The sequence below is a fragment of the Ochlerotatus camptorhynchus genome, unplaced genomic scaffold, assembly GCF_037179485.1.
Source record: "Ochlerotatus camptorhynchus isolate MF236.1 unplaced genomic scaffold, CSIRO-AGI_Acam_v1.1 ptg000251l, whole genome shotgun sequence".
Classification (NCBI taxonomy): Eukaryota; Metazoa; Arthropoda; class Insecta; order Diptera; family Culicidae; genus Ochlerotatus; species Ochlerotatus camptorhynchus.
The window spans coordinates 284971-1438403 of NW_027040741.1; the positions used below are offsets into that span (position 1 = coordinate 284971).

The 1153433-nt window shown below is 39.7% G+C and overlaps 2 protein-coding genes and 1 pseudogene across 3 annotated transcripts; all 3 read left to right on the top strand.

The window, feature by feature from the left end:
- The first annotated feature begins 110365 nt into the window (after positions 1-110365).
- side-VII (sidestep VII) lies at positions 110366-872296 on the top strand. Of its 2 annotated transcripts, none has more exons than XM_065226466.1 (14): positions 110366-111997; positions 205031-205982; positions 629767-629899; positions 649827-650035; positions 787886-788203; positions 788291-788442; positions 788525-788672; positions 801592-801722; positions 801866-802025; positions 802489-802659; positions 811503-811625; positions 860335-860643; positions 860714-860994; positions 870996-872296. In XM_065226466.1, the coding sequence occupies exons 2-14, from the start codon at positions 205769-205771 to the stop codon at positions 871524-871526; spliced, it is 2880 nt and encodes a 959-aa protein (XP_065082538.1). In that variant the 5' UTR covers positions 110366-111997; positions 205031-205768; the 3' UTR covers positions 871527-872296. The 2 variants fall into 2 exon arrangements, with proteins under 2 accessions (XP_065082538.1, XP_065082539.1); XM_065226467.1 differs by having other exon boundaries at positions 860717-860994.
- LOC135704905 (uncharacterized) lies at positions 499807-501506 on the top strand. Its single transcript, XM_065226445.1, has 2 exons — positions 499807-501024; positions 501057-501506. Exons 1-2 carry the CDS (start codon positions 499815-499817, stop codon positions 501140-501142), a joined length of 1296 nt encoding a protein of 431 aa, XP_065082517.1. The 5' UTR covers positions 499807-499814; the 3' UTR covers positions 501143-501506.
- A 194586-nt stretch (positions 872297-1066882) lies between the features above and the next one.
- LOC135704939 (uncharacterized) lies at positions 1066883-1106547 on the top strand (annotated as a pseudogene).
- Positions 1106548-1153433: the final 46886 nt, after the last annotated feature.

Genomic DNA, 1153433 nt, shown 5'->3' on the forward strand with positions numbered 1-1153433 from the left:
GAAGAAAAGAGATGAATCATCCACTGCAAATAGCGTATAGATTCAAATTCAACAAGAAAAAAGAGGGTAGACCAAGCCTTACTTGGAGGAAATCATTAAATCAGAACTTTGATAGATATGAAGAACTTGATATAGAAGAATGGAAAGAACTAGCTAAGGACAAAGAAAAATTTAAAAAGAAAGTGGAAGAAAATTATAAGAATGAGGCTAGCGAAATTTCAGATGGTGTATCGACAGAGGATGAAGATCAAGGAAAAGGAAGTTATACACACTGGAAGAAAAAAGGATAAGACAGAGAATGTGTAACAAGGACTATTGCAAAAAAACGAATCCTGGTTGTAGGGGAAATGTCTCTAATGTTGGCATATGGATCTAAGATTGGGCCCATCTCTAAAAATGTGCTATTTATCAATTTTATCTAGATGAATGCGTTATTGGGACGTTACTAACGGATATTTTTGGTTGCTATTGAAAATTTAGTCGATTGCTGAATGTATGTATGGGCCCAAATTAGGGACACTTAGGCTGACACTACCTGCATTTCCCCTATCTCTTTTTCATTTGCATGCATTCCGGGTGACGAGCGAACATGATGAAGAAGATGGCTTTATCACAGAGACCCGTCTTGGAACGAATGTATTATTAAACGACATGGTCTACGATTCAAGACTGTAATGATAAGTATCACGATCTTCTTCGAAATGTAAGTATAATTGACAATAATCATAACAATCAACTCGTATATACATCGAAATATATAAATAAAAGGGAAGGGACGGTCCAACAGGGCTGATTGAAGCGATCTGGATGGGGAGAATGGGAATGCCAACTCCCTGTTGATAACATTTCGTGGATAAAAGGCGCATCTTCCTGTTTGGGAGCTTGTCTTTTTGACCAATAGGCTGATCAAGTTGCTGGAAGGAGATTCTTTACTGTTCCGTAGATGCGTATAGGCGACTTTGCCTATCGATCTACCCAATCCGTTTTTGGCCCTTCATGCAGCGACATGTTGAGAACAATAAGAGGTTATTAAGCTTGATCAAGACAAACAGAGAAGAGAGCCCACTGCTGTTGGACTTACATGCTATGCATCATATAAAATAGGGTAAAATGGGGTTTTGCAGATTCCTTGGATAATTCTACGATAATTTAGTGCATATAGGTTTATACATTATAGTACCAATTTAAATTTCCACTTGATTCATATAGGTTTTTTTAATTTGAGGAGAGATCGGGCAAAAAAGACCATTTCCTGAAGTCTGACCAAGACGGGACCATCACCATTCGATTCTCCGGAAAATTTTACATAAGTACAGCGCAAGTGCGTGTAATATTCATGACGCTAATCTATAAAACCACATGATATATGAGTTTGTTCAAGTTTGAGGGGAATATAGGGTGATATGGGGTTTAACAGTGGTCACCACATGGCGAACTTCGCAGCATTCGTTTTTTTGGATAATTGTACAATAGTTAAGTGCAAAAAGTTCAATATCTTGTCCGTCAAATTCTGCTTACCGAGTGTTTAATCTAGTTTTTATAGGCCAAGAGGAAATCAGGTAAAATGGACCACTTATTGACGTCTGATCAAAGTAAAACTAGGTCTATTCAACTCCCGAGCTCTTTTTACAAGGATAAAGTTCACGTTGGCTCAAATTGTGCAAAACGGACCACTTCCCGAAGTCAACCCTAAACGGGACCATCATCAATCGATTCATCGATTTTTTTTTCACATTAGATAGGCTATTTTGCTGGATTCCTACCGTGCGCCGTCTAATTAAGTGGGATTTTGGGTCGATTGTTCTCCACTGCACAGTGAATAATATTGCCCTTGCTAGCGGCGCATATTACCCAGTGAAAAATAAAAAAATGAACAATATTTTGAGAATTTTTTGTTGTAAAATTATTTTCTTGGTGATGAATGCATATTTTCACATGCGCTGAAGTAGAATGTTTAGTTTTGAGTAAAATTTAGTGAAAAACGAGCATTTCCTTAGGGGGCGCGTATTACCCGACGTTCCTTTATCGAATAGGACCGTTTAGAATTGACAAGCTATGAAGATTAATGATTGAATGACTACTGCTTAAGAAAAAAATAAAGCAATGCGAGTATTTGACCGAAGAGAAAATTGATTTGATGAGTATATACAAAAATGAAAGTAAAGGCTTTCAAAAATTAGTAAAGTTAGAAACCAATTGCTTCGTCCTATATTAGATTACGATACCTTCCTACAGTGTCCACGAAAACTCAACAAAATGACCGATGAAACGGGAGTTACAAGAGCAGTTTAAGTCGAAGATGGGTCTTGTCGTGGATAAACCAAAGTCGGGTTACAGGTCAAGTAATGACGGAAATACCACCTGACGATTATTTGCGGATCCGAAGATCAGTTCGGAAATAACAAGCATAAGCTCGGAACTCATCACAAATTTTGCTACGATTCTGCGTGTGATATCATCAGGACGAAAAATTGGAATTACTAAATACCAGAAACTTTTATCGAATACGATGCAGCTTTACCTAAATCTCTATGGATGGTATTATATGCCCGTAACTGTACATAAGTTATCAGCTGGCGCCGGTGTTGTAGTGGTAAGCGTGACTGTTTTCTCACCCCAATGGGTCTGGGTTCAATCTCAGCCGAGGTCGGTGGGATTATTCTGAGGCATAATAATCCCTGGTCACGTCTTCCTTCGGAGGAGAAGTAAAGCCGTTGGTCCCGGCCCATGTGTTGTTGAATGGATGCGATATCCTCTGCAGGTTTGGAAGCTACCTTCATGCACACTCGATTGCCGTCAATGGATGGCAATCGATGTCCGTCGGTGATTGGCACTAGATTGCGGGACAGAGACCGACGTTAAATAAAGAAATGAAGAGTACATAAGTTACTGGTGCAAAGTGCGAGTTCTTTGGAAGCTTTTATATTACCCATCGGTCAATTGCCGGAAGAAGCGTTAGAGGCTACTCACAAGTTAATTAGAGAGAACAAATTGAAGCATACTAGACAATCATCAATAATGAACAGTAATAAAGACTTGATGAATTATATGCTGCTTTCGTCTGACCCGTCCGTATCAGGGAAAAGAAGAATAGTTTCCAACCACATGATCATGACATTTGCTGATGAAGTAGATCCAAATTATATTAGTCTATTTATTGAAGATGAATAGTTTACGAAATAATCGAAGTGTAAATAGTGTATTACTTGATGCATTTACTTTTATAATATCAATAAAACATCCGTTTATTGTTTCTAATATTTAATGAAAATTTTTAATATGAAAGAATTCATAGAATGGAACAAATGGGATTATTTTTAAATAAAAACAGAATCAGGAAGGATTCGGCGTATATGGGCGTTTCAGGCACTTTATCGATTACGTATAATCTTGTCTGTTTGTTGGGATACCGCCAAATTTCGTTGTTGTCCTTGGGTAACCTTGTGGAGTGCTGCTTACACCGGAGTTTGTCTATTTTTCAAATAGTCTTCCTGCTAACCACGAGAAACATCCTTTGTTTTATAAATTTTTACAAAGAAGTTGGTGTTTGAGATTTTTTTGCGATTGCCTTGATAACATACGATATTTATGGTATATCTCATAATCTCTAGCAACTTTTCACATTACATCTATGGGCTAAAATGGCAAAAACTTCCAGTTTTGATTTTTGTTCGATATCCCCATACATTAAACGCACTGTGTGCACTGGAAGACGATCGGATGTGCTGCAATGACATTGATGATGATGGTCCCACCTCTTACCCCTACAAAGGTTTGAGCTGTACGATTTATCTTTAAGATAATTAAATATTACATTTTAACCAGGTTGGCAAACAAAATCGAACTGGTTTCAGTTACAGATATAAATTCCCTCTAGAGTTTACAGTTGCTTCACAGCGATATAAATGTGGAAAAGCTCAGGCGTCCACCTCTTAGTTCGTTTTTTTGTCCACCTAAAATATTCATCAGTATTACAAGCAATCAAGAGTTAATGAACAATCAACAAAGCATCCTATTACACTAGTAACCCCGCAATCTGATGCTATCATAATTTTCAGCAATGTCCGGAATGCTCACGAACCCCCAACATTTTCCAGAAAACTTACTACTAACTCAAGGTATCTTCCAAATAAGCTTTAATATTGCATTTTTTTTATCAAATGTTAAATTCAGTCCTCTATTTCCGTAATACGCACGCGAGGCTCAAACCTTTGTAGACTACTTTTTTTTTAATTACTCTACTTTTAAATCAAATATTAAAAATCCATCATCACCCTTGTGGCGAACAGAAATAGGTTTTGCAGTGCTACAATAATTATTAAAAAGTCGTTATGACAACTATCCATATAAAATAATCCGTTAGAGATAACTTCGTCAATATACATAATTTGTCAATTCATAAAAAAAAATCACTGGATAACTATTCAAAAGAAAGTTTTAACGTGAGAAATGCAGTGTATTTTAAATTCTGTAAGTGTTGCTGAACGTTTGATATGCCAAGGTATCGAATTGAAAACATTTATTCCTTTATAATACAATGAATTTTGAGAAGCACAAGTCAAGAAATGTGGTGTTCTTATTTCAACCGCGTTTCTAGTATTATATCTATGAAAGTCACTTCCTCTTTTAATTCGATCACACAAATATCGAGGCAACAAACCGTTAACTACTTTAAAAATGAACACCCTTGTCAAATATACAATTCTTTGCTTCACCGACAACCATTGTAAGGCGTCTAGCATCAAAGTTGAGGAAGTGAATCTATTACATCTCAAAATCAAACGCATTATTTTATTCTGCAAGCGCTGTAATCTCGATATTTGTGTTGCATTGGCCAGAAATAAAATGAAAGGACAAAAGTCAAGATGAAGAGAGATGATTGATTTGTATAGCTGTATTTTACTGGCAAAAGTTAAATCGTTTTTCAGTCGACAGAGAATTCCATACTTCTTGGCAATTTTCTTGATGACATTGTCAATGTGAGAGTTGAACTTAAGTGTGTCATCAATAATCACGTCAAGATATTTAATCTCCCGAACGCGATCAATAGTCTCATCATCAATTACAACAGAGACGTTCTCATTTACTCGATTCCGTGAAATTACCATAAATTTAGTTTTACTTGTATTCAATTGCAACTGCTTATACTTCAACCATCTACTTTGAGAACGCAAATCTTCATTCAAGTGTAAAACGGCATCATCTAAATCCTTAGCTGCAATGAATAACACAGTATCATCTGCAAAAAGATTAATGTCGCAAAATCGTAAAACACGTCGCAAGTCATTAATATACATAATAAATAACAGGGGCTCTAATACACTTCCCTGGGGCACTCTAAGGTTGTTCCCACCGGGACTGGAAACAGAATCATTAACAACAGTACGTTGAGTTCTGTCAGACCAATAGTTTTCAAACCATTTATATGCAGTACTCGTAATTCCAAAGCACTTTTTTTTTATAATCCATTTATTTGTAAAGGCTCAAATGCGGTAGCTTTGCGGAGCCAAATTAGTTTAAATATAATTTTTTATAATTTTTTTTACAACTAATGTTAGTAGAATGGGGGCCGAATACTCGCGGTTTACTCGAGATTAATAAATACATTTATTTAGAGGAAAGGGGAGGGGCAAAGGGAAAGGAATATTGGTAAATTTTCTTTCTGCTTCATTCGACGGATGAGTGTCACTGCACTGTATTGGCGGGCATGTGCTGTGGATATCGAAGCATTGAAAGCACAGCTGAAATGAAACAAGAGGGGACTTGGGTTGGGATAGTGATGAAAGAATGAAAGAATTAAAACACAAAACACTACTAAATACACAAATCAGCACTTTTTAAAAATACGTAAATTAATCTCATAACATCGAGATCACGGCAAGCCAGAACGTCTCTAATTGGTGTATAAGGTTGTTTCCCTCGGGCCCTGAGGGATTCAATTAGTTCGGATCTCGCCACATGATGTGAGGTGCAAGACCAGACAACATGCTCAATGTCGTGATAGCCGTTTCCACAGGCACACAAACTGCTATCTACAAGCCCTATGCGGTAGAGGTGTGCGTTTAACGAGTAGTGATTGGACATGAGCCTGGACATTACCCGGATAAAATCGCGATCCACGTCCAATCTCTTGAACCAGGGTTTGATCGACACCTGTGGGAGGATCGAATGTAACCATCTTCCCAGTTCACCATCATTCCACTTTTGTTGCCAATTGATGAGGACTTGCTGACGAGCAATTGTGAAAAATTCATTGTAGGCGATTTGTCGCTCGTAAATGTCGCCTTCCATAGCGCCCACCTTAGCCAGCGAGTCTGCTTTCTCATTGCCCGGGATAGAGCAATGAGAAGGGACCCATACTAAGGTGATGATATGTGAGCTGTTTGATAAAGCACTCAGTGACGATCGTATTTCGTTCAGGAAATACGTCGAGTGCTTCATCGGCCTTATAGAACGCATAGCCTCCAGAGAACTTAGACTATCCGAAAAAATGAAGTAGTGATCAGGGGGACGTGAGGAGATCTGCTCTAACGCATACAATATAGCTGCTTGTTCTGCAACGTATACCGAACATGGTTTTTTAAGCTGATATGAGGCACTATGGAGATCATTGTATACACCAAAACCAGTGGACGTATTTATTGTGGACCCATCAGTGAAAAATCTCTTCTCGGCATTGACGTGGCGGTATTTGTTCGCGAAGATGGATGGTACAATCAGGGGGCGATGAGGCTTTGGTATTCCTTGAATTTCCTCCCTCATTGAGAAATCGAATCTTACGGAATAACAACTGAAATCGTGGGATATTTCATTGGTATTGAACGGGGAGGGGCTAATTTCCAGAGTCATGTACTCGTAGTACAACCTCATGAATCGTGTTTGCGGATTTCGTTCAAGCAGCTTCTCAAAATTCTCGATCACCAACGGGTTCATGACTTCACAGCGGATAAGGAACCGAAACGACAATTCCGCGAACCGATCTGGTAAGGGAAGTACGCCCGCAAGTACTTCCAGACTCATTGTATGCGTCGAATGCATACAACCTAGTGCGATTCGTATACAACGATATTGAATCCGTTGCAGCTTCAAGATGTGGGTGTTCGCCACCGATTGGAAGCAAAAGCTACCATACTCCAAAACCGATAGAATGGTGGTTTTGTAAAGTCTTATCAGATCTTCCGGATGGGCTCCCCACGAAGTGCCGGTAATACAACGAAGAAAATTGATTCTTTGTTGGCACCTCTGACTCAGATACGCAACGTGTTTTCCCCAAAGCCAAAGCACTTGATTGTACTTAACAGTAAGGGCCTAGAAATTGTTTCAAAAGCGCGTTTCAGATCCAAAAAAAAAACAGCAACAATCGTATCTTTACACTCCAAGTTATTTTTCCACTTTACTAATACCAAATTTAACGTGGTTTCACAAGAATGACCTTCCCGATATCCTGATTGTTCTGGTATCAACAAACTATTACTATTTAAATACTCCAACAGCTGGCCTTTAACAACAAGTTCTAAAATTTTCTCTAATGTGTGCAATATGTTGATGGGACGAAACTCGTCGGCATTAATCGTTCCTGCAACTTTTTGAATAGGGACCACTAAAGATTCCTTCCAAATTTGTGGCACGTGTCCAGTTTGTAATGATTCATTAATAAGGTCCAGCAAGATGTGGCCAATGACATGAAAGCAATCTTGAATAACTCTAGCATTAACATTATCTACTCCAGCCGATTTTCCTAATGAAAAACAAATAACTCTAAGTTCATCTAATGTAATTGGGTGAAAAACTTCCAATCTACAGCTACTATTAACTGACTGTTTTATTTCGTCAGGTTCATCGACCAATTCAATGGGTTGATTAATCAATGAAACACTGTCTACAAAATAATCATTAAACTTAGCTGAAATTACTTGTTCTGACTGTTCTTATGTTCCATTAAAAGTTATGGACCGCGGTTTGCAATTACTAGGTTTTAATAAAGATTTCAAAATTTTCCATAACTCTTTGCTGATCGATCTTCCTTTGAACATATTCACAACGAGTTATCTTTATCAATTGTGAATACTTATTACGCGCGACTGTGTACCTATTCCAATGATTGTCATTATTTGATCTGCAAAACTTTTTGTACCATTTGTCCCTTTTCCGTTTAAGACGCAAAAGATCCAAATTGTACCAGCTGTTGGAGTTCTTCAAAGAAACAAACATTTGCTCAACTAGTTGATTAGTACACGTTTTCAAAGCGTTATTAAGAACAGCTGTAGATTCATCTAAGTTACCGGCCGCGAATGGAAAGTCTACGCTCCTCTCAACAAGATACGAAACAGCTTGCTTCGAATGTTTCCTCCAGCACTTCAATTTTACAAAATTATCGTTATCGTTAACATGGTCTAAGACATTAGTCACTAAGGTCTCATGATCGGTTATTTTCAAATCAGTATCCGTAACTGAACAAATGGAATCAAACTTGGAATAAACGTGGTCAATTAAAGTTCCACTGTGCCTGGAAATACGCGTATATTCATTTACTGTTTGCTTTAAATTAAAAAACTCAGCTAAACGCTTCAAATGATTCGAATTATGGTTATCACGCCAATTAATATTAAAATCACCAGCCAATATATTTAATTTACTAGAATCAAGGAATGTCTCGAGCCAGTTCTCTAAAACTTCAACAAAACGCTGGTCACTAGAACTGGGAGAATGATACAAAACACCATAATTACCCATCTTCATGCCACGTACAACTGTAATGCCCATGAACCAGTTGCCATCAATAACTTCGTTGGTACGAAGGTTGAATTGAACTGATTCTTTGACATAAATAGCAACACCGCCAGTGTGTCTAGAATGTGATAAACAAGCAGCAACAATATATCCCGGAATACTATACTGATCAAAAGCTTCAGTTTCTTTAATATGAGTTTCAGATAATAGAACTAAAAGAGGACGTTTTTGCTCAAAAATCTGACGTTATGCTACGTAGTTTGTTGACAACCCCGCAATATTAAAATACAAAAATCAAATTGATTCACATTCCTGGAACTTGGCTGCTATTAATTTAAACGCAAGCTGCTTTTCTTCTGATCAAAAAGTCTTTTATAGAGCAAACATTCCGAGCTAAATGCGGCATGGTTGAAGTCCAAGTTCATTTTTCGTTCTTTATTCGTTTTCAAACAATTAATACATTTCAATACAATTGACGTACACTCCGACGTTTTGTGTTGTTGGCTGCACCTAGAGCATCTATCACAATTTTTGCAATCCATGCTCTTGTGACCAAATTCTCCACATTTGAAGCATCTCAACACATTAATCGCGGGAACTATCGAGCACCGATCAAACCCTACATTTACTTTTTTCGCACATAACAAACATTTATAAGTATCGACATCGACTTCAATTACAACACTTAACTTGTTATAAGTGAAGCGTGAATTTTCAAACATGTTCACTACTTTTACATCATTAATAGCTATGTCTTCATTTTGACTTTTTAAGTAGTCAATGAAGACATCGGAGGAATACTGATCGCTCATGCCCTCTAATTTCCATCTTGGCACCAAAGTGGGAACAATTGCACTATATTTTTCACCCAGATTGCTTGCAATACCATTTTTCACATCATAAAGGTGAGAGCAGGCGAAATTTTGTGTTAGAGCATTAAAGGCAGGGATATTAGCTCTTGTGGTTTAGGGGAAGATAGTGCAATTGAAAAATTCTCGTCAAAATTGACGAACGATCGAAAATAAACGAAAATGCAATCGCAACCCTCTAGTAACTTGTCGAGTCGTCATATTTAATACTTTTAAAATTTAATTTCCACAAATCCACAACTCAAACTCTCCACTGACTAGACTTCATTTCTTATGTGTTCCCTTCTTAGAAACATACTTTCCTTCAGTACGCCTAGCTCGTTGCCATCATCCGTGGCAAACGGTAATTAAATACTCGTTATTACGATATACTTGGAAATCTTCGCATCGCTCGTTGGAGGGCAAACGGATTCAAGAAGAGTCCCCTTGACTATGATGACGACGTCGTCGACGACAACGTTGACGGGAAATGAAGGTTAAATTGGGCCCAACCTATCACGGCAGCGGACGTAAATGTTCATATGCTTTTGTCGCTGCAGGTCGTTCATCACTCGAGCGGAAACGGATCGTTGACTGGGCTGGAAATTCATCGAATTTGGCGGAAATTGATGATGTAAGTTCACTCTTATTGACTGTTGCCAAGGGCGAGAACCACTGACCGGATGATTGCTGTCGTCGTCGTTAACATTATCAAGAATCTCAAAACTAACGGAATGAACATTATTATAATAGGCATTGAGGAAAGTGCAAACATGTCTGATACTCAAAGTGATCTTTTAAGTTTTTTTTTATTTAATGTGCTATCAAAACATGTGATGGATGTTATGGATTAAAGTAGTTTTTAACACTAATCTCTGACTGGTAGATAACGACATAAATATCTACAGTCGAGTGTGTAATGTTTCATTGAGGCCACTTGCCTTCAATTGGCTTCCTTCGTTTGCAAGTACTGCTTCTGAATAACTTACAAGCAGATTGAATTTTCCTGTTTCGCTTCGAAATCAATCAAGCGTGCCGAACAAGAAACTACACAGGAAATTGATATTGTGTTATTAATTTCGAACAGCAACGTAACTCATCGAACGCAAAGTGTTGCCTACATTCTCCTGCACGGTAGTACAGTTTGCTTCTCAGATGCCATCAGTAGGTTCTATGCAAAGTGATAGGTATTACCAACCACAGCAACTTATGGTTCAATTGGTTTCTTCCCTGAATATATGCTTTCAAGAAATGTAAGGTGTTTACAGTTACGGTACATATATGGATGTAGAAAGGTGAGTTTAAACTGTGTGGATTTTATTCCAGGTAACGGAGTTAAAAGGAAATAAACCAACACACTCAAAGCTGTTTATGTGTGTTGTATGAAGTGTATAATTGTTTTGATTTTAATATTTCTAAACGTTGATTTAGGAACTTAGCATAAGTTAATAGTCTGTAGGATTGCTTCCAATTCAAGTGATGAAGTGAATAAATTAACACATCACAGTTTTGAATAAACGAATCAATTTTACTTTTCATTGTTTCAGTCACAGTCATTAGTCGAACATTCAGCAAAATCATCAATATGCTAAGCTCGCTGAATCAAATCTTAAGACTGCTCAACTGGAGTTGATCTTTTAGACATAGAAAAAGCATTTGACAGTGTTTGGCATGAGGGTTTTACTGCCAAATGGAAAACGTTAAATTTTTCACTCTATATTATGATATAATATTTAACTGACAGAACACTGAAGTTAAATTATCAGAATTCAAAATACTTTACATACTTTACTCCCTCGTCTTGTTACTAACAAGTACAACATAGCATTATTGCATCTAATGATTGCATAATTCCGAATAATATTTTTTATAGCAAGTGAGTGGAAGCAACCCTGCTCTCCATTTCTCGATGATCTTTATTTCGACATTCTTTCCTATCTGAATCGTTTCAGCAACCCTAATCCTGATTCGTCAACACTTTTTGATCACGAAGTGTTTATAATCGCATTAATAAGCTTATACATATATTGCTCTTTTTATTGTCAATTTCTCCATGATCTGGAAACTTGAATCTCTCACTAAGATGTGCTCGTTCCCCCATTGCTGGCGTGCAAAAGGACCAGTTCTAAGGCTCTGATCCATTTGGCGGATTATTTTAAATTTTGGTTAAAATTTTACAGATAGATTTTGACAACCGTGGTTGAGTATTGCTCGAAAATCGGTCGATCGATAACACAGGCATTTTCGAACAAAGAAAATAACTTTCGAAATGTCACTTTTAACCACGAGTTAAAATTAACTCGACAATTGGTTCACAGCCTAAGTAACTAACGAATTTCCACACTACATGGCATGGATTTGATGTGTGGAACTGCAAGCTCAATATCTCCATCTATCGGCACTTTTGCTGTACCACCTCCAAGGCAGAAGTTTTGGCTCTACCTTTCGCGTATCTCTCGTGACGTCACAGTGGAGCAAGTACGTGAACTGGCGATGCAGAGGTTAGGAATAAATGACGTTGAGACATTCAGACTAGTCGCCAATGGTAAGAATGTCAGCAGTCTGTCATTCATTTCGTTCAAACTCGGTATGAGTCCTGAGCTGAAAGCAAAGGCTCTTCCGACCGCAACGTGGCCAAAGGGAATACTATTCCGTGAGTTCAAGGACAGCAGGAATGTTACAAATTTTTGGAACCCTTCTCGAACGCCAAATGTCAATTTATCCCCCCGCCCAGATCACTAAGACAACGCTATGACATAATAAGTGACAAATTCCATCGCTGCGCAGAGCTCGTCAACCAACCTGTTCCTGAATGGCCGGTTTCGTCATTGCCATCTTCTTTGACACATGTTTCACTTGTCTATACCGAACTTCATCCAAACTCTTTGCCAGTCCAGCAAATTCCATTTGGCTTTTCTTATCATCCACAGTTAGGCAACACTGGGACGCACCGAAGTACCTCCCACCGCAGTCGAGCCATTCCAGCCAGCGCTCAGCAGTCGTCCCGGCCCTGTGTGTGGGAGTAGTGCAGGGGTCTTCCAACTGGCTGGGTGGTGGCGGGGGGGGGGGGACACCCCTCACCATCCCTCTCCAAAGGGGGAGTTTGGTAAAGAGAGATGAAAAAACCGATTTGTACCTTCCTTAAAAGTTGTCCTAGCTCGCTTGTCTAATATCTATATACAATCTTCACACTGCCGTACTCTAACGGAACTATCAACTCTATGCTTTCATCTACTCCATCTATCGTATAAAAATTACCACTACAGTCTGTTATTTGAAATTAGCATCTTCAAGCCAACATGCTAGGCTTTTCCCGATTTTTATTATGTCCATTGCGTTGCTTCTTGAATTTTGGATCACTTATGTGATTTTCGGTTTCCCTTTCGTTTTTTCTTCTTTAATTGTATCACATTCGATTTTTTGTAGGTCCGCGTATCTCTTTGAAATGACTATCCATCAGGGTTTATCTCAGAAACTTTAAAGGGAAATGTTGCTTGTTTAATAATTGATTAGAAATACAACCCAACATATCTCTGCTTTATTGCAAAACATCTGCTGGAAAGGCACAGATTGGAAATTAATTTAAATACACCCGCTGTTGTAAGTCGAAGGATAAACAACACCGTTAGAAGACTGCTAGTGCAAGACGGCACCACGGTGCATCGTTTGCAGAGCTTTACCGCTTCGGATATCGAGACATTCTCCAAGTATGGGTATGAGGTAGGTTGATAGGCAGGTATAGGCACTCGTTGAGAGTAACCGTAATGCCGGCGTGTTTGTACACTGGGATGTTGTAATTTATTCAATTGTAAATACATTCAGTGTTAGAAACGCATGGTTGACTCACTGGCTCAAACATGTGGTTCCCTATGCAAGCATGTCTCGGGAACTGCAGCAGGATTGAAGCAGCACACACGCAAAAACCCGTTAGTTTATATGTAGCTCAATAGGAGTTTGGTATTTCTAACGCCGTCGATTTCTCGCTAGGATGTGGATCTGAGGAGGCAAGGATATTTGCGCTATGTCAGAGATATTTGTCTCATTCACTTTACTTCTGCACTGAAATTGTAGCTAGCATCGTTTGGTACTTAAGTGAAGGAAAACCAACTGATTGATATAATGAAGTTCGCAAACATGGTTGTTTCATTTGGATGCATTTAATGAACGTGGAATTATATTTCTGGTTATTATTTTGGCCGAAAGATGATTTGCACCTTTCATAAACCCATGACTGGGAGCTAGGCTTAGCTTATTTATTTATTTATTTCGAGCTTACCTTTTTTATTTATGTTCAAGCAAAGTATACTGCATATGAATAGACTAATGTTTTATGTACATGCTATGCACTATTTCTATTTCCTTTTAGTCGAGTTTTTATTTGGTTTTTGAACATAGTGATGTCAATTTCTTAATAAGAGGGGCAATTCTTGTTAAAATATGAGTGAGTTTATGTTTAGCGCGTGATGCAATAAATTGGTTTAAAAAACATACACACATGCATGCACATACAAACCAATCGAAGCTTGAGCCTGGGATGCTTGACAGTCTCGAGTTTGCTATTTGACCATTCTTTGAGCGAACGGTGTGTTTACATTGCGTTCTTGTTGAGGCAATCGACCGAGGCTGGAAACCATTCGATTGAAGGTGCATCATTCGATTGAAGGGACTATTTTTTGCGGAATTTGTTCTGCATGTGTTTTCACAGAATAATTTTCGAGATTTAAAGGGCGCATACAAATTTAGTTGTGAAAGTATTGCTACAGATTCTATGCAATGAGAAATAATGTCATTGATAAAGAAAAGCATTGCAAATTCACGCCGTTCCTTTAGTATTTGTAGATTGATGCGAATACAGCATATGGATGGTAGAGGAAATGTAGTCCAATTTAGTCGTCGAAGTGCATACACAATAAATTTCTTTGCATAGATTCAAAGCGTTCTTCGTGTATGGCAGTGTATGGGCTCCATACTATGTAGCAGTATTCCTGAATAGGTCTTAAAAATTGTAACTGAACCTCTTAATGAAGCCCAGCATGCTTTTTGATTTTCTTACGATAATGTTATAGTGTTCTACATACAAATATAAGTTTGGTGTTTAATATTACGCCCAAGTCTTTTACCATTTTGCATTTGTCTATAATTTCGTTTCCTAAATATATGCAACGGGTTCCAATTTTTCTACTAAATGTGATTGCACTACATTTTTCTACGTTGAGTTGGAGTAATATTTTGCTACACCAGGTGTAGAATAGATTTATTTCATTCTGGAATAAATCTGCGGAGCCATGTATTATCTCTATGAAGAGTGCGAACACAAGTACTTTAATGTGCTTAAGTATGAAGGAAATGTCGTTTACGAACAAAACAAAAAGAAGTGGGCCCAAATGAGATCCCTGGGGGACCCTAGAGGTGACTTGAATTGATTCTGAAAGTCTATTTTGAAAGCATGCAATTTGCTTACGGTTTATTAAGTAGGACAGGAGCCAGTTCAAAAGTCCACCTTCCATTCCTACTTTAAGCAGTTTGAAGAGTAATAATGGTATGTCGATCCTGTCAAATACCTTACTGAAGTCAGTGCTCAGTTAAGAGCATCTACGTGGCTACCAGTATCCATGGCGTTAAGTGCCATAGAGACAAACTCTAGAAGATTAGAAGCAGTAGAGCGGCCCTTTAAGAGGCCATGCTGTTGACTTGTTATTTGGTTTTTTACTAGTTGATAAATTTTGTCGTTAATGATAGATTCAAAAAGATTTGGAATGCAAGATATAATGGCAATTCCACGGTTATTTCGGATGTCAGATTTCATGCCAGATTTTAAAATAGGTACCTAAAAAGAGGCTTTCTAAATTTCAGGAAATATTGAATTTTTCAAAGGCGTGTTACAAAAGAGTTCTAAAGGAGAGCAAAGTTGAGGATTTCTTGTTGAGGATTTCTTGTTGAGATATAGGGTGTCTCAGAATGTCTAAGCACAACTTTGGAACACCCTTGCTTGATTCGGATGACGTTTAAACATTTCAATCAACAATTTGTGTGTCGCAAGTGTAGGTTCTTTACATTTCCGTGACAATGCGAAGCATTTCTCCGGAAAAGCGCATACAGATCACGCACAAATGGTGTACTATCCCAACATTTCTCTGAGTCAATTAGCAAAATTGGAAGGTGTAAGCATCGGAGCCGTTCGAAACGCGATTCTAAAGTATGGTGATGAAGCAAATTTCCAACCCTGTTGACCAAAATCTGAACTGGAAAATCATGGAAGCTTATTACAGTTACTTTGTTTTGGGCAATAACTGCTGCAGACTAGTTAGTATCACCCATATATTGCATAGTTAGCATTTAGAGTGCAGCCATTAAGTAAACAGTAAAACAGAACACAGCTAATCGAAGATTGGCAAGAAAGTCAAGAAAGGGATATTCTTCTTCATTCCTTTTTTTAACGTCGGTCTCTGTTCCGCAATCTAGTGCCAATCACCGACGGACATCGATTGCCATCCATTGACGGCAATCGAATATACAGGAAGGCAGCTTCCACACCTGCGTAGGATATCGCACCCATTCAACACACATGGGCCGGGACCAACGGCTTTACTTCCCTTCCGAAGGAAGACGTGACCAGAGATTTGTATGCCTCAGAAAAATCCCACCGACCTCGGCTGGGATTGAACCCAGACCCATCGGGGTATTAGAAAGCAGTCACGCTTACCACTACACCACCGGCGCTGGCTGAGAAAGGGATATTCGTTGCTGTCAGCGAGGGGCAGTTTCCGCTGGAATGAGAAAAAACAGCCCAGCACGGGCGAGTCATCACTTGTGTCTGGTTCGTCGTGTTGACTAGTGGTGCCAACAGTGCACGTCAAGGTATCGCAAGCGCGAAATCGAGAGTGTCTGTGCTGAAAACGGTTGTAACTCCGTACCGATCAATGCGGGAAAACACAAAATCACCCCGGAAGCAAACTGTCGTCCATCAATCCGTGTTACACCCAGAATAACCACCAGAGCAGGGTCATTGAGCCAAGTTCACTAAGGCTGCGGCTAGACGTAAATTAAATAATTATTAAAATGCATTCTGTTCATTGGATGACCTCCTGCAGTTACGAACAACTATCTACCAACGGTAAAGGTTCGGCCAAAATAACGGAGTATACTTGACTAGCTAATCGATAAACGTACCCCATTCTAGTACTACACTATGTTTGTTTTGATTCGCTATGAACGTTTGACAGATAAAATTAGGGATTCGTGGATTTTCCTATGTTTCGAGGGGTACATGGATTAGCTTGGGACTGAAGAGAGTACCAGAGCTGAGCCAAAAAGTTGAGCACGTGTTTTCGGGACCTACTAGTCTTAGAGTTACCTCTATGGTATAACGGCAACGAGGTAATTTCCACACAAATAGTTTTCTGTTTACGCATGATAGACGACGGATGTTTATAGCAGTCGGCAATGACTCGGTGAAGCAGCGACGAACGATCGCTCAGCTGGAAGGAACTAGAGAGAAAAAAGGAGCCTTCTTCGAGAAGTAGGGTTAACCCTATTTCCGGCCTATTAAGCACAACCCCCACTTAGTCTTTCTTAATCTAGCGCAGTTTAGCACCAAACGGAACGTTATTATTACTGATGGCTTCCAAATTTATTTACCTATCCGTATGTACCGCAAGATTTAATAAAGAGAACCCAGACAACCAGAATGCACGTATATTCAAAGTTGTTTCTGTGATATACAAACATATATACAAACAATCAAATCGTATAGAATGCAAAAAAAGGCTTATACCTACAAAAGTGGAGGCCATTTACGTGCAAATTTTAATTTCTTATTAAACGAGTTGATTTGACATCATATACGATTTAATCTGTCATAACAAATTCAATTTGAAAAGTCTTACGATGTATTCCGATTTAATTTGTGGTACAATACGATGGAAAAATGATTTATCGCATATAAGTCACAAATTTGCATTCTATACGATTCAACTTAAACACAATGCGATATATGTCATACTTATATGCGATGTTGACTTAAACTGTAGTTATTTACGATACTGTTTGTACATTGTTATACGACTTCTGGTTGTTTGGGAAACCAATCGTTGAGATATTGTCAAAAGTCTAACACTGCTTCTTGACGCCAAACTTGGCCTACGGATTCTAAACTCGGCCTAACGCATTGAAACGTCAATGAATTCTCGGCCTATCAGATGAAGATAAAAATTGATTCGGTCGGAGCGCTTCTTTGTTTTTGGGAATAATGGGTGCAAACCTTCATATCACGCGTTCTCATTGACTTCGTTCCGTAGCGTATTAACTAAAGTATCGTACCAAACGGATAATTGACTTGTTAACTCTGAAATCATGGATTTATTTGAAGTTTTCTGCTCGATAGGCCCAAAATGGACGATTAGGTCGAAGTAGTGCTCTACCCTACGTGTTCACATCGACACGAAACTGACAGTCGTGAAACTAATTATTTTCTCATACCCAGTTTTGCTCCTTCACGGCTGCACGTGGTGCTGGTGGAGCGAATCGATTTTGGACGTCACCGATTAGGGCGAGCTGAATCCGGCATCGGAACGGCAGAAGCGATACATCAGCCTCAGTCAAGGGTGCGAGGCGCATATCTTGTCGGTGTAAGAGACGAACAAACCAAAATGGATGACAGAGCGATTGCAGTTATACCATAGAGGTAACTCTAAGACTAGTAGGTCCCGAAGATACGTGCTCAACTTTTTGGCTCAGCTCTGGTACTCTCTTCAGTCCCAAGCTAATCCATGCACCCCTCGAAACATAGGAAAATTCACGAACCCCTCATTTTATCTAAACTTTCATAGCGAATCAAAACAAACATAGTTTAGTACTAGATTTTTTACTAGAATGGGACTCGTTAATCGATTTGCTTGGGACCAATAGACTAGTCAAGTAGTGAGCCAATTTGAAATCGTTAGTTTCCACCGGTTGGTTATACGGCGGTCAAGTCAAGAGCGCGAGGCGCCCATATCGTCGGCATATTATCCGAGCGTTTAATGCGATTTCCAACAAGACGGCACCTTCGGGGAGGCTTCCACCCACGGCAGTGGCGACAGGCAGCCATCAGTGAGTGTAATAGTGTTAAGAGTTAGTATTATGACTTAGTTTAAGCGCATACAAAGGTAACCCTCAGCAAACCACATCGAATATAGAAACAATAATGAGCTAAGACATTTGATAACTAATTCGTTATTTGATTATGGGAAGAGCTTGCGAGCTTTCTTACTTACCTTACCTTACCAATCAGGCTAAGGCCTTGTTGTCCTCTGCTGTCCGAAGAAGTCGTCTCCACTCTACTCGATCCATGGCCACACTTCGCCAGCCTCGTGGTCTGCGAAGGGTCCGCAGGTCGCCTTCTACTTGGTCGATCCACCTTGCCCACTGCGTGCCTTTTCTTCTTGTTCCTGTTGGGTCGCTTGCGGCATACTTACGACGTGCCCAGCCCACCGTAGTCGCCCAATTTTTGCAATGTGGACGATGGATGGTTCTCCCAGCAGCTGGTGCAATTCGTGGTTCTTTCGCTTCCTCCACGTTCCGTCATGCATCTCCACTCCACCGTAGATGGTACGCAACACCTTCCGTTCGAAAACACCAAGGGCGCGTTGGTCCTCCACGAGCATAGTCCAGGTCGCGTGGCCGTAGAGGACCACCGGTCTAATCAGCGTCTTGTAGACAGTCAACTTCATGCGGCGGCGAATTTTATTCGACCGGAACGTCCTCCGGAGTCCAAAGTAGGCACGATTCCCTGCCATAATGCGTCTTTGAATTTCTGTGCATGTTTCATTTTCGGCGGTCATCAGTGAGCCCAAATACACGAACTCATCGACCACCTCGATTTCATCACCGTCAATCTGAACTCGGGGTGGGAGGCTAACATTGTCTTCCCTAGAACCTCTTCCTTTCATGTATTTTGTCTTTGATGCGTTGATGGCAAGTCCAATTCGTCTAGATTCAGCCTTCAGTCTGATGTTCGTTTCCGCCACTGTCTCAAAGTTCCGTGCCATGATGTCAGTGTCATTGGCGAAGCCAAGAAGCAGGATGGACGTCCTGAAGATCGTGCCACTCGTATCTATCCCAGCTCTTCTGATCTCACCTTCTAATGCGATTTTGAATAGCAGACACGAAAGTCCATCACCTTGCCGTAACCCCCTTCGAGATTCAAAGGGACTCGAGAGTGTTCCCGATACTCGAACAACGCACATCACTCGATCCATCGCTGCCTTGACCAATCGCGTCAGTTTATCCGGAAATTCGTACTCGTGCATAATCTGCCATAGCTGATCTCGATTGATTGTGTCATATGCGGATTTGAAATCGATGAACAAATGAAATGTGGTCACGTTGTATTCGCGGCATTTCTGCAGAACCTTCCGAAAATTTGGTCCGTGGTAGCGCGGGCACCCATGAATCCCTGGTATTGCCCCACGAACTCTCTTGCAAATGATGATAGGCGGCGGCATAGAGTTTGGGAGAGTACCTTGTAGGTGGCGCTCAGCAGTGTGATCGCGCGGTAGTTGCAGCAATCCAACTTGTCACCCTTTTTTTAGATTGGGCATACGACACCATCCATCCACTCCTCCGGTAATATCTCCTCGTACCAAATCTTGGCAATTACCTAGTGCAGTGCTCTAGCCAGTACTTCACCACCGTATTTTAATAGCTCATTTGGTAGTTGATCTACACCAGTTGCTTTGTTGTTCTTCAGCCGACTGATCTCCTCCTCAACTTCTTGAAGATCGGGGGTCGGTAGCCTGTCGTCTTCTGGGCGTTTTCTGCTGCTTCACCGTTGAGGTGCTCGTCATAATACTGCTTCCACCTCTCAATCACCTCACACTAGTTCGTGAGAAGGCTGTCGGTCAAGTCCTTGCAGCGGCTTGCGGCACGTAGCCTTTGCGCAAACTATTTAGCTTCTCGTAGAACTTTTTTTTTTTTTTTTTTTTTTCCTTTATTTTTGTGATTTTTAGCCGTAGGCTAGTTCATCACATTTGATAATCGAGGGTCAGGCTTAGGGCCTGCCTCGAAAGAAAGCGTTTCAGTCTATCATTACATAACGTACAACTGGCTCTGATTACCCACCAAAAGGGACAGACAACATTTTAAAAAACTTAATGTAAAGTGGGAGTTACATCGGGACTGTGGTGAGGAATGGATGCGCGAACAAGGTAGAGCTCCACCGTAAGAGACAGTGCCCCAGTCCGGCAGAGATACCCCGACGGCAGGAAAATAGGAAGGTGAAAGAACACGGACAGCGCAGCCCACGACGAGAGGGCTGGATTTGGTTGTATAGGTGAGCGTCCTTCAAGAATGCAATCAGCGCAGTCAACGTCGAGGGGTCGTTGCCAAGTAGCTCCCTGATGCTCTCTGGGAGTCGGTGTTGTCGGTGTTTCTCGTAGAACTTCCGTGTGTCGTTTACGCGGTACAGATTTTCCATCACCTCGTGATCTCGGTCTTCCTGCTGACGCTTCTTCCTTCTGAAAACCGAGTTTTGTCTGTTCCGCGCATGTCTGTATCGCTCCTCATTCAATCTCGTACGGTGTTGCAGCATTCTCACCCGTACTGCATTCTTCTCCTCTACTAACAGTTTGCAGCTTTCACTCGCAAGAAAAGTGCTTCGGTTCGAGACGTGGCTAAAAAAGTAGAAGGGTCTGTGCCTAGGGGCACGAACGGAAGCTTAACGTAGGACCGCTACCCAAGCAACACATATCCATCAAAATAGGTTGCTGTAGCTTGATTGTGACTGAAATAAGGTGCATTCAAGTAACCACAACTGTTAAGTGACAAGTGTGTTGCTAGGGTAGTGGACGGAATAAATGTGAAGAGCATTTAGTTCTTTTAATTGATCTATTATCTCAACTCTTTCCATTTTTGAATTGTGGGCATACCAAATTTGTAGTATTTTTTTTTTCATAGAGAAAGCTGATTAAGAGAATCAATCAAAATCACTTGCACCCCTGCTTCCAAGTTTGGTTACAAGATTAAAACTCTGGAGAGCATTTTGTGTCGTTGGTGGCTTGTGGTTTGGAATATGGACAAACAGGCACAGATGAATTCTATTCCAACTCTTTACTGATATAAGCTTGATGGCCCTGAAAAGAGCCGTTTTATTGTAGAGGACATCCATGGCCACTTACGATTGGCGTGTTTAGTGTAGGTGACAGCACCACGGACCTCATTGTCCAGGAACACCTTCAGCACATCTCGTAGATCAAACCGGAGATACGTTTGACACCGCCATGGCGAGCCAGACGACGGATAAATTGTTGTTTGTTGGGTGTGAAAGAGTGGACTAGCCACCACCTTCCTACTGCTGCTATTGCTGCTCACCACGCCGTCCGAAGCGAAAATGAGCTAATGCCATACAGCAGCGCTCTTTTATATCTTTTCAGGTTAAAGCAGAATGATGTGCAACCAAGTGGTACTCGATTATGAGGACTGGGTTTGGGAAGAACGTTTATTTCATGAAAACAGTAATAACATTATAACTTTTTATTTGTTCATTGGTCAAGCATTGTCATTACCACTTTTTTAATACTTTCTCGTTAAAAATCATCATGCGGAAGCAATGTTATATATGCGTCGGAAGATTGTTGATCGATTGGTGATACAATTATTGAAATTGGTCCAGAAGCAGCTGAGTTATTAATGTTCAAAATCTTTCATAATTTGTTACATGTTCCATTTTCGGTTTTCACAAAGTGTACTCCCAGTATAGAAATGAAAGACGTAGTCCTACGTCAAAAGTGGGATTCTTGAAGAGTAACGTCCAGCGGGCCAAGGTAAGAATGGGTCGTATAAGAAGCAGAAGAAGCCACAGCGGAGTGAAAAACAAACCGCATCCGTCAAACCGAGGGCTCGAAAGTTATACGACCGATTGCTGTGCGGAGAATCGGTGTGCGTGATTATGGACGATGAATCATACATTAAATTTGATTACAACACTCTTCCTGGTGATTAGTACTACACCGTTCGTGATGGCCGAAGTATTGGCGACGCGGATAAGTTCATTTTCACCGAAAAATTCGGTAAAAGGCTATGGTTTGGCAAGCCATTTGTGAGTATGGTATGCTTTCCAAACCGTTTGCGACAACGGAGACAATGACAACCAATGCAAAAAAAAAATTACTGTTTTGACCGGATTTGGCGTCGGTTCATTACTCCAAGGACACGGTAGCCTGGTATAAAGCCAACGAGGACCAATTCGTACCCATGGAGATGAATCCGATAAACATTCCCCAGGCCCAGGCCAATCGAAACATTTTGGGCTCTGACCAAAGCATATTAGCGGAAACATGTAAAGGCAGCGGATTCCAACATCCCCCAAACTGCCCTGAACTGCGTCCTATCAAAAGATACTGGGCAATAATTAAACAGCATCCTGAAAGATGGAAGAGAAGCAAGCTCTGTAAACTGCTTCAAGAAAATTTGGTCTGCAGCACAACGAAAAGTTAAGAAGAAAGCTGTGGAGAAACTAATGGGCGTTATCAAAAGAAAAGTCCGAGCGTTCTTCAGAAACGCGAAGTAAACATTCAAACTCACGTGAAATCGGTCATATGTATGTTGATTCTCATTTATATAAAGTAAACTTATGAATTGGTTCTAAAATAAATATTTTACTTTGAGAAACAGTTGTATAATGAACAGTCCTTATATATGTAGGTGACAAAATATCATTCCCAACAAACATTGAATATTGAATAAGAGCTTATTCAGGCAAAACCAAGCTTCTTCAGCTAAAAAATAGCTTAATCAGCTGTTGATCAACTCAAATTGTTTGTTGGGATTAGTAGCAGGACTTTTCTTTTCCTTGGAACGAAAAAATGGTGAAAAGTTACCATCAATATCCAAAATTGACACCCGTGCACGGTACTGGTAGTTGATTTTTTTTCTGAAAATATCCCATGGTCTTAGCACAATTATGAAAGTATCAAAACAAGTTCGGTAGCAGTTTTAACAATATTGTTTAGTTCAACAGCGGACAGTTACCCTAGTAATCTAAAAATACACCCATTTACGGTACTGCTAACTGGTTTACATCATAAAATATTCCATGCACATGCTCACCGTTTAAGAACATCTTTTGTAGCAGTTTTAGGACTATTTTCTGGTGTAACAAAAAGGAAAAAAATGTGGAAAGTTACCTTCATAATTCAAAGTTAGGCCTTACTGGTAATTGATTTGAAGACTGAAAATGTACCATATATATGGCCATAGTGCTGTTTTAGAGTTGTCAAAATACCTTTGATAGTAGTTTTAGGACTATTTTTCAGTGCAACAAAAAGGAGCAAAAAGTGCTGGAAGGTTACGTTCATTATCCAAAGTTACATCTATGCACGTTACTGGAACTTTGTTTTAAGTCTAAGAATATTCCATGTTTATGCTCATAGTATTGTTATAGAGGTATTAAAATTATATTTGAAATAATTACAACATAAAAATAGTTTTGGCCAGCTAGCGCTGGCACGAGCAGAAATTATTGTAAATACACATTAAATTGTAAGTGAACCGTGGTGAAATTAGTGACACGCAGTCCTCGGTTCACTACCCTAGCTTAATATCATATCCGGACGAGTATCTCCGGAGTATAGTGAACAGTTTTGAACACGAAATTAACCCATCGACACATTAAATTACAAGTGAATTAAATAATACATTGGTGGTCATATTGAGTTCCTAGGCTCACATTATTCAACATTGAACTTACTTCTTTTCACCGCCCATGAATAAATTCAGATATGTTTTTAGTTTGATGCAGTGGTTGGTGAAAACACGCCCTTTAAACCGTTAAAAGCGCAACCTATAGTTTATAAAAAATGGAAAATGTTAAGCACAAACCATTTACGGTCCATTGCAAACATAACACTAGCTTACAGCATTTTTGAACTCGGTAAGGTGATGATCATTTCCAATGCAAAATCCTACGCTGAATTCAATGCCGTGGTCAGAAAAAAATAAAGTAGAGCCATTTTTGAGATATACAAAAATTTAGATTTTTTGAATTTTGGACAAAAGTACGATTACTAAAATGTCAATATCTTTTGAACTAGTGCACTAATTTTAAATATTTTTTTATGAAAATGAAGCTAAATAAATTTGCTATCGTTCACTTGAATATTATGTCTTAATTAAAAATTTAATTTTGAAGTCATTTAAAAATTTAGAGCATTTTTTTTTTATTTTTCCTGCGAATTTTCCATAAAAATCTTGTTTTAATCAACATTTTTAATAAGATAAAAAGATTAAAAAAATCATTCCATAATTTATTCTTAAAGTCCATTCAAAACCGGAGAAAATGAGCCTTAAATGGATGAAATCGGTTGGAAATTGTCAAAGTTATGAGCATTTTTGTAAAACACTTAAAAATGTTGCTGAAATACAACAGCTTTAGAGTTCCTTTTCTAGGTGTCGTTGTAAGCATCCAAATCGCATGTAAAGTTTTCATGGGAGATTCTTTTATCTACATATCAATTTGATTAAGGCATATCAGGATTTAAAACCGAGTTGATACAAAAGAAATTCACCTAGCCAAGCACGTTTTGCATGAACTACATAATACTTTTGGAATCCACGGTTCGTCAAAGTCTCCAGGATCAATTTTAAAATAAAGCCTGTATGCAGTTTGTAACGAAGCAGTGAAGTTGACCGATTTTGTAAATATATAGTTGCCACACGCGTAACAAAACTTTTGAGGATCATTTTTACACTTGAATTCACGTTTTGTCGTATACATCGTTAAGCAATGTTAAATAAAGAAAGCTGTCAAATTGAGTTGGTTGCGTTAGGTTCTCGCCGAGCGGTCTCACAAACACTAGCGTAAATTATATTGTTGAAAATATCTCATTTAATTTTGCGTGACAGCTGGTAGTGTTAGTGAAATGCACCGTATGCGTACACGTCCGCAGAAAGGCTTACTGGAAGTGGTGCATGAACCTAGGAGCGGGACAACGGTCAATCTTAGAACATTCAATTTCCATGATTTTACAAAAAATTTCATAACTTCGACAATTTCCAACCGATTTCATCCATTAAAGGCTCATTTTCTCCAGTTTTTAATGGACTTCAAGAATAAATTATGGAATGATTTTTTTAATCTTTTTATCCCATTAAAAATGTTGATTAAAACAAGATTTTTATGAAAAATTCGCAGGAAAAATAAAAAAAAATGCTGTAAATTTTTAAATGACTTCAAAATTGAATTTTTAATTAAGACATAATATTCTAATGAACGATAGCAAATTTATTTAGCTTCACTTTCATAAGAAAAGATTTAAAATTGGTGCACTAGTTCCAAAGATATTGACATTTTAGTAATCGTACTTTTGTCCAAAATTCAAAAAATCTAAATTTTTGTATATCTCAAAAATGACTCTACTTTAATTTTTTCTGACCACGGCATTGAATTCAGCGTAGGATTTTGCATTAGAAACGTTGGTCAACCACTAAAGTTCACACTTTTTATGTTGTTTTGTAAACTAGTGTAATTGCAATGACGAGATTGCTATATGGCGGTGAAAGGAATGATGCAATTTTCCGAATAGAAGTATAATGTTGGTCGTAGAAGGTGGATGCTAAATAATGTACAGATACCATGCACTTTCCGCCGACGCTTTCCAATATCCGTAATCTTGTAGCAAATCAAGCGAAACGATTAAGCACAGAGGCAACCTTACCTAGTGTAATCTTGCGTGACGGTAGTAACCCAAAAGAAGGGGAGTAAATAACCCATCGAAATACCTGGCACGAGCATTGCCATTGAACTTTGGCGGAAAATGAAAATCCTCTCATTCTGAAAACGACTCCCCACAGTCCCGAGAATCCCAATTAAGGCCCAGTCGAGCTGTGTCCATTCCAGGTTTTTCCACTTATTGCTACTATCGAAGCGTGAAACAGTTACAGAGGCTGCTCAGGCTTTTGGGGCTACAGGTAGCAAAAGGAGGATGGTTCGAGAGACCATCATTTTCTCGAACGAGCGAAGAAAAACGCGAAGGGCAGCAAAAAGCATCCTTGTGCCAACGATGATGTCCGCCTTTACCAGTAAGTGGGGGCCCAGCAAGAAGAAAATAGCAAAATAAGTGACGGTAATTAATTCCAACAAACTTGTCTCTCCTTATCTCTCGATGGCAGACACGCAACAGCATGCGGACACGCTGAAGATGATGACGACGGTGATGATGGTGGTGTTCTATATGTTGGATGACAAAACTGGGGTCGAAAGTTTTTGCTTCGAAAGGTGGTGGTGCGCTTTGTCGATGGCGCAGCGAGGATCGCTGAGTAGCGAATCTCACATGTTGACAAGCGAGAAAGAGGCAAAAACCGATGGCAGTTAGTAATGAGTATCGATGCAGTTCGCTTTTATCGAAATTCAACCCTTTTCTCTAGAAAGCTTATTTATTTCAAAACCATCAAGAGGGAATTTTTGTCACTGCTACCGGAACAGAAATTTGAGGCATCGCGACTCGCGAGGGATAGTTTTTAATTTCAGTTTTGAATAGTTTTGTGTTCCGGGTGCGATAATTTGATTTGAATAGCGCTGATCTATTGTTAGGGATTTGTGATGTGCATTGCTTTTGTGCACAGAGTGACTTGAAAAAGAAAAGCGAAGAAAAGTGATATTTTGTTACTGTGTGGTTGGAATCGCTGGAGAAGGAATTGTTTAAAAATGACTAGAGAAAAATATGCGTGGAAGCATCGGGAATGCGCTCCCGGGTTTAATGATTTGGTGAGTAGTAAGTGTGAATAAGGGCGTCTATGTTATGTTTTGCTGTACCTGTTCTGGACATCTAGTGCATCCTGATCCCTTAACTTGTTGAGGGCACCCTGTCTTGCCTTAAAAGTTACCCTTTTTGAAGTACTAGTCTTCACAACATAAAGGGCATGCGATTTGATCAAATTATTCGCAGTTCTACTTGTCTAACGCCCCCAGCTGGGTCGATGTGCGGTATAAAAGGTGAGGAGAAAGGAAACTAGTGGACTCTTTCATTCTGACGGTGTTCTTATGCAACAGCAGACGTGACGTCACGTCTGTTGCTGCATAAGAAGACGCGAGTACGAAAGAGTCCACTAGTTTCCTTTCTCTTCACCTTTTATACCGCACATCGCAGCTGGGTGAGGGGTAGAGGATGACACACACACACACACACACACACACACACACACACACACACACACACACACACACACACACACACACACACACACACACACACACACACACACACACACACACACACACACACACACACACACACACACACACGCACACACACACACACACACACACACACACACACACACACACACACACACACACTCACACACACACACACACACACACACACACAGACACAGACACACACACACACACACACACACACACACACACACACACACACACACACACACACACACACACACACACACACACACACACACACACACACACACACACACACACACACACACACACACACGCACACACACACACACACACACACACACACACACACACACACACACACACACACACACACACACACACACACACACACACACACACACACATCAAGAGGGAATTCTTGTCACTGTTTACTGCTAAAGCTTGCATCATTTGATATCTGGACGCACGGTTTATTTTACTGCAGTGCTCCTAGCGGTCGGATCTGGAATGTTTTGACAGCAGTTGGTTTTGAAATGTTTCCTCTTTCGTCACGATTCATTTTGTTTAAAAGAAGTTATAGGGTAAGTGAAGCAGTATTGGCACATAGGTTCGTATTTTTACCATACCTCAGAAAAACGATGGAATCACAATCTGCGTGCGTTTTGTGGACGATATGTAAGTGTACCACGATGAACATGATTTGAATCAACAATCTCAACAGAACTCAAGATCTCAAACTTGTAAAAAAAAACGTCAAATATCACCAAAACATGGCCAAAATGGGAGCGTTTCCCCTACTTGATGGAAGCCACGAACCGAACATTAATTTTGGACACCCACTTGGAAAATCCGACGTGGTCAGGTTCAAAAATCGCGAAGTCGTTGAAATTGGCAAAATCGACCGTGTGCAGTGTTCTTAAACGTTTTCGTGAGCGGCATACCATCGGAACTTTGATAAGGATCGGAAGCTGCATTGGAGAGGTTTGGGCAAACCCAGAGCTGTCGGATTATGATATCGCCAATAAATTGAATACCAGGCAAAACACCGTCAGAAGGATTCGTCGGCGAGAAGGAATTCGATCTTTTCGGGGCAGTAAGCAACCGAACAGGACACTGAAGCAGAATCTAATGGCCAAAAGACCTGCCCGGAAGTTGTATAATGAGGTTCTTACAAAGTACGAAGAATGCATCCTCATGGACGACGAAACGTACGTGAAGATGGATTATGGGAAGCTTCTCGGACAAAAAATTTATAAGCTACTAGTCGAGGTGATGTCCCTAGCAAGTTAAAATTCTTTTAGTTTGACAAATTTGCAAGAAAGCTTGTGTGAAAATTGCAATCGTGGCTATTGTAGGTCTCACTGAGTGAGTGTTTTTAATTAGTGCTTACAACGAACGGCGACGGCAAATACCACTGCCTGGCTTCAAGCGAAGAATCCCACAGTGATGTTATTTGACATTGGGCGCTTGAAAACTGATCGTTCGCGGATGCGGACGAAGGGCGGACTGCTCCGCTAGAGTAATTTCATCCGCTGGGCTACCAAATGGCGGATGGAACTTAGCAATTTTTTTGAGATTTTTTTCGCGTCGGCTGATTGCGTGGTCAGCTATGATTTCACCCCGTTCGTGGCAGTCTTCTGGAAAAAATAAGTTGACGGTAAGTACTGAACAGTTTGCTATTGTTTGCAACGCATCAATAAGGATGTTTAACTCATCCGGATTCCTCTTCTAGGTTCGCAGACAGATCCCGATGCCGGATCACGATATTAATGTTTAAGGTAAATTTAAATTAAACTTTTATTAAATTGCGGCGCCGGTGGTGTAGTGGTAAGCGTGATTACCTCTCACCCCAGCAGGCCTGGGTTCAATCCCAGTCGGCGCCACCGGGATGAGGCATAACATCTCTGATCACGCCTTCCTTCGGAAGGGAAGTAAAGCCGTTGGTCCCCGGTTCATGAGTTGATGGGTCGATATGTAGGGTCCAGGTGTGGGATCTGCCTCTCTGACGTCGGTAGCATTGGTGCTCAGCACGGAAAACAAATCAAAGGAAAAAAAAAGTTTTTTTAAAGTTAAGTAAAAGTAAAGTTATGTTAAAGTTAAGTTAAAATTAATTTAAAGTTGACTTAGCTTGTAAGATATTATTGTTCAGTAAAGATCTATTTAGAAAATAAACAATAATGTTAGTTGTAAGGATATGATAAATAAAGTTCATTGATGAAGCCATGTTTATACTGACACTGTTTTTATTTTTATTAAATTCGTTACGAACTATTCTGCTTCCCGCCGTAAGTTCTAGTCCGGCCAGAGACTCTTTTAACAAGGGGGGTCAAGTTTCCGGGCTCAAAAACTTCACTTCATTTAATTTCCAATCCCAACAAAAACCAGAAAGCAGGACTCTTACGAAGGCTCGACCAAGGTGAAAATAGCTCACTATTCAATAAAACTAACAAAGGGAAAACGACTAATGTACAAACCAAATCACTTCAAATGAGATTGCGTATGCCGAGGAGTGAACTAGTCAACCCATTTAGGGTTTTAGGGCTACAGCATATATTCTATGCAACATCAGCACCTATTTTTGTTCCAGGACCTGAATTTGCCCTAGCGTAATAAATTTCTTACTCTACAGGGGTACAAAAGGTTTCGATCTGACCTGAATATTCCGCAGTTTCTCGGTTCTGATAGGTTGTTGAATGGCCGGCTTGGTTCCGGTGCCTGTCCGCAGGTGGCGTTGCTTTGTTGACGGGGATACCGTGGTTCATGACACCGATATTGAGTTCAACGACGCAAGAGGGCGTCTTACACTTGCGGTACAGCGTAACGTGAAGGTAACCGACCGATTTGACCCAGTGTCCGGTGTTGAGATTGGCTTTAGACGTTACTGAGCGCAAGACGTCATCTCTGTTACTGTTGTAACAATGGGTGGTGTTACGTTGGGAAATGGTGAAAGGAGTTTTCCCAACTAGGTCGGCCGATGTATGCCGATGCCGTGTGCTTCCGAGGATCTCCAAAACCTAACCAAAAACCCACGTTGACGCAGCTTTGATACCTGTGCAACGTGTATAATTGAATTCACTGAAACTGTATTTAATTTCAACGCATTTTTACCTGTGCAGCTAATTAATAACCGCAACTGTGGGACGCCAGTTGAAACATTTTTCGGCAGTTTGTGGAGCTAACCCAATCGAGCAAAAGGCTTTATGAGTGAAAAGAAACAAATGCAGAAATAAACTACATTGGAGTTTTTACTCCCACTCAAAGTAGTTTAATTTATCTTTTCTAAGAATATTTCACAATTCTCGCGTGCTTGGACACAATTCAAGCACAGGTTCCCTCACTTTTTTGTTTTGTTTTTTCTTCTTCTTACTTCGTGGCACACACATCCGAAGGCTTCAACAATCTCGACTAAAGTGATTGATCAAACCCTTTGGTGGTCAAATGTTCCGTAATCTAGCAACAATCGCAATGTACAATTAAGTTTTGTTGAAAACACTTCGAACTGTGATATATGAAAGAATTTAGGGTCGAGACATCAACATGAACCTGGATGGCCATTGGACCGTCATCATAAAACTGTGAAAAAACCGTTGTTTTTTTTCGAAAACTCTTGGAACTGCGATTTCAGATAGAAGAGGGTCGTGACATAAACATGGATCCAGATGGCCATGGAAATCTCCTCCAAAAGATCCGGAACATCCGTAAATTTGTCATACTGTGAAACTGATTCTAGAGCTCTGCAGTTCATTTTTAAACACTGTGATATAAGAAACCACTGGACCACTTGTACGGATTTTCCGTATCTTCCGGAGGACGGTCCCATGGCTATCTAGGTACATGTTTATGTCACGACCACAAATTCATTCTTATGTCACAGTTCCTAATGTTCTAGGAAAAAAAAAACTGTGGAGCTCTAGGATCAGTTTCATTGATTGACTTCTTTTACGGATGTTCTGGACTTCCCAGAGGATGGCCCCATGACCATTTGGGTCCATGTTTATGTCATGACTCCTCAGTTTCACATGCTTTTGGAAAAACTGTAGAACTCTAGGATCAGTTTCGAGGATTGACCATTTTTAAATATGTTCTAGATCTTGCGGATGACGGTCCCATGGCCTTCTAGGTACATGTTTATGTCACGACCGCAAATTAATTTATATATGACTGTTCCAAGTGTTATTAAAAAAAACCTTGAAGCGTTAGGATCAGTTCCATACATTGACCACTTTTACGGATTTTTCGGTTCTTTCGGAGGACGGTCCGATGGCCATCTGGGTACATGATTATGTCACGATCCCAAATTCATTCTAATATCACAGTTCCTAACGTTTTCAAGAAAACCACGGAGCTTTAGGATCAGTTTCATGAATTTTCCACTTTCAAGGATGTTCCGGATCTTCTGGAGGACGGTCTCATGGCCATCAAGGTCCATGTTTATGTCACGACCCAAAATTCATTCTATCATCTCAGTTCTTATTGTTTTTTTCAAAACCGGCGGAGCTCTAGGATCAGGTTCATGGATTGATCACGTTTACGGATGTTCCGGATCTTCCGGATGACGATTCCATGGACATCCAGGTTCATGTTTAGGTCACAACCCCAAATTCTTTCTATAATCACAGTTCCTAATGTATATAAAAAAAACGCGGAGCTCTAGGATCTGGATCCAGGATTTACTACTTTTACGGATGTTCCGGATCTTCCGCTGGATGGTCCGATGGCCATCTGGGTCCATAACCCAAATTCATTCTTATATCACAGATCCTAATGTTAAAAAAAAAAACGCGGGGCTTTAGGATCAGTTTCATGGAATGTCCACTTTGACGGATGTTCCGGATCTTCCGAAGGACGGTCCCACGGCCATCCAGGTACATGTTTATGTCACGACCCCAAATATTTTTTTTTTATATCACAGTTCCTAATGTTTTCGAAAAAACCGCAGAGCTCTAGGATCAGGTTCATGGATTGACCACTTTTACGGATGTTCCGGATTTTTCGAGGACCGTTCCGTTGTCTCCAGGATCCATATATAGGAACCATGACTGTATTCTGGCTAATTGTGAACATTTGGGCCCATTAATCTAAATTACAGATCTTGCGGCGCTTGCAAAACCCTACAAACACACCTTTCAAAAAAACCTGTAACAACTCTTTTCGCTTTTTAAAAAAGTAGACGACTCTATTTTCAATCTTTTAACAATCAAAATTATCTACAAACCCAAGGAATTCTAAAGGTACCACAATTTTTGAAATTCATTAAGAAATGGCTAAGTTGTGCCATTGCAAACTTGCCGTTACACGTTTTTCGGAGCCTTCGTAGTCGGCGTAAAGTTTTTTACCCACCGTATTCCGAGTGTTAAAGCACGACCAGGTAATATTCCGGACACGTTCGTACCTGAACAACACTCATTAGTTTTCGCGTCGCAGATCGGATCGACTTCACACGGAAAAGTATCCAAAACCATCAGCCTGCAGTGAAGCTACCCGCATGGAATAATCGTGGGACACGATCTAGCGCATACGATAGGTAGGGTAGGACACGTCAGCAAGGTAGTCCGGACAGTTCTAACCTCAATCTCGATAGGCAGATTCGACCACAGCGTGCGAGCAAACAGTGGCAACTACACAAAATCCACCCGAGCATGAGAAGGTCCCTAAAAGGGTAGGTCTCATTATTGCTTCACTCCGGCAACCAAATTATAGCTTCGTTGTGTTCCTGCAGGGTCCTTTTTTGCATATGTCCTTTTGCACACCGGCGTCACGTCCTTTTTGTATACCAGCATCATCGTCAGTCCTTGTTTCACACAGGTGTCATCGTCAGTTCCTCTTCATAGCTGAGTCAGTCCCTTTTCAGGCCTAGATTACGGCGTCAGCTGATCAAAGTGTACGAGGGTCGATTGCTGTTGAGGTTCGTGGCGAACAAGGTACGGGACACCGACGGGGGGAGCGCATGCGGGACCACCGATCTGCGCTCGAGGAAAGTGAACAAATGGGCGGTTCACTTTCGGAAGGCCACGGTGCAGCAAATCGGCTGCGAACAAAAACTCGCTACTTGCTGAGAGAGAAAGCGTGCAGTCTGTGGCCGGGAGATCAAAGCACGGTGAAGGAGCCTCGTAGAAGAACGCGGAGTGAGCGGAAGAATAACAGCGCAACCCATTGTCCAGCAGTGCAGCCACGGTGTGCGACAGCTCGGGACGAGCGAAGAAACAGTGTGCGTGTGGGTACGGTGCGTTAATTAACGTGGAGCAGCCAGTACCACGAATGGAAGCATGCTCGTGCAGACCAGCGACCAATTCATTAAGATGTTTGTAGCTAGGGAAATGCAGAGAAAAAGCGAAGGAAGAAGGAGATAGGAAAGAGGGAATGTTATGATGGGAAGTGAGAGAAAATAAAGCCACTATAATTTGTATGTTTTGGATTTAAGTTGTGTAACCTGCGTGTTACAATTTATCCCGTTTTGTGTAGTTTTGCCGCCGAGTGTAATATTGCCGTGTTTCTCACGAGCGTGTGCCGTGTTTGTTATGCTTTGTTTTTGTTGTCATTGCACGGCCAGCGACATACTCACCACTATGCCTTCGTGAATAATTTTAATTTGTAAATTTTGCGCGTTATTTTATTCGTTTTTTGTTGTTTAGCTAGAAAGGAAAAAAAATTATCGCTTTAGATTGTATCGCGCCCAAAATAAAGTTAGGTCCCAAAAGTTCCTCCCACTGCAACGAAGGCGAAATATAAAAAAAAGCAACATAAATGTATCGAGTGCGGTTGCAGGGGCGATGGCGGTTTTGTTTTGGTAATTGTGACGTTGTGAAACAGAAAAGAGAACAATTCGAGCCACAGTAGAGTGAGCGTGTTTTTTTTTGTTCCGAGACGATTTTCCCGAGAACAAGCTCATTTCCGATTGGGAAGATTTCCCAAACGCGTCGCGAGTGCAAGTACGCGTCTTCCCAGTGCACCGCGAGTGAAAGCCGGCTCCGAGGCTGCAAACATCACTGTACTGATAGTGTAGTGAAAAGGATGCCGGATCGCCATTGTGGGAAGCAGGAACTATTCGCTTCCCTGGCTAACCAAAAAGGATCCGGTAAACACCCGCCGTCCTGACTGCGGTGGCTCAGCCAATAGAGCCAGTCTCGCCACCGCAGTTAACCGTCAAGCAGGACGAAGCAGGCAGTTCCAGAAGTGAGTTCGCCTTGGCAGAAAACACTGCGGTGTCTGCCGGGGTTGCCTACGGCGGGTAGGCAATCAGGTGATTCGTCACCAACGTCGCCGGGGGGGTTTCCAACAGACGATCCCAGCTCATTCCCCCGCTAAGTGTTAAGGACAGCTGCAAAGGAACCAGAAGAAGCAAACTGCTCAGCACAGTCCGAATCCGAACGTCTTTGGGGGAAGTACCCTTGCTCGAGGCCGCTTTAGGCTGGCAGATAAGCCGGAAGCTTACAGTTGGTGCATTTGCTTCCAGTATTTGTTTTGTGAGAGTCGCTTTCGGTAATTTGCTTACCATACCGGGTAGTCTGCAAGACAGCAACAATGACTGAAACGATCAGTTTTTGACAGGTCTTGTTTTCGCCTCACGCCCTCAAATGTAGCAATTATGCGCGCCGGCGATGGAACATCTTCAAAATCACATTTTGCATGTTCCATCTTCCATCAGATGTCACAGCTGTTTTTTGCGGTGACATCTATCGGAAAATAGACACAATCTGTTTTCCTATAATTGTTCACAGAGGACACTGCAGTGCAAAACATGTATGGTACCTCTATGTATGCATTTAGATTATAATTCGAAGTCCCTCCTTTTTACCCATTCTGCACACAAAATAGCTCACCCCTCACAGAATTTCCCGCCGAATTTTATGTATAAGGCGGGGTATAAAGTATCTTTTGCGCAGAATATGCAAAAAAGGAGGGACTTCAAATGTTAAAGCAAATGCATATATAGAAGTACCAGACATGTTTTGTAGTGTCAGGTACTCTATTTTGTAATCTGTGAAAGGGAAATCTCAAATCGAGTGTCAACAAAATACATAACATGTTGAGAGATTGAGGTCGTGAGAGAGAATTACTCTCTCAAATTTGAATTTTTTTTTGGCTCTCTGGGGACTGGTAGTAAAGCAGGTAAAATTGTATGGGGAAAAATCATTTTTATTTAATTGTAGCTTGTTTAGCATTAATTTCCGGGAAAAAACTGAACGACAAAGCCCCTGACTAATTTCTTTAGGTTGTCGTTCACTTTTTTTGACCTGAATATGCACCGAAAGCGAATTATTCCCACTTCTCTCAATTTATATATGGGGATTTTTATCACTTCCTACCAGCGGAACAGCTCCATCTCTGTGAAAAATGGTCAAACAAAATGATTAATTCCTCAAACATGTTTTTCGATTTACGAACTTTTACATAATTTAGTTATTATAATAACTGATAAATAAGAAACAAATTTTTTATGCCAGAATACCTTTATTTGATATTTGAAAGGTCTTTTAATACCAATCCAATATCTCTTTTAAGTGTTATTGTCTATAAATTGAAAGATCATGTTTTGTTATTTTGGTATTTGCTTTATTTTTTATAAAATATTTCGATACCTGAAGAATACCAGGTTGCATACCACATTAAGATATTCATATGTTATCGGTTAGTTATCGGTTCTTGCTCGGGTACTCACCTGCGAAGACAATATTTCATACAAATTAAAAGTACTGAAGATCAGAATGAAATCTTATTTTCCAACCCAACGTGATGCTTGTGGGTAAAAACTTCTAGGCGTGTAAACTAAATTCATTTGCGTTGCTGAAGCCAAGCACAAGGAAAATTCCAGTGAATGATGATATTGGCTTTGAACCCTACCCAGGACAAGCATGAAGGTACACAAATAGAAATAATTAAGAACTTTTCCTTTCACTTCATATTTTCTGACAGATTTTCTCACAAGAAATTCTTTGTGAGCACCAACGTGCGTCCCTTATCCGGGACAAAAAAAAACAACTCAACTGTTCACCGTGGACAGTTCGGGCACAGCAGCTCTTGTATCGAAAGAAGGCAGTCGAACTGCTGTCATTTTCGGCAGTGATTGACCCTTCATTATGGGACATTTCAACTAGCATCAGCATCCTCTACTCGGGCACTACTGTTAAAAAAAAAAGAGGAAACTTTGAGACTGCTTCCTGGCAAAGTTTTCTGAATAATTGGACCGTTCCTCAATGTCAGAGAGAGGCCACCCTTTGGGCCGAAATGGACACAACGTTTGAAATGGGTCGGAGCGTTTCACATTTTAGCTGACTGTCATCATCGTTGGGCATTGATTCATCAGAACGCTTTCGATAATAATTGGTGCAGCGTTGGAATGGTTTATGATGTTACGAGCTTTGCCGCTGTAAAATGTCCAGCAGGTAAAGTGGCAATGATAAGTGCAGCATCAGCACTCAGTTGCAAGTGTAAGAAATGGCATAATCTCTTTTTCTGTCAGCAAAGCTCAAACATAAAGTATGATGGATGGGATTTTCTTTATTAGCTTACGAATGGTCATTGGCGGCAAACTCTTTAATTTATTTAAGTTGATACTGCAGAAAAGTAGAGTGGGTCTAGTTTACGGAACATGAAATCAAATCTCTACAACTTGATGTTGAAATTTTCAACATTTAAATGTTTAGTAAGAGATTGGAACTGACGAATACGTATATTAGGGGCCTCATAGCCTAGTCAGGAAAGTCACGGTATTACCAAGCCGGAGGTGGCGAGTTCGATTCCCGGTCCGGTTGAGGGAATCTTTCAGGTTGGAAGTTTTCTCGACTTCCCTGGGCATAGAGTATCATTGTGCTTGCTTTTGCCACACAATATACAAATTCATGCATTGGTATTGGAATCGAAAGCTCTCAATTAATAACTGTGGAAGTGTCTTTAGAACACTAAGTTGAGAGCACGCAGTAAGCTTATATGCGCTAAGCAATAATCTTGAAATGCGAATAAGAAGAAGAAGAAGAAGAAGAAGAATTCGTATATGCCAACATTGTTAAAGTAGTATCAATTGAAGATTGGAAAATGTGATTATTTATTATGATTATGATATTATTTATCAATGAGTTTACTTCAATAATTTGTATTTGAAAATTCCCTATCTAATTTCAAAAATTAATACAGCATTAAGAAGCATACTCTCATTGGTAAACTAACCCGGTTGTACCCTACGCTTGATGCAACTCATTTCTACATTAAAAAGCGTTCGTGATTCAGGAGGGGAATGGTCATAAGAAGATTAAAATAAGCCGAGAGAGCTGAACATAGAGTGGAGGTGAGATGCAAAAGCATTTAATGTATTTAACTCTAGCAAGATGTTTAAGCTTTTGCAAAGTACATTTTACTGTGATATTGAAAGTACACCACAGGTTGACTAGCATGGTCTATACTGACGGTACATTATTGTGATTCAGATTATCTATTTAGCTCCAAGCTTGTAACATTAAGGATTCCGAAAATGCATGAAAACTGTTGAGGCTACAAACTTACGAGAAATCTGTAAAATTTATTTATTATAGCCTCAGTGTGAATTTACCTACATCTTCGTTGAGTTCATTCATAGTTCAGAAGGAGTTTTTTCAATGTTTAGAATCAATAAAAATTACTAAATTTAGCTTTCTACAAAATTTGTCTTTTGTTTTTTTAATCTAGAAATACTACAATCTTGAATCTTTTTAAAGTGATATGTATCTTTTCTACAAGTCTGAAAATACAAAACATAAAGTTCCAGTTCAATTTTCTTTGGTTCTTCTTCGTTTTCAGCGTTGCATCCCAGGCTGGACCTCCATACCTCAGTATCGACGACGATACACTAGCCAGAAGACGGCTCTTGCTGCTGCTTGGTCCAGAGTTGTTCGGCATGATGGCCTTCGCCGCCTTCTCACATGCGTAGTCGACGTGGCTATTCAAGCTTAGTCGGTCATCGAGTATCACTCCAAGATACTTCAGCACGCGCTTTGATGCTATGGCGATCTCCCCGACGGTAATTTCTGCTCGCTGAACAGCTTTGCAGTTACTGACAAATAGCACTTCCGTTTTGTGGCGGGCTATCTGCAGCTTCGCTCCTTGCATCCAGTTGGAAACCGTGTCGATCGCCTCGGTTGCCAGCATTTCCACCTCTTCTAACGTCTCGCCTACTACTGCCAACACGACGTCGTCCGCAAATCCTACGATCTCGACTCCTTTGGGCAACTTCAGCGTTAGCACGCCGTTGTACATCACGTTCCAGAGCGTTGGGCCAAGGATGAAGCCTTGTGGCACACTCGCCGTGATCCGGATTGATTTCTCTCCCATGTCCGTCTCGTAGACTAGAACCCGGTTCTGGAAGTAACTCCTTATAATGCTACACAGGTAATCAGGAACCCTCATTCCATGCAGTGCTTCGGCGATGGCCCCCCAGCTGGCGCTGTTGAATGCGTTCTTCACGTCGAGCGTTATCACGGTGCAATATCGATCTCCTCTCCGCATCTGTTTAGACGCTTTCTCGGCACTCTCGACTACTGTCCACATTGCATCCACCGTTGATCTCCCTTTCCGGAATCCGAATTGCCTTACCGACAATCCATGCTCACTCTCCGTGAATTTCGTTAGCCTGTTGAGGATGATCTTCTCCAATAGCTTTCCGACTGTATCCAGCAAGCATATAGGTCTATACGATGCTGGATCCCCGGCGGTTTTCCGGGTTTCGGCAGCAGCACTAGCTTCTGTATCTTCCATCGGTCCGAGAAGTGACCTTTATCCAGACACTTCTGCAGCACTATCCTGAACATGTCCGGGAACACCTGGATCGCCGCCTTCAACGCCACGTTGGGGATTCCATCCGGACCGGGAGCTTTCTTCGTCTTCAGTCTTTTCGCCACTGCTACGAGTTCCTCGTTGGAGACTTGTCTACCTTCGGTGTTGTCTGCCTCTGCCTCGCCGTACGGTGTAGGTGGCCAGGTCATTTGGTCGTGCTTCGGGAAAAGTCCCTCCACGATGACTTTCAGCTTGTCTGGGCACATTTCAATGGGCATCGTTGGACCTCTAATCTTCGCCATCGCGACTCGGTATGCGTCACCCCAGGGGTTGGAATCAGCGTCTCGACACAGCTCCTTGAAACAGTTTGACTTGCTCAGCTTTATCTCCCGTTTTAGAGCGGCCTTGGCTGCTCGAAACACCACCCTTCGCTCTGCTCTGTCTGCATCAGTTCTTGCTCTCTGAACGCGTCTTCTGGTTCGGAGACAACTAGCGCAGAGGGTGCTAAGTGCTCGTTCCACCAGTAAGCTGGGCGTCGTCTGTTCCTTGGTTCCGATTTCCTCGGCATGGTTGTGTCGCATGCCCTCGCTAACGATTCGGTCAACTTATCCGCGCTTTGGTCTGGGACGCTGCTGTCTACCCGGAGAGCTTCTACAAAATCCTTGTCAAATGCCTTCGTCTTCCACCTCCGCTTGCTTACTTTCGTTTTCCACATTGCCATAGGTATCCGTTGGCCAAAGCTGTACCTAATCGACTGATGGTCACTATGAGTGTACTCCTCACACACTCTCCAGTTCATACTTGCCACTAAAGACGGACTGCAGAAAGTGACGTCGATAATGGATTCCCTACCATCTTTGCGGAAGGTGCTGATGGTTCCTTCGTTGGCCAGACTGACGTCCAACTTTGCCAGAGCTTCCAGCAGGCTATACCCTCTTGCGTTGGTACATCTGCTTCCCCAGTCCACTGCCCAAGCATTGAAATCTCTTCCAATGACGATTGGTCTCCGCCCGGTGAGCTCCTCGGTGAGTCCATCTAGCATCTGGTGAAACTGTTCCATTGTCCATCTCGGGGTTGCATAGCAACTACATACGAAGGTTCCATTAATTTTGGCGATCACAAAACCTTCGTAAGACCTCGTCACCACTTCTTGTATTGGATACCTGCCCATAACTTGTATTGCCGCCATCCCTGCTCTATCGGCCACCCAGTTATCGTTATCGGGAGGGAATCGATACGGCTCCGCAATCATTGCAACGTCGCACTTTGTTTCCGTTGTCGACTGCCACAACAGTTGCTGTGCTGTGTCACAATGATTGAGATTTATTTGGGTTATCTCCATTACTATTGGCCCGCTATCGCCTTTTTGTAAGCTGGGCACCTGAAACTTCCCATCATATGACCGTTTCCGTCCTCCTTTCTGCAGAGCATGCACCTCGGTTGTTTCATACAGTCTTTAGCAACGTGCCCCTTCTCTCCGCATTTCCTGCACAGATCCGATCTATCAGGGCTTTTACAGTTTCTCGCCTGGTGACCAAAGTTCATGCACTTAAAGCATCTCTCCATTTGCTTGGTAACCCGAGGGATAGCTTTCAGGGGGCATACCGACCACCCAACTTTGACTCGTCCTGTCTTCAGCAACTCGTTAGCTGCGTCCGTCGCAAGTCGTATCGACGCCGTTTGTGTACCAACGTACGCCTTCCTCAACCGGATTGTCATAGGCACATCTCCCAGATTCAGTGCACATCGTACCTCGTCTTCCGTTGTGATCTCATCCAGATCCTTGCACTCGACCACTGACTCCTGCGATAAGGCTCTTACGTTCGCGTCCTCGCCAAGAGATTTTTCGACGAGTTCCTTGAAGGCTGAACTCCTCACCGACGGGTCCTTCTTCAGCTCAAAGAGCATCTCGCCTTTCTGGGTGCGCCTGGTTTTCATCACGTTCTCGCCCAGTTGCTTCAACTCCGGATCCTCTCTCACTTTCCGGAGGATCGCCCTTACTTCTCTCCCTACGATGTCTGGGGTTTTCCTTCTTCTTGACTTCCTTCTTCCTCTCTTCCGTCTTCTTCTTCTTCTCTTCCTCTTCATTCTTCTTTTCCTTCTCCTCATTCTTCTTCTGTTCCGTCTTCCTTTTTTCCTCTTCCTTCAGTTTTTTCCTCTTCTCCTTCTGGTTTTCGACTTTACGCCAATCATTGTCTTCTCCATCTTCTTGCTCCTTGTCCCCGTATTCGTCGTCCTTGTGTTTTTTGGGGTCTTCTTCGTCTCCTGGCGTTTCCCTATCTCTTTTTTCCGGACGTGGGTGTGTGTGTGTGTGTTTTTTTTTTAACTTCAGAAAAGTCAATATAACTTTTTGTTTGTAGAATTATTGCTTATTTGGTATGATTTGGTTTCTGAATTTGTAAACCATTTATGAATTGAACATTCAAGATAAATGGTTGCAGTAAACAACATTGAACCAACGGACATGTCTCTATAATATTTCATATTTTTATCCGGTTTCTTATGGTGCATAATTTTACTTGGATATACATTAGTTGAAACAAGTAAAAGAAAGTTTGCACAGAACAAACTTTTGTAGATTTCCGCTCATTATAAAAGTTTATTTTTCTTGCTTTCCTTCAAGCACTATGGAAGCCTTTTCACTGTCGACATCATTTACAAGAAATGCCGAAAGGATATGAAAATGGACATTGAGTAGTAACGGAAACGGGTCTATGAAGTAAAACGAAAAATAAACCCTGGTAGGGTTTTAGATCTAAATTCCGCCCACAGTACTAAAACAGATATGCTCAAAACAATTAATGATATAGGTCTAGCAGTCGACAAGGGTAGCCTGGTTGTTCTAACACTTAAGCGTTTGATACTGTATCGCATGAAAATTTGTGTCAAAAACTGAGCTCAAATTTTGGATTGTCCGGACATGGCAAACCTGATTAACTCTTATTTAAGTATGCGAACACAGGCTGTATTTAATAATGGAGTTTTTTTCTCAATTTATTACCATAACATCTGGGGTTCCCCAGGGTTCTACTCTGGGCCAATCTTATTCTCGTTGTACATTAATGACCTGCCTGATGTAATAAAGAATTGTAAATTTCATCTGTTTGCCGATGATGCTCAGTTAAATTTTGACTGAGCAAATTTGCTGAAATTTCTCAGAAAATGAATGAAGATTCCTAGATTGGTCTGCAAAGAATATGCTTAAACTCGAAGAAAACAAACGTAATTTTTATTTCAAATAGTTCTTATCAAGACATATTAAAACCTTCATTGCTTTTAGATAATGTAACAATTGAATATGTCGATAAAACTACCAACTTGGGTATCCACATTCAATCCAATTTTGAATGGTATTAATATGTGTTGTCACAATGTGGAAAAAATTATGCTTGTTTACACTCACTTTACATAACATCTTCATTTCTTAGAACTGATGCTAACATTAAACTATTCAAAAGTCTAATGCTTCCTTATATTTTGGCAAGTGATTTTCTCCTCGATGATGTATCTGCTGCTACGTTCAATAAGGTTAAGGTGGCTCTTAATTCATGTGTTCGATATGTTTTTAATTAAAGTAGCTATTCTAGTGTTTCTCACCTGCAACATGATCAAATAGGATGCCCTGTGGTAAACTTTGGCAAGCTACGTTGTTGTTTATTTTTGCATCTACACAGAAAATTGAAAACTTTACAAAGCAATCGGCCCATTCAATATTTTTTGCCAAGATATCGCACATCAAAGTACGCGAACTCATTTTTCGTACGAGGTGTAGTTCACTGGAATTCTTTACCCAATAGTCTAACTAATTTAAATTCGTTGTCAGCATTTAAGAGAGGATGTATTGAACATTTTGTGGTTCAATTAGTGTTACGTACATATAATTTTTTTTGTAATATACTTGTGGCGTTTGCTCTACTTTGATATAATCGATGTAACAGAAGAAAGACATTAGTCATAAGCCAAAAAATACAAGTTAATAAAGAAATAAATAAAACAATGCGATCTCCGGTTCACAATAACGCAACCAAAAATCTCCAATCACTCGAGAACAAAACGTATGCGAAACAAATTTAATCGAGTTATCATAAGTGCACACGGAATACATGCGACAACTTTGCTCGGCTGCCAATACAGCGCCATTTTTCTAAAGGAAATATAAAAACCAGGTAATATATACTGGAGAAAAAAAAAATAGCAATACAAATTCACACGGTCACTGAGTAAGCTCGAACGGCCGTATTTTAATGAACCAAACAAATTATTGATATGTGCACGTTGAAATCATTGATGTTTTCTACTCGATAGAACGGAAATAGGCAATTACGACGAAGTAGAGCTCTACCCTATCATACTCAAGAGCAGTCACAAAGGGGGAACGAAAAATGGTGAGAATTAGGGTAGATGATTTGAATTTCAAATTGACTTTGTTTAGGACTTAACAAAGGGGTACAATCATCCCAATCGGTTAGGATGGCCAATTGGTGGAAGTCATCTCTGTACGATTTTTTTTTTTGCAAATTAGTTGACTAGCTGTTGCTTTTGTTTAGTTGTCTTAGGGTAAAGGTTCAGTTGTAGAATGTGCAGGAACCCTGCATCGACCAGTTTTTGCACATATTTTTCCTGTTTGTTACATTTTGAACGTAAATACAGTTTGCATACAGAGCATGCAAGAGGATGAATCGAGAGCGAGCGAGTCGCTGCTTCCGATGTAAACGTACAATTCATAACTAAAGAGAAGAGGGTAAAAAGCAAGTCAAACTCGACGAAGGAATACTACGAGTTAGCCAGGAGCATTTTGACGGAGAAAGTTTATTTTTTAATTAAATCCCTTATGTTTGAATATACTGCTGCTGATGCTGCTGGTGCTATGTTATCATGGCACTTCTCGGTCATCCTAGTTGTGAAACGTTTATTCTTATCTCAATGGGTGAATTAACTTCATTTATGAAAAGGTAGATTGCGGAATTTATTGAAATATTCTTTGCGTTAGTAATAGTGTTGAATTTGGAATGAAAATGTTTTCTCCTACAGATTAAGTGGCGCTATAATTTTTGGGAATATCTAGAACTTTGTTGCAATTAATCTGATCTGTAAATAAATTGTAAAATACACAATTCTAGGAAAAGTGTCACCTATATCTCAGTCATGGCAGGTGCATCGATCGGAATAAGCTCAAAGTCAGTAAAAGAAGCCTTTCAGGTGTCCTCTCTCGTCACCGGAGTGACCGTGTTACAAAAAACTATACCAATATTTTCTTTGTTGAAGTGATAATGAAGACGGCATTGTATTTGGGCCCCTCAATGAGGAAATGTGATTATCTTTACGTTAAGGCGTACACACTAAGAAAAACACATGTTAGTTCCGGTGCATTTAGAACACCTTATACGATTTTACATCGATTTTAATTCAAAAAATGTGAAATCAAACGAATTTTCTCCAAGATATCTATACTTTTTAATCTCGGAGCACTTAACTTTATTTCTTTTAGCAGTGTCTGATGATGTGGACATTGTCGGAAGAAAATTGCAGACCGTGGCAGAGTAAACGCAGGCTGAAACGTGAAACAGAAAAGGTTTAAGAAAGCAGTCACACTTACCACCTAACCACTGATGCCGTCAGTGTATCTCAACAATATTACTGGAAGTCGTGCTCCACAAGACCTTGAGGTCTGATAAAAATCGCCTCCGACTAGGGATGCCAGATAGTTATGCAACGAAATCTGTACTAAAACTGTATTTGTCGAATGCTGTCATTTTCAGGGTTGCTTCGAGAAAGTTTAAATAGCGTCACCAAGAAGCCTTTCTGAGGTTCCTTAACTTCTTTGAAGCCCTCCCAACTTTCACTGAAGTCCATTGATCATATTTTATAAAATCCGATGCTCATAAATGATCCAGACTTCTCTGGAAGTCCCTAAACTCATCTGAAATTCAACCAATAAAATTTGAGGTTTTTCCTGAGTCTTCTGAGTAACGCTTTTACGTTGTTGCTGATGCCGACAATCTTGGAAGCCTTTCAGACGTCCTGTCTCATTGCAGGAGTTACCGTTTAACAAAAACTGTTCCAAACGAATTTAAATTTAAAAATTTGCGCAAAATGTTCGAAAAGGTGTGTGATATTGCTTGGTTTAAATTCAAAACAATTCAATATAATGCACTTTGAAGTTCCCCGCAAATGAATGTTCATCGGTGGACCAACACCAACCAGCTCATCCCTTGCCAAAATGTAAATATTTTCACATCTAATGCGATTTGCAAGCTTAACAGTAAACAACGATCAACGGCAGCTGTGTGGTCACATCCATTGTAGAGAGTGACAAGCATCATCTGCCAATAGCGTATATGTATAGGTCCTATGTACATATCTCCTAAAGCCACTGACAAGGCAGACAACACATCAGCATAGAAACTGTTACGTTTGACGTCCAACACTATTTAGCAATTAGCACGTGGCAATCAGTGTAATTTATTTAGAAATTGTTTAGATGGACATTGTTGACCAGTAGAAGCAAGAGAATGGGAATGAGGTTTCAAATAAACCATTGCTGTAGAATGTTTGGAGAATGTTAAATTTAATCAAATGGTGCTACAAATTGCAGGACACTTTCACTCGTCTTATCCTGAATTTCCTTTTTCCTGAAAAGAGTCTTTCACGTTTTTATTTTCATCAATGAATCTATTCTTCTAGAGAGCAACGATTAGATCATTCAACAGTAAATTTCCTTTTGTAGAATGATGCGCTCAAGCATATCAGAACTACAAAAGGAACATCAACTTGACAAAAGCTCTTCTTCACACTTCCATTCAACCGGAGGCCCGAAACTCTCACTCTCTTGTAATACAGTACTTTCTCGATTTCGTCTGTCACAGTAGCATTTTCCCTTCTTAAAACTTTGCAAAGAGCTCGTCTTAATATTTCACTTCGAATATTAACATATGCGAACAATAAACTACGATGAAAAGGATAATCGGACAAAAACCGAGAAGCCACTGTATTCTGATTAGTACTTGGCTTATGCAAATTGAAATCCTGGCCAAACTTCGATCGCACAAACAAACGCACAATGAAAGAACAGTGAGAATGACGCACTTGAAAGGTCCTTTTCTCTGAATCTCTGAGCAATGAGCTGTGGGATGGAGAGGATGCGCACGAAAACATACACAGCGCGTTAAGATGATTCAATCTTCTTTGCTATCCAATTTTCTTCATTTTCGGGCCAAAATGTTCCTCCATCTTTCACTTACACACTTTGCTGTAGGGATGTAAAGTGCTTTCTGTTTCGACAGCGATTTCTCGTAAGCATGGTCGAGGCAACGGAAGATGCTTCCTTAGAAGCTTTTCTTTCGATTTGGAAAAACGGCATGAAGGTGGAATGAGGCTCGTGGGAGTTAAAGATGAACAAATCAATCGTGATTCGCTGATTTGTACATTAGAACCACTTACGTTTGTCTGAGACTCCTACGGGCAATGAAACACAATAAAGCACTGGGCAAACTTGGACTAAACATTTAATTAATTCGTATGGGTGAATTTAACGGAGAATTTTCACTAAACTAATTGCATAACTTTCGAACTTTTAGACAAATACTGCCTTGAACTAGGGACATCATTGGAAAAAAACGTTTCCCACCAGTTCTGATATTATTTTTTTTTTCATGTGGGGAACCTTGAGAAAAGATGGATTAACTTAGGGACCAATCATAAATGGCGAGGCATTGTAGGTGTGGCAAGCTTACATTAATAAATGTGAAACGTATATTGTATTCTAAATCAATAACAAATCAAAATTGGTCCTTAGTTTGTCATTTTTATTTTATCGTACATATTATGTGCATGCACTAATCAGTTTTCTTTGTTCAATTGTTGAAAGATGGTAGCTTTTTTCGGTAGTAATTGGTATAAAATCGCACAAATCTTATGCAAATTATGTATCATTGTAGTATATTGCACTAAAGCATACTAATTAAATGTTTTAAACAGTATCAAAACATTTCAAAATCGAAACTATTTGACCAAAACAAATAATGATGGAATAAATTAACAGTTGGCCTTATTTTTGATCACCCTTTTTTCACGTTCTTGAGGTTTTTGTTTTTTTTTTTTACTTTTTATAAAAACATTGATATTTTTTCTAATAGTCTTCCAATCGACTCAGTTTGATGGGATCGTAAAATGTCTGTCTATGTATGTGTGTGTGTGAGAGTGCGTAACACAATTTTCCTAAACGTATTTTTCGGCAACCATTCTACAAAATTGAACGCAACAACCACCACATGAGAGGTTCCATGATTATATAGAATTTTAATTAATATATTTTCAATCTATTAACTGGTGTCGGAGATATGGAGATAAGACCCGAAAATCGCGGAATTCAGGAACTAAGTGGTGTTTGTTGGCAACCACATAATTGAATTATACGAAAGAACCAGCAGATAAAAGGTATTGAATATGATCACATTGACAGACATGGATTTTGGGAACTAAGTCGTATTTCTCGGTAAAGCTAATGCGAATTGCGTTCAACAACCACCAAATGAAAAGTATCATGATCCCATATTCTCGCCCTTAGAATATTATTAAACAGTTTCAGAATCGGTCAGCTGGTGCTGGAAATGTAGCAAGAACATGTTTCGGGGAATGTGAGCCATGATACTAAATTTAACCGGTAAGGAATAAAACCTATCATGTGACAAAACAAATTACTTCAAAATATGATAACCAAATCAATTGTGACCGTTGCGAGCGCCACTTACCACATTGGTGAGTTTCGGGCATGTCCCAGATGCCTCCGAGGAATTAACCAGACCAGACTTGAATTAAAACCCATCATGCCAAATAATGAATTTTGATTTCATCAAATCGATTGAATTCCAAGATAAGGATAACAATGCAACATCAGTAATACGTCTCACTCAAAATTTATTCTTGGCTTGCTTTTGACTTCCACATGAAGTGAAACAATTACTTGTTTTCTGATATGAAAAAGTTGAGCCACCAACGATGGCTGACCCAATTGTTTACGTACAGTGGAGACATCTACAATTTTTAAGTGGGTACGTGAAACATAGGTTAACCGGCACCGGTGGTGTAGTGGTCAGCGTGACTGCTTTCTCCAGCCGAGGGCGGTGGGATTTTTCTGAGGCATACAAATCTCTGGTCACGTCTCCTTTCGGAAGGGAAGTAAAGCTGTTGGTTCCGGCCCATGTGTGTTTGAATGGGTGCGATATCCTACGCAGGTGTGGAAGCTGCCTTCCTGCACATTCGATTGCCGTCAATGGATGGCTATCGTGGTAAGTTTAGTTTATTCGGGATTCGTCCAATTGAATCGAATAAAATAAAAATTACTTTTAGTTTATATTAGTTACTCAACACAGTCACGTTATTTGTATATGTTTATATTTGTTAGATTGGTTTGGATTTAAACAACTATTGCATATTTCCCCTTTGTTGATTTTAAAGAAGTATTTCATTTTCGCGGTTTGAATTGGTGTTTTTAAATTTCAGTTTCCTGATGATTGGCTTTAGACGTTTGGGTCGAAATAAGTAAGTTCGTTTGTGTCAACATCTGAGTGACCTGCCCTGAGAAGGAAAGTTTCTTTACCCGACAAGAACGAGTTGACGGTCCTTCTTTGGAAGGTGGCGCTTAAGCCGTCAGCTTAGCATAACACGGAGAACGTTACACCTTTGCGTTTTTCCTTTTTTTTAAGGAAAGTATGCCAAATGGAAACATCTGTTAATTAATTTTACCAAGAAAGACAAGGTACTCTATGGGAGTTTTTTTTTATGAGTATATATGAAATTCCAGCATCACCTGGAGCTTTCATATTTTGAATTTTTTTTTAGTTATAGATCTTAATTCGTCCAAATCAGTCCCCCAGGAATCATCAAAAATATTTTCCCGAGAGAAAATATTCAGATAATCCCGAGCAACCTGATTCTCAATAGGACTACAAAGACCCAAACTGAAATTATGGGAACTCTCGAATTGCTTGGCAAGTTTCAGAAGTTTTTTTTTCAAAATGTTACCACCTTCTTTAAATGCAAAATTTGTGTGAGTTTCTAAAAGGGTTTGGAACTCGGGTCTGATTTCGAAAAATTTTTTTCAGAAGTTTTGTTCTTCAAGGCAGAGAATTGCTTTTTAATTTGTTTTTGCAAATCCTGCTTGATAGCTTTCATGACAGGATCGCGTGTTTTTTATATTGCCTCCTACACGAAACGAAAATCTATTATTTTATTCATGTGTTTCACTTATAAATTTTTGCCAAAACATCAGCGATATACATTCCATAAGACAAACCACATAGGTCCTATAAGAATGCATAAAAGGTATGTGTGGCCGCTTATACATTTCATTTGACACATGATCTTCATTAACTTTTTGCAAGGCGTTTGCTTATTAGTTGACGTATACATTTTATGGATAATTAGCAATAGAAATTTGCCAGAAGGTATAAGGAGATTTCTATCGGTATACGGACATTTTTAGACGAATCAAGAGCTAAAGACCATCGTCTATTATCATTTGATCGAATTTAACCTTGAATTTTGGTACTGAGGCAGCTCTTGCTTCAAGTATAGAAGTAGTCAATGAATCAAGAGCATAATTTATATCATCTTTGGTTTGCAAAGGAATTTTCGGATCAAAGCTATATTCCATAAATGTTTGATATTGCTCCCAATCAGCTCTACGGTAGTTGAAAGTAGAGCTGTTGGGATTAGAAATTATTTCTTGGGATATCTCAAATTTACGGGAAGGTGATCAGACCCGAAGTCAGCATCGGTAACCAATTGCCTACAAAGTTGACATTAATCAGTTAAAACCAAATCAATAGTTGAGGGTTTTCTTGCTGAAGATAATATTGAATAATGTAATAACCTGCAGAACAATCATTAAACAGAATATTAGCTTTGGAATTGCTTTGAGCATTATTCCATGAGTGGTGTTTTGCATTAAAAATAGCAATAATGATTTTAGACCTATAACGGGTAAGTTTCTGAAGGTCACCCTTAAGAAAAAAATTTTGCTGGCATACACATTGGAATGTCAAATAGGCTGCTATAAATGTTTATAGAACTTCCGAAAATTTTCTCAGATCTCTTCTAAAGTTTCACAGAATTTCCCTGAAGTCCACAGAACTTCATTAACGTTCCCTGAAGTACCAACAAGAATTTCAGAGTATTTCCGTTTAAAGTTCTTCTGACGACAAGTTTAGTGTATTTTCGATTAGATGTTCATTGAGCTTCGGACGAAAAGTTCATAGAACTTCAGACGCAAAGTTCAGAGAACTCCCGACGAAAAGTTCACAAAACATCCGATGAACTGCCGACGAAAAGTCCCAGAAGTTTGGTGAAAAATTCACAGAACTTCATTAAATTTCCCTAAAATGCATAGAACATCACTGAAGTTAACTGAAGCTAGAAAGTACAGTACACTTGCGTCGAGGTTCACAGAACTTCCAATCAGAAGTTCAAAAAACTTTCGACAAGAAGTTCAGAGAACTTCCGACAAGAATTTCAAATAACCACCAACGAGAAGTTCTATCGAAATGTTTAGAGAACTTTCGACAAGAGATTCAGAGTACGAAAAGCTCAGAGATCTTCTAAATTGAAGTTCCGAGAAGTCAACAGAACTTTATTTAAATTCCCAGTAGTTCCGTCCGGAGGTTCATAAAACTTCCGATAGATAAGAAGTAAACAGAACTTTTGATGAAAATTTCACAGAACTTCCTAAAAATTCCCTGACGTTCCTACGAAAAGTTCTGAGTACTGCCGTTGAGAGCCGACAAGAGGTTCATAGAACTTCCGACGACTAGTAGTAGTAGTAGTAGTAGTAGTAGTAGTAGTAATAGTAGAAGTAGTAGTAGTAGTAGTAGTAGTAGTAGTAGTAGTAGTAGTAGTAGTAGTAGTAGTAGTAGTAGTATTAGTAGTAGTAGTAGACTCTTAGTAGTTCTAATAAGATGTTCATAGTACGTTCAGAGAACTTCCAAGCAGAAGTTCACAAAACTTCCGAAGAGAAGATCACAGAACTTTAGACAAGAAGTCCAGAAGACTTCGGAGATAAGTTTAGAGAACTGTTAAGGAGAGGTTCAGAGAACTTCCGGGGAGTCGCTTGAAGATCTTCCGACGAGAAGTTCAAAGCTTCCGAGGAGAAATTCTGAGAACGACTGACGATAAATTCCGAGATCTTCTAATAAGTACAGTCACAGTACTTTCAACGAGAAATTTATTCATAAGAGTAGCATAACCAGAAGCAATATCGATCCCGAATAGGCAATAAGTTTCTTGGCAAACATAAAACATGAAATTGTTTAAATTTTATTTTTTTTAATTTTGACGTAGAACTACGTCTTTGTCGACTATACTGGGGTGCAAATCAAAAAATAGGTATGGTGAAAAGGTGTTAGGTTTTGAACGCTTGTCACTTTGTTATTTATAGATGAAATTAAAATCCTAACACCCCAATCGATAGGATATTACTTAAAAAATCTGCTGAAGTAAATACTTGTTTCAATTTTCTATGAACAAACTTTTCAAAAGTGCACAAATGATAATTTTATCACTGATTTCATGAAATAAACGTTTTTCCCAAACCCAGTCGGATATTAATCTGTTTCATTGCATATATAGAGGTACCAGTTATGTTTTACAGTCAGTTGGATGCGAAGGATCATCAGGCAGACAGTTCTCCGAAACGACCCAAGACCGCTGCAGAGAGAGTTCGGTGTTATCAAGCCAACATGAAAGTCAAAGGTAATGCGTTACCATCTAGTGGTTGGGACGCTGGAGAAAGTGAATGCAACTCGCAGTAGGAAATTCAAATTAATTTGTAACAACCTTTGGAGTTATCAATTATGGTTGGACCTATCCAAAATGAATCATGTTGGACCTATTTTACCGGCACTAATTTAGTTCAAGAAGTCTAAGAAACTTCTTCTTAAAGGTGAAAACTATAAAGAAAAACCACAGACAAACAGACATAACACATTGAATATTTCTCACTGTAAAACATCGTAGCTAAAACATTACCGCCATCTGTTGAGTACAGTGTGGTGGGTAGTACGCTGAACAGATGGCGGTAGTGTGTAAACGTCAAACGCAAGGGAATTGACTATGCGCGCCACAGGTGGTGGTACTACCAACTACGATACTTTTAAATTGACCGTTAAATGCTTGTTCGATGAACAACTTGCGACTGTTATGTCTGTTTGTCTGTGGAAAAACACTTGTTTTAATGATTAACATAATTTTGGTTTAATTATGTTTTCAAAAATAGCTCACTTTTAATTAATTTTCTCATCAACATGGCTCAGTTGAGAACGTCCACAAGAGGAATGTTTACTTATATTTTCAAAGTTTTTGTACAGTATAATACTAGTATAATAGCAGACTATTATCAACCGGTGGAAACTAGCGATTTTAAATTGGCTCTCTACTTGACTATCCTATTGGTCCCAAGCAAATCGATTAACGTACCCCATTCTAGTGAAAATTCTAGTACTACACTATGTTGGTTTTGATTCACTATGGAAGTTTGAGAGATAAAATGAGTGGTTCGTGGATTTTCCTATGTTTTGAGAGGTGCATCGATTAGCTTGGGACCAAAGAGTGATCAAGCCGTAACAAACTTTCAGGTATCTGCGGTCGGAGCAGCTGCAGCGATTAGCGAATCGAAGTCCACAATCATAATCAGAAAAATCACATTTCGACAGTGAGCGTTTATAAGGGCCAATGTCGCGAGCGTAAACAAATTGATACCTCATTATTAGACGATGCAAATGCTTCATTATACTGGTGAAAACTTATAGAAAACACTTGTAACGCGACATGGGAGGGTTAAATTTCGGATGCAATACAACCTCCGCTTAAGCGCCAGGCAAGCTTTATCTTGCCGCGAAGGAGCACGTTTCTCAACAAAGAATCCCGTACCCGGCTGCGAGACCTCAGGGCGAGTCCTTAATTGTGCCTTAACCCACGGCCGAAACTTCGATACACAAACTCCAACGAAGAATGGACCTACCAATTCAATTCAACGTCCAGGGTAGGTAGGTTTCCTTTGAAAGTTTGCCTACCCAGAGCCTATTCTACTCGTCCCGAAACCGAACACTGCAACAAACGATATCTCTCCACCAAACTTAAGAAGGTCAGACGTATGAGGGAACCTACGCTACATGTGGGTCATAATTATTCCTCGGCTAATGTGCCAAATCAAAATAAGGAAGCATTGGTGTATAATTGGTATAATTCGTACAACGTCCTGGCGTTCTAATAGTAGGGTTAGTATGGTTCAAACGTTGGATCGATCTTACTTGTTCTCATATCTGTTCTGCTACTGAATTCCGGCACTTATCCTCATCCCACGACGTCCTCAGGTGTCCACAGGGCCCCCTGCGAGTGAACCTTCCGACGATATCACACGTGACTTGAATTTTTCTATTGGCCTCCTATCGGTGACTAGCCGAAACGTAGGTTGTTTGAGCAATGGATAGCGAGTGTGACGCTCAGGTTGCCACCTGTCGGTCACTCGGAGAAACCACGTGGTGAATGTGTGATGACAATTGTGACGGCGATGTTCGAGGCGGTGATTCTCGCCAATGATTGTGCAGGGTTGTGCACACTAGTGGCACAAACGAAGTGACAGACGGAGCGGGTCGAAAACTTTGGTGACTAACCTGCTATTGCAATTTTTCAGTGTACCACATGGCAACACCACTACTACTGGATTGTACCACATGGCAACACTACTACTAGATTGAACTAGCATTTTCACCAAATGTACTAGAATGTTTTGGTTCTATCTCTTTCACTCTACTCAAAACTGAAATGCACAAAAAAATGACAAAATGATACGCACTCTTTGCACACTGTCAAAGAATCATTGTACACAAAATCAACTTTGTTCAAATCAAAACAAAAAAACTAACCCATCTGGTGGATGATGGCACAAGCTTCCAAGAAAATTATATTACAGTGAACCACATTATTTAAATGGATTTCTTTGCCAGTTAGTCGTCTGTCACTTCGTTTGTGCTAGTGGAGTGGCTATGTCGGGTGCCACACCGGCCGAAATAGTCACACGTTCTATGTAGGTCGTGTTAGAACGGACCTGGCCGTGACCTAGGGGTGCACCTTCACTCGAAGGAAATTCTTCACCTATTGCTTTTTTTAACTATCCCTACAAGCAAAATTGAGATTCTAATATGGATCTAATTTGTCACTTTGGTTGTCTTACGTCAGCACTGAAACTGTTCTTTAAAACTTGCACCACTTGCAACTAAAATTTTTATCCTGCACCACTCTGAACATGTTGTAATTTTGTATTTTCTGCCACTTTAACTTTTTTATTTGCCGCAATTTGCCTACTCCGTGGACTGGGCTTGAAAGATCGCCTGTTACAGCGTTCATGGGCCTTTACCTCGAATCATCCGACGATCCCCGAGATCGTTTTTATTCGCCGTTTTTCGGGTATATCCGATTTCTACCGCATAGATTGAAGGGTTTACTAAAGCCTCTACTGTGAAATCGCAACAAGGAATGATCAGAGACGCGGAACGCGATGTTGCTACACGGAGAAAGTATTGCATGCATTTAATTATTTTTTCCTTGCTGATTTTGTTTATTTGTAAGGGGTCGTCCATTAATTATGTCACACATTTAGGGGGGAGGGGGGGGGGGTTTGAAAACAGCGACGAGCCATACAAAAAAAAATTAAGGTCCATACAAAAATGTGACAAAGGGGGGAGGGGGGTTGAAAATGGGCCAAATTTGCGTGACAATTATTAAGGGACCATCCCTAACGTCGTTACATACTTTTCTTCGTTTTGTTACAATCAAAAAACAAAACAGCGAATGTTATCAGGTCGTAATTCCCATTATCCAAGATCGCTGAACCAATTTTTTTTTAGATGATTTCCAAGCTTTTTTTTAATATTCTTTAATGATGCCAATTGAAAGCACACTTATTCTTTTGTTAACAAACGTAAAACTTCAAACCGAATGTTTTTTTTTTTCGAAAATTCAGAGGCTTTTTGAGGAGCAACCTACGGTACATGAGCAAAACGGCGAAATTGACAAAACTTCAAGAAAAAAAGGAAAAGCATTTGGGCGTGGCAAGAACAAGATAAAAACAGACGAAATAAATCTATCAAATTAAGGCGCGTTTCTTAAGGGCGAGAGCGTTTTTTCTAGAAATCATTTAGGTGTCTAATGTTTTAATTTTAACATTTCCTAATAAATCCCGAAGGTTAATTAATATTTACTTTATAGCGATTTGAAACTTGAATCGCATCGATTCATAATGGAAAGAAATCATTGCTAAACTGAATTTATAGTTCAAAAAACCCCATCGAAATTTCAAACTATTTTTTTTCCGTTTAAGCATGAAACGGTCACTGTCGGAATGGGATTTTTCCGTTTATGATTGCGGAACTCGCTTTGCTGATTGCTGCAGCTGTTCCGACCGCAGCATATTGATGCTCGTGCATATGTGTGTGTGTGACAGTGGTGAGAGCAGATTTTGTTTTGGCTGCGTTCTTTTTTGAAATCCGAGATTTTGGCGGTAAGCTCAAACTCGGATTAACTCTCAATACCGTCCCTTTTTGGATGATCTGCAAAATATTTGCTTAAAATCCCATTGATTAACTCTAATGTCGACATCAAAACAGCCGGACATTCTTGATCAGGATTTAATCTGAGGATTATAACGGTTGAAGCTTACCACCATAAGTGAAGGCTATTTTGCTCATAGATAGCGCTGTTCCATTTGTTATTAAGTAATAAAAAATCTCCATATAGTAATTTGTAAAAGTGGAAATAATACACTTTTGATGCATATTCAGGTCATAAAAAAGTTGACGACATCCTAAAAAATTAAAAATGGACTTTGCCGTTCACTCTTTTTCTGGAAATTGTTGCTAAAAAGGTACAATTAAATAAAAAAACGGATTTTTTTTTTCCCGTACATTTTTTCACCGCTTTACTGCAAGTCCCCAGAGAGTCAAAAAATGCATAATTTGGGAGACAAAATTCAGACAGGGAGACATGTTTTACACTGCACTGTCCTATGTGAACAGTTAACGGAAAACAGATTATGCGCAGTTTCCGATAGATGACACCGCAAATAATGTTGGAAAATACTGAAAGCCTCCCTAATAAAGATAAATTAATTAATTAATGTTGGAAAATAATCCTCAGCTACGGCCGGTACTAAACGATACGGTACTATAAGTGCCAAGAAACTGAGGTTTCTTGTCGCCAGAGGTTAGCAGCTTTTAAAGTGGGCTTTAACTCCACAACTTGAAAAACGGAACTGAACTAAAAGTTGCAAAAGCCGATAGGATCTGTCTCAGACAGTTTAAGTCAACCCTGGATCGATAAAACAGGTTCTGATTATGCGCCAACACTTCAAATTGGAGTGATGCGAAACCACCGACATGACATTTAATTCTGACTTGTGCCCGAAATTCGTCAAAGGCCGATTTAAATGTGCAGTGATCCGAACTGTCAAAACCATAGGATTTTTTGATTATGATAAAAATAATTTGTCCAGAATAGATTAGACACGAACCAATTCATAACTTTTGCATGCGGGTTCACGGCTTAGCTAAATATTTCCCGAGAACACGGAGCCAGATGTCAGTACTGTCCTTGGCCAGAAATTTTATTGTTTTTGCTATGGTCATTCATGTCGGTTTGTCGGTGGTGAAACTGCAAGCTAACGCCTTTTTTTTATCTAGTTCGTTTATTTGGAAGGCTCAATCGCGTTAGCTTTACGGAGCCGAAAGTTCATTGTTCGTTGTTTGTAACAAAATTCACTTAATTCTATGTTTATTTATTTATTTATTTCGTCAACCAACGTAGACTAGTACAACTAATACAGTTTTGTTTTCTTAAATATATATTTATATAAAAAAAGTAGTGTCAGCTTTCTTGTCTTTTCTTTTATGAGTTGTTATTTCTTATGGAATAAAAATATTGCTTTAGTTTATGCCGAGACATTGTAAAGTCAATGGTTTCGCAGTGTTTATTGTAAGAGGCCATCATGCGGTTTAATGGCCCATATTTTGCATAATTTGTGCGATGATGATTTATGGCAAATACATTTCGATTTCGGAGTTGCCGAGTGGGTGCATGGAAATTTAATTTTGATAAAAGTTCTGTTGAGTTAATTCGCTGCGAAACGATATCATTTACAAAAGAAACCATTGCATATTCACGACGCTCTTTTAATGTTTGTATGTTTATAAGCATGCAGCGTGCTTCATATGATGGAAGAGGAAATGAAGTCCAACCTAATTTACGAAGAGCGTATAATAGAAATTGTCTAGTAGGAGTTGGGCCGGATACTCGCGGCTTACTCGAGGTTAGAGAGGTACATTATTGAAGGATAGGATCAGGGGAGGAGTTTGGGGGTAAGGTTTCGTTGCCTCATCAGAGCGTTATCGCCAGTTTGAATGGTAGTGCGGTTCTAGTTTCGACTGGAGTTCGATCGGCTGTGGTGACCAGTGGGCGACGATGAGACTCGCCGAGACAGGGGGACAAGACAAACAAAAACTATTAAAGAGAGACAAAAGACAAAGGAATTAAATTCTTATACTAGACATTTGAAGAAACACATAAACCGACTGCATATAGCAGATATCGCGAGTTCCCAACACGTCTCTGATAAGAACATAGGGTTGTCTTCCTTGGGCCTCAAGGGTATTCAAAAGTCGCTCTCTGGCGGCGTAATTATCCGTACATTGCCAAACTGCGTGATCGATGTCATCGTAACCGTTTCCACACCGACAGATGTTGCTGTCCACGAGGTTTATTCTATTGAGATGAGCATCTAGCGAGTAGTGGTTGGACATAAGTCTACTCATCACGCGATTTTTTTGCTGTGGTGACGGAATTGAAACTTGTTTGACGGAATTGGAGTCAAAAGGCGGAGTTCGATTTTTATCCATATCTCAAAAATTTGTGCCTCTTTATCAAATCTATCGGTACATATGGAAAGGTAAATAAATGTAACTGTAGTATTTGATAGCAGCATTCCATTAGATGTTCAAACCCTATCGCAAGAGAGTGGTAAATTCAATATTAACCCTACATCTAACAATTCCAGTATTTCAGGAAAGCAGGCAACATGCATAATTTCTATAGTATGCACAAGATTATATCCTGTCCATTCGATTCGTCAAACATTTTTACAATAGTACAGCACTTGATTATTAATTTTTCTTCCGGAATTAACGATAATGAAAAAATAGCCCACTCCCTATGTTTGTATAAGATGAAACTATCACCATTCGATTCTCTGCATGTGTTGTTCATAAGATAAGCTATTTTGTAGGGCTGCTATGCAGCGGCCTGTAATTATGTGTGATTATGGGTCCCTTTGTCTACCACTATGCGTTGTCTAGTTGGTGTCTTGTTTCCAATCTCAATGAAGTCGGCAGATGAAGGATCGATAGCAATGTACAACACAGGTGCACCTGCTGGTCGATGAGAGGAAGTGACTGGATTAGGGGCTTCCAAAGTTCAAGCGGCAAGAGTGCGTCCCGGTGTCTGGAAGCGACAAGCATTTCACTTCCCTGGGCATAGAGTATAATTTTACTTGCTAAACAATAATACTAATGCAACCATGATACAGAAGTCTGATGCAAAATTTTAAATTTTCGCTCCACAGTGTTCAAACGGTTTCATATCGGGTCTTGATTAGCATCCGAAAGTTCAAACTTATTTGATAAAAAAACAGACTTGGTACAAACCATTTGAAGTTTATATGGAAATTACTATGGAAAAACAAAACTTCTTGTTCATTGTCTTCTAGCCTTTTTACATATTGTACTGTTAACAAATTCTATTGCTATTCTTATGGGAATTTTTATCAGCTACAACTTTGCATAAGATCGTTTTTCAACCAACCGTCAAATTAAATAGTTATTAATTGTTTAAGAGATTGATAATCTTATGGTAAGATTAAGCAACTGTATTGTGGGCAACACTGTATTCTGCAGTGTGACATAGTAGCCATGATGTTTGTCGTGTTTGTCCTCTATTATACGAGCCATAAACACCAATGTTGCCTGCTGAACAGTTGATTGGGCATAATCATACGACATCAGTAACTTGAATCATTAATAATTTTTGTTCCTTACATTTGATCTAAAAGTCGTCTTCAACAAAGTAGTAGCTGAGAAAATTTTCAACAAGCTCAGCTATCATTTTCTAAAGTAGAGTGAATTTTGAGATAGATATGAACCGAAATTATGGTTACCCCATAGTTATTTCCATATAAACTTCAAATGGTTTGTGCCAAGTCAGGTTCTTACTAAATGAGTTCAAATTTTGGAAGGCTAATCAGGATCCAATTTGGAATCGTTTCAGCACTGTGGAGCGAAAATTTCAAATTTTGCATCAGTGTAATGGTACAGGCTCAGCTAACAACTGTCGAAGCGCTCAAAGAAAACTAAGATGAGAGCCAATGGGGCGTAATAAAGTCAAGTAAAAAAAAAGAATAAGGTTTATTATGAAGCATTAGGTCGAATATTAGTGCGGATAACCAGATATAAGGCCAATGAGATCATGGATATTACGTGCAGCTAGGGACGTTGCGGTACTACTGATATCAGTAAAGTATCGATACTTTTATTTCAATACCAAGTAATTAAGTATCGATACTTTACAATCGATACTTCTCCAATATCGATACTTTTATCGTGGTATCGCGGACAATGGCGTCAAAGAAGGCAACATTTTAAAGCTCATCCTGGATGTAAGGACTCGTTGGAATTCAACGTACCACATGGTTGAGCGCTTCCTCGACATGAGGAAGATTATATCTGATCTACCTTTGGATGACACCAATAGTCCACCAATGCCTTCTCCAACGAATATCGAAATATTGAAGCAACTCGTAGTCCTTCTCAGGCCGTTCGAGTTCATGAATCGAGAGCTTAGTGGTGAAAAATACGTAACTCTTTCAAAAGTTATCTTCCCATTCAAGTGACCTCCCAGCGATACTTTCAGTTGAGGAATGTTTTTCAAAGCAGCAGCTTAAGAAGAGGTTTGGGCAAATTGAACAATCTCTTCCAGTTGCAATGGCCACAATCTTAGATCCCAGGTTCAAGACCCTCCACTTCCAGGATCCATCAGCTTGCACAAATGCGATCGACAAAATCCGGGAAGCTTTATCAGATGGTATCCACGATGAAGCAGATGTTGGTGATTTTAACATGATCAAGGAACAAACTGATAAGTACGACTTCTGGGGACACCACAGGACACTCGCTTACGTCAAACCAAACAAACAAGTACATACTGATCCTGGCGATGAGTTGGCATTGTACCTGGCGAGACCGGTTTGCTCACTAAATGTGAACCCGTTGGAACAATGAGAGGACATGAAGTCAGTTTTTCCAGCGTTGTATCAGCAGGCTAGGATGCATATGGTCAGCATGGCAACTTCTGTTCCATGCGAGCGACTCTTTTCAAAGGCTGGATCTAAAATTACTGAAGCCAGAAACCGATTGTCAGCAAAATATTTACAAAAACTAATATTTCTAGCAAGGGTCGATGATGCTGAATGGTTCAATTAGTTGGTTTAAATGCTTTTGTTTTGAATAAAATGATACAAACTGTTCGTTATTAATCTTAAACATGGACTTTCAATTTAAATTCAATTACATTGCTTTTTTATCAAATGATTCGATACTTAAAAGTATCGATACTTTGTTTCGATAGTATCGCAAATATCAGTATCAGTTATTCGATACTAGTATCGAATCAAGTATCGATTTTTTTAAGTATCGCAAGGTCCCTAGGTGCAGCACTAAATGTAGCCTTGCATAAGTTATAAAAAACAGAAACATTATGTATCAAAAAAGTGTCAGCTCCATTTTCAGTTTGGAATCCGATGGGTTAAAAAAAACTTATTCAGTTCACTTGTGGAATCATACCGGGGATTCATCAATGAGTAACTTTCAATATTAATTAAGAACAACATGACCCAAAATCATTTGCAGTTATGGCTCACCTTCGTTTTTCCATCCGCATCCAAGCCGGGCATCCTTTGGCTACGAATATTTTTGGCATCACCAACCCTCTCACAAGCGACCGCAAGAGGTTTTCAATTTTCCCGCGTGCGCCTCTCTGCAATTTGCGTAATTGAGTGTCAAAAGTGTTTGAAACAATTTAAATCTCGGCTACCGGGTGAACGGACTTGGGTCACTTCCGCAACTGCTGCAAACAGCATGCAAATTGTTCAAAAGTGCAGCATATCGCTATTAAACATGTTTGCCCCTTGTGACAGAAAATTCGTGGAAAACTGAGGAAGCCGTCCCACGCCACGCCGGTGCGCGATGTTGAACACTGCTCTCATCGTTTTTGATCGAATCCAGCGTGGCACGTCGCGGGAATAACCACGCCCGAAGGCCATCATGACACACACTAATGGAAAAATTGTGCACATTTTGAGGTTGCGGTTAGATTGCCATCGTCATAGTTGTTGAACTCCATTTTGCACAATGCTTTCGGTTCGATATGGGGGTAATATGAAGGTTGCCTGAAGTTATTCTATTCGAATTGCAGTGGTAACAAAAATATTGCAATTGGTATTTTTATTTAAAATATGGAACAGACAGTCAATGAATTCAGAACTTTTGAAATAATGGGTATATTTATGGTTGCTTGGAAATAAAACTGATTAATTAGTTAATTGGCCAGAATGCGAAAAAAAAAACTCTGTTTTAATTCACCTACTGAAAAATTCACCCATGATTTGCATAGTTGAATTTAGAAGTTTCCGGCGAAAGGCGTCTTTGTTGGTTCATTATTCAATTATTTTTGTTCATCTCGTTTACTGGAAGCATTCTTTAAAGCAGATCAAACTTTATATCTTAATATATTTATATATTTCTGTCCGAAATGAACCCATCAATAGCAAGGTTTGTGAGTAGACTGTAGTTAGGCTAGTAAGAATAAATAATAATCAAATTATAAAGTTCCCCATTGGATGCATCATCAGTTCCCGCGCTTCCTTGTAGTGCAACAGTAATTAACAACTCGTAAGTTATACTGCTCTCACCCTACTTGCTTTTGACACGGGCAATTTGTTTATTAATATCAAGCATCGCATGCATACAGCCCGAGCAAAGTTTATCTGCTCTTGCATTCTTTGTTGAGAGTCTTTTCGGGTATCGAAGTAAATTTCAAAGCACTGAACCCAAAATGCATCCTGTCAAGAGGAGTGCTGACTTTCCACAACTACAACTACCATCGTGTGAGGCTTCAAATCTCGGTGTAGATTGAAGCTGTTGCGTGGTTGGAGGTGAAACTTTTCCTAACGAACTTTCACCCACAGTGACTGAGCTTTTGGATGCGGAAAACTACTTACAATGGTGATGCTGAGAAAATTTAAAAACTTATTCGTCAGGTATGAAGCGTGCATTGTGTTTGATGGACACAGTGAAAAAAAGTTGGAGTTAGTATCCAAGACGCTTCAGCATTTTAGGCGCAGTTCTTGGAAATAGTGTGGCTGATTTATAATGGGAATTTTGAACTATCCATAAACAATATAATCAGTTAGGATCAGAGGAATGGTAGGCCGTAGGAAAAGATTGGTGCCTAAAATCTCTCCAATTTTGTCTTCGCAGTTTAATATTTTCCAATAGATAGAAAATGATTGTAGTTGATTTATTTTGAAGTAAAAAATTAAAATTTGAAGCCAAACTTACATGTCAAATTTAATCATCTAAAAAATATTGCATCATTCTGAATTATAAAGCAGATTTTTAATATCTATTAGGATATAAACAGGCATAGTAACACATTTAAGTAATTTAAATCACAACCAGACATTCAGTTAGCAGTAATGGTAACCACTAAGCTACTGAGTTTCATCAAAAAAAAAAAAATTTAAGTTGTAAAAAAGAAGCATCAATTTATGATCATTTTAAATGAAAATTCAATACAGTGCATTTAAGATTTTTTTCACAGTTAGTTTACATCATTCGTTTTTATCAAGATTTTTTTTCATATATACTCAACCCGTACTAGCAGCAACACAATACATCATCGACATGTTGCCTACGTATAGTTGAACTGCGGATTTCTCACTGAAACACACCACTTAGACTCCTTCGCGCAGTTGGTCTGGAATGCAATTGAGACGGCAAAACCAACAATTCTGAAGCGAAGCATTTTCGAGGTTTGGTGTATTGAAAGAAGTTTATCATTACAACGTGAACCATCTAAGAGGTGGACGCCTGAGCTTTTCCACATTTAAATTGCTGTGCAGCAACTGTAAAATCTAGAGGGAATATATATCTGTAACTGTAACCAGTTCGATTTTGTTTGCAAACCTGGCTAAAATTTCATACTCATCATCATCATATTCTAATGATTGTCATTATTTGATCTAAAGGCTGACTACAAGTAAATTGGTACGCACAAAACGACCTGTAATTCGTGATTCAATAAGTTTAAAAAGATGATTAATGGTTGCTTTACAGTACTTTTATTAAAACTTCAAAGATACAGCATTAGATGGCAACATTTCTCCAGTTCGACCGAAATCTCGAACCTTCTTCTTGATGGAGCCAATCAGCGCCCACACAGTGGAAACGGACACGGAATCAGTGCATTTGTTCCAATTCGCTCGCATTTGCTGGATGTCCTTGACTGCCCCACCGCTTCGTCGAAGTCGCTGCTTCAAAATTGCCCAGTATTTTTCGACTGCTCGAAATTCCGGGCAATTTGGAGGATTCATTAGCTTGGGGACAAAATCGATCTAATCGGCTGCATACCACTCCAGAACCACCTTGGAGTAGAGGCAGCTGGCCAAATCGGGCCAAAAGATGACTTTGCCCCTATGCTTGCTGATGAACGGCAATACACGCATTTTCAGACATTCTTCGATGTAGACTTGGGATGTCATCGTCCAGGATGTGACGAATGGTTCCGTTTTCAGGCCACAACTGCAAACCGCTTGCCAAATTATGGCCTACTTCGCGAACTTGTCAGCAAACAGAACCTTGAATCGTACAAGAGCCGTCCGCTTTTTGGCCACGAAATTCTGCTACATGTGCCGCTTAGGATGTTAACCGGCTTTGTACGACTTGTATCCTTCCCTGGCAAGGAAGTTCTGCACCGTTTGAAAGTTGGCGTTGTACCTTCTGGCCAGTGATGGAATTCTCACCAAAATATCATTTTCGCTTGCGATACGTTTTCTCTTGGGAACTTTCCCTCACTAGTTTCACACTCCAATATTTCCTGAGCGAACTTTCTGGGATGAGAGAATGAGATATCGCGAAATTTTTTAACTCGAATCACCAACGTGAGGATACGAAAAATATCAGATCATTTTTTCTCTCTATCTCTTTACACCACATTCGTTCTTGAAAATTGCACTGCACATTTCACAAGGGAAAGATTATAGACAGAAAGCTATCCCGAGTAAATCAATACAATCTCTAAAGACTGATAAGTCTGGTACCTGGCTGTCTACTGGCGCCTGTTGTTTAAAGTAGCCGTTATCAGGATGATGTGAACAGTTTTGTGCAACTGATTGATTGGTGCATTGGTTTCTGGCAAAAAAAAATGAATGAATCAGCACAAGTGTCAACGCGACATTAACGAGGAACGGGGAGGGTAGTGTAAGATTTTGTGACTAGCAATTTTTATATTAAAACCGTTTCTCAGGATAGGGGGTTGCGGAAGGAGGAGCGCCTAATGTATCCTCATTTTCACGAAATACAGTTAATGCATGGCTCCTCTCATCACTAGTGTTCGTAATATCGTTCCTGTAAGCTCTTATGCAATAATTATATGCAGGGGGATTGTTGGGAATATAGGTGGTGGTGAACTTTTTCACTGTGCTATTACCAGTGCTGTAAATTCTCAAAATCATTTGAACATTTTTGATGAAAATGAGAAAAGTAGCTATTCGCTATCAAAGGGGACCTCCTCCGAATGGGTGATATCAGTTGCTTAGTCATTTGCATGGATCATTCTCATTTGAGAAACGCTATATATCATTCGATTGAGTGTAACCTACACACAAACGGAGCTCTGGTCGACATTCCGGCGAAAAAGCTAAGCCAACCTGACTTCTATCAAACCCCAACCCGATGTTGACCCGACATTGACCCGACATAAACCCAAAATTGACCCGACATTAACACGACATTGGGTCGACATCGACCTTAAATAAGCCTTACATTGATCCGACATCGGGTCGACTTGTCTGTTCGGGACCATTTTCCTGGATTTCTTCCATACTCCACTGTCGTATATCAAATGATACTGAGTGACTCAATTGACAGTGACAATGAGCTTCGAATGAGAAAGGGGCTCTTCAAATTATGGTCATGTGAGAATTCGTTTACACAGAATTGATTGAATGGTTGTAGTGGTTCATCTTCAATCGAATGATATGAAAATTTACAGCACTGGCTATTACTGTCCTCTCTCATGACTGGGAATCCTGTAAAACAATGTAAAACTAGAAAGGGTCTAGACCCTCCCTATGTAAAACCATAAGGTATGCGGGACTGCTGCACTGCTGAACTTCAAAACGCTTTATTTGCTGACCAAGGATCTGACAAAAACATCTTTTTAGTGTGCAATTTAGGATGATAAAAAATTTAAACAGGTTATTCAATGTCCATTAAAACTGTAAAAAATATAGGCAGAAAAAAAAAGAAAACAAAAAATTATTACCAGTTGGCTGGAAATGAACACAAAATTAATCAAAGTACCATGTACCTTGAGCTTTTGATATAGTGACAGATTGAGAACGATCTAAATTTTCCATCCACAAGTATTGCAAGACATGAAATTAACAGACAATCTCAAAATACTTTCAACTTGCGAAGTGATAGATTCCCAAGTGAATACACCTGCTGAATAAAAATGATCAAGTAAACTATTTTTTTAGAATCGATGTTTAATAGATTTTTTTTGCAGTTTGAGATCCATGAAAAAAGGTACAGTAGCTTTATGGCACCAGTGACCAGCAAATTTAATATTTTCATTCAAGGTTGTGTGGAAATTCAAGCTACCGGGCGAGCTACTGGGTTACATTGCTGTCCTCTACCTAATGCAGTCGAGTGATCAAATCAGAAAGTTAGCAGATTAGAAATCAATTAATAACTAATTTCCTCAACGTTAAATTAAAAAGTGGTCTTTAGAAAAAAAAAATGTAGCTGAGAAAATTTCCTATGAGTACACAAGGCAAATTTATTATGGCGAAATTTAAAGACGAGGTGAACAAAATAATCACTTTTCCCATAGTAATACCTTTATAAATTTTAGATGGCCATTGCAGAATGAGATCACAACCCAATAAGCTCAAATTTTGGGAGAATTATCTGGACCTGATTAAAAATCGATTGAAATTAGTGAAGCAAAGCCGATATTTTGAACCACCCTAATAAGCATGTTCTCAATGCAGTAAGACTAATCAACAGAATGCTTGCTAGCTAACACTAAACATTTCTAAGCGCCAATCTCAGTGGTCTAACTGTACTCCGCACTAATAGCATAGTTCTTCTTGTCGAAGAGTACAGCCACAAATGATGATTTGGTCAGCAAAGATTAGACTCTTGGTGAATAGTTACAAGTATCTACTATTAGCTGGTTGCATTGAGAACTAAAACTATAAATAAATCCGGAAAACTTTGAGATTAGGGCGTAATTTCTTTTGTAAACACACACTTAATTCGCCGATTTCTCGTGAATTAAAGTTCAATCTAAAAAACTAACAACACAGACAGGTAGAGGAATGATTCATTTGGTATAGTATAGTTCGCTAGATTGTGCTTTGATTCGTGAGAAATCGCTGAATGACGTGTTTGTTTACAAAAGCAATTACGCCCAAATCTCAAAGTTCTCTGGAAATGGTATTTAATGTGAAGGATGCGAAAAATATCGGAGAACGAGAAGAAAACAAACAGACACTCTCGCGTGATCATCGCCTACCTTTACTCGCTGGAAAAAAAAGAACAAAGCTGAGGGGATATTTGGTTGGTTCGAATCACGAGTACGTGTGAAATGATGTGAGATGGAGAGACGAAAGATCTTTCGCGATACGAAATGAAAATTTCTCTCGCTCTACGCTTTCATGAACTTTTTATCATCTCTCGTTCGCGAACTTTTTGTGAGAAGTTCCTTTGGGATTTATCTCAGCAATGAGCTGTGATAGAACTTTTTTTGAAAATGATTTTTCCAACACTGCTTCTGGCCACATCTCGGATCGGAAGACCGGGGTTGGCTTTCAGGCACCTCAACATTTTGCTGCGTAAAGTCTGGAACGCGCCAAAATTGGTCAACTTCAAATTGGTGCATTTCTGTTAAAAATGCATAAAAAAAACCTGAAATGCTGCATTTGGAAGTTGGGTGTATATGCGGCGTGTCCAAATTTTGCTCGCACAGCAAGAGAATCTGACGTTCTCACACGCCAAGTTGGCAAAATTGCTGGATGTGGCCAAATCGACCGTGACCACCAGAAAGCCTGGAAGCGGCGGCAATCGTAATCCGGACGTGGCAGCGACGACGAAGAAGGTGGCGGTAAAATATAATCGGAATCCTAACCTCTCCATCCGGGACGTCGCTGGCAATCTCAATGTCTCCCATACTACTGTGCAGCGGCCCAAGAAACGAGCCGGGTTGTCGACGTTTAGGTGAAGGTGGTGAACCGAGATTACAAACAAAACACGTCGGCAAAGCAGCGGTCCCGAAAGCTGTATACGCAAAGCAGCGGTCCCGAAAGCTGCATGGACGACGAAACTTAAGTTTTATACCACATCAGGAAAAGAGAAGGTGGCTGAAATTTTCAAAACCATCATACTATCGAAGTTCCCGAAAGATATCTCGTCTGGCAGGCCATATGCACGTGTGGTCTAAAAAGTGGCATTTTCATTACTACGGGAACCATCAATCAAGAGATCTAAGTCCAGGAGTGCCTGGAAAAGTGGCTGCCCGGACAACCAGAATGTACGTATATTTAAAGTTGCTTCTGTGATATACAAACATATATACAAACAAACAAATCGTATAGAATGCAAAAAAAGGGCCTATACCTACAAAAGTGGAGGCCATATACGTGCAAATTTTAATTTCTTTTTAAACGAGTTGATTTGACATTATATACGATTCAATCTGTAATAACAAATTCAATTTGAAAAACCTTACGATGTAATCCAATTTAATTTGTGATACAGTACGATGAAAAAAAGATTTGTCGTATATAAGTCGGAAATTTGCATTCTATACGATTTAACTTAAACATAATGCTATGTATGTCATACTTATATGCGATGTTGACTTAAACTGTAGTTATTTACGATACTTTCTGTACATTGTTATACGACTTCTGGTTGTCTGGGTGCTACCATTCCTAAAGCAACATAATAGACCTGTGCTGTTCTGGCCGCACTTGGCGAGCTACCACTATGGGAAAAAGGCGATCGAGTGATATGATGCGAACAACGTGGTTGTGGTACTCAGAGACCACAACCATCCCAACAGCCCAGAACTCCGCCCCATCGAACGGTATTGGGCCTTGGTCAAAAGGAATCTAAAATTAAAATAAAAAAACTAATAAATCCATGGAAAACGAGCAGCAGTTTAAATCTAACTGGCGTTTGGCGGCGAATAAGGTCGATGAGACCACTGTGCAAAATTTAATGAAAGGGGTTAAGCGGAAGGCACGACAGTTCAGATTTGGTAAATCAAAAGAATAAACGATCATTTTTTCCTTTAAATATATGAATTGAATTACCAAAACAAAAAAACAAAATTTTTGTGATATAAATTTTGACTGAAAGAAACGATTTTTTTGTCGACCAATTTTTGCGCGTTCCAGTCTTTAGCTGACGATCACTGGTTCCAGTATTTTCGTAGGTCCACTGATTCCTTTCCACACTCAGGGTTTCCTTGTAAGTTTTGATCACTCGACAAACTGTTGTTTTCAGCATCCTCAGCACTTTAGCCAGCTTGGTACCGGACCACTTAGGATTTTCCAGGTGTTCGCGCACAATATTTTTTCTTCTTTCGAGTTCCATTACATGCTATTTCTGAACGTGATCGTCTACTTTGATCAAACTTGCACCAGTTGCTCTCTATAGAAGTGTTAACAAACCACTGTCAAAGATTTTCGATTCCCAGCTCTAGAGGCGTGCTAGAGGCATGGGAGGAGCGTACCAATTTACTTTTAGTCAGCCTTTACAAAAAAAAATGTACCATTTGTCCCTTTTCCGTTTAAGACGCAAAAGATACAAATTGTACCAGCTGTTCGAAATTTTCAAAGAAACAACAAGGACTCTAAATTCAGAGTACGAAAAAATTAGAAATCTTTACCCATAATTTTGTAAATAGTAGGTGATCGTGCACGAGCAGAACTTCCCTACGTTGTGTTGTAATACAAATAAGTACGGAGACGAATAGTGTCCGCATCGTGCTCTCTTGCCGTGCGGATCTATTTGCTTTTTGCTGAAGGAAGTGTTACTACTACCTAAAGCTAAAACAAATTTAAACAGCACTTTTCAATGCTCAACCTGTAAAATTTTTCTACCTTGCTCAACTCTTATTCCTCTTCGATGCTTGTTTGGACCCTACCCGAGGTAATCCTTCTTGGATATCGATTTGGAAAATTCCTCTTCGATCCTTCAGATTCTTATAGTAATCTGCTTTGAAGTCAATTTGGATAAAAATTTAATGCCGCCATGGCGCCTAAACGTAAAAGAAAGGGGCAAACTCTTGATCTCCCTTCTGATGAAATTAATTTGAGTAATCAATTGTATTTGCTCACGGATGATGAGAATGATCCATCGTCCAAGAAAAATTCTAGTAAACTTTCCCGGCTTAATGCCAAAAGGGAAAAGATTCCCCCTATTGTGATAACCACTTCCGATTTCCATGCTCTTCGCATGGAACTTTTGAATTTCGCGAAAGTTAAGTTTTCACTACAAATTGGACGTCGGGGTGAATGCCGTGTATTGGCTGAAACCTTGGACGGATTTAAATGTCTTCTCAAGTATCTTACTGAGAAGAAGCACAAATTTTTTACTTACGACACCAAAACTGAACGTGTGTTCAAGGTTGTCATGAAAGGACTGCCCAGTGGTGAATCATGACTTTATAATTCAGTAATGGATTTTAAAGCTTTAAATATTTTAAATTGGAATGCTCGATCTCTTAAAGATAATGAAGACGAGCTATTTAACTTTTTGAGAGTTCATAACGTGCATATTTCCGTTATAACTGAAACGTTCCTTAAACCTGACCATAAGGTTAAGAAGGACTCAAATTATTTAATTTATAGAAATGATCGTCTTGATGGACCCTGTGGTGGCGTTGCCATCATTGTTCATAGACGAATCAAACATAAAATTCTTTCTTCATTGTAACCAAAGTTTTTGAAACTTTGGGAGTTTCTGTTGAAACAAAATTTGGACAACTTACGCTTATAGCTGTCTATTTGCCATTCCAATGCGTAGGCCAGCAAAAGAATTTTATCAAGGGTGACCTCCAGAAACTTACCCGTCATAGGTCTAAATTCTTCATTATTGGTGATTTTAATGCAAAACACCGCTCATGGAATAATGCTCAAAGCAATTCCAATGCTAATATTCTGTTTGATGGTTGTTCTGCAGGTTATTACACCATTCAATATACAAAAAGCCCAACATGCTTTTCTTCAGCACGAAATCCCTCAACTATTGATTTGGTCTTAACTGATTCATGTCAACTTTGTAGCCAATTGGTTACCCATGCTGACTTCGGTTCTGATCACCTTCCAGTAACTTTTGAAATATCCCAAGAATTAATTTGTAATCCCAACAGCTTTATTTTCAATTACCAAAGAGCTGATTGGGAGCAATATCGAACATTTATGGAATATAACTTCGATCCAAACATTCCTTTGCAAACCAAAGATGAAATTAATTATGCTCTTGAATCTATGGCTACTTCTCTAGTTGAAGCAAGAGCTGCCTCAGTACCAAAATGCGAGGTTAAATTCGATTCAATTATAATAGACGATGATCTTCAGCTCTTGATCCGTCTTAAAAATGTCCGTAGGAGACAATTTCAAAGAACACGCGATCCTGCCATGAAAGTTATCTGGCGGGATTTACAAAAACAAATTAAAAAACGATTCTCTGCCCTGAGGAACAAAACTTTTGAAAATAATGTTTCTAAATTAGACCCGAGCTCCAAACCCTTTTGGAAACTCACAAAATTTTTGAAGAAACCTCAAAAGCCAATTCCAGCGCTTAAAGAAGGTGGTAAAATTTTGATCACAAATTTGGAAAAAGCTCAGAAACTTGCTAAGCAATTCGAGAGTTCCCATAATTTCAGTTTGGGTCTTACTAGTCCTATTGAGAATCAGGTTGCTCGGGATTTTCGGAATATTTTCTCTCGGGAAAATATTTTTGATGATTCCTGGGGGACTGATTTGGACGAAGTAAGGTCTATAACTAAAAAGTTTCAAAATATGAAAGCTCCAGGTGATGATGGAATTTTCTATATCCTCATCAAAAAACTCCCAGAGAGTACCTTGTCTTTCTTGGTAAAATTATTTAACAGATGTTTCCATTTGGCATACTTTCATGATAAATGGAAAAATGCAAAAGTTGTTCCAATTTTGAAGCCGGATAAAAATCCAGCTGAAGCTTCTAGCTACCGTCCAATAAGTTTGCTTTATTCAATAAGTAAACTTTTGAAAAGATAATTTTAAATAGAATGATGCTTCACATCAATACGAAATCAATTTTTGCAGATGAGCAGTTTGAATTTCGCCATGGGCATTCAACTACTCATCAACTCTTAAGAGTTACCAATTTAAGTCGTTCAAACAAATCGGAAGGCCACTCAACTGGAGTTGCTCTTCTAGACATAGAAAAAGCATTCGACAGTGTTTGGCATGAAGGTTTGATTGCTAAATTGAAAAAGTTTAATTTCCTACTTTACTTTATGAAATAAGTTCAGAATTATTTAACTGACAGAACTCTGCAGGTAAATTACCAAAATTCCAAATCCAATCGACAACAAAGTGCAGGAGTTCCTCAGGGTAGCATTCTTGGGCCTATATTGTATAACATTTTCACTTCGGACCTCCCTAATTTGCCTCAGGGTTGCCACAAATCTTTGTTCGCTGATGACACAGGCATTTCCGCTAAAGGAAGAAGTCTTCTTGTTATTTGCAACAGACTGCAGAAAAGTTTAGATATTTTCTCTTCTTATTTACAAAAATGGAAGATTTCTCCCAACGCTTCCAAAACTCAACTTATAATATTTCCACATAAGCCTAGAGCTTCATTTTTGAAACCTAGTAGTAGTCACATAGTCACTTTGAACGGAGTTTGAATTTCCTGGTCAAACTAAGTGAAATATCTTGGATTAATACTTGACCAAAAATTAACTTTTAAAGATCACATTGAGGGCATTCAAGCTAAATGTAACAAATATATAAAATGTTTGTATCCTCTTATAAACAGAAAATCCAAACTTTGCCTGACGAATAAACTTCTAATATTTAAACAAGTTTTTAGACCGGCCATGCTTTACGCTGTGCCAATATGGTCTAGTTGTTGCACTACCAGGAAAAAAGCTTCAAAGGATTCAGAACAAAGTTCTGAAGATGATTTTGAAGTTGCGTCCCTGGTACAGTACTACTGAGGTACATAGAATTTCGAATGTTGAGACTCTAGAACAAATGTTCAACAAAATAATTAATAATTACAGGCAAAAATGGTTGCAATCCTCAATTGCAACGATTAATTCTCTTTATACTTAGATAAGATTAAGTTTTAGTTTTTAGTTTTAAGATATCAATTGTTATACTGACATGCAGGTTCAAAAAACTTTTTTAAAATACTGAATTGCCGAGACAGGAACAATGTAAAAATACTTAGATATATATCATAACAATTAAGGCTGGTAAGTTATTGTAGTAACTGGAGCACCTAGGTTAAAATGAAATGTAATTTATTTTGAATTTGAAACAAATAAAGAGTTAAAAATAAAAACAAAAAAACGGGGACGAATAAACGAAATAAAACACATCGATGTGCTTGGCCGTCCTGCCATGGCGGAGGCATACGAACTACTGATCTATTGTTTATTTGTATTAGTTTGTATAGTAGCTACAGTGGGTAGGGCAGTTGTACATGTAGATCACGTTGCACAACCAGTAAGTTTAGTTAGGATTAAATGTAGTTAGATAGGAAATTTAAAATCTAAAAATTCTAAAGAAGAATAAATGTTCCCACTGTTAAACAATAAATACCAATTAGCAAAAAAAACCAATGGCTTTCAGTAATTTTAGGAAATAATGAATAACTAATGTTGATCACTTGCAATGTAAAACTAATGTAAAACAAAACAACTGAACAAAAATAAAATTCATGTTAATTTTTTTTTATTCATACAGCAGTGCCAGTCATGTCCTCAAAACCAGAAATTGTACGCGAAAAAAATTGTGCACTTACAATCAAAATCCAGAGGCATCCCACCGATAGATAGCTAAAAATGGAATTGCAGATACAACTGGGTCTCATGTGATAAGAACCTTCAAGGAGCGTCTGAGTGCCCAACCCAAGTAACAATTTAGGTTTTATGAGGGTTCTGTAGATCATGATTTAGACTTGTAGCATGCTTTAAAGCCACTATTAATCTTGCAATGTTACTTGGAAAAGGATGGATGGGAGTGGTCGTAAAAGTGATCCAATGGACAGAAAAAAAATGACCTGGAAAGTGGTGCAACATTTCAAGAACCGTACAGTCGGTTTTGTGCAGAAAACCATGAAGCGTACTGGGTTGCATGTTTACAAGGTGCAAAAAGCCCCAAGCCGGAATGAAGAGCAATACATCACTGCGAAAACCCGTGCCCGGAAATTTTACACGAATGTGCTCACACATCGTGTTGCATCGTGATAGATGGCGAAACTTACGTCAAGGCCGACTTCCGTCAACTTTCTGGGCAAGAATATTTCGTTCCCAAGTCTAAGTTCGATGTTCGGGAGGATGCAAAGAAGTTCCTAATCTGGCAGGCGATTTGCGGATGTGGTGAAATAAGCGCTCCCTTCATCACTTCCGGAACAATGGACCGGTGCGATTCACAGGGAAGACTGCCTTAAGAAGCGTCTCTTGCCATTCATAAGGAAGCACAAAGGATCAACTCTGTTTTGACCTGTTGTTGTTGTTGTTGGAGTTTCGATTTGTTGGCCCGAGGAGCTGTGCCTCATAAACGCCAGTCGCTCTGTTTTGACCTGATCTAGCATCTTGCCACTACGCTCGAAACGTTTAGCCCATTAAATGGGTAAAAAATGAGTAACGTTTACCCACTAATGGGTAACAATTACTCATATATGGGTTTTACTTACCCATTATTGGGTAGATTGTTTACCCATTTAATGGGTTAACCTACTTTACTTCAAAATGGGTGAAATTGTACCCATTAATGGGAACTTTCCAGTTACAGTGTTCACAACATTATTAAAACAGAGCGGGAGTGAACATAATTTTTTTTTGGGTAAAAACATCAAAAACACAGGGAAAACCGGTCGAACAAAATTTTTTGGGTGGAGTGTAAAGGAAGGTGCGGGCATTCGGGTTGGGAGATGAAATTGAATAAATCATATTTTGTAAATCATAACTTATTAGTACTTTTTCATTCCCTGAAAATTTCAAGAAAATCCGATAATCGGTTTAATTTTGGTGAGTAAATATGTGTGTGCCATTTTTATCGAATAAACCCTTTCATACGTTCAAGTAAGCTGAATTCAATATGAATCGATATGGTAGTCGACGTCTAAGTGACTTGAAAGCGAACAGAAAAAAAGGTAACGATTAACGTTCTGAAAGGTCAATAAAAAAAGTTAACGTATTTTTCCTGTCATCGTCAACATCAATTACAAGCAACACCCCACACTAATAATGAATTTCAACGGAGAAAACGAAGTTCAGCTGATTCAAAAGCAATATATAATTAAATATATAATGTTCCCGGAATTACGGGAAACGAAAATGTTGTTCCCGGGAATCTGGAATCCCGGTAAATCTCATTTCCAGGGAGTACGTTCCTGGGAATGGAAACCATATTCGCCCGTCATCTATTGTCCGATTTGTGTTCGAGTGCGATGGCCCAGGCATTAATTCACGCGAATGTGTTGTGTTCGGAAAATAATAGATACCGCAATCACGTTAGATCATGCAGTGTTTGAGCTTGGCTCTTCACTAATTAAAGTGAATGACTGGGATTGGTGATGCAGGCAAAATTGAAAATGATGTGGAAGAAAAGTTAACCATTCCTTTTACTAAACGGCTCTATTTCAGGATCAAATAAATGCAAAGGTGGTACGAATTTGCACATTATTACTCTTCTTTTTCTCCATTCTTTATAAAAGAGACTTTCAGTCATCGGCTGGTTCATCTTAGCTCGTTCCAATTTGTAACCGTTCGTGAAATTTCGCTGAGGTTTTGATCGAACTCAAACGTTCGAAAAACTAAGATCTAACAAAACGTTCGAAAAACTAATCTTCAACTTTTTATTTAAACTATATTTTAGCATTCGTTCGCATTGGATTTCTGAGAGGGGTGTACGGGAAAGAGCAAATCATGGCCATGAATTAAATATGCTCTAACATACCTGCGCAGGTTTTACTTGATGAAGCGATGAATCGATGACTGCTGAGCGATGAGGGCTCGACGACTCGATGATGGCGGCGATAGACGACCTTCCAGGCGGTGTAGCGACGTATGGCGCGCAGCAACGGAAGGTAACTCGTACGCGATATGGCCGAAAGTCGTGCCGTCCCGGGAAATTCGCTGCACAGAGAGAAGAGGCCAACTTACCTTTGTTTCCGGTATGACCACCCGTGATTAAATGAACCCTCTCCCCGGTGGATTGAATCCGGACCGCGGCACGCTTTTGGCGACGCACTCACACGCTCCGAACTCTCGGAAACAATGGTCCACGGGGTTTGTAGTGGAAGGGACCTCGTCGACGGATGATTGGCGACCGTCGGAAGATATTTCGCTTGGAAGATTAGTGAACTTCACCTACCTCCGTTTAGCTACCTTCGAAAAGGTGGACCTTAGCAGGGCGCATGAGTCAGAGGAAATGTCCGTCTCCCACCAACGATGACGGCGATGCCACAGATGGAACCCCCGATCCAGCGTTGACGATAGCCGAACGGAACGTAACGTATACCCAGCCCGTACAAAACAAGCGCAAATCGCTGGATATCCAACGTAAACTCACATTTTATATAATTCAAAATATTAACAAAATTCTATAAATTACCTTTTTTGTATAATTTCATAAATAAACGCACTGAACATACTACGCGGAACTTAAAACGCACTTATGTCCACTGTATAAAAAGCAAAAAAAAAAACGTTTAAAAACCACTGGTTGATAAAAACTCACTCACTAGTATTTAGTACCTTTTGAGAAACTTAACGCACAACATTAATTTGATTTAATACAACTCGAGAACGTAAATTAATTCGTGCACTTCTATTCACCAGCCGATTCGAAAGCGAAATGGACGAGTCAGAGTAATGTTGCGAGCAGGAAAATTCCTAACGATCTTTTCCTTTTCAAATAGGTCATCTTTTAAAAACCCCCTCTTTATTCGAGAGTTGCACCAAACCTTTCGAATGGCAACGGACTTCATGGCACCTCCAGAAAGCATGTACTATAAAATACAGCTCACTATAAGTTTGAGCTTTTATGGCAAAGTTGTAGCCCAGACACAGTAAATATGGCAAAGTTGTAAACTCAACACAGCAATGGTCTGATTTCATTTACACGGTTGAAATATTTAATTTCTAAGCAATTTTGACATAAAAAAAAAATAATTTACTTGTTAATTCAATAAGATTTCAACGAAAAACTATTTACAAAAAACGTAAAACGTTACAAATTGAAGAAATAGTCACTATTCCTATTCGAAAAAGTAGTGTAAATTACTCTTCAATATGATGCACACAAAATGATCGTCATGTATCATATACGTTTACATTATAAATCGTGTCAATTGCTGACACATTTCATGATATGTTACAAACATTGTTAAGGTTTATCGTTTTAATATTACTAAAACCATTACCTAATTTTCATGGGTGCAAAACTCTGAAGATATTTTCGAACATATTTCAAAGGGAAAAATTTTCGAGGAAAATTTCACTGGTAATCGGAAGGGTATTCGGAAGAAAATTTTGTGAAATATTCCATTGGAATTCATGCATGAATTTCAAAGAATTGTAAAGTGAATGCCGACAATTCGCTGAAGAGAATAAGTAGAGCATTCTGCGAAGAAATCTCAGAATAAAATGAAGGATATTTCAAGAGAACTCCGGAGGGAATCTTAATTTAAATCTAAGTATTGCTGAAAAGTACTCTTTTCAAATTTTGTGATTCTGAGAATAAAATATTGAGATCTACTTAAAAAGCACATAAACAATTTTTGAGCAGTCTTAAGAAAACATAAAATTTGCTGCTCAGAAAAAATCACAGGTCCTTTATCGATTTCGTTGAATAACGTTTACATTAACATGTCTGTACCTAACGATAAAAAAAAATATTTAATATGAGTTTATCAAAAACATTAACTGCATATTTTCTTATAATGTACTTCAAAGTTGCGCCCTTTTAATTGATAACATGATAAAATGTATGTATTTGCAACATGCTAACGTAGTTAAAGCTAGAAAGAGGAAGTAGTTAATAAAGAAAATCTTTACTTTTGCGTGATCTTCAAATGTTTCTTACCCGGATACAAATGCTAACAAGTAAGCAATCTAGGCAATGTGGTTAATTGGTTTTCCTCAAGTTTCAAACAAACTATTCTTTCATTACCTACCAAGAACTAACTTTAGCATCGAGCCGTTCCCATGGAGGGGCAATGCTTGCGATACGAAAATCAGCTACAAGTTTTGATTAAATTTAAACGTAAACTATTTCAATGGCTTCAGTTTTGCCTCTTGCCCGCCTCGATGTTGTAGACGGAAGACAGTGTGCTTTTACTAATATTGCCTACCCGATACTACTTGTTCTCGTTGACCAGTGTTCCTCAATCGGTTCTAAATAGACGTCATAGGTATAAATTCACTTTTCACTTTGAGCGAAACAAAGGTAAGTTGGAACGGATGGCGTAGCTTTTAGCGGAAGTTAATAATCACTGTGGATATTTTTATCAGTACAGTAAAAGCATAAACACATCCTATGAATTTCAAATATATAGTAGCTAGTTAGAGTGATGGTATAGAAAATCCCAATGTTCTAAAGCATTTAAAGTATTTCAAATTGACCCACTTTCGAGTGATGGACCCCAGCGGTGCCGGTGGTATAACGGTAAGCGTGATTGCCTCTCACCCCAGCAGGCCTGGGTTCAATCACAGTCGGCGCCACCGGGATGTTCTGAGGCATAACATCTCTGATCATTCGGAAGGGAAGTAAACCGTTGGTCCCCGGTTCATTAATTGATGGGTCGATAGGAAGGGTCCAGGTGTGGGAGCTGCCTCCCTGGCGTCGGTAGCATTGCACACTGGGCCAGAAATGCAATCTAGCGGAGCAAAATTAATAACTCCGAAACGAAGCATTTCCACGACTTGGTGACTTCGGTAAAGTTTCTTATCATAATAAGGACCATCTATTGACACAAACATATTTTTGACATCTTTTTTTAACTCCATATAACCCGGAACCAGTAGGCTGTGGAAATTTTACGTCTTCAAAAGAGTTGTTCATTTTGTCACAACTTTGCCGAAGACATCAAGTATCCAAAACGTCAAAGAAAGAAGTTAGATTGTGGCGCCATCTTTGCGGAAGAGTTTTGAACTATTTGTTTATGTCAATAGATGGTCCTTATTATGATGAGAAACTTTACGCAAGACACTAAGTCGCGGAAATGCTTCGTTTCAGAGTTATTAATTTTGCATTTCTGGCCCAGTGTGCATTGGTGCTCAGCACGGAAAACAAGATCGTCGAAAAGCAAATCAAGGAAAAATAAGAGTGATGGATCCCACATTGTATAACAAAACGCACGAACTTCTCGTATTGAATGTTGTGTGTTTGCCTTGAAATATTATTCTGAATTTCATGCATTATGTGTATTGCATTTCATGCTTATTGCTTATCGCATATTAGCGTATTGTGTGCTATCAACTTAGTGTTCCAGATGTACTTCTACAGCTATTAATAGAAAGCTTTCGATGCCTGTACCAATTTTGCATTAGTATGATTGTTGCCACACATACACATTGTTGTACAATCATACTCTATGCCCAGGTAAGCCGAGAAATTATTCAACCCTAAAAATTCCTAAACCATACCGGGAATCGAACCTATCCTCTAGCATGGTCCTACTTTGAACCTGCACCTTTTCGACTGAGCTAAGGGAGGCCCTTGAAATACTCCTTTTAAATTAGGATTTCGGTGATCACACGGTTCTTCTAAGAAGTGTTCTTATCAATGTAGTGAAGATTCAGTGAAGTTCACCGTGAAAAGTGGCGACAAACTAGGAACATATAGTGATATGCATCACGGACTTTTGACGTAGAACTACGTCTTTGTCGACTATACTGGGGTGCAAATCAAAAAATATGTGTGGTGAAATAGTGTTAGGTATTGAACGCTTGTAACTTTGTAATTTATAGAAGAAAATAAAATCCAAATACGCCAATCGATATTTGAAAAATGTACAAATGATAATTTTATCTCTATTTTCATGAAATAAACGATTTTCCCTAACCCAGTCGTCATAATCGAGTACCATTTGGTTGTACATCGTTCTGCTTGAATCTGAAAAGATATAAAACAGCGCTGCTGTCATGCCTCTGCTCATTACCGCTTCGGACGGCGTGGCACTTGGTCCTGCAGCAAGCAGGAGCAAGTCAGCGTATTAAGGTGGACAATGAGGAAATGCGGAACTTGGAAAAGTTATACATGCAAAACACCCCCTCCTCTCCCCACCCCCGCCTTAAACGGCAACCCGAAAAAGACATGGACTTGGGAACTTAATTATAAGCAAATTACAATCATAAGTGCCTAACGTCCGTATGCCTAATGTCCGTATGCCTAACGTATTTATGCCTAATGGGGTACACTCGTTACCTCTATATATGCAATACGATTAACATCCAAAGTCCAGCCTTTTTTACATATTGGAACAAGCAGGACCAAGTCAGCGGCTAAAGGTGGACGGCGTGATCACCTTTCACAATTAGGAATTAGCCTTAGATCCCGTTTCACTAAACCGAACCGCGGAAAAGTTATATGTGCCAAATCGGTTCATGAGTTGATGGGTCGATAGGTAGGGTCCAGGTGAGGAAGCTGCCTCCTTGGCGTCGGTAGCATTGGTGCTCAGCACGGAAAACAAATTAAGAAAAAAAAAGTGAACCATAACCGAAATATTGAAATACTTGAAAAATTTAAGATAAAGTATAATAGTCAAAAATGCATGACATACATCAATTTTGCGTAGTTCTACGTCACACTGCGGTCGTGTATAGTACACAACCCTTTATTTTGTTTAGACTTTAAATGATCTTTATTTCTTGAAATTATGTGATTTACATGTATGAATTTTCAAGTGACACAGATACGTCCAATCCAACTTGTCGCCCATTTTGTAGATTGGGCATAGGACACCTTCCATCCACTCCGCCGGTAATATCTCCTCCTCCCAAATCTTGGCAATTACCCAGTGCAGCGCTCTAGCAAGTGCTTCACCATCGTATTTGAATAGCTCACTTGGTAGTTGATCGACACCAGTTGCTTTGTTATTCTTCAGCCGACCGATCTCCTCCTCAACTTCTCGAAGATCAGGGGCCGGTAGCCTGTCGTCTTCTGCGCGCGCTCCCAGGTCTGTTGCCGTGCCACCTTCGTTTTCTGCTGCTTCACCGTTGAGGTGCTCGTCGTAGTACTGCTTCCACCTCTCAATCAGCTCACACTCGTTCGTGAGAAGGTTACCGTCCAAGTCCTTGCACATATCGACTTGCGGCTCGTAACCTTTGCGCGAACTATTTAGCTTCTCGTAGAACTTCCGTGTGTCGTTTACGCGGTACAGATTTTCCATCGCCTCGCGATCTCGGTCTTCCTGCTGGCGCTTCTTCCTTGGGAAAACCGAGTTTTGTCAGTTCCGCGCTTGTCTGTATCGCTGAACATTCAATCTCGTGCGGTGTTGCAGAACTCTTGCCCGTGCTGCATTCTTCTCCTCTACTAACAGTTTGCATTTGCAAACCAGTCATTTCTTCGGTCCGGGATCGCAGTACCTAGTGCCACTGCAGCAGTACTATCTATGGCGGAACGGATGTCCTTCCAGCAATCTTTAAGAGAAGCTGCGCCAAGCTGCTCTTCCGTGGGTAGTGCAACTTCCAGCTGCTGCGCGTAGTCCTGGGCAACTCCGGCGTCCCGTAGTTGCTCAATGTTGGGTCACGGCGTTCGACTTCAACGGCTGTTATGCACCGTCGAGAGTTTTAAGCGCATGCATACTGCAACTAGGTAGTGGTCCGAATCTATCTTCGCACTGCGTCCGCACGGGACGTTGATAATGTCGGAGAAGAATTTTCCGTTGATTAGAACGTGATCGATTTGGTTTTCTGTGTGTTGGTCAGGTGATCTCCAGGCGGCTTTGTGGATATCCTTGCGGGGGAAAAAGGTATTTCGATCTACCATACCCCGAGAGGCTGCAAAGTTCACGCATCGTTGGTCGTTCGATACGGCATGCAGGCTGTTTGGCCCGATTGCTGGTCTATACATTGCCTCCCGTCCTACCTAAGCGTTCATGTCACCGATGACGATTTTGACGTCCCGTTGCGAACAGCCGTCGTACACCTGCTCCAGCTGCGCATAGAACGCTTCTTTCTCGTCGTCGGGTCTCCCTTCGTGTGGGCAGTGCACGTTGATGATGCTGTAGTTGAAGAAACGGCCCTTAATCCTCAACTTGCACATCCTCGCGTTGATCGGCTGCCAACAAATCACGCGTTGGGGCATCTTACCCAGCACTACAGCCGGTTCCCAGCTCGTTGGTGGTGCCACAGCTCTGGTAGAAAGTATCTGCTCGATGTCCGCTTTTCCATACCTTTTGTCCCGTCCAGCAAAGTTCCTGCAGTGCTACGACTTCAAAGTTGCGAGGTTGAAGTTCGTCATAGATTAGCCTTTCGCAGCCCGGGAAGCCGAGCGATTTGCAGTTCCATGTTCCGAGTTTTCAATCGTAGTCCTTATTTCGTCGCGCAAGCCTGTGCCGATTGTTCCGATCCGTATTTCTTTCATCAGTATTTGCAACTTTATGTTTTTCCAGGGCGGCTTGTTGGGCCTGCCCCAACCTCCTGTCTCGCCGGGGGACCATCGTGCACAGCGCTGTTTAGAGTCCCACGCTGGCACTAGGACGGTGATCAGGCGCTCCTAACATGAAGAACAGACGATGTTTTGAGCCGCACCTCCATTGTGAAGCATTTCCTCTATCACCGTACTATGGTTAACGCGCCAGTGTTCGCGTCGCACATCTTCACTTTGCTATTGCCGGACTGGCAGTATTGCCCGGGCTACGCCACCCAGCTGTGTCCAGGTTTCAGCTGGTAGTCATTTGTTATCTTAAGACTCGGGAAGCCGTGAGGTAGGAACTTGTGAGGACCAGAGCTAGGTATTCCGCTCCTTCCAGGTTGTCAACTCACCATTTTGTATCCCTACTACAGCTAACCTACAACTTGTATATACACCTAACCTACGATACGGCCTATAATCCAATGTCAGTCCCAAATGAAAAAAGAAGGTATTGAGAAAATAGCAGTCGAAATTACGAAGTGCGATTCTCGTATAAATATTTGAAAAAACATAGCATTTTTTTAAATATTTGTTCATATTTAAATAGGTTGCATTGAAGCTTACATGCTACGTTTTGTTACATAAATGGAAAATTAGGCAACTAGAAAATCAGAACTGTAATTTCACTTTTGGACGATTTAATTTAAGGATGTGGCAGGGGTTGGAGTTGATTTAGACCACGAAAGTTTATTTCATAGATGAATGAACAATAATAATACTTTTCACCGTTAAACTTCTGTAATATACGTGTTACAACTTATCCCACCGTATGAGGTATAATGTATTATTATGCAATTATAAGTTTCTGAATTCTTGATTGAAATTAAATATATGTATTATGACAGAAAACCCTTTCACGAATTATAATTATTGCCAGTGGTGGCGGGGGGGGGGACACCCCTCACCATCCCTCTCCAAAGGGTGGTAAAGAGAGATGAAAAAACCGATTTGTACCTTCCTTAAAAGTTGTTCTAGCTCGCTATTCTAATATCTATATGCAATCTTCACACTGCCGTACTCTAACGGAACTATCAACTCTATGCTTTCATCTACTCCATCTATCGTATAAAAATTACCACTACAGTCTGTTATTTGAAATTAGCATCTTCAACTATGTAAATTATTATTATTATATTATTAGAGAGCCTTTGAAAGACCATTTCAACTTGCCCTGGTTTGCTATTTTAAATTTTATGAATAAGAAACTACCTAAATTTTATTAAGGTATAATGATCATCATTATCAACAATATTATCATGATCCAGTTATTTGTATTTTGAGGAAGTGTAACTAGTAAATTTCGCATTGAGTTGATTTGTCATGCAAACAAAGAACACTTTTACTATAGGTATATAAGTTGAATTTAAACTACCAGCTCCTACGTTGTTTAAACACAGTCAAACCAATTCAAAATTCATAAATTTTTCAGTTTTTTATACTTTTACACTATGTCCGTAGCTCTATTGTCATATACTTCTGTTATTTCAGGAATTCTAATGCTTAGACATATTTGATTTTGCTAACTATGTGCTTATAGTATTGCGCATTTCACACGAAACTGGTCAAATAAGCGCGTTTTTACCTATTAAAAAGTGTGATAAAAGCGTGAGGTGCCGTCTCATCGTCTTGGTGCCATTGGTGATTTCTTATGATGCATGAAATATGTGCTCCGAAGACACCAAAACGATTCAACGGAAACGTGCCTTTTTTTCACACTTTTTCATTTTTTGAACAGTTAAGCTTTAGAAGCAATCAGCTATAATCATGTTCACTAAATTGTTCAACTGTTATCTGAAATATAACCCGCTCAGGCATAATAATAACAGAAGACAAGGAACTCGAATCCTTAGTGAAAAATTCAATAGCGCTTGAATTTGGTATCTCTTACTTTCCTAATTTTCCATTCCACCGAAATCTTCACGCGTCACGGAACATGTTTGAAGACCGCTGTTTGATGGCCACTGATGTAGACCAATTCGATTCACTTTGCTGTCTAGATTGCATGGTCCCCTTTTGTTACCCAATTGAAAATATTGCAAAGTGATGTAATTGAAAATTTACAAGATCAATATAAAACATTCTGGAAATACTTTTTCCATTCAATATAGATCTAAAGTTGTGCTTTGCGCTTTGAGCTCGTGTGCGGTGCGCTACGTATAGCCTTATAATTTCCCAAAGATGAAAGCCGATTTCTTCTGAGAAGTCACTTAACTTCTGATGTGTTTGCTCCCTGGCAATTGGCTGTCCTTAAAATAAATTTTAACTGCCTCCTCGTCCGATAGTCGGTATTGCAACTGTTCGGCAGACTTTCACACAACAATCAGTAGCACTTTGCAGCAGTTTTTGGAGACTGAGGAGGATAATTGAGGAGGATGTACAGCAGCAAGAGGGGATAGCAATCTTGAGGGTTGGGTTGGTTTTATGGCTACCGTGCACCTGAATAATAGATTACACTAACGGCAGTGTTCATCCCTGTTTCCCCAGTGCTACAATCAGAAATGGTTTGCGCTTCCCAGTTACAAATCGGCCAAGTCAGTTGGGAAAAATCATACTGTTTGTCGATGTTGCTACTTGTTTCATTTTCTCTTGGCTTTTGGAACACTTGTTAAGCAATTCCTCTATATAGAAGTTGTAATTGTGACTGGTTGAACACAGAAGAAGGGTAAAAAGACAGCAATTTTGTACAATGAATCAGGATCAATTTCATAAAGTCCTCAGATTCACATTAAATCAGATTAGGAAATAAATAGTAGGATATGATAGGCTTCTATTTACGATAAACCTTCCTGACTTCAGCGACAAAGATACGCAAAGCTATTACCGCGTTTTTTACCTGAAACCATAACATCACTTTCTCTTGTTCACCATCACCGGAAGAAAAATGATGATAATGATACCACCAATGATGGTAGTGCCCTCAGTTTGGCCTCAATGCCCCAATGGTTATTTTTGGAACAATTATATAGCCATTGCCATTTCACCCTCAAGATTCGGACATCTTTTTGGTTCCGTTATGGACCGAGCCATATCTTGGCTGTACCGCTGTCGTTCGAAGTTCTCTTGATTAAAGTGGCCCAAATATATTGGACAGTGAAACCAGAGCTTTCGTTCTGTATAGTTGTTTTGACTAAATGGGCGGAAAGATGATTTACCCATTTGAAGTTTACAAAACATGACAAATAATCCAAAAGATTAAAAAATGCACAAGTTATATGATGGTAAATGTTTCAGTAATAATGAAGCTGCAATAGTTACCATATGAAGAAATAGTCAAAATCACGATGGAAAATTATATGCATGTCATGGAATTTTTTTTTTTTTTTTGTAAATATAGTTGATTTGATGATTTTTGCTCAGTGTATGTAGGGATAAAATCTATTCATCTATTATATCCGTCAGAACAACCATCGGATCAAGAAAGTGCGACTTCGAAATAGTTTCGATTGTCTCGTCATGCCCCGCATCACAATTGATTTGCCAGTTGTATCCACCTCTGCTGAGGGCTAGCTTGCCCTGTAGAATCTGTTTTTGGCCGAACCGATCTTCAACAAGACTGGTGCCATTGATATGCTGCTCGGAGCCGAGCACTTCTTTACTTTCGTAAACCCAGGTACCCGTATCGAAAAGGCAGAAAATCCCGTCCTCATCGACAGCATTTTTGGTTGGTTCGTCACCGGTAGGAATCAGCACCCACAAAAACCTCTCCCCGTAGCCTGCAATGTTACCCTTGCCGATCCGCTTCATACAGCTCTTGAACGTTTCTGGCGCATCGAAGAGGTAGAGAATCAGTCCTATTACTCGGTGGAAGAACAGCAGTGGGAGTCCCATTTCATTTCCAACGTTTCCCGCACCCCAGAAGGAAGATACATGGTTCGCTTGCCTCGTCATCCAAATTTCGATCACTTGCTAGGTGAATCGAAACCAGCCGCGTTTCGTCGCTTCCACCACCTCGAAAATCGTCTCAATAAGGAACCCGCCATGAAAGAGGTATACCATTCCTTTCTGTTGGAGTATCTGTCACTAGGCCATATGAAGCTTGTCCCTCCGAGCGAAATCAAGCCACCCCAGTCACACTACTTACCTCATCATGCCGTTCTGAAAGAGGCCAGCACGACCACAAAAGTCCGTGTAGTATTCGACGAATCCGCCAAAACATCCACCGGTAATTCCCTAAATGATGCCCTCCTAGTTGGACCAATCATCCAAGACGAATTATTTACCCTCGTCATTCGTTTTCGGAAGTATCTAATAGCCCTTGTGGCAGACATAGACAAAATGTACCGTCAAGTCTTGCTCCACCCAGAAGATACCCCACGGGTCTGAGTTCTCTGGCGCTTTAATTCCAACGAACTGATTTCCATCTACGAGCTGCTAACGGTAACCAACGTCTTGGCCCCATCGACATTTCTTGCCACGCGTACCCTACAGTAGCTTGCTTCGGACGAAGGAGATTCGTACCCACTCGGTGACCCCGCGTTGAAGAAAGGATTCTACGTTGATGACTACATAGGGGGAGCAGACACGGAGGAGGAAGCTATCCGCCTACGCAACGAGCTAGACGAGCTGCTAGCCAAGGGTGGCTTTGAGCTTAGGAGAAAAGGTCACATCCACGTCCAGCTGATTGCATCGAAATCGAAGGTAGCCCCGCTCAAGTGATTATCCATTCCCCGGCTGGAATTGTCGGCAGCGGTTCTCGCTGTTAGAATGCATCAAAAGGTCATCCTGGCCCTGGATATGCCCATTTCAACCTCACATTTCTGGTCACCGTCGTACTTGAATGGCTTCGTCGCGAATTGGTTATCTGAAGTCCAAACCACTACTCCGGAATCACGTTGGCATCACGTCGCTGGCAATCAGAACCCAGCGGATCTCGTCTCGAGGGGGATGAAAGTTGATGATTTCCTCGGCAGCGATCTTTGGCAGACCAGTGTGGCTAAAACTTCCTGAAGCAGATTGGCAATGCAGCAGCAAAAAGCATCGGATGACATCCTAGAGCGGCGAGAGATGGTGGCGGCGATCCAAAACAAACCCAGCGAGAATCCGATATTTTGCACGTCATCCTCCTGCAATCGATTTATTCGAGTGACAGCGTATTGTTTTCGTCTCATCAGAGCCTGTCGTCGTCAAACGTCAAGCGACCCTGCAGGTAAGACAACATTGATCACCGTGGATGAAATGGAAATGGTTCACATAAATTAGTCAAACTATCCCAAGCAGATGTTTTCGAGGAGATTAGGTACTTGGGGAAGGGAAAAGCGTCTTCGAAGCATTCGCACTTACGCCTTTTGTGCCCCGACCCGGAAGGCATTCTCAGAGTTGGAGGTAGATTGCGTCTTTCGGAGCAGACTTATTCAACCAAACATGCCAACCTCCTATCCAGTTCCCATCCATTAACACGGTTAGCTGCCAACCATTACCACCTGACCCTGTTACACGATGGTGGCCGTGTAACTCTAGCAGGCATCCGGCAAGAATACTAGCCAATTCAAGGACGTAGATTGGTTAATGGTATCGTTAGAAGCTTCTTTCGATGCGCTCGTGCTTCACCCGTACCCAACAAGCAACAAACCGGACAGCTACCCCAAGACAGAATCACTCCTAGCAGTCCGTTTTCAGTCACTGGAGTTGACTATGCCGGCCCAGTATACATCAGGTCAATCCACAAACGAGCTGCACCAACCAAGGCCTACATCAGCATGTTTGTATGCTTCGTCACAAAAGCCGTGCGCCTGGAGCTTGTGAGCGATTTATCCACCCCCACATTTATCACTGCACTGTGTTAATGGCTAGCCAGAAGAGCTAGTTTAAAGGGATTCCCCTAACCTCTGGTCTAGCCACGGAGATCGTCTGGGGTGGGCTACACTCGCCTCTTTTGTTGGCTAGCTAGAGCTTTAAGGTCGGCTCCTGGCTTGTCAACACTAATCGGCAGCAGAAAACACCTATTGATCACTTGTACTCTTTATTGTCTCACTCACTTGTTATGTCTGTAGTGTGGGTGTGTAGATTGCTGGCCAGCGATGACGGGATTCTGCAGTGGATGGGGTTTTTCGGCGGCGCATGAACGGACTGTTGTCGGTCGTCACCATGTGGCTCGACGTTGCACTGGGGCTCGATCGGGTGATCGACGGTGGTCTCTCAGTGGTCGTCGGTGTATTACCGATGGACGATTGCTACACGGGTGTTGGCGTGTTAACGGACGCCCTCGTGGCTTAGCCCGTAATCAATGAGTCCTGACTCCGTATTCGGTGGTATCAGCCGGTATTTGTTGGCGACTCTGTATATTTCACATCTTTTCAAAAACTTATAACAAACATGGCAAATCGATCTATCTCGCGCAATGGCTGAAGTGAAAGAGCACCTTCTCTTCAGTTTGACCCAGTAGCTTCCCCCTTGACCTAAGCCCATTTCCACCTCCCTCCCACTTTGCCACCACCCCTTGTCCATATCCTTCTCCTGTTTCCAGCGCCCACCTTCATCATTACTCCTTCCCGTTATGTGTTCTGTGTTATGTGTTGTTGGTGTTACTGGGTTACAATATTTAATTGGACCGTTGGTTTTGTAGTGGTCTTTCTGACTGACTGAGTGGTCTTTCTGAAACTGACATACGATTGAATTCACAATGAATACACATATACCCTATTCCTTGCTCTCGTTACCTCCTGATTTTTCCCGCTCGAAGTGAACCAGTAGGGTACAGGAACCAAAACGGTAACAACTGCGAAGATTCATCACTCATCGTGGTTGCCCTGCACACATCCATTCCGATAACGGGAAAACGAACTTCGCGAATTATACCAGCTGATGCAGAAGGATAAGACGACCGGTAAAATAGCCACCCACTATGCGAACCAGGGAATCCAGTGGTATCCAGTGGCTGAAAGGCCCACATTTTGGTGGCAGTGAAGATCGCCAGTTCGTCAACGCAATGCTCTCGTCCGAAGATATGTCCACCGTGCTGGCACAAATTGAGGCAGCAATGAATTCCCGACCATTGTCTCCACTGACTGAGGATCCGAATGATTTGGCTGTGCTCATTCCGGCACACATCCTATTGGCACTACAATGACCGCTCTCCCCGAAGTCGATGTTAGCATCCTTGAAACCAGTCGTTTGGACCACTACCGGCGTCTCCAGCAAAGAGTCCGGCAATTTTGGTACAAAGTGAAAGACCGAAAACTTAAAACGATCAGCAGAAAAATAAGAATAGGGCGGTTAAGCTACTTCGGACACATTATGCGCAGTGAAAGGGAACATCGTCTTAGAAAAGCATTACAATTAAAGTTCAATAAAAAGAAAGATGGAAGACCTAAGTTAAACTAGGAAGGATTCTTTGAAGCAAGATAAAAATAGATATAGAGAATTAACAGAAAGAGATTGGATAGAAAGAGAGAAAAACTCAAAAAAGCAGCTGAAACAATTTATAACGATAGTTCAAGCGAAATATCAGATGGGGAATCTACGCATGAAAATGAGAGTGAAAGAGATAAATTCAAACATTTTAAATAAAATTCAAGAGAAAATTAAGCCAAGATATGCAAGAGGATCAATAAACACAAAATTCAAGTAAAAATTGGTAGAGATAAAGGTAAAATTAACAAATAGATGTGAAATTCATATCAGTTAAAACAAAAAATAAACAAAGACTTGGGCTGCACACTACTTATAAGAGATGACGAACAAAATGGTTTCAATTTAAAGAAAAAAAAACTATGCATGGTAAGATCATTCTAAAATGTTGATAAGTGACTGTTATTGATTAATCAACATATAAATGTCAATATACATTTAAATACATATACAAAAGGGAAGGGAGGGTCCAACAGGGCACGATTGAAGCGATTTGGATAGGGAGAATGGGATTGCCAACTTCCTGTTGCTAACATTTCGTGGAAAGAGGGCGGGCTCTTCTCCACACTCATGGGGCATCCTTCAGGACGAGGGCTTGTTCCATTGCGAATTATATGATCGTGGTTGCTGGAAGGAGATTCTTATTCTGTTCCCGGTGGGTTTCGGGTGGGTGTTTCTGCTTACGGGTCCACCCCTCCGTTTTTGGCCCTTCATACAGCGCCAAGCTGAATAAAGGGTGTCCACGATGAAATTGCCACACACAAAATTGATTCGCAAAATTCGAGTTTTCATCCGATTGCCATCAAATTTTCAGGGATTGAGAAATAACTATTAAACTTCATTTTACCATTTTACTCGTATTTTATTTACAGTCCATACGCCAATGCCCGCACCTTGGCCTTAACCCCGGCCATAAGATTCTGCACAACCTGTGAATCAACCGTTTTTTGCATGTAAACCCATACTTTCTTCAGTTCCTCGACTGTCTTCACTACCTTAGGTCGTTTAAGAAGGTGCTGCTTCATAATCGCCCAGTACTTCTCGATGGGGCGGAGCTCCGGAGTGTTGGGAGGGTTGAACATTTTCGGCACGAAATTGACCTTATTGTCCGCATACCGCTTCAGCACGTCCTTGGAGTAGTGGCATGAGGCCAAATCCGGCCAGAAGATTGTTGGGACTTGTGGGCCTTCAGGAGAGGAAGCAGCCGCTTCTGGAGGCACTCTTTTATGTACACCTGTCCGTTCATCGTGTCCTGGGTCACGAAAGGTGCACTCCGCTTCCCGCACGTGCAGATGGCTTGCCAAACCAGGAATTTCTTCGCAAATTTGGACATCTTCTGAGTGCGGACATGCTCCGGAACGCTGAACTTATCCTTTGCCGTGAAAAACAGGTTGCCGGGGATCTGTTTGAAGTCGGCCTTCACATATGTTTCGTCGTCCATGATGCAGCATTCAACTTTCGTCAGCATGTTGAGGTACAACTTCCTGGCACGGGTTTTGGCGGACTTGTTCTGCTTCTCGTCGCGATTAGGGGCCTTTTGTACCTTAAACGTTCGAAGCCCAGCCTTAGTTTTGGCCTTCTGGACAAAACTTCGGCTTAGGTGCAGCTTCTTAGCCACATCCCTAACGGAGGCGTTCGGATTTCGGTTGAAGGCCCCAACTACGCGGTTGTGATTTTTGGTGTTGTACGGAATACTTTTTCCTTCACTTCTGGGCTTCCGATCGGTGGTCAACCGTTCCTCGAACCGCTTAATCACTCGCGACACCGTGGAATTCGCGATTCCCAACGTTTTAGCGATGGAACGATGCGAGAGATCCTTGTTCTCGTGATGAATGCGCAAGATTTTATGGCAAACATACTTTTGAACATAAAAACCAATAAATGATCCATAAAACATTGGAAAACGTTCCATAAAAAACATCCAAATGTTCCATAAAACTTCGGAGAAAATCCTTAAAAAAATGTGAATGATCCATAAAAAATATCAATATGATCCATATTTAATGTAAAATTTAGCAACACAATTGTAAAAATGTACCGCTAAATTTCTAAGGAATGAGCATTGAAATTGTACGAATTACCCATAAACATATTGCAATTGATCCATAATACATTCAGCAGTGAACCTTAAACTAAAGAAAGTGATCCATAGAAAATCATGTTTGCGCACTTAAAAATATAGTCATGTTCGTATTAATGAAAGCAACTTCCTCCGAGCAGTCTCGTTTTGGACAGTTTGAAGCTGAAATAGGTTTTATTAAACTAATATAAAATCAAAACCAATCTTAATTCTTATAAGGTGGCAAAAGGAACCAAGAAGTCTGTCTCAAATAAACAACCTAGCAGAAATAATAGAGTGAGGAGTGATGCCGCAACCGAATCTGGAAAAGGAAGTACCAATGTGGTCAGCCTGGAAGAATCCCTAGACCAGTTGCTGCAGGAGAAAAGCGCAAATAAGAAAGCGCTGGAGGAAGAGAAATTCCTCCCAGTGCTGTAAATTTTCATATCATTAGATTGAAGATGATCCACTACAACCATTCAATCAATTCTCACATGACCATAATTTGAAGAGCCCCTTTCTCATTCGAAGCTCATTGTCACTGTCAATTGAGTCACTCAGTATCATTTGATATACGACAGTGGAGTATGGAAGAAATCCAGGAAAATGGTCCCGAACAGACAAGTCGACCCGATGTCGGATCAATGTAAGGCTAATTTAAGGTCGATGTCGACCCAATGTCGTGTTAATGTCGGGTCAATTTTGGGTTTTTGTTGGGTCAATGTCGGGTCAAAATCGGGTTGGGGTTTGATAGAAGCTTGGCTTAGCTTTTTCGCCGGAATGTCGACCAGAGCTCCGTTTGTGTGTAGGTTACACTCAATCGAATGATATATAGCGTTTCTCAAATGAGAATGATCCATGCCTTCGTCAAATGACTAAGCAACTGATATCACCCATTCGGAGGAGGTCCCCTTTGATAGCGAATAGCTACTTTTCTCATTTTCATCAAAAATGTTCAAATGATTTTGAGAATTTACAGCACTGATTCCTCCATGAAAAGCAATAGGAGGCTGAGCGGGAGATTTTCAAACCGAGAGTTATCTTCCATCACTCTTTCAACAAAGATTTGGCTAGATTTAGCATTTAGGGATTCAATTATTATTTTAGTTAAGCACGCAAACGATGTAGAATGAGCTACTTACTAGTTACTTAGGGTAAATCATGTATATAGCGTTTAGGAACAAATTGTAGGTTACCAGATTTTAGGATCAAACTGTAGTATCTAGATTAAGCAAATATAGGGTTATTAAATTCAATATTTGCACGCATTCCACCTCCAACCTCCAACTAACCTACTTCAGTAGCTACATAGAGGTAACTTTAAGACCAGAAGGTCCCGAAGAAATGTGCTCAACTTTTTGGCTAAGCTCTGGTACTATCTTCGGTCCCAAGCTTATCGATGCACCCCTATAAAACACGAGAAAATCCACGAACCCCTCATTTTACCTGTCAAACTTTCATAGCGAATCAAAACAAACATTGTGTAGTAGTATAATTTTGACTAGAATGAGGTACGTTAATCGATTTGCTTGGGACCAATAGGCAAGTCAAGTAGTGAGCCAATTTAAAATCGTTAGTTTCGTATTGATTGTTGGTAGCTAGTTCACTACAAATAACTACAATTTAATTAAACGATAGGTATATTAACAAATTTAGGCAATTAAAATAATATAGCTGTAAAACGTTTTTTAAATGGTTTGGAATTGTATCTTCTTTTCCTCTTTTTTTCTCGTTCATACTCCGACCTATCTAAGGTTTGGTTCAACGGAACTGTGAGTTCACAGTTCCGTTGAACCAAACCTGACGTCTGTCATTTCTGACAGCGACCGTTACCGTAGCTCTCTGAATCCCCCACAGGGTTGTCACTGGACTTGGCGGTACAGGGTTATCCCGATATTCCGAACAGCCATGATCCATAAATTAGACGTATATTATTCACGTTTTGGACACTGTATTATTAATTTTGATCCATAAACCATGAAAAATTGCTCCATTACTGCTTAACTACATTACTGCACGATTTACTGTCCTGCCGTGTTTTTAGGTAGATGTGCGGAGCGATGGTCAAGCGTCTAGAATTAGCTTCCAAAAGAAGCTTCTATAATAATCTTCTTAAGAAAAAATGAAAAAAAAATGTTAATTTTATGGATCATACCTAGGGTAGGTGTTCCAGTTGTTGGTAGACGTGCTTATTTTGGTGTGTTCCAATTATAGTCTATATCTCGGTCTATATACATATGTTTTTTAATTTGATCAATAAACCTTGGAAAATTGCTACATTACTGCGTAGCTACTCAGATTTACTGTTCTGCCCGTGTTTTTTTTGTCAGAAGAGCAGAACGATGGGCGAGCGTCTAGAATAAGCTTCTTAAAAAGTTTCTAAATGAAGCTTCCATAGGAAACGTCTTAAGAATATTATTATAGAATCTTCTTTTGGAAGCTAATTCTAGACGCTCGCCCATCGCTTCGCACATCTACCTTAAATACACGGGCAGGACAGTAAATCTAAGTAGATAAGCAGTGGAGCAATTTTTCAAGGTTTGTGGATCAAAATTTAAAAAATTAGTGCCCTAAACATGAATAATATACGTCTAATTTATGGATCATGCCTATATTTTTAAGTGTGCAAACTTGATTTTTTATGGATCACTTTCTTTAGTTTAAGGTTCATTGCTGAATGTTTTATGGATCAATTGCAATATGTGTATGGGTAATTCGTACAATTCCAATGCTCATTATTTAGAAATTTAGTGGTACATTTTTACAATTGTGTTGCTAAATTTCACATAAAATATTGATAATATTGATATTTTTTATGGATCATCCACACTTTTTTAGGGATTTTCTCCGATGTTTTATGGATCATTTGGATGTTTTTAATGGAACGTTTTTCAATATTTTATGGATCGTTTTATCAATTCTAAAGGTGCAAACTTAGGGCTGCCAGATTTTATCACGCACGAGCTGTTCTTTCGACTCCATTTCCGCGAGTTTTGATCACAGGACTTTAAAACTTGCAGGATGTAAATAATGCACTATGAACTAAATCCACCCAAATTTTCATTAAATTCTACCCAACGGTTAAAAAGTTAGAGCAATTTCATAGTGTGGCAATTTCATCGTGGACACCCTTTATGATTTGCCGTCCAGATTGGATTGCCCATTGTTATGTGTAGGCGCCTTGCTACATGAGTGGTAGTCTCAATTATCATCAATCATTATCATCAGGGGAAGACCGAATACTTGTAGGAGCTGCAGAACAACAACACCATCTCCGGACCAGATTGGCTCATCCGAGTCGTCGATCTACAAACCAGCAAGAGAATCATACGTTGTCCGATTGCGAAGATTTGTATGCTGCCGTACAAAGAAGCAACTGAAGAAGCTTAGAATATTTTGATTGTGTGTTAGATTTGATTTGTTTTTTCATGAATTATTATGACAGGAGTTTAAAAAGAGTGAAATTCATCGGTGATCGGTTTCAAATTAAATAAAGTGTTGATGAACTTGAGTGCCTACTCCGCCGTTTTTGGCGGCAAGTGTCCGTGTGTGATCCCGAAAACCACGATCCTTCCCTAACACTACTAATATCTCGATCTCTCAAACCAACTATGGGGTATTCCAGCTCAAGTTGGTACATAACTTGTAGTTGTTGTCACCTATTTGAGTCAAACTTGGCCAAAACGGTTATTTTGACATTCTGAACAAACGTCTCTTTTGATTTTGCTCTGAAGTGCCTGGATTCTTCTCGGCTACAACCCTGGATGTTCGAAATATTAAAAAAAATCATCTTTCAGAAGAGATTCCTGTACAAACAAATAAGCTATTCGTGATCTTAGAATGTCAATTTGAAGGTTTTTAATGTAGATTCTTATAAGTGTACCCACATTTTGTTTTTGTTATAGTAACTACAGTAAACAGGAAAATTACCGGCAGGTATCCAAATTGTCAAAAAATTGCCTATTTTCACCATGGGCGGGATTTTTTATTTCTTAATATTTTGGGCTCAAATTTTCACCACACTTTGGAAAACTTCTACTTGATGCGTTTCCAAGGGCAAATGATTTGGACAAATAGTTTTTGAGATGATGAGATGAAATGAGTGAGTTGGAGTTAGTAAACTTTTCTGGTGGAAATCAATGCTATTTATTATTTTAAAATGTTTCTTGAATTCCTTCACGCCGATGGCACAATAATATTTGAGTATTATTTTTCACATTTTCTGGGCAGGATTTTCAATAGATGAAATCATAACTAGCTCATTTATTTACTTCTGTTCATAATTTAATTGTGGTCCTAAAAGTGAAAAATACGTTCCTATGGAATACAGCCAAAACGTTGTGCTTTAGAAGTACAATGAAATTAGATATATTAGCAGGTACCGTAAAACGGGGTATCTTTGATAATGCGGGTAACTTTGATAGTAGAATACAATGATTAAATTTTCTCTCTGCGCCTTTTTCGAATTGGAAACATTGGTTCCATTTTGTAGATCAGGGCATTTCCGTTGATATGGTATATATTTTTTTATTTTGTATGTGTTACATATTTTAAAAACATATTAAAATTCAATTTTCTTGTTGATCGCCTGTTTGAAAAATCTCATTTGAATTGTATTTCTAATATAGTCATCACAAATTAATTGTTGTATTATTATTACTGATGATGTTTACTGATTATATACTCATTCAAAGTTGCATATTTCAAGAACTAAATTATTTGAGTTTCACGCATTTTCTTTTACATTCAACGAGGATTATCAAAGTAACCCCAAATCAAAATGCTGATGTTCGGTCACAAGACTAAAAAAATAGTGCAAATGATTTAATTTCCGTCAAGCATATTACTAACGAACTGACTTAGTACTTGTTTAAAAAAAAAATAAAAATAAAAAGAAAAAATTAAATGCTTTAAAAAATATTTAGAATATACTTTAAAAAAAAACTATCAATGTAACCCCGTTTTACGGTATATACAATTTCAGTTGTGAATGACAGCTGCTACTTGAATAAAACCCTTATTTGAGTAATTAATTTATTGTTTTAGATACAGTCTCACGAGCATGAATGCTTTTTATTATAGTTATAAGGAAAAATAAACGTTGAACCTTTATAACATATTTGATGCTTATTGCTTATCGCATATCAGCTTATTGCGTGCTCTCAACTTAGAGTTCTAGATGTACTTCCAAATTTATTGTCGAAAATGTATCCCAGAAGGATCGAGGCACTTAAGAGCAAAATCAAAAAAGGTGTTTGATCAGAATGCCAAAATAAGCGTTTTGGCCAAGTTTGGCTCAAATCGGTGACATCGACTACAGCTTTTCTAAATTCTGTACCCATTTGACCTAGATTGACCCCTCTTACCCCTGGAGAAATCTCTTTCTTTCCTGATTGGGTTTTTAGTTTGCTGGATTGAGCTCTTATTTACAAGAAATCGGGGTTTGACGTCATTGTTTACTAAAACAGTAACGCTCAAATCTCAAATCAGTCCGGATTTGTCTAGAGGAACGCAATGGACCTTATTTTGAACTCAAGTAGCTATTCTACCGAACGATTGGTTTACGGAAAAATCATTGATTAAATAGGATATTTTAGGCAAACATATGCGTTTAGACCAAAGTAGTTCACTCCCCTATGAAAGAAATAAGCATAGCTTTCAGCCCATCATTTTATTCTGTTGTCAAAAACTCATAGGCAAAATCCGAAAGCGCCTTCTATTTATGTCTGAACCATTTGCATTATTTCTACAACAGGTTACTTTTGGCACTGCGGAATGGCTCACTATGTTATAAAACAAACCGTGGTGAACCCATTTCCAATGATCACAAAGCTATAGAAAGCGCCAGATGAGTGGCCCTGGATCCACCGAAAAAAAAAATCACCCGCGTACAACCGGCAGGCTGCAGGACCAAACTGAACAGCAGGCAGAGACAGAATTGTGACGAAGGTTGAAAAATGGCATTAAAGATTTATGAAAATGTTCTGGTTCGAAACCGGTGTGCGAGCGGCACAAAAAATCTTCTTCGAGGAAGTTCGGATCTATGCTGCAGAACTGAGTGCGAATTGGGAACCCAGTGTTAGAAAAGCGCACTACTGTCGTTAATGTTTCAGGTTGTAGGCGGGGTTTTTTTCTGCTGGTTTTCAATTTAGGTCTCTTTTGGATTTTTTTTATCGTGCATTTTGGGTAGAAGAGGTAAAGATCAGTGGAGTGAGCGTAATATTTTTGCTGAAAATTTGAATGACAGGTTCGCAACGCAAATGAGTTGATGGTGGCTTCTAGTAAATTAGGGTTTTTACAACATGTAACAGACATAATGTGAACATTTCATGGGGGGATAGAACGGCACTGTTAGGCTTCTGTTAAATATGCATTGAGTGCTGCCTTTTTCCCAGAATGTAGCAGTATAATTTAAGAAATTAGTGTACTTAGAGCCTTTCTCCATTTTTTTTTCGGTGACAGGTAATTAAATAGAGCTGGCTCACTCAGCAAAGCAGACCCAAACAAATTGCTCAACCGTGATTCCATAATATGAAGGCCTTCACGCAAAAGAAATTACATGAACGTCAGATGTAAGACGGGATTTTTTACATACTCTGTATGCGTTTCTTACAACAAATGTAATGGCAGAACTAATTGAACAACCCCAAATCCAAACATCAATCCTTATAGGGAATTAATCGTGATAGCTATATGCAGTATGTCAAAATAATTTCAATTGCAACAAGAATTGTTTCGCATAGCTAAACGCATCATTAGAGTAGGTCAGTTAACCAAATGTTCATATCAGTAAAACACTTTTTTTTCGAATCAAGCAAACAACGTTGCATAACGTGTCCATTGGGAGCTCGTCTACTGCATCTGTATAGCGAGTTCACCAACATGATAAAACTTGCTAACGCAGACGATTATGCCAGATGACAACATTTAATTCAAGTATGTTCGACTGCCGCAGCAAAAAAATAATTTTAATATTTCATCCAACAGGATGCACTTCAATCTTGTCGAAAATCTCATGTAATTTCAACGGCCACAACAATAAACAAATCTTGTAAAAGCAGCGCAATGTCAGTTCATGCACTGTATTAATGATAATTTTGTACTTTTTGGCAAGTAATAGGGTTAACTATCCCATTTCCGGCCTATTAAGCACAACCCGCATTTTGTCTTTCTTAATCTTGCTGAGTTTATCACCAAACGGAATGTTATTATTACTGATGGCTTCCAAATTTATTTACCTTTCCGTATGTACCATAAGATTTGATAAAGAGAAACCAATCGTTGAGATATTGTCAAAAGTCTAACACTGCTTCTTGACGCCAAATTCGGCCTACTGATTATAAACTCGGCCTAACGCATTGAAACGCCATTGAAACGATAATAAATTAGGTTCGGCCTATCGGATGAAGTTAAAAATTGATTCGGTTGGAGGGCTTCTTTTGTTTTTGGGAATAATGGGTGAAAACCTTCATATCACGCGTTCTTATTGACTTCGTTCGGTAGCTTATTTACTAAAGTATCGTACCAAACGCATAATTGACTTGTTCACTCTGAAATCATGGATTTATTTGAAGTTTTCTGCTCGATGGACCCAAAATAGGCGATTGGGCCGAAATAGTTCTCTACCCTATTACTCCATATTTTCGAAACGATTGTAGCAACCTGTGGAAACTAACGATCTTAAATTGGCTCACTACACACTTAAATTTTTCGCCGAGATTCCAACCGCCGAGTAGTTCTGCAATTTATATTGCTGAGACTCAGTAAAACAATTGCCGAGACTCAGCTAACAACTTATATTTTGCTGATATATTAGCTAACAAACAGATATTTTGCAAAGATATCAGCAAAAGTAAATTCCGAGGTAATCGGCTGTTGGAATTTTTACCGACCTAGATTAAGTGTGTACTTGACTAGCCTATTGTTCCCAAGCAGCGAATCCAAACACATAAAGCAACCAACGATACAGACAAAACGGTTGCTACGACTACCATGACAAACTCGCTCTGTAATACAGCTCGATCGGAGTGGCAGAAGGATACTGATATATTGCTTGCCTACTTTGTTGCAATGAAACATGGATGACGACATAGCTTGAACTGAATCGAGAAAAGACATAACCAAAAAATCCCATTAACAAACGTGTATCAGCTTCAGCTTTACTTCGTGAAGCAGCTTGCCAACAGTTTGCTCGTTTCCTTCTACCGCCCCGAGTAAACTATGTCGCACGGGCTGCTTGTCATAAGAAAAGGAAAATTTTTACATCATTATTGCTTTACACTTCTGACATAGCGTTATCATTCGGGTTGTTCGCTTGTCATTTTGTCATTTGGAGATATTTCGATTAACGTACCCCATTCTTGTCGAAACTCTAGCACTACATGTTTGTTTTGATTCGTTATGAAAGTTTGACAGATAAATTCCTATGTTTCGAGGGGTGCATCGATTAGCTTGGGACCGAAGATAGCACCAAAGCTGAGCCAAAAAGTTGAGTAAGTTTCACGAAGGACGTGCTATAGTGGTATAAGGCGAATGATGTCGATTTTGTACCGAAAGATCTGAACCCCCCAAACACTCCGGAACTGCGCCCAACAGAAAAATACTGGGCTTCATAATGGCAGAAAAATTCTGGAGCTTCTTCTAAAAGGACCTAAAGTGGTGAAAATGTAGAAGAAATTAAGAAAGCATGGGTTAAAATGCAAAAAACTGTCGATTCTGAGGTCGTGCAGAACCTTATGGCTTTGGTTAAGGCCAAGATTCACGCATTCGGATATAAAGGCGAAATAAATTAAATGAATGATGCCAAAGCTAACTTTAATTGTTTCTTTTTTTACTCCCTGAAAATTTGGTGATAGGGTAAAGCGTTGCTTCGTCGTTCTATCGAGCAGAAAACATCAATAATATCGATGATTTCACCGTGCACAAATCAATAATAGGTTTTTTTTATGCGTTAGTTCATAAGCTACAAAACAAAGTCTATACGAGCGCGGTTTCTATCGCCTAGTGGCCGTCAGGACTTCGGCACGTGATGTTTCTGGCAACCAAACTCTGTCGTTCTGCTTATTCACGAACTACTGTATGGTGAAGAGTTTCTCGTCGGTAAACACGATATTCTCCAACCTTTCTTCCGCGGCCCTCTCCAGCAGCACCGTCGCTCTTTTTACTCGTTTTTGTTTCTGCCTCACCGAAAGGTCTTAAACCTTCTGGATCTTATAGGGCTTGGTTTGGCTAGTTTTTGTTGAAATTAGAGGTTGGCCACATCCTTCAGGGCTTCCGGAACCTGTTCCATGAACATTGGGTTATTGTCACTTTTGTCAATTTGCATGGTCTATAGTCACATGAGCATACAATTCTGAAAATTTTATTATGCCGCATAACTGGTTTCTGCTGAAACTAGATAAAGGCATGTTCCTCAGAGACCTCCGGAACCTATTTCAAGAACATTGGGTCAATGCAATGTTGCAAATTTTCGCATCAATGAAAACTCAGTACCAGTATTTGAGAGATACAACTCACTATGTTCATTTTCCTACCAGGCTCTCACTACGAATAGGACAGAGGCAATAACAGAAATATTCTGACTCAGCTCAGCGGGAGAACAGACAAATGCTGAGAATGTGTTCATCCAACCAGACTCTCTCTCTCTCTCAGTCATTGAGCTTAGTCGTTCTGATTCACCATGAATCTAACTCGAGCTCTGAGTCAGAGTGTGCTGATAGAGACAAATTGAGTCAGCTTGAGTCTACCTGTTCGCTGAAGCAGTTGTGCCTTTGTAAGTTGTTTTATCTTCAACTTTGTTTGTACGCGTGTGATGATGGCAAAACGCAAGCCGCTAAAAGAGCCAGTGTTGAGCGTAGTGAAGGAAGTACCGACGGAGGGAGGATCAGTTTTTCGGTGCAATGCTGATCCCAACGCCAAGTGCACTTATGAGCAAAAAAAATTCTTAGCGGGGAATTTCAAGCGACACATGGTGTCCCACCACGCTGTGGTGGCCAAAAGTTTGGGGTTTGGCCAAAGTGAAGATGCTGGAGAAGGGCCATCTACGAAGAAATCCCGTACAAGTGGTAAATTATTGGTTGACACCAACAAAACCAACGTCATTCTAGGAACGTTACAGCTTGTGACAAGCCATAGCTTGCCACAAAGATTCCCGGACTGGAACGGTGCCAAAACTCTGCTTAAACCACTATATCAGGCAGCCGGGGTACCCTTTACAAGAGTGTTTATTTCAAGCCTGATTGAGAAAGGGGCAAAGGAAATACAACCGCTCATTAGTAATCGTGCAAAGGGGCGACTGTTGAACCTGAAAATAGATTCAGCGTCACGTCGGGGTCGCCACATTTTTGCAATAAACGCGCAGTGCATGGATGAGAATGAGAATATTGAAATCATTCATTTGGGTAAGTACCGAGAACAATTATTTTTAAAACTGAAAAAGAAATTTAAAATAATCTATTGCGATTTGCATTACAAAAAACGTAACATATGTGGGGAAAGAGTGATTTTTCGTTACTTATTATTACCATAGAGGTAACTCTAAGACTAGAAGGTCTCGAAATAACGTGCTCAACTTTTTGGCTCAGCTCTGGTACTCTCTTCGGTCCCAAGCTAATCGATTCACCCCTCGAAACATAGGAAAAACGAATAACCCCTCATTTCATCTGTCAAACTTTCATAGCGAATCAAAACAAACATTGCGTAGTACTAGAATTTCGACTAGAATGGGATACGTTAATTGTTTGCTTGGGACCAATAGGCTAGTCAAGTAGTGAGCCAATTTAAAATCGTTAGTTTCGTATTGATTGTTGTTATTACTTAGGGGCGGGGAACATAGGGCCAGATGAAATAAGAGTGCCACCGAAATAAAAACTAATTTTAAATAAAATTTTACAAAGTTTAATTTCCAAACTTTGTACATGGGAGCACAATTAATATTTTCATGGATAAACTAGCATTGAAATGTGTTTGTTGTCAAAAGTATTGAGGGATGGTACTTATTGTACTACCTGTAAACACCGAAAAAATCCGGTAATTAAAATAAACGAAAAAAATCTTGGAAATATCAGGGATTTTTGTAAATTAGACAAGTAAAAGCTTATGATCTCGTGATTGTTTTACTTACTATAAAAATCAATAAGTTGTTACTTTTCTACCTACGTAAATTTTCTTTAGGATAAATGAAAAACGTGTTTTTGCTTCTCGTTTTTTTTTTAAATATCAAAATGATTTTGTTTTGCATTGAGTCCGCTTCAACTTATTTTCTTGTTTTACGTATAATTATTCTAATGTTACAACAGCTACACATGAGCTTTACGTATAATTATTCTAATGTTACAACAGCTACACATGAGATGACCGAGCGTCAAACGGCGATCAATATCAAGAATGTCATGGAAGCTGAACTGTCTTAAGCAGATACTTGCTATAACCAGTGATAACGGTACTAATTTACTGGCAGCTGTCCGAGAGCTCAAGCAGATCCTGGTGTCGAAAAAAAATGATGTTGGAGTTCAACTTGGATTGATGATGCCTGATCAGATTGCCCTGCTCACTGCAATTGCCGAAGATAATTGTTGCGATGATGAAGGGACGGATGACGATGGAAATGATAACTATGAAAAGGTGGACTGCGAGGAAGTTGAGGAACTGGATGATTTTGTCGAAGATGAAACCATACCACAGCTAAATAACGCTATTATATACTCATCCATGGATCATAGCGATATTGACGATGATGACATTGAAATCCTAGAGAGTGTCAGGTGTGGAGCTCATACGGCTCAGCTAGCCGTATGGGACGTTATTAAGAATTACAAGAAAAGGCTTGGAAATCTCAACAAGAAATGCATTAAAATGCGCCACATTGCTAACCGGAAGTTATTTGTACTACACAAAATTCCATTGCCACCAAAAGTTAACGAAACGAGATGGAATATGTGGTATGTTCTTTTGAAATATCTACAGTCACTAAAGGAATCAGAACTACTGTCAATGTTGGCAAATCAAGATAAGGATTACAGTAAGTGAACTTATTTACTTTTAATGAATAATTGTCATAGTCTTATATTGTTGGTTATCTCTCATCACTTCAGCATAACTATATATAACAATTTTAGAACTACTACATAAATAAATTTTAGAACTACTACATAAATAAATAGGTCTATCTAAATGGAACAGACTTATATTGGTAAAGACACGAAAAAATACGGAGCATCCTGAAAATCTGCATAAAAGTACAACTTATACTTCCAAAACGCGTAGTTACTTTTTGAATAAGGATAAAATACTGTTTTTATTTATTTGATAAAGTGGTAAACGGGACATATCCTTTGAGCAAGGTAAAAATATGAGTTTTTCGTGATTAATTGAAGTGTAATGTTGCTATCATATACCAACCAACTTCCCTTTGTTTATCTATTATTCAAATCAACGAAGTTAGTTCTAAAGTTGTGATATATACAAACCAAAATACGCTTCTCTTTTAACATTTATTCATATGTTTCTTTATAAATTTAAGTGTGAATCAGAATACATTGAAACTATTTTTAATCTAGGTTTGTTGAAGCACTGGAAGTTCATCGATCAATTCTGTCAAGCATTCGAACCCATGTTCAACCTCACCATAAGACTACAGAAAACACATGTACCACTTTCTCAATTCTACACGGAATGGCTAGTATGACAAGCTCATTTGAGTGCCGTTAGTGGATGTGGAAATAAGTTGGCGAAAAAGCTGCTAAAAACTGCTGCTAGGAACGCATAATTAAGCTGAGCAGCAATGCAGCGTTTAAGGCGTGTCTTTACGTCGATCCTCGGTACAATTTTTTGGGTTCGGGACGGTTGAGCGCTGACGACAAAAGTGAAGCTCAGGTACATCTCAGAATACAGAACGTCATATGCAGGATTAACTTTTTCTCAAACATAAATTTCACAGAAGTATCTACTCACTCTCAACAAGAGGTTGGATGATATTGCCGGTTTGACGGTATCACAGGATCCGATAATCAATAGTGCCGAAGTTGGACATTCCTCCAATTTCGTTGAAAACTATCTTGCAGACTTCTTCAAAGAAGATAGTGTTTGGTCTCTGGATGACTCCAATTCAGGAGATGAACTGCTTATGGAGATCGCAAAACTGGAAACAAGAGCCAAAGTGAGTATTTGTACGTCGAGTTCACCGGGTAGTTCAACCAGCACTTCGGAGCCCTTTGACATCTTTAACTATTGGAAGCAGCGACGTCACACAAATCCACGGATTTATCGCTTGGCTAGGGAAGTTCTATCAATTCCATCGACTCAAGTAACGGTGGAACGCCTCTTTAGCCAACTGAAATATGTGATGGATGACAATCGGATGCGATTATCCGATCAGACGGTGAAAGATCTAATGTTGTTAAAAATGAATCAACATCTTTTGCCGCGGGTCGCAGAAATCATTGCAGCAGAACAATAATTCTGATTGGTTTTTAGGTAACGTTGACGCCTTTTCTTATACATTCATTTTATATTTTTCTCAACTTTCATAATTGCCGACAATACATAAAAAAGCAGACAGTATTTTTTTTGTACGAAATATAAAATCCAGCCATTTTTATTGACTATTCACATAAATTTCTCTATATTTTTAATTCTTTGACACACTTTTTTTTCATAACTCTGATTCATAGACGTTTACATCAACAAACAATACCGCATTCAAATTTATGGCATCAATCTCTATTGTACTACGACTACTTGTTTGAGTGATGAAATTTGATGATTTTTAACAATGTCATCTTCTAAATAAATTTGAAATTTAAACAGAAAAATGTTGAAATTTAAACAGAAAAAATTTGGAAAAACGCGGTGCGTTTGAGCGGCAAGCTGAGAAGTGCTACGAGTGGGTACGAAAGTGACCCCGTTGGCTTCGTACCACTGCAGGACAACATTTGTATAGTGGCACCAAGCTAGATCCGGCCAGAAAATCGTAGGGCCCTCGTGTTGCTTCAACAGAGGAAGCAGACGCTTCTGTAGACACTCCTTGAGGTAGATCTCTCTGTTCACAGTCCCGGTAGTCACGAACGGCGCACTCCGTTTGCCACATGAGCAGATCGCTTGCCAAATCGTGTATTTCTTGGCAAACTTTGAAAGTTTCTGCTTCCTTACTTCCTCCAGAATATCAAACTTGTGCAGGGTGGTGAAGGTCAGTAGCCCCGGAAGCTGTCGCAAGCCCGCCTTGACGTAAGTCTCATCATCCATGCTGAGACAATGAGGCTTCGTCAGCATCTGGGTGTACAGTTTCTGGGCCCGTGACTTTCCCACCGTATTTTGCCGTTCTTCACGATTTGGATCCTTCTGCACTTTGTACGTATGCAATCTCTCCCGGTCCTTGGCTCTCTGAACGAAAGACTTGGACAGATTCAACTTTTTTGGCCACATCCTTAACCGAAGCATTGGGATTTCGCTTAAACGCTTTCACGACACGCTTGTTATCCTGACCACCAATAGAACATCCATTCTGACCCATTTCTAATTCCGTTCAATGCTCAGAGTTTCGTAGTAACGGTTAACCACATGACTCACCGTTGACTGCACGATTCCGAGTTGTTTTCCGATGTCCCGATGAGAGAGTTGAGGATTTTTCAGGTGCTTGCGCAAAATCAATTCGAGACGTTGCTTTTCGCGTGACGCCATTTTTTCCAACTTTTGAAAAACTGACATTGATAAAAATACAGTTGAAACAATACACTTTAAACTATTTCTACCCAAATTTTCAAGAGAAAATACCCAATGGGTAATTTTCTACAACGTTTTTTCCGTGATGCAATTTTATCGTGATTGTGGAATCCGATAAAGGAAAGAGAATGGTGGTTATGTACACAACTGAGTACGATCATAAAATGACACTGTTGTCAAATGATCCCACCTGCTATCAAAAGATCCGACACAATCAACATAACGAAGGAAAAACGCAATAGTTAAGCGGTTAAACGATCTCAAGCAACCACTAATCGCCTCATAAGCAAAAGCTGAAGAGCTGAAACTAAACTTAAATAATTTAAAACAATCGATCGAGCCTGAAGGAAGGCTGAAAAAAGTACATCAATATAAAATTAATAGAAATAAATTCATCGAAGAGCTGAAGATAAACTTGAATAATTTCGATCAATAGATCCAATGAAAGTTTTGTAACATCCGTATCACAAATATAATGCTGATAATTCTAAAGCTGCATCACAATTCAAATCTTCCATGTTATTTTCACTATCGATCAGCCAATCCCGAACACATACTCCCATCATTGAATGTGTTGTCTTATATGTTAGCGAACAAACTACCTCTGCGACTCAATAAACTTTTATGTGACTCATCGAAGCAAACGATAAATAAATCGTGCACGATCGAAGCCATACGCCCATACCTGGAATCGTGGGATCACACCAAGCACCATTGCATCTGCAATACGATTGAAAGCAAAACAAAAAATACCAAAACATTTTCTATGAGACCATATTATGGCAGGGTTCAATCCCAGTCGGCACCGTCAGGATTTTCTGAGGCATAACATCTCTGATCACGCCTTCCTTCTGAAGGGAAGTAAAGCCGGTTCATGAGGTTATGGGTCGACAGGTAGGGTCCAGGTGTAGAAGCTGCCTTCCTGGCGTCGGTAGCATTGTACCCAGTACGGAAAACAAGTTCGACGGAAAACAAATCAAATGAAAAAAAAAAGTTATGAAAAAAGTGAATGTTACATTTCAAGCTGAACAAATTGCTAGTGAAAGACAAAAAGAATTTGAAGATGTGTGGGTTAAAATTTTAATAGATTGTGAAGAACATCTTTTCGCTTCTGTCTACTTTCCTCCACACTTTTCCAAAAAACCAGCTTACGAAAAGTTTTTCACTATTGCAGAACTGAAAAATTCAAAGAAAATATCCAAGAACCCAAATTCATATTTATGGAGATTTTAACCAGAATACTGTTAATCTTATACAGGGTAGTGATAATCATTCTCTGCTGTTACCAATTGAAGGTGAAAACGATACTTTACAATTCATCTTTGATAAAAGCAGCCACTTAGGACTTCATCAAATTAACCACGTTCGTAACCAGCTCAATTTCAATTTGGATTTTATGTTTTACATAAGATTTTTGTATTGTAGAAGCAGCAGTTCCATTGTGGAACAATGAAAAATCTCATACGGCTATTGGATACTCAGTGTTCACAGACTCGCATCGGTCACACCCAAGCGTTGTTGATTTTGAATTAGTTTATGATTTTAAAAATGCAATTGTTCCTGAATTTCACAGCAGCCTGAATAACATAAATTGGCAATACCTTTTAAAAAACGAAAACGACATGGACAAGGCTGTTGATATATTTTATACTAACTTATACAGTATCATTGAAGTATTAGTTCCAAAAAAACTAAAAGAGAATAGTGAACTGCACCAAATATCCACAATAAATCAAAAATATTAAAAACAGGAAGCAAAAAGCACACAAGTCGTATAAACATTTTAAAACTTCATAAAATTTAGAAAAATACGTTGAAATTTGCGGAGCACTTGAAGCAAAAATATCAAGAGTAAAGAATAATATAAAATCTGATCCTAAAATGAAAAATATGAAGTCATGTACATTCCCATCACGCATGCTGTTTGAAGAGTTTGATAGCAGTGATAGTGAGGATATTTGTAACCAATTTGCTCACTTTTTCCAAAACATACATAAGAAATCCAGTAATGCTCTCGATTTGAACTATTTTTCTTACCTACATGGAGGGGAAAATGACGTATCAATTAATAATATCACTTTTAAAGAAATTTTTATGACTCTTGAAAGTCTCGATGCGGGCAAAGGACTTGGTCAGTGCTGTGCATTATCATAACCGTTATTGTACCTTGACGGTCATCCTCGCATAACCGTCACATCTTTGAAATGACGGTCAACTAGCACAACTAGCCTCTACCTCACTAGACCGTCTTCATAAAAAGCCATCCATGGCAGTTAGATTAAATGACAAGGAGAGAGTAGCAAAATCATTCACTCACTGATCATCTCTTTTGGGCATTTATAAGTGGGAAGTGAGAATAATGCTCCCTCATTTTCCAAACGGAATGTTGTTATTACTGATGGCTTCCAAATTTATTTACCTTTCCATACGTACCGTAAGATTTGATAAAAAGAAACCAATCGTTAAGATATTGTCAAAAGTCTAACACTGCTTCTTGACGCTAAACTCGGCCTACGACCTACGGATTCTAAACATAAAAATTGATTCGGTCGGAGCGCTTCTTTTGTTTTTGGGAATAATGGGTGCAAACCTTCATATCACGCGTTCTCATTGACTTCGTTCGGTAGCTTATTAACTAAACTATCGTACCAAGCACATAATTGACTTGATAACTCTGAAATCATGGATTTATTTGAAGTTTTCTGCTCGATAGGCCCAAAATGGGAAATAAGGCCAAAGTAGTTCTCTACCCTAATTGGATCTATTCTAAATTGATCAATTTGAACGTTTGTTGTAAAAAAAGGACAAACGTATGAATTTTCGACTAGTTGATCCAAACCCGCTAAGATGAATATCGCTTCTTTACTTCTATGTTGAGAAGCTACGTGTCGCTAGCAGTATGCTTGTTTTGATAGTCTACGAAAATATTCATGCCCATTTCCATGCCTGCAGTCGCTGGGTCCGGTGACAGCTACGACCTCGCTGAATGTATCGAAGGCGCATGTCCTTTTCAGCACACCCGAACAGCCCGAACCGCGCGGTGAGCATAGGGTAGGTTCGGTATTTCGAGAGGAAACTCCGAGAATGGAAAATCTCTCGCAACTATATCGGGGCTAGTGGAGCTGCAATTCGTGAGCGTAAACAAGGTGTTGGTGGTTTTTGGGGTGATATGGTATAAGAGTCTCCTGATGGTGGCAAGATTGGTGCTCTTCGACCTGGGGAGGCTGTGTTATAGTCAGCTGATGGAGCTGGGAGTTGGAGCAAAAGGATTGCAATGCTTAGTGGAGCAGAGAGCATAGAAAGAGCGAGAGCATGCCCGAGTGGGATTCTGCAGTTGAGCTGTTTCGGGTTGGTCCTGGTCGGACGAAGATTTGTGAGCTTCAAGTAGTTTCAGCGTGACATCTATGCCCATCGGATGTGCCCTCGGGTTTTCCGCGGTGATTGTTCGTAGTCGGTCGGAGTTTTTCTCACGGTTTTCCCACGGATTCGAAACTCTTGATCTGTAATACGGTGGTCGCGTGTCAGAGAATAGTGCGGTGGTGATTGGCAGTGATTGCATAGCCATAACTGTCGGGGAGCTGTAAAGGGAGTTGCATCGCAAAAGGAGTTGTGTTGTTTCCCAGCAAATTATATCAACGGAAGGTGTTTCTCCCCCCATAGTGATTGGGGTAATTTTGGGGGTTTGTTCTGCTTCTCTCTCTTTCTCTTAGTGTGAATCGAGTGAGTGTTGCTTTGGTGAAGAGATGTGAGTGTTTAGAAGTGGGTACATGGAGAAGCAATGGTTATTAAATCGATGACGTCGGTATGGTACTAGTAGTATTGATGCTGCGGCTACTGTTGATCCCAGTTGCGGTGTTGATAATGGATGCTTGTTCGTTTAACATTGCCATCCTCGGTGGTAGTGGCCATACCTGCTTGGAGGCGAAGAGCTACTGTTGGTAGAAACCTGTTAGTGAACGAACGAGGTATGATGCATGTTGAGTAACTATGATAACAGTTGGTGGTACAGCTAGAGTTTGATGGTGCCTCGTCACTCGACAGGATTATAATCGTTCTTCCTGCGTGAGCTGTGGACTGCGTGATTGTTTTCGTGTCGCGATAGGTCGGAAACAGCATTAAGCGTTTAGATGCTCAACAAGCGGCAGAGAATGGGTGGATGCTATTGATCGTTGTTCTCGGAACAATGCTGTGTTTAGACTTCCACAGCTGCTGTGTGGGATAGAGGATTACGTTAAATGCACACATTCATTGTTATAACCAAAACCAGACCTGCACATCAGATAAAGTGTTTAGCATTAAATCAACGTGATTAAATCGTGTTCGAGCAGAATACCTGTGCTAGCTAAAGTAATCAAATTTTAAATGTGTGCAATATCATCGTTTGAAAAGAATTCAGAACAAGCATAAAATCTTCCAGTGAATACATTGAGAAGAAATAATACCACATGGCCCCCGCCACATCCCACGAAGTTTGAAAAGTGTGCCAAAAAGAGAAAATGAAACCAATAAACGAATGTTGCTGACAAGATATAAATTATTTTATAGTGATTCGTTAGTGAAAGCCACAGAGGAGCCCAAAGAAAAGCGATAAAAAGTGATGAAAATTGATTGTCCACTAGTGTTTCATCATCGTCACCACTAGGGATGCTAAGTGGGTTCTGGAAAATGCCAACCTTCTGTGTCATGTCAGAGTGTGTGTGTTTATGCGTGTGTAACATCACAAAGTGAAATTGGTCAAACTTCCACCGATCGACGATGGTCGGGAGCTGTGAACGATTATAGGATGAAAATTTGTGTTGTCATGATGTGCTAAAGCTGAATGAAGACAGACGGCCTCTGTTTCGGCTCGTCACAAAACAACCCGGCTGGGTGAGGAAAAACTTTTCCCATGGAGCATCCAGCCCAGGAAGATTGAAAATGGAATACCGTCATAAAACAACAGGGTAGCAGTTTGCAGTTCACACGGACCGAAACAACCAACAACGGGGGACTAGGAATACAAAAAAAAACTTGTACCATCGGCCGAGCAGCACTTGACGCAGCGGTAGCTTCAAAATTAAGCGGTAAAGTTATGTGTTGCGTTATAAATTCTGATGAACATGTTGCCCTATATTGATTGCTTGCTTCACTGGGGTAGTCTCTGTCGTCGTTCCGCTAACGGTTTCTGCTTGTTTCCGATTCATTTCAAAACATGAAGGCTTAATTACTTTGCAGTGTTTTACAGCATTTCAAAAGGCAATACAATCGAGTGAATCGATAGAATTTGGCAGAGTCTAGTAAAAGTTGTATCTTTTGTCCAAACTGTGCTATCAATTGTTATGATGCTTGTTATTAATTGGTACATAGTTTGTGGATGTATGTATGCAGTTGAAGCTCGAGGATTTTTTTAATTGCTTTGTAATTGCACAGGGACATTTGGGTGGGTGGAGTTCTTTTTGACAATTTCTACGTTGTTGTCGGCGTTCGATACTCTGAACCATAGCATTCTTTTGCAAAAAATAGCATACTATGGAACACGATACTAATAGACAGCAATAGGGTTAACTATGCAATTTCCGACCTATTAAGCACAACCCGCAATTAATCTTTCTTAATCTAGCACAGTTTAGCACCAAACGAAATGTTATTATTAGTGATGGCTTCCAAATTTATTCACCTTTCCGTATATACCGTAAGATTTGATAAAGAGAAACCAATCGTTGATATATTGCCAAAAGTCTAACATTGCTTCTTGACTCCACACTCGGCCTACGGATTATAAACTCGGTCTAACGCATTGAAACGCAAATGAATTCACTTCGGCCTGTCGGATGAAGAAAAAAATTGATTCGTTCGGAGCGCTTCTTTTGTTTTTGGGAATAATGGGTGCAAACCTTCATATCATGCGTTCTCATTGACTGCGTTCCGTAGCTTATTAACTAAAGTATCGTACCAAACGCATAATAGACTTGTTAACTCTGAAATCATGGATTTATTTGATGTTTTCTGCTCGATAGGCCCAAAATGGGCGATTAGGCCGAAGTAGTTCTCTACCCTATGTAGTTATCGAGGATGCTCTTTAAGAACGTTTAATATGGATGTTCCTCAAGGCAGTAAAATTTAACTTCTTTTATTTCTAATTTACATAAACATCTACCGAAGAAATACGAAGGTTATTCGCTGATGATACTGCAATTTTTTATCCAAGTCAAAATACTTCTTCCATTATTTCTAGCATGAATGATGATTTTCGAATTCTTATGAGGTTCTTTGATTAAAATTTATTATCCTTAAATTTGGTGAAGACTAAATATATGTTATGCCATTCTCCACGGAAAAAAATCCTCCACATTCAAATCCGTCTGTTGGACAGACAATTGTGGAAAAAGGTGGTCTAGTTCTAGACCCTGTGCTATCTTGGGGAAGTTATATTGTACCGAGTTAGACATTTTGCTACTCGTGATACACTCCTCAAATTTTATTTTGGGTGCATACACTTAATCCTAATGTGGTATTACCTATTGATTATCATGGTCACAACACGAGATATGAAAATAATTTAGTGATAACTAGCGCTTTCAGTAGTCTTGGTCAAAGGCGAATATCTCTCTACTTTCGTATATAACATACTGCCAGAGATTCAAATTTACCAACAACAGAATATTACCAACAATCAATACGAAACTAACGATTTTAAATTGGCTCACTACTTGACTAGCCTATTGGTCCCAAGTAAATCGATTAACGCACCCCATTCTAGTCAAAATTCTAGTACTACACAATGTTTGTTTTGATTCGCTATGAAAGTTTGACAGATAAAATGAGGGGTTATTCGATTTTCCTATGTTTCGAGGGGTGAATCGATTAGCTTGGGACCGAAGATAGTACCAGAGCTGAGCCAAAAAGTTGAGCACATTTCTTCGGGACCTACTAGTCTTAGAGTTACCTCTATGATATTACTCAAAACCAGTTTGAAGAAGTATTACAGATCTAACATCAATACATTATTGATCTAAAATCGTATCAACCGCAAATAAAAAGAATTCCATTTATTCTCTATAAATATTATTCAACACATTATTTCAAATATTGTTGAATTGTAAATGTAACCATCTTTAAAAAAAATCGTTTATCTGGGAGCAAGCATTTTTTATCTATTTTTTGTTTAGTGTTTGAAGCATATGTTTATTTGACTGTATTATTATTTTTTATGTTTACCTTGCTTTTAGTTTTAGATAAGTCCATTACCAAGGGGCTCCAAAGACTCTGAAAAAAAACGAAGTAGTGTAGCACATCCCGAGCAAAATTCATCATCACAATTATAGCAAATCAAAATCCAATTTTGATATCAACATCAAACTGAAATCATAATTTGGTTTCAGTTTACTCGATTGACAAATTTTGTTTTTATTTAGCTTTTCAAAAATATGTTGTTGCAGCTGTGTTTTCATTGCCTTAGCAGATCATCAAACTGAATATTCGTTTTGTTATAAACAGGAAAAATGTACATCAGAGTTTTCAGTTTGCTCTCACTGATGGCAGAATGGATCAATGAAAATGCTGAAGTTTTGATAGAACTATGCTGTGGCTACCACAGTATTTTACATATGATCGTCCATATACAGTAGCACCAAAAGCATGCCGTGGTGGGTTCAAAACTTGAGCATCTAAAGTGATAAATTAGTTTTCAATGCGATGTCTCAGGAGGATTTGTTTGCTCTCAATTATCATATTTTAACCGTTTAAACGACCAAATAGACTGCAACCTGATCAATTATTATCAGTGACATCACAACATCAAAATTAGTTTTCAATTTGATCTCAGACTTTGCCCGGAATTCTTGATGTAGTAACATCTCGCATGTGGTCAGAACATGACGAATCCTCGTGGGTTCAAATTTACGGCAATATTTGCGACATCCTTCGCCCAGTAGGGGAATTTAAGATAGGGGAAAAATATAGTTCCGCCTAATCGCCCACTCCCGACCAATCGAGCACAAAACATCAAATGTATCTATGATTTCGGCGTGAACTTGTCAAACAAACGTTTGGTACTATGCTTCTATTCAATAGCTGCAAGACGAACGCAAAATAAGATTTCGAAAACAAAAGGCGCACATGAAATGTACAAAAGGCGTACGCGAATTCACTTTTCTTTCCGTTCGATTGGCCAAAGAACATCCCAATGGTGTTTCAATGGCTAATAGACTCATGAAAATCCGTAGGCCAAGTTGAGCCGCTGGAAGCAGTTTTGCATTTTCAACAATAAACGCATATTTCGCGACCCCTTAACAGAACTAACGGTGCATATGGAAAGGTAAATAAATTTGGAAGCCATTTGTAACAATTACGTTCCGTTTGGTGCTAAACTACGCTAGATTAAGAAACACTAAGTCCGGGTTGTGCTTAATAGGCCGGAAATGAGGTAGTTAACCGTACTTTTACAATTTTGTGCAGATTCGATTACTGTAAGGAATCGCAACATGAACAGATTCTGCAATTTGGTACCCTTAAGGTTATTCATACAAATGTGTAAAATTGATCTTAGCTAATTTAATTAATTAAATACTTTCCCGCCTATTACACAAAACATAATTGTTTAAGGTTTTGTAAGAAAAAAATAACTTTGGAAAAAATGCTTGATCACTTCACTACTGCCCTTTACAATATAGTTCACCCATTCGTTAAAATAGCAAGCTGTTAAATATTCTGTTGATTTTTTTTCTGTATGGGCTCTTCCCAACAAACAATTTTAGCAGCAGAATAGCTTATTGAGGCAAAAATTGGCTCATGCATATAATGTTTGCCTGTATTAGCTATTCTGCAGCTAAAATTGTTGACATTTTCTGAACAAAGTACGAAACTATTCGTGTATATTGTAAAGTGATGTTACTTGGTACTTGTCGTCAAAAATGCTAATGAGACTATTATGTCAAACAGGGCAGCAGTTAGGACTATAATTAAACTAAATTAAAGCCTACACGGGAAGAAATCAGAAATCCGAAATGAGATAAATGACTCATGATTTCATGGACATATCGTATTTTCATGTTATGAAAATACACCATGAATAATATACATGATATCATGAGCTATGTTTGCGTAACGCACCCAAGAATCACGAAATTAAGAATCATCCGAGTTAAAATCATGAACTAAATTCATGAGTTTAACTTTAAGTTTTTAAATCAAAACATATAAAAAATAAATTAAAGCAACAGACTGGATTCGAACCAAGAACCTAACGATCAATATATCCATACTTTGACCACTAGATATCATGAATTTTATTCAGTACTTTTATAAGATGGATGGCGAAAGGCGTATAAGAGATACCTATGTAGTGCGGTGAACACGGTTTTCCAGGTAACACTTGAAGCGGTCATGATTCCACTGCATTATGAAATCATGAATTTCCATAACGAAATCACGAATCATTGTTATGATTACATGGGATGGCAAGTTTTTTGATTTCATTTTATTCATGAAAATGGAATCGTATTTTTTCCGGTGTATAATCGCATATCAAACCAATATGAACTACCAAAAAAAAAAAAAATTGGTACGCAAAAAGGGCCTGTAATTCGTGATTCAATAAGTTTTTAATGTCCATTAATGGTTGCTTAACAGTACATTTATTAAAACTTCAAAGTTACAGGATAAGATGGTTACATTTCTCCAGTTCGAACGAAATCTCGAACCTTCCTCTTGATGGAGCCTATCAGCGCTTGCACAGTGGAAACGGAGCGCATTTCTTCCATTTTGCCCGCATTTGCTGGATGTCTTTGACTGCCCCGCCGTTTAGTCGAAGTCGCTGCTTTGAAATTGCCCAGTATTTTTCGATTGGTCAAAATTCCGGGAAATTCGGAGAATTCATTAGCTAGGGAAAAAATCGATCTTGTTGGCAGCATACCACTCCAAAACCACCTTGGAGTAGTGACAGCTGGCCAAATCAGGCCAAAAGATGACTTTTCCCCTCTGCTTGCGGATGAACGGCAATACACGCTTTTTCAGGCATTCTTCGATTTAAACTTGGGATGTCATCGTCGAGGATGTGACGAATGGTTCCGTTTTCAGGCCACAACTGCAAATCGCTTGCCAAATCATGGCCTTCTTCGTGAACTTGTCGGCAAACACGAAGTTGAAACTTCCCGGCACATCCCCACGTCCAGTAGTGATGTAAAACTTTTGAACAGAAGCTGCTTAAAATCGAGTTTGACGTATGTTTCGTCAAAATACGGTCGTACAAGAGTCTTGCACGCTTTTTGGCCACGGAATTCTGCTTCATGTGCCAGTTCACATGCTTACTGGCGTTTTACGACTTGTATCCTTCCCTGGCAAGGATGTTCCGCACCGTTTGAAAGTTGGCGTTGTACCTTCTGGCCTCATCTCGGATTGAAAGACCGGGTTTGGCTTTAATGCACTTAAACACCTTGCTGCGCAGCTGACGATCCCTGGTTCCAGTTTTTTGTAGGTACGCTAATTCCTTTCCACACTCATGGTTTCCTTGTAGGTCTTGAGAACTCGACAAACTTTTGTTTTCGGCATCTTCAGCACTTTAGCACAATATTTTTTTCTTCTTTCGAACTCCATTTGACGTTATTTATGAACGCGATCGACTACTTTGATCAAACTTGCACCAGTTGTTCTCTATAGAAGTGTAAACAAACCACTGTCAAAGATTTTCGATTCCCAACACTAGAGGCGTGCTAGCGGCGTGCGAGGGGCGTACCTGTTTACTTTTAGTCAGCTTTTAACTGGATATCGTCCCATCCTGGAATTTAATCATCCAAAGATCAAGATACAATTCTGCTCTACGAGTTTTCTCATTTTTGCTGATTAACAAAAAATACATTGTTACAAGTAGTGCTGCAAAATCTCGACAATACACGGTGATATTCAAAATTCTGCTTCGGTCACTCAGTTAAGCTAACCATGTCAGTTGTCAATGACAATGCTGTCAGTGACGAACAGATGCAAATTTCTTAGGGTTGATGCATATATTATGTCACGCTCTAGGGGGGGGGGGGGGTCTAAGATTTTGTGACAAGCAATGCATTAGGTATAGGAAAAACGTCACGATATGAGGGGGGGGGGTAAAATTTCTCCTCGATTTAGCGTGACATAATTAATGCATGGGCCCTTATTTGCAAAATTTGAAATAAAATTGAGTTACTTGAGCAACAATTACATGGACCCGGTAAAGTAAACATGCATCTATGGCGTGGATAACAATAATATGACTCATAATTCACAAAATTACACTAGGTGAATATTTGTCATTGACGAAAAAATTAATAAGATTTTTACAAAGGTTTTGTTTTTAGGATCAAGTCTATCAGTGACTATGTGAAAAACCATTTGGCAATATCGCTTGAAAGTTTGTCAATGACGATGAAAAAACTCAGCACTGGTTACAAGCATGCTACATTGCAATTGATGTTAACTACATACAAAATATGAATAAACTTACTCAGATTATTCTAATATTACACGGGAGATGAATTTAATAAATTCGACTGACCGATTGTGACTCTTTAAAAAAAAATTTGCTGATTTTATGTGTCAAACATGCACTTCACATACTCTTCTTGTAATTTGCATGTACAAAATATCATATAAATCCAATGCTGTTTAATAATCCAATGCTGTTTAATAATCCAATGCTGTTTAATTGCGTTAGGACGGAATTAAAATCCGTAGGCCGAGTTTAGAATCAAGAAGAATTGTTTGATTTTACACAATATCTCAACAATTTGTGAATTTTTCAAATCTTACGGTACGTATGTAAAGGTAAATAAATTTAGAATTTTTAGTAAACACATTCTATTTTGAGTGAAATCCTCTCGAAAAAGAGAGGTTAAGTGAGGATTGTGCTTAGCAGGCCCAACATTAGTTCTAAACCTTAAATAAACTATTCAAAACATTTCAATTTGTTTATGGGCTTGATTGGCTGACTCTTGAGAAGCTTATATCATTTTAGTAAATCGCTTCTCTCTTAGCTGCTATTTTTATAACTGCAATTTCTGCAAGATCATGGATCCAAATAAGCTTAAGTTTTGCTCATTTGTAGTAAAACATTGAAACGCTATAAATTTTCACGATTAATAAAGTTACAATACCACGGTGGTCCTCTACTAATTTGTCATGCAATTCATTTTTAAAATGAACAACTGCACATTTCAACAACGGTATGGACGGAAATCCATATCCCCTTGTGCAGACAACTAAACATTTCAATTGGTGCTTTTAAAAGTGACAACATTTTTCTCCGTCCTAGAGTTAAAAATAAAATTTGAAAAAATTTCGCCTGCAAATGACAAACAGTTTGATTTTGCTTATTAAGGGAATACATATAAGTACGTCGGTTAAAATTCCTGGGTTGGTATAGGCACATATTTTTTGGGGCTTGTTTTGAGGGCACAAAATATACATTTTCAACTGTAAACAATATAAATATGAAGACATTAGGGAACAAAATTGCTGAGATATTCTTATTTGAAGTTAGTGGTTTAAAAAAAACGGGTCCCACGATATCTCATAACAGCTTTGACCAAATAGGCTCATTTTTGGTCTCGGTAAACAATTCGCGTGTGCTTGACGAAGGCCGATGTGGATTTAAAAATAAGATAAACATATTTTTATTTTTTCTCGTATTAAAAATTGTCGGTTTATTTTTTTATTTTTGCATTAAACAAATAATTTCAAAATCAGGCTTCGTCATGCACACGGGGTACATCTTCACCCCAAATTTCAGCCAATTTGGTCCATCCAGTCCTGAGATATCGTGGGATCCGTAAATCAATTCTGTGTTTCGAGAAACACGTTTTGCAAGTTTTACAGTTCGTTTTGCGCTTGAAACAAAATTCGGTCAATGAACATCAGTTACGAATACATGTTTACTAATACTAATACTAACACGTGTTTACTAATACGAATCTTATTCGACCATTTTTGAAAAATCGAATTTTCGGCCGGTTTTTCATATATATATATAAATAAAGGGTGATACGGTCAAAATTTGGTCAAGGGAAAACGCGTGTAAATCGGTGAAATCGTTTATTTAAAAAATCAAATTAAATTTCTTTTTCAAGTTCAATTAGTATAAAATTCAGGAAAAATATTCAGTTAGGCTTCCGCTTTTCCAAATCCGAATTGCCGGGCCTTACGCTTGACCCCTGCCATCAGATTTTGTACAGCCACCTTGTCCACCTTCTTCGCCGCAGAAAGCCAGTTTGCCTTGAACTGCTGCTCGCCCTTAGCAGTTTTTTTGGTCTTCTTTAGGTTCCGCTTGACAATAGCCCAGTATTTCTCAATTGGGCGGAGCTCTGGCGTGTTGGGAGGGTTCTTGTCCTTGGGAACCACCTGCACGTTGTTGGCGGCGTACCACTCCATGGCCTTTTTACCGTAATGGCAAGATGCCAAATCCGGCCAAAACAGTACGGAACAACCGTGTTTCTTCAGGAAAGGCAGCAGACGTTTATTCAAACACTCTTTCACGTAAATTTCTTGGTTGACAGTCCCGGAAGCTATGAAAATGCTGCTTTTCAAGCCACAGGTACAGATGGCTTGCCAAACCAGATATTTCTTTGCGAACTTTGACAGTTTCATGTGCTTGAAAACATCTGCTACCTTTCCCCTTCCTTTTGCCGTATAAAACTCCTGTCCCGGAAGCTGCTTGTAGTCGGCTTTGACGTAGGTTTCGTCGTCCATTACCACGCAGTCAAACTTCGTCAGCATCGTCGTGTACAGCCTCCGGGATCGCGCTTTGGCCGTCATATTTTGTTTATCATCGCGATTTGGAGTCACTACCTTCTTGTAAGTCGATAGTCCGGCTCGTTTTTTGGCTCGATGCACGGTTGTAGACGATACACCCAGCTTATTTGCGGCATCTCGGAGAGAGAGGTTAGGGTTTCGCTTGAAACTACCGGCAACTCTCTTTGTCGTCTCAGCAGCTTCCGGTTTTCGATTTCCCCACGATCCAGACTTCCTGGCTGTCGACAAACGTTCCCCAAACACTTTAATTACATTTGTAACGGTTCATTTGGCAACTTTTAGCGATTTTGCCAACTTTGCGTGCGAGTAGCTCGGATTTTCGCGATGCGCGAGCAAAATTTTGATACGCTGCTCTTCTTGCTTGGACGGCATTTTGATAACTGAAGAGTGAATTCCAAAATCAAAATAGGAGCAACATTCTACACACACACACCTTCAAAATGAGGGGTGTTCAGGTTTTTTAAATGCGAAATTGAAAGAAATACGTCAAGTTGATATTGACCAAATTTTGATTTGGTGTTTCAATGCTTCAAGTATCTGCTCAGCGAGCAGAAGGTCGTACGGTTAATCCCAAGTTAAAACATATATTAACGTATCCTATGGCGTATCCCATCTATTAACAAACGTTCAGCCTTCCCGTGGCAACTTATGAGGAGTCGTTGGGAAAGTTCTAATCAGTGCTGAAAAATACCAATCATGTACAGTTGCTGTTATTAAATAAATTTTAAACGAAAAATAAAATAAAAATAAATATGGAGCCTTTAAAGTGAACAAGCATCTACATCCTCAACCAGTGACGCAAACTATCATGACAATCACTCGACACTCGTGAACGCATCAATCGACTATCGCTGACAGAACGTTTTGTCACACAGTGAGAGGTAGAGCCATGGCAAACAACAAGCACCAGCAATGATCGCTGCTCACAGGCAAGACGAAACACTCGCTGCTGATGATGTAAATCACAACGAAAACAGTGAAGACTTCTGCAGTACGATGATGAGAAAAAACGAAACGACAGAAGAAAATGAAAACAATGCCGACGCATTCCAAGTTCGTCTCAGCACACGCGACTGTGTGAGTTACAAACAAAGCAGGCAAAATTAAATGGAAGCTGTTGCGGTCACTCATCAACATACTCACATAAGCAAGCAAAGCAGCAATGGTTTCAAAACGAGCACAGATGAGTGTCGTGATTGTCGGGAATGACCAGATCGGTGATGGATCACCACCGAAGATGACATTCACCAGTTGCTTTTTACTTCTTTCGTCAACTTGATGGATGGTCATGGAGAGAACTTCGACGAGCACATTGATAGGAATGTACCGAACAGAAATAATGCACGAAATTACAATTTGTTTTACTTATCACTAGAATTTGACGAAGTGTGCTTCAATGCTTCCAGTGACAATGTCGAAAATAATTCTGCCAGTATCGTGTGAACACTTTCAATGACAATGGCACTTCTCAGCACTGGATCTAATAACTTCAGGAAAAATGATGAAACTTCTTAGAAGATCCTAGAATTTAAGTGAAGGCCTAATTTTTGGGGAAGTTTAATGGTCTTTAAAGGTTAGTTCTGAGTACGTTAGAAAGTTACCGTCTTCAATTCCAAAATTATTGGTTAAATAAACCATAAATTTTCATAAACCAAACTTTCGAAGAAAAATTCTTCGAGTACAGATTTCAGACATTTCAATAAAAAGTGTTTCGATTACAAATGGGCAAAATTTCAGCTAGTTTGGTTTAATGTTACTTCAAGAAACATTAACAGTCCCATTAACTTTTTTTTTAATTGTAGGTTTTTTAGAGAAGTTACGCGGATTGAAAGTAAATTTCGTGAAATTCAGAGATGTTTCATCAACAGACTACTGGAACATTGGGGAACATCCGCTAACTTCTGGAAAACTACAGAAGTTCCGGAGGTGTAGTGGTAAGCGGGATAGCCATTCATCCCAAATGGCTTGGGTTAAATCCCAGTCGGTGCCACGGGGATTTTCTGAGGCATTTAATCTCTGATCACACCTTCCTTCGCAAGGAAATTAAAACCGTTGGTCCACGGTCCATGAGTTGATGGGTTGATAAGTAGGGCCCGGGTGTGATAGCTGCCTCCCTGGCGTCGGTAGCATTGGTACTCAGTACGGAAAACAAGATCGACGGAAAACAAATTAAGGAAAATAAAATTAACATAATGTCCTGAGAATTTCAAGGAAAGTCATCTTAAGAAAAGTTGTGGGGACAGTTAAAAAAAAAGTTCCAAGAGCCCAATGTGATGAGTGACAGTTTTAGGGCAGATCCAATAACTTGAGGGAATTTCCGAAAACTTAAGGAAGTTCAGATTTTTGGGGGAAATTATAGGTCTGAGGTTATGAGGCTCCAATGAGTTTCGGGCAGTTTTCTAAACTTCAGGAAAATTTCGAGAATCTTTAAAAAGCTCCGAGAGTTTTACGGACAAACTTTAGGGAATTTTAGAAAGCTTCAGAACTATATCGGGAGTTTAACAGAAATCCAGTGAACTTAAGAGAAGTTTAATGATTTTTTAGACAGTTCCATTAATTTCAAACCAGTACCAAGAACTTAAGCATAGTTACGACAACTTCAGGAAAGCTCCAAAAGCATCAGGGAACATTAAAGAGCCTCAGGACAGATCAATTAACTTTAAGTTAACTGCATGAACTTTAAAGTAGTTACGCTCAAAGTTTTCTTTCCATTTAGCTAACACTAAGTTTAACGCGGTTTCACATGAATGACCTTCCCGGTATTCCGATTTTTCCGGTATCAACAAACAGTTACTATTAAAATATTCTAACAGCTGGCCTTTTATAACAAGTGCTAAACTTTTCACTAATGTGTACAACATGTTGATGGGACAAAACTCTTCGGCTTTAATCGCCCAGCAAAATTTTGTATAGGAACAACTAAAGATTATTTCCAAAGCAAAGTGACAACCTTTGCCGTACTTCTTGTAACTGTAGTGCATCTCATGTGGAACACACGAGAGCACTTAACACTATAGGTTAAAGGTAGATCCTTTGCCAAAACCCCCGACTAGCACTTGCCACAGTCCATTCCTACCTAAACACCGTCAACGGACGCTGCATGCAACAATACACAGGGCACAGAGAGACAATTAAAATCGATTTCACCGCCACAGCTACTACAGGAAAACAATCGCTTCATTTCACCGTGCCGGGGGGGATCGAAAAATAAGCAAAATTTGACGAGAACGACCTGCTTTTGCAACCTGTTCTCCTACTTATCCTGGTAACAATTACACATTAGCACGCGTTGCAATAAATCAATCATGGCACAAAACACTATTTCACCCGTAATTAAAACATATTTTCACTGCACAACAAATTGAACTACACTGTTCGCCATCGCACATAGCTGTAGAGTTCTTTTTACAGAAGTTTCTAGTACTTTGGGATAGATCAGATAAAATTATAATTTCATGAAAGTGCAGGAACAAGAAGTTCCGAGGAGTCATGGAAAATTCCGATAATATCAGGGAGTGTAGAAAATTTCAACACCGGCGTCGGTGGTGTAGTGGTAAGCGTGACTGCTTTCTAGCACCCCGATGGGTCTGGGTTCAATCCCAGCCGAGGTCGGTGGGATTTTTCTGAGGCATAAAAATCTCTGGTCACGTCTTCCTTCGGAAGGGAAGTAAAGCCGTTGGTCCCGGCCCATGTGTGTTGAATGAATGGGTGCGATATCCTACGCAGGTGTGGAAGCTGCCTTCCTGCACATTCGATTGCCGTCAATGGATGGCAATCGATGTCCGTCGGTGATTGGCACTAGATTGCGGAACAGAGACCGACGTTAAATAAAGGAAAGAAGAAAATTTCAACGTTTAATGATCATTCGAAAAGTTTCATTTATTCCAGGATGATTTCCGATTCCAGACGAATTCGCAAATCCATTAATTTTAATATTTTTTTATTTGGCTGAAAATTTTCAGAAACGTTCCTCATGAATCATGAGTCATGATCAAAAATGCCATTTTGCATGTTCTGATCACCATTCAGGAGCCTCCCTTAGCTCAGTCGGTAAAAGCGCAGTTACAAAGCAAGACCATGCTGGAGGTGGCCGGGTTCGATTTCAAGTCCGGTCTAGGAATTTTTCGAATGACTCCCTATTACTAACGCAAAAATGGTTCTGCCATCGAAAGCTCTCAATTAATAACTATGGGAGTGCATCTAGAACACTAAGTTGACAGCACGCAATAAGCTTGAAATACGATGAAGAACAAGAAGACGTATAAGATGAACTCTGAGGGTTTTCTGAGATGATTCAAGCAAAGCACCTAAATTTATTTTCTCATGAAAATACGAGATCTGCTAAGTGCTTTATCTTTAAGATCTTTTGTCATCACCTTTGCATGGATCCCATCTCATTGCTCGATTCCGGGCAATGAGAAGGCGGACTCGCTTGCAAAGGTGGGCACTATGGAAGGCGACATTTACGATTGACAAATCGCCTACAACGAATTTTTCTTCATTTATCGTCAACAGTCACTCGCCAGCTGTTAAAATAAATGGAGTGAAGGGAGTTTGGGACGATGGCTGTACTCGATCATCCCTAAGGTGTCCAAGAGTTCTTGGTTCAAGGGGTTAGAGGTGAGTCGAGACTTCATTCGTCTGATGTCTCGCCTCATGCCTCGTTATACGCTCACTTGATCCGTGGAGCGCTGGGGGACAGCAATCTCTGTGAATGAGGACAAGGTTACCAAGACGCCGATCACATTATTTGGTCTTATGCTGAGCATCGTGGAGTCGTGGAGTCATGCCTTGGGTAGATCACCTTTTCGTGGTACGTTACGGGATGTAAGATCTACCACCGATTCCTAGTCCTGACTACTTCAAACTAGGGGAACAGGAGTTTTCAGTAATCCAATGAACACATCTTAGTCCTTGTTACTTTTTATGCCTTGCTGATAGTGACAAGACTTGGCTTTGTCTACCGAGGATGATCTTGAAACAAGGAAAAAATGAGTTAGTTGTCTTCATCTATGTGATTCCTAATCTTCTATTCGTTGTTCCCTAGTTTGAAGTGGTTAAGACTAGGGTTCTGATGCATGGTCATTATCGGTGTCATTCCTTAATTTTGTTGCTTAGGAATCCAATTTTGACTGACAAAGGGGCGCGCCTTTGGAGGGTGTTTCAACACTCCGAAGGGTATAAATAGCGGGACCTTTCAATTAGAGTCGAATCCTTGCGATAAATGCAAGAGTGGCAACTGTAAAAAAATCGAATACTTCATCATTTCTCAATAGTGATGGAGTAATACGACATGCACTAAACTAAGGACACGGGATATACTACAATAGATCAATTTACTGGTCGCAGTAGTGTTAGGTACCGAACAGAGGAAAACAATCTTGGAGTCATATCTGAGCTGTACGATTCCCTTCAGGCTCGAGGTAGACAACCTAATGTTCCAGTTCGGGATATTTTGGCTAGACGCGATCTGGAGTTTATGAAACTCATATATGTTTTCTTGAAGAATATTAACCTTAGATTGTAAGTTTGATTAACCCTGTGTCTAGTTTGTATTTTGTGTGATGTGTGTGTGGTTTTTTTTAATGTTTGTTTTGTAATAATAGCCAGTGCTGAGATTTGTCATTGTCATTGACAGACTTTCACGTGATATTGACAACATAGTTCTTCACATAGTCACTGTTAGAAAAAACCATTCATTTTTTCGTCACTGACAAAGATTCACCTAGCAGCAAAAAGTGTAATTTCGTGGCATTCTGAGTCACATTATTGTTATCCAAGAAGTTCAGTACGTAGATTCACTTTAACGGCTCCATGTAGTTGTTTTGCTAAAGTCATTTAATTTCGTTTCAAATTTTGATAGTAAAAAAAATCTGCACATGCTTGTCAGTGACAGCATTGTCACTGACAATTGACATGGTTTGCCTTGACGATGACTGTTAGCTGAAATGAGTGACCAAAGAAGAATTTTGAATATCGCCGTGTATTGTCGAGATTTTGCAGCACTGCTACTTGATATCAGCAGTGTATTAATACTATTAATAATAGTATTAATACACTGCTGATATCAAGTAGAATAGGAATAAGCTCATGTTTTAGGAATAATGAAATATTTGTATCGTAAATCATATTTCAAACTTCCTTCTCCCTCTCTCCATCCATGAAACTTTAAATCTCCACTAACCTTGAGACAACCGCGAGTACTCGGTTCAATTCCTTTAACTTTAGATTTTAACTTTAGATTTAAGGCATTAATAATGTATAACGCAAAAGATAATTTGACTCTGTAAATTTTATTCGATTGAGCCTGTACAAATAAATAAATTTACAAAAAATGCACTTTAGTTTACACGAAGCGAGTCAACATCATTTTTTTAACGTAGGACTCCGACTATGATTTCTATTTCGATTTCCAAAAATGGATCATGTAATACAATTATGAAAGCTTTTGAACGTCATAACTCAGTTGCCCCTGAAGCAATTTCAAAAATTTTATCACCAATCGATCAGAAATACTCCTACGCAACTTAAAAATTTAGGCCATTATAATTTGTCAAAATAACACTACTGAAAATTGCACGGGGCCTCCCTTAGCTCAGTCGGTAAAGGCGCAGCTACAAAGCAAGACCATGCTGGAGGTGGCTGGGTTCAATTCCCAGTCCGGCCTAGGAATTTTTCGGGTTGGAAAATTTCTCGACTTCCCTGGGCATAGAAGTATGATTGGATTTTTGGACAATTATACCAATGCAAAAATGGTACAGGCATCGAAAGCTCTCAATTAAAAACTGTGAAAGTGCATCTAGAACACTAAGTTGAGAGGACGCAATAAGCTAATATGCGATATACAATAAGCTTGAAATGCGAATAAGAAGAAGAAGAAGAAGAAGAAGAAGAAGAAGAAGAAAAAATTACACAAATATGCAACTGTTGCTATGATAATTAAAATTATCACCAATTGCCTGCGAAAAGCGATTTCCCTAACACAGATTTCAAAGTTGAATTTCATCTGGTCTCACCAAACGGTGTTTATTCTATCACCACGTGGTGAGTGGTAGAAGGGGCCTCAGCCTAGTCAGTAAAGGCACGATATTACTAAGCCGGAGGCGGTGGGTTCGATTACCGGTCCGGTCGAGGGAATCTTTCGGGTTGGAAATTTTCTTGACTTCCCTGGGCATAGAGTACCATTGTGCTTGCCACACAATATACAAATTCATGCATTGGTATTGGCATCGAAAGCTCTCAATTAATAACTGTGGAAGTGCATTTAGAACACTAAGTTGAGAGCACGCAATAAGCAAATATGCGCTAAGCAATAAGCTTGAAATTGCGAACAAGAAGAAGAAGAGCGTGGTGAGTGGTGGTGTTCTCCGGTACACAACCAAAGGCTCCCCGCAAGCAGCTAGCTATCAAGGCTGGTCCCAACCGCTGATCGGATTCAGTTCCAAACACCGTGTGTGGTGATGTCCGGTTGTCGGCATCAACAGCATGCTGCAGCAGCAGCAGCAGCAGCAGTGCTTTCGGCGCGTGGCGTAGAACATTGTTCTCCAGTACACAACGAAAGGCTGCCTGCAAGCAGCGAGCTGCAGTCCACATGAGCATCCATAGAAGGAGGAAGAAACCGCACTGCTATTAATTGGAATCAGTAGCTCTTCGTGAGTTGCTGTGGGCCATCTATGTCAAGCTCGTCATACAAAAGAGTAGAAACAGAGAGAACCCCGCTCAAATTCCTATTCCTACACAAAACACAAGCTCCTGCTGAAGATAACAAATAAGATTTATTATTTATTGTTAGCCAGTGGTGACGTGGGGAATACCCACGATGATCAAACCGATTTGTACCTTCCTAAAGTTGTCCTTGCTCGCTTTCTACTCTCGATATAAAATTTTCAAACTGCCGTACTCCAACGGAACTATCAATTCTATACTTTTATCTACTCATCTATCGTATAAAAATTACCACTTTAGTCTGTTATTTGAAATTAGCATCTTCAACTATAATAAATTTTGATATGTCATGTTTAGAAAATTTTATGATTCTGAATTAAGTAAAACATGTCAAGATTCTGGTAGTTTTGTTTTAAAATATTCCGGAGAGAAAAATCCAAGATTGTGGAAAATCTAAAAAGTTAGAACAAACATCTAATTGTTTAAAATCTTAAAAATATAACTGTGTAAGAAAGCTCCTCAAAATTCATTTAAGTTTGAGCTATTGACCATTCGGACACCCTGAGGGCAATAGTGCCACATTCAGAACCTTTGATATATTGACAAATAACATTTCAAAAACTGGCTCCCTATTGCGTTTGTTGTGTATAAATGGATCCTTGAACCATTTTTCGAATTCATATGGCTGAATATGGCCAGATATTCAAGGAAATGGAGTAGTTCGGTATTATTCTTGATATCATAGATGATCAACATTTTATTTATTCTATCAGTCAACAATTCTATAACTCGTTGGTCCCTTCAATATCAAGTAATGGAGAGTTGACTGTACGTATATTTTAATTCAATACAATGTATTGATATTTTTCATCTCCAATTGCCGCCCTATTACATGTTTTATAATGTTGAAAATGTACCTTCATTCACCACTTTTATCGATCCACATTTCCATGCATTACATTTTATTCCGACACATCTGTTCGATAATTATAATAATCTCGTTGCCAGAGATGTGCCCTGTTATCAGGGAACATCTGCAATTTTGGTTAAATGACAGATAATTCCAACAACCATTCATCTCAATTGCCACGTTTCATCGTTCCCCTCTCATTCCACCAGCTTTTCCTCGTTCCGATCTCTAATGATAAGGATTATCGCTTCCCAGATGTTGTCGCGAAAGCGTTATGTTCATGACAAAACTTTTCTATTGGTGTATCACTTTGATAGCTTTTTGCAAGCGTGCTTCGCCATATCACAAAGCACGACATTTGCGCCATTGCCGGGACAATTATTGTACTAATCCTAACCAATTTCGCCGTCACCGACAGCAGACTAGGCAGCAGCTTTTAGACACTAACTGCTGTCAATACACATACCACATAAACGGCTCGCTGCCTGGCCCCACACAAAGTCGTATCCGCGCACCTCCCTCTGGTGAATTCTACAACATGAGAACATCAATAATGCTCATTTCCATTTCAGCCCCGCTCACCGAGAACACCAGCTGCCATCACCTCTGACGCTGGCAGGATCTCGACTCATGAAGTCTTCTGTCTACTTCGCCTCGTTCAACGTGATATGCGACATTTTCTACTTTAATTAAAACATGATTGTAGTACCATCAATTCTGTGCTCCGCTGTTAGCCTTCCGTGCAGCATCTCAGGGATGAAAGGCTGTGCACACGATATCCTCGACAAGCTTCGCTTCAAGAACGAACACAGTTTGCTGTCACATACTTTGCATTGACTACTTCTGTAAGACAATATATACTAAATTGACTATTGAAGCTGGAATTCCAAAGGAGAAATTACACCGCTCTTGCACTCAGCAAGAAAATTATTGACTTTATATGAGTATCAATTACATTCTGGAAGGCGCTATGAGTATGAGCATCACTTTCAGTATGCGTTTGTAATTATTACCTATAAAAGTGCAATACCGAGAAGCACAAAATTGCCATTACTCTGTAAACGTAAGAGCAGCGATGGATTTCCCAGCGCTCATGTTTTGCGAAAACAGTCTATTTTCAAACTGAACGGGATGGTAAGGGAAGGCTCTGTGTGTGTTTTAATATTCCTGCATCAATCATCACAATGACGGTCAGCGAGCAGTGAACAAGCTTAACATATGAGACGGTAACATTCAAAACATTGTGACATTGACATGAACGATATCAGCACGGTGAGTGCAACAATGACAACAAACTGTGGCGGATACAAACAGGTTTGTTTGCTATTCGGGGGACAAAGAGTTGATGGCACATGTGTTAAGCTCCGTTTGTTGATAATAGTTTTTGAATTTAACCACACGGTATGAGCACGGTTTTACCTCACATCCCCTTAAGCATTCAGGGATCTTCATATAGGTAGTTATTAAAATAATTCCAAATCGATTGATTCCCATGCCTTTTCATTAACATAGCGTTGCGTTGTGTTGCGTTTGTAACGGAGTAATTCGTAGATTGCATACTGGCAACTGTCATGCATCTACTTCAACGTTCTTATTCTGATTGCTTAAGGAAACTATTTGGGAGTGAATAATTCTCCAATCGAAGTTCAGAACAGGCAAAACATGACAATTACCATTGCCGGCCACGCCCAACTTCTCCGTTACGGGAAAAGAAAGGATATTGATGCTGCAACCAGAGGTGGCAACAGTACATTTTTTGAAAAACCATCGTCCAGAGCGAAACAAAACAGCCAGCACACGGGCGGCCGTTTATAACTACATTCCAAGCGAACAACGGAGATAGAGAATAAATAAAATCTCGCAGCCTGATTTTTCCAAACAGTTTATTGTAATGAAATTTTAGCTGCAGGCTTGCGTGTGACAGTAAATTACCAACTCCCTTATTTACGCATAATTTTAACATCAATGCTTATGAGTGGTCAGCCTTCATTCTTATCTTTTAATTCCATGCAATAAACATCAAATACATGCAGTAATTAGCCAGAAATCAGCAAAATTCTACACGACATAAATTTATGTCGCGCGCGCCGCCGGTCTTGTCTGCTTCTTTGTGCGAAAATGTTCTGTCGCTGGCAGAAAACAGTTTAGAAATGTCATGACATTTTTGCCGCTTGCCAGTTTGTTTTTGTGTGTCGTCAAAATGGTTATCGCAAAAATTATCAAATGTTAAGGAAAAAATGTTAAACTCCAGGACTCGTGCCACCACTGGCTGCAACATCTACTTAACGGGAGGCCAGCGACTCACCGACGCCCAGATAGATGCCACGGTGTTGGATGGCTGGGAAGCAAATGGGTCAGGATTCGCAATGCGTATAAACGAAGAGGGCTTGGGTAAACCTATGATCCTCTACTCAGTAGTCAGAAGCGGCAGCATTAAATTATCCGAGCCCTTACGAGCATACTTACAGTTTTGTTTACTTTCACCCACGGCAATGGAACCGCACTCCTGGATATCTTCAAAACTAGAGAGATTCAAATCGCTCCTCGTGCATGATATGGTTTGTAATATGACATAGAAAACGGAAAGAGAGACAACCTTTTTCTTTAACATTCGTACTTTTACAGTTTTTCCTCCCAAATAGATCCGGGAAGTAAGTTTGCTGTCACCGGAAGAGTATACACCTAAATATTTTTTACACGAGTAGGGGACCGTGGAGTAACACGTGCCCCCTATCGATTTCACACAATTTTAGTCAAAAACATTCTATTTCAACGCATTTATTAGTCTGAATAATCTTCTTGATGTTACCGAAAGCATGATTTTACAAAAAAAATCGTCGAAAAATAGCGTTTATATATCGCTGAGTAATATCCCGAGCAGGAACCGATAACTTTCCGATAACATATGAATATCTTAATGTGGTATGATACTTTATTTTGGTATGTTTGTGGTATAAAACCTTGTTTTAATATTATTCAGTTATCGAAATATTTTGTAAAATATCAAATAAATATCAAAATAACAAAATATGATCTTTCAGTCCTTAGACAATAACACCTCAAAGAGTTATTGTATTGGTATTAAAAGACCTTTCAAATAGCAAGTTATGGTATTCTGGCATCAAAAAAGCGTCTGTTATCCGTCAGTTATTATAATAACTAAATTAGTTATTAGGTCGTTATTCGTAGAATATTTTTGAGGTATTATTTTTGGAATTTAGTCAGTACCATATTTAGGTTGCCAGTTATGCTATTTTCATACCTGAATTTGGTATCCATAAGGTATTTTCTCCTGCTCGGGATGTGCCACTGGCAAGGGGAACTTTCCGTCCGTTAGTATTGCGGGAAGTATACATTTAGGTTGCGTTTAGAACACTTTTATAAGGTTCCCACTATCTATAATTCCTGTTTTACGCACCTCATAACAGCATTTGAAACACCAACGGTTATTTAGGAGTTACCAAGGCACACGGCGCATTTCGCTCCACCCTCAACTCCAGGCCAGTGACAAGGCCTATACTAACAGCAGCGTTTGACAGTAGGCAGCATGTCCCGGGCTCGTTAATTTTGCTGTGCTGGGCCCGCTGTCACGGTATAACATGTTGCCTACGCGTCTGCCACTGAAAAACACTCCGATTTAATACAGATCACGAAGCTGGTAATGCAGCAAGTTGATCAATCCATTAACGCTCGAAATATCTCACATTCACAATATATAAACACATGATTTTTTTCTGGAATTAAAAAAATTAAAAATTATTTTTGTTTACCCCGGTGGATCATATGCACATGAAAATATTTAAAAAAAAATATAAAGTCATACAATTTGTTTATAGCAATATAATTTATGAGTATGCTTCGATACATTTGATGGTCATACATTGTAACTAGGAGCTGTTCATAAGTCACGTACACACTTGGTTGGGGGGATGGCGAGCATTGGTGATTGTCTACGATCGATACAAATTTCCAAAAAATGTAAAGCCGATTGTCTACACAAGGGAGGGACGGGGGCCTACAACCTCTCAAAAATAGTCGACGTAGCTTATGACTAGCCCCTATCATATAGGGGAAAAGTTGGCTTCGGCAATACCTTAACCTATTATCGTCAGGGGGTAAACAAAGTCCTAGAGCACTCAGATTTGGCCAATAGTTACTCTGAAACACAATGTATTCACAAGCCAAAATTGAGCTCTCAAGTACGTTGTTTACCCCCCGGACGATAATAGGTTAAGGTATTGCCAACTTTTCCCCTACTGCACAAAGGTAGAATCAAATCAGTATTGAAAGTGTTAGTAAAATATGTTCTTGTGTCATCCCTACACACACATGTATACAAACCACAGACAAACAGACGTAACTCTTTGAAAAAGTTTTTCTTGAAAACATAGCATCTCAAAACATAGGACCTCAGTAACGACATCTCTCGGGCTTCTCGCGGAAAACAATCTTGCTCGCTAACTCGCAAACAATATTGCATGAAAGTTCAATAGAATGTATAGAAACGTCAAAGTGATCCGATGCCAGCGCTACGGCGAGTAGTTCGCGGAACTGATAATATTCAAATCAACCGTTAAATGCGTGAACGAAGATACACAATGAAGAGTTACGTCTGTTTGGCTGTGTCTAAACGCTGATAGTGAGAAAAATCATCCAAAACAAATTAATAACGACGACAATACGCTGGAAATTGAAATCTGAAGCAAAAAGTAGTGACTTTAAAAAAATCTCACTCAGAGAGTAAGCTACAAATGATAATTCAAAATAACGTTCCAAACTGGTAAAGCATCTCAATTTCTTCATCAACACATACAACAAATTAAGCGGCACCAGTGGTGAAGTGGTAAGAGCAATTGAATCTCACCCCCAAAGGGTTTGGATTTAATCCCTATCAGCGCCGCCGGAATTTTCTGATTCATAACACCTCAGATCACGCCTTCCTTCGGTTGGTCGCCGGTCCATGAATTGATGGGTTGATAGGTGGGGTCCAGGTATGGGAGCTGCCTCTGTGGCGTCGGTAGCATTGGCAGGGTGGCCAGCAAACCGGGAATACCGGGAAATATCCGGTAATTTGAAAAGTAACTGAGAAAACCGGGTGTTCGTGCAAGCGACGTTTACCGCCTTTACCCTAAGCATAAAATAATATTTCTACTTGTCCATAGATGTCACCACTCGTCCATGTATATTGTCACAGTGCTATTATTTGTCAGCCGCATGTAAAAACAAACGAATAAATGTACATATAGTTCGTTTGCCTCCGCCATGGCAGGATGGCCCAAAAGTCGGTCTGTTTTTTATCTATTAAAAATATCACAACGTAGGGAAACGAATTCCGTGCGTGATCACCGGGAAAAACCCGGAAATTCGGTGAGACAACCGGGAAATATAAATTAACCATACCATAGGAACAAAGTTGTTCACCAGAATTTCAGAATAAACCATGAAAACAGAGTTATCCTTTACCAAATGAATGTCTTGCTCTATTTGCTGCACAATTTTCTTCAGTTTACCGTCTTATTTTTTACAATTTATTCACTCAGCAATATGGTAAATTGATTTTTGTCGTTTCAAGTTCAGATGTAAAGTGCACGGTCCTTAAAAAAAAATATTGAAGATACTGGACTTTGGAAACAAATATTTGTAAAAACCAAAACTGAAATATTCTTTTCCGGGTTTTTAATTTTTCGTTGTTCAAAATTCTCATGATATGAATTTTAGAATTCACTTGGAATTCAGTTGTGAATTATTTTGAAATTGTTCTGAAATAAACCAGAAACACTCTGCGTAATAATTACCGTTGAATTCTTTTTGGAATTTCATTGCAACCTCTTGTAAGAATTTAATTGAAATCCTTCTAAGAATTCCCTTGAGCCTATCCGGAGACTTTGATTCCTTTGAAAAAAATTTCAAACCTTTATTTTAACTCTATTCAAAACAGCGGAAATCTTTCGATATTATATTTAGAAACCCCTTTAAGAATTTCTATATAATTATTAGCAAATTTTATGCATTCATTTTTTTGGAGTTCTGTGATTAATCTTTCGCACTAGGGTTGAAATTATTTCCAAAACACTCTTAGAACTCTGTTTCTTGATGAATTCTGATCACAATTTTCGTGAAATTCTTGCTAAACGGCATCTGTAATTTTCCTCACGATCCCCATACAATTCTTCTCCGAATAACGTAGGAATTTTCCGCAAAGTTTTGTTTTTCACAACTTCTTTTTAAATCTTCTGAAATTACCTAACAATTTAATGAAAAAAATGCATTCTTCTCCACAGAAATCCCTCCAAATTCATCTAACAATTTGTAAGGATTTCATATCAGAATAATTCTGGAATTCTGCTCAGAACTTCTCCTTCAAAAACTGTGTGAAAATCTCATATTATATTTATTTATTCTCCAAACGAAAATTGTTATTAATTACAAATTTAAAAAAAAAAAAAGTTCTAGTTTCAGACTCTGCACAAATTTCAAAATCCAAAATCTTGGGAATCTTCTTAAATCTATTTTTTTTTTTCAATCATTTCAGCAAATTCGTTATTGATGTTAGTAAGCACGTTCCTAAAAATACGTTCAATTTCGGTTTTTTGTTGAATATTAATAACCGGGAATGTTTAAAGATTTGAACCGGGAAAACCGTGAAAAAACCGGGAATTACAAAATGAAAATTCACTGGCCATTGGTAGTCAGTACCGAAAACAAATCAAGGAAAAAAAATCAAATTACCACGGCATTTGAACCTATTTTCAACTTATGGTTTCAAAGAAAACATCAGCACGATTTTTGATCTAATTTCCGTCCTACTAAGCATAACCCGCATTGTACCTCTAATTTGTTTTACGAATAAATGAAATGATCCTGCGATATGTGACTCCTTAATTTATTTAGTTTTCCATACATAGCGTTGGATTTGATAATGAGTCTCAAATTGTTGAGATATTGTTAAAATCTTAAAATTTATAATTACACTAGTGCCATCTAGTGAGAGAATTCTGAACTAAACTGTCCACAATTCAAAAGGTCTTGGCTTCTTGAACAGCAATGCAGAAAACAGCAACTTTATTTATAGGCTGGATCATGAGATATTGCATGTTCACAAATTTCACACGAACACTAGAGTCACCTTGTGGAAGGACTCTGAATAATAGTGTTAGCCTTCGTTATCTAAACAATATTTCAGAATACCTGATCCTTCTATGTAACACACATCACGAGAACTTTATTCTGTAAAAGTTGATAAAACGAAGTTTTCTGCATACACTAACACCACCTAGTGAGTTATTCTGAACTAAATTTATTACCATTTTCAAGAGATTGGTCCATAGAATAATATCGCTGAAGACATGTTTAACTTTTGAGCTCTAGTTTCTCGACAGTAATCAAAAATGTAACTGATCTATTAATAGACCACTGGGCGTTAATGAGTTAATATATCATATGTTGGGAATGCTCTTATTTTCTCCTATGAAAACTCCTGCAAACCGTTGAACAAATCTTATTTCAAAAAGCACTTAAATACACTTTCATTTAAAAAAAAATGTGAGTAGAAATAGTAGATTTTTGGATAAGAATAGCATGAAACCCCAAAATACTACCCGTTGTTGCAACAAAATGTTGACCAAAGTGTCAATTAAGCGAAATGTCGCGGTGGCACGTTTTACCCATGTCCTCCTACATTTTCCGACTGTCATTGTCTGTGGTAAATTAAGACCATTCTTGTAGACACCATGCCAAAGAGGACTGATAAAAATCATTTCTTCTACACTCAACTTGGCTGAAAATGAAGACAACCTTAACAGATAAATCAACTACTAGGTGGGGTGAAAAGTAATTTCCTAGGGAATGAAAAAAAATAATAATTTTAGAATGTTTTTTTTTATTTTATTTAATATAGGGGGAGGAGTGGCATAATTGACAGGTGGGGCAAAGTGAGAACCCCGCATTTCGGCCCTCTAGCTGCATGAAACACATCAACTGGTAGTAGGTTCAATATCATTATGATATTGATCCTATCACCAATAAATTTGTTCCGAACGGCCGGAAGTTCAAGCTGGTGCACGGGATGCTCACTATGCCCCACCTGTTCACTATGCCTCTCTTACCCCTAGTACCCTTTTAGCTCGATACACTTATTCCAGCAATTTTCCAACTTCATGATCCCGTCCGAAAAGTATCGTTCCGGAAGGTCTGCAAAGTAATCCTCCGTGGCGTCTATGATTTCCTCACGTGAGCTGATTTTTTATTGATGAACCATCTTTTGAGGTTTGGTAAGAGATAATTGTCTGAGGAAGCCAAATCGGGTGAATACGGTGGATGCGGAAGCAATTGGAGCCATAAGTCATTGATTTTAGACGTGGTTGCGATGTTCTTGTGCGCCGGCGCATTGTCTTGCAAAAAAAAAAATCGCTTCATGTCAGGCCGTTTTGCAGCGATTTCGGTCTTCAATCGCTCAAATAATGCACAATAATACTCGCTATTGATGGTTTTATCTTTTTCGAGGTAGTCCACGAAGAGTATGCCATGACAATCCCAGAAAATTGACGCCATAACCTTTTCGACCCATCGAGCCTCCCTCGACCGCTTCGGAGCACTCGTGCCGGCTTCAGTTCTTTTGCGGGCACTCATTCTGTTCTCTGGGCTGTAATCCAGGTTTCATCAACAGTTACCAATCGACACCAAAAGTCCGCCCGATTCCGCATCAGCAAGTCCAAACACTCTTTCGAAGTGCTCTCACGTTCGTGTTTTTGGTCAGGAGTGAGCTTGCGCGGCACCCAGCGGCAGGATAACTTTTTCATATGCAGAATCTCGCCCAAAATATGACGTGTGCGCTCAGTACTAATCTTTGCGGTATCTGCTAGCTCGCACACCTTCACTTTCCGGTCAGCCAACACCATTTCATGTAGGGGAAAAGTTGGCTTCGGCAATACCTTAACCTATTATCGTCAGGGGGGTAAACAAAGTCCTATAGCACTCAAATTTGGCCAATAGTTGCTCTGAAACACAATGTATCCACATGCCAAAATTGAGCTCTCAAGGACGTTGTTTACCCCCCTGACGATAATAGGTTAAGTTATTGCCGAAGAGAACTTTTCCTCTATTTTTTTTTTATATTGTCCTCTGTAACCGCATCGGAGGGCCTGCCGCTGCGGACTTGATCGGTAGTGGAGTTGTGGTCACCACGAAACGCTCGAAACCAATATTTGACAGTGGTGCATTAGCCTCTCAAAAATAATGTTTTATGCAGTGCACAAAACAGTCAGCTTCATTGAGTCATTTTGATATGAATATGAACTGCCATCTGCCTCATCATTCACTGCCTCGTGAGAGTTTGAATGACTGAGAGGTAAACGAGTCACTGACAGCCGAGCACTCAGTCAGTAGTTCAGTCAACACGTTTATTCTGCAGTGATGGTACCCAATATTTGTTTTGAATGACTGTGTGAGCGAAGGCAAGCGGTGTGCGTCGCCTGCTCGTGAGTGACTGAATGTTTTTGTTGGTTCTTTCATTGCCTCGTCCTTTACCGTTTGGTACAAACGGTCTGCACAGAGCAATGGATTAAATAGTGCAGTGCTTTCACACTCAGCCTAGGCAGTCAATAATTTTACGCTCTGGTTTTATGAGAGAACGAAAATCGTTTTCACCCATACTCAACATGATGCGAAACACGTCAACAACAATCAGCTGTCAAAACAAAACTAAAGACAGTATCGCACTTAAATTTGGCATGCCTGCCTAAATATGGACGAACTACAAGGCACCATAAGGGCCCGTTCATAAACTACGTAGACCGATTTTTATAGGTTTAGACCCCCCCCCCCATTCTCCCCACGCGTAGTCAATCGTCCATACAATTTTTTGGAAATTTGTATGGACCGTAGGCATTTGTGAACCCCCACTCCCCCTAAAGAGTCTACGTAGTTTATGAACAGCCCCTAACGTTTTTTGCATTAGCAGCGCATTCTGGTTACTTTTCACCCCACCTGCATGAATTTTAATTTTAAAATAACAACATTCTCTTGAACAAGGCAACCTCTGACTATCGCAGCTAGGATCAGGCGATCTTCAAATAAAGATCGATCTTATATTTGGCTCTAGAATCAATCCACTGATTAAATCGGTACCAAAAAATCGATCTGTGGTAGATCGATCTTTTATAATATTCAATTAAATGTTGTCGTGACAGTAAGGAGCAATGAGCACAGGAGGGAGGTTGCACAGACCTTCAAATGTTGCTCTATTCGTAAATATCTGAAACGCAAATAGTGACGTCATTGTAGTAAGCGATCCTGATTTTGACGTTATGTTCGTTACATTTACTACGCACCCTAATAAAAACAACAATTAAAAGAGAACAAACTCGTCCGGGGTATCATCCAAACCCTTTGTGAGATTGTTTAACCGTCCGGGAAACAGTTCGTTTATGATATTTGTTTATAAGAACAGTCTGGGGTGAGAGTAAATTCTTTTTTTGATCTAATACACTTAAAAAATGTAAAAACATTTTTTTTTAAATCGAAAAGATCGATCTTTTCGTGAACAAAGAATCGATCCGAAAAAACGGGATGAAAAAGATCGATCTTCCAAAGATCGATCCAAGATCGCCCAATCCTAATCGAAGCCAGCATTTGTTTTTCTTCATTCGTGGCTGGATGTTCATTATCGCCTCCTTTGTTGTCAATATTAATATTCGTCTTCATATTGGTGGGAACGAGCCGGCGCCGTGACTGCTTTCCCACCCCAATGGGTCTGGGTTCAATCCCAGCCGAGGTCGGAGGGATTTTATTGAGGTTTAAAATTTTCTGATCATGTCTTCCTTCAGAAGGGAAGTAAAGCCGTTGGTCCCGACCCATGTGTGTTTGAATGGGTGCGATATCCTACGCAGGTGTGGAAGCTGCCTTCCTGCACATTCGATTGCCGTCAATGGATGGCAATCGATGTCCGTCGGTGATTGGCACTAGATTGCGGAACAGAAACCGACGTTAAATAAAGAAATTAATGAATGATTGGCACTAGATTGCGGAACAGAGACCGACGTTAAATAAAGGAATGAAGAAGAAGAAGAAGGTCGGCACGATTTTGAGGATCAAATTCGAATTGATTATTATTTGTGTTATTTGATGATGAATCGAGGTTTTAGGCTCTGAAGTCGACAATATTCAAAATTATCATTTTGCTCAAAATGAATTTGATTATTTTGCATCACTGCTGATTTTGACAATTTTTGGTTGGATACTGCTGAATATCAACAAACGCGTCGTTGATGTATAATGAACTCATTTGTTCATTTCGTTCGTACGTAACAACGAAGATTTTCAAAACAAACGCAATTCTAGACTAACATTTGAAAAGGGCGTAATTCCAAAATGACCATATCGAGAAAATCGCTTCTGAATTTTGATTACCTAAAAACTAATCCTATTTCACGACTTTCCATTTTCTGGATGATTTTATAAGCTTGACATATAGTTAATAGTGTAATCTATCATCATGCAGCACTAAAAACTCAAAAAAAGGTTTCTTTGTCTTGAAATCGAGAAGAAAACATCATACGCCCTGATAATTTCATACATGTTGTTACCCCCCGGATCTTCCACCCTTTGAACTGCCAACACTGGTGATACGCCGTGGAAGTACACCCTCGGGATTTTTTGTTTGTTGTTCCGCCTTGGCTCTTCGTTCGCAAATTTTGTGAGAGTGGAATTACGCCCGGAGATTTTTTGGTCTTCTTTTTGTTCGTTTTTTACACGTGAACTATCAATCGGATGCCTTTCAAATGCATCGGGCGTGACTAGATACTACAGACTCAATACGTTTGACATATTAAAACGATATAATTCGTAGTTCTGGTGCAAGGCGTAACAACCAGATGCATCATAGAGTTGAAAGTTGGAAATACGCCATGTAAGAAGAAACGTTTTTGATGATTTGAAGTGATATTTTCATCTACTTTTTCGTGTTTATCGAGTAGTTTGTGAACTATTCTCTCTATATCTGGCAAAATATGGTTTGTTTACATTTTGGCTCTTCCGCCCCTTTCAAATGTTAGTCTAGAATTCATCTTCTCTGGGTTTGGGCGCTACTCCTTGTCTTTGATGGTAAATGATAAAAAACAGAGACTGATCATCTTCTTTTTCTTTTGGATCGACTGAGAATGAGATGTCAAAAGGAAAGTGAGAGAATGCAAAAAAATTCTGAATTTTAATTGTGATGTGAACATTTATCCACGTAAACTTGTAATTCATTACACGCAAAGGAGCAACTTGTAAGCAATGTTGTTTGTGAAGATTGGCTTTTGTATACAATATTTGCAACCTTTCATGAAATTTCTCAGAACTTTACATGATTTAGATTGTAAACTTATATGCTATGTGACGCTCCATTTATGTGCATCATATTGAACAAAATTTTACACTACTTTTTCGAACCGTGTGTCTATGAGTGTGTAGGTAAGTGAATTATTCGACAGGGTGTGGGAAGTGGATGGGTAAGAAGTAAGTGACTGAAAACTAACTTAGTGACTTAGTATTAGAGTGGTTCAAAATAGCGATTTTGCTCCACCAATCTAAATCGATTTCAAACTACACAGAAAAAAATTCTGAATTTTAACTATCGCGTAAAATCTCCCTTCGATTAATTTTGAGCTATACTTGGCATAAACAGCGAAATCGTTTACAATCTCTCATAAAATATTGCTAATTTATGCGATATTGCGCTTATATTTACACGAAATATCGCGTAAATTTATGCCAAATCTAGCGTTAATTTTATGTGCGCTAAATCTCGCAGAAATTTACATGAATTTTTCAAACGGTGTAGGCCCTGGTAGATCTTCCATAATTTGAGCGCATATGGATGCGAACTCATACTGCACCGGCCCTTTGAAGTTTATATGGGAATTACTTACTATGAGAAATTTAAACTTTATGTTCTTAACGTCCTAACACTTCGCCATAACATTTTACGGAATTTTTTTTATCAAGTACAACTTTGCTGAAGATCACTTTTTTTTTTTAAATTAGATTGAAGTCTATAGTAAGTAGTTATTAATTGATTTCGAAGCCGATACCTTTCTGATATGATTAATTGGCTGCTTTCAGGGCCACACTGTATCTTGCACTAATGACATAGTAGCCTGGATTTATTGCCCATTCCATGGATTCTTCGCGCCAAGCACACCAATGTTGCCTGCTGATCAGTTGATGGAGCATGTCAGAAGAACATCATCTTCCTAATTAAATAATAACTAATTATCCCAACGTTCGGTAAGCGTGATTATCTCTCACCCCAGCAGGCCTGGGTTCAATCCCAGTCGGCGCCGCCGGGATTTTCTGAGGCATAACATCTCTGATCACGCCTTCCTTCGGAAGGCGTCCCCGGTTCAGCAGTTGTTGGGTCGATAGGTAGGGTCCAGGCGTGGGAGCTGCCTCCCTGGCGTCGATAGCATTGGTGCTCAGCACGGAAAACAAACCAAAAGGAGAAAAAAATCTCGACGTTCAATCCAAATGAAGTATTCAGCAAAGTTGTGGCTACAGATTAGTACAGATAACAAATATATCATTACATTACGATTCATTACAATGAGAATAAAAAGTTCGCTTTTCCCATAGTAATTCCCTTATAAACATCAAATGGCCAGTGCAGTATGAGTTCGCATCCAAATGAGCTTAAATTTTGGGAGAATTACCAGGACCTGGTTTGAAATCGATTAAGATTGGTGGAGCAAAGTCGATATTTTAAACCACTCTACTTAACATATTTAGGCATAAAATTTCCCCGAGGAACGCCGGCGGTATGCAGCTCGTTTTAAATAAATGCACCTTCACTGAAAGGACTAACCGGAAGACCTCAATACTTGTGCATTAAGATTGATGTTTCAATTTTTAACCAGAACCAGAATCAAAATACTTATTTGTTAATCAACATTCCTAGTAAAACATAGCTGTAGGTAACGTGGCCTCTTCTCCCTAGTGTGCGAAAGCCTACATTCTTAAAGACGAAAACAACTCCAACACTGGTGGTTTGTCGTACAAGCATGGATGTTAATGCCCCAACCAGCATCAGTGTCCTTTCTTAGATTGGGCAGTAAATGAGGGAGGATATCATTTTCGTCTTGTTGGGTTAATGGAATGGCGATGACTATTTCTTTCGAATGAGTGGGGCGGATACTGCGTCGAGATGTCTGCTCGGGGGGTTCCCAAAGAAAACGGAACCGGAGAACGTGTTTTGCTTTAATTAGGATTTCATTTGAATATTACTCGAAGTTTTGGGGGTGTGCGTGCCGGAGGTTTTTTCTGGGTTGTTTGGTTTCTTCACTTTGCTCCACCAAACTAGCTAGAGAACTCATTCGGAGAGGGTCCTTTATTGTGGGTTTTTCTCGAATTTTTATGTCAGCAAGAACGTGAGTGAGTTACGAATCGTTGGAGAAGGAAGGAAGTGTCGTGTTGTTGGTTTGGATAGTGACCTTTTTTTTTTCGGTTTCAGATGATGGTTCTTCCCCGCGTGGGATTCCGAGTGGAGTAAAATGCTAATAAAAACGTTGATGACACTCGGCGCGGTGATGGAATGGATGAAAATTAGTGCATGGGTATAATTATTTTGATATGAATGAAATCTTGAGACGGGTGGAATCTCGGCTAGGGTTATAAAGTGGATTTAAGTTTCTATTATGATGTCTTCATTTTGAGGGTGAGCGCAAGACTTGACGAAAAATGGATCCAATGAAAAAGGATTTTATTTCTGCAGTATATTTGCTCGTTCCTGAATATGAGTATCATTATGAAGAAAATTTGTTCTTGCTATGTGCTAATGAAATGCATTACAGTTAAATTTAATCGTGTGGAATGTGTTTCGTAAATGAACTTCGTCATAATATAACGAGTATGCATTAGTAATATGGTACGCAGCTGCCAAATAAGTAGGGTTTGAGATGTTATGTGTTAAATCTCAATAATTAGTTCACAGCTTCAATGACAGCTTTAATAAAACCTTTTATCCCTCTTAAATCCTCTGATTTGAGTTTTGGAGTAGAGTTTTTTTTTATTCTTGTTGCATTATTAGCACTTCCACAACTGTTAATTGAGATCTTTCTAAGCCATACAATATTGTACACCAAAGCTGTACGTGTGACATTGCAATGTCACACGTACAACTTTGGTGGGGCCTCCCTTAGCTCAGTCGGTATAAGTGTTGCAATAAAGCAAGACCATGCTGAAGGTTCGATTTCCGGCCCGAACTAGGAATTTTCCGGGTTGAAAAATTTCTCACTTTCCTTGGGTATAGAGTATGATTGTGCTTGCCACACAATTATACACGCATCACAAACTTCTCTTACATTCAATATAAGGTTGAATTTAGCGGTTCCGGTGGTGTAGTGGTAAGCATGATTACCTCTCACCCCAGCAGACCTGGCTTCAATCCCAGTCGGCGCCGCCGGGATGTTCTGAGGCATAACATCTCTGATCACGCCTTCCTATGGAAGGGAAGTAAAGCCGTTGGTACCCGGTTCATGAGTTAATGGGTCTATAGGTAGGGTCCAGGTGTGCGTCGGTAGCATTGGTGCTCAGCACAGAAAATAAGTTCGACGGAAAACAAATCAAGGAAAAAAAAAATAAGGTTGGATTTATAACATCCTCTGCATGTGTTCCATACAACAAATGTTATGTTAGTTCTTGCAATGGCCTGCAGTGTACAAGCAAGATTTTCCAGAATGCTGCAATACACCCATATTCTTCTTTACGTTTGAACCGTATTTTTCGGACATGCTAAAGTTTACGTAAACGAGAATATGGGTGATAGTGTCATAATGAAGGAAAAAGTCCCCACTCTCGAATGGCGACGGTTTCATGATTGTCGATTTTTTGTTTTATTGTTAATGTACAAATACATTCGTGACATGCCATTCGAACCATATCGTCTATGGAAGAAAACTTCTCGGAACGTTCGAAAATCATTCGAAACGTAAATCTGTGACCTCAATAGCGGATCGGTTACCATCGTTGTTCATGGGGAAGCTGCGGCCACAGACACTGACTTCCACACAAAAGAGCTTTTTCCCATAAGGGCAACCATCCGATTCGGACTAAAAATTTAATACATTTCCATTCATTCCAAATCATAATCCTCGACCGTGTCGGTTTCCGGCCTTCCAATGCATGTTATCTCTCAATCTGTACCAGCTGTGTGAGGACTTTTTTCTTCCCTTTCTTTCTACACACGGATTTTCCTGGCGCTGGTGCTGCTTGATGTGTCTTTCGGATTTCAAACCACTCCGTCAATGCACAGCATCTCGAGCAGCCCGGCGAGTGAATGAAAGAGCGGAAAAGCTTTAGTAGGTCTTTTCTCAGCCCTAGATCGAAGGGTACCAAATCTGGTGGATAGGCTCCATAAAAAAGGAAATCACGAGAAAGTGGTCGTATAGCTAGAGAGCCAAATTGTGTCTGAAGATGAGTTGGGGGTCGTCTCTAGAAAGCCCGTCGTCGTCGCCTGTCGAGATGAAAAAGTGATTATGTGAGAAATGAACACATTAGAGGCTTTGCTGTCTCTCTATCCAAGCCTGTTGTCGGGTGAAAACTTTGTTTGAGAGTTCGGATTATGATTTTTTTTTTGCTGCCTGCTTTCATTCAATATACCATTGTGTAGGTCGGAAATAATTTCAATATGGCTGCTGGGGGGCTTCCCCCCGGAAAAGCGTGTGGAATAAAGGTTACTGGTAGGTACCAAACACACAAACCCGTGACCGAAAACTGAGTAACGTTCACGCACGGAATGAACCTACCAACGAAAGAAGCACATAATGCAATCCTCCTTAATCCCAATTAATTAAAAAGGATCGTTCTTGGGGGGAAGTTTTTACTACGAACAACTACGGCGCCAGGACCGAGGAATTTAATTACAAAAAGAAGCTTTTTTGCTGCTTCCTGCTTTGATACCGTTCTTCGGGGTGGACTTGATGAAATTCGGTAGTTTTTGCCTAATTTTGTCGAACCTGACTGGAAAACGTAGCGAAGGATATCTTCTTTCATTAGCTGAATGACGGTGCTGTTCTGAGAAAAAGATGGTGTGACGTGAGAACGAGATTCTTTGTCAAAAGCGGAGCACATTATTGTTGACAATAAGGATTACAATCGGACTGATGGGTATTCGCAGATAGGAAATTAGGAATGTATAGTGTGTTTTTGCTGGGAAAGGCGATCTAAATGATAAATTTTGAGATGAATGTATATCGAATATGTTGATTAATTCGAAAGGCTTTACTTACTAACTGATATGGACGATCCGATATTCAAATTCATTTTGACCTCACGAGGAACATTGATTGGCAAAAATTTGCATCGGCGGTCACTCTTAGCATTGATTCTACCGATCCTCTACCATCATTGGACGAGTATCGATTCTTTACCGAACTGATCTACAAAAACGCATTAGAAGCTCAGAAACGACGTGTTCTAAGGGCATACTTCAAAAGAAGACCCGCCACCCCCGGATGGGATGACGAATGCACAAAGTTGTATCGTGAGAAATCCTATGCCTTTAAATATTATAGACATGAAAGATCTGAGCTTTTTGAAAAGTATCTAAAGTTTGAAAAAGCTTAAACCCTTACTAAAAGCAAAGAAACGAAATTACTGGTGTACTTTTATCGAGGAACTTTCTAGAGAAACCCCGATGACAACGCTATGGGAAAAGGCTTGCTCTCTTTGCGAAACCGCTAATGCTACAATGAGAGTGGAAAATATTCCTCCCAATGGATATTCGACTTCGCTCAAAAGGTTTGTTCAGCCTCTATCCCAGCACAACCGAATTTACGGGATATAGCCCGAATTAACAGTTCTCTAAATGAACCATTCACAATGCTGGAATTTTTAATAGCACTTTTTTTTCGTCGAAGAACTCTGCTCCGGGAAGCGATATGATCAAATTCAACCTTCAAAAAAACCTCTTCGATATCGCTAAAAGACGATTACTTAACCTGAATAATTCCTTTATGGAATTGAATATAGTTCCTCCATCATGGAGACAGCTGGCTATTACTTTAGCATGGGAAGCTAGCATCTGATCACAACTCTTACCGTCCGATCTCTATGTTATCATGCCTGAGGAAATTATTAGAAAAAAAATTATCCTATTAAGACTTGACCATAGGGTTGAATCAAGCAACCCGTTTTCAAAAACGCAAATGGTTTCCGAAAGAGTAAAGGAACAAACGATTGTCTAGCGTTGCTTTCATCTGATATTCAACTGGCCTTTTTGCACACAAGGAGCACTACGCGAATAAACTATTACATTAAATTAAATTAAATTAAATTAAAGAGTTATTCAATACAAAGCCGTCCCCCCACCCCTCGCCTAATCGTAAATTGCCGAGAGTAGGCATGTCATGTTTTCTGAAAAAGTTTTAAACAAAATCGAAAAGAAAAATCTTCACATGTCTGAACTACAACTTTTACGACTGATAAGGGGGATGTTTAATTTATCAAATAATTAAAAACTATGCCAGTATTCTATATTTAGCTCATAGCCATAGGTCCCACCTATTTAAAACAAAAGCTTAATAAATGCTAAGACACCGTACAGCACTAACACTCGAAACTTCACAATTGTAAACTAAATGTTAAATCTAATTAAATATGACATTTAATACCTTCTGAACTACATGAATCTTTATATAATAAATTTAAATGTTCATAATTTCAGATATTCAAAATCACTGGTACTTCAAATTTACTAAGTTACACAATCACGGAAACATTCGAAGTTCATAATAGCTACTAGGATCGGTCACTTGTCTATATATTGTAAAGAAGAAGACTCGACTGTGAAATTGTTTGAAATTGTTTTGAATTTATTTAATTTAGATGAGGAACAAATGGACTTGACTTCTCTGGGCATACAAAGTATCATTGGACTAGCTAAATGCATGCAGTGGTTGGCATAGAAAGCTCTCAATGAATAATTATAGAAGTCAAAATTGTCAAAATTTCCGTTAGAACGTTGGTTAGTATTTTGATTTCTACCCGGTGCAATAGCAGGTAGCTCCATTAACTCGCTGAACATTGTTAGCAGCGAGGGGAGTAGGTTCAGATGAAACATTTGAAGCAGGGGTGATATTTGTACCTACGGGTATAAATGTAGAATTTGTTCCTCGCTGACCGTTGTTAACAGCAGAGGAATTTGTACCTGGTCGGAAACGTGGAGCGTTTTCTACCTGACGGTTAGATCGAGCTTGTAGGACCGCTTTGCGAGTCTTACATTCCCAAAAATTGGATTTGTGGTTTTCACCACAATTTGAACATTTAAATTTCTTAGGATCTTCCTTCACAGGACAGTCGTCCTTTGCGTGAGAGGAATCACCACAATTCATGCATTTAGCTGGCATGTAGCAATTTTTAGTTCCGTGACCCCATCCCTGGCACTTACGGCACTGAGTGAGGTTTTGAAAATTTCCTCCAGTCTTCCTGAAGTGTTCCCACTTCACTCGGACATGGAGCATAAGGCTAGCTTTGTCTAAGGCCTTAAGGTTGTTTAGTTCACTAGACTTGAAGTGAACTATATAAAAATCATTAGAAATCCCGTTGCGCGAATCGCCAGGACGGGATTTCATTTTCATTTTGATTACTTGGAGTGGCACAGCTCCAAGTAATTTTGCCAGTTCATCTTTGATCTGATCTAAGGATTCACCACTGGGCAGTCCTTTCATGACAACCATAAACACACGTTCAGTTTTGGTGTCGTAAGTAAAAAATGTGTGCTTTTTCTCAGTAAGATACTGGAGATGACATTTAAATCCGTCCAAGGTTTCAGCCAATGCACGGCATTCACCCCGACGTCCAATTTGTAGTGAAAACTTAACTTTCACGAAATTCAAAAGTTCCATGCGAAGAGCATGGAAATCGGAAGTGGTTATCACAATAGGGGATTTTTTTCCTTCTTGGCATTAAGCCGGGAAAGTTTACTAGAATTTTTCTTGGATGATAGATCATTCTCATCATCTGTGAGCAAATCAAATTGATTACTCAAATTAATTTCATCAGAAGGGGGGTCAAGAGTTTGCCCCTTTCTTTTGCGTTTAGGCGCCATGGCGGCAGTTTTTTTTTTTTTTTTTTTAGTTCTTTATTAAGGAGATTTTTAGCCTATGGCTAATATAAATAATCTGAGCCCTCTCCTTTCTCCATCTCCGAAGAAAGGAGAGGGCTCAGAGTGAGTAACCTCTAGATACATGGTATATTAACATTTAGTTAATAACTTTGGTTGCTGGCTCTTCAACTTTTATGAAAAAATAACAATATATAAAATAATGAAACAGAAGAACAACAGAAAACAAAATGATTTAAGACAAGCTACAAACGATTAATCCAAACAAAACAGAGCTCAGCTGGCATGGGTCCAATAGGGGAAATCCATCCAGCTGAGATGTCCCGACGGCCGAAAGAAATTCCTGCTATACCGAGTGGTAGATTTTGGCTTCTTTTAAGAAGGTTACTAGTGCTTCCGAGGCCGAAGTGTCATTCCCGAGCAGATCGCTGATGCTGGAAGTTAGGCAGAGTGACTCCCGAAGATTTTGGAATTCCGGGCAGTTGCACAGGATGTGTTCGACGGTGTAGGGTACCCCACAGATGATGCAGCTTCTGCGAAACGGCAGGCCACCATAGTTATAGTAGAGTTTAGTGTGCCCGGTTCGAAGCCGCGAAATCACGCGTTGATCCCTCAGGTTGTCCAGTTCTCTCCATGGTTCAGTTGACCCTTTTACTTTGCGGATGAAGGCAGTTCTGTTGCGGAACCACTCAGCTTCCCATGTCGCTCGAATGGTCCGCATGATCCACCGTCTGACGTCCTGTAGGGGTACCTTGTTGGTGAGTCTGGGACCCGATGTCCCGGCTCCGGCAAGGTGATCAGCAGACTCGTTACCTGGCACTCCGCAGTGTCCGGGAATCCATGTGTACACGGTGTTTGGTGGGGCGTACTTGATAATCGCCTGGATCCATGGGTGTTTTGGTGCTTCCGAGGTGATTGCTTGAACGACGCTGTGTGAGTCAGTTAATATAAGTATCGGTTTGTTGGCTGGCGTCGTAGCGGCACGGAAGATCGCTGCAGCCTCGGCCGAGAAAACCGAGCATTGTGGAGGAAGACTGCTGCTTTCAGCAATACTGTCTCCAAGAATCCCGATACCTACTCCGTTTATCGATCGGGAGCCGTCGGTGTACCGATGTACGTGGTCGGCATAGTTGGAACCAAGTAACTCGGCGACCGATCTGCGCAAAATGATGGATGCATCCCCTGCTTTGAAGCGGTTCTTGATCCGATTGTCCAATTGGATTCGTGAAGAGTGCCAACTTTTCGATGTCGGCGGCCGTGTGGAGGACTCTGTTCCCCTCGTCGAGGAGAAAGATCCTATTGTTTCCAGAGGTCTTGCCGGAAAAGGCGGCGGCTTTTGTGGCAATATTTGCTTTTAAGCAGAACCGGAAAGGAAGAAGACCCGCTTCGATGCATGCGGCGTCTGCTGGAGTGGATGGCAGGAGACCAGATATGATGCGGATGTAGCTGTTGTAGACTGGTGCTAGGGTTCTAATCAGCTTCGCCATGGCGGCAGTAAATTTTTATCCAAATCGACTTCCAAGCAGATTACTATAACAATCTGAAGGATCGAAGAGGAATTTTCCAAATCGACATCCAAGAAGGATTACCTCGGGTAGGGTCCAAACAAGGATCGAAGAGGAATAAGAGGAGTTGAACAAGGTAGAAAATTTTTACAGGTTGAGCACTGAAAAGTGCTGTTTAAATTTGTTGTAGCTTTAGGTAGTAGTAACACTTCCTTAAACAAAAAGCAAATAGATCCGCACGGCAAGAGAGCACGATGCGGACTGAACCAAGCGCTCTGATTTTCTGCGAGTGACTAGTTCTACATTGACCCTACATGCAAAAAATCAGACCGACTGGTTGAAACCCTGCCGAGAAAAAGTGATGGGTGCAAATAAGTGGAACGCGCTCTTCGGGGGATAGCTGTAATTTCGGCGCTGTAAGGCTTTAATACCAAATCGGTAAAATAATTTGGAATTTTGTTGAAAAAATTCGCATGGATCACAGGATTTGTTATCAAGAGTCCATCCATCTGCGCTGACTCTGATAAATGACGTAGACTTTGATCGAAATTCCTCCAGGAATATGCTGAGGCTGTGTTTCATTAACTTAAAGTTTACATTTCGAAAATACCTCTGTTGGTGATTGGCCAATTTTTGGAAGGTGTCTGTCAAAACCGACTCCTTGTCGGTCAGAAATATGCTTTCTAGAATTAGCAAGTTAAGTTGAAAAGTTTCCATCGGTCGAATTTTAGTGAAAATTCACCTGTATTGAGCTACACTATATGGTATATCATTGTTCATATTTATTCATGACAGAAATAGCTTTCTGGTATATTTCACATAACACTTCTGGTGATTTTGAATTGTGTAAACTCTTTCTGTAAAACTTCCGAAAATTAATTTTTTTGGCGAGGCATGATAAGAAATATTAAGATGAAATTTACCTAAATGAATGCAAATAGATGTGCACGTTGTCATTTTTCTTTTTCTTTTTTTTGTAAATTATTAATGTGTATGGATAAGTTTACACCCCAATGACAGTTATTATAATTATTATAGTCACTTTAACACTTCATCATTACTTCACTCATGTGTCCCTCGTGACTTGCCCGGGGATGAGATTTGAAATCATGACTTTGGAGCGAGAGGTTAACCACTACGCCGGGGCCGTTCCCTCTTGTCAAAAATTAAAAGTATGCTGCAAAGAAGATATCAAATTGTTCGGACACATTAAAAACTTTTCTGTATGCAAAGAAGTGGATTGAAAATTCTCAGTAGCTTAACAGTTGCAGAGCAGCTATATCGTATCTTGTTAAATGTCACAGTTGCCGTTAAACTGTCCAACGAGAGGCAATCAAAGCTCTCGATTAAAATGCGATTTATTTTCAACCATGTACATTTCTTATATGTATATTCCATTTTATTAAATAAATAAAATCAAATAGTAATCACCCGAAAAGAGCGGTAGGATTTCTATGCGATATACGTTTGAAAGCAATTTTCTTAAGATGATGGCGTTTTTTTTTTTTTTTCCTTTGGTTTGTTTTCCGTCGATCTTGTTTTCCGTGCTGAGCACCAATGCTACCGACGCCAGGAAGGCAGCTCCCACACCTGGAGCCTACCTATCGACCCATCAACTCATGAACCGGGGACCAACGGCTTTACTTCCCTTCCGAAGGAAGGCGTGATCAGAGATGTTATGCCTCAGAACATCCCGGCGGCGCCGACTGGGATTGAACCCAGGCCTGCTGGAGTGAGAGGTAATCACGCTTACCACTACACCACCGGCGCCGCTAAGATGATGGCGTTTGAAATAATCGATTTATTACGAGATAGTCAATAGTATTTTGCTTAAAGAGTACATAAACTTCAGTTTTCCAAAAAGAAAGGTACACGAATAAAAAACGTTAGGATTTAAGATGTGGTACGATAAGTTGTCAAGCAGCTTATGTTCAAGATTAAAAACAAAAATCATCCATATCTGCTGTAAATCTCTTCCATAAACCCTTTCTACCCATGAAACAAGCGCACTTTCCGTAACAGGATAGATCTTCACATGAGGCTTCACTTGCTCCGTTAAGCAGAATGCTTGAATTGTTTGTCGAATAATTTCGTAGTGTTTGCTCATCCAAAGCGTTTTCACGATGTTTACCCTTTGTCTTTTGCGCGATTATTTGTCCATCCGGAAGCGAGAGAAACGCAGACCAACCGACCAACTGAGGCGGCGAATGTTCGTTCCGTTCGGGTGGCAGTTGGCCAAAGTGCACAAAGACCACACATTCGCCAGCCATCAGGACAGGGCACACGTACGCACAGGATCTCAGCTTCCATGGCGTTGCCACCGACGACGACGATGGTGATATTTGCTAAGGAATCATTTAGCCTCGGTTGGTGGCGGATTTGTGGCATTCACGCCATCAGCCATCAGCTCTAGCCAGCATAACCGGATGGCAATTCCAGAGATAATACAAACATGCATGCAAGACGAGACGGGACGAGACGAAAGGCAGCATTCAACCTTTGCGTAGCTAGCTACTGACGGAACCACATTCTCCAGAATTCATCCACCGCACCAGGCACGTTGAGATGTGGCATTTTCTAGAGCTAGGAGGAAGTGGGTAAAATGGTTCGCTGCACGTGCAAATCTGGAAAATATAATGGAAGAAAAAAAAACTAATTTTACAGCTTACCGGTGAGAGGTGACACTGCTGCTACTGTGATTTAACAAATAAGATGAACTTTTAATAGGGGATGGAAATCGGTTGGTTTTGGACACCGAATCTAATCTCAAATAATTGAACTATTTCATGTAATTTGATTTGCTGCATGACATAGACCCAACATGGATTTCGCCTGCGGACTTTTAGTGTTAGAATTTTGTCAATTAATGAAATATTTGTACATGGTGGATGTTTGATACAACAGATGTTGTACATACAAGCCACACAACAATAAAAAAAACCCTGTAAATTACGGTGCTATGACAACACATTAAAGCAGCGTTGTCGAAGCTATTTGAGGAAACAATTTCATGCCATTCTGAAGTTTGTTGTAACATTTTCCCCGTTTTACCTTTGTTGTGGAATAATTTTAGTTCATGGTTTTTTTTTTTCTAAAATCAATGTCACCCCTATCTAGCTGAAATTTTCACAGTAGAAAGCACGCACTAACTTCTACTTGTAGAAGTCTGTGACCAGTAGCCAATCACAGAAACTATTTCACCTGTTTATTTTCGATACCGTTATCAGACATACTTGTTCTTTTCATTCTTTTGTGAGGTTCCCCATAATTTGAAGAGTTCTGGAATCTTTCCAAAGACACGCTCAATCACGCCAATCAAAATGGGTCTCACACGAATCCTTATTAAATATTTCAAATCCTAGATCTCTCAAAATCAAGATATCTTCAGTGTTGCTCGCACAGTTCTAACTATTCTGTCTTGTGAAATTAACCATATCTATATAAGTGTCTCGAAATTCACTGCATAACACATTAGGAATCCCTCCAGAAAAGTTTTATAATTATCTTCGTATTCTTAATAATGCAAGCGAGAATTCGCTTTCGGGATCTTGGAACCATAACAAAATTGTTCTGGTATTCTAGAGAACTCGATTTTGCTTAGATATTTTATCGGATTCCTCTCCAACTTTACTCAGGATTTCACCGTCATTAAAATGTTGGGACAACAAGCGTCCCACACATCTTTGATCTTGCTTCAGTTGATCCAACCACCTGGCTCGCTGCACTTATCTACGTCTTGTACCATAAGGGTATTGGTTTGCATGGGCGTACTTTGGTTCGCGTTTAAAGGTCATTAGAACTTTTGTTTACTCCCTGATTTGTTTACTACCTGATTTGTAAGTGACCACTTAACTGGTAGTCCCCTATGACAAAAGGTCGAAAGACAAAAAAATCAAAAGGACAAAAAGTCGAAACACAAAAGGTCGAAAGACAATAGTTCGGAAGGAAAAAGTGTCGAAAAGGACAAAAGGTCGACTGGAATGTGCGAACTGAACTGCGATCGGATTTTTTTAAATGAATAATTTAAAGAAGAGTAAATTGTATTGATATTTCAAACATTAATGCACTGCTATAAAAGAAAATAAAAATACAACTGAAAAATGATAGATGACAAATGATCAATCTAATAAAAATATAAGATTTGAATTTCTCATAAATTTTTAAAATCCTACTACTTACTAGTTTTCCAAAATTTGAAGTGTATATTTTTAAAATCTAAAGACTTCAATGTAAATTTCAATCACACAATTTGTCTTTCGACCTTTTGTCTTTCAACCTTTTGTCTTCCGACCTTTCGTCTTCCAACCTTTTGTCTTCCGACCTTTTGTCTTCCGACCTTTTGTCTTCCGACCTTTTGTCTTCCGACCTTTTGTCTTCTGACCTTATGTCTTCTGACCTTTTGTCTTCCGACCTTTTGTCTTCCGACCTTTTGTCTTCCGACCTTTTGTCTTCCGACCTTTTGTCTTCCAACCTTTTGTCTTCTGACCTTTTGTCTTCCGACCTTTTGTCTTCCGACCTTTTGTCTTCCGACCTTTTGTCTTCCGACCTTTTGTCTTCCGACCTTTTGTCTTCCGACCTTTTGTCTTCCGACCTTTTGTCTTCCGACCTTTTGTCTTCCGACCTTTTGTCTTCCGACCTTTTGTCTTCCGACCTTTTGTCTTCCGACCTTTTGTCTTCCGACCTTTTGTCTTCCGACCTTTTGTCTTCCGACCTTTTGTCTTCCGACCTTTTGTCTTCCGACCTTTTGTCTTCCGACCTTTTGTCTTCCGACCTTTTGTCTTCCGACCTTTTGTCTTCCGACCTTTTGTCTTCCGACCTTTTGTCTTCCGACCTTTTGTCTTCCGACCTTTTGTCTTCCGACCTTTTGTCTTCCGACTTTTTGTCTTCCGACCTTTTGTCTTCCGACCTTTTGTCTTCCGACCTTTTGTCTTCCGACCTTTTGTCTTCCGACCTTTTGTCTTCCGACCTTTTGTCTTTCGACCTTTCGTCTTTCGACCTTTTGTCTTTCGACCTTTTGTCTTTCAACATTTTGTCTTTCAACCTTTTGTCCTACGACCATTTGTCTTTCGACCTTTTGTCTTTCGATCTTTTGTCTTCCGACCTTTTGTCTTTCGACCTTTTGTCTTTCGACCTTTTGTTTTTCGACCTTATGTCTTTCGACCTTTTGACTTTCAACCTTTTGTCTTTCAAGCTTTTGTCTTTCAACCTTTTGTCTTTCAACCTTTTGTCTTTCAACCTTTTGTCTTTCAACCTTTTGTCTTTCAACCTTTTGTCTTTCAACCTTTTGTCTTTCAACCTTTTGTCTTTCAACCTTTTGTCTTTCAACCTTTTGTCTTTCGACCTTTTGTCTTTCGACCTTTTGTCTTTCGATCTTTTGTCTTTCGACCTTTTGTCTTCCGACCTTTTGTCTTTCGACCTTTTGTCTTTCGACCTTTTGTCTTTCGACCTTTTGTCTTTCGACCTTTTGTCTTTCGACCTTTTGTCTTTCGACCTTTTGTCTTTCGACCTTTTGTCTTTCGACCTTTTGTCTTTCGACCTTTTGTCTTTCGACCTTTTGTCTTTCGACCTTTTGTCTTTCGACCTTTTGTCTTTCGACCTTTTGTCTTTCGACCTTTTGTCTTTCGACCTTTTGTCTTTCGACCTTTTGTCTTTCGACCTTTTGTCTTTCGACCTTTTGTCTTTCGACCTTTTGTCTTTCGACCTTTTGTCTTTCGACCTTTTGTCTTTCGACCTTTTGTCTTTCAACCTTTTGTCTTTCGACCTTTTGTCTTTCGACATTGTGTCTTTCGACCTTTTGTCTTTCGACAGTTTGTTTTTAGGCCTTTTGTTTTTAGGCCTTTTGTGTTTCGACCATTTGTCCTTTAGATTCTCTCTGGGAAAGTACTTTGTACACAGAAAATAATTCTAAATTATATCTGTCGCTAAAAAATTTCTTCTCGTTTAATTTTCTGCTATAGTCAGCATAAACAACGAAATTTGCTTACAAGATGCTATATAAAACTGTTAATTTACGTGATATTGCGTTCCAGGACAAATAAGATGAAAAATTAAAAATTTAGGGCTCGACCTTGTCCGATTTTCTTGAAACTTTGCATAATTGTGTGTTACGGGCAATCATTCCAATTTTTGCTCAAATTCGGCTAATTTGGATATTGTAATATTTTTTTTTTCAAAAAAGCATCTTTGACATTTTTGAATAAATTGTTTCACTCAAAACGCCACTTCTGATCAAAATGACGTCTTAGACAAAGTTTTTTTTAGTAAAGTAAAGTAATTTAGGAAAATATATACACGGAAACTTTTTTAGTTTTTTTTTCCTGGATTTTTTTCTGTCGATCTTGTTTTCCGTGCTGAGCATCAAATCTACTGACGCCACGAAGGCAGCTCCCACACCTTGACCTTATCTTTCAACCCATCAATTCATGAACCGGGGACCGCGTTGCGAAGGACGGCGTGATCAGAGATGTTATGCCTCAGAACATCCTAGCGGCACCGACTGGGATTGAACCCAGGCCTGCTGGGGTGAGAGGTAATCACTAAAACAGGTAAACAAGTAAAAAACTGAATCATCACAAATAATACATCTTCAATATTTATAATTTATTTTAAATATAGCTCATGATAAATGCCAACTTTGATAATTGACAAAATTGGTAGAACATCAACATTATAACATCACTCACTCAGGTAGTTGTTCAGTATCAGTCGTTGCAGACAAGAAGTTAACTTATCCGGCTCCACCTTAAAAAGTTCCGCTCAGAGTTCACCCCTGTCGATCGGTAGCTGTTTGTTTGAATCCTTAAGTTCATTTATCTAGGGAATTGGCATAGCTCCCTCGTCCGCCGTAAGTCATTCTTCCTGCTGACTTGATTTTCCGCCTCTGCGATATTCAGCTGTTAATCGTAGTGCTGCTTCCACCTTTCGAATAACCCACGTTCGTTCTTCAAGATTCTAAAATACTTAGCCCGACACATTTCGAATCGTGGCACATGAACTTACGCAATAATTGAGAATGATACAGCTGCTTCATTTTTACGCACTCTAACTCATCCAAGAGGAGATTCTTATCCCGGAAAAAAATAAGTTAGCTGACTTCGCTTCTGTTTGTATCGCTCCGCATTTTGAAGGGCTCTTTGCTGTAGCATCTTTATCTTCACCCATCGCTGCATTCTTCTCATCTAAAACCATCTGATATTCCTAAAGACTCATTCTGCTGCGCTGTTGATGGCTGTTTTGACACTACTGAATACAAAAATTTTCAAGCGGGGCTTCGATCAGCTCTCCCTTATCTGGCAATCTGGGTAGACTTTTGGTAGCTTGAGTCACTCTAGATTGTACCGTAGTGGCCCAAGTAACAATCTAAATGCTTGGAAGATTTATTTTTATTTTACAATTGTTTTATCATAGCATCCCTTGCAGCCTGTGGTTGTATTACGGTTTTGTGTGCTTGTCATAAAATCAGGCTGTCAAGTCGTCTATAAAACTGTTTTATGACTACTAAATTAAAACTCAGGCTTCATAGTTTTAACAATAGCTGTAAGGTGGTCTTGTATCACGACCGATATAAAACTTGAAGCAGTCTTAGACCTTCATTAAAGCCTCATTACAACTATCATCTATATCAGAGGCCAAAGATTTTCAGATAAGAAAGTGCTTTTGAACACGATGAAGATGAGACGATCGCCGATTGAGGATCTACAGTTATGGGCTCCCGCATATAACATAAGGCACAGTGCGGTGAAGTAGCTCTTAAAAATATTGAACAAGCGGCTTTCCGATACAATTCCGAGAGCTCCACGAACCCTCCTTAAAACAACGCAGACAGTTTCACTAAATCCGGTTGGAGATGGCCAGGCCTTAAACCTTGTATTGAAAAAGTTTTTAGTGGATCCAATAAGCATTTCTTATATGTTGATTAGAAGAGAAAATAGGAGGATCGCTTGGAATGTTGACTTTTTTACAGGTTGCCATGGTTTTTGTTTTGTTTTGATTCGCTGTACCGAATAAAACCAACAAACTAGTTATAGAGCTTAAATTTAACTTAACGGTTTCAATTTGGACTACAGAATGCTAAGATACAACCATTAGGTTTACGGTAGGTAATAGAATTCCAATCTAGGGAAATATGTTATATTGAGGTATTTTTAAGGAGTAGCAAGTTATAACGAAAAAATCAGTATGAATAATTACGCTTTAATTGATAGGCGATAAAACACTTTCATACATCTATGTATAATTAAATAATATGTGACTGGTTATTGCTCAACAGTAGTAACAGTTTTGTACTAAATAGATAATCTTTGAATGACTCTTTAATGCATGGTGCTAATGCAGACATATTAAAAATATCCCTATAATTTAGTATTCATATGGTGCACTAAATTTATGCTCCTATTTGTTATAATAATCAACATAAATATTGCACGGCATGCTCTGAAGAATATACAGATTGGTTAAAAATTATAATAAAGTCGTCTTATTGTCAATAAACAATAATATCAGCTATTATTATCTTGTACAATTTGTTGTCAAAAAAGCAAATGAACTTTTCCCTTGGACAACTGACAACTTCCAGAATTAGCTACATGGGCCTGCCCCAAGGCTCATGTCTCAGCCCTCTTCTTTATAACTTTTACGTCAAAGATATCGACAACTGTTTGGCAGAACAATGCACGCTAAGACAACTTGCAGATGACGGTGTGGTTTCCGTAAGAGGTCCACATGCCGTGGACTTGCAAGGACCATTGCAAAATTCCTTAGATAACTTGTCTTCTTGGGCTATGAATCTAGGGATCGAATTCTCGCCGCAGAAAACTGAACTGGTAGTGTTTACTCGAAAGCGGTACCCAGCCCAAATGCAGCTTAATCTTTTGGGCAGAAACATTACCCAATCATTGTCTTTCAAGTACCTTGGGGTCTGGTTTGATTCAAAGTGCACTTGGAATGCCCATATTACGTATTTGAAGCAAAAATGTCAGCAGAGGATCAACTTTCTCCGTTCAATTTGCGGCACATGGTGGGGTGCTCATCCGGGAGACCTCATAACGCTTTATAAAACAACTATTCTCTCTGTTCTAGAGTACGGCTCTTTCTGCTTTCTCTCGGCAAGAAAAAGTCACCTAATAAAATTGGAACGAACTCAATATCGTTGTCTGCGTATTGCTCTAGGCTGTATGCACTCAACGCATAACATGAGTCTCGAGGTTCTGGCAGGAGTAACACCCCTCCAGAACCGTTTCTGGGAGCTCTCTCTCAGAATACTAATCAAATGCGGAGTGACGAACACACTTATAATTGCTAATTTTGAAGAAATTCTTGGGCTGAACACACAATCTCGATTTATGAGAATCTACCACCACTACATATCATCAGATATGTGTCTTCCTTGTTATACTCCAGACCGTGTTCACTTCACCAATCGCAGTTTCTCAATTGAATATGATCTGACCATGAAACAAGCAACTCATGGGATTCCCGATCAACTTCGACCTATTATTATCCCACGTATTTTTACTGAAAAGTACCAACAAGTCAATTGCATGAAAAGATATTTTACAGACGGGTCCCGTCTTAACGGATCCACTGGCTTCGGTGTCTTCAATGAAAACTCTAGCGCCTTCCGCAAACTTCAGGAACCTTGTTCCGTTTTTGTTGCTGAGCTGGCAGCAATCAACTTCGCATTGGGGATAATTTCCAACATGCCCGCAGACCATTACTTCATCTTCACGGATAGTCTCAGTTCGATTGAGGCTATTCGGTCGATGGAACAAGGTAGGCACTCATCTTATTTCCTTTCAAAGGTAAGGGAGCAGATGTGTGTGCTGGTCGAAAGATCATATATGATTACCTTTGTATGGGTCCCCTCACATTGCTCAATCCCAGGCAATGAGAAGGCGGACTCTCTCGCAAAGGTGGGCGCGCAGGAAGGCGAATTATATGACAGGCATATTTCACACGATGAATTTTACCATTTAGTACGTCAGAGTACCTTTTCGAGTTGGCAAACCGATTGGGACACTGGAAATCTTGGACGGTGGTTACATTCAATTATTACTAATGTTTTTTCGAGAGCGTGGTTTAAAGGCTTGGGCTTAAGTCGTGACTTCATTCGCGTGATGAGTAGACTTATGTCCAACCACTACTCGCTAGATGCTCATCTCAATGGAATAAACCTCGTGGACAGCAACATCTGTCGGTGTGGAAACGGTTACGATGACATCGAACACGCAGTTTGGCAATGTACGGATAATGACGCCGCCAGAGAGCGACTTTTGAATACCCTCGAGGCCCAAGTAAGTCAACCCTATGTTCCTATCAGAGACGTGTTGGCAACCCGTGATCTCTGCTATAAAGGGTGATACGGTCAAAATTTGGTCAAGGGAAAACGCGTGTAAATCGGTGAAATCGTTTATTTAAAAAATCAAATTAAATTTCTTTTTCAAGTTCAATTAGTATAAAATTCAGGAAAAATATTCAGTTAGGCTTCCGCTTTTCCAAATCCGAATTGCCGGGCCTTACGCTTGACCCCTGCCATCAGATTTTGTACAGCCACCTTGTCCACCTTCTTCGCCGCAGAAAGCCAGTTTGCCTTGAACTGCTGCTCGCCCTTAGCAGTTTTTTTGGTCTTCTTTAGGTTCCGCTTGACAATAGCCCAGTATTTCTCAATTGGGCGGAGCTCTGGCCTGTTGGGAGGGTTCTTGTCCTTGGGAACCACCTGCACGTTGTTGGCGGCGTACCACTCCATGGCCTTTTTACCGTAATGGCAAGATGCCAAATCCGGCCAAAACAGTACGGAACAACCGTGTTTCTTCAGGAAAGGCAGCAGACGTTTATTCAAACACTCTTTCACGTAAATTTCTTGGTTGACAGTCCCGGAAGCTATGAAAATGCTGCTTTTCAAGCCACAGGTACAGATGGCTTGCCAAACCAGATATTTCTTTGCGAACTTTGACAGTTTCATGTGCTTGAAAACATCTGCTACCTTTCCCCTTCCTTTTGCCGTATAAAACTCCTGTCCCGGAAGCTGCTTGTAGTCGGCTTTGACGTAGGTTTCGTCGTCCATTACCACGCAGTCAAACTTCGTCAGCATCGTCGTGTACAGCCTCCGGGATCGCGCTTTGGCCGTCGTATTTTGTTTATCATCGCGATTTGGAGTCACTACCTTCTTGTAAGTCGATAGTCCGGCTCGTTTTTTGGCTCGATGCACGGTTGTAGACGATACACCCAGCTTATTTGCGGCATCTCGGAGAGAGGTGTTAGGGTTTCGCTTGAAACTACCGGTAACTCTCTTTGTCGTCTCAGCGGCTTCCGGTTTTCGATTTCCCCCCGATCCAGACTTCCTGGCTGTCGACAAACGTTCCCCAAACACTTTAATTACATTTGTAACGGTTGATTTGGCAACTTTTAGCGATTTTGCCAACTTTGCGTGCGAGTAGCTCGGATTTTCGCGATGCGCGAGCAAAATTTTGATACGCTGCTCTTCTTGCTTGGACGGCATTTTGACAACTGAAGAGTGAATGCCAAAATCAAAATAGGAGCAACATTCTACACACACACACCTTCAAAATGAGGGGTGTTCAGGTTTTTTAAATGCAAAATTGAAAGAAATACGTCAAGTTGATATTGACCAAATTTTGACCGTATCACCCTTTATGCAGTCCGTTTATGTTTTTCTTCAAATGTCTAGTATATGAATTTAATTCCTTTTGTCTTTTGTCTCTCTTTATTAGTTTTTGTTTGTCTTGTCCCCCCGTCTCGATGAGTCTCATCGTCGCCCACTGGTCACCCACCATAGCCGGTCGAACTCCGGACGAAGCTAGAACAGCACTACCGTTCATACTGGCGACAACGCTCTGATGAGACAACAAAACCCTACCCCAAGCTCCTCGCCTGATCCTATCCTTCGAAAATGTACCCTTCTAACCTCGAGTAAGCCGCGAGTAATCGGCCCAACTCCTACTAGACATAGAATAAAGTGAATTTTGTTACACACAATGAACAATTAATTATCGGCTCCGTAAAGCTAACGCGATTGAGCCTTCCAAATAAACGAACTAGATAAAAAAAGCTATTATTACCAACTGACAATGACCATGATTTCACATCAAACATCGAGAGAATAAAACCACAATAAAATATATCTCAATATTAACTATCATCCAAAAACCCCAACTTAAAACCTTCAAGGTATGGAGGCGAACCAGCCCAAGGCTGAAAGCCTCATTAATAAAGTTAAATAATAATAATACCTTCAAGGTTGTCAAAATGTTTTGCGTATCATGTTTTATCAACTTCTACAGGAGCGATTTATACGGTTGTTATATAGTTTTATGGTAGTTGAAGCGCCCAAATCCGTCGCGCATCCATGTTTCATTCCCGTGTTGAAGCGCCCAACGTAGAGCAACAACTCGCGTGGTCTTTCTTTTTTCATAAAATGAAAGACAGTGCAATTCCATTTCTACTGTATGGAATAAGCTCTTTGATGAATCATTTATCCTGAGGTTGGAACTGTGCTCGTCCGCACCTAGCAAACCTCGAATAATAAACTTATCAGAATAACTGCCCCGATTCTTTAGTCTTCGAAGAATAGTTTTTCTCTTGGAAAGTCGGTGTCTGCTTTTTTACAAGAATTGATGCTCCCCGCGGTAGGAACGGCTATGTAAGATGCTTAATGTTTAATGTTTACTTTGACCTTTCGCGAAGCACCGAGTTAAGCCAGCGCGCTCGCTGACGACGCGGTAGCAACTGTTTATAAACAACTGACCCTGAAATGTGCGACATTGTCACTGCTGCTGTTAAGTGGTGTATTTTTTCCTACCGTATGGGGGTCTATGGTTGATTTCTTACTGAGAATTTGAAGCCTTTGCATCCCCTCTTACTTAACCAGCTTGAGAATAATATCGAAGAGATTCTTCTCAAGGATATGCGCTGGTAACTATTCTATATTGACTAAATTGTTTACTGGATCTTCTTATTATGGTTCTTACTCCTACTGTGCCTTTCTTAAGACCCTACTTTGTACTATTAATAAACTTATTCAGTCGATCATACTCTAACTAAATTTTGTCATTTGGCTACATCATCTGTGTTAACACGTTTTATCATGTTAGCCTCTTATGGATACCTTATGCAACGTTTGTTTGATTCGAAAAAACGCGTTTTGCTGATATGAAAATTTGCCTAACTGACTTACGTTAATTATGCGTTTAGTTGAGTTATACCATTCTTGTTGCAATTGATATTTAATGTTAACATTGTATAGAACCATTACGAATAATTCACTATAAGGATTGATGTTAGAATTTTGGGGTTGTTGCAGTAGTCATCAAAAGGTTGTTAAAACTTTCTGACCTGGAGGAGGTTTTGTGTTTTCATTTTTAACAACCACGTGTAGAGTATGATAAAACTGACATAAAATCTATGCCCCTAAGGTAGTTAGCATATCAAGTTTTTTATGATTGCATTAAAACTGGGCCAATTGGCCATGAAATGGCTGCATAGCAGTTGTCAGGACGTTGTTAAATCAAAGTGGTCGTCAGTGAAGGTTTTATCATTTGGTTATATCAACTACTATAAAACTTCAATTAAACAAAAATTGTTGCTTGGGAGGTGTGTTTCTATGGTGGAAAGCCTATGGTGCACTTTTACCATCACAAGATCGTGTTCCGAATCAATGTTTGCGCCGCTATAAATCCTGACGTCGATGATATCCCATCAATCGAAAGTTGTCGTTTTGTGTTTTTGTCTGTTGTGTTGATCTCAATGTGCGATGGCTGTGCTGAATTTATCGATAACTGGTCTAAAATCCACCTTCTTACCAACCTGAGCAGCTGCTGGTTAATACCACGTTTGGCATCAGTGTTTGCACTTAAACTAACGAAATCTAATCCTCTCCTCTAGGCAACCAGTCATCCCCTAGGTAGCCAGTCAAGAACAGGTATGAAAAATATAACTTCAACCAACAGACAATTGCCATAGCTGGTAGGAAACTGACTAGGCCTGTTTTAAATTGCAAAAGGCTCTCTTCATTTTATGCATTCCCGACTATTCCAGATTAGAATCCTGATAAACTGCCCATTTAGCCTTATTGTCCCCATTTCCGCAGAACACAAGAGCGTGTGTGTGTGTATATGTCATTCTTTCATGTGGCAGGTTTACGAGATTCGATTCTATGCCAGCAAGTTGAATGGATTAAAAGTTCTTCCCCTCCACCACACACCGGCACATCCCATGTGATCCGGAAGACGAAGCTTCCAGGTTTTTCCTGTTGTTCTACTGCTCGTCCCCGTCACAGACACGGCAGTTTTTGGCACGCGGCAAGTTCCTCGCTTTCTTTGTCCCATATTTTTTCATATTATACCGCTCCTGTAGGTAGGGTAAAATGGTATAATACGCCCCCCTAGAGTAAAATAGCCCCGCGCCGTTTTCAGCGCTTTACATGTAAAATCCCACAATGAAGTACGAAAAAGCGTCGAAAAACCACCCGGGGCCATTTTACCCCACGGGATCGTATTATACCATTTTACCCTACATTTATAGGTCTGGGTGTATGAACCACGATGAGCTAGAAACGAGCCAAAATGCTGTCGGTTAGTCGGTGAGAAGATGTCTGGTTTTGTCATTTGCGTGCCATTCAGTGCAGGGAAGCTCACGACGATGCACGCCGGGAGAGGGAAAGGTGTGACACACAAAAAAACCGAGCACGACTCTTAAATCCTGCCTCACATGGGACTACATTGAGGATTATATGAGTGGGGCGGATGTTCTCGTTTTCGGGTAGGCAACGGTTGATGAAAATTTGGGAAAGGGAGCGAGCAGCGTGAACGATGTTACAATGTTGCGATTAATGGAATACGTGAACGAACATGACGCGCTGCTGATATGTTGTGAGGGGACTGTTTCGAACATGTATGGAAATGGGATTGATTGTGTTAAAGGCAGTGATGGAAAAGTTCACTAGAACGCACTATGACTCGCGAATTTTTCCCTTCGTGAGCTATCGCAAACTTTTCCAATGCTAGTTTAAGTTTTGGGTTTGTCAGGTAATGCCGTATACAGGGCTACAGGACCTTTTATCGACCTGTGTTCCTGAAAGATTTGGAAACATCGCTTTAATTAAGGCTCGCATTAGCTTCTACTCAGAGTTGAAGTTGAGCGCGTTGGATGACTAGGGTAAACGCTTCTATAGAAGCGGTACGTCTGAAGCGCTATATTCCTATAGTTACTTATGGAAGCTCCATAGGCAACTAAGGACTTTAACTATTTTTTTCCTTGATTTGTTTTCGTCGATCTTGTTTTCCGTGCTGAGCACCAATGCTACCGACGCCAGAGAGGCAGCTCCAACCAGTGCTGTAAATTTTCATATCATTCGATTGAATATGAACCAATACAACCATTCAATCAATTCTGTGTAAACGAATTCTCACATGACCATAATTTGAAGAGCCCCTTTTTCATTCGAAACTCATTGTCACTGTCAATTGAGTCACTCAGTATCATTTGATATACGACAGTAGTGGAGTATGGAAGAAATCCAGCAAAATGGTCCCGAACAGACAAGTCGACCCGATTTCGGATCAATGTAAGGCTAATTTAAGGCTGATGTCGACCCAATGTCGTGTTGTTTTCGGGTCAATTTTGAGTTTATGTCGGGTCAACATCGGGTTGGGGTTTGATAGAAGTCAGGTTGGTGTCGGATTGGCTTCGCTTTTTCGCCGGAATGTCGACCAGAGCTCCGTTTGTGTGTAGGTAACACTCAATTGAATGATATATAGCGTTTCTCAAATGAGAATGATCCATGCCTTCGTCAAATGACTGAGCAACTGATATCACCCATTCGGAGGAGGTCCCCTTTGATAGCGAATAGCTACTTTTCTCATTTTCATCAAAAATGTTCAAATGATTTTGAGAATTTACAGCACTGGCTCCAACACCTGGACCCACCTATCGACCCATCAACTCATGAGCCGAGGACCAACGGCTTTACTTCCCTTCAGAAGGAAGGCATGATCAGAGATGTTATGTCTCAGAATATCCCGGCGGCGCTCAACTGGGATTGAACTCAGGCCTGTTGGGATGAGAGGTAATCATGCTTACCACTACACCACCAACGCCGACTTTAAGTATTTGTTTTTTTATTACTTCTGCGTGAAGTTAACAACTTACATAGTTGAAGATGCTTATTTCAAATAACAGACCAAAGTGGTAAATTTTAAACGATATATGAGGAGATGAAAGAATAGAGTTGAAAGTTCCGTTAGAGCACGGCAGTGTGAAAATTGTATATACAGAATAGATAGCGAGCAATGACAACTTTTAGGGATGTACAAATCGGGTTGATTACTCTCTTTACCAAACTCCCCCGTTGGACAGGGTTGGTGAGGGGTATCATATATTATATATTAGATAAAATATATCATATATTAGATAATACAAAACGAGCAATGGTTGTTTTTAGACCATCTTGGAATAAAGTTTAACACAAAAGTAGCAAAAATTGACAATTTAATTGTGTTTTCCACGTAATTGTGATGATTTATAAAATATACATTCACAAGTAAAATTAATGACACACTAGAAACAATTTGGATTCTAATTAGAATTCCCTACTAACTTTTAAACTTTTTTTTACGTAGGACTACGTCTTTGATTTCTATAAGGGGGTACACTTTGTGAAAACCGAAAATGGAACATGTAACAAATTAAGGCAGATTTTGAACGTTAATAACTCAGCTATCTCTGGACCAATTTCAATATTTTTATCACCAATCGATCAGAAATATGGCTACGCATCGATAACTATGCAGAATGTTGATTTTCAAAAAGAAACTATTGAAAAACTGGTAAATTTCCAGCATTGTCCAAAAGCGTCGAATTAACTAACAAATCCACCAATTACCTACATGCATACGCTGCTTCCCCAGCACAGTCGTCAGAGAGTAGTAAGTAGACGAAACAAGTCGAAGTGGCATTCGCCTCCGATCCTCAGACGCGTGCGAATAGGGAGGATGGAATTACGTAATATTTTGCACACTCATCGCCATATTCAGAACCAAACGCAAATTCTTCGAGATAACCACCATCCGTCGTCCGGAATAGATCATATTCAGAACCAACGACAAAATGCTCATGTAATCAAACTAGAAGCAGGGGTACAAATTATTTTGATCAACCTTGATCAACTTTGAATTGACGCATAGCATCTAATTCGACGAAGACGGCAGGAAACATTTACGAAGCCGAGAGAATCGATCAATGTAGATAGGACCTATTGAAAAGTGACCTGTTGACACTTGGACCCTACATATCGACCCATCAACTCATGAACAGGGGATCAACGGCTTTACTTTCCGAAGGAAGGTGGGATCAGATATGTTATGCCTCCGAACATGCCGGTGCGACTGAGATTGAACCCAGGTCTGCTGGGATGAGAGGTAATCACGATAACCACCGGCGCCGATATCTTTCAAGGTGATATCACGGCGAATGAGATCGACCCAAATTTGAGTTTAGTTACCTCAGAAATAAGAAATAAAGTGCAGGAACTCAGCGATGAGTAAATTTGCCTCATGTTTCCCAGGTTTTTCCAGGATTTTCCAGGGAAAAATTCCCGAATTTTCCAGGGGAAAATTCCCGAATTTGAGAAAAGTAAAGATTGGATTCACTCAGTCTATTGGTACTACTCCGAGACTGAATAAAATTTTCGTCAATTTCCTCATTTTCTGGCAGATTTTTTAGGTTTTCTACTGCTGAGACAAATTTACTCATCGCTGAGTTCTGTACTTCTGGCGATTATGAGTGAACTAAGCTCAAATTTGGGTCGTTCTCATTCGCCGTGTACGCAAAAGGAAAAGAGCCAGTGCCGCTACTTGATAGCAAACTACTCATAATGGGAGGAGTCTTTGTAGCTTTTATACCACTTGGTTGCACATCATTCTGCTTTAACCTGAAAAGATATAAAAGAGCGCTGCTGTATGGCATTAGCTCATTTTCGCTTCGGACGGCGTGGTAAACAGCAATAGCAGCAGTAGGAACAAGCAACAATTGACTGGTCGTGGCAAAGGAGGAAAAGGTCTTGGTTAAAGAGGTGCCAAGCGTCATCGCAAAGTTCTTCAAGATAACCGCCATCGGTCGTTTGGCTCGCCGTGGTGGTGTCAAACGTATTTCCGGTCTGATCTAAGAGGTGTGCTGAAGGTGTTCCTGGAAAATGAGGTCCGTGATGCTGTCACCTACACTAAGCACGCCAAGCGTAAGTGGCGATGGATGTCCTCTTCAATAAAACGGCCATCAAGCTTACATCAGTAAAGAGTTGGAATAGAATTTATCTGTGCTTGTTTGTCCATATTCAGAACCACAAGCCCACAACGACCACACAAAATGCTCTCCAGAGTTGTAATCTTGTAACCAAACTTGGAAGCAGGGTTACAAGTGATTTTGATTGATTCTCTTAATCAACTTTCTCTTTGAAAAAAAAATACTACAAGTTTGGTACGCCTACAATTCAAAAACGGAAAGAGCTGAGATAATAGATAAGTGTTCAATTAAAAGAACTAAATGCTCTTCACATTTATTCCGTCCACTAGTGGTCCTACGTCAAGCTCCCGTTCATGCCCCTAGGCACAGACCATTCTACTTTTTTAATTGAATCCACAGTATTGGTGGTATTCTCATGAAACCTCGCACTTCAATTTATTCTATGCATAAAATACTCTTATTATATCCATTACAATTGCTGTGGTAATTTATTCAGATTAACCTTTAAGCATTTCTTAGAAACCTTTTGATTCACCTCCGACCTGCTATTAAAGTTTGCTAATAATTTTCTTGAAACATTCCCCAGACCACTCCTGAAAATTTCCTCGGAACTTTCTTTAAATTCTACTTGCTCTGAGAGTGACATATACGAGCGTCAATTTTGACATAAATTTTAGTCATAGCAGACGCGAAATATAATTCAATCAAACGTACTTTTGTTCGAGCAACGAACTTTTCAGACTCGGAGCACTTTATATTACATGACATATTTGTTTACGTCTCATCTTTTATGTCAAAAACGAATTCCGTCACGTGTAAAATAAGTTATTTTTAAGTGTGTAGTATTTATTAAGAACCCATTAAAACTATCTCTCGAGCTACAAACTTCTTCAGAATTCTAGCCAACATTGTTCATCGTTGAAGTACCAGACTGTTGAAAAGCAAGCTAATTATAAGAACTTTGAAAATAGGTGTGCAGTACAAGCAGTAACGGGGATGTAACTATTATTGACAGTGATGTGTTCTTCACAAACTGCATCCATTTCGATATAAATCTAAACATAAGGCTTGCTTAATCGCTTAATGTTTTCAGCAAGTTCATGATCCGTTTCTTACCTAGATTTACTCCATGATACGAGAAGAGGTCCTTGGCATGGCAATTTCCTCACTCTTAGAAGTTCTAAACTCTACCCTAGGGACATAAATTCATTCTGATCTCCTCCATCTTCATGGTGACGAGCAAACCTCGATTAGCAATTTCCCAGTTCTATTCCCGTTTTATAATTTTGCTCAAAACTGTACAGGCTTTTAATTGATTGTTTTCAAGAATTTCCTTTAGATTAATCTCCTTTCACAGAGTTCTGTTTAGAATTCTTCTAAAATGAATTTGGAATTCTTTCTTGGAGTCCCTTGAAAATTTCTTTATAACAGTCAAGAAATTCTCTGTAGAACACTTAAAAAATGTATTGAAATTCGCCCTTAGATTATCTTCGAATTTAAACCTCTTTCTAAGACTTCAGTGGAGCTTCCATTTTTTTTTATTTGCTAAAAATTCTCCTCATATTCTCGACACACAATTGAAAAGGAGTATTAGGGGGAAATTTTTTTGCTCAGAATTATCTTTGTTCTCCTCATTTTTTCTAGAAATTGTATGGAATTCTCATTAAAACTATTTAGAAATTCCATTCAAAATGCGCTTGGAAAAATCCTCGGACTTTCCTTAGAGTTCTTCGCAAAACTTTTTTGGAATTGTACCCTCGAAATTAGTTTCCCTTTTTTTCCACGGATCCTGGAATCCTCTTCACTCTTGGGAGTTATAGTAAAAACTCTCTTAGAGATTTTATTAAAGCTCCTTGGAAAATATTCTCTAATACCTTGGAAAATATTTTCTAATACCTTGGTATTATCTCTAGAATTGATTCTAAAATTTGTTCAAATTTGCTGTGATCTTGACATATTGACGTTAATCGGTGATGATGCGTTTCGCATTCTCCTGCCAACATTCCGGAGTGTTTTCATGGAAGTTTCTCGCGACAAACCATCGACGAACCGACGCTAGTAACCGCGTATTTTTGCTTCAATGAAGTCCTTAAAAGTTTTCTCGAGGTCGGTGTACCACTCGAAGTTCCCGACCTTACCGTGTTTGCGGAAGCGTTTATACGCGGTGGACTTCTCGCTTTTCGCGTCGGTGCATTCCTTATCCCACCACGGGGTGGGAGGTCGCTTGCGAACTGAAACACCCGGAACACGTTTCGTCTGTGCTCGCAGCGCACAATCGATGATGAGACGCGCGAGAAAGGAGTACTCGTCCAGCGGAGGAAGTACGTCAACCGATTGACTGGCATCAAGAACCGCGGTCGCGAATGTTCGCCAGTCAATGTTTTTCGTAAGATCGTACGCGATGTCGACCGAGCGAGTAGAAAATGAACCATTGGTAATAGAAATTTTGATTGGCAAATGGTCACTACCGTAGGGATCTTGAATTACTTTCCACGAGCGAGCAATCCAACGATAGTGAACTCGAACTGAGTGAGAGGTCTAATCTGCTTATTTTTGCTGGAGGTTTGGCTATTCGTGCTGCTTCCCCGGTATTCAGAATTGTCATTTTGAAGAAGTCGCACATGTCGTATATCATGGTTGAACGGTTGTCGTCGTACAGCTCCCCCCAGCCTGTACCGTGAGAGTTAATATCTTCCAAGATCAACTGTGGCTCCGGCATAGCCGTGCAGATATCCGCGAAACTTTGACGAGAGATCGCGGTTCTCGGTGGAAGATATACTGAGGCAATTCTAAGGCATTTACCTCGAATATTAACCTGACATGCAACTAATTTAATGCCTGTCACCGAAGGCAGATCGATTCTGTAAAAGGAATGGAGATTGTTGATCCCGAGAAGCACCCCTCCATACAAATCTGCGCGGTTAAGGCAAATAATGTTGAAATTGTGGAAAGCAAGATCGTTGTCTGAAGAGAGCCATGTTCCACAAAGGGAAAATGCATCAGAAAGTGAGTTGTTAACTAAAAATTTAAATGTGTAAAGTTTTGGCATAAGACTTCTACAGTTCCACAAAGCAGATAGGACGATTTAAAATGTTCATCGAGAATTGTTTGATGCAACGGCTGCAGAGTCAATAACCTCGTTGCTGGTGTGCCTCGGTCGACTTCATAGGCAATTTGGCACTCTTTCGTTGTTGCTATCGATGGGGTGATGTACCGATAGTCCGCTTCAAGGTACGTCTCGTCGTCCATTACGATGCATTTCGACTGCACCAACCACTCGCGGTACAGCTAACTGGCGCGGGTTTCGGCCACCGTATTCTGTTTATCGGTTCGGTTAGGCACCTTCATTACCTGGAAGACATGAAGTTCGACCCGCTTCATTGTCTGCTGGACGAACCAGACGAAAGAATTGACCTTCTTAGCCGAGTCCCGAATCGACAGGTTCGGATTGCACTTGAAGTAATCACTCACTTTCCTTGCGTTTACGGGGTGTGGAAGTCTTCACTTTTATTCTGCTGCCAGCTCGCCGCATGGTTGTCAAAGTCTTCTTAAACGATTTTACCACACGAGACTCGGTTGAATTGCCGATTCCAAACTGTTTCGCGATCCACTTGTTGGACTGGTCTGGATTTTCCTCGACCGCTCCCATAATTTTTGTCGAAGCACTTCTTGCTTGGAAGCCATCTCGATAACCAGATTGTGGTAATAAGATTGTGACGAGATTTTTTCCATGTAAACATAATACTCTAAACTAGTTTTATTCGAAATTTCATCAAATTTAAAGTAAAAAGTTATACACAAAATAAAATGTGGCATTTTTTTTTTTCGAATACAATCTTTAATATGGCCAGCATCCATGCATGAAAGGTTCATGACCAGGTGCTCACTTAATTCAAAAGTTGCCCCTCATGGATCATGAAACCTCCGAAAAAGCCAACTATATACAACTAGGGGGATAAAAGTTTGGCTTGCCCATGGTTTATGGAGATAATCCCACGAATTTTGGTTAATGTTTTATTTAATTAATCGTATACTAATGTTTTACCATGCTTGGATCAATACTGTTTTCTACTTGTAAGGACTCACTGTGCAGTGTGCGCGTACTTCTTTCTAATAAATAAGCTTTAAGTTTAATAAAATGATAAAGAAATGATCTTCAATTGAACCTTCTCCAAACAAAACCAAGCGCTCTACGAGGTTGCACTACGTGGATGACCATGAATACGAGGATTTTATGTTTCATTTCTTTTGTTTTCAACTATACCTTGGTACTTTCGCTTACTTTATATATTTTTGTTTCTGCTCAAGAACAGTAGTTGAAGAGTCCCCATTCCTGCCTTTGGTTCAACAATAATCGTATTGTTTCTATTTCATTTCATTGTTGGCTCTCCGCTATTTCTCTTCTTATTTACCTGAATGGTAACAATACAGATACCGGCTTATTTTTTTTGCACTAGATTGGACCATCTGCCCGTAGGCGTTTCGACTGCTCTGCAAGGTTGCAAATATTCATTCTGATAAACAGTTTTTTTTTTTTCGGAATTATGAATTAATTAGATGTTACGATCATATTTTTTTTTTATTTGTAAGATACAAGAAGAGGTTGCCAAGTATGTATTTGACACATAAACCCGTTAAATTCGATTCCTGAGTTTTTTTTATCATAGTCATTTTAACGATCATGGGTCATTCGTGACTTATCTGGGGGTGAGATTTGAACTCGTGACTTTGGCGTGAGAGGTATGGATGCTAACCATTACGCCGGGGTCGCCCCCTTCTTGAGAGTCTTAATCAGCGATTTTTATCTATTTTAACTCACACTCACCTACTAGTGTGTGATCATATAATCTCTGATGGTCACTCTTAGAAAGCAAAACTGACAGGTTGTATGTGTCAATCACATACTTTCCAACCTCTTCTTGTAAAACATTTGATCGTAACATCATTTAGTTTCATTATCCCGAAAAATAGGTTAATATGCAAAATGAGTATTTGCAACCTTGCTGCTCTGATGTGGTTTCTCGTAGCCTTTTCCTTTGCTAGTCCTACACAGAAACACCCCCATCAGCACAAGGTGCACAATTGAGATACCTACCTAGTGCTGCGGTTTTTTTTTCGTTGAGCTGGAAATTTTCAGTTGAATTCATTCGTATTTCTTCGGTGAACAATGTTCTTCTCTGTGGCATATTGTATGATCTAGCAAGTTCATTCACTAATAGGAGGACATTGACGAACAGCAACTAGCTACCATTATTTCGAAAATGGGTGTCATGGGTTTTCATGATATTAAATTCTGATCCAATTCATTATGCCAATTAGCCGATGAACTGGTTGATTTTTTTTTGCTATATGAGCAAATGATCCTTCCATGCTATGCAATAATGAAATGGCCAACAATTTCCAATGCAAGGCAAACTACGGAAACGTCAAATATAAAAACATAGCAAAATCTACCGGTAAACTCATTAACAATATTGAATTTTGTTCCGGCGTTCGTATTTTTCTTGGTCAGCAAACGAAGCGCTTCATCTTATTAAACCTCGTGACGAAAGCCACATCGCAACACAAAACACAGCTCATTCTACTGGCAGTGAAACCGAGCACAGTGGGTAAGTACGAACTTTTTCTGACTGGAAGATTTGCAATATTCCCGCAGGCCTAAAAGCAGCCTGGCTTAGACGGTTCAATTCGACGTTCAACTCACTTGAACTGTGAATTGAGCAACCAGAAAGTTGGTCGGTGTCCAAGTTATCCTGTTCGCTTTCAATCCAATTGGCTGTCTACCACCAGATCACTTGAACCGTGTATTTTGGCCCTTAGCGATAATTTGTTGGTTCTCATTATTTTGGCATGTTTTATCTTTTTCTTCGACTGTGCTGTATATTTCAGATGAGTAGTAACTGCAGGCGAACCATTGAAGCATTCTAAATCTATTACACTGTACATTCATATATAGTGTGGCAAGCAGTAAAGTCAAGCAGGCCAGTCCCTTATAAAAAAATTAGCAATCCTAATTCTTTGGAAAAACGAACTACAAGAGCCTTTTTAACCATTTTTTTTCCACTGTGCGGTTGCCTATACAATCATCGTTGTTTTGGTACTTGGCAAGTAAATGGCAGGCTAAACATGGCGGTGATTTCGCCAGATTACCAAAGCAAATCTCCAAAGTCTATCTTATTAACGCTTGCTCGTCTGTGTCCACTGCATCGATGTCGGTGATGATGTCGCGTGATATGCCACCGTAAGCTGCAAAACAGAAATCACCACAGACTACCGCCATCATCTCCTGTAGTTTCATCGCTTTTCTTATCTTCACGCAGCAAAATCCCGCCTCGGAATAGAACGGAATTGATTTTCTATTAACTAGCAGAGCCACCAGATATCCGCTCAGGACGGTGATGATGGCTTCAAATGATGAGCTCTTCTTGCTGTCATCGTCACCCGCGAAGCCCTGTGAATGGTGGAGGATTAGATGTTTTCTGAGCACCAGGACCGGGATATCGTAGGATTCGACCGCAGACCACAGTGCGACACGCACACCGGTATCAAATTGTTTCCACCGCGATGGCACTGAGAAGCAACCAGCATAGCATAGCACATTTGCAAAATCCTTCCTTTAGGATTCGCTAGCAGGCAAAAAAGTAGAAGAAATTCTGTGGTAGCACGCTAAATGTGTCACATTTCAAGCGTAAAACCCAACGTTGCTCCTCTTGTCAGTTTTTCACAACGATTCTTCAGTAACCTACGTTGTGGTTGGTTGGAACATTGTTTGTTCATATTTACGCTGGTTTCCTGATTATATTTTCCCCCTAGAAACGTAATAACAGCACTCAGCTCATACAGTGACATGAATATTATCTTCACCTGAACTGAACCAAGTATTCCATTAAACAAAAATGTTGTTCCATTTTGCCGGCTTCTAACACCCAACTGAGAAATGTAAGATTCAATTACAGATTGGTATAGAAAATATGCTCCATTTGTAATGCATCATCGTATGAATTGATTCTGTACTGTGGTCACTGGAAAGATTTTAAAATAACAAATTGTAATTTTTATGTCAGAACAAAGTTAGTTCTCCAAAATGCACTACGGCTGAAAAATCATCTCGTGAAGGTTTTATACGAAAATATTCATTCTGTAAATAACTTCATTAAGTTAAAAACGAAAAAATCAATGCAGTATGGATTGCTGCTAACACGAAGCAATTAATTTTCCTTTATGCAGATGGAAAGGCAGTGAAGGTAGGCGTGTCTCCAGCGGGGGACAACGAGTGTACGATCTATCATTAGAAGTCCAGGAACGTGATCAAGTGTTGGTGCTAGGTAAAAATTGAAAGGTTAAGCGTGCTAGCAGGGCTAAATTTCAAAATGAGTAAACGCTAAACACGTCACACGTACCTAATCACATCAACCGAACAATAAATCACGCGCGATCGAGGTTATCACGTCAGATAACAATCGAAAATCAAGAACAATTATAAAAAACTTAAAAGCATGATTTAATGTCATAAAACGACCTGGAACTCGTCAAACCTACACAAGATGTATACACTACACACAAGGCAAACGGGCCCCAAATCATTCTCCACGGTGACCACCGATAAACCGACACGGATGACCATCAATCTGACCACATTCTTCTCCATCCGATTCCAACCGCATAATCGATTAGCATCGAGCATTTCGTAACAAATCAAGCTGATCAATGCATTAGGTTGCATCATCACGGCCATATTGAGACTTACTTACCTTACCAATCAGGCTAAAGCCTTGTTGTCCTCTGCTGTCCGTAGAAGTCGTCTCCACTCTTCTCGATCCATGGCCACAGTTCGCCAGCCTCGTAGTCTGCGAAGGGTCCGCAGTTCGCCTTCTACTTGGTCGATCCACCTTACCCGCTGCGCGCCTCTTCTTCTTGTTCCTGTTGGGTCGTTTTCTAGAACCATTTTCACTGGGTCGTCGTGCGGCGTTCTTATGACATGCCCAGCCCACCGTAGTTGCCCAGTTTTTGCAATGTGGATGGTTCTCCCAGCAGCTGGTGCAATTCGTGGTTCATTCGCCTCCTCCACGTTCCGTCACCCATCTGCACTCCATCGTAGATGGTACGCAACACCTTCCGTTCGAAAACACCAAGGGCGCGTTTGCCCTCCACGAGCATAGTCCAGGTCTCGTGGCCATAGAGGACCACCGGTCTTGCAGACATTCAACTTTGTGCGGAGGCGAATTTTATTCGACCAGAGCGTCCTCCGGAGTCCAGTGAGCCCAAATACACGAACTCATCGACCACCTCGATTTCGTCACCGTCAATCTGAACTCGGGAATGGGAGGCTTACATTGTCTTCCCTAAAACCTCTTCCTTTCATGTATTTTGTCTTTGATGCGTTGATGGCAAGTCCAATCTGCCTAGCTTCAGCCTTCAGTTTGATGTACGTTTTCGCCATAGTCTCAAAGTTCCGTGCCATGATGTCGACGTCATCGGCGAAGCCAAGAAGCTGGATGGACTTCCTGAAGATCGTGTCACTCGTGTCTATCCCTGCTCTTCTGATCACACCTTCTAACGCGATGTTCAATAGCAGACACGAAAGTCCATCACCTTGCCGTAATCCCCTTCGAGATTCAAAGGGACTCGAGAGTGTCTTCGATACTCGAACAACGCACATCACTCGACCCATCGTCGCCTTGACCAATCGCGCTAGTTTATCCGGAATTGAATTTTGAAAATTGAAATTTCTGCAGAACCTGCCGAATCGCGAAAATTTGGTCCGTGGTAGCGCGGGCACCCATGAATCCCGCCTGGTATTGCCCACGAACTCTATTGCAAATGGTGACAGGCGGCGACATAGAATTTGGCAGAGTACCTTGTAGGCGGCGCTCAGCAGTGTGATCGCGCAGTAGTTGCAGCAATCCAACTTGTCGTCCTTTTTGTAGATTGGGTATACGACACCTTCCATCCACTCCTCCGGCAGTATCTCCTCCTACCAAATCTTGGAAATTACCCAGTGCAGTGCTCTAGCCAGTGCTTCACCACCGTATTTTAATAGCTAACTTGGTAGTTGATCTACACCAGTTGCTTTGTTGTTCTTCAGCTGATCGATCTCCTCCTCAATTTCTTGAAGATCATAGGCCGGTCGCCTGTCGTCTTTTGCATGTGCACCTTCATTTTCTGCTGCATCACCGTTGAGGTGCTCGTCATAGTACTGCTTCCACCTCTCAATCACCTCACACTCGTTCGTGAGAAGGTTACCGTCCAAGTCGTTGCACCGTCGAGAGTTTTGAGCGCATGCATACTGCAACTAGGTAATGGTCCGAATCTATGTTCGCACTGCCGTACGTGCGGACGTTGATATGTCGGTGAAGAATTTCCCGTCGATTAGAACGTGATCGATTTCGTTTTCTGTGTGTTGGTCAGGTGATCTCCAGGTGGCTTTGTGGATATCCTTGCCCAGGAAATAGGTACTTCGAACTACCATACCCCGAGAGACTTCAAAGTTCACGCAACGTTGGCCGTTGTCGTTCGATGACGATTTTGGCGTCCCGTTGCGAACAGCCGTCGTACGCCTGCTCCAGCTGCGTATAGAACGCTTCTTTCTCGTGGTTGGGTCTTCCTTCGTACACTTGATGATGCTGTAGTGGAAGAAACGGCCCTTAATCCTCAACTTGCACATCCTCGCGTTGATCGGCTGCCAACCAACCACGCGTTGGCGTATCTTACCCAGTACTACAATGCCGGTTCCCAGCTCGTTGGTGGTGCCACAGCTCTGGTAGAAAGTAGCCGCTCGATGCCCGCTTTTCCATACCTTTTGTCCCGTCCAACAAAGTTCCTGCAGTGCTACGACTTCGAAGTTGCGTGGTTGAAGTTCGTCATAGATAAACCTATCGCAGCACATAATACACTCACCAGACTGCGCTAGTGCGACATTTATTTTTTATTGATTGCCCTAACTTAACATCTTGACTAGTTAGAAAGCTTCCATCTTCGGCAATATTGTTTAGATAGACTAGACCTATTCTATGGTAAACAGACTAGATCAGAATTTACCCATCAGTTCACACTGTTGCTGCACGTTGTTTCGAGATTTTTGGTTTTACAGCTTGCCAACACACTTACATTTTTTCGCCGAGATGGGCACCACCGAGCAGCTCGGCATTTTATTTTGCTGGATCTCAGTGAAAAACTTGCCGAGTCAACCGAGCTAACAAACGGGAATTTTGCCGAGATCTCAGCTAACAAACATGTTTTTTGCTGAATTTCCTGCAAAATAAAATGCCGAGCTGCTCGGTGATGCCCATCTCGGCAAAAAATCTAAGTGTGTAGATAGAAGGTTTCTGTTTCCGGCGAAGTTTTCAAGGTGAACTAAAACAATTATATTGTTATCATCATAGTTTAGGATTCACTCCCAGAGATCGCTAGAGCTTATCTATGATTATATATTTTACTGTTATTTGACATTTTAACTTATTAGAATATCTCTCTCTCTCTCTGCAGCAATCTTGGTCAGAAAAAAATACCTGCCTTCTTTGTTCGTCATCCACATGTTTGAAAGAAATAGGCAATTCAATTTAAGCTTTCGGTTAATAAAATATGTTTTCTCAAAATTAAGATACGGTTCATATCATTTTATGTTGTTCATAAATAGCCTAAGATAGGTCTTATTCACCTGAACAACTTTGCCGAAGACAGAAACCTTCTATCTGGTTCATATGTTAAGTTAGGGTAAACGATGAAAAATGAATGCCACATCACCTGGTGCGATAAGTTTGAACTAAACTCTTTACCTTAAGGCAGGTCTTAGTTAATTTGAACAACTTTGCTGAAGACGGGAACCTTCCATATGAGCAGGGTCTGTAGATAGTGTTATATAATGAGTATATAAGATGGCACAACTTGATCATTTTCGTTTTAGCGCCATCGAGTAAGCATATTATGTCACAAACTATCCTTAGTTTTGAAGACATTGTATTTCTAAAGCTCGTTGCAGAAGGAAGCAACATCCTATTTGGTTAGGATCTCGTGATATAAACACCTCTAACGTCGGTAAAGGCTCAGCTACAATGCAAGACCATGCTGGAGGTGGCTGGGTTCGATTCCCGGTCCGGTCTAGGAATTTTTCGGGTTGGAAAATTTCTTGACTTCCCTGGGCATAGAAGTATGATTGGACATGCCACACAATTATACCAATGCAAAAATGGTACAGGCATCGAAAGCTCTCAATTAATAAATAACTGTGGAAGTGTCTCTAGAACACTAAGTTGAGAGCACGCAATAAGCTAATGTGCGATATGCAATAAGCTTGAAATGCGAAGAAGAAGAAGAAGAAAAAGAAGAACGTCATACTAAGAATACGTAACAACATATTTTTAAAATAATCATAACAATTAAATTTTCCATATAAAATCAACCATCCCATCCAAATAAACTTGAGTTGCCTTGAGCTACGTGCAACCTGTACTCATACAAATTGATTATATAAAGATAGTTAAAAAGCCTTCTTCCATGTTTGTTGGTATCTCCATTCGGGGGTAAACAGAATGCTTAGCTGGCTGTAGGTATTAAAGGGTATTTCGATATACTTTTTTAAAAATTACGTTTTGGTCATGAAATAGCGTAGAATACACTTAAGTTATATGTTTTTTGAGTCAAATCGGGCTAAACATTTTTAAGGAATCCAAATTCAAAGTCAGATTTCACTTATAATGTATTTAAAAGAGTTTTATATAAGTAGGTATGGTAAATTTTGAGGTACATTAAAAATGAACCTCAGATTCGGAAGTTACACTATTGGTAAACTACATTGGTGAAGGGTCTTGGATGGTTTAATAAGGATTTTCGAAAAACTTCCAGTCTATTCAGCAGGTCACTCTAAAACAAAGAATTTGCCAGGTACGTTCAAAATCCTTGGTACGCTGTTGGTACATTACGAAAAACACAATTTTATCGATTTTTGTGAAAAGTGTCCTGTTGGATAGATTGACTTGAAAATTTATATCGATTAATCCAGCGTTCCACAATCTTCTTTTTTTTATCTTTCAATATTGCATACAGATGTATGTATATAATATGATGATGTGTGTGTGCGATATTTATGATTACCTGAAACTTAAAAACAAATTGACATTGAATCGGCTTGAAAAACATAACATTCCCCGGGTGGGTCGCGAGCCATAAATTAAGAAAAAACTTAATTAGTCAGTTGGCTGGAACTGCTCAATTGATGGTTGTCATATTTCAGATATACTGGAAAAATCCATTGACATAAAAAAATGATTAGACGTTATCTAATCTAGTCATTTTCCATTCTGCTTTTTCTTTTTTTTATGATTAGATTAGATTAACAACCAATATTACGGATTAAATATGGATTTTCGGAAACGATATTGAAGGCCAGTGTTTGGAAAATCATTATCAAATGTCATTCATTGAGCCTCCAGGAGAGAATAAACTCGCGTGCAAATCTTGCAAACAAATCTCGAGCTTGATAGGCATGAGATTTGAGTTTAAAAGATTCACAAACACTTTCGTGCTTTTGAATATGCTTGATATGCTTAGAAACGAGAAATTTTTAATATTTAATTTAAAAAAATACTGGTTCTCTGTTTACTCTACTGTATTTACTTTCAATTTAATTTTTCCATGTGGTAAAATTAACCTCCACCTTTAATCTTCATTTTTAAATCGAGCTACCGTCTCCTGCAGGGCAGGTGGATCTGTGTCATAAATTCACCATGACCGTGATACGCCTCGTTTCCGTCGTCCTTCTTTTTCTCGCTTATAATGGATGCTATACTGGCTGCCTGGCTGGTCTGCAGAAGCAGGATCAAAAGTTTCCAAATTGATGACGGTGGTCTCGTTTTAAATTAAATGTCCTTGCGGCAGTGTTCGTTTGTCTGCTACCGTCGTTTGCCGATTTTCTTCGGCAGAACGAAGAAACAGACATGTACAGTTCCATTATCGAAGCAGGAGGACGAAAAACTTGCTGTTTCTTTTAATTACTGAAGAAAATATGCCGGCCTACTCAAGTTTGGTCCAGCGCTTACAGCAGAAACTGGGATTCAACTTTTCCCAAGTTTTCTGTTCCCATTCTCCTACTTTATCGGAGATCTACTTTCTCTTCATTTCTTGGAACTGTTTCGTAGAGTCACAATCTGGTCATCAACGACAGGACCGTACTAGTTTCTTCTCATTTTGAGAAACTTGGTTCCATATAAGACACGCATTGGTTTAAGCCTACGATTCCGATTGAAAAATGCTCCGTCATGTCAGCTTTATTTCTGTTTTCAGAATCCCACTCTGGCCAATGGGATTGGGATAAATTTTACGACATTAGTCCCTGCAGAAGGAGGAAAACTTTTTCCCCACAGCAGTTTTTCATCGTTTCGCTCATCCACCTTTACGATCCTTCTTCAATGCTATCTGTGATTTATTTATTTTTCTCGCTTCTGCCTATCTCTTCGTACCTCCCATACTAGAGACTCTGAACTTGAAGATGATATTGTAGGACGCTGCTCTTACCTGCTTCGCATGATACATTTATTGCTCCGTGATGAATCGTAAACATAAGTACCCCCACATACGTTCAGTTGGGATCCTTTATTCTTCATCTTGGGCGAGCTTTCGGATTGAAGTTGGTTTAAGGTCGTAAGAATTTCATCCGTTCTAATGGGGAGCTGGGTCGTCGTTGATTTCCTCTTCTTCAGTGAAATGAAATCTTTTGGTTCATGATTCAGCCGGGTCACTTTGAAGAATTTCAACTATTATGTCTGGTTGATGCGTAAGTTGACTTTTAAAGAAAGATGCTTCATTAAGAGCGGAATTGACATTGATTTCATTTGATATTTAACGAAACTGTCCACTTTTACTAGCAAGCGTTTCCGAAGAATTTTGTTCGACATCAATTTGGGACAATTTATTTAAATATAATAATAATAATAATAATAATAATAATAATATATGAATAGCATAAATTTGATAAGCAAAAGCATTGACACAATATTTACAACATAACGAAGCATACGCATCATGAACATGTAAATTTTATTCACTGAATTATCAATTGATTTGATGGGCCATATGATAGGTTGTGGTTGAAAACCAATTCTGACATCATACCAGGTTATATTTATATGCTCCTGCATGCAAATACTTTGATATTTTGTTAATAATTTTTCTATGTATTTTCTAAAAATATTTACGTTACTCGTTACGTTACGATACACTTTCTGTCATATTCTCCAAAGTTTGGCGCATTATATTCACCTTGATATTTTGATCCCCTGCCGAAGAAAGGCGTGAATTGTGTCAAAAAGTGTTAAATCAGATCTAAAACCATGAGAAAGCTCAGTGATCAATTACATCCCGCTCATCGCAATTTGTCTTCGTTTTACGGTATGTATGGTGTGTCATCATCTCGACATACTTCACTTCACTTCAGCACACCCCTATTAACTGACATAACCCCAAGGCTGCAAAATGCGTGTCGATGCATGTTGACATGACTGGTTCTCAGCAATACAATCACCAATCGTTATGATTCAGCCACCAATCGAAAGATATGGCTATCTAATTTTCTTTTGAACAGATAGAAAACCAATTGGACCTGTGGTTGGCCAGCCGGAACGGAAAAACCCGGAAAAGTCCCGAGCAAAATGCGTGTCGATTGAAGTTGACATGACTGGTTCTCGGTGATTTGGTTACCAAATTTCAAGATTAAGCCACTATTTGAAAGGTATAACTATCTACTTTCGAACGGAACAGACAACGAACTGATTGCACTTGTGGTTGGCAAATCGGAACGGGAACACCCGCGAAAGGTGGCTCTGTGGAAATTCGGATTCACCGATAAAATGGTCAATTCCTGAAAGTAGACCTAGAGATCCGCGATTTTTTCTAAATTGCTAACAATTATGAGCAGAGAAGAAATATACCATCAACATATCGATTCTGCAACCAAGTGGCCAGAAAACGGTCCTCTGGATATCCGGAATCACCGGAAAAATAGTAAATTCTTGAAAGTAGACCTAGAGATCCGCGATTTTTTCTAAATTGCATACAATCATGAGCATAGAAGAAATAAACCATCAACATATCGATTCTGCAACCAAGTGGCCAGAAAACGGTCCTCTGGATATCCGGAATCACCGGAAAAATAGTAAATTCTTGAAAGTAGACCTAGAGATCCGCGATTTTTTCTAAATTGCATACAATCATGAGCATAGAGGAAATATGACATCAAAATATTGATACTGCTACCGGGTGGCCGGAATATGGTGCTCTGGATATCCGGAATCACCGGAAAAATAGCCAATTCTTAAAAGTAAACCTAGAGATCCGTGATTTTTTAGAACATGTGAAGAACCCTTAGTTGAGAAGAGATATCTCAGTGCCATAGTGATTCGGTCCCCCGGTGGCCATAAAACGCCCTTCTGGATATCCGGATTCACCAGAAAAATGTTCAATTCTTAAAAGTAGTCCTAGAGATTCGCGATTTTTTCTAAATTGCATGGCATCATAAGCATAAAGAAAATATGCTGTCACCATATCGATTATGCTACCGAGGGGCCAGAAGACGGTCCTCTAGATGGCCGGAATAATCGGTAAAATTATCCATTCCTGAAAGTAGCCTAGAGTTCCGTGATTTTTTTCTAAATTGCATACAATCTTGAGCTTAGAGGAAATATGCCATCGCTGAATCGATTTTGCTGCCGGGTGTCCATAAAACACCCTCGTGGATATCCGGATTCACTGAGAAAATGGCCAATTCCTAAAAGTGATCCTAGAGTTCCGCGATTTTTTATAAATTGCACACAATAATAATCATAGAGGAAATAAGCTATCACTATATCTATGCGGCTGCTAGGTGACCAGAAAACGGTCCTCTGGATATCCGTAATCACTGTGATCAAGGGCAATTCCTGAATGTAGACCTAGAAATCCGTGATTTTTTAGAACGTGTGAAGAACGTTCAGTTGAGATGAAATACCTCAGTGCCATATTGATTCGATCCCCCGGTGGCCATAGAACGCCCTTCTGGTTATCCGGATTCAGCGGGAAATTGGTTAATTACTAAAAGTAGTCCCTGAGATCCGTGATTTTTTTATAAATTGCATACAATATTGAGTAAAGAGGAAATATGCCATCACCATATCAATTCTCCTTCAGGGTGGCCAGAAAACGTTCCTCAGGATATTCGGATACATCGGAAAAGTAGTAATTTTTACAAAGTGGTTCTAATGCTCGGTGATTTTTTAGTAAATGTATTGATCCTTAAGTTAAGTGGAGATATCTCAGTGAAATATTAATTCGTTCACCCGGTGGCCATAATACCCCTTTCTGAATTTGGAATCACCAGGAAAATGGTCAATTAAATTAAAAGTGGTCCTAGCGATCCGCAATTTTTTGCAAAATTGCATACAATCTTCATCATAGAGGAAATATTCAATCACCATATCGATTCTGCTTCACGGTGACCACGAAACGGTCAGCTAGATATCCAGAATCACCAGGAAAATGAGCAACTCATAAAAGTAGACCTAGCGATCCACGTTTCTTTTTTAAATGTGAAAAACCCTCATTTGAGGAGAGATATCTCTGCTCCATATTGATTCGATCCCCCGGTGGTCATAAAACGCCCTTCTGGATATCTGGATTCATCGGGAAATTAGTCCATTCCTAAAAATGGTCCTAGAGATCCGCGATTTTTTTTTAATTGGATTCTATCGTGAGCATAGAGAAAATATGCCATCACTATATCGATCCTCCTCCAAGTGATCTGAAAACGGTCCTCTGGACATCCTGAATAAACGGGATCAAGGTCAATTCTTGAAAGTAGACCTGAAGATTTGCGATTTTTTAGAAAATGTGAAAAACTCTTAGTTGAGAGAGATATCTCAGTGCCACATTGATTCAATCCCTCGAAGGCCATAGAAGGCCCTTCTGGATAATCGGAAACACCGGAAAAATAGTGTATTCCTAAAAGTGGTTATGCACCTCTCATAATATCAGCGCTAGCTGGTGTTACTAGCTCGCTGATCGTCTGCCTACTTACGTTGCAGGTTCAACAGCATTTGAGCGACTGCCCTGTTGACGGCATCCCAGGTGCCCTCCTCTCGACGCATTTCCTCGCCGACATTAATTGCGCCAAGGGCAGACATCTCCCTTCGTATTGTTTCGAATCGAGGTCGAAGACCACGTGATGAGTATATGTATGTGTGTTATACAATTTTGAGTAATGTTTTTCTCACTAACCACTGGACCGAATTGCATGCGTCCGGATATGTCATGTGTCCGGATGTGTCCAATGTAATTCTGGGCACTTTTTATAACATTGCACTTGGTTTTAATTCTCATGTTATGAGGTATTATATGAGGTGTTACTGAGAATCACGTTACTCAAAATTGTTTAACACACAAAGACACACACCACACACCACACACGTGGTCGTGTGGGAAGTCTAGGCTACTGAAGAGAGTAAAGCTGGGTTTAGACAGGGCAAGTCAATTGATCAAATCAGTTGAATTCAACTGACTTGAACGCGAATTGAACGTGTAAACCATGCCATTCAACTGACTTGATCAACTCACTTGAATTGAAAAAAGTTGAACCAGGCTCAACTTTTCAAGCCAATTGAATTCAACTGAGTTGATCAATTGACTTGCCTTGTCTAAACCCAGCTTAAGGAGTTGTTTTCAGTAGGAAGGCACTAGATGATTAGTGAGTTCACATCGTGGTCAAGGGTACATATGGGTATAAACTCGATTACTGCATAACAACACCACAAAACAAAGCCAGGTTTTTGAAGCATTTTTATCCATACTATAAAAAAATTAAAAAAAAGGGGCAGATCCCTAAGCGGCGGGCATCTCTCAATACCGGACATTGCTTTTATCCACGGTTTCATGCGTGTTATTCACGTGTTTTGGCATGTATGCTTCTTCTTATTTCTTGTCTTATACTTCCATTGACCGTTGAAATCATGGAAATCAGCTATGTCCGAGCAATGAGATATGTCGCGCTGGGGGATCTCCCCTTACATATGTACAGACATAGGGGTCCCATAGGCCCCAATTCATGTATTGGTATTGGCATCGACGTCTCTCAATTCATAACTGTGGAAGTGCATTTAGAACACTAATACCCCGTTCACACTAAAACCTATATCATGTAATATAGGCTGTATTGCACCGAGCACTCATATAGGATTTCCAGTGAAAACTAAATGTATGAGTGCTCATTGCAAGACAACCTATATTATAAGATATAGGTTGTAGTGTGAACGAGGTATAAGTTGAGAGCACGCAATAAGGTAATATGCGATAAGCAATAAGATTTAAATGCGAAGAAGAAGAAGTTGTACAGACATATTCTGATCTCGGCGAGCTTACTTGAATGTTTTTTGAAACTTGGCATCGGATCAAAAGACGGTTTTCTTAGCGATACGTATACTCTCCTCTGTAAAAAAGTTGTAATGTAATGTGTTAAAATGTAATATAAATCTATGTAATCCATGTTTCAAAATTGCTAAAAGCAGATACAATATTACATACATGTATGTAAATTTGATCACAGTTTCTTAGTACATTGTACAATGTTATATTACCCAATAAGCCCATTGACAAATGTGCAGATGGTTTTGTGAAATATTGAATAGCTTTGTTGTGTGTGTACTAACACATTTTTTACTGTAATTCTATGTTTGCACTACGGAGTTATAACATGTTACATCAAGATAGCCTTGTAACATTTTATAACCCGTTATGCGAACGGCACAAGTGGTGTTTCTTGTTTTAGCGTGATTTGTTTATTTTTGAAGCCACCCACATTTCAAATTCAATCTATTCGAAAGTGACGTGTTTCGCTTTGTCTGAATAAAAAAAAAAATAAGTGAATCAAGTGATTGGGAAGAAAGTGAGGATGAATCGGAATGCTGGATTGATGAGGAAATGGTGGTGGAAGAATATTCCGAGGAGGAAGACATAATTATTGGTGATGACAATGAAGAAACTGTGGGTGAAAGTCAACTGAATGTGTATACATCAAAAAGTGGTAAGCAATAATGCCAGAAGCAACAACATTCCTGTTACTGTGGCTAATGACAATAAGATAATTGAATGACAGAGATGCTGAGGATAGCTGTCTGATGTCCTTTGTATAAGTTCCTGCTCAACTGGCTTGTTGGTGTTAGTGATATGAGGCAATGTTTAGTGGTGTTTGTATTTTATCATAATGTTTACTTTTTTTTGCATGAACTGCAGTGGTAACGTCACGTTGGATATTCGCTATATGGAACGTTCGTAGGTCTCACGCGTCGTCACTGTACGCTTGCTCAGCAATGTTCACAATATTTTTGCTGCTAATGCAAGCAAGCTATCTGTTGGGCCAGATCTATAATATATGTGTTGTATCGGACATCGATCTATGCCAGGGTTTTGTCAATGTTATGAAGTATAGGAGGAAGGTGGTAAAGTTCGAGAATCTATTTGTATTACTTAGTAAAACAAAAATAACGTAAACGAATAAAAACATGTCGTCAATATTTGCAAGGACAGGACTGAGATTTTTTTCGGCGCCGGTGGTGTAGGGTAAGCGTGACTGCTCTCTCACCCCAATGGGTCTGGGTTCAATCCCAGCCGAGGTCGGTGGGATTTTTCTGAGGCATAAAAATCTCTGGTCACGTCTTCCTTCGGAAGGGAAGTAAAGCCGTTGGTCCCGGCCCTTATGCGTTGATGGGTACGATATCCTTACGCAGGTGTGGAAGCTGCCTCTCTGCACATTCGATTGTCGTCAATGGATGGCAATCGATATCCGTCGGTGATTGGCACTAGATTGCGGAACAGAAAACCGACGTTAACAAAAAAAATAGAACAGCAGGTAACTCAGGACCATATTCAAAAATCTACCACTTGTCAGAGGAATCCGGATATCCAAGTTAATATTCTATGACTACCACGTGAGTAAATCGATATGACGCAGATAAATTTCAATTTTTCTCAGCATTCTGAGCATTTATTAAAGTCAAAAAATCATAGGTCCAGGCACACATTCAAAAACTGACCACTTTTATGAAGAATCTTGATATTCGGAAGGGTGTTTTATGGCTACTGGGTGTTTGAATTAATATGGTGCTGAGATGTATCCTCCTCGCAGAGTTTTATGATTACTTTTACGGTGATTCGGGAAATCCAGTTTTATGGTGGCATAATCAATATGGTGATGGCATTTTTTCTCTATGCTCAAGATTGTACGCAATTTAGAAAAATATTATGGACCTCTAGGACTAATTTAACGAATTAACCATTTTACCGGCCTTTTATAGCTTCCGGGGGATCGAATCAATATCGCGCTGAGACATATTTGTTCAAATAAGCGCTCTATTCATTTTCTAAAAACTTGCAGAGCTCTAGGTCCACTTCCTGAAAATGACTAGTTTTCCAGTGATTCCGTATATCCTGAGAACCGTTTTCTAGCAACCCCGGGCAGAATCTATATGGTAGTGGTATATTTCCTCTATACTCAAGATTGTATGCAATTTGGAAAAAATCGCGAATCTCTACGTCTACTTTCAAAAATTTACTATTTTTCCGGTGATTCCGGATATCCAGAGGACCGTTTTCTGGCCACTTGGTTGCAGAATCGATATGTTGATGGTTTATTTCTTCTATGCTCATGATTGTAAGCAATTTAGAAAAATCGCGGATCTCTAGGTCTACTTTCAAGAATTTACTGTTTTTCCGGTGATTCCAGATATTCAGGGGACCGTTTTCTGGCCACTTGGTTGCAGAATCGATATGTTGATGGTTTATTTATTCTATGCTCATGATTGTAGCAATTTAGAAAAAATCGCGGATCTCTAGGTCTACTTTCAAGAATTTACTATTTTTCCGGTGATTCCGGATATCCAGAGGACCGTTTTCTGGCCACTTAGTTGCAGAATCGATATGTTGATGGTTTATTTCTTCTATGCTCATGATTGTAAGCGATTTAGAAAAAATCGCGGATCTCTAGGTCTACTTTCAAGAATTTACTATTTTTCCGGTGATTCCGGATATCCAGAGGACCGTTTTCTGGCCACTTGGTTGCAGAATCGATATGTTGATGGTATATTTCTTCTCTGCTAATAATTGTTTGCAATTTAGAAAAAATCGCGGATCTCTAGGTCTACTTTCAGGAATTGACCAATTTATCGGTGAATCCGAATTTCCACAGAGCCACCTTTCGCGGGTGTTCCCGTTCCGATTTGCCAACCACAAGTGCAATCAGTTCGTTGTCTGTCTCGTTCGTAAGTAGATAGTTATACCTTTCAAATAATGGCTCAATCTTGAAATTTGGTAACCAAATCACCGAGAACCAGTCATGTCAACTTCAATCGACACGCATTTTGCTCGGGACTTTTCCGGGTTTTTCCGTTCCGGATGGCCAATCACAGGCCAATCGGGTATCTACCTGTATTAAATGAAAGACGATAGCCATACCTTTCGAATGGTGGCTAAATCATAAAGATTGATCATCGCATTATTGAGAACCAACCATGTCAACCATGAATCGACACGCATTTTGCAGCCTTGGGGCTTTGAGGAAGTTTTTATGGCTTGGGGTTATGTCAGTTAAATCAGTCTTCCGACGACCCCGTTCATTTTTTTACAGCACTCGTGAGCAAAGAATGTGTTTGTTTTCGGTTTTGACGCGTATGATGGATCCTATGTACATCTCTCGTAAATCAAAATTTACATTCGATGCATACATACCATTAAATCCAGAACTAGTCTGGATATTAATTTCGATTCTACGGAACATAAATAATTTGCTCTTTAAACTTAAAACATATTTAAAACGTAGTAATTTTTACACACGTACATATTACAATCTGAGCCAGTATTTATTTCACGCTGGATAAGTGCTATTTCACCCAAAATCAAACAAGTTATAGCGATGTTTTGAATTTCGAATTTCGTTTAAACCACCTAAACCTATTTTTTGTTCAGTTCATTGATTTGTTTTCCGTCGATCTTGATTTCCGTGCTGAGCACCAATGCTACCAACCACCAGAGAGGCGGTTCTCACACCTGGACCGAGTGATGTCCGATTTTCCCAACTAATCGATTATTTATTAATCGATTACTTTTTTATTGATAGTAATCGATTTCGATTAATCTACATGAAATTACTCGAAATAACAATTCAATAAAATACGCTTTTACTCCTTAAACGCTTATTCAATTTATTATTAGAAATGTGGTGAGAGAAAAGACAACTTGCATTTTTACGACGAATTGATTCAGTCTTTGGACTGCAATCTCATTTACTCAAACCAAACATCTTCTCCAACACATTGTAGGAATAGTATCATGTTGAGATGAGGGCCAGACAAAAGGTTTCTCAGCTTTGTAATTAACCATTTTGTCAGACTTCTGCATTCATTTTCCATCAGATGTCACTGCTGTTGTTTGCGGTGACATCCATCGGAAACTACGCATAACCTGTTTTCCGTTAATTGTTCACAGAGGACAGTGCAGTGCAAACATGTCTGGTACCTCTATAGATGATTTAGATCAACATCCGAAGTCCCTCCTTTTTCATACATTCTGCACACAAAATAGCTCACAGGAATTCCCGCCGATTTTTATGAATGGGGCTCGGCTGAAAGCATCTTTTGTGCAGAATATGTAAAAAATAAGGGACTTCGAATGTTAATCTAAATGCATATATAGAGGTACCAGGCATGTTTTGCAGTGTCATGTCAGGTACTCTATGTTGTAGTCTGGAGAGGGAAATCAGGAATCAAATCAAGCTGAACATTGCATAAGGTCCTAAGTAACATTGACAGATTCTCTTCTTCGACTTTCTCTTTGCATCCATACGGCCATCTTAAGGCATTCCCAGGTATTTTCAGCACACATATCGATAAAAGGAACTTGCATCTAGCATCTAATACGACAAGTGTTCGCTCGGCTGTCGACAAAAGCAGGCCACTCTCGATGTGTGCCACGCGATCGTCTGTTTTCTCGGCAGCAACCATTGTGTGGTCCTCCTCATTGTTCTTCATCAGCAGTTCTTTCGGTCGATGCGTCGTCGACTTTGGAAAGCAACCATTTCGTGATGAGTGTGTGAATGTTGACCACGTTTTGCGTCCATTGCTGCAATGGAAGCGTCCAAAAAGTCCAAAAATCCAAAATGGCGTCCAATATGGCGGCTGCCCGGCGGGTACTTCCGAAAACTGCGAGCAGCCTAGAGGTCGCAAATCGTCACCTAGAAAGAAAATCGGCTCAGTTTCTTGAAGAGTATATCTCAAAATTTGACAAAATGGCGGTAACTAGGTAAATGACTTTTTTTTCAAATGCCCGCCATTTTGTCAAATTATGAGGTTTTTCAAAGATTCTAGTTTCAAAACATATGCGCTTGAAATTTTATCGTGTATATTGGGATAATATGAGCGTTAAATAAATGCGCCTCCAAAATAATTCAAGTTAGGGAAAATGGATGTAATGTCCGCCTAAATGCCCCTAATTTGGGCCCATACATAAATTCAGCATACGACTAAATTTTCAATAGCGACCAAAAATATCCATTAGTACCGTCCCAATGACGCGTTCTTCTAGATAAAATTGATAAATAGCAGATTTTTGGCGATGGGCCCAATCTTAGATCCATAGGCCATCATTAGAGCCATTTCCCCTAACAAAAAAGATTGTTCCAATATGATGGAATCCTCTTAATTTTACAGAAAATAGATCTCAATAGATAAATTCATACCACACTGGAAATCATTTCGGATCTCTTATTTAGCCATTATTTTATTGAAATTTCTTGGCTTTTATTCTAAGGCTAATGGCATTTTCATAATGATAATATGGCGACAGAGAACAGCAGGCAAGAAAAACACCAAGCGCAATTTCTTAAAATGTTTAATGCTTACAATGGATAAAAGCAGAACAGAAAAGCGTAATGCATGATTTTATTTCGAGCACTATTTTTTTTTACCAGAGCAATGCATTTTTTTATTTAAGGGCATATGTATATTCCTATTGTACGGGTGCAACTGATGAATTTTATCCGTAGGACGAAGAAAATCTAATGGCGTTTCAATGCGTTTGGACGGAATTGAAACTCGTAGGACGAATTTAGAATCAAGAAGCAGTATTAGATTTTGAACAATATCTCAACAATTTGTGTGGTACGTATGGAAAGGTTAATAAATTTAGAAGTCATCTTTGACAGAAATATTCCATTTTATGTTCAAACCCATTCAAAAAAGAGAAGTAAAGCGTGGTTTGTGCTTAGTAGGACGGAAATTAGATCTAAAACCCTATGACAAATTAATGCAAAGGTGAGTTCCGGAGAAACATTTAGCAGAACTAAAATTCAAATTCCTGTGATAATTCATCTGAAATATCGGGAGAATACTAAAAGCGAATTCACAGTGAGTTTTCAATAGACTGTCCGAGAGTTCAAAGAAAATCTTTGAAAAAATCTTAAAAGATACCAGTATGCTCAGAAATTATCGAAAATATCCAAGACTTCAGTATGATCATTCTTCTGAAAATATTCAACAGCTCAACACTCAACAGGTATGAAGTTCTTCACAATTTCCTAAAGATCTACGAAATTCCTTGATATTCAATGAACTTCCTGGAACTTTCGCAAATTCCTCGAAAGATATTTGTTCAATCTTCAACTTGAATTTCTTTGACGATCTACTAACTTTCCTGAAGTTCTATAAGTTTCCCTGATGTTTTGAAAATTTCTCTGATGATCTATCAACATTTCTAAAGTTTTGTGAACCTTTTTGAAATTCTGAAAAGTTTTTGATGATCTACGAATTTTCCAGAAGTTTTGCAAATTTATCTGAAGATGCACAAACTTTCTTTAAAGTTTTGCAAATTTCTCTGAAGTTATGCGAACTTCCCTGATGTTCTGTCTATGAAACTTCCTGAAGATCTGCAATTTTTTTCTGATGATATGCATTCCAGGGGAAGTAGCTCACCCGGTAGCTTGAATTTCCACACAACCTTGAATGAAAATATTAAATTTGCTGGTCAGTGGTGCCATAAAGCTACTGTTACTTTTTTCATGGATCTCAAAATGCAAAAAAAAATCTATTAAACATCGATTCTAAAAAAATAGTTTACTTGATAATTTTTATTTAGCAGGTGTATTCACTTAGGAATCCATCACTTCGCAAGTTGAAAGTATTTTGAGATTGTCTGTTAATTTCAAGTCTTGCAATACTTGTGGATGAAAAATTTAGATCGTTCTCAATCTGTCACTATATCAAAAGCTCAAGATACATGGTTACTTTGATTAATTTTCTGTTCATTTCCAGCCAACTGGTATATGTACACGGAGAAAAAATACTTACCAAAAAAATACCAAAATTTGAGTTCTTTTTACTTAATATTGACTTCAGCCTCTCACTTGCACTCGTTATTGTTGTCAAAAAAGGAACGAGAGATTCGACCCAACGATATAGTTCAGCCCAATAAGTTACTTTTGAGTAAATTGCATATTCTTAAATTTACGTGAATTAAACTTAATTTTGGGTAGAATATACTTAAGAGTAGGTAATTTTTTTGCCGGTGTTAAATGGTAACTACTATATGCGATTTACTCAAATTTGGGTTATTGGGCTGAACCCCAGAATTGAGGGAAAAGTACTTAATTTTGGGTAGTTTTTCATTGCCATGTACCTATAACAATTTTTCGGTTTCTTTTTTTTCTGCCTATATTTTTTACAGTTTTAATGGACATTGAATAACCTGTTTAAATTTTTTATCATCCTAAAATGCACGCTGAAAAGATGTTTTTGTCAGATCCTTGGTCAGCAAATAAAGCGCTTTGAAGTTCAGCAATGCAGCAGTCCCGCATACCTTATCGTTTTACATAGGGAGGGTATAGACCCTTTCTAGTTTTACATTGTTTTACAAAGATTCCCAGTCATGGGAGAGGACAGTAATAGCACAGTGAAAAATTTCACCACCACCTATATTCCCAAACATCCCCCCCCCCTGCATATAATTATTGCATAAGAGCTTACAGGAACGATATTACGAACACTAGTGATGAGAGGAGCCATGCATTTACTGTATTTCGCGAAACTGAGGATACATTAGGCGCTCCTTCTTCCGCACCCCCCCCCCCCCCCCATCCTGAGGAACGGATTTAATATAAAAATTGCTAGTCACAAAATCTTACACTACCTTCCCCGTTTCTCGTTAATGTTGCGTTGACACTTGTGCTGATTCATTCATTTTTTTTTGCCAGAAACCAATGCACCAATCAATCAGCTGCACCCTGATAACGGTTACTTTAAACAACAGGTGCCAGTAGACAGCCAGCTACCAGACTTATCAGGCTTTAGAGATTGTATAGAGATCTCCAAGCGCAATCTCACGAACACTAAAATCCAACATCCATACATAAAAATAAAGAAGAAGAAGAAACAAAAAGGTATCGCGATATCACAACTACTTAAAAAGGTAGCGCGCGGTCTCACGCACACTTTTGTGCATCTGGAGAACTCTATTGATTTACTCGGGATAGCTTTCTGCCTATAATCTTTCCCTTGTGAAATGTGCAGTGCAATTTTCCAGAACGAATGTGGTGTAAAGAGATAGAGAGAAAAAATGATCTGATATTTTTCGTATCCTCGCGTTGGTGATTCGAGTTAAAAAAGTTCGCGATATCTCATTCTCTCATCCCAGAAAGTTCGCTCAGGAAATATTGGAGTGTGAAACTAGTGAGGGAAAGTTCCCAAGCGAAAATGATATTTTGGTGAGAATTCCATCACTGCTGAGGCATAACATCTCTGATCACGCCTTCCTTGGGAAGGGAAGTATAGCCGTTGGTCTCCGGTTCATGAGGTGATGGGTCGATAGGTACGGTCCAGGTGTGGGAGCTGCTTTCCTGGCGTCGGTAGCATTGGAGCTCAGCACGGAAAACAAGATCGACGCAAAACAAACAAAAGTAAAAAAAAAAAATTGTTTTATTGCGCTTACTTATATAGCAATATAAGGATTTATTTTTGGGTTTTATAAGGGCAATTCATATTGTTTTTTTTTTATACTTCAATATAGCATTAGCATCAGTTCGCTTTTTATAAGGTTTATAGGGGTTTTGAAGATAGCTACAAGAATGTTCCATGACTTGAATTGTATATGATCGTCATAAAGCTGTAGGTAATGGGTGCAGCTGCAATAAAACCTTTATAAATTTTGAATATAGCCAAGCAGCTCTAGATTTGTTACTTGGGATAAGATATGCTTGTAGTCGTCTATTGTTTCCGGTGGTAAAACAGAAGTTCTCTAAACTCCATTCGGCCAAAATCTATCCGAAAGCATATTGAACAGAAAACTTCAAATAAACCCATGATTTCAGAGTTAACAAGTCAATTATACATTTGGTATGATACTTTAGTTAATAAGCTTCCGAACGAAGTGATATGAATGTTTGCTCCCATTATTCCCAAAAACAAAAGAAGCACTCCGACCGAACCCATTTTTATCTTCATCAGATAGGGCGAAGTGAATTCATTGGCGTTTCAATGGCGTTTCAATGCGTTAGGCCGAGTTTAGAATCCGTACGCCGAGTTTGGCGTCAAGAAGCAGTGTTAGAAATTTGACATATCTCAACGATTCGTTACTCTTTATCAAATCTTTTTGTACGAACGGAAAGGTAAATAAATTTGAAAGCAATCAGTAATAATAACATTCCGTTTGGTGCTAAACTGCGCTAGATTAAGAAAGACTAAGTGCGGGTTGTGCTTAATAGGCCGAAAATGGGGTAGTTAACCCTGCATTGAGTTTGAACGAATGTCCATTTTACCAGTGAACCTGTGAAAAGCTTATTCCAAGCTGTTAAAGTTAGCTCCCACTGGGCATGGTTGGAGCTGTTATTAATTATGTTGGCTTCTATTTGGTGAGGCTGAAAACACATATGGTAAACCAAATCTCTACTACTACAGACTGGCATCATTGCTGACGGTGTTGTTTAGTGTTTCAGCTAGTTTCTCATGAATAATTTATCTCTTATGCTTTAGGAACATGTACTACAGATCTATGAGGCGATTATATAATGGCGTCTACTCTTGAAGGGGAAGTGTGTTCTAGAATATGTTCCATTACGTGTAATCAATATGAAGAAAAAAACGATGGATGTAAATGGTACATATGGAACCATTGCGGTGTACGACGTGCTTTGAGTATGCCTGATGATGAAGCAAGCTTGATTCTGACCTATGTAATTTGGCGATTGCCTTTTAGTTTAAACTACAATGAATTGTTCGTCATCCAACATGTGATGGGGTGTTTTCATTAGCCATCAAACGGGCGCAGCAAAAAACCATCATGCTACGTATTTCATCCCACTACAGTCAGGAATCCTTATTGCCGGTATCCCTTATTGCCGGGCTATCCGCGAATAAGGATACCCAAAGCTTATGGGATTTTCACTGGGTGGATTATCTCATTTCTCAATATATAAAGCTCTAACAGGCACTTTACATAATGTATGGAATTTGGGTCAAACATAGAATATTTCGTGATCCTGGCCATATAGAAAGTTGCTTTTTTGAGAAAAGTTGTTCCATGTCCTATCGGATGATGGTCATATTTATTCAGAACTCTCACACTACGCGGCGCTAGTAAGCACATGAACATCCTGTATAAGCTGAAGGTTATTGTCTTCAGCAAAATTGTTCAGGTGCCCAAGTCCTTTTGGGTGGTGGTCATATTAGCAAAGAACTCTCTTACTACGCGGCGCCAGTGTACATATGAACTTCCTGCATATGCTGTGTATCAAAAACCTGCCCATATAGGATGTTGCTGTTTTGGATGTTGGACGTTATTTTAGAAGCTAAGATGGCGACCATCGGTTATACAAACACTGACAAATACCCAACAATATGGGCATTTCTGGAACAGGGACGACATGTAGAAGGCGAAAAACGACGTTGGACGCCATTTTGAATTCCATTGGTTTTAGAAAAACTGTCAAATACGCAACAATATGGATATTTCCGGAACGGGGACGACGTGTAATTGAAGATATGCAGCAAAGTGGGCAAAAATTGACAAAACCGAGACTAAATTGAATATCTCGACTGCCAAACGGTTTCAGTCAACATTTTGTATATATTCTTTTAGTGGTGGTCTCATTGGCCGGAGACTTTTGCCTGCCGAGATAGAAGACCGGGATCAACCTGAGTTTTCGGTAAAGTATCCACTGCACTATGTATCGACATAGTTTTACGTCTTACTTTAAATATATTACTGGAAATTGATAGTAACGACACCATATACGCCCTTAGAAAACCTTTGCTGGCTTAAAAAAGGATCCGGAATAGGTATACCAAAAGTACCGCCTCATGACAGTACAGTACTTTCCCGTTTTTGTCAGCCCCATCTGAAATTTAGGCTGACAAAAACGGGAAGCTAACAAAATCGGGAAATTTTCTTTTTCAATATTTTTACCTCTCTCGACAACAGTCCGAATTTCATCCACTTTTGCTCTTCCTTTTCGAAATCCGAACTGCCTCTCCGACAATCCTTGCTCAATCTCCGTGCATTTCGTCAGCCTGTTTAGGATGATCCTCTCCAAGAGTTTTCCGAGTGTATCCAGCAGGCACTGCTACGAGTTGCTCGTTGGTGACTTCGTCGTTATCCCCCTCTCCATCTCCGTACGATGTAGGTGGATCGTGCTTCAAGAAAAGTCCTTCCACGATGACTTTCAGGTTCTCTAAGCTCATTTCAGCGGGCATGACTTGACATCTGATATTCGTCATCACGACACGGTGTGCGTCGTCCAGTCTTCATCCAATCAGCTCTTCGGTGAGTCCAACCAGCGTCTCGTGGATCTGCTCCATCGTCCATCGGGTGCGTAGCAACTGCATATGAATATTTCGTTAAATTTGGCGATCACGAATCTGCTTGAATGGGGTATCTGCCCAAAACTTTTATTCTAGCCATCCCAGCTCTATCCGCCACCTAGTTACCTTTATCGGGAGGAACTCGATACAGCTGTGCAGTGTCGCAATAATTGAGGTTTATTTGAGTTACCTCTGTTATTGTTGCGACAAAATAACTAAGTGTCATTTGGAGCGAAATGCTTGGGAATTTAAAAACCAAAAAGGTCAGCAAAATCTTCAGGCTCACAAAATCGGGAAAAAAACTGACAAAATCGGAGGTAGACAAAATTGGGAAAGCACTGTATTCCAACGGCTTTCGCTTTCTTTTCCCTACACCGAGGCAAAAGACCGTAAGAATTCCATAAGAACCACTTATGAATTTTAGCCACAAGAAATCGGTATGAATTTCATAGATTTGCCTTATGAAAAATAATGTCGACAAAAAAATAATAAAATGGAGCAGACTGGAACCGAACCACGGACGTTGCGATTACGGGTCTTATGTCTGGACTACTCGTCTTTCGACGATTGGGTAAATAGAATGGCTAAACGTGCATAAGAGCTACCTTATGTTAGACGAAAATCTTTCATAAGTCGCGCTTATGAAATTCATATGTGTCGTTCATAAGTCGAGCCTTATGAAATTCTTAAGTCTATTTGCCTCAGTGTACGACAGTCTTGAGATTAAGCTATAAGCGACAGCCCACAGTGAGGCTGTCATACGACATGCAACGTTGCCGTCTTGTGCAGTACACGACAGCTCGTTCTTTTTCGGCTATGACAAGATGGTCATTCGTAACGCTCCTCGTACATACAGTAAGCAGACCGTCAAACTGCCGATTAATTGCTGATGTCTTTGAAATTTTGTTCATATGTCGTGAGACTGCTACTATACTACCAGTGTGACGCCGAAGCTCGTTCGGTTACTATCACGTTCGTGCTGCCCATTGCAAAACTTTCATCAGATTTTTTTTTTTAAAACGCCCGGTTTTGAGCAGATCAGACATTCCGACATTCCGACATTCCAGCGAAAAATATAAGCCTACCCGATACCAACCAGACTTCTACCAAACCCCAACCCGATGTTGTCCCGACATTTGGCCAACGTCGATTGTAAATTGACCTTACATTGATCTGACATCGGGCCGACATGTTTGTTCAAGATCATTTTTCTGGTTTATTCCATACTACACTGCCGTATATCAATTGTATATAATGTCTCGTAACAGCCTTTTCGTGACAGCCACTTGGGTAAGCTGAGGGATGTCGTCGGTTTGTGAAGGCTGTCATGACGACAGAAACATTGAAAACCTGGTCTTAAAGAAATGTATAAATACAGCCCATTCGGTTCACTACTTTCCAAGCACGATGATTTTAGCAAAGCGGTATAGATGCGGCTGTTCTAATATAGCTTTCATTCGTTCATGCGTGCACTGTTGTCAATACACTTCGAATTCAGATCGGAACGTACGGTAGCAAGCGGTTGTAAAGAACACAAAGCAACAGTCAATTCAGGTATAAACAGGTATAAATCAACTGTCGCGAGAAGGCTGTACTATTTGGAAGCCTGATCCGGAATGACCGCCACATCAAAAAAAAAATTGTAGAACCTTGTGATTTTTTTCTGTTGGTCAAAATACCGAGATCAAAGCGTATTTATTATGGAAATTTTATTTTGGGGTAATCATCGTCAATCTGAACTCGGAGTGAGAGGCTAACATTGTCTACCCTAGAAGCTGGTCCTATCATGTATTTCGTCTTCGATGCACCGATGGCAAGTCCAATCCGCCTAGCTTCAGCTTTCAGTCTAATGTACGTTTCCGCCATTGTCTCAAAGTTCCGTGCCATGATGTCGATGTCATCGGCGCAGCCAAGAATCTGGATGTACTTCCTGAAGATCGTGCCACTCGTGTCTATCCCAGCTCTTCTGATCACACCTTCTAATGCGATGTTGAATAGCAGACACGAAAGTCCATCACCTTACCGTAATCCCCTTCGAGATTCAAAGGGACTCGAGAGTGTCCCCGATACTCTAATAACGCACATCACTCGACCCATCGTCGTCTTGACCAAAATCCGTACTCGTGTATAATCTGCCATAGCTGATCTCGGAATTACGGCTATTTAACGGTTTTGAAGAAAATCGATGGCCTCCATCTTAGATTCAAAATGGTGTATTTCTATCCGGCCTCTCTACACGGCCCCCTGTTCCGGAAATACTCACATTCCACAGCAACATCCTATATCGGCAGGTTTTCGAGCATATAGTATATTCAGGAAGTTTGCATGCACACTAGCGCCACGTAGTGAGAGAGTTCTGAACTAATATGAACACCATCAGGAAGACCGTGGTCATCTGAACAACTTCCCTAATAAAAATAACCATAAAAGAGAGCTTAACGACGTGTTCGGGGTATCATCCAAACCATTTGTGGGATAGTTTACCCATCCGGGATATTGTTCGTTTATGGTATTTGTTTATTAGGGTTTGCTGAAGACAGTTATCTTTTATATGGCCACAGCCGAAATTTCGTTAAAAATTTCGGTAAAAGTATAGAATACCGAACGCTTGGTAATTATCAGTTTTATTCAACTGTCAAATTTTACCGAAAACATCGGTACTTGTATGCCGAGCGTTCAGCTTTTATTTTACCGAAATACCTCAAAACAAGAATAAATCTTTTACCAATCCTTCGGCAAACCGTTCATGGACATATTTAGCTTTTGGCGACTATCGTCGAAATTTCAACTCAAATTAATTGAATTATTCAGAATAGCTATAATAATAATACATAATTAGAGAAAATTCTGTAAACAAGTCTTTATTCAAGTTATTCGCACAATGACACATTCTTTCTCACTCTTCCACTCACCCATCAGTGTGCCCCGGGACTAGTTGTTTGCAGAAAAGGTAGCATAAGGTAGCATATCTTTAAATCTGGCCGAAAATCTGACGTACGTAATTATCGTGGTATAGCCATTATCTCTTGCATTCCTAAACTTTTCGAGGCAATTGTCAACGAAAAATTATTTCTCCAAATCAAAAATAGAATTACTGACATGCAACACGGCTTTTTCAAGGGTCGCTCGACCTCGACAAATTTACTTGAATTTATAGACTATTCATTGAATGCAATGGATAATGGAAACCACGTAGAAGCTCTCTATACAGACTTTAGCAAGGCATTTGACCGCATAGACATACCAATGCTACTTTTTAAATTGCAAAAAATTGGAATTGAGTCAGGGCTCCTAAAATGGCTTGAATCATATTTAACTAACCGCCAACAAATAATTAAATTCAACGGAAAGAAATCGAGTCCAATTCAAGTCACTTCAGGGGTCCCCCAAGGCTCTCATTTGGGACCTCTTCTTTTTATTCTATACGTAAACGACATTTCTTTCATTCTCAAAAAACTTAAATGTCTTATTTATGCCGACGACATGAAGCTCTTTTTGGAAATAAGAAATGAAGAAGACATCAATATATTCCGGAATGAAATACACATATTCTACATATGGTGCAAAAAAAGTCTACTAGAATTGAATGTAAAAAAATGTAACTTAATATCATTTAGCAGGAAAAGAACAACTTCAAATATTTCAATTGCACTAGGAAATCAAAATGTAGAAAAATGTGAAAGAGTTAGGGATTTAGGAATTATCTTAGACTCTAAACTAACTTTCATAGACCATTACAACACAATTATTCACAGGGCAAATAACATGCTAGGCTTTATCAAGCGCTTTTGCTATAACTTTCAGGACCCATACACAATTAAAACACTATATATCGCCTATGTGAGGTCAATACTGGAATATTGCAGCATTGTATGGTCTCCTTTTTCAATCACGCACGAAGAAAGATTAGAATCCGTACAAAAACAATTTCTATTATACGCTCTTCGTAAATTAGGTTGGACATCATTTCCTCTTCCATCATATGAAGCACGCTGCATGCTTATAAACATACAAACATTAAAAGAGCGTCGTGAATATGCAATGGTTTCATTTGTAAACGATATCGTTTCGCAACGCATTGACTCCACAGAACTTTTATCAAAATTAAATTTCCATGCACCTACTCGGCAACTCCGAAATCGAAATGTATTTGCCATAAAACATCATCGTACAAATTATGCAAAATATGGGCCATTAAACCGCATGATGGCCTCTTACAATCAATACTGCGAAACCATTGACTTTACAATGTCTCGGCATAAACTAAAACAATATTTTTACTCCATAAGGCATTATAACTCATAAAAAATAGGAAAGCTGACACTGCTTAATTTTTATTAAAGAAAAAATTATACTTTTAACCTTTTGTCCAAAGTTGACGAAATAAATAAATAAATTTAAGAAAACAAAACTGTATTCTCATATGTACTAGTCTACGTTGGTTGACGAAATAAATAAATAAAATAAATATTCAACCGGGGTTATTATGTGTACGATTTCAACGTGCCACGAGAAACAAATAAGCGTAGTTTTAAACGAGTTTTATGTTAATTTATGTTATTCGTTAGTTTTGTATTTAGTTGTAGAACAAGTGTCATTGGGGTAAACATTTTACCTGTTGACTGATAAACAATAAGAGCAACCGTACCAGTCGTTGCCATTTGCGGCACTATTTTACTTACGCACAGCGTTTCCATTTTGGCTTAATCACTCCTCTCCGCGTTGCTATCAGAGTCATAATTTAAGTTACCGTTTTCCACACCGGCAAAACAAACTTTTGACGTTCATTCGAAATAACAACCGTCTGATGCGTTGCTACCGGGTTGCTAAATTTATGAACTCACTACTTCCCAAGGTGCGGATTGCTATTTCCCCCACCTGAATAGCAACCACCGGTACGCAAGTAGCGTTATGCTATAGGTTGGTAAATGTGCCTTATTTACTCATTGGTACGGTTGCTCGAAGCCATCTCCTATCTGTATAAATTTGTAAATCTGAAAACAAATAAAGATTTATTACTTACAGAATAGTTGACGCAGTTGTTGGCTTAAATTGAATCACACGCAACACTTAAAGCAACGCAACGGACGACTTACTCTCTGCCAAAACAGCTTACAATAAATGTGCACAACTGACAGATACTTCTTCTTATTTTCAATTGCCGAGGTTCGTCACTTTTAATTACCGAAATCGGTGAAGCAAGATTTTAACGAAATTCATGGTAAACCATTACCGAATTTCAGTAAATACTTTCATATAAACAAAATTCATTAATTGTATGTACCGATATTCAGTAAAAACATGTTTTCTAACGAGAAATAAGCAAAAATCGCGTTTTACCGATTAAGTTCAGCAATCTATTTTACCGACATAAAAATATAAGATTAAGTGTGTACATAATGTACGAGAAGTTCAACCATCTATATGGTCAGGGTTAATCCACCACATTGAAATTACTATAAGCTGTGGCTATCCTTATTCGCGGTTCTTTATTCACGCCCCCGTTTACTGGGCAATAAGGATTCCTGACTGTACATAGCAAACAGGATTCCAGGGGTGCATATTGTCTTTCCATCATTGGAACACCAACACAGTTTAGTAAAAAAATACTTTATCTTATTCCAATGCAAAATGCGACAGCTCTATCCTATACATTCAATTCACACTAATTCATCCAGCGATAAAAGCACATTCAGCCAAGACCCTGAAATCGATTAAAGCTGTTATTGAAAAGACCCGATATGCAAATATTCCATCATTACGAAACCTTTTCCCGTTTGGATGTCCTTCCTCTAGTGGCTTTTCTCAGCTTTCCGATTTCCATCACCGGTAGCCATAAGCCATTTGCCGTGAAATTCCCAAACGAGTCACAAGGACCACCGAGCTCTAACCGTCCAGTCATCCGAAAAATTCAACTTCGTTCGGATCTACGTTTTTTCGGAACTTGCAAACTGTGGAACCCCCTCGGAGGAGACACGGGTTAAAAAGCCAATTTTTTCAGCAGCAATAACACCTAGGAGCAACTTTCTCACTCTTCTTTACTCTTGTTTATCAATTTACAGGTGTTACGTATTATGGAAAACTTTCCCGTTGGAGTCACGTACCGGGTCTATACCCACGGATCTCCCTGGAGAGGGAGATGCAAATGACGCCCGTCGTAAGTCGAACTCGGCAACGGGCGGCAGCAGTATCAGCAACATTTGAACCATCCCTGCCGTCGAGTGGATATCGGTCCCACGTGGAAGGACCCTTCGACAGAGGTGGGATAAAAAGAAGGAAAAAACATACACAAGACAAGAAGAGGTGAAAACAAAATCCAAGCGCAAATTTGCAAGTGATGGTATTATTGGAATAATTTATAATAATATAATCCACTTTACCCGAAGCGCGACTGAGAGCAAGAAAGAAGGCAAAGTAAAGTCAAGAAAACAAAAACGAGTACCAGAATGGGAAAAGTTGCTACAGTGTTGAAATAGACGTAAATTTTGATGCAAAAAAGCATAAAGAGGGTGAAAGTTTAATCACCTGTTGTAAAACAGAGGAAAAGTGTAACAGGCGGGTGAATACTGTTTTTTTTTCGCAACGGGCTAATGCAAGCTTAGACTAGATATCGAAAGTGTGTGAAAAAAAGTTTTGAAATATTACACCTAGTGAGAGTGACGTTTGGGCATTGGGTTTATGGTGTTGAGTTTTGTGCTTCGATGTGGAAGGAAGAAGAGCAAAGTTGATTATGGTAATCTATCGGTCTCAGGAGCGGAAAAGTTTCGAGATTTCACCAGCACGGTAGGTCACAGCAGCTAATGCAACATCTGGCGAGCTCGTCCGACCGTCGAGTGAACAAAAGTTGCGAACGAATAACCATTTCGAAACGTCGGACAAAAGTCCCGACCTATCAAAGACAACGAACGCTTCGGAGAAAAGGTAGCAGAATGGTGAATTTCAACGAGTTTCCCGGGCAGGTGGTCTGCCTGTTGCTGGCAGTTCTGGTTCAACTGGCAACAAGTGTTAAAGATGGTAAGTATTTTATTCTACCCCTTTTCTTGTTATTAGGTGCAAAGAAATTAATATAATAGCGGGAATTGCTGCAAAAAAATTCATCTCATTATGAACAGTTTTGAATAACTTATGCTTTTTGTGAATAGCTTTGTTATTTTTCATGGTCTGTGGGATTTTTTCTGGAGCCGCATAATTTAAGGATAATTTCCATCAAACTTAAAAGCATTTTCCAATCATATAACCTGTTGTAAGGCCATATAAAGCTTGCGTGTGGCATTGTCTATAGGCCTCCAGGCGTAAAAGTTTCTAAACTAAACAGTATTTTTGAGCTTGCCCTTGAAATCAGTGCTACTGAATCTCATTTCGTATTGATGGGTGATTTCAATATAAGTTTATGTGACACTTCATCACATGTTACAAACAAACTAATCGATATGTAGTTGAAGATGCTAATTTCAAATAACAGATTAAAGTGGTAATTTTTTATACGATAGATGAGGAGATGAAAGTATAGAGTTGATAGTTCCGTTAGAGTACGGCAGTGTGAAAATTGTATATAGAGAGTAGAAAGCGAGCAAGGACAACTTTTTAGGAAGGTACAAATCGGTTTGATCATCTCTCTTTACCAAACTCCCCCGTTGGAGAGGGATGGTGAGGGGTACCCCCCCCCCCCCTCACCACAACTGGCAAAAAGAGATGATAACCGACTCGCTCATGTACCGACGATGTGTTTGAAACAGGTCTATCAATTTTGACCGCACTCAAGTTGCTATCTGAAGGAAGGCATGCAGTCGTAGGTTTGGAAATTGCAGTTATGGTTACCTCTACCATGGTATGTGCTCCTGTCATCGTCGACTTGACGATGAAATTTTAGCTGGTTAAAATTTTAGGTTAAATCACTTTCTGTTAAAATTTAACCTTCTTCCCTCACTTGTCATAAATCAGGCTGGAGTACATCTTTTATTGATTGTGAACTTGGAAATTACACTTTTGACGTTAGCAACATCTTTCAATCTTCTATAGTAGGTGTTAGCGATCATATCGGCTTCGATTACAGAGTTAGGTATCTCATCAACGTCCAGCTGTGGTTTGAACAATATAATATCACAAGTTAATCCTAGTGCTCCATGGATTAATCCATACATTAAAAATCTCTTCCAAAAACGATCTGAAGCTTATGATAAATGGAAAACAGATAAATCCAGTGCAGCCAAATGGACTGCTTTTGCAAGGTTGCGAAATAGGTCAAACCGCGTAGTGAAACAATCTAAGCACACTTACTTCTCTCGTCTCCTTAAGCCTTCGCTTTCTTCCAATAAACCACTGAAAGCACTTTTTTTGCAACTTTCATGTACCTAAGTTTTTTCTTCCCAGAAATTTAGTATTGATCCTAACAATCAAATCTGTGAAGGTTTTAAAATATTTCATCTTGGGTTTTTTTGAGAAAAAGCGTTTTGAAGTACACTTAGCCATTTATTAAGGCGTTTGTGGACTATTGACTTAACAAAGCTGTTACGGATCGAAACAAATTCGGCTGAAAATGATTCAAAAGAGATTAAAGTAGTCAAAATACTACATTTCTTAGGGGGTGACCCCGGCGTAATGGTTAACATCCATACCTCTCATGCCAAAGTCACGAGTTCAAATCTCACCCCCGGACAAGTCACGAATGACCCAAGTAACTATAATACAAAAAAAAAAATAAAAAAAAAACTACATTTCAACGGTACAGTAAGATTCCTTCTTTGGTACCGTAAGATATCGTTACCTTGTTATGATCTCATAATGTTTAAATTAATTAAATAGTGAAACTCTTGCAAACATCTATTATTAGTTATTTACAATATGGAATTTCGGGGCTACCGGAGGTTTCGGTTGACCAACTTTCACAAAAAAAGACCTAGGCACTCATCCATGAGTTCATCACCAAAACAATATCTCATATTGTCCAAAACCTTTAGTTGATGGGAGATTAACCAGCCTTCGGCTAAAAAACTCAATAATAAAGACATAAAAAAAAACCTTTAGTTGATGATCAAAATTGCATCCTTCCAAAAATACACGTTTATCAAGCAATGGCGTTTATCAAGTACCTACAATGGCGACCAGCAAATCCAAATTGCGGATGCCGAGTCGCATTTGCGGCAGCCACCCAATTTGAAGCGTAATTGGGATCATTCCTGGCCGCGTTGTCTTTCCTCATAACTGATTTGAGGCCTGGCTGAAAAGTTTAACAGCTGGTATGTCTCATACGTTTACACAATTTTACCGTCTGTAATATTACAAAAGTATAGCGTAAAGTTATGTCAAATATAATGCTATGAAGATAACTAGCTGGTAAATACTGTCTTATTAACACTCACATTAAGATCGATTTTGTATGGAATTGTTATTTTATAATTCGATAATTCTATAATTTGATGGTCATATCGAGTTTTATAAAGTTCAATATGTTTAAAAAACCAGCTCATAACGATGTTAAGAAACTGGGTCAAGCTCTACTTTTAACACCCGAATGATTATTAAAAAAGAAAGCCAAAACTAAAGGCCTCAAAACGCTAAAATGGTTTAGAAACGTCAAAACACCAACAAGGCCTCACAATCGCTAAACAAGATTAAAACGACATAGAATTGCAGCATAAACGCTAAATTGGTCTACAAATCTTATCAACAGCCTGAAAATCACTGCTCCCATAATAATCATGACACGTTAAAATGGCCATAAAATACCCAAAAATGGTCCAAAATTTGAAATAAGTCAAATGGCCTAGACTTTCCAAACTGGCAGTATAATGCCGAAATGGCTTTTAAATTGATTACTCCTGTATAATTTTAAAATCAGATGTATTCTACAGTACATTTTTCTGAATTTCTGCGACCCACCTGAGGGTAGCCTGTGACCCACAGATTAAGAAACGCTGCTCTAATGCTTTTTCCTACAAAGTGATCCTTAATTTCGTCAGCCAATTCGAAGAGATTCTGAAATTTCCGGTTTTCACTACATGTATGACGTTTCCCAGGAGAAACCTGCGTCAGACATGATTTCTACACACCCGCACAACTCGACAGTCAAAATGGTTTGAACTTCTTTTTAACATCTTTCTTCTGGATATTTGTGAACCTCAATTTTCATAAACTGATTGTTTATACCGGTAAACGGCAATGTAACATGCGTGAGCCGTAATCACACTATTGTTTTAGGTGGCAAACTCTAGTTTTTTACGCCTTTGCAGCCTGCTCACATTTCATAAGAGGAGCGTAAAAGAGAAAAATATATCACAATAAATTCTCTCTATCATACCTGTTTTTCTAAACATGGAGTGGAAGTTGTTCCACCAACGACCCGATGAGACAGCTTATAGAAGCTACATTCAAATTCAAATCCCTGTTCAGAAGTTTTTCCTTGATTTTGTTGAACTTCGATGAAATTCTACAAACTTTCCTGAACTTCTTTGAAGTTCGCAGAACGTCTCAGAGTTTGTCATTTTTTTTTGGATTTCTCAGATATTTCTTAAAGTTCACAGTACTTTCCTAATGTTAGTAAATTTCCCTGTGGTTCACAGACCATCCTAAAGTTTGCAAAAATTTCCTGGCGTTTAAAGAAATTTTTGCAGAGCATCATTAAAATTCACATAATGTTGCTATAGTTTACAAAACTCTCTTATCTTCGTAGAACTTACCAGGAGGACAATTAACTCGCCTGAAGCTCACAAAAGGTCCCTGAATTCGGCAGGATCTTCTTGAAGTTTACAGAACTTCTCTGAAGATCGCAACACATATTTAAAGTTTGAATAATTTTCCTGAAGTTTGTAGAACTTCCCTGAAGTTCAATGAACTTCTCTGAAGTTCAATGAACTTCTCTGAAAGTTGCTCTGATTCTTTGGAGGAGTGTCTTTAAAGTTTGCAGAACTTTCCTAAAATTCACTGTATTATGCGCATTATCGGTTAAACAATTTCCAAACAAATTTGTCATGGTTGCCAGAATTGATTTTCGAATTTATTTAAAAAAAATCCAAGCAAATTTTCCACCCCTGAGGATTGTAAACATCACCTTCGCCACCTACTGAGTACGGGATACAACAATTTCGGATACTTACTATCTCCTTTATTGAGCTCCGATAAAAATCTTTTGACGATCATCGCTTCTAAAGCAGCGTGATTTTTTTTTACGGAGCCGCTTTTCCAAAGCGCAACAAGCGAATTCTTATTTTCTTCGTTAGATTTTTTTAATTTTTCCAGATTTTCTACACGATACATCTGCCAAAAAAAAAACAATTGACACATGACGAAAATCAATGCCTACTATGATTACGTGGCTGTCTTGGATTGTCCTGCTCGTTTCGTTTTCTTTTACCGAAGACAACATATCAAGAAGACTGGTAACTCTTCTATTTTGTCATACATCCGCTATGAGACAGGCACAATAGCGTCATCTGCCACTAAAAGGTAAATGCTTCGATCGAATTTTATAGCGATGATTCCAACCCCAGGAGAAAGGTGTGTGTATTTGCTCATTTTCATATTTGTTGCTTCCACCTTCGCTTAAGCGCAGCGCTACTGTATCTGTCGGTTGGATTCTGGCAAAGTTGCCAGTCTTCTTGATATGTTGTCTTCCCATTTACTTTTATGAGGGAAGAGAAATTAAACAAAAAGTTACTCTAGCAACAAATATTAATTTAGTTGAAGATGCTAATTTCAAATAACAGACTGTAGTGGTAATTTTTATACGATAGATGGAGTAGATGAAAGCATAGAGTTGATAGTTCCGTTAGAGTACGGCAGTGTGAAGATTGTATATTAGTTGACAAGCGTAATTAGACAAGCGAGCTATGTAATTAGACAAGCGAGCTAGGACAACTTTTAAGGAAGGTACAAATCGGTTTTTTCATCTCTCTTTACCAAACTCCCCCTTTGGAGAGGGATGGTGAGGAGTGTGGCGGGGGGGGGGGGGGGACACCCCTCACCATCCCTCTCCAAAGGGGGAGTTTGGTAAAGAGAGATGAAAAAACCGATTTGTACCTTCCTTAAAAGTTGTCCTAGCTCGCTTGTCTAATATCTATATACAATCTTCACACTGCCGTACTCTAACGGAACTATCAACTCTATGCTTTCATCTACTCCATCTATCGTATAAAAATTACCACTACAGTCTGTTATTTGAAATTAGCATCTTCAACTATGTAAATCGTTGACTTCACGTAGAAGTAATACTAAAAACATATAGTCAAAGTAAATATTAATTGATTGTGTGCAAAGTTGTCATAATCAATACGGATCTTATTTGCGAGTCAAAGAGAACTCTTAAATGCCATTTAGATTAATTCAATAAACTTTTGAACCTTGCTTGACTGCATTTGTTCGATTCGTAATTGTTTGGTATCGGCAATAGTCCATATACGCCTTCATAATCGGCGTTGTAAACTTCAAAACACTCTTTCTCAAAAAACCCAAGGTGAAATATTTTAAAACCATCACAGATTTATTTGTTATCCTGTGATGAAAAAACTGAGGTACAAGAATGTTGCAAAAAAAAAGTGCATTCAGACATAGCGTGTGACGTGTGTAACATCACTGCCGAATCATTGAATTAGTTCTTCAAGTTAAATCAAGTGCCTGTTACTTTTGATGAACGATTTATGGCTGGTAGGTCCTCGTCATCTCTGGTAAGAATGTAACGAATGAAGAAGTCCTGGCCGAATGTAATGCCGCGTCCAGTGATTATATCAGTTTTGACCAGTTACCAATCAGCTTTTTGAAACAATAAACTCTTGTTGTCATTCTTCCTACCGTAACGAACTTATACAATCACAATAATAACTTCAACATTTCCACAGCTTTGCAAGAAAGCACGTGTTGTACTTATTGGCTAAATTGATAACCCAATGAACAACAATGACTGCAGCATTCTTCTTCTTCTTATTCGCATTTTCAAGCTTATTGCTTAGCGCATTTTACCTTATTGCGTGCTCCCAACTTAGTGTTCTAAATGCACTTCCACAGTTATTAATTGTAGGCTTTCGATGCCAATACCAATGCATGAATTTGTATATTGTGTGGCAAGCACAATGATATTATATGCCCATGGAAGTCGAGAAAATTTCCAATCCGAAAGATTCCCTCGACCGGATCGGGAATCGAACCCACCGCCTCCGGCTAGGTAATACATTGCCTTTACTGACTAGGCTATGAGGCCCAGCCTGCAATTTACAAAAAAATTGAAAGTCTTCTGACTATACAACTAAACGATTATCTGATTCATAATATGTTACTACGCCCTTTGCAATCTGGATATCTAAACAGCTTTGATTGAAATAGAAAACGATATAAAAACTCACTTGACAAACGTAATCTAACGGTTCTAGTTCTTTTGGATTTAAGTAAAGCTTTCGATTCTATGAATCATAAATTGTTATGTCGAAAACTACGTAGCTTTTTCTATGCCGATAAAACTTCTGTAAACTTACTTTCTTCATATCTTACAGGACGAACGCAATATGTTGAATTCAATAATTCAAAATCAGAGCTTTTGAATGTAACAAGTGGTGTGCCTCAAGGGTCTGTTCTGCGTCCACTGTTATTTTCCATGTTCGTCAATGATCTTCCAAGTAATTTAGATTATTGTGCTTACCATCTGTATGCTGATGATGTTCTGTTATATCAAAAATCAATACGAAACTATCGATATTAAATTGGCTCACTGCTTGACTAGCCTATTGGTCCCAAGCAAATCGATTGACGTACCCCATTCTGGTTGAAATTCTAGTACTAATCTATGTTTGTTTTGATTCGCTATGAAAGTTTGACAGATAAAATGAGGGGTTCGTGGATTTTCCTAGGTTTCGAGGGGTGCATCGATTAGCTTGGGACCGAAGATAGAACCAGAGCTGAGCCAAAAAGTTGAGCACGTTTATTCGCGACCTTCTGGTCTTAGATTTGCCTCTATAACACACCTGTGTAGAGCATCGTGCTTCGACCGTCACCAAATCAGAATTTAACACCAACGCGACAATACAGGCTTAGAAAGCTCTCAAATAACAATTGTGCAAGTGTAGATGTGGTAATGTCAAAACTAAACTCGAAATAATAAAAAAAGGTTCAAAACAGTATTTCGCAACAAAAGAAATCAATCAAAAAGTTGAATTTAAGAAGTTGCACAAAGGCCTAATATTCAGAATCAGGCTTGCAATTGCTCATTACAGCTAAAATGCTAGTTTTCGTAATTATGAAACTATGGGATACTATAATGATAATTTTTATTTGTTAGAAGCAAGAAGAGGTGGTAAAGTTTGTGTATGACATATAAAATTTGTCAATTTTGCTTTCAGAAGGTCACAACCAGCGATTTTATGATCGCTGATTGCTCGCTCATCGCGTTGCTCATCGTTACAGCTAATCGCTATTGTGACCCTCTGAACGCTAAATTGGCATGTTTTATGTGCATACGAACACTTTACCTTTTTTTCTTGCATCTTGTAAATAAGAATTATCATTGAAATATCTCATAGCTTCATAAATCCGGAAAATAGCATTTTAGCTGTAATGCGCGTTTGCAAGCTTGTTCAGAATTTATTCAAAGTTCGATTCCTAATTTTATTGGTCAGGGCTAACCTAGCTTTTGAATTTGGCTAATTGAGCTTCAATTTTCCTAAGAACTTTAACAAACAACGACCAATAACTTCTGACCTTATTCTTCCAGGCGCACAGTGGCACGAATATGAATAAAGACGGTCAAAAATATTTTCTACCCTTTTTCGACGTTTAAGAGACTGAGTGTCTTGGGAGAAGTTGCTCAAAATTATGTCTCGCATCTTTTGAAATAAACACCTGAATAATCTTTAAGCTAGTATTACACATCCAAATTCTAACTTTTTTCAGTTACGAGATAATGCTTCCATGTCTTGCACAAAGTTGTAGAGCAGTTGATTTTATGAACATTTGCTATAGACACCAAATTTCAACATCATAACTCTGCAGAGCTATAATAGATTTTCTTTTAAGACTACCTTAATATTGGTTTTTTGAGTTAATTAGTGCTTTTTTCAAATTTGATCAATTTATCATGTTCTAAGAAATTGTTGGCATCATTAAAATATACAACTTTGCTGAATACACCAATGCTTTTCATTGAAATCAATGTGATATACAGCCCATCAAGCGTTTTTGTGACGTCTTATTCAACGGCTCGAAAAGAGGGTGGGCGGGCCCTGGCGGGGTCTAAAACTGGTTGTATTTTGAAGATTACCTTATAAAATAGTACTTCTGAAAATTTCAGCGTTGGGTACTGAGGGGTACCTAGCCAAATCTCGATTCGAAAATGTCAATATCATATACAGCCCATCGGACGGTTTTGTGACGCCATATTGAACGGCCCGAAAAGATGGGAGGCGGCCCCTGGCAGGGATTAAAACTGATTGAATTTCGAAGATTACATTATAAAATAGTGCTCCTGAAAAGTTCAGCGGTGGGTATTGAGTTATGAATCAATGATTTTAACCTACACATGTTTGAACTTGCAAACAGGCTTGCAATTGCTCATTACAGCTAAAATGCTAGTTTTCGTAATTATGAAACTATGGGATAATATAATGATAATTTTTATTTGTAAAAAGCGAGAAGAGGTGGTAAAGTTTGTGTATGACAAATACAATTTGTTAATTGTGCTTTCAGAAGGTCACAACTAACAATTTTATGATCGCTGATTGCTCGCTCATCGCGTTGCTCATCGTTACAGCTAATCGCTATTGTGACCCTCTGAAAGCAAAATTGACAGGTTTTATGTGCCATACACACACTTTAACTTCTTTTCTTGCATCTTGTAAATAAGAATTATCATTATAAATATCTCATTGCTTCATAAATCCGAAAAATATCATTTTAGCTGTAATGAGTATTTGCAAGCTTGCTTGCAAATTATTTAAATTATTAAGCTTAATCTGGAGATGTATTTAATGGGTTTGTTCTTAATGTGTTTGTTCTTCAGTGTACCTACATTGATATGTACATTCATTGCAATATTGATACTCATATGTTGATATTTGCAAATATTATAATGCAAGCTAATAATATTGGTTTATTCCTAGCCCTTTATTATATACAATATGGACTAAAATATTTGCAATACCTATCGGTATAACTTTCAAGAAAACTAGAATAAATGATAAAATTCTGACTACGGTTCTAAAGGGTTCCATCTTTGGACCTACCCACCCTACCCTCTTTTCAGAACATGGAACGTGACTTCACAACAGATGTTTGAAATTTCCACGTGCACATCGCTGAACGCTGCTGCAGATGACTATTTTGCGCTTGACGTTTTGGCGATAGCAAAGAGCGGTAGGGTTTATTTAATTATCTAGGTGAGATTTTTTTCACGAACAACTTGTTTTGAAGTTGTGGTTCAAAATGAATTCATTCATCTTTGTCGGATGGAATTGTTCAAAGTGTGGGCGGAGAAGATCAAAATATCAAAGTTCAGAATATACAGTTGATTAACAAACCCATTGATGACATTTCAAGATAATACATTTTTTATATAGTTTTAAATTTTATCATGAGTAAGTAGCAGGGTGTCCCAAAATTGCACTATGTCTGGAAATCTGGGGGCTCAACCTCCAACTGATAGCTAAAGGTGTTACAAACAAACATTGTATGGCGGCAACTCTGGGAAATGTTGTTTAAAGGTCGCCTTGACGCCCACCCTCTTTTCGAGCCGTTGAATAAGACGTCACAAAAACGCTTGATGGGCTGTATATCACATTGATTTCAATGAAAAGCATTGGTGTATTCAGCAAAGTTGTATATTTTAATGATGCCAACAATTTCTTAGAACATGATAAATTGATCAAATTTGAAAAAAGCACTAATTAACTCAAAAAACCAATATTAAGGTAGTCTTAAAAGAAAATCTATTATAGCTCTGCAGAGTTATGATGTTGAAATTTGGTGTCTATAGCAAATGTTCATAAAATCAACTGCTCTACAACTTTGTGCAAGACATGGAAGCATTATCTCGTAACTGAAAAAAGTTAGAATTTGGATGTGTAATACTAGCTTAAAGATTATTCAGGTGTTTATTTCAAAAGATGCGAGATATAATTTTGAGCAACTTCTCCCAAGACACCCAGTCTCTAAAACGTCGAAAAAGGGTAGAAAATATTTTTGACCGTCTTTATTCATATTCGTGCCACTGTGAGGCGTTGGTCCAACGGTGGTTGTTCTCGGGCGTCTTTCCAGCGTTGGAAGACTTCAGGCAGCGAAATTTCTTAAAATTTTCACAGCGAAAATACTCTTGTAAACTGTATCACGTACTCCACCATATGGACCGATAAATCGGATGATGTCTGTTTATAATCTACTTTCTGAAATGATAGACCTAAATATGCCTCCGTTAAAATTGAAGCAGCTGCGAAATTATAGATCATAAGTTATAATGTTAATATGTAGTCTACGATTTGATTGATTGACGAATAAATAAATAAATAAATGAAGCAATTATTTACACTGCAGACGATTTTGCCTAGATGCAAAAGGCCTTTGTTTCGCCTGTTTCTTCTGTGGTGACAGAAGCGAGATGAAATTCGCCATCAGTGCGAATCACAACATCATCTGTTCTCTACTTATGGCTGTACGACTGCGCCCATTGATTTAACACGCGGCGGCTCTTTATCCAGTTTTCGCTCCTCAAGCCACTGCAATAAAATACTATCTAAGGTACACACCTGTGTAGAGCGTCGTGCTTCGACCGTCACCAAATCAGAATTTAACATCAGCGCGACAATACAGGCTAAAAAGCTCTCAAATAACAACTGTGCAAGTGCTCAAAGAACACTGAGTTGAGGGCCGGCGTAAAATTCCAGTAGAGACGTAAAATAACAAAAGAATAAGAAGAAGATAATAATATGATGATAATATGGAACTGCCATTCACTGTAGTAAGACAACTGTCGGTAGCCTGTGGACTATCCTCGCTTTTCGACTTGATCAAGTTTTATAACCTCTGATTGTACTCAACCTGCCATCCATTGAATGAAGAGTCAAAAACGGTTTGGGTGAATTCGTGGGCAAGATCGGCCACGTGCATCCACGGGATAAATGAGAATCTCCCTTCAACAACAGGATCATACAACCGGTCAAAAAACAGTCCATCTAACAGGAGGACGTCCCAATGAGTGGGGAGAAGAGCCCACCCTCTTTTCACGAAATGTTAAAGACAGGGAGTTGACATTTTCACTCTCCCCATCCATTTCGCTTCAATTGGGTACCCTGCTGGATCCTGGGTACGGGACATCTTATGTTTCATATAATAATGAAATGAAAGTTAAAATAAAAAGAAAGGAAAGATCTCATCCGATGTTGCAAAGGAATCCATGACGTCTTCTTATTCGCATTCCATCTTATTGCTTATCGCATATTAGCTAATTGCGTGCTCTCAAACGTAGTGTTCTACACACTTAGAAATAACTACTTTTACACGAGACGTAATCCATATTGTACGTAAATCATGGAACATAAACAAACATTTCATGTAAAATTAAGTGTTCTCAAACCGAAACATAAGCAACTCGACGAAGAGTACGTTTATATGAATTGATTTTCTCGTTTTTTTTCAACTGATTCTTATGTCAAAACCTAAATTTACACGACTTTGTCGTAGTGTGTAGATGCACTTCCACAGTTATTAATTGTGAGCTTTCGATGCCTGTATCAGTTTTGCATTAGTATAATTGTGTGGCAAATACAATTATACTCTATGCCCAGGGAAATCGAGAAATATTCCAACCCGAAAAATTCCTAGACAGGACCGGGAATCGAACCCAGTCACCTCCAGCATGGTCTTGCTTTGTAGCTTCACCTTTACCGACTGAGCTAAGGGAGGTCCCATGACATCACGATGATTTCGAAGAGCTCCAATAGATATGCTGCAGCTACTTCTTCAACTGGTGTTAAAACTAACACCAAATTAGAAGGAGATGAGTGCACAACCCAATTCTTACCTTAATTTCCACATTCACACACTTTTTCACATTCACCACCACTCTTTCCGTAAATACATAAATAGATAAGAAATAGGGGAACAAAACAGCTGAAAGTGATCAGAAATAAATATTTTTCGCATAATATAATGATTCTACCCCTATTTAGTTACTTCATACTTCTATCTGTTGAACGCTACATACATATAACCTCCCTTTCCTAAACTAATAGGTGCCTGCTAGACTTAATAAACCTAACTCATCCTTGAATCATGTCGGTATTTAAAACTATTCCAAGCAAATCTCCGGTAAGTTATCACATCTTCTCAACCGGAATTTTCCCACCAAAAACTCCAGCTACATTCATACTTCTTCCAAAATTGACGAAGACATGACTCGTTTATCTTTTCAACCTGCCTCTTCACCACTTAGAAGCAAAACCAAATCAACCACGAATTCAACAACGCAGCACCGAGAAGCCAGGATGGTAAACTGCAGTTTCCATTTCTCTCGATTTTCGACGGTCGGCGACGTCGCTTCTTTTGCCTCTGAACGATGCACAAGTTGTTCATTAAAGGAAGCTAATTGCAATTAAAATGGATGTTTAATAAACGAGCACTACGTGAGGGAACGTCGGGATCAATGAGTGGAAGATGCAGCGGAGGAGGGGTCTGCACCAAAACCGGAAGCGTCAGATGAGTTTTGCACCTTTTGCCGCATTCCTTGGCTCGAAACTTTGCTGAAGAGGGCTTTTCCCGAATAGCTGTGCCGGTTGATTCTGAGCTTGTAGAACAGTTTAAATTATACTACCATGAAGAACGTTGCTTTTGAACGTGGATGAAAGAACGGTAATCTATTTGTGGAGTTTCTAATTAAAACAATGGACTGAGCAGAAGTGTTGTAGGTAGACGTGTTCACTATTTTGGAGATGTTTAAGATTCATTGAACCACTTCAAAATCTTGGTTATGGTCCTAAATGAAGACACTAAAGCTTGGTTTAGATGATTCAAGTCGGCATTCAACTGACACTAGGCTGAATGTCATTAGACTGAAAGCCATTAGGCCGAAATTCTAATAGTTGGTCACTTTTTATGGTACGGCATATGTATTGTTCCAGATTAAGAAAATAATTAGCAGCAAGCTCATTCAGGATGTCAGAAAACATTGCTGCAATATTGTTGGCATATGGTTTAAAAAAAGGAAAAATCTGCTATGAAAAATATTGAACTAGACAGTTCGAAAAAGTAGTGCAAATTTCTGTTCAGTATGATGCACATAAATGGAGCGTCACATATCATATAAGTTTACATTATATATCATGTAAAGTTCTGAGACATTTCATGCAATGTATCAAATATTGCATACAAAAGCCCATTGTTGTTAACAATATTGTTTACAAGTTGCTCGGTTGTGTGAAATGAAATACAAGTTTACGTGAATGACTGTTTACATCACAATTAAAATTCAGAATTTTTATCTGTGTAGACAAGTCATCAGATAGAAAATTATGAAACTCAAAAGATCCGCTCATTATATATAAATATACTAATTTTTGTTATGATTTTGATATTAAAAACAAAAATTTAAATAAATTTAAATTCATGATTTTGTAATGCTTTCAATATGCCTTTTCAGCCAGAGGTCATAAAAAACTCACAAGATAAATGTTTCAATAAATACTAAGGTTAATCTTTCACTTTTCCAAGTTCGATCTAGTGACCCAATCGGCCGATGGTCTCAGTGGTATAGTTGGCCATCGATCAAAAAAAAAAAATAAATAATTAATAGACTTCTCTTACATTTGTGAATTGCACAAGTATTAGTGCAGAACTTTGGGTAAATTCAAAGGATTTCTTGCACTAATACTTTTGCATTTCACAAACGTCAGAGAAGGCTACGTAAACAATGGCTTCTTCTGTAAATTTCTCGTAGTTCAAAGTCAATCCATGCAAGCAACTAATTCGGATAGGGGGACTCTCCCTCTACATAATCATCGTGGTGGTTTATTTGAGTGGTTTTTCATTCTCGAGAAATTCGCGGAAATAGTCATTTTTTACGTTATCGACATTGACTCTTATGAAACATTGACGTTTTCTACTACTCTGCAATTCTTTACTCCTACACGCTAACTTGAAAGTACTCATTAATGAATAAAAAAGACCCAATTTTACCCATTAATGAGTATCTGTTACCCATTAATGATTAACAATTACGCATCAATGGGTAACAGATACTCATTAATGGGTAAAAAATTTACTCATTTAATGAGTTAAGCCCCTTTTCTTCAAAATGGGTCTTTTTCAACCATTAATTCCAACCAAATTTTCGTTTCGGGTGGAATTATAGTTTCTATCGAGCAGGAAAATGTCCGGGTTTCAGATAAATTTGGAAGATTACCACCTGGTAGTTAACCATGACGGTACAGCATATCAAGAAGAACCAGTATATTTATGTCTACAACACAAAACCAGGAAGTGAATGTGGAAACTATTTTTGTATTATTTTGCTTAAGTTGTAGTTCTCGTACCGCTTGGAAAGATAACGCTATTTCATGAAGGAGATGGCTCTGAAAGAGATATAACAGTGATGTTCATAAAGCCAACTCGTTACTAAATGCGTTTCATCAGAGTTCCGATCGCGGATGACTGTTACTTATCTTCTCCCAGGATCTGTTGTGCGTTCTTTGTAAACAAACATTTGTAGGCTTTCGCCAACCGATGGTCGCCCACGCAAACCAACATCATCGGGTAGATGAAACATTCTCCTTCCCGGTGATATTGTTGGTTTACGTGGGCGACCTTCGGTTGATGAGAAAAGGGCCTATAAAGGTTCGTTTACAAAATGCTCGTGAATTGTGTTTGGGGGTTATAGAGCTGTGAATGACTGCCCGCTAAAATTGGTCCGGGTAGTTCACTGTGGAGTGCTGTCCGGTAGCTGGGAGCGGACTAAGGTCAGATAGGTGACCGGGCATCCGACGGTGACCTCACTGTTAGCAGTGGTCGAGATTTTGCACAGCTCGGCGATGCTGATCTTGTCGCCGTTCATCTTTCAGTGCCACCAACACAGAACTTACGACTGATTTTTTTTTTTCAATTTGATTGGCACTCCGGTTTGCACGTTTGTCGGAGACAGATAAAACCGTCAACTTCAGCAAACCATAAGTATATTTTCTTTTAACCCATCATTCTGATTATTCTCAAAAGCAAAATATGCCTACCTCTTCGTCTGAATAACGATCGACTACGTCCACCAGAAATTCTTTCATTCGATGCAATGTTTTTCTTCTTTTGTTAAGAATATTAAACCTCATAAAATATTCATCCTCTGAATCTGATGAAGAGAATTCAAACAATCGAAATAGTACTTCCATTCCAACCTCTTTTTTTTTTGCAAAATTGAAAACTGTAATCAGCTGTAATCGCTGCGTCACGACGAAAACGAGAGTTTTGACAACCATGTATTTTGGATGTATTGGTGTTTTGTGATAAACATATAACTACACCGTGAATTTTTCGAGTGCTACACCATCGTGAGTGGTGCAGAAAAAGTGTTACACCGGTGTAGCACCAAAACCAAAAACGAACGGTTTCGGTGTAAAAGTGTTGCACCGGTGTAGCTACACCGCAAAAACGAAAACGACATAAGTCTAATCTCTTTACACCACTACAGTACCAGTGAGACGCCGTCCCTTCACGCAAAGCTTGACAGTATCTTATGGGATTTTCATAGGAGTGAAAGGGTAAGGAAATGTCCACCATGTTTCACGCACAGACTGACGTTTACAGATAGCAAGTCGGTCAGAAGCCAATCAAGAGCGTTATTAAGCAGTAATATTTTTCAATGTCCTTTTAGTAAGTCAACTTATGAATGTTATAATTTCCGCACGAAATAGTCTGTTGATGGATATTAACGTTTGCATTAAAAAAAACCGAAATTTTTCTGAAAAAGCTTGACACAAAACTAGGGTTAATGTGCCAGTTGTGGTCCTATGTGTGGCCCTATTACACATTTTACATTATTTTAATTTTTTTCTGATAAAAGTTTCGAACATATGTTTTGCCCTACGCAAATAAAACCATGATCATTTATTTCAAATTTTATTTAGGCCCTAGGACCAAAAAATGGACCAGTAGTGTCAAACCTAACCCTACGTAAAATAGATCCAAACGAATACTTTCGTTTGTAAACAGTGCTTAATCTTGCTAGGAAAAATAGCCGTTCCTGGTATCTTAAAAACAAGTAGAAGGATCTGTGCCTAGGGGCACGAACGGAAGCTTGACGTAGGACTGCTAGTGGACGCAACATATGTGAACATTTAGTTCTTTTAATTGATCAATCATCAATTATCTTAACTTTTCCCGTTTTTTATTTGCAAGTGTATCAAATTTGTAGTATTTATTTCAAAGAGAAAGTAGATGCAGAGAATCCAAGGAACTGTCAACTTGAGTATTTTCGATTCATCTACGCGACTTTAAAAGGTTTATTTTGAAATTTTAGTTATATATGATTTTTTTAAGATTAGTGCATTTTGGAATTAAAGTGTATTCAATTCACCCCTCACAGGATTTCCTTCCAAATTATATAAATGGGGCGGGACGGAAAGTGTCGTTTGTGCAGAATATGTAAACAAGGAGGGACTTCGAGAGATTGAACTCGTGAGAGCTAACTTTCTCACAAATTTGATTTTATTGGCTTTCTGGGGACTGAATATACACCCAAAGCGAATTATTCCCACTTCTCTCAAATTCTATATGGATTTTTAACACTTCCTACCAGCGTGTTCTGGAAAATGGTCGGACGATGATTAATCTCACCAATACATTCGGGCCTACAGTTCCACACCTTCTATGGAGACCAGGTTGAGCCTTGATAGGTAGCTGCTTGCGGGAACTGATGACCTTGACATATGTCCAAATAATACTCTTAACAAATTTATGGTGGTCCTGAAACAAACCGTTTTGTAGTGATGGTTGAGCAATGCTGAGCTGAGCACGACGAGCTAATGATTCCGATCCTTCTTCCTCCTTCTCTATGGTTGCTCATATGAGAACTGCGCTCACTGCTTGCAGGCAGCCTTTCGTTGTTGTTGTTGAAAGCACTCCTGCTGCTGCTGCTGCTGCTGCTGCTACTACTGCTGCTGCTGAACTGGACACCACCACTTACGGTGATTGAATGCGCACCGTTCAGTGGGACCGCATCGAATTCGATTTTTAAGTCTGTGTTAGGGAGTGCACTGTTTTCAGACATTCGGTGAAAATTTGGTCACCATTGCAACAGTTGGACATTTGGTATTTTTCAATAGTGACCTATTGAAAATTAACTAAGTGTTCATTTCAGCAGATTGGTAAATAAATTTCCAATCGTTTGGCTTGTTTAGAATTAAAATCTATCTGCTATTGGTCGAAACCTGACCTCTTTTCGTAATGCTGTGCATTTTGGTTTTTTGAAATTGCGTGGATTCTAAAGATCCTGTGGAGATCTATCTAAGCCTGATGTATGTGTTGGTAGAGGGAAAACTGTAAACTTTGCGGAAGACGATGTCTAAACACTCGAAAGCAATTTTGTGAAATATGAAGTAAAACCAGTCCTAGCTAGTTCTTCATGATGATTTTGTTTTATTTTATTTATTTGTAAAGTTGCCGGGAAATACCAGCTGGCGATTTTTTTATGATAACTCCTTACTTGAAAACAGGCAAAAACTCACAAACAGGCTGCTTTTTCATGGTATACAGTGTGATAATTCAATAATCAATAAATTATCTCAACATTTAGTGCCAAACCATTCATAAATTTTGGTAGCATACAAAACATTCTATAATCCACATTAAATTTTATATGTAAGCGCCGATTGGGTAAGGTTGATTGATTAAACGAAAGAAACAAAACGTGCGGAATGAAAGCCAAGGAAAAACTAATTGCACCAATATATTCAGGCCTACAATTCCACACCTTCTATAGACAGGTTGAGCCTTGATAGCTAGCTGCTTGCGGGAACTGATGACCTTTGACCAATGTCCATGTCTATGTCGCTTGGCATAGATGGCCGACCCGCAGCGACTCACGAAGAGCTACTGATTCAGATCCATAGCATAGCGGTGCACCTTCTTCCTCCTTTGATGGTTGCTTATGTGGGGTCTTCAGCTTGCTGCTTGCAGACAGCCGTTCGTTGTTACTGGAGAACAATTTTCAACGCCACATGCCAAAAGCACTGCTACTGCTGCTACTAATTTCGACGACAGAACACCACCACACAGTGGTGTGGTCGTTGGGAGCGTGTGGTTCTGAGTATGGCGATGAGTGTGCAAAATATTACGCAATTCCATCCTCCCTATTCGCACGCGCCCGAGGATCGGAGGAAAATTCCACTTCGACTTGTTTCGTCTACTTACTACTCTCTGACGACTGTGCTGGGGAAGCAGCATATGCATGTAGGTAATTGGTGGATTTGTAAGTTAATTCGACGCTTTTGGACAATGCTGGACATTTACCAGTTTTTCAATAGTTTCTTGTTAAAAATCAACATTCGGAAGCATTGTTATCGATGCGTAGCCATATTTCTGGTCGATTGGTGATAAAATTGTTGAAATTGGACCAGATGCAGAGTTATTAACGTTCAAAATCTTTCTTAATTTGTTACATGTTCCATTTTCGGTTTTCACAAAGTGTACCCCCATATAGAAATCAAAGACGTAGTCCTACGTCAAAAGTAGCTGGGAGTCCCCACTTTATGCCATAACTACAGAAAAACAATACGTATCGCTTAAAAACTTGGGCTGTAAACCGATAACATGCACACTTAGAAATGATAAACGACTTCTGTAATTTTTACCGAGCTTTGAACAGCTGAACTGTTCGGTAAAAATCAGGCATTTTAATTTATAGAATTAAAGCTTCGAAACAAGGAAAACTTTACCACAGTGACAAGATTCGATTATTTAAACAAGGCTGATAGTGTTTTGAAATAAACATTTAGTGAAACAGCTTTTGAAATGAGGGTCAAAGTTTTATAGAAAATTAAGCGTTTGAAAGTTCGGTAAAAAATTACCGAAGTCGGTAATAATTTCTAACTGTGTATGTAAGCTTACAATTACATATCAGGATTGATAGTTGCATGGAATATCATCGAAAAATGTCTACTTATTAAATGCAAACGATAATATATGTCTTGCTGTGCAAAGCAAGGTGATGCGTTTGTAAAATCCAGCTATACAGTTATAAATAAAGGAAGTAAATAGTTAACGATAAACAAAGACATAAGTTCAGAAGTGCTTCGAAGTAGTAGAATTATAAACCAGGTTATTATTATTTTGAAAGAATTGACTACCCCTTTGATTCTCTTTCTCATTTATCTGGTATAATCAAATTGAAAGATCGAAGTCTTTCTATGCCACTTGAAATCATTGAAATAACAGCCAACTTTTCCTGACTAAAATATCAGTGCCAAAAAAGTGCGACTTTATAACAAAATATTTTTTTTTTAATCATTTATTTAGCGGTGCCGATGGTGTAGTGGTTAGCATAACTGCATCACACTCCAAAGGGCCTGAGTTCAATCCCAGTTGGCACCGTCAGGATTTTCTTTGGCATAATATCTCTGATCACGCCTTTCTTCGGAAAAGAAGAAAAGCCGTTGGTCCTCGGTCCATGAGTTGATGGGTCGATAAATAGGGTCCAGGTGTGAGAGTTGCCTCACTGGTATCGGTAAAATTTGGAATCAGTATGGAAAACAAGATCAACGGATCCAAAATCAAATAAAAAACATCATCTAGTTAGTAGCTTCAAATGTCATAAGAGTCATACGGAGCCGAACAACATTAAAACAATTTTAAAATTGATTGATTTCACTACATATTCCGTACATTTCGTATGAGTGACGATTCACCGTGGGCTTGCTCCTTCTACCTTCAATTCATCTCAATTTGGCCAACACTAGATGTCCAGCCTCCACTTAATCCATTTTCTCTGCAGTCAAGATGTAAGATTCTATTACAGATTTGCATGAAAAATTTACAGAGTTTGTAATGTTTCACCACATGAACTGATTCTATTTGTGGTCGTCGAAAGGTTTTTTAACTAATTGTGTACTTTTCATGACAGCCATAATTTCGAATAAAGTTCGTTTCACTAAATGCCCTGCGGCTAGAAAATCATCTCGTGAATAATTTATTCGAAAATATTAATTCTAGAAAAACTTGCTTGTACGCTACAACGGCGGGTAGTGCTTAGTAAGACGAATATTTGATCTAAACACTACTTAGAGATGAACTAGCCTAAGGCTAAAAATCTCTTTAATAAAGATTTAAAAAAAAAAATCTAAACACTACTGCCATTATATTTGTTGTAAGAAACATATACAGAGGATGTCAGTTATCCTGACCTGCATTTATTGTTCATGCCAATTTGCTGTGCGTTTACAATAGCGGCCTGGGATAGATCATAATATGTTCTCTCAGCAGGCTCATCTGTTTTTATTTTTTGGATTTCAAGCTTATTGCTTATCGCATATAAGAATATAACGTGCTCTCAACTTCTACATGCACTTCCACATTTATTAATTGAGAGCTTTCGATGCCTGTACCAGTTTTGCATTAGTATAATTGCGTGGTAAGTACAATCATACTCTATGCCCATGGAAGTTGAATTTCAGCCCGAAAAATTATACCGGACCAGGAATCGAACCCAGCCACCTACAGCATGGTCTTTCTTTGTAGCTGTGCCTTTACCGACTGAGCTAAGGGAGGTCCTGTTCGAGCATTTTTCATATTTTAACAACAATATCGCTTCTAATGTCACAATCCTCCCAACGCGTTCTCACATGTTCAAAAGCGAATTCGTACTAAATAGAATATAATAAAACGGGGATAGGACGTTTGGCATATGGACGTTTGGTGGAATGAATAGACGATTGGCCGAATGAACCTTCAACCGAAAAATATGTATGAATATGTATGTGGTGAGCCACTTGAACTAATATTTTTTTTTATAGATCTTTCGAACTTTTGTGATAGCTTCCAGACGAAGTGATGTTTAACACTTCGAGATTTTTCAAGACTACTCAGAGGAAACATTTTTGAGGTTTTTTTTGATTAAGTGAAGTTATTTAAAAGTGCCTGGACCGTGGTTTTATATTCCTAAAATAGAATAAATTTCGTATACCCCTCAAATTTAGTGTTTTGCAGTTTGTGAAGAAATCAATATTCAACATTTTAAGTACGTATTTCTACATAATAATGTAGTCTGGATCCATTTCTCTCCAGGTACGGGTGAATGTTTGACTGAGGCTTGCTGTACTCGGGTGGCGTTTAGAACAGGCATTGGCCTTTATGACGCGCCATATTGAGTAATCCAGCGGATTAAGATCGGGGCTGGATGGCGGCCACATATCCTTCGCCCAAAACGGAAGATGTTCCTGCAACCACTTCTGCGTTCGAGGTGTGGCATGGAGCCCCATCTTGTTGAAATACAACATTTGGCTTCGGACCGTACTGTTTATTGATCCACGGAAGAACATACTAACTTAAAATCCCGACGTAGACCTTCGTGTTGACCTTGTCGCCTTCTGGAATGAACACAGGGTCAATTTTTTTGCCATCGGAAACCACCAATCCAAACACCATAACGCTAGCAGGATGCTTGGTCAGATACACGTTTTTGTGCTCGTCGGCCACGTCTTTTACCGGAATAGAGCTAATATACCAATCGGTTCTGGAATTTAATACGGGATCGACGGTAAACATGCTCTCGTCGGTGAACAGGATTGCCGGATTTTTTCGCTTAAGGGGAGGTTTACTTGGATTTTTTCAAAAAAATTGATTTTTTTGCATGAAAGCTACAAGTGTGTAGAATATGTGGCCAAAAGGATTTTACGATCCGAAACATATTTAGCGAGTTATGGCGCTTTGAGTGAACCTTTGTCATGCGCGCTGAGGGACGCTACAAAAACTTTAAACGCGTTTTTCTCGAAACCATATTTTTTATAACAATTTAGAGCATAGGGCTTGAACAAATGATCCGATTTACAATCGGAAAATTGCGCTTTGAAGGATACTATTTTTTGTATGGCTTATACCTTAAATGAAAAAAAAATGTTAGTTACTATTTTTTAAGCAAGGTCAAAGTGAGAAAAAAGGGGTAAAAAAAGCACTAAATTTTCAAATGTCCATAATTTGGTCAATTTTTGTCGGATTTTGTTCTAGTTAGGTATAAGCCATAGGGAATATTATCAACTTTAACCACAATAAATAATTTTCATTTCAGTTCACCACCAGAGGGTGTGCACTCGAAGTTCTGCAGCAAAACCTGACTGACACTCCTCCACGCGAGCCGCCATTTTGAGCCGTCATTTTGTTTTTTACCTTCAAAAAATTTCCAAGTATTCAGGAATAGTGGACAAATATAATTATCGAAACCGGAAGTTCGTATGTCTTTTCATTCTCCTGAAAAAAAATTCCAAAGTTCAACTGTTTTTCAGCCAAATCCAAGTAAACCTCCCCTTAAGGAAGTTCAAGATTTTCGTGCATCGTTCGACTCGTAGCTCCCGGATGGGGTTGGTGAGTGAGTTTCATGTGAGTTTTTTTCGTGCCATTAACTTCACCCCGCAATCTTCCTTTACGATAATCCGTTCCGTAAAGTTACTGATTCCCTGTTCCTTTGCCATTTTCCTTATTGAACGCACTGGATTCACCCGAATCTTCCTTTTGATAGCAGCGATAACCCTCGGAACCCAAGCTGACCTCGGACGACCTGTGGCCACCTTCGCGGATAGTTGTCCTTTCTTTTCTCGGTCTAAAACCCTTTTGACGGTCCACCGGGACACTCCCATGGCGATTGAAATGTCTTTTTGCGACATTTGCGCGTGTGACAAATCGCGAATACTGCCACTTCGTCATGGTGCAACTGTCAAAATAAGTAAATCATTTTCTTTTAAACACAGCCTACTACGGTATGAGCTATAGGTTGCGTGCATGCAAAGAAAACCAAGGCATTGTATGCACAGGTGAAACGGGAACCTTATTTGTACGAAGGTGCAAACATTATCACGCATACGGTACAGCATGGTCTTTCTTTATAGCTGTGCCTTTACCGACTGAGCTAAGGGATATTTTACCAAGAATATCGCTTCTAATGTCACAACGTTCCCAACGCGAATTCGTACTTAATAGAATATAACAAAACGGGGATAGGACGTTTGGCATATGGTCGTTTAGTGGAATAAATCTTTGGCCAAATAGACGATTGGCCGAATGAACCTTCGACCGAAAAATATGTATTAATATGCTTGTGATGAGCCACTTGAACTAATATTTTTTTTATAGATCTTTCGAACTTTTGTGATAGCTTCCAGACGAAGTGATATTTCTCACTTCGAGATTTTTCAAGACTAATCAGAGGATACATTTTTTAAGGTTTTTTTTTTGGATTAAGTGAAGTTATTTGAGAGTGCGGGGACTGTGGTTTTAGAGTTCCAAAATAGAAGAAATTTCGTATACCCCTTTAATTTAAAGTTTTGAAGTTTGTGAAGAAATCAATATTCAACATTTTACGTACGTATTTTTACATTTTTGACGTAGGGCAACGTCTTTGTGGACTATACTCGGGTGCAAATAAAAAAATATGTGACGAAATAGTGTCAGGTTTTAAACACTTATAACATGGTCATTTATGAATGAAACTCAATTATAATTACACCACTTTATTCAGATTGTATATTAGATTTGTTTGGTATAAAGATGATAGTTGTTTACCAATGGTTAACTGGATCAAGGTTTTTAGCCATAATCAACCAATCACGTGCTCACTCGCTATGACTATTAAGAGCACAGAGGGGAGAGCCAGTACCCCTCAATACTAAATGTATATTTTTTCCTTTTCTTTTTATATGCATTGACTACATCAGCAAAATACAAAAAAAAAATGGGCCTTAGAATGCTAATCTAAATGCCTTATATAAGGAAAACATAGAAAATTTTACTGTTGTCATCATTTGAATGCCGAGTGCTGTAAAGGGGTGTTCGTTGCGTTGAATACTGAAAACAAAACTAACTCAGAGAGTGACTGACTTTTACTCAGTTGTGAAACACTTTTCCTCATTCGTATGGAAAAATTCTAAAACCGTAGCTTACTCAACGCTTGAGAAACCGACGCTTTTGGGAATTTAGCCATGAGTAAAAGTGACTCACGCTCTGATTAATGTTTTCAGTGTAGCTTGCCATCTTGGCTTGAAAAACTTCAAGGGACAGCCCTATGGGGTTGTACGCAATGGTGACGTAGGACTACGTGGTCTTATATAATAAATCTTAATTGTTAACTGCAGCAGGAGCTTCTGTTTTGTGTAGAAATAGGAATTTGAGCAGGGTTCTCACTGTTCTTTAGTATGACACGATTGACATAGATGGCCCACACCGACTCACGAAGAGCTACTGATTCCGATCAATAACGGTGTGGCTTCTTCCTCCTTCTATGGATACTCATGTGGGCTGCTGCTCGCTGCTTGCAGGCAGCCTTTCGTTGTGTACTGGAGAACACCTCTACTCACACCGCGGTGATTGAATGAATACCGTTTGGTGAGACCGGATGAAATTCAACTTTGAAGTCTGTGTTAGGGAAATCGCTGTTTGCAGGCAATCGGTGATCATTTTAATTATCATAGCAACAGTTGCATATGCGTGCAATTTTCAGTAGTGACATTTTGAAAAATGATAATGCCCTTATTCTCACAAATGCGTAGATATATTTCTGATCGATTGGTGATAAAATTATTGAAATTGATCCAGGGGCAGCTGAGTTATTAACGTTCAACATCTTTTATAATTTTTGTTACATGTTCCATTTTCGGTTTTCACAAAGTGTACCCCCATATAGAAATCACAGACGTAGTCCTACGTAAAAAAAAAAGTTATTCAGATTGCATAAGGCCTATTGGATGGTTAAGATTAGTGAGCAATGTGGATAAAATTTCATGTTTGAGCTTGACAGCACGATCAGAAAGCAGGTTTCTGTATTCAGTGAAGTTATTTTGATGGACACTACCTTTCGCATGATTGGTCTCTCAGTTCAGAAATCACTCACCATGCAAAGCTAGTATAATTTGATTCAAAAGCTTGCTTAAGCAGTCTACATTCACTGAAAACTAATCTTATTCAGAGTAACTTTTACTCATTCGTATGAAAAATTTTTTTAAAGCTCATATTTCAGTTGTTTATAGACCGATTTAAGATCTTCAACCTGCAGTAGACTTGTATTAAATAGATCTCCGATGTCCAGTAGGCACTCCATTTGTTCCAGTTTACAAAAACTTAATTAACTTCCCGGACAGATTCAACAAAATCGGTTTTTATTGAACTGTTGCACAACATTTTGTTAGTCCCGATAATTTTGCCCAACCCCTAAACCTGTATCAGCATATGGGGTGACCGATGTGACAGTACGTTCCTTATTTGATAATCGGTTACGCATTTTTTTTTAATATAATTATTGCATTGAAAATGCCCCATTCTGTTTGACAAATTACGCAGAGTATCGCAATCACTATCGCACTCTTTACGCTCTTGAAGTGGACTGAAACTGTACTTGCAGTTATTTCAACTATTTACCTTAATACACTGTGCAGATTTCTTTAAAGACATTTATGCAACATATTTTATAGAGACATAAGCGTCAGTCAAATAGCGGCGCTGGTGGTGTAGTGGAAAGCGTGATTACCTCTCACCCGAGCAGGCCTAGGTTAAATGCCAGTCGGCGTCACCGGGATGTTCTGAGGCATAACATCACTGATCACGCCTAAAGCCGTTGGACCCCCGGTCCATGAGTTGATGATGGGTGGATAGGTAGGGTCCAAGTGTGGGAGCTGCCTCCCTGGCGTCGATAGCATTGGTGCTCAGCACGAAAAACAAGTTCGCCGAAAAACAAATCAAAGGAAAAAAGCGTCAGTAAAGTCGATGTGCATGAAATTTTGGATGTATTAAATTATTTAGATGCATCCAAAGGCTCTGAACCCGACGGAGTTCCTCCGGTATTTATGAGAACATTAGTAACTGAGCTTACTCATTAGAATCCGGAGACTTCCCAAAAATATGGAAAGTTCATTTCTAGTGCCTATTTTTAAGTCTGTTAAAAAATCGTACATACGTAATTATCTTTTTTTTACACAAATATAGTGCTGAAGAACGTGTCATTTTTGTTTTAACACTTAAATCGACGGCAAATTATTGCCTCATACTGAATTGATATCATAGGCTATCGAGGTTTTAGGCTGTGGGGTCGAAAATATTCAAAATAATCATTTTGTCCAAATTGAATTTAATTATTTTACTTTTGAGGCTCAGTTCTGATTTTGACAATTTTGGGTTGGAGCACTGCAAGCACTGTTATAACTTTCATGACCCGTAAACGATAAAAAAAAGATTGTAAATTGCGTATATTTTGGTCTCCCTTTTCAATCATACATCATTCCTCTCCTTGTTAATCTGCTTAATGCTAATGGTCTGCTTGCGTTTTCTTATTGAAGTTCAAGACTAAATAGGAAGATTCTACAACTTTAAAGGTTAGTTACCTCCCTAAACGGACCCCCCGCATCCTTATTCTTTTGTTAATCTACCTACTGTTTTCTTATTTAAGTTCATTTGATGATTATGTTTAGTCTCATTAGCCTAATTTAATAAATAATTAAAATCTCTAATTCAGGTAATCAATCATAGCCCATGCTTTATTAAGTACCTGCACTTGTGCTTGTAATTTAAAATTAAACGTGTTTCAAGTACTTTTGATTTTGACCTATATCTATTTATTATATCTTAGTTCGACCCAGGTGACACCTTCAAGTGACTAAAATGCTTCACTTTGAAGTTAGTTTCCTAGCTGATTTTTAAATTATATAGGGTATATGCTCCAACTATGCTCACACGCTTCCACTATGTCACACCACAAAAAATACGTATGAGTATGTCACAATAGAAGCACGCCACAGTGGAAATCCCGAGCCATAGTTCAAACACTAATCCCAAATCAAAATGAAGCACATATAAGATTAGTTACAATAGCATGTACAAAAATGGTGTTTAACATTGTTCCCTGAGTAATACTTCAATGAAAACAACAATGAATGCTTGTCACGCAAATCGAAAGAGCACTGTTGGGCACTATCTGAAATATTTGAATAGTATAATTCCCTTGCAAACTGTGTGGTTTGCGGAAAACCCGACCAGTATCGCACCCAACGTTAGTGCCTATATACTTAAGCGTACTACAACGCGGCTCTCAAAGGAGTAACAAGTGTGAAACTATCACTGCTAGACTAAATCTTTAGTTTTCTCGCAGTGGTAGTCTCAGTTCATCAGAGAGGGGAAGCTTAGTAATCCCCATTGCCTGCCCATGGCGCCATTCTATCGCGGCATAAGCCAGCAACGCTAGCCATAAACTTACCGTTTGCAACACTCCATCACACTTAGTTTTTTTACAGGAGTCAGTAGTTTTTTACTGGGTTTTTGAATTACTGAAAAACTCGGTTAAAATTCAAATGACCGTTATTCGTAAAGATTCGATAAAATCGACAAATTTTATTTTTCTTGATTGAATGGGGTTAACAGAAGTAGGTCTGTAAATTTTCGTAACACATTTTCTCAACATTGGATTTTTCTCAGATTTTTTAAATTTTACCGAACAGTTCCACAATTCAAAAACTCGGTAAAAATGACTGACTGGGTTAGTGTGGCACTATAAAGCATGAAATTAAGCCCGCTCACCAACAACAAGATGCAAAAACTAGCCAAGGGGAGGGAATAAGATCACCACTAATATTTCAACTTAAACTCTTCAATTTAGCATTATTCCTTTCATAAGTTCAACTGTGTCATATGAACTAACGTTTTGAAGCAGCTGCTGTTCTAACAAAAAAAAAAGTTTCACGAGACTGAAAACATAAATAGGCAGTACTTCTAAAACTTAATTTATTTTACAGACAATATTTGTTTCTGTTAAATATGTGTGTGCTAGAACTGTTCAAAGCGTCAAAAGAACAAAAAACTCTTACTGGTTGCTTACAAGGCCGCTCATACCACCTCGATTGGTTGTTCAATTTACCCAAACGATAACTTTTAACATTCAATTTGTATTCATGATGTAAGTAGGGCTTGAAATTACCCGTTTGGTTAAATATCATTCAAATTTCAATTGAATTTTGTATGATTATTGATGATTTTCCAAACTGCCCCACTTGCCCTAGATGTTTGTGGGAAGAAAACGATAATTTTCACTCCCCATACATCCCTTTGTGCTGAAAACCTGCTACATTTTAAATTCAATAGCAAACTTCTAGGTTTAAATTGACTCAAGTATGCACCATTTGAATACTTTTGACTTTTAATTTCTGCAGGGATGAAAGTTTACAGAATGTTTTATTGTATTGATGTTTGTTTCACTCTCTTTCTTTCTCTAGAACTTCATCGCAAACATCGCAAGATGTGTTTAAAACTGATCCATCATAACCAGCAACATTTTAATAAACTTACCACAATCCACACACCGGCAACCAGCGTTGCCAGGCCAGTTCAGGGAAATCTAGTACAGTTGAATTGTAAAATCTGGAAAAAAATCTAGAATTCTCTGAAGTAACTAAACAAACACCAATTTAATTCATAGATAATACATATAATCAATACTTTCCAAATTATTTTCACGTGTTTCAAAATACTGCTATTGACATAAAATGGATGTAACAATCTCTCCAAGAAACGTTAAGTGTAGATATTTTTTAATTATTACAATTGTTTTCATTACTGTTGAAGTATCAAATTTAAATGATTGTAAGTTGTGAATGTTTGCAATATTTTAGGGACATCTCTCTGCAATGCATTTTTTCCCCAAAGTGGATATGTTGAGCAGAGCTGAAGTACTTCGAAGCTTTTTATTGATTTATTGTTATTTTTAACCTTGGAGTAGTAATGTTTTCTTTTCTTCACTTTGATTCTTTTCAAATTAGGATTTAGAATTTCCACTTAAGTCGGCTACATATATCATTATAAGGCCCAAATTCATTTGTGTAGCTTGCCAATATTTTTTTAAAGTTCAATCCTTTGTTTGCATAGGAGTCTAAAGTTATTAACAAAAGAAACAGTGACATCAAATTCTTACCGTACCGCAGGTTTACGGAATCTACTCGGAATCTATTAGCGGAATGTTCTCTTATTTTAGCCTACTAACTAAAAAATAGTATTTTGAATTTTAACTACTGAGCAGTTGAACAAGATTAGAGCTCTCCGATTAACATCAAGTTTGCATTATTGCTTGTTTTGGACAATCTCTCGCATTTGTTCTTGGATTCTGTCATTAATAATCTTTCTTAAAATTCAAATGACGTGTTCAATGTTTATCATTAAATCGTAGCACGAAATCGTTACTTCTTATCGAAATGAAATCTGAGACAAATTTGTAGGATCAGTGTTCACTCGGCTGTCGAGAGAAACAGTCCACTCTCGATGTGTGTCACGCGATCGTCTGTTTACTCGGCAGCAACCATTGTGTGGTACTCCTCATTGTTCTTCATCAGCAGTTCTTTCAGACGTTGCATCGTCGACTTTGGTAAAGGTCCGGTTAGACTATCTGATTTCTTGGTCTGATTTTGACCGCCTCAATAATGAAAAATCTGCTCGAATTTACATTCGATTCACTTTGTCGAACACCCCTGTTTGCTGGTGTACACACTGCTTGCACATGTCGAAAGAACTGTCAATTTTAAATTAAAAAAAAAACTGTGTCAGGAATCAAAAGTAAATCATTCCATCATGAATTACCGGAAAATTGCTCTAGCTTCGACATACGTATTTGCTTTTATTATTTTAAATAAAATTAGAAGGAGAATGTAAACTTTGTGGAGCAGGATATGGTTGCTCAGGAGGAACACCGGCACTGGTCGTTCAAGATTTTAAAACTTCGCCAGGATGTCGATACCAACTTTCGACAAGGTAGTGGGTAAAGTACTCTATAGATCTAAATGATTCCTGAAGATCTGCAAATTTCTCGATAGTTCTGTGGATTTCTTTGAAGTTCTGTGTGTTCTTCAGAAATTTCTCTAAAAATCTACAAAGTTCCTGAATCCCTGCAGATTTAGGATCCTTAAAGATCAACAAGTATCTCTGATGTTCACTAAATTTCTTATAATCTGTGCACTTCTCGAAAGCTTTGTAATTTTCTGTGTAGATTCTCATGATTGCAAATATCTCCGAACATCTACACAATTCCCAAAAGTATTGAAAGTTTACCGAGAAATTGTTAAGCTTCCCGGAAGATTTAGGATGTTCTCTGAAGATCTAATATTTTTTTCTGAAGTTGTGCAAATATCTTTAAAGATCAGCGGACTTCCATGAAGCTCTGTAAATTTCTCTTAACACCCAAGAACCACAATAACATTTTGAAAATTTATTTCAACATCTGCAGATTTACGATCTACTCTCTTAACTTTTCCGAAGTTCCTAAAATTTCTTTAAAATTCTGAAAAGTTTTCTGAAGTACTGTATTTCTGATCTGTAAATTTTCAAACCTCTCTAACGTTTTGTAAATTTCTATGTGGATTCTTGGATTTCCATACAGTTCCGCAGATTTATCGGAACACATTTGAGCTTCCTTGAAGTTTTAAATGCCTCTCTCAAAACCTACAAATTTCCTGAAGTTCTTTAAATTTCACTGTAAATGTATCCTGCACACTTTCTTGAAGGTCTTCAAATTTATCTGAATATCTATGACCATTCCGACCGATTTTTCAGAAGTTCTATATTTTTTTTTTCAAAATTCTGTAGCTTTCTTCTGAAGATCTACGAACTTTTCTGATGTTCAATAATTTTTCAGTAGGTCTCCAAACTTTTGTGAAATTCCTTACATTTCACTGTAGATTCTTGGACTTGTCTGAAGTTCTGCGGATTCCCCTGAAGATTATAAATTATTTCGCTTACAGTTTTACAAATTGATCTGAAAATATTTTAGCTTGCTTGAAGTTTTGAAAATTTCTATGATCATTTATATGAAGATCTACGATCTCTCTTGAGAAGTTTTCTGAATTTCTGCAAATTTATTATAATTTCTGTAAAATTTTCTGAAGCTTAGAAGTTCTGTTCTCAAGATCTACGCTGAAGCTCAACAAATTTCTCTCTGAAACTCTAAAAAATTCTTAGTAGGCTCTCAGAGCGGCCAATGTCACTGGAAAAAAAAATCAAATCATACACAGGACAATATTGAATAGTGAAATAGGCTAGGAAATCGTTTTACCTTGCTGCTGGGTGCTCTAAAACACAAGTCAAACGTTCTTTAGCGGCTCAAAACCGTGAAATTAAAAAAAAGTCAATATTTTTATCCCAATCTATCTATTTGCCGAATCAGTCGAATGAAAATTAAACACAAAACTATCTCGTCCGACAAATCAAACGTCAAATCTAATCATCATGTCGAAAAAGTGTGAACACATCCGAACATTGCATCCAACCAAATTATCGAGCAGTCCGCTCGAATCAGACCAACAAATCAGATAGTCTAAACGTACCTTAAGCAACAGTTTCGTGATGAATGTGTGAGTGCTGACCATGTTTTGCGTCCATTGCTGCAATGGAAGCGCTCTGCTCCCTGTTGGCAATACTGCCATACAATGAAACCACTGGAAGCAGATCCTTTTATGATGGAGGAGGTTTATTGGATAGCTGAAGATAAAGAGTTTATTGTGCTGTACCTTTTGACTATAGATTTACGATGTTTCGTATAGTGAACACGAATCATCGGCTTTGTAGAGTTTATTCGAATGAGCCTAACCAGATAAATAAATTAATAAAAGTTGTAGGAAAAATTAAAGACTTTCTGATAAAATATTCGTGGTAAAAATAGTTATATGTTTTTTGACCATTAATAGGGGAAATGTTAGCTTCGGCAATACCGTAACCTATTATCGTCAGGGGGTAAACAAAGTCCTAGAGCACTAAAATTTGGCCAATGAATGCTCTCAAACACAATGTATCCACATACCAAAATTGAGCCCTCAAGGAAGTTTTTTATCCCCCTGACAATAATAGGTTAAGGTATTACCTAAGCAAACATTTCCCCTACAAAATGTTCCTTTTTAAATTTTATTGAAAAATTTTCATTGAAAATCGTGTTATGAAGAAATGAGGCAAAAAATCATTGAGAAGAGTGCTAAAGTGACTCACGAATTCTTCTAGAGGCTTCGAACAATCAACCAGCTCGTAATAATGTTCGACTTGTACCCAGTTTTTGAATTTAATTTCTTTAATAGGGTAATCGTTACTTGTGGATAAGATCCTTCAAACTGGAGTTTTTGGCTATAGGAAGTGATTTAAAAATCGCATACATACACATACATAAAGAGTTCCAGGAGTGCCCATCAGAATGCACTCCAAAAGGTGAAGTTTTGCAAAGGTCCAAAATCCAATATTTGCGCTATGGAATGACTCACAGAATCCAGCATACGGTTCGTTTAGAGAACCATGAAGCAAACGCTTCTGGCGTCCGTCCCTACCCCTACCAGTTGATGTTTTTATGCTTATTCTGTCTCGAACACCGGGCATGATTGTGCGGGATTCGTAAAAGTATTCAACGGCCATTTTATGAGCTTCTCGCTCATAAAGGCACTTGTCGTTGGGTCAGGCAGCTTGAAAATATCCTTAGGATTTCTGATGTCTTTCGTCATAAGTTAGTGGACCGCTAGATCCACTTACCTATGACGAAAGACAAATATCCTCATGCTTAGCTCATTAAACCAGGGATTTACTTACTACATCCCGTTTCCAATGCCATTTTTTTCGGTTTCGCGAGCTGGCAATATTTTGAATTGCTGTACATTGGAACCTTCTGCGAGACATTTTAAAAGATCTTGCGCCACAGGAGCCTCAGAGTCTTCATAATAAATCTTATTTTTAACGTCCAATAAAGATCTCAAAGCATTTACGGATTGTTTGAAAATGTCAATGCGTGATTTTTTTCGAACGAATACCCGACACATCGATACTCCCTAATTCGAGTAGCTGCAGAAGCTTTTTGAGCTTTTCATATTTATCGACAATGATCTCATCAGCTGATTCAACAACTGGAACATCAACTTCAACTTCACTCTCACTATGACTTGTTCTTCGCACACAGATTTCGCAATGTATTTCAGGTCGGTTTTCATCTCTTTTTGCCAGTGGTGGCGGGGGGGACACCCCTCACCATCCCTCTCCAAAGGGGGAGTTTGGTGAAGAGAGATGAAAAAACCGATTTGTACCTTCCTTAAAAAGTTGTCCTAGCTCGCTTGTCTAATATCTATATACAATCTTCACACTGCCGTACTCTAACGGAACTATCAACTCTATGCTTTCATCTACTCCATCTATCGTATAAAAATTACCACTACAGTCTGTCATTTGAAATTAGCATCTTCAACTATGTAAATCGTTGACTTCACGTAGAAGTAATACTAAAAACATATAGTCAAAGTGAACTATTGTTGCCGTTTCAACAACACAATGATCAACAATTATATACCAACGCATCTCTAGCGCCACTCCAGTGGAGAGTAGTGAAGCAAAATATCATGTTTGGGGTACGGCCGTTTAATCTTACTCAGCGACTGAATAATATGATGCTGTTCCTTTCTACTCTTTTCTGTAAAAAATACGAAGTAAACTAAGCAACATCACTTTCAATCTCAACTGAGTACAATTTCCATGAAAGAAAATGATCGAGCAAACAAATTTTACTTAGTCTCTGGACAAGATTCAACGCTTGTCTTCCCGTGTTGGTGTAAATTATGATATTATTTTCTTCTGTTTGAAGATTTGATTGCTCGATCATTACTGGAATCGTATCTAGTCGAAATAAGTTCCTGCTTTCAAACGATGTGCTTCTTGTAAAAATCAGTGATGATTACCACAATTTATGATAAAAATCCAATATGGCGGCCAAATCTAATATGACACAGGACTACGTCTGTGATTTCTATATGGGGATACACTTTGTGAAAACCGAAAATGGAACATGTAACAAAATTATGAAAGATTTTGAACGTTAATTACTCAGCTGTCACTGGACCAATTTAAATAATTTTATCACCAGTCGATCAGAAATATTCCTACGCATCGGTTAAAGTTAGAACATTTTCATTTTAAAAATGTCACTATTGAAAATTACTCAAATGTGCAACTGTTGCTATGATAATTAAAATAATCACCGATTGCCTGCGGTAAGCGATTTCCCTAACACAGATTTCAAAGTTGAATTCCATCCGGTTCCACCAAACGGTGTTTATTCAATCACCGCCGGTGAGTGGTGGTATTCTCCAGTACACAACGAAAGGCTGCCTGCAAGTAGTAACATGCAGCCCACATGACCATCCATAGAATGAGGAAGAAGCCGCACAGCTATCGGAATCAGTAGCTTTTCGTGAATCGCTGTGGGCCATCTATGTCCAGCGTGTCATTCTAAAGAGCATAAACAGAGAGAACCCCGCTCAATTTCCTATTCCTACACAAAACACAAGCTCCTGCTGCAGTTTACAAATAAGATTTATTATTTAAGACCACGTAGTCCTACGTCACCATTGCGTACAACCCCATAAGGCTGTCCCTTGAAGTTTTTTTTTTTTTTTAAATCGGTGTGAGGCAAGCTCATGGAAAACGCATTTTTAAGAAAAAAAAAATCCAATATGGTGGCCAAATTCAATATGGCAGCTAATTTTTTTTTAACACGCCAAATGAAAGCCCTAAGTTTTGGAGGCGAACCAGCCTCAGGCTGAAAGCCTCCTAAATAAAGATAAATCAATTAATCAATGAAAGCCCTAACATTCCCCATTTTAATGATACATTAACATTAAGGGTATATTGATGATTTTTAAAGATATAGTGATTTTAATGAACCAAGACAATACAAAAAATGAACAATGTCGCAAACTGATTGAGCTTCTAGTTACCGAAGAGTCCATCAATTTGACCTAAACTGATCGTTTTTTTTTTTTCGTTTCATAACTAAAACTTCTGAATTTGTGCAAAAAAGTTAGTTTTTGAGAACCTCGTGTAAAATTTGGGTCGGGTTCAGCGAGAATTGCTATATTCTAGCGTAACAAATTTTTGCGGTAGTTGAACTTAATGAAAAGTTCTAAATTATTGAAACATGTACTCTTGCCTGCCTCACTATGTCTACGTTCCAGTCATTTAAAGAAATAGTACACACCATTCAAGTCGATTCTAGGTAAATTAAATTAAAGTAAAATTTCTAACAATTGCTCGATTTACGCTGTGGAAACCTTATTTCTGGTTGATATGTTGATAATTTACAAACTTCAAAAGCGCAAATACCCGCTCCCTCAAAACAAACAACAATAAAACTAATGTGTTGGCTGTAGAGCAGCAAACATAAGGTAAAAATGTTATGAACCATTCCGCAATATTGGCTGAGATTTGCTCTATAGGACGTAAGAAGTGGTACTGCAAGACAGCCATCAAATCCTAAGCCAATTAAGTTTCAGTTCATGCAGTGATATTTTAAAACTAAGATGTTTGACACATTTGGGGATATCTGGAACATATTTCAAAAATCTGGAAATTAACGTACTCTGTGTATTTGGAAAGGTGACTAAAAATCTGTAATACTGGCAACGCTGCCAACAACAACGGTATATAGGTGCTTCCACTTCGGATAAACCATTTCCACAAACAACGGTGGCAACTTAAGTTTATGCAGAAATTCCAACAAAAGTCGGAATGCAAGAAATAAAACTTTCTCGTTCCTTGGCAAGTCCTTTTTCTTTCTCGGCTGTTTGCAGACGGCGGCAACCAGAATGCGGATCCGGAGGGGAATGAAAAATGACTTTCAATAGCACACCATCAGCAACTACCTACCTTGAAGTTGGCACTGATGGTGAGTACTTTTCCGTGAGATTTTCTTCCACTCACCTCCCTTCAGCAGCGGGCTCGGGACCGTACATCGACTTCGTTGCATAAGTATGCTAACTTGTGTGCCAGTGCACGTGCAGCACCCCGATGCAGGCCAGGCCCTACAGGGATGGAGCCACTCGCTGTTCACGTAGACATAAAAGAAATTAGTGGGCTAAAGGTACTTAGCGCTGAATAAATTTGCTTTTGCTTACATGATTTTCCGCGCATTCAAAAGGTAGTCTGGCGAGAAACGAGCTTCCGAAGGTGCTACAAGCAGTATATTCTCGTCATTTCAGATTCACGGTGTCTGGCTATATCTTGCCCAATTTCTTGGAAATAATCTGGGTTTTACACCGGTTTGATTAGACTGTGGGTGATTCAGAGGGAATGTGAATGTCATCATGTTGTATTAATTTTTTATTCATGTTACATTCCATGCGTAGTCTGTTCTTTGAGGTTCAAATAATTTCAAGGAATCAGTGAAAGCCAATTTTATAAATCAAGTTTTTTTCCGCCAATTCATTGAGCCATAAAAGTGATCTAGTGGAGGAACATTGATTAAAAAAAAACTATGTGTTTTGTACAGTCTGCTTGTGTTACGTGCAATCGTACGAAACATACCGTTCCGATTCAAATTTCGGACGATTCAAATTTCGGACACTTTCATTTTTAATTAAATATTACATCCAGTTAGAAACAAAGTAATACTGTTAGATGATCGTGGAGGGCACTAGTAAAAAAAAATTAAAATTTACAAGACATGTGGATCATATTCGACCGAGATAATCAACTTTTAAAAGTGTCCGAAATTCGAGTTTAAGTGTCCGAAATTTGAATCGGCACGGTACACAGATAACATCCCATACTTACAATTGATTTTCCGTTTAGTTTTTGAAAATTCGTTCGGAATTCAGAATAAACATAAGCGTATTTTTTAATGTGATTATATTTAGATACCAATGTAGTTATGCAATAGGCCGATCACAATTGAAACCATAATATAAAATGTGATAAATTTGCTTGCACAACACGCAATGCTACCCCACTCTTCCGACCTTTTTGGCGCTCAATATCGTCTCATTCAGTATGTTTAATCATTTAATTAATCATTAAATAAATTGGCCACCAATCTCCCGGTCCACAAAACAATCCCCATAAATAAATCTTTCCATCGAAATTGCAAATGCATGCCACCGACATTCAATGCAAGCGAGCATCGAGAAGCCAAACAACTCCTCCGGGTTTGATGCAGAGCTCACCTTTATCGGGTTTCAGCCATCCTGTTGGGTAGAAGCGGCAAATGCAATAAGCAAATAATCTATGATCCATATAATCGTTATCGATGAGTTCAATCTTCTGATTCAAGTCTGGTCTGCTTCATATACAGAGCGCATGACGATGACGTTGAAGAAGGATGTAGTCACCGTCGTCGGCTTAGTAGGAGCCATTCAAATAGTCGGTCGGCAGTAGAGGAGGAGATGAAGTCGACTTACCTGCCCTCGTTACGTGTGACCGAGATGTGCTCGGAGCTCTGATGAGCCCCGAGATAATCCGGAGTGCACCCGCACCAACATCGTCATCATTAGAGAAGCTTTGGAGCAGGTTACAGTACATGGAACTTGGTAGGGGTAAAGGATAAGCAATATGCATGTACACGTCTTCCTTATCATCGTTATCGTCATTTCCATATCTATATGTTCTCATACATTTGTCCACAAGCACGTCTCTAGCAGTATCGATTTAAAATATCTACGAAGCACAATAGTTTGAACTTGACTTCCTCATCGAATACGGTATTAATTGATAGGCATGTCCTAACTTGACAGCTGGTAAAAACATTCCCCCAAGCTGGAAGATTAGATTAATTAATTCCATCTAAATTGGAGCACAATGGAGTAAAACCTTAACTACGAGAAGCAGGAAATATAAGAGCAGGGTTACAATTTATTTACTTTTTTTTAAATAGTAAAATAGGATCATCAAACTAGTTGCTTATGTCGTTTTCGTTTTTGCGTTGCACTACACCGGTGTGGTGCTACACTTTGCACCGAATTAACGAACGCTTGCGGTGTAGCTTTATTGGTATGTGTGATATCAGATTCATCTGTCACTGGTAACTTTCTGCCGCTTGATATATATTTTTTTCGTTTCAGGTGGAATTATATTTTCGATTGAGGATTTTACAGTAAACCCTCTTGTTTGTTAAGCATCTTAACAATGATTTTTTTTTTTGCGATTTCTTCATTCAATTTTAACAGTTACAGTAGAAAGAATTGTTTTTTAGTGATGGTCGATTGGTTGTAGGTTGTGGTTATCGTTTATGTGGGAATTCAATAAAAATGGTCCAAGAGAACCCAGACAGGAAAAGCGAGTGTGGGTGGATTTTCTGGCCAAGCAAGGTGGATCAAAAAGATTTGTCTCGTTAATGATATCTCAGGCGTCAGCAGATCATTAAATAGAAGCACCCTACCACTAAACATGTTCCAAACGAAATTGTACTTCACCTACTCTCACAAAAAGCGATCAGGTCCTCTCACGATCCTCTCTTATCAGCTAATCTCCTTTCCACCAATAGATTGTGGGTACGAGTGAACAGCTGATAGGGGCAATAAATTAGTTATCCACCAATCGCGCGCGTACACAGGTGTGTTATCATTATTCCTGTGACTCTTTTTTTGAAGAAAAATAGATTCCGTTCCCGTTGCAAATAACCGCAATTAGTAATTTCCTACGGTGAAGATTAGAGTGTAAGGTCCGAAATCCGGTCAAATTGTGATCCTGTGCGAACAGAAGTAGTTATCTATAAAAAAAACTCAATTGGCCGATGAAGAGGTTTCAAATAATCGAAATAGTTCTTCCATTCCAACCTCTTTTGACGTAGAACTACGTCTTTGTCGACTATACTGGGGTGCAAATCAAAAAATATGTGTGGTGAAGGAGTGTTAGGTTTTGAACGCTTGTAACTTTGTCATTTATAGATGAAATTAAAATCCAAATACGTCAATCGATAGGATATTACATTACAAACCTGTTGAAATAAATATTTTTCAAATTTTTCTGTAATTAAACTTTTGAAAATGTACACATGATAATTTTATTACTGATTTCATGAAATAAGCCTTTTTCCCAAACCCAGTCATCATAAACGAATACCACTTGGTTGCACATCATTCTGCTTGAACCTGAAAAGATATAAATCAGCGCTGCTCTCATGCCACTGCTCATTACCGCTTCGGACGGCGTGACACTAGGTCCTGCATCAAGCAGGAATAGGTTAGCGGCTAAAGGTGGATCACAGCGTATCCACCACAATGAGGAATGAGACTTGAAAAAACGTGCATGTAAACCCCCTCCCGCTTAACAACCCCCTCCCCCTCCCCCTTAACAATAACCCGAAAAAGACATGGACTTTGACGATCATTTTTTTTCGGGAAATAAATTTTAAGCAAACCCCAATAATGTATGAAAATTTTTTTTTTTTACATGCAGAGCTAACATTTTCAAAAAAAAAAATATATTGCTTAATAGGAGACATACACTCAATGAATTACCAACAACTGACTGTAAAACATATCTGGTACCTCTATATATGCAACTATATTAACATCCAAAGTCCATCCTTTTTTACATATTCTACACAAAAGAAACTTTTTGCTCCGCCCCATTCATAAAAAAACGGCGGGAAATCCTATCAGGTTCTGAACCTGAAAAGATATAAAATAGCGCTGCTGTCATGCTTTTGCTCATTGTCGCTTCGGACGGCGTGGCACTTGGTCCTGCAGTAAGCAGGACCAAATCAGCGGCTAAAGGTGGATCACGGCGTGACCACATTGAGGAAAATTAATGTATGTAAACTCCTTACCCCCTTCACAACAATCTCTCCCCCCCCCTCAACAACCTCTCCTGACCCCCCCCCCACTCATCAACAACTTCTATCCTCCCCCATCAACAACCTCTCGTAACCCCCCACCCCTCAAATACCTCTCCTAACCAACCCCCCCCCCCCTACCCCTCAACAAAAACCCGAAAAAGACGTAGATTTTGACGATCATTTTTTCCCGGGAAATAAATTTTAAACAAACTACAATTATTAGTAAAAACAAGTTTTCCCCTTAATTTCTTCCCACACCGAAACTTTCAAATTTGAACAAAAAATTGCTTGAAAGACATGTTCGATGACATTAAGTTGGTGAATTACACACAACTGACGGTGAAACATATCTGGTGCCTATTAAATAATATGCAATTATATTAACATCCAAAGTCCATCCTATTTGACATATTCTGCACAAAAGAAACTTTCTGCCCCGCCCCCATTCATAATAAAATGGCGGGAAATCCTGTCAGTTGTGGGGCTTAGAAAGTATGTTTTGTGCAGAATATGTAAAAAAGGAGGGACGTCGGATGTTAACCTAAATGCATATATCCTGCATCATAGATAGAGATAGATAGATAGGTTCTACGTCATACTGCGGTCGTGTCTAGGACACAACCCTTTAATTTTTTTTTGCTTAATTGAAAACTGTAATCAGCTGTAATCGCTGCGTCACGACGAAAACGAGAGTTTTGACAACCATGTATTTTGGATGTATTGGTGTTCTGCGATAAACATATAGCTACACCGCAAATTTTTCGGTTGCTACACCATCGTGAGTGGTACAGATAAAGTGGGGCACCGGTGTAGCACCAAAACAAAAAATGAACGGTTTCGGTGCAAAAGTGTTGCACCGGTGAAGCTACAACGCAAAAATGAAAACGACAGTAAAGTCTTCGAAGCAATGAAAAACAAAGGTTCAAAGCTGGATCATTACTTGTTTTGAAAATGGAATTTTGAAAACATACAGGTTGCTTAGGTGACATTGAAAGATTTCGTGCGATATTGGCAAAATTATGTTTGACATTATCAATAAAAAAAAAATACTATCACATAAACCGTTTCTTACAAACAAGCAAAGTCCTTTCGAATAATAATGTTGTTATGGTTTATGACGCGTGGCTCGTTATCAATATTTTCCGGTAAAATGTAAAATTTAAAGCTTATTGTTCCATTGTAGTCTACCCTATTATTTACATTAGCAGACATCTAAATTACCTACTGCTGCTTCTGCGTTACCAATGTCAGCTTCATCAACACGCCGAAAGTTACAACCTGATCGGGTAAGTGTCAGATTCAATTTTTGTTTTAATAATTTAATGCATCAGTAAAAATATTTAAATAGGAAGCGGACTCTATGATTGTATCAGCAAACAAGAGGACCCGAAAAATCGTAAGTATAAAGATCTCAGTTGATTCGTTATTTTTACTATTTTCGTTTACAGAAATCGGAATCACCTTTAATAACGGAATCAATTTTGACACCAGCCGCAGCTCCAGTTATTCAGCTGGAATCAACAATTCCTGCTGTGTTGAAGGCAACAGAGTTGAGAGTAAATGAAGTTCTTCAAACAAGAAATACGCTAAGGTCCCTGAAAATGTAAGGCAAAACAACAAAAATCAATGCTGAATAAACTAATCAATATCATTTTTTCTTAGCTACCACAAATTGGCGTGCTGGGAAAGCTTTTAAATAAAGCTGTCACTCCAGCTGACAAAGCTGTACCTATTTCTCCAGCTCTACCTTCGCCGATAGCATCAGTTTCGACGGCTGTCACAGTAAACACGACCTGCCTCGGGGTTTCACCATTGTTTGTAGCTACATCGCCTGATAGAGTTGCTTCCCCTATTGAATCAACGTCGAAGGCTAGTGCAACAAACGGTTTGACGAATGCCGTCGAATTTTCTAAAGTTACAGGTCGAGTAACTCCACGGATTGCAGCAGGGTTAAGAGCTTTCACAGCGAACGATTCCACGGGTTCCACAGATGATTTACCAATCAACACAGCTGCCTCAACGGACCGAGTAGCATCCTTGGTTGCATCAACATCGCAAATTTCAACTGATCGCATCGAAGATTTACCAGTTCTGACAGTTGCATCGGCTGATCGAGTAGCATCCCCGATTGCGACAAAAGCTAATGCAACGACGGTTTTGAAGGATCGCGTTGAACTTTCCCCAGTTCCAGCAGCTATATCGGCCGATCCAGTACCCACACCGACGTTGTAGGAAGCAAAAGAAAGAGAGAAGACAATGTTATTAGTTAGTTTAGAATACATAGATGGTCCACCATTAAGTTTACATGATGTCAATAATCAATTTGTATTTAGAAATAAGAACACATTTGTCGAATAGAATTAAAAACATTTGTCAAGGAGATAAAATAAAATAAGGAATGTAATAATTATTTTATCACGTAATTAAACACTATTAAAGAACCTAAAATCTATTTTTTAATACAGTCAGGCCTATTCTAGTAAGGTGAGGTAACTAGTGAAGTTTTTTTTTTTTTTTTTATTTATTTTAGAGATTTTTAGCCTGAGGCTAGTTCATCTCTTAACTAGTGAAGTGACAATGGTCACCTCATGGTGACGTAACAGTGACGTACAGGCAAATCAAATCGAATATCACGTCACCACGAGGTGATCATTGTCACTTCACAAGTTACCTCACCTCATTTGCCACGCAGAATAGGCCAGAATATGGAAACTATAATAATTAATCATTTAAAACTATATTTTTCATGCATTTCCTGCATGAATTTCATACGAAATGTCATGCGAAATTGTTTGAAATATCTAATGATACCTACCGTTTGTTTATATTGAAATTCATAGTTATATGTATGGAAATCATACGACAGCTGATTGAAACAAATCGTAAATTTTTCATAGTTCGGTCGTATGAAATTCGACATAAAATCTTGTCGCAAAAAATCATACGACATTTCTATGAAATTTGCTTGATTAATAATCTCAGTGTAGAGTTGATAGTTCCGTTAGAGTACGGCAGTGTGAAGATTGTATATAGATATTAGACAAGCGAGCTAGGACAACTTTTTAAGGAAGGTACAAATCGGTTTTTTCATCTCTCTTTACCAAACTCCCCCTTTGGTGAGGGGTGTCCCACTAGCAAAAAGAGATGAAAACCGACCCGCTCATGTACCAACTGTGTGTTTGAAACAGTTCTACCGATTACTGTCAATGGTCGAAAGGTACAGTAGCAGCACCTACCCCACCCGTGTCCCTTCGAGATCGTCAAGTCGACGATGACAGGAGCACATATCGTGGTAGGGGTAAACAATAGTTGCAATTTCCAAACCTACGACTGGATGCCTTCCTTCAAATAACAACCGTAGTGCGGTAAAAAATCGGTAGAACTGTTTCAAACACACAGTTGGTACTTGAGCGGGTCGGTTTTCATCTCTTTTTGCCAGTGGTGGCGGGGGGGGGACACCCCTCACCATCCCTCTCCAAAGGGGGAGTTTGGTAAAGAGAGATGAAAAAAACCGATTTGTACCTTCCTTAAAAGTTGTCCTAGCTCGCTTGTCTAATATCTATATACAATCTTCACACTGCCGTACTCTAACGGAACTATCAACTCTATGCTTTCATCTACTCCATCTATCGTATAAAAATTACCACTACAGTCTGTTATTTGAAATTAGCATCTTCAACTATTTGATATGTTGTTTTAAAAGCTGTTGAATTAATCAGATAACAAGTTTCTTGCAGATTTAATATTTTTTTGCTTTCCCCATCCATAGTTACTCTAACACTGAAAACTAGGATTGCATTATTCATATTTTTCTTTCTTTTTATCTGTTGGTTCTTTCAAATAACCAGAGAATGTATCGATTTTGATGATTAGTCATATTATATTTTATGTAACGGTATCTTAAGTCTATTGAAGTATCTTTTTTTCCACTAACTTCTTAGCTATGTTTTTGCAAAGTTGGATTATTCAACCTCCTCTCCTCTCCAGTGGCACGAATATGAATAAAGACGGTCAAAAATATTTTCTACCCTTTTTCGACGTTTTAGAGACTGGGTGTGTTGGGTTGCTCAAAATTATATTTCGCGAAATGTTGTGTCCTTAGGAAATGTTCATAAAATCAACTGTTCTGCAACTTTGTCCGAGACATGGAACCATTATCTCGTAACTGGAAAAAGTTAGAATGTGGATGTGTAATACTAGCTTAAAGATTATTCAGGTGTGTATTTCAAAAGATGCGAAACATAATTTTGAGCAACTTCTCCCAAGACACCCAGTCTCTAAAACGTCGAAAAAGGGTAGAAAATATTTTGACCGTCTTTATTCATATTCGTGCCACTGTGCGACATTACATCCATTTCCTCTATGTAGAATAATACAAAATGGCACATCCCATGTGGCTCTCGTACAAGAAACCTTACTTTCGTAAAGGAAACTTTTATCTAGGAAACCTCGTGAACCTAACCCTTGCTACTTTTAGCAAAAGAAGAATGCCAAACTCCTCGAGCAAGTGTGTGCTTATCAATAAGGCAATCGTCGCTACGCAAATCTTTGAAATAAGAACAAGATATGTTTGTGCTGTTACAATTGATGTTACCTTTGGAAACCTTAATAGGCAATACGTTTACTGTTACCAGGCACTGAGGTTTTAACGATTTTATCTGGTTCTTGTTTTAGACGTTCCCAAGAACTCGCGACATTACTGCCGAAAGTCTTAAATCAGTCCAGAAAATTTAACGCTTTCGGAAGGTAGGCTATCTTTGAGTGATTAAACATTTTCTCTACCGTGTGCGTAATAATGTTTGCACCATCGTACAAATAAGGTTCCCGTTTCACCTGTGCCTTAGTTTTCTTTACATGCACGTAACCTATAGCTCATACCGTAGTAAGCTGTGTATGAAAGAAAATGATTTACTTAATTTGACAGTTGCACCATGACGAAGTGGCTGCTTATTCGTGATTTGTCCCACGCGCTAATGTCGCAAAGAGACATTTCAATCGCCGTGGGAGTGTCCCGGTGGACCGTCAAAAGGGTTTTAGACCGAGAAAAGAAAGGACAACTATCCGCGAAGGGGGCCACAGGTCGTCCGAGGTCAGCTCGGGTCCCGAGGGTTATCGCTGCTATCAAAAGGAAGATTCGGGTGAATCCAGTGCGTTCAATAAGGAAAATGGCAAAGGAACACGAGATCAGTGACTTTAGGGCACGGAAGTTAGTAAAGGAAGATTGCGGGGCGAAGTCGAGGGCACGGAAAAAAAACACACATGATTACCAACCGCACCCGGGAGCTACGAGTCGAACGATGCAAGAAAATCTTGAACTTCCTTAAGCGAAAAAATCCGGTAATCCTGTTCACCGACGAGAGCATGTTTACCGTCGATCCATCCCGTATCAAATTCCAGAACCGACCGGTATATTAGTTCTCTTCCGGTAAAAGACGTGGCCGACGAGCACAAGAACGTGTATCTGACCAAGCATCCTGCTAGCGTAATGGTGTTTGGATTGGTGGCTTCCGATGGCAAAAAAAATGGACCCGGTGTTCATTCCAGAAGACAAGGTCAACACGGAGGTCTACATCGGGATTTTAAGTAAGTATGTTCTTCCGTGGATCAAAGAACAGTACGTTCCAAAGCCAAATGTTATATTTCAACAAGATGGGGCTCCGTGCCACACCTCGAACTGCTTTCAGAAGTATTTGCAGGAACATCTTCCGTTTTGGGCGAAGGATATGTGGCTGCCATCCAGCCCCGATCTTAATCCGCTGGATTACTCAATATGGCGCGTCATGAAGGCCAATGCCTGTTCTAAACGCCACCCGAGTAGAAATTTTGCACATGTAAATATTACACTCTTTACTAGTTTTAAACAAAATTTCATTAATTTTTACCCAGTTGAAAGCTCCAGGTGATGATGGTATTTTCTACATCCTCCCAGAGAGAACGTTGTCTTTCTTGGTAAAATTATTTAACAGATGTTTCCATTTGGCATACTTTCCAGATAAATGGAAAAATGCAAAAGTTGTTCCAATTTTGAAGCCGGATAAAAATCCAGCTGAAGCTTCTAGCAACTCAATAAGTCTGCTTTCTTCCGTATATAAACTTTTTGAAAAGATAATTTTAAATATAATGCTGCATCAATATGAACTCAATTTTTGCAGATGAGCACTTTGGATTTCACCATGGGCATTCAACTACTCATCAACTATGATCAGATATGTTATGCCTCAGCACATCCCGGCGGCGCCGACTGGGATTGAACCCAGGCTTGCTGGAGTGAGAGGTAATCACGATTTTCACTACACCACCGGCGCCGCTATCATCAACTATTAAGAGTTACCAATTTAATTCGTTCAAACAAATCTGAAAGCTGCTCAACTGGAGTTGCTCTTCTAGACATAGAAAAAGCATTCGACAGTGTTTGGCATGAAGGGTTGAGTGCTAAATTGAAAAAGTTTAATTTTCTACTCTATTATGAAATTAGTTCTAAATTATTCAACTGACAGAACTCTGCAGGTAAATTATCAAAATTCCAAATCTAATCGACTACCCGTTAGAGCAGGAGTTGCTCAGGGTAGCATTCTTGGGCCTATATTGTATAACATTTTCACTTGGGACCTCCCTGATTTGCCTCAGGGTTGCCACAAATCTTTGATCGCTGATGACACAGGCATTTCCGCTAAAGGAAGAAGTCTTCGTGTTATTTGCAGCAGACTGCAGAAAAGTTGAGATATTTTCTCTTCTTATTTACAAAAATGGAAGATTTCTCCGTACACTTCTAAAACTCAACTTATAATAATTCCACATAAGCCTAGAGCTTCATTTTTGAAACCTAGTAGTAGTCACATAGTCACTATGAACGTAGTTCCAATTTCCTGGTCAATCCAAGTGTAATATCTTGGATTAGTACTATACCAAAAATTAACTTTTAAAGATTACATTGAGGGCATTCAAGCCAAATGTAACAAATATAAAAAATGTTTGTATCCTCTTATAAACAGGAAATCCAAACTTTGCCTGACGAATAAACTTCTAATATTTTAACAAGTTTTTATACCGGCCATGCTTTACGCTGTGCCAATATGGTTTAGTTGTTGCACTACCAGGAAAAAAGCACTTCAAATGATTCAGACCAAGTTCGGAAGATGATTTTGAAGTGGCCTCCCTGGTACAGCACTACCGAGGTAAATAGAATGCCAGATTTTCACGTAACGTAGTAGTAAAGAGTAACTGAAGCTTTATAGACGCGTATTGCATCTAAAGGAATACAACCATGGGATAAAATTGTGTCACCACAACAATAAACTGAATGTAGAAAAAAAAATCCGACTAACAAAGCGCTGTTTTACACAAAATTTAGTCACAGATATAGTCTCAGCCATGAAACTTTCCAAGCAGCCTCGTCTTACTTTGTCTTCCCATTGGACATTCCTTCAGTTTGCCACCAGTCAGTGTCTCCAAGCACCAAGTGTTTCTAACAATTGAATCCACCATGGCACAAATCCAACGTCGTGTGAAATTTCAGTAGACAACAGTTCCTCCCGTGAGGCGACCCTGCCTTGCAGTATTTTCCGCTCTGAAACCGAATATATTATTTTCGGAAACTACTACTACACTATGTACGTACACACGCAGACATTCCCCGGCGGGATGGTGGACATAGTCTAGCTTCCCGTTTTGAGCTGGGTGGGAGCAACCATAGCTGTCAGATAGTCATGTACACTTTTCTATCCTGAGCGGTTTAGCTTCGGTTTGGATGCCTCTGTGTGTGTCCTACATGTATGTGAATATTATGCTAAAATATTTAAATCGTTCCAAAACTCCTGGCACTCTGGACCACTACTGGTGCCTTCCTGGTAAAATTAGTGCTGGTATTCGTCACTGCCATCATCTGCCCCTTCATCCATGGATGCTGTATTATGACGCCGTTGGTTTAATTGAATTTGAAGGCATTTGCATATTATTGTTTAGTTTATTATTCTGAATAATTGCGTTCATGGTTAGGTAGCTGTGAAATAAACTCAAATGACAAACAGTTGAAGATTGACCGGAAAAGGATGCCTTTGCCGATGGGCATGAGCTAGCAAGTGACTGGCATGCAATTTGGTAACCGAATTTGAATCAGCCAGAATTGTGTATCAAATGTTTCCTTTGTCTAGAGGAAAAGTGTTGCCAGATGGCTTTTCTTGAATGGCGGGTCATACGCGTCAACATTCTTTGCTCACAAGTTTAATAAACCGCACTATAAGCAAAACGAAAATTCATTCTGGCATCACCGGTGTTTCATGCCTTCTTCTAAAAATGTCGAAAATTTCAAACAGAAGTGAACAGCAGCATAGCCTTGAGATGTGGCATGTCCTCAACGACAGACTGCTACCGGGCAAAGTTGAGCCGGAGAACTGTATGATAACTTTTGACGTTTTGAATACTGTTGTTTTTTTTTTTTTTTTTCTTTTGACTTGGTTATTTTCGTCAAAAAGTCAACCGTGCGATGTTTTTCCGCTGCTGTTTCTGCTACATTGGTATCGCACCTCCATCATCTTGTTTGTTAGTGAGCGTAATAAGCATATTTTTTTTTTGCTTTCTGCTCGACCGCTATGCGTTCAAGTTTTGCTTTGCAACTGGGATTCATTTAGCTCATTTCAAGGCAGATTCGGAGGATTCTCTTGTGATAAGGGATGCTTTCTTGGAGGGTTCATCTGGCATGGAAATGAGGTCCGGAAGGTTTGACAAAGCAGGAAAAAGTGAAAAGATATTAACGAAGCTCACCAACTTTTGGCGGCAAAAGAAAGTATTGCACGCATTAAATTTTGAAGGTGTCCTCCCTCAGGGATCAGCAAAAGCCGGTGAGAAATCTCTTAATAAGCAGTTTAAAGGCGGATTATTCGGATGATTTTTGCGGTGAAAGAAATTTGTAATTTTTTTTTTTTTTAGTTGTTGTGCAATGGTTTGAAATCAAACAATTGTTTCGATTAACGTTCCGAGGTTTGGGCAGTGGTTAGTACCTTTTTCATTTAAGTCATTTTCGTAAAGTAGTTTTTCGTAACTGTAACTTTCGAGTAATTTGAATGTTTGTGCATAATTCGGACTAGAAACTTTTGCATCAACAACTCAAATAGATGCACAATTGATCATATTTGTACATTACTATATACACACTACCAAAAAGTCATGTAAATTTCCGTGCCCTGTGACCGACACATGCAAGCGGCCTAAATGACATAAGAATCAGTCGAAAGAAACGAGAAAATAATTTCAATCAATCTTACTTTTCGTCGAGTTGCGTATGTTTCGGTTTGGGAACACTTAATTTTACATGACATGTTTGTTTACATTCCATAATTTACGTCAAAGATGGATTACGTCTCGTGTAAAAATAGTTATTTTTAAGTGTGTAGGAACAAATTAATGTTGTAATTCATTAGGTGAAAGCCTTCAAGGATTTGGTGCGACATGTATTCCCAGCAGCATGTAAGATATCCTCTCAATCTAGCTTGAGAACCAAGCATAATTTGATTGAGCAGCAGACGTCGAGTTCATATGCGTACATGGATAGAAATGTGTGCCAAACACATCTTTGCACCATCCATCTTACATACATCCTTGAAGACAAACAAAAGAATTCAAATCGAACGTAAATGAAAACGTATGTGTAATCAATATGCATCGAGTGGAGGAAATTAGAACAGGATAGCAGCTCGTAGATGTTGAACGACATGACCAGAGAATTATAATGCACTTCACAACTCCCCGCTGGTAAAGTGAATTACTTGTTCATATCGAAAATATAGGTATCTTCATCATCGTATGTAGAGGCTTCTTTCGGACCTGTGCAGCATGCTTCCGAATACATATATCTAGGTTTATTTCTTATTTAACTGGAAGGCTCACCCCAATATATCTAGATAGAGCTGGAATTAGGGCGTAACAGCTTTTGTAAACAATGACTTTTTTCGATGATTTATAGAAAGCTAAGACTCACAAACGCAAATCAACAACACCATCGTGTAGGGAAAGACTTCCCCTAGCCGACGGTTATGTTGGTTTGTGTGTGCGTGTCATGAGCTCCTAGAAATCATCGATAGAAGTCATTGTTTACAAAGGCTGTTACGCCCTGATTCCAGCTCTATCTAGGTATGTAGATAGCAGTTTTTTTTATTATAATAGATCGCAGCTGCATTGCGATTTTCAAACCATGATTTAACTCATATTATCCTAGCGTAAATAACGTTTAATGCATAGAAATTCGTGACAAATAAATCAAAGGTTTTGGTTTAAGTTAATTTTATTCACAGATGTTAAAGGAGAAGTTGATATTTATAATGGGAGTTGCAAATCGTATAAACGTAATCGCAATAGCATATCAAACGCAAACTTCTTTCAAGATATGGTTAATTAGGGTTTCGGGAGGTGAACAAAGTCCATCAATACTCAATTTTTGATAAATTGGGCTCTGAAATATGATGCATACCCAATAGACTGATGCAAAATTTGAAATTGTCGCTCCACGGTGCTCAAACGGTTCCTAATTTTCCTTGATTTGTTTTCCGTCGATATTGTTTTTCGTGCTGAACACCAATGCTACCGACGCCAGGCAGGCAGCTCTCACAGCTGGACCCTACCTATCGACTCATCAACTTATAGACCGGGACCAATCTAACCCAAAAGGATACCGCCCGCAAACACTCAGAGAATTATTTACTGAAGCATCGTAGAAAAGGGAAAGCAAACAGTAGGCCTAGGCAGTAGAACGAAGAGAGAAAATGTACCAATGAATCTAGATAAACATTTCAAAAGGTCCTATCTGCATTGATCCATTCTCTTCATCGACTTTCTCTTTCATCAATAACTCAGTTAGAAAACCTTTCCCTGTTGTATTTAACGATTTGGACGCCAGATAAGAACCTCCTTTATCAAACTATGTGGAAGAATTAGCGCCAAATCTGTTTGCATAGCAGTGGTTATGAAAAGAGAAAGTCGATGATAGCAGATAGGACCATTTGAAATGTTTATCGAGAAATGAGTTACTGGATGTAAACTGTGAAATCGTACACGGTGACTGCATAATACCCAATAATGACTATTAAAGACTCGATATTGACTACAGACTAAGCATTTTCGAGGGAGACTGGGACTACCCATTAAATGAGTAAAAAAAAATGACTCATTTATGAGTATTTGTTACTCACATACAAATACTTTCTACTTATTGTTGTAGTTGTAATTACTCATGAATGGGTAAAATTTTAATCATTTAATGGGTAGTCCCAGTTTCCCTCGAAAATGCATACTTTGTTGTCATCATTGGGTATTTTGCGGTTACCTTGGGGCCCATGCATTAATTATGCCACGCTAAATCGAGCAAAAAATTACCCCCTCCCCCCTATACCAAATGCATTACTTGTCACAAAATCTTAGACAAACCCTCCTCCCCCTTAGAGCGTGACATAATATATGCATCAACCCTTGTGCAGGAGGAATAAATGTAGGAGAAGCTAAAATCTAACCAATAGATCTGCCTTTATGACTTGGTACCGTTAAAGAAAGCTACTGCGAGGTTTTGCATGTAATTCGTGTCGAAATTTCCATTTTAGTTTATTTTACTGGTTAGGTTGCCCCTATATCAACCAAGACCGCTCCCGAGTTTTGTACGGTCGAACCAGGTCTCCCTGTGATGAGAAATCGGTGAGTGTAGTTTCCGCTCTCAGCTTAGCTCGTCTATTTTCACGTGATTATTAGGCCTTTGCTGAGACCTTGCGTTAGCCAGCTTGTTTCCCTTCCCACTTTTGGAAGTAAATAGACCCTTCCCTGAGGGTCTCAGTGGCCGGGAAAACCGTCAACTGGTCTCCAAAAGGAGTGGCGCATAAGCCACCTTACTTAATCCCCGGGAAACTCGTTAGACTGGCCGGTTACATGTCTTATGATTATGCTCGAATGGAGCGCAAAAATCATGGCTACTATGCTACACTGCGGAATACAGTGTTGCCTAGAGAGGGTTACCCACAAAACAGCTGCTTGATCATTAAGTAATTAATAACTAGTGAATTTGACGTCTGGCTGAAAAACAATTTTCTGCAAAGTTGTAGCTGAGAAAATTCAATGACCGTACAATGCGTAAAAGGAGCGCTCACTGACATCATTTACTCCCCCATACGATAGCAGATAAAGTTATTGCCAAAGCTGATATGCAATGGCCTTATTGAGAGTCCACGGTCATACTAGCTCCCGGGTTCAATAAAGCACTACACACAACTTATCTTTTCGCCACCATCTTTTCTCCTTTCTCGATAAGAACGAAAGAGATAGGAACGAATGCGACACCAAAACAAACCCGGCATTACAGTCAATATTTGCGGGTGATGAACAGAGATGGGGAAATTTAGTGTAGGATTCGCGTAAAGTCTGGAACGCGCAAAAATTGATGTATTTTTGTTAAAAATTCATAAAAAAAAACCAGAAAAACTTCCAAATGAGTGTATCTACAATGGTTGCTTTGATGAGTTTTCACCGTTTACTCTCCAGTTTTCAAAATGACGTCCAAGCAAGAGGAGCAGCGTGTCAAAGTTTTGCTCGCGCAGCAAGAGAATCCGACGCCAAGTTGTCAAAATTGCTGGGTGTGGCCAAATCACAAACGTTTTAAACGTGTTCGGGGAGCATCTGTCAACCGCCAGGAAGCCTGGAAGTGGTGGCAATCGTAATCCGGACGTGGCAGCGAAGACGAAGAAGGTGGCGGTGAAATATAAGCGGAATCCTAACCTCTTGTACCATACAAAATTATTCCTATCAGCTACTTTCAATTAATCAGTAAATATTAAGTTACTGCACATTCACTACGATTGCATTTTAAATCACCTGGGAAAATATAAATTCCCACATCCAAATTGCTTACACAACGCAAAGGGCAATATCCGATGCGACCCAATCAACCTTGAAATACGGGTGCTAACGATATGCTCAATATGCCTTCTCCATACACTCTCTCTCTATATTCTCTCATTCATCACTGCACGCTGATTGGCGTTCTTTATATACTTAAAATGTGTCCAAGTATCTTCGAGCAGGAATTATGACTTAAAATAAATCAATTGTATTTTTTTAAAACTCTCCATCCAGGACGTCGCTGGCAAGCTCAATGTCTCCCATACTACTGTGCAGCGTGAAGGTGGCAAACCAAGATTACAAACAAAACACGTCGGCAAAGCAGCGGTCCCGAAAGCTGAATATCAATCTGCTCACAAAGTTCGACTGTGTCGTCATGGACGACGAAACTTATGTGAATGTGGATTTCAAGCAGCTTCCGGGACAGAAGTTTTATACCGCATAAGGAAAAGGGAAGGTGGCTGAAATTTTCAAAACCATCAAACTATCGAAGTTCCCGAAAAAATATCTCGTCTGGCAGGCCATATGCACGTGTGGTCTAAAAAGCGGCATTTTCATTACTACGGGAACCATCAATCAAGAGTGCCTAGAAAAGCGGCTGCTATCATTCCTAAAGCAACATAATAGACTTGTGCTGCTCTGGCCGGACTTGACGAGCTGCCACTATGGGAAAAGGCAATCGAGTGGTACGATGCGAACAACGTGGTTATGGTACCCAAAGACCACAACCCTCCCAACAGCCCAGAACTCCGCCCTATCGAACGGTATTGGGTCTTGGTCAAACGGAATCTCAAAAAAAAAAACTTATTATTCCATGGAAAACGAGCAGCAGTTTAAATCTTACTGGCGTTCGGCGGCGAATAAGGTCGATGAGACCACTGTGCAAAATTTAATGGAAAGGGTTAAGCGGAAGGCACGGCAGTTAAGATTTGGCAAACCAAAAGAATAAACGAACATTTTTACCTTTCAATATATGAATTGAACTACCAAAAGAAAAATAATAAGATGTTTGTGATATGAATTTTGACTGCAAGAACGATTTCTTTGTCGACCAATTTTTGCGCGTTCCAGTCTTTACACTCATAACGTGAACGTTAAGTGTCCAATAAAATCTATATGATTACTCACATAGAATTTCTTATGTTATGTGATATTAAGATACAAATCATTATTTTTTTTATTGGAAACATATTATGGTTTAATAATATAGAAACGAAGTGAAAACTTTTTCAGTGTAGTGATCTATATGAGATTTGCCTTCATTTGAGTTGTTTGCAGATTGACGACGTTTTAGTCCTGTGTGCCAAATGTGTTCAGTTGCCATTTTTATCATGGATAGTGACGCAAGTTCTGAATGTGAGAGCATCATCGATATTGATACGGTTCTTGTTGGAAATTTTCCATTTCTTCGGGGGCATCGGAACATTTTTGGGGGCACCGGGACATGTCCTAGAGATCCAATATGACCGTGGACTCTCAATAACGCCATTACCAGCCGAGATTTGAAAAATACATGAAGTTTGAGATGTCGCACGACGGGTTTTGGTTCATATCGAAAATTGGCCACTTCCTCGGGGGCATTGGAACATATTTGGGAGGACTAGTGTGGCAATGGACTGTCATTAAGGTCATTACCACCCAAGTTTTGTGAAACCATGAAGTTTGATATGTCGCACGACGGGTTAGGTTCTTGTCGAGAATTGGTCACTTTCCCAGGGGTACCGGAACATTTCCGGGGGCACCAAAACCAGAACATGCCCAGGAGGGTTAGTGTGACCGTGGACTCTCAATAAGGCCATTACCGGCCGATTTTAAAAAATCCATGAAGTTTGAGATGTCACACGACGGGTTTTCGTTCTTGTCGAAAATTGGCTACTTCCTCGGGGGCATTGGAACATGATTGGGAGGGCTATTGTGACCATGGACAGTCAATAAAGTCATTACAAACCTAGTTTTGTAAAATCATGAACTTTGATATGTCGCATGACGGGTTATGGTTCTTGTTGAGAATTGGCCACTTTCCGGGGGCACCGGAACTTTTCTGGGATGCACAATGGAACCAGTATAGCCGGAATTGGTCCAATTTCATTATTTGAGTGTGAAAAAATTATGTTCACCATGTGTATAATAATTACAGAACAGTAAATCTGAATGCCGTCCCATAGTGATCCCAACGGAAACCGGAATTACTTCGAAACCATGTATTATTGATTCAAGTTTATCCTGGCGGATTCAAAAGGTTTCCTACTAATACAACTTGTTGTGCTGAAAAAGATTGAGGAATGAATGATAGTAGAGCTAATTTAATTTTGAAATCTATGCTAATTTAGACGTTAGGCACGCAAATGTTAAAACTAAAATACGGGTTCTAGGATCGCTATAAAACTTAAACATAAATTATTTTCTGTTTAACGGTGGATCAGAAAACTAAGGATATTTTCTGTCCAACGTTAAGGTTTTTCAACTGAAGACCAAGCATATATAAGTTGTAGGGTTTATCGTTCAGCTCAAAAATCTTTACGACTAAAACTAGGCCAGATGAAGTTCCCATCCCCTGGATCGAAACGACGACGATGATAAAACTGTAACACTTTTTCTTGACGACTGAAAACCGAAACAAAATGACTTATTCTTCAGGACCTTTACAGTTACCCAAAAGTCTAACTTCCCTAAGGTTATTGGAACTCTTTGAACATGCATAATGTTCTCTAGACCTGAATTCCTCAGAGGTTTTAAAATGTTTACGCAATTTTTCTGAACATAGTTGAACTATTCTGGAATTATATGATCTATCCTGAAGCTCCAACAATTTTTCTGATGTTTCAGTACTTCATCGAAGCTCATGGAACTTCCTTTAAAATCTCTAAATGTTTCCTAAATTTTCAAGATGATCTTGAATATTCTCTCACGTTTCTTGAAAAGCCCTTCAATTCATTAATAGAACTGCTCTGAAGATCTTTGATTGGCCACGAAATATTTGGAACATCCCCGAAAATAATGAAACTGCTCTGAAATCTTTATTAGTGATCATCCCTGAAGATGTCGGAACTTTGCTGAAGTTTTCGGATATTCCCTGAGTTTCTTGGAACTTCTGTAAAGTTCCTGTAATTTCCTTGAAGTTTATTGAACTACCTCAAGGTTGTTGAAGACATCTTGAAGTTCTTGCAATTCTCCTGAAGATCTTGGAGCTTGAAATAAATGAAATCGTTCTAAAAATCTATAAGCTTTCCTGAAAATCCTGAAGTTCTGTGAAATTCATAAAATAGGCAGTTATGCATTGCCCTGACCATTTGGATTGATCTGTTATCTTGACATTTTTACTTAGGGGATGAATACTTAAGGGGGTTATATTTTGAGAAGTCTTTTGTAGAAATGATACTGATGAAGACTGCACATTGTATTAGAAATACGTATCGGTCTTGGATACCAAAATTAACCAAGTTGAATTAAATGGGAGATACTAAAAACTTGTTTGCTGTTTTATTTAAGCCTTCCGCTAACAACCAAATTTAATTACTTCATTTCTGAAATATGTCCAAACTTTTCCGAAATTTGAAGGAGTTCTCTGGGTTTCCCTGAGATTCCTGGAACTTCTTATAGTTTCTTTAAAATTTGCTGTCGTTCTTGGTGCTGTCTTGAATTCATCGTAACTAACGTTCACAGAACATTAAACTTGCCCAAAAGTCTGGACGCTCCTGAAGTTTTTGTGGCAGCCCTATGATATCTGAGCTCCCTGATAATCTCTAGATCTATCTGCCGTGAGGATCATTGAACTTCTTTAAAGTTTCCACTTTTCTGACTTCTTTTTTGGCTTTCTTTGAAGATTTCTGGATGTCCCTGAAGCTCAAGAAAAAATCCTGCATTTTCCCTCCTAAGTTTTAATTTTGGGTTTACTATGGTCTTGAAGACCATGGTTTGAACTTGAAGAATACTTTAAAACCTCGATAAAACGTGCAATTTTACCTGAGCTGAAGCTGATGGAACCACTTTGAAGTTCTCGAAGCTTCCCTGAAGTCCCCGCAATCTGTTCATGAAACTTTTCAAATTTCTTGGTATTTCCATTCATTCCTTCATCAAAGTTCCAACCATTTTTCATGACTTTTCTGAAGTTCTCTTATCTTTCCGGGAAAACTGCCCTGAATTCTCACAACTGCATGAAGTTACGTAACTTTCCTTAAGATCCTTGAAGTCAACTTAAGTTGCAATTGAAGCTCCTGAAGTCCCTGAATATTTGCTGAATTTAATGGATCTGCTTTGAAGCTCTTGAAACGTTCCAGAAATCTAAAAACAATGCAACTCGATACAATAACTCTGAATGCCCATTTGTAATACTATCCATTTATGGAGTAGATTAAGTTCACCAAAATAGGAGCATGGCCAAATTAGGTGCGTTCCCCCTACCATCCCAAGAAGATGTAAACAGGTGAGACCTAGAGAATTTGTCGTCTCTTTAGCGCTTCCGCTGTTTAAATTGTTGACGGTGTATGACGTCAAACTACGTCATCCATTTAAACAGCAGAGAAACAAAAGAGCCGTCAAATGATCTGGGCCTCAGCTGTTTACATCTCATTGCTACCGAACAACATTCCATGCTCTCATCGATGCGTTGCCTTCAAGCGTGAGTAAAAGCTGGTTGTAACAATGTCCAGGTCAGCAGCGTTGTTCGATAGTACCTACCTGTATTCACACCCACATGTCCAGTTTATATCGTACAAGTTCATCTTATCTCTCAAATTGGATGACTCGCAATAATCTCCTCTCAAACCCCCTCCTCCTTCTCCCACCCCACCACACATCCCAGGTAGAGCAACGAAGAGTGAGCGGTTTTCTGGTGATGGGGTCTTATCCTTCTCCATCGGCTTCATCCATCATCGGATTATGCGATTAAAACTTTTCATACAAATTGATTTATGATAAAATTTACTCGAACAAAGTCCACAACGATTCACCCGGTAAAGGATGACACCGTTTGCGGTTCATGTGAACAAGTAGGAAACCCACTCGGCGATGGCCATCGATGGTGATGGGTTTCCAGAGATGGGCAAGTAGTAACGTAATTATTTTGTACCCGTAGATTTCAATCATGATGGATGCATCGCATCAATGCATCTTGATGGGTTGGAGTTGTGTCAAATTAGAAGTGATGTGATGAAAATATGAAGCCTTCGTGACAGAACTCTTAAGGTATGCCTCAGATGTAGTAATCTGGATTATGGTTAGTTTATATTAGCAGAATCATGGTCTCCTCAATTACAATCGTCATCAAATTGTTATATTAAAATCATTCGCAACAATAGTAATCCTAATCATAAAGCCGTAAAATGATGTTCACCGGCTGGTCCCAATCGTTCACTTAATCAGTCACAGAAATATTGTCTGCTGTATTTGTCTCATGTCAAAACGAATTAGGACCAATTTATCGCAAAGTATTATGGCATCTCAGAATAGGGGGAAAAAATCTATTCTTAGAAAAAGATAACAATTTGCAAATTTGGTTTCGACATCCTGCGCCAATCATCACAGAGATGGTGGTGTGCTCGTTTCATGTTCTCAGTCCCGGGTGCCACGCCGCATTACTTTTTGTAAAATTCCGTGCCCTAAGAGGATAAACAAATATTAAAATGACAATCTCCCCAATAAAAGCATCAACAGCAGTCAGTGCGCATTACTTTATTCATTTAGCGGAAGCTTCTTTTCCCATCGGGAGGAAAGGAAATTTTCATCACTTCCACTGGTTTGGTTCGCTTGCTCTTCCATTCTGATGGGCCTTTTTGTCTTTCTTTTACGTCATAGTATACCGAAAAGTTGTGATAACTCTCGAAAAACGAGTTTCAATTTCACCTTGTTCACTGTTCACTGAGTTAATCGACAGTGTGTGTTTGTTTTATTTATTTTAAAAAGTAAGGAAGACACTTAAAAAAACCCATATCAACCATAAGCATCAACACGATTCTTGTGCGGCAAGTCCCGTATATTCGCTGCCACGCCCAGGGTATTCACCTGGGACCGCTGATTTTTCTGATATACTTCAACGACGTGAATCTGGTAATTGAGGGACCACGATTATCTTACGCAGATGACCTTAAACTCTTCCTTCCAATTCACTCAATTGAAGACTGCCCAAGTAACATTGCAAGTTTTATGGAGGTTTTAAAGCATGCTACAAGTCTAAATCATGGTCTACAGAACCCCTATAAAACCGAAATTTTAACTTGGGGGGTGCTTCCTTCAACGTCAGCTGAATGCTTTTGCTGATTGGTGTATTCTGTATCGTATTGAGGTTAACCCGTCCAAATCGAGCGGCGCCGGTGGTGTAGTGGTAAGCGTGATTATCTCTCACCCCAGCAGGTCTGGGTTCAATCCCAGTCGGCGCCGCCGGGATGTTCTGAGGCATAACATCTCTGATCACGCCTTCCTTCGGAAGGGAAGTAAAGCCGTTGGTCCCCAGTTCATGAGTTGATGGGTCGATAGGTAGGGTCCAGGTGTGGGAGCTGCCTCCCTGGCGTCGGTAGCATTGGTGCTCAGCACGGAAAACAAGATCGACGGAAAACAAATCAAGGAAAAAAAACCCGTCCAAATGCTCGGTTATCTCTTTTTCACGCAAGAAAGAGACTAGGGGAAATGGCTCTCATGTTGGCCTATGAATCTAATTGGTAGCTATTGAAAATTTAGTCGTATGCTGACTTTATGCATGGGATCAAAAATACTCTAAGGAAACCTTAGCGTGAAACATCAAAGGCACAAATGTCAGCTTCCACAAAACATACAAATTTGAAATTGCTACTCTCTGTAGTACAGCAAACAAGGAGTAGCAATTTCAAATTTGTATGTTTTGTGGAAGCTGACATTTGTGCCTTTAAAGTTTCACGCTAAGACTTCCTTAGAATATCACCTTAACTTCAGGTGATAAAGTTTTAACCTTATGTATTATGGTTTTTTTGGAAGTGAACCTTGCAAATAAGTTATTAACGAAGTGAAGGTCGATGAGGAGAATCGATCAATGTTACTAAGGATCTAATGCATTGTTCGGTTTGATAGTTTTTCGAAGGGCCGACACCATAAATGAATCTGACTCAAATTTGAATCCCGTTCACTGAAATTAAAAAAAAAAAAACGTAGGTCACTCAAATTATGAGTAAATGTTTACTCAAATCAAGTATGAGTTAATTTAAATTTGCGGGCTAGTCTAAAATTTTATTTATTTATTTATTATTAAACTCCATCTGACTTGTTAGTCTCAATGAAACAATTAAATCTAAATGAAGTCACTCATTAAAAATTAAAAATTGGCCGACCGCAAACGATGACGAAATCTGGAGGCATTGATGTCAAAGTGAAATAGGTCAGATACTTCGTTGAATTGATGATTTTTTACGACAAAGGAACTGTTTGCAGCATAGTTGCTTGCGTGTACTTCTTCATGTAGCAAGGCTCTCGGACGGAGTGTTCTGACAGGAGCATACAGATTAATTTTGACCAGTAACTCAGGAATATCAAATTCTGTGAGTCAGTGTTCACTCGGCTGTCGATAGAAGAAGACCACTCTCGATGTGTGTCCCGCGATCGTTTGTTTACTCGGCAGCAACCATTGTGTGGTCCTCCTCATTGTTCTTCATCAGCAGCTTTTTTAATCGATGCGTCGTCGACTTTGAAAAGCAACCGTTTACTGATGAGTGTGTGAGTGCTGACCATGTTTTGCGTCCATTGCTGCAATGGAAGCGCTCTGACCCCCGTTGGCGAATCTGCCATACAATGAAACCACTGGAAGCGGCTCTCGTCCTTTTGGAGGAGGCTTATTGGATAGCGAAAGATAACATGTTTATTGTGTTGTACCTTTTGACTATAGTTTTAAGATGTATTGTATAGTGAACAAGAATCCTCAGCTCTGTAAAGTTAATTCGGTTGAGCCTTATCAAATAAATTAATAAACAAAAAAAAATTCTGCGTGCAAGACTTTAGCAACGAAGACGGCCTGCGATACGTTTCGTCGCTCAATAAGAGTATCCAAACCCAGTAGACGACAGCGGTCAGCATACTAGAGATGGGCGATCCGCTCCCGAGCTGTTCTGTAGACCCGATTCTCTAAAGTGAGCTGATGACCCGCGGTTCACTTTTTAGGAACCGCAGCTCGTCAGCTCACTGATATCACAAATCTTATAGCGGAACTTTTCAAACAAAGACACATTACTCCACTTACGCATTGAACAGTCACCGCGTAAACCAAGACGAGAGAGAACGAGAGAAATATGTACATGTGCTACACGATCTTAATTTTCTACTGGTAGGTATTATCCAATTTATGTTTGTACCCGGCTCTTATTGCTGATGTTATTCCTCCAGCATATGTGCTCTCACCTCTCCTCCAATCATTTTCTGGGGGAGCGGAAGATCCGCACAAAAGCAAATAACCGAAAAGCGAAATGCAGCTCTCCAGCTTATCAGCTCAGCTCCGGATCCGAGTCATCGACTCGAATGATTCACTAGGAGCTGTTTAGGATGACAACTCTCGGACCCGTTTAGCTCTCGGACCCGTTTAGCTCTCGGACCCGTTTAGCTCTCGGACCCGTTTAGCTCTCGGACCCGTTTAATTCTCGGACCCGTTTAGCTCCCGGACCCGTTTAGCTCTCGGACCCGTTTAGCTCTCGGACCCGTTCAGCTCTCGGACCCGTTCAGCTCTCGGACCCGTTTAGCTCTCGGACCCGTTTAGCTCTCGGACCCGTCCCGCTCTTCGGATGTTTTTTCTCTCTCGCGATTCTTCGCGATTCAGCTCCGGATCCGGATCTGAGCTGATGTCGAGAATAGTGAGAGAAATTCTGCTGGAGAATTAACATCATAAATAAAATTTGAATGTAGACTGGATTGCATAGCTTCAGAAAAGGCGTAACATCGTGTGCCACGATGTCAATCATATCATCGCGTGTGACATAGGTGTAGCTCTTTCGCATACCTTTTTTGTTTTACTGCTATGTTGTTGGCACATTTTTCGCGCATTTTGGTTTAGGTGATGGTTGATCAGTTGTTGCGTTAGTAGCGTTTTCCATTGAAAAGTAAAGCCTCACAACAGGTACGGATTTATTGGTTTCGACTACTTTTTTTACGATTTTATGCACCTAATTTTCCGATTTTGAATTTGTATCATAATTTATAAAATTCCAATGTGAGCTGAAGAGCTGTTCAAAAGAATCGACTCCCTTTAGTGAGCTGGATGGGTTTTATCCACTCAGCCAGATGAGCTGTTTTGCCCACCTCTACAGCATACGGTAGTAAATTCAGCGGGTCACTCCATGAAAGATAGCGCAGTGCGTATCTGACGAATTTGCGATGCATAGCTTCGAATCGTCCACTCCATACTGCTTGGTAGGGATTCCAGACAACAAACCCGAATCCCAGTAGTGAGCGTACCAATGAACAGTAAAGGGCTTTAAAGGGCGAACACGAAATTATTGCGACACATTCAACAGGGCATAACTTTTTTACCATTGGGTAAAAATCAACCAAATTTTGCACACTTTCTCATTGATGTGTATTGTGTACATGCTGTCAAACTCGAAGTCGTGTTTTTCGATTCAACGAAAATGGAGGTGAACCAACGCGAGTTGAGAGAACAAATTCTTTCCAAACACCTGGAATTTCCTGACCTGTTGCACCGGCAGTTGGGAAAAATGTTGAACATTCACCATTCAACCGTCTCCAGAGTGTTGAAGCGGATCCAGGAGCGGTTGACGTTGGACCACGGCAAAGGAGCTGGAAGAAAACCGGGACCGGAGAACAAAAAGACGGAGGGAAAGGTGAAGCGGATGATTAAAGCAAATCCCAACGTCTCAAGCCGTGATTTGGCTAAAAAGTTCGGCATGTCGCAGAGCTACGTCCAGAATGCAAAGAAGAGAGCTGGACTACATACATACAAGGTACAGAACTTCCCAAACCGCGATGAGCGGCAACAATCGACGGCTAAAACTCGGGCACGGAAGCTCTACGAGAAGATGCTGACAAAATATGGCTGCTGTGTGATGGACGACGAAACGTATATAAAAGCCGATTTTAAGCAAATTCCGGGGTTGGAGTTTTTCACCGGCAAGAGCAAGTTCGATGTGGACGACAAATTTAAGAAGAAGAAAATGTCGAAGTTCGCCTCCAAATATCTCATTTGGCAGGCCATCTGCTCTTGCGGACTGAGGAGTGAGCCTTTCGTGACAAAGGGCACAGTAAATGGCGAGATCTACAAATCTGAGTGCCTCGAGAAGCGGCTTTTGCCGTTCTTGCAGCAGCACGACGAAGCTCCGCTATTTTGGCCAGATTTGGCATCATGCCACTATTCTAAAAGTGTCCTGGAGTGGTATGAAGCCAATTCTGTCCATTTTGTTCCAAACATGAATCCGCCAAACTGTCCGGAGTTGCGCCCGGTGGAGCAGTACTGGGCAATAATGAAGCGGGAACTTCGGAAGAGCAAGAAGACAGTCAAAGACGAGAAGGACATGTTAAGAAAATGGAGAAAAAAAACTGAGAAACTGGTACCGGATGACACTGTAAAGACTTTGATGGAGGGCATCAAGCGAAAATGCGTTCAATTTTACACTCAAGGCTCCATCGATTAACTTTTCTTTTGATTTTTGAAGTAAATATATGTATAAAACTACCCTAAAATTTTGATTTGATTCTAAACATTATAAGAAAATTGGCATGACATTTTCGGTGTCGCAATAATTTCGTGTTCGCCCTTTAAAACACAGAGAACCACGGAATTCCTTAGAGATCTTGAACATGAATCAAAGCTAACGATTTGCTTTGTCGATCGTGGTTGAGAAGTGGTGAGTGTATGTGAGATTTTCATCATAGGGGAAATGTATGTAATGTCGGCCTAAGTGTCCCTAATTTGGGCCCATACATAAATTCAGCAATCGACTAAATAGCAACAGCAACCAAAAATATCCATTAGTACCGTCCCAATGACGCGTTCATCTTGATAAAATTGATCTCTTTTCACGCAAATATTAACATTTTGACATCGGGAATTTTCAGCGGTGTGAAAAGATAAGAAACGATCCGACATTTGCTTGTGGGGTTTTCGTATAGGAGTGAAGAATCGTCGTCAACGCGAATGGTATCACCAATACCAAAACAAAGTTAGCAAAAAAAAAATCGTAGGCCATAATTAGGAACCCATCTCAAAATGACGTCCCTAATGTTCGACCTATAGTTATGAAGTGCAAAAAGCTTCAAATCTTCTAAAGTAATAAAAAGAGTGAAAAGCGTGCTATTGATTTATTAGGCTATCATATTACAAAAAGGTAAGTCCTTTCAATTCATAAAATTATCAGATTTTTTGATAACCACCGCAGTGTAGATTTTTGTTAGCCTAGAAATCTAAAATAAAGAAAATGTCATTGAACTTTTTCTTTGAAAAAGAGCAATAAATGTTTTAGATTTTTCCCAAGAGTAGGCAATTCATTTACGGATTACTTTTTCACCGCAGGTATGGTTTTAATTTTACTATTGTGAATTATTGCTGAATGAATGAATTATTTGCTTGCTAGGCCCAAGTGAGGGGTTAGGCTGACTTTACATCCCGTAACCCTATGTGCTATTTTGAGCATAATATGCCGTGATTAGGCACCCAAATAGCCATTTTAGCTGCACATAAGCTTATAAAGGCAACTTATACAGCTAATTTTTGCCAGTATAAGCTGGTCTACTGCAAAATTGTTTGCTGGGCATTGTGGAACCTAAGATATTTTAGTCAGTTAAGGTACGGTAATACCAACCGCTGGAAACTATCGATCTCAAATTGGCTCACTACTTGACTAGCCTATTGGTCTCAAGCAAATTGGTTAACGTACCGCATTCTAGTCGAAATTCTAGTACTACACTATGTTTGTTTTGATTCGCCATGAAAGTATGACAGATAAAATGAGGGGTTCGAGGATTTTTCTATGTTTCGAGGGGTGCATCGATTAGCTTGGGACCGAAGAGAGTACCAGAGCTGAGCCAAAAAGTTGAGCACGTTTCTTCGGGACCTTCTAGTATTAGAGTTACCTATATGGTAATACCAAACCCTCGCGGTCAGTTCGATTCTCGGTCCGGTCGAGGGAATCTTTCGGGTTGGACATTTTCTTGACATACTTGGGCATAGAGTATCATCATAGAGGTAACTCTAAGACAAGTAGGTCCCGAAGAAACGTGCTCAACTTTTTGGCTCACCTCTGGTACTATCTTCGGTCCCTAGCTTGTCGAATCACCCCTCGAAACATAGGAAAAACCAATAACCCCTCATTTTATCTGTCAAACTTTCATAGCGAATCAAAACAAACATTGCGTAGTACTAGAATTTCGACTAGAATAGGGTACGTTAATCGTTTGCTTGGGACCAATAGGCTACTAAAGTGGTGAGCCAATTTAAAATCGTTAGTTTCGTATTGATTGTTGGTATCATTGTGCTTGCCAAACAATGTAAAAATTCATGCATTGGTTGGCATAGAATGCTCTCACTTATTAACTGTGGAAATGCATTTAGAACATTAAGTTGAGAGCAGGTGAAAGCTCGTTTAAGAGCGTCAAAGCCAGGTAAAAGAAGGCAGTAATAACCACCTTTAAAAAGTGTCCGGATTTGTATATTGTCTGGATGTCGTTAGGAGACGTAAACAACACACGTTATAGAATATCAAACCGAAAGTTCTTGGTGCTCTCTTTACTAAATTTCCATATTTTGATTTATTTACAAAACAAACGAAATCATAAGGAGTAAAAAATATTGGAAAATATAACAAAATCGATCAAATTTGTCCCTCTGTGAGATGTGCACTGACAATCTGTGTTTCATTTATTTATAGCCAGGAAAATTGACATCGTAAAAATCGACGGTAAGGAGCAATAAAAAGAAAAGCTTTCTTTAGCGTCTCTATTTTCGAGCATTCATCGTCAGGACAATTCAAAGCATAGCGTATGGTCGTAAACATGAATGTCAAGGACTTAAAATCTTTAAATTTCAATTCTCGTTTACGTTGAACATTCCAAAGACACTCTCTTCTTTAATCCAAATTTCTTGTTCTACGAGTTATCGTGCACCGGATCGCGAGTGTTCTTCCATCTACCTAATTAAATGTTCTCTCAACCAGTCGGCTTGCATAGCACAACGAATACGCACTTAAAATTAACCAAACTAACAACATAGAATCCAATTTCCATAACCCACCGATATCGTGTATCGTTGTGGAAATGCAAATTGCTTCAACTTGAAGGCAACTTCTCGCTCCAAAAACTCATTAAGCCGGTGATTAAGCCCATAGCAGCAGTACCATAAACTTTAACTGCCCCTTTACGTGGCAAGCTGCAGCCCACACAAATAGACGTTCGCCGCTTGGTCCTGAAGCACTTCAACCAACCAATCGTTGCTATCTCTCCAACCTTGAGCCGAATATCAGTACGATGAGAAAGTGGTTTCCCACCATGTACATTGCCATTGCTACCGTCGTCGTCCTCGTTGTTCTATCTATGGCATATCGGCTCTGGATGCGAGCAACACACAAACCGAATCGAAACTTCGTACTGCAGCAAGGAACGACTTGACTATAGAGAGAATAAGAGCCAGCGAGGGAATGTATGCGAATGTAATTTAAATTTACCATGTCAAAAATTTACATTAACTAATTTCTCACTCCCGGGAGTGCCATTTGTTTGTGCAAAAACAGTACACTCCCTAGTGCCGTTACTGGATGCTATAGGTACGTACCTACTGTTGAAGTATAGATGCTGAGCGTTTCCTTTCTGGTGCAAATTGGGTCGTCGGAGTTCTGGTATATGTAATCTGCTACTACGCCATCATCGTGTAGGACTGGATCAACTGACTAAGCTGCTGCTACTGCTGCTGCACATATCCACAGTGAGTTTGCATAACTGTTGTAGCTAAAAGGTGTCAGCAGGGAGAGCTCTGGGGTTGTTCGATTTTAAATTCTATGTTGCAATTACTTCCCATAATTTGATAGTGCAACAAATAGTTGTGCTCCTTCTCGGGAAACTTGTTAACGATTTATATTTTTTTTTTAAATTAACTGTTAACATCGCCTTTTCCATAAGCTATCATTTGCGCGAAAATGTTTTCGCTGGGCTGGGAGAAATACAATCGTGAAATTTTATCGACTTTTTTCCACATCGTTAAAACACAAACGTGTGCAGGGTGGCATTTGCTGGGACTTAATGTTTCTTGTTGCTTAATAAATCGTTTGCGTAAACAAGCAGAGTTTTAAAAAATCATCGATTTTGAAAAGCATGCGATAGCTAAATTTTAGGTCAAACGGATATGGTTATCTGACAGCTTTAGACGCATGTCGCTGGTTGCTTATAGCTTATTTTTCGTCAGCTCCATCACGAATGGCTTCTCTTTGCTCCCTTATCTTCCTCAAGGTTTAATCAGTGAACTTATTTTATCCTTGAGCAGGGATGGATCGGTCATTGGAGCATCGCCCATGGATTTTTTGTAAAGAAAGCTAACGTAAAGTCCATTAACATTCCAAGATAATCCATCTTAAACAAGATAGCTTAATGCTAGTATTCTCCTGATCTAACTCCGTGTTTTCACTGAAGGTTCACTAGGAGACGCACTCAAGTGCACCTTCAGTGAAAACACTGAGTTTGGCGCTCCGGTGCGAACATTTTGAAGTTCGATCACGATAATCTTGTTTGCATTAATCTATCTTGTTTAGATTAACTTATCATTTAATTGGATTTAACGTTAGTTTTCTATTTTAAAAATTAATGAACGATGTTCCTGACGTGAGTACACAGTTCACAATGAGAGAATTCTTATCGTGAAAACTTCACTCTAGCAAATTGATGAAGTTCAGTACAGTAAAACGGGGTAACATGGATAGTTTTTTGAAGTATATTCTAAATACTTTTTACAGTAATTAATGTTTTTCAAATTTTAATTTTTTTTTAAACAATTACTTAGAATCCTAGCTTTTTAGTCTTGTGACCGAACATCAGTAGTTTCCTTTGAGGTTTTTTTTTTTTTCCTTGGTTTGTTTTTTCCGTCGATCTTGTTTTCCGTGCTGAGCACCAATGCTACCGACGTGCCAGGAAGGCAGCTCCCACACCTGGACCCTACCTATCGACCCATCAACTCATGAACCGGGGACCAACGGCTTTACTTCCCATCCGAAGGAAGGCGTGATCAGAGATGTTATGCCTCAGAACATCCCGGCGGCGCCGACTGGGATTGAACCCAGGCCTGCTGGGGTGAGAGGTAATCATCCTTTGAGGTTACTTTGATAATGATCGATGAATGTTGAAAAACATGCGTGAAACTCAAATAATTTAGTTCTTGAAATATGATACATTAAATGAGTATCAGAAAACCTCATAACAATAAGAATACAACATTGAATTTGTGATGGTTACATCGAAAATACATTTCGTAAGTCATAGTTTTAGTGCTTTTTCAAAATTGCTTTTAACTTTTGTAAAATATGTAGCGCATACTATATAAAAATTATAAACGATATCAACGGAACAACCCTAAGCTACAAATTGGTACCAATGTTTCCAATTTTGAAAAAAGCGCAGAGAGTAAATTTAATCATTAATATTCTATTATCAAAGCTACCAGCATTATCAAAGATACCTCGTTTTACGGTAAGTACTTGGAATTGAAGTAATCGATGAGAAAATAACAAAGGACACCTGTGGAAAGTAAGTTATAGTAAGTTTAAATGGAATGTAGCTACTTTTCTCCGATTGCCCACAATAGGGGATTCGATTGAAAGATTTTAATAATAGAAAACTGTATACTGTGTGGTACTGGACATACACTGCACCTGAACGCATTTCAGAAACTACCACGCTGGTCCCTACTGAACTCTGCCGCGCCGGTTCGTGTTGTATGTAGTTACAGTCATCCTGATCCAGCAGTCGAAAGTGAATCTCCGGAACGCACGTTAGAAAGCAACACGGAAGCCTCTAATCCACCTAGCACAGTCGAGCCGTTTCCTCATCAATGCAGTCCAAGTCGTCCTTTTCCTGTGTCTGAAGTGCGAGAAGAGGTCTTCCAGCTTGCTCATCAAGGCAAGTATCAATGTAATAATGTGTGTTCCCTGTCTGAAGATGTTTCGCCCCACAGTTGGACTATTTGTTCTGCCATTGCGCACTAGAGTGATACAAAATTTGAAATTTTCGCTCCACAAAATTCCAAATCGGATCCTGACTAACCTCTCCAAATGTGAACCCATTTGGTGAGAAACTGAGATGGCACAAACCATTTGAAGTTTGTATGGGAATTACTATGGTAAAACCAAGATTTTTGTTCATGTCTATCTAATAATTCACCATATCTGTCTGCTTGAAAAGCTTTCAATTGTATTTGTAGGAAATTTTCCCAGCTACAACTTTTCTCAAGACCACTATTTGATTAAATGCAAGGATCGAAAGTTATCAATGGTTCAATGCGATCATGTTGTCTTATGATCATGCTCAATCAACTGCTCAGCAAGCAACATTGGTGTTTCTGGGGCGTTGAATACACGGTTAGAAAAAAGTACCCAAAATTAAGTTCTTTTCACTCATCTCGGCACTATAGCGCAGGAACCCAAAAGTAGGTAAAGCGGGTCAAAGTAAATTTCATTTACTTGTGTGCAATTCGTATGGAATTTTCCACTGGCTTTTTAACTAAAAATAAGTTAGTTGTACCCAACAGTAGGTAAATATGATTATACTCAACGTTGGGTTCCCACACTTTACTACCCCTGTTGGGTGGTTTTGCTCCTCCGTTTTTGATAACATTAGAAGGAGAAAAGGAGACAAACTAGTGAAAAGTAGGTAACAGTGAACTTTCCGTTGGGTACTTTTTTCTTACCGTGTAGGACACAAAAATCATGGCTACTATGTCACACTGCAAAATACAGTGTTGCCTACAGAGTAGCTGCTTGATCATGTCATAAGTTCACCAATCTCTTAAATAATTAATAACTTTTTCCTGTCTCGTTTTACATAGAAACGATTTTCAGCAAAGTTGTAGCTGAGAAAATTTTCTATAAGAATGCAGCTCAATATGGAAAAAAGACTAGAAGGCAATGAACAAAAAGTTGAGATTTCCCATAGTAATTTACATGTAAACTTCAAATGGCTTGTGCGAAGTCTGTTGCTAACCAAATGAGTTATTACTTTGGGAGGCTAATCAGGACCCGATTTGAAACCATTTAAGCAGTGTGGATCGAAAAAGTCAAACTCTGCATCAGTCTACTGCGCACTGTACGCTGAGGATGCTTCAAACACTGGATTCTCGGGACGAGTCGTGTAAAGCACTTTGGAAGCCCTCGATCTCTCCGACACGGTCCTGCATACGCTGCCTGCGCCTTTCACAGTCGTCCCAGACCCGTTGTTGGATGTAGGGAGAGGGTCTTCCAACTTGCTCTAGTAGGCAAGTACCACGTTAATGTTGGATTGCCTCTTTCTGATATCTGTTCGAATTCCAGTGGTATTGTATGCAGACCTTCCATCACGGCTCCATCGGCCGACAACGCATCTGTTGCAGTTAGCGCTGTAAACGTAGCTCATCTCCTGCGTATATACTACCAGAATGTTCGAGGACTACGGACCAAGGTAGATCGTTCTTTTTGTCCGCTAGCGAGTGCGATTATGATGTCATTGTATTGACGGAGACATGGCTCGCACAGACCGTAATGTCTCCAACAGTGCAAAAACCCGTGGTGAAGGTGTCCCAATCGCTGTTTCATCTCGTTGGAACAGTTATATTGATCCGACACCTCTTTCCGATGCTCTAGAACAGCTGTGGGTTAGAATCACTACGCCAAGTCGATTTATTAGTGCAGGCATGATCTATTAACCTCCTGACCGCCGCAACGATGTCATTGGTATTCAGGATCATGTGAACTCCATCGGTGCTATTGTTTCCAATTTGGAATTCAATGACTATGCTCTGCAGCTCGGAGATTATAACCAGCCTTTGCTCCGGTGGAGTAAGTCGAACCATGGGTCTTTCCAGGTTGAGCCTCAATCGGTTCTATCGGCTGCTAGTTCAACGCTTATCGACGGTTTCGCTTTACATGGCCTCACACAGATCAATGGTGTATTGAATAGAAACGCTCGCTTTCTAGACCTTGTTCTGTCTAACGAAGCTGCAACTCTGGCGTGCACCGTTTCGGAAGCCATAGAACATCTGATCTTTCTTGATGCATATCACCCTGCTTTAGACGTCCTGATGAACCTCCCAGCGCCAATCGTTTTTGAGGATTGTTCCGAAAATAATCGTACACTGGATTTCCGTCGAGCCGACTATGTTGCGATTAGTGCTGCTATTTCCGGTATCGATTGGCGACCATTAGAATTAGCTGGATGTTTTGACGATGCCGTTGAATATTTCAGTCAAATTATGTGGGATATCATGGCTGAATTTGTCCGGCTATTACCTATTGTCCGCCCCGCACCAAAGCCACCGTGGTCTAACGGTCACTTGCGTCGACTGAAACGGTATAGAGCTAAATCGCTACGAAGATACTACCAAAATCGTTCGTACATTACGAAGCAGGAGTTCAACCGCACAAGTAACGACTATAGGAAATGCAACAGATTCCTGTATCGACGATATGTCTTCCCCACGCAATCATCTCTTCGCAGAAATCCAAAGCGTTTCTGGTCGTTTGTAAACTCTAAAATGAACGAAGTCGGTTTGCCATTGTCAGTTCATCTCGGTGAGCAAACCGCTGAATCTGAAGTGGAGAAATGCCGCTTTTTTGCTCAACATTTCATGAGTTCGTTCAATGAATCTTCGGCCTCACCAAATCAAGTCACGATTGCTATAAGCGATTCTCCAACAGATGCATTTGGGCTCCGTCCGTTTCACATCAGTGAACATACCGTCAATCTAGCTCTTCAAAGATTGAAACTCTCGTTTGCTGCCGAGCCAGACGGCATTCCTGCGTCCGTTTTGAAGCTGTGTTCGGAGTCGTTGCTCACTCTCTTGGTGAAGTTATTTAATCTGTCAATACAGGAAAGCAAATTTCCTGAGGTGTGGAAATTTTCGTATGTGTTCTCCGTCCACAAGAAAGGTGATAAAAGGAATGTCCATACTTACAGAGGAATCACATCAAATACGAACAATCGTCTCCTACCTCACGTAACTAGTTCCAAACGTAAACAAGCCATAAGAAACCTACAGGGTTTGTTTACATTTGGAACCAATTTCATACAAGAATGATCAATAGGCTGATTTGACAGCACGTCCCACCCCAGGTTTTCACTTTTCGTCAACGAGCTTTCGTGTCTACTGTCACCTGCATGCCGGCTATTCTACGCTGACGATTTCAAAATGTATGTGGTTATCAATTGCATCGTTGATTGAGAGGAGTTGCAGCTGATTGTGGATCGTATGCAGAGTTGCATTTCTCCGCAAACAAAACCCGATAATATTTGATTATTGTATTATTATGTGATCTTAAAACTTTCGCGATCCGCTTTGCCTGCGGACGCTGTATTGTTCGTTAGTACGTTCAATCTTAGAGTATAGTGCTGTCGCCTGGTGTCCATACCAAGCACGCTGGATAGCCAGATTTGAGAGTGTACAGAGAAAGTTTGTTCGCTACGCGCTTCGTCATCTGCCGGCTAACGTGGATCGCTGTCGTCTGCTTGGAATTGACACCTTGGAACAAAGAAGACGGAACGCTCAAGCTGTGTTTGCTGCTAAAATCATTACCAGCACGATTTATTCCCCAGAATTACTTCGGCAGCTTTTCTTTTACGCACCTGAGAGAGCGATTAGACAGCAGAATTTTGTACATCTCGCAGCTCGTAATCGGCAATATGGGTTGAATGAACCTATCCGAGCCTTCGCTAATGCGTTTAATGACGTCTATGCATTGTTTGACTTTAATGTGCCGTTAACTATTTTTATTGGAAGACTGTCCTAAATTAGAATGTGTCCTGTTTTTGTATTAATTATACTTTTTTAATTCATTAAGACAACCAAATGTCAGATGAATCATTGGAACAATAAATAAATAAATAAATAAATACCTTTACATTATTTTACACTAAGAGTAAAAATAAGGTCAGTGATTGCATTACGATGTTTTCATTTGGACACAACTAGACTTTATTTTTTTTTATCAATATCTGGTTTATTTGTCAATGCTCAAACGCGGAAGCTTTACGGAGCCATAATTCTATTAAAATTCAACAATATTTTTTAGATCAAAAGTTAGTAGAACGGAGATCGAATACTCTCGGCTAACTCAAGGTTAATCTTCCTGTTGACGCCGAGATAAACTGGCCGAAACTCAAGTCCGGGGGTGCAGTAAATAGGCACATGGGTTAACTAAAGTAGTATTTACGTTAGATTTTATTTACAAACTAATTTCACTACACCCATTCTCGATCTGTGGGCGAGGGGTTTATCGGGCGAGCGAGCGCGCGCGATCTGCACAGATTCCGTCTGTGCAGACGATGGACGGATTGGTTCGGCGGTCAACTATCGAATAACAGACAAACAGACGTAACTCTCCATTGTGTATCTTCGTTCACGCATTCAACGGTTGATTTGAATACTATCAGTTCCGCGAACTACTCGCCGCAGCGCTGACATCGGATCACTTTGACGTTTCTATACATTCTATAGAACTTTTATGCAATATTGTTTGCGAGTTAGCGAGCATTCTTGTTCACCTTGAGAATCACGAGAGATGTCGTTACTGAGGATCTATGTTTTGATAAACTATGTTTTTCAAGAAAAACTTTTTCAAAGAGTTACGTCTGTTTGTCTGTGATCGAACTATTCTAATTGCTGTTCTATTGCTGCTGCCGCTGCTCTGCTGCAGGGGTGGAGGTGGGGGTAGGCATGTGAGAGGTACAGTGTCTTGATCGACCAGCTGTACCCTGCATTGCGAACTGTGGAAACGCCACAGAACGGTGAAACTATTGTTTCGCACCATCTGGACGTTGATCAGCTGAGTGCAGAAGCCAAATATAGCCCACCTGGATAGTGAAAGGTAATCTGCTTTTGCACTAAGGGCATGGGGGGTGTCCAACAATAATTTCTACGAAATAGTGTTCAAGTTTGGCGTGTATATTTCCCGCCTTGGACCAGTTTGGGGTTCAATGTAGCTGCTCGTTTTCTTCTGCTTCTTTGGTGGATCGTCCCCGCTGTGGTGCTTGATATTGGTTGGTGGCTTGGTCGTGCTGGTTTTGCAAGCTGTTTAGGTTTTGGCCGGAGATTCTCGATAGAACAGCATTGTGTGGTTTACCGATGTCATGATCATACGATTGGTTGCGGATCGGTACAGTCCATGTGTCCAACTGATGGTTTTTGAAGAATAGACAATCACGCTGGAATGATGCGGTCTGGATTGCCGCCGGAATAGTGATTTCTACTTTCGCCAATCGTTGGAGCACGCAGGATACGACGATTTGGTAAACGCTGGTATGGCGATTTTGATTGTTTGATCTTATGGAGTGGTTACGCAGGTTCGATACGATCCGGATGACGCTCTGGAGTGGTGACTTCCTGATCGCTGGTGGCTTGATGGACGAAGGGGTACACGTGGTAAATATTCCAGAAATTATATAGAAAAAAATGGTAAAATTGCAACGAAATACAAAAACATAGAACGATGATGACTCGGATTTGACAATACGGTATGAGTTACAACGCAAAGCAACATGCTCGATATCGTGGTACCCGTTTTGACAGGCACAAAGATTCGTGGATTCGAGCATGGAGTCTAACGAATCCATACGCACATGCGACTGGACATATCACGGATAAAGTCCCGGTTTAAGAAAATTTGTCACTCGAAAATATCGATTCCATAGCACCCGCCATAGAGAGTGTGCTTTTTCATACTGGGAATAGAGTAATGAGAAGGAATTCAAGCTAAGGTGGTACTTTAGGAGCAATAAGATAAAGTACTCAGGGGCTATCGCATTCCAAACAAGAAGTACGCCGAGTGGTTTATCGGCCTCATTGAACGAATAGCCTCCAGTGAGTTTATAGGGTAAGATGGGGTAAGATGTACTCCCGGGGCAAGATGACTGAAATTTTGAAAACATTTTCAATATATTATCGAGGATATATCATGCAGCCTTGCTAGTTCATACATTGGATCTTCAAAAAAGAGGTAAAAATGGTATTTTAAACGCAAACAACTCATCGTATCTAATTTTACACTAGTCATCAGGAAGAAGCGAGATAACTTGTTACTTTTGATATAGCTGCTAGCTCCACAACGTATACGGAGTAGGGTTTCTGTAGGTTATAGGAGGCGCAATGAAATGTATTGAGTACTTCAAATCCAGTGGGCACCTTTATTGTTGACCCATCTATGAGAAACCTCTTCTCTGGACCGACATGATAGTATTTGATTGCGATCTGGTATTCCATGGGTCCCTGCTTCATGGTCGGATCAAAATGTAGAGAGGAGCTATAGAAGTTTTGGAAGCAAGCACGATTGGAGTTGAACGAACACGGTACAGACTAATGAATCGTATTTGAGGTTTTTCGTCGAGCAACTTCTCAAAGTTCTCCATCACCAACGGGTTCATAACTGCACAACGGATTATCAAAGTTACTATTTTCCTCAGTGCAAGTAAAGTTTGGAGCTGAAAAGAACACTGAACTCACATCCGCACCATCTTCTTCTTCTTATTCGCATTTCAAGCTTATTGCTTAGCGCATATTAGCTTTTTGCGTGCTCTCAACTTAGTGTTCTAAATGCTCTTCCACAGTTATTAATTGAGAGCTTTCGATGCCAATACCAATGCATGAATTTGTATATTGTGTGGGAAGCACAATTATACTCTATGTCCAGGGAAGTCGAGAAAATTTCCAACCCGAAAGATTCCCTCGACCAGCCCGGGAATCGAACCCGCCGCCTCCGGCTTGGTAATACTGTGCCTTTACTGACTAGGCTATGAGGCCCCATCCCCACCAGCCCAGCTAAAAACTACCGTAGAGAAGTGTACTGCTTTACTGGGGCAGGGATAGTCTGGATGCAAGCGCAAAGTGTAAGTTAAAAAGTCTCCTGCATGCGATTTTTTCGAGAGCAAGAGACCAGCATAAAGAGAAATCAATACCTAACGTATGATATGATGATCTGATCTCAGACAGGTGTCTCTGAACCTTTCCAAGAAGACCGTTCTTCGCTCTTCCATAGTCTGAAAACCAGCCAGGTTGTGGACCTCAGTCGCGTCCATGGAGGACTGTTCAGGATAATTCCAAGGATCTTGTTCTGGATTCTTTGGAGTTTAAGGTGATGACATCTGGCGCAACTCTGTTAACGTGCTCCCAGCAGCCCACTGTCAAGAGTCAGTCCGAGGTAGACTACCTCTTTGGACCATTCCACCAGTGTGTCATTTAAACAGATTTTGTTAATCTCAGACGGAGCAAGTCTTGGGGATTTTGAGTGTGGGAAAAATATGATGATGCGCATCTTCCAGCTGTTGAAATACTCATACATCTCAAGCATCTCTGGAGTTTGATAGTCAAAGCTACGATGACTCTACCCTTGTGATGATGGATGTGTCATCTGCGAACAGATACAAAGGTCCACCATCAGGGAAAGCCGGAATATTGGAGGTGAATAGATAGAACAGGATGGGCCCAAGGATACTTCATTGGGACTCACCTGCACCGATGTTGAAGGCATCCGATGTGATGTCATTCAGAGAGACCTGGAACGTTCTGTCAGTTAGATAATTTGGTATGATCTTCACGAGGAAAATCGGAATACCGTATCGATGCAACTTGTACACCAGGCAATCATGATAAACATTGTCAAACGATTTTACAACGTTTTAAAATGCCATAGCAGATGTTTTAGAAACAACCTTGTTCCGTCTAAGAATGTTTGTAAACTCGGGTCAGTTGGTGGGCGGTCGATCGATCTTTTCGAAAACCAAACTGCTACTCGAGTAAGATGTTGTTTTCTTCGGCAGATGCCGGCTGTAAACTGCCCTTTCTAACAGCTTTCATAACCCTGAGAGAAGGCTGATGGGTCCGTAACTTGTAGGAGTGGAAGGATCCTGGGTATGACTTCAGCTGACTTCCATCCCGAGGGGAAGTAGACAAGTCAGAGGCAAGGATTGAAAATCAGTGCCCGATGGTTGAACAATCTGGAGCTCAAATGTTTGAGTTCAGATTGGGATGTTTTCGAAACCTGGGGCCTTCATATTTTTGGATAATTTGATGTAGGCTGTGATCTTGGATTCCTCAGGAAAAATGTTGGGAATCTGGCCCCGTTTTCAGCATCCTCAGCCTCGTGTGGGCTTCCCACTAAACATTGAATGTAGAATAAGAGCTTATTCAGGAAAAGATAAGCTTCTTCAGCTAAACAATAGCTTATTTAGTAGCCGGGGACGACTCCGGCGTAGTGATTAACATCCATACATCTCATGCCAAAGTCACGAGTTCAAATCTCACCCCCGGACAGGTCACGAATAACGCAAGAGTGTTAAAGTAACTATTATAAAAAAAAAGCTTATTCATCTGTTGATCAACTCAATTGTTTTGTTGGGTTATGCTGTTCTGGCCGAGATGGTGGAAGCTGACGAAGAGTTAACCTATATCTGCAGCCTTATATACAGGGGTTATTATGGTGGAATAGGCCTAGGCTTGTTTTTAAGCATTTTGGTGAGTTTCCAGAATGGCTAAGCACAATCTGGGAGAGAGCGGATCTTACTAGCAAAGTCGTTATTTCTAAGATCCACCCTTCTGGCTTTGATAATTTTGGTAAGGTGATTTGAATTGGTCTTATGCACAGGCAGACCAGAGCGTTTATACTGCCATCGAATGGAGTTACGGAGTCTTATACGGTCTTTGCTAGATATGGCAAGGTTCAGAGTATTGCCCACCTGGCACGTGTTGTTCCTTGTCCCGGGATATTGCCTCCTTGATGGATTGCAGACACCGATCAACGTCTTAGGTCATCTCCGGTTGAATATCATAGTCGATGGTTGTGTCGACGCAGTGTTGATATTGATCCCAGTTGAAACGATGATAGTTGCGCCGTGAAGGTTCAAATTGGTTCACCGAGGAACCAAATTCGGTCACCACCGGATCCGAGCTAAGTTCCTGGTATGTGATAAGTTGAGCGATATTGTTGCCCATGTTGCTGATGATGATATCGATGGTAGCGTGAACACCGGACTGACTCAACCGGGTGGGAGTGCCCGGACTCAAGAAGTTGTACTACGCTTCCTGCTGGTCGTTTTTCAGGATGGTTCCGTTTTGATTGCGCCGACTGTTGTCCCAAGCGATGATGAACTTTTCCCGCAGTCGTGTTAGCTTGACAATACAGTATCTCTTCGCAGTGCACTCCTCCTCCCCAGAGGTGGTTCGATCCAGCCTCACAAGCCCAAAATCGGGAAGGAAGACGTTAATCTCGGGCTTCAGGTACGTTTCGGTGATGATGGATATATCGATGTTTCGTTCGTTGAGGAATTCAACGAACTCGATGCTCTTGCTCCTGAATGATGAGGAATACTGCAGCATGAAGCCCTTAGAGATGAACTAGCCTAAGGCTAAAAATCTCTTAAATAAAGAATTAAAAAAAAAATGCAGCATGAAGCTGGTCTGTTCGGGTCCTGCAGGTGCGCTGGATCATGATGATTGGGCTACGAGTGTAACAAGTTCCGCCGATGTAAGCAGAGTGTCAGCATTCTCGATCGCTGGTAAAGAGGCAGCACCTAAATGCTGCCACGATAGCCCCGGAGGTGGAGAGATGCTTCGGGATGCAACGGTTGCCGCATATGACTGACGACTTGAGTTCACCGGAGTGTTATGCACCCCAGCTGTTGACGGGTCAGGAAAACGGTTGTTGAGTGGAAGTGGCGGAAGCACTGGAAGTTGGCGCCGTTGCAGGATGGCAGGTTACCCGATGTGCTGCACCACAATTGGAACATTTGGGATCTGCTTCCTCCAATAATTCACAGGCATCAGGTGCGTGTTGCTTGCCACAATTGTTGCAGCGAAAAGCCATGTGGCAGTTTCTCGTTCCATGCCTGAACAGCAGTTCGCACATCGACATCACTGTGTACTGGCTTGTACTGTTTCCAAATCACCACGAGATGGAAAAGGGCCCATATGCTCTGGAGGTCCTTCAAGCATGCAGAATTCCTTTCCATGTGGACCGCATACAGCTGGTCACGATACTTACATTAAGTGTCATGCAGCTTTTCAAGTAGCACAAAATGCAATGGTTTAAATTTTTACGAAATGATCGAAAAAATGAAAAGTGTATAAACGCCAAAATATTGCCTTACTGTTCTTCTTTAGCTTCATTTGAGTTTGTTGGTCAATCATTTCTTTGTCCTACATGTGCCATGGAATAAAAATAATAACCACGTATTAAGCTGGTGTTTAATATTAGCATAATACAGATTTTGTATGAAAACTACTATCAAATTATAAAGCAAACTAATATGTTTCGGTCGTGTAGCCCTAAAGTAATCAAACGGTATGATTTTATGCTTGGTTCTTCAATAGCTAGAATAGCTACGCACACCTATGCATTAGTGGTCGGGCTTCATCGACACCACGAACAACACCGTCACTGAAAATGATAACCAACGAGCATGGCCTCGAAATTCAAAGCAGACTTCACATTAGAAGCACAAGTAAACTCAAACAGCCCTCGTACCGTGCGCGTACCTAGTTTTTGCAATTATGTTCTGTACAGACTACACAATGTGCCACCTCCAGACCACCAACCGCCGATGCCGCTGGCCATCCAACAATAAACCCGTCGACAAGCTGGCGACCCACGAGGGTCGGTAAGCCTGCCAGTATCAGCAAGAAAACTGGTAATGTCGATGGCCAATTCTGAATGTGTCCCAGGGGTACAGTTTCTATTTTTGACCGGGAAACATAAGAGGGCAGAGGGGATATTATGGAAATTGAAACTAAACTATTGCTTTAATAATGCACTGAGGCTCGGTGCTGAGAATAAGCGTAAAAGAGAGCGAGAAAGTCAAATAGGCTCACGAGTGAGTGGCTTCTGCCGAGCTTATTGCGTCCAGACCGGCTACCCCAACCAAACCCGGTCCGGTATGCTCCGCTGCTGCTGCCTGACTGGGAGTTGTATCAGAAAATAGAATCTCTACTTTTCTCGGAATTAAACGGAGCACAGAAAGGCGAACGTATGCGACTTTTCCACCCGGCATCACTGATGGCCCAAAGAATGGCTTCGTCTTTCTTCCGTTAGATTATGTGGGGAGTGAGGATCGGTGGCAATAACTGCTGAACGGGTTGTATCTGTAGGACGTTCCCAGCAGCGGAACGAATTGAAAATTCTTGCCATCGTAATATTCGTGCCAATCGGGACGAATATTGGAAATTCTTTTGCGTTCACCGAAGGTGATATAGGACCGATGAAGAAGATGGATTTGTAGTAGATTGATAGCATTAGCACTGATGGCTTGGTCTTCATATTGAATGTCATTTCAAGCAGTCATTAAAATCCGAATTTATCCGATATGTGCGTGACGGGATACTGGGGAACCCAGCTCTCATTTGAATAACATAATGCACAGTGGGATGCAGGCCGGTCGTAATGGATCATCCCTAAAAGGGTTAATACGAGCCTTGTTAATGCATTTTCTTATTATCGTAAGGAGAAGGGTTGTTAATCGATAACGTCTGCAATGCAAATTCACCATTGGAGACGTTAACGTTATTTCGCCTTTTTAGCTAAATACGGGTTTCATCAAAACTTACAAACTTGGGGTAGCAGTGTGGCTTGTAAAATTTATGAATTAAAAAAGGGAAATGCTATGAAAAATCATATCGGGCGTTTTACCTCAGGGTGCATTTTGGGCTGTTTTCCTCTAGTAATAAACATAATAAGTAGAGACATTGACGATACCAAAATTGACCCTACACACTAAAAAATTCTGAATTTTACTGGTGATGTAAACATCCATGCATGCAAACATTCATGCATGTAAACTTCCTTTTCACGTAAACTAGCAGCTTGCAAGAAATGTTGCAAACAAAGGTGGAAAGTTGCATACAATATATGGAATATTGCATGACATGTCTCATAAATTTACACGATCTATAATGTAAATTTGTATGATTTATGACGCTCCATTTATGTGCATCATAGTAACGGAAATTTACACTACTTTTTTTAGCTGTGTAGATCTCCTGGGTTAGTAAATTTTACACGAGATCAATTTTAAATGTGTTTTTGACGTAGTACTACGTCTGTGATTTCTATATAGGGGTACACTGCCGTTCTACGCATAACTGTCCCATGTTTTATGCAATCCTTATGCAACGTGAGACTCTTATGCGTATAACGGCAGTACACTTTGTGAAAACCAAAAATGGAACATGTAACAAAATTATGAAAGATTTTGAACATTAATAACTCACCTGCCCCTGGACCAATTTCAATAATTTTATCATCAATCGACCAGAAATATGTCTACGCATCAATAACAATGCTTCCGACTGATGATTTACAACAAGAAACTATTTAAAAAGTGGTAATGTGGTAATGTGGTCACTGTTTTCATGAAATAAACGTTCTTCCCAAATACAGTCGTCATAATTGAGTACCACTTGGTTGCACATCATACTGCTTTAACATGAAAAGATATAAAACAGCGCTGCTGTCTAGCCTCAACTCATTTTCGCTTCGGATGGTGTAGTGAGCCGGCAGCAGAAGCATCAAAAGCAACAGTAGGAAGGTGATGGTAATCCACTCTTCTACCTAGCAAGCAACAATGACTGGTCGTGAAAAATGAGGAAAAGGTCTTGGTAAAGAAGGTACCAAGCGTCATCGCAAGGTTCTTCGTGATGTGTCAAACGTATCTCCAGTCTGATCTACGAGGTGTGCTGCGGTGTTCTTGAAAAAAGAGATCTATACTAAACACGCCAAGCGGAAGCGACAGAGATGCACTCTGTCCGGTTTCGGAGGTTAAATCATCACCAACTTTGGCAACAAAGCGGCCCTTTTCAGGGTCAACAAGCTTATTACAGTAAAGAGTTGGAATAGAACTTATCTGTGTCTGTTTGTCCATATTCAGAACAACACGCCCCCAACGACCACACAAAATGCTTTCCAGAGTTGTAATCTTGTAACCAAACTTGGAAGCAGGGGTGCAAGTGATTCTCTTCATCTTTCGTTAATAACTCGCTAATTGCAGTTTGCTACATTGGCAAACTACGCAAAGGGAGAGTGTCGCTACTTGATAGCAAACTATTCATAATGGGAGGAGTCTGTGTAGCTTACCGGCGTGTGCTAAAATAAAGGCAATCAAAATTTCATTTAGTGATTGTTTCCCAAACACAGACATCATATTGAAACAACATCGTGATTATGCATTGTAGCATTATCTGTATATTCCAATTGGTACAGTAAGTGCTTTACCCAAGTAACCACCAAGCCCGCTAACTACCTGATAATCGTCCTAGGTAAGGTAAGTATAGGGTTTCAGAACTTTTTATGAGTCGTATATCCAACTTTCCTGGAACATCAGAATAGAACGTTTCCAAAAAACATTCATTCGTCGAGCATTAAGACAACTTCCTTGGAGAGATCCACTAAACTTACCTCCGTATGCTGAGAGATGTCGCTTGCTAAGCATGGACACGTTACAACGACGGCGACAAATTCAACAGGCAACATTCGTCGCGAAGTTATTAAGTGGTGAAATTGACTCTACCCACTTACTCTCTTGCTTGAACTTTCGTGCGCCAAGCAGATTTCTACGCTCAACGTTCCTATTGCGTCAAGACTCACACCGCTCTTCTTTTGGACAACATGAACCTGTTACGAGTATGATTCGCACGTTTTCTACAGTTGAAGAGTTGTTCGAGTTTGGGGAACCTGCTGCTCAATTCCAGAGACGTATTATTAACTCCAGATACATTTAGTATTTGTTATGGCTTCTGGTTCATTAAGACTTATTGTCAGATGGATGTATTAAATAAAAATAAAAATAAAAATAAAATAAAAATAAAATATCAGCGTTATATTGCAAAAAGGGCAATTAGCGGGCTTGTTGGTTACTTGGGCAGTGTTTACACTACGCGTTGGATAGAGTCCATATTCCAAGTGAGTCAAATGTTTATTGAGAAATTCTGTAAAAATCTTCAAAATGTCTCAACACATGGCTGCTAAATATCTCCGCGATTACCGGAAGCGCGTGAGAGACCAGGAGGCAAGGAAACCTGTGAAATAAACGCGGATTGTAGCTGAATGCGTTCGATTGTGTCGAGCCAACAAGAAAGCGGCCAAAAAAATAGGCCTTACGAACTTTCTAACATGTTTATTCAGAACTACGTTAAAGTTTCGTACAAATTAGGGAACTTGTTACGGTTCTGCTATATGTTTAAAACATATTGCAACTTACGTATTGTATGATCTTATGATCGAATTATCGTGTTGCATCCGGTTCAAGATTTGGCTATCGTTTTGCCACAAGAATATTAAAAATTCTGAGTAAACAATTAAAATTCATAAGATATTAAAACTCAAGAATCATTAATTAACATAACTGTGCTTAGATAACTCCTGGCAGGAGGATTCCCTGCCTTTGCAAAGAGGTACAAAATGGCTGTTAATAACCGCTTTTACTGACTTCTAAAAAAAAAATTCGCTACCGCACTAATTCACATTAACACTCCGAATACGATGCCGCCGAAAAACGTGTAACGGCAAGTTTGCAATAGCATAAATTAGCCATTTCTTGATGAATTTCAAAAACTGTGGTACTTCTAGAATTGTTCAGGTCTGTAGATTGTAGAAGGATTGAAAATAGGGTCGTCTACTTTTTTCAAAAGCGAAAAGAGTCGTTACACGTTTTTTTAGAGGAGTGTTTATGGGTCTTGCAAGCGGCCTAAGATCCATAAATTAGATTAATGGGCACAAATGTTCATAGTTAGCCAGAATACAGTCATGGTTTCTATATATGGATCCTGGAGATAACGGAACAGTTCTCCGAAAGATTCGGAACATCCGTAAAATTGATCAATCCTCAAAACTGATCCTACAACTCCGCGATTTTTTTTTTCGAAAACATTAGGAACTGTGATATAAGAAAGAATTTGGGTTCATGACATAAACATTGTCCCAGATGGCTATGGAACCGTTCTTCGGAAGATTCGGAGCATCGGTAAAATTGGTTCATCCATGAGCTCAGCAGTTTTTTTTTTTTAATATCTTGGAAATGTGAAATAAGAAAACAATTAGGTCGGGATGTAACCATGGACCTAGATGGGCATGAGACCGTTCTCTGGAAGATCTGGAACATCCATGAAATGATCCTAGAGTCCCGCAGTGTGTTTTTTTTTTAAATTAGGAACTGTGTTATAAGAATGAATTTGAGGTCGTGACATAAACATGAACCTGGATGGCCATTGAACTGTCATTTGGAAGATCCGGAACATCCGTAAAAGTGTTTCATACATGAAACTTTGAAAAAAACCGTGATTTTTTTCGAAGACTTCACAGTTCGGTTCTCGAGAAAACCACGAAGTTCTAGAATCAGTATCATCGATGCACCACTTTTACAGATCTTTCGGAAGATGGTTTCATGGTCATTCGGGTTCATGTTTCTGCTACAACCCCAAGTTATTTCTTATATCACAGATCCACGTGTTTCTGAAAAAAACCGTGGAACTCATAGATCAGTTTTATGGATTGACCATATTACGGGTGTTCCAGATCTTCCAGACGATGATCCCATGGCCTTGCAGGTACATTAGAGTGATGCAAAATTTAAAATTTTCGCTCCACAATACTTAAACGATTCCAAATCGGATTCTGACTAACCTCTCAAAATTTGAACCCATTTGGTGAGAAACTGAGATGGCACAAACCATTTGAAATTTGAATGGGAATTACTATGGTAGAACCAAGATTTTTGTTCATGTCTATCTAATAATTCACCATATTCGTGTGCTTCAAAAGTTTTCAGCTGTGCTTGTAGGAAATATGGCTACAACTTTGCTTAAGACCACTTTTTGATTAAATGCAAGGATCGAAAGTTATCAATGGTTCAATGCGCTGATGTCTTATGATCATGCTCAATAAACTGCTCAGCAGGCAACATTGGTGTTTCTGGGGCGTTGAATAGGACACAAAAATCATGGCTACTATGTCACACTGCAAAATACAGTGTTGCCTACAGAGCAGCTGCTTGATCATGTCATAAGTTTACTAATCTCTTAAATAATTAATAACTTTTTCCTGTTTCGTTTTACATAGAAACAATCTTCAGCAAAGTTTCAGCTGGGAAAATTTTCTATAAGAATAGCAATCGAACTGTTTCGCAGCTTAATATGGAAAAAGACTAGAAGGCAATGAACAAAAAGTTGAGTTTTCCCATAGTAATTTACATGTAAACTTCAAATGGCTTGTGCGAAGTCTGTTTCTAACCAAATGAGTTGTAACTTTGGGAGGCTAATCAGGACCCGGTTTGAAACCATTTAAGCACTGTGGAGCGAAAAAGTCAAATTTTGCATCAGTCTAAGGTACATGCTTATACAATGACCCCAAATTCTAATATCGCAGTTCCTAATGTTTTTGAAAAAACTGCGAAGCTCTAGGGTCAGTTTCATTGGTTGACCTCTTTTCCGGATATTCCGGACCTACCCCCATGGCCATCTTGGTCCATGTTTATGTCATGACCCCAAATTCTTTATTATATCACAGTTTCAAATACTTTCGAAAAAAAAAACAGAACTCTAGGATCATTTGGAGGACAGTCTCATGGCTATCAGGGTCCATGTTTGTCACGACCCCAAATTTATTCTATCATGTTTTTCTAAGACTGCGGAGCTCTAGGATCAATTTCATGAATTGACCATATTTACGGATGTTTCGGATCTTCCGGAGGACGGTCTCATGGCCTTCTAGGTACATGTTTATGTCATGACACTTAATTAATTTATATATTACAGTTCCAAGTGTTTTCGAAAAAAAAAAACCGTGGAGCTCTAGGATCAGTTTCATAGATTGAACACTTTTACGGATGTTTCGGATCTTCCGGAGGACGGTCCGATGGCCATCCGGGTCCATGTTTATGTCATGAATTCAAATTCTTTCTTAAATCACAGTTCTGAATGTTTTCTAAAAACCACGGAGTTCTAGGATTAGGGGCTTATGGATAGACCACTTTTACGGATGTTCTGGATCTTTCCGAGGACCGTTCCGTTGTCTCCAGGTTCCATATATAGATTTGTGCCCATTAATCTAAATTATGTATCTTAAGCCACTTGTAAAACACATAAACACACCTTTAAAAAACATGTAACGACTTTTTTCGCTTTTGAAAAAAGTAGACGACCCTATTTTCAATCTTTCTACAATTAAAATAATCTACAGAGCCTAGGAATTCTAGAGGTACCACCATTTTTAAAATTCATCAAGAAATGTCTTAGTTATGTCTTGCTGTTACACGTTTTTCGGAGGCTTCGTAGTCGGCGAAAAGTATTTTACCCACCGTATTCGGAGTGTTAAATTCATGATTTTTTTTTTAACCTGATTATACTAGTTCAATGAAAAAAACTCAGGAACTATGCTTCTACAAAGAATCAACAACCAATTTTTATTTCCTGGCTTAACTCACGTTTAATTTTTTTTTTCTCCCTGCACAGTCTTCTACGTACACCATCCACCAATAGTGGACAATAGTCCATTGACTTCTTGTCCCTACCAGATGATACTAGAAACTTTGATAGAGACGCGCAAAGAAAATTTCTGCCAAAACAACAGCACGGTCTTTGAAGGATCTTTTGGCAATGGCTACCATATATCTTCGAGTGGCTTCAAATGACTTTCATAGAGTGCCGCAATGCTTTACTTTACCTTTACGTTACCTTTAGGCTGAAAATTTATGCGCCGTACGAAGTTCAATCAAATAAGTATACCAGTCGCTCCATGATAGTATAACTTTTGTCATATTTTACTGTTTTGATTGCAGCGCAATCATTTTTATTAAAATAAAACTAAATGAAACTTTCCGATTCGAAATAGTTTTTAATTACTAATAAATGTTGTATTTAATTGGATCAAGAAAAAATAAATATTTAACAGATATCAAATATTTCGTGAAAATAATTAAAAACTTTTTTCATCATTGAGAACAATACTCTGGTGAATTGAGCGAACAGTAATGTTCATTTACTTTGCTCGTTTGCTTCAGCGTTTGACGGTTCGTTTGGTTCTTCTTGCTTCAGTCTTTGCGTGACTCTATTCAACGTCTCTGGATGATACTAGACTGCTAATTTGGATATTTTTAATTAAAGTGAATTCCGCCAAACATTATTATTTTTATTATTATTATTATTTTTAAAGTAACATTAACGCTCTTGGGTCATTCGTGACTTGTCTGGGGTGAGATTTGAACTCGTGACTTTGGCGTGAGAGGTGTGGATTCTAACCACTACGCCAGTGTCGACCCCTCCATCATGCATTCTCAAGCCGATTTTCCACAAGCCTATTAGATTGAAAGCTGCTCACTCTCTGGTGGTAAGTACTGTCAAAAGCAGCATGAAACATCTAATTGAGTGGCTGATCTTTTCAGCTTCAGCTTTTAGCTTGGAGGAGCAGGACGATGATTGGCCGAATGCACATTTGGTTGAATGGGTGACCAACACAGTAAAAAAAACTTGTTTCGAAACTGTTGCTATCATTCCATGGGTTGTGTAGAATTACGATGTGCAATGTACAAGTACCGATTTTGCGAATAAATCTACATCCATGGAAGTAATAATGTATCTGCTGTTGGAAATTACAGAATTGTTTTTATACATTTAGATTTAAATTGATCGTTTTTTTCAATTTTTTTGGCTGTGAAGAGCCTTATCAAATATGTGAATAATAAACCAGTCAGCAGTATTAAACATGACGTTTAGATTTTAAGCACTGTTCATACTTGGGAGTTTTGCCGTGCATATAACACGATTGCGATAACAAAACATTATATCGATAACATTAGCATATTTTAACTTTGTACGCTGATGGTAACCTCCCATGTAGAATCATGCGCTGTATCCAAAAATGTAGTCCAAAACAATCTCAGTAGGATAGTTTTCGAGATATAGCTAAAAATGAAATTTCATTTCGAAAAATGTGTTTACAAATATCTTTGATTTTTATGGAGTTAGGCCGGAACAAATATCAAGTTTTTCTTTTGTCACACCCAACCCCCCCCCCCCCCCTTCAAAATTTTGGAATATCACCAAGGGGGAAATAAAATAAAACTTTCAGTGTATATTTATTTTTCGCAAATTCATTTGGGTATGGATACTCGCTTTGCTAGATTTTATTATGTTGTTGTATCACCTTGTTCTTTTAAAGAATTTTCACATAAATTGGTACTTGACCAGTACGGCATGACAGGTCCTTGAAATCGGATCAGCCGGTTTCAGTTGTTGAAAACGGATTTTATCGAACATCATTCCTAATCTTGTTTGGCAACTCACTAGGTAAGCCACCGTCAATCTGATCGATCCCTCTTGTTCGTTGCGCACATCTTCGTCTTATCCCAGTCGGATCACTACAAATAACCATTTTCAGTGTAGTCGCCAGATTTTTGCATTCGATCTACATTTCTTAACTTACAAACCTTCTTCATTAAAAATTGGTTTAAAATTTTTAGAAGTGAGACCAAATCAGAAACGATTCAGGAAATTCCTAACTGAGGAGACACTTTTCAAAGCAGATTCAAAACTGAGTCTGAACTTTTTTGAAGTGATTTCAAACTTTCGAATAAGTCAATAATATTGTTTCTAACTGAGTCTAAACATTTATTTTATGTTATTCAATCCTTTTTAAAGTTGTCAAAACTTTCCTGAAGTGATTCAACATATTCCAAATCCAATCTTTAAAGAATTGGTTTCGCATTTTCTGAAGTGAAGTAACATTAGCTGATTAATCCTTTTCCTAAATGAATCCAAGGTTTCCTGCATTTATTCAACTTTTTCTGAACTGAAACCAAACTAGTCAGAACGGGTTTGATATTTTTCTAAGTGAGCTCCAGATTTTTGTTAACTGCTTTGGCATCTTGCAATCTTTTCCGAAGTGAACCGACAATTTTTTGAGCAAAAATTTTCCAAATGGTCTCCAACCTTTTCTGAAGTGGTTCAAAACCTTCCTTAGGGAGTCCAAAATGTTCTGTTGAGTGAATGTTAGTCTGAGCTTTCCTGAAGTGATTTAACTAGCTTTTAACGTAGATTCCGCTCCCATAGATCCCTTCCTCGTTTTTGTGAGATTCACATCCTTTGAAAATTAGGCTGAGATTTTAAAGAATGGACCTTCGTGTGTTCATACCTGATGGCAGATTTTTTTTTTTAAAGCAAGCACAATTGTTGAGAAAACTGGGTTTACATGCACAAAAGTACGCATTTTTATAGAAATTTGGGTTTCTTGATCAGCCACGTTAGATTTTGGCTCCGTCCTTTGAAAAACAACCTTGGATGTTATGGAATAGATCTTTGTGAGTTCATATGTGATGGTAGATTTTTTTAAAGCTAGGTTGGATTTCAGTTCAATCTTTTGAAATTTGTGCTTGAATTTTATAGAATGAAACTTGCTGAATACCGGAAGGACGAACCTGGTTAATATTCACAAAAGAAGGTATTTTTATAGTAAATTAATTTTTCTGTTTTCCGAACTGAATTTTGGCATCTACCTTTGAAAAATATGCTTGTATTTTAATAGAAGTTGCTGAATCCATACGTGAGGGTTGAATTTCTTCAATTTTTGAGAAAACCGAGTTTAAATTCACAAAAGTACGTATTTTCATAAAAACTTTGATTTTATGTTCTGCCAAGTTGAATTTCGGCTCCCATATTTGAAAATAGACTTGAATTTTATAGAATGGACTTTGCTGAATCCATACGTGATGGTAAATTTTTTAAAGCATGCACAATTTTTTAGATAACTGAGTTTGAATTCTCAAAAGTACGTATTTTTATAGAAATTTGGGTTTCTTGTTCAGCCAAGTTGAATTTCGGCTCCTTCATTTGAAAAATAGGAATGTATTTTACCGAATTGCTGAATCCATCCGTATTTTCATAGAAATTTGGTTTTTCGGTTCTGCCAAATTGCATTTTGGTTCATATCTTTTAAAAATAGGCTTGTATTTTTTTAAATGGACCTTGCTGAATCCATGCATGAAGGTTGAACCGGGTTTGTAATTCGAAAAGGTTTTTTTTTGTTTTCCTTTTCTGCTAAGTTGGATTTTGATTCAGTGCTTTGAAAGTTATGCTTAGATTTTATAGAACTGACCATGCTGAATTCATATGTGATGATTATTTATTTAAGCACACCCAAATCCAGGTTTAAATTGACAAAACTACGTATTTTTGTTAAAATTTGGTTTTTATGTTCAGCCAAGATGAATTTTGGCTCCTTTCTTTGAATATTACGCTTGGATTTTGTTGAATAGACCTTCCTGAATCCATACGTCTAGTAAGATTTTTTAAAGCACGAACAATTAATGAGAAAACTGAGTTATATTTGGATAGGAAAGAAGTATCGAAATCAGAACTTTTTTTTTTTCATTAGACCTGTTACGTTTGTGGTATTTCGCCAGATGGTTTATCCGGAATTTATCAATACCCAAAAATCAATTGCTTTGATCCTATTCATCTACATTATTACCAATGTTCTTCCTTGAAAGGATACAAAAACTTATGCGTGAAATGTCTTGTTGATAACTCGAGTGTTACACATAATAAAGTCAACATTTGTGGCATTAGTGTCAAAATTCACAGCTTCAAAGAAGTATAAGGCTAAAGCGGAGGCTAAGAAAAAATGTTAGCCTTAGAAATATACGGTTTAGATATAATGTAAAACGAATTTTAAATGTTTTATTTTTTTTTTTGGTTTATTTATATCCCCCCCCCCCCCTCTCGACTGGTGCGAGCATCGAGTGACAAAAGAAAAACTTGTGATTTGTTCCGGCCTTATATTAATTATTTTAACGCCAAATTAAAGGTGATACAATTTTCTTTAAATTGCTGGACCACCATCTTCAATGAGATTAGTGGTACAACCACTACAAACATTTTTATTTAAACTGCTTAAAAAAATACCAGAAATTCAAGTTTTTGGAAAACATGCAAAATATATATATATCCATAAATTTTCGTTTTTAGCTACATCTAGAAAACTATCCTATTGAGCGTTTTTGACGATAATTTTTGATTCAGTGCACGATTTTACATAATAATAATTGGTCAAAGATTCAAGTTATTTATTTTTTTAATTTTATTTGTAACCTAGTGTAATTGGAGGCGAACCAGTCCCAGACTAAAAGCCTCTCTTATAAAGAAAACCTAACGTGACCTAACGATTACGCTAAAAGAATAATATTGATTCATTGCTCGTGCTTCAAGAAAGCGTGTGTAACCCGTTATAACTCCCTAGACTGAACATTTCATTAAAGCACAAATGTGTGGCTCTCAGTTAACATCATGTCTTATTATCAGATAATGTTTTATAGATCTATATTCTATTTGTAAATGCCTGATGTTATAAAACTGAGCTGTAAATTAACCAAACTGTTTCTATTGTTCTCGTTTCAGGTTAGTACTATTGCTTTATAAAACCATATACAGTAAGTGACAATATAGATATATAGTTTAATTTATTATATTTTATATAATTTACTAAATATATTTCGGAAGGTCACCATTCAACGGTCAGGTACTTTTACATTTCAAGTTAAACAAATTAAAGCCGATAGCTGATCAAAGCCTTATTACCGATTTTCAGCTTGCAACGGTTCATTTTGCGGCTCTCGGAATTGATTGCCAGTCGGCAAAAAAAGAAGGTATAAATTCCATGCAATCAGCGATGGAGATGAAAATTTTAGTCTATTCAAAAACCTGAAAAACCTATTAGCAACCACATCACAAACAATGGGAAACTCAATGACAAAAACACTCATCATGAAAGCAAGTTGCAGCGATGCAGCAGCGAATATGTGAAAGAGAGCCTCGTTGATGCAAAACGAGAATAGCGCGTCGTCGATTGCCTCGTTCTTCATGAAATGGCTGAATAAATTACCAGGTCAAGCGGTTCCAATTCGGGTCACTTTATTTTTTCGCATAAAATAGCAATCCCATAATTTATATATGTATGTGTACACTAGCTAACAATTGCAGCCCGTTTGTGGCAGTAGCAGATTTTGTTAGCCTATATGAACGAGAACCGGAAAAAAAATCTGCCAGCCTTCGAATATCGCAATAACCTCTTTTTGCTCGGTCAATCGAAATGCTTATTTCTTCACACATCAGTGGCAACGGTTTTCGTCGCAGCCTATACCAACAAAAAAGCCCAATGGAAATAAAAACCTATTCCGAAAGTCCAACGAAAATCAAATGTGACTCCCACTATACATCGCTAAGCTACACACAAACACACACACGAAGGCATGGTAAAATCGTACCCACATGCATACATATATTAAGCTCTTTTACTCGTTTCTGCTTTTTTTGCACCTCTGTTCTCCGGAGAAAAGAAGCAAAAAATGACCTCACCATATTGGCAGCATAATGGAAGTGCACACATTGCTGACCGGATATTCCCCAGCCCTAGCCTAAGCTTGGATCGGAATGTGTAGGTACCTGCGGGAGGCTAAACTAAGGAGCCGGAAAATAGAAATACAATCAATCGGAAAATTTGTTAAACATTAGAAGAGAAGAGAGGAAAAACGGGTGGAAGATGGGGCAGAAATAACAGGTTTGCAATATTGGATTCGTTTCCGATCATTTATTTTGAGTGATTGAATTTGGGAGAATTTATTAGAGGTTTTCTCTGCTAGCGTCGCTCCCTTCAATTCAAATGGGGAACGATATCGAACGGAATGGAATGGATTTATATTTCAACTCTGCGGTGACAAGATGTATGAGCGGTAATATAAGAGCTCCCATATTGGGCTTGATAGATCTGTCTTGAACTTCTGAGATAAAATGATTACAAAGACGCATATGATACCTTGTTTTTAAAATGTTTTGCATATGGATAACAATTCAGGATTATTTTTTAATGTCTGAATGTCAAATAGTATGGAATGTAAGCACTGTATTTTTTTATACGGTGAATTTTAGGTCTAATCTTTTTCCATAGAATATAATCAGCCATGATACATGACTAACAGGCATGCATCACAATATGCTTTAGAAATCCTCGTGTGCTTGCTGAGTCTTGGGAAATGTTTTGCTGAATCTCAACAAGCACATTTCAATAGAACTTTAGGCTAGGAAAATCTCGGCAATGCTTTTTGTTCACTTTGTTAAAATCATTTCAATACACCAATTTGTCATAAATTACTTTTCGCAAGATATAATAATGTATGTATTCATGTCGTACTATAAGAAATGCATCCCAATGGCTGTGAAAAGTTGAGTAAACGCTCTGCAAAACTATTTTGCTAGCTTCTGCTTGTAGCTGTATCTTAAGCTTTTTCAGCTACTTTACAGAACAACGCTGGAAAAAATTTGGCTTATAAAGCTGAAAATGTTAGCTGGGTGCACCACACTTTATAATACGCAAATGCTTCATCGTTGTTATTACAGTAAATTCGTCCCTAGAAAGCTTAATACAACTTTAATCTGTTTTTATTGTTTCCCATAAAATAGCTGGACCCGGAATGTCACGTCTCACATTGAATTAGCAGTTCTATCCCATTGTGTCGAATTCTCGCCCAATGAATCTTTTCAAACGACAATTTCGAACTGATTAATGTCTGACTTGGCAAACATTAACACCATTAAGCGGCTCAGAGAGACTGTAGCTAGACGTAGACATCCATTCCTTTCCGTTTCTCATCCTTAGCACAAGGAGCGGGAAATATAAAATATTCCTTATCCTGCTAAATTAAATACTAAATCCTCGCGAAACGAAGACGAATTTCACCCCTCTGCCTTTTGCGGCATCGAATAGGCGAGCGGTCGCAGAGTGGTTTCATTTTTCTCGGGTGATATCAGAAAAAGATAAATGACATGTAGATGAACCTCAATGACAACGGCACCCCATTTAATGTCATTACACTGAATGATAGACCAAACCTGAAGGTGTTTGGGAAATAATAAAATGGCGAAAATGAGAAATGTTGAACGAACAAATTTGCAAGAATTAATGCCATTTAAAGCTTTATTGTCCTTCTGCTTCTTCTACCACATTGAACTTTGGAGGTAAGTGGGAGATGGATCTAGGTCCAAACTTATAAGATACATACACACAACCGGGGGATGTAAGAAGTGCTTACAATTACGTGGGATTCATCATCGCAGGATGTTAGTGGGGACCGCATGAACGGAGGCTGAGATATAACGAGCTACGGTCTAAATGCAAGCAAATTGGAGACCGAAAAATGTGGAGTGTATAAGTGAGCGAACTTAATTATGAAGAAAAAATAAGAAAAGGGTGCCAAGACTGGACTCTAACCACGAACGCAGCGATTATCAGACCTGTGCTTTCACCACTGCTCTCTCTCTCTCTCTCCATGCTTCGGAATATGGATAGGCTAAAAGCGAATAAGAAGCGCTCATAGAAATTGGAGAGAACCGAAGCAGGTGCGTGTGTCGTTCTACAATGTTATACATAAAAAGCTTTGTGTTATAGTCGAAAGCGTGGACAGAACACGAAGTAAAAAAGATAAAAATCATTGCATCGTCTGCATGGCCAACTCGTATCTGCGGTATTTGCTGCGGCGGATGATAGGAAATGCAACTAACATTGAATGTAATATATTTTTACGTTTCGTGTTACGTGAAAATGGTGTTACTTGAATAGATAAGTCACGAATCACCCCAAAGTGATAAAGTGACTATAATAAATATAAAAAAGCACAAAGAAGTGCTCACTTGAAGAAAACTCAATTCAAGCTGAACATTGCATTAGGTACTAAGTAACATTGACAGATTCTCTTATTCGACTTTCTCTTTGCATCCTCACGGCCATGTAAAGACATTCCCAGGTATTTTAAGCACACATATCGATAAACGAAGCTTTTATCTAGTATCTAATATGACAAACACAACAAGAAACGATTATGTCAAGACCAACAATTGAAATGGCCTTAACTCCATTTTGTAAACAAACCTTGTAAGGCCATTTTCTCGCGAACTTCAGCAAAGGCAAACCAACATAATGAACAGGTAGGGGAAATTCTCCTCTACCCGATTGTGGTTTAGGTTTGCGAATGAAGGTTTCTGTTCGCGAGAAAATGGCCTTACAAGGTTTGTATACAAAATTGAGTTAAGGCCATTTCAATTGTTGGTCTTGATGTGCTCAAATTATTGACGAAAGAGAAAGTCGATGGAGAGAATCGATAAATGTTACTTAGGACCTACTGCAACCCAAGAAACAATTCTAGATAGGGAATAGGGGCGTAACAGCTTTAGTAAACAATGACTTCTATCGATGATTTCTTGGTATTCAAGGCACGTCCACGCAGACCAACCTAATATCGGATAGGAGAAGTCTTTCCTTACCCGATGAGGATGTTGGTTTGAGTGGGCGAGCCTTAAATTTCTAGAAATCATCACGAGAAGTCATTGTTTACAAAAAACTGTTAGGCCCTAATTCCAGCTCTATCTAGAATTCAGAGTCACAAATAAGCATATATATATATATATTGAATAAATGCTTTATAACAGTGTACAATGCTGAATAAAACCCGGGACGGGACTTGACAATCGAGCTTCTCGCTCTTCTTAATGTTTTTGAAGAATGCCCTTCTGAAAGTTGTGCGTGGTGTTTGACGAAGTTGACCAATGATGCCAGGAATGTAAAATATTTTTTTCTATTTTAATTTGGATTTTATTTGGAGTTTCTACCTCATTTTAGCAGTTCATACATCATTCATGCTCAACATAATGAAAACAACCATAAACAAACAACAACATACATCGCTTAAAACACGCAGTGCACTCAATTTTTCAACTTTCCTTTCGCTAATATGAGCAATTAACAACGCCGTTGACTTCAATATTGATTCTGGCATCACTGCCAGCCAGAGTGATGCGATCTCTCTGTTCTTTTTATTCCACGATTGCTACTGTCAAATGAACCAATCTGAAACTGGCTCGGATTTGACAGAAGATTGGCTCGAAATCGCTACCCGATTGTCAAGTCCCGTCCCAGAATAAAACGGGTTGTCGAATTAAAGGGTGATACGGTCAAAATTTGGTCAATATCAACTTGACGTATTTCTTTCAATTTTGCATTTAAAAAACCTGAACACCCCTCATTTTGAAGGTGTGTGTGTGTAGAATGTTGCTCCTATTTTGATTTTGGAATTCACCCTTCAGTTGTCAAAATGCCGTCCAAGCAAGAAGAGCAGCGTATCAAAATTTTGCTCGCGCATCGCGAAAATCCGAGCTACTCGCACGCAAAGTTGGCAAAATTGCTAAAAGTTGCCAAATCAACCGTTACAAATGTGATTAAAGTGTTTGGGGAACGTTTGTCGACAGCCAGGAAGTCTGGATCGGGGGGAAATCGAAAACCGGAAGCCGCTGAGACGACAAAGAGAGTTGCCGGTAGTTTCAAGCGAAACCCTAACCTCTCTCTCCGAGATGCCGCAAATAAGCTGGGTGTATCGTCTACAACCGTGCATCGAGCCAAAAAACGAGCCGGACTATCGACTTACAAGAAGGTAGTGACTCCAAATCGCGATGATAAACAAAATACGACGGCCAAAGCGCGATCCCGGAGGCTGTACACGACGATGCTGACGAAGTTTGACTGCGTGGTAATGGACGACGAAACCTACGTCAAAGCCGACTACAAGCAGCTTCCGGGACAGGAGTTTTATACGGCAAAAGGAAGGGGAAAGGTAGCAGATGTTTTCAAGCACATGAAACTGTCAAAGTTCGCAAAGAAATATCTGGTTTGGCAAACCATCTGTACCTGTGCCTTGAAAAGCAGCATTTTCATAGCTTCCGGGACTGTCAACCAAGAAATTTACGTGAAAGAGTGTTTGAATAAACGTCTGCTGCCTTTCCTGAAGAAACACGGTTGTTCCGTACTGTTTTGGCCGGATTTGGCATCTTGCCATTACGGTAAAAAGGCCATGGAGTGGTACGCCGCCAACAACGTGCAGGTGGTTCCCAAGGACAAGAACCCTCCCAACACGCCAGAGCTCCGCCCAATTGAGAAATACTGGGCTATTGTCAAGAGGAACCTAAAGAAGACCAAAAAAACTGCTAAGGGCGAGCAGCAGTTCAAGGCAAATTGGCTTTCTGCGGCGAAGAAGGTGGACAAGGTGGCTGTACAAAATCTGATGGCAGGGGTCAAGCGTAAGGCCCGGCAATTCGGATTTGGAAAAGCGGAAGCCTAACTGAATATTTTTCCTGAATTTTATACTAATTGAACTTGAAAAAGAAATTTAATTTGATTTTTTAAATAAACGATTTCACCGATTTACACGCGTTTTCCCTTGACCAAATTTTGACCGTATCACCCTTTACGTACTGAAAAACCTCATCCAGATCGATAAACGAGCCTTTATTCCGCTGTTTGCTCTGATTTGATTAATATACTTATTAAAAGCTATACAAACGATGACTGTCTTCCTGATTCAACACCAGAAGTTTGATCTAATAACATATAGAATAAGTGTAATTTACACATACATTGACGCTTTAATTCGACTGTTTTCAATTGATTTAATTATATGCTTTATTATACGTCTAATAATTGTTTTTACGCTCCTTTATTAAATTCCATTGCATTGCTTAACAATATTGCTGAATAAAGGAGAATACAGTCAGCATAATAGCTCTTATACCACTACGTCCATATTTTAATTGCATGCTTTGTACATGCTTCACAAACGGCGTATTCATTCACTATTCCACAACACTGTTTCAGGCTAACAACAAAACAAAATTGGTAGCATAGTGATTACCTTTTCAACTTTCCAAATAGAAGGTCGTGAGTTCAATACCAACCTCAACCCTTTTTTTTTACGTTGGATAACGTCTTTCGGCAACATACAAAGTTGAAAACAGTCATTTTGGATGCGTTACGAAAAATTAAAAGATTTTGAACGATAACAACTTAACCGTCTCTCGATAGATTTACGAGATAATGGCATCTATCGATTGGAAATATTTCTAGCAATTTGCTAGATTATTGCAAACTATTGATTTCATTCTTTAAACTATTGAAATATGGTTAAAAGTAAACCATTGTCTAAAGATGGTGAAAATCGATTGATTTTTTTATATTCTTATACTTTCTCCAACCGAGACATCAGATGCGAGTATCTGACACCTCTGATATTTTCTGTTCTACTATATAAGCGTCCAACAAGGTCGCCCGTTCCATCATTGTCTATCCGATCGTCGACCCAGCAGCAGAGCAGCAGAGCAGCAGTTCCAGAGCAGCGGAAGCAGAGCAGCGGCAGCAGAGCCTGGGGCGAAAGGGCAGCTACGCCGAGTGCGTTGGTGCCAGTACTCCGGTATACTGGGCCGCCGTCATGGAATGCCCAGCTGCTGCAGTTCTCAGTCGGTCGTATTCACCGTCTGCTCCGCAAGGGAAACTACGCCGAGCGCGTTGGAAAAATGGCCCTTTTCTGGGCCACAAAATTATCAAGAAAGAGTTTAACGTACGTATGCGAGTATCTGACACCTCTGATATTTTCTGTTCTACTATATAAGCATCCAACAAGATCGCCCGTTTCATCATTGTCAACAACATCAGCCCAACAAAACGGCCCTTTTCAGGGCCACCAAACTTTCGCAAAAGAGTCATTAAGGATTATTCCTAAAATATAATAAACACAATTAAGTACAACACATAACAGACGTTATCCAACGCCAACCCGGCGGTCGTATCTAGTATACAACCCTTCCAACTTTTTTATTTATTTTCTACGCCTAATTAATTCAAATCGTAATCATAGATCGTATCACTCACGACAACCAATTCATCGATCTATCTAAAAGAAAAGCCCAGCATCTTTTCCATCGAAATTAGAGAGATGAAGAGGTAACATTGATCTCATGTAAAACAACTATGAACGAATTAATCATTCGCCGGTGCCGGTGGTGTAGTGGTAAGCATGACTGCTTTCTCATCCCAATGGGTCTGGGTTCAATCCCAGCCGAGGTCGGTGGAATTTTTCTGAGGCATAAAAAGCTCTGGTCACGTTTTCCTTTCGGAAGGGAAGTAAAGCCGTTGGTCCCGGCCCATAAGTGTTGTTGAATGGGTGTGATATCCTACGCAGGTGTGGAAGCTGCCTTCCTGCACATTCGATTGCCGTCAATGGATGGCAATCGATGTCTGTCGGTGAATGGCACTAGATTTCGGAACGGAGACCGTCGTTAAATAAAGGAAAGAAGAATTAATCATTCTCACATTCCCTTGAATTAGCTAGAGTTACGGTTGGGAGTGCTGATAGGATTTCAGATTCAAGCTTTTATTGATTATTTAGCTGACTGACTATATGATGTATTCTAAGATCACTCAGATGGCACGGCAAGCGGCTGGTGATCGGAAGGTTATGGTTCGAGAATCCCATATAACGGCATGTGTGTGTATGTATGTATGTAATAAAATTTCTAGTATCTGTGTGGTCGGTGCGTGCTTCGACAGAAATAAGGCCGGAACTAATATCAAGTTTTTCTTTTGTCACCCCCCCCCCCCCCCCTTCAAAATTTAGGAATATCACCAAGGGGGAAATAAAATAAACTTTCAGTGTATATTTATTTTTCGCAAATTCATTTGGGTATGGATACTTGCTTTGCTAGATTTTATTATGTTGTTTTTGTTGTTGCTGTTGTATCACCTTGTTCTTTTAATGAATTTTCACATAAATTGGTACTTGACCAGTACGGCATGACAGGTTCTTGAAATCGGATCAGCCGGTTTCAGTTGTTGAAAACGGATTTTATCGAACATCATTCCTAATCTTGTTTGGCAACTCACTAGGTAAGCCACCTTGAATCTGATCGATCCCTCTTGTTCGTTGCGCACATCTTCGTCTTGTTCCAGTCGGATCACTATAAAGAAACATTTTCAGTGGTTCGTTATCCGATATTATTACGATGTACCCAGCCCACCGTAATCGCCAGATTTTTGCATTTGATCTACATTTCTTAACTTACAAACATTCTGCAATGATACTTAATGATTCACTTCTTTTCTACAGTGATTCAACAATTTCCGAGCTAAATCCAATCTTTTCAAAATTGGTTTATTTTTTTTAGAAGTGGGACCAAATCAGAAACGATTCAGGAAATTCCTAACTGAGGTGACACTTTTCAAAGCAGATTCAAAACTTTTTTGAAGTGAGTTAAAACTTTCGAATAAGTCATCAATATTTTTCTAACAGAGTCTAAACTTTTCTGTTATGTTATTCAATCCTTTTTAAAGTTGTCAAAACTTTCCTGAAGTGACTCAACATATTCCAAATCCAATCTTGAAAGAGTTGGTTTCGCATTTTCTGAAGTGAGGCAACATTAGCTGATTAATCCTTTTCCTAAATGAAGCCAAGGTTTCCTGCATTGATTCAACTTTTTCCGAATTGAAACCAAACTAGTCAGAACGGGTTTGATATTTTCCTTAGTGAGCTCCAGATTTTTGTTAACTACTTTGGCGTTTGACAAGAACACAATGTTGCTTATTGAAAGTGTAGAAAGTTTTCCGAAGTGAACCGATATTTTTATTAGCTTAAATTTTCCAAATGGTGTCCAACCTTTTCTGAAGTGGTTCAAAACCTTCCTTAGGGAGTCCAAAATTTTCTGTTGAGTGATTGAATTATATTGAATGTTAGTCTGAGCTTTCCTGAAGTGATTTAACTAACTTTTAACGTAGATTCCGCTCCCTTAGATCCCTTCCTCGTTTTTGTGTGATTCACATCCTTTGAAAATTAGGCTGAGATTTTGAAGAATGGACCTTCGTGTGTTCATACCTGATGGTAGATTTTTTTTAAGCAAGCACAATTGTTGAGAAAACTGGGTTTACATCCACAAAAGTACGTATTTTTATAGAAATTTGGGTTTCTTGATCAGCCAAGTTGGATTTTGGCTCCGTCCTTTGAAAAACAGGCTTGGATGTTATGGAATAGATCTTTGTGAGTTCATACGTGATGGTAGATTTCGTTAAAGCTACTTTGGATTTCGGTTCAATCTTTTGAAATTTGTGCTTGGATTGTATAGAATGGAACTTGCTGAATACCGGAAGGACGAACCTGGTTAATATTTACAAAAGAAGATATTTTTATAGAAAATTAATTTTTCTGTTTTCCGAACTGAATTTTGGCTTCTATCTTTGAAAAATATGCTTGTTTTTTAATAGAAGTTGCTGAATCCATACGTGAGGGTTGAATTTCTTCAATTTTTGAGAATACCGAGTTTAAATTCACAAAAGTACGTATTTTCATAAAAACTTTGAACTTTGAAAATAGATTTAAATTCTATAGAATGGACTTTGCTGACTCCATACGAGATGGTAAATTTTTTGAAGCATGCACAATTTTTTAGATAACTGGGTTTGAATTCTCAAAAGTACGTATTTTTATAGAAATTTGGGTTTCTTGTTCAGCCAAGTTGAATTTCGGCTCCTTCCTTTAAAACATAGGAATGGATTTTACCGAATTGCTGAATCCATACGTATTTTCATAGAAATTTGGTTTTCTGTTCTGCCAAATTGCATTTTGGCTCATATCTTTGAAAAATAGGCTTGTATTTTTTTTAGAATGGACCTTGCTGAATCCATGCATGAAGGTTGAACCGGGTTTGTAATCCGAAAAGTTTTTTTTTTTTGTTTTTCTTTTCTGCTAAGTTGCATTTTGATACTGTCCTTCGACAGTTCGGATCGTGGTTTTGCCGCGAGTGGAGGTGCATAAGTTTTCTCCCGGTATATCTGCATTTTTATATATGTGTCGGCGAGTTTATTAGTTCGGCTGCATGGAAGAGTGATTAAATTGTCATTCAAGACATTATTACAATAATGACTGATAATGACTCTATTCAGAGGATGTGCAGTGAACGGAAGATAAAAGAAAAAAGTCCAATGCCATCATAGTGAAATGGGCTTGAAGAAATGGCGGATGCAAAATTTTTGTTTTGTGTTAGTGAATGTGGAAAAGATGAAAAAAACGAAGTCATTTGTGAATTCCGAAAAGCTAAAAGCATTCGATTTTGGTCAAGCTTATGTGTGTGCAAAAAGGCTCGTGTTATGTTTGTTGAAGATGCAGCAGAATTGGTGGAACCGGCGTACGATGCTAGGCAAATACATACACAACTATGAGTACGAGCGTGCCCGTGCGGCTAATACGGAACACAGACGCATATCAATATTGGTGAGATCTCTCCATTCTACCATCTACCTATTTCTATCTTTCTCTTTCACTAAGGGGGCATCCATGAACTGTATCACGTAAAATTTTGGAAAGGATAGCTTCTCCTCCTGCCCTTAGTTATGTTTTTCGGATACCATTGCATTTTCACAGGCTTCCTGTGAGTGTGCTGAGTTGCAAGAGATGGTGTCATTTGTCACGGGTGTCATTTGTCTTGCTTTTATGACTTGGAATCCATGACAGGGTCAGGAGATCGAGCAATGTGAAACTGATCGTCTCTTTCGTTGGCTCGCTTTTGGATCTGACGAACTACTCGCTTGCAGGGGAACAGCGTTGAAATCGAATTCGATTCTCATCTGCATAGAGCTTTATAACGTTTTATCGTCTTTCTCTATCTAGCACACGGAAATGGAGGGATTCATTGTTTTCCAATCAATGCGTTTCTCTCTGGCTCGCGCTTCTTCGATGAATCTCGATTTAGTTGTATAGCATAAGCGTGTACGTGTGTATTAGAATATACTGACAACGGAGTTGCAGCGCATCGGAAATTGGAGCTTGCTACCAGTGCTACCAAAAATACGGATTTGTATTACTTATGTACAGTAATTACTATTTAGCATTGCTAGCTTTTACGCTGGTAAAGCGTCAAGCGTGAAGTAAGGGGCACGGTAGCTCAAAAATGTTTTATGGATTTTGTACCCGTCTTAGGCCGCGGCCGGAGTATACGCGACGCGACGCGACGCGACGCGACGCGACCCATTCAAGAGAATCTTATTATTTTTTATTAACATCGCGTATGAGTAGAATTTAATGAAGGCATAAGCGCTTTTTCGTAGCTTTTTTGTTTCCAGGTTTAAAAGATCATCGGCAGTAGAGGCTTATTCTTGTGTAAAGGGCACCACCGTGGAATTTGAGTTTTAATAAATCCCAGGTCCTATTATATTATTATTATACATTCAATAACAAATATTTAAACACAACTGGAAGAAGCAACGTAACATTGATTGATTTTCTCTAATGTATGTTCAACGTTTATATGACAGAGCAATTAACCATTTTATTTATCCATTCCCGGAGAGAAAATTCCATTACTTGTTGATATATTTAATTGTATACTCATTTAATAATCAGATTCGGAATATGAGTGACGGGGGAGCTTATTGTGTTCGTGAGTCCTCCGTTTAGGCTGGATTTATTGATTTAAATCTTTAAGTAGATTCTCAGCTCTTCGATTTTTTTTTTTTTTTTTTCTCCTTTGGTTTGTTTTTTCCGTCGATCTTGTTTTCCGTGCTGAGCACCAATGCTACCGACGTGCCAGGAAGGCAGCTCCCACACCTGGACCCTACCTATCGACCCATCAACTCATGAACCGGGGACCAACGGCTTTACTTCCCATCCGAAGGAAGGCGTGATCAGAGATGTTATGCCTCAGAACATCCCGGCGGCGCCGACTGGGATTGAACCCAGGCCTGCTGGGGTGAGAGGTAATCACGCTTACCACTACACCACCGGCGCCGTTGGAGCTCTTCGATGATGGAAATTTTTTTGAATAATACCATACCACTTTTTCAGCCTTCGTTCACATCATTGTAATGGATGATAACAAGTGCATGAAAACTGTTAACTGTCCAAATAACCTCGATTTTTCTGACTATTGATTCATTATTAAAGTTTACCAATATTTATAAAAGCATTCCATATTGCGTTTAAAGATTCCATGGTGCATAATAAAGATTTTGTTTCAATTCCAATAATATCTAATAAATCAGTTAAATGTACGGAGGTTAACTAAAATCGAGCTTATTTGTATTTTGTAGTACCGTAAAACGAGGTATCTTTGATAATGTGGTTAACTTTGATAGTATAATATAAAGAATAAATTTACTCGCTGTGCGTTTTCCAAATAAGAAACATTGATTCCATATTGTAGCTTAGGGTATTTCCGTTGATATTGTATATAGTTTTATATAGTATGTGTTACATATTTTACAAAAATATTAAAAAACCATTTTCGTGTTTTTCGCGCTTTTGAAAAAGCACGCAAACCATCACTTATGAAATGTTTTTCCGATGCAGCCATCACAAATTCAATGTTGAATTATTATTGCTTTTAAAGTTTTCTGATTATATACTCATTCAAAGTTTCATATTTAAAGAACTAAATTGTTTGAGTTTCACTCATTTTTTTTTCTACATTCATCGAGCAGTATCAAAGTAACCCCAAATCAAAATGCAGAAGTTAGGTCACAAAACTAAAAAAAAAAGTGCAAATGCTTTAATTTTCGTTCAACATATTACTAACGAATTAACTCTTGGATCCTCAGTACTTGTTTTAAAAATATAAAAATTGAAAAACATTCATTGTTTTACGGTACATGTTTATTTTACATTAATTATATATTATATATTGCATGACTAGTAAATTATTTTTATTTCACATATTTAAAATCTCATTATATCATTGTAACTATAATTTTCATTTACAGAAGGTGTATCAAACATCAAATCATTGTTATTTACATTTATTTTATAATAATATAATATGATATCTATGGTTTTCAGAATTTGGATTACCCAGAGAATAAATTGAATATCACCATATGTTATTAAATTGTTTTACCTTTGCAGAGTTTTGCTATTTCAAGAATTAATCATTGATGCTTATTTTTATAACTCTTGTATGCTCAAACAATCTCGATTATTTAGCAAATTGATTCTTTACTTAAATTGTGGATTCATTAAATAGGCAAAGTTGAGTTCAATCATACCATGCAATTAAAATATTCATATATAGCTTGAGTGTAAAGATTTTGAGTGACTAAAATCGAGGTTTTATGTATTTTCCAGTGGCGTTTCCTTAACCTCGATCTACCTGTGCACCAACTCTCAAAACATAAATAATAATCAATATATTGCTTGCAATAGATAGATATCGAGTAAACTAGAAGATTGAGTGTATTTTCAACCGATTCGAATATGAATATGGCATTAAATCTGGTTTTGAAAGTTGATGCACAGGTAAATAGTGAGGTTACGGGACGCCACTGGTATTTTGTTATATTTTCTGTGTTTTAAGGTTCAATTTACTTTGATGCTTTTTGGAAAATTTCAGGAGCAGTTTTTTTCCGACGCATTGTTTCAGATTGCAGAAAGCTCGCACTATTCGATTCCTTTTGATATTTTACACAAAATGACGCGAGCTTTTTGCAATCTAAAATAGTGCGTCGAAAGGGACTGCATTTGAAATTTTAAAAAATCCATCAAAGTAAATTGAACCTTAAGGAAATACCTGCATACATACATACATTTTGCATTTCACTACATATATTATATAAATTATACATTGCATGATATACTATTACCTTTAGCTTAATATTTCAGTTTACCCAAGCAAGTCATCGAAATTAATATGAAACAGAAGCATTAAATAATATTATATGTTATAATTATTAAGCAGGTTATTTCTCGTCACGTTAGTTATTCATCACAATTTTTAGCATTATTGTTAGTATCATTCGAGCAAAATATATATAATTGCTTAATATATCCTATACATTTCAGTGTTGCATCCACCTGTTGTGAGCTGAGGAGGTGTAGAGCTGCATCTTATTATATGTAAAATACTTCTTTATTGCAGTAGCAACTATATTATCCATATAAATGTATTTCATTATGTCATATTTTAATGTTCTGATATATTTCATTTCTCCATTGCATATATTTTTATAATATAAATAAATACTGGGTTGGGAGGGAGCATCAGGGTATCATTCAAACTGAAACTGGACGATGGTATGATTGACAGCCGGAGTCTAGGAGGGAATAAACACTATCATTTTCTTTATCCTACCGATTCGATTGTGGTGGTGTGAATTCTACTCCAACAGTTTCAGGGCGATTGACGCGCCCTTCTTAACAAATCATCCAGTATGAAGCTTAATAAGTATTGCAAATTGTGTTATTCGAATTGTTGGAGCATATCGTTGGAAGGAGATTCTTAAATTCCCGTGGATTTCGCGTAAGTGTCTCTGCTTACGGGTTCACCCTTCCGTTTTTGGCCCTTCATACAGCGATATAGTGAATTCAGATCGGTAGCTCAAATTGATCTTGCTATTAAGTGGAGCTGCATACAAGACAAGTCTTGAAAGGATGGTGGCTACCTTACATACATACATACATACAGTTGCATTTTGATACTGTCCTTCGAAAGTTATGCTTAGATTTTATAGAATTGACCTTGCTGAATTCATATGTGATGATTACTTTTTTAAGCACACACAAAGCCAGGGTTAAATTGACAAAACTACGTATTTTTGATAAAATTTGGTTTTTATGTTCATCCAAGATAAATTTTGGATCCTTCCTTTGAATATTACGCTTGGATTAGTTAGATTTTTTGAAGCACGAACAATTGTTGAGAAAACTGAGTTATATTTGGATAGGGAGGAAGTATCGAAAACAGGACGTTTTTTTTCATAAGAACTGTTACGTTTGTGGTGTTCAGCTTGATGGTTTATCCGGAATTTATCAATACCCAAAAATCAATTGCTTTGATCCTATTCATCTACATTATTACCAATGTTTTTCCTTGAAAGGATACAAAAACTTATGCGAGAAATGTATTGTTGATAACTCGAGTGTTACACATAATAAAGACAACATTTGTGGAATTAGTGTCAAAAATCACGGCTTCAAAGAAGTATGAGGCTAAAGCGAAGGCTAAGAAAAAATGTTAGCTTTTTAAATATACGGTTTAGATATAATGTAAAACGAATTATAAATGTTTTTTTTTGGTTTATTTTTTATCCCCCCCCCCCCTCTCGACAGGTGCGAGCATCGAGTGACAAAACAAAAATTTGTGATTTGTTCCGACCTAATGGCACAACAATATCACTAACGAGAACAACCCTGCTCTGTGCCGTTCTTATTTTCGGAATAATTATCCCGTAGTTGAATAATCGTGTAATAAATGTATAATAGTGCCTAATTAAACATTATTTTACATGAGAATCAAGCGTCTATATACACCTTTATTATACCATCGCTGTTTAAGGAAGTAATGATGTCTAATAAACGCTTAATAATCAAAAATTTGATCGAATAAGCTCTGTTACAACTATTTGTAAGTCGAATAAAAACTTCTCGTCATATCTTATTCAACATCAAATATTTCGATGTTGTGGTTGAATAAATTCTTAAGATTTGAGTGAACAAAGCCTTCTAAAAAAAATCAGAACTTTTCGGAAGTCCGTAAATCGTCAGAGAAATTTAAAGAACTGCAAAAATGCCCGTAGACCTATACATAAATTTGCAGAACTTCAGGAAAGTCCACATACCTTCAGAGAAATTTTAAGAGCCCTAGCGAAATTTACAGAGCTTCTGAGAAATTTTGAAATCATCATTGAAGTTCACAGCTCTGTTCGTATATCTTCAGAAATATTCATAGAACTTCATGGAAGTCCGTGAATCTTCAGAAAAAAAATGCAGAACTTCAGGAAAATTCTGCGGCCCTAAGGGGAATATTTGAAATCTTAAGAAAAAAATCAGAACTTCTAGAAATTTCGTAGATCTTCAGAGAATATCAGACTAATTCAGGAAAGTCCGTGAATTTTCAGATAAATTTAAAGAACTTCTGGATAGTTCATATGGAAGTACAAAGATCTTAGAGAAATTTTCAAAACGTCAGGAAAGTTCTTTGTAATCCAGGGATGTTTGTATATCTACAGAGTAATTTGAAAAACTTCAAGAAATTCTTGCAGAAACTTGCAGAACTTCAGAGAAGTTCGAAGGAAAACTAGTCAATCTTCAGAAAATTTTTCAGAACCTTAGAAATGATGGGTGATGAGAATTTAATGCTTATTTGACATGCTATTTCTTTTACACCAGCCACGGTATCACTCGCGATCGGTACAAAACACTTCGGCGTTTTTGTGACATCCGGTAGATTGATTGGAGTCGGAGGAAGAAGACGCAAACGCAACTCGCGAGTTAGCACACGCTGCACTCGCGATTTTCACTGGATTTCCACGCCGTTCCGGATTTTTATTCAGTTAGTTAAAAATAATGTTTTAAAAATAAATTCACTGAAAAAACTATCAGTTTCCACAACATTTTTTTTCGGATATCCGCGAGACCGGCACGACTAAAAACGAATGACAGTAACATTCGAGATCAGACCTCGGCTCAGTCATGCAGTCCGAGCATAATTCGATCCGAGTCGTGCAGATCGAGCATCATGGTCACGTCTAACGATGGTTCAACCAGGTCTAACGTTAACATTCACGTTTCAGGGTGGATACTCATATGATTTGATGGCTTTTGATTGATATCCGATTCTGGACACTTCCCTGAAGTTACTTGGGGTAAGTCCAGATGTGGCCATTGTAGTCCTGGGAAGAACTGATATCGTTTTTGAATCATCATGTCATCAAAAAGTGTCTCGTGATGATACTTTACTTATTTATTTGTCTGACCACTACCCCGAGGGCCCTCGGAACATGTCCATAGATGTATGTAGTTCTGGGCACATCAATTGACCGGTGATATTCCTGGTTTAGCATTCTCATATGATTTAATACGTCGCATGATGGCTTTTGACTCAAAGACCACTTCTCCAAAGGTAGCCGGAACATTTCCGGATGTCGCCAATGTGTTCCATGGCACTTGAGTTGTCCATCAATTATTTTGTTTTTTGATTTATAAAGGGATTTAATGTAGTTAATTGGTTTCCTATAGCACAGTCATTAATTGGTCTGTTAGCGAAATGCTTAAATAAAACAGCAAAAAAGATTATCTTCCATCTATCTTTAAATCCACTTAATTATTTTTGGTATCTCTGACAGATATGTATTTCGACTACAATGTGAAGTCTTCATCAGTGTCATTCCCACTAAAGGATTATCAAAATCTAACCCCCTTAAGTACTCATCCCCTAGGTAAGAATGTCATGATCACGATCGAAATACGTATCTGTAATATAGGGGAATTGGCTCTAATGTTGGCCTATGGATCTAAGATTGAGTCCATCGCTAAAAATCTGCTATTTATCAATTTTATCTAGATGAACGCGTCATTGGGACGGTACTAATGGATATTTTTGGTCGCTATTGCAAATTTAGTCGATTGCTGAATTTATGTATGGGCCCAAATTAGAGGCATTAAGGCCGAAATTACACCCAGTTCCCCTATACCAAAATTAATTAAGTGGAACCAAATGGAAGATAACCTTTTTTGCTGTTTTATATTAATTGATTTAATGTGTCGCAAGATGGATTTTTACTCAGGTGAAATTCAGGCCACCATAACCTTAGTTGGTAAAGGCGCAGCTATAAAGCTAAACCATGCTGGAGGTGGCTGGGTTTGATTTCCGGGCTAATCTAGGAATGTTCCGAGTCAAAAGTTTTCTCGACTTCCCTGGGCATAGATTATGATTGTACTTGCCACACAATTATACTAAAGTACAGGCTTAGAGTGCTCTCAATAAACAACTGAGGAAGTGCTTAAAGTCCAATAAGTTTAGATCCAGTGAAAAGTCTAAGTAGAACCATAATAATAACAAACGAAGAAGAATTTCAGCACACTGGCTACTTCCCACCGGGTACCCAAATCGCGTCCGATTCTGACCGCCAATGATATTCTTTTTGCATTCCCATGTGATTTGATTTGTCGCATGATAGGTTTTGACTCAAGCGTCTGGTCACTTCCCCGATGTACCGTGTCTGCAAGACCATCTGTCCGAACAAGATGAAATTTAAAAGAGCTTTATGGGAGCTATAAACAAACTAAATTATTTTTGTTCAACTCAAATTGCACCATAAATATTCTTTAAAAAAAAAAGCAATCTTAATTTAAACTTGCAAGCAAACATGTTAACACGTCGTTTAGTAGTTGCATTAAGGTCACGAGTGACGGAATCCTTTTACCATAACATTTTTTTACCACGTCCATGTCTGACAACTTACTTGAAGGTGGAAGTTTAAAATAGATCAAAGGGTTTGCTACAGAGAAGCAAGCTCTGAGCTCATTTTTCAGTTCTGTTGCTGGAAGTTGAGATAAGTGCCCCTGAAAACTCTTATTATAAGAATTCCGTCAGTCTTGTCCTTGAGTAGGGCTCAATCTATACTATTGATGATTATTTATAAACAAGATGATTTAGTAAAACTTTTTGGAAATTTTGCACACGTTAGCTTTCACGGTACTGAGTAGTTTCTGCGTTACAATAATTACACACTGTTTGGAAAAAATATCAAAACTCGCTGTCAAAATGGAACAAACTGTACCGCATCACAGTTGATTCGTCGGCCAGCAGTGCCGTAAAAAGTCAGTCAATAAAAGGAAATCTCCAATTTTATGCTGCCCAAGTTAGCAGATAAGACATTTTCCTAAAACATAAAGAAAAGCTGTACTTCTAGCGCAATCATGTGACCGTAGTAGCGTAGCAGGGAGCAACACAGTAGCGGGGAAGTGAAAACCTTTTGTAAGCGCAAATGCGCGCTGCGATAAGAAAATGAGACAAGTCCGCTACCACCCAGGATAGGTACATCAATCAAGTTTTGCGTTTTCCCTTTGTTCCTATCATATTTTATTCGCTGACTTTCTTTGTTTGAGATTCAGTCTGAGTGAGTGCTGCTTGCTGTTTTCCGTTCCAGCGGAGGAAAATAAAACCGAAGAAGCTGTTTTATTTGAGTTTGTACGGTTGTTACTGATTGAAACCGTATCCTTATTGATTGCATAAAGCTTTTAACGTTTGTTTCCTTTGGTTTTCTATAGCATAGTCATAAGAGGAAGAAGAAATAGAGATGTTTGATTGGAATATTTATGCTGTGGTTTTTGAAATGTTCTGCTCTTCAGATTATATTCAGACGAAGCATATTCTGGTACAGGGAAATGTGTTTACTATTTGACGTCGATGATGTAATTTATTTGCATTTTCGGTGCAGACTATTTGAGCCTCAGTAAAGGTGAGTGTGTCTATTTTCAGGCTCTTGCTTTACATTAAGAGTAATTTCAATACTGACCGACTAAACATAGTTCTTCATACAATATAACTACTCTGATCCAAACTGATATTTTCTAAAATCTTTTCAATTACTACTATCCATTTATTACGATTTGCGTCTTTGAACTTCAAGCTCGACAATTAGCAAATTAGTTTAGTTTAGTTTAGTTTACTATCGAGTCTTTCATCCGTGGGCAACTAACAAAGTAACTAGAGGAAAATAAAGCATCTTTAACTCAATGATACATGTCAACGAAGACGAACCAGCCTTGGGCTGAAAGTTTCCTTAATAAAGAAACAACAATAACGATGATGCATTCCTAGGCATGCAAAACATTGTTTCAATCATGCTATTTCAAGCAATCACATATTTTTTAATCTGAGCTAGATAATAATTCCAAATTATTATTTAATAACTTATCGTCTTAGCTTCCCAGGATCCTAAATGCACATAAAGCCGAGTTTAGATTAGGCAAGTGAGTTGAATTCAACTCATCCCGATATGGTAGAAGGCGTTCAATTGACTAGGCATCGAATATAGCATCGAAGCTCATTGCTCTCCTCTTTGAATCGTAAAAATGCAACTGTGGACAGTCAATATATTTCATGTTTACATAAGGTTCGTCGCTACTTCGTCGTAATTGCCCATTTCCGTTCTATCGATCAGAAAAGATCAATAATATCAATAATTTCACCGTGCACAAATCAATAATAGGTTTGTTCCGATGCGTTAGTTCATTAGCTACAACATAAATCCTGTTAGAGCGCATTGAATGAATATTTACGCTCATTGTTCTCAAAACAAAAGAAGCGCTCTTAACGAATCATCTTTTTCTACGTTTATCCGTAGGACGAAGAAAATCTAATGGCGTTTCAATGCGTTAGGACGGAATTGAAACTCGTAGAACGAATTTAGAATCAAGAAGCAGTTTGAGATTTTAAACAATATCTCAACAATTTGTGACTCTTCATCAAATCCAATGGTACGTATGAAAAGGAAAATACATTTAGAAGTCATCTTTGACAGAAATATTCAATTTTTTGCTTGAAATCGATCAGAAAAGAGAGGTAAAGCGCGGGTTGTGCTTAGTAGGACGGGAATTAGATCAAAAACCCTACCCTGACTCAATATCCAATCATGCTGCTACAAGTATATAAAAAATCTCCCATTCGGGCAACATTATGAACCAAAGTTCTAATTACAAACTGATTTGTTGTTTAGCTAACCAGGCTCTTAAGCACACAATGACGAACTCAAAATTCAAGTAGGGAAAAGGGTATTGGCTATTAGCACAGTCGCCTAAATTTAATATGAAATATGATGTTCATGATTAAGTTTGCATTGATAAATATATATTTATCTCACGTATGTGTTGGTAGACGGAAAAATGTAAACATTGTGGGAGATGATAATGACGACGTCACAACACTCGAAAGCAATTTTTCGTAATATGAAGCAAACCAAATCCTAGCTTAGTAGAAGATGCTAATTTCAAATAACAGACTAAAGTGGTAATTTTTATACGATAGCTGAGGAGATGAAAGTATAGAATTGATAGTTCCGTCAGAGTACGGCAGTGTGAAAATTGCATATAGAGAGTAGAAAGCGAGCTAGACAACTTTTTTAGGAAGGTACAAATCAGTTTTATCATCCCTCCCTTTGGAGAGGGATGGTGAGGGGTATTCCCCCCTCCCTCGCCACAACTGGCAAAAAGAGATGATCACCGACTCATTCATGTACCGACGATGTGTTTGAAACAGGTCTATCAATTTTGACCGCACTCCAGTTGCTATCTTAAGGAAGGCATCCAGTCGTAGGTTTGGAAATTGCAGCTATTGTTACCTCTACCACGGTATGTGCTGCTGTCATCGTTGACTTGACGATCTCGAGTGACATCTTGAAATTACCTCGGAATTTCCTTGAAATAATGCTCTTATTTATTTTGGGAACCTTCTCGGAATTCCTTCGAAATAACTATCAGGATTCTTCACACGTTTTGATTGAAGTATCCTCCAAATTCCATTATTCATAATTGCCTTTGTATTCCTTTCAGAATTTGCTAGGAATGCAAATTGTTTTTTTTAATCACTCTCTTTAGAATTTACCACAAATCTCACAAATCCCTTGAAATAAAAATTAAAAATTGGGCACTTTAGAGGCATGGAAATAATGGGCTAGTTCATCTCTAAAACTTTCCATAAAATTCAAGTCCCAAAATTCTCTTGAAATTATCCTCAGAATTTTATAAAATTGAAGCTCTAAATTCTTTTGGAAATCTTCTAGGTGGTTTTGTGGTACGTTACGGGATTTAAGATCTACCACCGATGTTCAGTCCTTACTACTTCACACTAGGGGAACAGGATTTTTCAACAACAGAACATGACAGCAACGTTCATGAATGGAAAGTGTGTTTTCAAAAAATTAAAATTAAAGGTTATAATAAATTTTTCTTTATAACTATAATAAAAAAAAGCATTCTTACCCGTGAGATTGTATATAAAAAATTAATAAATTACTCAAATAAGGGTATTATTCAAGTAGCAGCTGTCATCCACAACCATTTGCGTAGCTAGAAAATTTATCTGGAGGGGGGCCGAATGGGGGCCTGCTGCACTTTTTAATTTTGCAAAACTACGGTTTATTAAAAACTCACTCAAATTGCGTCCAAGGCAATTTATTTATTTTTTTTTTTTTTTATAATTACTTTATTTGTACAGGCTCAATCGAATAAACTTTACAGAGCTGAGTTATCTTTTGCGTTATACATTATTACTGTCTTAAATTTAAAGTTAAAGGAACTGGACCGAGTACTCGCGGTTGTCTCGAGGTTAGTGGAGATTTACAATTTTTTGGATGGGAAAAGGGAAGAAGGAGGTTTGAAATGTGGTTTACGATACAACTATTTAATTAATCCTAAAGCATGAAATTATTTCTATTCATCTTGAAAACAAACATTGAAAAAAAAAACCCCCACACGTACAAAATACAAACTAAGCACAAGGTTAATCAAACTTACAATCTAAGGTTAATATCCTTAAAGTAAACATATATGAGTTTCATAAACTCCAGATCGCGTCTAGCCAAAATATCCCGAACTGGAACATTAGGTTGTCTACCTCGAGCCCGAAGGGAATCATAAAAATGTGATCTGACTTCACGATACTCCGCACAAGACCAAAGGATGTGATCAGCGTCCTGGTAACCTTGTCCACATTCACAGAGATTGCTGTCTCCCAACCCCACACGGAACAAGTGAGCGTTTAGACAATAGTGATTGGACATGAGACGAGACATCACGCGTATGAAGTCTCGACCCAAGTCCAACCCTTTGAACCATGTAAACTTCGACACCTTAGGGATAATTGAATGTAGCAATCGTCCCAAGCTCCCTTCACTCCATTGATGTTGCCAGCTAACGAGCGACTGCTGACGATAAATAGAGAAAAATTCACTATAGGCGATTTGTCGATCATAAATGTCGCCTTCCATAGCGCCCACCTTCGCAAGTGAATCCGCCTTCTCATTGCCCAAAATTGAGCAATGCGAAGGGACCCACGCGAAGGTGATGATGAAAGAGCGCACGGATAAAGCACTAAGCAGTTCTCGTATTTTCAAGAGAAAATACGAGAAGTGCTTTACCGGCCTAATGGAACGGATAGCCTCGACAGAACTGAGACTATCCGTAAAAATAAAGTAGTGGTCTGGAAGAAGTGAAGCAATAGTTTCCAAAGTGTAGTGAATTGCTGCCAGTTCAGCCACATACACAGAACAAGGAGCTTCAAGTTTTCGAGAGGCGCTATGAAATTCATTAAATACACCAAAACCAGCGGACTCCTCTATTAGAGATCCATCTGTGAAAAACGTTCTTGCAGAATCAACATGGCCAAACTTTGCAGCGTATAATGACGGAGCAATCATAGGACGATGATGCTCTGGAATTCCGCGGATTTCCTGCGTCATAGATAAATCAAAATTCACTGAATTGCCGAAATCGGAGAAGACTACACGATTGGGAATATTTCTTGAAGGGCTGACATCCTGTGTTAAATATAGGTAGTACAAAGTCATAAAACATGTTTGAGGATTTAGCTCCAGAAGCTTCTCAAAGTTTTCGATCACCAGTGGGTTCATTACTTCGCAACGGGTGAGGAGCCTCAGAGATAACTCTGAAAAACGGACGGATAGTGGCAACATGCCCGCCAGCACTTCGAGACTCATAGTATGAGTCGAGTGCATGCATCCTAACGCGATACGAAGACAACGATACTGGATCCGTTCCAGCTTGATGATGTGCGTTTTAGCTGCCGACTGGAAGCAAAAACTACCGTACTCTAAAACCGATAAAATCGTTGTCCGGTACAACGTTAGAAGATCTTGCGGATGAGCTCCCCACCACGTTCCGGTAATTGATCGAAGGAAATTGATCCTTAGTTGGCATTTTCGTCTCAGATACTCAATGTGGGATCTCCAGGTGCATTTGAAATCGAACCAGACCCCGAGATATTTAAAAGACATGGAATGAGTGATCGGTTTACCCAAAAGTTGAAGCTTCGGTTGTGCTGGGCTATGCTTCCTAGAAAAAACGACCAACTCAGTTTTCTCCGTGGAGAATTCGATACCTAGCTGAATAGCCCAAGTAGACAAATTGTCCAAGGTATCCTGTAAGGGTCCTTGCAGGTCAACCTCTTTTGGCCCTGTGATAGACACTACGCCGTCATCTGCAAGTTGTCTCAACGTGCAATTGTCACTAAGACAATTGTCAATTTCTCTAACGTAGAAATTGTACAAAAGGGGGCTTAAACATGAGCCTTGGGGGAGACCCATGTAGCTAAATCGAAAAGCTGTAGAGTTTCCATGAGAAAAGCTCATATGTTTTTCTGACAGCAAATTGTACAAAAAATTATTCATTAATGGAAACAATCCACAAGCGTGAAGTTTCTCTGAAAGAACTTCAACGGATACTGAATCAAAAGCCCCCTTGATATCCAAGAACACAGAAACCATTTGCTCTTTCTTAGCAAAAGCCAACTGAATTTCCGAGGAAAGCAACGCGAGACAGTCGTTCGTTCCTTTACCCCTACGGAAACCAAATTGAGTATCTGAAAGAAGGTGGTTCGTCTCAACCCATTTGTCGAGGCGAAAAAGGATCATTTTCTCCATCAATTTCCGAATACACGACAGCATCGCGATGGGCCGATACGAATTGTGATCCGACGCGGGTTTATCAGGCTTTTTAATGGCTATCACCCTCACTCGTCTCCAATCGTCGGGAACAATATTGAGCTCCAAGAACTGATTGTACAAGTTCAACATGCGCCTCTTAGCGACGTCTGGGAGGTTTTTCAGCAAGTTGAACTTGATTCTATCAGATCCCGGGGCAGAATTGCCACACGAAAGGAGAGCGAGTGAAAGTTCGACCATTGAAAAAGGCTGACTGATTTCGTCTACCGAATTCGCGGTTTCGCGAGGAATCAACTGCGACGGCACGGAATCCGGACACACTTTTCGCGCGAATTTAAGAATCCATTGATCCGAGCATTCCTCGCTTTCGTTGTTAGTAGACCGGTTACGCATTCTTCGCGCCGTACTCCAAAGCGTATTCATAGACGTTTCGCGCGACAATCCGTCTACAAACTGCCGCCAGTAACCCCGTTTTTTGGCCTTGATGAGGCTCTTGAGTTCACGTTCAAGAGATGTGTATGCGTCGAAATGCTCGCGTGTTCCGCGTTTCCGAAAAAGTTTAAACGCGTCGGACTTTTTACGGTAAACCTCCGTGCATTGTTGATCCCACCAGAGCGATGGTGTTTTCTTACGGATTGACGATCGTGGCACCGGTCGTGTTTGAGCTTGAAGTGCGCTGTCGACGATGAGATTAGAGAGGAAATTATATTCCTCCAACGGCGGAAGCTCTTCCACTGACGATACTGTATCGTCTATCGCGGATTGGAACTTAGTCCAATCGATGTTACGGGTTAGATCATACGCGACGTTAACGGATTCTGACGAGTTGAACCCACTGGCAATCGAAATTTTGATCGGCAGATGATCACTACCGTGCGGATCCTGGATTACATGCCAAGTGCAATCCAACGATAGTGAATTGGAGCAAAAGGTGAGGTCTAATCTGCTACCATTCGAGGATGGACCAGCCAAACGTGTTACTTCTCCATTGTTAAGGATTGTCATGTTGAAGTTGTCGCAGAGATCATAAATCAAAGTAGAACGGTTATCATCGTACAGTTCCCCCCAGCCTGTACCGTGGGAGTTAAAATCTCCCATGATCAACCATGGAGCGGGAAGTACCGCACATATGTCGAAAAGTTGTTTGCGATTAACAGAGACTCTAGGAGCAATATATACAGAAGCAATACAAAGGCTCTTATCTTTAATGGTAGCCTGACATGCGACAACTTCAATACCGGGGAATTCGGGAAGATTTACTCTATAGAAGGAATGGCACTTTTTGATCCCCAAAAGTACCCCTCCTCCACGTGAATCCTCACGATCCAATCGAATAATGTTAAAATCGTAAAAAGGGAGATCAATTTCTGAAGAGAGCCATGTTTCACAGAGGGCAAATGCATCGCAATTATTGTTATGGACTAAATACTTGAACGAATCTAATTTCGGAATAAGACTTCGACAATTCCACTGTAGAACAGTGATCAAATCCCCGACCTCGTTTGGAAAATTATCCATCGAAGGAGATGATAGCTGCAAGAAGGGGCCATTTTGAAGTCAATTGCTTCAAGAAGGATTTCACAGTGGGAAGCAATGTGAGGACAATGCTTTTCAGAGGATCAGAAATGTTGAGGTATTTGAGAATACCGTCCACAATGTCATCAAATGAGAACAGCCCAGATGAAGAAGGGGTTTCTGTTCTTAAAATTGGGGCATCAGGGGTTTTGGATGTCCCCGGAAGAGGTGGAAAATCCTGGGTATAGTCAGTTCTGCGGAATCCAGGAGGAGTAGAAGTCTCCTTTTTTCCACCACTCCTTGATTTGGGCAAGCTGATTTGGGGTTCTTTATTTGCAACAATCCGCGAACGGATGCGCTTTCGTTTCCGTGCAGAACCTTCCGGAAAACTGAAAGAAGTTCCCTCCTCAGCCAAGTCAGAGTCAGTCTCGTCATCTGACAAAAGAGAAAAGGGATTTTTGTCATTGGTCGATGGCGTGGCTGTCTTAAGCATTTCTGCAAAAGACCGCCTGGAACGTTCCTTAAGGGAGCGTTTCATTTTGTCCCCGAGCTGTTTGTACGCCGGGCACGACGAGAGAGCATGAGGAGGAGTTCCATTGCAGTACACGCATTTTGGTGCAGTAGCTGCGCAGGCGCCATCCTCATGCTTCTCCCCGCATGTGGAGCAGCGTGCCTTGTTGCCGCAGTGGGAGGCCGTATGTCCCAACCGCTTACAATGCTGGCAGTTCATGACCCGAGGTACAAACAACCGCACAGGAAGACGAAGTTTTCCCAGCTCGATGTATTGAGGAAGGGCAGATCCAGAAAAGGTCACCCGAAACGAGTCTGTGGGGGTAAAACTCTTTTTACCCTCGCTGAGCGATACTGACTTCATTCTATGAACGGCCAGTATCTTTACCGGAGGAAGCAAGGGGTTCTTGAATCGGCCAACCGCTTGCTTCTCCAGTATCTCGGGGTTCAGACTCGCCTCAGTGACCACGCCTTCGATCTCCACATCAGAGGCTGGAATGTACACCCTATATTCCAGTGTGAAAAATTGGGAAACAGCAATTTCATTGGCCTGTTTCAGGTTAGCGACGGTCACACGAAGTTTGTTGTGCTTAACCTTCGTTATTTCGGTCACGGCAGAGAATCGCTTTGTCAGATCATCAGATATCTGAACAACATTCAAGGGTTTGTTTTTGGGCTGAAAATAGACAACCCATGGCCAGTCGAGTCATTCGGGTAGGCCCGCAATCTGGTGCTTTTCTCATCCTGCCCATTGACAGACTGAGACGACGAACCAGGGATGACATCATCATTCTTCTGAGATGAATGGTCATCCATGTCGTCTTCTGACAAAACATCCATTTTGTTCAACTAGTGGGAGCGCAAAACGCTCTCCCACTGAACGCACAGACACAATACACAGAAAACGCTACAAACACAGAAATACAAAATGAAAATTTAACTAATGGGGGAGTAAAAGAAACAAGAAAAAAACATAAACTTATCTGATAATCCTATACTACTACCACCGAGCGTTATATGTGTAGGCGTTTACACAGATGGCTGGGAAGCGACGCGCAGCGTGGATGACCTTCGCTGTGGTGCACTTGATCGAGGCGCGGCACTCAGCGCACACAGTCGCACGATGAATGATGAACGATGTAGATGTAGAAACGGGTGCTCACACTCGATGATGATGATACGTGAGCGGGTATGCGTAAGCGCGTATGCGTGACCACGCAACGATGATGCCCAAATTTGTTTGCGAATTTCCAATAGCACGGATTAATCTTTCCGAAAATGACACTTTCTACTAAAAAAAAACTCACTTTTCGATCAATTTACCGGGAACTATGCCAGGAGTCACTTAGTGAGAAAAAAAAACTGATAATTTATATCAAGCGAATACCGAAAAAACTTCCAAAACAACTGAGCGCGAAACAAGTCGACCGTACTTCTTGCTAGGACGCAGTGGGATGAAAGGCAATTTATTGTTGGGTTCCTTTTTTGTGACGAATGTGATTATGACATTGAGGCTTACTATTATTTTAATGATGAAACAATAAACTTGATTATATTTATTCCATAACAACGATGGGGACCTCGATTGGGAGAGCCTTAAGCGCTTACTGATTTTGAACAAGCAATGATCGTTTGTTCATGTTTTTTGTAATAAAATCAAAGTCCGTAAATGTGCCGGTGCTGGAGTGCAAATTTGTGACATTATAGCTAAAACACCAAGGCACGGGTCTTCCCTATAGAGAATGTACAAATATGGCCATAAAATCAAGATTCATCATTCAAGATTCCATCTGATTCCATTAGCTGGAAAACTTTTGAATACTTTCTGATCAACCTAAAACCTACCAAATATCCAGTGAACTTTACTAATATCTTGGACTATATGAGTATGTCGCTACGTTCGAACAGGGGACATGACTCATGAAAGAGACTAGAATATATGCTAATGAATTAATGAATGAACACTATGTACTAAGAATTAAGAGGCGGGTTCAAGTGACTTAAGAGAGGCATAGATATAGGTATGATTGAGAGGAAGGTTCTAGAAATAAAGAGAGTATAAGTAGTAAATGGTTAAGTACATGTGAGAAAAAGGAACCACTGTATCGTTGATTTTTATATTGTATATAATCTGAGTAGAAATCTATGTAGTAAAAAAAGACCCGAAGTTTGTATACCAAGAACGGTTTTAGAAGAACTAAGAGGAAGGGGTTAATAACTGAGAGGGAACATGATATTATAGACTGAGACAATACTATCTCTACTACTAGGTAACCGAATCCAAAATAATATGTAAAGGGAAAGTCAAGTAAATCCGAGTGGGGGTAAACCCCATAGTTAATATGTATTAAAGTAGATAAGGTGGGTATAGTATAAAAAGGGTTAGTTCTTGAATAAAGATGGCAGTTGTTCTGATGAGTTTATTATCCGAGGTTTGCTAGGTGCGGACGAGCACAGTTCCAACCTCAGGATAACTGATTCATCAAAGAGCTTTTTCCATACAGTAGAAATGGAATTGCACAGTCTTTCATTTTACGGAGAAAGAAAGACCACGCGAGTTGTTCCTCTACGTTGGGCACTTCAACACGGGAGTGAAACATGGATGCGCAACGGAGTATGGGCGCTTCACATGGATAATTTGTAGAGCCTGAAGACGTCTTATTGCCATCGATTTGATATAATATAATTTCTCAAAATTGTTTCTTCTAGTCCAGAACATAAAAAAAAAAAATCAACATAAAGGACTTTAAAAATCTTTGTTGGTGGTGCAATTTTATCACTGTTAAATAGTAGCATTGAACTTAACAAGCTTCACAAAATACCGGTGAGTCAAAAACAAACACCAAAAATTCTGGAGGGGGGTCTAGATAACTCTGGATTGGGCCTGCCCCCCCTGGCATCCCCATTAGTTACGCTAATGTCAACAACTGTAATTATATATACCTGCTAATCTATCTGATTTCATCGTACTTCACGTTTTGGCTGTATCACATAGGAACGTATTTTTCACTTTTAGGACCACAATTAAATTATGGACAGAAGTAAATAAATGAGGTAGTTATGATTTCAAAGAATGAGAATCCAGCCCAAAACATCTGAAAAATAACATAAAAATATTATAGTGCCATCAGCGTGAAGGAATTCAAGAAAAAATATAAATATATTAAATAGCATTGATTTTTCACCAAAAAAAAACTTAAAACTATCTCTCATTCATCTGGCCATATCTCAAAATCTATTTGTCCAAATCATTTGCCCTTGGAAACACATAAAGTAGAAGAGATTTCCAAAGTGTGGTGAAAATTTGAGCCCAAAATATTAAGAAACAAAAAATACCGCCCATGGTGAAAATAGGACATTTTTTGACAATTTGGATACCTGCCGGTAATCAGTCTGTTAACTGTAGTTATTATAACAAAAACAAAATGTTTGCACACATATAAGAATCTAGATTGAAAAACCTTCAAGTTGACGTTTTAAGATCACAAATAGCTTATTTGGTTGTGGAGTAATCTCTTCTGAAAGTAGAAATTTTTAAAAATCTCGAGTATCCAGGGTTGTAGCCCAGAAGAAGGATCTAGGCGCTTTAGAGCAAAATCAAAAAAGGCGTTTTTTCAGAATTACAAAATAAGCATTTTGGTCAAGTTTGGCTCAAATCGGTGACATCGAGCACAGGTGGGGTACCCACTTGAGCTGGAATGACCCTTATGTGATCGAAAAATCGGATGTCGGATCTCCTGCCAACCAATTTATTTATTTATTTGCCGTCAATCAAGAGTAGATCGTAGCAGTACCGGTGGTGTGTGACTACCTCGCACTCCAAATGACCTGGGTTCAATACCAGTCGGCATCGTCGGGATTTTCTGAGGCATAAAATTGCTGACCACGCCTTCCTTCGGAAGGGAAGTATTGACGTTGGTCCCAGTTGATTAGTAGGGTGCAGTTGTGAGAGCAGCCTCCCTGGCCTCCAAGATTGACGGTGAACAAATCAAGGGAACAAAAATAGACCGTATTTGATGTTAGATTTCTGATAACTGTAGGCTAAACTGTATTTAGCTAAGATTGTATTACTTTTGCGTGTTCTTAATTAACGAATAGAATTTAAATATAGCTTCAATTAAGTCTTTGTCCTTGTTAGTTCAATAGTTTTGTAATGCTTATTGCAAGTTGTCATTTGATTTAAAAGCTGGAATTATTTTACGATGGAGGCTTACAACCGATCAAAAATTACGCAACTGCGCCACACACATTCCAATCCGACGCCATTCGACAAGTACGTCAACCTGTTGGTGAACCCAAATTAAAATATACTCGATGTTTGTGCGACTTCTTTATACACACTGCAGGCTTAGACTCCGGCCACGTTAAACAAAAACACTTTGACTTTACACCAACCAATTGACCAACTGTTAATTTTGACTCACAACCACTCCAACGCGATACAACCAAGCATCAATCCAGCCTGGTTGTTCAACCAGGGACATATAACAATCGATATATTTTTCAAAATTTTATGAATTTTTCTCTTTTAATATGAAAATCTTATTTAGATTTCTCGTCAACATTCTCATAAAAAAATCCATCAGAGTTTCAAAATACTCTAAATTTTAACATTTTCCAAGGCCCAACATGTATAAAGCGACTGAATTAGGAGAAGAGTTATAAAGAAGCTTTCGTATACATTAAGAGTTCTTGGAACATCCAATTATCATGTAACAGAAGCATGCTTGGCATGCACAGTTGTACACACCAACTGCTCATTTGGTAATGACTTTTCACTCAGATGTTGAAATTTATTTTTCTTTGAAGTAATTGATAGATTAGGCTCATAGTTTACTAAAGATATGCGAAGATTAGGTAAAGCTTAATATTTGAATCAACACTTATCTATAAATAGTGTGTTAAATTTAATATAATAAGTGTTAAATTTAACACTTTAATTCCGAGATGTGTAGTGGGCATTTCTCACCTCATTTTAACAACGCAAAAACAAATACAGTTTACTACTATCATTAAATCTTCTTTTTTTTTTTACATATCTATAACAAGCTTACACTCTATTCTATCTACTGCTTCAAAAAGAACTATGTTCCGTCAACTGTGTGCAAAGTTATTAGCAAATGAGCAGTTCGTGACCAAAACTGTGTATTCCAAGCATGAACAGAAGACCTTTGAACACTCGCTAAACGTTGCTCGCTAAAAGTGTTCTAACTCTAAAAGGACTTTTCAAACTTCTCCTATGATCCCTCTGAATATAGACTAGAAACCCTTAAAATTTAGTTTTTATGTTCACAAAATATAATAACTGCCTCCAGAAAACCCAATTAGCTAGGCATATCAGATGATTGAGCACAAAAAACGGTTACCGGGAAAAAAGTGACTTTAGTTACCATTGTCTTAACAAATCTTTACTTTAGTGACTTTTAGTTGAACATTATGATATTTAATTGATTGGCTTGAAAAAGTTTCCAAGTTACTAAAATACTACCTAATTCCAGCCGTAAATTGTATATACAATTTTTGTTCAACAATACGCCCATTTTAAAATAAAGCATTATTTAAAATACAAGTATACTTGAAGGTATTTGCATTTCAAAGATCGTAACTTTCGTTTACCTAAAGGGTGATACGGTCAAAATTTGGTCAAGGGAAAACGCGTGTAAATCGGTGAAATCGTTTATTTAAAAAATCAAATTAAATTTCTTTTTCAAGTTCAATTAGTATAAAATTCAGGAAAAATATTCAGTTAGGCTTCCGCTTTTCCAAATCCGAATTGCCGGGCCTTACGCTTGACCCCTGCCATCAGATTTTGTACAGCCACCTTGTCCACCTTCTTCGCCGCAGAAAGCCAGTTTGCCTTGAACTGCTGCTCGCCCTTAGCAGTTTTTTTGGTCTTCTTTAGGTTCCGCTTGACAATAGCCCAGTATTTCTCAATTGGGCGGAGCTCTGGCGTGTTGGGAGGGTTCTTGTCCTTGGGAACCACCTGCACGTTGTTGGCGGCGTACCACTCCATGGCATTTTTACCGTAATGGCAAGATGCCAAATCCGGCCAAAACAGTACGGAACAACCGTGTTTCTTCAGGAAAGGCAGCAGACGTTTATTCAAACACTCTTTCACGTAAATTTCTTGGTTGACAGTCCCGGAAGCTATGAAAATGCTGCTTTTCAAGCCACAGGTACAGATGGCTTGCCAAACCAGATATTTCTTTGCAAACTTTGACAGTTTCATGTGCTTGAAAACATCTGCTACCTTTCCCCTTCCTTTTGCCGTATAAAACTCCTGTCCCGGAAGCTGCTTGTAGTCGGCTTTGACGTAGGTTTCGTCGTCCATTACCACGCAGTCAAACTTCGTCAGCATCGTCGTGTACAGCCTCCGGGATCGCGCTTTGGCCGTCGTATTTTGTTTATCATCGCGATTTGGAGTCACTACCTTCTTGTAAGTCGATAGTCCGGCTCGTTTTTTGGCTCGATGCACGGTTGTAGACGATACACCCAGCTTATTTGCGGCATCTCGGAGAGAGAGGTTAGGGTTTCGCTTGAAACTACCGGCAACTCTCTTTGTCGTCTCAGCGGCTTCCGGTTTTCGATTTCCCCCCGATCCAGACTTCCTGGCTGTCGACAAACGTTCCCCAAACACTTTAATTACATTTGTAACGGTTGATTTGGCAACTTTTAGCGATTTTGCCAACTTTGCGTGCGAGTAGCTCGGATTTTCGCGATGCGCGAGCAAAATTTTGATACGCTGCTCTTCTTGCTTGGACGGCATTTTGACAACTGAAGAGTGAATTCCAAAATCAAAACAGGAGCAACATTGTACACACACACAACTTCAAAATGAGGGGTGTTCAGGTTTTTTAAATGCAAAATTGAAAGAAATACGTCAAGTTGATATTGACCAAATTTTGACCGTATCACCCTTTATAGTGCGAAAACATCCTGAGTTTTTACACCTCTTTCAGAGAAAGGCATACATACCGCTTGGAAAACCAAAATCGCCGACGTCTTGCTTGCAACCTCGGAAAACAGTTATGATGTGTTTGTTTTCACGGAAACATGGCTCGACGACCGAATTAAATCATGTCAATTGTTCGGTGATGGATTCAGCGTTTATCGAACCGATCGTTCTGCTTTGAACAGTACCAGGACACGTGGGGAAGGTGTTTTAATAGCTGTTTCTAACAAACTCGAAGCAGCTTTAGTGCAAACCTCTTCGGGTGCAAGCATGGAGAGCATATGGGTAAAGATCTCATCCGAAACAAGGTCTATTTTCGTTGGTGTTTCATACGTACCACCAGAGAAGTCCGCTGATTGCGAGTGCATCCAATTTCACGCTGACATGAAATGATGGGTAGCAATGATGGGATCATCTTTTTCGGGGATTTCAATCAGCCTCGAATCGTCTGGAAAACAGTGAACAACGTCTACGCATTTGCTGATCCTCTTGCATCAAATTTTTCTCAAGCTTGCCGCATTCTTCTGGACAGCCTTGCGATACGCAATCACTTGGACAGAACGCTTCATTTGATATTTTCGAACGACTGCTTGACAGATTGCAGTTCAGTTGATGAGGCCCCGGAGTCGGTTGTAGATATCGATTCTCATCTTCCAGCTCTTGTTTTCACGGTGTATTGTTCAGCAATCTTTCCATTTGTTGAGCACGTCGATGAACATGATCGTGACTTTAGTAAAGTTGATTATGACGCACTCAACTCTATGCTTTCTCAAGTTGATTGGTCTACTGTTTGTCGGTGTAGCAACGTAGATGATGCTGTTAGTTGCTTCAACAGTATACTGCGCGATTGCTTCACATTCCGTGTTCCGTTGTAAAGACCTCGGAGAAAACTTGCTTGGTCCAATTCTCGCTTACAGTACCTTCGACGTATTCGATCTGAGATGCTTAAACGCTTCTCGGCACGCAAAAATGGCATCACCAAACTGGCGTTTGCACGAGATAGTCGCAACTATCGGAGCTATAACCGTTACTTGTACGGCAGATACGCAAGATGTGTCTAGGACAATCTGCGAAGAAATCCTAAACAGTTCTGGAATTTTGTAAACACTAAACGAAATGAAAGCGACCTTCCATCTACTATGCGCATGGAAGATCAATCTGCCTCCACCGCAGAAGCCAAATGCGAACTATTCGCTGCACGATTTGCGAGTGTTTTTCAGGCATCAACTGCGTCTCCATCGGATGTTGAAACTGCGACAAGGTCCCTGCCCGTGAACGCATTCGACATTGATATTTTCGATGTTAATCAGACGATGGTGGAGAATGCACTGAAGAAGCTGAAATCATCTGTATCACCTGGACCGGACGGTATTCCTGCGTGCATATTGAAAAAATGTAGTGGCATGTTGATTACACCTCTGCAAGCTATATTCAACCTCTCTCTTAGAAGCCAGCAGTATTGAATCGCTTGGAAGATGTCATGCATGCAGCCTATCTTCAAGAAAGGCAGAAAAGTGGATGTGTAGAACTATCGTGGAATTAATTCGTTGCCTGCCGGATCCAAATGCTTTGAGTTAATTCTCAATGATGTTATGTTCCAGGCCTGTAAAACGTACATTTCAACATCTCAGCATGGATTTTTTCCGCAACGTTCAGTCATCACTAATATGTGTGAATACACGTCGTTTTGCATCAGCGAAATGGAGCAAGGAGGTCAAATCGACAGCATATAAACTGACATAAAGGCTGCGTTCGACTCAGTTAATCACGATATTCTGTTGGCTAAGCTGAAGCGACATCTTCGAGAATTTGTAGTTGGCTGAGATCATATTTGACTGGCCGTCAATTGTTCGTGAAAATTGGATCAGCCGTGTCTGCACCTTTCATTCCTCGATGTGGGGTGCCGCAAGGGAGCAACTTGGGGCCGCTGTTATTCGCGTTGTTCTTCAATGATGTGTCCCACGTTCTTCTGAATTGCTACCTAATGTTCTACGCAGACGATTTGAAAATCTACCTGGTTGTTAGGAGCACCAATGATTGCCGTCAATTGCAACAACAGCTAGATTTGTTTGTCAGCTGGTGTGCACTGAATCATCTAGCAGTCAGTCTGTCCAAATGCTGTATCATATCCTTTCGAAGAACGAGAAATCCTATCCTACATGACTATACTATCAATGGCACTATACTGAATCGGGTTGATTATGTTAAAGACTTGGGTGTGGTACTGGATTATCAACTCACATTCAAAATGCACTATTTGGAAATAGTTGATAAAGCAAATCGTCAACTTGGATTTATTCTCAAGATAGCGAACGAATTTGATGACCCTCTGTGTTTGCGATCTCTGTATTGCTCGCTAGTTAGATCAATTCTTGAATTTGCTTCTGCCGTCTGGTCTCCGTACGATGCTGTGTGGATTTCACGAATCGAATCAGTGCAGCGGAAATTTGTGAGATGTGCTCTACGAGGCTTGCCATGGACCGACTCATTACGACTACCACCCTACGAGCACCGCTGTGCGCTGCTTGGTATTGAACCACTAGTGGATAGACGCAAGTTCAGCCAAGCTATCTTAGGAGCCAAAATTTTACGCTTCGAAATAGAGTGCCCTGCATTGCTGAATCAGCTCAACATCTACGCCCCTCAACGAGTGCTGCGATCTAGACAGCTATTGCGCCAGCCAACGAGACGAACACAGTACGGATCCAACAATCCCATCGATTCGATAAGTCGAAGACTCCAAGACAATTACAGCTTGTTTGACTTCAATATCTCTACCAACGTCTTTCGAAACCGCCTACGGAATCGACCAGAATGATTTTGTTATATCTGTACAACGTGTTAAAGTTTTTTTTTATTTAAGTTTTATTCATTAAGACCACAATGTCAGATGGATTTATACAATAAATACAAATACAAATACAAAACCAACTTTCGAACCGAGGCCTGGAGGGCCAAGTGTCTTATACCATTCGATTCAGCTCAACGAGATCGTAAAATGTCTGTATTTGTGTGTGCGCGTGTGCACTAGTGAATCGAATTGTATACAACAACCACCAAATGAATGGTACTATGGTCCTATTGTACACTTTTGGAATGGGTTATCTGATTCCGGAGATATTATCGGAACATGTTCTGGATTGTATGGGACTCCAACCTGAAACGATTTAAATTCGTCATAGTTGTCATTATGAGAACCCAGAATGAGACTGGCCACATCCGGACATGTTCGGGATACCCCCGAGGAAGTGGTCAGTTTCTGACTAGGGTCAAAATGCATCATGCGAAACCTCAAATCACATGAGAATTCATCTATCATATCACATCATAAGAGTGCTAATGTCGGAATTTATTAGTAAGAAGGGTCAGATCTCACCATAGGTGAATTAATTCTGTTTGTTTTGCCTTACCCATATATTTTACCAGTCTATCTAAAATAATTTAAAAGTTTATATTTATAGCTCGATTACCATAGGTTCGGCGGGTTAGTCTGAACGGCCGTTGGGTCTGAATCATAGTTTAGTTCCGTTTACTCAAATCCGTAAAAAATGTACACGGCCGATGAGAGTAACACAGTAGCTGAATCGAATTCAACTCAACATTGCCCGAAGAGGAGTACTCAGTGCGTGATTAAAATTTTCCTCACTTTTCCTGGAAAAACTGCTTGAATATGTGGAAAATCGACCAACATTTTACTAAGTCTAGGAGCATACTAAAAGACTATGTGAAATACCTCTCGATTCATTTATGTCCCTCGTAATCGCGAAATTTATCCTGGAAAATCGTGAAATAAAAAATTACTCACTAACTGAGTAATCCTAGTTTTTGCAATTTTGAGTCTAATTCTTCTCAATTTTGAGTTAATCTCATTGGCCGTGTATGTCACTCATAGACTGAGTAAATGTAGCTCCGATGTTTGTGACAATTATTCATATTTGCATAAATATTTTCTCATATTAGAGTATATATTTACTCAGTCTAGGAGTTGAATTTGAGTAAACGGAACTCAAATATGAGTTAAATTCATCAACCATGTGTTATTTGATATTTGCGCAATGGCCGTAATAAGTTCCATTGTCAATCTCTGTGTCGGCACCTCTGCCCATCCTCGTTAATCAGAGCCGAAGCTCAACAATTTCATCTGTTATTCATTGGACGCTGATGCCACCATTGCCCCGCCGCTGGTCGCCAGGCACGAATCTCGGCATCAAGATGAAACGGAAAACCTCAACCCATTCCTGCTCGGATTTATTGCAAATAGTTCAATTTCCTGTCTCCGGCAGCTTGGGTTCGTGCTGTGAGACCAGCAGGAGCACCAAATGGCGGTGGTGGGAAGAAACAAATGCCGACGAAAAAAGACTAAATTTGCGAAATCAGGTCAGCAGCAGCAAGGGTGTCAGCCAGCCGCCAACGTCAAAGTGTTGAAATAAATTGGTTGTGGGGATTTTCTCAGTTTTTCACTTAATTTTCCTTCAAACACAATTTTCACCCCATGTTCGTTGTTGCAAAATGCAAACCAATCTTCCGTCTGCCAAACGAGGCTGGGTTGTATTCAAATTGACTTGGTTTAATGTTGGCGTCGCTACTTTTGCATAGGAATTTCTTTTCGCCGCATTCAGCTGCTGCAGGCGGAACTTTCGTAGTCCTAAGTCATCATCATCGCCGCTTTGGACTAGCTCTCCTTTTAGGAACCTCAGCCGGGCTGTGATTGGGGAATCGAGAGTCTCCCAGCTGGGTACCTATGCCACTTGATTTAGGAAAACCACTTGGGTTTGGTGAGAGTATTTGTGTGTGTGAGTGCGCTTGAAAACAGCATTTGGATGAGTGAATATATAAATTCAATCAATTTTTGTTATTTTGCAGTGTGTGCCTCTTCTGGTTCCGTGGTGTAGCTAGCTAGTCGAATGTTGCTTCATTCTTTTTGTTGCTGTGTTTTATTCGATTTCGTTTTCCCATCCCCAAAGACCCCACAGACAACCCTTGGTTTGTGGTGCAATCTAGGGTTGCCTTCTGGCTGGTAAAGGGCACAGCTCTTGACTTTCAGTTTCACATGAACCCAAATCAACAAAAGAAAAGACAGACCCGATAAACGAACGTTTCGAAAGGAGGGCACTTCCGTCTGGTAACTCTATGAGCGACATTTCGCAATGCCACTCGTCGGGAGCAGCAGCGACGAAACAAATTCAATTTCAATATTTTCCACTTATACAAATAGCAATGCTCTCGGTCTCTTGTCCCACTCCATATCGCACAAGGGCTGAGAGCTTGTTGAGGATGGAGATTTATGTATTTATACTGTATCGTTTTGCTGCTGGAGTATAGAGGAAGGATCGTTCCCAAAATCACGTCCCGCGTCGACTCCATCTCTGTGTTTGGCTGATTGGTGTTCAGTGATCACGTGTTTGCTATCATTGCCTGAACAAACGCAGATTTTTTCCCCCCTCGATGCAAAGGGTTACCCCGTCTATGGGAACGCACTCGGTTCGACATACTGGAACTTTTTTTTTTCTCATGCATTTCTGTCCAAGACAACTCAGTTTTGTGGAAATTCTAAATGAGAACAAACACACAATGTTTTGCTTATGAGTATTGCCAGGAATGTGATTTATCGTTATTTATTGTTGCATCATATGCATGGCAGCGTTCAACCATGGCCTCCAGTATCAGTTTCAGTGAACATAGTTCTGCCAAAAATATGTGAAAAAATAAAGAGCCCTGTCCTTGCTCGTTGTGTCCGTTGGAATGGATGGAACTCGGTACCATTGTCGAATGATACTCGTAGGAAAGTTTTCAAATATGTGAATATGATATGAACCGAGATTGTCTGTTCATATTTCATGACAAGGGTCCAGGGTATAGTAAGCAAAGATGGCACCCAGCGGCAGTAAATTGGAAAGTTTCTAGGGCGGAAACTAATCTCTAGGTGACACCGTGTCCCGTAGGAAGTACGCTTTGATGGGAACGAAGTAAGATTATGTGGAATGACCCGATGTGAGATTTATTGCTTCCGTTGAAAGAGAATGTTTATTATGCTGTTGTGTACATATTCAACAACAAAGCGTTTAGGAATCTGGGTATTACAATTCAAGCATATTAGTGAGATCAAACGATTCAATGTTTTTTGGTTTACTTTCAGCATATACACAGTTAGTTTACAGTACAATGAAGACATTTTTGGAAACGTTCACTCCGCAGTGCTCACATGGTTCCAAGTAGGGTTCTGATTACCGTGGTGAACATCATATCTATTGAATAGTCTGTTTCATCTTAAACCTTTTTTTAATAAATGGAAACGCATAGGATGGGGTACCTTTCCGAATGCGTATATTCCGAACTGTTCTGCGAACAGTATCAAGTTTGTTGGCCACATCCATGTCCTAAAGTCCCGGATTCACTTGGAAAGCCTTCATGACGTTCTGGCGCAGTTTCTGGTCAACTGTACCGCTTCGAGGCCCTAATTGCACCTTCCGGGAAACAGACAAACGTTCCTTCAAGCGTTTCAGCACTGCACAGTCGGTGGTTTTGGCTATTTTCAACTCCTTTGCGATCGTCGTACCTGACCATGTCGGGTTTTCATATCTTGTGAGCAGAATTAATTCTCATTTTTTTGAAATTGAAAAAAAACATAAACATTGCTTTTTTAAACTTTTGCACAAAAAATCAGGAAAAATATTTGAACAAATTTCTGTCAAAAGATTCCTGAACCGACCACTAGGAGCGCTGTACTTGACAAAAAGAAGCGTACCAATTCTAAATTGTCAGTGCTTCACATATACCTGTATATATGATTTATAGAGGCTGTAACATGGTCACGACGCACAGTTGGACGAAATCTAAAATAGTGGGACAGAATGTTGATGTCTTTCAAATATGTTTCTTAATTTTTTGAGTACTTTAATTGAGTAGTGCACATGTTTGATTAAGGGGGTATACACTAAGATAAACAATTGGTGGAGTTGTGTACAAGACACGACCGCATGGTTGACGTAGACTACGTTTAGCTGTGTAGTGAAATTCTCGTGCATTTTTTTTTTCTAGATATTGATTTAAAGTACAGTAGAAGTAACCTATGATTTCGGTCCTATGTACATATTTTGGATTTCCTACTTAGTAAAACTTGGTTATATTCAGGACCTCATAAAAATGCGAATACATATTCTATTACATTTGGTTCCTTAATTACAATCAGATATGAGTAAGGCTTTATTCAGGTGATTCATTGAAGCGTCCAACAATGACCGTCATGATGGCTGATATTCCTTATCACTTCAGGATTTCTAGGACACAAATCTTGGACGGTTGTGACATCACTCATGAAATTGAAACTCCTTGTATACTGGACTGCAACGAAAGTGAAGTTCCAGCTTCTTTGTTATAAGTTTTGTGAGAGCTGATGTATGTACTCTTGAAATTTTTATGTGGTAATGAGATTTATCCTCAGCGATTCAACTTCAAAACGCTAACATTTCATAGTTTATCGAGATGATATCAATTAGCCATGAATCCCTCCAATAAGTTCTCGGTACATCTCTTATCTACCGATTGAACAAATAAAAAAATACTAAGGCTGTGTTCCATTTGGAAAATTTTCACTTAGATTTGACGCTTCGAAAATAAACTAAGATGTTCGAAAATCCCTCTGTTGTACATCGACCGATTTTTGAGAAAGTGTCTGTCAAAATTGATTCCTTGTCTGTCAGAAATAAGTCTGCTGGAATGGCAGGTTTATTGGAAAATTTTCCTTCAGTCAAATTTAAGTAAAAATTCACCAATTGGAACACAGCCTTAATAACTTGAGCACATAATCGTTTCTTGTTGTGTTTGACGTATTAGATGCTAGATAAAAACTTCTTTTATCGATGTATGCTGGGTCGAGTGGATTCAAGGAGAAAGTCGACGAAAGGAATCTTGCCATTGTTACTTAGGACCTAATACAATGTTCAGCTTGAATTTTTTCGTTTAGCTGTAGCAATTTAAACAGAAAATCGAAAAAAGAGAATCGAACATTACAAGTAAGCCCTTTTGAACGCTCACTGTCGAATTTCAGAACCTAGCACTGAAAAAAACTTTTTGTTTTTTTTGATCTTTATTTCTTGTGTTTGTGTGGTTTACATGTATGAATTTTCATGTGACACATATACGTTTTTTCAACTTTAGTACATTTGAGATTTTAATTATTATTTACAGTTCCTAGTCCTATCAGGCCTGTTTTAAGAATGACCACCTTGGTGGGATTGGTTTGTTTTAAATTTGAAAAAGGAGACTACTTATAACTACTATTTACAACTACAACTAACCTACAACTACTATATACACCTAATCTACTATATACAAATTGCTTATCAAAGCATGTTCTGATAAATTACATTTTTGTGCAAATTTAGTCTTAATTTCGTTAATTTTGGAATCTATTTTGGCAATGCCTGCCTCTTCATGTAAATTTGTTATTCTAGTGTCGAAAGGACGATCAAGAACCATCCTCAGCACTCTATTCTGAGCGACCTGAATTTTGTTCCTGTGAGTCTGTGCACATGATTCCCACACCGGAGCTGCGTAGAGGATCGCAGGTGCTATGATTTGTTTGTAGACGGCCAGTTTGTTCACCCTTGAGAGGCGGGATCTGCGGCAGATCAGCGGATACAGACACCTAACCAAGGCGGAACACTTGATTACGGTTTTCTCCACATGTGAGCGGAATAGGAGCTTTTCGTCAAACAACATCCCGAGATAGGTTACTTCGGTGGACCACTCAACCCTTGTGCCATCCATGATTACAGTACAAGAGGGAGCCGGTTTTAGTTTGGGTGATTGCCGATGGAGGAACATGATTGTATGTGTTTTGGAAGCATTGATTTTGATTTTGCACGTGGTGGCATAATCAGCAAAGGCGTCAAGACATCGTTGAAGCTTGTTTGTTATTTCCCGAGGCATCCTACCCTTGACGGTTATTGCGGTATCATCTGCGAACAGGAAGAACACGCAACCGTCTCCGAGGGGAGGAATGTCTGAAGTGTAGATGCTGTAAAGCAAAGGACCCAACAGACTTCCTTGCGGAACTCCTACTGGGATGGAGAACGTGTTTGAAATGCAGCCATTCAACGATACCCTGAACGACCTCTGCTGAAGGTAGCTACGGGTGATTTTAACCAGATGTAATGGAAAGTTGAAGTTACAAAGCTTGTATACAAGCCCATTGTGCCAGACATTATCAAACGCTTTCTCAACGTCTAACAATGCCATGGCTGTGGAGTTGGATACAGCCTTGTTACTTCGGATGTTATTCATCACCCGTACTAGCTGATGATTGGTGGAGTGCCCCTTCCTGAACCCGAACTGTTCCGGTAGGAGAATGTTTTGCTCCTCGACAAACTTGAGCAAACGATTGAGAATAAGTTTCTCGAACAATTTGCTCAGCGCTGAAAGGAGGCTGATTGGTCTGTAGCTTGAAGCTAGCGTTGGGTCCTTCCCGGGCTTGCGGATAGGTATGATTTTCGCTGTCTTCCAGATACTTGGAAAGTAGTGCAGTTCCAAGCATCTGTTGAAGACAGCAGCCAGTAGAGAGTGAACCTTCATGCTGAGATTTTTCAACACTAGGTTGAATATTCCGTCAAACCCGGGGGCCTTCATGTTTTCGGTGCATTTCAGCGCTAAGCAAATCTGTTCCACTGTGATTCTATCCTCCGGAGGGATGGCACAAGGGGAGGAATCAAGGTTGAGTACGCATTGCTCAACCTGAACTTCGAGCGGACTTTGGATGTTGGAGCCAAGCAAGTGCGATTTGGCAATATGCTCACCAATCGCATTTGCTTTCTCCTGAGGGGTGATTATGAGCCGATCGTCATCATTTTCATCTTTGAGTGGTGGAATGGGTTTAGGGTGCGTCTTTAAGGCCTTGGCAACTTTTCAGAATGGTCTGGAGCGGTCGTCCAGATTCTGGACAAGCCGCCCGAAACTTTCGTTCCGGAGTGAAACCATTCTGGAAGCAATCTCCTTGTTCAGATAGGCCATTTCACGTTTCCTCGCTAGATCTCCAGTGCTCTGAACTGGCGTCTACGAACATTTTTTTTTCCTGTTTCAGCTCCCACACCTGGACCCTACCTATCGACCCATCAACTCATGAACCGGGGACCAACGGCTTTACTTCCCATCCGAAGGAAGGCGTGATCAGAGATGATATGCCTCAGAACATCCCGGCGGCGCCGACTGGGATTGAACCCAGGCCTGCTGGGGTGAGAGGTAATCACGCTTACCACTACACCACCGGCGCCTTCTACGAACATTTCTCAGGTGAATCAAAAGTTGGGTGTGGGAATCAATGGCAATAAACTTACCCCTCACAGGAACTCGTCGGACGCACGCCTCGTCAGCCACGGTTATGGCTTGGTGGAGTCCTTCCAACGCTCGGTCGATGTCCTCCACGTTGTCAAGCGGTGGGTTGTCGATGATGTGCTTGTCTACCACGCGTCCAAACTGGGCCCAGATACGCGTTGCAGCCCAGTTCAGGCACCACCGGTTGGTGGTCGGAGCTGAGTTCGTTCAAGGCTACCGGCTTGGACAAGCCGATATTTGTCAGTCACAGGTCTAGCGTTGATGGGTTGCCCGCCGGTGAGATAAATGTTGGCTCATTCGAAAACCAAACGGAGTACAGCCCATGCTGTGAGTGGTCGAACAGCAGACGACCGTTCTGGTTCTGCTGGTAGTTCCACCAGGCCTCATGGCGAGCGTTTATATCTCCTCCTATTACGAAGCGGGAACCGTTACAGGTGATGGTGGACAGGTCCTTCTTGAATTTAACCGCTAGTTCACTGCTGGCGGCACACTGTCGAGGGCAGTAGACGGCGATGAACTGGACGTATCCAGTCGACGACTCCACCTTCACACCAAGGGCCTCGATGATAGAGGTGCGGATATGGGACAGAGTGTGGTATTTTATTCCTTTCTTGACGACGACCGCAACACCCTGGAGCTGGTGCGATCAAGCCGAATAATGTTGTGGTCAGGCAACCAGAAACTGTCGCCGGACTTTAGTTGGGTCTCGGTTAGAAGGCCCACGTTGATGCTGTGCTTGCGGAGGAAGTCGGCAAGCTCAATCTCTTTTGCTCTTACAGAGCAAGCATTCCAGGTGACGATAGTTAGCGGTTTAGACGCTTTGTGAGATTTGTCCATTGATGTTTGGGACTCTGCAGCACGGTAGACATGCCGAAACTACTGTAATCCTACAGTTTCCTTCCAGTTGTACCCTTACTACGGGTAGGTCGGTATCCAGGTCGATGAAGCGGGAAGGGATGCTTCTTAGAACGCCGATAGCGGTAGATTTCCGAATGTTATTGCCCCGTTTAATGGTCCACTGGTATTAACCCCGGAGGGTTCGATCCATTTGTTCAGTGGTTACCCTATTGATCTCCTGGAGAGCAATAATCCATAAAAGATCATTTTGGGTCAGCATTTCCAGGTCACCGAGATTGTTGAAAAAGCCGTTCACATTCCATTGGAGGAGGAACGGAACTGGCTTAGGCAAAGTCGGAGCGGAGTTACTGGTTGCTGGATCCGAGAAAGTGGCCCGGATGGATCCATATTCATTAGATAATGAGGATTGACTTCAAGTAACAATTCAAGCTGATCAGTAAGAACAGAAGCTGATTATTGGTTGATTAAAGGTGTACAAAGCTGATTAACATTAGGCTGAATACATAGTTATTAGTAGTGCATGAAGCGAATTGTATCCCCATAATCCAACCTCAATAAGTTAGCTGATCTAAAGATTGAACAAGCCTTCTTTAAGCTTAACACAACTCCACAAATCAGCAATACGTTACACAAATTTTGATAGCTTGATTTGTTAAATGTCGTCAGTATCTGTGTCACTCGTTGCATTTTCGGCATTTTAGTTCTTCTAAATTCACTGCCTACCTTTCTAATTACAAGCAGTGGCAGCAGTAGAGACAAGGAAGAGGAGATTTCAAGGAATAGCTCCAGGTAGATGTGGGCTGCGACGACGTCGGAAGAATTAACATTTGTATTTCTGTGTTTTGACTGCTATATTGCACTGAAGTTTCAGACCGCATCCAAAATGAATACTCAATTATGGCACTAAAATAGCATCCAAATGACCATCGAAATAAATCACGCGCTTGTGTCCACATTGTATTAACCGCACTTGAAAATAAGAGGAATGTTTTACTGTCACCAGTTGTTGTTTACAATTCTGCATTGCTGTATAATACACTTCCGGTTGCTATTATTCAACTTAAATTTGACGTGCTTTAAGTCAATAATCCTACCTTTTGCCACACATATGCTTAAGTGGTCCAGTAGGTGTGATTGATGCCTGTGAATCAGCGACTGCCGGCTCGAATCCCAAAATGCAAAGGTAATTTTTAGACTTATACTAACAATATAAATATGTAAATCCTATTAGTCAGCAACATAATAAAAGCATTTCCACATAAATGCATAAGATATGGAGCGGTCTTCCCTCATTATTTTTGAAATCAAATTAGAAAGCTTAACAAGGGTTGGAAAAGACTGTTATTTAATGCAATAAAAAGCTTATAATGTATATTACTGTTAAGCTTTTGGCTGATTAAAATCACCAGATTCGGCTGTTTAAAAGCTGAACAAAGGTTAGCGTGGTCTATGTACAACAATTATTCAATCTAAGGCTGAATTAAAATTGATTAACCAACACTTGTTAAGCATCAAATTGTTAACTGGGTTACGTTGATAGCGATGCTTGAATAAGACAGAGCCCCACCGAGGGCTGGTGGTGGCGTACCACCCACCCCAGGCATTTTGTTCTTAAGTCTCAACATTGGAAATTCTATGTACTGTACCAGAGAGACAGCTTCAAAATCATCTCCAGAACTATGGTCTGAATCTTTTTAAGTGCTTTTGACCATATTGGCATAGCGTAAAATATGACCGGTCTGAAAATTTGATTAAATATTAGAAGTTTGTTCTTCAGGCAAAGTTAACATTTCCTGTTTATAAGAGGATGTATTTGTTACATTTGGCTTGGATGCCCTCAATGTGATTTTAAAATGATAATTTTCGGTCAAGATATTTGACTGCCTCCAAATGCATTAAGTAATGTTTTGCACTCATGTGCAGAACGTTTTTCATAGCACATTTGGAGGCGGAATATTTTTCAAACGTTTTTTTGGGATTTGTATTATTTTAATTCCACATTCAAGGCACGGGTTAAATCTCGATGAAGACAGAATATATCTCATGTAACGAATAGGCGTGTAAAAAATTCCCCTGTGGATTTTGAAGCACAGCTTTTATCAGAGAATATTTCTGCGTTTTAGAGTTAATGAAATAAAAAAAAAAAAAAACAGATTTCAGAGCTGGTTGCTCATGAAGTAACCAAGAGTAACCACCAAGACAAACCTGAATCAATTGATATGTGTTCTCAACTGTTTCAAATATGTAGTTTTAATTCTCTTGGATACATCTCAACATCAATAAAATAAATCAACATCCCATAGAAAAAAAGTTTCAATCCTGCCCAACGTTTCCAACTTTAAGAACAGATGAGCTCGTTTTAACATTATTAGCAGACAATAAAGCCTCTATCCGGCATCAAAAGGATTGTTTTGAGCAATCGTAATTTGATTATCCCCTCTAATTGAAGTAAAATATGCTATACCAATTCGTTAACATCATTGATTGGTTGTACTAATTTGAGCCTGAAAAAAGAAATGAGCTGGCCCTCCACTGCTGCCACAGATATTGAAGCAATCTCAGCAAATTAGAAAAGTTACCTCAGCTTGAGACTGTATCTTCCACCCGATGGCTATGAAGACTACGTTGAGAAGCAAAAATTCGAAACTCAGCCAACGCGGCAGACCAACTTTATGGCCTGCAGACGATGTGTTCAAAGAAAGGAGAGCAAGAAAGCTATACATGTGCATCTGTAGGTGAAAAATCCTCAAAGTCGTTCTTTGCGCTGGGAACAGTCGTTCAACGTTCCTTGGAAGACGTAATTTCGAGGCTTTCTTTTCCTGCATCTACAGAAACAGATGATCGGCAAACGGGCAAGAGAGGGGATTGAGAAATTTCAACGAAAGGCTCAAGAGCTCTGAAACCCACCGGAAGGAAGCGAACAATTTCCTCTAATGACTTTGTTGCACCACTCGCCGTGCGGCGTTTTCTATCTGTTGGATTGGTTGGATTGCTGCCCGCCTCTTCCTGGTTTTCCTAGGCGTATTCTTATTCCCGGCAATCACAGAGTGCAGAGAAGGCTTCTTTGCATCGAACGAGGAAGGTGTTTGGTTCAATTTATCCTCATCTCGTGGCCGGTGGCTATATAGAAGGCTTCATACTTTGTACAGATACTATTTGGTTGGCTGGTTGGTATTTCACTTCGATTGGGGGCTCTTTTCAAGGCTAGGCAACTGGGAGGTGGTATATCTCTAATGCACGTTGCGGCCTGCCCAACAGTGGGATATGAACGAAGGAATAGTTATCGGCCAGTTTCAAACCGGCACCGGAAGGGCAAAAAACTTCTTCTATAAGTGAGATTTAATTGTTTTCTTTAGGGGATGCAACGTAATTAAAATCGAATTAAACTTTAGTGTCGTTCCGGTGATGAGAATTTTGCAAATGATTGCTACCGCTAAAAAGGCAGGAAAGCTACCTTAGCGAGATTTCCCTGATAAAAATGTGTACTTTTATAAGAATTCATATTGTAGCACTTCACACATGTTGAAAGAACTTTCCAATCTATGCTTCCTGAGGGTCAGTATACTTTTTAATATAGTACATACTACCAGCTGAAACAAACATTCACCACATTTCGCCGGATCATCTCCGCAATTTCAACTTGAACTTCAACGAATCCCCCAATCCAACCAAACCAAATACCTGAAAGCCGTTCCGGACCGAAACCGCTCCGGTGCGGTTTGAAGAAATTCAATTAGGCTATTGTGAATTTTTCACATTATTTTGTTTTCCGTTCCGATCCTACCCTTCAGCTCATCGTCTATGTCGGCACGCTCGCCCGCAGGTGTAGGTACGTTTCAACAGTCAGACAGTGCCCGATGGCTTGTACAGACTTTTCAAGAAATTTCTCAGGATCCGTTGCGGTCATGTCCGCCCAACCCACCACCCACACGGACAAAGTCGTTGGGTGATTTCTTTCGACAAAGGAAAACATCCTCGGGAAATCGCTTGTGCTGGCGTTAGTTGCCTTTGGATTGTTATTATCTTTCACTCATCGTCGTAATCTGCAGAAATAGGGTTTTAATTGATTTTCTACGGTGGAAATAATTTGTTCGCTCCGTGTCTGACATTTCGTGCCTTATCAAATTGCGAGTTTAATCAATTTTCTTCAGATTAATTGCTTGATAGAAGAGCGTTGTGGCAGGAGTTTTATGGGATAATGGCATCTGTACTATACACAATAAGTTGGTTTACTGCTAGTTGAGAATAGAAATATGTATGTACAGGCCCGAATTTAAGGGGGGAAGGGGGCAAGGGTTTCATGCCCCTTGGCCAATCTTTAAAATTTAACTTAGAACCAATTTTCCTTGCCGATCAGATCAGAATTTTAATTTCTCATTCAATTGTACAACATTCTCATAATTTAAAAAAAGCATCCACCGCTAGACGTGATGTTACTCATTCCCATTGTCTAAATTATGGTCTACAGAACCGTAATAAAACCCAAATCGTTACTTGGGACTTGACTAGCGTTAACTGCGATGATCAATACTCTCTATCAATTTTCTATTTAAATTACTACAGTTAGATGAAAACAAAAATCGGTAAAATATTGTTTGGGTTGTATTGGCTAGCAAAATCTACAGCAAACACACCGCATTTTTTTAATCAAGATTTAAAGTTTAAAACCAATTTTAAATAAAAAAATGTTATATGATAGTGAGCGTGGACGAAGATTTTTTGTTAAGTCGAACTTGATAAGACATAAATTTTGTGAATGTATACCGAACAAATATTGAAAAAAAGTTTGATAACTTATTTTCGTGGAATGTGACTTATTCAGCTTGTAAAAGCATTGTTCATCTTTTAACATGTATGCTGGATGGTACTTTCCGTGAGTTAAAATTACAATGTAAAGTGTGCACGAGTGCAAAACGTACTTATCGCTTTGAAGCCATTTTAATCGAAACTCTCTTCATTGGAAAACCAAAACCAATCAGTTTTCTTTCTTGATCGATCAGCCAATTAACTCTCCAAGAGTGGCGTACCGACTGGCAATCTACACACTCAGCTGGGTAAAACCTCCAATAACCGATTGCCTCGGAATTTAATTTTGCTGATATCTCTACAATATATATGTTTGTTAGCAGAGATCTCAGCAAAAATCTTACTGAACTTATCAACATAAATTGCAGATCTACTCGGCTGTTGAAATATCGGTAAAACATTTAAGTGTGCACCGTTTTGGGCTCCTATTCACATAAATATCAGTCCTTCTAAATTGAAGCTGACCTTAGAAAGCCTAGAAGGGGCGTTTCCGTAATACTTAAAACTCTGACTAAGAAACGGAGTCGAAGATCGATATGATGTAACCTTTTGATGACTGGTTTTGGTTATAAAGCAGTTTACTCAACAATTCTATGAATTTGTGTTACTTGGTATATGAATTAAGGTACACCGGGGCAAGTGGGATCTTAGCTTGACTGACTGACTGAGTCAGTGAAATTATACAATGAATCAACTGAATGGGGCTGGGAGTGACCGTTCATTCTGATTGTACAAGTTTCAGTGACTCCATATTTTGTAGATCAATAACGGCACTGGCCACGTCCTTGCAATCAGGTGGGAGTAGGGAAGGAATATCAGAGTGACCTTTGTTGTTTGTGGGCCGTGTTACATCTGCACCCCAACAAAAGAGACAGGAAAGGAGATTTTGTTAGTAAGTTGGGTTTGTTGGATCACCTTGATAAGTAGTGCGACTATGGTTTTAAATGAATACTTGGATTTGCCTGAAGCCTAAACAAAATGGTGGATCATTGTAACATAAATCTGAAGACGTTCCATCATCGAAAAGCTGAAAATAAATTTAGAGCATGAGCATGAGCAAAATTGACCGCCCGCGACTGCCAACACCAAATAGCTGAAAAGCAATTAAAAAAATCAATTCAACAGACAAAACCAGGGTGAAAGCTGTAAGATTGAATCATTACAGTATAAATCTAATAATGTTCCGTAATCGAAGAGCAGGAATAAAACTCAAATAATTTAAATCAATAGATCCAGTCTGAATGAAGGCTGAAATAATTATACGGCAATGATCCCATTTTGTCAGCTAGCAAAGTATGTGGATCTTAAACTTGAAGGAGGAAGATATGAAATTTCAATTTTGTGGAGTTATTGAAAAATAACAGTCAGATACGCGGAGAGGCTGACAGGTTCGGGTCATAACTGTAATGTGAATATTATGAAGATTCTTGAATTAACCTGGAAGAATGCCTGTGAATAATTGTTATACAGATACATTAAATTGATAAACTAAATGGTTCAAACAACAACTTCAGCCTGAAGAACTCCAGCTGAAAATATTGAATCTATACAATGTGGATCCTACGCTATTCCACTATCGATGGGCTGAAAGTATTCAATCTAGATCAATTGATTTAGCTATTTGAACCAAAGCTGGAAAAGAAAGAAAAAAAATATACGAATCGCTTCCATCGTAGTAAAGATGTAATACATACCAAGCCATATAATACATATGTTCACCACCCTCCAGCATCGAATCGCCATGTTAAGGACACACCTAACAACACAACAAAATCTAATCGGTTAAGTGCCAAGCTTGCATGTTCGATCGAGACATTTATTTTCTCAACGAATCATGCTTCAACATGGAAAAAAATCATAATGGATTATTCGTAGACACCTAACCTTAAACATCCGAGGAACATGCTTCATGCGATCGAGGTCATCCCTCTGACAAATGGAAATGATGAAAATAAATCTCGATTGCTCCCCCGAAGGGACGCATCGGCTCCCGCAAACAATGCATCCGATCCCCAATCCGGCGCAACCGGCATCCCGCACACACATGGCAACACCACCATCACATACGGGAAATTTTTCCCTACCTGATAGCGGCGCCAGCATGCGCGGGCGAGCCACCTCCACAGCAGACACGTCCATAGAACTTTGAGACCAGGGCGCAATCGCCTCTGCAAACAAACACGCTAATCAACGATCCCTCACGAACAGAGATGTCAGTTTTACGGAAATCTCCGTAGATCTACGGTTTTTAGAAATTTTTGCGGAAATACGGATCCGTAGGCAAAATCTACGGAATTCGGTATAGTTTCTAGGGATTTTTTCTTCAGTGTACGTCTCCCTTCAGAATCGAATTTTGCAATCTAGAGTATTATCTGATTCTGAAGGGAAAGAAGCATAAAGTAAAATATGCCCCTGCAACTTGTCAACCGTTTTCTTGCTCACTTATCCGCTTTTTGATAGAATAATTGGCGTTGACGGCGACTCTGTAGCTCTTCCCTCCTATGAAATATCCCGTAAGCAAACGTCAGACTGTGCGTAAAACATGACGGCCTTCGTACTATCTCTTCACTCCGCCGAAAGTTCCCATAATATACTGTAAATCTTTGCTTGAAGAGAAAAATTTTCGACGGTGCCGTGTGAACGCGAATAAAAGTCGTGTCGAGACCAGTCTTGTAAGCGGTCACCGTAGTCGACACATTTTCTGTGATAATCGACTGCCTTTGCTTCCGACACTTGCAAAACAAGCTTTCAAATTACAGTACAAACTAAAATGTCATACGACATGCTCTGTCATACGACACTGTCGCCGAAGACCGACACGAATGTGTGTATTTTAGTTTTTCTCATAATAAGAGCTGCTAATGTTGTGCTTGTGTGAATTCTGAAAATAGCAAGCAACGATGTCCTAGTTATTATGGTCAGATCAGAAATGGTTTAATTTACACCAAATTGAGGAATTAGAACGAAATCACATATGTCATATGATAGTTATTTCACAGACAAACAGACGTAACTCTATGAAAAAGTTTTTCTTGAAAACATAGCATCTCAAAACATAGGACCTCAGTAACGACATCTCTCGGGCTTCTCGTGGAAAACAATCTTGCTCGCTAACTCGCAAACAATATTGCATGAAAGTTCAATAGAATGTATAGAAACGTCAAAGTGATCCGATGCCAGCGCTACGGCGAGTAGTTCGCGGAACTGATAATATTCAAATCAACCGTTAAATGCGTGAACGAAGATACACAATTAAGAATTACGTCTGTTTGTCTGTGGTTATTTAATAATTTTCTTTTTGCTCGAATGTTGTTCAACCGTTTGCATTATGTAAGCGAGACGACGCTCTCGTCCCCAGCTCGATGATGATCAGGCCTTCAACGTGTTCATCAAAAAGCACGTAATCCATAAGTCGTCGTACTTGTCCGGCTTTATAAAGGAAACTACGGTTAAAGTGTGGCTTTCTTATTAGATTGCGACACAACTGTACCACCGCTACGGGATCACAATTGATCAGAACGCCATAGATGGTCTTGAAACCCCTGCAGTTGATCCTCAAACCATTGCCGTTGATAATGAGCAGTGTTGGCAAAATCAGAAATCAATTGATATTTTTCCGCTCTCATGCGCTCGCAATATCACACGTGATATTGGAACAAAGCTGAGAGTTGACTCGACACAAAAATGATTCCATTGCACATATTTTTCTTCGAAAGAGAAAGCATAGTTTGCTATCTCTTTTTTATCTTCACCGATGGCAGACGCGAAGGGACTGCTGCAAGCCGTTATGGAAGTTTCGGTTGCATTCGGGTGTAAAGCAAAAATCATTAAAGCTAATCTCACCACAGTTTGGTGAGATTTGCAGTTGGTGAGTTTTGTTAGCTTGATATTCCGAGCTGCGATATCACAGCTTGCAAAATCAACCGCAGTTGTTTGCTTGTTGATTTTTGTCTACGAAAATCAAGTGTGATCTTGGGCGTTGGTGAGCTTCGATTTTTTGATATTTTCCCAACACTGATAATGAGACAGAATTGCTGCTTGGGCAACAGGAAACGCTCCTTTGGAATGAGGACAAATGCCTGGAGATCGCTCCCGCGCAAAACAGTGTTCCTCTGTCATTAATATATGACGAGCACGGCGAAGAGATAGCTTTTCCTGCCATATGATTCTTCCGCCATCTACGGAAATTCAAGCCAGGGGTTCGGGTGACATATTTCATGATTGCATCCAGTGAAACTCGTCGTCAAGACAGGCGTGTCGCCAAACCACAACACTTGTTGTATATGACAATTAAAGTTCTTCTCCTTAGAGTTTCCGAAGGCTTTCAATGCATTTTTAAGTGCACGGGGACCGCAAACATCGCACGTGTCATCCTTAAGGACCGCCTTATTCATGGAGCAGTGCATTGAGCGAAAATCAAATCAATACCGAATTCAGTACAGTATTCGCAAAAAAGGAAGAAAAATTTGTTCACCATGATGCGACAATTGGGAAAGCCTACGATGTTCCTCACAGTGCAAATGAGATGAAGGGCCCATTTGTTGAATCTCGTACATCGATTGTCAGAAGGACACAAAGGCAATGACTTAAAAGATCCTATCCAGGAATTGACTGCACTACAAAGAGCAACTCTAGTCAATGATCCAGTCACGTGCTGTGTGTACTTCAACAAGCTGGTTGACACGATTGAATTTTAGCACCTTGGAAGTCCTCACGCGCACATCTTGCTATGGCTGAACAAGGATCCCCGGGAAACAATCAGTGAAAGTATGCCAAAAACTACAGGTGCAACAGTATCATGGTATTCATGCCTGTACCACCATCGGCCCTTTTCAGGGCCACCAAGATTTTCCAAAAGAATAAAATTTCTGAACATGTTCCAAAATTCATATCAAAAGCTTCTTTTCAGGGCAATCATAGACATACTGAAGAGTATAAACAGAGAGAACCCCGCTCAAATTCCTATTCTTACACAAAACACAAGTCTTGCTACAGTTCACAAATAACATTTATTATATAAGACCACGTAGTCCGACGTCACCATTGCGTACAACCCCAGTTCAAAAGTTCTTGCATATCATTTAACGTAAAATAACACCTTAGAACTAAAAAAAATATATCACCTTCGACTAAAAAAAATCCGTAGAAATCCGTTGATTTGAATAAGTCTACGGAATAGCATAGAAAAAAATCTGGCATCTCTGATCGCGAACCAAAGCTCATCCTCAAAAACCAACAACACAAACAGGTAGAGGCATGATTCTTGTTTGCGAGGCTGAGCCCCTATCCACGAGCAATCGGCGACTAACGTGTATGCCCACAAAACCAACAACGCTCAAATCTCAAAGCTCTCCGGACTTCCCCTCGAAAATGCAATAGAGAAATGTATAAGAACAATCTTCAACTGGAACGTACTCACCAAATCAATATATCCGGGAGCATATTCCCGATGCTTATTTTTCTCTCGCTAACCCGTCGTCGGTGAACGGCAAAAAAGGGAACTCGGTGAGCAATTTTGTGATACGGAATTTTCACTGCAAATCAACCGCGAATTCACGAATTTCACCAAACCCAACTGTAAAACACGTTCAGAAGCACTTTTGGTACACTTTCGATATAAATTTCGTTTGAAAACACTTATTTTTTGCAAAAATAGTTGCAAGCGAACCAACATCAACAACGATCGTGCCGAGCTCTTTCACGCACCTTGCAGCGTGTAAATAAACTGATATTAAAAATTATCACTCCTGATGCCACTCATTTCTGGTTCGGGAGAAAAAATCAATCATATAGCGACATCTCTTCTGATGTTTGCAAACATGATGAATCACGTTTTCTTCCTCGATTCTAAAACTTCCCGGAGAGCGAGAAAACCGCCAATCAAACACGTATAACCGTCCGGGAGGCAGAGTGCCAGCGCTTATCCAGCAAATGCAGCCGAAAACTGTGAAAGCGAACGCACGCACAAAACAGAGAACAAACTTAAAACACAACCATATCCAAAGGGGTTCGAAACTGCACTCTCCATTAAGGATCGAACTTGTCAAGGTACACCGGGGCAAGTGGGATCGTTGCATAAGTGAGAACGGTAGTTTTACTGATACTACTGACGACGTCATTGACTCCAGAGAATTTCTCATTCATTTATCGCATGCACACTTCTGCATTCAGATTTAGTTTATGAAGAAATTTGGTTTAAAGATTATGAAAATTAATGACTATAAAAATCTACTTTGGTGCACCAGATCGGCCCCAAATATGTTTGACTCCAGCCACCATTATTATAAATACGGCCCTGTGTATGTAACAACGCCGTGGTATCAGTAGTTTGGCTCAACATTATACTTATATGCTGTTCCAAAACAGCATTAATGTTTTTTTATCGTCTACTTTTTCTTCTTTCCATTTGCTATAACATAAACAATTTGTCGCTAACACTGATCTTCTGTATTTTCATGAAGGGAGTGAGCGAGATGTGATAGGCGATAAAAGAGGAATAAAGTGTTCGTATTAAGGCGTACAAGAAACCCATAGGCCATATAAGGAACGTGTAGTAATTACCGGTATAATCAAATAATAAAACAAGAATGAATGAGTAGAGTAAGGTAGGCATAATTACGACTCTAGTAGGAAAACTCAAATATCTCATAGCTCCGAACATTTGGAATTAAACTGACTAACACAGTTCCTTAGGAAGGGAAGTAAAGCGGTTGTTCACCGGTCCACGAGTTTGGATCGAAAGGTAGGGTCCTTGACGTCGGTAGCATTGGTACTCAGTACGGAAAACAGACCTAAGAAAAAATAATTGACTAACACAGTCACTGTGTTTTCTTTTGTGAAAATTCCTCAAAACAATCTTTTATTCGATTTAGTCATGTAAAAGTTTAAGACAATTTTTAGGACAAATAATTTTGGCATGTACTATAAAGAAATCAAAAATTTAAATTTATTCATATAGGGTTTTTGATCTAATTTCCGTCCTACTAAGCACAACCCGCGCTTTACCTTTCTTTTCTGAACGAGTTTAAACAAAAAATGGAATATTTCTGTCAAAGTTGTCTTCTTAATGTATTCACCTTTCCATACGTACCGTTGGCTTTGATAAAGAGTCACAAATTGTTGAGATATTGTTTCAAATCTAATACTGCATCTTGATTCGAAATTTGTTCTAAGAGTTTCAATTCCGTCCTAATGCATTGAAACGCCATTAGATTTTCTTCGTCCTACGGATAAACGTAGGAAAAGGGGATTCGCTAGGAGCGCTTCTTTTGTTTTGAGAACAATGAGCGTAAATATTCATACGATGCGCTCTAACAGGGTTTATGCTGCAGCTAATGAACTAACGCATCAGGACAAACCTATCATTGATTTAGGCACGGTGAAATCATCGATATTGTTGATCTTTTCTTATTGATAGAATTGAAATGGGCGATTACGACGAAGTAGCGCTCTACCCTATGGTAAGAATTTGACGTTATAGTGATTTCCCACGAATTCTGCAATATAAAAAATGTTACGACTAAGCCTCGTACTTTTACCCCGGTGCCTCAAACTTTTGCCACACTAAAGCAAGTTTAAGCTTTTGGATGACATATCAGAAAACTAATAGGGTAACTGATGATGGTTGGACCTATTTAGGCCGGTTTCACACGACGTCAACATTCATATTGTATTTTTTTTATGAATTCAACATATAATTATGAAAAATGCGTGATTAGGGGAAAGATCTACCTTTCTTGTTTCTAATAATAACATAAGAAGTTAAATATTATGAACAAATGATTTTATAAAACGTTTTTATTCAGCAAAGAATTATGATGTTGGTTGGACCTATACTGATCTTGGTTGGACCTAAATAATGATGATGGTTGGACCTATTTTTGCAAATGCTAGTTTAGCCCATATTTGTTCAAAAACTTTGTTTAGAGCTTATTGGTATCATTAAAAAACCCTTTTTATACAGTTTTTATGAATTTGCTATTTAAAAAAATCAAGAATTTGAGTTTAACTTCGTTTTTAAAAAAGTTCACTTTCCACGCATCATGGCTCATTCATCATGGCTCATTTTCTCGGAAATCATTGACCCGATTAAGAAATTTTATTTTTTAACGTCAAACTATAGGTATTGTGGTCCCATTGAAAGCTATCGAATATTTTTGGAATCGGTCAACTGGTTCCGGAGATATGGCCGGAACAAGTTCCAGGATATATGTAACATGGACCTAATTTTGACATGGAAGGAATAAAGCCTATCATGCGACACTTCACATTACTTCCAAATTCGATAACAAGATCAATAACAAAATTGAGTGCCTTGGACCACATTGGCCACTTCCGGGCATGTTCTGGGTGCCCCCGGGGAATTTAGGGGCTTAAAATGACCGAATATCAGAACTTAATTCCGGTTTTATAGTTCTTTTTTCCCTAGGAGTTTTTTTTTCGGAAATAAGTTTCAGTTAACAATTTTTAGTTTGTTAACATTTTATTTCAAGTTAATTCACACACATAAGGTGTATGAGAAGTGCTTAATGTAAATTCATATTAACAGATTCTTTCGGCGCTTTCGTGGTAGTTCGGAAATCGGTGGTTACCCTTTCAGCCAACCTGACGATGGAATTCCTTCTTTAAATTTACGCCCAACTAGTGACTCAAGGTCTTTAGCTGCTTCCAAGATCTTTTTGGTCGTCTTGGGATTGCCATAAGCAGCGCGCATACAAACCCAATCCCCTAGCTGGTTCTCCAAATCAACACTCAACACTATTTCCCTTCCATATTTCTTGCCGTGGCTTCCCTTAATTTTTGCGTGAAGTGACGTTTTCGGAATATTGTACCTTTTCTGTGCCTGATACGCGGTAAGTGATTTATTTCTTACTAAAAAAAACAGTCTCTTGAAGATTTTCGACCGTATAACTCTTTTTTTTAGCCATTTTTTCAATCGAAGAAACTGATCACTCGGCCAAAACGAAATCGAATTTCAAATCAGCTGCGCATGAAGGATGTACACAAACCGAAGCGCACCTAGCGGCCGTCTTAGGAAACACATAGGTCCAACCATCATCATGCGTAGGTCCAACCATGATCATATTTATCTATTCGAATTTCGTCAATTATTCAAACATTTTAGTGAAACCAATGGATAAATGACGTACTAACGTGTTGTTTACACCTTAAAGCAGTATTTTACTGCATGAAAATAAAAATAAAAGTAAAAAATATTCCTTTTTTGTATGTTTGAAAGTAAGGCATGAAGACGAGCTAATGCGTGGAAAGTGAACTGTTTTGAAAACACATTGAAACTCAATTATTTTGAAGTTTTTTCAATGAAACACCCATGCAAATTGAAGAAAAGGAGTTTTTTATGATAGTAAAGTGATATCTTTGAAAAAAAAAAATTAGCGAAGATTGACTAAACTAGCGATTGAAAAAATAGGTCCAACCATCATCAGTTACCCTACTTCAAAAATCATCTTGAATAAACATTTTAAAAATCCATCAAGTTTTGTTTATGTCGTGTTTTATGCTTACAAAATTATTACAAAAGTTAAAATGTACTCAACAACAAGAGGTGGGACCATCATCATCATCATCATAGTTGAGGATGGTGACGAGCTCTTCCAAGCTTCTACCTCAGGCAAGTATGAGTCCAATCAAAGCAATCCGGCGCCTGATTCGTTTCCGTGTTTCAGCTCTATTCGAAGTGATGCTGCAGATGTCCGATCCTGTACAACCGACCGCAGTGATTTAAACTCATCAATCAACAAAGACAGCGGCGTCTACACCACCAGTGGTAAGCGTGATTACCTCTCACCCCAGCAGGCCTGGGTTCAATCCCAGTCGGCGCCGCCGGGATGTTCTGAGGCATAACATCTCTGATCACGTCTTCCTTCGGAAGGGAAGTAAAGCCGTTGGTCCCCGGTTCATGAGTTGATGGGTGGATAGATAGGGTCAAGGTGTGGGAGCTGCCTCCCTGGTGTAGGTAGCATTGGTGCTCAGCACGAAAAACAAGATCGACGGAAAACAAATTAAAAAAAAATTCAACAAAGAATGTACACCCGACTCGATTGTCCCTACGTTTCTATTACCAAAACGTCCGTGGGCTTAAAACCAAAATCACTATCGTCTTTCTCGCAATTTTGGATAACAGCTACCGAAACATGGCTCGACGACCGATTTAATTATTATCAATTATTCGGTGACAGATTCGCCGGTTCTCGAACCGACCGTTTTGCTTTGAACAGTTCCAGAACGCGCAGTGGAGGAGCAAACTTGAATTAACGGTAGTGCAGACCTCTTCGGGTGCGAGCGTGGAGAATATATGTGTAAAGATTTCATGCGAATCAGAGTAACTGTTTGTTAGTGTCTCGTACATATCACCAGAAAAATCCACTGATTGCGAATGAATCCAATCACACGTAGACTTTGTTTCCGAAATCAATCGCATATCAATGACGGGTTCATCCTATTCGGAGACTTCAACCAGCCTCGAATCGTCTCGAAATAAGAAAACAACGTTTATGCATTTGCCGACCCTCTAGAATCGAGTATTGAACCGCTAGTGGTTAGACGCAAGTTCAACCAAGCCATCTTTGGCGCCAAAATTTTACGCTCCGAAGTAGTCAGCCCTACATTGCTGAGTCAGCTCAATCGTTACGCCCCTCAACATGTGCTGCGATCAAGACAGCGGTAACGCCAACCACTGAGACGAACAATGCACAGTGGGGATTTTTGCAACAAAAAGGCTTGAAATTGTCTGCCACTGAAACCACACATTGTAACATATGACTTTTTTTGTGAAAAATGTCAAGAAATTTATTCTTCATATTTTGAATAGGCGCACGCTGTGATTAAGTGCATGTTTGGAGCCTAATTTGCCCCAAAATCCCATATTTTTTCCACTATTATACTTCATTGACTCAAATTTTCAGTGCCTTTTATCAGAAGTAGCCAATATGTATTCTAGTAGTCAGCTTGTGCCTTTTAAAAACGATTGAAAACATATATAGGATAGCATTGGGTCAAATAAACCAAATAGTTGCAATTACCAAACCTACGACTGGATGCCTTCCTTCAAATAACAACTGAAGTGCGGTAAAAAATCGGTAGAACTGTTTCAAACACACCGTTGGTACTTGAGCGGTCGGTTTTCATCTCTTTTTGCCAGTGGTGGCGGGAGGGGGACACCCCTCACCATCCCTCTCCAAAGGGGGAGTTTGGTAAAGAGAGATGAAAAAACCGATTTGTACCTTTCTTAAAAGTTGTCCTAGCTCGCTATTCTACTATCTATATGCAATTTTCACACTGCCGTACTCTTACGGAACTATCAACTCTATACTTTCATCTACTCCATCTAACGTATAAAAATTACCACTACAGTCTGTTATTTAAAATTAGCATCTTCAACCTAATTTTATAATAAAATATAAAAGTTTTTCGAATTAAAAATTTATATATGAAAAGCACAAAACACTTAGATGATGATGGTCCCACCCTTACCCCTACAAAGGTTTGAGCTGGACGATTTATCTTTAAGATAATTAAATATGACATTTTAACCAGGTTGGCAAACAAAATCAAACTGGTTTCAGTTACAGATATAAATTCCCTCTAGAGTTTACAGTTGCTTCACAGCGATATAAATGTGGAAAAGCTCAGGCGTCCACCTCTTAGTTCGCCTTTTTGTCCACCTAAAATATTCATAAGTATTACAAGCAATCAAGAGTTAATGAACAATCAACAAAGCATCCTATTACACTAGTAACCCCGCAATCTGATGCTATCATAATTTTCAACAATGTCAGGAATGCTCACGAACCCCCAACATTTGCCAGAAAACTTACTACTAACTCAAGGTATCTTCCAAATAAGCTTCAAAATTGCATTTTTTTTTATCAAATGTTAAATTCAGTCCTCTATATCCGTAATACGCGCGCGAGGCTCGAACCTTTGTAGACTACTATTTTTTTTACTACTACTATTAAATCAAATATCAAAAAGTCATCATGACCATCGTGGCGAACAACATAGTTTTTGCAGTGCTACAATAATTATTAAAAAGTCGTTATAACAGCTATCTAACTTCGTCAAGATACATTATTTGTCAATTCATAAAAAAAAATTACTGGATAACCGTTCAAAAGACAGTTTTAACGTGTGAAATGCAATGTCTCCTAAATTCTGCTAATGTTGTTGAACGTTTAATTTGTCTAGGCATCGAATTGAAAACATTTATTCCTTTAAAAAATAATGAATTCTGTGAAGCACAAGTCAAGAAATGTGGTGTTCTTATTTCATCCGCGTTTCTAGTATTATATCTATGATAGTCACTTCCTCTTTCAATTCGATCACACAAATATCGAGGCAGCAAACCGTGAACTACTTTAAAAATGAACACCATAGTCAAATATACAATTCTTTGCTTCACCGACAACCATTGTAAGGCGTCTAGCATCAAAGTTGAGGAAGTGAATCTATTACATCTCAAAATCAAACGCATTATTTTATTCTGCAAGCGCTGTAATCTCGATATTTGTGTTGCATTGGACAGAAATAAAATGGATGGGCAAAAGTCTAGATGAGGAGAGATGATTGATTTGTATAGCTGTATTTTACTGGCAATAGTTAAATCGTTTTTCAATCGACATAGAATTCCATAATTTTTGTCAATTTTCTTGATGACATTGTCAATGTGAGAGTTGAACTTAAGTTTGTCATCAATAATCACGCCAAGATATTTAATCTCCTGAACGCGATCAATAGTCTCATCATCAATTACAACAGAGACGTTCTCATTTAATCGATTCCGCGAAATTACCATAAATTTAGTTTTACTTGTATTCAATTTTAACTGCTTATACTTCAACCATCTACTTAGATACTGCAAATCGTCATTCAAGTGTGAGACGGCAACTTCAAAATCTTTTGCTGCAATGAATAACACAGTATCATCTGCAAATGGTTAATGTCGCAAAACCGTAAAACACGTCGCAAGTTATTAATATACATAATAAATAAAAGGGGCCCTAATACACTTCCCTGGGGCACTCCAAGGTTGTTCCCCACGGGACTGGAAACAGAATCATTAAAAACAGTCCGTTGAGTTCTGTCAGACAAATAGCTTTCAAACCATTTATATGCAGTACTCGTAATTCCAAAGTGCTTGATTGTACTTAACAGTAAGGGCCTAGAAATTGTTTCAAAAGCGCGTTTCAGATCCAAAAAACAGCAACAATCGTATCTTTACGCTCCAAGTTGTCTTTCCACTTTGCTAACACCAAATTCAATGCAGTTTCTTAAGAATGACCTTCCCGATATCCCGATATATCTGGTATCAACAAAGAGTTGCAATTCAAATACTCCAACAGCTGGCCTTAAACAACAAGTTCTAAGATTTTCTCTAATGTGTGCAACATGTTGATGGGACGAAACTCTTCGGCTTTAATCGCTCCAGCAACTTTTTGAATAGGGACCACTAGGGATTCCTTCCAAATTGGCACATGTCCATTCTGCAATGATTCATTAATAAGATCCAAGATGTGGCCAATGACATGAAATCAATCTTGAATAACTCTAGCATTAACATTATCTACTCCAGCCGATTTTCCTAATGAAAAATAAATATCTCTAAGTTCATCTAATGTAATTGGGTGAAAAACTTCAAATCTGCAACTACTATTAACTGGCTGTTTTATTTCGTCAGGTTCATTGACCAATTCAATAGATTGATTAATCAGTGAAACACTGTCTACGAAATAATCATTAAACTTAGCTGCAATTACTTGTTCTGACTGTTCTAATGTGCCATTAAAAGTTATGGACCGCGGTTTGCAATTACTAGGTTTTAATAAAGATTTCAAAATTTTCCATAACTCTTTGTTGTTGTTTTGATGCTGATCAATCTTCCTTTGAACATATTCACAACGAGTTTTCTTTATCGATTGTGAATACTTATTACGCGCGATTGTGTACCTAGTCCAATGATTGTCATTATTAGATCTACAAAACTTTTTGTACCATTTGTCGTAACGTGGTCAATTAAAGTTCTAAACGTGGTCAATTAAAGTTCTACTGTGCCTGGAAATACACGTATACTCATTTACCGTTTGCTTTAAATTAAAAAAAACTCAGCTAAACGCTTCAAATGATTCGAATTATGGTTATCACGTCAATTAATATTAAAATCACCAGCCAATATATTTAATTTAATAGAATCAAGGAATGTTTCAAGCCAGTTCTCTAAAACTTCAACAAAAAGCTGGTCACTAGAACTGGGACCATAATTACCCATCTTCATGCCACGTACAACTGAAATGCCCAAGAACCAGTTGCCATCAATAACTTCGTTGGTACGAAGGTTGAATTGAACTGATTCTTTGACATAAATAGCAACACCGCCAGTGTGTCTAGAATGTGATAAACAAGCAGCAACAATATATCCCGGAATACTATACTGATCAAAAGCTTCAGTTTCTACAATATGAGTTTCAGATAATAAAACTAAAAGAGGACGTTTTTCCTCAACAATCTGACGTAATGCTACGTAGTTTGTTGACAACCCCGCAATATTCAAGTATAAAAAATCGAATTGATTCACATTCCTGGAACTTGGCTGCTATTTATTGAAACGCAAGCTGCTTTTCTTCTGATCAAAAAGTCTTTTATAGAGTAAACATTCCGAGCTAAATGCGGCATGGTTGACGTCCAAGTTCATTTTTCGTTCTTTATTCATTTTCAAACAATTAATACATTTCAATACAGTTGACGTACACTCCGACGTTTTGTGTTGTTGGCTGCACCTAGAGCATCTATCGCAATTTTTGCAATCCATGCTATTGTGCCCAAATTCTCCACATTTGAAGCATCTCAACACATTAATCGCGGGAACTATCGAGCACCGATCAAACCCTACATTTACTTTTTTCGCACATAACAAACATTTATAAGTATCGACATCGACTTCAATTACAACACTAAACTTGTTATAAGTGAAGCGTGGATTTTCAAACATGTTCACTACTTTTACATCATTAATAGCGATGTCTTCATTTTGACTTTTTAAGTAGTCAATAAAGACATCGGAGGAAAACTGATCGCTCATGCCCACTGTTTTCAATCTTGGCACCGAAGTGGGAACAACAGCACTATATTTTTCACCAAGATTGCTTTCAATACCATTTTTCACATCACTTACGTTTGCTTCGCACACTCAAAAATAATGGAGCCATCTTTACCATTCCTAAAATTACTGATTTTGTGTGTTTTTGGATCCAACTGAGTTTTCAAAAACTTACGAGTATCTTCGCAAGGTTGTTTGGACTCTTTCGGTTTAATCACAATGACTGGACGAGTCTTACGATTATCTGGTTTGTTACTTTTACTATTACTGTTACTATTAGTTTTACTTTGACTAATACGACTATGTCTTTTTACAACATCCGCAAAACTCGCATTTTCTTGAAAAACAACATCATCATCATGATCACTATTACTAATTACTAATTTACGTTTTTTGCGTCTGGTATTTTAGTCCGATTCCGACTGAATCGTCCTAGATGAACTGCACTGATCATTCTTTACAGCTAATTGGCTTTCCGCATCAATTTTAAAAAATGAACTTTTCATATTATCCAATTTCTCACAAATTTAATTTTCAAGACCATTTACATTTATTCTAATGTCTGCCATCCCGCTTTTAACCGCGATGTCCACCTGGGCAGCAATGTGATCTCGCATGTCAGTGATCGAGTCCGAGAGTTGAAAAACCTTTTTCATCTCTTCCTCTGTCCTTTTGACGCGCGAGATCAGATCATTCTGCTCGTCACAACTCTGATCTGATAGACAACTATCACACTTGAACAGAACATTTGCATTATCTGCTATAAACCTCGCCGCAGTCTTAGTGAGTGCCGCACAAGCGAAATGGAACGTTCCATTGCACGGACCTACACATGTAACTGGGAGCCCACTCATAGCAATAGACTGCTCGCATACATTACACACATCCATTTTACCAAATTAAACGCTAACACTGTTAGCAGTAGACATATACAAGGGAGGTGATCACAAAATAAAATTTTACCGCCACAGCTCACTATACAAAAGAAATAGCGCGCCGGGGGGAAAATACAAAATTAAACAAAAACTAGTTGCTAGGCAACCTTTCCTCTACTTATCCTGTTAGGAAAACACCACGGGCACGCGTTGGAATAATCCTTTCGCGGCACACGCCACTATTTCACGCGAAATTATGAATTTATTTTCACAGCACAACTCAACAAAAACACTACTTTGTACGCCATACTACGCAATGAGAATAGAGTGGCTGTTTTTCCCACTCCTGTGCCTAGATTCAAAAAAAGAGGGCATAAGCGATCAGCATTTCCTAATGTTTTCGTTGACTACTTAAAAAGTAAAAATGAAGACATGGAAATAAATTATGCAAAAAAATCCATGCTTCATTTACAACAAGCTTAGTGAGGTGATGGAAGTCGATCTACGTATAATTGTTTACTAAAGTCTGGTCCACTTAGAATCCGGAAACTTTATTTATTCTATAGCAGCACCTCTAGTAGCCGTATTTGGAATGTTTTGACAGCGATTTGTTTTGAAAGTACGCGTGTTTCAGTGGTGAAAGTTTCGTCTCGATACGTGCAGTATTAAAAATGTTGTACTAGATGGAAGATGAGAAAAGAAAGTTGATCCTGTACAGCCACGCCGAAAACCCGACGTGGTCAATTCGAAATATCGCGAAAAATCTGAAAATTTCCGATTTCAGGCAGGTTTCCGGACAACATTTTTATCTGGCTACAGGACGGGTTGATGTAGCAAATTCAAGTTTGTTTTCGCAGATAAATTTGCCCGGAATCTGGAAAGTTTTTCAGCACCAACAAAATGATGGACTGTATATGCAAGAGTGCCTGTAGAAATGTATACTACCTTTCATTAAGGTTCACAAAGGTCCAGTGTTGTTCTGGCCAGATTTGGAAAGGTGCCACTACAACCGGGGGTGTTGAAGTAGCATCAAGACAATAAGGTGGATTTCGTCGGCAAGGATATCAATCCTCCCAAATGCCGTCAATTCCGTCCAATCGAAAAGTATTGGGCAGTTATCAAGTTAAGTTAAAGAAAACTGGAAAGATTAGTCAGGACGCTGCACATATGGCTCGATGCTGCGAAAAAAAAAGGCCGCTGAGGTTGACCAGTCCAGCATGCGGCAGATGATGAATGAAATTCCAAAGAAAGTCCGCGAGTTTATCTGAACGCCGTTGGAGTAATTTTGACTTTTTTTTTTTTAATAAAAGTACAATAAAATACCTTCATTTTAACTAAATTTCATTTTTCTTACGTCAAATAAATCTCGAGACACCTGGATGTATGTGTTCGTATTCTAAGTGGATCAGGCTCTACGTATGTATGTTTGTTATGTGCAAAAAAGGTAAATGTAGGGTATGATCGGTGCTCGATAGTTCCCGCGATGAATGTGTTGAGATGCTTCAAATGTGGAGAATTTGGGCACAACAGCATGGATTGCAAAAATTGTTCCAATCGTCTCAAACTCGCTTCACTCCATTTATTTTGCCAGCGTCTGTTGACGATGGAGAAAAATTAGTTGTAGGCGATTTGTCGATCGAAAATATCGCCTTCCATAGCGCCCACCTTTGCAAGCGAGTCCGCCTTCTCATTGCCCGGAATCGAGTAAAGTTGATGACAAATGAACGTAAAGGTAAAGCACTTAGAAGCTCTAGTATTTTCATGAGCAAATACGAGGAGTGCTCTACCGGCCTCCATTACATTAGATGAACTTAGAAATATTTGATTTCCATTAGGAAGACGGCAGGAGTAGATAATGTTAATGCTAGATTTATTCAAGATTGCATTCATCCATTAGTCACATCTTGCTGGGCCATGTTAATGAATAATTACTAACTGGGCACGTGTCTTTGGTGTGGAAGGAATCCTTAGTTTCTCCTATTCAAAATGTTGCTGGTATGATTAAAGCCGATGAGTTTCATCCCATCAGCATGTATGTTACACACTGGATTTTTGTTTCATATTTGTTGTGTTCGGAACCTTCATGTTTCTTGTGCAAAGACAGTAGGCAAAATACCTCAGAAGCGATAAGGTACCGTACCGCTGTAACCGTTACATGCTACGTTGACCATAGCAGAAAAAGCAGCAGAGACCGAAATACAGGATGGCTAAACATGACATGAGGGAATGAGGGATATTGAAAAAGATATGCCATAGCCCAAAATCGGCCTCTTTTGATTTCATGCGTCCGTGTGTTAAAGACGTGAGCTTGTGAGTGCAGTGGTTAAAGTGATTTCTAACAAAACCAACAAAACAAATTCAGCTGACTTAGTGAAAAAAATATGTGAGGGGTTATTTGATTTAAAAGTTGAGGGGCTTTGAAGTTCTCCTAAGTTCAGTAATCGTCTCTTAATTTGCATTACGGGGGTAGTACACTCTGTAACATCAAAAATCAATATTTTTTGGGGTTTCTAATTCTTTGGAATGTCTCTTTTTTGGGAAACTTTACCCGAAGGCCATCAGACATTACATCTGTAAGCGTACCCCATTATAGTCTAAAGTCTAGTACTACACTATGTTTGTTTTGATTCGCTATGAAAGTTTGACAGATAACATGAGGGTTTCGTGGATTTTCCTATGTTTCGAGGGGTGCATCGTTTAGCTTGGTACCGAAGATAGTACCAGAGCTAAGCCAAAAAAGTTGAGCACGTTTCTGCGGAACCTTCTGGTCTTAGAGTTACCGTTATGGTAATAGGCTGAAATGTGAACCAAAGCCCTGGCCCGCACTCAAAACTTCAAACGCGTATTTCTCAAAACATGATTTTGCAAGTGGCGTAGGAGATATCTCAACAACTTTTCATCTGATTTGCATCCTTTTGAAATATTATATCCTAAATTATTTTCTCCATTTGTGTACGTAGCCGATTTTTAATATAAAAAAAAAATCAATTTATGGAGCAGTCCCGACTATCGGGAAAGTTTAAAGATCTTCAAGAGAATATTCAGACAAGATCTAGATTAGTACGAAAACTTCAGAGTAGTTCTGATGAGACTTTCAGAGTAGTTCTGATGAGAATTTCAGAGAAGTTCCGAGAACTCCAGAGAAAATCCATTGGCCTCAGGAACATTTCGGGAAATATAGGAAACTCCTCGGAAGCACCCGGAACATGTCGGGCCAGTGTGGTCCTGAGTACTTAATATGGCCACCAATGATCTTATTTTTGAATTCTCGTGTAGTTTGATGCGTCACATGAGGATGCATGTTTAATAGGGTGTCCCAAAATTGCACTATGTCTGGAAATCTGGGGGCTCAACCTCCAAATGATAGCTAAGGGTGTTACAAAAAATCTTTTGAATGGCGGCAACTCTGGGAAATGTTATTTAGAGGTCGCCCCGACAAGATTTTTGAAAAAAGTCCATTTTTCATAGCTATTATCCAATAAATATTTTTAGTTCTTTAAATTTCAGAGGAATCTCACCCTTTTATATTTTTCACAGATTTCCAAGGGTCAAAATTATAAGAGAAAAATATGCTACGGCATGTTCTGTGTCCAATTTGTTAGTTACAATTTTTCAAATCCTCTAAATTGATGTTTTTTGTTGTACATCACTGCATTCAATCATCAAAAGTGGGTATCAAACAAAGCGCTATTTTTAATCAAATGCAACAAAAATAGGGAAAATTTTATAAGCAAAAACTTTGCCAGAGACACTTTAACCTCACTTTGTACCGTTAAAAAGTTATTTGTGATTTACTGTGGAAAGAAAAGTTCAGAATTTCAATACTTGCTTGTAAGTCCACCAGCAAATCAAACTATCATTGAAATCGATAAATACAAATCACCTACTTTGTTGCAAATCACTTGATAACATTCGTTTCGAAGTTTCTAGAATTCAATAAGAGGATGTATGTGCGGAGGGGATCACACAATTTATTAGTTTCCATTTGATTGCCGTAGCAAGCAGAACCAAAAAAGAAAATCATGTCACCAAAAACCAAGCTCAAGTCGGATCTCATCACCGGTTTTGAGAGGAAGCATTTGCCCAGAAACCGTTTGCCATCGGAGTTGGCCGTCATCAGGTACTTGCGATTCAAGCATGAAACCCAACAACTTTCAATCGGAAAAAGCATTCAAGTTGTGGCTACCAAAGCTGCTTGCATATCAATGGAACACTGCTTGAGAAGCTTTTCGGAAACTCAACCGGAACTTTGTTTGTCACCTGCTGGCTCCAGAATTCTGCACGGACAGTATCGTTTCGTAGCTCTTCATCGATGTGGTTCACGCTTATGTTGAAGAAGTAACTCAACCGCATCCTACACATCTTCAAAGCTGGAAATAGCTCTGATTTTTCTTCTTGAAGGCCTTACTTTGGCGTTGCCATGTCACAAGAAGCTTGGCAACCTTCCAAACAACGTTTCGCTTGAGCTGGTGCGAAAGTCCGGCTTGATTCCAAATCTCCACAGCTTCGGTAGCCACAACTTGAATGCTTTGTCCGATTGAAAGTTGTTGGGTTTCATGCTTGAATCGAAAGTATACCTGATGATGTCCAACTCCGACGACAAACGGTTTCTGGACAAATCAGTGCCAACATATCAAAGGGGCGTAATTGTATTTGTAAACAATGGTTTTAGCCGTCGATTTCTCGCGAATTAAAGCTCACTCATAAAAAATAATGACACCAATAGGTAGAGGAATATTGCCTCTACCATCTAGCTCTGTTATTTCGAAGGAGCGAGCTTTAAGGTTCTACAAAGGGTCTTTTTTTTTACTTCTTCTTTTTGAAATATTCTTCGATCATCATTTTCTAAATGTATTGGTAAAATTCATTGGAGGTGCATGTCCCCACGCCAAAACTGCCTATTTTTCATAAATATCAACTGGTATGGTGCGGAAAACTTAACCATCTCTTTTCTTCATTCATTTCAATACAACAGCAAATGCGATGTAGCAGACAAAACATTCACACTGCCAGACTGCGCTGTATGCAAGTTTATTTAGACCCCTGAGCGGGAAAGTGAATACCAGGCTACGTGCACTGCTTCCATCAACCCTGTTAGTGTTAATTTCAATCTTCTGTGACTTTTTTAATTTGACCCGTAACATTGTTTAAGTTTCACTTCTCCGGGGGATCCGGAACATGTTCGGATCTGAGAAACGTGGTACTGAGTACTTAATATGTGTCTTATTTATGTGTTGCATGAGGGAGTAGGTTCAAAAAGAATGTGACCACTGCCCCGGGGGTATCCGGAACATGTTCGGATCTGGTTAACGTGGTTTTCAGTACGTTATATGGACAATGATCATATTTTTGAATTCTCATATAATTTGATGTGTCGCATGTAGGTGTTAATTGAAGAAGAATCTGACCACTCCCCCGGGGGTACCTGGAACATGTTGCCAACATGGTTCTGACTACTTACTACGATCTTGGATGAATATTTGGTTAATGTCTTGAAGGTTCTGGTTAATTTAAAATTACAAAAAATACAACTGAAACCATTGAGCACTTTTCAGGTTGCCGCTCAACCATACCGCGTAAAATGCTGAAAAAAAAACGCGTTTTAGTACAATTCCAGTTTTGCCGCAACACGCTCATTGTGGGTTGTCAAACGGATTTCAGTGTATTGGACAATTTGCACTTGCCGCTATCAATGTGTTCAGCTCTTAACCAATTTGAAAACCTATCTGTTGAAGTTAACTACGATCGGTACAATTTCGAATTTCCAATCAACATGCTAATCATTGCTCAATCATCCGTTGTAAATTTTCAGAAGATGAAAGGTTCTTAAAACCGATTAGGCCCAAGTCAGATGGAAGCAACAATTTAAATTGCTCCAATAGATCAGTAGGTACGCCTATAGCAATTTATTTTCAAGCATTCTTAAATCATTTTTTTTTTTAATTCTTTGCTGATGTTCACCAAGCAACGGCAGGAGCCATAAATCCACCCGGAAAGATCCCATAAAGACTCACAGAGCCTAATCAGGGCACGGAATCAAATTCGTTCTATTCGCAGAGCTGAATCGATCCAAAAGCCAGTCACTTAATGGCCGTTGATGGGTGGAGAAAGAGCTATGTAGCTATAAAAATATGACCATAAATTTACAGCCTTGTGTATAGGACTAAAATTATCCTCCATATCGTTTGGAATCCATTGTCTGAAAAGAGCGGTAGCCGCTTTTGGTTTGCCAGGTTGAATCACCTCATAATACCTATACTCGTTTTTATGATAGCCATTAAACCTTTATCTTATCAGACCGAACCGAAAAGCAACATACCAAAAACGTAAGCGACCATAGATCAGGATATTTTGCACAATTCAATGATATGTACTAGCAACAAATGACGGGTTCACAATTGAGCAATCATCACAACCACTTATGCCGGCATTTTGTTTATGCGCAATGTCTGCTATCATAAATCTTAGAATTCCTTCCATCGCCCGTTTCAGCAGTGAAAATTGTCTGTTGCGCTTTGGTGAAAACTGACAATGACCCAATGAAGCTTGACAGCAGCGATGTGGAACGAAAAAGTTTTCTGTCATCCGAATGTGTCTGACAGGGACTTGGCGATCCAATTTTCCGACCATAAAAGACAACTTCGAAAGGACATCTCCGGACGGGTGGGGCTGGCATTATTGTTACTAAATACGCCCTCTTGTTCAACTTATATTCGGGGGCCAGTGGAAAGGGCAGCAGATATAATTGAATCAAATTCGATAACATCTTTCACATTTACACGCCATATCGTCTCCCTCTGGATTGGTTGCCTCGTGGTCGCCCGTCGTCGTTGCTGGCTGAACTTACCGATCTCGCAACATTTCGGAGGCATGTTGGCATCATTTGTTCGCAAACATGATACCTACTAACAACTAAAGAGCTTTCGGTACGAAACAGAAAAGCCGGGCAGAGGGCAGACAGCACATTCCATTCGCGTCGGAAAAGGTAATTTCGGCGAATCTTGATAAGGTATCCGAAACGGAATGGATGACCAGCCGGGAGGAGGGTTGGGAACATATTTGCTCGGATTTCGTTTGATTTATCGACACAGGCACGTTCGCTCGGGGATGGTTTGGAGTAAATTGAATTGTACAAACCGTTTCCGAGTTGTTTGAAGTTGCAGATAAGTGTAGACAAGGAAACTTTAGTGATTCGTAGAAACGTTTCATGGGTCAACGAATTGTATTTGAACAGACGTTGATATGACCTACTAGAATATTTTGCTGGTGAATCCCTGGTTTTTATTAATCATAAAATAGCTACGGGATGTTTTATTCGTTACTATGATTCAGGACATTAATTAATCGAACAAACTGTAAACACATAGAAGTGTATTTCAGTTACAAGCGTATGGAACAGGATAAATCAAGCCGGCATGAATCAATTCTCTTCATCGAATTTATCTTTTGTTAATAGCACACGCAAACCAAAAATGTATTACATTTATTGTTCGTTGCATTTCCTATCATCCTCCGCAGCAAATACCGCAGTGAATGATATAAGTTGACCTGGTCAGGACCTACTCCATTGTTCGGTTTGAAATATCCGATCCAACAATGACTGGCCATTAAGCTGGGTCAAGTTTGTATGGCGGATCACAGCCCCCTGGATAACACTGCACGAACGATCTCCAACCACTGAGCCAAATATGGGCTACAATGGTTGCAATCTGGATTTGAGGAAGAATTTTAAAGATGGTGTGATAAGATGTATGCGAAACGGAAAGAATATATTCAATTGCTTGCCAAAAATTCACACATTGCTCCCTGGACATAGTGGGTCATGCGTTTAGCGGTGTCACCCATCGTTCAGGCGTATTGTGTGCAGGGATAGGGAACAGCACAAAGCACAGACGAGTAAACACATACATCTGTGAATTTGCACGTCAAAAATAAAGAGACGTACAATGAGCTTAAGCTTGTGCTTATGAAAAATGTTCGCTCATGCAGAATATGCTTATTTTCAAAAGCGTAACATTTTTAAACTTTGATTGAAGCATAATATTGTTCCATGCTACGGAAATAACTTCTTCTTCTTCTTCTTCTTCTAGTTTCCTTTATTTAACGTCGGTCTGTGTTCCGCAATCTAGTGCCAACCACCGACGGACATCGATTGCCATCCATTGACGGCAACCGAATGTGCAGGAAGGCAGCTTCCACACCTGCGTAGGATACCGCACCCATTCACAACACACATGGGCCGGGACCAACGGCTTTACTTCCCTTCCGAAGGAAGACATGACCAGAGATTTTTATGCCTCAGAAAAATCCCATCGACCTCGGCTGGGTTGAACCCAGACCCATTGGGGTTTGAAAGCAGTCACGCTTACCACTACACCACCGGCGCCGGCTGGAAGTAACTTCAAAAACGTTGCATATGTTTACATTGATTTTGGAACTGTTTATAATGGAATGAGTTTATATTGTGATAATTATGAGCTCTCTTTGTGCTTTTTTTTGTACGCTCCTACCCATACTGTACGTTAAACTGCCAATGAATGTATGGGAAAAATTCGACCATCAAATTTCGCTAACAAACCATATACAAAATGACCCTATGCAAAATTTGAGCTCAATCGGACATGATTTAGGGGTGGCGCAAACACGTCAAAGTTTGACTTTTTTCACGCTCGAAAATCTCCCAAGCTATTTCGGAAATCGAAATTTTTGTTTTGATGCCAAATGCCTTAAAATGCATGAAACGTCAAGATTTGGTGTTATCTCGAAAAAAAAAAAAAAAAAATCAAAAAATGAATTTCTGGGACTTAGAATTTTTTTCATGAGAAGAATAATTGGATCACCCTAGTGAATTATTTCGTATTAGATTCTAAATGGTGGTTTAACTCGATATATAAGCAGGTTGGAGACAATTGTGAACAGTTTTAGAAGCCGACTCATCAATCTTCTATATTCCATATAGAACTCATGAAAAAAAATCAAAGTCTCAGAAAGTCGATTTAAAAAAAAAAAAAAATTTCGAAATAACACCAAATCTCATGCATTTTTAAGACATTTGGCATCAAAAATTTTTTTTTTGATTTCCGAAATTTCATGCCCCCCCTTGGGAGATTTTCGAGAGTGAAAAAAGTCAAACTTTGACGCGTTTGCGTCACCCCTAAATCATGTCCGAATCGATTGAGCTCAAATTTTGCATAGGGTTATTTTTCGAGGCAATAAACATTTTGTATATGGTTTGTTAGCGAAATTAAAAATTACCATTTTCGCTGGCAGTCTACTGTACGTCTCTCAATTTTTTGCGAGTTCTCTCTGGTCTCTTATGCCTTGCTCAGACTGGAGAGTTATAACATGTTATAACGGTTGTCAAATAATTGCAACACAGAAATCACCACCAAGATAGCGCTGAGTCAAAATTCCTGAAGTGGACCACTGATTTTTCACAAATCATTGGATTCCGTTCAAAATACGTCTATATATTGCTCTTCCCACGACAAACAATAACCCAAAATATTTCGGCAAAATTCGCATTTAAACAAAAGCTATAAACAATTAAGTTTTTTGGACCCTTTTTCGAAAAAAAAATCTTATCTCTAGATCGGGCCAATGAATTTTTCTCCAGTTTTGATATAATCACAAGAAGACATGTTTCTTCCAAAATCACTAAAATTTATTCATCAAAAATGTTATTTGTTTATAATAATTACATTTTTTTATAAACAAATGCAATTTTTTTGGTGTTCTTCGCGCGATACAAGATTTCTTTTTTTTTTAGAATTGTTCCTTGAGTTTTTTTCCCATACAGAACCGTTTCAACATTTTTGTCAACAGTATTGGGAGCCGAGTTATAGCAATTTTTGTAACGCGCCGCACCAAGCGCGCAGCGCCGCGTCGCGCCGCTCGCGCGCGAAGCGAGTCGCGACGCGCTCTTGGTCCGAACTCGTTTAAACAAGTGAATTTTTAGTTTGGGGGCACATCACGCTTCCAATTGTTTTTAGTCTTGCTTTCGGCGTGCACGAAGTACCATTAATTTTTTATAATGGGTCGTGCAAAAGTATGCTCTAATCCGTTGCAAAAGCCCAATCATAAAAAGGTCTACAAAAACCTTGTTGCAAAGACCTGGAATGATAAGTTTCAGCAGTTAATTGGACTTTACGTGTGTAATAATTGTCGCAAAAGTATCTACAGCCAGAGTGATGTAATTATTCGACCAATTGATCCTGTTCCCGAGGAGCTTGCAGAATCCGCTCTTCCTTCGGAATGGACTTTATAGAAAGTATGCGACGAGTTCGGGGTTTCTCGGCGAATGGCAAAGCAGGCCCGAAAACAGAGGAGCAAATCGGGATATAGCTCGCAACCCCCGAAAAAGAAGGGGCGTAAGTTAATCGACGAACATGTGGACAAAGTTCGACATTTTTACAGATCCGATTATGCTAGCCGAATGACGCCAGGGATGAAGAACTGCGTATCGGTTGCGACTTCTGGCAAAAGGGTTCTGGTTCAGAAGAGATTGTTTCTTTTCAAACTTGAAGATCTGCATTCTCAGTTCAAACAGGAATTCCCTGACATACAAATATGCCTTTCCACGTTTCGAAAACTGAGACCACGAGAGTGCGTTTTACCTGGACAAAGTGGTACGCATAATGTTTGCGTTTGCAAAATCCACCAGAATTTCAAGCTCAAAATCTGTGGCATCAAAGAAGAAATGAAGAGACAAGGAGTCATATTCAACGAGACCTACCAGGACTTCATCGACGGCGCGGTTTGTGAGGAACCGAATTCCACGTGTTTCTTGTCTGCATGTGAAGAATGCCCTGGAGTGGAATGGGTGACTGAAAAATTAGGACGGCTTTTCTCGAAACACGACATAGAAGAGATAACGTTTAGCCACTGGACAAGTACCGACAGGTTTTTATTTACAATTATTTATGCATCTACATGATTTCTGCATGATTTGCGTTTTGTTTTTGAACTTTTAGGTGTGAAATTTTGCATGTCACGGAAAAGAAAGAAGACTTTCTGAAAACATTGCATGATGACCTAGAAGTTTTGCTGAAGCATGATTTCTAAGCGAAAAGTCAGGCGTCGTATTTCGCGAAAATGAAAGAAACTGTGGCCGAGGGTACGTTTGTCATCAGTTTGGATTTTGCTGAGAATTATTCATTCAGCATTCAAGACGCCATTCAGCAGCAAGCAACGGTCCATCCATATGTTGTATATTATCGCGAAAACGGTAAAACAAAGCACGACAATTTGGTTATCATTTCGGAAAAGCTTGGTCACGACGCAAATGCGGTGCATTTATTCAATTCCAAAGCAATTGCGTACTCAAAGAAAAAGTTTGGAGAGAGTAACGTTAAAATGATTATATATTTTTCCGACGGAGCGGGATCCCAATACAAAAATAAGTTCAATTTTGTTAATCTCGTGCATCACAAAACAGACTTTGGCGTGAATGCAGAATGGATTTTTTTCGCGCTTCCCACGTGAAAGGGCGTGCGACGGTATTAGGGGGGGTCTGTAAAAAGACATGCTTTCAAAACTAGTTTGCAACTAGTGGATGGAAATCAAATTTCCACCCCTAAACAACTGTTCGAATGGGCTCAAGGATTTTTCAAAAAAAAAACTTTTGATTTTTGTACTCAAACCGAGCATGATCTTCACTATCAAAAATATGAAAAGCGTTTCAAAACGGCGATAACTGTTAAAAACACGCGGATGTATCATCAATATCTTCCACTAGACGATAAGAATATCGGACGCAAAATCTTTTCGCATGATTCCAGCTTTGTAAAAATTGCCATCCCTAAATAAATCATGTTGTAAATGTTGATACGTGCAATAAATGAATATTATAGTATTGGACTTGGTTGTTTTTATTATAGAAGGTTCTCATCTTTTAGTTAATATTTTTTACATTATGTGCAGACATTTATTAGAATCAACGCACAGTAAAAATGTCTTTCCTGTGTCTTTCCCGATGCGTGAACGCGCGAGCGGCGCGACGCGGCGCCGCGCGCTTGGTGCGGCGCGTTACAAAAATTGCTATAACTCGGCATAAGAAATCTTGTATCGCGCAAAGAACACCAAAAAAATTGCATTTGTTTATAAAAAATTGTAATTATTATAAACAAATTACATTTTTGATGAATAAATTTTAGTGATTTTGGAAGAAACATGTCTTCTTGTGATTATATCAAAACTGGAGAAAAATTCATTGGTCCGATTTAGAGATAAGATTTTTTTTTCGAAAAAGGGTCCAAAAAACTTAATTGTTTATAACTTTTGTTTAAATGCGCATTTTGCCGAAATATTTTGGGTTATTGTTTATCGTGGTAAGAGCAATATATAGACGTATTTTGAACGGAATCCAATGATTTGTGAAAAATCAGTGGTCCACTTCAGGAATATTGACTCCGCTCTAACAGGTTATAACTGTGTAGTCTGAACAAGGCATTACTCTCAAAAAAACAAAAAAAAAAAACGAGTGCAAGATATTAATAGCGTAAAGCACAATAAGAATTTGAATTGGCAGTTGAACTGAAAATCAATTATTTACTATGACTGGATAATGCATTTAACACTCCGTTACTCACGCTGTTGTACTTTATACAACACACATGAGTTTTCCATTGCCATTTCGTTGCTGAGTTACCAATCGATCTGAAACCAACGAGTATTCCTGAAAAACTTTTTTTCATCTAAACAAGCTAAACTTTGATAACAGTAAACACCAAAAAAAAATGCGGATAGTAGGGAAAATGTAAATGGAAAACGTGTAAACTGTGGCCGCACTACGTGGGATTTGACTTTATTGATTACAACATGGAATATATCGAGATCCTGACCAGATAGAAAGTTACTGTCTCTGACAAAGTTGTTCAGGAACTCATAGCCTTGTCGTCCGCCAGAATTTTCAGACTTTTCTCACTACGTAGCGCTAGTACACGTGTGAAATTCTCGCATGTGATATATCTGGAAATCCTGACCAGATAGAAAGTTATTGTCTTTCACAATGTTTCACTTCGAATCCGATCGCAGTGTGCTGTGCTCGCGGATGGTATTGTGTTTTTTTTTCGGTCGCTGTTTTTTTATTGACTTCTGTCACTTTTTTCAAATTTTTTGCATTTTTTATAAATATCTAAAGTTATACAGTAGTGCATTTGAATAGAACTTTTGATCTGTGTTGCTGCGAAAAAAAAACATCTACAAGCAAGAGGAGGAGGACGATGGTGAGAATAATGTCTTAAGACACATAATTTGGTGAGATCTTTTCATATTATTTTACTGGCAATGGATATTCCCAATCGTGTTTTACATCATGCTTTATAAAATACGCGCTGGATTCAAAGCATTGATCTGAATCTGAAGGTGTGCTTGCAGTTCCATTAGCCATTTGATATCGGAACTGTAGATATGTGGAGCTTATGGCTTCTGAAAGTAACTTCGGAATTGGTATGAATTATCAAACATTTTAAAATAGGTTTCTGGATCAACAGTAGAGCTAGCACCTTCTTATTCCCGGACTAAAGCTGCTTTCAGTTATCTCTGATATGATTATTTCAAGTATATTTCTTCCATAATACCACTTGCAAGAAATGTTGCAAACAATATTTTAAATGTTAACTTGTATGATACATGACGCTCCTTTTATATGCATCATAGTGATAGAAATTCATATAACTTTTTTCAACTGTGTAGGCAACGAACCATTTTCAACCTACTTGGCCAAATTCGAGAATGGTTACTCTCAAGGAAATGATCAAAATGTGTTTTGAAATAAAATTCACTCTATGATCCCTTCAATATCAATATATACATTTCATGTTTATATATGAAATTTAATAAATTCATGTTGATCTTCGTCAAGCTTCCTCTACAATTTGGACTTCTACATCAACACATGTCAAGCAGCGAAACTTGGTGAGTTCGTTCCATTTGATAATTTTTTATCTTTTCAAACCAGTAACGTTGGGAGATCACCTTTTTGTGGTGCGTTACTGGTATAAGATCTACCACCAATCCCTAGCCGTGACAAGTTCAAACTAGGGAATCAGGATTTTCCAATTATCAAAGGATAACATTTTATTCCTTGTTACTTTTTATGACTTGATAATAGTGACAAGACTTGGGTAGTGACCACCGCTGTTATGCATTTCTATATTGTACATTTTAAATCAAAAATATTGTTTACGTTCATAGATTTCACATAATCCTTTTCCCTTTGTCCTTCTCCTTTTACTTTCCCTCTTCTCTTTTCAGAAAGCGAGTAATGGTGCTATAGCCATAAGTCATAAAAGAGTTAGTGCTCATGTCCCAACCGTCAGAAGAAAATGGAGCATCACTTAACCTTTCTAGCTTTGATGCTTCCAACGACCAACAAATCATATAATTACCAAAATCCGAACGTACAGTGTACGGTGTACGGTGTTAAATCTTCGATTTAAACAGGCCCGATGTTTTCTGAATCATCTTGCCCCTTAAATGCTGCACAGTAGGCAAGGCCGTTTTGATATGAGTGACGCATCTTCGATGTGAAATATATATTGAATAGACAAGAAAAATGATGTAGGTATATATATCATTTTCCAGGATGCTTTCAAGAACTGGCTGTTTTGGTATTAGCTTAGATTAGATTAGATTAGAGATAGAAAGTTACTGTCTTTCACAAAGTGTTTCAGGAGGTCAAAGCCTATTGCTTGGTGCTCAATAGTTCAGAATTTGCTCCCTACGCGACGCTAGTATACACGTGAAGTTCTCAACCAGATAGAAAGGTACTGTCTTCGGCATAGTTGTCCAGGACAAGGTTTTTTCGCAAGTGGACAGTAGTTCAAAGTTTTCTCACTTTGCGGTGCTACTATATATGTGAAACTCTTGCATATAAAATATCTCTAGATCTTGACCAGATAGAAAGTAAATGTGTTGGACAAAGTTTTTCAGGAATTCAAGATCTTTTTGTTGGGTGACAATAGTTCAGAATTTTCTCACTATGCGGCGCTAGTATATACGTGCCTTTCTCGCATATTCAATAGCTCGAGATCAGATAGAAAGTTACTGTCTACGACAAAGTTGTTCAGGAGGTCAAGGTCTTTTGGCTGGTGGACAGTAGTTCAGAAATTTCTCTCTTCATGTTGCTAATATACATGTGAAATTCTCCCATATAAAAAATCTCAAGTTCTTGACAAGATAGAAAATTACTGTTGTCGGCAAAGTTGTTCAGCAGTGAGCTGCAGAGCTCATATGAGCAACCAAAGAGAATGAGGAAGAAGTCCCACCGCTAGGCTAGGATCGGAATAAGTAACTAGTCGTGCTCAGCTCAGCATTACTCAACCATCACTACAAAATGGTCCTTTTCAGGGCCACCATAAATTTGTTAAGAGTATTATTTGGACATTTGTCAAGGTCATCAGTTCCCGCAAGCAGCTAGCTATCAAGGCTCAACCTGGTCTCTATATAAGGTGTGGAATTGTAGGCCCGAATGTATTGGTGCAATTAGTTTTTCCTCGGCTTCATTCTGCACGATTTGTTTCTTTCGTTTAATCAATCACCCTTGTAGTGACGTCAAAAAGATTGTTGCAATCGGCGCTTACATAGGGGAATTTACGTATTTTCGTCAATCTAAGCAGCGTCTGCACTTCTACTAGCATTTTCTCAGCGTCACGCACATGTATGATGTGTCTGTTTGTTTACATTCATCTGCTGCTTGCTTTTCTATCCATTCCAATCGACAGAATTTTTCAAAACGTTTTGAAAGCGTTTTTACAACGCTCCAAACTTCTCAGGTGAGTGTGACTATTGTCGGCAGCCTCTTTTTCTTCGGCAACCTTCCCATTAGAACTGCGTGTTAACCAGCTGTTCTATTATCGGCAACTCGAAATCAACCCCATTTTGTAGTGCGTATGCTTTATTTGAAGAAAAATGTAGCATTACTGGATTGCTCGATCGTTCAAATATAATCAGATTGAAGCTGAAAGGCTAAACAATCGTTTGGACACATTCAGGGAAGTGCGTTGATGGGAAAACATAGTGAAATTAACGTTTAAATTTTGGTTGCCGAAAACAGTCAATGGGTGCCGAAGCCAACATTTACCCTATGAAATTTAATGTGGATTATAGAATTTTTTGTATGTTACCAAAATTTATGAATGGTTTGCCACTAATTGTTGAGATAATTTATTGATTATTGAATTATCACACTGTATACCATGAAAAAGCAGCCTGTTTGTGAGTTTTTGTCTGTTTTCAAGTAAGGAGTTATCATAAAAAAAAACAAATCGCCAGCTCTTATTTCCCGGCGACTTTACAAATAAATATAATCAAACAAAATCATCATGCAGAACTAGCTAGGATTTGTTTTACTTCATATTTCACAAAATTGCTTTCGAGTGTTAAGACATCGTCTCCCGCAAAGTTTACATTTTTTCTTCTACCAACACATACATCAGGGCTATGTATATCTCCGCAGGATCTATAGAATCCACGCAATTTCAAAAAACCAAAATGCACAGCATTACGAAAAGAGGTCAGGTTTCGACCAATAGCAGATAGATTCTAATTCTAAACAAGCCAAACGATTGGAAATTTATCTACCAATCTGCTAAAATGAACACTTAGTTAATTTTCAATAGGTCACTATTGAAAAATACCAAATGTCCAACTGTTGCAATAATGATCAAAATTATCACCGAATGTCTGAAAACAGCGCATTCCCTAACACAGACTTAAAAATCGAATTCGATGCGGTTCCACTGAACGGTGCTCATTCAATCACCGTAAGTGGTGGTGTTCAGTCCAGTAGCAGCAGTAGCAGCAGCAGCAGCAGCAGCAGCAGGAGTGCTTGCAACAACAACAACAACAACAACAACGAAAGGCTGCCTGCAAGCAGCGAGCTGCAGAGCTCATATGGGCAACCATAGAGAAGGAGGAAGAAGTCCCACCGCTAGGCTAGGATCGGAAACAGTAGCTCGTCGTGCTCAGCTCAGCATTACTCAACCATCACTACAAAATGGTCTTTTTCAGGACCACCAGTTCCCGCAAGCAGCTAGCTATCAAGGCTCAACCGGGTCTCTATATAAGGTGTGGAATTGTAGGCCCGAATGTATTGGTGAGATAAATTATCGTCCGACCATTTTCCAGAACACGCTGGTAGGAAGCGTTAAAAATCCATATATAATTTGAGAGAAGTGGGAATAATTCGCTTTGGGTGTATATTCAGTCCCCAGAAAGCCAATAAAATCAAATTTGTGAGAAAATTAGCTCTCACGAGTTAAATCTTTCGAAGTCCCTCCTTTTTTACATATTCTGCACAAACAATGCTTTCCGCCCCGCCCCATTCAAATAATTCGGAAGAAAATCCTGTGAGAGGTGAATTGAATACACTTTAATACCTAAATGTACTTAAAAATTCATAAATAACAAAAAAATCAAAATAAACCTTTTAAAGTAGGGTAGAAGAATCGAAAATACTCAAGTTGACAGTCCCTTGGATTCTCTTCATCAACTTTCTCTTTGAAATAAATACTACAAATTTGATACGCTTACAAATAAAAAACGGAAAGAGTTAAGATAATTGATGATTGATCAATTAAAAGAACTAAATTTTCACATTTGTTCCGTCCACTAGCGGTCCTTCGTCAAACTTCCGTTCGTGCCCCTAGGCACAGACCCTTCTACTTTTTTTGGGGTTAACTGTGATAAAAGTTTAGCTTGTTTAGTTAAAACAAGTTTTTAAAGGAATACCCGTTTGGTTTCATATCGATTTGTACCTCGGCTGCAAAATGGCAATGGAAAACTCACATTGTTGTACAAAGTACAACGCGCGAGTAATCGTGTTACAAAAGTTGACGCGAGTAACGGATGGTTAATTCTTCCATTAAGGTGAATCATGAATAGTGTTCCGAATTATTGGGGGGCGGGGTGATACTTTGGTCCTTCTGAAAATTATTGGATGGAGGGGGGGGGGGCAAAAGGGACCATGCCCCCTCCCCTAAGTTGGCGCCCATACACACTTGGAAAAAATCATGTAAATTTAGGTGCTCTGAGAGTGACATATACGAGCGTTGATTTTGACATAAATTTGAGTCAAAACAGACGCAAAATATAGCTCAATCAAACGTAATTTTCGTCGGGCAATGAACTTTTCAGTCTCGGAGCACTTAATATTACATGAGGTGTTTGCTTACGTCTCATTTTTTATGTCTAAGATGGATTCCGTCACCTGTAAAATTAGTTATTTCTAAGTATGTATTCAAGAAAATTGGAATTTTGCTCCAGTTTTTCCATGAACCATCCAATATGGCAAACACGTGACCTGAGATCTTAATGGTGGATTTATTTTTCAACATAAAAATGATTTTCGAATTCTACAGTTGATTTTATATGCCCACTCTACTTTGTGAGCTTACTAAATATTGTTAACATGTATGTAACGCAATTTATTTCTTTCCTTTCTTTCAGGTAAGCCATTCATTCGACTCTCGCATCAATGATCAGGATCCGCATGACTACGGTAAAATAACTTTAAATTGACGATCGGCTGCGCCCCTCGACAGAATGATAGTACGTTACCTTTTTTTATTATATCTAGACCAATAATTGAAATAGGTGGAACAACCAAACGTAAACCATGGTTTTAAACACAAAATTCTCGAGAATCAAAACACTCCCACGCAAACTAACAATGCCATTCGATAAAGGAAGTTTGCTCTATCAGATGACGGTGTTAGATTGCTTGGATGTGCTTTGATTTTCGAGGAATTTGCGTTTAAAGCCATTGTTTACGTATGGATGTTCCGCCTATTTCAATTGTGGGTCTAGATATATCATTTCCTACAGTAATTTGTCACCCTGATGAAATATGTGAGTGCCCAATACTCTCCAGCGTATCATCATGCAACACTGCATATAGCTCAATGCTACTTTATATCTGAATTTCGGTTTGGACATCGATCAAAATCGACAACAAACTTTCTGTCAAAACACATCGAACATATCAAGTCTCAACAAACATTAATCTCGGTGCCAAATGCTGTCAAAGCTGCTGCCAAAGCATCACCACTGACAAATATATTTAAAAAGCCATCATCAATTCTATTATTGTTGCCCGTTCCCATATTGAGCTGGCAATGCACAATGCAACACATACTGCTGAGCTTGTTGATGGTGGTGGTGTTTGGTGATGCACCAAAACATTTCCACTTGGACCAGAAACTAATTGTCGTACTAGATGTATTGACAACATTTCCCTACTATCGGCCATCCCTTCAGCGCTCAAGGGATGCTGATGCGTTGTAGAATAGCCTACATACCACACGAGAGCAAACGTTCTCATAAATAACAACTCGGAACATTATCGAAAGCCTGCAGAATTTATTGTCAATTTGATTGCTGCGGAGGTTGGGAGATCCCAGCCTTGTTCCATTTTTTTCATCTTTCTTTTCCTGTACAGGCGAATTAGAGCACTGGTTAGGGTGTGTCGATAAAAATATGTTCCATTTTCATTTTTCCTTTTTTATACAACGCCACTAAGGATTTATACCAATCAGGCCCAGGTATTTTCAAATTTATGATGTTGATAGATGAAATTCCGGATCCGGACTGCAGTCCCACCCCGGCGATGGACGACGTCATGTATTCATGGCCTGGATATTTATTCCATGTTCCTGTTTACGGCCAAGCTCACACAGAAAGCTGGAGAATTCGACCTTTTTAGTTCGAATCTCCTTGCTTTTAGTTGTACGATTTAAGATTTTTTTTTTCTTCTCTCGATGACGGAAGATGCAAACATGCATGCTCCCATGTTTGGTGATTTGTTGAAACCATTGCTCTATGCCTTCAGGGGGCAATGCTTTTAACAATATACCTGCTTAGGTATACATTCATAATGTGGTTATATGGTTGTTTGGGAAGAGACATTGCAAGATCAATAGAAAAAAAGTATCTGTCTTTCATTGAATTGAAAAAAAAAAACAAAAAAAAAACAAAAAATAACAAAGGCGCAAGGAGTGGGTGTTTCGGCTATGGCTAAAGGTTCCTAATATGTTGTCTTCTTGTTACGTTGGCACACTCAACCTATTGTATTGCGTTTTTAAGATTTAATGTACGTTTTTTAGCGCTGATAATGGTTTGACAATGCAAGAATAAATAAAACAGCATAAAAAGTTATCTTCCGTTTAATTCCACTTAATTAATTTTGGTATCCATGGTATCCATTGGAATCTGTCATGGATACCAAAATGAATTAGGTGGAAGTAAATGGAAGATAACCTTTTTCGCTGTTTTAACTTAAAGCATTCCGCTAACAACCCAATTTCATTGCTTCACAATGCAAGAATAGTTTAATTTAAGTTTTGACTCAGGGGGTCGATATTTTGTTACTTATTGGAGGGGGATAATTTGAAATGTTACGTAACAAATTTCCAATGGGAAAAATATTTAAGAGCGAAAAAAAAGCAGTTAAATAAATCCACGCGCCATTCGTATGAAAGCTTTGCTTTCTTGAACTTGCCATAATAACAACTTTTCAAACTTTTCAATCTTTAAATACGAGGGGGAGGGAGTTTGCATTACTTTATTTTAGGAAAGGCTTTCAATTGTTAATTATTGCAACATAGAGGGAGGAAGGGGTTAGAGACCCGGATTGTACACGTTGTGTGATTTGTGTACCACCCCTAATACCAAAACATTTAAATTCAATTTGGGGAATAAAAAATAAACCAAAAAATAAATAAGACATTCGAAATTCGTTTACATCACATCTAAACCGAATATTTTAATATACAATGCTCATAAGGACACGTATGATAAGTTTTTTGGAAAAGTGGAAGAAATTTTGTCTAGTAGTAAAGTAAGAGTACATATATATGGGGACATTTCTTCCAAGAAATCTATACTACGTTTTCAGAAGAGGACCGTGACCTTGAATATTTTGAATCTTATCCAGAATTTTCAAGTGACATCAGCGTAAGTCAAATCAAGGTTCATGATAAAGGGTGTCCACGATGAAATTGCCACACTATGAAATTGCTCTAACTTTTTAACCGTTGGGTAGAATTTAATGAAAATTTGGGTGGATTTAGTTCATAGTGCATTATTTACATCCTGCAAGTTTTAAAGTCCTGTGATCAGAACTCGCGGAAATGGAGTCGAAAGAACAGCTCGTGCGTGATAAAATCTTGCGCATTCATCACGAGAACAAGGATCTCTCGCATCGTTCCATCGCTAAAACGTTGGGAATCGCGAATTCCACGGTGTCGCGAGTGATTAAGCGGTTTGAGGAACGGTTGACCACCGATCGGAAGCACAGAAGTGAAGGAAAAAGTATTCCGTACAACACCAAAAATCACAACCACGTAGTTGGGGCCTTCAACCGAAATCCGAACGCCTCCGTTAGAGATGTGGCTAAGAAGCTGCACCTAAGCCGAAGTTTTGTCCAGAAGGCCAAAACTAAGGCTGGGCTTCGAACGTTCAAGGTACAAAAGGCCCCTAATCGCGACGAGAAGCAGAACAAGTCCGCCAAAACCCGTGCCAGGAAGTTGTACCTCAACATGCTGACGAAAGTTGAATGCTGCATCATGGACGACGAAACATATGTCAAGGCCGACTTCAAACAGATCCCCGGCAACCTGTTTTTCACGGCCAAGGATAAGTTCAGCGTTCCGGAGCATGTCCGCACTCCGAAGATGTCCAAATTTGCGAAGAAATTCCTGGTTTGGCAAGCCATCTGCACGTGCGGGAAGCGGAGTGCACCTTTCGTGACCCAGGACACGGTGAACGGACAGGTGTACATAAAAGAGTGCCTCCAGAAGCGGCTGCTTCCTGCTTCCTCTTATCTTAAAGGGTTCACACAATTTAGATGCTGTTAATGGCTAGCCAGATGGGCTAGTTTAAAGGGATTCCCCTAACCTCTGGTCTAGCCACGGAGATCGTCTGGGGTGGGCTACGCTCGCCTTTTTTGTTGGCTAGCTCGAGCTTGAAACCCTGGAGCTTCAAGGTCGGCTCCTGGCTTGGCGACACTGATCCAAAGTACAAAACACCTCTTTATCACTTTTAACTCGTTTATTACTTACGATTTCGGTGTCTGTAGTGTGTTTGTGTGTGTAGTACTGGCCAGCGATAACGGAATTCTGCAGCGGGTGGGGTTTTTCGGCGGCGGATGAACGGACTGTTCACAGTGGAGGCCGGTGCTCGACGGTTGTCACCGTGTGGCACGACGGATGTAGCACTGGGGCTCGATCGGGTGATCGACGGTGATCTCCCAGTGGTTGTCGGTGTATTACCGATGGACGCTTGCTACACGGGTGTTGGCGTGTTAACGGACGCCCTCGTGGTTTAGCCCGTAATTAATGGGTCCTGACTCCGTATTCGGTGGTATTAGCCGGTCTTTGTTGGTAACTCTTCACTATTTTGTCAAAACTTAAAGCAAACTTGGCAGATCGAACTATCTTGCGCAATGGCTGAAGTGAAAGAGAACCTTCTCTTCAGTTTGACCCAGTAGCTTACCCCTTGACCTAAGCCTATTTCCACCTCCCTCCCACTTTTCCACCACACCTTGTCCATATCGTTCTCCTGTTTCCAACGCCCACCTTCATCCTTACTCCTTCCCGTTATGTGTTCTGTGTTATGTGTTGTTGGCTATTTAGCCTAATAAGTGGAGAGAAGATCCAACCCTCTATTCATGAAATGTTAAAGACAGGGAGTTGATATTTCTACTCTCCCCATCCTTTTCGCTTCAATTGAGTGTGGTGATGGTCTCTCCCTTACCCAGCATTTATTGGTTCATATAATAATAAAATGGAAAGCTGAAAATAAGGAAAAATTGCACCAAATAAGCAAACAAAATCTTGACAATATCAGAACAGGAAACAAACCATCGCATTGAGCAAGTTGCACAAATTCATACGTGGTACAAATATTAAACCATTATGTGACAGTACTATCACTTTCATCAGTCTCCATCGTGCTCTCTTGCCGTGCGGATCTATTTGCTTTTTGCTGAAGAAATTGTTACTGCTACCAAAAGTTACAACAAATGTAAACAGCACTTTTCAGTGCTCACCATATCTGCAAATTTTATACCTTACTCGACTCTTATTCCTCTTCGAATCTTGTTTGCACCTTCCCCGTGGTAATCCTGCTTGGCCATCGACTTGGAAAATTCCTCTTAGATCCTTAGGTTTCTCATGGTAATCTGCTTGGAAATCGATTTGCAGAAAGAGTATAAATTTCTATTGTGACATTCCTCTTCGAACCTTGTTTGCACCCTACCCGTGGCAATCCTGCATAGAAATTCCTTTTCGATCATTCTGATTCTTATAGTAATCTTCTTGGAAGACGATTCGAAGAAACGTTTTAGTGCCGCCATGGCGCCTAAACGCAAAAGAAAAAGGCAATCTCTTGATCCCCCTCTGATGAAATTTTTTGATCAATCAGTTTGATATGCTCACGGCTGATGAGAATGATCCATCATCCAGGAAAAATTCCACAAAGCTTTGCCGGCTTAATGCCAAAAAGGAAAGGTTTCCCTATTGTGATAACCACTTATGATGTCCATGCTCTTCGCACGGAACGTTTGAACTTCGTTAAATTGAAGTTTTCACCTCAAATTGGCCGTCGGGGTGAATGCCGTGTATTGGCTGAAACCTTAGACGGATTCAAACGTCATCTCCAGTATCTTACTAAGAAACAGCACAAAATTTTCAATTTTCATGAAAGCTATCCGGCGGGATTTTCAAAAACAAATTAAAAAGCGATTCTCTGCCCCGAGAAACAAAACTTTTGAAAATAATGTTTCGAAGTTAGACCCAAGTTCCAAACCCCTTTTGGAAACTCACAAACATTTAAAAAAAAACCTCAAAAGTCTATTCCAGCGCTTAAAGAAGGTGGTGAAATTTTTGGTGATCACACCATCAAAGGAACGTATAGCCAAAACTGGTATACACAGAAAGAGAAAAAGTACGTTATATTGAGTTCTTTTCACCCAGGTTGGCAGTTCCGTGCGCCAACTCAGTTCAGCGTTCTAGCGCCTACATAATTTTGAGTCGTATCATTCACTCGTATGTAAACAGGATTGCTTACTTTTAAGTTGTTTTCACTTAACGTCAAGTTCGAACTACTCAAAATTGAGATTTACACAACTTACTTAATTTTAACTTGGTGCACGGAACTGTTGATTTGGGTGAATAGAACTCAATTTTGGGATTTTTTGCTTTTTTCGTTTTTGACAACAACAAGAGAGTAAGTGAGAGGCATCAACTCAAAAGCAAGTTTAAAGAACTAAACTGTTGGGTAGTTTAAGTTCTCCGTGCACATACCCTACCACTTTTCCGCTTGACCTTTCGCTACCCGTAGTGAACCCTGAGCAGGTCATGTGCCTTATCGAAAAAGTGAGCAAAAAGATACACGTGTTACCCTCGTTTCTTCCCATTATCCTCGTCGTTGGAAGCAATTCAAAATGCATGAATATGATGAGTATTTTCAGCACGTACAAAATATACTTGGCATAATTGGAAATGAGGCATGCAAATATTTTCTCATATTACCTACCGTTGCTGTCAGTGAAATAATGCTTCAAAAGTTATCGTGGTACCGAAATCCTTCTCTGTCTCTCAAGCTACAGAAACAAACAAAAACTCCTGACAAGCGTAACAGTGTTGAAAGAGCAAACAATCGATTTGGCGAAAGGGTTCCCCCCAATATGATCCTATATAACACGCACAACAATTTGGGCATTTCTGGTCCTCCTACCAGCAACAATATTTCCAAAGCACACAGACGAATCAAGACCAGGATGGGAAAAGGTAGAGAACGGAAATCTAGCAATAAATTTCCATGAAAGGAGATTGAATCTAGGTTCAGCTTACCGGCCGGTTCACATTTTAATGCAAGCCTCTTTCCAGGGGCCGGTTTCCGGATGGAAAAATTTATTCGGTCCCTAAGGTGGGGGAGGGAGCAGAGTGGAATGTTTTTATTTCGATGCGATACATTCAAATATGAAAATATGACCATGGTTTCTACGAGATCCAACCATGTTTAGTCGTTGGAAAGAGGGGGGCTGACTTCCACAGCACGGACGGGAGTGATGCTCTTTTTATTGAACCAGAAAAGGATAATTTAGTACAGGAGCAATCTGTGAATTTTACCTTCATCGCCTTTGGATATTATCTGTCGGGTTATCGCGTACTGGGGAAGGATTTATTGGCATTCAATATAGCTACACCAGTGTTTTACTTAATGGAAGAAAATATTGATGTCGTATTATAGCAGACAATTGTTGTACTGTGGTCTGAAATGTCATATTACGGGAATCAATGCAAGTGAGCCTGAATGGATATTTCTTACCAGCATTCTTTTAGATCTCATTCGTTGTAGTTTCATCTGTTACTAATATTTGAGATATTTACTTTGTTTCGATGTATTGTCTTACAGCTGAAAATCATCAGAATATTTCTGGTACTTTCATTGTTATAAGCTTCGATGCGAACAAAACAAAATCTAAGGCCAAATATGGAATACTCAGGCACCACACTCAGCACACAAGCTATTTCGGATGTAATGATTTTGACATCAATATTTTGCTGTCGGTTTGAATGGTGTCAAGCGTTCAACTTACGCAAGGATTCAAACAAGAATGAAAACTTTGTATTCAGTACAAAATAAGCGATGATTTTTAGAATCAAAAGCTTAACTAACATCTCGAAAGACAGTTATGCCGGGTCATCTTAGCCCAGAGCTGATTTGAAATGAGTTATTCTTCGGTGTACGAGGTGTAAATATTTACATCGTTCTCCGGGAAATCATGAAATTTAATCATCGAAAACAATGCGAATGAAGGAAAAAGACTTACTGCGTCATGATTACCAGAATTTTGTCAAAAATCGAAAATATGTACAATGATAGCGGTAAGCTCAATCGAGGGTAATACGCGGTTTCATCCAGATTTTCAAAAATCTGGATTAAATCTTAATCCACGATTTGGTAAGCACCAAGAGAGGAGTAAACTATGAAAGCACGCAACCATTCCATCTCGTTTTGTAGAGAGTGTTTATGTGTGTGTGTGCGTATTCGGTCTCGGCAAAACAGTTGAAGCTGAACAATTCATTAGGTCCTAAGTAACATCGACAGATTCTCTTCGTCGACTTTATCATTGCATCCTCAGGGCCATGTTAAGACATACCCAGCTAGTTTCAGCTCACAGATCAATCGAAGAAGCCAATTTCTATCTCCTAATACGCCAAACCCGACCAGAAACGATTCTATACTCAAGTTATTAACGTAAGAGAAAGTCGATGAAGGTTATCGATCAATGTTACTTAGGACCTAATGCATTGTTCAATTTGAGTTATTATTTTTCCAGCTTGTTTCTGGAGCAACAATAGAAAAGTGCCCATCAGCATTGGTAAACAAACCATTGTAAAGCTGTTTCCTCACAAACAGAATGCCGCCCACGCTTTAGAACGGGTTTGATGCTCAAGAATTTTTGTTTTGCTCTAGCTCTAGAAATAAATTTACTTCGACCTCTTTGACAAACATCGGGATGATTTCCGTTCGGGATTATTTGCAAGGTTTTTAGATTCCACCGAATCAAGTGCCGCATTAACAGCTGGCGTTCCACAAACTAACCTGAGGACAATCTGCGGGACCAAGGCGAGAAAACGGTGTCATATGAGGTGAAAAGACGGTGGCATAATAATACCCATAACTACCCTCTACGTCACTTTCAACGTAGCAAATAAATGCAGGTGCCATGTTGCTACGAGCTACTCAACAAAGCTCATCAAGAATCGTCAATATTTGAGCCGAAATTCCAGTGGAAATCTTTTCGGGATCTTTTCGAAAATTCCGCATACGTCTCAGTAGTTACGTGCACCACTCTTAAGTGCAGTTCGAGGTTCGGTTTACTTCTCGGAAGTAGTTCACAAGGTTGTCTCTGAATCCATGAAGATCCGTGACTTTCCGGATGCTCTGTGCACTTCTCATAAGTTCCGTATTCTTCTGGGATATCCCATAAACTTGTTTTAGTTTATCAAAGTTTCAATATGGTTTCCTAAAATCTTATAAAAATCCATGAACGAACAATTTCAACGTTCCGTGAACAGTAAACAATTTTCTATGCCAAACGTGGCGTAGGCTAAAGGAAAGTTACTAAACGCTGACGAATTCATGAATACCGGTTTCTCCGATCCACCCAAAGGATAAAATCGCTGTTTGCTGCTTCTCGCTTGTGTACACTTCATCCTCCTCAGATATCGACACCACCTTGAGGGGTCAATTAATTGTCGGTAAGCATTGGTCCTGCGGAGTATGCTCAAGTTTTTTTTTGTAAAGGCTTTGTGAGTTTCCGTGTTCAATTTTTGGAAATTCATAGAGCACTGATTCTTTATGGTTGTCTAGTATTCTATGAAGAATCGTGATATTCCGTGTTCCGTGCACTTCTTATGGAAGAACATTTTGAAGCTTCACTGATGTTCCATGCACCACTCGAAAGTACAGTGAACTTTTCGGAAGTGCAGTGAACTTCTTTAAAACTCTGGTAACTTCTATATATTTGACAAAAATTAATGAGTTTTTCTTCTAGAAATCTATGTATGTACACTTGAAAACTTTACAAATGTTCCGTGAGTGGCTCTGCAGCGCCAGGAAATTCTTTAGATATGTAAAGGTTGTCTAGAATTCAATGAAGATCCGTCAAATTTGAAACGATCATCTTTGAAATTTCAGGAACTTCTGTGAAATTCTGTGAATTTTTGTCCTTGAAATTGAATTTATTTGAACAGAACAGAACTTCCGAGACGCTCAGTGCCTCATTATACTGATATACAGAAGTCTTTTTTAAGATCTTTGGAATCCTGATGGTTTTTAGAATAATTTCTGAGCAACCTGGTATCATGAAGAATATAAGAGATACTTGTTTTGAATTTTCCGAAGGTTTCGATGATAAGTCATGTAGGGTAGATGTACAAGTTATGGTTATACGCTCCTATTTTGGTGTGTTCCAATTATGGCATATGGGATTTCCATAGGCCATAATTTGAACACACCATAATAGGAACGTATAGTCATAACTGGAACATCTACCCTAATTGATGATGTCAATATTTAGAAAGATTCTGAAAAGCAAAGTACACATGATCGGCATGTACAAAAGCATTTACGGTAAATGGTGGGATTTGAACCCACAGATCCCATTTAGTATACGGGTGCACTGCCAATTATACAACGGTGTACCTTCTGTCACAACGAAATATTTGATTAATGTCACGTAATGTGTTCAAATGCGTTGCCCTGTACCGCAATTTATATGCAAACATTATATTGTATCTTTTCGATCATGTGTGCCTGTACAGCTTTAGCTTCTTAGTACCAGTAGATGATGATCGAATACAGCTTGTTATACAGTTTAATAGATCTTCAGAATGATGCCTGATCGTCCGGAAGTCATGGAAAAATATTCAGAGGATCTTATTTAGATCTTAGAAATCCTGAAGGTCTTTGGAATTATATTTGAGCTACCTGTTATCATGAAAGAATATCTGAGAGACATGATTTGAATTGTTGAACAGTTATAGATCTATAGAATAATGCCTGAAAAATATTCAGAGGGCTTCTTTGGGAGATCAGAGGGAGATCTTTGGGATCCTGATGGTCTTATAAGTGATTCCTGAGCAACCAGCTATCATGAAAGAATATCTGAGAGACATGATTTGAATTGATGAACAGTTCTATTTAGATGTTCAGAATAATACCTGAACAATCATCAGAGAGCTTCCTCAAGATGTTCAAAATCCTGAAGGACTTTTGAATAATTTGTAAGCATCCTGGTATTATGAAATATTTTTTGAGAGACGTTTGTTGAACAATTCTAGATCTTCACTACAAACAATTCGATCTGAAAAAAAGGCTGAATAGGCTATATTTTTTTTCCTGAAGAAGCATATTTTAAACTGAATAAGCTTTTATTCAGCTCTCAATATTTGTTGGGTGATCATCCTGAAGTCTTGAAAAGATATACAGATACTCTTATTAAGATCTTTGGAATATTTCTGGTATCTTAAATACTTAATAATAATAATACTATCTTAAAATCTCAGAATATTTGAGAAACGTGAGTTGAATTGGTGGAGAGTTCTATATCTTCAGAATAATGCCTGATTATCGTGAAGTCTCGTAAAATATGCAGAGGTTCATACTGAAACCTTTGACATTCTGTAGGTCCATGGAAAAAAATCTGAGCAACCTTGTATCATTTGAGAAGCGTGATTTTAATTGTTTGGCAGATCATCCTGAAGCCTTGCATCCATATTTAGACCTTTGAAATTCTGAATAGCAATTTCGCCTTTTTGAAATGTTGGCACTGATTTTGTTACTTTTGCATATGTGTGTGTGACAGCGGTGATAGAAGATTTTTGTTTGGCTGCGTACTTTTCAAAAATCTCGGATTTGTCAAATACTCCGAAATCAGATATTAAAGTGAAATCCTAGATTAAATTTAAGATAATATGACATGGTGCAAAAACGAGGATAATTCGAGATTGGCGTATTATCCTCGATGGAGCTTACCGCTATGAATGCATCACATAACTAGGGTATATGTATTAGTCATGGCAATACGTTCATATTATGGTTTGTTCCTATTATGGCATATTGATGATGTATTGTTATGCGAAGGCTTCGTATGAAGATTGATTTCTCGATCGGCTCTTAAATATGCGTCGATTTTAAATTTCATCAACTTGTTTTGCTTATTACTTTGACTTGAGCGGTGGATTGGAAATATGGATGTATACAATCATAAGTTCAAAAACATGATGTCATTTTGTACTACCAAAATTTAGACGGAATTAATTCTGACGTTCACGACTATAACGTAGCTGTATCGAACCGGTGCTACGATGCCATCGTTTTTGCCGAGACTTGGCTCGATTCTCGAGGTTTTCCGCTGCGACCAAAATCCGAACAACAGTCGGAAATCTGTACTGGAGGTGGTGTTCTCGAGGCAGTTTTTTCCGGGTTGAAGGCGAGAGCTATTGAAAATGTCTTGGACTATGCGGAACAAGCTTGGGCGGCTTGAACTAAGTGATCGCACACTGTACCTATGCGCGGTGTACATTTCACCTGACCGGGTTCGTGACAACGAACTTATCGAAATTCATTGCCGATCCATTTTTACAACAATAGAGAATGCGGCACCAATTGATGAGATAATCGTTCTGGGTGGCTTCAATCTAGAGGGCGTTACCTGTAAACCTTCTCATAGCGGCTTTCTCTACCCAGACCCGGTACATTCTGTATTTCACAGAAGAGCAGTTAGCCCTCTCGTCTGCTGTATTGCAACCCTATTATCATCCGCGAAGTCAACGAGAACAATTAAGCTAGTTCATCATCGCCTTCCTTTGATTGTCACTGTTAAAGACAATCCTGCTTGGGTTTTTTTTTCCGACATTTCTACAACCGTGTCATATGACTTCCGGAAAGCAGTTCATCGAAGTATCATCGACGTGTTGTCTAGCATAGATTGGGAGAGCATCCTCGATCCTGATAACTTTGAAACTGACATTGATGGACACGTACCGAAAAGAATTCACCATAAAGTTTCTCATCCTCCCTGGCAGACGAGTGGTTGAGGCGTAGGTTGAAGTCGACCAAGAGAGCCTCATTAAGAAAATTCACCAAGCATCGCACGCTTTCGCTGAAACATCACTACGTTAGGCTCAATTATGAGTTCAAGCGAGTTAGCCGTCGATGCTAATCGCGTTATCAACGAGGGATTCAGAGAAAGCTCAAGTCGCACTCGAAGTCCTACAGGAATTACGTAAATAGGCAGTGCAAAGAGTCAATGGAGTTGAACGGTGTAGTCGCTTCTACCTCTCAGGGGATATGTCACTTGTTTGCAGACAAGTTTTCCAGCGTTTTCTTAGACGAAAGATTAGCCGATGAACACTTTACCCTAGCAGCTAGCAATATTCTACTGTGTGGTCAAACATTGCACGTCGAGATGATTTTCACTGCCGCATCACACCTCAAATCGTCCTTCAACCCAGGACCCGATGGTAACCCATCTGTATTTCTGAAGAAGCATATCACCAACTTGCTTACACCGTTAAATCATCTATTCCGAATGTCTATCTCAAGTGGCAAATTCCCATCATGGAAATTTGCACATATGTTTCTTGTCCACAAAAAGGAAAACAAACGAGACGTGAATAATTATCGAGGAATCACATCAACACATCATATATCACGGAAAGCATGGCTAAACGGTCACAAACAGACGTCATATATACCGTTTTGTCTGCAGTCTTCGATAAGCTAAACCACGCCATTGTGATTGCCAAACTACAAAGTCTTGGGGTTAGCGGAAACTTCCTGCGATGTTTTCATTCATATCTCACTGATCTTCAGCTGTTGGTAGCCATCGGTGTTTGCCGGTCTGATATTTACCAAGCCACCTCAAGAATACCTCGCGGAAGTCATCTAGGACCGTTGATCTTCTTACTTTACTTAAATGACGTGAATCTGGTCATCGAAGGGCCACGACTTTCTTATTAAGATGATCTTAAAATCTACTTCCGGATCCGTTCGGTTGATGCTTGTAACTACCGTATGCGTGATAATGTTTAAAATAAGGTTTCCGTTTCACCTGTGCAACGATTCTAGCAGTCCTTGGTTTTCTTTGCATGCACGTAACCTATAGCTCATACCGTAGTAGGCTGTGTATAAAAGATCGTAAAGGAAGATTGCGGGTCGCAGTCGAGGGCTGGAAAAAACTCACATGATTACCAACCGAATCCAGGAGCTACGAGTAGAACGATGCAAGAAAATCCTGAACTTCCTTAAGCAAAAAAATGCGGTAATTCTGTTAACCGACGAAAGCATGTTTACCGTCGATCCCGTATCAAATTCCAGAACCGACCGGAATATATTAGTTCTCTTCCGGTAAAAGACGTAGCCGACGAGCACAAGAACGTGTATCTGACCAAGCATCCTTGTTGGCAGCAGCCAACATCTCAACCGCATGGGTTGGAAGGATGAGCTCCAGCAGCATCAACTTCTTAAGCCTTGACTCTGAACTGTGCCGTAGCAAAATGGCGGATCCAGCCATGCCACGTACGGAGGACGATGTGCAGCCAAAGGCTAGCTGCGATCGCTGTTTGCCCTCTCAACCTGCACCCGACTTGCATTGATTAACTCTTTTGAAGAAAATTCTATAAATTCTATAGCAAGCGGGTTGCAATGTCGAGAGAAACAAAAGGTTACTAGCAGGAATTAGCCTGCGCCGAGCGTGCCGAGCAAATTGCGAAGATGGCGGGCGAAAGCGTCACAGCAGCAGACTCCTCAGGAAACACCATCAGGATCGTCTTCGGGTTCGGGAAATAAAAAAAAACACTTTATCTTCTGTTCCTCTTCAATGTATTCACTTTGATGGTACGATTACAAATGACAATGAGTCCGGTTGTGACCGGCGCTTTTATAAAAAAAAGGGTTTACAAAACAAATGAAACGCTGTGATTGGCTGCCCGACCAGTGACGCTTTGGCAGGAATGAGGTACCGGCTGGTGTACAGCAATGATACATAGCGTTCGATGATTGGCTGTTGATTTCGGGTTGATGATTGTGGTGGTCGTTCACGCAACGACGGCAGACTCTCGTTCGCTGCAGCGAACATCCTGCTAGCGTTATGGTGTTTGTATGTTCTTCCGTGGAACAAAGAACAGTACGGTCCGAAGCCAAATGTTGTATTTCAACAAGATGGGTCTCCGTGCCACACCTCGAACCGCGCTCAGAAGTGGTTGCAGGAACATCTTCCGTTCTGGGCGAAGGATATGTGGCCGTCATTCAGCTCTGATCTTAATCCGCTGGATTACTCAATATGGCGCGTCATGAAGGCCAAGGCCTGTTCTAAATGCCACCCGAGTACAGCAAGCCTCAGACAAACATTGACCCGTACCTGGAGAGAAATGGATCCATACTACATTATTAGAACCTGCCGTGCATTCCGGAAGCGTGTGGAGGCCGTAATTGCAGCAAGTGAAAACTCGATCGTTGATTAACATAGTTTAAAACTCTGAGAAACATCCCCCATTTTAAATAAATAAAAAAAAAAACTCGAAAACGAAATTTTTGAGAATTTTTTTTTTTAATTCTGACATTGCTCAATGGTGCAAACATTATCACGCATACGGAGGTGCAATTTGAACCGAATAATGGTTTACAAGGCAAAATGTTCAGTAATCACATTTTCTCGGAAGAAAGAACCGATTGTGTTTAATTACGAGCTTGAAGATACAATAATCGAACGTGTGATTTATGTTAAAGATCAGGGAGTAATTCTGGATTTTCAACTGACAAAAAAAATTAATAAACAAATAACGTACAAGCGCAAATGTTGTCGACAAGGCGTCAAGAACATTGGGCTTTATCTTCAGGATAGCTAAGAATTTTTTCCGACATCTACTGTCTCAAATAACTGTACTGTTCCATGGTACACGTTCCAATCTGGAATACTGCTCTGCGGTTTGGAACCCAAACTACAACAATGGTTTTGAGAGAGTTGAGTCCGTACAACGTCGTTTCCTTCAATTTGATCTGCGGAAGCTGCCTTGGAGAGACCCGTTTCGTCTGCCCAGTTATGAAAGTCAATGCCAGTTGATCGATCTAGAACCTCTGAAAATTCATAGAGATACTTCGAGGGCTTTGCTCATCGTGGACAGCTCACAGGGCAGAATAGACTGCCCCAAACTTTTGGAGCAGATTAATGTAAACGTTCAACCACGAGCGCTACGGAACAACGCTATGCTGAGATTACCACTTCGTCGCGCTAACTACAGCATGAAATCACAACGGTGGCTTACAGCGAGTGGTCGACCGAGTTTCAGCGATATTTGACTTCTATGTATTTTATGATGTTGGCCTTACTCATAAGCTACTCTTTTAAACCATCATTGGGGCCACATTGAGCCTGTTGATGTTAACGAAGAATAACATGTTTTCTGTACTTACATAGTGATTCGTTCTTTGTCTAAAATTTTTCGAAGTTTACTTTCTAATTGTGTTTTGGTGACGCATAATTCTTAGCCTACATAAAACAATGTTTTTAGGTTTAGAATAAGCTGGTTTAAGGAATTTTTCTAAGGGTTTTTAAATTAATGTTGTGTTAGTTTTTTGTTTTATATAATTTTTGGCGGGTTTGGTTTTTGTGGTTTATCACTGTTGAAGGGTTATGATGGTTTTGGTGAATTATTGTGGATTGAGTTGTGTATTAGTTGTACTTTTTTTATGGACCCGCAACAATTTATTTTAGAGTTCACAGGACTGCAAAGGCGATACCCACTTTTACTAAGTGAGAATATTCAGTCAATCATTTCAACGGAAATCTATTCCTGCCAGATGCAAAAGTTCATTCATGACTTCAATCCACAAGATAGGACAGAAAAATAACATTCCCAACTACCGTGTAATTATCTACTTAGTTTAGTGTCTGCTCTAAGCTCTTCGGAATTATCAAGAACGGTGTCTTATTCAAGTCCACTAATAACTATATCACAGCTGGCTAGCATGGCTTCTTCCGCAAACGATCTGTGACTTCTAATCTCACTGGTTGTAGGACAAAAGGTCAAATGACCAATTGACGAAAGGACAAAAGGTTTGTGAAAAGTGAAACCAAGTTTCATCAACTGAGTGAGAACTAACTAACAAAAGAGCGATTTGTTTACTATGTATGCAAACCATGGAAGACGTGATAGAAATCGGGGTCATATATTATAAGATTCCGGTAGGAAGAACCCTTCAGAATCAGCAAATACTGATTTCTTTCTCTACTGGAAATTAGCTTCATTAAATACTTCCAAACGTCTGTAGTTCATATTTTCAAAGCAGCAAAAACATTAGCTACTTAAATTGCTAACTAATTGCCTAACAACTGAAAGAGATTGGTTTCGCACCGATTAGACACCAGTTTTTTTATACGGTGAAACTCAAAAAACAAACTTACAATAAGCCAATCTCACAAATCTGATCAACCCCTCAGTCTCAAAATAGCTACAAAGGGACTGCTAGAATCGTTTCCAGTACATACTCCAATTCACTTGTCATGTCTCTGGTTCCTGCCTTATTCGTCTGCAACATCGCCATGATTTCTCGACCAGTGCTGCCAACCGTATCCCAATGGCATTATTATTACCCATTTCTCCGGCAAATGATAGCAGAAATCAGAAATCGATTATATAAAAATCAATAATACCTATCATCTTATTACTATATCAGAGAGAGCATTTCCCCATTTTTGCCGGTCTTGTGTCTTCCATGCCTTGCTAGCGAAACTCGTGTGTTTTGTTGCTCACCAAGACAGCATCTATATAATACGATTGTCGGTGGTTCGATTCAGTAGTAGAAAGGAAAGGTTCAATTTCCCATTTCGCTTCTCCAGTCGGTACTCGGCGAATAATGTCATAAATGTCAGAAGCAATCCCTTCCAGTTTAGTATTCCGTTGAAGATGTCGTTCTCGAGTCGAGTTGCTGTGCTGCTTCCGTGTATCAGAGCTATACCCGAACACACATACACACACACACACACACACCCACACACACAAACAACAATTGGTGCTCGAATATCGTCCGCATAGAACTCAATTCCTTGTGCGCTTTCCGATATCGGTCAGGGTATACAATTCGTTCCGATATATGTAGCCCAGGGAAAGACTCACAACAGAACAACAGACCAAAACAAATTCTAATTTACGACAACAATTTCCACACGCGTTCCAAGCCTTTGGACTACGGAGAGTTTGTTCGTTCACGGAACAGTTTTTATTCAGGTTCATGAACCGTGAGAGATAGAACTGCGCACAAGTATCGGAAGGACAATAAATCACTTGAGAAAGTTATCCCCGGAAATGTCGAGATGGCACGTTTTTCACGTGCTAGCCCAGCAATGTGCTACGGGTTGGAGTCGAATTTGTGCAGGTCCACAGGAAGTGGGTTTGCTGGGGTTTGTAAGTTTGTCAGTTTCTGCACATTGGGAAGCCTTGCAAGAGCTACTGCAAGAGAATCAAATGACAAGCAAGTGAGTTATAAATAACCATCCATTAGCAAAACATTAACCACATATTTGGAGGAATGTTTCTGTTTTTGGGTCAGAACGGGTTAAAACCAAGCTTGCTGCAATTCCGGTATAAAAATATTTACCGGAATTATGAAATCATCAGATGGTATTTTTGTACTTGTAAGTACAAGAACAGGCTGTAAAGTATGTTTTTTTTTCCTTTGGTTTGTTTTTTTCCGTCGATCTTGTTTTCCGTGCTGAACACCAATGCTACCGACGTGCCAGGAAGGCAGCTCTCACACCTGGACCCTACCTATCGACCCATCAACTCATGAACCGGGGACCAACGGCTTTACTTCCCATCCGAACGAAGGCGTGATCAGAGATGTTATGCCTTAGAACATCCCGACGGCGCCGACTGGGATTGAACCCAGGCCTGCTGGAGTGAGAGGTAATTACGCTTACCACTACACCACCGGCGCCGTTGCTGTAAAGTATGTGTTTGGAACATCTTCTACTTCTTTCAACTTAAAGGGCGAACACGAAATTATTGCGACACCGAAAATGTCATGCCAATTTTCATATAATGTTTAGAATCAAACCAAAATTTTAGGGTAGTTTTATACATATATTTACTTCAAAAATCAAAAGAAAAGTTAATCGATGGAGCCTTGAGTGTAAAATTTAACGCATTTTCGCTTGATGCCCTCCATCAAAGTCTTTACAGTGTCATCCGGTACCATTTTCTCAGTTTTCTTTTTTTTCCATTTTCTTAACATGTCCTTCTCGTCTTTGACTGTCTTCTTGCTCTTCCGAAGTTCCCGCTTCATTATTGCCCAGTACTGCTCCACCGGGCGCAGCTCCGGACAGTTTGGCGGATTCATGTCCTTTGGAACAAAATGGACAGAATTGGCCTCATACTACTCCAGGACACTTTTAGAATAGTGGCATGATGCCAAATCTTGGCCAAAATAGCGGAGCTTCGTCGTGCTGCTGCAAGAACGGCAAAAGGCGCTTCTCGAGGCACTCAGATTTGTAGATCTCGCCATTTACTGTGCCCTTTGTCACGAAAGGCTCACTCCTCAGTCCGCAAGAGCAGATGGCCTGCCAAATGAGATATTTGGAGGCGAACTTCGACATTTTCTTCTTCTTAAATTTGTCGTCCACATCGAACTTGCTCTTGCCGGTGAAAAACTCCAACCCCGGAATTTGCTTAAAATCGGCTTTTATATACGTTTCGTCGCCCATCACACAGCAGCCATATTTTGTCAGCATCTTCTCTTAGAGCTTCCGTGCCCAAGTTTTAGCCGTCGATTGTTGCCGCTCATCGTGGTTTGGGAAGTTCTGCACCTTGTATGTATGTAGTCCAGCTCTCTTCTTTGCATTCTGGACGTAGCTCTGCGACATGCCGATCTTTTTAGCCAAATCACGGCTTGAGACGTTGGGATTTGCTTTAATCATCCGCTTGACCTTTCCCTCCGTCTTTTTGTTCTCCGGTCTCGGTTTTCTTCCAGCTCCTTTGCCGTGGTCCAACGTCAACCGCTCCTGGAACCGCTTGAACACTCTGGAGACGGTTGAATGGTGAATGTTCAACATTTTTCCCAACTGCCGGCGCGACAGGTCAGGAAATTCCAGGTGTTTGGAAAGAATTTGTTCTCTCAACTCGCGTTGGTTCACCTCCATTTTCGTTGAATCGAAAAACACGACTTCGAGTTTGACAGCATGTACACAATACACATCAATGAGAAAGTGTGCAAAATTTGGTTGATTTTTACCCAATGGTAAAAAAGTTATGCCCTGTTGAATGTGTCGCAATAATTTCGTGTTCGCCTTTTAGTTTACTAGTTTTGAATTATTTTTAGAAGGGTTTTGGAGTTTTTAACCAATTAAATGCCATTCTTCTTTTGAGTTTTGGGCAATTATGCAGTTTTATTTCCTTTTTAGAGTAGCAGGGAGCAATTCTTGATCTTTTAAATCATTTTGATCTTACAACATTTGTATTCAATATGATATGGGTTGCGAGATTGACAAAAGACCATGGGTCGTAGTTAAAAAAAAAATAAGAGATTAATGATCTAATTTAATACAGTAATTTTGTATGAATTTGGTTCAATTGTACTTTAAGCATAGGATGGCCTTTCTAGCCCGTCTCCTTTCGACAATAATGTTTCAACTTACTCAGTAAAATGGAGCGGAATGTTCCTGGGGTTAGATAATATAGAGACATATTCACGGCTTAGGTCACAAGGATCAAAGTCCATAACGCATCTTTAAAATTAAATAGCCCTTTTAATTTTTATTGAATTGTTTGTGGCTTTTCCGCTCCAGTTTTTGTTTTTTCCCGTACTGGAACTCGAGCAATTATGATAAAAAAAACCACTTAAATACGTCATTTTAGCTAACAGGCTTGTTTGGGGGGGAGGGGGGGGCTCTCCGCTTTTCAACGGTTAACGGAAACATTTTCTCAGCCAAGGAATCTTTTTTATTGGTTCCAAAAAACTCTTTGATCCCTTGTTAGCCCAGGGGTGGTACGATGATATCGTAACGAAGTTATAGCAATCACCTTCTCACAAAACATAAACCAAAGTGAGCTCTCGCATCTTTCAAAATGTTGTTACAGACAAGTGCAAAACCAGTCACTGACTCCAAATCCCATCAACGTTGCCCCCGAATATTCCATCGCATCCAATTTGGTATATGTACTGGGCGTTCAAATGGTCGTAACGGTCACGGTGTGGGTGGCTAACGTCTTACACACATTGACGATGTTGGAGGGATATGAATCACGAGGGAAAAAGTGCCAGGCACCCTGTTGCGTGCCTATTTCATGGTTCAACGAATTGCTTTCTTTAAGACTTGTTGTGAATGTTTCCCTATTGCAATAAACGATTTTTCTCAGGACGTGTACCATGAACTGCGGGAGGGAACCGAACGATACTGGGGTGGGTAATGTGATTATGAATGGGCATGATCGATAAACGCCTTCGTAATGGTTCCGACTATTGGCACATTCAAGAGTTTGTTGACTTCAGTCTCAAGATGTGGTAAACAATTGACCAACAATTTTGCGAGGACACTGCTACAATAAGAGTCTTGTTCCACCTGACTGGTGTTCGTTAATGCCTAGTTTACGCTTTAGCTGGTTCACTATCGATGATTATTTTACAGCGAACAAAAATCACCATTAGCATGAAGTCAGTTTTGTCCCAATGCTTATCCAGAAAACGAAAATGTCTGTCAGCTTGCAAATTCAGGAGCACCTGAAACTGACATTAAAATCAGTTGCTGACTCATCAGTGCTAGTGAACCACTTATGTAAACCGGGCATAAAGAAACTTGCTAACTAGAGCAAATAACAACGTGAACGTCAAGTTGGATTAGATTCTTTTGAAGCGATAAATTTTCAACCTTTCCTCAAATCGAACTTTATTATATTGAATTGAGCTCCACAAATCGATACCGCTTGCAAAAAAAGTTCTAAGGGACTTTCCATGAATTACGTTAACAGTTAGGGAGCGGTTTGGCGAGAGCATAAAAATAATTTGTTTTTTTTTTTATTTGTTCGTCGATGTAGGGCGCTGTCAAAAACCATCCACGCAGTTTACGAACATACCGCAAATCTCATAAAGCCCAACACGACGTGTAGAACACGAACCAGATCAGAGGGGAAACCTTTCCAGGTTGTACATGTATGTTTGGCTGATTGGGTGACCACCATCAGCGGCGGGAGTGAGCATAGGTTTGCACTTTGAAATTTGGGTCAGTAACAAATTGCCGCACAAAGTGGGAACTTGCCAGCGCCACAGGAGAATAACAAGCCATTATTTATAGATGAGTGAAGTACGCTTTGGACGTCGTTATTTTTCAGCATCAGTTTTGCTTAGAACTGCTTGTTTCCGATGTGTTTTCGAACCGGTAAGGTTTCACTACGATTGTTTTCTCTAGCTGGCATGTAGTACCTATTCGAATGCAAGCAATTGTTTTCCACGATAGGAAGCTTACCCGAAGGGCAATTTGTGCAATTTAAACTGCTGAGCAAAGCAATGACTGAAAGCATATCGTACGATGCATGTACATAAAGGAATGAAAGCAGCGCTTTTTTTTCTTTGTGGTGTCCTTTTGGACGGCTAAGACCACTCAACATCGCTTATGTTTCTGTTACATGAAGTTGAATGAAACAGTTAAACTACTGATTGAATTTGGCAACAAATCAAAATCTTTGAATTTATGGTGAGTTTTTCGTACTAAAGCACGCACTAAGAAAAATACATGTACCGTTCTGATTCATATTTCGGACACTTACGACTATGCTGCAGAAAACGGACATATAATTTATGGTAACCTTAAATTTTTGAAAAAAAAGGTTATTTAGCTAGGACTACTTCAGCTACTCCCGAGCACTTGTCTTTGAGGAGATTCAATTTTGGACAGTTCCAGTGAAAGCTATCTATGCTATCTATGAAATGTTTGTTTTGTTTTTCATTTGAACATTGTGATATATGAATAAATTAGGATTTGGGACAAAAATGTGGACCCAAGGGACAACAAAGCATTCCTCTGGAAGACCCGGAACATCCGTAAACGTGGAAAATTAGTAAAAAAGGATCTAAGATCGAAGCTCTCTTGAATTCCTTGAAATATCCTGCAATTTTCCTTAAATAAATGAAACTGATATGAAAATCTCTAATCATCAACAAAGTTCCGGGAACTTCCCAAAATATAATGAAACTACCAAAAAAAATCTATATACTTCTCTGAAGGTCTATAAACGTTCTTGAAAATTTCTGAACATTTTAAAAGATCTCGTTTTTTTTTTTTTTACATTATCTGATCGTTGCTGAAGTTGCTGCATTTTTTGCAGTTCTTTAAACTGCATTGAATATCATGGAACTTCCTTAAAATGATCTCACATGTAAGATCACTTATGTTTCTGAAATATAAATAAAGGTCTTGGTACTTTGATGAAGTTTCGGAAATTCCCTAAGTTTCTTGTTTCCTGAAGTTTACGGAGCTTTTCTTTTGTTTTCCTGATGATGTTCCTGGAATTGTTCATAAATAAAGAATATAAAAAATATAATAAAGAAATAACTGCCCAGAAGAACTTTAAATTTCCCTTTAATCATGGATCTTCTGTGTAGCTTTCTTAATGTTTTTAAGTTCATTCCCTGAAGTTTTTTTTACTATCCTTAAATTTTCGGAACTTCTTGATGGTTTCCTCTATTTTACTGAAATAAATGGAACTGCCATTTAACTTTAGTTCTCGAAACGAACCTAAAATTTTAGGAACGTCCCTCAAGTTCTCACAGTTTTCCTGATATTCATGGCACTGCCCTAACATTTTCAGAACTTACCCTAAGTTCACGTAACTTACTAATAGGTCTTTAAGCTTAAATTTTCCTGAATTTAATGGAACTGCCCTGAAGCTCTTGATCTTTAATGAAGTAAATTTTCCTGAAATCTATTAGATTGCCCTGGAGCTGTAGAAACTTACTCTTAAAGATCTTTTAACTTTCCCACATTTCTATCAATCAGAACTTCTTAAAGGCTTAATTTTTTTTTCTGATGTTAATAGATCTACCGTATTAAATTCGACCAACATTCACAAGCTAAAATATGTAATCTAGTAATCCAGATAGGCAACCAAAAATGTGTTTATGCATTTTGGTGCGCAACTTTTATAAGAGAAGCATGAAAAGATCGATATTACGATCATTTTTACGAATTGACCACTTTTATGAATGTTCCGGATCTCCCAGAGGACAGTTTCGTGTCCACCAGTGTGCACATGCTGGTTCCAAATTCAAATTCATTCATGTAGCATCACAACAAGTGATTTAAAAAAAAATAGCTGCGGTATTCGGATCATCCGGAGGACCGTTTCTTGAGTACGTGGGTCTGTAGTTGGATCTTAACCTTCAATCTTCAGTCTTTGTGGTTAGGTATATCATTATTGTCGAAAAAATCAATCACGAAACTCTAAAATAGCAATAGCTAAAGTTGTCAACCTAGCAGTCCGAATAGCAATGCATTGGTGCGGGTGCTCTTAGGACTTTGGTTGCCATACACGGAGTATAAGATGTGAATGGGGTGTGTTTCGACAATATATTTTGAGCATTTACGCCGATAAACGTACTCTAGGGATCGATGATCCAAGGTTTTCCAATACCAATACCTGCTGTCATGACAAACAAGTGGATGCGAGAGTTGACGACGATACACAAGACCAAACGGTTGGTCCTGTCAAAAAACTGTCAGTAAGGGAGAGCTGGTTGATTTTTTGCCTGAACCGTCGAGCACGACTCTTATCCAGTGCTGAGATTTGTCATTGTCATGGACAGACTTTCGCGTGATATTTACAAAATTCCGAAGAACTTCGAGGTTAGGGCGTAATTGCGTTTGTAAACAAACACGTAATTTGCCGATTTCTCACGAATTAAAGATCCATCTAAAAAACTAACAACACAAACACAAATCTCATTCATTTTTTCTTCAATGCCAAAGATTCACCTGGTAACAAAAAAGTGTAATTTCGTACATTCTGTGTCACATTATTGTTATCCAAGCAGTTCAGGACGTAGATGCTTGTTTACTTCAACGGCTCCATGGAATTGTGTCAAAGGCGTCGCGTGCCTCATTTGTTTGCACCAAACTTTGTTCGTTATAGTTTACCACCATATCAGTGCTAACATTTGAAAACGGCGCAAAAGCCATTTGTAAACAAATGGTTTGTGGGCCCTTTACTTGCTACCCGAAGAACGCCCACGCAAACCAACAGCATCGTCAGGAAGGGGAAAATTTCCCCTACCCGATGTTGCTGTTGTGTCGCGTGGGTGTACTTCAAGTAGTGAGTAAAGGGCCCACAAACCATTTGTTTACAAATGGCTTTTGTGCCGTTTTCAAATGTTAGCACTGATATATTAATTTTTGTTTTATTTTTCAATGCTCCATGAATCACTACCTAACGTAACATTTGAAGGGCCTATCATCTTGTGTAAACAAAACATGTATGGCCTTTTTCGCGCTAACCGAAGTAGGAGGAATTGCAAAACTTAACCTCGAACTTAACTAATTCAAGCTGAACGTTGCATTAGGTCCTTAGTAACATTGATCGATTATCGTTGTCGACATTCTCTTTCGTTAATAACTTGAGCACAAAACCGTTTCTTGTTGTGTTTGTCGTATTAGATGCTAGATATAAAAAAGCTTTGAAGCTTCTTTTACAGATCTGTGTACTGAAAATACCTGGGAATGTCTTTACATGACCATGGAGATACAAAGAGAAAGTCGACGGAGAGAATCTGCCAATGTTAGACCTAATGCAATGTTCAGCTTGAATTCTCGTTTTTATCACAAGGCTAAAGGGCCACCTTCATCAGATCCGTTTGCGTTGCGTTGACGTAAATTTGACAGTTAGACAATAGATTTAGCTGTCACTTTCCGGCCGATCCGGATCTAACCTGCGTGGGCCTTAACTCTTTCGACTGAAGTGTAACAAAGAATATCCGTCAAACATTTTTTGATACAAAACAGTGTCAAAATCTAGAAAAAAATCATAGTACCCTGGGTAGCAAACTTGAATTAGTCAACTCTTTATTCATCAGAACAACACTATCAGAATGAACCAGGGGAAGCTCAAAAGTTTTGACTAGCGCACCGGCGCAACCATCGGTAATGGATCATTGAAGATGCTGAGGTTTTGACAGCACCGTACTGTGGCTACCACAGTATTTTACATTGGTTCGTCCGTATACAGTAGCGCCAAATTAAAGCTGTGGTGGGTTCAAAACTCAGCTATCTAAAATGATCCATTGAGGGATTTACAACTGACAAGAGAGTAAGAGCGAGTTTTTGCGCTCTCTTTCTCCATTATTCTCTTTGTCTGCAATCAGATATCCAAGTGCACAGCGAGAAATGCACGCTTTAAGCGCCCACACATTACAAATGTTCTTCTAATTTAAACTCACACATTCAAACCGGTCTGCAAGTATGAAACACGTCCAAAGCGTACCAGACTGCTGTTTCCGTGTTGCTCCCGTTTGATGCGTAACTGCTGAAAGTTTCAATTACAACTTACAGCTAGTGGTACAAACCGCCATGTATTGTGGAAAATGTGTGGACTGTTTCAGAAGGTCTGCTTGGCTTACATCAGGCATATGACCATTCACAAGCTTGCCACCCGCCACCCAAAAAAGCTCGTTTTTAGGTGCACGATTTAACGATAATTTTTACTTTGACTATATGTTTTTAGTATTACTTCTACGTGAAGTCAACGATTTACATAGTTGAAGATGCTTATTTCAAATAATAGACTGTAGTGATAATTTTTATACGATAGATGGAGTAGATGAAAGCATAGAGTTGATAGTTCCGTTAGAGTACGGCAGTGACAACTTTTAAGGAAGGTACAAATCGGTTTTTTCATCTTTCTTTACCAAACTCCCCCTTTTCTGGGAGTGTGTTCAATCACTTCAAAAATTGTCTTGTCATAATCAAGTCAACTTATATTGGGTTCCTGGTCATTGCGGGATTGAGGGAAATGAAAGAGCTGATGCACTAGCAAGACTCGGATCTTCTCATAAGTTCATCGGGCCAAAGCCCTTTTGTGGCTTATCGGCTGCATCTCTTAGAATGGAGCTAAAAGCGTGGGAATCTTCAAAAGTGGAGGAAAACTGGAAGAACACTTCCATTGCTAGGCAGTCGAAGCGATTTATTAATCCAAACATTTCTGTGACCCACAAAATCCTGGAACTTTCTAAGAAAGATCTTAGTATATATGCAGGTCTTATAACAGGTCATTGTCCGAGCCGTTATCACTTGAAGCTGATTGGAAAACTTCAAGATGATGTATGTCGCTTCTGTGGCATAGAAAAGGAAGACTCGGAACATTTGCTATGCCACTGTCCGGCAATTTTCAATAAAAGGCGTAAGTTCTTCGACAAGGGGCTGATAGAACCCTTTGACATTTGGAGAACAACTCCCAGTACGGCAGTGCACTTTATTCGAAGTATAATGCCGTGCTGGGATAATGCTATTAGTCAAACGATGGCGATCACTCCTAATAATAGTGATACGGCATCTTGATATAGCTAAAGAAAAAAAAAAATGGGGAATATATCACAATAGATCAGAAAAATGGTCGCAGTGATGAAAATACCCGACAAGGAAAAAAAAAAAAAAAAAAACTCCCCCTTTGGAGAGGGATGGTGAGGGGTGTCCCCCCCCGCCACCACTGGCAAAAAGAGATGAAAACCGACCCGTTCAAGTACCAACTGTGTGTTTGAAACAGTTCTACCGATTTTTACCGCACTTCAATTGTTATTTGAAGGAAGGCATCCAGTCGTAGGTTTGGAAATTGCAACTATTGTTTACCCCTACCACGATATGTGCTCCTGTCATCGTCGACTTGACGATCTCGAGGGTACACGGGTGGGGTAGGTGTTGCTACTGTACCTTTCGACCATTGACAGTAATTGATGGTATGCTCCCATCCCAAAATTACCACTACAGTCTGTTATTTGAAATTATCATCTTCAACGAAGATAATTTTTATTTAGATTAACCGGTATAAAATCCAAAAAATCGCTATTCTGAGGAACTGTATTTGTATATCAGATACTTCTTTGAAAATCACAATCAATGCAGATCAATCGATACATTGGAAAACGCTGCTCTGCCAGCACAGAGCGTGTGGATGGAGACGACGATTTGCGTTGCTGTGCGGATGATGATGGTGATGAGCGTTCTATCGATATACATTAGGGTGGGTCAAGTTTGTATGGCAGTTCACAATCCCTCGCTTCCCACTGCTCTTTCGTTCTGTATTGAGGTCCCTATCAACTGTTCTAAATTTGGTCGAATTTGGCTATGAACTGTATTTGCGGGAGAATTTTAAAGTTTTTATGGGAAAACTATTCAGGTGGGAAAACTAGAACTGTACACCAATATTTATTTCAAAACTTTAGATCTAATTTGCTCAGGTAGAGGTTCGCACTGATAAAAAAGTTCCGTTTGGCACTGGGCTGGAACTGGTTCCAGCCCGTATAAAAAACAAATTTGCTATAATTGTATGCCACGCAATAGGGCAAAACAAATCCATCAGCGAAAGAAGCAGAACTTACTCGCTAACGCTAAAGCGACACAATCTCCAGTTTTTTTTTATTGAAAAAAAAACTCTCTCTCTCTCTCTCCCTTCAAGGATCGCAGATGTTCAAAAGCGTGTCGAGAAATCGCTTTCAAATTGATTGGAAAACTTTTTGACATACACACCCAAAACAAACAGAACGAGCCGAGCTGCTGTAACGTGACGAACAAATTTCCTCTCCTGTCTTGATTCCTAACAAAATCGAACCAAATCGAACTGTCACAACTGCATGTTGCTACTGTCGCTCTCAGACCCTCGTTTGCCGGAAAGGATTTGAAAAATAGATGTCAATAGCACACATAGATCTGTTCTCGTGTCGTACTGCAGCAGCTGCCTTTACTCGTCCTACTTCAGCTTTTCCTTCTTCTTCTGCTTATTGGTGGGCTTTGACTGAAATCTGTCTTCCAAACAAATCGACATCCACATCTCCATTACGGGAATCTGTTCAAAATCTGAATATGTAAGTCGTGTTGCAATTCAATGCTTATTTTCCCATATCCGATGCCCATTCATCTTCGCTGTCGATACAATCCATGCAATATAACAATCTGAAAACCTCATGGCACAGTACTTTCGGTTGCATAATTTATGTGAATCCAAGGCAAATTCCTTTCATGCTCGATGTCTACCGTCAAAGAAGAGCAACTATCCCTCGTCAGCTGCCTTTACCCTACTTGACCTCCCATCAAACCGAAGCCACCCAGAAGATGTCGAAGGAGAAAAAGCTCCGCCTCGTCCAGATTCGAAAGCAGAGATTTGCTCTTACTTCGCTTAATGGGCAGCTATACATCTAGAGCAGTAGTGGCGGGGCGTATGGTTTTGCATGGGATTCCGTTTCTGTTTGCGCAATCAATCTAAGTGATTCGCCACAATAAATCATCCTTGTGCTCATCGTGCCAACCCTAGCAATTTTCCTACCAACACACGGGGTGTGCAACGGTCGGCGGAAAGCTAACGTCCTCATCATCAGCATCAGCAACATCATCATAATCATCGTCATCAGTTTGGGAGTCAATCTTCAGTCGCTATTTGGATCCCTCAAACACATTCCGGCGCTTTCGGGTCTAGTTGAAGGGCACTTTCGTGTGTTATTTTCCTGGGAAAATTCTTACCATTTTCCAACGACCCGCCTTGGAAATTTAGCTAGCATCTGAAATCCGTGGGTTTCGGGTGAATGGCACTTTGGAAAGCAGACAATTTATGGTTAGTAGATCTCAGGAAAAAGCGTGGTTGTTGGTGGTATTTTTCATTTTCCGTAAATCTTCTAGATAGAACATCATGGGGGCGGCACTTCAACCGTATCGCTGCCACTCATCTGCTGCTGTGTGAAAAGTTTCCTCGGATGGTTCATTAGAGGATTAATATTGCGTCAAATGAATGTTTTATGAGCTTAAGCCAAAAGTAAAATCATGGTATCCCAGTGAAAAGTTGTCCCTCTATCTGTTAGTATTAGCCACTTGGCTTTCGGTATGATAAAATCAACTCAACTGCTCGCCTCCGTGTCAGAACTAAGAATCATTTTATTACTTCTCTCTTATGCTAACTTAACCTACCTAGCGGTGGCGGACGTGACCCTTTCTGCTGGATCAGCACAAACTGCGTTCGCTGCCCGAGTGGCGTGATCGCGTTTATGCTGATCTTTTTGTTTACATACATTTTATCGTCCGTCTGCGCATTGCTTGCGCAGGGCCGTATCCACCACACGCCCTATCCGAATGAAATTTAAAAATTTATTCAACAGAATAAGTTTTTAAATTGTTTTTGAATTATTTATGTTGAGTTTTTTTTTTTGTATCAAGATTGTATAATATAATTGTTTTACTATATAAATGTGTGTAACATAATTGTATATAATTGTAATATAGATGTATTAGTTATGAAAATGTGTTTGTAATATGTTTTTGAATTATTTATGATGTGTTTTGGTACCAAACTTGTATAATATAACTGTGTCTACTATATAAATGTGTGTAAAATAATTGTATATAATTGTAATATAGATGTATTAGTTATAAAAATGTGTTTGCAATATCTTTCTCTTTTTTTTTTTCGGTATTGTTGTTTCCACATTAAGAAACTATTTCGAGTTAAAAAAAATTTTAATCCTATCCTTATGAATGATATCCGTGTTATTCCCTATTTGGATCTTTATATTGGAACCTAACTCCTCAAGGACCTGATATGGCCCTTCATATTTAGGCTCCAATTTAGACCCCACTTATCTCTTTACCAGGACCTGTTGTCCCTTTGCGAAAATTTTGTCTCTACATCCTTGCTTGTTCTTTTCTACCCTAGTTGCTTTCCCTTTCAGAAGACTTTTTCTAGCTTCTATTTGGGACTTTTGCAACTGGAATTTCAAAATACTAGCATAATCGTCTACATTGTAGACAGGGTCGGTCTCATTCTGTTCTGTTAGGTTTGATGGAAGTGTGCAAAGCTTCCCAAATACTAGTTCATATGGAGTCTTGCCCGTTGCACTATGTACCGTTGTATTATAAGCGAACTTATAATACGGTACCCAGGCAGACCAATTTCCGTATGAGTTTCCCGTTTGGATACGAAGAAAATTTCCCAAGACTTTGTGGGAATTTTCCAACGATCCGATTGTTTGGTGATGATAGGCGGTAGAGTTCAACTTCTCTACCTTTAGTTGATTACATATTTTAACAAATAGAGCAGACATAAATTCTGTCCCTCTATCTGTTAAGATTTGCGTTGGAACACCGTAATTTAAAATGACATTATCGACGAATGCTTTGGCCACAGCATCTGCCGATTTGTCCAAAATTGGTGTTGCCGTAATGTATTTGGTTAAATCGCATTGGGTTGTCAAAATATATTGATTCCCTTGCGCGTCTGGTAGAAGAGGACCTACAAGGTCCAAGAAAATTTTCTCGAACGCCGAACTGGCCGTACTAGTCAACTGCATTGGTTGTCTAGTATTTTGGCTTTTGTTCTTTTGGCATTGAGGACAATTTTTGATAAAGGATGCGATATCACTATCCATGGACTTCCAGTGATATCGCTGTTTGATGGTGTTGGTTGTTCTCTTGATTCCCGCATGCCCTGCAGTTGGCAATACGTGGAAATCGTTTATTACAACCTGTTGGTCTTTTTTGTTCGTAATTTCCGTGATTTTCTTTCCTATTATAAAAATAGGTGGCATGCCACTAACTTGGAGGGCTTCAATCTTTTCCCTCAACGATTTTGCTTCGTTCGAACATTTCAGTGTAAGGCCTATAATTTTAGTTGCTCTCGCGAAGTCCACTAATCGTTTCATCACTCCCCGTAGGTGAGTTAATGACGTATTAGGCTCGATAGAGAGAACTCCTTTCTTCAGTTGCTCATCAATTGTTGTTTCTGTAGCTTGGCTATTTTTGTCGCTGTTTTTGGGCCCAATTTGTATTTCTATGTAGTTAAGTTTTTCTTTCTCATCTCCTGCCTTTAGTTCATCTGACGCCTGCTGTTTCTTGGCTTGAGCTCTTGTACACACCAAACCAGTCTGCGGTGTGAGAGCTTTCAAATCTTCTACGGAAATTCGTGATAACGCGTCCGCTACCACATTTTCCGTGCCCTTTTTGTACATTACGTCAAACTTATACTCCTCCAGAGCGAGACGAAACTTGGTCAGTCTGCTCGAAGGGTCAGTTAATGTAAATAAATATACTAGCGGTCTGTGGTCTGTATACAATTCGAATTTTCTACCATACAGATATGGTCGAAAATGTCGAATCGCCCAGACTAGACCCAAAAGTTCTTTTTCAATGGTGCTGTAATTCTTTTCAGCACTGTTCAGGGCTTTGCTTGCAAATGCAACTGGCCTAGCATTTTGGTTGCTTAGGACTGCACCCAATGCCTTACCTGATGCATCTGTATGCAAAGTAAAAATGTTTGACGGGGAAAAATCAGGGTAGTCAAGGACAGGCGGGTTCATGAAGCATTCCTTCAGAAACTGGAAGGAGTGTTCACACTCGTCTGTCCAGACGAACTCCACATTTTTCCGCGTTAGTTTATTCAAAGGACTGCATAATTTGGCAAAATCCTTTATGTGTTTGCGGTAGTAGTTCGCAAACGCTACGAAGCGCTTTACTTCGTCGGCTGTTTGAGGACTACTCCACCTTTTTATGATTTCGATCTTCGAAGGATCTGGCTTAATTCCTTCGACAGATACTAGATGACCCAAATATAATAACTCGGTCTTTAAAAAATTACACTTTTGCGGATTTAGTTTTAGGTTGGTATGTCTTAACCTTTCAAAAACTTCCGCGAGGTTTTTATTGTGTTCCTCTAAAGTTTTTCCAAAGATGATTATGTCATCCAGATATACAAGGCACTTTTCCATGTTGAGACCTGACATTGCTACGGTCATTAGTCTGGAAAATGTTGAAGGGCTTACTTTTAGTCCCATAGGGAGACGAGTCATTTGGTACTGACCCCTATTAGTACTAAAAGCTGTCACCGATCTATCTTCAGGTCTTAACTCACACTGGTAGTAACCCTGAGATAGATCCAGATGCGAAAAATATTTCGCTCCGGCTAACGACTCAATTACCTCTTCTATGTTAGGAAGTGGAAATTTGTCGTCTTGCAGTGCGTTGTTGAGCTTGCGATAGTCAATAACTAATCGCCATTTTCTTTTATCATCGGTCGATTTCTTTGGAACTAGCAACAACGGGCTGTTCCATTCTGAAACGGCGTCTTCAATGATTCCTTCATCGATCATTTTATCCACTTGCCTTTGGACTTCCTCCTTTTGGGCTTGTGGTAATTTGTAAGGCCTGGTGTACACTGGGTGTACATCTGGCTTTACCGTGAGTGATGGCTGGTAAATTCTTGTCACCGATAATTTGTCATTCTTCAGACAAAAAATATCGTTATATTTCATGCACAGCTTTTGAATAACTGGCTGGTCTTTCGGGTTGATCCCATCAAGGTTCAACTCCGATAAAAGCTCGCCCACTCTCGCATCATTATGCTTGGAAGCGCTTTCGATTTCTATGACATCATAGTTTTCGAAAGGCTTTGTTGAAATGGTTAAATTCTCAATTTTTACAGGCTTATTTTTAACGTTCATCATACGGACAGGGATCTTTCCCTGCACCGGTTGCACAATTGCACCCGCAATAAAAACATGAGGCTTTATTTCCTCATTCAAAATCACCAACGGTTTGGAATACCGGGTGTCTATGAAGGTAACGACTTCTGTTCTGGGAGGTACTATGAAGTTTTCCTCATATCGAGGCGCTCTTAGCGATAGCGTAGAATGTTCAAAATCGATTTTCGCACCAAATTTTTTCAAAAAATTTGTGCCGATTAGACCAATTACACTGGTTGGTAAATGATCTACCACGTGAAAAGTTATAGGATATACTAACTGTTTATATTCCAAATAAGTATCAACCGCTCCCAAGGTGTTGGTAATTCCATTTATACCATACACCTCTATGGTACGGGATGGATCAATGCATCTGTTCAAATTTTTTGTTAAATAACGTTGATCTATGAGACAGCATGATGCACCACTGTCCACTATCAACTTAAAATTTTTGGCATCGATTAGAAAATCTAACCGTAATGCTCTATTAGTATTGATCGAATTAGCGAAAAAACTCCCCTACGTTTGCTTCTTCTCGGGGTTGTTGCTGTTGCGACGGCTGTGGTTCTTCAGCCACGTTCGCATTTCTTCTGCGGTTACTGTTGTTGTTGCTGTTGTTGTTACTGCTATTATTGTTGTTATTTCCGTGATATCCACCACGGTTGTGATTCTGATTTCGATTGTTTCCATGGTCGTCACGGTAACCTTGATTATTTTGGTTACCCCGATAACCATTGTTGTTTTGATGCGGTCGATTGTTGCGACCATTCCCGTCGTAGTTTCGGTTACCGCCACGATTACCATGGTAATTGTTACCACGGCCTCCGCGGTGGTTACCTCTACGGTTTCCCCTGTTGAAAAATGGAGGTTGATAACCCCCCTGAGCCCACATTGCGGACTCAGCGGATGCATGAGGTTGCACCTCCAATGCATCCGAAATAGCAGCAGTCAACGTCTTTGGATTCCTAGATTTCACTAGGTAAGCTGCTGATTGATCCTTAAGACCGTTTATGAAGGTTTGCACTGCTATGGGTTCCACTACTGGCTTCGCTGAGGCCTCAGTGGTGAAGGGCACACCCTTCGAAACCCATGCGGACGCTAATTTGGTAGCGAACTTTTCTACCTCGCTGCCAAAATCCGTCACTGTTTTGTTCTTTTGCTTCAAAGCTCGTAATTCAGCCTCCACCGCAATAGGTGTAAGTTGAATTGCGAACTTTGTTTTCAAGGCAGTTGTCGCATCTGCCAGTGTTTGGGTTCCATCAATGGATCCCCTCGCGGCACCAATTAACCGCGATTTCAAAAAATTAATAAAATTGGCCTCCGGGACGGTAGGATCGTCCTCCCGAAGAACCTGCACGCTATCCAACCAGGATTGTAGCGTGGCTGCATCCCCGTCGTATTTATCCACGACGCGGATTGCCAAGCTAAGATCCAGTTTGGGCGGCATTATGGGCTTAGTTTTTTCTTCGTCAGATTCGCTTTCGGATTCTTCTTCCTGTTCACCTTCTGCTTCTTCTTCCTGTTCTTCTTCTCCTTCTTCTCCGTCTTCCTCCTCTTTTCTTATGAAAAATTGGTTAACTTGCAGCCTAAATGCTGCGAACGCGTTGTCAATCTTCTTGTTTGCTAATGACAGTACAAACTTTTGCAGTGAAGTTACGTGTCTGAGCACCGTATCCTTCTTTTTGGAATATTGGGGGCTCGTTGCGTTAACTGTGGCAACAGCCTTTAATAAATTTTTCACTACTGTCTCTTTTTCTACATATTGGTCCATGTATGCCTACAATGTGACCTAACATAGACAATTCAGAGGATTTGACTCAAGAAGTTAGAAGGTTTCAGAAAATATCTTAAAATAGCTTCATAGTGTGAAATAATGGCTTCGGTTCGTCTTGCTTTGCTAATCTTCCACAATGGAGAACTTTAATACCAATTAGGGAACACAGTGACGACCTGATTTCTCGAAATAATTTCTTATGTGATATCAATGTATGTTTCGGAAAAATTTCCAACTTTAAATGCAAATTTACGCTCTTTTAGTCATGTACTCAATTCATTAGCAAGAAAATCGACAAATGAGTAAAGCAATAGAGAATCATGTAGATCGATATAATCGTAAATAAGTAATTATAATGCACAAAACAAAAATTTCCACTGCCTATATAAATATTGGGAGTCCTATTAGTAGAACTCTATTAGATTTACACTTGAATGCATTGAGATTATTTTTTTTTTTCTCTTCTTGTAAACATTGAATATTGGAAAAGGTTCTAGAACACACCTTACTTGTTACTAGTGTTATGCAACTTGATTATATGATTATGTTTTCCGATATCAGTTCATTTTATCAGGCACTTACTATCGCTTCCCTTTTTGTTCTGCAAACCGGCAACGACGACGATGACGACTACGTTCTCGTCGTTACAGCACGGCGACTCACTTAGGGCTTCACAGCATCTACGGTCATCTTGAGGCCGTTGTAGGCCCAGTTTAAGTCCTCGATGAGGCCTGCCGACCTTATCCTCAGGGCAGCTCCTGCTGCCAGGTTGTATACCGCTTCAAAGATTGCACGCTTCGCGGCCATCACTTCCACAGATAGTTTTTTGTCTCTACGGGAAATTCGTTCCCAAAACTTTTTTTTTTTTTCGCGTTCAAATTGCTCTATCGCTTGAGCAACTATAAAGAAATCGATACTGTCCACATGTTCAATGTTTTTTTTTTTTTTTTTTTTAATTTTTGTTCACTTTGTCTTTTACGGTTCGCCTTTTTTTTTCTTCCATGCGCACTCGTGGGGTGGTGGTTTATTGTAAATTTCAGCTTCCACTGGACTTTAGCCGCACTTCCAATAGCACTTCGTAAGATTTCCCAGCAGTGGCTTCAAATATTTTTCCTTGCACTTGAATATCGGTCAAAGTTTTGTCAATTTACTTATTGAGAGGAGTCCGTCTTCAAACCTTAAACTTGCGCATTCACACGGCGTGCCGCCCTCTCGGCAACGCGCTCAGTGTTGTGGCGGTTGATCTTCGCTACTCCTTTGAAAATCAAATAGCCAGCGGCAAAGACCGCCATGGCACACAGAGCCACTGTTTGGGTTGTATGATGTCCACACTGGGGCTGTGGCTGTCCCCCACTCGCGGCGGCTGGTGCGGCGACGATTTCGTCCGCACTGAACCAACCCATATTGTCACTCGCGGTTTCGTTTGATTACTAAATTTTTTCCACTGAAACAAGTGAAAACAATTTAACGACCATCTATCAGGCTTGGCTGTTGTAATTGTAGTTTATTGGCCTGTTAATCACAGCAACTTTCTTTTCGCGACCGGTTGGTTTTCTGCCGCATCGCATCGCAGTGCACTCGCTGTTCGAACTCGATCAAACACACTTTGTGTTCGTCATTAATTATCACTTTTCGTCGCGGCGGCGGTAGCGTTCAATTAACGGCACACAATTTGCAGCACTCATCTACTGTTCCTTAGAGCTCCTGGCAGGATTGCCATGAAAAGTTGTAATTGTATCTGTTAGTATTAGCCACTTGGCTTTCGGTATGATAAAATCAACTCAACTGCTCGCCTCCGTGTCAGAACTAAGAATCATTTTATTACTTCTCTCTTATGCTAACTTAACCTACCTAGCGGTGGCGGACGTGACCCTTTCTGCTGGATCAGCACAAACTGCGTTCGCTGCCCGAGTGGCGTGATCGCGTTTATGCTGATCTTTTTGTTTACATACATTTTATCGTCCGTCTGCGCATTGCTTGCGCAGGGCCGTATCCACCACACCAGATCTGATGACGGATACATGTTTGAAACATCTAATGGTGATTTTTTTAATTACAATGTATGGTAATAAGTCCCAACAAACAATTTTAATTGCAGACTAGGTGTATATTTAGACCAATTTTCGGCTGTTAATTTGCAGCTAAAATTGTTAATTGGGATATTCTTAAGGACAACAAACAACAGTGTTCTGCCTTCTGCTCACTATTGATGACGGTTTTTTAGGCTGACTGTGTGTTGACTACGGGCTTCTTAAAGCCTGTCCACGTTAATTTACGGACACGAAGATAATTTCGGGAGAAAAAAAAAATCACACATAATCCAACAAAACCGATTGTTTATTTCGGTAAAGTAGACTTACATCGATAGCAAACGTAGCTTATTTGAATGTTTATTCTTTTGACTGTATTTTTCCCCTTGATTTGTTTTCCGTCGATCTTGTTTTCCGTGCTGAGCACCAATGCTACCAGTCAGAGAGGCTGTTTTTGGCACGTATTTAACCTTTTGTGCATTATACCATTCCATGACGGATTTTTCATAGTGACAAGAGGCCAAATCTAGCCAAAACAGAGCTGGAGTGTTGTGGCTTCTGATCAATGGTAGCAACCGCATTTGCAAACATTCTTTCTCGTATACATCTTTGTTCATAGTGCCGGTAGAGATGAAACTTTTGGATTTTCAGCTGAAGCTACATATGGCCTGCCAAACAAAATTTTGAAAGCATTTTTGCATTGCAGTATAAAAGGTCAAAGCCGGAAGCTGTTGAAAGTCTTTGAGCACGTTCATTGTGATATAGACTTTTTGCAGCGAAATTTTGCTTATCATTACGATTGGGCACCTTTTTCAATTTGCACGGCTTCAGCTCATGCCTCTCCTTCACTTTTTGTACATAACGGGTGGCAACTAAAATTTTGGAATTTTTTCGAGGCCTCTATGCTCAACAACAAACGAGCTCAGAGAGAAATAAGAGTGTTAGCTCACTCTCTCCTCTTTCTGCTAGTATTTTCTGTTTTGTTTATGCTTGCTCAGTTTTGCTCAAAATGCCGTCGAAACAAGAAGTATTTCGCGAATGCGTTGTACAGTTCTACGAACTGCACAGAAATCTCGGCAAAAAGTATACGGTACAACATTTTAAAAGCGAAAATGTTGTGGCTTCGACTGTTTACCATATCCTAAGATCCCCAACAACTGCTTGCAAGCAAGGTAGTGGAAGACCAGCCAAAATTATGGACGCAAAAATTTCCGAGAAAGGCATTTCTAAGCCATGGTTCAAGCCCTCTGGTTTGGCAATCAATCAATATGTGTACCAGAACGAATGTTTGAAGAAAATTTTGATCCCGTTTCTACAAAAACATCATGCTGATGGACAATTCGTGTTTTGGCCGGATAAAGCGTCATCGCATTACGCCAAAAAAAACACAATCGTTCCTGAATACCCATTCGATCCCATTTGTATCCAAAAACCACAACGCGACAAATCTGCCTCAGTGTCGCCCAATCGAAGATTTCTTCGGGGTTTTGAGCTCCTTGGTGTACAAAAATAACTGGAGAGCCACGAATTGCAAACAGTTGATTGGTAGAATCAAGAGATGCATTCGCAAAGTTGACATGAAGGCCGTACAACGCTCCTGTTCCAACATCAAACGGAAGCTTCGCCGAAAATCCGATTACGGACCGTTTTCAAATGTTCACTTTTTTTTTTCAACAATAAACAATGTATCTTTAATTTCAATAAATCAGATCTTCTTCAAGTATGTTTGTCTTTTTTTGACAGCTTGAGAAAGAAATTCCAAAATTTTAGTTGCCTTCGATTTGTTTTTGGCGAGATTGCTTACCGACAACGATGGATTTTGAGACCTTCCGCTTGATTCGACGCCATTTTACCAAACTGAACAAGAATGTAAACATGTTGTACCACGAAATAAAGTGGAGAGCTTCAGCTGTCATAAAAGTGGAATGTTTTGGCGGTTCGTGAAATATTTCAAAAAATACACTGAAAGAAAAGTGTTTGAAATTTAACGTGGACAAACTTTATGTATCTTGTTGGATAGCAACACGTATACATGTACTTGTTCACAATCGTACATACAACAATGTATGTATAACCGCATGTATAGGTTATCCTGTCTTTCATTGACTAACTTCTGAATAATTTACCACGGTCTTAGTCAGTATAATAATCTGTAAAAAAATTGATTGTACCTAGGTTAGGGTTACCATATGGTATTCTAATGGAGGACATGTCCTCCTTTTTCAATAATTTTTCTAAATCCTCCTTTTGCCCGAAAATGTCCTCCTTTTTAATCCTTGCATTTTTTCCAGTAACATATCGATAAAATTATTTTCAAAGGGTGTTGTTTGCAGAGCTTATTTGTTCAATTATTTCACAACCTCATCTTGTCTAGCAAATGCCATTCGATGGTGGGACTAGGAGTATACTACAGCTGTCAACCCCCCTATTATTTAGTCTGCGGTCCATTTGATGAATTTCAACTTATATTTGACAAATGGAAAATTTTCAAATAAACCTGCTTCTCTACCAGACTTATTTCAGACAAACCAGGAATCAATTATTTCTCGAAAATCGGATAATCAACAACAGAGGGATTTCCGAACATTATAATTTATTTTCGAAGTGTCAGTGAAAATTAATCAAATGGAACACAACCTTAGCATAGAGGTAACTCTTAAACCAGAAGGTCCCGAAGAAACGTGCCCAACTTTTTGGCTCAGCTCTGGTACTATCTTTGGTCCCAAGCTTATCAATGCACCCCTCGAAACATTATGAAAATACACGAACCCCTCATTTTATCTATCAAACTTCCATAGCGAACCAAAACAAACATAGTGTAGTACTAGAATTTCGACTAGAATGGGGTACGCTAACAGATTTACTTGGGATCAATAGGCTAGTCAAGTAGTGAGCCATTTTAAATTCGTTAGTTGTTGATCGTGTGATTTTCGAGATATTTGTCAAAATTGATTCCTGGTCTGCCAGAATAAAATTTTGGCACAATTTGAAAATTTTCTATCTGTCAAAATGAAATTAAAATTCACCAAATGGAACACAGCCACACAGATTGAATCCAACATGTGTTCAATTTTGACGTTCTGGTTCTATGGGATTTTAGGTTTTTCAAGCATAATCATTCAAATGAACGTATCTGATGTTGTAAACAATCAATTCAATAGACGATTTGTGGCAACTGCAAGTTCACTCACAGAAACTAACAACACCAGATAGTAGGCGGAAGTTTCCTCTACCTGATGATGGTGTTTGTTTGCGTGGTTGAGTTAACAGTTAATACAAATCGCCAGTGAGGGCGTATACGCGATGATCGATTCTCTTCATCGATTTTCCCTTTGCATTGATGCAGCTAAGCGAAACGATTTTCTAGAATTTGTTCAATGCAGAGTTGTAACAGGTTGTATTGGCTATCAAAAGCAACAGCAAACGCATCGAGAAACGTTAATTATAGCGAGTTATTAACAAAAGAGAAAAACGACGAAGCGACTCGATCATCGCCGTTACGCCCTTATGCATGCTCACTGTCGAAATCGTCGATTGAATAGATTGTTTACAAAAGCAGATACTTCGATTTGAATAGTTATACTTGATTTGTTAAGGCCGCTGTCATACTGAGGCTGTGTTCCATTTGGAAAATTTTCACTTAAATTTGACACTTCGAAAATAAATTAAGATGTTCGAAAATCCCTCTGTTGTTGATCGGCCGATTTCCGAGAAAGCGTCTGTAAAAATTGATTCCTTGTCGGTCAGAAATAAGTCTGCTGGAATGGCAGGTTTATTTGAAAATTTTCCATCTGTCAAATTTAAGTAAAAATTCACCAAATGGAATACAGCCTGAGAGCGATGAGGCACGCTGTCCTACCATAGAGGTAACTCTAAGACCAGAAGGTCCCGAAGAAACGAGCTTAACTTTTTGGCTCAGCTCTGGTACTATCTTCGGTCCCAAGCTAATCGATTCACCCCTCGAAACATAGGAAAATTAACTAAAGGCCCAAACCGCCCGCATTGCGGAAGCGGAAAGTTTGACAGTTGTCACTAATGACATCAAGATGCCTAGCCGAAGTCGATTTGGTTTTAACTAGCTTTCAATCCGACAAGTAGGCTTACTCAGATCTAGCTTTTCCGCTGCCGCTGCTGTTCCGCTTCCGCTATCATTGCACTTGGGCCTTAACCCCTCATTTTATCTGTCAAACAAACATAGTGTAGTACTGGAATTTATACTAGAATGGGGTACGTTAGTCGATTTGATTGGGACCAATAGGCTAGTCAGGTAGTGAACCAATTTGAAATCGTTAGTTTCGTATTGATTGTTGGTCTTACTGAGGCTGTATTCCATTTGGTAAATTTTCACTTAAATTTGACAGATGAAGTTTTTCAAATAACTAGTCAATCTAGCAAATTTATTTCTGACAGACAAGGAATCAATTTTCACAGACGCTTTCTCGAAAATCGGCCGATCAACAACAGAGGGATTTTTAAACAACTAATTTATTTTCGAAGTGTCAAATCTAAGTGAAAAATTACCAAATGAAACATAGCCTGAGAACATGAGCATGAGCATGATTGACCGCCCACGGTTGCTACTCTGTTATTGCCAGATCAGCTGTAATTACACAGAGAACCAATAGACGATGCTTGGGGCTAGCAATCATCCTCAATGTGTAAAAACTGGTGATCTCAAACTTTGGCAAATGTGTTGACGTGACACTCGCTTTGATGGAAACCGATAAATCCTCTGCACTTCCACGAGGAATCACTGTGAATGGAAAGGCTGAAAAAAGTGAACCACTATAATATTGTTCTAAAATTTACTTAGAGCTCAAAATAAGCTTATGCCTTCATTAAATTCTACTTTTACGCGACGTTCGTTGCTTCGATTTGCTCCTTACGTAAGGCCGCGGCCAGAGTAGAAGCGACACGTGACGCGACGCGATGCGAATCACGCAAGAAATAATAATAAATAATAAGATTCTCTTGAATTGGTCGCATCGCGTTGCGTGTCGCGTCCACTCTGGCCGCGGCCTAATGGACTGTTCATAATCTACGTAGACCGATTTTAAAAAGTTTTTGAACGGGGAGCGAAAGACAAAAGGTCGAAAGACAAATGGTCGAAAGACAAAAGGTCGAAAGACAAAATTCTCTTTTAGAAGGATACATTGAATAGAGAATATTTATTATTATAAAATAACAGCAAAATCAATAAAAACCGAATTTTAAAGAACGAACAGCTTCCAAGTTAAGTTAAATATTGCTGTGATGTTGCGTGATATAATAAGAAACTCTCTCTAATCAATCAACCCTCCTTAGTAGTCTTTAAGTTATGAAAATGTGGAGATCGAAGTAGGCCGCGCTGCGAAAATGACGTGTTTTTATTTTGCTGTGTCGTTTTCGTTCTAGTGAAAATGATTACTTGCCCATTTCAGAACCTATTGCGGTGGAATATTCAAATCATGCAGTATTTCACATATAATTCATGCTTCTGCATGTTTCTGCAAGAAATGTTAAATATTTTGAAGAAAACATACTGAAATACTTCTATTCCTATTGGTTTTGTCGAGGGATGTAGGGGGTAGGGGGGTGTGGGAAATGGTATTAAAAATCGTAATTATGTGACTAAAAATTATATTTTTGGAACAAAACCAATAATAACTCACCTATTTAGCGATCTAGTGGGCTATTATATTCATCAAACTTATGTGTATAAGCGTGTTGAACAATTTTGTAGAACATTTCAAACCAGTGGAAGTTTAAAGAAATTTATTATTAAGTAGAAACTTTTATTAGGAGGTTTTCCACCAAAAACGTTCCATATTTCAATAAGATGAAGAAATAGCCACCTAGTGTTTTGAGCAAACTTTCTTAATTTGATATTTTCTAAAACTTTGCCCTAGACACCGAACCGGAATATGGAATTTTTGGAAAAATAAATTTTGATGAATCTCACTTCTAGGAGGATAAATCATTGATTTGTCAATATCAAAAGAAGGTCTTTTTTATATCCAGAAGCTTTCTTGAAGACGCCACTAGTCTAAAATGCAAGATTCATGAGATAATGACTTTTGACCGTCTTTTAACAGTTCTAGACCACTGTGAGCTGTACGCGGAAGTAAGTAGAGTCGCGCAAATTTCATCCTCAATCTGCTTGGCAAAGATTCCAAATCGCTTTAAAAATGTCACATCCTTAGCCAACTCATTTTGTCCAACCATTCCGAGCCAAACCACAACAAAACCAAATATGAACAAACACTTGAACAGTGAAAGCATATCGACATGCATTTTCATCACTCAGTCGAGCCATGTGACGAGAACAAAAAAAAACAGAAGCCACAATGTCATTTCCCAGTCTGGTTAGACCCACTTTGTTAAATAGGAGTGTCAATAGCTCGAGCATCTAGAAGAAAAGATGAAACCAGCTCAAATCTCTACCACATCACGTCTCTAAATGTGCCATTCAACTCGTCATGTCCTGAAATCGGGCCGAATACTGGTGTGGCACCCGGGAGCCTCAGTTGCAAGGCTACCCAAATTCAATGCATAGCCCGAGGTTTATTCTTTGCCTCCCCATCCGGTCAAATACCTATCTACTCATATGTTGTGCTTTGGCTGGGATGCATTACCCAGTAGTACAGTGCATTGCCGGCGAAGCGAATCGAGTGGTTTTCCATTTGGCTTCACCGCCGACTGACGAGTCAAACCCAGAGAGCCGGCTTATGATGTCAACCGCTCTTTATCCGAGGATTTTCTTTTAGTGGAGTTTCTTAAATTGTGTCGCTTTTTTCAATGGAAAAACAGTGAACGAGAGGAGCTAATGATGTCTCGAGAGTGTGTATAGATTGTGGATTAAGATGTGTTGAAAATGGAAGGTTTCGGTGAAGTTCGTTTTTCAATGTGGTGAAATTTGAACCCGTTTTTTTTTCTTTTTCGAGGATGGCGGTCACGTTTTTCCTACAATGCATGGAAAGGAGTTAATATGCCCGATTAACGATTGGAGTCGTATATCAGAATCACACTAACAACTCTAGAATATTTGGATGGCAGTGAAAATTAGGGATATTGACCCGTAGTGTATTTTTCAATCGTACGATTGGTAGTGGTAACCTTGAAGTTATGCTGTCCAACGAAGGCCTTGTAACGTGGGTAGATCACCTTTTCGTGGTACGTTACGGGATATAAGATCTACCACCGATTCCTAGTCCTGACTACTTCAAACTAGGAGAACATGATTTTTCAGTAATCAAAGGAACACATCTTAGTCCTTGTTACTCTATCAAGACAATACTCGGCATGGTCCACCGAGGATGGTCTTGAACCAAAGAAAAAATGAGTTAGTTAGTCTTCATCTATGTGATTCCTAATCTTCTATTCGTTGTTCCCTAGTTTGAAGTGGTTAAGGCTAGGGTTCTGATGTATGTTCATTGTCGGTGTCATTCCTTAATTTTGTTGCTAAGGAATCCAATTTTGACTGACAAAGAGGCGCGCCTTTGGAGGGTGTTTCAACACTCCGAAGAGTATACATTTTAATTAGAGTCGGATCCTTGCGATAAATGCAAAAATAACAACTTAAAAAAAATCGAATACTTCAACATTTATCAATAGTGATGGAGTAATACGACATGTACTAAACTAATATAGATCAAATTACTGGTCGCAGTGGTGTTAGGTCCCGAATAGAGGAAAATAAAAATCGCCCGTTTTTGGCCTATAGAGCAGAAAACATCAAATATATCCATGATTTCAGCGATAACGATTCAGTTATACGTTTGGTACGATAGTTTAGTTAAACAGCTACATTACAAAGTCTTTCATAGCACAAAGTATGAATATTTACACCTTTTGTTCTCAAAAACAAAGAAGCACTCAGAGATAATCATTTTTTTTTCCATCGATTTGGATACCTTCCTATGTGTTTGTACGACATTGAACCCAGTAGACCGCGCTTGGAATCAAGAGGCAGTGGTGTATTTTTAACAAAATATAAACAATGTGGGGCTTTTTATCAAATCCAACGGTCCATTTGGAAAAGGTTAATAAATTTAGAAGTCATCTATAGCAGAAACATTCGATTTTGTGTGAAAAATCCGTCGAAAAAGAGAGGTTATGGTGCGGAATGTGCTTAGTAGGTCAAACATTAGATCTAAGCCTTGCCTAGAAAAACAAATAATAACAGTGATGCTGATGATAGAAGCTGAAACATTTTGCAGAAATGTGAATCCATTCCTTAAATGAAGCAATGTGTTTCCAAGAAGGAACATTTTGTTTATCATATTTTGTGCGAATACCCCCTAGCGAGGTTTCTGTTTACGTGATAGCCATGTATCATCGCTCGCTATAGTTGGAGTAGCCATATTTTATTTGAGCGAAGGGTCCATTTACATTTAATATTAATGGCAGATTTACTACAAAATTGATTAGGGTTGAAAATCAATTTGCAAGTACATCGGGTTTTTCATTATCAAACGTAAATTTGGGTCATTACATTTCTAAATCGGTTTGTTTTTCTGAAGGAGGAAATGTTTGGTGAATTATTACAAAAGGAGGTTTTGGCACTTCGTAACTGTAGCCTCTCATTTGAATGATTCAAAAATTTCCTCAATGTACATAAAAGATGATTCATCTGCCATTTCAGGCACGTCGTGTGGTAGTCACGAGACATGGACTACAAACCACGTAAAAAGCATGTAAATTTTGGTGCCCTCATACAGACACAAAGAAATTTGAAGCGCACTTTTCTTCGAGATGCGTATGTTTAGGATTTTTTTTTCCTTTGATTTGTTTTCCGTCGATCTTGTTTTCCGTGCTGAGCACCAATGCTACCGACGCCAGGGAGGCAGCTCCCACACCTGGACACTACCTATCGACCCATCAACTCATGAACCGGGGACCAACGGCTTTACTTCCCATCCGAAGGAAGGCGTGATCAGAGATGTTATGCCTCAGAACATCCCGGCGGCGCCGACTTGGATTGAACGCAGGTCTGCTGGGGTGAGAGGTAATCACGCTTACCACTACACCACCGGTGCCGCTATGTTTCGAATTTGGGACTCTTTATTTTACTTTACATGTTTGTTCACGTTCCATTATTTACGTTAAAGATGAATTACGTCTCGTTTTAAACACAATTATGTCTAAGCGTGTATGCTCGTGGAGGAGCTACGTGCGCCCCTGGTGTTGGTGAACGAAAGGTGTTGCGTACCATCTACGGTGGAGTGCAGTGGGAAGACGGAAGGTGGAGGAGGAAAATTAACAGCCTATTGAACCTACTTCTGAAAAACGGGTAAACAATGATGGCCACGTCGTAAGAATGTCAAACTGGAAATGGTTCAATATAACGAACCGAATGGAACAAGACGAATAGGTGCACAACAGACAAGGTCAATCAACCAGGTGGAAAACGAGCTGCGAAGACTTTGCAGTCAGCTCTACAGACATTAATCTTGTGGAGTAGAGACAACTTCTGTGTAGGTAAACCAAATGACACCCTGGGCTTAACCCTAATAAAAACTATAGAATAATTCCACTAATAGAACTTTTCCACAAATGGTTTGGATAGAATATTAGATGCCTCTAAAGGTCCAGGCTGTGACGGAGTGTCTCCTGTTTTTAAGAAAACTAAAAACTAGTTGCTAAAACTGAACTTACTGCTTGGATTTTTAAAATGTCGCTGGAATCCGAAATATAAGAAAAAAAACTCGATTTCAGTGTATTTAAATAGGGCCAAAAATCTGATATTCGTAATTATTGTGGTATCCAGAGATGCCAGATATTTTTTTCAGAAGTCTGCGAAAAATGTTTGTAATTAAGCTGTAATTGGGGGTGGTCATGAAATAGATGCAAAATTTGAAATGTCAGTAAATGTCATGTTCGAGCAAAACAGAGCAGCTTTTAACGAATTGAACCTAAGTGAGTTGGGAATACATCCACCAAAAAGCTATGCTATCACTTGAAAAACACAATTTCGTTCCAAGACCCGGAGAGACGAATGGCATATACCAATTGACTCATCTCAACGGAATCGGAAAATGTTTATGTATGTGTGTATATATGTATTTATGTATGTATGTATGTATGTATGTATGTATGTATGTATGTATGTATGTATGTATGTATTTATGTGTGTATGTAACTTAGTTCGTATGAGTGTGACTCACTAAATTTTCACAGAGATGGACCAATTTGAGTGAAATAAGTTCCAGAAGATGTGTTTCAGATCCCCATAAATTGCTATGGATTTTTTTCCCGATCTGAATTATGGCTCCGAAGTTATGAACAAAAATGTGAATTCCAGGTTCCACTGAATTCGCAAAAGATCATAAACTCATAATGCGACACCTCAAATAACATTAAAATTTTGCTATAAGATCAATGGTGGACATATTAAGACCTAATGATCACAATGGCCTTTTTCAGATGTACCGGGTACCCCCGAGAAGTGAACAGATTCTGACATGCGCCGAAATGCAGTAGGGTAGAAAACTACTTTGACCTAATCGCCCATTTTGGGCCAATCGAGCAGAAAACTTCAAATAAATCCATGATTTCAGAGTAAACAAGCCAATTTGTGCGTTTGGTACGATACTTTAGTTAATAAGCTACGGAACGAAGTCAATGAGAACGCGTGATATGAAGGTTTGCACCCATTATTCCCAAAAACAAAAGAAGCGCTCCGACTGAAACATGTTTTATCTTCATCCGATAGGCCAAAGTGAATTCATTGTAGACTTTTGACAATATCTCAACGATTGGTTTCTCTTTATCCAATCTTACGGTACGTACGGAAAGGTAAATGAATTTGAAAGCCATCAGTAGTAATAACATTCCGTTTGGTGCTATGCTGTGCTAGATTAAGAAAGACTAAGTGCGGGTTGTGCTTAATAGGCCGGAAATGGGGTAGTTAACCCTAGTAATTTCAGGTGGAATTGAGCACTGATTTCCGAGATTTGTGTAATTGAAAATTTGAAGTGGAAGTGCATGTATACCCTACGTAGCGGTCATTTGTGGACCCTAATAAAATTTGTTTGGTTTTTATGCTTAACGACGTGTTCTGAGTAACATCCAAACCATTTGTGGAATAGTTATATAATTTGGGTTATCGTTCAGGTATGGTATTTTTTATTAGGGGACTCAACAGGAAATCAACTTTTTTTAGTTAACAATTTACTTTCTGATGCATTTGCCCTTTGTGAAACATGGCTCTCTTCAGACAACGATCTTGCTTTCCATGATTTCAACATTATTCGCCTTGATCGGGCAGATTCGTATGGAGGGGTGCTTCTGGGGATCAACAAGCTCCATTTCTTCTACAGAATCGATCTGCCTTCGGTGACAGGCATTGAAGTAGTTGCATGTCAGGTTAATATTCGAGGTAAATGCCTCAGAATTGCCTCAGTATATCTTCCACCAAGAACCGCGATCTCTCGTCAAAGTTTCGCGGATATCTGCACGGCTATGCCGGAGCCACGGTTGATCTTGGGAGATTTTAACCCTCACGGTACAGGCTGGGGGGAACTGTACGACGACAACCGCTCAACCTTGATATACGACATGTGCGACTTCTTCAAAATGACAATTCTGAACACCGGGGAAGCAACACGAGTAGCCAAACCTCCAGCAAAAATAAGCAGATTAAACCTCTCACTTTGTTCGAGTTTACTATCATTGGATTGCTCGTGGAAAGTAATTCAAGATCCCTACGGTAGTGACCATTTGCCAATCAAAATTTCTATTACCAATGGTTCATCTTCTACACGCTCGGTCGACATCGCGTACGATCTTACGAAAAACATTGACTTGCGAAAATTCGCGACCGCGGTTCTTGATGCCAGTCAATCGGTTGACGTACTTCCTCCGCTGGACGAGTACTCCTTTCTCGCGCATCTTATCATCGATTCTGCGCTGCAAGCACAGACGAAACGTGTTCCGGGTGTTTCCGTCCGCAAGCGACCTCCCACCCCGTGGTGGGATAAGGATTGCACCGACGCGAACAGCGAGAAGTCCACCGCGTTTAAACGCTTCCGCAAACACGGCAAGATCGGGGATTTCGAGCGGTACACCGACCTCGAGAAAACTTTTAAGGACTTAATTAAAGCAAAAAAAACGCGGTTACTGGCGTCGGTTCGTCGATGGTTTGTCGCGAGAGACTTCCATGAGAACACTCTGGAATGTCGGCAGGAGAATGCGAAACGCGTCTACACCGATAAATGAAGACAAGGAGTACTCGGACAGATGGATTTTCAGCTTCGCGCGGAAAGTTTGCCCTTATTCGGTACCGGTTCAAACCAACGTTCGTGATCGTCCGTCGGGGAATAACGAAATAGATTCCCCGTTTTCGATGGTGGAATTCTCACTTGCTCTCCTCTCATGTAACAACTCAGCTCCAGGAATGGATAGAATCAAGTTCAAGTTGCTCAAAAATCTCCCAGACGTCACGAAGAGACGCTTGTTGAACTTATTCAATCAATTTCTGGAGCACAATATTGTTCCGGATGACTGGAGGCAAGTAAGAGTTATCGCCATTCGAAAACCCGGTAAACCCGCGTCGGATTATACCTCGTACCGCCCATCGCGATGCTGTCTTGTATACGGAAATTGTTGGAGAAAATGATTCATTTTCGTTTAGACCAATGGGTCGAGTCGAATGGTTTACTTTCAGATACGCAATTTGGATTTCGGAGAGGCAAAGGAACGAGCGACTGTCTTGCGTTGCTTTCAACTGAAATTCAACTGGCCTATGCGCAAAAACAGCAAATGGGTTCAGTTTTCTTGGACATTAAGGGGGCTTTTGATTCTGTTTGTATCGATGTCCTTTCGGATAAACTCCACGATAGTGGGCTTTCACCAATTATGAACAACTATTTGAGCAACTTGTTGTCTGAGAAATATATGAGCTTTTCTCATGGAAACTCGACAACTTCACGAATTAGCTACATGGGTCTCTCCCAGGGCTCATGTTTAAGCCCCCTTCTTTATAATTTTTATGTAAAAGACATTGATGGTTGTCTTGATGAAAATTGCTCGCTAATGCAGCTTGCAGATGACGGGGTTGTGTCCGTTATAGGGCCAAGTGCACCGGACCTGCAAGGACCATTGCAAGATACCTTAGACAACTTGTCTACTTGGGCTTTGAAGCTGGGTATCGAATTCTCTCCGGAGAAAACTGAGTTGGTTGTTTTTTTTTTCTAGGAAGCATCATCCTGCACAGTTACAGCTTCAACTAAAGGGTAGAACAATCACTCAAAGTATATCTTTCAAGTATTTAGGTGTCTGGTTCGATTCCAAATGCACATGGGGAAAACATATTGCGTATATGAAACAAAAATGCCAACAAAGAATCAATTTTCTTCGTACAATTACCGGAACTTGGTGGGGAGCACACCCGGAAGATCTGATCAGGTTGTACCGAACAACCATCCTTTCGGTTTTAGAGTACGGTAGCTTCTGCTTTCAATCCGCGACGAAAACACATATCTTGAAGCTGCAACGAGTTCAATACCGTTGCCTCCGAATCGCGCTTGGCTGTATGCACTCGACGCATACGATGAGCCTCGAAGTACTCGCGGGTGTTCTCCCACTGACAGATCGTTTCGCGGAACTGTCCTTCCGATTTCTTATCCGTTGTGAAGTAATGAACCCATTGATAATAGAAAACTTTGAGAAGCTGCTCGACCGAAATCCTCAAACAAGATTCATGAGTCTCTATTACGAGTACATGACGCTGGAGATTGGCCCTTCTTCATTCAATTCCTCTCGTGTTTGCCTCCAAGACTTTTATAGTTCCTCTGTAAATTTTGATCTGACCATGTTGCAAGAAATCCGTGGAATACCAGATCACCATCGGTCGATGGTTGTTCCCTTAATTTTTGCAAACAAGTACAACCATGTTAGTAACAATAAGAGTTTTTTCACAGATGGGTCAACTATAAACGCTTCCACTGGATTTGGAGTATTCAACGAATTTCATAGCGCCTCATATCAACTGCAAAAACCCTGTTCCGTATACGTTGCGGAACTAGCAGCCATATATTACGCAGTAGAGCAAATTTCCTCACTACCATCTGATCACTATTTTATTTTTACTGATAGCCTTAGCTCGTTGGAGGCTATTCGATCAATGAGGCCGATGAAACACTCCTCGTATTTCCTAACCGAAATCCGAGCTAAATTGAGTACTTTATCTAACTGCTCCTATACTATCACCTTAGTTTGGGTCCCATCTCATTGCTCAATTCCGGGTAATTATTATTATTATCTCTATTTAGGAGATTTTCAGCCGCAGGATGGTTCATCTCCGGCTTTCCGGGTAATGAGAAAGCGGACTCGCTAGCTAAGGTGGGCGCTATGGAAGGCGATATTTTTGATCGACAAATCGCCTTTGCGGAATTTTTCTCAATTACCCGTCAGCACGTCCTCACCAACTGGCAACAAAAATGGAATGAGAGTGATCTGGGAAGATGGTTACATTCTATTCTCCCACAGGTATCGAACAAGCCATGGTTCAAAGGATTGGACATGAGCCGTGACTTTATACGTGTCATGTCAAGGCTCATGTCTAATCACTACTCGTTAGACTCGCATTTCTTCCGAATCGGGCTCGCAGGCAGCAATTTGTGCGCTTGTGGTAGTGGCTATCACGATATCGACCACGTGCTTTGGTCATGCACCCTCCATTGTGTTGCTAGATCCGAGTTATCCGCATCCCTCAGGGCCCGAGGAAAACAACCTTTGTGGCTAGAGACATCTTGGCGAGCCGAGATCTCGATTATTTAAATTTAATTTATGTGTTTTTAAAACGGATCGATCTGAGGATTTAGTAGTTAGTGTCATCTTGTGTTCTCTCAAGTCGCTAGGTCTCCATCGGTGTACCCCCATGTTTGTCTTTTTCCCCAGTATGTCACTTAGTTCTAGATTAAGAGCACATTGCTCTAAAAAACCTTGTGATCTCAATCCCTACCCTGCCACCCGTTTGTTACAATTTGTTACCCCTAACCTCGAGATAGCCGCGAGTAATCGGCCCCGCTTTAATAACGTTAGTTTTAAGTAATCTTGTGACCCAAACGATGAATATTGGCTCCACAAAGCTACGGCAAAAGAGCCTGAAAAAATAAACGCATTAAAAAAAAAAAAAAATCAACTTAAGCCGCCTAAGTAACCAAAAGTTCTGATAAAAGGCTATTTGTGGCTTAAGCAGCTTGGTTGAAGGTGGTCTATAGAATTCTAAGCAGCGTCATTTTTAAGTCGTTATAAGAACTTGAAAGTTCCTGTACCATAATTGAAGAGCATTCTAAGCAGCTTCTGGCGGAACTTGAACGGAACTTTTAGAAAATAAATTTGTCCTTTACACCAATTCTATATTTAGTTCGCACTTTTATGAAAGTTATTTCTAAATGCAGGTATTCATGTGTATTGATTTATCGCATTAGTAGTAGAATTGGAGCTATTTGAAGAATTAAACCCCGTCGTTCTGCGTGAGAGCCCCAGCACGAACCGCTACGTCATCTGAGATATAAAAAAGTGAGCTATTGTCCCGCCTACTGTTGGAGTTTTTAGTGCCAGCTGACTGACTTGAATACGAAACGCAACACCTTGATGAATTTTAAATTGGTGTTTGTACGCTTGGTATTCCAACACACTTGTGGCGCAGTGGTTAGCGTTCATAGATCGCATGCCGAATACATGGGTTCGAATCCAGGAAATTACTTTTTATTTGGTATGTTTGGTGAATGTTGATGCACTGCATAAATTTAAGAATTATGATTTATTCAGGCCACTGATCATTTCATATATACGTACATTAAATTTTGTTACTAATAAAGACTTGTGCGGATTGAGCTTGAAGGTTCTGTCGGAACTATATTTGAACTTTATGGAACTTGAAAGGTCTGTCGGAACTTTATTTGAACTTTATGGAACTTGAAAGTTCTGTCAGAACTTCATTCGAACTGTATGGAACTTGAATTTTCTGTCGGCTTTATATTCGAACTTTATGGAACTTGAAAGTTCTGTCAGAACTTTATTTGAACTTTATGGAACTTGAAGGTTCGGTCGGAACTTTATTTAAACTTTATGGAACTTCGAAGTGATTTTAATCGTTGAATGCGGAACTTTTGGTTACTTGGGCGTTCTCCCATAGAACGCTATTGAATTCTATACAGATCGCACAATGGGATCCGGAGGAATGGCTAAAAAACTGAAATAATTCAGTAAAACTCACTCAGTTTTCTTAACGATGGCTGAACCGATTTGAGTGAAACCACTTCCATTTTGTTTAACTGTTCTCCTATATGACGCTATTGAATTTTATCCTGATCGCACATTTGAGTTTTTCAGTTACAGTGACTATAGACAGTCAAGTTATAGACCGGCCAACGTGAGTTGATGCATTCAAACAAACTGTCAAATCGTATGGAAAATGTTCGTTTTAGATACAACATGGCAGCATATTGGCAGGTCTTTAACTATAACCGTCTATAACAGTGACAGCTCGTTCGTGAGGTGGATTTTAAAACGCGCGAATTTCTAATGCGTGTTGCAAAATGCATCGCACGTTTAATTTGATTAAAACAGTGTAACCAAATAAATTATAAAATATTCCCTTAGTTACAAAAGTCTGTAAATATCTGTAAAAAAAAAAACAACCAAAAAGTCTGTAAATGTCTGTAACGAAAAAGATATCTGTGAAAAAAATAAAAGTCTGTAAATTTACAGATATCTGGCATCTCTGGATGGAAGGCAAAAGGTGTATAAGAGATACTCATATAGTGCGGTGAACACGGTTTGCCAGGTAACGCTTGTAGCGGTCATGATTCCGCTGCATTATGAAATCATGAATTTCCATTCCAAAATCATCAATCATTGTTATGATTTCATGGGATGGCATGTTTTTTTCATTTCATGACTTTTTATTCATGAAAATGAAATGGGATTTTAACCCGTGTAGCAATTGTAGCATTGGAGCACGGTAAAAAAAAACATCATGTTCATGTAATGTGATTTGCTGTTGAATTTGCACTACTTGCCAAACATTGCAAATCGATGTGCAGATCCCTTGGAAGAGATCATATCGAAGCACGATGAAATCAACAGCAAATCACTTCATTTTACACAGATAAAAATTCTGAATTTTATTTGGGATGTAAACATTCATTCACGTAGACTTGTATTTCATTTCACGCAACCGAGCAACTTGCAAACAATGTTGTTTACAAAGATGGGCTTTTGTATACAATATTTGCTACATTGCATGAAATGTATCAGAACTTTACATGATATATAATGTAAACGTATATGATATGTGACGCTCCATTTATGTGCATCATATTGAACAGAAATTTACACTTCTTTTTCGAACTGTGTAGATTGTATTGCACATCGTTGTTGATATGCTATGCTTTGAACTCGAAACGTTAAGCATACTGATATTAAGAATCTGTCACTTTAAATTTATCTAATTTATCCTTGGATCATTATCATGTTCTCTGAATATGGATTTAAATAATATTTTGTCTTGTTCATACTGCAAGCCATGTTATATGTTATTCAGAATATGACCATAGAACATAATATAATATATTATATCATATTAATATTATAATATTATTATATCATATTACTACCCAGATCACATGTGTCAAAGTGATATTGAACGACATTACAAACCTTGTAGTAGAAGTAACATTGAGCAATCTATTTGATAAATTTGACAATGTTTTGTAATGAAACTCTACTGAATAATACACTTTTATTGAATACAGCAACAATTTCTTAATACTCACTCTCTTTATTTCGGGTGGAAAAGGAGAATTATCGCTTGCTTGGTCTTAATTAATTTGTTGTTGACTTGCCTTCTTCGCGAGTTATGTTTAGCATGTGCGTTTTTGACATTTGCTTCCAAAAGCAAAACTAATAAAATTTAATGGATGAAAACTGTGATGCCAATTCAAATGATAATCATTTTGATTTAGAGGTGTTATACAATACATATTTTTCAACGACAAATCACTTTATTTCAAAACGCAAATCACTTTAAATCAATGATAAATCTCTTCGATCCGTAGTGCAGCATGTTAGACTGAGTCAAGTGCAAAAGCATTTGAATTAGATGTGACAACATTTTATCGTGTGCTCACCACGGAAAACAAATCAAAGAAAAAAACAATTAATTTGAGGACCACTGTTTACAACCACCAAAAGCGGCACTTTTAAAGCACAAAAACTTCACGCAAAATACCAAATGGTTAAATATTAACACAAAAGTTCTAGGACTACTTTCCTGCTGAATTCCCGTCCTAGACCACTGTGAAATGTTACGTTGAATGGTCTTAAAAATGTGTCTTGGCAAGTTTTTCCAATCTTCCAAAGACATGTTTTACTAAAACGAACAACATCCATAAATTCATACCCACAAAGCACAATTAATTGCTCCCAGTGGCGGTGGTGGTGGCGGTGGGAATGGTTGCGTCGAACATGGCGCTCTTGTAGCCGTTAGTTTGTAAAACCAAACCATATCTAATGGAAATTGGATGACGAATTATAATGACAATCCATACCATGTTCTACAACCGAAAATTTCCGGCTCTCATTTGATCACGCAAACCGATTTCCTCCGGGCCCGGCTTCCGAGAGCGCAATCGTCTTCATCTGGTGTTCGTTTCTACTTGCCTTCAGAGTCTAGGAATCCGACACTCATACACTGCTGTGACTAGGCAAGATTATACGAACATCAATTACTTGAAATTAATTAAGTCTTACCAGCATCTGCCACAGCCAGGGCTCGGTTCTTCACTAAGCTACTGTGCGAAAGTTGACTGGTTCTGCGATAGAAGGACTGTGCTTTAATCGATGGTTTCCTCTCTCGTCGTTTGATGACGCAAGTCTAGGTTGCTTCAAAGTTTCCTCCCGCTTTCCATTTGGTGCAAATGCCTACCTATGCCTTTGATATGAATTGTAACAATCGATGTGACAGCACAACAAAGAACAGACGTTTGGAGGAGTATCACTTCGGTCATTTGATTTCATTAGGCTTTCACACGTTCCATCATCTCAATCAAATTAGCTTCTAATTATTAACGTGGTTTTCCGTATTTTGTGTTTGCCAATGAATTCTAAATTCTAAATTTTAAACGCTTGACATATCGCTCGTGGCATACAATTAGGTTATTATTCTTTGATCAACTTTCATTAGCCTTTAACGTCTTCATTTGAAGTTTCCCAGAACCGCAATTTCAATCGACCTGATGAAACTTTTATTCCTGGTAGTGCTGCTCGATGTTAATGATCAATGATTCGTTTTGTACATGTCAAGTATATAGCGATGAAGGAGGTGTATACTTTGAGGGCAGGACAAAAGCAGTAGCTTCGACATTTACGGAACAGAACGGAAGGAGCCGTGCTATACTGATGCTCATGGCATGTCAGTCTCATAGCACAAACCGAGAAAAACGCGTTTTAAGTTTGCTGTTTTTCCAAAAAAAATTCCAAAGCAAAGATGTTCATCTACCATTAAGATTTCAACTGAAAAAAAAAATTGACGAAAACGTAAATGGGACCGACTTGCGATTAGCGGCAGTATAAACGATGTACGAAAACGAACATACCTCATGGATAGCACACAAGAGTCACTACCAACCGAAAAAGAGCAAACGACGACGTTCGTACGATGATGAAGTTCATCATAAAACCATAAGACAGGTGCGATATTTGTCATCAACCTTTGAATCAATTTATTATTTAGCATTTGCTAACATTTGGATTCTGGATGTTGGTTTTCTTGATTATCGTGCTCCATTCAAGCGATGCCTGCTAATAAGGATGATTTTTGAAAATCATATTTCATGGCAATCCACTACATTTTCGACAAAAATATTATCCTTTTCTCATCGAATTGATATTATGCTGCTAATTAAGTAAGAGATTTGTGTGAAAATTTAAATTATGTTGAACTTGGACATTTCAACGATACCTGGCAAATCGATCAGACTGCGTCCTATCAAGAAATACGGTCGACTTGTTTCGCGCTCGGCTTTTTTTAAGTTTTCTCGCTTTTCACTGGAGTTGAATCATCAGTTTTTCTCTCTTAGTTATTCTTGGCATAGTTTCCTACTAAATAATTATATTAAAGTGAGTTTTTCTGAGAATAAAGCGTGATTTTCAACATCATCGAAGGAAAAACTGTTCACTTGCGATTGGCAATTACTCATTTTGTTCGACCATTTTCCACAGAGATGGCGCTGTTCCGCTGGTAGGAAGTGATAAAAATCCCCATATAGAAATTGAGAGAAGTGGGAATAATTCACTTTCGGTGCATATTCAGGTGAAAAAAAGTGAACGACAACCTAATGAAATCAGTCAGGGACTTTGTCGTTCAGTATTTTTTTCCCGGAAATTATTGTTAAATAAGCTACAATTAATTAAAAATGATTTTTCCCCATACAGTTTTACTTGCTTTACTACCAGTTCCCAGAGACATGTCTGGTACCTCTATATATGCATTTAGATTATTTTTCGAAGTCCCTCCTTTTTTACATATTCTGTGCAATATCGGCGGGAAATTCTTTGTGCAGAATGTGTAAAAAAGGAGGGACTTCGAATAATAATCTAAATGCATATAAAGGGGTACCAGACATGCTTTGCACTGCAGTGTCCTCTGTGAACAATTATAGGAAAACAGATTGTGTGTAGTTTCCGATAGATGTCACCGCAAGCAACAGAAGTGACATCTGATGGAACATGAATGCAGAAGCTTGACAAAATGCTTAATTCGCAAACCAATTTGCGCATCATCGGTGCGTGGTCACGCATACCTGCACACGGATCATCGTCATCGATTGTCAGCATCTGCCTCCGCATTTACACTGCTTATCCATAATCGTGAAGCTGAGAGCCGAGCTTCCTACAAGCACACCACATGAAGATCATCCACGCTGCGCGTCGTTCCGCTGCTGCTGTGATTTTTTTTCTGCGTTGGGTATTTTGATCACTGCGACCACAACTTTGATCTTTTGTAATATACACTGAAGTATTTTTACACGGTTTTTTTACACGGTTTTTCGTAGTTTATACAGTACGTTTTTAACGATTTCTCGACAACGATACAACCTATCGACTTGATTTCAATCACATTATCCGTTTCAAGCTATAGATAATCGAACGGCATACTTTTAAAAAAATCACATTTTTTTTTTTGCTGTAAATACAGAAATTTTTAAAATATGTCTATTTGCTCCATAGCATGCTATAATTACAAATAGCATCAAAATCCGATTTGTTTTAAAACATTTAAGCATGTGAAAAATCAAAATCTCGGTAGATTTTTTTCACACGGTACATATACCCCGTGTAAAAAAAGACCTGAGTGTATTTTCCATTTTAATATTGCTTTATGAGCATGTCGTATCACCATTTTATGAAGCGACCAACATAGACTGACCGAAAGCATTTTCCCAGTCAGGTATTACATTTCGAATGAATTGCACTTCTTGACTGGGAACTGAATTCCAAATATCAAAGGGTTCTGTCAGCCCCTTATCCAGAAAAATACGCCTCTTATTGAAGATTGCTGTACAAGAGTATAGCAGGTGTTCAGAGTCTTCTTTTTCTATGTCACATAATCGACACATGTCCTCTTGAAGTGTTCCTATTAGCTTGAAGTGATATTAATCTGGACAGTGTCCTGTTATTAAACCAGTGTCCATACTGAGATCTTTCTTTGATATTTCAATAATTTTGCTTCTCATTGAAATGCTCGGATTAATAAACCGTTTCGACTGCCTAGCAATGAGAGTGTTGTTCCAATTGGTCTCCACTTTAATTTTTTCCCATTTCTTGAACTCCATTCTAAGAAACTCCACAGAATGGTTCTGGTCCTAAAAATTATTGATATGATCCAAGCCTAGCTAGTGTGTGAGCTTTCTCATTCCCTTGAATTCTACAGTGACCAGGAACCCAAAATAGGTTCACTTGGTTTTGGTAGGCCAATTTTTGGAGTGACATTGCACATTCCCATACAAGTTTAGAATTAAATGTTGCTGATTTCAAAGCATTTAGAGCTGCTTGGCTATCAGACATAATGCAGATATTCAAATGTCCATAATTTCTACGCAAGCAAATTTTAGAACATTCAAGAATTGCTTGCACTTCTGCTTGGAACACGGTAGGCCAGTAGCCCATAGATATTGAGATATTTATTCCTGAACCTGTTATCCCTGCTCCTTCCTACACGATTATCCAATGTAGAGCCGTCTTTATAAAAGACAATTGATCCTGGACGAATGTTTGGTCCCCCATTGTTCCTCAAATCGCGATCCGCATCTGCTACATTGTGAAGACGATCGAAGTGATATTTTTTCTTCATCCAATCTTCATCTTGTTTCACAAGAGAATCAATATTGATCATTTTTAGGATGCTCATATGTCCTCTAAGATCACCTTCAAGAAAATTCTGTGACCGCCAGATCCTTAATGCACTCCTTTCGGCTTCTAATTGAATAAATTGATGCAACGAAAGCAGATAAGGTAGAGCATCTAGTGCCATACTTGGTGTGCTGCTTATTGCACCAGTTATTGAGAGAGTGGCTAGTCTTTTCAGCCTCCCCAGCCTTCTTCTGAGCTAATTTTTGATTGCTTTTAGGCCACCAAACCAATGATGCATAGGTTATTCTGGGTCTTACAATCTTCAAATAAATCCAGTGGATCCCCATTTCATACCAAAAGTTTTTTTTTACTTATCCTAAGAGTATTTGTTGCTTTACTGATAGATGGATCAATATTCAATCCTTCGCTAGTGCACCACGATGAAACATAATTTAAAGCAATTTGCATTCTACTTGAAATGACATAGTCATATTTTCCACGCACTAATGTGGAATTTATAATTCCACTCTGGAGGAATCGTCCAATACAGGAGCTTCACACCCCAAGCAACATTTCAAGTTTTATAGTGGTTTTAAAGAATGCTACAACTCTAAATAATGGTCTACAGAACCTTCATAAAACCAAAATTGTTACTTGGGACTGAACGACTTTCTCCGGCGATGGTCGACCTACGAAGGAAGGAAGAATGAAGCAGTAGCAAGCTGTGATTGCCTCTGCCGAATGTTGAAGTCGAATAAATGCATGATGTTTATCCATTTGACAGTTAAACGAGGGATAAGACATCAAGGGCATCCGCCTACGTTAGGGTGTACCCCACAACTAATATGACTATATGATCTGCGAAGCCAATAATCTCGTAGCCCTGTGCTTCTAAGTTTTTGAGTAGGTGAAAGAACACCTCCTTGACGACACCCTTTTACAGCTCTCACTGTTATGGATGAGCTTCCTAGGTTTGCTGAGATTTCTCTTTTGCTAAGCATTTCGTTAATCCAATTAACTATGCTTTTATCGAACTCTTGTTTCATCATAGCGTTTTTTATTGAGTGATAAGATGCATTATCTGCTGCTGTGATAGTAGTTTAGGATTATCAGATAAATTTTTGTTCTTGTTTCTTTCTCGCGCCCATCGGCTAAATTTTCATTAAGTGGTTCTGTGTTTGTAGTTTTTTTTTGTGTATTGTGTCTGTGTGAGTTTGAATATCGTCTAAGTGGTAGAGCTTTTTGCCCTCCCTCCAGTACAGCAAAATCGAAGTTTTGTCGGGAGACGATATTAACGTTTTGTCGGAAGATGACACCACTTTGCCACTCGATGGCAAGAAGAATCGAAAGCGCACGTCTTCTCACCCTAGTTCGTCGTCTCAATCTGGCTCGCGAGCCTATCCATATGACTCGACCAATGGGTTGTCTACTTTCAGCCCAAAAACAAACCTTTGAATGTAATGCAAATTACTAATGATCTGACGAAGCACTGACTCGGCCGTGACCGAAATCACGACGGTAAGGCACAATAAACTTCGTGTTGTCGTTTATAACCTCAAGCAATCTAACGAGATTGCTTCCTCCCAGTTGTTTTCGCTCGAGTATAGAGTATAATCCCAGAGCGTGATGTGGAGATTGAAGGTGTGGTCTCCGAAGCGAGTCTGACCCCCGAGATGCTGGAGAGACAGGCGGTTGGCCGTTTAAAGAAGTCTTTGCTTCCCCTGGTGAAGATACTGGATGTCCAAACACTGGGCTCAGTATCTGTCAGCGAGGGTAAAAAGAGTTTTATCCCCACAGACTCGTTTCGTGTGACCTTTTCTGGTTCACCCCTTTCTCACTACATCGAACTGGGAAAACTTGTGGCAGTAAGGTACGCTGTTCATAATGCGAGGAGAAGCCTGAGAATGGCGTATGTGCAACTACTGCACTAAAATGCATGTACTGCAAAGGAACTCTTCCTCATGGTCTCTCGTCGTGCCTGGTTTACAAACAGCGCGGGGAGAAAGTTGGACGCTCCCTCAAGGAACGTTCTAGGCGGTCTTTTGCAGAAATGCGTAAGACAGCCAATCTATCGACCAACAACGCAATCCCCTTCACTCTTTTTTTTCAGATGACGAGTCTGACTCTGACTTGGCTAAGAAGGGAACTCCTTTTAGTTTTCCAGAAGTTTCTTCACGGAAACGAAGACACATCCTTTCGCGGATAGTCGCTGATCAGGAACCCCTAAATGAACTTGCCCAAATCAAGGAGTGCTGGAGAAAATGAGGCTTGTACTCCTCCTGGATTCCGTAGAACTAACTATACCCAGGATTTCCCACCTCTCCCGGGGACATTCAAAGCCCTTTCTTTAGCTGGGTTGTTGTTCGTGATTGGAGCGAACGTAGTGTAGTAGTAGTAGTAGTTTTTGTTTTATGTAAATCACCCTACCCGATTACCCAATCCTTTAAAAACATCTACTAACCCCGAGGCGACCGCGGGTAAACGGTTCCCAACACTAACATAATGTAATTTGTGTCAAGACCCTACAAACAAACTTTGATCATTTCCTTACGCTGCCGCTGGCTTGGCACGAGCATGCAAGCAGCAGCACCGACCGAGCGACGACCGAGCGACGACCGAGCGACGACCGACCGACTGCAAACCAACGAGCGCGCTGCAAGTGCTGATTGGTTTGTGAATGAAAGGGGAAAGGTAGGAAAAATGAAGCCAGCCAAACATATTTAAGGCAACGCATTTAGCGCGTCGCGATGATACAGTCCACAAACATTGTAAAGCACCCCTAATAAAAAATAACCATAAACGAACGATAACCCAAATCATTGAACTATTCCACAAATGGTTTGGATGATACCCAGAACACGTCGTTAAGCAAATTAGCCATACAATTTTTATTAGGGACCGTAGAAAATATGAACCGTCGTTTTTCTTTCTTGGACAAGCTGAAGCCAAAACAGTCCTTTTCAGGGCTATGAGTTAGGTGGAATTTTCAGTCGAGCTTTTCTGTATATGCTTGTTGGCATTCCCACAGGGGGAATTGGCCAAATCAGCTGGAATCTTCCGAGCCGAGGATTGCCACACCATCTCCAGTGTCCGTGATCGGACAGTTGTTCTCATTTGACAACATTGTGGGCGTTATCCCCAAGTACCTCGACATTTATGATCCTCTCAAAAGCATTGTTCTGGCAATGCTTTCAACTGTGAAGAATCTCTTGAAGCAATTGTTGTGTATTAATTTATTTGATAAGGCTCAAACGAATTAACTTTAGAGAGCCGAGGATTCTTGATCACTATACAATACATCTTAAAACTATAGTCAACAGGTACAACACAATTAACACTTTATCTTCTGCTATCCAAAAAGCCTCCTCCATCAGAACTGGAGTCGCTTCGAGTGGTTTCATTGTATGTCAGTTACACCATCGTGGGGCAAAGCGCTTCCATTGCAGCAATGGACGCAAAACGTGGTCAACACTCACACACTCATCACGTAACGGTTGCTTTCCAAAGTCGACGACGCATCGACCGATAGAACTGCTAATGAAGAACAATGAGGGGACCACACAATGGTTGCTGTCGAGAAAACAGACGATCGCGTGGCACACATCGAGAGTGGCCTGCTTTTGTCGACAGTCGAGTGAACACTGATCTTGAAGCAATTGGCATTGAAGTAGCCCCTCCTTGCCGCGATCATTTCTCTCGATGAATAATTTTTCACACGAGGTCGGGGATTTGATCACTGTTCTACAGTGGAATTGTCGAAGTCTTATTTCTAAATTAGACTCGTTTATGTTTTTAGTTCACAATAATGATTGCGATGCATTTGCTCTTTGCATTTGCATTTGCTTACCTTAACGTTATTTTGTCATCACTTTTGCATGGGTCCCTTCTCATTGCTCGATTTCGATGTCGATCGATCGCCTATATCGATTTTTTTTCTCTTAAATTTTTTTTTACAACCAAAAAGGTTCTTCAATTATTTTTATCATTCAGTTTCAAAACCTGGCTTGCAACACAGCAAACTTCAAGAATTGCAAATCAAGATCATTTGAGGTCGGTTTGAGGTTTTTGGACAAAATTGTAAGTTTAAGGTGAGACTTTAAAAAGTCGTTGGTATCTTAAAAAAATCAAATATTTTCGACATTACTGAACTAAAATTGCTATCGTGTTCGGGTACGATAGTCGTCTATTTTTCTCTCTTGAAACATGACATGATTCAAATGAATCTTTTTTTTCCTGCGAAATAATCTATTTAAACACTAATGTCTAGTGTCTACGTTAGAAGGTATATTTTCTGTATCTTTCCCGGAGACACTCAGCATAAATATGTCCTGGTAGGCGCATTCATTTAAAAGCTCACGTGTTTTGATACATTGCAACCTGTTCTGACACGCCGATTCTAAAACATTCTCCGCTCCGCGTTCCCAACATAAGTAGCCCTTTTGCTACAATAACACGAAGGAGTGAAATAAATGAATTCAGTGTCATGTCTGTGGCAGCCACCTACCTCCGAAGAGGATGATGGTGGTTGAAGCCCTCACAAACTGATGCGATGCCAGTTCCCCTTACCATCTATGTCATCATTGCCATCATTGGTTCGAAATGTGTCACCAGCCGTGTTCTACGTCGCATATCAACGATGAAGACGACGACGACGACTTTGGCAATGACTATACACACTGGTTCACTATTCCTGGTTCGAAGCTTTGACACGTTCCACATGAACCTGTTCAGGAAACGAAAAGCACCTATTTTGTGCTTCATCGAGGATCCTTGACGAGGCAACGTTTTTCTTTGTCTTCGAACTCAGAATTGTATCACAATTAAACTGTCATCGTTCCGATCCAAGCAAAAATGACTCATACGCAAATATTCCCAGGTGTAATTTGTGCCGCTTTTGGAATTCGATGCGTTAACGAAGAGATATATCATAAGATCTCTCTAACAGGTGCTCTGATTTTGAACTTTCCAAAATTGCAGACTTGCTGCGGTTAGCAGCTGAGAGCAAAAGCGAAAGAGATTGATTAAAAGATCAAGATAGATTGGATGAATTTGACTACACAATCATTAGTAGGAAACCAGCTTTTGTCACTGAAGGTGATGACGCAACCAGTAACGGTGTGATTTTACAGTAAACAGAATCGACTAAATAGTAGGAACTGCAACTTTTCAACCCCTTGGGACGAACATCCATTAATCGGTGTAGGCATGCATAGGACGAACGTCACCAAAAGGAATGGAAATTGTTCCCTTTTCCTAATTAAACTTTCTGCCAATTTATTCATTTGGCATGTAAATTAGATCGTTGCCCTTCTCTGAACGATAATTTGATTAATTATTCATTACTGTGTTCTGGGAAGCCATTGACAGTCAGAAAACTTTTGATTATTGAGATAAAAACAAAGAAGCTTTTCTATTTTCTGCCATGGGCATGGAGCGATGGACCACCGGAACATTCAATAAAGATGGAGCTGTTTCTATGAAATTTTTTTTTACGTCTTGCAGTGATTGTTATTTTGGTATGGTTTAATAAACGCTCATTAAAATAAGGCTAAATACTACTAGTTTTATACGACACTACCATTAAACCAGCTATGTACGGACAAATGAATTGTTAAAAGTAATGTATGGGAAATGGCTCTAATGTTGGCCTATAGATCGAAGATTGGATCCATTGATAAAAATTTGCTATTTATCAATTTTATCCAGATAAACGCGTCATTAGGACGGTAGTTATGGATATTTTTGGTCGCTATTGAAAATTTAGTCGATTGCTGAATAGCCGCCTTTTTGAAAATCATCATCGCCAATCACATAAAAATGGAATAAAATATAAACAAATAAAAAGGAAGGGTCTCACCCTGTAGTTATCCCACCTTCTCGTGTTTCCTGAGCAGGATCAAAATGCTGCTCCCAAATTTCTTTAATCCAAATAGCCATGGTGACGTGTGATCCCAATTGCTTGACGATGACTAATATGAAATGATTCGACCTGTGATAGAGCCGGTTTGAATGGTTTCCTCCCTACGCTTGAAATTAATGAATTTTCTCCTTATTCTACAGTTTTAGCACTTACCAAATTCGATTCAACCAAAAGAAAAACTGCAGCAAAACCAAAACACATCAGTTTTCAGCGCTGCCTACTCTTTCCGATGATGAATCCTTCATTATGTTACTCACTGCGTGTGCTCTCTCTCTCTCTAAGACTACAATGCCCCAGGTCCCTGGTTTAAAGCCACGGGGACCAGACGGGGTGGGCTATCCACCAGCCTCTTTTGCGGTGACTAGCTTAAGCTTGAGAGATGGAGCTCTCAAGGTCGGCTCCGGACAAATAGGGGACACATAGAGATGAACTAGCCTAAGGCTAAAAATCTCTTAAATAAAGTCTAAAAAAAAAAAGGGACACTGATCAGCAAATGCAAACACGGTCACCTAATCTTTCATTAAGTAACTTTTATTAATTAATACCCCGTTCACATTACAGCGTATATCACGTGATATACGCTGTCTTGCAATGAGCACTCATACATCTAGTTTTCACTGGAAATCCTATGTATGAGTGCTCATTGCAAGACAGCCTATATTACGTGATATAGGCTGTAATGTGAACGGGGTATAAAACCTACTTACAAATTCTGGGGGTGTGTGTGTGTGTAAGAGCCGGCCGGCACGTGGATCTCTGCTGCGAGGAATCGGACGGGGCGGCTACGAGTGCGATCGGATGATCGCTGATATTGCTGCACGTCGGTGGCGTCGGCGTCACTTGCGCTGGACGCAGGGGACTGCTGGATGAGTGCGATAAATGGCACAGTTGCCACGGACAGTGGTATCAGTGTAGGATGGCTCGAGGTTTTGTCGCTACGAACTCCTCGCGGTACCAGGTTTCCTACCAAGGTTGAACGTCGGCTCGTTGGCACGTATAGCCGGTCGATCGAGCACTACAGGGCCCAGTGCGTTCTCGGGCTGATTTCCCAGACCGTGGCCTGATTCAGGCTTTACACCCGGCTTTGAGGTAAAACTCAATGGGTCCTGAGGGCACGTGGGAAATAGGAAAAGGGTCTGATGAAGGTTATGCTACCGCTTATGCTCATAACAATTTTCATCCTGTATTCTAGAGGAAAATCATCTGATTTCAAAACAACCGTCATCCGATGCAGGTTTCATTCGATCAGAGGATGATGTTTGTGTACAGTGTGTCTCGTTCGGTTCTGTGCTCGCTCTTTATAGCACTGCTATCACTCTGCTCGAGCTTTCTCCATAGGGCAAAGTACCCAAACGGTAACAATTATTGAAAGCAAATTCCTGGTTGGGAGAACTTATAAATTTTCCATTTGTAGTATGCCATTCCCATTCAAACAATAAACAGCACACAAATTCAATCATACTAAACAAATCATTCACCCTCAGGCAGCAAAACCAACACCCGGGTAAAAAGAATGCAATTATGCAATACTAACCGAGTCACTGGACTTGCAGCACTCTCTCGTCTTCTTTCCACACTTCGTTCGCTCGAGGTCGTTCGCGTAGCAAGAATTGTTTCGTTTGACATCGACAGGTGCTCAACCAAAGTACATTGAACATTGTCGATAATGCTAGGATGGGCATTTTTTGTCACTCCAGTCGTCTCACTATATTAACTTATTACTCTTTTATACCATGAAAATGTATAAAAGGGAAAGTATTGCCCTATATGTAAAGCAAGTTTCTTATTCAGAAGCTCGACCTGCTGGGTATCACTCAGTCAGGCAATCGACAACTCTAGAACCTTGCGTCTAGTTTCTCTTGCGACCCTGCTGGATTCTCCAGTTAGGCTTCGTTGTACCTAGGGTTAATAACCCCATTTCCGGCCTATTAAGCACAACCCGCACTTAGTCTAGTGCAGTTTATCCTCAAATAGAATGTTATTATTACTGATGGCTTCCAAATGTATTGACCTTTCCGTACGTCGTACGTACCGTAAGATTTGATAAAGAGAAACCAATCGTTGAGATATTGTCAAAAGTCTAACACTGCTTCTTGACGCCAAACTCGGCCTACGGATTCTAAACTCGGCCTAACGCTTTGAAACGCCATTGAAACGCCAATGAATTCACTTCGGCCTATCGGATGAAGATAAAACGTGATTCGGTCGGAGCACTTCTTTTGTTTTTGGGAATAATGTATGCAAACCTTCATATCACACGTTCTCATTGACTTCGTTCCTTAGCTTATAAACTAAAGTATCGTACCAAACGCACAATTGACTTGTTAACTCTGAAATCATGGATTTATTTGAAGTTTTCTGCTCGATAGACCCAAAATGGGCGATTAGGCCGAAGTAGTTCTCTACCCTAATGAGAGAAAGTCCACCAGTGCGCGCTAGACTCGATTTGTAAGGCGTTGAATGCCACACATTGCTTCTATAAAATATGTTATACAGTAATGACTCAATTTTGTCAGAGTTCCGCACGTCAAGTTTTTAGCTTTCAATCATTTCAAGCTTTTCGAAAAAGATTCACTAATTTCAGAACTGAGTCATATATTTTCCGAAGTAAATCAGTACTTTCCGAAGTGATTGCTTAGCCTTAGTAGTGTAGTGATAAACGTGACTGCTTTTTCACCCCAATGGGTCTGGGTTCAATCCCTGACGCATAAAAATCTCTGGTCACGTCTTCCTTCGGAAGGGAAGTAAAGCCGTTGGTCCCGGCCCACAGTGGTGCCAAGGGTATCAAAACACGCGCTTTTTTATTTACGCTGAAATGGTTGATTAAAGGTACTAGGTGTCTTCTGAGAAGTTTCTCGGGTTACAACATTCCTTCTTATGGTAACATAAAATTAAAGATTAATCCACCTAAAAGTGAGATGCAAAATTTATTTTTTCAATATAATAAGATACAAAATAATTGTGTTCGGCAAAGCTGTAGGGAACATTACTGTGAACAACTTTGCTGAAAACTATAATTTTTTAGCTCTTATAACTGCTGAGATATGAAGGTTTTTTTTTTGTGGAGACATCGTTAAAATCAGTTTTGTATCTGTAACTTTTTCTACTATATTTCTACATGTCTGGCATGTTTTACAAAGATGTTAGAAATATCAAATTACATATCTTTTCACAAGACTGCAAATTGTTATCATCAATATTTGAAAAGTTATTTACATTTTTTGGTTGAAAATTACCCAACTTCCAATACCAATAGCTTCTAAACGGGCAAAAACGAGCAGGCCATTCTTTGAGCAATTGAAAGTTCAAGAATGCAATAAAATGGTGAAGAAACCAGACCGCCCCCACTTGACCCTTAACCAAAATACTTGCACACGTCACTTTTGTTTTTCGGTAGTTCCTTCATGTTGGAAATTAACGGATCGGAGGATTCCAGAAGACGGTGAAGAAGATCTGTATTCGTAGCTTCTTTCGAAAACTTTCTTGTGTGGTAGATTCTGTATTGCTTGGTATCGTTGTTTCTGCTTTCCTGGGCCTCTTCAGACTGTTGCCCAATGGGTATTAGAAACGAAGAAACCACTTTCGCCCCGTGTACGAACAGACACGGGAAGATAGTACCATGGATATAGATCGACTAGTTTACGAGCCGTTTCTATTCCGTAGCTTTCGAACCTCTCGCAGTTAATTTCATTTGACGTTTTGATCCCGAGTCATTTTGCTAGTCATTAGAAATAACCCAGGTTGCTTGGTTATCCATTTGTATGCCTCTTTTCACACCTACTCGATAGCAGTCCCGTGGTTTCACAAAATCGCCATTTCAAATTCTGAAAAGTGACAAGTTTTAATGCAAGTATTTTGGTTAAGGGTCAAGTGGGGGCGGTCTGGTTTCTTCACCATTTTATTGCATTTTCTTGAACTTTCAATTGCTCAAAGAATGGCCTGCTCGTTTTTGCTCGTTTAGAAGCTATTGGTATTGGAAGTTGGGTAATTTTCAACCAAAAAAATGTAAATAACTTTTCAAATATTGATGGTAGCAATTTGCAGTCTTCTAAAAGGATATGTAGTTTGATGTTTCTAACATCTTTGTAGAACATGCCAGACATGTAAAAATATTGTAGAAAAAGTTACAGATACAAAACTGATTTTAACGATGTCCCCTCAAAAAACCTTCATATCTCAGCAGTTATAAGAGCTAGAAAATTAAAGTTTTCAGCAAAGTTGTTCACAGTAATGTTCCCTACAGCTTTGCCGAAAACAATTATTTTGTATCTTATTATGTTAAAAAAATAAATTTTGCATCTCACTTTTGGGTGGATTAATCTTTAATTTTCTTTTACCATAAGAAGGAGTGTTGTAACCCAAAAAACTTCTCAGAAGACAGCTAGTACCTTTAATCAACCATTTCAGCGTAAATAAAAAAGCGCGTGTTTTGATACCCTTGGCACCACTGCACAGTGGTCCAGAATGTAGATTTAGGTGGAATGATATGTTTTGAGCCTGAAATTGAAACTTTAGACTAAAAGTCTCTTCTACAAAGTTGTTCCTTATAGTTAGGCCCTCATTTTTATGACAATGAATTCTAGGGTGGTTCCTATTATCATTAAAATCAAAAATCTAACTTTTTTGTTTGAATAATTTTAGGTATATATTCTTTGACAAAGTTATAGCTGAGCTAGTTTCAAGCAACTTTATAGAGAACAACTTTTTTGAATCTCTTAAATTGGCCAATTTAGAGCTATTTTCTTGAATTGAGTTAGGGTGGCTCTTAAAAAAAAAACAGTTGTTTTGCTCTAGTTTTCTTACTTCGAATTTCTCAGCAAAGGTGGCTCAAAATAACTTTTAGATCCTATAAAGGCGCAAATTTTTGCTGCACAAAGCTTGTCAATATCTTTCGCCGATCAAGAGTTATTGACGTTTTTATACTAAAAATATGCACTTTTCAAATGTTAATGGGGCAAACAAAAAAAAAAAGTTTTTTTACGGCATTTGAAAGGGCGTATGTAATTCTCAATAATATGAATAAATTGGAGGTATATTATTTTTTAAACTCGTATAAAACCAATTTGAATTTATTCATATTTTTTACTATATTTGGGTATATCTTTTTTATTAGAAGAGATACAGACAATAAATTTCGCTATATACATTCATCTTAAAGAGTTTAAAAAGTCTCTGGAAGATAACTTTCATGAGAAATTTCAAATAAAAAAGTAACTGCTAAATAACAATTTTTTCCAGGAACACCCTAAGTCAACTCCGAAAAATTACTCTAAAATAAGAACGTTCAGAGATAGAAAAAAAATTCTTCGACAAAGTTGCTCGTAATTAACTAATCTACAACTTTTATAAACAACACATGTTTTTATTTTGTAAATCAAAAAAGTTAGTTTTAAAAATTCCTTAATTTGAGGACCACCCTGACGTTGGCAAACACCAAAAGAAATAAATTTTTAAGAACAAAAACTTTTTCGAAGACTTTAAATGTCATTTTATTTAAATTTGTCATTAGAGTGGTCCTATGAAATCCATCTTTTGTCAATAACTTTTTTATTTGAAATTTCTCATGAAAGTTATCTTGTAGAGACTTTTAACCCTCTTTAAAACGAATGTTTAATAACGAAATGTGTTGGCTGTATCTCTTCTAACAAAAAAGATATACCCAAATATAGTAAAAAATATGAATAAATTCAAATTGATTCTATACGAGTTTAAAAAATAACATACCTCCAATTTTTTTCATATTATTGAGAATAACATACGTCCTTTCAAATGCCGTAAAAAACTTTTTTTTGTTTGCCCCAACCAGAGATATTAACATTTGAAAAGTGCATATTTTTAGTATAAAAACGACAATAACTCTTGATCGACGAAAGATATTGACAAGCTTTGTGCGGCAAAAATTTTCGCCTTTATAGGATCTAAAAGTTATTTGAAGACACCTTTGCTGAGAAATTCGAAATAAGACAACTAGAGCAAAACAACGGTTTTTTAAGAGCCACCCTAACTCAATTCAAGAAAATAGCTCTAAATCGGCCAATTTAAGAGATTCAAAAAAGTTGTTCTCTACAAAGTTGCTTGAAACTAGCTCAGCTATAACTTTGTCAAAGAATATATAACTAAAATTATTCAAACAAAAAAGTTAGATTTTTGATTTTAATGATAATAGGAACCACCCTAGAATTCATTGTCATAAAAATGAGGGCCTAACTATAAGGAACAACTTTGTAGAAGAGGCTTTTAGTCTAAAGTTTCAATTTCAGGCTCAAAACATATCATTCCACCTAAATCTGCATTCTGGACCACTGTGCACTGTGCGGCCCATGTGTGTTTAATGGGTGCGATATCCGACGCAGGTGTCGAAGCTACCTTCCTGCTCATTTGATTGTCGTCAATAAGGTTAACCTCGGGATAACCTCAATCTGATGACAGTTCAGTGGTACTGTTTACGTGGACTTTTTCTTGGGTAGATTTTCTTGATATTTTTTCAGACTGCAGTGAGATGTAAACCACACTTCTGCAATGTCCACGAGCAACATCCTTTCACCGTCCATTTCCTCGACAAAATTCAAGGTAACATTCGAAAATCTTAAAATATTTTTTTTTTTGAAAAAACGATTAAGTGCTTGTAAACAGTACCACTGAACTGTCAAAAAGGTTCAGCCGATTAAAACTGAGTTCATTTGTGACGTCACGCACCAGAACCTAATGGATGGCAATGGATGTCCGTTGGTGATTGGCACTAGATTTCGGAACAGAGATCGACGTTAAATAAACGAAAGAAGGAGTTGTGCCATAAAGGGTACGCGTTGGAGTGCGGTCTAAAACGGACGTGTTTCTCTGTGTATTTTGATTACCTTCTTTTTTCGATAATTGTTTGCGGTCAGTGCTCTAGACCGCCATTTAGTCTTTTAACAATAGATCGGACGAGATAATGTGGTTCACTTCATTAAACGGTGGTAGAAATCAATATGCGTGTGTGATTTTTTGCAATTTCTAGATAATGCCCTGATGTCAAACGATGCGTGACATGTCCGTGTATGTTTCGTTGCGTGTTGCAATATTTTCGTCTTCTATCCTTTTTAACCGAGACGGTTAAGTCCAGTCCACTGAACGAGTATATAATAGCTTCGAATCGGAATTAATGTGTACTCATTGAAGCTTATTATTAGAAGCCACTTGGACATTCGATTTTGTGTTTATTGTGTGTTAGCTAAGGTGTTGAGCAAGTTTTTTTTTTTTTACTTGCTACTTGAACCTGAGTGAAGTGATTCGTGTGTAAGTTATGCGTTAAATTTCGATTATTTTTTTTCTCTTGTGAGTGCGACTTAGAAAGAGAACTCATTATGTGTGCTGGCAATGCAAGAAAATTTGTTTTAATTGAAGGAAGTATCACAACACAGGTAATTGCTACTAGATATTTTTGCAGACAGTGACAGATGGTGGACATGAAGATCCAGCGGAGGTGCAGGGCACATTTGTAATATTCTAGACAAATTTTAAGGTCGAAATTGCTATTGTGTCGTCGTAGTCGCCGTTTGCAGTACCATTCGTATATTTAGAATTAATCATCAACCGCAGAAACTATTTGAATTATCGTGCATTTCTGTTTTTATTACATACCAAGTGGAAACTTAATCATATTTTGCCGTGGAGTGTTGTGGTTTTGAGATACTAGATGACCCTGGAGGGATCGGTTTTGTTTACTGAGTAGAAAATCATGAGTTTAATCCCTAGCTCTCCCACAACAGAATAAAACACCATCGCCGGGTCGTAAGAACCAAAAGTTGAAATGTTTAAATCATCATCGCATTGGGACTATTATTTACCTCTCAATAAACCATAATCTTTAAAATGCACAAACACTAAATCCAATCTACGAAGCATACCGTAACAACAGAGTTTGATCCAGAATCGCAGTGCAGTGGTGTTCTCGGCTCGGTAATTTCGAGTTTCGAATCAACAAAAATATTGAAATTCAATTGGTTCGTGTTGTAATTGTAATGTCGCGTGTATAATAGAAGCTGTTTTTTACACACTTAGAAAAATTCATGTAAACTTAGATGCTTTGAGAGTAACGTATACGAGAGTCAATTTCGACAGAAATTGGAGTCATAACAGACGCGAAATATTTCTCAATCAAACGTACGTTTCGTTGAGCAACGAACTTTTCAGTTTCGGAGCACTTAAAATTACATGACATGTTTGTTTACGTCTCATCTTTTATGTCAAATATGGATTCCGGCACGTGTAATATTAGTTATTTCTAAGTGTGTAGAAAAGGAACCATCGATGTTTATGATGTGATGTTATGGGAAGAGCTCGATGATCCTGGAGCGATCATTTTTGCTTTTACTGAGCACAAAATCTTGGGATGACACCCAAGCTCCGTTACGTCAAGCGTTGCCCCGTCACCGGTAATCAACAAATTGTAATCGTCCTTCGCTGCTACACTCAGCATAAGCTTAAAAAAATCTATGAGCTTCACCTCATACATCCAAAATTTCAGTGATTTCTCGTAGAAATGCGAAGCTGTTCTCAGCTCGGCGGTATCGTAAAGGGTGATACGGTCAAAATTTGGTCAAGGGAAAACGCGTGTAAATCGGTGAAATCGTTTATTTAAAAAATCAAATTAAATTTCTTTTTCAAGTTCAATTAGTATAAAATTCAGGAAAAATATTCAGTTAGGCTTCCGCTTTTCCAAATCCGAATTGCCGGGCCTTACCCCTGTCATCAGATTTTGTACAGCCACCTTGTCCACCTTCTTCGCCGCAGAAAGCCAGTTTGCCTTGAACTGCTGCTCGCCCTTAGCAGTTTTTTTGGTCTTCTTTAGGTTCCGCTTGACAATAGCCCAGTATTTCTCAATTGGGCGGAGCTCTGGCGTGTTGGGAGGGTTCTTGTCCTTGAGAACCACCTGCACGTTGTTGGCGGCGTACCACTCCATGGCCTTTTTACCGTAATGGCAAGATGCCAAATCCGGCCAAAACAGTACGGAACAACCGTGTTTCTTCAGGAAAGGCAGCAGACGTTTATTCAAACACTCTTTCACGTAAATTTCTTGGTTGACAGTCCCGGAAGCTATGAAAATGCTGCTTTTCAAGCCACAGGTACAGATGGCTTGCCAAACCAGATATTTCTTTGCGAACTTTGACAGTTTCATGTGCTTGAAAACATCTGCTACCTTTCCCCTTCCTTTTGCCGTATAAAACTCCTGTCCCGGAAGCTGCTTGTAGTCGGCTTTGACGTAGGTTTCGTCGTCCATTACCACGCAGTCAAACTTCGTCAGCATCGTCGTGTACAGCCTCCGGGATCGCGCTTTGGCCGTCGTATTTTGTTTATCATCGCGATTTGGAGTCACTACCTTCTTGTAAGTCGATAGTCCGGCTCGTTTTTTGGCTCGATGCACGGTTGTAGACGATACACCCAGCTTATTTGCGGCATCTCGGAGAGAGAGGTTAGGGTTTCGCTTGAAACTACCGGCAACTCTCTTTGTCGTCTCAGCGGCTTCCGGTTTTCGATTTCCCCCCGATCCAGACTTCCTGGCTGTCGACAAACGTTCCCCAAACACTTTAATTACATTTGTAACGGTTGATTTGGCAACTTTTAGCGATTTTGCCAACTTTGCGTGCGAGTAGCTCGGATTTTCGCGATGCGCGAGCAAAATTTTGATACGCTGCTCTTCTTGCTTGGACGGCATTTTGACAACTGAAGAGTGAATTCCAAAATCAAAATAGGAGCAACATTCTAAACACACACACCTTCAAAATGAGGGGTGTTCAGGTTTTTTAAATGCAAAATTGAAAGAAATACGTCAAGTTGATATTGACCAAATTTTGACCGTATCACCCTTTAATCACAAAAATATTATAATTCAATCGGGAATTTGTTCGTGTTAATAATAATGTCGTGTATATAATACAAACTGTGATTTTTCGTTTACGTTTACGGTAGAAAAAAGGATGAAGTTTATTATACTAAACTCGAAGTAATTAATTGTTTAAACAGTATAGCCGTTTAATGACGTAATTTATAAAAAAATAGCAATTTGGAGAGTTTCACAATGATCTCAATTCCAATATTATATATGGTTTAGCTCAACTCAGGCGTTCGAGCTAACAATAATTAGCGGATTGAACAAATTATTTTTAAACCTAGCAAATCTTCATACGTTGCGCAATCGTATAATAAAGAAAAGTCTTACTTTATTTTCCTGAATGCAGCTGCTCCCTCGTTGGATGTTCTTGAGCCGATCCGAACAAGCCAGCCAAGGTAGGATTGGTGACAAACACGAAGCTCGCGCGTGGGATTCTATGGGGTAAATACTTACGTCCCCAACGTTGGTAGAGATTCGAGCGGATTGATGCGTCGCCCGTTTCACCACGCCCTGACGATACGAGTCTGGGGATTTTCACCACTGATGCCGAGCATCGTCGTTGTCTTGGCTACTCACCGATGCCAAGCACACTTCGAGCACCGAAAACGAAATGGCTGCTCGAACTCCAAATGGGTGTCAGTCTTCACGGCAAATGAGAACGACCCAAATTTGAGTCTAGTTCACTCATAATCGCCAAAAGTGCAGGAACTCAGCGATGAGTAAATTTGACTCATGTTTTCCCAGTTTTTCCAGGGAAAAATTCCCGAATTTGAGAAAAGTAAAGATTGGATTCACTCAGTCTATTGGTACTACTCCGAGAATGAATAAAATTTTCGTCAATTTCTTCATTTTCCGGCAGATTTTTTTTTTTAGGTTTTCCACAGAAAAACCATGAGACAAATTTACTCATCGCTGAGTACCTGCACTTTTGGCGATTATGAGTGAACTAAACTCAAATTTGGGTCGTTCTCATTCGCGTTGATTATGATCGGGAAATTCCGCCCTGGATAAATCTGGGATGCACCCTGGATAAACCGCCGATAATTGGCCTATTGTTCACCAAAGCTTACCTGAATTTATTCACTTCCTTCAAATATTTCTTAATTTAATTCAGTTCTGTCATAACTCACCAAAGTCACTATATAGATAACAGGAAAAAAAACTTAAAATTAATTTAAAGATAAGAATATCCACGAACTTATTTCGAATTAGGTATGAGAAATAACAACTTTTCTCAGCACTCTTAACCGTAATTTGCTTAACTTCTTGAACACTCCACCAGAACAGAACAATTAGACGCGAGACGAATTGGATCAAGCTAAAATTAATGCGCCATAGGAGATCAAAAGCAAAACAAAAATGTATTGTGGTGACACCTACGGTCCGATCCAGTAACTAAAAACGTGATGATAGTTTTGTTTTTATTGAATGGAGGTGATACGGAACTGCTAAAAAAATACTTGTTAATCACTGCGAATCTCACGGATTTCTATAAAGAAACTAGGCAAAAATGGCAAAAAACATATCAACTACTCTATCACATGTTATATGTATTTTAAAGAATATTCTGATCGAAAATTGAGATCCACTTTTCAAATTTGCATTTGTTTGAGGTTAAAATCTATGCGTACTGAACGTAGCAATACGCAAACTATACAAATCTAAACAGATTGGAAAATATCTTTAAAGTGAAAGTGTTCCAGTCAGTGATGGAAATCAAGCGAGCATGATCCAAATTCCAGTTTGTCGTAAACTGTACATATCGTGATCTGTACAAACTACGACCAACGATGCAGTCCTCTTCCACCTTGAAAATACGTTATTGCGTAGGCAACTCACAGATAACAAATACATTGTTAGACTGAGTCAAACTCAGAGAAGTGAGTTACCCAGTGCAAACCCGAAATTTTTTCAGCGCAAAAGTCGACCCGTGTCAGGTTATAAAAACAAACGATCAAACAGACGTTTGCTAGCCGACCCTACACTTGACGGGGAAACAAGCCGACCCTAACTTGATACCCAATCCAGGTTGGAACGGTATAATAAACAAATTCGCTATAAGCAAGCATCAGCAGATAGGTGCTGATCATCGGTAGGGGAGAACAGTCTATTATGCACCCCCGGGGAAAAATGACGCCGTGCGGGTTTTCGTTACTTACCAATTACTAATTCTGCAAAAATCATGTGCCAGAATGTTAGTTCAAGCACTGAACTAGCAATGCTGATTGTTCAATTCACGAATTGACAATTGGAAAGCTATGAAAAACAGCGCAGGGCCATTTTACCCCAAGGGTGCGTTTTGAACCATCCTACCCTAACTTTTAACACGAAGGCTGAAACGGGGTGATGGGCGGTTTCTATAGGTGATGTTGATTGCGCTGCTTCGACGAGCCCGCCAAGCCCCACACGCCCAGAAAAGTTGACTTAGATGCATCCACACCCATCGTACGTACGGAGGATTGTCGGAATACGGGACGGTGGATATATAAACAACAAAACCTATTATTCTGAGCTTTTTCTGTTCACCTCGATGTGAAACAACAACCAGAGCGTGAAATGATGTTGAAGAATTGCAGTGAGGAAAATAATTTACAATACTTTAGTGCTTAAAACTATATTAATATTAAATTTAGTAACATTTGTACCTGAAAACGACAAATATTGGCGAATTGTGAACAGATAAACGATTCTTAGTAAATAACGGTACATCTATTGTTGTGCTTAAAACTGTTTGTTGGATTTAAAACTATCTTAACAAGTTAAATTACCTACAAACTGACATAGAAGAACAGAGAAGTTTGGATATATTTCTTTGTCGGAACAGTAGAGGCTCGAGTAGATATAAATTTTGATAGCACGACACATTTTTTTTTTGGCAAACGTCGAACAAACGAGTTGAGTGGTAGTAAACACTAAAGAATTTTGTAATAAACCTATAACCCGAACGGTATATTCACGAAATATAGGATATTTTCAACTACCACCCCACATCTTACAAAATTCTTTAAGAAGATCTCGAGGATGTCACGCAAAACATCAACCCTTTCCATGTCAGAATTGAGTTCTGCCATGGGTGCTGTCAGCCAACTTTTCGCTACTGGCACGATCGGTGGTGCAGCAGATAAGGAAATTTCGGCAACCGATGCAGATGTAGTTACCAAAACCAAAAGCCTCACAATCGTGACCAACGCGGAACGCGAAGCGAAGGGCTCAACGGTAACAGGCGCAAGGCGCAATGCAGCTGCGGTAAAAGGAGTTCCTCCCCTTCCTAGTTCTCAGGTAAATTTTGACGTTGCCAATCTTAAAAAGGCTCAAACCAAGGGAGCCAAGCCCAAAATGCATACTGGGACTCATGTCGTAGACATTCCCGTCCGGTCGATGAACGCTGTCGTTTACGCGAAACCCAACGCGCGTTATGATCCGAACCTAAATGCTCGGGTTACTCGGTTCAGTCATTGTGAATTGTGCAATGAACGTGACAATAGTAGAATGGTGCAGTGTGATGGTTGCGATAAGTGGTATCATTTTTCTTGTGTAGAAGTAAGTCGCGACATAGCGAATTATTCCTGGATGTGCCCACAGTAGACTGATGCAAAATTTGACTTTTTCGCTCCACAGTGCTTAAATGGTTTCAAATCGGGTCCTGATTATCCTCCCAAAGTTACAACTCATTTGGTTAGAAACAGACTTCGCACAAGCCATTTGAAGTTTACATGTTAATTACTACGGGAAATCTCAACTTTTGGTTCATTTCCTTCTAGTCTTTTTCCATATTAAGCTGCGAAACAGTTCGATAGCCATTCTTATAGAATGTAAAACGAGGCAGGAAAAAGTTATTAATTATTTAAGAGATTGGTAAACTTATGACATGATCAAGCTGCTGCTCTGTAGGCAACACTGTATTTTGCAGTGTGACATAGTAGCCATGATTTTTGTGTCCTATTCAACACCCCAGAAACACCAATGTTGCCTGCTGAGAAGTTGATTGAGCATGATCATACACACTTAGTTTTTTCTACCGAGCTCGGCTGTGCACATCTCGGCAAAAAAAGTTTTACTGAGATGTCAGCAAACATTTTATTTGTTTGCTGAGATTCAGCTAAGCATTATCGGAGATTCAGCAATCAAATGTCACTTTTGCTGAGATCTCAGTGAAACTTTTTTTGCTGAGATTTGCACAGCCGATTTCGGTAGAAAAAACTAAGTGTGTAAGACATCAGCGCATTGAACCATTGATAACTTTCGATCCTTGCATTTAATCAAAAAGTGGTCTTGAGCAAAGTTGTAGCTGGGAAAACATCCTACAAGTACAGTTGAAAGCTTTTGAAGCAGACCGATATGGTGAATTATTAGATAGACATGAACAAAAATCTTGGTTTTACCATAGTAATTCTCATACAAACTTCAAATGGTTTGTGCCATCTCAGTTTCTCACCAAATGGGTTCAAATTTTGAGAGGTTAATCAGGATCCGATTTGGAATCGTTTCAGTATTGTGGAGCGAAAATTTCAAATTTTGCATCACTCTAGCCCACAGTGTCATCCACACATGTATTTCGATGCAAGTAATCTAGTGCAGCAGATACCAATACTCCAGCAGATTCATCCGGTAGATACACCCCCCAACGTTATGAGATCAACGATGTCCATCGGAAAGGCAAGCAGTAATCGGAGCAAACAACGCAAGGTTGATCGACTGTTGCAGAAGCTGGAAGAGCAGAAGCAGTTGGAGCAAAGGTTCCTTAACGAGAAATACCGAATCATTGACGAAGAAGATGACGACGACGATGGAACTGTGGTGAGTGATGATGACGTTGGATCCGAGGAGATTTCGAAAGTTCGAGGATGGTTGAGAGATACGGAAAAATGTGGTGAAGATTATGATTCCGGCCTTGTTAAAGAAGATATGTACGATGATCAACCGCAACGTGTCGTTCAACAGGCACCGATAGGAGAGCAGGAAGAACCACGATCAACTCTACAGGGCTTTGTTCCTAATCAACGGTCGACACCTCGAGAGCCAGTTCAAGTCGATTCAAGATCGAGAAGCCATATACAGGAGCCTCCAATGACAGCAGACCTGTTCCGTCATCCACCGGCACATTATCCAGTGGATCCATTCCGCAAGCCGCTGCCAGCTGTTATTTCAGATAATCAGCACTACCAGCCACCAGCACCGATTCCAGAACTTCATATACGACCACCTCCACCGCCTGCTTTCGAAAACCAATTCTATCGACCTCAAATTCATAGATCAACGACAGCTTTAGGAGGAAACCAGGCTCAACAACCGCAAGTTCATTAGAAAGCTACTCATAACTACCGAGCACAGGATTCACGACAGTTTTCAGCTTCAGGAGTTCAGTTCCATCCATCATTGCAAGCCTCTCAGGCAGCTCCAGTTCCAAGAGTCTAGGGCTCACGGTAGATACCCACAGTTGCAAATGGTCAGTTCTGGTCAGAACCTACCTTCGTGCCGGAAAACCAGTGTACACAAACTTCAGCATCGAGGAGTCAAATACTGCAAGGAGATACAACATTCCAAAACTTCCACTACCCGGAGCCAGACCCTCGTGATGTCGAAGCGAACGTGTGCATCCTAAGCCGTAATCAGATGGTTGCACGTCAGGCCGTATCTAAGGATTTACCAGAGTTTTACGGAAATCCTCAAGATTGGCCACTGTTCTTCTCAATGTACGCTTCTTCTACGCAAATGTGTGGCTTCTCTAACGAAGAAAACATGCTTCAACTTCGGAAATGTCTGAAGGGAAAGGCTTTAGAGGCCGTTCGATGCCGACTACTCCATCCATCCAACGTCAGCAGTGTAATTTCTACGTTGAAAATGCTATACGGTAGACCAGAAGCAATCGTTCAGGCATCCATTAGAAAGATTCGGTCGTTGCCATCGCCACAAGTGGAGAAACTTGACACATTGGTCAACTAGGCATTGACAGTTGAAAACTTGGTAGCTACGATAGAGGCATGCGGAGTCGAGGATTTCATCTACAATGCGGCTTTGAAAGTTGAACTGGTGGAACGCCTTCCCCCGGGTTGAAGCTGGATTGGGCAAAATATTCTAGGAATAACCCAGCACCAAACCTATTACACTTCAGTCAGTGGCTGTATTCAATAGCGGAAGATGCTAGTGCAGTTATGCCAATTGCATCTAACACGCAAAGAAGTCGTGGAGCAAAGAATGACGGATTTATAAACGTTCACTCTGACGCAGAACCAGAACGATCCCGATCAATACCAGCAAAGACACGCGCTGTCCAAGGATCATCTTTGGTGCCAATCACAGAATGCGCCACATGCAAAGGTAGCTGTACCAAAAATCAATACGAAACTAACGATTTTAAATTGGCTCACCACTTTAGTAGCCTATTGGTCCCAAGCAAACGATTAACGTACCTTATTCTAGTCGAAATTCTAGTACTACGCAATGTTTGTTTTGATTCGCTATGAAAGTTTAACAGATAAAATGAGGGGTTATTGGTTTTTCCTATGTTTCGAGGGGTGAATCGATTAGCTTGGGACCGAAGAGAGTACCAGAGCTGAGCCAAAAAGTTGAGCACGTTATTTCTGGGCCTTCTAGTCTTAGAGTTACCTCTATGGCTGTACCACAGTTGCCAAGTGTAAATGATTTGCCGAACTAAGTCTAGATGCTAAATGGGCAGTTGTACGGGAGGCAAAGCTATGCCGTAAATGCCTGCGGAAGCACAATGGTTCATGCAGGCAGCAGAAACCTTGCAGAATTAAAGGATGCACTTTTTTGCACCATCCGTTGTTGCACAACGAAAAGCAGGAGGCACCAGCTACTGGAAGCTGCAACGTCCATCAAGCTCAAACCAGCGAAGTGCTGTTTAGAATTGTTCCCGTGTTGCTCCGTGGTCCATCGAAGGTTGCCCGGACGTACGCGTTCATAGACGGTTCTGAGCTGACGCTGATGGAGGATAGCCTAGCAGAGGAGCTAGGCGTGAAAGGACCTCGATCGCCGCTGTGCTTAAAATGGACAGGTGGTACCAAAAGAGTGGAGAACGCATCCCAGAAGTAGAGGTGCAAATATCAGCTATCGGAAATACTTCGAAGCCGCACAGGATGTCTAACGTACATACGATTCAGACATCAGACATCAAAACTATGTCTTATCTGCTGAAAGTGTCGGTCCGATGGCTTTGGCCAGCACCTCTCCGCAATTGGTGAGAAGGATGCAAACAAGTCGATTATTTCGTTCTCTAGGTTTCGAATGCAGCAACAGACGTGACGTAACGTCTGTTGCTGTATTAGAACGCGATGAGAATGAAAGAGTCGACTAGTTTCCTTGCACCTCACCTCACTATTTACAGCGCACGTTTGGCTCGGTAGTTCATCGGATATTTCTGTCAACACGGTGAACTGTTCCTTTCTTTTTCACTCCACCGAAAGGATCAATGCCGTCAACGCAAATACATGCGTCTTTCCTAATACACAGACTTTAAAAAAGCAAAAAAAAAATCACGATCATTATGGCAATGATCATGATCTGATCACGGTTGTTCATCAGTTTTACATAATTCGAACAACTTCTTGTCCTAAGCTGTACGCATTGAGATCTTTAGTTTGTAGCGTGCACTCATAACAAGCCTTGCGTAGTACAAGTCAAGAGCAAATTTTCAGTACGTCGAATGTAACAAAGATAAACAAAGTCGAGCTATCAGTGTCAATCGATGCTCCTGCTATTACACTATATACTGTCCGAATATAGGATCACATCCCATTTTTAAATTTATTTACCAGTCGAATTGCTTTTTGACGTAATCACCTTCCGATCAAAATAGTTTTCGATGTTACTTAAGTCATCCGATTTCTATGGAGATGCCGTTTGCCTTAAGTAACAGCACTGAGAAACCCGTGAAAAGTGTACTTTCGTCGTTTCGCTTTCTCATTATTAAAGTGAATAAATCGAACTGTTTGTTGCTAAGATGATTTCGGTGGTCCTAAAATGATGAATGGGCTGCACGTAAGGAGACGTAATTGATAATTCTCCCGAATATCCTGGTAAATACACTTTGACTTAAGTAACAATAGGGGCCACCAAACGACGTATAATAACTTTTGACTTAAAAACCAGTATTTCTTAGCATGAAAGCTAGCGATTTGCCTTTGTATGATTAAAACCCGGCTGAATATGTTAAACATTGCTATCACTATGAGATTATATGTGTTTAATTGGAAATAGGAATAACTTTTCGGTCATCAGAACAAAACTTTATTTTTCTCGGATCGGTGCGAATGTTACTTACGACATAATGAAAATTTGCTCTTGAAGTAATGTATCGTGAGTGCACACAGCAACGGTGCTGTTATCGTCTTGCACTCTTGAGATCTTGGTAGCTCACTGTTCGAAATGCTCTCTGCGTATTAGTGTTAAGAGTCAGAGTTCATCGTTAGCTTATGATGATGCCAAAAAATCTTGTAGCAGGTGTGTGCGTATTCTGTAATCGCTAGAAGCGATTTTTTAACATCACTGGTTCCAGTTGCTGAAGATCATGATGTGGATATTACCATATTTGACATTTTTCACTTCCGCAGCAATTTCTTACAGTACGGGAAGTTGTGCAGATTACCTTTTCGTTTTTTTGTCTTGCACCCCACGACACTACATACTCGACCAGTACGCAACTTTCGGATCTTTATTATGGAGATTGCATACTGTTTTTTAATTTCATACGGGAGTATGTAATCACAGAGTTGAATTAATATCGTGCTCTATGTCAAAAGAATAGGTTAAATTCCGAGATGGAAAATTCCATAGCCTACCGTTTTCAAACTTTGGACTGGGTAATTTGCCTGCTTTTAGACACACATTTTTACTATTAATTTCAGAACACCTCATACCGAAATATTTCAAAGCTACTTCTTGGTTTAAAACATAGGTGGCTATTTGCTCTTAGTAAGAGGAGATCAAGCTGAATATTGCATTAGGTCCTAAGTAACATTTACATATTCGCTTCGTCGACTTTTTCTTTGTATCCCCATGGCCATGTAAAGACATTCCCAAGTATTTTCAGCACACAGATCGATAAAAGAAGCTTTTATCTAGCATTCAATACGACAAACATAACAAGAAACGGTTAGGTGCTCAAGTTATTAACGAAAGAGAATCGATCAATGTTACTTAGGACCTAATGCAATGTTCAGCTTGAGATTTTGTGAAACGCATTAGCTACACTCAAAACAAGAAACATGAAGATATAAATTTAAGGAAGTTACAATGGAATGAATCTCACGCTTCATCTCATCAAGTGTTGCACCTTTGACGGTTGTCAAAAAACCATAGCATATGATCTGTTGTAATTCTAAGAGCTCGATGATAACCCAAGCTCCATCACATTAAGCGTAGCACCGTCACCGGTCGACAATAAGTCGTAGTCATAGTTGTGTATGATGTGTTGTAATCCGAAGAGCTCAATGACCCTGGAGGAATCGTTTCTGCTTATTGAGCTTTATGTTCAATAAGCAGAAACGGTCCCTCCAGGGTCATCAATCATGGGATAATACCCAAGCTATCACATCAAGCGTTGCGCCATTGCCGGTCGTCAGTAGGTCGTAGTCGTCCTGCACGTCGTTATGCTACATTCAGCATAAGTTTACCAAAACAAACCATGCTGTAGACCCTACCGCATAAATCCAAAATCCCAGTGATTTCTCGTGGCAGTGCATCACATTCCTTTCCATTCTTTAGTTGACCTGCATTCGGGCACGGCGCTGATACTGCTTAGTATCGGGTCATCAGTTTTCAATCAGTTACAATCAGTAACGGAGTAGCAACCGTGGGCGATCAGTAAGCTTATGCTCAGGCTCACTTTCACCTTCTAATGTGATTCTATACTTATTTTTGAAGCGATTCAGCTCATTCCGAAATGATTCATTACAAACTCCAAACTGTTTCGAAGTTTGTAACGATCATGAATGTCGTTCGTTGTAATATTTATATTTGTTGCAAAATAATTAATTAGTGTCAAATAAACCTTTATAGACCAGGCTAATAATGAAAACACGTAATAAGAATTCACTCCGTTCAATCGGTTCATGAGTACCACGTACATCTAGAATTTATAAATGAGTTCCCTACCTAAAGCCTATAGCGCAAATGTAATTCACCGCCCAAAGAGAACAGCTATAACAGATTTGCAAAAATTGCGCGCGTGCTGCTGACCGTTGACCCAAGCAAAAACGTATTCACGTTTCCTTGACCCGGCCGAACATTTGTTTCAATTCGGATATGGGAGGGAAATAAGAATAGGCTATCGCAAAGTTGTTCGGTAAATGAAACCCCACTTCCCCTTATCCTGGCACGTTTCGTTAAAATAAAACGAACTTAGAAACTTCGTCATTTCTCTCGGGAAATGACTTAAATATGGAAGTGAAGATTATTTGAATCTCCCGCTTTATCTGAGGACATTGGGACTTGGTTCGATCACTTCGTTCTGGCTTGTGGAAGAGGCAGGAGTGATCCGGTAGTTAGTCTCGCGTAGTGATGTGATTTTGGAGGTGAAAGCCGTTTAACATGTAGTGCCTTTAAGTAAATTTTACTAAGTCTTTCCCTATTCTAGTTGAGTGTTAGCGTTAGATAGCAGAGTGCTAAATAGTGCGTGGCGAGGAAGAGTGTGCGAGAGTGTACCTTGATTAGCAGGTAATGCGTGCTTTAACGGTGTGATTTGGGTGTGTGCTAATTTGACGTCAAACGGTGTCACGTTTTTCCACTAGGTTTGTGGCCATTTTGCAGAACCCGACACATCACACCAACCAGTTAGTGATCGCTTCTGACCCCACTTGTCAGCTACGGAGTTTCCCCGGCAGTGCGGAAACCGGAAGAGGGCTTGCGCACGTCAAGTTCGCGCCCTGGCAGGGTTTGCAGAACGCGCTTCAACATCGTTGGCGCCAAAACCACACCAGTCCTCGCTGTTCATCGACGAACACGTTTTCAGCAGTGTCACGACGGTCGTACCCGTCGCAAAGTCCACAAACAAGCGTAAGAGGCGTCATCACCAGTATCATCAGCGTCATCAAAATCTATCGACGCGAGTTCGACCAACGGTGCGCTCACTGACGAATGAGTGACCGTTGCGATTCCGGCTAGATTCCCGCCAAGCCTCAGCTTATGTAAACCGTGAGTAAAACATGCATGTAAAGTAGATTGTCCATGCGCATGGCATATTTTGGTCGCTACTGAATGCTACAAAGTAGGTAGCGTGCCCATCGCCAAGAAACTTGCTATCTTTGATAGAGCGCTTGCGCCGATAGCCCATCAATGAGCACATACACCCAATAGGATACCGCCGTAAGCACTCAGAGAATATACCGAAGCATGGTAGGAAAGTAGGATGAACGGGAAAGCAAACAGTAGGCCTAGATCGAGATGGGAAATGACAGGTGGGCAGGAACTCACGGTCTCCCAGTGTTGGTGAGTTCTTTGCCGTTAATGTTGACGAAAAGTTCATTATTTTGCTATACAGAAATCCAAAACAAAATTTTTTAACTGTGGATTTGGACAGTTTTTGACCTGTTTCATACGACCGGAAGGTGCATGCTGGTCACAATCCCGTGCCAAACTGATTTCCTACGTAATTAATCAATCTTTGATGGGATTTTCGCTAATAAACACGAGGAGCATTTCTTATAGCACAACTTGCCATAACAAAATGGGCGGTTCATTTTAGTAAACAAACTAACACTTCTTCCGACTGTGGCACCTCTCTTACTCGCCTAGGGCCTAGATAGTAGAACGAAGAGAGAAAATGTACAAATAAATGAGTTACTCGAGCTACAATGGATGAATCATTAAACTGTTGAAATCGTACAAATGTTGTTGTTGCTAGAAGATATGCAGGGGGAATAAATGTGGGAGAAGCTAAAACATTACCTATAGATCTGCCTTCATGATTTTGTATCGTTAAAGAAAGTTACTGAAAGGCTTGCATGTTATTCGTGTCGTAATTTCCATTTTGTTTATTTTACTGGGGTGGTTGCCCCGATTTCAACCAAGATCGCTCCCGAGTTTTGAACGGTCGGACGTTTGGTCGACCAGGTCTGCCTGTGATGAGAAGTCGGTGAGTTTAGTTTCCGCTCTCAGCTAAGCTCGTCTATTTTCACGTGAACGTGGTCCTTTCCGCGGTTCTTAGGCCGTATCCGCAATCAGGCCTTTGCCGAGACTTCGCGTTAGTCAACTTGTTTCCCTTCCCGCTTTCGGGAGTAATTAGACCCATCCCTGAGGGTCTCAACGGCCGGGCAAACCGTCAACAGGTAGGTGGTCTCCGAAAGGAGTGGCGCATAAGCCACCTTACTTAATCCGCGGGAAACTCGTTAGGCTGGCCGGTTACAAGTTATTCCAACCTTTATAGAAGTGATGCAGTACATGCCAATGTGATTCCGTACAGTACTTTCTGAAGTGAGTCCAAACTTTCCGAAGTGATTCAATGAAAGTAGTGATTCTAAACTTTTACTAAGAGAAAGACACTAATTCCATTCTTCCGAACTGAATTCAGAACGTTTTCTGGTGATTTTTTGGTGAACCTAAACTTTTTGAGGGGTGTTTAACATTCAGTACGGGTGATGCATGTAATATCGAGCGCTTCCATAATTATGACGGGTAGTGTATATACTTTTTCACCTCAGCCTAGCCATTTTACACAAACGAATAAAACAAATGTGTATTTGGGCGAAATCACATAGGGTGGGTGAGCCAGTAGTGGAGGTACTAAGCCAATTTATTAAATATCAAAATAAATATACAATGAACACACAATTGTGATACGTCAATCCAAGGTTGCTGATTATCAACATTCTGCGCAACTCGCTACGCTCATCCATCGTTACTGAGTCGTTGCAGCAATGCAAATAAGCTTCATCCTTCAAATACGATCGGTTATACTGAGGGAACGATTCACGCTCTTTCATCTCTTCCGCCTTCTCTCGTCATTCGCTGAGTTACCTTATGTACACATTCAAGCAAGCGTCACTCACTTATAATTTTGCAACCACACGAATCCAACAAGCATTCTTCGGGAGCGATGCTATTCGGCAGAAGCACCCGAATTGATATTCTTCATGAAGAGTATCGCACTGGTTATTCTTCATGAATGGACTAGAAAAAGAAAATCGCTGCTAAGGCGATATGCACTCTTGCGCTCTGTTCAGTGGCGCTACGGGGACGACTGTCAGGGCGCTAAGACGGTTAGGAAATTCTTCCATATGGTATCATACAAGTTGTGAAATACATCATGTCGACGTTCGTCACACGCCACACGACTTCGACACGATGATATGCTAGCAGATGTCACACCTCCGCCACATCAGTGGGCGCTCGAGTTTAACCCACTGATGTGGCGGAGGTGTGGCATCTGCTAACATTTCTGAACTCCACGACTTCGACATGATGTTTTGACATGTTTTATGTTGCCATAAGACGGTACTTCAGTGGGCGTCTCACTCGAGGGTGGAATAGAGAATAGTGAAAGGGATTGCGGTTCGCCAAAGGAACAATGAACAAAGTGGACGTCACCCATAAGATTCCTTTTTCTGGTGTCAAATATGTGGAGAGGCTGCTGCTTTTACGGGGGAAGGGGGAAATTTTCTTTACATAAAATTTAATTACTATCGTTACAGTTGAAAACTAGTATAATCCACTAGCGACAATCCATTTTACTCTCGTTCTGCCACTATGTTTAACGTACAGAACTACGGTAAAATCTATTTTCGCTGGTAGGTTATTTCGGTTTTCAACTGTACCGTGCATTGAAAGAAGTTGAAATGATGTTATTAACTGTTTATTTACTTTTAACGTACCGATTTTGCGTTCCTCGTGCTTTGTGTGAAATCTGATCATATTATATCAAAGTTATAAAGAAATAACAGCTTAGTTTTAAGAATCTTCAAAATCAAAATAATACATTTTAGGTTACTTTTTTTCTTTACAAGTTTTACTTTTTAGACCTGTTCTTGAATTTTATGGAAATATGAATGAAAAAAAATTAAAAATAGTCTTCAAAACCAAAACATTTTTTTTTTCGTTTAGTTTAATTCTGCTTCTAGAATATCTACGACCTTCGACAACAGGCTCTTATTTGCTTTAAGCAACATTATATCTTTGACTGTATTGCCCTTCAAACGCGTTCTTGTATCACTGAGCACAAGCTTCAATTGACTAAATAGCCTCTCAACCGTTACCTGCGTGGATGGTATGGAAAACAATGATATTACAATGCGATACATTCTAGGATTAGTGATTTTTCTGCGCTGCCAATATCGTACGATGTCAAATGGTTCCGGAAGTTTTTGACTGCTGCTTGAGGACGGTTCCGAAGGAGATGGTTCTGATGAAGCTGTTATTGGTATCTTAGGACGTGCTTCCAGCTTCACTATTTCGGTCAGAAACGTGTCAGTACTTACATTGCCGGACAACGAGTTCATGTCTTCTTTAAAGAAATTGCAAATATATAATTCAACAAAATCTTCAGAGACGGATGAGTTAACGGGGGCCTCAGATTCTTGAGCAGTAGATCCTGTTAATTCGTCTAATCTGACGTTTAATGCCAAGATATATCTCTGTAAAAATATTGCAATTAAAAAAAAATCTGGTAATAATTTTTAATTAATATCGTACATACTCGGCCGAAGGGTCTCAGAAATTTATGGCTTCGCCAAAATAAAAATAAACTGGCAAATTTTCACCAAAATAGTATTTTTTACGGATTTTCAAGCAACACAGTCCATACAATAATGACACATGAAGCAAGTAATCGAAAACATTATATTGGGGAAATGAATGTAATGTCGGCCTAAATGCACCTAATTTGGGCCCATACATAAATTCAGCAATCGACTAAATTTTCAATAGCGAAAAAAAAATCCATTAGTACCGTCCTAATGAAGCGTTCGTCTAGATAAAATTGATAAATAGCAGATTTTTAGCGATGGGCCCAATCTTAGATCCATAGGCCAATATTAGAGCTATTTACCCTATTGAATCTTAAAAAAAATCAACATTTGCTTGCTCTCTACCCGTAGGTGAAAATTCCATAAATTTTCTGAGATTCTTCGGTTCACGCGTGTATGATATTCAAAATAGAAAAAAACCTAAGAGTCAAATAAACGAACCTGTATTTCAGTCTTCTCATCTGCACTGAGCCGATTTGATCCAAGAAAATTAAATCTAGGGTCCATGTAAAGACAAGCTTTGAACGGCATGCTGGTTCTCAGTGTGGTCATCCGTTTTTCCATCGCTACAAGGAGTTTTTTTGCCAATAAATTGCCATCTTTGGCAATTACACTCAATTGAGCTTGGCTCATCAACCAGTCGGCATAAAATTGAGAAATGGGCACGTGATCCTTCTGGCATTTCATTGTTAACATAAAAAGAGGTTCAAACGCCCTACAAAACTGATTGATGAAGGTCCAGTGCCGAGAAAATTCTAAAAAAATTAAGGTAATTAGCAAATCAAACATTCTATGCAATGATTATTATGACGCATGGAGGCAACTACTACACCATTTGAAAAACTCATGGTAATTTCTGTGATACATAGCGCACGCGTTATTAACGCTGAATTTACCTAATATTTCATGTAAGTTTAAGCGCTATGTCAGCGACATACATTAACAATGCTGTAGTGTAAGTGCACCTGTTTTGGCCATAGGTTCTTATTTTGAACTCACCTAAAACACGATTAAATTTTAATATTCGTGCATTTTGTGGTCGAAATGTTTATGTAAGGTAGAGTAATCAACAGTGAGACAGTTTGTTTTACAATTTTTCATATTTTTTCAATGGAGCTGAAAGTGAAATATCGTCAGAAAGTGACCAAAATAGGAACATGGCCAATACTGGAGTGTTTTCTCTATACAAGTTTGTATGCAATTTCACTGTTCATACTAACTATAGCTCAAAATTAAACGAGAAGAAATTTTACACGCCTGTTAAAATAAAGATTTTCTTCTTTTATGCCTAATATTTGATTTTTTATCTTATTACTTTATTAATAACAGCAACAAAATGGTGATTGGAATGATTATGAACGATGATAGCAACTTCTGCTCTATTAAGGCGATCATTTCTGTATACTAAGGCATTAGAATTTGTATGAATCCTATTACTACGTCTAAGACAAGTCTCGATAGAGCTGGAATTAGGGCTTAACAGCTTTTGTAAAAAAATTACTTTTCTCGATGATTTCTAGAAATTCAAGCCGCGCCAACGCAAACCAACATATCCATCGGGTAGGAGAAGGCTCAAGTTTATTGCAAAAACCGATTTTCCATGTCGAGTCGCCGAGTCCACTTTCAAACAAACCAGTTTATTGCGGAATAGTTCAATCATTGAATTCCGCATGATTTCCGCGGAACGAGTAATAAAACAGGGCAGCGTATTGCGCGTGATTGACAAACCTACTGATTTCCACATAGGCTCATTTAAAATCTTCATTGCTTTCCACTCAGGAAAGCGCAAGGGCAAATTGTTCTCCACCACTAATAGGATTGTTCCAAAAAGCACTTTTTTCCTATTTGTGTCCACTAGCACTTTCGAGCTCTTCGCCCGTTTAGCGGGCGTTTGCTGTCCGTCGGCACTTAAACTGCGTTCACTTGCAATCAATCCCAACCTACGCGCCACTTCCGGATGGGACGTCATAAGATGTCGCTTAAAATTAGCGGGTACCAGAGTTTTTTGCTCGTACGTACATCTTCTCTCTGTGTCCAACGCGGCCAAACACCGATACTTTACTCCGCCGGCCTCCAACACCTCTTCTACCGCACCACTGATTTTATTCTTCAATGTCTCACGACTCATCGCGGCGGACGACTATTCCCATTCACGTTGAATAATGAACTGAACTGTTTGCATCTTCATGAAGATCCTCAAAGTATGCGAAGAACGTTCGATAATCGTTGAATAGAGTCTAGGCGAGTAAGAGAGGTGCCACAGTCGGAAGAAGTGTTAGTTTGTTTACTAAAATGAACCGCCCATTTTGTTATGGCAAGTTGTGCTATAAGAAATGCTCCTCGTGTTTATTAGCGAAAATCCCATCAAAGATTGATTAATTACGTAGGAAATCAGTTTGGCACGGGATTGTGACCAGCATGCACCTTCCGGTCGTATGAAACAGGTCAAAAACTGTCCAAATCCACAGTTAAAAAATTTTGTTTTGGATTTCTGTATAGCAAAATAATGAACTTTTCGTCAACATTAACGGCAAAGAACTCACCAACACTGGGAGACCGTGAGTTCCTGCCCACCTGTCATTTCCCATCTCGGAATAGAGTGCCGATCATCAAGCTCCATTGTTCGTGAAGCGAATGAATATGGGGCGATGAGCACGAAGCACGAAGATTTGTGTATTGGATCGACACTCATATTCCTCTAACGCAGACCATTTACTATGAGTTTCTTTTACGCTAATATCCGCTTCGTTCGTGAGTGTTGTTTGGCGGCGGACGCTTCGAATGCAATTGAACCCGATGAACGAATATGAAGGAAAAAAGGCAAATATCAGTAACCTTGCGTCAATCTATAGCTTTCAACCTCTATTTTGATAGAAAAATATTACACTGTAATAAAATTGCATACAATTTTAGAAAACTCATCCTCCATTAATAGGAACAGTAGTTGTGGTAGTTGCTAACTTAGGTTCCTATAATAGGGGAATGCGTTAGTTTCTTATGGGTTCCACTATTATAGGAGCACTACCGCAACTATAGGTGCAAAGGAGTAAACATCTTAAGGAAAATTAATGATTTTCCGTAATTTTTGGGCTATTTTAAGTTTGAAATATGCAAATATGCTTTATTTTAGGACAGCTACCGATGAAAAATTATCTTATCCGGGTCCTCCTCACTATTCCGGCACAACCTCCATACCGCAACTATAGGTACACCACTATTACTGGAACACCTACCCTAATGTACCCCGTAAACACACATAACCAAACAACGTATTGGTTTCGAAAGCACAGAATTATGAAAATTATAATTTCAAAACTTTGCATGATGCGGTGTGGCAGAACAATCTTCGAATGCTTTTATTTCCCTTTAGAGGAGAGTATGGCTATAACAAAGCAAAACACACTGACTCTCAGGAGCGGCAACAACACACATCGAATCTCAAGCAAGTATCAAACCGACTTCTTTTCCCATATCGAACAGGAAAAAAAAACAGCTTTAAAAATAAAATTGACAAAAAATCAAATGTTTGTAAATGTATCTCTATGAAATGATTTCTGCAATGTTTATATTCAGACTACCCATTTAACCAACAAGTCCGATGATTCACCTTTATTAGCAGTATATCATACTTGTACTGTAAAAATTAGCGGGCCTGTTGCTTAAATGGGTGATGTAACTAAGGATTACTTTTTACTTAAGAGTTTTAAATTAACTTTATTCTTTTTTTTTATTTTTTTCAGGTAAGTTCCATGAAAGTGACCTTCCGAGTATCTCATATGATATATCTGAGCAGAGACCGTATGGAAAATAAATATGTTTCACGAGTTTTACTGAAGATAAATTAAAGAATCTTACCTGCTGCTAATGAATACTGCTAACAGAATACCTCCCGAGGGTAAGTGAAAACTATAATATTTTTAATGATAAAAATCATGCGGATGAAAAACTATATGAATTAGTAAGTAATAGGATGATACAAGTTTCCATTGTGAGTAGTATGCCACATCGGAAATAGCAAAACAAATGTAACAGTGAAAAGATGAAAAGAAAATGTGACAGACCCAACATAGGGTCATGAACTGATATAAGATCCCGTTTCCTTATTAAGTTATTGATATCCGATCAAGGCCAAATACACAATTTTTAAGGGAAAATAGTCTTAAGCATAAATGTGATTTTTTAACATTGACTTTTTTTCTCTGAAGCATTTCCAGCTCAAAACATTTTTCTCCCGACCCTTTCAGATTAGAAAGAAATTTTGCACATATGTTAGTTAGTATAAAAAGTGTGATCGCGCACGGTAGGACCCGATTTTCTACGTTGTGTGATTAATTGAAACAGACCGATTTATTGGCCGTCCTGCCATGGCGGAGGCATTTGAACTATATTTTTTTTTGTTTTTACATACAAGTACAGCACATTACAGTAGATACATGATAAAAGTGACAATTATAGGTGGACAAATGGTGACATCTATAGACAGGTTCAATAACTGTGTTATGCTTATGGTAAAGGCGGTAATCGTTGCTTGCACGAACAAAGTGCCATGTTCAATACTAAAAGTTATCACTTTTCTCGAATAATTTTTCAAATGATCGTGTGTTACGCGTGTTTCTAAAGATGATTTTTTTTTAAATAGTCAAAAGAGCCACCTTAAATCTTATTATCATTAAAAACATTGTATCTCTGTTTTTTGTTAACCAATTATTAATATTCAAACGTTATGAAATAACCACAGTGTCATTGTTGCTCAGAATTACACGCAGTGTAAATTTAAAGCTCATGATATACTGCCGCTTGGGGCCTCCGCGAGACCTTGCTCGACTTCCCGAGATGCATATTTTCCATCTTAATGCGGCATTTATCTTTCATCTTAATTGGCACAACGGCTTTGTTAGACCATCGGCCACTATTTTCTCACTGGGGTAGTAGTGAACGTCCATCACACAGCTGTTGACCAACTCCTTCACATAATTGTAGCGTGTGTCAAAATGTTTCGTTCTTTTGCTACCGCCAGTAGATTTCAGCATCGCTATACATCTTTGGTTATCTTCATTGATGATTACCGGGGCATGGATTTGTTCTACAACGTCCTTCAGTAGCTTCAGAAACCACATCAGAGCGAGAATTTCTTCAGAAAGTGCAACATATTCCGCTTGGGTATACGAAAGGGTGACGCATGGTTCTTTACGAGCTGCGAATCAAACTGATCCTCCAAGATAGAAAACGAATCTTGTGTTGGATTTCCGATCTGCTTTATCACCAGCCCAATCTGCATCAACGTAAGCTTTCAGTGACCCCGATGAACCTAGTTTGCTGTTGATATAGCGTACCGCAGCATCCGCTTTGCCTCAGTCCAATCTGCTTCCGTTGGTCGACTCAACTTGCAACCTAGTATCGAGGCACTGATGGCGATATCCGCTCTTGTGTTTACCGCAATGTACAGTAGATCGCCCACCAGGCTCTGGATCTCATCGCTTCTAGGCATGGGCTCCTCCTCCTTCTGCTGTCCATTCGGCTACCCAGAATCAATCGGTATCGAAGAATACTTCGCATTCGCTTATCCAAAGCGTTTCTGAAACTTTCGCTTCGCTTGGATTCCCAGATAATGGTTCACGTCTCCAAGGCTCAGCTAGATGTTTCCGTACTCACTCATATTCGATCTCCGTGTTTGTGATTATCAACATATCGTCCACATAGAGCAAAATGAAAGATTTCTTCTTATTGCAGGTTTTCACGAAGAGATATGGATCTGCACGTAACCTATCTGCTTCAATAATTCGTTTATTATGGCGTTCCATACTTTTCCAGCATGCTTGAGACCATAGAGTTTGGGTACGATTCCCGGTCCGGCCTAGAAATTTGTCAAGTTGGAAAATGTCTCGACTTCCCTGTGCAATTGTACTTGTCCTTGCCACACAATAAAAACTAATGCAAAAACGGTACAGGCTTAGAAAGCTCTAAATTCACAACCGTGGATCGGAACCTGGATCGGGTATCAAGATTGTGGTGCTTTTGTAACCTAGCTCGGGTTAAGGTTCGCCATAAAGCCAAAGAAGAAAACTATTTCCAGATTATAAGATATTGAACTCAACCCTAGAGTTCCCATTTTATTTAATTTTTTCCTTGAAGGAAGGGAATGGAGACACTAATTTATAATTATAAACATTAGCATAGCAGTTTCATATGCATACGCCCTAATTCTTCATAATCTTGCGCTTCTCTTCCATCATATAGTGTGGTTGTTCCTATTTTTTTTTTGCTACTCCGATGCATGCAACGCGTTGCCTCGATGGTGCAAGGGTAGAAGCAATCCCCAAGCTAATCCCGGTCATAAATAAGTTACATTCTCTGCATCGAACCGTAACCTTCTCCTTCCGTCACGGGGACACTTGACTACATGCTTGCCTACATTTTATTTTCCCATGCCTACACAGCACTCAACCACTCAAAGCCCGAAGCTGAGAGCCAAGCTCCGTCCAAGCCAAGTCGGCAGTTAGCCTGTGTTGGAATGGCTTCATGAATAGCACTACGATTTTAAGGGGGTGGGCAGATGGAAGGTGCCGGCAATGACAACGTTTCTCATTGAGATCGTTTCCAAATGCAGGGAAGAAGGGGTTCTTGGCGAAGGTGGAAAGGGTCTGTATGAAAAGGTAATGCAATGCCACACACAAACAAGTCAGCACAATGTTTTCAGCTAGCTCGTTAATGCCACGGGCGCCGGGAGCCATGTACCTACACCACCAGACTACCTTTTCCTACAGCATAGCACCGGTTTTTTTTTTACAATGCAGTGTGATAGCATTTTCCCATAGACAGAAGGCAAGAAAAGCTTACCCCGAAGAGCTGTAAGATGTGTGTGGAGGAGATGTTTAAATTTTTAAAGGGATTTACTCAGTTTGCTGGGGAAAATCTGGAATAAGAAGTGAGAAAAAGGCAAAGAAAATGGGCACAGCAAATGGCGGTGCGGATTTGCGCTCACATAACCGGTTAAAATCCGGAGATAAAAATCTAACACAATACTTCAGACAGATGGGGGCGTTCAGATAAGTCTAATGGGTAATGAAATGGGGACTTTTTTCTATGCCAGTATGAAAGGAGTTTTTCACACTCAAATGAAAGACTTTAGTGAATAGGAAACTTTTTCTACAGTCATTGAACCTTTGCAGCGCAATGTTGGGGAATGATTCTTGATTGAGATAAGCGAAATGAATCAACCTTTCCGAGTTTGCCTAGAAACCGAATCAAGAACATTTTATCAGATCTATGTCAACAAATTTCTTAGGTTTAGCATAGATAGAAGACTGTGAACCAAGTAATTCCATTGAACCTTTTCATGATTGGATTACCTTTGATCAAAGATGAAATTCAAGTATGAGTAAAATTTGGTTTGAATTTTTTGTTTGTTCTATCAATTAGATTTGTTTTGGAACAAGATTCATCTTCTTTGGCTCAAGGGTTCAAACAGTTAACGTTTTTACTGCACTCAAAAAATATTGAAATCTAAATAGATTAAAAGTTACGCTAAATCTCAACTCTCCCACCCGACGCATAGTTGGGTTTAAAGAGAGAGAATACGAACTTAGTATCAAAATGGTTTATGCGTGCCTTAGTATAAAAAGTAGAAGGGTCTGTGCCTAGGGGCACGAACGGAAGCTTGACGTAGGACCGCTAGTGGATGGAATAAATGTGAAGAGCGTTTAGTTCTTTTAATTGATCAATTATCTGTTATCTCAACTCTTTCCGTTTTTGAATTGTAGGCGTGCCAAATTTGTAATAATTTTTTTCAAAGAAAAAGTATATTTAGAGAATCAATCAAAATCACTTGCACCCCTGCTTCCAAGTTTGGTTACAAGATTACAACTCTGGAGAGCATTTTGTGTGGTCGTTGGGGGCTTGTGGTTCTGAATATGGGCAAACAAGCACAGATAAATTCTATTCCAACTCTTTACAGTTATAAGCTTGATGGCTCTGAAAAGGGCCGTTTTATTGTAGAGAACGTCAGCATCACGGATCTCATTTTTCAGGAACACCTTCAGCACACCTCGTAAATCAGACCGGAGATACGTAAGACATCGCCACGGCGAGCCAGACGACGGATGGTGGTTATCTCGAAGAATTTGCGTTTGGTTCTGAATATGGCGATGAATGTGCAAAATATTACGCAATTCCATCCTCCCTATTCGTACGCGCCCGAGGATCGGAGGCGAATGCTACTTCGACTTGTTTCGTCTACTTACTATTCTCTAACGACTGTGCTGGGGAAGCAGCATATGCATGTAGGTAATTGGTGGATTTTTAGTTAATTTTGGACAATGCTGGACATTTACCAGTTTTTCAATAGTTTCTTGTTAAAAACCATTATTCAAAAGCATTGTTATCGATGCGTAGCCATATTTGTGATCGATTGGTGATAAAATTATTGAAATTGGACCAGGTACAGCTGAGTTATTAACGTTCAAAATCTTTCTTAATTTGTTACATGTTCCATTTTCGGTTTTCACAAAGTGTACCCCATATAGAAATCAAAGACGTAGTCCTACGTCAAAAGTGAATATACTTGCAATGTATATGCGGTTTGTTCAGGGTAGTGCGTTTTTTTCTCGTTTCTATTTAGCATATTTTTCATCAATGAAACATTGTTTTGTTGTGATAAATTTATTTATAGACAAAATTAAATGATTGATAGCATTAACAATATGACTACATTGTTAGATTAACAATATAACCACTCATCATTAATCTAACTAACATGGGATTGAAAATATGCACGATTGGCTTCGTTTACAAATTGGAATGTCACGCAGGACAAGTAGCTCCTAGATGTCTACCGGAAGAGATTGACGTGATACTGATTCATCCAAGTCTTCAAAGCTCTCCCCAATTTCCGACTTTAAACACGTGCTGAAGCTTCTGTTCTCCAAGTTACTGTTGCTGTTGACTTTCGTGAACCAGGTTTCCGGTTTCTATGATTGAAATACCACGCTGCACCGACTGCCCCTCGAAGTTGAGTCGAAAAGTTAGACGTGGCACTGTAGCTTTAGTTCGATCGTGCAACTGGCTCAGAAGTAGTAAAATACACAGAGTCTGATACCAGTTCTGGTTCTGGTCCTTAGGATTCCGTTTATTCTTGTTCTGTTAAATAATAAATTGATTTGAATAATAAGAATGTTGTAATCATGTATGTAGTGTATCCTTTCTGCGTGCCGATTTGACATCGATGATAGTTCGACCTTTATTTAAGCTGCGACCTATGCTGCACAATCGTGCAAATCAGTTGTGAAATCTCCAAGCAGCCGTTACAGCAATAGAGCTTTCGTGTTTGATGTTTACCACCATTATCATTGCTTTGGAAGGTGTCATTAGGTGTACACTAGACTGATGCAAATTTTTTAAATTTTCGCTCCACAGTGCTTATACGATTCCAAATTGGGTCCTGATTAGCCTCGCAAAATTTGAACTACTTTAGTAAGAAACTGACTTTGCACCAACCATTTAAAGTATGGGAATTACTATGGGAAAAATTATGTTTTTGTTCATATCTATCTAACAATTCACCACATCACTATGCTTTTTGGAATGATAGCAGTAATTGTAGCAAATTTTCTCAGCTACAACTAAAGTTATTAATGATTCAAGTCACAAATATCATGGCAACTATATGTCAAACTGCAGAATACAGTGTTGCCTACAGAACAGCTGCTTGATCATACCATAAGATTATCAATTTCTTAAAAAATTAGAAACAATTTAACTTGATTTGGATGAAAAATGATATTCCGCAAAATTGTAGCTTAGAAAATTTTCCATAAGATTAGCTATTGAAATTTTCGAAAAAGCAATATGGAACAATGAACAAAAAGTTTGGTTTCCCATAGTAATTTCCATATAAACTTCGAATAGTTTGTGCCAAGTCAGTTTCTTACCAAATAAAATAAATAAATTTCAAATTTTGCATCAGTCTAGTGTACACACTTAGAAAAAATCCTGTAAATGTAGATGCTCTGAGAGTGACATATACGAGCGTCAATTTTGACATAAAGTTGAGTCATAACGCCCGCCGAACGCTAGTTAGATTTAAACTGCTGCTCGTTTTCTATGGATTGGAGGGTTGGGAGAGTTGTGGTCTTTGGGTACCACAACAACGTTTTTCGCATCGTACCATTCGATTGCCTTTTTCCCATAGTGGCAGCTCGCCAAGTCCGGCCAGAACAGCACAGGTATATTATGTTGTTTTAGGAATGGTATCAGCCGCTTTTCCAGGCACTCCTGGATGTAGATCTCTTGATTGATGGTTCCCGTAGTAATGAAAATGCCGCTTTTTAGACCACACGTGCACATGGCCTGCCAGACTAGATATTTTTTCGGGAACTACGATAGTTTGATGGTTTTGAAAATTTCAGCCACCTTCTCTTTTCCTGATGCGGTATAAAACTCTTGTCCCGGAAGTTGCTTGAAATCCGCCTTCAAATAAGTTTCGTCGTGAGAACGTCGGATTCTCTTGGTGACACGCTGCTCCTCTTGCTTGGACTTCATTTTGAAAACTGGAGAGCAAACGGTGAAAACTCATCATAGCAACCATTGTGTATACACTCAACTTCCAAATGCAGCATTTCAGGTTTTTTATGCATTAATAATAGAAATTCACCAATTTGAAGTTGACCAACTTTTGTGCGTTCCAGACTTCAGTTGAGATATCGCTTATATCGTACAGTGGTGTCACTCACACAACATAGCCAATTGCTTCACCATTGAAGATTCGGCAGATTTTGTATCATCAAAGGTTTATTGGTTTATAGTTCTTTGCGGAAGTTGTTATATTGCTGATCCTGTATCAAAATGTAATATGATAATTGTCTGTCAATAATATGTTGTAATCTAATAGCTATCTGCTTTGAAGGTGTGGCCTACAAACAAGTTGTTGTCCATTTTCAAAGGACCACTTAGTGAGAACCCGTAAATATACGAGCCACGATTCCTGCCATCTTTGTCAGGTAGCCAGAGAGACGATGAACTCACTGAAACCTCTGAGCAGTAAAGAACCTGAAAATTTATATCCCACTGACACACGTGTTTTTCTTCCGTGACCATTTAACAGCTGTACAGCATTTTTTTAAACACAGTTCGAATTGCACTTGCAACAAATTACTCTTTGACGTCTCCTAAAATATATAAAAGGTTTTGAATTTTAGTGACCTTTAGGATAAATCGCCTTATTTTCACTGTCATTTGGTAATAAATTGACAACGATCAGATTTTTTAAGCACAACATCCACACTTTTCCACGGTTCTCCTCGTGACCACACTTGTGGTTTTTACTTTCCAATTGAACCATATGCTTATATCGATGATACAAAATCTGACATATCTAATTAAAATGTACCTTATTAAAACGTCAAATGACAGGCTCTGTCATACGACATTGTCACCGAAGACCGTCTCGTATTTATGTATTTTAATTTTAATAAGATCTGATAATGTTGTACTTGTGTGAATTCTGAAAATATCAAGCAGTGATGTTCTATTAATAAATTTTCTGATCAAAAATGGTTTAATTTACTCGAAATTGAGGAATTAGAACGAACTAACATTATCATATGATAGTAATTTGATAATATTAAAATTGCTCGAATGTTGCTCTACCATTTGTGATGTGTGAGGGAGACGACATTAAAGCAAGAGTGTACGAATACAAACGGACTTTCACGCACGATAACGAAGCGAGTGTAGTAAAAAACGTGAACCGTTTCAACCCCTGTGTGCAAGTGACACCACTGTGACACACGATATCTCAATTACATATGCAGGGCTCCGTATAAGCTCCGTAACTTATTTATACTTAAAAAAAAACTTAAAAAATTAAAAAATCTATTTTTTACCGATGATTTATTTTAAATCTTACAGATTATGAAACTAGAGGTCCCAAACTATCATCTAGTGAAGTCAAATTTTAGGTACATTCACTTTACATAAAAGTCGCCTTTAAACATAGCGTGTGACGTTCAAAACTGAAGTAATTTAAAATTTAACATTATTTGTATAATGCTCCGTTATTCGAACTAAGTATTATTTTTATGTTAAATTTATGCAGATCAATATATAAACATTACTTAATCGAAAATGGATTAAATTTAAAGCTATCTTTGTTTAGTAATATTTTTGAGTGTACACTCGCTTCTTTGTCGTGCGCGATAGTCTTTTGTATTCGTACACTCATGCTCTACCTTCGTTTTTTCACAAAACACAAAAGGTAGAACAACATTCGAGCAATTCGAATATTATCAAATAACTATCATAGGATAATGTTAGATCGTTCTAATTCCTCGATTTTGAGTAAATTAAACCATTTTTGATCAGCAATGTTATTACTAGAACATCACTCCTTGCTATTTTCAGAATTCACACAAGTTCAACATTATCAGATCTTATTAAAATTAAAATACATAAATACATGACGGTCTTTGACGACAATGTCGTATGACAGAGACTGTCATTTCCAGCTCAAGTGGAAACAGAATTTTAAAAAGTTGTGGTCGATGTCACCGATTTGAGCCAAACTTGGCCAAAACGCTTATTTTGGCATTCTCAACAAACGCCTTAATTGATTTTGCACAAAAGTGCCTAGATTCTTCTGGGCTACAACCCTGGATTTTCGAGATTTAAAGAAAATTAATCTTCAGAAGAGATTACTCCACAACCAAATTAGCTATTCGTGATCTTAGAACGTCAATTTGAAGGTTTTTAATGTAGATTTTTATAAATGTACAAACATTTTGTTATTGTTATAGTAACTACAGTAAAAATACTGATTTCCAGGTATCCAAATTGTCAAAAAATGGCATATTTTCACCATGGGTGGGATTTTTTATTTCTTGATATTCTGGGCTCAAATTTTCACCACACTTAGGAAAACTCTTCCACTAGATGTTTTTCCAAGGTTAAATGATTTGGACAACTATTTTTTGAGATATGACCAGATGAGTGAGAAGGTAGTTTTGCACTTTTCTGGTGACAAATCAATGCTATTTAATATAGTTTTATTTTTTCTTGAATTCCTTCACGCTGAAGGCACAATAAACACATCAAGTACAAGAGTTTACTAAAGTGTGGTGAAAATTTGAGCCAAAAATATTTAGAAATTAAAAATTCCGGTCATGGTGAAAATAAGTAATTTTTAGACAATTTTAATACCTGTCGGTAATCAGCCTGTTTACTGTAGTTATTGCAACAAAAACAAAATGTGAAAACACCTATTAGAATCTACATTAAAAAAATCTTAAAATAGACGTTCTAAGATCATGGATAGCTTATTTGGTTGTGGAGTAATCTCTTGTGAAAGTTGAAATTTTTAAAAATCTCGAAAATACAAGGTTGTAGCCCAGAATAATTTTCAGTATGCGTGATAGTGTTTGCACCATTGAGCAATGTCAAAATTGAAAAAATTCTCAAAAGTTTCGTTTCCACGTTTTTTTATTTATTCAAAGGGGGATGTTTCTCAGAGTCTTAAACTATGTTAATCGTCGATCGAGTTTCCACTTGCTGCAATTACGGCCTCTACACGCTTCCGGAATGCACGGCAGGTTCTAATAATGTAGTCTGGAGCCATTTCTCTCCAGGTACGGATCAATATTTGTCTGAGGCTTGCTGTACTCGGGTGGCGTTTAGAACAGGCCTTGGCCTTCATGACGCACTATATTGAGTAATCCAGCGGATTAAGATCGGGGCTGGATGGCGGTCACATATCCTTTGCCCAGAACGGAAGATGTTCCTGCAACCACTTCTGAGTGCGGTTCGAGGTGTGGCACGGTGCCCCATCATGTTGAATTACAACATTTGGCTTCGGACCGTACTGTTCTTTGATCCACGGAAGAACATACTTACTTAAAATCCCGATGTAGACCTCCGTGTTGACCTTTTCGCCTTCTGGAATGAACACCGGGTCCATTTTTTTTGCCATCGGAAGCCACCAATCCAAACACCATAACGCTAGCAGGATGCTTGGTCAGATACACGTTCTTGTGCTCGTTGGCCACGTCTTTTACCGGAAGAGAACTAATATACCGGTCGGTTCTGGAATTTAATACGGGATCGACGGTAAACATGCTCTCGTCGGTGAACAGGATTACCGGATTTTTTCGCTTAAGGAAGTTCAAGATTTTCTTGCATCGTTCGGCTGGTACCTCCCGGATGCGGTTGGTAATCAAGTGAGTTTTTTTCCGTGCCCTCGACTTTGCCCCGCAATCTTCCTTTACGATCTTCCGTGCCTTGAAGTCATTGATCCCGTGTTCCTTTGCCATTTTTCTTATTGAACGCAATGGATTCACCCGAATATTCCTTTTGATAGCAGCCATAACCCTCGGAACCCGAGCTGACCTCGGACGACCTGTGGCCACCTTCACGGATAGTTGTCCTTTCTTTTCTCGGTCTAAAACCCTTTTGACGGTCCACCGGGTCACTCCCACGGCGATTGAAATACCTTTTTGCGACATTTGCACGTGGGACAAATCACGAATACTCTGCCACTTCGTCATGGTGCAACTGTCATACTAAATAAATCATTTTCTTTTATATACAGCCTACTACGGTATAAGCAACAGGTTACGTGCATGCAAAGAAAACCAAGGCATTGTATGCACAGGTGAAACGGGAACCTTATTTGTACGATGGTGTTAACATTATCACGCATACGCACTTTAGAGCAAAATCAAAAACGGCGTTTGTTCAGAATGTCAAAATAAGCGTTTTGGCCAAGTTTGGTTCAAATCGGTGACATCGACCACAGGTGGTGTATCCACTTGAGCTGGAATGACCCATATGACATTTTAGTTTGGTACTATACTTTGATAGCTTGGTTTGCAGGTGTCGGAAGCAAAGGCAGTCGATTATTAAAGAAAATGCGTCGACTACGGTGACCGCTTGCATCACTGCTTTGACTACAAAAAATTCCAACAAGCGTTGTATTGCAAAATGGGTTGCTTGTTGTTTTTTTCCTCTGTTCGGGACCTAACGCCACTGCGACCAGTAATTTCATCTATTGTAGTATATCCGGTGTCCTTAGTTTAGTAGATGTTGTATTACTCCATCACTATTGAGAAATTATGAAGTATTTGATTTGTTTTACAGTTGTCATCATTGCATTAATCGCAAGGAACCGACTCTAATTGAAAGGTCCCGCTATCTATACCCTTCGAGGAGGGAGAGCACCCTCCAAAAGCGCGCTCCTTTGTCATTCAACATTGGATTCCTTAGCAGCAAAATTAAGGAATGACACCGATAAGGACCATGCATCAGAACCCTAGTCTTAACCACTTCAAATTAGGGAACAACGAATAGAAGAGTAGGAATCACATAGATGAAGACTAACTATCTAACACACAAACATTGCAATGTCAAGCTAGTTGCTTAGTTGGGTCGTCGCGTCAACTAATTGGCGGACACCTGCACAAAAAATAAACACACCAGGGGAAAGATTCCTGTTCCCTTCCATAACGCATGACTGTTCAAAGCCTCGTTTTTACCTAGATGAATAAATTCTCAAGTTTTTATACAATATAGCTTAGGGATGCACAACCTGGCAACAACACTAAAGCTGAAAAACACACTTTACCATCGCTATAAAATGATGATAAAATCGATTGCCGTCATCACCTAGGGTGTTGGTTTGGCACTACACTCTAGCTTCTGCATATAGACATTCGTTTTTCTCCATTTTGCGTGACTTTCCATAGCCGCAGTTTCCAGCAGAAGCCATGATATTGAGCATTTTTGCTGTTAGTGTGGCACTTTTTATTATTGTTCCTTGATTGGCACTGGGCCAAAACATTAGGCTCGCAATAAATCTCCAACCGTGAGTTGTGAAATTTTAGTTATCGAACAGTTTCAACTTTTCCAATCATGGAAATCTATGCTTTTGATAGTGGCATAACCATAAAAAACCTTTCAATATCCGATCCGATCATAACTAATTTCCAGTCGGTGCAAATTTATTACCGTTTACATATAACTACCGTTCCAGCCTTAGCCCAGATGACTTTTGCTGCGACTGTGTTGGCCTCATCTGTACAAGAGGAATGCCGGGTACTCGTACCCATCTTCGGAAGCAAATATCTCATCTGCAATGACCTGCACGATAGCTACCAGCAGTGGTATGTGCGCACCTCTGGGAGGAAAAACAGGATCAGCACCGGCAAAGGAGCTTTGGTGCTATATGGAGTGTCGTGATTGTGTCGTTGATAACGATCTTCCTCACAGCCATTATGTTTGCCTGAGAAGAGGCAAAAAAACAAGCGGCTGAACCAGGAGGGACCGCTCTCAATGAACCGTCACAAGCCTACAGGGTGCGGCGGAAAAAAACATGCGAAAGGGCTTACAGAGATATTTTTATTTTATTTCTTAAACTAAATGCTCGCTGAAAAAGTGGTTACTAGTATGCTGTTGGCCAAGGAAGCCATAGACTAATAAAACTAGCTACTTTTCGTCACGTTCAATCAAAAAGAAATCTTGAATAACGTTGTTCCTTACTAATAAAATTTCATTACAGGTACAGATAGCAGGCTTACCCGTAAAGCATTATGACGCAATGCTGAACAAATAGTTCAATTTTTCCATAGTAGTTCTCATATAAACTTCAAACATTGGGTCATTTATTTGAGAAACCACATAAGTCAACAATGCTGGGAAACAGCAAAAATCAAACCGAATGTGGTTGCTCTACAAATTAATATTTAGAAAAGCCAATTTAATGTGGTTTCTCGCATTCAACTTTTCTGCTAAAAGGTCGTATTCGATAAAAATTCAACTTATGTGGATTCAAGTGTAGTATGAGATCTCAACGAAATAAGCTAAAATTTTGAGAGAATGGTCAGAGAAGTACAACCGATATCTTTAAATCACTCTATTGGTTGCCATCAGTTTTACATGATTCAGGATTGAAAAAGCTCACCATTTGGCATTTTTAGGGACCAGGTGCTTTCATGGGTCTTACTTTTCTTTAGATCAGTACGATAATACAACAAGATGGAGCACCGTGCTAAGCGTTAACCAGTCCTGACCCCGCTCAATTATTCGATTTGGGCATAAGTTCCGCCCTAGGGCTGTGAAATTTCCCTCCCAAGCAAAAACGCTCTAAAAAGCACCTTTACCAAGGTATGGCATTCTAGGCCAAAGGGCTACCTTCGACGGAAATGTTCCAGATTTTAAGATGAGCATCAACAAAATGGAGGGTCACATTGAGTAATTTTGTTCAACTACAGTTAATAAAGATGTGCAAACTTGAAAACATACGTTTTGGAAGCATAAAACAAATTCGCATTAGTTTTCCACCGCACCCTGTAGCAGGGAAAGTCCTACCCAGGGAAGAGAGTGAGCAAAAAAGTATAGAAAAGAGTTTGCCCGAGATGACATCCTTGAAGCTAGGACTCAAATGGTAATATGGTGTGCTAGGGGCGTATGAGCGTAAAGTCGAAGCACAAATAAATTATCCACACAAGATGAATACGTAATATCTTAATCTTCATCATATTATGTGACCTTAAGCTGTAGTTTGAGGACGGATAGATTAACGTACCTTGGTAGCAAAGCACACATTATGTTTTGTAGTTTGGGTTTTGGCTTATTTAGACAACGGATGTGATGTACCTGCCTAAACACTTTGATAGATTTGATTTATAGAGTGTCAGGAGTGCTGAGCACTCGATCAATAAATAATCGTTTTAATTTGACCAAGAACTACGTCTTTGTTTAAGAGCTTAGTGCCCCAAAAGAAAAGCTTTTTTTTTCTTGAAATATTAGAAAAAGATATAGAAAATGTTTAACAATCAGTAGTTGTTCTATTTTTCTAAAGAAAATTGAACCGTTAAACATTTTTTTTTATGTTATCATGGCACAAAGTTGGACTCAAAAATCCGCAAAAATTGCCGTTTCGGTTTTGATTAGAGTCCAACTTTATTATATGATGAGATAGAAACACGTCTTAATTTTATCAGGAATCTAAGGAAAAACCTGATTTTTTTTTTATTGTGTCTATAGACTCTGTATTTTTTCAATAGTTTTAGAACAATCAAAACGTGCCAGAAAAATATGGACGGTTAGCTTCCTCTTAACCTTTCAGAACTCGCACCATCTTGTAGAACACGAGCGCTCGTGCTTTGTACAAAATACAAGAGTTTGTTATTTTCACCTTGAGGGCATTTTTCGTAGCCTGATTCTCTCCGAAATACTCTTCAAGTATTGGTCTATAGGACATCAGTGTTAAATTTAATTAAACATGTTTAGTTTCACGTTGAGCGAATTTCAAACTCAGTGGGTTTTCAATTTTGTTTTTCGTGTTGTACTTGATACAACGGAGCACTGCAAAGTTCAGGTATGGGATAGCATTTCATCAAAGTATCGTCACAAAATCATATAAGGTTATTAATACTTATTTCTGGGTGGGTTGATTTACATTGATAATGCGCAATTTGAATCAAATTTAAGGTTAAATTGGTTTAGTTTTGTCATTATAATTCTTTACACTATTGCAACATTATAAGACAAGGTTGCTTGTCATGATTTCCCAGTGTGGATGGTCCCTTACACGGACGTCAATTCCAGATACCAAAACACTTATACTAACATAAATTCATTCAGTGAAATGTGCATGTTATAGAAAATGGGTGGATCCTCTACGCAGCTCCGGTGTTGGGAATCATGTGCACAGACTCACAGGAAAAAAAATCCAGGTCACTCAGAACAGAGTGCGTAGGGCTTTGACACAAGAGTTTCAGACCTCCACCAAGAGGCGAACGTTCCAAAATTAGATTTCAAAATTGATGACATTTAGACTAGGTTTGTGCAGAAATGCAATTCATCAGAAAATGCTTTGATAAGCAATTTGTGTTTAGTAGGTTAGGTGTATATAGTAGTTGTAGGTTAGTTGTAGTTGTAAATAGTTTTTCGAATTCAAAACAAACCAATCTCACCAAGGTGGTCATACCCTAAAACAGGCCTGATAGGACTAGGAACTGTGAATAATAATTAAAATTTCAAATGTACTACAGGGTGTCTCACAATAGGTGTCACTAAAACAAAATTGGATTACAGCAAAACAAATCAACCAAACCATAGCATTTATTTTTCATTTGAAAAATACATGTCATAAAAACAAATCATATTAATTCAATTCAAATCTCTCGCCCTTTTCCTTGATAACTTTGCGCAAACGCTTTGTAAACCCATCGCAGCTGGCACGCACGATTTCCTGAGGAATTTGGTCCCAAATATCAACCAAACGTTTCTTGAATCGATCTAAAGTAAGCCCCTTCGTAGGGCCTATTTGCTGAAGCATATAACCCCAAACAAAGAAGTCAAGTGGGTTGAGATCCGGTGAAGATGCAGGCCATTCTTCGCTTGTGATGAAATCGAGCAAATTTTCCGCGCACCATGCTTGTGTCTTCTTTGCCTTGTGAGCTGGAGCTGAGTCTTGCTGGAAACAATATGGAGCATTCCCATACAGCGTTGAAGCATGAGGAAGCAGATGGTTCTTCAAAACCTGCTCAATGTAATATTCAGTGTTGATTTTTACGTTAAGTTCTATGAAAAGAAGAGGAAGTTTTCCTTTTCGTGAAACGGCGCCCCATACCTTGATTTTCGCCGGATTACGTCTTATTCGCTCCCTCACACATTTGATCTTTTCCTTCGTTCTGGCAGTTCGTTTGGCACCTTCTTTATGTTGAATATGGTCATTCCCAGTATCCTTGAACCGTTTCAAGGTACGAAATATAAACCGCTTACTCACTCCGAACTGCTTTAAGTTATTGAATATCTGGCAAGGTCTAAAATTTTTCAAATGTAATTTCACAACTTGCTCGCGTATGGCTTCCATGTTGGCTGATAAATATAAACAACGGAGTCGCTTATTTATCTTCAGCGATAGACTGTCAAAAGGATACACTCAAAATGGGTATAATCAATTTCACTGTAAAAATAACCCAGTTGAAATAAACCAAGAGTGAAAAAAGGTGACACCTATTCTGAGACACACTGTAAAGTTTAAAAGACGCACTTGATAGTTCATACATGTAAACCAAACATGTACAAGAAATAAAGATCATATAAAGTTAAAAAAAAGTTTTCGTTCATTTTTTTTTATTTTTTATGCAGTAGCAACTTGACAAAAGAAACTTTTTTCTGAAAGCTTCCTTTAAACAGGGTTTCCTAGTGATTTTTCGAAAACTTTAAATCAAAAGTCGGGATTTGGTTTGGTATGGTCTGGATAGTAAAGTTTTTTCTTAACTGTGAAAAACTGTCAAATGATACATTTAAATTTGATTATCAACATGATTATCTGCAACCATGCATTGTCAACATGTTTTGTTTGCTTCGAGATCTCGTTCAATTTATATAAGATTTTTATTGAAAAACTCTAAAACGTTGATTGACGAAAAATGATAAGCATGGGTTAAAAATAATAGGAATAAATTTTCTTAGATGAGGAAATGCCAGCTTACCCACCACATTTTGTTGTGGCTCAAATTTTAACTCCAAAAATTGATCACATTGCTTGGTTCATCCAGAGAATAATTCAAGAAGTAAAGATTTATCAGTTCTCTTATTTTCTTATCATTCAACTGAATCATTCCCAAAAAAAATTGGCGGTAAAATTGTGACGAATTGAGGCGAATTGAGAACTCTGGAAAAATCTAGAAAAATCATAAAAACTCTGGTCTATACAAGAGATTGCTGGCTGTATGGAAGGCTCACAGATCTGAAAGATTCCAGTTAAGTCTGGACGGTTGGCAACGCTTCTAGATAGAAGCTCCTTCTAGATGTTTTTTTTTGTTGTGGAAACCTCTTCTAGATGTTTATTTCTAGAAGATTATTCTAGAAGCTTCTTTCTGGAAGTTTCTTCCAGAGTCTTCGTTTTGGAAGGTTCATTTTTAAGCTTCGTTTAGAAAGCTACTTTCTTGAAGCGTAGTTCAGACGATGCTTCATAGAAACTTCTTTTAGAAGCGTCTTCTAGAAACTTTGTTTTGTGAGTGTGAGGAGTATAGATATAAACCACTACGCTGGGGTCGTTCCTATTCCTGATGCTTATTTCTAAACACTTATTCTTCAAGAAGCTTCATTTTGAAAGCATCTCTGTTTTCAAGAAGCTTCTTTTAGAAATTTTAATCTGTATTCTTCTTATAGAAGCTTCATTCTGAAAGCATATCCTTAAAGCTTTTTTCAATAAGCTTCTTTCTAGAGGCTTCCTCGTTAATGTTGAACAAATCACGAACATGAGTGGCTACAGCTACGCACTAATTAAGCATTAAAAATAAATAAAAATAATTTATGCACAGTCAGTGCAAGTTTGATACTCTATTCATATGCTGTTGCATTTACATTTGGAACAAAATGATCGGAAAATGTATCATTTTTCGGGATATGCTCCTATAACCTTTGAAACACGCTTAATAAATGCGTGGCTGTAACTATTCATGTGCAATACCCTTCTCGTGGTTTGTTGAAAATATCGAAAAAGCTTTTACAATGAAGCTTGTTGAGAAAAGCTTTTAGGATAGGCTTCCAGAAAAAGCTTATAAAAGAAGCTTCTATACGTATAGAAGACACTTCAAGAAAGAAGCTTTCAGAAGTAAGCTAAAAATGATGCTTCCAAAATTAAGCTTCAAGAAATAAGCATCCAGAAAGAAGCTTCTGGAAAAAACTTCCTGAAAAAAACTTTCATATGAAGTTTCCATAAGAAAAACGTCTAAAAGGAGCTTTTAGAAGAAGTTTCTTCAAGCAGTTACCATTAAATAGATTCTAGAAGACGCTCCAGAAAAGTAGCTTTAAAAAAATGCTTTTAAAATAAATCATCAAGAAAGAAGCTTCTGAGAGAATCTTCCATAAAGAAACTTCTAGAAGAAGCTTCCAGAAAGAAGCATCTAGAAGCAAACATAACGTTGGTTTTGTGTTGCCGAATGAAGGGTAAAATCAGATTTTTCAGACACTCTTTAATGTAAACCTTCGACGTCATTGTGTGAGATGTGATGAAAACCTTGCAAACTTATCAGCAAAAACAAATTTATACCAGGAACGGACATCCCCGCGACCAGTTGCCAGGTAAAGTTTTCGTCCGGGGATTTGTTTATAATCAATTTTGACATCCATTAAAATACAGCCATCAAATTTCGTCAAAACTCGTTCGTATAGTAATCGTGCTCGCTTTTTGGCCACTATTTTTTTTTTCAGGGAGCGATTCGGATGTTTACTGGCACAAAAAGACTTATATCCTTCTCTTGAAAGGATGGAAAACGGTTGAAAAGTTGGAGTCGTATTTCTTTGCCAAATCACGTATGGAGGCACCTGGGTTGATTTTCACGTACCTCAACACCTTTCTCCTCAGCTCTTTGTCCCTAGTGCCACTTTTATGATAGATGCGCTGTGCTCTATCCTCACTCAGAGTATCCTTGTAACGTTTGATTACAAGACTCACCGTTGACTTTGGGAATTTTAACACTTTTGCTATTTTTGAGGCAGACCACGAAGGGTTCTCTAGATATTTGTGCACAATTTATTTTCTTTTCTCAAGTTCAATGATCCGTAATTTCGGGATGCGTCGATCAATGGAGAACAACTGTACACCCATTTATTCGTCAATAAAACATCAACAAATGCCTGTCAAACATTTTTTGTTCCAACCACCAGGGGCGCGGTGGTGTATTAAACCGTGCGTTCAGATTTACTTTGAATCGAGCTTTATTAGTGAGTGAAATTAATCATGTCGAAAAAAAAAAGATTACCGATTAGGATCGAACCACGAACGTGGTGATTATCCGACCTGTGCTTTCTACACTGATTTCTCCATGCTTCGGGATATGGATAGGCTAAAAGCAAACAAGAAGCGATCATTCCCTCGCATACTCGACTTCGTTTGCTTTTTCTGCTGGAGAGCGTCGTTCCATGTTATACATAAAAATCAAGGCAAATGCTTGCTTGTGAAGGTGAAAGCATAGACAGAGCACGGAAAAAAATAAATAAAAACCATTCCATCGTCTGCAAGGTCAACTTCTAACATTCACTGCGATGTTCATGAACAGAGGATGATAGGAAATGGAACTAACATTCATTGTAATAAATTTTTGGTTTGCGTGTAGAAGCTTCCAGAACGAAGCTTCCAAAAAGAAGTAGCTTCCATGTAAAAGTTTATAGAAAGACATTAAATGAAGGAACTTCTGGAATAAGCTTCGCAAGTAGCACCTGTAACATCTTTTCATGAGAGAGAGAAAAAAAAATACACAATGACTACATTAAAGTAACCTTGAAATATATGCAGTTACATTTCAAGACAACATTAAGCAACACCATCCAGATAAAAGTTTCTAGAAGAAGCTTTCAGAAAGAAGCATCTTGCAGAAGTTTTCAGAAAGAAGTATCTAGAATATTGAAGAAGTTTATAGAATCTAGAAGAAGCTTCCAGAAAAAAATCTTCTAGAGGAATAGTCAAGAAAAAGCTTTTAGAAGAAATTTTGAAAAGAAGCTTTCAGAACGAAGCTTCTAGAAGAAATTCTTTGAAGAAACATATAGAAAGATGCTTCTAAAATAATCTTCTTGAAAGTAGCATATAGAAAGAAGCTTCAAGAATAAAGCTTCTAGAAAGAAGAATAAGCTTCCAGAAAGAAGCTTCTTTCAAGAAGCTTCCAAAAAGAAGTAGCTTCCAAGCAAAAGTTTATAGGAGGAGATGCTGAGAAGAAGCTTCTGGAATAAGTTTCCCAAGTAGCACCTGTAACATCTTTTCATTAAAGAAAAAAAAAACGTGTTACACAATGACTAAATAAAAGTAACCTTGAAATATATGTAGTTACATATCAAGACAAGATCAAGTAACACCATCCAGAAAAAAGCTAAAAGAAGCTTCCAGAAAGAAGCATCTTGAAGAAGTTTCCAGAAAGAAACATCTAGAATAAGCGAGAAGAGTCCAGAAAGAGCTTCTAGATGAATCTTTAAAAATAAACTTTCAGAACGTAGCTTCTACACACAAAAATAAATTAATAAGAGGATGCACTTCAATCATGTCGAAAATCTCATGTAATTTTTATGGTCACAAAAATAAACAAATGCAGTAAAGCAGCGCAATGTCAGTTAATGCACTATATAAATGATAATTTTGTCCTTTTTGGCAAGTAACATTACACAAAATTGCCAACACGATTGAAGTGCATCCACTTTGATGTGATACTGATGTGTTCCTTGAAGAAACATGTAGAAAATTCCTTCTATAAGAATCTTCTTGAAAGTAGCATCTAGAAAGAAACTTCAAAAATGAAGTTTCAAATAAGAAGAATAAGCTTCCAGAAAGATGCTACTTTCAAGAAGCTTCCTGAAAGAAGCTTCTGAAAAGAAATAGCTTCCAGGTAAAAGTTTATAGAAGTTGATTCTAAGAAGAAACTTCTGGAATAAGCTTCCCAAGTAGCACCTGTAACATCTTTTCATAAGAAAAAAAAGGGCTGCACAATGATTAAATAAAAGTAACCATGAAATAAATGCAGTTAAATATCAAGACAATATCAAGGAACACCAAAGCGGCGCCGGTGTTGTAGTGGTAAGCGTGATTAACTCTCACCCCAGCAGGCCTGGGTTCAATCCCAGTCGAGTGTCACCGGGATGTTCTGAGGCATAACATCTCTGATCACGCCTTCCGTCGGAAGGGAAGTAAAGCCGTTGGTCCCCGGTTCATGAGTTGATGGGTCGATAGGTAGGGTTCAGGTGTGGGAGCTGCCTCCCTGGCGTCGGTAGCATTGGTGCTCAGCACGGAAAACAAGATCGACGGAAAACAAACCAACGGAATTAAAAAAAAAAGTCAAGTAACACCATGACCTTCTAAATAGTAGGATACATGGTCATTGGTAATTTCATAGTCAGGTTGTCACTAAGTTGAGATAAAATGCGACCTATCTGGTCTCAATCTAGGTCTGACAAAGACGCATCGTAGTCACCCCTCGATTGCCACTCCTTGGTGTCAAGTTGGTAAACAAAGCAAATCAGTGCATGAGCTGTACATGACTCTCTTATAAAAACAGTATCTAGTTCAGAGTTGGTTGGAAATGCTAACATGAAGCTTTAGTGTGATGATTTATTAGCTAGAGAATGATCTTTAGAAGAGGGTAGGTGGATAGTTCCGTTAGAGTACGGCAGTATGAAAATTGAATAGAAGTTGAAAATGAGCGAAGGGCCATTAATGTGACAGTTTTTCAAGATAGACGCACATTTTTGCCTAGCCCGTACGATGTACGCGGGGACTTGAAGTATGTCTCCAAGTCCACAGGCAAAAATGTGCGTCCCTCTTGTTGCTCATAAACTGACTGCGGCTGTGGAATAGTTCTAGCGACGTTTTCATCACTACCTAAAGCCCCACGTTGCGAGAGCATTTCCAGTCGATGGTGTGTTATAATGCAGTTCTTCTTTACCCAACTATTGTGTTGCTCCTCTCGTCATGACCAACGTGATCATCTCAGAGAGAAACCAGTAGGGTGGTTGTTGCGTGCTGTACCATCATCAGCATTGTTGACGGCTACTCCCGCCTTGTTGCGGAATTTGGACGATAGGCCCTTTTGATCGCTTCAGCATCGACTCAGCTCGGACGAATGTCGACTCGCAACGTCGAATATTTTTTTATAGCGAACCGATGTAAACAGAATAACGCGTGCAATTACAGATAAAATATTCTATGGAAGCACCAATAGAATTAGTTTAATCTTAGTGAATCGTACGCGAACGTGAGTACTTAACTGCAACTATTAAAATACTTGATAAATAATTTGACCCATATCATCATTAGATAACCTAACCTTAAAACTGAATAATTGGCTTGGAATTCTCACGAACCGAATTGTTACTGTTAGAAAACTAATTTGTAAGTCTAATAATTGTTATGCCAGAATGTAAAACTAAAGCTAAATATAATTACAGTCGAGTTGCGGAAAACCGAACTACGGAAAAGTTTTTGTAACAAGCTCGAAAATTACGATATTCGAAGAGGATTCCGAAAATGAGCAATACATCTTCAGATTTTCACTGCAAGGCTTGCAATCGGCAGGATGACGCAGACGATATGGTGGCATGCGACATATGCGGAACCTGGTTCCACTTTTCGTGTGTGGGAGTACAAGCCTCAATATGCAACAAGACTTGGCATTGTGGTTACTGCCTCAGCGGTAGATCTAGTTTCCACGGTTCCGAGAGTTCTGTGCAAACCAGTAGCACTAATGTTCGCTTGCACCTAAAGCATTTGGAGGAATCTAAAGCGCTGGAAGATCGGCTCCAGCTGCAGCAAGCGGAACGGGAACGTGTGTATTTAGCACAAAAACATCAGCTGGAACTAGAATGCTCATCGGGTGAAGGAAGCTACCAAAGCGTTCGGAGCCGACAAAGCTGCTCGAGTCTTCGCAGTGAAGTTCAAACCTGGATAAACCAGACGAGAAACCAGACAACGGATACCGTGCAGCAAAGCAGTGCTTCAAACTCAACACCTTTAAATCAACAAATGGTAGTGCTGGAAAATGGTGTTCCATTTCCACTCGTACCACCAATCGCTACTCATGCACTGACAGTTCCATCCTCAAACATAAACATACAAAATATCGTTCCGCCCGGCGTGTTGGTAAACAATAAAAACCAACTAGTTCAGAAGCAGTTCGGAAGAAATCCGCTTTCGCCGAATGCGAATCAGCAAATACCAGTTGCTGCTAGTCAGTTAGAGCAGACACCTTTACAGTCATCGCAACTGCTGGCTACCGTTATCCGAGATCAACGGGAACAACATCCACCGTTTCCGTACAAACAAACTCTCCCACGGACAAATTTACCAGGCCCAAAGGAGTTGTCATCGAACGTGCCAATTGTGGAAAGTTATGTTCCTATGCAACCAAGTAATGAAGGTCGAACTGAAACGGAAGCCATAGAGATTCAACGTACGTGGAGACGACCAAAGCAGTCGCAGCAGCAGCAGAATACGTACGATCATCACACAGCCCAGCCGACAGCGGATTCCATTCAAAATATTCCGTCACAACCAAAATCACAGCCAATTCCACAAATGTTCCACACACAGTGGTCTCAGCAAGGTAATGGAAGATTTGTCGGTGATCAGCAGCAGATGACAGCCGGGAATTATGTACCGATCTCTTCGACCATGAACGTTCCACCTCTCATGAGCTTTCCTCAGCCATTTCCTTACGCCGAGTGGCCTGCAAGTGAAAGCGCTGCTGTTCTGCAGGGTACAGTTAATCAGCAATCAAAAACGTATCCATCGAGAGGATCAGCACCCGGGGGATTGCCGTACGTGCATACACCACCAGCACATATGGAATTTGGTTGGAATCCTCGACAAACAGTTCCGCTGCCAGCTTCTTATCAGCAGTGGCCCGTATCTAACACGGATGGCATAGTTTTAAGTGCACAGCAACTTGCAGCTCGACAAGTCGTGTCCCGTGAACTACCGAAATTCTCGGGTGATCCCCTTGAGTGGCCAATGTTCATCAACGCATTCGACTCAACAACATCTATGTGTGGAATTCAACCGGATGAGAACTTGGCTAGGCTTCAAAAAAGTTTGATAGGAAGTGCCAGAGAGAAAGTGCAGAGCATTCTTACATTACCAGCAGCGATTCCCGAAATCATCGAGACCCTGAGAGACGAATGCGGACGGCCAGAACAGCTAGTTTATTGCTTGCTAAGTAAAATTCGAAACGCTGCTGCACCGAATGTCAACAAACTGGACACTCTGATAACATTTGGTCGGGAAGTCAGAAATCTGGTAACGTACATTGAAGGTGCACAGCTGCAGGATCATTTGTCTAATCCGATGATGTTATCGGAGTTGGTTGGAAAGCTACCACCAAATCTTCGATTGGATTGGGGTCTTCATACGCAGCGAATTCCTCAAGTTTCGCTGAAAGCGTTCAGCGAGTACGTCTCCAACATAAAGACCGCTGCTTGTCATGTATCGTTGCCAGCAGAATGGAGTCACTCGGACGACAGCTACCGCAAGGGTAAGAAGAAGGAATTTCTGAACGCTCATACCATGGAAGAAGAGCAGCATCACGATACGGATGGGAAGACGGATTACAAGTCTAAACAGGAAACGAAAAGTGACCCCAAGCCATGTCACGCGTGCAGCAAGATTGACCACAGGCTTCGAAACTGTCATACGTTCACTGGTTTCAACGTGGATCAAAGGAAGCGTTTGGTAGAGCAGCTTAAGTTGTGTCAACGTTGCCTTGGAAGCCACGGAAAATGGCCGTGCAGGGTAAAACAATTCTGTGGAGTCGATGGATGTGAGGAGTCACACCACAGGCTGCTGCATTCCGTCAATCCTCAGACATCGAATGCCACTGAAGGTGTGAGTTCGTCAGGTTTGATTTCTGCCCACTGTAATCACCATGCCAGTACGTTATTCAAAGTAATTCCCGTCGTCCTCTCCAACAATGGGAAAACCGTCACAACTTTTGCTTTTCTGGATGATGGGTCTAGCCTCACGTTGCTGGAACAGGATATCGCAGACGAACTTGAATTGGCAGGAGAAGAAAGTTCGCTATGCTTACAGTGGACTGCAAGTGTAACAAGAAGGGAACCGGCATCGCAACGGGTGCGATTGAGCATCAGAAGTGTGAACGGGGGCCCAAAGTACACAATCTCGGACATCCGAACGGTATCAAGTCTGGATTTACCACAGCAAACTCTTGATTACGATGAATTATCCAAACAGTATCCGCATTTGCAAGGAATTCCTGTGCAGAGTTTCACCGGTGCAGTGCCTCGTATATTAATTGGATTGGATAATGCCAAGCTGAACATGACGTTGGACAAACGGGAACGACGCAGTGGAGAATCAGTAGCGGCAAAGACTCGACTCGGATGGACCATTTTCGGAGGAGGACAAAAGCGAACGCAAGAAACACAGCGGGTCATGGTTCATGCGTGTGACTGTTCTTTAGATGCGACGCTTCATGATCTTGTCAAAGATTATTTTGCTGTTGAAAGCTTGGGTGTAAATCCTACTCTAACTCTGGAGTCATCAGAAGATCAACGAGCTAGGCTGATCCTGCAGCAAACCACCAAGCGTACTGAAACTGGTAGGTTCGAGTGCGGATTATTATGGAAGAGTGACAAATTTGAGTTTCCCAACAGCTACGTGATGGCTGAACGGCGATTGGTTTGCTTGGAGAGAAAACTTAAAAAAGATGCCGATTTAAACAGGAAAGTGGCGGAACAGATTGAAGAATATCTCGAGCGCGGTTACGCTCACAAGATTACAGACGATGAACTGCGAAATTCGGATCCTCATCGTGTGTGGTATCTTCCATTAGGCGTAGTACAAAATCCACGTAAACCTGGCAAAGTCCGTATTGTCTGGGACGCGGCAGCACGCGTTGGCGACGTATCGCTCAACTCCATGCTTCTAGCCGGACCGGATTTACTAACTCCACTGCTGAAAGTCATGTGTGGATTCCGTCAGCGGCAGTATGTATCAGTAGGCGATGTCCGTCAAATGTTCCACCAGATGCTTGTCAAGGAAGCTGACCGTCAGGCTTTGCGTTTCCTATATCGACAAAACGCAGCTCAGAATCCAACTATCTATGTAATGGACGTCGTAATCTTTGGAGCTTCATGCTCCCCTTGCCTGGCACAGTACGTAAAAAACTTGAACGCTAGTGAATTTGAGCATCACTACCCAGAAGCGGCGGCAGCGATCATCAACAATACATATGTCGATGACTTCTTGGACAGCAGAGATACGATCGACGAGGCAGTCAAGATAGTTGAAGAGGTACGCATGATATACGGCAAGGCTGGATTTGAAATCCGGAATTGGCAATCTAATTCCGAAGAAATTCTGCGACGGGTCGGGGTAGACGCCAACGACGCAGCGAAACGTTTTTCTGTGGAAAAGTTAACGATAGCAGAACGAGTTCTGGGAATGATGTGGAATCCTGTAGATGACATGTTTGTATTTACTGCACAGTTCCGTGACGACCTGCTTTCTCTACTATCGGGGGAAATTGTGCCAACAAAAAGGCAAGTTCTCCGAGTGGTCATGAGCCACTTTGATCCGCTTGGTATAGTGGCAACCTACACAGTACATGGCAAAATTTTGATCCAGGACGTGTGGAGATCAGGTGTGAAATGGGACGACCCGATTACGGATGAGGATTTCGCAAACTGGAAGCGCTGGGTAAAGTTGGTGCCGAAACTATCGGAGGTTCAAGTACCGAGGTGCTACTTTCCAAACTATAGTGTGGAAAGTTACAAGTCCCTCGAAGTTCATATTTTCGTTGACGCGAGCTTGATGGCGTATTGTGCAGTAGCGTACTTTAGAATTGTCGACGGTGGGATGCCACGTTGTGCACTCGTGGCTGCAAAAACGAAAGTGACTCCGCTGAAACCTCAGTCGATTCCACGCAACGAACTGAATGCCGGGGTGATTGGAGTAAGACTTCTGAAGAGCGTCGAGGAGAATCATTCAATACCAATTAGAAAACGGTACATCTGGACCGATTCAACTACTGTTTTGTCTTGGTTGAAAGCGGATCCACGAAAATACAAACCATATGTAGCCTTCAGGGTAGCAGAGATCCTATCGGAGACTAGTATCGATGAGTGGAACTATGTCCCCTCGGGAGTGAACATTGCAGACAAAGGCACCAAATGGGGAAGCGGTCCATGTTTCGATCCTGAAAGTCCATGGTTCAATGGTCCGGAATTTTTGAGTCGACCGGAAAGCGAATGGCCAAACCAGAAGATCACGTTGTCGGAACCTCAAGAGGAAGTTAGGGCTGTTCACCACCATGGAGCGGCACTTCAAGTACCGTTCGACTTCACGGAATTCTCCCGTTGGGAAGATCTACTGAGAAACATAGGTTACGTGTACCATTTTGTTAATCGCTGCAGAGTGAAGGAAAGAAAGCTGACACATAGTAGAGTTACATCGTTAGAGCTGGAAGACTACTCAGCCGCTGAAGCAAGTTTGTGGCGTATGGTTCAAAGCCAAGAGTATCCGGAAGAACTCGCCATTATACAGAAGAAGAACTCAGAATTGCAGGAGGATCAGCAGATGTTCCTGAAAAAATCCAATCCACTTGCCAAGCTATCGCCATTCATAGATGAAGAAGGTGTGCTGCGGATGCAAAGTCGGATTAACGCAGCTACGGCTTATTATTCGTTCGATTTTCGGAACCCGGTGATCGTTCCAAAGAATAACCACGTTACCAAGCTACTGATCCACAAGTATCATCAACGTTATGGTCATGCCAACGCGGACACTGCTTAACCGTTCGCGCAGTACATGTTGAGGTGGTGCACTCTTTGTCAACAGCTTCATGTAAGATGGCTATTCGTCGGTTTGTGGCACGAAGAGGCGCTCCACAGAAAATTTACAGTGATAATGGCACCAATTTTCGAGGAGCTGCCCGTGAATTAGCGAATGAAATCAAGGTCATCAATCATGACATTGCAGTAACGTTTACCAATGCAGAAACTGAGTGGATTTTCAATCCTCCTTCCGCCCCACATATGGGTGGGGTATGGGAGCGGAAAGTACGTTCCATTAAGGAAGCCTTGAAGTCTCTTTGCCACAATTATCGACTAAACGATGAAGAGTTGGTGACCTTCTTAGCGGAAGCAGAGATGATAGTGAACTCTCATCCTCTTACATTCGTTCCGTTGGAGGATTCGACGGAAGAAGTGATTACTCCGAACAACTTTCTCCTCATGAGCTCAAGTGGCGCGAATACCCCAGCAAGAATTCCCGTCGATGATGAGGTTTCTTTAAGAACAAACTGGAAATTGATGGAGAATCTACTAAATCAATTTTGGAAACGGTGGATTCAGGCGTATCTACCAACAATAGCCAGGAGGACAAAGTGGTTCAACGACGTTCGTCCACTACAGGATGGAGATCCAGTCGTCATTGTGGACGAAACGGTTCGCAACGGATGGTTGCGAGGTCGGGTCGTTAAGACATACCCGGGAACGGACGGTCAGGTGAGAAAGGTCGATGTTCAAACTTCGTCGGGAGTTCTACAAAGGCCAGCGATCAAAGTAGCCCTTCTGGACGTCCTAGATAGCAGTAAAGCCAATCAAGGGTAAGGCATTACGGGTCGGGGTGTTGCGGAATTTGGACGATAGGCCCTTTTGATCGCTTCAGCATCGACTCAGCTCGGACGAATGTCGACTCGCAACGTCGAATATTTTTTTATAGCGAACCGATGTAAACAGAATAACGCGTGCAATTACAGATAAAATATTCTATGGAAGCACCAATAGAATTAGTTTAATCTTAGTGAATCGTACGCGAACGTGAGTACTTAACTGCAACTATTAAAATACTTGATAAATAATTTGACCCATATCATCATTAGATAACCTAACCTTAAAACTGAATAATTGGCTTGGAATTCTCACGAACCGAATTGTTACTGTTAGAAAACTAATTTGTAAGTCTAATAATTGTTATGCCAGAATGTAAAACTAAAGCTAAATATAATTACAGTCGAGTTGCGGAAAACCGAACTACGGAAAAGTTTTTGTAACACGCCTTGAGTTGTTACATTCAAAGTGTTTTTTTTATGTTACTTCATACGCAAAGTTAACGATTTTCAGAGTTGGTTGGAAATGCTAACATGAAGCTTTAGTGTGATGATTTATTAGCTAGAGAATGATCTTTAGAAGAGGGTTAAATCTATGATGATATAAGATTTTCCCAGTTGATAATTTTATGTGTGTTGTTTAAGGGGGTAGTCCACTCTTGAAATTTCAAAAAATCTTTTTTTTTGGCTTAAAAAATACTTTGTTTACTTTGACATAGACTTGACCGCAAGTCCGCAAGTGACATCGTTCCAAAGTTATAGGCCGATTAGTGGACTCGTGTCCAGACGCTCCAAGCGCGCTCAGGTGAGCGCTCGGAGTACCCGCCCGTTACCGGCGATTATCTCTTAACAATGTTTTCAAAATTGGCGGGCGCTGTATTTTAGAAACGACTCATTCGATTTAAACGACTGAATTTTCGAGTTAAGTACCTTTTTTCTAGTCTTGTACGTAGCAGATTTTCAAAAGAATCAAAAATGGATTTTTGGTGCAAGCTTTTATCTCCAATTTTAGGGTACAAAAACGGACTGTTTTTTTGCAAAACGTCGCCAAATTTTTATTTTTCAACCAAATCAAAAACGGCTACGTACAAGACTAGGTCATCTATCAGAGAATAACAACAAAAAAAAATCGTTGTTTCAGTTCCAGTGGTGTGACCACCAGACGTCCCGCCCCGCGACGACTCAGACGGGAGGTCTCCTGGGGAACCTGGTGCAGCGGCTACAGGAGACATCCAATCGCGCCAAAAAAAATTTCAATTTAAGAGGACATTTCAATTGACAAAACCATGCATTCCTTTTTTAAATTGATCGTTATTTACCCTAAAAAAAAAAATCGTGAAAATGACCTATTTTTCATGCCGCCAGAGTGGACTTCCCCCTTAAATAATTGATAAGAACCAAATAATAATAAAAAAAAACCTATTTGTCTTTTAATCATGAAGTAATTTCCGATAAAAAATATCGCTTGACTTTTCACTCAAATTTCAATACCTCCTCTATGTTTCAATCTTAAAGTAACAGTTTAAGCTGGTTCGATTTTGACATTTCAAATTGGCTCGAAAATCATTACGTCTTCGCCAGACCTGGGTCTCAATGATAATGTTGTCATTACAAATATAAGCTTTATTTTTTTCTCAACGTCTTACAATTTTTTTGCAATGAAAAAACATATTTGACGCTCAAATTAAAATAACCTAACCTAACCCTAACTTTGTGAGATTTTGCATATGAAAAAAGTCAACCTTTGACCGGTTTGCAGCACTCCTAAATCATGTCCGCTTGAGCCCAAATTTTCCTTCGGTTCTTTTTCGATTCACATTTTGTTTATTAATTTATTTGTTAAGGCTCAACCGAATTAACTTTACAGAGCCGAGGATTCTAAATATAGTCAAAAGGTACAACACAATAAACATTTTATCTTCCGCTTTCCAATAAGTCTCCTCCGCCAGAACGGGAGCCACGTCCAGTTGTTTCTTTGTATGGCAGTATTGCCAACAGGGAGCAGAGCGCTTCCATTGCAGCAATGGACGCAAAACGTGGTCAGCTCTCACCCGTTCATCACGAAACGGTTGCTTTCCAAAGTCGACGACTGAAAGAACTGCTCATGAAGAAAAATGAGGAGGACCACACAATGGTTGCTGCTGAGTAAACAGACAATCGCGTGAAACACATTGGGGGTGGTCTGCTTCTGTCGACAGCCGAGTGAACACTCCATTAACATTTTTTGTATGGATCGTTTGTCCATACATTCATAAGCACTACTGTACATCCACGTGTTCATTTTAGCGTCTTGACATATTGAAATGTACACATTTTACAAATAAAGGTCCTATAACTTGTTCAGATTGCAGACTTTCATTTAACTGACAAAACCCCAAGGCTTCAAAATGCGTTTCGATGCATGTTGACGTGGCTGCTTCTCGGCAATGCAATGATCAATCATTATGATTCAGCCACTATTCAAATGGTAGGGTAGAGAACTACTTTGTCCCATTTTGGGCCTATCGAGCAGGAAACTTCAAATAAATCCATGATTTCAGAGTTAACAAGTCAATTATGCGTTTGGTACGATACTGTAGTTAATAAGCTTCCGAACGAAGTCAATGAGAACGCGTGATATCAATGTTTGCACTCAATATTCCCAAAAACAAAAGAAGCGCTCCAACCGAATCAATTTTTATCTTCATCCGATAGGCCGAAGTGAATTCATTGGCATTTCAATGGCGTTGCAATGCGTTAGGCTGAGTTTATAATCCGTAGGCCGAGTTTGGCGTCAAGAAACAGTGTTAGACTTTTGACAATATCTCAACGATTGGTTTCTCTTTATCAAATCTTTGTTCGTACGGAAAGGTAAATAAATTTGGAAGCCATCAGTAATAATAACATTCTGTTTGGTGCTAAACTGCGCTAGATTAAGAAAGACTAAGTGCGGGTTATGCTTAATAGGCCGGAAATGGGGTAGTTAACCCTATGGCTATCTACTTTCAGGTAGAAATCCGATTGGACCGCTGATTGACCAGCCAAGAGGGAAAAACCCGGAAAAGTCCCGAGTAAAATTCGTGTCGATTCATGTTGATATGACAGGTTCTCGACAATTTGGTTTCCAAATTTTAAAATTGAGCCACTATTTGAAAGCTATGACTATCTACTTTCGAATGGAACAAATAGGGAAGCGATTAAACTTGTGGTTGGCCAGTCGGAATGAGAAAACCCCTGAAAGGTGGCTCTGCGGAAATGCGAAAATTCGGAAATGGTCAAATCCTGAATATCCGAAAGAGTGTTTTCTGGTCGCTCAGAATCAGAATCCATATGGTGTTGGCATATTTTCTCTTTTCTCAAGATTGAATGCAATTAAGAAAAAAGTCACAAAAGATATCTAGGTATATTTTCAGGAATTGACCATTTTCCCGGTGAATTCAAATTTCCACAGAGCCACCTCTCACGGGTTTTCCAGTGCTGACTGGCCAACCACAGGTCCAATCGGATTCCTTTCTATTTCGTATTACCTTTCATAGCCACTATTTAGGCTCAATTTTAAATAGTTGAAGATGCTAATTTCAAATAACAGACTGTAGTGGTAATTTTTTATACGATAGATGGAGTAGATGAAAGCATAGAGTTGATAGTTCCGTTAGAGTACGGCTGTGTGAAGATTGTATATATATATTAGAGAAGCGAGCTAGGACAACTTTTAAGCTCGCTTCTCTAATATCTATATACAATCTTCACACTGCCGTACTCTAACGGAACTATCAACTCTATGCTTTCATCTACTCCATCTATCGTATAAAAAATTACCACTACAGTCTGTTATTTGAAATAAGCATCTTCAACTATGTAAATCGTTGACTTCACGTAGAAGTAATACTAAAAACATATAGTCAAAGTCAATTTTATAATTCGGTAACCAACCAACACGAATTTTGCTCGGAACTTTTACGGAATTTCAGTGACGGATGGCCAATCACAGGGTCCAATCGGGTTTTCAATCTATTCTTAATGAAAGTAGAAAGCCATACCTTTCGAATGGTGGCTAAATCAAAACGATTGATCGTTGCATTGTTGATAAACAGCAATGTCAACCATGAATCAACACGCATTTTGCAGCTTTGGTGCTTTGAGGTAATTTCGATGACTTAGGATTATGTAAGTTTAAAGACATTTTAGTTTAAAGTATTTCAGTTAGCGAACCATTGATTATCCATGTCGATTATGTATTTCCGGAATTTCGAAAATCTGCGTCTCCGTATTTTTCCTCACTGTCACCTATCGGGTAGTCAGGGGCATGACAGCCCAAACTTAATCCATAGCGGCAACATCGAGCATCCATGACAAAATCCAATTAAATTATCAGTTAATCCATCTTAAAATAGATAGATCAATGCTAGTATTCTGAGTAAGTGAAAACACTGAATGTGGCTCCATGAAAATGTGAAAATGGAGCGAAAATGTTGGAATTTGATCTAGAAAATAATAGCATTAATCTATCTACTCTAAGCTTGATTGCCTGAAAATTGAATTGGAATTAACGTAAGCTTTTTATATAGAAAGTAAAAAAAAAACTGTGGCAACCTGACGGTAAAACTGTGGAATGTCAAGTTGAGGCAGATTGCCCAGCATACATGCAGTGAAAAGATCTTTTAACTACTGACATTGGTTGATTCAGATGAATGATAAATGGCGTAGTGATACATATGGTTTTTTTTTTAATATAGAGACTAGCCTTAAAGTCTTAAAATATGTAACATGCAGGAGAGATGAACAAGCCTTCGGCTAAAAATCTCTTAAATAAAGAATTATAAAAAATGTTACATACAGTCGTTATAAACTGGAGATAAGACCAACAATTGATTGTTTGGTAGCTAAACTATTTCAGTGTTTATATGTTTTGTCACATCCACATGCAATTTGAGAAATTTAATGCATGTCAAAGCACACTGCTTTGCACGGGAACTTTTAAATGTAAAAATATAAACAAACTCATACATATATTGCTCGTGTGGCGAAGCTATGAAAATTTCGGTGTGAAATTCGTTCAAAATTGATTACGATCCTTTTCCCTTTTAGAATATAATTGAATGCTGTCTTTATTGCCGATAAAGACAGCAATGCCATTCACCAGGATGTCCATATTACTCCCCCCCGCTAACTCTAATGAAATAAATTGGTCATTTTATCTCTATTGGTTCTTCTCTTGTCATCACCATGGAATTATAACTCTTTCGGAAATCCACTAGAATTGCACATAGTGAATTATGAATGTCCTGGAATTCATGCTTTAAATATAGGGCGTCTAATTACTACCTGCATTTGATATAAAACTATAATACACGTTGTATTTCCGTAATTTTAATTTTATTATTTACAATACTAACTTATCATCTCCTTAACTTAAATCATGAATTTCTCCACTCAGAGCTACTTTCAAATGAACTAAGCTGATCAAAACTGATTTTCGCTTTTCTATGAACGTATGCAAGTTGCGGGAGAAGTGAAATTTCATTTCGCCATGGGCTGAATAAATCACGGAATCGAACAATTTGACACATTATAATCATAATCCATTCGCAATCGCACCGACCCATTTCAAAGACAAAACCACGCAATCAGGTGGATTCTCTGTTCAGACCAGATTTCAATCACCGACCAAACACGCAATACTTGCCTACCGTGTAGAGCACGCAACAAAATTGATTGCCGCCCAGACATTCATACTCTTCTCCGACGGCCGCCTCACACGTGGGTGGGTGGCATTTCCTCGCTTGTTTGCTTGCACAGCTCGCGTCGATGATAGCGATAATAATTGCGATGATGATCTCAATTAAAATTAATTAATTTTGAATATACCGGGGATTGTGCCGGAGCTTCGTATTTCATGCAGCGTAAGTTATTGGGGGGGCTGACAAATTGGGGATGTCAATTAAGATCCACGAATGGGCAAAAGTCACGTTGGTTGAGTATTCGAAAAGTTAAAGGATTTTTAAATTCAGTTTCATTAAGCGCACAGGATCGGAAATACGGTAAACATTCATTGCCCCAAATTGAGTTAATCTTTCCAATGCAACCCTGGTTTGCAATGATGCGTGTGGAATATCGAATCTGCCAAAAGAACAGACGCACAGGGAAGCTCATATACGGTTGAACCGATTGGATGGAACATATCTCGAAGGGAAGTAATTAATTAATTAAATTAAGCACAGTTTCTCGCCCGATACGCGATCCGCCGTCTGATATCCCAGCTGACTAGTTATCGCTACTGACGCTTCGGCTGTCTCTGAGAACATTTGTTGAAGCGGTTCGCTGTTCGTTTAATTTTTCCTAATTTAATGAAAACCTTCAGCCCAGAAACATAATGGAACTAAGAAAGGTAGTACAGAGCAGGAATCGCACGTTGAAACGGAAAAGTTGAAAATTATATGTAATTTAAACTGACGAAATTGGTTTAGTGAAACTTTTCTCGCACGCCGTTGAACCGCTTAAGAAATTATCCATTTTGCTTGAAAGATATTGTCATCAAGGCTATCGGTAACGGTATCGAAGTGGGATGCTTTTAATGAAGTCCCACGTTCAGAGAAATAGCAACTTATGCTTCTCGGAGGTAGAAAACTACTAACATTAATTAAGTTACAGTTTTTGAACTAATTGTACTAGTGGTAGTTTTAGGTTTAAGTTTAGGTTTAGTTAATTATAAAGAATAATTAGATTAGAATTTTTGGCAGAAAACATTATATGAGCAATTTACCTTGGTGCGGTGTCAAACCAAATTTTTTCGACACATTATTTCAGATTGCAAAATACTCCCGTCATTACATTCTAATTTAGCTACCTATACAAACTTGGCCAGCTGATAATAGAACTTATGGACCGTTCAAATATTACGTAATGTGAAAATGCCGATTTTAAATTAAAAAAGCAATTGTTTGTCTAACGTAATAGTTAAGCCTTATGAACAAATTCCATCCAAAATTTCCGAAAAATCTGTTTAGTCCAAATATAGTTCCGATAAAATCTTGTTATTGCATCTTAGAGCATATTTTAATTAAATTATTTTATTCAGGGAATCATACGAAGCATTCTTTAGCATAACTTCACATAATGAATGTTTTAATTAATTAATTTATTTATTATTCCTTTCCGAGGAGCGTAAGGCTAAAACCACTTAACCATTTAAATTATTATATCCGGTTAACTTCATAATTCAAATCAAAATATTTAATGTAACCTATACTGTTCCAGGCGTACAAATTTTGATTATTTTTTTAATATGCTTCCGTTGGAAGTCGTTTTATAGAAGTAAGAAGGTAACTCCCACTCACAACGCCTCTAAAAATCGTTTAGCATAGCGGTGCCGGTGGTGTTATGGTAAGCGTGATTGCCTCTCCCCCTAAAAAGCCTGGGTTCAATCCAAGTTGGCACCGCCGGGATTTTCTGAGGCATAAAATCTCTGATCACGGAGTAAAGACGTTGGGCCCCGGTCCATGAGTTGAAAGGTCGATAGGTAGGATTCAGATATAGAAGCTGCCTCCCTGGCGTCGGTAACATTGGTCCTAAAACAAGTCAAGGAAAAAAAAAATCATTAAGCATGCCTTTGATGATGTTAAGTTCGGTGGAATTACTAGGTTCTGTGATCGGTGGCCTCAAAAGGGACAAATTTTAGGAAAAGCAGAGGTGGTGAGCGAGTTATCAGCTACCGTAGAGTAACGCAGCAACGATGTGGGTGGACATTGTGAACCGAGCATCCAATAAGGTACTTTTGCAAATGGCTTACATGTGAAAAACGATTTAATCCTTATACGAAACGCAAGCAGGAGCTAAGCGCAGCACGCAGCTTATCTAAAGCAGCTGCATAAGGATTCACTAGAAAAACGTCGAAAAACTGAGGCAAAATCAGTGATTGGAAAAGCTTCAACTTTTTTGACACAAATGCTGCATTATCACACAGGCTTGGAGATCGTACTCCTGCCTATATCTTTCCACATTGATGTGAAACATCAATTATCCATTCATTATGGATAACAAAACCTAGATTATTCACAGAATATGCCCATTGAATTGGTCTTCCATCGGTAGCGTATCTGTTACAGCAACACGTCATTTCTCCTGCATCAATCTAAAATTCTCTCAAGATCCTCGTTCACCATTGCAGCTAGCTCACGATAGACCAATCCTATCGATGAACAATTGCACATCATCTGCAAACAGTTGAACAGAGTAAAACTTGAGAACCGTAGGGAGATCATTGATATAACAGCAAAAAAGAATTGGGCCTAGTCTGTTGGTCCCCGGTCCATGAGCTATGGGTCGATAGAAAACAAATCAAGGATAATTGGTCCTACTACAGATCCGTTGAAGATATTGTCTTGTATGCGGCTCCAGTAAATAATCATTAAGCTAGTACTGAAAGTAACGGGCCAAAAGAGCCACATCCAAGAACCCCTAACCTCTGGTCAAGCCACGGAGGTCGTCTGGGGTGGGCAACACACGCCTTTTTTGTCATTAGCTCACCTTATAATTCAAATTTCTCAGGGGGTGAACAAACGACGGCGACGTCAGTGAAGATGTGTGCCGTATCCTAGTGGCCTCTGCCACGTGGGTTCCACGTACAGTGGAGTCGGTCGAATCAGCCTTGCGGATCGTTAGCGGTAGATCGCAAGCTGAGATGTTCGGGATAAAATTCACCTGCTGGCACGCTGGGAGACAGCGTAGCGTGCAGCGGTGGTGAAGTGAATCAAACGGTAATTTACTTGACTTCGTACCGTGTAGCGTGGTACAAAACAGACCTCACAATCGCGAACTTTTCCGTGTTCGGGCTATTTGTGTAAACACCGGATTACTCCTTAGAGTAATCTTATCACCAACTCACTAAGCTGCTCCTCGGAGCATCACTACACCGTATCGAGCGAACCTTTTAATGCGAGGGTTTTAATTAGCTTCTGGTTTGTTTCCTAGTTTCGACTCGAAATATCATCGTTCCCTCGGTAATCTGCTGTCCAAGCTCTCCATCTTCCATCCTTTTCCTTTTCTCACATCATCCTCTCCTTTTTCCTCCCGGATCCAGTGTTGATGTGGCGGTACCAATTTACAGCGCTTACTCCAACAAAGGCTTTTATACCACTTGCTTTCAGGCGGTGGTTCAATAGTAGAACTATTTCTTAATACATTTTAACAATGCTAGTTTTTTTTTTATTATAATGAATAAACTACTCGCAGTTTTCAATCAGAACCAGCAAAAGCTATTTACTAGGAAATGATGTCAATAAAATCTATAAATTCAGTCAGATGAACATCTATTGTTCTGATTTCAAGTGGATCGGTACTTACTTACTTACCAATCAGGCTAAGGCCTTGTTGTCCTCTGCTGTCCGAAGAAGTCGTCTCCACTCTACTCGATCCATGGCCACAGTTCGCCAGCCTCGTAGTCTGCGAAGGGTCCACAGGTCACCTTCTACTTGGTCGATCCACCTTGCCCGCTGCGCGCTTCTTCTTCTTGTTCCTGTTGGGTCGCTTTCTAGAACTATTTTCACTGGGTCGTCGTGCGGCATTCTTACGACGTGCCCAGCCCACCGTAGTCGCCCAATTTTTCCAATGTGGACGATGGATGGTTCTCCCAGCAGCTGGTGCAATTCGTGGTTCATTCGCCTCCTCCACGTTCCGTCATCCATCTGCACTCCACCGTAGATGGTACGCAGCACCTTCCGTTCGAAAACACCAAGGGCGCGTTGGTCCTCCACGAGCATAGTCCAGGTCTCGTGGCCGTAAAGGACCACCGGTCTAATCAGCGTCTTGTAGACAGTCAACTTCGTGCGGCGGTGAATTTTATTCGACCGGAGCGTCCTCCGGAGTCCAAAGTAGGCACGATTCCCTGCCATAATGCGTCTTTGAATTTCTCTGCTGATATCATTTTCGGCGGTCACCAGTGAGCCCAAATACACGAACTCATCGACCACCTCGATTTCGTCACCGTCAATCTGAACTCGGGGTGGGAGGCTAACATTGTCTACCCTAGAACCTCTTCCTTGCATGTATTTTGTCTTTGATGCGTTGATGGCAAGTCCAATCCGTCTAGCTTCAGCCTTCAGTCTGATGTACGTTTCCGCCATCATCTCAAAGTTCCGTGCCATAATGTCAATGTCATTGGCGAAACCAAGGAGCTGGATGGACTTCCTGAATATCGTGCCACTCGTGTCTATCCCAGCTCTTCTGATCACACCTTCTAACGCGATGTTGAACAGCAGAAACGAAAGTCCATCACCCTGCCGTAACCCCCTTCGAGATTCAAAGGGACTCGAGAGTGTCCCCGATACTCGAACAACGCACATCACTCGATCCATCGTCGCCTTGACCAATCGCGTCAGTTTATCCGGAAATCCGTACTCGTGCATAATCTGCCATAGCTGATCTCGATCGATTGTGTCGTATGCGGATTTGAAATCGATGAACAAATGATGTGTGCGCACGTGGATCGGTAACAGTACATATATTGTGGCACTAGATTAAATGAGTACAACTTTAACACAATCATTTCTATAATAGGTATTTCACAATTCGCAATACTTATTAAGCTTCCCACAGTATCATATCAAATCTCTTTCTCCCTCTACCCACAGATAAAATTGTCATCTACTTACCTCGAGAAGAACGTATTCGGTTCAATTTCTGTAACTTTAGATTTAAGACATGAATAATGTATTACACACATGATAACCTGGCTCTGTAAAGTCTATTCGATTGAGCCAGTACAAATTAAGTAATTATTTAAAAAAAAAAAGCTTCCCGCAGCCCTGTAACGCCTAGAAGATTACCTTTAAACCCTTATGTGGGTAACGGGGTACCCGGGAACCATTATGATGTTTGAATTGAAATAAAATCATGTAGGGGCCTACGTGATGTTTATCGCTGTGAAGCTTTCTGACATCTTGTAAAATGAATGTACATGAATTCAAGAACGGACCACCCAAAGTCCCTGGAACAGGTTCGGGAAACCTCGGAGGAAGTTGCTCCTTCTTCTTCTTCTTCTTCGCATTTTCAAGCTAATTGCATATCGCATATTAGCTAATTGCATGCTCTCAACTTAGTGTTCTTGATGCACTTCCACAATTATTAATTGAGAGCTTTCGATGCCTGTACCATTTTTGCATTGGTATAATTGAGTGGCAAGTCCAATCATACTTCTATTATGCCCAGGGAAGTCGAGAAATTTTCCAACGCGAAAAATTCCTAGACCGAACCGGGAATTGAACCCAGCCACCGCCTTTACCGACTGAGCTAAGGGAGGCCCCAAGGAGGAAGTGGCTGTGTGGTGCATAAATACTGTGGTGTAACATGTGCTAAACTCGGGCGAAATCATCCAGCGCATCGCCCTGTTCGCCTCGTAGCTAGATGAATATGAATGTGTGAGTGATTTCCGTCCAGAGCGACCTAGCAAAGGACCAGGCATCGTTGGTACCGCCATTGTCTCTACACAGTTCACTTGCAGCTTCGGAGATGGTAAGACGTGCTTCCGTGTGATTAGCCCTCAGTGATTCCTCGGTGATTATCGAGTATTCACAGTGGCCAATCTTTGATTTCAACAGAACCAGCAGTTCATCAACATTTTCAGATACCATGCTAGTTGACTAGAGAGACAATGACCACTCAATATCCCTGAAACAGGTTTCGAAAGCACCGGACTTCCTCCGGCCATCTTCTAATTTCACAAAAACTAGCCATGCGACATATAAAAACTTGAACAGAACTTGAAGGACATGCCATTAGAGGGACAATGACTGGCCACCCTATGTCCCTGGAACAGATTCGGGAAGCCCCGGTAGAACTGGTCGATCTCAAATTTCAACAAAATTAACGTGCGGCACATCAAAATTTTCAGAAACTCGTGTACAATAATTCATCATAGACCATGTCAATTGAGAAAAAAAATTACAATGGCTAATCAATGGTTTCTGAGGCCCCTAAGGAGAAACTAATTATGCGGCATATTGAAATTTTCAGAATTTTATGGTTATGTCATTATAGACTATGCCAATTGACAATATTGACAATGATCCAATGTCCCTGGAACAGGTTCCGGTAGCCCTGAAGGATGTGGCCAATCAAATGCATGTGGATGTGCAACAAAAACTAGAGTTGGTTGTAAATGCTATCTAACATGAAGCATTAGTGTGATAATTTATTAGCTAGAGAATAGTCTTAGAAGAGGCTAGGTAGATAGTTTCGTTAGAGTACGGCAGTATGACAATTAAATAGAAATTGAAAATGAGCGAAGGGCCATTAATGCGACAGTGCAAGTCAAACGCACACTCTTTGCCTAACCCGTACGATGTACGCGGAGATTTGAAGTATGTCTTTAAATCTACATATCGTAAAATGAGGTATCTTTGATAATGCGGGTAATATTGATAGTATAATGTAAAGATTAAATTTACTCGCTGCGATATTTCCAAAATAGAAACATTGGTTCCATATTGTAGCTTAGGGTATTTCCGTTTTTTTTTATATAATTACTTTATTTCTTCTTCTTCTTCTTCTTCGCATTTCAAGCTTATTGCATATCGCATATTAGCTTATTGCGTGCTCTCAACTTAGTGTTCTAGATGCACTTCCACAGTTATTAATTGAGAGCTTTCGATGCCTGTACCATTTTTGCATTGGTATAATTGTGTGGCAAGTCCAATCATACTTCTATGCCCAGGGAAGTCGAGAAATTTTCCTACCCGAAAAATTCCTAGACCGGACCGGGAATCGAACCCAGCCACCTCCAGCATGGTCTTGCTTTGTAGCTACGCCTTTACCGACTGAGCTAAGGGAGGCCTTATTTGTACAGGCTCAATAGAATAAACTTTACAGAGCCGAGTTATCATTTGCGTTATACATTATTACTGTCTTAAATTTAAAGTTAAAGGAACTGGACCGAGTACTCGCGGTTGTCTCGAGGTTAGTGGAGATTTACAATTTTTTGGATGGGAAAAGGGAAGAAGGAGGATTGAAATGTGGTTTACGATACAACTATTTAATTAATCCTGAAGCATGAAATTATTTCTATTCATGTTGAAAACTAACATTGAAAAAAAAAACCCACACGTACAAAATACAAACTAAACACAAGGTTAATCAAACTAACAATCTAAGGTTAATATCCTTAAAGTAAACATATATGAGTTTCATAAACTCCAGATCGCGTCTAGCCAAAATATCCCGAACTGGAACATTAGGTTGTCTACCTCGAGCCCGAAGGGAATCATAAAAATGTGATCTGACTTCACGATACTCCGCACAAGACCAAAGGATGTGATCAGCGTCCTGGTAACCTTGTCCACATTCACAGAGATTGCTGTCTCCCAACCCCACACGGAACAAGTGAGCGTTTAGACAATAGTGATTGGACATGAGACGACACATCACGCGTATGAAGTCTCGACTCAAGCCAACCCTTTGAACCATGCAAACTTCGACACCTTAGGGATAATTAAATGTAGTCATCGTCCCAAGCTCCCTTCACTCCATTGATGTTGCCAGCTAACGAGCGACTGCTGACGATAAATAGAGTAAAATTCACTATAGGCGATTTGTCGATCATAAATGTCGCCTTCCATAGCGCCCACCTTCGCAAGTGAATCCGCCTTCTCATTGCCCAAAATTGAGCAATGCGAAGGGACCCACGCGAAGGTGATGATGAAAGAGCGCACGGATAAAGCACTAAGCAGTTCTCGTATTTTCAAGAGAAAATACGAGAAGTGCTTTACCGGCCTAATTGAACGGATAGCCTCGACAGAACTGAGACTATCTGTAAAAATAAAGTAGTGGTGTGGAAGAAGTGAAGCAATAGTTTCCAAAGTGTAGTGAATTGCTGCCAGTTCAGCCACATACACAGAACAAGGAGCTTCAAGTTTTCGAGAGGCGCTATGAAATTCATTAAATACACCAAAACCAGCGGACTCCTCTATTAGAGATCCATCTGTGAAAAACGTTCTTGCAGAATCAACATGGCCAAACTTTGCAGCGTATAATGACGGAGCAATCATAGGACGATGATGCTCTGGAATTCCGCGGATCTCCTGCGTCATAGATAAATCAAAATTCACTGAATTGCCGAAATCGGAGAAGACTACACGATTGGGAATATTTCTTGAAGGGCTGACATCCTGTGTTAAATATAGGTAGTACAAAGTCATAAAACATGTTTGAGGATTTAGCTCCAGAAGCTTCTCAAAATTTTCGATCACCAGTGGGTTCATAACTTCGCAACGGGTGAGGAGCCTAAGAGATAACTCTGAAAAACGGACGGATAGTGGCAACATGCCCGCCAGCACTTCGAGACTCATAGTATGAGTCGAGTGCATGCATCCTAACGCGATACGAAGACAACGATACTGGATACGTTCCAGCTTGATGATGTGCGTTTTAGCTGCCGACTGGAAGCAAAAACTACCGTACTCTAAAACCGATAAAATCGTTGTCCGGTACAACGTCAGAAGATCTTGTGGTTGGGCTCCCCACCACGTTCCGGTAATTGATCGAAGGAAATTGATCCTTAGTTGGCATTTTCGTCTCAGATACTCAATGTGGGATCTCCAGGTGCATTTGGAATCGAACCAGACCCCGAGATATTTAAAAGACATGGAATGAGTGATCGGTTTACCCAAAAGTTGAAGCTTCGGTTGTGCTGGGTTATGCTTCCTAGAAAAAACGACCAACTCAGTTTTCTCCGTGGAGAATTCGATACCTAGCTGAATAGCCCAAGTAGACAAATTGTCCAAGGTATCCTGTAAGGGTCCTTGCAGGTCAACCTCTTTTGGCCCTGTGATAGACACTACGCCGTCATCTGCAAGTTGTCTCAACGTGCAATTGTCACTAAGACAGACATCAATTTCTCTAACGTAGAAATTGTACAAAAGGGGGCTTAAACATGAGCCTTGGGGGAGACCCATGTAGCTAAATCGAAAAGCTGTAGAGATTCCATGAGAAAAGCTCATATGTTTTTCTGACAGCAAATTGTACAAAAAATTATTCATTAATGGAGACAATCCACAAGCGTGAAGTTTCTCTGAAAGAACTTCAACGGATACTGAATCAAAAGCCCCCTTGATATCCAAGAACACAGAAGCCATTTGCTCTTTCTTAGCAAATGCTAACTGAATTTCCGAGGAAAGCAACGCGAGACAGTCGTTCGTTCCCTTACCCCTACGGAAACCAAATTGAGTATCTGAAAGAAGGTGGTTCGTCTCAACCCATTTGTCGAGGCGAAAAAGGATCATTTTCTCCATCAATTTCCGAATACACGACAGCATCGCGATGGGCCGATACGAATTGTGATCCGACGCGGGTTTATCAGGCTTTTTAATGGCTATCACCCTTACTCGTCTCCAATCATCGGGAACAATATTGAGCTCCAAGAACTGATTGTACAAGTTCAACATGCGCCTCTTAGCGACGTCTGGGAGGTTTTTCAGCAAGTTGAACTTGATTCTATCAGATCCCGGGGCAGAATTTCCACACGAAAGGAGAGCGAGTGAAAGTTCCACCATTGAAAAAGGCTGACTGATTTCGTCTACCGAATTCGCGTTTTCGCGAGGAATCAACTGCGACGGCACGGAATCCGGACACACTTTTCGCGCGAATTTAACAATCCATTGATCCGAGCATTCCTCGCTTTCGTTGTTAGTAGACCGGTTACGCATTCTTCGTGCCGTACTCCAAAGCGTATTCATAGACGTTTCGCGCGACAATCCGTCTACAAACTGCCGCCAGTAACCCCGTTTTTTGGCCTTGATGAGGCTCTTGAGTTCGCGTTCAAGAGATGTGTATGCGTCGAAATGCTCGCGTGTTCCGCGTTTCCGAAAAAGTTTAAACGCGTCGGACTTTTTACGGTAAACCTCCGTGCATTGTTGATCCCACCAGAGCGATGGTGTTTTCTTACGGATTGACGATCGCGGCACCGGTCGTGTTTGAGCTTGAAGTGCGCTGTCGACGATGAGATTAGAGAGGAAATTATATTCCTCCAACGGCGGAAGCTCTTCCACTGACGATACTGAATCGTCTATCGCGGATTGGAACTTAGTCCAAACAATGTTACGGGTTAGATCATACGCGACGTTAACGGATTCTGACGAGTCGAACCCACTGGCAATCGAAATTTTGATCGGCAGATGATCACTACCGTGCGGATCCTGTGCAATCCAACGATAGTGAATTGGAGCAAAAGGTGAGGTCTAATCTGCTACCATTCGAGGATGGACCAGCCAAACGTGTTACTTCTCCATTGTTAAGTATTGTCATGTTGAAGTTGTCGCAGAGATCATAAATCAAAGTAGAACGGTTATCATCGTACAGCTCCCCCCAGCCTGTACCGTGGGAGTTAAAATCTCCCATGATCAACCATGGAGCGGGAAGTACCGCACATATGTCGAAAAGTTGTTTGCGATTAACAGAGACTCTAGGAGCAATATATACAGAAGCAATACGAAGGCTCTTACCTTTAATGGTAGCCTGACATGCGACAACTTCAATACCGGGGAATTCGGGAAGATTCACTCTATAGAAGGAATGGCACTTTTTGATCCCCAAAAGTACCCCTCCTCCACGTGAATCCTCACGATCCAATCGAATAATATTAAAATCATAAAAAGGGAGATCAATTTCTGAAGAGAGCCATATTTCACAGAGGGCAAATGCATCGCAATTATTGTTATGGACTAAATACTTGAACGAATCTAATTTCGGAATAAGACTTCAAAAATTCCACTGTAGAACAGTGATGAATTCCCCGACCTCGTTTGGAAAATTATCCATCGAAGGAGATGATAGCTGCAAGAAGGGGCCATTTTGAAGTCAATTGCTTCAAGAAGGATTTCACAGTGGGAAGCAATGTGAGGACAATGCTTTTCAGAGGATCAGAAATGTTGAGGTATTTAAGAATACCGCCCACAATGTCATCAAATGAGAACAGCCCAGATGAAGAAGGGGTTTCTGTTCTTAAAATTGGGGCATCAGGGGTTTTGGATGTCCCCGGAAGAGGTGGAAAATCCTGGGTATATTCAGTTCTGCGGAATCCAGGAGGAGTAGAAGTCTCCTTTTTTCTACCACTCCTTGATTTGGACAAGCTGATTTGGGGTTCTTTATTTGCAACAATCCGCGAACGGATGCGCTTTCATTTCCGTGCAGAACCTTCCGGAAAACTGAAAGAAGTTCCCTCCTCAGCCAAGTCAGAGTCAGTCTCGTCATCTGACAAAAGAGAAAAGGGATTTTTGTCATTGGTCGATGGCGTGGCTGTCTTAAGCATTTCTGCAAAAGACCGCCTGGAACGTTCCTTAAGGGAGCGTTTCATTTTGTCCCCGAGCTGTTTGTACGCCGGGCATGACGAGAGAGCATGAGGAGGAGTTCCGTTGCAGTACACGCATTTTGGTGCAGTAGCTGCGCAGGCGCCATCCTCATGCTTCTCCCCGCATGTGGAGCAGCGTGCCTTGTTGCCGCAGTGGGAGGCCGTATGTCCCAACCGCTTACAATTCTGGCAGTTCATGACCCGAGGTACAAACAACCGCACAGGAAGACGAAGTTTTCCCAGCTCGATGTATTGAGGAAGGGCAGATCCAGAAAAGGTCACCCGAAACGAGTCTGTGGGGGTAAAACTCTTTTTACCCTCGCTGAGCGATACTGACTTCATTCTATGAACGGCCAGTATCTTTACCGGAGGAAGCAAGGGGTTCTTGAATCGGCCAACCGCTTGCTTCTCCAGTATCTCGGGGTTCAGGCTCGCCTCAGTGACCACGCCTTCGATCTCCACATCAGAGGCTGGAATGTACACCCTATATTCCAGTGTGAAAAACTGGGAAACAGCAATCTCATTGGCCTGTTTCAGGTTAGCGACGGTCACACGAAGTTTGTTGTGCCTAACCTTCGTTATTTCGGTCACGGCAGAGAATCGCTTTGTCAGATCATCAGATATCTGAACAACATTCAAGGGTTTGTTTTTGGGCTGAAAATAGACAACCCATGGGCCAGTCGAGTCATTCGGGTAGGCCCGCAATCTGGAGCTTTTCTCAGCCTGCCCATTGTCAGACTGAGACGACGAACCATGGATAACATCATCATTTTTCTGAGATGAATGGTCATCCATGTCGTCTTCTGACAAAACATCCATTTTGTTCAACTAGTGGGAGCGCAAAACGCTCTCCCACTGAACGCACAGACACAATACACAGAAAACACTACAAACACAGAAATACAAAATGAAAATTTAACTAATGGGGGAGGAAAAGAAACAAGAAAAAAAAAACAAAAACTTATCTGATAATCCTATACTACTACCACCGAGCGTTTTATGTGTAGGCGTTTACACAGATGGCTGGAAGAGACGCGCTGCGTGGATGACCTTCGTTGTGGTGCACTTGATCGAGGCTCGGTACTCAGCGCACACAGGCGCACGATGATTGATGAACGATGTAGATGTAGAAACGGGTGCTCACACTCGATGATGATGATACGTGAGCGGGTTTTTGTGAGCGCGTATGCGTGACCACGCAACGATGATGCCCAAATTGGATTGCGAAATACCAATAGCACGGATTAATCGTTCCGAAAATGACACTTTCTACTTAAAAAAACTCACTTTTCGATCAATTTACCGGGAACTATGCCAAGAGTCACTTAGTGAGAAAAAAACTGATAATTTATATCAAGCGAATACCGAGAAAACTTCCAAAACAACGGAGCGCGAAACAAGTCGACCGTACTTCTTGCTAGGACGCAGTGAGATGCAGGGTATTTCCGTTGATATCGTATATAGTTTGTCTTACATATTTTAAAAATATTTTAAAGAAAACAATTTTCGTGTTTTTCGCCAGTTTTTAAAAAGCACTCAAACCATCACTTATGAAATGTATTTCCGATATAGCCATCACACATTCAATGTTTTATTCTTTTTGCTTATGATGTTTTCTGATTACATACTCATTCAAAGTTTCATATTTAAAGAACTAAATTGTTTTTGTTTCACCCATTGTTTTCTAAATTCATCGAAAATTATCAAAGTAACCCCAAATAAAAAAGCTGAGTTTCGGTCACAAAACTAAAAAAATAGTGCAAATGCTTTAATTTCCGTTAAACATATTACTAACGAATTGACTCTTCGATCCTCAGAATTTGTTTTAAAAATATAAAATTTGAAAAAACATTGATTGCTGTAAAAATTATTTAGAATATACTTTAAAAAAAAACTATCAATGTTACCCCGTTTTACGGTACTTCAAATCTCCGCGTACATCGTACGGATAAGGCAAAAAGTGTGCGTTTAATTTGCATTGTCGTATTAATGGCCCTTCGCTCATTTTCAACTTCTATTCAATTTTCATACAACCGTACTCTAACGGAACTATCTACCTACCCTCTTCCAATACCATTCTCTAGCTAATAAATTATCACACTAAAGTTTCATGTTAGATAGCATTTCCAACCAACTCTGAAAATTGCAAACTACGCGTATGAAGTAACATAAAAACACTTTGAATGTAACCAAAACTAGTTATTCGGCATTTCAAAATTTTCAGAATTATATGGATATGTCATAATAGACCATGCCAATTTACAAGAGTGACAAAGACCATCCAATGTCCCTGTAGCAGATTCCGGAATCCCCGGAGGAAGTGACCATCGTCTAATTTCACCAAAAACTAGTCATGCGGTATAACAAAATGTTCATATTTTATGGACATTTTATTATATACCTACCATGCCAATTGACAAGAATGACGATCACCACCCAATGTCCCTGGAACAGGCTTTGAAAGCCCTGGAGGATGTGGCCAATCTATGATTTCAGCAAAACCAGGCGTGTGGCATATCTAAATTTTCAGAATTTGATGAACATAGAATTATAGACCATGTCACTCAACTGGATTTATTGACGCCACCCAATGTCCCTGGAACAGGTTCCGGAAGCCCAGTAGGTTGAGACCAACCTCTTGTTTCAACAAAAACTAGTCATTCAGCATATCATAATTTCTATAAATTCACGGATAATTCATTAGAGACCATGCTAGTTTACTTAAGTAACAATGGCCTCCCGATGTCCCTGGAATGTTGCGGAAGCCCCAGGGAAGTTTTTTTTTAATCATTATTAGGGAAATTTTTAGCTATCTTAAGCAAGTTCATCTCGTAAAAACCCCCAGGGAAGTGTAAAGTGTCTGATTGCAACAATAAATAGTCGTGATTCGTATCAAAACTTTTGATAGTGTTGAAAGTATCCATCGTTGAGCCTTTATTATTTTACCTTAGTGATGATCAAAACAATAACAATATTTAAATTCACTATGGTGACAACCAACCAAGTGGAATTCTTTACAATCCGTGTGTTGCGAACACCCCTCGTCGATGAGCACACCTCCAAATCAATCGTGCGGTACCAACTGAATGGTCGACAGTTGACAGAAGCAGATCATGGGAAAACAAAGGGTAACATTATAAAAGCGATCGAGAAGACCGAACTGATGTGATAATATTTCGAAAAATGCTTTCTAAATGTATTAGCTAAATTATCGCGTTTATTTGCATAAGACCCTAAATTTGATTGCTTAAAAAGCCTAAATTTGTTATTCTAACTAAGCAGTGAGTTGAAAAATTATTTATTCTCTAATTGAAGTGCTAATTTACATGCAATTTATTATTCTAGAAATCATTATATGTTCAGTTGATTGCGTGCTTCATCGCCTTCACTTGGCTAATCATTAATCACTGTAAACACACGGTAAATCTGTTAGTTAAAAGTTAATTCGAATAATTTATATATTGATTAAATTCAGGATTTCCAAAGTCTAGTGGAAATAGATTCTATTCCGGGTTGAAACAAAACGATAGTAAATTACAAAACGTTAGTCAAAAACATTGAAAGTTAAAGATTGTGAACTAAATCACATGAATTTTCAGAAAACTTTAACGCAATACATTTTCAATTCGTTCAAAATTTCGGAGCAGACCTTTCTATTCATTGCATAAGCAACACCGTGCTTAGAATCAGCACCACAGTTGTCACATGATTTCCTTGTTTTCCTTCTCCCACTTTCCCGGGACTTCCGGAATCTGTTCCGGTTTATGTTGCAATCAGAAATTAGAAACTTCCCCGGGGACTTCTGGAACATGTTCTGGGGTCATCGCGATGCCATTATATTCTGTTTAGTTAATATGGACTTTAATGAATTGTCTATGACATTATGAAAATGTTGATATGTCGCACGACTGATTTCTATAACAATAAGAGACTGGCCTTTTTTCCGGAGCTTCCAGAATCTGTTCCAGGGCCATCGGATGTTTTTTGTCAGTCTTGTCAGATGTCATGGTCTCTTATCTATTTATTTATTGTAATTCATCTGACAGTACTTGTCTAAATGAATAAAACTTAGATAATGGAAAAAAGCAACAGATAAACAGATTACAAAAATAATCACAATCTTCTCAATCGGTTTCAAAATTGGTTCGATGTTTCTCCGAATTCAAATGCTTCAAATGCCCGAATCATCGCAGATATTGGCTCATGGTATCCATATGCAGTCCGATGGAATCTTGGTTGTAGTAAGGATGATTGCCGCAACATCCTTTGAGGAACACGGAAGTTTACTTGTGAAAGTAGTTGAGGACAGTCCACATCGCCATTTAAAAGTTTCGCTACAAATAAGGCTTTATGTATTTTTCTTCTGTGTGCCAATGTGTCCAGGTCCAATAGTATGCATCGGTCTGCATAAGTTGGCGATTCGTCTTAGGGCTGATCGAGGAATAGTGAAGATTGAAGGTCAACTTTGGGTCCAAAATAACATCAAGATCAGTCATACGTTCTACTCTGCGAAGCGTTACATTGTCAATGCAGTAGTCGTAAAGGATTGAACTCTTAGAGCGATGAAACGTCATCACTGCACACTTTGGAACGCTGATGATGAGCTTATTGCGACGGCACCAATCTACAAACAAATCTAGCAGAGCTTGAAGACGATGACAATCCTCAATCGAGTGAACTACGCCGTACAGCTTAAGATCATCTGCATAAACGAGCTTGCATATAACTCCCAACAAAGCTGCTACATCGTTGAAGAATAATGTAAATAAAAGTGGACCCAGGTTACTTCCCTGAGGTACTCCAGAGGTGCTGGTAAACGTAGAAAAGACACCAGATCAGTGCTCGAAACAGTCAGGCTCAATGGGTCATTTTCATATGAATATGAACAGACAGCCGCCTCATAATTCACTGCTTCGTGAGAGTCTGAATGATTGGAAGGTAAACGAGTCACTGATAGACGAGCACTCAGTCAGTAGCTCAGTCAGCACGTTTGTTCTTCCGTTATGGTACCCAACCCTTATTTTGAAGACTAAGCGTACATTTTCTACACTCAAAAAATTCCACACGTCATCATCATATGTTTCACATTTAATTTTGCGCTTGTTGTGAAACACATTCATTTCATGTGTGAATCTTATGCTATGAACCATGCCTGAACACTATGGATTTGAATTGTGACACACTTGGATTCTATGTGCCTCATATGGTGATATCAATGGCTTTGCACATCATAGTTCAATATTCTACTTTATCGACATCTACTTTACCGTTTCTAAAAATTAATCGACCAATATATAAACAAAACTTCCAGAGGCCAGAGCATTCACATATCTTTTTAATGGGTCTGATTTAGGATTCGATCATGGACTGTTGGGGTGTGCTGCTGCCGGAGTCTTCGTTCGATCCCACTGTGCCACGGTTGTTCTCATTTATGAGGCGGGTTGATAGGATAAAGTCACAACTCTTGTTTTCGATGTTTACCTTTATGAGCAAGCAATTCACATCGTATTGAAATGCAAAACACTTTAAATCCATCTGTTTTGAACAGTAGTGTGATTCACTGTGCAATACACTTGAATAGATAGTGAAATATTTTCAAAATTTCAAAATTTGAAACACCAGAAATTAATGTGTATAACACATTGAACCAAGGTGAAATACACTTATAGTAAATGTGATTATGCATTTAAAAAATCAAGTGTTTAAACACTTCGATCAAAAGTGTGGAATTTTTTTAGTGTATGGAAAAATGCCTCAATTACATGCTGTGTGAGCGAAGACAAGTAGTATGAGTCGCCTGTTCGTGAGTGACTGAATGTTTTTGTTGGCTCTTTCATTGCCTCGTCCTTTACCGTTTGGTACATACGGTCAGGATAGAGCAATGAATCGAATCGAACCGGTCTTTCACAGTCACCCTAAGCAGTCAACATTTTTACGCTATGCACCAGATCTAGGTGAGTAAGAGAGGCTTCCGACTGTGGCACCTATGTATTAGCCGTCTCGACCACGACCTAAGTTGCTCAGACGCTCCTAGTCGGGAAAGCTTGCATAACAAAACTTTCTGGTCGATTTTGTCGAATGCGGCTTTCAGATCAGTATACATGACGTCGACTTGTGCCTTATCCTCCATCTGGTGCATGTACTGGGGAAATCCAAAAGCTTAGTAGCTACCGATCTACCGGGAATAATGTCCATGAAATTATAAAAATTTGGATATGCTGCATAACTAGTTTATGTTCAAATCAGAGATTGACCTCTTCCTTGGGGGTTCCGAAACCTGTTCCAGGGCAATGGGAGTAGCCTTTGTCTCTCCTGCTAGTTGACATGGTATCTAATAATACTTCCATGACATTATGAACATTTTGAAATGTTGCAATCAGAAATTAACCACTTCCCCGGGGGCTTCTGGAGTCTGTTCCTGGGTCATCACGTGGCCATTGTCAATCTGCTTAGCTGGTATGGTCTTTAAAGCTTCTCTAAGAAATTCTGTAAATTTTGAAATGGCGTACGTCTGTTTTCTGTTGTAATCACTTCTCCGGGGCTTTTGGAATCTGTTTCAGTGACATCGGGTAGCCTTTGTCTTCTTCTTCTTCTTATTCTTCTTCATCGCATTTCAAGATTATTGCATATCGTATATTAGCTTATTGCGTGCTCTCAACTTAGTGTTCTAGATGCACTTCCACAGTTAATAATTGAGAGCTTTCGATACCTATTTATACCTGTGTGGCAAGTACAATCATACTCTATGCTCAGGGAAGTCAAGAAATTTTCCAACCCGAAAAATTCCTAGACCGAGCCACCTCCAGCATGGTTTTGCTTTTTAGCTGCGCCTTTACCGACTGAGCTAAGGGAGGCCCTCCGGTAGCCTTTGTCACATTTGTCATTTGACATGGTCTCTAATGTTCATGAAATTCTGAAAATTTAGATATGCCGCATGACTAGTTTTTGTTAAAATCAGAGTTTGACCACTTCCTCGGGGGCTTCTGGAACCTGTTCCGGGGTCATCGCGTTGCCATTGTCATTCTGCTTAGCTGGTATGATCTTTGAAGAATAGTTTTGAAATTCCGAAAATTTTGATATGTCGCACGACTGATTTCTGATGCAATTCCAGGGTCATCGGATAGCCTTTGCCACTCTTGTCAGTTCACATGGTTTCTAATGACACGTCCATGAAATTATGGAAATTATGATATGCCATAAGACTAGTTTTTGTTAAAATCAGAGTTTGACCACTCCCCGGGGCTTCCGGAACCTGTTCTTGGGACAGTGTAGGCCAAGTTATAGTTTTTTTTTATCTAAACCTACTACTTTGCATAACATTGTTTGGTTCTACCTTATTGTCAGAGCTTCACAATAAGCTTGGGTATCCAGGTACCCCGTCACCTTTTTATGGGTGGAAAAATCATCACGCACATAATGGTTAATGGTGCGTTACTGGCATAAAGATCTACCATCGGAGCAACGTCCGAACTACATAGAACTAGGGGAACAGTTTTAGTCTTTATTTTATTCTTAATGTCTTGTTGATAGACACGACTCGACTTTGTCGAAGATGATCTTGAAACAAAGAAAAATTGAGGTAGTTGGTTATTTTTTATTTAGGGGAATTTACGTATTTTCGTCAATCTAAGCACTTCTACATATTAGCAATGTATCAGCGTTACGGAAACATATGAGGTGTTTAATTGTTTACCAATCGACATAATTGAAAAAGTTTTTACAACGCTCCAAACTATTCAGGTGATTGTGACTATTGTCGGCAGCCTCTTTTGCTTCGGCAATCTTTCCATTTGAAGTGCGTGCTAACCAGCTGTCCTATTATCAGCATCTCGAAATAAATCGTGTGTTGTAGTGCGTATCATTTGAAGAAAAACCAGATAGAGCAGGTTTTCTTAGTTTTGTTTTCCGTCGACATTGTTTTCCGTGCTGAGCACCAATACCACCGACGCTAGGGAGGCAGCTCCCAGTCCTGGAACCTACCTATCGACCCATCAACTAATGAACCGGTGACCAACGGCTTTACCTCCCTTGCGAAGGAAGGCGTGATCAAAGATGTTATGCCTCCCGGCGGCACCGACTGGGATTGAACCCAGGCCTGTTGGGGTGCGAGGCGATCACCCGAATTAAAAGTATGAAAATTTTCTTTCGATCAATTGTACTTCAATTTTTAGTGAGATTAGTGGTATTGTTGTTAATTAATGGTTTTTTTAATTGTTTTTTAATATTTTGCATTTTTCTATGAAAAATTTACTTTCTGCTTAGTTAAAAACATAAAAAAAAAAAATAAAAATGTCTTTTAGTGGTTGTTCCATTGATCTCACTAAAATACGGGTTTTAAACGATCAAAAGCAAATTTTATCATCTTTAATTAGGCTTTAAAATCAACTTCATAACTGTCGGAAAAATTTGTTTTTTAGTACAAACATTTTTTTAAAGTGAAATTTCATTTTTCAGTTATATTTCAAAAAATGTCCTATTTAGTTTTTTTTGGACTACATTTTTGGATTCAGCGCACGATTTTACATGGGAAATGACCATCAGCGTACAAAGTTCAAATATGCTGTAAGCTAGTGTAATTAATTTCAAGTAACACGGAAAACATCTTAAGAAAAAAGAATTAGAAAGGCTTGTTGTATAAATGTTTTATAAGTGATGCGGTTGATAGATTTCTGTTGCCGTTACTGTTTTAATACTACTATAAAGCTTGTCAAATACAAACACAATATTAATTGCATTTATAAAGTTATTGAAGAGATTATGTACTTTAGAAATTGGAGTTGATTGACAGTCTATTATGAGGTTTTCCGAGAATGAATGTTGAAAAAACCTTTTTATGACATCTCATAAATTAATACAACTGAAAAGGTGCAGGTTGTCTTATAAAGAGTTTAAATACTTTCCTGTTTATGTGTTTATCCTGTTTATCTGTTTATATGTATTAAATGAAGTATATTAAAAAATTATTGATACTTCACGTAAGTCATTCGGAAGTATTTTCAGCTCGGGATATAATACATTTCTATCAAATGATTAAACAAACATGGAAAACAATACAGATTAACTGATGCTTTTTATGATAAAATAATAAAATTAAAGTCAGCCAATTACTCGGCGTAACGGTAGAATCGCAATTACTCGCAGTGGATTGCATTTTTTTTTTATGCTATCCCTAAAGGAGCTTAGCGGATGCTGATAAAGTACACATAATTGATGTAGCGCTCTGCTCTCAGCAAAATGAAATGGAAAATATTCAGCTGAATGGTCTTCCTCCCACTTAGTAACCGCCCGTGCCATTCCAGTCGAGCAAACAGCAAATCAAAGCAGCGAAAATATTTATAAAAAAAAAATATGGATATATTTCAGAGCCATTCTTCCCGGAATTCGGTCGCCTAGGAGTACCCATTTCCCAATTCCCCCGGAAAAAGTTAAGAAGCTAACGAGGGAAAATTGCGTCCAAATTTCATGTCTCGGTCCGCAGATAATTAATTCGTAGAACGACCGGCGGAGTGGAAGTCGTCGAAGTCAACAGCTCGTTTTCGATTGGATCTGTCATCGAGGAGGATGATGGAAAAATAAAATATGATGATGCGATCATGGCAATGAGCCGTGCATCATTCGCTTTATATCGAACCAAACCAAATTCACACCGCTCGCTCGCTTCATTTATACTTGGCGAACTCAACCCACTGATAAGTTTGCCATAACAGGCTGTGTTCAAGCCATACTTTTCTCCAGAGGGCCACGCTCTGAAGCAGCGCCAATTTAGGTGGAGATTTCCGCTTTCTTCATCACTTGCTTTGATCTTTTTTTAGGAATTTGTTGCCCTTCCAGATCCGTGCTTTGGGTTCTCAGTGAACGCACTCAATTAAATTTGCTTACTACAATTTGATTGGCGTGCTGTTATTTTTCTTCGGTTGGTTTGAATAGCTTTTGCAAACAAGATTGTCCACAATAAGATACAATTTTTTGCCCAACTTAGGTTTTTGATTTTCTGTTTTCAAGATGATGTGACAGTCAGCAATGAATGGTTTGCAATGTCACAAACGATGTGGATCTTTTTTATGTAATGAAATGTTAGCTGTTTGTCCACATTTATCCTGTTTTTTGCTTTTAGCACACATTGGACCAGTTCCACGCCAGTTGACGAATCGATCAGCCAATTCTAGTTTGTACAAGTTTTCGGCCATTTTGAATCCAAATGAAAATTTAAAAAAAGGCGTGTATGAGGTTTTTTTCTAGGAAAAATACACATGGTTGTTAATTTTGAGTAAAATATCATAAAAGGTGTTCAAATCTTGATTTTTTGTAAAGCTTATGAATAATGCAAGCTTTTGAATATTGAAATCCTTGAACATATAAAAAATGACACAAATCGTTGTACAATATCTGAAAGTCATATTGTTTTTAACTTTATTTCTGAAATATTTAAGAACTTTTTAAACAAAAAAAAAAGATTAAAAATGTTTTAAATGTTGAGTTCTGTTCAAAACTTACAAAAAGAATGCAAAGATAATGTTAAAAATTTGACCAAAAGTTGTTGCTGTACGCATTTTGTAAGCTCCCTAGTAGCACACTTGTCACAAATCAATTGTAGAAACTTATATACGACTTATTTCAGTCATAAACAAGTTGCTATAACTTATTGTGATGAAAGTGTGCTACTCGGGTTTTTAAATGCCCAATGTTTTCATTACTTCACAAAATTTAATTTTTCGTTAGGTGTAGTGGTAAGCGTGATTACCTCTCACCCCAGCAGGCCTGGATTCAATCCCAGTCGGCACCGCCGGGATGTTCTGAGACATAACATCTCTGATCACGCCTTCCTTCGGAAGCGAAGTAAAGCCGTTGTGCCCCACCCAAGTAGCATTTCTTGTTTTATTGCACTCTACAGGGTGCGTGACGAATTTTTGCAGTAAATTTCAAATAGTAATTTCTCATGCTTGTGCATCATTATTTAGATATATTTGGCAGCACTGGATAGCTTATACTTTTAGGTGTAAGATTTAAACAAACAATGTTGAGTAAACGTAAAGATGTCGAAACAAGAGAGCAATCTGTCAGCCGTTGTCGCTTTGTTGCGCGCCGGAGTATGCATGAAAGAAATAATTCGGTCGGTAAATGTGTCTGAAAGAACAGTGTATAATATTAAAAAAAAAGGCTTGGGAAAGTGATAAGACGGAGCACCTGCTCATACTGCTAATAAAGCACAGAAATGGCTTACGGAAAATATTTAGTTAATTTGGGAGGAAGAAATTTGGCCCCCAAGCAGTCCCGATATCAATCCGTTGGATTATTTTGTATAGGGCGTCGTCCAACGGGATACCAATAGAACCCCTCACACCACACTTAAGTCGCTAAAAGCTAAAATCAAGGCAGTGATGACATCTATGGATCGAAACATTTTAAAACGTGCATACTGCAGTTTCCGGAAGCGTCTAACTACAGTCGTCGAAAGGGAAGGCAATTTTTTTGAATGAATTTACTTATAACTTCCATATGTTGCGAAAGAAAATAAATCGCACAAAATTCATTGCTAGAATAACTAACTGGTGTATTTTTTCTCAAATATGCCATTTACTGCAAAAATTCGTCACGCACCCTGTATTAGTGGTTTTTGGATCAGTTTTATAATACCGTCAATTAAATAAATAGCTCCAGCACAACCTTCTGATAACCGCTATAAGATCGTCTTCCAGCTTAGTGGACCACTCTTGATAAGGTTTATAAAGCATGTTTGAGAAACCTTTTGTAAGAAAGCCCCATGCTCTACAAAAGGTTCTCATAGTCTCTTTAAGAGTAATATTGTATTCAGGCAGTTTTATTACGCTTTGGTGAAAATCAGTTATAAATCCAATTTAATTTTTATTGCTTCAAAGCAACCGCCATAAATTAGCTTGCTATTGTTCTGTTCTGCTGAAACTTTAGCGGTAAAAATAGGTTTGAGTGTTGGTGTCAAGATCACCAAGCAATCAATTTTGTTTCATGGTTACATTAGTGAAAATCTTAATGAAAATATATGACTTTTTAGAAGTTCCCAAAAAAAAGTGCTTGAAATTTTATCGTGTATATTGGGATAATATGAGCGTTAAATAAATGCTCCTCCAAAATAATTCAAGTTAGGATAGAAACAGATTGTTTCAGAAATCAAATGAATTTGGTGGAATCATCTCAATTGTACAGACAATAGATCTCAATAAATAAATTCATACCAATGCACACCATGTGGCATTTTTTTTGATTGGAGTTATTCACGAAGGTTTGAGGCTGACTACAGCAAATAAACGGACTCATGCTAACAATTTTGTTGATTTTCTTTGCGCTCTGCTTGGAAATACCGGAAAGTTTGGATTATTTTCTATGTTGTAAAATTAATCCGCCCATTTACACTTCTTTTTTTTATTATAGTCACTTTAACGCTCTTGGGTCATTCGTGACTTATTTACACTTCTGACAAGTTACAACTGAATGCTTATAATTGTTTTAAAATAACTGTTTCATTGCCAACTAGTTTTATTACGCTTCCCAAGTAACTTTGCAAGTTTTATGGAGGTTTTAAAGCATGTTACAAGTCTAAATCATGGTCTACAGAACCCTTATAAAACCGAAATTGTTACTTGGGTTACTTAGATAGCAATATAAGGATTTGTTTTTGGGTTTTATAAGGGCAATTCATATTGTTTTTTTTTATACTGCAAGGTAATCAAAACCTTTCATAAGTGAAAATAGCATAAGCACCAGTTGTTTTTTTTTTAAATAAGCTTTACTGGGGTCTTTGTAGATAGCTATAAGAATGTTCCATGACTTGTATTGTATATGACCGTCATAAAACTTTAGGTAGTGGTTGCAGCTGCAATAAAACCTTTATAAAATTTTTAATATAGCCAAGCAGCTCTGGATTTGTTACTGGCGTCGATAGCATTGGTGCGCACACGAAAAAAAAAAAAGATTTTCCAAAAGAGTTAAATTTCTGAACATGTCCCAACTACATTTTTTTTTCCATGATTTGTTTTCCATCGAGATTGCTTTCCGTGCTGAGCACCAATGCGCACAGTGGGGATTGTGGCAGCAAAAAGGCTTGAAATTGTCTGGTGCTTAAACTACACATTGTAACATATGACTTCCTTTAGGAAAAATGTCAAGAATTTTATTTTGCATATTTTTAATTGGCGCACGCAGTGATAAGTGCATGTGTGGAGCCTATTTTGCCCTAAAATCCCGTATTTTCTGTAGTTCTGTTGATATTCATTATGATACTTCACTGATTCAAATAGTCAGTACCTTTTATCAGAAATAACCAATTTGTCTTTTAGTAGTCAGCTTGTGCCTTTTAAAAACTATTTATAACATTTAAAGGAGAGCATGGGGTCAACTAAGCCAGATTTTGTAATAAAATATAAAAGTTTTCCGAATTTAAACTCAATAGTAAAGCTATGCTTCAAATTATAAAAGTGTATGTGATGTCAGCATTGTTTACATCTATACCGCTGAAGATTTACAAACTTCTGTTAATGTTAATGATTTATTAGCGAGATGCCTTTGGCTGGTTCATCTCGAATAATCATGAAGTGATTTATATGCTCTGTCAATCAAAGATGGTTGTCACTGAGTAGTGATAACCATCTATGATTGACAATTATATTTCTCAACATATTGCTAATTTGATAAACTATTGCAACCAATTTACTGAGCATTTTGTGCAGCGTACATATTTATTTTTTAATATGCCATTCAAAATGAGCAAACTTGTATATTTGACACATGGCTTATTTGTCTATAAATGTTTCAAATAGTTAATCAAAGCTCACTTACCGGCTTCTAAATGGTATATTTGGACATTTTTAAAGAAATTTATTGTCAAATTAAGCCAATAAACCAGTTTAAATGCATTCAATTGATAGAGGATTTTGGGGTAAATCAGGTGCTAAACATGTATTAATTTTTCCGTACACAGTATGAAAACAAGCACATTTGATGCTTGGATTCCTTTTTACCGCAAGACAACCTAAATCTCGTGTTAGCATTTCAGCGGCAGAAACTGTTCCGTCATCAGAAATCTTTCAAAAAAAGTTAATTGTTTTGATATGAGATACCGGGGCAAAATACGCTCAAAACATGCATTCGAATCAGTTTTGTCCTTTAGACTATTGTAATCCACTTTCTGAGCATCTGTTTTTTTATTTTTTAGCATTGAGTTTAAATTCGGAAAACTTTTATATTTTATTACAAAATCTGGCTTATTTGACCCCATGCTCTCCTATTAATGTTATCAATAGTTTTCAAAAGGCACAAGCTGACTACTAAAAGACAAATTGGTTATTTCTGATAAAAGGTACTGACTATTTGAATCAGTGAAGTATCATAATGAATATCAACAGAACTACAGAAAATACGGGATTTTGGAGCAAAATATTCTCCACACATGCACTTATCACCGCGTGCGCCAATTGAAAATATGCAGAATAAAATTTTTGACATTTTTCCCAAAAGAAGTCATATCTTACAATATGTGGTTTGAGCGGCAGACGATTTCAAACCTTTTTGCTGCCACATTCCCCACTGTGCGACGGTAGGGAGGCAGCTCCCACCCCTGGAACCTACCTATCGACCCATTAACTCATGAACCGTGGACCAACGGCTTTACTTCCCTTGCGAAGAAAAGCGTGATCAGAGATGTTATGCCTCAGAACACCCGGTGGCCGACTGGGATTGAACCCAGGCTTGCTGGGGTGAGAGGTAATCACGCTTACCACTACACCACCGGCGCCGCTACTTTGGAAAATCTTGGTGGGGTGAGAGGCAATCACCGGCGCCGCTTGTACTAAAATTCATATCAAAAGGTTCTTTTCAGGGTAATCATAGTCATACTAAAGAGTATAATTAGAGAGAACCCCACTCAAATTAATAATTCCTACACAAAACACAAGCTCCTGCTGCAGTTAACAAATAACATTTATTATATAAGACCACGTAGTCCAACGTCTCCATCGCGTACAACCCCATTAGGCTGTTCCTTGTATTTTTTAGCGATGGGTCCGATCTTAGATCCATAGGGTTACATTAGAGCCATTTCTTATCCTTACGTCCCAACTTGAACTTAGCGATTGTCATCAATTTTCATTTCATTTGCTGATTTGGGACTGCCTTCGATGGTAACGTATTATTGTGTCAGTATACGATATGCACCTTTGATGGCATACATCAGCGAAAGATGGGCGCGCAAAAATAATAAATGCTATCAGAACGGTAACATCATGTATGCATATTTAAATATATGCTTAAACAAGAAAAGGTCAGTTCTGAATTACAGCGTTCACCATATGACCAAACTCAAATGGGATTCCGTTTATCGGTAATAATTATAAATCATAACTATACATCATAATTATACATCATCAAAATTTAATATGGTTGTCAAAAGACGCACATGAAATCGGTTTGATTTATTTAATTATTGTTGCCATACATCAACAGGCTGGCTGTAGCCCAAATGATGTGAATAATACTAATAATAATAATAATAATAATAGTAAAATTACATGTCAAATAATCACAGAAAGAAAAACAAAGCAACATGGCAGAATGTAAAAAACATAAATGGAAATACACTAATTTTCTCTGTCAGTCACTGCGGCCGGCGAAAACAGATGAGAATCTCCGACGAAGCGCATCACGTGTGAGGTGAAAGTCGAATACATATGCGACTCTGTTGAACACACGCTGTAGTCCGCAAATAGCACCATATGCCCCGAAGTTCGTGCGACGCAGTGGCAGTCTCAGCATGAGGTTGTTACGGAGTGGTTGGGGTTGCACGCTAAGGTCAATTTGCCTCAGGATAGCCTCACAGTCTATTCGTCCCTGTAAAGTGTCGGCGATAATCAAAGCTCTGCTGGCGTCCCTTCTAATCCGGAGAGGTTCAAGGTTTATCAGTTGGCAGCGACTCTCGTAGCTGGGCAGCCGAAGCGGATCTCTCCAGGGCAGTCTACGAAGCGCAAAACGAAGAAAGCGACGTTGAACAGATTCGATTCTTTCGGCACCATTGTTGTAATTCGGATTTCAAACCGCAGAACAATACTCAAGCGTCGATCGTACGAGGGAGCAGTAAAGAGATTTTAAGCAGTGGATATCGGTGAAATTCTTAGGGTCTGCTTTGTGCTTCGGTTGAGAGAGGTTGTGCCGTTCCTCCGTAACGTGTTATTTTTCTGGTGTCGGCAGATTAATCCCGTGCGCGATAATTTAATCTGATTGAATTAGTTTTTGCAAACGTTTTGTTCTGGAATTAATGATGCAATGGTGTTTTGTGTGCTCTCACATTGTTTTTTTGTTATCCGACATATGACCTCAATCACGCCTGATCTATTGTTCGCGCGCTGATCTATTTTTCTGTTACTGCGATGAGCAACGTCTTTGTGTAGTGTTAAAGAAGAAAGTCCGAAAACACATGACCTTGATTATGCGTGGAGTGTGTTCTTTTGTGGATGCGAGGTAGAAGAGCGTTATCAGTGATTGCGGTGGTTCAAGGAACATTAAATAAAGCATTTTCGAAAACATGACGCTGAAAAGTCACTAGGCCAATCGGGTGAGATCTTTTCATTTTATCTATTTAGATTCCATTTGTGTCACTGATTTATAAAATGCTCTATATTGACAAATAGAGCTTCCAAATCATTCACCCTCCCACTAACACAACTCTTTCCGTCCTGTGACACCTATGAAGGTAGTATGGGTTCCCTGCACCTTCTTAAGTAGATGTTGAATTAACTTTCCCTCCCGTCCCCTGCGATTGTAAGGATGTGGCCAGGTGTATAATGCGATGCTTGTTTTGTAGATTTTATGTTTGTGTGGGGAAAATCACAAATCCCAAGTGATATTTTCTGCGTCAACACACGATATTTTCTGCAAAACGTATTAGTTGACCATTAAACAGCCACCCACGATTTGTACAATCGCATATGCTATGCTATGCTATGCTATGCTATGCTATGCTATGGATATCGGTGAAATTCTTAGCTATCCTGAAGATGAATCCTAAAGTCCTAGACGACTTATCGATGACATAAGAATGTGTTGCCTGAATGTTAGCTGTGAATCCAACACCACACCCAGGTCTTTCATCTGATTCACGCGTTCGAGTGTCGTTCCAAGCAGGTCATAGCTAAATACAATCGGTTGCTTTTTTCGTGAGAACGTTATGGCAGAGCACTTTGGTGGGTTCACTACCATTCGATTTAAAGTACACCAACTGGCGAAGACATTAAGCTGATGTTGAAGATTGTGGCAGTCAGCGATCGAGCAAATTCGTAATAATATTTTTAGGTCGTCTGCATATGATAATCGAGGTCCTTCGATAACCAGATTCACGTCGTTGAAATAGAGTAGAAAAATTAACGGTCCCAGATGGCTTCCCTGCGGTATACCTGATGTGGCAAAGAAGCTAACTGATTTGCAATCTCCTATAGTAACCATAAGTTGGCGACCAGTAAGATACGAAAGGAACCAACTCAAGAGATTACCGCTCACCCCAAGCCTGTCAAGTTTAGCAATCGCAATGTCATGATTCAACTTATCGAATGCCGCGGATAGATCGGTATATATAACGTCCGTCTGTACCCGTTCAGTCATACTATCGGTAATGTAGGATGTGAGGCATAGCAGATTGGTGGTTGTAGAGCGACCGCCAGTAAACCCGTGTTGATCAGCACTCAGATACTGATTGTTGTGAGAGAGCAACGGTTCCATAATAACAAGCTTATAAGGATCCCTGCCTGGGGATTGTCATCAGATTTACGATGTAACATACTTGACGGTAAGAATGAGAATGAATTTATTCAATTTATTAAACTTATCCTAGGCTGTCGTTTTGGAGGCACTTGAAGTCTTATGTATTAATTAACCAATCACCAATCGATGGGTTATGGAGAAGGCATAAGTGGAAAAGAGAGTGAGAATTTGGGAGAGACCACACGGTCAGCATTCATACGCTGCCGGCGGGTTTGAAACAGCCATAGTATAATGACTCTGAAATATGATTCTTTTGTTTTGCAGTAAAACGTCCAATTGCGACATGCTAGTGCAATGGGTCGATGACTGACGAGGGTTATGGAAGAATTCGACTCTTCTCAGCATAAAGCTACAAGTGCGGCCTGCTAGCATTGTCTATGGGAAAAAGGGATTTGATGACATGTGGAATGCACATGTCACACCATCCTCCTATAGGGAAAAATGATTGAATTTTATGAGATCATTTTTGACTTCAAATACCTCTCACAAAATATTACGGTTATCCTTGCTTTTTTTTTAAATCTTTATTTTTATAATATGTATTGCTCACCATCCCCTTTTGAGTGAGATGATTTTACGCGATGGCATTAGTTTCTATGTTTTCAATCTAAATATTGTATTTTAATGTATTGTTCAAATAGTGGAAATACATTTTTCATAATTTTAAGCTTTAATTAATCTGTTCTTATGCACTATTTTCTTTTCTTGATTAAGTAAATTTTTGATAGTAACATTTGGATGATTTTCTTCTATAACTTCAAACGGTCCTGAATATACTCTGTCTAACTTTTTTCTGTTTTCTAATTTCAAATAGACTTTATCGTGTAATTTAACATCTATAGGGTTTACGTTTTGAGAATTATTTTTTATTCTAGCCGCTTTGCTTCTTTCTAGCAATTCTTTTGCTTTCAGTGCTGTTACTTGGATTTTGTATTTTAATTCTGTTAAATATGAATCATGATTATATTGTGGATCTATGGATATGATATTTTCAATGGAGCTTGGCGTGTTAGCTACTCTGCCAAAAACTAATTCAAAGGGGCTAAAGTTATGGGCTGTATGTATGGTTGTATTATAACAGAAAGTGTAGTATTGCAACCAGGTGTCCCAGTCATCATGTTGATCGTTAATGAAATGTCTTAGATATTCATTAAGGACACGATGATTCCTTTCAAGACTACCAATGGTTTCGGGGTGATATGCTGTAGAGAATGTTTGATTGATTGAGAGAAATTCACAAATATTTTTGAACAGATCATTCTTATATTCTGTTCCGAGATCTGATTTTATAGTTATCGGGCAACCATATACCAGAATCAAATTTTCGACAAAAGCTTTCGCTAAAGTCTGTGCATTTTTATCTGGAATTGGTGCGATTATTATATATTTGGACAGATCGCATTGTATTGTTAATGCGTATCTGTTCCCAAGTTTAGATTTTGTTAGTGGACCGATGGTGTCAATTGAGACTAGCTCAAAACACTTGATCGGAGTAGTTGTTTCTATAAAATTTTCTTTCGTCTTAATTCGGTGTTTATTTTTTATGCACTTATCACATCGTTTTATATACTCTGTGATAGTACGTTTCATGTTTGTCCAGTAATATTTTGATCTTAGCCGTTGTAATAATCTATAAGTACCGATATGACCTCCCGTAGGTGTGTCATGGTTTTCAGAGATTATCCTTTGTATAGTTTCCTCATCATTAATCATTTGTGCTGGCACATAAAGTATAATTGTCGTATTTTTTAACATTTCGTTGCATGCTTTTTTGAATGTTTCTCGAGGAATTAGGGTCAATATTTTATCATTCATTTTCATAGCTAGCGTTTTTAATTCCATTTTCTTGGCCATATTATCTATCGTCTGCAGACTTTTTTGCAATTCAGTGTTGCTACCGTTATAGAATATTTGCGCTTGCGCAATTATTCTTTTCTGGTTCTTTGTCAGAAGTCGTATATCTAACTTGTGGTTGTCAAAATCAAAAATAACTTTAGGCATATTAAAAGCATCTAAGTTATTGACTGATTCATATGCCCTGAGGTGATCAATCTCAGTGGCACGTGTGTCAGTATCTGTGTTGTCACTATTAGGATTTCTTTGCTGTCTTGTCATATTTCTTGTTTGAACTGATAAGCATGAGAGGTTTTTGAGCTCATCCGAATCAATAGTAATACGTGAAAGAGCATCAGCGCTGACATTTTCTTTGCCTTTCACGTATTCTATGTCAAATGTGTACTCTTCTAATTCCAATCTCATCCGTGTCAGTTTTGACGATGGATCTTTCATTGAAAATAAGTATACAAGTGGACGGTGGTCGGTTTTTACTGTAAACCGTCTACCGTATAAATATGGTCTAAAATAGGTTATCGCCCAATGAATCGCGGATAGTTCCTGTTCAATGGTCGATTTATTTTTCTCGCCTTTTGTAAAGCTTTTGCTTGCAAAGGCTATTGGTAATTCAATATTTCCGTGCATTTGGGTAAGAACTGCGCCACTGGCTATTTTCGACGCATCTGTATATAGAATAAATTTCTTTTTAAAATCAGGAAATTTCAAAATAACTGGATGTAAGAGTTTTTGTTTCAGGGTTTCAAATGCCTTTTTACAATCTGCAGTCCATTCAAATTTGACCTTTTTCTTTAATAAGTTGTTTAGTGGAGCGGCGATATCTGAAAAATACGGTATGAATCTCCGATAGTAATTTGTGAACGCGACGAATCTTCTTACTTCGTCAGCATTTGTTGGTGTAGGAAATTTTAAAATTGTCGAGTATTTCGACTTATCTGGTTGAATTCCTTCGCAAGAGATATGATGTCCCAAATATGTAACATCAGGACGAAAAAAATTACATTTTCTAGGATTGAGTTTCAAATTATACTTTCGAAGTGCTTTTAAAACAGTTTCCAAATTTGATAAATGATGATCTATCGAACAACCAATGACGATAATATCATCAATATATAGAAAAGCGCATTCCGGAGGGAGACCACTTAGGGCTATGGTCATCATCCTCTGAAAGCTATTTGGAGAAATATTAAGGCCAAATGGTAGCCTACAAAATTCATAATGACCGGAATTGGTCGAAAATGCGGTATATTGTTTTGATTCATCTTCCAGTTCGATTTGATGAAATCCTGATGCTAGGTCTAGCGTAGTAAAGTACTTTGCTCTACCTAGTTGATCAAGAATGTCATCGATCCTTGGAAGAGGGAATTTGTCTGCTATAATTTTCTTGTTTAGTTGTCTGAAATCGACAACTAAACGCCATTTTTTCTCTTTGTTTATGGATTTCTTCGGAACGAGGAGTAATGGTGAATTATAAGGAGAAATTGAGTTCCGAATAATTCCATCATCTAGGAGTTTATTTACTTGTTCGTTTATTTCTTGTTTGTGTGCTTCCGGTAATCTATAATTTTTTATATAGACCGGGCATTCGTCATTAAGATTGATTTGTTGTTTGTAAAAGTTGTTATGCGTTAGCGTGTCTGTTTGTAACGCAAATATATCGTTATATTTTTCGCATAGTTGAGTCAGTTTTCGTTTTGTGTTTGGATCAATGTTAATGTCTTTTATATAAAGTTCTTCAAAAAGTTTTTCATTTCGTAATTCTTGTTTACTTTGATCAAATGTTAGAATGTCATATTCAGTTAACGGTGTAATCGTTGTTGGACAAGTATTTTTAATTTTTACTGTTTCATTTGAAGTGTTTATTATTTTAACAATTGAGTTGTTTTGGCTAATAATAGCGTTTGAACAAAAAACTCCTGGTTTTAGTTCAGTTGCGTCTAAAACGAATTCTTCCTTCAAATGCTGTGTGTCTAATTTTCTGAAGACCTCACATCGTGGAGGTAGAATTAAATCACCGTTTATAGTATCTTCGATTGTTAATTCAAAATTTTCTGACTGTTTAGAGTAACCAGTTAACATCCAAGTGTCATAATCAATTATGCACCTGTAGTTAACCAAAAAGTCTCGACCCAAGATACCATCTGTCGGTATAGGTATTTCTTGGGATACGATTTGGAATTTGTGTGGTATTTTATTTCCATTAGGTAAATTTATCAAAGTCGAAATTGTTCCTAAGGTTTCAATGGATTCCAGATTTATGCCTGTTATTTTACATTTCTCTTGAATGTTTACTAATTCAGTAATTTTTAAATTTCCAGTTTTTAGTAGAGAAATTTCTGCTCCTGAATCTACGAGAAAAGTGTTGTATTTATGTGAGGCTTCTATTCCCAATGTAATGAAGTTGCTATAAACAGTCTGAACAGTGAAAATTTTGTTTAACGTCTGGGTATTAATTGGGCTAGTGCCACTTGGTTTTGCTGCGGTTGGGCATGTACCACTTGAGTCTGCTGTTGTTGGGGTAGAGGTTGTTGAAACCCCAAATTATTTTGAGAGCTTTGAATCTCTTGCAGCATTTGGTTTGGTTGTGCTGAGTTGTAAAAAATTCTTGAATTATTATTATGGAAATTTCCACGGCTATTTGCACGACCGTTTCCACGATTATATCCGCGATAGTTTCCATTTGGATAATTGTAAGTTGTACGATAGTTGGATTGTTGGTTACGTCCTCGGAAAGTTCTATCATTTCCACGCTGACGTCCACGTGAGTTTTGAATATTTCCTCGGTAACCGTAATAGTTACCTCTGTATCCAGAGTTGTTCGAGCGAAAATGTAAAATGTTGTTGGTCGGTGTTGGTTCATTTTCTGTAATTTTTTCTATTGCAGAGGACAACGAGGTAAATTGCCCTGCCTTTATTAGTAATTTGGATTCCTCGCTTCTTATGCCAGAAGCGAGTGCTTTCACACCGGCTTTGACCGACATTCTTGTGGCCGTATCCACCGGAACTTGTTCATTAAGATAAGCTCTTTCAAGCTCCAACGTGAGCTTTTCAATTTGTTCGGTGAATTTTGTTAATTCACCGACTTGTTTTGTGGTATTTAATTTCGCCATCACAGTTTCTGGCGCAATTGTTATTTTGCACTTTTCCGTAAGTTTTCTAATTATCTCATCTATATCCTGTGGGTTATCTCCCACTGCCGCTCTGGCCTTGCCTTCAAGTCGCGAGAGAATGACCTGAATGGCAACTGCGCGGTTTTCGTTTGTGATAAGTACCTTGCATGCGTTCAATGCTGCTATGGTACTATTCAATTTCTCTCCATCCCCATTAAAGGGCACAATTAATTGCGGAATAATTTTTACTATTTCCATTATATTCGCCATCTTTTGACGATTAATTAATCTGTTTGTGAAAATGATCGCTGTAGCCACTCCTTTGAATGAGTTTAGTTTTGATTGATTTTTCTCTTTAATAATTCTTATAATTGTTTCATATACTAGTTTGGCCTTTTCAAGTATTAGGGCATGTTTTTCATTATTACCTAATTTACTAATAATTTGATTGTATAAATCCGTAGCAGTAGTTAATTTCTTATTTAAAATTCGGGTTGAAGACCTGACTTCACTCTTAGCCTTTAGTTCTTCAAGTAGTATTTTTAACGAGTCGTATTTGTCTTTCATGACAATTTTTCGAAATAACGGAAATGGTTTTTAAAAAAAAATTAAAAATAACTCACAATTCATCTGCTTCAGCGGAGGTGGTTACCTTACACGCACATTTGTTGAAATCTTCCGGCCTCTGCTGATGAACGGCATCACTTTGCGTCCCCTCACAAGTTCATTCCAGGTGGAGGCGCACTCCTCAACACCTTATGGTTTTAGTTGTTGAATCGTCCGTAGCTTTGATGCTGGATGGCCTCGCCGAGCGGGGTGCTCCGGGCATTTGTTATCGTTGACCGAACATGATTTGTCATCAGTGACCGAACATGATTGGAGAACCACTGCAGCCATACACTTTATCAAGGCGAGCGAAAATTTTCTGGTCACTACCGTACCGTACTGTCTGTACCGTAAAAATTTCTCTTGTAGCAATTTTCACCTTTCACTTCAACTTGTTCACATGTTTCAATTGTTTTTCAAGTGTTTAATTTTCGCGTTCAGTCTTTGAGACGATTTTCACTTTAAACTACATTTAGTGCCGCGATCGATCGGGCAGCATTTAACGCGACTTTCTTCTCTCGTTTTTTATACTCTCCGTACAGCGTAATCACTAGTTGAGCGAGCACAGTCATAAGAATTAACCATAGTAACAGATTGTGAAATTCGTGTTCTACACTGTGCTGTTCTTGGTTCTGTATTACGGTGACTTGCGGGTCACCGTTTTGGTTAATGTTTTTTGACTGGTGTTTTCCCATCGCTCAACTTTAACTTTTAATTCCGTACGGCACTGATACTATCGCACTGATTCTGGAACTTTGGCACTGTTTGGTTTGGAAAAAACTACTTAACACGGAACAACTTTACATGTCACGGTATGCCATATAAGGATCCCTGCCTGGGGATTGTCATCAGATTTACGATGTAACATACTTGACGGTAAGAATGAGAATGAATTTATTCAATTTATTAAACTTATCCTAGGCTGTCGTTTTGGAGGCACTTGAAGTCTTATGTATTAATTAACCAATCACCAATCGATGGGTTATGGAGAAGGCATAAGTGGAAAAGAGAGTGAGAATTTGGGAGAGACCACACGGTCAGCATTCATACGCTGCCGGCGGGTTTGAAACAGCCATAGTATAATGACTCTGAAATATGATTCTTTTGTTTTGCAGTAAAACGTCCAATTGCGACATGCTAGTGCAATGGGTCGATGACTGACGAGGGTTATGGAAGAATTCGACTCTTCTCAGCATAAAGCTACAAGTGCGGCCTGCTAGCATTGTCTATGGGAAAAAGGGATTTGATGACATGTGGAATGCACATGTCACAAGCTCGAATAGTTTCGAAACAGCACTCAGACATGTCATTCCACGATAGTTATCCACGGCTCGTTTGTTTCCCTTTTTGTGGACAGGAAACATGTGTGCAAGTTTCCAGGAGGATGGAAATATACCACTGGAGAGGGACATACGGAATAGACGGTGAAGTGGAGTTAACAAGCAAGCAATATGTTTCTTCAAAAACACGGACGGAACTCCATCGGGTCCAGGGTTGAAGGACGATTTGAGCTGCGTTGCAGCGTTAGAAATCATCTCAACGTTGACATCAATTGCACCCAGCGTTTGACCATTTAGTGGGATGTTCCTGGCTGCGAGGGAAACATGGTCGTCACTTAGTCTCTCATCAGTGAACACACTAGCGAAATTGACAGAAAAAAGGTGGCAAATATCCTGCGGAGTGGAAGCGACTTCACTGTTCAATTCCATTGACGATGGGAGGCCAGATTCTCTGCGTTGCTCGTTCACGTAGTTCCAGAAGGATTTCGGGTGTAGTTTAAGGTTACGCTGAATACCTCGTTGAAATCGCAGAAAGCATCGACGACTGGCTCGCTGGACAAGGTGCTGTGGAAATGAACGGAGCGTCCTGAGTGCTCACGAAGTAGAGGTCCAAACTACGGTTGTTCTCGTTGACTACGTGGTTAATTTGAGAAAGCGTTGCTACGCTATAGTTATCGAGAAGGCCGATAGCTCCTGCATGAAATACAGAACGTTCTGGATCTGGATAGAGGAAGCCGCTATGGGATGGTCTCCACGAAACGCCTGCTAGGTTAAAGTCCCCAAAAATCAATAGCTCATCAATTGGAGTCGCTCTTTCCATTACTGTGAAGACTGATTGACAGTGAGTTTCCATGATCATGAACCCGATCTGGAGGCATGTACAAAGCACACAAAAAAAATGTGCGATCACCCAGTTCAATGGCTGTCCAAACCTGTTCCACACTGTTCCACGATTCATTTTCGATTGCACTCGCCTCCAATCCGGAACGGGCAGCCACAAGAACGCCACCACCAGTAGATTTTTGGCTGTTGTTTGGATTCCGATCGCAACGAAAAACCTCATAATCGGATCCGAACACCTGGCTGGAAAGCGTTCGCGAATCGAGCCACGTCTTGCATAGGACAATCACATCATAGCAACGATCCGATACAACAAGCCGGTAGTCGTCAACATTAGAATTCATTCCGCCGGCGTTTTGGAAGAAAATCACGATGTCCTGCTTGCGTCTGTTAAAATGCATTGTAATTATCAAATGGCCGGTCCGGTTACTATAAAATAAACTTTATTCTGTTGTCAAAGAAAGATGAGTGTACATGTTTGGAACCCAATTTTGAATGGAATAGGAACCTAATTTTCAATTTTAATAATTGAATTTGAATTTTCAATTAAGTATGAATTTCGATTAATTTCAAAACTTTGAACATTGAATTGAATCTTTATTGATTTTGGAATTAGTAATTTTGTATGTAATTATTATTGAATTGAGCCGCAAAACAAGTTCTACGTCTGTGAAGCGGGTCGTGCTTCGGACATAACCCTTAACTTTTTTAATAACACCCCCCTCTTTGGGTTGTTTAGAACGCTCTTGCAAACTGTCCGGTCTGTGTACCCCCGAAGACGAACCAGCCCAGGGCTAAAAGTCTCCTTAATAAAGATATAAAAAAAAGTCTGGCTACCCGGTTGCCCGTAGCAGGAATGAGACAGACAGACCTGTTTAGATGAAATTGATGCTCCGCTCGGTAATTAATCGACAACAAGGTTCATTTGCTGGTATATCAAACGCAGGCTTCCGTTGACTGGGGAGTGGTAGAGAAGAGAGAGAGAGGGCAGGAAATATGAAGATCCACTGTATTTCGGCTAGGCAACCATTTCCCGATTTACTTCTGTTCGCTAATGGCTTTCAATTAAAATATAATTAGGATACTTTTGTCGATATTTTTCTGGAGCTCGACCAACCAGTGAAGGCGGAGATTGCGAGAGGAAAATTGCAACCAAGTGGAAATTTCTTTCAATATGGACTTTTGTCTGCGCGATGAGAAACTTTTCTAGGCAATGGAAATTAAGTGTTGGTTCACTTGGCAGTGATTTGAACAAGTCAATGTCAATCAATCATCCTCTTGGGTACGAACATATTTTAAAGGTGGTATTTTGGGCCAAAATACAGTCTATTCCCCTCAATTTTGATGGAATCATGAGATTAGGATTGATATAGAATTAATGGCTATTCCGTCAAGAGGAATTGATTGTATTACATTTATATTTTACATTTATATTAAAATGTGCAAAAGATCCCACAAAAATAGCGCTGAACAGATGTCTATGTTTGATTATTACGTCAACGAAACATAAATAAATAGATCGTACAGCTTTGTTTTATCAGTATTTCCTTCCTAGAATTGAGCTCGCGTTCGTGACTTTTTGTTAATAGCGCTTCCAAATGATTTACCCTTCCAATATAGGGCTATGGGATGTGCCCCTTACTAGAGTACTACGAAGCAGGTAACTCATTCAATCAGCAATAATACACAATAGTAATGAAAAACTCATACCAAGTCTGATGTGAAATTGTAATCCGCAAATAAATTTCCTATTTTTGGGGCAAATTTATCACATTTACTGCACTTTTTTAAAGAAAAATATGAGGGAATTTTTTTTTTCGATTTATTTTACTGCACTAACGAAAATCCACACTTCGGTGGTAATCAAAATACATACTTCAAATCTCTTAGTACATCGTACGGGTTAGGAAAAGAGTGTGCATTTGACGTTGTCGCATTAATGGTCCTTCGCACATTTTCAACTTCTATTCAATTTTCATACTGCCGTACTCTAACGGAACTATCTACCTACCCTCTTCTAAAGACCATTATCTTGCTAATAAATTATCACACTAAAGCTTCATGTTAGATAGCATTTACAACCAACTCCCAAAATACCTGATAATTTCATGAACCATTTCACCTTTTGTAACATGCTAACCTAATAAATCAATATCACAGATTCCACTGTAATCGTTAATGTGGAAGATTTTTACGCTATTTGCGCATTATACTAAGGGCTGAACATTAGGGACGTCATTCTGAGACGTGTTTCCAATTATCCAATAATATAAACAACACATTAAGGGACGTCATTCTGAGACGTGTTTCCAATTATGGCCAATGAAATTTATTTGATAACTTTATATTGGTATTGGAGAAACCATTTGCGTTAACGACGACTCTGCAACTCTATACTCCTATAGTAAAATCCCATAAGCAAACGTAAGTTTCGTGAAACATAGCGGATTGTCTCTTGTCCTTGCTCGCCGCTAAGGCATCTGGGAACGATAAGGTCATACTTCTCAACGAGAGGAACATAGCCCTCTGCACTGCAGCCAACCTTGAACTTCCTCCGGTGGCCAGAGTCCACTGGCATGGTGAGAAGAGTTGGCGATCAAACGTTGTCAAAATAGATACGCAGATTACGAGAAGATTCCAAGCCGGAGATAATTATGCAGCGTTCAGGCGTTCTGTTGCAGAGCTTCTCGGGTCGGTTTATCTGAGGCATGTGGATCGCTATACGGATGGATCTTGACCGCGGGTTAGAGTTGGACTCGTAGGGGCAGGACCGAACATTGCAACAAGCCAAAGTCTACTGAAGGAGCGTTCCGTCTTTTCCACAGAAGCCGCAGCTATTCTGGACGCAGTCATCACTCCAGCAGATCAACGGATCCTCATGCTAACAGACTCACACAGTGTCAATACACGGTACGCCCACTACATCTTTTGGTGGATTGGCAGCAGGAATGGCTCCAGTCGCGGATCAAGAAAACCGTACGACCCAGGCTGGGCAAACACAAGTACAAGGAGCGCGATTGAGCCTTCCAAATAAAAGGACTAGTTACAAAAAGTACAAGGAGCAGCGGATCATTTGAAGACTCCAGACCAGCCACGCGAGGAGTTCCTGCAATTTCGGTGGGACAACTTTCAGCAAGGTTTGTCCAATTTACAACTTCCCCGCCTCGGTGGAACACGTGCTGTGTGTCTGCCCGGAACTCCAGAGGATACGCGAACAACACGGACTCCCGGATTACGTTAGGAATTTACTTGGTAACGAACCCTCGATGTTGGCTACGCTGATCGCTTTCCTGAAGGATGCCCACCTGTACAACCATATCCGATTTTAAATCTTCCAAGAGCATTTGACTGGAAAACTAGCATTGTTCTACGGTGTGGCCACGAAAATAATCCTGGTCATGGAGATATTTCGGGTTTCCGGATGGCTTGTCTAACTTGCTAAATTTTTGGTGAAATTTTATATGTGATGCTGGTTAAATATACATATTTTTAGTAAATACAACGGAAAAAGAACCATTTCTAAAGCAAATCATATGCCAAGAACTAAAATCGGCTTATAATCAACCGAGATATGGCCATTTCCCTGGAATCGGTTCTGGTGGAGGGTTCTGAATTTGGGCAGATCATTTAATCACTCAAAACAGCTCTCTTTTCATGGGTTCTCCTCAATAGACGTTCGATAAACTTTAAATGCATCATTGACCACATTGGCCACTCTCAAACATCCAGTATGCCCCCGGGGAAGCCTGGAGCAGGATACAATTGCATTCTTACACCAAAACATGCCGTGCGACAGCTCATTCTTCATGGTTTTTCATGAATAGGCTTTCCATAAACTTCAAATGAATCTTTGACCACATTGGCCGCTCTTCGAATCACGGGATACTCTCGAGAGATCCTGTAGCAGGAGTCAATTGCGTTTTTACACTAATACATGCCGTGCGACAGCTTTTTCTGCAAACTTTTTCATGAATAGGCTTTTGATAGACTTTAAATAGATTAGTGACCACATTGGCCGCTCTCGGGACCTCCGGTATGCCCTCGGGGGAACCTGGAGCAGAGGACAATTGCATTTTTACACCGTGCCGTGCGACAGCTCAATCTTCATGGTTTTTCATGAATATGCATTCATTAAACTTCAAATGGATCAGTGACCACATTGGCAGCTCTGGGAATCACGGGATACCCCCGGGGGAACCTGTAGTAGGGGGCAATTGCGTTACTCAAAAACATGCCGTGCAACAGCTCTTTTTTTCATAGATTTTCATGAATATTCTTTCTATAGAAAGAACCACATTGACCGCTCTTGGAACCACTGGAATGCCCCCGAGAAAACCTTTAGCAGGGGAAAATTGCGTTGTTGCTAAAAAACATGCCGTGCAACAGCTCTTTCTTCATGGATTTTCATGAATATGCTCTCTCAACGTTGGCTGTGCTAATCCTGTTCTCGTCACTTTTATATTTTTTCTGCCGTCGGAGTATCTCTGCCGGACGGGGACACTGCTTCTTACGCTGGAGCTCTACCTAGTTCGCGCATCCATTCATTTCCACAACCTCGATGTAATTCTCATTTTGCGTTAAGTTTTAAAATGTGGTCTGTCTCTTTCGGCGGTTAATCATAACCAGTCATATGTTACGTTAATGTCAAATTAAAAAAAAACCTCTCTTTTGAAGCAAGCCCTAAGCCGACCCTCCTTCTGCTATCTTTCTTCCTTGTTTCGGACACAAGACGGAATAATTATTTGCGGTTTGAGTTCAATATAGACTAACGTCAAATCCAAGTACAGCAATCGTTCGCTAACTGAGCTAAGCCTGCAGCCCAGTCTATATCGAATGCTGCTCGCTAACTGGGCTGACATTTCAAACGTAAATAAACACCGATGAGGACTCCTATGCAGCGTTGCCAGTATTCCAGATTTATCTGGATTTTACAGATTTTCAGTCGTTTCGTTAGATACACAGACAGATCACGTTAATTCCAGATTTTTTAAATATGTTCCAGATTTTCCCAGATTCTTAAAATGTGTTGCTTTATATTTATTTATTCTTAACGATATTTATTTAATCTTATTTCATCTGACTTTTTTCAATCTTAATGAAATCTAGGAAGGGGAAAAGCCTCTTTGAGTAAACCATTCAGTTGGCTCAAAGAGGCGTAAAAACCCCATGTCTTTTCATACATATAACAATAAATAAAATTACGAATATTCAATACACAGAATACGTTGAATACAAATGAATACAAATGACAAACATATTAAAAGATAAGTCAATGATCTAAAATAATTAAACACAACAATCTGCTAATGCGTCGCAGCTCACGCGTCGGAGGGTTGGAAACTCGGCGTAGTGTTGTAGAAGGACCATGTAATAAAATGAATATCATGTAAAAATCACTGCAATTTATGGACCCTTTAATCAAAAAATAAAAAGCCAAAATTACTACTTTCATTACTACAGACCCTCAAGGTTGGACATTATTGCAACATCATACATGGAATTGTTAGAACATGTTTGCAATGGGTTGCAGAATCAGGAAAATTGAGACATTTTTTTTACATTGGCTTTAAAAAATCTTTAAATTTAAAAAAATATTCGGCAAGAATTGTTTTATTTGGAGTTTGTGTTTAAATTTTGGCAATAATATTTTTTTTTGAATCTTGGGTTTATAAAAATCAATACTTCAATGCAAATTTGGCAAACTCTGATGAATATTGCATGGAGATTTTGTGAAGAAAGGAAATAGTTAGAATTCGAAAGAGAAATCATAGAAAATTCTTAAGGTGAAACTTTACGAGAATGCTGATACGAATCGTGAGAATTATTTCAATGGAATTATGTACGGAGATTAATTTTTATAAAATTTTAAGAAATCTGGTAATTTATGGGAGACTTTGTGCTGGCGTGGAGTTTTCCGGTGCTCGCATATGATTAGTTTTGTGTCCGGGGTGCGATTATTTGATTTGGAAAGGTTTGTGCTGATGTTTTGCCTCCTGTTTCTTAGATACCTGGTGTGCTATCGCTTCCCTTTGTTGCCGGTGTGACTCGAACGTGCTGATCTATTGTTAGGATTTTGCTATGTGCATTGCTTTTGTGCGCAGAGTGATTTGAAAAAAAAGGTGATATTTAGCTATTGTGTGATTGGAATCGCTGGAGGAGGAATTGTTTGAGAATGACAAAAAGAAAATATGCGTGGAAGCATCTAGAATGCGCTCCTGGATATATTTATTTGGTGAGTACGTTCCAGTTGAAGATTGTTCCTATACATTTCTCGATTGCATTTTTGAGTGGACGTGTCTGTTTTTTGGGCAGTGCGTTTGAAGGTCAGTTTGGTGTGGCTGGTGGCTCACCCGCCCATGTTGGTGCCCCTAACAGGTACAGGAAAGTTTCCCCTTTTTTTTTTTTCCTTTGGTTTGTTTTTTCCGTCGATCTTGTTTTCCGTGCTGAGCACCAATGCTACCGACGTGCCAGGAAGGCAGCTCCCACACCTGGACCCTACCTATCGATCCATCAACTCATGAACCGGGGACCAACGGCTTTACTTCCCATCCGAAGGAAGGCGGGATCAGTGATGTTATGCCTCAGAACATCACGGCGGCGCCGACTGGTATTGAACCCAGGCCTGCTGGGGTGAGAGAGGTAATCACGCTTACCACTACACCACCGGCGCCGTTGAAAGTTTCCCCTATCTGATGGTGGTGTTGGCGTGCGTGGACGAGATGCCGGTTGCGTTGGATTGGGGTCGGATGCATTATTTGCGGGAGTGGATGCGTCCCTTCAGGGGAGTAATCGAGATTTATTTTCATCGTTTCCCATTTGCCAGAGGGATGACCTCGATCGCGTGAGGTATGTTCCTCGGTTTTACGGTTAGGTGCATACGAATAATGCATTTTGAAATTTTTCAAGTTGAAACATGATTCATTAAGGAAATAAATGTCACGATCGAACATGCAAGCTTGGCACTTGACCGATTAGTTTTTGATGCGTGTCCATAGCATGAGACATGAGGGCCGTGGATGAAGACTGACGGTAGTCACGGTGGGTCGTGATAGATTATGTTGGTTGGTGGTTTTGATTCGGTAGTTTGATGCATAATTGGGGCGGTCCGGTGAAATATGAAGGAGAAAACGCAATAGAGTTCGATCGAGATAGCTTAAAAGATGTGCAATATTAGTACGCTGGTAAAATCATCGCGTCAATCGTAGTTTACTTTATGAAGTAAGGGACACGGTAGCCCGAAAAAAAAACCAAATGTGAAAGTTTTATGAATTACGTAAGGACCAAATCGAAAAAAGGAACGTCGCGTAAAAGTAGAATTTTGTTAAATCATAAGCGCATTTTCGTAGCTTTTTTGTCTCCAGGTTTTAAAGATCATGGATCGTAGAGGCTTATTCTTGTGTAAAGGGCACCGCCCTCGAGTTTGAGTTTGAATAAATCATAGGTTATTTCATATTAAGGAGACTTAACATCGTCATCAATGTAACCGTCGGGGCCGGTTTTGAATGGTTGCAGTAACAACGTAATGTTATATGAGGGGCTTGGTGGCCTTAGTGTGACCATTTTTGCTTACTGAGTGAGTTTTATCTCAAGCCCCTCCACATTCAAGATTCGTTAATCGCTTTATTTGTTAATGAGAATACATTGGAATAGTGCCTAGTGGAAAACGTGTTTGATTACTGAGCAGAATATCGTGGGTTTGATCCCAAGCTCTTTCGCGTTATATGATCGTTAGAAAATCAATTCAGCTTATCGTTTACCAAAACGAGCCCTGCTGCAATCCCAACCCTCTTACCTAATATCGCAGTGATTCCTCGTGGAAGTACAGAGGTGTTCTCGTATTTCATCAAAGCGAGTGTCACGTCAACACATTCCTACCTATTCCTTTCTTGACCAGCGTTTGGGCGCGGCCGGTGCTGGTATTGCCTAGTTTTAGATCACCAGTTTTTACACATTGATGATGCTAGTCCCAAAGCATCGTCTATTGGTTTTCTGTGTAATTACAGCTTATCTAGCAATAACACAGTAGCAACCGTGGGTGGTCAATCATGCTCATGCTCATAGCGACATACTTGAAGTTCAAGGATATTTTGGTAACGAAAATGACCGGTTTTAAGAAATCGCAAGCTTACAACGCAGATGAGTCTTCAGGGCGAAAGATCAATAAGATGCGCTACACCTTCATGCCATGTACCAATATCGATGGCTCCAACAAATTAAAACTAACGCCGCCAAACCACGCTCACTTCCAGCTAGAGAACATCACAACATCCAAGGAAGCTTGGATGACGCGTGATTTGTTCAGAACCTGGTTCTACAACGAGTTTGTACCGGCGGTGTGGGAATTTTCTAAGAAGTTTAACTTAGGACCTAAGACGTTGCAGGTGTTGGATAATTGCACCGCACATTACGATGGAGGAGAAGATGTGGTGTCAGATTATGGCTTAATAAAGATGAAGCTATTTTTTTTGGGTAACTTATAAAGGTAAATTTGTAAAACAACAGTTCGGCATTTTCAATTTCCTTTAGGTAATTTATCAACCATTAAACGTCACTTCAGCATGCCAAAATATGGACCAGGCAGTGATTCACGCTGTAAAAATGCGATACAAATGGAAGCTCATGCTCAAGTTGGTTCTAGAACACGAAGATCTGAAGTTCGAGGATCGGCTCATACATATTTCTCTACAGCAAAGCATTGAATTGTTATGAGCCGCGTGGGCCGAAATCAGCTCATCTACGATCGAAAACTCATGGAAAAAACTGATCACCCAGTTCCCTGAATGCGAGTAATTTTTTTTTTTATTTCGGTAAGTCCGATATTTGCGATGACGTAAAAAGCCATATATGCTCTAGCCGGAACCACAACTTTTGATTAAGAGTTAAAACTATGGATGGACGAGCGTGTGTACGATACCGATCGAAATCCAGCATGGCTCACAAGTGTGGTGTTTATCGAAGGAGAGATAGTTGATTCTGTATTAAGCGAGAATGACGAGAATATTCCGCCAACGGAAGATTATTCTCAGACGAACCGAACATCAAATTATATCACGGAAAAAACGCTGTAGAAAATTACCTAGTTGACCGATAACAATACAATAACCGTACGCTCGCACCTTACGATAAACTCTACTCATAAGGTTCTGTACAACATCTGGCTACAGCTTCTTCTGTACGGAAACCCACTTTTTCTCCATGTCTTTCTCAGATTTGACCGCCTTGGGATGCTTCCGTAGTGCCAGCTTCATAATAGCCCAGTATTTTTCGATGGGTCTTAGTTCTGGTGCGTTTGGGGGGGGGGGGAACCGTAATTCATTCAGGCCATCCAATCCTTGGACTCACTGAGATCTAAAATGGTCGAGAATAGATGGCGTAAGAGGGCATTGTAACAACTGGATTTTAGTATTCATTATGCGAAAAGTTATGTATAAATCATTATCGATAAAAGACACACTCCGTACTTGAACCACAGCTGACTTTTCAATGTGGGACATTGATCACTGATGATCATTAATGTTTGTTCTATGATTTTTTAAATCCTTTACATATAATAGTTAATATTAATCTTCTGACAACCTTATTATCGCTTTGCATGCCGTTGGCCAGTTTTGACAGCAAAATGTCAAATGCTCATTGATGCCTATTTTTGACGTTTTTTTTGCATTTTAACTGGGCTGTAGCCCAATTAGCGAATGTCCGGTTAAAAAGCATCCCAGTTAATACTACGAACACGATGTCTCTGATAAAATGTGTAACGGAAAATTGGTCAACAAACGTAAAATCACAACCGGATATTTCCAATGCCTTTCGACTTCCACAACAATTCTCAACCTGAAATCCATTGTATGTCCCATTCTTCCAAATCAGAGCTTATGAAATCAATGCACCTCTACACCTGAATGATCACAATTCCCCATGGATGGAAACAACATAAGCACACACACACACTTTTCTGAGCCTGAAGAGCTTCTTTGGTATTGCGTCCACGCCACTTCTTGTCTGTTGGAGGATAGGATGACGTGCCTCGTTAAAATCAGATTTATTTCAAGCATTCTGTTTGTGTTTCAAATCAAAGCCTTATGGTACCGTACTACTCCAACGCGAAAACGACGACATTTGCCATGTAGAAAAAATTGCGCCTGGGGGAGAATCTTTTCCCTCATCCAAAAACCACCCATCACAATTTTCCTTGCCCGATGTAGGTAATTGCAAGGAATGAGAGCTGCTTTTTTATGATCACATCATATTGGTAGCTCTCCATTTCAAATAAAGCACAATGAAGACGTTACACCGAGAGCTAGCGTTTCCCCGTTGGAAGTATGTTTTCTTTTGAAACATTTTCGATTTGAAGAAAAACGCGTAGGGGTGGTTCATACGCATTCAGCGTTTGAACTTCAAACGTTTTTGAAAAATTGTGAAGGGGATACCTGTCTCCCGTACATGTTTCAAGGTGACATTATGTCTATTAGAGTATTCGAAGAATTAACATGTTATTTCCACGATCTTTGAAAAACAGATTATTTCGTAGGAGACAAATGAAATGCATAAGCAGCTCATGGATTGCTTTCAAACGTGGTATGAATGAACTGATTCCAATTAAACGGTAATAATGTGGAAAAAGACATTTAGGAAATTATCTACGATCAGAGATAAATGGATCAGCCTATATGATGCAATATTTTGTGAGCCAATTAGCGCTCATTAGTCTTGTTACTTAAGTTGTTTCCAGCAAAACATGTAATAATAGAAACGCTTCATTTACGGTTAAATGAGTTTGGACAATGCTGAAGCAACACGAGATGTCATAAAATTCCAAGTTTGACGACCAATTATCTGTGATGGTGGTAGCTATATCATAATAGTTACATCATATTGCGACCAAGCAGGGCTTTAAATGATCAATATCAGTAAAATATCTCGTATGGTTTTTCCTATTCATGGGAACGTAATTTCATTTGTATAACTCGTTTCATCCAGACTTAAAAGATCGTCGGTAGTAGCTCATTGTGATGTCTGGAGCACGGCTTATTGTGATGTCTGAAGCACGCATCACTTTCCAATGTGAATCCTGATGTAATCCGCCCTTCGCACTAACAAAATCGTCCTTCCCGTGACAACCGTGGAGATACAAAGGTAAACTCGGTCTCTAGTAGCAACGGGTGTTGAACTAACTATACATCCTTCCCCGACGACAGTAAGCACGTGGTCGGTTCTGTTATTGACCTGAACAGTAATTATTTACAGGATTTTGCACACTGAGAATAGATTGCTAATCTCAAGCCCCATTTACATGGTGCTTTGGGGAATTTCACTAGGTCTGGTCAATAATAGAGTAGCAGCTACTAAATTGAATGGTCGTCAAAGCTGATGCTCATGTTCATTTTGTGACCGTCGTCGCCGGTACGTAGACAATCGTTAGTGAGACAGAATCCGCTTTCTCAGTCAAATATGACACATGCTTGATGCGGGACATCATTTCATTTGAAAAGCTTCATGCCGCCGGACATCAATGATGGTCGAATCAGTTGCCATACTCCGGGGGATTATTCACGTGAGCTGACGAAAATATGTGATGAAGTGACAAATTTAAGCAGTCTAACCATGAACGCAATGCACTGAACGGTGTTCTACTTCAAATGTATTGAACAACAGAGACAATCAAAATAACAAAGATTCCGCCGACTCCGGTTGGAGGGTTTTGGGCGACAGAAAGGTGTGGAAAGCTGATTGGACGGAGTACGATGCTCGAAAATTGCGACACTTGAGCCAGCAAAAATTGGCTGCAAAAACTAGTAAGCGGAGGAAGTAGAATAGGGCCCACAAAAAATGATCAACAACAACAACAATTTACACAAGCGTAGCAGAAACAACAACAACAACAACGACGACAACAACAACAGAAACAACGACGACTACAACTGCAACACCAATCACGCCAACTACAATAGTGACATCTCCAATAACTATACCAACTACTAATCTAATCTAATCTAATCTAATCTAATCTAATCTAATCTAATCTAATCTAATCTAATCTTATCTAATCTAATCTAATCTAATCTAATCTAATCTAATCTAATCTAATCTAATCTAATCTAACACCAACACAGCCAGTTCTTGAAAGCATCCTGGAAAATGATATCTATACCTACATCATTTTTCTTGTCTATTTGATATATGTTTCACATCAAAGAAGCGTCACACATATCAAAACCGGAGACGAGCCAGCCAACGGCTGAAAGTCTCCTTAATAAAGATATAAAAAAAAAAAAAAAAACATATCAAAACGGCCAGGCCTACTGTGCTGCATTTAAGGGGCAAGATGGTTCAGAAAACATCGGGCCGGTTTAAATCGAAGATTTAAACACGATGCTTCAGAATCCAATAAATGGATGAAACGTGGACATCTCGTACCGTACGTTCCGATTTTGGAAATTATATGACTGGTTGGTCGTTGGAAGCATCGAAGCTAGAAAGGTTAAGTAATGCTCCATTTTCTTCTGACGGTTGGGACATGAGCACTAACTCTTGTCCTAGCCTTTTATGACTTATGGCTATAGCGCCATTACTCGCTTTCTGAAAAGAGAAGAGGGAAAGGAGAAGGGCAAAGGGAAAAGAATTATGTGAAATCTATGAGCATAAATAATATTTTTATTTGAAATATACAACATAGACATGCATAACGGCGCGGTGGTCACCACCCGAGTCTTATCACTGTTATCAAGTCATTAAAAGTAACAAGTAAAATCAATATTCCCTAGTTTGAAGTTATCACGACTAGGGTTCGGTGGTAGATCTTAACGCACAAAAAAAAAAGTGATCTCCCAACGTTACTGGTTTGAAAAGATAAAAATTTACAAAATGGAACGAGCTCACCAAGTTTAGCCAATTGAACCTGAAGGCTGCCTGACATGTGTTGATGTAGAAGTCCAAATTGTAGACGAAGCTTGACAAAGATCAACATGAACTAGTCCGGTTTATGGTAGTTGCGCGGAATGTCTTCCTTCGATTTGAGATAAACAAATGTTCGGATGTATGTAGTCGATTTTTGATGTGCATTGGCAAGCCTTTTCGTAGCCAATAGTCAGGTTCAACGCTGCGACTCAACGAATGATGGAACTAATGATGGGACGAATCATGGGACGCCTCGTGAAGGTTCTACTTGGCTTCGGAACAGCTTCTCAGTGGCAAATAATAGGGACTAGAACTAGAAGTTGTCTTTTGGGCCTGGTTATGGCCAGATCAGCAACCGATTATAGATAAAAAAAACTCCACGGGAAAAACAAACATCCTCTCCAATAACTATAACAACTACAACAATAACTGCAACAACAAAAACAACATCAGCGGTCAGGTTAATCATGGCATAGTAAGCAGACAAAATAGCAACCACTTGCTACCACCTGACAGAAAACTTCTTGTGGCAGCGAAAGATCGCTTTTCGCGACCGCCGGTTAACTATCGACCTACAATTCAATTTCGAAGGGAAGAGATATTGAACCCGTACCTGGTGAGTGCTGAATTTTCACCTTCTATTTCAGCTTCATCGTATGAGGCGTGCTCATGCAGGCACTCGTGTTTTCAACGGAATTGACGCACCCTTTGGAGGAAATAAATGTGTTTCTGCTTAACCTGATGCTCTCTTTAGGAGAGGATGTGACGTACCGGATGCAGCTGAAAATGAAATTGACGAGGATCACGACGTTTTGCAGGAGATGGACCTGACGCACTTCTCTGCGGCAGACTGTGACGAGCCGGATGTGACTGGTGATGAATCCGATATTTTTAATAATATTCTAAGCTCTTACGAAAAAACAAAAAATTTCATCAGAAACACATTCTACAGAAATTGTGGTCATAATTTTAATCGAATCAAAAACGCATCAAAAGTGAATTAAATTTATCCTGAGTTTCTCTGACACTAGTTGGAACGAGAACATTAAAAGTGAGGAAACTTTTGAAAATGATTATAATGTTTTTCAGAGATGATCGTGACTTACTCGAAACCCAAGAAATGTCAGGTGGTTTAGTTTTTATTGCTATTTCTTCAAAATTTATTTCAGAACTTACTGTCTCATCGAAAGTAAAAGAATTTGAGCAGTTGTGGGTAACGATAAATATAGCTGGTGAAACTCATATTTTTGCCACAGTCTTTTTTCCCCCAGACTACGCTTGGAAGTCCTCGTATGAAAACTTCTTCCTAATAGCTGAAGAAATCGTATTTCAATTTCACCCTGAATTCAAAATTCATATATATGGAGATTTCAATCAAGCTGCTGATTTTAATCCTGATTCAGATAATAAGAGTTTCTTCTGTTGGATTACAAGAATGCTAATTAAGATAATATTAAAAATAAATTCAGAAGAGTAAATTGACAAACCATTTTGAAGGCATTTTTGAATGTGCAGTGGAGGTTTTTTTTATAAAATTTTGTTTGATGTAATTCACGAAGAAAATTCCATTAAAAAGGAAACGACAGAAAACACAAAAACCGTAAAATTTAAACAAATTTAAAAGATAAAAACCGTGATAATCTCGAAAAGTGTTGAGGTATTTATGATCAACTTAATGAAGCGATTTCTTTGCCACATAAAAAACTGAGAATGAAATTAAATTATGTCCAAGAAAGTTCTTCAATTACGTCAAAACTAAAATGAAATCGTGCAATTTTCCATCATAAATGACTTTGGATGAAAAGGAAGGTAATAATTCTGATGATATAAGTTAAGTACAGCACTTTCCTGAAAGCATACCAGAACCCAAACCTATAAGCAATTCAACAAATCCAAGAAACAGCAACGACACCATCGACAGGAACTCCAGTCGATATCAGCGAGAATAAGACACTCCAGCACCAACACCACCAACAACAACAATAGAACTGCATCCCAACAGCATAATCATCAGGCATCAAAATTATCTATCATTTTCACATCTATCTTTATCACCTATCTCTATCCCTATCACAACTGCTTCTATCAAAGATACTATCAGTGGTAGAAAAAATAACAGATAGATAATAGAGGGTATTATCCCTATCATTGATAGGAGTGAGAGTGATATTATCAGCAGAGAACCTATCAATGAGGGAGATGTTATTATCCATCCCTATCTTTTGAGACGAGGTTTGTGATATTATCACTATCAATTAAACGGCGTATATTATCTCCATCACATTTTTGGAGACCTGTTTCATCACTATCATTTTATATTATCATGTATACCGAAAAACCTGGCATAGTGGGAAAAATGGTTTGTATATGAAAAGAATCTGCCAAACTTGTTCAACAAACTATACAAAACATGGAAATTTTGAAATACCCTTTGTGGCGGTCATCACGGCTCACGCTATGTCTGAAGGCACTATTTTTGCAACATTCATGTACCTCAGATTTTTCTTCACAGTATGTTAGTGTTGATCCTAACAATAAAAATTTAAGATGGTTCTAAAATATTTCATCTTGAATTTTTTGAAAAAACGTGTTTTGAAGTTTACAGAGGCGATTATCAAGACGCATATGGAATATGTACTATACAAAACTATTATGAATAAAAAAAGCAGTTAAATAAGGTTCAAAATTGATTGAATTAATGTAAATGGCATTAACGAAGTTCTCTTTGTAAGCAAGATCCATATTTATGATGCCGACTTTGCGCAAAATCATTTTATATTTGTTGGTAGCACAACATTTTATTTAATTTCTCTTTCCTCATGAGAGTAAAAGAAAAAGAAACGAGTAGGACAGTTCGTGACAGCCACGTAATTAGAGATGGGCGATCCGCTCCCGAGCTGTTCTTTAGACTCGATTCTCTAAAGTGAGCTGATGACCCGCGGTTCATTTTTTAGGAACCGCAGCTCATCAGCTCACTGATATCACAAGTCTAAACCATTCAATCCATCATTCATAGCGGAACTTTAAAAAAGCAAGACTCATTACTCCACTTACGCATTGAATAGTCACCGCGTAAACCAAGACGCAAGCGTGGTTACAGATAAACTAAATAGTAATGTTAAATAACCCCACAATATGGGTATTTTGACGTAGACTACGTTTTACGGGAAGGTACTGGGGGTAAATCAAAAATCTAAAATTTCTACCGTCACGAAAAGGTGTAAGGTTTTGAACGCTTATAACTTTGCCGTTAATAGATGAAATTAAAATCCAAATACACCAATCGATAGGAAATAACTCTCGTAAGCTGTTGCAATAAACGCTTTTTCAATTTTTCATGAAACTGAGAATTTCACAACACAGCTTAACGTAGTCTACGTCAACCATGCGGTCGTGTCTTGTACACAACCCCACCAATTTTTTGAATGGGGACGATATGTAGAGGCTCAAAATCGATATCCGAGGTAATTTTGGAATCTAAGATGGCAGTCCTGTTTTTAAAAACCTGTCAAATACCTTACAATAGACGGAAAATTGATGGCTGACGCCATTTCAGCATTCCAATTTTCTGCACGTCGTCTTTGTTTCGAAAATATTCATATTGTTAAGTATTTGGCAGTATTTACCACTTTTTATGAAATCGACAGCCACCAGGTTTGATTTCAAGATGGCGCTGGGCAACATTTTCGGTTTCTACACGTCATCCCGATTCCGAAAATATCCATATTGGAGGGTATCTAGCAGTATTTCCCACTTTGCCTGAAATTGTAAGCCACCATCTTGGATTTCAATATGTCGCTGGGCATCAATTTTTGGTCTCTAGACGTCATCCCGATTCTAGAAATATCCACTTTTCTGAAATCGGCAGCCGCCATATTTGATTTCAAGATGGCGCTGAACATCGATTTTTGGTCTATAGACGTCATCCCGATTCCGAAAATATACATATTGAAGGGTATTTGGCAGTATTTCCCACTTTTTCTGAAATTGGAAGCCCTCCATCTTGGATTTCAAGATGGCGCTGGACATCGATTTCCGGTCTCTAGACGACATCTCGAATCCAAAAATATTCACATTGAAGGGTATTCAACATCATTTCTCAATTATAATGTAACCGGAAGCCGCCATCTTGGATTTAAAAATGATGGCGACCATTGTGTCCGGCATTTACACGTCATTTTCGTTCTTAAAATATCCATACTTTAATGACAGAAATCAATTTTCGGTATCTAAACTTCGTCTTACTTACTTACTTAAGTGTCCTGAGCGCCATTCCTGGCGCAAAGGGCCAACGTGAAAGATCTCCATCCTGGGCGATTGTTTGCTTTCGCCTTGACCTGGGCCCAGGTCAAATTCCGGTCGACTTGCTTAATCTCCTTGTTTAGGCTTCGCCGCCATGAGCCCCTGGGTCTGCCTCTGCTGCGATGTCCGGCTGGATTCCAATCCAGCGCTTGTTTGCAGATTTCATTTCCGCTCTTCCGTAGAGTGTGGCCAACCCACCTCCACTTACGTTCCCGAATTTCTGTCGATATCGGCTTCTGGTGACACCGTCGATGGAGCTCGGCATTCGAAATCCAGTTGTGAGGCCACCAAGCACGAATTATATACCGCAGGCATCGGTTGATGAACACCTGCAGCTTCTGTGTGATCTCCGCTGATACGCACCATGTTTCGCTAGCGTACAGCAGTACAGATTTCACGTTAGAGTTGAAAATTCGGATCTTCGTGCGGAGACTAATCTGATTTGACTTCCAGATGTTTCGTAAACTCGCAAAAGCAGCCCTTGCCTTCTTGATCCGTGCACCTATGTCACTCTTGGTTCCGCCGTCCGACGCTATCTGGCTGCCAAGATATTGGAAACTTTCAACCTTCTCCACTTCCTGACCAGCTACCGTAAAATTGGATGGATTTCCCGTGTTGATATCCAACGATTTAGTCTTGCTGACGTTGATGTTGAGACCTGCCGCTGAGGAGCGTTCGGCGAGATCGTCGAGCTTACTCTGCATGTCAGAACGCCGTTGTGATACTAAAGCAACGTCATCCGCCAAATCTAGGTCGTTTAGATGCTCCATTGTAATAGGCTGCCAGAGCAACCCACGGTTCGGCACACGGTCGATCGCACCAACCATTATCTCGTCGATTACGATGAGGAACAGTAGCGGTGATAGAATACATCCTTGCCTCACTCCAGCGACTACCCGAATAGGGTCAGATAGGGCTCCGTTGTGCAGCACCCTGCACGTGAAAGCCTCATACTGAGCTTCGATGAGGTTGACGATTTTATCCGGAACTCCCTTGCGCCTTAGGGCGCCCCACAGGTTTTCGTGGTTGAGTCGGTCGAAAGCTTTTTCGTAGTCAATGAAAACCAAGTAAAGGGACTCTTGGAATTCGTTGACCTGCTCCAAGATTATGCGGAGCGAGACAATATGGTCCACACAGGATCTTCCAGCACGGAATCCCGCCTGCTGCCGTCGGAGAGTCGCGTCGATCTTCTCCTGTATCCGGTTGAGGATAACTTTGCATAGAACTTTGAGAACACAACACAGTAACATAATGCCACGCCAGTTATCGCATACAGTTGGGTCCCCCTTCTTTGGGACCTTCACTAAGACGCCCTGCATCCAGTCAGCCGGAAAAGTCGCGGTGTCCCAGATATTGCAGAATAGTTGATGCAACATTTGTGCAGATAGCATGGGGTCAGCTTTGAGCATCTCTGCTGATATGCGATCGACCCCGGGAGCCTTGTTGGATTTCATGGTTCGGATAGCAGCTTCGATCTCCGGTAGGGATGGCGCCTCAGAATTGACGCGAGTGATGCGTCGCACTCTTGGCGGTTCATGCCGAGATGTTGATGGCTGGTTGACCGACGAAACTTGTAGAAGCTGTTCGAAGTGTTCAAACCAGCGTTTCAGCTGATCAGTGGGGTCGGTGAGCAACTGACCAGTCGCGTCCTTCACTGGCATCCTAGGATTCATCCTTGCTCCACTCAGGCGTCGTGAGATATCGTAGAGGAGACGGATATCGCCTGTTGCTGCGGCTTTCTCACCTTCATCGGCTAGGGAGTCCACCCACGCTCGCTTATCCCGCCTACACGAGCGCTTCACTTCCTTCTCGAGAGCCGAATACAGTTGGCGGGCCTGGTTCTTCGCTCCTCTGGTTCTCGCCCGCTCTATCGCGGCTTTTGCATTTCTCCGCTCCTCTATCTTCCTCCAGGTGTCATCCGTGATCCACTCCTTTCTCTGAGCGCGCAGCTCGCCCAGGTTGTTTTCACTCGTTTCAGTAAAGGCATCCTTGATCGCCGTCCATTGCTCTTCTACGCTGCCACCATCAGGAATATCCGCAGCTCTGGTCTCCAGTTCCTCGACGAATGACCTTTTTACTGCTGGATCTTCCAATCGGCGTGTGTTGAATCGCCGTCCGAGCCGCTCCTCCCGCCGCTGGACCCGCGCGATACGAAGGCGGATCTCTCCAACGAGGAGATGGTGGTCAGACGCGATGTCGGCACTGCGTTTGTTCCGAACGTCAAGAAGGCTCCTTCTCCATTTTCGGCTGATGCAGATGTGGTCGATTTGATTTTCGGTATGTCCATCACGGGAAACCCACGTGACTTTGTGCACTGGTCGATGGGGGAAGAGCGAACCCCCGATCACCATGTCGTTATTGCCACAAAACTCTGCCAATAGCTCACCGTTTTCGCTCATTTCGCCAAGACCATGGCGCCCCATGACACGCTCATAATCCGTGTTGTCGGAGCCGATCTTCGCATTGAAGTCGCCGATGTAGATCTTGATGTCACCTCTCGGAATTTTATCCACGACTGCATTCAGTTGACTGTAAAAGTTCTCTTTGTCCTGTAACTCGGCAGCATCGGTTGGCGCATAACATTGGATTATGGTTAGGTTACGAACCCGCGTTCTGAATCTGGCAACGATTATCCTCTCATTGATAGGTTCCCACTTGATGAGCGCCGCATTTGCTTGGGCGCTAAGCAGGAAACCAACTCCACGGTGGCGGGGAGCGTTTTCACCTCGAATACCAGAATAGAGTAGTACCTGTCCCGACGGCAGCTTGTGTTCTCCAAAGTTTGGCCAACGGACTTCGCTTAGTCCCAGGATTTCGAGCTTCATGCGTTGAGCCTCGCTGGCGAGTTGTGCCAGCTTCCCCTGTTGGGCTAGCGTTAGTACATTCCATGTTCCAATTCTTGTCCGTTGTTTTGCGCTAAAAGTCGTTGCCGTAATATCAGTCCGTGATCTTTCTCTATTGGTTTCTGTAACAGTTGTAAAGTTTCGGGGACAGTAGGTAGTTAGCCTAAGGTCTCCTATCCGCCGTGATGGGGCTGCCATCTTGGGTATAGCTTTCGGGGATAAGCATTTCTTGTTTCAGCCGCTGGATGCCAGGCAGACGCTGTTTGAGCCGCACCTCCATGGTGGACAGACGCTCAGTTATTGTGTAGATGGGGCTGCCATCTTAGATTTAGCTGACACAATACAGCATTTCTTATTCAGCCGCTGGATGCCAGTCAGACGCTGTTTGAGCCGCACCTCCATGGTGAACAGACGCTCAGGCCGTGTAGGCCGAACCCGCTAGGGGCCCCCTTCCCTGTCAGCATATGACCAAAGCTCCCACCGGGGTTGGTTACCCGATCTTCGCTAAGGTTGCTCATATCCCAGGAGACACCACGAGGAGGTAGGGATAGGAGTTACTGGGTAAGAGGCTAATGGACCACTAATGGGGTCTATTTTATCCTTCAAGTACTCGCGGTACTGGTGGTACGCATTACCCAGTCGTTTGCCCCGCTGGCCAATGGCCAGCGGTGATGAAAAGAATATGATACTTTTACATCATCCCGAACATCTAAACTTCGTCACCGGTCCGAAATGTAAATATTGATTCTGATTGGAATGTTTTTTATGTTGACCATTTGGAGGTGATTTGTCCGTTGTTGATGATGCCTTGACCAAGGGGTTGAATCAAAGACGTGATCTTTGGGGTGGCATGATAGAAGCATTATGTTGGGATTGCTTATGGTGGGCGGATGCAACGGAGCGTTATCAAGTAGCAGCAAAGCCTTGCAGCTAATGTTCTTGGCTGCACAAAACTCCTCCAACTGTGGTGAGAAGCAGTCGTTTATCCAGTCCTCAAATAATTTTTGGGTCATCCAACCTTTCTTGTTGCCACGATAATGCCCACGGAGATTTACTTCATGTAAATTTCGCTTTAGAGAAAATCATGATTGAGAACCCTTGTATATCCCCTTTCGGTCCCGGCATTGTTTTCAGATGCTCTGAGACATAAGATCTTTGAAGCGTTTTTTTTTTTTCTAAAACAGTTTTGTTTCATCCCAGTTGAACACTTGGTTAAGGCAATACTGAACACTTTCAATTTCTTTTTTTTACCAACGATCAGTGTATTGCCTTTCCGGAAATACCCATATTTAGAGTATTTGACAGTTTTTCTCGAAACGATTGTTACTATCTTGGATTACAAAATGGCGTCTGGCATCGATCTACAACCTCTACACGTCGTCCCCAATCCGGAAATAGCCATATTGTAGAGAATTTGACAGTTTTTCTTGAAGTGTTGGTCGCCATCTTGGATTCTAAAATGACGTCTGGCATCTATTTCCGGCCTCTACACATCATTCCCTTTCCGAAATTACCTATATTGTAGGGTATTTGACAGTTTTCCTTGAACCGATGGCTTCCATCTTGGATTTCAAAATAGCATCTGTCATCGATTCTCAGCCTCTACATGTCATCCCCTTTCGGGAAATACCCATATTGTAGGGTATTTGACAATTTTTCTTGAACCGATGGCCGCCATCTTGGATTCCAAAATTACGTCTGACATCGATTTCCGGCCTCTACACGTCATCCCCTTTCCGAAAATACCCATATTGTAGCGTATTTGACAGTTTTTCTTGAATCGATGACCGCCATATTGGATTTTAAAATGGCGTCCGAAATCGATTTACACACAGCTAAAAAAAAGTAGTGTAAATTTCCGTTACTATGATGCACATAAATGGAGCGTCATAAATCATACAAATTTACATTATAAATCGTGTAAATTTATGAGACATGTCATGCAATATTCCATATATTGTATGCAACTTTCCACTTTTGTTTGCAACATTTCTTGCAAGCTGCTAGTTTACGTGAAAAGGAAGTTTACATGCATGAATGTTTGCATGCATGGATGTTTACATCACCAGTAAAATTCAGATTTTTTTAGTGTGCAGCCTCTCTACACGTCATCCCTATTCCGTTTCGTGTCCTCACATTGCACAGCAACATCTTATATGGACAAGCTTTGCAGACATAACATATTAAGGAAGTTCATGTGCACACTAGCGCCGCGTAGTGAGAGATTTCTTAAATAATATTATCACCACCCGAAAGGACTTGGCACCTGAACAACTTTGCTGAAGACAGCAACGTTCTATATGGTCAGGTTCTTGAAATACAGTTTATATAGGAAATTCACATGCACACTAGCGCTGTGTAGTGAGAGCGTTCTGAACTAATATGAACACCATACAAAAGGACATGATCACCTGAGCAACTTTGCAGAAGACACTAACTTTCTATGTGGGCAGGATTTTGAGATACAGCGCATATAGCAAGCTCATATGCACACTAGCGCTGCGTAGTGAGAAAGTTTTGGACTAATATGACCACCATCCGAAAGGACTTGGTCACATGAACAACTTTGCTGTAGACAGTAACTTTCTATATGGCCAGGATCACGAAATATTCTATGTTGGACCTATGATCCATATATTATAGCGTCCGCCATAAATAACATAAAAGTGAAGCGCCTCTAGATGCGTAGTTCCCAATTAAACCTGAATCCAATGACGCAAGCTTGTTGGTCTATCTCAGTACAACAACTTTGTCGAACACAGTATAGCTCTATATATTGTAACAAATTAGATAATCCACCAGAGCCCCTATTAGTGAAAATCCCTTAAGCGCTGATAGCCCGGCAATAAGGATTCCTGACTGTAAGTAATAATTTGTGCACTTAGCGTTTTTCATAAAACCCTTTAGTAGATACCACGTTGTAACTTTTTGCTTTGGAAAAATAAATAGCTATCTAAAATTGAATGGAATAACTCTCCAAAAATGTGCATATTACGAACTTTGTTTACAAATATGACTAATTCTAATAGAACAATTATCTGTAAAATTCTCAACCTTCATTTAACAATCTGTGATAAAAAGAACCTAAATCAATTCTCGATATTACCTTTCCAGAGTTATTACAATAAATATCAATCATATGCTGAAATAAAAATCAAATAGGCCAAAACTCCCCCCACTTCAGTCAATTTGATCACAATCCATTTGTTGCTCCCAAACTACTCTTTCCTGCTGACCAAACCAATTCTCATAATTTTCAATCATTTTTAAAAGCTGGTTTCCCTGGCAACTTTTTGACAGTAACTGCTAACTAATTGAATCCGACGTTCTGTGTTGGTTCCGGAATGCTCCGTTTCGCTTCACCCAATCGAATTTCAGGTGGAGATTGCCATCAACCAGTCGACAAACGACAGAACGCCCTTTCAGCGCTTCGTAAAATCTAATTGTTTTCATAATTCCATCTGCTGCCAATTTGAAAATTGCTTTTTCTACAATTAAGCTGCCAGATTTATCGATCGTTGTTTGTCGTCAAAATACTAATAGGGAATCCTATCATCACCATCACCATCACCATCATCACCGTTGTCGTCTTCAGCGTCGTTGTCATGAAATTGGTAAATGGGAAAACCATAGCTATTATTCGATATGTTTTCGACAGTACGTGGCCTTTGATATCAATTTTCAATTTGTGATTGATTTTTAGTATCGCTCATAATACTGAACTGTTATTTCATTTGAATGCTGTTGCTATTTTCGACCCTAATTTTCAAATTGTTTATTTATGACATGGATGGGGACACAGATCCTTCGCTCACCAAGGTCCGTTGTGATGGTTCTACGATTATAAGCAGGGAATCGAATGTGCCTTCTTCTGTGGTTTGCAACGAGAGCATAATTGTTCGTGCAGAAATGCTGACGACTTATTTTATTTGAAGCAAGTAAGTATGCTGAAAATAGATGTTATTCACTTGGCCTGTCAGTGTCTGATTTTGATCAACCAGCAATATTTAAGGATACGCTCGGATCAATTAGGCTTCGGTTTGTTTCCAGCACATGTGACAAAATAACTTTCCCAACAAACTTGGCCATGCGGAAACCAACTTCTGCCGTAGGTTCCAGTGAGCCTGAATATGTACCTATCAGTGTGTGTGTGTGTGTGTGTGAGTGGTTGTCGGTTGTCGTCTACTAAGCACACGCGAACTGCAATCCAATTTCGATGGGAAAAGTTTGACACTCTATTAGCATCACCCCCTCTCACTCTCTGTCTCTGCACTGACCGTGCCTAGTCTGAAATCAACGACGACGGCAGCAAATGAGAGTTAGTGTGGATATGAGTAAGCTTTTCGAGGAAAGTGTAATTAAGTTGGTGTTTTATATGGCGTTGACTTCGTGAGCTGAGAATTACCGCACCAACCAGCGTCGATGTATAAAAGCATTATAGCGACTACAAATTAGGTGCATTTTGCGGCTGCGGTACACACACCAATTAGTAATATTGTGAGAACTTTTCTGGCAGCGGGCTTCTTTCAAGTGAGTGCAGTTGAACAGGAGAATAGGGGTGTTGATCTAATTTCCATCCTACTAAGCACAAACCGCGCTCTGCCTCTCTTTTTCGAACGGTGCAACAAAATTTAATCATTCTACTATACCTAGTTTACTTCCAAATTTATGTATCTTTCCATGCTTGGCATTGATAAGGAGCACGCATTTTTGAAATATTGTTAAAAATATTACTCTGCTTCTTGATTCTTCATACTACCGATGAAGGTTGAAAAAATAGGTTTGGTAGGAGTGCTTCTTTTATTTTTACGCACAATGAATGTAAATTTTAATGCAATGTGCTTTTCGTATTGGAACAAACATATAAGGGGCATATATTCCAAGCAACAGTTTGTGTTTAATTGAAGTTTTAAAGCAGTTGATATAACGAAATTATAAAACCTTCACTGACGACCACATTGCTTTTACAACCTCCTGTAAACATACAGCCAATACAGCCATGGCACGGCCAGTTGGCCCAGTTTTAATGCAATAACTAAAACTTGATATACGAAATACCTTTGAAGCATAGGTTTTATGTAAGTTTTATGACACTCTACACGTGTTTGTTAAAAATGAAAGCATGAAACCTCTTCCTGGTCTGAAAGTTTTAACAACCTTTTGATGACCAAAATAAAGCTATATTACAACCGCATAAATCGCACCTGAAGAAATTGATAATCCTGTTTTGCATTTAAGCAATATATTTTAAATTAAAACACTTTTTTCACAATTTTTCTGAAATTCCATATAACTCGAAAATAGTAGGTTGTGGAGTTTTGACTTCTTCAGAAGAGTTGTTTATTTTATCAAGATTAACAACTTTGCCTAAGTTGTCAAGTTTTCAAAACGCCATTTCAATGCATTAAAAAAAGTTCTAGAAAGAAATACATACTCCACTAAAATGCTGAAATCTCAAAATCACCAAAATATACCTCTCTCAAATTTCGATATTTTGCTTAAAACTATTGCTTAATTTTTGCTGAAATTGTCAGGTTGCGATTTTTTGCACTTTGGGAGATATTAAAGTTCAAACATTGTTGTTTTTTTTCGGTTTTTCAACAATATCTTTAATATTTGAAGCTTAAACCTGTATGTTTCTTCACAAAAGTTATTTATTTAATGCATTTGCATAAGAGGAAACTATATTATTACATGGTTGTCGGCAAAAAAAAAACCGAAAAAAAGAAAAAACCTAGGGGCATCCTACTCTAAACTTTGTATTTCTCGCGTTATGCTCAGAAACTTCTTACTGATATCAAAGATATCTTAAAATACTTAAAAATACTTAAGGAATATTTAGCGCTTGTTTGTAACCTAATGGAGGCGAACCAGCCCAAGGCTGAAAGCCTCCCTAATAAAGATAAATAATAATAGTAGTTTGTAACCACCGTTGGTAGACAGATTTCATTCGTTTATTTACCCGGTGTCATCTGGGATTTTGTGCGTGCGAATTTATAAATTCAACTATTATTTTTTAAATTTATTCCTTTTGTGTAGGAATCGAGGAGGAGACCATTTTGATTCAAGGAATATTAAAGGGCGAACACGAAATTATTGCGACACATTCAACAGGGCATAACTTTTTTACCATTGGGTAAAAATCAACCAAATTTTGCACACTTTCTCATTGATGTGTATTGTGTACATGCTGTCAAACTAGAAGTCGTGTTTTTCGATTCAACGAAAATGGAGGCGAACCAACGCGAGTTGAGAGAACAAATTCTTTCCCAACACCTGGAATTTCCTGACCTGTCGCACCGGCAGTTGGGAAAAATGTTGAACATTCACCATTCAACCGTCTCCAGAGTGTTGAAGCGGTTCCAGGAGCGGTTGACGTTGGACCACGGCAAAGGAGCTGGAAGAAAACCGGGACCGGAGAACAAAAAGACGGAGGGAAAGGTGAAGCGGATGATTAAAGCAAATCCCAACGTCTCAAGCCGTGATTTGGCTAAAAAGATCGGCATGTCGCAGAGCTACGTCCAGAATGCAAAGAAGAGAGCTGGACTACATACATATAAGTTACAGAACTTCCCAAACCGCGATGAGCGGCAACAATCGACGGCTAAAACTCGGGCACGGAAGCTCTACGAGAAGATGCTGACAAAATATGGCTGCTGTGTGATGGACGACGAAACGTATATAAAAGCCGATTTTAAGCAAATTCCGGGGTTGGAGTTTTTCACCGGCAAGAGCAAGTTCGATGTGGACGACAAATTTAAGAAGAAGAAAATGTCGAAGTTCGCCTCCAAATATCTCATTTGGCAGGCCATCTGCTCTTGCAGACTGAGGAGTGAGCCTTTCGTGACAAAGGGCACAGTAAATGGCGAGATCTACAAATCTGAGTGCCTCGAGAAGCGCCTTTTGCCGTTCTTGCAGCAGCACGACGAAGCTCCGCTATTTTGGCCAGGTTTGGCATCATGCCACTATTCTAAAAGTGTCCTGGAGTGGTATGAGGCCAATTCTGTCCATTTTGTTCCAAAGGACATGAATCCGCCAAACTATCCGGACCGGGCCCGGTGGAGCAGTACTGGGCAATAATGAAGCGGGAACTTCGGAAGAGCAAGAAGACAGTCAAAGACGAGAAGGACATGTTAAGAAAATGGAAAATAAAACTGAGAAACTGGTACCGGATGACACTGTAAAGACTTTGATGGAGGGCATCAAGCGAAAATGCGTTCAATTTTACGCTCAAGGCTCCATCGATTAACTTTTCTTTTGATTTTTGAAGTAAATATATGTATAAAACTACCCTAAATTTTGGTTTGATTCTAAACATAAGAAAATTTGCATGACATTTTCGGTGTCGCAATAATTTCGTGTTCGCCCTTTACATTGTCAAACTGGTTCACCTGTCATTCAAAGGAAGAATAAGGAGCTATTTGAAAAGTTATTGTAAAAGAAAGTGCATTCGGAAGCAAATTCTCGAATTAAATGTGTCGATGCCAAAACCATCTATCGATAAAGATGGATTGTTCGTCCATTAGGATCTTGACCGTTGGACGATAACTTCAGGCATTTGCGGGTTAAACTTTATTCCAGAACTTTCTCGTATTTTACAAACTCGTCGGGCGTACGACTCAGCGTTCAACGACGTATTGCTTGTACTTGGAGATGGTTGCAGGCTTGCGTATGCCGATGACCTAAAGCTGTATTTCGTGGTGCGATGTACTGAGGATTGTATTCGTCTTCAATCGCTATTGGATCTATTCGTTAGTTGGTGCAATCGGAATAGGCTTTACCGTGAGCATATCAAAATGCACGGTAATGTCGTTTTACCGCATCAAGCAGCCGATTATTTTCGATTATGCCATCAACGGTGTTATACTGCAAAGAACCGACCAGTTCAGCGATCTAGGCGTTCAACTAGATAATAAATTATCGTTTAACCTCCACCGTACTGCTGTGATCACCAAGGCTAACCGTCAGTTAGGATTCTTGTCGAAAATATCAAAAGACTTCTCTGACCCACACTGCTTGAAAGCTCTTTATTGCTCCCTTGTTCGACTTATCCTGGAAAACGCCTCCTTGGTCTGGTTTCCTCATCAGTTGACCTGGAACTTGAGGATCGAAGGTGTTCAGCGAAATTTTATCAGAATGGCATTGCTTAACCTACCGTGGCGCGATCCGCAAAATCTCACGCCGTATTCTGATCGCTGCAATTTGTTGAGTTTGGAAACCCTGGAACGTTGACGGAAGAATCAACAAGCAGCATTTGTTGCCAAGTTATTGAATGGGGATGTTGACTGCGTGAGTCTTCTTTCGCTGTTAGATATCCGAGTGCCGCCGAGAACATTACGATGTGGTACCCTACTCCAACCACGATACCATCGAACAGCATTCGGTTACAACGAACCACTAACAACTATGATGCGTACGTTCACGGCTGTTGAAGAATTGTTTGAATTTGGGGAACCTTCTGCTCGCTTTTTGACTCGTATTAGAAACGCATAAATGGTATAGTTTTTAAGATATTTCATGTAGACAACAGTCAGATGATTAATTAAACAAATAAATAAATATATAAATAAATTTACGCTGATTGAAGCTGAATACAAAGTTGGGAAAGCTTTCCGCACCATACGTACTTATGGCATCCGGAAAGCCACATCTCCTAGATTGTCACAGAATGAGTTTATTGTAGAAGTGAATCACATTTCTTCGGAAAGTTCTCCTCGTTAACATATCCGCTTTGTGTTAATCTCGGAATCGCCTTAAACATTGTTTAGGAAATTGTTTGAAATTAATTCAAATATTTTATTTTAAGATTATTTAACACAAAATGAGAAAAAATAAGCTACGTTTTTGATATACATTGTTTTATTTGGTATATCAAAGGTTTAAAAAAAATTGATATTACAGAACAGATTAATATTTTCCTTCTTATCCGTACTAGTTTTAAAGCCTAAAAGTGATAAAATCAAGTTGATTTCACATAAATCTGTCGGCTACTATCAGGATACTCACTCAACTCCCTCACCAGTCCGTCGTAACTCATCTTTACCGATTTAAGTTTCTCAAAACGCGGCACGATACGGCCTCCAGTGGCAATTGCAATTATTTCAATTTCGAGTCCACCAACCCAACGAATTGCTGGAAGTAATGCCTCATTGTATTTCTATTGCTCTTTGACAAATAACAAGCGTAGTACTAGCATCCTTGTCAAGAATTCCATACTCATGCAGCTTGTGGTAATTCTTAGCCGAAATTACGTCCAACATACGCTTTTATTTTGGCAGTTCAGACTGGTAGGTTAGGAAGGTCAGATTGGAATCTGGTTGCGAGTCTGGACGACAACGGCACCATTAACCCATCGACGAATCGACGTGCCAGCTCATAGAAGGTACATTCAAATTCTTGCCCAAAACTCCATATTTAAAATACGTTAAACCCTACCGCCCTCTTCTCATCCGGTCGCGTCATATCGTGAGCAAGGAAACGAACACACGTAAAATTTATATTGACTTGGTTTGCGTCTCGCCTCGTTTAATAGATCTGATCTCCCGTTTGAAAGATCGAATCGCTCATTTGACAGATCGAATCGCTCATTTGACAAATCGAATTGTGGTCAAACGAAATGTTCCAGCCACATGTCAGTTCGTCGGTGATTAACCTCCAATTAAGCAATAGAATTCAAAAGGGTTGGCCCTTAGTACCGATATCACTTCACGGTGAAGTGACAACTTATCACTGACGGTGAAGTGATTCCCATATGAGTTTCACGGCAATCACTTCACCGTAAGTGACAACTGGTCACTTCACTTCGTTTTCAGCGTGAAGTGACACCCATAATAAGGGCCTTTATAGCTCATTGAACCGTCAGTTGGAAATCATTAATAATTCGGATCGGATAATGTTTTTTGATGATCTATTTTATAGGTAGAATTAAAGTTCCTACTCATAAACATGATAACACTACTTCGACGGAATATACAACAACAAATTACTACATTAGAAAGCGGTTACTACAATTAAAAAAAAAATCAAAAACTTTAAATACTTTTAAATACTTAAGAATACTTATCAGATACTTGGAAATACTCAACTGATACTAGAGCTATAGTTTAGAGTGGGATGCCCCTAGGAAAAAACCATATTTTCGCCATTTTTTTCTTTAACTCCATATAACTCGGAACCAGTAGGTTGTGGTATTTTACGCTTTCAAAAGAGTTGTTTATATTGTCAAGGCAAACAACTTTGCTCAGGAAATCAAGTCTCCAAAACGTCAGAGAAAAAAGTTAGATTGTGGCGCCATCTTTGCGGAAGAATTTTGAACTATTTGTTTATATCAATAGATGGTCCATATTATGATGAGAAACTTTACGCAAGACGTCGCGGAAATGCTTCGTTTCAATTTTTTTTAATTTTGCTCCGCTAGATTGCATTTCCGGCCTAGAGTGCAATGTGGAAGTAAACTGAAATAACTTCTGCGTTTCTCATCTTGTCAAGTTGGTATGATTTGATGTGTTTTTCAAAAATATTTGCTCAATCTAATAGGCATAGTTGGATAGGGAGGGGGAGTGAGCTTGTAACCATAATTCTGAACAGCTAAAAGTTAGCCGAGACACGACCGAAGATCGTGCGATATTTACTCGATGTCGCATGCGACATGAAGCATGCAACAAACTCTATCTCGTTTGCTCTGTGACAATACGAGCAGCAGTGAATACATTGTGTCGCGAGTATAACCGCCTATAATTGTGGGCAGCTCAGAATAAGCTGAGAAAACTCAGGCCTCTTTCGCCAATCGATCGTCAGTCGGAGCAGTTCAGTGTATTAGATAGTGAAGTAAAACAGAAAAATTTTACTCCCCATTGTACTGGGTCAGAAAAAGTTATACATTTGTTAAAAAACTGCTCCTCTTTTGTAAAACCAGAACGGTTTCAGAAAGATCCTGAAATTTGCAGGATTATAGAAAGCATCAGGTAGGAAAAACCTTTGAGATTAGTAGTGCTGACAACCAGTGGTAAGACGATTTCGTGGTTCGTTTGAAGGTTGTTTAAACCTTCGAACGAAGGTTTTTTTGTTCGGTCTAAATTCGCAGGTTCGAGACTTTTCTCCACACCGAAAGCGCCACGCGGGAAGACCAAGCTAGTGCTAGTGATCTAACCTCCTATAGGAAGGAGAGCCACCTCGTGGACACATAGTGTTCGCTTAGTGCACTGCCATTAGTAGTCCGTAGGGGACCACGCTAACTCCATGAGCCATAGGACGCAGAGTGAGAGTGTTCGAAGACTTCGAATTTGTTCATCGTACGCTTGGCCGTGCTCATACTTGGATAACATGAAGCATACAGAACATGCTTATGTTCGATGTTAGATGTTAGATGATTGTAGCCAAGTTATTAACGAAAGAGAAAGTGGATCAAGATAGTAGATCAATGTAAATAAGCCCTTGTGCATTTCTCGGGTTGAAATTTTGTTTTTTAAATCAGAAAAAATACAACTTAGAATTAAAATGCTTTTCGATATGTAATTGATTCTAAATGGTTTTAACGTATGTATAATTATCGGCAACAACGAGACAGTAAGTAATGATTTGCAACTTTTTGTCAGGGTTTTCATTAAGAAGCGATTTGTTTTTATTATTTAAATCTCGATTTATAAATTAACAGTGAACACAAAACAAGCGATACGCGAACTACATAGTAAATAACCATCCTTTACCATCCATACTTGTAATTATAGTAAAAATATGTCTTATACCGCACCTAATAGGACGTTTGTTCCGCAACATTACAAATTGAACCTCACCACCCAGACCTGTAACTGTAGTTTCACGCATCCCTCAAATATATTTAATTTCAAATCACTCGCCAACACCCTTGATATATGAACTTTTGCTGTGACTTCAAAGTGCCCACTTCATGGAATCATTGTTAACCATTGAGGACCCCTTAAGCATACCTCGTAGCGTATCGCTAACCTATCCGTAGTATAATTAATTTCCTTCCAGTCTATGTGAGTGTGTTTGTTTAGTCCTTCCCAGAGGAAGCCATTACACACGAACAGTTGGCTAATAAATCTCCTCTTCGTTTCACCCTATTCCTGAAACGGTCCGCATCTTTGACGCGATGGCTCACCCCGTTCTGGTCCGGTTCAGGTCGGTCCGGTCTGATGGCAAGACCACACCAAATCCGGTCGTATCGTCGTTTTTTGAATGTGCTAAAATGGCACCATTAACCGGCATCATTAGCACCATTTTCACTGCATATTATCAAAAACGCTTGGTGCTGAAAAATTGCACCCACCCCCGGCGATGATCCGAGAACACCACCAGCTTAATATATACCCGCATTTTTCAGATAAACACTTTCACACGTCGTCCGAGGCGATGGAATTCATCCGTCCGCCCTTGACGGAATATTCAGTCAGTGATTCGAGCATGTGACAAGGTTAAGAAAGAGCGAATACAAAATTAGCCTCGTTATACGAGCAAGGTTTCGTCTACCGGAAGCCCTGGACAGGGGGACGGGAGGAGATGTCGGTTCAACTGGTTGGATTTTCACCGACGATGGTCCCGGTGTCACACGATTGAGCTTATTGCTTGGTCCATAATGAGAAAATTCTGTTCAGTCAAAGACTACCATATACTACAACACTTTCTGGCTTCCCTACATGCTAAACCGAAACGAACTGGGTTCAGTTGGCTAGTTGGTCTACACGTCTACTTAAAATGTCCTCCAGATGGTGATTAATGATCCCATGGTTAGCATTATTAAGTGTGCAGCAATGGCACCAGCATAAGAATTAGCGCACAAATGTGCTACTGATGGCAATGGATCATGCCGGAGGGTATGTGTGTCGAGACTTAAAGCAATTTATCAAGCAAAAAATCTCCAACCTCAAAACGGGCACAACACTGAGAAGCCCCAATTAAACTGCTAAATTTTGTAATTTGTTAAATAAAACTCCTGTATTTGACACCCACTTTGGAAACGATTAAATTCAAGTCAGAAGCGATTTTCTATGATATATCGAGGGTCGATTGATGATTTTCGATGATCAAGGGCGATGTAACCAGAGATGCTAGAAAACGTATAAATAACAATGGTATTAGTGGGACGTACTTTATTCTGTTTGCCAAATCTAGGCAATTTTTACAGCGAGATTTTCACAGCCGATCCCTGGGGTCCCGGCAAACATATGTTGCCTCCCAAGTAACACATAAAACATCTTTTTGAAAAAGAATTAGAACGGTTTGTTGTATAAATGTATTATAAATGATACAGAAAACATCCCACGTTATGGGGGCGACCCCGGCGTAGTGGTTAGCATCCATACCTCTCACGCCAAAGTCACGAGTTCAAATCTCACCCCCGGACAAGTCACGAATGACCCAAGAGCGTTAAAGTGACTATAATAAAAAAAAAAAAAAAAAAAAAAAAAAAAAAAAAAAAAAAAAATCCCACGTTATGTAAGAGGTTTAAAGATGTTTTTTCATACTTCCTAGATTCAACATTTTCCAAAATAGTTTTCTTTTGCTTTTATCTTTAAATGTTATTTAAACGTGCAGTTTACTGTTTTAATACCACTTTAAAACTTGTCGTATACAATATCAATTTTAGTTGAATTTATAAAGTTGTTGAAGAGATTCTGTACTTTCCAGATTGACGTAAACATTGACGGTTCCATTGAGCCGGACTGTTTCTTCACGCAATGATTGACAGTTTCTTATGAGGTATTTAGAGGTTTGTTATAAAGAAAGTTGAAAACACTTTTTATGACATCTCATAAACTAATACAACTGAAAATGTGCAGGTTGTATTATAAGGAGTAGAGAATACGTTTAAATAACATTCTGGAAATAAGATGTACGCTTTGCTGCTAACAAAACACGTCTTTATGACGGATCTAAGGCGTGTTGAACGAGAAAATAATTTTCATTCCATTGGCAAGAATATGATAGATACTTATACAAAACCACTTATCAAGCGGAGTTGGTCTAGTTAGGAAGTAATAGGTCCATCACACCAAGCACCAGTGATCGAATCCCATGCTCAAGTTTTTTTTTATGATGTTTCCAAAACATGTTATAATACCAGTATATTTAGTTGTATAAGCTCCGCGTCTAGAGCTTTTTAGGTTGTATAAATGTATTGAATGATGTATATTAAAGTATTATTGATTCTTTACGTAAGTCATTAAAAAGTATTTTCAACTTCTTTATGACAAGCCGTGTTGCTTGGGCTATATTTCAGCAAATATGACGTTTTCTTGCTCTGAGTCTCGGAATATGTTTTGCTGAATCTCAGCTATGCAGGGCCTCACGCAATAAATTTCGTCATGGTTCGCCATATTGGATTTTGGATTCCAAAATGGTGGCGGATGTCAATTTTTCGCTTCTCCTCATCGAGCCCATTTCGTAGATACCCATATTGCATGGGTTTAGATGAATATTCCCTGTCCGGCGGCCAGATTAGATTTTGGTCTGCCATCTTGGATTCCAAAATGGCGGCGGATGTAAATTTTCTACTTCCACTCATCGAGCCTACTCATACTAGATACTCATATTGCATGGATTTAGATGCTTATTCCCTGTCCGGGGGCCACCATATTGGATTTTGGTCCGCCATCTTGGATTCCAAAATGGCGGTGGATGTCGGATTTTTACTTTGACTATTATTCCAATCTATTGATTTTCCGTTTGGTTTCTGTGGCCGCAAAATCAGCTAAGGTTAAAATCAGCCTTGATTTTCTGCTGTGTGATTTTGCTACTCACAAGATCAGCTAAGACAAAATCCGCCGTGATATTCTGTTTGTGATTTTGCTGATTTTCGACCGTTCCTGATTTTGGATTTTCTTGATTTTTTCCATCATTTCAAGGATGGGTAAAACGCACCTCGGTGTTTTATTACCAACAGTGTTTTTTTATCGTACTATTCAAAGATAAGTTGATACAAAAAATTTCCCAGATTACTGTTCTGCAGCTCTTCTAGTGATTACGGGTGAAACTCCTTTAACTTTGTTTTACAAATATTATCCCATAGCACCCCTTGTACCCCGTTCACATTACGCAATTGCCTTTTTGACTGCGTTGGATTTAAAGTACAAGATGTTCAACTATGTAATTAAGTAATTAAAAATGAAAATTAAGTATTTCAAGTAATTAAATTTAATTTTGCGTAATCAAAGCAGTGCCAGTGTAATTATTGTAATTACAACACGTACTTTAATTTGATTACGTAATTAATGTAATTAAAAATTTATTTTCTGTAATTAATGTAATTAAAGTTACACAAATGTAATTAAAAACGTACCGAAATCCTTATACTCGAATGAATCAATTTATTCAAAAACTCTTCTTACACCCCGAAATACGCCCATTAATGTTTTACTAGACTACAAACAAGACCAATTCTGTGAATACTTAAAATACATTTCTTGAAGCACCATGCTAGAGCTCGTGCTAGAGTTGAAAACTGAAATAATCCTCTCGCGACAGTCGATTTCACTCTCGTTTTGTACGTTCAACATAATGTCGTATCTAGTGCACTGTATCCGTTGAATAATGCGCTTTAATGCAGAAGTAGAATAAAATCGAATGTCACGAGTGGGTTATATCGGTTTACAACTCTAGCGACAATATACAGTGAAAAGGCAGTGATACTCATAATGAGGGCCGTGATTGCCGTACAAATGAAATGGGAATCACTTAGTTGTGACGACAAGTCTTCAAATTTTACATTTCCTCAAATTCAAGCAAATCCTCGAGCAAATTTCCTCCCGATTAAAAAATGTTCGCAGCACAATCGACAGATGATGATATTAGCTTGTGCCTGAATTAACAGATTCAATGGAAGATTTATTTCCTTTTCCATTAATTTTCTGATGTAACGCGTGAATTCTTCGGTTATTTCATAATATTATATATTATATTATATATATTTCTTTCAAACTTAATATTATTATACTAATAATAATTAACAGATTTAAGCCAGAGTTCATTAACAAAAAAAAAATTATAATCAGGTTTTGGTTGCAGACACTAAGATGATTCAAACCAATTGTGTGCTTTTATTTGTATTATCGCCATCATATGATCACATCCGTATTCAGGATTGACGCGATAGCACTTATGAAATTCGCCTTCCCATTATTCGTCTTTCCATGGGTCAACTAAACAATACTATGGGCAGAACTCCAAACCGATAGGAAACGATGAGTCCCATGTGCACAGGACACGAAATGATCGTTACCGAGCAACTTGACACACTCAAGTTATCCGTGCTGGGAAGACAATTGCATACTAGCTGCGATTTTTTCCCGGAAGTAGCGCAGCGTGTGAATGTCCAAAGTATTCACCAGCTCCAGTGTCCGTTCAGCTCTTTCTCTTAGGGGCTGTTCATAAACTACGTAGACAGTTTAGGGGGGTTGACAATTATGCACGGCCCATACAAAAAAATTGTATGGACAATTATCAGGGGGAGGGGGGTCAATAATAAAAAAAATGTCTACGTAGTTTATGAACAGTCCCTTATCGGCCTCAAAAAAAAACTTCTGATCCTGCGAAATGGCTAGCGAAATAACTACCGCCTTCTGCGCCTTTGTCACCGTTCCCGCTTGATCAGGTACCACGTACAGAAATTGATCATCGCCAGTCAAACACAGACACATCGGTGACTGATGCTTTCAAATACGATTGATTTCTATATTGCTGAAAAAACATGCTTTTGAATTTAGTTCAAAATACATATTTTATTTTTAAACATGTTTTCAATTTACTTTGAATCATTCATATGTTTAGAGTATAAAAAGATTTATTTTTGATTTGAACTTCCCCTTAACCATACATTTTGGGGTTAAATACAAAGAGGCAAAACGTGCTTATCATAATTTTCTATTGTAATTCTGTTTTTGTTAACATCGACCAAATTAAATTCGTTATTTCTTAGGTTGAACCAGAAACAAACATTCCTTTCATTGTCGCGTTTTCCGGTGCTTTGACAGGGTCGTGATCCAGGGTATAGGTTTTTGCCCTGCCAACACCTCGGCAGTATTGAAAGCCGACTACATTTCCAATCACGAACCGATCGTTGCATGTGAATTGGCACCAATCACCAACGTAGATTTCCTCGTAGGTCCCGGGAGATGTATGTTTATAGGGTCTATTCTGAAGTCATAACAGCGGTAGCGATACAATCTATCAGAGCTGACATTATCCTACGTAGCATATGGGCCTGTGAAATTTTTGTTTCACGGGCCAATAACGAAAGGGTCTAACGGTACGCTAGGAGTAATTTAAGTACATTTTTTGCTGTACATTAATGGAGTTAATGTACTTAATTTAAGCGACTTGTAATTAAAGCTGAAGTTTGTACTTTTTTTTTTTTTTGTTAATTACTTTATTTGTACAGGCTCAATCGAATAAACTTTACAGAGCCAAGTTATCATTTTCTTTATACATTATAAATGTCTTAAATCTAAAATTAAAGGATTGGAACCGATTACTCGCGGTCTTCTCGAGGTTAGTGGATGACAATTGTTTGGATCGGGAGAGGGAAAAGGAGATTTGGAATATGATTTATGATTCAAAAATTTCACTATTTCTAAAATATATACTTAATCCTATCGACGTTATATCAATTCTGTAATTATACAATTATTACCGAAACAAATCTACAAAAAAAATACACACACACACATACAAAACAGAAACTAAACACAAGGTTAATCAAACTTACAATCTATGATTAATATTTTTCAAGAAAACATATATGAGTTGCATAAACTCCAGATCGCGTCTAGCCAAAATATCCCGAACTGGAACATTAGGTTGTCTACCTCGAGCCCGAAGGGAATCGTACAACTCGGATCTGACTCCACGGTGCTCAGCACATGACCAAATAATGTGATCTGCGTCCTGGTAACCTTGTCCACATTCACAGAGATTACTGTCCCCCAGCTCAACACGGAACAAGTGAGCGTTTAACGAGTAGTGATTGGACATGAGGCGAGACATCATACGAATGAAGTCTCGACCCACATCCAACCCCTTGAACCAAGGACACTTCGACACCTTAGGGATGATTGAATATAACCATCGTCCCAAACTCCCTTCACTCCATTTATTTTGCCAGCTGGCGAGGGACTGTTGACGATAAATGAAGAAAAATTCGTCGTAGGCGATTTGTCGATCGTAAATATCGCCTTCCATAGCGCCCACCTTAGCAAGTGAGTCAGCCATCTCATTGCCCGGAATCGAGCAATGAGATGGGACCCATGCAAAGGTGATGACAAAAGATCTTAAAGATAAAGCACTTAAAAGCTCTCGTATTTTCATGAGAAAATACGAGGAGTGCTTTACCGGCCTCATAGAGCGAATAGCCTCGACAGAACTGAGACTATCCGTAAAAATAAAATAATGATCTGGTGCAAGTGAGGCGATCGTTTCTAGCGTATAATGTATTGCCGCCAGTTCCGCAACATATACGGAACAAGGAGCATGGAGCATTAGAGAGGCGCTATGAAATTCGTTATAAATACCAAAACCAGCGGACGCCTCTATTAGTGATCCATCTGTGAAGAACGATCTTGCGGAATCAACTTGGCCAAACTTTGCAGCGAAAATTGACGGAGCAATCATGGAACGATGATGCTCTGGGATTCCGCGAATCTCTTGCGTCATTGATAAATCAAAATGAACAGAACTGTCGAAGTCGGAGAAGCAAACACGATAGGGATTATGCTGCGAAGGGCTGACATCCTGTGTTATGTACACGTAGTACAATGACATAAAACGAGTTTGAGGGTTTAGCTCAAGAAGCTTCTCAAAGTTTGCAATCACCAGTGGGTTCATAATTTCACAACGGGTGAGGAGCCTGAGGGATAATTCCGAAAACCGATCAGAGAGTGGCAACATGCCCGCTAACACTTCGAGACTCATCGTATGAGTCGAGTGCATGCATCCTAACGCGATACGAAGACAGCGATACTGGATCCGTTCCAGTTTGATGATGTGAGTTTTAGCCGCCGACTGGAAACAAAAACTACCGTATTCTAAAACCGATAAAATCGTTGTCCGGTACAACGTTAGAAGATCTTGCGGATGGGCTCCCCACCACGTTCCGGTAATTGTTCGGAGAAAATTGATCCTTTGTTGGCATTTCCGCTTCAGATACTCAATGTGGGATCTCCAGGTGCATTTTGAATCGAACCAGACCCCAAGATATTTGAAGGACATAGAATGAGTGATCGGTTTACCCAAAAGTTGAAGCTTTGGTTGTGCTGGGCTATGCTTCCTAGAAAAAACGACCAACTCAGTTTTCTCCGTGGAGAATTCGATACCTAGCTGGATAGCCCAAGTAGACAAATTGTCTAAGGTATCCTGTAAGGGTCCTTGCAGGTCGGCCTCTCTGGGCCCTGTCATAGACACTACTCCGTCATCTGCAAGTTGTCTCAACGTGCAGTTGTCACTTAGACAATTGTCAATTTCTCTGACGTAGAAATTATACAGAAGGGGGCTTAAACATGAGCCCTGGGGGAGACCCATGTAGCTAAATCGTGAAGCTTTAGAGTTTCCATGAGAAAAGCTCATATGTTTCTCTGACAGCAAATTGTACAAAAAGTTATTAATTAATGGAGAAAGGCCACAAGCGTGGAGTTTGTCTGAAAGGACTTCAACCGATACTGAATCAAAAGCCCCCTTAATATCCAAGAAGACAGAAGCCATTTGCTCTTTATTAGCAAAAGCCAACTGAATTTCAGTGGAAAGCAACGCGAGACAGTCGTTCGTTCCCTTGCCCCTACGGAAACCAAATTGAGTATCTGAGAGTAGGTGGTTCAACTCAACCCATTTGTCCAGGCGAAAAAGGATCATTTTCTCCAACAATTTTCGAATACACGATAACATCGCAATGGGACGATACGAATTGTGATCTGACGCGGGTTTTCCAGGCTTTTTAATGGCTATAACTCTCACCCGCCTCCAATCATCCGGAACAATATTAAGCTCCAGGAACTGACCAAACAAGTTCAACATGCGCCTCTTAGCGACGTCTGGGAGGTTCTTCAACAAGTTGAACTTGATTCTATCAGCCCCCGGAGCCGAATTGCCACACGAAAGGAGTGCGAGTGAGAGCTCCAGCATTGAAAAAGGCTGGCTGATCTCGTCTACCGAATTCGTCGTTTCGCGAGGAATCATCTGTGCCGGCACAGAATCAGGACATACTTTTCGCGCGAACTTGAGAATCCACCTATCGGAGTACTCCTCGCTCTCGTTGTTTGAAGACCGGTTACGCATCCTTCGCGCCGCATTCCAAAGCGTATTCATCGACGTTTCGCGCGATAATCCGTCCACGAATTGCCGCCAGTATCCGCGTTTCTTGGCTTTGATGAGGCTCTTGAGTTCGCGTTCAAGAGCCGAGTACGCTTCGAAATGTACGGGTGTTCCACGTTTCCGGAAAAGCTTAAACGCGTCGGACTTTTTACGATAAACCTCAGTGCATTGCTGGTCCCACCAAGGGGAAGGAGGTTTCCTACGGAAAGACGTTCCAGGAACCGGCCGAGTTTGAGCTTGAAGCGCGCTGTCCAAGATCAGATTGGAGAGGAAGTTATATTCCTCCAACGGTGGAAGCCCTTCTACCGACGTTAGGGCATCTTCTATCACATTCTTGAACTTTGTCCAATCGATATTACGGGTAAGATCGTACGCGACGTTAACGGGTTCCGACGGATTGAACCCACTGGCAACTGAAACTTTGATCGGCAAGTGATCACTACCGTGGGGATCTTGGATCACATTCCACGTGCAATCCAACGATAATGAGTTAGAGCAAAGTGTGAGGTCTAATCTACTTCCATTCGAGGATGGGCCAGCCAAACGTGTTACTTCTCCATTGTTTAGAATTGTCATATTAAAGCTGTCGCAGAGGTCATATATCAAAGTAGAACGGTTGTCATCATACAGTTCCCCCCAGCCTGTACCGTGGGAATTAAAATCTCCCATAATCAACCGTGGAGCAGGAAGTACCGAACAGATATCTGAAAGTTGTTTGCGATTAACAACGGCTCTAGGAGGAATATAAACAGAAGCAATACAAAGGCTCTTACCTTTAATAATAGTCTGACATGCAACAACTTCAATACCTGGAAATTGTGGAAGATTCACTCTATAGAAGGAATGGCACTTTTTGATCCCCAAAAGTACCCCTCCTCCACGCGAATCCTCACGATCCAGTCGAATAATGTTAAAATCATAAAAAGGAAGATCGATATCTGAAGAGAGCCAAGTTTCACAAACAGCAAATGCATCACAATCATTATTGTGAATTAAAAACTTAAAAGAATCTAATTTAGGAATGAGACTTCGACAATTCCACTGTAGAACAGTGATCAAATCCCCGACCTCGTTTGGAAAATTATCCATCGAAGGAAATGATTGCTGCAATGAGGGGCCACTTCAATGTCAATTGCTTCAAGAGGGTCTTCACAGAAGGAAGCATTGCCAGAACAATGCTTTTGAGAGGATCGGAAATATTCAGGTACTTGAGAATATCGTCCACAATTTTATCAAATGAGAACAACCCGGATGAAGAAGGGGCTTCTGTTCTTAAAAATGAGCCATCAGGGGTTTTTGATGTCCCCGGGAGAGATGGAAAATTCTGGTTATAATCAGTTCTGCGGAAACCAGGAGGAGTTGAAACTTCCTTTTTTCCATCACTCCTTGATTTGGGCAAGCTGATTTGGGGTTCCTTATCTACAACTTTCCGCGAACGGATGCGTTTTCGTTTCCGTGCAGAACCTTCCGGAAAACTGAAAGAAACTCCCTCCTCAGCCAAGTCAGAGTCAGACTCGTCATCAGACAAAACAGCAAAGGGATTTTTGTCGTTGGTTGATGGTGTGGCTGTTTTTAGCATTGCTGCAAAAGACTGCCTGGAACGCTCCTTAAGAGAGCGTTCTAGTTTCTCCCCGCGTTGTTTGTACGCCGGGCACGATGAGAGACCATGAGGAGTTCCCTTACAGTACACGCATTTTGGTGCAGTGACTGTGCAGGCGCCATCCTCGTGCTTCTCCCCGCATTTGGAACAGCGTGCCTTGCTGCCACAGTGAGAGGCCGTATGTCCCAACTGTTTGCAATTTTGGCAGTTCATGACCCGAGGAACAAACAAACGCACAGGTAGCCGAAGTTTTCCCAACTCGATGTAGTGAGGAAGGGCTGAACCAGAAAAGGTCACCCGAAACGAGTCTGTGGGGGTAAAGCTCTTTTTACCCTCGCTGAAAGATACTGAGTTCAGCTTCTGGACTTCCAGTATCTCAACCGTGGGAAGCAAGGGGTTCTTGAAACGGCCAACCGCTTGCTTCGCCAAGATCTCGGGGGTCAGACTCGCTTCGGTGACCACACCTTCGATCTCCACATTACGAGCTGGGATGTACACTCTATACTCGAGTGTAAAGAGCTGGGAGGCAGCAATCTCGTTAGCTTGTTTCAGGTTAGAGACGACAACGCGAAGTTTATTGTACCTCACCTTCGAGATTTCGGTCACGGCCGAGAACCGCTTCGTCAGATCATTAGTAATTTGCATTACATTCAAAGGTTTCTTTTTGGGCTGAAAGTAAACAACCCATGGGCCAGTCGAGTCTTCTGGGTAGGCTCGCGATCGGGGGCTTATCTGTCCCTGTCCATTACCAGACTGAGATGACGAAGCAGGGATGGCATCATCTGATTTCTGGGATGACAGACGTTTTCGACCCTTTTTGCTATCGCGTGGCAAAGTGGTGTCGTCTTCCGACAAAATGTCCATTTCGTCTTCCGACAAAATGTCCATTTTGCCGTACTAGTGGGAGCGAAAAACGCTCTACCACTGCAACGATAATCAAAATTACTCGGACACAATACACGAAGAAAAAAAAATACTAACACAGAAACACAAACTTAAAATTTAACAGATGGGAGAAAGAAAGAAACAAGAACAAAAACTTATCTGATAATCCTATACTACTATCACCGAGCGTTTACACAGCAGCGGAGCGACGCGCAGCTTTGATGATCTTCGATCCGCGTGTGCGGGCGGTCTTCGTTGGTGTGTGCTTGTATGAAGCTTGGCACTCAGCTGAACACACGATGATGGATGAGCGGTTTGAATGTGGAGGCAGATGCTGACACTTGATGATGATGATCCGTGTGCACAGGTATGCGTGACCACGCACCGATGGTGCGCAAAATGATTGGCGAATTGCCAATCGCAAAAACAATTTTCGATGATTCCGAAAACACACTTTCTTCTCAGAAAAAAAACTCACTTTTTGATAAATTTATCCGGAATTATGCCAGGAATCACTAAGCGAGAAAAACTGATTATTTACGTCAGATAATAGCGAGAAAACTTCCAAATTAACGGAGCGCGAAACAAGTCGACCGTACTTCTTGCTAGGACGCGGTGGTGTGTGGAGTTTGTACTTAAAAGTAATTAAATCAAAAAAATTCAGACGCTCGTAATTAAAGTAATTAATCATGTAGTTAACTGTAATTATTGTACTTAAAAAAGACTTGCGTAGGAGTTAAAGGTTATTGCGTGCCCCTCGAGAAGATGATGATGGTTTCAAAAATTTACACGGTTTTATTTTGCAAATGGCTCATTTTATATAAATCTGGAAAATGCTACGTTAGTACAAAACTTAAGAGCTACTCAATAGACATATAATATAGAAAATATCTTTCTTTTCAGATATCTAGGTGTATACATAGATTTCAGCTTTTCTATCATGTGCATTGTATTCTTGTCTTTTGTTGCCTCCTGAGCAGTTCATTGGGCATACTAATTTTCTACAAGCAAAGCTATCATTTTTTATTGCAGAGCAATATGGTAAATTGTTAGAAAGGTATGAACAAAACATTTGGATTTCCCATAATAATTTCAATGTAAACTTCTAATGTTTTGTGCTATGTCAGTTTTTTACCAAATGAGTTCAAATTTTAGTAGGCTAATGAAGACTCGATGTGGAACCGTCTACTGCCCATGTTGTTAAGAAGGAGTCAACTTCTAGATTGAGGAATAATTTCCGAATATTTTCTGCTGAATTTTGCAAAAAGAAGGAGTTAACTCCAAGATAGAGAAATAACTATTGAGTATTTCAATAAGGTTACTCAAAGCCTTGGTTTGATTAACTTATTTTACTCATTGCCTTTCCGACCTTACATTCTTTTTATTTTTTGATCATCTAAAATTTATTTGACCATTTGTAATTTCATATGACCTTTTATTCATTCGACCATTTGCTCATTTCGATGTTATGTACGTTCGTATTTTTATCCATTCGAACTTTTTTCCTTCAGCGATTTGTCCTTCAACCTTTTATCCAACCATTTTCGAAAAAGTTACTTAGGCTTCAAACAGTCTTAAGTGACTGACTGGTTATTAATTAATTTATTTATTCTCAATTTTCAGTAGGTATCAGCGGAAATGCACAGTTTTTTTTCTTTATTAGAGAGACATTCAGCATTGGGCTGGTTCGCCTTTTAATGAAAAGAAGTAATTATGTAGCATCTAATACGACAGCACTACAGGAAACGTTTTTGTTGACTTATTTTCAAATTTAAAAGGTTTCAGGTGGCAGAATTATAAATACAGTTGCCTTAAGTTATACAATACAAAAAAAACATAAATATATTATCTCTCTCAATTATTTGAAACACTGAATGGAAAATTTATTGGTTTTGCAACACAGCTCTTAAATCATAGCTTTTGAAGCCTATACCATTTTTTATCATCCAGAACAATTCCTTGACTGGACCGAGAATCGAACCTACTACCTTTGGCATAATATAATACGTCATTTCTGATTAGTCTATCACACAATATACCGTTTAAAATTATATGGCTATCTACAATTTATAAATTTAAGCTTTTGCTTTTCTACTAGCTACCACCAGGGACACTTGAACCGTGTTCAATTTTAAGCACAATTTGGCACGTAATGTGTGTCCCTAAACTGCCAGCATCCTGCATCCTCAGTGTAGGATACATTAAAAAAAATCATCTCGGCCCCTAACGAGCACCCACGAAAGTACGTAATATTTCTGATTATGCTCATTCTTTCCCATCCATCCCATCTCGCCGACCCATTCCCAGATCACTCATGTGAATTCCATTTTTTTTTCTCCTGGCGTCACCCACCACCTCAGTCACCTGCCACATAGGACAAATGTTTGCTTCCATTACGCTATTTCAAAGCTTTTATCTATGTTTTTATTATATTTTCCCTTCCATCATTAAAAAATCAGGAAAGCGAGACAAGCATACGCCGCCGCTAGAACGTTGCCATCCGTTTTCCTCTGTAGGGTGACTAGACTAGGCAAGAGCGTGAGTTCACTTATATTTTGACGTAGGACTACGTCTTTGATTTCAATACGGGGGTACACTTTGTGAAAACCGAAAATAGAACATGTAACAAATTAAGAAAGATTTTGAACGTTAATAACTCAGCTTCCCTTGATCCAATTTCAATAACTTTATCACCAATCGATCAGAAATATGGCTACGCATCGATAACAATGCTTTCAAATGTTGATTTTCAACAAGAAACTATTGAAAAACTGATAAATGTCCAGCATTCTCCAAAAGCGTCGAATTAACTAACAAATCCACCAATTACCTACATGCATAAGCTGCTTCCCCAGCACAGTCGTCAAAGAGTAGTAAGTAGACGAAACAAGGCAATGTGGCATTCGTCTCCGATTCTCGGGCGCGTGCGAATAGGGAGGATGGAATTGCGTAATATTTAGCACACTCATCGCCATATTCAGAACCAAACGCAAATTCTTCGAAATAACTACCATCCGTCGTCTGGCTCGCCGTGGCGGTATCTGACGTATCTCCGGTCTGATTTACGAGGTGTATTGAAGTTGTTCCTGAAAAATGATATCCGTGATGCTGTCACCTACACTAAACACGTCAAGCGTAAGCGGCCATAGATGTCATCTACGTTTTGAAGTGACAGAGACGCACTCTGTTTGGTTTCGAAGGTTAAATCATCACCAACTTTGGCAACAAAACGGCTATTTTCATGGCCACCAAGCTTATCACAGTAAAGAGTAGGAATAGAATTCATCTGCCTGTTAGTCCATATTCAGAACTAGCGACCATACAAAATGCTCATGTAATCAAACTGGAAGCAGGGGTACAAATTATTTTGATCAACCTTGATCAACTTTGAATCGCCACGGCCGGATATTTTCGATAGAAGAAGCAACAATCTAGCATCTAATTCGACGAAGACTGGGATTGAACCCAGGCCTGCTGGGGTGAGAGGTAATCACGCTAACCACCGGCGCCGATATCTTTCAAGGTGATATCACGGCGAATGAGATCGACCCAAATTTGAGTTAAGTTATTTCAGAAATAAGAAATAAAGTGCAGGAACTTAGCGATGAGTAAATTTGCCTCATGTTTTCCCAGGTTTTTTCCAGGATTTTCCAGGGAAAAATTGCCCAATTTGAGAAAAGTAAAGATTGGATTCACTCAGTCTATTGGTACTACTCGGAGACTAAATAAAATTTTCGTCAATTTCCTCATTTTCTGGCAGATTTTTTAGGTTTTCCACAGGATACCACGAGACAAATTTACTCATCGCTGAGTTCCTGCACTTTTGGTGATTATGCGTGAACTAAACTCAAATTTGGGTCGTTCTCATTTGCCGTGTACGCAAAAGGAAAAGAGCCAGTGTCGCTACTTGATAGCAAACTACTCATAATGGGAGGAGTCTTTGTAGCTTTTATACCACTTGGTTGCACATCATTCTGCTTTAAACTGAAAAGATATAAAAGAGCGCTGCTGTTGAAAAGACGCATCTGTGTCACTTGATAAGTTATACATGTAAACCACAGAAATTCAAGAAATATAGATCATTTAAAGTAAAAAAAAAGGCATTAGCTCATTTTCGCTTCGGATGGTTTGGTGAACAGCAATAGCAGCAGTAGGAAGGTGGTGGCTAGTCCACTCCTTCACACCTAACAAGCAACAATTGACTGGTCGTGGCAAAGGAGGAAAAGGTCTGGTAAAGGAGGCGCCAAGCGTCATCGCAAAGTTCTTCCAGATAACCGCCATCGGTCGTCTGGCTCGCCGTGGTGGTGTCAAACGTATCTCCGGTCTGATCTACGAGGTGTGCTGAAGGTGTTCCTGGAAAATGAGGTCCGTGATGCTGTCACCTACACTAAACACGCCAAGCGTAAGTGGCTTCTTCAAAAAAACGGCCCTTTTAAGGGCCATCAAGCTTACATCAGTAAAGAGTTGGAAAAGAATTAATCTGTGCTTGTTTGTCCATATTCAGAAACACAAGCCCCCAACGACCACACAAAATGCTCTCCAGAGTTGTAATCTTGTAACCAAACTTGGAAGCAGGGGTGCAAGCGATTTTGATTGATTCTCTTAATCAACTTTCTCTTTGAAAAAGATTACTACAAATTTGGTACGCCTACAATTCAAAAACGGAAATAGTTGAGATAATAGATACTTGATCAATTAAAAGAACTAAATGCTCTTCACATATATTCCGTCCACTAGCGGTCCTACGTCAAGCTTCCGTTCGTGCCCCTAGGCACAGACCCTTCTACTTTTTTAAATAGGACAAGGGGTTTTAAAGTTGATGTATGTCGGCAGAAAAGATTCCCGGAATCATGAATCATCCGGGTAGATATCATGTATATGAATTTAGCTTTTGACTTTCAACCAAAACATGTAAAAAAATTAAACAAAGCCTCAGACTGGATTCAAATCAATAACCTCGGGATAATTAAACCCATACTATGGTCACTAGACTAGCAACACATAACATATGTTACATAACATATGTGGAACTTCAAGCAAAACTGCTTACTAAAAGTTGACCCCTTTTTTGAGTTTCCTCAGTGGTATAACTTGTATAGTTGGACATCGATCTGTCAAAATAAAATTTTCGTGATTCGACACTGAGTCTTCATATGGGCCAGTGTCAGAAATGTGAGCAATGTTTTATTTCATAAATATCTTGTAATTCAAAGTCAATCCATGTAACCCAGCAATTCTATCAGCTATGATGACTTTCCCTATACACAAACATCGTGGTGGCTTACTCGTTCAAGTAAGCCACCACGATGTTTCATTCTCAAAAAATTCGTCGAAAAGTCAGTGTTTACGTTTGTGACATTGGCCCTTATGAAAGAAAATCAGATATTTTGAAGCATGCTTAAAGGGCGAACACGAACACACGAACAGGGCATAACTTTTTTACCATTGGGTAAAAATCAACCAAATTTTGCATACTTTCTCATTGATGTGTATTGTGTACATGCTGTCAAACTCGAAGTCGTGTTTTTCGATTCAACGGAAATGGAGGTGAACCAACGCGAGTTGAGAGAACAAATTCTTTCCAAACACCTGGAATTTCCTGACCTGTCGCACCGGCAGTTGGGAAAAATGTTGAACATTCACCATTCAACCGTCTCCAGAGTGTTGAAGCGGTTCCAGGAGCGGTTGACGTTGGACCATGGCAAAGGAGCTGGAAGAAAACCGGGACCGGAGAACAAAAATACGGAGGGAAAGGTGAAGCGGATGATTAAAGCAAATCCCAACGTCTCAAGCCGTGATTTGGCTAAAAAGATCGACATGTCGCAGAGCTACGTCCAGAATGCAAAGAAGAGAGCTGGACTACATACATACAAGGTACAGAACTTCCCAAACCGCGATGAGCGGCAACAATCGACGGCTAAAACTCGGGCACGGAAGCTCTACGAGAAGATGCTGACAAAATATGGCTGCTGTGTGATGGACGACGAAACGTATATAAAAGCCGATTTTAAGCAAATTCTGGGGTTGGAGTTTTTCACCGGCAAGAGCAAGTTCGATGTGGACGACAAATTTAAGAAGAAGAAAATGTCGAAGTTCGACTCCAAATATCTCATTTGGCAGGCTATCTGCTCTTGCGGACTGAGGAGTGAGCCTTTCGTGACAAAGGGCACAGTAAATGGCGAGATCTACAAATCTGAGTGCCTCGAGAAGCTCCGCTATTTTGGCCAGATTTGGCATCATGCCACTATTCTAAAAGTGTCCTGGAGTGGTATGAGACCAATTATGTCCATTTTGTTCCAAAGGACATGAATCCGCCAAACTGTCCGGAGCTGCGCCCGGTGGAGCAGTACTGGGCAATAATGAAGCGGGAACTTCGGAAGAGCAAGAAGACAGTCAAAGACGAGAAGGACATGTTAAGAAAATAGAAAAAAAAAACTGAGAAACTGGTACCGGATGACACTGTAAAGACTTTGATGGAAGGCATCAAGCGAAAATGCGTTCAATTTTACACTCAAGGCTCCATCGATTAACTTTTCTTTTGATTTTTGAAGTAAATATATGTATAAAACTACCCTGAAATTTTGGTTTGATTCTAAACATTATAAGAAAATTGGCATGACATTTTCGATGTCGCAATAATTTCGTGTTCGCTCTTTAGTACCCACCTATCCAAATTTGAGGAAAATCCACTCTGATCGGTCAAAACTGAATCTATTGAAAAATGGGTAAACTATGTTGGGAGTGAGAGGTTAACAATTGAAGAACGTCGGTCGGATCCATGCCAATGTTGCTCATGTGTCAGCTTGTCACTCCCGACATAGTTTGCCCATTTTTTAGTAGGTTTGGTTGTGACCGATCTGGGAGGATTCTTCCCAAATTTGAGTAGTTTTCCTTTCGTAAATCTTTGATTGCCCCTTGATTGTGTGAAGGACATAATGATATCACATGTTTGTGCCCAATACATTCTTATACATTACTTAGTGTTCTTAGTGTTCTAGATGCACTTCCACAGTTTTAAATTGAGAGCTTTCGATGCCTGTACCAAATGTATAAACGTTGAGTTTTATTTTGCACTGGCTTAGAAACCTAAGTTCGTTTGCCCCACCTTACTCTAAACACTTCATATTTTTATTTTCGTTGCGGGTACCTATACACTTAGAATTGTTTGACGAGGTGGGTACCACTGAGCAGCTTGGTATATTATTTTGCATACATACATTTTGCTGAATCTCGGCAATTTTTTCACTGAGATCCAGCAAAATAAAATTCCGAGCTGCTCGGTGTTGCCCATCTCGGCAAAAAAATCTAAATGTGTATGCTATCCAATACCACTAAAGTTTCATGACCTGGTAAAATGCCGTAATCACATAGGATGTGAGATATTACATATGGCTTTTAGGCTTTGATGGTCACTCTTATCTCGAGCAAGTTCGGTCATGACACTGAGAAAAAAATCTAATTATTTATTAGTTGGTCCTCAAATCAGTGCTTATTTCGTAATTATGTGCTGGATGTAAATGTTTTTGCTAAGCAAGTTGTGAGTAATCATTATCTCTATTAGGCACATTTTGGTAGAAATTTATCTCAGTTTACCATTTTTAGTGTGTCTGTGTGTGTGACCACTAGCTCATTTGCTCGTTCTGAAGAAGGTATGAGAAATGATTTTCCCACCGGTGTTCCCGAGAGAAAAATTCAAGCGATGAATGAGCGCAAATGTTTTTCCTGCCGCTCTGTTCCTCGTCAATCTATTCCTTTTTTCATGCACACCAGCCTGCTGTGACGTCCCATCGAAAAGAAAAACAACATTCTAGTCATCGTCCTTTTTGTATTTTCCCCGCCAACTACGATGGCTATAGCTTTTGCTAAGAGCATTGTGTACAGTATACAGGAATGCCCCGAATAGCTCAGTGGGTGGTGCAGTCCGTACACCGCTATTTCTCGGCAGTCCCCCAACTAATTTAGCAGATTTTTTGTATGCGATTCGTTTCAACCACCACCACAGCTGCACCACCCATCGTGCTATTCGGGAGATATCTGTACTTTTTTGTTATCTCGTTTTTGCCGAGCTCTTTTTTCTCAGCTTTTCATGTTCTGGTGCTGTCACTTGTATGTCAACCATTGCAATCACAGTTTTTTCACAGCAGCACAGCCCACAACAAGAATCAATCTTCAGCTCGGAAGGGTGGGTTTGTCTCAGCTCAGATGTGGCATTTCTTTATCTCTAACAGGGCGTCTCCGTTTATTGACAATGATGATGGTAGTTACATTGGTTTGATTAACCTCCATGGTTGTTATTTGATGGGCGTTGATCTTTTACCATTGACGTTAAGCAAATATTATTTTTTTAATTTTTAGCCTTTGGAAGAAATCCAAAATTTTGATCTAGGAACTAAACTATGCTTTAATTTTTAATCGGCCCTGCAGTTATTTCACTGCGGTGTCCCAACTGATGCTGGCAAATTGCAGAGGCAAGTGAGTTTCTTCAGTTTCAGTTGACTATTTAGCTTCCGAGGACTAGGTTCCAATGGGTAATAGACTTACACTGGCGACTTAAATCCGAAGACCGACTCCGATTATATGGGCTATGATCGTGTATTGGGGCTATATATTTATTAATTTGTTAACATCAACTGGCTTTAAATCAAATAACAAAGAGACTCGATCACTCGCTCTAGATCACCAATCTCAAGGGATTTAAATTAGAATGGTCAATATTATCTGTGCAAATCTTGTCATCTAAAAATCATGTGCGTTTTAGCAGGTGTTTACTGTCAATTATAGAACCCAATTCGACCAATAATGTCCAACGAGCATCATGCGGATTTTGTTACCCATCTCCAGGAGCAGAACAAGCGAGGAAACCGACCAGAAATCGTTGGTCGACATCAACAAGATCTAAACTGCAATCCTACAGCACGGACAATCCAATCAATGCTGTACTCATTCGGAATCAAAATGATATCAGCGAGAAATTGCAACCCATCTACCAATCTCTCACACCATGTGAACAAGCCCTAAAACCCTCACCAAAGAGTGCTCCTTCGTGTCTAGATGCAATACCATAATGGACGGCTCGCTTTAGGGAAGCATGTCGAAAAATACACTTGTTTTTCTTGCGCGAACCGTTCATGGCATTGTAATGAACATGTATACACATTCTACACCAGAGACGGATACCCGACCGGCACGCAACGGAACTATTCTGGAACCCGCACCATCACGCACTGTACACGAACAACCAGATTGACATGTTTTGGGGTTCATTGAGAGAATGCTGCCTAGATCCTGTGCGTGAGCCACGAAGAGCGAAACCGAGGGAAAAGGACATTAAGTGTGGTTGGTCTGATGCTGCCCATGTTATTTTTGGGGTAAATCAGTGCACTATGATGATGGGCCTGGATTGTGCGGAAACAGCTCCCGCGGGTCGGTACAATGTGGGGGGTTCTCATGCACCCATCAGCGGAAATGTACGGCGCCGCGTGCAGACTTGTATAGCAGCACAATAAGGCCATAAGATCGCTTACGCCGGAATGGAAATTTTGTTTATTCATGTGCAATTTTAGCGTGCGTAACGCGCCAATGGCACCGCAACATTGGCGTGTTTATTTTTGGCTGATATTTGCCGTACGTGTACAAGGAAGGACGCATCGTCACAGGATATTGCAATCTCTCGGGTTGGCAAACTTTCCAAATGGTAAAGAATTTTAAGAGAAGGGATGTTTTCCTCGGGGTTCTTGTTTTGACCAAACCGAAGAAAAGTGAATCTATGAAGTGGACAATTGTCATATGCAAACCGATGTCTTTGAAGAAAATCTTATGCTATAAAGGGTGTCCCACATCAAATTGCATCACGTAAAAAAAAAACACTGTAGAAAATCTAGTTGATCGATCTTTTTCAAACTTTCAGGCAATAAAATATAACCCATTAGTAAGATTTTGGCATATTTATTTCGTTCAACTTCAACGCTCGCACCTTACGCTTAACTCTACTCATTAGGTTCTGTACAACATCTGGCTACTGCTTCTTCTGTACGGAAATCCGCTTTTTCTTCATGTCTTCCTCAGATTTGACCTCATTGGGATGCTTCCGTAGTGCCTGCTTCTTAATAGCCCAGTATTTTTCGATAGGCCTTAGTTACGGTGCGTTGGGAGGGTTCATGTCCTTGGGTACGAAAGTGACCCCGTTGGCTTCGTACCACTCCAGGACAACATTTGAATAGTGGCACGAAGCTAGATCCGGCTAGAAAATCATAGGGCTCTCGTGTTACTTCAACAGAGGAGAACAGAAATACTCCTTGAGATAAATCTCTCCGTTTACAGTCCCGGTAGTTACAAACGGCGCACTCCGTTTGTCACATGAGCAGATCGCTTGCCAAATCATGTATTTCTTGGCAAACTTTGAAAATTTCTGCTTCCTTACTTCCTCTGGAACATCAACGCTGGGCGGTGATTAACAGTAGCCCCGGAAGCTGCCGGAAGTCCGCCTTGACGTAAGTCTCATCATCCAAGATGAGACAATGAGGCTTCGGTAGCATCTGGGTGTACAGTTTCCGGGCCCGTGACTTATCCACCGTATCTTGCCGTTCGTCACGATTTGGAGCCTTCTGCACTTTGTACGTATGCAGTACCTCCCGATCCTTGGCTATCTGAACGAAAGACTTGGATAGATTCAATTTTTTGGCCACATTCCTGACTGAAGCATTGGGATTCCGCTTAAACGCTTTCGCGACACGCTTGTGATCATGATCACTAATAGAACATCCATTCTGACCGCATTTCTCCTTCCGTTCGATGCTCAGAATTTCGTAGTAACGTTCAATCACGACTGTCCCGATGAGAGAGTTGAGGATTTTCCAGGTGCTTGCACAAAATCAATTCGCGACGTTGCTTTTCGGGTGACACCATTTTTTCAACTTTCGAAAAACTGACAGCGATAAAAATACAGTGTAAACACTCTAAACTACTTCTACCCAAAATTTCAAGAGAAAATACCCAATGGGTAATTTTGTACAGCGTTTTTTCCGTGATGCAATTTGATGTGGGACACCCTTTAGGGCGTGTCAGACATTCAAAGCACACATTCAACACGCCGCCATTAGTATCTAGATAACGTTTAGCAGCTGTTCATCGGGTCTGCGTTGTTAGGGTCAGATTCACGTTTATGGAGCTTTCATCCCGGGATGTTGCGAGATGAATCCTGGGAAATAAGCTTTAAAAACCCGTGATTTTAATATTGAGCAAATTCTTGTCCTTAAAGTCATTCTTAAATTATTTTGCAGTGAAGTTTGAGCCCGTGACTTTTTGGGTAAGGAATGAATGTCAACCCCTATAACAGAATCGGACAGTTGTAGTCTTTAATGAATGAATATTTTCTCTTCATGTAGATAGGCGTTTATTCGGATTTGAATTTGTAATTCTGTGCAACAAACAGCCTTTTTCGTTTAAGAACGTTGTTTCAAGAAGCAATAGCAAAAAAAAATCCGTTGAAGTTTGAATCTCAAGCATAAATATTTCGATAATTGGACAGGATTCGGTAAATATCAGTGTTGTCACGGTAAATTTAGACCTGGTTACTCACTGATTATAGAAGTGGCGGCGTACCCACCTCAAATCTATGCGCCCGTTTCAAGAGTGCCTATAATTGTAATATAGGAATTTATAACTGCATATGTAATTGCAATTAGCATACCATAAAACTTAAAATGAGATTCGACCACAAATACTGATAAGCCAACATCTAATCATTGTTCTATCTCACCATGCTTTTTCACAGTCATCGTTAACAAATAAAAATTGGGAGGTCCTATACTCCCTTAGCAAATTGGGAGGTCCTATACTCCCTTAGCTCAGTTGGTAAAGGCACAGCTACAAAGCAAGACCACGATTCCCATGCCCGAGAGCTTTTACGTTTTCTTCTGCATTGAACTCTAAATTTTTCTATTCATGTTTTATGTCTTTTTTTTTGAGGACATAAAAAGTGGAAATTGCTACTTTCAATCGACCAGGAATTGGATCAAATTTCAATATGTATAAAGTTTTAGGTTTAATTTTCTTGTTTTTTTTTAATTTAGTGTAGTGCCATTTTCGGAACTCTCTCAACTACATATTTATATATTTAAAAAATTGGTACAAAAATTATTCTCATACTTAACCAATATAAAACTAGAACTTAATCCATAGAATACTGTCAAAACGGTAGAAATTTTAATGATGCCGTAAACAAGTTGAGGTCTTTAATGATTGTACTTGCACACAAATATAACTTACTTTACTTTTCCTGGTCTGACGTCCCTCAGGATTGTACACTGAAGTCTTTTTTTACACGGTTTTTTTTACACGGTTTTCCACGATTTACACGGTACCTTTTTTACGATTTCTCGACAACGATACATCCTATCGACTTGATTCTAATCACATTATCCGTTTCAAGCTATTTGTAATCGAATGGCATACTTAAAAAAATCACAATTTTTGGTGTAAATACAGAAATTTTTAAAATATGTCTATATGGACCATACCATGCTTTAATTACAAATGGCATCAAAATCCGATTTTTTAAAAACATTTAAGCATACGAAAAATCAAAATCTCGTAGGTTTTTTTTTACACGGTTTTTTTTTTACACGGACCGTATCCCCCGTGTAAAAAAGACCTGAGTGTACCTGCTTCACAATGTAACGCCAACTCGGTTCGTGGCTGATTGTCTCCAATTTCATGACCGTCCCACACTTGCTAGACCTTGCTCGCTGTGCATCTCTGCGTTTTGTACCAGCCGGATTCGAGGCAAACACAATTTTTGCGGGATTGTTGTCCGGCATTCTTACAACGTGTCCCGCCCATCGTACCCGTTTAGCTTTCCCGACTTCCTGGATACTGGGTTCGCCATAGAGTTGCGCCAGCTCGTGGTTCATCCTTCTCCTCCATACACCGTTCTCACATACCCCGCAAAATATGGTCCTAAGCACTCGTCGTTCGAAAACACCCAGTGCTTGCAGGTCCTCCTAGAGCATCGTCCACGTCTCGTGCCCATAGAGAACTACCGGTCTTATCAGCGTCTTGTTCATGGTGCATTTAGTATGGGGGTGAAGTTTACCCGACCTCAGGGTCTTGTGGAGTCCGTAGTAAGCACGACTTCCGGCAATTATGCGTCTACAAATTTCTCTGTTGCAGTAGTTATCCGGGGTTACCAATGATCCGAGGTACACAAATTCATCCACCACGTTGAACTCATCTCCGTCGATTGTCAAGCTTCTGCTTATACGAACCCTATCGCGCTCGGTTCATCCAGCTAACAGATACTTTGCCTTCGACGTATTCACCTTTAACCCACGTTTCACGCTTCACGTTTCAGCCTGAAACGTTCTTCCGACAATGTCCACGTCGTCACCGAAGCAGATGAACTGGCTGGACTTATTGAAGATCGTGCCCCGCATGTTAAAGCCTGCACGTTTCATAACACCTTCTAGCGCAATGTTGAACAGGAGATAGGAAAGACCATCGCCTTGTCGAAGTCCTTTGCGAGTTTCAAACGGGTCCGATAACGCATCCGATATCTTCACGCAGCACTGTACACCATCCATCGTGAGCTTCCCGGGAAAACCGTTCTACTCCATAATCTTCCATAGCTCTTCACGGTCAATAGTATATGGGTCAAATTATAGCACTTTTACCCTAAACTGTTTGGGACAAAATTCAGATGGAAGCGTGCTCCCTGCCCTTTGGTTCAGTAAGGGTTTGGGCGCGTTCTGCCAATTTGGTCGAGGCAGATTTCTAGTTCGAGTCGGTGACGAATGGTTGTTATGCGGAACTCACTCTTAATAAATGATATATTTTTTGATCTTTTGTGTGAAAGGGTGCGTTCCATATTTCATCATATGGAAGTTCAAAAGCGCCTGAATGAAATATGACGCTTGCGCTGATCACTTGAAGATGTGGTAAAGGGCGACAACGAAATTATTGCGACACATTCAACAGGGCATAACTGTTTTACCATTGGGTAAAAATCAACCAAATTTTGCACACTTTCTCATTGATGTGTATTGTGTACATGCTGTCAAACTCGAAGTCGTGTTTTTCGATTCAACGAAAATGGAGGTGAACCAACGCGAGTTGAGAGAACAAATTCATTCCAAACACCTGGAATTTCCTGACCTGTCGCACCGGCAGTTGGGAAAAATGTTGAACATTCACCATTCAACCGTCTCCAGAGTGTTGAAGCGGTTCCAGGAGCGGTTGACGTTGGACCACGGCAAAGGAGCTGGAAGAAAACCGGGACCGGAGAACAAAAAGACGGAGGGAAAGGTGAAGCGGATGATTAAAGCAAATCCCAACGTCTCAAGCCGTGATTTGGCTAAAAAGATCGGCATGTCGCAGAGCTTCGTCCAGAATGCAAAGAAGAGAGCTGGACTACATACATACAAGGTACAGAACTTCCCAAACCTCGATGAGCGGCAACAATCGACGGCTAAAACTCGGGCACGGAAGCTCTACGAGAAGATGCTGACAAAATATGGCTGCTGTGTGATGGACGACGAAACGTATATAAAAGCCGATTTTAAGCAAATTCCGGGGTTGGAGTTTTTCACCGGCAAGAGCAAGTTCGATGTGGACGACAAATTTAAGAAGAAGAAAATGTCGAAGTTCGTCTCCAAATATCTCATTTGGCAGGCCATCTGCTCTTGCGGACTGAGGAGTGAGCCTTTCGTGACAAAGGGCACAGTAAATGGCGACATCTACAAATCTGAGTGCCTCGAGAAGCGCCTTTTGCCGTTCTTGCAGCAGCACGACGAAGCTCCGCTATTTTGGCCAGATTTGGCATCATTCCACTATTCTAAAAGTGTCCTGTAGTGGTGTGAGGTCAATTCTGTCCATTTTGTTCCAAAGGACATGAATCCGCCAAACTGTCCGGAGCTGCGCCTGGTGGAGCAGTACCGGGCAATAATGAAGCGGGAACTTCGGAAGAGCAAGAAAACAGTCAAAGACGAGAAGGACATGTTAAGAAAATGAAAAAAAAACTGAGAAACTGGTACCGGATGACACTGTAAAGACTTTGATGGAGGGCATCAAGCGAAAATGCATTCAATTTTACCCTCAAGGCTCCATCGATTAACTTTTCTTTTGATTTTTGAAGTAAATATATGTATAAAACTACCCTAAAATTTTGGTTTGATTCTAAACATTATAAGAAAATTGGCATGACATTTTCGGTGTCGCAATAATTTCGTGTTCGCCCTTTATGACGGAACATTCTTTCTGATAGAATGGAAATCAATGTTGTTCTTGATATTGGTTTTTGTAGAAATTGCAGGGAGTTTAATATTCCAACAATTGCTCCTTGTCGCGTTAAATTTAGATGTTTCTTTTCCGGTGTCAACGGCGGAGTCATCGAAGAAAAGGCGCCAAGAAACAGTGCAGTAGCAAAATGGACCACATGCGATACGACAGTGGAGTGATCCTAGTGAAGAAAGTACCCGGAGATGGTCACTGCCTGTTCTCCGCGCTGGTGCTACAATTTTACAAGACGCAGCTAGGAACGCATGATCATTTTGTGAAGATCATGGAATTACGTCGAAATGTCGTGGATCATATTAGGAATAACTTGGAAAACTTCTGGAAATCACTAAAAGAAACCACCAGGGAGATGACACACTTGGGGGAAACTGCGGAAGCACGTTTACTAGATACATTTATTTATTTGTCGTCAATCATTTCTGGAACACAGTGTAGTTCAAAAATGATAATCAACTCGGAAAGAAATACTCCTAATGGCAATGCAGAAAACAGTGATTTGCTTCCCCCCGTTTCGCACTTTCTGAATATCCAGAAAAATGTTAGCTCAAACGCATCGTAACTAACTACCGGGTTGGGCGTGGATTCGCAGCAGTCAGTGAGACCAATACAACAGGTGAATAAATTCGCCTTCACTAGCTGGAATGCTAGGGGATGCTCGGATGAAGTCAAGCGAAATGCAATGGATGATCATTTCATACGGAGCAATTATATGTTAATTGCGTTGCAAGAAACTCGCCTAGCGCAATGCACAATCGAAACAGTGCTCAGTCTCCGGGATATGACTCGGGAGAGAATAATTGTAGCTGAAGACATGAGCGTGAGAATTGGGAAAAGTGACCTGGCTGACAACGAAAAATTGCTTATCGGGAATAACCTTCTAAATGACTACAGCAACGGAAATGGCTCGGCGTTGAAAAATCTGATGCATGGGTTCGGACTGAAAAATTATCTTACTTTCAGTCATTCACCGATTTCACAAAATCAACCGACGATTGCCGGCAGAGAGCTCCCCCGGTCAGACGATGGATGTTGAGGGCAGCTGGAACAAAATCGAATCGTCCATTATTGGAGCAGCTAAAGAGACACTGAATAAAACGGGATCATCCCCCACTCCTCGCAGGGTAGAAGCTTCCAAGCAATACTTTATAGTGCAACAGAAACTTTTGGAGGATAGCAAAAAAAGTCTTATGAACAAGGAAGCAAAACAAGCTAGAAAGGAAAAGCGAGAAGCATACCAAGATCACTTCGAAGAATAAGTCAACTAATTTCTACTAGACATCGAAGAAGAGAACCCTCTGTCCAAAATGACAAAAACGTTTCGGTTCATCAAACAGCATAAGAAACAGAAGGAGTCAAATAATAAGAAGTACATAAACATACAACAGTGGGACCGAAAACTGAGAGAGATGGCGAATGCTGAATCGGACGACGATATCGAGCTGCTAGTAGAAGATGATTGCAGGGATGCTGGTCCGGAACCTACTTGGGAGGAAATCAGAACAATCATATGGGCAACCAGAAACAATAGTGCACCGGGACAGGACAATTTATACAATGAGTTCTTCAAGTATGGATCAGAGGAGCTTCTAAAGAAGATCCCAAGTAACATTGCAAGTTTTATGGAGGTTTTAAAGCATGCTACAAGTCTAAATCATGGTCTACAGAACCCTTATAAAACCAAAATTGTTACTTGGGATGACAGATCTCATGAAGGAAGTTTTCAGAACCAATCAGGTTTCTAAAGCCTGGTTAGAAACTGTTCAAGTCCCCATTCCAAAGGTTCAATATCCGCAAAACACCGAAGGCTATAGATGCATCACTCTTTGCTTAACGGCGTACAAAATTTATGCGAAATTGCTTCTGAAACGCTTTCAACAAAAAAGGAGTCCTTCGGATCAAGTGTTTGTGCTTCGTCGAATATTGGATGAACGATGATGAAAAGGTAAGCAAACCATCCTGTTTAACTTGATTTGAAACAGGCATTTGACAGACTGGACATATCAAAAGCAGCCACAATTCTCGCCGAAATGGGTTTTTCAAAATCTTTAATCAACCGGATTATATCAGCATGCCTGCACGAGAAAACATCGCTCCAATGGTTTTGGTAGAGGACGGGTTCGATCAAAAAAATGAGAGAGGTAAAGCCAGGATGTCCTCTGAGCCCACAGATGTTCATTTTGATATTGCATCATGTCTTTCAATCGGACAACGGATTCATCCCGGAAATCAAATTGGCTCATGGATCGAGGATCGAATTACCGTACATACTTGGATACGCGGATGATCTTATGTTCATTTGCGAAGAGGTTGATGATGTGGAAAGCTATTGGATTCAATAGGACTGGAGATCAGACTAAGAAAACGAAGGTGTTATTCCGAGACCCCAGAGGCACAAAAACATAATCCCAGAAACAACTTCCACGTTCGGAAAGTATCAACTACTGGTGGTAACTATTATGAGATACTTGAGAGCATACTTGACCAGTAGTCTTACGAGAGGAGCTACATCTTCAGAACGCATAAAAAAAAGCGTACAAAGCATATCCCCATCTGTCTTCTTTCCTCAAGCAACATCCTCTTAAATGGAGCGTAGTAAGAAAGCGTTACCATTATCTAATTACTCCAGTGGTGACGTACTCCATGGAGATAACACAATATTGAAGAGAAATCGTAATTCACTGCGAGAATGGAACAAGAGATGCTGCTGACTCTTCATAATTTGTGTCATGACGACACAGAAGTGCCTACGAGGAATGATACTGAGAATGAGCAGTCTAGCGATTCAGTAAACGTCAACAATCATCACGAAGATCGTCCACAAGAGAGTAGTAGAAGTGGCCACATTGCCCCCGAGTAGCTGGGTGGATACACGATAAGCAACAAAATATGAATAGCAAGGCTTAACTACTACGGGCATATCCTCAGGAACGATCCAGGCTTAATTTTGAAAACGACACCTAAGTACAGAATACCAGAACCCAAGAAAATTGGAAAACCTGTATTCGACAGGACGTGGAGAGGAACAAAATTTCCATTGAAGTATGGCAGGATATCGCACATGAAAGGAGCAAGTTCAAACAAAAACACTAAATAACACTAAAAACCTGTATAATAGCATGGTGGAGTCGGAATTTGAGACAAGCAGCGACTCGGACTGGGAGAGTGATTCAAAAGACCTAGTTCCATCAGACTTCCTCGGATTTAGTGATGAAGACCCCATCATGAGAGGAATCCTGTCAACTGATGATGATTCAGCAACACAAGTAATCCAAGAATTCATAGGTAAGTTCACACAATCGTTATATTAACATGCTTTCCCAATAAGTCCCTACTCAAATGTGTTAGCAGTGCCTATTCGACCACCATTGACGTGCGAGTAGTGGATTTATTGGATAAAGCAGGCGTTGACAAATGAGCCCCAAAAGGGCTGCAACCTGTAGTCTACAAAAAAAAATCAGACGGAAGCGTGCTCAATTTTATGCCGAAATGCGCGTTAGCGGATTATAACATCGTTACCATGATAAAAACTCCAAGTGGCATTGCTTGGTAGTGACACAAGAAAAAAAATCAATACTTCTTTCTTTCATTCACCGATCATAGAAATGATTGATTGGTTTAGAGGCAGCGTTATGGCAGGTGTTCTTTCCTAGCTTAAGCATTATTTCAGGACACGTCAAAACTTTGTTGGAAAACTTATTTTCAACTTTTCCACTAATCCCATTCCCTACGTAATCCCCGAGGGAACGCTCATCGAATATCAACAACGCCCTGCAAGTATTGTTAATGCACACAACAAATTCTAAATCACCGCCAGTATTTAACAGGATTCTTTAATTAAAATTATTCCACTCTAATCACGTAACGTCATTCCAGTCCACCTCCTGGTCCCTCTACCTGGTAAATTCAGACGGCGCACGTGCTCCACGCCACCGTACTGAGGGGGGGGGGGGGCACCAACAAATTTTCCCCATCACAGCCAACGTAGAAGGCAAAGCAGCTTGAAAAGGACGAAGAAGCATTAGCAGTGCTTAAATTATACTGATTACATTAGGCCCCCTTCTCTTCAGAACAGAGATGAAATCTTTCTTTTGCGCTCGATAATTCCATACGATAGAAAATCAATTTCGGAGGAATTTTTCATTTCCAATCACTGCAACGGTTTCCCTGCCAGTCACCCCCATCTGTTCATCATGGCTCACACAGCTATACCTACATACCATTGGACTGATGATTTGCGATATAACAAAAGCGCGCGATGCGGAAAATCTTCCCTAAGCCGCATTTTGGCAACTATTTCACAGAAGCTGAACGAAGCACAGAAGCTGGCAATAATGGCAATGGTAATGAAAGGAAATATGTTTCCATTAATATATCACTTCAGAAGGTTTTGCTTTGGCTGTTGGGGTGGTAGTGGTGGTGGCAAATGCTTCACGGCACGCACTACTAACTGGAACTGATCGGAATTAGTGCGATATGATTAGCGGCGCTGTTTTTGGCAAATTAGTGTGTAATTAACGTTTCCAATTGTTCTGGTTGCTTTTCTCATAGATTCCTCGCAATTCGCTAATTGTTGCGGCATTTACCGTGCATGTGATTATTAGTTAGTGTAATACTGGTTGATTGAAGAATTTGAATTTAGTGTGTACGATTTTAGTAGGAAAAATGTTTCCCGATGTTATCGTTTTCCCAGCAACGGAAGGAGCAAATAGGGTTCACAGGTCCAAGGAGGTATACGGTGAGAGAAATTACAAATGAGATTACGATTATTATTATTTTCAAATCGCATTTTCCGCGCACGCAATGCCACATGGCAAAGGGACAACAAGCACGGGGATCGGAGGTGTCATTGGAATGGAGATAGTCTGGCAGCAGAAGAGCGACGAAAACAGCGAAGATATAACCCAAGAACGTTAGGGCGACTGGGAGATTATGGCAGCAAAGCTGTTAGGGCTCTTCGTCAAGCGAGGAAAATGTGAAAAGAATTGGAAATTGAATATTGGAGAGTAAAGATGGATACGGCGCGGTGGTGAGGTACAGTGGAAGTAAATTTAATGGAATGAACGATTATGTCGGAGAGATTTTTCCGGAATGGGCACCAAACGGATGATGGAACATGCCACTGGGGATTTGATTGGCGTTTTGTTGGACCAGCTCGAGAGCTGAGATTCGTGGCGGCAACGACAAATTGAGCAATCATTGGGCGATTTCCGAGGTAATCGATATATGATGATGCGTCCTCTAGAGGGCATTAACAAACAATTGCGGGAACGAAACAAGTAATTGTACTTAATAAAATACATTTTGACGTTTATTTTGTGGGACTTTTATTCCTACGATTCCTACAATAATTTGTGCAATTATAATTCGATTTTAAGTGTTGTGAATCAATCTCGTTCCATATTTTCGGCTTACGTCAGAGAATATATTTTCAATCAAACTTGAGAGAAGACAAAAACCGTGAATTCGCGGAATATATAATAAATTCTCGAGCGGAATTTAAAATAAGGGAAAATCAAATCTTCTTCTTCTTCGCATTTCAAGCTAATTGCTCTTGGCATATTAACTTATTGCCATTGGCGTAGCTAGAAATTTATCTGGAGGGGGCCTGGGAGGGGGGGTAGGCTGCCTCATTTTTTTTTTTTGGTTAACTACGGTTAAATAAAAACTCGCGAAGTTGCTTTTCACTCAAATTGCGGCAACGCAACTTGTTTTTTGGGTCATTTTTTCAATTTCAATTTAATATTGAGGCTTACTGATGAAACAATAAATTTGACTATATTTATTTCATAACAACGATTGGGACCTCGATTGGTGGAGCCATAAAAGCTTACTTGAACAAGCAATTATCGCTTGTTAATGCTATTTTGTAATGAAATCATATAGCGTCCGGTCCTCATAAATTTTAGTATCCGAACATAACAAAATTCTCAGAGTTAGGTTATTCCATGAATTTTACAACTAGCTTTTTTTTAGGTATTGAATATTTCATCGTCAGTTAAATCTCAGACATGGGAAACAATCCTAAATTCTTGGAGTTAAAAATTTCTCAATTCTGAAAATGAGGCTATATCAGGATTCAACAAGTTCTTAAGAAACCGGAAATGTCTTGATTCAGATATTTGAAGAGAAAGGAAAGTAATAAAGCATTTATTCAGAACAATTTTTGATTCGACGCATCGGACTAACAAACAATTGGAGTTATATATTAAAACAATATTCAACTTTAATATCAATCGAAAGGAATGAGCTTGAAATTTGAATAATTGTGTCCCTGTTTGTAACTAGATAGGGGAAATGGCTCTAATGTTGGCCTATGGATCTAAGATTACTTTTTCAAAGAGACGTATTAGCTTCTGTAAACAATGCATTTGATCGTCAATTTGGCGGAACTGGTAGCTCGCACACGCTTACTAACACCACTAGCAGGTAGAGGAAACTTTTCCCTATCTGATGGTAGTGTTAGCATGCGTGGGCGAGCTACTAGTTACGCCAAATCAACAATCAAATGCATTGTTTACAAAAACTGATACGTCCCTTTGAAAAAGTAATCGAAATTTATCAATTTTATCTAGATGAACGCGTCATTGGGACGGTACTAATGGATATTTTTGGTTTTGAAAATTTAGTAAATTGCTGAATTTATGTTTGGCCCAAATAAGGGGCATTTTGGCCTGAATCATTTCCAAGTATCAAAAATGAATTCTACTCCTAGCCTTCATTAGTTTGATGCATTTTTCAGAAATATAACTACAAGTTATGAACAATCTCAATTGAACCTTTGCAAATCATGAATTTTGTGACACTATAGCAAAGCATAAGGGATTGCACAAATGGTAGGGGCTGTATAATCGTCAACCAATACATTTTTCAGGAAATATCGTGTGTTGCCGTGAAAAAACACTTGGGACGTGGACTTGCAACTCAAGCATCGCATTATACACCTAGCCACATCCTTACAATCACAGGGGATAGGAAGGAAGATTATTGCAACATCTACTTAATAAGGAAGATTATTGCAACATCTACTTAACAGGGAACCCATACTATTTTCATAGATGCCACGGGAGGGAGCATTTGTGTTAGGAAATATGGAATATATTTAGGAATCTCTTCGAAAATAATTATGTGAAAATGTAAACAAAATTAAATGAATACAAAAAGAAAGATCTCACCAACATTATCTGCTATAAGCCTGTCTTTCTATGAAGCTGTTCCATGCATCATCCTCGCCAGTACTCTCCAGCATGCTTGGCACAAAAGTTTTGCTCACGAATTGCTCATTTGCTAATAACTTTGCACAGAGTTAACGAAACATAGTTCTGTTTGAAGCAGTCGATAGAATAGAGTTTATCTATTTTATCAAATATTATCAAAAAACTGTATTTGATTTTGCGTTGCGAGGCGAACCAGCCCCAGACTGAAAGCCTCCCTAATAAAGATAAATAATAATAATAATTTTGCGTTGCAAAAATGAAGTGATAAATGGTCACTGCACATCTCGGATTTTAAGTGTAAACATTATTTGGTGTTGGTTCAAATGAAAAGATTAACCTACTCTTTGCATGTCTAAAGTAAACTATGATCATAATCTATCAATTACTTTAAATATAACTAAATTTAAACAACTGAGTGAAAAGTTATTAACAAATGAGCAGTTGGTGTGTACAACTGCGCATGCCAAGCATGTTTTCAGCCACATGAAATTGGTGTGAATTGCATTGATTTGTCGTATGAATTATAATGTTGATAAAAAAAATAAGATGCAGCATGCTGGAATCTAACCAGTATCATTGAGATTATTAGGCCTGTGTTTTAACCACACGGCTGTTGGATGTTGGATCTGGAAACTTAAGACACCAAAGACAAATAAAAAGCGCTCATGGCAGCTTTATGAAATCCATTCGTCATTATGACAAACTTATGAATATTGGTTATTTAGTTGCGTGCATGAATTACACCTGACGCTTTTATGGAACTATCATAATTAACGAATCTGATAAGATTATTCTTCACGACGAAAATTTAAAAAAATACTATGACAACGAAAAAAGCTGACTTGTTACCTATTTGCTTATTTCACAGAGTCATGTGTCAGTGCTGGCTGCTCTGCAATGGTTTCCCGAGTTGCCGTTTTTTTTGTTTTTCTCTTCACTGTACACAAACATCATCCTCTGATCGAATGAAACCTCAGACCATTCAAAACAAAACACCGAAATCGCTTTTTCGAATGATAGCTGCAACCGGATGAAGGTTGTTTTGAAATCAGATGATTTTCCTCTCGAGGATGAAAATTGTTATGAGAAGGGATAGGGCCTTCAGTTGAAGTGCGTAATGCTCTCTGCAGAATGACTGTCATACTAAATGGAAATGCATATGGTATTGGTTCAGCCCCATAACGCAAATCATTCAAAACGATGATCTAAATAATTCTATAGAATGTCATTTGCTGATCTGAGCTGATAAACGAGGTAGAAGCATATGCATCGCTATCAGAGCTGTTACAAACATAGGTAAAGGATGAAAACCAATGTTTGGCTAATTCGTGGTGGAGGAGGTTTTCAGCACCACGAAAAAATTTTGTATCCATAATGGAATGGCTTATTATGGCTATTCAGTATGGAAATGTAGATAATCAAATTATAAATCTAATTAAAAGCACTTGCATGTCATACTATTCTTAAATGTTTGCCGTATTTTTTACAGCTAATTTTCAAACGAAAATCATCCTGTATTTGGATGGCAGTCATATGGATGTTTATCATCTGACGACGAATTCAACAATAAGAAAATCATCCAAAATTCGAATGCATATTGTTAAAGGGCTCGAGCAATGCAATAATCATTCGAAGTATTGCGGATGTTTTCGTTCAGTGTTCTCTCCGCAATAAAATGACTATACTTAGAGCACCCGCACCAATGAGTTGCTAAAGCTATTTTAGCTACCTCCCCATAACGCAGCAACTGCACCGAAGGTTGCTTTTCAAGTGCGCGAAATAACAATCTGCCTTTCGGTGAACAGCGTATTGACAAATATAGCAGCGCGATAGGAACCGACCCAAGCGTTGCTATCTGTGAAATGTCAGTTTAGTTTTTCATTTGAAATTGTAGAAAATTATAAATGAATGAGTTTAAATCTGAGGAAAAAAATGTGGACCCAACGGACAACAAAGCGGTTCTCTGGAAGACCCGAAAAATCCGTAAATGTGGAAAATTAGTGAATAAGAATCTAGTTTTTGCCAACTTTCTGTGATGCTGCATGAATGAATTTGAATTTGAAACCAGTATGTGCACTATGGTGACCACGAAACGGTCCTCCGGAAGATCCGGAACATCCGTAGAGGTGGTCAATTCATAGACAAGGTCTTAGAGCTCAAAACTTTTTTAAATAACTTATTTTGATGCTACATTAATGAATTTGGATCTGGGACCAGCATGCGCACTTTGCTGGTCACCAACCAATCTTTCGGGAGGTCCAGGTCATGCGTAAAAGTGATCAATTCGTAAAAAAAAGATCCAAGAGCTCCACGATTGTTTGGAATCACTTCTTCTGAAGCTACATGTGTGAAGTAGGATCTAGGACTAGCATATGCAATCAGGTAACGGAGTGGTTCTCTGGAAGATGTCCTAGAGCTTCTCGATTTTTGTTTTGGTCCAAAGGAAGCCGGATCCAATTGACAAAGATCACTCGCACTTACTTTTAATTACATATGGATGTTAAAGGCTTTTGATATTTGATATTAAACTAAAAATGCAAACAGTAGCAACATTACCGAATCAAACCCCTTATTGGAACAGCCCGAAAGATATCTGTGCTTCCCTTAAGTTCTGTAGACTTCCTTAAAGTTTCTAAGTCTCTTTTTTAAACTTCCCGCAATTTTACTGAAGTTAATTGAATCACTTTGAAGTTCCTTGATCTTCCTTTAGGTTCCCAAAATTTTCCTAAAGGTTTGAAAACTTCATTGAAGCTCACGGCACTTCGTCAAAAATCTTTCATTCTTCTCTTTGGACTTCTGAGTGTTTGAATCATTTCTTAAGTTCACTATTTTTTTCTATTGTTCTGGAAATTTTAATCATATTCATAAAATTCCCTGAAGACCTCGCATTGTTTCTGAAGTATCGCAAGATTCATGACTTTATTGGAATATCCCATAATTCCTATGAAAGACCCTGCAATTTTCATTAAATTAATTAAACAGATTGTAGCACGCCCAAAATCGTCCAGTGACGGCGTTCTACTTGCAAATGAAAGAATTAATCCACAAAGAAATCACCAGGGACTAACGTTTCGCATACGATTTTGTTAAACGAACGGCTTATGCGCCCCCTTTAATGAGGACCGATCGTCAATGTTTAGTTTGCCCGACATGAGACCTTACTACAGGTAGGCTCAGTTTGTTCCTTGAAATGTGTCAGAAAATGGTCCGGCTGTCCCCAACTTCACGAGCTTAACTTTTTGGCTCAGCTCTGGTACTATCTTCGGTCCCAAGCTAATCGGTACACCCCTCGATACATAGGAAAATCCACGAACCCCTCATTTTATCTGTCAAAATTTCATAGCGAATCAAAACAAACATTGTGTAGTACTAGAATTTCGACTAGAATGGCACAATCGTTTGCTTGGGACCAATGGTTAATCGTTTGCTTGGGACCAATAGGCTAGTCAAGTAGTGAGCCAATTTAAAATCGTTAGTTTCGTATTGATTGTTGATTGAAGTGCATCCTTTTGGATGTAATATTAAAATTTATTTTTTGCTGTGTAGTTGCTAACTAAAATAGCAACGGCTAAGGTTGTCGAACTAGCAGCCAGAATAGCAACGCACTGGTGCGAGTGCTCTTATAACATGCTGCTTCTGGATTCCGAAAGGGACGTTTAATTTATCGTCTGCTGCATTCCCTGGTTTTTGGTAAGTGTACACATAATTGTTTACTGGGGTTTCTTCATACTGTTAAATGACCTACAACAAAACATTCTGCTTTCTTTGGTCTCCAAAGGACGGACGGTCGTGTAAAGTTTCCCACCTCACGAAGTTGACTCTCTACAAAACGCTGATTAGACAAGTGTTCACTATGTCCACTATTGTGAACTGTCAAAAAATGTCAAGAGTGCCATTTTTTAAAGAAAACAACTGCATACCATCTATGGTGGAGCGCAGATGGAAGACGGAACGTAGAGGAGGTGTATTAATTGCTAAAACTGGGCAACTTCAGTAAGCTGGGCACGTCGCAAGAATGCCGAACGGCAATCTGGTGAAAATGGTTATCAAAAACGATCCGTTGCAAAGCGTTATTTGTTCCAAATTCAAAATAAATTACATTTAATTTTAACCTATGTGCTCCAGCTACTAAAGATTGTACTCTAAAAAAATGCAACACTTTATTTTGTGCATAACTTTTTATTGCATCGGTAAAAATTGATAACATTTTATGTAAAACTAGTTTAGAGTGTAATGTTTGCATGTGCAAAATCCCGCCATAATCTGTCAAGTGGTTATTGAGATGACTTCCAAACAAGAAGTGCTTCGACAAAAAAGTATGGGAGCGGTCGTGAAAAATCCAGGCCAGTCCCACAGGTGGATCACGAAACAGTTTGGAATCGACAATTCGGCCGTTTTCCCTGTGGTAAAATCATTCAAGAAGACCCAGACGACCCAGCGGCGAGCTGTCAGTGGAAGAAAAGCGAAGACGACCGACCCCGTGAACGCAAGGAAGGTGCGGTATTAAGGGAGAACAGCCCATAATGCACCCCTGGGGTAAAAGGCCCACTTATTGAAAAACATCGATAACTTTTCCTCAGATGCGTTTTCCGGATAACGGTTTGTGATTGTTTTCAACTGGAGGTTTCACAAATAATTCTTGATCATAAAATCATATATTGACCTATTGATTCCTTTAAAAAAAATAGCATTTTGTGTAAAACAGGACACAGTTGTTAAAATCATCGACTGAAAATTAAGCTTTTAACATCATATATCACAAAACTAAATTTAACGAATTTACTTTTTGTATATTTTTTAGATATTTTACTTGATGAATCACAGTTTAACATTCTATTGAGATTTTGAGACCTTATTTCTGATGTAACATAAAGAAATAATCATTTGAAATACCGCATCCCTTTGCATTATCTACTTGCAGGGGTTATGGTTTGTCTACCATGGGGTGCATTTTACCCCAAATGTTGTGTTGCGTTTTGGCCATTGTTGTCGTGCGTCTTGCCCCAATGTTGTGGTGCATATTGCATCATGAATCAGGCGTTTTGCCCCGCTATAATTTTGGAAACAATTTATAAAATACCTTGAAAGTCATGGAAAATCATCCTTTTGTAGTTCTAAATCACTCGATCTTCGTAGAAAACATGGTAATGAACCAAACGCCATTACTTTTTTCTTGATTTTAGCTTCCATTCGCCAGCAATTGACGATTTTGCTTAAACGGTGCGTTTTGCACCATCCTACCCTACGTCAAGTGCAATCCGAACCTTTCGATTCGAGACGTGGCCAAGAAGGTCAATTCTGGCCAAGAAGGTCTGGTTCGTCCAGCAGACAATTAAGCAGGCCGGACTTCATGTCTTCAAGGTAAGGAAGGCGCCTAACTGAACCGATTAACAGAATACGGTGGCCAAATCCCGCGCCAGGAAGCTGTACCGCGAGTGGTTGGTGCAGCCGAAATGCATCGTAATGGACGACGAGACGTACATTAAAGCGGACGTCAAGCAGTTCCCGGCCTGGTCGCAAGTAGCGGCTGGATGTTCCGGAAGACGAAGGTCGAAAAATTTGCCAAGTACTGTGTGACAGGCGATCTGTGGGTGCGCCAAATTCAGCAAGCTGTACTTAACAACCGGCACCATCAACGGCCAAATACATAAAGAAGAATGCCTCCAGACGCGTCTGCTGTCCTGCCTCCGGTCCGGAAGGTGACACTCTGTTTTGATTGGATCTGGCATCGTTCCATTACGCCGAACCAGTGAGGGAGTGGTACGAAGCCAACGATGTTGTTTTTGTGCCGAAGCAGGAAAATCCGCCAAACTCGCCAGAACTTCGCCCAATAGAAAAATTCTGGCCGATTATGAAGATCAAGCTCCGGAAAACAGAGAAGGCATTTAGCCTAGGAGAGGAGGTTGAATAAATAAACTTTGCAAAACTATAGCTAATATCAGAGAGTTTAAAAAATGTCCTACTTATAATGAATTTTTGGTGATCATTTTTGTCTGTTGCATTGTTCTCGAGTACAGTTTTTACAGCAACTTACCAGCCTTAATTGTTATTATATAGGGGAGATGCAGTTAATATCGGCCTAAGTGTGCATAATTTGGGCCCATACATAAATTCAGCAATCGACTAAATTTTCAATAGCAACCAAAAATATCCATTAGTAACGTCCCAATAACGCTTTCCTCTAGATAAAATTGATAAATAGCAGATTTTTAGCGATGGGCCCAATCTTAGATCTATAGGCCAACATTATCTATGTTTTATTTTTTAATATTATTAATATAGTCCCTTTAACATTCTTGGGTCATTCGTGACTTGTTCGGGGGTGAGATTTAAACTCGTGACTTTGGCGTGAGAGGTATGAATGTTAACCACTACGCCGGGGTCGCCTCCTATATTTCTAAGTGTTTTTTACATTGTTCCTGTCTTGGCAATTCAGTATTTAAAACAGGTTTTCAATACCTGCACATCAGTATAATTATTGACATCTTCAAACTAAGACCTAAAACTAAATCTTATCTAAGTATAAAGGGAATTTATTTATTTTTTCTATCTGAAATTATTAATTATTTTGTTGGACATTCGTTCTAAAGTCTCACCTTTCGAAATTATATGTACCTTGGTAGTACTGTAGTCAAATTCAAAATCATCTTAACTTTTCCTAGCCTTTCGGTACACCTAGATGTACAAATGATCTGACTGCACAATTTTTTTTTTTTTGTTTATGTATTGTTCGATATTGAATCAATACCATAGTAATTTGAGGAGTGATTACACGTTTCGCTCCTTCTTAAAAAGATATGCTAAGAAACCATGTTAACACAAACACAATATCTAGTTTCATTAAAAATTCCTGGGCTCTCCATGGATCTTAAGCTTGGAAATCGTGGAAACAGTCGCATTCGCCCGACCTGCTCTAATTCCTTTGTTGGTGAAAGCGGATATTACAATAAATTAAACCTGCATAATGAAAATCCTTTCCAAAGCGACCCCATTTAAAGCAAGCACACCATCAAAATTCCTCCACCGAAAGTGTGTTTTTCATACTGACACGCCGGAAAACCCAATTCTGTTGACGATTTAAGAGCAACGAATGGTTTCCTTTCATGCTTTCACGTTTTTGTTTTATTTTACGCACGCCTGTTTTCATTTTCCGGTTCCGCTGCCAAATATCGAAAAAAAGAACAACACACAAAAAACGGCTTTCTCAAGTGTCCCCGGGAAAACATAACACAAATTTCGTGCGAGAAAAAGTAGGATTAGGCATTGTTTCTTTCGGGCGGATCGTCTCGGCTAGCAGTTCGGGAAAGGTTCGCTTTTTTTTCCTGCATGAGTGACGGTGCTGGGCGAGAATTTGTTAGCTTAGGATTTTTATCACGTCTAATGTCTGCATTCTAGCAGTTTCGTGTGTTTATTCAGGTTGTATATTGGGTATTTTATTTCCATCACGTGCTTTCTGATATCACATGCTAAATCCCATGCACTCGATTTTCATGGGGGATTATGAGCTTTACCGGCCCTGCCGCGAAGCATTTGCAAGCTCCAATTTTAAGCAAATTGCACCTGCGACAAAATAACATTCACATGTAACCGTTCACTTTCATCAAAACTGAATCAGCGCATTCCATGCAAAATCTGTTTTCGCGGTCTAAGCTCGGCTCATATTGCGCTATCCCCTCGTTTGCATGCATCACAACATCCAATGGATCGGAAATTCCAGATGGACTGCTCATAAAACTGTAATATATGATTACCTAAGGCCAAATCCTCCCCTTCCATGTACATTACACAATATCGAGCTGGGCCACGATCGGATCAGCAACCGAAAAAAAATATATAGCTATCCCCAATATGCGAGCGATTTTCTAGATGACCATCCAATATGAATTCGGTATAATACATAAAAAGTGATACCCAAATTGCCATTACATGTATGCATATTTGATTTCCTCCAGCCGGCTGCGAGAGAGCACTCATTTTGGCTCAGCACCGGATCCTGCCATCGCATCGTCTGTTGGTATTGCGCACAAATCAGAGTGGCCGCCCAAGTTGGATGGCTTGATGTATCGTTTCAATTTTTGTTCGATCAGAGAAAATATCAGCGGGCGTTTCATTCGAAATGGAAATGCGAACCACTACTACCCGCGTATCCGAATGTCTGTGAACCTATCCGTTCGGAGGCAAAAAATAATGCTGCTCCCCAGACGATTAATGGCTTCGTCAGCATAGGAAAAGCTTTGCCCTTTTTCGGTTGCGACCTCCGTGAACCGATCTTACTGACCTTGCCATGTAATTGGGTTCTATAGCGGGTGGTGATACTAGGAACACAATGGAGCTGTTGTTTCGGTACCACACCCACTTGAAGCCATTCTGGTTATCGATATAGTAATGATTTCGTTGGAAACATGCTTTGCAATAGTCTTGCACGATGGGTGTATCAATGACACGGCATTTTTTTTTATGAAAAACGAACTTGGTTGGCATGGAACAGGCTGTGTGCAGTGAAAGGTTTATGTTGTCGTGTATTCCTTTTTTCCTTTGTCCCTTGTTTTATTTATATAAATTCAAATCAGCATTCCTCCTAGCATATCAGCAATCCAACTGTACATTTTGCAAAATGACATTTTGCAGTTGTACTAACCATTTTAGATATAAATGTTCCTCCATCTATAGGAACCGTGCTCCTACAGTTGCGGTATTTGATACTTATTGTTCCAGTAGCTGCGGTACTGATTGCTTAATTTCAAGCCACCACCTTTTCAAACCGTGGTAACGAGTCAACTTGTCAAATCTAAACATATTAGGGGAATTTACGTATTCTCGGCAACCTAAGCAGCGACCTTCTTTCTATAGCCTTTTTCTCTATGGAACGCACACATATGCAGTATTGGTTTGATTACAAACATTTGCTGCCAGCTGCTCTAACAATTTCAGTCGAAAGAATTGTCAAAAACTGTTTTGAAACGCTTTTACAAAGCTCCAATCTTCTCTAGTGAGAGCGAGTATTGTCGGCAACCAGTTTTTCTTCGGCAACCGTTCCATTTGAACTGCATGTAAATCTGCTGTTCTATTATCGGCAACTCGAAATCAGCTACAATTTGTAGTGCGTGTGTTTCATTTCAAGAAAACCCTGCTAGATTGCTTTTTCTCAGTGGTAAAAATATAGTCAAAAGAATCGTTTGCATGCATTCAGCGAAGTGTTTCCGTAAGAAAATCCAGTGAAAATAGTGTTTCAATTTGGGTTGCCGAAAATAGTCTGTCATGCCGAAGCCGTCATTTCCGCTATTTGAATTATGGTATCCAAATGTTAACTGCGCCAAATGCGCTCTATATGTTGGTCACAGACAAAATACTTGCTAAAATCACAACTATAGGTACAAGGGTGGGTCAAGTGTGTATGGTGCATCACAACCCTCTGTTCCCTACTGCTCTTTCAATGAGTATTGAAGTCCCCAACAATGGTGTCAAATATTAACGAATCTGGTTATGATCTAGATTTGCGGGATAATTTTAAATTTTGTATGGGAAATGAATCGAACCTATTAATTTGTTTGCCAAAAATTCAAATATTGCTCAAATTTTACCAAATCTCGGAAAAAGATTGGGAATACTTTGCAGAACAACTTTTTCGGTGTTATTATAGTTTTAATTTTGACCTGTTGCCCCACAAATACCTACAAGCGTTTATAAGAGCGTGTGAAACACTTGGTATAAAGTGACTAATCTTTCTGACTTTTTGTACAAAGATCAAATTGGTTTGAAGTCGAGTCTGCTTTGTGCTTCGGTTGAGAGAGGTTGTGCCGTTCCTCCGTGGCGTGTTATTTTTCTGGTGTCGGCAGATTAGTCCCGTGCGCGATAATTTAATCTGATTGAATTAGTTTTTGCAAACGTTTTGTTCTGGAATTAATGATGCAATGGTGTTTTGTGTGCTCTCACATTGTTTTTTGTTATCCGGCATATGACCTCAATCACGCCTGATCTATTGTTCGCGCGCTGATCTATTTTTCTGTTGCTGCGATGAGCAACGTCTTTGTGTAGTGCAAAAGAAGAAAGTCCGAAAACACATGACCTTGATTATGCGTGGAGTGTGTTCTTTTGTGGATGCGAGCTAGAAGAGCGTTATCAGTGATTGCGGTGGTTCAAGAAACATTAAATAAAGCATTTTCGAAAACATGACGCTGCAAAGTCACTAGGCCAATCGGGTGTGATCTTTTCATTTTATCTATTTAGATTCCATTTGTGTCACTGATTTATAAAATGCTCTATATTGACAAATAGAGCTTCCAAATCATTCACCCTCCCACTAACACAACTCTTTCCGTCCTGTGACACCTATGAAGGTAGTATGGGTTCCCTGCACCTTCTTAAGTAGATGTTGAATTAACTTTCCCTCCCGTCCCCTGCGATTGTAAGGATGTGGCCAGGTGTATAATGCGATGCTTGTTTTGTAGATTTTATGTTTGTGTGGGGAAAATCACAAATCCCAAGTGATATTTTCTGTGTCAACACACGATATTTTCTGCAAAACGTATTAGTTGACCATTAAACAGCCACCCACGATTTGTACAATCGCATATGCTATGCTATGCTATGCTATGCTATGCTATGCTAAAGATCAAATTGGTTTGAAGTCCGAGATTTGGTAAAATTTCAATAATGTTTGGATTTTTGGTAAGCAAACGAATAGGATCGTTCCGTTTCCCATATTTTTTTCCCAACAAAATTTAAAATTCTCCAGCAAGTCGAGATAATAGTTGTTGCGAACCTCAATACGCATTGAAAGAGCAATGGAGAACAAGGGGTAGTAAGTTGCCCCACTCTAATAGGCACGGCTGTGTAGTGTGGCAGTACACTATAGGTGCAAGGGCACCTGAGGTGATGGCGAACAGTGTAGTTCAATTTGGTGTGCCGTGAAAATATAATTTTAATTACGTGTGAAATTGTGTTTGGTGCCGCGATTGATTTATTGCAACGCGTGCCCAGGTGTAATTGTTAACAGGATAAATAGGAGAACAGGTTGCAAAAGCAGCTCGTTCTCGTTAATTTTTGCTTATTTTTCGATCCCCGGCGCGCTGAATGGAAGCAATTGTGAAATTGTCTCTCAGTGCTCTGTGTATTGTTGTATGCAGCGTCCGTTGATGGTGCTTAGGTAGGAATGGAATGTAGCAAGTGCGAGTCGGGAATTTTTGCAAACGATCTGCCGTTAACCTATAGTGGGAAGTGTTCTCGTGTGTACCACATGATATGCACTACACTTACAAGGAGTACGGCAAAGGTTGTCACGGACAATGTTAATCTTCTATACAAGTGTGACGATTGTTTGTCTAGTTGTGACGACCTGAGTGATTCGATCTCGCATGTTAGAAGTAATGCGGAAGAAGTGAATATCTTCTATTTCGACCTCAATCACAGACATGCGAGATCAGATTACTGCTCAAATTGATAATGCGTTGAATACCGGAATGGAATCTATCCGCTTAAATGTAAGTGGTACCCTAAAGGAAGCCGTTTTTTCCTTTATTTTCCGTACTGAGTAACAATGCTACCGACGCCAGGGAGGCAGCTCCCACACCTGGACCCTACCTATCGACCTATCAAACTCATAGACCGGGGACCAACGACTTTACTTCAGGCGTCGGTGGCTTCACTAAGGCGTGATCAGAGATTTTATGCCTCAGAAAATCCCGGCAGCGCTGACTGGGATTGAACCCAGGCCCTTTGGAGTGAAAGGTAATCACGCTACTACATGCTACCAATACACCCCGGCGCCGCTTTGAATTCGATGACGATGTTAAAAGTAGTTTCGCGGATGCTTTGAAAAACGGTCATCAAAAAGTACCCGAAAACAATACAGTGTTAAAACCACAATAACTATTGAAACAGTATTTAAATTAACATTAATTTTACAACGGTTTTCGTAGTTAAATTAACCTTAATTTATCATTGTCCATGCTTTATTGAGGTTTGCTATCTTCTCCGCGAGCACTCGATTTACCATTGACTTGTGAGTAAGTGATGCAATTTGCTCGTGATTCCGTTTTCCCACTTGGAGCGCGACCCTCTCACTGGCCTTGGTTACAAATAAATATCATTTAATAGAATAATCATTAATGAACGACTAATAAAAAAGCAATGTTTTGGGATACGCACTGTAAATGAAGTTGAATTGAATGATGTTCTTCTCGTAAATTGTTATTACCATTTCGTATCATTTTCAAGAACAATTAATAGGTTGGTGTGCGATGGACTAATCGAAAATACACACAAAATCAGTAACTTTAGAAACGGAAAAGATGGCTCCATTATTGTTGAGTGTGCAATAGTCCTCTCCAGGCGGGTTCGTATTGGTGCTAATGTTAGCGAGATAAAAAAATTTGTAAGCTGCGAGAATTTTTTTATTTGTTGTAAGAGCTATCATTCGAAAGTAAAAATGAGCAACACAACGAAAACAAATCCTACACTTGCACGGTAAGAATCTAAAACCCTGTTGTGAGTAAAAGTTAAGCCATTTTCAATAAAAGTGGCTTTACTCATTAATGAGTTCAACAATAATGAGTTGCTGCTAACAGTAGCTAACAGTTGCTACTTAATGGGTATAATAAATTACTCATTAATTAGTAGTGCCACTTTGATTGAAGATGGGTTATCTTTTACTTATAAATGGAAGTTTGATTCTTACCATGATAGTATACGCTAGTGTACATGACAGTATACGATAGTGTATGCTTTAATTGATATAATAGTGTAGTGCTCGTGAGATCCGGCATGAAGAACTCAATAGGATACAATGTAAATGAGGTGAAAAAGGGCATTGAAAGCAATCTGGGTGAAAACTACAACGCTGTTGTTCGTACACCGGTGCCATTGTTAAAAGTGGTTGGCATGAGCGATCAGCATTCCTCCAAAGATGGTGGCTTCTGCTTTTAAGAAAATTATGAAGATAATTTGCAGACCGAATTGTTTTTATCTGAAGTCATTTTGCTTGATTCTATTCCGTTTAGTTTAATGACAGCATTAATGGTGGCAAAGTTGCCTGGAAAAAGTTAAACTTCAAAATTTGTTTATATTTCGATAGTTTTGTTGTGCGATCATTTCAAAGATGTTCTACTCCAGCGCAGGATCAACAAGTTGAGTGACATCCTTGATAAGGGCAATTCATCTATTGGAAGCAGTTTCATCAGGAAGTGTATCTACGTAACTTGGAACAGGTGGAAGCTCAATCGTTCCCGAAAAGTTTTCCTTCTTCCGGATGATGTCGTTGCTATGGTTCGGAAGGCAGCCAATTTCCAGCAGACGAACCGTTTCTGAAGTTTCCTGTCAGCAGTTTTCCGCAGTCCCAGTTTGGCACTGATGCTATTCTGATCATCATCGCAACATTATTTCTGGAGAAGGCTGCCATTGACAATATGCTGTGTATTCCCATCAACTTTAAGCGTCTAATTTGACGGCTTCCAGTGCTTCGTGGATTCCTTTTCCGACGACAGCATTGCTAGAATTATTCCTCGAATTATGCCCTTTTACAAGTATTCAGACTCACGGCATAATCAAGGAATGGATGCGGTGTCCTCATCTGTTTATCCCAATGGGCAGAAGAGGATCGCAGAACCTTTGGGAATTTCTTTTACAATAAGCGGTGTCCAAACCTGTGTATCCCAAGTTGGGCAGGAGAGGATCGCAATCCAAAGTGATTCTTTGATCGAAAGTATCTGTCTTTATTTATGAGCTGCTTGGGTTTATATACGGAATTATTGTCATAATACATTTTACAAATTGTTGCATTAGTATGGTGTAATTTATATTTAAATACTGTAAGCAAAGTGAGATGCCTATATCGGTGTGACAATTCTATATATGTTTCATTGGTGTCAATGTGCTAGGCTATTAGCGTATTGAAAGATGTAACATCCCAAGTAACATTGCAAGTTTTATCAAGGTTTTAAAGCGTTCTACAAGTCCAATTCATGGTCTACAGAACCCTCATAAAACCAAAATTGTTACTTGGGATGATCCACGCATTCGGGTTCGCTGTTCTGGGTGTGGGAAAGGTAAATTAATAATTCTGTTTGACAAGGCTATGGTAGAAGTGAATGCTACTGATTTGAGTGCAATTGCATGATATGCATTTTTCTGTCTTATCGGAAAATTTAGTAAGTTTAATTCTTACAGTGGCGTAAATAGTTTTAGCTACATATGACACTCGATTATCCTTGGCGGTTTCCGGCTTAAGAAAGAGTGGAGCATACTGGCAAATACCCATCAATATGGGTATTTTTGGAATTCCAAAATGGCGTCGGATATCGATTTTCGGCATCTACGCATCGTCCCCGTTCAGAAAATGCACATATTTTAGGGTATTTGACACTTTTCAAAACCCTGATGCCCACCATAATGGATTCAAAAATAGCGTCGGATATTTATTTTCGGTATCCACGCATCATCCGGGTGGAAAATACTTTTTTTTATAGTCACTTTAACGCTCTGGGGTCATTTGTGACTTGTGAGATTTGAACTCGTGACTTTGGCGTAAGAAGTATGAATGATAATGGTATCTCTATCCCTTTTTTTTCTACCAGGATAATTTTAAAACGGATTTTATCCGGACACATCTTGGTTATTTCCGTTAAAAAATATATACAAATTCATGGATTATTGGTTGGCATAGAAAGCCCTCAATTAAAGGGCGAACACGAAATTATTGCGACACCGAAAATGTCATGCCAATTTTCTTATAATGTTTAGAATCAAACCAAAATTTTAGGGTAGTTTTATACATATATTTACTTCAAAAATCAAAAGAAAAGTTAATCGATGGAGCCTTGAGTGTAAAATTGAACGCATTTTCGCTTGATGCCCTCCATCAAAGTCTTTACAGTGTCATCCGGTACCAGTTTCTCAGTTTTTTTTTCCATTTTCTTAACATGTCCTTCTCGTCTTTGACTGTCTTCTTGCTCTTCCGAAGTTCCCGCTTCATTATTGCCCAGTACTGCTCCACCGGGCGCAGCTCCGGACAGTTTGGCGGATTCATGTCCTTTGGAAAAAATGGACAGAATTGGCCTCATACTACTCCAGGACACTTTTAGAATAGTGGCATGATGCCAAATGTTGGCCAAAATAGCGGAGCTTCGTCGTGCTGCTGCAAGAACAGCAAAAGGCGCTTCTCGAGGCACTCAGATTTGTAGATCTCGCCATTTACTGTGCCCTTTGTCACGAAAGGCTCACTCCTCAGTCCGCAAGAGCAGATGACCTGCCAAATGAGATATTTGGAGGCGAACTTCGACATTTTCTTCTTCTTAAATTTGTCGTCCACATCGAACTTGCTCTTGTCTTTGAAAAACTCCAACCCCGGAATTTGCTTAAAATCGGCTTTTATATACGTTTCGTCGTCCATCACACAGCAGCCATATTTTGTCAGCATCTTCTCGTAGAGCTTCCGTGCCCGAGTTTTAGCCGTCGATTGTTGCCGCTCATCGCGGTTTGGGAAGTTCTGTACCTTGTATGTATGTAGTCCAGCTATCTTCTTTGCATTCTGGACGTAGCTCTGCGTCATGCCGATCTTTTTAGCCAAATCACGGCTTGAGACGTTGGATTTGCTTTAATCATCCGCTTCACCTTTCCCTCCGTCTTTTTGTTCTCCGGTCCCGGTTTTCTTCCAGCTCCTTTGCCGTGGTCCAACGTCAACCGCTCCTGGAACCGCTTCAACACTCTGGAGACGGTTGAATGGTGAATGTTCAACATTTTTCCCAACTGCCGGTGCGACAGGTCAGGAAATTCTAGGTGTTTGGAAAGAATTTTTTCTCTCAACTCGCGTTGGTTCACCTCCATTTTCGTTGAATCGAAAAACACGACTTCGAGTTTGACAGCATGTACAGAATACACATCAATGAAAAAGTGTGCAAAATTTGGTTGATTTTTACCCAATGGTAAAAAGTTATGCCCTGTTGAATGTGTTGTAATAATTTCGTGTTCGCCCTTTAATAACTGTGGAAGTGCATCTAGAACACTTAGTACAGAACTGGAAACACGTTAGCTTCTGACACGTAAAAAGCTTAGAATTAACAAATTGCTCTGGGGCTGTTTATAAACCACGTAAACAATTTAGGAGGGAGGGGGAGATTTGGTGAGTATCTAAGGTTCATCTAAAACATAAATTATGGACGATTGTCTACGAGTGGGGAGGTGAGGCAATCTAAAACCTCTAAAAATGGTCTATGTTCTGTATGAAATAATATTAAATTAAACTTTTATAACATATATCATATTGACTGATAGAACCCCAAGGATGAAAAATGCGTCGCGATGCTATAACTCGTTGCCAAGAAGTGTGCTTGTTTACAGAGTCACCGCGCACTTTGTATCTTTGGGGTTCTGACAGTTAAGAAAATGATCCATTTATGCCTTTTCCACACTTTGCAATGGCGAACCGAAAAAAAAGCTTAACGCACCATCTAGCGTTGTAAAAGGTCAGTAACAATAATCGAACCACTATCGGGACGTATAGAGCACTTATTACAGAAATATTTTTTTTTTCAATAAAGGGTGGAACGCTCAAAATTGGTTGACTCAAATTTGGCGATTTTTTTTAATCGTGCATTTAAAAAACTTGAACACCCCTCATTTTGTAGGTCTGCGTGTACAAAATGTTGGCTCTATTTTTTTTTTTTTTTCATTTTCCATTCAGTTGTCAAAAGGCGTCGAAGCAAATGGAGGAGCGTATCCAAATTTTGCTCGCACATAAGCGAAACATAAATTATTCCCACGCAAATTGATTGAGTCAGAAATTTGATTGCGTTATAATGAACGATGAAATTAACGTCAATGTGGATTTCAAGCAGCTCCCAGGTCAAGAGTTTACACGGCTACAGAAAAAGAAAAGGTTCAAGATAAGTTTAAACGAAAAAAGTTGTCAAAGCTCCTCAAAAAATATTTGGTTTGGCAGGCGATTTTCACCTGTGGGCTGAAAAGCGACATTTTCGTCACAACTGGTATTGCCAATCGAGCTATTTATAAAAATAAATGTTTGCGAAACCGATTTTTGATTTTTATGCAGAAACTCATTTGTTCCATATTATTTTGACCAGACCTAGCTTCCTTTTACTACGGGAAAATGGCTCAGGAACGGTAAATCGCCAACCACGTGCAAGTCGTATCCAAAGACAAAAACCCTCCAAATTCGTCAGAGCTGCTTCCAACTGAAAAATATTAGGCAATCGTTAAGTGGAACCTCAAGAAAACTCATAAAACAGTTGGCAATGAGAAGCAGTTCAAACCAAATTGACGTTCAGCATTAAATAAGGTTGATACATACAAAATCTGATGGAAGGTGTGAAAAGTAAAGCCCGACAGTTCGCATTTGGAAATTTAAAGCCTAATCAAATAATTTTCCTATATGTTGTAGTGATTGAACTTTAAAAATAAATAAAGTTTGAATAGCATAATCAGTGTTCACTTAATCATGATTAACCAATTTTTGACCGTTCCAACCTTTATTTCCATTTGTATATTACATGAAAATTTTTCTCACGTGTTACTGTTGTCATCAATTAAATTAATACGCTGAAATACAAACATAGAGGATATGTCCCCAATGTTGGCCTATGGATCTAAGATTGGGCCCATCGCTAAAAATCTGCTATTTATCAATTTTATCTAGATGAACACGTTATTGGGACGTTACTAATGGATATTTTTGGTTGCTATTGAAAATTTAGTCGATTGCTGAATTTAGGTATGGGCCCAAATAAGGGACACTTAGGCCGACATTACCTGCATTTCCCCTACATATACAATCTGTAAAATCTCACATTTATATGGCTTTGGTTGGAAATTCCAAAGCTTTATGCGGATGTTGAATAAACTTCCACTATTCACACCTATTTATCGCAATGAACTCATAGCATCAGTCGATGTTTTTTTTTAATCATTCGATCACCCATCAACCAAACAAAGAATGTCAGTTCAGCTCATCCGTTACACTTGCATGAATCAACGTAACTAATACCCTTGTGTGTTCTGTTCAAGCAGGAGTCTAGTATCAAGAAGCTTTCAAATCATCCAAATAAATGGCTGAAAAATCATTGCTCGTTACTTACTGCACAGCAAAAACAATGAATTTTTCATCCAATCCTGTACGGCAAATGAGAACGACCCAAATTTGAGTTTAGTTCACTCATAATCGTCAAAAGTGCAGGAACTCAGCGATGAGTAAATTTTCCTCATGGTTTCCTGTGGAAACCCTCAAAATTCTGCCGGTCTAGGAGTAGAACCAGTAGACTGAGTGAATCCATCGCTGAGTTCCTCCATACAGGATTTATGAGTGAATTAATCTCAAATTTGGGTCGTTCTCATTCGCCGTGTATGCACATCAGCCATTTCGAAAATATGGTGTACTGTGTGGCCCGGCAGAGACAGAAGCGTACATGCTGCCTGAAATTCAAATCCTGTGCACACAAAAGCTGACATTTAATACCTTACTTTTACTCGTCGAGCTTTTGTTTTACAATACATCAAACAGCTCCGATTCATAAAAAGAACGAACGAACCAACACCAAATACATAACAAACAAATAAAAACAATGGATTCATCCTCTCAATATTCTATTTCCTCGAATTTCTCACTAACCATTTGTTTCTTCTACTTTGCATTTGCTTTTCAGTACCCCTCGTCAGCATGGAAGCGCTGGTCGGAGAGACAATCTATCTGCCTTGCAACATCAGTACACACGAGCAGGCAGACAGTGTGGTCCTGGTCCTCTGGTACCGGGACGATAAGGGTTCGCCTATCTACAGGTAAGCTGATTATACGAAGCGTCTGTGAACTGAATAAATATAGCATGGATCTCGCACATATACCTTATCGAAGCATCTGTTTCGAGGCAACCGGAATTTACTTTAAATGAATTAACAACAAATTGTAGCTTCAGTCCATACTTTTGCTGCACTAATCCATCCAATTAGGTTCAGAATTTTAATGAAACAAACGCATAATTTGCTATTGAAACCCGCGAGCATTCAGCATGTAAACTATACAAAGCTTGGAAAAGTAAAAAAGTGAACCATTCTAGCGTAGCACGCATACATCAAAGGATGTTGAATGTTTGTGGGTTAGGAAATGTATTTTTAACAGCGAAGAAAATTGATGATGTCTTTTTGGGAAAACACGGATTTTCGGAGAATCGTTCACCGTTACCATTATTTTCGGTCACACAATATTTTTCACGTTTCAATCAATAGATTAATACTATTTGTTGTATTTTGTATATTAACATGTAAAGCACTTGTACCGGAAAAAAGTACGTAACATCGTTTTTCAATGAGTTGTAACTTTTAGTGTAAGCATTTTTAGTAAGAAAATACGTACGACAGGCACCGACCTTTTCGGAATTCTTAAAAGTGGTAAAGTTCGTAAACATTTAAATTGTACGAACTTCTTAGTAGTAGCAGGGCTGGTAGCAGGTCACTTTTTAGTGACTTTGTCACTATTTTCAAGTCAGTCACTAAAAAGTCACTTTATTCACCTAAAAGTCACTAAAGTCATTATTTCTTAAAATTTAGTTACTAAAGTCACTTTTTTACGGCTAATAATTTCAAGATTAAATAATTCACCTTTAAAAAATCACATCAAGTAACAGCTTAGTCTTAGTAACAAATTTGTGTTAAAAAGATTCCCTCCCCTTGGCTAGTTTTTGCACCTTGCTGTTGGTGGGCGGGCTTAACTTCATGCTTTCTAATGAAGTGTTGGAGACGGTTGGTTTATGTCCGGCGTTGCTGGCTCATGCCGCGATAGAATGGCGTCATGGGCAGGCAATGGGGAATACTAAGCTTCCCCTCTCTGATAAACCACTGCATGAGAGAACCAAAGATCTAGTCTAGCAGTCACAGTTGTTACTCCTTTGATTGAGAGCCGCGTTGTAGTACGCTTACGTATAGGCACTGACGTTGGGTGCGATACTGGCGGGTTTTGCCGCAAATCACTCTTATTTAGGTTTGCAAGGGAATTGTTCTATTGAAGCATTTCAGTAAGTGCCCAACAGTGATCCTGCTATTTGCTTGACAAGCTTTCATTGTTGTTTTCATTGAAGTATTAGTCAGGAAACAATGTTAAACACCATTTTTGTACATGGAATTGTAACTACTCTTATATGTGCTTCATTTTGATTTGGGATAAGTGTTTGAACTATGGCTCGGGATTTCCACTGTGGTGTGCTTCTATTGTGACATACCCATATGTATTTTTGTGGTGCGACATAGTGGAAGCGTGTGAGCATAGTTGGAGCATATACCCTATATAATTGAAAAATCAGCTAGAAAACTAACTTCTAAATGAGGCATTTTAGTCACATGAAGGTGTTACCTGGGTCGAACTAAGATATAATAAATAGGTATAGGCCAAAATCAAAAGTACTTGAAACACGTTTAATTTTAGATTACAAGCACAAGTGCAGGTACTTAATAAAGTATGGGTTATGATTGATTAGGTGCATTAGAGCTTTTAATAATTTATTAAATTAGACTTATTAGATATCATAATCATCAAATGAACTTAAATAAGAAACTTCAGAAAGTCTAATGACATTAAGTAGATTAACAACGTAGAGTGGAAAACGTTTTAAAAAAAAGCTAATTTTTAAATTTTGGGTGCCATAAAACAAAAACCAAATTTGCATTAGTCATAATCATAGTGACCAGCATATCCCAATTTGTAGTTTCCGGGGGTTTTCCCAGAATTTTGGTGATTTTCCCGGTTGTTTTGAGCCAGGGAAATTTATGCTTTCTAAATTATAACCTATTTAGCCGAGTGATCTCTTCGGCTTCATCGCATCCGGTTATATGCTTTATTTGAATGTATATTTCACAAATACCAAATTTTTTGGAAAAAAAATCGTTACTTTCTTATCAAGAAGTCATTGAGATTTTTCGATGTTTTAACTTCATTGAAAAAGGTTCGTTCAAAGATCTTCAAAGGATTTTTTATGAATTCTAGACCAACAATTGAATTAGGCGGAACAACCAAACGTAAACAATGGCTTTAAAGGCAAATTCCTCGAGAATCAAAGCACATCTAAGCAATCTAACAGCGTCATCTGATAGAACAAACTCCCTTTTTCGAATGGCATAGTTAGTTTGCGTGGGAGTGTTTTGATTCTTGAGAATTTTGTGTTTAAAGCCATTGTTTACGTTTGGTTGTTCCGCCTATTTCAATAGTTGGTCTAGAATTGTTCTCAAATTTCCTTTAGAATCATTTCCTATCACAGAGTTATTTTCAGAGTTTCTCTAAAATTATTTTGAGATTTTTTCCGAGAGACCCTTGAAAATGACTATACAACATTTCAGAATTCCAAGAAAAAAAATCGAAGAATTCATCCTAAGATTCGTTTCGAAAAAACTTACTGAAACTTCCTTTCATACTCCTTCCTTCCTCCTAGTATTAGTCTGAATATTCCTCATAATTTTCATTCAATTCTCCTCAGAATTGTCATACACTTCTGCTCATAATTATCTTGAAGCACTTCATTAAATTCTTCTCGAGATGCTCATGGATTTAAACTCGGAATTATCATAAAAATCAATTCAGAATTCATTTAGAATTGTTTCCTCAAAATTAGATTCCCTTGGTATTTCTTGTGAGAACCTTAAAACTTTCTCTAGAGGTCACTTGATATAATCTTAAAATTTCTAAGAATTTCCTTCGAATTTACATTACAATTCTTATAAGAACTTATTTTTAATATTCATTGAAATGAACCTCATTTTAAATTGAAAAAAGTTGGAAGGGTTGAATACTAGATACGACCGCAGGGTTGGCGTTGGATAACGTCTGTTATGTGTTGTACTTAATTGTGTTTATTATATTTTAGGAATATTCCTTAATAACTCTTTTGCGAAAGTTTGGTGGCCCTGATGTTGTTGACAATGATTGAACGGGTGACCTTGTTGGACGCTTATATAGTAGAACAGAAAATATCAGAGGTGTCAGATACTCGCATACGTACGTTAAACTCTTTCTTGATAATGTTGTGGCCCTGAAAAGGGCCATTTTTCCAACGCGCTCGGCGTAGTTGCCCTTGCGGAGCAGACGGTGAATACGACTGACTGAGAATTGCAGCAGCTGGGCATTCCATGACGGCGGCCCAGTATACCGGAGCACTGGCACCCACGCACTCGGCGTAGTTGCCCTTTCGCCCCCAGGCTCTGCTGCCGCTGCTCTGCTGCCGCTGCTCTGCTGCCGCTGCTCTGCTGCCGCTGCTCTGCTGCCGCTGCTCTGCTGCCGCTGCTCTGCAGCCGCTGCTCTGCTGCCGCTGCTCTGCTGCCGCTGCTCTGCTGCCGCTGCTCTGCTGCCGCTGCTCTGCTGCCGCTGCTCTGCTGCCGCTGCTCTGCTGCCGCTGCTCTGCTGCCGCTGCTCTGCTGCCGCTGCTCTGCTGCCGCTGCTCTGCTGCCGTTGCTCTGCTGCCGTTGCTCTGCTTCCGCTGCTCTGGTACTGCTGCTCTGCTGCTGGGTCGACGATCGGATAGACAATGATGGAACGGGCGACCTTGTTGGACGCTTATATAGTAGAACAGAAAATATCAGAGGTGTCAGATACTCGCATCTGATGTCTCGGTTGGAGAAAGTAAGAATATAAAAAAAAAATCAATCGATTTTCACCATCTTTAGACAATGGTTTACTTTTAACCATTTTTCAATAGTTTACAGAATGAAATCAATAGTTTTGAAACATTCAGCAAATTGCTAGAAATATTTCCAATCGATTGATGTCATTATCTCGTAAATCTATCGAGAGACGGTTGAGTTATTATCGTTCAAAATCTTTTAATTTTTCGTAACGCATCCAAAATGACTGTTTTCAATTTTGCACCCCCGTATGTTGCCGAAAGACGTTATCCAACGTCAAAAGTTATAACCCACCTAACTACAAGTATACACCAATAGAATTCCACACATTTTTACAGTAGAATTTCCGTGTAAAATTCCACATGATTTTCATGTGACCACACATAAACAGAATCCACCCAGAAATGTGAAATTGATGTGTCAAATGAATAGTATATGTGGTTACACATGGCTATTATACGTACACATATTAAGTATGTGTCCGACACATTGATATCATTTGTTGATCACTTTGCAAAAGTTCATGTGTGGGACACATAAAAACAATCTTTGAAATTTTATCAGTGTACCTTAGCCTAACGTGCTAGATCACGTATGATCTGATGAGTTGATCTCAGACAGGTGTCTCTGAACCTTTCCAGGATAAAAACTCTTCGTTCTTCTGATGTCTGAATTCCAGCCAGCAGGTGGATCTCAGAATTACTGGTTCGTGGGGGACTGTTTAGGATCATCCTAAGGATCTTAATCTGAATCCTTTGGAGTTTGAGGTGATGACATTTGGCGCAACTCTCCCAGATTGGGGTACCGTACTCGATTACGGGAAGGATGATTTATTTGTAGACAGCAAGCCTATTTTTTAGGAATAGAGTAGACCTCCTGTGCATGAGTGGATACAGTGATCGTATCAGGATGTTATACTTGGTTTTCGTTTTACCAACGTGCTCTTTGAAAATCAGCTTGCTGTCTAGTGTTAAGTAGACTACCTCTTTCAGCCATTCCACCACTGTGCCGTTCAGGCAGATGTTATTATTCTCCGACGGAACAAGTCTAGGAAATTAAGATTGTAGAAAGATGATGAACTGGGTTTTTGCCGCGTTGATACGGATCTTCCAGCTGTTAAAATATTCAGACAGGACGTCCAGACCTCTCTGAAGTTTGGCAGTCAGAGCTCCGATGACCCTACCCTTGTAGACGATGGATGTGTCATCAACAATCCACCATCAGGGAGAGCCGGCATATCGGAGGTGAACAGGTTGAATAGGATGCTTCCTTGTGGAACTCCAGCACCGATGTTGAAAGCATCCGATGTGATGCCATTCAGAGAGACTTAGAACGTCCTGTTCGATAGGTAGTTGTTAATTATCTTCACTAGGAAGATTGGAAATGCTGCAATTTGAACACCAGGCCATCATGCCAGACATTGTCGAACGCTTTTTCAACGTCCAACAACGCCATAGTAGATGTATTCGAAACAGACTTGTTCCGTCTGAGAATGTTTGTTACTCGAGTCAGCTGGTGGACGGTCGAGCGACCTTTCCGAAACCAAACTGTTCTTCGAGTAACAAGTTGTTTTCTGAACCGGTGATAGACTGCTCTTTCGAACAGTTTTGATAACCCTGAGAGAAGGCTGATTTGTCAATAATTTGAAGGAGAGAACGGATCATTCCCAGGTTTCCGAATGGGTATGACTTTAGCTGACTTCCAACACGAGGGGAAGTAGCCAAGTCGGAGGCACAGATTAAAAATCAGTGCCAGATGGTTATAGAATGTGGAATTCAAGTGCTTGAGTTCCAGATTCAGGATGTTGTCAAAACCTGGGTCCTTCATGTTTTTAGATGATTTGATATACAGGGTGCGTTACGAATTTTTGCAGCAAATGGCATATTTGAGAAAAAATACACCGAAAATTACAGGCCGCCGTCAAAGCCATCAACAAATGGACAAAAAGCGTTGGTTTCACTATGTCGGCAACAAAGTCACATGTCTTCTACTGCAGTCCGAACGCACGACGGGATCCCGTGCGAGATATCTATATCTAGGGAACTCCCGTGCCAAAGACCAACCGCCTGAGGATTTTAGGTGTAACCATGGACCGAACGTTATCCTTCAAACCTCACTGCAATATGGTTAAGAAAGCATGCGAATCTCGGTTACGGATTTTACAGATGATCGGTGCAAAACTTCCACGTGGTAATCGGACCTTTCTGCTGCAAGTTGGGTCAGCCATAGTTACTGAGAAGCTGTTCTACGGGATTGGACTTGTTAGTCGAGGAGGGCCAGCAACCTTGCAGACTCTCGCTCCTGCCTACAACAAAATGGTTCGCTTCGCTTCCGGAGCATTCGTGACGAGCCCGATTAACTCGGTGATGGCTGAAGCTGGGACTCTACCCTTCGAACTGCTAGCAGCACAGACCACAGTACACATTGCCATCCGAATGCTCACAAAGCATCCAAACAGCAGCACCCTACCTCTGATTACACGCGCTTCAAATCGCCTCCAAGAATTAACCGGTTCAACGCTTCCTGCTGTCGGTTCCCTCGTGAGGCAGAGCAATCGCTTGTGGCACGCACGAAAACCGACGATAGTGTGGGATGTGAAAAGAAGCATACGCGCTGGAGACCCACCGGAGAACGTTCATCCAGTTCTTCGACAATTACTGGAGACTCGCTTCCATAGTTCAACCATCGTCTACACGGACGGCTCCAAGTGTGAAGACACGGTAGGAGCTGCATTCTTCTACGAAGGGCTATCTAGGACCTACAGTCTTCCGAACGAATGTAGTGTTGTCTCTGCGGAGGCCTACGCTATTAAAATGGCCGCCACCATCCCTAATGTTCAAAATGAGTTGGTTATTCTCACGGACGGCTTTGGAGGCTGGAACTTCCCGGCACCCTTGGGTGCAGGAAGTAGAGAGAATCGTGCAAAGCAAAATCATCCGTTTCTGCTGGATCCCTGGACACGCCGGCATCAGGGGAAACTCTGAAGCTGACCGACTAGCCAATGAGGCTAGAAGACAACCAGCCATCGACGTACCGATTCCAAGCGAGGATGCGATAAAAGCGGTGAAACATGCGATACGTGGTCAGTGGAATAGGCAGTGGTTTAGCACAATAGAATCGAAGCTGAGGGAGGTGAAATTCGACACGCACAGATGGACAGAACGAGGAAGTTCAGCCGACCAGCGTATGCTTACACGTCTGAGAATCGGCCATACGCGACTAACCCACACGTTTCTTCTGAAGAAGGAAGCCCCACCGGTGTGTGAATGTTGTGGCACGGTGTTGGAAATAAAGCACATCATTCTTGAGTGCAGGAAATACGACGAAGAGAGAAGGAAAAATGACATCAGCACCAGTCTACGTGAAGCTCTGGACAACACGGAAGAAAGAACAACACGAATGCTTAATTTCCTACATGAAACGGATTTGTACAAAAAACTCTAGAATAACAAATTACAAGAACTTTAGAATAACAAATTGCACAGGTGAAAGAAATATTAAGCAACACGAAGTAGAAGACTAGAATAACAAATTAAAAGAACTGTAGAATAACAAATTACACAGGTAAAGATGGTAGAAAGATGAAGAAATTCGTGAAGAAAAGCGAAGTAGGAGAGTAGTATAAAGTGAAGCGAAGGAGAAAAGTAATTGTTTGGAAGCAAAGAAGAAAAGAAGAGAGAAGCAACTGAATTGTAGCACTTACACTAACAAAACACTTGCACACCATGCACAATACACCAAACATCAAATCGAACGGACATGAATGCATCGCGGAGATGTAAAATGTCCTTAATAAACAAACAAACAAACAAACCAGTTAGTTATTCTAGCAATGAATTTTGTGCGATTTATTTTCTTTCGCAACATATGGAAGTTGTAAGTAAATTTATTCAAAAAAATTGCCTTCCCTTTCGACGACTGTAGTTAGACGCTTCCGGAAACTTCAGTATGCACGTTTTAAAATGTTTCGATCCATAGATGTCCTCACTGCCTTGATTTTAGCTTTTAGCGACTTAAATGTGGTATGAGGGGTTCTATTGGTATCCCGTTGGACGACGCCCTACGGATTGATATCGGGACTGCTTGGGGGCAAAATTTCTTCCTCCCAAATTTACGAAATATTTTCCGTAAGCCATTTCTGTGCTTTATTAGCAGTATGCGCAGGTCTTATCACATTCCCAAGCCTTTTTTAATATTATACACTGTTCTTTCAGACACATTTACCGACCGAATTATTTCTTTCATGCATACTCCGGCGCGCAACAAAGCGACAACGGCTGACAGATTGCTCTCTTGTTTCGACATCTTTACGTTTACTCAACATTGTTTGTTTAAATCTTACACCTAACAGTATAAGCTATCCAGTGCTGCCAAATATATCTAAATCGTGATGCACAAGCATGAGAAATTACTATTTGAAATTTACTTAGTTAGCCGTAATCTCGAATTCCCCGGAAAAAATATTGGGAATCTGATGTAGGTTGGTTGCGTTTCCAGCAACCTCAGCTTTGTGAGGACTGACGATGTTTTGTCCGAGATTATGAGAGCTGACGAAGTTGACCTATCGCGGCAGCCTTCCCTTGAGGAGTTATCAGATGAACCACTGGGTCGCCGGGACTATCCAGTTAGATCAGTGGTGGAATGGGTCTTGGCTTTTTGGTTTGTTTTCAAAAAGGTTTAGCACAATCTGGGAGAGAGCGGATCCTGTTAGCAGAGTTCTGATTTCTAAGGTTCACCATCCTAGCTTGGATGGTTTTTGTTAGGCAATTACAGTGGGTCTTCAAGACAGGTAAGCCAGAGCGCTGGTATTGCCTTCGAATGCAGTTACGGAGTCTAATGAGATTTTTGGTAATTCTTTCAAGGTTCGGAGTATTGCTCACCTCTCTGGATGCTGGCAAGAGTTGTTCCCTGGCCCGAGATATCTCCTCCTCGATGGAACGCAGACACCAGTCGCCGTCTTTGGGCGTCTTCGGAAGGAGACCGTTGTCGACAGTGGAGTCGACACAGTGTTGGAACTGATCCCAGCTGACGCGATGGTAGTTGCGTCGGGAAGCTTGGAGTCGGTTGACGGATGGGCCCACATCGGCCACCACCGAATAGTAGTCTGAACTCAGCTATTGGTGGGTCACAGGTTTCAAGATGTTGTCTCCCATGTTGCTGACGAAGATGTCGATGGTAGAGTGAACGCCGCCAGACCGGCTCAACCGGGTGGGAGAGTCCATCGCTATTATGGTGTAGTGGCTCGCTTGTAGGTCTTCGTTCAGGGTTGTGCCGTTTTGGTTGCGTCGACTGTTGCCCCAAGTCTGGTGTTTGGTGTTCAGGTCGCCAGCGATGATCTACATCTCACGCCTTCGAGTTAGTCTGATGATGTCTCTCCGCAGGTCTGCTGCCGGCCCGTCCCTGATGGTGACTTGTTTGGGACAGTAGGCCGCAATGATGGTAATAGGGCCGACAGGAGTGGAGACTTCCACACCCAGCGCTCTGATCATCTTCAGCTGGAAACTCGGTAGAAGTCGACAGCCAATATGTCTCCTTAATGTGATAGCCACTCCTCCTACGCAGGAACTGGTCCGGTCTAGCCTTACGAGCCGAAAATTGGGAAGGTGAACATTTATCTCCGGCTTCAAGTGTGTTTCGGTGATGACATTCATTAAGGAAATCAACGATCTTAATTATTTTGCTCTTGACTATTTTGATGGCTTCACGGTCCACGTGACTGAGGTGGTGCGCACCTCAGTTACGAGGAACACTAGTTCATCGCTTGTGAAAGGAGAATTGTCTTCTGACTCACCTGACACAGCACGGGCGTACGATAATCCCGAGGCAGTAGAGCAATTACTCGGCAAAGCAAGCGAACGTTCAACGAAAATTTACTCTTCAACAACAATTATTTATTGTGGACCTGAATAGATCCGTTTTGTCTTGATGGTTGAGTAATGTTGAGCTATTAGGGTGTTCAATGACGAGCAACTGAATCCGATCAGTAGCGGTGCAGCTTCTTCCTCCTTCTTCGGTGAATGGACGCTCACATTGGCTGCAGCTCGCTGTTTGCGGACAGCTTTTCGTTGTGTACTGGAGAACAATATTGAACGCCACGTGCCGAAAGCACACGGGATTGATAAAGCACCATTCGGCAAAACCAGTGTTAGGGAAAGCGCTTTTTGCAGGGAATCGGTGATAATTTTGATCACCATTGCAACAGTTGGACATTTTTGTGATTTGCAATGAAAATTGATAAAGTGTTCATTTCAACAAATTTGTAGAAACATTTCCAATCGATTGGCTTGTTTAGAATAAAAATCTATCTGCTATTGACAGGGTTATAAATGGTCAAAACCTGACCACTTTTCGTAGCGCGAACGATTTTGGTTTTTTAAAAGTGCACCAATATGCTGTCGAAGGACGTAATTCTACGTTAAATGGTGATCTACCCACGTTACGGGACTATTGTAATGATAAACCTTATAAAAGAAATAAAAATCATCATTTTAAAATTTTGTGCAACAATGCTATGGTAAAACCGACATGGTGATTCAATATTTTCCATTGTGTTTAACGTTTTATTTATATGGATAATTAGAGAGGCTTTTGAAGAATATTTTGTTTATTCGGATATCCGGAGAAATCGATAATATTAGTAATTGTATATTTTCCGTTTCATTTGGAAATCTGGAGAATTGTGTACAATGAATTATCTGTTAATTGAATCCCGTCACTTTGCTTGAGGGGTAATAAGATCACTACAATCCCAAACGCAGAAGAACCACGGTATTAAATGGAACTCTACCCGAGCAGAAAATGAAAACAAAGTGGTTATTAATTTTAATATTCTGATATAATCGTGCATGATTACAAAGTTTGACAACCCTATGGTCAAGCTAACGGCTATTAGATCAAAAATTAGGTCTACATGTTATATGTAGATAATGAAAATGAAAACAAATTTTAGCAGCACTAAAAACAAATCAATATCTTATTAAGATACAGATATTTTCGTCTATAATTAATAAAATTAGTAATCAAACAAAATTTGAAGTAAATATTTAAATCTAGATTTTAGTTATCATGACATTTTACGGACAAATGAAATAAAAAAAAAAACAGCTAGGCGACGATCACAGACAAACAGACGTAAATCTTTAAATAAAATTATCTTCAAAACATAGTACTGTAAAACGGGGTATCTTTGATAATGCGGGTAACTTTGATAGTATAATATAAAGGATAAATTTACTCGCTGTGATTTTTCCAAATAAGAAACATCGGTTCCATATTGTAGCTTAGGGTATTTCCGTTGATATGGTATATAGTTTTCATATTGTATGTGTTACATATTAACAAAAATATTAAAAACCATTTTCGTGTTTTCCGGCTTTTTGAAAAAGCACTCAAACTATCACTTATGAAATGTACTTCCGATACAGCCATCACAAATTCAATGATGTATTCTTATTGCTCATGAAGTTTTCTGATTATTCAAAGTTTCATATTTAAAGAACTAAATTGTTAAAGTTTCACTCATTTTTTTCTACATTCATCGAGCATTATCAAAGTAACCCCAAATCATAATACTGAAGTTCGGTCACAAAACTAAAAAAAATAGTGCAAATGCTTTCGTTTTCGTTCAACAAATTACTAACGAATAAACTCTTGGATCATCAGTTCTTGTTTTAAAAATATAAAATTTGAAAAACATTCATTGCTGAAAAAAATATTTATAATATACTTTAAAAAACTATCAATGTTACCCCGTTTTACGGTACCATTAAACATAGGACTGCATCTCGCAGAAATCAAGATTTCTCGCTGATTCGCAAACAATGTTGCATGCAAGAAACACTGAATATATAGAAACATCAAAGTGATCCGATGACAGCGCTGCGATGAGTAGTTCGCGGAAACGATAACATTCAAACCAATCGTTAAATGCACAAACGATGATCCAGAATGAAGAGTAACGTCTATTTGTCTGTGATTCGATGACTCATATATTATAATGGACGAACAGTTCTTACGCTTAGAGCATATTATAACTGACAAGAATAACGCTATTTATATTGTTGGATGGGAATTGGTAATCGACAAGATGTATGATAACATGTTCAAATATGAGCTAGGAAATCGACTAAATCTAAATATGTTAAATAGCAATATTCGCAAATGTATTAGTATTAAAACTGAACTAGTTTGGTACATTTGGTATAATTTTGATAATATTTCGGTATCCAACTCTGCTCGGATTGCTACGCGCTTTGCCTAATATGGCGTTTTATGATGATTTGAGGAGCCTGTCAATCGTCAATGTTTTCCTAAATTGCAAATACCTACATAGCTGCCAAAAGAGAAGCACATGTGACGAACAATGATAATCGTTTCGCGATGTCGTCGTACGTTCCTACTCGAATGCACACACCAGCACGCCTAATGATGACAAATCAATATTCTCTTTACGTGCCGTGAAAGATGTCATTAATTTGTGTTGATTGAAGTCGCCACGCTACGAGCCCCAACATCATGACGAGTTTGCATGTGCATTTGCATGCTCGCCGTGTCAACGTGTCTTACCTATCGATATGCGAGACTCCAGTGGAACAAGATACGATTAAAGCCCTGGCAACTCATTCTGCAAGGAAAATTTAATTTATAATTTGTATACAAATTCACAATCTAACTAAATGTTATCATGGTTGACCGCATAGATGGGTTCTTATTGGTCAATGCTGATATGTTCAACAGGAATAATAACTGTTTAATTTAGCAGCTTTTTTGAGCAATTCAGGAGGTTAGAATGGATCACATCATTGATTAAAATTACGTTTCCTACCACTCTAACATAATTACATATAATATGCTGTCAGAGAAACATATGAGCTTTTCTCATGGAAACTCTACAGCTTCTCGATTTAGTTACATGGGTCTCCCCCAGGGCTCATCTTTAAGCCCCCTTTTGTATAATTTTTACGTCGGAGAAATTGACACTTGTCTAAGTGACAACTGCACGCTGAGACAACTTGCAGATGACGGAGTAGTGACAGGGGCCAGAGAGGCCGACCTGCAAGGACCCTTACAGGATACCTTAGATAATTTGTCTACTTGGGCTCTCCAGCTAGGTATCGAATTCTCCACGAAGAAAACTGAGTTGGTCGTTTTTTTCTAGGAAGCATAGCCCTGCACAACCGAAGCTTCAACTTTTGGGTAAGCCGATTACTCACTCCATGTCATTCAAATATCTCGGGGTCTGGTTCGATTCCAAATGCACCTGAAGATCCCACATTGTGTATCTGAGACGAAAATGCCAACAAAGGATCAATTTCCTTCGAACAATTACCGAAACGTGGTGGGGAGCCCATCCACAAGATCTTCTAACGTTGTACCGGACAACGATTTTATCGGTTTTAGAGTACGGTAGTTTTGCTTCCAGTCGGCGGCTAAGACGCACATCATCAAACTGGAAGTGATCCAGTATCGCTGTCTTCGTATCGCGTTAGGATACATGCACTCGACTCATACGATGAGTCTCGAAGTGTTAGCGGGTATGTTGCCACTCTCTGATCGGTTTTCGGAATTATCCCTCAGGCTCACAGGCTCAACCCACTGGTGATTGCAAACTTTGAGAAGCTTCTTGAGCTAAGCCCTCAAACTCGTTTTATGATATTGTACTACGTGTACATAACACTGGATGTCAGCCCTTCACAGCATAATCCTAATCGTGTATGCTTCTCGCGGATTCCCAGAACATCATCGTTCCATGATTTTTCCGATACACTGCAAAGTTTGGCCAAGTTGATTCCGCAAGATCGTTTTTAACAGGTGGATCACTTATAGAGTCGCCTGCTGGTTTTGGTATTTTTAACGAATTTCTCTCCTTGCTGGCGACAATACATTATACGCTAGAAACTATAGCTTCACTTGCACCAGATCATTATTTTATTTTTACGGATAGTCTCAGTTCTGTCGAGGCTATTCGCTCCATGAGGCCGGTAAAGCACTCCTCGTATTTTCTCATGAAAATACGAGAGTTTCTAAGTACTTTATCTTTAAGATTTTTTGTCATCACCTTGCATGGGTCCCATCTCATTGCTCGATTCCGGGCAATGAGATGGCGGACTCGCTTGCAAAGGTGGGTGCAATAGGAGGCGATGTATACGAGTGTCAAATCACCTACGATGAATTTTTCTTCATTTACCGTCAACAGTCACTCGTCAGCTGGCAGAATACGTGGAGTCAAGGGAGTTTGGGGCGATGGCTATATTCGATCATCCCTAAGGTGTCGAAAAGTCCTTGGTTTGAAGGAGGGTCGAGACCTCATTCGTGTGATGTCTCGCATCATGTCCAATCACTATTCGCTAAGTGCTCACCTGTTCCGTGTTGGGCTGGGGGACAGCAATCTCTGTGAATGTGGACAAGGTTACCAGGACGCTGATCACATTATTTGGTCATGTGCTGAGCACCGTGGAGTCAGATCCGAGCCGTACGATTTCCTTCGGTCTCGAGGTAGACAACCTAATGTCCCAGTTCGGAGACGCAATCTAGAGTTTATGCAACTCAGATATATTTTCTTGAAGAATATTAACCATAGTTTGTAAGTTTGATTAACGTTGTGTTCAGTTTGTATTTTGTGTGTGCGTTTTTTTGTATATTTGTTTCTCTATATGATAACTTGGCTCTGTAAAGTTTATTCGATTGAGCCTGTACAAATAAATAAATTTTCGAAACAAAACAAAAAACATCTGAACGTACCAATTTGACAAGATCAGAAAAACCGAAGTTATTTCAGTTTGATGTTTACTTCCATTTATATGAGTGAGAAGGGGGGGAGTAGTAGAGTAGTAACCATCCAACCCCCATCCTCCTCACTAACTTTTCTTATGAGATTGAAAAATTGGTTTTGAATAATTTATCTGAACATACTAAATCGATAAGATTACAAACTCCAAAGTTATTTCAGTTTGAAAATTTACTTCTATTGATATGAGTGAGGAGGCGTGGGAGGATGTAGTACCCCCCCCCCCTCTCCATTTATACGATTTATCATATTTCAAACGCAATGCGGAAAGTCGGTGACAAATTTTGCACAGTTTTTTGGGACCCTGAATGGAACCAAAAAAACATTGCTTTTAGAAACAAATTTAGAGTGATGTATGAGAAATTTCAACTTCTTCCATTTGTTTGGGACGCCCCTGCCCCGGGTGGGTGGAACGACTCCACCTGCCCCTGGTGGGGATCCGTCTCATTCGGCACAAAGTTCTGCCGCAGCAAGTCCGACTGGAACACCCTCAAATTCCAGTTACTACGCAATGAGCCATCACCACTCAATCGAACGACCTTCAACCAGCGGATCGGAGCGGGGATTTCCTACCCCCGCCCTACCGGTTCCGGTGAATCTTATGCTCCAATGGAATATCAGCGGCTACTTTCTCCACTTGGCGGAGTTGGAACTCCTCTGCAGCGGTGCGTCCCCCCTGGTGATTGCCCTGCAAGAGGTCAACAACGTCACGGTGGACCGGATGAATAAGACACTTGGCGGCGATTACTTATGGTCCATTAAACAAGGATCTAACCTTCGGAGATCTGTGGCCATAGGAGTCCGTAAAAATGTCCCCCATCAAATGGTTGATCTCGATACTGACCTCCCTATTGTCGGCATTCGGATCCAAGACCCAACTAGTATCTACATCGCCTGCGCCTATCTGCCCTGCGGAAGACTACCCAATCTAGGAACCGAGATTCGCAGAATACTTCGGCAGTTACCAGAACCCAAAATGTTCATTGGGGACCTGAACGGCCATCACCCGGCCTGGGGTTGTCCAAGAGCTGACCCACGAGGGGTCACCATCTGCGATATTTTTGAGGAGGAAGATTTAGTCATCCTAAATCACGGGGGCCCGACGTTCTTTAACGGACGGCACACCACCGCCATCGACGTGTCCGCAGTTAGCCGCTCCTTAGCGGGCAAAATGCTATGGGGCATCAACCCGGATCTGCACGGCAGCGACCACTATCCGGTACAGATCCGGTTATCCGCCGCAATGGCACCGGAGAACACCAGAGGACCACGGTGACAGTATGGAGAAGCCGACTGGGAGGGCTATCAGCTCTCTTACCGAACTCTCGCGCAGACTGAAGAACCTACGGACATCCCAAGTATCACGGGAGTCATCCACAAAGCAGCCAGCACCAACATCCCAAGAACAGGCAGTATTCCCGGGCGGAGGGCACTCCGATGGTGGAATGAAGACACGAAAAGTGCTGTAAAAGCCAGGCGGAAGGCACTCCGTAAACTCAAGCGAACCTCTACGAACGACCCTGCGAGAGAGGAAATCCTCGCAAACTACCGCCAGCAGCACAACAAATGCCGACAGGAAATCCGGACGGCGAAGCAAAATAGCTGGTCGGATTTCCTGGAAAGCATCAACGCCGAACAATCGTCAGCAGAACTGTGGAGCCGCATCAATGCCCTCAGCGGCAAGCAGCGATCATCGCCGCTACAAGTGCAAGCCGACACCGTTACCATCACCGAACCAAACGCCGTAGCAGATGAACTGGGAAAATACTTCGCCAAACTATCAGGAATAGTGGAGTACAGCGAAAGTTTCCAACGACGAGTTGGTCCTTCGCTTTCCTCGGTGCCCACTTTCGGAATTCCCACAGACAACGACGACCTACCGATCAACCAACCATTCTCCTGGGAAGAATTCTCATTTGCTCTTAGCCGGAGCAACGGAAACTCGGCCGGACCGGATGAAATCGGATACCCACTGCTGAAGCATCTACCGCTCGAAGGGAAAACACAATTGCTCGAACTCTACAACCAGCTATGGACCAACGAAGAATACCCGGACAAATGGAGGGAAAGTCTCGTGATCCCGATCCCCAAAACAAATATAGGGACCAAGGACGTCACAGGATTCCGCCCCATCGTGCTGACCTGCTGCATGGCCAAAGTCTTGGAGCGGATGGTCAACAGAAGGCTCAAGCAATACCTGGAGTCTAAGGGACTGCTTGACCATCGACAGCACGCCTTCAGGCAAGGGTACGGTACCTCCACCTACTTCGCCACTCTTGGAGAAGTCCTGAAGGAGGCACAGGACCAAGGCCATCGTCTCGCTGGACATCTCCAAAGCATTCAACAGAACGTGGACACCAGCAGTAATGAAGAAGTTAGCCGAATGGGGACTAAAAGGACGCATCCTACACTTCGTCCGAAACTTTCTGACCGACCGAACTTTTCGGGTGTCGGTCGGAAACGTCTAATCCAGAAGGTTCAGCGAAGAAACCGGAGTACCACAGGGTTCGGTGATCGCGGTCACCCTCTTCCTGGTGGCCATGAACGGGGTCTTCGACAAGCTACCCAAGAACATATATATTTACGTCTACGCGGATGACGTCCTCATTGTAACGGTGGGCCCTACCCTGCAGAGGACGAAATTAAGGGCGCAAGCGGCAGTCTCCTCGGTGGTCAGATGGGCTGACTCCGTTGGGTTCCAGCTTTCCGCCGGCAAGAGCGTGCGCTGCCATATATGCACCACCCGGCATCGGAACAACGGACAGCCCATCATGATCAAACAGCAAGCGATACCGACCAAAAACACAATAAGGGTCCTGGGAGTGCTCCTCGATTGGAACCTATCCCTCGAGCCGTACTTCCAACAGGTGAAGAAGGGCTGTCGTAGTCGATCCAACCTGATGAAGACCATCTCCCGCCCCCACCGATCCAACAACCGTGAAATCCGCTTCCGAGTAGCCCGAGCCATCATCGACAGTCGCCTATTGTACGGCGTAGAACTAACATGCCTAGCCGCCGAGAAAGCCGTCCAAATCTTGGAACCGGTCTACAACGGATACGTAAGAACAGTCTCCGGTCTCCTGCCCTCCACCCCGACCGACGCCGCGTGCGTTGAAGCCGGTATTCTGCCTTTTCGGCTCGTCTACACCGCAGCTACCGCTACCAAAGCCGCTGCCTTCCTCGCTAAAACGTCAGGAAACAGCAGGATCTTTCTCCTCGACGAGGCAAATCGACTCCTCCGCACGGTCGCCGACGTAGATCTCCCTCCAGTGGCCAGGGTCCATTGGCACGGAGACAAAAGTTGGCAATCACATCAGATCAGAATCGACAGCCGAATCAAGGACCGCTTCAGGGCAGGAGACAACTCACTGGCTTTGCGCCGGACATTCGTCGAAACTCTCGGGACGCACTATCAAGATCACGAAATCAGGTACACTGATGGCTCACTCTCCAGCAGCGGAGTGGGAATGGGGGTTTCAGGAAATAGTTTGGTCGTCAGCAATTCACTTCCGGCCCAGTGCTCGGTGTTTTCCGGCCGTCTTTCACGCAACCACCCTTCCGGCCAATCGGCCGATCCTCATCGTTACCGACTCACAAAGCGCAATAATGGCCCTAACCGATGAAGCACCAAAGCATCCTTGGATACAAGGGACGGTATCGCATGCACCGCCCAACACCGTATACATGTGGGTACCCGGGCACTGTGGCATCCAGGGGAACGTGATCGCCGACCACCTCGCCGGCTCAGGCCCCATCGGACCCAGGTTCTCTGACAATGTTCCGTTCCAGGACATCAAGGAATGGATCAAGCGGACGGTTCGGAGAGCGTGGGACAACGAGTGGAGGAACAATCGAACTCACCAACTACGAAAAATCAAGGCGACCACCGATCCCTGGAAGGATCGACCGAGCCTCAAGGAGCAACAAGAGGTGTCCAGGCTGCGCACCGGGCATAGCAGGGCCTCCCATAATTTCGGAGGAACACCGTTCCGGAACCTGCGAAACCTGCGGAGTGCCAACCTCCGTAGAACACATCCTCATCAACTGTGTGGAGCTCGAGGACCTTCGGGTTGCCTTCGGTCTGGAGGAAACCAGCATACGAAGTCTGCTTGGCGACGAGTCCCCGGCAGCAGACGCCCTCATCGCCTTCCTTACAACATTTGAGTGTTTTCTGTTTGTGCTTTTGAATTCGTTGGCCCTTTTGAGAGTGTTTTTACAATATTTTATATAATTAAGCTAAATGCCCACTTGCCAAGATTGGGATCCTCCTTTTGAGGTCCCAATTCTTTTTTGTAATTTTTAAAAGAGATGAACTAGCCTTAGGCTAAAAATCTCTCTAATAAAGGAAAAAAAAAAAAAAACTTCTTCCATAGCAATACACCAATTCCTATACAAACTACAAACCATTTGTGTGACATCGAAACCATAACCAAGTTTAATGCACAGACTCATATTTTGGGGTAGTTAATCAAACTGGAGAGTGTCATATAAAATTTAATATATTCAATCCTTTAAATTTGTCGAACCTCTTAACGGAATCCTTTGAGCTTTGAGTGGGTTGGTTTATTTCCTTTAAATTCCGTTATAATTGCTGTTCTTTTAACAGATACGCGTATTTTGTCTACTACTTGAGTATTTGGCACTGATGAAGTCTGCAAGTAGTAGACGAAATACGCGTATCCTTAAAAAAAATGAGCAATTATAACGAAATTTAAAGGAAATAAACCAACCTGCTCAAAGCTCTTTACTATATTGTTTTCAAAAAGATGCACCTTAATGAACATCTAATGATCTTTTAAATTTCCTATATCCTGTCGTTGGGTACAAGTAGATACAAATGAAGAGTTTGTGCTCAAAAATTGGTTATTTTTGGATAGAAAAGCGATATATTTTTGAAATAAGCAAAAAAAAAACACACTGTGTCCTACAAAGTTTTGTTCTTTATTGCTTTCTGTACAACTTTGTACAACATACTAAATTTGTAAAACAGCCACAAAAGAAGACACAATACAAAAAAAAAAAAAATACTGATTTTAAGAGCTGATATATGATTATGAATTAATCAAACTACAAATGGCGTCAAAAGTAAATTCCAATAAACTTTCTCGAAGACACCACAAACTTTAAATAAGTTTTAGACCCCTGCATACGGTTGCATTATGGGGTTACCAGAATTGAAAATAAAATGCAACGATATCAAATGCCCAAAGGACGGCCCAATGCAGTATGCAATGTGACCATTTTCCAGCGCACCGAAAATCACTGTTCCACTGTTTAGCTGCCATCACTAATTCTATCCGTTTTCCTTTCAAATTGCAGTGCCGATACCAGAGGCCGGGACGTGACGTCAGCGAAACGGTGGTCCGATGAATCCGTGTTCGGCAATCGGGCGTACTTTCAGTTCGACAAGCAACCAGGCCAGCTGGCAGTAGAGAACGCTCGCGAAGCCGACAGTGGCATGTATCGGTGTCGGGTGGATTTTATCGTAGCGCAAACTAGGAATAGCATCGTAAATTTAACAATAATTGGTAAGTGGATTTGATTTGTAGCGAACCGATTCGCATGAGTTGTCGATGTATGTATGCTGCGAGCTGCTGGACTGAGTGTAGGAACTAAATATGCGTAGCATTCAACGAAAGTACGCACCTACACAACTGACAACATGCTCTGCTCACGCTTCGATCTCGTGGATGTTCATGAACAGACAAAGCGATAGTTTTCCGCGAAGCAATCACTTTGTTGGAAGACAAATGCCGATCCGTTTGTATCCTCCGATTCGATAAATGCTTGGACTAGCAAGCGCCACCCAAGTGCAAATCGTTCAGCTGATAACGCAGAAACCATCGGCATTAATATGTTGCTAGCTATGCCTGATGGAACGAAGACAGATGATTGCTATATATGTGTAGAGGCGGTTATGTTTGATATTTGATTTCAGTTGAAAATGGGAAATGTTTACACATTTATTGAGGATTCATTGGCTGTAGGTATTACAGTTGGAGATTATTGATTTCTATACCTGTTAAATTTATTAAAATCATTCAATGAAATATTGGATATTGCTCACTCTTCGTCAACGAAATCAAGATAAAGTACACATCGCATATCTCATAAGTTTTTTTTTCAAAATCTTGTAAAATTTTATTAGGAACGCATATGCCCAAACAGGCAATTCAAGATTGTATTATATAAAACATCCATCCACAGAATTCATAATATTTCAACGCATAAATAGATCCTTTTATGTGGTCAACAGATGATTTCTTTAATAATTTGTATAGTTTATATTGGCTAAGTTTTCGAACAAAGCTTGTTTTCCCCGATGCACTAGGAACTCAGGAAACCTCACGAAAATTAAGTATGACTAGATCTTGCAATCCTAAAAAGTCGTGTTTCACGGTGTTATGCATATAAATCGGTGAAGATTGAGTCTGAAATGCATTTTTTCAGTTTTTTTTGCATAGATTGGCACTATAATAAATCCAATCAGACCACTGCTTCCCATTCCCTACATCCATTTACACCTTCAAGTACTACAAAGCTCTATCGATTACAAGCATCTATTTCGCATGACTAAATGTAATCCCATTCACTGTCACTATCCGTTACACTAAAAGCACACTTTACTGTCTACTCAAACATCAACCCATTTTTTTTAGTTCGATGGGAAAAATTGAGCAAAATTTTGTGATATTTATTCATGTACCATCCATATTTGATTGTGCTGCTTGTCCTGTTACTTACTCCTGTATCAACGGCTTCTACTATGGCACTTTCTTTAGAATAGCCGTATTCCTGCAAGCACACTGCTCCATATCCGAATCAGACCCATACCGGTATATTGTCGTATTGCTACATGTAGCCAAAAAGCCCTTCCTTGCACGTTCACGTTCGGTGCTGGCGGATTCTTGGGAATCAATTTACAACCGATACGTCAGGATAAAATACCAATATGTGAACATCGGCACAACGGTACCGATAAACGGCTCTGCTTGAATATGCCGAAGCATGCCTTTCAGCCTGAACACGAAGTTGGGTTGGCTGGAAAAGTTCTTTCCAGAATATTGCTGCTCCTCGGAAGCAGGGCCAGCACAACAGCAACGAATTGGTGAAATCATATTTTTAACTACCCCTCAGGCCGTCTATGGCATGAGCTTCACCGACGACCGTGGGAGATACTGTAGGTACTCAGATATGGCGGCTGAGCTAACAGAGTGGAAAAGGAAACCGAAACTGTGTTCCATTGCCGACCGGAGGGGGAAAAGGGGCTTCTCGATTGGGTGATTTGCTTCTTCGCGCGGATTTGGCTTACTTTTTTTTTTGGTTCTAGAAGGAACTTTAGGCTTGGTTGAATCGGGAAATTTCCACACTCAAGACAGACATAGAGGAGTGGGTTTGGCAAGCCGTTCCCAACAATCTGGTCAAAATGGTTCGCTTCTGCGAGGCCTGATTTAAGGAAAAATCAATATTATGCTTGAAAGTTTAATCAACCGTGCGCCATAATTCTAGTCTGCCATCACCCACGGATTTTTCACTTTTGTTCGACTTGCTGTTCTGTGCAGAAAAGAAAGGGTCTTGAATTTAGACAGGACCAGCAAAGCTGTGGTTTGAAAAAATATGAGAGCTTTAAGGAAGAATGGGAAATTGGGGTTGATTTATGTTTTTTAAGATTTATTTGCCGGCAAGGTTGGGTCCAATCTAGAACATACTCATCAGACCAAGTTATAAATGTCTAAACATGGGAGAAGGTTCGCCAGACACATGCTTTAACCATGATCGGTTTTTGATGAATGATAGTTTAATGGCGCATTTACTCTAGAATAGAAACAAAAATACAGAATCTGTTCATCTTTCATTAGGGGTGATTCTAAAATGACGTCCACTCTTGAGGGGGAGAGGAGGTCAAAAATGTGTGACAGCACATGCTTTTTAAAATTTACTTGTCAAGACTCCTATCATATCGATCCGTTGTAGAAAATTGTAAATCTAATTCATATATTCAATATCGTGGTTAGCCAGAACGTCCCTAACGGGTGTAGCAGGTTGATTTCCTCGAATCGAAAGATCGGGGTTGGCTTTAACGCACCTCATCACCCTGCTGCGCAGCTGACGATTTCTGGTTTCAGTTTTTTCGTAAGTCCGCTGATTCCTTTCCACACTCAGGGTTTCCTTGTAGGTTTTGAGCACTCGACAAACTGTTGTTTTCGGCATCTTCGGCATTTTAGCTAGCTTGAAACCGGACCTCTCCGGATTTTCCAGGTGTTGACGTTATTTCTGAACACGATCGACTACTTTGATTAAACTTGCACCAGTTTTTCTCTATAGAAGTGTAAACAAAACACTGTCGAAGATTTTCGATTTCCAACACTAGAGACGTGCTAGCGGCGCGCGAAGGGCGTACTAATTTACTTTGAGACAGCCTTTAGGCGTTAAAACCTCATATCTATTCGTAAAACAAACATGTAAAACAACACCAAATAGGACACAAGATATGAAACAAATACAATATACATAATACAACGGACATGTGGATGAACTACGTTGGAATCATGTTGTTTGGAGTAAATGTGGACGTTTGCCGTGTGACGTTTTTCTGCTGTTAATGTTTGCGTCGTTGCTTTCGGTGGTGTTGTATTGCGTAGGGAACAGTGGCTGCTTACAGAACTATCGAGCAATACTTTTTGAATAAACAATTATCATTGGATTCAGCAATGTTTAATACAACAGAAATAAATTTACAAAAAGCTAGAGTCCTTGATTATCTGGACGTAAAAAAAGGAAGTACGGAAGCATCTTAATGAAATAAAAATGTTGAGCACTCAAAATGAACGTCATTTATTGCACTTTGAAGGAAAAATAGCGAAAAAATTATTCTGATATGATTTTCTTATGTCCTCGTCGGTCTCTGTTCTGCAATCTAATTTCAATCACCGACGGACATCGATTGCCATCCATTGACGGCAATCGAGTGTGCAGGAAGGCAGCCTCCACACACCTGCGTAGGATATCGCACCATTCAAACGCACACATGGGCCGGCTTTACTTCCCTTCCGAAGGAAGCCGTGACCAGAGATTTTTATGCCTCAGAAAAACCCCACCGACCTCGACTGGGATTAAACCCAGACCCATTGGGGTGAGAAAGCAGTCACACTTGATGAAATCTCGAACTTTTCTTCGAATACCAATCATATCATATTTTGGACACTCTGTTGTCTAACCTGAGTGGCCGTTTTGTTGCACCATCTCTTCATCTCTGTCGCATCCCGAGTCACCTTTCCACACTTCTTCAACTTCTGTTTGACAATTGCCCAATTTTTCTCAATTGGGTGGAAATGAGGGCAGTTGGGTGGATTGATATTCTTTTCGAAGAAATGTACCCCGTTGTCTCGATACCACTGTAGAACTTCTCCGCTGAAGTGGCAGATTGTCAAATCAGGCCAAAACTTTGCAGGTCCATTGTGAGCCTTAATTTACGGAAGAATACGCTGTTCCAGGCGCTCCTGCTTGTACATTTTGGAATCCATATTCTTGTTTGTCACGAAAAACTGGATTTTTTGTCCGCAGCTGAAAATTCCTTGCCAGATCATAATCTGCTTTCAAATTTATCGGTAAAAATGAATTTGAGAACTTGCTAGGGACATCACCTCGACCAGCGGCTGTATAGAACTTTTGTCCGGGAAGCTGCTCATAATCCATCTTCACGTACGTTTCGTCGTTCATGAGGAAGAATCCTTCGTTCTTTGTAAGAACCTCATTGTACACCTACCGGGCAAGTCTTTTGCCCACCAGATTCTGCTTCAGTATCATGTTTGGTTGCTTACTGGCCCGGAAAGATCGAAATCCTTCTCGCAGACGAATGCTTCTGACGGTGCTTTGGCTGGCATTCAATTTCTTGGCGATATTATAATACGACAGCCCTGGGTTTGCCCTAACCGTTCTCAACACCTTCAAATGCAGCTTCCGAACTTTAGTTCCACTACGACGCTTGCTATGATCCTGCCGATTGATAGTATCGCAAGTAACAATTCTGATTTATGATGGTTTTATAACGGAAAAGAACAATTTAATTTAAAGACAGCATTTTAAAGTGTAAAACATTCCTGGTTAGGAGTTTAGCTTATTGCTGTTTTTAAAAACCTTTCATAGTCTGTCGAGAAAGTTAAAAACTGTATTGTTTTAAAAATAAATTTAATGAAGCTCTAAATACCTCCATAAAACTGTTCTGTAAATCAATCATAAACTTCCTAAGCAATGGCTTCACACTTAGAAATAACTAATTTTACACGAGATGGAATCCATCTTCGACATAAAAGATGAGACGTAAACAAACATATCATGTAATATTAAGTGCTCCGAGACTGAAAAGTTTGTTTCTCAACGAAAAGTACTTTTGATTGAGCTATATTGAGCATCTGTTATGACTTAAATTTATGTCAAAATTGACGCTCGTATGTGTCACTCTCAAACCACCTAAATTTACCTGAATTTTTCTAAGTGTGTTGATAAAATACTCTATAAAGCTGTTCTGTCATTATAAAACCAACCATAAAACCATTCGGTATTAAATGAGAGCTAAAAGCATATATTGTTGTTGTTTAGACTTGTTAAAGTGTTTCATAAAATCCCCAATCACTCTGTTTCCAAATTGGTCTTAAAAGTTGTATCCTGATAGAGAATAAAGGCAAAATTGATGATAAGGAAATCTCGCAGGGTAGACAAAGTAGGATGAAAAATTCCAGTAATGTTAAAGACCGAAGGGAAGTCAATTTCAGCAACGAATGACCATCTGGCGTTTGCATCACGTGCTGACCGCTTTATGAAACAGTCAAAAACAGACCAGCCTTCTCCAGATCCTACGAACGAAATAATTTGCATTTGTACCTATAGAAAACCAGTGAAACTGTCAGTAAGTGGAGATTGGCGATTCATAGCAGTGATTTTATTCAGCGAAAGGGTCAAAATTTCATTCAAGCGCACTTAATTTAAACTGCATCGTTTGAAGGTGCACTTCGGGAACCATCCGGAAGAAGGGGATCTTATACGGGAACGATTGAGCTTCCAGCTGTATATGCGATGCGAAATGTTGCAAAACAGTAACTGCTTCCAATCCAGCGGGAGAAAATTGCCTGGAAGAACGCTGGAGTAAAACCTCGTTGCAATGATCGCACAATGCAACTATCGAAAGGTAAACAAACGTTGACGTTTAACTTTTTGCAGGCAACTTTGCCTCCATAAATGCTGCCATAAATCTGAACGGCTTAGGATCAAGTAAAATGGCTTTAGATAAATACAATTCAGTGAGCAAATTTTCTCCATAAAAGCCATTTTGAAACCTTATGAATTTGTTAGGGATTTTATTAAAGCAAAAGAACATTTTCACAAATGGCCCTTGAAAACCAACTTTTAAGCCACCGCCATGTAACAATTATTTTGTTTGGTTTTTACAATCTTCGTTTTCAATGGGTATTTCCTTGGATATAACTTTATTTTGGCCAATATAGCAATGAGCCGATATTTAAAATACTATTTAAAAAAATACAACGACTGAGATTAATGATAAATCTACAGATTTTTTTTTAATAAAAAATAATAAGTAAGATTGACGTTTTCCGAGGACGGACTTATTTTTTTTTTCCATGTTTTCAAGTACATTTCACATAATATTTAATATGGCACCTCCAAGTAGTCCACTTTATGAGATCAATTTCAATATTTTTTGGAAATTGAATAGGATTTGTATATGATCAGTTTATATTTCAATTATTTTGTAAAGATCGGATGGTATTTATGAGGGTCGGAGGCGAACCAGCCTAAGGCTGAAAGCCTCCTAAATAAAGCTAAATTAATTAATTGGTATTTATGAATCCTTTTCTATCTTGATTGATGATTTTTCTAGTGAATTCAGCAAGCGGCTAGGAAAAATGGCTTGAAAAAGGTTTTTATTGTTGCCAAATAGCTTTTATTGTAGCTCTGATTTCCGGTTCAATTGACCTAAACTTTGGATTTTTTTTCCAGGGAACTGGTAAGAGTTAGAGACCTGAGTTTTTTGTCAAATCTTTATTCATTCTTGCTCTACAACTGGGAATTTTTTCAAGTCCAAAAATCCAAAATGGCGTCCAATATGGCGGCTGCCCAGCGGGTACTTCCCAAAACTGCGAGCAGCCTAGAGGTCGCAAATCGTCACCTAGAAAGAAAATCGGCTCAGTTTCTTGAAGAGTATAGTTCAGAGAATGGAATGAACTAGAATCTTTGAAAAATCTCAAAATTTGACAAAATGGCGGTAACTAGGTAAATGACTTTTTTTTCACATGCCCGCCATTTTGTCAAATTTTGAGATTTTTCAAAGATTCTAGTTCATTCCATTCTCTGAACTATACTCTTCAAGAAACTGAGCCGATTTTCTTTCTAGGTGACGATTTGCGACCTCTAGGCTGCTCGCAGTAATAATTTGTAATTTTTGCATTCATCGCAAGTAATCGCTTCTAATTGAAAGGTCCCGTTATTTATACCCTTCGAAGAGTGAGAGCACCCTTCAAAGGCACGCCGCTGCGCCAGTCAAAATTGGATTTCTTAGCAACAAACTTAAGCAATGACACCGAAAATGACCATGTATCAGAATCCTAGTCTTAACCACTTGAAACTAAGGAACAACGAATAGAAGATTAGGAATCACATAGATAATGTTTTCCTTGTTTCAAGATCATCCTCGGTTCAGGCAACCCGAGGACTTATCAATATTAACAAGGCATAAAAAGTAACAAGGAATAATAAGTTTTTTTTTTTTTTTTTTTTTTCTTTATTTTAGAGATTTTTAGCCTGAGGCTAGTTCATCTCTTAGGAATAATAAGTGTTCCTCTGATTACTGAAAAATCCCGTTCTTGTTTGAAGTAGTCAGGACTTGGAATCGGTGGTAGATATAACAATCCGTGACGTACCACAAAAAGGTGATTGTACCCCATTAAAAATCAATAACAAAGTGATTTCGAAATAAAGTTCTCGCTACATTGAAACATCTGGTAAACGAAAATTTTACGATTTTTTCGACACAAGTGAAGCGCATCGTTTTCGATGTGATTTAAAAAAATATATGTTTAACTATGAACATTAACTGTATTTAAAAAAACGATCGATTATTTCGAAATAAATTTGAATCGGTGTAAAATAGATCGGTTGGATAAATTGTAATAAAATAAATTTAAATTCTGCGACAAAGACACAAGTTTAAGTGGTTTATTCAACTCAGTTAAATTTTTTTTTCAATATTACATCCGAGAGGATACACTTCAATCACGTCGAAAATCTCATTATGGCCACAAAAATAAACCAATGCAGTGAAAGCAGCGCAATGTCAGTTCATGCACTGTTTTAATGATAATTTTGTCATTTTTGGCAAGTAATATTACACCATTTTTTCGACTCGATTGAAGTGCATCCACTTTGGTGTGATATTAAAATCAATTTTTTGCTGTGAACACAGCAGCGGTTTCTAACCAAACCGATATCTATTTGTACAAGTAACAACCGGCTTTATTGGTTAAACAACTCACTTCAATTCAAAGTCATTATAATTCTCCGTTACCTAGTTCAGATAATAATCGTACCGTTTACTGACCAAGCTGAGCAGCTCGGATCCAAAATCATGACCCACATACTCAATGAGCCATAGCATCAAACCCTTAATCAGCTCTTTCCAATTAGCCATCTGATGTAAAACTGAACCACAGCTCCATGGCCCGGCAACGACTCGTATCATTCCTGGGCAGCCATCCTTAACGACAGAGCAGCACAATATCCTTCGGTAAACCAACTGCCACCACTGAACCATCCCAACCCAACCCACAGCATATCCGACTTGATGTATTGCCGTACCGCACTCTTCGTCTCGGAATGTCCCATCAGCACCCACCCTACACAAGGAAAAGACACTCTTGCCCAGCCATTGCCATCAGGGACTTCTCTATGGCAAAATTGCACAACTATTCATCACTTTTTACGTAAGCATCATCACTCACAGGACGAACGATTCTCGGGTCTTTCATATTCACATTCCCCCTAGTCCCAGCCCCGTCCTTCTAGTGTCAGTGAGCAATACAGGGCTGTGAACGTATTTCCCAGAAACCACTTGTTTACGAAGATATTTCATCAATCTGATCTCTGTTTGAGTTGTCGCGGTGAATCGAGAATCGAGCTTCTTCAGTTTGGAAATGTGAAAGTTGTGGCTAGTAGCGCGAACAATTATTTGATTATGAATGATTAGCATCCATCTCCCTGAAGTCTGCTGCGGTGCCTCGGTACAAGGGGCACAACAAGCGTGGTTAATGGTAATTTGATGTCTTTTTTTTTGTGCCAAAGGTTGTTTGTACAATTTCATCAAGCTAATCTTATGATGGGTTCTTTTTTCTGCGGTCAGCAAAGCTACGAAATAACCGTAAGAAAACATTGCTAATTGCTACACATACCGTAAAGAGTGAGGTCAAACGAAAGCCAAGGAACAAGTGCTATTTGCTCATACGCCCCACCTCCAATGTGAACTGCGGATGATGGTTAACGGTATGATTTATACATGAGATCAATTTATGATTGTGTCGAGGTTTCTGGCCTTCCCAGTATGTATTAATATTGCCATGTCGTCGTCGTGTATTAGGTGTACATGTTTCACCATATCCCAGGGATGGTGGCTTTTCTTTGGGTAGAATGGCAGGAAATGAATTACGGTTATTAGAAGCGAAGTGGAAGTCATCGGTTATAACGACCTACTGGATGGTTGGTCTTTGCTGTCGGTAGCTACGGACGATTAAAGGCAAGAAAGCAGTATGCCGCTTTCATAGGTTAAGACAACAGTGCGTTGAAAAAATGTACACAATTTTCACTAGAATTATTATTTTTGTTATTTAATAATTCAGGCAAACATATTAGATACAATATGCTAAATTAATTCTGAGTCACTTAACAGTTATATGACAGAGCGCAACTTTGTCGTAATCACCTAATTTCGTTCTATTGAGCAAACAAAAATCAATAATAGGGAGCACAACCCCCACTTTACCTCAATTTTTGGAATGCGTTTGAATGAAAAATGGAATATTTCGGTGAAAGATGATTTGTAAATGTATTCACCTTTCCATATGTACCGTTGGATTTGATAAAGAGTCACAAATTGTTGAGATATTGTTCAAATTATAATACAGCTTATTGATTCTAAATTCGTTCTACGAACTTCAATTCCGTCCTAACGCATTGTGCTCTAATAGGATTTATGTTGTAGCCAAAGAACTAACGCATCGGAACAAACCTATTATTGATTTGTACACGGTGAAATCATTGATATTATTGATCTTTTCAGCTCGATAGAACGGAAATGTGCAATTACGACTAAGTAGCGCTCTACCCTACGTTTTTTCCCGATGCGTTAGTTCATGAGCTACAACACAAAGCCACTTAGAGCGCATTGTATGATTGCTCTCATTGTTCCCATAAACAAAATAAGCGCTCCTAGCAAATACATTTTGGCTGCCGGCATCTGTAGGAAGAAGAAAATCTAATGCACACCAAAAAATTCTGAATTTTACTGACGATGTAAACATCCATGCATGCAAACATTCATACATGTAAACTTCCTTTTCACGTAAACTAGCAACTTGCAAGAAATGTTGCAAACAAAAGTGGACAGTTGCATACAATATATGGAATATTGCATGACATGTCTCATAAATTTACACGATCTATAATCTAAACTTGTATGATATACGACGCTCCATTTATGTGCATCATAGTAACGGAAATTTACACTACTTTTTTTTAGCTGTGTGGCATTACTTGAAATAAGTCCTTCTGAACAGATGAAGTGCCGGCGCCGGTGGTGTAGTGGTAAGCGTGACTGCTTTCTAAACACCCCAATGGGTCTGGATTCAATCCCAGCCGAGGTCAATCCCAGCTCTGGTCACGTCTTCCTTCGGAAGGGAAGTAAAGCCGTTGGTCCCGGCCCATGTGTGTTGAATGGGTGCGATATCCTACGCAGGTGTGGAAGCTGCCTTCCTGCACATTCGATTGCCGTCAATGGATGGCAATCGATGTCCGTCGGTGATTGGCACTAGATTGCGGAACAGAGACCGACGTTAAATAAAGGAAAGAAGAAGAAGAAGAAGAACAGAGGAAGTATCATGAAACAACTACTACCCTGCATTATTATTGCAGGTCGATAATTTACATATGAAATTTTTCAGCAACACTCAATTTAAGCGATTTTTGACGACTATATTTTAAATCGTGTGATAAAGTCTGGAACAAGCAACAATTGATCAACTTAAAATTGGCAAATTTCAGTAAAAAATGCATTAAAAAAAACCTGAAATGCTGCATTTGGAAGTTGAGTGTATATACCAATGGTTGCTATGATGAGTTTTCACCGTTTGCTCTCCAGTTTTCAAAATGCCGTCCAAGCAGCGTGTCAAAATTTTGCTCGCGCAGCAAGAGAATCCAACGTTCTCACACGCCAAGTTGGCAAAAAATTGTTGGATGTGGCCAAATCGACCGTGACAAACGTTTTAAAAGTGTTTGAGGAGCGTCTGTCAACCACCAGGAAGCCTGAAAGCGGCGGCAATCGTAATCCGGACATGGCAGCGACGACGAAGAAGGTGCCGGTGAAATATAAGTGGAATCCTAACCTCGCCATCCGGGACGTCACTGGCAAGCTCAATGTCTATAATACTACTGTGCAGCGGGCCAAGAAACGAGCCGGGTTGTCGATGTTTAAGAAGGTGAAGGTGGTAAACCGAGATTACAAACAAAACACGTCGGCAAAGCAGCGGTCCCGAAAGCTGTATACGAATCTGCTCACAAAGTTCGACTGTGTCATGGTGGACGAAGAAACTTATGTGAAGGTGGATTTCAAGCAGCTTCCAAAACAGGAGTTTTATACCGCATCAGGAAAAGGGAAGGTGGCTGAAATGTTCAAAACCATTAAACTATCGAAGTTCCCAAAAAATATCTCGTCTGACAGGCCATGTGCACGTGTAGTCTAAAAAGCGGCATTATCATTACTACGGGAACCATCAATCAAGAGATCTAGGTCCAGGAGTGCCTGGAAAAGCGGCTGCTACCATTCATAAAGCAACATAATAGACTTCCCTGGACGTTTGTGAATTGCACAAGTATTAGTGCAGAACATTGGGTAAATTCAAAGGTTTTGTTGCACTAATACTTATAATTTACCCCGAGTTCTGCACTAATACTTGTGCATTTCACAAACGTCAGAAAAGTCTATAGATCAGAGACGATGTTAAATAAGAGACGCGCGAAGACTGAAGCCAAAAGTTCCAATCGAATCGTCAAACGCGGTTCCAATCGAGCAATGTAAATAAACACGAGCGCTTCACGAAGAAAAGCTTGAGAAGTATTGAGATTGGCGTTGAATTTAATTGTTGAGGTTGGTTGTCTTCATTAAGGAGCCAGACGCTGGTTAATTGTTGAGATTTAAATAATTTTTAACAATTAACAATTAAGTTTGCGTATTTAAAGTTAAATTGGACAGGGAATATTACTGTTATTCACCAGCTGAATTATTAATTTCTTTATGTTCTAACGAAATATTTGCACCAGCACAACGAAATACATCTACACAGGCTCTGTAACAAAGATCAAGGTGGTGTAATTTTTCAAGATAGTAAAATTTGTAAAAGATTTCAAAAGAGATTTCACTCATACATGATAGGAAGCAACAATCGCAGATTGAATAATTTTGTGTTATGCTCTGTAGAATATACCCTCTAATGTGGTATATTTGGTTTCACTCAGAGTTGCCAAAAATTGAGTGTTAAATAGTATCGATACTACCGATACTACCGATACGGTTAAAAAAGTATTCATTTTACCGTGATGACGCAGACGACAGTCGCTCAAATTAGAAGTCACTTAAAGTAAACACAAAATTGCGGGTTGCCAAACCTTGCAAAAAAAAAAAAAATTAGTTGGCCGTGTAACCAGATTTACTTTTATTCTCTCCGCGCGTCTCTTATATAACATCGTCTCTGCTATAGTCCTGTGCTGTTATGGCCGGGCTTGGCGAGCTGCCACTATAGGAAAAAGGCAATCGAGTGGTACGATGCGAACAACGTGGTTGTGGTACCCAAAGACGACAACCCTCCCAACAGCCCAAACTCCACTATATCGAACAGTATTGGGCCTTGGTCAAACGAAATCTAAAAAAAAAAAACTAATAGGGGAAATGCAGGTAATGTCGGCCTAAGTGTCCCTAATTTGGGCCCATACATAAATTCAGCAATCGATTAAATTTTCAATAGCAACCAAAAATATCTATTATTAACGTCCCAATGACGCGTTCATGTAGATAAAATTGATAAATAGCAGATTTTTAGCGATGGGCCCAATCTTAGATCCATAGGCCAACATTAGAGACATTTCCCCTATATCAATGGAAAACGAGCAGCAGTTTAGGGGTTACGCCTACCTGCCGTTTATTGAACACACATTATATGGTACATTTATCAGTCGATGCTGTAAAAACGAGGTCCTGGTGCCCCGCACGGCTGCTCCCCGTGGACGATGTTCTAAAAAACGCTTTTTGCGGTGCCAACTGCGGTTTGTGATGTAATCATCTGAAATAAAAAAAAAAAACCATGCCAAATCGTTAAGCATGTGTTGAACTAGTCCTTGATCGTTCGTTTTTTTTTTAATTTTTTTGACAATATGGCGGCCTTGCAAAATTGAAGTGCCGATTTTTGATCCTTAAAATTTGTCTTTGATCGGCTGTAAAAAATCGAAATTAAATAATAGACGAAATCCGAACGATCGTGGACTGCACAAAATAGTACTGAACAGAAATCAAAACGAATCGGACGAATCGAATGCAAACATTTCGAGAAATTTTTGGCACCGGTTTTGAAAATATAATTCCGGCACGGCAGTTCGGTTTTGGCAAACCAAAATAATAAACGAACATTTTTTGCTTTACATATATGAATTGAACTACCAAAAGAAGAATAAGAAGATTTTTGTGATATGAATTTTGACTGAAAGAAACGATTTTTTTTTTGTTGACCAATTTTTGCGCGTTCCAGTCTTTATCAAATTGCAACTTAAATCATGTTTGAAAAAATCAGAAGCAGAATATGATTGTATTGAAATTTCTCTACTCATTCTAAATGAGCACAAAATCGAAAAAAATAAAAACGCGTAAAAACAGAATTTAGTGTACATTGTCGATAGCATCAGTTAAAATAATTGCAAAAGTTCTGTGCTGCTGTATTTTGACAACATGCAGGGGCATCAATTGACTCTAAATATTGGTGAAAATGACCATGTTACTTGTGACTATTTGGGTGCTCCATAAGGTACCTAAAAATAGCATGATTTCAGGCAAATTTGAAAAATCCCAACATTATAATGTAATTGTTTAATAATTTGTTCGTCTTCGAATAAATCCGACAGACTACTCTATTAACCTTTTATTCTTAATCCTATTTTTAAAAATATTTTTGGAAGTCACAAAGTCAAAATCAGCACCAGTTGCATTGAAAGCTCTTAGACAGGCGTCGAAGGAATTATTCTAGCTATAACCAGTCATGTGAGTAGGTACAGTGATAAGCTGTGAATTCCTGAGCTGTCGTGGTGTAACGTACAGCGGAACGTTCTGAATGTCGAAAAGCTGAGGGCAATCGATGTTGCCACGCAGTACATCGAAGATAAGCTGTATGTTCATGCGTCTCTCACGTATGGTTTCCAAGTGAATGACAGCGGATCATTCCATGGGAGCAGGCTTGCTGAAACTCCTCAAACTCACTGGAGGTTTTAAAAAAATACTCTTGTCCTGCGAGTTTAGCCAGCTCTCACCCTGAGTGAGTGGCGGTAGGAATATGGAAGAGGTAAACAAAAACTCCTCAAGAGAGAGGGAGAGTGAACTTCAGCGAGAGGATGGTTTGACGTGAGGTGCGCTTTTCGAGACTCTGGATGACTGTTTTGTTCGACGCAAGAAGCTTAGAGTTCACCCAGAGTGAGAGTAAGAGCGTGTGATAGAAAATATGAACATGAATGGCAGCAAACCTCACTCTCATTTTATCCACCTTCGCTCACAAGCTCTGAAGCTCATCGGAATGATTTGGCAATAGGCATTCTACTTTTCAGAAAAATGCTACGTTCGGCTCATTTCAAACTCACGAGCGAGGCTCCATCAAGCCTGCATGGGAGATTACGTAGAGCAAACCGAATAAAGAGTTTTGGAATCCTTTCGACTCTGATGATTAGCGATGCGTGATGAGGTGCTCAAACGGAAGCCATGTATTCTAAGATACTACGAACTAGTGCGCAAAACAAAGTTTTCTGGGCATATATATCGGTGAACTGACAGGTATAGCGCAGAATGAATCCGAGAAACGTGAATGTTTTGGCCGTGATGAGCGCAACATATTCGTTGAACTTCAGCTTTGAATCAATAGTTACTCCAAGGTCGCGAATCGAGGATACTCGCTCCAGAGGCACAGGTCCAAATGTATATTCATGGTTGAAGATAGTGCACCTACGCTGCCGCTTATCGCAAGTCGATCCCATTTGCGTTTTTGTCGAAACTTACTTTTTTAGTGAAAATGGTAACTAATCACCTACATTTTCATAATACTTGATGAACATAGCAGCTTTGTCCTGAGAAAGTTTATAAAAACATTTAAACTGGTTGTCCCATCACGTAACAAATAATGGCACAAGACAAACTTAATACGCGTTTTTCTCCGCTTGCTAGTTTGTGCTGATGTTATTGCAGCGTCCCTCCATCCCCGGGTGTTGTACCAGGCATGCGGTGAGGCCCTCGGGGGCCCTACCGTGCCACAACTTACCGTGAGTGTGCAGGATGTGACCCGAAAAATGGTGAACTATGCCTGATCATGTTGAGGTCAGGGGAAACCCTGATAGAGGACCAAAGCAGTTCTGACGTACAAATCGATTGTCAGAATTGGGCATAGGGACGAAAGACCAATCGAACAATCTAGTAGCTAGTTCCCTACGAAGTTTTCCTCAGGATAGCTGGAGCACGCAGCTCTCGAACTCTATTCTTATCTGGTAAAGCGAATGATTAGAGGCCTTAGGTTCGAAATGATCTTAACCTATTCTCAAACTATAAATGGGTACGTACCATAACATTCTTGCATGATGTTATTGCAGCGTAGACGCCGGGCCAGCCCTCTACCGTCGTACCTCCATAAGCGGCGTAGAAGATATCTGTGTGCTTAGTGGGCCAAGTTTTGATAAGCAGAACTGGTGCTGTGGGATGAACCAAACGTAATGTTATGGCGCCTAAATAAACGACGCATCATAGATACCATAAAAAGTGTTGATTGCAACAGACAGCAGGTCAGTGGACATGAAAGTCGTCATCCGCTAAGGAGTGTGTAACAACTCATCTGCCGAAGCAATTACCCCTAAAATGGATGGCGCTTAAGTCGTTTGCCAATACATTACCGCTGGCGTACAAGTGGGGCAGCGCGTTCGCACGACTGCCCTTTGAGACGCCAGTGAGTAGGGGGGTCTGGTGGTGTGCGTTGTTTGACAAACTACTGCCGCTCAGTGTGAACGAAATCACCTTTAACCCCATTTTCATTCCACCACAGCAATAGTTGGGTCGTTATGACTCTGTAAATCTTTAGGTCATCGGAAACAACTGTTTGAACGAAGAAATACGAGGGCACAGATCATTCACGAAAAGAACAAGCAGCATTGCACTGACGACACTACCTTGTTGCAGACCTGATATAATTGTGATGGCTCTCGAACGCGTGGACTTAATCGAAACGAAGGACTGTCGGTCTGTCAAGTACGTAAGAATCCACTCAGTTAACCAAGTAGGGAATCCCAAGGCTTTTAGTTTCTCGGTTGCGTAAAGATGTGGTACAGTGTCGAACGCTTTTGAAAAATCCCCGTAGATGGAGTCATCCTATTTCCGGGATTCAACCTCTCGAAACAGTGTATAAGTGTAGCACAGTAGGTTTTGTAGCCGGAATAAAGTCGGCTGGCCGAAATCGGTCTACTAGGGTGTTCCGTAGATTGGTTTTTAAACAAATGGCTTAAGCGCCACCTCCATAGAGGACCACTTGTCGTTTCGGATGCCTGGCAAACTCAAAACTCCAGGGCGAGTTCAGTCTAACGCAAAGGATTGGAACGCGCTAATAGACATTGAGTGCTTGGGATTCAAAGGAAAACACTAAATCCAACCGAATGAAAACTTATAAGAAACCGTATTTCTACCGGAGCGAATGCACTGGGCGACTTGTTCTCGTCACAGGTCAAGCTCTTCACCAAACACAAAATCTACATGCTTCAGGACAGAAATGGTGGACTGAGATTCCCAAGCAGTCCGACTTGGAGTAAAACCAAACAACGGAAAACTACAACAACGAACGAAACGTGAGAAACTTCTTCAGACCAGTGCACTTATTGAACGGGAAATTCTAACTTAACAATCAACACAATTAGTTAGCAGAATTAAAAAAAAAAAAACATTTATTTAGAAAAAAAAAAACACTAATAGAACGAGAAATGTATTAACCTAAACATTTTTATTCGGGAACCCTCATTCTTATCTTTACTCTCTCTCTAATTTCCTACCTAACTGGGTTTATTTTCTAACTGGCGCTTCATGCAGATTTAATGCATGCATGCGGACATTGTACGGTTCTACTCACGCTTCTGCTTTACTGACTGCTCTTCACCATCGTCTGTCGCCCCTGCGACGCTCGCTGCACGGAATACAATGGACTCAACAAATTGGGTGCGAGTCTCGATTGTTTGATTCACCAACTGCGTTGCGTGGTGATATCCCGGTGGGTGCGAAAATTGCTCACCTGGAGCACGATATAGACGGCGCAGCTCCCTTCTAACTCCGGCCGAAGTTAGGTCCTTTAATGCCGACGCGTGGGGACAGCGTAGTGGTAATAACGAGGGGGCGCGGTATGCCGAGCGGGAGGTTGGACTATAGACAAAAAGCCGTCAAACGGCTGTTCAACTGGATGAGTGCATTGTTTCAAAACTGTATGGCAAATAATTTACATTTTTGTTGAAACTTAAATCGCGCACAGTACCGCACTAGCCAACTAAACTAATTCAATAGTAACTACACCTAATCAAAAGAAATTAACGAACAATTAATTACACTGAACTTAAAGACACTTCTCACATTTTAAATACCTCTACAAACACACCGCGAAACTATTCACAAAAACTTCACAGTCCTGCCTCTTACACGGGTTGGATTAAAGTTGACGAGAAAGAACTTGGAATTCCTCAGAAAGGCCGCTAAAACAATTCTTGGCCTTCGTTCCGGAAACCGAAAAAAAAACGATCTTATCAAAAGGCGTTCTCCGATTACCTTCCGATTCGATCAGAGATACTATCTCTTTTCCTCCCAAGTATCCCACATCTGTCTAGCTTATTCCAATCTTTAACTTATAGTGTTTTTCTTATTGTTAAATTTCCTACGACAAGTAATCCTACTGGGAGATTATACTCAATCCCACGGATCATATTTCATGCCACCTCAAATGAGAAAACTTACGCGCCTAGTGAGCGGATGAACAAATAATGAGTGAAATCTCATGCAGGGATAATTTACTCTTGATACGAGTTCACCAGTTGCATACAAGTGAATTGGGATAGTGCGTGTCGTTTCGAATAGTAGCAGTGGACATTTGTAGCATTTGAACTTCATGCTACATTAAATTAATATCTAATCAGAATACCGCTACAGTTTATAGTTGTCGAGTGGTGCTGGACAAATCCATTCTGGAATTCCGAAATTTAACTGGACGAACCGCAGAATAGAGCGCATTGTGGACTAATATCTCAAATACCTTGCTTGTACAGCTGAGAAGCAATATCCTACGGTAGTTCTCAACAAGGTTTCGATTACCAGCTTTGTGAATTGGTACGATTGAAGCAATCTTCCAAGCACTAGGGAAAGTTCGTTCACTCATTGAACGGTTGAAGATACAGGAAATCGTAGAAGCAAGCGAGCGTGCACAGTATTTTAGGAGAGTATGGGGAATTCCATCTACCCCGGGACCTTTTGATACATCGAGGGCGTCCAAGACTCTCTGAACATCGTTCGGTGAAAACAACTATGTGGGGAAGTTCAGGTCAAACTCTTGAATTTGATTGAAACTGCTGGGATGTAGAGGTGGTGAAGACGTTCTGTAAACTGTTTGAAAAAAGCTCGCGAACAAGATTGCTACATCAGCAGGAGAAGTATCCGTGGCAGGGCGTCACAATATCAGCTTCAATCGACCAAATCGATGCGACGAAGAGACTGCTGGCTTTCTTTTTCTGTTAAAGTCGAACAGCTTCGCAGCATTCTAGAACCTCAGTCGGCGTGCACAAACAAATGTTGAATCGCTCCCGTCGCTCCATTGGTCTTTCAAGCTTCGGTGAAACGGATGAGCGAAAGAGCGCTCGACTTTGATAGTTTACTTTTTCATGAAACACATCAACAGAGGTTCCATGACGTATATGACGGAAAATGAAATTACATATTTAAAGCATTTCTCATGTGAAAACACTTGAAGATTACACGTAATATGTTTAATTTATCTTCCATCCACATATTTATCTTAAAAAAATTAACGAAAACGGGACATAACGCATTTTAAACAAATTGAAAGAGCGGTGATGGAGTGTTCGTGAAAGGGGATTGAAAGCCATAATGAGGTTTCGTTTAACTAGAAAATCGACATTACTTAAATTGAAAGCGATGAGCAAAGCAATGACGAGAAGATCCACAGCCAGCGGCCAGCGTTTCCTTCTAAGCGTGCTTCTTTTTCATTATCATTTCTTGCTGATAGTCTAGCAAGGCGTTATAGAAATGAAGCGTTGAACACGTTTGTATGAGAGAAACAAAACTCGAGTTCATTTTAGAGCTTCGAAAATGTAGAGCCCTGATCCGTGGTACCGTCGAGTGAAACTGTGTTCGGAATACGTTGGCAAGACCGCTGCGATTTCACGAACTTCCAAAATTCCGATGGGTTTTGCTTTGAGTTCGACTACGTACGGTCAGCATATTCCTTATAGCTCGATTCTAGTAGTTCGTTCTTTCTGCTTTCGATCAGCCGAAGATTTTGTTTGCTTTTATTGATTCTAGTGTTGGAAAAACGTTTACGAGCCTTAAGCTGGGTTTAGACAAGGCAAGTCAATTGGTCGAGTCAGTTGAATTCAACTGACTTGAACGCGAATTGAACGTGTAAACCATGCAATTCAACTGACTTGATCAACTCACTTGAATTGAAAAAAAGTGGAATCAGGCTCAACTTTTCAAGCCAATTGAATTCAACTGAGTTGCCTAGTCTAAACCCAGCTTTACGCAGAACGTTTCGTAAATTGCGCACCTCAGAAACTCGCTTAAAGAGAGTTTCGTATAGTTTGTTGTAGAAGAGGTCTGCAATAACATCGACAGAGTCACCTTCCAGAAGTTGTGTTCAGTTTACAGTAGACAGTTCGCTGTTCATCGTTTCAAAATCGCAAAGTTTGAAATTCAGTTCAGGTTGTTGGCCAGCTACTTCGGACGCTCTGCAGCGAGCGTCAACCTTTAAAATGATGCATCCGGTTCGCTGATGAATGCTAAGTCTAGAAGCCTACCATTCTGTCATGACGTTTTCCAGCCATCTTTAACCTGATTGCTGCTCGTAATGACTTTGCGACCAATCGCGGTAATTATCGCCAATAAAATGACGAACTTCAATGTTCGTCAGATTATCGGATCCCGCGAGAGAACCTACATTTATCTGATCGATAGGTTATCTCTTTCGCAACTTTATTTCATGGCCCGTGATTTCTATACCTTTCTTGCTTCAATGAATCGTAGAGTGTCATACGCTCTTGAATTCGCTACCTTGCTAGAGAAGCTCTCTCGCGAACTAAGTCCACTCTACCTCTGAATGTCATGATCGGGTTTCCGTATTCTCCTCTCAACAGGCGCTAACAAATCCCGAATACTCGTTGATCGTACTAAGCAATAACCATACCCGAGCTCTTTTCTCGATAATTCACCTTCAATTATACGATCGGTAGACTTTTTCCGGTAAAGCTGGGCAAGTCAATTGATCAAGTCAGTTGAATTCAATTGACTTGAACGCGAATTGAACGTGTAAACCATGCCATTCAACTGACTTGATCAACTCACTTGAATTGAAAAAAGTTGAACCAGGCTCAACTTTTCAAGCCAATTGAATTCAACTGAGTTGATCATTTGACTTGCCCTGTCTAAACCCAGCTTAAGGGATAGCGTTTCTATACTGATAGCATGAATACAGTCAGTGTGTTTGTTATAGAGCGGCTTGGCACTGAGAACTATTATTACACTTTTCTGAATAATTATTTTATTATTTTGTTTTCATCAGCGAATGAATTGCCTTATATTAGCCCGCTAGCTTGCATCGGTTCCGTGAGAGCCAACACCTGCTCCGTGGACGCATTAGATGGTAAAGGGTGGTTCGTGGTGTACACGAACGCCTAGATTTGAACTCACTTGTAGCTTGATTGCGATCACAGCGGCAGATGTGATAGTCTGACGAAATCTCACAATCTTGAATGTTCGGTCAAAGCCAGGTTTCGGTAAGAACCAGGACGTCGTAATCGCAGCTTGATAACGTCAATCGGGTTCATTTGTTTTCGTACGTAAACCTCTCATGTTTTGGTAGTAGATGCTGAACATGGGATCTGTATGACTACTTGGATGATTAATATCACTGCTGACATTACAGGAAGAAATGCTGGTAGCCCTGGATGAATACTGGATTCTTATGGTCGATAATCAGTCGATTATGGTCGACAGATCTACGAACGTTAGGTACATGCCTGGAAGAGCAGGCTGAAAGACCCCTTCCTTAACCATAGATACAGGAGCTATTAAAACCAAGGTTAAAATAGTGTTTGGATGGTCTTGACTGTTCTGGGCGTAGAAAGGGCTTCCATGGTGCTTTGTTACATGAGTCCCGGTGTTTGCAGTCTATCTTCTGCTACTGCAGCTCCTTCATGATTAAGCTGAATCTTCTCATTCGTTCTAGACACTGTGCTGAAACGATGTGTGCTGTTAGCAGAAGCCTTACTGGGTGCACCCAATTGATGATGTAAACAGAAAGGCGATGAATTTGTATAGCGAGAATGACGTTCAACCACATTGTACTTGCCTGAAATGGCATTTTAGAAGAACCCCTCCTCACTTCTTACCACTGGTCGCAGACGACTTTGAAGACAGGATTCAAACGGCGTAGTCGACGATGGTCGCACGAATAGGTAGGAGGAATTACGGGCTTCTATTATGCTATCTAAAGCAAGCTCATCTCGGGGCAGAACGTGGTGTTCGATGACTGCAGACGAGTGATGAGACAGGCGAATGTTCCCAGATTTTCCAGAATTGTTGCTGAAACCAAAGATTAGTGAGAGAACGAAGGCTCTATATTGCAAATGTCTCTGTCTGTCCCTGAGTTCGAACACAGGACCCGGTCGACTACGGCTGGAACTCATTAGAGATAGCTCGATTGTGCCAAAATGTTAAGGGTCACTCATATAGCCTGTTTTAAAGCGTCCCGGGTTCAGTTCGATGTCTTATGTTGATTCAGCGCTGATGGTACGATTCAGGTTACAGAAGAACCGTTTTTTTTATTGTGATTGTTTTTATGCATTGTGGATATTATAAATTGAGCTGAATATGTCGATAGGCATTATTGACTAGTGTATGGAAACAATATAAATTTAGATAAAATTCACAAAACAGTATTGCACAATATATCACTATATCACAAACAAAATATTGGCCACACTGAGCGTAGCTAGACGCCTTGCGGAATTATGACTTTTCACGGTATTTGCATATTCGTTATATTCATAATAAATGGAACCGACTTTTAAAATGTTATCATTGGAACTATTTTAAACAAGTGCTATTGCATTGGAAAACATCACTGTCTGAACACTTTTTGGCTGTACTTCAGTATGGGTCAAGCTGTCATTTTGTGGGGCTCCCCAGTCGGGGTGACATTGGGCCAAAACTAAAAAAGCAGATTGTTGCAAATATCTGAAATATACAGGAAATTATGACTAAAATATAACATGATGCTAAGATGACATGTTTTTTCGACTCCTGGAGTAAAGCGTTAGTTACATTAACGAGTTGTTTTATTTAAATAGTACTGTAAAGATAAGTGTCATAAATTCTTGAAAAAAAAAACGTAGTCAAAAAAGCCATGTGCCTTATGAAGTTAAATCATATTTCTTAACCATACATAATTCTAAATCTTATAAAATTTTGTTAAAAATACCTTTCCTTTCGATTAATATAAATTTTTGGAATAAAAATCACTGCTACTGTTACCCAGAGAGTGGCAATGATAAGAGGCAAATGGATTAGTATGTTATTCACTCTGTCCTTCAGCACATACCGGACAAACACCCTCTTTGGAACAGCAATATTATAATGCAACACTCTCTTCCACCAGTGATTATTACTAGAGGCGCAGAAGTAATTATAGTAATTAGGTAAAGTTCAATTTATGAGATGACAGCAGTCAGTTTGCCTGACATCACTGATAATATTCCTGTTAATTCTCTCACCAGGTAGGTAACTGTTAAAGTTCATTAATGAATTGAAAAATCAGTTCATCAGAAACGTCTCTTGAAATGGTGTTTTTCCCCGAAACCTATGCACAGAATCATATTTCAGTTAATTAACAAAACTTTGCATCACTTCCTACAGTGCATTTTGCAATTCATAGCTTGTAGGAAATAATAAAATTCAATCAATTAAAAAATCGCTACATTTCTAAATACTAATATAAAATAACTCAACTGTTGGGTAGTTTTGTTTTTTTCGTGTACGGGTATACACCTTTTTAAGAAAACCAATTCACTTATGGACATGGAATTTTCACGCAAAAATTGACACTTGGCTACGGGATTTTTCAGTAAATAAATAATAATAAAAAAGTCGTTATATTTCACGCATCCAGTGACGTTTGCTTATCGAATTTCCCCATAGGAGTAAAGAACTACAGAAGCTTTGTAGACGCGAAATGACGTACCGTTTCGATCCGTCCCGACTTTTCAGTGGAGTGTAAAGAAACTATCCACCATGTTTCTCGTTCACTGGCGTGCACAGGGTGGGGCAAGTTGGGGTAATTGCCCCTCCTTTTATATATAAGATTTTTATTTCCACATTTACAAAATTATGATATAAAATAGCTTGATTTCTTGATAACTTGATTTGAAGGTAAAATAACTTCATTTCATAATACAAGGGCACTGAAAACCTTTTATTGCATCAATTCCTTTGAGATGGTGCCTGAAAATTGCTTCACAAAGGTGCATGAAGGGACAAACTTCAATGAAATTTGTTGGTCAAAAAATTGCACCACAGTCAGTGGTGCCATACAAAACATTTATGGCGTTTTTTTTTTCAAGGTTTTTCATGGAGGGCTAAAAATAAGAGGGTAAATTTAAGATTGATAAAATTCACCTTCGTGGTGGTAAATCGAAGAAAAAGCTTTCTATTGAATACTTCTGGTGTATATATATCATCAAGGTGGGATATAGTGGGATAATGAATAACTCTGGTGGAAAAATTGAATCACGCTAAAAATTTAGAGGTGGAAATTTCACTGAAAATTTCTGGTGGAAAGTTCGCAACACTGTGGTGAATGTAGAAGCAAGGTTTAATAATTTTTCTGGTGCAATTTGCATCGTTCTGATGAATGCAAGCTTCATCGAAAATTTATGGTGGAAAATTTGCACCATTCTGGTGCATGAAGAGGCAAAACCTGAAAATTTCACCACAAAGGTGCATGGTGAAACAAACTTCACTGACAATTTTTGGTGCACCGTTCTGGTGAATTTAGGAGCATGTTTTATTGAAAATTTCTGGAGCAAAATTTATAGTTGATAAATGAAATGAATAACAAAACTATGGTGAAAAACTTGCACTGGTAAATGAAGGCATAAGCTTTATTTATAATTAAGCTTTTTTTTTATTTCTGGTGGAAAATCTGCACCGTTCTGGTTAACGGATGGGCAAGCTTTTCGGAAAATTTTTAGTCTTAAATTTGCATCCTTCTGCTGAATAGAGGAACAAACTTTAATTATAATTTCTGGTGTAAAATTTGCACCATTCTGATGATTGGAGGGAATATGCTTCACTTAGCATTTATGATGGAAAATCTGAAAATAGGGGTAAGGTTTATTTGATGAAAAACCTGCAACATTCTGATGATAGGAGAAGCAAGCTATATTGAAAATATTTGGTGGAAAATGGAAAAAGGAAATCTTTACCAATCAGAAGATTGGCGAACCAATTTTTATTGAACATTAACGGTGGAAAATTAGCATTGTTCTGGTCAATTGAAATTTTCTGGTGTAAAATTTTCTGGGGGCAACATTGCATTGAAAATTTCTGGTGTAAGATTTGCAACAATCTGCTGCAAGGAGGGGCAAGCTGAAATGAAAATTCCTTATGTAAAAATTGCACAATTCTGGTGAATGGAGGGGCAATCTTTATTGGATATTTCTGGTGAAAAACTACAACGTTTTGGTGAATGGACGGACAACTTAAACTTGACTTCCGAGAAGAACCTCAAGGGTATTGAATTCTGAGGACAGTTCCAAAAGAAAAGATTTCTGGGGATGATTCCATGAAAATTCAGCGAATAATGTCTAGTGAATCCTGCAGATAGTTCTAAGATAATTTCGAAAAGAATACCGAGAGAATTAAATTTTGAATTAAATTCCAAATGGATGTTGGGGAAAATTTCAAGGAAATTCCGAGGATAATTTCAAGCTCATATTGGGAAAAATTTCTTGAGAATACAGAGGAAATTCTTCTGAAACTTTAGGGGAATTTCAGTTCCAAGGTATTCTGAGAAAAAGTTCTTAAATATTCCGAGAAGAACCTCAAGGATATTGAATTCCTAGGACAGTTCCAAAACATTTCTTGGGAGAATTCAAATTAAATTCTGCGGATAAGTTCTAGTGCATCCTGCAGATAGTTTCAAGATAATTTCGAGAAGAATTCCGAGAAAATCAAATTTTGAGTGAAATTCCAAAGGGATTTTAAGCAAAATTTCAAGCGAATCCCGAGGATAATTTCTAGAACCGGGTAAAAATTTCTGAAGGATTTTCAGTCATAAGGTGTTCTGAGAAAAAGTCATGAGGAGTTCTAAATATAATTTAGAAGACTTCTGAGAAGAATTTCAAAAGAGCTATTAGGAAAGTTTAAAAAAGAAAATCTGAGAAGAACCTCAAGGATATTGAATTCCGAAGACAGTTCTAAAGGATAAATTTTGAGTTAAATTCCAAAGGTATTTTGAATAAAATGGCAAAGGTGTACCGATAATTTCTAGCTCATTCCGGGAATAATTTCTGGATAATACTGAGGAAATTCTACTGAAACTCTAGGGGAATTTCAATTCTAAGGTGTTGTGAGTAAAAGTCAAGAAGAGTTCTAAAAGTAATTTCAGAGCACTCCTGAAAAGAATTTCAAAAGAGTTCATAGAGTTCTAAAAACTTCGAAAAGAACCTCAAGGAATTCTGATGATGGACTTTTTCGCAACAGTACAAAGTTTAAAGACAGCTTTTGGATTCCCTAATTGAAAAGTGGATATTAGTTTGCCATAGAACCTTGGTCGATTGTCGTCTCACAAAAAAATCGTCTATGAATCTTCTCTGAAAATTTCAAGTCATTTGTTACCGTGGTTAAAACGTTACAGCTGCTTATGTGTGTTGCAATAAATTCGGGTTTGTCCTTTATATCATCTCTAAAACATATTGAATGTTCGGCATCATTTTCTGTCACCCTAACTGGCGGTGCTTAGCTACAGGGTTGATGGCTGGCAGCACTGCTGGAGTACAAGCCAAGTGCAAGGACAAAAACAGCAATATACTTTAATGAAGAGCTTTGAGTGTGTTGGTTTATTTCCATTTAATTCCGTTATAATTGTTTATCTTTTGACGGATGCGCGTATTTCGTCTACTACTTGCAGACTTCATCAGTGCCAAGTACTAAACATCACTGATCAATATTGGATTGATCAAGAGCAATATACTGTTTGTTCACTGCTACGCGCATTAGACCGATGCAAAATTTGAAATTTTCGCTCCACAGTGCTCAAACGGTTCCAAATTGGGCCCTGATTAGCCTCCCAAAATTTGAACTCGTTTAGTGAGAAACTGACTTGGCACAAACCATTTGAAGTTTATATGGGAATTACTATGAAGAAACCATAATTTCGGTTCATATCTATCTCAAAATTCACCAGTTCACTCTACTCTACTCTAGAAAACAATAGCTGCACTTCTTGAAAATTTTCTCAGCTACAACTTTGTTCAAGACCACTTTTCGATCAAATGTAAGAAACAAAAGTTATTAATGATTAAAGTCACTGCTCAATCAACTGTTCAGCAGGCAACATTGGTGTTTATGGCGCGTAGAATAGAGGACACAAATCATGGCTACTATGTCACACTGCAGAATACAGTGTTGCCCACAAAATAGTTGCTTAATATTGCCATAAGATTATCAATCTATTAAACAATTAATAACAACTTAGTTTAACATTTGGCTGAAAAACAATATTCCGCAAAGTGGTAGCCTAGAAAATATCCCGTAAGAATAGTTATAGAAGACAATGAACAAAAAGTTTGGTTTTCTCATAGTAATTTCCATATAAACTTCAAATGGTTTGCGCCAAGTCAGTTTCTTATCAAATGAGTTTAAACTTTCGGAGGCTAATCAGGACCCGATTTGAAACCGTTTGAACACCGTGGAGCGAAAATTTCAAATTTTGCATCAGTCTAATGCGCATTGTTTGAACCTTGTACTTGTCGACGCAGTGTGCATGCGAAAGAAGAATGCGATTCTTATTGGGCATTTATGTCGGTTTGTCGGTGTTATCACCACCACATGACGTGACTTCAGCTGAATCCAACCACCAAGGCAACAACATTGCAGCAAATGTATCATTTCAGTTAAAGCCCTACTATCACAATCATTTGACAAACCGATCGTCATCAACATCGTCCATGGGATTAAATTGTCAATTTCCATTGGCTGTCTGAAAGTAGTTTGCATTGAAGAAGATGAACCACCACCGGAGCAAAAAATAAATAAAATTAGCTAGATTGAACAGTAGGGAAATGGTGGGAGGTTAACAGCACTATACACCACGCACTTTGGAGTACTCCCTATCGCCAGATTAAATGCACCATAGAAAAAAATGCCCCTCCTTAACAAGATTCCTGTGCACGCTAGTGTTCCCGTTTCTCATTTAATCTTTCACATCTCGTTTCTGGATTTGATTTCCTACAGGAGTAAAGAGTTGCAGACTAGCCGTCAATGGTTTCACCAATTCCAATATAAAATCAACAAATAAATTTCGTAGGCCATAAACACGTCTCAAAATGACGTCCCTAAAGTTCGGCCCATATTTTAAAGCGCATACTTGCGTTAAAACTTTTGAATAAACAATACATGTGAAAACTGTGATATTGATTTATTAGGCGTTCATTTCATGAAATTATTAGGTTTTTTATGGCCACCGCACTTTAGATTTTCGTTAGTGCAATAATACGGCAAGATCACGGCGCCTAGCAATCGAAGAATATGAAAATTTCGCTCAAATTTTTTTTTAAAAAAGAGCAATACATGTACTAAATTTTTTCGTGAGTTAAATCACGGTTGATGTTAAATAAAAGATACGGAGATGTTGAATTATTGATTTAAGAGGGGTGTGCTGAAGCTGGTGCTTGACGAAATACACCACCCTATTGCTTGTCAAACGAATGAACACATATGTTGATAGTTCGCCAATTAGCTAGAATAATGACTATTTTGCTTTGCATAGCAACTAAGAATCATTTCACGGAAAAATCGCCATAAGAAGTGTATGAAACAACATTCAAAGTAAACGTAACAGCATTAACGACAGCTATTAATCACGTGAGATTTCACAACGAAAACAACAATAAACCACCATCACTCACAAATCACGCTCATCCCTTGATTGGATGTTCCATTTTCCACTGATGATCGGGACATAAGCACTAAATCTTGTCCTAGTATATCTGGCTTATCTTGGTCATTGGCGTCATTAGGCTTTCTTTAATCTGCACACTTAGAAAAAAAAAACTAATTTACCTCTGACACCAAAGAATATGAAACTCCGTATGATTGAATTAAAATTGCACGCCTCTCATGCTTAATTTTTGTGCCATAAGCGACCCTTTTACATTTAGTCTCCAATTATCTAAATAACATGTTTTTTTTTCGTAGTGTGCGTATTGAAAAGCACATAAATTTAAGTTCCCTTTTTTCAGCTGAAAAAAGTCAATAGTTATAAAGCTTCCCTAGAAGATAACCTCCATAAAATCTTCAAACGACGACCCTCGCAGAATAGAAGTCAGAGGGGGGCTTAGAATCGAAAAATTCCGCCACCACAGCAGTTTGTATGTCCTGCAGTGTAGAACGCCACAGCAAGTGTTTGCCCTTAAATGTGGAAATTTATTACGTAATAATGTGAGTTTTGTTATTTGACATGTGAGAAACGGTCTTCATATATAGTGATTCCAGCCACTACTGTCATCGTACGTTCCCCCGATTCTCCCGTCGACGGCGTCTTGCGGAGCGTCTCAATGTGTATACACTCACAAACATACCCACTTGCGAACAAACTCTTAACTTTTGAACAGTTTCCCTTCATCCAGCAGCAGCAGCAGCAGCATAAACAGTGGAATTTTATTTACCCTTTTTATTAACTTTCAACGCGAATCACGGTTTATACGGCATCCTTCAGTCGACACTTCCCTCGCTGAATTGTACACTCTCGATAAAGCGAAAACGAAGCAGAGGGCAGTGCTAGGTGGTAACCTCTCTGAATGGCTGAGAGAGTGTTCTTAAACGCCTTTCCGATTCCGCTTCGGGAGCGAGGGCGGACATCCGTTGCCTGGGTTGGGTCAGTGGCATTTTTTATACTTTCCTCGAGCTTTCCCACTCTTCCTCCTTCTAACCTCAACCCATCCGGTTCCGTTCTTCTCGAAACTAACGTTCTTTTCATCGATGTGGCTGCTAGGATCATCACGACAGGGACAGGAGCTGATACGAGAACATTTAGCCATCCACGGGTGGTATGGAAGCAGCATGCTGGGAGGGGTGTCCGCTCAATGTGTTGTCATTTTTTTTTTACTGAGCACGCTGGACTACAAAAATTAGGGGTGGCTCTGGGAGCAAGAATTATGACGTCGTTTCTCTGGTTTTCCTTTACTTTTAGACCCTCTTTGTGCTGCTTCTTGTATTACAGTTCTATGGAAGAGTTATAAGGCGGCATTTCTTTCCACTCACTCGCATTTTTTTAAGTGTTGTTTGTGGGAATGTCCTTCTGGGAAGTTATGGCATTGAGCCGATGCGATTTATTCGAGATTGTTTCGTCCGTAATTTGTATTAATAGAGCAACGAAGCCCTTGAGCTTTGCTTGCTCTGCACGAGTATTGATGGGGAATAATGTCATTGTGAGAACACAAATATTTGTCCATATTTTGTGAGAGGACTTGTGCAGTTTAGTTTATGAGATCAGGGTACGAACACGATTCTCGAAGGACAAAAAAAAACGTTTTATGACATACAGGCCTTCATTGAGTGAGATGCGTTGACATAAAGCTAGCTAAGTAATATGTGTGTGGAATATGAGGGGGCTCATATAATTAATTTTGAGCCACACAGCCAAATCAAAGTTTAATCGGATTTGGTTTTGTTCATGTGAGTTCATTTGGTTGCATCATGAAACTACACTTCACCTCCACCAAAATAGCTTTTTCCCATATTGTTCTACGAGTGAACTAGCTATCTGTACTAGTTGCCAGTAAATCTTCCGCAGCTTTAACTTCGTTGAAGACCACGCCTTAAACGAAAAGTCAATATTATTGGTAATTGGTTACTTGATTAATTATTCAGCAGTCATCAATGGTGTCAGGAAGAAAGGGCCTTGACATGTATGCATCCCTTCTAGACATGCATAGGAAAACCAAAATAACCATTGGCATAACTAATGGGGGGGGGTCTAGCCCACTCCAGAATATCAACTACAATTACTTATTTTCCTTACTCATCAAAATCGTTCGCTAATTGCCTTACTGAGAAATAAAAATAAATTTAGCCATCCCGTGGATTTTTCCGTAGTTATGCCAATGAAAATAGCCATTCTCGGTTGTTAACTCGTAACTCGAGACTTGTAGACTCGAGACTCGTAGACTCGAGACGGATATAATGGAAAAACAGGCTACACGAAAAGCTGAAAGAATTACAGGAATTTCCTCTACTCTTCATGTAGTGTAACGGTAGTAGCTAAAGCTGTAGAATGCATCTCTAGAGAATGTTATGACAGGGTAAATGTGAACTATCCCTTAGGATTCGTGCATTGTTCACACACACACATGCAAGAAACATCAGCTGTTATGCTTCAACTCAACCCCATTTGCAGTAAATTATTATTAGTCATTGGTCTTTCAAACTATTCGGTACGATTTTTTGCTACTAATTAGTGTTCAGAATTAAAGTTAGTGAAATAGCTTGAAGAGCTCGTGAGTTTTCTCGAACCGATTCCTTCTGGATTTCCCTACAAGCTATTTTGGTCGGTTAGATGACTGCTAGTTTATGTTTGATAGTGAGTGCGACTGTTGCCCAAACGAGGCTCGGTAGCTCAGTGGTTACCGTTTCTGCTTACTGAGCAGAAGGTCGGGAGTTCAATCCCAGGCCCGTCCCCTTCCTTGCAATTTTTCATTTTGCCTTATTCTATACCCACTAGATTTTAATGAAAACAAATTCTTCTTTAACACCGATCGCATCACTTACCACAGTGTGGGTCCTGATCTAAAAATAGAAATTGGATGAGTGCGCGCGTGTGTGTGTGTGTGTGTGTGTGTGTGTGTGTGTGTGTGTGTGTGTGTGTGTGTGTGTGTGTGTGTGTGTGTGTGTGTGTGAGTGTGTGTGTGTGTGTGTGTGTGTGTGTGTGTGTGTGTGTGTGTGTGTGTGTGTGTGTGTGTGTGTGTGTGTGTGTGTGTGTGTGTGTGTGTGTGCGTGTGTGTGTGTGTGTGTGTGTGTGTGCGTGTGTGTGTGTGTGTGTGTGTGTGTGTGTGTGTGCGTGTGTGTGTGTGTGTGTGTGTGTGTGTGTGTGTGTGTGTGTGTGTGTGTGTGTGTGTGTATGTGTGTATGTGTGTGTGTGTGTGTGTGTGTGCGTGTGTGTGTGTGTGTGTGTGTGTGTGTGTGTGTATGTGTGTGTGTGTGTGTGTGTGTGTGTGTGTGTGTGTGTATGTCTGCGTTTGTGTATTATAATCGCTCTACCAAAAACGATCCCTGCGTGCAACCTTTCCCCACATCCAACATCCCAGTGATTTCTCGTGGAAGCGCAGAGGATTTCTCGGTTTCCTTCACAGCGAGTACCACGTCAACACATTCCTTCCCATTCCCTAGTTGACCTGCATTCGGACACGGCTGGCGCTGGTATTGCTAAATATTAGATCTCCAGTTCTTACACATTGAGGATGAATGTTAGTCCCAAACATCATCTGTTGGTTCTCTGTGTAATTGCAGCTGATCTGGTAATAACAGAGCAGCAACCGTGGGCGGTCAATCATGCTCATGCTCATGCTCATAGTGAGTGCGACTGTTGCCCAGTGAAAGGCTTAGATCATGACCATTCCGGCTACTTCCCGAACCGCTGGTCCAACATTTTTTTGGTGCCGTGACCAGGATATTATTTGGAGTAAATTCCTGCACGTAGTGGATATCGCCATTGATGGATCGGAAGAGCAAGTTTCACAATTGCACATCATCATTGCGAGCAGTGACAAAATAGCCATCGCAATTGCTTCATCCAGCGCCATTCGCATCCTCATATCGGATTGCTCAGTTTCACCATCGCATGCCTAGCATGCTGGACATCTACGTCCCTGTTGGATCCCAGTGTACTTTCCGGATCCTTGCGTTCATCTGCAGGACCGAAGTGTCGACCTGCTGAACCTAACCGTCCACTACCGGACGCCTGCGTCCACTGCTGAACTCTTGTGTCCACCTTCCGGACCCCTGCGTCCTCCCGTCGGACCAAAGCGTCCTCCCGTCGGATCGAAGCGTCTGTTTTTTTGGCTCTTGCGTCCGCGTACCGAACTACAACGTTCACTTATTCGACTCCTGCATCCAACCTCAAAGCATGTATTATCGGACCGAATCGTCCACCCGTTGGACCGCAGCGTCATTTGGACCTGAGCGTCATGACACTACAGCGTTATTGAACCAATGCGTTACGGTACGATTTTCGCCTATTAAAATATGTTTAAAAACATTAGTTTTTGGGGGTCAAGATCACAGGTGTAAAAATTAAACTACAACAGGATCGCGTGTTCTTTGATATTACCTCCTACGGACATTACCCGAGCAAACTTTAGCATCAAAATGACAGCAAATTTTAATCAAATTTTGATACCAACTTCAAACTTAAATCATAATTTGTTTTCAGTCTACGCGATAGACAAATTTGATAACAAATGTTGTTTTCACTTTGCTTTGCATTTGGTCTTCAAAATATGTTGTTGCAGTTTTGTTTTCATTGTCTTAGTAGAACATCTAATTGAATACTCGTTTTGTTATCAACAGGAAAAATGAACAACAAATTTTCAATTTGCTCTCTCTGATAGCAGAATTTGTTTTCAATGTGTTGTTACAGGAAGATTTTTTGCTCTCAATTTTGATATTTTAACCGTTAACACGACCAAAATGACAGCAACCTGAGTAATCATTATCAGCAACATCACAACATCAAATTTAGTTTTAAATTTTATCTCAGACTTTGCTCGGGTATTCAGACGGATCAAGAGCTGAAGAGCATCGTCTAGTATTATTGAATCGAATTTAACCTCGCATTTTGGTGCTGAGGCAGCTCTTGCTATAACTGTAGAAGTAGTCAGCGATGCAAGAGCATAATTTATTTCATCTTGGTTTGCAAAGGAATGTTTGGATCAAAACTATGTTCCATAAATGTTTGATATTGCTCGCAAATGCTCTTAACCTACAGTCTTTTTTTACACGGTTTGTGCCGCTGAGTCGCGATTTACACGGTACGTTTTTCACGATTTTTCGGCAACGATTAAACCTATCGACTTGATTTCAATCACATTATCCGTTCCAATCTATAGCTAATCGAATGACATACTTTAAAAAAAATCACAATTTTTGGTGTAAAAACAGAAATTAAAAAAAAAATCATATGGACCATAGCTTGGAATTACGAATGGCATCAAAATCCGATTTTTTTTTTAAATATTTAAGCATGTGAAAAATCAAAACTTAGGTAGGTTTTTCCCCGTGTAAAAAGACCTGAGTGTATTACCATTGGAATTGCTTTGAACATTATTTCATGAGCGGTGTTTTACATCAAAATCACCAATAATGAAGAATTTAGACCTATGACGGGAAAGATTCTGAAGGTCACCCTTGAGAAAATTCTTTTGCTGGCCTACGCATTGGAATTGCAAATAGGCAGCTATAAACGTAAGTTTTTCAATGTTTGTTTCAACAGATGCTCCCAAAGTTTTAAAAACTTTGGTTTCAATTGAAGTAAGAATTTGATGTTTGATTCATCTACAAAGAATGATGACAATGCCACCACCAGTTCCATCAACACGATCATTTCGATAAATTAAGTATTGTTCGTCCCTTTTAACCTTATGATCAGGTTTAAGGAACGTTTCAGTTATAACGGCAATAAGCACGTTATGAACACTCAAAAAGTTAAATAGCTCGTCCTCATTATCTTCAAGAGATCAAGCAATCCAATTCAAAATATTTAATTATTCAAAAACCAATACTAAATGTTAAAGCCATGACGATATTGTTCGCAAATTTATCTCCAGTTTGACTAGCATCAAACATGGAGTTAGTTTTCAGCAGATAAGTAATCATGTCAATAAATGATTTCTGTAAAAATTCCATTTTAGGAGCAGAAAGTCAAAATTATTAAAAATGTTGTTAGAATTATGTTGTCTAGAATTTTGATTTATTCTACCTGGAATAACAGTATAGGTAGCTCTATTTACACACTGAATACTGTTAGCAGCGAGGGGAGCAGGTATAGATGAAGAATTTGAAGTCGGGGTTATATTTGTACCTATGCGCTCGCTGACAACAGCAGCAGAGGAATGTGTACCTGGTCGGGAACGTTGAGCGTTTCCTATCTGTCGCTTAGAACTAGATTGTAGGATCGCTTTGCGAGTCTTTCACTCCCAAAAATTGGATTTGTAGTTTTCGCCACAATTTAAACATTTGATTTTTTTAGGATCTTCCATCACAGGACAGTGTAAATAGGAATCACCACAATTCATTCATATACCTGGCATGTAGCAATGTTTGGCTCCGTGACCCCATCTCTGGCTCTTACGGGACTAGGTGAGGTTTTGGAAATTTCCTCCAGTCTTCCTGAAGTGTTCCCACTTCACTCGGACATGGAGCATAAGGCTAGCTTTTTCCAAGGCCTTAAGGTTGTTTAGTTCACTAGACTTGAAGTGAACTAAATAAAAATCGCCAGGAGGGGTTTTCATTTTAATTTTGATTACTTGGACAGGCTCAACTCCAAGTAACTTAGTCAATTCATCTTTGATCTGATCCAAGGATTCACCACTGGACAGGCCTTTCAAGACAATCTTAAACAGACGTTCAGTGTCGTAAGTAAAAAATGTGTGGGGCTTCTCCTTCAAGGTTTCTACCAAAACACGGAATTTATCTCGACGGACAATTTGAAGTGAACAATTGATTTTAACGAAGCTCAAAAGTTTCTTGCAAAGAACATGGTAATTGGAAGTGGTTGCAACAACCTTTTCCTATTTGGCTCTAAGCCGGGAATGTTTAATGGATTTTTGCCTGTATGATGAATCATTCTCATCATCCGTAAGCATATCAAATTGATTGCTCAATTGAATCCCAAGGGGGATCAAGCGATTGCCATTTTCTTTTGCACTTAGGTGCCTTTGCGGCTGAACCAAGTTTCTCCTAATCGACTTCGAAGCAGATTACTATAAGAATGCGAAGGATGGAAGAGGAATTTTCCAAGTCGATGGCCAAGCAGGGTAGGGTCAATCACGGGTCGAAGAGGAATATTAAAGTAGAAAAACATACTTTTTCTCCACATCGATTTCCAAGCAGATTACCTTAAGAATCCGAAGGATGGAATAGGAATTTTCCAAGTTGATGGCCAAGCAGGATTACCTTGAGTAGGTTCCAAACAAAGAGGAATGAAAGTCAAGCAAATTTTAAACGTTGAGCACTGAAAAGTGCTGTTTAAATTTGTTGTAGCTTAAGGTATCAGTAACACTTCCTTCAGCAAAAATGCAAATAGATCCGCACGGCAGGAGAGCACGTTGCGGACTAGTCGCATAACTCTATTTTCAATTTGTTTGCTACCGTAAATAACGATATCGGTGGATAATTTCCAATTAGACCTCGTCGCGGTACGTCAATTTCTTTAACCCCAACGTATTCTATGATCCTGCGGATCCGCTTTGCTTCGTATTCAGGCTCTTTCGTCGGCAACTTTTTGATTCGTAAATCTTCCGAGGTGATTGAGTATTTGACACCACGTAGGAAATCCATTCCAATCAGCATTTTGACATCGATTGCTTCCTTCGTCACAACTTAAACAAGAATCTCGTATTTCTTGTTCTCGATCGAAACATTAAGCACTGATTCACCGCAAACAACTTTTATGTCACCTCCGTAGCGGCGCACATTCATGTCTGACTTTTCAGGTGTTTTTCGCCTTTCGCCAAACTAATCCAAAAATCTTTTCGGATAAGAGAAATTTCACTTTCTGTGACAACGGTTGTGGTTGATCTCATAAGCACAGATGTTAACCAACACACTCGGGTTGATGCTATCAACACTTTTGAATGTTTTCACTTTATATACACTCTTCTTGACGCCTTCGCGTTTCAGTTTTTTACCCGACTTCATACAGTTCTTCGACAATTACAATTATAAAAAAAATACAATTGAAGCACTTTGGTCCGTAGTTCTTCTGTGGGTAGTCATGGGCAAAGTGTGACGCATCACCTCAGTTAAGGTAGTTCTTTTTTAGCGGGATAATCAATCATACAGCCTACAACCATCGAAGATAATAAGCTCAGTGTTCCAGATAAACGTTGTGTTATGAAATGATAGGGGCCGTTAGTTTTTCGGCTATATTTCAAAAACGGTAAGAGACACCATTCTGAAAATTTCCCCAGTGAAAGATAAATAGTTTTCAAGCATGGAAAAAAAAATCTTAAAATATGCTTGGATCATGAGTATGAGAAAATTCAAAGTACGTGATGTCCGGAAAAATCCGAAAACTTCAACTTAAATTTTCCGGGAAAATTATCCACCAGAATTTTTAAAACTTTTTGTTAACCATATTACATGTGGGCAAAATTTCATGAAATTCTAGGACCCTTCGGCCCATTTTGTCTGATAATATAAAACAAAATCCCTGCAACCAGAAATTTCAAGTTGCACATTGATCGCAGAACTAGTCACCGATATTTGCTAATTGCGGGCCGGCCGCTAAGGCTTTTTTCAAACTTGTTGCTGCAAAAAACATACATTTCTGTGGTGATGATTTGAACTTGCAATGTGAAAAAAAACACGGACAAAGTGCTACATCTAAAGAAATTTAATTATTGCACAAATTTTATGTGGGTTGTGGCCTAGACAGTGTGATTAAGATGAATGAACAAGAAATTAAATATTCCTACTTCTATCTTGATGGTAAATGAAAGTAGTTACCTCTTGCTGATCCACAAAGACAAATGTCTTTAAATAAGCATTCTAAAGAGTATTTCAAAGCTCGTTAAGGCACCAACCAGCGATGTGCCTATTCTACACGTGAGGCACCAACTAGTCTTGGCGCGTTCCGGTTGAGTGTGGTTTAACTGGTTCGTGGCGGTGGGTGGTGGCTTCTTCAATTGCACCATTTTCCCCATCATATTCTCGTTATAGTAGAAAAGCCACCGACCAAAAGCGAAAGGGAAAAAAAATCGAGTCTGACTGAGGCCAAGGACAGCTTTTCTGATTCACTCTATTGAATTCGGACTTTCTTGGGAGGTATCCACTTTAGTCTCCCTTTCGCTCTAATGAGTGAAAGATTGTGATGATAAAGTATCAAAAAGTAGTTTTAATAAATATTCAAATTATTGGAAAAGTTTCCAAGCATAATCAAAAAAGACGCCGGTTTTGGCATAGAAGCTTTTCGAGAGAAGCTTCTGGCTAAAACCATTACAATTTACCTCGATCTCATTTGCTCAGTAGAACACGTTGAATACGCTGAGGTTATGTGGATGCGTTTAAGTAAATTGCAGAATATTTTTCTTTGATTAGCATAGAATTTGTATCAAGGATTCTGAATTATCTGATCGAAGTGATATCCTAAATAACCCAGCAAACGAGGAACCTATCGGCTAAACAATTAAACTATGGTCGATACAAAAACAAATACAGACGCAACAATGCTGACTAATTTATATCTAGTAGCCGTCAACAATGCTGATGATGGTACAGCACGCAACAACCACCCTACTGCTTTCTCTCTGATAATGATGATGGTCTCACCTCTTACCCCTACACAAGTTTGAGCTGGACGATTTATCTTTAAGATAATTAAATATGACATTTTACCCAGGTTGGCAAACAAAATTGAACTGGTTTCAGTTACAGATATAAATTCCCTCTAGAGTTAACAGTTGCTTCACAGCGATATAAATGTGGAAAAGCTCAGGCGTCCACCTCTCAGTTCACCTTTTTGTCCACCTAAAATATTCATCAGTATTACAAGCAATCAAGAGTTGATGAAAAATCAACAAAGCATCCTATTACACTAGCAACCCCGCAATCTGATGCTATCATAATTTTCAGCAATGTCAGGAATGCTCACGAACCCCCGACATTTGCCAGAAAACTTACTACTAACTCAAGGTATCTTTCAAATAAGCTTCAAAATTGCATTTTTTTTTTTATCAAATGTTAAATTCAGTCCTCTATATCCGTAATACACGCACGAGGCTCAAACCTTTGTAGACTACTTTTATTTTTAATTAATCTACTATAAAATCAAATATTAAAAATCCATCATCACCCTCGTGGCGAACAGAAATAGTTTTTGCAGTGCTACAATAATTATTAAAAAGTCGTTATGACAGCTATCCATATAAAATAATCCGTTAGAGATAACTTCGTCAAGATACATAATTTGTCAATTCATAAAAAAAATCACTGGATAATTGTTCAAAAGACAGTTTTAACGTGTGAAATGCAGTGTCTTTTAAATTCTGTAAGTGTTGCTGAACGTTTGATATGTCTAGGCTGCAAATTGAAAACATTTATTCCTTTATAATATAATGAATTCTGTGAAGCACAAGTCAAGAAATGTGGTGTTCTTATTTCAACCGCGTTTCTAGTATTATATCTATGAAACTTACTTCCTCTTTCAATTCGATCACACAAATATCGAGGCAGCAAACCGTTAACTACTTTAAAAATGAACACCATAGTCAAATATACAATTCTTTGCTTCACCGACAACCATTGTAAGGCGTCTAGCATCAAAATTGAGGAAGTGAATCTATTACATCTTAAAATCAAACGCATGACTTTATTCTGCAAACGCTGTAATCTCAATATTTGTGTTTCATTGATCAAGAATAAAATGGAAGGGAAAAAGTCTAGATGAGGGGAGAAGATTGATTTGTATAACTGTATTTTACTACCAATAGTTAAATCGTTTTTCAACCGACATAGAATTCCATACTTCTTGGCAATTTTCTTGATGACATTGTCAATGTGAGAGTTGAACTTAAGTTTGTCATCAATAATCAAGCCAAGATATTTAATCTACCGAACGCGATCAATAGTCTCATCATCAATTACAACAGAGACGTTCTCATTTACTCGATTCCATGAAATTACCATAAATTGAGTTTTACTTATATTCAATTTTAACTGCTCATACTTCAACCATCTACTTAGAGAACGCAAATCTTCATTCAAGTGTAAAACGGCATCATCTAAATCCTTAGCTGCAATGAATAACACAGTATCATCTGCAAAAAGATTAATGTCGCAAAGTCGTAAAACACGTCGCAAGTCATTAATATACATAATAAATAACAGGGGCCCTAATACACTTCCCTGGGGCACTCCAAGGTTATTCCCCACGGGACTGGAAACAGAATCATTAAAAACAGTCCGTTGAGTTCTGTCCGACAAATAGCTTTCAAACCATTTATATGCAGTACTCGTAATTCCAAAGCGCTTGATTGATCTTAACAATAAGGGCCTTTGAAATTGTTTCAAAAGCGCGTTTAAGATCCAAAAAACAGCAACAATCGTATCTTTGCACTCCAAGTTATTTTTCCACTTCGCTAATACCAAATTCAATGCGGTTTCACAAGAATGACATTCCCGATATCCCGATTATTCTGGTATCAACAAACTTTTACTATTTAAATACTCCAACAGCTGGCCTTTAACAACAAGTTCTAAAATTTTCTCTAATTCGTGCAACATGTTGATGGGACGAAACTCTTCGGCTTTAATCGCTCCAGCAACTTTTTGAATAGGGACCACTAGGGATTCCTTCCAAATTTGTGGCACATGTCCAGTTTGTAATGATTCATTAATAAGGTCCAGCAAGATGTGGCCATGACATGAAAGCAATCTTGAATAACTCTAGCATTAACATTATCGACTCCAGCCGATTTTCCTAATGAAAAACAAATAACTCTAAGTTCATCTAATGTAATTGGGTGAAAAACTTCAAAGCTACAACTACTATTAACTGGCTGTTTTATTTCGTCAGCTTCATCGACCAATTCAATAGATTGATTAATCAATGAAACGCTATCTACGAAATAATCATTAAACCTAGCTGCAATTACTTGTTCTGACTGTTCTAATGTGCCATTAAAAGTTATGGACCGCGGTTTGCAATTACTAGGTTTTAATAAAGATTTCAAAATTTTCCATAGCTCTTTGCTGTTGTTTTGATGCTGATCAATCTTCCTTTGAAAATATTCACAACGAGTTTTCTTTATCGATTGTGAATACTTATTACGCGCGATTGTGTACCTAGTCCAATGTTTGTCATTATTAGATCTACAAAACTTTTTGTACAATTTGTCCCTTTTCCGTTTAAGACGCAAAAGATCCAAATTGTACCAGCTGTTCGAGTTCTTCAAAGAAACAAACTTTTGCTCAACTAGTTGATTGGTACACGTTTTCAAAGCGTTATTAAGAACAGCTGTAGATTCATCTAAGCTACCGGCCGCGAATGGAAAATCCAGGCTTCTCTAAACAAGATTCGAAACAGCTTGCTTCGAATATTCCCTCCAGCACTTCAATTTTACAAAATTATCGTTATCGTTAACATGATCTAAGACATTAATCACTAAGGTGATCGGTTATTTTCAAATCAGTATCCGTAACTGAACTAATGGAATCAAAATTAGAATAAACGTGGTCAATTAAAGTTCTATTGTGCCTGCGTATACTCATTTACCGTTTGCTTTAAATTAAAAAACTCAGCTAAACGCTTCAGATGATTCGAATTTTGGTTATCACGCCAATTAATGAAAAGACCACGTTGTTCATGACGAGAGGAGCAACATAGTTAGGTAAAGAAGAACTGCATTATAACACATCATCGACTGGAAATGCTCTCGGCACGTGGGGCCTTAGGTAGTGATGAAACGTCGCTAGAACTATTCCACAGCCACAAACAGTAATTAGCAAAGGCGGGTGCACACTTTTTGCCTGTAGATTTAATGACATACTTCAAATCTCCACATACATTGTATGGGCTAGGCAAAAGGTGTGCATTTGACTTTGTACTGTCGCATTAATGGCCCTTCGCTCATTTTCAACTTCTATTCAATTTTAATACTGCCGTAATCTAACGGAACTGTCTACCTACCCTCTTCTAAAGACCATTCTCTAGCTAATAAATTATCACACTAAAGCCCTTTTGAATTAGATTACTACAAACAGATTATTTTACTGGGGTCATTTCTATACTGAGGGTACACTTTGTGAAAACCAAAAATGGAACATTAAACAAAATTATGAACGATTTTGAACATTAATAACTCAGCTGTTCGTGGACCAATTTAAATATTTTATCACCAATTGATCAGAGATCTTTCTACGCATTTATAGCATTGCTTCCTATTGCTGTTTTTTAACGTGAAGCTATTGAAAAAGTGGTAATGTCAAGCATTGTCCAATGAACAAATAAAATGTGATAATTTTATCACTGTTTTCATGAAATAAACGTTCTTCCCAAACCCAGTCCTCATAATTGAGTACCACTTGGTTGCACATCATTCTGATTTAACCTGAAAACATATAAAAGAGCACTGCTGTATGGCATTAGCTCATTTTCACTTCGGACGGCGTGGTGAATAGCAATAGCAGCAGTAGGAAGGTGGTGGCTAGTCCACTCCTTCACATCCAACAAGCACTGGTCGTGGAAAAGAAGGAAAAGGTCTGGTAAAGGAGGTGCCAAGGGTCGTCGCAAAGTTCTTCGAGATAACCACCATCCGTCGTCTGGCTCGCCGTGGCGATGCCAAACGTATCTCCGGTCAACGAGGTGTGCTGAATATGTTCCTGGATCCGTGATACTGTCACCTACACTAAACACGCCAAGCGTAAGCGACAGAGACGCACTCTGTACGGTGTCGTAGGTTACATCATCACCAATTTTGTCAACAAAACGGCCCTTTTCAGGGCCACCAAGCTTATAACAGTAAAGAGTAGGAATAGAATTCATCTGCCTATATGGACAAACATATTCAGAAACACACGCCCCCAACAACCACACAAAATGCTCATGTAACCAAACTTGGAAGCAGGGAAACAAATGATTTTGATCGATTCTCTCCATCAACTTTCTCTCAACTTTCGCCATGGCCGGATATTTTCGATGGAAGAAGAAGCAACAATCTAGCTTCTAAATCGACGAAGACGGTAGGAAATACTTTTGAAGCCAAGTTATTTACGAAAGAGAGAGAGTCGATGAAGAGAATTGATCAATGTAGATAGAAATTATTGAAAAGTGACGCAAGATTTGTTTTCCATGCTGAGCATCAATGCTACCGACGCCAGGGAGGCAGCTCCCACACCTGGACCCTTCCTATCAACCCATCAACTCAACCGGGGACCAACGGCTTTACTTCCCGAAGGAAGGCGTGGTCAGAGATGCCTTATGCCTTAGAACATGCCGCTGGCGCCGACTGAGATTGAACCCAGGCATGTTGGAGTGAGAGGCAATCACGCTAACTACTACACCACCGGCGCCGCCAGCTGTCAAGGTGTTGCCATTGGCAAACTACGCAAAAGGAAAAGAGCCAGTGTCGCTACTTGATAGCAAACTACTCATAATGGGAGGAGTCTTTGTTGCTTTTATATCACTTGGTTGCGCATCATTCTGATTTAACCTGAAAAGATATAAAACAGCGCTGCTGTCTAGCATCAACTCATTTTCGCTTCGGACGGTGTAGCAGTAGGAAGGCGGTGGCTAGTTCACTCTTCTACATCCAACAAACAATAAGTGACTGGTCGTGTCAAAGGAGGAAAAGGTCTTGGTTAAAGAGGCACCAAGCGTCATCGCAAAGTTCTTCGAGATAACCGCCATCCCTCGTCTGGCTCGCCGTGGTGGTGTCAAACGTATCTCCGGTCTGAACTACGAGGTGTGCTGAAGTTGTTCCTGGAAAATGAGGTCCGTGATGCTGTCACCTACACTAAACACGCCAAGCGTAAGTGGCCATGTGCTCTACAATAAAACGGCCCTTCAAGCTTATAACAGTAAAGAGTAGGAAAAGAATTTATCTGTGCCTGTTTGTCCATATTCAGAACCACAGGCCCCCAACGACCACACAAAATGCTCTCTAGAGTTGTAATCGTGTAACCAAACTTGACAGCAGGGGTGCAAGTGATATTGATTGATTCTCTTCATCAACTTTCTCTTTGAAAAAAAAAAATACTACAAATTTGGTACGCCTACAATTCAAAAATGGAAAGAGTTAAGAATTAAGATGATCGATAAATTAAAAGATCCAAATGCTCTTCACATTTGTTCCCTCCACTAGCGGTCCTACGTCAAGCTTCCGTTCATGCCCCTAGGCACAGACCCTTCTACTTTTTTACTGAGATTTCTGAGATCTGAAACAGTTAGTAAACCGAGAACAACTGTGATTTTGTTACACCGGCTATATATATTTGGGTAAAAAATCATTTTATTACATTTGATTACTAACCTTTTCAGCTGTTCATAAGCTCAGTAAAAACTAGCCGAAGCTGAAGTGGGTTCAAATCTCTCCCCCTGCAATAGTGAAATCCAACCAACCACCGGCCACCCGTGGCGCTGTAGTCGTAGTGGTGATAACAATGTAAAACATCTGTCAAACGTGACTCACTTCAGAAGTTTTACTCTTTTTAGTTGGAAATTTGCCTTATTTTGACGTTTTTGGTGATCAAAAAGCTTGTAAAATTGTAGGAAAAGTATAATAAAACCAAAAAAGCTTCATTCTCTATAAAGAAATCCACTCTTCTTTTCTATTTTATATTGATGCGCCACGGCTTTTTCAGAAAATATCAAATTGCGCCGCGGTAGCAAAAAGGTTGGGAACCACTGGGCTAGTCCACTGTGAGCCAATTAAAAATCATTAGTTTCCACCGGTTGGTGATATTGTGTGTCAGAAACTGAACCATAACATGAAAGAACACTCTTAGAACTAGTTACAGCCTACATATTTTCACAAGACAGGAAGTTGCTATATTCAGGCGTTCATGAGTTACACGTAATTTTCGAATTAATTTTAGGAATTTTTAAAGTTCTTTTATTTATTCCTTTCAGAAACCAAATCAATAATAAAATTATCAATCCAGCTATGTGAAATATTTACATTTGAAAACTGCATGACTGTTGGGTTAAAATTTGTCGTATCTTTTGAATGAGTTATGAAGAAATAATATTTTTAATGTGAAGCCCAAGCTTAAAGCTGAAAACTTGTTCTATAATGATCAAATGAAGAGCTAGAAAAAGCATGTCTTCAGCAAACTTGCTTAAAATACTTATTTCTACAACTTTGCTGTAGAATTTAATCACCTATAACTTTCACATACAATATTTGGATTTCTGATTTAAGTTAAAATGAGAACCACCTTTATCAACATTGTTATGCATCGAAGACATTAATGCATAGAATCGGGTAAATAATGTCTTCCCGCTAAATTACAGTTTCGAACCACAGCGTTCTGGCAACCGACGGGATGTGAAATCACCAATCCAGTGATTAGCCAAATATTGTGGGTGTACTTAGATAATTAAAACATAGATTTGCCACATCGGAAAATAAACTGGCAACAAAAATGTGGCGCCTATGTGAAAAAGGCGGTCAACGGGTGAACTTTTTTTTTTCTCCCTGCGCATTCATAACTTTGAACGCTAAGATTAATTTACTTAGATTACACAAAGAAATTATCTTGATTGAGTGCATAGCAAACAAACCCAAATGGTGTTCATATATCATTTTTTTTTATGCAAAATTGACATAAATATTCCCATGTTTTGGTTCGTCCAGCTTACGCCCAATTTGAGTAAACATAAGCTATATACGGTTTATTTAATCATAGTGTGCAAAGTAATTTGTGATTAACGTGTATATCTGCATTTGCGTGGAAAAATACTTTAAGTACCGATTTCTGTCTAAAACAACAGTGATTCATATCAGAAACCAAAATAGGGTTTCGACGGTGGGAGTTTCAAAATTGTACGAGAGCTGCTTCCAGTCCAAGTTCAAACACGTTTCACAAGGTTCTAGTGAAAAACAGGTATTTCTCTAGATTATGTTTTTTTGGATGAACATTTGAAAGATATTTTCTTGGGTTCCAGCTCAAGAGACTGGGAGAAATGGATTAACGTCTGCGGTGTCACGAAATTCTCGAGAGAGTCGGTTATTTGCAGCGGTCACTTCCAGGATGACGACTTCATTATTCCGCTTTGCGAAACTCAGAAATTAGCTGTTCCGTCTTCAAATCGGAACGTTGCGAGCCAAATTTCACGTTTAGATGACATTAGTTCGATGGATGTTGACTTTCATTTTAGCGAGTCGGAATCGGAATGTATAGAGATTGACGATATTCACGACAATATAGTTGCACATTATCAATATTATTGACAATATTTCTCCACCACTTTGGCCGTTCGCAATGCTGTTGTATTTTATAAGGACTGTTTCAATTTGAAACTAGAACAGAAACGCACCTCTCGCAATGCTGAGTTGCAGTTTCATTATTCGAGCACTATTTTTCACCAGATTCGCAACTGCTCGACTATTCTGTTTTATTTATGAGCGAGTTTGAAACACGAATGGAACTCTGTTTCAAATTTTTCTGGATGTTTTTAAAGATGTTTCGAAGAGCTTCACAAACAAAAAACGGAGAACTTCATAGAGAACAGTAAATTTTATGGAACTTGATGATTACAAACATCTTTTAGAACTCTGCGTTGCGCTGATCGTGTTGCAGTTTTATTTTTGACTGTTTCAAATTATAGAATTGTCGAGTAGATTAAAACAATTTTGAAAAGATGTTTCGAAGAGCTTCACAAAAAAAAACTCCACTTCAGCTGCTAAACTTTTAGCTCACCCGTTGGCCGACAGATCGTGTGCTATCAATGTTACTTTTCGAGTAAAAGCAGGGATGCCCGAATGAGCAATCTATGTTTATAGGTACCCGAAGTATAATTGATAATACGCCCATAGGTTGCCAAATTTTTTATCATTAACATTTCTCATGCTCATTTTCATGTCCTGTTTATCATGAGTATTAGCTTCTCAATATCCATTCCCTTGAAACTGAAAAATGACTGCCTTACGCAGAACTCATTTAACAATTGAAATGGATTTTGTATAATGTTAATGATGTCTATATGCTCATAAAAATCGATTTTTTCAGTCTCACGCTCTTGAACACATAAAACCATTGCAAATTGAAACAGTATGTGACGTATTCCACATCTTGAGTTCGAAGATCAAGAGAGCTCGCAAACGAGGGAAAAAATCCTCATTTAACCCAAGAATCCGTTGGGAATAAGCAAATGGAAAAAGGAGTAAATATTACCGCTCGCTTTCAGTGCGTATTGTCACTTAATGGGTTTTTATGAGCAAGGGGGCGGCGAATAAAAAAATCCTATTCTTTTCTCAGAAGATTTTGCTCTTTTATTGTTCTGCACTTTGCTCCCACATTGCTTCCATATCTGTTTGGTTCACGGATGAAGATTGTTTTTCCATGATTCTCGTTGAGGTTTTCCCATTCGAATGGTCTATGGCTCTTGTGCTACCCTATCTGGTAAGGATCTAATTCTTCTGTCATGCATAACAGCTTGCAAAGCAGGGTCGAATTTTTAAGCGTAGAGTTTGTATGCATTTTAAGGAGGTGATAAAGTACCATAAGCAGGAAGATCTGATGATATATTTTTTTAATTTTAAAATGTATGCTGTGAAATCCGACCCTGGCTATTTGTGCGATCAAAAAAAAAGAAAAACAACCCAACATCACAAGCTCTTGACTTTCCATTTAGATTTGTCACCATTGCTGTGGGTGGAACCGTTTGGGAGTTGGTGCACACCGCACACGTACCGAATCTTTGTAACAACCTCTAGAAGGTGGGTCAGATTATGCCTCTATTGAAAAAAGGTGCTCTTTTTGTCTTTTGTTTTGGAAAGCACCCCCAGCACTAGGCCATTGGATTCATTCTAGTTTGGTTATGTATTGCCCTTCCAGCGTAGCAGTGAGAATTCCTGTTAGGTATGTCCTTTTTCGTCAGAAACTCGCATTCCCAAAATAATCATCACATTCAACAGATCGTGTTGTGATGTTAAATTGATTATTTTTCGATCCAGTCCTGCTGAGTGGTTTCCCCAGGATCTATGAGAGCAAAGTCCAGTCACTCCCATCGATTCCCCTTTTGCCTTAGTTTCATCCGTTTAGCAGTTTGATGGGACATAAAATCGACTAGCCCTGACTGCAGGGTGTTCCGAGAAGGTGAAATGATCTTCCTGTCGTTTTTTCGACATTCATTCTTGCCCTTCGTCCGGATTGCATGAAGCACCTACATACATACCAGTGTGGTCTTCTCTTCAGACGAGCCATGGGAAAATGGAAGGAAAACACTAAAAGATTGATTGACTTAACCTAACACACTTCCCGAAGCATTAGGCGAGAGGAAATAAAAACCCTGAAACCGGCAACGTTCGGTCAAATAGAAGCGATGCTTTTTTGAAGCGTGTTTGTGTTGGGGAAAGTAGATCTTGTTTTCTGGAAGAGGGGCGTCACAAAGTGCCGTTGGAGACAAAAGGCGACGAATTAGAGAGGAAAAATTGACTGCACCAGAGCGAATTGGTGGTTGGATGGCAGAAAAGCTTCACATGGTAGAAGGTTGCAGAAATGGTCACATTCTGACATCGATTCTGACAGCAGGGTATGTGGCTAACATATGTTTGCCGGACGCTTGACCAAATCGGTACATATGTACGTGATTGTCCCCAGTACCCAATTTGAAATGTGAAACGACAGTCCTTGGCAGTCAATTTCGTGACCAATTTTTCTAATGTGTCTCGGATCCGGGTCATCTCCCATAAGTATATGATGAAGAAGAAGAAAAAGCAATCGTGGTGGGATTTATTAACATTGGTGTGATTTGTCGATATGTATTTTCTCATGCTATCACTGATTGATTTGTATGTTTGAGTGTTTGCAGTGAAATGTATCAATTGAGGTTGTTACTAACAGATTTTTACAATTATCTAATGATTTTGACGTAGGACTACGTCTTTCATTTCTATATGGGGGTACACTTTAAAAAACCGAAAATGGAACATGTAACAAATTGAGAAAGATTTTGAACGTTTACGTTCCATGATTTACGTCAAAGCTGAATTACATCTCGTGTAAAAATAATAATTTCTAAGTGTGTGGTAAATGTCCAGTATTGTCCAAAAGCGTCGAATTAACTAAAAAAATCCACCAATTACCTACATGCATATGCTGCTTCCCCAGCAGAACCGCACGCTCATAACGACCACACAAAATGCTCTCCAGAGTTGTAATCTTGTAACCAAACTTGGAAACAGGGGATACACACAAAAAATATATCACATATGCAATGCATGAAATCCATGTGAATTTCACATAGCCAAAGCATTTTTTCAAAAAAAAAAAAGTTAACGACAACCTAAAGAAATCGTTTATAGATTTTGTCGTTCAGTGTTTTCCTTGAAATTTTTGTTAAATAAGCTAGAATTAAATAAAAAATAAACTACCAATCCCCAGAGAGCCAAAACATTCAAATTTGAAAGAGAGAATTCACTCTCACGATCTCACGATGGTGGGGGAGGGAGCATTAACATTTGAAGCCCCTCCCATTTAGCATTTTCTGCATAAAAAATACATAAAAATGCCCTCCCTTTTAACAAGCAATTACTATTTATCAAAAATTTCGAGGAAAAAACTGAACGATAATGAATAATTTCTTTTGACTTATTTTGATCATAATATGCATCCAAAGTGTTTCATCTACTTTTCCAAGTTTCTATCTTACTATCAATGGAACAGCGCCATCAATGAGAAAAAATAGCCTTGACTTAATGGTGAAAACCATTTTTGTAGTTCTTTAAAAATTCTACTCTAACTCTTTTCTTAAATGAACTTGGTGGCCCTGAAAAGGGCCATTTTGTTACTTGGTTGTTGGTGATAATGATGCGTAGACGACATCCATGGTCAGGACTGCCTACTCTTGGCGTGCTGCTCCTGCTGCAGTTAGCAAAGATATTTATTATATCATACCACGTAGTCTTACGTCATCATTGCGTACAACCCCATTGGGCTGTCCCTTGTAGTTTTTTTTATATAATTAGGTACATAGTTCGAAAAAGTAATGTAAATTTATATTCAATGAACATAAATCAGAAATAGTGTGTCGGAGTGCTGGAGAGCAGCCAACAGTTTCAAGTTTCTTATTAAATAACTCAGCTGATGATGCTGCACTGTGGTCTAAAAGTGCCAAAACGTGCGGTTTTTAGTTTATGCGAAAACGGTTCATTGAAGCCATATAATGTCTTCTGATAAGTTTGTGCACTTAAAAAGCTTTTAGGCTTAACCATTTTATGATTAATCCAGCAGGGAAATGAAAAAAAAATAGCAAAATGGTGTCTTGAGCAAAGTTTAAGACAATATTAAAACAATTTGTTTTTCTTAGGACGTCAATTTGGTAAAAGCCTTCAGGAAATCATTGTTTTAGTATGTTCTATACAAATGTTTGTTTTTTTTTTTAAATACACCATTTTGTCTCCGGAAGAAAGTCCCTATCCAGTATTGCTTGAGATATTCAAGGTTTTGACCCAAAATTACCGCTATGTTCAAGGCACACAGCTCAAAGTTGGGCATAATTGGGAAAACCAGGCTATACTTAAAAATGCTGCCCAATGCATATAAAACCATTAGTCTTCTTTAGTATTCTCTGCCGATCTGCTTATTACCAAAATATAGGGTCACGACTTCCCGTATAATTGTGTATTTTTTTTCTTTATTATATATATAATGGAAAAACGCATGATGAACATTTAAAAAACACTGCACTACCTCAAATGATTACTACTTTTATCTCATTATAGTTATATTTCATCAACCATTTAATACAATATTATTAAAAAAAAAATATGCATCGCTACCCATTTCCTCGTTACTTCCAGAGCTGTCGCTTACTTCACTTTTACCATCGATGCATCGGTAGATGGAACTAGAAGAGTTTGAGCATCTTTCGACAAAATAAGTTTTGCTTGTTTCGTAAATGGTCTTATTGTTGAAATTAACGGGTCAGATGATTCAAGCAGACGATTCAGAAAGTCGATGTTTGTTGCTGTTCGGGGGATTTTTCGTGTATAGTCATCCCGAAAGCGCCTGATGTCTTTATTCCTTGACAGCTGGGCCTCGAAGCATAACTACCCATTTGACACAAGAATAGATTGTATGATCATCGAGCATTGATCAAATTTAGTGCTTTCGCTAATATTGACTTGCAACGATATAGGGTTTTTAATCTAATTTCCGTCCTACTAAGCACATCCCGCACTTTACTTCTCTTTTTTGAAAGGGTTTGAACAAAACATGGAATGTTTTCATCAAAGATAACTTTCAAATTTATTCACCTTTCTATACGTACCGTTGGATTTGATTAAGAGTCAAACAATGTTGAGATATTATTAAAAATCTAACAGTGCTTCTTGATTCTTAATTCGTCCTACGACTTTCAATTCCGTCTTAACGCATTGAAACGCCATTAGATTTTCTTCGTCGTACGGATGATGGTAGAAAAAGTGAATTCGCTAGGAGCGCTTCTTTTGTTTTGAGAACGATGAGTGTAAATATTCATACAATGCGCTGTAATAGGCGTCATGTTGTGGCTTATGAACTAACGGATCGGAACAAACGTATTATTGATTTGTGCACGGTGAAATCATTGATATTATTGATGATTTCTGCTCGATATAACGGAAATGGGCGAATACGACGAAGTAGCGCTCTTCCCTAGCAGTATTGGATTCAGTCCCGTTATTTCCGCAGATTTCTTCCATTCTCGAAAAAAAACGCCGAGCGGTTTTACCGTCATTTGATGTTCCAGAACCTCTAGACCGTGGCTTATCAATATGTAAACGAATTTCCATCCGGAACTTCTGTCGATAAGCTTTTTACGCTCTCTCATTGTATTACCGTCAAGTCATTTGACCTGCCACTTTTTAAAGTCCATACGATAAGCCAGGTGCATAAAATACTCCAAAAAAATCGTTTACCGTACGCTCCTTTACCTGAGCTATAAAGTGCGAACACGAAATTATTGCGACACCGAAAATGTCATGCCAATTTTCTTATAATGTTTAGACTCAAACCAAAATTTTAGGGTAGTTTTATACATATATTTACTTCAAAAATCAAAAGAAAAGTTAATCGATGGAGCCTTGAGTGTAAAATTGAACGCATTTTCGCTTGATGCCCTCCATCAAAGTCTTTACAGTGTCATCCGGTACCAGTTTCTCAGTTTTTTTTTTTCCATTTTCTTAACATGTCCTTCTCGTCTTTGACTGTCTTCTTGCTCTTCCGAAGTTCCCGCTTCATTATTGCCCAGTACTGCTCCACCGGGCGCAGCTCCGGACAGTTTGGCGGATTCATGTCCTTTGGAACAAAATGGACAGAATTGGCCTCATACCACTCCAGGACACTTTTAGAATAGTGGCATGATGCCAAATCTGGCCAAAATAGCGGAGCTTCGTCGTGCTGCTGCAAGAACGGCAAAAGGCGCTTCGCGAGGCACTCAGATTTGTAGATCTTGCCATTTACTGTGCCCTTTGTCACGAAAGGCTCACTCCTCAGTCCGCAAGAGCAGATGGCCTGCCAAATGAGATATTTGAAGGCGAACTTCGACATTTTCTTCTTCTTAAATTTGTCGTCCATATCGAACTTGCTCTTGCCGGTGAAAAACTCCAACCCCGGAATTTGCTTAAAATCGGCTTTTATATACGTTTCGTCGTCCATCACACAGCAGCCATATTTTGTCAGCATCTTCTCGTAGAGCTTCCGTGCCCGAGTTTTAGCCGTCGATTGTTGCCACTCATCGCGGTTTGGGAAGTTCTGTACCTTGTATGTATGTAGTCCAGCTCTCTTCTTTGCATTCTGGACGTAGCTCTGCGACATGCCGATCTTTTTAGCCAAATCACGGCTTGAGACGTTGGGAACTCGCGTTGGTTCACCTCCATTTTCGTTGAATCGAAAAACACAACTTCGAGTTTGACAGCATGTACACAATACACATCAATGAGAAAGTGTGCAAAGTTTGGTTGATTTTTACCCAATGGTAAAAAAGTTATGCCCTGTTGAATGTGTCGCAATAATTTCGTGTTCGCCCTTTATTATTCATCTAGAATGGAGCAGCACCGCAAATGTAGCATCTCTGTGATGACTTCGTCAAGGAAACTGTATTACATACCTTCCCGGCCACTATTGTCATCAGCATTTCATATCTATAGTGCAAAAAGTACTAACGTAACAAGATCTTAATACTAAATATAAAATTATACCTTATAACGATTGTTCCTTCATTACGTGAGATTGATGTTCAATTCTGCAATTTTCTATTCCATGTAAGTTTTTTCGAATAACGAAATCTCTGCCGTTTCAGTAACGAATTGTATTCGGAGAAGCCGGCAATATCTAGTTGAAGAGGGTTGAGGGTTTTGAAATAGACATTTTCTTCTGGTATCTGCACGATGGATGAAATGAAGACGGGTGAATCAGAAAACGGCCCTCCATTACCTATAACAGTAGTGATAGTTATTCAAAAATAGTGGCTTACCATAACGTTCTGGCATAAGTAAAAAGGGGATACACAAGAATAGATCAAAATAATGGTCGTAGTGGTATTATGTATCCAACACAGAATAAAACCTCACCTGTAAATTTCTGATTGAATTCATTATGCGATGAGCTGCCGTCGAATCCCCACTTGATTGTAAGTGCAACGTTGAGAAGCTCTCCATCACTGAAGTTTGGTAGTGTTTCGGAAACTGCTTCAAAAATTCTAGTGGATGTGTGGTCAACCTGTTCTTGGAGTTAAATTTCCACAACAACATTTCCGCTAGGTGCGCTAGTGTTCGCAAATGACAAGTGGAGCCACTTTCTGATCCGAAGTTCCACTCGTGTGGTTTCAGTCAGGGTTATTGCGTCACGATAGCAGTTTTGTCGCAGTCATAATTGTATGATATGCTGGATATATGTTCACATTCCTCGCAATATCTTCTTTTTGAAGTTTTGTGTACTGCGACTTTGCTAATTTAGTATCCACCATCATCGCCAAAGCCTCTTATGGTGTATATTCTACAATATGGACTTTAGGCAATGTATTGAAACTCGACAGTACTTGTTCTACTAGCAAAGGAGATGCCTGAATAACGTCTCTGATGCAGCTTTGTCTTTTCTTCCAGATTCTCGAAGCTTCATCTGGGCAGCAAAGCAAAGCTCATCTGCTTCATGTTCGCCCCGCAATTCGGCCGTTTTTTGCCGCAATACTTTTCGGCCAGGTCATTGAGAATTGGAAGAAGATGGAAGCTTATCGTGTATAGCATGAGGCAGTTGTACCGGATTATCCAAGTAATCCTTATTTTAACCAAAAACACTTTTAGTTGTGCGGTTATGATTGATCCACAGCTTTTGGAAGTAGTGGCAGATGCCTCTACTTCTGAAACGACATCTGGCATGATGTTTATATCTATTTATGAACAGCCATAGCCTCATAAGCTACGCAGCCCTATTTTTTTGGTTCCCTGCGGTCCTCCTCCAAAGATTAAACAGCTCTCGTTTGTCAATAGTTTCTAAATATTTAAAAACACGCATATTTGTACTTCGTCACATTTTAAATAGTGGTCAAAACAAATTTCACTTACCTGAACCAACCAAAAAATATATTTCAGAGATCATTATCGTAATTAGATACAACCGGTCACGTTCAAAAGCCAATGACACATTGCAACAGACACTGAAACTCAAATAGTGGGAGGAACCAATGTTCGTTCAGTCAACCAGTTACTACAACAGACACCGAGAATCACATTCCGGAAAGAACAAGGACCACTGTTCGTGCAATCAGTCGGTTACTACTACCGACACTGTTAAAAGGCCAAGGTTGCAAAGACTCATTTCAGCTAAAACAATGTTTTTCTAAATTATGAAATAATTAGATGCCATGATCAAATTTTGAATTGGTAGAATACAAGAAGGGGTTGCAAAGAATGTGTTTGACATATTAAACCTGTTTATTTTACTTCATGAGAGTCTCAATCAGCGATTTTTCACAAACTCACTCACTCACTCACTCACTCACTCAGCGATCAGCAAATCGCTGATTGTGACTCATAGAAAGCAACATTTACAGGTTTTATGTTTCCAGCGCATACTTTGTAACCTCTTCTTGTAAGTTACAAGTAAAACATGCCATCATACCATCTTTTGGTTTTATTATTCCGAAAAACATTATTTTAGCTGAAATGAGTCTTTGCAACCTTGTAAAAGGCAACTAACCATCACTCGATTTGCTTTTGCTTCTTCTTCTTCTTCTTGTATCCTAAATCATTACTGTCTAAAAAAATTGGTAAGACTCGTTGGTATCGTGCGTCGCCGTGCCAAAACAGTCAATGCATCATAAATATCAACTTGTATGGTGAGCATACCATCTCTTTTACTTTTCAATACAACAGCAAATGTGACGTCACACTGCCATTCACACTGCCAGACCACGCTGTATGACATTTTGTTTACTCCACTGAGCGGGAAAGCCTATAACAGGCTAGTTTATTTATTTAGTTTTTGATATTTATTCACCATTAAAAACATCCACTTATCTAAGTTATTGGTTTAAACTTCGTATTTGCATGTTAAAAAAAAATTTATATTCACTCCTAGAGGTAATATATTCGGAAACGCTTGTTCAATGATTTTGTTTTACGTTCGCTAGCAAAGAAGTGAATTTGAAGTGATTTTCTTGGTGTTTTATTTTGTTCACCAAAAGATTTGACCTCAAGTTTTTATTTATTTTGTGTATTCGATTAAGTGAAATTGTGGAATGTTACGAAGAACACAAGTAAGTAAATGCAGTGATGATGATAAAATAATAAAATAAAGAAATACTTGCCATCCGTAAGCTTGTGTGTGAATGTATGTGTATACTAATCATGATGATTGAAGAATATTTTAAAAACAAGAAGAATCCGAATTGAGTGACGGTGTCTTGAGCCTTAATCACCTGCCGGGGGGAACAGAGACCAATCATAGTTCAGTCTATTCTGATCACTACAATATACACCGGGATTCACCTGCCTCAAAAAAACAAGAACCACTGTTCATTCAGTCAACCGCTCACTACAATAGACACTACGAATCACCTTCTTGTCCAGTCAACCGGTCACTACAATTTGGAATCAAAACTCATACCGCACGCTGCTTTGCAACGCCTACTTCGATTTAACCGAATTTGAATTTTCCTATGTATGCAAGAAAACGATTAGCTGTACACGGTTTACTATTGTTTGGAAATAAGCAGATCGGCAGAGAATACTAAAGAAGACTAATGAATTTGTCGTAGTCGTCCTTCAACTTGGAGTCCTTAGCAAATCTCCGTTCGAGTATCTCAAATCGACGAACTGCTGTTAACTCGGATTCACCAATCATCTCGTCGAAATTTGGCTGCTTGGGTAACTGGACAACATATCTCCCATCGTCGTTTCGGCAAACGGTTGATCTGTAGAGCTCTTCGCACGCCTTCTCTTCTACAGACAGGGCAGATCAAGTTCCAAGTTCTTCTATTTTCCAAAATCGCTCCATGCATTGCTCTAGCGAGGATAGGGAAGAAGTAACGGTTTGGCAAGACACGGAGTTCTGGGTAGATGGGATAAGATGCGTACCACCAGCAACGATCCATCCAAACACGCTGTCAACTAGTTCTGGGAGGCCTTCGGAAAGTCACATCCTCAAAATAATTTTCCTTGCGGGAGAAGATTTTGGTAGTAACTGACTCATTTGCGTGATCTGGTTTCTCGCCGATTCCATGGACGAGCACGTTCACCTTTTCACGCTTTAATCGCAACAGCTGGGCAAGCCGGTCCGACATCAGGTTGGGCTGAGATGCACTATCAAGCAACGCCCTAGCGAAATGTTCTTTTCCGTAAACATCGATGATACGCAGCACAACTGTCAGCATGAAAATGGTTGGCTGAGGATTCCAGAGAATGCTGCTGCACTGCATAACAGTAGGCTCAACCGGAACTGACACCATCTGCATCGAAATTTTGGATTGAGCATGGGATGTTGAGGCTTCCGGCTGTTGGGGTGACCTCGAACTGGAACGAGAGGCCGCTTGGGACCCCTCGCCGAAGCCTTTGCTGTAGCTTGGAAGTTGACCCGATGAAGAAAAGAATGGTGCTTTTTGTTACACACTCGACACGTAAAATTGGAGGGGCAATCACGTGCAAAGTGATCCTGGCGGAAGCAATTCAGGCATAATCGCTTGGAGTTTACGGTACGAAGGCGTTCAGCAATAGACATTTTTTTTTCAAATTTCTGGCACTTCACCAATGGATGATGCTGATCGCTGGTAGTTCCCGTTGAAACAAGTTGGAGGAGTCGGGTGAGCAGAGTGGTTGACGGAAACGGACTCCAGTACCCGAATGCGATTCTCCAAAATTTCCACTAGGCACGAATAGGACTGATTCTTCACCGTTCCTGCATGGTCTTCCCACGCCCGAATCGTATCGTCGTGAAGCCGCATGCACAGTAGATGCTCCAGTAGAGTGCTCCAGGTTTGGATTGGTTCGCCTATTTGATGCAAGATCTTGATGTGCCTTTGAAATTCGTCCACCGTCGAGTAAAGTGTTGCGGCAGTTTCCTTCTTCATTCGTGGAATGTCCAACAGGTCCTGCAGGTGTGGCTTTTTGAGCAAGTACTCATTCGAATAGCGGTTGATCAGCGTCTGCCACACCAACTGATAATTGGCAGCACTGATGGCGATCGTCTCGATGATCTGAGTAGCCTCTCCCTTGACTGCTGCACGGAGGTAATGGAACTTTTGGATCGGCGGTAGGTCCGGGTTGTCATGGATCAAATCCAGGAATGTGTCGTGGAATGTCAGTCACTGCTTATAATCACCGTTGAATTCTGGGATAGAGATAGTCGGCAACTTCAAACCAGCCAAGGTGGACACATTGCTAGAAGGGGGTTCTACAGGGATATTGTCTTGCGAAATGAGCGGGGGCGGTAACTTAGATTGAAGGTTGGCTTTTATTTTAAACAGCCTTTGCTCAAAGGAACCACGGTATTGGAGATTTAACGCTTTACCTTCATTAGTTTTCTCCAGATCCTCCAAAGATGTCTGCACGTCCTCAAGAGCATTCCACAGGTAATCGAGGTTATCCAGTCGAAGCGGTGCCTCGAGCCCATCCCGTTCGGCGTTGAAGTTCTCGATGAATAGCTCAGCACGGCCTAACGACGCAATCAGTGTGGTCCTTCGCGTCACTAGCTACTCTTGGGTACGAGCATCACCCATCGTGGCTCGATGGATTACGGCCGGCGAGATTCGAGAATGCCTTTCAATATAAAGACCAGGTAGCCCCGGACGAAAGAAAATAAAATGCTTGGAAGGCTACTAACCTTGTCCAAGGCTTTTAAAGGCCTTGTATATTAATTAAATCTGGAACGCTGGAACAATGGCTGTCTTGCACGGCACACGGGATAGCCGTCTCGTTGGCTCACAGGAATTCGCTCGGTTGGGGAATAGGAGATCGTGTGATTGGTCCACGAAATGAATCGACAAATGAGATGGTGTCGTTTTGGACGCACGATCAATCGTCGTAGGCTGCCTTCGACAGCTTGGGTAGCAGTAACTCTGCGCTTCACTCGATGGACAAAAACACGGCCGTCAACGTCGGCGATACACGACCGTCGATGGGAATCACTGAAGATGGCTTGATGGTGGCAACGTTTTGCCAAATCTCAGCTCGACAGGTATGAGCAAAAGGTCACCGATGATCGATACGAGTAGCATGCAAAAACGGAGAAAAACGATCGAAAGGCACCCGTGGACAAATGTGCACGATTTGGGCAGGTACTTTACCTGATAGTTGATTTAAAATGCCTTGAATCAATCAAGAAATCAACTCCGTTCTCCAAAGTTGTGCGATGGCGTCGTATGCATGCAATGGGCACAATGGGATCCTTTCTTTGGCCGTCGCTCAATAGATGGATCGATGGCGTCAGCGTCCAACTGGGATGGCGTCGAACAATAGGGATTTGAACCGGTGGGTACGCTTGGAAGATGGCGAAAGCGGTGAGGCCCACGATCCTGGTCACGGCACCAGAGTGTTGGGGCAGATCTGGGCTCACCTGGATCTATATCTTCACCACAGGTTTATTACATGCACTTATAAATTCCCTGAACTTTCACTTTTATTGGGCCAAGAAACTAAACTTTTCATGCATTCAGTACACTTATTTATTATATTAGCTCCGATCTCATCGGTGGATTGCGATACGACTAACGAGTCAATCCAAACTATATCGGGCGATGCCCAGCATCCGATCAACCGATCTACCGAGAGCGCGAGAGAATGAGAATAATCTCCACACATTATCGGTATCGGTCACCTATTCTATATGAACGAAAACATCGAACTGCAACAGATAGTAGCAATGATTTAACGTCACAGATTATAAAGAAATGTGGCGATATTGGGTTAATGAGCTGAACGATAACCTTACAAAAATGCTCCATTTTCCATTTTTCATTTCATCGTTTAAAACCATATTGTTATTTTCAAATTATTGTTATTTATAGATTCGGTGGTTCGATAAAGTATGATTAGTCTATTAAATTTTAAGTAGTCTTGAGAATAAACAGTTTCATTGTGTTCAGCTTTTATTTCATAATAATACAGTCATCATCAACGTACATTCTTCTACAAATATGGAACACTTCCATTTGGTGAACACACTAGACTGACTGTACAGTAATTAAATATTCTTTAATTGAAGGGGGGACTGTACACATTTAAAGCTCTTTGGTTCCCCAATCGTCTTCTAGAATTCTGATGTTGGGGAAAACGGATCAACAAGACTTGGTGTACTTCATTTTCACATTTTAGATCTCTGAAAAACATACATTTTGTTATATCCTTTCGTAGGCAGATTTGAAGTACGTACCCCTTACAATGAATGCACACTTTACACTCTAAAAAATGATCAGATCACGCGACTAAAACTATCGAACTGATGGAGCATAAAAAAAAAACAAACACAGCACTAGCAACCAGTCATAAAACAAGCGTTACTACGTTGAAAATAAAACCAAGAATTAAAATACTTACAAATACTTAGCGATACTTACGAGATATTTAAAAAATATTTAATAAATATTGGAACTAAAGTTTAGAGGGGGATGCCCCTTGCGTTTTCCCTAATTATTTTAAAATATACGTATTAAAGTATATTGTTTTGTCTAACCAAAAGATGCCTCTCAAAGCGCAGAGAGCGGTCATAGTTTTAACACTTTCTTCGATAAGTTAACATCTCTGCGCACCATCACCTCTCAACGCTCGAAGGCACGAATTGAACGGATGATTGTGGCTGTAGTTTGTCCTATGGCAAGGAACAGCGTTTGGAAGCCCAATGTTAACCTTATAGTACAACAATGTGATGGTTACATGAGGCTAACAGATAGCAGCATATTTATTACGTACCACTAGGTTGGTTCATGCAAAGAAAATGTCTTTAAAATCTCCTCAATAATCCACCGAAGAGATCGAAGTGTGCCTTGGCCGCGATTAAACGTGTTTGTTTTCTATTATTGGGATTTTTGCGATAATCTTCTGTCAGCGTTTTGGCTGGTGGCGCTACGCCATCCGGAAGAATTTTCGTTTGAATTATTTCCAAATGTATAGTCCAGTTCAGTTTTTACGTATTCAGTAACCGTGTTGTGCCAGTGTTAGTGATTTAGACCGTGAAATCAGCATGGAAAGAAAAGATTCCCATTGGTTAAACCCTGTTAAGCCATGCTGTTCTTTTCTGGATACTAATTTGGTGAGCTCGTTCCTTAATTTTTGTGGTAATTCTATCGTAAATATTTTTGTTTAAATCATTAAATACGCGTCAATCAAATATTGCGCTAATGTTTTATAAAAAGTTTCAGTACATTATCAGCATCGATACTGTACCGGAGCGGGGCTTATTGTAAGCAAAATCTTCGGAAGCATGCGATCTTGAAATGGGCTAATGGGTATACGGTGGAGCTGTCACCTTTGAACTCCAGAGCTCAAACCTTTTGCAGTCATAAAAAAATGGTTACAGGTGGATTTTATACATAATACCACTGCCAGACCACTGCCAGACAGGAGTGTGATTGTAGATACATACAGTACATACAATAAATGAACGAATGAAAAATTGCATCAGTCAAATGTGTCAAAATTAGCCTGTTTTTTTTTTTTTTTTTTTTTATAAAATCTTTATTCTAATCCTAACATATTAACATGTCTTACAAGCTAAGCTATTCTAAACTAATTACAGGCATTTATTTCTAAGAAGAATTTGAAGCTAGGCAAGGAGATCATATGTCGTTCTGTTTCCAAAATATATTGACTAAACTGAACAAAATTTCTTAGAATCATAATTTTGTCATCCCTGCCAAACTCTTCTAAGGTTGGAGCTATCAAACTGGAAAAGGTTAAGAAGCGCATTAAACGAGGATCAAATCTGTTTAGTAAATGTCTAATAAAATAGTTCCATGACTGTTTGACCGAAAAACTTTTACAAAATATATGCTCAAGATCTTCGAGGAATCCGCATGATAAGCAATTAGGGTTGTCAGCAATACTTATGCGATACAAATGAGCTCTGTGATCAATTTTCCTATTATAAAGTAAATAAAGAATATATTTTTCATTTGAGTTCAGGTTCTTTAAGTTAATATTATTCCAGACATGTGGCCAATTTTTTTGTTCTTTAGTTTCAATAGTTGGTCTAGGCAATGATCCAATTTTATCAGAATATAGTTTTGTCATAGAAAAAGGTTGTGTTAGATCATGTTCGTAAAACAACTTCATGAAAGAAGGATACATATGTGGTAATATAGTAACAGGTTTCCTAATGACTACTGACTACTGATATTAGGCAGAATATAATTTTTCAACAAACACGTGTCGGTCGAATTAGGATTTATTCCAGGCTACTATTGTAGAAAAAACGTAATTGATAGATATTGGGCGGAACGCGTCGGAATGTTTAGAAAAATAGGGCGCACGCTTGATCCGGTTTAAGATACTTGTTTACTTGTTTAACCAGGGCTTAAGCAATCGTCACGTCGGTAATAGCTTGTTATGATAGCCTGAACAATGCGTAAAGAGCAAACCGCGAAACATTGAACGTCGCGTGAAAGTGGAACTTATTGAAGGCCTAAGTGCTTTTTCGTAACTTTTAGTTTTCGGATTAGAAAAATCATCGGTTGCAGGACAGTGTTACCGATTTATATTGGATAATCCAAAGCTATGTTGATCATTATAACATTAAATTTTGAATAACAAATGATAAGACAATCTTATTCAAATGTCGTAATAATACCTCTGACCAAGGAAAAATGATTTATATAGTATTCATAAAAGTTGACGATACAAATACTAATGAGGAAAGGAATTCCGCATTTCCTTTTCCCAAGTCCTTTTCCTCTCCTTCCCTTCCCTTCTTCTCTTTTCAGAAAGCGAGTAATGGCGCTATAACCATATGCCATATAGGGCTAGGACAAGAGTTAGTGCTCAGGTCCCAACCGCTAGAAGAAAATGGTAGCGAGCAAGGGCGCTATAACCTAGGCGAATACAGCATTCCCTCCGTATAGGTTACGTCCGCACACCGCTCTCTGTTGTCCTTCGACTGAGGTCGGCTGGATCGATTGAGGGATGGCAGTGGGTTGGCGGTGCCGTCCACGCTCGAACACAAGGGGTAAATACCTGTGTTCCATCCCAGGAGATCGGACAACCAAGGAGTGTACATTAACTTTCTTAGCTCTTTCACTCCCAACGATTTATATAGCCTTTTTTTCAAATCCTGCATACGGAGTGGTTGGTACGGTATGTCCCCGTTCTTTGATTACCTGTGGATTAAATGTTAACCACTGTCTATACTTATTAAGTAGACATGGTAAACATTCACTTCCACAAAAATTAACTAAACGCTACACAGTAGGCCTGGCCGCTTTATTGTTTGTTTCACATCCTTGATGTGCAGCAGGCATTAATAATGACAAGAAAAATGATAGATGTATCATTTTCCAGGATTCTTTCAAGTACTGGCTGTGTATGTGTAGACTAGACTAGACTAGACTAGACTAAAATCTCCTCAACAATCCACCCTCTTATTAACGGCTATATTGGAATTGTGAAGGAAATCAACACTTAGATCTTTAAACATGTGTCACCATTTCTCAACTCTATCGGTATAAGCGCAGCAACAAAGTAAGGCTATACTGAAGGTAGCGGGTTCGATTTCCGGTCCAGTCAGTAGTTTTTTTTTTGGGTTGCAAAATTCTACTTGCCAAAAAAAGACTCCAGTTGGGGCGTAATTTCCATGACGTCATGCCAAGAAGACAACATCGAGAGTCAACAATTCTCAACCATGAATAATCTCTCCCATCTTGGTGATTTTTATTTAGCGACAAAAATGCGCCCCATTTGGAATAACAGCTATCTAGAATCACTTTTGCACGTCACGAATGATAACAACTCGACGATAGTAAAACGAAATGGCCCAACTTTCAAGCGCGGCAGTATTACACCAACTTCCCGTATCGCCTCGGATACACTTGAAACATGTTTTTTCACTTTATGTCAATGCTTCTTTTTTCCTCCCAGCCAAGTTTACTTGCTTCCTAGATCGTTTTTTCCTGAGGCGAGGAATGGATGCTTTTTTCTCTCCCTTCTATGCTTTGCCTTGTGCTATTGAGACGTGTCACGAGACGAAGTCCCTTATTGTCGCATGGCCCACGGCAGGGATCGAATAGATGAAAAATAAAATTAAATAAAAAAGAAATCGTGGGTGCTATAAACATGATTTGAATTTACGGATTTCCCGCAGGCTTAACGGAGCTTGCTTCTAAGTAAAAAAAGGGGCATATGCGGAGCTTACAGAAGTAATTGAAAATGGAAGAGTACAACAAACTAACTTAGCAGAACGGATTAATTCTCTTTTGTTGTGATTCTGTTTAATGAAGCTTCGGTTCGTTTGAAAGAGTTAATGTTAATGTATCTGCGGAAAACAAACCAGCACCTTATTGATTACGGTTCAAACACTTTGAAAAACAATTTGCTGTTACTTACCAGAAATCTCGAATTTGTAATGTTTCATTAAATCTTCCCTTTGCAATTAAATCGCACTGCCGACAGGACGTTCTCCCTCATAATGTCCAACGCGAAACCGAACGGAACAACGCTGTGAAATCTAATTTCCAATAAAAACTGTTTACTGCAATTTTACGCTTATTTACCGAATGTTTCAAAGAACCGTTATGAAGAAGCTGTCTGCGCCAGTTGGACCGTGACCTACCGAGTACGGCATGGGACGGGTGGCGTTCGTTGATGGAAAACGACCCTGAGATCGATGCCGTTTTGCAGGAGGGGAACCGGCGAGTTGCTCGTGTACATGTTGTTTTTGATCCTCTTTTTTTTATAACTACCGTTTACCATTTAACGCTTGTACTTCCGGGAATTTGATTAAGCACTTTTTACTGCTGTGAGGACATATTCGCCCCCGGGAGTGAACTGAAGATGTAGGAAGGAACAGAAAATTGAAACGGAGCTGGGTTTGATACCCGTAAGGCTGCAGCATACAACCATGTTACATCCATTACGGCTGGGTAGAGAAGTAGCAGACTCACATTTGTTGCCCTAACGAAAAGTTTGCTTGGTTTACTTTTGAAATGATTCGCCCAACTGCAAAGCCTCGCGAAGCACAACAGGGTCTTACGTCGAAAACGTTGTACCTTCTACGTACTAAATATCATTGTATAATTTATCTTATTTTGCTTACCAAACAGAAGTTTGAATGTTCAGTGATCTCTCACACGAAACATTTGAATTGTGAATTATCTTTCTCAAGTTTTCTGTCCATATTGATAAGAGGGATCCTAGAAACAATTAGACATGTTCGGAGATGAGATTTGAACTGCAATGCGTGCGATAAGATGAACTCACTAATCTAGGCCTCCGCTGTTTGGTGAAAGTTTAAAAGTTAGTTAATTTTTTTTTAAATTTATTTCAAATTTGTTCGGATTAGGTATCCAAGACACGACCGTAGATATTACGTAGGGTTACGAAAGGTAGTTTTGACGTCACAGCAAAAGTAGGGTTAACTACCGCATTTCCGGCCTATTAAGGACAACCCGCACTTAGTCTTTCTTAATCAAGCGTAGTTAAGCACAAAACGGATTGTTATTATTACTGATGGCTTCCAAATTTATTTACCTTTCCGTATGTACCGTTAGATTTGATAAAGAGAAACAAATCGTTGAGATATTGTCAAAAGTCTAACACTGCTTTTTGACGCCAAACTCGGCCTACGGATTCTAAATTCGGCGTAACGCATTGAAATACTATTGAAACGCCAATTGATTCACTTCGGCCTATCGGATGAAGATAAAACATGATTCGGTCGGAGCGCTTCTTTTGTTTTTGGGAATAATGGGTGCAAACCTTAATATCACGCGTTCTCATTGACTTCGTTCGGTAGCTTATTAACTGAAGTATCGTACCAAACGCATAATTGACTTGTTAACTCTGAAATCATGGATTTATTTGAAGTTTTCTGCTCGATAGGCCAAAAATGGGCGATTAGGCCGAAGTGGCTCTCTACCCTATAGTATATATTAAATTGATTTCTTAACGTTATCAGTGAAAAAGTTCGATAGGTTGAAATTCAGAAGCAATTTGAGAGTTTTGTTTTTGAGGCTGCTTGTCCGTATAGTACAAGCCATTCTTTGACAATTTGTCTTGGATGCAAGCTCTTACTCTTTAGTTAACTCATTTATGAGTCATTTGTAGTCCTGAAAAGGACCGATGGGTTGGAGATGTCCCTAATTTATTTTTTCACAGTCCAACCTTAGATCCATAGGCCAAAATTAGAACCATTTCCCTTAATTAGCACATTTATAATTCAAAATTTAGAAATAGTGGAGATGGACATGACATCCCCGCATCAACCGATGCTCAAAAACTGCAGACGCCTGTTTTCAAGCATCAAAACGACGCGTACTACTTTTACATTGTTTTCACCGCATTTTTCTGGATTCCAGGATTCAATTGGATCGCTAATAATAACACCATATGCGGTCAGCATTGTTACTGCCGATGCTTAAACATCTAAGAATCCGGATTTAGGAATATGGGCAAAAAAAAATCCGGTATAATGATTTCTAACTGAAAAGGATTAGATAAAGAACTAAGACGGGAACCCGGTGTTTTGGCATGTCCAATCCGCCTGGCTACAGCATTCAGTCTGATGTACGGTTCCGCCATCATCTCAAAGTTCCGTGCCATGATGTCAATGTCATCGACGAAGCCAAGAAGCTGGATGAACTTCCTGAAAATCGTGCCACTCGTGTCTATCCCAGATCTTCTGATCACACCTTCTAACGCGGTGTTGAATAGCAGACACGAAAGTCCATCACCTTGCCGTAACCCTCTTCGAGATTCAACGGGACTCGAGAGTGTCCCCGATGCTCGAACAACGCTTTTAATTCGATCCATCGTCGTCTTGACCGATCGCGTCAGTTTATCCGGAAATCCGTACTCGTGCATAATCTTCCATAGCAGATCTCGATCGATTATGTCGTATGCGGATTTGAAATCGATGAACAAATGATGTGTGGGCACGTTGTATTTGCGGCATTTCTGTAGAACCTGCCGAATCGCGAAAATTTGGTCCGTGGTAGCGCGGGCACCCATACATCTCGGGTATTGTCCCACGAGCTCTCTTGCAAATGGTGACAGGCGGCGGCATAGAATTTGGGAGAGTATCTTGCAGCAATCCAACTTGTCACCCTTTTTTGTAAATTGGGCATACGACACCTTCCATCTACTGCTCCGGTAATATCTCCTCCTTCCAAATCATGGCAATTACCAGTGCAGCGGTCTAGCCAGTGCTTCACCACCGTATTTTAATAGCTCACTTGATAGTTGATCTACACCAGTTGCTTTGTTGTTCTTCAGCCGACCGCTCTCCTCCTCAACTTCTTGAAGATCAGGGGTCATCTTCTGCGCGTGCTCCAAGGTCTGTTGCCGTGCCACCTTCGTTTTCTGCTGCTTCACCGTTGAGGTGCTCGTCATAGTACTGCTTCCACCTCTCAATCACCTCACACTCGTTCGTGAGAAGGTTACCGTCCAAGTCCTTGCACATATCGAGTTGCGGCACGTAGCCTTTGCACGAAATATTTAGCTTCTCGTAGTACTTCCGTGTGTCGTTTACGCAGTATAGATTTTCCATCGCCTCGTGATCTCGGTCTTCCTGCTGACGCTTCTTCCTCCGGAAAACCGAGTTTTGTCTGTTCCGCGCTTGTCTGTATCGCTCCACATTCAATCTCGTACGGTGTTGCAGCATTCTCGCCCGTGCTGCATTCTGCTACTCTACTAACAGTTTGCATTCGCCGTCAAACCAGTCATTTCTTCGGTCCAGGATCGCAGTACCTAGTGCCACTGTAGTAGTACTACCTATGGCGAAACGGATGTCCTTCCAGCAATCTTCAAGCGAAGCTGCGCCAAGCTGCTCTTCCCTGGGAAGTGCAACTTCCAGCTGCTGCGGGTAGTCCTGGGCAACTCCGGCGTCCCGTAGTCTCTCAATGTTGAATTGCAGCGTTCAACTTCGACGGGTGTTATGCACCGTCGAGAGTTTTGAGCGCATGCATACTGCAACTAGGTAGTGGTCCGAATCAATGTTCGCACTGCGGTACGTGCGGACGTTGATAATGTCGGAGAAGAATTTCCCGTCGATTAGAACGTGATCGATTTGGTTTTCTGTGTGTTGGTCAGGTGATCTCCAGGTGGCTTTGTGGATATCCTTGCGGGGGAAAAAGGTTCTTCGGACCACCATTCCACGGGCGGCTGCAAAGTTCACGTATCGTTGGCCGTTGTCGTATGCAGGCTGTTTGACCCGATTGCTGGTCTGTACATTGCCTCCCGTCCTACCTCAGCGTTCATGTTGCCGATGACGAGTTTGACGTCCCGTTGCAAACAGCTGTTGTACACCTGCTCCAGCTACGCATAGAACGCTTCTTTCTCGTCGTCGGGTCTCACTTCGTGTGGGCAGTACACGTTGATGATGCTGTAGTTGAAGACACGGCCCTTAATCCTCAACTTGCTTATCCTCGCGTTGATCGGCTGCCAACCAATCACGCGTTGATGCATCTTACCCAGAACAACAAAGCCGGTTCCCAGCTCGTTGGTGGTGCCACAGCTCTGGTAGAAAGTAGCCGCTCGATGCCCGCTTTTCCGCATTTGTCTCGTCCAACAAGGCTTCTGCAGTGCTACAACTTCGAAGTTGCGTGGTTGAAGTTCGTCATAGATCCTATCTCAGCCCGGGAAGCCGAGCGATTTTCAGTTCCATGTTCCGAGTTTCCAATCGTAGTCCTTATTTCGTCGCGTAGGTCTGTGCCGATTGTTCCGATCCTTTTTTCTTTCTTCAGTATTTGCAACTTTACACGGCGGATGAAAACAACTCAAATTTGAGTTTAGTTCACTCATAATCGCCAAAAGCGCAGGAACTCAGCGATGAGTAAATTTGCCACATTCCCAGGTTTTTCCAGGATTTTCCAGGGAAAAATTCCCGAATTTGAGAAAACTAAAGATTGGATTTACTCAGTGCATTAGTACTACTCCGAGACTGAATAAAATTTTCGTCAATTTCCTCATTTTCCGGCAGATTTTATAGGTTTTCCACAGGACACATTTTACTCATCGCTGAGTTCCTGCACTTTTGGCGATTATGAGTGAACTAAACTCAAAGTTGGGTCGTTCTCATTCGCCGTGTATGTTTTTTTTTCAGGGCAGCTTGTTGGACCTGCCCCAACCCCCTGTCTCGCCGGGGGACCATTGTGCACAGCTCTGTTTGGAGTCCCACGCTGGCACTAGAACGGTGATCAGCCGCTCCTAACATGAAGAACAGCCGCACTTGGTGAACAGACGCTCGGGTTTGGTGAAGCATTTCCTCATCACCGTACTATGGCTACCGCGCCAGGGTTCGCGTCGTACCTCTTCACTTTGCTATTGCCGGACATTGCCCAGGCTACGCCACCCAGCTGTGTCCATGTTTCAGCTGGTAGTCTTTTGTTATCATATGACTCGGGGAGGCGTGAAGCAGGAACTTGTGAGGACCAGAGCTAGGTATTCCGCTCCGTAGCTCGATGACATGATCATGATATTACATGACATGTTTGTTTAAGTCTCATCTTTTAGGTCAAATGTGGATTCCGTCAGGTGTAAAATTAGTTATTTCTAAGTGTGTAGATTAAAAAAAAAAAACAGTTTGGTCTAGATATTTCAACACTGCTTTAACTGTCATATCTCATGCACCATTGGAGATTCAATGTATATTTAAAAGCAGGGTGCCTTCCATTAGTTTTGGGTACCAACAGGTTTTATGCAATTATGGAATACTTAGATATTCACCCATATTCTTGTTTTCGCTCGAATCAGTTTTTCCATACATAAAAACTTTTGACCTAAGACTACGTCTTTTATTTTTATACTGGGGGTACACTTTGTTAAAACCAAAAATGCAACACGAAACAAAATTATGAAAGATTTTGAACATTAATAACTCAGCTGCTCCTGGACCAATTTAAATAATTTTATCACCAATCGATCAGAGATCTTTTTACGCATCTATAGTATTGCTTTTGACTGATGATTTTTAACGTGAAGCTATTGAAAAGTGGTAATGTTAAGCACTTGGTTCCATATCATTCTGCTTTAACCTTAAAAGATATAAAACAACGCTACTATATGGCATTAGCTCATTTTCACTTCGGACGGCGTGGTGAACAGCAATAGCAGCAGTAGGAAGGTGGTGGCTAGTCCACTCCTTCACACCCAACAAGCAACAATTGACTGGTCGTGGCAAAGGAGGAAAAGGTCTGGTAAAGGAGGTGCCAAGCGTCATCGCAAAGTTCTTCGAGATAACCACCATCCGTCGTCTGGCTCGCCGTGGCGGTGTCAAACGTATCTCAGATCTACGAGGTGTGCTGAAAGTGTTCCTGGAAAATGAGGTCCGTGATGCTGTCACCTACACTAAAAACGCCAAGCGTAAGCGGCCATGGATGTCATCTACACTTTGAAGCGACAGACACTCTGTACGGTTTTGGAGGTTAAATCATCCCCAACTTTGGCCACAAAACGGCCCTTTTCAGGGCCAACAAGCTTATTACAGCAAAGAGTTGGAATAGAATTTATCTGTGCCTGGTTGTCCATATTCAGAACCACAGGTCCCCAACGATCACACAAAATGCTCTCCAGAGTTGTAATCTTGTAACCAAACTTGGAAGCAGGAGTGTAAGTTATTTTGATTGATTCTCTGCATCAACTTTCTCTTTGAAAAAAATTACTACAAATTTGGTACGCCTACAATTCAAAAACGGAAAGAGTTGAGATAAAAGATAATTGATCAATTAAAAGAACTAAATGCTCTTCACATTTATTCCGTCCACTAGCGGTCCTACGTCAAGCTTCCGGTCATGCCCCTAAGCACAGACCCTTCTACTTTTTTTTTATGGAAAATACGGTTCGAACGAAAACAAGAATTTGTAAGTGTAAGCAACAAGAAAAGATGGTAAAGTTTGTGTTTGACACATAAAACCGGCAAATATAGCTTTTACAGAGTCAAAATGAACGATTTTCCGATCGCATCTTCGCGAATAGTGAAGCGTGAAGAGTGGGTTAGATAAATAACAAGATCGAATAACAAGGACAACTTGGAGGAAGGATTTCATCATAATATCTTATAATTCCATAATATCATAAAATATTTTTTTAGCCAAAATGAATGGAAGGAACCCTGTTTGAAAGCATATTATCCACCAAACTAACTACGATGAAACTAAAATTATTTCTTGGAATGATTCAGGTAAAATTCAAGGCGTATTTACGAATTGCTACTCCCACTCCGAATCAAACTTTTACTTCAAAGATGCCTATCTGTATGCATGTTTCGTATTTCAATATTAATGAACATTATAGTTTTCCATTTTTCTTACTACCCCTAGATATTTTACCTTGTGCGGGGGAAGGTGTGGAGATCAACTTTTCATCTTTGTAATTTAAATATTCTTCAAGTTTCACGGTGAAAAGTAGCTCTAACAAAAAGTAATAAATTTTCATCATGGATATAGCGCCAGGCATCAAAGTTCATGACTATTCACTCTCCACTTCCAGACTACCACTAGTCGGTATAATTTTCGAACAAACTTGCAAAGTGAAGTAATCTTCTCACCCACGCCATATGATGTGGAAACGTGTACAGCTGCTATAAAATTCAACAACCTCACTCATCTGCACTCCCTACCATCTTGGAAATTTTTAGTATTTGTCCGCTCTGCATAGTTATTTCATCCAAAACCGCGTCGGAAATTCCCATAAAATCACCCCTGGCTGATACGCTGACATTTGTCTGCAATATTCCTCCGTCGTCGTCGTCATCGCCAAGGTAGTCTGTTCTCGGAAAACACAAAAACGAAAACGGTGGAGGTGGCAAGGCAAAATCGTTTCACCGTAGGAATGAGAGCGATGGCACGTAGATTCGCAACTTGTTCCCACACTTGTGATGACACTTTCACCCCCGGCATTGTCGTAACAAGTAACATTTTTGCGCCATCGCCGAGGAGTTTCCGGCAATCCGCCGCGTCACACCGGTACACTTCACATCCCGAATGCTGGTCTTGTCCTCTATGCTCCCAAGAAGGGAGCCACCGACCCAAACCTCTTCGATCCCCTATGGAACCATTTATCACCAGAAGATGCCCGAGCTCTAGAACCGTGAGATGCCCTATATCTCGGGAATGTCTGACATTGCCAGCAACGGATAGTGCCATCGTACCGCTCCGAGGGTGATGGTAATAAAAAATGAATCGTTATCATCACTTTCACTGCATGCTATCCAAAAACTCCTGCTACGGACGGCCGTACCCATATCGGGAATGGTGTTGACGAGAGCGGGAAACTCTGTTCCGTCCTCGATTCTGACATAGCGGAATTTTATCTACGCATCTTCACGCCGCGTGGAATTTGAGACCTAAGAACGCTGTATCGGAGTTCACCGGTGTGGACAGGTTCTGCGAGGGGGGGGGGGGGTCCATAAATGGCCAGGATGAAAGCTATATAATCGGTTGTTGACTTTTTTCCGGGTTGGGAGTATTGGGCATTGGAATTATATGTATGTATTTGCAATAAACATGGCAAGGAAACATTACTGTAGATTGCACTTTTTGAGATTTGGAATTTGCAGAGTTAATTTTAGTTGAAAATATAGATGTTTCATGCCTTTTTATGTTTAGTTAAAGCTAGCTGATCCCGCATGGTAAGACCCGATTATTTTTCGCTGTGATTTGTAGAGGGAATAAAAGACGATAATTATGGCCATTCTGCCATGGTGGAGGCAAATTATATTATTGAATTTATTTTATTTATGATTACATCGAACAGAGGTCATTCAAATAGCATTCATATTCAAGTTCACGTTGATAACTTTAAGGTGGCTCAAATGAGGTCAATTATTAGGGTGATTCCTTTTAGGGTCCACAAATGGCCACCACGTAGGCTATACATGCACTTCCACTTCGAATTTTCAATTACACAAATCTTCGAAACTAGTGCTCCATTTCACCTGAAATCGCTACTTCATTTATGCTGCAGTTAGGCAAACGTGGAGTAACAGTTATGTTGTGGTACATGTCGTGGAAGCTGACATTTGTGCACTTGTAGTTTCAAATTGGTTACGAGAATAAAGATCTCACAGCGAATCACCTTAAATTTCAAACACTTCTGCTTAAAATGATTGTTGTGGGGGCCAAAACACCCCGTCTTAATTTGAAGTCATTTGGTCCACGCGAAGGGGTCCCACAAAGAGCTTAAAGTTTGTATGAACAAATCGCAAAAAATATTGTGGTATGAGGCACTTTTACGTTTTTGCCTGTAGGTGACACGTATCCCAAGTAACCAACAAGCCCGCTAATTCGCCTAATTCGCAATATTAGGCTGATTCACGGATAACATAGGGAATACTAAGCTTAATTTTAGCCGCATATATGCCAAATATTGCGAAAAGGCGAATTAGCGGGCTTGTTGGTTACTTTGGATGTATTCGGTTTTTTTCGTGTGAAAAATGAAGAACCTTTGGGGTATGGCGAAGAACTTTACTCAAGACCGGAAGCAAATCCAAATCAACCCTGCAAAGTTATTAGTGTTTGACCTCAACAACACTAGTGGTGCCGGTGGTGTAGTGGTAAGCGTGACTGACTCTCACTCCAATTGGCCTAGGTTCAATCCCAGTCGGCTCCATCGGGTTTTTCTGAGGTATAAATTTTTGATCACGTCTTCCTTCCGAAAGGGAGTACAGCCGTTGGTCCCCAATCTATGAGTTAATCGATAGGGTCCTGGTGTGGGAAAACAAAATTGACGGAAAACAAATCAAGGAAAAAAATCGAAAAGAAATAAATAGTATGAATCAAGTCCAACCCAAACCAATATAAGCTTAAAACTAAAAAAAAAAACCAATCGTAAAAGTAGTCGAAACCAGCCGTAGCCGTAGCTTTTATATTCCTCTGTTCAGGACATACAACCACTGCGACCAGTAATTTGATCTTTTGTAGTACATTTATTTATTTATTTATTTATTAATTCATCTGACAAATTTGTCTTAAATGAATAAACTGTTCGTTATCTTAATTAAGGTTCAGTCTTCTTACTCTATTCACAAATTGAGATGTTGACATACCAAAATCAAGCGCGGACTCGACGGATACAAACATACGAACCATTGCACAAATAGGCTGGTTGTAGCCATAGAGAGTACGATGAAAGCTCGGTTGCATCAGGGATTGCTGACGTAACATCCTACCTTAAGCACGGAAATCAAGCAGTGACAGAAAATGAGAGCAATTGACGTCACCGTTAAGTAATTTAGCTATAAACGTAGCCTGTTGTAGCTTACGTCTTCGATCAAGCATTTCTAGGTCAAGCAGACGGCATCTATCGGGATACGCTGGAAGGTTCAAAGGATCACGCCACGGTAGGTTTCTGAGCGCAAGCCGTGTGAATCTTTTTTGCACACGCCAGATTCTTAGGTTCCCTGGTACGTCGTTTGGAGCCCATACATCTGAAGCATTTTCTAGGATCGGCCTTAACTAGTGAACAATACTATGTTTTTAGACAGTGTGCATCCGTGAAATCCTTGGGAATCGTAGAGATGAAGCCAAGTTGACGATTAGCCTTGGAAATAATCGACACATAATGGGAATGAAATGGAAGCTTCTAGTCCAATACGACACCAAGATCCGCCACTTGATCCACTCTGCTAAGAACAGTATTATCGATGTGGTATTCATAAATTATCGGTTTTGACGTAGGACTACGTCTTTGATTTCTATATGGGGGTACACTTTGTAAAAACCGAAAATGGTAATTGTAACAAATTAAGAAAGATTTTGAACGTTAATAACTCAGCTGCAGGTCCAATTTCAATAATTTTTTCACCAATCGATCAGAAATATGGCTACGCTTCGATAACAATGCGAAAGTTGATTTCCAACAAGAAACTATTGCGAACAAGCGTCAAATTAACTAACAAATCCACCAATTACCTACATGAATATGCTGCTTCCCCAGCACAGTCGTCAGAGAGTAGTAAGTAGACGAAACAAGTTGAAGTGGCATTCGCCTCCGATCCTCGGGCGCGTGCGAATAGGCAGAATGGAATTACGTAATATTTCGCACACTCATCACCATATTCAGAACCAAACGCAAATTCTTCGAGATAACCACCATCCGTCGTCTGGCTCGCCGTGGCGGTGTCTAACGTATCTCCGGTCTGATTTACGAGGTGTGCTGAAGGTGTTCCTGAAAAATGAGATCCGTGATGCTGTCACCTACACTAAACACGCCAAGCGTAAGCGGCCATGGATGTTCTCTTCAATAAAATGGTTTGATCAACTTTGAATCGCCACGGCCGGATATTTTCGATGGAAGAAGCAACAATCTAGCATCTAATTCGACGAAGACGGCAGGAAACATTTGTGAAGCCGAGTTATTTACGAAAGAGAGTGTCGATGAAGAGAATCGATAAATGTAGATAGGGCCTATTGAAAAGTGTCGCAAGATTTGTTTTCCGTACTGAGCTCCAAAAAATTACTACAAATTTGGTATGCCTACAATTAAATAACGGAAAGAGTTGAGATAATAGATAATTGATCAATTAAAAGAACTAAATGCTCTTCACATTTATTCCGTCCACTAGCGGTCCTACGTCAAGCTTCCGGTCATGCCCCTAGGCACAGACCCTTCTACTTTTTTGGATCGATAGAAAGTCATCACAAGACATTTCACGACGCTGATGACAAGCTTGTTCAAGCGGCACCAGTGATCGAACATGTTAAGCAACCTTTGCAGGATGCTCGATGCTGCGTACCAACACATAGATTTTTAGATCATCAGAATATACAAGCTTGCACTTGTGGCCAAGGGTAGATGCAGCGTCATTGAAAAATAACATAAACAGTAACGGTCCCAAATGACTTCCTTGCGAGACATCGTCAAGTACGATGGCAACCACGAAACCAATCGATTTGAGGCTCCCAACCGCGATCAATTTTGTCAAAAGCCGCCTTTAGGTCCGTATAGATTACGTCAACCTGCGCTTTATGTTCCATAGCCGAAAACAGGTAGTAGTTATATCCAGCAAGTTAGTAGCAACAGACCATGTTCCATGTTGATCTGACGAAATATGGTTTCTTTGTAGCGCGTAGAATTTGATCGCTGACGATAATCTCGAGAAGCAGAAAGGCTGGTTATCGCACGGTAGTTTCTAGCATCGCGTCGGTCACCACTTTCGTGCACAGGAAACATGTAGGATAGTTTCGAACGGTTTGAATTGAAGGCTAGTGGCTCAGCTACTGCGCAGTCCTTAGTATAGTGCATGTCGTATTATTACATCACTATTGAGAAATGATGCAGTACTAGGTTTTGATAAAGTTGTCATTCTTGTCTTTATCGCAAGGAATCGATTCTAATCGAAAGGATCCACTATTTATACCCATCGAAGATTGACAGCACCCTCCAAATGCGCGACCCTTTGTCAGTCAAAATTGTATTCCTTAGCAACAAAATTAAGCAATGACACCGATAGTGACCATGCATCAGAACTCTAGTCTTAAGCACTTCAAACTAGGGAACAACGAATAGAAGATTAGGAATCACATAGATGAAGACTAACTAACTCATTTTTCCTTGTTTCAAGATCATCCTCGGCGGACAAAGCCTTGTCTTATCACTATTAAAAAGACTTAAAAAGTATCAAGGGCTATGATGTGTTCCTTTGATTCCTGAAATATCCTGTTGGAAGTAGGCAGGACTAGGAATTGGTGGTAGATCTTACATTCCGTAACGTGTCTCGAAAAAGTGATCTACCCATGTTATGGGGCATTTATTAGTTTAGAATTGTAAGATCAGACGAGTTGCAGCTCCTAAAAAACGAACCGTGGTTCATCAGCTCACTTTAGTGAATCGGATCTTTAGAACAGCCCGGGATCCGATCGCCCATCTGTCTAATCTAATCTAACACCAACACAGCCAGTTCTTGAAAGCATCCTGGAAAATGATGGATATACCTCCATAATTTTTCTTGTCTATTTGATATATGTATCACCATCAAAGATGCGTCACCCATATCAAAATGGCCAGGCCTACTGTGCAGCATTTAAGGGGCAAGATGATTCAGAAAACATCGGACCTGTTTAAATCGAAGATTTAAACACGATACTTCAGAATCCAATAAATGGATGAAACGTGGACATCTCGTATCGTACGTTTCGATTTTTGTAATTAAATGATTGCGGTTGGTCATTGGAAGCATCAAAGCTAGAAAGAGTAAGTGATGCTCCATTTTCTTCTGACGGTTGGGACATGAGCACTAACTCTTGTCCTAGCCTTTTATGGCTTATGGCTATAGCGCCATTACTCGCTTTCTTAATATCCATAATCGAATCTGTTTCCGTAAAGTCGAGTAAATCCTTTTAAAATGGCGATAGCGGTGCCACTGTAACACAGGAAACAGGAGCGAAACGGAATGATTTTATTTTAACCACTGCCATCTTTGTTCTCTTATCTAGCTTCTTTCCAGTCGGCTCACACTTCTGGAGCTTGATCCGCCTTCTTCTTTCTGCTCTTCGTACTCAATATACTGCTGTTCTCTGCTTTCGATTTTCATTTCACTTCATCACACATAGGAAATATTTCATAAGTACCTTTTTTCTGTATTCCTATTACCCGGCACAGCCGTTTTATTTTATTTTAATTAATTATACCATCATCGCAGAACAGATCGGAAGAAAACCACACACAGGTAGGTATAGCTATCAACCCGTCGAACCACTCCGGGAGCCGATCGCCCATCTCTAGACCGTCTTCATAAGAGCCATCTATGAGAGTTAGATTAAATGACAAGGAGAGAGTAGCAAAATCATTCACTCACTGATCATCTCTGTTGAACATGTATAAGTGTTAAAGTGAGAATAATGCTCCTTTATTTTCTTGTTCTTGCTAAAAGTTGTTAAGTTCAGAACATACGAAACATTTTGAAGAAAACGTTGGATTTTCATTTTCCTTGTAACAAATAAATAAGTGGGTGCTGTTACGTTAAAATGAAGAAAAATATCCGTTTATCTTCAAACTTTACTCCACTTTACTTGTTTCTTAACTTGCAAATTAAAGCCACACAATATCGATTCTCTTTTACGTACGCGTCATTGTGTACGATGCTTAATAAATCTGAAAACTGACAAAACTCACAATTGACAAGCTCACGAGAATTTAACTGTCAAAACAATTATCTTTTCAACGTGGTTACGTTTCGTGCGAAAAGTGAAGCGACAAATCTTAGATTTTTGAATTGCTCCGAAAAATTTCAAGGACCATCATGGAACCAACAGCTGTACCAAAGAAAAATACTAAGATGCAACAGTCAGAAGAAAAACTTTCTATATTAGTGTCCTCTTTCACGGTCCCTTTCATCCAATGAATAACCCTCGTATGCAAGATAATTTTGTGGTTTTGCTGCCCCTCGGTAGAGATGAAATTTTGCGCTCTTTTTTATCAAAAGAATCACACCAAAATCAGAGATGTACCATTTTTTTAATTATTCGATTAACAACAAATCGATTATTTTTTGTTCGCTGTGCTGTCATTTTTCCACCAATGAGAGTGCAGAATATGTTTGAAACGATGGGCGACGATCCTCTGGAGAAATTAATGCTAATATCAGCATGATATAACCGATTACAAATATGTTACTTTTCGGTTCATTAATCGATTATTCGAATGAAAATCGGCCATCACTAGATGAATGTAAAACGTCATTTCAAATTTAAGGTCGTACATAAATAATGATAACATTTGAAAGGGACCGGGGCTAATCTCACAAATTACGTCCCATGATAACTGAAATAAACACGAGTGCGGACCGGTTGGCTGGACCTTCGACAAAATCAGCGTGAAACCGAACTTTTTGTCAGTGCGAACCTCTCTGGGTTTTAAAAGCAAACGAACAAACTGACGTTTGTCAGAAAATAAGCACATCCAATCTTGATACACGATCCACGTTGCAACTGAAAGGCATCTGAAATGCATCGCTATTAATTTTAGCGATGATTTATTGAAATACACTGCGTTTCTTTACGGACTTCAAAGTAACGATTTCATGATTTCTCGCGTAACATTTGAAAAGCGCCTATGTCCAAAATGTAAACAATCCATAATATGAATTGTAAATTTTTCCGCCAGTATTTAATTCCTATATAAATAAATTGAAGTATTTTAGGCATTTATATTGTTCACAATACCAATAGTAACTATATCTCAGTACACAACATCCAAAACATGCGAAACGTTTTCAAAAATACATGAAAATCGATAAAAATTTAATATCACAGTAATAAGCCTTTTTGTGAATCTTTAAATGGTTAGGCCCTTTTTGTTAAGCCGTTGTGCTTGTCATCATAAACTGTAGGCCCTTTGCTAAGCCTTTTCTTAACGTCAAATAAATCATCGGCCCTGCCTCAAGCAGTAGGGCCTAGCTTTGATTTGAAATTTTTCAATCATCGGCCCTTCTACGTCGCTAGGCTTATGAATGGAACCTCATCGAACGAAAAAAAATATATGTTAGGCCCGAGGTTAGGCCGTTTTAGCATGAATGATTGGAAAAATTTCGTGGATCGGCCGTTTTTAAAATCAAGTTATTTTTAATGATTTTTATCGATAATGCGGAACATTCCTATACGACTGGTAGCTAATTACCAGTGCTACAGAATGGTATCAAAAATCGGTTTGTTTACTTTTAGATCATAGGCCCTATTCAAATGTTACGCGAGATTTCTTTGTTGATGCATACCAATGGTTGCTTTGATTGTTGAAACCTCAAGTGAAGAAAATGTGTATTTATAATGCACCGTGCAATAATTCAAGACGAACAATTGCGAAGGCCTCAACTCCAATTTGTAAACAAACCTTGCAAAGCCATTTTGTCGTGAACCGAAGTCCGCCAACGCAAACCAACAAAATTTACGGGTAGGGAAAATTCTACTCTTCCCGATTGTGTTTTAGGTTTGTAGATGTAGGTTTCGTTTCGCGAGAAAATGGCTTTGCAAGGTTTGTTTACAAAATGGAGTTGAGTTGAGTCAATTGTTGGTCTTGAACTGTGTAAGCATTAAAGCGGGATGGGGTTTGTTGTAACTTCATATAAAGTTATCAATTTTATTCATTAATATTCAACTCTTAAATCACAGGGTGCTTGCAATTTTCAAACGATATCTTTACTAGAGAGGGACATATTTTATTTAAGGATGATATGCGGTCAGCATCCTTATTATTCAAGCTCAAGCGGCACGGTATTCGGAAAAATAAATAGCTGCAAAATCTTTATCCATGAATAAGCATTCGTGACTACAGGTAGGACGTGTTCATGCAGATATAAATTCTCACAATAATAATTTCTGGTAAGATTTTTTCCTTAAAATATCACAACTATCGCCTTATCCGTGATTTTGGAAGAGGAATGACCGTCATAACCGCATTTAAGCTCGAAATGAGATGACGGTCAATTTATATGTATTTTTATTTTTCCTCGGTGATATGATGTTACCACATGACAGATGTTAGTGATATTGCGAATGAGTGAGAAAAGCGAAATAACGATATCTCACGGTTGTTGTATCATACTGGTGAGGAGTTTTACGGAGAGAGGGTTCTCAGTTGTTTTGATTGTTAACCGTAGGATCCGTCAATCTAAAGACTGTGAGTACCGTGATGCAACTGCTTTCTACACAGTAGATCGTTCTAGTTACCAATCGAAAACCAGCGCTCCACTATCAGGGCTGAAGAAACCCTGGTCCCACAGTGATCCGACATAGCAGTCACCCTATTTTCGGTTGCTATGAACAGTATCTTTGTGGCTCTCCCAAAAGGGAAGTATTTTTATAATTCAAATGACTGTATTGTTAATAAATAAGACAAATATTGTGACAAATTGTAACAGAACTACATAGTTGACGGCAATAGGTACATAATAATGATCTAACATTCCTGTTACCGTCCCTTGCATACAACAACCATGTGCAACGGGGCTCGATTACCGTTCAGGAAAACGGTACAAGTGCCAAGAGTTTCACTTCCCACTTCAACTACTCCTAATCTCCTCCGATCGCACTATACATCAATAGCCTTCCCCGTGGACTGAGATGCAGTTATCAGCTCTACGCTGATGGCCTACAGATCTACATTTCTGGTGCCATCCAAAACGTAGACCAACTCGTCGAAGCCATAAACAACGATCTGGAAAGCATAGAGCGATGGGCCAGGCAGAACTCTCTTTTCCCCAACCCGAAGAAGGAGCGGTAGCACCAACCACTAACATCGTTTTCTGCGGAGAACACATTATTTTGTCTGACAACGTAGTGAATCTTGGTCTAAGGATGGATCGCAACCTGAAGTGGAATGAACATGTGAACGACATAACGGCCAAAGTTTTTGGAACGTTGCGGACACTCCGAAGATTCGCTCCAGTTTAGTCAGTTCAAACCCGAATAAAGCTGGTGCAAGCAGTGGTCGTGCCGTTTTTCACCTACTGTGACGTCACTTACTATCCTGGACTGTCATCAGCGCTCCGTGATCAAGTAAACCGTTGTTTCAAGGCAGCAGTTCGCTTTGTCTATGGCCTCAGACGCAGAGAATCCACTGCTGCTGTAAGGAACTCTATTTTGGGACACGACCTGGACACAAATTACCGGAATAGAATCAGCTGTTTTATTCGCCAAGGGTACGCAGGAACTTACCCACCTTATCTGCAGCAACACCTGAGAAGAGGACAGCTTGAGCGGGCCCGCTGCTTTGCGATTCCCCATCACACCACATCGAAGAAGAAGAGTGTGATGATCGCAGGTGCAATCATCTGGAACCAGCTCCCTCTAGCAACACGACGACATACAACGATCAGCGCATTCACAGCGCTCTCAACAGGATCTCAAACCTAGTTTAAGAATTACATACCTACTAAGAAAGCTACTTTCACTAATGACTTATTGTTCTCCTTTAGTTAAAAATCAAATGTTGTGTTTTCCTTGACCTGAGCAATGGTGTAACCGACAGGCTAACGTTACGATAATAAATTACAATTACAATTACAATTACAGCCGCATCAAGGCAGTGATCATAAAATCTTTCTCAGAGTGGCAAAAGCTGCGGTCAACAGTAGATTGATCAACAGGATCGAGCTTTCCTGCAAGCACTGAAAACGAAACTGTTACTAATTTGTATGTATAAATTTTTAATTTTTTTTTTCCTTTGGTTTGTTTTTTCCGTCGATATTGTTTTCCGTGCTGAGCACCAATGCTACCAACGTGCCAGGAAGGCAGCTCCCACACCTGGACCCTACCTATCGACCCATCAACTCATGAACCGGGGACCAACGGCTTTACTTCCCATCCGAAGGAAGGCGTGATCAGAGATGTTATGCCTCAGAACATCCCGGCGGCGCCGACTGGGATTGAACCCAGGCCTGTTGGGGTGAGAGGTAATCACGCTTACCACTACACCACCGGCGCCGTTATATAAATTTTTAAAAGCGTAGGTCACTTAGCGCATGAGTAGCCTACGCTTTTAGAAATTTTTCCTTACGAATGAGTAAGAGCGACTCACTCTCTGAGTAAGATTTATTTTCAGTGTGGCTAGCGACTCTATCTGATGGTCTTCTGCCATCAACACCTATGGACGCTTCTTGTGTGGGGAACTTGGAGTACCAGGTTGCACCAACTCTGTGCAGCAGGTTAATCGGCTACGCCTCAGGAGTCTCACCCAGGTGGCCAAAGCTCACTGGAATGGAGCCAGACACATTGATCTTTTGTAATATGTCCGTGTCCTATATTTATTACATATCGTAGTAACCTTATTACTATGGAACAGCAATGAAGTATGCGTTTTCGATACTATTTAATAAATCATAATTTTCCGATTGCGAGAACCCCTGGAGCTCATTCTGCATACACTTCTGGAATCAGCAGAATCCAGAAAAGGGAACCAAAGTTGCTAGAAAGTATGGAAGTTCAATTTCATCTCTCCATCACGAAGCATTCTTACCATGTCCCAGATCTTCTTCCCCTTCCACTATCCCCTCCTTCCGTTCCAACGGCCATGACTTCACTTTCACGAGATCAACGTCAGCACCCGTGTCGTATGCTTTTTTGCCGGGTTTCATCTTGTTTTTCAATATGTTAAAGTATGCATCGTAAAAAATGTTGAACTGGGTCGGATTCCCCTTCCTGGGCCCTGAATGTACACAATCACCACTTTGCCATTCACTTCTTATTTTGGTTTCTTATTTCGATCCCAACCAGCCAAGAAGGAGGCAACCTTGGAGCAAATTGTTCGGGGTGTGGTGCAAAGCGTGTGGAGGGTGCAGAAAGAGAGTGAAACACTTGGCAGACAAGCTCGTGAGGATGACTGGGCTGATCTAGAAAAAGTAGAGCATTATATGCCTCTCAAGAAATTTATTGTTGTACTCTGCAGTCTCTTTGAATGGGGATCCGCTAGGAGAGAAATTCTCATCCTGCTTTCTCACTTGCTGGCTGTTTGTGCGAGTGTCAATACGAAATAGTTTGGGGCTAGTGGTACAACCGGTGTTCTGGGAAAAGGTTTTTCGTTAACATGAATATTTTATTTGGTTTATTAAGCATTAATGAGGGACTAAAAGGATACAGAACGGGCGTTCACAGCACCTGAATTAAGTACTTCCCAATGGGTGGCTAAAAATAAGATTTCATTGATTTTTCATCATCACGTTGAGGAAAAAAACCCACAAGCTATCATCACGTAAAAAGGCACTTTGGAGGTACTATGTTACCATACAATATATTATATTTTTCTTCATTAATGCCATTTCAGCTGAAACTTCATTTTTTTCCAATTCATTTATTTGGAAGGCTCAGTCGCGCCAGCTTTACCGAGTCGATATATCACTGTTTTATGTTTATCGAGAATAACTTAATTCTACGTCTAGTAGGGGTGAACCGATTACTCGCGGTTGACTCGAAGTTAGAAAAGGGTAAAATTTTGGAGGACGGTCCGGAGGAGGAGCATGGAAATGGGATATCGTTGTCACATCAGATACTTGTGGCAGATACATGTGCATTGTGACCAACATTTGCGTTTGGTGTTCGACCGGATGTCGGTAGCAGGTGACGATGAGACTCATAGAGATGAGGGGACAAAACAAATAAAAATGAATAAAGAAAAACAAAGAATAGAGGAATTAAATTCTTATACTAGACATTTGCAAAAACATATAAATCGTCTGCATATAGCAGAGTTCGTGAGTTCCCAACACGTCTCTGATAGGGTGGTCTTGCTTGGGCCTCTGGAGGTGTCGTTATCCGTACATTGCCAAACTGCGTGATTAATGTCATCGCAAGCGTTTCCACACCGACAGATGTTGCTGTCCACGAGGTTTATACTATGGAGATGCACATCTAACAAGTAGTGGTTGAATGTAACCACCGTCCAAGATTTCCATTGTCCCATTCGGTTTGCCAACTCGAAAGGGTACTCTGTCACACTTAATGATAAAATTCATCGTGTTAAATTTTCCTGCTCGCCTTCTGAGTCCGCCTTCTGATTACCTAGAATTAGTGTTTTGATATCCAGGGAAACGGGAAAAATCTGAAGGATTTTCGCTGAACAAAAAAACACGAAGTTGCTTCCATAGGAATAATTTTTCGAGTTGCCTCCGAATTTTCTACTGAATTTTTCCGGATTTTTCTTATAACTTGAGTGTTTTTTCTCCCAGAATCTCCCGGAATTCTCTTCAAACTTTTTTAAATTGTTTCATCTGATTTCATCTTTCATAAGCTCTCTGGCGACCAGAGTAGCTTGTATTCATGTGAACTTTTATTAAATTGTTTATATTCAATCGTTTTACGACATCTCCGAAAATTTCATCCGACTTCCTAGATAATAATTTTTAAATTTGCCTGAAAATGTCTTCTGATTTCCTCGGAAGTATATCATGGCCATACCGAACATTTCTTCTGGTTTCCCTCGGAAATTATAACGGACTTCTTCTGGATCATTGTTCCCTATTGTCTTATCAGATATTCAGACTCCTCTTGAAGTTTCTTCAACATTTCTCCTTATATGTTTGTTTTCACTCCTCTGGGAAATATCTGGCAACTTTCCCCAATAATTCAAAAATTGATTCCCGGGACATGATTTCTCTTGATTTCCCGGGTAGGAAACGCTACCTAGTACTGAACAATGTGAGGGGACTCATACATGATCTTTCGATCTTTCGAGGAAATAAGGTGAGTGCCTACCAGGTTTCAACGACCTCAATCGAACTGGAAAATGAAGTAGTCATCCCCAATGCGAAGTTGATTACTGCCAGCTCAGCAAAATGAACGGAACAAGCTTCCTAGAGTTTTTGCAAGGCGCTTAAGGGTGTCCCACATCAAATTGCATCACGGTAAAAAAACGCAGTAGACAATTACCCATCGGATATTTACTCTAGAAAATGCATCTAAGGAATGAGCTCGATGTGTTAAAGTGGAAAATTGAAATTCAATATGGTGGCCTCCGGATAGCGTGCATGCATTTAAACCCATGCATTATGGGTATCTATGGAAAGGGCTCAATGAGTAGAAGCGGAAAATCGACATCCGTCACCATTTTAGAATCCAAGATGGTGGACCAAAATCCAATATGGCGACCTCCGGACAGTGTATAAAGACTGATGCAAATTTTGAAATTTTCGCTCTACAGTGTGTACAAACGGTTTCAAATCGGGTCCTGATTAGCCTCCGAAAGTTTAATCTCATTTGAAGTGTATATGGAAATTACTATGGGAAAACCAAAATTTTTGTTCATTGTCTTTTAGCCTTTTTCCATATTGTACTGTTAACAAGTTCTGTTGCTATTCTTATGGGAATTTTTATCGTTTTCAGCCAAAGGTCAAATTAAATAGATTTTAATTGTTTAAGAGATTGGTAATCTTATGGCAAGATTAAGCAACTTTATTGTGGGCAACACTGTACTCTGCAGTGTGACATAGTAGCCATGATATTTGTGCTCTATTCTTCTCACCAGAAACACCAATGTTGCCTGCTGAACAGTTGATTGAGCATAAGCATAAGACATCAGTGACTTGAATCATTAATAATTTTTGTTTCTTACATTTGATCGAAAAGTGGTCTTCAACAAAGTTGTAGTTTCAACAAGCGCAGCTATCATTTTTTTTAAGTAGAGTGAACTGGTGAATTTTGAGATTTCATTTCATTTTCATTTTGCAGCGTTTGGTGGGGTAACGGGAACGCAAGTCAATCCAAAGCCAAGGATAAAGGAAGGGTAATGGCTGAATAGTCTATGCGGACCACTTGAACGCCACTTGGAGAGGTCGATTATTGGGGACTTTTGAGGAAATGACACATAGTACTAGATTTGTGTTGCAAAATGTAAAGAAACAAATAATTTATCTCCCACTGATTCATCATTTCACATGTATACCAAGTTGATAATTTAAAGTAATTATCAAAATAAAAAGCCAATATATGAAAAGGCTAGTTGCCAGTTTCTTTAAAAGCTAGTTGCCTCCCTAAGTGGACCCGCATCCTAACTCTTATGTTAATCTTCTTAATGTTATAAGGCTGTCATAATTTTCTCATTTAAGTGCGTTTGAAGATTATGATATTTCATTAGCCTATTTTAATAAATAATTGAAATCTCTAATCTACCTAATCAATTATAACCCATGCTTTATTAAGTACCTGCACTTGTGTGCGTAATCCAAAATTTAACATGTATCAATCTGTTTTTGCCTTTGACCTATATTTATTATATATTAGTTCGTCCCAGGTGACACCTTCAAGTGACTTGTCGCGCAAGTAGAAGGAGCACTGTAGGGCACTTTCTGAAATATGTCAAAAGCATAATTCTCGTGCAAACCCGAACAAATCTATATGTGTAAAAATAAATCAAATAAGAGTGATTTGCGGAAAAACCCGCCAGTATCGCACCCAACGTCATTGCCTATACGTAAGCGTACTACGGTGCGGCTTTCAAAAAAAGTAGTAACAGGTGTGATAATTCACTTCAGGCTATAACTTTGGTTTTCTCATGCATTGGTTCATCAGAGAAGTTAGTTTAGGTTATCTTTATTAGCGAGACTTTCAGCCAGAGGGGGTCCCCCTAGTGACAGAGTTTGAAATAGCGGTGGGGAGCCAGAAGGGACCCACTAACTAAGAGGAGTTGACAGTCCAGAAGAGACCTCCCTGGTAACAGAGTATTTGTTTATCAGAGTTGGCTATTCATCAGAGAGGGGAAGCTCAGTAATCCTCATCGCATTCTCTCACTATTTTGCCACGGCATGAGCCAACGATGCTGGACCTAAACCAACCGTCTCCAACTCCACTATGAAGCATAAGATTGGGCCCGCCCACCAACGTCCAGGTTAAAAACTAGCCAAGGGGAGGAATATGCAGAATACAGTGTTGCCAACACTACAGTTGCTTAATCTTGCCATAGCATTATCAATCTCTTAAACAATTAATAACTAATTAATTTGACGTCTGGCTGAAAAACGATTTTCAGCAAAGTTATAGCTGATAAAAATTCCCATAAGAATAGCATGGCTTCCATGAGGCCAACTTCGGTGTGTCCCTGTGCACAGTTGATGAGAAAAGCCAGATGGAATTTGCTGGAGTGGCCAAGATTTTGGATGAAGTTCGGTACAGACAAATAGCAATGATGAAACCGGCCATGCAGAAAGAGGTTGGTTGACGAGCTCTGTGCAGTGAGGTGATTTGTCATTTATTCTGCCATGGCGTTATCTTGATGATCGAGATGATTGGGTGACTCCGTGCTGGAGGATAAATTGGCACTTTGCGTTCGAGGGTTTGGTTTGCAGCAGGGTTCGTTTTGGTAAACGATAAGCTGAGTTGATGTCCTAACGTTCATATAACGTGAAGGAACCACGGACTTCTGCTTAGTAAGCAAAAACGTTTGCCACTAGGCAGACGAGCTCCTTTTAAATCATCGAGTTGCTGTTATTACCATGTAGTTACATTATCAAATAAAACGATTGACGAATCTTGAATGTGGATGGGCCTGAGATTAAACTCGTGATGATCTGCTCAGTAAGCAAAAACGGTTCCTCTAAGGCCACCGAGCCCCTCATATCACATCATACTGTTACTCAAGCTGTTGTAACCATTCACCCCCGGCACCAACGACAACGACAAGTTTTGCAAAATACACGATTTAACCATGAATATCTTTAATATGAAAGGGCCTGGGATCGCGTTTTTTCTGTTCAGTAAGCAAGCCACTGCAACTCTCTCAATAACACGTGCAATGAGAAGTACACCATCGAAGGCATTGGATGCTTTGGTTTTTATGCTACCATTGCATCAATTTGTACAATTAGAAGCCGAAAAGTGTGCTCTAAGGATTACAAGGTCAGTGAAACTCTTTGAAGGAGACCTTAGAGGACATCTTAGGATTCTAAAAACTGTTAGTATCAACTCTCTAGTAAGGAACAACGAAGACTGGATGGAGTAAAGATACAATTTCAATCGACTTTTTTAAGTAGTTGACCCTGGGCGTAATTCATGGCAATTTGGTGGCCTGGTTCTTCGTCCAGGATCGATTGTTTTTTATACAGATGGTTCAAGATTGAACAATCAAGTGGGAGCAGGAGTAACTGGCCCAGGGATAGAAATATCGGTTCCTATGGGCAGATGGCCAACTGTGTTCCAAGCTGAAATCCAAGCAATTTTAAAGTGTTCCATTGTATATTTGCGTAGAAACTATAAGAGTTCAAATATATGCGTCATGTCCGATAGTCAAGCTGCTCTAAATGCTTTAAAGTCGGCGATATGTACATCAAAACTTGTCTGGGAGTGTGTTCAATCACTTCAAAAATTGTCTTGTCATAATCGAGTCAATTTATTTTGGGTTCCTGGTCATTGCGGGATTGAGGGAAATAAAAGAGCTGATGCACTAGCAAGAGCCGGATCATTGAGTTCATCGGGCCAGAGCCATTTTATGGCTTATCGACTGCATCTCTTAGCATGGAGCTAAAAGCGTGGGAATCTTCAAAAGTGGAGAAAAACTTGAAAAACACTTCTATTGCTAGACAGTCGAAGCGATTCATTAATCTAAACATTTCTGTGACCCAAAAAATCCTGGAACTTTCTAAGAAAGATCTTAGTTTATATGCAGGTCTTATAACAGGTCATTGTCCGAGCCGTTATCACTTGAAGCTGATTGGAAAACTTCAAGATGATGTATGTCGCTTCTGTAGCATAGAAAAGGAAGACTCGGAACATTTGCTATGCCACTGTCCGGCAATTTTCAATAAAAGGCGTAAGTTCTTCGACAAGGGGCTGACATTTGGAGAACAACTCCCAGTACGGCAGTGTTCTAAGTATAATGCCGTGCTGGGATAATGCTATAAGTCAAACAATGGCGATCACTCCCAGTAATAGTGATACGGCATGTTGATATAGCTAAAGAAAAAAAAAATGTGGAATATATCACAATAGATCAGAAAAATGGTCGCAGGAATGAAAATACCCGATAAGGAAAAAAAGCCGACGATCCTAAAACTAAAAACTACGAAAAAGTATTTACCGAAAGTGATGCAATCTTTTAAAGCATGGTTTAAGCAAAAGACGTGTGATCAAATAAGTAATGTCGTTTAAAAAAAAATTATATTAGAATAACGAACTTACTTGACTGAAGGTCTGAACTAGAAATGATTTATTTTTCCAAAGCAAAAAGTTACAACGTTTAAGTGCGGTAAAAATCGGTAGAACTGTTTCAAACACACCGTTGGTACTTGAGCGGGTCGGTTTTCATCTCTTTTTGCCAGTGGTAGCGGGAGGGGTGGGACACCCCTCACCATCCCTCTCCAAAGCGGGAGTTTGGTAAAGAGAGATGAAAAAACCCGATTTGTACCTTCCTTAAAAGTTGTCCTAGCTCGCTATTCTAACATCTATATGCAATCTTCACACTGCCGTACTCTAATGGAACTATCAACTCTATGCTTTCATCTACTCCATCTATCGTATAAAAATTACCACTACAGTCTGTTATTTGAAATTAGGATCTTCAACTAAAAAAAAAATAAAGTTAAATACACAACAATATGGATATTTTTGGAATCGGAGCAACCTGTGAGAACCGAGAATCCATGTCTGACGCCATTTCGAAATCCAAAATGGTGACATCCAGTTACAGAAACACTCAAATACCCCACAATATGGGGTTTTTTTTTTTAAATCGGGGTGACTTATTAGGACTGAAAACCCATGTATGACACCATTTAGAAATTCAATATGGTGACTTCCTCAAAAATACCCATATTGTAGGCTATTTGACAGAATTTTGAAGGTTTTCTGTAACCGGAAGTCGTCATCTTGGATTTGAAAATGGCGTCAGATATCGATTTCCGGTCCCTACACGTCACCCTGATTCCAAAAATACCCATATTGTGGGGTATTGAAAGTATCTTCCAGTTTTTCATGAACCGGATTCCGCCATCTTGGATTTCAAAATGGCGTCAGACACGGGTTTCCGGTTCCTACAGCTCACTCCGATTCCAAAGATACCCATATTGTGGGATATTTCATAGTTTTTCCCAGATTTCCAAAATCGCAAAAAAAAAACTCGTTATTTGAAATTTAGTTCGTAAAAAGAAAACTCGTTATTTGGGATTTACTTCGTAAAAAAAACCTCGTTATTTGGGATTTACTTCGTAAAACGAAACCTCGTTATTTGGGATTTACTTCATAAAAGAGGGACGTAAATTGAATACTGCGTAAAAAAAGACTTCGTAAACGGAGGTTTCAGTGGATCTTTTTTCCAGCAAGGCTCAAACATGTGTTTGAACCTGGGTCGATCAAAAGTCATATTCTACCGAAAATAATGCTTTTGTACTCGATACCGTCAGTTAGCTCGTTCGTTCATAATCTATATCGTACATCATATAATACAATAATACAATATTTAAATAGTAACTGTTTGTTGATACCGGAACAATCGGGATACCGGGAAGGCCATTCTTGTGAAACCACGTTTAACTTAGTGTTAGCTAAATGGAAAGAAAATTTGGAGCATCAAGATACGATTTTTACTGTGTTTTTGGATCTAAAACGCGCTTTTGAGATAATTTCTAGGCCCTTATTGTTGAGTACAATCAAGCGCTTTGGAATTTCGGGTTCGGGCTCGGTTTTTTAATGATGTTGTATCTTGTCCCGTTGACAATGACCATGGAGTGCCTCAGGGAAGTGTAGTAGGGCCCCTTTTATTTATTATGTATATTAATGACATGCGACGAGTTTTACGGTTTTGTGATATTAATCTTTTTGCTGACGATACTGTGCTATTCATTACAGCTAAAGATTTAGAAGAAGCCGTTTCATGCTTGAATGAAGTTTTGCGTTCTCTAAGTAGATGGTTGAAGTATAAACAATTGAAATTGAATATAAGTAAAACTTAATTCATGGTAATTTCGCGGAATCGTGTATATGATGATGTCTCTGTTGTTATTGATGATGAGACAATTGATCGCGTTCAGGAAATTAAATATATTGGCGTGATTATTGATCACAAACTCAAGTTCAATTCTCATTTTGACAATGTCATGAAGAAAATTGCCAAGAAGTATGGAATTCTATGTCGGTTGAAAAACGATTTAACTATTGGTAGTAAAATACAATTATACAAATCAATCTTCTCCCCTCATCTAGACTTTTGCCCTTCCATTTTATTCTTGATCAATGAAGCACAAACATCGAGATTATAGCGTTTGCAGAATATAGTCATGCGTTTGATTTTAAGATGTAATAGAATTCACTTCCTGAACTTTTATGCTGGATGCTTCGCAATGGCTGTCAGTGAAGCGAAGAATTGTGTTTTTGAATATGGTGTTCATTTTTAAAGTAGTTAACGGTTTGCTGCCTCGATATTTGTGTGATCGTATTGAAAGAGGAAGTGATTTTCATAGAAACGTGGATGAAGTAAGAACACCACATCTTCTGAATAATGCTTAACAAAATTCATTATTTTTCAAAGGTATAAATGTTTTCAATTCGATGCCTAGACACATCAAGTGTGCAACTTCACTTACAGAATTTAAGTGACGCTGCATTTCACATGTAAAAGCTGTTTATTGAGCAGTTAATTTTTTTTATGAATTGATAAATCATGTATCTTGACAAAGTTATCTCTAACGGATTATTTTGTATGGAGACTGTCATAAAGACATTTTAATAATTTGTGTAGCAAATACAAAAAACTACATTGTTTGCCTCGATGGTGATGATGGATTTTTAGTTTTTTTTTTTAAATTTTCTAGTAGTAATAGTAAAAATAGCTTTGAGTCGTTTGCAATGGTTTGAGCCTCGCGTGCGGAACACAGGTATAAATGGCTAATACGTGGAAATTGTGGCAAAAGCCTTGAATTAGTAAAGGGTTGGCTGGAAGTGGTTTCCTTGGATATAGTCCTGGCACTGCGGAAGTTTAAACATGTAAATCCCAGGTCACGTGTAAATGGAAGTATTGTCGAGGACTTTTGACTTTAACTCGCAAACCCCCACTGTCCTTTACTGAAAAATGCTAAAACTTTCATAATTTCGTTATTTTTGAACAGAATATTTTTATCTATCGATTGCAATATAACCACAAACTTCTCAAGTTTTGATGAGAGTTTCAGTATTTCTGATTCTGATTCTGAAAATATTATGAACTGAAATAATGTAAATTTTTGACATTGGGGGTTTGAAAATCAAACGAAAGTTTACCGGTTCGATGCGTTTTGTTTTTTCTAATAGGAAGCCATCCACAAATTATGTAAGGATTTTTGAATGATCAATTAATCCCCCTCCCGTCCTTGTAAGACTTTGTAAAATTTGCAGTTCGCAACCCTTCACCCGAAAGTCTTTCTAAGATTTTAAAATTTTCAGAAGATCGTTAGATATCGATTTGGGTAAATTTTTACATGCATTCGCGCATTTAATGTATTTGGACGTGTTTTGGCATTGAATCGCTTAAGATAAAATTATGTTTTAAACGTACTAAATTTTATGAATGAAAATGTCAACCCCCCCATTCCATTACTTAATTTGTGGATGATCCCAAATGTTGGAAAAGATATAAATAATCCAAGAAAATCATTTTTTCCAAAGATTTCATAGAAAATAAGCTTGCCTTAGAAATACGCCTTCAATTTTACCGTAGAAATTTGGACTCTCAACCAAATCGAAAGGTTGATTTTCTGCGGCTTTTGAGTCCATATTTGTACGATGATGTCTGAAAAAAATGTACCCATCAATATTCTCTAAAAAAAATGAGAAAACTTGAGCGGTTACGGATTCCGAAGACGGTCGTTGGAGATCAGTGGTGGGACTCGTATGACTCCCGGAAACAAGAAACAAAAATTTAACTCCAAATAAATATACCAGCTAGCTGCTGCGTATCATCCATTTCTGGTCAATACATAACTCCTTGTTTTTTGACCCCTTGGTCTTTCATAATATTACTATCCAATAATTAGTGAATGGGATCGATATTTCAACGCTTAGAGTTAATACTTCAAACCCTAAGGATTCAAACTCCCAGTTTATTGGGCGAGAATTAAAGCGATTTCACTACGTCAATTACGCAAACCGTTAGACTTCTTTTCATAATCATCTAGTCATCATTCACTGATCTTCTGAAAAAAAATGCTTATAATTATAAAGCAAAGATTTCTATCGAAATTTTGACAAAATACAAATCAAAGCCTTTACCTGAACAACATTACACCATAAGACAATAGAGTCAACCAAAATGGAGAACTTAATATAGTTCTTTAATGTCCTGCACCAATAACACATTAAAACACCCTCTCATAACCATTAACAAGTGTAAAATTCTGAATCGAATTAATTTTTTAATATTTTGAATATTTGTGAACATTCTCCATTATAGCAACATAATTTCGGCCGGTAGTGTACGGTTCATCCAGATATAATCCAGCTCACTGAGATGTTGCAAACATGTTAAATAGTACGTTACAATAATGTAGCTGTTTTTCAAGACATAATGAAAAGTTTACAACAAGTATTTTTAACGTTGCAGATGAGCGGATATAATTAATGATTCATATTGAACTGCAACAACACCGCAACGGTTTGCAAACATAACTGCACCATTACGTATTATCGATGGTATCCATGTTCCATTTATGTTGAAAATAAGTAGCAAATGCGTAGTTTGAACAATCATAGAATTTGTTGAGTATGTGCGTGCTTTAAACGTCACTTGTCAGTAGCAATATGACATCGAGTGGTAGCGACATCGGTGCAGCTCCTCCGCCAGCAGTCATCAGGTTTCGGCATTATAAGCCACTAGTTCTGGCAATCCACCCGCTTTTTGGTGCCGTTTCCAGTTCGTCAGCAGTTCCGGCAAATAAGAGCTCCGTCTCTAACGGATCCTCAACGGCCACATCTCCGTTCGGCGGTATCAACGTATTTGCTGCCCCCAGCTCATGCAACAACCAATCCATCGTCACCTCAGGCTTCTCACCGTTCTATTTGGAACACCCGGCTGGTTGATAGACTACGATCAAGCCAGCCGCTGTTGGCATCGTCTTTAGTCACCATCGTCCCCCGCCATCTGTAATCATATCGTAATTCGATTTCTCCGCTTTTGCCAATGTTGTCCAAAAATATTTCACAACGTCAAAGTGACAAGACATATTTGAGCCATGGTAGATACTAGATGGTTACAACAAACCTTTACAGTGACAACTTGATTCAGTTGATTGCAAAACGAAGTTTGAAAACTTATAGATTCATACGCTTAATTGGAACAAGATGCAAATAGGTTCTTCAACACATCTTGATTCGTCAACTTTCTAGTTGCTCAATAGGTACACAAAACATATAGTTCACACTCTGTTGCGCCAAAGTTTTATGAACAATAATGTTTTATCGAACTCTTATTCAACAAACACAACACAAGTTAGATTTGTTGCTCAAGTGTTTCATACAATATCACGTAGCATATAACTTCATACCAATTTGAGTGTAACATGTTTGCTCCTCCCATTTGAGGCATGATTTGACAGGTCATCCAAGCAGTACATTGAAACAGTTGAGTTTCATTATTGTGACTTATAGTCAATGAAACAACAAAGCTGAAGCTATGTCGTATCACGATGTATTTCCTGTAACATTTAAGGGATTTTTGGGCAACTTAAATAAAAAAATAAAAGAATTGAGATGTTTTCTGTGTTGCTTGGGAACAGCATTGCTCTAGCCTGACTGCGCTATTGTTCAGCAGAGGCAGAGGGAAAAATTCCCCCTTTTCCTGATTTGCTCATGCTTCTGCTTGCCATGCCGTTCGAAGTTTTAATGATTGGAGGAACGACAGCAGAGCTCTTATAATGTTTTACAGGTTCAAACAAAACGATGCGCAACCAAATGGTACTCGATTATGACGACTTGGTTTGGGGAGAACGTTTATTTCATTGAAACAGTAATAAATTATCACTTTTTCTTGTACATTTTTCAACGATTTGTTTTTCGAGAAAATTAGAAAAGCATGTATTGTAGCAGATTGTGAGAGTTGTTTCCTATCGATTGGTGTATTTGGATTTTAATTTCTTCGATAAATGAAATGACGCTTATATCAAAATCTTACACCTTTTCGTGACGGTCGCAATTTTCGATTTTCGATTTACCCCCAGTACCTTCCCGTAAGACGTAGTCTACGTCAAAATAACAAAATAAAAGCACACAGCGGAACAAACAACCGTTCTCGAACAATTCTCCAAGCATACACTCGTTCGAGAAGGATCATCGATCACGTCGTGAAATTGAGACATATGCGTACAATTATCTTTTATGCTAAATGGGAGACAACTTATATACTTCATATACTTAACTCTCTTACTTACGTGATCTCTCCAAAACTCAATATTATCTCTAACTATTTTTTTAACTTTATTAAGGATATTTTTATTCGTCTAGCTAGTTCATCTCCAATTCTCCCTACCTCCAATTCTCCCAAACTCGATATTTCCTTCAATATCAAGTACACCGTTCAAGCGGCGTTGGTGATTTAGTGCTAAGCGTGATTGCCTCTCACCCCAAAAGCCCTGGGTTCAATCACAGTCGGCGCTGGTGTCCGGGTTTTGCTAGGAATCTCCCCACTGTGTATCGCTGCTCGGAACTTACAGCAGTAGAACGAAAGAGGGAGGAACGGAAAGACCCTGAACGCTAACGATTTAAATCAGCGAGTGAGATATTTTTGGCTCATTGAATCAGTTGAATTGACCAAAGCAGTTTTACAGTATTTGCGTTAACGCTGATGGTGAGACCCACCGCAGAGTGTCTGCATATCAGAACGCCTTTGCGCTTATAAAGCAACACCATCAGCCAAATCGCAGTCGTTGAGATGCTCCATAGTCATAGGCTGTCAAAGCAGTCCATGGTTCGGTACACGGTCAATTGCACCTACCATGATCTCGTCGATTACGTTGAGGAACAGTAGCGGTGTAGTATACGTTCTTGCTTCGTGCCTGCAACTACCCGAATAGGGTCGGACAAGGATCCGTTATGCAGGAGGACTCTACATGTGAAAGCCAGGAAGATGTAGAGCGTAACAATATGGTCCACTCAAGATCTTCCGGCACGAAATTCTACCTGCAGCCGCCAGAAAGTCACATCGATCTGCGACCGACCCCGCTAATTGCATTAGGTACTTAACATTATTCTCCCTAAGGAACATTGATGAAGGAGAGTGAATAGAAGTGGTTTGCTATTCGTTTCTGAATCAAATATTTTTTAAGTGAATACCCAAGGAATCGATCCCTACACACCAGCAGCATCATCTTTGAATTGTAAAGAAAATAGAAAAATATGCAAACGAATCATATCCCGCATCAATTTGTGAGCTTCCGTTTCTGGTTACGACCCAGTTTCGATTTGCGAATTCCATTTTTTATATTCTTTGCGTTCTTTTATCTCTCTTGGAAACGGCTGGAGGGTATTTCATGGAGGGGGTATTTCATAAGCTGCAAATGTTTGAATGTGCTGCTGTAGGGGGGAAATTTTGCGGAACTCTTTAGCCATCGGAACGGATTTTCTTTCATTTTACCTGAAACGATCTTTTGCGGAGAGCTTCAATTTGGATTTCACTTAAACAACCTTGCAAGTGGATGATGGCTGGCACTAGAAGTTTCTGAAACGATGGTCTTTTGAGAAGGTTCGTCTGAATTGGAATTATTCAGAGGCCTGCTGGAGCACGTGCAATTGATGAGATGTATTTTTTTTTGTCGTTGGTTGATTTCTTCATTCTCTGAACTTTGAGCACTTATTGAAGCAATCAATCAGTACAAGATGCTTGTGAAAACTGTTAAGCTGAAATATGCATCGGAAACATAAAAAAACCTGTTTGTAAATTGAACGATATATTAATATTTAGTTTATTACTTTCACTTTTCAATATTCGATGTTTAGATTAATTGTAGGTTCAGACTATGATGATAATTTGTCATATGAGTGCTCATTGCAGGATAGCCTATGATATCATGATATCAGCTATAGTCTGAACGTACTATAATGCTTGAAATTGAAAACGTGCATACAATTAATGATTGTAAATGTGATTCTGAAGATCGGACATAATTTAAAACCACTTTGTATTGATACTCCGTCCACTGATAAATCAAAGGTGGGTAAAATGAGGAAAATAGGATCCACCCCTTGATTTTTTTTTTCCCCGATTTCAGTAGCCTGAATGAACTTTACAGCTCATCAGTGAGCAGTTCATGGACCATCCAATATTTTCCAATTGCTTTACCTCACTGCGCCCATTGTTCGTCGATGCGAAAATTTCGAATGAAATTGATCGATTGTTAATCTACTTAGCAGAGACGCTTGAAGCGTATAAATTTCAAATCAACCATTTTCATTACAGTTGACTGACACGAAAACAGAGTGCAGAGCACAAGCAAATCGTAACTGAACCGTGTACGAACTCGAGGGAGTAGAAAAGTATTGAATGGACAGACAAAAGTGCTCCATTGTCACCTATTCATCCCATTTTTTGGGGCACAGAACGGAAGGCACATCCGGATATCCTATCGCAACGGGCAGACAGATGCTGATCCTAGACGTAAAGCTGAGAGTAGTAATTTTCCGCCTTTTTAAAAGGCTAACTGAATCAAACCGGTTGGCGTCGCGTCGGTTGGGACGTTTTCTGCGTTATGGTCGAAAGAGAACAATCTTCACAATTTAGGCACGAACAAAAGGTACTTCGTACGCTTTTCTGTTCTTTTAGATTCTCCACGCACCAATAAAAAAACAGTTCCGAAGCCGGATGATGGTTTGGACAGTTAAACCTGTGTTCGGCGTTCGGTCTCTCAATCAATCACAATGCAGAACGTTTGAGTTTTTTTTTTACACACCAGTACAATACGTTGCACCTCCTTTTGTGCCTACATATGTACGCTGATATGGTGAAGCTTATATGGTACACGCTATTTCAAAACTACTCAAATATCGATAGAATACACCCAGATCGGTCAAATTTGCGTAGTTTTGAAATTTTGTTTGCGTTTGGTCGCTCGTACGCTGGTCGTTTTTCAGTTTTTGAAAACGGATGTCTTGTTTTGCTCCGAAATTGTTAACAGGCATAATTAATAAACATTGAAATATGCTTAGGACAATACAATAATGTACAAATTAAGGAGTCTCAGATAGTAAAGTAAGTTAATCCCCGGAACCACCATGCTGAGGCAGCGGATTTGATTCCCGGTCCGCTCTATTACATTTTCCGGGTTGGTATATCTTAAACTTGTCTGAGATTATCCAGCTTGCCCCACAATATACTAATTCATGAAGAGGTTGGCATGGAACGCTCTCAATTAACAGACACAACCTCAAGCCATCAAAACATCTTCAAAGTATGTTTTACATGGCTGGTTCTCGACAATGCGATGATCAATCGTTATGATTCAGCAACCATTAGAAAGGTATGACTATCTACAGAATGGAAAAACTCCTGAGCAAAATATGGTTTTCGACAATTTGGTTACCAAATTTTAAGATTGAGCCACTTTTAGAAAGGTATTTTCGTGAATCGATGGAACGCACCAGCCGAACCAGAAAAACACCAGCACACCACACAAAACCGCACAACAACCGTTCGCTACAATATCCATTACAAGACTAACACATGCATTTGTGTGTGTGGGTGTGGGTTGGACTGATGCAAAATTTGAAATTTTCGCTTCACAGTGCTCAAACGGTTTCAAATCAGATCCTGATTAGCCTCCAAAAATTTAAACTCATTTTGTAAGAAACTGACTTGGCACAAACTATTCGAAGATTGTATGGAAATTACTATGGGAAAACCAAACTTTTTCATTTTCATTGTCTTCTACCCATTTTCCATATTGCTTTTTCGAAAATTTCAATAACTATTCTTACGGGAAATTTTCTGAGCTACCACTTTGCCGAAAATCATTTTTCAGCCAAACGCAAATTGAATTGTTATTAATGGTTTAAGAGATTGATGATCAAGCAGCTGTTCTGTGGGCAACACTGTTTTCTGCAGTGCGACATAGTAGCCATTATATTTCAAGCTGAACATTGCATTAGGTCCTAAGTAACATTGACCAATTCTCATCGTCGACTTTCTCTTTCGTTAATAACTTGAGCACATACCCGTTTCTTGTTGTGTTTGTCATATTAGATGCTAGATAAAAGCTTCTTTTGTCAATATGTGTGCTGAAAATACCTCGGAATGTCTTTACATGGCCCTGAACATACAAAGAGAAAGTCGACGAAGAGAATCTTTCAATGTTACTTAGGACCTAATGCAATGTTCAGCTTGATTTGTGCTCTATTCTGTGGGTGTGGGCGTTTTTTTTATTATTCGTAAGGTTTAGGAAAGCTTCAAAAGTGTGGCCTGCAGTGAAGTTGGCACGGTGGGTATCCACTAGCTGCCTAGAGCAACTTCACTAAAACCCATCCCATACTCTCTCCTCTGCCTGGATTCCCCCCCCCCCCTGAACTACGGTGAAGCGACTACTTCGGAGGGAAGATGAGGGGCTTGCCACACTCCAGACAGAGAGAGCCAGCTCATCCACGTTCAGATCCTCGTGGCCTCTGTCCACACGGAGTGATTCGACGAGAAGATCCTTGTCAAAAGCCTTCGTCTTCCACTTCTGGTCGCAAGTTCTCGTCATCCGTGCTACCACAGTATTCCGTTGGCCGATGCTATATCGGATCCCTTGATGGTTGCTATGGGTATATCCTTCGCACACTCTCCAATTCATGTTTGCCACCAGCGACGGACTGCAAAAAGTGACGTCGATAATGGATTTCCGGCATATCTCCGAAAAGCGCTGCTGGTTCCTTTGTTGGACAGCATAACTTCAAGCTTTGCCAGAGCTTCCAGCAGACTGTGCCTTTTTGCATTGGAGCATCTGCTTCCCCACTCCACTGACTAAGCATTGGAGTCGCCCCGTAACGTGGGTAGATCACCTTTTCGTGGTACGTTACGGGATGTAAGATCTACCAGCGATTCTTAGTCCTAATTACTTCAAACTAGGGGAACAGGATTTTTCAGTAATTCAAGGAACACATCTTAGTCCTTGTTACTTTTTATGCCTTGTTGATAGTGACAAGACTCGGCTTTGTCTACCGAGGATGATCTTGAAACAAGGAAAACAAATGATTTAGTTGTCTTCATCTATGTGATTCCTAATCTTCTATTCGTTGTTCCCTAGTTTGAATTGGTTAAGACTAGGGTTCTGATGCATTATCATCATCGGTGTCATACCCTAATTTTGTTGCTAAGGAATCCAATTTTGACTGACAAAGGGGCGCGCCTTTGGAGGGTATTCCAACACTTCGAAGGTTATAAATAGCGGGACCTTTCAATTAGAGTCGGATCCTTGCGATAAATGCAAGAGTGGCAACTGTAAAAAAAATTAAAGGGTTGTGTCCTAGACACGACCGCAGTATGACGTAGAACCATACAAAATTGATGTTTTTCATGCATTTTTGACTATTATACTTTATCTTAAAATTTTCAAGCATTTCAATGTTTCGGTTATGATTGACTCAAAACAATTTACACATTTTTCTTGACAAATATCCATGTGGTTTTACATGCACGTTTTTTCAAGTCTCATTCCTTTACATGCACGTTTTTCAAGATTCATTCCTCATTGTGGTGGACACGCCGTGATCCACCTTTAGTCGTTGACCTAGTCCTGCTTGATGCAGGACTTAGTGCCACGCCGTCCGAAGCGCAGTGGCATGAAAGCAGCGCTGATTTATATCTTTTCAGGTTCAAGCAGAATGATGTGCAACCAAGTGGTATTCGTTTGTGATGACTGGGTTTGGGAAAAAGGCTTATTTCATGAAATCAGTGATAAAATTATCATTTGTTCATTTTCAATAGTTTAATTACAGAAAAATTGGAAAAATATTTTTTTCAACAGGTTTGTAATGTAATATCCTATCGATTGGCGTATTTGGATTTTAATTTCATCTATAAATGACAAAGTTACAAGCGTTCAAAACCTAACACTCTTTCACCACACATATTTTTTGATTTGCACCCCAGTATAGTCGACAAAGACGTAGTTCTACGTCAAAATCGAATACTTCATCATTTCTCAATAGTGATGGAGTAATACGACATGCACTAAACTAAGGACACGGGATATACTACAATAGATCAACTTACTGGTCGCAGTGGTGTTAGATCCTGAACAGAGGAAAAAAAAGCATTGAAGTCTCTTCCGATGGCTCAGCTCTTTGGAACTGCTCCATCGTTCATCCAGGGTGAGGTGGGGGTTACTTAGCAACTACATATGAAGATTCCGTTGATTTTGGCAACATATCAGCTCTATTCGCCACTCAGTTACTGTTTTCGGGAGGGACTCGATACGGTTCCGCAAATATTGCAACATCGCAATTTGTTTCTGTTGTCGACTGCCACAACAGTTGCTGTGCAGTGTCGCAATGATTGAGGTTTATTTGGGTTACCTCCATTACTGTTGGCCGGCCATCGCCTTTTGGAATGCTAGGCATTTTAAGCCTCCCGTCGTATCATCGTTTTTGTTCTTTTTTTTTGTAGAGCATTCACCTTGGTTGCTTCGTGCAGCCTCTTGCAATGTGACCTTTCTCTCCGCATTTCCTGCACAGATCTGTCAGGGCCATTGCAGTTCCTCGCTTCACCACCGAAAGTCATGCACTTGAAGCATCACTCCAGTTGCTAGGTAACCCAAGAACTGTCTTTCAGAGAGCACACTGACCCCCCTACTTTGCCCGTCTCCAATAGCTTGTTCGCTGCAACTGTCGAAAGTCGAAAGCGGTATCACCGCCGTTTGCTTGACATCTGGACTTTTCCCAGATCACAGTGGACCGTTAATGCACTTCTCAGCTCCTCTTCTTTTCGACGACGGCTGAGCTCTTACTCGAAAAATCCTTCCTCAGCTCAAAGAGGATCTCGCCTCTCTGGGTGCGACTGGTTTTCACCGCGTTCTCTCATAGTTCCTTCAACTTCGGATCCTCTCGAACCTGCCGGAGGAGTGCTGCATACGTTGTTTTGTCTTTTGCTTCGACGATCAGAGCATCGCCCTTACTGCGCTTCCAACGAGAGCTGGGTATCTCCTTCATCTGTTCTTCTTTCTTCTTCACTTCCTTTTCCTTCCGTGTTTTCCACTTCGCCTTCGGCTTCTCGATGGTACACCATCCTTCCTCCTTGTTGTATTCCTTGTCGTTCTTAATAGTTTCAACTCCTCTTCCTCTCCTGGCGTTTCCCTTTCCTCGTCTACGAGCGAGGATTTCGAGGTCCCTGCGGCGTCTCCTGTGCTTCAACGGTTGCCTTCTCCTTGAACTCGATAAGCTCCCTTTCGCCAGTCCCGGATCTCGTCCTCAGCGCACCCTGTTCACGTTCGTCAGCAATAATGGCTGATTTGATACCCGCCACCATTTACTTTATTGCCTTGTGGACGTTGGTCTTATCCTGGACGAAGTCATGGAGCTTATTGATTCTCCTCCTGATCTCCATCATTTTGGGCTTCGCAAGCTGCAGTCCTTCTTAGGGTGTGCTAATGCTGGATTTTGGTGTTAACATCTGGCTTAGCACAAGACCTAGCTCCCCATTTATGTAAGAAGTAAGTTTCATTCAATACCTTTCAAATGGCCTACGGATTAGCAGCGCCAGTGGTGTAGTGGTAAGCGTGATTACCTCTCACCCCAGCAGGCCTGCGTTCAATTCCAGTTGGCGCCGCCGGGATGTTCTGATGCATAACGAGGACAATCCATCAAAAAATTATGATAAACAGTCTCCTCCTGTAAATTCATGAATTTTGATACCCATATTGCAGGGGTTTCTTCCCCAACATTTCTATGGTCATTAGAGGCACTACGAGAACCTGCGCCGGAATGACCGTTCAAAGGACAATCCATCAAATGGCCACTAAATTATGATAATTATGAGTTTTAATACCTATATTGTAGGGGTTTCTTCCCAAAAACTTTTATGTCCACTAGGGGCCCTACGGGAAACTGCGCCGGAATGACCGTTCCGGAGAGAAACCTTAAACTGGTCCTCAATTAAGCTGAAATTGTTTCTTGAAGGAGATTCTTATGCTGATAATCCTTCGAAATTCTAGCGAAAGTGGCAAGAAAATGCTTAGTTCTGGAACATTATACAGGAAATCCAGATTGGTGGTGAAGTTTCTCCAACGGATGATTTTGTATGGATAGCTGTCATAACAACTTTTAATAATTAATATTTAGAACGTGATTTTTTGATATTTAATTTAAAAGTAGAAGTTGATTAAAAAAATAATTGGAAATAGTCTATAAAGGTTTGAGTTCCACGCGCGGTTACGGATATAGAGGCCTGAATTTAACTTTTATATAAAACAAATTGAACTTTGAAGCTTGTTTGAAAGATGCTTTGAGTTCATACTAAGTTTTTTGGCTGAATGACGGGAACTCGTGAGCATTCCTGACATTGCTGAAAATTATGAAAGCATCAAATTGCGGGATTGATAGTATATTAAAATGCTTTGTTGATTATGCTGAACTCTTGATCGCTGGGATTGCTTGTGAACATTTGAGGTGGCCAAAAGGGTGAACAAAGAGCTGTAAAGCCACTGATGCTTGTTGAGGGAATTGATAACTGTAACTGTAACCAGTTTGTTTTGTTTGCTAATCTGGTTAAGATGTCATACTTAATTATCTTTAAGATAAATTGTCCAGCTCAAACTTTTATAGGGGTAAGAGGTGGGACCATCATCATCATCATTGACCACTTACTAACGTCAATGAATCAATCGAAATCAAATGCTATTTGAACCTGAAAACAAGGCGGTATTTCTCCTTTCCGACGCAGACAAACGTTATGCTCTTTCCCGCCACGGTTTGATTTCGCTGAGAAACCCTAGACAAATTAAAATCACTCAATTTAGTAAGACCGCAATCAATTATATACGAGGGGCGTTTGTATATTATACGAATAAGGCGTAATATTTACATTGCGCCAGATGACAGGAAAAACGAATGTTTCGTACCATTTATGAAAGATGTGTTGTATGTACGATATTCATTTTTACGAAAAGGTTTTCAGAGAAACAACGAAAATACATATTCAGTGTAAGCTTTCTTGTTTGTAGGTAATGTAATTTCTTACATATATGATACATATATACGCTCTCTCCATGTTTGATAAAGTTGAGTAACAAAATTAAAACAATATATAGTGCTAAAGGTAAGCTAATATTCTGTTACTTCCATGTGGTCCCCAACACATTTGACAGAAATCGATTAGGATCACGGTGGGAGTTCCACAAGGCTCCAAATATAACTTCCAGTAGAAGTTAGTTGGTCATAGCGAAAATTAATTTTACCCGTGAATGGATGTGCTAGGGAAAGAACAGTTACAGTGAAATCCACTTCGTTGCAAATGAATTAGTTCATAGTGCTCGAATAACGAAGGCATCTGTCAAATAACCGTTCTCATTAGTGATTGTCTACGGAAAAAATCTCAAACCGGAGCCTTTTCCATCTGCTGCTTTCCGCTGATTCCCAAATCCCAACAGTCAAATTGTCTTCCATCAAGGCAGCAAACGAGTCAATACCGGTAAATGACAGCAAGACATACGCATCGCAAGCAAGATAACTAATTGTAGCAATTAGCGGCGCCAATCAACCAAGTCAGCGAACGTTCAACTCGACAAGTGGGCCGAAAGTGAAGAAGCAAAGCTTTCACATATTTTTTTTCTCTCATCCAGTGCTTTAGTCCTTCCAAACGCACCGCCCGATCGCGAACCGACATCTAAAGACCAAATCGTTTACCGCGTCTTCATCGTTTCCAACCGACTAACTGTCCGGAGGGAGAAAGTTCACAGGGTGGAAAGAGCGTTCGAGTAGTTAAGTGTTTTCCTGCATTCGCAGCCATTTCATTTCACCCTAGTTCCCTGCCCGTCTCCCAGTATTATCTTCATCATCGTCATCATCGGCATCCTTATTATTGACAGCCCCGGTCTCATGGCGGTGCTTGGAAGCAGCGTTCACTCTCTGACTATCTTTTTCAGCTCCATTCGGTTTGAAAGCAATTTTCCCACTTTCAACGTCCTCGCGACCAGCAACTTGAACTCTGCCGTGAGTGGAGTTGTTGTTCGCTGGTAAAACCGCTTTAGGATATCGCTTTAGGTTTTCCACTCTTTTCGATCTTTTCTCTCGAGGTAGTACGGTAAGCGAACATACATACACACATACCAACACACGAACAACCATTTTCCTTCCGTCAGTTACGTTTTGGCGTTTTTTCTTCGCAGCATCCATTGTCGGCTTTTACAGCTTTGTGGGTCTCTGTGTGCTTGTTTGTCCGAGTCTTGTCGACCATTATTCGCCGCTTAAGTCATTTAAACGTAATTAATTTACTGGTACAGGAAGTGCAGATACCACAAGCATCGATGTTCCGGTTTGGGTTAGGATGTATTCCTGTTTTGGCGTATGAGACTCCTGTATCAAGAGCAAATTTTCATTACGTCGAAAGTAACAAAGGTAAACAAAGTCGAGCTATCAGTGCCAATCGATGCTCCTTCTATTACACTATATACTGTCTCAATATAGGATCACATCCCATTTTAAAATTGATTTACCAGTCAAATTGCTTTTTGACGTAATCACCTTCCGAACAGAATTTTTTTGATGTTACTTAAGTCACCCGATTTCTATGGAGATGCCGTTTGTCTTAAGTAATAACGCAGAGAAACCCGTGAAAAGTGTACGTTCGTCGTTTCGTTTTCTCATTAGGGCCCATGCATTAATTATGTCACGCTAAATCGAGCAAAAAATTACCCCCTCCCCCCTATCGTGACGTTTTTCCTATACCTAATGCATTGCTTGTCACAAAATCTTAGTGATTTTTCGATTTTCTTCGGCCATCCTGGAATACTTGTGATCAATGGATCAGAATACAATAGCATGTTCAGAAGATCACGATTCGTAGCTTGTCTTGAATGCTTTCGGGTGTTGAATTCTTGGTATCTGTTGGATGGGTAAAAAATATTTCAATAAAATAATTACATCATGAAGCTTGTATTTTATTTATTTATTTATTTATTTATTTCTACTTGTCAACAGATAAAATAGTTACCCTAATGACAATTTTCTATATCTAAACATCAAAACTGCTTCAAACACAAAATTAACGCAAACATCTCTTAAAGCTACGCTTATTTTTCTCGCGGGACACATTAAAATCGAACACATAATAACAACTATTGAAAACGCGGCACGTATTCAACATTGGTTCGTGTACGCCATAGTTGGTCCTCGAACGCATGCAGCCGGAGGTCCCGTCGTTGAGTGTTGATGTCAAGAAGACTGAGAAGTGTGGAGCAGTCGACGTTCCCTTGCAGAAGATCCGCAACGAAACAAGCCTTCGCCACATTACGCCTTCCTTCCAAGAGCTCCAGGTCGATGAGGTTACAGCGACTTTCATAGCTCGGCAAGTAACGCGGGTCGCGCCAACGAAGGTGTCGCAACGCAAAGCGAATAAATTTTCGCTAAACAGCTTCAATTCTATGGATGGCATTCTGATAGAATGGCGACCAAACAACGGCAGAGTATTCCAGTATAGGTCGAACCAGGGAACAGTATAAAGCCTTCAGGCAATACACGTCCTTGAAGCTTTTGGCGAAACGGAATAAAAATCCTAGCTGCGATGAAGCTTTAGATACAACATAAGCAATGTGATCCTTGAACGTTAATTTGCAATCGAGCATGACTCCCAAGTCCTTGACAGTCGATTCGCGTTTCAAGCTTATTCCTCTTAAGGTGTAATCGTGGAAATGCATCGCCCGTTTACGGCCAAAGGAGATGACCGAGCACTTGGACACATTTAAAGACATCCTGTTTATCCGGCACCAATCATCAAAGACTTCAAGTTCTTGGTGGAGGAAATGAGCGTCTTGAGGCCCTTTTATTACGTAGTAGAGCTTCATGTCGTCGGCGTACGAGAGTTTAAGGCATTTGAGGATCAAGTTCACGTCGTTCATATACAACAGGAAAAGCAATGGCCCCAGGTGGCTGCCTTGAGGAACACCAGATGTAACAATGAAGGGTGGAGAAGCGTAGTCACCGATCTTAACAGACATAGATCTGCCAGTCAGATAGGAGCGAAGCCAGGTAAGTAGACTCCCATGAACACCCATTTTGTCATATTTAGAGATGGTAATTTCATGGTTCACTCTATCGAAAGCTGCAGAGAGGTCGGTGTATATGGCGTCAACTTGATGGCCACGTTCAATCTCACGAATAATGAACGATGTAAAAACAGTTAGATTAGTCGTCGTCGAGCGCTTAGGCATGAAGCCGTGTTGATCCTGAGAAATACTGTACGAGCAGTCTTGAACCAACTTTTCCAGGACAATTAGCTCGAATAGTTTGGAGATAGCACTCAATGCAATGTATTTAACTGCCTTTTCCCATCTTTATTTCTTGCCTCTTGCGCTTCTTCTGAGAGTTGTCCGATTGGTACCCTAAAATGGTCAATTATGGAAGACCCATGTATAAGAACCTTATGGACACTGGTAGTTAGTATCAGAAATATAATTTCACCAACAAGCGTGCTGTCTCAACACTATAGTTTATTTATTTATTTATTTATTTATTTATTTATTTATTTCGTCAAAAAAACATAGACACAGACAGTTTTGTTTTCTTAAATTTATTTATTTATTTCGTCAACTTTGGACAAAAGGTTAAAAGTATTATTTTTTCTTTAATAAAAATTAAGCAGTGTCAGCTTTCCTATTTTTTATGAGTTATAATTCCTTATGAAGTAAAAATATTGTTTTAGTTTATGCCGAGACATTGTAAAGTCAATGGTTTCGCAGTATTGATTGTAAGAGGCCATCATGCGGTTGAATGGACCATATTTTGCATAATTTGTGCGATGATGTTTTATGGCAAATAAATTTCGATTTCGGAGTTGCCGACTAGGTGCATGGAAATTTAATTTTGATAAAAGTTCTGTGGAGTCAATGCGCTGCGAAACGATATCGTTTACAAATGAAACCATTGCATATTCACGACGCTCTTTTAATGTTTGTATGTTTATAAACATGCAGCGTGCTTCATATGATGGAAGAGGAAATGATGTCCAACATAATTTACGAAGAGCGTATACTAGAAATTGTTTTTGTACGGATTCTAATCTTTCTTCGTGCGTGATTGAAAAAGGAGACCATACAATGCTGCAATATTCCAGTATTGACCTCACATAGGCGATATATAGTGTTTTAATTGTGTATGGGTCCTGAAAAATATAGCAAAAGCGCTTGATAAAGCCTAGCATGTTATTTGCCCTGTGAATAATTGTGTTGTAATGCTCTATGAAAGTTAGTTTAGAGTCTAAGATAATTCCTAAATCCCTAACTCTTTCAAATTTTTATCCATTTTGATTTCCTAGTGCAATTGAAATATTTGAAGTTGTTCTTTTCCTGCTAAATGATATTAAGTTACATTTTTACCCTTCTTACAAAGAAGGGTATAGATATCACTTGAAAAACCGACTATCGATCCGAGGCCCGGAGGGCCGAGTGTCATATACCATTCGACTCAGCTCGACGAGATCGGAACATGTCTGTGTGTTTGTGTGTGTGTACGTGTGTACGTGTGTATGTGTGTATGTGTGTGTGTATGTAACGAAATGAATGCGCTCACGTTTCTCAGGAACCGCTCAACCAATTTGGACAATTTGGGGTCCCATTGAACGCTATTGAACGGTTTTGGAATCGGTGAACCGGTTCCGGAGATATGACCGGAATAAGATCCGGTGAATATGGGATTTAACGGAAAACGTATCAAAACCATCATGCGACACATCAAATTACTACAGAATTCAAAAATAAGATCAATGCAAGTCGTGTTAAGTGTTCCAGACCACATTGGACACACTTGGACATGTTCCGGGTACCCCGGGGAAGTTTCTTGAATATGAATTGAATTAAAACCCATTAAATCACATTAAAATACGATGATAAGGTGATTGGTAGCCTCACCAAATAGACTACACCCGGATATATTCCGGGTACCCCCAGGCAGTGGCGTAGCGTCACTGGACGACACGGGGGTGGGGGGCTTGGTCACTGATAATGACAATAAAATAAATAAACTTGAATAAGTAAGAAGGGTCTGATCACACCATAGGTGGATAAATTCGGGTTTTTTACATTCAATTCTAGTAGACTTTTTTTGCACCATATGTAGAATATGTGTATTTCATTTCGGAATATATTGATGTCTTCTTCATTTCTTATTTCCAAAAAGAGCTTCATGTCGTCGGCATAAATAAGCAATTTAAGTTTTTTGAGAATGAAAGAAATGTCGTTTTCGTATAGAATAAAAAGAAGAGGTCCCAAATGAGAGCCTTGGGGGAAGCCTGAAGTTAAATATGATTCAAGCCATTTTAGGAGCCCTGACTCAATTCCAGTTTTTTGCAATTTAAAAAGTAGCATTGGTATGTCTATGCGGTTAAATGCCTTGCTAAAGTCTGTATAGAGAGCTTCTACGTGGTTTTCATTATCCATTGCATTCAATGAATAAAAAATTTGTCGAGGTTGAGCGACCCTTAAAAAAGCCGTGTTGCATGCATGTCAGTAATTCTATTTTTGATTTGGAGAAATAATTTTTCGTTGACAATTGCCTCGAAAAGTTTAGGAATGCAAGAGATAATGGCTATACCACGATAATTACGTACGTCAGATTTTCGGCCAGTTTTAAAGATAGGCACTAGGAATGAGCTTTTCCATGTTTTTGGGAAGGTTCCAGATTCCAGGGACATATTAAAAATCCAGAACAATGGAGCAGTGAGTTCCATTGCTAGACATTTAGTAAATAAATACTGGAGGAATTCCGTCAGGTCCAGGACCTTTTGAGGCGTCTAAATTTTTTAAAGCCTGCAAAATATCCTGCACTTGAAGTTGATTGAGGCCAATGTCCCTTGAAAATTCTGGAAAAAATGCAAAATAATCGCGATCGCGATCTTCTTCAGAAAATGTCGTATAGATTTCTTGAAAAATTTTTGCTAATAGATTGCAGTTTTTTTCCGAGCTATCACCGACATTTTCGTCGAGTTGCATTATTGAAAGAAAATTGTCAGATTTTAATTTAGTTTTTACGCAATTAAAGAAGTTCTTTGGACAGGACTTAATTTCATGTTCTGTTTTTGCATTATATTCTTCAAATGCAGTACTGATAGCTAAATTCAGTTGATCGCATATATCCAAATAAATTAATAAATTATTACTACTATTGTGTTTTTGATAAATTTTATGTGCTTTTTGCTTCCGATTTTTCAAGTTTTTTATTTGTCTGTTGGATTTTGTGTGTTTCTGTTGCGTCTTTTTTTCTTCAAAGGAATTTCTTCCAAAATTATTTCTGTTAAAATTTTGTAGAACACGTCTATACCAATTTCAACATTTCCTACATTCCTTAAAATTAATTGCCAATTGACGCTGTTTAATTTAAATTTTATTTTTTCGTAGTCTGCTAATTTGTATTCAAAAACTTCTTCGTATTCGCAGTCGTTGGGTCTTTGGTTTTCATGCACAAATAAAGAATATTCAATTGCTGTGTGAAACGCTTCATTTTTCCACAGTGGATTTAGTGATTCGGTCACACAGAAATCTTCATAAATATTCGTTAGTAAAAAGTCCAAATAGCAATTTTGTTGGTTTTTGATGTGGTTAATTTGGTTCAGTCCTAAATTAGCAGTTTTGTCAAAAATGAACTGCAATGTTTCATTATCCCCAACGACTGGGAGTAAGATACATTCATTTTCAGAGTCCAGAATGAAGTCAGCATGGCGTTGATTAAAGTCTCCGTAGATGTGAACTTTAACCTCAGGAGGAAGCTCATATAGAATTTGTTCAGCACTTTGGAAGAAGGCTTCATAAGTGCTTTTATGAGCATAGTTGTCAAATGATATTGAATCGATTTCGCAACCTGACCCTATAGATTGGAGAATTGAACCACAGCGCTGCATTGCTGTGAGATTAAGTTTAGTGATGTCTGCTACTTGTTCAGGGTTCGAAAAAAAAATTCGAGCTCAATTTCCATTATTCGAGGTTCCGGATCCATCAGGTCGTGGTTGATACACATTCATACCCAATTCTACCTTCAAACGCTGTTGGATTTTCTTTTTATGTTCTAGCATTTTCTGTTTATTTTCTCCGCTGGACTACCATTTCTTCGTTTCAAGTCGATATGCAACATGCATAAAATACTCGAAAAATCTAATCCATGCGTGCAGAGGACATAGTCCATAGTGAAATGCAGTCTCATTCTCTTTACGCTGTCGAACTTTGTCTATATCATCCATTTCTGTAGGCTTTGCTAGGCAGACAAAACATCTTTGGGACGATTTTGTCCCAGTAAGTGGAGAACAAATCTTCCCGTCCACCATAGTTAACAACATACTGTACCGAACCCGTATGTCCCGTCCATATTTCGTAAACTCCGTTGGCAACAGTTTCTCAATTTGCTCTTCAATATATTCTTTCTCCCGAATGGCAAGCTCAGCAGTTTCGGCCATTATCTGTATCCTTATCGGCCGGCACAGCCGAGTTGATGATGCCCGAGGATTTCGAAAGTATGTCTTCCCATTCGTTTCGGCAACTATGGGAACTAGTGATGTAATTGAACATGCTTGCATCGCTTTTTGAACCGTCATCATCCTCAAATTTTTTATTATACTCAGCATTTCCGGTACTTCCGTCCATCCTTGATCGTCAAATTGATGTTTAGAAGCTCCTCATCTCCCAAGTAACATTGAAAGTTTTATTATGGTTTTAAAGCTTGCTACAAGTCCAAATCATGGCCTACAGAACCCTCATAAAACCAAAATTGTTACTTGGGCTGTGAAGTTATCCAAAGTTTCTTCGTTTGCATCGACGATTCGCTCCGACGTGTGGTCAAGAAGCTGTTGTAGTTTTACTTCCACACATGTGTCGCTGACTATAACACAAAAAAAAACTTAATGTTAAGCTATATTTAGTATAAATATAACTAACTTTTAAACATCTGTTGCTTTTAAACCAATTGGCATGTTTTCTTGCAAATTGCAGATGCTTGCAAGTTACAGAAATATTTACATGATTTTTTCATACCGTGTATGAAAAGCGCAACAAAAATGAATAAAATTTTTAAAAATATACTAAGCTCCTCTTTTTAAGTTATTTTGGGCACTAAAACTAGTTGGAACGAGAGCATTAAAAGTGAGGAAACTTTTGGAAATGATTGAAATGTTTTCAGAGATGATCGTGACTTACTCGAAACCCAAAGAATGTCAGGTGGTGGAGTTCTTATTGCTATTTCTCCAAAATTTATTTCAGAACTTATTGTTTCATCGAAAGTAAAAGAATTTGAGCATGTGGGGGTAAAGACAAATATAGCTGGTGAAACTACGCTTGTAAGTCTCGTTAGGAAACTTTTCCAAATAGCTGAAGAAATCGTATTTCATTTCAATCAACGCAATGCTGATTTTATTCCTGATTCAGATAATGAGAGTTTTCTTCTCCCAGTCATTGGGGAAAACGAAAATTACAATTTATTTTTGAAAAAAATTGCGTTTTTAGGATTAAACCAAATAAACCATGTACGAAACCAACAGAATTGTTTCCTAGATTTCTAGTTAATTCATATACATGAAGATTTTTGTGTAAGTAAATCTGCGTCTCCTTTATGGAAGAATGAAGCATTTCACACAGCAATCGAGTATTCCATATTTATTCACGACAGTCAACACCCCAACGACAGTCACTATGAAAATGTGTTCGACTACAAAAATGCTAATTATGATAATATTAAAAATAAATTCAATTGACTAAATTGGAAAACCATTTTGAAGGATCAGGTTAAAGTCAAATTCGCAATAAAAGTAGTTAAATTGTCGGCTGATTGCACGAATTGGCTCATTCTGCGTATAATTTCTGCCTCGTGGCTCCAAAAACAGAAATTCGCATTGACGAAGAGGTCTCTCAGGAGCATACATATTTAGCTGGGCCAGCAACGTTGGACAGTCGATGTCACCCGTGAGAAGCTTTTCAGCAAACATAGCTTGAGCGACCGTCCGTCGCACCACTAGCGGTTCGATGCCCAGAAGACGGCAACGCTCCTCGTACGGTGGCAGGTTCGATGAGTCACACCAGTTCAAGAAACGAAGAGCATATCTCACAAACTTTCGTTGAACAGATTCGATTCTAGCGATCCAAGTGGCTTGGAAAGGGCACCATACAACTGCACTTGATTCTAATATAAACCGCACAAGTTAGCAGTAAAGTGATCTGAGGCATAACGGGTCCCGGAACTCATCGGCAATTTTGAAAATAAAACCCAGTTGGCGATTGGCTCGGGAAATGATGTCGTTATAACGGATTTTGAAGGTGAGCCCGCAGTCCAGAGTAACACCGAGATCCTTTATTTGTTCTACACAGGCAATGCAACGTCCAAAGAGCACATAGTCAAACATAATTGGTTCGTTTTTACGGTGATAGGAGATGACGTTGCATTTTTCGATGCTCAGGCCAATCAAATTTCTCGTGCACCAGTCAGCGAAAATACATAGCATATGCTGGAGATCCCAACAGTTCGAGAGGCTTTTGATAATTTTGTAGATTTTGGCGTCATCTGCGTAGAAAAGACGACATCCAGATGGTAACAACAGAGCGATGTCGTTTAAAACGATCGAAAACAGCAGAGGTCCCAGGTTGCTGCCTTGCGGGACTCCCGAGTTGTTTGAGAAAACATTTGATTTCGTCGCGCCAATCTTGCCTCGTACAGAGCGATTAAGCATTATAATGTATACAAGATATCTCTAAAACTAGGCACGGCTATCACTATTTTGTTAAAATCATAGTTTACCAACAATCGCTTACATTCACAGATATTTGCTATAATTTTGAATTAAATTTATTAAAGTTTCAGATGCACCATGTGAACTTTGCCCCATTTTGCCCCCTGCTAAGCTGCAAATTCATAAATTATGGTCTAAAAATCTACCAAAACTTCAATAATTTTTTTTCTACAGATACTGCGGTGTTCTACAATATTGTGTATTTTGCTATTATCTACAACTTACTACAACATGGCAAAGCCGTAAAAATGTAGACCAAAAAGTTATGATGAGAAAACCATTTTTGAGGGACCGTCGGCAATAAACGTCACATATCTTGAAAAGTAAAAAAGATATTAATTAGGCGTCTTAAGCAAAGTTGTTTGTAAAGAAATTTTCTACAACTTTGTCGAAGACACCAACCCTGTACAGTTGAAAAAATAAATTTTCGATCTCACTTTCAGGGGGATTAATCTTTTAACTGAAAATATCAATAGAAGCGCAGTAACATATTGAAGCACTTCTCACGAGACATCATATCTCTTGATTTCATGATAAAGGAGCTATTAGTTAAGCGCACGAAAATGCCGATTTCAACCTGTGGATCGTTGTGTTACTTTCGACATAATGAAAATTTGCTCTTGATATACCATAATAATTAAGATTAGATAAAAATGATGGATGCATTAGTAATCTGTTTTTCAGCTTTATCAAATTATTTTCATACATTACTATTACATCAAACGTATCCAGAATGTTTAATACATGGGGTAAATTGTTTGAATATGGATTAATATGGTAATAAATAAAAGCTGCAAACATCTCTGCTCTGGCTGTGTAAACTGAGGCGTATTTTATACTTGCATAATGTTAGGATTTAAATCTTTAATACCAAAAATTAGATAGTTGTAAATATTAATGTGTACTAAGCAAATTAACAACGAACAAGATTTAAACAAATGTATTCCCTCCTCTTCCACAGCCGTTCCATACCGTGTTCCTCGATGTAGCTTCCTGTAGCTGCAATTGTTTCAAAACGAAATTACAAAGCACTCAAATTATCTACCTATCCACAATTCTGGGCGACGAGTTTTATGACGGCCGTAAAAATGATAAATTTGCTCATATAGGAGATTATCATTGTTAATTTGAGTTATAAAAAATAAGATGAAGCTGGAATTACGTGTACGCAACGCCGTCCTGCAATCAACCTGCTTCGTTCCTTTCTTGTTGCGGCATATGACTCGAAAAAAAAAAAAATCACACAGTCGTTGGTTGGGTAGGTATCTATCAAAGGCGGTGGAGGTGAAATTTCCAACTGCCGTTACGGATGAGTTATCGAAGCTTTTAAAACTGGTCTCTGGAGTGGAGAATGTTAATTGTAATTGAGTCTAATCTAGGCCGCAGACACCCTCGCTCGTTCTTGTCGCCAGGAAGCGAGAGCTGCGAGTCAGCCCATTTGACAGTAAATTTTCGGACCAATCCAATTAATCATTTCCGGTTCCATTAGTTGGTTTGGGTAATTGAGCAATGACTTTCGGATGAATTAGGGAAACACTTGGTTCGGCTTTTGGGACGGTGGAAAATTTTACAAATCATAATTTAGACCCAAGTGGAATATTTCACTACAGAGACTAGCTGCCAGACGTTTATGTTGTCGAAGTTCATTATTCACAGATCGTTACATTTGCAAAATGAATGTTGGTTCGATTATGGAGGGAAAATTTGAGAGCTCAGCAATTCATCAATGCAAAGGTTGAAGGCGGCAAATTTATTTAAACTGAAGTTTTTTTTATTTATTGTTTTCCAGCATCGTGAACTTTTATGCGCAACGTCCACATTGTTGTGCACAGCGACGCCGGTGGTGTAGTGGTAAGCGTGACTTCCTCTCACTCCAAAAGGCCTGGGTTCAATCCCAGTTGGCGCCGTTGGGATTTTCAGATTCATAAAATCTCTGATCCCGCCTTCCTTCGTTCCTAAAGCCGTTGATCCCCGGTCCATGAGTTTATGGGTCGATAGGTAGCGTCCAGTTGTGGGAGCTGCCTCACTCAAGTCTGGTGTCGGGATAGCATTAGGTTTGATCCCGTACTTTTAATTTTAATTTGCTGTAAGTTGCTGTAATAAAATAATACAGGAATACCCACTTTGCGCAGTGAGTAGTCCTTCCGTACCAACCGCAATTTCTCAACAGTTTTTCCACTAATTGTCCTGATTTTTTCAGAATGTCAAGTTTGTGATTGGCCTTCATTACATACAAAAAATCAACTCAATTGATTGAAAGACTACTGAGAAATTTCGGTGGGTAGACGGCATCACCGATCGTGCAAATCGGGGATTCCTGTATCATTTTCTTACAGCTACCTACAGCAAAAGCAAAAAATACAAGGAACAGCCCTATTGGGGTTGTACGCAATGGTGACGTAGGACTATGTGGTCTTATATAATAAATCTTATTTGTTAACTACAGCAGGAACTCGGGTTTTGTGTAGGAATAGGAATTTGAGCGGGATTCTCTCTGTATGACCCAATTGACATACATGGTCCACAGCAACTAACGAAGAGCTACTGATTCCGATCAACAGCGGTGTGGCTTCTTCCTCTTTCTGTGGATGCTCATGGGGGCTGCAGCTCACTGCTAGCAGGTAGTCTTTCGTTGTGTATTGGAGAACCACGCGGTGATTGAATAATTGGTGAGACCGGATGAAATTTTACTTTGAAATCTGTGCTAGGGAAATCGCTTTTCGCAGGCAATCGGTGATAATTTTAACTATCAAATCCTGTTTCCATTCGTGCAATTTTTAATTGTGAAATAGATACGAAATTTGAAATGTCAGTAAAAGCCATGTTCGAGGAAAAAAGACATGCTTTTAACGAATTGAATCTAATTGGAGTTGGGAATCGTTAAAAGCAATTAATAAAAAGATAAAGAGAACGACTCTGAGTTGAGATTAATCACTCATATTCTTCAAAACGTAATTAACTCATAGACTGATTAAAACTTTCCGAGCTTTTACAGGAATTTGTTTTCTAATATGAGAAACATCTCGATGTACATATGAAATAAGTATACTTCAAGAATGAGTAAACTTATCGTCGATTTTTGCCCTATTCGAAAAGATATATGAGGCTCTGAAAATTTTACTCAGTCGACAAGTAAACTTCTTGAGTTTGAGTAATTTAAACTTTAATTTGAGTCTATCTTATGTGCCATGTAGTGTGGAAATCCGTTAGATACTTGGCACTGGTCCTTTTGCACGCCAGCAGCGGGGGAACGAGCACATCTCAAAAAGTGTTGATGAATCAGGATCAGAGTTGGTGAAACGATTCAGATAGGAAGGAATATCGAAATACAAATCATCGAGAAATCGAGAGTACTGTACAACGAAACCAAGTACAATGAATTGGTGCTAAGCTATAACCAGTTGGTTACAATCCGTGGATTTTTGGCTGTATGAGTTTTTGTTGGTTGTGAAATTTCACGGTTTGTTAAACCTAAAACAGTAGACACACACAAGAGCGAGAGGGCTTGTGCCGCTGCAAAGAACAAGAACGTAACGTTACTGAAGGGAGGAAAATCTTGGCTTTAAAATATCAATGGATGCGCAAATTGGATGATGATAGCCATCTTAGATTTGGAAGATTAGGGAGAAGTCCATGTGAACAAGACCATAGAAAAAATGGTTTATACCCCCCTCCCTTAGGGGTTCGGGATGGAAGGACTGCCTCCGTTCAAGAAAATAGGCTTAAATTATTGCTATCAGTCAACCTGACGGAAGTATTACCCTACAATAGGACCTCTTGTGCTTATGTACATCTTGTACACCTCGTACCGTACAATAAAACGGTCTCACACGGCTCGGCTCGGAAGTCATGATGGCTTCCGATCCTAATCGCTAATGATCCTCGATCGTCCATCAGGGACGATTCCCTCAGGCCGGTGGCCTCAATTGCCAAGGAGGGTCCCGTCTCGGCTCGACCATCGCAACGCCTGCTGAGCCGTATATCGTTGATGAACGCCACCAGATCCGCTGTTTGCAGCCCGCGCTGCAAGTTTCCGGCCACACGGTAGTGCAGGAGCAGCCGTGTGGGCCAATTCCTTACGCCGATGGCGTTGATGTTATTTTTCACATGTTCAAGGCAGGATTCTTACTATATGAAATTATAACTACACACTTAGAAATAACTAATTTTACAAGTGACGGAATCCGTCTTTGACATAAAAGTTGAGACGTAAACAAACATGTCATGTAATATTGAGTGCTCCGAAACTGAAAATTTCGTTGCTCGACGAAAAGTACGTTTGATTGAGCTATATTTCGCGTCTGTTATGACTCAAATTTATGTCGAAATTGACGCTCGTATATGTCACTCTCAGAGCACCTATATTTACATGTTTTTTTCTAAGTGTGTATGGGATACAGTCAAAACATTGTGCTTTTGAAGTATGATTAAATCAGATAGATTTGTAGGTACATATATAAAATTTCAGTTGTGCATGACAGAAATAAAAAATCCCACCCTTGGTGAAACTAGGCCATTTTTTGACAATGTGGGTACCTGCCGGTTATCAGCCTGTTTACTGTATCTACTATTAAAAAAAAACAAAATGTGGGTACACGTATAAGAATCAACACTAAAAACCTTCAAATTGACGTTCTAAGATCACAAATAGCTTATTTGATTGTGGAGTTACCGTGCCGATTCAAATTTCGGACACTTAAACTCGAATTTCGGACACTTTTAAAAGTTGATTATCTCGGTCGAATATGATCCACATGTCTTGTAAATTTTAAATTTTTTTGACTAGTGCCCTCCACGATCATCTAACATTATTACTTTGTTTCTAACTGGATGTAATATTTAATTAAAAATGAAAGTGTCCGAAATTTGAATCGTCCGAAATTTGAATCGGAACGGTATCTATTTTGAATTTTTTTTTTTAAATCTTTAAGATCCAGGGTTGTAGCCAAAAGAGATCTAGGAACTTCAGAGCAAAATCAAAAAAGACGTTTGTCCAGACTGTGGTCGTGTCTAGGACTTACCTTACCTTACCAATCAGGCTAAGGCCTTGTTGTCCTCTGCTGTCCTAAGAAATCGTCTCCACTCAACTCGATCCATGGCCACAGTTCGCCAGCCTCGTAGTCTGCGAAGGGTCCGCAGGTCACCTTCTACTTGGTCGATCCACCTTGCCCACTGCGCGCCTCTTCTTCTTGTTCCTGTTGGGTCGTTTTCTAGAACCATTTTCACTGGGTCGTCGTGCGGCATTCTTACGACGTGCCCAGCCCACCGTAGTCGCCCATTTTTTTGCAATGTGGATGGTTCTCCCACAGCTGCTGCAATACCTGGTTTATTCGCCTTCTCCACGTTCCGTCATCCATCTGCACTCCACCGTAGATGGTACGCAACACCTTCCGTTCATGTCTAGGACACAACCCTTTTTTTTTTCGTCTGTTCGGGACCTAACACTACTGCGACCAGTAAATTGATCTATTGTAGTATATCCCGTGTCCTTAGTTTAGTGCATGTCGTATTACTCCATCACTATTGAGAAATGATGAAGTATTCGATTTTTTTTACAGTTGCCACTCTTGCATTTATCGCAAGGATCCGACTCTAATTGAAAGGTCCCGCTATTTATACGCTTCGGAGTGTTGAAACACCCTCCAAAGGCGCGCCCCTTTGTCAGTCAAAATTGAATTCCTTAGCAACAAAATTAAGGTATGACACCGATAATGACTATGCATCAGAACCCTAGCCTAAACCACTTCAAACTAGGGAACAACGAATAGAAGATTAGGAATCACATAGATGAAGACAACTAACTCACTTTTTCCTTGTTTCAAGATCATCCTCGGTAGACAAAGCCGAGTCTTGTCACTATGAACAAAGCATAAAAAGTAACAAGGACTAAGATGTGTTTCTTGGATTACTGAAAAATTCTATTCCTCTAGACACAACCCTTTAATTTGTTTGTTTTTTATTTTGATTTGATTTTGTGGTAATATTTACATAATATAGCCAACATAAAAGTTAACAGAGTTGGTTGAAAATGCTAGATATAATATCAACGTGAAGCTTTAGATTGATAATTTATTAGCAAGAGAAAGTTCTGAATAGGATAGGGTGATAATTTCACTAGAGTACGGCAGTGTGAAAATGGAAAAGAAGCTGAAAATGAGCCAATGGCCATTAATGCGACAGTACTAGTCAAACGCACACTCCTTTACTTAACTCATATATCAATGGATGATGAGACTTGAAGTATTTCTTCAAACCTACAGGCAAAAGAGTGCACGTTTGACTTGCTCATATACGACAGTGTATCAATTTGTTTAGTAAAAGTAAAAAAAAAACAGAGTAACGTAAAAAGAGTTGGATGTAGTTGAAAATGATGAAGAGCAATTATTGATAATCGTTTAAGACGCGAAAACTCACTATCAATCTTGGTACAACCAGTATTGCAACTGATTTACAGAAGGGTTTACTTTATCCAAAGAAGGATGGGATTCCACTGAAGTTGAACAGTTGAAGTATGAAATATTTTACTCCAATGAATAGACTCCACTGGCATGCAGTTGATATTAATGCTATCACTTTGCCGTACATTGTTCGCATCGTACAAAGCGAAAAATGTCATATATTTCCTGCTGAAAACCCACTTCATAATCTCCATCCGGAAGCTACCTGGCAAACTTTTCCGCCCTGGAGCAAAGCGAAAATTAGCCCCGAGGGATCACCGTTTCGGATCTGTGGTGGACAATTTGCCGAATAGAAATACTGAATTTACAATAGAACGAATGAGTGTCATCCGTGCATCTCTTTCGCCTTCTGGCAGTATTTACTAAGCTTTACGTTTTGCTCTGGATGGTAGGGTAGTAGACCCTTTATTGGTCCTACGTTTCAGTATTGAGCTATGGTGATGAATTTCTTCAGTACGCATCCATTTGCAAACTTCATCGAATGCAATTTCAGTTATCCGTTGACAAAAATGTAATACGTGCAACAATTTACATTGGTTCAATGTAGGTGCTACCCTCCTACTTTTATTTTTTACAAAACCATATTCATCCCGGATGCAACTTGTGTAGTTGTATTTTATGCATTATTTCGACATCCGTTCCCACAGAACAGTTCCAGCAGTTTCTACCCATTTTTTTTTTGTTTCAGGGATTGTGAAAAAGTAGAACGGTGTGGTTGTTCTGGAGGATGACATGAAACGTTGCCAGGAACGGTCCATCACTATCAACTGACTTGTTTCGGGAACGGCAATCGGTGTATTCCATGGAACCAGCTCCAGCTGTTCTTACTCCCGTACATAGTGGTATAGTTTGGATTTATGGTTTTTTTTACGGTTTGTCGTGAAATAGGTGTACTGTGAAATTGCCAAAAGTCATACCGTCATTGTGGTTCACACCGGTCGCAACAGTTCTATTTCTATGCGTACTTGAAGAGTTCGGGTTCGATTCTCGTAGGAGTCTGCGTAAAAATTTTCGAAGCAGAACAAAAAGTGGTTAACAAATAGTTTGACTATCGTATAGATTTCTAAAAACAAACATCCGAGATTTCGCCTTCCACAATTATTAATTAACAGTTTTTTGTTCCAACGAAATAATGTATAAAAGCAGAGAGTAGTGGGATCAAACCCTGGCTTCATCATATTAAGGAATTTTATGCTCACATTGCTTGCTCATCGTGTGTTTTGTGAAACTTGTCATCGTCGCGTCATTTTGAACAACAACAACTCGATCATAAGTGGGGTGATGTGATATGAATGGATCGGTGGCCTTAGAGCGATTCGGCTTACTCAGCAGAACATCATGAGTTTAATTGCAGGCCCATAACTTTAATTCAGTGTACCGTTTGCGAAAACGAACCCTGCTGCAAACCAAACATGTTCATCCAACATCCCAGTGATTTCTCGTGGAGGTAGAGAGGATTTATCGGGTTCCAACAAATCGAGTATCACGTCAACACATTCCTACCCATTCCTTAATTAATCTGCATTTAGACCAGTTTTTACACTGCACCAAGCATCATCTGTTGGATCAATGTGTAATTACAGGTAATCTGGCAATAACAGAGTAGCAACCGCGGGCAGTCAATCGTGCTCATGCTCATGCCAACCAATGAATGAATTTGTATAATGTGTGGCAAAAACAAATCTACTCTACTACTACTCAGGGTTGAAAAATTTCTCGACTTCCCTAGGCATAGAGTACTTTTTTTTTTTTTTTTTTAATTACTTTATTTGTACAGGCTCAATTGAATAAACTTTACAGAGCCAAGTTATCATTTTGTTTATACATTATAAATGTCTTAAATCTAAAATTAAAGGATTGGAACCGATTGCTCGCGGTCTTCTCGAGGTTAGTGGATGACAATTGTTTGGATCGGGAGAGGGAAAAGGAGATTTGGAATATGATTTATGATTCAAAAATTTCACTATTTCTAAAACATATACTTAATCCTATCGACGTTATATCAACTCTGTAATTATACAATTATTACAGAAACAAATCTACAAAAAAAAAAACACACACACACACATACAAAACACAAACTAAACACAAGGTTAATCAAACTTACAATCTATGGTTAATATTCTTCAAGAAAACATATATGAGTTGCATAAACTCCAGATCGCGTCTAGCCAAAATATCCCGAACTGGAACATTAGGTTGTCTACCTCGAGCCCGAAGGGAATCGTACAACTCGGATCTGACTCCACGGTGCTCAGCACATGACCAAATAATGTGATCTGCGTCCTGGTAACCTTGTCCACATTCACAGAGATTGCTGTCTCCCAGCCCAACACGGAACAAGTGAGCGTTTAACGAGTAGTGATTGGACATGAGGCGAGACATCATACGAATGAAGTCTCGACCCACATCCAACCCCTTGAACCAAGGACACTTCGACACCTTAGGGATGATTGAATATAACCATCGTCCCAAACTCCCTTCACTCCATTTATTTTGCCAGCTGGCGAGTGACTGTTGACGATAAATGAAGAAAAATTCGTCGTAGGCGATTTGTCGATCGTAAATATCGCCTTCTATAGCGCCCACCTTTGCAAGCGAGTCCGCCTTCTCATTGCCCGGAATCGAGCAATGAGATGGGACCCATGCAAAGGTGATGACAAAAGATCTTAAAGATAAAGCACTTAGAATCTCTCGTATTTTCATGAGAAAATACGAGGAGTGCTTTACCGGCCTCATGGAGCGAATAGCCTCGATAGAACTGAGACTATCCGTAAAAATAAAATAATGATCTGGTGCAAGTGAGGCGATCGTTTCTAGCGTATAATGTATTGCCGCCAGCTCCGCAACATATACGGAACAAGGAGCATGAAGCATTCGAGAGGCGCTATGAAATTCGTTATAAATACCAAAACCAGCGGACGCCTCTATTAGTGATCCATCTGTGAAGAACGATCTTGCGGAATCAACTTGGCCAAACTTTGCAGCGAAAATTGACGGAGCAATCATGGAACGATGATGCTCTGGGATTCCGCGAATCTCTTGCGTCATTGATAAATCAAAATGAACAGAACTGTCGAAGTCGGAGAAGCAAACACGACAGGGATTATGCTGCGAAGGGCTGACATCCTGTGTTATGTACACGTAGTACAATGACATAAAACGAGTTTGAGGGTTTAGCTCAAGAAGCTTCTCAAAGTTTGCAATCACCAGTGGGTTCATAATTTCACAACGGGTGAGGAGCCTGAGGGATAATTCCGAAAATCGATCAGAGAGTGGCAACATGCCCGCTAACACTTCGAGACTCATCGTATGAGTCGAGTGCATGCATCCTAACGCGATACGAAGACAGCGATACTGGATCCGTTCCAGTTTGATGATGTGCGTTTTAGCCGCCGACTGGAAGCAAAAACTACCGTATTCTAAAACCGATAAAATCGTTGTCCGGTACAACGTTAGAAGATCTTGTGGATGGGCTCCCCACCACGTTCCGGTAATTGTTCGGAGAAAATTGATCCTTTGTTGGCATTTTCGTCTCAGATACTCAATGTGAGATCTCCAGGTGCATTTTGAATCGAACCAGACCCCAAGATATTTGAAAGACATGGAATGAGTGATCGGCTTACCCGAAAGTTGAAGCTTCGGTTGTGCTGGGCTATGCTTCCTAGAAAAAACGACCAACTCAGTTTTCTCCGTGGAGAATTCGATACCTAGCTGAATAGCCCAAGTAGACAAATTGTCTAAGGTATCCTGTAAGGGTCCTTGCAGGTCGGCCTCTCTGGGTCCTGTCATAGACACTACTCCGTCATCTGCAAGTTGTCTCAACGTGCAGTTGACCCTTAGACAATTGTCAATTTCTCTGACGTAGAAATTATACAGAAGGGGGCTTAAACATGAGCCCTGGGGGAGACCCATGTAGCTAAATCGTGAAGCTGTAGAGTTTCCATGAGAAAAGCTCATATGTTTCTCTGACAGCAAATTGTACAAAAAGTTATTAATTAATGGAGAAAGGCCACAAGCGTGGAGTTTGTCTGAAAGGACTTCAACCGATACTGAATCAAAAGCCCCCTTAATATCCAAGAAGACAGACGCCATTTGCTCTTTATTAGCAAAAGCCAACTGAATTTCAGTGGAAAGCAACGCGAGACAGTCGTTCGTTCCCTTGCCCCTACGGAAGCCAAATTGAGTATCTGAGAGTAGGTGGTTCAACTCAACCCATTTGTCCAGGCGAAAAAGGATCATTTTCTCCAACAATTTTCGAATACACGATAACATCGCAATGGGACGATACGAATTGTGATCTGACGCGGGTTTTCCAGGCTTTTTAATGGCTATAACTCTCACCCGCCTCCAATCATCCGGAACAATATTAAGCTCCAGGAACTGACCAAACAAGTTCAACATGCGCCTCTTAGCGACGTCTGGGAGGTTCTTCAACAAGTTGAACTTGATTCTATCAGCCCCCGGAGCCGAATTGCCACACGAAAGGAGCGCGAGTGAGAGCTCCAGCATTGAAAAAGGCTGGCTGATCTCGTCTACCGAATTCGTCGTTTCGCGAGGAATCATCTGTGCCGGCACAGAATCAGGACATACTTTTCGCGCGAACTTGAGAATCCAACTATCGGAGTACTCCTCGCTCTCGTTGTTTGAAGACCGGTTACGCATCCTTCGCGCCGCATTCCACAGCGTATTCATCGACGTTTCGCGCGAAAATCCGTCCACGAATTGCCGCCAGTATCCGCGTTTCTTGGCTTTGATGAGGCTCTTGAGTTCGCGTTCAAGAGCCGAGTACGCTTCGAAATGTACGGGTGTTCCACGTCTCCGGAAAAGCTTAAACGCGTCGGACTTTTTACGATAAACCTCAGTGCATTGCTGGTCCCACCAAGGGGAAGGAGGTTTCCTACGGAAAGACGTTCCTGGAACCGGCCGAGTTTGAGCTTGAAGCGCGCTGTCCAAGATCAGATTGGAGAGGAAGTTATATTCCTCCAACGGTGGAAGCCCTTCTACCGACGTTAGGGCATCTTCTATCACATTCTTGAACTTTGTCCAATCGATATTACGGGTAAGATCGTACGCGACGTTAACGGGTTCCGACGGATTGAACCCACTGGCAACTGAAACTTTGATCGGCAAGTGATCACTACCGTGGAGATCTTGGATCACATTCCACGTGCAATCCAACGATAATGAGTTAGAGCAAAGTGTGAGGTCTAATCTACTTCCATTCGAGGATGGGCCAGCCAAACGTGTTACTTCTCCATTGTTAAGAATTGTCATATTAAAGTTGTCGCAGAGGTCATATATCAAAGTAGAACGGTTGTCATCATACAGTTCTCCCCAGCCTGTACCGTGGGAATTAAAATCTCCCATAATCAACCGTGGAGCAGGAAGTACCGAACAGATATCTGAAAGTTGTTTTCGATTAACAACGGCTCTAGGAGGAATATAAACAGAAGCAATACAGAGGCTCTTACCTTTAATAATAGCCTGACATGCAACAACTTCAATACCTGGAAATTGTGGAAGATTCACTCTATAGAAGGAATGGCACTTTTTGATCCCCAAAAGTACCCCTCCTCCACGCGAATCCTCACGATCCAGTCGAATAATGTTAAAATCATAAAAAGGAAGATCGATATCTGAAGAGAGCCAAGTTTCACAAACAGCAAATGCATCACAATCATTATTGTGAATTAAAAACTTAAAAGAATCTAATTAAGGAATGAGACTTCGACAATTCCACTGTAGAACAGTGATCAAATCCCCGACCTCGTTTGGAAAATTATCCATCGAAGGAAATGATTGCTGCAATGAGGGGCCACTTCAATGTCAATTGCTTCAAGAGGGTCTTCACAGAAGGAAGCATTGCCAGAACAATGCTTTTGAGAGGATCAGAAATATTGAGGTACTTGAGAATATCGTCCACAATTTTATCAAACGAGAACAACCCGGATGAAGAAGGGGCTTCTGTTCTTAAAAATGGGCCATCAGGGGTTTTTGATGTCCCCGGGAGAGATGGAAAATTCTGGTTATAATCAGTTCTGCGGAAACCAGGAGGAGTTGAAACTTCCTTTTTTCCATCACTCCTTGATTTGGGCAAGCTGATTTGGGGTTCCTTATCTGCAACTTTCCGCGAACGGATGCGTTTTCGTTTCCGTGCAGAACCTTCCGGAAAACTGAAAGAAACTCCCTCCTCAGCCAAGTCAGAGTCAGAGACTCGTCATCAGACAAAACAGCAAAGGGATTTTTGTCGTTGGTTGATGGTGTGGCTGTTTTTAGCATTGCTGCAAAAGACTGCCTGGAACGCTCCTTAAGAGAGCGTTCTAGTTTCTCCCCGCGTTGTTTGTACGCCGGGCACGATGAGAGACCATGAGGAGTTCCCTTACAGTACACGCATTTTGGTGCAGTGACTGTGCAGGCGCCATCCTCGTGCTTCTCCCCGCATTTGGAACAGCGTGCCTTGCTGCCACAGTGAGAGGCCGTATGTCCCAACTGTTTGCAGTTTTGGCAGTTCATGACCCGAGGAACAAACAAACGCACAGGTAGCCGAAGTTTTCCCAACTCGATGTAGTGAGGAAGGGCTGAACCAGAAAAGGTCACCCGAAACGAGTCTGTGGGGGTAAAGCTCTTTTTACCCTCGCTGAAAGATACTGCGTTCAACTTCTGGACTTCCAGTATCTCAACCGTGGGAAGCAAGGGGTTCTTGAAACGGCCAACCGCTTGCTTCGCCAAGATCTCGGGGGTCAGACTCGCTTCGGTGACCACACCTTCGATCTCCACATTACGAGCTGGGATGTACACTCTATACTCGAGTGTAAAGAGCTGGGAGGCAGCAATCTCGTTAGCTTGCTTCAGGTTAGAGACGACAACGCGAAGTTTATTGTACCTCACCTTCGAGATTTCGGTCACGGCCGAGAACCGCTTCGTCAGATCATTAGTAATTTGCATTACATTCAAAGGTTTCTTTTTGGGCTGAAAGTAAACAACCCATGGGCCAGTCGAGTCTTCTGGGTAGGCTCGCGATCGGGGGCTTATCTGTCCCTGTCCATTACCAGACTGAGATGACGAAGCAGGGATGGCATCATCTGATTTCTGGGATGACAGACGTTTCCGACCCTTCTTGTTATCGCGTGGTAAAGTGGTGTCGTCTTCCGACAAAACGTCCATTTCGTCTTCCGACAAAATGTCCATTTTGCCGTACTAGTGGGAGCGAAAAACGCTCTACCACTGTAACGATAATCAAAATTACTCGGACACAATACACGAAGAAAAAAAAAATACTAACACAGAAACACAAACTTAAAATTTAACAGATGGGAGAAAGAAAGAAACAAGAACAAAAACTTATATGATAATCCTATACTACTATCACCGAGCGTTTACACAGCAGCAGCGGAGCGACGCGCAGCTTTGATGATCTTCGATCCGCGTGTGCGGGCGGTCTTCGTTGGTGTGTGCTTGTATGAAGCTCGGCACTCAGCTGAACACACGATGATGGATGAGCGGTTTGAATGTGGAGGCAGATGCTGACACTTGATGACGATGATCCGTGTGCACAGGTATGCGTGACCACGCACCGATGGTGCGCAAAATGATTGGCGAATTGCCAATCGCAAAAACAATTTTCGATGATCCCGAAAACACACTTTCTTCTCAGAAAAAAACTCACTTTTTGATAAATTTATCCGGAATTATGCCAGGAATCACTAAGCGAGAAAACCTGATTATTTACGTCAGATAATAGCGAGAAAACTTCCAAATTAACGGAGCGCGAAACAAGTCGACCGTACTTCTTGCTAGGACGCGGTGGTGTGCATAGAGTACTTGCCGCTCAAAACTTAGCTTAGAATACACTAAATTAACATCTGTGGAAGAGAAGTTACTTACAAGCAGGGCTGTCATCTGATCACTCAGTGCGCGCAATGTACTGATCTTCTGAAATAAACAAAGAGAGAATCAAGCAAACACTAAGTTTGCTTGCCTTTCCCCATGTGTAAGTGTAAGGCAGCGAAGAAGAGAAGAGAGACACACACCCAGAAATAACGAATACTCAATGTGTGCCATCACAATGACGGCTCCGATGCTAAAGCTGGGTTCAGACGATTCAAATCAATTGATCAACTCACTTGAATTGAAAAAAGTTGAACCAGGCTCAACTTTTCAAGCCAATTGAACTCAACTGACTTGATCAATTCACTAGCCCTGTCTAAACATAGCTTAAAGCTGGGTTTAGACTAGGCAATTCAAATTATCAACTCAGTTGAATTCAATTGGCTTGAAAAGTTGAGCCTGATTCAACTTTTTTCAATTCAAGTGAGTTGATCAAGTCAGTTGAATGGCATAGTTTACACGTTGTTACCGTTTGGGTACTTTGCCCTATGGAAAAAGCTCGAGCAGAGCGATAGCAGTGCTATAAAGAGCGAGCACTCAACCGAACGAGACAGCAGACGCACATTGAGAGTGGTCTGCTTCTGTCGACAACCGAGGGAACACTGATATGTAGCTAGTTAATTTGCCATAATTGGAACACCTGTCTTAAATTTACAACATAATTCTTCAAATATTTTTTTCTCAAAATTATCGTCATGGATCTCACTAAAAACATTTGAAAAAAGTTTGCTCACCACCCTAATAAGCAAATACCATAAACAAACTGTATTCCGGATTGGTAAACTATCCCACAAATGGTTTGGATGATACCTCGAACACGTCGCTGGTTATTTTTATTAAGGCAGGTCTCAAACAATATGGCATAAAAGTTCTTTAAAATGTATAGAAACGTCAAAGTGGTGGATGTGGTAGGAGATTCACGAAACTAACAACATTAAAATTGAATGTTAAATGCGTGATTCACAAGACGCGACGCGAGACAAGACACAACACCTATCGTTCTTACAACTTTAAAATAAATTAAAATTTACCTTACTGTTGACCGGTTTCGGGCGTGATGCTGCTCAACTACGGGACAATGTCCGTAGAATGGTCGGACATTGTCCCGTAGATGGGCAGCATCACGCCCAAAACCGGTCGACAGTAAGGTAAATTTTAATTTATTTTAAAGTTGTAAGAACGATAAGTGTTGTGTCTTGTCTCGCGTCGCGTCTTGTGAATGTCGTGTAGTTCTTACGTTAGCACAAAACATAAAATATAAGTTAAATGCGTGTATGAAGATTCTGTAGAAACCGTTACGTTGGTTTGTCTGGTGGTATAATATTTTTTTACTGTTTGATTTATTTGATAAGACTCAATCGAATTAACTTTACACTTTATCTTCCGCTATCCAATAAGCCTACTCTATCAGAACGGGATCCACTTCCAGTGGTTTCACTGTATGGCAGTATCACCAACGGAGGGCACTTCAATTGAAGCAATGGACGCAAAACGTGGTCATCACGAAACAGTTGCTTTCCAAAGTCGACGACTCATCGACCGAAAGAACTGCTGTTGAAGAACAATGAGGTGAACCACACAATGGTTGCTGCCGAGCAAACAGACAATCGCGTGACACACAGCGAGAGTGGCCTGTCGACAGCCGAGTGAACACTGTATATTGATTCTATCATACTAAAATTAAATGAGAACTCATTATCCATGCATTAAAAAAAAAATAGCGTGTGAATATGGTCGGCTGCTATACGTTTTGTTTACGATGTTCATGTCAGCAAACTTCAGGAGCATTTCAGAAACATTATAGAAGTTATAAGAAATTTAGGGAACTTCAGAAAAATATCAGGAAGATCAGAGCTCTTTACATACATTTCGAAAACTTTACTGACGTTCTATAAGCATTATGGAATTTCCGAAACATTTAGACAACTTTCGAAAGCTTTTGGAAAGTTTTGTGAACTTAAGAAAATTCCAAAGCTTGAGGAATATATGGAAAATGTCGTAAACTTTGATGAAAATCAGAGAATTTCACGACAGTTCACATTACTTCAAGAATATTTCAGGAACTTCGCATTATCTTCAAGAAACTTAATTAATTTTTAGGTTGGTTCAAAGATCTTCAGACAAATTCAGGGTGGTTCCATTAACATCCTTTAAACTATGGAAACTTGATGACAGTTCCGAAAATTTCTGGAATATTTTGAGAACTTCAGCTCCGCTTGATTAACGTCAGAAAAATTGCTGGAACTTTACAGATTTCCATGAATGAAGTTTACAAAGCTTCAAAAATGTTAGGAGTCCCATGAACGTCAGGAAAATTTCTGGAACTTCAGTGAAGACAAAAAGTTTCAGAGCAGTTCAGGAAAATTGATGGATCTTTACTACAGTTTCCAAAACTGGGTTGTTACGTCACTTCGGACAGTTGCTTGATTATCAGTAAAATCACGGGAATATCAGGTAAATTTTGAGTACTTTAAGGCAGTTCCATTAAATTCAGTAAAAAGCGAGAACCAACTAATAAAACTTCCTAGTGTTAAAGAAAGTGTAGAGCAAATCAGTAAATTGTAGATAGCTTAAAAGAAATGTCGGAAACTTCACAGAAGTTTCGAGAAATACACTGAACTGCAGAAAACGTTCGGAATTTTAGAGATCATTAGGCAATCTTATTATTTTCAGAGTAATTCCAGGAACATCATATGAACAGTAGCGAGAACTTCTATTGCGGTTAGGGTGGGGCACCGAGTGGGCTACCAAGACAAGCACCCCGGTGGGTTTGGCTAAGCAACGACCTGTCAGTAAGGGTCTTCCAATGACCTCTTTAGATGGCTAGCTCGATCTAGAGGTCAATTCTTAATCTCAAGATTGGCTGAAGTACTTTACTCGGCTAATCAGATCTCGACCGGCGGCTGCTGGAATTAACCTGAAGCTATTACTAGTAACAACGTGGGTGTTGGTGGTGGTGGTCTCGATAACGGTGGCTAGCTTGAAGGCGGTACGATTTGGGGTGGAGATCGAATAATAAGCTTCAAACTTCCAACCCCTTCGAGGGTGAAACGACGACCAGTATAGCGCAACCACGAGGGATGATGATACAATCGCTGCAAAGCGAGTCCTCGGTACCGTGCTAACCTTCTTGGTACACCGGTGAAGGTTTATTCTACCGAAGATTGTATTCGCTCAACTTGTCCATTGTGAGACAAGTCTCTATTAATGGCTTCGCGGAGGTGCTGGTCACCTATTTCGTGACCGCAAACTATCATGTATGGTGTGAAGCCTATCGAAGAGTGTAGGGTATTGTTTATGGTATGCTCTACTTCGGATATACGTGTGTCCCACAATCTTTGGTCCAATTTTACATACGTTCTAATGCAGGCATTGATATTTCTTAAGTCTCTTCACAGAATTGTTTTTTTTTTAGAATTATGAAATCCATTGATGTTATGATGATGCTTTGTGCTTGTAATCAACAAGAAAGATTTTTTTTTAATAGAGGGGAAAAGTTGGCTTCGGCAATACCTAAACCTATTATCGTCAGGGGCACTAAAATTTGGCCAATAGTTGCTCTGAAACACAATGTATCCACATGCCAAAATTGAGCTCTCAAGGACGTTGTTTACCCCCCTGACGATAATAGGTTAATGTCGAAGCCAACTTTCCTATGTGTTCGGCGCATGAAAACAGTAAATTTTACTTTTAGAGAGCTACAATCAACAATTTTATGATCGGTGAATATTCACACTTCATAAAGAATTAATATTCATTGATCATCAAATAATGAGTCATCGGATATTAGCCTTCCATGCTATAACCTCCCTCGTGTACGCTTTACTATCTACAGTTCCCCCATTGATTATGATCTCTCCATGAAACAGGCTATTCAAGGAGTTCCTAATCAACTTCGACCTATCTCAATTCCCCGTATTTTTGCTGAAAAGTACCAACAAGTTAATTGCAATAGAAGATTTTTCACTGATGGATCCACTGGCTTCGGTGGCTTCACTGAATACTCAACCGCCTTCCGGGAACTTCAAGAACCTTGTTCCGTTTATGTTGCTGAGCTAGCAGCAATCAACTTCGCATTGGGGATGATTTCCGATATGCCCATAGACCATTACATCATCTTCTCGGATAGTCTCAGTCTCAATTGAGGCTATTGGGTCGATGAAACAAGGTAGGAACTTATCTTATTTCCTTTCAAAGGTAAGGGAGCAGATGAGTCGAGCCTATCGACCCATCAACTCATGAACCGGGGACCAACGGCTTTACTTCCCTTCCGAAGGAAGGCGTGATCAGAGATGTTATGCCTCAGAACATCCCGACGGCGCCGACTGGGATTGGACCCAGGCCTGCTGGGGTGAGAGGCAATCACGCTTACCACTACACCACCGGCGCCGCTTCACACTTGTATAGTTTGTGTACAGTTGTTGTATAGGGCTCATAATTATTAGACCTGTGCGCCGATCAAAATATTTTCGGCGGCGGCGTGATATGTTGTTTTCTGCCGGTGGCTGTGGCGTAGCGGCGTCACGCCGTTTGCTTTCGGTGGCGGCGGCGTTGGTCGGCATGAGTTTATTTTTAATGATTTAGAAAATAATACTTTCCAAACCAATCGCACATAGACAAACCATTCTACCCACATTTGAGTACAGATTACTCAAAATCGCTAAAATTTAGATCACTCATAGTATGAGTAAATTTTCCTACACTTTCCCGGGAAACTTCTCAACAATGGGGAAAATTTAAGAAAATTATACACAGGTTAGAAGTGTACTAGTAGACAGACAAAAACCACAATCAGTTTTCGTCGTATTCTACCTACGACCTACGTTTTCGCGAATTTGAGAAACCTGAACTCAAATATCAGTAATTCTTACTCAATTTTGAGCGTTTTCATTAGCCGTGCATGCGGAATTTGTTTAGAAAAGTATGTCAAGTGCTTGTTAAAATTACAGGGGGTGGAGTAATATGGCAAAGTGTTACAACCCTTTTATTAAGTATAAAAAAAGTACGTTATGTTACCTGGGCCCAGGTCAGATTCCTATCGACTTGCTTTATTTCCTTGTTGAGGCTCCGCCACCATGAGCCCCTGGGTCTGCCTCTGCTGCGATGTCCTGGTGGATTCTAATCCAGCGCTTGCTTTCAGATTCCGTTTCCGCCCCGTCGAAGTGTGTGGTCGACCCACCTCCACTTTCGCTCTCGAATTTATGTTGCTATCGGCTTCGAGGATGGAGCTCGGCATTCGAGATCCAGGTGTGAGGCCACCAGGCATGAATTATATACCGCAGACTTCGGTTGATGAAGACCTGCAGCTTTTGAGTGTTCTCCGCTGATACACACCACGTCTCGCATGCCTTTAACAACACAGATTTCACGTTCGTCATACGTTTCGTAAACTCGCAAAGACAGCCCAAGCCTTCTTGATTCGTGCACCTATGTCGCTCTTGATTCCGCCGTCCGACGCTATTTGGCTGCCAAGATATTGGAAACTTTCGACCTTCTCCACTGTTTGCCCCGCTACCGTAAAGTTGGAAGGGTTGCCCGTGTTGATATCCAACGATTTGGTCTTGTTGACGTTTATGGTGAGACTTGCCGCAGAGAAGCGTTCGCCTAGGTCATTGCGCTTACTCTGCATATCAAAGCGCTATTGTGCTGGTCAGTTGCACCCGTCGATTACGATGAGTAGCGGTGATAGTATACATTAGAGTAATGCAAAATTTGAAATTTTTGCTCCACAATACTTCAACGATTCCAAATCGGATCCTGACTAACCTCTCAAAATTTGAACCCATTTGGTGATAAACTGAGATGAAACAAGCCATTTGAAGTTTGTATGGGAATTACTATGGTAAAACCAAGATTTTTGTTCATGTCTATCTAATAATTCACCATATCGGTCTGCTTCAAAAGATTTCAACTGTACTTGTAGGAAATTTTCCCAGCTACAACTTTGCTGAAGACCACTTTTTGATTAAATGCAATGCGAAAGTTATCAATGGTTCAATGCGCTGATGTCTTATGATCATACTCAATCAACTGCTCAGCACCCAAGTAACATTGCAAGTTTTATCGCGATTTTAAAGCATGCTAGAAGTCTAAATCATAGTCTGCAGAACCCTTATAAAACCCCAATTGCTACTTGGGCAGGCAGCATTGATGTTTCTGGGGCGTTGAATAGGACACAAAAATCATGGCTACTATGTCACACTGCAAAATACAGTTTTGCCTACAGAGCAGCTGCTTGATCATGTCATAAGTTTACCAATCTTTAAACAATTAATAACTTTTTCCTGTCTCATTTTACATAAAAACAATCTTCAGCAAAGTTGTAGCTGAGAAAGTTTTCTATAATAATGGCTATCGAACTGTTTCGCAGCTCAATATGGAAAAAAGCTAGAAGGCAATGAACAAAAAGTTGAGATTTCCCATAGTAATTTACATGTAAACTTCAAATGGCTTGTGCGAAGTCTATTTCTAACCAAATGAGTCGTAGCTTTGGGAGGCTAATCATGACCCGATTTGAAACCATTTAAGTACTGTGGAGCGAAAAAGTCAAATTTTGCATCAGTCTAGTATACATCCTTGTCTCACACAAGCGACTACCCGGATAGGGTCAGACAAGGCTCCGTTTTGCAGAACTCTGCACGTGTAAGCCTGCTACTGCGCTTCGATGAGGTTGACGATTTTATCCGGGACTCCCTTGCATCTCAGGGCGCCCCACATATTCTCGTCATTGATTCGGTCGAATGCTTTTTCGTATTCAATGGATACCAAATAAAGGGACTCTTGGAATTCATTGACCTGCTCCAGGATTATGCGGAGCGTGACAATATGGTCCACACAAGATCTTCCGACACAGAATCCTGCCTGCTGCCCCCAGAGAGTCGCGTTGATCTTCTCCTGTATCCGATTCAGGATAACTTTGCACAGAACTTTGAGAACAGTAACATGATGCTTCGCCAGTTGTCGCACACACTCAGATCCCCCTTCTCTGGGACCTTCACTAAGACGCCCTGAATCCAGTCGGCCGGAAAAGTCGCGGTGTCCCAGATATGACAGAATAGTTGATGCAACATTTGAGCGGATAGCATGGAGTCAGCTTTGAGCATCTCTGCTGCTATTTTGGATTTATGGGAATAAGTAGAAATAACTCATCAACAAATAACTAGCCGTTTTAGTCAAAATTCGGTGCTGCCTATGTGTTTGTGCAACGTCATCTACACGTACAACTACCCTACCCACTGTAGCTACTATACAAAGAAATATAGAAAACAATATAGTATCTCGAATACCTCCGCCATGGTAGGACGGTCAAGCAAACAGTGTGTTTTATTTATTTTCATCTCCGTACCTATTACAACGATCATAAACACAACGTAGGGCTCCCGCCCGTGCGCGATCACTATGTTACTCAATTAAGAGTAGATCTGGTTTTAATTAAATTGAGTGGGTATTCACTCAATTTTTAGTAGCCACGAACGAGCGTGCACACAAGTGCATTAGATGGTATTGAAATTATTCAACATGTCCAAGATGCATTTTACCGAAAAGATGTTACGGAATTTTCATTGGCGGGACATTAATTTATTCGGCGGCGTGAACCATTTTTCAATTTCATAGGCGGTGGCGGCATATGAAAATCGTCTGCACAGGTCTAATAATTATTATACAAAAAATGCTCATGCTCATAGTAGGTCATACAAGTGTATCCGCGGTATATGCAACCGGTGGAAACTAACGATTTTAAATTGGCTCACTACTTGATTAGCCTATTGGTCCCAAGTAAATCTATAAGCGTACCCCATTCTAGTCGAAATTCTAGTACTACACTATGTTTGTTTTGATTCGCTATAAAAGTTTGACAGATAAAAAGAGGGGTTCGTGGATTTTGCTATGTTTTGAGGGGTGTATAACGTTGGGGGCAACCGAGGTGGATTTGTCATCGAGATAGTACACCGCTCGAGTGTTCATTACTGACTGTGTCCTTTATTCAAAGTTCTATTCCTTAAAAATAGTTCTCGACCAGAAGTGAACAGCAATGTCCAAGTCATCATAATAATAAGACAAAACTTAAACGTTGGCGAACCCTGAGAAAGGTCGCAAGGAAAGCATAATAATTTATTGCCTCTCACTCGGAGTGTGGCTAACAAACCATAACAACTTACTCGCGCACTCTCGGAAGGTCGTGCATAAATGGTGACGAATAATAATGTTTACTACCCGTATGCAATGAAGGTCGCACACGAAGCAAACCTAAAAGTTGCCTGAGCTGGCGAATGTATGTTCTTGAGAAACATACACATCTGCTCAGCACATTGAGGAATTTGAAGGAAAGTTTATTGTCGACTTCAAACCGTCCGAATGCAAATGGTATTGAATAGCAAGGATGCTACAGGTGCATCGATTAGCTTGGGACCGAAGATAGTACCAGAGCTAAGCCAAAAAGTTTAGCACGTTTCTTCGGGACCTTCTGGTCTTAAAGTTACCTCTATGGTATATGGCTCAGTTTTAACATCGTCAACGTTTTTATACAAGGGCTGGGTTTTTTTTTATTAATAAGGCTAGTTTTTGTTTTTGATCGTAAAGATTTTTGTGTTGAACGATATACGGTACAACTTTATATTCCTGAAGAAAGTCAAGTCCAAAGACAGGAAGGTTCGACATAAAACATATTAGCGTTTTGATTCACAGTTAAAATGAATACTGAACTGAACTGAAGCCAATACATATATAAAACGGCGCGCTGATAGCAGACAAGTTTTACCCGAGAGGCAACTAAACTGTGTATACAGTCCGAAATTACGATTTAGAACACTACATAAGGGTAGTACTTTTGAAAAATCGGTGAATAACTAGCATTAAATTAACCATAGTTAAGTCTGACATCGACTTCTGCCGCTAAGTGGATATTGGAAAAACACTTTAACTCCACAATGAAAATTTGTATCGGGCTTTCCAAGAAAATGTCATATTTAAACTGTATGCATAATGAAAAGCCATACGGTCAGATACATAATTCCCACAAAATTAAAATGCGTAAAGTATTACAAGCACCAATTAGCTCGAATCAGATTTACCCATTGTCCAACAATGGGATTCGATTCATGAATCTCGTACCCAGAGCTGACTGTAAACGTATGTAGGTAGGTACTACCTCACTCGTATGTATTTTCAGCTGCTGCCATAGAGATTTATTTATTCTGCGAACGAAAGACGGGATAAAGCCGATCATTCCTCCAACTGTGTTCCACGTGTGTTTTTTTATTTATATTTTTTGTTGTGCCAATATCACCACGTTCAAAGCATTCACGAGCTCAAAGTGAACTTGTGAGTACCCTACTCGTGCGAATCCAGAAACTCGGTCTGTGTGGTGATTTTTTTTTTTGTATTTCGTTTTCCCCTGCCCCAACGGCGGTCAGAATCGACGCTGCCGACCGGAGATAAAGTATTCCAGGGAGGGTCATATTTCCTGCGCAAGCAGTGCCACACGAATGGAAAAAGTATATAAATAAATAAAAATTAAATGAATAATGTAATTTTATAATTTTTGCTCTGTGATACTGTACTGTGTCCTTTCGATTCAGAATGGGAATGTGAAATCGTTGTCCCCTGGCTGCCGGATGCTACAATGTGTTCCGTTGGCTGTGAAATTTATCTCGGGTATCGTTTTATTTGCGAGACACTTTTTCCGCGCAAAACTTTAGTCAATACGGCTCGGAATAGGATTTTCAAAGTAAAAATCGATCAGGCACGATTTCCATATGACCTTGTTTTTACTATTTTTCGTTATCTAACCCTGCACTGCCTATCCTCGTACTTTAGTGAACCAAATTTAAAGAGCTGGCTGATGAAAAAGGTACATAATTTATCTTTCATTTAGATACTTTTTAGAATAAACTGGCGATGAAATCATTTCAAAAACTATTTTCTTTTAGGATTGACGTTTATGCAGGAAATTAAATATGCCGTATGCAGCTCGCAGCATCCATCAGAGAGTAGCCTTAATTTAGCATGCTACCTTGTATATATTAAATTTGTTTTATGCTTTCCTTCCTTTTGAAATTGCAGTTCCACCAGATCGAGTTGTGATACAAGACCAGATGGGCATCGATCGAACGACGGTGGTTGGCCCCTATAGCGAAGGAGATATCGTAACGCTGCGGTGTGACGTCTATGGCGGTCGGCCATTGCCCACGGTCAGCTGGTTTCGGGATGGCTTTGCACTGGTGGCCGAATCCAAAAACATGCCATTGAACAATCACCTCCGCAGTGAGATTGTACTGGGGCCACTAAGCCGGCAAGACCTGCACTCGAAGCTCGTTTGTAAGGCTAGCAACCACGAACGGGCCATAGCAGTGGAGCAGTCCGTCCAGATCGATATGAACTGTAAGTTGAACTTGTACACAAGAAATTTTGTTCATCAAAATGTTAACCTGAATGATTCCTGCTCTCTCTCTCTCTGTGTCCCACCAGTTGCTCCCCTCAACATAAGACTGATTGGTGCTCACCAACCACTATCGGCCGGTCATCGGTACGACCTGCTGTGCCAAAGTGCAGGCTCCCGGCCTGCAGCTTCCATAACATGGTTCCTGGATGGGATTCGACTCGACAGAAGCAAAGAGACGGTAATGCTTTGAACTTCGAAATGAAACAACCGAACATATTTCTCATACCAGTTACTTTTTTTTTTTAATTCCCCAAAACCAGACATCTGCCGATGGTAATCAAACCACGAGTACGCTGTCGATTAGCCTCAACCGCACCGATGCGGGCAAGTATCTGTCCTGTAAAGCGTACAATTCCTTGGTGCCAACAACTGAGGAGCTGGAGGACGGATGGAAGCTGGACATACAATGTGAGTAGGATAACGTTGATTGAATGTAATGGTGCTTTTTTGCGGTAGATAATGAAAACGAAATATGGAAGTTAATTTTGATCCAGTGAACTGGCGAGGGTACACACAAAGAATGTACTGTATGTTGCTTATTTCGCAGGATATTATGCATTTAGATGAATATAATCTGTATGTCGCTGATGAATAGACTTTCGACGCGGCTGGTAACATAACAAAATAGCTGACGAAAATACCAACAATAATAACAACAATTGATCCTGGCCCTAGTCTGGGCTCCCAGACCTGATGCTAGCCAACCCCAGACAATTTAAGAAATAAAGTCGGGAGCATTAAATGTTTGCATTGCATGGAGGAATTGCGATATTTTTCCAGTTTATTTAAAATAAACTATGCTGCGACTTTGATTTATTGTCCATTCTCGGCTGATGATTGACAATTTTCTATAATTCACATAAAATCTCTTCATTCGTTTTGAAGATATAGCTTAATTTTGAAATTCTGTGATCTTCGAAATAATACTGATATTAGCTTTTCATATTTAAAGGCTTTCAAAAACATCCAGAGAATAAAACAGCACAAAAATGTTATCTTCCATTTAATTCCACTTAATTAATTTTGATATCCATGACAGATACGTGTTTCGACTACAATGTACATTCCGCTAACAACCCAAGTTCATTATTTCATTATGATGGCTACCAAGCCTTTGGGATTTTCCTTATTAGAGAGTTGAATAGATTTTTCTCCTTTAGTTTACTTAAATCTTTGATTGCTATTACACATTGTAATTTCATATTTTTACCTGTGATCTTGACTTTTATACCTAGGGGATGAGTTCTTAAGGGGGTTAGATTTTGATAAGTTCTTCAGTGGGAATGACACTGATGAAGACTGCACATGTAGTCGAAATACGTATCTGTCATGGATACCAAAATTAATTAAGTGGAATTAAATGGAAGATAACCTTTTATTGCTGTTTTATTTAAGCATTCCACTAACAACCTAATTTCATTACTTCATCCAGAGAACTTTATTGAACTCATATTGAAAATCTATGGATATCGACTATGTTCAATAATGCTTATACTAGGTTAGCAGTACTTCTACAAAGTTCCTTTAATTCAGTTCCAAGAACTTAAATAAAGCTCCCTGAACTTTTCCCTATGCGTTTAACTTATCCTCGAGCATCTATTAAGTACCTTAGATTTGTGGAAAGTTCTGCACATTGCTGGTTAGCTAAGTCCGCTTCACCGAAGTTGTGGGATTTGCTTATAGCTTAAGCAAACTACATCTAAATTTATACCAAGATTTCTGAACATGTATACAGTTCCCGGAAATGGTACCAAGATTTCAGAACATAATGTTGAATTTCTACAATATTCCCATTTACAAGACTCCCTGAATTCCACGAAATCCTCAAAAATCTAGCCCCTGATCTTCTACATAATTCTTTGCTCTTAAAAGAAGTTTTTCGATTTTTTTTCGATTTTCTATTTAATTCGCTCAACTTGTACAAAGAGCGTTGAACTGTAACCGTTCTGTTACAAAGGTCCAATACAATATTTTACATATGCACTATGTGATCAAGAAATTAAGTACAGTCAGGAATCCTTATTGCCGGGGTAACGGGGGCGTGAATAAGGAACCGCGAATAAGGATACCCACAGCTTATGAGAGTTTCACTAATGGGGGCTGTAGTGAATTAGCTCATTTGTTTCATTACATAAAGCTATACTGTCTTCGACAAAGTTGCTGTAGTGGATTAGACCAACAAGCCTCTGCCATTGGATTCAGGTTAAATTGGGAACTACGCCGCTAGAGGCGCTTCACTTTTATGTTACTTATGACTGCGCTATAATATATGGATCATATTTCCAACATAGAATATTTCGTGATCCTGGCCATATAGAAAGTTACTGTCTTCAGTAAAGTTGTTCAGGTGACCAAGTCCTTTTGTATGGTGGCCATATTAGTTCAGAACACGCTCACTACGCGGCGCTAGTGTGCACTTGAACTTCCTTAATATGTTATGTCTCCAAAGCTTGCCATATAAGATGTTGCTGTGCAATGTGAGAATAGGAACCGGAAAAGGGATGTCATTTAGAGGTCGGAAATCGATGTTAGATGCCATTTTGGAATCCAAGATGGCGACCATCGGTTCAAGAAAAACTGTCATATACCCTACCATATGGGTATTTCCGGATAGGGAACGACGTGTAGAGGCTGGAAATCGATGTCAGACGCCATTTTGGAATCCAAGATGGTTGCCATCGGTTCAAGAAAAACTGTCAAATACCCTACAACATGGGTAAATATTTTCGGATAGGAGACGACATGTAGAGACCGGAAATCGATGTCAGATGCCATTTTGGAATCTAAGATGGTGGCCATCGGTTCAAGAAAAACTGTCAAATACCCTACAACATGGGTATTTTCGAATAGGAGAGGACGTGTAGAGGCCGAAAATCGATGCCAGACGCCATTATAAAAACCAAGATGGCGGCCATCGGTTTTAAGAAAAATTGTCAAATATCCTACAATGGGTGACATTTAGTTACCCTAACCTAAACGTAAAGGACATCGTTCTCGGGCTGAAGACCCTAAACTCCAAGGACAAATTTCCCTTTCCGGTTCGACAGAGGGCGGCCTTGCCGTCGTCGACCGGCTTCTTCAGAAGTAAGCGCCTGTGCATCGGAACCATCTCCACAAACCACTATACCAGCCTCGGTAAAACTAACCCGCCATCGCACTATAGCCGACTTTCGGTCAGCCTTGCTTCATCCGCCATTGTCGGAATTGTACCAGAATTTCACCGAGCGGTGGTAACGCCATCTTGCCGACAAGATCGGCCTTTCATCGTCCGCCATCGACAGAATCATTCCACAACCGGAGCGAGCGCTCGCTGGACTGCTGTCGTCGTAGTCTCCATCGTCGATCACAACACCGCACAATCCACACTATCGTTAATTGGAACAGTGTTTAAGTTAATCCGCGCTTTGTCTCAGTACATTTGAAAGCTTGAGTGCCTTTTCGTCCGCTTAGCCCCTCCCATTCCAAAAATACACATATTGTGGGGTATATGACAGAATTTCCAAGTTTTTCTGTGACCGGAAGCCACCATTTTGGATTTCAAAATGGCGTCAGACATCAATTTCCGGTCCCTTAACGTCACTCCGATTTCAAAAATACCCATATTGTGGGGTATTTGGCATAATTTCCAAGTTTTCTGTAACCGGAAGTCGCCATCTTGGATTTCAAATAGGGTCAGACATTGATTTCTGGTCCCTGCACATCACCCTGATTCCAAAAATACCCATATTGTGGGGTATTTGGCAGAATTTCCAAGTTTTTCTGTAACCGGAAGTCGCCATCTTGGATTTCAAAATGGGGTCAGACACTGATTTTCGGTCCCTTCACGTCACTCCGATTGCAAAAATACCCATTTTGTGTTGTATATGGTAGAATGTCCAAGTTTTTCTGTAACCGGAAGTCACCATCATGGATTTCAAAATGGGGTCAGACATCGATTTCCGGTCCCTGCACATCACCCTGATTTCAAAAATACCCATATTGTGGGGTATTTGGCAGAATTTCCAAGTTTTTATGTAATCGGAAGTCACCATCTTGGATTTCAAAATGGCGTCAGACATTGATTTCCGTTCCTTATACGTCACTCCGATTCCAAAAATACCCATATTGTGGGCTATTTGACAGAATTTCGAAGTTTTTCTGTAACTGGAAGCCGCCATCTTGGATTTCAAAATGGCGTCATATATCGATTTCCCTTCCCTTTACGTCACTCCGATTCCAAAAATACCCATATTGTGGGGTATTTGACAGAATTTCGAAGTTTTTCTGTAACCGGAAGTCTCCATCTTGGATTTCAAAATGGCGACAGATATCGATTTTTGGTCCCTGCACATCACCCTGATTCCAAAAATACCCATATTGTGGGGTATTTGTCAGAATTTCCAAGTTTTTCTGTAACCGGAAGTCGCCATCTTGGATTTCAAAATGAGGTCAGACATCGATTTTCGGTCTCTTCACGTCACTCCGATTCCAAAAATACCCATTTTGTGTTGAATATGGCAGAATGTCCAAGTTTTTCTGTAACCGGAAGTCGCCATCTTGGATTTCAAAATGGGGTCAGACACTGATTTTCGGTCCCTTCACGTCACTCCGATTGCAAAAATACCCATTTTGTGTTGTATATGGTAGAATGTCCAAGTTTTTCTGTAACCGGAAGTCACCATCATGGATTTCAAAATGGGGTCAGACATCGATTTCCGGTCCCTGCACATCACCCTGATTTCAAAAATACCCATATTGTGGGGTATTTGGCAGAATTTCCAAGTTTTTATGTAATCGGAAGTCGCCATCTTGGATTTCAAAATGGCGTCAGACATTGATTTCCGTTCCTTATACGTCACTCCGATTCCAAAAATACCCATTTTGTGGGCTATTTGACAGAATTTCGAAGTTTTTCTGTAACTGGAAGCCGCCATCTTGGATTTCAAAATGGCGTCATATATCGATTTCCCTTCCCTTTACGTCACTCCGATTCCAAAAATACCCATATTGTGGGGTATTTGACAGAATTTCGAAGTTTTTCTGTAACCGGAAGTCTCCATCTTGGATTTCAAAATGGCGACAGATATCGATTTTTGGTCCCTGCACATCACCCTGATTCCAAAAATACCCATATTGTGGGGTATTTGTCAGAATTTCCAAGTTTTTCTGTAACCGGAAGTCGCCATCTTGGATTTCAAAATGAGGTCAGACATCGATTTTCGGTCTCTTCACGTCACTCCGATTCCAAAAATACCCATTTTGTGTTGAATATGGCAGAATGTCCAAGTTTTTCTGCAACCGGAAGCCGCCATCTTGGATTTCAAGATGACGTCAAACATAGATTTCTAGTTCCTACACGTCACTCTGATTCCAAAAATACCCATATTGTGGGGTATTGAAAGTATCTTCCAGTTTTTCATGAACCGGATGCCGCCATCTTGGATTTCAAAATGGCGTCAGACATGGGTTTCCGGTTCCTACATCTCACTCCGATTCCAAAGATACCCACATTGTGGGATATTTCATAGTTTTTCCCAGATTCCCATGATCACAAAAAAAAAACTCGTTATTTGGAATTTACTTCGTAAAAGAAAACTCGTTATTTGGGATTTATTTCGTAAAATAAAAACTCGTTATTTGGGATTTAATCCGTAAAACGAAACCTCGTTATTTGGGATTTACTTTGTAAAAAGAGGGACGTGAATTGAATACTGCGTAGAAAAAGACTTCGTAAACGAAGGTTTCAGTGTATTTTGGGCTTAAGAAAAAGTGAAATTCCGTTAAATACCCATCAATATGCGTATTTTAGAAATCCCAGTAACGTCAGTCAGTCAGCCAGAGGCCAGAAGCCGATGTTCGACGCCATTTTAAAATCAAAGATGGTGGCTTTGGTGTGAAAGTACTGCCAAATACCGATCAATGTGGGTATTTTTGGAATCGGATTAACAACTAGAGGCCAGAGATCAATGTCCGACGCCATAATGAAATACAAAATGGTGGCTTTCGATTTCAGATTAAGTGTCAAATGGCGTCGAACATAAATTGCCGACATATTGGATTCCAAAATAACGTTGAATATCGATTTTCGTCGCCGTTCTAAAAATACCCATATTTTAGAGAATTTAACACTTTTTTTTTCAAAAACTTGATGACCATCATATTGGATTCCAAAATGGCGTCCAATATATACACACTAAAAAAATCTGAATTTTACTGGTGATGTAAACATCCATGCATGCAAACATTCATGCATGTAAACTTCCTTTTCACGTAAACTAGCAGCTTGCAAGAAATGTTGCAAACAAAGGTGGAAAGTTGCATACAATATATGGAATATTGCATGACATGTCTCATAAATTTACACGATTTATAATGTAAATTTGTATGATTTATGACGCCAATTATGTTCATCATAGTAACGGAAATTTACACTACTTTTTTAGCTGTGTATTTTCAGCATGTCCCCGTTCCAAAAATACTCATATCTTAGGTTATTTGACTCTTTTCTGAAACCTGATGACCTGGAGGTCCTGGATTCCAAACTGGCGTCGGATAATACAAATATTGTAGGGTATTTGACACCTTTTCTGAGCAAAATGCCTGCCATCTTGGATTGTAAAATGGCAAAGGACATCGATTTAGAGGACCTGTGCGTTGTCCCTGTTCCGGCAATACCCATAATTTACAGTGTTTGACACTTTTTCGATGGTCGCCATCTTGGATTCCAAAATGTCGGATATCGATTTTAGGCACCTTCACATACATTGAAAAAAAAAACAGTCGGTAGATAGAGTTTCATTTTTTTTCATGAAACTTTATAATTATGAGCAAAACGTTGGAGTTTTAGACCCATTTTCCTTCAACTAATTAGAACAGTTGCCCCTTGATTGAGCCGATCCCTACCCTATGCGAAACTTCACGCACATCTTAGCCAACTGTGCAGAGACGCTATGCCAAATTTATTTGCTAAGGCTTTGTCAGATTTCTACTCATAGGTGAACTTACCCAAGTAGCCATAGGCACGCTATTTCGCCTTTTTGGATGTTAATGGGCCTCTTCATAACACTAGATTATAAAAAAAGTAAAAAAAATGAACTTGAATGTTTGATCAATGATTATTATGTAAAATCGTTCGCTGAATCCAAAAATGTAGTCAAAAAAAATCACAGTAGGATAATTTTAGAGGTACTGTTAAAAAATGAAAATTTACTTTGAAAAAGTTTGTTTACTAAAATACAAATATCTCCGGTTGCAATAAGACTATTTCAATTATTTTAACGCCAAATTAAATGGAAGAAAATTATCTTTTGAATAACTTGAAATTAACTGTAAATGAAATTAGTGTTATTGTTGTTAATTAATAGTTTGTTTATTATATTTTTATATTATGCATTTTTCATAGAAAAATTTAATATCTGCTAAGTTTTTAAGCAGTGTAAATAAAAATGTTTATAGTGGTTGTACTATTAATCTTACTGAAAAATGGTGTGCAAATAATCGAAAGCAAATTTTATCGCCTCTAGTTTGACGTTAAAATAAATAATATAACTTAATAACAATCGGAGATATTTGTATTTTAGAAATTGAGATTTAATCGGGATGCATTTTTGGATTCAGCGCATGATTTTACATGCACAGCAAAAAAATATGAATTGTAATGGTGATGTAAACATGCATGCATGCAAAAATTGAAGCATGTAAACATGTTTTTCACGTAAACTAGCAACTTGCAAGAAATGTTGCTTACAAAGATGGATGGTTGCATACAATATTTAGAATATTTCATGAAATTACTCATAAATGTACACGATCTGTAATGTGAATTCGAATGATATGTGACGCTCCATTTATGTGCATCTTAGTGACAGAATCTTACACTACTTTTTCGAACTGTGTGGGAAATGTCCATCAGCGTACAAAGTTCAAATATGCTGTAAACTAGTGTAATTAACAAACACTGTTGTATACAGCCGAAAAGACGAAATAACGTACCTATGATTACTTGGGTTTCAACGGCACCGGTGGTGTAGTGGTAAGCGTGATTACCTCTCACCACAGCAGGCCTGGGTTCAATCCCAGTCGGCGCCGCCGGGATGTTCTGAGGCATAACATCTCTGATCACGCCTTCCTTCGGATGGGAAGTAAAGCCGTTGGTCCCCGGTTCATGAGTTGATGAGTCGATAGGTAGGGTCCAGGTGTGGGAGCTGCCTTCTTGGCGTGTCGGTAGCATTGGTGCTCAGCACGGAGAACAAGATCGACGGAAAACAAACCAAAGGAAAAAAAAATATTTTGGTTTATGGACCCTAAGAATTCCCGTTCATCTCTTTGTATTGATCCTATTTTATCTTCAAATCCTCAATAACACTAGTTTACAAAATAACATAAAAAGTGTGAACTTTAGTGGTTGACCAACGTTTCAAATGCAAAATCCTACGCTGAATTCAATGCCGTGGTCAGAAAAAATTAAAGTAGAGCCATTTTTGAGATGTACAAAAATTTTGATTTTTTGAATTTTGGACAAAAGTACGATTACTAAAATGTCAATATCTTTGGAACTAGTGCACCAATTTTGAATCTTTTTTATGAAAATGAAGCTAAATAAATTTGCTATCGTTCAATAGATCATTATGTCTTGATTAAAAATTTAATTTTGAAGTCATTTAAAAATTTACAGCATTTTTTTTTATTTTTCCTGCGAATTTTCCATAACAATCTTGTTTTAATCAACATTTTAATGAGATGAAAAAATTCAAAAAATCATTCCATAATTTATTCTTAAAGTCCATTAAAAACTGGAGAAAATGAGCCTTTAATGGATGAAATCGGTTGGAAATTGTCGAAATTATGAAATTTTTTGTAAAATCATGGAAATTGAATGTTCCAAGATTGGCCGTTGTCCCGCTCCTAGGTTCATGCACCACTTCCAGTAAGCCTTTCTGCGGACGTGTACGCATACGGTGCATTTCAATAACACTACCAGCTGTCACGCAAAATTAAATGGGATATTTTCAACAATATAATTTACGCTAGTGTTTGTGAGACCCGCTCGGCGAGAACCTAACGCAACCAACTCAATTTGACAGCTTTCTTTCTTTAACATTGCTTAACGATGTATACGACAAAACGTGAATTCAAGTGTAAAAATGATCCTCAAAAGTTTTGTTACGCGTGTGGCAACTATATATTTACAAAATCGGTCAATTTCACTGCTTCGTTGAAAACTGCATACATGCTTTATTTTAAAATTGAGACTTTGACGAACCGTGGATTCCAAAAGTATTATGTAGTTCGTGCAAAACGTGCTTGGCTAGGTGGATGTCAGGCGCAAGGTAAATTTATTTTTTGAATAACTTTCATATAAACAATTTATGTACAGCATGGTAGTGCTTTGTTCTTTCCTGATTGACATTATCTTACTTCATCTATTTTTGGTAAGTGTTAATGTCTTACTTACTAACTCACTTATTTGTTATCTGTCAGCCGCTATTTGTCCTTTGACATGCCCACCATATGGCGTCGACCATTTTGTCATGCAACGGATTGTTATTTCTGCTTGACAAAAGTTAAGCAACAAGGACGTCACAAAACAGTTGAGTATCCACAAGTGGCTTCTATGACAAAACCTGTTCCACATGCAAGTTCGGTCCCGTATCCTGTTTATCCAAAGCGGAAACGAGCGCCCTCTGTTGAATCGACCGTTACAAAAAGTGAGGAGGAATGCAAGGAGGAATGCGAGGAAGACTTCGAGGTGGAATTGGAAAGAAACCCAAAACTGTTTACACAATCCGAATTTAATGATTTGGTGCGAGATCTCGACTTATCGAAGGAGAAATCCGAATTGCTGGCATCACGCTTGAAAAAACACAACATGCTGAGCAAGGAGATCAAAATTTCTTGTCACAGGAATCGTCACAAGAAATTTGACAAATATTATTCTACAAAGGACAAGGCATGTTTTTGCCATGACGTAAACGGCTTGTTTGAAGAGTTTGGTGAGCCATCTGATCCAGCTGAATGGCGTTTATTCATCGATAGCAGCAAGTTGAGCTTGAAAGCCGTTTTACTGCATCAAGGGAATGAGAAACCTTCTATTCCATTAGCTCATGCCGTTAATATGAAGGAAACGTATGAATCAATGGCTCTATTGCTCAATTTGATAAATTACAATCAACACAATTGGAAAATTTGTTCCGATCTTAAAGTGGTTGCCATGTTGACTGGATTGCAACAGGGATACACAAAATATATGTGTTTTTTGTGTAAATGGGACAGTCGAGCTCGTAAGGAACACTACGTCCGAAAAGATTGGCCAAAACGGGATAATTTCACAATTGGTAAAGACAACGTTAAAAATGATCCTCTTGTGGTAAAAGAACGCATAATACTTCCACCACTACATATAAAACTTGGGCTATTCAAAAATTTCGTCAAAGTGTTGCAAAAAGAAAGGCCGGCATTCCAGTACTTGAAATCAGTATTTCCAAATTTATCTGACGCAAAGATAAAGGAAGGTGTATTTGTTGGCCCACAGATCAAAAAACTGCTCAATGATTCCGCATTCAATACAGTTTTGACACCAGATGAGGAAGAAGCGTGGAAATCGTTCCAGCGTGTTGTCACAACCTTTTTAGGAAATTTCAGAAGCCCAGATTATGAGGAAGCCGTCGATGAATTGCTCAAAAATTATGAGAAAATAGGTATAAATCAAAAATATTGTGTTTGTTACATATAATTAATTTCAAATCCTATTATTTCACTGAACACAGGTGTGAATATGTCTTTGAAGATACATTTCCTACATTCTCACATGGATTTTTTCCCGGAAAATCTTGGTGACGAGAGTGATGAGCACGGCGAACGTTTTCACCAACAAATGAAGATGATGGAACGTCGTTACCAAGGGTTTTGGGATGAAGCAATGATGGGTGACTATTGTTGGTTTCTGATTAGAGAAACAAGTTCAAAACATCGAAGACAAAGTCATTCGATTCTCAATCATTTTTAATAAAACCTAAATAAATTTCTTTTGTATCAACTCGGTTTTAAATCCTGATATGCCTTAATCAAATTGATATGTAGAGAAAAGAATCTCCCATGAAAACTTTACATGCGATTTGGATGCTTACAACTACACCTAGAAAAGGAACTCTAAAGCTGTTGTATTTCAGCAACATTTTTAAGTGTTTTACAAAAATGCTCATAACTTCGACAATTTTCAACCGATTTCATCCATTAAAGACTCATTTTCTCCGGTTTTGAATGGACTTTAAGAATAAATTATGGAATGATTTTTTGAATCTTTTTATCTCATTAAAAATGTTGGTTAAAACAAGATTTTTATGGAAAATTCGCAGGAAAAATAAAAAAAAATGCTGTAAATTTTTAAATGACTTCAAAATAAAATTTTTAATTAAGACATAATATTCGAGTGAACGATAGCAAATTTATTTAGCTTCATTTTCAAAAAAAAAAGATTTAAAATTGGTGCACTAGTTCCAAAGATATTGACATTTTAGTAATCGTACTTTTGTCCAAAATTCAAAAAATCAAATTTTTTGTATATCTCAAAAATGGCTCTACTTTAATTTTTTCTGACCACGGCATTGAATTCAGCGTAGGATTTTGCATTGGAAATGATCATCACCTTACCGCGTTCAAAAATGCTCTAAACTAGTGTAATTCACACAAGCATTATGTATTCTCTATAATTCTCTATATAATATAGTCCATTTTACCCCCTTCATTCTTGAGGCGAAGTAAATTCAATAACGTTTCAATGTGTTTGACGGAATTGCTTAAAAATTTGTTACTCTTCATCAAATTTGACGGTACGTGTGGAAACGTTCGTAAATTAATATGAAGTCATCTTTGATCTTTGATTATTTGCTCAAACCCGATCGTAAGAGCGAGGTAAAGTGCAAGTTGTGCTTAGTATGGAAAATAAATCTTAACCCTACATAAATCTACATTTGTGCCGAGAGCCGAAATTTGTCGGGATAAGGATGGACGATGGGTAAACAGGTAAAATGCACCCCCTTAAGGAAAATAGGCTACATTTCTAACGTTTATTCTTTAATTGATGAAACAATCGCGTATATTCGTTGCTTTGGAAGTTGAGAATAAGTTGTAATCAATTTTGTCTTCACTGGCAGTTAAATTAAAAAGGTACTAAATTAAAACTAAATTGAAAGAGTAAAAAAGTATATGATAATTATTATTCCGGCCCGGTGGTCGAAGGAACAGTACAATGAACACCTGAATGACGGAGAGGCAGAGTGAAGCGGTGTGAATTTGCCGTTCCGTTTATTCGTAGACTTTTTCTTCGACGGATGGAGAACAATTTGTTCGTCAATGCTTCCATCAACTTGGAGCGAGATCACGATAGGGACTTTAAGGAGATAGATACATGATTCATTGTAATGGGACATGAGACTAGCCAAATAATCTAGGTAGAATGAAATCTGAATCTCTTTCAATGAGATTTAGGATGAACAATTGCCGTTTATTCTATTATAATTTGTAATATTTTTACTGAAGCATATATTTAATTCACCACTCATAGACATTATGTGTGCCAATGGTAGCGAAGCATAATTTATACAAAAATAATGTACAACAAGAGGTCACTTTTAAGGACTTCTACTTCTACCAAATGTATGTACACAGCAAAAAATTAATTTTAATATTACATCCAAGAGGCTGCACTTCAATCATGTCGAAAATCTCCTGTTATTTTAATGGCCACAAAAACAAGCAAATGCAGTAAAAGCAGCGTAATGTCAGTTCATGCACTGTTGTCTTTTTTGGCAAGTAATATTACACCATATTTTTGACACGATTGAAGTGCATCCACTGAGATGTGATATTTAAATTAATTTTTTGCTGTGTATACTATTTGTGTTGCATTATAGTTTGAATAATAAAAACAAATCTCAAACCCAAGATTTGTTCCGTCGAACTGTAGCACAGATTTTAATTAGACCGGAATCAGCCAATCCGACGAAATTTGCATAGGTAAGCCAATCCAATTAATAACATTAAGCGGACACGAGCGGACAATATTTCCAGCTGAAATAAACTCACCTATGCGTGTAGTACCGTCGTCGAGTTCGTTCTATGTGATGCAATATCACTATATCTTCCATAACGGCACCGGAACCAATTTCAATAGAATTTTATAACAGCACAATGTCACCGGAAGCGCCATAGTTAATTCAATCTTCCATATTCGATTTTCAGTCAGATTTCTCCGCAACGTTATTTGTAATAAATGTAAACCACCTCGCGGCTACCGCACATAGAACGATGAAAGGTTATGTATGATGGTTTTGTGCTCTCGTAATTGCAGATGTTCCTGATGCGTACGTTCGACTCGGTAGCTCGCTGGATCCGGACTCGATCCGGGAAGGTACGGACGTCTATTTCGACTGCATAGTGACAGCTCATCCCGCTGTCTACAAGGTCGAATGGAAGCATAACGTAAGTTCCAATGCGATCCTGCGTGTGTGATATGCGAAATAACGAACGCCTTTTACCGCCTCTATATCCTTTCCTTTTGTCTCTATTCACATGCCACACTTCCGTGCGGTTCGAAACCAAACTCGGTGAAATGTTAATTACAGAACAAAACACTGCCGCACAACATATCGCAGGGCGTCATCGTAAGCAACCACTCGCTGGTGCTGCAGGGAGTTTCGCGAACCACAGCCGGAAATTACTCCTGCGTCGGGTTCAATGCGGAAGGCGAGGGCAGCAGTCCGGTGTTAGAGCTGAACGTGATGTGTAAGTGAATAATTGAATTTTTCATCTGCCTACAAGTCATCCTCGGGGTAACTGCGCGTATGAACACCATCGGGGAACTGGCGTTTTATGAAAGTTCATGAAACGCATCATAAATTTCAGTCAATCTAGAGGTCTAAGTACCATTACTTTTTATTTTTTTTGTCAAGTGTAACTCTATGGAATACTCTCAAACTTCTAGAGATAGCTGAATGTTGTTGATAATTGAAAATATTGCCAGTTTACATCGATCAAATGAATTTTGAATCAAATTATTTTTTTAAACATCATTCAGTTGTTAGGTTTGTCAACAACCCATTAGTATTATTTGTAAACTCATTTACACTATCAAATTCCAGTTGTTGAGCTAACTAAGCTAAGCAGTCATCCCTGCAGGCAATCTACAATTTCGTTCTCCATCATGAACTAACTTCATTTCTTATGCACTCTATCCACGTTTTTTCAGACGCGCCCACATGTGCCCCCAACCAGCAACGGGTGTATGGCGTTGCCAAGCAGGAAAACGCCGAGATCAGGTGCATAGTTGATGCTAATCCTCCAGATGTGGAGTTCAAATGGACGTTTAATAATTCAGCCGAGAGTATCGATGTCCAGGCGAGCCATATATCAAGACTAGGTAATTAAGCCCGTCATTGCCAACTGTCAGCACAGGCATCCTCACCAGCGCGGTGGTCATCCATTTTTTCCCCCTGGGAAACCACTAACGAAATCCTTTTCTGTACTCTGTACTGGAAAAGGTTCTGTTCACCATCGACTACACATTTTGTAAATGGATGATTTTTGGTTTGCAGGATGTGCGGCGGCGTGATGGAAGAGTGATATTTAGGTACAATAAACACATTCAAGAAAATATTCCCCATTAATATATATAAAGCAACAATGAGTGAAGTTGTAATGAAATTTCCTACACAGACAAACATTCTTAATGTTACTTTAAACATCCATGAATGTAAACTTGTATTTCTATCACGCAAACTATCAACTTGCAAGAAATATTGCATACAATGATTGATGGTCGCATTCAATATTGATAATATTTTATTAATTGTCTCATAATTTAACATAATCTATAATGTTATATTGTTTGATGTATAACGCTTCATTATGTGCATCATATTGAATAAAAATTTACAATACTTTTTCGAACTGTGTAGTATTAACAATTAAATTGATTACAAACTTGTAAACATTGTTTGGGAGGTGGTCCTGACTTTCCTCCGGGTGAACTGTATTAGGAATAGTTGTGATGAATGCCTTCCTCCTTAGGTTCTCCTTGAATTCAAACACTTCACGTTTACAAAATAAAAATTCATTCACACTTAAAAATCACACATTTATCACACTACTTTAATTGCGCTTTATTCTAACATAAATATATTGGTCAATAACATAAATTATTGACTACGTTTCTAGAACAGTTCGAACCGTTTTCCGACGCGTATTACAATCATCGAGAACGAAAGAGTCCACTAGTTTCCTTTCTCCTCACCTCTTTTACCGCACATCGATTCTGGCTTGCCCTGAAACTACTGTAATTTCTGAAAAGATGCAACAAATAACCTCTCTCGTGCACCAGAGGGACGGTCAAACTGTTTCTACTGTTCGATTTGGAAGAACACATAGCTTTTCTATCGGTCTATCTAATGATCCCGTTGCTGTCTTCAGTGTAATCACTCGGATTACGCCGTCCACTCCAGGATGCATTTGCTGTATTCTTCCCATTTTCCACCGGATGGGCGGTACGTTGTCTTCTCGGATCACGACGAGCAGGCCTATGGAGATCGGAACTGCTGGTCGCCAACGTCTTGTTATTCCTTGCAGAACTCTTGAAGTTTCCTTTGTACTGCCTGGAACTGGGCTAATATGTTCATTGGTATCGTCGTGTAATCCAAATCCGGTAGTTGGTGCAGTGATGCTCCGGTTAGATCCAAATCATTTGGATCGTCGGACATGGCGCTCAACGGTCTCGAATTCAGACAAGCTTCCACTTGCACAGTTAACGTACTCATATCCTCTAACGATAGCACATGATCTCCTAGGACTCAAGCATGGGAAACATCTTTCACTCACGCGAGCACCACAGAATCAAAATAGCCATGCTCACCTACAAACAGATTGCCGAACGAGCGTAAATTATTCCAACCAAGTGACTGCGATCGAATCAGAACTGGCAGCAGTAGAAGGAAAGAAAGATAAACTGAAAGGTAGCCGAACAATTTTCTCTACCGATGGAGAACCAGATTGAATGCGTAAAATCCTAAAGCTGGGTTTAGACTAGGCAAGTCAAAAGATCAACTTAGTTGAATTCAATTGGCTTGAAAAGTTTAGCCTGGTTCAACTTTTTTCAATTTAAGTGATATGATCAAGTCAGTTTAATGGCATGGTTTACACGTTCAATTCGCGTTCAAGTCAGTTGAATTGTGTGTGTGCGTGCCTCGAAATGGGGAAGCATCGCTCGCGAAGCTCGGTGAAGGTCAAGAACCCCGGTGAAGGAAGCTCGGGTGTACCTACATCCAACAGGTCTGCTGTTCTCCCTGTTCGCTGGATGGAAATATCCAGCCTGCTGGGACGGAAAAAGGCAGCAAGAAGAGGAAGAAGACTCGGACGAACGGAGATTTCGGGGTCGCTGGGCGTCAAAGGCGAATTCAAGTTGGGCAGAATTGGCACCAAGAAGCCTACCTGAGGACTTCCAATGTTGAATTCTTCACCCACCACATGCCCGGTGAAAAACCGTTCAAGGTCGTCATCAGCGGCCTACCAAATTTCGACCCGAAGTTTATCGAACATGAAATCAGGGACTGGTATAAAGCTGGCCCCAAGCACCGTCTATTGTATGACAAGGAAAGACGAAAATGTGAAGGCGTATCCGGATTTCCTTTTCCAGGTACACTTCCAGAAGGGAACGGCGACGCTCAACGCGCTGAAAGCCATCCGCTCCATCAATTCCATCATCGTCCGCTGGGAGCCATATCGTGGTGGCCATCACGATGTGACTCAGTGCCAACGGTGTCTAAACTTTGGACACGACACCCGAAAATTGAACATTAAGCCACGCTTTGGCAATTGCGCTCAAAACCACGCAACCTCCGAATGTGCTGCGGATGAAGCTGTAGCGTCCAAATGCCCCAACTGTGATGGTGCTCCCCAAGGATCCGACAAGCAGTGCCCTAAACGCGAAGATTTCAAGCGCATCCGAAAATAGGCGTCCATCAACAATCAACCAGCACGAAGGAAGGATTGGCCCCAGCTTTCAGGGCGGAGGACTTTCCACCTCTTCATGGACAAGCGAATTCACGGGTGCGATAAGCCCCCCCTCAAGAATCGTCTGGATCTTCTGCTGGACAAAGCTCTTCATCCTCCCTGGATTCTGGAGACAACCAACAGCTAAAACAAATAATCTGGTGGAGATTTTCATCAACATGACCGGTGCTCTACGTAAGTGTCGCAATAAGCCCGAACAGATCCAAATGCTCGGTAAGTTCATCATCCAGCATGGTGTCTAAGCTGCTAACCATAGTTACCTGGGACGCTTTCCGAGCAAAGTCCAGCATCAAAATGACAATTGAAATTAAGTTTTGATATCAACATCAAACTGAAATCATATTTTAATTTCAGTTAACGCAATTGACAAATTTGATACCAAATTTTGTTTTCATTTTGCTGTACATTTGCTCTTCAAAACTATGTTGTTGCGGGTTTGTTTTCATTGCCTTAGCATAACATCAAATTGAGTACTTGTTTTGTTGTCAACAGGCAAAATGGATATTAAATTTAGTTTTCAGTTTGCTCTCACTGATAGCAGAAATAGTTTTCAATGTGATGTCACAGGAAGATTTGTTTGCTCTCAATTTTGATTTTTTAACCGTTAAAACGACCAAAACGACAGCAACCTGATTATCAGCGAAATCACAACATCAAATTTAGATTTCAATTTGATCTCAGACTTTTCTCGGGTTGCTCTGTAAGAGCTAAGCAGATTGAGCTTGCCGACTTCCTCCGCAAGCACAGCATCGACGTGGGTCTTCTAACCGAGACCCATCTAAAGTCCGGTGACAGCATCTGGTTGCCTGACTACAACATTATCCGGCTTGATCGCACCAGCTCTAAGGGAGGTGATTTAGCGGTCATCGTCAGAAAGGCAATCAAGTTCTGCACTCTGCCCCACATCCGCACTTCTATCATCGAGGCCGTTAGTGTGGAGGTGAAATCACCAACTGGAAACGTCCGGTTTATCGCTGTTTACTGCCCACGTCAGTGTACTGCAAGCAACGGTCTAGGAATAAAATTCTAGAATGGCCTGACCACCATCACCTGTACTAGCTCCCGATTCATCGTTGGGAGCGACCTGAATGCCTGCCATGAAGCTTGGCGGAACTACCAGTGGAACCGGAACGGATGTCTATTGTTCGACCACGCACAACACGGACTGTACACTGTGCAGTTTCCAGACGAACCAACTTTTATCACTCCAGCGGGAAATCCATCCACCCGGGATTTTTTTCCTGTCGAACATCGGACTATCCAAGCCGGAGCCGCACAACGATCTCAGCTCCGACCACCAACTGCTGGTGACTGAAGTCGGTGTCAACGTGGTTGCTGCTAGAAGAGCACTTCAGCACGTCCTTGGAGTAGTGGCATGAGGCCAAATCCGGCCAGAAGATTGTTGGGACGTTGTGGGCCTTCAGGAGAGGAAGCAGCCGCTTCTGGAGGCACTCTTTTATGTACACCTGTCCGTTAATCGTGTCCTGGGTCACGAAAGGTGCACTCCGCTTCCCGCACGTGCAGATGGCTTGCCAAATCAGGAATTTCTTCGCAAATTTGGACATCTTCTGAGTGCGGACATGCTCCGGAACGCTGAACTTATCCTTGGCCGTGAAAAACAAGTTGCCAGGGATCTGTTTGAAGTCGGCCTTCACATATGTTTCGTCGTCCATGATGCAGCATTTAACTTTCGTCAGCATGTTGAGGTACAACTTCCTGGCATGGGTTTTGGCGGACTTGTTCTGCTTCTCGTCGCGATTAGGGGCCTTTTGTACCTTGAACGTTCGAAGCCAGGCCTTAGTTTTTGCCTTCTGGACAAAACTTCGGCTTAGGTGCAGCTTCTTAGCCACATCCCTAACGGAGGCGTTCGGATTTCGGTTGAAGGCCCCAACTAAACTGCTGTTTGGTCAAGAGTTCGGATTTTAGTCGTGAAGTCGGTTAGCCACTTTCTATCATCTTGGTCGTATGAAGATGAGGGGATTGACATCATAAACTGGGACACGGAAAGCAGTTTCAGGTTGTCTTTGAACTGGAGTGCGGTTGGGCGTTTCTGTTTGAACCTTATCAACGAGAAAACGTTCTTGACGCAATCTTGCGTAAAACGAGAGGTGAACAAGCAAGGGTATTTCTGTTCGAACAGGAAGTACGTTTGTAAACGGAGGATCGAATTCGTACACAGGATTGTTGCTGCTTGCCATGGTTTCCAGGCTCTGCGAACACCAACCTTGCATGCGAATATTATTTTCCTGAACGAGGTTAGAAAATTGATCGATTGTCGATATGCTTCCATGTTATGGAGGGAAAGTGCCAATTCTGATCTACGTGAAGACATAAGTTTGAACCAACGCCAGGTAGTTTCTATGAAGAAAGCCGTGGTTAAAAGCTTCTTCTGCCCAGTTTCAGCACTCATGAACCGTAAAGCAGCAGCAACATCGTGATTCACCAATTTGTATGAATTGGAAACTTTCATCGCGTCAAGACGACTGCCATTTAAAAAATCTACCTCTTTCCAAATCAATCGAGATGCCATCTTCAAGCGCTTACCCATTTCAAACTTAACCAATTCTTGCAAGTGAAAAATATCAACGACATCAGAAACGAGATCGTTTTCCTTAACGATATGCGCTGGCAGATATATAAACCGATTTTTCACCCATCCTTGGACGCAGCTTTTGAAGACGTGAACAGCATCCGGTATAAGCTCAAAGGTCCGTTCGTCGTCGATAGGATGCTTCAAAGGAGGGCTACTTAGTGATTGATCCTTCGAATGATTCAAGCCGAAGTCATTCCACATTCGAACATTGTTCGGGCCACAGTCAGACGTTGCAAAGTGAACCTTCAATCCAATCTGTTCCGCTCTCCTGATAATGTCAATCATTGTAGCTTTCATGAACCCTTCTGGTACTGAATTTCCGGTGAACTCATACGCCACTATTTGTTTCCACCGACTTGAAATACCCACCAGCATAAACACAAGTGCGTGGGTGGCTTTTCCATGTTGTCCGGGAATGGTGATATCGCCAAAGTATTTTTTGTTGTTGCAACAATAGGTCCTACTAGGGTCGATCGACATTTCGTCCGCTATCAATCCGCAATCTCTTTCAGCAGATGACATGCAGTTTACCTTCGATTCCATCAAGGTAAACACCTCCGCTGAAACTCCAGTGTCAAAATGAAGGTTCTTCAAGTAGTCCTGTTGCGAGCGAATTGAAGGCATTGGAAAGTTCTTTTCATCGCGAAGGAAATTGTACCCAATTGATCCACATGCGAAGCGATATTCAAAACTGTCCGTTATGGTCTTATCAGTCCATTTTTTAACCCTCTTCTGTCCTCTCTGAAGCTTTTTCACTTGATCCGGGTTGAATAGCTTAGAGGCAGCATCCTCCTTGTTGCCGGAGAGCTTTTTCATTCGTGCCAAATTCTGCCGCAGCATTTTTATCGTTTTACTCTTCCGGAGGTCACGTTGTCTGAGGCGGTGTACTGTTCGGACTAGTCTAAGAAATGCGTAAAATATATATTAGAATTTAAACAGGTAGTAATTAATTATAATTACTTTTCGGTAGTCTTCGATTTCGATGGTCCCGAGCGTTCCGTGGAGCATGCCGTTAATGTCGTTCCCAGGGACTCGCTGGAAGCACTTGTAATGTACACCGACTGGTTTACACTGGTGGTGTCCTGTTAAAATATAGGCACGCGTTATATTTTTGTTTGTATCATACAAATATTTGGTTATCAAACCGAATCACAGGTACTGGAATTTGAACACAAATTCGCAACGTATTCGAATATCGGAACTGAGTTTGGATGTCGCATTAGTCTGCCGTTTTCTGATATTCGATACAGATCATCGTAGTTGAAATGAAGCTGGAAATATTATTATTATTATTGCAAAATCAATCTCAAAATTAGAAAATGTCTTACGCTGCAGAGCCTGCTGTTATCAGTAATGATGTAATCGTCCGGCAGCCTACAGAACTGAATCCACTTCTGCCTGTTTTCCTCATTTTTCGGAAATCGAAAGAAAGTTATGTTTTTGTATCCACTCACATACTGGTTTTTACAAAAACTCGCAACGCACTTCATTATCAGCAATCATTAAATTTTAATAACGATAAAAAACAATTCTGACGCGGGTAAAAACAACACAAATAGATGGTTGAAAAAAGTCACTTGAAGTGTGCCCTTCAGAAACAGTTGCCAGAACTTGTAGGATGGAATCATAATTAAAAGAGTGCTGCCGTTTCCACGGTTTTTCACTCTTCGCCTCTCTACCTATTCTCTCTGGGCGTAACTATTGGGGGTGCATCAGGCAGTGATGCCACATTTTTTCGAACTTAATTCTGTATTCTCGCGAAACATTTGAAAAGGGTCTATCCTCGTAGATCGATTCTCTTTATCGACTTTCTCTTTGATTTACCACGGCAACATAAACGAATTTCTCACTAAGCTCACAGGAAAGTTCGATAGAAGATGATGTTAGCTGTATAGTCGCTGTATTCATAGCCTGGCGGAGAGAATCTCGGGAACCAATTGAGCTGTCAAATAGCAGTTTGACCAATTGTGCTGTCAAATCACGACCAACAACAGAAAAGAGCACATCAGCTATTGCGAACAAAACTTCCGGAACCCGTTTTCTCGTGACTTAAGGCACGCTTACGTAAACTAACACCTTCTTTGGGCTGGGGAAAATTTCCCTATCCAATGATGCCGGTAATTTGCGTTCGATTGGCGAGGAAAGAATAATCAACGTTTTGTTTATAAAACTTGATAGTACCATTTCAATTGTTGGTCCATAATATATTGAATTGGTTCCAGTTTTTCATAGATCGAACTTCTATCCGAAAGACTATAAATTTTGAACTATAGTTAGCTTGCGCCTGAAACAACACACTGAATGAGAAATTCATTTACAGTCGGGTTATTCGCGTAAGCGAAAATCGATGAAGAGAATCGAGCTGATTGATTATTTAACTTTATTGGTTCGTCAAATATTAAATATAAGACTCAAATATAAGACTGTATGTAATAAGATTGTGCTTAAGGTATGTAGAGCACAATACAGCATCCAGTCGACCGGAAAAAATGCGGTGTCCAGATATTATAGCCTTGTTGGATTTCATACTCAACTTTAGTAACGTCAAAATTCAAATTCAAACAAAGACCCACATATCATTAAGAATTTTTCTTACTTCTTTTCCTTACATGCCGACTTGATCAATTTTGTCGGAATTCAAATTAGCAAGAAGGGTAACATACGACCATGGGTTGATAAATGTAGGTTTCAATTTAGAAAATGTGATTACCCAACAAACAATTATAGCTGCAGCTTAGCTTATACAAGCAAAAATTAGCTGCATAAGGCAAGTTTTGGCTGCATAAGCTAATCTGCAGCTAAAATTGTTTGTTGGGTATATCTCGCCTCTGTAGAGTTTTTCGTTTCACATTTTGTTGCATAACATAATGTCTTGAATTGATACAACAATTTGTCCTTTTTCGCATTTTTATCTTTCATGATTGCTACCAAACTAACTTTAACGCTTTAGATTGAAATACCTTTTTTTCAAAATGATGCACCCTATGCGAGACAAGCATTTATTTGGCTGGTTAACAAATTTCTCAAAATTCTCAATTCAGTGAAAATAGTCGTGGAATAAAACAGGAAACGATTCTAGGAACTGAAAACAACAGTGCTTGTCAGAAAATAAACTCGAAACATCGCTGATGGAGCATGTGGCCATCATGTGGATTTGTACATTTGATTATTATAAAAGCTTGAAAAAGAAAATAATAAAACAAAATTTATCTGTGCGGATAACTCTCAGCCAGCAATATCATATAATTGTATTTAATTACACATTGCTATGTTTGTGTGTTGAGTAGTTTATTATTACAGACGGAAGTTGTTGAAAGTATTGTATGAATGTTTACCCATTCTAATAAAACTCATAGCCTCATTCTACGCCATCGCTATAACCGGAATGCAACCAAACTTCCATAGATCTGACCACCGCAGCGCTATGGTGCCAACCGAAACCGAAACCTTAGTAACGAACGTCTAAATTCTCACTCCATGTGCTTTTTTTTTGCTCTATTTTTTCTCTCTGCAACGCGTGCAACATCGTTCATCGCTCTATGGCACATGCATTCGATTCCTCGGAATGCCCACTGGACTTTTGCGTGGCGGCGTCGGAAATAAAGGAACCTCGTCGTTGGTTTCGTACACCCCGATGACTGAATTAGACTACGGTACGCTGCTCTGCGTGGCAACCAACCGGATCGGCAAGCAGAGGCAGCCCTGCGTGTTCCACATTATTGCTGCAGGTAGGTGAACTGACTTTGGTAGACGGTAGACCACTTTTTTCCCGCACTCTTTTATGAATTTCCAACCCCATACTCTTATTGTTCTCGCGTCTGGCAAACTGCAAGTACCGCAATTTGCCTAAATTTCTACAACAAAGGAATAATAAACTGCGAAGTGTAACGGCATGAGTGCTATCTTCTGTTTGAAAAGTATAGGTACAGATCGTGTGTTGGAAATGTTTGGGAAGATTTGATTGCATGCTGTTGCTCTCTATGGACTTAATCGTGAAACTTCCGGAATTAAACGATTGAGGCTTATTGTGTACTAATGTTTTGGACTAGCATAAACAACAAAAAATCGCGATTGGGCGATGCAATTTGTTCATTAGTAAAAACCTACATATGTTCAGGAGAATGATTCCTCTGATCGCTCAATATCTCGATATTAATGCTGCAGCTACAACGGTTTTAAAAGAAAATAGAGGGACTCCCGATAATCTAGTTTATAAAAGCATCGTATATGCTGCCGAAGGCAATGGCTTCGAGCGACCGGTTTTAAAATTTGTCGGCTTAGAAAATTCCTAAATATCCCCGAGAAATGATTGCGTTAGCCACATAAAACAAGTTAAAAGCTCTTAAGTAGCAACTGTAGAAGTCCTCTAAAAATATTATGCACTAGTCGTAGTTGTCGATCCTGCAACTGGAGAACAACAAATGGGCCGAAAGTATTTTGAGGTAGATGTCCCATTTGCAGTGTTGTATCAATAACTTCACCGCTCGTGTAATTTTAATAAAGCGTTTAAAAAAAATCAATCGAAAAAATCAAGAATTTAAGGCTGAGTAGGAGTTTATTTTATTATTGAAAACCAAAATCCATAGAACAAACAATCTCGAACAACTAATTCCCAAAAACAACCACTTTAGACAACCACTGAGTGCTAGCAAGAAAACTGGAGTGTCGCATATTAGATTTCAACCACATATAAACTATGTATCGCTGTGTTCAGGAGGAAGGGGTTGGATTTGAATTTTAAAATACCCAACGAGGAAAACAACTGCAAGGACCAGTCCAAAGTGGGAAACTTTTTTTTTTCTGATTAATATTTAATTTGTTCCTATCGCTGACTACGCCTTCGTTTTGCCTCCAAGCAGCCATCTGTAGCAGCAGAGCATCCCGTTGCTACTGGTAGGTGAACACTGACTGCCACGATTCGAACTCGGTCACTTTCGTGTTTGGGCTGTGTGACAAAACTTTGCGGGTCCTGACGATCCTTGCCATAAACCCGGTTACTATGGCGTCGACCGTTCTCACGAAAAGTTTGGAGATGATCTGGAAATAGAAAATTAATGCATGAGTAAACTGCCCGTATAGGAGGCCGCCTAAAAAGGGTGGGAAATAATTTGGTTTGTGGTTTTCGTAGTTAAATTCTGTACCAACATGATTGGGTTGAAAGTTTCCAATGCTGGATGGTTTGTTTTCAAATAAGAATACATCTTGTTTTGGTTCCTCGTGTGTTTGCACGTTCTTTAATTCTATAATATAAAAAAGTTGATTTGAGAACTGCTAGCCAGAGTTCGCTTTCAGTTGTAGAAGTTGCCGCAGTTTTGTCAAGCGCTGTCGACAGTTTGGTAATTTCGGGAAAAAATCTACTCAACAAAACCGACTGTTTATTTTAGTAAAGTAGTCTTATATCGATAGCAAACGTAGCTTATTTGAATTTAAATTTTTTTTTGTCAAATTCTCAAACTTTCTATGCCATCAGGTTCCGTACAGATACCTTAGTGGAGGCATGCCTCCATCTCCTCTTGAAATCATTGATGCCATTTCCTCTTTGTTTCGAATAGTTTCCGCTTAACCAGGGCCCAGCACCTTTCTATTGGGCGAAGTTCTTGACAGTTTGGCGGATTGGCTGTTTTTGGCACGTATTTGACCTCTTGTGCATTATACCATTCCAGGCAAGGGGTAATCAACTCTGCACATTGTGCCGAAACATATCGTAGCACACTTATTGGCGCGTCATGGCACACGATGATAAGTACGACACAAAATATAATATAAAATGTCAGCACTGTTTTGTGATGACATTTTTCCAATCGTTGCTAAGGTTTACTTCTTAGTTTACTTCAAAGTAAGTACCATTTACCAGCGAAATTGTCCTCAATCATAATAAGAGATGTATAATTGACGAAACTCTCCTTGTCCTCATGCCTTCTGCGGGATGAACCTCTACAGAAAGTCCACACGGCACATCTCATAGTTTTAGGGGATTCCAAACAAACTATTCAGAGTCACCACGCCCCGTAGAATAGGCCAGAATTAACTAGAATTAAATATTAACTCGATGGTCATAGGATCCGGACCGAGAGTAAATTGTATGGGTAAGGGGCTTTGCAGCGATAATATACGGTGTCAACAACACCACGGTGCCTAACGTTCCTGCCATTCTTCAGATGTATCTACAATCGCAGCTGTTTCTCCCGCAGAATACCCTGGTACGATTGATGGTTCACCAATGAGTCAGCCATGCAGCTCATTCTATGGACTGAACTCGGATTCGATTGACTGTGGAGGTCTCTTTACGCTCTTTCGCAACTGTTCGTATCACCCGATGGCAACAGCAACATTAGCCCCTTTTCCTTCTCGCGGAGGGGCTAATCTTCGAGTGCCACTTCCTTGAAACAGATGACCGGCAACCAGCTCGTTGTATATTATCACGACTTTTTTCCGTCCTTGACTTGAAAATGTAAACACACAATCTCAAAAGTCATAAGTTATGGGTTATGGGTTACTGAGACTGATAGCTTGTTTGCCACACTTCGGCACGTTCAGCAAAACGCTTGACCTAGCTTTTGGCACAGATGCAGTTCTCGGCGCAGATTGGGATGGGCAGAGTTGAATACCCCTTGATTCCAGGACAGATTTTGCATAGTGACAAGAAGCCAAATCAGGCCAAAACAGAGCTGGAGTGTCATGACTTCTGATGAATGGTAGCAACCGCATTTGCAAACATTCTTTCTCGTACACATCTTTGTTGATAGTGCCGGTAGAGATGAAACTTTTGGATTTCCGGCCGCAACTACAAATATTTTTTGAGGAATTTCCTAAGCTTTTTTTGTCCGGAAACACTCGGCAACGGCATTCCATTGCATCGCAGTATAAAAAGCCAAACCAGGAAGCTGTTCAAAGTCTTCGAGCACGTATGTCTCGTCGTCTATTTTGACACAAGATTTTTTTTTTTGTAAAAACTGGGTGAAAAGCTCCTTAGCCCGACATTTTTCAGTAAAATTTTGCTTATCATTAATATTGGGCACATTTTTCAATTTGTACGCCTTCAGCCCATGCCTCTGCTTCATTTTTTGGACATATGATTTTGATTTTCCAAATTTGCGAGTCACATTACGAACTGAAAGGTTTGGATGTTTCTCAATAATTGCTACCACCTTCTGGTCCATTTTTCGAGAGCATACTTTTCGATTTGTTCCGCTTCTAACCTTCCAATTCACAGTTAAATGCGGGTCAAACGATTTTCACACACTAAACACGGAACTCTTCGGTAGTTTTAGCTTTTTGGCGAGAGTGCGTACCGACAACGTTGGATTTTGCTGCCGTTCCACTTGATTCGACGCCATTTTACCAAGCTGGACAAGAATGTAAACATGATGTTCCACGAAATAAAGTGGACAGCTGTCAAATAAGTGAAAAGATTCAGTTGTTCGTGAAATATTTTCAAAACTACACTGAAAGAAAAGTGTCCGAAATTTACCGTGAACAGGCTTTATGTATCTAAGTGTGCTAACATTGTTCTTGCTTTAGCATTTCAGTATTTTAAACAGGTTTTCTATTTGTTCACATCAACAGGCTCTAAGCCCCAAGTCGTTCACAAAGTTAAAAAAAAACACTATACTAGTGATTGGATCTCCAGGAAAAAACGCAAAGAATCTTCGTCGCAGTGACTCACGAGACAGATGAAAGTTGAACCAACAAACAATACGAAAATAACGATTTTAAATTGGCTCACTACTTGACTAGCCTATTGGTCCCAAGTACATCTATAAGCGTACCCCATTCTAGTCGAAATTCTAGTACTACACTATGTTTGTTTTGATTCGCTATGAAAGTTTGACAGATAAAATGAGGGGTTAGTGGATTTTCCTATGTTTCGAGGGGTGAATCGATTACCTTGGGAACGAAGAGAGTACCAGAGCTGAGCCAAAAAGTTGAGTACGTTATTTCGGGACCTTCGTTACCTCTATGGTTGAACACCGCTTCTAATCTGTTGAAAAGTCTCTGTAATCCGTTAAAACCACTATGCATGGCGTAGTTGGTTCGGGCCAGTGGTAATTGGAGCAACAGATTGTTATGCAAAGACCACGGCTGCACGAAGACGACAGGCTACCGGCCCCTGATCTTCAAGAAGTTGAAGAGGAGATCGGTCGGCTGAAGAACAACAAAGCAACTGGTGTAGATCAACTACCAAGTGAGCTATTAAAATACGGTGGTGAAGCACTGGCTAGAGCGCTGCACTGGGTTATTGCCAAGATGTGGGAGGAGGAGATGTTACCGGAGGAGTGGATGGAAGGTGTCGTATGCCCAATCTACAAAAAGGGCGACAAGTTGGATTGCTGCAACTACCGCGCGATCACACTGCTGAGCGCCGCCTACAAGGTACACTCCCAAATTCTATGCCGCCGTCTGTCACCATATGCAAGAGAGTTCGTGGGGCAATACCAGGCGGAATTCATGGGTGCCCGCGCTACCACGGACCAAATTTTCGCGATTCGGCAGGTTCTGCAGAAATGCCCCGAATACAACGTGCCCACACATCATTTGTTCATCGATTTCAAATCCGCATGCGACACAATCGATCGAGATCAGCTATGGCAGATTATGCACGAGTACGGACTTCCGAATAAACTGACGCGATTGGTCAAGGCGACGATGGATCGAGTGATGTGCGTTGTTCGAGTATCGGGGACACTCTCGAGTCCCTTTGAATCTCGAAGAGGGTTACGGCAAGGTGATGGACTTTCGTGTCTGCTGTTCAACATCGCGTTAGCAGGTGTGATCAGAAGAGCTGGGATAGACACGAGTGGCACGATATTCAGGAAGTCCATCCAGCTCCTTGGCTTCGCCGATGACATTGACATTATGGCACGGAACTTTGAGATGATGGCGGAAACGTACATCAGACTGAAGGCTGAAGCTAGACGGATTGGACTTGCCATCAACGCATCAAAGACAAAATACATGAAAGGAAGAGGTTCTAGGGAAGACAATGTTAGCCTCTCACCCCGAGTTCAGATTGACGGTGACGAAATCGAGGTGGTCGATGAGTTCGTGTATTTGGGCTCACTGGTGACCGCCGAAAATGATACCAGCAAAGAAATTCAAAGACGCATTATGGCAGGGAATCGTGCCTACTTTGGACTCCGGAGGAGGCTCGCCGCCGCACGAAGTTGACTGTCTACAAGACGCTGATTAGACCGGTGGTCCTTTATGACCACGAGACCTGGACTATGCTCGTGGAGGACCAACGCGCCCTTGGTGTTTTCGAACGGAAGGTGTTGCTCTACCATCTACGGTGGAGTGCAGATAGATGACGGAACGTGGAGGAGGCGAATTGTCCACGAATTGCACCAGCTGCTGGGAGAACCATCCATCGTCCACATTGCAAAAATTGGGCGACTACGGTGGGCTGGGCACGTCGTAAGAATGCCGCACGACGACCCAGTGAAAATGGTTCTAGAAAGCGACCCAACAGGAACAAGAAGAAGAGGCGCGCAGCGGGCAAGGTGGATCGACCAAGTAGAAGGTGACCTGCGGACCCTTCGCAGACTACGAGGATGGCGAACTGTGGCCATGGATCGAGTAGAGTGGAGACGACTTCTTCGGACAGCAGAGGACAACAAGGCCTTAGCCTGATTGGTAAGGTAAGTACGGCTGCACGTTTGAGGTTCATTTTGGCAAGTATAATAGGACAATCAATCCTATTTTGCAACACATGAGTGACAAACAAACCCCGACGAGAATCACGGCGTATCTTTAGAGGTTCCAGGTGAATCAGCGAACAGCGTTCCTCGTAAAGGGGCAATATAGATGAGTCTCTCCACGGTAGCCATCGAAGTGCGTAGCGAATGAATCTTCGTTGAACAGATTCGATTCGCTCTGCTCCTTTTTGATAAAAAGGATTCCAAACGGCAGCACCGTACTCCAAGGTAGAGCGCAGTAAGCACCAGTGCAGTGATTTCAGGCAATACACATCGGTAAAATAAATTCAGCCACCCTAAAGATGAAACCCAAAGATCGGGAAGCTTTGTCAACGATAAACGAAATTTGCTGTTTAAATGTTAGTTGTGAGTCCAAAAGTACACCTAGGTCTTTTATGTAAATTGCTCGTTCAATAACAACGCCTAGCAGTGCATAATTGAACATCAAGGGCTCATTCTTCCGAGCAAAAGTGATTACTGGGCATTTCTTCGGGTTCACATTCATCTGGTTTAAGTCACACCAGTCACTAAAACTGATAAATCTGCTTTTGTAGAAGCAAAACATCGGCATGCATTTGATTTTTTTTTTAAATCTTCAGATCGTCAGCAAAGGATAAGCGAGGTCCTTCTAGCACAAGGAGAACATCGTTGAAGTAAATGAGGAAAATTAATAGCCCGAGGTGACTTCCCTGCGGTATACCCGAGTTTGCTGGGAAGGTACACGAATAACACTCCTCTATTGAAATGCAAAGTTGACGCTCGGTGAGATATGACTTCCATATTTGGAAAAATGATCATCAAAACAGCAGAACGTAACAAAACATTGAGGTACTTATAAGAAAATATGTTAGACATCTCCTTGATCTCCATATGAATTGTATATTTAACAGTATTGTATAACTTGCTGAACGAAATTACGTTAAGTTTAGCTGCTAATATCTGTTAACTTGCAAAATACACTCCCTTAAAGATAGAGTTAAAACATTATAAATACGGTTTTAAATCCTTTCGTTAGAATAGATAGCGTTCTTTTTTTTTCAGCAAAAATGTGCATCTTTATAACACTTACAACGTTGTAGATCAATACAAAAAAAAAAAAACAAATGCGTGAATTGCCAGGATGGGATTTCATTTTTCATTTTGATTACTTGGACTGGCTTGACTCCAAGTAATTTAGTCAATGCATCTTTGATCTGATCCAGGAATTCACCACTGGGCAGACTTTTCAAGACAACCTTGAACACACGTTCAGTGAAAAATTGGTGATGCTTCTCAATAAGATATCCAAGGTTTCAGCCAATACATGGCATTCACCCCAATGTCCAATTTGTAGTGAAATCTTAACCTTCACGAAGTTCAAGAGTTCCATGCGAAGAGCATGGAAATCGGAAGTGGTTATCACAATAGAGGGGGCCTTCTCCTTCCTGGCACTAAGCCGGGAATGTTTAATGGAATTTTGCCTGAATGATGGATGATTCTCATCATCTGTGGCATATCAAATTGATTGCTCAAATACATTTCATCAGAAAGGATATCACGAGATTGCCTTTTTCTTTTGCGTTTATGTGCCATGGCGGCAGAAGAAAGTTTCTCCAAATCAACTTTCATGCACATTGTACGTTTTCAAAACTTCAACGGATCCTACTTCCACACTCCTTGAACTTCTTTACAATCGATTGCAGTACTTTGTACTTCTATGAAGTTTCTTGAACATGTGGAGAGATCCGCAAACTTCTGGCAAATGCTGTAAATTTCTACGATTTATCTTAGCTCATACAAATTTTCTTAAACTTCCAGGAAGATCATACCAAGCTTATTTAACTTATAAGAATTTCCTATAACATTAACAAAGTCCCAACCATCAAACAAATTCGCTCATATATTAATTCCCATCCTTCGAAATTCCATGAATTTCTTCCAAATTCCATGAATTTCTTCCAAATTCCATAAGTTTTAATTCTATCATGATTTCAGAATATATATAAAGTTGAGTGTGGAAGCTGCCTCTCTAATACTTAGTACGGAAAACAAGATCGACGGAAAACAAATCAAAGAAAAACAAAATCTATAAACTTCTCTGATCTTCTGTGGAGACTCCGAACGATTTCCACAAATATTGCAGAACATCTGGCAGCACTCTGAATTCAAAAGATGTTCTCAAAACATCCTGGAAGTTCATTGAACTTTTTTGAAGTAAGTTCTCGGACAAACTGCTACGAAGTTCCCTTAATTGATATGAAGATCCATGAAGTAGAAGATTGCTGATTTTCTGTGATATTTTCTGAGCTTCCACGAAATGTGCTGAGCTTCAATGAAGTTTACCGAGCTTCTACATGGTGTTTCTGAAAGAAAACCTTATTAAATTAAAAATTAGTATTGCTAAAAAACACCCACCAAACGAAAGCTTACGTTCACCATTTTAATATGGTGGCTTGAATGAAAATTTTCAATTCATGAACCGGGGACCAACGGCTTTACTTCCCATCCGAAGGAAGGCGTGATCAGAGATGTTATGCCTCAGAACATCCCGACGGCGCCGACTGGGATTGAACCCAGGCCTGCTGGGGTGAGAGGCTGTATCTACTCTGGTTTATTGTTTTTTTTTTTTTTTTTTTTTTTTTTTTTTTTTTTTTTTTTTTTGTCAGAAGAGCAGAGCGATGAGCGAGCATCTAGAGTAAGCATCTTCTAAAAAATATTCCCTAGGATACATCTTAACACTCCGAATACGATGCAACCGGTAAAATGTGTAACGGCCAATTGGTAATGTGTGAAAAATCATTGCTCAGCAATTTATCAATAAATTTCTAACCTATTCATACCGAATAAATTTTTAAAGTATTAGTTTCAATTAGCGCCCATGGATTTAAAATGTGTCAATAAATAGCTGAACTTTGATTTATCAAACATTACAAGTTTGCCGTTACACATTTGACCAGAGGCATCGTGTTCAGAGTGTTAAGAAGATTATCATAGAAGCTTTTTAATGAAGCTAATTCTAGACGCTCACCCGTCGCTTCGCACTTCTAACTAAAAATACAATGGAACATCATTTCAAGATTTATGGAACAAAAACTAAAAAGTTATTGTCCAAAACATGAACAGTATTTGTCTAATTTATGGATCATGCCTATATTTTTAAGAGCGCAAACTTGATTTTCTATGGATCACTCTCATTAGTTTAAGGTTCATTGCTGAATGTTTTATGGAACATTTTCAATATGTGTATGGGTAATTCTTACAATTTCAATGCTCATTTATTAGATATTTAGCAGTACATTCTTACAATTGAGTTGCTAAATTTGACTGAATATGGATCATATTGATATTTTGTATGGAACATTCACACATTTTAAGGGATTTTCACTTGGGTTTTATGGATCATTTATTGGTTTTTACATTCAAAAGTATGTTTACCCCATTAAATCTCATCCTAATACCATAAAGTCTAAGGAAGGTCCCTTAATTGTAAGAAATTCTTCTTTAATTCTTGAAATAAAAAAAAAATACCCCATAACTTCTATGAAATTCCTCAAACTTGAACAATGATCCCGTTTCTGCGATGCGGACCTGATTTTTTTTTACTAAGTTCTCTGAATTTTTTCAAAGATCTATGAAGTTCATCGAAATTCTAAGAAGTTTCCTGAATTTCGACGATGTTCCCTAAACATTTATGCAGTCCCTGAAATTTTTGCGAATTTCTCTAAAGTGAAATAAAAATCCCTGAGCTACAAGAAAGTTTCCCAAGTTTCTAGGAAATTCATCTTATTTCTATACAGTTCGCTAAATTTTTACTATGATTAAGTTCTATAATGTTATTTGAACTTCTACATAATTTACTAACTTCTTCAAAATTAGCTACACTTCTACGAAATTCACTGATGTTATACAAAGTTTGCTGAAATTACTCAAAATTTGCTGAGCTACAACAAAGGTAGATGAATTTCTACCAAATTTTCATAAAGTTCAACGAAGTTTCAGTTCAATTTCGTCGATCTTGTTGACCATTCATTCTAAATACATCTGGCATCCCTGTCAGGAAGCCCCTTCCAACTTCTCCAAGGAGTCCTACTGACTGGCCCCAAAAGTGTCCTCCAACTTTCTCAAAAAGCTTCTCTAAACTTTGTCGGAAGATTTCTTCTCAATTGCCCCGAAAGCACTCACTTTTCCTATTTGATTATCTCCCGTCTGTGATTTCTATATGGGAGTACATTTTGTGAAAACCGAAAATGGAACATGTAACATAATTATGAAAGATTTTGAACGTTAATAACTCAGTTGTCCCTGGACCAATTTCAATCATTGTATCACCATTCGATCAGATATATTTCTAAAGTATAGGCATCTTCTTATTTCCTTTATTTAACGTCGGTCTCTGTTCCGCAATCTAGTGCCAATCACCGACGGACATCGATTGCCATCCATTGACGGCAATCGAATGTGCAGGAAGGCAGCTTCCACACCTGCGTAGTATATCGCACCCATTCAACACACACATGGGCCAGGACCAACGGCTTTACTTCCCTTCCGAAGGAAGACGTGACCAGAGATTTTTATGCCTCAGAAAAATCCCACCGACCTCGGCTGGGATTGAACCCAGACCCATTGAGGTGTTAGAAAGCAGTCACGCTTACCACTACACCACCGGCGCCGGCAGTATAGGCATCTATACTATACCATTTTTCAAAATATCACGATTGAAAATTGCACGAATGTGCAACTGTTGCTATGATAATTGAAATTATCACCGATAAATTCCATCTGGTCTCACCAAACGGTGTTAATTCAATCACCCCGTGGTGAGTGGTGCCGTTCTCCAGTACACAACGAAAGGGTCCCCGCAAGCTATCAAGGCTGGCCTCAACCGCTGATCGGATTCAGTTCCAATCACCGTGTGTGGTGGTGTCCAGTCGTCGGCATCATCAGAAGCAGCAGCGCTTTTGGCACGTGGCGTTGGACATTGTTCTTCAGTACACAACGAGCTGCAGCCCACATGGGTATCCATAGAAGAAGGAAGAAGCCACACCGCTATTGATCGGAATCAGTAGCTCTTCGTGACTCGTGAGACGCTGTGGGCCATCAACATACAGCTCACCAGCCTCATATGGGTTTAGCACCCTAATAGCTCATCATTACTCAACCATCACGACCAAACGGTCCTTTTCAGGATCACCATAAATTTATAAACGAGTATTTTTTGGGCATTTGTCAAGGTCATCAATTGGTTGTCAGTTCCCATACCAAGATAGAGCTGGAATTAGGGTGTAAGAGCGTAAGAGTCAAGGCTCGTTTGCGTGAGTGTGTGTGTGTGTGTGTATTCCCTCTAACCCCCACTGGCCGGCAGTGTTATTATGGAAGAACTCTCTCTACAATGTCGCATTTATGGTCATTGTAGACAGCTTTAGTCCGGGAGTTAGAAGGTGATAGCTCTATTGCAGATCCAGCAACCCATTTCAGAATGTCTGGAGAGTCACGCCCATTCCGAGGTTACTTTCACTCACAATAAGCCCCGCATGTATACATCACCGTTATCAAATGGATATTGGTGATACATACACACTTCCAGGTTCGAAAATATTCTTTTCAACCCTGACATGTATTTAGTGTAATTTTGATATTTATTTATTTTTAAATAAATGGAAAGCTCTCACCATATTCTGCTCTTCCGCCGTCGTTATTTGCTTCTTTTGGAATCCCTTGGACTTTTTCTCTGACGCTTCGTATTTCATTCCGTGCTTCACCGGCAATTTCCTTCCGTAGACCGTCCTTGGTTGGTTGGTTCTAATATGATTCCGCCTTTTTTGGTCGGTTTGAATTGCCATGGTGATCTGGGACGAGGCTCACGTCCAAATTCACTGGTCCATCGAGCGTTCCGTTTGCGAAAGGAGAATGAAAGAAATACGAAAGGGATCAGTTTCAAGAAGTGACAGTTTCATCAGATTCCCCAACTAACCATACTCAAGCAAAGTAAGAATATACAAGCTATATTGCGACTATATGGTTACTTGGGTACTCGTATGGCCGTCAGAATGGTTCATCGGTTGCGAAGTGAAGTATTTCTGAAAGTGATGTGTAATATTTCTCAATGTTTTGAATTTATCCTAACGTTACCTCAATGTTATATCACGGACAAGCAGACACAACACATCGCAACTTCGGGTAATCTGCGAAAGTACTTGCATTTTTCTCAGGCACTTTTGATCTAACTGCAATTACTCTCTCATACTCGAAATGTGCCACAAACAAATTGGCACAACGACGCCCTATACGCTCTCTGACCGAAGCGCAGGGAAGTACATGTTCGCTGATGACCTGAAATTCTTCCGCCTGATAACCTCCATGGTCGATTGTTGCGCTCTTCAGATGGATATCGACTCGCTTCTTGAATGGTGCTCATTAAACGGAATGGAAGTGAATATTCGTAAATGTAACATCATCTCGTTCAACCGATCTAGGACAACTGCCATTTTCGATTATAAGATGAACGCTTCAAGTGTCAACCGTGTGTCATCAATCAAGGATCTTGGATTAATACTGGACAGTAAGCTGAAATTCACCGAGCACATTGCAACAACCACCGCCAAAGCATATGCGATACTAGAGTTCATCAAGCGCAACACGCAGCAATTTGAGGATGTATACTGTCTAAAAACATTGTATTGTTCGCTAGTGCGTAGCATACTGGAATATGGCGTTCTACTATGGGCACCGTATCACGTCACGCTTTGCTTTCGCATTGAAAAGCTTCAACGTAACTTTGTCCGCTACGCTCTACGACTGTTACCATGGAACGATCCGGTTGTTCTTCCACCGTACGAGGATCGCTGTGCTTTAATTCGTCTTTCAACATTGGCTGATACAAAGATTCTTCTGCAACGGCTGTTCATATTCGACATTCTGGACAACAATGTAGATTGTGTCAAGGCTCGTTTGCGTGAGTGTGCCTCAAATTCCTAAAAAATCACCGAGAAAAGTCATCGTTTACAAAAGCTGCTACGCATAATTCCAGCTCTATCTAGGTATGTTTAAATCTAACATACCATGTTCTTGAAGGCAACATTGCGGGAGCAATTTCCAAAACAAAAGTCGGTCGTGGCATGAAAGTGGTCTGATTTTGATCCAAAGATGATGGATTTGAATTTTTAATACGCCAATCGATAGGAATTTTTTATACAAATCTGTTAAAATTAAGATTTTGTGCAACTGTTGCTATGATAATACAAATTATCACAGATTGCCTTCGAAAAGCGATTTCCCTAACACAGATTTCAAAGTTGAATTCCATCCGGTCTCACTAAACGGTGTTCATTCAATCACACCGTGGTGAGTGGTGGCGTTCTCGAGTACACAACGAAAGGCTTCCTGCCAGCAGCAAGCCGTAGCCATAGGCGTAGCCGGAGGGGGCAACTGCCCCCCTAAACCCAGCAATACAAAGACATTCGGTAAAATGGCATTCGGCTAAATTTTCCATAGATTTTTTCTTCACTCCTCCCTAGCTAGAAACCTGGATACGCCCTTGGCTGCCACCAACATGAGCATCCCTAGAAGGAGGGAGAAGCCGCACCGCTATTGATCGGAATCAGTAGCTCTTCGTGAGTCGCTGTGGGCCATATATGTCAAGCGCGTCATACTAAAGAGTATAAGCAGAGAGAACCCCACTCAAATTCTTATTCCTACACAAAATACAAGCTCCTGCTGCAGTTAAAAAATAAGATTTAGCATATAAGGCCACGTAGTCCTATGTCACCATTGCGTACAACCTCATGCCCCTTGTAGTTTTTTTTTTCAAATCTACTCAGAAGATTATTTCGAGTTCTCTGGAAGTTATATCCAGCCTCCCAAAAAAAAAACTAGTCATCAGCTCCCTCGGTAATTATCTCTTGATTTATTGATAGTTTACAAAAATAAAATATCCCAGGAATGTTTTCTTGGTCGGTTTGCTTTACTTTATGTGAAAATGTATATTAGGCATGCATTTCAAGCTGTTTCCTAGGAAATCAAAAAAGCCACAGTTCAATGAATAACTAACCGGTTTTGATGGAAGCATTCGACAGGGAATTCATTCTGGTTTAAGCATATTTGTCCGACATTTTAAGAGGCTACCGGGCACCCAAGATGTTATGCATGATTTGAAGTTTTGTCAAATGTGCTATTTTCTGCAGCTTTGGGATTTTGGAATGCCTGTTGAAAATTAGAAATATTATATTTTGATCAATACCTTGGACCTTTCAGCAGTCTACCTCCACCGTTTGAACATCATATGACAATGTCCGTGATATTTTCCCATAAAAGCTATCAGTATGGATATCACACTTCTTGATTTTTGGTTATACATATGAGAGCCACCAGTCACCTTGGCCACTCTGTGATAGGTTTCAGACGTATACGGGATAGAAGCCATTACCGGTCACGTTACACATCAAACTGTACCAGCAATCAATGAATAATTCATTGGTGGTAATATTCATTCTTTAGGACCATATTTTGCAACATCTGGACATCCCAAGTAACATTGAAAGTTTAATCGAGGTTTTAAACCATTCTACAAGTATAAATCATGGTCTATACAACCTTCACAAAACTAAAATTCTTACTTGGGATGTTCCGGACTTATTCCGGAAAACCCCGGAATAGGGGCCAGAATTTGAAATATACCAAAATAGCTCATTCAACACCACTCATTGCATCAAAATCCAATGACTAATCCATTAGTAATAATATTTAACCTTTTGGACCCCATTTAGCCATATCCGATCATGTTCCGGCAACCCACGGCGAAGTTGGTTGATTTTTCTCTATTAATGTGATTTTCAGCCAGAGGCCCTCCGGGGAAGTGCTTAGAACTTGAAAAGAACCAAAACCGGTCTTGCAAATCCTGAAATTGCTTCAGCATTCAACGATTAATTATTTATTGGTAGTAATTTAAAATATTAAGGACTGCATTTTGCCACTTGTCCCGGATTTATTTCTGAAACCTCATGGAAAGTGGCCAGAGCTTGAATCATACCAAATCCAGTCATGACTAATCTATCCCGGGTAGGAAAAAAAATAACTTATTAATACCAAATTCAGGTATTAAAATAGCATAACTGGCAACCTAAATATGGTATTAGCGAGGCTGACATAAGAGGTAAAATACCATGTGCCATGTAGTGTTTACCCCCTCTCCCTCTCTTATGCTTTGAGCTTTCATGTTAAATCACAGTCGCTCGATTTATTGTAGCAGATTGTAGAAATATTAGTAGAGCAAATACTCAGAGTAGGAATCGTTCAACTGGGACCTCCAAAATACTTTTAAGCTTAGCGAAAATTGTGCGACTGTTTTGTATATCGTTTGTTTTGTTGGCCATCGGGCAGCCATTTCTGATCTCACGATTCGAACACCATTGTACCATCAAACCCCCCTCTCCCTCTACAGTGAATGACCAAGCGCAAGAACAAGGCAGAAGTTTTGTGGAAGATCGCGAATCGGCTACGACATGTGTGGAAGTAATCCTCCGGCACAGGAGCATAAAACGAAACAACATAAACTGTTTATGACAGCCATGCATGCTGGCGCTTTGTCGGTATCTCGATGGGAGTTGGAACTTTGTACCAAATGGAAATAGTAATTTGTGCGAAATTACATCCCATATGTGAATAAATTGCATCATTTTTCTACATACGCGTAATTTTCGACGTAAGCCGATTTGCTATGCCCGTGGTTTTCCAAAGGAGCCGCATTGTTTTATTGTTTTCGTTCCAAATTCGACTACACATCCACAACCACAAAGCATAATGCGCCTCCATCAAAGCAGTTTTCACTGCATACGTTCGTACTTCGTGGTAGTTTTCGAGCAAACATTACTCTCTCTCTCTCTCATTCGACTTTTGGAGGCAAGTAGGTTATAACAGTACCTACATACTTTCAAATGTAATAATGTTGTCGAGTCCGGTCCCGTTTCCAATTCCACATGAAACAACCCACTCCGGTTTATCCAGTAAATGTCGGTACTCACTCAACCAACTTTTTCCTGCGAGAGCCGTTTTTCTTTCACTTTCCCTCACGGGACCGAGGGAGAACGATGTATTGAAACGGACTGATGCAAGCCATGTGTAGCGTAAAATGCAATTACGTGTGCATTTTCAGGCTACTTTTTATCCTACCTCTTGTAGATGCAGGTGACGTTTGGTAACATGGGACTTCACCCAGAAAGTGGCACTTTTTTACTGTGAATTAACCAAATGTGTACCGAAGAGCGAACCCCGCAGGAAGGTTCCTGCAGTATGTCATCAGCCTGCACTCTGTACACAGCTCCAGAAAAGCGTGAGAAATTCAATTTAAACTTTGGACTGCAACTGGTGGAGGCCTTGATTCCTTCATTCCCCACTGAGACTTATCGTGAGCTGGGTCTGCTACCAAGCTCGTTTGCACTGCTTTTGTACGCAATTACCGAGTGAATTGGACTTGACTTTGAAATATGCTGGTGGGTGTGCCATATGCGATACCGGTCCAAAGTGAATTTGAATGACGAGAAATGTTTCGCGCTGACCGTCAAGAGTCGTTATGGAAGAGAGATGGTTTTGATTTTGTTACAGCACATTCTGAGAGTGCCGAAATGACGAAATCGTACTAGGGTAGAGAAGTACTTCAGCCTAAGCGCCCATTTTGGGCCTATCAAGCAGGATAAATCCATGATTGTTGCGTTAACAGGTAAATTATGCATTTAGTACCAAACCTTTGGTTCAAATGCTACCGCACGAAATCAATAAGAACGCGTGATATGAATGTTTGTACCAAAAATTCTCAAAAACAAATTAAGCACTCCGACCCAGTTAAACTTTATCTTCATCCTGGCATTTCAATAGCGTTTCAATGCGTTAGGCTGAGTTTAGAATCCGTAGGCCAAGTTTGGCATCAGAAAGCAGTGTTAGACTTTTAACAATATCTCAACAATTTGTTTCTCTTTATCAAATCTTAAGGTAGGGGAAATGGATGCAATGTCGGCCTAAATGCTCCTAATTTGGGCCCATACAAAAAATACAGTAATAGACTAAATTTTCAATAGCGACCAAAAATATCCATTAGTACCGCTCCAATGACGCGTTCATCTAGATAAAATTGATAAACAGCAGTTTTTTAGCGATGTACCCAATCTTAGATCCATAGGCCAATATTAGAGCCATTTCCCCATACGTACGAAAAGTTAATAATAAAGTTCCGTTTGGTGCTAAGCTACGCTACATTAAGAAAGACTTAGTGCGGGTTGTGCTTAGTAGGCCAGAAATAGGGTAGTGAACCCTATACAGTATGCGGTTTTTTAATTGGCGCATAAACTCAAGCAAATATTGAATTCCGAGCAAGGCCGGGCCCACTCAGCTAGTTTCCATATCAAATTCAGATGGTTTGTGCCAACTTAGTGTATTGTGAAGCGAAAATTTATAATGTTTCATCAGTCTAGTGCACACTCTCCTCTCTGTTTCTAAATTTTAACATATTTTCATATTTCATATAATGTTATGAAGTCCACTGAATGTTAAATGAATAAAATTTTGGAATGGGCGATATGAGCTCACTATCTATTCCCGAAAAAAAAATTAGAAAAGAACTTCAAAGGAATTAGAACAAAAAAAAACTGTGATTAAATAATAACAAAATTATAACAAAGGGAACCTTATCATGAAAATAGTTTCAAAGAAACTGCTTTACATTCGGTCGTATTCCAAACGAAGATTAGTTTCTAAGATTTAACCGTTTCTCATACTACCGTATACCGGAGACCTAATCTGCCGGTCATGGAAAGTCCGCCTCATTACACAAATCAGCAAGTCGAGAAAAACGCATTCTTAGTTTTTTTTTCGTAGGTTTAACTACCCCATTTCCGGCCTATAAGGCACAACCTGCACTTAGTATTTCTTAATCTACACACTAATCGAGTCAGTACAGTTTTACTGAGTTTTTGAATTGCGAAAGTGTTCGGTAAAAGTTTAAAAATCTGTGGAAAATTAATTAATGGGAAAATTTGTTCTGAACTTGTACATACTTAGTTATGTTAACCCCATTTAATGATAGAAAATAAAATTGGTCGATATCATTGACTCCTTACGGATAACGGTCATTTGAATTTTTACCGACTTTTTCAGCAATTCAAAAACCCAGTAAAAATACTGACTCCTGTAAAAAAATCTTAGTGTGTAGCGCAGTTTAGCACCAAACGGAATGTTATTATTACTTATGGCTTCCAAATTTATTTACCTTTCCGTATGTACCGTAAGATTTGATAAAGATAAACCAATCGTTGAAATATTGTCAAAAGTTTAACACTGCTTCTTGACCTCAAACCAGCCATGAACCCTTTGCACGGGTGGAAGTTTTGCCTACAAACACACCACCAAGAGCATTGGATTTTACGCTCCGTACCAGTGCTCGATAGAAAACACCAAACGCAGCGAACAAGGCACCGGTACTGGTGCCCGTGCATAATTGTTTGCACCGGTGTATGGATGCTTCGGCAAGCATCAAAGCCGAGTGTTTCTGACTTCGGGAAACACCGCAGCCGAGTGATTTCGATTTCGGAAAACACGTTGCTGCTCGTAGGAATATTATTTGGGCGACTTCTGAAAGATTATTGTAGCTCTTATACGCCTTCAGTACCTTCCGTTTCAACTAAAGCTGATAAATGAGTGGTCAAAGTATTTCTTTCATAATGCCAATTTCCATGGTTCGATTCCCTTTTCAATTTTTTTCTGTAAACATTTTTCATTAAGTAAATCTATGAAATTCATTTCGATTTCTTTTGGCGAAAAAGCATTACACACTCTTATAAAGCTTATGAGCTCAAGGGATCATCTACCAGGATTATTTAAAATACACAAATCACCCACTTCGGAAGAGCGTGTTGCTGTTGCCGTCCACCCACTGGTATTTCTTGGCTCTATATTAAATAATTTAGCTGATTGATTTAATGTGATTAGAGTCAATCTAATAATCATAACTTATCTCCAACAAAAACAAACAGCTCAACTGATTGAATAATAGAAGAGATATGTGGGGGGTTTACATAATATGTTATATATTATATGCTGGTTCACTAGCTCAACCAACTCAACTAACTAGCACGAATTTCAGAGGCTCCTAAAATGTCATGCTGGTAGATGCTGACGCCCTGTTTGCATTATGCTGACTATTTAAAGGGTGATACGGTCAAAATTTGGTCAATATCAACTTGACGTATTTCTTTCAATTTTGCATTTAAAAAACCTGAACACCCCTCATTTTGAAGGTGTGTGTGTGTAGAATGTTGCTCCTATTTTGATTTTGGAATTCACTCTTCAGTTGTCAAAATGCCGTCCAAGCAAGAAGAGCAGCGTATCAAAATTTTGCTCGCGCATCGCGAAAATCCGAGCTACTCGCACGCAAAGTTGGCAAAATCGCTAAAAGTTGCCAAATCAACCGTTACAAATGTAATTAAAGTGTTTGGGGAACGTTTGTCGACAGCCAGGAAGTCTGTATCGGGGGGAAATCGAAAACCGGAAGCCGCTGAGACGACAAAGAGAGTTGCCGGTAGTTTCAAGCGAAACCCTAACCTCTCTCTCCGAGATGCCGCAAATAAGCTGGGTGTATCGTCTACAACCGTGCATAGAGCCAAAAAACGAGCCGGACTATCGACTTACAAGAAGGTAGTGACTCCAAATCGCGATGATAAACAAAATACGACGGCCAAAGCGCGATCCCGGAGGCTGTACACGACGATGCTGACGAAGTTTGACTGCGTGGTAATGGACGACGAAACCTACGTCAAAGCCGACTACAAGCAGCTTCCGGGACAGGAGTTTTATACGGCAAAAGGAAGGGGAAAGGTAGCAGATGTTTTCAAGCACATGAAACTGTCAAAGTTCGCAAAGAAATATCTGGTTTGGCAAGCCATCTGTACCTGTGGCTTGAAAAGCAGCATTTTCATAGCTTCCGGGACTGTCAACCAAGAAATTTACGTGAAAGAGTGTTTGAATAAACGTCTGCTGCCTTTCCTGAAGAAACACGGTTGTTCCGTACTGTTTTGGCCGGATTTGGCATCTTGCCATTACGGTAAAAAGGCCATGGAGTGGTACGCCGCCAACAACGTGCAGGTGGTTCCCAAGGACAAGAACCCTCCCAACACGCCAGAGCTCCGCCCAATTGAGAAATACTGGGCTATTGTCAAGCGGAACCTAAAGAAGACCAAAAAAAACTGCTAAGGGCGAGCAGCAGTTCAAGGCAAACTGGCTTTCTGCGGCGAAGAAGGTGGACAAGGTGGCTGTACAAAATCTGATGGCAGGGGTCAAGCGTAAGGCCCGGTAATTCGGATTTGGAAAAGCGGAAGCCTAACTGAATATTTTTCCTGAATTTTATACTAATTGAACTTGAAAAAGAAATTTAATTTGATTTTTTAAATAAACAATTTCACCGATTTACACGCGTTTTCCCTTGACCAAATTTTGACCGTATCACCCTTTATAAGTACAGCTTTAGTTCACTAGCATCAGCACACAATCACAGATGTAAACACCCAAATAGCTGGGTGAACAGAACTATTCACCATTCATGTAGGGTAGAACAGCTCGGAATGCACCCCGGGCCAAACGCCCGATTTGATTTTTCATAGCTCTTCCAATCTTAATTTTGCCGAAATGCTAGTTCAAGTACTAAACTAGCACTGTGACTTGTCAAATTTATTAATTAAAAACGAAAATGCTATGAAAAATCGCATCGAGCGATTTGCGCGAGGTGCATTTTGGCCTGTGTTCCCCTAAATAAAAACAACGCGCTCAAGAAGGATCGCATTCTACCTTTTACTAGCTCCGTATCAGCCATGGTAGCTGTTATGATGTTTTTGGGTATAAGTTATCATTATTAGATTAACTCAAATCGTGTGAAAAAAATCAGCTCAATTAGTTAGCTTAAAGCCAAGAAATACCAGTGGGTGGACGGCAACAGAAACACGCTCTTGCGAAATTGGCTGATTTGCCTATTTTTAATAATCCTGGTTGATGATCCTTTGAGCTCATAAGTTTCATAAGATTGCGTAATGCTTTTGAGCCACAAAAAAGGTAGAGAGACAGACAGACCGGAATCGAACCATGGACATTGGAATTATGTGACCAATGCTTTGACCACTCTTCTAACAGCTCTAGTTTGGTTTAAGAGCTACCTTGTGTAACAAAATAATCTTAAATTTCTGCGAGCAGCAAGCGTGTTTTCCGAAATCGAAAACACTCGGTTGCGGTGTTTCCCGAAGTCAGAAACACTCGGCTTGGTGCTTGCCGAAGATCCATACACCGGTGCAAACAGTTATGCACGGGCACGGGTACCGGTGCCTTGTTCCTAGGCGAGTAAGAGAGGTGACACAGTCGGAAGAAGTGTTAGTTTGTTTACTAAACTGAACCGCCCATTTTGTTATGGCAAGTTTTGCTATAAGAAATGCTCCTCGTGTTTATTAGCGAAATTCACATCAAAGATTGATTAATTGCGTAGGAAATCAGTTTGGCACGGTATTTGTGACCAGTATACACCTTCCGGTCGTATGAAACAGGTCAAAAACTGTCCAAATCCGCAGATAAAAATTTTTGTTTTGGATTTCTGTATGGCAAAATAGTGAACTTTTCGTGAACATTAACGGCAAAGAACTCACCAACACTGGGAGACCGTGAGTTCCTGCGCACCTGTCATTTCCCATCTCGGCCTTGTTCGCTGCGTTTGGTGTTTTCTATGGAGCACTGGTACAACTCCGAGATGGGAAATGACAGGTGGGCAGGAACTCACGGTCTCCCAGTGTTGGTGAGTTTGTTTATTTGAAGTTTTCTGCTCGATAGGCCCAAAATGGGTAATTAGGCCGAAGTAGTTCTCTACCCTATGTAATAGAAGAACTCGTTTGACTGTTTTTCCAAACTTTTCCAAAACAAAGCTGTTGAGTTTATCTAATATATTGAATCTATGGGCAATTAGCTACCATTTTCATTGAAAAACTCAGTTTTGACAAAACGCAAATGACTAGCGATGAGCAGCAGTAATGGAACATTGTAGTTGAAGGTTTAAAATAAGATAACTACGGCTCACCCCAGCAACCTCAGCGGAAAGCTCACATCAACTTCTACTTGTTGATCAAATTTCAATCCGATCTGACAGTTTTTCTTCGTTTTACCTTTCTTACACTGTCGTATAGCTAAATGTTTCAAAATTGGATTCAACACGTCTTTCCGTCTGCGACCAATAGTCAGCCACACAAACATTTCAATAATAGTCAAATATTTTCAATTGATCGGTCTATGGTAATTGGTCATGATCATGTCATGGTAATTCTATCTACCATCCATCAGGTCATGGTAATTCTATCTACCATCCATTAGGTCATGGTAATTCTATCTACCATCCATGAGGTCATGGTAATTCTTTCTACCATTCATCAGGTCATAGCAATTTTTTTCAAAATAATTCTTCAGTTCTTTAGTCATTCCACTATACTTACACTATCGTACCAACTGCGTCATTGTCGTGACCGGACCGAGGTTTCCAGCCTCGGCCACGGCAACACGAATTGGCGATGCAGCTCCCACGGGTGCGGCTGCTTCTATTGCTGCTGCTGCTGCTGTTTCTGTTGCTGCTGTTTCTGCTGCTGCTGGTGGTCCGTCACCTCCAAAATTCGTTACAAGAATGACTTCAACGAGCTTAGGTACTTCATATTTATACCTGCAAACCTATCAAAATTCTCTAACCAATGAGATTCTGTTTACATGCGAACTATCACACTTCACGCTCACTTGATTCTACTCATTATTTATTCAACACTAACTCTATCTACTACAGTAATGTATGTACATTTGCGATACAACTGTTTCTCCGTTTTACCTTTGTTACACTATCGTACAACGGCTCACCCCAGCAACAGTTTATTTACGATATTGCAGAATCCAATTGAATACGAGAAATCGGCTCAGCAAGATGAAATTTACCATGTTTGTATGTGCGTCTGTGGACACGAACCAATTCAGGCAAGCTTTCTCCAAGATGATCAATACAGTATAGATATCGCATAATAATTGTATACATCTTAATTTTTTTCAGACGGAGGAAAGCATAATGTTCAGTAATGTTGTTACCCACAATCTGAGCAGTTTGCATAACTTTGGTTAATACAGTAATCCCTCAATTTATGCGGTGGATGGTACTGTGCACGCAATTGAACTGATTTTCATTAGATAACCAGTTGATTGTTGACACTGATCACATTCAAAAAATCAGCGTAGTTGGTTGAAGGATAGCCAAGAAACAGCGGTGGGAGCACTTTTACCACCCACCGCATATATGGAGGGATTTATGTACACTAGAGATGGGCGATCAGATCCAGATCCGTTCAAAAGATCTGGATCAGCGCGGAGAATGAATGATCCACGGTTAATTTTTTATGAGAACCGACTCAGCGGTTCAGTAGAGTTCACTACTCTTTTTCTCTATGTTCTTGGATCGGAAGGATTGAAAACGAGCTGTCAAAAATGATTCGGATCTCTCTCTCACTCGCTCTTACATGTTGCTTTGCTTCTATCCGTCTTCCCACATTTGACAACTCTCGTCAGGTAGCCCAGCGGAAACCTGCTGTTGTACCCAATGGTTTTTCATGATACGTTTGAGACGAAGAATATTTTTTAACAAACACTTTTTACAATTTTGATAAAAAATGAATATAAATCGAAAAATATACTGGTGTATGTTTTCTAACAGTATTTTTTTTTTGTTGAACGGATTTCAAATAATTTGGATTTTAGATGTGGAGGCAAATATAGCATTCTTCATATTATTTGAAATCTGATGAGGCCGGTGTTACAACGAAATCCAAACGATTATTATTACGCTCGCTGGGGTTGCAGAAGTTCATTTGCTGTTTTGCTGATTAGTGCTGTCAAAATTTTGTTGATGTGAGTGTGGGCTTTAAGCAAAACAAAATCCTCCAGCTGAAAGACAAAATTACGTCTATTTTCGTAATTTGTGAGTAACTAATTTGAATCATTGGTCATCAAATTAAATCTTTACAAACAATTATGTATTCTAGGAACTAGTTGCATAATGTCTGCTCAAGGAAAAGCTTCTAGTGAAATTTGGTATCATTTCACGAAGGAGGAGGGCAAAGGTAAATGCCGGCACTGTTCTGCATTAATAGCAACAGCCGGTGGTTCGACCGGAAACCTAAAAAGGCATCTTAGAGGCAAACATCCGACGATTCAGCTTTTGAGAGCAGATAGTCCTGCACCACCAGCAAACTATGAAGAGATTTCAAATCCTGCTGCTGTAAGTATAGGCAAACCCAAGGATGATTTGCATCAATCTCCGAATTCAAGTTCGGCTCCAGTTTCCGCTCGATCTACCTCTCAAACAACGATGTCGAAATTTGTTGACATCGTCAAGCCAATGTCGGTGCAAAAAAGCAGGCTTTTCGACACACAACTGTTGAAAATGATTTGTAAGGAATACCACCCGTTTTCAACAGTCGAAGATGATGAGTTTCGTAAATTTGTGAAAATGTTGTGCCCATCATACACGTTGCCAAGCAGAAAGACGTTAACAAACAGCTTACTCCCAACCGTTTACGATGAACTATTGGCTAAAGTTATGAATGATCTGTCGGCTGCTTCGGCTGTTTGTCTAACTTGCGATGGATGGACCAACTCAAACAATGTCGGGATTTTATGCTTTACCCGCTCATTTTTTTGGTCAGAATTCACGGCTCCAATCTTACTTGTTGGAGTGTTCCGAGTTCAGTGATAGACGTACTGGAGAAAACATTTCTGTTTGGATCACGAATGTCTTGAAAAAGTTTTCAATTCAGAACAAAATTATTGCTTTGGTTACTGATAATGCCGCTAATATGAAGACAGCTGCATCAAAATTGAAAATTTTCATCTGTCATGTTTTGCTCACTCCCTCAATTTAATTGTTCAACGCAGCATTGCAAACTCCATCCAGCTGGTGGTAGATAAATGCAAGTCCATCGTAAAGTTTTTCAAAAAAGCAGTTCTGTGCTGGCTAAGCTTCACGAGATGCAAGGAAAACTTGGCATGAAAGAGCTGAAACTAAAGCAAGACGTTGCCACTAGATGGAATTCCACTTACGATATGTTGCAACGGCTTCTTATTAACAAAGAAGCTGTTGTATCAACCTTGGCATTGCTGGAATCGAAGCTTCGTTTGGAAACACGTGAGTGGGATTCAATTGAAAGAGCTGTCAAGATTTTTGAGATTTTTTACGCCATTACGGAGGAAATTTCAGCTGAGAAAAATGTTTCACTGTCGAAAACTGCAGGCCTAGTCCGAATCATGAGCCACCAAGTAAAACAAAATTTGAGCGATAGTGCGGAAGTTGGGACAGGAACTTCTTGATGGATTAGCCAAGCGGTTTGGTGGCAGGGAAACCAACGAGTTGGTGAGCCTGGCAGTTTTATTGGACCCCAGATTCAAGAAGCAAGGATTCAGCGAAGATTCGAACTATAATGAGGTGTATCAATCATTAATTTGGAAGATTGGACAAGCTGATCCTGGCAATTCAGATCAGTAGCACGTGCATATTGAAGGATACAACGAGAAACTATGTCGATCCACAGTTTGGGAGGAATTTTATGCAAAAGTCAATGAATTACATAGCACCAAGGATCCGTCTGCATCGACAATCGCCGAAATCGATAAATATTTGGCAGAACCCTACCTTGCCAGAACCAAGGATCCCCTGGAGTGGTGCGAGGCAAGAAAATTGCTTTATCCAAGGCTGTATGGTGTAATGCAAGAGCGGCTTTGTATTCCGGCGACGTCTGTTCCTTGCGAACGAATTTTCTCATAAGCTTGACAGATTTGTCCCAACAGAAGAAGCCGTACAATTTCCAAAATTTTGTTCATCAACCATAATTACTAACGGATGCGTTTGTAGATGCGAATTATTAGAGAAATAATAAATGAATAATTGATGACAATAAGTTGTAAATGAATTTTCTGTGCTCAAGGTAGAATCTCCGAACAAATTAAAAATGCACTAGGTGTAAGTGATCCGATGATCCGATCAACTGATCCGGATCACCTTTGTGAATGATCTGGTTCTGAACCGTTCACCTAATTGATCCGGTTTGCCCATCTCTAGTTGGAACACCCTCCAAAGGCGCGCCCCTTTGTCAGTCAAAATTGGATTCCTTAGCAACAAAATTAAAGAATGACACCGATAGTGACCATGCATCAAAACCCTAGTCTTAACCACTTCAAACTAAAAAACAACGAATAAAATATTAGGAATCACATAGATGAAGACTAACTAACTCATGTTTTCCTTGTTTCAAGATCATCCTTGGTCCAGGCAACCCGAGAACTTATCACTATCAACAAGGCATACAAATTAACAAGGACTAAGATGTGTTCCTTTGATTACTGAAAAATCCTGTTCCCCTAGTATGAAGTAGTCAAGACTAGGAATCGGTGGTAGATCTTACATCCCGTAACGTACCATGAAAAGGTGATCTACCCACGTTACGTCCATCTTGATAGCACTCCCATTGAATGGTTGAGTGAAGTAGTCTACTTTGGTCAGGCCTGGCCACTCTGAATGCAAAATTGAATGGTTTTATGTGTCATACACAACCTTTATCTTCTCTTCTTGGATCTTATATATAAAAAATATTATTATTATTATATCTCATAGTTTCATAATTTCTAAAAGTAGTACTTTAGCTGTAATAGGTATATTCAGCCCTGACCTTGGTCTCACTTGAATTCGGTAACGAAACGCGACCGCAGAAATGTTGAAATCGAAGTATTCGTAGAAGCTGTTAAAACTAGCAGACATGAATCTTATTGGATCATGCAGGCCATAATTTGTTGCGCGCGTCCCAAGATGTAAGAAATTCCTTGTCCGCAATGATCGTTCAGGAGCATAAATTTCTAATTCTCCTAGCATACTTGGAGAGTCGATACCGCCCAAAACTACCTTAGCAACGAACACTGCCTGAGCGATAGTGCGTCTACGTTTTAATGTATCAAGGCCCAAAAGTTGGCAGCGATGTTCGTATGGTGGGAGATTGACAGGATCGTTCCATGGGAGGTAGCGTAATGCATAACGTACGAATTTTTTCGGAACGGATTCGATTCTCGCTATCCAAATCGCTTGGTATGGGCACCAGATGACATCTCCAAATTCCAATATTGAACGCACGAGAGAACAGTACAATGCTTTCAGGCATGTTGAATCACGGAATTTATCAGCAATCTTGAAGATAAACCCGAGTTGTCTATAAGCTTTAGCGATGATCTCAGAATAATGCAGCTTGAATGTAATTCCAGGATCAAGCGTAATTCCTAGATCGCGGATACTGCTCACACGTTGCAAAGGTTCATTGTTGATTGTATAGTTGAACTTGATTGGCTTCTGCTTGCGATGAAAAGAGATGATGCTGCATTTTTGAATACTCAGCGTGACGAAGTTCCTGGAACATCAATCCTCAAAGTCTTCGATCATATGCTGTAACTGTAAACAGTCAGTAAGGCTTCGAACTACAACATAAATCTTAACATCATCTGCATAGAAAGAGAGACAGCCAGCCGGAATAATCAATCCAACCTAGTTTATGAAGATTGAAAATAGCAACGGTCCTAAGTTGCTGCCTTGAGGGACACCGGATGTATTGGTGAAAGAGTTTGATTGTGCTGTTCCGATTTTCACGCAGAGCTCTCGATTTGTCAAGTAAGACTTGAACCAACGAATGAAGCCCTGTGTCACACTAAGCTTATCCAGTTTAGCTAGCAGGATAGCATGATCAACTCGATCAAAAGCAGCCTTCAAATCCGTATAGACGACATCTGTTTGTGCTCCTGCTTCCGTATTCCGAAGGCAGGTGGATACGAATGGTGCTAGATTTGTAGAGACAGATCTCTTAGAGTAGAAACCATGCTGGTCCGGAGAAATATAGCTACAGCAGCTTGCAAATAGGGCGTCATTAATGATTATTTCAAACACTTTAGAGCAGGCACAGAGTGAAGTGATTCCGCGATAGTTTTCAATTTTGCGCTTTTCTCCAAGGGAATTCACCTTGCTGCAGTGAAAGGTTGAACAACTTCGTTAATGGCTTAGTAAGTGTGGAGGAACATTTCTTCAGAATCAAATCTCAAAGATGTCGAAACGAAACACATCATTTGGCGTGTCTCTGGTTGCCTCGTTCACTTGATCCGCTGAGGCAGTTGTGTCGTTTAAGGCGTGTCTGAGGTGTTCTGCCAGAAGGTTACATTTCTCGAATGGAGTGCGCGCATGTCTATCTTCAAGAGAGATTTCCGTAGGAAGGCCAACTTCGTTTCTCTTAGTGTTGACAAACGACCAAAACAATTTAGGGTTGGTGCTAAGGTTGTGCTACATTCGCCTAGTATACCGTTTGTAGAGAAACCGATTATACTTCCGATAGTTGTTGCTAGCTCGAGAGAACCATCGTTTTGTGAGAGCGGTGCGTGTTTGACAGTATTTTCGAAGGGCTGCTGATCGCAGTCGCTTGAGGTGACGGAGTCGAGCGTTCGACCAAGCGGGTTGTAAAGGAGGTCTTCGTAATGGTACACAAGTAGTGATTCAGCGGTTGACAATCCCAATGAAATTTTCGACAGCCTCGTTGACGCTGGCTGATTGCTCAAGCATTTGCCAATCGACTTGTTCAAGCGCATGAGTCAGTGCAAGAAAGTCTGCTTGGCGGAAATCAAGACCTAGCACATCTTCGGTGGGTTCAAAGCTGATGGGAGCATGAAGGCTGATGGATGTTTCCAACGCGGGGTGATCGGCATCAAGACTTATCAAAGGATCTGCAGCTTCAGATACCGAGCATTCCGGGAGAGCGAGCTCGTTCGCCAGTACAAGGTCAAGTAGTCGAGCATTCCTATTTAAAACGGTGTTGATTTGCGCTAAGCCATGCAGGTTGAAACCATCAAGTAGAGTGCCACATGATGCAGATATACTTGAACGAAGAACATCAACAGTTGGCAGCTGATTATTCGTGTCTGTATTCCAAATCAAGCCAGATTGTTTGTAATCACCGAGTAGCAGAGCCAAGTCATTGTTGTCCAATCGAGATAACACTGCGCAAATTGAGTTGACGTGGTTTTCAATGCAGTTTAGGTCAGATTTTCGGTCCGGTGGTAAGTAAATAACGCCCACACTAACTGTTCTGCTCGTAGTTTTGATCTTAACCCACAATTGCTCAAGCGAAGCAGTGATCGGTGTAGGGTCGAGACAGCAATTTAAGCGCTTTGCAACAGCTATGAGTACACCATATGAAGGTTAGCAGCGCACAGTGGAAAGAAAACAAAAATAGTGGGACATGGCTATTTGCGACGAAACTTTTGAGCGTAGCATTTCGATGTTTTTAGAATGTTTCTTCATTGTATGCGTACTTTAATTGAGAAGTGAAATTTTTTGATTAAGTGGGGTATACACTAAGATTAAAAATAACGTTTTTTATGTCTTGTTGAAATTGATGGAAACATTGTAGATGAAGTCATTTTAAGAAGCTTTGTCCAATACGTCCATTTTCTATCGCTCAAGTGGACGAAGTTATAAGGTGAAAATGAAGTACTAACGCTAGTACCCCCTTAAAAATCTTTTTTATCATAACTTTTAAGTTTGAATTTTTAATGTTCTACAAAGGTATAAATGCTCTAAAAATGCATATTTTTGCTCAATGAAGCAAATCGTAATCTCTTAATGTAATGGATTTACATACGTCTTTAAAATTTTTAAACACTTACTTCAAAGGGGTGTATCTTGCAGTTTAGCCTGTATAAGCAGCTAAACTCGACGTAATTTCGTTCAGAAACTTATACCCTACTGTTACATATACAATTCATAGGGGGTCCAAAGGGAATGCCTAATGTTTTTTTTTTCTAATATAGTACCTCAATGTTTTGTTACGTTTTGCTGTTTTCATGACCATTTTTTCAAGTACAGCTATCTCCCGAAGAACGCGTTACCCACTGAGTTGCACCTCCCGCTTTTTCTCGGCAGGGTTTCAACCAGTCGGTCTGATTTTTTGCATGTGAGTAGTGTCAATGGAGAACTAGTTACTCGCAGAAAATCAGACCGCTTGGTTGAAAACCCACCGAGACACAGCGGTGGGTAGAACTCAGTGGGTAACGCGTTCTTCGAGGGAAAGCTGTATGTGCTTTAGAGTGGGTTGTAGCTTCGACAAAGTTGTTTGGAATAGTATTCTCAATCTAAGCCCAAGTTTTGGTGAAATTAGAGCAATGTTTGGATTTTTGGTAAGCATATGAATAGGATCGTTTCGTTTCCCATACAAAATTTATTATTCTCCCGCTTCTCGAGATTATAACCAAATTCGTTCAAATGTTACCCAGTTGATAGGGACCAGAATAAGCATTGAAAGAGCAGTGGGAAACCCACTCTAATGTAAACACTTGGTCATGAAAAATGGTCATGAAAACAGTAAAACAGTTGCCAGTGGTGGCGGGGGGGGGACACCCCTCACCATCCCTCTCCAAAGGGGGAGTTTGGTAAAGAGAGATGAAAAAACCGATTTGTACCTTCCTTAAAAGTTGTCCTAGTTCGCTATTCTAATATCTATATACAATCTTCACACTGCCGTACTCTAACGGAACTATCAACTCTATGCTTTCATCTACTCCATCTATCGTATAAAAATTACCACTACAGTCTGTTATTTGAAATTAGCATCTTCAACTATTTAAATCGTTGACTTCACGTAGAAGTAATACTAAAAACATATAGTCAAAGTAAAACTTAACAAAACATTTAGGTACTTTTTAGAAAATTCGTTATGCATCCCATTTTTTTTTTATAAATTGGCAGAATATGAATGCAGATAGCTATTCCCATACCTTTGAATGACACGATAAATTCAAGTTGACGGTACATTCCTACCCAATCCAAGGTCGCTCTAGCAATACGATAAGTTTGGTACATTTTAAACCCATTTGATAAAACTTTCAAACATTCCTGCTTGCTTCGGAAGTCAACAAACAACAAATGCGACGCTGCAAATGTTTGTCGTACTCCGGTTACACGCATCGCTTGCAGGCATTTTCCAAAACAATGACCAGCTATCCTTCAGTCCAAAATTCCGTTCTAACTTTGTTTGTCAAAGCTGAACCCCACGTCAAATTCAATCTTCCCCGGTTGTGGTGGGCACGGCTGATGCAGTTTATTCCTGGTGGGACACCGAACCGGATGATATTCTCTTCGCACGGTGGTTTTGACTCGCTCGGTTGACACTTGAGGTGAGATTATGTGGATTACATTCGTTACGCTCCTGCCCTAGCGTAATCGAGGACGGTGTATGTGCCGGACAGCTGAGTACCAATGCCCAGCAGGGAAGGTATGTATGAGAAGGCGGTAACGATAATTGTGAACCGAAGAGCGCTTCCGTCAAGATGTCACAGGGCGCAGTGTGCTCACCATTTGGCTGGAATCTGGTTGAGGTTTACCATCGCGTCATGCAAAGAATGCCACTGGGGCGGCACGGGACGTGCCGAACTAGAGCTCCCATGTTCATACCGAGCCGCACCTGGATGTAAGTGCTACATAGGCGGATGGCAGAGAGCAACCATCTGTCAGACGTAATTTGCGACTGGTTGAAAAGGTGAAATTCACTTAGCTCAATTGAAGGTGAAAGCAAAGAAGGCAGCGCAAATTGCATTACCTAGTAAATTTGATTCAGACAAGAACGCGAATAGTGTGGCAATAAAAGGTGGGAGAATAGTTGATTGCTTGGACTGATGCGGGGCTATTCAGTGCCGTAGACTGTTCCGATGGATGAAAATATCTTCCGAGAGACTATAAGCCATCAAACAAGTTTCTTGATAGCCAGTAGACTGTTTTGAGAGTGATCACTTTAGAGTTCTGATTTGTTTCACCAGCTTGATTTTTTTCAAGTGAAAAACTGGGAATCTTCTTTAGGATATTCTTCAAAATGTTGATTGCTGACATTTGTACTCATGAAATTGCCAAGAGTGATTGAAAAATGACACTGCCAGTAAACAACTTAAGAGGATAATAAGACGGCCACTCTTGACGGGGGGAGGGGGTATAAGAATGGTTGACAGTGCGTATAATAGGTATGGGAAAATGCGTGACATGGGAGGTGGAGGTGGTAGCAAAAATCGAAAAACTTGTGAATGTCACAAGACGTAAGCAGCAAATGAAACGCAGTATTAACTAAACAGCACCAAACATCGAGTTAAATGGAATCAGCAAGGCATTTGCATACTCTTAGTAGATGGTTGAAGTATAAGCAGTTGAAATTGAAAACAAGTAAAACTAAATTTATGGTAATTTAAAACTTTTTAAATATTTAGCGAAATTTATATAAATTTCAAGAATTTCGTTAAAACTCGAGATACTAGGGATTTATCTTTGAATACAGGGACCTTCGTAAAGCTTCAAGGACTTCGTTCGTTCGTAGGAATACAGGACACATTGTAGAAATTTAGAGCTTCATAGAAGTTATGGAAACTTCAGGGAACTTCATAGAAGTTCAGAGACCTTCTTTTAACTTCATGATTTTTAATGGACTTGGGATAGACCAAGTTATTCCTTAGAAGTTCAATAAACTTTGCAGAACATCAGGAAACTTCGTAGAAAATCAAAAATATACTTAAAATTTTAGGGAATGTAATAGAAATGCATCGAACATCATAGGGAAAATGGATGTAATGTCGGCCTAAATGCCCCTAATTTGCGCCCATACTAAATGTTCAAAAGCGTCCAAAAATATCCATTAGTACCGTCCTAATGACGTGTTCATCTAGATAAAATTGATAAATAGCAGATTTTTAGCGATGGGCCCAATCTTAGATACATAGGCCGACATTAGAACCTTTTCCCCAATTAGTTCAACGAACTTTGAGAAGTTAAGCAGATTATGTAGCTATTGGAGTAAATTAATGAAATTTCCAAAAAGTGCTGGGAATTTTGTTAAATTTTAGGATTTTCCTTAGAAATTCGGTATGCATTGTTGTCACGACTCAGAAAGTTCAGGGAATTCCATAGAAGCTCAGGGAATATCGTACACGGGAAAAAATCCGATTCCATTTTCATGAATAAAAAATCATGAAATGAAAAAACTTGCCATCCCATGAAATCGTAACAATGATTCATGATTTCGTCATGGAAATTCATGATTTCATAATGCAGTGGAATCAAGACCGCTACAAGCGTTACACGTACTTGGCAAACCGTCTTCATAAACCGCACTACATAGGTATCTCTTATACGCCTTTTGTCTTCCAACTTATACAAGTACTGATAGTCTAGTGGTAAAAGTATGGGTTTAGTGATCTCAAGGTCTTGGTTCGAATCCAGTCTGATGCTTTATTTTATTCTTTTTGCATTTTTTGGTTAAAAGTTAAACCCATGAATTTAGCTCATGATTTCAACTCGGATGATTCATGATTTTGGGAATATTTGCTGCGTTACGCAAAAGTTGCTCATGATATCATGAATATTATTCATGGTGTATTTTCATAACATGAAAATACGCTGTGTTCATGAAATCAAGAGTCATTTTTCTCATTTCGGAGATCGGATTTTTTCCCGTGTAGTAGAGTAGAAAACTACTTCGGCCTAATCGCCCATTTTGGGCCGATCGAGCAGAAAACTTCAAATAAATCCATTATTTCAGAGTTAACAAGTCTATTATGCGTTTGGTACGATACTTTAGTTAATAAGCTACCGAACGAAGTCAATGAGAACACGTGATATGAAGGTTTGCACCCATTATTCACAAAAACAAAAGAAGCGCGCCGACCGAATCAATTGTTATCTTCATCCGATAGGCCGAAGTGAATTCATTGGCGTTTCAATGCGTTAGGCCGAGTTTAGAATCCGTAGGCCGAGTATGGCGTCAAGAAGCAGTGTTGGACTTTTGACAATATCTCAACGATTGGGTTTTCTTTATCAAATCTTACGGTACGTAAGGAAAGGTAGATAAATTTGGAAGCCATCAGTAATAATAACATTCCGTTTGATGCTAAATTGCGGTATATTAAGAAAGACTAAGTGTGGGTTGTGCTTAATACGCCAAAAATGGGGTAGTTAACCCTACTTGAAACATCTTCGTTATCAGTTTAGTGAACAGAAAAGGTCACTGAACTACTTGAATGTTTTGAGAACTTCGTTTAATTCCTAAGAACTGTCCAAATGTTCAGCAATATTCATAGAAATGGTTCAGACTCATCCAGAAGTTCTGAGAAGTTGATATATGTTTTAATATCTAAGTAGAATTAATACTTATTGAAATTGCAACAAGTTCAGAGAACTTCTAAGAAGAAGATTTTTTTAGAAGATACATTACTTTCGTATTTTTATCATGGCATGGGATTAATTACAAAAAATGTAATTGAAGGTAAACAATCCGAAAATTTGCTGTTTAGGCTTGGTTGCATTGGATAGATGCAATAATTGATGTATTATTGCGTAATTATTTTTTTTTGCTTTATTAGAGAGATTTTCAGCCTTGGGCTGGTTCATCTCTTCTTATTATTGCGTAATTTTGATGTGATTTTGTTTACATTATGTTTGAATGTTGTGCACCGGGCTTTTGGTAGGTCAACTATCGATTACATCACGAAATATCCCGTCGATGGAGTTTTTGTTGCTATGTACGTACCACGCTCAGATAAGGGTCAACAAAGTTAAACATGTTCCGTACAAGAAAAATAGGAGCAAATTCCAAACTCCAGCTTATCGGAAATGTAGTATTTGTAAATTTCTGCGAATATACCTTTTCTCGTCTTATTTACTAACCTACATTAAATACGCCCAGAGCGATCTGCTTCCATCCTTCCAATTTCTGAAATTACTGGTCAGAGCTTTTCAATATCATGGATTTCCAGGAAGATTAAGTAAACCATTGGCGGTGGAGCAGAGAGGAATCCGGATGGATGCCGCTTGAGTCATCACGTCCTGGGTGGATCTCAGGTTAAAAGGTTTTTAAGAATCTGCCATATGCGTCCTTTGCCACACCGCACTCGTCCGGTCTTCTTGTGGACACGTGCCATATTGCCCCTGTTTCCACTGGAAGGCTAAAAAACTCATTTCGAGCAAGAATGTACTGTACTCGTTTTCCAAGTTTGATGTTTGTTTTTGCCAAAGTTGGTGTTGCCGACCGGGTTTGTTGATGCTTGGTTCTGTTTGTGCTGCATAGTGAAAATTAAACCCGTTTCAGGGGATGAGTCGGCAGCTTCAACTAGGAAAAAGAGATGGAACGGGTAAAGGATAAGTGCTATTGGCAGCTATTTAGGGCAGTTTTTCATTTCTTCCATAGAACTTCTGCAAAATGAAGAGAATAATAAACTTGAGGGTTGGGAACGGCATGAAAATACATACTCGCACTAACACATACCAAGGTTTAGCACAATGGCGGTTGGGTTGAGCTTAGGTGGATTGTTCGAGCTACTCTAAGCAAGAAGTTGGAAACAACAAGGTGTGGGTAGAAAACTAACAAACAACAAATTACTGATAGTTATGCTAGGAATGAGCATTTGTACTGCTTGTTGTGGTGGGAAGGATTGACCTTGTTTACTGTTGGGGAACTATTCGCCTGTATGGTTGCCAGATTCTCCCGTTCAGTTTAGTGCAAGGGTTCATTTGTGGAAACTAGATGGTTGATTAAACGAAACCTTAGTATTTCTATTAAAAATGTATATCGTCTTCTTCATATCCTTCTTCTTGCTACTGCTTCCTTAGTGGATCTTTTTCATTGAGCACGAATATCGATAACATTGTGATACAAGATGATGGACCATACCAGGAATCGAATCGTTCTACCACGGGAAAAAAACGAGCTTGTAATCATACTTAATTAGATGGTGCTAGTTTGAAGGCCTACAAGATACCTATGTTATTAATTACATGGAATCGATTGGGGATGGTCCCATCTTATGCAGATCTCAAGAGGAGGTATTATGCCCGATTCTTCCCAAAATACGTGCTTGTAGCTAATCAAACAGTAGAAAAATTGATTTCGCTCCCGGGAAATGAACTCAAATAGCACATATACATTGTATAAATATCGGAGGAAACAAATGTCACCCATTTCACATTGTGCAGACCATAAAAAATGATTAATTTTGCCCAATTTGTTTGTTTGTAAACTTATGGGTGGAATTCGATCCCTCAAATATGTTAATGGGTACTATTTGAGGGTATTTTCCGGGCGCCAAATATGTTTCCAAATGCTTTACTAGCCTAAGGCATTTTGATGAGGTTCGGGCCAAATTAACCTATTCCTGAGATCTACACCCTCATCAATCCATTCCTTGTATTTATTTTTACATACCTTTAGGTATCTTGTAGGCCTTTCATCTAGTGCCATCTAATTAAGTACGATTGGGGCCTGGCAATGGTGGTCAGTGACTGGTCACTAATTATGTAATTGATGCTTTGATTCTGTCGAACTTAATTTTGTTTTGTTTGGTTTTGTGAATTTATTTATTTATACAGGCTCAATCGAATAAACTTTACAGAGTCAAATTATCTTTTGCGTTATACATTATTTATGAGTTCAATCTAAAGTTAAAGGAATTGAACCGAGTACTCACAGTTGTCTCGCGGTTAGTGGAGATTTACAGTTTCATGGAGGGAGAAGGAGGTTTGAAATATGATTTACGATACAATTCTCGCGACACACGAGAATTTTCTCTTTCGCGAATAACGCGACAGCAAATGCATTGTTCTATCGAGTGCGTTGCTTGAGGCACAAGTTAACACAATCTTCTGTCGAACTGTGCTGCGAGCATAGCGATAAATTCGCTTATGTTGCCGTGGTAAACCAATGAGAAAGTCGATGAAGATAATCGATCAAATTTTCAAATGTTACGCGAGAATTATTTCATTATTCCTAAAACATGAACTTATTTCTATTCAACTTGATATCAGCAGTGTAATTCCACTATTATTACAGAGCAAACATTAAACATAAAAACCCACACACACACAAAAACACAAGGTTAATCAAACATACAATCTAAGGTTGATATTCTCCAAGAAAACATAAATGAGTTTCATAAACTCCAGATCGCGTCCAACCAAAACATCCCAAACTGGAACATTAGGTTGTCTACCTCGAGCCCGAAGGGAATCGTACAGCTCAGATCGGACTCCACGATGCTCATCACAAGACCAAATAATGTGATCGGCGTCTTGGTAACCTTGTCCACATTCACAGAGAAAACGTAAAATGAAAATGATATATTTAATGTACAGTATGCGTCAGCAAATAATGAGACTCAAACATTTTAAGTTTCATTCGAGTATCTCTATCATCAACATTATACATAACCTGTAGTAATGCAAATTATCGCTAAAGATGACGCTTCATTATCATTCAATATGTCCGCCATTTGCATTTATGACCGCTTCCAGACGGCGCCTGGAGCTCTTGTAGACCTTGACAATATAATCACATGACAATTATCTCTAGTGGTTTGTTATGGAGGTCCGCAGAGAGTTCAAGATTGGGTGAGGATGTTCACAACCAAGTGCTTCAAAGTTCGCATGTACACTGAAATCCAGAGGATTTAAGTCAGGTGAGCTAAGTGGCCACGTTTATTTGAACCAGAATTGAGGTATGTTGTCCTTCAACCACATCTGTGTTTTCTTTAACGTGTGAGCAAAGGCTCCATCTTGCTGGAACACAACATTCGCATCCTTGCCGTATGTAGATGTAATCTAAGGCAAAACATGATCCTTACTCTTTCCTAAGTACACATCCGTGTCCACTTTCAGGCCTTATTGGATGAAAGCAGTGTCCATTTTTTGCCATCAGAAACAACCAACCCGAGCACCTTCACTCCAACATATAAAGACAAATTATACTTTTAACCTCTCTTCCAAAGTTGACGAAATAAATAAATAAATAAATAAATTAAAGAAACCAGAACTGTATTCAAATATGTTATAGTCTACGTTGGTTGACGAAATAAATAAATTTACAAAACAAATTTACTACTGGATGCTTGGTGTGAAACGTGCATTTAATGTTCTCAGCTACATCAGATGCTACATGATACCGGTTGGTGTGACTGTTTGTCATGCTATCGACAGTGAACATCTACTTTAATTCTGTCAGTAATCAGGTGTCTTTTAACTCGAGCTCTGGATTTTCCTTTAAGTTATCTTTTACCCCTCTTCTTACCGTTGCTTCTGATACATTTGCCTGCTTTGCTATTTCACTAATGCTCCGAACGGGATTACGAGCCACTTTCATTTTAAAAACCAAATTTTAACAAAAATATGAACATTTGTCTATTTAAACCTGGCTTTGTGCGTGCTTAAAACAATAATCATCACGTATGAATTCAGCTAGGTCAATTCTATAAAATCCAAGCATAATTTTCAAAGGACGGTATCAAAATCCAACTTAACAGAAAAGGATATCTATAAAATACAAGCCTATTTTTCAAAGAAAGGAGCCGAACTCCAGTTCGGCAGAACAGAAAAATGAAATTTCTTTGAAAATACGAATTTTAACCCGGTTCGCCCTTCACACAGCAAAAAAATGAATTTTAATACTACATTCAAGAGCATTCTCTGCAATCATGCCGAAATCTCATGTAATTTTTATGGTGACAAAAATAAACAAATGCAGTTAAAGAAGCTTAATGTCAGTTCATGGACACACATATTATACCATGATGTGATATTAAAATTAATTTTTTGCTGTGCACGTATATTTTCATAAAGGTCCTTTAAATAAAATACAAGCTTATATTTCAAAGATATGAGCCGAAATGCAATTTGGCAGAAACTAAAACCCAAATTTCTATGAAAATACGTATAGATTCACCAATACTACAAAATATACGCCTCTTGCATGAGCCATAAGCATGATTGACCGCCCACGGTTGCTACTCTGTTATTGTCAGACCAGCTGTAATTACACAGAGAACCAATAGACGATGCTTGGGACTAGCAATCATTCTCAATGTGTAAAAACTGGTGATCTCAAACTAGGCACTACCAGCGCCGGCCGTGCCCGAACACAGATCAAGAAAGGAAGGGGTAGAAATGTGTTGACGTGACACTCGCTTTGATGGAAGCCGAGAACACCTCTGCACTTCCACGAGGAATCACTGGGATGTTGGGTAACAGGGTTGGGATTGCAGCAGGGTTCTTTTTGGTAAACGATAAGCTGAATTGATTTCCTAACCATCATATAACGCGAAGGAGCTTAGGATTGAACCCACGGTCTTCTGCTCAGTAAGCAAAACGTTTGCCACTAGGCAGACGAGCTCCTTTTTAATCATCGAGTTGTTGTTCTTACCATGTAGTCATGTTAACAAATAAAACGATTGACGAATCTTGAATGTGGATGGGCTTGAGATTAGACTCATGATGTTCTGCTCAGTAAGCAAACCCGGTTGCTCTAAGGCCACCGAGCCCCTCATATCACATTATAGCGTTACTCAAGTTTTTATAACTATTTAAACCCGGCACCGACGACAACGAAAAGTTTTACAAAATACACGATAAACAAGCGATCTTACCATACATTTTTAATATGAAAGGACCTGGGACCGCGTTTTTCTCCTCAGTAAGCAAGCCACTGCAACCGACGATCTTTGAAATCCTAAAACTAAAAGCTACGAAAGAGTACTTAGGCCTTCATTAAGATCCACTTTCACCACGCGACGTTCAATGTTTCGATTTTCTCTTTACGCATGGTTCAGACAATCATAACAAGCTATGACTGACGTGACGATTGTTTAAGGCCTGGTTAAACAAGCTATTCAAATGAAATTACGTTCTCGAATTTCACTTAGAATGTAAAAAAAAATCAAACAACGCAGATAGCGTCAAATCTTCTGTTGCTTGCAAACATGATGAATCATGTTTTCTTTCTCAATTCTAAAACCTCTCGGAAAGCGAGAAAACCACCACTCACAAACGTATAACCGTCCGGGAGGCAGAGTGTCAGCGCTAATCCGGCAAATGCAGCCGAAAACTATGAAAGCGAATGCACGCACAAAACAGAGAATAACCTTAAAACACAACCGTATTCAAAGGCGTTCGAAACTCGACTCCTCTACAAAATCTACGCCTCTTTTTCAAAGGAAGAAGATGAAATTCAACTTGACTGAACAGTAAACCCAAATGTTTCAAAAAATGTACCTCACCTTTGAATTCAGCAAGGTCCATTCTTTAAAATCTAAGCCTATTTTTCAAAGACCGGAGCCAAAATCAAACTTGGCTGAACAGGTAACCCGAACTTCCATCAAAATACATATTTTTGTGAATTTAACATCGGTTTCCACAAAAACCCAAAAATGCCTCCCTGACGTATGGATTCAGCAAGGCCCATTCTATAAAATCAAAGTCTATTTTTCAAAGATCGGAGTCGAAATTTAACTTGGCAGAACAGAAAATCAGAGTTTCTATGAAAATACGTACTTTTGTGAAATCGATTTTCTAAATAATTGAGAAATACAACCCTCACGTATGGATTCACGTTGTTCCAAATTCAAAATTAATTACATTTCATTTTAACATAGGTGCTAAATTACTTTTTTTTTTTTTTTTTCCTTGGTTTTTGTTTTCCGTCGATCTTGTTTTCCGTGCTGAGCACCAATGCTACCGACGCCAGGAAGGCAGCTCCCACACCTGGACCCTACCTATCGACCCATCAACTCATGAACCGGGGACCAACGGCTTTACTTCCCTTCCGAAGGAAGGCGTGATCAGAGATGTTATGCCTCAGAACATCCCGGCGGTGCCGACTGGGATTGAACCCAGGCCTGCTGGGGTGAGAGGTAATCACGCTTACCACTACACCACCGGCGCCGCTGGGTGCTAAATTACTGGTCACAGTAGTTTTATGTCCCGAACAGAGGATTGAACCTACACACTTAGAAATACCTAATTTTACTCGTAACGGAATCCATCTTTAACATAAAGGATGAGACGTAAACAAACATGTCATCTAAAATTAAGTGCTCCGAGACTGAAAAGTTCGTTGCTCGACGAAAAGTACGTTTGATTGAGCTGAATTTCGTGTCTATTATGACTCAACTTTATGTCAAAATTGACGCTCGTATATGTCAGTCTTAGATCACCTAAATTTACATGAATTTTTGTGTGTAGGTGCTCCAGTTACTACAGTAGCTTACCAGCCTTAATTGTTATGATATATATCTAAGTGCATGTCAGTCTAACAATTGAAATCTTAAAACTAAGGGGGTGTTCAATTTGGTGAATTTTCACTTAAGTTTGATCGATGGAAAATTTTAAAATAAACCTGCTATTGTACAAGACTTATTTCTGACCGAGCAGGAATCAATTTTGACAAACACATTATCGAAAATAGGAAGATCAACAACAGAGGGATTTTCAAACATCTTAATTTATTTTCGAAGTGTCAAATTTAAGTGAAAATTCACCAAATGGAACACAGCCTAAAAACTAAAACTAAATCTTATCTAAGTATAAAGGGAATCAATCGATTTTTGTCTGAGCTTATTAATTATTTTGTTGGATATTTGTTCTAAATTCTCAACATTCGAGATTCTATTTCCTTCGGTACACAGCAAAAAAATAATTTTGATATCACGTCAAAGTGGATGCACTACAATCATGTCGAAAATATGGTGTAATATTACTTGCTAAAAAGGACAAAATTATCATTAAAACAATGCATGAACTGACATTACGCTGCTTTTACTGCATTTGTTTATTTATGTGGTCATAAAAATTACATGAAATTTTCGACATGATTGTAGTGCATCCACTTTGATGTGATATCAAAATTATTTTTTTGCTGTGTAGTACTGTACCAGGGCAACTTCAAAATCATCTTCAGAACTTTGTTCTGAACCCTTTGATGTGCATTTTTTCCTGATAGTGCAACAATCAGACCATATTGGAACAGCGTAAAGCATGGCCGGTCTAAAAACTTGTTTAAATATTAAAAGTTTATTCGTCAGGCAAAGTTTGGATTTCCTGTTTATAAGAGGATACAAACATTTAATATATTTGTTACATTTGGCTTGAATGCCCTCAATGTGATTTTTAAAAGATAATTTTTGGTCAAGTATTAATCCAAGATATTTCACTTGGTTTGACCAGGAAATTGGAACTCCGTTCATAGTGACTATGTGACTACTACTAGGTTTCAAAAAGGAAGCTCTAGGCTTACTAGGGAATATTATACGTTGAGTTTTGGAAGCGTTGGGAGAAATCTTCTATTTTTGTAAATAAGAAGAGAAAATATTTTAACTTTTCTGCAGTCTGCTGCAAATAACACGAAGACTTTTTCCTTTAGCGGAAATGCCTGTGTCATCAGCGAACAAAGATTTGTGGCAAGCCTGAGGCAAATCAGGGCAGTCCGAAGTGAAAATGTTATACAATATAGTCCCACGAATGCTGCCCTGAAGAACTCCTGCTCTAACAGGTAGTCAATCAGATTTGGAATTTTGATAATTTGCCTGCAGAGTTCTGTCAGTTAAATAATTTTGAATTAATTTCATAATATAAAGTGGAAATTATTCAACTTTTTCAATTTAGCAATCAAACCTTCATGCCAAACACTGTCGAATGCTTTTTTATGTCTAGAAGAGCAACTCCAGTTGAGAAGCATTCAGATTTGTTTGAACGAATTAAATTGGTAACTCTTCAGATTTGATGAGTATTTGAATGCCCATGTCCAAACTGCTCATCTGCAAAAATTGAGGTTGTATTGATGTCAAGAATCATTGAAGATAGCAAACTTATTGGACGGTAGCTAGAAGCTTCAGCTGGATTTTTATCCGGCTTCAAAATTGGTACAACTTTTGCATTTTTCCATTTATCAGGAAAGTATGCCAAGTGGAAACATCTGTTAAATAATTTTACCAAGAAAGACAAGATACTCTCTGGGAGTTTTTTTGATGAGGATATTGAAAATTCCATCATCACCTGGAGTTTTCATATTTTGAAACTTTTTAGTTATAGACCTTACTTCGTCCAAATCAGTCCCCCAGGAATCATCAAAAATATTTTCCCGAGAGAAAATATTCAGATAATCCCGAGCAACCTGATTCTCAATAGGACTAGTAAGAGCCAAACTGAAATTATGGGAACTCTCGAATTGCTTAGCAAGTTTCTGAGCTTTTTCCAAATTTGTGATCAAAATTTTACCACCTTCTTTAAGCGCTGGAATGTTTTTGAGTTTCCAAAAGGGTTTGGAACTCGGGTCTAATTTAGAAACACTATTTTCAAAAGTTTTGTTCCTCAGGGCAGAGAATCGCTTTTTAATTTGCTTTTTTTTAAATCACGCCAGATAACTTTCTTGGCAGGATCGCGTTTTCTTTGATATTGTCTCCTACGGACATTTTTAAGGCGGATCAAGAGCTGAAGATCGTCGTCTATTATAATTGAATCGAATTTAACCTCGTATTTTGGTACTGAGGCAGCTCTTGCTTCAACTATAGAAGTAGTCAGAGATTCAAGAGCATAATTTATTTCATCTTTGGTTTGCAAAGGAATGTTTGGATCGAAGTTATATTCTAAAAATGTTCGGTATTGCTCCCAATCACCTCTATGGTAATTGAAAATAGAGCTGTTGGGATTACAAATTATTTCTTGGGATATTTCAAAAGATACTGGAAGGTGATCAGAACCGAAGTCAGCATGGGTAACCACCCAACAAACAATTTTAGTTGCAGACTAGCTTATACAGGCAAAAATAAAATGTATAAGCCAATTTTTGGCTGTATAAGCTAATCTGCAGCTAAAATTGTTAGTTGGGCAATTGGCTACAAAGTTGACATGAATCAGTTAAGACCAAATCAATAGTTGAGGGATTTCTTGCTGAAGAAAAACATGTTGGGCTGTTTGGATATTGAATAGTGTAATAACATGCAGAACAATCATCAAACAGAATATTACCATTGGAATTGCTTTGAGCATTATTCCATGAGCGGTGTTTTGCATTAAAATCACCAATAATGAATTATTATTATTATTTATCTTTATTAGGGAGGCTTTCAGCCTGGGGCTGGTTCGCCTCCACCCAATAATGAAGAATTTAGACCTATGACGGGTGAGTTTCTGGAGGTCACCCTTGAGAAAATTCTTTTGCTGGCCTACGCATTGGAATGCAAATAGGCAGCTATAAACGTAAGTTGTCCAAATTTTGTATCAACAGAAACTCCCAAAGTTTCAAAAACTTTGGTTTCAAATGAAGAAAGAATTTTATATTTGATTTGTTTATGAACAATGATAGCAACACCAGGCTCCAGCAAGACGATCATTTCTATAAATGAAATAATTTGTGTCCTTCTTAACCTTATGGTCAGGTTTAAGGAACGTTTCAGTTATAACGGCAAAATGCACGTTATGAACTCTCAAAAAGTTAAATAGCTCGTCTTCATTATCTCTAAGAGATCGAGCATTCCTATTAAAATTATTTAATGCTTTACCATTACTAAATTTCAAAGTCATGACAATATTGTTTGCAAATTTTACTCCAGTTTGAATAGCATCAAACATGGAGTTAGATTTAAGCATATCAGAAATCATGTCAATTAATGATTTCTGTAAAAATTCTCCATTTTAGAGACAGTAATGCTTCCTAAGTCAAAATTGTCAAAATTTCAGTTAGAATTCCGTTGGTTAGTATTTTGATTTCTACCCGCTGTAATAGCAGCATTGGAAGCTCCATTAAATCGCTAAAAATTGTTGGCAGCGAGGGGGTAGGTATAGATGAAAAATTTGAAGTAGGGGTGATATTTGTACCTACGGGTACGAATGTTGAATTTGTTCCTCGCTGACCGTTGTTAACAGCAGAGGAATGTGTACCTGATCGGAAACGTGGAGCGTTTCTTTCCTGTCGCTTATAACGAGATTGTAGGATCGCTTTGCGAGTCTTACATTCCCACAAATTGGGTTTGTGGTTTTCACCACAATTTGAACATTTAAATGTCTTAGGATCTTCCTTCTTAGGACAGTCGTCCTTTGCTTGAGAGGAACCACCACAATTCATGCACTTTAGCTGGCATGTAGCAATTTTTAGTTCCGTGGCCCCATCCCTGGCACTTACGGCACTGGGTGAGGTTTTGGAAATTTCCTCCAGTCTTCCTGAAGTGTTCTCACTTCGCTCGGACATGGAGCATAAGACTAGTTTTTTTCTAAGGCCTTAAGGTCGTTTAGTTCACTAGACTTGAAGTGAACTAAATAAAAATCATTAGAAATGCCGTTGAGCGAATCGCCAGGACGGGATTTCATTTTCATTTTGATTACTTGGAGTGGCACAACTCCAAGTAATTTTGCCGGCTCATCTTTGATCTGATCTAGGGATTCACCTCTGGGCAGTCATTTCATGGCAACCTTGAACACACGTTCAGTTTTGGTGTCGTAAGTAAAAAATGTGTGCAGCTTCTCAGTAAGATACTTGAGAAGACATTTAAATCGGTCCAAGGTTTCAGTCAATACACGGCATTCACCCCGACGGCCAATTTGCAGTGAAAACATGGAAATCGGAAGTGGTTATCACAATAGGGGGAATTTTTTCCTTCTTGGCATCAAGCCGGGAAAATTTACTAGAATTTTTCCTGGATGATGGATCATAAAGTCTACTTAAACTGAACGTAAAAAAATGTACTGCAATAGCATTTAGCAGAAAAATTGAAACACCGCATATTGAAATATCATTAGGCAACCAAATAGTAGAAAAAAGCAAAATTGTAAGAGATCTAGGTGTAATCCTAGACTCCAAACTAACTTTTATAGAACATTATAATACTATCATTAGTAAAGCAAACAGAATGCTAGGCTTCATCAAAAGGTTCAGTCATAATTTCGAAGACCCATACACTATTAAGCTTTTATATACCACATATGTAAGGCCAATTCTGGAATACTGCCACCTAGTATGGAATCCATACATTTCCATACACGAAGAACGCATAGAATCTGTCCAAAAACAATTCCTTTTATATGCTTTACGTAAATTGAATTGGACTGCATTTCCATTACCATCTTATGAAGCGCGCTGCATGCTCATCAATATACAAACACTTAAGGAGCGCCGCCAATTTGCAATGCTTTTCTTCATCAACGACATTATTTCAATGCGCATAGATTCGGCAGAAATTCTCGCACAATTAAATTTTTACACACCTTGTCGATATCTTAGAACACGGAATTTATTTTCAGAAACATCGTACAGAACAAACTATGCAAAAAATAGCCCAATCAATCGAATGATGCGCCTATACAATTTGCATTGCGGAACTATTGACATCACTATGTCTAAGCAGCAAATACAAACTAAGCTAAAACAGAATAGAATTAATGCATAGTATGTAAGTAAACATTGTAATAATCATTGTATGTAGTCTACACTGGCTTGTCGAAATGGAAATAAATTCTCATAATCCGTGAGCAAATCAAATTGATTGTTCAAATTAATTTCATCAGAAGGAGGATCAAGAGATTGCCGTATTCTTTTGCGCTTAGGCAGTATTTTTTTTTATCCAAATCGACTTCCAAGTAGATTACTATAAGAATCTGAAGGATCGAAGAGGAATTTTCCAAATCGATATCCAAGAAGGATTACCTCGGGTAGGGCCCAAATAAGGATCGAAGAGGAATAAGAGTACAACAAGGTAGAAATTTTACAAGTTGAGCACTGAAAAGTGCTGTTTAAATTTGTTGTAGCTTTAGGTAGTAACACTTCCTTCAGCAAAAAGCAAATAGATCCGCACGGCAAGAGAGCACGATGCGGACTGAATTGAATTAATAATTTGGTCTTCCGTATTATCAACGGGGCAAAATCTTACAAATATCAATTGCTTCATCACTTTACATAATTGGCGACCAGCCTCCATTCACTTCTGTGCTTAGTCATTTTCCTCTGGTCCTCCATTGAAATTACACCTGCAACCATCATATCACCGCCATCAGCAACAGGAACAACAGAAATGTGAATGAGCGAGAAGGCGAGAAGAGTAGCAGCCAGCTGTTCAGTACGAAATTCAGTTCGTGTATTATACGAATAATGCAGATGATTAGCATTGTGTCAGAGGATAGGCAATACGAATGTTTGGTACATTGGACGAAAAATTTGTTAAATCTACGAAAACTATTTTTACGAAACGGGCGAAAGAGAATTAACGAAAAAATATGTTCAGTGTAAGTGGCTTCTAGAGTCAAATTTGCTTTGTTGAGTTGCTAAGTGTTATTAATTTAATACTTAATGCTTTACTTGCCTTGAACCATTTTTCCACTTATGCCTTGATCAAATAACAGAGTTATAACATGTTATAATAATTGTTATTATAGAAAAATATATCAAGTTAGCCTTATAACATGGTTATAACTCGTCTATGTGAACAAAGCATTAGTCATGTGTAACATATGTTTATTCCTTTGACTTCCAACACTGCTTCCAATATCAACAAGCATTGCACAGTGGGCCAACAATGCTTTTAAACGAAGCATTTCCAAGGCTTATTAACTTCGAATAAGTTTCTCGCTATACTGAAAACTGTATATCGGCGTAAGCAGATAGTTCGTAACTCGTCCGCATAGATGGTAACTTTTTACTCTAACATTGTGGAAGCATGATGTATTGGAAAAAGTTGTTCATCTTGAAAAAATGAGCAAGGCGCCAAAGTTTCACAGCCTGTAATTTTCGAATTATTAAAATTAAATAAAAAAATATGGTAAACATAATGTTTTTCATTAAGTTTCGATATGTTCATGTAGATGTAGAAGCACAAAAATCCAACTTTGGCTAAGGAATAAAATGGTTTAATGCACAAACTTTGGAGAAAATTATGAAAAGCTTCAAAATATATGCTTGATTAAAATTATACTGCTTACTTCATCTGCAGATATCCGTAGAAACTATTGGTGATTAAAGTCTAGGCTACTACCATGGATTGGTTTCAAGTCGACTATTTGCGAATATCGTCACTTTTAACTAGTGCATGTAAAATAATAGTTATTTTTACAAGAAAAATAATGAAATCAATAGAAGCATTTCTAATTTTTCAAATAATATATATTTTAAAACAAAGAATATTAACCCTTAACAAAACAAGATTACAAAACTATCCGATTGAAAACTACTGGATCAATTTGGATGTACACTAAAAAAAAGGTACGAACATGCTTTTTTGCAAGCATCGTATGACCCCAGAATTGATATCGGGTAGTAGAAAAACACCGAATGGTTTGAAACCACTTTTTAGATTTTGTCACTAAATTTCAATGTCTGGTCCATAGTCCATTATACTACCTCTTCTGTATCAGACATTTCATGTCCACAATCCAACATATGACCAAGAACTTTTGCGAGCAAATAAAAGGTCAAAGGTCTGACACACATACTGCACAGAAGAACAAAGCTTGCACCAGAATTAACAAAAAAAAATGGAATTGGAACTCTAAAGGGACTAATTGTATCTGGGTTGCTTCTTCCTACGTGCTCAAATGAGTTGTTGGTACGTTTCAATGCAGCTTGAGTGTGTATGAGAAAATTCTTATCCCTTGAACAAATGAAGACAACTCAGCACAAGCATATTTTCCCCTTTGTTTGTGACCCAAGGATGCATCTTGTTTATATCCAGTGCTGTGCTATCTACTGTGGCGTTTGCCGGAGTGATTATTTTGTCTGTGCTAAATGCTTTTTTTTTGACGCAGGGGGTGGGTGGGAGAGTACTAGCAAAGTAAACAACTCGACGCAATTCAAACCATCTGGTTGTTTTATCTTTTCAGGTCGGCCAGATCAGGTGCACAACTGTACTTTGGCCAATGTTTCCATGACATCGTTAAACGTGAGGTGTTTTGAAGGGTTCAACGGGGGACTGGCACAGTCTTTCTTCCTAGAGCTTCGGGACACTCACACACAGGAGGTGCGTTTTAACAACACCTCTCCGGTGCCAAGATTCACAGTACCGAATCTGCACCCTAGCGCTGTGTACCAACTGTCGGTGTACGCTTTTAACTCCAAAGGTAAATCCGAACCGTACGTGATCAGTGCAGCAACTCAGAGGTTGCCGGAAAAACAAATGAACTCAGAGAAAGGTACATTAGCAAGGTCAATGATTTTATAGGAGTTTAAAAATATTTTCATTTTTGTTTTTCACTCAACTAGCAGAACGACCCAAAGCACCTCTCCCATTGACACCGACCATGTCAATTGCCATCGGTTTGGGAGCAGCTGTTCTGATTGGGAGCTGCGCCATTGTATTGGCATTGAAATTTCCCTGCGGGGCGAGCAGTCGACGAAATAAGGAAACTGCACAGAGCACAACAGTGAGAACTTCTTCCCCCGGGCCGAGTGATAAAAGCGTCGCTAGTAAGGAATACGACGGAAACGAAAGCGACGAAAAGAATCCGGATGTAATTCCGGATACGATGGATTCCGATGATCAGGTGAGTGCAATAGGAAAAAGTTGTGGGCGATTGGTTTGTTTTACTTCCTTACATAAGCAAAATACGCCAAAAACAACATATTACACTCAACTCTATATTGGCGCGGTTATTTTTCTCCTTTCCTGTGGTGATCATCAAATATGTGTATAGGTAACATATTTTTTCTACGGTTTATCTGCGATCGACATGCATTTCCCCTATATATTTTGACGTAGGACTACGTCTGTGATTTCTATATGGGGGTAAACTTTGTACATGTAACGAAATTATGAAAGATTTTGAACGTTAATAGCGCAGCTGCCCCTGGAACAATTTCAATAGCTTTATCACCAATCGATAACAATGCTTCTAACGGTTGACTTTCGAAAAAAAATAAACAATTGAAAAAGTGGTAAATGTCAAGAGTTGTCCAAAAGCGTCGAAATAACTAACAAATCCACCAATTACGTACATGCATATGCTGCTTCCCCAACACAGTCATCAGAGAGTCGTTAGTAGACGAAACAATTTGAGGTGGCATTTGTCTCCGATCGTCGGGCGTGTGCGAATAAAGAGGATACAATTGCGTAACATTTTGCACACACATAGCCATATTCAGAACAACACGCCCCCAACGACCAAAAAAAAGCTTTTCAGAGTTGTAATCTTGTAACCAAACTTGGAAGCAGGGGTGCAATTGATTTTGATCGATTATCTTCATTGACTTTCTGTTTCGTTAATAACTCGACGGTCAACACATTCATTGATACGTTTGTTGTTCTGGATGGTAGAAGAGCATAGTAGAAATAGTAGTTCACTCCTCTGCTTCTAAGTCCCTTAATTCAGTCGTTGTCATAGCGATGAAAAATAGGATCGCACCGCTTTTGGTTCTTGCTGGTTGCAATTCTGCTGTTCGACATTTTCGAAGGACCATCAGAAACATGAAATAACACTATTTTTAGGTATGCCTAAAAGTCCAATTATTAGATTAACGATCAATCGTAAAGATTATAGCTACTCGATTAAACATTAATCGAGCGCGTAACCGACATCCCTTCCCAAGCAACACACATCCATCAAAATAGGTTGCTGCAACTTGATTGAGACTGAAATAAGGTGCATACAAGTAACAACTACTATTAAGTGACAAGTGTGCTGCTAGGGTTCCTATTTCTGCTCGTTTGATTGATTTATTTCATTTATTCGTCAATCAATCATCTCGTAGATTACATATTTACATTGAGACATATGTTCTATGACTTCACAGGGTTCTAAAATATATTTTTAATTCTGTTGAGGGCATATTCAGGTCAATCAGTTCACAATGATGATTATAAACAGTCATCATCTCACAGTCCGCATCGTGCTATCTTGCCGTGCGGATGTATTTGCTTTTTGCTGAAGGAAGTGGTACTGCTACCTAAAGCTACAACAAATTTAAACAGCACTTTTCAGTGCTCAACCTGTAAAATTTCTACCTTGTTCAACTCTTATTGCTCTTCGATCCTTATTTGGGCCCTACCCGAGGTAATCCTTCTTGGATGTCGATTTGGAAAATTCCTCTTCGATCCTTCAAATTCTTATAGTAATCTGCTTGGAAGTCGATTTGGATATAAATTTACTGCCGCCTAAGCGCAAAAGAAAAGGGTAAACTATTGATCCCCCTTCTGATGAAATTAATTTGAGCAATCAATTTGATTTGCTCACGGATTATGAGAATGATCCATCATCCAGGAAATATTCTAGTAAGCTTTCCCGGCTTAATGGCAAGAAGAAAAAGATTCCCTCCATTGTGATAACCACTTCCAATTTCCATGCTCTTTGCACGGAACTTTTGAACTTCGTGAAATTTAAGTTTTCACTGCAAATTGACAGTCGGGGTGAATGCCGTGTATTGCCTGAAACCTTGGACGGATTCAAATGTCTGTTCAAGTAGGGGAAATGACGGCTTTGGCATGACAGACTATTTTCGGCAACCCAAATTGAAACGGTAATTTCACTGGATTTTCTTAAGAAAACACTTCGCTGAATGCATTAAAACTATTCATTAGGCTTTCAGCTTCAATTTGATTATATGTTTACCACTGAGAAAAAGCAATCTAGCAGGGTTTTCTTGAAATGAAACACACGCACTGCTGATTTCGAGTTGCCGATGAAAACACAGCTGTTTAACACGCAGCTCAAATAGAAAGGTTGCCGAATAAAAAGAGGTTGCCAACAATAGTCGCTCTCACTAGAGAAGATTGGAGCATTGTAAAAGCGTTTCAAAACAGTTTTTGATAATTCTTTCGACAGAAATTGTTAGAGCAGCTGGCAGCAAAAGATTGTAAATAAACCAATACTGCATATGTGTGCGTTCCTTAGAGAAAAAGGCTATATGCTTAGGTTGCCGAGAAGACGTAAATTCCCCTATCTTACTGAGAGGCAGCATACATTTTTTACTTACGACACCAACACTGAACGTGTATTCAAGGTTGTCATGAAAGGACTGCCCAGTGGTGGATCAGATCAAAGATGAACTTCAAAATTACTTGGAGTTGTGCCACTCCAAGTAATCAAAATGAAAATGAAATCCCGTCCTGACAATTCACGCAAAGGGATTTCTTATGATTTTTATTTAGTTCACTTCAAGTCTAGTGAACTAAACAACCTTAAGGCCTTGGAAAAAGCTAGCCTTATGCTCCATGTCCGAGCGAAGTGGGAACACTTCAGGAAGACTGGAGGAAATTTCCAAAACCTCACTCAGTGCCGTAAGTGCCAGGGATGGGGTCACGGTCTAAAAATTGCTACATGCCAGCTAAATGCATGAATTGTGGTGATTCCTCTCAAGCAAAGGATGACTGCCCTGTGAAGGAAGATCCTACGAAATTTAAATGTTCAAATTGTGGTGAAAAACAGAAATCCAATTTTTGGGATCCTACAAACTCTTTCTAAGTGATTGGTAGGAAACGCTCCATGTTCCCGCACAGGTACAAATTCCTCTGCTGATAGCAACGGTCAGCGAGGAACAAATTCTACATTCGTACCTGTAGGTACAAATATCACCCCTGCTTCAAGTTCTTCATCTATACCTACTCCCCCGCTGCTAACAATGTTCAGCGGGTTAATGGAGCTACCAATGCTGCTATTACAACGGGTAGAAATCAAAATACCCGCCGACGTAATTCTAACGGAAATTTTGAAAATTTTGACTTAGGAAGCATTACTGCTCCTGAAATGGATTTTTACAGAAATCACTAATTGACATGATTTCTGATATACTTAAATCTAACTCCATGTTTGATGCTATTCAAACTGGAGTAAAATTTGCGAACAATATTGTCATGACTTTGAAATTCAGTAATGGATTTTAAAGCATTATAAATTTTAAATTGGAATGCTCGATCTCTTAAAGATAATGAAGACGAGCTATTAAACTTTTTGAGAGTTCATAATGTGCATATTGCCGTCAAAGCTGAAACGTTCCTTAAACCTGACCATAAGGTTAAAAGGGACGAAAATTTATAGAAATGATCGTCTTGATGAAGAAGGTGGTGGCGTTGCCATCATTGTTCATAGACGAATCAAACAGAAAATTATTTCTATTGGTTTGGTCTTAACTGATTCATGTTAACTTTGTAGCCAATTGATTACCCATGCTGAATTCAGTTTTGATCACCTTCCAGTAAGTTTTGAAATAACCCAAGAAATAATTTCTCATCCCAACAGTTCTGCTTTCAATTACCATAGATTTTTTGGGAGCAATATCGAACATTTATGGAATTTACCTTCGATCCAAACATTCTTTTGCAAACCAAAGATGAAATTAATTATGCTCTTGAATCTCTTACTACTTCTATAGTTGAAGCAAGAGCTGCCTCATTACCAAAATGCGAGGTTAAATTCGATTCAATTATAATAGACGATGAGCTTTAGCTCTTGATTTACTTAAGGGTCCTGTGCACCACCAGCGGTGCAAAGGGCCAACGTGAAAGACTTCCATCCTGGGCGGCTGCTCGCTTTTGCCTTGACCTGGGTCCAGGTCAGATTCCTATCGACTTGCTTAATTTCCTTATTGAGGCTCCGCCGCCATGAGCCCCTGGGTCTGCCTCTGCTGCGATGTCCTGCCGGATTCCAATCCAGCGCTTGCTTGCAGACTTCGTTTCCGCCCCGTCGAACTGTGTGGCCGACCCACCTCCACTTTCGCTCTCGAATTTCTGTTGCTATCGGCTTCTGATGACATCGACGATGGAGCTCGGCATTCGAGATCCAGTTGTGAGGCCACCAGGCACGAATTATATACCGCAGGCATCGGTTGATGAAGACCTGCAGCTTTTGAGTGTTCTCCGCTGATACACACCACGTCTCGCTGGCGTATAACACAGATTTCACGTTCGAGTTGAAAATTCGGATTTTGGTGCGTTGACTTATCTGGTTGGATCTCCATACGTTTCGTAAACTCGCAAAGGCAGCCCCAGCCTTCTTGATTCGTGCACCTATTGTAGCATACCAAATTATACCTATCAGCTACTTTCAATTAATCAGAAAATATTAAGTTACTGCACATTCACTGCGAGTGCATTTTCAATCACCTGGGAAAATATAAATTCCCACATCCAAATTGCTTACACAGCGCAAAGGGCAATATCCGATGCGACCCAATCAACCTTGAAATACGTGTGCTAACGATATGCTCAATATGCCTTCTCCATACACTCTCTCTCTCTTTTTTCTCATTCATCACTGCACGCTGATTGGCGTTCTTTATATACTTAAAATATGTCCAAGTATCTTCGAGCAGGAATTATGACTTAAAATAAATCAATTGTATTTTTGACACCTAACGAGGTACACGCGTTCTTCATCCGAAAGCCGCAGTGAATGTAAAAACATTAAACTATGTCGCTCTTGGTCCCGCCGTCCGACGCTATTTGGCTGCCAAGATATTGGAAACTTTCAACCTTCTCCACTGCTTGCCCCGCTACCGTAAAGTTGGAAGGGTTGCCCGGGTTGATATCCAACGATTTGGTCTTGTTGACGTTGATGGTGAGACCCGCCGCAGAGGAGCGTTCGGCTAAGTCATTGAGCTTACTCTGCATATCAGAGCGCCGTTGTGCTCACACCAGCGACTACCCGGATAGGGTCGGACAAGGCTCCGTTATGCAGAACTCTGCACGTGAAAGCCTGATACTGCACTTCGATGAGGTTGACGATTTTATCCGGGACTCAATTGCATCTCAGGGCACCCCACAGATTCTCGTGATTGAGACGGTCGAAAGCTTTTTCGTAGTCAATGAATACCAAATAAAGGGACTCTTGGAATTCATTGACCTGCTCCAGGATGATGCGGAGCGTGATAATATGGTCCACACAAGATCTTCCGGCACGGAATCTTGCCTGCTGCCGTCGGAGAGTCGCGTCAATCTTCTCCTGTATCCGATTCAGGATAACTTTGCACAGAACTTTGAGAACAATACACAGTAACATGATGCCTCGCCAATTGTCGCACACAGTCAGATCCCCCTTCTTTGGGACCTTCAGTAAGATGCCCTGCATCCAGTCGGCCGGAAAAGTCGCGGTGTCCCAGATATTACAGAATAGTTGATGCAACATTTGTGCGGATAGCATGGGGTCAGCTTTGAGCATCTCTGCTGATATGCGATCGACTGCTTCAATCTCCTGCAGTGATGGGGCCTCGGAATTGACGCGAGTGATGCGCCGCACCCTAGGCGGATCATGCCGAGATGTTGATGGCTGGTTGGGCGTCGAAACTTGAAGAAGTTGTTCGAAGTGCTCAAACCAGCGTTTCAGCTGGTCAGTGGGGTCGGTAAGCAATTGTCCAGTCGTGTCCTTCACTGGCATCCTCGGGTTCATCCTTGCTCCACTCAGGCGTCGTGAGATATCGTAGAGGAGGCGTATATCGCCAGTGTTTGCGGCTTTCTCCCCTTCGTCGGCCAGGGAGTTCACCCACGCTCGATTGTCCCGTCTGCAAGAGCGCTTGACTTCCTTCTCTAGAGCCGAGTACCGTTGACGGGCTTCGTTCTTGGCTCATCTGGTTCTCGCCCGCTCTATCGCGGCTTTTGCTTCTCTACGCTCCTCAATCTTCCGCCAGGTTTCATCTGTGATCCACTCTTTCCTCTGGGTGCGCAGCTCACCCAAGTTGTTCTCGCTTGTTTCTTTAAAGGCATTCTTGATGGCCGTCCATTGTTCTTCTACGCTGCCACCTTCTGGAACGTCCGCAGCTCGAGTCTCAATTTCATGAACAAAAGACCTTTTTACCCCTGGATCTTCAAGTCGGCGTGTGTTGAACCGCCGCCCGAGTCTCTCCTCCCGTCGCTGGATCCGCGCCATGCGTAGGCGGATTTCACCGATTAGAAGGTGATGGTCAGACGCGATGTCGGCGCTGCGTTTATTCCGGACATCAAGAAGGCTCCGTCTCGGTTTGTCCATCACGGGAAACCCACGTGACTTTGTGCACTGGCCGATGGGGGAAGAGCGAGTCCCCGATCACCATGTCGTTATTGCCCCAAAATTCTACAAACAGCTCCCCGTTCTCGCTCATTTCGCCGAGACCATGGCGTCCCATGACACGCTATTAGTCCGTGTTGTCGGAGCCGATCTTCGCATTGAAGTCGCCAGTGTAGATCTTGATGTCACCCTTTGGAACCTTATCCACGACGACATTCAGTTGACTGTAAAAATTCTCCTTGTCCTGTAGCTCGGCAGCATCGGTTGGCGCATAACATTGGATTATGGTAAGGTTACGAACCCGTGTTCTAAATCTGGCAACGATTATCCTCTCATTAACAGGCTCCCACTTGATGAGCGCAGCACTTGCCTGGACGCTAAGTAGGAGACCAACTCCACGATGGCGGGGAGCGTTTTCACCTCGAATACCAGAGTATAGTAGTACCTGTCCCGACGGCAGTTTGTGTTCTCCAAAGTTTGGCCAACGAACTTCACTCAGTCCCAGGATTTCTAGCTTCATGCGTTGCGCCTCGTTGGCGAGTTGTGCCAGTTTACCCTGCTGGGCTAACGTCAATACATTCCATGATCCAATTCGTGTCCGTTGTTTTGCGCTAAAAGTCGTTGCCGTTATATAAGTTCGATGTCTTTCTCTGTTGGTTTCTGTAACAATTGTAAAGGTTTCAGAGACAGTAGGTGGTTGGCCTAAGGCCTCCTATCCGCCGTGATGGGGCTGCCATTTTAGGTGTAGCTTCCGGGGAAGAGCATTTCTTATTCAGCCGCTGGATGCCAGTCAGACGCTGTTTGAGCCGCACCTCCATGGTGCACAGACGCTCGGGTTGGCGAAGCAATTCCTCTATCACCGTGCTATGGTTACCGCGCCAGTGTTCGCGTCGCACCTCCTCACTCTGCTATTCTCGGATTGACAACATTGCCCAGGCTACGCCAACCAACTGTGTCCATGTTTCAGCTGGCAGTCTTTTGTGATCATATGACTCGTGGAGGCGTGAGGTAGGAACTTGTGAGGACCGGAGCTAGGTATATCGCTCCTTCCAGATTGTCACTCACCATTTTGTAGCCCTTCAGCTCTTGATCCGCCTTAACAATGTCCGTAGGAGACAATTTCAAAGAACACGCGATCCTGCCAAGAAAGTTATCTGGCGGGATTTGCAAAAACAAATTAAAAAGCGATTCTCTGCCCTGAGGAACGAAACTTTTGAAAATAGTGTTTCTAAATTAGACCCGAGTTCCAAACCCTTTTGGAAACTCACAAAATTTTTGATAAAAACCTCAAAAGCCTATTCCAGCGCTTAAGGGGAAGCTCACCGGCCCAAAAATAAAAAAATATTTTCGGTACGTTTTTAATTTTTCTAAAAATATTGGGAAAAATTATCAAAACTCCAAGAAAATCAGTTTCTTCCTTAGATTTTTGCCAAAAATCTAAGGAAGAAAATTTTTTTTCTATCCCATCATGAAAAAAATTGGACTCTCAGAAAAACCGAAAAGTTGATGTTTTGTGGTTTTTTGAGTCCAACTTTATGCCATAATGACTTATAAAACTGCTTTCATCTACTCCATCTATCGTATAAAAATTACCACTACAGTCTGTTATTTGAAATTAGCATCTTCAACTATTATAAAACATGTTTTTGCACGTGAATTTTCTTTAAAAAATTAGAAAAAATGTGATTTTTTTAGATTTTTTATACTTTTTTTTCAATATTTTTAGAAAAATCAAAACGTAATTATTTTTTTCGAAGCGGTGAACTTCCCCTTAAAGAAGGTGGTAAAATTTTCATCACAAATTTAGACAAAGCTCAGAAACTTGAAAGCAATTCGAGAGTTACCATTACATCAGTTTGGGTCTAACTAGTGCTATTGAAAATCAGGTTGCTCGGGATTATCTGAATATTTTCTCTGGGGAAAATATTTTTGATGATTCCTGGAGAACTGATTTGGACGAAGTAAGATCTATAACTAACAAATTTCATAATATGAAAGCTCCAGGTGATGATGGAATTTTCTATATCCTCGTCAAAAACCTCCCAGAGAGTATCTTGTCTTTCTTGGTAAAATTATTTAACAGATGTTTCCACTTGGCATACTTTCCTGATAAATGGAAAAATGCAAAAGTTGTACCAAGCTTGAAAGCGGATAAAACTCCAGCTGATGCTTCTAGCTATCGTCCAATAAGTTTGGTTTCTTAGTAAACTTTTTGAAAAGATAATTTTGAATAGAATGATGCTTCACATCAATACGAACTCAATTGTTGAAGATGTGCCGTTTGGATTTCGCGATGAGCAAATCTGAAGGCCAGTTAACTGGAGTTGCTCTTCTAGACATAGAAAAAGCATTCGACAGTGTTTGGCATGAAGAATTGATTGCTAAATTGAAAAAGTTTAATTTTTCACTTTACATTATGAAATTAGTTCAAAATTATTTAACTGACAGAAATTTGCAGGTAAATTATCAAAATTCCAAATCCAATCGACTACCTGTTAGAGCAGGAGTTCCTCAGGGTAGCATTCTTGGGCCTATATTGTATAACATTTTCACTTCGGACCTCCCTGATTTGCCTCAGGGTTGCCACAAATCTTTGTTCGTTGATGACACAGGCATTTCCGCTAAAGGAAGAAGTCTTCGTGTTATATGCAGCAGACTGCAGAAAAGTCTAAAAAAAAATTCTTGCTATTTACAAAAATGGAAGATTTCTCCCAACGCTTCCAAAACTCAACTTATAATATTCCCACATAAGCCTAGAGCTTCCTTTTTGAAACCCAGTAGTAGTCACAAAGTCACTACGAACGGAGCTCCAATTTCCTGGTCAAACAAATTTATAAAATGTTTGTATCCTCTTATAAACAGGACTTCCAAAATTTGCCTGACGAATAAACTTCTAATATTATAACAAGTTTTTAGACCAGCTATGCTTTACGCTGTGCCAATATGGTCTAGTTGTTGCACGACCAGGAAAAAAGCACTTCAAATGATTCAGAACAAAGTTCTGAAGATGATTTTGAAGTTGCCTCCTTGGTAAAGTACTACCGAAGTACATAGAATTTCGAATGTTGAGACTTTAGAACAAATGTCCAACAAAATAATTAATAAATTCAGGCAAAAATCGTTGTAATCCAAAATTGCAACGATTAATTCCTTTTATACTTAGATAAGATTTAGTTTTAGTTTTTAGTTTTAAGATTTCAATTGTTATACTGACATGCAGGTTTAAAAAACCTGTTTGAAATACTGAATTTCCAAGGCAGGAACAATGTAAAAACACTTAGATATATATAATAACAATGAAGGCTGGTAAGTAACTGTAGTAACTGGAGCACCTAGGTTAAAATAAAAAGGATCATAAATTCGCCGAAATAAGTTTTAAGCGTCATGAAGTAATGTCATGTGAAAGAAAAAATGAGCGCTAAATAATTTTATTTACCTCCTGGTGATAAAAGGTGTATTAATTCACGAAGACGTCCCCTGGAAATCCCGCACTTTCTCCCCCCATACTAGTTTTTATCTTACCTAAATCTGCTGAAACATTTTTTTCTCTCGCTTGTTATTTTCCTTTTCTGTAGATGGAGTACATCCGACGTCGACAGCACATATCCACAATCGACACTAGCAGTCCGAGCCGATTGCTACTGACCACCACAGCGCAGAGTCAAAACTTCATGGGTTCAACGATGGCTCTGCACAACAATCACACAACGAGCCTGGGCTACTGCACCCTTAGGAACGGCGTACCCCAACCTGCCAATTCGGTGACCAATGTGTCCATGAGTCATGTGCCAAATACGTTCACGACAGCATCGCACGTCACTTGCACCCTTCCGAGGCACCCACCGGGTGCCGGTGGCGGTGCCATCAATCCTGCCGGTCCTATCGGTGCACATCATTGGCCCTCGTACGGGGGAACCATCGCCGGGGTGCGAAACATGACGGCCATTTCGGTGACCAGCAGTCAGCAAGCGGTACCTCCTCCACCCTCCACGATAGCTATGCAGCATCTAGGACCACAGCCGAGGACCCGCGTGTGCATCGGATTACCAGAGGAGGACGTGTCAGCCGATACGCCGCTCATGGTAAAACGGGAAAGCACCGTATGACTATAGGAATCTCACAGGGTCGGTGATACGGCCCTGTGAGGCTCATTCTCCGAATGCGCTGACAGTGCGAAGCTAGGGAACGAGGCAAGACTTAAACAATAATTAGAAATTGTTAAAATAACGAACGCTACCGAAACTGTTTATAGAACGAAGAAATCCAAATATTTCCCTCCGAGAACGTATCTCTTTGTTCTTCGGGAGGGGTACTGTTTCCCCGGTGATCACTTTACGTTTCTGTTTTCGTTTTCTAACTGTTTTCTAAGATGAGCGACAGAGAAACGAGAATAACGATGTTATTTACCATTATATCATTTTGTGATATGAACGCTGTGAAATAATTAAATCGATATGCTCAATTTTGAGTGTGGATTAAACAAAGCAAGAGGGAAGCTAGCGGGAAGCAAAATGAGCCAAGGATCATTAAGTACAGTTAATGCCGGGGTTGATCCGTAAAAAGATGCGGAAAAATCATCCAATGAGCGAATGAGGAATCTGTAAATAATAATCTAGTTTATGACCAATCCGCCCGTCTGCGCCCCAGATTCGCATACCAGTGCGCGCAGGAGGTAGCACGGAAGAAAGAAACTCGAATAAACTCAAGGTCGTAATCTTTCCTGTAAATATGTATATAAAAATCGCTGAAAAAAAAAGTAACGAGCGTAGCAGAAAATGAAGAGCGACGAGAAAACTTTTTCCCCCTGATTTGATTTCGCGTGAACGAATCTCTCGCATTTCACACCCAATAGCCAGAGGGCTGGAGGGTGGAGATGGAGCTGGAGATGGAGAGATGCTTCCAACTGTTTGGGCGTGCTGGAGACTCTTCTTTGAGTGTTGTCAGGCAGATGGAAGCGTTGTTGTTGGCAACTGGCCATCATCATTTTCCCAGCTCTTTCACAATAGGAAAACCTCCGGGAGGAATCAGTGGAAAATGCGAAGAAGAGTTAATTTAGTTTTAGCTAGAAAATAAAATTTAACGATGAGCCCGGAAGTTGACTGCACTGACTGGTTGGCAAATCAGTATGTACCAAGTGAAAAGGAAAAAAATCTGCAAAAGTTCCCCTAAGGAAGTGTGCTACCGAACCAGCCAGCGGTCGGTGCTGGTTAATGAAGTAAATTATTTTCTCTGGAAATGGTTCTAAGGAATGAGGACGGTGTTGTTTATTCGATTGAGAGAGAGAGAAAGACGAAATTTGCTGCTGCGAATATAGAACACGCTTCCGGAAACTTATTTTTGGGAATGCAGACCAGAATTGAGGATCTGAAGTCTCCATGAGCTGTGATTCTTAGTCGCAGGAATAACAAAAAGTAGTTAATCATGAATGGAGTTTTAATCAAGTCTATCAGAAACCACGTGTATCCATTAAGTATCCAAGCTCATACAAAAGTTTTTAGTTTCATGCACATTGTCTTTTACAATTCATATGAACCAATGGGTTCTGTGAAAATCCGCAGATATTAATTATGGGCAAATCACCCACGACGCAGCTAATGAATGTCCAACTTACCCGTGCAGCAGCTTGACTCCAAATGACCTTTCACCAACTGTCAGGAAATGTGTATGAAAAGTCATGACCTACCTAGTTATTATCCATCTCATATCTTCCCTGTCCTTCGATATAAAAGTTATGGAAGTTTTTTTTTTGAACACTAATTAATGATATTTAATCACTGAATGCTGTCAGTTTTAATTTCACTAATATCATGGCGCCACCCACCTTTCTATCGGCATAATGCTAGTAAAAAAATGTATGGAGAGTTGATTATATTACCATTTTTTTAGCGTAATCAGAGAAAAAAATATTCTGTTGTTGTGTTCCGCAAATATGTGTTGAACCACCAGTGTTAATTTTTACATTAAAACCAGTATTTCCCATTTTTTCATACAAGCAAAAACAAATCGCCGTATCTTTTTCTAGCAACATCGGCGGCATTGGCTGCGTCTAGAATTAAAAATCACTTTGACAACGTTAATTGACTGGAGATTTTCACAGTAGTCTAGAACCAGATCACAGTATCTGCTGTTCGACTCGGACAATATCTGCATCAAAGCCTCAACGCGATCATTGTTGGACACAGGGGTTGAAACGGTTGACGTTTTTTACTACACTCGCTTCGTTGTCGTGCGCGACAGTCTGTTTGTATTCATACACTCATGCTCTACCGTCGTCTCTCTCACACAATACAAATGGGAGAATAACATTCGAGCAAAAAGAAAATTATCAAATAACTATCATATGCAAGGGGTACTCTGCACACCTCTATCTGTACCGAGAACTTTATCTGTGCCGAAAACTGTGGCAAGCGTTGGGTCGAGTGTGCCGAAGTGTGGCAATCAAGCTGTCGATCTCAGTATCCCATGAGTTTGGCAACCCTGCAGTTATGACTTTTGAGATTGTTTGTTTACATTGCCGAATTCTCATGGATGGTTATGGACGAGTTATATCTGTGTATATTGCATAGTATATACGAGGGTAATTACTGTGCCTGTCCTGTTAAAAAGTAAAACGTGCATCAAATAACACGAATGTAAGTTTTTCTTTGTACAACATTCATTCCTTTTGCTTTAACGATGATTAGCCAGTATACGTTGACCGTTGCCAACCATTAAGTTCAACTCCTCCACGAGAAGGAGAAGGGTGAGTGATGGCAGAAGCTGTCCATCCAGGACAAGAAATTTCCTTACCGTGTCTCATTCTGGTAGACGTTTTCCGAAACCTGTACTTATGACCCACCCGGCAAGTGGAAAATGTACCTCTACATTATCATCATGATACTCGGACAATGCTACAACCTAGAAATCAAGAAGGATTCGACCTAAAATTCCCACTGGCGATAGTAGAAGCAGCAATAGACCTTCAGTTACTTCCTTGTGTTAGCCTTAACTTTTGGGTACTAAATTCATCTAAGTTTGCTAAACATGTTTTGGTGGGAGAGTCAATCGACTGCGTCCATGGTTTTGAACTTTTGAACACCCTAATAAATATTCAGGAGATCCAGGAAATCACTGAGATTGTTCATTAACAACACAAAAATAAATAGTGCTGCTCTTCTTCATTCTCATGGCTCTCAACTATTTACTTTTAATCCGTTTATCCTCATCGTCCATCAAATAATTTCCAGCAGCATGCAAATGCGTATCTAGGATCTAGATACCGGTTGCCAACGTTTGATTACTACCTTCTCTTTGTATTTGCTTGTTGTTTCTTCATAAATTTCATCCTTACTTGGTTTTGCCGGAATTGCATACTTATCCCCTGCTGGCGGTTCCGATCGCGTTTATAAATACCGCGATTCAGATTGGCTCCGTCAAGGGCTCCATTACCTCCGGTGTGGTTACCTTCACAATTCTGTTAGCAGCATTAAGAAGGAGTCACTCGTTTTCTCAGAACGGCCGTCCCGGTCGCGTTCTCTCCTGTGTCTTTGCCACGGCGAGGAAACGATTTTTGCAAATCCGTCCTCACTCGCATTCAGAACGGCCGTCCCGGTCGTTTTCTTATCCTATTTTCCTTGCAAGTGGGTGATTTGCCCTATCAAAGGTCTCCCAAATTCCAGGTTTGTCTCCTGGCAGGATCGCCAGAAGTGTGAAAATCCGCCGATATTAATTATGGGCAAATCACCCACGACGCAGCTAATGAATGACCAACTTACCCGTGCGGCAGCTTGAATCCAAATGACCTTTCACCAATTGTCAGGAAATGTGTATTAAAAGTCATGACCTACCTAGTTATTATCCATCCATAGGTAACATGTTTTTTTTTTTTTTTTTTGATAAACAGGCGATTCTCTATTATGCCATTTGCATTTTTCCTCTTATTTCCAGCTTTGTATAAAAGGTTAATGTCCTCAATGTCGGCCTAAATCTTTATAATATTACATTACATAAATTTCTAAGTAAAGCATTTGTTTTACAATGTTTCACTTGCAACCAATCATATTAATTCCAATTGTCCAGATGGTGCGTTGTTCTACGAAAAAATGAAAAACAGGAGATTTGTTTCAATGAGCCCAGATTCCTTTTCACAGCAATATGGTGGAACGGCTGCTTATTCACAACTTGTTTATTATTATTCTATCCTAAGCTTGATCGTGAGTGTGATGGGTTCAGGGTGACAAGTGAACCAGGAAAACCAGGAAAATGTCGGGAATTCTGTATAAAGACTGGAACGAGCAAAAATTGGTCGACAGAAAAATCGTTTCTTTCGGTCAAAATTCACATCACAAAAGTCTTCTTATTTCTCTTTTGGTAGTTCAATTCATATATTTAAAGGAAAAAAAGTTCGTTTATTCTTTTGGTTTGCCAAATACGAACTGCCGTGTCTTCCGCTTAGCCCCTCCATTAAATTTTGCACAGTGGTCTCATCGACCTTATTCGCCGCCGAACGCCAGTTAGATTTAAACTGCTGCTCGATTTCCATGGATTTATTAATTTTTTTAGATTCCGTTTGATCAAGGCCCAATACCGTTCCATAGGGCGGAGTTCTATTTAGCCTGTTGGGAGGGTTGTGGTCTTTGGGTACCACAACCACGTTATTCGCATCGTACCACTCGATTGCCTTTTTCCCATAGTGGCAGCTCGCCAAGTCCGGCCAGAACAGCACAGGTCTATTATGTTGCTTTAGGAATGGTAGCAGCCGCTTTTCCAGGCATTCCTGGACGTAGATCTCTTGATTGATTGTTCCCGTAGTAATGAAAATTCCGCTTTTCAGACCACACGTGCATATGGCCTGCTAGATGAGATATTTCTTCGGGAACTTCGATAGTTTGATGGTTTTGAAAATTTCAGCCACCTTCCCTTTTCCTAATGCGGTATAAAACTCCTGTCCCAGAACCTGCTTGAAATCCTCCTTCACATAAGTTTCGTGGGAGAACGTCGGATTCTCTTGCTGCGCGAGCAAAATTTTGACACGCTGCTTCTCTTGCTTGGGCGTCATTTTAAAAACTGGAGAGCAAACGGTGAAAATTCATCTAAGCAACGATTCAACTTCCAAATGCAGAATTTCAGGTTTTTTTAAATGCATTTTCAACGGAAATACACTAATTTGAAGTTGACAAATTTTTGCGCGTTCCAGACTTTATTGCCAGTTCAGAGTAAAATTAGCATTTGGCCGAAATTGACAATCGTCACTGACAGCTGCTTTTGGGATTTTCGAACACTGAACCAAAATTGTTCCTTGAAGACCGAGTTGAAGACCTTATTCGCATGACAACACATAAAATATAAAAGAAAACATTGAAAACAACAATCATGTAAGGAAATCTGAAATACTGATAAGAGATAAACTAGCCTATGGCTAAAAATCTCTAAAATAAAGAAAAAAAAAAAAAAAAATGAAATACTGATAGATTTAAAGCTTTGTTCAAAAATCAGGATTTTTTATAGAAGATACCAGAAAAACCAAAAAAATCAAGGAATTAAAAATCAAAAATTCACTTGCCACCTTTGTTGATAAAAAACATGATTGTGCGTGTGATCCCGAGCAGGAAAACATAACATATGAATACCTAATTCTGATCTGATTCCAAAATTTGGTATTGATCAGCATGACATAAGAGGTAAAATACCAAAGAATAATAACAAAAAATTGCATGCAAAACACTTTGTATATAATAATTGATATTTGGATGCTAAAAGAATACCTGTGTGGTATTGTTTTGGCATTGCAATTGCATAATTTAGTGTTGGAATGGTTTTGTGGAACATTTTTTTTTGTATCTTACCTCATATGTCATGCCCATCCATACCCATTCATGGTATCGAGATACTCGTTTCTGCTCGAGATGTGCTGCCACCGTTGCCACTTGGTCATCAATATTGAAATACCTTATCGTTCAGTTGAACATACAATGCTTCATTCCTTCAACTAGTGGACAATGTATCATAAAATGTCATTTATAGTGATTAATATGTTATCGAGGAGTGGGAGCAGCGTGCAAGGACACAAACAAAAATCCAATCTGACTGTTGCTTTTGGCGGCAGTCGGTGACAGCTGGACACGCTTGGTATGATTTTTGATGACCCCAAACTTCGACACCTGGTCGCAGAATAACGACATCAAAAGCAATTGCAAAAATCTGCTGCATTCGTTCTCAGAGGCGGTGGTGGTTGAGCAGACGTGCCATGTTTGTGCAATCGTTTTTCCGGTGTATGTGCGACGGTGTATGTGCATTTTAAAAAATTAATCAATATGGAAAAGAGTGATTTTCGGCTTCATTCTGCCACCGGATCTGACTGCAATCGCCCATAGGTAGAGAGCTTCGTAGTAGATACAGATTCGCACGGCTCCGATACGTGCCTGTCCCGATGCCGTCAAGGGAGTAACCATTGCGTGGCATCATCGACAGTGTTTTTGGGTATACAAATCTGCCGGCAAACAATTGGAGTGATTTTTCATAATTTGCCACTGGGACGTGCAATTATTAATTCCTTTTGTCTGAATCCAGAAGTGGGAACGAAGCTTATCGGGATGGTTTTGTGCTTGTTAAAATATTTCATTAATCAATAAATGTTTATGGTCTGCACATCATATTTCAACATTTACAGTAAAATAATTTTCCAGGAATCATCAGGATGGACGATATTTTTGAATGTCCTTCGTTACAGATGCATGAAATAAATATTTGCAGGTGATTTAATTTGAATTTAATTTAATTCCCACATGCATGGGGACGTCCCAGGCGTAGTGGTTCCATACCGCTGACGCCAAAGTCACGAGTTCAAAGCTCATCCCCGGACCATGTATGAATGACCCAAGAGTGTTTAAGTGACTATAAAAAGAGATGGAAAAAGTTCCCACATGTGCCCAAATTGATCAAACTACAGCAAAAGTCTGATATGAAAAAGTTTGAGGCAAATTAATGTAAATGAATGAACCAAACGAATGTAAATGATTTGCCACGGCTGCCCTTGCTTATCTTGAAGTTTACTCAACGCAGCGCTGGTATTAGATAGATGTGTCCTTTTTTTAGCCAAACATATAAACAATACACACAACCGTTGAATCCGACTCAAATTTGAGTTCCGTTGAATCAAATTCGCAAAAATACAGTTCACTCATAGACTGAGAGCACCTTCCTTGATTTTCCTCCAAAATCTGCTCGAATATGAAGAAAATCGGAGATCATTTTAATCAGTCTAAAAATATACTCGTAGTCTGAGAAAAATTTATCACGATTTTTGTCATAATCCCGCAGAATTTTGAGGAAATTCCAAGACAATTTGACTCTGTTTTTGAGTGACCTGCGTTTTTGTTAATTTGAGTAAACGAAACTTATATCTAAGTCTGATTCAAAGGCCGTGTGTATTATTAATATACGGCAAGCTGGACTAAGGGTTTGAGTGGCGCATGTAACAGCCTGAAGCTCGAACGTGGAGGTGGGATCTATTGGTCTTTTTCTGAAGAGGATTCGGATGAGCGATCGGCGTAGAACTCCAATATGGCGGCACATTTTCTCTACATCCACCACGACTCCAACTGCATTCGTCCGGAATCGTATTTCTATGGACTGGATCCTCTTGCATGACTGGACCAACAAGGAGAATGTTGTTCAAGGAATTGCCGGATGATGTGTGGCAGGAGGCATCGAATACGACCCGTACCTTTGTCGTAATCCTGCTGGCCTTGAACACCGGGTGATGCGGCAAGTAGTAGTGAATCAGGGAATCATCTATCGGATCTTCAAGTTGTCTCATGTGGTCAAGTCATAAAGCCCGATTCAAAGTAAATTTGGACGCATTCAAGTGATCATAGCTCAAGAATTAAACACCATACACGGTTGATCAAAACGTCAAACAAAAGGGTATTTACTTGCGATCGATGCCATCATGATCTGCACAGTCGCTGGTGGCACTGTACCGGCGAACTTATTCCACTTTAAACGCATTTGTTGTGCATTTGTCACTTCTTTACCGCATCCTCAAAGTTTTCGCTTGACAATTGCCCAATATTTTTCGATCGGTCTGAACTCAGGGCAATTCGGAGAATTAATCTCTTTGGCGACGAAATTAACATTGTTTGTAGCATAACATTCTAGTACCTCCTTAGAGTAGTGGCAGCTGGCTAGATCCGGCCAAAACATAACGTTGGTCTTGTGTAGCCGAACGAAGGGTAAAATCCGCTTTTTCAGACACTCTTTAATGTCATTGTGTGAGATGTGATGAAAACCTTGGTTTTAAGGCCACAACTGCAGATTCCTTGCTAAGTTATTAGTTTCCGTGCAAACTTATCAGCAAAAACAAATTTATACCTTGAAGGGACATCCCCACGACCAGTTGCTAGGTAAAATCTTCGTCCGGGGATTTGTTTATAATCCATTTTGACATATGTTTCGTCATCCACTAAAATACAGCCATCAAATTTTGTCAAAACTCGTTCGTATAGTGCTCGGTTTATGGCCACTAAATTTTGTTTCAGGGAGCGATTCGGATGTTTACTGGCACAAAACGACTAACCTTCGACCTTCTCTTGAAAGGATGTTACGAACGGTGGAAAAGTTGGAATCGTATTTCTTTGCCAAATCACGTATGGAGACACCTGGGTTGCTTTTCACATACCTCAACACCTTTCTCCTCAGCTCTTTGTCCCTAGTGCCACTTTTATGATAGATGCGCTGTGCTCTGTCCACACTCAGAGTATCCTTGTAACGTTTGATTACAAGACTCACCGTTGACTTTGGGAATTTTGACACTTTTGCTATTTTTGAGGCAGACCACGAAGGGTTCTCTAGATGTTTGTGCACAGTTAATTTTCTTTTCTCAAGTTCCATGATCCGTAATTTCGGGATGCGTCGATCAATCGAGAAAAACTTTTCATCAACTTCTTCGACAATTAAACATCAACAAATGCCTGTCAAACGTTTTTTGTTCCAACCACCAGGGGCACGGTGGTGTATTGAACCGTGCGTCCAGATTTACTTTGAATCGAGCTTTAGGTACTCGTCCATACTCGTCCGGCGATAGCTCTAGATTCGCCGAGTTGAATATGGGGATTCTGAGATTTTGGAAGAACGACTACATACCTTCCTTCTGCGTTTCTGGTCGTAGTAGCTTGGTACAGCTCATCACAAGTCTGTCGAGTAAATTCGACCGGTATTAATGGATTTAATTTCCCAGAAATTCTCCATCTAGGTTGTGGGTGGTGGTTGCGGTAAAACAGCGTAGAGGGATCCGTGGAGTATTTCTTTACCAGCCTGAAACTGCCCAACCGAAGATAGTTTCGATTAGCGTTGATGACCAACGGTTGAGGTGGATCCTACCATTCCTCAGGTACTCATGGAATTGGTCAACTCCCAAGATCATATCAATGATGTTGAAGTTGGGATCGATGAGTTCAACAGTCTTGGGAATGTACCAATGGGAGATGTCCACGTCTCTGCCCGGAAGTGGGTTGGAAGAACTAGGAATTCCAATTCACTTGTGTAGTACTCGTCTCGTGAGCGAATCGTTGCGTAGACCAGCTGTGAAACTGTGGTCGCCAAATTCCCAACCCTAGTGATGAGGATATGGACTCGTTTTGGTTTCAGACTCGGACGACGAGCGAGCTTTTTAGATATGAAGTTGGATTGGGATCCAGAATCGATGAGTGCTCGAGCGGAATGCTCGTTACCGTCTTCATCGAGAACTGTCAGAACAACCGTGCAGAGAAAAGCTTTGCTGGGCGAACGGACGTGAGCTGGCACACTCACTTCCGATGTTGGATGTGGTGATCCACTAGAGTCTACTGACCTTAGAGTGAAGGAGGAAGTTAGTGGTTCGACTACTGGGGTGACGCTACATTTCTGTGGGGATGGAATGGTGGTGTCGTTCATGGCAGAGGCGACAGGAAAACTTTAAGTCACAGTTCTCTGCGACGTGGGAGGACTTGAAACAGTTCCAGCAAAGACGTTTCGGAGCAATGAATTCCCTCCGTTGACCAACGGAGAGCTTTTGGAATGCTGAACACTGAAGAGATGCCTTTAGGAGCAGGAGATGCACGATAAGGGACTGGATCGTGGGCTAGCAACCACGGTATTGGCGACTGATCTCGATTGCTGGGGTTTTTTGAACGGACTTGTACCGGCTACCTTGACCGGTGTATGACGATGTTCCATCTCTGAGGAGTTCGTATAGGAATTCGATGCAATTGGCATATGTAACCTGGTCTATTTTCGACGAATGCTCTTCCCAGGCATGAAGAGAAGCAGAATCTAATTCGTACGAGAGCCAGAGGAGTGTCCCAGGTGTCGACTGCTTCCCCCAGCTTCGCCAATGCCTTGGCGTGACATTGGAAGACGTCCACTAGGGTGTGGAGACCTTCGGAAGATTCCTTGCGAATAGGTGTCAGATCGTACAGAGCCCGGAACAGCTGTTTCTTTAGGAAACGCTGGTCGTCGTAGCGTTTGAAGAGGGCCTCCTCCATGTTGGTCCATAGCTGCCTCGATCTCCACCGTCTCGTACGGTTTCCTGGCATCCTTCTCCAAAGACTGCAACAGGGATTGCAGCTTTGCTACAGGTGGAATTTCTGGAACATCGTGGACCATAGACTTGAAAGTGTCCCTGAATCCTAGTCTCCATCGAACTTTGGCAAGTCGATCTTGGGGAGACGTAGATGGAAGCTGGCTGGTGGATGTGGGGCACCGATGGTCTCATTGACAGGAGCTGGTTCATCTACTAATTGGTTCATCAGCCAACCCTTTACGGTACAGTAGCGCGATTCAACAGCGTTCCACTGTTGAAGATGTCTCGCCAGCGGAGCATCACCACTGTCCAAACGCTCGATGTCCGCTTGTACCTTAGAAAACTCTTGGTACAGTTGATTGAGTTATTCCAATCGAACTGGAACTTGCAGGATATCGCGTTCCTCGTCATAATTATCGACAAAGTCTTCCATTGCCTCGAATGACAAGTTCAGCGGCTCTCGGCTCGTTAATCAGTCGTTGAGCTTCTTCTTGGTGGCCATGCTTCCGGCAATTTAACGGGTGAAATGATTCTCACACTACATGTGATATCCTTCCCGATTCGATGTGAAAAAACTCCTTCCCGTCACGGATCGCGAAAACGAACGAGTTGTTCCTTCCCGACGCGTGTCTACGGATGCACTTTGGTTTGCAGCACTTGTCTTGAACTGTCACTTGCACTTTGGAGTGCGGTTTCAATTCACTGTTTACCAGCAATAAATTCAACCATAATGCCCCGTAACGTGGGTAGATCACCTTTTCGTGGTACGTTACAGGATGTAAGATCTACCACCGATTCCTAGTCCTAACTACTTCAAACTAGGGGAACAAGATTTTTCAGTAATCCAAGGAACACATATTAGTCCTTGTTACTTTTTATGCCTTGTTAATAGTGACAAGACTCGGCTTTGTCCACCGAGGATGATCTTGAAACAAGGAAAAAATGAGTTAGTTAGTCTTCATCTATGTGATTCCTAATCTTCTATTCGTTGTTCCCTAGTTTGAAGTGGTTAAGACTAGGGTTCTGATGCATGGTCATTATCAGTGTCATTTCTTAATTTTGTTGCTAAGGAATTCAATTTTGACTGACAAAGAGGCGCGCCTTTGGAGGGTGTTTCAACACTCCGAAGGGTATAAATAGCGGGACCTTTCAATTAGAGTCGGATCCTTGCGATAAATGCAAGAATGACAACTGTAAAAAATCGAATACTTTATCATTTATCAATAGTGATGGAGTAATACGACATGCACTAAACTAAGGACACGGTATAGACTACAATAGATCAAATTACTGGTCGCAGTGGTGTTAGGTCCCGAACAGAGGAAAAAAAAAAACCTAATGCACTTTAGAGTTTGCGGGGAAAATCTTCAATGGCAGAAAACATTATCACTTTGTTCTACCTTTCACCCTACCAGCCAACAACAGTTTGGAATGGCGTGGCTTGGGACTTGAAAAGAGCGTTCAAAATGGCTGGGATGCCATACCGTTTGGCTTAGCTTGAGTCAAGAAAACACTATTCACAATGGCTGACAACGCCACACACCGTTTCTTCGTGCCATCGTGGCCACAGAATCGAATCACACTTCTGGTCCCGGAATTGACCTTCGTATACGGCTCGAAGGACCAATATTCGTGCCCGAGAAAGCACTTTAAAATGTCCAGATCACGGGAGTTTGCTTAATCGATCACACTAACACAAAGTTACTTGGTATCTGCTACTAATCTTTTTCCCTTCACCACACAACGAAAACGCTCTTTCTGGCGCCCCCTGTCCCATTCAGGGTAGCTGATCACTTCAACCACGCTAGGAATCTTCTAAATCCACATCTCTGCTTCGGACTTGGTGGGAAACTGGTGGGTAAACACACGCGACGAAAGATAACAAGTCCCTTCTTGATATCAGACTTTGCAGAAAAACGGAACGACCGATCAATTTCACTGACTTTAACTTTATTCGATCGAGCACGGGTACGTGATCTACTGAGCAGAACGGTTGCTGCTGAAGTATCTAGGCGAACTAACTCCTACCGTGGTACCGATCACATATTTCTACCATTCCCGGTGTGTGGTTCGTATGTGTATGTGTAGTGTATATAAAGAGTGATGAACGATCTGTTCAGTATGTAGATCTAATCTTCACCTTCTTGCATGTTACATTTAATATCGCTTTCATGTCAATGAGGGTACATTAGTAATAGTGGACATTATTTCAATAGAATTAAGTTTAGGATAAGTTTAATAAGCAATTCCTAAAAAAAAACTTCAAAGAAGTTTAAAAATCGCTAGGCAAAATACGAGAGCTCTGAGGTAGTTCTGAGAACTTAAAGGCAGAATGAATGAACATCAGGACAATTCCAAACTTTAAGGATGTTTCAAGAACTTCAAGAACACTTTAGGATCTTTATAGTAGGTCGAAGCTGCGGAGACCTTGAACAAGTTCTGAGAATTTAATGAAAATTTAGAGGAATACAACGAGCTCCGAAAACATCCAGAATTTTAGGGAAGCTTAAAGATCTTTAAGAGTGAGTTCCACAGATTTTTGGAACATTTCGAGAATTTCAGTGCAAATCACCGCGGGGTAGGGCAGATTCATGCAGTTCAAGAAAATTGCAGGAATTTTACAGTACTTGAAAATACTTCAAGGAAGGTATGTGAATTTCAGAGCAGTTCCGAATACCAGGAAACTTCAGGTAAGTTCTGAAGTCTCCTGCACGCAGAGAAATGATTTTTAAATTCAAATGGATATATTTTTGACTCAGGGCCTAATATATTATTGGTATTGATTCAAATATATTATTCGGTTAATTCAAAGAAAAATATTTTTGAATCAACAAACCGGTTGTAGAGTCAATAATCTGTTTGTTGATTCTAAAACCCATTTTGTTGATTCAAACATATGTTTTGTTGAAATAGTGATACAATATGTTTGAATCAATAACAAAATACATTAGGCCCTGAAACAAAAATCCATTTTCTGCGTGTGGTAAATTTGGAGAACTTAACGCTGTTCTAATGATTTCAGGAAAATACCAGAATATCAGAAAAAAGTACCAAGAAATTCATGGAAATCTAGAAATCTTCGTGAAAGCTTAGAGATAACTAGGTCAGTTTTATTAACCCTCCGTTACTCGCGCTGTTCTACTTTGTACAACACACATGAGTTTTCCATTGCCATTTTGTTGCTGAGTTACCAATCGATCTGAAACCAATGATTATTCCTCAAAAAACTTGTTTTGATCTATACAAGCTAAATTTTGATTACAGTAAACACCTAAAAATGCGGATAATAGAGAAAATATAAATGGAAACCGCGTAAACTGTGACCATAATACGTGGGATTTAACTTAATTGATTACAACATGGAATATATCGAGATCCTGACCCGATAGAATGTTACTGTCTTCGACAAAGTTGTTCAGGAGATCATAGCCTTGTCGCTGGCGGACAGTAGTTCAGAATTTTCTCACTGCGTAGCGCTAGTATACATGTGAAATTCTCGTATGTGATATATCTCGAGATCCTGACCAGATATAAAGTTACTGTCTTTGACAACGTTTTTCAGGAGGTCAAAGTCTATTTCTTGGCGCTCAATAGTTCAGAATTTGCTCACTACGCGACGCTAGTATACAAGTGAAATTCTCATATAAAATATCTCGAGTTCCCAACCAGATAGAAAGGTACTGTCTTCGGCATAGTTGTTCAGGGGGTCAAGATTTTTTGGCTGGTAAACAGTAGTTAAGAATTTTCTCACCACGTGGCGTTAGTATACATGTACACTTCAAGGCTTTTTCGCAGGTGGCCAGCAGTTCAGAGTTTTCTCACTTTGCAGCGCTACTATACATATGAAACTCTTGCATATAAAATATCTCTAGAACCTGACCAGATAGAAAGTAAATGTTTTCGACTAAGTTTTTCAGGAAGTCAGGATCTTTTTGTTGGGTGACAATAGTTCAGAATTTTCTCACTATGCAGCGCTGAAATACGTGCCTTTCTCGCATATTCAATAGCTCGAGAGCTTGATCAGCTAGAAAGTTGCTGTCTTCGGCAAAGTTGTTTAGGGGGTCAAGACTTTTTGGCTGGTAAACAGTAGTTAAGAATTTTCTCACCACATGGCGTTAGTTTACATGTATACTTCTCGTATATGCTATAACTCGAGAGCCTGATTAGATAGAAAGTTACTGTCTACGACAGAGTTGTTCAAGAGGTCAAGGTCTTCTGGCTGGTGGACAGTAGTTCAGAATTTTATCACTTCATGGTGCTAGTATACATGTGAAATTCTCCCATGTAAAATATCTCAAGTTCTTGACCAGAAAGAAAAATACTGTCGTGGGCAAAGTTGTTCAGGATATCACAAAATGTTTGCTCGTGGACAGTTGTTCAAAATTTTCTCACAAATACACTAGACCTACAAAGTTTCACGTGTATACGTCGCGTAGTGAGAAAATTCTGAAACTTTGTTCACCAAAACATAGGCTTTAACCTCCTGAACAACTTTGTTCCAGACAGTAACTTTCTATCTGGTCAGGATCTCGAGTTGTTTTATATGAGAATTTCACGTGTATACTAGCGCCGCGTAGTAAGAAAATTCTGAACTGCAGTTCTTCAGCCAAAAATACTTTACCCCCTGAACAAGTTTGCAGAAGACAGTAGCTTTCTATCTGCTCAGGATCTCGAGCTATTGTGTATGCGAAAATTGCTCGTATATACTAGCTCCACGTATTGAGAATTTTCTGAACTACTCCACAAACGAAAAGATCTTGACTTCCTGAAAAACTTTGGCCAAAACAGTAACTTTCTATCTGGTCAGAATATCGAGATATTTTATATGAGAATTTTACGTGTATACTAGCGTCGCGTAGTGAGCAAATTCTGAAATATTGAGCGCCAAGAAATAGGCTTTGATCTCATCAACAACTTTGTCGAGGACAGTAACTTTCTATCTGGTCATGATCTCTAGATATATCACATGCGATAATTTCACATGTATTCTAGCGCTACGTAGTGAGAAAATTCTGAACTACTCTCCACCAGTGAAAAGGTTATGATCTTTAGAAAAACTTTCCTTCAGACAGTAACTTTCTATCTGGTCAGGATCTCGAGATTTTCCATGTTGTAACAAATTAAGTCAAATCCCACGTAGTACGGACACCGTTTACGCGGTTTTCAATCACATTTTCTCAATTATCCGCATTTTTTGGGGGTTAACTGGGTTAAAAGTTTAGCTTGTTTAGTTGAAAACAAGTTTTCTAAGGAATACCCTTTAGTTTCATATCGTTTGGTAGCTCGGCTGCAAAATGGCAATGGAAAACTCACACTGTTGTACAAAGTACAACGCGCGAGTACTCGTGTTACAAAAGTTGGCGCGAGTAACGGAGGGTTAACAAAAGTAGTAATAGGAATATCATCAGAAGTGAGAAAAAAAAGGCATAACTTCAGGGAAAATAAAGAACTTCTGGATTGTCCCATCGGGAAAATTTCAAGAACTTTAATTTTAATAAGTTCTGAAGAATGAAAGTAAATTCCTAGAGTAAACTGCGGGAGATTAAAAAAACTTCCAATAACGGCTTAAAGAACATCAAAGTGGCTCCATCAGTTTCAGGAATATTGCGAGAACATTTAAAACATTCTGATAGCTTGACTGCCGTTATACGCATAAGAGTCCCACGGTGCATAAGGATTGCATAGAACATGGGACAGTTATGCGTATAACGGCAGTTGAGGTATATCATAAAAACTTCAGGAAAATCCAGAATACTTCAGATAAGTCCGGAAAACTAAAAGAAATTATAAATTCCAAGAACTTCAGGAAACCTAGTGAATTTCAGTGAGAGATCTTTAGAGGAGTTCCAATAACTTTAAGAACATTGAGGAAGTTCCGGGAAATTCAGGGACGTTGAAAGATGTTTAATACATTGGATTAAGGGCAGTACTGAGAACTTCAGGAGAATCGCGATTACTTCAGGAAAGATCAGAGAACCTCAGGCCAGTTCCATTAAATTCAAGGGATACGCAGGAATCTTTAACACTCCGAATACGATGCCTCCGACGTGTAACGGCAAGTTTGCAATGGCATAACTTAGCAATTTTTTGACGAATTTCAAAAATGGTAGTGCTTCTTTAATTCCTAGGTAAAAAGATAAAAATAGGGCCGTCTACATTATTCAAAAGCAAAAAAAAAATCGTTACACGTTCTTTTAAAGGAGTGTTTTTTTGGGTTTTGCAAGTGGCCTAAGATCTATAAATTAGATTAATGGGTACAAATGTTCATATTTATCCAAAATACAGTCCTGGTTCCAATATGTGGAATCTGGAGACAACGGAACGGTCCTCTGGAAGATTCGGAACATCCGTAAAATTGGTCAATCCACGAAACTGATCCTAGAGTTCCGCGGTTTTTTTTGAAAACATTAGGAACTGTGATATACGAATGAATTTGGGTTCATAACATAAACACGGACCCGGATGGCCATGAGATCGTGCTCAGGAAGATGCGAAACATCTGTAAAAGTGGTCAATCCATGAAACTGATACTAGAGCTCTACATTTTTTTTTCGAAAACACTTGGAACTGTGATATAAGAAAGAATTTGGGGTCATGACGTAAGCATGGTGTTAGATGACTATAGGGCCGTCCTCCGGAAAATCCAAAACATAAGTAAAAGTGGTCTATTCATGAAACTGATCCTAGAGCTCCGCGATTTTTCGAAAACACGTGGAACTATGATATAAGAAAGAATTTTGGGTTTAGACATAAAAATGGACCTGGATGGCTAAGGAACCGTCCTTTGGAAGATTCGGAGCATCGGTAAAATTGGTTCAGTTTTTTCAATCTCTTGGAACTGTGATATAAGAAAAAATAGGTCGTGACGTAAACATGGACCTGGATGGGCATGAGACCGTCCTCTGAAATATCTGGAACATACTTTTTTTTTCCTTTGGTTTGTTTTCCGTCGATCTTGTTTTCCGTGCTGAGCACCAATGCTACCGACGCCAGGAAGGCAGCTCATTCACCTGAACCCTACCTATCGACTCATCAACTCATGAACCGGGGACCAACGGCTTTACTTCCCATCCGAAGGAAGGCGTGATCAGAGATGTTATGCCTCAGAACATCCCGGCGGCGCCGACTGGGATTAAACCCAGGCCTGCTGAGAGGAGAAGTAATCACGCTTACCACTACACCACCGGCGCCGTTAATTGTTTCTTGTTGAAAATCATCAATTGGAAGCATTGCGTAGACATATTTCTGAACGCTTGGTGATAAAATTATTGAAATTGATCCAGGGGCAGCTGAGTTATTAATGTTCAAAATCTTTCATAATTTTGTTTCATGTTCCCTTTGCGGTTTTCACAAAGTATACCCCAGTATAGAAATTAAAGACGTAGTCCGACGTCAAAATATCAGATTCATAACCAGTCACATCCGGCTCGTCACAGTCTGCCTCAGAGAAGTGCGTCAGGTCCATCTCCTGCAAAACGTCGTGATCCTCGTCAATTTCATTCTCAGCTGTATCCGGTACGTCACAGCCTACCTCTGAAGAGAGCATAAGGTTAAGCAGAAACACACTTTCTTCCTCCAAAGGGTGCGTCTATTCCGTTGAAAACACGAGTGCCTGCATGAGCATGCCTCATACGATGAAGCTGAAGCTGTCCGGTTGGTTGAATATTCTGCTATAGAACTTCAGCACTCACCGGGAACCGGTTCAATATCTCTCTCCATCGAAACTGAATTGTAGGTCGATAGTTAACCGGCGGTTGCGAAAACCGATCTTTCGCTGCCGCAAGAAGTTCTCTGTCAGGTGGAAGCAAGTGGCTGCTATTTTGTCTGCTTACTATGTCGTGATTATCCTGACCGTTGATGTTGTTGTTGTTGCAGTTATTGTTGTAGTTGTTATAGCTATTGGAGAGGACGTTTGTTTTTTACGTGGAGCTCTAGGATCAGTTTCATGAATTGACCACTTTTACGGATGTTTCGGATATTCCGGAGGACGGTCTTATGGCCACACAGTTTCATGACCGCAAATTATTTCTTATATCACAGTTCCTAATACTTTCGAAAAAAACTGCGGAGTTCTAGGATCAGTTTCATGAATTGAACATTTTTAAGAATGTTCCAGATCTTCCGGAGGGCGGTCTCATGACCTTTTAGGTACATGTTTATGTCGTGACCCCTAATTAATTTATATATGACAGTCTCAAGTGTTTTCGAAAAAAAAAACCAAGGAGCTCTAGGGTCAGTTTCATAGATTGAACACTTTTACGGATGTTTCGGATCTTCCGGAGGACGGTCCGATGGCCATCCGAGTCCATGTTTTTTGCTCATTTGCTTGTGAACACTGGCCCTTTGAAGTTTATATGGAAAAAAGTTATTTTTTCTCATTCTCTTATCCCTTCACCATAATCATATTCGGAAAATTTTGCTAACTGAACTGATGTGAAAGTTTCCCAGCTACAACTTTGCAGAAGAACTCATTTTAATTGAACGTCAGAATAAGTGTACCCTTTAGTAGACATGTGCAATTTTAGAGTTGGAGTCGTTCACTATTGTCTGAACTGAATAATTTGATACTTATAATTGAGTAGTCCATAATGACATTCACTCATTCAAGATTTAAATGTTTTTGATTATTATCCAATGAAAAACATATTTTATTCCGTAAAGTAACATGAAGCAGAGAATTGCCGAATTTTACATTTTTTTTATAAAGTTATATCATGTGGATTATGACTATTTAAGAAGGCCCACACAAAGAGAAAGAAGATGAAGACTACTTTTCTGAACAAACTGATAAATCTTCTCTTCGGGCTCTTCCATACCGCATCATTTGCTTATTATTGACCCTTCACTCCCCACAATGCCTTGAATGTAAACCACTTTCTCCCAACGACCCACGTACGAACCATCGGCTCAAATAACTTGGTAATTTTTCATTCTGCCTTTTCCCGCATCAATTGGGTGGCCCTCACATGTTCATTTTGGATCGCCTTCAATTGTGGCCAGAACCTCGATCAAAAACCTGTCCTTATTCTGTTTGATTGATGATGCATGCTAGTCAGCTGGATCCGTCTTCCTTTTATATTTTCCCGGGGATGTGCCCCGGCTGGCTGGTTGGAAGTTTATCAAGGCATTCCATCTGCTTTCTTTAGTCCGTTACCGGCAAGCTTTTTTCTCATCAGGCCAACAAGTGAGCCATTGTAGCGTTTACCAAAAAGAGATAGATAGTAAAGCATCGAAACAACTTCCTTACTTGTAGCCCTTTGTCAGCGTCTTCAGAAACTGATTGAAAATCTTTTACCGTTATTCGGTAGCTACCATCATCTTGCCAAGGCAGCAGCTTTCCGAATGAACAGGGACTACGGTTTGCTTCAATCGACTTGATTGTCAACTTTGGATGCCGGTACGACAGTCAGTAGTAGCATTCACTAGAATCAGCGGGCAGAACAGCACTAATGACCTTTCTGCTCGGTGATAAAAAGAAGGATCGAATAATTAAATCTCCCGGTGCTCAGCGCGAATGAATGAATGTTGAGAATGTGTTTTACTATGCTCGAACCATATCATTCATTTGCAAAAGATATCACCTACCGATCGTTCCGTTATCATCAATCATACTGTCATACCCAAGCGTGACTACCGCTGCCACCGTGCGAATGCGGTGGTGAATGAGAAGGATGAATGAGGGATTTCAGTATAAATCAAATAAATAATAAAACTTCACCACCGTTGATGCTATATTTTTTACCTCTGCCTGTGGCTGGATTCTGAATGCTCAATTCTGTTTCAATCGATTTTATTAAACGACAAGAATGGAGAAATTTCTCCGGGTGGGATATCAGAGAAAATATTATGCCGCGTAGATTATTCTGTTGTTCGAATGCGTTGAATCTTATTTAAGCCATCCAAAAAAACATACATTTAGTTGAAAATTGAATCAGCTCCAAAACACCTCGCTTTATTACACTTCGCAAGATGTAAAGTTGGACAATTGATTATGTTTGATGACTCCATCCCTTCTATTTATTGCGTATACTTTATTAAACACATTGGTATCGAAACAACACACTATATGAATATTATTTCAATCGTTATTTATTTTTAGCACACTGGCAGCCAATTCGATTCGATAAAAATGTCCACATTGATAAAATTGCTTGTGTTGCATAAACGAACACTGACAATAGAAAATTAACTACTTCTGGTACGGGCCTTCATCCGAACAAAAACGAGCTTTCCTCGAACAAACAACCCACTAGCGGAGTTGTAAAAGTATAAACAATCGACCAGAACGAATACCTTAATTAATAAACAGAAACGCTGGTGGTAAATTTGTACAAAAACTGATAAAATCAAAACATACATGAAAAACAACGCTGCTGTTTGGTACATGCTGTGATATGAACAAACACAATCAGTAGGATATTGCTTCGGTGTGTGTGTCAACTTTTGGGTTCCATTGGATGATATGATCAAAAACGAAAGTGTGATGGTTGAAATTATATTCTTCTGAAACCACAAAAATAAAAACCGCAACGCTGAACAAACAGCTCAATCGTCAAAATTATGAAGACTGGACATAACAAAAAATACAAGCTCATTAAGCGACTGATCATCTGTGTCAAAAAGTAATTATAAAATGTATCAACTCGACACGGCAAATAAATCATAAATCAGTGGTTGCTGGTCCAATTGATCTTCAGGCCAACAATTGGGATACCAGGTTGAACCTATCGTTGTATATAAAACTAAAGATAAAATCACAAAAATCAAATGAAATCAAACAAACCATTTTGTTATACAAAAGTAGATGTTTTGTAAATAATGTACAAACAGAAAACAAGGAAAAGAAATCATCGCCGAGTAAATAAAATGATCGATAATTGCAATTAATAAATTCAAATAAAACAATTACTTAACATCTAACACACAGTGAAACTAATGATCAAAATGTAAATAAAGATAGACAATTTATATAAAATGAGTAACCTGGCACATCTTATCTGTTCTAATATCCGAAAACCAGCTTGATTTTTGAAAGAAAATATCACTCTTATCATGCGAAGCAAATGTCATAGCGAGACACCGAACAGGTATGTTTTATTTGGGAAGCCTATTTTGTATTGATAATAGTCAAACATTGCTGTTGAATGTCACTCACACATGGATTCCGATTACTCAAATCCGCAAAAAACACCGTCCTAATAGACCGAGTAAAATTTTCCTCGATTTTCCTCATATTCGTTTTCACCCAAGTAACAATCTGAAATTTAGATTGTTACTTGGGAGCCATTAAATATGAGGAAAACCTAAGAAAGTTTAACTCAGGTTCTTGGAAGATTTATTCTTATTCTATATTTTTTTACATAGACTACGTCTTATGGGAAGGTACGGGGGGTAAATCGAAATTCAAAAATTATGACCATCACGAAATGGTGTAAGGTTTAGAACGCTTATAACTTTGTCATTTATAAATGAAATTTAAACCCAAGTGCACCAGTCGATAGGAAATAACTCTCCAAATCTGCTAAATAATTATTTTGTTCAATTTTCCACATCGAAACATGTTTCTTGCAAATGAACGTTCTCTCCAAACCCAGCCGTCATAATCAAGAATCACTCGGTTTTGCACATCGTTCTGATTGAACCTGAAAAGTAATAATGCCTCCGCTCATTTTCGCTTTGGATGGCGTGGTGAGCATGTAGCAGCAACAGCAGCAGTAGAAAGTCAGCGGAAAATGATGGAATTCCTCTCTCTGCCGTCGAACAGAAAAACTACCACGGCTGAATTTTAATTTTGAAATTTCCGTTATTTTCCCCGGTTTTTTCGGATCAAATCTCAAAATATTCCTGGTTTTTAATATAAAGTTAAAATAATAATTGCAATATCACGTTATTTTCGAAGTACTTAAAATTAATCCGAATAACTTTTTTAAACTTGAAAAAAAATAATCCGAGATTTTGACAATTATAAATCTTAATAAAAAATTAAATCAAAAAAAAATTTAATTTATATGATTCTTAGGCTTTGACATGTGCTAATAGTCTAAGAATATACCATTTTTGAGAGATTTTTTACTTGTGAAAATCTAGAAAAAAAAACAGCTAATAAGCAGAGTGCCACCAATATAAATGTGATAGCTTATGTTGGCAAGTTGATTAATTTTGTTTCCCTTCCTAAATATTCTACTACTATAGAGATTCTATGATTTCACCATAAACACACCATCTCCAACGCTCCATTGTGACATGAGATAAAGCCCTCCCACCAACGTCATGAGCATGACCATGAGCATTGACGACCATACATTTCAGTAGTTGCTACTCCGTGATTGACCAGATTTAGCGAAATTTGCACAAAGAACCATATGAATGCGGCTTGGGATTAGCAATCCATTCTCAGTGTACAAAATCCGGAGAATCCATATTTTTGATGTCAATAACGGCCCCGGCCACATTCTTACGGTCATCGGGAGGGAAAAGATTGTTATTTCAACAACCGCTGTTACTAGAGACCGAGTATACCTCTGCATCTCCACGGTTGTCACGGGAAGGACGTTTTTGTTAGTGGGAAGGATAAATTAGATCTGGATTCACATTGGAAAGTGATGCGATCTTTTAAAACCTGTTAAGCAAATGACGCGACCCTATCAACTCAGTAATGTAAAGAGGCTTGGGTTTTAATCCACGATCTTCTTCTCAGTAAGCAAAATCGGTCGCTCTAAGGCCACCGTGCCCCTTTCATCACAACAAGCTACGACCGACGATCGTTCATAATCGGTTACAATAAGCTATTACAATGAAATGAAATCTTCCAAAGTAGTTAACAATGTCTTTCGAACTGGATCAGTCATACGTCACATTGGTCTAAATATACTTACTACTTTTCTGAATCGTTCCTCGAATTTCTTTTATTAAAAATTATCTACAATAGTGGCCTGAATGATAGATTAACTCAGTAATGTAATGAGACTTGTGTTTTAACGCATAATCTTCAACTCATTAAGCAAAAACAGTTGCTCTATAGCCACCGTGCCCCTTACATTGCCACAATCTACGAGATACATAACAAAAAGCTATTCAAATGAAGCGACGTCTCTGAAAGCAGCCAACAATGTCTTCCAAACTGGATCACGCATACACCCTTTCCGAAATTCATAGTTTAAACTATTCTACTTTTGGTTATGAACTGCACTTTATGCTATCGAATCCCAACGATGGTGGTTTATTACGTTGTGGGAGAGCTTGAGATTAAATTCATGATATTCTGCTCATTAAGCAAAATCGATCCCTCTAGGGTTATCAAGCATCTCAAAATCACAATACTCCACGACAAAATATGATTATGTTTTCATTTGGTATGTAATGAACTACAGAAATACGCGATGATTCATAAAGTTTCAGCGGCTGATGTTTAATTTTAAATATACTAACGGTACTGCCTACGGCGACAACGACGGCGATTACGACAGCGACTACAACGGTGCCTACGACGACGACAACAGCGAATTTGTAACTTACCATTTGTCTAGGATATAGCACCTTTACCCGGCACCTCCACTTGAACTTCATGTCTCCTATCTGTCACTGATTAAGTCCTCCCGCCAACGTCAAGGTGCAAAAACTAGCCATGGGGAGGGAGTATTCCAAGGTGATTCTGAAGAAATTTGAATGCCGATTGTGAGAAGAATAGCAGTGGAATTTTAAGGAGCATTTAAAAAGAAATATAAACAGAATTTAAAGGGTTTTCTGATAATAATTTCAAAGGAATACCGAATAAGATTCACAAGAGAACTTTAGGCAAGATCCGAGAAAAATGATGAAATTAAATTAAATTCTTAAGAAAGTTTAACGAAAATTCACCACAGAATTCCAAGGTATTCTAAGGAGATTGTATGAGGAGAATGTTGCGAAATATCAAATAATTTCAAATGTTTTAGATAGCTAAGAGCTGAATAAACCATTTTTGAGCATGTTTGTTTGATTAAGCTCAAGCTGGTATTGAAGTTTTAATTTTTGCTGGAATATGTAAAGGATTATTAATTTTTCCCGGTTCTAACGTCAAGTTCCCGTCTTTTTCCCGATTTTTCCGATTTCTTTTCATATTCCCGGTTATTCTCCGATTTTCACGGTTTTCCCGGATCGATCGTGAATATCTCGCGGTCATTAACATTTTAGAAATCCCTACAATCAATTTTGTTTGTACCGATTGTGTGAAATAAATACTAGAAATTCCCTTTTTTGAAGATTTCGTGTATTTTGTGAACATCCATTATTCTGTGTTTCTATGGTGAGATAAATGTGTTTTCCCTTTGACAAATTACTTATTTCAGTACCAAGCACTGAAGTTATCAGACGGTATCTATTTTTATGCTTTTAAAATAACTTTGTAAGTCTATCCTACTTGGATAATTATGCTATGGAACGGCTTATAATTTCCCGTATTCTTTGCTAATGCGGGTGGGGCATAGCATAATTCTCCAAGTAGGAGAAGCTTAAAACCATAATCTGAAAACATAAATGAAGGTACCGTCCAGTTTTTTTTTTCAGTGCTAGGAACTGGAAAAAAACTCCAATCGTACACAACCCCACCAATTGCTATCATAGAATCACTAGCGGCTATGTGATTATATAATGGTTCTTTGGTTATCTTCATTAACGGGACTTTTAACCAAAAGCTGCTCCTTAGATCAATTCTTAGTACTAACATCGACATTTATAAGGCTAGCTGACAGCTAGCTGTTCCTGGAAGACTGCTGCTTTTTAGATAGGGCATCACCCAATTATTGAACACCCAACTAAAGGTACCCCAACGATAAAACTTCATTTTTGACGTAGGACTATACTGGGGTGCAAATCGAATCATTCTGTGACGAAATAGTGTCAGGTTTTGAACGCTTATAACATGGTCATTTATGGGTGAATTTCAATTTTAGTCACACTATTTGATTCAGATTGAATGAAAGATTTGTTTTGTTTCAAGATGATAGTTGTTTATCAATAGTTAAGTATTGAAAATTGAACAATCCTTTTAGCAGTAATCGACTAATCACGAGCTCGCTCGCTATGACTATCGAGAGAACAGAGAGACAATCCGATTGCGTAAGTTTATAAAAGAGCAGGGATTTTTTTGTGCCAAAATGCCAGTTTGACTGTGGTTTATCAAATTTTTGAATTTAAAACGGGAATGCTATGAAACATCGCATAGGGCGTTTTTCCCCGGGACACATTTTGGGCTGTTTTCTCCTATCAGTATGTTTGTGCCAGTTCATCTGCGGATGTGATGGAGGCACTCGACACACCGCTAGGTGCCATTGAAGGTTAATTTTAAAGACTTGTTCCAGTATTGAAATTCCCTCTAAATGGAAAGATACCAGCAAAGATGTTCAGATGAACAAGGCTAGTTGAACGGCACAAAAGTGCCATTTGGCTACCTATTGTTTGCTCTAAATGAACATCTCCATTCACGATCTAAAGTCGACCCTCGCGGCGAACATAAGCTCTGAGTATATGATGATATTTTCATTATAATAAATTGAAATAATTTAATAGACATTCAATTTATTCAAACACAACTTTAGCTATTTTATGGTTTTTTTTCCCGAGTAGCACACTTTCATCACAATAAGTTACAGCAACTTGTTTATGACTGAAATAAGTTGTATATAAGTTTCTACAATTGATTTGTGACAAGCGTGCTACTAGGGTTATTAATCACAGGTAAAGATAAACTGAACTTAAGTTATCTTTAATAAGTTGCGGTTGAATGCCACTTGTCTGTCATAGTTCTGAAACATAAAGATTTATGTTGTCTGGTGCACTTTGATTTCTAAAGTTGTTTTATCATGACTAACATTAGTAAGTTTCCGGAAGTTGGTTGAACATGTTGGGTAATAGTTGTAGTAAAATTACTTTTAGGAATTAACATTGATCCATCATTTCAATTGATCAACCTTTCTGACTTTTTATCTTTGTTTAATTTGTTATTCGAAATTTTCGTATTCACGTTTTTAAGTAGTTTACAGAATGCCCTTTTGGAGTGCATTTTGATTGAATTGAAAAAAAAAAAAGAATTTGTTAACCTATGTAACAAACAATAATCTCGTGATTTGATCGCAGACAAGCGTGTCTGAACCTTTCGAGAATGAGCTTGCTCCACCTTTCTAGGTATTTGGAACCCATTTTGTTATTATTCATACTGATTTTCTGATTTGAAAAAACTGAAACTTTATTTTGGAACTTATTCAATAACCGACAATACTATTCCTGGAAAAATAAAATCCAGTTGATCCAAAACACTAAAACCGAATAAACCTAAGGGATATTATGCCTTTTTACAAGTATGCAGGCTCACGGCATAATCAAGGAATGGATGCGGTATCCACATCTGTTTATCCCAGAGGGCAGAAGAGGATCGCAGAACCTTGGGGAATTTCTTTTCCTTTTAGCGGTGTCCAAACCTGTGTATCCCAAGTTAGGCAGGAGAGGATCGCAATCCAAAGTGATTCTTTGATCGAAAGTATCTGGCTTTATTAATCAACTGCTTGGGTTTATATACGGAGTTATTGTCATAATACATTTTACAATTTGTTGCATTGGCATGATGTGATTTATGTTTAATTACTGTAGGCAAAGTGAGATGCCTATAACGGTGTGACATTTCTATGTTTGTTTCATTGATGTCAATGTGCTTGCTAGGCTATTAGCGTATTGAAAGATGTAACATGATCCGCGCATTCGGGTTCGCTGTTCTGGGTGTAGGAAAGGTAAATTAATAATTCTGTTTGGCAAGGCTATGAAGAAGTGAACGCTACTGATATGAGTGCAACTGCATGATATGCATTTTTCTGTCTTATCGGCAAATTTAGTAATTTCAATTCTTTCAGTGGCGTAAATGATTTTAGCTACATATAACAGGGACACATGGAAGAAACTTTCGAAAGAAGTGGTAGATATCTCTCGAAAGAGATCAGAAGAATCTTCCGGGACATTTACAACAAAACTTTCAAAACAAGCTTCGTGGCATTTCTGGAAGGAATCAGGCAAACTTTCTCGAAGAAGTAATAAATATTAAGCTATTAACATTTACGTACCTAACGTCTAGATTTGGATGAATTTAGAAATTCAATTAGCCCTAAATAAATCATTTGACAATCATTATATTGCATTTTTGTCAGAAATCTTGTAAAGTTTTATAATTCACCAAAAAAGAATATGTTTTTCACATGTTTCCAGAGTTGTTCTAGTTTCCGTTGGGGTAGCTCTGGCTGGGCACACGGCTTGACTGATCTGATGTATTTGTAAATAAGGAAAACATGTGGTTTTCACACCGAAATGATGTAATTGAACCAACGGTGGCAATATCGATGATCCACGGCCACATTGGACATCCACATTTGGTATGTTTAACTGCACAGTTCGAAAAGTAGGGTAAATTTCTGTTTAATATGATGCACATAAAACAAAATCACTTTATTTGCAGGATGCATGATTATCAGTATCATCACAAACTGACATTGATTATGATCTCCAAACGTACATCAAAAGAATAAAACCCAAACAAAGTTCAACTCAAAACAACTCATCAGCCAAATAAATCCAAAATTTAACCTTCAAGGTTAAAGGCGATTGATGCAGCTCTTATTATTATTGCTATTTTTCTTCTTCTTCTTGGATTTGTATCTTGAGTTACAAGGACAATGCTCAGGCAAGTGGAGAAAATGTCCAACCCGATAATTCTCCTCGACCGCATCGAGAATCGAACCGGCACCTTCGGCGTTAATACCGTGCCTTTGCTAACTAAGCTATGTTATATTGTATGTAGCATACAAGCTTGTAAACAATGTTGTTGCTTATGCCAACTACAGCTCAAAATTAAACGACGGGAGATTTTACGCGATGGTTAAATTTTTTTTTTATCTTTGTGAGGAATCTATCGTTCTACATGGCCACTTATCATTTTGGATATTAAACATATGTTTTAGGAATTTTTTGAAATTATTATAATTGAAAATATCGGTATTTATGTCAAATTTTGAATTGAATTTAAAATGTTTTCATGTAAATTTCTGCGATATATAGCACACACGTTATTAACAGCTAGATTTGATGTAATTTTACACTATATTGCATGTAAATTTAAGCGCAATTTCGCATAAATCTGCAATTTCGATGTTTATGCAGATTTTGATAAACAGATTTTTTTCTGTGTACTCAAACAATTGAGGAACTCAAAAACGAGTTACTCGGAGGTACACTGATGAATAAGGGTAACACTTATTCATTTGTAGGTACAAAATCAAACCATCCATTTGATATATGCGCGCTTAAAACGAAGTACACGATTTATGTACACAGCAAAAAAATAATTTTGATATCACATCAAAGTGGATGCACTACAATCATGTCGAAAATTTCATGTAATTTTTATGACCACATAAATAAACAAATGCAGTAAAAGCAGCGTAATTTCAGTTCATGCATTGTATTAATGATAATTTTGTCCTTTTTAGCAAGTAATATTACACCACACCAAGTAATATTACACACTTTGACGTGATATCAAAATTATTTTTTTGCTGTGTACCCATTTTTTTTTGAATTTTGTATGGAGATGTATCAATCTCTCTCAAAAGTGGCAGGGTTGGCGAAAGCGGCCCCAAAGGCAAAGGGACTAATTCAAAGGGTGTCTGACTAGGAAATAACAACTGCTTTTTAGTAATTAGCAATCCTTGTAACTCGTAGAGGCAGAATTCTCAACGAGATTCCAAAGAAATTCAATAAAAAACTTCAAGGTAATTCTGAAAAAAAAAATCAATGAACTTGGCAAAGAGCACATTTGGTCAATTCTTTGAAGAATTATAAGGGTATTAATGGTAAAAGTTCATCGTAATTATGAGGAGATTTCCATTGAGATTGTAAATAGAAATCCTGGAGTACTATAAAGGAAATTCTGAGCACAATTTCAACGTAACTCTAAGGACAATTAAAATGAAAATTCCAAAATAATTAGGACAAAACCTGAATCCGGAAACAATTCTAAATGAACTCTAAAAATAACATTATTGTTTTTTAATCTTGTTAATAGATTATTGAGCATCATACTGGGGATGTCGGATTCGATTTTTGGTTCAGTAGATGGTAATTTTCTGATTGGAAATTCACTGATCTTCTCTATGCATATAATATCCAATGCATAGCACATTAAGCTTGGGAAGCACTCAATTAACAACTATGGACTTGCCTGAAATTCTAGTTGAGACGTAACAGCCAATAAGACGAGTCATACAGAGAGGTATCGTTGGTGGAGGATGGAGTTTTAGCCGGTATTCCTTTTTAATGATCTTTGGCAGCAAGAATACTGAATACAGGTATCAAGGTATCTAGAAAAAGAATGCCGGCAAACACTCCATCCAGAAACACCGGTACCTCTCTGTATTTAAATTGAAGACAAATGTATGTGTGTGTAAATAACCGTAGCTGCTGAGAATTTATCTGCATAGTAACACCATTGCAGTTACAGCGATGAGAAAATGCCGCTTTCATTAGGCAAACCAATGCTTCCACACGGCTGTTGCCCTTTGCTGGACTACCACCACCGACCGCCATCATCACCAGACCTGTACCTCAATGTGAGGCAACCTTAATGTCTGAGAAGCGCAAAATGCGCGAATTTTCCCCACTTTTGCGCCACCGCCACCGGTAGATACAGGTTCTTAATTATCCCACGGCAGTTGAAGGAAGTGCAACAGCAGCAAAGTAGCAAACTTCGAAGGAGGTGGCCGATGGGCGGTAAAATATGCTGCTGGTTGTGTTTCGCAGTTTGTTAATTACATTTTAATGAATTTGCAAATTAATTAAAAACACAAAAAACCCTCAGGGTAAAGCTGTGCTTAAAGTACAAACCCTTGATGAGAGAAAGAGAAAAAAGCAACGAAACAACACAAGAGCGCTGGATGGTGGGTAGAGCTAACACACAAAAAAAGTGCACAACTAATGACTACACTTCGTAACAACGCGGACCGGGTTGAAGGGAACCGTCCCCGCCAGAACTAGACCGGAAGCATCCAGCGGACCTGGCGGATGGTGGAGAGGAGCAAAACTTTACCGAGGCGCAGGGTGAAACATTTTTAATCGCAAAGGATACACATAAAAATGAATATAATTAAAAGAGAAAAGCAATGCTGTTTTATTCACTCATTAATGTGTTTTTATTCGCTCTAGCAGTGCTCTTCGGCAGCGGATTTCTTCAGTCGTTTTATCTGCTCCTTCGACAACGGCAGTGCATTTCCTACCAGAAACATTATCTTCTATTCTCTCGCAAACAATCCTACTATTTAATCCGCCTTTTATGTGCACCAGATAGTGGGAAAAGCTAACAATGGTTGCAGCAAGGATTTGCGCTAATGGGCACGTGTTTCAAATTTTTAGCTTTGTGCTCAATATATTTAGACTGCTGAAATCTCCCTTCGCTCAGTCGGTAAAGGTGCAGCTGAAAAGCAAGACCATGCTGGAGGTGGCTGGATTCGATTCCCGGTCCGGTTTAGGAATTTTTAGGGTTGGTGAATTCCCAGACAAATCCTGAATAACGCAAGAGTGTTATAATGACTATAGTATTAATAATAGGCGTCTCAGGTCGTGATGTCACCAGAACATACGGTGCCAGCCGTAATACCGTTCGGAGGATCCGTTTGCGGGAAAGATTTGATTATTTTCTTGCTAACGAATGATAACTACAAAATGAGAATAGTTTCAACTCTCTCATACCAAACCACAAATGTCCACAAAACAGAGACAGCTTATGGAAATTACTGCTCTCTCTCTCCACAACACTATAGAATGTTTTAATTTGTTTTAACATGATCATTTGTGTTCAAAACGACATCAAAACAGGAAGCATTGTACAGTTCTTCGAAACAAACGAAAATCGTGGGAAAAAGTTTACGGTGGATCATTTCAATTCAGAGAATGTACCAATTTCTACTGTTTATCGTATTGCTAATCTTTTTTCTTAAAGAATAATTAAGATAATTCCATGAACTTCAGCAGAACTTCTCTGAACTTCGGCAGGACTTCACTGAACTTCAGCAGGCCTTCCCTGAACTACGGCAGGACTTCCCTGAGGTTCGGTAGCCTTTCCCTGAACTTCATCAGGACTTCCCTGATTTCCAAGAATTGAAATGAAAGGACTTCCCTGAACTTCAGCAGCCCTTCCCTGAACTTCGGCAAACCTTCCCAGAACGTCGGCATAACTTCTCTGAAATTCGGCAGGACTTCCCTGAACTTCGGTAGGACTTCCCTGAACTTCGGTAGAACTTCTCTGAACTTCGGCAGGAGTTCTCTAAACTTCGTCAGGAGATTTCTTTTGTATGGCTTTCTCAATCTAGGGTAATCCAATCAGTCAGTTTTGCATTTCCCTGTTTGGATTACCCTAGACTGAGAAAGCCACACACTTAGAAAAAATCATGTAAATTTAGGTGCTCTGAGAGTGACATATACGAGCGTCAATTTTGACATAAATTTGAGTCATAATAGACGCGAAATATAGCTCAATCAAACGTAGATTTCGTCGAGCAACGAACATTTCAGTCTCGAAGCACTTAATATTACATGACATGTTTGTTTACGTCTCATCTTTTATGTCAACGACGGATTCTGTCACGTGTAAAATTAGTTATTCCTAAGTGTGCAGTCGAAAAATCTAATAATTCACTTCGGCAGGAGTTCCCTGAACTTCAACAAGATTTCCCTGAACTTTGACAGTACTTTCCCGAAGTTCGGCAGGCCTTCCTTGAACATTGGTAGGACTTCCTTGAAGTTCAGAAAAGCTCCCCTGAACTTCGCAGAATTTTCCTGAACTTCAACAGAACTTCTCCGAATTTCCGCAGAACTTCCCTGAACTTCAGCAGGACTTCCCTGAACTTCGGAAAGGCTTCCCTAAACTTTGGAAGGACTTTCGGCACGGCTTCCCTGAACTTCATCAGGACTTCGCTGCAGTTCAGCAGACCATCCCTGAACTACGGTAAGACTTCTCTGAGCATTAGTAGGACTACCCTGAACTTGGAATCTTGGAATTGAAGTTGTCATTTCAGTAGTAGAATTATTATAATTAAACAATAATATTGTGTTTACGAATATGTTCAAAATTTCATTACTTCCCATTTTTCTAATTTGCAATGCTTGTTGGTAGTGCATTTAACCACAGACAAACAGACAAACAACACTCGCAAGTTGTTCATCGAACAGGCATTTAACGGTCAATTTAAAAGTATCGTAGTTGGTAGTACCGCCACCTGTGGCACGCATAGTCAATTCCCTTGCGTTTGACATTTACACTCTACCGTCATCTGTTCAGCGTACTACCCACCACAGTGTATTCAACAGATGGCGGTAATGTTTTAGCGACGATGTTTTACAGTGAGAAATATTCAATGTGTTATGTCTGTTTGTCTGTGCATTAACCTTCACCGTAAGCATCCAAACAGAACACTAATGAGCTGTTTACACTTATGCTTGTTTTTTTTTTATAAATTGTTGTAACAGGTACACCAAGTGTACCTTAATGTTGTAAATATTTAATGAACCATAAATAAATTACACACTTAAAAATAACTATTTTTACACGAGACGTATTCCATTTTTGACGTCATGTCATGTAAAATTAAGTGTTCCCGAACCGAAACATACGCAACTCGACGAAAAGTACGATTGATTGTATTTATTTTCTCGTTTCTTTCAACTGATTCTTATGTCATTTGGGCCGCTTGCATGTGTCGGTCTCAGGGCACGGAAATTTATATGATTTTTTGGTAGTGTGCAGGATGAAATAGATCTAATCCCTACTCCAAAAACTATGCTAGTAGCGAATCGACACTGGCTGATTAACTATAACATTAGAATGCCTCGCGAGTAGCGCCACTCAACCTTGCGTAATTTTTCCCAAGGCCGAGTCCAGGGAAACCTTCGGGAAAGTTGGGAAAAGAGAGAGTCGTGGCTACACCCAACTTTGAACGAATCAGTGCTCAGAATAATATCTCGCATTGCCGATCTAGTTCGAAGAAGTTCGCGTGAAAATCGAACTTCCGTTAAGTTCGGCCGAAGTCACCTTCCCTAATCGAGGGTCACGTTTTCGCTTCACTTTCGTCCGAACCGCAGATTACAGTGGAAGTGTTTCGTTTTGTTCGCATGATTGTATAGTTTGTAGAATGAGTTAAAGCAAGGTGGTTTTACTGTTATACTTAAATTCTAAATTATCCTCGTTGATTGTTTATTTTTTATATATTAATTTATTTGTACAGGCTCAATCGAATAAACTTTACAGAGCCGAGTTATCATTTGCATTATACATGAATAATGTCTTAAATCTAGAGTTAAAGGAATTGAACCGATTACTCGCGGTCGTCTCGAGGTTAGTGGAGATTTACAATTTTTTGGATGGGGAAAGGGAGAAGGAGGTTTGAAATATGATTTATTATATAAATATTTAATTAATCCTAAAACATGAACTTATTTCTATTCATCTTGAAAACAAACATAAAAAAAACTACACGCACAATACACAAACTAAACACAAGGTTAATCAAACTTACAATCTAAGGTTAGTATTCTTAAAGTAAACATATATGAGTTTCATAAACTCCAGATCACGTCTAGCCAAAATATCCCGAACTGGAACATTAGGTTGTTTACCTCGAGCCCGAAGGGAATCGCACAGCTCAGATCTGACTCCACGATGCTCAGCACAAGACCAAAGGATGTGATCGGCGTCTTGGTAACCTTGTCCACATTCACAGAGATTGCTGTCTCCCAGCCCAACACGAAACAAGTGAGCGTTTAACTCGTTGATTGTTTAGTTATAGCTATAAATCTAAACGTAGTGCGCGTCATAATCTAGACTTTGTATGTGCGAAAAACAAGCTAGATCAGGTAATGTGCATTGTGCAGTATTTGTCGATAGGCCTTAGTTCCGGTGCATTGGGGGGTTCATGTCCTTGGGTACGGAAGTGACCCCGTTGGCTTCGTACTACTCCACGACAACATTTGAATAGTGGCACGAAGCTTGATCCGGTTAGAAGCGTAGGGCCCTCGTGCTGCTTCAACAGATGTAGCAGACACTTCTGTAGACAATCTTTGAGGTAGATTTCCCCGTTTACAGTCCCGGTAGTCACGAACGGCGCACTCCGTTTGCCACATGAGCTGTCCGTTTGCTAAATCATGTATTTCTTGGAAAACTTTGAAAGTTTCTGCTTCCTTACTTCCTGCGGAACATCAAACTTGTGCTGGGCGATGAAGAACAGTAGTCCCATAAGCTGCCGGAAGTCCGCCTTGACGTAAGTCTCATCATCCATGATGAGACAATGAGGCTTCGTCAGCATCTGGGTGTACAGTTGGCCCGGAACTTCCCACCGTATTTATTTTTCCGTTCGTCACGTTTTGGAGCGCTCTGGACTTTGTACGTATGCAATCCCTCCCGGTCATTGGCTCTCTGAACGAAAGACTTGGACAGAGTCAACTTTTTGGGCACATCCCTGTCCGAAGCTTTGGGATTCCGCTTAAACGCTTTCACGACACGCTTGTGATCCTGATCACTAATAGAACATCCATTCTGACCACATTTCTCCTCCTTACGTTCGATGCTCAGAGTTTCATAGTAACGTTTAATCACACGACTGTACGATTCCGAGTTGTTTTCCGATGTCCCGATGAGAGAGTTGTGGATTTTCCAGGTGCTTGCGCAAAATCAACTCACTCGTGACGTTACTTTTCGGGTGAAGCCTCTTTAAAAAAACTGACAGCGATAAAAAAAAAAAAAAATTTATAAACAATACACTCTAAACTACTTCTACCCAATTTTCAAGAAAAAATACGCAATGGGTTATTTTCTACAGCGTTTTTTCCGTGAAGCAATTGGCTGTGGGACACCCTTTAATCGGTTTCTAATGATTCAGATAATGGGATTACGTTCTGCAAATTCACAATTAATCATTATAATATCATACCACATCATCAAATCATATCTACTCAACGAAATATTTATCACCACTTGTGTTTGGCTGTGTTACCGCTTCTCTGCGACTTTACGCCAGTTCTCAACTTAGAGTTCTTTGAGCACTTCCACAATTTTTTCAACCCGAAACCAAATTCATAAACAGGACCCAATCACTTACAGCATGGTCTTGTTTTATAGCTGTGGCTTAGTAAATGACATTCAAATAAAAAAAAAATCATTAATCAAAATGGACACCGTGACCTGACTTCGGATGTTAATCTAATTGCATATAAGAGGTACCAGATATGTTTTACAGTCAGCTGGATGGGAAGGATTGTCAGACAGGCGGTTCTTCGAAAACACCCAAGACCGCTGCAGAGAGGGTTCGGTGTTATCAAGCCTTCGGTTGGTTTACAATTTCCTACGCGCGCATCAACATGAATTTCTGTATACTTTCCTAGTTGCAACTTTCTTAAACAGAACATGGAAGAAATAGATAAATTCTCATGTGATTTGAGGCATCGCACAATGGATTTTGATCCAAGTCTAAAACTGGCTGCTTCCCTAGGGGTTTCCGGATACTGACTGGATGTGCTATTCCTTATAATTGCCATTGAAGAAGTTGTTGAATTTTAATGTAATTCAATGGCTTTTGACCATATTCAGAAACTGACTTCTCCGGGACATCGAAACAAGGTGTGGCCAATGTGGCACTATCCCCCCAAATGACTACCATTCAACTAGTTTTTGAATTCTAATGTAATGTGAGGTGTCACATGTTAAGTTTTATTCGTTTAAGGTCGCAATTAGCCTCATATAAACCACAGCATGTTCCGGTCAAATTTCCGGAACCGGTTGACCGATTCCAAAAAAAATTGCGCTCTATGTGACCCTAATACCTTTCATTTAGCGGCTGTTGATTGGTCTATGATACTCGGTCCTGCGGGCTCTTAAGCATACAAATGGTACTTTATATAATAGGTCCAACCATGATTCAAATTCATTGCTGAATGAAAACGTTCGATATAATCCTATTAGAGAACATAATGGATAATTATTAGAAACTAGAAAGTTGGACATTTTCACCAAACACACATTTTTCGTGTCCATATATGCATTGGAAAAACACGGCATACATTTAGACGCAGTGCGCTGTCATTTATGACCTAAATATGTCCAACCAAAATCCATTACCATACACCAGGGCAAGTTGAAGCGCGTGGGGAAGTTGAAACGGTAGATGTATCTCTTAGCGGAAGTGAATAAACACTGAAATTACTGTGGAGCCACCATATTCGAAGCGGCTCCTAAATCGACACACTCAATAATGTTCGACTATTTTCTATCATTATTTTTGAAATGTTACTTCTGCAAAATTAGTTCCAGTGCTCTAGGGATGATGGTGTAATAAAGTTTAAAAAATATCTTGTCAAAATCGAGATGCGATGAAACATAGACGAGTGCGTCATCATCAGGAACGCGTCGAATATGGTTCTGGCACGGTATGTCTAATATAGTAGTTTGCGGTAGCACATAATGTCTCTCAAAAATAATTACAGTAAATATTCATTTTCGCTAAGAGATACACGTAACGTTTCAACTTACCCCGGTGTACCTTACCTATGATTCTTACTATCAAAAAAATGAACAGGTGGAGAACATGTATACAAGCTTTTGCTCCGACTTTGAAATTCAATTACTGAATCCCCATAATTTTCAATTAATGTTGTACTAAGCACCTACTTATTGGAAACCAGATGATTTGAGAATAAAGTCACAGTATTCAATTTTGCATCATTTTACGAAAACGCTGTAAACTACATAATGATGATGCATGATAATTTTATGTTATGCTTGTCCTCCAAATTGGAGAACAAAGAGATGCTTGAGGCCAGTATGATCGTTATACCTTTTCCTGCTGACATATGAACCAACATTTTGTTTAATATTAAAACTACCGTCTTCTGATAAGGAAAACACAACTGCCTGTTGCCTTATCATAAAAATGCAACCTTCAATCTTCTCTGCTACAGAGACCTAATTTAAAACTAATGATGATGGAGCTACTATAAAAATAAAAATTAACGTATTTTTGGCAACTGTTTTATCTCACAACATGCATGGCTTCTTTGTGGACTATAGTGGGGTGATACTCCACATTTAAATTTTCATAATTTATTACATTCCAGGAAAAATACTTGACCAAATTTCGTTGAGTACATGTGATTTGATATGGCAATGATAGATAACGAATTTGACTATGTTGAGCCATAAATCGGGATATCTGGAACCATTTCTACGGTGGTAATAAGGCTTGGCTATTAATTGTTAGAACTATTGGTAATATGTTGTCTAGTAGATGTGATTTGCCACGTCGCTTGAAATGGTTTACATAAATAAAAAATTTAACCATTTAGAACCATAATCCTAAATATATGTAAACTGTTCTACGGTGGCCATGGTTTTCGTTTTCAGAGCCGATTGTTAATATTTTGTCGAATATATGTGATTTGATATGTCGCTTGATACGGTTATCAGAGAAATCAAATTTTACCATGATGAACCATAATCTTGAATTTCTGAAACTGATTCTACGATGGCCGATGGGTTTTCGTTTTGAGAGCCGTTGGTCATGTTTTGTCGAATAGATGAGATTTGATATCAGAGATATCAAATTTAATCATATGGAACCATAATCAATAATATCCGCCACCGGTTATAAGGCGGCCATACTGATCTATGCTTGTTTTTATAAGTAACATTGGTCAATATTTCGTCGATCTGATGTGATTTGATATGATATGACCATGTGAACCATATCTAGAAGTGGGTCTACGGTGACCATATGGCTCCGTGGTTGTTTTTTTGAGTGTCATTGGTCATATTTCATCGAGTAAATGTGATTTGATATGTCGCTTGATATGGTTATGGGATATATAAAATATTACCATAAGGCATCACAATTCGGAATATCAGGAACCGGTTCTACGATAGTCATATGGCTCTATGGTTGTCGTTTAGAGTGCCATTGGTCATATTTCGTCTAGTTTATGTGATTTAATATGACGCTTGATATGGTTATCTATAATACATTTGACCATATAGAACCATAAAACGGAACATCCGGAATCGATTCCAAGGTAGACATGGGTTCCTATGGTTGTTCTCTATTATTTTCTCGACTTCCAACAAAGAGGGAGGGGTCTGAGGGAAGTACCACCCAACACATGTAAGAACCACTCACCGGAATTGTGTTAAAAAAACTCAATTCAATCAGTCATAGCATTTCTGAGATACCAATTTTTTAAATAAAAAGTTAAATTTAATAAAAATTCACCAAATCGAAGACAGCCTTAATAACTTGAGCACAGAAACGTTTCTTGTTGTGTTTGTCGTATTAGATGCTAGATAAAAACTTCTTTTATCGATATGTGTGCTGAAAATACCTGGGCCGAGTGGATTCAAGGAGAAAGTCGACGAAGAGAATCTTGTCAGTGTTACTTAGGACCTAATGCAATGTTCAACTTGAATTAATCGATCCCCATATAGAAATTGAGAGAAGTGGGAATAGTTTGCTTTCGGTGCATATTCAGGTCAACAAAAAAAAGTGAACGACAACCTAAAGAAATTAGTCCGGGACTTTGTCGTTCAGTTTTTCCTGGAAATTATTGTTAATCAAGCTACAATTAAATAAAAACGATTTTTTCCCATACAGTTTTACCTGCTCTACTACCAGTCCCCAGAGAGCCAACAAATTCAAATTTGAGAGAAAAATTTGCTCTCACGACCTCAATCTCTCAACATGCCATGTATTTTGATGACACTTGATTTGTGGTTTCCCTTTCACATATTACAAAATAGAGTACCTGACACTACAAAACATGTCTGGTACCTCTATATATGCATTTACTTCAACATTTGAAGTCCCTCCTTTTTAACATATTCTCCGCAAAAGATACTTTCTGCCCTACCCCATTTATAAAAATTGGCGGGAAATTCTGTGAGGGGTGAGCAATTTTGTGTGCAGAGTGTGTAAACAAGGAGGGACTTCGAATATTAACCTAAATGGATATATAGAGGTACCAGACATGTTTTACACAGCAGTGTCCTCTGTAAAACAATTTACGGAAAACAGATTGTGTGCAGTTTCCGATATATGTCACTGCAAATAACAGCTGAAACTTGACAAAATGATTAATTGTTTCACTGAGCTGTAAACAAAAAATCGATGAAGAGAATCGAACATTACAAGTAGGTCCTTTTGAACGCTCACTGTCGAATTTCAGAACCAAGCACTGAAAAAAACTCGACGGTACCTCTATTTATGCTAAGAGCTAAGCATTGCAAGTCCATCCTACTTGAAGAATTATGCAAAAAACTGGGGTTGTATAAACCGTTTTATAGCATAATTTTCTAAGTAGGAAGGACTTTCATAGCTAATCTAAAAGCATAAATAGAGGTACCGTCTGATAATTTCAGTGCTTGGTACAGAAAACTGTAATCTGTGTAGGAAAATCCTTTTTATCACCGCAGAAACACCCGTTCCCGTTCCCGTTTTCTTATGCAATATAATGAATGTGCGTTCACAAAACGCACGAAATGCTAAAAAAACCATGTTAAGATTTTTTTTAATTCAATCAATAGATTAAAGATGTACCGAGAATTAAATGGAGGGATATCAAGCTAAAATGTTCTGATCGCAAAATATTGACGATCAATACCGAAGTTTCACATTAATGTTCAACCCGTTTTGTGTGGTGTGTGCTGCTGTCTTTCAGTGTTGCCCAATGATTAGGGAACTTTCATAAATAACGTAGTAGTTGAGGGAGGAGAGGGGTTTCAGAAGTTGGGACCGGCCATGTATTAGGTGTATTGCAAAACACGCTCTGAGGGGGAAGGGGTTTAATTGGTCAAAAATAAACGTAATTTATGGATGGTCCTAATTTTACTTCCAAGGCTGTGTCGCAATGGGCGAGCTAAATTTAACTCGAGGTTAAAAGTGACAGATGAGTTATCGAATAACCCTGCTATACGAGCGTGGTTATTTCGGACCGACTAGAAGTTAAATTTTGGTAACCGTGGCTGAGTTCTGTTTGAAAACTGATCAATTTCCGGCATTTTCGAACATTGAAAATAACTTACGAAATGTCACGGTTAATCACGAGTTAAATTTAACTCGGCAATTGGTACACAGCCCAACACATATTTCTCGATTACTTTTTCGAATGAACGTATCAGCTTTTGTAAACAACGCATTTGATCGTCGATTTGGCGTAACTGGTAGCTCGCCCACGCATGCTAGTACTACCATCAGATAGGGGAAAATTTTCCCAACCTGTTAGCGGTGTTAGTATGTGGGGTGAGCTATTACCTATGCCAAACCGACGATGAAATGCGTTGTATACAAAAGCTGATATGTCCTTCCGAAAAGTAATTGAGATTTGTAGTTATCATTCAGACAAGGAGCGTTTGCGCCATCGAGGCGACGCCGCTACCAGCAGCCAATGATCTCGACGGGAATGACGCGCAAAGTTCGAGGTGCAAAACTCGAACTCTGCGCGCTTGACAGGAACCGCCTTCCTACTGCTGCTGCTACCTGCTTACCCACCGTCCGAAGTGAAAATGAGTTGAGGCACATTAGCAGCGCTGTTTTATAACTTTTCTGATTCAAGCAGCACGATGTGCAACCAAATTGTACTTGATTATGAGGACTGGGTTTGGGGAGAACGTTTATTTCATGAAAACAGTGAAAAAATTATCACTTTTTATTTGTCCATTTATAAAACAGTTTTTTATGAAAAATTGAAAAAAAAAGTTTATTGCAACAGCTCACGAAAGGTATTTCCTATCGATTGGTGTATTCGAATTTGCATTTCATCTATAAATGACTAAGATTATAGCGTTTAAAAAATTACACCTTTTCGTGACGGTCGCAATTTTAGATTTTCTATTTACCCCCCAGTACCTTCCCGTAAGACGTAGTCTACGTCAACACGGCGGAACAATAAATTTGAGTAGAAACGCAGTAAAGGAGTATATTTCAAGGAGCATTTCAACGTTTTTATGTATTACAAACCATTATTTCATTTGATAGGCCTGAAGTACATGGTGAATTTAACGTTTTTATTAAAGTGATCTGACATTAAAGTGCTTTTCTAGTGTTGCAACATTTTTGAAACGATTCATTTTAATTCTGAACCAGCGCAATACTCAAGTTTATTTTCCAAAAATACATAATGAAAGCATAAAACACAGTTCAAGAATGAATTTCAGCAAGCAAGAATTGATTGCTGCAGAAAAAACTGAGAAGTGCATCTTCTAGAGAGGTTCCAAGGAGGAACGAGAAAGTTTTTAAAGCATTATTGAAAATAATATCACAAACTCATCAAAACCCCATATCCTTTATAGGTGTTTAATGGTCCTGCCATCAAATAATTGTGGAAACGAAGTTTGGTGCCAACAGTAAAGGGCCAGTGTTCACTTTACTCTTTTCTTCTTCCGTCAAGACGTTGAAACCAATTAAGAAAAGCAAATAAATGTTATATCTGCAAAACTTTAAATATTTACGTCGCAATATGCACCGAACTGGAAAAGCATATTTCTGTCCTAGAGGCGCGCGAGCAAATGGATTTATTTTATAGCCACCGGGAGATCCGCAGCGGGAGCGCGTGGATTCGTTCCTAATAAAACCCGTCTGGGGAAAAAGAATGCAGTGTTTTTTACGTCTTCTGGTCCCCGAGTTTTTTTTTTTTCTTCGGTTCTCGATTCGCGACTCGTTCGAATAACAACCCATATTGGATCAAGTCGAGTACGTGGCAAGTGATGTCTTCGAGGATGGTTGGGTTGGGTGAATTAGTGCGCCACCGAGGAAGCTCTAGAAGAGTGGCTAAGAAAACGTCTTCTCGGATAATGAAGTGAACGATTCCGTGCACATTGGTGAAATTGGCGGTGGGTAAATCGGATTCAGTTCGGAAATAGTTTGCAAATTTATGGACCACTTTACTTTAGCGTTTATTTTTTCTTCTTCTACTAAACGATGCTGGCATGTTTGTGAGGTGAAAGATCCTAGTTCAACCGGAACAATTGGTTGGTGAACATGCCATTAATTACATTTTAGGAGACGTCTTTGATTATCAGAAGAATGATCACATCCGATGGTGAGGAAATTTCTTCAGCTTACTATTTTGGTTGCTAGCTCTCAACTGTTCTTTGAGATCTTCCACTAGATAATTGAGAGCTTTGCAACAAATCTGTTTATTACATGTTATTAATTTTAATATTTTAGTCGTTTAATTAAGAGTGAATAAAGTGTCTCTTTTAGTCGTTGGTGTATGTATATTAGACTGATGCAAAATTTGAAATTTTCGCTCCACAGTGCTTAAACGGTTCCAAATTGGATCCTGCTTAGCCTTCCAAAATTTGAACTACTTTAGTAAGAAACTGACTTGGCACAAACCATTTCAAGTTTATATGGGAATTACTAACATATGTTTTGTTCATATTTATCTAACAATTCACCACATCACTATGCTTTTAAAAATGATAGCAAATTTTCTCAGCTACAACTTTGTTGAAAAGTACTTTTCAATCAAATGTAAGGAACAAAAGTTATTAATGATTCAAGTCACTGATGTCTTATGATTATGCTCATTCAACTGTTCAGCAGGCAACATTGGTGTTTCTGGTGTGAAGAATAGAGCACAAATATCATGGCTACTATGTCACACTACAGAATACAGTGTTGCCCACAGAACACCTTCTTAATCATGCCATAAGATTATCAATCTCTTAAACAATTAATAACAATTTAATTTGACATTTGGCTGAAAAACGATATTCCGCAAAGCTGTAGCTTAGAAAATGTCCCCTAAGAATAGTTATAGAAATATGCAATATGGAAAATGGGTAGAAGACAATGAACAAAAAGTTTGGTTTTCCCATAGTAATTTCCATATAAACTTCGAATAGTTTGTGCCAAGTCAGTTTCTTACCAAATGAGTTTAAATTTTGGGAGGCTAATCAGGACCTGATTTGAACCCGTTTGAGCACTGTGCAGCGAAAATTTTAAATTTTGCATCAGTCTAATGTATATAGGTCCTTATTTATATTTTTTATCGTCGATGACCTAGTACGACACCTGTTGGCGAGAATGTGTACTAAATATGTGTGCTAAAACGATATACAGTTAAAATTCCTATAGTAAGGATTCGTTCTTGCCAGATTCCTATAGTACTGATGCCACTGGATTCCCATAGTACGGTCAATCCGACATTAACGAATACACGTACCATATGGGATTTGAGCTAATTGGGACGAGATGAAGAGATAACATCCTGATGTCTTTGCAGAAATTGTTAAGCAGAAAGTTGTCCACCTTTTGGGAATAGTCAGTTTCTAGTAGGATGCAAGTCTGGTCCTGTAGAAGATCCGGAACATCCGTAAAAATGGTAAATTTTTGAAACTGATCCTAAAGCTCCGCGGTTTTTTCGAAACCACTCATAGACGTCTTATCATAATAAATGTGAAGTTATGACCGGAATTTGGTCACTGGAAACCATGAGGTGGTCCACTAAAACATCCGGAACATCCGTAAAAGTGGTCAATTAATGAAACTGACCCTAGAGCTCTGCAGTTTTTTCAAAACCGCTCATAGACGTCTTTTCGTAATAAATTCTGAGTTTTTACTAAAAAATTGATACTCTGGACCACGGGATGGTTAACTAATAGATCTGGAACATTCGTAAAAGTGGTCCATTCATGAAACTGATCCTAGAGCTCCACGGTTTTCTTTTTCGTAACCACTCATAGACGTCTTATCATAATTAATGTGAAGTTATGATCGGAATTTGGAAACCACAAGGTGATCCACTAAAACATCTGGAACATCCGTAAGTGAGTGTATTTCGTGCATAGGTGGAGTCCAAAGAGAGAGTCCATGCTCCAACACTTCCAGATGCGTCGGACGTATTCTTGAGTTTGCTGGTAACGGTCAAGGCGATTTGTCGGCACTTTTTCATAGGATGGTTTTGGGAGGAAAACCAGCGGACGATGAGTAATGTACGAAATCCTGAACCATGAAGTATTTCCACGCATAGACATTTGTCAAGTGAATCTTGTATATGCTTCAAAGCACGGACATCTGACCAGCTCATCGATTCTTCATAGTAGTTCCCATCACCAGCAAACGACATTGCAGCGACGATCGTAGCCCGGCCCCTGGAACGTGACGATGAGATCGGACACATTGCAGCGCTAACGGCGGCTCGCAGCTGACCTCAGCAATCTAGATTAGGAAGCTAGGTTTCTAGACGGTCTTAGCTAGGAGCTTCAGTCAGTTAGTTAGTGAGTCTCGAAGAGTAATGTAGTAAAAGTAAGTTTAAGTGAAAGTAGTGAATAAACAAACAGTGCTAAGTGCAAGTAGAAAACCTTTTTTTTTTTAACTCGGATGACATCCGTTTGAACCAGAAAATGACCTGGGTCGGACGTCAACTTAGTCAACGGACAGGAGTTTAGGCAGCTCTCTATGTGCGTCCGGAGCGTTTCGAGGTCGTCCTTTAGCAGCACTGTTGTCTCGATTGTTGCCTTTTAAATGTTTTTTGAAGGACTTCACAGCAGCCTCCTAAAGCCCATCAAAACTGGGAGAGCGCGGGGGAATGAACTTGAGGTAGATTCCTTCTTTACCACATTAAGTAGTTACAGCGTGTTTGTGCTGTTGCGAGCGGAATTGTTCGTGTAGCATCATGCCTACCACGCCGGGCAACGATTCGTTTAAGGGCAGTGATGAACGCATTCGTCGAGAGATCTGCTACAAGCTCGATGTGCACCGTCTTTGTCGCAAGGCACACACATATTGCGACGTAGTACTTGACAGGATACGATTTGCTCGGACCATGTCGATAGAAGAGTGGCCGACGCAGATCGACGAGTGTACCCCATTAGGCATAAATACGTTAGGCATACGGACGTTAGGCATACGGACGTTAGGCATACGGACGTTAGGCATACGGACGTTAGGCATAATGGACGTTAGGCATAAAGTCATTAGGCATAATGGACGTTAGGCATAATATACGTTAGGCATAATGGACGTTAGGCATAAAATACCTTGCTGCTGTGCAACTCTAGAAACCTGTTTCGAGCATGGTAAACAATGCTTAAATTAGGCTAAGCGTTGAATAACAATGATATAAGTTAAACAAACATAGTTTATTTAATAAGCACAGTTTGGAATCCATTATTTATCATACCATAAGTGACGTAGCTATATATTTATTTAGATCCAAGATTAGTAGCGATAGCGGTTAAGTAATCTGGCAATGAAAACTCAGCATAGTTTTGAACTATATCTTGAAATCAATCGCATCTAGAAATAAAAAAAAACCACACATTTGTTGCAATATATTCTTGCACACATATTGCAATTGTCAAAGAAGAAAAGGTTTTCCTCAAAGAACAGCTCATGAAATAAAGAATGGTGAATTCTGTGATTTTTTATTCAATAACAAAAAAACAGCTAAGGTTGAATAAAATATGATGCCAAAGAACAGCTCATGAAATGAAAAATGGTGAATTCTGTGGTTTTTCATTCAAAAAAAAAAAAAAAAACATACCTGCTGCTTCCAGGATTTTCTGCCATACTTTTCGAAACAACGATTCTGTTTTTGTTGTCATCAGAATGAAAACTAGCGGAACCGTCTGCTGATGTGAGGGAGCGATACTTCCATGAACAGTGACGAGTTGCCGAAACAAACAAGGAACTGTGGCAAACGTACCACCTGTAACCCAATACTTTGCCTGTCCAAGACGTCGCAAGTTTTCATGAGTTCCAAAAATTAAGGCTATTTCATTATTGTCACCGAGGTCAGCAATCAATAGACAGTCCCCATTATCATCGTTCTGGAATTCATCGGGTGGATTATGCCTAACGTCCATTATGCCCAACGTCCATTATGCCTATCGTGCATTATGCCTAACGTCCGTATGCCTAACGTCGTGTACCCCAGATCGACACCAGTGTTGAAGAACGGAAACATTGGTGTGACGCGTTCGGCGGGTAGATCGCCTATGATCTGTTCAAGAGCAGTGGGTTTGCAGCGAAAGCATTTTAGACAATCATGAACTACCTTCTGCGCCACGTAGCGTACTCGCAGTGGCCTGTAGCGTGCGAGAGAAAGCTTGCGATGAGTAGCTGTGGACCAGAATGCAACAGCTTCTCGTGATATGAGGTTATGATGAACTCCGTAAGTGGATGGTGCGCAGCAAGAATGATCGGATGCTTCCAGTCTTCGGAAACAGGCGCGTTTCGAAGCCGGCCACCGATACGCAGAATGCCGTCGACGATGATCGGAGAGAGTGATTTCAATTTTGAGTTCGACTTGATTTGTCCATCGGAAACAAACGGGAGTGTAAGTTGCTTGGTTAAGTTCCGTGGGTTCGAAGAAATCCCTTCCCTCATGGCTAAATCTTCGTAAGTTAACCACCAGCTGGTTCATCAGGGAAATGATGATCGTAGACTGAGTATGGGGTTAGGAAGTTGGATCTGCTCATCGATCGTTCCTCGAGGTCCTCGGACAGAAACTCATCGTACGCCGTACGAATGTGTGACGGCCAAAACCTGGACCTGAGCCAGGTTGGACCATACCACTAGATATCCGGATATCAGTTGTATTGGTAACATTCCACGGGAGATGATGTCCACCGGCTTGTGATATATAGTATTTCGGAGACCCTGTTTGCTACAAACGTCTTCCATCGTGATGGTGTTCCAGCTAAACACTTTAGATCCATTTTCAAACTGTGCTGAACTTTCTGGAAGAGATGGCTGTGGAGCAATGCACCAGAAAGTTCAAGAAGTGGAAGACTGATCATCTTTTCATGTTTGCTGTTTCCCAGTGGAGCGACCTTTGATTTGGAGGTAAGGAGGTGTACGGATATTTCTCCACCGGGTGACACCACCCGAAGATAAATGCAGACACCGTTTGCTCGTAGAGAAGCATCACTGAATCCGTGTGCCTCTATGACGCCTGGTTGTGGAATTGGTATCACCCAATGTGGAACAGCGATTTTTTCGACCGCAGTTAATTCGCTCCTCAACTGCACCCAGCGTTGTTGGAGCTCTTCTCCCAATGGTTCGTCCTAAGTCTTCTTGTTCGCCCAGAGTTCCTGTATGAAGCACTTGGCAAGTACGATGGCGGGCCCTACGAGTCCCACCGGGCCGTAGAGGCGAGCAGAATCTGAAAGGGCGATGCGTTTTGTTCCATGTTGGTACGTGGAACCTGAGTTCGTCGGTAGCGGGGGTTCACTTGAGTCCCAGAGTTTTGACGGAAAAGTCGAATCAAGGTCGATTACCGATCGTTCGTCGCGAAGATTTACTGGGATGTGTTCGAGTATTTCCGCTGAGTTTGAAGCCCATTTACGAAGGCTGAACCCAGCTAATTGGAGAAGCTGAAGCAGTTGGCTGCATAAAACCCTTCTTTCTTCTACATCATCGACCCCGCTAATCATGTCGTCCATGTAGAAGTCGTTCGCAAGATCAAGGGTTCAGGATGCGACAGTAGCAGGATGCGACGACTGTTTCTGCTTTGCAAGCTCCTGGAGACACTTTGTGGCGAGATAGGGTGCTTTAGAGGTCCCGTAGGTGACTGTTTTGAACTGGAAGTCCATCAGGTTTGTCTAGCCAAAGAATCTGCTGGAGAAGGCAGTTGAGAAAATATACCCAGATCTGACGGTACATTTTTTCTACGCCGGAGATTATGGCATACTTTGGCACACGAAAACGCATGGTGATGCAGACAAGGTCCTCTTGCACTACCGGTCCCACCATCAAAGCATCGTTCAGTGAGATTCCAGTATCCGTGGCACATGACGAGTCAAAAACAACACGAAGTTTAGTGGTGAGACTGTCCGGATGTACGGTGCAATAATGCGGAAGGTAGAAGGAAGCGACCAGGAAAACGAATCTTCACTTCCTCAGCTGGAGATATTCTTGTATGAACTCCGAGTAAGCTGATTTGAGCAAAAAGTTCGCTTTGAGGCGCTGACTCAACGAAAGGAGCTGACGTTTAGAGATTGGGTAGGAGTTTGCAAGCTGTTGTAGGACCTCAAGCTTTTTTGACAAAGTAACCACGAAACGACCACTATTGTCTCTAGTCGTAGTAGCAGCAAAATGAGCTTCGCAGAACGATTATTCGACGGACATCGATCTGGAAGACTGAAACGACTCTATCGCCCAAAATTTGGCTAACTGATCCTCTACCGCTTGAGTACTGTAAACATGAGCAACCACATTTGAAGTTGGCGGTTGGTTCAATCCAACTCTTCTTGAGACGGTCCAGCCAAGCATGGTTTTCTGTAGCACCGGTTTTCCTGGACCCAGTTTCACGAAACCTTCTAGGAGAAGATCGTAGTAAATCTCCATTCCGATTATCATGTCTGCAGATGCTGGCCGTTGGAATCGATGATCTACACTAAAGCTGTTTGAAGGATAAGACTCTTGAGCAAGTCTCGAAAGGATAGCCAATCTGTAATTGTGCCATAGAAGGAAGGCAGTTTAACTTCAGGGAGATTTATTCTCTATATGATCGGGCTAGTATTTGGGTAAGCCAAGCCAGACGCAACGGCTGGAGGAATTGGAAGATTTGCTTTGCGATCAGCTGCTGCTAGAAACCCAATCACTTTGACGTAGTTTTACTCAACCGTTTCACGAACTTTACGATACACCTCTTCATTTTCCTCTGCTTCTTCATCCTCGTCAATCAACTACAACTTCAATCTAACTGTTTGAAAATGGGAGAAAACCTCATTCAATCGACTTTTCCAGCTTTCAATTTGAAATTTGTCCCGCAGCGGGACTCCCGCTCTTCAATATACTCATGCATAAAATGCAGCACGTTTTCCATAGTGTCAAAGCAGAAACGTTCTTGCTTAAGAAGCGACAAAGAAGCGGGTGCCTTTTCGATGCTCAACCACCGAAAACCCCACAAATTATCGAAACTCGAGATTACATTCCAAATATGCCAATAATCTTGCTGGCTAGCGATCAATTGGGTTGCTTGTAGGTACAACGGACCGCAAATCACGAGAAATTTGTTTGCAACCACCTCGTACTAGTAACTCGCATATCCTCAAACCAAAGTTCAAATTTTGATCATCGAACAAACAGAAAGCAAAAGTTCATCCGATGAATAGATTAGTATTGTACCTGTACTCTACTTACAGTAGGTAACCCGGGGGAATGGTACGATCGTTCGGTTGAAAGGTCCTATTTGTACGAGTTCGCTGATCCTTTTGTGCAGGCTGATGATTTCAAGCCAAGCCAACTTTACGTTGTCGATATGCCGAAGCCACGCGTGTCCACCGTCTTAATGCAAATTTTGTGGCAAGGCGCACTCCAATTTTTTTTCCGAACTTAGCGGTATGATCACTGTGTCTTTCACGTTCCGTTTTAGTTTCGATGGATTTTCTGTTCTGTCGTCCGAAAAATCACAGTCTTTTTGCACTCTTTCAGTCGTGCAAATTGAGCAGGGTCCGTATTGTCCATACAATCACTTTGTTTCACGGTTCCACGGTACTCTCACTTTCAACTTGCGTGTAAATGATGTTTTACCGCAAACCAAATTCCACGAATTATAGACACTATTCGTGAACTGACTATATTTCGCACTACCGCGAATAGACTAGTTATACGATGACACTTTGACTGGAATCAAATAATCCAGCTCGAAGTACCATTTATTATGTACGAAAAAGAAACTAGTTTGGTCCGGTCTTAGTGGAAGAGAATGAATTTGCTTTATTGCTCGCTTCAATATCCTACAGATAAATTGTTGTTTGAAACTAACTGATATGACTCTTGTACTGTTTACTGGTTATATGAGGTGTACAGAGAATAGGTACGAATAAAATTTTTTAAAATGTTCTGACGTTCGTTCGCAAGATTATTCGGAACGATGAAAAGAAATAAAAGAGATTGATCGAGAGATATGTATCTACTCTAGTACTGCACGGTTATAGAGTGCATGGGGTTTAAGGAGTAAATTCAATTTAATCTTATATCAATTTTGAACACCACTTCAACGGAGGACCATCCAATGAGCCCGGGGTCCATTTTCCAGAAATATACATTTGGAAACTAGATACTGCGTTTACACTTAATTATCAATCAGTTAATTTTAATAGTAAATTGAATACAACTGCTTCTACACTTAAATTTGGTTATTATTCTCTGAAGGTAGCCCTTCAAGGAGATGGACAGGTTGTTGTTGCTAGTGGAAGGTTATTCCAGGTGATGGCTTTCAGTAGTGGTGTGCTTCAGAATAGTGAATGATCGAGTTCGATCCATTTGACTCCTTTGTAGATGTTGTTGCAGGTATTCAGGTAGGAACCCCAGATACCCTTGTCGTAAGAAACAGCTGATACGGTTTTATTAGTTACACTGTTGAACGTCAACATCAGATTCTTATGTTTATCCTCATCCTCCATCCGCGCTTCACACGAAATCGGAAGCGTTCCAACGACCAAATGTTGTTTCTGTTGATCTGGCGTTGACGTGACCATTGCATTGGACAGCTCGTATAGTTTGTCATACCGGGGAGTTGTGACCGTCGAAGGAGCACTCAGTGGAGCCGAATAGTCCTCACTGGAAGAGTTCTTTATGAAGGCTGAATAAATGTCCTCCGATTAGTAAAGTTTTTCCTTCGAAGGACTTTAAGCTAAATTGTTTGTACCACTGAGCAGATTCAAGCATTCGTTAACGGGTGTTAAAGGTTCACAATCAACAATGTTCAGGCAATCTTCCAATGCGGGAGGTTTGGTTAGAGGCGACCGATTTCAACGCATCGCAACTGGCCGAAATGGACAGGTTGGTGACATTTCGATTGTTATCGCTTTTGCTTTTCAGGTAGAGCAGATTTTCCGGTACGGAACTGACGATAATCACACGCTTTCGAGTTGCAAAATAGCATGAAGAAAAATAAAACATTTTTGCTGTCAAAATACCGGATTACCAAACATACTATTATTCACAAACTAAGTCAGTCCGACGACTGGCACTCTCGGTACAGCGCGGCACACTTGAGGTACACTGAGACATTTTTTGGCGCAAAATAAGTATGTAGACTGACCATCCCTTGCGTTTTGTCACACTCTTACTTTAGCATTCAGAGATATCTATTTACCGTTCCCACTATACCGCGTTTTCACTCGCCCGGTGTACGTTACATTTAATTAGTTTTGCGACTTAATCTAAACATAAAATAGAACCTAGACAAAACTTTGTTCTAACATCTACTTACAAGCTTAGAGAAAACTATTTTGAATGTGAATTAATACATCTTGGAGCAATGTAGTGAGGGAGTTTCGTAAACGGCCACCGTCACGCACCACCACCATAAAAAAGGCCAACACTATTTCTCACCATTTTCGAATAATTTTTAAACGGTTGTCATATCCAAAAACGACGAAAAATCTTCTTTAGGTTTTAAAATTTTGTTTTCGATTAATATATTTTTTTATGATTTAACTCAACAGTCAATGTTCCATCATCCATGTAAAACATTTTCAGTTTGGCTCTATTTAAAGGAAATTTAATAATGTTTTTTTAAATCGATTCTGATAAACTGCACAAACCTATTTGACGCCAAAACATACTAACCATACCAATCAGGCTATAGCCTTGTTGTCCTCTGCTGTCTGAAAAATTCGTCTCCACTCTACTCGATCCATGGCCACACTTCGCCAGCCTCGTAATCTTCGAAGGGTCCGCAGGTCGCCTTCTACTTGATAGATCCACCTAGCCTCCTGCGCGCTTATTCTTCTTGTTCGAGTTTGGTCACTTTTGAGAGAACCATTTCACTGGGTCAGCTGGTGCATTTCGTGGTTCATTCGCCTCCTAAACGTTCCGTCATCCATCTACACCTTCCGTTCGAAAACACCAAGGGCGCGTTGGTCCTCCACGAGCATAGTCCAGGTCTCGTGGCCGTAGAGGACCTAGAACTGTCAGCGTCTTGTAGACAGTCAACCTCGTGCGGCGGCTAATTTTATTCGACCGGAGCGTCCTCTGGAGTCCAAAGTAGGCACGATTCTTTGCCATAATGCATCTTTGAATTTCTCTGCTGGTATCATTTTGGGCGGTCACCAGTGAGCCAAAGTACACGAACTTATCCAGCACCTCGATTTCGTCACCGTCAAACTGAACTCGGGGTTAGAGGCTAACAAGGTCTCTTTAGAACCTCTTCCTCTCATGTATTTTGTCTTCGATGCGATGATGGCAGAAACGTACATCAGACTGAAGGCTGAAGCTAGGCGGATTGGATTAAACCATCTAGCTTCAGCCTTCAATCTGATGTACGTTTCCGCCATCGTCTCAAAACTCCGTGCCATGATGTCGATGTCATCGGCGAAGTCAAGAAACTGATCACACCTTCTAACGCGATGTTTGATAGCAGACACGAAAGTCTATCACCTTGTCGTAACCCCCTTCGAGATTCAAAGGGACTCGAGAGTGTCCCCTATACTCGAACTACGCACATCACTCGATCCTTCGTCGCTTTGACCAATCGCGTCAGTTTATCGGGAAATTTGTACTCGTGCATAATCTGCCATAGCTGATCTCGATCGATTGTGTCGTATACGGATTTGAAATCAATGAACAAATTATGTGTGGGCACGTTGTATTCGCGGCATTTCTGTACAACCTGCCGAATCGCAAAAATTTGGTCCGTGGTAGCGCGGGCACCCATGAATCCCAAAATTTGGGAGAGTACCTTGTAGGCGGCACTCAACAGTGTGATCGCGCGGTTATTAGGAGCAATCCAACTTGTCGCCCTTATTGTAGATTGGGCATAAGGCACCTTTCATCCACTCCTCCGGTAATATCTCCTCCTCCCAAATCTTGGCAATTACCCAGTGCTTCACCACCGTATTTTAATAGCTCACTTGGTAGTTGCTTGACACCAATTGCTTTGTTGTTCTTCAGCCGACCGATCTCCTCCACAAACTTCTTGAAGATCAGGGGCCGGTAGCCTGTCGTCTTCTGCGCGTGCTCCAAGGTCTGTTGCGATGCCACCTTCGTTTTCTGCTGCATCACCGTTGAGGTGCTCGTCATAGTACTGCTTCCACCTCTCAAACACTTCACACTCGTTCGTGAGAAGGTTACCGTCCAAGTCCTTGCACATATCGGCTTGCGGCACGTAGCCTTTGCGTGAACTATTAAACTTCTCGTAGAACTTCCGTGTGTCGTTTGCGGACCAGATTTTCCATCGTTTCGCGGTCTTGGTCTTCCTGCTGACGCTTCTTCCTTTGGAAAACCGAGTTTTGTCTGTTCCGCGCTTGCCTGTATCGCTCCACATTCAATCTCGTGCGGTGTTGCAGCATTCTCGCCTTCGCCTCTACTAACAGTTTGCATTCGCCGTCAAACCAGTCATTTCTTTGGTCCGGGATCGCAGTACTTAGTACCACTGCAGCAGTACTACCTATGGCGGAACGGATGTCCCTCTTCAAGAGTAGCTGTGCCAAGTTGCTCTCCCGTGGGTAGTGCAACTTCCAGCTGCGCGTAATCCTGGGCAACTCCAGCCTCCCGTAATTGCTCAATGTTGGGTCGTGGCGTCGAGAGTTTTGAGTGCATGCACACTGCAACTAGGTAGTGGTTCGAATATATGTTCGCACTGCGGTACATGCGGACATTGATAATGTCGAAGAAGAATTTCCCGTCGATTTGAACGTGATCGGTTTGGCTTTCTGTGTGTTGGTCAGATGATCTCCAGCTGGCTTTGTGGAAAAATGTACTTCGGACTACCATACCCCGAGACGCCAAAACATGCGTGGTATCAAAGTTAGCTTTGACTAAAGCAGGCTTTGAAAATCCGTTACTAACTTGTTTAAAAAAATTATTTAAAAAAATGCAGGCTTAATTCAGATATGTATCACTTCCTTGAGAGTAGCCGTTCTGGTACGATTTCCAATTTGGCAAATTAGGTTAAAAATGGTTCTCATCCTTTAAACTGTTTGAAGGGATTCTTTTTAGACACTTTTAAAGGCATTTTAAAGTTTTTTCACGGGGGGCGACCCCGGCGTAGTGGTTAACATCCATACCTCTCACGCCAAAGTCACGAGTTCAAATCTCACCCCCGGACAAGTCACGAATGACCCAAGAGTGTTAAAGTGACTATAATAAAAAAAAAGAAAAAAAAAGTTTTTTCATGACAAGCATATTGAGCATATACAGTACTCAACTAAAAAGTATGGTTTGCCCCAAATACACAAAAACAAAGATAAAATAGCTTAAGCTAACTCATCACAATTTTTAAGCAAATTCACCTGAAAAAAAAACATTTGTTTTAGTGTCACAACACAGTGCTCTTTTAAGAATTTCCATTGGTATGTATAAGCCGGAAAAATGCAAAAGATTTCCTAAACCAGACCGACAACCAATCCCATTTTCTCCATACCTGTATTGAATAAGTTATATTAGATCCCAACGGTTCATGCTTGTAAATTTCTAAAATCGCTTCCATCTATGGAATTAAACGTTCCATCGCTAGAACAATGCTTTATTTAATGTACATGAAATGCCGTCCTGATTCGCAATAACCTGCACACAATTCGAAAAAGTAGCGTAAATTTCTGTTCAATATGATGCGCATAAATGGAGCGCCACATATCATATACAAAAGCCCATATTTGTGAACAACATTGCTTACAAGTTGCTAGTTTGCGTGAAATAAAATACAACTTTACACGAATGATCGTTTACATCACAATTAAAATTCAGAATATTTTTTTCTATGTAGCATCCCCTATTAGAGCTACTTCTTAACCGTTTTCAGAAGACCGCGACTTTTAGTGAGACAAATGCTATCACAAATAGAACAGATTCCAAATCGCACACTGACCCAGAACATCACAATATGTAAAGTAAATTTTTACTTCACCATTGAGAGCAATATTTGTTATTTAGCTATTAGCAGCCCTGTGCATCCCCCGTCGAGTTGGTCGAGTCATGTAGTAATATTAGATATGTTGCTCCGCACAACATTTTAAGGGAGGAAAATCCATCCCAAGAGAAAGTGGAGAATGGTTGAATGTAAAAATGGGAATTGCCATCACCGCTAAAAAAAAACCTGTAAGCCATAAGCTGCAAAGTTTAAATCCATTTTCCGACCTCAACGTTTAAGCTACGAACCACGACGACGGAATAACAGTGTACATTGTGGAATCATATCGGGGAAAGAACTTGATCTCGAAATATAAAGCAGTACTCCAACTCGGTGAATGGGGGCGCTGGTTCATGATGATGGTGATGGGGATACCAGGTCATTGCGATTTTCGAGTGAAAACGGACGACGGTACCGGGTGTTGCTGCCCGGATTGCCATCGCTGGAAGGCAAATCTTGGTTTTATGTTTCATTCAAAGTCCGAAAGCAGCAAAAGTCGCTGATGGTTTTGGTTTGCAAAAGTGTACAGAGTGTTGAGCTAGTTTAATTCAGTGAGAAGAAAACATCGGCCAAGGACACTGGAAATGGCAGGAAAAAGGGTTGAGTGGAAATGATTGCCTTGATTCTTGGTCACCACTGGAAAAAGTGACACCCTCACAAGCATGGAAGAAAGTTCGGGAAAAACCCACAGCCACTTTCCAGTTGCTGTTCTTCGAAAACGGTGGGAATAGAGGTGTTCCGAATACAATATTGTTTTACAAAACGCATTTTGTAAATTTTGAACTATGTATTGCGTTAATGTTCACTGACGGAAATTTAACCCTCATGCCGCATTCAATAGATTATTGTAACCGACGACTTCATTCTACTGCCGGCGCCGGTGGTGTAGTGGTAAGCGTGACTGCTTTCTAATACCCCAATGGGTCTGGGTTCAATCCCTGCTGAGGTCGGTGGGATTTTTCTGAGGCATAAAAACATCTGGTCACGTCTTTCTTCGGAAGGGAAGTAAAGCCGTTGGTCCCGGCCCATGTGTGTTGTGAATGGGTGCGATATCCTACGCAGGTGTGGAAGCTGCCTTCCTGCACATTCGGTTGCCGTCAATGGATGGCAATCGATGTCCGTCGGTGATTGGCACTAGATTGCGGAACAGAGACCGACGTTAAATAAATAAAGGAAGGAGTTCATTCTACTATTCAGCAGAATACAGAAAAAGATCCGAATTTTACTGTTGTGTAAAATCTCCTCTTGTTTAATTTTGAGCTAAAGCGTTGGTTGGCTAGAGCAAAGGCCGTGTGAATGTTTTGGGATATACTCCAATATACTACAGATACTGATTGATTGATTTCATTTATTTAAGAGATTTTCAGCCGCAGGATGGTTCATCTCCAATTACTACAGATATTAAGAAATGCGATGTATTTAGCCAATGAAACAAGCTACTTTTTTCATGATTTATTTTCCGTTGATCTTCATTTCCGTACTGAGTTCCAATGCTACCGACGCACACTGAGGCAACAGAACGTAATAATTTCATAAGAATCACTAACGAATTTTAGCCTCAAAAAATCGGTATGAATTTCAATGATTTGTCTTATGAAAAATAATATCGACAAAAAATAATAACACGGAGCAGACGACTGAAACCGAACCATAGACGTTGAGATAACGGGTCCTGTGTCTGATCAAATCGTCTGTTAACGCTTGGGAAAATGGAATTGCTAAAGACGTATAAGAATTACCTCACGTTAGACGTAAATTTTTCATAAGTCACGCTTATGAAAATCATAAGGGTTGTTCATAAGTCGAGCCTTATGAAATTCTTAAGCAAATTTGCCTCAGTGCAAGGAAGGCAGCTCCCACACCTGGAATCTATCTATAGACCCATCAACGCATGGACCAGGGACCAACGGCTTTACTTCCCTTGCGAAGGAAGGCGTGATCAGAAATTGTATGCCTCAGAAAATTCTGGCTGTGCCAACTGGGATTGAACCCAGGCCTATTGAGTGAGAGGCAATCACGTCTACCACTGCAACACCTGCACCGCTTTTGAAACGAGCTACTTGTTACATATGAAGAAAACTGTATCAAACAGATTGTTGGGTGCGATCGTCGAAAGTCCTATCGACGCTATCGGCGTGCCAGCGTACGAATTCCTCACCCGGGTTGTCATTGGTACATCTACCATATTGCATTGTACCTTCAGTGCACTTTTCATCTCGTCTTCTGTTGCAATTACGTCCAGATTATATTGCATTAAAAATTTTGCAAACTTTTCTTGTAAATCTGTAGTTGAATGTTGAATGTATTTTTTTTTTCCTGGCTGAATACTGTAAATCGCAACCAAATCAGCAATTTGGCTACCCTAGAGTATAACCTGAACACACACAAATATTCTTTAACACCTCTTTTCTCACAGTTAACAATATTAAGACACATTATTTTCAGGTTTTGTAGAGATGATAAAGAAGATGATTAGTGATATGAAAATTTGACATGAGAAACATTCCGCAAAAAAACATCCGGCAACCGGTGGGATTTAACCCAACATTTTCCAATCAAAAATTATATAACAGGTACCTGTTATTATCAGCGTTGCCAAAACTACTGATAAATCGATATATTTACTGATTTTTGAGCTCAATACGAATAAACAATTGAGGACAACCATAATGCCGATTTTGTGTTTTTCATACCGATAAGTACCGATATTCTGTTCAGACCACTTTTTTCACTATCGATTTTCACAGTTTTTCATGACTGACTTGAGGCTTCAGAACAATCCGTTCAACGTCTAAAATCAATGCAAATAGTTTGGTTGACCAATTGTTGGCTGTGTACTACACATTATATTTATTTGAGTAAATTAATTTATTTTATTAGGACAAATTGAATTTTACAGAACCTAGGATTCCCGTTCATTAAAAAAATACATCTTAAAACTATAGTCAATAGGTACAACCAAGCAATCAAAATTATCTACAAATGACAAAATGACAAGCGCTCAACAAGCCGAACGATGAATCTATGTCAGAAATGGAAAGCAATAATGATATATGTAATCTTCTTCCTTTTTCCTCATGACAAACAATTTCTGCAACACAGCCGGTACAAGGAAACGAACCAAAACCGAAGATGATACACTTGCGTTAGGGAGAATATTTATGTTATGTCTTTTCTCAATTCCGATCAAGCTATGTCCTCAACCATGTATATTGCAACAAAACAGGTAAGCAATTTATCATTATCCTTATACCACTCCGATCGAGTTGTGTTGCAGTGAGAGATTGTCGTGGTAGTCGTAGCAAGCGTTTTATCTGTATTGTTGGTTGCTCTGAATTCACTGAACGGATAGAAATCTCCTTATGCCTTTTGGCAAATTTGTATTGCTGATTATTCATAAAATGTATAAGTCAACTAATAAGCAGACGCCTTGCGAAAAGTTAATGAAGATCATGTGTCAAATGAAATGTATAAGCGGTCACACATACCTTTGATGCATTCTTATAGGACCTATGTGGTTTGTCTTATGGAATGTATAAGGCTGATGTTTTGGCAAAAATGTATAAGTGAAACACATGAATAAAATAATTGATTTTCGTTTCGTGTGTTCAGCTATCCAATAAGCCTCCTCCATCAGAACAGGATCCGCTTCCAATGGTTTCATTGTATGGCAGTATTGCCAACGGAGAGCATAGCGCTTTCATTGTAGTAATGAACGCAAAACGTGGTCAGCACTCACACACTCATCACTAAAGGGTTGCTTTTCGAAGTCGACGACGCATCAAGCATGAGCAAGATTGACCACTCGCGGATGCTACTCTGTTGTTACCAGATCAGCTGTTATTACATAGAGAGCCAATAGACGTTGCTTGGGACTATCATTTCCAGAACAACATGTGAAAAGGGCATACAAGCTTTTTGTAAACAACCTTTGTAGGCCCTTTTCTCACCAACCGAGGGTCGCCCACGCAAACCATCAATATCATCGGGAAGGGGAAAGTGTCCCCTACCCGGTGGTGTTAAAGGTTTGCGTTGGTGTCATATGGGTGGCGAGAAAAGGGCAAAAGAAGGTTTGTTTACAAAAAGCTTGTATGCCCTTTTCACATGTTGTTCTGGATTTATCTTCAATGTGTAAAATCTGGTGATCTCAAGCAAGGCAATACCAGCGTCGGCCGCACTCGAACTCAAGTCAAGAATAGAATGGGTAAGAATGTGTTAACGTGACTTTCGCTTTGATGGAAGCCGAGAACATCTCTGCACATCCACGCATAATCACTGGGATGTTGGATAATAGGGTTGGGTTTGCAGCAGCGTTTGTTTTGATAAACAATAAGCTGAATTGATGTTCTAACGATCATATAACGTGAAGGAGCTTGGGATTGAACCCACGATCTTCTGCTCAGTAAGTAAAAACGTTTGGAACTAGGCAAAAGAGCTTCTTTTATTAAAACACACCAATGATCGATTTGTTGTTATTCCAATATTTTCACATTAACAAATAAAGCGATTAACGAACCTTGAATGTGGAGGGGCTTGAGATTAATCTCATGGTGTTCTACTCAATAAGCGAAAATGGTCGCTCTAAGGCCACCAAGCCATATCACATCATACAAGCAACGATCGCGTTGTTATTGCAACCAGGCATAGAAAATCATTTGCATTCATTTCATGCATTCATTTACATTCATTTGCCTCTAACTTTTTTCTTCAACAGCATTCCGCAAAATGATGTATAGAGCTTTTGTAGGTTTTATTATTAGCTACAACTTTTGTTAGAAAGTCAAATCCGTATCTCTTATGCATGACGAACCAGAGCGAGCAGAAGCCACTACTGTTTTTCAGTGAATGTATATTATATTCACTGAAAAACAGTAACAAGTTCTGCCCGCTCTAGTTCGTGATGCATAAGAGATACAGATTTAAGTTACGGCAAAAAGTAGTAGCTAATAACAAAACCTACAAAAGCTCTATACATTATTTTTCGGAATGCTGTTGATGAAAAAAGTTAGAGGCAAATGAATGTAAATGAATGTTTGAAATGAATGCAAATGATTTTCCATCCTGATTGCGACCATTCAAACCCGGTCCCGACGGTGACGTTGATGACGATGTTAAGTTTCGCAAAGCACACGATAATCAAGCGATGTAACTGCAAGTCTCCCTAAAATAATAGGACCTGTGATTTATTCGAACTCAAACTCGATGGCACAATAATGAGTGTCTACGACCGATGATCTTTTGAACCTGGAGACAAAAAGCTAGAAAAAAAGAGCTTATGCCTTCATTAAATTCTACTCATACGTTGTTTCGATTTGGTCCTTCCGTAAGACGGGAACAGAATCCATAAAACTTTCACATTTTTGGGCTACCGTGTCCCTTACTTCACAAAGTAAACTACGACTGACGTGACGATTTTACCAGCGTATAAATATTGCACATCTTTTAAGCTATCTCGACCGAACTTTATTGCGTTTTAAAACGACCGTTTTCTCCTTAATATTTCACGGGACCATCCAATTATGCGTCAAATGACAGAATCTAAACCACCAAACCACACAATCAAACATGACCCACCGTGACCACCGTTAGTCCTCAACTACGGCCCTCATGATCGTGTTAAGGACACACCTAACCAAACATCGAAATATTTAACGGTCAAGTGTAAGGTTTGCATGTTCGATCGTGACGTTTGTTTTCTTAACGAATCATGTTTCAACACGCAAACAAAAATCATAATGCGTAAGATCCGAAGAACATGCCTCACGCGATCGAGGTCATCCCTCTAGCAAATTGGAAACGATTACAATGAATCTCGATTACTCCCCCGAAGGAACCCATCCGCAATCCACCACAAAAGTGGAAATTTTACCCTACCTGATAGCGGCGCCACAAAACAGACACGTCCCTTCAATAATGTAATCGAGAAATGTATAAGAACAATATTCAACTGGAACGTACTCACCAAATCAATATTTCCAAGAGCGCATTCCCGATGCTTCCAAGCATATTTTTCTCTAGTCATTTTCACACAATTCTTTCTTCAGCGATTTCAACCACAAAATAATTAGATATCACTTTTCACTTTCAAATCACTCTGTGCACTAAGCAACAAAGGGAAGCGAGAGCACACCAAGCACCTAAACAACAGGGAGGAAAACATCAGCGCAAACCTTTCCAAATCAAATTATCTCACCCGGGACACAAAACTAATCAAGTTCGAGCACCGAAAAACTCCACGCCTGCACAAAGATAGCCCGAACAAAAAATAAATAAAAGCCCGCAGCGAAGCAAAAACACAACCGTTCTCGTACGATTCTCAAAAGTCGACGGTGCCTCGACCGAAAGAACTGCTGATGAAGAACGATGAAGACGACCACACAATGGTTTCTGCCGAGTAAACAGACGATCGCGCGACACACATCGAGGGTAGCCTGCTTCTGTCGACAGCCGAGTCAACGCTAATCATGCTGTGTGTCCTTTCTTATAAGTGTAATCTAGTGTAACGGTGAATATAAATTTATTTTAATTGTATCTTAACAATGAGACACCTGCTTTAAGACCTAGGAAAAAATTAATGGGCCTTATTACGGGTGTCACTACACGGTGATAAGGAAGTGATACTCGAAATAAGAGCCGTGATTTCCGTCAACTGGGAATCACTTCACCGTGACGACAAGTGACAAGTTTTCACCGTGAAGTGACATCCGTAGTAAGCCCCAATATAAAATGCGAATGAAAGGCAGAATATAAAAAAAAAACTTCAAGGGTATGGGATTGTACGCAATGGTGACGTAGGACTACGTGGACTTATATAATAAATCTTATTTGTTAACTGCAGCAGGAGCTTGTGTTTTGTGTAGGAATTGGAATTTGAGCGGGGTTCTCTCTGTTTATACTATTTAGTATGACGCGATTAACATATATGGCCCACAATGACTCACGAAGAGCTACTGATTCCGATCAATAGCGGTGCGGCTTCTTCCTCCTTCTATGGATGCTCGTGTCGGCTGCAGCTCGCTGCTTGCAGGCAGCCTTTCGTTGTGTACTGGAGAACACTACCACTCACCACACGGTGATTCAATAAACACTAGTTCAGTTTGGTGAGACCGGATGGAATTCATCTTTGAAATCTGTGTAAGGGAAATCGCTTTTCGCAGGCATGTGCATTAGTGCAATTTTCAAAAGTGTCATTTTAAAAATTGATAAAGTCTTAAATTTGACAGATGCGTCGAAATATTTCTGATCGATTGGTGATAATTATTGAAATTGGTCCAGGGGCAGCTGAGTTGTTAACGTTCAAAATCTTTCATAATTTTGTTACATGTTCCATTTACGGTTTTCACAAAGTGTACACCCGTAAATCACAGACGTAGTCCTACGTCAAAAAATATCGGTTGTCAGGGAGCAGTGAATTAGAGATAAAATCAGCGACATGCACAATAATATCGTTAAGATATGAATTTTCAGACAGTCACGATCAACCTGTTCTGTATAGCGACCTTATTACATGCATTCACAAGCCCAATTATCAATGCACCACTTTCGACCTCTATCGTTTAATTTTAGTAAATAAATCGATAATAATTATACAGATAAATACCAATTTCTGTGAACGAATGACATCGATATTCGAAAAATAGTCCTTTCACGAAAAGAAAAGTCTTATATGGAACATGAAGTCTAGAGTAAATTTTTAAATAGTTGTAATTGCTTCTGTAAATATATGTTCAAACACCAATTTGTCTAAACTCTTAGCTCGCCGACGCAAACTATAATATCACCATATTGTTGGAGAAACTTTACTCCTCCCTGCTGCGCACGCTGTTAGGAAGACCTAACCTCCGTTCAGTGGACTTATTTTTTTTATTGACTAGGTTTTCTTTCTTTCTTTCCTTGTACAAAAATCATATCTTATAACTGTAAAATGGGTAGATCACCTTTTCATGATACGTTGCGGGATGTAAGATCTATCACCGATTCCTAGTCCTGACTACTTCAAACTAGGGGAACAGGATTTTTCAGTAATCAAAGGAACACTTCTTAGTCCTTGTTTATTTTTATTCCTTGTTGATAGTGACAAGACTCGGCCATGTTGAAACAAGGAGAAATTGGTTATTTAGTCTTCATCTATGCACATATGTGATTCCTAATATTCTATTCGTTGTTCCCTAGCTTGATGTGGTTAAGACTAGGGTTCTGCATGGTCATTATCGGTGTCATAACTTAATTGTGTTGCTAGACAATCCAATTTTGACTGACAAAGGGGTGCGCCTTTGGAGAGTGCTCTCACTCTTCGAAGGGTATAAATAGCGGGACCTTTTTTTTAGAATCGATTTCTTGTGATGGTGGTAAGAATGACAACTGTAAACATCTTTAAAAAAAAAACTGTATCAAAACCAAATACTTCATCATTGCTCAAAAGTGATGAAGTAATACGACCTGGACTAATCAAAAGACACGGTATAGACTACTATAGAGCAAATAAAGTGGAAAAACAAAACTGTAACAACATTAAAAAAGATCAAAAATATATTTATTTCCTCTTAAAAAAAATACATTTGAAGTTCCTAAGTGTTTTTAGCCTGCAGGCAAAGAATGTGACTTAAAATTTTCAATTAATTCATTGCATGAACAACACTACAGACCACATCCTAAACTGGCTGACACCCGAAGCGGCTAAAGCGCATACAGCAGTACATCGGCCCTGCCGGTTAAACCGGACTTTTCCTGAAGAAGAAAAGTTCTAGCGAAAGACCGCAAAAGAGCGCTAGTACGCGGTGATGCCGAGCGACATTAAAAAGTAGCAAAAACCAAGGATGACATTTTTAGTTTTCGTAATCCTGTGCTGTTTTCTTTAACCAGTCGGTGCTGCTGGCCAAGCAATAGCAACACAACGAGTTTCCTTTGGCATCATCACGACAGGATTTTCCCACTCCTCCTGGTGCTATGTCGGGTTGACCGAGCATCGCTACCTATACCTATCTACCATTGGATAGGGCTGAGTCTCTTCAACTGACGGCAACACATAGAGAAAAAACCTAACGAGCGAACGATGTCGGCTTCACCACTTTTGTTGATTATTCCGTTGGAGATACACTCGCACACATTCATAAGCAAACTGATCTGTGAAGGGGGTTTTCTTTCGCAATGTTCTGTTTCAGGCTTTCGGTGTTTCTTATTATCCTAGAATTGTCCACCCATATTCTGTGGTTTTATCCAAGCGTTTTTTTTTTTTGTAGGGGAATTTACGTATTCTCGTCAATCTAAGCAGCGTCTGCACTTCTACTAGCATTTTCTCAGCGTCACGCACATATATGATGTGTCTGTTTGTTTACATTCATCTGCTGCTTGCTTTTCTATCCATTCCAATCGACAGAATTTTTCAAAACGTTTTGAAAGCGTTTTTACAACGCTCCAAACTTCTCAGGTGAGTGTGACTATTGTCGGCAGCCTCTTTTTCTTCGGCAACCTTCCCATTAGAACTGCGTGTTAACCAGCTGTTCTATTATCGGCAACTCGAAATCAACCCCATTTTGTAGTGCGTATGCTTTATTTGAAGAAAAATGTAGCATTACTGGATTGCTCGATCGTTCAAATATAATCAGATTGAAGCTGAAAGGCTAAACAATCGTTTGGACACATTCAGGGAAGTGCGTTGATGGGACACCATAGTGAAATTAACGTTTAAATTTTGGTTGCCGAAAACAGTCAATGGGTGCCGAAGCCAACATTTACCCTATCTATAGTTTAACTGTCAAAGTCTGTTTGAATATTTTCAAAAGATTTTGAAGATTTACTGCAATTACTGAACTTAAAATAAAATTCACTCACAAACATTGCATTCACCTGCTGTGAAGCGTAGCAGGGGGCATATTAATCAGTAATAATGAAGGCTTTTGATAGCAACAATCAGGTCCAACTAGGATCATAAATTACGTATTACCCAGTATAAGGGAGCTCTACATCCAGTGCATCGAGATAAAATTGAAAATTAATTGAAGTCTTATTACTCTTCTGTACCTGGTTGGCAAGCTCCCACCACGCAGAGTCACTTCATAGCACAGTTATTGGAAATAAATAGCTTTTCCAACAGCGTAGCCTTTCGTTGCAACAGCGTTCTGTTCTACACATTTGAGCAAACGATAACACGAACCAATCATCGAAACAATAAGATTTCCCAACGAAACAGAAAAAAAAACTTCACTTCGGTCCTACTGCGCAGCATTGTTGGATAATGAAAAACTGTAATTATTTGATTTATGTTCCTTCGGGCGCTCCAATTATTGCTTGTCTTCAATGTTTCGCTCAGGGGAAAGTACGGCAAGTCGGAAAAAGAGTAACTGGATCGCTTTTGTCTTGCGTAAAATTAAAGTTTCGAGTAAAAGAGAAATCGGAAAACAACGACACAAGTATTGAATTAATACCGAAACACCGCAAAACCATCCCTTGCCTGGCTGCCGTTCCATCGACTTTTGTGCTTAACCTTAAAAAATGAGTATGATTCATGGTAAAAAAAAATACTGTCTCCAACAACCGGTTGCACTTCTTGGTGGGAAAATGGTGCAGAGTTCGGAACCGATGGGGGAACATTGCGGTTATCGAATTCCCTGCAAAATTTGACAACTTGAAGAAATACCTATCTGAATTTCATGCTATTTAATAAGGCTCAAAATTATTTTTTTCCGGCACGATTTTTATTTTCATAAAAAAAAATGAAAGATATCTAAAAATAAAAAAAATAAAAAATCAGCATTTTCTAAGATTCCTAAAAAAATACATGTAAACCTATGTTTCTATCTTATCACGAAATTTGCTATGTCTATATTTTTTTCCTTTGATTTGTTTTCCGTCGATCTTGTTTTCCGTGCTGAGAAGCAATGCTACCGACGTTAGGGAGGCAGCTTCCACACCTGGACCCTACCAATCGACCCATCAACTCATGAACCGGGGACCAACGGCTTTACTTCCCTTGTGTCTTGTTTTCTTTGCCCGACTTAGAGACTGATCCTCAGAGAACCAACGATATGATTAAAAACTTTTCTTCAATGAAACTCAAAACATTAACGGAAAAATAATCTTTATCGAAAGAACACCTTTATCCGATTAATTTAACATCAGGGAAACCCGCAATCTCAAAGAAGTCCACAAATTATAGTCCCAATTGTCATTAGACCTAACGAACCAAGCTAAACCGAATGTGTCTGATGCGAATCCAAGACGAGCCCAAGAACTCAATGGCGAGTGAGTCAGCTAAAAAACCGTGACTGAAAAATAAGTAACTCAACGAAGAAAACTTAAAATTTCAATTCGGGTTGGACTATACTCGGTTGAAAAAGCAAACTATTCATGGCCATGAAAAGAAAGTACGGACAAACCTGCGCCGGTTTCACGACACTCCGTTTATCTACTTACAACAGGCGGGCCTTCGCAATGCACCCGGGTCTTGTCCGAATCCAACGGACGGAAATGGCGGCCAAGTTGACGCCACGACAAACCAGACGGTCCGGTGACGATGGAAGCCGAACTCGCCAAAAATTCCAGCCCGTACAAAAAAGCCCGTTGAACGAGACTTTTCTGAAGGCCGTTACAGCTTTTGTAAACAAGGATTTCTAACTCTGATTGCCCGGAAAGAAAAGCGCACCCACGCAAAAATATTTTGGTAACTGAAGGAGAACACCTTGCCCTATCTGATGATGTTGCAAGCAGGGTTCTGCATTTTCGAAACAAAGACAATAAAATGAACTCTCCGCAGAATCGCTTCATTTCGAGCAATATTATTTTCGTGAAGTCATTGTGTTTCTTGTTGTCGAGTCACTATGGACATTTTTCCTATCAAACATGACTTGACTATGGCTTGTTTCGTTCGTCAAGTGCATCAGCTCATTTAATGTGAAGCAAAGACTTGTTTCAATTGACGCAATGAATGACTTGAAACATGCTTCCTTCGTTTTTTCCACTTTCACTTCAATTCGGGGCCCAATCGATTTGTCACGCGTCGCGTCTTCAGGCATGAACATATAGTATCCGCATAATATCGGGTGCCGATAGGGATGGCATCCGGATTATATGTAGTCCGGATGTTCTGGAGTCCAAGACAGCTACCATCGTGCTAAGGAAAAGTCTCAAATATACTACGATATCGATATTGTCGGAACGGGGACGACGCGAAGGTACAGAAAATCGATGTCCGGCTCGGAAAAAGTGTCAACTACCCTAAGATACGGGTATTTTCGGAACGGGGACGACGCACAGTGGCACGAATATGAATAAAGACGGTCAAAAATATTTTCTACCCTTTTTCGACGTTTTAGAGACTGAGTGTCTTGGAAGAAGTTGCTCATAATTATATCTCGCATCTTTTGAAATACACACCTGAATAATCTTTAGGCTAGTATTACACATCCAAATTCTAACTTTTTCCAGTTACGAGATAATGGTTCCATGTCTTGGACAAAGTTGCAGAAGAGTTAATTTTATGAACATTTGCTGAAGACACCAAATTTCTACATCATAACTCTGTAGAGCTATAATAGATTTTCTTTTAAGACTACCTTAATATTGGTTTTTTGAGTTAATTAGTGCTTTTTTCAAATTTGATCAATTTATCATGTTCTAAGAAATTGTTGGCATCATTAAAATATACAACTTTGCTGAATACACCAATGCTTTTCATTGACATCAATGTGATATACAGCCCATCATGCGTTTTTGTGACGTCATATTCAATGGCTCGAAAATAGGGTAGGCGGGCCCTGATGTAGTCGAATACTGATTGTATTTGGAATATCACCTTATAAAATAGTACTCCTGAAAATTTGAGCGTTGGGTACCGAGGGGTACCTAGTCAAATCTCGTTTATATATATTTAGTACAAGTTATAAACCAATGTGTGCTACGAGTGTGCTACTTACTCATGATCAAATTTACAACTATATAAAAAAATGCATTATCTTGAAATGTAAGCAATGGGTTTGTTCATCAACTGTATATTCTGAACTATGATATTTTGAGTATGCCAATATTGAAAAAAATATGTTTTAATTACTCCTTCCCTGACTATCTTCGATAATATTTGACATGACGATTTCCGTGAATCTTCTCCACCCACAATTTGAACAATTCCATCCAACAAAGATTGAATGAATTCATTTTGAACCACAACTTCAATACAAGTTGCTCGTGAAACAAATCACACCTAGATAATTTAATAAACCCTATCGCTCTTTGCTATCGCCAAAACGTCAAGCGCAAAATAGTCATCTGCAGCAGCGTTCAGCACATCGCTGAACGCTGCTGCAGATGACTATTTTGCGGAAATTTCAAACATCTATTGTGAAGTCACGTTCCATGTTCTGAAAAGAGGGTGGGGTGGGTAGGTCCAAAGTTGGAACCCTTTAGAACCGTAGTCAGAATTTTATCATTTATTCTAGTTTTCTTGAAAGTTATACCGATAGGTATTGCGAATATTTTAGTCCATATTGTATATAATAAAGGGCAAGGAATATACCAATATTATTAACTTGCATTATAATATTTGGAACTATCAACATATGAGTATCAATATTGCAATGAATGTACATATCAATGTAGGTACACTGAAGAACAAACAAATTAAGAACAAACAAATTAAGAACAAACAAATTAAGAACAAACAAATTAAGAACAAACAAATTAAGAACAAACCCATTAAATACATATCCAGATTAAGCTTAATAATTTAAATAATTTGCAAGTTCAAACATGCGTAGGTTAGAATCAATGATTCATAACTCAATACCCAACGCTGAACTTTTCAGGAGCACTATTTTCTAATGTAATCTTCGATATTCAATCGGTTTTAATCCCTGCCAGGGGCCGCCTCCCATCTTTTCGGGCCGTTCAATATGGCGTCACAAAACCGTCCGATGGGCTGTATATAATATTGACATTTTCGAATCGAGATTTGGCTAGGTACCCCTCAGTACCCAACGCTGAAATTTTCAGAAGTACTATTTTATAAGGTAATCTTCAAAATACAACCAGTTTTAGACCCCGCCAGGGCCCGCCCACCCTCTTTTCGAGCCGTTGAATATGACGTCACAAAAACGCTTGATGGGCTGTATATCACATTGATGTCAATGAAAAGCATTGGTGTATTCAGCAAAGTTGTATATTTTAATGATGCCAACAATTTCTTAAAACATGATAAATTGATCAAATTTGAAAAAAGCACTAATTAACTAGAAAAATCAATATTAAGGTAGTCTTAAAAGAAAATCTATTATAGCTCTACAGAGTTATGATGTAGAAATTTGGTGTCTTTAGCAAATGTTCATAAAATTAACTCTTCTGCAACTTTGTCCAAGACATGGAACCATTATCTCGTAACTGGAAAAAGTTAGAATTTGGATGTGTAATACTAGCTTAAATATTATTCAGGTGTGAATTTCAAAAGATGCGAGATATAATTTTGAGCAACTTTTCCCAAGACACCCAGTCTCTAAAACGTCGAAAAAGGGTAGAAAATATTTTTGACCGTCTTTATTCATATTCGTGCCACTGTGCGACGTGTAGATAACAAAAACCGATATTCGACGCCTTTTTGTAATCCAATGGTGGCCGATGGTGGTCATCAGGTTTCCGAAAAAGTATCAATATATGGGTATTTTTGGAAAAGAGACGACGCGTAGAAGCTGAAAATCAATATTCAACGTCATTTGTAGGGCGTGTTCGCAACAGCGAATAGATTGGTACCACTGCCGTGTATCGATTACACCGCCACCGCTAACCACTCCACGTTTCCGATGTTGGCCGCAGAAATCAGCACAGCAGAAATATTTCCCTATCCTTTTTTCCCTTCCTTGCATTTTGTTTTACTAACCCCGAGAACGCCGCGGGCAAACGGCTTCCCTTACTAACACTAGCAATAAGAACAGAAATAAGTGTAAACATCCAATAAGAATCTAGCTTTTATGACATTGTACACGTTCATTCCGTTTTGCGTAGTAGATTGTTAGACCAATCATCATCGTCATTTAATTTCTCTTTGATTCAAAAAAGTATAAAACCAAGCGAATCACGCATTCACATTGTCAGTCGTTTCCGAATTGCCAAGCAATATAGATATAAAGTGAAGAAGCTGAAGTTATCCTATCCAAGAAAGAAAATTCCAGTTTTCCCGTCGATTCGATATCGATGCAAGGGGTCCCTGTTACCGTCCTAGTTTTGTCGGTGGTCCTGCTCAGTGGAGTTCCTGTTCCCTCTACTTCCGAAATGGAGAGTTGCTGTTCCCACCGTTGCTTGTTGCCGTCGCTGCTCTAAAAAGAGTTTTACTTTCGCGGTGTTCTTTTAAGAACTACCGATTCCGAGTAAGCGATGTCGGCTCGCAGCTGGTGCAGCTGGAATTTGTCGTCATCTGTTGGCAAGGCCCAACGAGCAGCCGTTTTAGATTCAAGTCAAACATCACGTTGGCAGTCGAGCCAACAAAAGTGGTCCGTTCCGAACCGGATAAAAGTGCGAAACATACAGTCCACGAGTGAATTGTTTTCCCGTGTCACGGTGGTCAATACGGAAGAAGAAGAACAGTGTACCGAAGAAAAAGTGAATTGTTATAGCTTCCATTGACCTAACCGTGAACATGAACAAACACGTATGAACATGAACAAAGTGAATTGCTAGAACGCAAAAAGAACAAGTTGTGAAGTTTGCTGGATTCCCAGTATCCAAAAAGTGATGTTCCTGTGAAGCAGTAAAGTACGAAGTGTTCCTAACTGGTATCATTTTCCTCGAGAGTTACTCTTCCGAAGTAACAACATCCTTCCTTCGTGATGCCAGTGGATTATACCCCAACCAAACCTGTGAAGTTGACCATGGAGGACATCAAGCCACTCATCCACCAACGTGGTCAGGTAAAGGCCAAGGTCACTGCGATTGCAAGTGCCTTGGAAAGAGCCGAAGACGATCCAACTCAGGTGAGTCTACCCATTCTCAAAGTTTATGCGAAGAAGCTCGAAGCTCATTACAATGAGTACAATAACTTGCACAAGGAAGTTCTTTGTTCCATCCCTCCTAACAAAACTAATGATCAGGATGAAAAGTTGAATGAGTTTGACAAGCTTCACACCGAATCTTTGATTCGGTTGGAGCTTCTGATAGAAATGTTGTCAGTTTCCAAGATTTCCCCTGTTACATCCAATACACCAACTAGTGCTACACATGTAATCGTGCAGCAACAACCGCTCAGAGCTCCAATCCCTACCTTTGACGGGCGCTATGAGAATTGGCCCCGTTTTAAGTCCATGTTCGAAGATATAATTGGTCGAAGCTCTGATTCCGATGCAATCAAACTGCATCATCTAGAAAAAGCACTAGTTGGTGGAGCCTCTGGTATACTTGATTCAAAAACTCTTGCTGACAACAATTACAAGCATGCTTGGGAAATTCTTACTGATCGTTATGAAAATCCCAGAATTATCATTGATACTCACATTGATGAGCTTCTAACAATGAAGAAGATGTCAAAAGAATCCCATAAGGATCTTCGAGCTCTGGTAGATACGTGCACGCGTCACGTTGAGGGTTTAAGGTTCATGAAACAACCAGTTGAGGGTACAACGGGATTAATAATCAACAAAATTTTGACATCCTGTCTCGATGGTGCCACTCGTAAACAGTGGGAACGATCCCTTTCTCATGATGAGTTGCCGAATCTCAATAAGACACTGACCTTTCTGAAGGAACAGTGCCGTATCCTTGAACGCTGTGAAGCCGATACTCATACAACCGTGAAAGCGCACCCAATGAAACCATCCCAACAATATGTTAAGCCTACCAGCGTTAAGGTTCATGCGTCAACATCCAATACTAACAATGAACCATGTCAGTTGTGTGGCAAGGGCCATTTCAACTATCAATGTCCCGACTTCTCAAAGTTATCAGTGGCTGATCGAGCTGCCAAGGTAAGAGAAGCCCACCTATGTTTCAATTGTCTGCGTCGTGGACATCGGTCCATGAACTGTTCGTCGAAGAAAAGTTGTAGTAAGTGCAACAAGCGTCACCATTCCCTTTTGCATGATGATGCAAGCAAAACCGACAGTAGTGTTCCTTCAGGTAATTCGTCCAATCAGAGTAAGGGTGATAATGGGCCTGCTTCTCTTCCAGTTGTTACACAATCCCAAAGCGAGCGTTCTGCTGAATCCACAACCCTCGTCTCGTCTTCTTGTTCTCTGACTGCTACGGTACCAAATGTTTTGCTTCTCACTGCTGTGGTGAATTTGGTGAATAAAAATAACCAACCAGTGCCATGTCGTGCTTTTCTCGACTGTGGGGCCCAGACGAATCTGATGTCTGCTTCAATGTACCAAAGGTTGGGTATCGAGGGCACTCCAGTGAATGTTGACATTGTTGGAGTCAGTAATGTTCGAAGTAAGTCTAACCGTCTTGTAACCGTGAACCTTCAGTCCCTCTACAGTGACTTCAAAGTTTCTCTCAAGTGTCTGGTAGCTCCAAAGATAACCAATGCTCTTCCGTGCAGGAAAGGTGATATCTCACAGTGGAATATTCCTTCCGGATTTCAACTGGCCGACCCCCAGTTCTATGTACCTTCCGATGTTGATTTGTTAATTGGAATGAATCACTTCTTCAGTCTTCTGCGAACCGGTCATCTAGTACTTGGTGACGGTCTTCCAGAATTGCGAGAAACCGAACTGGGTTGGGTGGTCTCAGGTGAGATTCGGGATGAATCAGTTGCGTTTGTGAGTCCACAACAAGTTAACGCAGTTTCTATTGAGTCCCTTAATGAAATGGTCAAACGGTTTTGGGAAATCGAGGAGGTAAATAACACTTCTCAGCGCACTGTAGAAGAAGAAGAATGTGAAAAAATCTTTCTTCAAACTCATCGTCGTGATTCATCCGGTAGATATGTCGTAAAGCTACCATTCCGAGATAATGTATCTCAACTGAACGACAACCGCTCTTTGGCTCTGCGTCGTTTCTTCTTCCTTGAAAGACGTCTTCTCAGAGATCAGGAGCTACATGCACAGTATTCTGACTTCATTAAAGAATATGAGTCACTAGGACATTGCAGAGAGGTTCTGGTATGATTAAATATTACATTCCGCACCATGCTGTTATCAGACCGTCGAGTTCTAGTACCAAACTCAGAGTTGTTTTCGACGCGTCAGCGAAACCTCCTTCTGGAACCTCCCTAAATGATGTTTTGCAGGTCGGAGCAGTTGTCCAAAGCAGCCTTGAGACTGTGATTTTAAGATTCCGTAAGCACACGTACGTGTTCACTGCTGACATTGCCAAAATGTTCAGACAGATTTTTGTTGATCCCCTCCAGGCGGCTTTCCTTCGAATTTTCTGGCGTTCGAAGCCTTCGGACGCTCTCAGAGTTTTGGAGTTACTTACTGTAACATACGGCACTTCCTGTGCTCCATTCCTTGCTACCAGAACTTTGCTTCAGCTTTGTGTTGATGAAGGAGATGAGTTCCCTTTGGCAGCACATGCTATCCGGGAAGACTGCTATGTTGATGACATTCTTTCCGGTACAGACAGTATTCAAAGGGCAGTCGAATGTCGGCAGCAAATTCAGGAAATGCTGAAAAGGGCTGGATTTCCAGTGCACAAATGGTGTGCCAACCATCCGGATATTTTGGAAGGAGTTCCCGAGTCCGAACGTGAAACTTTAGTCCAGCTGAATGAAATGTCAGCCAACGAAGTAATCAAAACCCTTGGTCTTCTCTGGAATCCGCACGATGATGAATTTCTTTTCTCAATCCATCCGAATCTGTCAGATGCAACACCTGTCACCAAACGAAAGATGTTCTCAGAAATCGCAAAGCTGTTTGATCCAATCGGCCTCGTTTCACCCGTTATCGTACTTGCAAAGCATCTGATGCAGACAACTTGGAGTCTGAAGATTGGGTGGGACACACCTCTCGACGGAGACATTTTGCAATCCTGGGTAAAATTTCGTTCCTCATTGATACAAGTCAAGGATATTCATATTCCGAGACATGTGATGGTACCTCAATACGAGTACGTCGAACTGCATGGGTTTGCAGATGCTTCAGGTATGGCTTACGGTGCCTGTCTTTACGTTCGATGTATCCAAGCTAATGGTTCAGTCTCAGTAAGGCTGTTATGCAGCAAATCTAGAATAGCTCCGCTTCAGGAATTGACAATTCCACGCAAAGAACTCTGTGCTGCCTTACTCCTTTCCAAGTTAGTCAAAAGGACTGTTCCCGCGATGCAAGTTGAATTTTCGTCAATATTTCTCTGGTCAGATAGTCAAATCGTCATCGCATGGCTTCGAAAGCCTCCCTAAATGCTGCAACCATTTGTCCGCAATCGGGTTGCAGAAATCACCAATGACAATAATCACAAGCAGTGGAACTATGTTCGATCTAGGGAAAACCCCGCAGATGTTGTCTCTCGTGGTCAATTGCCTGATTCGTTGAAGTCAAACTCATTATGGTGGAATGGCCCAGAGTTTCTTAGATCCGTTTCATTCGATCAACCCGATATTGAGGAAGTTCCAGAAAATCAACTTCCGGACGTAAAACCCACTCCACTCGTTGTAATGATCGTGTTGAATTCAGATGACCTACCCGTTTTCAAGAGATTTAGCTTCTTTCGCAAATTGCAACGGGTGCTTGCCTATGTACAACGATTCATTACCAATTGTCGAACAAAAGAAGTTGAAGCTCGTGTTAAGGAACCTCTACCTACCATCCAAGAACTAAGATCTGCACTTCACACAATCGTAAAGGTCATCCAGCATGAAACACTTCTTGATGAAATTCAGAGAGTTGAGGATCAGGAACCCTGTCGAAGGATTGGTATGCTAGGACCCTTTCTGAAGGATGGTGTTCTACGCGTAGGAGGTCGGATCCAACATTCTCGTGTCCCTTTCTATACGAAACATCAGTATATTTTGCCTAATCATCCTTTGACCGATCTCATTATTCAAGCATATCATGTAGAACACCTTCATGTGGGACCATCTGGTCTTTTGTCCACGCTACGCCAACGCTTCTGGTTACTCGGTGCCCGATCTGCAGTACGAAAGATAACACGACGATGTGTTCGATGCTTCCGTGTGAAGCCTAGAGGAACTGCCCAGTATATGGGTAGTTTGCCAGAAAGCCGCGTAACGCCTGCCGCTCCTTTTGAAGTTTCCGGGGTAGATTATGCAGGACCGTTTCTGATCAAACAAGGATCCCGAAAACCGACTCTTGTTAAGGCATATATAGCGGTGTTTGTTTGTTTGGTGACGAAATCTATCCATCTCGAACTCGTGTCTGATATGACGTCTGTTGCCTTTATTGCTGCTCTGCAGCGGTTTGTAAGTCGAAGAGGGTTGATTCGAGAGCTACACTCGGATAATGGTAGCAATTTCCGGGGTGCCCAGGCAGAACTACATGACCTTTTCCTCTTATTCCGTGACCACATTGCTGTCCACGACCTTGAAGCCTTCTGCCGAACTAAAGAGATTGTTTGGCATTTTATTCCCCCAGAAGCTCCGGAATTTGGTGGTTTGTGGGAAGCTGCGGTCAAAAGTACGAAATACCACCTTAAGCGTATTCTGAAGCAAACACCTTTGACTTTTGAGGAGTTTTACACATTGCTCACACAAATTGAGGCCATTCTTGATTCTCGACCGCTGTTTTCGCATTCTGATGACCCAACTGAGGGTGAAGTTATAACTCCTGCACATTTCCTCATTGGAAGGCCATTGACCGCTGTCCCTGAGCCTTCTTATGAAGGTTTGAACGAAAATCGTTTGTCAAGGTGGCAACACCTACAACAGATGAGGGAACATTTTTGGAAGTCATGGGCTCATGACTATCTCGTAAACTTACAGCCTAGAGGGAAAAATCGGATTCGTCTAGAGAATGTCGCCCCCGGCACCGTCGTTTTGGTTGAAGAGAAAAATCTGCCACCACAGCAGTGGAAGTTGGGAAAAATAGTCCACACATATCCTGGGGAAGACGGTTTGGTGCGTGTTGTTGACGTTAAGGTAGGAGATTCGAGTTTTCGGCGCTCAATAACAAAAATATCTGTTTTACCGTTAGATAAACAACACATCGCTGATCAATCTACGACTTCTGGCAACCCATCTCTTTGCGCCGGGGAGGATGTTCGCAACAGCGAATAGATTGGTACCACTGCCGTGTATCGATTACACCGCCACCGCTAACCACTCCACGTTTCCGATGTTGGCCGCAGAAATCAGCACAGCAGAAATATTTCCCTATCCTTTTTTCCCTTCCTTGCATTTTGTTTTACTAACCCCGAGAACGCCGCGGGCAAACGGCTTCCCTTACTAACACTAGCAATAAGAACAGAAATAAGTGTAAACATCCAATAAGAATCTAGCTTTTATGACATTGTACACGTTCATTCCGTTTTGCGTAGTAGATTGTTAGACCAATCATCATCGTCATTTAATTTCTCTTTGATTCAAAAAAGTATAAAACCAAGCGAATCACGCATTCACATTGTCAGTCATCATCATTCGCTGCCAGACTGTTGAGCAGTTCAGTCGATTTGAATTCTCTCTAGTTTCGTTCGTTCGTTCGCAAGTCGAATTAGCTCCGCGTTGTATAGTGACGCTCTTGCTGACCCAGCCATGGGTAAGAAATCGCGCGGTAACGCGAGTGCCGGCTTACCGGGAAAACAGACTCTCCCAGGAGACGGCGCGACCACCGAGCCAGCTCAGAAGAAGCAGAAGAAAACCCCATTGCCCGTCCCGACAGGTGTTGCGGACCCGCAGCCGGGGCCTCCCGGAACTAAACGACCCAGACCTGAAGACATCAGCGCCACCGCATCGGCAGCAAAAAAGCTGCTGAGCAACAATCCGTTCTCCGCCCTGCAGAACGGAGCCCAGCCGCAGTCGGACCCTGAGACGGTGCCTAAAAAAGTTAAGTTGCCACCCTTCTATGTGAAGGGCTTCCCTCCCGGGCTATGGGAGCAGCTGGATTTCTACATTAAGCAGGGCCTTCGCTGCACCATTCAACGGTGCACGGAAGGCTACAAACTGATGGTCTCGGCCGAAAATCACTACAACGCAGTCCAGGCCCTCTTGGACAGGATGAAGCTGGAGTACTTCTCCCACGACGTCGAGGCCACCAAGCCGCTGAAAGTGGTGCTGCGCGGGCTCCACGACATGGACACCACCACCTTAATGGACGAGATTAAGGCGAACGGCCTCAAGCCGGTCGAAATCCACAAGATGACCCGCAGCAAGGCCATCAAGTATCGTGACCAGCTCTACTTGGTCCATCTGCAGAAGAACTCCACAACCGTGAAGGATCTCCATACGACACGCACACTGTTCCACATCGTAGTGAAGTGGGACCGGTATAAGCCAACCCACCGTGGCGTCACTCAGTGCTCGAACTGCCTATTGTTCGGGCACGGCACCAGGAACTGCCGCATGGCCAGCCGCTGCATCAAATGCGGCAAAAACCACAAGATCGACGACTGCGACAGCATCGAGGAAGCCGCTCCCACATGCGCCAACTGCGGTGCTGCCCACAAGGCCACGAGTAAGGCCTGTCCGAAGCGGGCCGAATACGCCGAGATCCGGAAGAAGGCCTCGTCCAACAACCAGCCCGGTCGCAAGAAGGTCCCGGAAAACAACGCGCAGAACTTTCCTCCGTTATCACCGGTCCAACCACGGCCAATTCCAGTGTTGGCGCCGCTCCCGCTCAACCAACAGTTGGCTGCTGCTCAGTCAGCTGCCGCTGCAGTACCCAGTCAAGCCTCCGGCCCATCGACGGATCCCCCTGCTCCGGGATTGGCCGGTACAACCGGTGAAGCTACAGACGATTCTCCGCTGTCAACGGATGAGATCGTCACACTGTTGGCCCAGGCCATCATCATCAAGCGCACCTGCGCAACAAGAACACAACAGCTCCAAGCTATCATCTCCTTCGTCGCTAATTATGGACCGTGAACCCATAAAGATCGCCAACTGGAACGCTCGCTCCGTAGGGGCGAAAAACATTGAGCTTGCAGACTTCCTCCGCAAGCACGACATCGACGTGGGCCTTCTCACCGAGACCCACCTCAAGACCGGTGACAGCTTCTGGCTGCCCGACCACAGCATTGTCCGGCTTGATCGCACCAGCTCCAGGGGGGGCGGTGTCGCGGTCATCATCAAGAAAGGCATCAAGTACTGCACCCTACCCCACTACCGCACTTCCATCATCGAGGCCGTCGGCGTTGAGGTGGAAACATCGACCGGAAACGTCCGGTTCATCGTTGTCTACTGCCCCCGGCAATGTACCGTTAGCAATGGTACAGCACAGCAGTTCAAGAACGACCTTGCCATCATAACCCGCACCAATGCCCGCTTTGTAATCGGAGGGGACCTGAACACCCGGCACGAGGCCTGGCGGAACTACCAGCAGAACCAAAACGGCCGCCTGCTATTCGACCATTCCCAGCATGGTCTCTATTCCGTCTGGTTTCCGGACGAACCAACCTTCACATCACCGGCGGACAACCCATCGACGCTGGACCTGTTCTTGGCAAACACCAGATTAGCCAAGCCGGTTGCCGTCAACGACCTGAGTTCGGACCACCAACCGGTGCTGACCGAGCTGGGCTACAACGTGGCCCCTGCACCGTGCCAGCGGAAGGACTACCATCGAGTCAACTGGGTCCAGTTTCGACGCGTGGTCGACCGCCACATCGACGACAACCCACCACTCGACACAGTGGAGGACATCGACCGGGCTCTGGAGGGTCTCCATCAAGCCATATCCGTGGCTGACGAAGAGTGCGTTCGACGAGTTCCTGTGAGGGGTAAGTTTCAAGCAATTGATTCCCACACCAAACTCTTGATTCGGCTCAGAAATGTTCGTAGACGCCAGTTTCAGCGGACTGGGGATCTGCAGCGTAAATACGAAATGGTCGATCTGAATCGGCAGATCGCTTCCAGAATGGTCTCAATCCGGAACGAGAGTTTCGGGCGGCTCGTTCAGAACCTGGACGACCGTTCCAGACCATTCTGGAAGGTTGCCAAGGTGCTGAAGTCTCACCCCAAGCCCATTCCACCACTTAGAGTCAATGACGAACGGCTTATCACCAACGAAGAGAAGGCCAATGCAATTGGGGAGCACATTGCCCAATCGCATTTGCTTGGCTCTACAATCCCAAGTCCACTCGAGAACCAGGTTGTGCAGTGCGTCCAGACGTTAGATGCCTCCCCTTGTGCCGTCCCTCCAGAAGAACGGATTACAGAGGAACAAATTTGCTCAGCGCTGAAACACAGTACGAACATGAAGGCTCCCGGGTTTGACGGAATATTCAACCTAGAGTTGAAAAATCTCAGCGCGAGGGTGCACTCGCTGCTGGCTGCCATCCTCAACAGATGCTTGGAGCTGCACTACTTTCCAAGCATCTGGAAGGTGGCAAAAATCATCCCGATCCGCAAACCTGGGAAAGACCCTTCACTACCGTCAAGCTACAGACCGATTAGCCTGCTCTCAGCGCTGAGCAAGCTGTTCGAAAAATTGATCCTCAGCCGACTAAACAAGTTTGTGGAGGAACATGACATTCTTCTTCCGGAACAGTTCGGGTTCCGCAAGGGGCATTCCACCAATCATCAGCTAGTGCGGGTGATGAATAACATCCGAAGTAACAAAGCTGTATCCAAGTCCACAGCCATGGCCTTGTTAGACGTCGAAAAGGCGTTTGACAATGTCTGGCACGACGGACTTATATACAAGCTTTGTAACTCCAACTTTCCACCATACCTTGTGAAAATCACCCGTAACTATCTCCAGCAAAGGTCGTTCAGGGTGTCGTTGAATAGTTCCCTTTCGGGACAATTTCCGATCCCAGCAGGTGTTCCGCAAGGGAGTCTGCTGGGACCACTGCTTTACAGCATCTACACGTCGGACATCCCTCCTCTAGGAGACGGTTGCGTGTTCTTTCTGTTCGCAGATGACACCGCGATAGCCGTCAAGGGTAGGATGCCTCGTGAAATTACGAACAAGCTGCAACGATGCCTTGACACCTTTACTGATTATGCCACCTCGTGGAAAATCAAAATCAACGCCTCGAAAACCCAAGCGATCATGTTCCTTCACAGACAATCACCAAAACTTAAACCGTCTCCCTCCTGTACCGTAATAATGGATGGTACAAGGGTCGAGTGGTCCACTGATGTTACTTATCTCGGGATGTTGTTCGAAGAGAAGCTCCTGTTCCGCTCGCACATAGAGAAAACCCTAGTTAAGTGCTCCGCCTTGGTTAGGTGTTTGTATCCGCTCATTTGCCGCAGATCCCGCCTCTCAAGGCAAAACAAACTGGCTGTTTACAAACATATCATAGCCCCCGCGATCTTATATGCCGCCCCGGTGTGGGAATCGTGCGCTCAGACCCACAGGAACAAAATCTAGGTTGCACAGAATAGAGTGTTGAGGATGATCCTAGATCGTCCATTCGACACAAGAATAGCAGACCTCCATCAAGAGGCAGAAATTCCCAAAGTAGATTCCAAAATTGATGATATGACAACTAAATTTATTCAAAAATGCAATCTTTCTGAACATGCTTTAATAAGCAATTTGTACATAGTAGGTTAAGTGTATATAGTAGAGTAGGTTAGTTTTAAGCTGTAAATAGTAGTATTAAGTAGTTTCTCTTCAAATTCTAAAAACAAAACAAACCAATCCCACCAAGGTGGTCGACCGTGTACTAAGTCTAGGACTAATCCTGTAAAACAAATTTTAAATTTTGCCCATACCTAAAGATGAAGAAAGCAATTAAATCACTTAGTAAAAATTTATATGGTAATCGTCCAAGTTAAACTAAAATAAAGATCATTTAAACAAAAATAAACAAAAGCATTCACATTGTCAGTCGTTTCCGAATTGCCAAGCAATATAGATATAAAGTGAAGAAGCTGAAGTTATCCTATCCAAGAAAGAAAATTCCAGTTTTCCCGTCGATTCGATATCGATGCAAGGGGTCCCTGTTACCGTCCTAGTTTTGTCGGTGGTCCTGCTCAGTGGAGTTCCTGTTCCCTCTACTTCCGAAATGGAGAGTTGCTGTTCCCACCGTTGCTTGTTGCCGTCGCTGCTCTAAAAAGAGTTTTACTTTCGCGGTGTTCTTTTAAGAACTACCGATTCCGAGTAAGCGATGTCGGCTCGCAGCTGGTGCAGCTGGAATTTGTCGTCATCTGTTGGCAAGGCCCAACGAGCAGCCGTTTTAGATTCAAGTCAAACATCACGTTGGCAGTCGAGCCAACAGGGCGTCTTCTGAAATCGGAAGCTACCATCTTGAATTTCAAGATGGCGTTGGACATCGATTTCCGGCCTCTAGATGTCATCCCGATTCCAAAAATAATCACATTGATTGGTATTTGACAGTATTTCACACTTTTTCTGACTCAAACCCTCCATGAAAGATTTTGAAATTGTGTCAAACAGTGGTTTCTGGCCCCTAGACGGTACTGGGATATCGAAAATACCCACATTGGTGGGTATTTGACAGTGTTTCCCACTTTTTCTTAAGCTGGAAGCCGCCATATTGGATTTTAAAATGACTTCGAATATCAATTTTCACCATCTAGACGTAATTGATGGGTCGGCATCAGAATTATCTACTTTTTCTGAAATCGGAAGCCGTCAGCTTGGATTTCAAAATGACGTAAGATATCGATTGTCAGCCTCCAGACGTAGCTCTGATTAAAAAATACCCATGTTGATGGGTATTTGACAGTATTTCCCATGTTTTTTTCTGATATTGGAAGCCACCATCTTGGATTTCAAAATGCCGGCGGATATCGATTTTTATTCTCTAGACGTCATCCCGATTCCAAAAATACCCATATTGATGGGTATTGGACAGTATTATCCGCATTTTTTTGAACCAGAAGCCCCCATCTTGGATTTCAAAATAGTGTCGCATATCTATTTCCAATCCCTATATGACATGCCAGCTCTAAAAATACCTGTATTGATAGGTATTTGGCAAGGTTGCAAATACTCATTTCAGCTAAAATAATGTTTTTCGGAATAATAAAACCTAAAGATGGTATGATTACATGGTTTACTTGTAACTTACAAGAAGAGGTTACAAAGTATGTGTTTGAAACATAATACCTATGAATTTTGCTTTCTATGAGTAACAATCAGCGATTTCCTGATCGCTGAGTGAGTGAGTATGTGAAAAACCGCTGATCGTGACTCTCATGAAGTGAAATAAACAGGTTTAATGTCAAACACATTCTTTGCAACCTCTTCTTGTATCTTACCAGTTCAAAATATGATCATACACGGAGAACAAATTATAGCAGACGCAATTATTTTTCCGGTCAAAATAACTATATTGTTCAATTGTTTTAGAGATAACCCGAAACTATAGTTGATTTGACTATATATAGAGGGCAACAACTATAGTCCATAGTTGGCTCCTCGGTTGGCTCAACTATATTTTTCAGTAGATGAACAAACGTCAATCTTCAAAATACAACTATGCTTTAGTTGATTCAAGAAAACTATTGTTAGAAAAGCAAAATTTTACAATGTTTATTAAACGAACTGCTCTTCATTATCGACATATTAAGGAAGTTTGTTTTGCTTCTTTATCGATCTCAAAACACAACTGCAAAATCATAAAAAAGTGAACAAGAACATTCAACTTAGATTTGAACCGTGTTCATCTGCGTGAGAACCAGCTATCTTATCGCCTGCTCCACGCATCACAAGTTAAAAGTATGTGGATTTATGTTGATCATTTGAAACCAAATTATATAAATAAATTACATTTGACGGTTGTTATAATTGATCAAAGTTATAGTTGAATTGAGTATAAGATGAACAGTTGAATCTACTAGGTAGATATGATTGAGTTGACGGTCAAATTAATGTTGGAATAACTATAGGTTTCTTTCAAACAACAATATTTTTCCATGTGAAAGTAACTATTAGGATTGTTATCTTAACTTAACGAATTTGTTCTCCGTGTAGCATCTAATTATTTCATAATTAAAAAAAACATTGTTTTAGCTGAAATGAATATTTGCAACCTTGGTATTTGGCACTATTTCCCACTTTTTTTGAAATAGGAAGCCACCATCTTGGTTTTCAAAATGGCGGCATCCTAGTTCCAAAAATACCAATATTGATGGGTATTTGACAGTACTTCCCACTTTTTCTTAAACTGGAACCTCCATCTTGAATTTCAAAATGGCATCGCATATCAACTTTCGACCTCTAGACTTCACTCCGATTCCACAAATACCTATATTGATGGGTCGGCATCAGTATTTCCCACTTTTTTTTACTGGAAGCCACCATATTAAATTTTAAAATGGCGTCACATATCGTTTTCCGGACTCTAGACGTCACCCCGATTTTAAAAATACCCATATTGATGGGTAAACAAACCACCCGACATTGATAAATTTTACATCCACGTGCATAGATCTTTTGCGCATGCGCTTAAATGAACCGAGTGAATAATCAACAGGAAAACAGTGAGAATTTTAATAGAATAGCTTCGCTTCAATGCGAAAGTAAGCTCATTTGACAATGGAAGACGAAATGAACAAGAGTCAAGCCAATACAAACAGCATGAAAACTGATCTAAAGAGGTTCTGTTGATGTTGAAGGGGATATGCTCGAAGAGAAGACAGAATGACTTTCAATTGAAAGTGATGGTTGACAGCTTTGTCGTCGCTTGACGATTTTCAATTGAAAGTGACTTTGTTGGGCCCTAGTTGCAAGTTTGCATGTGTTAACTTTCATTCACGAGAAATCAGCTGTTACTCTTTGTTTAGAAAAGCAATTATGCACTTTTGAAATGTTGGCTCATGCAAATAAGCATGGTTGGGAGAACTTGCTTTTTTAAGAGAAGCGGAACCGTGTTGGAAATCATGCCAAATCTTACGAGGGATTCAACTGGAGTTTGTTTAACCGGTAAGTTCTGTGATAAAATTAAATAGCAGTCAGAATAAAATAACTTACAATTCTCTTATCGCAGGTCAAACATGAAGATAACTGCAGCTGGGCATTCAGCGTTACCGGTAAAATCAATATGCTGATGCTGAATATTGGAGCATTATTTTGAGTAGGGATTGCTTAAATTCAATTCAACGGATTACACCGACATTGCATGTCAGGGAAATTTCCTTCTGGAAAATTGAGGTGAAACACCTGAAGTACCTGCTGCAGTTGTGCATTACTTCTTGGATCATACACCCAACCGAGGGATGTAAGATTCGCTTACAATTATGTGGGCTTCATCATCAGAGGATGTTAGAGGAGACCGCAAGAGCCGAGGATGCGATATACCTAGCTGCGGTCCAATGCAAGAAAATTGGAGACCGAAAAATGTAGAGTGTATTAGTGAGGTAAATTTGTTATGTCGAAAAAAATAGGAATCCGATTGCCGACTGGACTCGAACCAAGAACGCTTCGATTATCAGTCCTGTGCTTTCTCCACTGCTCTCTCCATGCTCCTGAATATGGATAGCCTAAAAGCAAACATGAAGCGCTCATTTTCTCGCATACTCGACTTCGTATGCTTTTTCTGCTGGAGAGATTCTAGGCAAGTGTGTGTGTCATTCTACATTGTTCTACAATGTGCGTCGTTCTACAAGCTTACTGGTATAGTCGAAAGCGTAGATAGAACACGAAATGAAAAAGACAAAAAAACCATTACATCGCCTGTGAGGTAAACTTCTAACATTCGCTGCGATGTTCATGAACAGAGGATGATAGGAAACGGAACTAACATTCATTGTAATAGATTTTTGGTTTGCGTGTACTGTACGCTTACGATGCGAAGAAGTACTCGATCTTCAAACTCAGAACCATTCAATCATCTTGCGATTTTCCGTGTGATAAATAATCACTGTTAAAAACTGGTGTTGGTGACATCTACAAGTTATGTAAGCATTTGTTTGGAAGGATTGGGAGGCAGATTGAGATTTCCTCAAACGCCATACAACAAGAGTATGTACAATTACAATTAGGAGATAGAAAATGTTTAAAAATCCTTTCGTAAGTTGTGAGTGGTCACATTATGAGAATAAATGATTAGTGCGTTTAGAATCTAGTTAATCTTTTTACATTCATGCAGAAAACATTTTCTTCATCCCGAACTAGGGTGTGACTCCGGCGTAGTGGGTAACATCCATACCTCTCACGCCAAAGTCACGAGTTGAAATCTCACCCCCAGACAAGTCACGAATGACCCAAGAATGTTAAAGTGACTATGATAAATAAAAAAAAAATCCATCCCGAACCAATTAGGGTCATCATACCATACTTTTGCACCCTAAAAAATGTGAACATTGCTAATACAGCTGATGCTGTCAGAAGTCAAGTGGATAGCGGAAGCAGTTCTCCAGTGAATTTGTCATATTTCTTCAATGAGACCATGCATGTGCCTCTTGTTTTTGCAAACGGGTATCATCAGTTCTTAGTCGTAGTAATTTAATGGGTAGCTCGGACTACATTTTGCGAAGTGTTGTTGCTGAAATTGTCGATGCAGAGCCAAGTGAGGACAGAGTAGTTTCGAAAATTGAAACAGTTACCGTGATTTTTCACCAAACGCTGGAAACTTTCGTCGACTTCAGAGAATAATCGGTAGATCACAAAAACTGCGGACGTCCAACTGGGTATTGAAGTTCTTCTCATCGAGGAGAACCTTTAACCTTTGAAATGGAAAATTGGGGTGGTGACGAAAACTTAGCATGCACCAGACTCTCTTTGTCGAGTAGTGGATATGTGTGGGTTCCAGTATTCTTTGACTCAGCATTTCAATTCTTGCGCTGCTTCGCATTGAGCTTCCAACCAACATGCAGAATTCTTCAGCTACGGGGCAAAATGTCTGCAACAGGCCTGTCTGCGAGTTATATAATTTACCAAATCAACGGATGCAGCCAGCAACAAACACACTCATCGCATATCAGGGACTCCACGAGCAATCTTAACGGTTGTGTACTACTGTGGTTAATACGGTCGTGGTAGTGCACCGGTTCACACGAGCTCCCGGAATTCTACCACTACTATGCGGGCATTCTGATGGTCATCGGTAGGAGAGTGTAGAAAACTGAGAAAATAGTTAGTAGAAACAGAACCGTCGTCGCGATCAGTGACAAGGGGGAAACCCTTGTTTTATATCTGATGCTCTGTCGTTGTTCTGCCTCGAGTGCTTTTAGCTGTTGTTGGAATGTTGCACTCAATGTATTGGATCCTCAAACATTTCCGTGATAAAATCGTCCTTCTCGTTGTTGGTTATGCCAGTGCTGGCTGAACATGTTTGTTCATCGTTATGTTGAGGATCCAGCTGTTTGATTCTGCTCCATGTTTGGGTAAGGAAAAAAAAGTAATTTTTAACATGTTTGCACCATTGAGCAATGTCAAAATTTAAAAAAATCTCAAAAATTTCGTTTTCGAGTTTTTTTATTTATTCAGAGGGGGGATGTTTCTTAGAGTCTTAAACTATGTAAATCATTGATCGAATTTCCACTTGCTGCAATTACGGCCTCCACACGCTTTCGGAATGAACGGCAGGTTCTAATAATGTAGTCTGCATCCTTTCTCTCCAGGTACGGGTCAATGTTTGTCTGAAGCTTGCTGTACTCGGGTGGCGTTTAGAACAGGCCTTGACCTTCATGACGCGTCATATTGAGTAATCCAGCGCATTAAGATCGGGGCTGGATGGCGACCACATATCCTTCGCCCATAACTGGAGATGATCCTGCAACCACTTCTGAGTGCGGTTCGAGGTGTGACACGGAGCCCCATCTTGTTGAAATACAACATTTGGCTTCAGACCGTACTGTTCTTTGATCCACGGAAGAACATACTTACTTAAAATCCCGATGTAGACCTCCGTGTTGACCTTGTCGCCTTCTGGAATGAACACCGGGTCCATTTTTTTGCCATCGGAAGCCACCAATCCAAACACCATAACGCTAGCAGGATGCTTGGTCAGATACACGTTCTTGTGCTCGTCGGCCACGTCTTTTACCGGAAAAGAACTAATATACCGGTCGGTTCTGGAATTTGATAAGGGATCGACGGTAAACATGCTCTCGTCGGTGAACAGGATTACCGGATTTTTTCGCTTAAGGAAGTTCAAGATTTTCTTGCATCGTTCAACTCGTAGCTCCCGGATGCGGTTGGTAATCATGAGAGTTTTTTTTCCGTGCCTTGACTTCACCCCGAAATCTTCCTTTACGATCTTCCATGCCGTAAAGTCACTGATCCCGTGTTCCTTTGCCATTTTCCTTATTGAACGCACTGGATTCACCCGAATCTTCCTTTTGATAGCAGCGATAACCCTTGGAAACAGAGCTGACCTCGGACGACCTGTGGCTACCTTCGCGGATAGTTGTCCTTTCTTTTCTCGGCCTAAAACCCTTTTGACGGTCCACCGGGACACGCCCACGGCGATTGAAATGTCTTTTTGCGACATTTACGCGTGGGACAAATCACGAATACGCTGCCACTTCGCCATGGTGCAACTGTCAAACTAGATAAATCATTTTATTTTATACACAGCCTACTACGGTATGAGCTATAGGTTACGTGCATGCAAAGAAAACCAAGGCATAGGTGACACAGGGGAACCTTATTTGTACAATGGTGCAAACATTATCACACATACGGTAGGAGAGATAAACAGAATGATACAAAAAACCCTGGCATAGTAATTCTGCTAATGAATTATAAAATTATTTACTAGGCAATCCGGAATATTTGTACCATTTTTTTTCCAATTTGTACGAGCTTACCAAGTGTCCTCGTCACAATCTTGCTATCCCCTACATATTAAACGCGTATTCCCAACACATGGTGATTCATCCGAGTAGCTGAATCGACCATTAGCCTCAATTGCCATGGCTGGTATTATTTTAGAGACTGCTTGGTGAATGTGTGCTTTAACATTTGGACGATTCATCTTAATTCCAAGTGCTGCACCCAAAGGATCACATATCTGACGTAGACCCTCCCATTGGATGCATGTTAACGGGAGGTGGTGATACGTAACAAGTTTTACGCTTGAGTCAACCAACAATTGTTTATCGATAGGAACTGATGTTTTCGGGATGCTCCGAGGCTTTTTTTAATACTGTTTTACTGGTCGCCCATTAATCCGTGTTATGTGCCCAAAATCGTGGGCTGTGATCTAAAGTGCCGAATGAAATTGCTGACTTCGTACTTCAATTGAATATACTTGCACTTTTCACCTTCAATCCGCCAAAAGGCGCGGTTTCCGTCTCAGTGCACGAATTGAGTAGCCACTTCGGAAAGGCTTGATTTTCCTCCGCTTTTACATTTATTTGTACTTTCCATTTTTTGTACGACATATAATTTCTTTAATTACGTTGAAATCAATTGATAAACGTTGACTCAAATGAGATGCTCTTTGTATCAAATGACAACAGTGAACAATGTGATTGGGCATGAATAATGGATTGAATGAACGTGCGATCATTGAAATGAACATACCAAAGAAACGATACGATTGATTCATGAGTGAACCAATCTAACCTGTCAAATAGAAGCGTTTACGAATGATAATGATGATAAGTGAAAGGTTGCCAGATTTGACTGAACAGTTTCGGTTTTCATTTTCAAAAGAACGAGTTGATATTTTACCACACTGACTCTGAGTAAATCATAAAATCACTCTGAACGAATCATACAATTGCTGATTGTGATACTCTGAAAGTGAAATTGACATGTTTTTTTAGGTAACCATTGCCTTCCAACCTCTTCTAGTATCTAAAAAGTGTAACATATCATTATAACATCTAATGCCGGCGCCGGTGGCTTAGTGGTAAGCGTGACTGCCTTTTTACCCCAATGGGTCTGGGTTCAATCAAAGCCAAGGTCAGTGAGATTTTTCTGAGGCATAAAAATCTCTGGTCACGTCTTCCTTCGGAAGGGAAGTAAAGCCGTTGGTCCCGGTTCATGAGTTGATGGGTCGATAGGTAGGGTCCTGGTGTGGGAGCTGCCTCCCTGGCGTCAGAAGCATGCCTCAGAACATCCCGGCGGCGCCGACTGGGATTGAACCCAGGCCTGCTGAGGTGAGAGGTAATCACGCTTACCACCACACCACCGGTGCCGCCATCCAAACAAATGTTCCCACAATACCCATAATACCAAAATGCATGCGCTTAAAACTCTCGACGATGCATAACACCCGTCGAAGTTGCCCAGGATTACACGCAGCAGGTGGAAGTTGCACTGCCCACGGAAGAGCAGCTTGGCGCAGCTAATCTTGAAGATCACCGGAGGGACATTCGTTCCGCCATAGGTAGTACTGCTGCAGCGGTACTAGGTACTACGATCCCGGACCGAAGAAATGATTGGTTTTACGGCGAATGCAAACTGGTAGTAGAGGAGAAGGCGAAAATGCTGCAACACCGCACGAGATTGAATGTGGAGCGATACAGACAAGCGCGGAACAGACAAACCTCGGTTTTCCGAAGGAAGAAGCGTCAGCAGGAAAACCGAGATCGCGAGGCGATGGAAAATCTGTACTGCGTAAACGACACATGTATGTTCTACCAGAAGCTTAATAGTTCACGCAAAAGCTACGTGTCACAAGCCGATATGTACAAGGACTTGGACGGTAGCCTTCTCACCAATTTCACGCAAACGAGCAACTTATAAGCAATGTTGCTTACAAATATGGGCTTTTGTATACAATATTTGCAACATTTAATTAAATGTCTCAGAACTTTACACGATTTATAATGTAAACTTATATGCTAAGTGACGCTCCTTTTAGGCGCATCATATTAAACATAAATTTACACTACTTTTTCGAACTGTGTACACACTTATAAAAAATCATATAAATTTTTGTACTCTAAAGGCCGGCGCACAATAGATACGTTTTCGGGTTTTTTGACAGATAATGCATGGGTTAACTGTCAAAAAACCTGAAAACGTATCTATTGTGCGCCGGCCTTAAGACTGGCATACACGAGCGTGAATTTTGACATAAAATTTAGACATATTAGATGTGAAATTCAGCTCAATCAAACGTATGTTTCGTCGAGTTACGTTCAGTTTCAGAGCACTTTAATTTACATGACATATTTGTTTACGTATCATCCTTTATGTCATAGATGGATTCCGTCACGTGAACAATTAGTTATTTATAAAGGAGCACAGTTCGAAAAGTAGTGTAAATTTATGTCACTATAATGCAAATAAATGGAGCAGCATATAACATACAAATTTACATCATAGATCGGGTAAAGTTTGTGAAATTATTTTGCAAGTTTCTAGTTAACGTGAAAAGGATAGTTATATGCATAAATGTTTGCATGCATGCAAGTTTACATCACCAGTTAGATTAAGAATTTTGTTCTATGTGTACGTTTCGAACAACTCAAATCAGAAAGTCACACGGTTCGAAAAAGTAGTGTAAAATTTTGATCAATATGATGCACATAAAAGGAGCATCACATGTCATATAAGCTTACATTCTAAATCGTGTAAAGTTCTGAGAAATTTCATGAAAAGTTTCAAATAGAGCGGCGCCGGTGGTGTAGTGGTAAGCGTGATTACCTCTCACTCCAGCAGGCCTGGGTTCAATTCCAGTCGGCGCCGCCGGGATGCTCTGAGGCATAACATCTCTGATTACGCCTTCCTTTGGAAGGGAAGTAAAGCCGTTGGTCCCCGGTTCATGAGTTGATGGGTCGATAGGTAAGGTTCAGGTGTAGGAGCTGCCTCCCTGGCGTCGGTAGCATTGGTACTCAGCATGGAAAACAAGGCCAACGGAAAACAAATCAAGGAAAAAAACAAGAAAGGTTGTAAATATTGTATACAAAAGCCAATCTTTGCAAACAACATTGCTTACAAATTGCTTCTTTGCTTCTTCTTTCTTCTTATTTGCATTTCAAGCTTATTGCTTAGCGCATATTAGCTTATTGCGTGATCTCAACTTAGTGTTCTAAATGCACTTCCACAGTTATTAATTGAGAGCTTTCAATGTCAATACCAATGCATGAATTTGTATATTGTGTGGCAAGCACAATGATACTGCCCAGGGAAGTCGAGAAAATTTCCAACCCGAAAGATTCCCTCGACCGGACCGGGAATCGAACCCGCCGCCTCCAGCTTGGTAATACCGTGCCTTTACTGACTAGGCTATGTAAATGAATTACAAGCTTACGTGAATGAATGTTTACATCACAATTTAAATTCGAATTTTTGGCTGTGCATGATCAATTTTTATAGGAAATTTAACGCACTTTCCAAAAATGCAACAATATTTAGGGCTTACTTAAAAAATATCAGCTACAGTCCAAAATTTGTCATAAACTAGTGCCAAGTCACGTTACGTTACGTTATTATTGATTGTTACCCTAGGAAGGTTGATCATTTTGCTCACAGACACAGTTTTCATGCTGACTTTTTTTTAATTAAAATGCGATAAAAGGCTAGAAGATACTTTTTGAAAACCTAAAGGAAATCATATTAGGTACTGAAATCAAGAACGGTTCGGCCCTCTACCGTTCCTTTGTGTCGTGAACCCATAAATTATCGAATGCTTCGATTGCCGCTTTTTGTTTAACGCGACAGCGGCAAGGACGCGTATGGTCTCATCTCAATATTTTCATTTCGCAATTATTTATTGCACTCGTTTTTTTTTTTCATTATTTATGCTGCGATGTAACACAAGAACGCAACAACAACAGCGGAATATCAACGGGTCGTTAGCGGCAGGCTCTGTGCCCTGCATTACCAAGGGGAACGAGAAGTTTCAGCGAGCAACTACCAAGAGAAAGCGCTATTTCCTCCCTGTAAGGCAAAAGGACCTAGTAACTCCCCACTCATTTATTGGTTCTTTCGTTGGCAGCGGAAAGTAGGTATTTATGACAAGGAATTCAATTATAATTTCAATGTTATTTATCGTGATTGGATCCATAAAATTGAATTTAAATTGCGTTGACGGTTTTATCAAAATGGAGTTTAATGTGTTAATGGCAACTACACCAATTTGGGTCAAAGCTAAATACCTATATTTTAAGTATTGAGTTTTATGTATTTTTTTGCCAACGAGTACTAAATAATAGCATGTTTAAAACAGACGTGGTTAGCTTATTTAAAAGTATGAAAATCAACATTATCCACAATTTGCATGAAGCTGTTAAAATTGAATTTTCATCGGATCAAAGATCACTATTGGCAATATAAGCTACCAAGTGAACCTCTCGGCAATAATTTCAGCAGGAGATAAGCTGACAGGAAATTGTTGTCACCAACCAATTTAAGAGAAGTTTATTGAATCGTATCCACGAACAAGAAAAGAAACAGCTGGCAAACGGTGGTCAGATACAAATGTTCGATCCCCAATAAGTCTGATCATAGCTCTATATCCATCCGTAGGCCTGAAACCTTTTCGCACAAAATCACCAAACAACAAAAGGATTCCTTTCAAGCTTCAATCGCAACTTTTCCCTTCTGCCAGCTAAGATCGTTTTCCGCCTCCATGGTTTCTCTGAGCAAGAGCTCCCGGCTTCCGTGGTGGAGGAGGTGCACCAGTGAACAAGTTTAGGGATGAGTTTTGTAATAAATCAATCAGGTGTGATAGATTTATTGGAGTGTAACGATAGGGAAAAATGGATACCGGTAAGGCGCGCTCCCGCTCACGGCTATTCCGTTTGATTTTGGATGCAATGGCAAGAGGAAGCTTCCGAGTCACACAATGGCATGAGCTCTCACTTTCAGGTTAGATGGATAATAGAAAGGAAAAAAAATACCTAGCATGCGTCGTTCGCGGATCGAGAATCCAAAATTCAACTGTGGCCATCGCAGGTTATGGCGAGAGAGAGTGAGAAAAGGAGACGATTGATAACACACAGCTGATGGTCGTTAGGTTGACGGGACAAAGTGGAAGTAGACAAACGCAACTTGTTTCTGGCGGCCAGGTGGTTGGAATTGGTAACACGGAAAAATATTGCAACGACATTTTTGGAAGTACTTGTAAATATGTTTAGTTGAGCAAATGATTTCTCAAATAATGAAATCCTGTGAAGCACATGAAAAAGTTATGAATAAATTAGGCCACATATGAAACTTTACGGGCAAGGTTGGTTTCAATTCATGCCTACAAGCAATCACATTTAAGAGACGCGTTAAAAATCAGTAAGAATGTATGTGAAATATTATATTATACATTTACAAAACCATGCTATGAAATTTTCTTTTGCATCCGTTGGCTTAGCTTAAAATTAAATTTAGTGTTGACAAACATATAAACGTTTGGTTCATTTTGTATCCGGACGAAGAAATCTGCGCTATCTTGAAATGAATCACATATATAATTGAGAAGTTTAGGGATGACTTTCTACCAGAGAAAATGAGATAATAATTTGCTGAATTTTCAAGTGAGAGCATAACTTAAACTCTATTTTCTCGAGGTTCTAGAATAAATATTATTAAATAATAATATTAAAATATTGTTCCACGGCTAAGTTCGTTTGATTGGAAAAGTCATCAAGTAATCAAAATTAAGCTATTGATTGCACTTTATTAAACAAAAATCTCTCAAAATTATTCCGAAGTGGTTTCTGATAAAATCACAAGCATTCTCAAGTAGCATTTCTAGTTTTATTGCACTCTATTAGTGGTTTTTGTTATCAATTTTATAAAACCGTCAATAAAGTAAATAGCTCCAGCACAACCTTTTGATAACCGCTATAAGATTATCTGCCAGCTTAGTGGACCACTCTTGATAAGGTTTATAAAGCATGTTTGAGAATCACAATAACGCTGTCTTAAATCTTTTGTAAGAAAGCCTCATACTTTACAAAAGGTTCTCATAGCCTCTTTAAGAGTAATATTGTATTCAAGCAGTTTTATTACGCTTTGGTGAAAATCAGTTATAAATCCAATTGAATTTTTATTGTTTCAAAGCAACTGCCATAAATTAGCTTGTTGTTGTTCTGTTCTGTTGAAACTTTTTTTTCCATATGGAAATCTTTAGCGGTAAAAATAGGTTTGAGGGTTGGTGTCAAGATCACCATTCAATCAATTAGTGAAAATCGTAAACAAAATATATGACTTTTTAGAAGTTCCAAAACATATGCGGTTGAAATTTTATCGTGTATATTGGGATCATATATCGTTAAATAAATGCACCTTTAAAATAATTCAAGCTAAAAAAAAAGATTGTTTAAGAAATCAAATGAATTTGACAGCACCATCTTAATTTTACAAAAGATAGATCTTAATAAATAAATTCTGGAAATCATTTCGGATATCAAATTTAGCCATTATTTTATTGAAATTTCTTGGATTTTACACCAAGGCTAATGGCATTTTCATAACGACAATATGGCGACAGAGGATTTACGAAAAGAAATTACCTTTTCGGCAATTAACCTGATTCCTCTGCATCATGTATTTATTTACAAAGCGATGTGTTAACATTTTTGGGCTCGTAATACTAGAGCGGGTGGAGGAGGAATGTTTTGCCAGTTTGGTGCCAGTATTGTCCATTCACAAGTACTTTAAGGTCCACTGCGAGGGTAGTTTTAATCAATGGTCTAGGATCGTGTAGAAGCGAGTATTAAAAAAGGAAAGAAAATCTTGAATGCTGATTTTTGAATTGTTGTGACCATCCACGACTGTAAATCTGATAAGAGACGCAAGTTGGCATAGGTATCATCCTCCGACTCCAGATAATTATATATTTCCTCTTCATGAGTCATTTTTGGTGTAGCAATGTGTCCATACGAAGTGAAGATGTTTCAGAATGATGAGGAGGCACACTCTTTACAGCTTCCTTTGTGACATCCGCAGAAAATGCAGAGGCATTTTTTTTTCTTGGTTGGAGTTATTCATGAAGATTTGCGGCTGAATGTAGGAAATAAATTGGCTAATGCTAACAACTTTGTTGATTTTCTTTGTGCTTCGCTTGGAAGTACCGGAAAGTTTTGATTCTTTTCTATGTTGTAAAAATAAACCGCCCATTTACACTACTGACAAGTTGCAACTGAATGCTTATAATTGTTTTAAAATAACTGTTTCATGGCCAAATAGTTCTATTGCGCTTACTTATGTAGCAATATAACGATTTATTTTTGGGTTTTATAAGGGCAATTCATATTGTTTTTTTATACTTCAAGGCAATCATACACGTTTTCATAAGCATCAGTTGGTTTTTTTTAAAAGCTTTATAGAGGTTTTGTAGATAGCTATAAGAATGTTCCATGACTTGCATTGTATATGACCATCTTAAAGCTGTAGGTAATGGTTGCAGCTGCAATAAAACCTTTATAAATTTTGAAAATAGTCAAGCAGCTCTAGAGTTGTTACTTGGGTTCTTTGAAATTTTTGCCCTCATTTGTTGCACATTCACAGCACATTCTAAACAGCTAAGTCATAAGACTCTTGAAGTGGCGCATATTGGGCATCCGTTAGCAGCGAAACTTAAAAGCATTCTCCGGGAACGAGTGTGGTGGCCAGGCATGGCTACAGATGCTGATAAATGGGTGAAGTCGGGTGAAACATGCGCCATAAATGGAAGGCCAGAGAAACCGACACCAATGCAACCCCAGACAACCAGAATACACGTATATTCAAAGTTGTTTTCGTGGTATACAAACGTATATACAAACAAACAATTCGTAAAGAATGCAAAGAAATGGCTTATACGTACAAAAGTGGAGGCCATATACGTGCATATTTTAATTAAATTTTAAACGAGTTGATCTAACATCATATACGATTGAATCTGTAATAACATATTCATTTTGAAAAATCTTACGACTTAACCCGATTTAATTTGTGATACAGTACGACGGAAAAATGATTCATCGCATATAAGTCGGAAATTTGCATTCCATACGATTTAACTTAAACATAATGCGAGGTATGTCATTCTGATATGCGATTTTGACTTAAACTGTAGCAATTAACGATATTGTCTGTATATTGTAATACGACTTCTGGTTGTCTGGGACGTCTATTTGCTCCGAAGTCAGTTTAGGAAACGATTGCGCTTGATTTTAATGGTCCTTATGCGAGATATGGAGGAATTTTGATTTTGGTGATAATAGATTATAGGTCGAGATACGCAATCGCAAGACCCAACAAATCGACAAGCTACGAAAACACGAAAAAGATTCTCGATGACGTGTTCAACACAGAAGGGTTTCCCGAAGCTATGAAATCGGACAACGGGCCGCCAGGAGAAGACTACATAAATTACTGTAATGCTAGAGGAATTCGGACAATCCTCCTCACATCCTTCTATCCGCAGCAAAACGGTTTAGTGGAAATATTTATGCAAGTTGTGCACAAGGCGATGTCTACTGCCCAGTCAAGCGGACGTGGTTTCAACGAAGAGCAAATGCGCATAATGCTGCAGCCCATACAGTTACAAGAATGCCCCGGAAGAAGTTATGTACGGTAGCCGAATCCGGTGAGGACTACCACTGATAACCCGTGGTAGAACAGATATCAATGAGCACTTGTTGGACACGAGAGATGCTGAAGCAAAACTACATTCCGAAGCTCATGAGGATGCCCGACGAAGCGCAAAGCAATGTAAGGTCCACCCTGGAGACGAAGTTATATTGGAACGTCAATCGAAAGCGAAAGGAGATACGAGATTCGACAGAAAAAGATACAAAGAAGATAACGGAAGCCTGCTTCTTAGTGACGAGCATGGCTGTCAGGTTCGCCGTCATGTTACGCAGACCAAAAAAGTACACCGCTGGAGGGATATCAATACCAAGAAACCACCGCAAGGAACAGCAACAAGTCGACCATCGAGAGAAAGGAAAACCCCGATCCATCTATCAGATTATGTACAGCAAACCGAAGATATTCGGTAAATCACTACGATCGAAGTCTACAATATGAAATAGGCATACACAGAGATAAATAGAGAATTTAACTAGTTTGATAAACTTGACTACGAATATTATTTTTGCTCATTTGCTTACAGTGAAGTTTATTCCATTTAACAGTTTCGTATACACAGAGGTTCTTTTTTGAAATGGTTTCGCTGGGTGTTTGGCAAGCTTTCAATGACGGGTCTAGTCCACAACGTTATCTAGGGATTGAAAGTGTTCCTCCATTCTGTGGTTAAATTGATGACCTTGAAAACCTCTTGAGGTTGTGAATGTCAAAGATTGTGGTTGATCAGTAAACGTGTTTTTCGGCTGCCGGTTCGATTCCGCTGTAGTTTTTGAACACGTAGAGGTCCACTCCTAGAAAACTTTGAAAGACGTCTATTCCGATTGCGATGCCCGTTAAAAAGGCGATGCCCACTGTGAGTGAGCGATGTGAAAAAAAACGTAACGCAGGAGAATCAGTTGAAATAATGTGCAAAACAGTTGCTGAGCAACCGATTTCGGCAGCTGTCAGAATAACATCAAGCGTTACGCCAACAGCTCTGTGCCATAAAAAGGAGGAGGTGACGAGTACAGAGATTAGCGTTGTTTAACGCACGCACCTTAGCGGGGGCAACGCCGTGTAAAGTTGTTTATTATTTTCCTCTGGCTAACCTAAAACATGTATGAAAGTAGATCTGTCAAATTAAGTTTGACATCGATTTGTTATGTATTTTCCTCGGATTTTCACTAACCCGCTCTCAAAAATTGCTCCAATACAACCAGACGTGAAAATCTCTATTTGCGTTCCTTGAGCTAACACTGAAAATAATATAATTATTGTTTCCATGTGTTCCACACATTGGTTTTTGCAGTTTTTAGTATGACATTTATGTTTCGGACACATACATCTCACGCGCACATATCAACTCTATATGTGACAACACATATTGTTCATACCACACAATGTCTATGTTTTTTTTATTGTGTGGTGTCTACTGATATGTGGCCAATGAATGGTATGCTTTATTTTATATAGAACATTACTATTAGATATGTGTGAATACACAGCATACACGGAAAGTTTTTTTTAGAGGAGAGGGAAGATGTGAGGAACATGAATACGGGAATTAATATTCACAGAATTCTTTCCCCCACTAATGAAAGTTTGTGATACTGTCACCCAACAAACAGAGTCACAAATAAGCATACATATTGATTAAATGCTGTATAACAGTGTACAATGCTGAATAAAACGAGATGTCGAATTATGTGCTGAAAAAACCTCATTGAGATCGATAGATGCGCTTTTGTTCCGCTGTTTGCTCTGATCTGATTAATTTACTATTTAAAAGCTATATAAACGACTGTCTTTCTGATTCAACACCAGAAGAGTGCAAATTTGCACATATATTGACGCTCTAATTCAACTGTTTTCAATTGATTTAATAACATACTTTATTAGACGTCTAATAATTGTTTTACAGCTCCATTATTAGATTTCATTGCAATGCTTTACAATATTGCTGAATAAAGGTGAATACAGTCAGCATAATAGCTCGTATACCACTATGCGTAAATGCTTTATAAACGACGTATTCATTCAGTATTCCACAACACTGTTTCATGCTAACAAGAAGATGGTAGCATAGTGGTTACCATTTCCGCTTTCCAAGTAGAAGGTCATGAGTTCAATCCCAACCTTAATCCTTTTTTTATTTGTGTGCTATGCCTAATTAATTTAAATCGTAATCATCGATCACATCATATTCCGACAACGAATTTATCGATCTAATGAAAATAATAGCCCAGCATCCGTCCCACGGAAATTGGAGAGGTAAAGAGGTAACATTGGTCTCATGAAAAACAACGATGAATGAATTAATCATTCCCACAACTCCTTTAAGTAGCTAGAGTTGCAATCGGGATTGCTGGTAGGTATTCAGATTCAAGCATTTATTGATTATTTAGCTGCCACATGATGTTTTATAGAATAGCTCAGATGGTAAGGCAAGCGGCTGTTGATCCAAAGGTCATGGTTCGAATCCCATTGAACGACATGTGTATGTATGTACAGAAAAAATTACAACAATCATTAACGAGAGAGAGAAATACAACAACCCTGCTTCTTCCCCATTCTTATTTTCGTATTAATTATCCCGTAGTTGAGTAACCGTTTAATAAATGTATAATAGTGTCTAATTAATCGTTACTTCACATGATAATCAAGCGTATTAACACCTTTATACCATCGCTGTTTAAGGAAGCAATGAAGTCTAATAAACGCTGGATAATCAAAAAAAAAATCTGTTTCAACTCATGTAAGTCGAATAAAAGCTTCTCGACATACCTTATACAACACCAAGTAGTTCAATATTGTGGTCGAATAAATTCTCCAGATTTGTGTGAACAAAGCCTGAACAGAAGTTATTATTTAAAATAGTACAAGTATTATTAAGCATGCAGTTGAATAACATGATCAAGAAGTCGTTTCTTCAATAGGCGATTGTTTGTTGGGCATACAATGTTGGTACGACTGATGTGGAACATTGGCAACACGGCACAGAGGATGTGGCTACGAAAGCTCGTGCTTGTTCCATGTCATTCAGCAGTAGACTCCAAGAAAGGTAAGTCCTATTTTGTGAGCCAATCGGAGGTGTCGAGTGATTTCACAGTAATAAGGCATAATGGCGATCTCATCAATTCACGCAATCCTTTGGGTATTTACAATGTTTGAGTGAATAACATTAAAATACATAGTCCAGCTTACTACACAATACAATAAAGTACATGGTCGTTCAACGGTTTACTGCGTCAGAGAAAATACGGGAAAAGCGCCGGCCTAGCATCTCTCGGGAAAAGCGCCAGCCTAGCATCTCTTCGATCTCAGGTTGAAATCGAAAACTGAAAAAAAAAACTCGATTAAACACACGTTGAAGGCCGTCTATAGCACCGTTCATGCTATAGTTAGTGCGATGCTGAGGCAATTTTAACATAGCGTTATTTCTCAGCGCTCGGGGTTGGACGTTCATGTTGATCTTCTCCAGGATTGTAGAACAATCATTTCTACCCTGTAAACTATCCGCGATGAGCAGGACAAGCGAAGTGTCTCTCCTAGTACGTCGAAGCTCCAGATCAATCAGTTGACATCGACTTTCATAACCGGGTAGACGAAAAGGGTTTCTCCAAGGCAGCTTCCTCAGAGCAAATCGAAGAAATCGACGCTGAACGGACTCAACTCTTTCAGCACCATTGTTATAGCTTGGGCTCCATACTGCAGAGCAATATTCCAGGGTGGACCGCACCAGGGAACAGTATAGCGATTTAAGACAATATATTTCGGAAAAATTCTTTGCAGTCCTGAAAATGATTCCCAAAGATCTTGACGCCTTGTCGACAATGAACGAGATGTATGCTTATACGTTAACTGGGAATCCAGAATAACTCCCAGGTCTTTTACGTGGTTGACAAGGCTGATAGTTGTTCCATGATCGGTTCCTTTTTGCGAGAGAAGGTGATAACTAAACACTTCGCGGGGTTGACCTTCATTCGGTTCAAGTTGCACCAGTTAGCAAACGATTCGAGCTGGCATTGGAGGAAGTGACAGTCATCGATAGAACGGATCCGGATATAGATTTTAAGATCATCTGCATACGATAGACGAGGACCTTCGAGGACCAGATTCACGTCGTTAAAGTACAACAAAATCAACGGGCCTAGGTGACTTCCTTGAGGTATCCCTGACGTGGCTGGGTAAGTAGCAGACTGACATTCACCAATTCGGTTACCATCAGCTGGCGATCTCTGAGATAAGAGCGAAACCATCGCAGGAGGTGGCCATTCCTTCTTTGTATCATGTCTATCTAACTTAGCAATTGCAATTGCATGGTTCAGTTTATCGAATTCAGCCGACAAGTCGGTGTAAATAACGACTGTTTGAGCCCATTCTGTCATGCTATGTCATGTATGAGTAAGTGATTAACATTGCTATGTGCAATTCACTTTAAAATGTGCGTTTCATATATCAAGAACATATAGTTCTAAAGATCACTTGAAGATAAGAGAAGAGATGAACTAGCCTCAGGCTAAAAATCTCTAAAACAAAGAAAAAAAAAAAAAAAAAAAAACTTGAAGATAAGATATGACGGAACATTGATACTAATTGTATAAAAAACCAGTAAATTCGTCCAGAAAAATGTGTTAATTGTTAGTGAACAAATGTAATGTTGCATTGAAATACTTAAAATAGTGTTAAATTTAAATGTTCTCTCATTTCACATCTGTTGAACCATTCTGAACGGCCATCCCGTTGTGGTTATATCACATCATTGCTAACAATGTATATATCTATATCTTTTTCGGTACCATGGAGCTAGGCTTCACCATCTGTATGTCAGATGGTGAAGCCTAAGGCAAGGAATCCACTGGTGTGGCACTGGTAAAACATCACCACACAGGTTACAAACAAAAGTTTAAAGTCATATGGTGTGAAGCACACCTGGCCTAAAAGATTGTTTCATCCAATGGTACTATTTATTGCATGCAATTTATCCAATTTATGGTAAATAAGCTGACAAAATTTTAATTTCATTTCAAAAACATCATACTAGTAGCTAACGTAATCATAAACTGAAACTCCTGTTGCAGTAAACTGAAGTTAATCACGGATTTAAAAATTGAGTCGTAAGCTTCCAAATGTTTCACACGCAAAAAACCGTATCATTATTTTGCCATCATTTTTTCTCCGTTCATCGAGCGAATCTGAATAAAAAGCCGAAAACGGTTCTACCGCTTCCTACCAAGCAGCGAGCAGTAGCGAAAAAAAAAATATACATGAATGGAAAACATTGAAAAGGAAACTGTTATGGACAGCTGGTGTGACCTGCATTTTAATTTCGGTTCGATTCAATTAGGATATCACTCCACGGGGTTTCGTTGGCAATGGTTTTCCTTCTGCAATCTGTTGTTGGCGCTACTGCCTGTTCTGTCTGCTTCGACAACAGCTAGGACGTATGAATATCTCCTAAAAGAACAATATCGGTTCTGAGTGGGCGCATGAATTTTTACGGGCAATCCGAGCGACAAAGCGATTGGCAACACAATACAAAAAGTAAAGCCAGTGAAAGGATTCAAAATTTACAAAAGAAACAAACCGACATCTGCTGCGAGTAGTAGGTATTGATTTTGATCGAAGAAACAAGAAGGCTGTCAACTTTGCCCGAATACAAGCGACAGATACAGTAGCGCTGCGATTGAGCGAAGATGGATGCAAACCATAGAAAATGATCGCTTATACAAACCTCTCTTCTGAGGTGGGAGTCTTTGCTACCAAATTCGATCGGAGTACTTCCATTTGAGTGGCCGAAGACGCGATTGTTCCTGCCTCATAGCGGCCGTATGAGAAAACGGGATAGTTGCCAGTCTTCTTGATATGTTACCATAATTTTGGTTCAAAGTCTTTACCTGAATTAAAAACTTTAGAGTTAGCCATAGCCTTGCCAGTAAAAGCGTATTATGCCATACAGGGGGTGTCGGGTTCCATTCCTGATTCAATAGAGGTCGTTTAGAACATGAATATTTTGTCAACTTTCCTGAGTAAAGTACAGGAGTCCCCCGCAGAGCGCAATGGGCGATGAGAATAATTCAGTTTTCTAATATTCAAACAAAGGAGGAATGATAGTTAAAAAAAAAATTCCATCGTTATTGTATCAAAACCAAAAACATGTCCATTTGATTATTTCAATCAAATAAGGGAACACAGCAGGACTCGATTGAGTGAACTTAATTTGACAATAAACAAAATCAATCTGTAACTAAACTCATGAAATTGGAACTTCTTGTTCATAGCATCATTGGTGTATTTTTAAGAGTCGATATTTGTGCTCTTGGAATTTTAAGGTGATAATGGTTACAATCAGAAGCAAGGATTCCACAGTGATTCACCCTAAACATCGATTCACTTTATGATTTAAACAGCGATCTCCTGAACAAGGGCATTTTTCCACCATCTCCCCAAAGCAGAAATACATGTATTTGTACCATAACATAAAATTTTTGTTTTTATAACCGTCGATTCCTTGACTATTTGGCCACAACCCCTTATGAATGCTGCCTAACGCCAGTTAGATTTAAACTGCTGCTCGTTTTCCGTTCTATCGGGCGAAGTTCAGGGCTGTTGGGTGGGTTGTGGTCTTTGGGTACCACAACCACGTTGTTCGCATCGTACCACTCGATTGCCTTTTTCCCATAGTGGCAGCTCGCCAAGCCCAGCCAGAACAGCACAGGTATATTATGTTGCTTTAGGTAGTAGCCGCTTTTCCAGGCACTCCTGGACGTAGATCTCTTGATTGATGGTTCCCGTAGTAATGAAAATGCTGCTTTTTAGACCACACGTGCAAATGGCCTGCAGACTAGATATTTTTTCGGGAACTTCGATAGTTTGATGGTTTTGAAAATTCCAGCCACCTCCCCTTTTCCTGATGCGGTATAAAACTCCTGTCATGGAATCTGCTTGAAATCCTCCTTCACATAAGTTTCGTTATCCATGACGACACAGTCGAACTTTGTGAGCAGATTCGTATGCAGCTTTCGAGACCGCTGCTTTGCCGACGTGTTTTGTTTGTAATCTCGGTTCGCCACCTTCACCTTCTTAAACGTCGACAACCCGGCCAGTTTCTTGGCCCACTGCTCAGTAGTATGGGATACATTGAGCTTGCCAGTGACGTCCCGGATGGAGAGGTTAGGATTCCGCTTATATTTCACCGCCAACTTCTTCATCGTCGCTGCCACGTCCGGATTACGACTGCCGCCACTTCCAGGCTTCCTGGCGGTTGACAGACGCTCCCTGAAAACTTTTAAAACGTTTGTCACGGTCGATTTGGCCACATCCAGCAATTTTGCCAGCTTGGCGTGTGAGAACGTCGGATTCTCTTGCTGCTCGAGCAAAATTTTGACACACTGCTCCTCTAGCTTGGACGTCATTTTGAAAACTGGAGAGCAAACAGTGAAAACTCATCATAGCAACCCTTGTATATACACTCAACTTCCAAATGCAGCATTTCAGGTTTTTTCTATGCATTTTTAACAGAAATACACCAATTTGAAGTTGACCAGTTTTTGCCACCTAATTGAAAGTGACCATACATTTTTAATATGTGTAAGATTTTTTTCTGATCAAAACAAATAAATTTTTGAATTCATTGTAAACTAAAAATATTCAACAATGGATTGCTCTGATGCTTGCTAAAAAATCACATGTGGCTTTTATGCGTTTATGGGTAATAAAGGTTTTATATCTTCACAATCAAATGCATTCAAATAAAGGAGACTTCTTAAGGCTGTTATTTCCAAATCACTAAATGCCCTGTGAACTACACAACTAAGCTACTTTCATTCATTCCAAATACTCGTACAGAGCTCAAATACGAAAAAGATAGCGTGCCAAATAATGAGAGATAGAAAAAGCATCCTGAAGCAGTTGTTCGATTCAATGACCGGACCGACTATTGCTACAGCTCGCTGGGCAGAAACAGTTGACTCAAGCTGAATCGATAGTTTGCGTCGGGAAGTTCAACTGACAGAGTAAGGTGGGAGGCAAAAAGCAGCTTTTCTCGGCGGAAATTGGCAATATAAAATGTTCATTTGTCGGATAGGAAATAATTTGGTAGAATCGATTTGCTTGCTATTCTTGATGCATTTGGTTTTCTTTTCGCTTTCCCAACTTTTCTTGTGTGCTTCCTCTTTCGAAGGGTGTATGTGTTTGGCAGAGAAATTTGATAAGGCCCAGCATCGGCAGCTAGCTCAAATGAAGAAATTCAATCTGGGAGCTTATGGCAAAGGATACTTTCTGATGTAGGAAATAGAATAAAATAAGATACTTGCTCTTGATGAGAGATCCCTGTAAGATGGTGCTGTGATTCTTGAAAGAGAACTATCACGTCCATTTTTATGGAAGTAGTTGGTCGACATAAGCACTCTTGTTAGTATTCCTCTTTAGAGTTAAAGAGTTCTGAATTTATCCACCAATGCTGTGATCTGGCGAGCACCTTCCCAAAAATCTCCAGGTGTTGGCCAATGTGGTCCTGGGTGTGTCAAGCAATAAGCCTATTTCAGAGTTTTGCCTCTAGTTTTTCCATAGTAATTTCCATATAATCTTCAAATGATTTGTGCCAAGTCAGTTTCTTACCAAATGAGTTAAAATCTTGGGAGGCAAATCAGGATCCGACTTGAAATCGTTTAATCACTGTGCATGGGTATTTGTCCAATGTAAATTGGGACACTCGATGTTCCTTTCTGACCAGGATCATGTTTTCGGTTTCTGATGTAATTTGCGATGTTGTATGATGGGTTAGTCAGGAACTGGCCACTTCCTCGGGGGTACCTGGAACGTAGTCGGATGTGGCCAATGTGGTCTAAGGCACTGGGTTGGCTGGCTTGGCTGGATATGACCAATGTCGCCTTGGGCACTAGATATAATTATTATTATTGAACTTGTTTTTGAATTCTCATGTGATAAGAAATCATATCACATCTCTATAATCAATCAATACAATAATTCTTCTGCATTCTTTTGAAGTGGTTGTCAGGAACCAATTTATTCACATATGTTAACTATGTACATTTCTAGTTGTACCAATAAATCAATTACACCATTATGTGTGCATCGTACCCAGCGGTCCCAAACTAGCAAGTAGATCGAATTACAGACCTCCGTGCAGCCTGGGACTCTGCTGCGAGAAGCAACCTTTTAGCACATATCGCAACTCTTCCATTTACATACCAATACATATCGATCACCAACAGGCAACTACTGGGGGTTATTCCGAGAGTCGAAGTGACTTTTGTCACTAGTGAAGTGAGAAAAGTGGGGCCTCCCTTAGCTCAGTCAGTAAGCGCAGCTAGAAAGCAAGACCATGCTGAAGGTGTCTGGGTTCGATTCCCGGTCCGGTCTAGGAATTTTTCGGAATGGAAAATTTCTCGACTTCCCTGGGCATACAAGTATGATTGGACTTGCCACACAATTATACCAATGCAAAAATGGTACAGGCATCGAAAGCTCTCAATTAATAACTGTGGAAGTGCATCTAGAACACTAAGTTGAGAGCACGCAATAAGCTTATATGCGATATGCAATAAGCTTGAAATGCGAAGAAGAAGAAAGAAGAAGTGAGAAAAGTAACGTCATGGTGACGTGACTCTCCATTTGATGTGCACAGAGAGTCACGTCACCACGACGTGACTTTTCTCACTTCACTAGTGATAAAAGTCACTTCGACTCTCGGAATAACCCCCACTGATTGGTCTGAACGAGTAGTCCAGGCACCTCCTTCATATATAAACTTTTGTAGAATTATGTAGAGTTAGGCTTTCTTAAGTTAAGTTTTCTTGAATAAAGAAACTCATTCAGTATCAAACACTTAAACCGTCCGGGTGTTTTTATGCCATGATTGTGAAATAGAAAAAAAGACCTGCTTTTAATGAATTGAATCTAATTGGAGTGGGGAATTCTTAAAAGCAATTAAGAGAAGATAAATTACGGTTACAAGACAAATGAGGACAACGTATTACAAGACAAATGAGGAAAACGTAGTTAACAGACTGAGTAAAACTTTTCGAGCTTTTACAGGAATTTGTTTTCTAATATGAGAAACATCTCGATGAACATATGAAATTAGTTTGCTTCTAGAATGAGTAAACTTTTCGTCGATTTTTCTCATATTCGAAAAGATTTATAAAGGAAAAGTGTTATATCAGAAATAACTTGGTGCGATCCTTGAGATGATTCGTCACTTGTTCAAAGATAAGTTAGATGCCACGATCGTTCCAATACTACTAGCTTGCAGCCAACTGAACGGGATTACTGGAAACCTTGGATTTATATGGTGAGACCTTTCCATTACTAACATTTTATGTACCATTTAAAAGATGACATATTATAATCTGTTAACTTTATTGCTTCCATTTTAATAATTTTTTATTTTTGAAATTTGCAATTGATTATGATTCAAGTTGAAAAGACAAAAAGGGTTTGTGCCTACGGGAGAAGAGGTAGTAAAATTATTTTCACTCACGCAGGTTTGCCCCTCAATCAATAAAAAAATGATAAAACACAACATAATTCATTTCTTTTAATTAGCTACGGGTGTGACAATCATGGCTCACCATGTTACATCTTCATTTTATTTCAGCAACCTTATCTTCCAGCAGACGCTCTGAACAGCAATTTCAACATTAATAAAAAAATAAATCTACATTTGCCAGCAACACTGACTGGGTGTATCCTATGGCTTAACTTCCGTACTAGCATATAATATAACATCTCTCAAGCAAATGTTGGAATAACATACCTTTCCTATCCCTACCAGTTGTAAGGATGTGGCCAGGACAATCCTTAACTGTTGGAGTGGGATATGTCTTTATCTGGGAGATAGTAATTATTTCGTACTTACTATCTGTCCAGCCATAGATATCCATCTTGCTCTTAATAGTTTTGAATTTGTACCACCTATGATATTGTGCAACTTGTTCGATGCAAATGCTATTTCGAAAAGATTTATATAGGCTTAGAAAATGTTGCTCAGTTTACAAGTGAACTACGTGTTCGTGCAAGCGACATTTACCGCCTTGACCCAAAGTAGATTATATCAATCTTAACAATCGATTGATACCACCACAACTTGTTCTGACTGTTTCTCTGTAATACAATCGCCAACTGCTCGCAAGGTTTTCGCAATGTTCCGCAACATTACATTCAGTTACATTTATCTTTTGAAATTCTTCTCAGAAGTCCTCTGGAATTATTTTTTTGACTCTTCTTGACTTTTACTCAGAACACCTTGGAACTGAAATTCCCTTAGAATTTCAGAAGAACTTCCCGAGTATTGTCCAGAAGTTATTCCCGGAATGAACTAGAAATTATCAGTACTCCCTTGAAGTTTTCCTCAAAATCCCTTTGGAATTTCACTCAAAATTTAATTTTCTCGGTATTCTATTCGGAATTATGTTGGAAAAATCTGCAGGATTCACTAGAAATCATTCGTAGAATTTTCTTCTCCCCAGAAATCCTTTCAGAATTCAATATCCTTGCGGTTCTTCTCGGATTTTGGTAGAACTCTCTTGTTTATTTGTTTATTTGTATTCCTCCATCTGACAAGGTTGTCTTAATGAAGTTGGACAGGGAAAAGCCAAATTGAGTCATGGTGAACTCAAATTGGCATAAAAACCCTGTTTCTTTTCTTAAATTAAGTACATAGAAACAGAAACTAAACATTAACAATTACACAGTTCACAGCAAAAATAATGCAAAATACAATAATTACTACAGTGTAAATTAAAAACGTTAAAATGCGGTCAGTGTCATAAAAGTGTGTCAGCAACAGTGCAGCATCGTCATTGATTGTCAAGTCCTCGTGGAAGGGTCGAAAGCAACCGGAAACAAAAATGAAAACAGGTAGCACAATTCATACAGTCATCAGGGGATGGACAGTCACTCACCTGCTCATAATCAATCCATGCACATAACAGCTTTACAATCGATTACTTAGGCGGCGTTGAAAAGTAGCTGCAGAAGCTTCAAAGTCGAAAAGCTCAGATACATCGTTGAAGCGAGAGGCCATGAACCGTATTGGGTCGTGTTGCCCGTATCGACTGTTGCGGGATGCCAAATGCAGGAAGTTACGCCGACGAAGGGGGCGTTCAGGTACATAAACGTTGATATCGGCAAGAATGGCAGGTGCATCCACCTCACTAGTTAATACTTTGGCGACAAAAACCGCTTGCATGTCAGACCTTCGTTTCTCCAGTGTTTCAATTCCTAACAGCATGCATCGATGTTCGTAGGAAGGTAGATTTAGATGTTCACGCCAAGGTAGATAACGAAGAGCTAGGCGCACAAATTTTCTTTGAACCGATTCTATACGGTCAACCCATATACTGCTGTACGGACACCAAACTATTACAGCAGATTCAAGGATCGAGCGAACCAAGGCGCAGTACAGTGATTTCAGACACAGAGGGTCACGGAATCCATCGGCAAGTTTAAAGATAAATCCAAGCTGCCTATTCGCTTTTGAAATCACATCAGCATAATGTGTCCGGAGGTTAAGTTCAGAGTCCAATATCACCCCAAGGTCTCTAACCTGATTCAGCCGTTCTAGATCATGACCAGCAAGACGATAGTGGAAGATGATCGGATGACGTTTTCTGGAAAACGAAATAGTGTTGCATTTCGTTACACACAGTTCCAGTAAGTTCCGTTTGCTCCAATCCTCAAATGACTCCAACAAACTCTGCAGGTAGGCACAGTCCTCGATGCATGTGATTACCATGTAAATCTTAACATCATCGGCGTAGAAAACACGATTTCCAGATGGTAAAACAAACGATGCATCATTAATGAAAAGCGAAAACAATAGGGGGCCTAGGTTGCTCCCTTGTGGAACTCCGGATACAATCGGGAAGGCGGTTGAATGTGAGGAGCCTAATTTAACTTTCATAGACCGTCCTGACAGGTATGATTCGAACCAACGAACAAAGGCGACGGATACTCCAAATTTCTCGAGTTTTCGAAGCAGAATAGCATGGTTCACTCGGTCGAATGCAGCTTTGAAATCAGTATATATAGCATCTACTTGCATGCCAGCGTCCATCGATCGAATGCACAATGAAGTGAATTGAGTGAGGTTCGTTGTCACAGATCTTTTTGGAAAAAATCCATGCTGGGCACTAGAGATGTAATTCTTGCTAGCTTCGAACAAGGCATCGTTCACGATTATCTCAAAGAGTTTGGAGCAAGCATTCAACGACGTTATCCCGCGGTAATTGGAAATATCACACTTGTCCCCCTTTTTGTGAATAGGAATCATGACCGAAGTCTTCCACGCGGATGGGAATGTCATTCGCTGTAATGAAATATTAAACAATTTCACTAGCGGCATCAATAAGACACTTGAGCAATTCTTAAGAATGCATGCAGGAATACCATCCGAACCGTATGACGCAGAATGTTTAAGTTTACGTATCGCTTTTTGTACGTGCTCCTCAGTGATTTGGAAAATTCCAAAGTCGAGCCTATCTGATGGTGTGTCATGGATGGCTGCATTTAGATGCGAGGACGAAATCGACATGTCCGAGAAGGCACTCTTGAAGTGATCAGCAAACAGCTCACACTTGTGGGCATCTGTGCTAGCAGAGCGGGCACTGAGATACATAGACGAAGGTAACCCATTTTCCTTACGCTTCGACCGAACAAATGACCAGAAACGTTTGGGATGCAGGCGTAGATTTCTCTGCGTACGGTCTATATAACGAGCATACATTTCGCGGTTAAAGCTAGTGTATTTATTGCTGGCCAGAACAAAACGACGTTTCAGGTGTTGTGATCGATTACGTTTGAATTTCCGAAGAGCAGTACGTCGACGGCGCTTCAATCTACGAAGCCGATTGTTTGTCCATGGAGGTTTCAGAGTAGGACGCTGAAGTGGCACGTGAGCTTCGATAACACGACGTATCTCAGAGTTGAACGACTCAACGATGTCATCCAGATCTCGTTCGTCATCCAAAAATTGCCAATCAATCACAGAAAATGCTTCACTCATCAAGTCATAGTTGACACGGCGGAAATCAAATTGCGGGTTCTCGTGTGGCTGATCAAATCTCACTGGTGACGGCAAAGAAACGGCAACCTCAATAGCGGGATGTGCAGTGTCGAGTTCTACAAGAGATTCAACCGCTTCAGAAATGCTGCAGTTAGGTAGTGCTGTATCGTTCACCAGTACTAAGTCAAGAGTACGAGAACTGGCATTTTTCACAGAGTTGATTTGCGTCAGACCATTGAAACAAAAGGCATCATATAGAGCACCATCCGAAGTTGAAAAACGGGATATACTGGAATCTATATGAAGTCCGCCATCCTCTGAAGCAGTCCAATGCATGTTGGGGTGATTGTAGTCACCGAACTGAAGCGCAAAATCATGAGGTTTCAAGCATGATATTACTGAACTAACAGAATCGCTATGAAGCTGAATGAGGGACAGATCATCTCTACGATCAGGTGGTAGATATAATACTCCAATACTGACTGAACACGTTTGCAATTTGATTTTTACCCACAGCTGTTCCAAAGCATCACTAACTGGAGCTGGGTCGACACAGCAGCACAATCTGGTAGACACTGCAATCAAAACTCCACCGCCGCGCAGCTTTCTACTGTTCAGTGGATTGCGATCAGTCCGAAAAACAGTGAATGATCCACCAAATAGCTGAGTTGATAGGATGCAAGTGTCGAGCCACGTCTCGGTTAGAACTATCACATCATACTCCGAATCTGCCGCAGCGAGATAGAAGGCATCGATCTTCGTTCGGAGTCCACGGACATTTTGATAGAAGATACGAAGTTGAGAAGAAGAATTTGAGGGAGGCATGCCAGTAATCTGTTGAGTCTGAGCGCAGACTGGGTGGATCACAGGACTACCACTTTCAATCTCAGGAACGAGTCGGTTGCGATGAACAAAAACAGCATCTTGCAGGACAAGGTCAGAGGGCCTCGATGCTTCTGGAGAATTACCTGCGACGTGCAGCGGCAACTGGATTGAACATGGTGAGGCTGGTGTGCTGTTATTGTCAATATTAGACCACAATTGTCGTGGAGCAGAGACGTAAGATGGTACTCTGGAAACCAAGATATTTACAGGCAGAGAAGTTGTTGTTTGCTGACTGTACTTGCCTACGGTTTGATTTTGGAAGACCCCCTCTCTCAACTCATGCGCAGAGCTGGGACGACTGTTGAACGCTGGCAGCTTAGGCTCGACTGCGATGAGAGGACTAGGGGCTTCCACAAGGCTGGCGGCAAGTGTGCGTCCCAGTGGCATGTTGAAGACAACAGGATGTGATTTGTTTTGCAATAAGCGGCTGTAAGCATCATACATTTTAGGAAGAGAATTGCTCGAATTATCATCGTACTTGCCTGAAATAGGGTTTCGGAAGACCCCATCTTCACATCCAAACGCAGGACCGGGACGGCTGGAGGTCGCTGGCAGAATTGGCTCGACTGCGATGGGTGAATTAGGGGCTTCCAAAAAGCATGCGGCAAGTGTGCGTCCCGGTGTCCGACTAGGGTAAACCACGAACGAGTTTATTGACGAATTACGACTAGAAGTGATAAGCGTTTCAGGGACAGAATTGTTCGGAAAACTAGAATACTCGCCTGCAGTTGGATTTTGGAAGACCCCTTTTCCGGACTCATACACAGGACCGGGACGGCTGAAGGTCGCTGGCTGGAGGTGCTCGACTGTGATGAGGGGATCAGGGGCTTCCAAGAAGCTAGCGGTAAGAGCTTAAGAGCTCTTTTGAAATTCTTATTGGAACTGACATTCCTTTAGAGTTTCAGGAATGAGCTAGAAATTATCTTCTGTATTCATTTGAAATTTTGCTTAAAATCCCTTTGGAATTTCACTCAAAATTTGATTTTCTCAGTATTCTTTTCGAAATTACCTTGGAGCTATCTGCAGGATTCACTAGAAATTATCCGCAAAATTTTTATGGAATCATCCCCAGAAATATTTTCTTTTAGAACTGTCCTCAGAATTCAATACCCTTGAGGTTTTTCTCGGAAGTCAAGTTTAAGTTGTCCATTTATTCACCAAAACGTTGTAGTTTTTCTACCAGAAATGTTCAATAAAGCTTGCCCCTCCATTTACCAGAACTTTGAAATTGTTACTCCAGCAATTTTCAATTCAGCTTGCCCCTTCATGCAGCATATTGTTGCAAATCTTACACCAGAAATTTCCAATACAAACATACCCCCAGAAAATTTGACATCAGAAAATTTCAATTGACCAGAACGCTTCCAATTTTCCACCGTTAATGTTCAATAAAAATTGCTTCTCCAATCTTCTGATTGGTGCAGATTTCCTGTTTCCATTTTCCACCAGACATTTTCAATATAGCTTGCTTCTCCTATGATCAGAAGGTTGCAGGTTTTTCATCAAATCAAGCTTGCCCCTATTTTCAGATTTTTTATCAAAAATTTTCAGTAAAGCAGCTTCCTACCCAATCATCAGAATGGTGCAAATATACACCAGATTTTTTTTCTCTCTATTTAGGAGATTTTTAGCCGCAGGCTGGTTCATCTCCGGCGCACCAGAGAATATTATTGAAGTTTGTTTCTCTATTCAGCAGGAGGATGCAAATTTAAGATCAAAAAATTTCCGAAAAGCTTGCCCATCCGATCACCAGAACGGTGCAGATTTGCCACCAGAAATTTGCAATATAGCTTAATTTTAAATAAAGCTTGTGCCTTCATTTACCAGACCAGTGCAAGTTTTCCACCAGAAATGTTCGGTTCATTTCATTTATCAGAGCGATGCAAATTTTGCACCAGAAATTTTCAATAAAGCAAGCCCCTCCTTCGCCAGCACGGTGCACCATAAATTTTGAATTTTGCCCCTTCATGCACCTTTAAGGTGCAATTTTCAGGCACCATCTCAAAGGAATTGACGCAATAAAAAGTTTTCAGTGCCCTTATATTATGAAATGAAGTTATTTTACCTTCCAATCAAGAAGAGATAAACTAGCCTCTGGCTGAAAGTCTCGCTAATAAAGATAACATAACCTAACCTTCAAATCAAAGTATTAAGAAATCAAGTTATTTTATATCATAATTTTGTAAATGTGGAAATAAAAATCTTATTTATAAAAGATGGGGCAATCGCCCCCACCTTGCCCTACCCTGTGCACGCCTGTGACCGTCAGTAACAGTGACAGCTCGTTCTTATGGTGGATTTGAAAACGCGCGAATTTATAATGCGTGTTGCAAAATGCATCGCACGTGTAGTTTGATGTGCAACCAATTTTTTTTTAATTTTCCCTAGATTACAAAAGTCTGTAAATATCTGTGAAAAAAACTAAAAATAATAAAAAAAAAGTCTGTAAATGTCTGTGATCGCGCACGATAGGACCCTACTGCGTTGTGATCAGTATAAGATTAAATTAAGAGACGACCGAATATTCTTACCGACCAGCCCGCGGTGGTTTCGAGACGATTGAATATATTTCACACACGATACAATAAACGTACAAACACAATACGGTATAGCAGGCATTACAATGTTAACAATAGTACGAATAGGGAAGTGGCGCGTTACCCAAACAGTCTGTAACGAAAAAAATGTCTGTGAAAAAATAAAAGTGTGTAAATTCATGTCTGTAAATCTGGTATCTATGGTGCCTAGGTGTGTTGCCTACATGATGTTGGGCGATATTTTTTTTATGACCTCAGTCAGGACGTGGCGCATAGTCACGGTGGTTTGGCGAATTGAAAAAAAGAAAATATGTTTTAAAACAAAAAAAAAAGTTGTGCAGTATTTGTTCTGAAATGCTCGATACTGACTAAAAACTTTGTGACAGTCGTCGCTGGTACATAGACAATCATTAGTGAGACAGTACTCGATCTAAACTGAAACAAATTGGTTTTCTCGATAATATATGACGTATGCATGATGGGGGACATTATTCCATTTGAATAATGGCAGCGGTTGGTTGTAATGAAAAGGGCTCGGTTGTATAGTCTAACTGTTTTTGCTTACTGAGAAGAAGACCGTGGGTTTCATCCCAGGCCGCTTAACATTACTGAGTTTATAGGATTGCATCACTTCCCTACCAGGCATTAGAAGATCGCAAGTTTTATGTGCGTCAATTTCGGAAATGAATACATTATATCAAAACTACGGTCGCATCACTTATCAAGGTGAATCCTGATCCGACGAACCTAACCTACTAAAAAAATCTCCCTTCGGTGTCCTTTGTCGGGACGCAGAGGTAACAACAAACCCAAGTAACCCACAGGCCCGCTAATCGCCCTTTCTGCAATATAGGGGAAATGGATGTAATGTAGGCCTAAATGTCCCTAATTTGGGCCCATACATAAATTCAGCAATCGACTAAATTTTCAATAGCGTCCAAAAATATCCATTAGCACCGTCCCAATGACGCGTTCATCTAGATAAAATTTATAAATAGCAGATTTTTAGCGATGGGCCCAATCTTAGATCCATAGGCCAACATTAGAGCCATTTCCCCTAGTATAATGCTGATATATGGCTGATATAAAGTTTTACAACCCTATAACCCTATAACCCTATAACAACCTTATATTACATGTAAAATTATCGCATATATGAAATATCTCTAGATCCTTACCAGATAAAAAGTTACTGTCTTCGGCAAAGTTTTTCAGGAAGTCAAGAACTTTTTGTTGGTGGAGTAGTTTAGAAAACTCTCACAACGTGGCGCTATTTTATGCGTGCAATTTCCACTTATACAATAGCTCGAGATCCTGAGCAGATAGAAAGTTACTGTCTTCGGCAAACTTGTTCAGGGGGTCAATTATTTTTGGCTGGTGGACAGTAGTTTAGATTTTTTTCACTACGAGGCACTAGTACACGCGTGAAATTCTCATATAAAATATCTCGAGATTCTGACCAGATAGAATGTTACTGTCTGAGGCAAAGCTGTTCAGGAGATCATAGCCGTTTTGCTGGTTAACAGTAGTTCAGAATCTTCTCACTAGGTAGTGCTCGTATACATGTAAAGTTCTCGCATGTGATACATCACTAGATCCTGACAAGATAGAGAGTAAATGTCTTTGGCAAAGTTGTTCAGGAAGTCAAGATCTTTTCGTTGATGGACAGTTGATCAGAATTTTCTCACTACTCGGTGCTAGTATACACATGCGATTCTCGCATATACAACAGCTCGAGATCCTGAGCAGATTGAAAGTTACTATTTTCAGCACAGTTGTTCAGGAGGCCAAGGCCTTTTGGCTGGTGGACAGAAATTATTTTTTTTTCACATCATTGCGCTTGCATACACGTGCAATTCTCACATTAGATAAATTTCGAGACCTGCTAAACAGTCATCGGCAAAGTTGTCCAAGAGATCACAACTTTTTCGTTGGTCGACAGTACATAATTTTCTCACTACGCGGCGCTAGAATATACGTGAAATCTTCGCATACATAATATCTCGAGATCCTGAACAGAGATAAAGATATTTTGGCTGATGAACAGTAGTTCATACATTCAAAGTGTTTTTATGTTACTTCATACGCGAAGTTAACGATTTTCAGAGTTGGTTGGAAATGCTAACATGAAGCTTTAGTGTGATGATTTATTAGCTAGAGAATGATCTTTAGAAAAGGGTAGGTGGATAGTTCCGTTAGAGTACGGCAGTATGAAAATTGAATAGAAGTTGAAAATGAGCGAAGGACCATTAATGCGACAGTACGGAACAACCGTGTTTCTTCAGGAAAGGCAGCAGACGTTTATTCAAACACTCTTTCACGTAAATTTCTTGGTTGACAGTCCCGGAAGCTATGAAAATGCTGCTTTTCAAGCCACAGGTACAGATGGCTTGCCAAACCAGATATTTCTTTGCGAACTTTGACAGTTTCATGTGCTTGAAAACATCTGCTACCTTTCCCCTTCCTTTTGCCGTATAAAACTCCTGTCCCGGAAGCTGCTTGTAGTCGGCTTTGACGTAGGTTTCGTCGTCCATTACCACGCAGTCAAACTTCGTCAGCATCGTCGTGTACAGCCTCCGGGATCGCGCTTTGGCCGTCGTATTTTGTTTATCATCGCGATTTGGAGTCACTACCTTCTTGTAAGTCGATAGTTCGGCTCGTTTTTTGGCTCGATGCACGGTTGTAGACGATACACCCAGCTTATTTGCGGCATCTCGGAGAGAGAGGTTAGGGTTTCGCTTGAAACTACCGGCAACTCTCTTTGTCGTCTCAGCGGCTTCCGGTTTTCGATTTCCCCCCGATCCAGACTTCCTGGCTGTCGACAAACGTTCCCCAAACACTTTAATTACATTTGTAACGGTTGATTTGGCAACTTTTAGCGATTTTGCCAACTTTGCGTGCGAGTAGCTCGGATTTTCGCGATGCACGAGCAAAATTTTGATACGCTGCTCTTCTTGCTTGGACGGCATTTTGACAACTGAAGAGTGAATTCCAAAATCAAAATAGGAGCAACATTCTACACACACACACCTTCAAAATGAGGGGTGTTCAGGTTTTTTAAATGCAAAATTGAAAGAAATACGTCAAGTTGATATTGACCAAATTTTGACCGTATCACCCTTTAGTTCATAAATTTCTCAAAACTTGGTGGGCAATTCTCGCATATCTAACATCATAAAATAAAAATCACAATTTACATCAGCCTTAGTGGAATAAGACAAATATTCTGGATTTCTTTTTCTGGTGAAGATTTTCATGCAGATTTGTGGATACATGAATTGGGGTGAGTCGTTTCACTTGTATACCTCTGATAAATTAGTGATAACACGTATCTCAGATGGAAAACATTATTTTAAAAGAATAATATCGCTGAAACATCCACCAAATTAATGTTTAGAGTCTCCCTTTCATTTTAGACTAATTTCAAAATGATTTATCGAGGGGTCTAGAATAAAAAAAAATGCCTGTATTTATGTGTGCACTAGACTGATGCAAAATTTGACTTCTTCGCTCCACAGTGCTTAAATGGTTTAAAATCGGGTCCTGATTAGCCTCCCAAAGTTACAACTCATTTGGGTAGAAGCAGATTTCGCACAAGCCATTTGAAGTTTACACGTAAATTACTATGGGAAATCTCAACTTTTTGTTCATTGCCTTCTATTCTTTTTCCATATTGAGCTGCGAAACAGTTCAATAACCATTCTTACAGAAAATGTACAACTATGCTGAAGATCTTTTCTATGTAAAACGAGACAGGAAAAAGTTATTAATTATTTAAGAGTTTGGTAAACTTATGACATGATCAAGCAGCTGCTCTGTAGGCAACACTGTATTTTGCAGTGTGACATAGTAGCCATGATTTTTGTGTCCTGTTCAACGCCCCAGAAACACCAATGTTGCCTGCTGAGCAGTTGATTGAGCATGATCATAAGACATCAGCGCATTGAACCATTGATAACTTTCGATCCTTGCATTTAATCAAAAAGTGATTTGCAGCAAAGTTGTAGCTGGGAAAATTTCCTACAAGTACAATTGAAAGCTTTTGAAGCAGACCAATATGGTGAGTTATTAGATAGACATGAACAAAAATCTTGGTTTTACCATAGTAATTCCCATACAAACTTCAAATGGCTTGTGCCATCTCAGTTTCTCACCAAATGGGTTCAAATTTTGAGAGGTTAGTCAGGATCCGATTTGAAATCGTTTAAATATTGTGGAGCGAAACTTTCAAATTTCGCATCACTCTAGTGTGCACGGACAACGAGACTAACTCAGAGAGTGAGGCACTTTTGCTCAGTTGAATAGAGAAATTTATAAAACCGTACACTCCCGATCATAAGTTTAAGGACACCCCCTAAAAACGTCAAATTTTCGTTCTTTTTAGAACATTTGAAAGATTTTGAATGGAAATACGAAGAGGCAAATTTCTCAATATCATTTTCAAATTTTGTATACCAAAAGTTCACCCAAAGTTACAATATTTTTCAAAAGTTACTCTGAAGAATCATGATTGATTTTTTCAGAATTTGTTCGGGATCTCGAGCTGTAGAATATATGAGGATTGCACGTGTATACTAGCGCAGCGTAGTGTGAAAATTCTGAACTACTGTTAACCAGCCAAAAGACCTTGACCTCCTGAACAACTTTGCCGAAGACAGTAACTTTCTATTTGGTCAGGATCTCGAGATATTTTATACGTGGAAATTTTACGTGTACACTAACGCCGCGTAATGAGAAAATTCTGAAACATTGTGCACCAAAAAATCGGCTTTATCCTCCTGAACAACTTTGTTCAAGACAATATATTTCTACCTGGTCAGGATCTTGAGATATATCACAGGCGAGAATTTTACATTTCACTAGCGCTACGTAGTGTGAAAATTTTGAACAACTGTCCACGTGCAAAAATTTTGTGTTCTCCTGAACAACTTTGCCGACGACAGTTATTTTCTATCTGGTTAAGAACTTGAGATATTTTGTATGCGAGAATTTCACATGTATACTAGCACCATGAAGTGAGAAAATTCTAAACTACTGTCCACCAGCCAAAAGACTTTGACCTCCTGAACAACTTTGTCGTAGACAGTAACTTTTTATCTGATCAGCATCTCGAGATATAGTATATGCGAAAAGTGTACATGTATACTAACGCCACGTGGTGAGAAAATTCTGAACTACTGTTTACCAGCCAAAAATTTTTGACCCCTAAACAAATTTGCCGAAGACACAACTTTCTAGCTGATCAAGATGTTGAGCTATTGAATAAACCAGAAAGGAACATATATACTAGCGCCGCATAGTGAGAAAACTCTGAACTATTGTTACTCGATAAAAAGATCTTGACTTCCTGAAAAACTTTGCCAAATACATTTACTTTCTATCTGGTAAGGATCTAGAGATATTTTATATGCAAGAGTTTCACCTGTATGGTAGCGCCGCAAAGTGAGAAAACTCTGAACTACTGTCCATCTGCGAAAAAACCTTGACCTTCTGAACAACTATGCTCAAGACAGTACCTTTCTATCTGGTTGGGAACTCGAGATATTTTATATGAGAATTTCACGTGTATAGTATCGTCGCGTATTGAGCAAATTCTGAACTATTGAGCACCAAGCAGTAGGCTTTGACCTCCTGAAAAACTTTGTGAAAGACAGTAACTTTCTATCTGGTCAGGATCTCGAGATATATCACATACAAGAATTTCACATGTATACTAGCACTACGTAGTGAGAAAATTCTGAACTACTGTCCACCAGCGACAAGGCTTCGAGCTCCTGAACAACTTTGTCGGATACAGTAACTTTCTATCTGGTCAGGATCTCGATATATTCCATGTTGTAATCAATGAAGTAAAATCCCACGGTAGTATGGTCACAGTTTACGCGGTTTCCATTTACATTTTCCCTATTATCCACATTTTTAGGTGTTTACTGTAATCAAAGTTTTGCTTGTTTCGATCAAAACAAGTATTTTGAGGAAAACTCGTTGGTTTCAGATCGATTGGTAACTCAGCAACAAAATGGCAATGGAAAACTCATGTGTGTTGTACATAGTACAACAGCTCGAGTAACGGAGGGTTAAATATGGAGTAAGTGAAACTTGTACATTGAGTATGGGTGGTCACTTCCAGCCCCATTCAGTTGGTTCAATGTGCAATTTCACTGATTCTGATCAATCACGGAGTAGCAATTGATATGTGCGGTCAGTCTAAGCTAATGGTACTCCGTGAAGTTAAGCACACTCACACTACGGTACATTTCCGTTTCCTTTCGTTTTTCACTCAAATTGAGCAGGCATTCCTTCCGTTTTTCTTTCCGCTTCGTTCGCTGGGTTTATGAGTCAAATGAATACGTCATAATGCAATCGTACCTGAAATACTTAGAACTCTTGGCGATTCCATACAATTTGCCGTTAGAGTTCAACAACCGTTCGAGCGATCCCCCGAGGAAATGTCTCTGTTTTTCGGGCAAAATTTAAAACGTGGCCAGTTAATCGAGAGTGGCGTTTAAACCACTGAGTTTTACTAAAACTTCGAGCAATTTTCCGAACGGTTACAAATGGTCCATTAAAGCACTCTTGTGCAACATTTTTTTTCAATAAATTTGATCGTCTACAAGCACGCTTCTCGGCGTGCGTTGACACGCCAATCTCGAGTGGCATTCAAGCCTTCATCAGCACGTTCTACCGAAATGCGTAGCACGTGATTGCCTGCCGTGGCTATAAATCTCAATTGCGACGACTAGGAAACATAACAAAACGTTCCCATGTGACCAGGAGCCATCATCATCGCCGGGGAAACGCAATCAGAGTGAACGATTAATCGAACAGTTGTGGCCTAGCGGAACCCAACTACGTCAAACAAGAAGGGAGAAAACTTGTTACAGAGCAGTGAAAAAAAAAATCCTGAAAGGAAAAGCTTACCTCCGGGGAAAAGAGCATGATGCGTGCAATCTCGGGTAACAGATGAATCCGATGGTTGACTTTAGTTTAAAGGTTATGCTGGGTAGGAAAGACCGTGCCAACACCAGTTAGCTAGCGTTTTGAGTAACTTAAATACTATTACTTGTTGTGGATTGGATTGAAAAGAGATTGTTTGGTTTTTGGTAGTTTAAAAAATGGATGCATTACAAGGAAAAAAAAACAACAAGGGACAGCCCTATTGGGTTGTACGCAATGGTGACGTAGGATTACGTGGTCTTATATAGCAAATGTTATTTGTTAACTGCATCAGGAGCTTGTGTTTTGTGTAGGAATGTAGGAAATTGAGAGGGGGTCCTCTCTGTTTATACTCTTTAGTATGACTGTAATTGCCCTGAAAAGAGTTGAGAGATGTTAAGAAATTAAACTCTTTTGGAAAATCTTGATGACCCTTAAAAGGGCCGTTGATAGAACATGCTTAAAGCCTTTCGAATATGATGATGACGTGTAGGCAGCTGGATCAGTAAATTGGACCGGACAATTCCATATTCTTCGGTTCAATGATTGGGCACTTAAGATATGAACTAGCCTACGGCTAAAAATCTCGATAATAAAGTTAAAAAAAAGACTCTCGGCCCGTCTGCTGCTGGACAGGGGTTGAACTGGTGTCTGCGATAGGTTGGAAGGCCGTAGAATATCAGTGTCCTCCCAGCTAAAGCTCCTCGCTTTTTTAATTTTTCTCGTTAAACTCCGTCTCTCAACAAGTTGGTAAATCTTAGTAAGACGCTTAACACTTTTTCGAAGAATTTATGATCCTGTTTCACGTCATGGTTCTTCTCTCCTTCTGACCTGTTCATATAAATTAGTACATTTATTTATTTATTTCTACTGCGCTAAATGAAACGAGTAGAAATAAGAAGGGATGTCGGATACGCGCTCGAATAATTGAAATAGCTGCAAAAATCTTCACGATTAACCGTTAATCGAATAATTGAACTTTTTGGCATCCCTATAAAAAAAAGTGTTATTTCACGTTTTTGGTGGTCCTTCTAAAAAGTCGAACAGCAGAATTGCAATCAGCAAATGTAACCCAAGAGCCAAAAGTGGTGCGATGCTTGTTTTCATTGCTATGACGACGACTGAATCAAGGGGCTGGAAGCAGAGTCAGGTGAAAGTCAATTCTCTTCATCGATTTCCTCTTTTGATGACCATGGCTTCACTAACCTATTTCGCACTATTTCTTCTATGCTCTTCTATCATCCAGAACAACAAACGTATCAATGAATGTGTTTCCCGTCGAGTAATTAACGAAACAAAAAGTCGATGAAGAGAATCGATCAAAACCACTTGCACCCCTGCTTTCAAATTTGGTTACAATATTACAACTGGTGAGCATACTGTGTGGTCGTTAGGGGCGTGTGGTTCTGAATATGGCGATGAGTGTGCAAAATGTTACGCAATTGTATCCTCCCTATTCGCAAACGCGCGAAGATCGCAGGCGTATGCCACTTTGGCTTGTTTCGTCTACTAACGACTCTCTGATGACAGTGTTGGGGAAGCAGCATATACATGTACGTAATTGGTGGATTTGTTAGTTATTTCAACGCTTTTGGACAATGCTTAACATTTACCACTTTTTCAATAGTTTTTTGATGAAAATAAAGAGTTGGAAGCTTTTTAACGATGTGTAGAAATATTTATGATCGATTGGTGAAAAAGTTATTGAAATTGGTCCAGGGGCAGCTGAAGTATTAACGTTTAAAATCTTTCATAATTTCGTTACATGTTCCGTTTTCAGGCCGAAATCAAATATCAAAATACCAAATTAAGGATAATAAAAAATGCTTTTTGAAAGCACAACATGTTTCAATAATTCCCCTTCAAAATGTAGGTTTTTGTACACGACACATAAAAAATCAGCGATGCGTTCTGTTTCGCTTTTGAATTATATTTTTATGCAGTTATCAAGTTTTTAGTTTTCGCTCAGTTCCCATATGCGACCATGCGTCTCCATTGATTTATAGTGACTGTAACTTGGTCACGAATATCATTTTATATTTCCTGCAAAATATTTCTAATTACCTTTCAGTTGATAGTTTGATCTTTGAAATCGCCCCAGTGAGTTTTTGAGATTTTCGTAACACTGGAAAAGAAACGGCTGAAATTTCGAAATTTTGAGGGATTTCAGACATTGAATATTAGAAGCAGTTGTGCATTCAAGGAATACTGAAAGGAAAGTATAATTCTTGAGAGGAATTGAAATGCATGTACAATGACCAGATTTTTTTTTTCTTCTAAAAGTGATATTGTTTCTATAGATGTTGATTTTCAACTCATGAATCAGAAAGTGGTCTGCAAAATGTTTGAGATTCAGGTTTAACAAGCCTGTTTTAAAAGTGCGAGCCGCTAACATTTAGCATAATCCAATCAATCAAATGCACCAGCAAATAATCACAATCCACATCTATAATTATAGTGACCGAAACCGTCCTCCCTAGCAGTGTTGGTTAGGGCTTAGTGTTCTAGAACGACATGCAAGTGAACTGTTGAAAACTGAAATCCGAACAATGTATCGAAAGTGCACTCGTGTCTATAATTACTTTGTATCACTTTGAGGTAATCATTCAAAATCGGGCCCTGTTGTGTGACCGCATTGGTCATGCAGTATGCTCAGTAAAAGCGGGTGATTTCATGGCGGTCAAGTGATTTAGGCTAATCCTATTATCCGATTATGTGCTACTCACTGGTGGATTTCCCATATGCTACCGTACCGATTGTTGAAAAGAAGCTTACCGCCATGAAATTGGCTGCGAGTGATGCTGAAATAAATGGGTGACCTAATTTAAATTTCATTTTCTTTTCTGTGGCTTATCGTTTTCAGCCAGAGACATCTTCAACTAGTCTTCACTAAAGGTCTTCAAGTATATCTTGGGAACTACATGAGCCATGAATTTAGAGGTCATAATTTGCACAACTGGTAATCATCATCACAGTTTGCAAGGGGCTGACCAACAGTTATTCACTACTTTAAATAATAAACAGGTGAACCCTACAATTTACCTGTGTTTAACCTATATACTGTAGTGCACACTAGAAGCGTAATAGAATGATTGCGACATGCCTCCGAAATGGGAAGCAATTTGTGTGCGTTTGATGGCTGACTGATTGTTACATTGAGCAAAATTGGATTATTCCAGGCGGAGGCACTAATGTCTAGTGCTGTCCCTATCACAATCGACATCACATAGCAATTCACGATAGGACCGAAGCGTGGAAGGAATAAGTTATGGAGTAATTCATTGAAATTATGGCCAACCTTTTCGGTTCAACAGAAGTGTGATGAAATTCCATCCATCTAAACTGAATCGACCTTTGATAGAATGCAGGAAATTATAGGCATTCAGTGCACTCGACAATGCTATGTATTAATTGCATTCCTATCTGCAACATCCTATTGCAACTAATGATTAATTTGGAATTAAATTTCAGATAGGCGGTAGCATTTTCAATGCGCAAATACATTTGCCCTAGGTTACGGTGCCTTTTTATCACACTTCACCTAGACCTATGTGCTGATCAAAACAGAAGCAAAAAAGCTCTCCAAATTGATTTCATACAAAATTTGAGTAAAAAAGAAGTTCAAAATTTGTATGATTATAATCATCAATATTAAAAAAATATTGATCCATACATTGCTGCATAACCATGAGCAATTAGTTTTCCATTTTGATGATGGAAAGGCAGCGTTGGAGCTGGGAAAATACAGTAAATTGAAGCTTGTTGTCATGTGCATCCCTTATAACAACCACGTCAATAAGGCTGTCCACGAGACAGCTGCAATCAGCTGACTTTTTTGTTTACCAAGAACTTTTGACAGATCCCAGTAGAACTGGCAGTTAATTCTCATATGAATTTCTGCTTTGTTTATGTTTACATTCAGCACCATTAACACCAGATCGCTCACACATTCTAGATTTCTAGCTGTCAGTTCTACTGAGAAACGTCTCTTGGATCACCTTATAACCTAATCATAAACAAACTAACTCATCCAGACAAACTGAATAAAGTTCATAGCTTCAAATTACATAGAATGCAATGCGCCAACGCGTTAGAGTCATTTCGTTTCCACTTTCCTCCCTCCGTGGGTGGCCTACGCTGATGTGCAAAGGCAAACGAAACGTTTTACGTTGCACAACCAGGTAGGACCACCAACCTTAAAAAAAAATTGAGTATCGACACTCCAGCCGTCTCACTCCAACACACATGACAATTAGGATAAGCAACAATTTGTAATGCCTATATAAACCGAATACGTTACAAAATAATGTCAACATTATCCGGCTTGATCGCACCAGCTCCAGGGGAGGGTGGTGTAGTGGTCATCGTCAGAAAGGGAATCAAGTTCGGCACTCTGCCCCACATCCGCACTTCTATCATCGAGGCTGTTAGTGTGGAGGTGGAATCACCAACTGGAAACGACTGGTTTATCGCTGTTTACTGCCCACGCCAGTGTACCGCAAGCAACGGACTACGAATCCAATTCAAGAACGACCTGACCGCCATCACCCGTACTAGCTCCCGATTCATCGTTGGGGGCGACCTGAATGACCTCCGTGAAGCTTGACGGATCTACAAGCGGAACCGGAACGGATGTCTATTGTTCGACTACGCACAACATAGACTGCACAACTCTGCAGTTTTCGGACGAACCAACCTTCATCTCTCCGGCAGGAAAATTCCTCCACCCTGAACTTTTTCCTGTCAAACATCTGACTATCCAGGCCGGAGACGCACAACGATCTCAGCTCTGACCACCAACCGGTGGTGACTGAAGTTGGTGTCAACGTGGTTCCTGCTAGAAGCTGCCTGCGTAAAGACTACCACCATGTCAACTGGGTGCAGTACGGACGAATGGTGAACAGGAACATCGATGAAAATCCACCGCTCGACACCGTTGATGACATGGACCGGGTGTTGGAAGGACTCCAACAGGCCATATCCATGGCTGACGAAGCATACGTTCGACAAGTTCCTGTGAGAGGTAAGTTTGTTGCTATTGATTTCTACACCTAATTTCTGATTCGGTTGAGAAATGTTCGTAGACGTCAGTTTCAGAGGACTGGAGATCTGGACAAAAAACGTGAAATGGCCGATCTGACCAGGCAGATTGCTTCCAGAATGGACTCTGTTGGTTGTTACTTTACTGGCTGTGATATGCACTGCGGTGAGCAGTGTATTACTTCGTTTTAGGTTCGGTCAAGAATAATCTGAATGACTTTATTGTGTGCTTCAGACCAACGCTCAAGGGAGTTACTTCGTTGTTACTTATGCTGCGTATGCAGAATTTATGTAGCGCGCGCAAAGTGCACGGCTACGGTGTTTATTAATTGAACGATAAACATTTTGGTTGCACTGCGACAACCGGGTGGATGTTTATTCGATAATTTAGGGATGCTCAAGTCATCACACCACAACTCACTCCGAGATGAAAGTTTCGGGCGTGTTGTCCAGAATCTGGACGACCGCTCTAGACCATTCTGGAAGGTAGCCAAGGTCCTGAAAACTCATCCCAAACCCGTTCCACCTCTCAGAGTCGAAAATGATGACGATCGGCTTTTAATCACCCCACAGGAGAAAGCAAATGCGTTCGGTGAGCATGTCCAAAACCTAGATGCCTCCCTTTTTTCGTGCCTCCGGTGGATATATTCTCCTTTCGGAACAGTTCGGGTTCAGAAGGGGGCACTCCATAAATCACCAGCTAGTACGAGTGATGAATTTCATCAGAAGCAACAAAGCTGTATCCAAGTCCACAGCCATGGCCTTGCTAGATGTTGAAAAGGCGTTTGACAATTTTCGGCATGACGGACTTGTGTACAAGCTTTGTAACTTAAACTTCCCATTACATCTGGTTAAAATTACCCGTAATTACCTCCACCAAAGGTCGTTAAAGGTATCGTTGAATGGTTGTCTTTCAGACACGTTTTCCATCCCAGCAGGTGTTCCGCAAGGCAGTCTGCTGAACCCCTTGCTTTACAGCATTTACACTTCCAACATTCCTCCCTTCGGAGGCGGTTGCGTGTTTTTCCTGTTTGCAGATGATACCGCAATAGTCGTCAAAGGAAGGATGCCTCGAGAAATAACGAACAAACTTCAACGATGCCTTAACGCCTTTGCTGATTATGCCACCACGTGGAAAATCAAAATCAATGCCTCCAAAACTCAAGCGATCATGTTCCTCCATCGACAATCTCCCAAACTGAAACCGGTTTCATCTCGTACTGTAATCATGGATAGCACAAGGGTTGAGTGGTCTGCCGAAATTACCTGTCTCGGGATGTTGTTCGATGAAAAGCTCCTCTTCCGTTCGCATGTAGAGAAAACTGTAGTCAAGTGTTCTACCTTGGTTAGGTGTCTATATCCGCTGATTTTCCGCAGATACCGCCTCTCAAGGGTGAACAAACTGGCTGTCTACAAACAAATCATAGCACCTGCGATCCTCTACGCAGCTCCGGCGTGGGAATCATGTGCACAGACTCACAAGAACAAAATTCAGGTCGCTCAGAATAGAGTGCTTGGTGATGGTACTTGATCGTCCTTTCGACACTAGAATAAAAAATTTACACGAAGAGGCAGGCATTCTCAAAATAGATTCCAGAATTAACGAAATTAACACTAAATTTTCACAAAAATGTATTTCAAAGGAACAAGCTGTTAAAAGCAATTAGTATATAAGTAGATTAGGTGTGTATAGTAGTTGTAGGTGTTATAGTTGTAAATAGTAGTTATAACTAGTCTCCTTTTTTAATTTAAAACAAACCAATCCCCCCAAGGGGGTCATTCTCTAAAACAGGCCTGATAGGACTAGTAACTGTATTTAATAAAAATTGAAATTCAAAAGAACTAAAGTTGAAAAGATGCTTCTGTGTAACTTGATAAGTAATACATCTAAACCACACAAATACAAGAAATAAAGATCATTTAAAGTCAATAAATATAGCCAATCTGTTTCCGATCAGCAGTCAATCATTCTTACTGCGGTCCTTCCTGGTTCCTACTTTCGTAGACTACCATAGTTTGAATACCGCATAGTAAAAGAAAACCTTCTTCACTTGAGATTGCCCGTTTATCTACTGATATCGATACCATGAATGTTTAACCTGCTACGTTCGAGAGAAATTCCTAGCAGAGCAGTAATTTGACATGTACGCTGGTGTGCATGGTGTATATATGGATTTGAAAAAAAAGATATTCCTACATCGATGAATTTCCTCAATCGGAAGAAGAACCAGGAGGTAATCAGAATGTGTGCTTTCATTTGTAAGATGGAGGAACACCAAAAAAATGCAAGCCCCAAGCGAAAGGCTTGAAAGCAGCCAGAGAAGCAACAATTGGACGACAATTTGTATACCAGTTCGTACGCAGGTATGGTAGCCGGAGTTGCCACAGTGGACGCAATTGAGGTTCTTGATGGCAATTAACGTGAGGACCCCAGATACTGAAAATAACGGAGAACAAGCAATCAGAAGCCAAGTTCAGCAGCGAGCATTTTTGATTACTGTATAGACCCGACCTATTTGCCGGCAAAGGAACTGTTAAATAAATAGCAACGGAAGTAGATGTAAGAATCTATACCACGCTGCTATTGAAGAAAATTGTTACTGAACGATACGGAATAATAAATATGTTTTGAAAAAATATGACGTACGCTCCGATCCGGATAAACGTTGATAACTCCTTTCGGGGACGTCATTTCCTTTCAATAGCTTCTTGTATCCGTCATAGCTTGTTGTGATGTTAGGGGCACGGTGACCGTTTTTGCGGAAGATTGTGGGTTAGAACCCAAGTCCCTTCACATTACTTAGTTGATAGGGTCGCATCATTTGCTTACTATGTATACTATGTATACTAGATTGTATCACTTTCCAAAGTTCATCCAGACCTAATCTTCCCACTAACATAATAGCCCTTCCCGGGACAACCGTAGAGATGTAGAGGTGTTCTTGGTCTCTAGTAACAACGGGTATCGAACTAAAAATCCTCTCCCCGATGACTGTAAGGACGTAGCCGGCACCGTAATTGACCTTGAATGTATAGATTCACTGGATTTTGCACACTGCGAATGGATTGCTAATCCAAAGCCCCATTAATATGGTTCTATGTGCAAATTTCACTGGATCTTGATGGACCGAGATGGAACTACGAAATGTATGGTCGTCAGTATATGAGCAATAGGAAGGGTCATCATGGTCATTTTTTCAGAACAATTTTTTTTTGGTTTCATTTGGGGGCCCAAACAACTGTTCAAAATGTTGTGACAATTGGTTGTAACCCGGCTTTCCGCATTGCATTTGAAATTTGTATGGAAACTAGTATGGGAAAACCCTTGTTGAAAACAATGGCGATGGGCACCGATCTTTCAGCAGAGCAAATAAAACGCACAATTGCTATATTTGCCACATGCTACAAAGCTGTAATATTTATATAATTAAAATACGCATCAAAATACAATACATTACAGTACTTACAACTTCGGTGTTTTCTCGCATTGGAATAGCCAAAGAGCGATATGCTCTTCCAATGCGCCCGTGCCGTCGCTTGCCTTCACTGATCTATTGTGACTGTGATCATTGACAGCACGGGCGTGTACGAGAAAACCCCGAAGAACGACAAACAAACACACAACAATATCACACATTTCTTCAAGGGGCTCGTCGAGCGGTTGCAAACGCAACACTTCCCCCCGTAACACTTCGTGTCAGGAACGTGCAGAAGTTTTACCTCTTTCTGATCGACGGGATTCGATGAAATGTCTAGAGAACTTTGGGTTAGAGCAAAGTTGAAGCAGACGAACGAAATGATGCATCCTTTCACCAAAACCTTTGGGACGTGCATTATGGCTTGTGTGTATACGACCCTACGGTGCAAGTCATTTTGCGTGTAAAACGGCCTGTATACGTTAGCATCGCGTTGTCCAGTTCCAGTGGCGGTGCTTCCCGATGCCCTTTTTGCTATTCTGTTGCTCTCGTAACCATTCTCCACTCCATCGTGACGTTCTGGTTGAGGTTAACTTCGATTCGATGACTATGAACTATCGAAGTTCTTTGTAGTGTTGAAAACAATGGCGATGGGCACCGATCTTTCAGCAGAGCAAATAAAACGCACAATTGCTATATTTGCCACATGCTACAAAGCTGTAATATTTATATAATTAAAATACGCATCAAAATACAATACATTACAGTACTTACAACTTCGGTGTTTTCTCGCATTGGAATAGCCAAAGAGCGATATGCTCTTCCAATGCGCCCGTGCCGTCGCTTGCCTTCACTGATCTATTGTGACTGTGATCATTGACAGCACGGGCGTGTACGAGAAAACCCCGAAGAACGACAAACAAACACACAACAATATCACACATTTCTTCAAGGGGCTCGTCGAGCGGTTGCAAACGCAACACTCAGGGAAAACCTACTTTTTTGCTTCTTTATTACTAGAGACCACAATTTTGCACAAACCACGCATCGCATACGTTAAAGTGCCTAACAACTTTGCTCAAAAATGTATTGTGCTAGAATGCCCCTAAAAAAAGTTATAGCTGTTCAAAGATCAATGTTTCGAATTAAATGCCAAAAATCCCTTTTCTGCCAACACTGCCGGTGTACCAATGAAAGTCAGACTCCAAATTGGAAGTTAATTATTTTATCGTTTTGTTATGTTCAGATGAAATATTCAAAAACAATAGATCTATCTCATATGCGTATTCGGAGGGGGGATGGGGGGATCGGGGGTTGGGGTCACTCATATCAATAGAACTAAAGTTTCAAACTGAAATAACTTCGGAATTTCTTATCCCATCGATTTGGTACGTAGAGATTAATTATTCAAAAATAACTTTTCAATTTCATAGTCATACTAAGTGATGAGGGAGGGGGGGAGGCGGGGCTTACTATACACTCGCCTCCTCCCCATATAAATGGAGGTAAGGCTTCAAACTGCAATAACTTCGGTGTTTCTGATCTTGTCAAGTTGGTATGTTCGGATGTATTCAAAAACATGTGCTCCATTTATTAGGCGTAGTTATATATGCCCCCCCTTATTGTATGCTTTACGGCCCTCACTTATATAAATGAAAGTAAAGATAAAGACTAAAATAACTTCGGAGTTTCCCATCTGTCGAGTTGTTCGGATGGGTTATTCAAAAATATTTGCTTAATCTCATAAGAGCAGTTGTTTAGCGTGTACTACCATTCTCTTCCCTACTCTTTTAATGCAATATACAATGTCAGATATATTCACACAAATGTCATTGGATTGTAATGATTATATTTCATTTTAATATATTCTACGATTTCTCATGGTACTCTTTTCGATGCTGTTCTATCCCTTGAAGCACATAATGCTGTTGAACTAGGTCTCGGGTGGATTTCTTGATAAGTCAGAAATTAGCTTCAGCCATATCGTTGACGACCATCAAGGAAGCAATTCGTTGTATCACATTGAAATAATCTGAATCATTACTCCACTCGTTTGCCGTTTTTTGCATGAAACCGGTTGAAATTTTGAAAAGGAATCAGCACTTTTAGAAGTGACGTTTGGCTTGGGAGCCCAACTGACATTTAGCCCACTTAAAATTATCCCAACAAGCGAAATCCGACTGTACCTGTGTCCATGCTTGGCATACACAGTTTTGGTCACAAACTGCTCATTTACTAATAAATTTGCACACAATTGACGAAACGTAGTTCTTTTTGAAGCAGTAGATATAATAGAGTTTAAGCTTTTAATAGATACGTAGAAGTAAGTAGATTTTAATTCCAGTAATAAACTGTATTTGTTTTTGCGTTGTAAAAATGAAGTGAGAAATGCTCGCTGCAAATCTCGAACTATAAGTGTAAAAACTCATTGGTGTTAATTCAAATGTTAATATTTACCTACAATTTGCATATCTATAGTAAACTAGGATTCTAATTTATCACATACTTTAAAGAAAAACAAATTTCGACAACTGAGTGAAAAGTTATTAACAAATGAGCAGTTGGTGTGTACAACTGTGCATGCCAAGCATGCCTGTGTCTGAGACGAAACTGGTGAAGACAGTTTTCGTTTTCTCTTGTTTTTGGTTCTTGACGTACGACTGCTTCTGTGTTCTCTACATGCGGGTGGCTCGAATGGGAGTTTAATATTTCAAATAAAAGCTTAGTATATAAATTTAAAATTTCCCAGCTGCTAATAATTCAAACAACATCTCCTCACTAATAAATGAACCGACAAGTGGATATTAAATATTTACACTACAACAATTTTCGTTTAAAAAACTGCATACAGTAAGCCCTTCCCCCTCTCCCACCCCGCTGTCTAACAACGCTTATGAGATTGAGCAAATGTTTTTGAATAATTCATCCTGAACATACCAAATCGATAAAAAAAGAAACTCCGAAGTTATTTCAAACGGAATCTTTTGATATGAGTGAGGAGGATGGGGTATATTATTAACCCCCTCTACCTCTCCAACTACACATATGAGATAGAGCAATTGTTTTTGAATAATTCATCTGAACATACCAAATCGGTAAGATAAGAAACTCCGATATTATTTCAGTTTAGAATCTGACTTCTATTGGTACACCGACAGTGTTGGCAGAAAAATGGATTTTCGGTGTTTAATTCAAACCATAAATATTTGAATAGCTATAACTTTTTTACATACATTCTAGCACCATACTTCCTTTGGCAAAGTTGTTAGGTACTTCCTGGACTATATATGTACGTACTTAGTTGCACGGTGTATGCAAAATTGTGGTATGTAGGGATAAAAATGCAAAAAAAGTTGGTTTTCCCATACTAATTTCCATACAAATTTCAAACGCAATGCGGAAATCCGAGCTACAACCAATCGTCCCCAAATTATGCACAGTTGTTTGGGACTCCAAATGGAATCAAAAAAGGGTTGTTCTCTATTGGTGCGGTAAAGTATGCGTTTTTCCATATAACGATGACCCACTTTAGAGCAACTCAAACACGCACCGTTTTGCCTCACCCAAGCAGCACACTTCCATCACAATAAGTTGCTGAAACTTGATTGTGACTGGAATAAGTTGCAAACAAGTAACAACTGTTCAATAACAAGTGTGCCGCTAGGGCGAATTCCCTCACCCATCAAGTAACCTAGGCAAAGATGTGCACATTTGATTAGTATTGCCGCATTAATGGCCCTTCGCTCAATTACAACTTCTTTTCAATTTTCATACTGTCGTGCTCTATCGGAACTATCAATCTATCTTCTTCAAAACTATCTCTAGATAATAAATGATTGCACTAAAACTTCATGTTGAAATTAGTATAGCATTTCCTCTCAACTATGAGGTTTTTTTTTACTTAAACCGATGATCGCCATTTTGGATTTCAAAATTGGTAGTGGACATAGATGTTTTACCTATGCACGTTGTTCCCGTTCCGAAAATACCATATGGTATGGTATTTGACAGTTTATAAGAAAACTGATGGCCGCTATCTTGGATTTTGTAGGATATTTGACTGTTTTTTTTAAACCGATGGCCCCCATTTTGGATTTCAAAATGTCCACATTCTGGAAATACCCATATTAAAGGGTATTTGACAGTATTTTTTAAAAAAGGTGGCCGCCATCTTGGATTCCAAAATGGCATGTTGCATCGATATCTCCCTGTTCCGGAAATACTCACATTGCACAGTAACATCGTATATTAGCAGGCTTTTGAGACATAGCATATTCAGAAAGTTCACATGCACACTAGCGCCACGTAGGTAGTGATATGATGATGATGATGATGATGATGGATATTTTTTGTTGGACCCAAATTTCATATAATGTAGCACCCGTCATAAGTAATATGAAACTGATGCGCCTCTAGCGGCGTAGTTCCCAATTAAACCTAAATTGAATGGCATAGGTCTGTGGGTACCCTTATTCGTGGTTCACGCCCCGTTATCCCGTTATAAGGATTCCTTATTGTACTCACATGAAACATAATCTCTTAAATAAAAAAAATCATGCTTCTCCCACACTTCGTAAACGAGTATATCCCGTGTCTATAGTCTTTATAAAAACCTAAATTAAATAAATTAATTTGAATAACTATACGAAACTGGCAGCATGAAAACCACTGGAGGCATGGAAAGTGTCACACGAAATAACCGGTATTGTATGCCCAAAAAGAGAAAAAAAAAAGTGAAAAAAGCAGTAAAATAAAAATCCATTAACTTAATACCGGGACGTAGATTGAGCCTGCCCAAATACTCAACGAAAAATATTCAAACATTGAATAAAAAATAAGCAAAACGGTACAGTGACAACAGGTAAAAGGAAGATAAAAAACAATTAAATTGTTATTTCAATTCGATCTCAATTACGATATTTATTAATTTTTGTTTTTCCACTCGCACTTCTGCATTTTATTTCAACTTTCGTCGAATTCATTTCATCAAACGCACCTGTGTACAATCGCGCCATTTATTTTCGACGGTGCTCGAAACTGACTAGAGCAGAACGGTGAACGGAGGAAGGCCTGCATTTGTTTGTGGAAACTACACGAGCCCATTTCGCACCCGGTCCCATCCCACATCAAACGGAGTGATTCCTCACAATCCATTAAAAGAGAAATGCCAGTAACTCAGGGTTAATGAATATCAACAGGAATCGATTTCAAAGTTATTGGTTACCGAGTAAAGGACTTCTGTAGAACCTTGATAATAAATTAAACGATTGCATTCAACTGTACTGAAACATTCCAGTGGAATCTGTTAGTCAGTCAGTGAAGTCAGTTGTTTATTTATAAGAATTTTAGGCGTCAATTTCAGCCCATTGTTCTTTGTGAATTATGAATGTATGGCCGAAATGGTTGGGAAATAGAACACAAAATGCAACTTGAAATACAGTGCCTTCCCGTTTATCACAACACGTGATGTATTTGCTTTATTGAAAATCCATCTAAAGGTATATTCCATTTCTGATTTCACTAGACCATTCTTTTGGGAATCCCTCTACTCGGTATTCCATGAAAAGTTGCCTTGATACTACTTGCACGAATATGAGGAAAGAATTAGGGGGAGGTCAAGTTTCCAAATACGTGAAGGCACTGGACACGTTTTACACTAATTCGTTAATCCACTATCGATCGGCAGGATCATAGCAAGCATTGTAGTGGAACTAAGGATCGGCAGCTGCATGTGAAGGTGTTGAGAACGGTGAGGGCAAACCCAGGGCTGTCGGATTATAATATCGCAAAAAAAAATCACTTGTTTATTTGTTTATTTGGTTCTACATCAACAGAATGGGTTAAGTCCTAATGATGGATTAAGCAATACTAGGAAATACAATATAGACAAGAAGTAACAAGCTGCAAAGGCCGTGAAGTAATCTTAACAATATATCACGGAATCTCTGACGCAGCGTCTCAAGTGCCAAGTGAAAATCAAATAAGGAAGCAACACGATTGAAAACCCATTGATAGCACCATACGAACTATAGTTTGTACGACGAAAAGGTATCCTCAGCATTGCGTTGTTACGGAGTGCTCGTGGTTGAACGTTAACGTCGATTTGTTGTTGAATAGAAGGACAATCGATTCTGCCCTGTAGAATGTCTGCCACAAGCAGGGCCCTTGTCGTATCTCTTCGACTTCACAAAGGATCCAGGCGAATTAACTGGCACCGACTTTTGTAGCTTGGAAGGCAATGAGGATCCCTCCAAGGCAATCGTCGAAGGGCAAACCAGATGAATCGTCGTTGAATAGACTCTACTCTTTGTACACTGTTTTGGTAATTGGGATTCCATGCAGGGCAGCAGTATTCTAACACCAACCGGACTAGGGAGCAGTAAAGTGACTTCAAACAGTAGATGTCCGTGAAACTGGATGCGAGCGTTCTGGATGCCTTGTAGATCACGTACGAGATATGCTGGCTGTATGTGAGTTGACAATCTAAGATGGCTCCCAGATCCTTAATATGATTCACACGATGTAGGTCAACGCCTTCTAGGATATAACTGAATGTAATTTGATGTTACTTCCGTGAGCACGTGATTACTGACCATTTTGTTGGATTTACAACCATGCGGTTCAGTTTGCACCAATTAGCAAAAGCGTTGAGTTGGAGTTCGAGAAGCTGGCAGTAAGCGATGGCTCAGATTCGGAGATAGATTTTCATGTCATCTGCGAACGGCAGTCGTGGACCATCGAGGACGCAATTGACGTCGTTGAAATACACAAATAATATCAACGGGCCGGGGTGGCTACCTTGCGGAATACCCGAAGTGGCAGGGAACGAAGGAGATCGGCAGTCGTCGATTTCAACTTCCAACTGACGAGCAGATTGATAGGATGCGAACCATCGTAGGAGACTGCCGTTTATACCGAGCCTATCCAGTTTGGCGATCGCTTTAGGATGGTTCATCTTGTCGAAGGCGGTTGATAGGTCAGTGTAGATGACATCTGTTTGCATATGGTCTGTCATACTCTCCGTAATGTACGAGGTGAGACACAGAAAGTTGGAAGTAGTCGACCGCCCTGCCATGAAACCATGCTGGTCTTCGCTCAAGTGCTGCTTGAAGTGAGAGACTATTGGTACCATAACGACCAACTCGAACAGTTTAGATATGGCACACAACGATGTGATGCCGCGATGGTTGTCGATGTTTCTTTTGCATCCCTTCTTATGCACTGGAAACATCTCAGCTGATTTCCAGCAGGAAGGAAATACCCCACTGGAGAGGGACATTTCGAACAGAAGGCAGAGAGGAGCCACCAGGCTATCAATGTGTTGCTAGAGAAAGACGGAAGGAACTCCGTCAGGTTCAGGCTTAAATGAAGACTTCAGTTGCGAAGCCGCCCTAGTTATCATAGCGAGGTCGATGTTGATAGCTGCCAAAGATTGTCCAGACATTGGAACATTACTGGCTGCTAGAGAAACTTGCTCGTGAGCTAGGTACACTGGCAATACACTCGCAAACTTGGTTGAGAATAGACGACAAATGTCCTGAGTGGATGAAGCTTCTTCGCCGTTCAGTACCATAGTAGATGGAAGGCCAGACTCCTTTCGTTGCTCATTCACATAATTCCAACAAGTTTTATTATCAACAAAGATACAGACATGGATGAAAAATGGTTGGCCACCATCGCTTTAGAGGATTCGTTTTCAGCGTTTCTCACCACCCCCCCATCAACATACAGCTTTCCCCCGAAGAACGCGTTACCCATTGAGTTCTATCCACCGCTTTGCCTCGGTGGGTTTTCAACCAAGCGCTCTGATTTTCTGCGAGTGACTAATTCTCCATTGGCACTACTCACATGCAAAAAATCAGACCGACTAGTTGAAACCCCGCCGAGAAAAAGCGGTGGGTGCAACTCAGTGGGTAACGCGATCTTCGGGGGATAGCTGTAATCAAAAATAAACCTTAAAGCCGAGATTTTACTTCATCTAAAACTTTGCTTCGATCAAACAAGAGCTTCAGGAAGGGTCGGTTCACAAATTGCGAGACACTAACAAAACCGTATGGTCTCGCTCTCCATCTAGACACATGTTGCTTAACTTCAACTCCCATTAAAAAATCAACCGTCTCCTGACTCCCGCGTACTACTTTTGTGTTGCGCTATTTATGATACGTCCGTTGTTACATAAAGCTCTGGTATTCTCATGTGATATGTGCAAGCACAAACGCCGAACTTCACATGATTTACATATCGCAAGAGACATCAATGTAATAAAGTTCGATTAGATATCGAGAGCTCTCATATTGCTGCTAGGTATGGCAAATTGAAAAACTTTTACTCTTTCCCGCACAAATTCCCAGTGCTGCTGAGGTAACTTCATATTAAGCTAGCAATATGAACCGAAGAAGTTCATATCAGCGAGCATCATGATGATGGCATCGCTCGTTCCCGGAATCAATGTCAACCGTAAAGAAGTTGGAGTAGGTCTCACACCCTATCATTCATCCGTCGATATTGGCTAACAAAGTGCATACTCGAATGCAGAACTTTTCAGCTTTCGTCGCATTATTCGATGCAAATTTATGTATATGCCTTAGGGTGCATTCTTATGACAGCAAGCGAAATGAATGTGCAGAAAAGATGGTTGAAAATGTTCCTAGACATCGTACAACTATCCTTGGAACAAATATACCCGATGTCCTGATGTCTAGGTTGACTCTTCTATAGTAGATAAATAAGTGGAACTAAATTATTCGAATAAACTGCAGTCACAGTTTACAACGGTTAATCAAAAAGTGTTCTTTGAGAATGCTTGACCTATCAAACTAGAATATTAAAAAAAAATCAATTGATTTTCCCAAACCTATCAAAAACTCATCAACAATTGGCTTTACCGACAATTTCAGGTAGGTAATGTAAAACTTTTCCTAGCGTGCTTTTAAACATCTAACTTTTGAGTACGAGTAGAAACTCCTGCCAAAAACAAAGTTGATGGTTCTCCAGGAGAGCCACCCATTCATTCGCCCTTATGTAGGTATAACAGCATCACCTATCGAACGTCGTGCTAGATGGTGCGACACCGGAGACCGATGCAGTGGATGAGAATCGTAGAACCATGTAGGTAGGGTAGAGAACTACTTCACCATTAGGGCATATTTCTGTCATATCGAGCAGAAACATCAAACACGTGAACGAATCAATTATACATTTGGAACGATAAGTTAGTTTAAATGCTTCACAATAGTATAGCTATATATAGCTATAGCTATAAGAACGCATAGTATGAATATTTACCTTCATTTTTCTCTAAATAAAAAAGCGCACTGAGTAAATCATTGTTTTTCTGCGTTCATCCGTATGCCAAAGTGAATACGAAGCCGTATCAATGTGGATTCATCTTTGATAGATACATTATTATTATTATTTTTTTTTTTGATAATACCTGTTCGAAAAAGAGATCTAAATATGACGGAAATTAGATCTTAACCCTATCTGCTGAAGTTTACCAAGTTTTATCAAATTGAAAAAAGCGAGCACTTTAGACTATTCTCTGCTCGACAATGCAGAATACCCTGCTCTTGTAGTGTATGTGTGGAATAGAATCGGAACAAAGTCATTCAGGTTTCCACAGGTTTCCTCCTACTCGAATCGACTGTTTGTTTCGGAAACTTTGAACATGTGCCAACATGCATATGCATACATACATACCCACCACAATGCTACGGTTACGTCCGTGGTACGGTAAGTAATCGAGACGAGATGGAAATTTTGAAGAATGCTTGCTTCCTGGCTCCCAGCTTTTTTCATTGGTCGGAACGGGCTCACATATCCGTTTGAATTTGAAGGGAAAGCCGAAGATTGATTTGAATCGCTGATTGATTGGAAAACCGATAAAACATTGCTGATAGAGATTGGGCTTTCCTGAGCTATGGTAAACGGATTGGTGCGAAGGAATCATCAAAATGTTGGTATGCATGCTTGATACAATGCAATGCTCAGTGAATCCCGTTCTTCGACTTGTTGTAGAATCTATGTTCAACCATTTCGGAAACCTGCAAAAACCTGCATAGCACGTAGAAGAGTTCCTTTTCCAGTCAAGAAAAAAAAATCGATGAATATTAGCTGTAAATGTTAAGAGAGCGAGTTTTGAATTGAAGATGCAAATGACAAATCCAAAATAAGTGTGTTTAACTGAAACAATACCGTTATTCACATAAATGTTTCACGTTCTATATACTTTACATATATTTCCATCTGGACTTTACTTGGATATAGTCAATGAATTTGTTTTCCCTTGATTTGTTTTCCGTCGATCCGTTTTCCGTACTGAGTATCTACGGATGTTGTTGCTAAAGGTGATACGATCCAGCGTCCAAAAATCATAGGCACTTGCACTCCAAAAATCTCCCTAATAAAGCTTGCTCTGCCACTTTGAATTTTCTAGGGAGTTAATCTCGGACACTATTGCGAGTATGCATTGCAGCAAACATGGGGATGCAGTTTTGTTATTCTATGTTTTCCAGTAGCAGATAATGATTACCTGGAAATTGCAAATTGGCATCAAAGCCCAAGCTTCTGGATCCTAAAACCTTAATTACTTACTCTAACGCATGTATACACTACATACACGTGGGACTCCATTTATCTCTACTGATTGAGATTTCTACTGAATACGACTTTCTGACCAGGGATATTTGAAGTCATGTCTTTCATTTTGAGAACATTTGAAATTCTGTATGCAGGTATGATGCACGATAATTGTCTACCACTCATTGTAGTCATGCTCTGCAATGGCAGTGGGCGCTCCTCATTGTTTGATTTGATCAAGCTTAATAACCTTGATTGTCCTCAACATGTCTCTGCATGAAGGACCAAAAACGGATTTGGTAGATCGATAGATAATCTCCACGGGATGATAGATAATCTCCTTCCAGCCACATGATTATACAATTGGTCAAAAAACGAGCCGTTAGACAGAAGGATACCACAATGAGTGTGGAGAAGAGCCCGCCCTATTTCCACGAATTGTTAAGTTGACCATTTCACTCTCCAATCCAAATCGCTTAAATTGGGTGTCCTGGTGGTTCCTCCCCTTCCCATCATGTATTGGTTCATATAGTACTATAATATTGTATATGCATATGCTATCATTTTGTGAAGTATATACGGTGACATTTGATGCTAAAGTTACTTACCCAACTGATAACCATCTTCCGTCTTGTCTTTTGTTGGCCTAAGGTCTGCCATCTTAGGTGAAGCTTCTGGGGAAGATCATTTTTTATTCAGCCGCTGGATGCCAGTCAGACGCTTTTTGGGCCGCAACTCCGTGGTGGATAGACGCTCGGAGGCGAAGTATTTCCTCCGAATTGACAACATTGCCCAGGCTACGCCACCTAGCTGTGTCCATGTTTAACCTGGTAGTCGTTTCTTATCATATGACTCGTAGAGGCGTGAGGTAGGGACTTGCCGGCGCCGGTGGTGTAGTGGTAAGCCTGACTGCTTTCTCACCCCAGTGGGTCTGGGTTCAATCCCAGCCGAGGTCGATGGGATTTTTCTGAGGCATACACATTTCTGGTCACGTCTTCCTTCGGAAGGGAAGTGAAGCCGTTGGTCCCGGCCCATGTGTGTTGAATGGGTGCGATATCCTGCGCATCCATCCGTCAATGGATGGCAATCGATGTCCTTCGGTGATTGGCACTAGATTGCGAAACAGAGACCGACGTTAAATAAAGGAAATAAGAAAGAAAGAAAGAAAGAAAGAAAGAAAGAAAGAAAGAGGCAGAGACTTGTGAGAACCGGAGCTAGGAATCACTCTTCTTTCAGGTTGTCAACTCACCATATTGTCCCCTTCAAAAAATTCCTGTGAATCGATACCGTAACAGAATAATAACGAGAGGTTCAACAAAACACGTGGATTTCGATATTTTTCGTGTGGCGCAACAAACGCTGCAGAAAAACGTCTCTATATCGAAAGAAAAAAAGCATCAAACTTCATCAAAATTTGTAATGTTTGCTTGATACAAGTTCATCCTGGAAAACCACATAAATGCACCTAATCTCAAAATATTTCGGTTATGGCGGAATGACATAAGCCATTCATGCGCCACATGCTTGAATTTCATAATGCGCATTATGAAAGTTGGAAGAGTGTTTATTTAAAAAAAAATCATAAGGAACGTTACAATATTCAGACCCAAAATTCAAGATGACAGTAATTATTGAAGACGGTACCGGACTAATACAAGTCGAAGCTATGTAATATTTTTGGTAGCGGGAATTATCTGAAAAGTCACCATTAATAAGGCAGGAGCTGCCAGACTCATGAGTGTGGTAGCTATAAGATTTGCTAGCAGCAGCCGTCCAAGCAAGAAGAGCAGCGTATCAAAATTTTGCTCGCGCATCGCGAAAATCCAAGCTACTCACACGCAAAGTTGGCAAAATCGCTAAAAGTTGCCAAATCAACCGTTACAAATGTAATTAAAGTGTTTGGGGAACGTTTGTCGACAGCCAGGAAGTCTAGATCGGGGGAAAATCGAAAACCGGAAGCCGCTGAGACGACAAAGAGAGTTGCCGGTAGTTTCAAGCGAAACCCTAACCTCTCTCTCCGAGATGCCGCAAATAAGCTGGGTGTATCGTCTACAACCGTGCATCGAGCCAAAAAACGAGCCGGACTATCGACTTACAAGAAGGTAGTGACTCCAAATCGCGATGATAAACAAAATACGACGGCCAAAGCGCGATCCCGGAGGCTGTACACGACGATGCTGACGAAGTTTGACTGCGTGGTAATGGGCGATGAAACCTACGTCAAAGCCGACTACAAGCAGCTTCCGGGACAGGAGTTTTATACGGCAAAAGGAAGGGGAAAGGTAGCAGATGTTTTCAAGCACATGAAACTGTCAAAGTTCGCAAAGAAATATCTGGTTTGGCAAGCCATCTGTACCTGTGGCTTGAAAAGCAGCATTTTCATAGCTTCCGGGACTGTCAACCAAGAAATTTACGTGAAAGAGTGTTTGAATAAACGTCTGCTGCCTTTCCTGAAGAAACACGGTTGTTCCGTACTGTTTTGGCCGGATTTGGCATCTTGCCATTACGGTAAAAAGGCCATGGAGTGGTACGCCGCCAACAACGTGCAGGTGGTTCCCAAGGACAAGAACCCTCCCAACACGCCAGAGCTCCGCCCAATTGAGAAATACTGGGCTATTGTCAAGCGGAACCTAAAGAAGACCAAAAAAAACTGCTAAGGGCGAGCAACAGTTCAAGGCAAACTGGCTTTCTGCGGCGAAGAAGGTGGACAAGGTGGCTGTACAAAATCTGATGGGAGGGGTCAAGCGTAAGGCCCGGCAATTCGGATTTGGAAAAGCGGAAGCCTAACTGAATATTTTTCCTGAATTTTATACTAATTGAACTTGAAAAAGAAATTTAATTTGATTTTTTAAATAAACGATTTCACCGATTTACACGCGTTTTCCCTTGACCAAATTTTGACCGTATCACCCTTTAGGTGCAGGATATTAAAGAACTCAAAGAAGTCGACTCTATTTGCTTATGGTATAATGTTGTTCAAGTGAAGGCTTTGATTTGTACTTTATTGGAATTTCGATTCAAGGCTTTGCATTATAAGCACAAGCTATTTTTTCAAGATGAGTGAGTGATGGCTTGAAATCTTATGGTTTGTGTAATCGACGGATTTACACTTCCACAGCTGGTGTCACTCAGCCTGATCAAAAATAATAAATTTATTCTATGTAATGCTACTATATTTGGTCAGCCAGAGCCGTATAAACTAGAAGTTTGAATCCTGAAGGATTGAAGTTACACTAATTATTGGATAGTGTGTGCACCTGTAATATTATCATCGATCAAAGGGTCAAAAATCATGCATTTGTGTACTAAACGGAAGTTGATGCTACACAGCAGATAGCTGGTATCTTTATTTGGAATTGAATTGTTGTTTCATATTTCTGGCAGTCATACGAGTCCTTCGGAATCCGTAACCGCTTCAAGTTTTCTCATGGCTTTTTGTGGCGGCCACTTAAGTTGCACTATAGCCATCTACTTTGCATTTTTTTTTTCGGATATAATTACGTGTAAATTCGTTTAATTTTATATCATCGCACAAAGATGAACTCAAAACTCGCAAAAAATCGACTTGTTATTTTTTTAAGTAATCTAAGAAAAACTTGATTTTCTTGTTTTTATATACCTTTTCCAACTTTTGGGGTGATCCATAAATTATGGAACGGACAGGGAGAGAGTGGGAGTCTCAACATTTCTTACAGCTTCTTACAAATGAGAGAGGTTGGTTGACATTTTCATACATACAATTGAGTAGGGGGAAAATTACATTAAATACATTAAATGAGCCAATCGATGTGAAAATTTTCTCAACTGAACATTTAACAATTTTCCGAAAAATTTTAAATCTGAGGAAAGGTTGTTAACTGAAAAATGTACAGAGTGTAATAAGGGAGGAACGGATTTCATTATCGCTCAAAAAACCTTACATAATGTGTGGATGGCCTCTTTTTAGAAAAATAAAAGCGTGCCGAAACAAATAATGCAGACCGGTAAACTTCAGTTTCCTTTTCATAAAAAAACACTGCTCGAAAATTACGTAATAATGAAAGTTTTAGCATGTAACAGATGTTGGGGGCTCGAATGTTATAGTGATTGTTTGCGTTGATTAACATTTTTTGCTAATAGTTTCATTTATTTATTTGCTTATTGCTTTATTGTTTGACAGATTTTATTTTATGAAAGAATATGAAATTTATTTTATTTTTGAATCAGATATAATTTATTTTATTTTTGAATAAAATAAATGTATAGGGTAGGTGTACTGGCTCACCTACTTTAGGTCCATAAAATACTTTTTCAAATTAGATTTTCACAAGGGACTGGTACGCCAACATCTTTTCGTAGGCAGCATAAAAAAGTGAAAACAAATCAATCAAAGCTAGACCCAAGCGTAGGTTCGCGGTTATGCTCCCTATTGTGATTAGTAGATAGAAAGATGCAACTTCCCTGGTTTTTCAGCAGTTTTGCGTTCAATGTGCTTCCAATCAGCTCAAAATGAATATTAAAATGAAATATTGGTACTGAATAAAAAAAAAGCTGAATTGGTTTAAAAAAAGCTACACAAGCACTTTAGCCCTTTGTTATTGCTTGGAAAGTATTTATTTTAATGTATTTAAGTATTTATTAGTATTTATTTATTAATATTTTGATGTGTTGATTAGAATTAAGGTTTGTGGCTTAGGGGTGGACTGTTAATAAAATAGGGTGATGGTATGTGTTTTTTGGGCACCCACTGATATAACGACGGTGCGGCTTCTACCAGCCTGTCAGAACATCTTTTCGGTGATCGTCTCTCAACAGTGAGAACCTCACATTAGAGCGCCAAAAAAGCACCTGGGCACATTATGTAGAGTGAGCACTGACCATCCCATTGATGAATTAATTTGTTTTGACCATAATTTTGAGTTTTAAGAACGCATCTTCATGCTAAAGTCTAACCGATCGGAATCGAATGAAACCAAAAATTAATCACAGACACAAACACACCCACATCTAAAGAGAAATATTATTGTACTGAAAATTCTGACCCGCAATGTTCATAATCAGTATGCTGTTGGTAAGACTGACAGCCATATGCAATCCTCCGGAAATAAATATAATGAATTTATTTTTCAATTTATTTTTGTTTCACACCATATTAACATAAAAATATGAAATACTTATTACAACTGTAATTTTTTCTAATAGTATCAATTAAATTGATTTTGCGAAAATTATTTGTTTATTTTAACACTACAGATTTGTGACATCAATTTGTTAATTTTCAGAAGGCGCGTATATTTATTCGAAGTAAAATGTTCGTTTCACCATAAAACTTGAAGCGTTTGAAAAAAAAGGAATAGACATCAATTCTTTGAAGTCATTAATTTCATATGTTTATTCTAATTACTTTTTTTACGATTCTCATCTACGATTTTTCAGTCCAAATAAAAACAGCAGTATTTTTTTCCGCATAACCACACCAAAATATCCAATACATATATATGGTTAACTAAACTGTCGTTCATATGTTTCCGAAAACATCACTGTACTGTTTTAACGATGTTAGTTAAACATTACAGTTAAGTCAGTCAAAACCGCATTTGCAACTTGTGTCATTAACATATTATGTTATATGAAACTTATTTGCAACACCTTTTGCAACAAACATCTTCTCTCCCCCTTCTGTGCTTTTTAGGGTACAATGAAGTTTTATATGCGTTTCATTTAGTCACACTAAGGTTGTTGATACTCGCTGAGAAACAAATGTTGTTGCCTGGGACTGCTGGAAGACATTGTCGTACGTTATTAACAAAAAAAAAAAGAGTTTTACTAGATGCTGGTCTAAAAGAATATGCCCTTGCGATGCAAAATCTTGGTTCGGTTATCGAAAATGCTTTGGCATGGAACTTATTGTCAATCAATCGACGAATTTTGTGAAAGTTGGGATGCTTTAAGATTTTCAATAACTCCGAAGTTTCACATCATCAAATTCCACGTAACTGGATTTTGCTGTAATGCAAACAAAGGACTTGGACGATGTTCACAACAGACAATCGAAGCAATTTACCACGATTTCGCCAAAACATGGATGAATTATAAAGTTCCTGAAAGCCACAACAGCTATCAACAGAAGGATACCTCAATGAGTGTGGAAAAGAGTCCGTTCTTTTTCCACGAGATGTTAACAACAGGGAGTTGACAGTTTCACTCTCCTCATCCAAATCGCTTCAATCGGGTGCCCTGATGGTCCGTCCCAATCCCAGCATTGTTTTGTAAAGGGGAAATGGCTCTAATATTGGCCTATGGATCTAAGATTGGGCCCATCGCTAAAAATCTACTATTAATCAATTTTATATAGATGAACGCGTCATTGGGAAGGTAATAATGGATATATTTGGTCGCTAATGAAAATTTAGTCGATTTCTGAATATATATATATGGGCCCAAATTAGGGGCATTTAGGCCGAAATTATATCCATTTCCCCTATATGATCAATAATATAATTTAAAACGGTTTCACCAACTTTCGCTGTTTCTTCACCCTTCTGTCCGATTTTTGTGCTTGTTTGTGAACTCGTTGTCTTTCTTTGCATCACAGCTAGTTCCATGTTATTTCTGATCTGACGTTTTTGACGTCTATTATCTTTGTATGATGATCTTGAGTTCCTAGTTGCGTCTTATAAAACCGTAACACCAATGCGGAAAATGCACAGTGTCTCCGGGTATTTTCTTAACCAGCATCACTCCATTGTCGTATCGCATGTGCTCCATTTTGCAGTTCTTCTTTCATATTTTCTTTGTTGGCTCCATGGTACCGAAAAAGATATAGATATATACATTGTTAGCATTGATGTGATATAACCACAACGGGATGGCCGATCAGAATGGTTCAACGGATGTGAAATGAGAACACATTTAAATTTAACACGATTTTAAGTATTTCAATGCAACATTACATTTGTTCACTAACAATTAACACATTTTTCCATATGTTATCATAACTATTTTCTAGACGAATTTACTGGTGTTTTATACAATTAGTATCAATGTTCCGTCATATCGTATCTTCAAGTGATCTTCGCAAGCGCCACATTTGATTCAGGCTCTTTGGAACTACATGTGATGAAATATGAAACGCACCTTTTAAAGTGAAAAGCGTCTGCTTCCTGTGTTGAAGCAACATGAGGGCCCTACGATCTTCTGGCCGGATCAAGCTTCGTTGCTAGTCATCTCACTATGATCGACAATATTCTTCGTTGAGTTCATACTGAGCATTGATTCTGAGAACGTGGCAACCATCCCCGGTGCAGAACATAGCAAGGATCCTAGCTAGTGTTTCACCTCGATTTGGAGTATTGCTCAGAATTTGCTTGTTACTTTCTGAATGTGAATTTTCAATCTGGACATTTTGATATTCACAGCATTTGGTTGATCCGTTTTTTACCTTTCCATTTAAAGCAGCCCAGCGGAGGATTGCGTTGCTTGACTCTTTTCATGAATCATTAAATGTGCTGGATATATGCACGTATGCGAAATTGTCGGCAGCAACGAGACGCTTAGTAATGATTCGCGACTTTTTGGCAGGGTTTCTATTGAGAAAGAGCTCTTTACCTCCTGCAGCCGTTGAATGTTTCGCCTGGCAGCGTCGCATCAAATTCCTAGAATCTGAAAATATACACGCCCACTGTCGGGATCAATGGTGTCATCAATAATATTCATAGCCGATGATCCTGCAGCACTCCTGCGCTATGTCCACAAAACTTTAAGCATCTTCTTTTGACGAAGAAGGATACTCGGAACCACTGTTTTCATCGTTAGATATCCACTAAGCACAACAAAACGACAACCGAAACGATGAGGAAAAACATGTTGCTGAATGAAGAAAAACAACAGTCAGCGGCAATCTCAACCTGTACCAAACAATTTTCCGGACTTCTTTGTCTGTCAAAGTGAATTCACGAATCAAAGCATTTCAACAGGGGTTTCGTCAGTTAGCATCGAAAAATGTAGCACGTTAGTTGTCACGTGATATTAATGAAATGATGCAACACTGTGAGCTTTCATTCCCAGAAGGCTTTGTCTGAACTTGCTGAATTTTTAAAAAGATGGAAATTTTCTATACTGTTTCACCATTTATTATTGAATAATATGATCGACCAAACATTTAGAATGTCCATAAACTGTATACATCACCGTTAAGACATTAATGGAGAGTAAGTAATGAATCAACAGTAAGGCAAATATAGATAAAAGGTTTGCTTTAAAAAAAAAAACTTCCATCGTAAGATGAAAGTAATGATGATGCCAGGGACGGTTGCAGCGTGTTTCATCTCAAACCAACAATAAATTGTACAATAGAGAATCATCAGTGAATAAACAACGTTATTCAAATAGAAATAGCCTGTTGCTGTGAATAGAAATTCGTGAAATGCAATATTACATAGACTATCGCAATACAGCATCCCCCGTTTGCCATCAAAGCACGTTTTATGCAAAGACGTTGCTTTTGAAATGAAGACGCAGAACGTAACGTTAATTAAATTCTATTGTCTCCTTATGTTGTTCGTCAGAGCAACTGCAATGTTTATGCCTATTAGAGCTGTTCAAATGAATAATTTTTTATGCAATAGCTGCTGCACAGTTGATTTAAAATCAAGTAGTGCAAATTGCTCCAAACATTTAGACTTTTTGTTTTTTTTACGTAGGATTACGTCTTTCGGCAACATATTGGGGATGCAATTTAAAAAAACCAAAATCGACCGCATTACGAAAAGAGGTCAGGCTTTGACCACCTATAACTCTGTCAATAGCAGATGTATTTTAATTCTAAACAAGCCAAACGATTAGAAATGTATCTACCAATCTGAACACTATATTAATTTTCACTAGGTCACTATTGAAAAATACTCAATTGTCCAACTGTTGCAATGGTGTTCAAAATTATCACCGATTGCCTGTAAAAACCGCTTTCCCTAACGCAGATTTTAAAATCGAATTTGATCCTGTCTCACTTAACGGTGCTCATTCAATCAACGTGTGTGGTGGTGTCCGGTCGCCGGTATCAGCAGCAGCAGCATCCGCAGCAGCAGTGCTTTCGGTGGGTGGCGTTGAACATTGTTATCCAGTACACAACGAAAGGCAGCCTGCAAGAAGCGAGCTGCAGAGCCCACATGAGCATCCATAGAAGGAGGAAGAAGCCGCACCGCTATGGATCGAAATCAGTTTCTTCGTGAGTCGCTGTGGGTCATCTATGCCAAGCGCGTCACACTCTAATAGCTTAGCATTACTCAACCATCACGACAAAACGGTCTTTTTGAAGACCACTATAAATTTGATAAAGAGTATTTTTGAACATTGTTCAAGGTCATCAATCGGCTGTCAGTTTCCATGTGTTAAAATCTAACATACCATATATTTTTAAGGCAACATTGGCAATGCAATTTCAGAATCAAAAGTCGGTCACGGCATGAAAGTGATCTGATTTTGATCCAGAGATGGCGGATTTTAATTCTGAATACGCAAATCGATAGGAAATTTTTCTACAAATCTGTAAAAATTAAAGATTTATCATTTTTCAAAATGTCACGATAGAAAATTGCACAAATGTGCAATTGTTGCTATGATCATAAAATGGTCACCGATTACCTGCGAAAAGCACTTTCCCTAACACAGATTTCAAAATTGAATTCCATCCGGTCTCAACAAACGCTGTTCATTCAATCACCGCGTGTGGTGAGTGGTTGGTGTTCTCCAGTACACTACGAAAGGCTCCCCGCAAGCAGCTAGCTATCAAGGCTGCCCTCAACCGCTGATCGGATTCAGTTGCTCGTCGTGATTCTGTGATTGATGTGTTTTCCCTAATACATATTTCATTTTCACACCGCTATCATCTCCAAGAACATCGAGGACAAATTTCTACAGCATTGTTCTAAACTGGCTTTTAAGCTTCCAACCCATCGGTCCATTTTAGGACCACAAATGACTGATAAAAGAGTTAACTAAAGAGTTAGAGCTTGTATCCAAGACATACCATCCAGGATTGGCTTGTATTATATGGACATCGACAGAGCACCTCACAAACAGAACTCTCAAATTGCTTCCGACTTTCAACCTATCGAATTTTATCTCTGATAACGAGTTAAGGAATCAATTTAATAGGGGAAATGGATGTAATGTTGGCCTAACTGCCCCTAATTTTGGCCCATACATAAATTCAGCAATCGACTAAATTTTAAATAGCGACCAAAAATATCCATTAGTACCGTCTCAATGACGCATGCATCTAGATAAAATTGATAAATAGCTGATTTTAAGCGATGGTCCTAAACTTTGATACATAGGCCAACATTAGAGTCATTCTTTTATATGCTTTACTTTTGCTGTGACATGAAAACTACCTTCCGTAATCCTACATCAAATGTACGGTCGTGTCTTAGATACAACCTCTTACTTTTTTCCTTGATTTGTTTCCGTCGAACTTGTTTTCCGTGCTGAGCACCAATGGTACTGACGCCAAGGAGGCAGCTCCCACATCTGGACCCTACCTATCGACCCATCAACTCATGAACCGGGACCAACGGCTTTACTTCCCATCCGAAGGAAGGCGTGATCAGAGATGTTATGCCTCAGAACATCCCGGCGTCGCCGACTGGGATTGAACCCAGGCCTGCTGGGTGAGAGGTAATCACGCGTACCACTACACCACCGGCGCCGCTGGACTTTTTGTTAGTACTGACCCTTTGTAGAACAGAAAAAAAAACGATCGATACACTGCTATGTATGTCATGTTGCATATTTTTTTTATTGGCCATAGTTCAATGTATCGTAAAGTAAAGCTTGATCCTTTGATGATTCGGAAGAACTAATGTAGGAAAATTAATATGACAATGGTATGAATGTAAGCCTCAACATTCATGAATCCTCAAGACTAAGTATTTATAAGTTGCCGTTTTACACTTGAATGAAGATTTGCATTCTCTTAGCAGACGGTTGAAGTATTAGCAATTGAGATTGAATTCAAGTAAAACTAAATTCATGGTAATTTCGAGGAATCGAGTAAATGAGAACTTCTCCGTTGTAATTGATGATGCGGCTATTAATCGCGTTCGGGATATTAAATATCTTGGTGTGATTATTGATGATAAACTTAAGTTCAACTCTCACAATGGCAATTTTTTCAAGAAAATTGCCAAGAGGTATGGAATTCGATTGAAAAACGTTTGAACTATTACCTGTAAAATACACTTCCTCAAAAAAAAAAACCTGTAAAATACACTTCCTTAAAAATAAAGTTGATCAAGCAAAACATGTATATTTGACTATGGTGTTCATTTTAAAAGAAGTTAACAATTTGCTAACTCGATATGTGTGTGATCGAATTGAAAGAGAAAGTGACTTTCGTAGATTTAATACTAGAAACGCTGATGAAATAACCACATTGCTTGACCTGTGCTTCACAAAATTTATTATTTTTTTTAAGGAATACATGTTTTCAATTCGATGTCTTGTCACATTAAACGTGCAACTACACTCACACATTGCATTTAAAACGTTAAAGCTGTCTTTTGAACAGTTATCTAATGAATTTCTTTTTATAAATGGACAAATTATGAATCTTGACGAAGTTTGTTACTGATTATTTTGTATGGATATAGGTCATATGGACTTTTTAATAAATATCCCTCATCATCCCTCTCCAACGGGGGAGTTTGGTAAAGAGAGATGCTTAACCCGATTCATACCTTCTTCAAAGTTGTCCTTACTCGCTTTCTACTCTCTTTATACAATTTTCACACTGCCGTACTCTAACGGAACTATCAACTCTACACTTTCACCTATCGTACAAAATGACTTCTTTAAGTCTGTTATTTGAAACTTGGCATCTTCAACTATGTTAAAAAGTTGAAACGGTTTTACCAAAGGTGAACTTCAAGACCCTCTGAAAAAATATAAACCAGAGGTTTTTGCATCAACGTTTCATGAAAGCATCTTCCATCATATCTAGCCGAGGATTCTTGTTCACTACCCGAGCAAAGTCGGTTAACAAAATGAAAGCAAATCGATATTAAAGTGTGCAGTTCCTATCATAATGAAAACTCATTTTGATTTCAAATGTTGCGACATAAGTCTGATATCATATTGTGCTTTCATTATGCAGTCAAGACGTTTTAAATGAAAGCAACTTAACTTGAAGTTCTGCTGTTTACGTCTTGTTTAAAATTTAATTGAAATTCATCTGAACTAATGATTATCGTTTAACTGATTTGTTTAGCACATTTTAGGTCATTCGTGACTTGCCCACGGTGAGATTGGAGCCTAAGTCTTTCAGCTTGAGAAACATGAACGGTAACCATTTACTCTAGGCCCGTATTCAGTTAAACATTATGAATGCAAAATCAGTAATCAAATTGATTTCATTGAAAGCAGGATTAGTATTCCGTTTGCTTCAACAGTGTAAAATTTTGCTCTCATTTTTGCTGTGTTAACCGTTAAGTCAACCAAAATGAGATCAACTGGAGTATTCAAAATAAGATACATCATAACAGCAAATTTTGATTTCAATTTGATCTTCAGCTTTGCTCGGGTATACAAAACATCGTATAACTATAGTCAAAAGGTACAACACAATAAACACTTTATATTCCGCTGTCCAATGAGCTTCCTCCATCAGAATGGGTTCCGCTCGCAGTGGTTTCGTTGTATGGCAGTATCGCCAACGGGGGGCAGAGTGCTTACATTGCAGCAATGAACGCAAAACGTGGTCAGCACTCACATACTCATCACGAGTTCATTTTCCCAAGCTTTGAAAGACGATTAGTCAACACACGGGCCTCCTGACCTCAACGTCCATTTTCCGGTTCCAGTCTGCTCCGATTTCTTATTTTTTTGTTAACATTATTTCAATCAACTATATATAACTATATAAAATAATTGAAAATCAAATCAATGAAATTCACACTCATGGCTAAAATTCATAAGTGTTTCTTATGGAATTCTTACGTTCTTTTACCGGCGTGTAGATTACAGCAGTTTTACCAGAATATTCGTATCTACATTCTACTAAAACATGTTTATGCATGTATTAAATAACCTTTCGTGGACTTAACCAATCCCATATCAATACAAGTAATATATATTGGTTAAATTAACATAGTGTTACCACAAAAGGCTTACCACAGACTGTCTGTGGGTAATACATTTCTGTGATGCCATACATTTCAACATTAGAAAACATTAAAATTTATCGGATAGAAATTTTTAACGATCAATTTGAGCTGCAAATCAGCTAATGCATGTAAATATGGTATTTGCAGCTAAAAATAATCATATTCAGCTTAAAATCAGCTAAATGTTTTTTAGGTTAGTTTGATCGTGAAAAAAATGATTGTAGATACGATACCTCAACCTTGCTTTTCTATAGTGCAAACAATAGATTCTATTGTTTTTGATAGCGTGGAGTTTGTTATGGGCACACACCACTATTTTTCGGCTGTTTTCCAACCAAATGAATTGTTTTTTTGTTTTTAATTGAGAATGTGACGATCATCATTTCAATTTGCATGGGGTTTAAAATGTGGGGCAAGTTGATATACTTCAAACATTTTGGAAAAACTCACTTATGATCAGGGTCTTCTATACCATTACACTAGCTAGCCATTAAACGATTTCCTAGTACAAAAAACCAGATAAAACACAAAAGTTCAATTAATTTGAGAAGATTTAATTGCAGATACAAAAAAAAATGATGTAAATTTCATAGCAAATCAAAATAAATAAAAAAGTAAGAGGCACGTTACGCTGTTTAAAAGTATCTGTTTTGAGAATCATAGGATAGCGGCGCCGGTGGTGCTGTGGTAAGCGTGATTGCTTCTCACCCCAGTAGGCCTGGGTTCAATCCCAGTCGGTGCCGCCGGGATGTTGTGAGCCATACATCTCTGATCACGAAGTAATGCCGTTGGTCCCCGTCTAATGAGTTCATGGGTCGACAGGTAGGGTCCAGGTGTGGGAGCTGCCTCCCTGGTTTTCGGTAGCATTGGTGCTCAGCACGGAAAACAAGTTCGACGGAAAACAAATCAAAGGAAAAAAAGTCATAGGATGCGTTTAGCTTTGTATTATACTGTTAAACATAATTACAGTCATTATTCATTTCCGCCAATAGTTAGGATATCCGTTTCAACCTACCCCGCGTTTCAACATGCCCCGGTGTATCTTACAAACATTTTATATGTTTGTTACATTTGGCTGGGATGCCCTCAATGGGATCCTAAGAAGTGAGATATCTTCCATTTTTGTAATTCTGCTGCAAATAACACGAAGCCTTCTTCCTTTAGTGTAAATGCCAGTTAAATCGGTGAACAAATGGCAACTCTGAGGCAAATCACGTACAAATGTTATTCAATATCAGCCCAAGAATGCTACCCTGAGGAACTCCAGCTCTAACAGGTAGTCGATCCGATTGAGAATTCTGATAATTTACCTACAGAATTCTGTCAGTTAAATAATATTGAACTAATTTCATAGTATAGAGTGGAAAATTAAACTTTTTCCATTTGGCAATTAAACCTTCTTGCCAAACACTGTACACTGAAACCTCCATTTACGAACCAAAACGGGGGTTCGTAAATCGAATTAGTGCGTAAAAAAAAACCTCGTTATTTGGGATTTACTTCGTAAAAAGAAAACTCGTTATTTGGGATTTACTTCGTAAAAAGAGGTTTTTCAAAATATTGTCAAATACCCCACAATATGGGTATTTTTGGAATCGGAGTGATGTGTAGGGACCGGAAATCGATGTCTGACGCCATTTTGAAAACCAAGATGGCGGCTTCCGGTTACAGAAAAACTTGGACATTCTGCCAGATACCCCACAATATGGGTATTTTTGGAATCGGAGTGACGTGTAGAGACCGGAAATCAATGTCTGACGCCATTTTGAAATCCAAGATGGCGGCTTCCGGTTACATAAAAACAGAAAAATAATGTTAAATAACCCCACAATATGGGTATTTTTGGAATCAGGGTGACGTGTAGAGACCGGAAATCGTTGTCTGACGCCATTTTGAAATCCAAGATGGCGGCTTCCGGTTACAGAAAAACTTGGAAATTCTGCCAAATACCCCGCAATATGGGTATTTTTGGAATCGGAGTGACGTGTAGGGACCGGAAATCGATGTCTGTCGCCATTTTAAAATCCAAGATGGCGGCTTCCGGTTACAGAAAAACTTGGAAATTCTGTCAAATACCCCGCAATATGGGTATTTTTGGAATCGGAGTGACGTGTAGGGACCGGAAATCGATGTCTGTCGCCATTTTAAAATCCAAGATGGCGGCTTACGGTTACAGAAAAACTTGGACATTCTGCCAGATACCCACCAATATGGGTATTTTTGGAATCGGAGTGACGTGTAGGGACCGGAAATCAATGTCTGTCGCCATTTTAAAATCCAAGATGGCGGCTTCCGGTTACAGAAAAACTTGGAAATTCTGCCAAATACCCCGCAATATGGGTATTTTTGGAATCGGAGTGACGTGTAGGGACCGGAAATCAGTATCTGACGCCATTTTGAAATCCAAGATGGCGGCTTCCGGTTACATAAAAACAGAAAAATAATGTTAAATAACCCCACAATATGGGTATTTTTGGAATCGGAGTGAAGTGTAGAGACCGGAAATCAATGTCTGACGCCATTTTGAAATCCAAGATGGTGGCTTCCGGTAAAAGAAAAGCTTGGAAACTCTGTCATGCCCCACAATATGTGTTTTTTTTAATTGGAGTGACGTGTAAGCAGTGATGGAAAAGTTCGCAAAAAATCACTATGACTCGCGAACTTTTCCCCATCTTTTCAAAATGGCGTCAGATATTGATTTCCGGTCTCTACACGTCACCCTGATTCCAAAGTACCCATATTGTGGGGTATATGACAGAATTTCCAAGTTTTTATGTAACCGGAAGCCGCCATCTTGGAATTCAAAATGGCGTCAGACATCGATTTCCGGTCCCTACACATCACTCCGATTCCAAAAATACCCATATTGTGAGGTATTTGACAGAATTTCCAAGTTATTATGATACCGGAAGCCGCCATCTTGGATTTCAAAATGGCGTCAGACATCAATTTCTGGTCCCTACACGTCACTCTGATTCCAAAAATACCCATATTGTGGGGTATTTGGCAGAATGTCCAAGTTTTTCTGTAACCGGAAGCCACCATCTTGGATTTAAAAATGGCGTCAGACATTGATTTCCGGTCCCTACACATCACTCCGATTCCAAAAATACCCATATTGAGGGGTATTTGACAGAATTTCGAATTTATTATGTTACCGGAAGCCGCCATATTGGATTTCAAAATGGCGTCAGTTATTGATTTCCGGTTCCTACACGTCACCCTGATTCCAAAAATACCCATATTGTGGGGTATATGACATAATTTCCATGTTTTTATGCTACCGGAAGCCACCATATTGGATTTCAAAATGGCGTCAGACATTGATTTCCGGTCCCTACACGTCACTCCGATTCCAAAAATACCCATATTGTGGGGTATATGACAGAATTTCCATGTTTTTATGCTACCGGAAGCCGCCATATTGGATTTCAAAATGGCGTCAGACATTGATTTCCGGTCCCTACACGTCACTCCGATTCCAAAAATACCCATATTGTGGGGTATTTGACAGAAATTCGAAGTTATTATGTTACCGGAAGCCGCCATCTTGGATTTCAAAATGGCGACAGACATCGATTTCCGGTCCCTACACGTCACTCCGATTCCAACAATACCCATATTGTGGGGTATTTCACAGTATATCCCAGTTTCCCAAAATCACAAAAAAAAACTCGTTATTTGGAATTTACTTCGTAAAAAGAAAACTCGTTATTTGGGATTTACTTCGTAAAAAAAAACCTCGTTATTTGGGATTTACTACGTAAAAAGAGGGACGTAAATTGAATACTGCGTAAAAAAAGACTTCGTAAACGGAGGTTTCAGTGTATAGGGCTTCTTCTCAAAATTGATCTTACACTATCGAGGATTTTTTCTTATACATGGTGAATATACTTTTTTTTTTAATAGTGGCTGGTCTTTATTGGAGGAGGAGCATGAGCAGCATGCGCATGATTGACCACCCACGGTTCCTGCTCTGTTATTGCCAGACCAGCTGTGATTACACAGAGAACCAATAGACGATGCTTGGGACTAGCAATCATCCTCAATGTGTAAAAACTGGTGATCTCAAACTAGGCAATACCAGCGCTGGCCGTGCCCGAACATAGGTCAAGAAAAGAAGGAGTAGAAATGTGTTGACGTGATGTTCCACCAGGAATTACTGGGGTATTGGGAAATAGGGTTGGGTTTGCAGCAGGGTTCGTTTTGATAAACGATAAGCTGAATAGATGTTCTAATGATCATATAACGCAAAGGAGCTTGGGATTGAACCCATGGTCTTCTGCTCAGTAAGCAAAAACGTTTGCCACTCGGCAGACGAGCTCCTTTTAAATCATCGAGTTGCTGTTATTACCATGAAGTCATGTTAACAAATTAAAAGATTGACGAATCTTGAATGTGGATGGCCTTGAGTATAAACTCATGATGTTCTGCTCAGTAAGCAAAAATGGTTGCTCTAAGGCCACCAAGCCCCTCATGTCACATTATACCGTTAATCAAGTTGTTATAACTATTCAAATCCGGCACCGACGACAGCGAAAAGTTTTACAAAATACATGAAAAACAAGCGATCTACCATACATTTTTCATATGAAAGGACCGCGTTTTTTTCTGTTCAGTAAGCAAGCCACTGCATCCGATAAACTTTTAAATCCTAAAACTTAGAGCTACCAAAGAGTACTTCATTAAGTTCCAATTTCACGCGACTTCAGGTTCGATTTGCTCTTTACGCATGGTTCAGGCAATCATAACAAGCTTTAACCGACGTGACGATTGTTTAAGCCCTGGTTAAACTAGCTATTCAAATGAAATTACGTTCTCGAATTTCACTTGGTATGTAATGCACAACAGAAATACGCGATAATTCACAGAGTTTTAAAGGTTGAAGGTTAATTTTAAATATACTAACGGTACTACATACGGCGACTACGACGCTGAATACGACGGCGCCTAGGACAAGGACAACGGCGAATAGCCTCCGACACTGCCGAGAGACCAGCAGACGAGCACTTTTGCAATCCGTAAACTCGCAAAGTCGGCCACCGAATCACCACCAAAACTCGCGGCGGACACATTATCAGCACTTTCCCCAACTAATTTACCAACCGGACCGTGTTCAAACTCGCACACGGTGACGAGACTCTCGATTGAACTACACGTCGAGAGCGTAATATCCGAACACAGTGAACCGGTCACCCGGTAGGCAATGAAAATCACAAGCACACTTAAACACGTCTGGCTACAAAAAACACACCCGTACAAAGAAACGGATCCAATAAACGTCACTCTCGCGAAAGCAAACCTGTCGTCTTCAAACGGCAAAAAAAAAATGAACTCGGATGAGTAATTTTGTGATACGTAATTTTCACTGAAAATCAACCGGGAATGCACGAATTTCACCACACCCAACTGCAAAACACGTTCAGAAGCACTTTGGGTACACTTTCGGTATCAATTTCCGTCGAAAATACTTATTTTTTTGCAAAAAATAGTTACGAGCGAACCAACATGAACACCGACCGTGCCGAGCTCTTTCACTTTACAGCGCGTAAACTGAAATCAAAAATAATCACTCGCGATGCCACAAATTTCTGGTCCGGGAGTAAAAAAAAAAATCAAACAACGCAGATAGCGACATCTCTTCTGATGCTTGATGAATCACGTTTTATTTCTCGATTCTAAAACTCCCCGGAAAGCGAAAAAACCACCAATCAAACACGTATAACCGTCCGGGAGGCAGAGTTCCAGCGCTAATCTGGCAAATTCAGCCGAAAACTATTAACACTCCGAATACGGTGGGTAAACAACTTTACGCCGACTACGAAGCCTCCGAAAAACGTGTAACGGCAAGTTTGCAATGACATAACTTAGCAATTTCTTGATGAATTTCAAAAATTGTGGTACCTTTCGAATTCCTTGGGTGTGTAGATAATTTTGATTATAAAAAGATTGAAATAGAGTCGTCTACTTAAGTCGTTTTCTTAAAGTTGTGTTAGTAGGGTTTTGCAAGTGGCGCATGATCTGTCATTCAGATTAATGGGCACAAATATTCACAATTAGCCAGAATACAGTCATGGTTACTATATATGGATCCTGGAGACAACGGAACGGTCCTCGAAAAATCTGGAACATCTGTAAAAGTTGTCAATCCATGAACCTGATCCTAGAGCTCTACGGTTTTATTGAAAACATTAGGAGCTGTGATATAAAAAAATATTTGCGGTCGTACAATAAACATGTACCTGGACCCAAATTCATTCTTATATCACAGATCCTAATGTTAAAAAAACGCGGAGCTCTAGGATCAGTTTCATGGATTGTCCACTTTTACGGATGTTCCGGATCTTCCAGAGGACGGTCCCATGGCCATCCAGGTACATTTTTATTGTATGACCCCAATATTGTTTTATATCACAGTTCCTAATGTTTTCAAAAAAACCGCAGAACTTTAGGATCAGGTTCATGGATTGACAACTTTTACGGATGTTACGGATTTTTCGATGACCGTTCCGTTGTCTCCAGGATCCAACCATGACTGTATTTTGGCTAATTGTGAACATTTGTGCCCATTAATTTAAATTACAGATCTTGCGCCACTTGCAAAACCCTACTAACACACCTTTCAAAAAAACGTGTCACAACTCTTTTCGCTTTTTAAAAAAGTAGACAACTTTATTTTTAATTCTTTAAAATCAAAATCATTTACAAACCCTAGGAATTCTAAAGGTACCACAATTTTTGAAATTCATCAAGAAATAACTAAGTTATGTCATTGCAAACTTGCCGTTACACGTTTTTCGGAGGCATCGTATTCGGAGTGTTAGTGAACGCACGCACAAAACAGAGAACAAACTTAAAACACAACCGTACCCAAAGAGGTTCCTCTTTTAGTCTTTATTGGAGGAGCCTGTAGGAAGTTGCATTTATTTGCGTAAAACGCTCGATTTTCAATTTTTTACCTAGTGGACGAATGTTAGCAAAATTTGCAAAGTTTCAAGAAGCTATATTCATATTATTTCAAGAAAATAAGGTTTTTCAATAAAATGGCGTTTTTATTACATTGCTCTAACCTTTTGTAAACTCAACCAAATATGCCCAATACCGAGCCAATAATTGATAAACGTATGCTGAGTCAGCTGCCAAAGCTTCAGAAACGTATCTTTTTTACTTGTGCGTTAAGAGCAATTTTTCTAAAATTTAAGTGCGATAAATTTTGAGATACACTGTATGTTTAGAAGAGCAACTCCAGTTGAGCAACCTTCAGATTTGTTTGAACGAATCAAATTGGTAGCTCTTAAGAATTGATGAGTAGTTCAATGTCCATGGCAAAATCCAAACTGCTCATCTGCAAAAATTGAGTTCGTATTGATTTGCAGCATTATTCGATTCAAAATTATATTTTCAAAAAGATTACTTACTGACGAAAGCAAAATTATTGACGGTAGCCAGAAGCTCCAGCTGGAGTTTTAACCGGCTATAAAATTGGAACAACGTTTGCATTTTGCATACCAAATTAAAACACCTGCTAAAAAGTTTAACCAAGAAAGACAAGGTACACTTTGGGATTTTTTTGATGAGGATATAATAATTACATCAACACCTGGAACTTTCATATTTTGAAACATTTTAATTATAGTTTTTTACTTTGTCCAAACCAGTTCCCCAGGCACACTCAAATATTTTTCCCGAGAGAACTTATTCCGAGTTACCTGATTCTCAATAGAACTAGTAAGACTCAAACTGAAATTATGGGCACTCTCAACCTGCTGCACCTTAATTATTATGTTGTGCTCTGCTCTGCGAAACATTCAAAGGATATTGCTTGATATTGCGTACTCCTCGGGATAAAATTCTGTTTGACGTCATTTATATATGATTTTTTTAGAAACCCGCTGCTCACTTCACTGCTTTTACGGAGCCCATTTCGTCGTCGCTAAAAACAACGAAAACAAAAAGCTTCAGCTATCCTTTTGTCATTAAACTCTTCCTTCTTTGGTCAAACAACGTTTGATGTAACAGGTATTACACTGGTCCTTGAAACAAACAATTAATTTTATGCAATTAAGTACAATGAACTGGCGCGAAGCCCTTTGTACCATTGCTACAAAAGCACATCTAGCATTGTGGTTCGTGTTCACCATCCAACGACTTCAATTTCAGTATAGCCCCAATTTGCAGAATAAGTGAAGCGAAATGTCCGTTGCAGTTTCAGCCATATCTATCTACACCTTCCTCGGGCTTCACAGGATCTAACACATCATTTACAGGAATTCCACATATGAGAAAAGCTATCCATACCGGTGCTGTTCAGGGTGTGCTATTGTGGGATGAAGCCACTGATCGATTGCATCTAGGTATGTATCTGGGATGTGCGATGTGTATGACACAAGAATACACTTTAGAATATTAGTTAACGTTAAACGTTGTCACGGTTTGATAAAAATGCACGAAAAAACATGATATTTTTTCAAACTCGTGCACAGATAGTTTCTGGCATGGTACATATTAATGCAAACAATGCATATTAACCAATTTGGAAAAATTAATGAGGAAAATAACCGCTATCCCAAAATTAGTAAGCAGTATGAAAAGACTAATAAAAAAATGTCAACATCATCGAAATTCTGCCATGAAAAGCGTAATTTATTAATATCTAGCTCCTTCAGCATAATAGCTCAGACTCAGATCCATCTACCAAGTTACAAACTAGAAGAATGGAAAGAATTTCTCATATGTACGGTGCATTCAAAATGGTTGCCCTTGTTGATGATGCTGATGCTGAACAGCAAAATAATGCACCACACAAAGCATCTTGTGGTAAGCTGCTGGTTGTGTCGTATTTAGGTACAAAGGTTGCACTTTAGCACAGCCTTTCCTTTTATGTTTTTGCATGATTCTCAACGCTGTATCCTGTTTTGTAAGAAAACAAATCCAGCTCCCAAAGCATATCATCGGGATACGTTTTTGTGTACCCACAAGCAACTTCCGTGCATACATGAACCGACAATCTTCAAGCGAAACATATAAATACGAATTAGTTTCACCCTATTATGGTTGCGCTTACGTGTATGGAGAAAGGATTTTCATAGACAAGATAAACTGGAGACCATGGGCTTCGCCAGTCAAGTATAGAACAGGCATATTTAGTATTATCACTCAATGTAAACGAAATTCACAGCGCTAGAATGAAGTAATTGAGTTCGACTGCATTATTTTTTATTATCCATTTATTCATGAAGGCTAAATTGTGGTAGCTTTGTGGAGCCATAATTTAAAGAACATTAACAAGATTTCTTAACACATAGTTAGTAGAATGGGAGCCGAATACTCCAAATATTCGGGCTCTTCTCCCCACTCATTGTGGCATCTTCCTGTTTAGGGGCTTGTCTTTTTGACCAATTGGCTTATCAAGTTGCTGGAAGGAGATTCTTTACTGTTCCGTAGATGCGTATGGGCGACTTTGCTTATCGATCTACCCAATCCGTTTTTGGCCCTTCATACAGCGACATACTGGGACAATAAGTGGTTATTAAGCTTGATCATGACAAACAGAGAAGAGAGTCCACTGCTGTTGGACTTAGTTTCCGTGCTACAATGGGTGGTAAACCACTATCATCTATCATCCTAAAGCTACAACAAATTTAAACAGCACTTTTCAGTGCTTAATATACCTGTAAATTTTCTATCTGTTCGACACTTATTCCTCTTCGATCATTTTTTGTCACCATGGCGCCTAAGCGCAAAAGAAAGGGGCAATCTTTTGATCACCCTTCTGATGAAATTAATTTGAGTAATCAATTTGATTTTCCCACGGATGATGAGAATGCCATTGGAAACTCACAAAATTTTTGAAAAAAAAACACAAAAACCTAAAGAAGGCGGTAAAATTTTGATCACAAATTCAGAAAAAGCTCAGAAACTTGCTAAGCAATTCAAGAGTAACTAGTCCTATTGAGAATCAAGTTGCTCGGGATTATCTGAATATTTTCTCTCGGGAAAATATTTTTGATGCTTCCTGGAGGACTGATTTGGACGATGTAAGACCTATAGCTAAAAAGTTTCAAAATATGAAAGCTCTAGGTGATCATGGAATGTTTCTATATGCTCATCAAAAAAACTCCCAGATAGTACCTTGTCTTTCTTGGTAAAATTATTTAACAGATGTTTCCATTTGGCATACTTTCCTGATAAATGAAAAAATGCAAAAATTGTTCCAGCTGTTTGAAGCCTAATAAAAATCCAGCTGAAGCTTCTAGCTACCGTCCAATAAGTTTACTTTCTTCAATTAGTAAACTTTTTGAAAAGATAATTTTAAATTGAATGATGCTTCACATCAATACGGACTCAATTGCAGATGAGCAGTTTGGATTTTGCCATGGGCATTCAACTACTAATCAACTCTTAAGAGTTACCAATTTAATTCGTTCAAACAAATCTGAAGGCCACTCAACTGGAGTTGCTCTTCTTGACATATAAAAAGCATTCGACAGTGTTTGGCATGAACATTTGATTGCTAAATTGAAATAGATTAATTTCCACTCTATGTATGAAATTAGTTCAAAATTATTTAACTGACAGAACTCTGCAGGTGAATTCAAATCTGAACGATTACCTGTTAGAGCAAGAGTTCCTCGGGGTAGCATTCTTGGGCCTATATTTTATAACATTTTCACTTCACTGATTTGCCTCAGGGTTGCCAAAAATTTTTGTTCGCCAATGACACAGGCATTTCCACTAAAGAAAGAAGTCTTCGTGTTATTTGCAGCAGACTGCAGATATTTTCTCTTCTTATTTACAAAAATGGAAGATTGATCCCAACGCTTCTAAAACTCAACTTATAGTATTTCCAAATAAGCCTAAAGCTTCCTTTTTGAAACCTAGTAGTAGTAGTCACATATTCACTATGAACAGAGTTCCAATTTCCTGGTCAAGCCAAGTGAAATATCTTGGATTAGTACTAGACCAAAAATTAACGTTTAAAGATCACATTGAGGGGATTCAAGCCAAATATAGCAAATAAATAAATTGTTTATATCCTATTATAAACAGGAAAGTAGTAGTAACCTAATATTTAAACAAGTTTTTAGACCGGACATGCTTTACGCTGTGCCAATATGGTCTAGTTGTTGCACGACCAGGAAAAAAACACTTCAAAGGATTCAGAACAAAGTTGCCTACCTGGTACAGTACTACTGAGGTACATAGAATTTCGAATGTTGAGTGTTTAGAACAAATGTCCAACAAAATAATTAATAATTTCATGCAAAAATCGTTGCAATCCTCAGGTTGGACCACCATACTTCAGAATTGACATCGACACACTGGCCAGAAACGCCTCTTGCTTCTGCTGGGACCTGAGTTGTTCGGCATGATTCTAGCTATCTGATGGCCTACAAAGGCTTCTCACAGGCCAAAAGCTTCCGTGTGTCGTTTACGCGGTACAGATTTTCCATCGCCTCGCGATCTCGGTCTTCCTGCTGACGCTTCTTCCTTCGGAAAACCGAGTTTTGTCTGTTCCGCGCTTGTCTGTATCGCTCCACTTTCAATCTCGTGCGGTGTTGCAGCATTATCGCCCGTGCTGCATTCTTCTCCTCTACTAACAGTTTGAATTCGCCGTCAAACCAGTCATTTCTTCGGTCCGGGATTGAAGTACCTAGTGCCGCTGCAGCAGTACTACCTATGGCCAAATGGATGTCCCTCCAGCCATCTTCAAGAGAAGCTGCGCCAAGCTGCTCATCCGTGGGTAGTGCAACTTCAAGCTGCTGCGCGTAGTCCTGGGCAACTCCGGCGTCCCGTAGTTGCTTAATGTTGGGTCGCGGCGTTCGACTTCGACGTGTGTTAAGCACCGTTGAGAGTTTTGAGCGCATGCATACTGGAACTAGGTAGTGGTCCGAATCTATGTTCGCACTGCGGTACGTGCGGACGTTGATAATGTCGGAGAAGAATTTCCCGACGGTTAGAACGTGATCGATTTGGTTTTCTGTGTGTTGGTCAGGTGATCTCCAGGTGGCTTTGTGGATATCCTTGCGGGGGAAAAAGGTACTTCGAACTACCATACCCCGGGAGGCTGCAAAGTTCACGCATCGTTGGCCGTTGTCGTTCGATACGGCATGCAGGCTGTTTGGCCCGATTGCCGGTCTATACATTGCCTCCCGTCCTACCTGAGCGTTCATGTCACCGATGACGATTTTGACGTCCCGTTGCGAACAGCCGTCGTACACCTGCTCCAGCTGCGCATAGAACGCTTCTTTCTCGTCGTCGGGTCTCCCTTCGTGTGGGCAGTGCACGTTGATGATACTGTAGTTGAAGAAACGGCCCTTAATCCTCAATTTGCACATCCTCGCGTTGATCGGCTGCCAACCAATCACGCGTTGGCGCATCTTACCCAGCACTACAAAGCCGTTTCCCAGCTCGTTGGTGGTGCCACAGCTCTGGTAGAAAGTAGCCACTCGATGCCCGCTTTTCCATACCTTTTGTCCCGTCCAGCAAAGTTCCTGCAGTGCTACGACTTCGAAGTTGCGTGGTTGAAGTTCGTCATAGATTAACCTATCGAAATCCGGGAAACCGAGCGATTTGCAGTTCCATGTTCCGAGTTTCGAATCGTAGTCCTTATTTCGTCGCGTAGGTCTGTGCCGATTGTTCCGATCCGTATTTCTTTCTTGGGTATTTGAACAAAACATATTTGCACGGTTTTTGGGGGTGTCCTTAAACTTCTGATCGGTAGTGTATACAGTCATTTTAAAAAGCAAGTTTAGGAAGTTTGGGCAGGCCTGATCTAGGGGGTGTGAGCAACCGCACAGATAAAAATTCTGAATTTTAATTGTGATGAAAACATTCATTCACGTAAACTTGTATTTCATTTCATGCAACCGAGCAACTTGTAAACCATGTTGTTTACAAAGATGAGCTTTTGTATACAATATTTGCTATATTGCATGAAATGTTTCAGACCTTTACATGATTTATAATGTAAACTTATATGATATGTGATGCTCCATTTATGTGCATCATATTGAACAGAAATTTACACTACTTTTTCGAACTGTGTGCATATGAAAGTTCCGTTAATTTTGGCGATCACGAAACCTTCGTATGAGCTCGCAATCACTTCTTTGTATGGAGTATCTGCCCATAACTACACAATTCGAAAAAGTAGTGTACATTTCTTTTCAGTATGATGCACAGAAATGGAGCGTCATATCCCTAGCAGCACACTTGTCACTGAGCAATTGGGGTTACTTGTGTGCAACTTATTCCAGTCACAATAAAGTTACAAGAACTTATTTCGATTGATGTCATATAAGTTTACATTATTTAGCATTTAAAGTTCTGAGACATTTCAATGTAGCAAATATTGTACACATTGTTTACAAGTTGCTCGGTTGCGTGAAATAAAATACAAGTTTACGTGAAAGAATGTTTATACACAATTAAAATTCAGATTTTTTATCTGTGTAGTATTGCAGCCATTACCATTATCGGGAGGGACTGCGGTTTCGCAATGATTACAACGTCGCTTTTTCTTTCTGTTGTCGACTGCTACAAAAAGTTGCTGTGAAGTGTCGCAATTATTGAGGTTTATTTGGGTTACCTTCATTACTGTTGGCCTGCCAACCCGTCGTATCATCGTTTCCATCCTCTTTTTTGCAGAGCATGCACTTCGGTTGCTTCGTGCAGCCTTTTGAAATGTGACCGTTTTCCCCGCATTTCCTGCACATATCAGATCTTTCAGGACCATTGCAGTTCATCGCCTGGTGACCGAAACCAATGCACTTGAAGGATCGCTCCAGTTGCTTGGTAGCCCGAGGAGTGGCTTTCAGTGAACACACTGACCACCCAACCTTGAACTTGCCCGTCACCAACAGCTTGTTCGCTGCAACTGTCGAAAGCCGTATTACCACCGTTTGGATACCGCCGTACGCCTTCCTCATCTAGATTGGCATCGGGACATCTCCCAGATCGCAGTGTACTTCTAACGCACTTCTCAGCTCCTCTTCTGTAGTGATCTCGTCCAGATCGCTGGACTCGACCACTGTCTCCTTGGATAGAGCTCTTACGCTCGCGAGACTTTTCGATGAGCTCCTTGAATGGTGATACCCGTCACCATTTCCTTTATTGCCTTGTGGGCGTTGCTCTTATGCTTCATTGATCCTCCTCCTGACCTCCATCATTTTGGTCTTTACAAGCTGCAGTCCTTCTTGGGGTGTTCTTCTGCTGGATTTAGGTGTGAACATCTGGCTTAGCACAAGATCTAGCTCTCTTTGGAGTCCTTGCTGCTCAACTTGGGGCTTACTGTTGCTGCTGGAACTCGCAGTGGCCACTAGGTTCAACCATGGTGATCTTTGCAATATGTCGCTACTTGCGAACACGTTCGCGCATCCATTTTCACCGTGTGGCGTCTTGCCGTCGTCCTTTATATATATATTTATTTTCTTTTTCTTTTTCTTTGTTTGTTTTTTTTTCTCCGTTTTTCTCCATTATTGTGTGTGTCCTCCACCGGGCCGCTATCTCAAATCGTTGTATGTTGTCGCCTATCGTGACTCCACGGTTATCTATGCAAGCAGGGAGGCCATGCTAGGGTTGACACGGTTCTTCATTCAGAGCCAGATTGGCGAAAGTCAAGAATGTTACATCTGAGCCTACTTCTCACCAACCACCAATTGGTGACGAGTTTTGAACGTATCCGGAGGGCTTCCAAGGTTTTACCGGGACGGGGCAGCCGCACCATTAGCCCACTCGCCATTTCAAGAAGGAGCCATCCTTCGTATCTTAGGGAGCAGAATAGCACGGCTGTCAGCCCTGTAGCGTGGTATCCAATCCATTGTGCCATGTCGTGTCCAATATTCCATGCCGTGTCCAGTATACCGTAATTAGGATCTTACTGGCGTTGATCCCATTGTGCTGGTTGGCACTCCTGCAGGTTGACGAAGTATTTCCTCTATCGCCGTGCTATGGTTAACGCGCAGGACAGCATTGCCCAGGCTACACCGCGGGAAGGTGTGGGTAGGAACTTGTGAGGACCAGCTCACCATTTGTAATCCATGTGTGTTTTTGAGCAACCCCTGGACCAAATTGGACGCACGTCAACTGGAAGATATTGTGGTCCCATAGAACGCTATTGAATATTTTTAAAACCGATTTACTGGCTCCAGAGATATTTTTTTTTTTCCTTGATTTGTTTTCCGTCGATCTTGTTCTCCGTGCTGAGCACCAATGCTACCGACGCACACTGGGGCAGATCAGTGATTTTCTCGGAAAAAATTAATAACTTTTGAACAAAGCATCCAATCAGAATACTGTCTTCAGTAAAGTTGTTTGTATTAGTTAAGCGCTTCTTTTGAATAAATTAATTAGTTCGCAACTTGGTCGTAGAGATGGCGCGCGAATCTAACTTTTGAATAAAGCATCCTAGACGTATGGTGTTTTCAACAAAGTTTTTTATCTATTAAAATTAAGGAAAGTTGCAGAAGACATAAAACTTCCATAACCTTTAGTTTCGGAGATATAGGGTGTTTTGAAAAATATGATGCCAAAATTCTTATTTGTAATTTTTTTGTATATTTTCATATGTTTGCTCTGGTTTCTGCATTTATTCCAACGAAAACAAACTAGGTGCGAATTTTCATTGAACTATTTGTGGAATTTATAGTGGTATTAGTGAAATATTCTCGAAAAACATGATATTTTGCCTCTATTTAAGGTGGGTGGGATTCTCGAAAGGGCAGCTAAGGGCAGCTGGACTTTGTCTCTTTTGCTAGCTCATGTCATTGTCTAACATATACCAGAAAACTGAAGATATGATATTCGATGATTTTTTTAAATTTCACTTTATATATACCGATAAAAACATCCTTTACATTGAAATGAACTGTTTCACATAATGAAAAACATTATATAAATTTTTGACATGTCACCATTTTTAAATGCTGTGCTGAATTTTGAGATTGTTTACTTATTATGAGCTGCCAGCGAACCAGGGGCCTGGCTGGCGGCCATGTTTTTGATGCTATCATCTGCTTTTGACTCTCTGCTTACTACACGATTATCCGTCCCTTTCCACCATGTATACGTCAGCTCAATCAGCTGCATTACCCAGGTAAAGTTGTATATGTGACATCATCGTACAAGCTGTGTGCTGCCGTGCCAACGTGATCGTGTACAACGTACAATTATCGATTACTTTTTCGAAGAGACGTATCAGCTTTTGTAAACAATGCATTTGATCGTCGGTTTGGTGAAACTGGTAGCTCATTCACGCATACTAACACCACTATCATGCAGGAGAAAATTTCCCCTATCTGATGGTTGTGTTAGTATACGTGAGCAAGCTACCAGTTACGCCAAACCGACGATCAAATGCATTGTTTACAAAGCTGATACATCTCTTCGAAAAAGTAATCGAGAATTATTAATGTGCGTCAATGTTTCAGTAGTTGGTATCCATAAGCGTGAATTTTTTTCTCGTCTCAGTTCAGTGATCAATTTCCGGTGTTGAGCAATAATCCAGAAAGTTGCTATAATGGATTCACCTTAAATGTAAATTTTCAACAGTTGTTTATTCTATGCCATATGCTCAACATGCATGTCTCAAAATTAATTTTAGTAAAGATAATAGATCACACAAGCACATCAAACTATTTTTACAACCAGATCCATTAATAACAAGTCTGCGAAAAAGACCGAAGAAAAATGCAGCCCAATTAATAAAAAAAATTAGCGAGGTATTGGCATTATTACAACCACCGGATTCATATGACAAATAGTGACAATTAAGGACAACTGATTTTTAAATACTTCACCTTAAGAGATAGTTCAATCTTTAAACCATTACTGCTTTTGCAATTTAAAAAGTTTAACGAATAAAAATTATACATAACTGACAGGTTTCCTTATTAGTAGAGATATTTGTAACGGCTTACAAAAGGTGAAATTAAAAAAAATCATCGAATATCATGTCTTCAGTTTTCTGGTATATGTTAGACAATGACATGAGCTAGCAAAAGAGACAAAGTCCAGCTGCCCTTAGCTGCCCCTACGAGAATCCCACCCACCTAAAATAGAGGCAAAATATAATGTTTTTCGAGAATATTTCACTAAAACCACTATAAATTCCACAAATAGTTCAATGAAAATTCGCACCTAGTTTGTTTTCGTTGGAATAAATGCAGAAACCAGAGCAAACATATGAAAATATACAAAAAAATTACAAATAAGAATTTTGGCATCATATTTTTCAATAAACCCTATATCTCCGAAACTAAAGGTTATGGAAGTTTTATGTCTTCTGCAACTTTCCTTCATTTTGATAGATAAAAAACTTTGTTGAAAACACCATACGTCTAGGATGCTTTATTCAAAAGTTAGATTCGCGCGCCATCTCTACGACCAAGTTGCGAACTAATTAATTTATTCAAAAGAAGCGCTTAACTAATACAAACAACTTTACTGAAGACAGTATTCTGATTGGATGCTTTGTTCAAAAGTTATTAATTTTTTCCGAGAAAATCACTGATCTGCCCCAGTGTGCGACGCCAGGAAGGCAGCTCCCACACCTGGACCCTACCTATCGACCCATCAACTCATGAACCGGGGACCAACGGCTTTACTTCCCTTCCGAAGGAAGGCGTGATCAGAGATGTTATGCCTCAGAACATCCCGGCGGCGCCGATTGGGATCAAACCCAGGCCTGCTGGGGTGAGAAGTAATCACGCTTACCACTACACCACCGGCGCCGCTGCCTCCAGAGATATGACCGTCGTGAGTCTATAATCGGCCTGATTCATGTTTAACCCATGATGTGAAACCTTAAATCACATAAGAATTCAAGATAAAATCAATGGTGGTTATATTAAGCGTCCAGGATCAAACTGGCCACATCCGTATATGTTCCACGTTCCCCAGGGGGTTTGGACCAAAACCCATCACGCGAGAATTAAAAAAAAAAATGCAATTATGGTTATATAAAGTGCCCAGGACCACATTGAACATATCCGGATACCCCAGGCAGAGTGGCCAGTTTCTGATTTGGACCAAAACCCAGCGTGCGGCACCTAAAATCAGATGAAAATTCAAAAACAAGTGTAATGGTGTTTAAATTAAGAGCCCAGGATCACTTTAGACACATCCGCACAAGTGCAGCCGGAACTTTGGGTAGTTTCTTGTTTCTTTCAACGGCCAATAACCATCATACCCATAATCAAAAATCACTTTTTGCCCTATACATTCCTCTAACAACAATGCTCCAACTGTTGTTTCTATCTCAAAATATCAATGATTTTAATGATAATGATCATTAATCATCCAAATATTATTAAAACTATACTGGTTTCATGTATTTCACAATGACTAGACATTTTCAGCTACATATAGTATAAACCAAAAATATAATCAGATTTCAGGCATTCAGCATCAACAGTGTACTAGTGATTTTGATATTAACAGCACCATTCAATCACCATTTCAACAGCACCATTCAATAATTTTGACAAGTGTGATAATGATAATGCACTACACTTATTTTCAAAGGTAGTTTTGAACTGAAATTGAAAAAATCCCAACACTGATGTACGTACAGTGCGCTACACTAATTCTAACCAGCCAGTTTGTACTCAACGTATTAAATGCTGCAACTGGAAAGTTATGGTGTAACATAGTTAATCTTTAATTATTTATGTGCGGACCAGCCAAGCATCTCCATTATGCTTACAGTTGCTAGGCACCGGGGAATTTTCCACCATCACCTTTACCCAGGTCCGGATAATCAAGGGAACAGAACCGGAAGCCATCCGACTATCAGTGCCAACTACAAGACCAGGGGAAGAAAACCAAGCTTCTCGTTAATCCAACCTAACCTGCAAAGTCTCCTTTATTCGCTAACCCTAGTCCCTATATGCTGGCATAGAATGAGTATCATACAAGATTTTCGCAGCCGAGCAAACAAATCGTACCGTAACAAAGCGCTTCCTAGAAGTTTCCTCGCTCACTACTCCTTGAAGGAAATTCGCTGTGAAACCATTTTACTGTTCGCGGGATGCTACATTGTAGAAGTAAACGTGTACTGCCTGCCACTTCGGAATGAATATATATAATAAATACAATATCGCATGTAGCGTCGCGGTTATGCTGGTGGCGGATTTTATATTATTAGAATAAATAATGACCGGGAGCAATATTTTATTCTTGCTTATCCAATCCCCTTCGTCAGCTTTCATTTCCGTCACTGCCTCAAGTCTGGAGAATTAAAGCTTACAGGGAAAAGATACGGTTCATAGGGCAGAGCGGGCTAGTAAGCCATATGTATTTTGAGAATTTGGGCCATACATTAAATAATTTAATTAATCGATTTTTCCTCTTAACAGACAGGTAAATGCGTAAATTCCTTTACACTTTAATGAACCCTGGTGTTTTTTACGACAGTGTATATGCTTATACGCTGGCCAGACTGACCAGCTAGAACATGTTATAACGGTTGTCAAATAATTGCAACTCAAAATCCAACAACAAAATAGCACTATAACACGTTAAAACTCTGCAGTCTGAACGTACTATTACAATGCGTCCGTGTTTAATATGTATACCAATATTCGAATTTAAAATGGTAAATTTTAGTTTTGTAAGAGTTGTTGGAATTTAGAATTTCAGGGAATGTGCGTCTTCAATTCATATTTTGGAGAAAAAGAGGTAAGTTGGACACTAGGGTTCTTCATTTTGAAAAAAGTTTTTGCAATCTTATAGGCCACCCTCCAGTTTGATTAATTACCTTAAACCACAGACAAACAGATTTATATCTTCTTCAAAAAATATCGTCAAGCGTATTTTGCATGCACATTAGCACCCTCTATCATGCACATCCCCAAGAATTGTTTTGCAACCGGAGCACCCCTCGTTATTGCAATTTTTTCACTACTTGATTTTACGTCGTTCTGTCAACGCGTCAGCTGTGTTGAATTAAGGTATACATTCTTAGGCAAAGTTATAGCTGAGGTAATTTTCAAGCAACTTTTTATGAAAAAAACTTTTTTGTATTGACTGATTTAGAGCTATTTTCATGAATTGAGTTAGGGTGTATCTAAAAAAACAGTTGTTTTGCTCTAGTTAGGCATGAAATAACTTTAGTAACCTGTTTCGAGCATGGTAAACAATGCTTAAATTAGGCTAAGCGTTGAATAAAAGACGATACAAGTTATACAAACATAGTTTTTTTATAAGCACAGTTTGGAATCCATTATTTATCATATCATAAGTGACGTAGCTACATATTTACTTAGATCCAAGATTAGTAGCGATAGCGGTTAAGTAATCTGGCGATGAAAACTCAGCATAGTTTTGAACTATATCTTGAAATCAATCGCATCTAGAAATAAAAAAAAGTAGAAGGGTCTGTGTCTAGGGTCACGAACGGAAGCTTGACGTAGGACCGCTAGTGGACGGAATAAATGTGAAGAGCATTTAGTTCTTTTAATTGATCAATTATCTATTATCTCAACTCTTTCCGTTTTTGAATTGTAGGCATACCAAATTTATAGTAATCTTTTTCAAATAGAAAGTTGATTGAGAAAATCAATCAAAATCACTTGCACCCCTCCCAACTAACATTTTCAGCTTTGTAAGCCAACTTTTCCTGCGTTGTGCTGTAAAGTAGCTGAAAAGAAGCTGCAGATACAGCTACAAGCAAAAGCTAGCAAAATAGTTTTTGAGAGCCTTTACTCAACTTTCTCACAACCATTATTCAATTTGTCAGTCGCACTGAATAACATCAGCCAATAAACGCTAATGTCACTTCTATACACATACTAATCAACTTTCAACTTGTAGCTGCAAAACAAAGCTAACAAAGTGAATATATTACTCATTTGATGGCTTCTACACAACCAACCACTCTTGCTGAATAACATAAACATCAAAAGTGCTTTTTCAACAACTAAACAACCTGTTCTCAGCTTATAAACTGTGCTAGAGCAACTTCGGAAGCATTTTCACCGTCAACTAGGTTTATTTTTAGACGTGTGCGGATTTACTCTGCTCTTTTATAACTAGTCGAGAAAAGTGATTCGTGTGCACTATTATAAAGCCTCTACTCAGCGATTTTGTTGTAGAAGGGAATGTTGATTTGTTTACATAAGTTCAAAGTGTTGGCGTAGCACAGTTGGTAGAGTCAAGGTTTGCCAATGAGGTCGTCTCGAGTTCGATTCCAGGTTCCGGTGCTGGGTGAATAATTTGGTGATGATTTGTAACTAATTTCGATTAATTTGATTCACAGCAAAAAAAACTCAATAAATTCCTTCATAAAAAGCGTAAACATTATTTAACCCGGTTTCAAGAAAAAGCTGTGAAGTGATTATTGGATAACCGGGAAAAGGTTGAATAAGCGCCTTTCAAGTTCACACACAACTAAACAGCGCAGGATAACAGCTGTATAGAAGCGTTAATGGATATGCAATAAGAGCTTCTCCCGACCGTTCCAACAGCCATAAGTAGCTGACTAAGTTCGCCAGATTTACTTGTATAGAGGTTGAGTAAAGGTTTCCTTATATTGTATAACGTTTGAATACAGCTTGAGGCTGTATAAATGAAATGAGTAAAGCGTTTACATTGTGAAAAATTTTAGTTGGGCTGCTTCCATGTTTGGTTACAAGATTACAACTCTGGAGAGCATTTTGTGTGGTCGTTGGGGCTTGTGGTTCTGAATATGGACAAACAAGCACAGATAAATTCTATTCAAACTCTTTACTGATGGAAGCTTGATGGCCCTGAAAAGGGCCGTTTTATTGAAGAGGACATCCATGCCCAAGCAACCTAAAGTTCGGATTTTACTAGAGAAACGATCGCAAAAGTTCACATCTGGTTCAAATTTAGTTCCGTGGAACTTTCTTGCTGATTAACAAGGCACTACACGTACACACAGTTTCTTGTCCCGTTCATTTGAACTGTGAAGTTTCCAAAAAGTGAATAAAGAACTTGTTTCGAACCTCTAGCAACTTTTTACGTCACGGATCACCGTTTGCGTTTGGCCAGAACAAAATGTGTCCACTTTTTGATTTCCGCAGCCATTGATCTGGAACGACCCAAAGCTCCTTACAGCTTCGAGCGTTCAATGTTTCTACCACGGTGAATGGCATTTATGTAAGTAAAAAATACATTGCTTTTTAATAAATTTCATTGAGGTTTGCGTTCCACTACCATATCTTGATGATTTGCCGAATAAAACAAGTCTCAACACAAATAAATATAATACAATTAAGTTAAGTTGATTCGTACTTTTCGAGGTTACTGAAAACTTCTGCGGAAAACAAAACAAGTTGTCAAATGTCAAACGATGCAAGTTCACAATAAGTTCCGTATGAACTTTTTGGCAACTTTCAAGTTCAGATAAGGTTCTACATGAACTAATTAGAGACATTGAAGTTCAAAAATAGTTCTTACGGAACTTGAAAGTAGATTTGGCTACTCTGAAAACCATTTTTATGAATGAAATCAACACAACGAGTAAAATCATATGATATTCCACTTCGTTCACATAGAGCAGTGGTATGTATCTTGGTTTCAAAGAGGAGGACTCGAGTTCGAGACTTGCGGTAAGTAATTTAAATTAAATATTTGACCATATTTCAAACATTTATCTTTCGACGACGCAGCAGCTCATAATAAATTAGAAGAGAAGGCGGTAAGCAGCAAAATAATAGATATATTTGTTTTCTATTTTGGTTTGTTATTTGATTCAAGTTTTCTTTTAGGGCTGAATAGCATTCCCTCCAACGGTTAAACGAACCTTTTGTGAACTTTCTAGTTCTTTTTTTAAACGTGAAATAGCATTCTGTTAGAAGCTTAAACATCGAATGTGAACTTGGAAGTTCGGCTAATTACTTTATAAGTAAGCTGAATAGAATTCTCTTCATAATCCTTAGATTAGCTGATTAAGCCAAAAAGGGCTTATATGCGAAATCCTGGAAAAACCTGGGAAAACATGAGGCAAATTTACTCATCGCTGAGTTCCTGCACTTTATTTCTTATTTCTGAGATAACTAAACTCAAATTTGGGTCGTTCTCATTCGTCGTGATATCACCTTGAAAGATATCGGCGCCGGTGGTTAGCGTGATTACCTCTCACCCCAGCAGGCCTGGGTCCAATCTCAGTCGGCGCCACCGGCATGTTCTAAGGCATAACATCTCTAATCACGCTTTCCTACGGGTAGTAAAGCTGTTGGTCCCCGGTTGAGTTGATGGGTCGATAGGTAGGGTCCAGGTGTGGAAGCTGCCTCCCTGGCGTCGGTAGTATTGGAGCTCAGTACGGAAAACAAATCTCGCGTCACTTTTCAATAGGTCCTATCTACATTGATCGATTCTCTTCATCGACACTCTCTTTCGTAAATAACTCGGCTTCACAAATGTTTCCTGCCGTCTTCGTCGCATTAGATGCTAGATTGTTGCTTCTTCCATAGAAAATATCCTGCCGTGGCGATTCAAAGTTGATCAAGGTTTATCAAAATAATGTGTACCCCTGCTTCCAGTTTGAATACATGAGCATTTTGTGTGGTCGTTGGTTCTGAATATGGACAAACAGGCAGATGAATTCTATTCCTACTATTTACTGTAATAAGCTTGGTGGCCCTGAAAAGAGCCGTTTTGTTGCCAAAGTTGGTGATGATTTAACCTCCGAAACCAAACAGAGTGCGTCTCATTTTTCAGGAACACCTTCAGCACATCTCGTAAATCAGACCGGAGATACGTCAGACACCGCCACGGCGAGCCACACGGTAAGAAAAAAGTACGCAACGGAAATTTCACATTTACCTACTTTTGACTAGTTTGTCTCCTTTTCTCCTTCTAATGTTGTCAAAAACGGAGAAGCAAAACCACCCAACAGGGGTAGTAAAGTGCGGGAACCCAACATTGAGTATAATCATATTTACCTACTGCTGGGTACAACTAACTTACTTTTGGTTAAAAAGCCAGTGGAAAATTTCATACGAACTGCACACAATAAATGAAAACTACTTTGACCCGCTTTACCTACTTTTGGGTTCCTGCACTATAGTGCCGAGATGAGTGAAAAGAATTTAATTTTGGGTACTTTTTTCTAACCGTGTAGACGACGGATGGTAGTTATCTTGAAGAATTTGCGTTTGGTTCTGAATATGGCGATGAGTGTGCAAAATATTACGCAGTTCCATCCTTCCTATTCGCACGCGCCCGAGGATCGAAGGCGAATGCCACTTCGACTTGTTTCGTCTACTTACTACTCTCTGACGACTGTGCTGGGGAAGCAGCATATGGATGTAGGTAATTGGTGGATTTGTTAGTTAATTCGACGCTTTTGAACAATGCTGGACATTTACCAGTTTTTCAATAGTTTCTTGTTGAACATTCGGAAGCGTAGCCATATTTCTGATCGATTGGTGATAAAATTATTGAAATTGGACCAGGGGCAGCTAAGTTATTAACGTTCAAAATCTTTCTTAATTTATTACATGTTTCATTTTCAGTTTTCACAAAGTGTACCCCCATATAGAAATCAAAGACGTAGTCCTACGTCAAAAATCATATATTTGTTGTAATGCTATTCTTACACGCAAATTACAATTGTCAAAGAAGAAATGGTTTTCTTCAAAGAACAGCTCATGAAATGAAGAATGGTGAATTCTGTGGTTTTTCATTCAATAACAAAAAAAAACAGCCAAGGTTGAATAAAATATGATGCCAAAGAACAGCTCATGAAATCAAGAATGGTTAATTCTGTGGTTTTTCATTCAATAACAAAAAACATACCTGCTGCTTCCAGGATTTCCTGCCATACTTTTCGATACAAAGATTCTGTTTTTGTTGTCATCAGAATGAAAACTAGCGGAACCGTCTGCTGATGTGAGGGCGCGACAATTGCATCAACAGTGATGAGTTGCCAAAACAAACAAGGAACTGTGGCAAACGAACCATGTACAACCCAATACTTTGCCTGTCCAAGATGTCGCAAGTTTTCATGAGTCTCAAAAATTAAGACTCTTTCATTATTGTCACCGGTGTCAGCAATAATAAGACGGTTCCCATTATCATCCTTCTGAAATTCATCAGTTAGATTATGCCTAACACTCATTATGCCTAACGTCCATTATGCCTAACGTCCTTTATGCCTATCTTACATTATGCCTAACGTCCGTATGCCTAACGCAATGTACCCATCTTGAGCTCCTAGTAGCGTCTTATAAAACTGTAACACCGGCGCGGAAAATAGACAGTGGGCATCTTCCGGTTTCTTCTCAACGATAATCACTCCATTATCGTATCGTATGTGCTCCATTTTCCTGTTCTCCTTTCACTTTTACTTTGTTGACTCCGTGTTAACGGAAAAGATATAGATATATACGAAATGGCCGATCGGAATGGTTCAGGCGATATGAAATGAGGGAACATTTAAATACAATACGATTTCATTTAAATTTAACACGATATTTCAATGTAAAATATTTTTTTTTGACTAGCAATTAATACCTACATTTATTAATTTATGATCTTAACTAATTTCTCGAAGCATTTACTTGTGTTGTATACAAATAGTATGAATGTTCCGTCATACCGTATCTTCAAGTGATTTTTGCAAGTGCCACGTTTCTTCAGACGCTATGAAACTACATGTGATGAAATATGGAACGCACTTTTAAAGTGAATTGCATATAAGAATGACCAGTGTCATCTAATCACACACGCCCTAAACCTCACTAAACCAACGGGCAGGGCATAACTCCAAAATATGAGCCTGTGCTAAAATGGTAAAAGTTGATGGAAAGGATGCGCAAACGGTTTGATAAGAAGTTTGTACTAATTGTATGAGGATTGCGAATTTGTAAAGGGTGATACGGTCAAAATTTGGTCAAGGGAAAACGCGTGTAAATCGGTGAAATCGTTTATTTAAAAAATCAAATTAAATTTCTTTTTCAAGTTCAATTAGTATAAAATTCAGGAAAAATATTCAGTTAGGCTTCCGCTTTTCCAAATCCGAATTGCCGGGCCTTACGCTTGACCCCTGCCATCAGATTTTGTACAGCCACCTTGTCCACCTTCTTCGCCGCAGAAAGCCAGTTTGCCTTGAACTGCTGCTCGCCCTTAGCAGTTTTTTTTGGTCTTCTTTAGGTTCCGCTTGACAATAGCCCAGTATTTCTCAATTGGGCGGAGCTCTGGCGTGTTGGGAGGGTTCTTGTCCTTGGGAACCACCTGCACGTTGTTGGCGGCGTACCACTCCATGGCCTTTTTACCGTAATGGCAAGATGCCAAATCCGGCCAAAACAGTACGGAACAACCGTGTTTCTTCAGGAAAGGCAGCAGACGTTTATTCAAACACTCTTTCACGTAAATTTCTTGGTTGACAGTCCCGGAAGCTATGAAAATGCTGCTTTTCAAGCCACAGGTACAGATGGCTTGCCAAACCAGATATTTCTTTGCAAACTTTGACAGTTTCATGTGCTTGAAAACATCTGCTACCTTTCCCCTTCCTTTTGCCGTATAAAACTCCTGTCCCGGAAGCTGCTTGTAGTCGGCTTTGACGTAGGTTTCGTCGGTCATTACCACGCAGTCAAACTTCGTCAGCATCGTCGTGTACAGCCTCCGGGATCGCGCTTTGGCCGTCGTATTTTGTTTATCATCGCGATTTGGAGTCACTACCTTCTTGTAAGTCGATAGTCCGGCTCGTTTTTTGGCTCGATGCACGGTTGTAGACGATACACCCAGCTTATTTGCGGCATCTCGGAGAGAGAGGTTAGGGTTTCGCTTGAAATTACCGGCAACTCTCTTTGTCGTCTCAGCGGCTTCCGGTTTTCGATTTCCCCCCGATCCAGACTTCCTGGCTGTCGACAAACGTTCCCCAAACACTTTAATTACATTTGTAACGGTTGATTTGGCAACTTTTAGCGATTTTGCCAACTTTGCGTGCAAGTAGCTCGGATTTTCGCGATGCGCGAGCAAAATTTTGATACGCTGCTCTTCTTGCTTGGACGGCATTTTGACAACTGAAGAGTGAATTCCAAAATCAAAATAGGAGCAACATTCTACACACACACACCTTTAAAATGAGGTGTGTTCAGGTTTTTTAAATGCAAAATTGAAAGAAATACGTCAAGTTGATATTGACCAAATTTTGACCGTATCACCCTTTATGAAGATTATGGTGAATTAATATGAGATTTTTTTTAATTAAACTACTATCGCTCTCTCTTTGGTTCAAGTTGTCTGAATACCGTAATATGTGGTTGCCATGACAACGATAATCCAGGCTGCCGTAGTGATGAAATTGATGTCTTTCAATTTAAGAATTTTGAATTTTGAATTTTTTTTTTCATATTTTGATATTTTTAGATCTTTATCGACCGTAACACAAACACGCTTGCTAATCATTGTCACAGCAGCCACATATTACAGTTTTAAAGCGTGTTGTCAGCTATAACCAAAGTTAAAGCGATATTTGAGAAACTTAAACTTCTTCCATAGTAATCCCCATACAATCTTGAAACCGGCATGACCTCTGAAAAGTTTTGACTGACACTGACTCATATAATTGGGTTAAGAAAAGAACTTTTTTTTTAAATAAAGCACCCTATTGGACGCAGACCTAAAAATCCTTGGAATGTTTGGACATAATGGAATTTGTCAAAATCGAAAGAAAGAAAACTTTTGAAAACATTAGTGAGAAATCAGATGAACAGTGCCCTTAGGCACTAAACGAACGATTTTATTTACTTACTGCATGGTATTGGTGGCTTATCCATGCGTATCTTTGAACCCTCGAAATAGGAACAGGAGCGCACAAACCATAACTCACCTGGCTAATCATAAATCTGTTTTATTGTCTTATAGTTTAAAATGACTCTTTACTTCGGCAACAACGCAATCTGGGTAGCCGAGCGAAATGGTGGTCGTTGAAATGGAAACGGAAAAAAGTATGTGCACTTCAATAATAAAATCGTGTTCCGATCAATAAATATGGCAACGCAATGCTTGCGGATGATGAATAGCTACCGCTCATAAGATTAAGCACAGCCCAATGCGAACAAAAGTATCGCATAGTTTTGAATTTATGGCCTTTCCGGAATAAAGGTAACAGTGCTGAAAACTCATCTGGTTCATTCATGAAAAACTATGATTTTGTGGATGGATTCAAATGTATTGAAATTCAATTCAAATTAACATCAAAAAGAGATATCAAAAGACCATAACAATTAGTGACTCAATGGTTTCTATGATAACTTTCTTTATATGACTTTTGAAATTCGAACTAATTATCCATCATTCAAACATAATTTCACATGATCAAACAATGTTGTTAACGCATCTTCAGGAAACATTGAATAAATTACAATTAGCGTTAGCAGCGCCGGTGGTGTAGTGGTAAGCGTGATTACCTCTCACCCCAGCAAGCCTGGGTTCAATCCCAATCGGCGCCGCCGGAATGTTCTGAGGCATAACGTCTCTGATCACGCCTTCCTTCGGAAGGAAAGTAAAGCCGTTGGTTCCCGGTTCATGAGTTGATAGGTCGATAGGTAGGGTCAAGGTGTGGGAGATGCCTCACTGGTGGAGGAATCATTGGGGCTCAGTATGGAAAACAATATCGACCGAAAACTTATCAAGGAAAAAAATCATTATCTTTCTAAAAACTAAATTATTTTTACAAAAATCTAAACCATATTATAATAAATAACACTATTGGTTGTGAAGCAATAATTTACAGAAAAAAATGATAGTAAGTAAACAACTAGTTGTTTTTATGAAAAAGCAGACAATTTCAACATCCATCCAAACATCACTTTGTTTCAAACTGAAATCATAAGTAATGATGAGCATTATCCTTGAAACTTTGTACTATTTTAGCTCCCATGAACTTTGCCCAAGTCTCAAGCTTTTATGCTTCCCATGGAGCAGAATCATATTTCCATAATAAATATGATATACATTTTCTGGAAAGTGCTGCGTTCCTAGGGCTCTGCTGGGAAGCTGAACCGCCACACGCATTGTCGTCCCCCTCTGGAACAAGATGAAAAGAGCACAGCTTGCCCGTTGATCTGCCGTGGTGGAGCTTGTAGCTCAAAGTCTTTCTTCTGTCTGCTGGAACCACCAAATATCGTAAAACTTGCCAACTTGCTTCATCTTCTCCTTAAAGCCCATTTAAATCTCCATTAGCATTTAGATGGTATCACATAGTTTCCGCCTGTATCATCTGCATACTTCCGCCTTTCATCGCCCACCCTGCCCAGAAGTGGTTAATTCGGACTATAACATTTCAGGCCAACAAAATCTTTGTGTATGTCAGAAGGATATGCAGGAACGCTCATTATACCGCCTTTCATTGTTCTATTGTTCTATGCTTCAAAAGGGATTTTCCAGTCAGCCGGCATCCACCCAAGCTACCAATACCAACCGAGAACCCGCAAAAGGAGTGGAATTTTGTCAAAAGATGATGGTTGCACTATTTTACTGAGAGAATAACTCCCGCTGTGTGCGCGTCGCCTTCACCACTTCGCATCTCGTCGTCAACGGTCGTCATCGTTTTCGTAGGTTTAATGTCCTGTCTCCCTATATTCCTGGAGAAGATGTAGGTAGTTCGCCCTACTAGGGTATACGTGGAACCTGGCCAATGCTACAAATTGTTTGGCATGACACAAAGGGATTTGCAATGCACTGGCATTCATACAGGAATTCTTACTACCTTCCCAGCGGGGATTCTCATTTCCGGCCAGCGTTGTCAAATATGCATTTTCATGCATATGATTGTGATGAAGGTATTGTTTAAAGTGTAAGGAGGAAATTTAAAATTTTAAGATTATGGAGTAATGTTTGTCACATTTTTGTATGCTTCATATAGCTTAGCCAGTGGGTTCGATTTCGGAAAATCTTTCGGGCTGAAAATTATCTCGACTTCCCTGAGCATAGTAGTATTATTGTGCTTGGTACACAATATACAAGTGAAAGCATTGGTTGGCCTAATTAATAACTGTGGATGTGCTGCATGGAACACTAAGTTAAGAACAGGCTAAACGCTCTCATATGAAACGTTAAAAGCTAGGAATATGGCTTCCTTAGAGGCTTAGACAATGATACTCTGACTATACTATACATAAGAATTCTTTTCCTACACCCAACCGGGAAATGTAAGATTCTATTACAGATTTTTTTTTAAATAAAGGGTGTATTCGATAAAAATGGCACACCGACAATCTTCTGTAACTTTTAAACCGGATGAGTAAAAAACGAGAAATTATTTAGTTATTCATACAGTAGTTCCAGTCATGTCATCGAATCCAGAAATTGTCCGTGAAGAAATGTTGTACACTTACAATTAAAATCCAGATATAGCACACATAAAATTAACAAAATTAAATTAGATTTGGCATACATTTACGCGATATGTCGTGTAAATTTAGGCGAAATATCGCATAAATTAGCAATATTGTATGCAAGCCTGTAAACGATTAGGCCAAGTATAGCTCAAAATTAAACGAAGGGAGTTTTTACGCGATAGTTAATATTCAGATTTTTTCTGTGCACCGATGAATCGCTAAAAAGCTTGGATTTGTACATACAACTGTGTCTCGTGTGATAAAATCCTTCAAGAAGCGTCTGAGTGTCCGAAAAGAAGGAAGAGAGCGGTCGTAAAATTGGTCCAATGGACAGTAAAATGGCCAGGAAAGTGGTGCAACCTAGGGGAAGTACAACTTGATCTGAAGTAATATTTGGTGTAAAAATTGCTCCAATTAGTGGTTATTATAGTTTTTAATATAAATATTAATGATATTAACTGTCAAACGGAAAGCTACAAAGTAAACAATTTAAACAGTGTAGCTATAACGAATACGGTAAACAAGGTAATATATTCTCGGGGCCTCCCTTAGCTCAGTCGGTAAAGGCGGTGGAGGTGGCTGAGTTCGATTCCCGGTCCAGTCTAGGAATTTTTTGGGTTGGAAAATTTCTCGACTTCCCTGGGCATATGTATGATTGTACTTGCCACACAATTATACTAATGCAAAAATGGTACAGGCATCGAAAGCTCTCAGTTAATAACTGTGGAAGTGCATCTAGAACACTAAGTTGAGAGCACGCAATAAGCTAATATGCAATAAGCAATAAGCTTGAAAATGCGAAGAAGAAGAAGAAGAAGAATAAGAAGAAGAAGAATATACTCTCGGTTGTAAACATCAAGTTTGAATGTCGACTAATGATGTCATTGCTATCTCTAAATAGTGTGCAGGGGAATAACTCGAATTGTACAGTGTAAATACATTGCAGACACAGAAATTCACTTCATTTTGTTCAGCAAAAGGCTCTTCTAGGCTCTTATTCTTAAAATTTAGCATGAAAAATTAAATTAAAAATATCGACTTCGTTAATATTTCCGTTTGTTTACGGAAAGGAAAGGAGTGACGTCATTATGAAAATGTCATTTACCGGAATATCTTCCCTTCTATAGCGTACACCGTGCACTCAATGCCGTTTCACCGTTGTTGTTTATGATAACTGATGCAGCTTTCTGTTTATCATCATTTTTGCGTAGTTTTTCGTTTTCGGCTTCGGCACAGCCGGCGCCGGTGGTGTAGTGGTTAGCGTGACTGCTTTCTCACCTCAATGGGTCTGGTTTCAATCCCAGTCGAGGTCGGTGGGATTTTTCTGAGGCATAAAAATCTCTGGTCGGAAGGGAAGTAAAGCCGTTGGTCCCGGCCCATGTGTGTTGATGAATGGGTGCGATATCCTACGCAGGTGTGGAAGCTGCCTTCCTGCACATTCGATTGCCGTCAATGGATGGCAATCGATGTCCGTCGGTGATTGGCACTAGATTGCGGAACAGAGACCGACGTTAAATAAAGGAAAGAAGAAGAAGAAGAATAATAAGAAGAAGAATAAGAAGAAGAAGCAGAAGAAGAAGAAGACGAAAGCTTCGGCACTGGCTGTTCGTCCATTACAAAATCTTGCATCAAATCTCGCCAGGCTCATGGCGAATCAAGCGAAAACGACCACGGAACGTGTATATTGAGATCATGTACCAAAGTACCAAGTAATGTCGAATTTAGGAGGACAAGGAGTGGCTTTCGGTAGTGACGGCCAGCAAGATCAAGTGTTGTGTTCCACCGAGGATGTACGGAGGCTTAGGCGTGTCGATGTTTTTTATTTTTTATTCCGTGTTGGTAAAAGACAGGCTACAGTCATCCCACCCAAATAAGACCCTCCACCCATTCTTCAACTTCGATTGTTTCTCCTTGTTTTACATGTGCATCTGCGTGTTCATAAATAAATAGGGAATAATAATTGAGAATTTGAGAACTTTTTTTCAAGGCACTATATTTTTGATAACACATATTCGTTTATAATTACATACAGGAAAATCTATTTAAGTTGATGAAAGGAGGTTTTATTCGGGTAGGAATACTGTAACCTGTTCATTGCTAGTCATAACGAAATTGTATACTATTGTGTTTTCTTTACTTCTAGGCTCGTTTAGTGCCCAGCTTCGTAGATAAAGGGATATGTATAGATGCATATATTCGTTATAAAGCCAGATAGGGGAAATGACGGCTTCGGCATGCCAGACTATTTTCGGCAACCCAGATTGAAACACTATTTTCACTGGATTTTCTTACGAAAACACTTCGCTGAATGCATGAAAACGATTCTTTATGCTTTCAGCTTCAATTTGACTATATTTTTACCACTGAGAAAAAGCAATCTAGCAAGGTTTTCTTGAAATGAAACACACGCACTACAAATTGTAGCTGATTTCGAGTTGCCGATAATAGAACAGCAGATTTACATGCAGTTCAAATGGAACGGTTGCCGAAGAAAAACTGGTTGCCGACAATACTCGCTCTCACTAGAGAAAATTGGAGCTTTGTAAAAGCGTTTCAAAACAGTTTTTGACAATTCTTTCGACTGAAATTGTTAGAGCAGCTGGCAGCAAAAGATTGTAAACAAACCAATACTGCACATGTGTGCGTTCCTTAGAGAAAAAGGCTATAGAAAGAAGGTCGCTGCTTAGGTTGCCGAGAATACGTAAATTCCCCTATTTATTTTTTAATGAATCGCCTTTGTCTGTCGGCGGACAATCTATTACGACCGGATGTCAGCATCGACATTAGTGTCGCTTTTTTGATTATTTTAATTTCATTGTTGTCGAGAATTCAAAAGGTGTGTCTGCTTTCCGTCGTGCATGCTTGGCATGTTATATAGATAGACTCAATATCGATATCTTCTGCAGTAGCATTATTAGTTTTGGCAGTTTCGCTATCATCCGTTAAATTGCATTAATCAGTTTCAATTAAAGTTAGTTCCTCCTGCGGTTCAACGTCAGATGCAGAAAACATTTCCTGCTCCATGACACCGATGAATTCGATCTCCAAGCGTTGAGATCTCCAATTTATTGCACAGTTTATATTCACAGTATCATAATCAATTCCTACTGCCATCAAGGCTGTTAAAACAACTAAAACAACGTACTTTTCCAAAGTTGGAAAATGAATCTGATTCCTGTTTCGGCACATGATATTCCAACGCATGTGTATTCTCTTCAATTTGTCTGTCAATTCCATGCTGGTGAAATTTACAACGATTTGTTTTGTTGAAGATGTGGTAGATAGTGTTTGGTATGGAATAATAATAATAATAATCAACATGATAACAATACAATATGAATGTATTAAAACTAAAAGGCTGAGCGTTGAGTAACGCCATTCTCAATTTGAGTAGAATTAAGTTAGCGTGGAGCATTAATACGATGATTTAAATAAACACACACACATACACGCGTGAACGAGCCGAGGCTTATGTGTTTCGGCTTCTGCATGATTGAACCAGTCATTTGACCAATCTTGTTGCGCACGGTTGTGCATTTGCCTTCCGGATGGTCTTTGTTGCGACAAATGGCCGAGACTTGCAACCCCGGTCAGTTCACGACAGAAGACATCGATCGAAGGTCTCTAAATGATTCCTCACATGGCTGACTGGACAAACAACTGATGAAAAAATGATTGCTTGCGTTACGCCACATTTTAATTTCGGTTCGATTCAATTAGGATATCCCTCCACGGGGTTTCGTTGGCAATGGTTTACCTTCTGCAATCTGTTGTTGGCGCTACTGCCTGTTCTGTCTGCTTCGAGAACAGCTAGGGCGTATGAATATCTCCTAAAAGAACAATATCGGTTCTGAGTGGGCGCATGAATTTTTACGGGCAATCCGAGCGACAAAGCGACTGGCAACACAATACAAAAAGTAAAGCCCGTGAAAGGATTCAAAATTTACAAAAGAAACAAACCGAGGTATTGATTTTGATCGAAGAAACAAGAAGGCTGTCAACTTTGCCCGAATACAAGCGACAGATACAGTAGCACTGCGATTGAGCGAAGGTGGATGCAAACCATAGAAAATGATCGCATAAACAAACCTCTCTTCTGAGGTGGGAGTCTTTGCTACCAAATTCGTTCGGAGTACTTTCCTTTGAGTGGCCGATGACGCGTCTTCTTGATATGTTGCCATAATTTTGGTTCAAAGTCTTTACCTGAATTAAAAACTTTGGGTTTAGTCATAGCCTTGTCAGTAAAAGCGTATTATGCCATACAGGAGGTGTCGGGTTCCATTCCTGATTCAGTAGAGGTCGTTTAGAACATGAATATTTTGTCAACTTCCCTGAGTAAAGTACAGGAGTCCCCCGAAGAACGCAGTGGGTGATATAGTCCACCCACCGCAATTTCTCGGCTCTTCTTCAACTAATTGAGCTGATTTTTTACATGTGCTCCCAATCGGGAAACGTAATATACTATTACAGACTAGTACAAAAATCCTAAAGAATGTTATAATGTTTCACCACATGAACAGATTCTTTTATGTGGATGTGGGAAGGGTTTTAAAATAATTTTATAAGTTTATTATCGGTAAATTTTTGAACTAAATTTGTTTTCTTTTAAATGAAATGAAACTTGAAAATCATCTCGAATTGAATTTCATACTGAAAAAAAATGTACGCTACATTCCACAGTCCATTGTAATTACAGTACGTTTGTACGTTCATGTAGTGCACCACTCACTACGCTGATCGGGAGAATCATATAAAAGTCATATTTGTTACATACACACTTCATCATGATTTCGCAAGAGTTAATACCGAAAATGCAATATCTTAAATCGATCTTTTATCAATAGCCGTGAACCAATATGCTTAGCAGCAGTCTGCACTTATGATACGCAAAAGCTGGTCGTCCCTCAAGAGCTGACAATGCGCAGGTCATGTGTACAGAACTAGGTTGTTGCAAATGTGTCAATGTATCCGTACAACATCTTAACTAGATGATTTTATTCGTTCGAAGTATGCGTGGACATCAACATAGTTTTCACACTTAGAAAAAAGTACTTGTACGACTAACAATTCACCGTTGACGTAAAGGGTTACGCTCTCTGAAATGCTCTTTTATGAAGGTAAGTAAGGCGTGTGCATTTAGCTCAAATGATAGATAGGGTAAATGTTCCTATAGTTACGGTAGTACCAATAGTTGCGGTATTGCTATAAAAACATATTATATCTTTAAATTAAAGTCAATTATACTTAAAATGGATAAAAAAAAACAAACATTAAACGTTTTCATGCTTTTTATCACAGTTATTGCCTTCTTAAAAACACTAGGTGTCAAAAAATTATGATTTTTTATTCAGCTGACGATTAAATGCACCAACCGCTAACGTTTTCTGTACATTCTGCCTCACATTTTTAATGATATTTCATGCCGTATTTCATAAATAATATCAATATATATGTTCCTACGCATCAGATACTATGATATCTACCATACAGAATGTGAAAATCGTTCAATAAATTGATTTGAACCTTTAATTTGGTGCCTCCATTATTGGAACACAAATTACATTACGTTCCTTTAGTTGTGGTATATTCCGCACGTTCGGGCGCACTGCATTGCTGTAAGCTGTAAGTTTGACAATTGCTGCCGCAGCTCTTGTTTACCATTCATTCGCGGCGGAGAAAATTTATTGTCTTCCTACTAATCTTCAAGTTTAAATATTTATATAAGTTAGTCATTATTATAGTCTAATCGTAGTGCATATTTTATTTTTTTTTTTTATTAATTACTTTATTTGTACAGGCTCAATCGAATAAACTTTACAGAGCCGAATTATCATTTTTGTTGTACATTATTGATTTCTTATATTTAAAGTTAAAGGAGCTGGACCGGATACTCGCGGTTGTCTCGAGGTTAGTGGGGGGATTCACAATTTTTTTAGATGGGAAAAGGGAGAGGGAGGTTTGAAATGTGGTTTACGATACAAATATTTAATTAATCCTAAAACATGAACTAATTTCTATTCATCTTGAAAACAAACATAAAAAAAACCCACACGTACAAAATACAAACTAAACACAAGGTTAATAAAACTTACAATCTAATGTTAATATTCTTAAAGTAAACATATATGAGTTTCATAAACTCCAGATCGCGTCTAGCCAAAATATCCCGAACTGGAACATTAGGTTGTCTACCTCGAGCCCGAAGGGAATCGTACAGTTCAGATCTGACTCCGCGATGCTCAGCACAAGACCAAATAATGTGATCTGCGTCCTGGTAACCTTGTCCACATTCACAGAGATTGCTGTCCTTTAGCCCAACACGGAACAAGTGAGCGTTTAACGAATAGTGATTGGACATGAGGCGAGACATCAGACGAATGAAGTCTCGACCCACATCCAACCCCTTGAACCAAGAACTCTTCGACACCTTAGGGATGATCGAGAATAGCCATCGTCCCAAACTTCCTTCACTCCATTTATTTTGCCAGCTGACGAGCGACTGCTGACGATAAATGAAGAAAAATTCATTGTAGGTGATTTGTCGATCGTAAATATCGCCTTGCATAGCGCCCACCTTAGCAGGTGAGTCCGCCTTCTCATTTCCCGGAATCGAGCAATGAGATGGGACCCATGCAAAGGTGATGGCAAAAGATCTTAAAGATAAAGCACTCAGAAGCTCTCGTATTTTCATGAGAAAATACGAGGAGTGCTTTACCGGCCTCATGGATCGAATAGCCTCGACAGAACTGAGACTATCCGTAAAAATAAAATAGTGATCTGGTGCAAGTGAGGCGATCGTTTCTAGCGTATAGTGTATTGCCGCCAGTTCAGCAACATATACGGGAGGCGCTATGAAATTCGTTAAAAATACCAAAACCAGCCGACGACTCTATTAGTGATCCATCTGTGAAGAACGATCTTGCGGAATCAACTTGGCCAAACTTTGCAGCGTAAATTGACGGAACAATCATGGAATGATGATGTTCTGGGATTCCACGAATCTCCCGCGTCATAGATAAATCAAAACTAACTGAATTGCCGAAGTCGGATAAGCATACACGATGGGGATTATGCTGTGAAGGGCTGACATCCTGTGTTATGTACACGTAGTACAATGACATAAAACGAGTTTGAGGGTTCAGCTCAAGAAGCTTTTCAAAGTTTTCGATTACCAGTGGGTTCATAACTTCGCAACGGGTGAGGAGCCTGAGGGACAATTCCGAGAACCGATCCGATAGTGGCAACATGCCCGCCAACACTTCTAGACTCATCGTATGAGTCGAGTGCATGCATCCTAACGCGATACGAAGACAACGATACTGGATACGTTCCAGTTTGATGATGTGAGTTTTAGCCGCCGACTGGAAGCAAAAACTACCGTACTCTAAAACCGATAAAATCGTTGTCCGGTACAACGTTAGAAGATCTTGCGGATGAGCTCCCCACCACGTTCCGGTAATTGTTCGGAGAAAATTGATCCTTTGTTGGCATTTTCGTCTCAGATACTCAATGTGGGATCTCCAGGTGCATTTTGAATCGAACCAGACCCCAAGATATTTGAAGGACATAGAATGAGTGATCGGTTTACCCAAAAGTTGAAGCTTTGGTTGTGCTGGGCTATGCTTCCTAGAAAAAACGACCAACTCAGTTTTCTCCGTGGAGAATTCGATACCTAGCTGAATAGCCCAAGTAGACAAATTGTCTAAGGTATCCTGTAAGGGTCCTTGCAGGTCGACCCCTTTGGGCCCTGTCATAGACACTACGCCGTCATCTGCAAGTTGTCTCAACGTGCAATTGTCACTTAGACAATTGTCAATTTCTCTGACGTAGAAATTATACAAAAGGGGGCTTAAACATGAGCCCTGGGGGAGACCCATGTAACTAAATCGAGAAGCTGTAGAGTTTCCATGAGAAAAGCTCATATGTTTCTCTGACAGCAAATTGTACAAAAAGTTATTTATTAATGGAGAAAGGCCACAAGCGTGGAGTTTGTCTGAAAGGACTTCAACGGATACTGAATCAAAAGCCCCCTTGATATCCAAGAATACAGAAGCCATTTGCTCTTTTTTAGCAAAAGCCAACTGAATTTCTGTGGAAAGCAACGCGAGACAGTCGTTCGTTCCCTTGCCCCTACGGAATCCAAATTGAGTATCTGAGAGTAGGTGGTTCGTCTCAACCCATTTGTCCAAGCAAAAAAGGATCATTTTCTCCAACAATTTTCGAATGCACGATAACATCGCGATGGGACGATACGAGTTATGATCTGAAGCGGGTTTTCCAGGCTTTTTAATGGCTATAACTCTCACTTGCCTCCAATCATTCGGAACAATATTGAGCTCCAGGAACTGACAAAACAAGTTCAACATGCGCCTCTTAGCGACGTCTGGGAGGTTCTTCAACAAGTTGAACTTGATTCTATCAGCCCCCGGAGCCGAATTGCCACACGAAAGGAGCGCGAGTGAGAGTTCCAGCATTGAAAAAGGCTGGCTGATCTCGTCTACAGAATTCGTCGTTTCGCGAGGAATCATCTGTGCCGGCACGGAATCAGGACATACTTTTCGCGCGAACTTGAGAATCCAACGATCTGAGTACTCCTCGCTCTCGTTGTTCGAAGACCGGTTACGCATCCTTCGCGCCGCGTTCCAAAGCGTATTCATCGACGTTTCGCGCGATAATCCGTCCACGAATTGCCGCCAGTATCCGCGTTTCTTGGCTTTGATGAGGCTCTTGAGTTCGCGTTCAAGAGCCGAGTACGCTTCGAAATACACGGGTGTTCCACGTTTCCGGAAAAGCTTAAACGCGTCGGACTTTTTACGATAAACCTCAGTGCATTGCTGGTCCCACCAAGGGGAAGGAGGTTTCCTACGCAAAGACGTTCCTGGAACCGGCCGAGTTTGAGCTCGAAGCGCGCTGTCCAAAATCAGATTGGAGAGGAAGTTATATTCCTCCAACGGTGGAAGCCCTTCTACCGACGACACGGCTTCCTCTATCGCGGTCTTGAACGTTGTCCAATCGATATTACGAGTGAGGTCGTACGCGACGTTAACGGATTCCGACGGATTGAACCCACTGGCAATCGAAATTTTGATCGGCAAGTGATCACTACCGTGGGGATCCTGGATCACATTCCACGTGCAATCCAACGATAATGAGTTAGAGCAAAGTGTGAGGTCTAATTTACTTCCATTCGAAGATGGTCCAGCCAAACGTGTTACTTCTCCATTGTTAAGAATTGTCATATTGAAGTTATCACAGAGGTCATATATAAAAGTAGAACGGTTGTCATCATACAGTTCCCCCCAGCCTGTACCGTGGGAATTAAAATCTCCCATAATCAACCGTGGAGCAGGAAGTACTGAACATATATCTGAAAGTTGTTTTCGATTAACAATGGCTCTAGGAGGAATATAAACAGAAGCAATACAAAGGCTCTTACCTTTAATAATAGCCTGACATGCGACAACTTCAATACCTGTAAATTGTGGAAGATTCACTCTATAAAAAGAATGGCACTTTTTGATCCCCAAAAGTACCCCTCCTCCACGCGAATCCTCACGATCCAGTCGAATAATGTTAAAATCATAAAAAGGAAGATCTATATCTGAAGAGAGCCAAGTTTCACAAAGAGCAAATGCATCACAATCATTATTGTGAACTAAAAACTTAAAAGAGTCTAATTTAGGAATAAGACTTCGACAATTCCACTGTAGAATAGTGATCAAATCCCCGACCTCGTTTGGAAAATTATCCATCGAAGGAAATGATTGCTGCAATGAGGGGCCACTTCAATGTCAATTGCTTCAAGAGGGTCTTCACAGTAGGAAGCATTGCCAGAACAATGCTTTTGAGAGGATCAGAAATATTCAGGTACTTGAGAATATCGTCCACAATTTTATCAAATGAGAACAACCCAGATGAAGAAGGGGCTTCTGTTCTTAAAAATGGGACATCAGGGGTTTTGGATGTCCCCGGGAGAGGTGGAAAATCCTGGGTATAGTCAGTTCTTCTGAATCCAGGAGGAGTAGAAACTTCCTTTTTTCCACCACTCCTTGATTTGGGCAAGCTGATTTGGGGTTCTTCATTCTCAACTTTCCGCGAACGGATGCGTTTTCGTTTCCGTGCTGAAAAACAGAAAGAAGTTCCCTCCTCAGCCAAGTCAGAGTCAGTCTCGTCATCTGACAAAAGAGAAAAGGGATTTTTGTCGTTGGTCGATGGCGTGAGCGTTGTAATTTCTCCCCGCGTTGTTTGTACACCGGGCATGACGAGAGAGCATGAGGAGTTCCCTTACAGTACACGCATTTTGGTGCGGTAGCTGCACAGGTGTCATCCCCATGCTTCTCTCCGCATTTGGAACAGCGTGCCTTGCTGCCACAGTGGGAGGCCGTATGTCCCAACTGCTTACAGTTTTGGCAGTTCATGACCCGGGGAACGAACAAACGCACAGGTAGTCGAAGTTTTCCCAGCTCGATGTAGTGAGGAAGGGCTGAACCAGAAAAGGTCACACGGAACGAGTCTGTGGGGGTAAAACTCTTTTTACCCTCGCTGACAGATACTGAGCCCAGTTTTTGGACATCCAGTATCTTCACCGGAGGAAGCAAACGGTTCTTGAAACGGCCAACCGCCTGCTTCTCCAAGATCTCGGGGGTCAGACTCGCTTCGGTGACCACACCTTCGATCTCCACATCACGAGCTGGGATGTAAACTCTGTACTCGAGCGTGAAGAGCTGGGAGGCAGCAATCTCGTTAGCCTGCTTCAGGTTAGAGACGGAGACACGAAGTTTATTGTGCCTAACCTTCGTGATTTCAGTCACGGCCGAGTATCGCTTCGTCAGATCATTAGTAATTTGCATTACATTCAAAGGTTTGTTTCTGGGCTGAAAGTAGACAACCCATGGGCCAGTCGAGTCATCTGGATAGGCTCGCGATCGGGGGTTTATCTGAGCCTGTCCTTTGCCAGACTGAGACGATGAACCAGGGATGACATCATCTTTCTTTTGAGATGACGTACGTTTTCGACCCTTCTTGCCATCGCGTGGCAAAGTGGTGTCATCTTCCGACAAAACGTCCATTTCGTCTTGCGACAAAATGTCCATTTTGCCGTACTAGTGGGAGCGAAAAACGCTCTACCACTGAAACGATAATCACTCGGACACAATACACAAAAAAAAACTACTAACACAGAACACAAACTTAAAATTTAACTGTGGGCGAAAGAGAGAAACAAGAACAAAAACTTATCTGATAATCCTATACTACTACCACCGAGCGTTTAAACGGCAGCAGCGGAGCGACGCGCAGCGTGGATGATCTTCGATCAGCGTGTGCGGGTGGTCTTCGTTGGTGTGTACTTATGTGAGGGTCGGCACTCAGCTGAACACACGATGATAGATGAGCGGTGTAAATGCGGAGGCAGATGCTGACACTCGATGACGATGATCCGTGTGCAGGTATGCGTTACCACGCACCGATGGTGCGCAAAATGGTTGGCGAATTGGCAATCGTAAAAACAATTTTCCTTCCGATGATGCCGAAAACACACTTTCTTCTCAGAAAAAAACTCACTTTTAGTTAATTATTTAGCTGGGAACTCTAAGCGAGAAAAAACTGACAATTTAAATCAAGCGAATAGCGAGAAAACTTCCAAAATAGCGGAGCGCGAACTAAGTCGACCGTACTTCTTGCTAGGACGCAGTGGAATGAAGTGCATATTTTAGCGAAATGTGTTTTTCTTTTAAGCATGGTAACTGAACGGCAAAAGAAAAAATCATCACGCAAGCGTCGGCAGTACGATGAGAACATCGTGCGGCAGTGTATTTTGAACGTTAAAAATGGTAAACAAACCATTTACGGTGCTTCAAAATCCTTCGGTGTTCCGGAATCCACTATCAGGTTTCGCCTCAGTGACAAATGGAGCAAGAAGGCTCGGAAAGGTCCGCAAACAGTGATGTCGAAAGATGAAGAGGAAAAACTTGTGGTGTGGCTCAAAGAAATGCAGAGAAAGGGTTTTCCGGTCGTGAAGGAAACACTCTTTTCGAAGATCAAAACATTCTTTGATACTACATCGCGGCCAAATCCTTTTCCGAACAATGCTCCTGGTAAGTAGATCTAAGTTCATGGTGGCATATTTATTTAACAAAAATATTTGCAATTTTAGGGCGTAAATGGTTTAACAGTTTCCTCCAGCGACATAAATCTATTTCACTGCGAACGCCAGAAGCTGTTTCTACAGCCAGTGCTAATGTATCCGAGTGTAATATTCGGAGCTGGTTCACCAACGTGGATTCGTACTTAGAGGAACGAAACCAGTTCGATATTCTTCTCGATCCATCAAGGGTCTATAATGGTGACGAGACTTCTTTCTTCCTTCATCCCAAAACTAAAGCAGTACTAGCTGCTCGTGGGAGTCGTAATGTTTATGAAGTGGAACACGCCAGCAGTCACACGAACATAACTGTGATGTTCAGTTTTGCAGCGGATGGCTCTATTGTACCTCCGAATATCATCTTGCCAATGCAAAGGATTCGTGCTGACTTATTGCGGACATTCCCAGTGGACTGGGGCATTGGAAAAAGTGCCAAAGGATGAATGGATGGTCCTAATTTCGAGTTGTATATTCAGAAAGTTTTTTATCCCTTTCTTTTGAAAAAAAAGTGTAACATTCCCAGTAATCTATTTTGTTGATGGGCATTCATCCCACATGGCTGTAGATGTGGCTGACTTGTGCCTCGATTTAGGAATAATACTTATAGTATTGTATCCTAATACCACACGAATAACTCAGCCTGCTGACGTAGCCATCTTTAAACCTTTGAAGAATGCGTGGAAGGCAGCAGTATCTGAGTGGCATGATTCAAATAATGGAGAAATTCTCACGTTAAATTACTTCAGTACGGTTCTCCAGGAGGCGATGAAACGAGGAATCGTGAAAAACAGCATTATAAATGGATTTAAAGTGTGTGGGCTGTACCCCTTCAATCCAGACAGTATTGACTACAGCAAGTGCATTGCCAAGTCTGCTGTATCTGCTCCCAATCCAGAGGCATCATTGGTATGTCGAGAAGAAAGTGTACTGCCCAATAGTATTGTTGCTCCCACATCTTCAGAATCACAATTTCCTTCGTATGTTACGAATTCTGTGCTCATTCCTTTCAAAATCATTGAACTCGCCTTGAAGGACATTGGTGAAAAGCGTTTGCAAAAGTTTGTTAGAAACAATGATTTGACCGATGATGAGGTTGTCATCAAGAACATGTATGAAAAACTGTTGAAACCATTTCACTCGTCACCATTGCTTGCTGGTACGATTGATTTAGAAACCCAATCTTCAATACCTGTTTCGGATCAATCTGACGATAATCATCTAAGTCTCACGACTGAGCAAATTCAGGACTTTTCAGGTAACTCGTGATTTATTTTCATAAAAACAAGCATTGATCTTTTTTTTACATAACTTTATAGTTAATCTGCCAATTCTCGATGAGAGATCAGATGAGATTCAAGAATGCATCTCTTTGGAAGTGATAAGCGAATCAGAACCAGCTTTAAACAACGACCTCTGGAATACAGCGCTTGAATTATATACGGATAATTTAAGCAATACTGGATTAAGCGAATGTGTTAAAATCTTTCCTGTGTCACACGATATCACCATAAATTTAACTGATGCCATAGCAGGTAAATTTAAAGTTGTATGAATTAAAGATTTTGATGCATAAAATTATAAAATTTACAGATAACATTGCTACTTTTAGCAATACGTCCCTCAATGCCTTAGAATGCTCAGTAGAATCATCTAGCATTGGCACAGGTACACATGTTACTGAACAAGAGAAACACGTTTTGGTAGATATTTCTAACGAACAACGAGGTATGAAAAGGAAGATGAGCATTTCCACCTTCCTTGAATGTCCTGAAACTCCGAAAAGAAATCGTGTTCATCGAAATTACAAGCGCAAATTTTACCCTGTACTTACGGCAGGTGAACGCTTAGACGAGATTCGGCGAATCGAAGATGAGAAGATAAACACTGTTCAACAGAGGAAGGAAAAAGCTGAGAAGCGTGCTGAACGAAAAATTGAAACTGAAAAACTGAAAGCAGTAACTCTTGAGCAAAGGAAGAAAAAGGCTGAAGAAAAAGCTGAAGGTGAGAAACTGAAAGCAGTAACACGTGAACGTAGACGTCAGGAATCGGCCATAAGGAAACAGGAACGTGAAAATTTGCGACAGGAGAAGCGAGTAAAAACAGCTGCGATGAAGCGTAAAAAACGCGAAAAAACAAACGTGTTTAAAAACTTGAATCTTATCTGCTCGTAAATAATCTGCATTGTTTGTATTTTTAATCATTTGTTCCATACTTTCTTTTGAAATAGATAGAAACGTTAATTTGAAAACTTATTGGTTTTCATCTCACCATTTCATTAAATCCAATAAAATATATAAACTGCGAATTAGTTATGCTCATCTCTTTCTTCCTGACATTTTGGCGCTTCTGTTGCGTGTGTTTTATATGCATTGCATTGCTGTAAATTGAATGTTGAGCTTCCCCAGCTTCGCTAAGCAATCAGTAGTATGGGGAAGCCTTAATGCTCGCAACAAAGTATTCTTTGAGGCATTTTCTTCCATTATTACGTGAGATCTTTCGTCAACCAATTCATGAATATATATTTAATGTATGGCATGTACGATGGAACCCTGTTACCAATGATTTTGTGAAACTGTCCAACCAGTATAATTTATATATCATTTGAGAATCAAATCAACCCCATACGGTTTGATAATACAATGCATTCATATCCCTTATACACAAGTACCATATACGAAAGGTATTTTAAATGGTTGAACCATATATAACGCAACTATAGGAACAGCCATACGCAACTATAGTAACAAATACGTTCAGCTTGTCATAACTAATTTCAAGCTCCAATAGACTTTATTAAGTAGGTTAACGCTGTTAAATGATAGAAGAAGATCCACACTATCGGAAAATGATAAAACACTTCAGTATTATGCATTTTATTGTATCATAACTTAGTGAAATGAGAATTAATTGTGCTTAGCTCCCCCACTATTGGGTCACTTACCCTACGCATTTGTTGTGACACATCTCTTAAGATTTGGGTGGTTTAGCTTGCACCAATTCCGCCAGCCACGTATTGTGAAATTGGCAGACCTGTAAATCAATTTATTTTTAGATGTGTTGACAGAAGAAATACAAGAACCTATCGCAGATTTGCGAGTTCAAACAAATGTATTTTTAAATTTTATCTCGGAATAAATATTACAACAACGTAACTCACCATACATCGTGCACTCGTTCCAAAGGTGATACGTATTCCTCAACGAACGATATGTACATCTGACGCAAAACATTCAAAAATAAAACAGTCCCATCGCTTTCATCTACATTTTCTTTCAGAAATTCGATCGTTTCGTGTTTCATGATTTTAAACGTAGGACCAAACTTCATCTTGTCCTTAACATCTACGTCACCCATAGTGAAACAATGCTTGTCCTTGCTGTGGTTGAGTACTAGTTCTTTGAGGTGAGCTTTGGTCACAAATTGCCTAGTAAGTAGAAAACAAAAATAATGTTTAAATTACCGATACTTGTTTATCGTTTTATAAAATAAATATTTACCGATTTGCTTGTCCGAATTTATCAACTTATTTCGGAATTTGTTGACTGCATGTACCATGTCTTGAACATTGAATGGTGTGTGAGCTTCATTATGCAACCTGAACCACGGGCCCCAAGGTGAAATAATAGGTTCTGTTTCCAGCCCGGAACGTGCTTTCATGGCCTTCATTAGTCGTGGATTGCCGTCATATGCATGTGCAACAACAATGATGCCTTCGTTTCTTAGTTTTGTCTCCTTATATTGCCACCGGTTCAGTACATCTTTAGACTCCAATTTGTTATCTGAGCAAACGTGGTATAATACATAGGGTGCTGCATCTTTCACTAATGACAGAGCTAGCTGGACATATGCATGATTTCCTTGCGGGTAATTTTTGACGTAGGACTACATCTTTAAATTCAATCCTGGGGCCCCATTCAAAAAATCTAAATTCAGATATGTAACGAAAAATCCCTAACACGGACATGAGCAAACACACCGCTCGGTTTACCGCTTGCTATTTCACCAATGAATGGCGATTACTTCACGACATGGAGGAGCACTACACCAGCCGGTTGAACACAGTTTTCCATGAATATGTATTGCGCATTGAGTCGGAGGCAAAGCGGGATCCATCGTCTTTTTGGACCTACGTGAAGAAACTTAAGGGGGTATTCCCAATCTTTTGCCTTTTTTCGGCCTGTTTTTCAATTAATTTTTTTTCAAGGAAAATGAATAGTAATGCGCATAACTCTTTGGGATTATTGTTTATTGAACATTAAAGTTTACAAATAAATTTTTTTCGACATAAAAAAGACATTATTGACGTCACAAAATGGCGGCAAACAGACCCCTGTTCGCCGCAAACGCCTGGACGGGCGAAGACTTTTCTCTGGAACGGCTTCATCTGAAACAGATTTCGTGATGAAATAATAATCTGCATAAGATTCTCTGGAGCTTCTCCCGTTGGCAGCAAAAAATCTAGCAAATTAACAAAATGGCGGCCATATGAAAAAACAGGCGATTTTTAGCCCGCTTTTTTGCAACTTTAAGGTGCTTCAAACAATGTTAAATGTTAATATTTTTGGCTGAAAGTGGGAGAAGCTCCAAAGAATTTAATAAGGAACAAAATGCGCAAAGATTCAAGTCAATATCTCTTATAGTTTCTGAGAAAAATCTTCGCCCGATAAAAAAAATGTGGTTTCGAGAAAAACGCGTTTAAAGTTTTGACTTTAGTTAAAACCATTTGGGGGTTCTTACCATTAGTCAGCTATGCCTGGACACCGAATTCGCTGATCGGAAAACGGCTTGGGGGGATGAAAGTATATAGTCTAAAGTACAAAAAAACGTGAAAAAAAAAAATTTGATTTTTTGAAAAAAAAGATCGGGAATACCCCCTTAATGTAACAAAATGCTGCGCAATATCTTTTAGCCGTTCACGCGATCCCTTACGACATGACTATAGAATAGGACTCAGTAGTTTACTCTTCGTTTCTTCAGTTAAGGATTCGGGTGTTATCATCGACTCTAAAGTCAGCTTCAATGAGTACATCTCCATGATAACTGCGAAAGCATTCGCCACATTAGGTTTCTTGAAACGAAACACAAACGCATTCCAAGACATCTACGTGCTGAAATCACTATACTGTGCTCTCGTCCGCAGTCTTCTAGAGTATGCTGTTGTTGTGTGGGCACCCTTTCACGCTATTCAAGCTAACAGAATCGAAGCCATTCAGCGAAACTTCGTAAGATACGCTTTACGTGTTCTGCCCTGGAACGATTCGGTAAATTTGCCGCCTTACGAAGAACGGTGCAGGCTGATTGACCTGGACACGTTGGCAGCAAGAAGGAAACTACTTCAGCGACTCTTCGTGTTTGGATTGCTTAACGGTGACGTGGATTGCAACTCTCTTGTGAGCCAAATCTACATCAATGCTCCTCAAAGAGTTCTACGTACTTACACGCTTCTGTGGCAACCTACCCATCGGACCAACTATGGATTCAACGAACCGTGGACGTTGTGCTGTCGTGTGTTTAATGGAACGTTTGATGTATATGATTTTAACATTAGTAAGTCTACTTACAGACATAGAATTCGTCACCTAGCCTAGAAAATATCTATACAACATTACGTTTAAGATTTAATAAAATAAATAAAATAATAAAAACGTTTGCCAAATCGTTTTCTTCGTCATTTATACTTTCGAGCAACGGACGGATAAGCGTCGGACACGGCGCATCCCAAGTAACAACTTTGGTTTTATGAGGGTTCTGTAGATCATGATTTAGACTTGTAGCATGCTTTAAAACCACTATAAAACTTACAATGTTACTTGGGATGAGTGGAACAGCATGCATCGCACCAATACGAAGACGACGACGAATGCACCCACATCCAGCGGAGGAAAGGCTTCCCGCAATAGGCAGCATGACTGGGCACTGTCATTCGGTCGGCATCGACTTGCACTGGTGTGAAAAGTCATGTAGCACTAGTTGTTCTTTCACATCAATCCAATTCAATGCTGGTCGGAGCATGTCTTGGTCTGGTGTGAATGCTGCCATATACTTGCAACTAGGAAGGTTCTAACGAAAAATACTCCAAAAGGAAGGGGCCTAATAAGCTATTCTGCAAGTTTTATACTGACTGTAATTCAGTGAACGTGATCAGTTGCAATTCCATTAGCTGTGGGAACAGTCGTCACAACTAGTTTGAAAGACCCAGAAAGTGGACGCGGACATCGGAATGAGAAGCATTACCAACGGCAACGACATCCTTCGAACGTTACACAGCTGAGTTTGACTACAATGATCACCTGCGTAATGCTGCTACCAGGAAAGCCATCTGAGCACGCTGTCTCTTTTTTTTTAAACGGGGGGGGAATCTGCTCCCAGACACCTGAGAAGATAACTCAGGGTGTGGGGATGGGAGAAGTAGCGCTCCCGACCCACTAAACCTTACCCTGTGCTCTTGGCCCTTGCCCTCCCCGGAACCGCCCGAAAGCATTACATCATGGGAGGGGGCCGGTTGCGCTATGGCGCATCACATCAGTGGTGTGTCACAGACGTGACACTCGCTATTGCACAGTGAGCAGCTGTGCAGGGCGTTCCTCTTATCGTTCGCTGTTAATTGTTCGCCTGAGTTCTAGAGCAGACGTGATAGCCAGCCAACTGTCCACGGCAGGACAGGACAGATGTGACCATTTACCAGCTGCGTGTGCTGCAACTTGGTCAGAGTCGTCTAAACTCTAAGAACCCGGTGTCACTCCTGCCTTTGCACAACATGGCTTATCGACCTCCTGGGACGAGCTGGATGGGGCTCCAGCGTCCTTACTCTGCTGTAGTTCGTTTATCCGCAATATCTCTCCCTTAGGTTCGATGATTAACGTTTCCAGGGCACACCACGAGGAGGCGAACTACTTCATGCTCCAGCACGCTGTCTCTGGAGATACCCAAGTACACCAGTGGAAAAAAATTGACGAAGTCGTTCGATTCGTTCTTGCTAAGTATAACATAAAAATAAAAACATTCAATTGGAATCAATCAACACAGATCCACAGCATTTGATAAATAGTTGGAAAAATAATTCAAACAAATGTATACCGTTCTTTGTAGGATGATTGGATTCTTTCTAACACTTCCGTTTCAAATGAATCTATTGACTCGGATTTCGAATTGTTCGTTTTGCTGGATGGCATGAATAGATCCAAGCCTGCATCACGAATGGTGTTGGCCAGCTTCAGAGTTAGTTTTTTCTCCCCTCTAAGAAAAGTAAATTTTTCCGGTTTTTCTGCGTAAATCCCGTATATTTCACGCATTTTATCCGAGCCGATGTTCACGCATGCTCTCATATCGACCTCTATTGCACCCAGATCTTCGTTCGTGATGTCACCAAGCATAGCGCTAGCTGCGCATCCTTGGAACTCAAGAATGCGCTGGACATTGAGAGGAACAACTCCTATTGATAATTGTAATCTCTCCCAGAAACACTGGTATATTTCCTGCAGATGATCAATATGTTCTTAATTTAACTAGTTTCATTACAAGTTATTTTTATCAAAGAACCAACTGTTCAAATTTCTATAAATATTAGAATAATAATTAAGGGGATTATTTTCCTCTCGTGTGAAATCCATTTTAGATTAAACGAATGTCAAACGTACACTTAAAACCAAAAATAGTCAAAGACAAAAAAAACTAAGTATGACATTCAAAAATATAAAAAATATTTAATATTGCCACCATCGGTATTGATGCTTATACTTGGAGCTGGCCTTACCCTAGGGTGCAACAGTTCAAGGACCGTCCAAACATGTCAATTCGAGATGTCGCTAAAAAGTCCAAGGTGTCAGTTGGTTTTGTGCAGAAAATCGTGAAACGTGCTGGGTTATATGTTTAAAAGGTGCAAACAGTCCCAAACCGGAATGAAAAGCAAAACATCACTGCGGAAACCCGCGCTCGGAAACTTTACACGAAGTTGTTCACCAAATCGTGTTGCATCGTGATGGATGACGAAACTTGCGTCAAGGCCGACTTCCGTCCACTTCCAGGGCAAGAATATTTCGTGGCCAAGTCTATGTTTGATGTTCCGGAGGATGTTCGAAAGAAGAAATTATCGAAAATTGCAAAGAAGTTCCTGATCTGACAAGCGCTCTTTTCATCACTTCCGGAACAATCAACGGTGCGATTTATACGGAAGAGTGCCTTTAAGAAGCGTCTCTTGCCAGGAAAAAGGATCAACTCTGTCTTTGCCTGATCTAGCATCCTGCCACTACGCTTGAAACGTGTTGGAGTGGTACCGAGCCAACGGTGTCAATTTTGTGCCAAAAAATATGAACCCACCAAATTCACTGGAAATTCGCCCAATTGAAAATTCTGGGTATTTAAGAAGACGGCATTCGGGATGGGACACCAAATTAAATAACACAAAGTGTGTTAATTATAACTCATTATTAGTTTTTCATTCAATGGAAATTTCAAGAAAATCCGATAATCGGTTTAGTTTTGGTGAGTAAATATGGGTGTGCCATTTTTATCGAATACACCCTTTATTCAGAATTTGCAGTGTTTTACCGTATGCACAGATTATGTAAGGTGGTCATCAGAAGAATTTAAAATAAATTGTTAAATTTATGTTGGCAAACTTTTAACCAAGTAAGTGCCTTCCAATGTACTTAGGATAGAAAATCATCTTGTGGAGGTTTGACACATAAATATGAATTCTGGAGAACTTCCATTTGTTTTACATGTAACCTATACTTTGTTCTCAATTTTAGTTACCCGTAAAAAAATATCCAAATCGGATCTCATAGTCACATTCATCAACAGGAAGAATTGTCTTATTTCAAATCTCAGTTCGGCCGAGTCTGATAACTGTCTACAAGAAGATATAGTATTAAAATTTTTGTTGCTTAAATCACCACTTACAAGTGAAAATTATTCCAGTCCTATTTTCTGGACTATATTAAAGTATTCGACAGCACTGCATCGTTTACAAGTTCCTAGCAGCCTTTAAATCATTATGGTGAGGTTTCCATCCGAAAATATTAGCTACACGAATATAAGCATCTTTCGGTCCTAAGCTGAGGTATGAACAACAACCACAGATAAGCACCATCATGATGCAGCCGGATCAGCTTTACCCAACTCATTTAGCTTTCACCAACATGATGTTAGTTACCTATGTTTTCTGGTTTGTAGGCCGATTTACCTTGAAACATTGAGACGAAAATTGGTAGGGCAACTGGATTTTGTGCTTCTGGTTATTTATGTTTTCCTATTATAAAATTCTGCATGCTTGACAAAATTGATTTTTTACAAACAGTAACAGCCTGTTGCATATAGGACAGATTTGTAAATATCAGTAGCTTCTGTATGATCCCGTTTTAAGTAGACATCCAGTTGAACAAAAAATTTGCATACTGGCTAGGGAACGGCTTGTACAGCTTAATTCGCACATTCAACCTAGCCCTACTACATCTCGTCCCATGGCTGCTGTGCTGGTACAATAGAACTTTATACATACAGATATGGCACGCTCTCTACCACCTCCCATTGTCAAACACGACCTACACATAGTTGTTATTGTTATGATTATGTGCTCTACTGCTGACTCGACCGGAATCGTCCTGCGACGGCTTCCCTCTTATTCTCCCACTTTCAAGTGGGGCTGAGGTGAGGTGAAAGTTTTTACTTACCGAGACATGTTTTGCATCTGGTTTTGCTACTGCTGCAGAATTTAACATTTTCAGGGGTAATATCCATTATGAAAGTCTCGGGTTTACTCTGAAAGATGCAATTGCTCTACTTGTGCAGTCAACGGGGTCCAATTTGCGGATGACGATGGCAGGAGATAATTAATAAAGAGGTTAGTAAACTTTTGCTAAACCTACGGCAAACTTTGATCGGCAATCCAATGTGACTAAGCATCGACGGTACATTTGTGTATGAGAAACATGAGAAATAAATAAAAAAAAAAATTAGGAATAAACAGAGCAGTTAGAGTCACTCTTTAGGATGAAACTCGTCATTCAGAAACTTTATCCGAGTGGTGTGTTCGAAAAGTTAGTCGTTTTAAACTAGATTGGTGAATGGATGGACGGATTGAATATTATGAAGCTAATCATAATGAACAGAAGGCAGAATTCAACTGGCTGGAAAATTTCAATATCCGTCATCGTGCTCCGCAGTACTTCTATAAACTTCACCAGGGCATAGTGTGGACCCGATTTACTAGAAAATATATCTTTTGATCATTTTTAGGATGCTGTGCACCATAAGGAAACAATGCGAAAAGCCTCTAAGCATGCCAATGGACGACTTTTCTTCATGGTTTCTCATGACTAAACAATCTGTATATTGGTAATTTTGTATTAAATTATAAGAGTTTTACCATCGTTTAGTGATCGTGATTTATATGCTTTAAAAATTACATGCAATTTTTTTTTTGTTCAAAATGACGGATTAAACATTTTTTTTCTAAGATCTAAGGCATGGAGCACAAAAATCATTACTAGGAAATATTTAAAGATTCTGGGCCTATGAAAATATTGGAAATGCTAGGTGTTAACCAATCATACACCAAACAGTACATTATAATACAATTATAACGAAAGCAAATACGGGAAACGCTCCAGTATTGGCCATGTTCCTATTTTGGCCATCTTTTTAAGATATTTTAGATGTTAAGTTGCTTTCAGTTTATTGGTACAAACCATATTCATCGGTGTCATGTCATAAACATGCCGAGCACAAAATGGACGTAATTCAATCGGTTTTCTGTGGTGTGGCCAAAATAGGAACCTATATTAAATTATTATATATTACATACGTAAGACCTATTCTGGAATACTGAAACCTAGTATGGAATCCGTACATTGCCATACACGAGGAACGGATAGAATCCGCTCAAAGAAATTTATTTTATATGCCCTTCGCAAATTGAATTGGACAGCATCTCCTCTTCCATCATATGAAGCACGCTGAATGCTCATCAACTTACAAACACTCAAAGAACGCCGCGAATTTGCAATGCTTTTCTTCATCAATGACATTATTTCACATTTCATAGAATCATCAGAAATACTTTCAAAATTAAACTTCTACACATCCTGTCGGCATCTAAGAACACGCAAATTATTATCAGTAAAATCTTACAGAACACATTACGCAAAAAATGGCCCCTTAAATCAAATGATGCGACAGTATAATCTACACTGTGAAGTGATTAGCATCACTGTGTCAAAACAATAAATTAGAACCCGACTTAAACATAATAGAAATAATGCATAGTATGTAAGTAAAACATTGTAACCATTGTATGTAGTCTTCTTTTGCTTGACGAAATAAATATTTAAAGAAATAAAAATAAATTGAAAAAGAACTCGTTACTTGTTTTCAAAATTACATGTCCTGGCTTCTATTCATTTGTTTTCTAATGTTTTTATACTCGAGCAGAAACGAATATCTCCATATATGTCTGACGCAACACCAAAAAATAATACCCACAATATCATTCCAACACCAAAATAAGCTAATGCAGTACCAAAACGGTACCACACAGGTATTCTGTTGGTATCCAAATATAATTTTGTGTTATTTCGAAAGAATTTTGCAAGTAATTTTTTGGTGTTATTCTTTGGTATTTTGATGTTTTCTCCTGCTCGGGTACCATTTGAAAGGACATTTCTTCAATTTTTCATTAATACATTGTTCACGCCTTTTTAGTCATTGCCCTCTTAAATCCGGATTATTATTTTTATCAAAATTTTCCAGAGTACAGTACAGTTGGAGTTCAATCAGTTTTAACTTGCCAAAACGGCTTGTCTACCAACTCGACAAAAATTGACAATCCTAAAATTAAACTAACAATCGTACCAACCACCATGTGACATGACTAATTGAAACATAAGTAAAGGGAAGTTATATCCTTTCCATCAAGATAAAAAGTAGAAGGGTCTGTGTCTAGGGGAACGAACGCAAGCTTGACTTAGGACCGCTAGTGAACGGAACAACTATGTTCACAGGCGTGCGCAAGGGGGGGCCAGGGGGGGCCATGGCCCCCCCAAATGATTTGTGTTTCATACCTTATGCGCCCTCCTGATGCTCCTCATGCTAGACCTTTACTGTTAACGCCCTCTTATTGTTTTCATACACATTATAAAAAAATCAAAAGTCCATAAACATAACATACACCTTTCTTGTGATGTATCAGCAAGGTGAACAAAAAAAATCTAAGTTCTCTGAGACAGCCGCCGTAGGCAATCATGAAGTGTTTAACAAAATTGTAAGATTAGTTTAAATGCCTCCACACAAAACGATCTTTAAAAACTTGATTTATTTTCTAATTGTTAAGCAAAAGCAAATTCGACGGAGGAATTAAAAAAGATGATTTTATTTTTAAATTACAACAAGCAGCCTAGCGCCCCCTCTAGGAGTATCTAATTTAAATTTAATTTGTTTTTACTTCGATGATACTCATGTCATAAAACAGCAAGGCGTTTGGAAAATAAGGAATTTGAAAGTGTGATTCAACAGGAGGGCACCAGGGGTATTTGATTAAATTTTATATATTTTTTTACTTTGATGACATTCATGCTTCTGGATGCTGTTAGAATGTTTAATAAATATAGAATAGTTTGTTTGCGCTAGGGGTCTTTAGTTGAGTTTGATTTTATTTTTTAATTTTTGTTTCCTGAAATTGGAATTGTTGGTTTGTATCAGGGGGCGGTAGGGGTCTTTAATTGAATTTAATTTTTTGTGTTTATTTTGATGATGAGCATGCTCGTGGAGGGCGTTTGAAAAATGGGGAAATTGGATGTGTGATTTCAACTATCTCTGCTGTAACAGAGGGCGCTAGGGGTCTTTAATTGAATTTGATTTTAAATATTATTTTTTCTTCTATATTTTTTTTCTGGAAGGCGTTTTGATTTTTTCATAAAATATAAATGGTTTGCATTATGGGACGCTAAGAGTATTTATTTTTGTTTCTTTTTAATGATACTAATGCAAATTGAAGACGTTTGTGATGTTTGAGAAAATTTGAATTTTTGCTTTTAATTTCCTTGAAGCAGAAGGGGCGCTAGGGGTCTTTAGTTGAGTTTGATTTTAATTTTTTAATTTTTGTTTCCTGAAATTGGAATTGTTGGTTTGTATCAGGGGGCGGTAGGGGTCTTTAATTGAATTTAATTTTGTGTTTATTTTGATGATGAGCATGCTCGTGGAGGGCGTTTGAAAAATGGGGAAATTGGATGTGTGATTTCAACTATCTCTGCTGTAACAGAGGGCGCTAGGGGTCTTTAATTGAATTTGATTTTAAATATTATTTTTTCTTCTATATTTTTTTTCTGGAAGGCGTTTTGATTTTTTCATAAAATATAAATGGTTTGCATTATGGGACGCTAAGAGTATTTATTTTTGTTTCTTTTTAATGATACTAATGCAAATTGAAGACGTTTGTGATGTTTGAGAAAATTTGAATTTTTGCTTTTAATTTCCTTGAAGCAGAAGGGGCGCTAGGGGTCTTTAGTTGAGTTTGATTTTAATTTTTTAATTTTTGTTTCCTGAAATTGGAATTGTTGGTTTGTATCAGGGGGCGGTAGGGGTCTTTAATTGAATTTAATTTTTTGTGTTTATTTTGATGATGAGCATGCTCGTGGAGGGCGTTTGAAAAATGGGGAAATTGGATGTGTGATTTCAACTATCTCTGCTGTAACAGAGGGCGCTAGGGGTCTTTAATTGAATTTGATTTTAAATATTTTTTTTCTTCTATATTTTTTTTCTGGAAGGCGTTTTGATTTTTTCATTAAATATAAATGGTTTGCATTATGGGACGCTAAGAGTATTTATTTTTGTTTCTTTTTAATGATACTAATGCAAATTGAAGACGTTTGTGATGTTTGAGAAAATTTGAATTTTTGCTTTTAATTTCCTTGAAGCAGAAGGGGCGCTAGGGGTCTTTAGTTGAGTTTGATATTAATTTTTTAATTTTTGTTTCCTGAAATTGGAATTGTTGGTTTGTATCAGGGGGCGGTAGGGGTCTTTAATTGAATTTAATTTTGTGTTTATTTTGATGATGAGCATGCTCGTGGAGGGCGTTTGAAAAATGGGGAAATTGGATGTGTGATTTCAACTATCTCTGCTGTAACAGAGGGCGCTAGGGGTCTTTAATTGAATTTGATTTTAAATAAAATTATTGAAAATTTATAGTACAAATTAAGCTCCGAGCTGGTGTATAGGAGGAGGGAAACCTTCAATGAAAATTAGTGGTGGAAAATTTACACCCTTCTGGTGACGGAGGGGCAAGCTTAATTGCAGAAAATTGGTGAAAAATAACTAAGTGTTGGTGGAACGGCAAGCTGTATTGAAAATATTGGAGGAAAATTCGAACCGTTTTTGTAAATGGAGAATTGTGCAAGCTTTATTGAAAATTTATAGTACAAATTTAGCTCCTAGCTGGTATATGGGGGAAGGAAAACCTTCAATGAAAATTAGTGGTGGAAAATTTACACCCTTCTGGTGATGGAGGGGGCAAGCTTAATTGCAGAAAATTGGTGAAAAATAACTAAGTGTTGGTGGAAGGGCAAGCTGTATTGAAAATATTGGAGGAAAATTTGAACCGTTTTTGTAAATGGAGAATTGTGCAAGCTTTATTGAAAATTTGTAGTACAAATTTAGCTCCTAGCTGGTGTATAGGAGGAGGGGAACCTTCAATGAAAATTAGTGGTGGAAAATTTACACCCTTCTGGTGATGGAGGGACAAGTTTTTCTGAAAATTTATGGTGGAAAATTTACAGCGTTCTGGTCAATGGAGGGGCAAGCGTTTTGTTTTGGAAAATTGTGGTGTGAAATTTGCACCGTTAAAGTGAATAGACGGGGTTTAACTAAAAATTCCTGATGTAAAATTTGATAGTACTGTTGAATAGAACTGCAATGTGTATTGAAAATTTATACACAGTACAAAAAATATTATAATATCAGCCTGCGGTTGAAAGTCTCTTAAATAAACAAAATAAATCAATCAATCACTTCAGTATCACATCAAAGTGGATGCACTTCAATCTGTCGATAATATGGTGTTAAATTACTTGCCAAAAAGGACAAAATTATCATTAATACAGTGCATGAACTGACATTACGCTGCTTTTACTGCATTTGTTTATTTTTGTGACCATACAAATTTCATGGGGTTTTTGACATGATTGAAGTGCATCCTCTTGGATGTTATATTAAAATTTATTTTTTGCTGTGTAGTGTTAAATTTGCGACGTTCTGATGAATGGAGGGGCAATATTAACATTTATGGCATTATTAACATATTAACAAATGGCCTATTAAGACAAGCTTTATCGAAGATTTCTGACTGGAAATTTGCCTCATGCTGATGAACGGCGAGGAATAAAAATATTATAAATAAATATTTCTCGTGGAACAATCGCACTGAAATGGTCCATGGATGTCTAGTTTTCAGAAAATTTCTGCTGTGAAAATAGCACCGCATCGGAGCATTTTGGGAGGAGGTTAGTTTCATAGCAAATAACGGGTGCAAAAATTGGTATGAAAAAGACAAATCTCGCGTCACTTTTCAAATAGACCAATGTAACAAATGTAAACAAATCGAGTTAAGCTATACAAACTATTACTCTTCTATCATTGTATGTGATACAAAAACATCCATCCAAATTTACTTTCATTCATTTGAGATAATCATTGATCAAAAATTGTCCAATGTACTGTTTGAAATGATGGTTACTTGATTGTTACTTCGGTCATTCGGACTGCCTAACATGATTGGTGCTCATTTTCCAAAGGCGGGGCCAATCTAAAGTTAGGTACTATACTCTGAAATCTGTGAAAGGGAATCTAGTATCATGTAGACAAAACGTCCAATGTAACACTCATTGATTATGTCAGTGAGAAAAATCGTCCAATGTAACATGTCCGATGTACAACTTGACTTGCCAAAACGTCCTATGTGGTTTTTTCTATGTTGTAGCATGAAATTCAAAGTAAAATTGTGATTTTACCGTTTCTTCTGAATTTTCAACGTTCTTATACACTGACTACATTAAAAATAGTATTGCAAAACGTATTGTTTTTAAACAGTTAAAATAATAATCTGTCGAACTTCAACTTCGATTTTCTCAAAATGGTGGATATGTTACATTGGTCTATTTGAAAAGTGACGCGAGAAATACTCAAACTGACTCTCTCATACCATCGCAAATTCTGCACAGTGTATATACACACTATATTAAAATGAAGCAATCGTTCTGCCCTTTTTCGGTTGCTGCGCTGTATGGAAGCAGGTTTATTTTTAGCATTTCTGTTGCCCTCCCGTTCTGAATGAAACCTTCTGCGTGTAGATTGTATCGTACCTCTCGTCACTCATTTTCCATGGGCCCAAATAGACAACTAGTGAAGACAAAAAATTTAGGATTGAGATTGAGATTGAGATGTACGCTGTTCGTATCCGATGTTAGAGAACTTGCATTTCCCTTAATTATTTCGATGCCACCTTTCATCTAAGGAAACAATGAATGTTGATGTAACGAAACTGTTTTTCAGGATGAATGAAAAAAAAAATAAAATCTTTTCCCTAACCCGAAAAACAAGAATCGAACTCGAAACTTCATGATTAGTGACTCCGCACTTTTGTGCTGTGCCATACTCAACAATTGAATTAGGGGTATCCAGTAATCAATTTATATCAATATCGAATATATTCATTGCGATGGAATTGAACATGTTCAGCCCAGAAACAGACGCCACTATTTTAGCGCGAATGTGCTCTTCCAAGCGTTAGAAAATAGGATTGTGATTCGAGTTTTGGGGGCATCTGTTTTGTAAACAAACATTTAAATCACCGATTTCTCGCGGATTAAAGCTCAATCTTGCAATCCAACTTAACTAAAAGGATAGAGGAATGATTCCTCTATCATCTGGTTGAGTCGAATTGCAAGATTGTACTTTAATGCGCGAGTAATCGACGGTTTAATTTTTTGTTCACCAAATAGATACGCTCAAAACTCAAATCACTCCGGAGTTTCGGAGGAAATGTTTTTAACCGCCGTAAGAATTTTTGTAACAAAATGGCTTAAAGCATTTATTTGTCAAAATGGATAATTCGATCACGAAAACTAACAAAACCGTCAGATAGCGTAAAGTTCTTTCTAACTGTTAGTAATGTTAGTTTGCGAGGGCAATTAACTTCTGAATTCTTTGTTTACAAAAGCACTTAAGTTGACTTGAAAATGTTTGAGTTGAAAAATCAGCTATAATCAGAAACACCTCATGAATAGGGTTAGTAATACCGGGCTTGTTTTCCCAAAACCGGTTTTTCTGTACTCAGAAATGTAATACCGGTAAAACCGATACTGGGCAACATTTATAAAAAAAAAATGTAAACTGTTGCTCATGAAGTCATTCTTCCTGTTAGCGCGATTAATTGATACCTCACTTGTGTAACCGCTCTGATTAACTCTACGTTGCATATGGGATTAGAGCTAAATAATTCCGGGATCAGGAGGTGTCTTTTAAAAGAAAAACGATTTCTTTCCATTTATTTTAAATGCAAAATTCTTATTATACGGCCATTGATACCTTCTGAAAAGTGAACAGGATTCCACTTGTTGATAAATTGTAGTTACTCAAATTGCTCAAAACTGAAGAAACGTTACTAAAAATTTAGTTAACTTGACTCAAAAACGGGTACTCAAAAGATGCGCATAAAATTGGGCAAAGCCTATTTTGATTTCGTTGGCAGGTTTGCTAGAAAATATTTAGACGTAGGTTTCCAAGATCAAATGGTCTGAGTTTGCTATCCTACAAACATTTTGCTGACTTGAAGCAGAATAAGCTTCTTTTTAGCTTAATAAGATTATTTTATCTGAATAAGATACTTTGTAGCAAACATTTTTGCTAACCATTCAATTGTTCAAACAGTGTTCAATTGATAGTACAAGTTATTGTCTGTATAATTCCGGCATGATGCATAGTTTTAGTTTATAATAAATGATCCCATCGGAATTGAATACTATTTCAACTCTAATCTGTGGTACTTTATGGACTTCAAGATAGAAGCTGTTATTTGGATAAATATCGTGTCATTTTCTTGTAGAAACCTGAATAACTCTTAAAAAATCTCAAAATGTGGATGGCTTGATTGGGGTGCTTTTGATTGGAAAAATTTTGTGTGTTCGTCGGACGTATTGAGGTAAGTCCACCTTGCCGGCTCTCTATCCAACTTGATTGGTTTAATACGATATGTGATCGTTATATTCAAGGCTTTCTTTTTACTAAACATTCTGAAGATAATCCAAGTTAAACATAAAAAATGTATTACAATAATACCGGTTTTTAGTTGGCAGGACAAACGAATGTTTCGTACCATTTGTGAAAGATGTGTTTTATATACGATATTCAGTTATACGAAACGGGTTTAAAAGAAATAACTAATATTTATTTTCGATATATGTTCTATTTACAAGGACAAATAACTTCCGGATATTCAATCCGAAGTAATGTGCTTTCTTAAAGAAGTACATAATTTTTTATTTGTTCGAATACATCTGTGTCACACTGTATATATGCTTACAATAAATAACAACCCCTGAAAATTTCGTTAAGAATGTGCAAAAAAAATAATATCGATTTTTAACTGGAAAGGGTAAATGACACATTCTAAGTGACGTTTCAACGGTTGTGATCTATCTTTGTATAAGTTTTTGTACGGTAACTTAATGAAAATTAAAGTAGGGGGTTACATTTCCTCCGAAACTCCGGAGTGATTTGAGTTTTGAGCGTATCTATTTGGTGAACAAAAAATTAAACCGTCGATTACTCGCGCATTAAAGTACAATCTTGCAATTCGACTCAACCAGATGATAGAGGAATCATTCCTCTATCCTTTTAGTTAAGTTGGATTGCAAGATTGAGCTTTAATCCGCGAGAAATCGGTGATTTAAATGTTTGTTTACAAAACAGATGCCCCCAAGACTCGAATCACAATCCTATTTTCTAACGCTTGGAAGAGCACATTCGCGCTAAAATAGTGGCGTCTGTTTCTGGGCTGAACATGTTCAATTCCATCACAATGAATATATTCGATATTGATATAAATTGATTACTGGATACCCCTAATTCAATTGTTGAGTATGGCACAGCACAAAAGTGCGGAGTCACTAATCATGAAGTTTCGAGTTCGATTCTTGTTTTTCGGGTTAGGGAAAAGATTTTATTTTTTTTTTTCATTCATCCTGAAAAACAGTTTCGTTACATCAACATTCATTGTTTCCTTAGATGAAAGGTGGCATCGAAATAATTAAGGGAAATGCAAGTTCTCTAACATCGGATACGAACAGCGTACATCTCAATCTCAATCTCAATCCTAAATTTTTTGTCTTCACTAGTTGTCTATTTGGGCCCATGGAAAATGAGATACAATCTACACGCAGAAGGTTTCATTCAGAACGGGAGGGCAACAGAAATGCTAAAAATAAACCTGCTTCCATACAGCGCAGCAACCGAAAAAGGGCAGAACGATTGCTTCATTTTACTATAGTGTGTATATACACTGTGCAGAATTTGCGATGGTATGAGAGAGTCGGTTTGAGTATTTGTCTTTTTCATACCAATTTTTGCACCCGTTATTTGCTATGAAACTAACCTCCTCCCAAAATGCTCCGATGCGGTGCTATTTTCACAGCAGAAATTTTCTGAAAACTAGACATCCATGGACCATTTCAGTGCGATTGTTCCACGAGAAATATTTATTTATAATATTTTTATTCCTCGCCGTTCATCAGCATGAGGCAAATTTCCAGTCAGAAATCTTCGATAAAGCTTGTCTTAATAGGCCATTTGTTAATATGTTAATAATGCCATAAATGTTAATATTGCCCCTCCATTCATCAGAACGTCGCAAATTTAACACTACACAGCAAAAAATAAATTTTAATATAACATCCAAGAGGATGCACTTCAATCATGTCAAAAACCCCATGAAATTTGTATGGTCACAAAAATAAACAAATGCAGTAAAAGCAGCGTAATGTCAGTTCATGCACTGTATTAATGATAATTTTGTCCTTTTTGGCAAGTAATTTAACACCATATTATCGACAGATTGAAGTGCATCCACTTTGATGTGATACTGAAGTGATTGATTGATTTATTTTGTTTATTTAAGAGACTTTCAACCGCAGGCTGATATTATAATATTTTTTGTACTGTGTATAAATTTTCAATACACATTGCAGTTCTATTCAACAGTACTATCAAATTTTACATCAGGAATTTTTAGTTAAACCCCGTCTATTCACTTTAACGGTGCAAATTTCACACCACAATTTTCCAAAACAAAACGCTTGCCCCTCCATTGACCAGAACGCTGTAAATTTTCCACCATAAATTTTCAGAAAAACTTGTCCCTCCATCACCAGAAGGGTGTAAATTTTCCACCACTAATTTTCATTGAAGGTTCCCCTCCTCCTATACACCAGCTAGGAGCTAAATTTGTACTACAAATTTTCAATAAAGCTTGCACAATTCTCCATTTACAAAAACGGTTCAAATTTTCCTCCAATATTTTCAATACAGCTTGCCCTTCCACCAACACTTAGTTATTTTTCACCAATTTTCTGCAATTAAGCTTGCCCCCTCCATCACCAGAAGGGTGTAAATTTTCCACCACTAATTTTCATTGAAGGTTTTCCTTCCCCCATATACCAGCTAGGAGCTAAATTTGTACTATAAATTTTCAATAAAGCTTGCACAATTCTCCATTTACAAAAACGGTTCGAATTTTCCTCCAATATTTTCAATACAGCTTGCCCTTCCACCAACACTTAGTTATTTTTCACCAATTTTCTGCAATTAAGCTTGCCCCTCCGTCACCAGAAGGGTGTAAATTTTCCACCACTAATTTTCATTGAAGGTTCCATTTTCCATTTACCACCAGACATTTTCAATGTAGCTAGCTTCTCCTATTATCAAAATGTTTCAGGTTTTCCACCAAATATTTGCATTAAAGCTTGCCCCTATTTTAAGGTTTTTCACCATAAATTTTAAGTTCTTCCTTCCAATCATCAAAACGGTGCAAATTTTACACCAGAAATTATTATTACAGTTTGTTTCGCTATACAACAGAAGAATGCAGATTTTCCACCAGAAATTTTCAATGTAGCTTAATTTTTAATAAAGCTTGTGTCTCCATTTACCAGACCAGTGCAAGATTTCCACCAGAAACTTTCTGTTCATTTCATTTATCAATGCGATGCAAATTTTGCACCAGAGATTTTCTATAAAGCTTGCTCCTCTATTCACCAGAACGATGCACCAAAAATTGTCAGTGAAGTTTGTTTCACAATGCACCTTTTGTGGTGCAATTTTCAGACTTTGTCTCTTCATGCATAATAGTGCAATTTTTCCACTATAAATTTTCAATGAATAACTTCCGGATATTCAATCCGAAGTAATGTGCTTTCTTAAAGAAGTACATAATTTTTATGTGTTCGAATACATCTGTGTCACACTGTTTATATACTTACAATAAATAACAACCCCTGGAAATTTCGTTAAGAATGTGCAAAAAAATAATATCGTTTTTACCCTGGAAAGGGTTAAATGACACATTCTTAGTGACATTTCAACGGTTTTGAACTATCTTTGAATAAGTTTTTTTACGGTAACTTAATGAAAATTAAAGTAACCCCCATATATTATTGCAGATTTATCAAGTTTTGCACTACAATACGTTGTACGTGACGTTATATAACCGCTCATCAAATCGATTAGAACTACTCAAATCATAAACTTATGACCAATTTTTATTGAAAATTTATAGCACTAGTCAAATATTAAGAGTATATTTAAGGGTGACTTAATGGACTTTACAGTAACAATACCAAACCTGTTAAAAAAAACTGGTGAATACAAGCCGGTAGAATGTGTAATATAACCAAAGAAGAAAGCTAAGATGAAATGAAACAGACAGAAGAAAAAACATAGGGAATTGAAAGGCCGCCATTTTGCCAAAAGTTTTTTTTAAACCATCCATCGCAGTCTGAATTGACTTATTGTTGAAATTTTCGATTTCATACGAAAAACATGAGTACAAAGACTTTACAATATTCATTTCTATTATATAGATCTTTATATTCCCAACATCGTTAGTATTTCTTTAGCAATAATTTGCATTAGTTAGAAAACTCTTCATTTTAGGGAGATTATGTAAATAAATTTTGGCACCATGAATTTATGACTAATTTATATTTATTTGTACCGGGAACATTTGAAAGCTGACTAAATGGATAAAATTCTAGCAAAGTTAAAAAAAAAAATAGTTGAAAACTGGAATAACTGTTCAAAAACTATGAAGAAATGCTATTTAAGAATATTTAAAGAAAATTCAAAGTTTTATGTTGTCAAAATCGAATATAATTTTGGCAACATCGATTTAAACTTGAATAACATGACGCAATCATTTACAACTACCTCTAGCGTATAATTTCATCAAATGCAGCATTATTTTAAAAAAAAAAATAGCAATCGAAGCTTGTGAAAATGAACATGGAAATACATAGAAACTTGTTTTTGATTGAAAAATTTAAAAACACCGGTGTCATATGACTAATAAGTTTGACAGAAAATTCAGTTTCGGTTAAACGATGTTTTACCTAGTGATCACTCCATCCGGTCCAAATCATCATCTTACCGCCCCTCGGTGGGTGTTTGTATGGGAGCGAGCTGTCAATTTGTTAATTAAGTGTTAAATAACGAAATTATAATTTTGTTTTCAATTCCGATTTAAACATTGAGATGAAAATCTTTGGGATCGAAAAAAATATCATTGTGCTCAGAGCACCCCGAAAAAAAATAACAACAAAAATACATTTAAAAACAATGTAACAAGACGAAAACCAAAACTAAATTGTCGTGGTACAAAAACCATCATTTCCATACATCCTTTGTCATTGACGAAGAGAAGCCGACAGTAATCCCTTTGAACAAATCCTATCTCATCTTTTACCTTCACTTCTCTTTTTTGTATTATGCATGGACAAAAAAAAAGCAAATACCGTCGAACGTGCATGTTAGCAGACTAGCAACCACACTATGAGCGCTTCTTGTTTTTCTTTAGCCTATATATTCTCCAAAGCGTTAATAGACTAGTGGTAAAGACTCAAGTCTGTAAATCTCAACATTGCTTGTTCGGATCCGTTTTTTATACCCATTTTAAGTTTTTTGTGTTGCTTCCAATGATCATAATTTTTTGTCAAACAAACGGAACGGCTGACTAAAACGTGCAGTTTTTAATCCTCTCCGAGTAACCGACAGATCTAAGAGAGAGAACGTACTGAGCTAGTTTTTTCACGACGTAAATAAAAATGGACTGTCTTCATACGGAATTTGCCGTGCGCTGCTTGGAGTGCGATGAAGATAGTAGGGTAGAGAACTACTTCGGCCTAATCGCCCATTTTGGGCCTATCGAGCAGAATACTTCAAATAAATCCATGATTTCAGAGTTAACAAGTCAAATATGCGTTTGTTACGATACTTGAGTAAATAAGCTACCGAACGAAGTCAATGAGAACGCGTGGTATGAAGGTTTGCACCCATTATTTCCAAAACAAAAGAAACGCTCCGACGAATCAATTTTCATCTTCCTCCGATAGACCGATGTGAATTCATTGGCGTTTCGATGGCGTTTCAATGCGTTAGGCCGAGTTTAGAATCCGTAGGCCGAGTTTGGTGTCAAGAAGCAGTGTTAGACTTTTGACAACATCTCAACATTGGTTTCTCTTTTTCAAATCTTGCGGTACGTGCGGAAAGGTAAATAAATTTGAAAGCCATCAGTAATAATAACATTCCGTTTGGTGCTAAACTGCGCTAGATTAAAAAAGACTAAGTGCGGGTTGTGCTTAATTAAGTCCCCGGCAAGGTGACAGATAACCTTAGTTTCACGTACCCACTTGCAAATAGTAGATGTCGCCACACGATGTAAACAAAGGGATTGTCCTTCATCACCGCAACGGTATTTCTCTATGGAAAACCATCTTTTTGTTTCACTATGTGTGGATGTCAAACAACAGACAAGAATGCCATATGAAAAGAGCTAATTTATGAAACAAATCAATACAAATTGAAGCATCTTCTTATATCATCGAATGGCAATAATAATACTTTGGTTTCTTCAGTTATTTTTTGCTCTTGAGTTTGATTATCCTTCAGATTACTGCTCTGAACATAGTTGTGCAATGATGGCTTGTCCTGGGCCCGTAATTTTTTTTTTACTTTCCCGTGTTTTTCTTACGGGGTAAGTAAAGTAAACTGCTGAAATTGGAAATTAGTCAAATTGCATGATATATTACATATCTAGCTTTAATGCATTTAAATGCATGCTGCGTATACAGTATCTCCCAACTCCGGCTCTCCTTAATTCGACATCACGGTCTCTTATGGAGCTGTTTTTATATTGGTAACATTTATTTGTATGGACTTGACAGTCAGATTATCAAATGTGTCCGATTAGCGATGGGGTACTGTAATAATTACACTCATACTCGCAAAACCATTCTATTTTTGTTCATCACCAACGATAATAGCAATATCGTCAAAATCACCGATAGTATCCTCGCTCAATTCTCATTTGTTTCAATTCATTCGATGGCAATCACATATTTTTGTTTTACAAATCACATGTTTAAACTTTTGGTTCTGTTCTGCTCAAAGACACACGAGACTACAAAAAAAACTAGTTTAAAAAAACTGACTGAAAATCAAAACGACATTTTTCGCTGGCATCAATGGACTTCCTATGTCATTAATGTTAATTTTGACGTCGGACGCGCGTTCCGGTTTGGTGGGCGCGCGACAATGAGATGAATTTTAAGATGGGATTTTATTTATTGTACATAATTTCCACATTCGCCCTATTCAGATAACCATTCTGAAACTTGTGAGTTTGACAGAACCACCAGCACCAAATTGTCGGGGTACACTGGTATACTGGAGTTGTCAAGTTGCCCCCGGGTTGTGCTTAATAGGCCGGAAATGAGGTAGTTAACCCTAATACAATATTTTTCATCACTGACTTTGCTCTCTCTACGTTGATGCAAGACAGCCCTCAAGACAGTCACTTAAGAATTTCATAAGGCTCGACTTATGAACGACACATATGAATTTCATAAGCGCGACTTATGAAATTCGAATGTGTAGTTCAAAAGTCGAGCCTTATGAAATTCTTAAGCCTCAGTGTACCATAGAGATTGCTAAAGTGTGATTGTGTCAGTGATTTGTTTTCATCGGGAAACTTTTTCGCTATAAAAGGTTTTCGTCTAACATCAGATAGCTTTTATACGCCTTTAGCCACCTCATTCTTCTAAGCAATGATATACTAGTGTTGCAGACCCAGGTCCTGTGATAAACGTCCATGATTCGGTTCCAGTCGTCTCAGACAAAAAGTCCACATTTTTTTCAAAAGGCAAATCAATGAAATTCATACCAATTTATTGTGGTTAAAATACATAAGTGGCCTCATTGACAGTTGCTAATTAGAACATGGACGTAACAAGGTTTCGAATTAGGGGAAGGTTGGGGGGGGGGCTGCTCTTTTTGATGGAAGATTAGGTTGGGTTCTTTAATTTTGCCAAAATATATCATCTTCTGAAAGAGCTCGTCCCGAAAAAAAATTACAGTGAAATTTTCAGTGGAAACAATGTTCTAACATTAATACCTATTTATTGTCGACAATAAAAATGATTGTTATAATGTTGTACCCTTCCGAAAACGGCAAAACTGCTACCTAGATGTACAATGAATGTACATAATAAAATGTTGTTACAATGATTTTTATCGTATTTTTCATTTATTGTACTGTTAACATGATTCGATCATGAACAATAATGAACAACTCTATTACAATAAAAATTGTTGTTACATTAAATATTGATGTGTTTTCATTGTGGGTTACGTCACGAACAATAAAAATAAATCTAATTGAAGCATGCAGACTATGAGAGGGTCAGCAACATTGCCAATGTAATCAAGATAGGCGCTGCTCGTATGGCTCTGGCTTTGACAGTTCGTTTGACTCAAAACCAGCCAGTCCACGTCCGCTCATCTCTTATCCTAGACCCTCTCTAAAGCTGGGTTTAGACTAGGCAAGTCATTTGATCAACTCAGTTGAATTTAATTGGCTTGAAAAGTTGAGCCTGGTCCAACTTTTTTCAATTCAAGTGAGTAGATCAAGTCAGTTGAATGGCATGGTTTACACGTTCAATTCGCGTTCAACTCAGTTGAATTCAACTGACTTGATCAATTGACTTTCCCTATCTAAACCCAGCTTTAAGCTGGGTTAAGATGGTTCAATTCAGCGTTCAACTCACTTGAACTGCGAAATGAACGTCCAAAAATCTGACCGATATCGGACTTGCTCTATTCGTTGCCAAGTCAAATGAACGCCGACGACCAGATCGGTTTGAGTTGAATTCAACTCACCTGCCTCATCTAAATCCCGCTTAATGCAGACCTTTCCCGTGCAGTCAATAATCATAATAATAATAAAAAGAAATCCACCACTTGAAGATGTCAGGAAGGAATTCTCAGGTGGAAGCATATTTCATGGGCGATTCTCTCCAGTCGAATGTATTAACTTATCAACGAGGAAGATCGAGTGCAGGGGAGTTAGCCTGCATTTTCTCACAAGTTTCGGATCGAATCTCAATTCAACAACCAGTAAAAAAAGGACTCACATCCGGCAGCGCCGACTGGGATTGAACCCAGGCCTGCTGGGGTGAGAGGTAATCAAGCTTACCACTACACCACCGGCGCCGTTAAAGAAAATTAACACGGAAAAAAATAGCATCTCCGAAATGAGATAAATGACTCATGATTTCATGAACACAGCGTATTTTCATGTTATGAAAATACACCATGAATAATATTCATGATATCATGAGCAACTTTTGCGTAACGCAGCAAACATTCCCAAAATCATAAATTATCCGAGTTGAAATCATGAGCTAAATTCATGGGTTTAACTTTTAACCAAAAAAATGTAAAAAGAATAAAATAATGCAACAAAACTGGATTCGAACCAAGAACCTTGAGATCTCTAACCCCACACTTTGACCACAAGACTATCAGTACTTGTATATGGAAGGCAAAAGGCGAATAATAGATGCCTATGTAGTTCGGTTTATGAACACGGTTTGCCCCAAGTACGTGTAACCAGTGCTGATAAAAATCCTTTCTTCTACACTCAATTTAGCTGAATATGAAGAAAACCTTAACAGATAGACCAACTACCTGCATGAATTTGAATTTTGATATAAACAAATTCCGTTGATCTAGGCAACCTCTGAGTATCAAAAATAACATTTGTTTTTCTTCATTCGTGGCTGGATTCTCATTATCGCCTCTGTTGTTGTAGATATTGATATTCGTCTTCATCTTGGTCGAGATGATATTGAGGATCAAATGCAAAATGATTATTTTCATTTTAAACAAATATAGCGCTGAAGAACGTGGTTTTTAGACATAAGTCGACGGCAAATTATTGCCTCAAGCTGAACTGATGATAATATCGATGATTAAGGCAGTGTGGTCGACAATATTCTAAATAATCATTTTGCCCAAAATTTCGTTGATTATTTTGCTTTTGAGGATCACTTCTGATTTTGACAATTTTGGGTTTGATAATCGAGCGCTGGTGAATAAAAACCTCCACCTGGAGGAATGATTGCAAAGGCTCTCAAATTTCCAAAATCGACTGTAAATACCGTGCTAACGTTACCGGGAAACACTAAAGTTGGATCGTACAAAACAAAACAAACGTTGAAGTGGAACATATGACCGAAAACTACGATCAAAGGTTATAAGAGCACTCCAAAAGAATCCTGGGATCTCCGGCCGTGAGTTGGCGAAAAGGTTCAGTGCGGCAGTTCGGCGAATCTGTATTCGAGAAGGTTTCCGGTCGTACCATGCCAGCAAACATCCCAAAAGGACGCTGAAACAAAACCTGGTTGCAAAAAACCCTGCAAGGAAGCTATACGAGCAAGTTCTTACCAAGTATAACGGATGTATTTTGATGGACGATGAAACTTACGTAAAAATGGACTTTGGATAAATCCCGGGCTATAATTTTTACTTTTCAAAAAGTAAGGGGGATAACGGATAAATTCAAATTTGTCTTTGCAGATAAATTCGCTCGCAAGTTGATGATTTGGCAAGGCATCTGCAATTGCGGAAAGAAAACAAAGGTTTTCATCACAGGAGCGACTATGAATGGACAACTTTACAAGGAGGAGTGTCTCCAGAAAATAATTTTGCCGTTCATTCAATCACACGAAGGTCCCATAAAGTTCTGGCCTGACTTAGCCAGCTGCCATTACAGCCGCGATGTCAATGTATAAGCAGAATAATGTCGATTTTATTGAGAAAAGTATCAATCCACCAAATTGTCCAGATTTTTGTCCCATTGAAAAATTTTGGGCAATTATCAAGCGCAAATGGAGGAAAAGGATGGTAGATGAGGTTGACAGTACTACCGATGAATAATTTTTGTTGTATTTTTCTCTTAAAGTTAAATAAAAATCCAACAAAATAATACGTTAAGCCTTTTTGTACTTTATTTCCCCTTGGAGAAATAACCTATTTTGTACGGCCAAATTCTAAATGGAACAGAATTTAATTTCAAAAAGAGTACCGAAAAAATAAAATTTTGGGTGAAATTCCAAAATTGAGGAAAATTTTAAGGTGATTCCGAGTATAATGTCTAGCTCATTCCGGGAAAAAATTCTGGAGAAAATTGAGGAAATTCATCAGGAACTGTGAAATCGTGAATAATTTTAAAAATAATTCCAAAGGAGTTCTGAGAATAATTTCAAAAGAGCTCTTAGGAGAGTTCTAAACATTTCCGAGAATAACCTCAGGGATAGTGTATTCTGAGGACAGTTCCAAAAGATTTCTGGGGAGAATTTCATGAAAATTCTGAGGATAATTTCTGGTGATTTTTGCAGATAGCTAGATTTTAAATAAAAATTCAAGGGAATTCCAAAGAAAATTTCAAGCTCAGTTCGGGAAAAATTTCTAGAGAATACTGAGGAAATTCTTCTGAAACTCTAAGGAAATTTCAGTTCCAAGGTGGTCTGAGAAAAAATCGTGAAGAGTTCTAAAAATAATTTCAAAGGAGTTTTGAGAAGAATTTTAAAGAACTCTTAGGAGAATTCTAAGAAATCCGAGAAGAATCTCAAGGGTATTTAATTGTGAAGACAGTTCAAAAAGATTTCTGAAAATGATTCCAAGAAAAGGGATTTTGAGAAAAGTGTCAAGAGAATTCCAAGGCTAATTTCTAACTTATTCCAGGAAGGATTTCAGGAGAATACTGCGGAAATTTTGCTGAATCTCTAAGGGAATTTCAGTGCCAAGGTTTTCTGAGGAAAAATTATGAAAAGTTCTAAAAATAATTCAAAATGAGTTCTGAGAAGAATTTTAATAGAGCTCTTAGGAGAGTTCTAAAAAATTCCGAGAAGAACCTCAAGAAAGTGAATTCTGAGGACAGTTCCAAAAGATTTCTTGCGAGAATTCCATGAAAATTCTGAGAATAATTTCTAGTGAATCCTGCAAAAACTGAATCTGATTGAAACTGCAAAGGGATGTTGAGGAAAATTTCAAGGGAATTTCGAGGATAATTTCATGCTCATTCTGGGAAGAATTCTGGAGAATACAGAAAAAATTCTTCTAAAACTCTAGGGGAATTTCAGCTCCAAGGTGTTCTGAGAAAAAAAAAGTTCTAAAAAATTCAGAGAAGAACCTCAAGGATATTGAATTCTGAGGACATTTCCAAAAGATTTCTTGGGAGAATTCAAACAAAATTCTGTGGATAACTTCTAGTGAATCCTGCAGTTAATTCCAAGATTATTATTTTTTAACTAGTTAATTGCAAGATAATTTCGAAAAGAATACCGAGAAAATCAAATTTGGAGTGAAAATCCATGATGATGATTTCTAGCTCATTCCGGAAATTTTTTTTCTGAAACTCTAAGGGAATTTCAGTTCCACGGTGTTTTGAGAAAAAATCACGAAGGGTTTAATAATTCCAGTTGACTTCTAAGAAACATTTCAAAAGAGCTCTTGAATTCTGATGACAGTTCTGAAGGATTTCTAGGAAGTATTCCAAGAAAATTCTGCGAATAATTTCTAGTGAATCCTGCAGATAGTTCCAAGACAACTCCGAATGGAATACCAAGAAAAGTAAATTATGAGTGAAATTCCAAAGGGATTCTGAGGAAAATTTCAAGTGAGTACCGATAATTTCTACACAGCAAAAAATAAATTTTAATATTACATCCAAGCGGATGCACTTCATTAAGCGGTGTTGATCTAGTTAGGTAGTAACAAGTCTACCACGCCAAGGATCAGTGATCGAATCCCATGCTCAAGATTTTTTATTGTTTTTTTTGTCGCTGGTTTTAATGATGTTTCCAAAACATGTTATAAGACCAGTATTTAGTTGTATAAGCTCCGCGTCTTGCGCTTTTTAGGTTGTATAAATATATTAAATGATGTATATTAAAGTATTAGTGATTCTTTGCGTTAGTCATTACAAAGTATTTTCGACTTCTTTATGACAAGCCGTGTTGCTTGGGTTGTTAGTCTGAAATATAATTGTAATTTTAAAATAAGGCAACTTTAACAATTCAGCTGATTTATTATGCATCCAAAATTTTAGTAATTATTTTGCGAGGAATGCAACCGCCCTTCTTGTGCGTTTGCTTACTTGTTTAGAAGGCGTTTGCAAGTCTGAAATATAATTGTAATTTTAAAATAGGGCAATTTTAAAAAATCAGTGTATTTATTATGCATCCAAAATTTTAGTAATATTTTGCAATCAATGCAACCGCCCTCCTAGTGCGCGAGCTCACTTGCCCATTACACATCTGGGTGTTTACCTGGATTCTACGTTTTCATGGGAAATACATGTAAAACAAATAGAGAAAAAAGTAGCGGCTTTATGTGGCGTTTTGAGAAAGGTTTCTAGCTTTGTTCCACAACATGTCTTACTTAAGTTTTACTATGCTCACATACATTCTCAATTACAATATATTATCATAGCTTGGGGCCTTGCATGTAAATCAAAATTAGTTAAACTACAAGTTTTGCAAAATAGGTGCTTAAAAATAATTTTCAACCTACCTCCGTTATATTCAACTTTTGAACTCTATGCAAGCAGAAATCATAATGTCCTTCCAATTTTAGGTTTATGTGAACTACAGACACTCTTATTGGTACACGATATTATTCATAATGATAGAACACATTCTAATCTTGTAATCAATATTGGCAACCGTTCTCACAGTACCAGGCAAGCCGGAAACTTATCAGTCATTAGAGCTTCCACAAGTCAAGGTCAAAAACGAATATCTTATATAGGTCCATTTAAATATAATGCTTTACCTAGTGAACTAATACAAATCGTAAATCGAAATCAATTTAAACTCAAAGTTAAACACTACCTCAAAGGAAAAATCAATGAATTTCTTATGTAAACTGTATGAACCATTATAAACAGTAGTAGTAGTAAATTAGTTTATTTAACTTGGTGTTTTTAAGGATCCCTTAAAAGGAGAATAACTCCACTGGGAATCCATAGAAATAACTATAAGTAAACATTAACTCTTCTAAATTATTGGCGCCCTCAAAGCTATGAAGCGCCCCATTTGGTAGGCGGGCCCCCCCAAATGAAGAGGGCTGCGCACGCCTGTGACTATGTTGATCATCTAGCTCTTAACTCGTTCCTGTTTTGAATTGGTGGCCCTGAAAAGGCCCGATTGTTTTCAAATGGTGGCCACACCAGTGCAAGTCGATGCCAGCCGAATGACGGCGGCCTAGTCATGCTTCCTATTGTGGCAAGCAGGGGCAGAATGTGCTATCAAATCGGCCTACTGAACAGTCATTAATGAGACGTAAATATGTAAGGCTCAGTGAATGTGTCAAATTCGTCAGATACGCACTGCGCTATCTTCCATGGAGTGACCCGCTGAATTTACCACCGTATGCTGACCGCTGTCGTTTACTGGGTTTGGATACTCTTGCTAAAGGGTGATACGGTCAAAATTTGGTCGAGGGAAAACGCGTGTAAATCGGTGAAATCGTTTATTTAAAAAATCAAATTAAATTTCTTTTTCAAGTTCAATTAGTATAAAATTCAGGAAAAATATTCAGTTAGGCTTCCGCTTTTCCAAATCCGAATTGCCGGGCCTTACGCTTGACCCCTGCCATCAGATTTTGTACAGCCACCTTGTCCACCTTCTTCGCCGCAGAAAGCCAGTTTGCCTTGAACTGCTGCTCGCCCTTAGCAGTTTTTTGGTCTTCTTTAGGATCCGCTTGACAATAACCCAGTATTTCTCAATTGGGCGGAGCTCTGGCGTGTTGGGAGGATTCTTGTCCTTGGGAACCACCTGCACGTTGTTGGCGGCGTACCACTCCATGGCCTTTTTACCGTAATGGCAAGATGCCAAATCCGACCAAAACAGTACGGAACAACCGTGTTTCTTCAGGAAAGGCAGCAGACGTTTATTCAAACACTCTTTCACGTAAATTTCTTGGTTGACAGTCCCGGAAGCTATGAAAATGCTGCTTTTCAAGCCACAGGTACAGATGGCTTGCCAAACCAGATATTTCTTTGCGAACTTTGACAGTTTCATGTGCTTGAAAACATCTGCTACCTTTCCCCTTCCTTTTGCCGTATAAAACTCCTGTCCCGGAAGCTGCTTGTAGTCGGATTTGACGTAGGTTTCGTCGTCCATTACCACGCAGTCAAACTTCGTCAGCATCGTCGTGTACAGCCTCCGGGATCGCGCTTTGGCCGTCGTATTTTGTTGATCATCGCGATTTGGAGTCACTACCTTCTTGTAAGTCGATAGTCCGGCTCGTTTTTTGGCTCGATGCACGGTTGTAGACGATACACCCAGCTTATTTGCGGCATCTCGGAGAGAGAGGTTAGGGTTAGGAAGCATTTTGAGTTAGGAAGCATTACTGCTCCTAAAATGGAATTTTTACAGAAATCATTAATTGAAATGATTACTGATATGCTTAAAACTAACTCCATGTTTGATGCTATTCAAACTGGAATAAAATTTGCGAACAATATCGTCATGACTTTGAAATTCAGTAATGGATTTTAAATTATTAAATATTGTAAATTGGAATGCTCTATGTCTTAAAGATAATGAAGACGAGCTATTTAACTTTTTGAGAGTTCATAACGTGCATATTGCCGTTATAACTGAAAAGTTCCTTAAACCTGACCATAAGGTTAAAAGGGACGCAAATGATTTCATTTATTTACATTCAGCCTAGTGTTAATTGGACTAATGAACTACAATAAAAATCCCAACCCATGTTTCGAAACCTAAATGATCTACCCTGAACAGCACTACAAATAATATACACAGACAGACAAGCCCGGAACAAATTTATGGATATACATTTCGAATCAACCGTTTATTTTTAGATTTACATCACACAATACTTATGTTTGCGTCACCTAAATGGCCTGCCAATCTCTACATGTGAGGCAATGTCGTTCACCATACCAAACTCTCAAGGGGAAAACAGCAATAAAACTTATATATTGCTTTTTAACAATCTTGTTGACTTCACAGCAAGAGGCAATTTTTCAGTCGAAACCCAACATAAAACAAAACTACTTCCGTTTAGCAGATCGTACGGAAGTTTTTCTGTCCTTTTCCCTGAGTTTTCCCTTTCAGGCCCTATGTACTAGGTAGAGAGCATTCAAACCCGTCCTCGTTCCAGTTTTTATGCTGCCAACACATGCTTAGTTCTTCTCTACTTTGCATGCTGAGTTGAAGCACCTGATGGAACAAATACAATGAACATATCAAATTCGAAACAGCAATCAGGAAACTTTAAGACTTCATTCTAATGCAAAAAAACTGCAAACTGGTGATGGCTTAAATTAAAATCGCATCAGCCAAAAAAGGCTCTTAAATAAAGAAGCCAACCAACCATCAGCCAGAACAAGTCAAGTATTTAAAATCTTTCATTTTCTCATGCTATTTGAAAACGATTGGAATGTCTGAGATTGAAAAAGGTTTTATCGCACACATTTATTCTAAGAAGTAGAATTTTATGGTGCGCACACAAGCGCATTAAAATCTTATAATTTTAGGGGCCCTGTCACATCCACATCCGGTGTTGATGCTGGGGATCGAATTTCGGGTGTTGAAAAAGGATTCTCTTTCATCTCATCTTTCACTGTTTTCACATAGCTTCTTATTTTTTGTCCTGATGCTCGATTAGTTGATACATGGGTCGGTACACACGAGTGAGCAACAAGAAACGCATTCAAGAGAAAGATTGAGGGCTCTGAACGGGTTTGAGCTTTAAATTTTTAAAAGGGTTCATTATTGGCTACGGTTTTCTTTGCAACAATTTGTTCCGGTTGAGATTGTCAAGAAAAAGAAAACCATGATAAAAATAAATGCAGCGTCTCTTATGTTTATCATGACATAAGAGGTAAAATATCAAGAATTCATATCAGAAATTTGATTCTGCAATGTTGTTCCAATATCAAATTTAGCAATTATGGTATCAACTTCTTCTTATTATTCTTGTAAAGCATTTCAAGCTTATTGCTTATCGCATATTTAGCTTATTGCGTGCTTCTAGAAGAACTTCCACAGTTATTAATTGAAAGTTGTACCCTTTTTTTTAATTAATGCATTAATTAGTATAATTGTGTGGAAAGAATCATCTCTTTATGCCCACGGAAGTCGAGAAATTTTCCAACCCGAAAAATTCCTAGCCCGGACCGGGAATCAAATCAATACCAAAATACTGATATTAAGGTTGTTGCTTGGTATGAAAATATCGAAATTTGTATTTGGTATTTGAAATATTGCTGACTGGGAATTATCTGGACGCGCCTGTTTCCCACCAGAAGCTTGTCAGGTTGTTGAGCTACTGTGCTGTTGATCTCATCCAAGGCTACGAAAAAGGATGTCTCATCGCAGGATCTCGAGCGATTGATGGGATCAATAGTGTCGTTGAGGTTCAGCTGATCGATGGTCTGATGAAATGACGACTGATCGATCGATTGGTTTGTTTGTTTGACTTGTTGTTGTGGTACAAAAAAATTTTGTTGATAGCACGCAGATTATCACCGTAGTTTCTCTTCCAGAACTCAAGGACCGCGAGCATGCTTGGCAATTATCCATGTTGTCGATAGAATAAGCAATATACAATCACGTATTGGTATAATGCCGCACTGCACGACGGTAATGTCAGGTTGCGAGGAATGCGCCTAGATTTCTGCAGCGCTTGGATGCACGAGTTGTTAAAGCTTCCAACGTTTGCTTGCAGATGTCGCTTCGGGGGAGAGACAGCGAACGGGTGTGAATAAGCAATGACAATATGCTAAATTTTGCAGATCACTAATCACTGATACACTAGAACAAAACACTGCAGCATAGAAAACAAGCACCAGATTGTGAGAGTGTTGGCTCAATATTTCACATGCGACCACGTCCGATGATTAACGACACGTAAAAACAATAAAAAATAGCGATTTAAAACTGCGAAGAAACAAAGGTAAACAGTGATGTTGGACCGGGTGTCCAATCGAATTTGCTTATCATTGCGATTTGGCTTAGTTTTCCCTTTGAATATCTTCATTCCTTATCGATGCTTCGAAGTATGCAGAAAGTATGTATCGAAAGATCTGGCCTCCTCCATAAGTGCCAGAATATAGTAAAAAAAATTAATGATTTATTTCAAGTTCGTAATTAACTTTATGACAGATTAGTGATCTTCAATGCAGTCCCATTAACTTTAGACAGTAAAAAATTAATTTTAATATTACATCCAAAATGATGCACTTCAAGCAAATCGAAAATCTCATGTAATTTTATGGCCACAAATATAAACAAATACAGTAAAAGCAGCGTAATGTCAGTTCATGCACTGTATGAATGATAATTTTGTCCTTTTTGTCAAGTCATATTACACCATTGAAGTGCATCCACTATGCTGTGATATCAAAATTATTTTTTTTGCTGTGTACAACAATTGTAGGAACTCTGGAGAAGTTCTGAGGAATGAAAGGAAATGCAAAGAATTTCAGTGAAGCTCTATAAACAAATTACCGACTTCGGTAATTCATTTACCGAATTCTCAACAGGAAAAATCTGTAAACTGAATCAGCAAAACTAGCTGTCAAATTTACCGAACGATCGGTAACGTTTACCGAAAAAACAAGCTTGATTTGTAATTGATTTTACCGGAGAACTGTAATTTTGGAGTCGATATGGAAAATGAAAATTACCAAAAGATCTGTAATTTAAATAAAAAGTTTACCGACTCAAATTTAATTCGCTTTAATATTGTTTCAATGTGTTTTCTTGGTTTTATCAATTATTTGAATTAAAGGGTGATACGGTCAAAATTTGGTCAAGGGAAAACGCGTGTAAATCGGTGAAATCGTTTATTTAAAAAATCAAATTAAATTTCTTTTTCAAGTTCAATTAGTATAAAATTCAGGAAAAATATTCAGTTAGGCTTCCGCTTTTCCAAATCCGAATTGCCGGGCCTTACGCTTGACCCCTGCCATCAGATTTTGTACAGCCACCTTGTCCACCTTCTGCGCCGCAGAAAGCCAGTTTGCCTTGAACTGCTGCTCGCCCTTAGCAGTTTTTTTGGTCTTCTTTAGGTTCCGCTTGACAATAGCCCAGTATTTCTCAATTGGGCGGAGCTCTGGCGTGTTGGGAGGGTTCTTGTCCTTGGGAACCACCTGCACGTTGTTGGCGGCGTACCACTCCATGGCCTTTTTACCGTAATGGCAAGATGCCAAATCCGGCCAAAACAGTACGGAACAACCGTGTTTCTTCAGGAAAGGCAGCAGACGTTTATTCAAACACTCTTTCACGTAAATTTCTTGGTTGACAGTCCCGGAAGCTATGAAAATGCTGCTTTTCAAGCCACAGGTACAGATGGCTTGCCAAACCAGATATTTCTTTGCGAACTTTGACAGTGTCATGTGCTTGAAAACATCTGCTACCTTTCCCCTTCCTTTTGCCGTATAAAACTCCTGTCCCGGAAGCTGCTTGTAGTCGGCTTTGACGTAGGTTTCGTCGTCCATTACCACGCAGTCAAACTTCGTCAGCATCGTCGTGTACAGCCTCCGGGATCGCGCTTTGGCCGTCGTATTTTGTTTATCATTGCGATTTGGAGTAACTACCTTCTTGTAAGTCGATAGTCCGGCTCGTTTTTTGGCTCGATGCACGGTTGTAGACGATACACCCAGCTTATTTGCGGCATCTCGGAGAGAGAGGTTAGGGTTTCGCTTGAAACTACCGGCAACTCTCTTTGTCGTCTCAGCGGCTTCCGGTTTTCGATTTCCCCCCGATCCAGACTTCCTGGCTGTCAACAAACGTTCCCCAAACACTTTAATTACATTTGTAACGGTTGATTTGGCAACTTTTAGCGATTTTGCCAACTTTGCGTGCGAGTACCTCGGATTTTCGCGATGCGCGAGCAAAATTTTCATACGCTGCTCTTCTTGCTTGGACGGCATTTTGACAACTGAAGAGTGAATTCCAAAATCAAAATAACAGCAACATTCTACACACACACACCTTCAAAATGAGGGGTGTTCAGGTTTTTTAAATGCATAATTGAAAGAAATACGTCAAGTTGATATTGACCAAATTTTGACCGTATCACCCTTTAAATACATTTTTCCTTAGTCATTATTTGATTTCATTCTTACAGACATGTTTTATGTAAATCGAATAGCTCAAAACTTACACGTAGCTGGCAGTTATTGCAATCCATGCAAACATTTTGCTCCAGTTGATGTCGAAAACTGCTCCACCGATGAACAAAATCAAAGTTTTTGTCGGAAGGATTCAGTGGTACACCGAAAACAGGGAAGCATTGCATGAAGATCTCAAATGCGGATTTTAGATCGTCGCCAACGGGAATAGCAATGCATACCATGGATACCATGGTATCCCAGCATACTGCACATCCATCCGTCACGTCAGGGAAATTTCCTCGCACTACCAATAGTGGAATGCTTCCACTATCCTGCGGAAAATCATCTTCGGGCTAGAACAAAAAATATTAATAAAGCAACTAATTTTTATTATACCATACGTCTCACTTGTATCCATTTTACAACACCTGATAGGGGATTGTTCAATACTGCGTCATCAGTCTTGGCTCGTTTGGAACCACGCGATTTTTTCAAGAAGGTCGAAAATCACAACATGGTGAATTTGACGTTTCTCGCTGTGAAAACTACCGAACTCGGTAATGGAACGGGTTGTTTACCGAAACTTCAGTAAAATATTTCACCGAAGTCAGTGATGAAGCTGATTAACAGATCTGCCGGTATTTTTTTTATCCGTTTTCGTTGAATTGAAATGAAATCACCGAAATTCGGTAATTTTATTTACAGTTTTCAGCAATAGAGCGAGAAAATACCGAAACATATGTAATGTTTAGAATTACCGAAATAAAACGGTAATTTTTTTACCGAACTCAGGATCACTGTTTAAGTGTGTAAGGGAAGTAAACACGCTGAAAATATGGGAAACTTACTGGAAGCTGTAAGAATCTCAAAGTGGTTCTTTTAGCATCCGAGACTTTTCAGGAACTTTTATGAAGTTCCTAGGGGTATTGTGCAAATTGTTAAGAAGCTCTAAGCACCTCAGAAAAGCTAGATCTAGACATAATAACCGTTCACGAATTTTCGTGCCTTCTGTCGTCGGATCTTGTCCCTTCATGCGAACACGCGGAGCGGAGCGCCCGTCCGGTGATCTTCAACAACCCGGGCGTATGCGCTCGAGTTTTCCGCCTACTGCTTCTGCTGTCGTTGGTAGCCGTTTCAACGTCTGATCCTCACTCAGATAGCACAGCCGGATTGCCTACGACTATGCACCGCTGCCTGGTTCGGCCGTCGCAGACCGCTCCTTGAGCTACTCTGTCGACCGGCCCGTCACCGCCTGACTTGGATGTCGAACGTATGGCGTCTCTCTTCGATCGTCAAAGAGGACACTCGTATCGATCCCGACTGGTGTGGAAAGGTTGACCCTCGACTCCTGTCCTTGCTCGTGTGCACAATCGTTTCAGCTCCTCCTTCCGTCACTGGTGTGCCAGCTCCCGGTCGGCTAGCAACTGCCCGGATGTTGACCGTGCCCGCAGATGGTCTCGCTCTGCTATACGTCCCTCGCGTCGCACACCGGACACCGCCGCACTAAACGGAAAGATGAAAATCAAGAAGAAAGGCCCTGTGGCAAACTAGGGTTAGGTTTAGGCTCATCTCACACGAAATTTAACGGCCTACCTCTTTCGAAGGCCTTTCTTGGTGCCAAGTCTGTTCGGAGCTAGAACGATTTGCCTTGTGTGCCCCTCTCTGGTTTGTTTTGTATCCTCAGACGGCGTGAAGGTGGATGCGGTGCAAATTATCTTCCACCGATCTATCGGAAGACAGTAACAAACGCTGTATTAGTCGGGCTATCCAGAGTGAGGCATATTTTACACTCACCGTGCACTTTTTCCCCGTGTGCGTCTGGGAAGGGGTCAAATCCAGCCTGTTGTGGGAGTTTTTCTTCCGTTGCTCCGTATTCTAAATTAGTCATCTACAATTAATCTTTTCAATTGATTAGAGGACAACCGAGAAATAGTGATGGGAAAATGGTACAACCCGCCGTGCTCTTCGAAGGATGGTACTCTTTTTACATACCGTAAAACGAGGTTTCTTTGATAATGCGGAAAACTTTGGTATGATGACTAAATTTACCTTCTGTACTATTTCCTAATTTCCTTGGTTTGTTTTCCGTCGATCTTGTTTTCCGTGCTGAGCAACAATGCCACCGATGCCAGGGAAGCAGCTCCCACACACCTGGACCCTACCTATCGACCCATCAACTCGTGAACCGGGGACCAACGGCTTTACGGCTTCAGAGATGTTATGGCCCAGAACATCCCGGTGGCACCGACTGGGATTGAACCCAGGCCTGCTGGGGTGAGAGGTAACGATTTCATATTTCTTGGACTAGATTTTTTTGAGTTTCGCGCATATTTTTTCAACATTAATCGAGTATTGTCAAAGTAACCCCAAACAAAAACCTGATGTCGGTCACAAGACAAAAAAAATTAGTGCAAATAATTTATGTTAAACATATTACTAACGAATTGACCCTATATCTGTTGGCTACCAGCCAAGTCAGATGAAATAATTTTTCAAGTGCTCCCAACGTTGAAAATATACCTCTTCTTATGTCCCAGGCAAATTTTGTCTTCTGAGCACAAACTCAACTTACAGCTTTGTTTTTGCAAGCCAAAAAATCTATACTAATACTTAGACATTATTATAAGTCTGCAACTGTTTCCAGTGTGTAGCTTCAAATGCGTCGAAGAAGAACATGACAGTTACGTTCATGAATGGAAAGTGTGTTTTCCTGAAATGAGAACACAATGTATTGAGAATCCTGTCCTAAACATGTGAAAAACAACATAAAAATATTATTGTGCCATCGGCGTGAAGGAATTCAAGAAAAAATAAAAAAAATATTAAATAAATAGCATTGATTTTCCACCAGAAAAGCTCAAAACCACCTCTCACTCATCTGGTCATATCTCAAAAACTATGTGTCCAAATTATTTACCCTTGGGAACACATAAAGTACAAGAGTGTGGTGAAAATTTGAGTCCAGAATAATATGAAATAAAAAAATCCCGCCCTTGGTGAAAATAGGCCATTTTTTGACTATTTGGATACCTGCCGGAAATCACTCTTTTTACTGTAGTTACTACAACAAAAACAAAATGTTTGTACATTCATAAAAATCTTCATTAAAAAGCCTTCAAATTGACCATGAATAGCTTATTTGGTTGTGGAGTAATTTCTTCTGAAAGTTTAAGTTTTAAAAAATCTCGAAAATCCAGGGTTGTAGACCAGAAGGATCTAGGCACAGTAGTGCAAAATCGAAAAAAGCGTTTGTTCAGAATGCCAAAATAAGCGTTTTGGCCAAGTTTGGCTAAAATCAGTGACATCGACCACAACTTTTAAAAATTATGTACCCACTTGAGCTGGAACGACCCATATGTGAATTCTTTAGATGTCGTTTATATTGTTGCCAATCGCTTTTTGCAAAACTGTGATGAGGGGAATTTTGGAAAGGGAATTATTCCTACAATTCTTGAATCACCACAGGCAATTTAGTAAACCACGCTTCAGCCATTTACAAATGAATACACGCAAGTTCATGTTTGCTGTAAGCAAGCGTGCGGAAAATTTGAATCCACTTGGAAACTAAGTAATCAACTAAAGCCAGCGAAAATCTCGCTGGTCGCTGTAGATTCGCGCATAAAAAAAAGACACAGCAGTGGAAAAGTACTACTTCACTTAACAACTTGAACTGACGAGGGGGTGTTGCACTCCATTATGCAACTGACGTGCCGCAAAGGGATTCGACCAGCAGTTCAACGTGGTTCCTATATATGTACATTCAACAGCACAAAAAGTTAGCGAATCATACGAATATTCCGGACGAGTTCCAAGTCCGAAAGCGTATGCTAACCTCGAGGGCTTCTTGCACTGCTGGTCTAGCCTGTGGTTCAGTTATAGTACTACTGAAAAGCGCATAAGAGGAATGTTCAACTCAACATGATAAATTGCATCAGTGAGATTAAGAATGTGTGAAATTAGATGTACATGTATATAAACGAAGTAGAAATAGAGTGAGGGTGTTGCAACTGACAGTCAATGGGTGCCGATGAAAGTTTGCATTCGCATACGTCTCTAGAAGATTTTATGGTAATGATTTGATGAAAAATTCCACTTGAACCATCGTTAAATCAATAGAATAAGAATTCATTTAAAAAAGCAGCATCAAAGCTACAAACGTTTTCGAATTTCCGGAAATCATCATTCCGGGCTGTTTTCAATTTTTAGACGGGCTACCCAGCTCAAAACTTACAGGATACACGGAATCTGTTCAGCTTCCAATGGCGACGACTACACCTACCAAAACCAGCACGAAAACGACGGACGTCGACCGGTCGTAAACATGTGCGCCTGTCTGCCCTCTCGAAATTATTCATCTTGTAGCGTGAATGATCGCATGCTTCCCGAAAAGACGGCCCTCCCTGCGTGGGGATGGTATCCGGTCGAATTGACTGTGTTGGTGCTTTTCAGCATGTGCACATTCATACATACACCCATCACAAATAGTGGGAGGAGGTTGAATAAGTGAACGAGTTTTGCAAATGTTACTTTCTTCTGCACTCGCTGCTATTGCTGTTAGTTTGCGTATCAACTTGAGACAGATCTCAAACGAGTGTGGTATGTGTGTTGAATGTAAAGGCGGGAAATGGAAAAACGAGAAAATAATCTGTCATGACGCTCGCGGAAAAAAGGCTTCCACGACACGAATTTAATTTGCGAGGAATTGAAAGGATGTGATTCGAAGACGTGCATCCAGCGCTGACATACGCTGCAAGCACAATCATCCGAGCGGGATTGATGCTTCTTTTGCAACATATTGGATGACTGCAATTTGCAAAGGTTGTTTGGCTAGAGAGACTTTCGTCGTAAGTTGTTATATGAATCCGCTTTGCTGCATGATGCGAAGTGCAGTATGTTGTTTCATTCAGCACAGTCGTGTGCTGTCAAGAAAATTATTTATTGTACCTTTGAAGGAATGTTTCTCAACATAGATTGTTACCACTCGGTTATTGAAAAATGTATGGTTGAGCAAACAGTGATCATATATTGTAGTGAGGTGTACGCATTCGAAGATTAAGGTGAATTAAGAGGAAAAAAATATTGTTGTTTATTAAAACGATGAAATTCCCCAGAAACTTTTTTAAAACCACACAATACCTGCGTAGCTATTGAGCCGCGATTTAATTTAGTAAGAGGAGTGGAGCGACAAGCAAGCGTCTAGAATAAGCTTCTAACCGAAGCAGTGATATCTGAGTAATTGCGCAGTGATTGAGCGTTATTCAAAGGTTTAGTGAGTCTCGTTGCCAAGTCAAGGTCGAAAAACTAGTTTCTAGAATGCTTCGTTCAAAAGATACATAACAGAACTGATGAAAAATGCATGCATGCATGCATAGCTGAGTAACTTTGCCCAAGACACCAAATCGCTACAACGTCATCCTGAGGAGTTATTAATTTTGTCCAGTCAGTTTTCATATTGCAAATATTATAAATTAACAATATGGTATCTGAAAATACGCAAATTAATACCCTCTCCCGGTGAGAAACGTTACTAAACCATTCGTGGCGTTATTATTTAAGCGTGTAATCAATTCATAAGTTAAGTGAAATAAAAGGTGCGGAAGTTTAGCTTTATCATGCATTATATACATTATTATATGCATTATTATACTACGTTCAGACTAAAGTTGATATGATATGATATCAAAAAAGCCTATTTCACGTGATATCAGCTATAGTCTGAATGTATTATTAGTTTAAAGGTGAACCAAAAACAAAAAAAGATACGGCATACGCCTTCGATCAAAAGGACATGGTCGTTCTTAACGACAGTTCTTCAACCTTTTGCAAGCAAGCCTACCTAGACCATGCACCCGGACCTTCACGGTAGTGACCACCATACAATACTCATCCAGCTCTACGCGGGGGGCCACACCTGTAACGACGTGGCGTCCAAGATAGTGATACGACCAGACTTATGTTAATATACTATTAGAGGAAAAGAATCCTACCCATTTTCCAGAGTTCACGACTAACCATTTCCCAGACTGGTCCAACTCCCGGGCAAAAAGCTCTTCACCGGTGGTCCGAAGAGACAAAAGCGGCAGTAAAAGCTAGACGAAAGGCACTTTGGCGTGTCAAGCGCCTCCCAACCGACCACCCGCAAAAGGAATTAGCCCTAAAAACAAGCCAAACGGAATAGTTGAACCGACTTCCTGGAGAGCATAAATGCGTCCCACTGACCATTGGGAAAATTAAATTCTCTTTGCGGGAAAAGGCGCACCACAACGCTCTCAATTGGCGTCTTGCAGTGAAACTTTTCCAAGCTTTCGCCACCTACATTTCGAAGTGAGAACTACTAGAAGGAGGATAGTTTCTAAATTCTCCAAGTAAAACAGACGATTTTTGGGGCAAATCGGTACATAAAGAAAAACAAATAATTTCCGGTGGAAACTTTTGCTTGAATCGTGTAAGAAAACTTGTTTGCAAACTAACTGTTATTATTTTTGTATGGATCAGAGATGTTTTCATGGAAAATTATGCATAACAAGTTTGCACGCACAGGTAGAGGTTACCTCCTGCGCAGCTGAATTTTTCGGAAAATGGTGAATATGTGCGATTTCCACTAGGATGAAAGTGGAAATTAAGTGAATTTACTTAAGAAAGATTGTATCATCCTGGTGATAATGGAGAAATGGATGTATAGGACGCCAATATTCAATAAATGTTCATTTTAGCTTTTTTAGGTAAACATATTGATGCTCACAATTTTCGACGGAAACCGCTACGGAACTTGATTAACTCAACACGCATCATACTATAAAATGGTGCTCGATGGTTTATAAAGTGATAACAAGATGACAAATCATCTTTATTTTGAGTTATTGAGCAATTTACTTCTGTTTACATCATATGTACGATGCAGCATTGATGGAGCTGTGAAATTAAATGAATATATCTAATGAAAGTTCATCTGGAAAAGTCAAAGATGCACATCAGTATGATCGTGAAAACATTTTCTTCTTCAATTCGAATGTTATATTGGACGGATTTTACGCAGGCTTGATAAAAATTATGATTTAATGCTAATTTTCACGAATTTTATATGCAGTCTGTCAACATTATCATCATCATGCCGTGGCGACATCTGCGTCGAGCTTTTACGGCAATCTTCCAATCGAAACTGGCCGAAGCAACATCACCGACCCTGATGCCTCAGCTGAAAAGCTCGACACCTATTTTGCCAAGCTTTCTGCCATCAACCAATATGAGCCCACCTTTCTTCGCAAAACTTGATCGCCAATTTGCAGATTCCACAAGACAGCATCAACTCTCCAATTAACCAAGACTTTCGAGGAGCTGCAATTTGCATTGCTTTACAGCACCGGCAACTCGGCCGAACATACAAAATAGGTTATTCCCTTAAAAAAAAACTTCCCATGGACGAAAAGGACAAATTATTGTACCTTTACAACAAGGTGTGGCTAATTAGTGACTTTCCGACCGCTTGGCAAGAAAGTTTGGTGATCCCGATCCCAAAGGTCAACGCCACCACATGTGGTACTGATAAATTCCATCCGATTGCGTTAACTACCCAACTAACAATTTTCACAATGTAAACGCTTTACTCATTTCATTTATACAGCCTCAAGCTGTATTCAAACGTTATACGATATGAGGAAACCTTTACTCAACCTCTATTCAAGCAAATCTGGCGAACTTAGTCAGTTACTTATGGCTGTTGGAACGGTCGGGAGAAGCTCTTATTGCATATATCCATTATCGCTTCTATACAGCTGTTATCCTGCGGTTTAGTTGTGTGTGAACTTGAAAGGCGCTTATTCAACCTTTTCCCGGTTATTTCAAAAATCACTACACAGCTTTCTCTTGAAGCCGGGTTAAATACTGTTTACGCTTTTTTTATGAAGGAATTTATTGAGTTTATTTTGCTGTGAATCAAATTAATCGAAATTAGTTACAAATCATCACCAAATTATTTACCCTGCACCGGAACCTGGAATCGAACTCGAGACGACCTCATTGGCAAACCTTGACACTACCAACTGTGCTACACCAACACTTTGAACTTATGTAAACAAATCAACATTCCCTTCTACAACAAAATCGCTGAATAGAGGCTTCATAATAGTGCACATGAATCACTTTTCTCGACTAGTTATAAAAGAGCAGAGTAAAAGCTGTAAAACTGCACACGTCTAAAAATAAACCTAGTTGACTGTGAAAATGCTTCCGAAGTTGCTCTAACACAGTTTATAAGCTGAGTACAGGTTGTTTAGTTGTTGAAAAAGCACTTTTGATGTTTATGTTATTCAGCAAGAGTGGTTGGTTGTGTAGAAGCCATCAAATGAGCAATATATTCACTTTGTTAGCTATGTTTCGCAGCTACAAGTTGAAAGTTGATTAGTGTATGTATAGAAGTAACATTAGCGTTTATTGGCTGATGTTATTCAGTGCGACTGACAAATTGAATAATGGTTGTGAGAAAGTTGAGTAAACGCTCTCCAAAACTATTTTGCTAGCTTTTGCTTGTAGCTGTATCTGCAGCTTCTTTTTAGCTACTTTACAGCACAACGCTGGAAAAGTTGGCTTACAAAGCTGAAAATGTTAGTTGGGTAGCTATGCAAGCAATCGTCGACTTCACACTGCATTGGAGGAAAATGGATTCCTTGGTCACTGGCAGCTCATCTTCTGGGTAGGAAAGGGAACTTTCACGTAGTTCACCTCGCTGGGAGAACTGTTAAAGAACACGCAGGAAAAAGGCCACCACACGGAGATCGCCTCCTTGGATATATCCAAGCCCTTTAACAGAACATGGATGCCGTTAGTATTGCAAAAGCATATCAGCTGGGGTTTTAAGGGAAATATCCTCTCCTTTTTCCGAGGCTTTCTGTCCAGACGATCATTTAAAGTCACCGTCTTCGCAGTGACGATTTTCCTAATAGCGATGAACCGGGTCTTTACTCGGTCACCGGTCACACCATCGCAAGGACTCGCATCCAAGCACAAGCAGCTGTATCAGCAGTTGCCAAATAGTTAACCTCAGCTGTTCTTCCGGTCACCGAGTCGGCGCTTCTATCAAGATCGGGGAACAACCGATTCCCCTGAAAAAAAGGGTCTGTGCTTATGGGCACGAACGAAAACCCAACGTAGGACCGCTAGTGGACGGAACAAATATGTAGAGCCTTTAGTTCTTTTATTTGATCCATAATATATTATCTTTACTCTTCCCTTTTATGAATTGGTGGCCCTGGTGGGTCGTTATTTGTTTTTTTCTGGTGTCCTTTTGATCATTTAAGACCGTGTAGCTGATGAAAAATAGTTATTATTGATACCTGTAATTTTAAAAGTTTGTTTGTGACATTAAATTCTGAATGATGATATTACTACTTTCCTATATCATTAAGTATAGACTGATGGTAGGAGAAATAGGGGATGAATACTTTACATTTAAGATCTGAATATGTAGCGCAAAGGCTGGGAGTGGTCGAAACAAACGTGTTTGCTCTTAGTTCTTTTAATTATTAGAAAATCTATTATCTTAACTCCTTCTGTATTTAAATTGTTGGTCCTGAACAGGGCCGTTTGTTTGTTGGTTGTTGGCCCTGAAAACAGAACAGGGCATTTTGTTGTTTTTTCCTGGTGTCCATCGAAAGGGTTTTTGAAGTTGGAGGGTACGGAACGAAAAGGTACTAATCGCTGTTGCCTTTTGACGCTCTTTTTATTGTGGCGCTATATGTTTATATTGATGTTGTATTTGCTTCAGTGGATAGGGAACTAACACGAAATGCATAAACGTCTGTGAGAAGGTTTAGAGCTGGATCATTTACGCAAGTTTATTCTCTCACGGAGACCCAATGACCCAAAGCTGATAGTGATTCTCCGAACGATGCTATTGGCACTGATTGATGATACTTTGCTGTTATTTCTCTCCATGGTTCAAACATATTTACATTTTGTGAACCTGTTTTACCCACGATCTCGAGATCTTGAAAGGAATTCTATAGCGTAGAAATATAGTGGCCATGAAAAAGGCCATTTGGGATCCAAAAGATTTACATGCTGGTACTTTCGGGATGGTGTGCTTACACTATTGCACAGCGGTTGAAATCAGCCTAACGGAACGTCTGCAGTGGAACGTCCGAAAGATGGTGAAGCTACTCAGAGAGCATCCGATGTCAGCGTCTTTCAGGGTCCTACCAAATTTGTGGTGACCATCTCCGTCGCAAATGAAACTGCCATTTCGAATCGAAGCGAACAAACTGGTGTACTTTGGTATCTCCAGAGACAGCGTGCTCAGTTGGCTTTCTTGGCAGCAGCATTACGCAGTTTTTTACAGTCTGTTTTATACTTGCAGAATAGCTAATTAGGCCCCTCCCTTTTGGAGTATTTTTCGTCAGAGCGTTTCTAGTTGCAAGTATATGGCAGCATTCACACCAGACCAAGACGTGCTCCAACCAGCATTGAATTGGACCAGTGCAATTCAATGCCGACCGGATGACGGCGGCCCAGTCATGCTGCCTATTGCGAGAAGCCTTTCCTCCGGTCGATCTTATAGTCACTATATTCATAGTCTGGCGGATGGAATCTCGGGAGCCATTTGAGCTGTCAAATAGCGAAAACAATCGAGCAAATCACAACAGAAAAGAACACATCAGCTATTGCGAACGAAACTGCGGAAACCTTTTTCACGTGACTCAAGGCTCGCCTACGCAAACTAATACCATCTTTGTGTTGGGAAATGTTTCCCATATCCGATGTTGCAAGTAATGTGCGTTCTATTGGCGAGGAAAGAATAATAAACGTTTTGTTTATAAAAGTTGATTGTACCTTTTTAATTGTTGGTCTACAATATATTGAATTGGTTCCGCTTTTTGATAGATCGAAATTCTATCCGCCAGGCTATAAATATAGCGACTATATTCGATTTGGGTGCATTCGTCGTCGTGTTCGTATTCTTCCATTCATTGGTGAAATGGTGGGCGGTCAACTGAGCGGTGAGCTCGCTCATGTGAGCATGCGCAATGTATCGTGTGTTCGATTTGTGCTCTATCGGTACGTCCGTGTTTGGGATTTACCGTTACATGTCTGAATTTTGATTTCTTTTTTTAATGTAACCCCCTAGTATAGAAATTTAAGACGTAGTCCTACGTCAAAACAATACACATCTTGGGCGTTCTAGTTGATCGCCACTTGACCGTCACACAACACTTCCTTAAGGCTAGTTGCAAGACCCGCATAAACCTTATCCGCAATTTCCATGCGGCACCGCATCAACAACCGAGCTATCCGGCTGCATGTAGCCGAAGCAATTATCGACAGCCGTCTACTCTACGGCCTGGAGCTCACCGCAACGGTAAAGGACAAACTGTTGCAAGTCCTTGCACCGATTTACAACGGCTACATCCGCGTAGTTTCGGGTCTCCTGCCCTAGACGCCGGCCGACCCAGCCAGCGTTGAAGTCGGGGTACTTCCCTTCCGGTTTCGAATTGATACTGCAGTCGCAATCAAAGCGGCTGCCTACTTGGCAAAAACATCGGGTAACAAACGGAATAATCTCCTCGAAGAAGGGAATAGAGTCCTCCGTACAGCAGCCAACACCGACCTCCCCCTAATAGCCAAGAGCCACTGGCTCGGAGGAAAAAGTTGACAATCGAGACCGTTAAACATCGAAAGCTGGATTGAGGACCAGGAGACAACTCAGCGGCGCTCAGACATTCCGTTGCAGAGATGCTAAATTCCGAGAACCCCAGGCATGCGCATCGTTTAACGGACGGGTTCAAATCACACAATGGAGTTGGGATAGGTATCGCAGGAAATATCTCACCAACGAGTTTGAGCCTACCGCCACAAGCTTGATTTCTTCTGCAGAGGCAGCGGTGATATTCGAAACAGCAACCACACTATTTTTTCTCTGTTTGGGACCTAACACCACTGCGACCAGTAATTTGATCTATTGTAGTATATCCCGTGTCCTTAGTTTAGTGCATGTCGTAATACTCCATCATTATTGAGAAATAATGAATTATTCGGTTTTAATACAGTAGTCATTCTTGCGTTTATCGCAAGAAATCGATTATAATTCAAAGGTCCCGCTATGTATACCCTTCGGAGTGTTTTAACACCCTCTAAAAGCACGCCTCTTTGTCAGTCAAAATTGGATTTCTTAGCAACAAAATTAAGAAATGACACCGATAATGACCATGCATCAGAACCCTAGTCTTAACCACTTCAAACTAGGGAACAATGAATAGAAGATTAGGAATCACATCTAGGTGAAGACACATTTTTTCCTTGTTTGAAGATCATCCTCGGTCAAAGCAACCCGAGGACTTATCACTATTAACAAGGCATAAAAAGTAACAACGACTAAGATGTGTTTCTTTGATTACTGAAAAATCCTGTTCCCCTAGTTTGAAGTAGTCAAGACTATGAATCGGTGGTAGATCTTACATCCCGTAACGTACCATGAAAAAATAATCTACACACTTAGAAAAATTGATGTAAATTTAGGTGCTCTGAGACTGACATATACGAGCGTCCATTTTGACATAAAATTGAGTCATAATAGACAAGAAATTCAGCTTAATTTTACATGACATGTTTGGTTACGTCTCATTCTTTATGTCAAAGATGGATTCCGTCACGTGTAAGATTAGGTATTTCTAAGTGTGTACCCAAGTAACCAAAAGTTCCGCATTCAACACTTCCAAGTTCCATAAAGTTCAAATAAAGTTCCGACAGAACTTTCAAGTTCCATAAAGTTCAAATAAAGTTCCGACAGAACTTTCAAGTTCCATAAAGTTCAAATAAAGTTCCGACAGAACCGCTTCTAAGGAAGATCAAGGAGAGCACGCGAACCTGGGAACCTGAGGGAGCAACGAGTCACCTCCAGGCTTCGCACAGGTCACACCCGGCTCTCACACAATTTTGGTGGAGGAGCTTTCCGCAAGACCTGTGTTGTCTGTAATATTCCAGCCACCGTCTAGTAAATCCTCTGCGTGTGTCCGAAGTACGAGCTCGTGTGGCAGCACTACGGCTTTTCGGGGAATATCGACGACATACTGGGCAACGAACATTCGATCCTGGCTGCTCTGGATTATTTTTCAACGTTCGTCCAGTTTTTTTTTTCTGTGTCTTCCAAATTTGAAATGTCGTCCAACTAAACTCTGTAACATTGAACTGTGTATTTTTCCAAGTCAGGCTTTCTGCCTCTGATATTTTTACTACAAACTGAAGAACTAACCAATGGCTAAAATTCACTAAAATAAAGAAAAAAGAAATAATACTTATTTTACTGTTAACAGTGGTCAATTGATACTTCTGCAATAATTTGTATGAAGTCTGTAAGTTCCATGTTATAGAACAGTTGCAAATATTGAAACTTTCATTCACATTCAGCTTTATTTTTTCGACTGCTAGGTGCCTCGTTCTGAATAATGAAAATTGAGTAAAATCATGCCTGAAATTTGCCTCGCAGCTAGAAGACTCAACAGTATCGCATAAATTTTCATTACCCCACCAGGGGCGCTATATTTAACATGACGTTTAATCATTCATTACCTACCATTTGCTGTTCCGGAATGAAACTGCACAACACCATGAAACAGAGTCGGAAAAAAAATGCATATTCAAATTTCCATTGCAGGGCACTTATTATCGTAAAACTGCTACTGGCGATTCTGTTGGCAAGTAAAACGAGTGAGAAAGGCTACAAGCCCACCAGGTCAGGGAAAAACGACCTTCCTGTGAAAGTGACAACCGAAAAACTAAAGCTTTCAGCTTGGGCTAGTGTAAAATATTTTGCTGTTGCTTGATTGCGCCCTACTAGTATAGTCTGTACCTACATTGGATGGCAATTATGTTCTCGCTTGGTGCTAAAAGAATTACAGTTCTGCGAACAACCCGACCGGGCGAACGAGCACAGCTAGAGGTAGAGGACGAAAAAAGTGTATAGATCCAGGGTGCATGTGGTTCCGCGTCCACATTTGCAGTTTGCATGTTTATCCGCCATTAAAAGCTCGTAAATAAGCCATAAACATATAAACGTGGAGCGATTGCATTTTCTGATTTGACCCCAGGCGGCTGCCAGAAACCTCGGTAGGCTCGAACAAGCACAAAGTATTTAGCCGTGCAGTTTGACTGCGGATTAGGGATGTCACAGCCTGTCGTGCATTTTTTGGAATATAGTTATTATAAGTACGTAGTACGTCGTAGAGCGTATAAGTAGTAGCACGAGCCACCACAAAAAGTAGACAAAAGCCAAAAATTTAATGAAAATTGTTAGGTAATCTAATAGGGGGAATGGATGTAATGTCGGCCTAAATGTCCCTAATTTGGGCCCATACATAAATTCAGCAATCGACTAAAATTCCAATAGTGGCCTAAAATATCCATTAGTAACGTCCCAATGACGCATTCATCTAACGGGTGTTCAATAAAAAATGAGACTTTTTTCAGTCATATAGCTAGTAAAAAAAATTCAACGAATTCAGTAATTTTTATTAGAAACATAATTTTTATTCCTCAATGAATATTGGAGAAGGGGCCCTGGTCAGCAGTACGACGCAACTTAGTCGCGATGCTCTCCCTTTAATTACAAAAAGGTATTGAAATCATTCATTTTTTATTGAACACCCGTTAGATAAAATTTATAAATAGTAGATTTATAGCGATATTTTGGTTTTCTATACAGTTCAATACTTTAAATTTGTTCAAAACATGGAATAAAATACCTGCTCATGAAATGTCAAGCATGCTTAAAACAATTTTCTGACGGAATAACTAATTTTTAGTTGGGACGTCTCCTGATTAGCACACTCTCAACTAAAAAGCAGCCTGGCTAGATGGGGATCGAGCGAATAATGACTGTAGTATTAAGACTTGATCATGTAGTCGCTTTGCTTCCAACATTGCCACATAGTATGCATAATGTTGTGCTCAATTCGTCGTTCTGTTCACGGTATCTGAAAAACGTGGTACCTGTACAGTGGGTCAGATATGCAATCTAGCTTTCCAAATTAATAACTTTTAGGGGTGATTTTTAATATTTTGCGCATCGTTTTTTTCACTTTACAGCCTAAAATTGGGACAGAATTTTAACTTTATTAAGTATCACAATCTCTCAGCATAAATTTATTGCAGTCAATAGAAACTAAATTGTATCAAATCTTGTAAAAATGTCACAGTGGATTCAATTGAAACTTTTTTTTCTGTGATTGTTAATGTAAATGTAATTTATTCATGGTTTCCATAATTTTCTTCAAGCTGGATTCTCTTCATCGACTTCCTTTTTCGTTAATAATTCAGCTGCAAACACATTCCTTGATTCGTGTGCCATTCTGGATGCTAGATGGGAACCTCCTTTATCAAACTACCTATGTGGCAAAAATAGCGCAAAATCTTTTTAGTGAGTTCAACACGAACAGCTCTTGAATGGCTGATTGCAACTGGTCATCCCTAGCTAGGCCGTTCCAATATTAGCACGATGAAAGATGCTTTTGTGGCTCGTGGTGATGAATGGCGTGGAGCAAGTGGGCTTAGCCGTTTAGATTTCCATCCCTTGCATGGGCCGACATAGCGTGAATAGCGCTAGCAAGCTTCCGGGAAATAAGTCGCCCGGGCGTAATTTTAATCGTGTTTTAATTTATGTTTTCACGCGACCACAAACAAACTATAATGAAATTTGATAAATTTGAACACACATGCACAACCAGTTTTAGTGTTTTGTATTGATACGGTAGGTTATTGGGGCACCGCTGCTAGACACGATTTTTCGGAAAATAGGTGCATCAATTGATCTTTGAATAATGCATAAAAGGAAATCATTGAATTAGCTGAACAAAAAAGCAAATCTTTAAACACTGCTCTTTTCATAGATCGACACATCATTTTAAATAAATAACATTGGATATGTCACCTAGAGTCTGAAAACGTAACACACAAGCACTTGCGTAAGTATACATCAAAGAGATAAATTCATTTTCATATTCTTTTTTATATTGGTGAATTTTATTGTATGCCGTATTCCACAAGACATCAACTCCCTTATCTCTTTTTTAAGGTTCCCAGGGAGCGAATTCATCGCCAGTTGGAAAACATTGTGTTAGAGGAAGTTTGCTCTATAAGATGGTGTAGTTAGATTGCGTGGTCGTTCTGTAGTTCGTGAGTAATCGACATTTACAGTCGCTGTTCACATTTGGCACATTGTACCTTTCTACATGTTGCTCAAGAATTATGTATTTTTTTTTTGTTTTTTTTTCGCGAAATCCATGCACCTAAGAAATGATTCAAAATCCTTAAATATCATTCAAAATGCCTACTTTTTGTAAAAGGTGTACATATTTAGATCCCCCACGATATTTTTTAACGATTCCTTTGAATTTCCCCTGCTCGAGGAAACTTTATATAATACACGGCAAGAATTCTAAATCATGGCACCAGAGCCATATTACACTAAGTCTTGACTCGTGCAAGTATCCTTTATTTCCATTTTAAATCTTTCCATCCGAAAGATAGTTTTTCTTGCTCCATCGCCTCCGCTTGGACGAAGCATTTCGTTTAGCCTTCCTTTTTTTTAGCGAAAGAAACGACCGTTGCTAAAAGAAAACATTAGCATAATTCGCGGTGAACGGATATTTTTGTTGCTTTATTTACCTACCCGTGGTGCGCCTCGCGTATCCTCGGCTATCATGTGCTACATAGGTAGGGAATTATGGGGTTTGATGGACAGGATTAGATTATGCGTTTGTTCATCATTTATTTATTTTTTTTTTTTTGTAACGAAAATACACATTTTAATCCGTTTTGGATTAAAATGTGTATTTTCGTTACAAAAAAAAAAAAAATAAATGATGATTTTAAAGATTATGCAGGATCAGTGTTGGCTAAAATCAAGATCAGAAAATCAAAATCAGCTATCTTTCTAGATCAATATCATCTAAAACCACAGACACCAATATCACAAGCCATCATCACCACGAAAATCACCCGTGATTTTTTACCAATATCAGCTGTGTTTTTCGATTCCCAACATCACTCAGCATTAATATCAACCAAGATCAAAATCATCGAAAATCAAAGGATTAGAAGATCTGTTAAATTCTAGAGTCTGGGACATTCCAAAATTCAAATAAGCATTCCAAATGAAATTAAAATGGTGGATTTCAACCCAAGGTGGCTTCCACAAATCCAAGATGGCGTATCTAAATCCAGACCAACGTTGCCAGAAATACCGATTTATCGGTATTTATTCCGATTTTCAAACTTGATACCGATATATACAGATAAGGTTTCTCAGAATACAGATTTTAGAGTTTAAATACCGATTTATACCGATTTTTCATTAATAATCAAAATGATTACTGCCTGCCCGCACTGAATTGTCAGAGGCAACTTTTATGAGAGACTTTTATCTTCTTGAAAATTAAGCTTTTTGAGCCAGCTCTAAAACAAATTCATCTTCAAAAATGTCTTATACTTGATACTCTTTCGACTAATGCTCTCATTTCCTCGCCGTTTTTGGTTACCAAGGAGTCGAGAAACAGCTGATGGCTCATCCTAGTAATTTCTGGAAATCGGGAAATACTTTTATTCAGTAGAAAAATTGGCCCATAACTTTGAAGTTTCTTCCAACTTTCCCTAGGAATTTCCGTCCTTTAAGCTATTTTCCGGTTCCTTCCAGAAAGCTATTTCGACTTCCCTTCCCTTGGAAGCTTCTTCTGGCTTCGCTCGAAAGGTTCTTCCGTCTACTCCCGTCAGTTTTGTCAACTTTTCCGGAACTTCAGGAATGCTTCGAGAGTTTTATTGCGGTTCCATTAGTTTCAGAAAAACTTCAGGAACTTTTCAGAAGTTCTAAAACTTCAGAATAGTTCGGAATTTTGGATAGATTCCGAATAATCCGAGAATCCGGGAATCTTAAGAAAGCCCAGAGAACTCCAATGAACTTAAGGAAACTGAAATATTTTGGAATCTTCACAAGTCCAAAGAACTTTAAAGAAATTTAATGGTTTTCAGGATAGTTTCATTTTCTGTTTGTCATTTTGTTGATCTCAGTAAATCGGCAGTGATTTACGGCCGTTCCTGATTTTGGACTTCTTAGATTTTGGAATGATGGCAATTGATTATAAATAGTTGTTAAAGGCATTTACAACATTGACCTTTAACGCTCAGAGTCTAAATAATTTCAAACTTACATGTAAACCCTACCAGAAAGGAATAACTAAATCATAACATAGTTATATCAACTTCTGTTATTATTTACAAATGTTGTTACACTATTGATTCAGTGTCCCGGTTTTAATAAAGAAAAGCATATTTGAAACAGAATTATATCACATTTCGTTAAATTTAAAATTTAAAACAAATTATAAATAAAGTTTGATGGAAGAAAAGATGGAAACGTTTATTTTTAATATAAATGTTTTTATTATATTTTGACTATATGCGTGAAGTCAACATATTTGAAGATTCTAATTTCAAATAACAGACTAAACTGTCAAGTCGACGATGACAGAAGCACATACCGTGGTAGAGGTAACAATAGCTGCAATATTTAAACCTACGACTGGATGCCTTCCTTCAGATAACAACTTGAGTGCGGTATAAATCGATAGAACTGTTTCAAACACATCGTCGGTACGTGAGCAAGTCAGCGATCATCTCTTTTTGTCAGTGGTGGCGGGGGGAATACCCCTCACCATCCCTCTCCAACGGGGGAGTTTGGTAAAGAGAAATGATCAAACCGATTTGTATTTTCTTAAAGTTGTCCTTGCTCGCTTTCTACTCTCTATATACAATTTTCACACTGCCGTACTCTACAAAACTATTAAATCTATACTTTCATCTCCTGATCTATCGTATAAAAGTTACCACTTTAGTCTGTTATTTGAAATAAGCATCTTCAACTATGTTTTTATTATGTTTTACTTTTGACAGTATTTACCCTTCTTTGGTATACATATTGCATGTAAATCAGCATTAAATCCGAGGTCCAGGGCTCTATGAGAAAATGTCTGAGTGTGTAATACAATTTTGTAAGCCATATTTCTTGACAAACACTGAACCGAATTGGCCGCAACAATAATATTAAAACTATTAAACGTTTTGGAATCGATCATCCAGCTCCGAATATATAGCCGAAACAAGTTCCGAAAAACATGGACACAACCACCAAATAAAAGGTACTACGGTCCCATAGAACACTATCGAAAAAATTTGGAATCAGTTTGGATCCGATCCTCCTGTTCCGAAGATGTAGCTGGAACAAGATCCGGCGAGTAAGGATTACTAGAGTGTAGGTTAACTTAAACGTGCCAAATCCTTCATGCCATACCATAAATCACATGAGAACTCCACAACAAGATCATAGCTGGTCATACCGAGTGCCCAGGATTGCATTGGTCATATCAGGACATATTCCGAGTACCCCGCTTTGACTAGAATTAAAACCAATCAAGCGACACATCAAATATCAGGATAAAAAAACAGGGACAATTACAGTCAAACCGAGTGGCTTAGACCACATTGGCTGCATTCGGTTATGTTTCGGATACCCCCTATAAAGTGGCCAGCTCCTGAATAGGACAAACGCCCATCATGCAGCACATAAAATCATAAAGCGACCAGATCCTAGTCGAAATGGAACATATTGAGTGTCCTAAGCTACATGGTCACATCGACTCTTACATTGGCAAAGACCTGGTTTGATGTTTCGGATACCCCTGAGAAGTTGCCAGAACATTGATTAAGTAAGAAGGGTCAGACCTCACCAATGCATTGGTGGATACATCCAGGTTTTAATCTGATAATCAATCTTGAAGAGAGGCTGCTGGGTCAAATACTGTTTTAATGTTTTGATGACAATCTTAAAATAGAAAGAATGGAAGAAGGAATGCGTGATCAGACATAACATCTCCTCAGAAAATCCCATTGGCGCCGACTGGTATTGAACCCAGGCCTGCTGAGGTGAAAGGTAATCACGCTTACCACTACACCCCCGGCGCCGCTTAAAATTTGGGTGTTGGTTGAAGTTGAATTATTTGTGTTACCTCAGAAATGATGTAAATTACAGGTGTTTGTTTGTAACTAATATGCAACATATGCGACCAATTTATTAGTTGTGTAAGTCATTAAAAACATTCCCTTCAGAAAAAGTGTCATTACGGGTGTTCAATAAAAAATGAGAATGATTTCAATACCTTTCTGTAATTAAAGTAATGAGCGTAATTTTTTTTCTCTCCAAGAGAATTGCTCTCTGGACTCCCTAAAAATGGATGGCATGTTTCTTTTCGCTCGGGTGCTGTCTGTTCAATCGAATATGGCGTCGAAACAGCAAGCACTCCGCGAGCGTGTTGTACAGTTTTACGAAACGCATGGTCATCGTGGAAAAAAGTTTACGGTAGACCACTTTCGAGACGAAAACGTGCCCGTGAGTACAGTTTACGCATCCCTGAGCGTGGAGCAGAAGGCCGGTAGTTGCCGTTCGGCGAAGATAATGACGAAGAAGAAGAAGGAAGCGTTGAAAAAGCTATTCGACAACAAGGACGGAACGAGTTTGCGTGACGCCGGCCGAAAATATCACTGCTCCCATACCTTGATTCACCGAACCCTCAAGATGGAGGGCATCATCTGTCGGAAGAAGACTCGGTCTCCCAAGTACACGGACGAGGCGATAGCGACCGTGAAATCGCAGTGCCTGTGCATGACGAAGATCTGCCGCGGGACGTCGTTCGTGCTGGACGACGAAAGTTACTTTTCGCTCTCGAAGACCCACATTCCAGGAAATGACAGCTACTATTCCAGCGACAAGTCAGATACCCCCCCCCCCCAAAGTAAAATATAAGTTTAAGCATAGACTTGTGAAAAAAGTAATGCTGTACATCGCCATATTGGACAGAGGGGTTTCAAAGCCGTGGTTCTAGCCGAGCGGTCTGGCGATTAATCAACAAGTGTACCAGGAGGAGTGTCATGAGAAAATTCTTCTGCCGTTCTTAAAGGAGCATCATGCTGATGGGAAGTACGTCTACTGGCCAGACAAGGCGTCTTCCCATTACGCCAAGAAGACGCTGGAGTATCTTGAGCAGAAAAAGATACCGTACGTGCCGAAAGAAAGGAACCCGACCAACTTGCCCCAGTGCCGTCCCATTGATCCCATTTTTTCGGCTCCCTTGCCCTAGTGTACAAAAATAATTGGCGGGCCAAGGATACGAAGCAGTTGACCACGAGGATCCAGAATTGTATACGGAAGATGGACGTCAGTGCCGTCCAGCGCTCTTGTGATTGCATCGCGACTAAGTTGCGTCGTATGGCTGACGTTTTTTTGAAGAATTATATTATATTATATTTTTAATAAAAAATACTGAATTCGATGAAATAAAAAAAAAATTACTAGCTATATGACTGAAAAAATTCTCATTTTTTATTGAACACCCGTTAGAAAGTGTTGCCAATCAACATGTCTATTCTTGCTATTCAATATGTAAATTTACATCTTTAAAGCTTGAAAACATACTTAGTTAATCATGGTGGTGCAAGATATTTCAACGATTTAGGAAACTCGACCTAACACCCCCACTTCCCCTAGGTATCTCTGTCTGTGCAATCGAGAGCATAGCACTGATGGCATTTATGGGCTGCCTGGTAGTGCTATCTTATTCGCTCAATTGCCGTCGTCGGTTTCAGGGTATGCATGCGGGATTTTTGCTACAGCTACCGTCGCACATTCTAGAAATGGTTATTTTACTCCATTTGCTGTTCCAAGCTCTGCCAGATGGAAGCATGTTCAACTATGGTCGATAAGTGGCAGTTGGTGGTTTTCAGATTTGGTCAGGTGAAGCGGAATGCTTCCGAGCTGGGAGGGAGAAACAGACTCGGAAAATGTGAATGTCAAGTGAAGCCAGAAATGAGCTGTCACAAACTGTCAGTGAGAGCCAGCAGTACAAAACATCAATCAATGGGAAGTATTGATATCGAATACAAAATATTTTCTTGCTTGAAAACAATTTGCACTGCAAAATTTTCGTTTCTTCAGTTCAGGAATCGGTATGTAATTTAGCTAAATTGTAGTGTATCAAGCATGTTATATCGTAAATTTGATAGTTTTCTGAAAATGGAGGGGGTTGTAGAGATATTCAGGTACGGTTACTCTAAATTTCCGGGTTCGTGTCGGGTACGAGTATACGAAGAAAATATTTTTGAGTTCGGATCGGGTAAGGGGTATATTTGGGTACGGATAGTATCGAGGGGCACGCAAAAACTTCAACTACGGCACAGGAAGTAGCCGTAATTAAATTAATTTCATTAATTACAGGGGTCAGGTCGGGTTCGGGTTCTTGAAATTTTTATGAATTGGGTACGGGTTTGGTTCGGGTATTCAAATGTCTATATCTGACCATCTTTATGGGATTGTTTGTTCATGTGATGTATTGTTATTGATAAATAAAGGAAATGCTTAAAATATTCACATTTATTCATCATTTCATAACAGTTGGTAACAACAAAATTTCAGCTCAATTCAACTCAACATACTTCGGCTATCAAATTTTCTTTTCCTCATTTTACGAACTCTGTTAGTTTTAATTTTGAAGAGCAAAAATCTTTTAACAAGCTTGAATTTGATATCATGGCAATTCTGAATTTGCAGCGGCAGCGACATCAATGTCTTTTGTGCCTGAAGGATTACACTTCTGTTAGTTGATGCCTTGTCAGTGAAATTTTCTTTGAAAATTGAGTCCATACACGTAAAGAAATAAAATATTTCTTTCAAAACATAGGCATGAGGCCTTCCTCTCGCTTTTGCTAGTAAACATGAGAATTTGCCATAAATTTTATCAAACGGAATCGCAGTTATACAATCTTGTATACAGTCGGAGCATGAAGTGCTGTTCTTTCTTATGCATCCCATTAGATATCCTGCAATGTGAAATAAGGCGTTAGTTTCGGCATTATTCAAATTTAGAAGGATCTGTTTCGCCATAGTTGATATTTCAGCTTTCGAAAAATCAAGAGTTTCTTCCAGGATCGCTGTAAATTGCGTTGAAGAAGGTTGCTCTGCGTTGTTCAAGTGATCCATAAATCCTGACAAATATTCTCTGTCGTACATGTTGTAAAAAGAGTTTATGACGACTACCGGGTCTGAATCCTCTTCAGTGATCATCTTTTTCATCTCCAATAGCAACCCATTCAGGCACCACAGCAGAAAAGTTCGCGTAGTTATGATCCAGAAGAGCCGGCGAAGAGTAGAGGGGACGGGATTTATAACAGTCCAACAACCGATCGCTCTCTTCCGGTTCGTCCTCAAGAGGTTGCAAGAAAGCTTCAATCGACGGAACGGCATCTTTTTTTTCGTTTTCTTCCCATTTTTATCGACGCGGAAGCAGTCCTCTAAGAAATGGGCCAGCAAATAAATAAAAAAGATCATAGCAACATTGATAAAATGCAAAACACTTGTACCGTCAACACTTACGCTACAGACTCGCGAGCTTGGTTTAATTTCGCCGGTTCCGGAATCCATCCGACAGAACTTAATCCATTGGGATCTTGTGATATAATCAGTAGGAAAGCGCAAAAAACCCAATCCAGGATAATTCCTGCTGTTCCGGCCGCAGTATTTCACCTGACATTTCATTTTGGCTGATTCACTACGAGTCTCTACAAGTGATTTTTTTTTCAACTCCAACTTTACACAAGCATTAAGTCATCCGACGGTAACACGTAAACAACAGAGACACGAAAAACCGAAATCACTCAATATGGGAACAAATTACTTGATAATTTTTATTTGCCAAGAATTTTCTTGCGCAATATTGTGATTGATTTATTAGATTTTGTGTGTAGTATTTGCTTCTCCCTCCCAGCTTCCGAGTAAGCAAGACTAGGAGTATATGGAGATATCAATGAAATCCAATAAACTCTCTTAATTCGAATGTTTCAATTATTTTTCTGTTATCGATCGAACATAGCTTAGGGTTTATGCAGCATTTCTGATATGCAAATTTATTTAAAAAAGTAAGGGGTTGTATCCACGACACGACCGTAGATTTGACGTATGATTAAGAAAGGTAGTTTTGATGTCACAGCAAAAGCATAGTAAATATTAATTTGATTTATTAACTCGTTATCAGTGAAAAGGTTCGATAGGTTGAAATTCGGAAGCAGGTTGAGAGTTCTGGTTTTTGAGCTGTTCAGCCGATGTTCATGTAGTAGGTACAAGCCAATCTTGGACGATATGTCTTGGAGACAAGCTCTTACTCTTTAGTTAACTCTTTTATAAGTTATTTGTGGTCCTGAAAAGGGTCGATGGGTTGGAAGCTTGGTAGCCAGTTTACAACAATACTGTGGAATTTTTTCCTCGATATTCTGGAGATAACAGTGGAGTGGAAATTAAATATTTATTAGGGAAAACCCATCAATCACAGAATCTGAGCCTACCGGACGGTACCTACGTTTATGTGTTTTTATGCTTATTTTAAAGAATTCGGCAAGATTTTTTTTTGTGCATAATTCTCTTAATAGGAGTGGCTTACAATTTGCATCAAAAAGCATAAACATGCTCAGTGCTCACTATCAATATTTAGCGACTGTAATAGGGAAACCACTTTTTCCATCACGGAAGCGCCTTATTTTCTGATGACAAAATTACGCATTTTCGTGCACAAAACTTGCGGAATTTTTGACGTAGGACTACGTCTTTGATTTCTATATGGGGTACACTTTGTGAAAACCGAAAATGGAACATGTAACAAATAAAGAAAGATTTTGAACGTTAATAACTCAGCTGCCCCTGGTCCAATTTCAATAATTTTATCACCAATCGATCAGAAATATGGCTACGCATCGATAACAATGCATCGGAATGTTGATTTTGAACAAGAAACTATTGAAAAACTGGTAAATGTCCAGCATTGTCCAAAAGCTTCGAATTAACTAACAAATCCACCAATTACCTACATGCATACCCAAGTAACCAACAAGTCCGATAATCGCCCTTTTTGGTATATAAGGCTGCTATACGATTGATATAAAGTTCGAAAACCCTATATTTACCTTATATCGCAAAAAGGGCGATTATCGGGTAGTTAGCGGGCTTGGTGGTTACTTGGGTATGCTGCTTCCCCAGCACAGTCGTCGGAGAGTAGTAAGGAAACGAAACAAGTCGAAGTGGCATTTGTCTACAATCCTCGGACGCGTGCGAATAGGGAGGATGGAATTGCTTAATATTTTGCACACTCATCGCCATATTCAGAACCAAAAGCAAATTCATCGAGATAACCACCATCCGTCGTCTGGCTCGCCGTGGCGGTATCTGACGTATCTCCGGTCTGATTTACGAGGTGTGCTGAATGTGTTCCTGAAAAATGAGATCCGTGATGCTGTCACCTACACTAAATACGCCAAGCGTAAGCGGCCATGGATATCATCTACGTTTTGAAGTGACAGAGACGCACTCTGTTTGGTTTCGGAGGTTAAATCATCACCAACTTTGGCAACAAAACGGCTCTTTTCAGGGCCACCAAGCTTATTACAGTAAAGAGTAGGAATAGAATTCATCTGCCTGTTTGTCCATATTCAGAACCAACGACCACACAAAATGCTCATGTAATCAAACTGGAAGCAGGGATATAAATTATTTTGATCAACTTTGAATCGCCACGGCCGGATATTTTCGAAGCAACAGTCTAGCATCTAATTCGACGAAGACGGCAGGAAACATTTGTGAAGCCGAGTTATTTACGAAAAAGGAGTGTCGATCAATGTAGATAGGACCTATTGAAAAGTGACGCGAGATTTGTTTTCTGTACTGAGCTCCAATGCTACCGACGCCAGGGAGGCAGCTCCCACACCTGAACCCTACCAATCGACCCATGAACTCAACCGGGGACCAACGGCTTTACTTCCCGAAGGAAGGCGTGATCAGAGATGTTATGCCTTAGAACATGCCGGTGGCGCCGACTGAGATTGAACAGGCCTGCTGGAGTGAGAGGTAATCACGCTAACCACCGGTGCCGATATCTTTCAAGGTGATATCACGGCGAATGAGTTTGACCCAAATTTGAGTTTAGTTATCTCAGAAATAAGAAATAAAGTGCAGGAACTCAGCGATGAGTAAATTTGTCTCTTGTTTTCCCAGGTTTTTCCAGGATTTTCCAGGGAAAAATTCCCGAATTTGAGAAAAGTGAAGATTGGATTCACTCAGTCTATTGGTACTAATCCGAGACTGAATAAAACTTTCGTCAATTTCCTCATTTTCTGGTAGATTTTTTAGGTTTTCCACAGGAAACCATGAGACAAATTTACTCATCGCTGAGTTCCTGCACTTTTAGCAATTATGGGTGAACTAAACTCAAATTTGGGTCGGTCTCATTCGCCGTGTACGCAAAAGGAAAAGAGCCAGTGTCGCTACTTGATAGCAAACTACTCATAATGGGAGGAGTCTTTGTAGCTTTTATACCACTTGGTTGCACTTTATTCTGCTTCAACCTGAAAAGATATAAAAGAGCGCTGCTGTATGGCATTAGATCATTTTCGCTTCGGACGGCGTGGTGAGCAGTAATAGCAGCAGTAGGAAGGTGGTGGCTAGTCCACTCCTTCACACCCAACAAGCAACAATTGACTGGTCGGTGTCAAACGTGTCTCCGGCCATCGATGTCGTCTACGCTTTGAAGTGACAGACGAACTCTGTACAGCTTCGGAGGTTAAATCATCATCAACTTTGGTAACAAAACGGCTCTTTTCAGGGCCATCAAGCTTACATCAGTAAAGAGTTGGAATAGAATTTATCTGTGCTTGATTGTCCATATTCAGAACCACCAGCGTCCCTTTTTGTTATTTTAATACACACTTAGAAATAACTAATTTTACACTTAACGGAACCCATCTTTGACATAAAAGATGAGACTTGAACAAGCATGTCATATTCGTTGCTCGACGAAAAGTACGTTTGATTGAGCTATATTTATTTCCCGTCGGTTATAACTCAAATTTATGTCAAAATTGACGCTTGTATATGTCACTCTCAGAGCACCCAAATTAACATATTTTTTTCTAAGTGTGTAGATAATAAAAAACAAAATCAATTATCCACGTACGATAACTACTTACTCAGGATCCAGGACAGCGTAAAACAAAACCCATCGTGCTTCTGGGATTTCGTAAAAAAGGGGCAAGCATCTTCACGCATCCTATGCAACGTTACCTTTAATGATGCCCAGGCTAATACAAATGTGGATGCTGCAAACCTTTTCGCCGTGTTCTTTTAGAGCGTTTTTAGTAAAGTGTCACCTGTACCAAGGCGCGATTGTTTTGCTCACGTTCCTTCGCACAACATCAACCTACCCGTTATTCAGTTTTCCGCAAATGAAGTAGTAGAAGTCATCGATGAGCTTGAAAATTCAAGAAAATTCATGGAATACCCTTAAATTTCGTAAAAATTGTATGCTGGTAACTTTCTTAAAAAGAAATCTATAATTTTTTAAATTTTTGTTGATTTTTACAAGTTGATGAAAATGCATATTTTTTAGTAAAATAATAATTTATTTGGATTCTAGGCATTATTTTCGATAACTTTGCATATACAAACTTTTTTCTTAAGTCCAGCCGTTCTCAAGTTAATGCGAATTAAAAAAATATAAATATTCATGGCAAAACATCTCGTTGCTGGACATCACGACTAAGATTTGAAAATGGCCCAAAATGTAGAAAATTATTATAATTTTTTTTTTTTTAATTGCATTAACTTGAGAACGGCTGGACTTAGAAAAAAAAGTTTATATGAGCAAAGTTTTTGAAAATTATGCGTAGAATCCAAATAAATTATTATTTTACTAAAAAATATGCAATTCCACCAACTTGTAAAAACCAACAAAAATTTCAAAAATTATAGATTTTTTTTTAAGAAAGTTACCAGCATACACTCTTCACCAAATATTAGGACATTTTTTCAGTTTTCTTGAAAAAAAAATTTAAAGATCGAAAATCCCCAAATTTACACATCGCTGAGTTCCTGCACTTTATTTCTTATTTCTGAGATAACTAAACTCAAATTTGGGTCGTTCTCATTCGCCGTGATATCACCTTGAAATATATCGGCGCTGGTGGTTAGCGTGATTATTTTTCAGGAACACCTTCAGCACACCTCGTAAATCAGACCGGAGATACGTCAGACACCGCCACGGCGAGCCAGACGACGGATGGTGGTTATCTTGAAGAATTTGCGTTTGGTTCTAAATATGGCGATGAGTGTGCAAAATATTACGCAATTCCATCCTCTCTACTCGCACGCCTCCGAGGATCGGAGGCAAATGCCACTTCGACTTGTTTCGTCTACTTACTACTCTCTGACGACTGTGCTGGGGAAGCCGCATATGCATGTAGATAATTGGTGGATTTGTTAGTTAATTCTACGCTTTTGGACAATGCTGGACATTCACCAGTTTTTCAATAGTTTCTTGTTGAAAATCAACATTCGGCATTGTTATCGATGCGTAGCCATATTTCTGATCGATTGGTGATAAAATTATTGAAATTGAACCAGGTGCAGCTGAGTTATTAACGTTCAAAATCTTTCTTAATTTGTTACATGTTCCATTTTCGGTTTTCACAAAGTGTACCCCATATAGAAATCAAAGACGTAGTCCTACGTCAAAAAAAGACAGCGGTTAACCAACATGCACTTATTAACCATATTTATCGAATAAGCCATCTCGAAAAAATCTTGCCTAGATGAAATTGGGAATCGATAGGGTTCTATATATTGAGAATGTTTTATACAGGTGAGATAGCTTGTGTGGATGGCTATCGGGCGCAGACGGCAAGACGTGTGAAAATCGATTCTACCACCTATGTTACGCTAGTAACAAAGGTAATAAGTAATTTCGTCGTACACAGTGGCGGATTCCGATATAGTTTATAAGAGCAGTTAAAAGTTGCATATTGTAACTCTTCCAATTTCATTTTACATTTGGAGTGGTAGAATGTACCGTTTGTTAGGGAAATCGTTTCAATAGTATTATTTGAACTACCTTTTGGAAAACTAAATAAATTAACATATTATGAAGAAGGATTGTTAAAAAATGAAACTTGAACGCAATCAATTCCACCTGAATGATCAACTTTGCCCCGTTTTACGGTACTTCATTAAATCATTATTTTCTAGCAAGTTAATTTTCAACTTCATAGGTAATGTAACTTGCATCCACCTATCCAACGGCTGAAGTAGCATTTGGCAAAATTACATATTTACTCTTATACGGTGCATGCACATGCGAACAATCATTAAAAGCAAGAGTGCAAGGTCCAATATTTGCTATCGTAGTATGTAATATATGATGTTTTATTGCAGCAGTTGTAAATTATTCCAGATTCTTATCAGGTATCCCTAAAAATTATGTTCAATATAACACGTACTCGTGTCTGGCCGGCAAAAGACCGGAAGAACAGGCGACCAGACCCCCAAATGGCCGCCGCCGTCGTCACAGTGCTGCTAACGAATAATGCACACAAGAGGAATGCTCCTCACACTCATATAGTAACGTGCACGCAGCCTTTAACAGTCGGAACCTGCAGAGCGAGATGGTGGAATGCCTTCTGAGGAAGCCTCGAGCGGGCGACACATTTTATGGATTGCAGTTGTTGTTCCATTTGACTTTGTCGCATGCTTTTTGTTGCAAACCGTGCTCGCCATGGCTGCTGAACCGATCCGTTACCGTTGCTGAACTTGGACGGGCCAAGACAATCGGTAAAGGTTAGTGGCGGTGGTAACGATGGAAGCTGTTCTTGGGAAACGACAATCTCAAGAACGGTCATTCCGAGGAAGGCAAAAAGGCAAAGCTCAGTCACGTCGTAAAATATGGAGAAATTTTCACTTTGCTGCCTTCGGATTGTTCGCCACGCTTTCCATTGTTGGGTGCAACTTTAGCTGTGGGAAAATGTTGAAATGAATTTGCCAATATAGTTTTGTCTTGAAATATTTTGAATGCCGAAAATGTGCACAGGAATTTATTTGGATAACTAATTGTTAATAAGAAAAGTTGGTGTTTTTCCGTACACACAGTGAATGCCAATATTTGATAATTTTTCCCTCCGTTACATTATCACGATCAAAGTGTACCCGACAACACCGGTCCGGAAGAGGAAACGAAATGTAAGTAAGTTTTATAGTTGAAACATAAGTGATGATAAAGTTTATAGCACTGGCAAACTCGGTAGTTAAGGGGAGATATGTTATATTTGGAAAATTAATTTCCTTCTTGTTCCCGAGAGATGAACTTGCGTGATTGGTCCATGTCGGTCAAACACTTGGACAGAGTCTCAATGGATGTAATGCACAAAGAACTATGTTCCAATCCAAACTGCATTCACCGTAGAACTAAATCTTACCTTATGCCGAAAATATTGTTTTTGGTGGGTGAGATTGTAACACTTCTTACAAAATAATGGAAAAAAGATGCTCGTTCATTTTTTCCTTTGCTTTGTTTTCCGCCAACTCCCACATCCTGGGCCCTACATATCGACCCATCAACTCATGGACCGGGGATCAACGGCTTTACTTCTCGTGATCAAAAATGTTATGCCTCAGAAAATCCCGGCGGCGCTGACTGGGATTGAATCCAGGCCTTTCAGAGCCAATCATGCTTACCACTACACTACCGGTGCCGCTATGCTAGAATTCTTAAGGCCAGCGCACAATGCATACGTTTTCGGGTTTTTGATAGATAATGCATGGGCTAACTGTCAAAAACCTGAAAACGTATCTATTTTTGCGCCGGCCTTTATGCGTAGTGTTTTTTCAACAAAAACGACAGAAGAGATTTCTTAAAATATGCAGTTGAGATGTTGTAGACAACAAGCGCGAGCTATTTACAGTTCAACATCATATATTTGTTGGCAAACGTGCACCAGATATCTACACCTCGAATAATGTTGGTGTTCGGTGATGTAGTTCTGGTGTAGCTACACCGCAAAAAGTAAAACTAAATTAATTTAGTCAAGAAACCCCTTTCATGCTTATGGCAACAGCCGCAGCCGGCGCCGGTGCACAGTGGCCGGAGGCCGGACGAAACCCAAAATTTTTTTTTTGTTATTTTGAGTATTTTATAATTTTCCAAGCTTTCTTACACTTTGAATAACGTTGTCGCAAAGTTTCATGACTATTGGATGTTATTTTGAATTTTGACAGCACTTTGAAGGCTGCGGTGTCAACAAATTTTAATGATTTTTGGTTCAAAAACTACATTTTTAAGGCTCACTTCAAATGGCTGTTACTCTTCCAATTTTAAACCGATTTGAGCACAACAAGTTTCATTTTGAAGTTTGATGGATAAACTTATTGTTCCATTCAAACCCATCCGTTTAGATTACTCTAAACTATGGAAAATGTTGATAATGTATGGTTAGTGGTATGATGAAACCTTATTTTTTTTGCAAATTCGTACTGTACAATCTTCTGAAACAGTCCGAAAAGGTCACATGATATACATTCTATAGGAAATTTCCTCAACTTTTTGAATTTATGCATCCCGACTTGCCCCTAGTTGCCCCAAGGGGTTAAAAACATATTTTAACCCTGTAACACCCAAGCCTGCTTTTTGGCAAGGTACGCTTAAACTGCTGGGACCAAACATATTGAATTTTCTACCAAATGGTGTGCACATGGTTAGAAAGATACATTGTTTATCTATCATTTCCATGAACATTTCAAGATAATCCGATGCAAAACCTTTCTGCTAAGTTATGATGAAAACAAATATTCGATGATTTTCTGAAAAATTATTATTTTTCAGATTTTGTCTGTAAAAAGTAAATTTTAATTTACCAGAATTCGCTCATTAATTCTAGACGCAACTGGCAAAATTTGGTGAAAACCTGTGCTATAGTATGCAAGAAATTAAAAAAAAACAAATCTTTTTTTACGAAAACTGCTCTAGACCAGCCGAATTGATCTAGATCAAAAAAAATATGTCAATTGTTCATATTTTCATGAAGGCCTATCGAAAGAAATTATATAGAATCAAATAAAAAATTTGGACATACGAGAGTTAATATAAAATGACCGGTATGGAGGACCATGGTGATTAGAAATTCAGAAGTAAATAGACATGTTACAAAAGGATTGGGAAGGGTATCCATTCAGTTTATATGCTTTTTATCGATTTTTTTTTCAAAAGTGGTTCATTTTGGTTTCAGTTAAGCTAATTTTATTAAGAAAAATAATGGTGTCTTAAAAATACTACTTTCACTCTTAGTCTTTTATAACACTAGCATTATCCTTACTACTTAATCGTCATCTTCATCAAAGATCAACAAATCTTGCACTTCCTTTGGGAAATCACTTTTCGGTTTCGGCTTGTTGTGTCGGAAACTGGATACAACTGGATCTGATGCAACCAACAATCCATGAAAGATGTCAATTATTGTCCGTTCACGGGATCCTTTCCAAGAATGGCTTTCACGCATTCGACGAATCTCCTTGTTCATGCTTTCTTGGGCCTCTTCAGAGAGCATACCGATTGGAATTGAAGATTGGTCGATAATTTCACTTCCATGAATCAGTAATTTATGAACTGTTGTTGGCATGTGATACCAACTATACAGTTTTACGTAGTGGTGAGCTGTTTCCGTCGCGTATGACTTGAATTTTGAAACATCAATGCTCTCACCACTAGAAATCGCTGTTAGTAAAGTCCGAAATCGCAGTATCAAATCCAAATCAATTCCTGTAATCTCCGAAGATACTTGTGCATTGGCGAAGAATCGTCTAGCCGTATTACCATTGTTGCTGGTGCCAAATCCTGAACGCGGTTTGTCGATGTGTAAACCCAGTCTATTGAAGAATTCATCTTGTATGCGCTTTTTGGCACGGTTGAATTGTTCGATATGAGAAGTTTTCACCCATTTGCAGAAACTGAGCCGATAAGCGATATGCAACAGGCACTCAAAACATCTTATCCAGCAATGTAGACTGCTTAGACCCAGATCTAAGAATTGAGTAACAGGCTTTTTCAACATTTTGTCAATTTCGTTGAATTCCGCTGACGTTGATTTACACAAGTAGCATCTTTGGGCGGATGTTGTGTGTGTTACGGCATTGATGGTTTTACCATCTACCATACTCATGATAAGCTCGAATGTGACACTGAATTCTGTGTCGTTAATTGTTAAAACAAACGGGTGCAACTTTGCGATTTCGGTATTCATCCGATCATATTCTTGACGGGTTGTGTCACTAGTTTCCTTAGCTAATTGTTTTGAAACTGGTCGACAGTATCGGGTTGACGATGGATAACAGTTTTCCCAAATTACATTTACCCCTTCAACCAATTTCAATGGAACAAGAGATGTCAAGATAACATTAGCGTCTGAGCTACCAGCTTTTTCAAATTTTTGATTGTACTCAGTTAAAGTTGTACCATCCATTCCCCATTTTAGGATAAGACGTAAATCTTTATGACTCCAATTCATATAGTCTGACTCTACAAGATTGATTAATCTTGATGTAGTGTGGTTCAGAAGCTCTTGCAATTCAATTTCGCAATGTACTTCTGAAGAATTGAAATATTGGTTCGAAGGATAACACTTCTTTTTAGCGGCAGTGATTTTGTCATACGATGGGTAGATGTTTTTCGCTGGTTCTCTCACGATATTATAGCTACGCTTTGATAACTTTGCATCGATAAAAATAGCTAATGCTTGTTCATCAGACAACGTTTGTGAAGTGACACCAGTCTTCAGAATGTTTGCAATGTCCCTCTGACCTTCAGACCGCAAAACGACTTCCGTAGCAAACCGCAACTCACCTATGAAAAGTATGAAATAGATATCTTCAAATATTAATATAATGATGGTGGAGTAAAATGAACCTACTAGAGCTACATGTTCGCCGCAAATCTTCAGTTTTGCGACGCTTGACTCGGTTGCAGTTATCGTCAAACTCCTTTGAAGGACGACCACCTTTATTTCTACCTTCCTCTGATGTTGATGAGCTAGGTCCAGAAAGCACAAGAAAATCTTCGAGCCATTCAGCGTTTGCTTTTAAGAAGCGTTCCTTCATCCGTTTTGCGTTGTTCCATCGACGCAAGAACTCTCGATAGAAGATTGAAATATGTTCCTTACATTCTTCATCAATATTTCCAGCATATGTTGCAATGTAGTTAGTAATTGCAGTACGCTTTTCTTCCGAATCCGGTATAGCATAGACCGCTTCCAGTATGTTTTTTCTTTTTAAGAACATTTCTAATTTAATAAAAAACAATCATTAAATGTAAATAATACATTTTTTCAATATAAGATCAATTACCTTTTGGTTTAGAACACATTTTACGACTGCTTGTTTTACTATTTTTTTTTTCAATTCCTGCCGGATAAAGTTCACCGGAAACTTCCAGTATCAAAGTCAACACATTTAAACTTTTTAAACTACTCTGGTATTCGGTTGACGTTTGAACAAGCTTCTAGGAACATCCGCATTTTACATAAGAGCAGCACAGTACTTTCTTATGAAATATTTCAGTGTCATACTGAATACCCGAGTAAAACATCTGAAAGAATGTAAATTTTAGTTTATATTGAATATGGAAACAAAGTCCAAATATCGTGTAACGCGAAACATTTAATTTGGTATGGGACGATCCACAAATGACGTAGCATTTTAGAGGGGAGGGGGTTTCAGAAGTTGTGACCAGCCGTGTATTAGGTATGGAAAAATACGCTACGAGGGGGGAGGGGGGACCTAAAATTGATCAAAAATATGCAACGTCATTTGTGTATCTTCCCTATGGAAACTGAAATGTTTCGCTTTACGTAATGTTTAAACGGCCCCTATATTTGATTATTTAAATTATTACCGGATTCGATGACAAGATAAAATGAACTTAAAAATATCATGTGTTGAAATAACTCAATAAATTATCAGTCATTAAATTTATTCTGATCCGAAAGATTATTTCGCACTTTAGGGGGATTAGTTTGCATTTTTATTGGTTGTTGACTTCAAAAATGAACTCAGCACCCAAAAATTAACATAATATGTCATTTTCAGCCAGTTTCATTGACATTTTAGGTTTCGTCCGACTTTTGTTCGCAGTGCCGCCACTGTGCGGTGGTGTAGTGGTAAGCGTGACTGCTTTCTAACACCCCGATTGGTCTGGGTTCAATCCCAGCTGAGGTCGGTGGGATTTTTCTGAGGCATAAAAAATCTCTGGTCACGTCTTCCTTCGGAAGGGAAGTAAAGCCGTTGGTCCCGGCCCATGTGTGTGTTGAATGGGTGCGATATCCTACGCAGGTGTGGAAGCTGCCTTCCTGCACATTCGATTGCCGTCAATGGATGACAATCGATGTCCGTCGGTGATTGGCACTAGATTCCGGAACAGAGACCGACGTTAAATAAAGGAAAGAAGAGGAAGAAGAAGAAGAAGAGGGCAACAGCCGCCAACAGTAACATTATAATTGTTTGTAGGGGGCGACCTCGGAGTAGTGGTTAGCATCCATACCTCTCTCGTTAAAGTCACGAGTTCAAATCTCACTCCCGGATAGATCTCGAATGATCCAAGAGCGTTTCAATAATTATAATAATAATAAAAACTGAAAATCGAGCATGTTAAACTTTTTTTTTATCAAACTTCAAATCAACTCAGCAAATAGAGCCAAAAACCCATGAATCAATTAATAGTTGTTCAACCTCCAACCAAGATTTTATAAATCTATCTGTTCAAAGTGTTTAAAAAAATTTCCATTAATGTGTACACCTAATTTTAAAGCGGTATACAGGCATGCTAAACTAACTTTTGATCCGAAGCCGGTGGGTTTAGATTTTTTTTATGAATTAATTTATTTGTACAGGCTCACTCGAATAAACTTTACAGAGCCAAGTTATCATTTTCGTTATACATACTTAATCCTAATCTTAAGTCTAGAGTTACAGGGATTGGACCGAATACTCGCGGTCGTCTCGAGGTTAGTGAAGATTTAAAATTTTATGGATGGGGAGAGGGAGGAGGAGATGTCACTATTTCTAAAACATGAATTTATTTCTATTCAACTTGTTATCAGCACTATAATTATACAATTATAACAAAAACAAAAACTAAAAAAAGGCAAACACACAAAATACAAACTAAACACAAAGTTAATAAAACTTACAATCTAAGGTTAATATTCTTCAGGAAAACATATATGAGTTTCATAAGCTCCAGATCGCCACATGGGGCCTCCCTTAGCTCAGTCGGTAGAGGCACAGCTACAAAGCAAGACAATGCCGGAGTTGGCTGGGTTCAATTCCCGGTCCGGTCTAGGAATTTTTCGGGTTGGAAAATTTCTCGACTTCCTTGGGCATAGAAGTATGATTGTACTTGCCACACAATTTACCAATGCAAAAATGATACAGACATCGAAAGCTCTCAATTAATAACTGTGGAAAGTGCATCTAGAACACTAAGTTGAGAGCACGCAATAAGCTAATATGCAATATGCAATTGTCTACCTCGAGCCCGAAGGGAATAGTACATCTCAGATATGACTCCACGATGCTCAGCACAAGACCAAATGATGTGATCTGCGTCTTGGTAACCTTGTCTAAATTTGGGGCTAGATTTAAAAAACTGTTATTATTCACTCTTTGGGGCTTTTCTCGTTGGGATTGCTTTAAGCTGGGAGTTCGTTAATTGGGTTGGGCCTCAATTAAAATTCAGTTACATCGTCAGTAAGTTGTGACAAAGTCTTAACCATTCATCGTTGACACTTGGATTGGATCTAGTGAACTGATTTGCATGAAAAACTATAGTTTGACAGCCCCGTAACGTAGGTAGAAAAACCTTTTCGTGGTACGTTATGGGATGTAAGATCTACCACCGATTCCTAGTCCTGACTACTTCAAACTAGGGGTACAGGATTTCTCAGTGATAAATCCACGGGTTGCTTGGACCTAGGATGATCTTGAAACAAGGAAAAAAAATGAGTTTGTTAGTCTTGATTCCTAATCTTCTATTCGTTGTTCCCTTGTTAGAAGTGTTTAAGACTAGGGTTCTGATGCATGGTCATTGGAGGGTTTTTCAACACTCAGAAGGGTATAAATAGCGGGACCATTCAATTAGAGTCGGATCCTTGCGATAAATGCAAGAATGACAACTGTAAAAAAAATCAAATACTGCATCATTTCTCAATAGTGATGGAGTAATACGAGATGCACTAAACTAAGGACACGGGATATACTACAATAGATCAAATTACTGGTCGCTGTGTTGTTAGGTCCCGAAAAAAAAAATAAAAAAAAAAAATAGAAGGGTCTGTACCTAGGGACACGTACGAAAGCTTGACGTAGGACCGCTAGTGGGTTGAACAAATATGTTGATCATTTATTTCAGTGCAAGTCGGTGCCGACCGGATGACGGCGGCCTAGTCATGCCGCCTATTGCGGGAAGCCTTTCCTCCGGTCGATGTGGGTGTTTTCGTCGTCGTCGTCGTTTTCGTATTGGTGCGATGCATGCTGTTCCACTCGTGCGTCGCACGGAGGGGTATTTGGAAAATCAAGCTGGCCAAAACACATTTTTTTTTTTCAAAAGTGGGCTAACTGTCTGTTTGCTTGCTGTAGCTATTTAAAGTTGGCTTACGAGTTGGTCGTGTTATTTCGTGCAATTTGGTTTCGCATCGTTGAGGACTCTGTTCCGCTAATCATCCCAAATTATATTTTTGAAAATACATCTAGTTGAGAACACATTAATTTGAATCAAGCATGAGTTATCAACGGTCTTTTAAATAAGTAGCAAAAAATGCAACAATAGATAAATTTGTTTTGTACTCGGGTGGATTTGGGCGATGTGAATCAGTATAAAATGATGCAATCTGTCTTTGCTTATCGTTGCCACAAAAAAACCTTGTCCCTTACTGCCTCCGAGTACGCTGGCGGCATTTTTTTAACTCAATTGTATAATATTTTGATGAAATTTATATTTAATTGCACCACCAGTAAACATTTTAAAAAGCAGAGCAGATTACGTTTGTGCAAGATGGATCAGTTCGTCGACAATCATCAGAATTATTATTTCTGTTGCTGATGCTGCTGTTGAACGGTTGAAGCTGTACCTGAACTGTTTCGTTTACTGACGCTACATACGATCAAACTGCTTATTCTCATTTATTGAGTGTACACTTGAAAATCGGAATAGCTCACTAGCGATAATCGATTTTACTCTCGTTCTGTACGTTGAACATATTTTGTGTCGGAAGTAATACCACAGACAGACATACAAATTAGTACCGTTGTACTTCTTTAATCCAGTACCTCAAAACGTACGATTTGTGGTACTAGCTTAAGGCAGTACAACGGTAATACAACAGTGAACTTTGTATGTCTGTACAAGGTATAATGCACTTTATAGCGCATTATTGTGCGTAAAATTGACTGTCGCTAGTGGGTTATTTTGGCTTTCACCTGTACCGATTATATCGTCTGGAAATAGGTAGCACAATAGTTCTCTATTGGCTTCGTATTATATAGGGTCGATTCGATCTGGTTGTATGGAGTTAAGAAACTCAAAACGATGAAAACTTTTGTTTTGTATTGTCTACGCTGCTATCAGCCTTTTGAGAAGTCTGTTAAAATTCGAGCACGCATAAGCAGGGTAGCTGTTGAGCCATGGTATCAAATTTCTTGAAATTTTCAGAAAAGTCTATTATGTGAAAGCATCCGTCGTTATCACTTACGAAGAAATATCGTACATTCAAGGCTCCATACATGCACTGCAACGAACAAAAGTAGCCGTTTTTGATAAATTTATTGAAATCAAACAAACGTTGATGCTTACAATGATCGACGGTAAGGTTTGCAACGCTTCCACGCAAACGAACTCTACGATGAGATTATAAAAGAAATTAATCCAGAAGCATTAAACTTTGGTCTCTCGGTATTACATGCAAGGATCCGTATCTTTGAAAGTATGCTGCATCTTTCGTATAAACTACCTCTAAAAAATGGAGGCTGCAGTTACAAGAGGATAAAGATATCGCAAAGCAAAGTAAAACTAGAATACAAGATGAATTTAAACAAAAACTAGGCCTTGTAGTGGATGTACCCAAGCCAGGGTTTGGAAATAAAAATGATGGTAATACCAGTCGACGTTTTTCGCAGAACTAACTATTTCAGCCAATATAACTGGGATTGATTACAATTTACTTTATCGCTTCAAAGTTATTTTGGAGGATCTATCTAGTGGCCAGACACCACTAAACTGTATGTGGAATTATATCCATGGCCCACGATTCATAAAATATTGATACACGGTGGGATTGTTATTGAAAATCCACTGCTTCCCATAGGGCAGCTTCCAGAAGAAGCAGTAGAGGCCAGGAACAAGCACATTCGATCATACCGTGAGAATTTCGCCAGATCGGATCCTCTACTTTTAGGTATGCCGTTTTCTACGAGTTCTAATAGTATGATAATCATGTAAATTTCCGTTTTTCACTAGGAATGAGACAAACACCGCGAAAGAAATCCAAACCCTTCTTAAAGGAGCCTTTGGAAATGTTGTTGCCAGCTGAACCTGCAATTGATCATTTTTATACAGTCTTTAATTCGGATGAATTGTCGGATAGCACTGAATCATCATCTGAAGGAGAACCGTGGTATTCATCATGTTCAGATTAGATTATGTGTTTTTAGTTTTGTTGTGCTTGTTCATAGTTTGTGATTATTAAATATGCTTGTTTGTTTTTGGCTTAACCTGAACATTTTTCGTTTTATTATTATTTTGAGGAACACATTGCTTGCCAGCTACACTTAATAGCGAGTAAAAGGTTGGAAAATACCTTCGTATACCAAATATACACCAATGTATGGTTTTAAGTCTGATAATATATCATGCATGTGCTAATAGTACCATTATATAGGTGGTAAAATATCATTAGTATCAGTTTTATGACTTTTTTTCCGGTGTAACAAAAGAAAAAATATTGAAAAGTTACCCTCAATATTCAAAGTTACACCCATGCATGGTAGTTGGTTTTTTTTGTTGTCTAAAAGTATACCATGGTCTTAGTACCATTATGAAGATGTCAAACAGGTTCGGTAGCCTTTTTAACATTATTTTTTAGTGTAACAAAAATGGAGAAAAAAGTGGTGGACACTTACCCAAGTAAACCATAGTTACACCTATTTACGGTACTAAAAGTTTAAACTGGTTTAAATCATAAAATATACCGTGCATATGATCATAGAACCGTTCTAGAAGTGACAAAACATCTTTTGTAGCAGTTTTGGGACTATTTTCCGGTGTAACAAAAAGGAAAAAAATGTGAAAAGTTACCCTCATAATTCAAAGGTACACCCATTTACGGTACTGGTAATTGGTTTTTAGACTGAAAATGTACATGTTTATGGCCATAATGCCGTTTTAGGGGTTTAAAAATACCTTTCGTGATAGTTACGCTCATTATCCAAGGTTACACCCATGTACGGTACCGGTAATTGGTTTTATTCTGAACATATTACATGTTTATGGGCATAGTACCATTATAGAAGTATTAAAATTACATCTGAAATAGTTACAGCGTAAAAATTGTTTTGGCCAGCTAGATTGATCAAATACCTCTCCGTGCGTCGTGTCCGACGCATATCCGTCCGTTGCTCGAAAGTAAATGACGAAGAAAACAATCTTTCATTGGTGAAATGGTGAGCGTCAACCGAGTATTGAGCTCCCTCATGTGAGCATATGCAATGTGCCGTGTGTTCGATTTGTGCTCTATCGTTGCGATTTTTCGTTACATGTCTGAATTTTGATTTTTTTCATGTGACCCCCAGTATAGAAATTAAAGACGTAGTCCTACGTCAAAAAAAATTTGAAAGCTTCAAAACCGTCCCAACTATCGAATGACATTCGGTAGATGAGATGAGGTTGCGTCTCACCAGCAAATGATGACTGTTCCAATTAGAGATGGGCGATCCGCTCCCGAGCTGTTCTATAGACCCGATTCTCTAAAATGAGCTGATGTCCCCCGGGGTTCATTTTTTAGGAAACGCAGCTCATCAGCTCACTGATATCATAAGTCTAAACCATACATTCTATCACTCATAGCGAAACTTTTAAAAAAAGGACACATTACTCCACTTACGCATTGAACAGTTACCGCGTAAACCAAGACGTTTGCGTAATACAACATGTGCCTACTGATCGACAGCACCAACGGTAAAAGCAAATTTCCAAGCGGCTGTTTGGGAGAGAGAGAAATATGTACATGTGCTACACGATGTTAATTTTCTACTGGTATTATCCAATTTATTTATGTACCCGTCTCTTATTGCTGATGTTATTCCTCCAGCATATGTGCTCTCACCTCACCTCCCATCATTCTCTGGGGGAGCGGAAGATCCGCACAAAAGCAAATAACCGAAAAGCGAAATGCAGCTCTCCAGCTTATCAGCTCAGCTCCGGATCCGAATCATCGACTCGAATGATTCACTGGGAGCTATTTAGGATGACAACTCTCGGACCCGTCCAGCTCTTCGGATCTTTTTTTTCTCTCTCCATTATTGACGATTCAGCTCCGGATCCGTATCTGAGCAGATGATCTGGAGCTGATGCCGAGAATAGTGCGAGCAATTCTGCTGGAGAATTAACATCAGAAATAAAATTTGAATTTAGACTGGATTGCATAGCTTGAGAAAAGGCGTAACATCGTGTGCCACGTTGTCAATCATATCATCCCGTGTGACATAGGTGTAGCTCTCTCGCATACATTTTTTGTTTAACTGCTATGTTGTTGGCACATTTTGCGCGCATTTTGGTTTACGCGATGGTTGATCAGTTGTTGCGTTAGTAGCGTTTTCCATTGAAAAGTAAAGCCATGTTGTAAGGTACGGATTTATTGGTTTTGACTACTTTTACGATTTTATGCAGTTTTAAGCACTAAAACCACTAATTAATTGTCCGATTTTGAATTTGTGTCATAATTTCTATAATTTCAATGTAAGCTGAAGAGCTGTTCAAAAGAATCGACTCCCTTTAGTGAGCTGGATAGATTTTATTCACTCAGCCAGATGAGCTGTTTTGCCCACCTCTAGTTCCAATCGACTTTGTTTGAATTAAACAAACTCATGCAATCAATGAACAAAATTGGATACAAAATTCGCCAAATGAATTATATCATAGTTACATGGATCGCCCATGGTTGTTACAGAAATCCTTATTTTGATTCAAACATCCTCGCCAGGTCCAGGATGCCAAGTTCACACCATTGAAAAAATATATAGAATTTACAACTCTAATGGGGCAAAAATTAACTTCGGCATAATCGCCCATTTTCGTTCTATCGTGCAGAAAACATCAAATGTAACTTTGATTTTGGCGTCAACGAGTCAAATATGATTGGAACGATACTTTAGTTCAAAAGCTGCAACATAAAGTCGTTAAGAACGATGAGTATGAAGAATGAATAGTATGAATATTTACACCCTTTTCTCAAAAATGAAGGAGCTAGTGCTTCGGACAGACACACAGCATTCTTCAGACATTACAAGAATTGCTAATATTTCCTGTATCCGGAAGCTTTTCGAAGCGATCGTTAATGAAATAATAGTCTATCAGATCAAAAACAGAATCACTAACATGCAACATGGTTCTTCAAAGGACGATCAACTAATACCAAGTTACCAATTTACTTATATACACCGAAAAAAAATTTTGACATGCTCTTGGAAAATCCCACGTGGTCAGATTCAAAAATCGTGAAGTCGTTGAAATTGGCTAAATCTACCGTGTGCAGTGGTTTCAAACGTTTCCGTGAGAGACATACTATCGATCTGCAGGATCATACCAAGCGTCGTACAGAACGGTTAGGGCAAACCCAGGGCTGTCGGATTATGATATCGCCAAGAAATTCAATGCCAGCCATAGCACCGTCGCTGTTGCTAAATTATTTGAACTCGTTGATATGGAACCGTTACTCGCTTACTGTCAGCCGTATATTAGTATCGATCAGCATGGTTTCATGGCTGGTCGCTCCACTGCCACTAATATGCTGTGCCTTACTTCCAACATCTCTAACAGTATGTCGGATCGTGCTCAGGCGGTTGTCATTTATGTTGACTTACATATATTTTATTTTATTTTATTTTATTTTTTTTTTTTCCTTTGGTTTGGTTCCTGCATGAATTATTTTCTTTTCTTTAAGAACGATTCATATTTTACGATGGCTCATCCTCATGTTCAAGCATACATTTATCTCCTGGTTCCTGGCACTTTTTCAGTTTTTAAAAGATATTTTCATTTTTTTCTTGGGGAAATAATCACGATTTTACAGCATAATTTGGATTTAAACAGTGATAACTGTGCGCTTTGTGTGGGACATTTTAGATTTATTTATTGCGGTTATTCAGTATGACATTGCTCATTTTGCCACTTTTATGGGAAAATATCTTCAACTGCAGGTGACGAAAGTGAGTTATTTAGTGCTCAAATTTCCTAATTTAGTGGAGATTCATCCTTATATAATTGAGCGTATTTTATTTACTATTGCCCTTTTTGCCATTTTCACCGCTCACATTCAAATTATTAAAAGAAGCTTTTTATTTGTTTATTGCCTTTTTCTTCATTTCTATTGCAACTTGTTTTTTTTTGTTTATTGGTGCACCCCTATAGTATTTAGTGGCCAATTTGATATTTTTTATTGCTCATTTCGCTTTTTTTTATTGATGATTAATTGTGCTGCCAATTGAGGGACCACGATTATCTTACACAGATGACCTTAAACTCTTCCTTCGAATTCACTCAATTGAAAACTGATGCTTTCTTCAACTGAATACTTTTGCATCAGAAATGGTGTATTCTGAATCATATTAAGGGTTAACCCGTTCAAATGCTCGGTTATCGCCTTTTCACGCAAGAAAGAGACTATTATGTTCAAGTATGTTTTGTTAGGCACTGAAATTGATCGCGTCAGCCAAATTAAGGACCTAGGTGTGCGATTACAGGAAAATTGCCATATCTCGGTTCATTCTGGGCCAATTTTAGCTCTTGGTGCGTCATTTTCTTTTAAATGGCTATATTTTGGAGTATGACAATAAACACAGATTAGTGACATCCTGAGAAAAATTTAGCAATTTAGACATGCCCTCCGGAAACCCGAAATATCTCCGGTATCCGATAACCATGGTCACTTTAATTGCCACAACATTACTTGACCATTACCATTGAAACTTGATTAGTTTTCCAGTCGAATGCATTTAGAAGAATAAAAATCGGACGGATATTTGACGAAGCATCAACACTCCAAATTTGACCAAAAATTTGCCTATCCCAGCTATTTTGAGTATCCCCTGTAGAATGATCGAAATCGAGAAAAGAAAAAAAAAAAGTCCCATTAACATACATGTATCATCTTCGGCTTTACTTCGTGAAGCAGCTTGCCAACAATTCGGTCGTTTCCGAGAGCCGAGTGAGCTATATTACAAAGGCCGTTTGTCATGAAAAAGAAGGAACAAGATTATATCATTATTGCTTTCCATTGCTGAAATAGCGTTATCATTCGGCTCGTTGATCGCTTGTCATTTTGTCATTTCGAGATATTTTTGATTCTTGGGTAGTAGGGTAGAGAACTACTTCGGCCTAATCGCCCATTTTGGGCCTATCGAGCAGACAACTTCAAATAAATCCATGATTTCAGAGTTAACAAGTCAATTATGCGTTTGGTACGATACTTTAGTTAATAAGCTACCGAACGAAGTCAATGAGAACGCGTGATATGAAGGTTTGCACCCATTATTCCCAAAAACAAAAGAAGCGCTCCGACCGAATCAATTTTTATCTTCATCCGATAGGCCGAAGTGAATTCATTGGCGTTTCAATGGCGTTGCAATGCGTTAGGCCAAGTTTAGAATCCGTAGGCCGAGTTTGGCGTCAAGAATCAGTGTTAGACTTTTGACAATATCTCAACGATTGGTATCTCTTTATCAAATCTTACGGTACGTACGGAAAGGTAAATAAATTTGGAAGCCATCAGTAATAATAACATTCCGTTTGGTGCTAAACTGCGCTAGATTAAGAAAGACTAAGTGCGAGCTGTGCTTGATAGGCCGGAAATGGGGTAGTTAACCCTAATTATAGCTTTTATACCGCAGTTATTTTTCGCTGACTTGTATGATAAACATATAGACAATATTTCATTAGAATTCCGTTTTATATCCGAAACATCGTTCGAACTCTTGCTAAAACAGTACAAATATGGAGTTAAAATTAATTGTTTAACATTACCAGCATATCGTTCCGCACTTTCCTCCCGTATGCAATTGCTTCAGTATCGACTGAACGAGTTTTCCTTTTCTAAACAACCATTGTTGAAATGCTAACGAGGTTATTTCAGCAGGTCCCATAAACAGTCAAGTTTTCTTTTCCACACTTGAGCCCTTAATTTATACCCCATAGTCGAGCTTTCTTATATGGCTACGTTGCCGACGGTGTGGCACCTTGCTGCGCTTAAGGTATGAGGGGAAAAACCCAAAGCAAACGACGCCATTTGGAGCAGTAGCGTGGCATTCTGTGGAAAACGGGACGAAAATTATCATAATTTCGCAATAATAACGTTAAATTTCAATTGTCTCGCTCGCTGTAGATATTTCGAACATACCGTTGCAAATAGAGCACAAGCGAAATGGTCGCTGGCCACGATTAAAAAAAAGAGAACATTTTGAACAAAAGCGAGCAATACCTACTTACGTAAACGATAGAACGAACTGAAAGGTTAAATAATAATACAAAACCATGGGAAAGACATTCCAGAGCGAGGAAAACGTAATTCATTTGTAACTTTATTTTCAACTGAAGTTTTAATTTTCCTACAGTTTTGATAGTAAGAGTAATCAATAATAGAAGCTTAAATGATGACAAAACGGCTTGGAATAGCAATAATACAAAAAAACAGTTAGCATCACATATGTTATTAAGAAATTTCTTTCATCAATATTTGGATAAAATGCAAATCAAATTCTAATTATTAATTACGCTAAGTATACGCTGTTCATCTAACTTTCCGTAGCTTGAAAATATACGCCGGATATAGTAAAGTGCAGTTGATTAAATACGCGTACGCTTAAAATCGTTGCATATGTTGATTACATTTCTGCAGAAACTAATATCCACTAACCTATAAAGTATACTCGCTATCATCTCGTCCAACATCCACTGCGCTGATTTAGAATTTCACGTAACACACTGCACTTTCTAGCAAACTGAACTGTTTTCAACCTGCTTGTATAGACGGATGCTGCAGTTTCGTACCATGTAGCGTAACAACATCATCAGGCATCAGCTTCACACGCAGCAAAAGCTCGAAGCTAGATTGAAAGTTTAATGAAAAACTTAATTATTCTTTCATCAAAAATGGCAACGGCTGCCAGTTATTTTCATGATTACACCGTAACCTGTATCGTTGTAGAATCGCGCTCCAACTAATAGCACTCATAGCATCTAATACGAGGAAATTATAACGGTCAAAATTCACCTTGGCACTTTGGTCGGAGAGCTATCAAATCGTGGCAAAAACAAATATCTCTTCATCTATTAGCTGCACGGTGTCTCTTGATAAGTTTTTAATTTTGTGTGAATTTTGTATCCATTCGCCGAATTAATCGAGGCGTTGCGAATAAACTGGGTGGCTGTCAGAAGTGCCATATGAAATTGTTAGGGGGCTAGGAGTGTGCAAGGTATTTTTGAAATAGTTAATTACTGATCACATTGATGTTGTTTCGCACAATGGGTAGGTTACTACCTTCTGTCATTCTTGTAACTGAAAAATCAGTTCATGAAGCGTCTTGACGCTCACTGTGACTGACCGCTCACGAATCGTAAAATTGCTGATTGTGAAGCTCTGAATTCTAAAATGACAGGTTTAATGAGTCAGTACAGAATATCATTTCAGAATCTTATTATTTCATAACTCTAAAAAATAGTTTTTATATTCAGGGAGTGGAAGTAGCCCTGGTTGCGCGATGTTATTATTATTTATTTTTTAGGATCTAAATCAGGTCATGGCACATGGTCGTGGTTGTTCGGCGAATTGACAAGGAATTTTTTTTTATTAAAAACGCATCAGCGTTCAGTTCAGATTGCTTGAAAGTTGTGCAGCCGTGCGAATCAATTCATGATTTGCTTTTTTTAAGGTTGTTGATTCAAATCAACAGTCAGATACACAGTGTAAGAAATAAAAAAAATATGAATGAATTTTTCAAGTGACCTATTGAAAGTTGATAGTCTAGTCGAGTACACCAAGAAATCATTGTAAAAATTGTTTGAACACTTCCAAAATTTCAAGATATTGTTTTAAAAATAACAATTTTGGGCTAGTCATCGCATAATATCAATCATTTCTCAGCCAGTTTCGATTTTTAAACGGTTTTGAACAGCAAACAGTCAAAGCTGCAAAAATGTACATTTATGGTAATTTTACTAAAATTCGTTGAGATCTTTTAAATTAAATTTGATTTTGACGTAGGACTACGTCTTTAATTTCTATACTGGTACACTTTGTGAAAAGCGAAAATGGTACAAGAAACAAAATTAAGAAAGATTTGAACATTATTAACTCAGCTGCCCCTGGATCAATTTCAATAATTTTATAACCAATCGATCAGAAATTTTTCCACGCATCTATAGTAATGCTTCCGACTTATTATTTTCAACAAGAAACTATTGAAAAAGTGATAATGTCAAACATTGTCTAATGTACAAATAAAAAGCGATAATTTCATCACTGCTTTCATGAAACAAACGTTCTTCCCAAACTCAGTCGTCCTAATCTAGTGCCACTTGGTTGCACATCATTCTGCTTTAACCAAAAAAGATATAACTCAGCGCTGCTGTCTACTCAAGTAACAAATTTGGTTTTATGAGGGTTCTGTAAACCATGATTTTGACTTGAAGAATGCTATACAACCTTGATAAAACTTGCAATGTTGCTTGGGAGCCTCAACTCATTTTCGCATCGGATAGCGTGGTGATCAGGCAGCAGAAGCATCAATAGCAGCAGTAGGAAGATGGTAGTCCACCCTTCTACCTAACAAGCAACAATGACTGGAGGAAAAGGTCTTGGTAAAGGAGGCGCCAAGCGTTATCGCAAGGTTCTTCGTGATAAACGCCATCTGTCGTCTGGCTCGCCTTGGCGATGTCAAACGTATCTCCGGTCTGATCTACGAGGTGTGCTGAAGGTGTTCCTGCAAAATTTTATCTGTGATGCTGTCATCTACACTGAACACGTCAAGCGTAAGCGGCCATGGATGTCGTCTAGGCTGTGAAGCGACAAACGCACTCTGTACGGTCTCGGAGGATAAATCATCACCACCTTTGGCAACAAAACGGCCCTTTTTAGGGCCAACAAGCTTATAATAGTAAAGAGTTGGAATAGAATTTATCTGTGCCTGTTTGT

Excerpts from the sequence above, each read along its gene's own strand:
- LOC135704905 (XM_065226445.1), top strand. The coding sequence starts at position 499,815 with ATGGTTCATGCGTGTGACTGTTCTTTAGATGCGACGCTTCATGATCTT. Across the intron at positions 501,025-501,056 it reads CCAGGACGTGTGGAGATCAG|GATTTCGCAAACTGGAAGCG; the intron begins GTGTGAAATGGG and ends ATTACGGATGAG.
- side-VII (XM_065226466.1), top strand. The coding sequence starts at position 205,769 with ATGCAACATCTGGCGAGCTCGTCCGACCGTCGAGTGAACAAAAGTTGC. Across the intron at positions 650,036-787,885 it reads CGTAAATTTAACAATAATTG|TTCCACCAGATCGAGTTGTG; the intron begins GTAAGTGGATTT and ends TTGAAATTGCAG. Across the intron at positions 860,644-860,713 it reads ACAAATGAACTCAGAGAAAG|CAGAACGACCCAAAGCACCT; the intron begins GTACATTAGCAA and ends TCACTCAACTAG.